We start from the raw sequence: 972,734 nt of genomic DNA, 5'->3' as shown, positions 1-972,734 counted from the left end.
GAGAAATGGTTCTTATGCAGATTCTGTGAAACATGTTCTTCCTTACGAATCAGTAGAGAGTTGTCCTGAAAATCTCCGGAAGAAAATTAGATTAGATAATTTAGGAAACACTTGCTACATGAATAGCATTTTACAAGTGTTGTTCATGACGAAGAATTTCATTTCAAGAACAAGGTTTCAATGATGAACGAGAACGAGAATGTTTCCTACTTATTCACCGAACTTAAACACCTTTTCATGCAGCTGCAGTTTCGTACGAATGTATCATCTTTCCCTCCAACCGATTTCCTGGAGCCTTTGAAGTCCACTAGATACTCGTTAGGACAACAAGAGGATTGTTCCGAATTCTTGCGGTTCTTGTTGAATACTCTTCGTGAGCAAAATAATAGCATAAAATACTCCTGACCGCTCTGGATTGAATGCTTCCGTATAGTATATCTTGTTTTGTGAATCTTTTGCTGGAAAAATCCTCACTTCGCTTTGTAGTACATGTTCAAGAGGTAGTAAAAATGTATGTGAATTTGTGGAACTTCAACTAGCGGTTCCTAATACGACTAATAACCAGTCCGTGCAAAGCTTATTGTTGAATCGTCTGAAAATGGAACTTTTAACAGGTGATGATCGACTGTATTGCCAAACATGTGCCAAAAGAACTGACTGTTATAAGAAAACAAGTATACAGTCAATCTAATAATAACTCTGATGATCCTCAAACATGACTCAACTTCTGACGGAAGCACCAAACTCTTACGAAGGTTCGAAATAGATGAACACTTCAATCTAGCAGACCACTATTATAATCTTCATGCAGTCATTGTTCACTGTGGTTCTGGCGTTGAATCCGGTCATTATTCCGCCTTGATCAAAGACGAAACGGACTGGTTTGAGTTTGACGGTAATCGGGGCACTAAGTGTTTTGGCGATGTATTGAATTTATTGAAGCCTCTGGAGATACCCTACATTGTGTTTCATAAGAGAGAGGATATTGGCAGATCAAGATCTTCAGATGATGTGGTGCTGCAGGTTTTTCCGGGTTTTCCTGCAGCTGAAAAAGCAAATGCGCCACTGGAGTCAGTGAAGTCGCTCCGTGGCTCCAATTAATTTTTGTTGTTGGTTTATAATTTCATGATTTGTATTTTGGAAGTGTTATTTCATATTCATCGAACCAAATAATTATCATATATTCTTCATTTCTGTATTTTATTGAATATACGTGATATTAATATTCCATGTGTGACGTCAAAGAAAGTTTTTGTCAAAAATGAAATCATTAAATCAACTGCAACTTCATAATATCAAATGGAAACGATCAAATCTATACACAGGAAAATGTAGCAATTGAGTTCAAAAACGAGTTAAGTCACAATAATGTTGATATTGATATAAAGCATATTTTATTTTTTATAATTCCTTTATAGAAAACTGAAAATCATTTACAATACTCCTATATCTTTCAGAGGTTTCTAAAAATTTTTGATTTCATTGAGAAACATCCATTTTTTTAGTTTTTTGCATCTGCAAAATTTGTTGTTCATAATGGTCTTTTTATGTAATTTTATTTTTTTGTTTCTGTGAAGAGAAAAGAAATGAAAACCTCCACTACATGAACTATTTCTTCACACAAAACATGTTAGATAAACGACAACCAAAAAAAAATAGAATTCATCATCATTATCAACCATTTGCCTCCAGCTGAAATAAAGTACTCTTTTTGGAGCAGTGAGAAAACATCAACAATAACAGCAACAACATGTTATAGCAACAACAATGTAAATCATAAGAAAGTTATACAGACAATGATTCATTATCTGTGAGGTAAAAGTAAAGCTTTATTTATTTCTTCTGAACACAGTCTGTGTAACTTTCACGTTTTACGTATATAACTTTATCGAATATCTTCTATCTACAACGCATACATCGTTTATATATGCTAATTCGATTCCAATCAAAAGTTCATCATTGGCAAAATATGAAAGTCAGATTCAGCAAATGGCGGTTAAGATCATAACTGTTTTCAGATGTTATAACCGAGATTTTTCAACATGATTTTCATTCAGTTTACCAGTAAAATTTCAAGACGTTTTATTCAACGATATTTCAACTGATTGACTGAATAATTCAAGTCGACTCGATAAACTGAATTGAGTGAAGTTTCCTGATTATGTCGACATTGATACAACCTATTTGAAACAAAACCCAACAGAATCATAAATAACAGATTCTTCAGTGACAGATCATGATCATTCGAAATGAAGCGATTTCGTGGCATTATTGACTAACAATATTGTGACAGTTTTCTGGTAGTTCAATATATGTTTAGAATGTTACAAGTTGTTCAATGAGGAAAAAAATTTCGAATTTCTTTAAGAATGTCGTTTCTCACCGTTGTATTCAAACAATAAACATTCGGAATTCCAAATTCAAATATGGACTGTTGAAATATGCGTTTGTTACATTTTTCCTGTTTTACTCTTCTGTTGTTTCTATACTTTTAGTACTTTTTGGAATTTGCCTTAGCTTTACTTGATATTTGTTTGTCCTTCTGAAAATATGTTTGCAGTCTATTCTTATTTCATTGTGTAAGTGTTTTAAATACGAAACTGGTTGAAAAATTATTGACTGACTGATTGAAAAGAACTAGTTTCGGAATACCAATTTAATTTTCGAATTAACGGAAATTTTCAAAATTTTGAGTTTAAAAATTTACAAAAATATTGATGTTGACAGAATTTCGATGGTAATATATACTCCCTTCAAACTCCTTGTCCTACAACTTTTTCATCGTATTTTCATTGAAGAAAACAATTTATGATAATAAAAATAACTTTCAATACAAAGTTATCTGTTATATGTACCGAAATCTCATCAAGTCATCATACTTGTTATTGTTATTTTTTTTTTGGTACCCACCTTTATTTGTGAAGGTCAAGAATGCAAGGAGAAAAATGAGGGAGTGAGGAGAGGAAGAGAGAGATAGGGAGAAAGGGAGATCTTTCCGAATTTGACTTTCTTTACTCATTTTTCTTTCTCACTTCTTGTTGCCAATTGACCAGAATGTCCATTTGAGTAGTTAACTTTTGACTACCCAAATGAAAAATTCCCCAACTTATGTTTTAGAATTTATGGATTTTCATCAAGTGCCAATTCCATCATATACGAGTTCCGGCTATTAAATAACGAGGCTGGTTAAGAAAAAGGGTTTCACTATAAAAATTGTTATATATTCGAGTGCTCCCTTTCAATATACCCCCCTATCCTTGTCACACACCTTTCCGTACGTTTTATCCATTGCTTTAAGCAGTGCTGGAAGTATTTTTTAGTGAGGCACTTTAGGAGCTCTGCCGTTTTTTGCTTTACCGCTTCCATCGACTCAAATCGAGTCCTTTTCAAAGCAGATCTTATCTTCTGAAACAAAAAAAGTCGCACGGTGCCAAATCTGGCGAGTACTGCGCATGTTCAAGCACTGGAGTGCCTTTATCGGCCAAATACAGCTTCACAGATAGCGCGTTATGGGCAGGTTATTCTTCCAGACCTAGGGCCGTTTCTTACCAACTCGTTCTGGCAGTGTAGTCAAAACTGACAAATAGTGAGTCTGGTTGACAGGCTGACCCTTTGAAACCCATTCAGTCATCACGATACCGTTAACGTCGAAAAAAACACATGGTTTTCGGCACGAGAAAGAAACACGTTTGTTTCAAACCGCTACTGCATAAATAATATAATAGTGACGAAAACGTGTTTTTGTATGTGAATATAGAAGATTTTCAGATACCCAAAGCACTACTCGTTTTTTCCCCACCCTTCTAGAGCGCCCTAGGCGCGCAGTCTCGTTATTTATAAGCTGGACTTCGTATGTTGCAGAATTATATTGTTATTACAATTAAATTATTAAAAAAACAATTCGAGAGAAAGAGGTGAGATATATTGCATAGAAAATGTATCTAATCATAGTCATATGGTGATAAAAAAATGTACAAATGTCAATCAAGACGTGAGGAAATTCGATAATCCAATATCTATGTTTTTGAATCTACTAACAAATGAAAAAATTGAATAAATTACAGACAATCTTAACTTCAAGAAAGCAACAGGCTTTGATGAAATTCCTATATAAATTCTTAGAATAGAATATATTTGAAAAAGGATGAATTCATGAAAGATATCAATACTAGTATTTCTTGTATGAAGGGTGCTTTAATAAAATCGTTTGCAGAAGTCATCAAGAAGTTGTGGTCAGAAGATTCATTTGATAAAGTAGTAAATACAGCCTCCTTAAAAAATCAGATTCAAAGTTTTGCTCCTCGATTCATGGGTAATTCCCATCAAGACGCCCAGGAGTTTCTCCATTATCTTTTAGAAGAGGTTAATATAATTAATGAGATACCTAAACCAATTTTAACGGAGATTGACGAAAAATTGAGCGACAGCGGAAATGCACAAGAGTCATGGCTCACATATTTGAGGATGCATAACTCTAAGATTGTAGATAATTTCGTTGGCCAATTGAAATTCACGATGAAATGCACACACTGTGGATACTCTTCAGTAACATTTGATCCTTTCTGGGATTTGTCTCTCTCCATACCACAAAGAACCGACCAATTGAGTTTGTGGCAATGCTTAGATTATTTTACAAGAGAAGAAACTTTGGATGGAATTGAAAAACCGACGTGTTCGAAATGCAAGGAAAGAAGAAAATGCATAAAGTCCCTATCAATCCACAAGTTTCCCTATATTTTAGTAATACATTTAAAAAGATTCTCTCCAACGGAAAGTAGAGGCAAATTGAATGATGTCATCGAATTTCCTCTAGAAGGATTGGATATGGACAATTTTGCAGGAGAAAATGTGGCTACTTGTTATAATCTATATGCACTTTTAAATCAGAGTGGGACTACTAACAGAGGACATTATACAGCATACTGCAGACACCCGTATACTAGCGCGTGGCACAAATACAACGATTCACACGTGTCACCAATTTCACCAAAGTCGCTTGTGAGTGGAGAAACATACGTCCTTTTTTATGTAAAGGAGGGAACAAAATCGCGCCTTTAAGATAACCGAGGGAAAGTTTCTTTGTGCAATTATTATTTATTTTTTGTTAATTTCTTACATAGTAGAACTTAATATTGTGATTTTTTAATAAGTCAGTATGAGTCGAGAACAGTTGCAATAAATATATCTCTTAGAATAGTTGAATCTGATGAATCATCAATTTAGAACGTTTTGTGGAAAACTTGAAAATCAAAATTTTGAATGTAAATATCTGAGGATCTTTTGTTTGAAGGTGGTTGACAATGTTTCGTGGTGTATTTCATCAGTTCGGGTTTCCATATAATATAAATTGATTTGATAACCCTGAAAAAATCAAAAAGATTAACCGAAAATAAATATTTTATTAATCAAAAAACTGAAATTACAAAGAAATAACATACAACAACAACTGATATCACCCAAAGACGAATGTGGATACTAACAATCGAAACGTTGTGACATAACTTGGTGAAAAATCTTTTAATTTTTATTTTTCCATTTTTTGTAAATAATATTTTTGATTTTTTCCATTTTTTCAGCTTTTATTAATATTTCAATTTTTATTTGTTTGGTTGTTGTTGTATGTTATTTCTTTGTAATTTCAGTTTTTTGTTTAATAAAATTGTTATTTTCGGTTAATCTTTTTTATTTTTTCAGGGTTATCAAATCAATTTATATTATATCAGACAAAGGAAGTCCGAACTGAAGAAATATCTGGTGATCTGTGCTATCTGTGGATTTTGACTAGGCTTTCGACATAGTCAATCACCAAAATGTCTCAAGTGATCTCCACAATAAAGGAATGGGAGGTAACAGATACTATGTTCACTTCTAATGAAAATTATTTTAAAATAAAAAGACAGTTTGATTGAGAGACGAGAGTTTCATTAATTGCATTTTTGTGGTGTTCAACAGAGTTCTGTTTCCAGAATTACGTATTGTTTACAATTTAAGAAACCTGAAACTACACTTTGTTTTTTCTACGTACTTCAGATTACCAGATGAAACAACTGAATATATGAATATTTCTTTAAAATAATGAAAAAATTATATTTCAACATAATTTATTTTATTAGATCTATCTTCTCGATGTTGTTGTTTCCTGTAAGCGCTTGATGAAAATGTTACTTTGGAAAGTGTTAGAAGTGTGCTCTTCCATATATAAATTACGTAAATGACTGAAAAAATCGTTATGAATAACTTTGTAGCCTCCCATAGTACATAAATTTTAAAAAAAACACTTTTTCCTATTGAGTTCGTTAATAATTTCCTCAACTGGATACTAGGTCGTTCAAGGTCAGGAAAATTCATACTACCTTCAAGATATATTTTCATTAACTTAAAAGAGGTATTCAGATTCATGTTATTTGTGGCAAACAATGTCAACTTTTCGAGAATTTGAGAACCTTTCCAGTTTCTGAGTTTCAACATACACAATGTCAAACTGATATTTCACACCAATTTTAATAAATCGAATTTCTGAAATATCTGAAACTACCACGTCAAGAGCTTTGGACTCAGTTCAGGATTTTGCCGATGATAAAGACCTTTTGTTTGAAATTTTCCCCTTTCATGAAGTCTATAATGGTATTGAGTAGTCACTGAAACTAATCAACAATGCACCACAATCATAAGAGTTCATTTTATTATCAGGCAATACAAAATTATACGGATATACTGAGCGAGTTTTTCATAAAAGTTGTTCTCAGTACTTGGTGTTGTTAATTTGTGCAAATTTTACTTCGATCACAGCACAGTTTCCATTTCTGCTATTTCCGTTCGGCGACTGAAACAAAAAGAATTGTTTGAGCTGAAATGAGTTTGACAGAACAGTATTCACGATATGATCATTTCTGAATTTTTGGGACACACAAGAAACATCAGAGACAATTATCGCTGAAGAAGCACAAACAGTTTCAATTTACTTTTTCAGGAACTCTTATCTTTCATAATCTAAAAAAAATAAATGTTTGTTGAAGGGGAACTTCAGGTTCAGTTATTGCGTGATATCGAAGAGAAATGCTAAACCTTTAATGAGGGAAAATTTTGGAAAAAAAAACGTATTTGTTATTTAAAATAATTTCCTTGCAGCTCTATACACTTTTCCCAGCGATGTTTAATAAGTTTGATACCGTTTTCATAATAAGAACTGTCTTGCGGTTAAATCTGTTCCATTTGCTTTTCCATTAACCAGCTTTCGCCCCTCTACGAACGACAACTCTCAAAAGTCGAATCTTGTGCGAGCTAAGGACTAACGGGGTCTTACCTTTTAACGTGTGATTCCTAACACGGTTTGAACGATAGAAAGTGAAAGTCGATCGTCCGGCCTTGCGGTTCGAACCACCGGTTCGCACAACGTTCGATTGACTGAGTAGAGCTGACTACCCACGTCAACCTGTCAGGCTATTGTCCCCTTAAAAATATCTATCAACTGCTGATATCATTTTCTCATCATTGGAAAATCTGTGACCAATGTGTCATTTTTTCAAGTTAGGGAACAGAAAATAATTCGAAGGGGTTAAATCTGACGAATAGGTTGCATGAGGTAGCAATTCAAACTTCAATTCGTTAATTTTGGTCATTGCGACAATGTGATTTCTTCTTAGCTAAATGTAGCCGTTTTTGCTTGATTACTTCAATCAAACATTGCAATAAGTTCGCATAATATCCGCCGTTGACAGTTTAACCTTTTTTAAAATAAAAATGTAAATCATTTCACGCGCATCCCAAAAAACCGATGTCATAGCCTTGCCTGCATAGGAAAAGGTATTGGCCTTTTTCGGAGCCGGTTCTCTCTGTTGAGTTCACTGTTTTCATTGTTCTTTTGTCTGGACCCATGTTTCTGCTTCGTTGCTATGAACCTTCACTAAACACTGTATTGGAACAATTTCACGACACTGTTTTCGCCCGAGTGTCAACAAACGCGGCAGCCATCGTGCATAGGAAACCTGTTGTACTTAGGACGGTTTTTTTTAAAAAATTTATTTAAATTCAATATTGTGTACACAAACGATTTTTCCATATTTTAGGAGGTCACTTATTCGAGTATCCTCCAACAAAAAATTAGAAATGTTATGTTACATATTCACATGTATTTAAGACGTTTGAAAAAATGGCAAAGATGGCCAAAGTACAACACACCCTATGTACCTTGGTCACTATCAGGGTGTACCTAGGACAGATCAAGAAATTGGGGGTAAAACATGGACAATTAAGGAGACTATTGACTTTTATATACTACAGTCGTTTTATTCAGATCTAATCTAATCTAGATCTAATTATATCAGGTATCCGTGTTAGGAATCTACCTATCGTACCTGACAAATCTTGGGAAATGAAATATTTAAACAATCATCTTTATAAACGATAATTAAGTACTTCTTTTTTAACTTCATACTCAGTCATAAGGACTAGCGTTTATTAGAATATTATCAATATCTAGGTATATTATTAGGTGTGAAGCGTTTAGCAGAAATCCTAGTACTTCTTTATCTCCGGAACATAAGCAACTTCTCTGTTTTTGTTAATTCTTTGACGTGCTTACATTTTTTCTTTAATGTTATTGGTTGGGTACAGATTCCCTCTTTTTCTGACCATTTCCAGTTCTTAGGTGATTTTTGCATGGATTTTAACAAAACACCATCTTCAGACATTGACTCAATCTTCCCAACGAAATAGGAACCTTCTTATATGAATATAACATAGTCTCCAATATTGTAATCAACTTTATTCATACTTTCGGTCTGTAAGGTTTCAGTTTCACTGTCATTATTAGAGACATCTTCAGATGTCTCACTCAGCAAATAATTGACACAATCTTCACTGGTTTCTGAAGGTCTTCTCTTCTCTATCTCTAATTTTAGATATGTTTTTAGTCACAAATTTTTTACTCGTATTTGCAAACAGATTTATGGACGTTGATTTAGTTGCGACACGTTTTTTAGCCTTCATATTTTCAATTTCTTGCTTTTCAGGTGTATCAGTTAGTATACTGGATCGTCCTTTTTGTCTTCCCTTTCGTATTCCTTTATGAGGATCGGCTTTTGGGTGAGGACGAATCATAACTGGCGATATCAACGTTAGTGATTTCGGGCTTAAACCTTCCTGACCTGAAGTGGTCGACTGATCAAAAAGCTCCTCATCAATTCTGGTAGGTGATGTTTCGACTGGTGGACGATCAGAAAAGGAAGCGCGCACAAAATCAGCATCTGTAAAGATGTTTTCATTCAAAGGATGAAAACCAGTCGAACTAAGACCTTTAGAAATATTGTTTGATGTGAAGGCAAGAGGAAAACTTTTTCCACGAAGCCAGCAATATTATAAATAGTTAATGGGTTTCTCACAGGGCCTGGAGTCATGAGTAACTCGTTCGTCGCTGTATTAAAATAGGTCTTAAATGGCCCTAAAACAGACTTGTCCAATGGTTGCTAGTATGTGGATGGAGAGTCATACGCGTTACACCATTATATTTTGCCATTTGTAAAGCTGGTACTGAAATGTGACTTTCATGATTGTCTAATAACATAATGTTAGGACGTTCCTTGGTAGGCTTTGTATATTTGATAACATGTTGAAGAAATTTCACAAACATAGATTCGTTCGACCAACCAGATGGATTAGCACCTCCAATATTGCCTTCAGGAGCTCCAGTTAACATAAAATCCTTAAAGTTTACACGAGGGATATCAGCATAGGTAGGACAAAACTGTCACCTGCATTAACAGCTGCTGTCATTGTTACTGTCGTTCCTCTTTCAGCACTAGTCACTGACCCAACTTGCTTTTCGCCCAGAGGTGCTAATGTCTTGGGAGAAACATGGACAGTTGACAACCCAGTTTCGTCTTAATTCCAGATATCTATCGCTGTTATGTCAGGAGAACAATTAGAAAGGGCTTTCTTGAAATTATCAAATGTTATGCTCATTGTATGTTTATTAAACGCCGAAGCGAGCCAAACTCGTGGCTTCAGGCTTTCTCAAGGATAGTTCGTTCTAGTATCGCTTCCTAAATAACCGGAGCCAATAATCTCCGGCCATTTTATTAGTGTCCCAGCTTTTAGGGTACGTTTTTTCATGGGTATCCCATCATTGGACCAACGGAATGAGGAATTTGAAGTTAATTGCTTGAAACTGAGTTAGATAGATTTATGGTAGCCTTCTCGAGTTTGTAAGAGAATGATAATTCTAGAAGTTGTTCATTTTTCTCTGCATCTTCTGGGAAAATCTGGAAATGGTTTATCTGCTCACTCCATTTTGGGTTTTTCATAGAAAATTTTGAATTGATTTGTGGGTTCAGGAATATTTCATCTTGAAGAAAAAAAGAGAATTGAAACTTTCTATGTTTTATACCACTTTTATTTGTAACTGAAGTTACTGCAGTAATGTGGTAAGAAACAAAGTTTTAATTCCCTTTTCTTCATTATTATTTCCTACCACGTAGTAATGGCTACATCCATCAATTTAATATTGCATCTAATTTTTGAGTAAACGGAAGAGCACCCAATATCGATGTGGCAGCCAGGAAACGACTCACCAACTAATCGGCTTCGTTAAGAAGCTGAGTTTATTTGGTCGAGTGTGAATAGGTTTGAGCCACAATAACCCCTTGCGGGTTTCGGTGGAGGGTCGTCGAATAGGCCCACTTACTTTGGACCTAACCTAACTTAACCCCTTTGAATGGCGATACTGATTCTTTGAATTATAAATGAATAGGCTCGGTTGTCACTGGTAGAGTTCGTCATTCTTCCACCAATTTCTTTCAACAATTCAGAAGCATGAGACCCAAAAACACCAAAGGCTACGATTGCAAAAGAAAAAAAAACAATTGAAGTACTGTATGACCTCATAGAGATTTAGAGATTTAGTAGAGATTTAAATTTCTGTGAAACTGAAAAGTGTGAAAAATTCTTAAAACTTTCATACTTACCCAAATAAATCAACGTCGCTACCCCTATCCGGATTTAGCGTTCGTAATCTAGCTCGTGCTTGTTCGCCGGAAACGATGACACTAAAAAAGTGTATATCATTAGTACCTTTCAGTTCTAAACCAAGCAATAAAGTAAGAGAGGAGATTGATGGCGGAATAAAGTTGTCTGGATGTTTTCCATTTCTTTATTTCTTTATATGCTTTTGACGAATAGGCACGGAAAGCCTTTTCAGTGCTGACAGTGGCGTAGAACAGGGAGTGACTCCACGATTATTTCTATTTTTTATTTTATTTCATTTTGTTCATTTATCTAACGGACAGCACCCAATATACAAACATATTTTCACAAAAGCTCTACATGAATACTTATAATTATGATCAATCAAGATCAATTGAGATCAATCGAATCAATATAAGTTAATATTGATGAATTTGTGAGTCTTTTAAATGCCATATTCATTTTCTAACAGAAATCGAAGAATATTTCGATCAGAAATGTATATGACATTCCTTTCGGGGGATTAGCGAAAAAAACAAATAGTCTGGTGATTCAGGATCTTGAAAAGTATCATAAACTAGCAAGCATTTTTGAATTTTTCAATAAACACAGAAAAATATCCATAAAATTTGTTTCGGTTTTTTGAAAATCACTATTTTCATAGTTCCACATTATATTTCAATTTCAATTTATGAAATTCGTTAAAAATAATTGAAATTTTATGATGCTATTGAATGAAGCATTGGGAAACATAAACATTGAGAAACATGAAACATAAAGTTCTGAACTCATATGAAATCAAGGCCTGCCTAATTTACTACGCGAATAAAGGTTGTTTTAATAGTTTTTCCGTTTCAACTTCATTTGTTTTTGTAGATCCAAGTCTCAATAAATATTTATTCTGATCTGTCATGGTACCTACTATTCGATAGAGAGTTTTTCCTCTATACATTGATGCTAACCAGATCGATTTTTGGCCAACTTTTCTCGATGAATTCAAATTGAACCAAAACGCTACCGAAACCGCTCGAAAAATTAACCAGGCATTTGAAAATTAACTGTTCGATGTTGATTTGCATAATTTCATTCCGGAGAATTTAGCTTCGAAGATGAGCCCCAAAGTGGTCAAACTACAGTAACCCAGGACAAGTGAGAACTCTGACGAAGACAGACCCATCACAAACAGTGTATGGGGTGGCGAAAGAACGGGGCATCAGCGCAGATGTATTTTTTATGGTTGAAAACGTATTAGAAAGAAGTCCGATCCTGCTCCATGACGGCGGTCTCCACACGTTTCACAAATCACCCTCCGAAAATCAACCGAATTACCTCACCCACCATACTTCCCAGACCTCTCGCCAATAGACTACCATCTTTCCAGGCGGGTTGGCTGTTCTTGTTCATCTTTCACTGCCTGAACCACTGTGCATGCTGTTTTTGGCGAGTGCATTGGCTTGGGATGTGGGGGTTGAGCAAACCGGCCATCAGATGCCTGCTTCCACGTAGCTCCGCTGGATACGGAAATGATTGAATCACTTGTGGTTCTGTTATTCCTTTACTGAATGGCATCCCAATGATGCCGATGGCTTGATACTAAGTTGTGTGTATCCGTGCCGAGAGGATGAATGACACTGAGCCTATCAGCTGTATCAGCGGAACCTTCGAGATACCGGGCGCCTTCTCGTCGTAGCATCGCCTCGTCACGGTAATGCGGGTCTCTGCCATGATTGACTTTCTTTCCCGACGACTGAGTCGTGTCCTCAAGAACGGGGTACCTCATGAAACCGCCTTGCACCAGGTGGAGGAACAAATCACCCATGAGCAGATTAACAAACGTTTGCGCTCAAGTGATGATTTACCAAAACCAGAGGCAAAAAAAGCCCTGCACGGCATCATCGGGTATAGCTGATGTGCAAAAACCGTCATTTGAGAAGGTTGTCGCGGGTATTAAGGTGGGAATCTTGCATCTTGACTATCCGACTACCTCATTAACGATAGAACAGCAGAGCATATACTTTGTGCCTGCCTCGTTGGAGACCGAATCAGTTTTTTGGAGTTTGGCAGAGCCGTACTCTTACCATCTGATCTGAAAGACCACTCACCATACAAACTAATCGGCTTCGTTAAAAAGCTGGGCTTATTTGGTCGGGTGTGAATAGGTGTGAGCCACAATGAACTCTTGCGTGTTGCGGTGGAGGGGCGAATAGACCCACTCACTTTAAACCTAATCGAACCTAATTATCTTTCCAAGAACTTCGATAACTTTCTCATTGGTAGAACCTTCACCAATCAGAACCAGCAATGACGGTCTTCGTTGACTTCATCAAGCCCCAGCTCGTTTTTATGCTGAAGACTTATTCAAATGTCATTTATGTGAATGAGTATACAACGAGATATTAAAGTTTGATGTAGACTCATAAAAATGGACAAAACTTTTTGAACAACAAATCAATCATGGAGTTTGAATAATACTTCAAATCAAATATCAAAACAATTTGTTACGGAACATGACTCCCACGAAATTTTCTGTATCCTCTCCTGATTGCTGACTGATGAATAAACGAACCTTTTTCGATGATTTCAATTTTTGTAGTTCAGTGAAGATACTACGGAATATGTTAAATTCTATAAGTCAAATGCCATGAAAATATTGCCACATAGTTTCACTGCAACATTTCCTCGAACTACGCTCATTTGAGGTTTGAAATGTCTCATTGTGAAAACCATTTTGGTATGTTGTTTTTTTTTATTTCATGATATTGGAAATATCCAATTTCAGAAGTCAGTGTCATCAAATTTACAACAGAATGCTTTTCACAAATAACTACAGATCAGTCGCTTTGCTATCAGTAATATCAAAAATCATGAAGAAAGTTTTGAAGCACCATATCCTCGCATATTTGGAAGGCTTCAACATCTTGAGCAATCATAAATATGGCTTTCGGAAACAAAGATCAACATGCGAACTTCTATCGTATGTCACCCCTATTTGGAATAACGAAATCAAGAAACATGGAGAGTCAAGAGTTGTTGCGCTTGATATTTCTAAGGCCTTTGACCGTGTGTGGCATGAGGGTTTGCTGGCCAAACTTCGATGATATGGTTTGTCGGATCATTTCACCATCAACGCTGGTGATCCTCAGGGATCCATAATGTCTCCAAACCTCTTTTTATTGGATATTAATGACTTATTGAAAAAAAAACAAGAATTCAAAATATTCCTTTGCTGACGACAGCACACTTGTCTTGTATTCCATTTGGATTCCAGGACATCAGTTACGAAGGCACAGGATGCAACAGGAGGTTGCATATCTTAATGGGGATCTAGAAGTAATTTCAAATTGGGGTGAAAGTAACTGGGTTCATTTCAATGCCACAAAACCCAGGCAACGATTTTTTCCAAAAAGATGAATGTTTACGAACCAAATATAATAATGTTAGGTCAGACAATTCCTTTTTCTGCTTCAATAAGTTTGTTGGGGCTTATAATGGACACCAAAAAGCATTGGCACAATTATGTCGTTGGAACTGCAAAGTCTGCTTCTCAAAAGCTTGGAACACTGTTCTGACCCAGAAAACTGTACACACCTCAGCAACTTTTGATGCTTTATAAAGCTCAGATCAGACCTTCTTTGGAGTATTGTTCTCATGTATGGAGCTCTGCCCCCAAACATACTCTGAAGTTGCTGGATTCTATTCAGAGCCATTCGTCTAATTGGAGACGCGAACTTCACTTGCAACCTCAATAGCCTGGAACATCTAAGAATGGTTGGAGATTTGTCTCTCTTTCATAGAGTTTTCACGGAAAGTGTTCAAGTGACTTGGCACATTTGATTCCACCAAAAGCGGTACAGAAATACTGCTCATCGTTTTGAGATTCAACTCAGTACACCTCGAACTTCATCGTTCAAGAACTCTTTCGTCTGAAGAACTGCGTTTATATGGAATAAACTTCCTGAGAACGTTTTTCCAAATTGATTCAATCTCCAGCGATTCAAATACAATGTGAATCGCTACTTTCGCACAGGCACCGATCTGAGAGCGCCTTAAAGATTTTCCTGTAGTGCTTGTATTTTTTCTTGAAAAAAAAACACATTGCGAATCATTTCTGTGGATCACTACATTTTTCCAAAAGCCATACAAAAAATTAAAATTTACTAAAAAAAATATTCCGAGATTACGTTGAAAAAATTGTTTATACATCTGAAAAAATCATCTCTAGCATTCGACAGCTGCTTGTATACGTAAAAAACCTCCAATTAGAATAAAATGAAGTTTCATTTAGAAATTTCCAAATGGAAATGACGATTGTGATGAATCCGTCGGAATTTGTATCTGATGATGACAAAGAATGAACCAATATTGATGAATATAATGATGAATCATGAAATTTTCAGTCGGATACGATAGTTGGCAAAAAAAAACTAGTAGGTATATTATTATTGTGAATTTGGGTGATGATTTTCTCATTTTCCAAACCAAATTTTAGTATGAATTGAATGAATGAAGTTTATTTTCGAGAGTAGGAAGCCAGAATGTATTTTTGCCAAACATTTCAGTTATTATTATCATTATTTATTTTGAATTAATTGAATACGTATTCATCGGGATATGACATTTGAAGTAGACGCATAGAAACGGACTAAATACTTGAAACAACATAATAATACATAAAGAGTTCCAGGTACTTGGTCACCATGTTCGACAATAGTTGAACGCTATTTATACCTTTTTATTTATTTATTTAATGGTCATAAAAATTTAAAACAGAAACCAGGTCCACTAGAGTATCTATATTATAACAAAATTCGTATATCTTCACAGTAGTAGCTATAACACTATTACATAATAATAAGTTGTAAATCTCCTGACATGATAGTAACAATTCAACTTTTGACTCGAACAGTTTACCTGTTCTATTTGTATGAATCGAAAAAAAGAATGAAAAGGATGTCAAGCCTTCTTCACTTTCAGGGTTTCATGGTTTCACACAGTGTCTAGCATTCAAGATGGAAACTATTGGAAAAAAAAAAAACAATATTTGTTGTGGAAATATACAGGTTCACATGGGCTATTTTTAAGGGTATTCAACAGGATCTGACTGCAATATTTTCCATATTCCTTCAAGGAGGCCATGGTCATCCTAATCTCCAAACCTAACAAAAACACCACGTTTCCCATACCCATCGGCCGATAAGCTTGACTCTATTGATGAGCAAAGTAGCAGAACCCGTCACCCTGAAAAACCTTGAGGGCTAGACCGATTACTGAACATCCTACTACACAAGAAGTTTGAATTCAGGCCCAAACATTCAACGTAACTCCAAGTTCTGGGGGTGGATAACTTCGCGACTGAAGATTTCAACCTGGCCAAAAGTCTAGCCGGAACGATATATTCAAGAACAGTTTTAGCTATACGAGAACAATAAAGAGACTATTCGATTTTTTAGCTAACTAACGTTGCCAATGCTTAGTAGTCCCTCGAGTAGTCCCTCAAGGCGCAATTCTTTTTTGAAACATTTTTTTGCTATATATGGCAGACGTATTCAATAGGGTGGCTCTCTACGTGGAAAACATAGCTCTGTCAGCCAGATTCACTAGTCACCAGCTAGTCATAGAATACCTGCAACAACAAGCAGACAGTTCAGAAGTCTGGACCAATCTGTGGAAGATTATCAGTAACCATGACAACAGCCAGATGATACTATTCACCTAAAGGAGGGCACAACCGAAAGGATACGTCGTCTTCAACGGATTTCAGACGAATGAACCTGGGGTTCACCTATGATAGAAAACTAACAGTCAGATATATCACTACCTCCACTGATTACGGCTAGTATGCAGAAACATAAAGTATCCAGATCCAAACATTCATACCTACGAATGATCGTAAATGCTTATAGATACATACCCCTCTAATACATCAACTGGGTTTTGGATCTTAGCACCTAATATGTAGATGTTCTCCTGAGAAAAAACGCCCAGAGTATTTTCGAGTGAATTCATCCAGCGATGCGCAATCTCGAAGACGCACTGAACATCCGATTCATTGCATACAGTTAGGTTTGTTCTGGTTCTAACATCCGAATTTGTTTGGAAACAGCGCAAGACATGATGCGTACCAACAAGTGTTCGAAATAGTCTCGGACACTTGTTCAAAGCAGAACGCATTTTGAGGAGACCACTGTGCCTCCTATCATATATATGAAGTGATGAAGACGAGAAAATACTATTATTCATGTTCATTTTGTTATGTAGCGTATCCTTATAGTCAGTTGGAATGTTATCTAACCAAAATCATCAATTATTTGAATCAAATAAATAAAAAAAAATTCTAGCAAATAGCCCAAAGAAATTTCCACATGAATGCGCCTGAGTAACGGGAACAGTTCAGCCACGAGAGCAAGAACGATTCGGTACGGTTCAAGATGGTTTAGGATCATTTCGCAGTCGAAACCAGAACGCTTTATATCAACTGCGCATGATCGTGACGTCCTAGAACCTGAATCTCGTAGAACCAGAACCAAACCTAGTAGTCTGCGATACACACACTCGTCACCAGTAAGGCACAGGGGACCACCTTGCAAATATTACATATAGTAGAGTCAACAAACACAAATGGATGAAGGAAAAACAAAGCACCAACCTTCCAACCAAAAACGGTTATATATCTATCTCGCTGAAGTACCAAGCGGCGAGTTCAGAACCGCTTGGAAGTAAATGCCGATGGACCACAGAGATTTTAGCTTCTACATACATTGACAGTGTTGGGAAACTTCTCAAAGCACTCAACACCGGAGGGGCATGATGGCTCATGAATCAGTTGTTGTTGAGACTTCGTAATTTTACCTTCATCAACACATAAACTACTATTGGTATCTGCTGCAGTAGTGGATGATACAGATATCACAAGTTCCTTTTGGCCAGCCCTAATTTTGTTCTTTATGATCATGACTCTGGCCATGAGATACTTTTTCTTATATTATCACCAATTTGTCATTGCCAGACGAATGTGGAATGATGACTAATAAGCTAGCAATTTCAATAAGCAACTCTGAAATCTATCATGCAACTCACCGCCTATACTTCTGTATGCAGTGAACGATTCAGAGAAACTGCCTCTGGAAATTGCCAAATTTTCTTTGATGTATAACACTTTCAACTTATATTTCATTAGGCATATTTAATAAGCAAATTCATCTAACAAACTTTATATCTATTAGGATTCAATCAATAACTGAATTGAAGACAACCCTTGAGGCGATGTTCCTTCATGAAGACCAATATTCAGGATCAAACAAATGATTTGAATTAATACCCAGATCACGTAGATAAACATGGAGCAGGAAGAACAACGGAGGATAATCCCAAATATGCAGTTATGTCTACAATCAGCAGCTTGCAATAATCGAGACCCTCTTTAATGATATTTATCAGCTGTAATATCCCGAAGACATTAACGATGAAATTTAATACAATATCCAAGGAGTTATGGAACATAATTAGAATTTGAGATTTTCAGTTTCAATAAGTATATTTTTTGAACTCAAGAATAAGCAAATAATCAATATTGGAGAGATTGAGCAGGGTATAGAAATGAGATATTATGGCACAATTTTAAAAGATATGAGTTGAGACTAGGCAAATAATCAATATTGAAGAGATTAAGCAGCGTATAAAAATTGGATATTATATCAGAATTTTGAAACAAATAGGTTGGAACTAGGCAATATTGTAGAGAATGAGCAGGATATTGAAATGAGATATAACAGAATTTTGAAAGAAATGAGTTGAGCCTAGGCAAATAATTAATATTAAAGAGATAGATTGCATATAGACTTGAACACATTGCCAATTGCACAAATCAATTTAATGCAGACTGCAACAGACTGTTGGTTTACACTGGGAGTTACATGCCTTCAACAGTCAACTACGAACTGCCTCATAAAGTACTGTTCCCGAGTAGAGAGGACTGGATTTTCCGGGAGAAGAAAATATTGAGGGCTGATAATTGTTGGTTCATAGATGATTTGAAAACACCTTACGGTTCAGGTGCAGGTGTTTTCAGTCGCAGACCCAGGATAGAGATATCAACCTGCCTAGGAACATATGCGACTGTATTTCAAGCGGAAATACAAGTCGCATACAAGTCAATAAAAATATTCTCGGACAATCAATCGGCGTTGGAAGCTCTTGGCTCCTACCGAGCAACGTCTAAGTTGGTAACAAATTGCCAAAAACGACTCTTCTCGATAGGAAGACTTAACAGATTGTCTCTGGTCTGGATGAATAAATAACGATGGTTATTTTCTTCATTCGATATTCACTACAAATATCATTTTTCTTTCGTAATACTTGCTGATAATAACTTTCATTTTGAATTTTTGATTGTTTGGTTCACTTGACAACCAGGAAACACACATTTATGCAGTGAATTTGATTGAGCTATTGAATCTATGGAGAAAAAACTGAAAAGTTTTGAGAATTTGGTGAAGTGGAATAGAAAAAGTATATTGCAGCTAATAATAAGGTAGTACCCACTGCAAGAAAACAATTCAATATTTTTGTCAGTGTAGTTGATTCCAGTGAATGTGATTACAGTTCATGTCTATCAACAATATTGATTTGCGAAACTCTCTGGTACTTCAATTCAAGAGTGTACTGAATAGAATTTGAATTTTTTGACTTCTTCTGCACGCCATAGAATAAAATGTGAAATTGTACTTTTGCATTTCGATTTATAGTCTATGCACCAGTTTGTGTGAATGCTGCTTTCCGATTTTTGGCAGTGGTCTACAGGTTTTTAATGCCCAAAATAATCTCAGCTAGGCTAGAGAAAAATCTTCCCTTCCCCATGTTGGAAGTGTTACATGCCGACGTGAAACCAATATTTAGGGCAACAAAAACCATCAGAGAAACTCTTGGGTCAGCAAAGGACCCCAGAAAACGTTCAGCAAAATCCGGGGAATACCGGATTCCTTGTAGCTGCGAAAAGGAGTATAGGAACACAAGCGATATTGTCGCCTCGAACAAACCGACAGATCAGCTGTAGCTCACAACAAAGAAGACACTCACATTATCGCATTCGAAGACATAGTATGACTCGATAGAACTCAAAATCGCTCTTCAAGGGTATATAGAAAAGCAATAGGAATTCAAAAACACAGGAATGATTCGAAAGAAGAGAGGAGGCGAAAAACATTATCAAAATCTGGCTACCTCTCTTCAATCGTACACAAACAAGATTAGGTAATTCAAAATCTGTTTTAAAATCTGTTTTTTCCGTTAACCAGCTGTCGCACCCATACGAACGACAACCCTTAGAAGTCGAAACTTGTGCGAGCTAAGGATTAACGAGGTCTTACCTTTTAACGTGTGATTCCTAACACGGGTTGGACGATAGCAAGTGAAGATCGATCGTTCAGACTAGGGCTTGAATCATCGACCAACACGGTAGTCAATTCGGGTGAGTGAACAAATCACCCACGCCGAACCGCTTGGCTACCGACCGACCAATTAAGAGAATACCAATAATGATATAAAACCAGATTCGAATACCAGTATTGTAGTTTCTGCGCTGGAAACAATGGTAACAACAACTTTAGCACCAACTCGAGCCCTCCACCCGATACCGCAATAGTAGACGAAATGTCAGGCATAAAAACCTGCAGATCGCGTTGAAAAATTCCGTTCAAAAATCATACAGCTATACAGTTATAGCTTGTTAAATCTAGGAAGAGACTTGATAATTCTTTCTCTTTCACTCTCTCTCTCTCTCTCGCTCTCACAGTCTTCTAATGAACGCACATGTAGTGGGCGGGACCATAACGGAATTCAGAAAGCTTTGCCTATATTTGACAAGCTGTATCTACTGCCGTGAAAGTTTACATTCGCTGTCCGGTTTGTCTCACTGTTAAATAATTATTTGAGCAACTGTCATCAAAAGTGACATTTTTAATGGTTGTTGAAAGTATGAAAAGATGATGTTTACCAGGTAGCTCGTTGAAATTATTTTTTATTTTCAACCCTAGCCTTGAAAAGTATTTTTAACACGATTTTTTTCGACCAAATAGCAATAAACAAAATATAATTACTCAATTTTCAAAAAAGTTGTACAATTAACAATAGATATAGATACAATTGAATTCTGTTACAAATGTATTATTTGCATTAATTATATTATTATTATTATTATTTATGAACATCAATATGAAAATTACAATTGAAACAACTGCTGATAATAATACTATATTGAAGAGGCTTGTAATATATTTGAACTAGTGACAATTTCATAGGCATTAACATTTAATTGTTGAAGTGAAGAGGAAAATACTGTAACTAACGCTGGAGCTAGCTGTTGGGATTATTCTTTCAGAAATAGTCTTTTAATGAAAAATAGATTGATCCATGCTACTGTTGTAGACTTCCATTCTCCGTGCTTCTTAATATCCGTTATATTTGCTCCTGCTTCTGCTAGCAAAGAAACAGAAGACCTTCAGAAACAGTGACCTGTATATTTCTTTGGTTCCGGAAGGTTCAGAAACTCAGCAATGATAGAGGGCATTTTCTCGAACGGGTTTATACCAACTGGGTAGACACTGCATTTATAATCTGAGTATTTCGGAAGAAAACGTTGATAACTGATGACAGAAGGGCATAATGCAACGGATTCATTAAAATACTTATGATGCACTGTTTGGAACCTTTGGTGTAGTAATTAATATTACTGGAGTTTTTTCCCAACACCAAACCGTTATTTCAACAACTCGACACGTGTGTTTCAATCACCAAGTGATCATCTTCAAGGGAAAGATCGAATAAGTTTGAGGTGATAAAATAACTGTTTGGTAACTATTAATATAGTCAATGTTTTTTCCAAAAACAACGAACTATTTTTGTTTTTGTATTTGGAATTTGGAATCCATCAATTTAATGTAGTCTATTGATAAATAGTACAGCTCATCATGCCCACAGGCTCTATATATTCCGAAAATAGTAGCAGCTTTTATCATCAATTTTTTTTCATCTGACGCCTCATTTATAAATCTCCGGACTTGTTCATACGTAGGAGTTTGTGATTTTTTGTGCTGAAAACTTTCATTTTTCAGCTTTACTTTGAAATATTTGTTTATGTTAACACCATTTTTAACGAGCGCACTCGACTATCATTGAAAACTTGCTCCAAAGTTGACGAGTTCCATATTTTTTATTTCTCTTATAATTAGACTGAGGAGACGGTTCTTCTGAAATTTCCTTCGACGTTTTTAAGTCTACACCAGTTAAGAAAATTAGAATATGCGATGTCGTACTGCGGAGCCGATATTTTTGGTAACAATTCAAATGAAAATATTTTTGCAGCCATCATCAAGAACTTCAAATATGACTTTGAATAAAACGCGTGAGCTGTAAGTAATACTGTTTGTTGGTAACTAGGTGATTTGGCGTCACCTGATACGGCAACTTCACAGGAAATGCGATAAAATGAAAATAGTTAATTGACAAGAGATGTCAGAATGAGTTTTTATAGGAATATTGAATTTATCTATTTCATTATGAAAACAGGACAGTTGTAGAAAAACCTTTGTATGATATTTGTGTTACAAGAAAGTTTTATAATGTTCAACTCGCTACGCTTGATTCGCAAACTTTTTCACCCACAAAATTTGTTTAATCTGTTTAAAATCTGATTTTCCATTAACCAGCTGTCGTACCCCATCGAATGACAACCCTCATAAGTCGAAACTTATGCGAGCTAAGGATTAACGAGGTCTCACCTTTTACCGTGTGATTCCTAACACGAGTTGGACGATAGCAAGTGAAAATCCATCGTTAAGACTAGGGCTTGAACCACCGACCAATACGGCAGTCAATTCCAGTGAGTGAACAAAGCACCCACATCGAACCGCCTTTACTTTTAACACTCATATTGATAGCAATATTCAACTTCATTCAAAGCTGAATATGTGGAAAATTATCAAAATTTCTTCATCGAGTTTAGTTCCTATCTTAATCCAATCTGTGCTCTTGTACAATGCAATATGTTTTCCTTGACCTTCACTGATTTCATTCCCTTAAGAAAGGGCAATAAAAGAGCTAGCTCAATAGTGAAGTAATATATTGGGACAAAGCTCGAAGTTCAGGCGATTTCTCGGTAGCAAACTAACTTAATAGAGTCAGACTTCCGTTCATATAAGAACGACTCGATTGTTTCAATATTAGATTATGTTACAAAGGAAACGTCTTCAGCTTACTGAGTTACGAATTAACTTTGACAACGTTGAAATGGTCGATTTTATATAGAATTTTCGACGCAATATGTTTTAGAATTGAATAAAAAGAACGATATAGTGGGCTGTTGAAAAAATAAGGTGTTTTTTTTAATTGGTACACTCTTCCTGAACTAATGTTTACAGTTTGAGCTGTTTAGCATGTTGAGTTTGTTGGTGAGAAGCATAAAAGTTTTTCGTGTACGGTGATTTTCTGCTACCGATCAGAGAATTTTCATCAAATTTTTTTTGAAAAATGGAAGTAGGTGATCAGAAACATTCAAAATGTTGACAGTGGCATACGTTAATTGTACTCCGAGTCAGAAAAAATATTCACATATTATACAAGCTTTTCACAGAGGGTTGAGAAGACGTGAATGACGCTCACCTTGGTACCCCAGCACATCAACAACCGATGAAAATTTTGAGAAAGTGGAAACAATAGTCATGGAGAATCATTGATTCACTATTGGAGAAGCTGGTGAAAATATCTGCATATCGGTCAGCTCATGCGATACAATCTTTTCGGAAATTTTGGGCATGAATCATGTGGCAGCAAAGTTCGTTCCAAAATTACTGAATTTTGACCAAAAAACCGACGCATGACTAAATGCTGGATGACCTCAACCGTGATCCAGATTTGCTTGGAGGGGTCATAACTGGTGATGGATCATGGGTATATGGTAATGATATCGATGATGAACTCTGGAAAGCCAAGACAAAACAAGCACGCCAAATTCTATCAAATGTCGAAATTTTGCTCACTGTTTTATTCAACTACCGTGTCGTTGTGCATCAGAAGTCGAACGGTCAATAAGGAGTACCAGTATAGTGGAAAAGCAATTCATTTTTTCGAAGACAAAACACAAGCACTAAAGGAAAAATTCTTGAGGCGCCCTGAAAGCGGTGGATTTGAACTGCTGGAAATCCATTTGGAAAAACTTTCTCAGAGAGGTTATTCCACATAAACGCAGTTCTCCAAATGGAAGAGTTCTCAAATAGTGAAATTCGAGGTATGCTGTGAGCAGCCATATTTCTTCGCGTATTTTCTATATGTATCGCTCTTCGACGTTCCAGACTATCGAAGTTGCAAGTGATGTTCACGTCTTCAATCAGGCGAATGGCTCTTTCCTAGATGGAATCCAACAGCTTTGGGGTATGCCTAGGGACGGAGCTCCATACATGGGAACAAAACTCCAGAAAGTATCTAAGAAAGAGAGACAATTCTCCAACCTTTCTTCGATGTTCCAGACTATCAAGGCTGCAAATGATGTTCGTGATTCCAATCAGGCAGATGACTCTATTTTGGATGGAATCAAGGTGCTTCACGATATGCTTAGGAGCGGAGCTCCATATATGTGAACAATACTGCAAAGAATGTTTGATCTGATCTTTATAAAGCATCAAAATTTTCTGACGTGTGTACAATTTTCGAAGCAGAAATCGGAATGGTCTGTTCTGACATTATTATATCCGGTTCGGAGACGTTCACCTTTTTGGACGAAACCAATGTCTGGATTTTCGTTGCAATGAATTGAACCTGATTACTTCCACTACAATTCAAAATCACTTCTAGATCCATATCAAGATATGCAATCTCCAGGTACCGGTGAAGATGTGCATCCGCAGCCAATGTCCTAGAATCGAAATGAAATGACGAGATAAATGTACTGTCGTCAGCAGAACAGTATATCAGATTCCTTTGTTTACCAATAAATTGTTGATATACAATAAAAAGAGAATGAGAGATAAAATAGATCCCTGGAGAACACCAGAATTGACGGTAAAAGTACTGCCACTTGCAGGGAAAATTTTTTCAGGAAGCTGGAGAGCCATCACAAAAATGATCCAACAAGCCATAGCATTGAAGTTTGGTGAGCAAACCCTCATGCCAAACATGGTTAAAAGTCTTAGAAATACCAAGAGCAGAAGCTTTTCACACTTCATGTTTCTCGATTGCGTTATCTGAAATATGGGTGACTTACGATATAATATCGCCTGTTGGTCTTCGTTTTCGAAAGCCATCTTGTTGGTGTTCGCTCAAGATGTCGAAGCCTTCCAAATATTCAAGGATATAGTGGTTTACGACTTTCTCCATGATTCTTGATATCACTGATAGCAAAGCGACTGGTCTATAGTTATTTGGAAGGTTGTCCTTGCCATTCTTGGGAATGGGTTGAATGTGAGCAATCTTCCAACAAGAAGGAGAACACCTTCCTCATAAGACAGGTTGAAAAGTGCAAAATACTGGTTCGAATTCATTTGCGTACTTCCTAAGTATGATGACGGGTACTTCATCAGAACCAGACGCCTTGTTGATATTGAGCTGATTTAAAAGTCGCCTGACTAGACGTCATTAAGTTACTTCCGGTATTGTGGATTTTAGTGGCTGGTGCCTTTCCTAGAAAATCGACTGTCGAGTGAAGGCAAATTGTTCAGCTGATAGATTTTTCTACGGCTCTTGCAGTTGAACCATCAGCCCGTCTTTGTGTTGGAGTTGTGGATTCCGTAAAGTTTCGATTAACAGCTTTGGTTGCCGACCAGAAGGATCTAGGCCCGTTGAGATTGGCAAGCAGTTTATCCCTAATTATCTGATTGTGGAGTTCTTTGCCTCCATTTCATGACAACACTGTAATCATGTCTCAGATATCGTATCCACCAGATTTGCCCCCCTGAGCCTATTTTCTGCTTCCAAGATTGAAGAGACCCATGAAAAGACAGCGTTTTGCGACGATTGAGGAGATAAAAAACCAAAAAGTGGGTATCGTCACTACTTCTAGGCACAAATCTGTTTAAAAATCTGTTTAAAATCTGTTTTTCCGTTAACCAGCTGTCGCACCCCTACGAACGGCAACCCTCAGAAGTCGAAACTTGTGCGAGCTAAGGATTAACGAGGTCTTACCTTTTAACGTGTGATTCCTAACACGGGTTGGACGGTAGTAAGTGAAGATCGATCGTTCAGACTAGGGCTTGAACCATCGACCAACACGGCAGTCAATTCGAGTGAGTGAACAAAGCACCCACGCCGAACCGCTTGGCTACCGACTGACCATGCTGGCATAAATGAATTATATCTGGTAAGAACGACTTCGAATGGGACATAATAGAAATTTATGAATAAATAGATGTTATTTGAGGAGAATGAGAATTCCCCTTTTTTTTCAACAGAGTGGTATACAGCGTGGGAGTATTTTCATATCATACTATGACAAGAAAATACAATGGAGCTAATTGGTTTTGGAGGTGATCTTTCAGCAAATTTGAATAAGGAAACATTCAATTGACCGTTTCAGGTATGAAAAATAAATATCTCCAAATGCATCGTTTCTTCTTCCGTCTTTTCAACATTTTTTTTATGCACAGAGAGCAACAACACAATGCTGCATATCCTCTCAAATGCATGATGATGATGTGGAGACAATTAATTCGACCGACGAACATGATCAGTACTGATCATCGCTTTGAAACTGTTCTCAGTTGAACCCGGAGAATGATGATTTGAAATTGAGATGAAAAAGTTATTATTATTTTTTTCCTCGGAAATTAAAAAAATTCGTACTTTTATATCTAATTTTCCTTATCTCTAATAAAACCTATTCTACTTCATTCATAATGCAAGTTGTGAGTCGAGAGATCATGCAAACACAATACAGAACAATAAGCACATGGTTATACTCCTCCTAACACTAACAGCAAACACGTAAGTCTCTGACTTACTCAGGTGATTCGGAAGTATCCAGACAGGATGTGAGACAGTTGCAGGTGCTAGGACGATGACGCTTACCATTACTTACAACAAAGATAAAGAAGAGTAAAAATGGGATCAAGTGTGAGAATAATAACAGGCTTTGTCAAATGAGGAGTTCAAAAATAAAACAATCACAGATAAACTAAATGTGACTTTAAGGTTTATAGAAAAACTCAATATTGATATAGACTACATTATGAACTGACAATGAATGGTCAGAATTCTGAAGTTTGGAACCTTTGGTGTAGTAATGAATAAATCTGGAGTTCTATACGTACGCTAAACGGTTATTTTACACACATCGACACGTATTTCAATCACCAAGTGATCAATTTCAAGAGGAAGATTAAACCAAATCTATAAAAAATGTTGTTTTCATTCATATCATAGATACATCTGCTAGGTAACTGCGTCTTATTGTCTTGAAATTAATTTCACATTGTTACCTAATCCACTGGTCAGGTAAATCTGATAACTAAAAATATTATTTCAACAAGCTATAAAGTAAACTATTAGCTATTGGTCCGCCATCGTTTATACATAATATTATATCATCAGTTCGGACATCTATTGTCTAATATGAAGAATCTGTAAGAAAATTAAATAAAAAAAAATTAAAAGATTATCGGACAAAAAAATGTATCAAGCAAAAACTAAAATCACAATGAAATGATATACAAGCAACAAAAAAAAATAAATATTATCACAAGCTGAAAAAAAATAAGAAATCATTAACAAGAAATGAAAATCAAAAATATAAAATCAAAACATTCCAAACCAAGTTACTTCATGACGTTTTGATTGTTAGTATCTACAATCGTCTTATGGTGATAACTGGACTCATTCCTTCGAGTATTTCATCAGTTCAGACTTCCATTGTCTAATATAATATAAATTGATTTGATATCAAAAAAATTAACCAAAAATAACAATTTTATTAAAAAAAACTGCAATTACAAAGAAATAACACAATAACAAACAAACAAATAAAAATAGAAATATTAATAAAAGCTGATAAAATTGAAAAATTAAAAAATTTAAATTATTATCAACAAAAAATGAAAAAATAATAAAAATTGAAAGATTTCAAACCAAGTTATGTCATAACGTTTCGATTGTCAGTATGCACAATCGTCTTCGTGTGATAACTGGACTTATTCCTCCGAGATCTGACTATTTATAGGTCATTCGAGTGCTTTCACCTATCCCCTCTTCCCTCTTTCCGCTTCATTGGTTTTGGCGCTAGCTTGACCAAATGCGTTGTTGGACAACATATACGCAACCAGTGTTCCTTTTTGTGGATGATTTCAGCTTGAGCCCACTTGATGTTGTGTTGATGAGTCCAAACATGCTCTGATATTCCGGATTTGCTGGTTTCTCCTCGCTGTGTGTGTTTCTTGTGCTCAGCAATGCGAACGTTCAATGGTCTCTTAGTTTCACCGATGTATGATTCTCCGCACTCGCAGGGTATCCGGTGAATGCAATTCTTGGAATCCTCCTTGTGGATGATTTCAGCTTGAGCCCACTTGATATAAAGTTGAGCCAAACATGCTCTGCTCTTCCGGATTTGCTGGTTTTTCCTTGCTGTGTGTGTTTTTTGTGCTCGGCAATGCGAACTTCAGATGACCTCTTAGTTTCAGCGATGTATGATTCTCCGCACTCGCAGGGTATCCGGTAAGTGCATTTCTTGGAATCGCATTCCGCATTTGGTGGCCTGATTTTCGTGAGACTGCCACGGATAGTGTTCCCAGATCTGAAGCAGGTTCTGATGTTATACTTGGACCCAATCCTTCTTATCCTATCCGACAATCCTCTGATGTAGGGAAATACAAGTATTGGCTGTGGCGGCTTCTCGTCCTTGTGGAGCTCTTGCTGTCTTCCAGCTAAAGCCTGTTCCACCATCACTTTGAAGTAACCATTCCGTTGAAGGTCATTTTTGATGATGCCTAGTTCCTTTTCGAGACCTTCCTTTGTATTTTAGAACGCGAAAGCATGATCTAGTAGATTCTTGATGAATCCTCTCTTAGTCGATTGATGGTGGTTGGATTTCTGATTCAGATACTGTCCCTTGTGAGTGGGTTTTCGATATGAAGATGTTTCCCATTTGGTCTCGGTCCTCTTCACCAATACGTCTAAGAATGGCAATTCGTTGTGTACTTCCTTCTCCATTGTGAAAGTGATGGAAGGACTTACGTTGTTGATGTGCTTCAGGAAAGTGTATAGTTCTGCATTTCCATGGTTCCATATCATGAAGGTGGCGTCCACGTATCTTAACCAGATTCGGGGCTTCTTGTGGGCTTGTTCAATGGCCAGAGTTTCAAACCACTTCATAATATTATTATGTCGACTCATTTCTGAGTTTTCATAGCCGTCTAAATGCCTGTTGTTGTTATCTTGTCTAAATAATCTTAATGAACTGAAATCTGTGGAATGGTTTTGTTGCAAAACCGTATGCGAAATTATCCAGGAACCTGTTACCAAAGATGATTGCCCAAGTAAAAGACACCTTCAAGAAATGCGACAACTTACTCACCCCTCAACTGGAACGGAACTTACAAGTTTCCAACCAGGTTTTAGTATCAAAAACTCCTTAGAGTTCATACAACATACGAAAAACATCGTTCTGCAAGAAGGTGGGATTTCAATTTCATTTGATGTGAGTTCTTTATTTTCTGGTACCCAATTCCACAGACCTGACAATACCTCAGAAAATTAGTGGAGAAAAATAATTTCAGTGATAACAAAATTGATGAATTCGTTTCTCCCACTAATGTGTGTATAAAACAAAACCGTTTCTAGGTAGTAGGTTGCTTTTATGAAAAACAGGAGGCTATGGGTAAACCCCTGGCCCCTACCTGGCTAACCATTTCATGAGCTGATTCAAAATGGAAACCAAAGAAACGTCAAAGAATTTCGTGAGGATATGACTGAGGTATGTGAATGATGTTTTTGCGATATTCTATAACAAAAAATCTGATATTGAGAACTTTACATATCGGATATTTACACGTCGGATATAATTCAACGCCCTTCGTGGTATTAGCCACGGGAGTAGTTGTTTTCTGATAAGTGTCAGCCCATTAACCTACAGTGTATCTGAAGAAACAAATTGTTCCTTTAGATAATTTGATTTATAGCCAGTCTTCAAGTTTGCACACTGACTATATGTGAAGTTTTTTCCTTATACGTGCAATTGGGAAAATTTCGGATATGCGGATGTGTACCTCGTTCACATGCAGATAGGGCGATAACAAATATGTTGTTTGTTGTCCGCTTCAGCCTAGTTCAAGAAATAATACTCTGAAGGAATTCGATTTTTTTCAATTATCGGAAATCATCGACTTTATGTTGATGATAGACATCACCTTTCACTGACGAGTGGCCAAACAGCCCGAAACCAGTGCAAGTATGTTTCAATGAGTGAAAATCTATTGCGGCAGTTGTATCGCCAACAACATATGCAGAAATAACTTCAGTAAATAATCCTGCACTGACACCTGTCGGATATAATCCAACGCCCTTCGTGGTATCAGCCAGAGGAGTAGTTATTTACTGATAGGTGTCACTCCATTAACCTACAATGTAGGGACTTGAGACTGGCCTGAACAAAATATTCCTTTAGATAATTTTATTGAGGAATTTGTTTCAATTGAAGGGGTTATATTTTTAGGAGTGAATAATTTTTGGGGAAGAAAGTTTTTCGCTTTCTACTACTCCATCTTGATACAAAAAAAAAGATGAGGGAATCTTCCAAAGAAAGGAAGGAAGTAATCAATTTGAAAATAAGTAACTCTATACATGGATGTGTAGATCATGCAAAGTAACTTTCAGGCACAAACTGAAAGAAAGTCCTCCTGAAACAGCTACTTTCATATAAACATTAAATTACACGAAAGAAAAAAAATCTTTCGAAACAAATACTTCCACATGAACACTGAATTATACAGAAGATACTTTTCTCTACTCAGTTTGTATTTCAAACATTCGTTATGGAATAGAAATCAGATATCATTCACATGAGTTCTACTTTAAATGAATGGTAACAAATTGCACTTACATGTAACATTGTCATCCTCACCGGTTTACATCGATGTTTCGCCGTAAGACACTTCAGTACCAAATTGGATAACATTATAGGAAATACACACATTTTGTGTCTGAAAGTTACTTCTTTGCATGATCTACACATACACGTATAGAGTTACTTATTTTCAAATTGGTTACTTCCTTCCTTTCTTTAGAAGATTCCCTCATCTTTTTTTGTATCAAGATGGAGTAGTAGAAAGCCAAAAACGAATTTGTTTCCTTTTCAAATAACAGACTTCCATCAATAATATTCAAGCATGAGTCAGAAAATGAAACTTTCATTTCTTGACGTTTTGGTAATGAGGAGTCAATGTGAAAAGCTAGAATAGGATGTATTTAGAAAAAAAACAGGCACTTACTGGTATTCCTAACAGTACACATCACTGTGGACAGCACAAACGTGCTGCCTAGGTCTTTGGGTAGACCGCCGACTCACCTGGGCAAATCACATTGATTATATCAAGTGCAAAGTGCAGATAAAGATAGCTAAACTCTATCCTCTGGTCAATAGAAATTCAAAACTCGATCTTAAAAATAAGATTTTACTATACAACACGATGTTCAAGCCTGTCATCATGTATACTTCAGGTGCTTGGGGACAAACCGCCCCGTCAAACCTCTCCATTTTGGAAAGGTTGCAAAACAAACTTCTCAGGATGCTGGTGAATGTTCCATGGCTCGTGCGAAATGAAGCCATCCGCAGAGATTTGAAGCTCTCAACTATACGGCAGTCCATTCAGTCGAGGAATCAGAGAGTTTTCGAGTCAGCGGAAACTCGTGATAACCCATTAGTTAGGGAAGCTGTAGATTATACTATAGACGACCCCACTCGATTCAGAAGGCCCCGTCGCTTGGTTGATTAAGGCCCCAAGACGTCTGTTAAAATGAACAGTTTGTTCATCAAATACCCCAGTCAGGAAGGGGTACACAAGGCCAGAGCGGCATAGAGGTCATTGATCTTTATGTCGCCACCAAAATACCTTACGTTATGAACCATTCGTTCTCCTGACGAATCTCAGTTGAAAGGGTAAGGGAAAACATTTCCAACCTGGAGAAAATGAAGATGACTATGATAAGCACAAACGTGCTGGGTTGAATTTTCTAGTTCATCGTGATTGGACGTTTCCTCTCACATATGAGAGGTTTAAAAAAAAGTGACAATACAGGAAATAACAGACAGTAATGGTTTCTTGAGGGGTATTGTGGATGTTATTATGAGGAAGAAAGAGTTTGGGTTAAGAATGAACGAAATCTGGACTTTTTGAAAGGGCGAAAACCAAGATGAATATTATGAACAGAATAAAAGATTTATCAAAATAAGACTTAGCACAACTAAAATTTTATGAATGAGTATGGTGGGCCAATACTTAATAGTTTGAAAAAAATCTGTTCAAAATATGTTTTTCCGGTAAGCAGCTATCGCACCTCTACGAACGATAACCCTCATAAGTCGAAACTTGTGCGAGCTAAGGATTAACGAGGTCTTACCTTTCAACGAGTGATTCCTAACATGTTGTTGAAATAATATTTTTAGTTATCAGATCCACATGACAGTAGAAAAGGCAATATTTTTAAATTCTTCAAGACAATCAAGATGCAGGTACCTAGCAGAGGTATCTATGGTATGAATAAAACAACATTGTATGTAGATTTAGTTTGATCTTGCACTTGAGAATGACTACTTGCTGATTGAATCACGTGTCGAGGTGTTAAAAATAACGGTTTGGTGTTGGGATAGAAATCCAGTAGTAGCCAATGAAGTGTTCATTGAAAATTTCGAAATCAAGTTCTCATCCATTCAAAATATAGTAGGCATGGTTTATTGTTTTCATTAATATTTTGAACCAACTGATCATCTTCAAAAGGAAGATTGAACTGTTTGATCTTTCTCTTGAAGATGAACACTTGGTGATCGAAACTCGTGTTGAAGTGTTAAAATAATGGTTTGGTGTTGAGAAAAAATTCCATTGATATTCATTACTACACCAAAGGTTCCAAACAGTACATCAAAACTATTTTTAACATTTATTGTGAAACCAACGGGATGATTGAAATGATATAGTTAGCAACCTCCTTTAAATATCGTTATTGGGACTTGCGCTAGTTTTGAAACGTTTCAAATCAGACATGTATTCACTGATCACTAACCTGAGGCCGAAACTTGGTGCTCCGGCCTACTTTCAGAGATGTGACCACTCAAAAAGCTCGTGAAATGATATATTTTCAAGATAAAATGCTGTGGATTTTTTTCCTGTATATTTCAACGCAATGAAAACATTTATATTTCAGAATAATCCTTCTTGGAATTATGTTCCGAATGCTATTATCGCTTCACTAGAGTTTTATTATTCATTGGAAATTGCACGAAAGGGCGAATATACAGACTGACGAATATACAGATCTAGAAGTGATTTCGAATTGGGGTGGAAGTAACTAGGTTCAATTCAATGCCACAAAACCCCAGGCATCAATTTTCTTCTACAAGATAAATGTCTCCGAACCGGATATAATAATGTCAGAGACAATTTGTTGGGGGTTAAAATGGACACCAATATGTCTTGGCACAATCATGTCGCTGGAATTGCAAAGGCTGCTTCTCAAAAGCTTGGAACACTGTTCTGAACCGAACCAGAAAACTGTACACAACGCAGCAACTTTTGATGCTTTGTAAAGCTCAGATCAGATCTTTTATGGAGTATTGTTCTCATATATAGAGCTCTGCCCCCAAACATACCCTGAAGTTGCTGGATTCCATCCAGAAAAGAGTCATCTGCCTTATTGGAGAAGCGAACGTGCAACTTTGATAGCCTGGAATATCGAAGAAAGGTTGGAGATTTATCTCTCTTCTATAGATACTTTCACGAAAATTGTTCAAGTGACTTGGCACATTTGATTCCATCAAGAGCAGTATACAGTGTGTCCAAGATAAGGATCCTAAGCATGGGAATCTCAGTACCTGTTGGAGATACAGCTTAGGTTAAATTAGGAAAAAGTTGTGTTCTTTGAAGCTTATTTACATGCCGTTTAGAAACTTGAAGAATTTTCATGGCCTGCTGAGATATTTGGGAAAAACGAGAATTTGACAATATCAATTTTATTTTTTTCTGACTTTATTTGAAAAGATATCAAAAAACAAATAACACTTTTCAATTGGCACTTTCAAGGTGCTACACGATGGTATTTTTAGATTTTATATCCGACGTTTCGTTTTCAAGAAACCATCATCAACTTTATTTTTTTATATGACCCGAAACAAAAGTACACCCTGTATCTGATTCCATCTTTTATTACAAATTCAACGATGTATCACATGCAATTGTTTTCGTTTTAGTTTGAAGGAAAATTACATTTTTTCTATTTTAAAAAAATCTTTAAGTAGGCGTTGCAAACAAATGCTTTGACGTAAATACCTGTCACCGAGCCTGTCAAATATTATTTAATTACACGATAAAATAGTAATTGTCGTTGTTGTTAGCCTGTTTGTCGAGTTGTTGTTTTTAGAGTTATTGTTACTGTTGTCGTTATTATTGTTTATTGTTGAATAGATAATATTGTGTTATTATCGTCGAATATGCCGGGTGAGCATTATAGCCATGAAAAAAAGTTTGACATGCTAACGTGCTACATTTTGTGCCACAAAAATACTGTAAATACAGCAGCAATGTATCTTAATACATATCCAGAAAGAAAACAGCCATGTAAGTCCATTTTCTTAGAGCTGGCTCGAAATTTAAAAGAATATGGTTCATTTAAAAAGCCTGTTTTATCTCGAAGAAAGGAATCTTCAGAAGCCCTAAATAATGTTTTACAAGCAGTTGTTGAGAACCCTGAAATATCAACTAGGCAAATCGAAAATAATGTAGGAGTAGCCAAATCCACAGCTCAATTTATTTTGCGTAAAAATAGATATCACCCCTATAAATTTAGAATTTGCCAAGGACTTAAGCCAGGGGATTTCGAACGGCGCCGAAATTTTTGCGAATGGTATACACGCGCGTGTAAAGAAGATTATAATTTCCCTTCAAAAATAATATGGTCCGACGAAAGTATGGTCACTAATAATGGTATCTTCAACCGCCGCAATACGCATTACTGGCCTCAGCAAAATCCGCGTGTTAAGAAAATATCAAGACATCAAGAACGTTTTGGGTTTAATATGTGGTGTGCAATTTTAGGAACTAAAATACTAGGTCCGTTTTTTTACTATAATTCTTTGACCGCCGAACGATACCATCATTTATTGCAAAACTATGTAGAAGACTGTTTAGATAATTTACCTCTGGCACAGGTCAATAACTGTTGGTTTCAACAAGACGGTGCTCCTGCACATAATTCTAGACAAGTTTGAGAGTATCTTTCGCAGCGATTTCCTGGAAGGTGGATTGGAACCTTTAGTGAAGTGTCTTGGCCAGCGCGATCCCCTGACATAACTCCTCTGGACTTCTTCATATGGGGTTTTGTTAAAAACCGGGTTTACCAACATTCTTTTGAAACTGAACAGCAGTTACGAGAATGTGTAACTGTCGCATTTAACAGTATTACACCAGAGATGTTACGTGATGTTTTAAGTTCTACAGTTAGAAGATCATACTTATGTTTGGAAAATAACGGAAACCTGTTTGAACACCTCCTTTGAATTAAATAAAAAATGCGTTAATTTCTTTGTTGTTTTCATTACTTTAAAAAAATCATTATTAACCTACTTAAAAATACATTTTAAAAATAGAAAAAATGCAATTTTCCCTTAAACTAAAAAGAAAACAATGGCATGTGTTACATCGTTGAATTCGTAATAAAAAATGGAATCAGATACAGGGTGTACTTTTTTTTCGGGCTATTTAAAAAAATTAAGTTGATGATGGTTTTTTGAAAACGAAACGTCGGATATAAAAACTAAAAATACCATCGTGTAGTACCTTGGAAGTGCCAATGAAAAAGTGTTATTCGTTTTTTGATATCTTCTCAAATAAAGTCAGAAAAAAATAAAATTGATATTGTCAAATTCTCGTTTTTCCCAAATATCTCAGCAGGCCATGAAAATTCTTCAAGTTTCTAAACGGCATGTAAATAAGCTTTAAAGAACACAACTTTTTCCTAATTTAACCTGAGCTGTATCTCCAACAGGTACTGAGATTCCCACTGTATATCAGAAATACGCGACGGACTGTAACTGCTCATCGTTTTGAGGTTCAACTCAGTACATCTCGAACTTCACTGTTTGAAAACTCTTTCATCCGTGGAATTTCGTTTATGTGGGAAAACTTCCTGAGAACATTTTTCCGAATGGATTTAACCTCCAGTGATTCAAATTCAATGTCAATCGCTACTATCGCACAGGCACCGCTCTGAGAGTGCCTTAAGAATTCTTCTGTAGTGCTTGTGTTTTGTCCTTGAGAAAATATCTCCACAAAACATTCATTTTAGCGGCAGTGATATTGATACTTGAATTTCATCAACAAAAATAACGAAAGAATGTTGTACTTGTATTTGAGACTACTAAATTCCAATTGGAAAATATTTGGGAATACTATGAATTCTAACTCACATTGATTCATGAAAGTAATTTTCAGATAGTATGTTAAGAAGTATATAACTCTTCATTTGAATTCATTTTCATTCAGTCTGAAAAAAATTAAATTACGTGATAATTTCAATGGTATGAAAAACGACATTTTTCAGAAATGTACATTTTTCTGAAGAAATATCTTTCACTTTTTCCCTAACATACAAAAAATTCAATTATTCCTGTCCTCCATTAGAATTACGTTTTGAATGAAGAGGATTAGGAATCTACATAAACACTTTCATTCAGTTCCATGTTTTAACTAATTGTAGAGGAAGTATTTGGCAACACGCAAATCATAATTATTTGTTTATTTACTGCACAACACATTCTATACACGATATATTCGTTATTTACTGTCAACACCTCATTTGACAAGCCTGCACAAGGTCTATTCTACATCATCTGGATTATACGTTACTTGTCATGGTAATTTGTCATCGAGCCTAGTTTTTACTGTTCGAGTGGTTTTCAAAAAAGTTCATTCGATTCATACATTTACATTTCCTTTGAGAATAAAGCTAGGAGAAAATAAAAACGAAATTCTCAAATTTCGGTTTTTCTCGGATGTCTCCGAAACTACTCGGAAAATCAAAACCTTCTGATTGGCATATTATTAGGCAAATGAATGCGCTACTTTTCTTTAATTCAATCTACCCCGTATCACTTACCGTTTTCGATATTCACATGCCGTTCAGTGCTGCCGTTAAGGTACTACTGTACCGCATTCGGTACTATTCCATGATTTTGATACGAAGATACTACCCGGATCAATATGTAGACTATTCGGTACTATTTACTATAATCCCAATTTTTTACATTTTCACGTTGACTCCCATCGAGTACAGTAAAAAATAACAATAATATGTGTGGCAACAATGCAATTCCGTGTTTCAAGTTCCAGATCAGCAAATACCGTACTTGTGTTAAAATTGTGAGCTATCATCATAACTCTGCATTGTTTAATCCTGTGTTCTGTATTGTGCCTGTGAACTGTGGTTCTGTCATCTGTCAGTCAGTCAGCAGAACAGCAGTTTCAACTTCTAACCTCACACTTCACCTTGAGAAATTGGTTTTATTGTTTTGTCAAAATAAAAAGGAATATGGACAAATAAAAATAAATTCTCGAATCTAGCTACTTGAAAACGTCTTTAGTATTGTTCATTCTATTGTGACAGAAACCTAATTAAAACAAAACACATTTGCAATCGTGAAAGAGCAATTTGAAGAAGGAAAAAGACACCTTTTTATCAAATGTTCTGATTATGATCTTTCTCTTAAGGAATATTTCTTAATTTCCAGCAAATTTTTTACTCCATATATTTTCCGAATTTAAATGAATAACATTATTACACGTTTGGCATTACTGGCATTTGGTCTGAAATGACTTATGCGCATGTGCCATGCCTAGTCTTGCGCAGTACATTTTGGGTACTATTTTATTGTACATTTCGGTACTTTTTGAATTGACGTTGCGGCAGCACTGATGCCGTTCATTCTTATCTTGGACACAGTGTATTCAACATCAGAAATAACTCTTATCATACACAGAAATGCATCTAATCCTGGGCTGCGAAGTCCCGGGACTCCATTAAAAGCCACAAAATCATTCCAGCGCCGCTGTGCCATTACAGTGCCACTTTTGTAGAACGATTTACCTTTTGCCTCAAAATAGGCTCAGTTTCAGCAATAACCTTTTCATTCGGGAAAATTTTCTTAACGGAGAGCTGGTCTGCGACCAGCTAGTAGTCGCCGGGATAGAAATCTGGCGAATACGGTGGATGTGTCAACAATTATGAATTCAATTCATATACCTAGTTTTGCCATTGTTCTGATTGACATGTGACACGATGCGTTGTCTTGATAAAACATTTTTATTTCTTTGCCATATGCGTTAATTTCATTGCAATTTTGTTACATAATATTCATTGTTGATGGTATTTACCTTCTCAAGATAGTCGATTGATATTACACCACGCACAATCCAAAATATTGAGGCCAGTACCCTTGCAGCCGATTGTTGTGTTTCCGGGCGATTCGGACGCGAGGTTCACCAGTTGCTATCCACTCAGATGTCGATCGTTTTGATTACGAAGTCAAGAGATGGATCCATGTTTCAGTCATTGTCACATATCGGCGCAAAAATTACGGTTTGTTATGTTCAAAACATGGCCAAACACTGCTCAGAATCATCAAGACGTTCCTGTTTTTGGTCAACAGTGAGCACTACAATTAACAAAAGTAGTGCCACTCTCAGGACAATAACTCACAAACTTATGAGTTGCTTGCTTGCTTGTATTCCTCGCCAACATGATGATGATGTTGACGAGGAATTGTATTCCATTCGCCACAGAAATTTGAAATGGGCATACACTGCCCTATATTATATTTTTAATTTACATTTTTTCATTGATTTAATAATAGCAACGTAATTTTTTTTTTCTAGTGATAGTAAGTTCACGATATCTATGGGAAATTGTATGTTCAGTGAAATTAACTCTCTGAGAAACTCCGCTGTGTTTCTATCACATGAACATTTATCAGTAACGCCTATTTTGACTAGGTGTGAAGGAAATCAACTATGATTCAATTTCAATCTACTGATGGTAGAAGAGTAGGATTTAGGTATCCTGAATTTTGAAATGTGAGGTAGTGAGGGATGTAGGAGTGTATACTGGTTGCTGCTCGAATAAACAAAAGTCAGCCATCTTTTTTTCCACTGTTCTTTTTGTAAAGTTTTCACATAACTGATTTGATCTTCAATTGCTAAGACATAGTTGACATCATTGAGAGAGGTTGCACCTTTAGCTGCTTTATCAGCTATTTAATTACCTTTAATGTCTGCATGTCCTTTGGTCCAGATGAAGGTAATATTGACATGGTGATTCGAAAATCTTCTTAAAGTTTTCCTAATGATGCATATCAGTTCGTGTTCAAGATTTATCTGAAAGTCATTCAATAATGAGCAAAGAACCGATTTTGAGTCCGTTATCATTACGTCATTTTTGATATTTTCCTCAGCGGTCCACAGCAAAGTTCTCTCCATAGCTATAGCTTCTGCTGTATAGACAGCGCAATTATTCTGAATCCGAATTTTGTGCGTTTCTTTGGTGTTTCTTTGGTGAGATGAAGCATGCACAACCTGTACCACTAGTACTTATTTTAGAACCTTCTATGTAGATAATTGTATCATTTGTGTGATTGCTCAGTACTGAATTCAAATGCATTTTATTGTTTATGGAATTATCACTGTAACTAGGGAATATGATTGTCGGTCTGAATATAAAAGTATCAAAGTGACAATCAAATAGGTGAATGTTTAATGAACTTGTTGCAAAAAATGTAGAACGCTTCACGACTTTGCGTGTCATCCTTGCGCAGAGGCCATGGTAGTCTTCTCTGTATCGTTCCAATTTTAGTGCCCATATGTAGCGCCGAACATATAAGTAGAATATCATGAAATTTCAAAAGCTTTTTTTGAAAGTACTGAAGTACTGACTGAAAAAGTGGTAAATGCAGTAATACTAGCGTCATCTACCGTGTTAGACTCGAGACTCGTCAGCCCAGGTCATATGGAGAGACTCGGACTGTCGGAAGGCAGTGTGTGTCGCCTCTGTTTGGAAAATGATGAAATAGCAGAGCACATACTTTGTACCTGCCCCGCTGGGCAAGTTTTTAGAGTTCGGCAGAGCCGTACTCTTACCGTCTGACCTGAAAGATCACTCACCATACAAAATAATCGGCTTCCTTAATAAGCTGGGTTCATGTGGTGGAGTGTGAATAGATGTGAGCTACAATAAACCCTTGCGGGTTGCGGTGGAGGGTGGAATAGACCCACTCACATCCATCGTTTTCGCCAGATTTCGCTCCCAGCGACTAGTGGCTGTTCGCAGACCTCAAGAAAATGCTAACCGGTAAGAAATTTTGCTCGACAGAGAAGGTTATTGCTGAAACCTATTTTTAGGCAAAAAAATGAATCGTTCTACAAAAGTGGTATTGCAGCGCTGAAATGATGGAGAATACGTTGATGAATGAAGTCAGTCACTAGTACTTATTTTAGAACCTTCTATGTAGATAATTGTATCATTTGTGTGATTGCTCAGTACTGAATTCAAATGCATTTTATTGTTTATGGGATTATCGCTGTAACTAGGGAATATGATTGTCGGTCTGAATATAAAAGTATTAAAGTCACAATCAAATAGGTGAATGTCTAATGAACTTGTTGAAGAAAATGTGGAACGCTTCACGACTTTGCGTGTCATCCTTGCGCAGGGGCCATGATAGACTTCTCTGTATCGTTCCAATTTTAGTGCCCATATGTAGCGCCGAACATATAAGTAGAATATCATGAAATTTCAAAAGCTTTCTTTTGAAAGTACTGAAGTACTGACTGAAAAAGTGGTGAATGCAGTAATACTAGCGTCATCTACCGTGTTACACTCGAGACTTGTCAGCCCAGGTAGTATATTTCAAGGTAAGTAATGTGTTGATCAAAGGTTAAACTGGAATTCCTGGCTTGAAATGAATCCAAATTGTCACCAATTATAAGACGGTTCGAAGTTCGACGGATCAGCTAGATTACAATGGATTTTCGTTAGAAAATGCCTTATGATCCAAACTTTCACTAAATGATTACATGAATAGTCATTTTTGTAGAAATTTGTATTCGTATATTTGAATTTCGAACTCATAAATTCAATATGGTTCTTAAATTTGTCCCAAGCTCATACAAAAATTAAATATTCTATTCATTTTTTGATTGGTGTTGATTTTCTTCGCATTCAGACTTTTCCCGACTCGGTCAGCGATACCTTATATGTATGGCAGATAGACAGTGCCTTGGGGTTGCTCTTCACTGGTGTTCTTCCCCTTCTTCCTTAGACGCGTAACGCGGATTATGTCTTTTCTGTCATAGGGTTTTTCATTCTGTCATCGACGTACCTTTCTTCACATATTCTTAAAGCTTTGTTCACTAGGGTGCTAATGACAGTTCGTTTCTGTTTTGGATGACGGTTGGATCCATTATGTGGATATCTATCTGTGGGTGTATCCTTCCTGTACATCTCATGACCAAGTTGATTATCTTCCTTGATGACTAAAACATCAAGGAATGTAATTTGGAGCTCTTTTTCTATACATGTCGAACTGAATTTTTGGATGAAAGCTATTCAGATGATTTAGGAAGTTCTGAAGTTCTTCTTTCACATGGCTTCAAACAACGGACCTGTCACCTACATACCTCAACCAGTGCTTCAGTTGTTTTCCTGAAGTTTGTATGGCTGTGTCTTTGAATTGAATGTTTCCATGTAGAAATTCGCCACTACTGGGCTGAGTGGCAGTCCACTCAGTACGGTTTCAGTTGATACGTTAAGAAGAGTACTTCAACTTCGGTACTAAAGATGACTGCCGCAGTTGTAGTTGAAACGTTTGTAGATTGAAACCACGACAAAACTCGGAAACCAACCAAAACATTGACGCCAGTCTCAAAGCCTACATTCCTATATTTCATTCATTCATATAATATTCGAAATCATATTTTTTCAGACGATGGATCCCCTAATATTCAATAGAAAACATCGTCAGACACATTGAAACAAACGTGCATTTCTTAAAACACCCAAATATGCATTCTTATGTGAATATAATCCCTCCGTAAATGTGAATGATTCATAATTAACATATTTCCTTATAAGAAGAGATTATGGTGAATATTTCACAGCCTCTCGTTAGAAGAAACTGTTTTCCCGAAACTACTTCTGGTTGCGAAGTTGTAATCCTTTAATTACTTCAGGCAACTTTGCATTGATGAATAGGATCAAAAGGAATGAGCTTAAAATTCAGTCGAAAGTTTTCTTGCCGTTCCATCTTGTTTGGGTTACTGAAACTACCAGCTTTCTTATGAATTGAAATTCTTCCAGGAAACTTGATCAAAATAATGAATAGAAAATACATAGTTTTTATGCGATGTGTACCGATGTGTACGAGTACCGTAATCGAGTACATTGTTAGAGATACTATCTGACCTGGAAAGTCTCGAGCCTAACACATTGCGCTAGTTTTGTTGCATTCATCGCTTTTTCAGTTAGTACTAACCTTCAAAAGAAAGCTGTTGAAATTTCAAAATATACTCATCAGTTTGTGAGTTATTCTGCTAAAAGTTTGTTATTTTCAAAACAATGGATCAAAAACAATTTCGTGTTTCAATTTTACACTGCTTCTTGATAAGAAAAAATACCGTTCAAGCAAAGCAATGGTTTGAACATTGTTAAAAGGACTCCTCTCAATCAAAAAACAACAATTAAACGTTGATTTGTCGTAGAAACACCGATGATGCGGAACGCAGTGGACGTTCAAATGAGGCAGTAATCGAAAAGTGAAGTTGCGTAAGTTAGGTGACCAATGATCGCTTATGTGTACCAGTACCACACCGTCAGCAAATCCTTCAGGACTACCTTCTTTCCACATTTTTCTGGAAAGAGAGAAGCTAGATGGACTGCGGTAGAAGGAAATACTAAGAGCAGATAGTTGTTGCTTCACAGATGGATCATAAACGTCTTCAGGTTCTGGTGCAGGTGTTTTCAGTCGCAGACCCAGGACAGAGATATCAACCTGTCTAGGAATATATGCGACTGTATTTCAAGCGGAAATTTACGCTACTGAATTGTGTGCGTAGAGATTGTTAGAATCCAACCTCAATGAAAATATTCTCGGACAGTCAAGCGGCGTTGGAAGCTCTTGGCTCCTACGGAGCAACGTCTAAATTGGTAGCAAATTGCCAAAAACGACTATCCTCGATAGGGATACTTCATAGGTCGTCTCTGGTCTTGATTGCTGGCCATACTGGCCTAGAAGGCAATGAGGCTGCTGACTTCATTGCGAAGGTTGGTGTTGCAAGCAGCTCCATCGGACCAGAACTGTCATTGGCATCGCTTTATGCTTTGCCAAATAAAGACTGAATACCTTGATGGCAAGAAGATTTATGGACTTCTGGCAGAATCTTCCAGGATTGGCTCACTTCAAGGCGTTTATTTACCCTTCGAAACTCGATACCAAATAGTTGTTGGACTACAGTAGGGATGAACTACGATGTCTAACAGGCCTACTTACAGGCCACTGTCATTTGAATCACCATATGGAGAGACTCGGACTGTCGGAAGGCAGTGTGTGTCGCCTCTGTTTGGAAAATGATGAAATAGCAGAGCACATACTGTGTACCTGCCGCTGGGAAATGAATCAAGTTTTTAGAGTTCGGCAGAGCCGTACTCTTACCGTCTGACCTGAAAGATCACTCACCATACAAAATAATCGGCTTCCTTAATAAGCTGGGTTCATGTGGTCGAGTGTGAATAGATGTGAGCTACAATAAACCCTTGCGGGTTGCGGTGGAGGGTGGAATAGACCCACTCACATCCATCGTTTTCGCCAGATTTCGCTCCCAGCGACTAGTGGCTGTTCGCAGACCTCAAAAAAATGCTAACCGGTAAGAAATTTTGCTCGACAGAGAAGGTTATTGCTGAAACCTATTTTTAGGCAAAAAAATAAATCGTTTTACAAAAGTGGTATTGCAGCGCTGAAATGATGGAGAATACGTTGATGAATGAAGTCAGTCCCGGGACTTTTCCATCACAACAAGATTATGCCATTAGAAAAATTGCAGTTAAAACTGAGATATTTGTCAAAAATCATAGATATCATAGTCGGACGAAATTTTCTAAAAAAAATCGTTTTCAGTACTTTATGATGAAAAAGCCAATTGTGTGACATCACCTGCTATCAAGTTAGCTCTATCAGTCTTTTTTTTCAAATCGAAAATAGCATCTTGTGACATATGAAAGGTATCCCAATTCTCTATACAACGACATGTTTGAACTCATTTCTATCTAGCTAGCAGAAGCTTCGTTAATCCCATCTCTAAGTTCCTGTATTGTCCTAGGTCGCATAACAAACACTTTCAATTTGATAAAGAAAAAAATCGAGGGCAGTGAAATCCGGTGAAAGAGCAGGCCAACGAGCGCGCCTATCAATTTACATGCCTGGGTATATCTGATCCATCCAATCCCTAACAGGGATGTGGGGTGTACCATCTTGATGGGAAACAACTGAGTTTTTTAATTCACCCCGATTGCTGGCTACAATTTTTGAAAACCGTGGGTGATTGAGGTTTTGAAGAATTTGCAAATATAAATATTCAGTCAGATTTTTCCCCAGACATATGGGACTAACAATATGATTTTTCAATATTTCTGCCCAGACATTTATTTCTCAGGAGTTTGAGTGTGATGTTCTCGAAAAGTATATGGTTTAAGCCCGACCAGTATTGCACATTACGTTAGCGAATATTTCCGTTTGAGAAAAAATAGCATTCGTCACCGAAACAAATACTCCTTATGCAGCTCAGATTTGCAATCAAACGTTCGGGCTTCAACTCACAAAACTGCGTGCTTCGATTAGGGTTATCTTCATTCAATTCATGTAATATCAAAGAGTTTATAGGTGGTCTTCTGAGAATTGTGGAATTGACCGCGGTGGTAGTGCGTCCGACTCACGATCGGAAGGTCGTGTGTTCGATTCCCGCTTCGACCAGATATTTTTCTCGAGAGAATTCATCTGGTTGAAGCTGGAATGATTCTGCAACCGTGTTAGGAATCACACGTTGGAACGTAAGACCTCGTTAGTCCTTAGCTCGCGCAAATTTCTTAACTTCTAAGAGTTGTCGTTCGTATGGGGGCGGCAGCTGTTTAACGGAAAAACAGATTTTTTAAACAGATTTATTGACGCTGGTTGTTGAGACAACATTCTCACGAGAAATTTTCGTGAACTGATGTTATCCAGTAAGGGCGGAATTATTTCTCGTTCGATATATACTTTCTTCTAGCTCCTCTTTACTCTGGCTACCTCTCCATTCCCAATGTTTTCCAACCAATTCCCTGAGATATTTTCGGCAGATCAGATTATTGAAAAATCTAGCATTGGACACCCTTACTGTATCATGAAAATTACGGCCGGCCTCGACGTGAATAGGGATTGTTCCTGTTTTTTCCATGAAGAGAATTCTCAATATCAATGGTGAGAGCTGTCGAGTTGAGACAATACTTTCTTGTTATAGTAACACAGTGTGAATTTTCATCTACATAGTCAATCACAGAAAAATCCTGAATTGGATTCAAAACAGAAAAGAACCAAATACTTTGGTTCAATTTCAATCACAATATGATCCACCTCCATAAACAGTTTTCTTTGTTTCAAATGTCACAAAATTTGCTTAACTCATTATAACTAACTTTGGAGCTGGTCCAATCCTCTTTTAGTTTGTCCCTCTATAGTTGGTCAGGAGGGACTTCACCACCAAGGCTGCCTAGCCTGGTAACAAGGTTGGTCATCGCCTTCTTTTGAAGGGTTGCGGACATAAACGCATCGTCCAGCCGTTTGAGGAGGGATATGAGTCCTCTGGCAAACATACCCGGGATATAATGCCTCAACTCCATCAGACCCAGACTCCAATCGCGATTTTTTGCATAAAGAGCTGGATGTGGCATGTGGTTGTTCAAGTGGAGGCATGTTTTCATACTCATTTCAATCAGGCGGCACGCCGCCCTCAGAATCCTCACCGCGACTCTGGGGGTTTTGGAGCCCATAGACAGTCGTGGTAGGATACAATTCTTCAGGACAGACAACTTCTGGTCTGTCTTGAGGTTGCTCAACCAGACCGGTTAGTTGACCAAGGACGGTTTCAGTAGCCCGCTTCCGCCGACCTGAGCAATGTTTAAATTGGTAGCAAATTGCCAAAAACGACTCATCGATAGAAAGACTAAACAGATCGTCTCTGGTCTCGATTCATGGACATACTGGCCTGGAAGGCAATGAGGCTGCTGACTCCCTTGCAAAGGAGGGGTCTGCAAGCAGATTCATCGGACCAGAACCAGTCATTGGCATCGCTTTGGGCTTTGCCAAGATGGCAAAAAGATTTATGGACTTCTGGCAGAATCTTTCAGGATTGGCTCACTCCAAAGCGTTTATTCACCCTTCGAAGCTTGATACCAAACATTTGTTGAACTCGGATACCATTGGTTGCAAGGTACGGATTATCATTTTTTTAGTCTTCAAATCATACACTAAAGACTCCTCAAAAATCACCTTTTTATCTGAAATTTAAAAGATATTAGCGTCCTCTTCGCAACGAATAATGTCACATATTTGGCTTTTCATCATAAAGTACTATAAATGGTTGCTTTCATAGAAATCTGATATCTTGTGCCTCTGAGCAGTTGAAATGGATGACTATTTATATTCGAACTGTATAGATAAACTTCCTAAAAATGAAATGAATTACAGAAAGGGCTTGTGAAAATTTAAAGCGCAAAGTATAGGATTTTGAAAAAAAAAATTGGTTTGGTTCAATTCAAGAAAATCATAGGTTTCGAAAAAGTAAATGGTTATGTTCCTTCCTCAGTTGAGGTGAATGTTATGCATGGATCATCAAGTCTTTGCCTGGAATATAGTCAAAATCTTCGATAATGAATCAGAAAATGAAAAATGTAGACAATTCTAGAAGAATGAGCTTTTGACACACAGAAAAACGTGAATATTTGTTATCGTCACTTATCCAACAGAAAATCTACCTCTCACACACCAGAACTACTTCACTCTTCTTCATGCGTATTCCACCAACCAGAAAAATTTTCCGTTATTTTATATGTGAATTTGAACTATAGGTTTTTAGATAAAATCGATTAAAATTTTGTCTTTTTCGGATACGTAATGTTCGTATTTGAAACTTCATATTTGAAGAAGAAAAGTGGAGAAAAAAACTAGAAACTAGATGAAGAGTTATGAAATATATGGTTTGCTGATAACATTTTTTCACAAACATTTTCAAAATTTAAAGGTTTTTATGATGAAGTTTTGTAGAATGTTTCTCGAAAACTTCTGTTTCGAATCTAGGTGACGTTAGAACACTTTTGTACCTAATAGTCATATGAAGCATATTTGTTTTTGTTGAAGGAATTTGTAATATATTCAAATGAATCAGCCTGATAGATGAATATGCTCGCTGCTTAAGTTTTTCAGGTGATTTTCAGATCACAAACTATCATCGATCAATTTTCTTAGATGTTCAGCAACCTTCGTCGTGTTAAATTCGAAGTTCCTTGCCCAAAAATTAAATTCCAAAGAATGAATTATCAGGTAAATTTCACAAATTAATATAGTTCACTATCGATCAGGTCATAGGCATTTACAGATGTTCGCATTTGAAATCTGTTTATGTGCATCATCGGCCCAAAAATGTACATCACTCACAAATTCGAATGAGTAAACACTGAACAGTAGCGGACCCAAAATGGAGCCTTGAGTCATTTCCGATTTGAGACTCAAATATTGAGAAACTTTCTGTCAACATACGAGTATACTCTCTGCCTTACATTCTGTGAGTAACACATTTAAATGTACGTACAGAGGGGATGAAGGTTTGCCAATGGTTTTTATGTCAAAACTTGTTCCCCATATGAGTCAACTTGATTTGTTTTTAAATTTTTGCGAATGAAGAATTCTGAATTCAATGTGACACAATGTGTACTCTTATAATTAATTGCTGCATTCCTTTCTTTGAAAGATTTCCACATTTTCTTATATAAAGATGGTGAAGTAGAAAGTCACAACCATTTTTTTCAATATACTTGTGAATTCCTCCTATCACTCATATATTCAATATTGTTGCAACTTTCAGTCTATTCAGTCTATTTATAAATCGTTCTATGTTCAGGTGAGATTTTCATAGTATTTATTTTTTGTGAATGAAACATTATATCATTACAAAATTCTCTTGGAAACGTCCCAACTTTGAATGAGAAATGAATGAAATATGGAATTTGTAACTGCCTTTTCTCTTCTCTATAACTTCCTCTTGTATAGTGCTGAATTGCAAAAAATACCTCGTTCAATGGGTCAAAACGATAACAGTTCTTGTTTGTTTCCATTGCCATATCACTCCATTATTTTCGCCTCTTCGCTTTCCTCGTCACAACCATTTACAAAATAAATATTTAGTTTTCCGACATTTCGCGAAAAAACCCATTTATCATCATAAACTGGCTAAATAACCAGAACTTTATTCAATTCTCCCGCTACGCAACACAAAATTTACCCGAAAACATGCTCATATGACAAATGTACCGTGACAAGTTTTGTGATGCAGCATACTACATGCTCCGTGCTATTATAGATCCAAAAGTGAAGGGAAAATCAACGCCAAGGAAAATACACTTGGTGCAATGGAACGTTACACATGCGTCATCAATGCCTGGCACGATGAAAAACACTTTTATATCATCTCTTCTTCAACAAATAAAAAACTAAAACAAAATGGTCAACTTTGCGTTTAGTGAAAGAGGGATCTTATTTGAATGGTAGCTTGCACTTGGGCAAAGAGAGAAAGCTATACAACCATGAGTCGGAGTCTTATTTCGCCAGTTGATGACATATCACTATCGATTGAAGGTATAATATTGTTTATTGTGAATTTTCTATGATTTGAAATATTCTGTTCTGAACAAACAGTCATTTTGTCAACTGATCAGTTACATGAGTTCCTCATTACATAAAAAGTAATTTTTTTCCGTAACTACAATATCGATATATAGGAGTTGAAATCTACAGGGTGACTCGAAAGAAGATGTGCCAAAGTTTTGGACATTTCAAGATCTTTCAGATATGTGCTATGCATTCCATTATTGTTTTTGAGTTATGAATTTTTCAATGTTCCTATGAGAATTTTCGTCCTCACTGACCAAAATCCTTTTTGGAATTTCCGATGGTTTTTTGTTACATGATTTTTATGAATTTTTCTTTCATGTATGAAATACTTAGCTCTCTGAAATCAATGTTCTAACGAATTGAAACTTTTCGAAAAATGGTACTTAGTTTACGTAGAAAATGATAATTTTGGCTTCAATAACCCCAAGGAACATAAATTTACTGAGGATATATGGCAGGAAAACACATATTGTGAAACAATAATAATCAAAAATATAATCAATACTTATTAGAACCAGTTGAAATCAAGAAGTGTTTGATATTCATCCTATTAATTATTTCCTATGAAAACTATAGAAAGTAATAATTATCTTACTCGTTATTTCATCAGTTCGGACTTCTATTGTCTGATATAATATAAATTGATTTGAAATTCCTGAAAAAACATTAAAAAGATTAACCGAAAATAACAATTTTATTCGAACAAAAAAACTGAAATTACAAAGAAATAACATAAAACCAAACAACAACCAAAAAATAAGAATTGAAATATTATTAAAAGCTGGAAATTAAAAATTATTATTAACGAAAAATGAAAAATAAAAATTAAGATTTCAAACCAAGTTATGTCACGACGTTTCGATTGTTAATATCCACAATCGTCTTCGGGTGATACGAAGAATCGAAACGTCGTGACATAACTTGGTTTGAAATCTTTCAATTTTTATTTTTATTTTTCATTTTTGTTAATAATGATTTTTAATTTTCAGCTTTTACTATTATTTCAACTTTTATTTTTTGGTTGTTATTTGGTTTTATGTCATCTCTTTGTAATTTCAGTTTTTTTTGTTAAAATAAAATTGTTATTTTCGGTTAATTCTTTAAATATTTTTTCAGGAATTTCAAATCAATTTATATTATATTAGACAATAAAAATCCGAACTGTTGAAATACACTACGAAACATTGTCAACCACCTCCAAACATCTTACTCGTAAGTTCAAGAGTCAACTTCTGTAAAATTATTATCAGGAATCCTTTAGGAAAGCATCTCAGGGCTACTTTTATTCACACTATATACTTCAATGTTAATGCTATGGAATATTATATCTATCATCTTCATATGAACGGTCCTCTATCTATCTATCTGAAGATCTGAAGATATATGTAGAACATCAGGAATGTAAGAAAGAACTGGAACCCTTTGGGAAGAACAAATCCAAAATAAGCTTATTTGCGAATCACCAGAACGTTATCACTTTTCTCTTAGCGTTCCACCAACCAAGTTAACATCTTCAGTAAATGAAGTGAACTGTTTATGGCATTTCCTGAAGAGAAAGTGAACTAATTACTTACTCTCCTGAATATATCAACGTGATTGGTGAAACGCGCGTCAAAAAAATGTGATGCAGTTCTTATGATTGGGAAAATGCTTGTTTCGAGCTTATCAATGATGATCTTAGTTCATTGAATTGTCGCAAGTCAGTACTCGCTTTGTCTATCACGACAGGATTTTTTGCTGTTTCACCCGACCCTTATTCATCCAAATGATGAAAAAACTTATTTAAAGACTCAATAAAATATTTATTTGAAAAAATTAGAAAAATCCCCTAGGAATGGATTACCATTGAATAGTTGAGGGAAAAAAATAAAAAGAATCACCAAAAACTTACATTGTACTGCTACCCAGCAGGATCGACGAAAAGCAGATGCATTTTAAGAAATGCTCTGGAACCGGTTGTGAGAAGTGATCAATGAATACTAAATGATTTTTTTCAACTTTCTGTTTGTGATATTGACTTCCCTTAATATTTATAACGATTCCTATGCTGAGGTTTGCTCCGGTCACCGTATGGGGGAAAATGCTCAATGCGCATTCGTCCAAGTTTGCGTATCTGGAGATTGTTTTATATTTCTATATCTTGTTATCGTATCAATTCTGATGTCTATGAACTTGAAATATTGAAAGATGGAATTATGAATACTGAGTGTTTCTGTTTTGAAATATTGAAGTTGAGGTTGAAACATTTTTTTATTGATGTATTTGCTTGAAATGTTTTGAAATATTTCATGAAGATTTTCCATATTTGATTCCAATTCCAACTGATTATGCCTAAGCGAATTTAATAATCAGCGATGCAAAAATACTCATCGAATCATCACATACACCTTTAGGATTGGCGATCGTTGCAGAGAACATGTTACTGACATAATATAATGAAAAATGTTTTTTCTTCTTCAGAATCAAATCCACTCTCAAAGTCAGTATTCATCAGTTGATATTAGAGAAAATGTCGTGGGACTCTTAGTAATATTGCATTTTCAATCAAAGGGCTCAAAATATGTGTCATGTATTATACCTCATATTGTGTTTTAAGGAACAACATTTCTGCAGAAGTTGTATTTCGTAGTAAACAGTAAACAACGAATTGTTACTTTTTTCCTCCAAAGATTACGCTGGTCGTGCCCTGTCCCCGAAGCTCCGACACAGTATAGAGGGCGCGCCAGCATTATCAACCAATAAACACTTTCCACACCGTGGGGTAAGTGATCATTGGGTCCGACAAGCATATACCCTAAGCAGACGCAATGAGCCAAGAATGACAGCCTTTCGCATTCGTCTGGCCAAATTTTCTGCCATCGTACAGCAAGCCGCCATGATCTTGAAAGTCGAGAGCAGAAAGGGCATAATTTCACCAAGGACTCCTATAGTCAGGAAAATAATCCCAAGAGAGTGAGGAATGAATAACCATAATGCAAAAATATTTTGTCGTTTCATTTTGCAACGCTCTCATAAGTTTCAAAGTCGCTTTTGTAGCGGTGCACCAAATAGAAATCAAATATCGAAGTTCTGAAAAAATAAAAAAATTATTATTTTTTGATATCTTGATTATAGGAATGATCAAAACTGAAACTGAAATTTCATTGACTGGTGGTATATATTTTGTCTTGATCAATGTCTATTAGATGATTTGAAAACTCCACGGAGTATTCAAAATAGCGTGAATGATAATTCAGAGAAAACAAAAATTGGTGTTGACCAACATAATGCAACTTCTCATCTGAGTTATCGACAAACTGTAAATTTTGAATTTTAGTTTCAGTAAAAGATGAAATAATGAATACAAATTCAATTTGTTTATTTCATATAAAATTTCTTCAGTTTTTCCTCAATCTTTATTGTATCCCGGTTCAAAAAACTGGGGTTTTTTTTCATGGATAAATAAGGAATCACAATAATACTTCATTGATCGTGATATATCATTATCTTGAGAGATTTCAAAAATAAGATCCCCTTTCCTATATAACATTAGACAACTTTTTTCGTGAAATTTTCTAACTTCATCGCTAAATACTGTCAGTTCTTTTCAGATGAAACTATGCAGTTTTTCCATCACCTCTGTTAAAAACTAATATATATATATAGTCAAGTATTTTCATTATTTATGTTTGTTTATGGTTCATTTCTCATGGTTTTTTTTCACAACTCCAATTACCACTATTTTTATGTTATTCTGATCAAGGACATTTTTTTAATTTTTCAACTCTTAGTTGAAAATATAACCGCTCTGCCGTGGACTTATCATTATTAATAGAACTTCTTACAGTTTACTGTGCTGGAGAGATACTCATTTCATGCATGACAAAATAAATCATAAGGATCGTGTAAAAAATACCTATAAAGACTGCTTTTTGAGGTAAAATCTAAAAAATATCCAGCCAATCCGGACACCTGAACTTCCTCTCATAGAAAAGTTGTAATACATAACAGATTCTGACAGATCTTGAAGCACCATATCAAAAAAAATGGGCAGCGTTTGAATCACCATGTAAAGTATAATGTATTGAGTAAATAAATAAATATTTTTGGACGCTTCCTATGGAATTATATCAAAATTATAACACCGATTTACTTTTCTAGTGAATTTCAAACAAAAAAATCATTAAAAGGTCAGATTGTTTCCTACGTTGTTTCCTTTTCATTACTTCACCGACTCATTTCGACCGTGAAACTTGAAGACGCATGTGTAAAGATACATTGACCGTACTGTACGAAATGAAGAAAACTCACCGTTTACAAGGAGGAGGGTTTGATACCGTGCACCTCCATCTCTTTCTCGAGCTGTTTTATTCTCAGCTGTGCCACATCCAACTCTCGCTTGACTTTCCAGAGGTGAGTGTCGCAAATCGGGTCCTTACATCGATGATTCTTGAGTATATCCTGCGCTTCGTACACTGCCCCGCGGAAGGTGAGGCTCTTTCCCATTGAGAGGCTTATCAGAGCGCAACATCCTCCTCTGTCGGTTTTCGCGAGGTGTTTCCGCACGTATTTGAAGTAGAGGTATTCCAGGAAGAGCAGGAGAGCAGCCAGTAGGATTCCTGACATCAAAAGCAGGAAGGCGGACAAGAACTGCTCCAGAGCGAGGGGATCTGAACTTTTGACCTATGAGAGAAAGCGATGTGGGATGAATTTCAAGAAATGGTTGCTGTGTTTAATTATGAAGCGACAAAGAAGCTTACGCATACTGAAGCAATTTATATCTCAACGTGTCATTACATTTCCAGCATAGAGATGTAATGAGGTGGATGTATGGTAACGCTGCAGTGAACAGCATTCTCCGTACGGGATGATGATATATCAGAAAACTTGAGAAGTTTATAGACTAACACACAGATGGAACCACTAGTATTGAATCCGTATGATTGTTAGTTGAATATACTCCCCAAAAGACACGAGTACAAATTTCACAGAAGTCGGTCTATAGAAATTGAGTCTTGGGATGAAATGTAGATTACACTATAATGATACCAACCTCCTGTTTTCCAGGCTTGCACACCCCGGTCATCCAGTATCGGCGAAGCCTCTCCAAGTCACCGTTTTCCCGAAAGTCTAGCAGCCTCTTGTTGAACATCTTAAGGTATTTTGAATTCCTTGGGAAGGCCATACCATACCCCGTCATAGCATACCAGGATCCTACCGTGAGGAGTCTACAGTCTTCGTCCTGTGACGTCAGGTAGTCTAAAACGGTCCCATCATAGATGAAGGCGTCCATGTCCCCGCTGAGGACGTCAGCTACTCCTTGCAGAACTGTGGATCTATTGTACGGACGCATGTACGAGTGCATTTCTTTAAAGTATTTGGCTAGTGTTGAGTCCGTATGCGACCAGGGTATTGTACCGAATTTGATGGTTGGTTTGTGCGAAGTCGGACGACATAAACGATGATCGTCGACACCTGAAATATTCATGAGTAAATCACTAAATGATCAGTATTTGATCGCAGAGAGAACGCAGATGTTTCGACTCCAATGAGGATGTCATCCTCAAGGGGGCCATCGATGTTTCGGAATGAGATACTTGTCTTATCACTTCTTCATCACCAATCTGAATAACACTACAAGATGGAGCACTAGATTCTTTCATGAAATTACGACCTTATGTAATGAATGAGGTAAAGCTACTCATATCATCGATGACAGTACGTAACGACATTCATTCGCTTATTTGATTGGATCTCAGCCATAGGAGTCTTGTTCAAATTGGCGAGATATATTTTTAGGAGAGATCCATTTTTGGGGAAGAAAGGTTTTGGATTTATATTTCTCCATCTTCATGATTTTTTATGAAGGTGGGGAAGTAGTAATGCCAAAACCTTTCTTACACGAAATCGTAATGCGTATTGTTGACTTTACTTTCATTGTAACGAAACAATTGTTCTTGCGAGTAGAAACCTTCAATATCATAACCTCAATCATGACAACTGTCTCAATCGAAAAAATCAAATGTCGTCAATTTGTTTATTCTGCATTTTTTCCTACTTTCCCAATTGTTTCAAGAGTTTCTTATAGAGACAAATCTATCAAATCAAAAGTCATGAGAATTGGTCAAGACTTTCTTGAGTTTTTGATATAATTTTTATTCTTCACAAATGATGGTCATTCATTAATTACGTCACATATTAAGGGGATGGGAGGAGATCGACGAACTGTGACATTATGTGACAAGGGTGTGGGAGGAGTCCTTAATTTCTTGACGTCACATTCCAATTTCAATTGTGATCTGAGTGTTGAAACACGAACATTACACGGTAATTGAGGACACCTAACGATTTAAAAAAAATGTTTGCGTGTACTTACGTATTTCGATGCGTAGATTACGATCCAAAAGGAAAAAGCGGCGCTCTCCCTTATTTACAAAGTTACGGCCCTGAAAAGGGCAACTTTTCAGCCATCTTTTTCACAAAATAAACTATTTAAAAACACAAGCATTTATTCACTAGGTCATCTTAACACTTTTCACTTCAATAATCAACATTTTTCCAATAAAAATGTTAAAAAAATGTACGGAGCTGCTTTTTGGTTACATATCTCTGTATTTTACGTTTTTAAGGTTGATTGCATGGTTGGTACGACTGATACAGTCCATATCCCTGAAGTAATTCAAATGTTCTTCACCTTAATTTTTCAGATCGTAAATTGGTTTTTGGTGGTGTATTACGAATTTGAAATAGTAGGCGGCGGCAAATACTAACCGCTTTTTTCTGAAATGTCACTAGTAAGTAACCTAAAAATAGAAGAATGTCACCAGGAGAAGCATTCGTTTTTAAATTAAGGTTTTTATAAGAAAAATTTTCATTATTGAAATGAAAAGTTTCAAAGAAGGAGGAATAAGGTGTAAAGGTGACCTAGGGAATAGATGCTTGTGTTTTTAAATAGTTTATTTTGTGCAAAAGAAGGCTGAAAAATTGCCCTTTTCAGAACTTTGAAGGGCCGTAACTTTGTAAATGAGGGAGAGCGCCGCTTTTTTCTTTCGTATTCATAATCTACGCATCAAAAGACGTAAGTACACGCAAAAATTTTTTCAAAATCGCCGGGTGTCCTCAAAACGAAAATTTACCCTTTACACAACTGAAACAGCTGATTTAGAGTTACAAAAACGGGCCAACATATACTACACTAAACATTCAAGAGGCTAGGGAATTGTAAGATGATGCGACTTGGTACGCAAATCTCTCCGATACTCATCCCATCCTTCTCTGCATCGATTATGTCACACGTGTTTCTCTTCCACTCCCACTGAAATATCTCTGAAATACTTACCAACGACGCGCGACCTTGAAGTGAGCCAGAACGGTCTTGTTCATCTACTTACCTGAATCACAATATTTATTACCAATAGTAAAATACGAGGCTCTCTCATGTTGTGGTGTGCGACGATCAAGCCACTATAGCAATATGGATTTTTACCACCACATGTTTTAATTTATCAGTCGTCAAGCGGGTATTTGACCATAGAAAAAGATGATTCCTAAGGTGAATTATCATGGCTTTGGATCTCCGAGCGGCATTACATTTCAAGCAAGTTCCGTATTATAGGTATTGCCCCAGTGTCGAAGCTTACTTGTTGAGGCGATCATGTAGCATCTGTTTATATTTTGCATCATATAAAACCACTAATCAACATAGGCAATTATCGCGAAGATTCGTCCTGGAAAAATTGCTAGTAGACATGCCAGAAAAATTCTTTGCTCGGATGATGACGATGATGCTGTATGGTTGGATAAAGAAAGGTTGATGCATCAGATGTTCCTGAGGCTAACAGCCCAAATGTGAACGATGTGTCCGCTTCACCAGTTATGAATAATTTAAAGAAGTAGATTCAGAGTCCATGAAGCCAAGATTATCAAGTTTGATATTTAATATTTGACTCGATGTTGATTAAAAAAAAAATTAAATTGAAATGAAACTGCTGTTTCAGTTCAAGGGGGGGTTCTGACAAATATGACCGCTGGGACAAGGACGTGGGGAAACGGGGGGTCAAAAATCATGAAGTTCGTTTGATGTACTTTATGGATGGCCAAAGGCCCGAGAAACGATTATTTCTTTCCTTACTCTGTTCAGACTATCTGACATTTTTTAGGTATTTCTCTGAAGTATAGAAGGTTATGGTAAATATCTGGTAGGTCATAGATTGATCATCACCAAAAGATATTAGTCCTGTATTATCTACACAAAACATCAAACAACAAAAATACATCACCTGAAAATTCGAAAAACTCCTCTCTGGTGATCATGAAGGCGGCGAGATTGGCAGTGTAAATGGCGAGGAAGACGACGGCGAACATCGCCCAAACATTGGTCATAAATCTGGCCGTGAATCCTCGAGGGGAATCGACATGCACGGCCGCTTGGAACAGAACGGCCCAAACCAACCAATACGTCCGGAATAAGCTGAATCTGTGCGACGCCGACGGATTCTGTGGGGACAAACAAGAATACAACTTTTGAGTTATGGCTGAAACTCAAATAACTCCGTTTCATTCCGCGGTCTGGCCGGGATGTCACTGCTAATATTTTTGAAGGAAGATTTTTGGGGTCACTTGTTCTCTACGAATTAGTAGAATGGTAACACCGTTAAGTTTTCGACTTCAAATACAGTATTTTGGCAAAATTCTGGGATTGAATTCGGAATTTCCAGTTCGAAGAATTTCACTAGTTCGGACTTCCATTGTCTACTATATAAAATGATTTGAAATCTCTGAAACAACTAAAGAAGAAGAATTAAAAATGAATAGCTGAAAATAACAATTATATTAAGCAACAATAAACCTGAAATGAAATAAAAGTGAAATAAAATACGAGTAAAAATAGAACAATTGAATAAATAGAAATGAAGAAATGAAAAAAGAAAATAAAAAAAGTGGAGAGATTCCAAGTCACGTTAGTTCACGACGTTTCGATTGTTAGTATCTACAATCGTCTTCGGGTGATGACTGGACTGATTCCTCCAAGAGATGACTATTTATAGGTCGTTCGAGTACTTTTACTTATCCCCGCTTTCCATTTTCCGCTTCACTGGTTCCGTGGGAGATGACCGTTTGACGGGAGTTGGCCATTTTTCGCTTGATGATGGGTTTCCATATGTTGCGTATTTCTACGCTGGCTTGACTGAATACGTTGTTGGACAACATGTATGCGGCTTCCTTGAATTTTCCCCTAAACCAGTATTCCTCTCTGTGCAAGATCTCGGCTTGGGACCACTCGATGTTGTGTTGATGGGTCCAAACATGGTTAGCTATTACTGATTTGCTGGTTTCCCCTCGCTGTGTGTGTTTCTTGTGCTCAGCAATGCGAACATTCAATGGCCTCTTAGTTTCACCAATATAGGATTTTCCGCACTCACAGGGTATCCGGTAAATGCAATTCTTGGAATCGCAGTCCGCGTTTGGTGGCCTGGTTTTCGTGAGGCTGCTACGGATAGTATCACCGGATCTGAAGCAGGTTCTGATGTTGTACTTGGAACCAATTCTTCTTATCCTCTCCGATAATCCTCTGATATAGAGAAGTTCAAGTACTGTTGTGACGGCTTCTCTTCCTTGCGAGGCTCCTGCAGTCTTTTTTTATTAGATCGTGCTTTCGGGCTCTGTAATACGAAGCAAGGTCTCGAGAAGAAACTAGACATCATCAAAAATGATCTTCAACGGAATGGCTACTCCAAAGCGATGGTAGAAAAGACTTTGGATAAAAGACAGCAGGAGCCGCGCAAGAAAGAGAAACCGTCACAACCAGTGCTTGAACTTCTCTATATCAGACGATTATCGGAGAGGATAAGAAGAATTGGTGATACTATTCGTAGCAGCCTCACGAAAACCAGGCCACAAAACGCGGACTGCGATTCCAAGAATTGCATTTACCGAATGCCCTGTGAGTGCGGAAAATCCTATATTGGTGAAACTAAGAGGCCATTGAATGTTCGCATTGCGGAACACAAGAAACACACACAGCGAGGGGAAACCAGCAAATCAGGAATAGCAGACCATGTTGAGACCCATCAACACAACATCGAGTGGTCCCAAGCTGAGATCTTGCACAGAGAGGAACATTGGTTTAGGAGAAAATTCAAGGAAGCCGCATACATGTTGTCCAACAACGTATTCAGCCAAGCCAGCGTAGAAATACGCAACATATGGAAACCCATCATCCCGCCAAACGGTCATCTCCCATGGAACCAGTGAAGCGGAAAATGGAAAGCGGGGATAAGTGAAAGTACTCGAACGACCTATAAATAGTCATTTCTCGGAGGAATCAGTCCAGTCATCACCCTAAGACGATTGTAGATACTAACAATCGAAACGTCGTGAACTAACGTGACTTGGAATCTCTACACTTTTTTTTTATTTTCTTTTTTCATTTCTTCATTTTTATTTATTCAATTGTTCTATTTTTACTTGTATTTTATTTCACTATTATACCATTTCAGGTTTATTTCGCTTAATATAATTGTCATTTTCAGCTATTCATTTTTAATTCTTCTTTTTCAGTTGTTTCAGGGATTTCAAATCATTCTATTTAGTAGACAATGGAAGTTCGAACTAGTGAAATTCATCATGAAACATTGTCAATCACCTTCAAACACCAGTTCGAAGTCAAAATTTTCCGTTTGAGTAATCGGAGTTTGAATTCGAAATTATTTTTGAGACGGATAAGAATACGATTGGGTTGGATTGGGTTGTGTGAAATACCGTTTAAATTTCAAATTTGAATTTAAATTGCCAGTTCAAAGTCAAAATTTTGAGTTTGAATTCAGAATTCACCGTTTGATAGGTCGAAATTTCGAGTTTGAACTTCAAATAAATTGAGATCGATATGAATACGATGAGGTTGAGTTGGCCGATCAAATTGGATCGAGTTATGGAAAATGACATTCAAATTTCGAGTTAAAATCAGAATTCAGTGTCCAAAGTCGAAATTATAAGTTCAAAAAGTGAGAATTTTGAGTTTGAAATAATTTGAGATCGATATAAAAACTATAAGATTAGGTTAGGCAATTAGGCAAGGTTATAAAAAATGACAGTTTAATTTCGAGTATAAATCGAAACTCCGTGTTCAAACAATAAATTCTGAGTTCATGAAGTCGAAATCCAGAGTTTGAAATCAAAATTCTGAGGTAAGGAATCGAAATTTTGACTTAGTACTTGAAAGGATTTGAGATAGATATAAATACGATCAGTTTAGATTAGGCGATCAGGTTGGGGTGGGTTACGAAGAAAAACATTGGAATTTCGAGTCAAAATCGAAAATCTGCGTTCAAACTCGATATTCTGAGTTAGAATTCGAAATTCTAAGTTTGAAAAGTCAAAATTCCGAGTTTGAACTTCAGATAGTTTGAGATCGATATGAATACGCTAAGGTTAGATAAGGCGATCAGGATGAATCGAGTCATGAAAAATTGCATCCACATTTGGAGTTGGAATAATAATTCCCAGTTCAAATTCGAAATCCTCAGTTCAAGAAGTGAGAATTCCGAATTTGAACTCGAAATAATTTGAGATCGGTTTGAAAAGGCGATCAAGCGAGTTTATTAAAAATAACATTCAGATTTAGAATTTAAATCGAAATTTCTAATACAAACTCGAAATTCTGTGTTTGAAAAGTCGGAATCCCTAGTTTGAATTCAAAAGAATTTGAGATCGATATGATTACGTTCAGGTTAGGTTGGGTGATACGGTTGATTTCGGAATACGATCAGGTTAGGTTAGGTTGGGTTGGTTTATGAAAAATAATATATGAATTCTGAGTTTGAATCGATATTTCCAGTTCTAAGTAGATAGATAAATATAGATAAATATACTTTATTGTCCAAGAATAAATTCTCATTGACAAAGTGTGATGAATATATAAATATATGTGTATATATATATACATATAAAAATATAAATAAATAAAACAGCAAATTAAAAAGTATGTAAAATATATTTGTCAAAACAAAACAAACCTTGCATTTTCATTATAAATGCAATTGTATCACAATTCAATTTACACATACACATATTGATGTGGAATAAAACAAGACTATATGTATAATAGTAATAATGATAATGATAAAAACGTGATCGTTAATACATAATATTGTTTAGCTTATCTTGGCAGAACACTGAGAATATTTACAATTTGTCATCATAATATTCCTGCAGGCTATAATAAGCTTTCATGAGCAGTATATTTTTGACCGACTCCCTGAAACGTCTCTGCTCTACTATATCCCTAACTACCTGTGGTAAATGTTTGAACATTTTTTTCCCTTCGTACATGTTAGAGTGTTTTGTTAGAGTCAATCTGGGTATTGGCAGATGTAAATTATTACTACTGTTCTGTCTTGTGTTGTGGATTCTATGTGTATCTGGAGAATCAGTGTTATATCTTTTATGATCAAAAACTTGAAATTTCGAGTTTGAAAATAGTTTGAGATCGATATGAATACGATGAGGTTAGGTTAGGCGATCAGGTTGAATCGGGTTTTGGAAAGTAACATTCAAATTTCAAGTTAAAATCAAAATTCAGTGCTTAAAATCGAAATTCCAAAATCAAATTTAAAATTCTGAGTTGAAAAATCGAAATTCTGAGTTGGAACTCGCGAGAATTTGAGATCGATATGAATACAATCAGGTTAGGTTGGGCAATCAGGTTGGGTTGGTTTATGAACTCCCAAAACTTTGAGATCGATATGAATACGATCAGGATCGGTTAGACAATCAGTTCGACAATAACACGATAAGGTTAGGTTTGGTGCTATATTCGAGTCGGGTTATGAAGAATAACATACAATCTTTAAGTTTGAATCAAAATTTTCAGTTCGAAAGAAAACTTTTGTGAACAAAAACTAGAAATTCCGACTCTGAAAATAGTTAGAGATCGATATGGATACGATGAGGTTAGGTTAGGCGGTCAGGTTGGATTGAGTTATGGAAAATAACATTCGATTTTCGAGTTAGAATCGAAACTCCTAGTTGAAAGTGGAAATGATAATTTCAAAAAGTGGGAATTCAGAGTTTGAACTCGAAATAATTTGAAATCGATATGAAAACTATTAGGTTAGGTCATCAGTTGAGGTTACCCTCTAGTGAATAATTTTGAGAATGATTGCAATTTTTCATCATAAGATTGGGTTGATCGAAACCGTAACTAGTATTTTCGTGTTCGTTACGTTCTTGATTCATTCCGGATGCACACATTGATGACGGATATATGAAGATCCATCAATTGGTGTCATAGGAAAAGATTAGAAAATATGTGTTTTTTGTTGATTAACAGTGCAAACACAATAAAAACATCTGTGAAATTGTCTAGAATTCCCTTTCCATTTTACAACTTGTTGAGATTTTCATCTATTTGTTAGTATGCAGAACGTCACGATAAACATTAGTTACCACATTTTTGAGTTTTTCATGCACCATAACAAAAATAAACGCTTACATGTCATATTGGAACATCTCATACTCTTCATAGAATGAGCTTCTAACCAACGAAAAGCGCGTTGAATCTCACTACTTTATGTTTTCTTTCATTCAGCACATTTTCACTTGTTATCAGATTATGTGAATGGAGTATTTCAACAAATCTAACCTAACCTATTTCATACGTTCAAAATGAGCTGAATCTACTAGATGCCGACGTATCCTGTGGGGACAAACTAGAATACAACTTTTGACTAATGGCCAAACTTTGCTAACTTCCTTTCATGGGGTGGTCTGGGAGAAATGTCGCTGTTAATCTTTCTAATAGAAGGTTTCTAAAGTAGAGTGTTTTTTCATTATTTTTAAGTTATTGAATGTGAATAGGCACGTGGCATGGCTCTTCGGAAAGTCTGAAAAATCTGATTTTTCCAGTAAAAGATATTCAGCAATAGACTGAAGAGGACTTGCACTCAACAGTAGACAGTAAGGCGAGGTATCTTGCGAGATGACGACCGTGATTGCTTTTGTTTGTAGACTGAAAGTTGAACTGAAAAGTTCATAACCTAACAAAGAAATTCAAAAAAAATATTCACTTGACTATTTCGTTCAATATATTGCCTTTGGGGGCAATACAATAATAATAGAGGTCTTACAAATTTTCAATACTACTTTAAACGCTTTTTATTAGCTTCACCTGTATGTAAGTTTGTTTGTTTGTAACCCCCAAGCTCGGCATCTGTATTTGATAGAATTATTGACATTATTGCTTGATCTATTCGCGGGCAGATGGCGCTGTATGTAAACTCCTTTATATGATTCGAACTCACTTTAATTGTATTTCTTCATTCAACAAAAGTATTTTTTCCTCTCTGGAATCGGAAAATATCAATGGGCAATTTTCTAAACAATATACGGCTGATTGATCCCCAAGTTCAGATAAAATGAATATAGTTCAATAAGACTAAAAAACATGCTTTTATACCATACGAAACTGAAAAATTAAAAATAAATATAGTTTAAAAAACTGAAAAACATGCTTTCAAAAAACATCAAACAAAAAAGTTAATAATATGTTTTTTTCAAATGAGCTCAAAACAATAACGAACGAAAAATACTTGTATTATTGTGAAAAAAGCGTGGACGCTTTGTGCCATATTTTTTGTATATCAAGCGCCCGTCTCTTTCTCACAATAATACTAGTATTTTTCGTTCGTTATTGTTTGAAGCTTATTTAAAAAAAATATCTATAGTATGATTTGCCTTTAGCCTCAAAATAGGCCTCAGTTTTGTGGATTACCTCTTTATTGGCTCTAAATTTCTTTCCAGCAAGCATTTTCCTGAGGTCTGAGAACAGGACAAAGTCGCTGAGGCCATATCTGGAGAATATGGTGGATGCGAAAACAACTCGAGGTTCAGTTCATGCAAATGAAGCCATTTTTTTGTGATGTCTTCCTTTCTGCCACTTAGAAAAGTGTTCTCAGAAAGTTTATTGCATATGAACGCAGTTCTTCAAATGGAAGAGTTCTTTAACAGTGAAGTTCGATGTGTACTGAGTTGAACCTCAAAACGATGAGCAGCCACAGTCCGTCGTGTATTTCTGATATGTAACGCTCTTGGTGAAATCAAATGTGGCAAATCACTTGAACATTTCCCGTGAAAGTATCTATAGAGAGACGAATCCCCAACCTTTTTTGGATGTTTCAAACAATCAAGGTTGCAAGTGATGTTCGTGTCTCCAATCAGGAGGATGATTTTTTCTGGATGGAATCCAGCAGCTTCAGGGTATGCTCAGTGGCCAAGCTCCATGCATGAGAACAATATTCGAAAACAGGTCTGATCTGAGATTTATAAAGCATCAAAAGTTGCTGAGCTGTGTACAGTTTTCTGGTTCGGAGCAGTGTTTCAAGCTTTCGAGAAGCAGCCTTTGCAATTCCAGAGACATGATTGTGCCAAGACATATAGATGTCCATTGTAACGCCCAACAGACTCATCCAAGCAGAAAGCGGAATTGTTTGTCCCGACATTATCACATTTGGTTCGGAGACATTTATCTTTCTGAAAAAAATCAATGCCTCGGTTTTTGTGGCATTGAATTGAATCAGGTTAGTTCCACCCCAATTCGAAATCACCTACAGATGATCATCAAGATATGCAACCTGCTGCTGTCGATGGAGATGTGCATTCGCAGCTGATGTCCTAGAATCCAAATGGAATGCGAGACGAGCAGCAAAGCAATATATTGGATCACTCATTTTTTCAAATGAGTTTTTGATATATAATGAAAATAGGGTTAAAGACAATATAGATCTCCGGGGAAGTCAGCGATGATGGTAAAAGTATCCCAGAGTTATCCATCGACGGCCACTTGCAGGGAAGGTTTCTTCAGGAAGCTGGATAGCCATACACACAAATGATACGACAAGCCATAGCTCTTAGTAATATGAAGCGCAACAGCTTTTGACTGTCTATGTTTCTCGATGGGGTTATTCCAAATATGGGTGACATACGGTTGGAGGTCACCTGTTGATGTTTGTTTCCGGAAGTTATATGATTGATGATCACTCAAGATGTTGAAGCTTTCCAAATACTTGAGGATATGGTAGTTTACAGCTTTCTCCATGACTCTTACCTTTTTTGGGAATAGATTGAACACGAGCAAATTTCCAACAAGAAGGAAAAACTTCTTCTTTGTAAGATACGTTGGAGAATGTCTGCAAAATACTGGTGCGAGTTAATTTGCGCACTTTTCAAGTACTATGACGGGTACTTTATTAGGCCCAAACGCTTCGTTGATATTGAAGTATTTCAAAATTCGCCTGACTAAACGTTATCTAAAAATTATTTTCTTCATTGTGGATTTTAGAATGGGGATAGTGGGTGGCTAGTAGATTTGATTTTTCTATAGCTGATGTTGCAATTGACCCATCCGCTTGTGTTAGTTATGGAATGGGGAATGTTCCTCCTAACGAAAATCAAGAAGTTTTCATAAAAGAGCTATAAAACAACGCATTTTAAACCTTTTTCTTTAAAAAATTATTCAAATACTTCAAAAAGAGGAATGAAATAATGCATTCAACATTTAGAGGGATTCGTTTCTATTTCACCATTTGGCAACATCGGTTATAGCTAATAAACAATGAATCTGTTACCTGTATGAGACAAACAAAGATGACATATTTCAGAGGCGTGCTGTTCTGTTTACTTATGTACCGAGTTCAGAGACATATTACATTTTGTGCACCTAACCTATCTTCCTCTATATAAATAAATAACAAAACAACTGTTGTTTATGTGGAGATGGTATTGAACTATAATTCATATTTTGCTTCAATTGTTGATTTATAAAGATAATTTTTCTTTTTTAAAGTAGAATATCTAGGTACGTATAAATTATTTCAACTTGGTATAGGCGCTGTTGCCAATATGTGAATTAGAAACAAATCCCTTTAAAAATCAAAACCCAACATTTGAAACATCAATTTGAATACTTTTCGAAGTGAATTTGAAAACCTCATGAATTAAACTCAACTTTATTTTGGTCAAACTTACATTTGCTGTAATAACCCAATTTGAGGAACATTCCCCATTGTGGATTTTGTGAAATTTCAACTAACAGCTTCAGCTACCTACCAGCAGGATCTAGATCCTTTTGGTCCAACAGGTTCGTGTGATATCTTTAGAGCCCATCTCAATCAACTTCTGTTTGCGGTCATCCAAAATCTTTTTTTTTAAGTTTTCGTCGGTAACCGTCTGCGAAAATTACGATCAAGGTGTTATGCGATTCGTATAGTCACGTAGAACGTTTAAGGAAAAGTACGAAAGGGCGCTGAAAAAATCACAAAAATTGAAAACAAATTACTAAAAAAAAATTAAGGTGTTTTTTCTTAATATCCCGAAAAATATTCAAAATTTTCGAACTTTCCTGAAACGGGTAGTCTTGCTTTCGTGCGCGGTGACACAGCAACAAAAATAATATTTGAAAATATTGAATATGAATATTGAGGAATGAAAAAAATCAAGTTGATTTAGAATACATCAATGAACAATAATCCGCGGTCGAAAAATGTTTATCCTATTTTTCCATAAATTATGCATTTGTTAATTATTAATTTTTTATAAACTGAAAGTCAACATAAAAACTCTGATAATTAACAAACTAAGATACTCTGCATATAAACTGGAATATCATATTGGTGAATATGACTATGAAGTATTACAATACATAATGAAATTTGGAACAATCATGAAATACAAATCAATTCAGAGAACTAAGATTATTAAATGAAGGAGAGAAGGAAAAAAAAATCACCTCAAAGGAACTGCTTCTTCCCTCCTGTTCATAAAAGAGGACATATGCCTCATCGCTCACAAGTGATTTTGGCGAAATTGGGAACACATGTAAATCGTTATATTCATGCCACGTGCCAGTATATAGGTGTCTGCAATATGCTGTGTAATGCCCGTTGTAAGTAGTCCCACTGTGATTTGAAAGTGCATATAGATTATAACGACAAAGAGCCACATTGTCTGCTGCATAATTGTTCATATCTGAGTCAATGGGAACATTCAATTTGCCTCTGAATCTCTCCGTTGGATATAATATTCTCAATTGAAATACTAAAATACGGAAAAACTCATAGATTGATAGGGACTTTGTACATTTTCTTCTTTGCTGGTACCTCGAACACATTGGTTTTTCATCTCCATCCAGAGTTTTCTCTCTTGTGAAGGAATCCAAGCAATGTGTCAAACTCAATTGGCCAGTTCTTTGTGGTATGGGAAGAGACAAATTCCAGAAAGGATCGAAGGTTACTGATGAGTGTCCACCGTGTGCACTTCATGGTAGATTTTAATTGACCAACGAAATAGTCTACAATTTTAGAGTTGTTCATATTCAAATATCTCAGCCAGGACTCTTGTGCTTTTCTGCTGTGGCATTCTTAACTTGAATAGTCTGGCTCATAGAAGATTGGAATCAGATCTTACACTTATTCATAAAATAATCAATGGTAGCATCAATTCCCCGGAACTTGTCGAACTTATAACTTTAAATGTGAATCCAAGGAGAACAATAAACTCGGAAATCTTCAAAGAACCCTTTTGTCGCACCAACTAGGACTGTAATGAATCTATAGGTAGAATTTTAAGACTTGCAAATAGATACAATGTAGATTTAGAATTATTTTGAAAACATTTAAAAATACTGTGAAAAAATTGTAATTCATTTACTTATTTTTACTTCCTTTTTTATTTTATTCTATATAATTTTTCCTTTAACCTAGCTCAGATTACTGTTAAATACATATGTGTGAACTTGTTGATTATTTTGTAAAAAATATGCATTGCGGAAAAAAATAAATAAATAAAACCCTAGAATTTTTTTCACTTCGTGAAGTTATTACCAATAGGCTAATGAATATTTCACCGTTGCAAAAATAACAAAATTTCGATCTTCCACTTTTTTTATCAACAATATAAAATTGAATTAAAAATTGAAAAAAAATAGATAATTTTGTTTTCCTGAATCTCGATCGTTTCGATGTCTAACGGTTGAAAGCTACCTAAAAATTATTTATTTTTATATTTTACTGTTATTGTTTAAAAATTGTCATGAAAAAATACATTGTTTATGAGTAAATATGAACTTTTATTTCGTAATATACTCTTTGATAAAAATTATTATTTTTAGAGAAAAAACGGTTTCTTAATAAAATTTATTTGTTGTTAAGAAATGCGTTTAGTTATTAACAATCGTGTTTTGCGATCAAATATTGGAATGAAGGAACCATTGTTTTCTTAAAATCATAAATGCTATTGTTCTTTGAAACTTGAAAAAAAATTCTTCCGTTTTTTATTTGTTTTTAAGAAAACGATTTGTATTGAATAAATTTTTTTTTCCATTTTATCAAAAGTGTTTTATGTAATAACTAACTAACCATATTGGATTTTTCTCGAAAAATTGTTTTTTCTATTTTTTATATAGCTTTCAATATTATTATGCCTTGAAACTGTTTCTAAAAATGAAACTTCAACAAAGCTTTGCAAATACGTTTGTGAAGACGAGAGTTCGTTTGATGATATTGTGTTTGATATGAGGATCATTTTAACATACATACAGAACATTGATTCCAAAATAAGTTCATTTATAAACAGGGGTGGATAAAACTTCATTTACTACCGAAACATCACAATTTACTCTCTACACTTTTATTAGCAACACAAATTTGTGTTTGAATAATTGAATATCAGTTTGATAAAAAAAATTAGTCCTTATCATTATTGAAATATTTCGTGGCCAAACTGTGCAATATCAATTGTGTCTGCTTTGATAAATCTTTTTCAAACTGAAAAGATCATCAATTTGAACCACAACCATTGAATGACTTGTTTTAGAATAGTTCAGATGTGATTCAGGTGCTCTACCGACAGTAGCACATATCCTGTGACATCACACTATCTCTCGACAAATGCGCATATTTAAAGTCGCGTATTTCTATAACGGTAAAAACTATAGTTTGATATAATCATCTGGAGCACTATCAAAATATTGGGAAATACGCTTCCATATCGTCAGCAGTTAGACAGGACTAAATTTGTAGTTGAATGAAACTCACAGAAGCAAACCTTTCGTCGGCTACTGCAGCAGAAATCTTCTATAGTGCATGCTAAGACGAAGATGAAATCTGTCAGATGAAGTCTCAGCAACGTTGTTACACATAAAACATTTCCACGGATGTCAAATTCTACAAATAGTCTATAGTTTTACACATAGAAAAAGAACTTTGACTTCATAGAGGCCCCCTGTGTTTTTAGATTTCCAACGCTATAATTCATTCATAAACAGTTATGAAATTCATCCTGTGGATCATTGAAAAGTTCCTCATAGTGGTTTAAAAAAATGAAATCCTCTATTCACGCATTTAGGAAATATTCGTATTCAATTCCATGAATACATCGTTATTATACTGTTGAAGAAAGACATCTATTCAAGTGGACCAGAAAACTTCAACTCATTATCCAAAACTACGGAGTAACATTTATCATACATCTGAGTTAAGTTGCATTTCAGCATTTTCATTTACTATTGAAATGGGGCTTCCGTTGAAAAAAACTCCATTAGTATACAACTACGCAAATTCTTTTCAAGATAAGCAATGAAATCTGTTCTTTCATGAATATTTTTATCCTTTCATTACTTGGAAAACTTGAAATTCATGCAGATACAAGATTTTAAAAGGAGCACTGACAAAACCCATTACACAGATTCGTTATTCAAAATATGGATTTTCATTTGGCGCTGAATAAGGAAAATTTTGAGTTCACATTGAATGAGGATCTGAACAAGTAAAATCTGCAATAAAGTTGATAACATTCAAAAAGTTGGAGTGGGTTTTCATGGCTGAAACATTTTTAGTGATGGTAGTTTGAACTAGACCCCAAATCCTGATGTTTTTTTTTCTACTTTCATTTACTCTAAAAGTAACTCTTCGGTTTTTTCACTTCGTGATTGTTATTTGTAATAGTACCAATACATTTTTTCTCTTCAAACTGCTGGGACATTTTTTCCATACAGGTTGTTTCCTGAAGAAAAAAATCTCCATTGAAAGAATGACCTAACTGATTTCTTACTTTTTCTGCTGATATTTTTTATGTGGGGCACTAAAGATTATTCAATCCTAATCGATCATACCGAACGTTTAGAAACACAAAAAAAATCATGTAATACTGAAACCAAAGAATCAATATATTCGACTACTTATTCAGTTGTATCACTAGAAATTTGGCAATCACAGTCAAAATATGGTCGTGGATGGAAATCGACGATAATATCACATTTTATGTTTATGTTTCATTTTATGTCAGAAGTTGAAGTGCATGCCAACTATGAAAAATTATGCGAGCAAAACCTTTTCTTACTGAAATGGCACCATTACCTTCATGTAGGTTGAGAAGTCAGACCTTCTTCCTAAACAGGTGGAAGGTCTGACAGGAAAAGAAAGGATTATGACGTTTTTCCACATACCTCAGCACCAGACCAGTTCGATTCGAGTTGCTAAACTCCTTGAAAGCCGACTCCGCCATTATGGCAATTTCAAGGTTAGCTGGCAGAAGATGGTGTCCCGAAGAAGTCTGGTATAATGCAACTAATTTTCTTGGCGATGAGGAAACAATTTGGACTGCATTGAAGATACTCAACCAAGATGAAATTCTCAAAGTATTTTTATTTATTTTTTCTGATTGATTCGGCCGTTACTTGATGAAGATCCATAGTAATTTCACAAACTACACCTAAACGATTTGAACTCCACCAACAAAGTTTGTGGAGGTGTAGTTCAGGTGTAGTTTGTGAAAAAATTCTCAAAGTTTTTTCTGCTCACAGTATATCTTTCAGATTTGTCTGTCCTGCTGTACCCCACATAGATGTTAGTTGGGAACAATTTTGAAATGATGTCTTCTGGAGAAGATAAATCAAAGAATAGTTGCTGACCCTAACAAGACGAAGCAAATGGTTTGCTAGGGACCCGAAAGGAGTTTGAATCGAAGATATCTTTTGTCGAGAAGAAAAGAAAGGGGGTGGTGTTGCAATTCTGACGAGAAGTAACATGACAGTGATGTGTTTGAATCTCAAGAATGATTGTGTTGAACAAGACTTTGAAATATGTGGAATTTCATGTAAGTCAGATCAAGGTCAAATGATTGTTCTATGCTGTTACAGAGCACCAACTGAAAATTTTAACAAATTTTTTCGTAAAACTGTATGATGTTCTTACCCGCACGTACAAACCTAACTGTAATATGATAGTTTGTGGTGATTTCAATAATTCAATATATAAGGGTTATAATAATAATTTTAAAAAATTATGTGATATTTTTAACTGTTTTAATATGCTCCCAGAAGAGGGTTGGCCAACAAGAGTTACAACTAGTGCAGTGTCAACAATTGATAATATATTTTCCGATTTCAGAAATGGATCATGCTGTGTAATAGACAACACTATATCTGATCACAGAACGTTGGTATTTGACTGCAGAATGAGAGCATTTGAAGCGGGAAATTCGTGGGAATTGAGAAGATCATTTAATAATGATGTTATCAATTCTTCTGTTGAAGGTCTGCAGAGTGAAGACTGGTCAGACTCAATGAGCACATGTTACATGAATTATGCTTTTTCTAAATTTTCATTGAAATTCTCATACCATTTTGAGATAAATTTCTTAAAACGTAAAAAATACTTGAATAATAATAAAAACAAGGGTTGGGTCAATACCGAAATTGTAAAATCAAGCCACAATTCAAAAGATCTTTTTAAGTTGAAACACATTTTCCCGAGTTAATAACTTTTTACAATAAGGAGAAACTAAAACATTTAAAACTGATCAATTTGACTAAAAAACGATACTACCAGAGTAAAATAGAAAACGCGGACAATATTCATAAAGCAGCGTGGGAAATTGTATCTCATTTAACTAATAAGTCAAATAGTAAGCCAAAAAATATAATAATAAAAGACAATAACCGTATGGTAGAATCACCAAATTTGATTGCCAATATGTTCAATCATTATTTCAGACACATTGCTGTAGATATAATAAATAAGATAGATAAAAACAATGTAGGGTATGAGGAATATTGTATCGCCTACGAACTCATTATACCTTAGTCCCTATACGGAGACTGAACTATATGGCCGTTTACAAAAAAAATTGAAAAATAAATATTCTTCCGGCTTTGATGAGGTCCCAATGTTTGTTTTGAGAAAATGTCTACCACTCTTGATGAGGCCATTGGTCTATTTGGTGAATTTATCCTTTACCACTGGATCATTTCCCGACCCTGTTAAAATGAGAAAAATTATTCCAATCCATAAAAAAATTGTTGCCAATCCTTGGAAAATTACAGACCCGTGACAATCCCATTTTGCTTTTCAAAGATTTTTGTATTCGCCTTCTTCAGTCGAATGATACCGTTCTCTAATAATAATAACGTCTTTGCCAGAAATCAACATGGATTTTTAAATAAGAAATCAACCATAACAGCAATACATTCATCCTATAACGAAATAATCGAATGCCTCGATGCAGAAGAGTGCCCTGTTGGGATATTTTGTGATCTCAGCAGAGCATTCGACTGTGTAGATCATCAAATTCTAAAAGATAAACCGTACAAGTATGGCATACGTGGTCTTCCGCTGTCTTGGTTATCGGATTACCTCTCTCATAGAAAACAGTTTGTAGAAGTTAATAAAATGAGATCTGATATAATTTCTACGGACCTTGGGGTGCCACAAGGATCCATATTAGGCCCAATACTGTATCTGTTTTATATAAATGATTTGGCAAACTCAATAACGGAAGAAACAGTAATAATGCACGCTGATGACACTTCTATTAATCGTCTCGGATAGGTCTGATTCTGAACTGGAAGAGAAATGTGCTGAAGTTTTTCGAAACTTAAATTCATGGTTTGCGGCAAATAAGTTATTCATGAATGTTGATAAAACTGTTCTGATCCGTTTCCATAACAGACAGAAATATTATACACCAATCAGTTTCAAGATTAATCAGAGGGGAGATTCTGTAACGACAGGCACCGAAATTATCAAATTCCTGGGACTTCATATCGAACAATGTTTAGGCTGGCATAATCATTGTGGATTTCCAATGAAGAAGTTGAATTCGATAACATTTCAGCTCAGAAATTTAAGACAAGTGTTAAATATTAGTCAGTTGCTGACGCTCTATTATGCTCAAGTTGAGTCCAGACTCAGATATGGCCTATGTTTCTGGGGATTATCGTCACGTTGGAATGAGGTATTCCTAGTGCAAAAAAGAATACTGAGAACCATAACTAGGGATTCCTGCAAAAATGTGTTCGTTAATTTTAATATTCTAACATTGCCTTGTTTGTTTATATTTGAACTGTGTTTACATGTTTTTAAAAATGACAATGAAATCTTTCTGATGAATAGATGTATCCGCAATGTGAATACTCGTCAAAATAATAATTTGTTTGTACCATATGCCAGAACAAATCTGGCTTATAACTCACCAAATCTGATGGCTTCCCGAATATTCAACCATTTGCCAATGAATATAAGGGAGAGCAGGTCTCAAGCCGAATTCAAATATCGCTTGAAATATTTTTTATGTTCTCATAGTTTTTATACTATTGAAGAGTACATGTCTCATCAGTTTGTAAGTAGTACCTAAGATTTTATCACTGACGGCTCGTACACAATGTATATTTGTCAACAGGAAAATAAATTAAAAAAAAAATATAGACAGCAGTCTTTCACGTAGCTGTTGGTTGAAGAGAGTAGTTCTTGCTGTTTATCTTGGGTCTGATGTATATATTAAGGTATATTATGTGAAAACTCAGTTTGTTCTGGCTTATAGTTCCGATGTGTTTGGTTCTTGTTTCCATTGATACACAATGTTACGAAAATATTGGAAATTATTGTTTTTTTTTTCGGGAGACTGTATCTATAAAGTTCAATGCAGAAGACCGATATAGGAACGGTTCAGGAACTAACTTCAACGACGACGACAGACTCACCTGAGATTTCCACATGAACATATTTTTTCAGGTCACTGTCATTTGAATCAACATATGCAGAGACTCGGACTGTCGAAAGACAGTATGTGTCGCCTCTGTTTGGAAAATGATGAAACAACACAGCACATACTTTGTGCCTGCCGAATCAGGTTTTCAAAGTTTGGCAGAGCCGTAATCTTACCATCTGACCTGAAAGATCACCCACCATACAAATTAACCGGCTTCGTTAAGAAGCTGAGTTTATTCGGTCGAGTGTGAATAGGAGTGAGCCACAATAAACCCTTGTGGGTTGCGGTGGAGGGTCGAATAGACTCACTCACTTTGGACCTAACCCAACCCAACCTATCTGCAGATTATTAAATTTCATCTGAGCCGTGATATATTCAATAATTACATTTTGAAAGAGCAAGGAATGTCTTCACAATCTTTGTTCAGTAGAAACGAATCGTGGGAAAAATTTCAGAAATTCCGATGAAAGTGATGACTTGAACCATTGGCTCAATTATAAAAAAAACTGCTTTCAACACATGGTGTCACAGGGATCGGTTTTAGGACCACTTGTTTTTGGTCTCTATATAAATCATTTATCCTAGTTTATCGAAGCTGCTCACATCACAATGTATGCTAACGACACGACTGTCATAATATTGAGAGAAAACGGATGACACAAAGGATAAAATGGATCGCACAATAAAGAAGTTCAGTTCTTGGTGTCAGCAAGATTCGTTGATACTCGATGTTACGAAGACAATTGAAAAAATTGTGTTTTTTTTCGGTAGAGGGTCTCTATTTGGTTTAATGCAGAAGAGCGATGAAGGAACGTTTCAGGAACTAACTTGAACTACAAACTCATCTGGGATTTCCACGGAGATATATTGTTCCAGCAGAATTGAGCACGGTCTAGTTCACCACGAAATGAATGAACAACTACATGATGTCTGCAGAATCATTAAATACTCACTACGTCGTGGTGTATCAACATGTTTCATTGGGAAAGAGCAAGGAACGTCTTCAGATTATTTGTTCCGTAGAAATGAATCATGAGAAAGATTTTTTTAAATAGATTACCAATAAAGTTGGGCACAACATTTTAACATTTCGGCTGAAAAGTCCCGAGCATAACAAAGAAAACGCGTATTTTTTTTTTCAAAATTGGCAATATTCATCAACGTAAACTCCATCAAGAGCCACACAATCATTTCTGCGCCGCTCTAACATTTCAATACCACTTTTCTACAAAGATTTACCTTTTGCTTTAAAACAAGCCTGAGTTCCAGCAATAACCTTTTCCTCCGAGCAAAATCTTACCAGTGAGTATTTTTTTGAGGTCTGCGAACAGCCAGTAGTCGCTGGGAGCTGAATCTGGTGAATATGGTGAATGGGGGAGCAATTTGATGGAACAAAATTTGCTGGAATAAAATTTTTTTCTTTGCCACATGCGGTCGTTTCTTTAAAAATTTCGAGCTTCTAACGCTCAAATAACACTATATAATATTTACTGTTAATGGTAGTTTCCTTATCGAAATAGTTAATGAATATTAAACCACGCACATCCCAAAATACCGAAGCCATAACCTTTCCAGCCGATTGTTGTGCTATCGGGCGCTTTGGACAAGGTTCACCAGTTACCTTCCACTCAGATGACGATCGTTTTGATCCATATTTCACCCTCTGTCATATATAGATGGTAAAATTTCTGTTTATTGTGTTTAAACATGACCAAACGCCGCTCAGAAGCATCAATTCGTTGTTGTTTTTGATTGTGAGCTCATGCGGCCCCCCGTTTGAACAGATCTTTTTCATAGTCAAATACTCATACAATATAAAGCCAACACATTTTTTTGATATCTTTTCAATGTCAGCTTACTCAAGCTACTTCACATTTTGATCATTTACAACGATTTTGTGGATCTTTTTTATGTTTGGACGTCAACTGCGTTCTGCATCATCGGTGTCTCTACAACCACGTTTCAAGTCAGCAAACCAACATTTAATTGTTGCTTCTGATGGAGCGGAGTTCTTATAATACTTTTCAAGCCATTGCTTTGAGTGATCGGTATTTTTTAACACGCTTTTATCAGCTTCCCTTGTTTGTTTGTTCATAACCGACTCCATTGGACTCAATTTTGACTAACTTTGAACAGACATATTCATTTCAAACTTTGTACACTTATCAAGAATCGGTGATGATACAATAATTTCATAAGTTCAACTCATTATTCTTAGCATAATTAAATAATTTCCTAATACAGTCTTTATGTGAGAGCAAATGAGACAACCACACTGTCTGCCCGTGCGTATGTATTTTATATTAAAACAAATGAGATTGAAATAGTAAGCCAAACTAAAAAGTTAAAATGAATAATAGTTTAAAAAAAGTGAAAAAAACATGCTTCAACAGCAACACAAACTAAAAATGATTCAAAACTAATTTGAAATTGGGTTCAACATTGATAATATAACTTGGATGTAACTAATGTCTTTCAATAAGTCTAAAATACGAATAAATCTGTTTACAAAAAAATAATTTTGTGAAAAAAAGCGTGGAGTTCTAAATATCCATTGTTATAAATACTTGGTGAGGAGCTGTTTGCCAAACTGGAGCCATAATAAAAATAGTTTCCATTTATTTTTTACTTTTTAGTTTATGTTGCTATCGATGCTTTTTTTTCTAAATTTTCCTAACTATCATTCATTACTATCAAGAATCAATGTGAAATTGAAATACAAAATTGTTTTTGATCCATTGTTTTCAATATAGCAAATGTAATGTCACGTTTAGCACGATAACTAACAAATTTATGAGTAGAATATCATAAAACTTCAACAGCTTTCTATTGAAGATTAGTACTAACTGAAAAGTGGCAATGAGACTAGCGACATATATGTGTTAGGCTCGAGACTTTCGAATCCATGTAGTATTCAATTTAAAATTATACTCTCGAATGTGTCATGTTTGTTAGAAAAAAAAACCCTGTTTTGAATCTAATTCTAGCTCATATATTCATGACTCCAGTCATGGAAATCTTCTATGAATCAAAAACTATAAAAATATGCACTTTGAACGTCACCAAAATATAAGTAAAATCATTTCAGATGCTGAAATATTCAGAAATGAAGTGAACACTTAGAAAAATGTCATCAATCTCTGCAGAAAGAGTTGAGTGACAATCAGTTGTAGTATTATAGATTGAATATGCAGTATTTGCTTCAATTAAGGCACTGCAAATATTGGTATCTCAAATCAACACCTCAATCTACAATGGATTTATTCCTGATTTTCTGAAAACATCCGTTGTCCTTCCATTATATAAAGGTGGAGATTCAGATGATCCCGCGAATCTTCGCTCGATCTTGTGAAAATACTATCTCAAGTGAAAGCCAGTTTGGTTTTCAAAGCAATAAAAATACGCACAATGTCATCTGTTCCTTTCTTCATGATATTTATTCAAAGTTTAATTCTAGTAATGTAGCAGCTGCGGTCTTTTGTGATCTTTCTAAGGCGTTTGATTGTATTGATCATGAGATTTTCCTAAGAAAAATTCACCAATACGGCTGCAGAGAAATGGCGCTCAAATGGTTTGAATTTTACCTTTCAGGAAGGAATCAAATGGTAAGAATAACAGGACTGTCAGAAAAAAACGATATTTCGTGTGGTCTTCCACACGGATCAGTTTTAGGACACATCTTTTTCTCTTTTTCTTTGAGCATTTCTGGAAATTCCACTCTTTACGCTGATGACACGACGATATTGTGGAAGAACAAAAACTCAAATGATTTACAAAATACAATATATCTACTGATATGAAAAAAATCAAGGAGTGGGGTGATGTTAATGTTCTATCTTTCAATATCACTGAAACAAACATTTTATCATTCAGATGTGCTCTTGATGACCTGTCATTTGGTGATAACTTAGTGATCAAGAACAAGACTCAGTCTGAATTTCTAGGTATTCACATTGACAATAAGCTCAAATTTGTTGAACATATCAAACAACTTAAAAGTAAAATTTGTTCTGGATGTTATGCAGTGAGAGTAACTTCAATAAATTTTGGAATCAAAACTGTCAGAACGGTGTATTACGCCCTCGTTGAATACTGTTTTGTGGAGTATGCAATTCATCAGCACTTCTGTCTGTATCAGTACTGCAGAAACTGGCTATATGTATATGTGGTATATGTATAAGATTAAACCTTGAGATTCATGCAGATACAAATTCCTTGAGCAAAAGATTTCAACAAATCATTTTGGAATCGGTTTGCCTCATTTACAAAAATATGTCCCTATTTGGGGCTTCATGCAATTCTTATAGCACATGTTAATCATTTGTCCTCAGATATAAGATGCAAATTTGAGCAACAGAGTGTTCAGAATAAGAGTAAAAATTTTTCTGGCTGATAGACCCCATTATAATTTGCAAGAGTTCTAAAATGATAAATTTACGTGACAAAATGTGCTTATTTTAATAAAGGTTATATACGATTTTTGTTTATATTTTTGTTTGGATATGAATTATTGATTGTCTGGTGTAATGGGTGTGTTCATTTATGTAATATTATATACAACTATATATGTTTATATGTGTAATATATAAGTGTTGAAAATATTTTTTAACAAATCTGCACACAACCATGTTATACAAAATTTTGACGTTGAACTATTGTGTATGATCCAATTTTACTTTTTTTGTAGGTGTTTTTTTATTTCCATTTTATATTTCTATACTTAGATTCATATTTTTTTTCACAAGCTTTGTTCACAAGATGTATTCTTAATGACAATAAGGTATATCATAATTATTTCATTATTACTTATTTAGAATTCAAATAACAATTCTTGAAATTCTTGTGAATTCATTCATGTTATCATTATTATCAATCTCGTTAGCATGTTCAGCATGACATACCAAAATTGACGATCCACAATGAACGTGACAATCCCCTGCTGTTATACATACCTGATTGAACGACACCTTCATATTGAAACCGCTGGGAGACAGCCATTCGAAAAGGAATATGGTGAATGTGGCAGCTTGAATAGCGACTATTCCCACTAACATCCAGGAAGCTGTGTCGAACGGTTCCAGGAATGCAGTCGGGGAAATAATTCCGGTTCGTTTCGCTACCACAATCGCTATGCCCGTTTCCATAAACGGTACACTGAAATCCACCTGGAACCAAAACAATTTGGAGGATTGAAATGGGTAGGTTGACAAATTTCCCAAAACCAATTTTTTTGAAAATGTTTGTATATTCAGTTTCATATAATATGCGGTAAATTTTACTTCCGCCGATTGCAAGTTAGTTTCATGCGATTTCTATGGTGACCAACGAGCACTGCAAGTGCACCCATGGAGGTGGGAGACCTCATTGATGAAGCTGTAATGGGATTTGATACCAATAATTGAAATCACTCGTAGTTTTGAATAGGTGTTTATTCTCCATCGACTACATACATACTGCCCATACATGCTCGTTTTTTATCTCTTCCTAAAAACTAACGCCATCCGATATGAACTACTATACTGGGTGGTACAATAAATCAATACACTACAATAATTCTTTCCTACAAAAAACCTCTAAAAAAAAATTGAAATTTTCCATACTCTTACCGATTTACCGATTTACAGGTTTTATTTGACGTCTTAGTCTTACATTGGCCAAAGTACGCTGAGGTGAATGGAAGGTATCTAATATTGCATTGTGATTACCCCCACTGTCTAAATTTTTCCTTGTTCCTTGTCCAAGTTGCGTGGAAACGTCGTTTGAATCATTTGTCTGATTATATACTTGAGTAAGTAGAGAAGCTTCTTTGAAAGTATACTTTTTTATTTGATAGTGCTGCTTAGTTGATTAATTGGCTTGTAAATGGTCTTATTGTTTAGACTTCAAAACCATTTTCCAATGCAGCTAGACTGTGTCCGGCACCGATTATAGTTGAAGGTGTATTTCATCTGGGAGTGAGGCCTCATTTGATTTCTTGTGCTGCAAACTCACTGATCTGTAGAGCTTGGACAGTTAACGAAGTTGCTTTTCAAGAAGGGTTTTCATCATAGCATGTTTTTGTCTCAGATGGTGGTTTGAGCTCCCTTGAGATACCAATCAGAAACAGTAGGTTTGCAATAAAGTATGTGACATAGTTTTCCGTCAGTTGACCGTCTGACCAGCACATTGCGAAAGGGTATTTTTCCTCGATTTTTTTTGCGAACTGAATTGAATGCGAGCGTGAAAGAATTCGATGTGTTGGAGAAACTGTTTGAATGCTCGCTCCCCATAGCCTCCAATAACAGAAGTGTTATTACCATAACGAATCCAACAAATAGGTTTTGATGGGTGATGCTGAGCTATTTCTTCCCGAAAACTTCATTGAAGGAATTTGCAACCATTCGTTCGTATGAACAGTCATTCATTCAATTAGCACACTGTGAAAGACTGAAATATTCTCTTAGCGTAATCAATGGAGTCAGACAGCTTTACCCAAGCAATTTATTGCCTGTTTGGGTTGAGAAAAGGTTGATCAAGCTTATGCAGAATCGAAAATGTATTAAGCTATTCTGGAAACCTTCTCATACTGGAATCAGAGGCAATGAGAAAGACGATGCAGTCTTTCGCAATATTACTGTACCTATGTTTGAATAAATTACACACACATACTACTTCAATACAATAAGAAAACTACTAACAAACACTTGGAAACAAATAAAATACGAGGAATAAATCCCGACATGCACTTCCAGCACTACCAATCGACCCAAAGAAGATATCAAGTCATTCTTACTCATCTCAAAATTGGAAACACAAGACTAACCCACCAACACCTTATGGAGAAAATTATGCTGTGGAATGATATCAATAGTATGAAGCCCATAATCGTGAAGTGCCCAGTTTTTGAATATGACTTCCCAGTGATCTCAATTCTGCATTAGAAGTAATGAACTTGAACTCTCTATCAACTTTCTTGAAGTATATTCATATATTGGGTAAATATAATTATATGCGATTGTTGCTCCGCTAATAACCCCTCGTGATTGGTGCGGCTATTTTGAAATTAAAAAATCAATTGAGTGATGGAAACATGGTCGAATTGATGTGTGGTGCCTCTGAGAAAATTCGTTTGATCTGTTATCATGGTGAAGATAGAAACGACATCGAAGCTGACCAGAGTACCATTCGGCTGCAGGTTCAAAGAAATTCAATCGCCTCTCTTTTTCGGCTTCACCACCATCTTCGCAGAATTATGACTATAGTCAATCAATCGGTTAATATTTAACTGAAAATGATAATATCGTTTTTGTTGAAGGAGAAAGTTTCGTCGTGGTACCTTTAAACTTCCTGTCGAAGACGTATGGCCAATATCGGGTCATCCATCAGGATATTGCCACAAGAGGTAGCGGAGAAGATGAAAAAGGAATCAGTGGGCAGTTCTTGAACAGTTGAATGCTGACAAGAAGAATACCGTACTATCTGCAGATAATGGTAATATTACAGAAGTTCTGAACACTCAGTTGTATCAACGGTGCAACTCCAGTAAAAAAAAAACAACCAACTCATCGAAAACATTTCAATTCCATCTGAAGACAATCATCAACTACAAAAGTCTTGAATCTCACCACCTAGCAATTTCAGAGAGGTATCTCTTCATCACCACAAGTTCGTTAAAAAGTGGCTGGTTACATGACAAATATCTAAAGCAGAGGAAAGGTGACAGTGCTCCCTTAGAATGACCCACTAGTTTACCTGAAGTGAATCGTTCAGTTTTTTTTGTGCAAAAACACAAGCACTATATGAGAATTCTTGAGACGCTCTAATAGCGCTGCCTGTGGTAAAGTAGTGATTCACATTACATTTGAATCGCTGACGACTAAATCCATTTGGAAAAACATTCTCAGGAAGTTTATTTCACATAAACGCAGATCTCCAAATGAAAGAGTTCTTGAATAGTGGAGTTCAAGGTATACTGAGTTGAACCTCAAAACGATGAGCAGCCACAGTCCATCACGTATTTCTGATATGTTCCGCTTTCGATGGAGTCAAATGTATCAAGTCACTTGAACACATTCTTGAATGAAAGGTGCTACCCCAAGTCACTTGAATACATTATTGAATGAAAGGTGATACCAATTAAATCACCTCAAAAATATTAGATAACTTAATGATAAATGAGTTTGTTAACAGATTTCATCATTGTTAGAAAAGGAATGGTGAACATTTTTTGGAATGAATTAGAATGAGTTATGCGTGCATTTTGATCGAAATTATGATATTAATATATAATCGCAAATCAATAAAATGAATGTAAAGCTGGTAATTACTCTAGCAGGGCTGATTCGATTTCTAGAAATGAAAAAGTATTAGATAGATAACTGAAATATCTATTGGGGAATTATCAGAAGACCATCCGTTCTTAGAATATAAGTTGGTAGCGCTCTTTCGAAAACGAATAGAGTAACGTTATAGTATTCTGACTGACTATAATATTTTGTGTGACTGAAAAGGCCTCCCCGTATTTCCAATAATGGAGATTTTTTGCTCACAATCATAATCTATGTCTCTCTCCACCCAATAGTTTTTGATAAATTTGTTGGCAGACTGAATAACTTCAATAATGATAAAAGTTGAAATAAGTGAATAACAAATATGTGTGGAATTTAGCCACTCTTCAATTATTTTCGAGTCCAAATTGAATAATTTTCTATATATCTGCCAATTAATAATGAAATAAAACGGTTTTGATTTCCTCCCAAACTGTCTGGCGATGGATAAAACATTCATCATATTCAAAACCAAAACTTGTCGACCAGTTCGTGATTATTCTTCATTTCAAGGATTGTACCAATTTTCCGAATCCACTTAATAGTTTGGAAATATCCAATCTTATCGATTCATGAAGGAGATAATATTTCCTGATAAATTATATAATAATCGATTACATTAGATACGCTAGGAATCGTACGTTAAACAGTGAAAACCCGTTGATCCTCGACTCGTACACGTTTCAACTTCTGAGAGTTGTCGTTCCTTGAAGGGGGGGGTTACTGAAAAAATAGACAGATTTATTTGAATTGATTTCGTGAGAAAATAACACTTGCGAGTTTCTCCTGAAGCAAACTCAAAACACTCCAGTGTATTGAAAAATTACTGGCACACTTTTCCGTGAAACTCGCGACCGAAATTACATCTTCTCACCAATAGTACAGAATCCCGCCGCAAAATCACTACGTTCATAGCGTAGTTAATCAAACTCAAATTTTCACATACATTTATGAATAGGAAAATACATTTATGACAGGTTGACAGTCAAAAAGGGGCCGCCAATATTTTTATTTGGGAAAATCAAGCTACTGAATAGTTCATGGAGTAAGAGCCGGGTCAACCCTCTACGAAACCCTTCATCACTTGGAAGGATGGAAAATACTCATGAAATAATTCAAATTCATTCAAGCAAATACATGAATTGAAAAATGTTTCAACACCACACAAAAACACTCAGTATTCACAATTCCATCTTTTGAAATTCCAAGTTCATAGACATCAAAATTAATACGATTACAGGATATGGAAATATAAAACAATCTCCAAATACGCAAAGTTGTACGGATGCGTATCAAGCATTTTACCTTAGTAAGGTAACTAGAGGAAAGTTGCAACCTTGCAATCTTTATAAATATTGAGGGAGGTCAAGATCAACAGAAAGTATTGAGAATTAATTCAGAATTAATTGATCACTCTTCAGAAACGTTTCCAGAGCATTTTAAGAATGCAGCACATCTCCTTTTGATCGTTCCTGCAAAGTAGCAGTATAATGTGAGTTTTTTGGTGATTCTTTGTATCTTTCATTCAGTTTTACATGAGTTTTTTTATTATTTGGATGAAATAGGGTTGGTTGAAACAGCGATAAATCCTCTCGTGATAAGCAAAGCAAGTACTGAGTTCCGACAATACAATAAAACTCTTACATTCATTCTTCAAACTGCAATTTGTTATGTTATTAATATCCTTTCGCTGATATGTGCAGTTTCGCACTGTTTGGACTGATTTGAAGAGTTTAAAATCATCAGCAAAAAGAAGACAATCTAGATTCGATCCTTGTGATACACCTGACCTAGCTGAAAATTTATCTGAAATGTTTCAGTTATGTTTTCCAATGAAAAACCGATTTTGAAGATAATTCTTCATTAATTCGAATTGTTTTTTTTTCATATTTATTCAATTATTATGAATTTTGTTTTCAGATTTCTCATACTTCATTTGGTTTCCACGATATAGCCATTGTGAGTACATACATACATATAGATGAAGCTGAAGAAGTTTTACTTCAATCGTGGGGTTCGAAACACACTCCCTTTTTTTAATTAAAAATATTTGCGGCCACATTTTGACTGGCACCCTGTCGTGAATGTATTCTTCTATTCACAAATGTATGTAAAAATCTGTGTTTGGTTAATCATGCTATGGACGTAGTGATTCTGCAGCGGGATCCTAGACAACAAGGTCTACAAATATTCTTAAATCTGGAGCTGATTTTCCAACGCAAACCTCTTCATAAACGGAGCTTTCATCATTTTCTCAATTATTTTCTATTGTTCCCCAATCCAAACAAAACTTTTCAACAAGCCTTGAATGAAATCTAATTGACTTCAGCATTCAATGCGGAGAGACTGCAGGATACTTTTTATATGTCTGGGGGTTCGACCTCGGATAGAATAAATGGAATTTTTGCTGATTCTCCGCATGAACTTGCACCTAGAATAATATTAGTTGAGATATTCATAAAATATGTTATCGTTTTCTCATCTTTCTCACCTACAAAAACATATGAGTTTCTTAACCAATCCCGAACAGAAATGAATTGAGTGTATCGCTTCGATTGAAAAACACTGGAGACTTTTTTTGTCCGTCTGGGATTTGGAATTTCACCCAGACCGACCTCCATTTGTCGATTTGCCTTCGGAACTTCAAGAAATATTTTTTGATATTTCTCTCTGTCGGTGGCCCCAACACGAATAGAATATCGAGAATACCAAGTGAATCAACATCATGACAAATATTCCATTAAAATTTTTGTAGTAAGTTTTCCAAATAACAATTTTCTGGTTATCATAACGTGCCCCAATCTAAAAATATTGTATTATTCAAAGAGCGAGAAATATGGTTATCACTCGTGAGAATGAAGTTCCTCGTAAATCATTCTAACGAGTAATGACACTTTTTCTCGAGTAGAATACTTTTTTCTATGACTCATAACAGAATATTCAAAAATGAGATTCATTGGTGAGGAATATTGCGAATAAGAGTGGTATTCTCTTTATCTGGGTGTCTTTGAAGACACCCAAAAATATTTCCTTTCATTGTCATTTCAAACCATTGCATAGTTTGAAGTTTGGATGGTTGAAAAAAAATTAAAGAACTGCGGATTACACAGGTCTGCGACCAAAAAACTGCATAGGATTTTTTTACATTTTCTTACAGATTTTGACCTCCCAAAAACAGAAAAAATATTCAAATCATTATATCACATCAGTTTTTATGTATATTGCAGTATCTATGTTCATTGGTAATAAACCTATATGATTTTTATTTGATGATGGAGAAAAACAACCTGAGCTGTTGGTGAGACAGGGAATGTTTGAACATGTTGAGACAAGTCAAATGACGTACACTTTTACACAATTATATGCAAACTAAAATTTAAGCACATAATTTAAAAAAAAGAGCGGTAATCATTTCTTCTTTGATTTGATTTCTCATTTTTTATTCTCTGCTACAATCTTTTCCCGTTATTTTGGCGCAAAATAAGTTCTAGCATATTAAGTTGCATTTATACCTTCAATTGACGCCTAGTGTATATCGCTTGAAACAAAGAAAAGCTCTCAGTAGACATACTGATATTCAAGTGAACAGTGCTGTTGTCTGTTAATCATGGCTACAAGGGATTGTGTTATTTCTCCAAACAGTTTTTGTTATATCTGTGGAGAATTCGCTATTAAAAGTAAACAGAGAAATATAAGTGATTTTGCAAGGAAAGTTTATTTTGCCTACTTTAAATTAAAAATTGGTGATCAAGATGAACCATGGGCCCCGCATAAGGTGTGTAGAAGATGCGAAAAAGATCTTCGTTTGTGGTTTAAGGGAAAGAAAAATGCATTTGGATTTGGAATTCCTATGATATGGCGTGAGCAGAAAAATCACACCACTGACTGCTACTTCTGCTCAGTTGACGTAAAGGGATTCAATTCAAAAAACAAAAGAAACACAAGTTATCCTAATCTTGACTCAGCTATACGTCCAGTGCCCCATAGCTTCGAGATATCTATCCCGCAGCCACCTTCCTGTTTGGATGAATACCCTAGTGAGTTGGAGGACGAAGCTATATTGCCTCCTCCGGGTGAATCAAGCTCAGATTTATCTTTTGACGAAGATGAAAGGCCTCAACTATTTTGTCAAGGTGAGCTCAATGATTTAGTAAGAGACTTATGTCTTTCAAAAGATGCAGCCGAACTGTTAGGTTCTAGATTGAAAAATAAAAACCTTTTATCAGCTGGCACTTCTTTCTACTGGTACAGACATCGAGAAAAAGAATTTACCCAGTTTTTCTCGAAAGAAGGAAATTTAGTTTTCTGCAATAATGTGGAAGAACTCATACATCGCTATGATATAAAATATGACTCATCTGAATGGCGCCTATTCATTGACTCATCTAAGACTAGCCTTAAAGCAGTATTATTAAACAATGGAAATGAATTTGCCTCGATTCCGATTGGACATTCTGTGCATATGAAAGAAGATTATAACGATTTGGCTATTATCTTGGAAAAAATCAAGTATCAAGACCATCAATGGATGATTTGTGGGGACTTCAAAATACACAATGCTTTTGGGTCAGCAGGCAGGTTACAACAAATATCCATGCTTCTTATGCTTGTGGGATAGCAGAGCCAGAGAACAGCACTGGAAAAAAAGTGATTGGCCATCCCGAGAAACTTTAAAACCTGGAGAGAAAAATGTTGAAAACATTACCTTGGTAACACCAGAAAAGGTTTTGTTGCCCCCTCTCCATATCAAATTGGGGTTGATGAAACAATTAGTAAAATCGCTGCAGAAGGATGGAGACTGTTTCAAATATTTATGCACAAAATTCCCGAAGCTATCAGAAGCAAAGTTGAAAGAGGGAGTTTTCACCGGCCCCGACATAAGAAAACTTTGAACGGACCCTTCATTTGTGGAAACTATGAATGAGAAGGAAAAAGAAGCTTGGGTATCGTTCAAGGACGTAGTACGAAAGTTTTTGGGAAATACTAAGGATCCTAACTATAAAACCATTGTGCAACGGATGCTAGCAGCATATGAAGCTCAAGGCTGCAAGATGAGCTTGGAGGTCCATTTTTTACACTCTCACATAGACTATTTTCCTGAAAACCTGGGAGCTCACAGTGAAGAGCAGGGGGAGCGATTTCACCAGGATATCCGTGATATTGAGAGAAGGTACCATGGGCGATGGGATCTCACTATGCTTGCTGACTACTGTTGGCTGCTCAAGCGAGAAACTGAAGATGGAAATCGGAAAATTACTCGTCAAAGTATCAAGGAAAAGAAGAAGAGGTTTCATAAAGAACATGAATAAGTATATGTATCAAAATAATGTTTCATTTGCTTTAAAAAAATATTTATTGTTTGAAAATTTTGAATAAAGGAGTGTTTTAATCAATTTTTTTTGTTTGAATTTGCAAAAAATCCTTATGAGATAGAAAAAAAATGGCCATCACTTTCAAAATCAGCGCACTTTAAAACATATAATTAAGTAAAAATATCTCATGCAGCTAACAATAAATTTTTTTTCGCAAACCTGTGTTATCTGTGGTATTCGAACCCTGTACTCCAATTGGTAACTTCCGCGTTCTACCAACTGCTTCACAGAAAATTATACAGAAAACTACTATTTGATTTTCAAATTGCTCTCACTTCAATTTGTAGAATTGTTACCTCTGAAGTGAAATTAATGTAATGAATAACTTTTCACGATTCAGAAAGATGCGTTTCGCTAATCAAATCAGCATCATCAGGTGCTGACTAGAACCATAGTTCTAGTTTCAACAGATTTAATAATTTTATTGAGTGATCAATAAGTGATCAAGTTATAAATTTCTGAAGGAGTACACTCACTTTCCACAGTCCAAATTTTTATTCTTGTTTATCATTGTAACTATGTATTTTTGAACAAACTCTCGATTCAGTGGTTACGTTTGAATTTTGAGAACACAAATAATATAATTATATGCATCCCCCCTGAATAACCACCAGTATGCTTATCAAATTAGCAAATCGACAGATTTAGCATTGAACAACTTTGAGGAGAAAATCTCCCAAACCCTTGACAACAAGGAGATTGCGGTTGCTGTATTTCTCGATATTGAAGTAGCATTTGACAATTCACTGCCTAAATCTATAGGGTCGTCTCTATCTAGGAAAGGTATAGAATCGACCATAACTGGCTGGATCTATGCCATGCTGGTAAACAGAACTGCAATTACGACAAGACGAGGCCATTAGGTTCAGGGTCAGATCTGCAAGCTTATGCAGATGATCATGTCATCTTAGCAAGGTCCACGTTGGAAAGGGTAGCTTGTAACATCCTCCGAAGCACGATGGACGTTGTTCACATTTGGTGTCTGAGAGGAAGCAGATGTCTGTCAACTCCAGCAAAACTGTGACAATCCCCTTCACCAGGAGAAGAAAATTGGACAATCTAACGCCACTTTCCTTCAATGGAAGACAAAGTTTTACAGAAAGTCAGACTGTCTCTATGGACATGTCAAAGGATTTGTGTTGAAACTTGGGGTTGGATTTGTGTGATGATTGTCAGACCAATGATCACTTATGATGCAATTGCCTGGTGGCCGAAGACTCAGCGGAAAACGGTCCAGGCGTAGCTCTTTGTCTCACAGAGACAGACTTATCTGGCCATCAGTAACACACCGTCAGCGGCCATGGACAACCATCTAGACCTACCTCCTCTCAATATTTCTAGATGGACTGCATATATGCAGTACACATTGTTAATTGCACAAATCAATTCAATGCAGAGTGCAACAGACCTTTGGTTGACACTGGAAGTCACAGCATTCTAGAAATAACCTCTGACTTCACGACCCCAACTGTCAACTACGAACTGCCTTATAAAGTACTACGAGTAAAGAGGACTGGATCCTCTGGGAGAAGGAAATATTGAGAGCAAATAGTTGTTGGTTCACAGATGGATCAAAAACACGTACCGGTCCCGGTGCAGATGTTTTCAGTCGCAGACCCAGGACAGAGATATCAACCTAGGAACATATGCAACTATATTTCAAACGCTGTTGAATTGAGTGCGGAGACATGGAAGAATCCAACCTAAAACACAAGTTAATACAAATTGCGTTGAAAGCTATTGGCTCCTACCGAGCAACGTCTAAATTGGTAGCAGATTGCCAAAAACGACTTTCCTCAATAGGAAGACTCAACAAATTGTTTCTGATCTGGATTTCTGGCCATACTGGCCTGAAAGGCAAAAAGGCTGCTGACTCTTTTGCAAAGAAGGGTGCTGCAAGTAGCTTCATCGGACTAGACCCTGTCATTGGCATAGCTTCGGGCTCTGCCAAACAAATATTGAACACCTGGATGGCAAGAAGATTCATGAACTTGTGGCAAAAACTTCCAGAATTGGCTCACTCCAAGGTGTTTATTCATCCTTCAAAGCTCAATAGCAAATATTTGTTAGACTACAGAAGGGATGAACTACGATGTCTTACAGGCATTCTTACAGGTCACTGTCACTGTCGAAAGACAGTGTATGTCGCCTCAGTTTGGAAAATGATGAAACAGCAGAGCACATACTTTATGCCTGCCCCGCTGGGGACTGAATCAGGTTTTTAGAGTTCAGCAGAGCTGTACTCCTACCATGTGACCTGAAAGATCACTCATCATACAAAATAATCAGCTTCGTTAAGAAGGTGGGTTTGGTCGAGTGTGAGTAGGTGTGAGCCACAATAAACCCCTGCGGATTGCAGCAGAGTGTCGAATAGATCCACTTACTTCGGACCTAACCTAACCCCAACACAAATAAATCATCCCGAAACTCAAACTGGCAATTGGAACTGTGAATTTACGAAAATGAAGGAATCAAAAAAATGTATATCGTCACAGACTTCTGGTGAAGCCCTGTGAAAATGTGTTTCAGTTCAGTACTAAAACTAGCATTGGTCTTCTTCTTATAGGAGGCTGGAATGAGCCACAATTCTACTATAGAGAATAACGTAAAAAATATCGTTTTAACGGTATGAATTGTAGGTTGAACTTAAATCTTCAACTCTAGTTGCAAAGAAATACCAACAGTAGTGAACAGTTTGTATTGCATTGTACATATTTGATTCCGCAGACAATAATTGTACCGTAGCAGTAGTTGCTGCATTGGAATTCCGTAAGGCATATTTAAACTCACTCTTGCTGTTATTCTATCCCTGTAGTCTCTCCGAAAGGTGAATATTTCCCACAAACTTTATGACAACGTAGTGATGAATTCAATCACCATATTCGAATCTTCAACCTCAGTAGTGGAAATACGTTTCGTAAAAGCCGTCGAATCGTTTGTCCAATTCAGTTGGAATATCTAGTCTCGAGTTACATGGATGTGTTGGCCATGAAAGAACCCGCTTGACGAACATATCGAACTTTCAATAAACGCTACTGCTGGACGAAATCGAAAAAGTTTGTACATGAGATATGGAGTTCCGGATTTGGTGATGGAAACTGCATAGGAGGGATCAGAAAAGGTAGGACACAAGTAATAAATTCACAGACAACCATCCAGGAACAGCTCTGGAATTCAAAATAAAAGTTTTGGGGCTTTTCTAGAGATTGGCAAGTTTTTGTCCCGGGTGTGAACTTTATCAGAATAGTGAATAGTAGATGAGTTTGTGATAGCTATTTCACGAAAGGGAGTGTAATTTTTCAACTAGATAGAAATAGCTATTTATGATATGAGTGTTGAAAGTAAGGTTTTATTTTGTGAGTGAAAACGGAACGAGCGTAGCGAGTTGAGCAATTTCACGAATTTTTGTACAACTGTTCTGTTTTCATGTCTTGCATAATGAAAAAAAATATTGAGGAATTGTGTGTTTCCGATGATATTGAAGAGACTGCAAAAAGGGCTTCCATTGCATTGTTACCACAAACAATCGGCTCAACAGTATGAATTTTGCATATTCTAGTAGAGGTATCAAAATCTATCAAACTTGAACAGATCAGGAAATTATTCAATGAAATACATAAGAATTTCTGGGAAAATATACTGAGGAACTCAAACGGGATGAAATTCATGGATGAACTTTCTAGAAGATCTCACGAACTGCTGCATCGAAGAGTCATCAGTTTGAAGTGATTACTCATTGTATTATATTTTCATTTTTGAGATTGAGTGTGAAAATATTCACTTGGGGATAGTGATCTGATATGGGTAGACTCTCTATATTTCAAAAACATTTCAGTCACCTCTTCTTCTGAATCATGCAAGGAAGTTTTCAAGAAACATAAACATCTTCCATTCACTGATATTTTTGTGTATAATACATTGTTGCACACACTCCCAGATTGGAGTTGAATATCAGTTTAGTGACATATATCGTAACATTTTCAATACCTAGGCATCGAAAATGATTTTCCAAGACATAGACAATTTAAAAAAAAATTGATCTGCGTAAGCACTTAAACAAAAAAGACTCTAATGAATTACTGTGAGTATATTTTTATGGAAAATATGATTGAAGGATTGATAGGATTGTTTCAAAATACCTATTTTATTTTGATGTTTTGTGATTTGATATCATAAAAATATTAGGTTCTTGTTACAATACTACATGATTTTGAGTAACTTTCGGTGGTAACAAAAAATAAACAGTTTTTTTCATTAAATATCCAAACTGTTGTTGATGATGCAAATTTGAAAATCAGGAATATTGTTGCTAGATGGCCTGGATCATCTCATGACTCGCACATTTTCAAAAATTCTAGATTATACCAATCATTTGAGAATGGATTATATGGTGATTCTGTTATATTGGGGGATATTGCTTATGCTTTGAAGCCGTTCCTTATAATCCCCCTTCAAGAAATGAGAACCAAAGCAGAGGCCTTATTCAACGAATCCCAGATAAGAAAGCGCAATGTTGTAGAGAGACAAATTGGGGCTTGGGAGCGTAGATTCCCAGCACTTTCTATGGGAATGAGAGTATCTTCAGAAACAGTTCAAGCCATAATAGTTGCTACAGCTATACTTCATAACATTGCATGCGACGAAAATGAACCAGTGCCTGAAATGAATGCTGAACAAGAGGCATTTATTAATCTAGCCAATATCAATGAGCCACCAAATATGCAACATGTGCATGTTAATAATAATAATAATATAGTTTGGAATACTTTGATCAATTATTTTGTTAACTTGTAATGTTCTGTAAATAAACTTCAAACATTGTTGAGTATTTTAGTTCTCTCTGAACCCCTTCAAATCCCTAACTTTGTGTTGAAAAATATTTCTCATACTGAATGTTACACACAATGTGTACATTCAAAATAACTAAGAATAACTGTCTGTAACCCTCAGAATTCTTCATGAGACTTTTAGCCAACGATCTCAAGTAGTGATGGGCATAATCGAAATAATTGTCGATAGTTAACCAAAATGGAGATGTAAAGAACACTAATGAGCAGTACTACAGATGTATTCAAATGTAGGTATGACGTTCAAATGATCTTCAAACATGTCTTCTTCAGTATGACCTAAATCATTCATTGAATTATATCGAGTTATGATAATAATTGAATGGTCGATTACTTTCATTTCGAATTATCCAATCAATAATCGATTAAGTTCGCACAAGTTTCGACTCCTGAGAGTTATCTTTCCTAGAGGGACGATAGCTGGTTAACTGAAAAACACATTTCAACATTTTTAATACTATTTCTGTGTTACTTGGACTGTATTATTTCTAGTAATAAACTCAAATAAAAGGAAATAATGTAATATATTTTTTAAACCACATACTTTATTCTTCAAAATGTTAAAATTAAAATAATTCTGCACAATATTTTTACGACATTGATTCCAGTTTTTTATCCACAAGTTCCTTTTTTTATTGAGAAGAGTCATTCTCAAAGAATGCTCTTCTAAAAATTTTTCTTTTTGTAACCTGACAAACGCTAATTTTTCCTCAATCAGCTCATTACGTGGATTCGTTATTACTCTCTTGAAACTGGTTTTCTTTATTTGTCTCACATTTCTTTCCTTCGTCAACTTCTGAATTACTGGTAATTTCAGATCTCTACTTTAGTGAGACGACCAATCTTGTTTCTTTGATGACGAGCTAGCCTCAGAAATTGGGTTTACATAGTTATGGTTCATTATCGGAAGATCAAGAACTACCTCTGTCACTTCGACATTTTCGATGTCAGGTTAAGTGGGTTCAGCCAAATTGCCACAGTCATCATTTATCAGCCCTGACGGCTGGTCTTCAACAATATTTTTCACTGCTGTGACAGGTACAGTGAGCTGTGGCAGTCTGTCAGAATCATAACTATTTTATATCCCTGTCAGTTGCTCCCTGAGAATATGTTTCATCGCAATGTCTACAGATGATTCTGGTTGTGGTTTATAACTTCCCCCACCAGTTTGTAACATTAATTTTTTTTTCTGTCCCTTTATGTTTTGTTCTCTTTTTAATATTATTATATTTCTCCTTCAAATTCTTTTGGGATCTGAAAGAGTTTTTTCCATTACAACTATTAAACTCTTTTTCAATTGTCACAGTGTTACTTTTTTGCATTCTATTATTGCCTTATATTTATCCACCAGATTTATAAGTAGTTGTTCTTCTTCATAGGTGAAGTTTGAACACCTAGTGTTTTTGTTGTATCCATTGAAGTTAAATTGGTATCGAAAAATAAGTTCACTCAACTCTGTAAAATCTGAGAAAATATAATAACTCAACACTCACAAAGACTAACTCACTATGATTATAATGATAATAATAATAACTTTATTCACAACGTATACAGATTAGAGTACAATTAAAACAAAATATGTGAACAAAGTGGTTTGGCGATAAGTGCAGAGCTCTTACTTCGCAAGAAGTTATAAAGAATATGTAAGTACATAAATATTTATATAAAAATATGTATGGCCTTCATGGAGTAGAAACTACAAAACATTTTATTGAATTTTGTGAATTTGGTGTTATAGTTGAGCAAATTATATTTTAGCTTGAGATGAAATAGGCCAATTAAATATTAGACAAACAAAAAGTAAGAAAAATAGATAAAACCTTAGACAAATATTACACGTTCAATAAAAATAAAATATTAATGCACAAATAGATGAAATCTTAGGCAATATGGATAAAATTATGCTACTTACAATACAGTATGATACAACTTTGGGATAAATTTGACTGTGACTAATTTATTTTACTCCAACAGATTTTTATAAAAGTGTCTATCTCTTTCGAGAATGTGTTTTCTAATTTGTTTTTTGAATATTGGTTTGAAATAAGAATTTTTTATTTTGTGAGGTACGGTGTAATATAATTTAGTTGCCATGAAAGAATATGCTCTTCGGGAAATTGACTTTTCAACAGTAGGATAGGTCAGTTGGTCGCGAAGTCGTGTGTTATAGTCGTGGTTTCGTGATGATGCTTTATTTTTGCTGAAATGATACTTCACGTTTGTACAATAGTAATATAGTTGTCTCATATCCATAACTTCACACTCTTTATACAGGAGATCTGACGAGAAACGTGAACTTTTAAACATGATCAACTTCATGAATCTCCTTTGTAATATCTCTAACGGATTGAGGTGTACACGCAGAGCTGATCCCCGTGCTGTCGTACCATATCTCAAATGGCTCTCTACTAGGGAACTATTCTTTATGAGGTAAGTTATTTTTCAAGGAACGGAAGTTGTGAAGCATCGTTTGCAGTTTTTATTGTATATTTTATATGAGAGTCCCACCTTAAGTTTCTGTCTATGTAGACGCCCAAGTATTTGATTCCTTTCAGGGAATCTATTTTTATTGTTTTTCCTTGTTCGCCGACATCAATAGATTCAAATGGACAATCATTGGATAGATTTCAGCTAAAAGGAAGAAAATTAGTTTTTTTCCAGATTTTCTGTCAGGAGCCTTTGGTCAAACCTTCTCCTTCTCATCATTATTCACTTATTTATATCAAATAAATGTTAGGTATATTTGGGTTTGTTCTTACCAAATTGTATTGCCAACCTTATAGAAGTCCATACCAACCAATAGTCACTTGACCACCACTATTATAAATCTTGTGAAACGATTTAGGCAGCAATGGTCACTTAACCAGAGAAACTCTGGTTAAGTGACTGGAAAGATCACCATACATTGTGAAACCGGCCATAAAAGAATGTACTTTTGCTCATGTGAATGAAGTTATTATCATTATCGTTATCATAACACTGTGGACACTGATAATCTCTCCAAAGTCCGTTTGAAATAAAAATAGTACTCTACATAACCCACTCCTTCGCTAAATCCACTATGTTATCCTCTGTAGAGAACACCTCTTTCTCCAGCAAACAGTAACGAACGTTGAAAGCGGAAATAATTAGATTCTACTCACCACCGCCTCTCTCTCAGCGTTGATCATGAGCGAAGTCAGGACCATATCAGTCTTGCGATTGACAAGGTCCGCAATTAGGCCATTCCATTTGCCGTTTTCGTTGGTACCCCATTTCCCGTCTTCTACCCTGACGAGCTCGTACGTGAAGCCCAATTCCTCACTGAATTTCTGGAGCAAATCGATGCAAAAGCCCGAGCAGCACTGGTAGTAGCTGCCGTTCCTGTGGGCCTGCGACATGTCCACCCTGCAACAAATGAGAATATCAACGAGCTGGACAGGTTGGCGGGATGTTGCATGATTGCGATTCGGTTTGTGTATCTTAGGATCAAGTTTGTCCAGAATCTTTCGACTGAGATTCTATGACATAATGTCCGAGGATGAAGTTTATTGGATGTTTCGTGGATTACATTATCAGAATGAAATCCTTGAGGGACATGTCTTTTTCCTAAGTTGTTGAAAATTTGTGAAACGAATGTTTTAAATTTGAATCGAAACCCCTGAAATAATATTTCGATAAGTTAATATTCCACTTTTGACAGTTTACTGGTAATAGATAGACCCAGAAATTGCTTGACCGAATTTAAAAATTCTGCCAGCTATACACTACTATCGAATCCGCTAGATTTTTAACAAAAAATTGGAAATACACAACAATAGAGGTAGGTAGGAAGGTTCAAAGTGGGTTGGTCTACTCGACTCATCGTTGAAATGCGCGTCGAAAAGAGTATTACATTTCTAGCGATTGTAAAAAGTGCTTTTTCTACTCGTCTACAGGGTTTTCAAAAGAGTCTTTATTAGATATCATTTCAGTTTTTGTTTTGGCATTTGATTTTGATTACAATAATTAAGATCATTATTATTCACAACTTACTCTGTTTTCGTCTGAAAATCATAAAAAATAATTGAGAAAATCATGTCTAGCGTACTTTTCGTATTTAAATAAGAGATGGAGTATGCGATAAGTTTTACGAACCGAGGGGTTCACGTTTAATTATCTGGGAAGTCTAGATAGATAGGTACTTCTAAAGTGAGTGGGTCTGTTCGACCCTTCACCGCAACCCACAAGGGTTTATTGTGGCTAACACCTATTCACACTTGGCCAAATAAACCCAGCTTCTTAACAAAGCCGATTAGTTTGTATGGTGAGTGGTCTTTCAGGTCAGATGGTAAGAGTGAGGATCTCAAAGAACCTGATTCGGTCCCCAGCGGGGCAGGCACAAAGTATATGCTCTGCTGTTTCATCATTTTCCAGACAGAGGTGACGCACACTGTCTTCCGATAGTCCAAGTCTCTGCATATAATGATTCAAATGACAGTGACCTGTAAGAAGGCGTGTTAGACATCGTAGTTCATCCCTACTGTAGTCCAACAACAGTTTGGTATCAAGCTTCGAAGGGTAAATGAACGCCAATCCTGGAAGATTCTGCCAGAAGTCCATAAATCTTCTTGCCATCCAGGTGTTCAGTGTTTGTTTGGCAAAGCCCAAAACGATGCCAGTGACAGGTTCTGGTCCAATGAAACCGCTTGCAGCCCCCTCCTTTGCAAGAGAGTCAGCAGCTCCACTGCCTTCCAGGCCAGTATAGCCAGGAATTCAGACCAGAGACAATCTGTTAAGTCTTCCTATCGAGGAGAATCGTTTTTGGCAGTTTTTGACTTGTGTACGAGGTTAGATTTATCCAATCTATCCGCACACAATTCAATAGCATACATTTCCGCTTGAAATACAGTTGCAAAATTTCCTAGGCAGGTAGATAACTCTGTCCTGGGTCTGCGACTGAAAATACCTACACCAGAACCTTAAGATGTATTTGATCCATCTGTGAAGTGTTGATACATTTGAAATTCATAAGAGGGAAATGAAAAGTTTCTCATTGAAGTGCATCAAGATGAGAGAAGAAGGAGAGATAAGCACATTACTGACCTATTAATACTGTCAAAGTATCAGAAGTAGACCAGTTATCACTAAAAACCGATTATTAATATTACCAGTTGGAACATTTCGAAGTAACACGATTTCAATGTTTCCTCATTTTCCATTGTTTGCTGTGTTCACAGTATTATATTCATTTATTTTTCATTTCATCAAGCAATTGGTTAAATTGCAACAACAGCCTTAAAAAAAGCAAATCTACTAGCTGAACAATTTGCGTCCCACTCCACAGTTGATTTTCTGGGAAAAACACCACCCACTATTTACACACTAGAATCCACAATGCCAAAAATTTACTTTTCGACAGCGTCTAGTCAGACAAATTTTGAAAGAGCTCAATATCAACAAGGCGTCTGGCCCTGATGAAGTGCCCGTCATCGTACTCAAAAAGTGCGCCATTGAACTGGCACTAGTATTTTGTGGACTTTTCAGCCTGTCTTACAAAAAAGGGGTTTTCCCTTCTTGTTGAAAGATTGCTCACGTTAAGCTTATTCCAAAAAGAACAAGAGAAATCTTCCGAATGAGTATAGACCAGTCGTTCTGCTATCAGTGATTTCAAAAATCATGGAGAAAGTCGTAAACCACCATATCCTCAAATATTTGGAAGGCTTCAACATCTTGAGTGATCATCAATATGGCTTTCGGAAACAAAGATCAACAGGCGACCTTCTATCGCATGTCACTCATATTTGAAATACCGCAATCGAGAAACATGGAAAATCAAGAGCTGTTGAGCTTGGTATTTCTAAGGCCTTGGGCCGTGTGTTACATGAGGGTTTGCTGGCCAAACTTCGATGCTATGGCTTGTCAGATAATGTTTATGTATGGCTCTTCAACTTCCTGGAAGAGCGTTCCCTGCAAGTGGCCATCGATGGATATCTCTCGAATTCATCGTCAATGCTGGTGTTCTCCAGGGATCCATATTGTCACCAACCCTCCTCTCATTGTATATCAACGACTCAATAAAGAAAACAATATTTTGCTTTGCTGGCAAAGCACACTCATTCCATAAGGATCCCAGGACATCGGCTACGGAGGCACATCTTCACCGGCAGCAGGAGGTTGCATATCTTAATGAGGATCTAAAAGTGGTCTCCAGTTGGGGTGGAGTAACCAGGTCCTCTTCAATGCTACAAAAGCCCAGACATCGGTATTCTTCAAGAAAATTAATGTCTCCGAACCGGATATGATAATGTCGCTTCCTGCTTCGATAATTTTGTTGGGGGTTGAAATGAACACCAATATGTCTTGGCACAATCATGTCGCTGGAATTGCAAAGGCTGCTTCCCAAAAGCATGAAACACTGTTCTGAACCAGAAAACTGTACACACCTCAGCAACTTTTGATGTTTCATGAAGCTCAGACCAGATCTTCTTTGGAGTATTGTTCTCATTATGAAGCTCTGCCCACAAAAATACCTTGAAGTTGGCACATTTTTTTCCACCAAGAGCGGTACATATCAGAAATACGCGAAGTACTGTGGCTACTCATCGTTTTGAGGTTCACCTCAGTATACTTTGAACTTCATTGTTTTAAAACTCTATCATCTGGAGAACTGTGTTTTTATGGAACGTTTTTCCAAATGGATTCAATCCCCAGCGATTCATATCCAATGTAAATCGCTACTTTGGCACAGGCACCGCTCTGAGAGAGCCTCAAGGGTCTTCCTGTAGTGCTTGTGTTCCATCCAGAAAAACAACCCATACTGTTGACACTTCGCTTATATTTCGACAAATTTCGGAATTCTTCTCCACGTCAGGTCACAAAAATGATTTTTGTTCACAAATTGACTTACTCATATTTTTAAATTTCATGTTTCGATTTGTTCAAATTTTTTCCAACTCACGTATTGAAAAAAACACTTCATTGTGAGTTTTTCACTAAACAGTGAAAACAGTTCTTTGACTACGTTAGTTATGGATTTTCATCAAGTATCGGCCATTTCCATTATATTTTTTCGACCCATCAATCCGACTATTTCGCTCCTGTTGTTTTTAGTATCTTCATCAGTTTTCAATATTCTATTCATGGATATTTTTTACATTTCAAATCTGTTAGTACCTTTCTGAACAACGATAAATTGAAATTATCTCAATGAGTTTCTAAATTTACATCCAAAAACTTTTTCATTTCTAACATTATATGATTTTCAAACCCTTTTTAAATTCGTTTTTATTTCTATCGCTACTCTGTATATTGTATTATTTCAGGAAAGACATGGTGAGAGTTACGAAATTGCCAACGTGTGGTTGCACACGGTTGACAAACTTCCGTTACTTCAAAGGGACGAAAACCAACATATTTCGTATATAACCTCGGGTTAGGAAAAGGGTGAGAGATAAAATTGAACTGACCATCAGCCGCTACGGAAACAGCAGCAAGTTAGTCCATTTTGAACTCGTTCTTTGTTTTCAGAGTATAATTTGATGAATTGTTACAACCGGAAAAGATCCGTTTCGAACTAGTTTATTTTCGCTGAAGTATAATTCAATGAATGGGCTTGTTTCATGATTTTTGGTTTATAGTTCACTTGATAGAAATTTAAAATTGAAAAACAGTGCACTTCGTTTCATCTCTCTAAGTAACGTAGTTTTCCCGTAATTAATTATTAAAAATCGGATGTGGTAGAGTGGTGACGTCACGCCCCTACGCTTCTTGTTCGATTGATCAATAGGAACAATAGAAATAATCAACATTGCCAAATCCTGAAATTTACGAAGCCTATAATTATCAATTTAATTATTTGTATATCAACCAGTTAACGTTTCAAATAATGAAATAGTTTCCACATGGAATGAAATATACACGAAAAATCATGTTTGCAAATAAGTTCTATATCTAAAATCAGTACACAAAGTCGATAGATCACAAAATATTCACCTAAATTATTCATTTAATAATATACAGTTATGAAAATCAAAAAATATAGCAAAGTGGATTAAAGAATCATTTCAAATATTCAATTTATTCTACAATCCTCAATCTGTACAACCGAAATTTATCATAAAAAAGTTGAGAAACTTGTGCGAGCTAAGGACTAACGAGGTCTTACCTTTTAACGTGTGATTCCTAACACGGGGAAGAATAAAAGGATACTTCCACCCATTTTTTTTCTCATCATTTTATCCTTTGGGAACCTAAACTCGTTATATGAAATAACCCACTAATGCGCTTTCTGTTTTCTTGTGACTTTCCTCACAATTGAAAAATCAGCACAAGAATTGTCCCTACGCGAGCTGTCAGCTTAGAAAAAGTTGAAACTCAATGTTGCAAAAACAAGCAGAATGGATCCGATATGACATACATTCTGTAACTAATTAATTTTCTGTAATTATTCATTCATTTTTGTTGAGAATAAAGCCAGCAAACAAATAAATATACAACAATAAGATCGCTCGAATCCACGAATTAAGCATAAAAATGGACAATAATATTTGCCTTGATAACTGATATTGTACAAGTTATATCTGAATATAATTAAACGAGCTGTATTTTCAAATGGTTTTCGAATGTTCATGAACCCTAATAAAATAAATCTATTATGCATTCATGCCACCCACCAAAAAATAAGAAATTCAAAGTTACTGGTATATGAGCCATATTGTCATCCAGTGAGCTAGCGCCCTCCGTAGTGTATGCGACAATGTGCTCTTTCTAATGTCAATGGTTTCCACAAACTTCGTATTTTTCTTAAAATTATTTCAAAATGAATGTTGAGCCTAGTTTTGTTGAAGCTGACTCCCTAAAACTTACCAGGAGTCGATTCTGAAATGATCGATGAATTTTACTTGAAAAATTGGCAATACCGAAATGTAGAATGATAAATTGAAATGGTAGGTGGTATATTTAAAAGGCCCCTTTCATTTACATGACATTCATTTCAGACTTTGTCTTTTATCGAAGGATGGAAAGTTTTGATTTAATTTCTCATCTCGGCCAAGGAGCAGTATGGTGACTGAAAAGAGAAGCAAAAATATGTATAGTGAAATGGACAATTACTCCAGAACATATCAATAAAAAAATAACTTAAAAAAATGTTTTTTGAATGACACGGAATATGCAGCAAAATAGGTACCCGCCTAGACCTACCTTTTACAAAAAAACGTTCTTTAATTATATAATTGTAACAGTTGTAGTCACACCGAGTTGACAACAACAACAAAAATGGCGTCTGTTAAATTGGATCATCAGATATGTGATTGGATATTGAAAACCAATACACTTTGCAACTCCGCTCTAGACAAGATCAATTTTATTGGTCAACAGACACGCGGCCAATTTGAATTCTTGCTTTTCGAATTATTATTTTTTCTGCAAATATAAAGAGATTTTGGGACCAATTAGTCTTAATAAGTATAATATACCCCTAACTCGATCAGTCTATAATCAAACCAGTATCATTTTCCATAACATGAAACAAGCCCATTGTTTGTGGAGTGACAAGCGGCTTTTACAATAAGACTGTACGGGTATCTCCCAAATTGAAGAAGTACATGGTTTATAACACCAGGGCTGGAAAGTTCTGATTCTTAGAGAGAAAACGCGTTTTCATCAAGAGTTACACAAAAATTCCAGTCACGCTCAAAATCGGCCTCAGTTTCAGTTTCAATTCACCACGGCTGTGCAACGGCACGCGATAAGTCATACGTTGTCGAAGCCAGCACACGATGTGTTTCATACAGACATCATTGAGGGACTGATATTACTTCTGAGTGGCAGAACAACGTTTGCCAGATCAGCTACTGTTATCATATTATCATTGTTGTGGAATTGGCCGCGGTGGTAGTGCGTCCGACTCACGATCGGAAGATCGTGGGTTCGATTCCCGCCTCAAGCAGATATTTTCTCGAGATAATTTATCTGGTTGAAGCTGGGATGATTCTGCAACCGTGTTAGGAATCACACGTTAAAAGGTAAGACCTCGTCAGTCCTTAGATCGCACAAGTTCTCAACTTCTGAGAGTTGTCGTTCGTATGGAAGCGACAGCTGATTAACGGAAAAACAGATTTTGAACAGATTATTTTCATCCTAATTTTCTGGAATTTATCCAAAAAGTTCATTACAGAAAAATGCAAATAGCTTCGAGACCATTTCGATATTGCAACTTTGGATAGTTTGCAGAAGAATTTTTTTCTTTCCTTGTCTACCCGCGTCGCATCTGACAAACTCTTTCAATTCCACTTTGCGAATTGGATTTTGTCCTTTGTTCCACTTGCCACGTTGCTTTTGTAATGCTGAAGTTTAAATTGGTTACATTGTTGAGATATGTACGATGTCAAGGATAAGGACGAAACTTATTTGGCACAGAAACGCATTACCGTTTCTGCAAATATTGGGCTTTGATACTGAAGTGGTTTGAAACGTCTGATGCAGATGGTTGAAAACCTCACACGAGAAGATTTTATTAACAGACTGGCAGAAGAGAGGATTTGACATTTTCTGTATGACATTCATAATTATACTAGGTGACTATTATTACCTGAAATATTGAAACGTATTGAGTCAGTTTAGAATATTACATTGTTCATTGCAATTTCAGATTTTATGCCTATGAACTCTTTTTTATAATTACACACGATTTTGAAATCCATTGAAACATGTTGGAAAAAACGTTTTTCTACGGATGCTATACAATGTGTCACTTCTCTCATACGTGTCTCTCATACGTGTCTCATCGCTTTCATACGTTCAAAACGAAAGATTTATCACGCAGTGGGAAATATCCGACATTACAATGAGAAATAATTTCTCACTATTATCACGATAACCCAAGTCAGTCATGAATTATTACATGTCAGATTGATATGACACGTTCTCCGTGTTGACAACACTACGCCGACGATTGGCGTGCTAATCCAAGTAGCCCATTGTCGGTGTTTTCATAACAACAAAACCAAAGCACTGCATAATTATTGCTGTCAACTTACCTAACGGAAATGGTTTTATTGTTGATTGTTATAGTATAAACAGTTCAGATTCATTTAATATTGAATATAATGGAATACGAAGATTTTGAGTTGGAAAATACAGAAAGCAATAGATGTTTGCGATAATTTGCTACCAAGCACATCGAGAGATAAATATCACTTACAGAAACTTCATGGACTGGAAAATGAAAGCCAAGGTGTATTCTCGTTCCGAAAATACCTTGTTAGTTTATTTTGAAGAGTTGTCAAGAAGATTCAAATCATCAACATTATGGTCTCAGTACTCGATGCGGAGGAATACCTTAATTATTGAAAACTGTATTGATATATCAAAATAGGTGAAACTAGGTGCATTTTTTAAGCATAAATATGAATTGATAATAAACTTACCTGGAGGTTTCATGTTGATAGTGTCAAACTGAAGCTCAGTAAACATATATATTTACCTACTTCGTCGGTTAAAACAAACAGTCTCTCTTGATGTTCTCAAGCTTTTATACCACAGTTTAATTCAGTCAGTAATTTCTTATGGTCTTGAACAGTGGGGCTTATCAGCTCTAGCTGAAGAAGTGTTTTTTATTCAGAAAAAGGTAATCAGAATTCTGGCTGGGGCATCTTCAAGTGCAAACTGCAGGCCATTATTCATTCGTTATAGTGTATTAACAATGCCTAGTTTGTGTATCTACCAAACTCTGATGTATATAAGAAACAATAATTCAATTATTCCTAGAAATGAGCAAATTCATGAGCATTTCACCAGAAATAACCTCAACTTTATCAGCCTTATAGTAGATTGACAGTATCGAAGAATCATCCCATGTGCTGTGGTATTAAACTATATAATAAGCTTATAATAAGCTTAAGTCCTCAAACATCAATGTCTTCAAAAGGCAGCTTTTTCTATTGCAGAAAGCATACTGCTCTGTGGATGAGTTTCTCCTTGAATCATAAGTTGATTATAGCTCAGTAATTTTATTTTTATTCAAGTTATGCTTCGTATTTGATTTTTTATAATAGTTCGACCTGTTGTATCAGCCAGTATTTTTGATGATGTTTGCCTAATGTGATTGTAAATGAAAACTGATTCAATAAATGTTTGATTGATTGATTGAAAAATATGTTCCAAAACAGTCAGAAACATTAACTTCTGGAGAAATTCAACACTTTTTGAAAGATGAACCTGATGAAAAGTATTTGCTGATAAAGGTATGAATTGAAAATGTTCAAATTATTATCGAAAAATGAATGTTTGGTTTTGATTTCAGGATGCTTTACCTATTGGCCTTATAGGGGCATGCCATTGTGATGAACTTCGAAATTTGAAAATTGATGAAATGGAAGATTTTAATTCGGCCCTTTTAATGAAATTACCCTATACTGAAACCAAGGTTCCTATAAATTTCATACTCACAGGAGAATTCCACCAAATTTACAAAAATGCACAAATGAAACAACGTTTTTTTTTAATTACAAAAATAGCAAATGTACGAAAGAGCCTGTGAGGATAAATAAATTTGGCACCATGGCGAAAAACAAAGCTAAATTTTTGCAACTGGCCACTGTTATAGAAGGTCATCTGCGACTATTTTAGTTAATGCAGGGGCAGATCTTTCAACTTTAGAACGCCATGGGGGTTGGAAATCCAGCAATGTTGCTGAATGTTATATCGACAACTCCATAGCTAACAAAATGGAAATTTAAAAAAAGTATAGTAGAATCCATTCAGCCTCCAGCGCCATTAGAACCTGAACACAACAATGCTGTGGAAGCATCAACTTCAACTTTGACCGCAGCTGATATTTCAATTACCGAAAATATGTTGAAATAAAACCAGGAAATACTTTACAAAATTGTTCAAATATAACTGTTAATTACTTTTTTTAATGAAATATAAAAATGATTTAATGACATACAAGTATTATTATAGTGTACAGTGTACAATGCGTGAGAAAATGACTTATTTTCCACTCGCTTGATTTTGGCACTCTCCTTTTGCTCGTGCCAACTTCTGCGCCCGTGAGAAATATGCCATTTTTCTCACTTGTTGAACAATATACTATTACTCAGAATGCAAATTTGAAAAAATGTCTGTCAAATATAAAACTGTGGTACGACAGCACCAACACTGAAAATTTCAGGCCCTAATTCATTTCGTCTCTACTTCCAATTTCGTGAACATATGAACATATCATTCCATACTTCTGAGTTGATTTTTTTCCAGGTTTTCCACTTCCCTTCTCCTCATCAATAGTATCAAAATACGTTTCAAAAATCATTTCATCAGAAACAGCCTATTTGAATTTCGAAAATGTATTTATCTGTTCTCTTGAAACAAATTTGATCTCAGCGAAATAACTTCATTCATTCAGTTTCTTTCAGTGAATTATCAAGTCAAAACTCGAAGAGCAGATACACCCAATCCATTCTTATCCGTCTGGACGAAGAATCAAACGAATCGTTCTCAAACAGGCAGCAAACTCCTGCAGTGGGAAGAAAACAAAAACAATTCGGAAGAATTACCTCCGAAATCCAATTACACCCTCCGTTTTCAGTCTCCTTCGTGTTTCCAACCGATCTGATTTCAATGTTTATAAATTTATTCGTTGGTAGTAAGATAGACCTCGATTTACTGCCGAATTCGTCTATGCAAGCGATCTGTTTCAGCTCCCACTGATTTTATCACCTACGCTTCTGACGGGTCTTTATACCCACTCATTTACATCAAAATTATGAAACGATACATGAAAACGACTCATAATAAGAGATATCTGAACTAAATTGAATTAATATCAACACTATGGTAGTAATTAAGAATGAGATTAAAGAACAAACTTTTAGTGTTATAATCATCTATGTGTGGACTTCTGAAATTTTTAATTAGTTTAACATGTTCAAGAACTGTTGTTTTGATTTTCCTACCACGTTGTCCGACATACTGAGTGGAATAATTTGGTTCCGAACACGAAATTCTGTAAATGCTTGATTCATGGGAGACTGGTTTTTATTTCTAGTATTGACTAACAATTCGGAAAAAGGATTCAGAGTATAAAACGAAACATTAATATCATTACAGTGCCGTCTGAGAATATTTGAAATATCTTGTGAAACTTTACCTAAATAGGAAATAAAACAATATTTATTGGAGTTGTTAGAAGAGATTAAACTACGATTGAGAATTTTAGTTTTGTGTTTGTTATAGATTCTGTTGATTAGATAAGCAGGGAAACTATTATTATGACCTATTCGTCTAATAATATTCAACTCTATATCGAAATTTTCAGGTGACAACATTGATGATATCAATTTAAAAATATTCCGCAAACAACATCTACAAAAGTTCAAAATTATCAATTATTTTCAAACATTCAAGAATCTCAGAGCAAACATTAAACGTAAGATGACAATCGCATATGCCTCTTATGTGCTAGAAATGGAAAGACAATTCTAATAGATTTTGGAATTTTATCAACTGTAAGGAAAAGACATCAAGAATTTCCGGTTGTATGCAATATAATGATTCTACTCTTGATTCTTCTCAGTCAATTGTGGATTGGTTTGCGGAGTTTTTCTCTAGTGTATATTTGAATTCTAACGATAATAATTCCGAGACGAGATTTGATCCGATGAATAACCTTAATACCTTGATTTAGCACATTTCTGAAGGATATATGATAATAGCTTCAAAAAACCACAAAGATAAACTTACCATTGGAGTGGATTACCTGCCAAGTTTTATTATTGAAAATTGTATTTTTGTGTTGATAAAACCACTTTCCCATATCTTCAACTCAATTGTTACTTCTGAAAGCTATCCAGAGATATGGAAAAAAACAAAAATATTTCCCGTATTCAAGTCTGGCTATACTAATCATTCGTATTAAACTACAGGTCAGTAGCTATATTATGCAATTTTGGAAAAATTTCTGAAAACAATATTCATCATCAAATATATAAAGATATTACGATGATAATAACATCAAATCAGCAAGAATTCATCTCCAAAAGATCTACCACAACAAACCTGACGAGTATAAATGAATATACTTCTTATAATCTCGATTCAACAGAACATGTTGATGTCAACTATAGTGATATAAAAAAAATCCTCGATCATATTGACCATTTTCTACTTTTGATTAAAACTTCGAAGAATCGGACTATCCACTTTTTCAATAGGATTGCTTGAATCTTATCTTCGAATCGTATTACTATTTTTTTAATACCGAAGTATGCGCTGGTCAGGCCCTATCCCTCGAAGCCCCGATACATTCAGGAGGCCGCGCCAGCATTATCAACCAATGACCACTCCCCACACCGTGGGGTCAGTGATCATTGGGTCCGAGAATCATGTGCCCTGAGCTGGAACAGCGACAGCCTTCTGCATCTGTTTGGCTAAGATTTCTGCCTTAGTGCGGCAGACCGGTATGATTTTAAGATTCGAGAGTAGAGATGGCATCATTCCATCAAGGACTCCAATAATCAGAACTACCATCTTGGCAGAGTTGTCTGGATAAAGTTTGCAGAGTCAGAAAGGAAAATCTCGCTAAATTATCCGTTTTTCCTTCTTTTTTCGGACGATATTTGTCTCGCCAGGAGCTCAAAGCTCCACGACAAATATCGTCTTGAATAGTTTCAATAAATTCGGCACTTCCCGTTCCCCACAACGGATTCAATATACTCCGGAGCGCAAGGCAATACGGGTGTCTCGTCAATACCGTAAGATTGCCGTATATGGTGATATAGCACTCTTAGGATCGCGTTATGTCGAAGGATATAGGCCGAGACCGCATATGCTGTACATGTTGATAGCAAGTGTATTAGGGTCTCGGGCGCTTCGCTCTGCACCTTGTAACAGGAACCTCTATACCCATCACGCGACTGTGGCAGACTGAGATGTTGAAGACACCATTCTGGCAAGCCATGATGGACCCCTCAGTTTCCGACTTCAGCCCACTCGACTTGAGGAAAGCGAAAGTCAGGCGCTTTGATACGCCAAGGTCTTCAATGTTATTGAAGCAGACTCCATGCATTGGCTTATCCTTGTGTTTCCGCAGAAGTGAGGTGATCTCTGCGTCTTTTATATGAGCTTTTTGCTGAACGGGTTTCAACTCGGTGACAGAGTTGTGGTCACCTCATTCTATGTCGAAAACTAAACTGAGTATCAGCTGCTCGGGCAGCTGCCCTGAAATGAAATGTTCCAATTCCTGCTCTCTCATGGTCACGGACTATGCAGAGAAGGGGATCCGGCTTTACAAGGTATATCCAGTACCATTTTGTCATGTAGACATTCCAAACTCAAAAGTCCACGGCCTTCCTGTAGTTGGGGAACGTAGAACTGTTGAACAGACGATTTGGGCTGCAAACTTCTATAGAGATGCATCCCTTTTTGGGGTCTTTACGTCGAGTTGATACAGCTCCTCCCGAGTCCACTTCACTACTCCAAACGAGTAGAGTAAGTTTGAAAGAGCAAGTATATTTGTTGCAGCAACTTTGTTCCTCTCCAACAGTTCCGATGACCAGATCTGTCGAAGTTCGTGCTGATACTTGCCGCGGAGAGAGTTCTTCACTGCTGTTAACTCTGGTGGTTGGCGTTGTTCCACTTCGAGGTGAGTATACTTCTCTCCGGCATCCAAATGGTGTAGGATGCTTCCATCTACGAACTGCACATCCTCTCCGTAGTCCCCGTATCGTCCCCTTTTGAGATGGACCAATGCACATTTGTCTATCCTGAATTTCATACCGATAGCATACTTGTAGTCTTCCATCCTCCTCAAGAAATGATGGAAATCTTTCTCTCCAGAGGAGTAAAGTTTGAGATCATCTATATAAAACAATTGGGTGACCTTGTGCCTCCGGTTTCTGGGGGTGCCACAGTTATACCCTCGAGTATTTCTGAGCGCAACGGATAATGGCAATAATGAGATGTGGAAGAGAAGGGAACTGAGGAAATCGCCCTGAAATACACCCCTTCTCAGAGTGACCCACAGTGTTTGGATTCTGGCTTGACCAGATGTTATGGTGAAGCGAGTTTGCCAAAGTGGTATCAGTAGTGCATTTCATTTCATGTCGGGTATCGCAAGGCATCTGAACAAATGCAAGATGAGCTGTTATTATTATCATTATTATTATTCAGTTTGTAGAATATGGGGGAGATACAGTCGAACCATTATATTTCTACTTCAGGGGTACCCCCAGGGGTCTATTCTGGAGCCACTTTTATTCCTAATTTTTATAAAAGACATTTCAATAAGGATCACATGCCCCTATTCACTTTTTGCAGATAACTTGAAGATTCATTCAGTAATTAAGTCCATAGACGACTGGCTATCATTTACAGGGCTCGCCTTATGAAGTTTAAAACTAGTGTAGTGAGAACAGACTCAAACTCAATGGAGGTAAATGCAAAGTAATGTTTTTTGATAATTGAATTATCACTTCTTCCAAATTGGGAGAATTCATTTACTATGATCGATTCAACAGGATGGAGTCCCGCTCTGAGAATCACAGACCATCAGAGAAGTTGAAAGTGGAAGAAAAACTTTCATAATATTTATCATTGTCGACTTTGTACACCTCCATTATTGAGATATATTGACAAGAGGGGTGCCCACCTAAAAAATTTAGAAGTGAAATTCATTTCGATTGATCGCTTCAAATGAAATAAAAGTGTATAATAAACATATATTATTATTATTATTATTATTATTATTATTACAATTTTCAACGATACGTTTTTTGAATTCTGGCCCTATTTGACCCTTTCAGATTACCTGAAAAACTTGATCATCATGCTCATCTTGTTGAATAGACCTTCATAAATAATAAGTGAATTGCAATCTGCTGTACAAAATCTCATGCACACATAACTTAAAATTGAATGAAAAAAAATCATTATGTATGTTATTTGGATCCAAATATAAAAGGAGACTTACTTCTAACCTCATCAAAATCTACATGAATTATGTTGCCTTGCCCTTCACTTCTGGAAGTGGAAACTTGGATTTGCATGATCTACAAATCTATGAATAGAGTTACTCCTTTTGGAATTGATTGCTTTCTTTCTTTTTTTGAAAGATTTCCACATTTTTTTGTATCTAGATGAAGAGGTAAAAGTCCAAAATCTTTCTGTTTTGAAAATTATTCACTCCTAAAAATATAACCCTTTCAATTTAAACAAGAATCCTTTGGCTGGGATTTATTCAAATGAGCGAATAAATGTCATTACAATGTCATGGATGACATGAATAGATCAAATCCATTCCGTGACATGAAGTCGTGATTTATTAATGAATTGTGTATTTTTCCAAAGGCAAGTGTCTTACGGCGAATCATCAATTTCTACCAGTAAGAATGACAGTGTTCCATCTAAGTGACATTTTCACGTTTCATCCAGTATATTGTGTAGGAATCCTGTGAATGATATCTGATTCAATTCCACAACTAATGTTTGGAAGTTTTTTTTGTATCAAGTGAAAAGCCTAAATCTGTCTTTTCACTCCTTAAAATATAACCCATTCACATTTTGTATCGAAAACTACATCGGACGATTACCGGTCAGAAATAATACGTTTACTATTGAAAAATGTGTTTTTCATTTGAAGTTCGAGAACTTTCATTCAATAACTTCATATTGAATCCTTACTATACACTCGTTTGAAAATTCAATAGTCAACGTCAATAACACTTTTTTTTCTATTCAAAAGTACGAATTGAAGTATTATCAATGATTCACAATACAAACCTGAATGAATAAGTTTTTTCATATTGAAAAGCTTTCTCTCAGTGTGCTGATTCACTTGCAACAGGGATCATCAACAGGGTTACACTACAACACATACAACAAATGGAAAGTGGTAGGTATACAAAGGTGTTGAAGAAAAAATAATAGTTTGAATTTTTTTCTCAGTGTACCTCTTATAGATGTGGACTACTTCGCACCCGTACGCTCCCGGGTAATCTAATCTACGCCCCTGGGCAATCTTTTTTCTGCGAAGAAGACCCGAAACGTGAGAGAATCGCTGAATTACACGGCTGATAACTGATTCAACGTGTGTCGAATTGTTTGTAGAGGGGTAACGAACTGCATAGAGAATTCTCCCGTTGGGTGAACCGTCTTCATGTCGACGCTTTAGAACTGTTGGAGTGAAATGACCTGTTATCTCCAAATTGACTGTTTCATATATTTTGAATGTATATGTCTTCATCGGTTATGAATATGAAATATAGAGTTCTGCAATATTGACAATAGCATTTAAATGTCGGCGCCTTCGCCATAACGACGTAATGACTTTGTACCAATTTCTTCGAATATTTCTGACTCTCCAATAGATTTCTGAAGTTTATCGTCACGGAACAGTATATTTCGGTTCAGCAGATTGATCTCGCCAATTTGATCCAAGTTATTCGACATATATACAAGTTATACATTTCATTGTATAAAAACTGTTAACTACCTAATATTGGAAATAATAAATACGAATTATTATTATTATTATTAAGTTATGGTATATTCTATTGGTTCCGTGATTCACCTTAAAGGCATAACAGGAAAACAAATCCCTGTTGTCTCCGTTGGTTCCTCCTCATTATTATAACATACTTCTTTTTGATTGATGAATTGAATGAATTGAATTGAATTGAATCAAAGCTGTTGAGGCTCCACTTCTGGATTGTTTGACCCAAATATTTTCATAACTAATACTTGTCACTTCTAGTCGTTGTAATGAATGTATGTATATTGATATTGGAGCTTTCTTTAGTTGTAAGGATGCATTTGTGAGAATGTTGACATGTATGTTTTGCTTTAGTACGTAGAATGGATGGATGTATTTTGGTATGTTGGTAGGATAATGCATGTAACATGAATAAATTTCACCAATAATAATTATTCGAATAAATAATTGCCACTGACATCAACCTCCCAATCTCTTGACAACAAGGAGATTGCAGTAGCTGTTTTTCTCAATATTGAATGAGCATTTGACAATGCACTACCTAAATCTATAGGATCATTTCTGGCTAAGAAAGGTATGGAATCGACCATAGCTGGCTGGGTCTATGTTATGGTGATAAATAGGCTCTTCAAGGCGAAGCCATCAGGTTCAGGATCACCAAAGGCTAACCTCAAGGTGGGGTGCTATCTCCTCTCCTGCAGTCGCTCCTGATGGATAGTCTGCTTGATGCCCTAGACAGAAGAAAAGTAGATCTGTAAGCTCATGCAGATGATCTTGTCATCTTAGCAAGGTACACATCGGAAAGGGTAGCTTGTGATATCCTCCAAAGCACTATGGACGTTGTTCACAGTTGGTGACTGAGGGAGCAGATCAACCCCAGCAACACTGTGTTAATCCCCTTCACCAAGGAGAGAAAATTGGACTATCTAACGCCACTTTCCCTTAATGGTGAGGTCATTTCATTTGAAACGGAGGTGATATATCTTGGCATTGTCCTTGATAAAAAACTCGCCTGGAACGTTCACGTGTAAGAAGTTTCACACAATTATGGTTCAAATACCTGGTGGCCCAAGGCTTTACAGAAAACGACCCAGGCGAAGCTTTCTGGCTCACAGAGACAGACTTGTCTGGCCATTAGAGTTGTCATCATACCACATCATCAGCGGCCACGGAGATCCTTCTAGATCCACCTCCTCTCCACATTTTTCTGGAGAGAGAAAGGCTTATTGGATTGCATATAGACTCGTACACATTGTCGATTGCACAAATCAATATAATGCAGAGTGCAACAGATTGTTGGTTGACACTAGAAGTCACAGCATTCTGGAAATAATCTCTGACTGTATGCCTCCAACTATCAACTACGAACTGCCTTATAAAGTAATGTTTCCGAGTAGAGAGGACTGAATCCTCAGGAAGAAGGGAATATTAAGAACAGATAGTTGCTGGTTCACAGATGGATCAAAAACACCTTCCGGATCTGGTGCAGGTGTTTTCAGTCGCAGACCCAGTGCAGAGATATCAACCTGCCCAGGAACCTATGCGACTTCACTTCAAGTGGAAATGTATGCTATTGAATTGTATGCTGAGAGATTGAAAGAGTCCAACCTCATCCACAAGTCAATGGAAATATTCTCGGACAGACAAGCGGCGTTGGAAGCTATTGGTTTCTACCGAACAACGTCTAAATTGGTAGCAAATTGCCAAAAACGACTCTCTTCGATAGAAATACTTAAACATATTGTATCTGGTCTGGATTCCTGGCCATAACGGCCTGGAAGACAATGACTCTTCTGACTCACTTGCGGAAGAGGATGCTATAAGCAGCTTCATCGGACCAGAACCTGTCATTGGCATCGCTTTAGGCTTTGCCAAACAAAGATTGAACACCTGGATAGCAAGTAGATTAATGGACTTCTGGCAGAATCTTCCAGGATTGGATCCGAAGCTTGATAACAAACAGTTATTGGACTACACTAGGGATGAATTACAATGAATAACAGGCCTTTTTACAAGTTACAGTCATCTGAATCATTATCAGCCTGTTGGAAGACAGTGTGTGTCACATCTGTTCGGAAAATGATGGAATAGCAGAGCACATACTTTATGTCTGACCCGCTGGGAACCAAATCAGGTTTTTAAAGTTTGGCAGAGCCGTACTCCTACCATTCGACCTGAAAGACCACATACACACAAACAAATCGGCTTCGTTGAGGAGCTAGGTTTGGTCGAGTGTGAATAGGTGTGAGCCATAATAAACCCTTGCGGGTTGCGGTGGAGGGCCTAACCTAACATCAACGTTGAAAGTCGGACAAATCGAGACCAACTATTGGCTGGAGTCGAAATATTTGGTGTCAAAACATTAGTTCTCTCCCTTCTTTATACTGAATAATATATTCCGAATTATTACTTACATTCAAGGATTTAGCGTAAAATAAAACTTGCTTCAAGTCAATGCAATACTGAAGCTCTTGTGAAATTTTCAGATCGATACAAAAGGATAATCGTTGTTGGTGATTTAGAAATTGACATGAATAAAATGAATTATATTTCTAGAGCTTGGCAAAACATTCTAGATTCTTTTGGTCTGAAACCACACCCCACGTATAATGTCGAGATTGAATGGTACAGACAAATAAACCAAGCGGGTTCAGATGGTATGAAACAAGCTCTTCAACTCATTAACTGGCATATTTTCTATGATTTTAAAAGTACATTAAAAGTATTAGCAGAAACTCTCAATAATAATTTTCAATGATGATTTGCGCCAAATGAGATATACATTGAATACACTCCAAACAGTCAGCATCTCTTCAAAAAATCCTAAAGATGAAGCTATTTTCGTAGATTACAAATGAAGATACCAAAGTGGAATAAATTTGGATAAAAAAACTCCTACGCCCATTTCATTCAAATGTCAAATAACAAAGTCGAAGATACGTGGAGACTGATCAATTTTGAATGAAACTCTTTGAATATGGTCAATAAAAATACTACTACTATCAATCCAAATGATTTAATATATTTTTTTTCAAATATAGCCGAAATTAGAAATAAATCTCTTCCAGCATGTAATACCAGTACATCAAACTATTTAAGCAGTTTATCCAATCAGTGTGATTCTTTTTTCATGCTTCCTGTGTTTCATGAAGATGTAGTGGACGCAATTCAATAAACTAGAAAATACAAATTGTTATTACATTTATCATTTTATCGAATCCTCAAAGAAACTATGAACATTTTTGTGAAGGCCATTTTCCGGATGTATTTAAAATCAGCAAGGTAATATCCACCCATAAAAAAGGAGACCCGAATTCTTCTGATGATTACCGACTATTTCAATTAATTATACCTTTTTTGGAAAAAATCGTTGAAATTATCATGAAAGAGCGACTAATGCTATTAGGTGTTCGAGATGCAAGAAAATATACGAAGTCCTCATCAATCTATAAGTTTTCTCGTATTTTATTAATTCATTTGGAAATATTATCTCCAACGGAACGATTCAGAGGCAAATTGAATGTTTCCATTGACTTTTTTTTAGATGAATTATATATGAGCAGTTATGCAGCAGACAATGTGGCTCCTTGTCGTTATAATCTATATGCACTTTCAAATCACAGTGAGACTACTTACAACGGACATTACACAGCATATTGCAGACACCCATATAGTGGCACGTGGCATGAATACAACGATTCACACGTGTTTCCAATTTCGCCAAAATCACTTGTGAGTGATGAGGCATAATTCCTCTTTTATGAACAGGAGGGAACGAAGCAGCACCTTTGATGTGATTTTTTTCTTCTTTCCTTTTTTTTTATAATCTTGATTTGTATTTCAGTTAAGAGTATATCACATTTTGAGTAAAAAACATAAATAAACATTAAGGATGGGAAAAAAATGCTATTTCTGAATTAAATATAATCTTCTACATAAACATCAATTTGGATTCATCAAAAATAGATCCACCACCGACGCAGTACTTGAAGTCATCCAATAGGTGATTAGAAACGTGGAGATCCTACGGTTCTAACATTGTGGGATCTGAGCAAAGCTTTTGACTGTGTAAACTATAATTTACTACTAGAGAAACTTGAAATTTCGGTCCATCCCTTTTTATTATCTATATAAGTGATATATTCTATTACCTTTTACAAAATACAGTAATCTGATTCGCCGACGACACCACAATGTTACATTCAAATTCTGATTCCTCAAATTTACTTGTAAATGCCAAAGAAACCGAAGACAAAGCAGAATACTGGTTTACATCCAACAAATTGAAACGAAACAGGGAAAAATCTCAGAAAATAACTATATCTTTTAATATCAGTAATAATCAAAGCTCAAGTCAAATTATTAGGTATAATTATAGATGAGTAGTTTCGATGGTAATCACATATAGACCATCACTGTAAAAAACTTTCGACACAGTTGTTTCTACTTCGCCAGTTGAAAAAAGCATTGAGCCATAAAACACTTCTCATTTCGTATCCATTCCCTTTTCCACTTACACCTTTCATATTAGATACTCCATTGGGGTAGATCTACTTACGCGATCAGAGCTTTTCGGATGCAGAAAAAAGCCATCAGAATTATAACTGGAGCTCCATTCGACTCACACTGTCGACCACTTTTTAGAAAATTGGGAATAATGTCTTTGCCCTGTATGTTGATTTTCTACTCACTCTTAGAAATACATAAAAACAAAATACTACCCTCCAAACACTCAGATCATCATGATTATGAAACTAGAGATGCGGGACAACTCAGACAGCCAAGATTTAGACTTGAAATGTCATTACGAAATTCTCTGGACGTTGAATTATTTAACAAACTTCCATATAATGTGACTGAATTGAATTTTAATTTGTTCAAAAGGAAAATCAAAGAGTACCTAATAGAAAATTGTTTTTATTCTGTACTTGATTTCATGCAAAGTACATATTCAGACTGAATAGCCTTGATTTTTTTACATTACTATTTATATATTGAAGATTTTTAAAATGTATGTTTACTGCTGCTTTCATATTGTTCTCTCTATTTGCCCACTAATTTGTGCCAACTGTCTATGACTAGTCAAAAATGTATATTCATAACGTGATCAAATGAAAATCTATCTATCTATAATAACGAACTGATCTTTTTTGACAGTTTGAAATGGGTTTTGGCAATTTTCTAATACCTCATTGAGTAGCTGTCACATGAAATTACATTGTTTACATTTTGAACAGTATCGTAAAACTTTTTTCTCAACAAAATTAAAATGATATCGATAAAATCATTCAGTTGTAACGATTGAAAAAAAATAGTTGCTAGTTCACTATCTCCGAATGAGTCTATTATTTCTTTTACCGGACCCAACTTTTATTATTTCAGCTCGGAGGAAAGCTTCACGGAGTTTAAAAATGGTGCGGACAAATCCACAGCAAATCTCACCCGGAGTTGGAAATCTCTCGGGGGATTACCTCCGGCGTTGAAAGTGACAACCATTTAGATAGTGCAGACAAATGTCATTTTTAAGTCACATCTTCCAGCGAGACGACAAAAATGTGGTATTTCGTGTTGAAAATGATAACAAGTTAGTTTTCGTATGGAGTTGAGACTGAGTATGAGAACTGGGAGTCGAGCAGATTAGATGAATGGTAATTGCAACATGAGTTTAAAGACTTTATAGAGAATGAGTTTTTACTGAAAGGTGGAACTGGAACTGTTTTGACGTTTTTTTTTTCAAGACAAAACATATGCACCACAGGAAACTTCTTAAGGCGCTCTTAGATCGGTGCCTGTGCGAAAATTGTGAGTTACATTGGATTTAAATCGCTGGAAAAACTTTCCCAGAGTTCATTCCATATGAACGCCGTTCTCCAAATGGGAGAGTTTTAAACAGTGAAGTTTGAGGTGCCACAGTAAAAATAAAAATCTCAAAGTGAAGAACATTATCTCGATTTAAAGAAATTTTGCTCTCCTATATTCATGAAGAAATATTTTTTTAAACTGAGAAACATATTCACTGAAGTTGAATTTGAATCATTATTTCAAATGGACTGAATAAACGCTTCTTTCAAGTAAAAAAAAATATTCCACCAAGATTGTGCATATAATTCAATAGAAATGATCACATTAGCTCAAGGGAAGTAAGTATGCATTCTCTAGTCTGAGCAAAATTAATCTCGAAGCAAAACTGTTTTGGGTTTTGAAAGAATGATGTGTTTACTTGGAACATCATTTAAATGTTTCCGTATGAGAAATTAATTTTTTTCCTTTGAAAAGAAGCATTTTTCATTGAAACGCTTCTATTTGTATAAATCAAATAAACTCATTTACTTCATCAAAGATGAACTTATGCTTCTGTTTACAAACTGTCCCTCTCATTTGGATGTATTTAATTACTTGAATCCAAAGTATCTCATCTGTAATACGAACAGCTATAAGTGGTAAGGAAAGAAACTGAATAATACATCACATATTATGATTGATTTATTTGAAGCAATTGCAAATCATGAATATTATCCCGAAAGAGCATGTGATAAAAAACAAAACGTAATACAGAACTAAATTTTCTTTGCTTATCTTTGCTTAAATATCATATTCCAAAAAAACATATATAAAAAAGGGACATATTCTTGACAAAATGCAAATCAACAAATCAAATGAAGTCGAAGCCTATAAACAACATTACAACTCAGACAAGAAAATTAATTGATTTATTAGTAATTTTACACAAATGAAGTTTTTAAAACTATATGCCATTCTGATAAATAACATTAAAAAAATCACTATCATCGATCAAGTTCTGCATTCTGCTTTTGTTTATCCACAATTGCCGGAACATCACTTAGATTCTGAAACGGAAGAAGAAATTAGCACATCATACTTAGCCACTATTTCAAATATATAGAAAGGTGAAAATATGAAAACAGCAGCCACGTAATCAAAAAAAAAAATGTTTTTTCGATGAAACACTGTTTAAGTGGGTTTATCCCGTTAACCAACCCAATTGTTGTTCGCATGCGAATGACAACTCTCAAAATTTTAAACTTGTCTGAGGTCTTATTATTTAACATACGATTCCTAGCAAGTTAAAAGGTGCTTAATCATTATTTGATCAGAAATAAATAATCAATTCAAAAGACGTACCTCAAATCCCTTTATAGTGGACAGAAGTCTATACAGAAAAACTGCCTTTCAAAATAATAATTTTGAAACCGTTATAGGAATTCAAAGTGTCGTGTGAGTATTATTAGAGGATCAATGAAAAATATAAAATGTTTCATTAAAAAAATGTAACTCATGATCATACAAACATACTTAAAGGAATATGATTCGCTATTTAAATAACAGCATTCACTGTTTTCACGTTTTTGGAAATTCATTCATTTCATCTCTAGTGAGTTTGGTAATATTTCTACCTATTGCTTACATTCCTACAGGAAATCTATCAAATAATTTCAAACTGAGTAGGGTATATTTAATTTGTTCCCAATGAATAACATGAAAACATTTCTGAAGTGAATACAGAAAGCAAAGACGTTTCGGAATTCAACAAACATTTACATGTTGAAGTCAGAAAGTGGCTGTCACATATAGAAGCTTTTTATACCTACTGGTGCCTATTTTGGTATTTTTTGTATTATAATTTATTGTCAGAACTATAAGTACCTCTTTCAATAAAAAATGAATTCGCTCTAAGAGAAAATAAAATTTTATTTCGAGAAAATGCTCTTATTCAAAACAAGATAAAATGTATGTTCGAAACAAGAGTTTGGCAAATTTGAATCAACGTGAAGGATTTTTCAGTTCAAATTAATATACACTAGCAGAGCTCAGCAAATGTAATAATGCATGTGTGAAAAATTACGGAGTATTGGTATAATTTTCGCAAAATGAAGGCAAAATTAAGAGTTTCCGTCAAAGTTTACCACTTTCTCTTCGGTACTAGGTATACAACGTGGTACTTACTGATATAGCGGAGTTTTATCCAATTATAATACTTACCCATGAAAATATCTTTCGACTGTGCAACACCCCAGTCTTGTAAAATCTGTTCCATTATGATAGATACAAAATAATCGGAAAGAAATTACACTGCCTACAGACACATAAAACACTTCCTCCTCAAAATCGCAAGACACCAACATCACTTTCCAAAACATACTGGCGCGTACGCGATGCTTACAACGGAATTCCCCGCTCCCCTCTCACTTAAGAGGGTCATAGAAAGACCAGAGCTCCACAGGTTTTTCCAAACTAACATGAATGAAATATACTTCTTTGAAAGAAACCCTGTTCATTCTATACAAAATTCCTGTTATTTTCAGTCAATCATAATATAGTTTTGTATGTAGATTCACAAAACTCTTGTTATAAACGAATAGAGTTATTTGAAGGGATACATTATTAAATTCAAACAGTGTTTGTTTGAATTAAATTGAAACACTTTATTTTTTCCTTCAAATAGGTGGTGGATTTTGAGATGATATCATATTTCCTTGATTCAAAATAGTTCATCTTCGCAATGATATAATCAAACGAATGATGTCGTTGAAATGCCAAGAAATTTGATTTCTTTTTTGAAAAAAGTGTGATTTTCTGGTGGAACATGGCGATGTTGGCATGAAGTAATAGTTTTTCCAATAGATATAAAAATTTCAAAGCAACCTATGATTTTATTTTGAAGAAATACTTTTTACTGTGATGAACTGAGTTGAACCTCAAAACGATGAGCAGCCACAGTCCGTCGCGTATTTCTGATATGTATCGCTTTTGGTGGAATCAAATGTGCCAAGTCACTTGAACACTTCCCGTGAAAGTATCTATAGAAGAGAGACAAATCTCCAACCTTTATTCGTTGCTCCAGAATATTACGGTTGCAAGTGAGGTTCGCGTCTCCAATCAAGCGAATACCTTTTTTCTGTATGGAATCCAGCAGCTAAGGGTATGCTTGAAGGCGGAGCTCCATACATGAGAGCAATACTCTAAAGAAGGTGTGATCTCCTCTTCATGAAGTATAAAAAATTGCTGAGGTGTGCACAGTTTTCTGGTTCGAAACAGTGTTCCAAGATTTGAAAGGGTTATATTTTTAGGAGTGATTAATTTTTTGGGAAAGAAAGTTTTTGGCTTTCTACTACTCCATCTGATACAAAAAAATGGATGAGAGAATCTTCCAAAGAAAAGAAGGATTAATCAATTTGAAAATAAGTAACTCTATACATGGATGTGTAGATCATGCAAAGAAGTAACTTTCAGACACAAACTGAAAGAAAGTCCTCCTGAAACAGCTACTTTCATATAAACATAAAAGGAGGACTTTCTTTCAGTTTGTGTCTGAAAGTTACTTCTTTGCATGATCTACACATCCATGTATAGAGTTACTTATTTTCAAATTGATTAATCCTTCCTTTCTTTGGAAGATTCTCTCATCCATTTTTTTTGTATCAGATGGAGTAGTAGAAAGCCAAAAACTTTCTTTCCCAAAAAATTAATCACTCCTAAAAATATAACCCTTTCAAATCAAATAAGATTCCTCATGGCTGGGATTAAATCAAATAGGTGAATGAATGTCATTACGATGTCATCGATGACATAAGCAGATCAAGCTTATTCCGTGACATTCAAAATCGTAATTCATGAATGAAGTGTGTGTATTTTCTATAATGTTATCCAATTTGGTACTGAAGAGCCTTAAGGCAAGTGTCTTAAGGCGAAACACGTGTATACCAGTTAGGGTGACAGTGTTTCATGTGAGTACAATTTATTACCATTCATTCAAAGTAGAACTCATGTGAATGATATCTGATTCTTATTCCTCCACGAATGTTTAATATACAAACTGAATAGAGAAAAGTATCTTCTGTATAATTCAGTGTTCATATAGAAGTATTTGTTTCGAAAGAATTTTTTCTTTCGTGTAATTCAATGTTTATATGAAAGTAGCTGTTTCAGGAGGACTTTCTTTCAGTTTGTGTCTGAAAGTTACTTCTTTGCATGATCTACACATCCATGTATAGAGTTACTTATTTTCAAATTGATTAATCCTTCCTTTCTTTGGAAGATTCTCTCATCCATATTTTTTGTATCAGATGGAGTAGTAGAAAGCCAAAAACTTTCTTTCCCAAAAGAAAAAAAAAAAAGTGTTCCAAGCTTTTGAGAAACAGCCTTTGCAGTTCCAGCGACATGATTGTGCCAATGCTCCTTGGTGTTCATTATAACCCCAACAAACTCATCGAAGCAGAAAGAGAACCTAACAATATTATATTCGGTTCGTAAACATTTATCTTTTTGGAAAAAACCGTTGCCTGGGTTACCGTTGCCGGTTACTTTCACCCCAATTTGAAATTACTTCTAGATCCTCATTAAGATATTCAACCTCCTGCTGCCAGTGAAGATGTGCTTACGCAGCCGACGCTCTAGAGTCCAAATGAAATTACGAGACAAGTGTGCTGTCGTCAGCAAAGCAATATATTGGATTCTGGGTTTTTTTCAAGAAGTCATTGGAATGCAATAAAAAGACGGTTAGAGAAATTATGGATTCCTGTGGAACACCAGCGTTGATGGTGGAAGTATTTGAGAGATATCCATCAACGGTCACTTGCAAGGAACATTCTTTCAGGAAGCTGAAGATCCATACACAAAAACGAATCGACATGCCATAGCATCGAAATTTGGCCAGCAAACTCTCATGCCAAAGACGGTCAAAGACCTTAGAAGTATCAAGCGCAACAGCTCTTGACTCTCCATGTTTCTCGATTGCGTTATTTCAAATATAGGTGATATACGATAGAAGGTCGCCTGTTGATCTTTGTTTCCGAAAGCCACATTGGAATAAATCCAAAACAAGCACTGTTTCCAATCACAACAAATAACGCGAGACCAACCAAACATCTTTAGGAGATGAAGAAACGCGTATCAAGAAAAGTATTGTAGTTCTAATGTTAACCAGGTATCATCTAAAGTACCCTCAATAGTCCAAAACTTCCAATTGAAAGATTTGGAATTGGCCTATTTTCAAAGGAATATGTGATGAGAAAACTGGTACTTCATCTAATACGAAATGTAAATGAGTTTCATTTCATTAAATAAAACCAGTTTTATATCTGGTGGTAGAAAATATTGGGTTCTGATAAATTGATGGTTTCAAATAGAATATCAATTTGTTCAGTTCTTTGTTTTGCACACAAACCAAATGTAATTGTTTCGATATCCACGAAGAAAGCATCAAATTTCTGAAAATTATATTGAAAAAATACCAAGTGATCTCCTGATCATTTTTCAATGTCCATAAACTTTTAATTCAATCACAAATCATGACTACATGACTTCGTGATTCAATTTATTTTGATTGCGAACAGAAGAGTATGACAGACTCCAAATGGAATTGAATAGAAAGTTTGGATGTTTTCAAAGTTTTGTGCATTTTAATGTAATATGTATTTGTAGCTCCACTTTTCAATGAATATTTATTCTACAGTATCATGGTGTATACTGATCGATAGATAATTATTATATCTATACATTGTTGCTCTTCATTTCTTCCCGAATTCTAATTTTTCTTTTCAGTTAATCACTATAGTTTGTTGTTAGGAGATTTTCGAATGATTTTTCTTTACGAATTTAAAGTGAACAAAAGCGCAGCCGAAACAGCCCACAAAATTGACCAGGCATTTGGAAATTACAGTGTTAGTGAACGAACTGATCAACGTTGGTTTGCGAAATTCCGTTTCGGAGATTAGGGCCTCGAAGATGAGTACCAACGTGGATATTAATCTAGGACGAGAATTTGAGGACACTGGTTGTGACTGACCCATCACAAATAGTGAGTGGGATGAGGAAAGAACTGACCGTTAGCTCCCATACAGTTCAAAACATATTACAAAGGACATAAATATAGTTTAAAAAACTTAAAAACACGCTTTTAAAAAACATCGAACTAAAAAGAATTTTTTTTCAAATAAGGTTAAAACAATAACGAACTAAAAATACTAGTATCAATGTGAAAAAAGCGACGGACGCTTGATATACAAAAAATATGGCACAAAGCGCCTATGCTTTCTTTACAATAACACTAGTATTTTTCGTTCGTTATAGTTCTATGCTTATTTAAAAAAATTATTGTTAACTTTTCAGTTTTAAAACTATTTATTTTTCATTTTTCAGTTTCGTATGCTATAAAAGCGGTTTTCTAGTCTTTTCAAACTATATTTATTTTATCTAAACTTTGGGATCAATCAGCCGTATATTGTTTATAAAACTGAGCATTAATGTTTTCTGATTCCGAAGAGAGAACCCAAGGCAGCAGGCGCGCAAAAGAGGTTTACAATTGAGGCAGCAGGCGCGCGTGTTAGCAGCGTCATCTAACCGCGAATAGATCAAGCAATAATGTCCATATATCACGGAGGTTTCGTACAGCGCCATCTGCCCGCGAATAGATCAAGCAATGATGCCGATATATCAAGGAGGTTATGTACAGTGTCATCTGCCCGCGAAAAGATCAAGCAATAATGTCGATAATTCTGTCAAATACAATTCCCGGTATTGAAATGAACTTGTACCGGTCGTTGTCATTCTATCACCCTAATTTGGAATCCATCCTGGGGTGTATTCTCTTCCAGGATCATAATACCCCAATACTAATATCAATTAAGCTACATCTGAAATACATTTCCATTGAAACCTGATTTTCCTGAACATGTTCAATTATCCCCAGCATCACAGCCTCCGTTGTTACAACTCCACGAAATATTGCCATCATCCCCGTACAGCGTCTAAACTTTGATTAGGTTGGCGTCGCTGAATAAAGATTCTCGCACTTAATTTCCCCCAGATATTCGAGGGTGTGGATTTAGAGTTCTCGGAAGATATATAACTAATTCAAAATGTTGACTTGCTCCGCTCAGCAAACCTTTCGCCGAACTTGATTCACATTGAAGTGAATAATTATCTCCAGATTTCCAAACGAGCAACTCCAAATTGATTATCTTTTCAATTAATATCGTATAAATGGAACAGAGCGTCTGCCCAAATAGATCGGTTGAAAGTATTGTTCTTTTACTTACTCTATGAAGGAGCTCTTCTATAGGTTGTTTTAGAAGTTTTGTTTGTTTCGATGTCTAATATTTCGAGAGTTAATGATGGTTTTCAATTTAATATCTACGAGAGCCACACCTTCACAGATTGTACAATTCCCTTTGATTCTTTCAATCAAATCTCACATAAATTATCCGCCTGTAGGTCAATGATACACAAAGCTTTATCAATGTCTTTGTCTGGAAAGAACTTCCAGGATGAACTTGAAATAATTAATGAAATTTCGGTGTGAAATCAGATAATAGTTTTTTCAATAGAAAAGATAATATCAGATGAAACCCATAAAACGCTTACAAGTGAATTATCCCCATATATCAGAGAAAACAATACATGTGAATGTAGTAGCATTGATTACTGAGGTGAACTTTCGGCAAATCCCACACATATATTCATGGAATATTCCCTCTATATCATAAAACGAACGTTTTTATTCCAAATATTCATAGTATATTCTTGGAATATATACATGCCTTTGAAATATTCATAGAATATGCTTAATTGAATATGGCAAGATTACTTCTGAAATAATATGCAAAGAATGTCTATAAATGGATTATTCTCCCGTGAATATTATAAGAATATTGTCGATGGAATATACCATATGGTATATTTTTAGAATATATCCCCAGAGTATATTTCAAAATATTACTGGAATTTTGAATTATCTCGTAACGTATTCAAATAATTCGATATTATTAAAATCAAAAATATTTGAAGATTTTAATCGAATGCATAACCTAATGTATAATATAACCCTTATAGTGTTAACCAGTTTTTCAACTCATTGCGAAGATTCTGATGAATTGCTCCAACTATTGGAAACGACAAAAAAATTCGAATGGTCCAATAAATGAATCAATTGCATTAACAAATCGATTTATTCTCATCCTATTTTCCTTTTTGTGTTTGAAATTATTCAGTTTCAGTCATCACCCGAAGACGATTGTAGATACTAACAATCGAAACGTCGTGAACTAACGTGACTTGGAATCTCTCCACTTTATATTTTTTTCTTTTTTCATTTCTTTATTTTTATTTATTCAATTGTTATATTTTTACTTGTATTTTATTTCACTATTATTTCATTTCAGGTTCATTTTGGTTAATATAATTGGTATTTTCAGCTATTCATTTTCAATTCTTCTTTTTTAGTTGTTTCAGGAATTTCAAATCATTTTATATAGTAGACAATGGAAGTCCGAACTAGTGAAATTCATTATGAAAAATTGTCAATCACCTTCAAACAAACGTTGAAATTATTCAATTACAAAGCGACAAATCCTGGCAACAGAAAAATGGGGTAGTGAAGTATTGGAGTAAACGTTTCTCATTGGTCAATGGAAGTGTAGCTTGCAACAGTCGAAGCTCTGTGAAAGCGGCTGCTCCTTAACACTTCAATAGCTTTGCTTTGAAATCGACAATAAGTCTTTTTCCTGCGAATAGTACAGCGAACGTGTCACGAGAGGCAGCACTAGTAGTAGGGACAAACATGAACTATTCACATGTTGAACAGTGTTATTTACGAAATATAAATTTATTATTTAAAAATATAAAGTTACGATTTCACAAATTTTATAACGACGCTGCGAATATGCCATGAGGTGATATTGTTGATTTACAAAACATGAACACTAAAGTAAACTTTTTAAATGATTCTATAATACATCTATTTGATAAACATGCTCCTATCCGCGGGTTGAGTTGTAAAAAGAAATTTCTGCCATACGTCACATACAACCTCAAGCCTATAATGCAAACCAGGGATAAGGTTCATAAAACATATTTGACTTTGAGAACATCGGCTTCAAGGAAGTATTATGTAACTCTACGGAATTACGTTAATGACGCTCTGAAACGCGAAAAAAAACAGCATATATGCAATATATTCAAAACAAAAATAAAAAAAATTCTAAAGCGATTTGGGAAAATATGTCATATTGGGGCGTGAATACAAAGCGTTCTTCAGAAATCAACAGTCTTCCGCAAGAACTGCGTAATCCAGAAGAAATTAATAATTTTTTTCTTAATGTTACTGAAAATTCTACAATTAACAGTGATACCTTATCATTTTGTAGTAATAACAGATTCAATGTCAATGCAAGTTTCTCGTTTATGTAAATACCCAATAAGGATATCTTTGAAGCTATCAATAAAATAAAATCAAATGCTTTCGGTATCGATAATATCAATATTGAAATGATTTCATTTATCATTCCACATTGCATAGATGAGGTAAAACGTATTTTTAATGAGTTTCTGAGGCAAGGCATTTTTCCTGATCTTTAAAAATTGCTAATATTTTACCCACTCCGAAAATACCTATACCCACCTGTTTCAACGTGTTACGTCCAATAAGTATTTCTCAAACATTTTTGGAAAAATAATAACACAACAAATCAAAGAATATTTGGATACAGCTAACATACTTCCAGAAGTGCAATCTGGATTCCGACAGAAACACGGTACCAGCACTGCTCTGTTGAAGGTTATCAATGATATCACTACTTCTCAGGACAAATCGATGGTCTCATTTTTTGTTCGATCAAAGCGAAGCATTCGATCTGGTAAACTTCAAACAATTGCTGAGTAAACTGAAATACATTGGGTTTGAATGCAGTTCTTTAGATTGGGTGAGAAGCTATCTCACAGGAAGGGCTCAACGGGTTATACTGGATAATGATCAATTATGCTCATCTCTTTAGGAAACTTCTTCTGGTGTACCACAAGGTAGCATTCTAGGTCCATTAATGTTCTCTCTTTTCATTTTTGACTTTTCTGCCACGTTATCCCAGTGCGACATACATTTATATGCTGATGATTTTCAATTATATCTGTCAAGTCAATCTAATAATATTTACCAAGCTATCACCAGAATGAACTTAGATTTAGAAAATACACTTCAATTTTCAAAAAATCATGGCCTTCGAATGAATCCAAATAAAACAGTAGCCCTATGTTTGGGATCTGACCTACAAAGAAATGAAGTTGAAACAAATTTCCATCTTTTTCTTGACAATGAACCGATTGACTGGGTGAATTCAGCAAAAAATTTAGGTGTTTATATCGATAACACTCTCTCGTTCAACGAGCACGTTGAACACATTTACAAAACTTGCTTTTTCAAACTGAAATCCTTATATAAGTTCAAGTTCCAGCTTTCTCAAGGAACAAAACTGAAATGAGTTCAATCATTGATTTATCCCCATATTGAGTATTGCTGCTCAGTGTATTACAACTTCTTGCCAGACTATAATAAACACAAACTTCAACGCATACAAAATGCTTGTATGAGATTTGTGTGCTGCATAAACTACCGTGATCATGTAACCCCATATTTATTGAAATTAGATCAGCTGAATATTGAGTTTAGAATTCGTTATCTCATATATCTATTCTCATATAAACTATTGGAAAACAATATTGTAAACAAATTACTTGTTCAGATTAATTAGTAAGCGATCTGATAACCATTCTATCAATTCAAGAAAAGATACATTTACCATTCCATATCATGTTACCACCAAATTTGAGGGATATTTTTCTTACTGTGGACCGAAGTATCCAAATAATTTATTACCGTATATTCATTTGTCTATACAGTGTCACCGATAAAGTCCGCATCAAATGGGAAACTTTTTTATTTATCGTTTTATGTGAAATTTGATTTCGGCAGTAGATTTTGCTTGAGAAATGATGTCAAATGGCGTCTACAAAATAGGTCACGTGATTTCCTTAACCTGTCAAAATTGACATTTAAAAAAAGAAACATCGAAAAATTACATTATTCTTCAAAATATCCAAAAATATCAAAGGATAAAAACATTTTCTTTTGTAATTTTATACCCACACACCATGTTTCAAACCCATAATAAGTATTTTATATTTTCACTCTTTTTCCGCACTCCTGCTTTTTCTACTTATCAAAATTTAAGCACACCTGTACTAAATCATTTATTTTAACTAAACTCGTCACCGAATTTCTTTTTTTGTAATATAATAATATTTTAAGAGCCTCTTTGATGTTAAAAACAAATTTTGAAAAATAAAAGTTGTCAAACTTGATGCAAAGTTCATCTAGTTTCAACGGGGCTTTCAAAACTATACAGTACTTGAGTTTTTTAATGAGCAAATGGCCTCACAATATGAATTAGAACAAAACGGAACATTAGGAAACATCATTTCGTGATTCTTGAAGCCCATTCAATAAAAGAAAAAAACTCATAGTATTTACATTTACCTACTCTGCTAACAACACTAATTTAAAAAAACTGGGTAGGCTGTGAAAAAATATGAAACTACATAATGTGTTTTAGAAAACGTCACTGTCACTGAATAAATGAATGCCCGTTACTTCAATGTAATGTATGAAAATTAAAATAATATGTTATCTATACAAGAAAAAATTGAAATTGTGCTAATTTGTGGTGAAAACACATTGCATCGACAAGTGGCTGATATTTTTAACGCAAGACATCCTGGTAGACATGTTCAGCAATCCACTGTAAGTAGGATTTCAAAAAAAATTAAACTGACTGGTTCAGTTGAAAATACTTTTAAAAAACGTCATAATCCATCACGCAATAATGATGAGGTTCAGTTGGCTGTCTGCCTGGATGTTATCGAACAGGGAAAATCAAGTATTACCAATATTGTAGATAGAACTGGCGTTAAAAGAGAAAGCGTAAGAGCAATTTTACATAAAAATAAATTCAAACCCTACAAACCCAAATTTATAAATACCTTAAAGGAAAGAGATTTCGATGTTCGACTAGATTTCTCTTTTTGGTACCAAGGAGAAGTAGAATTAAACAGAAAATTTCCTTACAAAATCCTATGGACCGACGAAGCTACCTTCACATCGAACGGCGTAGTCAGTTCCCAGAATTGTAGGTAGTGGGCTCAGGAAAATCCTCATTTTGTGATAGAATGTCGGGACCAATATTCATTTAAAACAAATGTGTGGTGCGGTGTTTCAAATAATCAGGTAATGGGACCATTCTTTTTTAGACACAATTTAACTTCTCAGGATTATTTGCAATTTCTAAATACTGAGATCAGTGATATAGTGGACAATATGCCGGTTGAAATAAGACACAGTCTGTGGTATCAATGTGACGGGGCTCCTATTCATAGTTCAAGACAAGTCAAAGAGAAAATATTTGAAATGTTTAGGGGCAAAGTTATTGGGCGAAATATGGAGCAAATATGACCGCCTAGGTCGCCAGATTTAACCCCACTAGATTTTTTCTTGTGGGGTTACTTAAAACGAATCGTTTATAAACAAAGACCTTTTCGTGACGTGAATCACATATAAACTGTTATTAGAAACTCTATTTTAAACATAAACCCTGTGAGTATCAGCAACTCAATAAAAGATGTATCAAGAAGGACAATTATCTGCATAGAACGCGATGGAAGACATACAGAAATGTAGTGTATTTAATGTCGTGAGTCTTTTTTTCGTGTTTTTTTGCTATTAGGTATAGGTACATGTTTATTTTCAGTTCCTTTTAATTAAGATTAAATTCCACTGTATTTTTTGTTAAAAAAACAATAAACACTCTAAGATATTGTTTCCTAATGTTCCGTTTTGTTCTAATTCATATTGTGAGGCCATTTGCTCATTAAAAAACTCAAGTACTGTATAGTTTGGAAAGCCCCGTTGAAACTAGATGAACTTTGCATCAAGTTTGACAACTTTTATTTTTCAAAATTTGTTTTTAACATCAAAGAGGCTCTTAAAATATTATTATATTACAAAAAAAAAATTCGGTGACGAGTTTAGTTAAAATAAATGATTTAGTACAGGTGTGCTTAAATTTTGATAAGTAGAAAAAGCAGGAATGCGGAAAAATAGTGAAAATATAAAATACTTATTACGGGTTTGAAACTTGGTGTGGGGGTATAAAATTACAAAAGAAAATGTTTTTATCCGTTGATATTTTTGGATATTTTGAAGAATAATGTCATTTTTCGAGGTTTCTTTTTTTAAATGTCAATTTTGACAGGTTAAGGAAATCACGTGACCTATTTTGTAGACGCCATTTGACATCATTTCTTAAGCAAAATCTACTGCCAAAATCAAATTTCACATAAAACGATAAATAAAAAAGTTTCCCCTTTGATGCGGACTTTATCGGTGACACTGTACCTATATCAATTCAAAAAAAACTTTCTTAGATGTTCAAAAATGATTGTAATCTTTTATATTATCTCCATAATAGTTTTTTTATATTATTTTTGTGTTTGTGCTACTATAATGCCAACAAAGCATTGCTGTTTTGCGAATTGTTCGTCGGATAATCGATATCCGGAAGAAAACCATTTTTAAAACCTCATATTAATGAGGTAAGATGTAAGAAATGGATACATGCTTCCAGGAGAGTGGATTTAATAATGCAAAAAATAAATAAATATTCACATGTATGCTCTAAACATGAAATGAATAGTAAATTTTCTATAGTTAATTACCATTGATTAGAATGAGATATAACCTCAATCGTTTATAAAATTATATTCATTTATTATATTTAATCAAATTCATTTCATTAATATCTATATTTGATTCATATTTCACTCGGAAATGAATCTGAAATTCATAATTATTTTAAATTTATTTTAGTACGATTTGAATCTACCGCTACTCTTTTACTACAGTATGTATACTAACCTGTCTATTAATTTAGTTTTATTCTAGTTACTTTTAAATTACGGCATGAAAGCCGTCGTTTTAATATTACAACATTGTTATCCTTTACAGTTGTAAATTTTGGTTTTGATTCAGGAACATTTTCTTCTGTTAAAAACATTCTTTTTCGATTGTACTTTACCATATGTTTACATTAGGATTAGGCAGTGTTTGTCCCTACCGAACTACTAGCGCAGGTAGTGAGTGATTTTTCGTACTTCAAGAAAAAGGTTCATTGGTTCAACATGGCGGTTGGCATTGGTGTTATTATCAAAGTCTGTGTCAAAGTATCATTTTCTCATATTTAGTGTACCATTTATAGTTTGAGGCTGTCCAATTTGCAGTACTTACAGTGAATAGTTTGCTTTTGCATCTTCAAACAGTAGAGTTACATTTACAGTCTTTGAGAAAAGTGAGAGAAAGGCAATATTATCGATAATGAAAGTGCTTAACCTACAGTACCTCATTTTAGGCCCGAGAAGAGTTGGTGTGTAGGATTTGTTGGTTTGACTAAGTACATGTTTAAACGAGAGTAATTTCAGTTGTGTATCTTCAGTAGAGAAAAGTAAGTGAATGACACATTCTTTTGTATCATTTGTTTTCATAATTTTCATCATAGTATAAATATACCATAGTATCAATATGCCCAAAAGGAAAAGGAGTGGTACCTGGCCAAGAAACTGAAAACGTAATGAATACTTTTCAAGAATGCAAGTTCCTCTCCAGGTCATAAAAAGTTGTGAATGTTCATGAGGAACCTATGAGAAAAATATCTATTTGATTTTTATTCCAATTTTGTTTTGCCACTTTCAAATAGAGATAATGCCTTCCAGGTATCAATAATGAAAGACTGGGTGATGCATTGTTGGACAAAAATCAGGAAAACTCTTCTGGTGAGCAAAGTTTGGATACCTTCAAGTAAGTGAAATTCATTGAAGAACCCATCATACCACTCATTAAAAATACTTCATTTGTGGGTTTATTTGTTGAAGTGAGAAACCTATATCTCGCTCATTTATTTGTGTAATACATTTTTTCTTTTTCAATCGAATGTTATACTCATTATTTTAACGATAGTCGTGTCACGAAGTGTTCTGGCGATGTATTGAATCTATTGGAGCCTCTAAAGACACCCTACATTTTGTTTTGTGAGAGAGAGAGGACATTGGCAGATCAAGTTCTTCAGATAATGTGGGGCTGCAGGTTTTTCCGGGTTTTTCTGCAGCTAAAAAAGCAAATGTGCCATTTGAATCAATGAAGTCGCCTCGGAGCGCCAATTGATTTTTATTGTTGTTTTTATTTTTTCGTTGTTTTATAATTTCACAAATTAAAAAATTTATTATTGTACAATCAATGCTGATGAATTCACAGAATTGTTATTTCAGTATACATTTTTTGACAGTAGGAACATCCAAATTTAAACACATTTCTAATATTTGTAACATGAAAATATTCAGGAATATTTTATTCAGTGAATAAATATTCCGAATTAGATTTTTTTATCATTGGTAGTGGTTCTAGTTGAATATTTCAGTGTGTATTGTTTTTGGAATATATTTGTTCATGAATATTATGTGTCTTATTACTTGTGTGGGAGAGTCTCCGTAAATTTTTTTCGACCATTGTATTTTTACCCATGACATTCACGGTTCAGAAAATAGCAATGTTACCACATGATGCACGAAACGGCCTTTATATAGGCCAAACTGGTGGACATTTTGACGTAAGGCTCATTGAACACGTCTGTTTGGACAAAAAATCTACAATGTATGAACATCTATAAGAATCAAAACACAAGATAGGTGAAGATGATCTCAAAATCCTACACACCTGTAATGAAGGGAAGAAAATGAATTTGTTGGAAGCCATGGAAATCAAAGAATCAATCAAAAGCCCAAAAGTGTGACAACCCCGGTAATTTCTATAATCTCTGGTGCTGAATCTTTATAGTTAGCACCCCTGTTCATTTATTTACCTTCTCTTACCTACAGCTTACCTACAAACTACCTATATAAACACAATCCTAGATTTCAAATGTGGTTAGTTTTTATACTTGATAATGGGATAAAAGATGAAATCGGTTGTGAAAATGAAATATTTACAGGAAATTAGACGAAAGTCTATTCATTCATTTCAGTGATCCTGAATTTTCACTAAATAAACAAGTCATCAATTACATAAAAATGTACTCAATACATTGATACTTTCAACTTTTTTTATTTAGATTTTTTTTTATCTCTTCGGTTTATTCCAATTCTACTATGTTTCTCAAATATTCGTTTTTTAGGATGACATCAACTTTGTTCATTTTGTACTGTTCAAAAAGCTCATTTTGTAAATTATACTCCTAATAAAACCTTTTGTCATCCAATTTTTTTTTTAATTTCATTGTGCTTCATTTTATATGTTTTAGAATAGTTTTCAATTTTATTTGTCAAAAGAGATATTACATAATTCTTTCAATAAAAGAGGTTCCAATCATGATTTTTCAATTCTTCTCTTAATTTATCATATTGGACAGTACTGATTGTATCAACTGAATTTGTCTCCATTTCGAATACTGACAGGTGTAGAAGGATTTTTTTCATCGCCAGAAAAAAATGTCCATCGAGAGGAATCGTTACCCCCAGCGAAAAAAAGAAAAAAGTGTTATATTTCTTCACTCAACTGCGTTACAACTGATTCTGACAGGTTTGAGGAACAGAAAGTGGCCAGCAACTTTCGTTCCAAATTATAAGTTATTGACAAAAATCGAATCAAAATTGCCTTCGACCCGAAAAGTTTACGTATCGTGAATCGGGGGAATGCGATTATCTTCAGATGTGAAAAGTTATCTTTCTCAGACGTGCTAGAAATTCACTTGAAAACTGTACAAGCATGATCCGAATAAAGTAATCATCCTGAACAATTATATTATTCAAATCAGTTGAAAGTTTCGAGAGCGGTTTCATTTAAGAGGATAGGTCGTGCTAAAGCAACTTATAGTTCTCTCAGAAGAGAAGGATGAGTCCTACAGGGTAGTTAAGGTAAAATAGACTTGGGATCTGTGATTTTGGCAATAGCGCTGTGTGATGAAGTTGTAGCATTTCCAAAAGGCTACATTTGATTTGTATCACTCTATATTCACATCAAGTACTTCTAGTGAGAACGTCGGTAGTACCTTACGATAGGCAATCAAGAAACGAACGACAACTTTCAGGAGTTGAGAAACTTGTGCGAGCTGAGGACTAACGAGGTCTTACCTTTCAACGTGTGATTCCGAACACGGTTGCAGAATCATCCCAGCTTCAACCAGATAAATCCTTTCGAGAAAAATATCCGGTCGAGGCGGGAATCGAACCCACGGCCTTCCGATCGTGAGTCGGGCGCACTACCACCGCGGCCACTTCCACAACGAAAACGAAGATCAACAGGCGACCTTCTATTGTATGTCACCCATATTTGGAATAACGTCATCGAGAAACATGGAGAATCAAGAGCTGTTGCGCATGAGGGATTGCTGGCCAAACTTCGATGCTATAGCTTGTCGGATCATTTTTGTGTATGGCTCTTCGGCTTACTAGAAGAACGTTCTCTGCGAGTGACCGTAGATGGATATCTCCCGACTTATTGGTAAAAACCTAGGATCCAATATATTACTTTGCTGACGACATCACACTTCTTATCTTGTCATTCCATTTGGATTCCAGGACATCGGCTGTAGATGCACATTTTCACCGGCAGCAGAAGGTTGCATATCTTATTGAGAATCCACTGGTGATTTTGCATTGGGGTGGAGGTAACCAGGTTCAATTCAATACCACGAAAACCCAGAAATCAGTTTTCTCCGAACCGGATATAATAATTTCAGAACAGACAATTCCGCTTTCTGCTTCGATAAGTTTAGTGGCAGCTAAAATGGACATTAATATGTCTTGGTACAAGCATGTCACTTAAAACACTGTCCTAAACCAGAAAACTGTACATACCTCAGCAAGTTTTGGTGCTTCATAAAGCTCAGATCAGACCTTCTTTGAAGTATTGTAGCAACTCAGTACTCGCTTGGCTTATTAACAAGAGGATTTTATTCGCTGTTTCATCCATTCATCATTCATTCAAATAAGGAAATAACTCATCTGAAAACTTGAATAAATATTTTTCGAAACGAAAAGGGAAAATTATTCAGGAATAAAATTACAACAGAATGTTAATCAAAAATACAATGAATCATCACGAACAAGCTATAGATTTATATGGTTTCTGTGATTATTTGGTTTATTTTCGATAGCACATCATTTAATTTATATCAGTGTACAAGGAAATGAACATATTATTATATTATTATCATCACCAAAAACTAACATTATACTGCCCATTATACTGCCCAGCAGGATCGAAGAAAAGGAGATGTGTTGCAATGCTGGAACCTTTCGTGAAGATCGATAGATACTGAATGAATTTCTCAATACCGTCTCTTTATGATCTTGACGTCCCTCAATATTTAAAAAGATTTGTACGCTGACATTGCAACTTTGATCTGCAATCTGTGCAAAGTTTGCGTATTTGGATATTGTTTTATATTTCTATGTCTTGTGATCCTATCAATTTTGATGTCTATGAACTTGGAATATCAAAAGATGGAATTCTGAATACTGAGTGTTTTTGTTTCAGAATATTGAAATTAAAGTTGCAACATCTTTCAAATCATGTATCCGCTTGAATGAATTCGAATTATTTCATGATTATTTTCCATATTTGACAGTATTATTCTCACTTATGGAGTTCCGCTCTCAAGCATACCCCGAAGCTGCTGAATTCCATTCAGAAAAAATCCATTCGCCTGATTGGAGACTCGAATATCACTTGCAATTTTGATAGTCTAGATTGTCTGGAACATCGAAGAAAAGTTGGACATTTGTATCTTTTTTTTAGATACTTTCACGGCAGATGTTCGAGTGACTCACACATTTGATTCCGCCAAGACCGGCAAATATCAGAAATACGCGACGAACTGTGGCTAAAAACTGGTCTGGTGTTAGATCCTGTTTCACTTCAAATATCCTGCACCGTCTACCATTACGCTCATGACTCATTATTAGTCTGCTCGCTGAAAACATCTTTCTCATTTTTAAATAAAAATAATTAATCATTGTTCAGTGAACTCTGACCCATTGATCGATTCTTTACTATATTCATAACTTTGGTAATGCATTAATTGCAGATTTTGTTCAATGTTTATAAATTGTTAACAATAACCAGACAATGGATATATCACTTATACTGTAGTTTCCATGGATTAAGTCACCATAGTATAACTGTTACCAAAACGGAATAGTGGTTTTCTGCTTTTCTTTTCATGACTGATAAAATTTTGTAATAAACAGAGAGATTGTAAAGAACCCATTTTCTCGTAATCTAACTACGAGCGAGAAATGTGTTGAACTCCTTAGTATACTTGTTGATGAATGTCTAACCTGGAAAACTCAATATGAATATCTGATTTTCCAGTTGAGCATTAAATCTCTCCTTTCAGCTGAGGAATCCCAGATATACCCCCTATACTGATATGCCACAGCAACTTTATTAGGCACAACATATTTCATTATGAAATCTGTTTCTGGAGTTTATACCTTTTGGCAAACGATATATTCACTGCTCAGAAAAAAGTTGAAAAAAGTATGACAGGTCTGGAAAAAAGAGAATCCTGCTGATGAGTTTTCAGAAATAAGAGGATCCCAATAATGTTGCTCAAATTTATATTTGAAACTTTTCCGTACATTTTTGGAAACAGATTCAAATTTATTGGAATCTAAAATTCATCATCCCAGTACCAGGCAAAAAAAATATTGATGTTTCATATAGCACGTGTTGAAAGTCACCAAGTGTAATGGGACTCAAAGTGTTCAATTATTAACGAATTAGATCTGAAATTGGGTATTTGCACTTTCATTAAAATCCCGCTTGAAATAGTACCTGATTGAAAGATTTTTATTTTTATGACGTATATTCGTTTTTATCTAAAAGATAATATTATAGTCTATTTTTAAGGTAAATCTAACCCAGTTGATATGAATTTGTTTTCGTACTTTTTTTGGTTCCCAAAAATTCATTTCATTAATCTCATATTCGTTTATGTTTTTTCAATTTACTTTCGACTCAGTTTCTTGAGTTTCATGACAGGACAATTCCTATACAATTGATTATTTATTATTATTGTTCAAACAATTACCATTACTACAATGCCTTTTCACACTGAAATTCTTGACAACTAGAATCAGTAAACCATATTTTGGAAAAGTAATTTGGCATTACTTGTTGAATATAATATACAGGCCTTTTTTTTTATCATGTGGAAACTTTGCTATATTCTATTAAACCGTAACAGATACGAAGACGATCAAATGGGAAAAAAGGGGACTGTCATTGAGAACAATCCAATGGCCGAAGAAAATTTACGGGAACTCTTGCTATTTTCGAGTGATACGGGGAAATCCAAAAATGCTGTTTTTCGTCTTTTTTTTTAATGGAATTGTTATTTCGGAGAATATGAAAATTGGAAAGAAAAAATGTCAGTGTATTTGAAGTGTACTATGACGATGTAATGATAAATATTCGATAAAACGTTTCGTGTCAACATGGCAATCATTCCCTTTTTTAAATCTGTCTTTTTCATTACAAATATTGATAAAGCAATGAATTCACAATCCAAGGGGTCATCACATTCGATATTTTTATAGCGTTTCATTTGAAATAACTGCCATCATCAGTGACAACAATTTTAAATTACGGTCCTATCGTTACTTCTTTTGTGAATTATTTTCATTTTTCCAAAAAATAATTCAGACAACCCAATAAATTCGACAGGTAGGTACCCTAACACAATGAAAATTCGTCCTTTTTCGTTTTTGAAATTTTTGTATTGCCGTAATCCTTCTTCCAAGGCTTATTTCTCCCTAACCAATAATAATCAATGCTGGAGGTAACGGAAATATCAGTTTTCGGTCAAAATTTCGATATGATCAAATAACATCTCAATTTATTTACCATCTCAAACGCGTAGGCTTTGTTTGGTTTCTATGGCAGGAAAATGAATGCATTGTTGAGAACTGTCAGACGTTTATGAACATATCAAGATGTTTTCAAATGATGAAAAGACTGATATGCTCTTTAGTTATGCAAAATCAAATAGACTTTTTTTTGGCAGGGAATATGTATGTTGAGCTATACCCGAATAGTCGTATTCCGAACATCCAAATGTTTGGATGATTAGTAATATGGTGCATTTGACAGAAAAAAAATGAAGAAATGTGTGGTTTCTGGAAGTGTGAGGAATCAAATAAATGTTATGGGTAAGCAAATATCATCACATAAAAATTTACATAGTGAAAACATCTTTTTTTTATTTAGGATTGACCAGTTACAAAAATTATGCTAATCAAGATTGTTCTTTACGAGAAACTGCTCACGAAATAGGCACCTGAACTATTTTCAAAAACAACAAATATGAATGCTACAGGTAACTCAAAGTTCATCACCTCAATGAAAGGGATTACGGAAAAAGAGTACGATTTACGAAACAGTTGAGACGTAGAGGAAAGTTGGAGTATTACTCCTTTAGTTTTTTGTCTGGGGATACATAAAGGATAAAGTTTTTTCAACACTAAGTACAGATATCGACCATCTCAAACAAAAAATAAGAGATACACCAGTTATGCTGGAAAATTGTCACAGACATTGTCTGGACCGACAACTCATGTGCTTTCAAAAAAGAGATTGTCAATTCGGGCATTTATTGTAGATTTCCATATAGCTTTGATTTTCCGTATTGGTATCACTTTTTCCAAAAGTTCATGATAAAATAAATTGTTCTTCTGTTTGATTGTTGCCACTGATGATGGTGGTTATGTCAAATGAAAACTATAAAAATATTAAATGTGATATACCCTTGGATTGTGAATTTATTGCGTTACCAATATCTGTAATACAAAAGACAGATCCAAATTTAAAAAAAATGATGGTGGCCATGTTTGACACGAAACGTTTCATCTAATATTCATTATTACATCGTCATAGTACACTACGAATACAATAACATTTTTTTCTATGTTTTGATATTCTCCTAAATAACAATTCCATTCGAAAAAACGAAAACTCCGTATAACTCGCAGATGGTGCTGTATGTTCAATTATTGCTTGAACTATTCGCAGGCAGATGGCGCTATACGTAACCTCCTTGATAGGTTGTTCAAAAGAAAATCAAAATAAAAAACATATTTTAAGAATTATAAGTGTTAGCGAAATTTTGTATTACAGATGAAATATTTGCAGAAAAATGTTTTGAACGAAATGGAATATACATTTTGATATCTAATTCGATTATTTGAAAGCAAACCAATGTGGATTTCAACAATGAAAACTTTATCGTAAATTGTACACCTAAAAAATTAAGTTACTTGAATATTTCAAAAAATCGAGAAATTAGAATCAAGGTGCTTGACATACACATCAAATCAAAATATTGATTCGAAAAATAAAATTATTCACTGAAAAACTATTTTTAGTCCATTGATATTTTGAATGAAACTTCAAATCAAAACATCAAGACTGAATTGTTTTTTGAAATTATTACTTGAAATTTTCTCTTCACTTCGAAACAATTTTTACAACTGTCCGCCCTCTGTTGAAGCCTTACTGCATCTCACTATTACTATAGAATTCAATACCTCAAACTTCATTATGTTGTTTGAGAGAATTTTACATTCATGCGCCGTCTGTTAAATATTTATGATACTAGTGACTAGAACTTAAAATAAAATTATTTTTGACAATGAATCGGACTAAAATGAGAAAAACAAATATAGTTTAAAAAAACTAAAAAACACTCTTTTGTAAATAATGTTTTTCAAATGAGCTTAAAACAATTACAACGAAAAATACTAGTATTATTGTGGAAAAAGCCTGGGCGCTTTGTTCCATATTTTTGTATATCAAGCGCCCATCGCTTTTTCAACAATAATACTAGCGTTTTTCGTTCGTTATTGTGAAATTAACTATTCAGTTCGATGTTCTTTAAAAGTGTATTTTTTAGTTTTTCTAAACTATATTTATTCCTATTTGATCGTATCTGTTACGGTTCAGAATATAAGAATGTAACCACATGATAAAAGAAACGCCCTGTATTTATATGTGACTGAAATGTGTTATTCACTACAAATGATCTGTATCAGGAAACAGATTTCATTTACGGTAAATGAAAAATTCACTCGACCTCTATTTTGTAATACTTTTCATAAGAAATTCATATTATTCTTGTGATGAAAATCATCTCATCTGCTCACTCACTCAGTAATATCGGCATCGCTGGCCACCCTGCAGAGCACGCCCCTGTCCATGGAACATTTTCCGGTGATGGGGTCCGGAGGGGCCAAGTTGATGTACGGAGGCTCTTCCAAATACGTTATTTTCAAGTGGAACTTCTCGGGCACTCCCTGGGGTGGTGTGTGGCTATTTCCCGGCCACACGATGTCCTTTATATCCAAACCCTCTTTCTGCCACGATTTCCATACGCCGATCTGCGGATGGAAACAGAGTTATGGAATTGCGTTTCTGGATTAACATGTTAACGAGATAACTAGATTAATATAGTTAACAATGTTTTTTGATTAATTTTCAGGTACGGATTTTTTCTGTTGAAGAAAAAATCCAAAAGCAGAAAGTAGAGATAATATAGGAGAAAATCATTATATTAAAATATTGTGTGTTTAGTGCAAGTTATTTTAAAAAAGATATCTGTGAAATTGAAAAGTACTCTGTAAGTCTCGTATTTTCCACTAAACCTTCATTTTTCAGTGAGGAATATGCTCTGAAAAATTCGAACAAATACAAGCAACGATGTATCTATCAAATATCACTGGAGAATCTAAAAAACGTGACATTTCCTACAAAATTTTGTATATTAGTTCCTCACTATCTTAGTCACACCCTCTTAATAATAATAGTAATAATAATAACGAGAAGTGCCGAATTTATTGGAACTATTCATTCCCCACCCTCAGGCTCATTCAAGCCAATAAGCCTGATGTGGTCCTTCTCGACCACCAGAGCAAGACGATATTTGTCGTGCAGTTTTCAGCTCCTGGCTAAACGAGTATCGTCAGAAAGGAGGAGGAAAAACGAAAAAAATATCGAGATTTTCTCTTCGAACTCCGCAGACTCTATCCAGATCACTCTGCCAAGATGGTTGTTCTGATTATTGGATTCCTTGGTGGAATGATGTCCTCTCTACTCTCGAATCTTAAAATCATACCGGCTTGCCGCACTAAGGCAGAAATCTTAGCCGCACAGGTGCAGAAGGCTGTCATTCTTGGCTCACTGCGCTTGCACAGGGCACATTATTCTCGGACCCAATGATCACTTACCCCACGGTGTGGGGAGTGGTTATTGGTTGATAATGCTGTCGCGCCCTCCCGAATGTGTCGGGGCTTCGGAGTATAGGGCCTGACCAGTGCACACTACGGTGAAAAAAAAAATGAGCAGAGAGGATCGAAGAGAGGAGTCGCTGGATGTGAGGAAAAACTGCTCATCGATAGATATGTAACGCAGGACTCGATACAGGGTTAAGTGTAAGAACAACAGAGTAGTTCTCTCCGTTGCCGAGTTGAACTTCGCCCTTTATTTTCTTAAATATATTATGAAGGATTTTTTTATGTATTAAAAGAGGAAATAATAAAAACGTTATTATCATTATTATTATTATGGCCTGGATCGATTACCGTAATGCATTTGATACAATTTTGCATGAGCTCATCTTGCATTTGCTCAGATGCCTTGTGATACCCGACAACATAGTGAGATGCATTGAACAACTGATACCACTTTGGCGAACTCGCTTCACCATAACATCTGGTCAAGCAAGAGTCCAAACAGGGTGGGTCCCTTCCAGAAGGGGTGTATTTCAGGGTGATTCCCTCAGTCCCCTTCTCTTCTGCATCTCACTATTGCCATTATCCGTTGCGCTCAGAAATAATCGAGGGTAAAACTGTGGCACCCCTGGAAACCGGAGGCACAAGGTCACCCATCTGTTTTGTATGGATGATCTTGAAATGTATGCCTCTGGAGAAAAGGATCTCCATCAGTCCTTGAGGGTGGTGGAAGCGTACATGCATGGTATCGGTATGAAGTTCGGAATAGACAAATGTGCAATGATACATTCCAAAAGAGGACGATGCGGGGACTACGGGGAAGATGTGCAGCTCGTAGATGGAAGCATCCTACACCATCTAGATGCCGGAGAGACGTATACCCACCTCGAGGTGAAACAACGCCACTCACAAGAGGTAACAGCAGTGAAAAATTGACTCCGCGGCGAGTATCAGCACAAACTTCGACAGATCTGATCATCGGAACATCGGGCGGGGTCCCCCTTGGGACCCCGCCTCGTCCTTCGGGTCTTGACCCCTGAGCTCCCTTGTCGCATATCAGTCACGCGGTCATAGACAGCTGAGGGAAATTGAATTGAACAAATTTACCGGTATGAGAATTGAACTCAGGTTGTCGGCGTGGTAGACGTTGTCCAACGTGAGATCTTGGAAGTAATTGCGAACTGTTGATACTTATGGCGCGTCATTTTCGATAACAAACCGCATTTCTTGATCTCCGTAGAACTTTAGGAAAATTGTGACGTCATTTTCATGAGGAAGATAGGGAAATACCCTCAAATTTGGCGAAGAATTGTTGTTTCATAAGACGTGTGAGTAAGGGTGAGAGACACGTGTGACGTTATCGATGAAGAGAGAGATGGAGATGGTATGAAGTGATACGTTGCCAGCGCAAGAGTGACAGGATCCGTGTTGTCGGTTGTAAAATGAATCGTTGTTTATGGGGCGATGAAGCGTTGCCAGTTTCAGAATAATGCATGAAGGGTTAGGAATACGACTCGATGAAAATGAGACGGCAACCACTAGGAGGGTCTAACGTCTCCACGTGTGTTCCAACATGTCACAAAGAGACTTTCTTTTCTGCATCAATTACTCCATACGTTCCCCCCCCCCTCTCACTGTCACACACACATACCAACGTCGCGTGACTTCAAAGTGTTCCAGAACCGGCCTTGCTCATCTACATTATAGTTACTTCTTGGTGGTCAGCGGCTGGTGTAATTCACCACGATTTTATACAACCCGAATCACCGTCCAAAAATGTGAGCCCCAAATTAATGTATTTACGGCGTTTTTCTATGGTAATTTCGAAAAAATGATTTATATGAAACAGTCGGACGAATATAATGACGATACAAACAGGTATAAGAAGCGTATATGGTTTGAAGCAAGCTCCGAGATGTTGAATCAGGCTTTCAAGTAAATTTTTGTAGAATTCAGGATTCATACTCAGCGAAGCTGATTTGTATACATTCAGCAGGAAAAGACATAGCGGGAAAATTCTCATATGTTGACGATGGTTTGATACCCACAGATCCCAGAAATCTAGATGAATTCATGAGATGAAATGAAATTTCAATTCAATACCGAATTCAGTGAGGAACGGCCAGAAATTGATCTGAATAGAGGATGGTGGTATCGAAATTGGAATCTCTATATTATTCATGAAAATTTCTGCAAGTAAGGGGCTTGATGGATTTCCCATAATTAAACCTCAATTATGGTGAATCCATTGAGCTCCTTACTTGCAGAAATGTTCATGTCGATCTTTAAACATTCTTTGATTAAGAATTTCTTGTATTGGCATAGATATGTGGATGACATTTTGGTATGTTTTATAAGTACTAAGAGGCAATTAGATACTTTTCAAATGGATATTAACAATATTCATGAGAACAATAAATTCACTATTGAAATAGAAGCAGACAACTCAAATAATTTCTTGGGCAATTAGTAGAAGGAACAACAAACACGATTTTTCAATTTATCACAAACCATTCTATACGAATATTACTATACATTACGATTTTACCCATCCTCATCAACACAAAGTAACAGCTTATGATAGCATGATTCACAGATTAGTCGATGTTCCTCTCTCAATATATAATTTAAAAAAAGAACTCAATATCATCAAGCAAATTGCGGTAAACAATGGGTTTGAAGCCGAATTAATTAACAAAATACTTTCCAAAAAAGTTTACGCAAAAGCGATTCGAGACGTTTCTCCTATTGATAAGGGAGATATTAAAAATTATAGAGCTTTAACGTATTTTGGACAACCAATGGAAAAAGTGGTTTAATTTTTGAGGAAACGAGATATTAAAATTGCATATAGACCAAGTAATACGTTGGGAAAGTTAGTTAAAAATAATGAAGACGAGACATCCGAATTCGAGAAATCAGGAGTATATAAATTAAAGTGTGGAACGTGCTCTGAAGTATATATTGGTTAAACTGGCAGAACATTTTGGAATAGAATGCAGGAACATCATACGAGCTATGTAAATATGAAAAACAAATTCAACATATTCAAATCATCTTCTAACAGAAAATCATATCTACAATGGTGAGTTCGAAATTTTGCAGATAGAAAATTAAGGTTTGAAACTAAATCATTTGGAAGCAATGGAAATTAATGAACTCAATGATTCAAATATTCTAATGAATGACCAGCTAGATTTGAATAGATCACCATAATTGAATTTGTTTTTTTAAAATCCAAGAAAGTGTAAATGTGACGTAATAATATGCTTTAGGTAATCATAATTCAACAGGTACCTTAGGTAGAGGTTCAGGTAATTTTTCGAGGTAGTGTAAATTATGGTTACCTGTAGCATATGAATATTAATGTAGAACAATTTGAAGTATTCATACACTTGAGAAAGCTACTGTGCTAGCGAAACATGTTGTGATTATATTTCTCAAATGGAGGTTGTGGAAATCAAATCGTGAGGTGTAGTTTTTGAAATTACTATGGATCTTCATCAATTAACGGCCGAATCAATCAGAAAATCAAATAACTTTCTATATTTATAGAAAATTTGTGCATTGTCGTTCCTAACCAGACGTAACCTACTATTTAAAAATTTCATCACAAAGCTCGAGGTTCGTTAAATCAGATTCGACACCACAATTAAAATCTATCCTTTGAAGAAATATCAATTGAACCAGTTATTTTCGATAGAGTATTGGGTAGTTTATTTCCCCTTCACAATCAGATGAAAACTTCCTAACGAAGTGAAATAGAAACAGTCTATCCAACAACTTCGTAGAAAAATATTATTCCTTCTCTTGAATTTCTCTGATTCATCGCGAAGTAATAATACAAGCTCAATGAACTCTTCCTTTACGAGTCACTGAAGGAAACGAGAATCGTTGAATTACTATCGGAACACTTCCGCAACAAAATCATAAATAATTCATACAAGTATGAAGCAGAGTCGTTATTCCATTCAACGACTATCGGATTTTCGATTGCGGAGTTGTCAGTGAGGTCGATGGGAAACTATAAAGAAAACGAAAACTCCGAATTCGAACAACAACACGAAATAAAGTTTCATAAATAGAAAAGTATTTTATTTTGCTTCCTCTCGTAGATGTCAATACAGAACATTCGTTTTATTTTCGAATGTATAAATAAAAAGATTTGATATTTATACAGCAGTACTTATGAATCGCTGTATTTTTGACATGACGAATCTGAATGAAATGGAAATGGAAAAAAGGAAGTTACCCTGTGTATGAAATTATCTATAGAATATTTTATGGGTATTTGAAGGTCAAGATGGCGGAGGCCAAAGATAACCTGTACCCTGTAAAAGATGTCAAAGAGTGACGCAAAGTGGTTCAAAATCTGTTGAATGTTGTATTCTGTCACACTGTGGTTGTCTTAAGCTGATGAAAAGTGTTAAATACCTTGATGATAATAATATCTTGTGTTGTGAGGAACTTCATACCGATTTAATGAATGAACCGGACCAATTCCTCGATAATGCCAGTGATCTATCAACTGAAAGCTCCAAAACCATAGAAAAAGGTATTTGAAAATGAATATTGACAAAAATGAGCAGCTAATAGCTAATCAACAATTGGCTATAGTTGCTCGACAAGAACAAATGTAATTATTGCAAATTCTAAACATCTATCAACTCGCGCCATCTGGCTTTCAAAGAACAAACGATGCGAATAGTGAAGGTATATAGATCTCCAGGCCAAAATAATTCAACTTCGAAGCTAAACCAAAGCCTTGCAAATCTCGAGCATATATGAAAAACGGTGTCCTTTTCTGAGAAATGAAAAAAAGGTGAAACAAGAAATTACCAAATGGAGAGCAAATAAAAACAAAAACAATAACTACAAATCAAGGGAATTCCCATGTGATAAAAACTTCAGAGGTCGCAGCTGGTATTCTACATGGATCATTTAATTCATTTAACTGACGATACACCGACAGATGATAAAAATGGAATGGTGTCAACAGTACAAAATAATAATTGGACTCCGGTTTCGCCCAGGAGTAACAGAAATAGAAAACCACAAATCATCATGGACAACAATAAAAACGATGAATTTGAAAAATTTGTCTCAAAATTTGTTGACCTACATGTTACGGGACCGCATACTGATACAACAGAAATATCTCTTTCAAATCTACTGAAGGATACCTTCCCAGAGATAACTTGTGAAGTAATCTGCTCCAAATATCCATCAATATACTCTTCTTTTAGAGTAAAAATTTTAGCCGACGATTTCAAAAAGGCCATGAATCACCATTTTGCATCGTGTGCACCTCTGCTATATTGGCCACACAGTTTTCCTAAGTTGTTATAGATCACCTTCGGGTAACCTCAATGTTTTCCTCGAAAGAATTTATGATGTTTTAGTTGAAGTATTCAAACCAGGTGTTGATTTTTTTCTATGCGACGATTTCAATGCCACTGTTACGGTGAGCCTAGCAGATATTTTATGAAGATATCTGATCTTCTAAATTGTTTGCTATTTTTTTGTTGATGGTATATCCCTTTGTAAGAAACCCTTTCTTTGACTTTTTCCATACAGCCTGTACTGTCTCAAGGATATAAAATCATATTATTATTATTATTATAAGACAGACACTGCCTGTTCTCGCTGCTGCTGAGTAAATGACTTGTCCATTTATTAAGCCTCATGAGCGGATTCCTTTTTTTATACATTTTTCTATGACAGTCATTGCAACAATTCGTTTCTGGTACTGATTAATATAATATAGCAATGCTGATACTATATACAAATTCTCCCACCGGATTTAAGGGCATGGAGAAACAATGATGAAAGATAATTTTGTTTTTGGGCGCGACTTTTTCCTCGGCGGCTAGCTTCCCGGTTGAAATATTTAAAAATCTTTCATTATTGCACATCTACAATAAAAAACGAACCTATTTACGAAAATATAGCGGTACGGAGAAACTGTCATGAGAAGTATTTTTCATATGTAAACTCGTTTCTTTTATCTCCAGCGGATGCCTCATTTAGAATATTTGAAAATCCTTTCTTATTGCACATCTATATGATAAAACAAATGTACATGCAAAATGTCAGCCTCCGAAAGTATACCTGTATGGAGAAACAGTGAAGAAAAGTTTCAACTTTCTGAACGCGCCGTGTTTCTCCTTTCTTATTGCACATCTGCCACATGAAACCAACCTACATAGAAATATATCGGTGGGGTACAATGATGAAAATGTAATTTTTATATGTAAACGCGTTCCTATTATCCCCATGGGGAGTGCCTCAGTTGGAATATTTAAAAATCCTCCATTGCTGAATATCTTCAACACAAAGCGAACATACATACAAAATTTCATACTCCGAAAATGTTGCGGTACGGAAAACAGTGATGAAAAAGTAATTTTCATATGTAAACGCGCCCCTTGGCCCACATGGGGGGTGCCCCAGTTGGAATATCAGAAAATACTTTCTTATTTCATATCTACAACATAAATCGAACCTACATACGAAATGCGAAAATATGTATATCGGTACAGAGAAACAGTAATGAAAAAGTCATTTTCATATGTAACCGCGGTCATTTATCTCCAGAGGAGAGCCCCAGTTGGAATATTCAAAAATAATTTCTTGTTGCACATATGTAACATAAAACAAACCTATAGTCCGTTCATAATTTGTTGATAGCTCACTGCAAGTTTGACCCTCATTAGAGAACTAAAATACAGAGAGGACAGCTAATATGATATAATAACAAAAACCAAACTAAAACTGGCAGTTTAAGATGTTTTCGACTAACCCACCTTGTATCTGAAGAAATACAATACAGCTATAAAACTTTTAATCCGATTATGTAGGTATTTTGAGTGGAAATGAGTGACCAGTGTCGTAGAGTATATGATTAAAACATTAGTTACTTTAAATAAATAAATATATTAATATTCTTAAACTGTAGGTACTGCAAACTGTATTTTTATTTTGAAAAAATTTTTTTATTTTATTCAAAAATAATAAGTTACTTGCAATTTGTAAAAGATACATTTATTTAATTAATACCTATTTTTAAATGATATAAACTACGATTACTTACAAAACTATTCAAATTCAAATAAACAGGATCATCTTCGGAATCCGAGTCGTCTTGCAGGTTAATAATTAGCGGTTGTGTCTCTACAGTCGCATCAATTATATTGTCAAGATCCCACATTTTTTGTTCTTCTTCTATTGCATGTCTTACTGCATCTCGCCAATTTTGTTCTGTAATATGTTGTAAAGACTCATATAACAATTCACGTACAACTTGTATTTTATATGACGTATTTTTTCTAGCCACATAGATTTTCATTCCACCCTACCACGCAGTGGTAGGGTGGAAGTCTAAGGACTGTGATGTTTCGTCTTTCCGCCATTTTGTCAACTACGTAAGTAGGAGATTTGAGCCGGTCTAAGCCTCCCCCCACCACTATGACGTATTAATTGCTTTTTTATTGGTTGTTGTTTGGTGAAGTCAAGGTGATGTGACCTTGAAGGGTGTGGTGTATGGATCGTTCAGAAATTTTTTTTCCGGTTCTAATCCTCCCCCCACCAATATGACGTGTTATTTGCTTTTTTTTGTTGTGCAGTGAAGTCAAGGCGTTGTGACCTTGAAGTGTCTGGTGCAAGGATCGTTCAGATTTTTTTTTTCATATGAGATTTTGTGTGTGTATGTGTGTGTGTGTGTGTTAGAAATGCACGGTACAGGGTTTCATCATGTGCTTGTTTGTCTATGTACGAACATACGTCTGCATACTTCGAAGATCCTCCAAGTAATGAATGCTCCATCGGTGTGAGGGCACCAAGTTAGTAGTGGAGTGACGTCACAGCAATAACCGTTCAACGGCTAGAGAGCGACATGTTCACTCCACGACGTGTGGCAGAGTAATGCGTATTCATCGGTCTGCTCTCACCTCCCTCGATGTAGTGAAGGATGTGACGTAACGCCCAGACTCGCCATCAATGGTGACACGCAGGCGGGCGAGGACTGCGCTAACGTCTGTCTTCTCCGAGAGCGCAACGACAATTGCTTGTTCGGCTATCGCTCTCGAAGCAGTGAATGATGTGACGTAACGCATCACCCTACCCTCGCTATTGATGGTGACACGCAGGCGGGCGAGGACTGTGCAAACGTCTGCCCTCTCCGAGAGCGCAACGATCACTGCTTGCTCGTGCCGGCAACTCGCATCAAATTGGGAGATGGGCTTGGCTGTGACGTCAGGCATCTCTAGCGGATGCATCGATGTGTCCTTACCTACCCTCACTCTCTACGGTGATGCGCAGGCGACGTGGATTATGGTATTTAAGAAGCGGGCGAGTGTTGGTTATGTCAGTTTCCATCGAGTGAGTTAGTGAGAACATATCATAGAAAATGTATTCTTGTGAATGTGGTAAATCTTTTACCCGTAGTGACAACCTTCGTCGTCATCAGCTCCAGAGTTGCCAAGGAGGGCCATCAGTGAAACGAGTGAGATTAGATGACGCTGCAGCACCTATGTACACATGTAATTGTTGTAATGTGATGATTCCATTGACTCAAGTGAATTCTCACAATAGAACTCTACAACATAAGAATAATACATGTGTTCAATTCAGTGATGGTGTTCAAATTATAAAGAGCGCCTTCAAACGTCGGATTGCGACATACAGGGTGCAGAGTTCCATTGTTTCCACCGATTACATGTTATTCTTTAATGAAATCAGGCAGAAAGTTATAGAATTATTGGAATCGGCCATCAGGGTTCACAAAATCATCAAAGTGAATATGGAAGTATTTGGGAGTTATATTCTACAAACACAAGACCTGAAGGAAACCAAATCATTTAATTCACAGAATAGAACAGTTGATCAATCTACTGATTTGAATTCCTTATTTGATGGATTTCGAAATGGGATTATCGCTCAAACTACAGAATTCCAGGAACGTGATTCAGGTAAACATTTCTACCAAGTTTTAATTGGATGGATTAGTAATATTGTTCTGTATTTAAGGTTGGACTTGTGAAAAAATCATGTTTCTGGAGTTGAACATTAATAAATACAGCCCGCTCAGTGGATGTTCATATGTGAAGCTGCCTGAATGTATTGAGCGTAGGAAGGCCGTGGTTAATGTCCGTAATGAAGATCAGCATTGTTTTGCATGGGCTATCACTTCAGCACTACATCCTGCAATCGATAGAACATCAGAAGTTTCATCGTATCCACATTTCAGTACAGTCATAGATGTAACAGGTATGAATTTTCCGGTAAAGTTGAAAGATATTGTGAAATTTGAAGACAAGAATGATATTTCAGTTAATGTGTACGGTTTAGAAAGTAAATTCGAGAAGGGTAAAATAATGTATGAAATAATTGGACCATTACGTTACTCTCAGAGAAGACTTAGAAGACATGTCAATTTGTTACTTATCACAGATGATTTCGGTAATAATCATTATTGTTGGATCAAAGATCTTTCAAGATTAGTTTCAAGCCAATTATCGGCTCATGAACATAAGAAATATTTTTGTGATGGCTGTTTATTATATTTTTCTAATGAACAATTACTATTACGTCATAAGATAAATGATTGTAATCACTTGAGTACTACAACACCATCAACCAATTTCAAAGTCAATAAATATGGGAAAACGGTACCTGAAAATATACTAACTTTTGAAAACTTTGAGAAACAAATGAAGGTACCATTTGTAGTGTATGCAGATTTTGAATCAGTACTGAAGCCGATTCAAACCACTAAACCAAATCCTGAATACTCGTATTCAATCAAGACATTCAAACATGAGCCTTATTCATTTGCTTATTTGATTAAATGTTCATACAATGATGATTTATCAAAATTTGTTTCGTATAGGGGTGTGGATGCAGCCCAAAAATTCGTTAGCAAAATCGAAGATGATTTGAAAATATTTATGAAAATCATCTCAGGTTTCCTATTCCTATGGATGTACAAACTCCTGAGGAAGAGGAACAGTTTGCTTCTGCCACAAATTGTGGCATTTGTTCCAAACAATTTAATGATGGCGAAGTCAAAGTGAGGGATCATTGTCACCTCACAGGAAAAAAAAGGTCCCCTGCTGCTCATTCATCTTGTAATTTGAATTTTAAATTGCCAAATTTCATTCCTATAATTTTTCACAATCTCAGTGGATATGATTGTCATTTATTCATAAAGGAATTGTATAAAAACAAAGATAAAGTGGATGTCATCCCACAAACTAATGAAAAATATATATCTTTCACAAAACATCTCTTTACACACTCCTATACGGATAAAGATGGTAGGGTGAAGAAGAATTATTTGAAAATGAGATTCATTGATAGTTTCAGATTCATGCCTAGTTCTTTGGAGAATTTAGGTGCAAATTTAACATCTGATCAGTGTATCGAGATGCGCAAACATTTCCCACAAATTGAAAATTTCAATTTGATGAGAAAGAAAGGTGTATTTCCCTATAGTTTTGTTGATGACATCGAAAAACTGAATCATCCAAGACTTCCAACCAAAAATCAATTTTATGATAAACTCAATTGTGAACATATATCAGATAATGATTATGGGAGAGCTCAACTTGTTTGGAATTTATTCGAATGTCAGGATTTGGGTGAATACTCTGATTTATATTTAAAGTCAGATGTGTTACTATTATGTGACATTTTTGAAAACTTTAGAAATATATCTGTTGATAAATATAAATTGGATCCGGCACAATACTTCACTGCACCCGGATTATCGTGGGATGCCATGTTGAAATATACTAATATTGAATTGGAATTACTAACTGATATTGATATGGTTCACTTCTTTCAAAAAGGTATTCGTGGTGGAATAAGTCAATGTAGTGAAAGGAAACATAAAGCAAACAATACATTTTTACCGGATTATAATCCAAATGAACCATCTTCATTCATTTCATATTTGGATGCAACAAATCTATATGGTCACAGCATGTCGCAACCATTACCAACAGGTGAATTTTCATGGTTAGCACCTCATGAAATTCTCAATCTTGATATAATGAATGTGGATATCGATAGTCCTTATGGATATGTATTGGAAGTGGATATACATTATCCCAAGAACTTCATGATAAACATTCCGATTTACCATTCTTAGTTGAACGTTTGATACCTCCATATGCAAAATCGAAAGTTCCCAAATTAATTCCAAATTTAAACGACAAGAGAAAATATATTGTTCACTATAGAAACTTACAGCAAGCTGTCAATCATGGTTTGATAGTGATGAACACACATAGAGTATTGAGGTTTAAGCAATCATGTTGGATGAAGCCTTATATAGATTTGAATACTGAAATGCGTAATAGGTCTAATAACAAATCTGAAAAAGATTTCTACAAACTAATGAATAATGCAGTCTATGGAAAAACAATGGAAAACGTAGACAATAGAATTGATGTTAGACTCATTACACATTGGGAAAATATAAAAAGAACTATAGGTGCTAGTTGTCTCATATCTCGACCAAATTTTAAAAAATGCTCTATTTTTACAGAAAATTTTGTTGCCATTCAATTGGCTAGAGTAAAAGTTCATTATGATAAATCACTATATTTAGGATTTTCCATTCTAGAATTATCTAAAACAGTTATGTATGATTTTTTCTATGGATGTATCAAACAAGAGTTTGGAGAAGATGCGTCCTTACTCTACACTGATACCGACTCCCTTATTCTCAAAGTAAATACAGACAATTTCTATGAATTTATCAAAATAATATAAATAAGTTCGATACATCTAATTATAAAATAGGAAACCAATTCAATATTCCAGTGACAAAGTCAGTTCTGGGTAATTTCAAAGATGAATTCCCAAATGATCCAATAATCAGCTTTTACGGTACAGTGCTAAAGCGTATTACGTGAAATCTGTTGATGGTGAACTGAAGAAGGCCAAAGGTGTGAAACGATCTGTTATAAAGAATGAATTGACATGTGAAGACTATGAAAAAATCATTGAAGAGGGAGGTATGATATTCAGGAAGATGAACTCGTTCAGAAGCGTATTGCATGATATTTACACTGAATTGAAAAATAAAGTCGCTTTATCGTATCATGACGACAAGAGATTCATCATTCCGAATACCACTCGAACTCTTCCATGGGGTCATAGCGATATAGAATTTTATCGAAATGATCCTAATGATAACATTCGTTGGGTGTCTGAAATCGTTCATTCTTTTTCTCAAGAGAGCGCCTTAGACCAACTAATCAATTTGTTGACTGTAGAGATGAATAATTGAATTATAATTCGAAGTATTATTGCTTATTCCTTCAAACCGGAACATTCTTATTTGTGATTATTTGTGATTATTGTATTATGTATTGTATATGTATCACTTTTACCAAGTTGCTTAGATGAATAAAAAATGATAAAAATATTATTTGTTTCATTTCTATTTTCCTAACCAATTACTGTAAAGTATATAGCATAATGTAAATGAAAGAAATATCAGTTTGAAAAGAATCATCGTAGAGTGCACAATGTCTAAAACAATCGATAAGTTTGGTAGAAAAAGAAAATTGGGTGGTAATGTCATTCGAGGTCCTCCCGGGATTGGTTTTAAATTAACAAAAGATGGTCATTATGACATGCAAAGAAAAATATTGAAAAATATAAGCGAACCAATTGACAAGAGTGATTGTGTAACTGTATCATATCTTGAGGGGGAAATTAACGGAACAAAGGAGGTTATACTTCTAGCCCTACAAGCTGCAATACAATCCACAATAGGTAATATTGCTCGCGATGCCCGTCAAGCATTTGACGATAAAATTGCAGAGGCTCGGATAACTTTCACTCGTAAATTTGACAAACTTACAAATGATGTGGACATAAAAATGTCTGACATAACAGCGTCTACAAATAAAAAATTTGATGCTATGTCAAACATAACAGGGACTACAATGAAAAAGTATGATGTACTAGAAGAGAGAGTTGAAGTTTTGGAGAAAAGCCATAAAGTCAGGCCATCAGGTGGACTGGGATATCCAGGACTGGACATTGATCCAAATGTTAGAATAAAGAACCAAAACCAAAACCAACAGATGACGTATTAATTGAACCAACATGGTGAATTTACTCCCGCGTTAGGTTAGATTAGATTAATACATACAGTAGGTTAGGGTCATAGGTGTTAGGTTAGGTTAGGTTTCACGGCGCGCGAAGCGCGCGGGTGGGGGTGGGGGGCGGCGGGCCGCGCGTAGCGCGGCCCCGCGCCCCCCACCCCCCACCCCCCCCTCCTCCCCCCGGGGAGGAGATGCGTCCTCCCCCCGGGGAGGAGCGCGAAGCGCGCCGGCGCGGTGGCCCCATTACGCTCGCGCCGGCGCGCGAAGCGCGCCGGCGCGAGCGTAGCGAATTGGGGCGTAAGCCGCGCGGAGCGCGGCCCGCTTTCTTCCCACCATTGCTCACCCCGCCACTTCCTACCACCGCGCGCGGCGCGCGAAGCGCGCCGGCGCGGTGCCCCATTACGCTCGCGCCGGCGCGCGAAGCGCGCCGGCGCGAGCGTAGCGAATTGGGGCGTAAGCCGCGCGGAGCGCGACCCGCTTTCTTCCCACCATTGCTCACCCCGCCCACTTCCTACCATTTCTCGCCCCACCATATTCCAACCATTGCGCATGCACGCCCCCACCTCATTCCCTCCACTCCCAATGATGTTGATACCCCGAGGAGCACGTTCTTCTACATTCAGTACGACAACTCCAGTCATCCAGAGCAGTCCAGCCATACTCAACCAGAAGCAGTGTACTATACGACGAGGAGCTAAGTTTGAGTAAGTTAACAATGTACTTTAATTTTTTACATCTACTAACTTTGTATTATTTTACATTTTTAGAATGGCATCCAACACTCAGGAATTAAATAACGCTGTGGCATCCATCATGCCTATGACAGAGCAGGAGAAGGCATCCACTTCGCGAGTTAGGTGCAGATCCACCAGCCCTGACTTATTCGAGGAGGAGGAGGAAGTCAGGCCTGTAAAGAAGGTTTGCCAACGACCTGCAGCGAAGGTTGGTCCTATTTCTAAGTACCGAGCTACTTGCAATAGGACTAATCCTTATGCAGGTAGTTGGTCGACCGCTCCAAACAGCTTAAGGCCCTCCACACCACCCGCAGCAGTAGTGGAACAACCTAGGGCGCCTTCTCCGGAGGAGCCACCAGTTGTATTGTCCCCATCGGAGGAGGCTCCCATCGTATTCACTCCGTCGGTGGTGCCGCTTTCGCCGATGCTGGCATCACCGGTGACGAATCCTGAAGTGTTAGTGCCACAAGTGCGACAGCCTATCGGAGAGGTTAGTGAAATGTTGGACAGTTTTCTACAGAGATGTAAGGAAGCAGAACATGCTTCTCGAGCTAGTGAGGCCGCGTTGGTTAAAAGGAAGCGCGAAATGGCTGAAATTGTTAACCGACGGAGGGAAGCAGAAAAAGTAATAGCCGAACTAGATCGGAAGTATGCATCTCTGGAGAAAAAGTGTGAAGCAGATACCTCTTCGATAGAGACTTATAAAAAGTTAGTGACTTTTATAAAAACTTTCCCATAGATTAAGTGTAAGTGTAGTAAGATTAGTTTTAGGTTTGTTAGGAATATTTAATTAAGATAGTTTTAAGTTTATGTTTGTAATTTTAGGAAATAAAAATAAAATAAAAAAAAAGAAGTGAAATTAAGGGTGTACATTGTTTTGGTTTGGTACACATTGAACAATGCGATGGTTGGAGCATTTTTCTTCACTTCGTCTCATTATTATTTCCTTTTTTTATTTCAATTACAAGTTCTTCTATGCAAATACCTCACATCAATTTTTGTGTTCTCTAATCTATTGTAAATAATCTCTTGGGAAGAAAATATGTTTCATAATGAAATCAATAAGTATATTTCATATAATTCATATAGTATTTTCAATTTTCTCTTTCATGGAATATAGCTCATGTCATTTTTGAAATTCATTCCCACTTAATCCCCTCTCCTCCCCACTCCTCCCCCACCCCCTTTCGAAAGTATAAAAGTAGGAATTATCTGTTGGAATATTCAGTTGATCAGCCACCTTCAACATGGAACCTGATTCAACTACTGAGCCGTACAGTGACCCAGCGCATCAACATCCTTACTGGGCTTCTATCCATGAAGGTTTCGTTACCTCCACGACGGCACCTCACTCGATGGATTATGATGACATAATTTATGATGATCGGATACAAGTGCTTCACGTTACTGGAACCGATCAAGCGGACCTGTCTGATGGGGATTATCCAGATCCCTATGATTGGCGGAATGATTACGAATGGGATACACAGTCCGGAAACACAGACGACGACGACAGCGATGACGATGATGACGGTGACGCTGACAATGAGTCCGATGATAGTCCTCCACCATCCCCTATCCTGATTGATGAAGTCCTGAATTCAGACGATGATATGTAATCGTTTCCTCATTTCTCCCATCCTTTCTATTCCTTTCCTTTCCTTCCACGGAGTACACACTTTTTGGTTGGTGTACACGAGGCACTGCGAGGTTGGGGCAGTGTCTTTTTCCTCTCCCTTATTAGTTTTTTTTATAATAATCACTCAGAGTTTCTCATAATAATAATCACTTAGAATTTCAAGAAAATTGTCATTCTTATTGCTTTCGAATTTCAAACACTGAATTGTTCTACATTTACACTTCACCCCCTCCTTTTTTTTCCAATATAAATAAAGCATCAATCCCAGTTCTATATCATTCTTCCACAATGTCGAGTGCTGATTCCACCACCGAACCGATGAGTGTACCAGAGTGTTCTATGACGAGTACAGGCCCCATCCAGGTACATGGAATAGATTCAACGTTCGATCATTTCAGTACAAATTTTGCACAAATGCTGCAACGTATCTATGATCTACCTGATGATTTCCCGGCACGTATGGAAGAAGGTATGCAAGAGGAAGTAGAGGCAGAGTTAGAGATGGATGTCAATGAGTTAGACGATCTAGAGGATAACGAGCTAGATAATTATGCTAATGATGATTCCATTAGTATATCGTCTGATTCAGATGATTATGAGGATGACATCATCAGTATATCATCAGATACAGATGATGATACAATCATCATTGTTTCTGATGATGATGAGGAGCGTTAGTCCATACCATTGCATGGATTAATAAAAAAAACAGCCCTTTTCAGGGCTACAATTGAAGACTGAAACAATAAAAAAAAATAGCTCTTTTCAGAGCTATCATTATACTTTCAAACAGAAACAGGTTCATACCATTGTTAACATTATAGTCTCAAACAAAATGTATGTATGTAAAAGTATTCATCATTATATGCATACAATGATTGACAAAATGCCAACTTCAACTTTCATTTAAAGTAGTACTCATCATATGCATAGATATTCAATGACTATCAAATTCCAAATATCGACTTTTCAGTCAAAGTAGTAATTTATTTGTCATATAATGTATAGATATTCAAAGACTAACAAATTACTTAGACTTTTATTAGTCAAAGTATTCATTTGTCATATAATCTATGAATACTAATACAACTAACTACTGTTTGTGTGAATAATGTAGCCCTGAAAAGGGCTGTTGTTTTTTTTGACCAGTAGGTCCACGGTTATTGTGCCACAGGTTGGACATTATTACATATAATACATGTAGATACTCGGGTGAAGTTTGTTAGTGGCCTCTCGCAAGCTTCACACCAATTCTGTCCCATTTCCATAATTGAGACAGTGTTGTGGGTGTTGACATGGGCATACCACCCTCCATTATTGTTTCTATGCGAATAAAACCGAAAGCAGCACCAACATAGTTTTTTGTTCTCTCCATCTATTGTGCTGATCAATACGTATGCATCCATTGCACAATACAAATCCAAGGGATCTTCCAGTGTCTCACTGACATTGAGCGTTCGCATACCGATCCTCAAAGCACCATCGCCTTCAGTTGTGTCAGCTTCTATCCCTTCATCATCTCCTTCTTCATCCATGACCCTCTCAAACTCCATCACGTCATCATCTTCGTCGCTTTGGTTGGCCTCGTTTTCAACTTCGTCTATCTCATCTTCATCGACTCCAACATCTTCTGCTTCAACTATCACTTCCTCTAGCGGAACATTGACATCCTCATCATCTGATTCGTCTATCCAATTGTTTTCATCAACAGCAGATATTCTATTTAATGCAGCATTTATTTTTGCAGAATTCATCTTGTTGTTGTTTGCTCACAGTTGTAGAGAGTGAATGAATGAACTCTAGGTTTGCAAGTCGACTTATATAGGAGGTGATGCGACTCCCACTTGACTCGTTTAGAGTGGAATAGTAGGAGAAGTTATCCCACTATACTTTCACATGATGTTGATTTGTATAAATAGAGATCGTAGGTGTAGGAGAGAGCATTCAGAGTTTCTGTAAGTCATCTCTTAATATTTCTAATCGAATTAGTAAAATGCCGTTTCCAAAAGAGTGGAATGAAAAACCAAAAGTGTGTGTCTACCCAATGATGATTGCAGGAGCTATTGTGTGCTACTTTTGTCAAATAAGTAGACCTAAGGATTCAATCAATCCATGTACTGGTATGTGTAGTGATTGCGTGTTGCGGATTCAACTATCGCCTCCTTCTCATCCACCGAAGCGAACAAAATCGGATTATCGTCAACAACAGTTACAGTGTCTGAAGTGTTCCGAACCTATAATATTTAACAATATAGGTATCTGTAGAAATATTTGCGGTACCTGTGCTGCCGTTCCAACTCCACTGCAACGTTGTTTGTGTTGTGATACATATTCCATGAATTGTTGGAATCATGTATGCAATGCATGTAGAAGTACTTGGGATCTGTGTGAGAAGGTTGGTCAACTCTACCCCAATAGGAGAATCCATTTTTTTCAATGTTGGTGTTTGACGCACGAGCAACAACTATTGAGGAATAGAGTCAAAGAACGTTCCACATCCACAGAGACATATTAACATTTTTCATTTTATATTTTTTATTATCGTTATTGTCCTCTATTATTAATAAATATATATATATATATATATATTTTGAATTTATTTGTATTATTTTCTAACATTTAAAAATACATGCATGCAACACAAAGTTTTCCTCTTGAATGACAAAGATTGTTACATGCGTGAATAGTTTAGTGAGAGAGCGCATGTGCCAGTTGATGAAAGAGCGCATGCGCTAGTTTATTTTCTTCTATAAATGGTGAGGTCTCAGTAACATCATCACCTTTCCTATCCACATTCTATTGCTATCACATATCATTCCTCAGACCTTAATAATCATGAGCTCTATGCCGCTATTGATTGCTGAAGATGGTTCACCACTTATTGATATCGATCAGACTGATTTTGAAAATATTCCAGTATTACATTTATCCAGTCAAGATTCGATAAATGATTTTGATATTAACGACTTCGTTAACTTTGCAGATGTGCCAGAACCAAATGAGCAAATTATTATTGAAAATCCGATCGTTTCGCAATTATCATCACTCAAACACTCTTCATCTACCCTTCCTCTTGGTGTTGATAAGAAATCTAGAACAATCAAGAGGAAGGTTACTAGGGCATCTTCATCGATTGTCACTGACTTTAAAGAAAAGAAAGAATCCAAAAGTGTTGTGCGGCAGAAAAAACCCGCAACGAAAAGTGACAGATCGAAGAGGAAGCCAAAAGGTACTCCTAAAGAAATGAAGAGTGATTTGAAAGCTGAACCGCTATCTTCTTTCAGTCCCCTCCATCGGTTTGGGGAAATGAAAAGGAAAGCAAAATACCGTCTTGTAAAGGCACAGATGACTATTGCTGAACTTGAAAAGAGTGAGCGAGCTATTAATGCTAATAATGAAACTCTTGAAGCATTAGATGCCAAGATTGCATTAGCGAAGGTTGAATTGGCTAGAATGTCTAAAGATGCTGATGAACTCCGTTCAAAAATAGGTAAAGATAAGCAATTCCATCAACGTTCGAGAATGCAAGCTCAGGCTGAGCTTGAGCAGTCGACTAAGCTTTATGAGACGGCATTATCAGTGAGAGATAATTGGCAAAAGGAGTTGGATACTGCATTTCAAAGTGACGGCGATTAGTTTTGGGAATGATAATGTGTTTTCAATATCGTGAGTTGAAAAATATAAGCGGGAATGGAGTATACAATTAATTTGGTTTGGTATACACAGAACATTGCGAATGGCTGGGGCAATGTTTACCGCTGCAATATTTTTCAATTCACATACTTATAATTGAAATGAAAACAATAATGAACTTTAATATTACTTTATTCATAAAAGTCACTATTAGATACATTTAAACCATATTTGATTCATCAATCCAAGAATTTTGTTCGCTAGGAAGACCTAACCACTTTACATATACTTTATTTTTTCTTCTCTTCAACACCTTCTCAATCAGATATACGTCAGGATTCTCGGTTCGTAATAACTCTTCTTCGTAAAAACATCCTCTAATCGGCTGTTCATTCATATCTTCAAGATTATAAGTCGTTGGGATGGTTTTATTAATTTTAACAATCTTGAATAGCTCCGTGGTAAAATTCGCAGTGTAAGACTTTTCAAAAATATTTTTGTATTTACTTATACGTACAATATCATTCAATTGGAATTTGGGTTTACTTTGTCTTCCTCCAATTCCATTGATACCCTTGAATTTCAATTTTGTTGTTGAATCAACATTGATGGGTGCCATACCTATTGTACGATGAACTTTATTATTATATCTACTAGTTATAATTGGAAGAATATCAAGCCATTTGTGGTGACCTCTCATCGAAAATTCCTTGTAGAGCCATGCCTTTATTGTACGAATCACTCTTTCTGCTATAGCTGCCTTCTTTGTGCTGAATGTTGAATAATGATTGATATTATATTCTCGCATGAGAGATGAGAAGCTTCTATTAAAAAATTCTTTCCCTTGATCGCTTTGTATATGTTTAGGGGAAAATTTGGCTTTCTTCAGTACATATTTCATTGCATTAGTTATTGTACTACCTGTTTTATCTTTAACTGGCACAGTCCATAGATATTTTGAGTAACAATCAATTACTACAAGTATATATCGGTATCCTTCATTACTTTTTGCATAAGGTTGTAGTTCAGCTAGATCTATTTGCCATAGATCTGCAAAACCTTTGATGGTAGTTATTCTTCTACGAAAATTACGTCTTGCAGGTCTATGTAATTCATTAACAACTTGTCGTTTGATATCACTTACTTCATTAGTCATTCTATTTCAATATGATTAAAGAGAAAAAAAGTGATAATGTTACTGCATTGAATGATGATGTGACAGTGATCATTACTTGTGGATATATATTAATATATTATACCTTCTTCACGTAATTCTTCAATTATTGAAATTATTTCATTATCATGTCCGGTATGTCCAGCTGACTTTGATGCTACCAATAGTCGTAGGCGAGCAACTAACTCTTTCGGTGAATTCCAGTACACATAATTCGCAGGTTTAGAATTATATGTTTTCTCCATTTTCACTCGTTTGAGTGCTCCACCAATTTTACTTCTACTCCTAATTGGATATTGTCGTGAGTCTAATAGTGGTTTGATGACTTCACGAAATTTTTTAGAATTTGTATTTTTAAAACCATTCTTCAGATGATATTGTTTATATGGAGCATTCGTTATTTTCAATATTTTGGAATATACTTGACGAGTTTCTTCATTATCAACATCTTGTGGATTCTTCAAAAAGATCATATCATATAATTCTGGACTACCTGCGCATTCATATTTTTTCACTTTATTAGCATCCCAAAATGAAATGTTTCCATCTTTGAAATGTACCACTAGACTTCCCATTTTCAGCTTTTGTGTAATTGGATCCATACGTACGCCAAATGTTCCATCATATGCTGGATTTCTAGATTTTACATTATTCAAATGTTTCATCAAAACATCTTCACCACTTTCATTCATAACAGGTGAGATGTCAGGATCCGAGGAATCGATGTGGGACGATGATGGTGTTTCGAATAGAGTTGTTCTCATATCGTCTTGAAGTGTGCTCGTGTCACTATTCACAGATGATACACCATCAAAAGATTGTTTTCTTCCTATTGGAGTACTCATGGGATAATTTGAAGTAGATTGAACAGATCCACGATTTGGTGATAACACTGCTGATTTAGAAGTAGCGTTTGATGATAAAACATTCAATGGTTTCATTATGGGCTCATACAATCTTTCAAGTGTCGAACGATTTTCAATATTATCATTCTTGATAGAGTTGAATTTCTGTCTGACAGCTTCTGTTGTCTCTACTAGTTGACGTTTCAAATTCATTTCATTGTTTTTATGTTCAGAATCGTTTTTTGTATTCATAATGCCCTTTTTAAATTATAGCTCAATTCGTTGATGAAGTGACCTCTACAATATTCAGTGATCGAATAAGTTTCAAAAACAAGATCATGGGTATATAAAACTATCGAATCCTTTGCGATATCTACCTTCATCTATTTTTCTATCCTTATCAATTACTAGAAATCCATATTGATCCTTCCAGCATTTAACACACATCAATTGGAATTGTTTGAATGTTACATCGGGTGAAACATGATCTGAATAAATGTGATGTAAATTCGTCTCATCTTGTTTGAACATTATAATGAAATTGGTATTGTCACGCACTAACTGTTTGGGTACCCGTGAATATGTCTGTGCTAGATAAAAACAATCAACATCCTTATGACGTCCCATACAGAAATATGATCTAATAATATCTTGCTTTTCACATATCACATCATCGAAAATGAAAACAGAATTAGGCTTAGCGTCGGAGGGTTCCACTATTTCTGCATTATTGCTGAATGTATAAAAACCTAATCCTTTTATAGGTTCCAAAACACTTCGCAAGTACTGATATTTAGGTTGATTGAGTGACTTCGAATAGAGATACACATTTCTAAATCTCAATCCTTGTGGATGTGTTAATAGTGATATCATTGCATTCGTCTTTCCACAATTTGAAGGTCCTATAATGAGTCCTCGAACTGATGATGGAAGTAGTGGACCATGTCTGAATACTCTTTGTCCATTCAATCCACACCCAAATTTCTCATCTAGATTATCTACAGCAAACTTTTCTTTCTGTTTTACAATGCGCATCGTGCCGTGGTTGGAGACTATATAAATGTTATTAGCTTATTCATTTCAATGTGTACCATCAAACGATACGGACGTATTGAAAGTGATCGTAAAATTAAAAGAGGTTGTGGTTTTGTTAATGATTTAATAAACAAACTTCCTTTCGAATTACATCTACCTGGAGGATATCAATACTGTGGACCGGGTACAAAATTGAAACAACGTTTAGCTCGTAACGATCCTGGAATCAATAAATTAGATATTGAATGCAAAAAACACGATATTCAATATTCTAAGCATCCATCTGATCTTGCAGCAAGACATTTAGCCGACAAAGAACTTGAATACAGCGCTTGGGATAGGGTTAAATCAAAGGACGCGAGTATTGGGGAAAGAGCAGCTGCATTACTTGTCACCAACATTATGAAAGCGAAAAGACATATGGGCATGGGTTGTAGTACCAATAAGAAAAAATGTAAGAGGAAACAATCGAAGAAAAATAATATTAAAAAAGTTGCATTTGGTGCTGGATAGTCCATAAAGTGCGAAATGTATTGAAGAAAGTTGGTGGGAATCAATTTGTGACGAATAATAGCAAAAAAGCTATCACTGTGGCATTGCAGGCGGCACGTAAATACCTTAAAGCTGCCGGTGGAAAGAAGAAAATCCGCACACCACGCATAATTCCTGTTCCCAAGATCGGTGGACTTTTACCATTGATACCAATTTTTGCTGGACTATCCGCACTAGGAAGTTTGGCGGGAGCCGCTGCTGGTATTACCAAGGCCGTGAATTCGGCAAAAGCCAGCAGAGCGGCTTTAATGGAAGCCAATCGTCACAATAAAACCATGGAGGCTGTAGCATTAGGCAAACGCGGAAGTGGAATATATCTCAAACCATACCGTAAAGGTTTAGGACTATATTTAAAACCATACAAAGCCACAAACAAAACAAAAAACTGATTGAACCCCTACCTCAGAGGCCTCTTACTGATCTCGATCTCAGTTATTATGCACAAAAAATGAAAATTCCACATTTTCGTGGTGTTTTTATGCGTGATAGATTACCATCTTCAGGTCCAAAACAAAACGAGACAGCTATTGTTAATTTAGATGGAATAAGTGGACCAGGAACACATTGGGTGGCATATAAAAAATGTGGGAAAGAAGTCACATATTTCGATAGTTTTGGAGATCTACCCCCACCATTGGAATTGACTCGATTCTTTCGAAAATGTTCGAATGTAAAAATCAAATATAACTATGATCGACAACAGAAATTTAATACAGTTCTCTGTGGTCACTTGTGCTTGCAGTTTCTCTCTAAATAATTTTCCAAATAAAAATGGATTCAACACCAAAACTGGATCGGGAGGCTATCAAGGGAATGGGGTTTTCACTTAGAATGTTTTCAAAATATGGTACCTTGAAAAAAATGGATAAAGTGATGCTTGCAAATATGCCTAAGGAAGTGATACTTGCATGTGTTGCACATGAGATTGCATATGTTTGGGAAAAGTTGCCTAAGCATCTGCAAGATGACATCGATATAATGAAACATAGATATTGTTATGAGCACCACCACGATCAAAATTCAGATTCGGATGTTAATGATGGTCCTATACCTCGAAAATCAATGTGTTGTATTTGTAATATAGAGGATGTGAATATTGGTATCAATAAAAATGATACTTATTACAATACAACACCTTCCAAAAAGTGTAAATTGTCTCAAATGTGCTGTTGCTGTGTACAATAATAAATTGAAATGTGTTTCAAAATATTCATCAGTCATGTCACGAAAGTTCGAGCTACAAGTTGTCGGGACAAGTGTCTTGAGTGCGGATTTTTTTCCACCAATTGAATTGGATAGGAACAGTCGTTATGGATTAGGACTTTTGGGATTCTATGGATGCAATACAATCAATAATATAACTGAAGCTAATAACTTAGTTAGTTTTAGAATCAGTAATGACAACTCATCGATATCCCAAAAGTTGACAATTGAAATTCCATGTGGTGCTTACGAAATAGAAGAGATCAATGCCGTCATACAGAAACATATCATGTTCAGATTGTTTCATGATAAAAAACCAAATGATGTCGTTGCAGATGATATTTTCTATCTACACGCCAATAATAATACATTCAAATGTGAAATGCGATCCAAATATGAAATTGATCTGACACATCCAAATTCTATAGCAGAAATGATGGGGTTCGCTCATGGAATATTTCCACCAAATCAGATACATGAATCATCATTACCAATAAACATTACAACTGTGAGACTTATCCGCTTAGATTGCAATATAATATCTGGTTCATATATAAATGGTGAAGAATCTCACATTCTTTTCTCATTCGATATTGATGTTGAACCTGGCTACAATCTTACTAAAGAACCACACAGTATTATATATATGCCTGTCAGTCCAGAAGGTCGTCAATTGATTCACAACATTACAGTGCGTATTTTGGATGAAAAAAATAACCTTATCGATTTTGGAAGTGAAGAAGAGATTTTCATTATTTTGGAATTGAAGAAAATCGAATAACTGTTGTTATGGGTTTCATTTACAATAGACAAAATCGCATTGAACAATCCCAAACGAGTTGTACTATTAAAAAGAAAGGTGTGCATAAAAAGAAAAGTGTGCATAAAAAGAAGCTCATTCCACAAGTGTATGCTAAACAGTTAGCACATAACGCTCTGTCTGTGAGTGATCTTAAATTTTTGAAATCGATTGGATTGAAAGTGAGAAAATAACAATGGTGCTCGAAACAAACAGTGAAAAGTTGAATATATTCAATGAACCAGTGCTCGATCATTCTCTCATAAGTTTACATGAGCACACATATAAGCCCTATGGATCACCGCTATTCAGGAATTCGGATGAAATCAGAATTGCAATCAATAATCAAGATGTTATACTAGATATTGCCGACAGCTTCATTTACATAGAAGGTAAATTCACCCCCAAAGATGTAGCGAAAACATGCTATCTCTCGAATAATGCAATTGCATTTCTCTTTGACGAAATTCGTTATGAAATGGGTGGTGAACAAGTGGCTGTTGTTGGAAAACCTGGGATAACATCTACAATAAAAACCATGATATCATTTGGACAATCTCATGCTAACACATTATTGACATCTGGTTGGGGACTTTCACAATTGAAGCAAGATATCTTGGATACAAGCAGTCATGTTTTTAGTGGAAAACTACCACTGAAATATTTGATGGGTTTTGCTGAAGATTACAACAAAAGTATCTTGAATGCCAAACAGGAATTGATTTTGATTATCGCTCGATCATTCAAAAACTCGTATATAGGTGAGGTTGATGCTGATTTGGAAATAAATAAAATCGAATGGAAAATAAGACATATTGTACCAGATGATAAACACAAGCTCAAACTTTTGAGTAGAATAAACAAAAGCGGTCTGAATGCCAAAATCAAATTGGCATATCGTATGTGGGACCTCTATGAACTACCATCATTACGTGGGACTTCTTCAGACATATGGGCCATCAAAACAACTAATGCATTGGAAACTCCTCGTTTTGTCATCATCGCATTCCAAAGTACTACCACATCTGAAGATAGAACACAGGATATTACAAAATTCACAACTGCTGATATCAATAGTATTCGAGTATACTTGAATTCTGAAGTTTATCCATATGAGCGTTGGAATTTGAATTTCGATAAAAAACTTGATGCTCCTGCTTATTATGCTTTTGAGAGTTTCCAGCGAAGTTATTATGATAAAGATATGAGTGAACCTCTGATGGACATTGGGCAATTTAGAGAGAATCCACTATTCGTCATCGATTGTTCCCATCAACCGAATGCAACAAAATCATCAACTATTGATATAAAGATTGAGTTTGAGACGAGGAAGACCAAGTTTCCAGACAACACTAAAGTATATGCATTAATTTTGCATGATACAGTTTTAACATACAATGCATTGGATGGTTCAGTTCATAGCAGATATTGACACTTTTTTTCACTCTATCATATACTGTTTTATGATCTTTTTTTTATTTGTAACTGACTTATATCACGTATTGTATTTTATATCATATTTATTGTTTTGTAATCATTTTCTATTGTATTTCATGAGATTTAAATAAATAAAACATGAAAATAATACAAAGTTTTTTATTTGACATTATTTATGATTTACAGGAACATACAGACTATCTAAAATAACTTCTTCCTCATAATCATCATTTTCGCGACCATCTTCAATTTCCTCTCGATTTTCATCATTCAATTCAAAGTGATGAATAATCCATTCTGGCAAGTATGGTTGGAGGCTATACAGGAATCTTCTTAGGTTCAGTTCAATCATAACCTCACAAAGTTGCCACAATTCCAATTCATTATCCAAAAATTTGTTACAAACTTCTGCACCACTCCAATAGTTCTCAGCATCACGAAGGCATAATTCGATTTGTTTTTCATCATAGCATACACTCATATCATAATTGCTTGCATGTTCGGCTCCATCACCCAACACCTTCAATTTAGACGACAAATGTTGAACCGATGATTTGAGATCTACAACATCGACCCAATCTTGACTTGCGTACTGCATCCACATCTTTAAATGGTGGAACTGAAATCGAATAAAAAAAAACAATAAGCAACCTCCAATTTTTCAGTGATATAATACTCACATTCCCATTTTACTTGTAGTTACAAAGTGGGTGTATTCAACTAAGTTAGTAATGTTTATATTTTCATATAATTATCATCTAATATATGAATATTAATGAAACAATAAGAAATTCATTATAATTACTATTATTATTCAATCATATTGAATTTGACTAGAGTTAGCGTTTTCACACCAAAAAACTTTGTAAGCTATGACCTAAAGAAATTCGCTATAAATTATTACAATTATTATTCAATCATATTGAATTTAACTAGAGATCGCGTTTTCATGCCAGCAAAACTTTGTTGGCTCTGTCCTAAATACACCATCGTATATTTACCACCTGATGAGTTGATACAAGATATATCGTCATCACTGAATTGCAACGAAATACGTTTTGGTAGCCATGTTTTAAATAATTTATCATTGCTCACATCTTGCAAAGTTAATAAAATTGATTTACCAAATCGTGTAGAATAAGTTGACATATTTTTAATTATGTACACTTCATCAATTGGCAATGATGATAAGGCCTTTTGCTCTAGTATTTCAACCTCCTGTACAATCAAATTATTAATTTTATTCAAGTCTACTTTTGAAACGGACATGATGATAATATATATGAAAATATAAACAATTTCCAACAGACAAATACACTCACCGTCTTCCTTCAATTACGAACTGAATAACACTCTACCAATTGCTAACTGCTGCAGATATATTCGTCTACTGATTTCATAGTGTGCCAGCATTTCTTTTATATTAAACAGTGCGAGTCACCCCCACCATGAAACCGTGAAAGGTTCACATTGCTAGTTGCTATCCACTAGAGATGCCTGACGTCACAGCCAAGCCCATCTCCCAATTTGATGCGATAACAGTTGCCGGCACGAGCAAGCAGTGATCGTTGCGCTCTCGGAGAGGGCAGACGTTTGCACAGTCCTCGCCCGCCTGCGTGTCACCATCAATAGCGAGGGTAGGGTGATGCGTTACGTCACATCATTCACTGCTTCGAGAGCGATAGCCGAACAAGCAATTGTCGTTGCGCTCTCGGAGAAGACAGACGTTAGCACAGTCCTCGCCCGCCTGCGTGTCACCATTGATGGCGAGTCTGGGGCGTTACGTCACATCCTTCACTACATCGAGGGAGGTGAGAGCAGACCGATGAATACGCATTACTCTGCCACACGTCGTGGAGTGAACATGTCGCTCTCTAGCCGTTGAACGGTTATTGCTGTGACGTCACTCCACTACTAACTTGGTGCCCTCACACCGATGGAGCATTCATTACTTGGAGGATCTTCGAAGTATGCAGACGTATGTTTGTACATAGACAAACAAGCACATGATGAAACCCTGTACCGTGCATTCTCTTACACACACACACACACACACACATACACACACAAAATCTCATATGAAAAAAAAAAAATCTGAACGATCCATGCACCAGACACTTCAAGGTCACAACGCCTTGACTTCACTGCACAACAAAAAAAAGCAAATAACACGTCATATTGGTGGGGGGAGTATTAGAACCGGGAAAAAATTTCTGAACGATCCATACACCACACCCTTCAAGGTCACATCACATTGACTTCACCAAACAACAACCAATAAAAAAGCAATTAATACGTCATAGTGGTGGGGGGAGGCTTAGAACCGGCTCAAATCTCCTACTTACGTATTTCTTGAACTTAGATTTGTGTTGCCGGGAAATTTTTAAAAGTTCTGCTTTAACCATTCCATCTTCATAAGGCAGGGACTTATTCCGCAGCCAGTCAATGATATCCTGTTTCTTCCACGCAGTCGTTGGAAGTCTTTCAACTAGTCGTGAATGATAAGGTGCATTATCTAATACTATAATTGAGTTTGGTGGTATATGTTCAATCATCTGCTCAAAATACTCTTTGAAAACATCAGCTGTCATCTCCTCGTGATAGTATTTTGTGCTTTTGGATTCAAATTCCAACAAACCATGCTTAGCAAATCCTTTTTCACTGCCAATGTGAGAAACTATTAATCTACTGCCTTTACCAGAGGGTGGGGAAATACCAGTAGACCAACCTTCCATAAAGGCTTGCCTGGAGCTTGATATATTTTTATCTGTCCAAATTTTTGTGAGAGTATGACCTGCGTTTACCCACGTTTCTTCCTGATAGTAAATTGGCCTTCCTTCAGCCCGAAATTTTCGTATAGATCTTAGATACTTTCTTCTCCAACATATTATCTCTTCCCGGTCAATCAAAAGTGATTTTTGGTCTGATTTCTCCCACCGGAAATTTAATTCTTTTAAAACTTGCCACAATTTGGTTCGTCCGACATGAGGCAAATCCGGGTCGTCTCTAACTTCTTGTAAAATTTTGTTTAAGTTAGGTAATTCTTTTTTGTAAAAAAATTCGTGAATTTTCCTTCGAATACCATTTTTGGCAAATTCATCAATTTCATCAATTTCAATTAAGTATTCGGTTGTATTTGGGTTAGCTATACCTTTTTTTTTCTTTCTGATAGGAACCTATATATTGTTGACTCCCCTACGCCCGTCATGTTGGCACAACTCTTGATTATGTTCTGAACAGTGTTTGTGGGATTCTGAGAAACCAGAGCATCGTGAACGTTCAAAACAATAGTCTTCTCTCTTAGTGAATAGACAGACTTACTGACTGTACGCAACAGTACCGGTGTAAAACTTGATGATGTTGATGAAGATGATGAAGCCATCGCAAGCAATCAAACAAAACAAGCAGGAACGAAAGGTACGTATATGTTTGTAGGAATATGAAAAAAAGTTACTCACGCACTGCACAAAATTCGCAAAATAAATATTAGAGACGTTAATGACTGCCGTAGACGCCGAAACACCAACGAGCCGTAAATTAAATGCGATTAAAAAATGTACTAAACCAAAAATTATTTTCGTTCGTAACAACTTCACCCTTCCAAGGCAAGTTTCGAATATAAACTGAAGCTTTATATTTAATGAATAAACACCTCAGGAACCTCCGCCTATGATTTTACGAGTTTTACGACCGTTTTATGACTTGGGCCCTCATTTTGTGCTATCGACAAATTATGAACGGACTATACATATAAAATTTCAGCCTCCGAAATATACCTGTATGGATAAATAGTGATGAAAAGGTGACTTCATTTTATGAAAGCCCCCTTTTTCACGCGATTGGCGACACTGTTGAAATATTCAAAAATCCTTTACTACTGCACATCCACAATATAAAAAGAACCTATATACAAAATTTTCAGCCTCCGAAAATATTGTGATACGGAGAAACAGTGATGAAAAGGTCATTTTCATTTGTAAACGCGCTTCTTGTGCCCGCCCCAGTTGGACGCCACCCGTGCGCACATTTTCAACATAAAAAGAACCAACATACAAAATATCAGCCTCCAAAAATATAGCGGCACTGAGAAACAGTGATGAAAAGTAATTTTCATATGTAATCGCGCCCCTTGTACCCGCACGGGTGAAATATTAGTTGAAATCAGTTGAAATATTAGAAAATCTTTCTTATTGCACATATATAACATAAATTGAATTCACATATAACCAAGATCGGACCAAGAAGGTCTGATCTGAGGTTTATAAAGCATCAGAATTTGCTGAGGTGTATACAGTTTTTTGGTTCTGGTTCTGGACCATTTTAACCCCAACAAACTATCGAAGCAGAAAGCGGAATTGTCTGTCCTGACATTATTACATCCGGTTGGGAATCATTTATCTTTTGGAAGGATACCAATGCCTGGGTTTCTGTGGCATTGAGTTGAACCTGATTACCCTCATCCCAATTCAAATCACTCTAGTCTGGTTGCCAAAGATAAAGCAGGCAACCGCCATCAACAAACTAGGCAAAGTGCAAAGACTTGAATGTTTGGGAATGACGGGAGCAATGAGAACTACACCAACAGCTGCATTGGAGGCAGTGCTACCTCCTTTACACTTTGTGATAATGGGGGAGGCCAGGATGGCCAATTCAGACTGGAAAACTCACCGAACTACAAAAGATCGGACCGAACAGAAATTTCGAAACAAGTGGAGGAGCACGGACCACATAATACCGAAGTACACCTTTAACACAAACTTCACATCCCAAATCATTAGCCGTGAAGAGTGAAAGACCATTAGTCATTCCGAAAACCTGTTTGGAAAAAATACCTGGTATACAGATGGATCGAAGACCAAACATGGAACGGGAGCTGGAATATACCGAGCGGATAGAAATTTAAATTACAGTTATCCGCTAGGACTATACACATCCGTCGTTCAGGCGGAAGTTCATGCTATCTTGCAGTGTGCAAGGCTTATCGAATTGAGACCTCAAAGAAGAAATGAGCGGATCAATATTTTAACAGACAGCAAGAGCGCACTAGGGGCTCTGGCAAACCCGAAGGTGACATCAAAACTGGTCTGGTAATGCCATGAAGAACTGAATGAATTTGAAAACAGAAACAAATTAACTTTGTACAGGGTGCCAGGGCATTCAGGAATCACAGATAATGATAAAGCTGATGAATGCGCTAGACGCGGATCATCAACTTCATATATATGTCCTGAACCAGCTCTAGGGGTACCAAAATCATTGGTACGAAACCAGATTAGGACATGGACCAATAAGAAGCACTACGTGGCAACAAACACAGTAGAACCTTCATTAGGGAACCGTCCGAGAAAGAACCGAATAACTACTTCAATATAGTAGGGATTGGCTCAGAATAATTACAGGGTTACTAAACGGTCATTGTCCGCTTGGAGGACACCTGAATAAAATGCGAATGTTAGGGACTGAATCAGAGAAGGTAGGCAATATATGGACGTACGAAATTACATCCATAAATATATGACGAACATCCAATACGGAACCCGTACAAACTAGTACAGGGAACGAAACTCATGGAATGGGTGTCATGAGAAGGTGAAAGAATAAACGCAACAAGCCCAAGAGGCTGCAGTGTTTTCTGGAGACTTGAACTAAATGGACAAGTCAGACAGCTCCCAAGGTACAAAAAAAAATCACTCCTAGATTCTCATCAAGATATGCAACGTTCTACTGCCTTTGAAGATGTGCATCCATAGCCGATGTCCTGGAATCCAAATGAAATGACGAGACAAGTGTGCTGTCGTCAGCAACGAAATATATTGGATTTTTGTTTTTTTTTCAATAAGTAGTTGATATACAATAAAAAAAAGGTGGAGACAATATGGATCCCTGAGGAACATCAGCGTTGATGGTGAAAATATTCAATAGATATCCATCGACGAACACTTGCAGGAAACGTTCTTTCAGGAATATGGAGAGTCATAGACAAAAATGATCTTACACGCAATAGCATCCTCATGCCACACACCTCATCCTCAATCCTCATGCCACACACGGCCAAAGGCCTGAGAAATATCAAGCGCAACGGCTTTTGACGCTCTATGTTTCTCGATTGCGTTATTCCAAATAAGGGTGACATACGATAGAAGGTCGCCTGTTGATCTTTGTTTCCGCAAGCCATATTGTTGATCGTCCAAGATGTTGAGGCCTTCCAATATTCAAGAATATGGTAGTTTACGGCTTCCTCCATGAATTTTGATATCACTTATAGCAAAGCGACTGATCTATAGTTATTTGGAAGATTTTTTTGCCGTTTTGAGGAATAGACTGAACGCGAGCAATCTTCAAACAAGAAGTAAACACCCCTTTCTTGTAAGACAGGTTGAAAAGTCTGCAAAATACTGGTGCGAGTTCATTTGCGCAATTTTTAAGTACGGTGACAAGCACTTCATCAAGACCAGGTGCCTTGTTGATATTGAGTTGTTTCGAAATTCGCCTGACTAGACGTTGTCGAAAAGTAATTTCCGACATTGCGGAGTTCAGTATGGGATAGTGGGTGGTGCTTCTTCCAGAAAATCGACTGTGGAGTGTGACGCAAGTTCGTCATATGACAATAATAATTCACTTTGATTAATTCCCACCGAAAATTTATTTTTCAAAGTATTGAGAAGTCACCCTGATTTTCTTAGATTTTTAAATAGATACTGAATTGTTGAAAAAATTATTTTTCGCAACGTACTCGCTCTAGATGTCGCCTCCACAACTCCAAATCCATCCGCGAAAGCCTATTTTTAGCGTTAAATCAAAATTATGAATAATAAAGATAGGAGTTCAAAAAGCAGGATTGTTTTTCGTGAATTTTTCCCATTTTGAAGATTTTTTCGAGTTACTCAATTCTTTATAGTTTTTGAAATATTCGCGAAAACCTACATCTAAATTTGTTCATAACTTTTGCAATTTTTCATGTTGTCAAAAACGCACGTATTTTTTAGACCATTACCTCTATTTTTCACTATTTTCAACTTGAGAAGTATCAAGAAACCAACAGGACGAATCACACTTCTATTCTAATCAATTTTTATTTTGTTAACGAATATCTGCACGTGAAATCTCCGGATTTGAGACTACCAATAGTTGCGACTACACTCCAAACTCTCACCTCTTCCCAAACGAGCTGTTTGCTGAGCCCTGGCCTGAGATTCATGATTTTCAGTTCTGCGGCGCGCAGCACACCGTCTGGAGTGAATTCCAGGTTGGGCCGACCCTGATCCGCTTCGACGCTGACATTCCTGAGATAGCGGAAGAAGCGGTCGCCTGTGTCCCATCGCGCTGCTCCTGCTCCCTCGCAGGAGAGTTGCGTGTTCAGGGAGCGTCTGGAATTCGTCGGATCGTTGGTGAAGTCTTCTACGCCGTACGCGTACACTTTGATGGCGGTTGTGATTTCGTTCACCAGGCTTGAGCTCGATGTATCAAAGTGAACACCTGGAAATAAAGAGAGGAATTTAGTCGATGTTATTTGCATATTGTTAGGATCATTTACAAGAGGCATATTTGTGTGTTTACAGAAGTCAGATGCACTACAGAGAGTCTAAAATGAGGGATACGTTTCCTGGTGTCGATGTCGTTAACTAGAGACAAGGATATCTTGGTAGTCATGAATGAGTGTTTATTTTTCTGGAGTTATAATGATTTTTCTAGTGAATAAGTATGGAAACGTGCTGTAGTCAGGCCTTTAGCTAAAATCGCCAATCCTGCAGATTTTAATGATTTGAGATTCATTAATATTTTGCACTTTATCAAAGTGCTTGGAAAAAAATCCTAAATGAACAATTACTTGTACATATCACTGATTTTAACATTCTCCCGGAACATCAATCAAGTTTTCGGCAAGCACATAGTTGCACAACCGCGATGCTGAGAGCGACATATGATATTTTTCATTCAATTGATAACAACAACAACAACAATTTTTTCACTTCATTATATTGAATTCGCTAACAACTCCATAAGCCTCATAGCAAATTACCTGTCATATCGGTTTCAAGTTGTAATGATAGATAATGAGACTTCATTACCAACTCCAATCGATACAGGGGTCCCACAAGGATCTATACTAGGACCGCTACTTTTCACGGTCTATACGTAACAGTTTCATATTCTGAAAGTGATTCCGCTGATAACACCCAATTATATTGGAGTAATTTCAGACACACATATGAGATTTGACATATACATCTCTGAACGTATGAGAAATGCCTTTTGCAGTTTGAAGATGCTTTATACCAATAGAAATAGATCAAGCAAAAAAAAACAAAATCACCTTATGCGAGTCACTAGTCTTTTCAAAATTAAATTTTGCTGACTGTATTTATGGTCCTTCTATCCTTAATTCTGACAGTCGACGTATTCAATTAATTTAAAACTCGTATGTGCGTTTGATATGTGGGTTAAGAAAATGGGAACATGTGTCAACTCATCTTCCGAAACTTGGTTGGCTACCAATGGATAAACGCAGGACTCTACATTGCTGCAGCCTTCATCATAAAATCCTTACAATGAAGAAACTTTCATATTTGCATAATGAGGTGAAATTGAGACATGATCAGCACAATATCAATGTTCGTTATAAAACTAATATTTAAATCCCGATACATAAAACCTCGATGTTCAAATCATCATTATCGTATAATCTAGCCATGTTTCACAATGCTATCCCCATTGGCTGATGGTTGGAACCTTTAATTTTTTTGAATAATTTATTAGTGTGCTGATATCATCAATGTAATTCTGAACAATATAATTATTATTACCTTTCTGCCTCTAAATGTATTCGCAGGTGCCACATGAAACTTAAATATTTCTATTAGGAAAGTTTATTTATTTTTCATCGTAACATTTGTTTCTTCTTTTTTTTATTATGCAACTGTCAAGGGATTTATTTCTTTACAGCTTTTCAACCTGAAGTAGAAGATTTAAGATGTGCTTATCAAAACCATGTTTTGGAGTTAATTTGTAGGTTGAATGGAAGAGCGCTGCTTCTCAACTCCTGCTGAGGAAGCTGTCTTTTGTCAGATATATATATTTTGTTTTTTTTCTTTCCCACCTTCTTATGTATATGTATTTATATGTATGTTTGTGATTTTCCTGCAATAAAATCGACTATTATTATTATATTCTGTCGAATATTACATTTTACCGATTCAGACGATTCAGAATCACAATAAAACTGAAAGGAGAAAATAATATTTGGTAAAGAAGGGTTTTGGTTTTTACTCCTCCAACTTGATAGAAAAAATGTGGAAATCTTTCAAAGAAAGGAAGGGAGCAACCAATTTCAAAAATTAACTCCATACAAAGAAGTGACTTTCAGACACCAACTGGAAGAAGAAGCCCTCTCGCAACAGTGATTTTCATATGGACATTGATTTACACGGAAGAAAACTACTTCAGTAGTGAAACTTTTATATGAACGCTGGATTATACGAAAAACACTTTTCTCTATTCCGTTTGTATTCTAAACGTATGTTCGGAATACAATACACTGCCCTTCCAATACGGTGTCCTTCCTTAGAGAAATGTTCACTCAAAGCAAACTTCTCCAGGTGCAACCGACTAACACTCTTGTGTGCTGTGAGTCGATCCTTCAGGACAAACAAACATATTGCTCATGGATCGAATCACAGCAATCTGTGTCACAGAGTGACAGTAGATTGCACCTGGACAGGTGTGCATTAACTGAACATGTCTCTAAGGAAGGACACTGCATGGATAATAACTGAATGAAAATTTTATCTAAAGAAAAAACACCACCAAGAGGATTTTCTTAGAAATCGTACATATAGCGTATTTGAGTAATTTCTCAAATTGAAAAACCGATTTGAATCACTCAAATGAAATTTACTCTCATTTAATTTGTATGGATACTCATGAAAAGATGATCAGATTTCCCCCCCTAGTATTTATATCATTGATTGAACCTTTCAGATATCTAAATACATCATCAGTAGTTTGATAAATCTGTTACACATGAAATTCATCATGATAATTCACCCCACAATTTTCTCTACTCTATATAATTTGAACTATCATTCAGATGTTACATTAGTGTGACAACTGACCTCCCTGTGAATTCAGATCAGGAGAGAGCTTCTCAACTCTCTAACTCCTTAAAATGACTGACTGAACCTGGAAAAAAAGCTTTGGTGGTACGGAAACGACCGAGTCGTCTTCTCAAGAGCGGGGTACCTTATGAAGCCGCCTTACACCAAATTCTTGAGCGGCGTACGCAGAATCTGTCTCCCCTCACGAGAAGGTTAGCAAACGTTTGCGCTCAAGTGATGATTCACCAGAACCAGAGGCCAGAGTATACTTCCGTTCTGTCTGTCCGTGTATATATATATATATATATATATATATATATATATATATATATATATATATATATATGTGAAGTTTTTCATTTTTGGTAACCAGTTGTTGTACATCTTTGCAATTGGCTGCACCGCGCTGATGAGGCCAATAGCCAGAAACACGTGTCCGCGGTTTGCCTCCATTTTTTGAGTATCTGTCCCTTTTGATCTATATAAATGTGTATATATATATATATATATATATATATATATATATATATATATATATATATATATACTTTTTGATAATTCCCATATTGATTTCAATTCAAGAGCCACCGGTAGACAGCTGTTTGAGCCTATTGGGCATCGTCAGTACCGGACAGGCGGTCCTCGATTGAAGACAAAATGAGAAAAAACCAAGAAAGTACTTGATAAAAATATCTGCGTTGACGCAAGCGAAACATAAGTGAAACCACCTATTGGTGTGACATCCAAGTCAAATTGACAAGTTTTTATGTCATTGTTGGTGGTTTGACCAATCAACCGACAAATGCGGTAGCAAAAATTTGGAAAGATAACCTGAAATGCCATCGGAAAACGAATCCACATGTTTCTAGAAATAATATGAAATCTAGAAAGGTTAATGCAGTCAAGCTGCTGGAAAATAATTCCATGAAAAGCAAAAAATAAATAGATAAGTACTCTTTGATCATTCCCATATTGATTTCAATTTAAGAGCTGTTTCAGCCTATTGGGCATCGTCAGTACCGGGCAGGTGGTCCTCGATTGATGACAAAATGAGAAAAAACCAAGAAAGTACTTGACAAAAATAGCTGCGTTAACGCAAGCGAAACATAAGTGGAAATACCTATTGGTGTGACACCCAAGTCAACTTACCAACTTGCCAAGTATATATATATATATATATATATATATATTATATATATATATATATATATATATATATATATATATAAATATATATATATATATATATATATATATATATATATATATATATATATATATATATATATATATATATATATATATAGTATAACTTAGGCGTGCGCAGCGTTATAGAACAGTGCTTTCAAAAAATTGTTCTACAGCGCCATCTAGTGGTGAGTTACAGAAAAATAGATAGCCTAAAAACCTTCTCTATGAAAAATTACTTATACATGTCAAGTTTCATCACGATCGGTTGAGCGATGTAGAAATTTATCACTTACCAACCAACCAACAAACAACCATTTTTATATATTAGATACGAGTATATAAATTTGTGTGTTCAGAGAGCGTGTGGAATTCGTGTGAAGTTGGTAAACTTTCATGGCGTTTGTAATTTCGTTCACCAGACGCGAACTCGATGTATCAAAGTGAACACCTGAAAATAAAGAGAGGAATTCAGCCAGGGTATTTTGCATGTTGGGGAATAATTTGCATGAGGCGGGGTAGTGTTTTCGCGAAACTCGGAGAAAACCTCAAGCTTTGTATGTCTTCTTCGCAGAAAGGCGAAGATTTTCAGCTATTCAAGTATTGTAATTTTCAAATATAGTCTAAGCAGAATGGATATTTCGATAGAAAGTATTCTGCATACAGCTGAAGTTTGGCACAAATCTCAAATATCTACACTCATTTATGAAATATCAACAGTCGCCATCGATCCAATCTATGCTGAACAAACTATTGAATGGCAAAAGTTGAGAATATAGTTTTTCGCATCTTCTAATCAACGGTGGGTATTATCTTAAAATGAATCGGATGATAGTTGTATATTGCACGTTTGTCTACAAAATAAAATGAAAACAACAATAAAAACTAATTGGCGCTCCGGGGCGACTTCATTGATTCCAGTGGCGCATTTGCTTTTTCAGCTGCAGGAAAACCCGGAAAAACCTGCAGCACCACATCATCTGAAAATCTCGATCCAACAATGTCCTCTCTCTTATAAAACAAAATGAAGGGGGTCTCCAGAGGCTCCAATAGATTCAATCATCGCCAGAACACTTCGTGACACGATTATCGTCAAACTTAAACAAGTCCGTTTCTTCTTTGACCAAGGCGTAATAATGACCAGATTCAACGCCAGAACCACAGTGAACAATGACTGCATGAATATTATAAGAATGGTCTGCTAGGTTGAAATGTTCATCTATTTCGAACCTTCCAAAAAGTTTTTTGCTTCCGTTAGAGGTTGAGTCTTGTTTGAAAATCATCAGTGTTATTATTAGATTGACTGGTGCCTCAGCTATACTTGTTTCCTTATAACAGTCAGTTAGTTTGGCGCATGTTTGACGATACAGTCAATCATTACCTTGTTTTTATAGTTTAACATTTATGAGACACACATACTTTTGACCTAACCTAGGTATACGTTATGATCTATTTCATTACAGTTTCATAAAACAATATTATATCATTAATATTAATAATCAATCAATGAAAAAAAAAACATTTTTTGAGGGAAAAGTTTTTGGTTCTGTACTTTTACATTAATTTCATTCATGGAAACCAAAAAAAAAAACTGTTTAAAATCTGTTTTTCCGTTAACCAGCTGTCGCACCCCTACGAACGACAACCTTCAGAAGTCGAAACTTGTGCGAGGATTAACAAGGTCTCATCTTTTAACGTATGATTCCTAACATCCATGTATACTGAATTGAGTGAATCGTGTTTCAATATAATCTAAAGAGGTTGTGATGATCACTTGAATATAAACATTTTCATTCGAAACCTCCAAGTATACTGGTGATCGAAAGTTTTACATTACAAAAGTAGATTGATATAGTGCTTGGGAAAGCTATTGTTTAGCGAAACACGTGTCGCGGTTTTTGTAAAACCCTTTATAGTGAAAATCATACAATAAACTGTAATAATGAGTTTCAATATGTATTTTTATTGAGTATCGGCCAGTTATATTCAATTATGTATACAGTTCTTCTCAACTATTTCCGATTTTCCCGTTGCTGTTTCATCATGCATCAACATTTCGTTGGATTTCGAAGTATTTTGTGAAAAAATTAAATTTACGCTTCGCGCTGTATTACACAAAAATGAAAGAATATCCAATAAAAATTTTAAAAACAAGAGAGAAGGTTCATCGTTGGTAATTTAATAATGGAAGAGATGATTTGCGATATGCAGATATGAATGAAAGAACAACTGAATTGAAAAATGGTACTAGATCTTCGTACTCACACCACGAAATACTGAATTGAAGATGTTATTCGACGGTCATCCTACTTAGTGGCTCCGTTGGCGCAGTTGGTTAATGTGCATATTCAGCGAACAGAAGATACAAATTCAAATCCTGCTCAGTTCACATTTATCCATTTCAGTTTTTATTGTCTGCATACCACAAATCCACTCTGTCAGAAATCCTAAAGTTCTAGTCGCCTATCTTTACTGATCATTCTGCAACTATCGATCGTCAAGTTTCTTCCACTTCTCGAAGTACATATGATTTATCAAACTCTTGTCGAGCAATCTACATTTATGAATACTTGTGTTCGGTTTGCCATATTTACCGAATAGCTTGTTACTAACTGTTTACCCGCTTCAGGAACACTTCGAAATAATTTCGAACTCAATTGCAGAAACGAATGGCATCCACTGGCAGAATCATCAAATCAACTAAAACTTCTCCGTACACTAAATGGATACCGCATGAATACTAACTTCATACTTATGCTCTGCACTATATTGCTTTCCTGTTTGTGAACAAAACATAACATCTTCTTGATGGTAATGTTTGCTAGCTGAATGCAAATTGACATTTGCCTATTCACCTCCACAAAATGGTTTCTCGAATGAAAGTTTCGGTGAAAGTGGTCGATGGAATATGAGCAGTTGAACTTTGTATTGAAAAGTCGCGGAAAGTTTCCATGTTTTGGCGTCATGGGCCTCAGTTTCTATAAACAAACGGTATTTCTTTAAACGTAGAGGTTTTCATGTAGTTGAATTTTTGAAAACTGCCACTTCCACTTCGAGTGATGATGATGAAATAATCATAACTGAATTGATTACTATAATCGATCATGTTTGTGAAGTTGTTTCCAGTTTGCTGTTTTGACAAGCAGCATGTTGTTTTCTTTCATGGTAGATTTCATGTGGAAGAAAAAATGAAACAATACGTCGATGAAACATATGAAATTCAAAATAACGAAGAGCTACCTTCCTTAGATATTCTAGTCGCCGACAAGGCAGATCCCTGACAGCTCTCCCACAGTAAAAAATGGTGGGACTACATATCCTTGTTCATAAGCTGATCACTTTCCTCTTGAGCAAAGAAAAATATAATATGAAGGAAAAAACTATCAAGAAGACAGCTGAGAGTAATGGGTATTTTTCAAACATAGTAGATATTATTGAAAGGGTTATATTTTTGGGAATGACTAATTTTTGGGAATGAAATTTTTTGGCTTTCTCATAATATCATCCAGTTTGGTACTGAAGAGCCCTAAGGCAAGTGTCTTACAGCGAAACATCGACGTGAGGATGGCAGTGTTCGATGTAAGTGAAATTTTTACCTTTCATTTAGTATTTTGTGTAGAAATCCTATGAATGATATCTGGTTCAATTCCATAGCGAATCTTTGGAATACAAACTGAGTAGATGAAAGTGTTTTTTGTATACTTCAGTGTTCATATGAAAGTATTTGTTTCGAAAGAATTTTTTTTCGTGTAATTCAATATTTATATGAATGGAGCTGTTTCATAAGGGCTTTTTCTTCCAGTACATGTCTGAAAGTTACTTCTTTGCATGATCTACATATCTATGCATAGAGTAACTACTTTCAAAATTGATTGCTTCCTTCCTTTCTTTGGAAGATTCTCATATTTTTTTGTATCAAGATGGAGTTGTAGAAAGTCAAAAACTATCTTTTCCAAAAAATAGTGAATAAGTTTATTCATAAGAGAAGAGATAGTCTTCATGAATCCTAGAACTTTCAAGAAGACAATAACGCAAAATTCATAGTTCTCCCAAACGAACAAAAAACACGAACAGATTGTAAAATTTTTGTAAAATGTGAAAATGTGGCTTTCAAAACTTATAGTACACTCAAACAAATATTGGATAATCGAAAAGACAGGACAAAGGATAGAAAATACTCCGACTTCCAAAATTAGCTTTGAGGAAGCGATAAAAATATGTTGTTCAAACTAAACGGACTACATTAGCTTGCCACATGTTTATAACAACAACTTTTTAGATGCCTTTGGAAATTTAGAAATAGAAAAATATGAAATGCGATTAATGACACCTGATGAAGGTACCATTTCTTTAAGCCCATTTTTCGCAATCTCACATATTCACAGGTACAAACAGGTGAAGACCAGACACATTTTATGTCGCTCATGTTTGTGATTCAAATTGTGATTCAAATACATCCATTCTGGCCTTGAAACTGTGGCGTCACATCAACTATGATTTGAAACGTATTTATCATGATTTAAAACTTTCGGGAGGTTCGTTTTGAAACGGAATTTGACGATACGTCAGATGTCAGATTTTGCTTCATTTTCATCGTTGAAGAATTAATAGTATTTAGACTAATATAGTAATAATAATAATAATGTTTATTTGCATAATAAAATTAAATATTACTAAACCAATATAACACATGCAGAAAAACAAATAGACAGAAAAAGCACAGAAGCAGTTCAAACTGCTTGTACGTGATATAATGACACATCCGGGTGAAGTCATATTTGGGTTTTTTGATAGGTCACATGTTGGGTAAATTTCACACTTCGGTAAATGACATAATCAGAAGGTACTCTTTTTTCATTTTTCATACTCATTTGGAATTTATGATATTACTGAAAATATTACGTTCCGTCTTGAAAATCCACTCATTTGAAAAAAATTTGAATTTTCAAAATTTTTCAATATTCTGAATCTCATGAGGTATTTGCTTGTATATTCTAGGTACCAAGTAATTGACACTTTGTTGTCCGATCGTTCTGTCACATCGGGGTAAAAATAAAGAACAATTACTTCGTGTATAATGAGCATGTTAATTACCATTCATTCAAAGTAGAATTCATGTGAATGATATCTGATTTTTATTCCACAACGAATGTTGGAAATACAAACTGAGTAGAGAAAAGTATCTTCTGTATAATTCAGTGTTAATATAGAAGTATTTGTTTCGAAAGATTTTTTTTCTTTCGTGTAATTCAATGTTTATATGGAAGTAGCTGTTTCAGGAGGACTTTCTTTCAGTTTGTGTCTGAAAGTTACTTCTTTGCATGATCTACACATCCATGTATAGAGTTACTTATTTTCAAATTGATTACTTCCTTCCTTTTTCTGAAAGATTCTCTCATCCCCTTTTTTTGTATCAAGATTGAGTAGTAGAAAGCCAAAAACTTTCCCAAAAATTCATAAACATGTAATGTAATTTTTTTTATTTTCAATGAATGATATTTTCATACTGAAAAGTTGTCTGATATCCATGATTTGAGCTTCTTTATATAAAAGAATCCATTTCTGAACCACATTTACGTTTTCTGCAAAACAGTCACACTGTTTATGTAAGTTGTGACTGTATTACTGAAAAATAAATCATTTTTAATTGTTCGATGTCCATAAATTCTTTAAGATATCTAAATTTCGGAAGAAATTTAATTTTTTTAGGAGTTGTTTCATATGTAAATCCCACTTCATATGTCGATCTATCGTGACACCAAGGTATTTCACCGATGTTGCTGATGGGATTTGTTTGTTCAAATCTACTTTGAGAGGACCCAAGTTCGATAATTCACTAATATAAGATGTGAATGGTAAGTACCAAGTTTTTTTCTAGTTAACAGTCAATTTATTGAATTGAAACCATTCCGAAATTTTTGGAAAATCCTCTTCAACGGTTTGTTTCATATTTTGCCAAGTTGAAGAAGTGTACAAAATGGCAGTATCATCAGCGAAACTGACAGTTCGACCAGTGGTATTCAAAGAAAACAGACTATTCATATAGATAGTGAAAAGAAGTGGGCCCAGTACAGTGCCTTGAGAAATACTCAGGACATCATCAATTTCAACACTCTGTTCACGATCTGTTGAATAACTGGACAAACGATCGTATGTATTCTCATAGTCCTTCAGCTTTCCTGAAAGGTTTTTGTGACATACAGTGTCAAAAGCCCTAGAGAGGTCTATGAATATTCCAAGTATGGGTATTGTTTTATCTATAGTCCGTTCATAATTTGTTGATAGCTCACTGCAAGTTTGACCCTCATTAGAGAACTGAAATACAGAGAGGACAGCTAATATGATATAATAACAAAAACCAAACTAAAACTGGCAGTTTAAGATGTTTTCGACTAACCCACCTTGTATCTGAAGAAATACAATACAGCTATAAAACTTTTAATCCGATTATGTAGGTATTTTGGGTGGAAATGAGTGACCAGTGTCATAGAGTATATGATTAAAACATTAGTTACTTTAAATAAATAAATATATTAATATTCTTAAACTGTAGGTACTGTAAACTGTATTTTTATTTTAAAAAAATTTCTTTATTTTATTCAAAAATAATAAGTTACTTGCAATTTGTAAAAGATACATTTATTTAATTAATACCTATTTTTAAATTATATAAACTACGATTACTTACAAAACTATTCAAATTCAAAATAAACAGGATCATCTTCGGAATCCGAGTGGTCTTGCAGGTTAATAATTAACGGTTGTGTCTCTACAGTCGCATCAATTATATTGTCAAGATCCCACGTTTTTTGTTCTTCTTCTATTGCATGTCTTACTGTATCTCGCCAATTTTGTTCTGTAATATGTTGTAAAGACTCATATAACAATTCACGTACAGCTTGTATTTTATATGACGTATTTTTTCTAGCCACATAGCTTTTCATTTGTGCCCAAATGAGTTCAATTGGATTTAATTCGCAGTGGTAGGGTGGAAGTCTAAGGACTGTGATGTTTCGTCTTTCCGCCATTTTGTCAACTACGTATTTCTTGAACTTAGATTTGTGTTGCCGGGCAATTTTTAAAAGTTCTGCTTTAACCATTCCATCTTCGTAAGGCAGGGACTTATTCCGCAGCCAGTCAATGATATCCTGTTTCTTCCACGCAGTCGTTGGAAGTCTTTCAACTAGTCGTGAATGATAAGGTGCATTATCTAATACTATAATTGAGTTTGGTGGTATATGTTCAATCATCTGCTCAAAATACTCTTCGAAAACATCAGCTGTCATCTCCTCGTGATAGTCTTTTGTGCTTTTGGATTCAAATTCCAACAAACCATGCTTAGCAAATCCTTTTTCACTGCCAATGTGAGAAACTATTAATCTACTGCCTTTACCAGAGGGTGGGGAAATACCAGTAGACCAACCTTCCATAAAGGCTTGCCTGGAGCTTGATATATTTTTATCTGTCCAAATGTTTGTGAGAGTATGACCTGCGTTTACCCACGTTTCATCCTGATAGTAAATTGGCCTTCCTTCAGCCCGAAATTTTCGTATAGATCTTAGATACTTTCTTCTCCAACATATTATCTCTTCCCGGTCAATCAAAAGTGATTTTCGGTCTGATTTCTCCCACCGGAAATTTAATTCTTTTGAAACTTGCCACAATTTGGTTCGTCCGACATGAGGCAAATCCGGGTCGTCTCCAACTTCTTGTAAAATTTTGTTTAAGTTGGGTATTTCTTTTTTGTAAAAAAATTCGTGAATTTTCCTTCGAATACCATTTTTGGCAAATTCATCAATTTCAATAGGTTTTCTCCCCCTCTTTAAGTATTCGTTTGTATTTGGGTTAGCTATACCTTTTTTTTTCTTTCTGATAGGAACCTATATATTGTTGACTCCCCTACGCCCGTCATGTTGGCACAACTCTTGATTATGTTCTGAACAGTGTTTGTGGGATTCTGAGAAACCAGAGCATCGTGAACGTTCTCTCTTGGTGAATAGACAGACTTACTGACTGTACGCAACAGTACCGGTGTAAAACTTGATGGTGTTGATGATGATGACGAAGCCATCGCAAGCAATCAAACAAAACAAGCAGGAACGAAAGGTACGTATATGTTTGTAGGAATATGAAAAAAAGTTACTCACGCACTGCACAAAATTCGCAAAATAAATATTAGAGACGTTAATTACTGCCGTAGACGCCGAAACACCAACGAGCCGTAAATTAAATGCAATTAAAAAATGTACTAAACCAAAAATTATTTTCGTTCGTAACAACTTCACCCTTTCAAGGCAAGTTTCGAATATAAACTGAAGCTTTATATTTAATGAATAAACACCTCAGGAACCTCCGCCTATGATTTTACGAGTTTTACGACCGTTTTATGACTTGGGCCCTCATTTTGTGCTATCGACAAATTATGAACGGACTATAGAGCATTATACACAATTGTAGTTAGTTAATAAATTGATCTGCCTTCTCTAAAACCGTACTGAAATTCCGACAATAAGTTAAATTTCTTCAAAAACTTAGTAAGTCTAATTTTTATTATTCGTTTTAAAATTTTAGAAACATTAGACAGTAAAGAAATTGGTCTATGATCACTGATTTTTAATTTTTTTCCATTTTTATATAAAGGTTATATCAATCCATATTTCAAAACATCTGGAAAATACCCAGAGTCGAAACATTTGTTACATAAAAATTTTAGCTGAGAGCATATCTCGCCACTTCTTCGCCACTTCTTTCAAAGTTTCTGATCGTTTCATATCCGGACGAATTTCTTGGTTTTAATTTTTTTATTGTTTCCATAATTTCTATCTCATTCGTGGGGTATAGGTACATTGTATGTTCCAGATTGACAGATTCAACTCTACAATTTTGTAAGTCTCGTATATCGTTTGCTAAGTTTTTTCCCAATTCGCCATAATGCTTGTTGAAATTATCGGCAATCTCCATTTTCTCTGTGATGATAGACCCATCATCAAATTCTATTTTGTCAATAACTTTTTTTGTTCATTTTCTCCACACACGTTCTTAATGAACTGCCAAATAGCTTTGGAATTATTTTTACTTTTGGAATTTGTTGTAAATAGAATATTTTCTTAGCTACCTTGACGATTTTGTTAAGCTTATATGTTATATGCTACATATGTTTCTTTCAATTCGTTGTTATTTGGATCTTTCAATGACATTCGATATAATTTTTGTTTCACATTTATGGATTTAAGTATTGCCGGAGTGAGCCAAATTTTCTTATGTACATTTTTTCTATATAATATTTCAATTTTTCGATTAATATTAAATCCATTTGGTCTACATGATTTTTTGGTCTACATGATGATGTATGTTTTATAGAACTCACTTCGACATACAATAGGTGAACATAGAGATTTTTTTGGTAAAAACAATGGGATAGTGGTCCGTTAAATTAATGATAGTAATGATTGAGTAATGTCGTTCATGGGCCAATCAGTTTGTCATCAGTTCATTCGTGATTAAGATCATGGACAAAACTGATGCCAAACTGAGCGTGTACCATCCGTCTTACAATATCAACGTACTGTCGTGATTTTTAGAATGTCTACGGTTGTCAAGGTTCACAAAAATATGTCGTACAAAAATTAAAAAGACATAACAAATATAGTCACTCAAAGCCACAAACTGATTTGAATTCTAAAGGAAAGAAAGAGTGGTTTAAATAGACTTTTCATCAAAAAGTTAGTAAATATAGAGTATTAACCGACCTACTGAATAATCAGGAAGCGTGTCAAATTAATTTCACGCTGCCGTCTCAAGAAATTCATTAATTAGGCAAGGCACGATCACAATGAATGGAACGTAGCTCTAAAAATTGAAGAGGAGCTATGATGATGAAATAACTGGGATTCTGAAAGGACGTGCAATCGACGGTCTTTCCTATTTCAGTTTCAATCTCGGTTGGCAAGTCAAAACTCCGGGAAATGATTATTGGAATTTCTGCCCCAGAATGGCAAAAATCGACCGGGTAAACTTCCGGAGCGGATTGCGCTCTAATCATTTCCGACTGGATTTGGGACATTATTACTCCGGAACATTCAACCTGGGGTCTATTTGAATGTGAAAATGATGATGTAGATAATCACGGAAATAAAATGTGAAAGACGTGATTTTGAAGGCTTGAGAGAAATTTTGTGATTGATTATAAAACAAAGCAACTGTGAAGAGAATCAATATTTTTTCTACTGTGATTTTCTCATCCTTTGATATTGATTTCATCAAATTTTAATTGATTATTTCCAGTTATTGGGGTATGAAAGTTAGAAAAAAGAATCTATGTGGAAAAAACAGCAAAGGAGTGTTGTGAAATAATTAAAACATCCCTGTTTCTTGTGAGAACATCATTATTATTATGAATGACCTTAGTGCCAATCTCGATTACTTTTCTCTTGATCGAAAATACGGTACTCTCATAACAGGACTTGTAAATTGGTCCCAAGATGACTTCAGTAGATGATTTATACCGATCCTAGGACCTTTTCCCGCCACTCGACCTCAACCTTGAATGACGTAATATGACCTTGAGATATGTACACGTCATATGACCTTGAACATGAAGTTTGACTTTGAGACTGGGTTCGACATTGAGTCGAAGTAGAGAGGTGAATGCTTTTAATAAGAAATTTGGTCTATCCCTCGAATATCATCTGAAAATCAAGACATTCTGCCACTCACGTAGCGTTCAGCAGTTTACACCTGCTCGCTCAGCAAACGGTTGCTGTGATTCGTTCACTCAGAATGAGGATCCAGTGGTGCAAGGATGTATTGCAGTGTTGACACTTTGACAGCAAGGTGTGCGGTACAGGTACAGCCCGGTCAGAACAAAATCACCGCTGAGTGACAACAAAAACAAAGACAGTTCGAGACTTATGAACTTTGAAGAAAATTAATATCAATCTGGTTTGATCTGTTCGCCATTCCGCGTTAATGTCACATCATCAGATGTAGTTTTTCTTTAGAATCGATTGTCTTGAAATCCTTATCTACTTGTGGAGATTTGAACGCCATCTTCAGAAATTCAAATTGTTGTGGCATATACTTGATCAATAATGAAATTGTTGGATTCATTTTCAATACATGCAAAGTTGGAGACACTTTCTGTGACAAATTCAAAATCAGCAAAGTAATTTCAGTCTTCAAGAAAAGGAATACATTCTTAGAAAATCACCTTCCATTTTTCTAGTTCCCATATTCGAACAACCTTCCACACGTGGATCAATATGGTTCCGAAAATTGATGCAGTGTTGAGTGCAGTGGGGAAAATAATGGATACATTTGAGAATGTTTAGCACAGTACCGCCAAACTGTTTGACCTGAGAAAAGCATTCGATTGTGAATCCCATTATATTCTACGTTTTCCCCACATTTAGACAGCGTCTTGCTTATGACCATGAAATATGAGATATCTTGCCTCTAAGTAACGAGATTCCACAAAGTTTAGTTCTTGGGTATTTCAGTTCATCATTTATATAAATGACGGATTCTTTATATTTATTCATATAAATATGTGATACAGGTTGATGATGAATCCCTATCATGCTTTCACCAATGGTCAGTGACCATTGGTTACAAAAAAAAAAGAAATTTTGAAATGTATTCTGAGCTCTTTCGATATCTCATATAAACATTCATCCAATATATAAAAAATTCCGTCATGAAAACCTCACCAAGTTCCTGATACTATCGATCTTTTTCAGTTTTATTGTCATTGATTACACTGATTGTATTTTTGATTAGATAACAATATTTCACATCTGATTATATTCGAATGATGACAGTTACTTATTTTGATTATAATCAAATTTTAGGGACGATCAATCAAGAAGACCTTTGGTGACGAATACAAGAAAGGTAAAAGATAGGATACCACAAATTATACACAGAAAAGATAGAGAACTGTTTCTGCTCAGAGCAGTTTCCCAAATTCTGAGTTCATACGTAAAATTCAAAACAAAGAGGAGCTACGTCTCAGATATCTCATCCGCAAGGCTCCAATTCTGAACCTGCTGTGAGTAGGAACAACATCAGCATTTTAGTACACCTTCGACATTTTATGAGGAAGAAATTAAACATCGTATCTCTTCAACCAGATTGGGCAGCCTGAGAAGGAAGATAATGACGAGTCGAATGCCTGGGTTTGGTCAGATTTAAAAAACTTTTGAAACTCGTTTTGAAGAATAGGAAAGTTAGTGGCGCTCAACATACTTTGGAGAATGGCTGAACAATAAATGATCATGACTTGAAAATATTGAGGCCGGAATCTAATAGACCTTTGGATGTTCCTGAATGTCTGAAAAGAATAAAGTGTGGTATGAGAACAATGAACAGGGACGAATATTGCATTTTAAATGTCCCATTGCGAATTCTAGGAATCACAATTTTCCGCAAATTCATACTAATGTGATTGATGACATGTATTGTTATATAGGGTATTCCATTAAGCGTTTTTTATCTTTCATTTGAAATAAAATAGAGTGTGTGTGAGATCTCGATTTTTTTTGTTTGGGAGAATTGTCGATGCCATTATGTGTGGAAAATAACATCATTCAAAAGTCCGCCACGGCTTCTCTGGGTAGAGTGCATCCGAAACGTCCAATTTGACATGACTGTGGCGCATAAATCGGGCTGAATTTGACCGATGTTTTGATTCATGTTGGCTTCGAGGACCGCTGTAGTTTACGGCTCATTTGCATACACCTGTAACTTCAAAAAAAAACACAAAAAAGTCTGAAGGGGCCAAATCGCACGATCTCGGTGGTCATTTCACATCACCTCGACGTGAGATGACCATGCCCTCAAATCCCTTGTGCAGAATATCCAATTTATTCATTTACTTATTCATAATCAAATATTTCACTTGTTGAAAGGCACAATGGAAAACAAGATGAAGAAACATATCTTTCAATATACAATATCAAGGAAAACGTCAGCTTGAAAAAAGAAAAAACAAAAGGTATTTACAAATGAGTTGCCAAATGAACAATACACACAAATAACATGGAGAGGGATAAACTCATCGATAACATTCCTTCAAGGAGTAGCAGTTTTTTCAATTGAAAAAGTTTTCAATCTTGATTCAAAAATATTTATATTAGGGGCTGCCTTCATATTCACGTCTAATTCGTTGAAAATTTTCGGTCCGAGATAAAGATGGCTTTTCTGGTAGAGGGCTGTTCGATGTGATCTAGGTACTAGCAAATTTCCAGAGCGAGTTGGATAATCATGAGTTTGCTTGTTCGATAAAAAACTTAATTTGTTATTATAAACAAAAATACATGATTCATAAACATATATCCCAACACAACAGGTTTTTGAAAGAGCTCCTGCATGACTCTCTTCATCCAAGTTTAGCAATTATTTGAACTGCCGACTTTTGTAATATGAAAATCCTTTCCACGGACGATCCCGTACCCCAATTCAAAATCCCGTATCGCAAATGACAATGGATAGTGGCATAGTACACACTCAACAAGATTTCAGCATTACAGTAGTTAGACAAGAATTTCAACGCAAAAGTGAGTCGATATGTGATGTCCAGGTGAGTCTTTAATCAACTGTGATGCCTAATAATTTAGTTTCTTTAAAGGATTCTACATGAAAATCATCATCCTCATATATACTGAAAATCTCGGACTCATTTATAACCATAGTAAATTTCATCAGCACAGTTTTAGTTATGTTGAATTTCAGGTGATTTTCACTTGCCCATGTCATAATTTGCTGGTATATCTTTCCAGTATTATCTGATAGAGTTGCCCAGTCTTTCCCTGCTGGAAGAAAATTTGTATCAACCGCATGAAAGTTGTTGAAAATAGTGAAACAAGTCATTCGCAAAACTGATGAAGAAGAGTGGTCCAAGTATAGATCCTTGAGGGACACCTTGCTCTATTTTCCGTGGTTCACTCACAGTGACGTCAACAATAACTTGTTGAATTCTGCCTTGCAGATATGATTTAATTAACTTGTGAGCAGTCCCTCTCACGCCATATCGTTTCAATTTCTGTAGCAGTAGTTCATGGTTCACGGTGTCGAAAGCTCTTGAAAAATCCATAAATAAACCACAAATGTGTAACTTGCAATCAAGAGCATTTATAATGTGTTCACTGGAATCACATAGAGCTGTTTCTGTACTCTTATCCCTTGTGAATCCAAGTTGGTTTGATGAGAGAATGTTATTCATAGAAAGGAAGAAAATTAATTGATTGTTGATATTCAACTCAAATATTTTTGATAAACTAGAAAGCAAACTAATGCCCCTATAGTTTTCATATAATTTTATCACCCTTTTTATAAATTGGTACAACATAAGCAATTTTCAGTTTGTCAGGAAACATTCCATATTCTAGTGATAGGTTAATGATGTGATGCAGCGGATATGATAACTCATGAGCACATTTTTTAGGGGCTTGTTTGAAATCTCATCATAACCACTTGCACCTGAGTTTTTTAGTGTTTTTTATTAAGTCAGTTATGCCATATTCACTAATGGGATGCATAAAAAAGGAGTTTTGGCAGATGGGAACATTATTTTCCATAAATTCAATGTCTATCTCATCATGACACTTCATGGGTGAAAAAAGGGAATTAGAATCATCTGACACATTGTTTTCGACTCATTATTGGATTTTGCTTTCATATGATCAACATGGCGTTTATTATTTTCCTTCAATTCTTCCCTATATATTGTGCAAGATGCTTGCTCAATTTTTATAGCGATCATCTTCCCTGGCACACTCTGAATAGAGCGAAACCAAGCCTTTGAGTTCCTGCGTGATAATATTAGATTTTTTTTTCTATCCACGAAAACGAATTGATGGAAAAGCCACTTCAAAGTAATAATGAATTATATTATGGAATATATCATACGCAAGATTTGGGCAGGTAATGCCATCAAGATCTTCCCAGGACTCTCTACCCAGTAGATCTTTGAACAATTCTATATTTTCCTCTGAGAACACTCTACCAAAATCACAGGATTTTACATCTCGTATACCATTTTGTTCAGTGGAGAACATAATCACTTGAGCAAAGTGATCTGAGATGTGCAAGTCTCTCACAAAGACTTCGTAAGCATTTTCATTTTCAATAATGAAATTATCAAGGCAAGTATTAGTGTTTGCTGTTGTACGTGTTGGAACAGATATTGTATGTTACATGTCGAAACATGCCAGCTGGTCTTGAAATTCATACTATCCACCATGAAATTTAAATTGAAATCCCCGCCTATAATTACATTATTATTATTTCCATTTTCGGATAATAGGGTGAGTAATCCATTGAACAAGTTCAAGAAAGTGATGAAATTACCTGATGGAGGCCTATAGATACATACAAGACATGTACCTGATTTTGCCAGCTTGATACCACAGCATTCAAAGGTTCCCTCTACACAGATGCCAGACAAATCAAGCAAAGATATTTTTAGCAATAGGTCATCATGTTTGTAAATTGCTACTCCTCCGTTCATCTTTATATTTCTACAGAAGGAAGAATGTGGCATGACTGTCTGGCACGTAGCGGCGTTCTGTAGAAACTACATGTCGTTTGTTTCTAGATCATCCAATTCAGGAAAAAAAGTTGGTAATCTTTGACCTGAAGTGCTCGTCGTTGACAGTGAAAACCTAGCCATCATTGTTCTCAAAACATTGGGAACGTAATATCCTAAACGAAGCATTTTCGGACATGAGTTCATATAAAATTTTTTTCTTAAAATTGTCTCGGGAATACATTACTTGAATATTTCAACGTACTTTTATGTTACACCCTGTATAAATGGCAACTGAGTTGACAGATGTCGCTTCAACAAGTTAGCTGTTATCAATATCAATGTTTCGGAAGTTCCTGTTGGAAGACGCTATAGTTCTATGTATATGTAGAATGTATTTGTGATGTGTTCATTCCTCGTCGGAATCATTCACATTTTCCACGGTAATATAAATGGAAATGAATGAACATTGAATCCGTGCACTTGCTCCTGGGACAATTATTATTGATAAACGTCGCTGGAAATCTGCACCACAACAAACCGTATGCTGTTGACAGAAATCATGCCGTTTATTTTTCCGGAAATAGAATATAAACGCGGCGATTTGAATAAATGCATAATACCTAGATAGGAGTTCCTGCTATATTCAGAGTTGTTCGCAATGAGGCGCTTTTGCATACAAGAAATTGCTCGAATAATTGTTCGTGATCACGTTCATTTTGGCTTTATTGGCCTTTTTGAGATCACTTTCATGAATATTCAACATCTGAATGTTCGATTATGCATTGAATATTGGAGGAATTTATATGGAACTGCTCAAACTTTTGCAGAAAATGTTTTTTTATGTTTATAGTAACAGACGTTTCCTCTTCTTTATTTTTTTGTTGTTTTTTCAACATCTGGAGTTCCATTTGGAAAGATTGGACTTCTTGCTAGTAACAGATCCCTTCTTCGGATTCACTTCTTTGACTGAAGTCCCAGGAACATCTTTAGCCAACAAATGAGAAAAAAATCGACTAATATCATAATGGTTATACATGAGAGTTTGAAGCATCCTGACTGCGGCTTCAACATACAAAATTTTCCATCACGTAAAGATTATTTTTATTTTAGACAAAATGTTCCTTTATTTTAGGGAAATATACGATCAACACAAGAACCGTCCAACCGGTCGGTAGCCGGGCGGTTCGACGTGTTTGCTTTGTTCACTCAGTCAATCGGCTGCATGTTCGACTTTCACTTGGTATCGTCCAACCTGTGTTAGGAATCACACGTTGAAAGGTAAGACCTTGTTAGTCCTTAGCTCGCACAAATTTCGACTTCTGTGGGTTGTTGTTCGTAGGGGTGCGATAGCTGGTTAACGGGAGACACATATTTTGAACATATTTCCAATACACATGAAAAAACATTCAAATGAAATCTTTTATGCATAACCTTTTTGCAAATGTTGACTTTCGTTTATATGTTTCATTGTTTTGCCTCATAAAAAATCAACAAAAATCCCCCATCATTGCTATATCCCATCTGCCTTGGTAACGTTGCTTCATTGTCGATATGTTTTGGTGGAACCTTTCCCTTAGTTCGTCACTGACAGCACCAAAATGCACCCACGGGGGAATGCAAGAAATGGACTTTGAGAGACATGCGACATCCCATTCTGCAGTAGTTTTCAAGTAGTTCTTCTACAAGTGTTTCTTAATTTTCTACTTTCTCATTTTCTAAAAACTCCGAAACAATTCTTTTGAAAGAACTCCACGCAGCTAATTTAACATACTCAATTTTTGTTCAAACTGTTGATCACTTAGTAGTTTTCTAATTTGTGGTCCAACAAATATACCTTCCTTGAGCTTTGCATTACTTAATTTTTGGAAAAACGAGTTTAAGATATTCAAACGCATCACCTTCTTTGTCTAATGTTTTCACAAAATTTTTCATTTCAGTTTAATGTATAATGGAGGTGAAAAAATGTTTTTGGGATCAAAAACAGGCATATTCTTCACGTTTGCTTGACCTGGAATATATTTATCTCTCGGAGGCCCTTTTTTATTTGATAATGACTCTGTGTTGCCCTACTGTTCCAAAGGCAAAAAAAAACAGCAGAACTTCGTAAATCCGCCTTGAAGACCTAGTAATAGTCCTATGACTTTTAAGTCACCACATATTTGCCATTTATACGTATTGTAATTTATACCATTTAGAATAAGTGCATTCTTTAGTGTGTTTTCTTCATGGTAACTGCATGTGCAAGACGAATAGAGGGTCTTTTGTTACCATTATAGAGCAAAACAGCTTTTCAATTTGTTTTAGAAGAATCTAGAAATAAACGCCATTCGTCCGAGTTATGTGCATATCCAAATTTTTTCATTACACCATTTGGATTTATACAAACACACATTTTATCCTGCAAATCCTGAAAAACGAGAATAGCTCATGGTTACGGTTCCTAAATATTGTAACTTTGCTTTTAGGGCTGGTAAATTCCTTTGTTGTATTCTAGACCTTAAAAGTTCAGCATTCTCTTTGGACAAGTGAAGGTCCCGAACTAGGTCATTTGGTTCAGGTTGTTCGATTAAATGGGGTATTCTTTCAGCACTTTCGGAAAAATAAGGGCGGAAACCTGCCTGGTCATCATACATTTCTACATATTCCTGCCAATTTGCTGGGGATGTTGAAACTGGTAAACCTCCTCCATGAAGAACCGGCCTTCTTGTAGAAGGACGAAAATACAATTTTGTGTTTGCTCTTTCTTGAAAAACCAGACACGTTTGTCATGCAACATGTCATGTATGTCATGTTGTTTCTCGCCAAATTGGAACTGCCTTTGGCAGTTCCAATGATTTGGCCATTCAACCAGTTACTTAGAATTGCTGCACAGGTTTGGCACAGGAGCGCAATCCCGATCTTGATCACCAACAGCACATCCAAAATACATACTTATGGTAAGCTACTTTGGTCATTTGATTTGGGTGCGAACTGACCACATATAAAGTGATAACTTTCTGCGGGATAAACGCAGCCACGTTTCTGCACTTTGGACATTTTTGTACTGTTGCGTACGTCGAGTTCAAATATGTGATACTGCGTTTACAGGGGTCAACTCATTTTATTCACAAAGATAACACTAATATAATAATCTCAATATTCGCGTGTTTGCTCACCTTGCTTCTCTAGTACTAACTCACTACTACTCGTGTTAAACCAATATTGATTGTCAACCTGCTACTTTTATGGCGGTTCCGTATTTCTGTTATTTTCTGGAAACTCCGAGTATCGGAAGTTCGAGAAGCGGCGTTACAAGTCTCATACACAGTGGAAGCAGATTCGAATACTGGACAGAGCCGCTATGTTGCCAAATTTTAAACAATTCTCTCAATTTAGAGAAAAAGCAAATTTGGAATGTCGTGTTCATTAACTCAAAAATCTTACGTGTTAAGTAATCTTTACTATTATTTTCGCATTTAGGGACCAAAAATTAACAAAGAACTACCCTTGGCATTACAGTCGTAAAACTAGTGATAATCAGTATTGACAACTTTTTCAGAAACATTGTAGTCAAAATCAGCGAAAACAATTTTTTGTCATCTAGATTTGAAAAATATGTTAGATGCACAAGGCACAATTGAACATAATTCAACAGTATCCATTTCTGATCGTGAATATTTTTTTGGAGGGTTGCCTTTATTGCACTTTCTGCTTCTACGCAGACCAATTTTATAAGGAGCATTCTCTTGCACTTATTTAGATTCCATAGCATGTTAGGGAACCAATGTGAAATTTCAGATGGAACTGCTCAAATTCAAAATTCTCTATCGATACAGTACAGTACGATACAGTAGAATAAATATTCATTAATAAATGGAGCTACATGAACTCAAGACATCAAAACGGACAAATCATTTGAAACTGGGTATTGTAAAGGAAGTGAAGGTGAACGTTCCACATTCAAAAAGAGGTTATTTTTAAATTGAAGGGAATAAGTTTGATCTACTTATGTAATCGATGACATCGTAATGACATTCATTCACCTGTTTGATTAAATCCCAGCCAAGAGGAATCTTATTGGAATTGAAGGGGTTATATTTTTAGGAGTGATTAAGTTTTGGGAAAGAACGTTTTTGGATTTCTACTACTTCATCTTGATACAAAAAAATGTGGTAATCTCCCAAAGAAAGAAAGAGAGTAATTAATTGTCTAATTGATTACGAGATTATTTTGTCTTTTGAGAATTTATAAATGTATACAGAGTTCTGCAATGAATCATCTTTTACAGGAATGGCCATTTTTCATGCATAATCTCCTTAGGTTATGAACAGCGCGATAAAGACAAAACTTTTCTAGTTCAGACGACACCTGTGCGTCCGGAGACATAATAAAACTTCAAACAGATTGTACCTCAAGAATAACTCATATAGTGCACTTCTATATTCGCGATTATAAAATTCAGTCTTCTGTAATCTTCTTTGAGGGATCGCAGGCTGGAGAGAAAGTAGCACGCAACTTAGCCAAAAACTATATGAAAACATTGAAGTAGGTAAGTACCTACTTCAATGGAATTGGGCAAGTTTCGGATATGCAGTTGGTTACCTCGTTCACAGGCAGATGGGGCGACGACAAACCTGTTGTTTGTTGTAGTCTTCAGCTTAGTTCGAGGAATGATACTCTGACGGAATTAGATTTTCAATTATCGGAAATCATCGACTGTATGTTGATGATATACACTACCTTGCACTGACGAGTGGCCAAACAGCTCGAAACCGGTCTGCAAGTGTGTTCCAATAATTGAAAATCTATTGCGGCAGTTGTATCGCCAACAGCATATGCAGGAATAACTTCAGTGAAGAATCCTGCACTGGCACCTGTCGGATATATTCCAACGCCCTTCGTGGTATTAGCCAAGGAAGTAGTTGTTTTATGATAGGCGTCAGTCCATTAACCTACTGTGTAGGGTGTTGAGACTGGACAGAACGAATTGTTCTTTTAGATGATTTGTTTTACTTCAATTTTCATTCAATTTGATGATATGGTATTCATATAAACAGCTTTTCAATTAGCATAATATACGCGACATTTGTTTTTTGAATCAAAATCGATACCAGTGAGCCATTTAGAAAAATAGTCATAGTCCTGTAAACTCATGAAAGAAAAATAAGGTTTATTCAGATTAGATTACTTTACTTGACGCTTCTACAACCTCATATCAATTATGGAACCATTGTTTGGGGAGCAATAACTGATGACTATCTCAGCACATAACTCAAAAATGGCTCATTGAAATCATTCACTATACAAAATACACGTACTCGTCTGAAAATTGTTATGCAGAAACATGATTTTTAAAAGTTTTTATTAAACTTGACTTGTATGTATGTTATCATATCTTGCAAGTTCAATTCGACCCACTTCCCGGTATCCGGGAAGTTTATTCTAATAATAGTTTTTCTCGTTCCTAAATTTTTTCTGTCGAAGGACTCTCCGTTTTATAGATGGGCTATCGATTGAAACTAAAAAATATAAAATAAAATAATGATAAAAAAACTTTTAAAACAAGCTTTGATAATAATAATAATAAATCTTTATTTTTCAGTTAAAAAGCATAAATGTATGAATACATTCCAGCAGTAACTGACAAAAACGTTATAATTGATGAAGAAATGAATTTAAATGATATGAACACAGTCATAAGTTATTAATATAAAAGAAGTAAATCATATAATTATATAGAAATTTAAAAAATTCATAGAACCCATTGACTTAATTAAAAAAGACACAACAAGAACATATTAGCAAAAGGTTAAAAGTGTCATAGTACAAATGGCATGTGTCAGTTGAAAAACAACAGCACAAATATAATATTTGAATTGTCAACAAGAAAACATCTTTTTCTACCCCGTACTCTAACAATACACTTATATGACCATAATCCATTTCATAATGATATCCATTATGATACAGATTTTTCATAACGATACAGATTATCAACCAATAGAAACCCATAATTTTTCAATCAAGAATCCTGTTCCTTTGTTTGTCCTAGATTCTAACCTAAGTAAATAATTGCTTTACTTGTCAAAATCAGTTTTCATATTACCTACCTACCTACCTATATTATCAAAATGTCTGAAAACAGCGATATAGAAGGAATACCATCGACTCCAATATTTTTAAAAGATCAGATTGATTACAGTTGTTATATTCAATATAAATATAATTAGAATCTTTATAGTTTTCATATATCCATGATAATACCATTAAGTTTGTGTTTTTTTAAAAAATATGAGTTAATTACTGTAAATGTGTTCAATACAAATATAATATTTATAGTTTTTCATTATTTATCGGGTTTAGAAAAAATAGCGTATGCAACTCTCATGTAATGGTTATCAATACACTCGCATATACCATACAAAACTCGCCTTCGGCTCGTTTCGTATTCCGGTTAATGCTCGTGTCTTAATAACCATCATTACATGATCGTTGCATAATATGCTATTATAAAATATACTATTCACTACGTCATTCATATATGTCATAAATTCACTAATACTGTAACAGTTCTCCTCAATAAGAAATGCTTCAAGTCTGGATTTAAAAATATTAATATTTGGAGATATTTGGATAGAGATTAAAAACTTTGCATCCCAAATATAAGTGACTTTTTTGGTATAGGTTAGTTCTGTGCACAGCAGGCACAAGAAAATTTCTGGATCTAGTGTCATATTGATGATCTGTTCTATTGAAGAATTTACCTTTATGTTTGTATACATATACACTGTGTCCGTAAAGTATGGAACAAATTCATTTTTAGCTAAACAGGTCATTTTAAGAAATAATCCTGAAACACGTCGATTTTTTATATTAATTTACCGTATTTTGAAATAATAATCTAATATACAGGGTGAATTACGTTCAAGTAATGACGCCACCGTCATTTTTTTAATGGAACACCCCCATTTTGTCTCAATTTTCGGATTACTCTAGCTGAGCTGATTCCAAAAATGTATCACATGTTGATTCCAATTGGTACAGGGTGGACAAAAATACAGTAGTTGTGTGTGTGCTAATAAAGTAACGCGTAACATTATTTATTAGGTAAATTAACAATATCATCAAAAATACTTGTCTAGCGTCAGAATATGCTGGAATACATGACTTTATATTAAATGTTCGAACTGCAGCCCTTGCTGTATTTGACAGTAACCCAAACGGTGTACAAATTCTTGTTGAACCTTGTGTATGGTTTCTTGCGTAATATTGTTTATTTCTGTTCGAAGGATTTGAATCTGGTGACCTCGCTGGCCATTCAGTGGATCCACGTCTACCAATCCACCTGTTCGGAAAAATTTCATCTACGTACCTTCTAACATCTACATCCATCCTGTTGAAACCATAAACTTTCATGAAAACCTCCAGGATTACGTCTGCTGGGAAATAAATTACGTAAAGTAGGTACTTGATACCCCCTTAAAAACTCAAGGTACTTTGCCCCGTTTGAATTACCTTCGAAAAAGTAGGGTCCAATGATTCGATTTCGTACAATTCCAGCCCAAACATTCACCTTTTGAAGGTATTGTGTATGATGCTCACGCATCCAGTGGGGGTTTTCTTTTGCCCAGTATCTACAATTCTGACGGTTAACCTCAACATCTAACGTGGAAGTGGACTCATCAGAAAAAATAATGTTTTGTATCAAGAGAGGGTCTCGTTGACATTTATCCATCATTTCTTCGCAAAGTTGGAGTCGTCTATCGGGATCATCTTCGTTTAATTCTTGCACAAGTTTGATTTTATAAGGATGCCATTTTTCAAGCTTCAATAGTCTGTGTATCGTTGTTTTGCCAACACCGATTTCGCGACTAACATTACGAACAGAAGTGTGCGCATCTTCTTCAAAACTCAGTAAAACATCTAATGCTGTATCAGCATTTGCAGGGGGACGACCTGATTTGCGTACATTTGCAACCGTACCAGTTTCTCGAAATTTCGTTTCTAGCTTACTGACTGTTGAACGCGTTATAGGTCTTTCTAGATATTTATCATTAAACAAATTGTACACTTCCATCTGAGTTCGCGATCTGTCTCCATACCCAATCATCATAAGTATTTCAATTCTTTGTTTTACATTTAACTCCATTTCTACTTTCAATTAAATCTAAGCAATCATTCGAATATTCACGAATACCAAAAATATTGTAGTACTAAACTGTCACTGAACATCAATAAATTACTAAACAAATAATGATATTTCACAAAAAACTAGACGACTATGTTTTTTATAGATGTATATAAAAAATAATTTCTTTCATATTCTGTCTGCTAGACCACAAGTACCAAACATGTTTGGAAACAGCTCATTTTTATTACTCTAAACATGTAGCAAACTACGGGGTGTTACATTTAAACAATAAGTATTTTTGATAATATTGTTAATTTACCTAATAAAGAATGTTAAGCGTTACTTTAAAATGACCTGTTTAGCTTGAAATGAATTTGTTCCATACTTTACGGACACAGTGTATACACAGTTCATACAGATACAAGCCTGTCAAAGTTAATATCTTTAGTCGTTCAAAAGCCTCTCTACATGACTGCCTACAATTTAGTCCTGCAACAATTCTCACAGCAAATTTTTGCAGAGCGAAAACACGTGACCAAGAGGTACATGTACTCCAGTCAAGAATACCATATCGCAGATGACAGTTGATGTTTGCATAATAAACGATTAGTAGTATGTTTTCGTGACAATGATTTGATAAGAACTTTAACGCATAACAATTTTTTTCTTAACTTTTTACAAAGTATATCGACGTGTGGTTCCCAGCACAATTTATAGTCGATTGTTAGTCCAAGCAACTTAGTCGTTTCACTAGCATATACATTCATGTCATTGTCTTTAGAAATTTTAAACTATTCCATAGTTCCCCTCAAAGTAAATTTCATCAAAGAGGTTTTAGATACATTTACCGTTAGATGATTTATTTCGGACCACTGCATTACTTTATTATATACCATTTCTGATGTTATCACAAGTTCAGTAGTATCTTCGCCAGTTATGGCGTGCCCTAAAAGATCAAAATGAAATTTTGAATCACATCAAACACATTCATTTATGACCTTACAGAATTGAAATTATAATAAAAGCTTTTCGCGATTATTTCAATTTGTAATTGAAATTTTGTAATTAGGTATGCACCTACTAAACTTGTAAGCAACTCATAATGTTTGTTATTAGATAAAAGTGCCGTGAATGCTTAAAATGTGGAACTTTAACCTTGAATAACTTTTGTGCACACATAGGATTTATCGGGTTCGAAATTTATTGCAGTACCTAGTTGATCTGTCAGAATGTTTTTAATTTAAATTTCATCTGACTGAATATGTAGAAATTTCTTCTAGGTATCGCGACAAGCTTTTATAATAATTTCAATATTGTAAAGTCATAAATGAATGTGGTTAATGTGATTTAGAATTTTATTTTGATCTTTTTAGTGCACCTGAATAAAAGCTTGTTTTAAAAGTTTTTTATCATTATTTTTCAACCTGTAAGCAACTGTATATCTAAAAAGTCTTTTGATATTTCATTTCGACGGCCACTCACACAATACAAGATTCCGTTATAAATCCTCTAAAATACCTAAGGTCAATACGGCCAAAAATCAAAGATTCTATGTCTACCTCTGCATGTCTAATAGTATATGCCCAACTTCTCCAAGAAATGAAGGTTTACCAACATATAAATTCAAGAGAGATTTGACAACTTGGTTCTTAACCATTTCAACCGATGATGTGAAAAAATTGTTAGAAGGAAGAAATCATAGACGATTGTACTTTTTTAAAAAAATCTTACATTAATTAATACATATACGTTTGAAATATATTTTTCCGTTAACCAGCTATCGCACCCCTACGAACGACAACCCTCAGAAGTCGAAACTTGTGCGAGCTAAGGACTAACGAGGTATTACCTTTCAACGTGTTGGACGATAGCAAATGAAAATCGAGCGTTCACCCTGGGGCTTGAACCATCGACTCACAGATCGGCCGATTGACTGAGTGAACAAAACACCCACGTCGAACCGCCCGGCTACCGACCTTCCGACCATTACTTGGTTTTTCATGATTTCTAATGGCAACTGAGCTATTTTCCATATAAATATGATGTTATTTTGTTCCCGTAGATTGAAATTATATGTAGTTGGTAATCTGTTTTACAATATTTGTGTATCAATTTACTCCAGTTTGTGCTGTGTTGTTTTGAGATCCGAATTAGATATGGCTCCACAAACAGCAATAGTATAAGAATGTAGTTTTTTCCTGCACAAGGTCCAACCTTGATAAAAACGAAGCTGCATCTTCAGTATTATTTGTTGTTTCTTTTTTGGGTACTGTGTTCAACCTACTCCTATCTCCGCCTGTGGATTTATACTTACATCCTGTGATTTTGAGTTCAAAATTTTTTCCTTATGCAGAAGATCTTTACTTACAGGAGCCCAAAATTTTCACTTGACTGATATATTAGAATATAGTATCATCTTACTTTCATAATAGAGAGAGAGAATAAACTGTATTGTCATGAAAGTAATCTTGTGTACAAAGTTTCACTCAATCTATAATACAGTTTATATGTGAAAACAAAGTGCAGGCTTCTGTTGAATAATAAACAAATAAGATATTTTCAATGTTTTTAACCAATACCAAAAATAAAAATCTGCTAAGAGAACAAAGACGTCGTCTAAGCAAGTCAGCCAGAAAATCTGTTGATATTAGGATATATAACAAATTACCTGACGAACACAACACAAAGCAGAAGTCAAGAAAATATGCATGGTTGTAAGGGGTGGAAAACGCAACCCCCAAAATTAATTTTCAATGTAGCTTTTTGTCTTATTATTTGTTTACTATTTGAAAATATGTTTTCGATAGATTGAAATTATATGTAGTTGGTAATCTGTTTTACAATATTTACGTATCAGTTTACTTCAGTTTGTGCTATGTTATTTTGAGATCTGAATTAGATATAGTTCCACAAACAGCAATAATATAAGAATGTAGTTTTTTCCTGGACAAGGTCTAACCTTAATAAAAACGAAGCTGCATCTTCGGTATTATTTGTTGTTTTTTTTTGGGTACTGTGTTCAACCTCCTCCTATCTCCGCCTGTGGATTCCTACTTATATCCTGTGATTTTGAGTTCAAAATTTTTCCCTTATGCTGAAGATCTTTACTTACAGGAGCCAAAATTTTCACTTGACTGATACATTAGAATATAGTGTATCTTACTTTCATAATAGAGAGAGAGATAATATACTGTATTGTCATGAGAGTAATCTTGTGTTGACTCAATCTATAATACAGTTTCTATGTAAAAACAAAGTGCAGGCTTCTGTTGAATAATAAACAAATAAGATATTTTCTATGTTTTTAACCACTTTCAATTGTAACTCCTATATGGACATTCTCAAACTAATATCATTTGTATTGTATTAGTTTGAGAATGTCCATATAGGACGAAACTGCAAGATTATCATCATAAAATTTTTGTATATTATAATATAATCTATCGCTTAAAAAACCTTTCACAGCCTTCCTGAAGCATTGTAGAGACTTTATTTCTGTTACATTCTTTGGCAAGTGGTTGAACATTTCACAATCATTGTAGACAAAGGAATCCTTTATGACTGATGTCATTGGTATTGGCAACTTAATATTGTTGAACTGTTATGTCACATAATGGGTTGGTGAGGATTGAAATTTCTTCAAATATTCCTTGATTAAACACAACGTTTCCATTATAAAGAAAGAAATCACTGTTAAAATTTTGTGAATGGTAAAGAGTAATCTACAAGAGTCTGTACTTTTTGATTTGCTCATATATCATAAGACTCGTTTTTGCAAAATTGAAATATTTTGTAATAGATAACCACTACCTACGCCCCAAAATGGAATCCCATATCTCAGATGAGATTCCACTAGAGAAAAATAAACAGTCTTAGCTGCTGTTGAACCAAGTTTATTTGCAACTACTCTGACTGCATAACAACCAGACGACACTTTATTACACAAGGCATAAATATGGTCTTTAGTTTTCTATCGATATGTACTCCTAAAAATGTTAAGCTACTTGCGTTCTCAGTGATGGCATTCCAATGGGTGTATTGTCAAATTCACATCTGAAAGTTACTATGTTAGTTTTCGAAATATTCAGAGACAGCCGATTTGAATCACACCAACTCTTTACTTTCATCATATCGATGGATATGATTTTAATTGAATCATTTGCATTGTCCGATTGCCAAAATATGGTAGCATCGTCTACAAATAGTGTGAATTTTCTTGAGATATTTATATTTGTCAAATCGTTGAGATAGATGAGAAACAATGTTGTCCGTAGTTTTGAACCTTAGGCACACAATTACGTTTTCTACCAATAGATAATTGTAATGGTTAGAATCAGATATATCTTCAATATCACATAATTTATATTTATATACGCTCCGTGGGATGCTCCATTTTTATTTGTATTTATTTTTGTTGGATAATTATAAGCAATAAAATATATTATTATTATGTATTCAAGAGTATATCCTGATATCTCGATTTTTGAAATATTGAAGCAATCCATTAGAGAAGAGGATCTTTGTCATCAATTTCTCTTTACTGTCCTAGCAGTCCCCATCGCGGAAGTTAAACGGATAATCGACGAGAAATCCTCTTAAAATTGAACGTTTCCTACCCCTTATTCAATATGGATGGTCGCTTTGTACCTTTTAACTTTTATTATGCTGGTAACATATTGGATGCACCCTCTCTTGTTCCCTAAGGAAATTTTGTTCTTCATTTCGTTATTGCAAAATACTCTACGAAATATTAAAATATGAATGGCTGTCGAAGGTTCCAGAGCTATGGATAGAAAGTCTCGGAAGAGACCGATTCGACTTTCATCCTGATTCCTTCCTACAAGTTGAATAGTTTCGGAAATTCAATTCAGAATTTGCGAACGTTGTTCCAACGAAATTCAGTGGTCCCCATCAATAAATATTTCTTATTAAAATATCACTTCATTTGGTAGATCATAGTCCCCGCTGTATCTGTCTTTCTGTCTGAATGTGAAAACGGTATACGATTATAATTCATTGATTTTTCGTCTAAGTTGGTTGAACTATGATGATAAGCAATTGGAAGAGGTTACCATTGCAGCCTGATTTCTTGGAGTTTCAACAAAACAACATATTAACAGGGCTTTCCAAAATACTTTGGTTGTTTCTTCACCCTGAATTTCAAGTGAGCTTTTCTTCCACCTTCCATTGCTACTCCGTAGCTCTTTATAGTACGTTCAGAACATTTCTATATGTTGAAAGAGCTTCGTCTCTCAGCTTCATCATAAGTTTTGAATTATCACGTAGGCATTGGGCCATTACTAGTTTCTCTCTACATTTCAAATTTCTACCAGTATTTTTTCTGAGGACAGAACACAAGCACTACAGGAAAATCCGTAAGGTGATTTAAGTGCGGTACTTGTGCAAAAGTAACGATTCATGTTATATTTCAATCGCTGGAAATCAAATTCATTTGGAAAAACGTTCTTAGTAGAACTTCAAAACAACAACAAAACAACCAAAGTCCGTCGCGTATTTCTGATATGTACAGCTCTTGGTTGAATCAAACGTGCCAAGTCACTTGAATAACTTGCGTGTAAGTATCTATACAGGGTGTAACTGAATAAGTGTAAAACATTCAAGGAGGTGATTTCTCTTCGAAAAAAAGATAGGATCTTCCATATAAAGAAATTTCATTGGAGCATCCCTTGTTAACATACTGCCCCTTAAAGGAGGTACATAAAATTTGTATAACAATTTTTGTCACAAGCACTGAGAAAATTACAATATTGAAATCAACCTGACGTTTTGTACTACCAAAAAGACACTTATCCAGTAATTTATTTGGTTTACCCCATGGTTGTAAGGGGTGGAAAACGCAACCCCTAAAATTTATTTCCAATGTAACTTTTTGTCTTATTATTTGTTTACCATTTAAGAATATATTTTCGATAGCCTGTTTCATTCTAAACAAAAAATGTCTCTTGGGTTTTTTGCCCAAAATAAACCAGTTCGCAGCAAAAAATTATTTTACGAACAACTATTTTATTATTGTTATTTTGTAGTTAGTACCTGCATTAAACGATTAAAGGTTAATAAACAAAACTTATTTATTAATGAAAAACACACAACATGTAGAAATCATTGTGAATGTTCAATATGCCTACCTTCAGACATTACGCATGCGTCTAGACGTCGGCGCATTGAGCCACGTATTCGCTCAAATATTCCTGGAGTCTCTCTGATCACCCTGCACGCATCGATGATGCGGTTTCTTAAGTCTTCTACATCTCGAACAGGAGTACGAATGCAATACTGGATACTGGATGCAATACAAATGCAATACTGGATGCACTTCTCTTAAAAATTGAACATATGCTTCACCATTTGATCAAGGAGGTAGAAAATGAAGACCAATTAAATCATCCCCAATAACTCCGAGCCACACTTAATGAGGAAACTATTCTTGATGGTTAATTTCGACAATAGCGTGAGGGTTTTTATCAGCCCATATGTGGTAATTATGAAAATTAATAATCTTGTCCCGAGAAAAACTACATTCGTCTGTGAATTTTATCGTCTTCAGAAAGTCACAATTTCTTCTAATCATTTCCAGCATCCAATTGCAAAATTCAAAACGGTTCGAAAAGTCTCGCGGTAACAGTGCCTGTACTCGTTACAGATGGTGAGGGTATAAGAGTTGTTCCTTTAAAATTCGAAATATCGTCATATGATCAACATTTAGTGGAAAGTAATCTTTCTATCACTGGTAGTAGGTTGTTCTTCAATCAAATTAAGTACTGCTTCCTCAAGCTGTGATATTCGTACTTCTCGATGGCGACCACAATCCTGCATTCTTTTATCAAATGAACCATATTTTCGTAATCGTTGATGAAGTCGAGCAAATATTCTATGTGAAGGATGCTGCCGTTGAGGATACATTTCAGCATATCTTCTAGAAGCTGCTAACCCATTCCCCTGAACAGACCGTAAACGTAATGCATATCGGCTATTTCCTCATTAGTGTATGCCATTTTAATAACAAGTGAATTATTAAAGTAACAAATTAAGAACAGAATAACAACACACAATTAGTATTAATTCAATTTTGAAAATTCACAAACTGACTGCGTCATACCAATTTAATTGTCACTATCGCTAATAGCGACCTACCAGATAGATAGTAGAAGTCATCTGGATTACAAATATTGGTGAATATATCTGATTGGAGAAACCGATAGCAAATGAGAAATACAGCCTCTCAACTCAATTCCGAGAGAATTGATGGCCTTTTTTCTCTGAAACTCAATTCACTTATCCATCAAAATATGGTCGATCTTCCCCTATATATAAACGACATATCTCCATATACGCCGTTTTTATTTCAAAGACTATTAATCCTCATAACTGCCAGCGATATATGCTCCAACGGACATAACATTTTATATATGGTGATTGATAAGACGATGAATTGATTTCTCATTTTTCGTATGCACCGCTATTAAATTCGTAATTTATGATTCGAAGTGAAAAATTGTTTTTTTACTTTCAGAAATCGAGATGCATGAAATATATAAGTGTTTATTTTCGTTACTTTCCAATTGTAAGATTTTGTTAGTTTTGTTTCAATTTTTCCTTTCCCGAATTCAGAACTACTTATCATTTTCACACTTTTATATTGCACATATTTTTTCAGCTGACGGATTTTCAACCAAAAGTTTAATAATGAAAACAGTATTTCCCAAAATAAACAATACTGAATGATACTTTGCTTTCAAATGGTTTTCCAAGGAACAAAGTACTTTAGTGAAAACTCTCCAGAAAATTATACAGAAGATTATTTTGAATATGAATTGGAAGACAAAGTTCAACCGAAACAAACTACCCCCAAGGATATGTACATAAAAGTGATTCCTTTCATCCCTGCAGTGATAAATTAACAGCCTACAATTCAATGTTACGGAGCTTTCTCGTTACCTTCGTCTGCTAACAATCTGGAAATTAAAACAGTTATGCAGATAGTACAGAATAATGATTTCAACGCAGACACAATCCAGAAGTTAGTGAGAAAACTAAGCCTCAAATTTACGTATAGATTAATATACCCTCAGATCAAACAATCAGAAATCAAAACTTAGAAACTTTAACATATGTAGGCAAAAGAACAGTGACGATTGTTGGATTTTTCAGAAAGAACGATGTGGAGATGGGGTTCAGGCTGAAATGTTATCTAATTACCTTTTTGATGCCAAAGATAAAATGAACCAGATGGACTAATCTGGAGTTTGTTAGCTTAAGTTTCCGGAGTGTAATAGTGTTTGTGTTGGACAGTGTGGTTGAAGTTTCTCAAAACAGTATGATGAATATGGAAGGTCCTTCATGGAAGGTAAAAATGATTCGACTTTATCAAACCATTCCTTGGAATACAATTAGAAGTTCCCGAATCTGAAAGATACAAAAAGTTTGCACTATGCAAGCAAGGGTAGGAAAGTCAATTATTTGAAATCCTTGGAAATTCATAAGCATGAGCATGACGGATGTCACTTACTAAATAACCAAATTGACCTGGTCTACTTGCCGGTTTTCACAATACCTCACCCACATTGCCACAGGTGAACAAAATTCAGGTCTCACCCACATTGCCACAGGTGAACAAAATTCAGGTAATGAAGTCATTGAAGACTGTCTGTTATAACCTACTGTAGTTATATAAGTATATAAGGATGTAAGTTGTAAATTATTTCATCTTTTCTCATCAACCAATTCACCCCGAAAAGATGAATAGAAACAACGAAAAACCTAGACTATCGAGATGGCGCAGCTTTCTGGCACAAATTCAAAATCATCACAGGACAAAAACGGAAATCCATCAGTCACCTCGAGATTGACGGCAACATCATTTCCAATCCACCAGAAAAAGCAGAAGCCTTTCGAGAAAATCTAGAACGCACATTCCAACTCCCAAGAGATATCCATTTTGACAACCAACACTTCAACCTCATTCAACGTCAAGTATCCGCCCATCTAGGCAGATATCCAGGTCAGATTCCCCTCGACCCAAACTGTCCCCTAAGAGCCCCTTCAGTGAGGAAGATATCCTCCAAGCCATCCACCACGGAAAAAATACAGCTCCTGGACCCGACTCTATAAAACGAAAAATTCTGAAAACCTCCCGATACCGCCCTAACACATCTAAAACACGTCCTGGATGCATGTCTGGAACATGCATACTCTCCACTCTCCTGGAAACTGGCAAATACTGTCCTGATCCCGAAACCCCACAAAGACCAAACCAATCCAGACTCTTATAGACCCATTAGTCTCCTCAATGTTCTCGGCAAACTCCTAGAACGATTAATCACAAACAGACTAAATCTCTTCAAACATGAAAACAACATCGTCCCTCCTCACCAACCAGAACATTCTATCCAAAACACGCTAGTCGAATTAAGTACACACATCACCCAGAACATCAATTCTTCCTTTGGTACTGTCGCCAACCTCCTAGACATAGAAAAAGTATTCGACAAGGTCTGACACGCGGGCCTGATCTGGAAACTAATTCAAATCCAACTTCCACCACACTTTATCAAACTAGTCGCCTTCTATCTCACCAACTGACAAATCTGCGTAAAAGTCGGCGAATCCCTACCCAAAGCCGGAGTCGGCGAATCACCCCCAAAGCCGGAGTCCCCCAAGGCTCTATCCTTGCACCCACCTTATTCTTAATCTATGTGAACGACACTCCCACCTCCCAAAAAATCCTGCAATATGCGGATGACACTATCCTATACGCATCTGCAACCAGCACTCGCATCCTACAAACAAAAACCCAGACAATGATTGGCTACTTCTAGCAATGGTGCAATAAGTGGCGAATCAAAATAAATCCCGTCAAAACCCAAACAATTCTCTTCAGACACCCAAACACCACTACCCGTCCTAAACGTAACACTAACGACTTGAACCTCAGACTGGTAGGAGAAAACCTCCACCTCCAAAACTCGGTGTCCTACTTGGGGGTTACCTTCACAAGTACCCTCAACTGGGAGACCGACCTCTCAGAAACTCTGGACAAAGTCCGGAAAAGAACAAACCTCCTAAAGGCTCTGAGAGGCAAGCTCGTAGAAGCAGCAGTAAGACCCTCTTACACGCATACAAAACCTGTATAAGACCTGTCGTGGACCACGAAGCCACGATCTACAGCACCCTATCCCAAAGACAAGTCCACCGAATAGTAAGAACCGAGAGAAAATTCCTAAGAAATATTCACAACCCACCCTTCAGATATCCCTCAAACATTTATACAACTAAATAGATATCACCCCAATCAAGTTGAGATTTTAGGAACTCCAAGGCAGATACGCTACGAGAACTATGAGAAGCCAAAACACCGCGGCCATCAGCATCATTACCTCCCCATGGAGGCCCCGCGGAGGCGCCAAAAGGATACCACGGAGAAAGTTACCTATTCCCCCAGTCAGACTCCTGGGATTGATGGAAGACCCTACGGAGCAGATCCAGAATATCCTTGAGGAATATCCATTAGCCATCAGATAGCGGAAAATCACAGCCCGAAACACCCTGAGAGCTCAAATGAAATCATCAACACTCCAGACTCAACATAATCCGCACTCTCATGAATAACAGCAAAGAACCAGGACAACCGAATTTACTACCTATACTTATCATTCATAAACCATAACCTTTAACTTATAATTTATAATTCATATTTCAACCACATACTAACACTGATACGAAAAATTGTAAACCCTGAAGAGGTATAAAACTATAGCAGGGTCCCAACAAACATCCAAATAATTTGTAAACTACTAACCCCTTAATAATGAATAGACGTAATCATACATCATACAAATTATTTCAGTTCATTGTACTCGTTTGAAAATGTCTTTGTAGGAAATTACAGTAACGTCAGTTACAAATAAAAGTGGTATAATAAGCTACACCCATCAATCTGAAAATTATGCCTTTCTACATTACGATTCAACGCCATGAATACATTGATGTTACTGTTGATATTTCATTATCTTCATTTCGTGATTTTATATATCAATGAATATTCCATTCATGGCGTTTTATATTTGTTTTCGTATTCAGTTTAGCATATTTATGTTTGATAGAAACGAGTGTAAGCTCAATTATAGAGCATATCCTGCATCTAAACAAACTATAATGAAAATAATTTGTAATTTGAGTCGTAATCTGAATTTGTGAATATATTTATTGTACCATTATATTCGACTTTGATGTACAGTCTTCTTCCACAAGGAAAAACAGATTTTAAGACAGATTTTTAAAACAAGGCTTTCCAGATACTGTTCCTCGTTTGATTTTTGACTCGTCTCTGTTCCATGCACACGCGTTTTTCTGTCAAGCAGGATCAATATTCATTCATCATACATTTTCACAGCTTGTGATTTGATTTCAACCGTGAAGTTAACCCGTGTCGAATAAATATCCCCTACAGAGGTGGTTCTCCCGACGTATGAAAATATGATACGGTTATAAATAACTGCCTGACAAAAGTTCGAGCAGCAATATCCGATACTTTCCGAGTCACATACTTCTACGGAGCTGAGCTGGAGCTGGAAGATAAAAGGTCTTTTGACAGCGTATTTATGGCATCCACATGAGAGACCTCAACTGTCAGAGCGTCATTCGAATTAACCATTTTTACTATATGATAATAATAATAATAATAACTGTGGTGAACACACTCGTGACTGAGTAAAGAAGAGGATACGTATCGATTCTATTTGTATTATGAACATCAATGATGCTGAATAGCAATAAATTCAGTTTGAAAAAACTAAAAAACACGCTTTTATAGCATATGAAACTAAAAAGTAAAAAATAATTATAGTTTCAAAAAACTAAAAAACACGCTTTTGGAGAACATCGAACTAAAAAGTTGAAAATATTTTTTTAAATAAGCATAAAACAATAACGAACGAAAAATACTGGTATTATTGTGAAAAAAGCGACGGACGCTTGATATACAAAAAAATATGGCACAAAGCGCCCACGCTTTTTCCACAATAATATTAGTATTTTTCGTTCGTTATTGTTTTAGGCTTATTAAAAAAATATTTTTAACTTTTTAGTTCGACGTTCTTTGAAAGCATATTTTTTAGTTTTTTAAAACTATATTTATTTTTTACTTTTCACTTTCATATGCTATAAGAGCATGTTTTTTTAGTTTTCTTGAACTATATTTATTTTCCACTTTTTAGTACGATTCATTGTCGAAAATATTTCTAGTCACTAGTATTATTAATCTCCTCTCGAACAACATGATAAAATTTGAGGTCTTGAATTCTATAGTAATACTGAGATGCTGTAAGTCTCCAACAGATGGCGGATAGTTGTGAAATTTGTTTCGAAGTGGAGAGAAAATTTGCAGTAATAATTTCAAAAAACAATTCAGTCTTGATGTTTAGATGTTCCATTCAAAATATTAATAAACTAAAAATATTTTATTTTTCAAATCAATCTTTTGATTTGATATGTATGTCAAGTACTCCAATTTTTCGATTTTTTGAAATATTTCAGTAACCGAATTTTTAGGTTTACAATTTACGATAGGTTTTCATTCTTGAAATCCATATTCTAGTTTGCTTTCAAATAATCGAATTAGATTTCAAAATGTGTCTTCCGTTTCGTTCAAAATTTTTTCTGTACTAAATCACGGGTAATTGAAAATATTCGAATATCTAAATATTTCATGTGTTGTACAACATTTCGCTGACACTTATAATTCTTAAAATATGTTTTTTATTCTGATTTTCTTTCGAACAACCGATCAAGGAGGCTACGTACAGCGCCATCTGCCCGCAAATAGATCAGGAAATATCAAGGAGGTTCCGTACAGCGCCATCTGCCCGCGAATAGATCAATCAATAATTGATACTTACGTACAGCGTCATCTACCCGCAAATAGATCAAGAAATATCAAGGAGGTCACGTACAGCGTCATCTGCCCGCCAATAGATCAAGCAATATGGCCGATAATTCTGTCGATACAGATCCCGAGCTTGAGAGTTACAAGTGAACAATCATATATACAAACACACATATATTCATACATACATACATACATTCGTATATACATACATACATACATACAAGTGAAGCTAATATAAAGCGTGTAAAAAAAGTATCGAATTACATTGCTCGAATTACATTTTAATGTGAGGTTTTCACTAGACAGTTCACAAACCATAACACTTGTTTTGTTATAAAATAACTTTCTCAAGAGTTTCCATATTGAATATATATCTCCTGATCAGTGTTTCTAAACATAGGCTGAAAATTCCTGGGCCTAAGAAATCGGCTTAATCATCAACCTAATCTCCATTAAGACCCACACAATCATTTCAGAGCCGCTCCAACATTTGAATACCACTTTTGTATAACGATTTATCTTTTGCCCCAAAATAGACCTTCATTCGAGCTAAATTTTTTACCGAATAGCTTTTTTTGAGATCTGCGAACAGCCAGTAGTCGCTGGGAGCCAAATCTGGCGAAAATGGTATATTTACTCACGCATATACCATTTCATCCAATTTCGCTATGATTTTCATTGATTTGTGTCACTGATGAAGCAGCACTTTTTTTCAAATGGGGTCGGTTTTCCGGCGTTCAACCTCACCAATAATGCTATACGATTGCTATACGATGACGATTGTTTGATTACGGAGTGGAGTGACGTATGTTTCATCCATTGTCACCTATCGACGTAAAAATTCCGGTTTGTTATGTTTGAACGTGGTCAAACACTGCTCTGAATCATCAGGACGTTCTTGTTTTTAGTCAATAGTGAGCTCGCGTGGCACCCACTTGGAACAGAACTTTGTCATAGTCGAAAGCTCATGGAATATAAAGCCAACACGTTCTTTTGAATTCTTCATAATGTCAGCTAACACACGTAACTTCACATCATTCAAAACGATTATGTAGATTTCTTATGTTTTCTGGTGTTACTGCCTCATTTGGACGTCCACTGCGTTCTGCATCGTTGATGTTTCTACGACCATGTTTTAAGTCAGCAAACCAACGTTCAATCATGAAACGGAATCCTTATAACACTTTTCAAGCCTTCGCTTTGCTTGAATTGTATTTTTTCCTATCAGAAAGCATTATCTTCATACTAAAACACAGAACTGTTTTTGATCCATTGTTTTGAAAATATCAAGATTGGTATCACTTTTAGCACAATAACTCACTTACTTATGGGTAGAATATCATAAAATTTCAAGAGCTCCTTTTTGAAGGTTGACTTACGTTAGGTCTAAGGTGAGTGAGTCTATCCGACCCTTCACCCTAACCCGCAAGGGTTTATTGTGGCTCACACCTATTCACACTCGACCGAATGAACCTAGATTCTTAATGAAGCCGATTAGTTTGTATGGTGAGTGGTCTTTCAGGTCAGATGGTAAGAGTACGGCTCTGCCGAACTCTTAAAACCTGATTCGATCCCCAGTGGGGCAGGCACAAAGTATATGCTCTGCTGTTTCACACACTGTCTTCCGACAGTCCGAGTCTCTGTATATGATGATTCAAATGACAGTGACCTGTAAGAATGCCTGTTAGACATCGTAGTTCATCCCTACTGTAGTCCAATAACTGTTTGGTATCAAGCTTCGAAGGGTGAAAAACGCCTTGGAGTGAGCCAATCCTGAAAGATTCTGCCGGAAGTCCATAAATCTTCTGCCATCCAGCTGTTCAATGTTTATTTGGCAAAGCCTAAAGCGATGCCAATGACAGGTTCTGGTCCGATGAAGCTACTTGCAGCACCCTCCTTTGTAAGGAAGTCAGCAGCCTCATTGCCTTCCAGACCAGTATGACCAGGTATCCAGACCAGAGACAAGACTCGAAGAGAGTCGTTTTTGGCAATTTGCTACCAATTTAGACGTTGCTCGGTAGGAGCCAAGAGCTTCCAACGCCGCATGTCTGTTCGAGAATATTTTTATTGACATGTGTATGCAGTTGTATTCTTCAAATCTCTCCGCACACAATTCAATAGTGTGAATTTCCGCTTGAAATAAAGTCGCACAGGTTCCTAAGCAGGTACATATCTCTGTCTTGAGTCTGCGACTAAAAACATCTGCACCAGAACCGGAAGGTGTTTTTGATCCATCTGTGAACCAACAAATATCTGCTCCTAATATATTTCTGAAGGTTAGTACTAACTGAAAAAACGGTGAATTCAATAAGTTTAAGCGCCATCTATGTGATAGGCCCGAAACTTTCCAACACTGGTAGTATAATGACAATCCGAATCATATAACTTTCTACCAATTATTTTACGTGGGCTGATAGGCTGCGTCTTACCTGATTCAGAAGTTTTGATGAGACTGTGAATAAATATCTAAATATCTGAAGTTCCTGAGATGAACATTCAACACTCAAGAAGTGAGACAGTATGGACTCTTCGAGCAGAAGCAAGAACAACTTTGCTAATTCTCATGAACTCTGCTCTAACAAGATATATGTCATTGAATGTAAATAATAAAAAAAACTGAAGGATCCTAAGTATTTCCATATTTTGGCGAACTGGGTCTTAAATAGAATACACCTTAAAACCGTTTGATTTGAAAAATCTTCCGCTAACGGGCTTGGAATATGGCTTATGTCGGACGGATAATAGAAATCGAGTGTACTTGTGCAGAGTGGACCGAATTTGACACTTTCAAAGAAAAACTAGATAGATGAAAACTGATGACTGTGACTGAGGGTCAAATTTTATTACTGTGAAAACCGCATATCGATATTTATGTATGTGCGTTTTGGAAAAGTTGTTATAACGTTGTCTGTGGAAATATTTCCAAAGCACTTGCTTACATGGAATTCAATGGTGTAAGAGACTTATTTTTTCAAATGAGTTATCAATAGTTATTGATGGAAAAAGATGTTTTCCTGCATATCCCTCCATGTTTCAATAGAGTTCGAAATTACCTTTCCAAAATGTAACACACTTGATGTTTGGATAGAGTCATCTTTGAAGTACAGGGCTTTTAGATGTTTTTCATGTAGACTTTGAAACTCACACTTTGATTAAGTATGCTTTGGACAACGCGGCGATAAAACAGAAAGAAATTGTTCAATAGTAGCTGTCAAATGTTGAGAAAGCTTCTCACAGAAGTAATAATAATAATCTTTATTTGAAATAGGTAATCCTAATCTACATTCACAAAGTATAATCTTATATATAGTAATTAGCAGCTCCTTCGATAGTATTAATATATTTGTTTTGTTTTAAATTCAAACGTACACACTAGGTATTTACATTTCGAGTTATATTTTCCATTGTTTTGCTAAAAGAAAACCATTCAAGTATAGCCAAATACCATAATAATCATATACAATCCTACCTATGAACCAATAAGAATGCTATCCCAATATACACTTATAGCCCAAAAGAAAATACATATATTGATACCATTCACGTACAGCCAAATACCACAATAATCATATACAAACATACATATGAAACCAATAAGTTATGCTATCCCACTACCCACTATACACTCATATCCCGTAAGAAGATACATATATTAATACTCGTATTGATACTAAAAATTATTAATCCTGATAGATATACAATATCTATCTGTACTGTACATTTACTTTTGCTGTAAATGGTTTATCATTTTTATTTTAAACTGTTGCAGAGTTTCTGATTTCTTTATATCATCTGGCAAACTGTTGTAAGCAATGAATCCCTTGAACACCAAAGTTTTAATATTGTAAGCTTTTGTTTGCCTAGTCACATGTAAGTTATGTTTACTTCTCGTATCATGCTGGTGAACTTGCGTATTTATAGTTATATATTTGTGAAAATATGATGGAAGAAGATTATGCAACATTTTGAAGATATAACTCATAGTTAAATAAATAAGTCTATTTTCTATTGACAGCCATTGTAATGTTCCCAACATCAATGATATTGGTGTATATCTGTTACATCTCAAAGTGATTCTCATTGCACGATTTTGAAGTTTTTGTAGTGATCTCATTTTATTGAGGTCAAAACCATACAATAAGGTCGGGCAATATTCGAAGTGAGGTTTGATAATTGTATTATATACGGTAATTCTTGAGCTCATACTCAAATGCTGAGATACCCTCGAAAAAAAATATAGTTTTTTGAGTATTTTTTTCTGAATATAATTGAAATGACCATTCAACGTTAAGTGGTTGTCAAGCATAAACCCTAAATATTTAAACTCTTGAACTAATTCAATTGTATTATTTTCTATTTTGATGTGAATTTCATTTATATCAAATTGTCTGTATTTAAATGGTGTGGCAATTATCATCCCCTTTGTTTTGTCTACATTCAGTTTCAATTTATTCATTTTGAGGTATTCTGTTATTCTATTTAAAGAATTATTCATCTTTTGTACGGCATTATTCAAATCTCCATCAGTTACTGATATTAACGTGTCATCTGCGAACAAGTGTATATAGTCACATTCATTGTAATGCTTTATGTCATTTATGTATAGAAGAAACAATAGCGGACCCAAAATGCTTCCTTGTGGAACTCCATGTTGCACTTCCAATGGAGCTGACAATGAATTACCAACTTTTGTTTGTTGTTGTCTACCTGTTAAATAGTTGTTAATCCATTCAAGTACTTTTCCCCTTATGCCGTAGAGTTTCAGTTTTTTTAGGAGTATATTATGGTTAATGGTTTCAAATGCTCGCCTCAAATCCAAAAACACAACCACAGTGAACATATTTTTACTCATACTACTTTTCCATTCATTAACAGTTAACTGAATGGCTGACTCACATGAATGATTGGATCTAAAACCAGATTGATTCATAAAAAGTATACTCTTTTCATTACAATATTGCAACAGTTGTTTATAAACTACTAGCTCTAACAGTTTTTCAGCACAAGGTAAAGTGTTGATAGGGCGGAATTCACTACATTTATTTGTATTAGTCACTTTTTCAGTTGGAGTAACAGTACTAATCTTCAATTCTGTAGGAACCATACCTTTTTCTAATGATGTATTTATAAAATAACACCATACATGACCAATTACCTGAAAACTGTTTTTTATAATTTTACTATACATTTCATCAATAGGTGAACCTTTATTAGCATCAATTTCCGATATTACTATTTTCAGCTGTTTTAGGTCTATTAGTTCGAAGGCACTAAAGCTATCTTCATAATTTTCAATATAGCAAACTAACTCACACTCTTCAATACTTTGGATAATATCGTTGATACTACTTAGAAAGTATTTATTAAAACAATCTGCTATGTCATTACTGTCTTTTATCAATATATTTCGTCCATTCCGTTCAAAGTATACACCATTAAAATAGTAATTGTGGTTTTTTTTCGGATTTATTAAGTTTTTCAACGTTTTCCACATTAAACGTGGATTATGTACATTTCTATCAATTTGGTTGAAGTAAAAGTGATCTTTCTTTTTTTTAATGATATTTACAACAGCATTTCGTTTAAGCTTAAAATTTTCCCAATTCACATCACTTGAATTCAGTTTAAAACACTTATATGCCATGTCTCTATCTCTACTTAGTTTTCTGACTTCGTTGTCGTACCAGGGTAATTCATTTTCATAATGAGTAATTGTTTTTAAGGGAGCTATCTCATTTACAACTTGGTTGAAGTGTTCTTTTATATTAATGAAAATATCATCTATATTGGTACTATTTAGCATAAAAGTGCAGTTAATCAAGTTTAAATTGATATCATCGAGATTTTTATCAGTTAATCGTCTTACAGTTTTCATACATTTGTTGCTAAAATTAATTTTTTCAGAATAGAAACATTTGATTGAAATTACAGAATGATCAGTAATTTTTGGTTCGTCTAGTACATTCACTTGACTATTTTCGAAATTCGTTAGTACATAATCAATTAGTGTTTTACTTGTATTCGTCACTCTGGTGAACGTTTTGACCTCTTGAGTTATGCCGTATGTATTAAATATATCCTTGATTTTGTTTGTATAAAAGTCACCTGAAAAGAAATTCAAATTAAAGTCTCCAACCAAGATTGTACGACAGTTGTTACAGAATATTTCTTCACATATATTTTCCAAATGCTCCAAAAAAGTTGCATGACTTTCGTTTGGAGAATGATACAAACAACCAATTACCCATTTTGTACCAGCATATGTGGTTGTGATAAATTTACACCACTAATTACGGTTATGGACAAATGTTTTATATACTGTATATTGAATTTCTTTTCTTACAAAGATAGTAACACCCCCTGTATGTCTAGAATCTGAGTCGCATCTGATTAAGGAGTAATTTTTTATATCTAGTTCATGATTATTCATTTCCACTGTAGTTCTTGATTCACTGAGCAATGTAAATGATGGATTGTAGTAGGATATCTCAGCTAAGAGTTGAGGTTTATGAGCTAATAAACTTTCAATATTTAAGTAAACTATATCTGAAACACATAGTTTCAATTCAACTATATTCACTACTGATGAATGACACTCCAACAAAAATAATAATAAAGATGAAGAACAAACAATATTTCTTCAGAGAATGTGTTCGAGATGTCTACCAGCTTTTCCTACACACAAGCGACCCTTTTCTTAACGTTTTTTGCCGGAATAAATAATTCAATAGGAGTGAGAGAATCAACACTTACCATCACTGCTGCTTCCAATTCGTATGTCGAATTGATCGGCTATTCAAAAATAAGATATTTCAACCTTCCACAGAGGTAAACGTCCATAGCCTACTTGATCAAAGTCTACATGAAGAAACCTAAAAGCTCTGTATTTCAAAGATGACTCTAGCAAAACAGCAAGTGTGCTACATTTCTGTGAAGGTAAGTTTAAGCTCCATTGAAATATGCAAAAATATACAGGATGTCTCATTGAAAAAATAGTTTTTCATCGATGACTATTGAAATCTCATAGAAAAAAATAAGTTGAATTCTACGTATAAAATTGCCATGGAAATGTTTCCATAGAAACAAGAAATTTTTGACAGGAAAACTTTTCTGAAATGTAAATTTTAAAAAAACATGCTGTAACTCAGAAACTAAGTTAGATATTGGTATGCGGTTTCTATCATTGAGTTCGCCATAAAATTTGACACAGCCATCAGTTTTAATCTATTCAGTTTGAAAACAGGAGTTTTCATTCAAATTGTCGACTTTGGCCCACTCTGTACAACTTGAAGGATTACTGACAAAAGAAGGAAAAACATCAAATCTAAGACCAAGGCTAATTGACGTTCATCACGCTGTACCCTGTATATATTCGTCTATAACCACAAAATTCCGTTGTGAATTATTCTGGTAGTTTCAACTTTGAAATCGGTCTACACTTCGACCACATCCGCTGTCAGAACAAGTGACATAGGTACAAATAAACTTACCGAGCATGCCGACAGGAAATTGATAAGGCGCTTGAAGAGGGTTCTCGATGACGCTTTGCGTCACAACCCAAACATAGTTCTCTCCTGTCAGGTGTAGATCTCTGGCAGCGGTAAGGATGTCGATGGCTTCCTCCCTGGTGCAATACAAAACCATCACCCGCGCTTCTGAGTCGACGAGGGCCGCGAGGTCTCCTTTATTAGCTACGAGAACGGCGTTCAATATCGTGAACTTAAATCGGTCCTGAAACAAAGGAAACCATTTTAGAGTTGGATATTTTAGACGGGTGGAGCTTAAAAGCGTCTGATTTTTTAAAAATTAGCTTTTATAGTAAGACAAAAGAAACAAATTGATTGAAAAGGGGATACTTTTGGACGAGGTTATTATTTAGGAAAAAAGCTCTGAACTTTTCCATCATTAAACGGAAAATGTAGAAAAGTTCCAGAGTAACAAGAAAAGAAAATAACTACAATGAAGAGTCTCCATGAAAAGCTTCCGAGCACATACAGAAGTTTCTCTCAGATACAAACTGGAAGAAAAAAATGTATTCTAAACTACTATTTTCACATGAACATTGAATAACACGACAAGGAAAGTCCAATTTGAATATACAGTGTGTACAATCTAAAGTCAACTTCATTATTATTGAAGATACGAGGTCATTCGAATCACAAAACTAGTAGTTAGTTTTTTCCACTGATTGACGTGGTACTAACAGGAAAACAATTGAACATCGCGTATTGGATTTATTATAGACGATGTGTTTTTTTTATGAGATACCCTGTATATTTTCACCTCATCCGATTGGCACCTCTTTATCCTGAAATCATTTTTCACTTTTCGTCTTACTGAAAACGATTGATCTACAATCTACGGGTTTATTCGATGGTAGTCGGTTGGCGAAAAGTTTGGGAAGTATATTGGGTGAGGCAGAACTTCGAACGCTCAATTCGTTCGATTGTCTGACGGAGGTTGTCCTGGAGCAGAATCAGGCCTCCTCTTCTGACCAGTTCCGGCTGCTGATGACACAATTTTCGGAACATTTCGTCGATTTAACCACAATGGAACTTTACCTTGATGTTTCGACCCGATTACAGAAATTTATAGTGAATCATACCATCGTACACTGAGCATGTTTTTTTCGTTAGGTTTTTGCTTTCGCCTGGTGGCTCATCGATGTCCAACCGTAAAGATTATAGGAGATGTTCAGTGGTTGGACGTTCAGGTAACAAACAAGTGATATATTTCATCAGTTCGGACTTTCATTGTCTAATATAATATAAACTGATTGAAAATCCCTGAAAAACATTATTAACATTACAAGTCAAGTCAACATTATAAGTCCAGTTATCACCCGTCTTCGGGTGATAACTGGACTTATACCTCCGAGATCTGATTATTTATAGGTCATTCGAGTGCTTTCACCTATCCCCTTTTCCCTCTCTCAGCTTCATTGGTTTTAGTGGGAGATGACCGTTTGGCTGGAGTTGGCCGTTTTTCGCTTGATTAGAAGTTTCCATATGTTACGTATCTTTACGCTAGCTTGAATAAATGCGTTATTCGACAACATATACGCGGCTTCTTTGAATTTTCTCCCACCCAGTGTTCCTCTTTGTGGATGATTTCAGCTTGAGCCCACTTGATATCATGATATCATGTTGAGTCCAAACGTGCTCTGCTATTCCGGTAAATGCAATTCTTGGAATCGCGGTCTGCGTTTGGTGGCCTGGTTTTCGTGGCCTATTCCATTGAAGGTCATTTTTGGTGATGCCTAGTTCCTTTCCGAGACCTTTCTTTGTATTTTAGAACCCGAAAGCACGATCAAGTAGAGTCTTGATGATTCCTCTCTTAGTCGATTGATGGTGGTTGGATTTCTGATTCAGTGTGAGAGGGTTTTCGATATACAGATATTTACCATTTAGTGTCGGTCCTCTATATCAATACGTCTAAGAAAAGCAATCTGTTGTGGACTTCCTTCTCCATTATGAAAGTGATGGAAACTTACGTTGTTGATGTGCTTCAGGAAAGTGTCCAGTTCTGCATTCCCATGGTTCCATATTATGAAGGTGTCGTCTACGTATCTCAACCAGACTCGGGGCTTCTTGTGGGCTTCTTCAATGGCCAGAGTTTCAAACCACTCCGTAAGGAGTGCGTAAGGAATTCGTCCTTCAGTTGGAAGTAGCAGTTTCGTACACAGTATGCTAGTAATTTCATGATTACTTGTATTGGTAAGTTTGTTCTATCTTTCAAGTCCCCATCTTCGGATAGCTTTTTCTGTATGATTTGAAGTGCTTCTTTGACAGGAACGTTAGTGTAGAGGCTTTCCACGTCGAAACTGATCAGTTGATCCTGCTCTTTGACTTCGATTTTCCCAAGTAGTTCAACGAAATGCCTCGAATTTTCCGCGAAAGATGATGTTTTACCTTGCAATGGTTCAATTATTGGTAGTAAAAATCTGGACAAGTTCTGAGAGGCTGAATCTCTGGAGCCACCTTCAAACAAACACACGTGATGATCCGATTGTGTGGTTGCACAAAAGCAAAGAAGAGCAGACTTTGAAACGTCGATCGTTCAAATCGTGGAGCATGTTCGGACCCCTCCTGCTGACCAGTGCCGGTTGACGCAACTTTTGCTAAATTTCATCGATTACGTTACAATGATGATTCGGCTTGTTTGCAGAAAGTTATAGTGAATCACATAAACCGCTGACCACCATACAGTAACCATGATCTATTTTGGTGGGTTTTTGCCTTTGGGTAGTGCTTGGGTGGCTCATTGGTGTCCAACTACTGGTTAGGTTAGGTAAGGTTAGGTCAAAAGTAAGTGGGTCTATTCGTCTCTCCACCGCAACCCGCAGGAATTTATTGTGGCTCATACCTATTTACACGCGACCAAATAAACCCAGTTTCTTAACGAAGCTGATTAGTTTGTATGGTGAGTGGTCTTTCAGGTCAGATGGTAAGAGTACGGCTCTGCGAACTCTAAAAACCTGATTCGGTCCCCAGCAGGGCAGAAACAAGGTATATGCTCTGCTGTTCCATAATTTTCCAAACAACGGCAACACACTATCTTCCGACAGTCTAAGTCTCTGTATATGATGATTCAAATGACAGTGACCTCTAAAAAGGCCTGTTAAACATCGTAGTTCATCCCTACTATAGTCCAACAACCGTTTGGTATCATGCTTCGAAGGGTGAATAAACGCCTTGGAGTGAGTCAATCCTGGAAGATTCTGCCAGAAGTCAATAAATCTTCTTGCCATCCCGGTGTTCAATGTTTGTTTGGCAAAGCCTAAAGCGATGCGAATGACAGGTTCTGGTCCGATGAAGCTGCTTGCAGCACTCTCCTTTGCAAGGGAGTCAGCAGCCTCATTACCTTCCAGGCCAGTATAGCCAGAAATCCAGACCAGAGACAATATGTTAAGTCTTCCTATCAGGGAGAGTCGGTCCAACTACTGACCTGAATGTTTGTTGTCATAGAGAATCAAATTGTTGGGTGCCCACTTTTCGAGCTTTCTGACCTTTCCAATACGTTTTATACCATCAAAAACTGTATGAGAGCTGACGCCCAGTACTTACGCGCCTCCCACGAACCGTTTATAATAGGTCACTCTCATCCAGGGTCCTCAAATCATCATCCGTTGAGGCTCATCTTCAAGACTGAAATCTCCGGAACGAAAATTCGCAAACCAACGTCGAACAATGCGTTCATTAACACTATTATTGCCAAATGTTTGGTCGCTTTTTCAGGTTGTTTCGTCAGCGCTTTGCTTCAATTTGAATTCTTACGGAAAAATCAGCCAAAAGTCGCTCAACGACATCATATAGTCATAAGCTGGAAAGGGGCAAGAAACTTAAATTCGGAAAAAATATACAGCATCAATTCAAAGAAGACAACATTCTTCATCGATCAGTATAGAGAATTTCTGTTTTTTAGGTTTAGAGGCTGTCGATTTTTGGAATTTCTTCCTGACGTTGCGCTTGCGCGAGTGGCTAAATTCTACCTGAAGAAAATGGAAAAACCTCTGAAAAAGCTAGCCACTTGGGCCAGCGAAACGTCAGGAAGAAATTACAAGAATGGAAGGTCTTCAAATCCGAAATATAGTGACATTGAAACCCTCGGCCGCGAAAGACTAAACTATTTTGACCAGTGTATACCACGGCACACTAGAATGAATGACCATTGAAATATGGAGCTACAGAAAAATGACATCAAAACTGAAAAACCTCATGGAATAACCTGATGGAATAACCTCATGGAAGTAAAGCAAAGCAAAGCAAAACAAAGCAAAAATCTTGTTATTGAAATGAACTATTTACATGCCTACATTACATGAGTACCTCTATCTTGAAGATAGAGTAGCAAAGTGACTTCTATTTCAGTTAGGCGCGTCCTCGCGTCACCGCCGAGAGGAGGAACGCCCCCCGTGATGTTAGCGGGTTGACGCTCACCCAGAAACATAGACTTTATTGAAAACGACTAAATAATGTGCCTCCTGCCGCCAAGGCTTATGCACACCATTACATGGTTTTGATATTCAGATCACTCAAATGAAAACACAGCTATCGATGTGTTGTTTAGCTTGATACTTCTGGAAAAAGTTCATGAAAAAACCAGGACAGAATGTCTCCTCATGGAAGGACTTGCTTCAAGTATTTTGTTTGTATTTTGGATGAAACGAATGCTAGGCAAATACTCCTTTATTTTACTTCCTCTAGAACATTTAAAGTATATTTATTTCAAATAAATATACCGGGTGATCCTCTACATCTTCCCTTTTTTGAAAATTATACACCAATAATAATTTACAACAAATTAACGTATACTATTGTGAGACTAAAACTCAACCAAATGATTCTACCTGATTGATTTTGAATACATCATGGGGTTATATCTATGAACTGGTTTTATTATTCTTCCGCTTCTACTTTGATTTTCTACAAATATAACATCATCATTCCTACCTTCTAAAACTTTCGGTTCTTCAACTACAGAACTATCATTTGTTTTTTCTTCTAGAATGATAGCGAGAAACCTCCTGTTTCTTTATATAACTCATCCATTATCTAACCTAACTTCAAATGACCTATGTCTAACTTTATCTATAACTTCTCCCGGTTGCCATTTAGAATTAGTACCCTGAACCATCATTTTTGTATCCTTTTTTACCTCTGGTAAACTTTTTTGGGTTGTTTCATTATAATAGTACCTTTGTACTTCCTGACGGTTATTTCATTTTTTTCTAATTTGTTCTATGTTTTTTAAACTTGGGTTCAACATATTATCTTCCATAGGAATTATTCCTCTTAATCTTCCCAAGTATGCATGCTGAAGATACAAAACAATTTCCAGTCTGAGTTTGTGAAAGATTTTTATTTACAAAATGAGTGGCCACAAAATATCAATGAATATAATGATTACATCAAATGTTTTTTTCGGAATAAAAATGATCTGCTAGAATTCATCGATATGCTTTATGTTGGGAAAAGAATTGTTATTCTTAAAAAATTAGTGAATGCAACTTTGCATAAATTGTCCCATACGGGACAGTATCTGAACCACGAATCCAACCACCATCAATCGACAAAAAGAGGAATCATCAAGACTCTATTAGACCGTGCTTTTGGGCTTTGTAATACAAAGGAAGGTCTCGAGAAGGAACTAGACATCATCAAAAGTGATCTTCAGCGGAATGGATACTCCAAAGCGATGATAGAAAAGACTTTGGCCAAAAGACAGCAGGAGCCTCGCAAGGAAGAGAAGCCGTCACAACCAGTGCTTGCACTTCCCTACATCAGAGGATTATCGGAGAGGATAAGAAGAATTGGTTCCAAGTACAACATTAGAACCTGTTTTAGATCCGGTAACACTATCCGTAGCAGCCTCACGAAAACCAGGCCCCCAAACGCGGACTGCGATTCCAAGAATTGCATTTACCGGATACCCTGTGAGTGCGGAAAATCCTATATTGGTGAAACTAAGAGGCCATTGAATATTCGCATTGCCGAGCACAAGAAGCACACACAGCGAGGAGAAACCAGCAAATCAGGAATAGCAGACCATGTTTGGACCCATCAACACAACATCGAGTGGTCCCAAGCTGAGATCTTGCACAGAGAGGAACATTGGTTCAGGAGAAAATTTAAGGAAGCCGCATACATGTTGTCCAACAACGTATTCAGCCAGGCCAGCGTAGATATACGAAACATATGGAAACCCATCATCAAACGAGAAATGACCAACTCCCGCCAAATTGGTCATCTCTCACGGAATCAGTGAAGCGGAAAATGGAAAGTAGAGAAAGTGAAAGTATTTCAACGACCTATAAAATAGTCATCTCTCGGAGGAATCAGTCCAGTCATCACCCGAAGACGATTGTAGATACCAACAATCGAAACGTCGTGAACTAACGTGACTTGGAATCTCTACACTTTTTTATTTTTATTATTTTCTTTTTGCATTCCTTTAATTTTTATTTATTCAATTATTATATTTTTACTTGTAGGTTATTTTACTATCATTTCATTTCAGGTTTATTGTTGCTTAATATAATTGTTATTTTCAACTATTCTTTTTTAATTATTCTTTTTTACTTGTTTCAGGGATTTCAAATCATTTCATATAATAGACAATGGAAGTCCGAACTAGTGAAATTCATTTAGTTTTTTGTCTCGTTTTTTACAACTTTTTTACCGACTGCGCCATGTGAATAAAACGAATTTTAGGCAAATACTCCTTTGTTTTACTTCCTCTAAAACATTTAAAGTACATTTATTTCAAATAAATATACCGGGTGATCCTCTACAGTGTGAAACACTCTCTTCTTATTATTGCATCCCTCAGGAATATGGAACAAAATGAAGATGTTGGTAGGGGGAATGAATAGCAGAAAGTTCGGAATAAGCTCATTTGATTTTTTCAATTCGTTCGTGTCTCTAAACGGGTTTGGACAATTTCTCAAGTGAATCTATTTTTTCCTCTAAATTTGGCTCAATGTATTTTTCTTTCATACATACCAGATGGGCTGAAAAGTTTTTAGGCTAACACAGAGATAATAATAATAATAAATCGGCTTTATTGATAATACAAAAAAACTATACAAAGATACATTCGAAAATGAAAAAAGGTTACAGGAGATTCTGGTACTTCTTGGCGAAGTTCAGTTCAAAGCTAGTCTAACTCAACCAACAAGCACCACTCCATAATGCATGCGAATATACAAAAATAAAAGCAACTAACAGTGATGGTACCACGAAATGAGAAACGTAAATAAAATAATAATTTGTGATTACCTCCTAAAGAGAGTTGATAAATGATTAAATTCAATTGATCTGTTGTCCAATGAGCAAAAGTTGACATTAGTGATTATGAGAGATATAATTTTTATATTTGTATTTGAATTTCCTGATATTGAATCTCTTCAATTGCTTGGGCAATGAATTACAGAGTTTTACAGCACCAAAAATAAATGATATCTTAAACTGTGCAGTGCGATGTTGTGGCATAGTTAATTTGTTTTTATGTCTAATATTTCTTGAGTGAATATTTTCATGCAGAATTAATTTTTGTATTGAAAGGGGAGAATGGGAAAGGGTAATCAATTCATGAAAAAAGCAACCCAAATGATGAATCATACGATTTTTCATATCGAACCAGCGGTAGTTTTCAAAGACTTCAGAAATTGAATCATACTTACGAAGTCCATAAATAAGGCGGCAACAAGAATTTTGCACTTTTTGTATTATTTTTTCATCTAAATCATATAAATATGACCCATAATATATGAAGTCACACTAATTGAAATGGCTTAGCACCAAACTATCACAGAGCATTCTTTTTAGAGGTTGGCTCAGAATGAAACGATTACAGTATAACAGTTTCAATCCCATATAAGCTTTTTTCATTAAATTTTCAACATGACTTGTGAATCTGAGATCAGTGTCAAGCATCACCCCTAAGTTTTCAGCTGTACTGACAGGAATCAAGATGGTATGACCTAGTTCTAAATAGAAATTGTTTTCTGCAAATTTAAGATTTTTCTGCGATCCAAAATGCATCATCATTGTTTCATCAGGATTAATTTTCGAATCATATTCACTTGATAGCCCATTGATCAAATCAAGATATGTTGAAGAGATTTTGTGCCTCAGCACACTTATCGATTTCAAAGTGCATGTATAATTGTATGTCATCAGCATACGCCTGTATTTTACATTTCTTGATGGACGAGATAAAGTCAGTAGTATAAATGATGAACAATGAAGGTCCCAAAATGAAACCCTGTGGTACATCTGATGGAATATCAAGAGGTGAGGAGTGATGACCATCAACAACAACTTTTTGAGATTGACCAGGTGAATAAGACCATATGAGAAATAAGGCAGCACTATCAAAACCATAATATTTGAGTTTCATGCAAATCAGCTCATGATTGATGGTATCGAATTCTTTCGCAAAATGTAGCAGTGCCAAATTGATAATCATTCAATTATCAAATCCCTCAACAGTGTCTTGTGTAACAGTAGCAAGAGCTGTAGCCGTGCTAAAACCCTGCCTAAAACCACATTGCGATGGTGATAACACATTATTGGTATTGACATATTCATTAATTTGTAAGTAAATAACTCTTTCAAAAATCTTACTCATGTTTGGGAGTATACTGATAATTCTGAGATCAGAATAACTAGCTATTAGAATTGAATCCATATGATTTTCAGTTAACCCTAACCTTCAAAAGACACGTGTGAAAAAATATGAAAAGGATATAAGGGGAAAGAGTTTTTGGGTTTCTACTACACCACCTTGATATAAAAATTTTGGGGATCTTCCAAAGATAGGAAGAAAGCAATTTATTTCAAGAGATGTAACTCTATACATAGATGTGTAGATCATGCAAAAGAAGTAACTTTCAGTTCACTGAATTATACAAAAAAAATTCTCTACTCAGTTTGTATTCCAAACATTTGTTATGGAATTGAATCAGATATCAATCACAGGATTTCTACACAGTATACTGAATGTATAGAGTTACTTCTTTTGAAATTGATTGCTTCTCTCCTTTCTTTGGAAGATTCCCACATTTTTTTTTATCAAAATAGAGTAGTAGAAAGCCAAAAACTGTTTTCCTCAAAAATTAGTCACTTTTAAAAATATAACACCTTCAATTCAGATAAAGAAGAATTCCGTGTATTGACGAAGCATTCCTTTTTGACGGCTTGGTTTGATGAACGTTATTCGAACTTTCAGGACAATGAACTGTTGAGAAGTGGTTTACTAGATTTAAACGAAGTGAAATGTGCACGGAGGACGAAGCACGCAGTAAAGTGAAGCTGATGGACATAGCTGAGTCTCTTACGATATCAAAGGAACTTGTTGAACATATGGTGCATGAATATTTGAGTATGCGAAAGCTCTGCTTGAAGAGGGAGTAGAAATGATGATTCTGAGCAATATTTGAAGCTGTCCTACTAAAAAAATCCTGAATATGTGCTCCATGGCTCCATCATTTCACACCAGAATGAAAACGATCGTCATCTTAGTGGACTGTAACGTGGTGAACGGTGCAGTTCACTCACACTGCAAAGCATTATTTATCGTTCATCGACTATCTTATTATAAGTTGTTCATTACAGTATTTTTTTTATATTAATGTTAATAATAATAATAATGTTTATTCAGATTCAAATTACAAAAATATATAACTAAAGTGATACATACAGTTGAATAAACATCATAGAAACCACAAAAGTATCAGATATTGCTTGTATGTGGTGAAAAGGATATCCAAAGGAAAAAAATTAATATATGATAAATATTGAAGTACGAAAATGAATTATATAAAAGGGATTTGCATATGAGAATAAACTACTTAATATATGAAATTGAAAACACATAAGGTAACATAAAATCACAAATATAAGTATAAATATAAAAAGTTGTCAGTTTTGACATATAATATTATTTAAATGTGAAATCATACAAACATAAAACTAAATTGACAATTAAGTATAAAATCCCAATTGTAAAATACGCGTACCAGTAATAATATATAAAAACATGTTGATGCTATTGAAAATGGATGTGATATATATTAACAAAACGATAGTGCCCATATATACACATATATACATACATATATGAACACATATGTACTACAGAATTGTAGGTGGACAATATAGCAAAGGTACGTTTGGTTTTTTCCCATCTACTCAAATAGACGTAGAAGTGCAAGTCTCTGACTTTGAAGAATATGTTCTTTCAACTCTTTTTTGACGCGATTGCTATTTAACGTAGATTTTATATTTTCAGGAATTCGGTTGTAGAGTTTAGGTGCAAAGTAAGTAAATGATCTTTGAGTAACGACCCTGACCATTAGGGATGTAGTATACTGATCTTCTTGGCGAGTGTGGTACTGATGTGAAGAAAGCGATGCCGTATGTCTATTTGTATGTATGTATGTATGTATTTGTATGATATTTAATGCTAGAGCATTAAATATCATACTGTCGTATGTCTGTTAGACATACGACAGTTGTATAATCTATCAGAGGGATGCCCACCATTTTCAGAGGATAGATATCAATTTAAGAAAACTTTGCATTATTTCAATTTGAGAAATATGAATATTTAATGCCCCTCCCCAAACTACTATTCCATAGCGGATATGACTTTCTACAAGCGAGTAGTATAAAGTTTTGAGATATTTTAAAGGTAGGAGTTCTTTAAGTTTCCTAAATTTGAATAGAATGGTCCTAAATTTGTTGACGGTAAATTTAATATGGAGGTCCCATTTCAAATTGGTGTCTAGAATTATTCCTGAGTATTTTATTTTCTCTTCAGGAAAGATGTATAAGTTTTTATTGCTAATTGATCGAACGGGGGTGCTCCAGCTGCTTTGCAACAGAATGGTAGGTAATGCGTTTTGTCAATATTCACCGTCAGTAGTTTCTTATCTAGCCAATATTTTATGAGGGAGAATTCTGATTCAACTTTTATTTTTGAGGAATTCCAGTTATCTGCTTTGTAAAAGATATCAGTGTCATCTGCGAATCCGACTATGTCTCCGTTGCCTAATGCGAAAATTTATACTCACACTTCCATCTGAAATTTTCTGGCTGTTCCACGACAATCCCAAAATTTGATCACCATCGTGAAAGCTCTTTCTGGATCGCATCACAAATCATTGAGACATGACGCGTAAACATATCTGTGCCAGACACTTTAATCGGGTTATAAGTTCGAACAACGCTATTTCGACGATTCCAAGTTCTCGGTTTTCATGAAAAATCCAACCTTTATCGGTGAAAACATCTGGGGTTTCTCTATTTGGTGTGAGATGATATCGAATAATAGAAATATGACTCTACCTGCTTAGAAAGATAAAGAATTCGTAGGACAAAAAATGTCGGGAATTCGCGAAGGAGAGATTATATTTGAACAGAAGAGAATGAAAAGAAGTGAGTGAGAAATACTGGTTTAATTGGATTTTCTTTGAATGCCATGACTGGAATAGAAATAACGGCACTAATCGAATAGTTATTCATTGTTCGGAACGTTACTTATCCCTTCTTTGATATATTGATATAATTATTTACCAGAAATAAACACCACTGGTGCGACAAAAAATTAAATTGATAGCTGCTTGCATTATACATGTGCATTTCTTTAAGGTACCACCCCTTTTATTTTTTGAACGAGACAACTCAAAAAAATAGAAATTTGGGATAATGAAATTAATGCATGAATACTTTATTTTGAAGTGAAATAGACAGATAAAACTTCCAAGATGGCGACTAGGCGCCGGGAAAAATAAATGGAAAGGGGGTTTTGTGGCACATCATTTTGAAGCTCCTGACAAATATTTCACAACCCTAGAATATAAAGTCAATATCTCCAACTACTACAAAATGAGGGAACTTTCAATAACTTCCTGAAGGCAAACACGTTAATATCGATATTTCTAGAAATATTCCTTATTATTTGCCATATGGCAATTCCAACAACACGACAAGGTGAATTTAGTTATTTTTTGTTTATAAAAACGTCAAAAATGTCAGTACGACAATGAACATCATTGTTCAGTCAGAATATTCTCATTTAGTTTTCGGTTTTACCAGCAGAATGGTCAACAATCTCTAAAATGGTCAATTCTCGTCCATTGAAAGAAAAAATTGAAGCGATTTTCATTTACGGTGCAACCCGTAACTTTCACGAGACCGAAAGGATTTTCATTGAACGTTTTCCGAATTGTCCTATCTGTAGAAAATATTTGAAGGGACTTGTATCCAAATTCACAACTACCGGTAGTGAACATAACAAAAAGCCCCCAGATCATCCGTCCATTCCGGAAGAACAACAAATGCAAATAATTGGCGTGATGGTAGTAAATCCTGATCAGTCTACTTATTCCGTTGCGAATGTTTGTGAGGTGTTTTCTTCTACAAAATTAACTGAAGATGATCCTGATCGAAGAACGGAATTCTGCGAAATCATGACGGAAACCATTGCAAGGCATCCTACCTATCTCCACAATAGTTGTGTGCAGTGACACCAACCCTCACGTTTTCCGGGAATCACATACCCAATATTCAGAAAAAATTAAAGTTTGGGCAGGAATATTGAGAAATCATATTGTAGGACCTTTATTTATTGATCGAAATTCAACAGCGGAACTGTATTTGAATATGCTGTAAACTACTGTTAACCCTCTCATCACTGAAATCGTCGAAGCGAATCCTAATGAATTCCATATGTATATAGTATACCAACAAGATGGAGTACCACCACACTACTCAAACAAGTAAGAAACTATTTGGATACTACTTTTTCCGGTCGTTGAGTGGGCCGTCGAGGTCCAGATTTGATACCTTTTGACTTCTTTAATGGGGCTTTTTGAAGCAAAAGGTGTACAGAACTGAACCTGCTTCAATATTGGATAAACGGCAGAGAATAATAAATATTTGTAGAGATATTGACGTTACTGTGTTGGAAAATGTTCGGCGTAAAATATCGGATAGGCTGTTCATATGTTCAAGGCAACTATTTCGAGTATCTTCTGCACTGACCTCAAGCTTATTACCTCATATTATGTAGTTATATGTCAATGTATTCAGGCAATTATTAAAAGTTTCGCCATTTTGTAGTAGTTGAAGATATTTATATTATATTCTAGGGTTGTGGAGCACTTGTCAGGAACTTCAAAATGATGTGTCACAAAACCCCCTTCTACATTTAATTTTTGAAAGTTTCATTTGTCAATTTCACTGCCAAATGAAGTATTCATATATTGATTTCATTATCCCAAATTTCAATTTTTTGAGTTGACCCGTTCGAAAAATAAAAGGGGAGGGGACATGTAAAGCTTCGTTCGGAACTGGTTGTTTTGTGTTTAGTTATGGTAAGCAGGTGCCTATTTTTCGTAAGAATATCAATGATGTTCTGAAATATTTTAGTTTTTTCAAAAATTTTAAATACTCAGTTTGGAGTTTTCTGGCTTGAAATAAAATTAGTTTCTTGTTTTCGAAAGCTGGACTAATACGATAAAATTTGAAAACTTCCGTGACGAATGACATGCTGATTTTTAAATTCGTTTGTTCGCTGGTCAAGAAGGATTGTCCACAAACATAATCAATGGTTACTCCAAATGATATATCTATGACCACTGGTTGCATGCATATATTCCGGGAAGATCTACTGATTCGGCCCTCCACCATGTGGTTGTCAGAATCGAGAGATCATTGGACAACGAAGAATCCACCCTGGGTATATTCATAGACATCGAGGGAGCGTTTGATGAAACAACCTTTCCAACAATTACCCAGCAACTACACTCCAGGAATGTAAGATTGTACCCCTGATAGTAGGAGAATGGATACTCAAGATGCTCTCTAGTAGAGCAATAAGTATAGATGTAGAAGACATCACAGTGAAAGGACTGGTCATGCGGATATGTCCACAGGGAAGGGTCTTATCACCCCTTCTCTGGAACATAGTTCTGGATACCCTGATTAATCACCTTAACAAAAATGGATTCTACACAATCGCATACGCAGATGACATACTGACATACTCATTTTGCAGACTGGCAAGTTTGTAAACACACTGTGCGATAGCGCGCAGGATGGGTTCAAATTAATAGAAACATGCTGTAAGGAGCACTCACTGTCGATCAATCCCAAGAAGACTGAAATGGTCCTTTTCACCAGGAAAAGACGTTTAACGGACTTAAAACCTCCCGAAATCTTCCAAAGCAAACTAAACTTCTCTGAAAAGGTGTAATACCTTGTTAGCTTCCTAGACAGGAAGCTAACATGGAACTCTCACCTACAGAGTTGAACAAAAAGAGCATATGTGGCTTATGAGCAATGTCGGAGGACAATGGGACGCGCATGGGGTATTTTACCCCGTGTGGTCACCTGGATCTACACAACGATAATAAGACCTATGTTAACGTATGGAGCCATTGCATGGGGATCGAAAGTTCTACAAGCAACGGCCATCCAAAAATTATATCAAATACAGCGACTGGCTTGTTTGAACATCACAGGAGCCATCAGAACAACACCAACCGTGGCAATAGAATAAATCACGGGTCTGACCCCTCTGGATCTGTACGTTAAGGAGGTTGCGTTAATGGCCATGGTACGATTGCGCACAGCTGGTGTAAACCTCGAAGTAGGAATGGGTCAATTGAGGCTGGGTAAGCGCTTACTGCGCAACCTCTGCTGCAGACAACAAGCGATACAATTGAATCCAGTTTTGTGTTTAATAAACACTACAAAATACAAATTCAGCAGAACATAGAGTCAGATGATACAAATGCAACACGGATTTATACAGATGGCCCAAAAACCAAAGAAGGCTCAGGGTGTGGAGTGTACTCCCAAGAATTAAGTGGGGAATGGGAAGAAATACCAGTGTGGTCCAAACAGAACTGGCTGGTATCTCAATCGCCACAAAAGAAATAACCAGGAAAGGAATTTCTGGCAAAAACATAACAATCTGCACTAACAGCAGACAAGCTCTAGTAGCCTTGAACAGACAACATATAACCTCAGGGCTGGTACTAGAGTATCACCAAGATGTAGCCAAAGCCTCGTTAGATAATAACATCATCATGAAATGGGTTAAAGGGCACGACAGGAGTAAAGGTAATCGAATTGCCGACTCTTCAGCCAAGGAAGCGGCTGGACTAAGAATTTTAGGACCCAGTGACACCTACGGCCTGATGACTTCAACAATTGCGGAACCAGTCAAATTTTACAACCATGCTCAATCCTTAAAGAGATGTGATGGAATCAAAGGATGTAATCTTGCCAGGATCACCTTGGGCGACCCTGGGAAACTGGCGCCGGAGAAATATCTGGCAATAACCAGGAAATATCTACGCCTCACAGTAGGATTTCTGACTGGCCACTGTCAACTAAGGAAACACCTCCATAATATGGGGCTAGTGGACACACCTCTATGCAGGATGTGTGAACAGGAAGATGAGACTGCCAGGCATGTCCTATGCGAGTGACCGGAGTTATCGTCAATGTGTTTGTTCGGCGAGTCTTGACCTACACCTGCCGATATAAAGGAGATGTCTCCCAGTGACCTGTTCACCTTCCTGGAAATGACAGGATGGACGATGACCTAGGAGGACAACTCCTTGGGTGGATGTACAATGGGTCACATATGGCCTAAGTGGTGTGGGCCTACACTCACCCTCCCTACTCTACAGATACAGCATATCATAATTGATGTCAACAAATTTTTGTAACTATCTTTTGAATTTGAGTTTGTTTTCCATGCCTTTCAAATATTCAGGTAGAGTGTTGTAAATTTTAGTTCCAGGATATGTTGTTAATTTCTGATTATGCATGATGTCTGGAACATCCATGGTCTTAACTAAACTATCACGAGTGTTGAGAGCATGCTGTACAAATTCAATTGAAAAACTAGGAGTACATAATAAACTCTGGAAGTGGAAGTTTCACTAACTCCGAATAATCTCCTCATCATTCAACAACTGAGTAAAATGCCTCTGATCTTTCTGATTAATTAATTTTGAATCACGTTCAAATTATCTAGCGATGTCTTGAAGGTACCACCCCATACTATTTATTATACAGTAAACCTTTTTCTGTAATCTAACCGCAGAAGACAATATATTTCACCAGTATATGTTGCTGTCGATGAATCTTTGATTATTTTCACTAAAGCCATTGTGATAAATAATACTAATAATGATAATATGCTTTATTGCCCAAAGAACATTAGGTCTTATTGACAAAGATGCAAATTTTCATCAGTCATCATAAACATAAGCATATAATATGAGCATATAATGATTTTAAAATACTCAAACACATAAAATTGATTGAAGATATCATGCAATGAAAAATGCAGTTGACAAAATGAATTAGAGAAAGCTGTCCTCATAGAACTTTTGTACACTATAATAGGGTCTACCACATAATGAGTCTTTTACCAATTTTTGAAATTCACAGTTATCCTCTAAAATTTTAATATGGTCAGGTAAATGATTAAACAACTTGAGACTATTATAATATATAGTCTTTGACTAGAGTAGAGGTCGGTATGGGTAATCTTAGGTCGTTATATTGACGAAGGGCATAATAATTGGAGTAAACACTAAATATCAATTTATATTTGTTAATTAAACATACTGTTTCTGAAATAAAGTTTCCTAAAACTGTTAAGATTTTATGTAATTCAAATAGGGGTTTGCAGGAGTCTCGACTTTTGGCATTACTCATGAATCTTATAGCCCTTTTCTGAATAATGAACACCGTCTGCATTTGAGTTTTGCAACATACTCCCCAGAAAGGAATTCCATACCACAAATGTGACTCAACCCGTGAGAAATAAGGCGATTTAGCGACAAACAAACCAAGATCCTTATAAGTTATTCTCACTGCAAACCACCCTGAAGCCTTTTTATTGGGGGTTACAATGTGATCGGCGAATTTGAGTTTATTGGCAATTATCACCCCTAAAAATTTAGTACTAGGGCTGTTTTCAATTATCCTGTCCACGCCAAGTGTTGGTGAAGGAATGCTGTCAATAAAGCAGCGGAATGGTATTGAATATGTTTTGGAAACTTCGAAAGACAGCAGATTAGAGTCGCACCACATTTTTATTTTTTTTATGTCTGCACTTATAATCTCGTAGAGATTACATAAAGTTTTATCATGTCATCAGCGAATAGAGTAAACTTTCCATCTATATCGATAGATGGTAAATCGTATATGTATAGCAGGAAAAGTATCGGTTCCAGTGTTAAACCTTGTGGTACGCTGCTTTCTATAAGCTGATTCCGAATCTGGAATGACTCCACAAGAAAATAAATCATGTGAAATATGTAAATTCATAACCTCTCATAGAAGTTTTGACAAAGTAGGCGGTAAGCCAAACGGTTCGATATTTGATGACTCAGAAACACTGGTTATTTTAGGTGTATATGAATACCTAATGTTAATTCTACAAAGACGAGATTGAAAATTAAATTTCAACGTGGTCTTTTAAGGCCTTCGCAAAATAATGATCAGACTGATTTTATTTTTGTTATTGAGAAACCCATAAATATTACTGGAGTTTCATCTCAACACCAAACCGTTATTTTTATCACTTCGACAAGTGTTTCAACCACCAAATAATCATCTTCAAGAGGAATAGTTTTATCTTCCTCTTCGAAATGATCACTTGTTGATTGAAACATGTGTCGAAGTGTTAAAAATAACAGTTTGATGTTGGGATTGAACTCCAATAATATTCATTACTACACCAAAGGTTTCAAACAGTGCATCACGAGTATACGAACCCATATTACATTCATGCAGTTGGGCAAACTACATCTATACAGCGTGACTCACGGTCGATGGTAGGTTAGACATTTCTGGAAAACGCAAAGCATGACTTTTCTAAAAATTTCACCTCTCACATTTCCCTACCTGTTCTATTGATCTAAAATATTTTCAGCATTGCAGCGTTGCCAATTCCATTAAAAAGGCCTAGCAACTTTATTTTAGTTGAATGGAACACCCCATATATTAATACATTTTTGGAATCGCTCTGGTATTTTAATACTTTTTTGTCGATAATGTCCTATACCTATCTCTGTTTTCGAGATAAAAAATAAATTGTGCGAAATATGGTCCAAAACATAGCATCAATTGAAATTAAGTACTCTCAATTCATGAAAAGTTGATATTTTGATGATAGTTTGGACAAACTTGGAATATTCAAATAACACCAAGAAATCGACTCCATATCATACAGGGCGTGCTAAAATTACTATTATTTCCATTGTGCATAAAAGTAGTCGAAAGTTCATTTGAAAAATGCTTCAAGATGATATATCATGTCCCTATACCTAAATCGTCAATTTTTCTCAATAAAGTCGCTTCTTCTAGAAACATTATTTTTTTTTAGAATTTGGAATTAGGAAGCAGTGGAATTATCAAGCTTATAGCAGTTCGGTTACTTTTATATGTAATTTACGGTGTTTCGAATCATCTTTCAGAATGAATGCAAATATCGATTATTCAAACGAAGTTCTTATGAAATTATTTATCATACACGGACAGTGTGATCAAATCATTGCCAGAACTTGTAGAAAATTCAACCAAATGTATCCTGAATTAACACCAATGAACGAGAGGAAGTTTGTAAGATTACATAATTTCCTTAACTATGGCTCCATGTTAAAAACGCCTTCAACATTACCAAAACCTGTTACTTCAAATGAGGACAATACTGTTAACGTTTTGGCATATTTTTATGCATATCCAGAAGCTTCCATTCGCAGTGCAGAAAAAGATTCAGGTGTATCACATGCTTCAGTACAACGAATTTTGAAAAATCACGGAATGCATCCGTATAAATTTACCAAAGTTCAAGCTCTAAAAGCAAAAGACTTCGAACGTAGAATGCATTTTTGTGAATCCCTTTTGATTCATACACAGGAAGATTGGGAATTTTTGTCAAAAATAATTTGGAGCGACGAATCAAAATTTACGAGGGATGGTATTTTCAATAGAAGGAATAAACATTTTTGGGCTGATCATAATCCTTATGTTACAAAAGAAATGGGTTTTCAAGAAAAATTTGACCTGAATGTTTTCTGTATTCTGAAGAACAATACAATTAGCTTTTTTATTTATGAAGACACACTGAATGCAGAGAGATATCTCCAAATATTAAGGACAACTGTAACCGATTTTCTTGAAAATTTGCCTTTAGAGGAATATGGGAATTCATGGTTTCAACTGAAAGGAGCGCCAGCTCATTCCATCCAGGAAGTTTCCAGGAAACTTGACGAACTCTTCGACGATCGTTGGTTTAGGCGTTTAGGGCCGTGGGATTGGCCACCGAGATCACCCGATCTCACGCTACTTGACTTTTTTTATTGGGTGTTTTGAAAGAAAGGGTATACAGTACTCCAGTGCCTACCAAAGAAGAATTGCGACGGCGAATAGTGCGGAGTATTGAAGATCTGGATCCCCAGGAAATTGAAAAAGCAACCACAAGTCGCGTACAAAAAAACATTTTAAAGTGTTTAGAATGTAATGGACAACATTTTCAGCATTTATTGTGAAAATGTGATATTTTGTTTACAATTTTGTTATTTTGAATCATCCTATTCTATTACTGTCTGTACTTTCACATGATTTAGCCCACAAAATCTTACTTTTTACCTAGAAATCACTGATTTTTGGTACAGTTGTTCCCTGGAAACTTTGAGCCATAGTTAAGCAAATTATGTTGTAACCTTACAAACTTTCTCTCGTTCATTGGTGTTAATTCAGGATACATTTGGTTGAATTTTTTACACGTTCGACAATGATTTGATCACTTTGTTCATGTGTATAATAAATAATTTCATAAGAACTTCGTTTGAATAATCGATATTTGCATTCATTTTGGAAGATGATTCGAAACACCGTCGATAACTCTTTGTAAATTACTTATAAAAGTAACCGAACTGCTACAAGCTTGATAATTCCACTGCTACCTATATCCAAATTATAAAAAAAAATGTTTCTAGAAAAAGCGACTTTATTGAGAAAACTTGACGATTTAGGTATAGGGACATGATGTATCATCTTGAAGCATTTTTCACCATCTTTAAATTTACCGTGTAATATACACGGGATTTCATTTGAAAAAATGAACTTTTGACTACTTTTATGCACAATGGAAATAATAGTAATTTCAGCACGCCCTGTATGATATGGAGTCGATTTTTTGGTGTTATTTGAATATTCAGAGTTTGTCCAAACTATCATCAAAATATCAACTTTTCATGAATTGAGAGTACTGATGTACTCAATTTCAATTAAGGCTTTGTTTTGAACTATATTTAGCACAATTTATTTTTTATCTCGAAAACTGATAGATATAGGTATAGGACATTATCAACAAAAAAGTATTAAAATACCAGAGCAATTCCAAAAATGTATTAATATACGGGGTGTTCCATTTGAAAAAATAAAGTTGCTAGGACTTTTTGATGGAAGTGGCAACGCCGTAATGCTGAAAATATTTCAGATCGATAGAACAGGTAAGGAAATGTGAGAGGTGGAATTTTCAGAAAAATCATGTTTTGCGTTTTCCAGAAACGTCTAACCAACCATCGACCGTGAGTCACGCTGTATAGGATGAACATATACAACAGTTAAACTCTTCTTTCTTTTCATATCATGATGAGAATGTTATTCAACAACTCTGAAAACAAAACATGCATGCCACCGTTGCTTATTATAATTCCGGATTTTCGGTATAAATGTTGGAGAAACTGATGCTGGTGTCCTTTTATTAATGATTCACCAACAAGATACCCCACAATTACGGGCTTCTGAATAACTCGGGAAGATTAGCTTGTGTGTTGATGGAGTGGCGTAAGCTGAGATTTGGGCATGATTATTTGTGGATATTACTTTCAACTTGAACCACACTTCACCGAAATCAGTCTTGTCGCTGTCTCGTCAGTGAAATGTTAGGGCTGTGGATTTCATTATGCCGGAACAGAGAAAGTTGGGGTGTTACCGTTAATTGCAGAAAGTACTACACACATGAACTTCAACCGTGCTTGATTGAAACCGTGTAGAGTATGAATTATCCATCATTTCAAGGATTGAAATATTGTGCGGAAAATGAAACCATTTTCAGCCTTGAATCTACCGAAAGGAGCGTCTTGGGAATTAGCTAACCTCTGTTTCTCATTGGCTTAAGACACTCTGACACTCTGTAGATAAAGATGTTATGTAATGAATGAGTTAGTTCCTTATGAACTATATGATTAACAAATATTCACTTTTATATATTGGTTTTATCAGTAAAAATATACGTTTCAAGATTTTTCAGCGTGTTGAATAAAATACCGTTCATTCCGAGTTTTGTTTTCAAAATAAAGTAATATTGAATTATTATACAGTGTGATACACTACATACCGAATTTTAATCCAAAATTCGAATTTTGAATTAATTTTTGTAATTTTCATATTCAAGTCCGATTTCCAATTAATGATTCTGAATTATCAGCTATCGAAATGATGAATTCGTTATAATGTAGGAATGAGGATCAAAAACCTAATGCTCATTATAAAAAGCTACATAGACATCGGTCGAAATCAAATGACAAATAATGAAGCTTATTCAACAGGAAAAGAAATAAACAGTTAAACAGTTCCAAATATCGTCTCTCAACTGACCCAACCTCAATTTTGATACACTTTCCAATTATTTTCCTATCATTATTGACCACTTCCCTAAGTTCTGGAATAATTATTTCATGGGAGGCTTGCCAGTAGATACACTATGGGGATCCAGGGGCGGAAGTGGCAACCATGTTTGTTTTATTGAACGCTGCATCTTGGAGCAGAAGTAGCTTGTCGTCCAATCAACCAATCAGAAGCTACCGCGCGCATAGATGGAAATTAAGTTCCATAAGAGGTGTGTGTGTTAAAATGTGAAGGGACGGTTTGACGTATAAGAGATAGAGATTGTATGTAGGTGATCCGTTTCAAAGATAACGGCTAGTGAGGTTAGCGCAACCATCACATGTTCGGTGTTGTCGGTTTATGAGGCAATGTAGCGTATGAAGCGTTATCGATTTCAAAATCAAGACCGCGTCTTTTGGAGTTATGTCAAGAGAGCGAGGAGACCATTGTTCATATGGGTGAACATAACGGTGAATATTCGTTTAACCACCATCAGACCATCCAAGAAATATGAATGGAAGTTCCGTCTACCTCTCGTTGTACATTGTCCGGTATATTTTCATTGCTTTACCATGATCAAAAAAATTCAATGGTCGTTCTGCGTTAATCATATTACTGAATGAAAACGGTCCAATTATTCTGTCACCTAAAATACCACACCATATATTAACCTTTTGAGAGAATTGTTCCTTACAGTTTATAGTCCAGTGGGGATTAACAGTAGACCAGTATCTGCAATTTCAAGCAAATAATATTCCATTGGTAGTGAATGCATCCTCATCAGTGAACAAAATTTCTCTCGTAAGATTTCTACCATTTGAAATTTTCATTGGGCCCGATAGCAGTAATCTAATCGTTTATATTCGTTACCTTCTTTCAATGTGTACAAAAGGTTCAGATTTGGGGATTGGTACGAATTGAAGTCAGAACATTGTCATCATCATGGTACCTTCGATTTCGATGTGGATTGTCAATAGCTGGACTGGATTCTTTAATAAACTTTCGATTTGAGTGGAAAGTTTCACGGAGGTTGCCGTTCCATGTCGAATACGATTTTATTGCGGATGTCTTCTGTTGAATTCTTGAACAACTTGTCTGTTACTTCAAGCACCATCATCAAATAACCTCGTCATTCCAAATTCTTTCCGTAAATTAGCACGTTTAACGGGCATTTTGTTACTGTTTTTGACGCATTAACATTCAAACTGACATTTGGGGTATGAATAGTTCATTTATTTTCATGACAGGCTAGCCTTAATTGAAAACTGTTGAAACATGAAATATGAAACCGCTTTGAAATATTGAGAATGACGGTTTTTCATCCAAAATTGGGCAAATTTACAACCAATCTTAGTCAACTGGATTCGCAGGATTGCAGTAAACTGAGATTGGAGCACTCGGAATAAGTATTGCGAACATTTCGGCCCATAAAGGTCTACGCCTGTACCATAAATCAAATATTTGCTTCCAAAAATAACTTAAATGAAGGGAAGTGTTCATCTTGAGTGTATCACACTGTAGGTATATGAAAAGTAGATAAATTGTAAACTTGGGGCGTAGAATCGCTCAAAATGCCCTCAGAGTCAGTTCTAGAGTTCGTGTATGAATGAATTCTTCAAGAGTGTATTTTTGCAGCAAAAGGGAGCGGTGCGGTATTTGTGCCAAGTAAATAGGCTGATTTCCTGCAAACCTCTTTTCCTGAAACACGGAATACTGACACTAACCTGAATCTACGTTTTAGAAGCTACTTATCTCATTTGAAAGAAAAAGTCTTTATATGAAAATAATAATCATACTGCACGGAATGCAATGAATGTATCATGAATCATCCCTAAATCCACACTGATCAAAGACTCAATGATTTACGTCGAAGTCAAACTGTATAATAAACTTCCTGAAGATATAAAGAACATGGATTCTCTTGAAACTTTTAGAAAAAAGTTATAAGAAAGACTGGCTTCTAAAGCCTATTACAATCTTAAAAAATATTTTAATGACGAAATGAAATGAAATTGACGGTGCTAAGATGTAATAATATATGTGTACTTTTACTTAGATGTGATTGTTTATATGTTTTCATGTAATTATGTAATTGTATATTTATATGGATGTAGTTATTTACATGTTCTCTTTTTAACAATGTTTGTAAATATGGTCCTGTATTTCGGATAATGAAATTGAATGAAATCTTTGATTAAGTGTTTCACTTATTTGTAAAATTCATAGGCGTTATACTTATGATTGCATCCACTATGATATTCAAATAATTTTCACAAACATTTTTTTTTTTCATTTCTAGACGCATTTCTCTAACACCGTAGCTTCCTCGGTAGAAAATATAATTCGATTCCTCTCCTTGAAAAACACAAATCAAACGCTACTACAATATCATATAGTATAACCACTGAATGTGAAAATGACTGTATATTATAAACTGCATACACTATAATTTCGCCAAACATCTTGAGCAACCATCAATATGGTTCACGGAAGCAAAACTTAACAGGCGATATACGTACATGTGTCCAGCAGTTTTGAAATAATGCAATAAAGAAATATAGGCAGTACCGAGTTATTGCTCTCATAATTAAACCTTCGATTCTGTCTGGCATTAGGACTTACTGATTGAATTATTTTGTTATGGCTACCCCGAAGATCGTAACCAATAGCCATCGATAGTTTTCCCTCAGTAACTTTATCACCAAAAGACGGGATAGTCGTTTTGGTGAAGGGCGGCTGTGAGTTCGTATAGTTCCCTGGATCTATTGTGGTTATTAGTAAGTCTTATAGAACGATGTATGAGGGAATCCAGAACGGAATTCAGCTGGGCAGGATAATGATGGGTCTTGGCATTGAGGTAGCGGTTAGTATAGGTAAGTTTTCGGTAGACCGTGTGTAAAAAGGAGTTGTTGGACTTTGTGATGAGAACGGATCCATGGGGACTCACTCCCTTTCCATCACAAAGTCCAACAACTCCTTCTTACACACGGTCTACCAAAAACCTACCCATACTAACCGCTACCTCACTGCCAAGTCCCATCATCATCCTGTCCAGCTGAATTCCGTCATACATCGTTCTATAAGACTCACTGACAACCACAATAGATTCAGGGAACTATACAAACTCACAGCCGCCCTTCACCAAAACGACTATCCTGTCTCCCAAATACAAAGATCCATCCAACGACAACAAAAAGAAACCCTACCCCACGAGTACCTGAGTAACAGACCAACCAGACATAAGAGTTTCTCCCCTACATCCATGAAGTAACTGACAAAGTGAGACGAATTCTGAAGAAACATAACGTAGAGATAGTAATCACAGCCAACAACCAAATATCCACTATGTTAAGAACACCCAAGGACACGATACGCAATGAAGCACAGGGCATATACGAAATACCATGTTCAAACTGTCCCAGAACTTCCATCGGCCAGACCAATAGAAAAATTACCAGCAGAGCCTATGAACATTAACTAGCTGTTCGCAAATCAGATCCAGCATCATCTCTCCTCAAACACCACCAGAAAACAGGCCACACAGTAAGCTTCGAAAACACCAAGACCATTGCTACGGGGAAAAATCTTCAGGCCAGGATAGTTCGGAAAGCAATTGAAATTGAAAAACTTCCCAACTGCCTTAATAAGCGAGATGATTCGCAGAGACTACCACCAATATGGAGGACATTGTTGTCACGCACGATTCCTGAAAATAACTCAGGTATTCGGTCAGGCAGACCGGATACCTGCCACAACAATATAAATATGGGCCCCGAACAACAGAGTGTCCAGTGCGAACTCAAAGTGGAACACAGCAAGCATAGAGATAGTAACGAGACTTGGGAACAAGGGAGATTACGACCTCATCCTCGAGTCATGTAAGTACAAATCTACGTGACTCGTATATATATATATATATATATATATATATATATATATATATATATATATATATATATATATATATATATTGGATGATGCAACTAATTTTCCTTTATTTTCAGTATTTTACTATTATAACTATAACTTCTATTCAATTATCTGCGAGCGCTTTCGACAGCTGGTCGTGCTGTCATCCTCTAGGCCCTACTCTATCTGACAGGTTGAATACCTATTCAATGATGTGAAGAAATCGAATATAGCTCTTTTGGTTCTGGATATATACAGGAAAAACCAAAAAATCTCAAATTATATTTTTGGCCATATCTTCTTTATTCGCAGACATATTGAAAATCTGTCTAAATTTTGCTAGTGGCACTTGATGTGGGCTCTCAGAATATATCCATGAATCTTTTATACAGGATGTCATCTGACTTGGGCCACCCCCATCTTTGAATTTTTAAATACGGACCTGTATTTTTTGTTGTAGTTTTTGGATCGTAGACGTTCACTTAATACTGAGAATTTAAATTCAATTCTATATTTCGGGATTTTTCGGTAATATTCGATTATAATTGTGTGAATTATTCCCTTTTAAATTACGGCCCTGGAAATTGGTTGACTGAGTTGAATAAAAACACAATAGCATCTTTCACGTTTCCCTATGTACCGTAGAGTTTTTCGAGATTTTTGTTCATTTTTAGGTACCTATTCATATTTTTCCATTGCTCTGAGCGTTTTCTACAATGAACTTCGAATAAGAAAACCTTTTATGATTATCTGAAACATATGTACAACAAAAATATATTATATGTGTTTTGATGAGCAGAAAAAAAATGGTAGCAATAATAACATCCGAAACGAGCACTATAATTATAATGAAAATTGAAATGAAGTAAGTACTTTATATACACAAAAAAATTAATTGTGCAATAAATATTGGAATTGAAGTCCTTCCATTTCGAGACAAATAATGGGACAATAAAATAGTCTGCAAGATCACCAGATCTTACTATCTTGAACTATTTTCTATGGGGGACATTGAAAAATAGGATTTACGCTGGCAGAGAGATAAAAAATGTGAAAGACTCGAGATTGAGGATTTTAAATGATTTCGTAACAATGCAGCAAATAAGTGTATTAAGTGCAATAAATAATATGAAAAACCGAGTTTAAAAATGTTTCGAAATGGAAGGACTCCAATTCGAACATTTATTGCGCCAATAATTTTTGGGTATCTACATAAATTACTTCATTTCAATTTTCATCAGAATTATAGTGTTCGTTTTGGATGTTATTATTGCTATTCATTCTTTTTCTGCTTACTAAAACATAATATATTTTTGATGTATTTTTGATATGTCTCAAATATTCATAAAAGGTTTTCTTATTCGAAGTTCATTGTAGAAAACGCTCAGAGCAATGGAAAAAATATGAATAGGTACCTAAAAATGAGAAAAAAACTGTCGAAAAACTCTATGATACATAGCGAGACGGGAAAATTATATTATATTTTTATTCAACTCAGTCAACCAATTTCCAGTGTTGTAATTTGAAAGTTAAAAGGGAATAATGCACACAATTATAATCGAATAATACCGAAACATCCCGAAATATAAAATTGAATTTAATTTCTCAGTATGAAGTGAACATCTACGATCCAAAAACTACAACAAAACATTCAGGTTCGTATTTAAAAATTCAAGGATGGGGGTGGCCCAAGTCAGACGACACCCTGTATGAAAGATTCATGGATATATCCTGAGAGCCCACATCAAGTGCCAATACAAACTATGGACAGATGTTCAATATGTCTGCGAGTAAAGAAGGTATAGGCAAAAAAATAATTTGGGATTTTTTGGTTTTTCCTGTATATCTCCAGAATAGAAGAGCTATATTCGATTTCTTCACATCATTGAATAGGTCTCTGAAATACACAACTTTGCCAAACTTTAACCGACACGAGATCCCCATGTACAGAAACGAATTGGAATAGCCCTGTATATATATATACATATAAATATATATATATATATATATATATATATATATATATATATATATATATATACATATATATATATCGAAAAGGATTTGAAGCTTCAATAACAGGCGATAGCAGGCTGTGCTATCACCTTCATGACTCTACTCAAACTGAACGTTTTATCTTCTTGTTTGTTCTTTCATACGGTTAGAACGTGCAGGTATTTATCCTCTACTTTTATCCCGATATCTTTAAATTTGCTTCTACTTAGGTTACATCAGGTAATATCACTTGTGTTGGTGTTTCTCTAGGTTCATTGTTTTTAGGAATATGTATTGTATCGTGTAGTATATTGAATGTTTGGACTTGTTGTATAATGATTTGAATTTTTTTCTTAATAAGTGGATTATGACTTTTGAATTTATGGATGTTTAGGTTTTTTCCAGATGTCCATAGGGTTTTATGTTTTCTGGCGAGGTAAAGTTATGTTTGTTTTGTATGACGTGTGTTGCGATGTTATTGGGTTAATGTATGCTTTTTTGTGCTCGTCGTACCTTTGGATTAGTTTTTTCTTGATTTAACCAATATAGAATTTGTTGCAGTCCGAGCATTGTATCCTATACACTCCGTTTGCGGTTTTTTCTTCTTCTTTTCCATAGCTGTTTATTTTTCGTGTTCCAAAATGAATTCTTCGAACTTAAATCTAAATAATAAAATCCGTCAAACCCAAGAAGTCCTAACTTTAATCAGTTCAAAATCAGAATGGAACAATATTTCAAATACAGATGTTATATAATGCAGAAGAGTATTTACAAAATAATTTTTGGTAATATCATAGTTATATATAATTATATCATACAAGAAAGAATCTTAGTTGTTAACTTGCTATTTAATATATTATTCTTGTTGCAGGTATACGATATATTGTGGACCACTTTGTGGAATGATCTGTTTGTGCTTTATTTATTACTAGTAATATGTTGCTGTATCGCTGCTGTTTCAATGTTTTGACAGAATCAGAATCAACGAACTTAGGCGTGCACAGCTTTAAAGAACAGTGCTTTCAAAAAATTGTTCTACAGCTCCATCTAATGGCGACTTACATAAAAATTGATAGCCTAAAAACCTTTTCTATGAAAAATTACTTTTTTAGTCAAGTTTTATCACGATCGGTTGAGCGATGTAGAAGTTTATCACTTACCAACAAACCAACCAACCAACTAACCAACCAACAAACATCCATTTTTATTTATTAGATTATTTCACTATTTTCTTTTATAATTGCCTGAGTGTTTGTTTATCCATGAGTATGTGTTGATATTCAAAACCTAGTGTTGGAAATAAGACCTGTTACAAACATTATGTATCGTCTTTAAATGAATTATTCCTCCATTTAAATACACATCTATTTATAAAATCAACGTATTTCTCAAATTCATCCACAATACTAAACTAATTTATTATTTCTGATGATGTGGTTGGAAACTGAATACTTATTTCCCTATTTCCCATCATTCGTGAACATCGAAATAGACTGTTGAACAGGAAATATCACAAACTGCACTACACAAGTAATCTCTTCGTCTCAACATGTCGACCTTACTTCCACCGCACAGCTGAGAAACTTTGGAGACACATCCCATTATTATTAGAGCCCACTGTAATGGGTCTGGTTCACATGAACTTCATTAAAGTCCTCTCCTTGATCCTAGCAGCACAATGTCCGGAATGTGATTCGGTCATGAAGACGGAAGTTTTGAGTTTGCACCTTGGAAGAGCGGGGCTATTGAGGGTTGACAAGTTGACTCACTTGGGATAGTTGTTTCATGTAAATGCATCAGAGCTGTATGGAGGCAGTTCGGAGTTTGAAGACAACTACTGCGATTGTTTTGGCCGTGTGATGGATGAGTTGGAGTTGAGATTTTCATTGTACTTTTATCGAAAGAAATATCACAAAAAGTCAGAATTTCATCGATACATTTCCCTCTTTTGAAGAGAGTCTTCTTTACGTTTGAAAAAATGAACATTTATTCATCGAACGGTATTCGAAGAAATTATTTCCTGAAACATTCTCAACTGAATCCATCGGTATAAGGACAAATTATCAATTCTCAACCTGAATCAATTTTATTACATGAATAACTAGAAATTTCAACAAGAACAAGAAAAATTCCACTAGTTCGGACTTCCATTGTTTACTATATGAAATTATTTGAAATCCCTGAAACAACTAAAAAAGAAGAATTAAAAATGAATAGCTGAAAATAACAATTATATTGAGCAAAATAAACCTGAAATGAAATAATAGTGAAATAAAATACAAGTAAAATAGAACAATTGAACAAAAATAAATAAAAATAAAGAAATGAAAAAAGAAAATGAAAATTAAAAGTTGAGAGATTCCAAGTCACGTTAGTACACGACGTTTCGATTGTTAGTATCGACAATCGTCTTCGGGTGATGACTGGTGATGACAGTCATCACCAGTTGAGAGATTCCAAGTCACGTTAGTTCACGACGTTTCGATTGTTAGTATCTAAAATCGTCTTCGGGTGATGACTGGTGATGACAGTCATCACCCGAAGACGATTGTAGATACTAACAATCGAAACGTCGTGAACTAACGTGACTTGGATCTCTCAACTTTTTTTTCTCTTCATTTCTTTATTTTTATTTATTTTTGTTCAATTGTTCTATTTTACTTGTATTTATTTCACTTTTATTTCATTTCAGGTTTATTTTGCTTGATATAATTGTTATTTTTCAGCTATTTATTTTTATTTCTTCTTTTTAGTTGTTTCAGGGATTTCATATCATTTTATATAGTAGACAATGGAAGTCCGAACTGGTGAAATTCATCATGAAACATTGTCAATCACCTTCAAACAAACGAAGAACAAGAAAGGTTACTTTTATGAACAACAGGAATGAACGGCCATGGGTAACCCCATGTTGGTATATTAGTATATCCGCTCGAAGACCGGCACAATGTTTATCGTTTCTGAATATACTGCTATAAATAAAACGCAAACTTTTTCCTTTTTCTTCAAAAGCGGTTTTTTATTCTTCTTGTTTACAAAAACTGTTATTCAACTATTTTTTCACATGTCAAAACAAATACAAAGTGATTCTTATTTAAAATAAAACTCAACATTCTCCCCCTGTATTCAAACAATGAACTAGTTTTGAATACTTCCTTCTAATAACTGAATTGGACACAGCTTGGCAACAGGGCGGCGATAAATATTGTCTTGAATCTAGATATCTACGACTCTTACTCTTCCATCTTTACCGGGGTGTACGTCAACAATTTTTCCTAATGGCCAATTGTTTCTTGGTAGCTTATTATCCATGACTATGACAATATCACCCTTCGCTACATTTTTCTTTTCTTGAAACCATTTGCATCTCTTTGTGAGTGTGGGTATGTATTCCCTTATCCAACGATTCCAGAAATGTTCTGCAAATTGTTGTGAAAACTGCCAACGTTTTTTCAAATCGTAGTTGATTTCATTTGCATCAAAAGTTATAGGTGGCTTTGCTATGCTAGATGTACCTATGAGGAAATGATTTGGTGTAAGACTTTCGAAATCCTCTCCATCGGAAGATACATATGTCAGAGGTCTACTGTTTACTATATGTTCCACTTCTGCTAGCAAAGTTAAAAGAACTTCTTGTTTAGGTGCTTTTTCGTTCAGAATCTTTTTCAGTCCATCTTTCACCGATCGTACCATGCGCTCCCATATTCCATCCATATGTGGGCTTGCTGGTGGAATAAACTTCCAATCAATTTCGTTAGATACCATCTTCCTCTTAATCAAATCTTCGTCTAAATTTCTGATTATCTCCTTCAATTCTCGGTTTGCTGAAGTAAGATTTGAACCATTGTCGCTCCAAATTGATAAAGGCTGTCCCCTCCTAGAAATGAATCTCCTTATTGCTAAAATCGCTGAATCTGTGGTGAGAGATTCTGCGATCTCTATATGGATAGCTCTAATTGAAAGACATGTGAAGATTACCCCATATCTTTTTTCTTTTCTTCGTCCAATAGAAACTTCCATGGGTCCAAAATAATCCATTCCAGTATAGGTGAATGCTCTAGGTGGTTTCTGCAGTCGTTGCTCTGGAAGTTGTCCCATTGCAGGAACCTGAGGTTTTGTTCTTCTTATGCTACAGAAATTGCAAAACCTTATTGTTTTAGTTACCAGTTTTCTGGCCTGCAATATCCAAAATATTTGCCTTATTTCATTTAGAGTTTGTTGTAGACCTGCATGATTATTTTTTGAATGATAAAATTGAACAAGTGATCTAGTGAATGTGTGTTTATTGTCTAGTATGACTGGCCTCTTTGCTTGAGGAGAGAGCTCTGTAGAGTTATCTGTTCTTCCTCCCAAACAAATAATATCATCTTCCATATATGGTGACAATTGATAAAGTTTGCTTGATTTTTGTATAGGTCTATTTTTCATAAGAAGATGGTATTCTTGTGAAAAACAATCCTCTTGCACTTTCCTATTCCAAATTCTTTCTGCTCTCTTCAATTCTTCAATTGTCAACTCTTGTTTTTGGAGATTTTTGCCAACTTGTTTGATATTATGTTGAAATCTGAAAACATAGGCTGTGCTTCTTATCAATTTCATGTAGTCAGAAAATCTTGTGATGTCTGGTAAATATTCAATTCTATGTGAAACTGTCAATAATATGAATTCATGTTTAAGTTCGAAGGTTTCTGGATTTTCTTGAATTTCTTCGTCCTTGTCTATTCTTTTTTGTTCCATTGGCCAAAATTCTTGTTTTAGACTAAGAATCAACAAAATCTCGACTTTCAGAAAGGAAGGTGGTTTTTAAAACAAGTCATACACTACAGAGCCTTTTGGGAAGTCCAAAAGACAAAGTCGAGAATTCGAAAAAGTCTGGAATTTACGAAATTGATTGTTAGCACTGCGATGTAAAATATTATGTACAGACAAAAAGATCTATCTGAGTAAGATATAAGAAACACTTAGGACACTTAAAATATGGAAGAGCTGAAAAATCAGAGTTGCCCATCAAGTTCATTAAGATTAGTTAGACAAGTTAACATCAACAGACAACTGGATACCTATGAAAGTGTAGAAATAAGTAAACATAATAATATTATGAATAGCGATGACGAACCGATACCAAATAGGATACTATATAGCACTTAGGACACTTAAAATATGGAAGACCTGAAAAATCAGCAGTCGCCCATCATATTTTGCAACAAAACCATTCCATAGACTTCAGTTCATTAAGATTAGTTAGACAAGTTAACATCAACAGGCAACTGGATACCTATGAAAGTGTAGAAATAAGTAAACCTAATAATATTATGAATAGCGATGACGGACCAATACCAAATAGCATACTATATAGCTTGTTGAAATAATATTATTAGAATTATTACATAAGGACACATTGTGAAAATGAATTTAGGACAAGTAAATAGGCAATATTGTGAAAATAACTTTTATATAGCCTGAAAATGGGACATATTGTAAAATCAATAGATAAGGCAAATTGTAAAATTTATTTAAGACACCAAAGGTGTGGTATATCTGTATGTGTGGTATACCTGAAGGGTATACCTGTATGGTACACCTGTCTAGATAAATAGGGTTAGCCTTGCAAGTTTTTCCAGTGTAATATTTCTGGTGAAGATGATCGTGATCGAAACACGTGTCGAGGAGTTGAAAATAACGATTTGGTGTTGGAAAAAACTCCAGTAATATTATTCAAGAACATTTGTTCGAAAGTACAATTACTAGGGACACAATTTTTGAATATATCAACAGAGTAAGCGAATGAATAAACTCGTATTTTTCAACAAAAGATTTCATTGTTAAAATCAATCGTGCCTTGGCATGATACTGCATGATACTGACTTGGGTTGGCTTTATACAATTATAGCCCATTCTTTTCGATTTCACTGAAATTGCTATCATTCAGTATAATGTTTCGATTTGAATCCAAAATTCCTTATTATAACCATAAGTTTCATTGAAGATATAGAGATATCAGAATGAAATAGTGGTATTCGAAGTGAAGTTCGAATTCGATTTTTGTCGTATTTTGAAAAATCGTACATCCCAAAATTGTAGGAATGATATTTATAATTTTCCCAAAGAGTTGAAAATGCTTCCTGGAACGAGTAATCTGGCTTGCGCAAGACCCGCCAACTTTGGACGTTTAATGAAAAAATATCATTTCAACTATCAAATGACATAATTAGGAAATGGAAAAATTTTGGGTATCTAATGGATAAATGAATAAAAAATAATACGGGGTCAAAAAATGTTTATCTTGATTTTTCAGTTATTCATTTAACAAGTTTTTTACCTAAACAGGAACGAGTGCGATAATTGTTAAATTACAAACCTGAGATTTTTTCCTTTATTTTATAGCTATTTTTAGAAGCTCCGGATAATATATACCTATATATACGAAGGTAATCATTCAGAATTGTATAATTTTCCAAATTCATTTTCTAGTAAACATTCTTGGCATAACAGGAGATGTGAAAGTGATAAGCTATACCGAAAGAAAAAAGATTGGAATGGGAAAAATGTATTATTACTGACACGAAGTCAAAAAAATTATGCTGATTCATTGTAGTGAAACATTCAAACTTCCACAGGTTGATTTTTTTTCAAATACATATAAACAACGTCTTGTTCGTTCGGTAATTCGGCATCGTTTTCGCAGAAGTTCTGCTACATTGTTAATGGACTCTGGGGTATCTACCTTCTATTATATTTTCCACAAGAATATACCTAAAAAAACTTTGTTTTTAGTTGATTTATTAGAGTATTTTTTTGGTCGGGTACTCAAAGACAACAACAGCCAAACAAGCACGTCTGTTGTGAAGGGCTGCTTTTTTGAACATTCATATACCCTTTGGTAGCGAACCCAATTTATGGACGCAAGAGATAGTTATTTTTTCTGTTTTTCGTTAGAAATTATATATGTTAGAACAAAATGACAGTTCGATGACGTTTCAGAACATTTTGAAGTAGAAAATTCTCAGGGCTCACTGGTGACTGAAAACAATTTCAATACAACTGTAAAATCATGAATTTGCTCATCTGTGATTGGTCTCGAAGGTACTGAGTTATGGATTATTTTGTCTAGTTACTCGACAGAAAGCAGTCTCATAATTAACTGTTTTCAATAGTCACGGAAAAATTTATTTCATATTGTGCAGATTGATGATTTCTTCAATGTGGAAAATGGGATGAATTGAGAATGAATTTAATAATTACTAGAAATTTGTTAAAGTTCATATAATTTTTTTGTAAATAAATTGAGTCAAAGAATAACCTCCAGCAGTTGATTTTGCACAATCTTCAACATCTTCATTGAATATTGTGAAAAGTATTTATCAAAATCCAATGGTTGTCAGTATATTTCTACTGTTGTACTGAAATAATGGTCAAAATTACATCGGATCCGAGTTTCCAAAATTGGATGGAAATGTAATGAACGTAATTTTGAGAATTGCCGCTAGCAAATTGGATTCAATCACGAGTTACAGTGGGCTTAAGCCATAATGAGAGATTGAGATAAAATTCAGTTCGATGTTGTGTCACCGGATTATTCAGTTAATGAGATTTTCAGGTTTTCGAAAAGTGACTCCCATGACCTGGTTGTGAGTTTTATTGAATCTGGAAATGGAACACGGGAATGTGGGATAACACAGGAGATTTCTCTAAATCTTCTACAGAATAGGTAAGTTTCGGTATACTGAAAATGTTATAATCAATAACGAAAAAAGGAATTGAGAGAAGTAATAATAATTCAAATATATCGCCTAATTTCTAACCATACCAAGATTGGTATGATTGGTAGTGCCTGAATCTGTAAGATGTATCAAATCAAATCAAATCAAAATATACTTTATTGTTCGAAGATTTGCATCTTATTGACAAAGTCCAAGGAATACAATGTTGATATAAAAAAAGTACTAAAAAAGTATAAATGTAAATATAAAAAAGTTCCAAAAATGTATAAATGTAAATATAAAAAAAAGTTCTAAAAATGTATAGATAAAATACCACCATGTATAAAGTGATGGTACAATAGTAGTAAAAATATTAGTAATATTTTATTAAAAGGATTCGCTAAAATACTCTTCCAAACTATAATAGGGTCTATCCACAAGGAGGTTCTTCACCGCCTTTTTGAAATGAACGTTGCTTAAATTTGCAGATCTCATTTCTAATGGTAAATGATTGAACAATTCACCACCATTGTAGTATATGGAATCCTTGATTAAATTCGAAGTTGGGATGGGAAGTCTAAAGATATAATTGCTATTGCGAGTAGCATAAGGAGTAGAAGCAAAGTTGAACTTCGATTTATGTTTATAAATAAGGCAAACTGTCTCTAAGATAAAAAGTGCGATGACTGTTAACATTTTATTGGCAGTGAACAAATTCCTGCACGATTCTTTGGGTTCAACTTTACAGAGACATCTTAGTGCCCTCTTCTGTAATATTAATACAGAAGAGAGGAGGGATGAGTTGCATGCTCCCCAAAAAGGTATTCCATAACGTAGTCGAGATTCAACAAGTGCATGGTAAACGGTCTTTGCGACATGGAAACCCAACTCATTTGAAACCACTCTAACTGCATAACATCCTGAGGAGATCTTACTCTTCAGTTATTTAAGGTGCTCATCAAATTTCAGCCTATTATCAATGAATACACCGAGAAACTTTGTGTTTAATTTATTTTGTAATACGTCAGCGTCTATTGAAATGTCATCAAGCGAACATTTGAATGATATTATATTCGTTTTGGATGCATTTAGAGAGAGTAAATTTGCATCGCACCAGCTCTTCACGTTCTTCAAGTCGGATGATATTATTTTAATTAGCTCCATTGAGTTTTTTTCTTTCCACAATATTGTAGTATCATCCGCGAATAGAGTGAAACTACCAGATATTTTAATCATAGATATGACATTCATATGACATATCAAATCATTGCATTGTTGATTCGGAAATTTCAACCGGTTTATTGTTTTATGTGTTTCGAAGCTCCATATCTCAATAAATATTTATTTCACTGTGTCGTGGTATATACTAATATATAGATACTGTTAATTTTTTTTGGTATTTTCAGTTTATTACTATAATACAATACCGTTAAGTGACTTGTGGTCCATTTTTTTCCAAGACCAGACATTTATAGTTTGTTCAGTATTGTCTGAGAGTAAAAGAATTTCAAGAATGCAAACATGTCGCTACATCAAAGAAAGTGACATAGTCGTCTCAAACAAATAGCACTGCAATTCACCCACAAAATCATTGAGATATGTCTACCCTGTATATCCCTTGAGGACGCCGCTAACGAGTCATTAAAATAGGGATATGCGACACAGAATGCGAAAACACCGACAAAGAATGCGAAAATACCGACAAAAGAACCGCTCGATGTTTTTTCAGATATTACGTTCAAGATAATATTAATAGGCGTTGGACTGGGGGTATTGATATAAATTTTCCATTGATATATTCTGTTTGATGAGAAGATAATTAAAATATGGTGAAAACTAATTTTGTTTAAATATTTTATTTTGGGAAGGACAATTTATATTTGAAATAGTTTTTTATTATTTAGAATTGTTACCTTCTAGAGATCTATAAAATAATCAGAATATTAAAATTACAAATGAATACAAATGTAGAAAGGGCAAAAAGTTACTGAATTCGATAAATTAGCTTTTTGGAAATCAAATTCGTCATTAGCTTTAATTTAAAAAAATTTGCATATCAAAAGCAATATGTATCATCTGGTGACGTTTTAAAGACTCTATCCATTTTCTTTATTCAACTTATTTGAATCAAAACATAATAATTTGTAGTTATGATTCGTCTTTTGATGTAAATAAATTTGATATTGTTATTATAATTGACACTGATAATATCAAATTGATGGTCGGTATGATAATGAAAATGGATAAAGTATCCGAAACATCACCAGATAAGTATACAAATAGAATAGATTTCCGCGGTTAGAAATTTGAACACCTGATTTTGAGTTGAACCGTGTTCAAAAATTTTGCCCTATTCGACGTTTCGACTTCGACTTTGACATTTTCAGGAAGTAGAAAAGTGTGACTGCACTGAGAGATACACTTTATATATTCTTTTTGGTTTGGAATTGAATATTCATATTCCTTATTGTATTTTATAATTGATTCAGAAATAATTTTATAGATTTAATGGGAATACTTACTTCGAATGAGACGTTGCCATAATTTTAATCTGAAAAAAGTCTATAGGGATTCGTTGAGTGATTTTTCACTAGATGAATTAGTTTCATTAGGATTGATGACAACTGGAATAATTTTTTCTGATAATAAATCTATGCAATCATCCAGATTCCACATCTCTGCTTCTATTCTGATTGTTTTGTGGATACATTTTCCCAAGCTTTTTGGTCGACTGTTTCCAGAGCACTGTATAGGTATTTCTTCACTCCACACAGCTTGAAAGAGGTCTTTTTATTCCTTGCGATGAATCCTTTAACTTGATCCCAAACCAACTCTATTGGATTCAATTTACAGTAATTAGACGGCAAACGAAGAACCAACATTCCTTCAGTCTTCGTCATCTCATTGGTGACATACCTGACGAATATTGACTTATGACATTTAGCCAAGTTGAGAAGCTCCACTTTTAACATGGCTTTCATTTGTAACCTCTCAGTAATATCTGCTTCCTTCCAACACGACGTCGGCAGCTTCTCGACTGGTCTACTGTGGTAACTTGTGTTAACCATTACTATTACGGATCCCTGTGGAAGTTTCACAAGTATGTTTTCAAACCATTCTTCGAATACTGTGGCATCCATCCTCATTTTTCTTCGATTCAAACACCATCAATCCATCTTTCACGAATCCTTCACTGCTGCCTATGTGAGTGATGATAAGACGACGACCTTTCCAACTGGAATTTTCAAACCAGTGGACCAACCTTCCAACCTTCAAACCTTCGAGACGGTATGACCCTCATCCAAATAAAAAATAGATTCACCTAGTGCTCTGATTTTCTTCATTTCTCTTGAATAGTTTCTTTTCCATTCTACAATCTCTGATTTTTTTATCAACATGCTCTTTCTATCTTGCTTTCCGAAAGTGAAATTCAGCTCATATAATATCTTCCATAATCGTGTTCTTCTTATATCAGGAAAAACACTGTCTTCACGAATAACTGACAAAACTTTATTTAATGTAGGTATTTCGTTTTTTATGTGAAAAGAGTGTACTGTTCTCCTTATAGAATTATTCACTTCTTTATCGATAACCAAACACTTTCTACCAGTGGATACTTTCGGCTCGAAAAAGTTGTTGTTTTCCTTGAGTTCTGAAAATTGTCGATCTATTGACACCGGTCATACTCGTGCATTTTTGCACTACATCCTCCTTACTTTTTATTTCGGGCGGATATTGTATTCTTAATGAATTATATACACTCATAACAACTGTTTTTTCATTTATATTCAATGGTGATGATTTTGGAAGCTTCACGATTCCCGAACAACTAGCTTCCATGTTGTATAGCTGTCTATTCAACGCGCTCTCGAAGTTAACTGAAGAATATCACGAATAACCCTGCTTGAAAGCCAAGTTTTTCTTATTGATGGATGCGATGTATCTGTTGACAGTATAATTCAAAGGTATATCTATTTATACCGCCTTCAAAAAAACAATGGTTTTTCAATCCCCTTTAACTAAACACCTATTTGTTGGTTACTACTGGACATATTTCAACATTTCTCATAGTAGATTTGTTATTTTTGTTGTTATGAATTATATTTTTCAAGAATAAATATTGTATTTTCGTTGTATGAATTAATTTATTCAATTCGTTGAGAATGAATAATTTGAATGCGATTGCGAACTTTCGATCCGGAGATTTCACCCTCAAAGATGAGTCACAGAGTGGTCGAACTATAATCCAGGACGAGGATTCGGGGATCCTGGTGGAGACTGACCTATCACAAACAGTACGTGAGACCAATTGAAGAAGTCTGAAAGCTCGAAAAGTAAGTACCACACAATTCAACCAGCACAGCTCTAAAAATCTATCCACTTGTACTTCTGAAGTCACGGAAGTTATTCTATTATCCATGGATGCATATATTCCTTTTTCAATGAGAAGACATTCTAATGACAAACTTTGGTTCAGCAAAAATTGCGAGCAAGCTGTTGCCTCCAAAAATCTTGCTTACGTGGCGCGAAAATATCAGTGGCGAAAACCGAACAAGGTTTGTTGATGCTCGCAACAGCTGCAAATTCAAAATAAATGAAAACAAACAACTTCACAATCAGATAATTAGGGATGAAGTGCTTGCCAATCCAAACGGGTCTAGATCCTTATGGTCGGTAGCTAAAGATGTTAATCAAAACTTCACTGAATTCACAATTCCACCACAAACACAAGCGGTTGATTCAATGGCAACAATAGCCATAGAAGAAGCAAATGAACAAGCTGAATAATTTTCGTCCCACTCCACGGTCGATTTACTGGGAAAGGCTCCACTCAGTATTTCTACACTAAAATTGACAATGCCGGAAATTACTTTTCGACAACGTCTAGTCAGACGAATTTTGAAACAGCTCAATATCAACAAGGCGTCTGGCCCTGATGAATGCTCGTCATCGTACTTAAAAGGTGCGCATGTAGACTCACACCAGTATTTTGCAGACTTTCCAACCTGTCTTATAAGAAAGAGGTTTTTTCTTCTTGTTGGAAGATTGATCGCGTTCAGCCTATTCCCAAAAAGGGCAGGAAAAGTCTTCCAAATAATTATAGACGAGTCGCTTTGCTATCAGTAATATCAAAAATCATGGAGAAACTCATGAACTACCATATCCGCAAATATTTTACAGGCTTCAAAATCTTGAGCGACCATCAATACGGTTTTCGGAAACAAATATTAACAGGCGATCTTGCATCGTATGTCACCCATATTGGGAATAACGCAATCGAGAAACATGGAGATTCAAGCTGTTGCGCTTGATATTTCTAAGGACTTTGACCGTGTATGGCATGATATTGTCCATATTGTCTTCAACCCTCTTTTTATTGTGTATCAACGACTTATTGGAAAAAATACAAGAATCCAATATATTGCTTTGCTGACGACAGCCGACTTCTGTCGTCGTTCCATTTGGATTCCAGGACATCGGCCACGGAGGCACATCTTCACCGACAGCAGGAGGTTGCAATTAGGATCTAGAAGTGATTTTGAATTGGCGTGAAAGTAACCAGGTTCAATTTAATTTCACAAAAACCCATGCATCGGTTTTCTCCAAAAAGATAAATGTCTCCGATTTAATTCCGTTGACAATTCCGCTTTCTGCTTCGATAAGTTTGTTAAGGGTTGAAATGGATACCAATATGTTCTGGCACAATCATGCCGCTAGAATTGCAAAGGCTGCTTCTTCCCAAAAAACTGTACACACGTCAGCGAGTTTTATTCCTTTATAAAGCTCAGATCAGACCTCTTTTGAAGTATTGTTCTCATGTATGGAGCTCTGCTCCCAAACATACCCTCAAGTTGCTGGATTCCATCCAGAAAAGAGCCATCAGCCTAATTGAAAACGCGAACATCAGTGCAACCTTTATAGCCTGGAACATCGAAGAAAGGTTGAAGATTTGTATCTCTTCCATAGATACTTTCACGGAAAATGTTCAAGTGACTTGGCACATTCTATTCCACCAAGAGCTATACATATCAAAAATACGCAACGAACTGTGGCTGTTTATCGTTTTGAGCAGACACAGTTCAACCCAACTCAATACACCTCGAACTTCACTGTTCATGAACTCTTTCATCTGCAGAACTGCGTTTATGTGAAATAGGCTTTCTGAGAACGTTTTTTCAATTGGATTTCATCTCCAGCGATTCAAATCCTGTGTGAATCGCTACTTTCGCACAGGCACCGCTTGAGAGTGCCTTGAGGATTTTCCTGTTGGCTTGTATTTTGTCCTTGAAATAAATATTGACAGAAATTGTCACGTTTCGAGATCTATTGTTCTTCGCTTTTGCTCAACCAAAATGATTCTTCTTTGGATCGAGTCGTCATGTGTGATATAAAGTGGATCCTCTACGATAACAGGAGACATTCAGAACAGTGGTTGGACACCGATGAGCTGACCATCCACTTCCTTAAGGCGAAAATTAACCAAACTAAGACCATGATTACTATATGGTGGTCAGCGGCTGGTGTGATTCAGTATAACTTTCTGCAACTAGGCTGAACCATCACAGCAGTGTCCTATGGTGAAGAAATCGATGAAAAGTACAAAAAATTGCGTCAGCAGCAGCCGGAACTGGTCAGCAGAAGAGGTCCAATCGTGCGCCGCGACAAAGACGTCCGCACATTCCACAATCGCAACAGGTTAACTTCACGAAAATCACCATTAGATAATGACTTGTACCGTTTAGGTGACTGGGCAATACTTAAACAGAGATGCAAGTGGGTCAATATTCCTCAACCAGGAATCAAAATTGAAATAAGAGCTCCTACTTGTAGGTTTCAGGAAATATTCTGAATAATTCGCTGTGTACACATACAGAAAAATCAAGTGACAACAAGTCTGGCAATCGTGTAGGCCACTCAATGCTCTCCAGGGTCTTTCAAAATGTTGGGCTGAACGGACGATATATTCGATTACATTATTACATTATTTCTTGTTGTATTCCAGGCGCTGCTTGATAAGTATCTGAGATGTTATAGCTGAACTTTCTCTGAAATGAATTGAAAGTTATACTGTTGGTAAAGTTTCCCAAAGTATTTAATAATGCTATGCCTGATAACAGAATTTGGTCTCAGCAATGGATTGATAGCCGAAGACTTGGTTGATGGCCAATGCGATGGCTAAATTCTACACAACTGGATTATTTTATTTTTCCTAATGTTATTAGTGGAATGAAATTTATATCTATGACTATGAAAACATAGAAATATGAAAGGAAGTGATTTGTTGAAAGTTCAATCAATTATTAAAAATGGTACCCGTTGTTCATGTAATTTCCATTAAAATTTGTTTGATCTTTGTTGATGCCACATTTAGAAATATATTCAAATTCGTTGTTTATTCAATGCCACATTTGGTCGATATTTATTAACTGATTATACGGTAAATTGAAAATGTCTATTTGAAAAAAAACTTATATAGAATTTTTTGTTGCTGCAACAAGTTTCTGTCATCTCACTCTGCTGAAATATTATTTCTGGTTGGAGATTGGTTTGACAAAGAGAGATTTATTTTTGCTTTCATAATATTTCTGAAGGAGAAAAGGAGTTTTTTTTTACTCTCCCAACACCAGTGTTTCAGTCGTATCGCTAATCGATCCAGCTCTTGCAAAACTTTGTAGAAAACGGTGTTTCAGTCAGAAAGTTGGATATCTAATGAATCACTGGAATTGAAAAAGTTGCTGTAACTAACATAATTCGAGTTTCTGGAAAGTTTGTGACCTGTTCGACTTATCCGGCTTGCTAATTTCATCACAAATGTCTCGGGAATTTAATAATAAAGTTCACAAATTTCTTTGAGCAAAATCTCAAAAAAAGAACTAGCTGCTGAAATCAATTATTCCTCGTCATTGATTACAATTATACTGTTCAGTGAAGCAAAGTTAGAGATGAACTGGAGTGATAGATTATTTGCTGTTCATTAATTACCATATCTATTGAAAAAATAAAAGTACTTTTTGCAACGGTTACAAAAATTGAAAATTGAAATTGTTAAGCTGAGTTCTACATCATCGTAACCTAACATAAAGGTAATTCATCAGGCATAAAATTTTCTTCTACCTGAAAGTTACTGAGGCAGCTTAATTCCTTGCTCTAATTTCATAAAGGTACGATTTTTTCAACAGAATAAAGGGGTATAAAGATTCAAATATTCCCTTCAGGCCCGAAAACACTGTAATCGCATATTTGTTTCTCTCAATGTTGTTTTTCTATACAGTATTGTGATCCAAGAGTGTTTGGACCTGCATCCAGATTGATTACAAAATAATATATAATTTCTAATAAAGTTACCCATTCCAAATCGATGCAAATGACAGGTTTCGCTCCTGTGGAACTGGTTGCAGCACCCTCTATTGCAAAAGACTCAAGTTTCAGGTACCCTGTATGGACAGGAACCTTGACCAGAGATATGAGGGATAAATATACAGGGTGCTGATTAAGTATGTACCATAAATTTAACAGACGATTCTTTAGGTAATTTCAAGACGAAATGTTCATATAAACATCCCACACAGCACCGGATATTCATGGAATATTCCCTGTATATCATAAAACGAACGTATATATTCCAAATATTCATAGAATATTCTTGGAATATATACATGCCTTTAGAATATTCATAGAATATGCTTGAATGAATATGGCAGGATCATTTCCGAAAGAATGTGCATAGAATGTCTATAAATGGATTATTCTCCCTTGAATATTCTAAGAATATTGTCGATCGAATATACCATATGGTATATTCTTAGAATATATCCCCACGGTATATTTTGGACTATTCTATACAATGGAATTTTGAATTATCTTATAATAACGTATTCAAATAATTCAATATTATTAAAAACAAAAATATTTGAAGATCTTAATCGAATGCATAACCTAATGTATTTAACCCTGATAGTGTTAACCAGTTTTTGAACTCAACGCGAAGATTCTAGATGAATTGCTCCAACAGCAACTGTTGGAAACGACAAAAAAATTTGAATGGGCCAATAAATGAACCAATTGCATCAATAAATTGGTTAATTCTCATCCTATTTGTCTTTTTGTATTTGAAATTATTTAATTACAAACCGAAAAATCCTGGAAACAGAGAAATGGGGAAGTGAAGAATTGGAGTAAACGTTTCTCATTGGTCAATTGAAGTGTAGCGCGCGACAGTCGAATAAGCTCTGTGAAAGTGGCTGTCCCTTAATGCTTGGTACCTTTGCGTTAAATTCGACATTTGATTCAACATGGCGGTTGACGTGGTAGGTTTGCGTGTGTAATGCATGGTGTGTTGGTGTTATTATCAAAGTATAATTCTGTCACGTTCAGTGTACCATTTATAATTTGTGGTTGTCCAATTTGTATGACAGCGAATAGTTTGATTTTGCATCTTCAAACAGGAGAGTTGCATATATTCAGTCTTTAAGAAAAGTAAGTAAAATGCAATAGTATCGATAGTAAAGTCATGGTGATTAACCTACTATACCTCATTTAAAGTTCGAGGAGAGTTGGTGTGTGGGATTTGTTGGTTTGACTAAGTACATGTTTGAACTAGAATGATTTCAGTTGTCTATCTTCAATAGAGAAAAGTAAGTGAATGACACATTCTTTTGTATAATTTGTTTTCATAATTTTTGTCACACGTTTTCAAGATAGTATCAATTTGCCCAAAAAGAAACAGAGTGGTACCTGGTACAGGCAGGTGCGCCAAGGAACTGAAAACGTAATGAGTACTTTTCAACAAGACAATGCAAGTTACTCTCCAAGTCATAAAATGTTGTAAATGTTCATGAGTAACCTATGTGAAAAATATCTATTTGATTTTTATTTCAGTTTTATTGTGCCACTTTCAAATAGTGATAATGAACGTTAATGTACATTTTGTTCCAGGTATGAGTATTGAAACACTGGCTAATGCATTGTTGGACAGATATAAGGAAAACTATTCTGGTGAGCAAAGTTTGGGTAACTTTGAGTAAGTGATATTCATTGAAGAACCCATCATACCACTCATTTTAAATACTTCATTTGTGGGTTTATTTTTGTAAGTGAGAAATCTAACCTAACCTATTTCTTGCTGTAATACATTTTTTCTTTTTCAATGAAATGATATATTTATTATTTTTTAATTAGTGCTGATGAATTCACAGAGTTGTTATTTCAGTATATTTTTTAGTATACATTTGTTTGAGAGTAGGAACATCCTAATTTGAATACATTTCTAATATTTGTAATATGACAGTATTCAGGAATATTCTATTCAGTGAATAAATAGTTTGAATTAGATTTTTTATTTTTAATATTGGTTGAAACGTCAAATATTTCAGTGTATATTGTTTTTAAAATATATTTGTTTATGAATATTATGTGTTTTATTACTTGTGTGAATCTTGCATCAAAATGCAATAAATACATGCCTAATAGCGTTTACTCGTCACATTCTTGGAATATTCCAAATATTCCTAGAATATTCATAAAATATATTTAAAGAATATTCTATGGTGTTTCCCTATTGTATATTCCTACAATAAACTAAGAATATCCTGAATATTTTATGAATATTCCTCGGGTTCTATTCCTGGAATATTCTTAAAAGAATATACCTTACATATTCTAAGAATATTATAAGATATTCCAAGAATATTCCCAAGGAATATTCTTAAAATATATCAAAGGTTCGCCAGGAACACTTCCAGGGAATATTCTCCAGAAGATATATATATATTCATGGCATATTCATAGCATAATACAATATCCTTAAATGTATATTCATGAAATATACCTGGAATATCTATTGCTATGTGGGATGGACACCAATATGTCTTGGCACAATCATGTCGCTGGAATTGCAAAGGCTGCTCCTCAAAAGCTTGGAACACTGTTCCAAACCAGAAAACTGTACACATCTCAGCAACTTTTGATGCTTTATAAAGCTCAGATCAGACCTTCTTTGAAGTATTGTTCTCATGTATGGAGCTCTACCTCCAAACACACCCTAAAGCTGCTGGATTCCTTCCAGAAAAGAGCTTTCCGCTTGATTGGAGACGCGAACATTACTTGCCACCTTGATAGTCTGGAACATTGAAGAAAGGTTGAAGATTTGTCTCTCTTCTATAGATACCTTCACAGGAAGTGTTCAAGTGACTTGGCACATTTGATTTTACCAAGAGCGAAACATATCAGAAATACGTGACGAACTGTGGCTGCTCATCGCTTCGAGGTTCAACTCAGTACACGTCGAACTTCATTGTTTAAGAAGTCTTCCATTTGGTGAACGGAGTTCATATGGAATAAATTTCTTGAGAACGTTTTTCCAAATAGATTTAATCTTTAGTCATTCAAATCCAATATGTTTCACCACTTTCGCACAGGCACCGCTCTAAGAGCGCCTCAAGGATTTTCCTGTAGTTCTTGTGTTTTGTCCTTGAAAAAAGTCTATTCAACTTTCACCAGAATACAGGATATTCAAGATGTTCCTTGAATTACCGGAACAATTTTGAATTGAATAGATTGACAATTTTCAACATTCACAATATACTTCAAATCAGGGGTAGAAGAAAAAATTTAATAATGCAATATGAATAAGTTTTACGCTGTTGCCAAATTTATATTGAATGTTAGTGACGTCGCGACTATCTTGTTTACTCGATTTTAAAGAACTACCGACAATAAAATACATGTCGTAGTTTTCATCTATGCCTTTATACAAATATCAGTCTAAAGTTCCATTGATCTGAATTGCTAAAATTCAATACAGCAATAATTTCACTCACTAAAATTCAATATCAGGTATAGTACAACAGAAAGACAAAACATTGCATCCTATGACAAAGAGGTTACGGTGAGGTAGGAACCAGATAAGATAACTCTAATGAAAACAAACCGGAGCAGAGTTGACCAAATGGAAGCTACGTGTGGTTATCGATTCGTATATTTTATTCTAGAATGGGGGAAAGAGCATGCCGATAGGATATACATTATTGAAACTCAAAACAATATAAAGCTTTGTTCTCGATCCAATATTTTGCTTATCGGGTTATGAAACCTGATATATTACACTACCACTCAATGTATGCGCATATTTTGAGCTCCGAAATTTGGATGGAATATTTGAAAAATGCGTCATTCTTTATGTTATTCGTTCACAATGATAACCTTGTGAGACGGTGCAGTATTTTGGTGCAATATCTATGGTTTTTTTTTTCACATATCTGATCTTTCTCGAACATCTTGTTCTCCCAAATTCTGGCGAAAATACCGAATGTAAGACAACCGTGGTTATCGAGAGAAAAACGGTTCTCCAGCAACCTTTACAGGATTGAGTTTTTGTAGAAAATTAAGGTCCTTTGGCACTAGTCGAGAGGCAACACATTTATTTTTTTGAAAATAATGTAAAGAATAATTAATGAGACGTAGAAATTTCAGCGGCTATCTCTCTCAGACCGCGATATTGAGTTCAGTTGGGAATATTGTTGGCCGACCGGAGCGAGGCAAATATTTCACCACATTTTGACCGCTTCCAAAAACGATACCACGTTTTTTATAAAGTCGATTGACTGTGGGTCTTATGTAATATTTTCAACGTTTCGGCACACAAATTCTTTGTTCGATATCTCAATCTATTGTAAATATCGGAAAACACTCCAGAGGAGGGTTAACAAATCGAGTACTTGTTGTGTTTTGATTTGAACTCGATAAGTGATGTACACTTGATGTACACTCGATAAGTGATTTTGGACTGTTAAATTTATGGATGTTTAAGCCAAGTTATTATGTCAGTGTTGGTGGTTTGACCAATCAACCGACTTGGGTGTCACACCAATAGGTGGTTCCACTCATGTTCCACTCATGTTTGTCTTCAATTGAGGACCGCCTGCCTGGTACTGACGATGCCCAATAGGCTGAAACAGCTGTATATCGGCGGCTCTTGAATTGAAATCAATATGGGAATGATCAAAGAGTACTTATCTATTTATTTTTTGATTTTCATGGAATTATTTTCCAGCAGCTTGACTCCATTAACCTTATATTTACATAGCATGGTCGAGCTTATTTGAATTTTTGAATCATGAGTAATCAAGGATTTGAAGCTTTATAACTTCTATTTAATTATCTGCGAAAGCTTTCGACAGCTGGTCGTACTGTCATCATCTAGGCACTACACAAACTGAACGTATCATCCTGTTGTATGTCTTTTTATACGGTTCGAACGCCTCAATTCAGGTACTCCAGGTATTTTAGGTAAATTTGCCTGTATTTGGGTTACATCAGGCACTATTCTCTTTGTGTTGGATCTTCTCTAGGTATACTATTTCTAGGAGTCTATATTGAGTTGTTTAATATATTGAATGTTAGGTCTTGTTGTGTTTTGATTTGAACTCGATAAGTGATGTACACTTGATGTACACTCGATAAGTGATTTTGGACTGTTAAATTTATGGATGTTTAAGCCAAGTTATTATGTCAGTGTTGGTGGTTTGACCAATCAACCGACTTGGGTGTCACACCAATAGGTGGTTCCACTCATGTTCCACTCATGTTTGTCTTCAATTGAGGACCGCCTGCCTGGTACTGACGATGCCCAATAGGCTGAAACAGCTGTATATCGGCGGCTCTTGAATTGAAATCAATATGGGAATGATCAAAGAGTACTTATCTATTTATTTTTTGATTTTCATGGAATTATTTTCCAGCAGCTTGACTGCATTAACCTTTCTGGGTTTCATATATATATATAAATATATATATATATATATATATATATATATATATATATATATATATATATATATATATATATATATATATATATATACACATATTTATCTTCTGCGATGTCTCATATGTATGTACAAAAATGTAAAACAAGATCAGAATAAATTACCTATTATCATATTATTTTTATTATTGATTCACTTCTTATTTATCATTGGATAAATTCTGTATGTGATATTATTGCATGATCTGTCCGTGCTGCTTTATACGAGCACTACCAAACTATCTCTCATTTTGACAATGCCTTCACGCAGACTAATTGAATGATGTATTCCCGGTACTTTCTTGACAGAACTGAAGTGCAGAATTTACTTCAGAATTCAGTTTTTATTTGTTTTGCCCCTACTTAGATTCTTTCGTTCTGCTTCAGTATACAAGAAACGAGATTCTTAGTTGCCTCTCTCCAGTTAATACCGAATATAAATCACCGTCGCATATTCATCCCTGTGCTTCTTTGTTTTGATACCTACCGCGGAGTAATTGAAGCTGATTCCACGTGCAATCCATCACGAGAGAGGACGGGTCCTACGTCATGTGAAATAATGGTTTTGCGCAGGCATATTTTCAGCATATGTTTCATCAGCCCAATTAACCATCCCTCTCTATGTTCAGATACGAGTTTTTTGGGGGCTGAATATATGGCTCATGAGTGGAGTGTCAGATTAAGTTGATAGTCTCATGAATGTAGGCTTTGAACAAAAAATGGTTTCAAGTACAGAAAGTAGAGCAAGGCATTGTGCAAAGTGAGTTGTGTGGATGATAACAAAGAATCTGTTACCTGTATGAGACAAACAGAGGCGTGCTGTTCTGTTTACTTATGTTCCGAGTTCCCAGACATTCTGTGACATATGACATTTTGTGCACCTAACCTATCTTCCTCTATATAAATAAATAACAAAACAACTTTTGTTTATGTGGCTTGTGGAGGTGGTATTGAACTATAATTTATATTTTGCCTTAATTGTTGATTTATAAAAATGATTTTCCTTTTTCAAAGTAGAATATCTAGGTACGAATAAATTATTTCAACTTGATATAGGCGCTGTTGCCAATATGTGAATTAGACACAAATCCCTTCAAAAATTAAAACCCAACATTTGAAACATCAATTTGAATACTTTTCGAAGTGAATTTGAAAAACTCATGAATCAAACTCAACTTTATTTTGTTCAAACTTGCATTTTCTGTAATAGCCCAAATTGAGGAACATTTCCCATTCGTATGGACTTGTTCTAGAGTATTCCCACTTTCCATAAACTTCATACACTTGTAGAAAGGGCAATCTTTCCAATCGTCAGAATTAATGAATACGCTAAGTTGTTGATGAATAAATTTTTTCTCTGTGAGAAATTCTTCGAATTCACGCGACCGAACTGAAAAGTTTGCCTTTGCTACATCTGCGAGAATTTCTTCATTCCAATGTTCATATTTCTTCAGATTGTGGAAGATGAAAATACCCAAAAATTAACGTTAAAATACTTCATCGACGAGAAATAAAATTTTTTCAGTGTTTCTCAAGTATATGAAAAATCTTCAGTTTAGATACTAGATCAAATTTTGTTATCGATTGGAAGGTTAGAAAAAAAATTGATAAACTGTACGAGATGGAACTTTCACATACCTGGTTGCATCCCGCTTCAGTATCCGAATATCAACGACGAACAATGTCGCAAAGCTGAGGCTTTTGCAATAAGCAGCGGACTTACTCAGATCATAAGTGAGCCAACAAGGAATCCTGACTATGATGGAGAATATGCTAGTCGTCTGTATCTACGCCTAACAACCAATCCAGAAATCTACACAGTCACCGTGAGGTGACTGTCACCACAAACTCATTTCAGTGTTGAGTGAATTTCCGAAGAATGTAGAGGAACAATCTAAGCCGCGTAAAGTTTGGCATTACTGATCAGCTGAATGGGAGGATCCTCACGACCATTTCCGAAATTTTTCCTGGTTAGATGTTTGTTTCAGCTCTAATGATCCACCAACGTGTGCTCATGAAGTCATGGAAGTTATTTTATCATACATGTATGGATATCTTCCTTTTCCAATGAAACGACGGCAAACTTTGGTTCAACAAAAATTGCGAGCAAGCTCTCGCCTTCAAAAATCTCTCCTACCGGCAGTGGTGCAAAAATCCCAGTGCCGACAAACGAACTAACTTTGTTAATGCTCGCAACAGCCACAAAACTTAGGATAAATGAAAGAAAAGAACTTCACAATCAGAGAATTAGGGATAAATTGCTTGCTAATAACAACGGATCCAGATTCTTCTGGTCGGTAGCTGAAGCTGTTATTTAGAACTCAACAAAATCCACAATTCCACCACTAACACAAGCGGATGGTTCAATTGCAACAACAGCCATAGAAAAAGGAAATCTACTAGCTGAACAATTTGCGTCCGACTCCACAGTAGATTTTCTGGAAAAGGCACCGCTTACTATTCCCACACTAGAAACCACAATGCCGGAAATTACTTCTAGACAGGGTCTAGTCAGGCGAATTTTGAAACAGCTAAATATCACCAAAGCCCTAATGAAATGCCCATCATCGTACTTGAAAAGTGCGCAAATGAACTCGCACCAGTATTTTGCAGACTTTCCGACCTGTCTTATAAGAAACGGGTTTTTCCTTCTTGTTGAGAGATTGCCCGCGTTCAGTCTATTCCCAAGAAGGACAAGAAAAATCTTACAAATAACTAGAGACTTATTGGAAGAAACCAAGAATCCAATATATTGCTTTGCTATCGACAGCACACTCGTCTCGTCATTCCATTTGGATTTCAGGATATCGGCTAAGGAGGCACATTTTCACCGACAGCAGGAGGTTGCATATCATAACGAGGATCTAGAAGTGATTTCGAATTGGGGTAAAAGTAATCAGGTTCATCTCCAAGAAGATAAATGTCTCCGAACCGGATACAATAATGTCAGACAATTCCGCTTTCTGGTTCGATAAGTTTGTTGGGGTTAAAATGGACACCTACATGTCCAATTCCAGGGCAATCATGTCGCTGGAATTGAAAATGCTGCCTCTCAAATGCTTAGAACGCTGTTTCGACCCGAAAAACTGTATACACCTCAGCAACTGTTGATGCTTCATAAAGCTCATCCGCCTGATTGGAGACGCGAACTTCGAAAAAGTGAAGACACGGGAAGTGTGTGATTCTACCAAAAACGGTACATAATATCAGAAATACACGATGAACTGTGGCTGCTCATAGTTTTTAGGTTCAACTCAGTACACCTCGAACTTCACTGCTTGAGCACTCTTCAATCTGGAGAACTGCGTTTATGTGGAATAAACTACCTGAGAACATTATGCCTGGAAGGGTTATATCTAAAAAAATATCAGGCAATCACACCAGAAAAAAAAGAAAATATAGAAGCCGATCCTGTCGAGAATTTTTACAAGAAAAAACATTGGAAATATGCATGGAGTATATTTGGAAAGCACTTCGAATTTGTATGGTATATATTTATTTTATTAACATCATGCTGTGGTTCAACTCGAATCAATTGAACTGATAACTCTCAATGGTGATATCGAAAAAGCTCTTTCTAAAAACAACATTTCCATTACTAGATGTCAATTGATTATTTTGTGTTCCTCTCAGAAAGAATCATATGTATCATTCACTTTATTCCGATCAATTTTTCCATGAAAATAAAGAAAACGACTTGGCTCAACTACAATGAAATTTACAAACATTCATTTATTCCAAAGTGGTGAACGTATACATTCAACAATATTCACGTTTTCGAATATATAGAAAATTTTAAAAGAAGTGGAAGAAGAAAAATCGAATTTTTTACCATACCTTTCTGTTTCGCAGAAAAAAAATACTGACAAAAAATGTCGAATCATGTACCTCAAATAAAGTGACACAAATTCGATGAGTAGCTTTCAGTCAACCTTAATCTCCCTCTCATCTAACAAAGAGTTTGGGTAAATGTTGACAGGATTAATGAAACTGCAAAAGAGCTGATGAAGTGGAATGTGGAATAATTTCGTGAGAGATACTATTATTTCGAGTTGGAGTTGTATCGATCGTTGACGATATACTTTCAGATAATTCTAATGATGTAATAAACTCACTTCAGGTTCATTTATAAGGAACGGAATGAAACGACTTCGTAGAAAAACTTCCTCTATTCAGAATAACTCAAATTGATCTACCTTGTTTCAATTACATGATCCTCGTCGTAATCCTTCCCTATCTCAATGTTACATAATGTTTTAATAACATAAGATCGGCATACATCGAAAAGAGCTGTCCTGGCACGTATTAGGTGTTCTAATTAGAATATTGTTTATTTCTCAGTTTGTTATTGTTCCACATTATTTGCTATACCAGTACATCTCCCCCCGATGACGAAAAAAAAAAAATTTAAACAATATTTTTTTTTCATTCAATAAACAATTTTGTCCTATTTTTGTGTATTTCTACCAGCTTATTATCTATTCTAACTACAACATTTGGATCTTTATCTTCTACTATAATATAAGGACCTTTGAAGATAGGATCATACTTATTTGAAGATGTGTTCCTTACTAATATCTTATCACCTATCCTAACATTAACAGGATTAATTTTAATATCTAGTTTTTGTTTTCGTAACGATTTTGATACCATTAAATTATTTCTCGCGTCATTCCAAGCTGTTTGCAATCTAAATTTTAACTGAATTGGGTAATCATCGAAATTATATACAGGGTCGACTTGTGTAGCAATGCTCATTATATTATATGCAAAACACCAATATGGTATCCATGAGCTCCAGGTGTCTGGATGCTCTGATGCATGTATGCGTAAATAATCACCTAGATTTTTATGTGTGTTTTCCAATGCTCCAATGGTTTCGTGATGATACGCCGTTGAATTCAGCTGTTCGATTTTTAGCAGTTTGCACGACTCTTTGAAGGTCGACGCTAGAAATTCAGTGCCTCTGTCTGTCACAACTTGTTCTGGAATACCAAATCGTAAAATAAAATTTTCTACGAATGATTTCGCGACTGTTACTGCCTCTTTATTTTCTAATGGATACCCTTCTACGAATTTTGTTAACTCACATTGCAACGTCAAAATGTATCGGTTATTTTCCCTGTCTTGGTCTAAAGGGCCCACCAAGTCAAGAAAAACTTTCTGAAACGCTGAGGTAGCCGTTGTGGTTATTTTCATTGGTTGCCGATGCGGTCTTGAGTACTTATATCTCTGACAGTCATCACAACGTTTTACAAAATTTTCGATATCCTTTCGGAGACCAGACCAAAAGTAAAGTTTTCTAATATTGTTATACATGCGATTAATTCCAGCATGCCCTCCCGTTGGTAACATGTGGTAATCGTTCAAAATTAATTGCTGGGTTTCCTTCCTAGTTATGTGTTGCTGAGCTTTTATTATATTTATTTTTATACCTGCCTTTCGAATTTCATTGGGAATTTCCAAAATGTTTTTTAATAACGATGCGCATCTATCTTCTTTTACTATAACTAATTCTGGAATTCCATATTCTTGGCAAATTTCCTTCAGGTCTCTCAACGATGCACCGAATGCAGTCGCTGATCGAGATTCATCCTGATTCATATAAATAGTATTTGCCTTTTCATCATATAATATATTCCCTTTTATTTTACACTCAGAACGTTTTTTTCTTTGAAACTCAACTTTCGACAAAAGATACAACTGAACAAATTCTTTAGGTGGTTTCAATAATTCTACGACACCAGGATGATCAGGCCTGTTATCGAAAGAGATATTGGACTTTTCCCGTGAATTGTTGCCCAATTTCTTCGTTTGTGCCCTTGTCACGACATTCATGACTTGACAGGAATTAACTGACATTTCTTTCAGTTCGTCGGAGTCAATTTTTATACGACTTAATGCATCAGCCGTTACATTATCTTTTCCTTTAACATAACTTATTGTAAAATCATATTCTTCTAGTGTTAACCTAAATTTCGTTAGTCTACTTGAAGGATTCGTCATACCGAAAAGATATAATAATGGTTTATGGTCTGTAAGGATAATGAACTTTTTCCCGTAAAGATAAGGACGAAATTTTTTCACACTCCAACAAATAGCAAGTAATTCTTTCTCTATCACACAATAGTTGACTTCAGCTTTATTCAGCGATCTGCTGGCGAACGCCACCGGCTTATCATCTGAATTTGACAGAACTGCTCCGATAGCCAAATTTGAGGCATCGGTACGTAATTTAAAAACGTTTGATTCCGAAAAATCAGGATATGCGAGAATTGGTGGTTGTACCAGCGCCTGCTTTAGCGTTTCGAATGCTTTTTGACATTCTTCGCTCCAAGCGAATACTACACCCTTTTTTGACAATCTGTTAAGCGGTGCTGCGATATCCGCGAAATTCTGAATGAACTTCCTATAATAGTTCGCAAATGCTACAAACCGTTTAGTTTCATTCGAGTCTTTTGGAACCGGAAATTGCTGTATAACACGTATTTTTTCAAAATCTGGAGATATTCCTTCAGATGAAATCACGTGACCCAGATACAATATCTGTTTTTTCAAGAATTCGCATTTGTAAGGATTTAGTTTTAAATTGACCTGTCTCAATCGCTGCAAAGTTTTTACCAAATTCCGATTATGAACTTCCAAATTATTCCCGAAAACTATCAAATCGTCCAAATAAATGAAACATCTCTCATAATTTAACCCTGACATTGCTATGGTCATCGCTCGAGAGAAAGCACTTGGACTCAGTTTCAACCCCATCGGTAATCTCGTCATTTGATACTGACCTTTATCGGTTGTGAAACTTGTGTAAGCTCTAGATGTTGCATCCAATTCAACCTGATAATAGCCCTGAGATAAGTCAAGATGTGAGAAGTACATCGCTCCGGAGAGTGAGTCTAAAATTTCATCTATGCAAGGTAATGGAAATTTGTCATCCTCAATGCGTTTATTCAACAGACGGTAATCGATAACTATCCTCCATTGTTTATTACCCTTACTATCCTCTTTTTTCGGTACTATTAACAATGGTGCCGACCATTCGGACCTTGTTTCCTCTATAATTCCTTCTGACAGCATGTTGTCAATTTGTTTATTTATTTCCGCTTTCTGCGAATGCGGTAACCGGTATGGTTTTACGTATACCGGAATGGCATCCTTTTTTAAATGTATGGTCTGTTTACAGACATTTGTCACCGTCAGTGGGTCATTTTCAAAGCGAAATACGTCCGCATATTTTGCACAGATTTTATCAATAGCTATTTTTTCCTGCTTATTAAGACCTTTGGTATTTATGGAGTTGAGTAACTTATCTATACGCTCAACTGAAAAGTGTGTGTTTCAAAAGTATGAACATCAAATTCTGAAATATTTTCAGTTTTGGGCCTAAAATTTTTCAAGTGTACCTCTTTATCCGTAATATTCAGAATTTTAACAGGTATAATGTGGTTGTGAGGCTTTGCAATAATTCCCGCAGTATAAACACCTTCTGAAATTTCTTCTGGTATGATAATACAATCATCTGAGTTATGTACTTGCAAATATTTAATAATTTCGCACCTTGGTGGAATCGTTATATAATTTTCATACTTGGATTGCAGTGGAATCGACAGTTTCCGATTGTTTATATATATAGAGAATGTGCATAATTCGTAGTTTAATATTGCAGAGTGCTTGACAAAGAAATCTGACCCAATAACACCATTCATATCACTACCAAAGTCATTCACCACATGAAATTCGTGACCTATCTTAACGTCAGATAGTTCTAATGTAATATTAGCCGAGCCTTGCGTGAAGACAAAACCCGCTATGCCGTTTATTTTGATTCTATTTGTCGTATCAACAAACTGATTTTTATTTATACATGATGTAAAAATTACGCTTACCGAAGCACCCGTATCCAATAAAAATTTCAACTCACTTTTTCCGTTTTTCATACATACATAATTAAGACCATTCATACTTAAAACCTTATAATCACCTACATTCTCACTGACTCGACCGAAAAAACTGATTAGCTTGCGGGGAAGGGTTGTTTAATTCAGCATCCTGAGCGTTTTCCATAAAAAACCCTCTTCGAGATGGACTGAAAGTTTGGTTGTTGTGATTATTCCAACGCCCTCTAAAATTTCCGCGAAAATGTCCCTGGTTTCGACCCCTTAAATTATTTTTACTATGCAAACTACTTCCTCTGATCTTATTCGATTGTGAGTTATTGAATTGTCCGTACTGAAATTTGGTCTTCCCCTATTATTCTGCTGAAATCCTCGACTCGTACGGTTGAAATTATTAAGTTTTGAGTTCCCTCGCATGTGAAACACCTGCGAAGAAGAGGTTGCACCTCCCGTACATTCCTCATCTACAGCTCCCGTTATAGCATCTTTCAAAGCGCTATAGTTCCTAGCTTTTATGACAGTTCCCAGATCGTGACTTCGCAGTCCGTTCGCGAAAGCATGAATTGCCAGTTTTTCGTTCGCAACTTTAAGAATTTTCATTGCCTCGACATTTCCATCGGCTTGCGCTATTGTCAAATCGACCAGTAATTCCTCGATTGATTTACCAAATTCATTCACTGATTTATGTTTTTGTTTTGCGTTATGTAATTCAACTGATAAACTTGCGGCAGAATGCTTTGTCAACAAGTGTGTTTTGATGTCTTTAATTAAATCAGTATTAGACGGATATGACGACTCTAATCTCATCTTTGCACTTTGTGACAATCTAGTTTTAAGGACATAGTTTGTTAGTGTTATTTTTCCATTATCGTTTAAAAGACTATCGTATAATTCAATGGCATCTATTAACTGTTTTACAGATTCCTCCGAATTGTCGGTTATAGGCAATAAGCTTGACGCTATTCTGAGATCAAATTTTTCACCCATTATTGTAAAACTTCTAGTAATTTCTGTAATATTAGCTAATCTAGTCTCTAAGGTATTTCGAATATCGACTAATAATTTGTTTGAAGATTCAACATATAACTTAACTTTTTGAATTATATCTGCATCTTTAGGGCCCGCATTGAATTTATTTTTCACTTCATTTAACTCTGATTCAATCCTATTTAATTCTTCAAACTTGCGATTTATAGCTTTTAGATCGACTCGCCTCTCTTTGCTATCTTTATTTAAATTCCTATTAAAAACTTTGAGTTCTTCAAACGAGTATCTAAATAAGTCTATGATGCTCATTTGCTACGCTAAAGACGAAAATAAATCGATATATTGATACACAAACTTATACTAAATAAATACGACCTTAAAATGTCTTTCCATGTGTCATCCAATTTCCACTCTACTTGTTGTTGGTTTTCACTTTGGAATGCGTGAACCACCCATGAAATTCGTTTTCTTCTCACTCCTTACGCCTATACCAACTCCTGACTCCTCGTTATCTCTCTTCTTATCTTCTTTTCTAATGATTTCTGGCACCTCTTTATTAGAAATGCGCCGAGTGCCAAAATGAAACAGGCGAAAGCTACTATGCCTAGTACTTCGGAAACGGAGAACCCATTGCTAGCTGAAACTCCACCACTGTTCCCGGCTTGGCTTATGATTACTTCTTCTTTACTCTCTGTGGATCCCATGTTGGAAGATGTCAAATGCAACTCGTCTCTATTTCTCAGTATCTACCCGTTAATAACATACGTGGTAATCCTGGAATCATCCTGGCAGGATCGCCATGTAATAAACTCACTTCAGGTTCATTTATAAGGAACGGAATGAAACGACTTCGTAGAAAAACTTCCTCTATTCAGAATAACTCAAATTGATCTACCTTGTTTCAATTACATGATCCTCGTCGTAATCCTTCCCTATCTCAATGTTACATAATGTTTTAATAACATAAGATCGGCATACATCGAAAAGAGCTGTCCTGGCACGTATTAGGTGTTCTAATTAGAATATTGTTTATTTCTCAGTTTGTTATTGTTCCACATTATTTGCTATACCAGTACAATTGGTAATGTATATAATATATTCCACCTTGAATTATGTCTCATTTAGAATTATGATTGGATATTTATCGACCGAAAAGTTTTACAGATATGAGAGTTTGCATTTATAATTTAACAAACGATCGTTAGATAACCTTACTTACATTGGGAATCACAATATCTATATTATTATTATTATTATTTAATAACTTCAGGTACAATATAAAATATAGTCATAGTAAAAATAAGTTAGGTTAATAAACGAGGAAGTCACATAAACTGTTTCCAGTTTGTGTGTGACTGTGAGAATTACAATCAGAAAGTTAAAAATCACAATATAATATAAAATATAGACATAGTGAAATAAGATAAGTTAATAAACTAGAAACAGTAGAGAGCAAAAAATTAACTTTCAACCTGCCAAATCCATATGAACAATGTACCAATCTGTATGAAAGCTATTTTCCAGGTTTTTGACCGTGGTCTGCAGGTTTTCATGCCTAACGTTTCGTCTACTACTGCGGTAGAAATTTTCAAAGGCGATGTGGTAACGGTCGCAATACTCGAGCTGTTGCTCTGTTTCTTGTTCCTGTTGTATTCAATGCATTATCTACTGTTTCCGTACTGGGCGCTGTATTTTCATTGTTCTGAATTGTATAACTTTTTTTTTGAAGACAAAACATGAACACTACAGGAAAATCCTTGAGGCGCTCTCAGAGCGGTGCCTTTGCAAAAGTAGCGATTCACATTGGATTCGAATCGCTGGAGAATAAATCTCAATTGAAGTGAATCATTAGCAACGTTGCACTTGAACTGACCAACGGATAATCCTTTTACCAACTCAACAGAGGCGTACCAAAATATGTTTTTATTTATTTGAACACATAGGTAATTACGTAAGAATCGTTATAGTAGGTGGCGCTACCTGGTGTCAATGGTAAAACTGATTACATTTTTCTTATTTTGCCTAATACAGTACTTCAAAAAAACAGAATAATTCACAAAATGATTATTATGTTCCTTTTATATAGAAAGAGAACTACAAAGCAAAGAAATAATTACCTATGTTATGCTTACGAAGTTTCAGTATCCATTGACTCATCCGAAGAGGAATCCCCAGTCACACTTGATTTTATTATTTTTTTGGTCGAAAACAGTGTCTACCATCCCGTCCAATCTCCACATTTCCTCTTCGTCCTTGATCACATGGGCTACAGCATTAGCCCAATCTTCTTTCCGTATCCGTTTCATTGCGAGTTCTAATAAACGTTGGACATCAGAAATTTTATATGTCACGTTTTCACGAGCTACCTAACCTCGGAAAATGGAAGTCCTTTTTGTCCTAGCCAACTCTACATGTCTGCTTTTCTGATGGTCATAGTTGGCAGGCTGTTCTACTAGTCGGCTGTGATAAGAAGCGTTATCCATCACTATTACGAATTTCGCTCGGCTCGTGAAAGAAGGGATTCAAACCATCCTTCAAAGCATTAGGCGTCCATATCTTCATGATAATCCCCCGTATTTTTTAATAAAAAAATTAGTGCACTATCGTCTAAAAAGCCACTCTCGCTACCTATAAGAGCGACAGTTAGTCGTTGCCCTTTACTGAGACTATATCTTCTCTTTCTATTAAGACAGATTCACGGGATCGTTTGGCATATATGAATTTTAAACCTTCTTTTATTATTTCCCTCAACTTCTCTTTGCTTATTTTTTGAATGAGCTCATTATCCTTTACCTTTGTCCTAATGGATTCGAGGGTTGGCGCTTTATTCTCAAAAAAAAAGAATGAATGGTATAGCGTACAAAATTTTTCTGGTACTCGTCCAATTAAATTTGTTTTCTACCAAGACAATGTACCTTTGGAGCTTGCACAATCTCAATCACCTTTTTTTCACGTACAATGCGTTCAATTGTCGACACGGATATTCGCGTTGAAAATGAACACTACAGCTACAGCTTCCACTGTACGGAGTGTATTTTCTAAATTTCCGTACACTCTACCGACAATCTGTTTTTCTTCTAATAACATGAACTTTCGCTTTCTTTGTACATTACTTGGACCTGCTACGGCATCCATCTTAACACTATAAAAATAATAAAATTCAATCATATCATTCAGCTATTCGTCAGTTGTTTACTTACCTCAAAAACTATTTTAAAGTTGATGTATTTTGAAAAACACTTTATTCGCTGCACAGTATCTTTTTCAAGCGTGTTCACTAACAAACTGAATTCTACATATATTGTGATTTATATATACTTTTTGAAATATTACTATCTACCTAGAAACTAATAATATTCTAGGAACTAATTGATGACAGTTATACCTGACTTTAATGACTAGGTCAATTAATTATTTCACAATAAAGTGTGAATGTGATGAAAATCAATGATAATGTATTTTGAAAAACAAGTATCTGCCAGCTCTATCTTATATTTTAAAGTTAATAAATATAACAGTCTATTTAATAAATATAATAAAATATATTTATTGAATACAAAACAAAGTCACCTTCACAAGAAACAGAACGCACAGATAAGGACGCTTGATAATGAAGAAACTATATATATATGGCATTTTAAGGACGCAAATATAATAAACCTACGAAGTGTTGATCAGTTTACCGATGTTTCAAAGTATTTAAGGAACTGGTCCACCTATTCGCTCGTAAATCCTATCGAAATTCAGAAGCTATCTTGTTACGGGGGGCAAATTCTATGGAATCATCTTACTTTTCAATTATTCACAATGGCGATGCATAGACAATAGAAATGTTGCCGTTAGCTCTCAGTTCAATTTGTATATGAGTTACCTTCAACTGAAAATTGTTATACTATAGTGTAGGGTGAATTTTCACCCCACCCATTCAGTCAAAATTAATTTACACATATCAGAAGCCGAAACTGTGAAATAAGTAGGAAATTTTGATGAGATTATCAAAGGTGAGAACTGGAAAAATTCTGGGTCTGAGTATTGAAGATTTGAACGCGATATTGGGGCTCCTCTGATAATAGTAACCACTGAATATTGCCGATAGACCGATGAAAACAATTGCTTCGCGAATACCAAGCACAGCTTGAAGAAAGTTTTGTGACCAAATTAGGAATTGTCACTCTGTACAAAATCAATGGTGAGGTCATTCCTCGATATGAACTTAACCTGGAACGCTCACTTGGAATACATTTTACACAAATCCAGACTGTCCATATGGACATGTCGAATGATTTGTTGTAAAACTTGGGGTTTAGGCCCCAAACAAATCCATTGGGTTCATGTGATGATCACAGACCAATGATCACTTATGGCCGACGGCTTCACAGAAAATGGCGCAGGCGAAGATCTACCTCCTCTCCATATTTTTCTGGAGAGGCTAGGTGGACTGCATATAGACCTATGCACATTACCAATTGTACAAATCAATTTAATGCAGAGTAAAACAGACTGTTGGTTGACTCTGGAAGTCACAGCATTCTGGAAATGACCTCTGACTTCATGCCTCCAACTATCAAGTACAAACTGTCTTATAAAGTACTGTTCCCAGGTAGAGAGGACTGAATCCCCCGGGAGAAGGAAATATTAAGAGCAGACAGCTGTTGGTTCACAGATGGATCAAAAACACCTTCCAGTTCTGGTGCAGGTGTTTTCAGTCGCAAACCCAGGAGAGACATATTAACCTGCCTAGGAACCTATGCGACTGTAGTTCCAGCGCTATTGAATCGTGTGCGGAGAGATTGGAAGAATCCAACCGAGCAACGTCTAAATTGGTAGCAAATTGCTGAAAACGAGTTTTCTCGATAGGAAGACTCAACAGGTTGTCTCTGGTCTGGATTCCTAGCTATACTGGCCTGAAAGGCGATGAGGCTGCTATCTCTTTTACAAAGGAAGGTTCTGCAAACAGCTTCATCGGACCAGAACCTGTCAATGGCATCGCTTTAGGATTTGCCAAACAAAGATTGAACACCTGGATGGCTAGAAGATTTATAGAATGCTGGCAGAATCTTCTAGGATTGGCTCACTTCAAGGCGTGTATTCATCCTTCGAAGCTTGATACCAAACAGTTGTTGGACTACCATAGGGATGAACTACGATGTCTAACAGGCCTTCTTAGTGATCATTTGAATCATTATATGCAGAGACTCAAGCTGTCGGAAGACAGTGTGTGTCGCCTCTGTTTGGAGAATTATGAAACAGCAGAGCACATAGTTTGTTCCTGCCCCGCTGAGGACCATCTGACCTAAAAGGCCACTCACCATACAAACTTATCGGCTTCGTTGAGAAGCTGGGTTTATTTGGTCGAGTGTGAATAGGTGTGTGCCACAATAGACCTTGTGGGTTGCGGTGGAGGGTCAAATAGACCCACTCATTTTGGACCTTACCTAACCTGTACAGAATTTCAAAAATATAAAACACAAGTGCCTTTCCAACTTTTATCTCAGACACCAACTTGAGAAATTGATGTTGACTTTACAATAGTTCCCGGAGTAAAACCTCTGTGCAATCCACTATTCTATTTCGACAACTTGAATTACGTTCCACCACCAACCCGTACATTTAATCAAAGAGCTACGTTCGAACGACGAAATAACTCAATTAAAGCATGCAGTGAATTTGTTCCTGCATCAAAGTTTCATCAGAGTTTAAGTTGAAAGAGATATTCCCTGGCTCGTTCAGGAATTTCCTTTTGTTAGGACAGTATGACGGTAATCTGAATTTCAAGCGTATCAAAGTGAGAATCGCAAAACAGAGAATCTGGAAAGAGTTGAGATAGTTGCTCGGGTCTGGAAGTTCAAATGAATTGTTTTTGTGAAGATAAGGGTGGAAACAACTTGGAGAATGGAATTTTCTGATGTCTGTAATCCGGAAATTTCCTATAGAAGTGATACAGATAACTTGATGAATGATATACAACTAGTAGTGAAGAACTTCACTCAATTGTGTGAGAGAAATTACTTCATTAATAATATGGAAAAAATGGTACTTATCCAGTTCAGTAGTCCTCAAAAACACTTCAACAACATGAAATTCAACTTAGGCCACACTGATATCTTAGTACCAAAAAGCACGAAATTCCTTGGTATGGAGCTGGATTACAAATTAACCTTCAACAATCAAATTAATAACATATTTAAAAAACTGAATAAACTGTATTATACTTTTACTAGTCTCAAATCGAACTTTCACAGAAACCACTTGATTAACATGTATTACGCTCTTGTCTACATTGCAATCAGCTGTAATATCATTATATGGGGTAGGTCAACTGAAGTAACACGAATTTTCATTTTACAAAAACGATTTATGACTCATTTTTAGCATGTATTATAACGAATCTTGTAGAAATACTTTCAAACAGAAAAATATATTAACGTTTCCGTGTGTTTACCTATATAAGTTATTAATTTATACATTTAATAATGAAGATAAATTATTAAAAAATAGCGATTTTCACGAGCACGATAATAGATATAAAAACAACATACACCTAAATTAATTCAACAAAACATGGTACACAAAATCTCCCCTGTATGCTGGATGCTACTTTTATAATCTGCTTCCTGAATGCATGAAATTATCAAAAAATTTTCAAATCCGACCTAAAGAATGTTTTGCTTCATCACTCCTTTTATTCACTAGCTGAATACATTGAGTTGAATATTAGAACTGCATCCAGTAACCGATAGACGCATTTTGAACACTTTTAATATGTTTTATATGTACATTTTATTTTATATTTTCAACAAGTTTTGTAAATAGTTGGCATCCAACTCTAGACTTATATTTGTATATTGTATGCTCCATCAATTACTTGATGTTGTGACGTGTAAATACCTGACTACTCAAACTATTATATTTATTTTATCTTTATGACTACCATTGGACTTATGTCATGTCATGTAAATGATTTATGGAAATTAATAGAATTATCTATCTATCTTTCTATCTAATGCAATATCTAGATGTCATATTCCACAATCTACATGACTATACACAAAAATGTTTTCAACCTACGCCTTAACAATTTAATTTGATTCAATTTTTTTTCACATAAAATATATGTTGGGCTCGTCAATACATAAATATATACATATATACACATATATATATATATATATATATATATATATATATATATATATATATATATATATATATATATAATATATATATATATATACACGAATGTACATCAAGTTTTAACCAAATAGAAAAATTCATTGATTGCATATATATGACTATTGGCCAAGATAGTTTCCGAACTTGTTGATAGAAGTTTCTCTCATATTTCTTAGCAGCAAGTTGAAATAGGAACTTCCAGTATATTCTGGCGACCGCTCATGAGATACATTTCGAAAACTTCTCAAGTGTACGTTGTTATGATTTCTTATCGAAGGATCATGAATATCCGCATTTTTTAGATATTTTTGATGTTACTATGAACGAACAATAATATTTTCAATAAATGTATTCACAGTACAGTAAGGATTTTATTCTCTTCAACGACTGATCTAAACAATTTTCGATATTCTAGATCGAAAATCAGTGATATAAATATTTTCTGAAAAATAAATACCCAAAAACATTTCATTTCTTGCTTGCATGTGACAATGTTATAACTAATTGCTGAATGAGCGTAGTAAACATTGATTAGCAATAATTTGCTCAGGGTAAACTTAGTATGTAGCAAAAAATTATTGGTTCAGATTTTTGCCCACATAGTTGATTTGTTCAGACATCAAATTTTTCATCAATCATAATGCCAAGAAATTTATAGCTCAGGCTTATAGATACTCTTGGGTTTTTACCCGTGAGTTTACTAAATATAGACTGCACTGATCAATTATCAAACTCAAATTTATTTCACTTCAAATGTAACAAACACTTCAACTAAAACTTCCACGATTATTCGGGTGTTTGTCGCTTAACTAGCTAGCTCCGCGTATCGCACTGTAACTTCCACTTGACTATCTCGATGGGCGAGTGAATGACGTTTATATTGGGCTAACGAAGGCACTGGAAGATTCTTCGGAATTCCATCGAAGTCGGTAGCATTATTCGCCGGGATTCCATCGAAACCGGTGCGTATACTAGAGTAATCGAGGCGGCGCGCGGCGTTGACCACGTCATAGTTGGTTTATGGCTACCAGTGGCGGCCGGAGTTATTTTATTCAGGGCATGGTTTACACCACTACTTCAAAATTTTCTATTCAGACAGTAATGTCTCAACTGGCCAACCATTTCAATAAAAATTCCTTGTATTTTGTTTTGTCTTGATCAAAAATTGATTGATTGATATCATACCATGGTGAAGAATCTGCAAAAACATTGTCAGTTTTTATGGAAACTTCTTGGGAATTATCCCCTGTAATAACTATACAAGTGGCATCTGCCTACATGGACAACCTACCTACTTTGATGATGTTAGGCAAGTCATTCATGTACAAGAGAAAAAGAAGAGGTCCAAGTATACTTCCTTGTGGGATCCCTAAATCAATATTTTCGCATTCGGAAATTTCCGCTTCGAATACCCATTGCATCCAATTTCTTTCACAAAATGTGTGGATTAGGAACGTCAAAGGCAGGAAATGAGTCAAATATTTCTATCACAAAATTATTCCGTTAAATGTTATATATCTATATATGCTTGACTGCATTAACCTTTCTCGATTCCATATCATTTCTGGAAACATGTGGATTTGTTTCCCGATGACATTCCTGGTTAGCTTCCCAAATTTCTGCTACCGAAGTTGTGGTTAAACCACCAACGCCGACATTAAACTTGATAAGTTGACTTGGGTGTCACACCAATAGGTGCTACCACTTATGTCTCGCTTGCGTTGACACAGTTATTTTTATCGAGTACTTTTCTTGGTTATTCACATTTTGTCTTCAATCGAGGACCGCCTGCCCGGTACTGACGATGCCCAATAGGCTGAAACAGCTGTCTATACCGGTGGCTTTTAAATTGAAATCAATGTGGGAATGATCAGAAATTCTATAAATGTTAAGCCAATGAAATATTTCGATATATAGTAACGGATCTTTTCTGAAAGTTTTTTTAGCGAATACCACTCATAATATTATCTTGAAAATCTTAGGTATTCAGTTTTTCACAGAATGTATATTCTCAATCAGGTAAACTGTCTGAACCCCTCGTTTTCTCTCCGACCCGATCAATTCCTCCCACATATTCTTGTTTGGCATCATCATTATCGCAAAAAGGCAGTCTTCTACGCCTTACATAAAAAGCCAGAGGTCTTGAGAAAATGGAATCTTTTTCACAGAAGCGGCTCCATCACCTACACCCTTTGTGACCGCCTATCTCTTCTTTCCTTTTGTACGCAGGAAGCGAATTATTGCGGTTCTTGAAAAGAGGCCGGGGTTTGAAATTGACACGAATTATTGAACGGTCTGTTCTCAAAGGTTTCACCAGTAATTACAATTTTGTGAGATCCGATTTGTAACCCAATTATACTGTTTGGGCAAAGCGCATGATTAAAAAAAATTAAATTTATATTAGCATGACAATAGTTATCAGGGAAGATACGATTGCGCTTATCACAGGAATGATAAATTTAACTCGATACAAACTGTTGGGAAATATTATGATTGTATTGGGAAAAAGCAAAATGGTGTTTCACCTTCCACCGAAATGAGACGTTCAACTGAAAAAATGTGAATACCAAAGTTGTGAGTAGGTACTATCTTTCATACAACGAATACATTTTGCGGACAATAAATGTTTATATTTTTTTCCGAAAACAAAATTCTTTCCCGAAAAATTCCGTGGAAAAAATCCTGCTTACACCTGGAAGGCATACTTTTGAAGTTATAGGGGAACTTCCTGTTAGAAATACCAAAAGTTTTCTTTGCCCTCTGGGGCGACATCTCGTTGGTAGCACTGCCGTGCTTCTTGTTTTCTATTAATTAGTTAGTTCACATAGTTGATTAAAATTCTTTTACATAGTGACAACGGCGTTTTTTTTTTCCTTAGAATCTGGAGTAGTCTGCTGTTAAAAATAACACTTCCAACGTTTAGGAAGTTGTTGTATGATCCAGAACATTCGAAAGTGAGATTAAATGTTTGGTTATAATCTGGAAGGTTTGAAAACGTTTTGCAACTTTCCATATTATTCAGATTTTTTGCAATGAAAAAAATGAAATTGTTTGTAGATACACAGAGCATCTTAACCATATACTTTGCAATAACATATCCATATTTCTCTACATATTATTTCATGGGAATGTGGTAGAAATTTCAATAGAATACTTGTTGCCAAAAACAAAATCATAAGAATAATTTTCGATATGGACTATCGTGATAGCTGCATTGCTATTGGGGAAAACAATTTTTTGAATTGATCAGTTTTTTTCGCAGTCATATCAATAAATACTATCTATCAAAATTATTTTCTCGCATACTGGGTGATTCAGCTAAGCGTGGACAATCAAAGGTATATTTTTTTGAATGGAACTCTCAATATACAGGGTGTAACTGAATAAGTGTAAAATCTTTAAGGAGGTGATTCCTCATCGAAAAAAGGATAGGATCCTTAATATCAATAAACTGTTAAGATACAGCCCCTTAAAGGGGGTACATAAAATGTGTATAACAATTTTTTTCACAAGCACTGAAAAAGTTACAATATTGAAATTAACCTGATGTTTTGTACTACCAAAAAGACACTTAGCCAGTAATTTATTTGGTTTACCCCATGGTTGTAAGGGGTGGAAAACGCAACCCCTAAAATTTATTTCCAATGTAAATTTTTGTCTTATTATTTGTTTACCATTTGAAAATTGATTTCCGATAGCCTGTTTCATTCTGAACGAAAAATGTTTCTTGGGATTTTTGCCCAAAATAAACCAGTTCGCAGCAAAAAATTATTTTACGAACAACTACAGAGATACATCGTAATAAATGCGAACTGGATTTATTGTTATTTTGTAGTTAGTGCCTGCATTAAACGATTAAAAGGTAATAAACAAAACTAATTCATTAATAACAAAACACGTAACATGTAGAAATCATAGTAAATGTTCAATATGTTTACCTTCAGACATTATGCATGCGTCTAGACGTCGGTGCATTGAGCCACGTATTCGCTCAAATATTCCTGGAGTCCCTCTAATTACCCTGTACGCATCGATGATGCAGTTTCTTGAGTCCTCTACATCGCGAACAGGAGTACGATAAACCAAATGCTGTAAATGGCCCACAAATAGAGAAATCGAGAGGATTGAGATACGGGGATCGAGCGGGTCAGTTCTGTAGTCCTCCTCGATCTATCCACTGATTTGCATATGTTTCAGTTAAATGCTGACGTGCTACTCGACTAAAATGGGCGGGAGCCCCATCATGCACTTCTCTTAAAAATTGAACGTATGCCTCATCATTTAATCGAGTAGGTAGAAAATAACTCCGAGCCACACGTTAAGAGAAAACTGTTCTTGATGGTTAGTTTCGACAATAGCGTGAGGGTTTTCATCAGCCCATATGTGGTAATTATGAAAATTAATAATCTTGTCCCGAGAAAAACTACATTCGTCTGTGAATTCTATCGTCTTCAGAAAGTCACAATTTTTTCTAATAATTTCCAACATCCAATTACAAAGTTCAAGACGGTTCGGAAAGTCTCGCGGTAACAGTGCCTGTACTCGTTGCAGATGGTAAGGGTATGAGAGTTGTTCCTTTAAAATTCGAAATACCGTCATATGATCAACATTTAGCTGGAAAGCAATCTTTCTAGTACTGGTACTAGGTTGTTCTCCATTCAAATCAAGTACTGCTTTCTCAAGCTGTGATGTTTGTACTTCTCGATGGCGACCACACTCCTGCATTCTTTTGTCGAATGAACCATATTTTTGTAATCTTTGATGACGTCGAGCAAATATTCTATGTGAAGGATTCTGCCGTTGAGGATACATTTCAGCATATCTTCTAGAAGCTTCTAACCCATTCCCCTGCGACAGACTGCAAACGTAATGCATATCAGCCATTCCCCATTCGTGTATGCCATTTTATTAACTAGTGAATTATTAAAGTAACAAATTCAGAACAATTAGTATTAATTCAATTTCGAAAATTCACAAACTGACAGTGTCATACCAATTTAATTGGCACTATCGCTAATAGCGATCTACTAGATAGATTAGTTTCGTATTTTCGCATTTATGACGATGTATCTCTGTAGTTGTTCCTAAAATAATTTTTTGCTGCGAACTGGTTGATTTTGGGCAAAAAACCCAGAAGACATTTTTTTGTTTAGAATAAAACAGGCTATCGGAAATGAATTTTTAAATGGTAAACAAATAATAAGACAAAAAGTTACATCGGAAATGAATTTTAGGGGTCACATTTTCCACTCCTTACAACCATGGGGTAAATCAAATAAATGTCTGCCTAAGTATCTTTTTGATAGTACAAAGTGCTTGTGAAAAAAATTGTTATACAAATTTTATATACCCCCTTCAAGGGGCTGTATCTTAACAAGGGATGCTCCAATGACATTTCTTTATATGAAAGATCCTATCTTTTTTTCAATGAGGAATCACCTCCTTAAATGTTTTACACTTATTTAGTTATACCCTGTATGAAAATGTCCTTCGATTCCATATTTTTTAGTTTCCTAAGGAGTTTTTGTTTTCAAATTTCCATTGCGATATTGCCAAGTTATTCTTGAACAACCTATTTTGCACCCAAACCATTAGACCATATCCTAAAGCTCCATCTCGAAAATCTATTGGAAGGAATGTGAAGGTAAAACCACAATTATAACTGAAACTCCTGAAAAAGATAGATTGCTTTTAGAAAATATATTGGATGTTTCAAAAGAAAAAACGGCGAAAGCTGACAAACAGAAGTTAAAACATGTTAAACAAATTTTCAAATGGAAATTAAACAGAAGCAGTGTGTCCAAGATTGAGAAATCGCAGCCTAACAAATGATTAAACAGGAGATGATAACCAGTGTAACGTCTGTAAGAAAAAGTATGCAGAAAGTATTAAAGACTGTGATCAATGTAAAATATGCACGAAACAGGCACTCGAAACCTGTGGGATTAAAGGAATTTTCATTTTTTTTTATTCACTTAGTCACTAAGAATCTTTCATTTTTTATCTTGATTACTTTTTAGATTATACCCAAACCAAACTTCAAAATCAATAATGATTGTTAAAATTATTTTTAAGATAGTTTTAACCTAATTTTTTTAGATACCTATTATGTACTGTCCCTTTCATAAATAACCACGTCCCTTTCAATATGGGCCATTCATGAAAGGGACAAAACACACATTTCTGAAGACTGCAAAAATAAATGACTTACAACCAAGAATGAATAATTACTGTATTTTATTTCAATAGTAAACTAATGGAGGCTTCCTATTTAACTCCAACCTGTTCAAAAAATATGTCACTTATTTATTAGAGGCTCCACAACAAATATAACCCTTTCATGCAACCCCTCTTATATTTTTTAACGCATTTCACCAGATGATATGAAAAATGCTAATATACTAGCGATTAGTTTGGATATTCCAAAAACAAATTTGAGCAATTGAACGTAAGAAAATGAATTTTTTTGTGCTCACAACAATTACTAAAACTTTCTTATTATTTGTAAAGTATCAGTTTTTCGTATAGTATACCTCCAATAAAAATGAAAGAATATTGGGTGTTCCATTTGAAAAAGTTGAATTATCTTTTCGAAAGAGAATGAAACTTGATCGCTTTCACCGAGCAACCTATATATTGTTTCCGAAAGTTGAGATTCCAGGAATTATCACAGTGATGTTGACTATTCCTAGAAAAATCCATTTAATTGCTGTATAAATACGGGTGGTAAATTAAAAAATATTATCTGCAAAAAAGGTTTTCTAGAATAACTTGGCAATGCCGCAATGGAAATTCGAAAACAAAATTCCTTAGGGAGCTACAAGAATATGGAATCGAATGAAGTATTCAAATACTGGGTGTTCTATTAAAAAAAAATAACTATGGTTGGCCACCTTCGGGTGAATCACCCAGTATGCAAAAAAATGATTTTGAAAGATAGTATTTATCGATATGACTGCAAAAAAATTGAACAGTTCAAAAAATTGTTTCCTCTGATAGTAATGGACCGAAGGAATCATGTTGACTCACTTTGTGTATTCTGGAATGTGTGAACTATATAAGAAACAAACTTGAATTTCTGAAATGAATGTAGCTACTCATAATTGAAGCACACATCATGGTGATGAATATCCTCTCACGAAGCAAAAAAATTCTCTACTATAACACTGAAAAAATCCTAATTGAAAATAGTTGCCAAAGCTTACAGGATTATTTAGGGAAATAATTCCAATTTTGAGATACTCATTATGACTTGTCCCTTCTTTAACTGTGGTAGTCATATAGCATGTGCTGTTTTGATATTTATGTTTTTAGTTTTATTCATCTATGACAAATTATTATGTCATTTGTGTACATTTTATGTAGTACTTTATTGACTTGAGTATTCGTACGTTAAGTACCAAATTGGTTAATAAAGATTGATTGATTGATCTATAGTGTATTTCTTCAAGCAGCCAAGTAATGAATCATTTTCAGGGGACTGTTCCACAGACGTATATAATTGAATTTATTTAGAAGGGAAAAATTTAGTATTCATTTTGAACATGCAGTTCTATGTATATGGTGCGTAACAAAAGCATGAGAAACACTCGCAATAATAATGAATGAATTGTTTTTCATTCAAACACCCAAAAATATTATTCAATAATGAAAAAACCACATTTTTGAAAAATATTCATGTTCACTTCAAATGAGTTGAAAAAGTGGATTGCTGAATAGATCAATATTTTGACGTTATTTTTCGGAAAAACTTCTGAATTGCTTAGTGTATATAAATACACTCCTATTTTTTTTTATGATTCTTATATGGAAAGTAATATATGTCATCTGATTCCAAAAACTTCAATTTCAATACGCTGGGTAGGTACCCTGCATATTGGAAAATATTTAAAAAAAGCCCAGTGAGTTACTCCACTTCTTTATCTGAAACTTCTTATGGAAGCTGAATGTGAGACACTCTGTAGATACGTCAAGTATTTCACAGGACGAAAGTTGAATGTGGGGATCATATTGTTCAATTCGCCTCGTGATAAACTTTTATAGAACAGTAATATATCTCTTGAGGAATCCCGCAAGTTGTGTAACGATAAGATACTTTTATCTCATCCTTCCCTGCATAAACCGGAATAACTCTCTTCATTTCCTGAATACCTTCCCTTGCTTTTAGGTCGTATTCCGGTCACACGTTCGCTCCGTCATTTCATAATTCATGTTTTATACCTTCTGAAACTCGTACTTGCCATTCAGATGTAACAGAAAATTATTACTTTTAATAACAACTTTTTTATGGCAATACAACTTTTCATTAGAAGCGTCAGAACTTTGAAAACTAGCCTGCATTGCGGACAAAAACCTACTTTTCAAGCCATGAATATTCAATGTTCCAAGTTTTGTCTCAACATCAAAACAGTTGGATAGTGCTATGAAGTATATGAAGGAATTTAAATATGGAGGTTGACCATCTATGATCAACATATTCAAAAAACACTTCATTTTGCTACTTTCACTGAAGAGTTTGAGAATCCACAACACGTCGTGTTGCTATACAATAGCTGCATCAAGAATGTTTAAATGATTTTTTACCTATCAAATGGCAATGATTTGACCTAAGTTCAGCTGTAAATTAATCAAAAAATCAAACAAAACAAAGAAAATCGCTGACTCATTGAATGGACACGTTTAAACTAATCACCAATTTCCACATCAGATAACAGATTCAACATATAGGAAGAATTGGGTTCTTTTCGGTTATTCAATACATTTTGAGAATCTATCAATTTTCAAGCATGACAGAAGATTGAGTTTGAAATTTTCCGAATGAATTACGCCATAGTCATAGTAGAACTAATGTCACTCTGCCGACAGATTGTTTGCGAGTGTAGAATTGGTCTTCGAATTCAATAAACTAGTCCTATGTGCTTTTACTCTGCGGAAAACGATTCTCCCGGTTTGACCAATATTTAGTTTTTGGGCAAGAACCACAAGAATTATCATTTATTCTGTGAGTCACACCCAAATTTGATTTTCATCATCGATAGTGTTGATAATGTTCATCAAGTAACGGTTTAGAGTTTTCATAATTCAATACTTTGCTATAAATAACCCCTTATTTGATTGGATACGGTTTGATTGATGTTAAATATGCATTCGTTCATCCGATCATAAGATTTAAAATTAATTGTCGAAAAAAAAACAACATTCCTAACCATTGAACCAGACAACCACAAAATAATTAATTATTAAGATTAAAAAAACTTAAATGAATTCCATAAAAATCTTTCAGTTATATGAGAGTCAAAACGGTAAGATTCGAAAGAAAATTAAAACTCAGTTTATTCTCGGACATTCGTCCACATTTCGAAATATTCCAGGATGTTCTGGAATGTTGTGGAATACGCTGGAGCACTATTGAATGTTCCGGACTGTTTTAAACATTCTAAAGGACCACTCTCATATCCATAATGGAGATCGAACAAATTTAAAAAAAAAATCATTCTAGACGCGTTTCGCTAACAATGCAGCTTCATCGGTATCTTCAACACCAGCGATGAAGCTACGCTGGCGAAATGCATCTAGCTTGAAATATTTTTGTGAACATTGTTCAAATATTATCATGGATAGTGTTATTGATTTCATCAAGGAACGGATCAGTCCATTCATAACTACTCTTATATCTACAGGAATCCTTCATGTCAAAATGGGAACTTTCATTCATGGACAAACTGACATGACACTATGACAGAAAAAAAATCAGACATATATGTTATATTGTCAGGTTTCAAGCGGTAATTTACGCTTTTGAATTGTGTGTGGAGAGATTGGAGAGATTGCAAGAATCAAATCTCATACACAAGTCAATAAAAATATTCTCGGTCAGTCAAGCGGCGATGGAAGCTCTTGGCTCCTACTGAGCAACGTCTAAATTGGTAGCAACGACTCTCCTCAATAGGAAGACTAAACAGATTGTCTCTGGTCTGGATTCCTGGCCATCCTGGCCTGGAAGGCAATGAGGCTGCTGACTCCATTGCAAAGGACGGTGCTGCAAGCAGCTTCATCGAACCAGAATCTGTTATTGGCGTCGCTTTAGGCTTTGCCGAACAAATATTGAACACCTGGATGGCGGGAATATTTATGGACTTCTACTTCGTTGTTGGAGTACAGTAGGGATGAACTACGATGTCTAACAGGCCTTCGGGTCGCTGTCATTTGAATCATCACATGCAGAGACTCGAACTGTCGCAAGACAGTGTGTGTCACCTCTGTTCAGAAAGTGATGACACAGCAAAGCACATACTTTGTTCCTGCCCCCGAATCAGAGTTCAGCAGAGCCTCAAAGACCACTCACCATACAAACTAATCGGCTTCGTTTAAGAAGCTTGATTTATTTGGTCGAGTGTAAATGAGTGTGAGCCGCAATGAACTTTTACGGGTTGCGGTGGAGGGTCCAATAGACCCACTCACTTTGGACCTAACCTGACCTAACCTATGTTGTCAGGTGACTTCTATCCGATTTCAGATGTAATGCATAACATCTATGTGCACTACTAGGTTTTTCTGTGACTTGCTCATCAAATGTCAATTGGTTTTTATCATTTAAACAAATGTATAACTACCTATGAGAAAACCTTTGAATTTCCGCTGATATCTATTTACCACTCCAGAAAAAAAATATGCTCGAAACTCACCTGCATAGCAGATACTCTCTCCTCTCCCTAACAGCTTGTATGAAGTCATCGTGTCCCGCAATGAGACTAGTCACGACCGAAAACTGGTGCCACTTGTACCGCTCCAATGCTCAACATGGCGGCTGTTTGGTGTTCCAGAGACGGAGCTAGCTGGAGCTGCAGTGATGACTGCGACGCTCTGCGTTCAAGGCCAGAGTTGTCGGCATTCCAGGCAATGACAGGAATTCCCAGGTAACCGGCGAGTTGGAGGAAATACTGCGCAGATGCAGTACTCCTACCGTACTGCTCGTAGTTCATCAGGTACAGGATAGCAGAGACGTTGTAGGAGAGGAATTCCTTACAGAGTGATTTGAGAATAGCTGTAACAAAAGAGTTCATCCTATTAGAATGTGCATTATCATAATTTCAATTGGATATATTCTCAAAACGAGAGTTTTGGCGTAACTCAAAGGCTAAAGGCGAGAATCTATCCAAGTTGATACCAGAAATAGATGAGTGTGATTCAGTAAAGGAGTGGTTTATATCCTGAGCCAATACTGCGCCTCCTTATTGCAAAATGTGTGATATGCCCAACACGGAGGCAAATCTTATCACCACCTGCATGTTCTACGAAAACTGCAGGACGAGGTTGAGAGCAATGACCATCAACTGCCTCAGGGAACATATTATCCAGGATTTGCTTGTCATAGTAGAAAAAGATGTAAGCCCATTTGAGGGCTGTATTTGAGATAAATAACATGAAATACATTGATTTGTCTAAGAGTCTGACCCTTTGTTACAATAGAGAAATGTGAATCTGAAACTATTCACTGAGTGAATACAGATATTCATCTAACAGAAAGTTAATGAATATCACTGGTTTTTTTCCCAACACCAAACCGTTATTTTAACACCTCGACACGTGTTGAGACCACCAAGTGAGCATTTTCAAGAGGAAGATCTTCATCTTGAACTTGGTGATCGAAACACGTGTCGAGGTGTTAAAATTACGCTTTGGTGTTGGGAGTCCAAACTGGAAAAAAGTGATAGAAAAGGTAATTTCTGATAAGAACGTTGATATGAGTCTGATTTCTCACATTTTCAGTGACTCTCATAAAAAACCTTGTATATATTACAAACATTTCGAAAACATTTTCGAAGATTTTTTTAGGAGTAAGTAGCCGTATTGTTGGTCTTTCTCAGTCAGACCAACAGTCATTAAATATAGAATTTGTGATATATTTCAGTCTTTCACGTTGAAGTTTCAGATCAATTTTCAGATTCAGGTCATGAACCTACAGAAACTATTAGCTGTTACTAATATATCTAACATTTTACTCTGTGCCTTCACCAAGTGTAAACCACTTGCTACTCGTATATGTATGCCACTAGAACCGTTCACGATTTCGTAATACGCTGACGCTGACCAGCTGCAGGAAATTCAATTTCATTTTATATCCCCAGTCACGTTAAACAATCGTAAAACGTTCACAATGTGAGAACAGGGCTGAAAACAATTGAAGTTAATTTCCAGACATACATTATAGGGTCAGCGTTTCCGGACCCATTATCCAAAAGAATATTTACCTAGGATTCCGGCAATGTCGGGAGGGAAATACCAAAATACGGACAAACGAATGCGGTTAGAAGGGTTGTTTGTGGTTCTGGGATTTGAACATTTGCGGTCCTCCACCATCTGTATACTATATGAATAAGTTCAAATGTGAAAATCTTCTCTATAGAAAGCGTCCAGCACATCATCCTAAAATATTGTAGAAATTGGGATGTGGGATAAGGTTGATGTCTCCTATCTTTTCAGTTTGGATTCCGACGAAGAAAGTCTACAATTTGTGCAATCCAACATTTTTATGGAAAAGAAAAAGGTGGGTGGTGTGATTCATGCCCAAAAACAGGTTCTGTGTATTTCAAAATTGATCATTTCCACCAAATATCCTAAAAAAAATGCATTTTCATTCTCTATATGATTTTCATTTATTGACCTATCTCCTTCACAAATCAAAACCCGAGAGCACTGTTTTATCCAATACTTTAATGGAACACTCTGTGAATGGTACTACATCTAGGAAATCATTTCGATGAGCTTTCAGAAAATGTAGGGTTTGACTACTTTCTTATCATACGAAATGTATCTAATTTCAGAGGAAATTATGAATAATAACTAACATTCGTTATTCAATGCTCATCTGATATGTGAAAATGTGAACTCAAACAATTTTGAGGAAGACTAAAATCCATAGAAATGTTTCGAAGAATGTCAACCGAAAGATTCCAGACGATTTAGGGGTTTGCTGGAGTGTTTCCTACGTAAAAGTATTTGATTATGAAACGAACTATGTAAAAACAATACAATACAATAAAGACAGTTGACAATCATCTGAAAATATAACCTCAATTCAAAAATGTTCAACCAATATTCCGTTTAGTGCCATGAATTCAAGCTGAGATGTCTATTCGAAAGTAGTTGACAATGTTTCATGGTGATTCTATCATGATCATCAGCCGAAGACGATTGTGGATACTTAGAGAGAGAGAGAGAGAATATACTTTGTTGTCATAAGAAAATATCTTGTTAACCAAGTTTCATTTGACCTATGAAGTCACTTTTTATGTATGAAAAAAAAAGTGTAAGTCGTAAAGAGTACATTTGAATTGCACAATATCACTTAATAATTGAAGTTAGTTCGTATATATATATATATATATATATATATATATATATATATATATATATATATATATATATATATATATGTATATATATATATATATATATATATATATATATATATATATATAATATATATATATATAATAATAATATATTATATAATATAATAATTAATAATAATTTTGAAATAAATTACGATTTTTAGTGAATTTCAATTCAATAATCTTCTTTATAGTCAATGAGTAATCAACCTCTTTCAATGTAGTGATTATTTTTATTGTTTTGGCATGTTTCAATTGTTCAAATGTTACATTTTTTCAGATGATAATGAATTTTATTGAAATTTTGGAATAACTTGTGTTATGAGAGTACACTTCCGTTTTGCTGATTACCCAAAGATATTTTCCAAGTTTTGTTTTATACAGGGCTATTCAAATTCGTTTCTGTACATGGGGATCTTGTAAACGATAAGAGATAGAGGATCGGTTGAATTACAGCAAAGTTGCGTATTTCATAGACCTATTCAATGATGTGAAGGAATCGAATATAGCTCTTTTGGTTTTGGTGATATAAGGGAAAAACCAAAAATCCAAAATTATTTGTTTGCCTAATCTTATATTCATTCGCAGAATATATATATTGAAAAACTGTACACATTTTGCTATTGGCACTTGATGATGGCTCTCAGAATTATCCATGAATCTTTTATACAGGGTGTCATCTGACCTGGGCCACCCATCTTTGAATTTTTAAATACGGAACTGTATTTTCTGTTGTAGTTTTTGGATCGTAGACATTTACTCCTTTTTGGTAATATTCGAATATAATTGTTGTGAATTATTCCCTTTTAAATTACGGCCCTGAAAATTGGTTGACTGAGTTGAATGAAAACACAATAGCAACTTTCACGTCTCCCTATATACTGTAGAGTTTTTCGAGAGTTTTTTTTTCCATTGCTCTGAGCGTTTTCTACAATGAACTTCGAATAAGAAAACCTTTTATGATTATCTGAAACATATCTACAACAAAAATATATTTTGTTTTGATGAGCAGAGAAAAATTGTAGCAATAATAACATCCGAAACGAACACTATGATTATAATGAAGTGAGTAATTTATACACACAAAAAAATTAATTGTGCAATAAATGTTCGAATTGGAGTCCTTCCATTTTGAGACAAATAATGGGACAATAAGATGGTCTGCAAGATCACCAGATCTTACTATTTTGGACTATTTTCTATGAGGGACATTGAAAAATAGAATTCACGCTGGCGGAGAGATACAAAATGTGGAAGACTCGAGATTGAGGATTTCGAATGATTTCGCAACAATACAGCAAATAAGTGTATTAAGGGCAATAAGTAATATGAATAACCGAGTTTAAAAATGTCTCGAAATGGAATGACTCCCATTCGAACATTTATTGTGCCAATAATTTTTTTGGGTACCTATATAAATTATAACATCGTACCGTATAATATATATATATATATATATATATATATATATATATATATATATATATATATATATATATATATTTAAATCAAGAATGAAATAATTCGTGGACACAACACTCAAAAAATAGGGGCAAACCGCGAACACGTGTTTCTGGCTATTGGCCTCATCAGCGCGGTGCAGCCAAGTGTAAAGATGGGCAACACATGTTTGCCGAAAGCAGGAAACAACACATACGCACGGAGTCAACAACAGAAGCCAACCGCACATTTGTGGTTCCAGTTAGAAGACCTAGAATTCCTAGGCTACATCTAACATGACCACGTAGGCAGCTATAGCTACCTGCGTGACATCGGGTCCAGGATATAAATACAGATAGATTTTATCGAGTGTGTATGATACAAATCAAGAATGAATTAATTCGTGGACACAACACTCAAAAAATAGGAGCAAACGGGAACACGTGTTTCTGGCTTTTGGACAGGTTCAGTCTGCTCACAAGATCTCAATGCTGAAGGCTTAACTGAAAATGAAAATTATGATTTTTCGAATAACTTCAATTTCTAAAGTGCAAATGTCGCCTACTTCATAGATCCTTCATTAAATCTCGATGACTCATCTCAAACCATTTTTTGAGTACTTCATTTTCTGGATCCTTTCCTTGAGAATATTATATATTCCTTTGGAGTTTTGATGCTGAAAAACTCTTTGAAGGAGTTTGTGATCTGTATAATAAGGCTGACGTACCCATTTGAAATATTTCCTCAACTTCTTACCACAACCTGTCGAATTGTACAACTGGAATCCTTTGAGTCCCAATTCCGAGATTGATGGATAGAAATATCTCATAGGAACTTCATTCTAATAGATGTGATAATGATGAGATGTCTTGGGACTTTTTCACAAAGCCGCCATTTGTAGTCTCATGAGTGCGATCTGTCATATTTGTGGGTAGATAAATAGCTCCTTGGTGCATTACTGGCGTGTTAAGATTACTCTTTAACCAGTAGCACTAAAGTTTCACCATTTCCTCCTCGGAAACTCGAGTTATTGAACTTCCAACTGACGTTATTTGTAATTATACATGGTTTCTAAGAACAGAGTACTGGAACTGTTTATTGAAAAATCTATTTAAAACAAGAATGGTGACCATTTCTGCTACTACATAGATTCTATAACTTTGAAAATGGTGGATTGTGGAGTTCAGAGAAAGTCTAGAGAAATTAAACTTGTTGGGAAAATATTTGCGAAAACTACATTGTATCAGTTGTTGTTCCATTTTCGAATATTTGGAATATTTTCTGTTAGTAATGAAATGAAATATCATCTTTCTGACGATATTAATATATTTATAGGAATACATTCCATACATTGATTGAAAAAATACGCATTCTATATGTATAAGACTCATTCATGATGTAAAAACTTCCATCAGACATTTCAAGCATAGAAAAATTTTCATATGACATTTCAAATGACGGTCACGAATATACAATTTATAAAATGTTTCGAAATGTTAGAAATAATGAGTCTCTTTTGCATTCTCGAAATGACCTCTTCAATAGAGATTTGAAATAACATTAGTTTGATTCAATGAAAAACTTCAACTCCAAATATTTCTTCAATTTTTTTAAACGTTTTTTGTTCAAAAGAAGAAATAAAGTTTTTCATCGAATATAAGAATATTTATTCTCATCAGCCCACAGAAAATGATCGTATATGCTATATATTATCTTCAATTAGGAATAAAATGTATATATGATATTCCACTAATGTGAACCATCATACCTATATAAATCATTTATAAATTATTTCTGTGATCATTCCATCGTGAACGTTATCGATTAAAACTATTCCTCTCTATCTACAGATCTCTTCCTGAAACCATCATTTGACTGTTGTTTTTCAAAAACAATCTCAACCGGAACTTATTGTTTTTCTATTCCACTATTAAAAATTCAAAGAGATAACGTTTTTCAAAATTCAGCCACCTAGAATGATTGGTAATAATCTCTAGGACATTACTTCATAAACATAGTTTGTCATTTATTCATCTAATACCGGTAATTAATTGACTGGTCCCGCCTTTCAGCTTGATGACGGTCGGTGTTCGGATCTGAATTAATTGAATATGTAACGAGCAATCTCCAATACTAGTAAATTGGCTGGACTGATTTAATACATGCGATGTGAACGATAGATTAATGTGCAACTTCATTCAATGAGGTGATTTGTGTCCTTTTTTAGTCTTCGAGTGAATTATTTTGGCTGATTTGCATGAAAAGGTATCAAAAAAATAGTATCATCTATCTATCATCTACTACCATCAACTAATGGGTGATTTATTCATTCGGAGTATACGAATAACAATTGTTATTCGAAAACAACTACTTCCCTGGCCAATACCACGAAGGGCGTTGGATTATATCCGACAGATGTCAGTGCAGGATCATTCACTGAAGTTATTCCTGCATTTGCTTTTGGCGATACAACTGCCAGAATCGATTTTCAAATATTGAAACACACTTGCAGACCGGTTTCAGGCTTTTTGGCCACTACTCAGTGCAAGGTAGTGATTTCCGATAATCCCTACAGTGTAGGGAGTTGAGATTGGCCTGAACGAATTCTGTAACGGATCTTCAAAGTACAAATTAAAAAGAAAAAAGTGATTTCCGTCTGCGGAAAGTGTAGTGGAAGTAGTTATTCCGACGGGATTTTTCGCTTTCTTGTTATCCAATGTTCTTGTGAAACTAGTTATTTGAAAATAGTCTTTTTTCCAGTTTCTATCTGAAAGCAACCTTAGTGAATGCACTTGATTTATAAGATACTTATTGTTCTGTGAATTCATTTATTGAAAATATTATTGTACGTTCATAATAACATTAAAAGTATCGAAAAAAATTGGAATATCCACAGTTATTCGACAAGAAATTACAATAACAAACACCTAAAAAGTTTCAAAAATATATTGATTGTATATGATTGTTGAATTTCTACATTTGGATGAACCTTGATGTACATTTGAGATTGTGTATACAAAAGAAATGCCCGACTCCGTACGGGTGCAATGCTGATACTAAATATAAAGTCACCCACTGGAAATTCATATGCATTTAGAAACAGTAATGGAAGCGACTTTTTTCCCTGCGGTTAGCGCCCCAGTTGGAATATTCAAAAATCCTTTCTTATTGCACATCTATAATATAAAACGAACTTATATACAAAATTTTAGCCTCGTAAAATATACCGGTATGGAAAAACAATGATGAAAAGTTTACTTTATTTCATGAACACGCCTTTTTTCGCCACGGCTGGAGCCCCAGTTGCAATGAATATTTGTAAATCCTTTCTTATTGAACATATCTAATATATAAAAATAGATTTTTTGGGAAAGAAAGTTTTTGGCTTTCTACTACTCCATCTGATACAAAAAAATGGATGAGAGAATCTTCCAAAGAAAGGAAGGATTAATCAATTTGAAAATAAGTAACTCTATACATGGATGTGTAGATCATGCAAAGAAGTAACTTTCAGACACAAACTGAAAGGAAGTCCTCCTGAAACAGCTACTTTCATATAAACATTGAATTACACGAAAGAAAAAATTCTTTCGAAACAAATACTTCTATATGAACACTGAATTATACAGAAGATACTTTTCTCTATTCAGTTTGTATATCGAACATTCGTGGAGGAATAAGAATCAGATATCATTCACATGAGTTCTACTTTGAATAAATGGTAATAAATTGTACTCACATGGAACACTGTCACCCTAACTGGTATACACGTGTTTCGCCTTAAGACACTTGCCCTAAGGCTCTTCAGTACCAAATTGGATAACATTATAGAAAATACACACACTTCATTCATGAATTACGATTTTGAATGTCACGGAATAAGCTTGATCTGCTTATGTCATCGATGACATCGTAATGACATTCATTCACCTATTTGATTTAATCCCAGCCATGAGGAATCTTATATCCTAAAAATATAACCCTTTCAAATAAAAATAGATGTTTGTTAATGGTTGGTTGGTTGGTAAGTGATAAACTTCTACATCGCTTAACCGATCGTGATGAAACTTGACATGTATAAGTAATTTTTCATAGAGAAGGTTCTTAGGCTTTCAATTTTTCTGTTACTCGTCACTAGATGGCGTTGCAGAACAATTTTTTGAAAGCACTGTTCTATAACGCTGCGCACGCCTGAGTTCGTTGACTCTGATTCTGTCAAAGCATTGGAACAGCAGCGATACAGCAACATAGTACTAATTAGTACTACAACTACCAAATTCTACGCGAGCGAAGCCGCGGGCAACAACTAGTACAACATAAATCGAACCAAATGAAGAAAAGAGAATTGAAACTTTCTATGTTTTTTTACCACGTTAACGTTACTGCAGTTTCGTCCTATAAGGACATTTTCAAACTAATACATCAAACTAACAATGGTTTACTACATTACCCCTTATGTAGCACCCCTGTAGGTAATAATAGAGGTACTTGGCTTGATTGAGTACCTGAATTTACAATTTACAATGCGGTACCTGCCCGGTACTGACGATGCCGGTGGCTCTTAAATTGAAATCAATATGGGAATAATCAAAAAGTACTATTTATTTTTTGATTTCTATGTATATATATATATATATATATATTATATATATATATATATATATATATATATATATATATATATATATATATATATATATGGTAAAATGGGTCTCTCAGTCAAAAAATCAAAAATCAAACTCCGCTTTACTTTGCCAAGCTTTCGCTTCTGATGAGAAGCTTCTTCATGGCAGTAAAAATGAGTGAAAAACAATAAATTGAAGATATAAATTATTTTATAATTATGAGTATAGTGTGTATATTGTGATTTTATAGTATTTTATATAGTAGTGTCTAAAAATCACTGATGACATAATTGATGCTACTGATGGGGAAAAAGTATCTATTTTGATATTACTAGATCATTCTAAGGCATTTGATACTCTAAATCACTAAATATTATAAGCCAATTTCAATCTTGTAGGGATGAGCAGAAAAGCTACCAAACTTTTATCCTGCTATTCAAGCGATAGAACTCAGGCAGTACTATATGGTGTAAAAGTTTCTGAAGTTTTAAGAATTGATAAAGGAGTACCACAAGGGTTAGTATTGGGGCCCCTACTCTTCAGTCTCTATTCTTGCAATTTTTGTAAGTCGTCTCCATATCATGCACGCAGCATTATTATGCTGATAATACCCAAATATAATTGTCATTCAAACCTGAATAATATTTATTCACAGGCTATGAGTGCTTTGAATTTTGATCTATATAGTTCTGAGCAATTTTCCAATAATCATCCTCTAAAACTGAATTCAAATAAAACTGTTGCAATCGTTTTTATTAGAAAGAATGCAAGAAAAGAATTTATTGCAAACTACTTTGCTAGCATTCAGATTGGAGGAGGTCCTTTAACACTTTTTAATAAATTTTGTGGATTGAAGAAGATATAAGATTTTCTATCATAACGGCAGAAGTATATAAAAAGCAAACTGTAATCTGAAACTGAATTATCAAAATAGACATTTTGAAAAAAATCTGTTTAAAATCTGTTTTTCCGTTAACCAGCTGTCACACGCCTACGAACGACGACCATCAGAAGTCGAAACTTGTGCGAGCTAAGGATCAACGAGGTCTTACCTTTCAACGTGTGGAACCTAAAAGAATGTAAAGTTTACTTAGTGACTCTTTAGTGTTATCCAGGTTGAATTACAGCGATGTTCTTTACGCTCCTTGTATAATCTCTATTGATATCGAATGAATTCAAAAGCTCCAGAATAGTAGCTTGAGGTTAATCTATGGCATAAAAAAATATGATGGGATTTCATACACATTGAAAACAAACAAAAGGCTTGATATGAGTGAATGAAGGTTCCTTCATTCTTACTGCTTCTTTAACAAAGTTTCAATATACCAAAACCCGCCTATTTGTACAATAAGATAACATTTCGCTCTGAAGTACATAATATTAACATTAGACGAAAAAGTTTGCTTACTTCCCCCAAATAACTCAAAAATTTTTACAGACGTTGATTTTTCTATCACATCATCAAATGTATTAATAATATACCACCAGAGTTGAAAGAACTCTCGTTATCGATTTTCCGGACGCGTATCATCAGATTTCTCGATAGAAGTTACTATCTATCGGATTTTCTCTTTCACTTTATATCTGAAAATAACTTATGTGAACGCACTACCTATCTTCATAAACAGTTTCCATTGTGATTGCATTTTTTTCATGATGGAAAAGCAGAGAGTCACGAAGCTTCTTTCCAATGGATATTCTAGTTTGTAGAAAGCTGAAGATATAATAACTGAATACCGAAATGACAAAATCTCCAACGAATAACGACAACGTTCCCAATTTCAATTTTTGCATTACTACATGAAAATATGAAATTCCCATTCTCAGTGCTAATCGAAATTCCAATTTCCATCTAGCAGCTTCACTTTGCAATTCGATTACTTTACATCACAACTTCCTGTTGTAACAAAAGCGAATATTTGAATTAAGTGGTGCTCAGAATATCTGAACTCAGTTTAATAAACGGTCAATAAACTATATCGAATTCCTTATCTCGAAGGCAATCAGTTCGGTTCAGAAGGTCCATTTAATGATGTCATCGGGTCAGTGTCAAATCCGTTATTAATCATCAGAACCAGACATTGTTGAGAGAAGGCGATTAGGGAGACATACATACACCACAGGAGAATATAGTAACTGGACGTTCAGGATCGGATGAAGATCTTTGAGATGATAGTAGTGAACTTCTATGATTCTCTAAGGGGCAGAAAAGCCAATTATGCAAATTTTGAAAGTTTTTTGTATGATGTATGACGTGAAATGTATGATTTTTTCAGTCCTGAAGTAAACAAGTACGAGTGAAATAATTATATTCTAAGTTGAAGGTAATTTTCCAGAAGTAATTGTGCGTTTACCGAATTCAAAAAAAAATTTGTGAGATTTTCACAAAGCAGGTTTACAAAAGCAGGAGTAAATATGATGGGTTTTTTGTCTATTTTTTTAAAGCATTTGGTTAGCTTCCTTAAGCGTAAACTGTTTACGCTAGAGGAAGCTATTGTATAGTAAAAACGTGTCGCGGTTTTTGTAAAACCCTTTATAGTGAAAATCATACAATAAACTGTAATAATTAGTTATTTTTCACTGATATCTGAGTTCAGGTATGAACTAAATGAAAATCCAAACATCATAAAAGAAATTTTCTAAATTGTTTTAATGGACATATAACAAGGGCAAGATTTTAATTCTTCCTATTGAAGATGATCAGTTGGTGATTGAAACACGTGTCGAGGTGTTAAAATATTACTTTGGTGTTGGGATAAAACTCCAGTAATATTCATCAGCACACACAAAGGTTTCAAACAATGCATCACAAGTATATAATAAGCTGATTATTAACTTCCAGGTTGGGAAACAGATTTATAAGCGGAAAAATGCAATTCTGTTAGGTCTTTTGGGTAATTTTTGAAATAATTGATTTCCGAACATTCCAAAAGATTCAGTTTCCAACTTTTCCTAATGTGATACGTTGTAGTCGTGGTGGACTTCATACCCCTCTGCCAGTAGATGATTTGGTGGCCACATTCAGAAAAATACACCTATGTTCTTTTATTTTTCGGAAAATAAATTTTCCTGTTTGGACAATATAAAATGTTCCTTTTTTTAAGACAGAACACAAACACTACAGATGATTAGAAAACCCTTCCGGTTCTGGCGCAGGTGTTTTTAGTCGCAGACCCAAGACAAAGATATCTACCTACCTAGGAACTTATGCGACTGTGTTTCAAGTGAAAATTTACGCTATTGCGATGTATGCGGAGAAATTGGATGAATTCAACCTCACACATCAGTCAACAGAAATATTCTCGGACAGTCAAGCGACATTGGTAGCTCTTGACCTACCGAGCAACGTCTAAATTTATAGCAAATCACACAAAAACGATTCTCATTGATAGAAAGACTTAACAGATTGTCTTTTGTTTGGATTCCTGGCCATACTGGCCTGGAAGGCAACGAAGCTGCTGACTTCCTCGCAAAGGAAGGTGCTGCAAGCAGCTTCGTTGGACCAGAACCTGTCATTGGCATCGCTTCAGGCTTTGCCAAACAAACTTTGAACATCTGGATGGCAAGAACATTTATGGACTTTTGGCAGAATCTTCCGGGATTGGCTCATTCTAAGGCGTTTATTCACCCTTCGAAGCTTGATACCAAACAGATGTTGGACTACAGTAGGAATGAACTACGATGTCTAACAGGCCTTCTTACAGGTCACTGTCATTCAAATCATCATATGCAGAGACTTGGAATGTCGGAAGACAGTGTGTGTCGCTTCTGTTTGGAAAATGATGAAACAGCAGAGCACATACTTTGTGCCTGCCCCGCTGGGGACCGAATCAGGTTCTTAGAGTTCGGCAGAGCCGTACTTTCACCATATAATCGGCTTCGTTGAGAAGCTGGCTTTATTTAGTCGAGTGTGAATAGGTGTGAGCCACAATAAACCCTTGCGGGTTGCGGTGGAGGGTCGACTAGACCCACTCACTTTGGATCTGACCTAACCTAGCATAATTACGGAAAAATCTTCAAGATGTTCTTGGAGCACCATGCGACATGATGGTGCCAAGACACATTGTTGTCCATTTCAACCCCCAACAAACTTATCGAAGCAGAAAGTCGAATTGTCCGACCTGACATTATTATATCAGGTTCGGAGACATTTATCTTTTTGGAGAAAACCGATGCCTGGATTTTCCTAGCGATGAATTGAACCTGGTTACTTTCACCCTGATTCAAAATCACTTCTATATCCTAATTAAGATATTCAACCTCCTGCTGCCTGTGAAGATGTGCATTCGCAACCGATGTCCTGGAATCCAAATGTAATGATGAGATAAGTATGCTGTCGTTAGCAAAGCAATATATTGAATTCTTGTTATTTTCAATGAGTCTTCAATATACAATTAAAGGGGTTGGAGACAATATGGATCCCTGGGGAACACCAGCGTTGATGGTGAAAGTATTCGAGAGATATCTACTATCATCGGCCACTCGTAGGCAACATTCTTTTAGGGAGCTGAAGAGCCATACACAAAAATTATACGACAAGCGATAGTATCAAAGTTTGGCTTTCATGCCACGGTCAAAGGTCTTAGAAATATCAAGCGCAACAGCTCTTGACTCTCTATGTTTCTCGATAGCGTTACTCCAAATATTGGTGACATAAGATAGAAGGTCGCTGTTGATCTTTGTTTTCGAAAGCCATATTGATGATCGATCAAGATGTTGAAGCCTTCCAAATATTCGGTGATGTAGTGGTTTACGGCTCTCTTCATGATTTTCGATATCACTGATAGCAAAGCGACTGGTCTATAGTCATTTGGAAGAATTTTCTTGCCCATTTTGGAAATAGGCTGAACGCGAGCAATCTTCCAACAAGAGGAAAAACCCTTTCCTGTTAGACTCGTTGAACAGTCTGCGTACTTTTTGAGTACAATGACGGCTAAAAATCACGAATCAATTCATTTACCCTGATCTATTCGACACTGAGGTTTCATCTTCATAATAATCAATGATTTCGCCTAAATTGTTATTTATTTTAAGATTCAATATGCTCAATGCACAAAATTGCTTTTTCTGTCATTGTAATTTCTATCTTTCTACTGATTTTTGCCTCTAAAGCCTATTTTTTATCAGGATACAACTGGAATCTCAAAAAACGTCTGCCTATAGAAAAAAATTCGGCCTTCAGTTCATAAAAGTCATAATAAATTCATTTCAAAAATAATTCCGAAGCGTCCATCAATTTCTTCTACAATGGACTCTCTAGAATATAATAGTGAGTTGATCGTATCACACAAAATCACAAAAGACTCGAAACTTAATTGTGCGAGCTTTATCCATCATCCGCCTGTGAGCTCACACTTATCCCTATAATCAACCAACTGAATAGTGCCACTTGATAAAAAACTGCCTCAGAACCTCAACATGAAAAATGAAAAATGAAAACTTATATTTCTTGACTGCAATGAAAACTTCGGTAATTAACAATCATGTCGACATCGCACTTTTGCGTAGGAAACGGCTATGAAAAGGAATTTGCCAATTTACCCAAGAGTGATAAATTACCTTTCTCTCCAAACGACAGATGCATTCCATTCTGATCCTGATGGATGAGTCACATCTAACAAGAGAAGGAGCTGTTGAACAAAAAGCCGCGGTCTTTATACTGATAAACTATTTCTGATATGGGTCGGTACACCAAAATGTGGTTTTCAAGACATTTACGAAACGCTCACGACCCAGAAGTTCACTGACAGAATTGAATTGGCTGGAAATTCGTCCGAAAATATCACATGCTTGAGGAAATTCAAACAATGTCCTAACATAGTTAATACTTTATTTTTCGTACAACTGTCATTAAAAGTGATATTTTTAATGGTTGTCAAGAGTATTAGAAGATGATGTTCACAAAGAAGCATGCAAAAATATTTTTAACACTAGTGTTGAAAGTATTTTTAACATGATTTTTTTTCGACCAAATAGCAATAAACGAAACATAATTGTTTCAGCATTTACTTTTATAACATTCAATTGAATATAATGAACAACGATAAAAATAAAAACAACAATAAAAATTAATTGGCGCTCCGGGGCGACTTCATTGATTCCAGTGGCGCATTTGCTTTTTCAGCTGCAGGAAAACCCGGAAAAACCTGCAGTAACACATCGTCTGAAGATCTTGATCTACCAATGTCCTCTCTCTTATAAAACAAAATGTAGGGTGTCTCCAGAGACTCCAATAGATTAAATGCATCGCCAGAACACTTCGTGACACGACTATCGTCAAACTTAAACCAGTCCGTTTCGTCTTTAACCAAGGCGTAATAATGACCAAATTCAATGCCAGAACCACAGTGAACAATTACTGCATGGATATTATAATAGTGATTTGCTAGATTGAAATTTTCATTTATTCCAAAGAGTTTCTTGCTTCCGTCAGAGGTTGAGTCTTGTTTGAAGATCATCAGTGTATCATCATTTTGTATTCAAAAGTGGAAACAGAAATGATATTCAGAATTACAGGGGTATCTCGAAAATTTCTTGTATTCCCAAAGTATTTGAATCTTTAATTACGGATGAAATATTCAATAATTTCAAACACGTCATAATAGATGAACAACATGGATTCTACAAGGGAAGGTCTACTGCCACCAATTTGGCTGTCTATCAAAACTTCATCACAAATAAGCTTGAGCAAGGGTTCCAAGTTGATGTTATCTACACGGACCTTGCTAAAGCCTTCGATTCAGTTTGTCATGAACTATTAATTTTAAAACTTAATAATCTTGGAATAACGGGCAGATACTTGAAATTTATTGAATCCTACTTTTCCGGTAGATCTCAGAATGTGAGGATAGCTGACAGTGTGTCAGAAACAATTCATGTAACTTCAGGGGTTCCGCAAGGTTCGCACAGTTTGTTTGGCGCATGTTTGGCAATACAGTCGATCATCACCTGTTAAAAATTCCATTTCCATAATTATTCAATTATCGAACAAGTTTTATTATGAACAATAGATATAGATACAATTAAATTCTGCTACATATGTATTATATACAATAATTACAATATTATCATTATTTATGAACATTTTTACGAAAAGTACAATTAGAACATTCACTGATATTGATAACTTGCAATATTAAAGACCCTTTTAATATACTTATTTGAACCAGCTGAGGGGACAATTTCATGAGCATTACCATTTAATTCTTGAAGTGAAGTGAAGAGGACGATGCTGTAACGCTGTACCTAGCTGTTGTGATTCTTTCAGCAAATGCCTTTTTACAAGAAATAGATTGATCAATGTAACCCTCAGCTACTGTTGTAGACTTCCATCCTCCGTGCTCCTTAATATCCGTTATATTTGCTCCTGATTCTGCCAGCAAAGAAGCAGAAGACCTTCTGAAAGAGTGACCTGTATAATACTTTGGTGCCGGGAGGTTCAGAAACTCAGCAATGATAGAGGGCATTTTATCAAACTTGTTTATACCAACTATGTTGTCACTGAATTTAAAATTTGAGTAATTCAGAAAAAAACGTTGATGATTGCTAAACAAAGGGCGTAATGCGACGTATTTATTAAAATAGTCAATGTTTTTTCAGCAACGCAGAAAGAACGCCCTATTTTCGTTTTTGTATTGGAATTAGAACAATCAATGAATAATTAATAAAAGATGATTAATAAATGACACAGTTCTTCACGCCGGCAGGCTCCATATATTTCGAAAATAGTAGCAACTTTTACCATCAAATATTTTTCATCTGGCGCCTCATTTATAAACATCCGGACTTGTTCAAACGTAAGAGTTTTTGAATTTTTGGGCCTATAACTTTCATTTTTTCGCTTTGAGAATGCTATTATCTCGAAATATTTGCTTGTATTAACACCATTCACTCGCTCTCGACTTTATCATTGAAAACTTGCTCCATGAAGTTGACGAGATCCATATTTTTCATTTTTTTTAATAGACTAGAAGACGATGGTGTACTGCTGAGCCGATTTTTTGTGGTGGCATTTCGATTGAAGCTCTTTTTGCAGCTTCTTCAATATCGTCAGTAACACACAATTCCTCACTATTGTTCTTTATTATGAAAGACATCAAAAACCAGCAACAACTTCAAATGTGACTCAAAATAAAACGCGTGAGCTGTAAATAATTCTGTTTGTTGGTAACCAGGTGATTCGGCGTCCCCTGATACGGCCACTTCACAGCAAATGAGATAACTTGAAAATAGTTAACTGACAAGAGATGCCAAAATGTGTTTTTATAGAAATATTAAATGTATCCATTTTATTATGAAAACGTGACATTTGTACAAAAAATTTTGTATTATATTTGCGTTAAAGTAAGTTTCATTTTGTTCGCGAATTTTCTCAAGTCGCTCTGCTCGTTCCACAAACTTTTTCACTCACAAAATAAAACCTAAAATATAAAATAAAAGCTATCTTCCAAAAATCAACACTGTCTCCAAAAAACCGCCAAAGCGATCACGGGTACCCCGTCATAAGTTTTTTAGAATCCTCCCTCGATCAATCGGAAGAGGTTATTCTTTCTCCAAGTTGATCTCGATTCGCCGAATTTGTAATAAATGAGCCTATGGCCTCAGTAAGATGGTTGCTAATTATCATGCTGTTCTCAGAAACCATGGTTTACGCGCGACGAAGTTCAACCGAAAAGCCAAATTACTTTTAGCTGAGCTATCTATAGATTTCAGGGTTTGAGAACTTGATATATTTCCGACCAATCTCACCGATAGGTGATTATTTTTCCTGACGATTGCGTCTAATGAAGAGCACTCAGATGTATTTTTTATAAACAGTTCTCATGGCTTGAGGATGGCGTTAAATTTCATGAGACACAGAACCGTCGTTTCAAATAAAACTGAATTTGTTTATTCACGAAGCTAGTATATATGTTAGGTTGTGTGAGGTCTAAAGTGAGTAGGTCTATTCAACCCTCCACCGCAACCCGCAAGGGTTCATTATGGCTCACAGCCACATACACATACATAGCTTTTGCTAGGTATCACGCCTTATTCACTTTTTATTGGAATGTCTCCTGCCTAAGTGCAAATGAATTAACCTTCAGTTACGAGTATTAAAAATAAATAACAATACCAGTTGATTTGAAGACCCATTTTCAATACTTCAAATTGAATTCCTATTAGAATCAGAAGTTAAACTGCGCCCTTGCGTCCACAAACTCAAAATCTTGTCATTTCTACCTGACTGATATTAATACTACTTCTTACTGAAATAATAAAGTATTAAAATTACCTTGTGTAATAACTGCCATTGCGATGGTTAACGTACAATATCATTTCATTCATAAAGATTGAGGTCAGTCTCCCGGTTTTTCGATATCGATATTTTTTCAATAGAGTAAGCGTTGAATTTAATTTATGTTTCGTTCAGGCTAGACTAAGCAAACATATCCTGTTGATGAGTGATAATACTGGGAACGCGAAAATGCCAGCAACGAGTTTGCATTCCAGCTTCGTGAACAGGAAGTACAGCCATATCTGAATTGGTGGGCCCAAAAATTTATTTTAAATAAAAAGTGACCAATGACTTCGATGAAAAGAAGATATAGGTCTTGAGTAGGAAGGGTTATGGAAAAATTTCGGGAATATTAAACAGAGATCAGACCAATCAGGGGACGGTACAAAGGAGGAGTGTTAAGGACAGTTTTACGGACTTAGGCAGACTAATTAGGCAGTTAATTGGGGTGTCGATCGGACAGTTGTGGAGAAGGGTAGCGAAACGGTCGCGAAAGTCAGTTGCGGAAGAGGGTTGCGAAAAGAGATTTTGCGAAAGGGGATTTTGCGATAGAGGAGTTGCGAAAGTCAGTTGAAAAGTCAGCTGCGATAGTGGAATTACGGTAAATTGCTGTCAGTGATTTAATTGTTGTTTCTTTCGGTGGCACTTAGAACGGATTTGTATTTTACACGAATACCGTGGCAGAGAGAGATCAGAACCCAGTATCGTGAGTCAATTCGCATTTTTACTAACCCCCATGTCGTTTCAGAGAGGGAGTTGATGTTATTTCAATATTGTAATAATTGTCTTATTGTTTTTGCGTTTTGGGGACAATATAAGAAGGGCAATAAATTACACTACACCCCTTTCATATGTGTAAATATCATAGCAATTAGTACACACGGGTTTGAAGCTGAAAAATAGTACGGCAGCCAGGCAAGTTCAAATACTCACTTCAGATTTCCCGCCTAATTCGAATAAGGTAATTTAGGTTTTTGATTTGTTTGAAAGTCTATCATTTCAGATGTGCTTTCTTATTAGATGTCTTACCTTTCGAACATTTTTGCTTATTGTTTTTGTTTTACTTTCATGTTATATTTTCACATGGTGATTTGTTATGATCTATGAACATACCCGTTTATTCGCTTCATTTGTTTTGTAATATAAGCCTAATCTGAAGCTTCTTGTTGTTTTTTAATGGCTCACTATTCGAGCAAGTCCCGCACCATTTCAGGATAGTTGAAAGGCCTTTAGCCGAAAGTATTAGCCTCCTGCCTCGTTTCGGAATAGAACTTAAAAGGAAAAACAATCTCAAAAATGTACACGGTGTAGTTAGGTTTCAAAAATGCCGGCCTTCGTGCGATGGACACGAACCCTACAGAAATCTGCATCTATCTGGTGACAGCCCCTGCCAAATTGATATCAGAAAATAAATGAATCAGAAACGAACATTTATTACACTGAAAACGATCGGTATATTCAATGATAATAATAGACAAAACTATATATATATATATATATATATATATATATATATATATATATATATATATATATATATATATAAATAAATAGATAAGTACTCTTTGATCATTCCCATATTGATTTCAATTTAAGAGCCACCGGTATACAGCTGTTTCAGCCTATTGGGCATCGTCAGTACCGGGCAGGCGGTCCTCGATTGAAGACAAAATGAGAAAAAACCAAGAAAGTACTTGATAAAAATAGCTGCGTAAACGCAAGCGAAACATAAGTGGAACCACCTATTGGTGTGACACCCAAGTCAACTTGCCAAGTTTTTATGTCAGTGTTGGTGTTTTGACCAATCAACCGACAACTGCGGTAGCAGAAATTTGGGAAGCTAACCTGAAATGCCATCGGAAAACGAATCCACATGTTTCTAGAAATGATATGAAATCTAGAAAGGTTAATGCAGTCAAGCTGCTGGAAAATAATTCCATGAAAATCAAAAAATAAATAGATAAGTACTCTTTGATCATTCCCATATTGATTTCAATTTAAGAGCCACCGGTATACAGCTGTTTCAGCCTATTGGGCATCGTCAGTACCGGCAGGCGGTCCTCGATTGAAGACAAAATGAGAAAAAACCAAGAAAGTACTTGATAAAAATAGCTGCGTAAACGCAAGCGAAACATAAGTGGAACCACCTATTGGTGTGACACCCAAGTCAACTTGCCAAGTTTTTATGTCAGTGTTGGTGTTTTGACCAATCAACCGACAACTGCGGTAGCAGAAATTTGGGAAGCTAACCTGAAATGCCATCGGAAAACGAATCCACATGTTTCTAGAAATGATATGAAATCTAGAAAGGTTAATGCAGTCAAGCTGCTGGAAAATAATTCCATAAAAAATAAAAAATAAATAGATAAGTACTCTTTGATCATTCCCATATTGATTTCAATTTAAGAGCCACCGGTATACAGCTGTTTCAGCCTATTGGGCATCGTCAGTACCGGGCAGGCGGCCCTCGATTGAAGACAAAATGAGAAAAAACCAAGAAAGTACTTGATAAAAATAGCTGCGTAAACGCAAGCGAAACATAAGTGGAACCACCTATTGGTGTGACACCCAAGTCAACTTGCCAAGTTTTTTATGTCAGTGTTGGTGTTTCGACCAATCAACCGACAACTGCGGTAGCAGTTGACTTGGGTATCACACCAATAGGTGGTTCCACTTATGTTTCGCTTGCGTTTACGCAGCTATTTTTATCAAGTACTTTCTTGGTTTTTTCTCATTTTGTCTTCAATCGAGGACCGCCTGCCCGGTACTGACGATGCCCAATAGGCTGAAACAGCTGTATACCGGTGGCTCTTAAATTGAAATCAATATGGGAATGATCAAAGAGTACTTATCTATTTATTTTTTGATTTTCATGGAATTATTTTCCAGCAGCTTGACTGCATTAACCTTTCTAGATTTCATATCATTTCTAGAAACATGTGGATTCGTTTTCCGATGGCATTTCAGGTTAGCTTCCCAAATTTCTGCTACCGCAGTTGTCGGTTGATTGGTCAAAACACCACACTGACATAAAAACTTGGCAAGTTGACTTGGGTGTCACACCAATAGGTGGTTCCACTTATGTTTCGCTTGCGTTTACGCAGCTATTTTTATCAAGTACTTTCTTGGTTTTTCTCATTTTGTCTTCAATCGAGGACCGCCTGCCGGTACTGACGATGCCCAATAGGCTGAAACAGCTGTATACCGGTGGCTCTTAAATTGAAATCAATATGGGAATGATCAAAGAGTACTTATCTATTTATTTTTTGATTTTCATGGAATTATTTTCCAGCAGCTTGACTGCATTAACCTTTCTAGATTTCATATCATTTCTAGAAACATGTGGATTCGTTTTCCGATGGCATTTCAGGTTAGCTTCCCAAATTTCTGCTACCGCAGTTGTCGGTTGATTGGTCAAAACACCAACACTGACATAAAAACTTGGCAAGTTGACTTGGGTGTCACACCAATAGGTGGTTCCACTTATGTTTCGCTTGCGTTTACGCAGCTATTTTTATCAAGTACTTTCTTGGTTTTTTCTCATTTTGTCTTCAATCGAGGACCGCCTGCCCGGTACTGACGATGCCCAATAGGCTGAAACAGCTGTATACGGTGGCTCTTAAATTGAAATCAATATGGGAATGATCAAAGAGTACTTATCTATTTTTTTTGATTTTCATGGAATTATTTTCCAGCAGCTTGACTGCATTAACCTTTCTAGATTTCATATCATTTCTAGAAACATGTGGATTCGTTTTCCGATGGCATTTCAGGTTAGCTTCCCAAATTTCTGCTACCGCAGTTGTCGGTTGATTGGTCAAAACACCAACACTGACATAAAAACTTGGCAAGTTGACTTGGGTGTCACACCAATAGGTGGTTCCACTTATGTTTCGCTTGCGTTTACGCAGCTATTTTTATCAAGTACTTTCTTGGTTTTTTCTCATTTTGTCTTCAATCGAGGACCGCCTGCCCGGTACTGACGATGCCCAATAGGCTGAAACAGCTGTATACCGGTGGCTCTTAAATTGAAATCAATATGGGAATGATCAAAGAGTACTTATCTATTTATTTTTTGATTTTCATGGAATTATTTTCCAGCAGCTTGACTGCATTAACCTTTCTAGATTTCATATCATTTCTAGAAACATGTGGATTCGTTTTCCGATGGCATTTCAGGTTAGCTTCCCAAATTTCTGCTACCGCAGTTGTCGGTTGATTGGTCAAAACACCAACACTGACATAAAAACTTGGCAAGTTGACTTGGGTGTCACACCAATAGGTGGTTCCACTTATGTTTCGCTTGCGTTTACGCAGCTATTTTTATCAAGTACTTTCTTGGTTTTTTCTCATTTTGTCTTCAATCGAGGACCGCCTGCCCGGTACTGACGATGCCCAATAGGCTGAAACAGCTGTATACCGGTGGCTCTTAAATTGAAATCAATATGGGAATGATCAAAGAGTACTTATCTATTTATTTTTTGATTTTCATGGAATTATTTTCCAGCAGCTTGACTGCATTAACCTTTCTAGATTTTATATATATATATATATATATATATATATATATATATATATATATATATATATATATATATATATATATATATATATTCAAAAGTACTTTGAATATATGAATTGTCCAAATGAATAAATGTTCGGAAACGCTTCGTTTCCAAGATACAGGATGTTGAAGTTTTATTTTTATTTTCGTTTTTTCAAATAACTTTTGAAATACTGAACTCAATTGAACGAAACTTGGTTATAGGAGGTTTCTGAGGTGTCGAATTCGAACCTGATGTTCTTAGTGCTCTTACTCGTAGGGGGCGCACCTACACGTCTTTTTCTTTCTTAAAGATTCATAACTTTTTTGGGCGTACTTCTAGCACATTTTTCAGTAAAAAAATCGATTCCTCTATCATATCTACGTAAATAAGCTTGCTATAAGCTAGTCGCTATAAGCAACCGTTTTCTGAATATTTGGACTTGAAAACTTCAAATCGATTATTTGATAATCGATGCATGTTGAAGTTATTACGAATATTTTGCTTTTTTCACAAGAATGCTTTGGAAATGAATTTGACGTTTTACTCGTTTGAAGAGGTCATTACTGTTGGGTACGTTCCTTTATGACATCCTTAAGCGAAATAGTTATTTTTGTATCAAGGGTGCATAATCAGTATTTGTTTCAATAAAATTTGCAAGAAATGTCAACATTTTATTTCAGGAAATTTTGAATATGTAGAATAAACTAAAATAAACGAAACTAAATTGTATTCAAATAAATTGTTGGAAGTGTCCACCTTCAGCGAAGATACAGGCAGTCAGTCGTCTGGTCATTGAATCTCGTACCCGCTCAAAAATCATTGGTGGGCTTCTTATCATTTCACAGGCGTCTACTATTCGGTTCCTTAGATGTTCCTGGTTCACTACTGGAGTCTTATGAACTAGTGACTTCAAATGTCCCCAAAAATAAAAATCTGTCGGGTTTAGATCCGGAAACCTTGGTGCTCACGCCTGGTTAGGTTCTTCTACACCCCTACCGATCCATCGATTTGGATAGACTGTGTTAAGGAATTCCCTAGCTACAACGCTAAAATGGGCCGGAGTTCCATCATGCATAAACCACATGCGGATACGAATTTCTAATGGTACATTCTGAAGTAGTCCCAGCAATTCATTTTCTAAAAAGTGTCTGTAAGTTGCGCCATTCAGTCGGAGCGGAAAAAAGAGAGGACCTATCAAGTAATTATCAATTATTGCCGCCCATACATTTACAGAAAATTGATACTGATAATGCCTTTCACTAACTGCGTGCGGATTTTCGAGAGTCCAAACATGTTTGTTATGAAAGTTTGTGATAGCATTTCGGAAAAAGTTTGCCTCGTCCGTGAAGAGTACATAATATCTTAAATATTGAGAATTTCCAGCCAATTTTCTCAAAAACCATTGAAACATAGTAATGCGTTGGGGAAAGTCTCGTGGCAAAAGAGCTTGTACCCTTTGAATATAGTATGGATAAAACTGTTGATCGTGGATAATTCTCCAAACTGTGGACTGAGTAGAATTGACAGCTTCAGCAATTACTTTTACTTGAAAAAAGAAAAAGACGTGTAGGTGGCGCCCCCTACGAGTAAGAGCAAGAAGAACATCAGGTTCGAATTCGACACCTTAAAAACCTCCTATTACCAATATATATATATATATATATATATATATATATATATATATATATATATATATATATATAAACGGTTATATTACACTCGTAGCAGCACACAGACATTCATTTCCTGAAAGGGTAATGCAAGTAAGTCATTTCTCAACTTGTCATTCCCCGCCCTCATATAAATGAGACTTTTCGATAGCAATATTTCATAATTTATTCATCTGTAACTTCAAATAAAAAACCCCGTTACTGAGGAACGTGCAAACGCAAATTCCATGCAGATTTCGTCGTTTCGTAACGTGAACAAATCTATCCTGTCGCAAAGGGGAAACCCCTCATAACTCATACAAATTGCCATTTTATTCCGTGAATATTTGTTTTTAACTTATTGAACGAAGAGGATTTGGTGCGGCATTTTTACCAGAATCTATGCTATGAATTCGGTTGGATTTGAAATGGTCAATAAATTTATGATCCGTTTTTTCAATGTTTTCATTCACCATTAGAAACAATATACATTACATTTATATCAGTGAACTGATATTCTAAGAAGTTACATATTACACAAATTATAAGACATTTCTGAAAGATAAGGACAGTGGACTTCACCTAACAGAATTTTTGAATGAATGTCATATCATGATGAAAGCGCCGTGTGATAAGTTCAGTTAAGTTAAGATCATTTGAAGTATTTTGACGAATGATAAGTTGGAATATGTCTTCAGTTTGAAGAATATTTACTTTAGAAATCGCATTTCGACATTTTCAATGTTTTCAATGTCACATTTGTAGTATGGAAACCATGCAACTGAGACATATTCCAGTGCTGATCTAACTAAAGAACAATACAAAGTTACATGAAAACTCTTTACCGTTTCTCATTATGAATCCTAACATTCTACTCCCCTTTGCAGAAACATTATTGAAGTGTCTTTTGAAATTTAGTTGTTGATCAAAAGTGATCCTAAGGTCTTCTCAGGAAATTAACTTTCCATAACTCTATTATCGAGCATTCGTCCAAAATATCCATCTGCTCGGGTTTTTTATGATTTTTTATTTTGATTTTCATTTATCATTTTATCATCGCATATCACTGAAATGCTCTCTTCTCTCGAAACGAAAGTTTATTGCCGAAAAAACAGATGAATATTCAGAACGCCAGACACCACTTGAGATGTTTCGCCACTAGGTTACACTGTCATTTTCTGTTTTTCGTTTTGTTGGTGTTATTGATAGATATTATTATTTAAAAATGAATTTTCCGTCTGATCAGTATAATTCACCAGTCCTGACGACTCTGTCAAATACTTCTCCATCAATAATATAGTCATAATGAAGGATATTTTTTGATATGGAAAAAGTGATGGCGTACAAGTTGTTAAGGACCAATCATATATAATATTTATGTCGTTCTGAAGAATCTTACTAACTGATAAATATAATTTCAAATCATCTGCAAATAGTGAAAATTTTGCATACTGTATAAAATGTCAAATATCATTAACAAACCGATTGTCATTAACAAATAGTTTTTGATATCCACTCATACCGATTCATGTGAATTTATGATTTGGATTGTTAATTTTCAAAGTAATACTATAATCTTTCCGAAATGCTTCAATGACAACCATAAATATTGAAGACTGAGATATAAAAGAGTTCACCAATTCAGTTTCATGGTAGAATATCATTTTTGGCACCAGTCAATAGAGGAGCACTATTATCTATTTCAACACAGTAGTTTCTCAGGCTCGATGAGTTTAGTTTAAAGAGTGAATTTTGTTTGTGTCTATTTCCTATCATTCTTCAATTCGATCTTCGTCTAAACATGAACTTGAAACTCTCATAACTTTGCAACTTTGGCGCTATGAACTGGTTTGAGAGAGTGGATGCCTGTGTATCGATTTTCACAATAACTTCTATTTCTTTCTTCCGGAGCTCATAGCAAAATAAGTGTCTCATAAGATAAAATAAGTTTGAATAGATATAGAGTTATGACTATGAAATGACCATTGGAAGTTGAGAGTAAGCAAACAATGCAGAAACATTTGAGTAACACAAATTGAAAATTTGAAGATTTTTGTTTTTGTGTATATACATACCCACACACACACACACACACACACACACACATATACGAGTACGTTGACTATTCAGAAAATAAGATGAATGTTCAGATTTGAGATATATGAGATACGTACTTTCGATTCTCGTTCTTTTCATTCTTCGATAGTGGTACACTTGTCTTGAACATATGTATACAGTTTCAGCTGTTCAGCATGTTCAATTTTTTGATGAGAGGTATGAAAGTTAGAAGTGTTCTGCGTGTTCGGCGATTTTCTGCTGTTGAGAAAATAGATCGAGTTATTTGCATGAAATTTTGTGTGAAAAATGAAATTGAACGTCTGGTATTGAGTAATAACAATTCTTCGCTTTGCTCTTCATTCTTCATTGTTCACTTTCCACCTTCCACTGTCCACTCTGCACTATTCATTTTTTTCTCTACATTATTCACTATCTACTCTTCACACTACACTGCCCATCCTCCACTCTTCACTTTCTTCTCTCCACTATTTTCTCTACTCTCACCCTTCACTCTCTTCTCTTCACTCTTCATTCTCTACACCTCACTCTTCACTATCCACTCTCCACTGTCAACTCTCTATCTCCACCCATCACCCTTCACTATTCACTCTCCACTCTTCACACTCCAGTCTTCATTCTCCACTTTCCACTATCTACTATTCTTTTCCACTTTCCAACTTTCACACTCCATGTTCCACTCTCGATATCCGACTCTTTAGTAGAAATTGAACAAAAGTTGTTCTCTTTATTCTATATTCAATATTAATTTTACAATATGAATAGGTCATCAATCGAACAAATTCAACTTGAATCGTCAATCGAAGAACCCCAGAATGCCACTTTCTGAAGACTAACATGACAAGCACTAATTCAGTTGAACTACTAGAACTAGTACTAGAAGAAATCGAAGTCAAAGAGTAAGATCAACTGATCAGTTTCGACGTGAAAAGCCTCTTCACCAACGTTCCTGTCGAAGAAGCACTTCAAATCATACAGAAGAAGCTATCTGAAGATGGGGACCTGAAAGATAGAACAAACTCACCAATACAAGTAATCATGGAATTACTAGGATGCTGTGTACGAAACTGCTACTCCCAACTGAAGTACGAATTCTTTACGCAAGATGAGGGACTGCCAATAGGATCGCCACTTTCGTCGGGTATACCCAATAATATATATGAAGTGGTTTGAAACTTCAGCCATTGAACAAGCCCACAAGAAGCAACCATGGAAATGCAGAACTAGACACTTTCCTGAAGCACATCAACAACGTAAGTCCTTCCATCACTTTCACAATGGAGAAGAAAGTCCACTACGAATTGCCATTCTCAGACCTATTGGTGAAAAGGACCGACACTAAATGGGAAACATCTCTATATAGGAAACCCTCTCACATGGGACAGTATCTGAACCAGGAATACAACCACCATCAATCGACCAAGAGAGGAATCATCAAGACTCAACTAGGGCTCTGCAATACAAAGGAAGGTCTCGAAAAGGAACTAAGCATCATCAAAAATGACATTCAATGGAATGGTTACTCCAAAGTGATAGTGAAACAGACTTTGGCTAGAAGACAGTAAGAGCTCCACAAGGAAGAGAAGCCGCGACAAACAGTACTTGTACTTCCCTACATCAGAGGATTGTCGGAAGAATGAGAAGGATTGAGTCTAAGTATAACATCAGAACTTGCTTCAGATCTGGGAACACTATTCGTAGCAGTCTCATGAAAACCAGGCCACCAAACGCGGACTGCGATTCCAATAATTGCATTTACCGGATACCCTGCGAGTGCGCAGGGTTCGCAGAGTTCGCATTGCTGAGTACAAAAAATACATACATCGAAACCAGCAAATCCGGAATAGCATAGCATGTTTGGACTCATCAACATAACATCAAGTGGGCTCAAGCTGAAATCATCCACAAGGAGGAACACTGCTTCAGAAGAAAATTCAAAAAAGCCGAATATATGTTGTCCAACAACGCATTTACCCAAGCTTGCGTAGAGATACGTAACATATGGAAACCTTATTCAAGCGAAACACGACCAACTACCGCCAAACGGTCAGCTCCCGCTAAAACCAATGAAGCGGAGAGAGGGAAGAGGGGATAGGTGAATGCAGTCGAATGACCTATAAATAGTCAGATCTCGAAGGAATAAGTCCAGTTATCACCTGAAGACGATTGTGGATACTAACAATCGAAACGTCGTGAAGTAAATTTATTTGGAATCTTTCAATTCTATGTTCAAATTTCATTTCATTTCTTTTTGATAATTTTTTAATTTGTCAGCTCGTGTTGATAGTTCTTTTTTTTTTGTTTTTTTGGTTGTTGCTTTTCATAGTAATTTCAGTTTTTTGCTTAACAAAATTGTTCTTTCAGCCAATCTTCTCAATTTGTTTTACAGATTCTTCCAGGAATTTTAAAACAATTTATATCATATTAGACAATGGAAGTCCGAACTGATGAAATGCACCATTAAACATTGTCAACTACCTTCAAACAAACACTAATTCAGACATAGGGTAAACTCAACCAACCAATTTTTATAATCCAACATTTTCTTAGTGTTCACTGACATTACGATGCTCTCAACGTTAGAGTATCTCTACATCTGAAAATGAAACTTTCAGAGCTCATATACCATTAGAAATTTTCCAGTATTTAAATTATGACTCGCTGGAAAGTGTTCTATGAAAGCATGTGCTCTGCTAGTAACCAACCAGAAAATGTGAAAGAGGTAAAATATTCAGTGCATCGCGAATTTGCTGAAGGTACATTTTAATTTATCTAATGACTTTATGCAATTTACCACATGCAGTTAGTTATGCATTAGGTATGGTTGAAATTTGACCAAAATGAAGGAGGCTGGGTTTCTTTTTATACTGTTATGCAGAAATTTGATAGGAAATGCGGTCCAACAGTAACTGATTTTCTGCGTTGATTCTTTATGGTGGAATGAAATTTTCCATTTCAATCTCCACGAAATTATAGTACGTCATTCTGAATTCTCGAATGTAATGAGAACTTCAATTTCTGTTGTACATAGAGTCAATTTCAAGCTCGGTATCTGTATTTGACAGAAATTGCGACATTATTGCTCGATCTATTCGCGGGCAGATGGCGCTGTACGTAACCCCCTTGATATATCGACATTATTGCTTGATCTATTCGTGGGTAGATGGCGCTGTAAGAAACCTCCTTGATATATCGATATTATTGGGCTCCCTCTCCGGAATCGGAAAATATCAATGGTCATTTTTCCAAACAATATACGGCTGCAGGGCCGTAGCGAAAAGAAATACCGGGGGGAGGGAATCCAAATTTTCTCAACCCCACCAGCAAAATTTCCCAACTTTCGAAAAAATTAAAGCCGAGTTACTACTATAATATATTAAATTTCTTGGCTATCCAAAGATTGGCTGAATGCTTATGCCCGTTAGGTTATGCACAAACAAAAATAAATTTTGGTAATTATAAAAATAATAATGGGAAGTATTCTACTTTGGACCAAGGTCCTTGGTCTTCCACCATATCCACCATGTAAAGCAATATTCAATACAAATGAAAGGAAACAGCACTTACATAATATTGTGCTTATTGTTTTCTACTATTATTTTTTCTATCTTCACGGCCCGAAATTTCCCAACTTTTTCAAGTCGAGAAAACAGCGAAAAGTTGGGAATTTTGTAAAATTGTCAATTCAAAATTTGTGGACTGTTCAGGACTGTTCTCTTACTCGGGAGAAACTGAACTTTTTTGAAGTTTTCAAACAACTCAGAACTTCAAAGTATGGGATCTCCAAGTTATGCATGTTGGGAAATCCCAACCTTCTCCTGGTTCTTTCCCTTTTCTTATTACCTCTTCCTTCCTATTTTTATTTTTTCAATCTTCATTCATTTTTTAACTATTATCTTTATCTTCACGGCCCAAAATTTCCCAACTTTTCCAAACTTTTTCCCAGGTCGAAAAAGCAGGGGGGATCCCCCCCTTCCCCCCATGGCAACGGCCCTGAACGGCTGTATTTCATCAGTTTTGGACCTCCATTGTCTAATATAATATAAATTGATTTGAAATCCCCAAACATTAAAAAAAAAAGATTAACTGATAATAAACAATTTTATTAAACAAAACACTGAAATTACAAAGAAATAACATACAAGCAACAACCAAAGAAAATAAAAAATAAAAATATTAATAAAAGCTGAAAATTAAAAAATTAAAAAATATTATTAACAGAAAATAAAAAATGAAAATGAAAAGATTCCAAACCAAGTTCCGTCACGACGTGACGTTTCGATTGTTAGTATACACCATAGTCTTTGAGTGTTTCTTGTATGTTATTTCTTTTTAATTTCAGTTTTTTGTTTAATGAAATTATTTTCAGTTAATTTTTTTTATTGTTTTTCAGGGGTTTCAGATCAATCTATTCTATATTAGACAATGGAAGTCCGAACTGATGAAATACACCACGAAACATTGTCAACCACCTTCAAACAAATATACAGCTGATTGATCCCAAAGTTCAAAAAAAAATAAATATAAAATAAATATATTGTTTAATAAAATCATTTTCAGTTGATCTTTTTTATTATTTTTCAGGGATTTCAAATCAATTTATTCTATATAAGACAATGGAAGTCCGAACTGATGAAATACACCACGAAACATTGTCAACCACCTTCAAACAAATTAACAGCTGATTGATCCCAAAGTTTAGATAAAATAAATATAGTTTTTAAAAAGACTAAAAAAACGCTTTTATAGCATACGAAACTAAAAAATTAAAAATTCAGTTTGAAAAACTGAAAAACACGCTTTTAACGAACATCGAACTGAAAAGTTAAAAATATTTTTTTTATGAGCTTGAAACAATAGCGAACAAAAAACTTTAGTATTATTGTGAAAGAAGCGTGGGCGCTTTGTGCTATATTTTTGTATATCAAGCGCCCGTCGCTTTTTTCACAATAATACTAGAATTCTTCGTTTGTTATTGTTTTAAGCTTATTTTTTTTAAATTATTCAATTTGGTTAGCTGATTACAAAATACGTGAATTGATAGAATGGCATTTGCTATGAAACCATTACACTGATTCCAAAAACTTTGTTGAACTCATGCCAATTTTAATAGGAATATTGTCAAACTCTATCTCATACTTTTTTGAAAGACCAGTGATTTGTCATATTCTCTATCTCCTTTTCAATATATTTCAGACTTACCAAAGTCAAGCTTCAATTTTTCAGTGTTGCATCGTCACCATAAATCATAATTTGGTGGTGAAAGATATCATAGATACGAAAAATGAACGAAAATGATCGCGAAACAGAGCCTTGGGGCAAACCAGATTCAATCAAACGTAGATCGGATTTAGTTTCATATCCTTTACACTAGTTGACATTTTCTGATATCGTCCTTTTCATTCCCGATTATTTTTTCCACTTGTCTAATAGCGAAAAGGTATCCGCCTTTTTTGCTGTTCATGTATTTTTCATATCATCCCCATCAACTTTCCGTTTACGGTAATGCAAAAGATCGAGCGAAATTTAACATACAAAAATGGAAGCGTTCATTAGGCGTCTTCTATTTTTAAATTGAAATGAAACAAAGTATATGTGAGATATTATCGAAAGAGAGGAAGAGAGGAACGTGTGACGTAAAGGATGCAGGACGGAATGGGTATCAGTGAGATTCAAAGCGCGTCACGGACTCCCTTGTCACGTACCAGTCAAGTGGTCCTAATTGAAAAAAGTTTATCGGTATGAGATTTGAACGCGAGCCGTCGGCGTAGTGGACGTTGTCCTTAGCCTCGACACCAACGTGGAATATTGGAAGTTATTGCGAATTGTTGATATTCATAGAGGTTGTTTTGACGGGACCGAAATTAACCCATTTTCAATACCTAACCTCATTTTTTGCCATTATGATGCCATTTTGTGTGGAATACAACATCGTTCCAATGTCCGTCATGACTTCTCTGGGTGAAACATATCCAAAATGTCCATTTCTATGACTATGGAGCATAACTCAGGCTGAACTTGTCCGATGGCATGGTTTGTGGCTCAGTTTCACATACCTGCGACTTAGGAAAACCCTAGAAAAAAAGTCTAACGGGGTCAAATCGTACGATCTCGGTGGCCAGTTCACATCACCTCCACGTAAGATGACCCTGCCTTCAAATCGCTCCTGTAGAATATTCAATTTGGCATGAGCTTTGTGGCACGTAGCGTCGTTCTATTGAAACCACATGTCGTTGGAGTCCAGATCATCTAATTCAGGCCATAAGAAGTTGGTCATCATCGACCTACAGTGCTTGCCGTTGACAGTGATAGCATGTCCAAAATCGTTCTCGAATAAATATGGACCGATGACGCCGTCAGCCCAAAATCTACACCAAACAGAGACTTTTTCGGGATGCTTTGTTTGTTTACGTACTCATTCATCCAGAAATGGGCCTCGCTGAAGATGACTTTTTTTAAAGAAAATTAGGGTCAGTTGCCAACTGCTCCAGAGCTCATTCACCGAACACACGTCGTTATCTATGGCCATTCACTTCAATTTCTGAGTCTGTTGGATTTTCTTGGGTGTAGGCCCAAGTCACGTTGCAAAACTCGTCGTCTGCGACAAATATAGTATGAATATCTGTCAAAAATAGTCTTTGAGGAGATTTGAGTGAGATATTTTAGTGCTGTTATGACGAGTGTCATTCATGTAGGGTCTTCCGTTTAGGGATTCCCGTACTTTGACAATTGATAACGACCAACTTGTTGAAGCTACATCTATCAAATTAGTTGTAATTCATTCAGTCTGTTTCGGCAAATCATCATGAACGGATATAGCATTCAACAACACGTGCAAATTATTAAATTGTTGTATCAAAATGATTGTTCTGTTCAGGCAACGTACCGAGTCCATTCTATGGTCGCCATAATCGTCCTATTGAGAGGACTATTCGCAATGTGGTGGATGAATTTGAAACCTCTGGTACAGTAGACGATCAATCAATACCCGTACGTCAAAGAAACACAAGATCTGCTGAAAATACTGCCATTATCTGTGAGAGTGTGCAGGAGAATTCGAAGCAGTCGAAAGGAACACATAGCACACTTGAAATATGGAAGACCTGAAAAATCAGCAGTCGCCCATCATATTTTGCAACAAAACCATTCTATAGACTTCAGTTCATCAAGATTAGTTAGACAAGTTAGCAACAACAGGCAACTAGATGCCTACGAGAGTGTAGAAATAAGTAAACACAATAATATTATGAATAACGATGACGGACCTATACCAAAGAGTATACTATATGGCTTGTTAAAATAAAATAATGTTGTTGGTTATACTGATTACTACATAGGGACACATTGCAAAAATAAATTTGTATAGACAATATTGTGAAATTGATTATTATATAGCTGAAAATTGTTTTATATAAACATATATTGTAAAATAATAGATAAGGCAAAATTGTAAAATCAATTTAGGTTGGTATACCTGAATGGGTGGTACGCCTGGATGGTTTACCTGTATGGGAGACCTATATGGCATAAGAAGGGTTAGCTCTCATTAGTTTCTAGTTTTAATCTTCCTCTTTGAAGATGATCATTTGGTGATCGAAACACGTATCGAGGTTTAAAAATAACGATTTGGTGTTTGGAAAAACTCCAGTAATATTCATTACTACACCAAAGGTTCCAAACAGTGCATCATAAGCCTCTATTATTTGTGTACTTTTTATCGAAATTGGTTCATTCGTTATTGAGAAAAAATAAATGTTGAATGTTTTATTTGAGAAAAAACAGAAAATTCGCTGTCGGTTATTTTATTGACGAAGTCAACAAAAGTAATATCAACGGCAACACAATCAACGAAAAAAGTGTTCAGAATGACCTCCATCTAGTACCATGCAATAATACAGTCTACTTTCGAAAGAGTTCTTTACATTATTGAAGACGTCCGGAGTCAGAAATCGGCATTCCCGAACAATTCTCTGTCGCAGGTCACCTAGATTTGTAAAATTTATTTAATTAGTAGTAAACGTTTTGAAATGGACGACACTGTTATTTTTTCCTGCACTGGTAGTTTTGTTCTGCGAGTTGTCGCAGAACAAAAAGTAGAGAGTTAGCCACTGTCACTTCTTCACGAATTATTATTCAGTCATCCTGGTTCACTGTCTTCCAACATGGTTTATTCTACTGAAGAAAGAATAGAAATTTTTGCAACCTATTAAAGAAATAATTAATGTGCGAAAGCTGTTGCAAGAATTTGTAATACGAATCGTCCAGACCACAACGTGAGCCATCAATACGTTAAACAGTTAATGGATAAGTTTCGAACTTCAGTTTCTGGTCACAACACAAAACATGAATTATCCCGTCCTGTCAGAAATGACTGAGTTGAAGTTGAAGTTTTAGGACATGTACAAATGAATAATCGACAATCTCTCAGTTGAGTAGCTAGAGCGTCTGGTGTATCAGATACTGGTGTTTTTCGGATTTTCAAAGCCTACAAATTCTATCATTTCATAATAAGGCTAGTTCAGGAAATAAACAGAGATGATCCTGATCGTCGACTTCAGTTTTGTGAAGTGTTGAGTTAGAAATTGACCAATAACCCAAACCTATTATACAATACATGTTTTTCAGACGAAAGTTCTTTCATGTTGAACGACATAATTGTCGTTACTAAAGCGATGTGAATCCTCAATTGGTGATGGAAGCACATTCACAAACTCCACAAAAATTTAATGTCTAGACCGGCATTCTTGGTAATCATATTGTTGGACCATTCTTCATTGAAGGTAATCCCAATGGAGACACATACTTAAATACACACATCGGAAAAGTCTAGGGATATTTTTAAAAATGGCAATAATTTTTTTTAGATCGTTTTAGGGAAAAAAAAAGACGGGTGATTATTGAACGAATGTAACTTACAACAAAAATCATTGAATGGTCAAAAATACTGAGTGCGCATATAAGCAAAACTAAAAAAAAATATGGCTCTTCTTTGGCACCCCGAAAAAAAATCATAATAAAAAAAAATTGGAATCAGTACAAAGTATGGCCTCCACGCTGGTTCATTACGGCCCTACATCTATCGTGCATCGACAAAATGAGATTGTCAATGTCTTGTTGAGGTACATTTGCCCATTCAGCGATTAAAAGCTCTCTCAATTGAAACTTTGTGTGAATGTTTCCCATATGCGGAGTAATTCTTCGTTGAAGCATGTCCCACACAAGCACGATGGGATTCAGGTCCGGTGATTGTGCTGGCCATGGCAATACAATCAACTCCTTCGTTGGTGAGCCAGTCAGTCACTAGACGCGCGACATGCGGACGAGCATTATCATGCATTAGGTGGAAGTTTTCACCAACAGCACCAGCAAACGGACGGACGATAGGTAGAAGAATGGTGTCGAGGTACTGTCGAGCTGTGAGGGAGCGATTTGGAAAAACGAGATCGGTTCTGCCGCCGATCATGATTCCGCCCCATAGCATTACTGTACCACCTCTGTACGTGTGGACTTCCTGGACGTGTCTCAAACGTTCATTATTTCCAGGTCGTCTCCACAGTCTTACTCGACGAGAATCTGGATGAAATCCAAATCTGGATTCGTTTGTAAACAAAACTGTGGCCCAATCATTTGCATCCCAGTTTTGATGTTCTTGACACCAGTCTAATCTTCTACCGCGATTGCCTCTCGACAAAGGTGGACATCTAAGTGGAGATCTGCTTCATGCAGTCGATTTCTGATAGTATAACGAGTTACAGCAGACCTGGTGCTTCTGCTGCAACACGTTAACCAACTCAGGTGCTGTGATTGTCGGTTGTCTTCTTGCGGTTAAGACCAAAAATCGGTCTTGAACTGCAGTTGTAGCGCGTCCTCGCCCTAGATGTTGTTCGGCTGGACTGCCAGTTTCACGGAAACGCCGCCACAATCGACTGATTACACTTTGGGAGACCCCCAAACGAAGAGCTACATCATTTTGTCTCATGCCACCTTGAAGAAGCCCTACAGCTCTATTCATCTCAGCCAATGGTAAGTGATGGCGTTCCATCACTTCCACACAATATTTCCACAATATTTCCAGTTTAATTGCTGAGCAAGAACTGCATAGAATGTACAAACTCGACACTTTCAGATTATTCATTTTAGCCGAAAATCTACAGTTTGTGAAAAACTTGATAAAAGATCAGTTACCGTTTTTGCAGGCTTTGTTCAACCCATGGAAATCTACAGGGTGGTCGAGTGTACCAATTTAATCGAAATTAAACGACCTCATGCATTTATTTTTATGATATTCAGTATGGTATAAAAATATCCTAGACTTTTCCGATGTGTGTATATTACGACACTGTGTAGATCCCATGATTACACAAATTTTAGAAAATGATGACAATTCAGTAGAAAATGAAATAACATTCCAGCAAGATGGTGCGCTCCCACATTTTTATGTTCGGGTGAGACAGTTTATGAACGAAAGTTTTCTTTGGGCCGGCAGAAGGGGTCCAGTGGAATGGCCAGCTAGATCACCTGATCTCACACCGATGGACTTCTCTCTGTGGAGACACCTGAAGTCGAAAGTGTCCTCTACTAAGCCTACAAATCTAGAAGACCTCCGATCTCATTCAAATGAACGACATCGAATTTTCTGTTTTTTCTCAAATGAAACGCTCAACATTTGATTTCGCAATAACGAACGAACCAATTTCGAAAAAAATATCAGAAGTAACGTATTCCAAAAACACTTGGCGTGTCTTTCAAAGACACGCCAGATGAAGCCATTGTATGGCGAAACACGTGTTGCGTTTTTGTAAAACAATATAGTGAAAATCTCACAATAAAGCGTTTTGGAATACGTTAGTTATGGATTTTCATCAAGTATCGGCCGATTCCATCATATATCAAATATAAGAAGTCATAGAGGAATGAAAGACCATTCAAATAATGTATCACTCGACCCCATGCCATAGAAAAAAATAGGGGGGTAGTTGCTGACTGGAGGGGGTGAATGAAGTTCCGGGTATGATTTCCATATCAGAATTAGTCCCCCTTGAGACAGAAATTGAAGTTTTTTTGAAATTTTCGAATTCACTCCCATTTCTGACTTAAAGAGAGGGGTGTCGAATTTTCGTTGGAACAACGCCCTGTATAGAAAAAAAAACTAGTTACACAGTATATCAATAGTGCACACCAAGTACTACATTCGCAAAGGTGTTGTGTTGTTGACAAGACATCAATGTTGCTTAATGCCTCCTTTAGATTATTTACTTCTCCACCAATTTGTTGAAGCAGAGTTGTATCTTCCAGTTAGATAGAATCGTAAACTTTGAGCTTTTCTTTTAATAAACCTTCATTTCGATATACTATGTAGGGCAGTTTTTTTGTATGACATATCTTTCATTTCTGTCTGTTGTTTTTCGTTAACCTGCTGTCTCTCACTCAAGAACGAAAACCCTCAGAGATCTTCCTCACTAAAATGCGATTTCTAATTCCATTATGGATTTTTGGGGTGCACACTTATTGTTTGCAATCTAATGTTTATGATCGAATACAGTTCCTTTTGTATTTGAAAGAGGTTTCTGTGCATAATCTTTCCATCTAACCATCCATCTATACATTTTATATGGATGAAAGAGAACCAATTAAGAAGTATATAAGTGAACATTCATCTTCATATCTAATATACTTCATAATTCTAATATACACCGAAACTTCTGGAAAGTTATGAAACTCTTGTATTAGGAAGAGTTTCTATTCGGTAAGCTCTCGGGAGCTGATGTGTTTTATGTTCAACTACGAGGATATGCTCCATAAATTTATCATCATTTCATTGACTTAATGGTCCGAAACGATGTGAGATCGTAAAAATATTAAGTACCTCAATATCGAGCTATATATCTATCAGTAATGTTACCTGTTGCTTTTTTGGGATTTCGCGATGATTTGGCCACAGGAGGAAAATATTAAAGGTCCAAGTGTGTAATTGAAGTTATTAGGGATACCATGAAAGGGTTTTATACTATTTTTCATTACTTTGTTACATTCTCGAGAGTACACAAAAAGTGATACAATAGTACTTGCATCACCATTCCATGCTTTGCAGTAACTATACTAGGCTGCTGAGTAGACGAAATTATTACGTTGTTCCGAAAGTTTCGTCCGTTCCAATATCATGTTCCGTATCTCAATAAATATTCAATCAACAGAGTCGTGGTATACAGGCCGTTCCTTTCATTATGTGATAACATAGCTCTATTCTAAGCCGTAATAGTTGCGAAATGGGATAAAGTTAACTGTTATCGAGAACAATACAATGTACTTGTGATGCACTTTTTGTAACCTTTAGTGTAGTAATGAATATCACAGAAAGATCAAACTGTTTGATCTTGCCCTTGAAGATGATCACTTAGTGATCGAAACACGTGCCGAGGTGTTAAAATAACGGATTGGTGTGTTGGAAAAAAACTCCAGTAATACTTTTTAACAATACAGTGGTCGAAGAAAATTTACGGAGACTCTTGCCCTTCTTGAGTTATACGGGAAAAACCAAAAATGCTGTTTTTCGTTTTTTTCGAATGGAATTGTTATTTAGGAGGATTTCAAAAAAATGTAAAAGGAAAATGTTATTGTATTCGAAGTGTACTATGACGATGTAATGATAAATATTCGATAAAACGTTTCGTGTCAACATGGCCACCATCAACTTTTTTTGAAATATGGACTGTCTTTTTTATTACAGATATTGGAAAAACGATAAATTCACAATCCAAGGGTATATCACATTTGATATTTTTATAGCGTTTCATTTGAAACAACCACCATCATCGGAAAATCAAAGCTACATGGCAACATTGAATGCTCGAATTGATGACCTCTTTGTTGAATGCACATAAGTTGTCGATCCAGACAATTCCTAATACTAATACATGCATCTTTTATTTTCTGTTTGAGATGTTCGATATCTGCACTTGGTGTTGAATAAATTCTATCTTTTATGTATCCCAGACAAAAATCTAAAGAAGTAAGATATGGGGGTCGAGCTGGTCCATCGTTTCCAATCCATTCTTTTGGGAATATTGCATCTGAATACAATACAATACTTTATTTTTCCTGAGACTTTTTTACAAGCATGGAAATCGTCATATACACAGTGAAGATTGGAGTTGAAAAATATCAAGTGATAAAATATGGAACATACTTAAAAAAATTAAATTAATAGCAGATGTAGGAGATAATTATATAAAACAATTGAAAAAAAATACATAGTGTAAACAGTAGAATATTAGCAAGCAAACAATGGTGATGTCAAGCAGCCAGATCAGTTTGAAAATATCCATCAAGTGAATAGAAGGCATTTTTGTGGAAAATATTTTTAACGCTATTTTTGAAATTGATGGGATTTGAAATATTCTTGATGAACGTTGGAAGTTTATTAAATATTTTTATTGACATAACATGAGGTCCGTTTGATACAGATGTTGATTTGTGTACAGGAACTATCAGATTATAATTTTGCCTGTGAGTATAACCAGCAATTATGAGGATAGTATCCCTTTGCTGAAACTCATTGTAATGATTCTTAATGTAAGTGACACAATTAAAAATATACATGGATATCACAGTTAAAATTTGTAACTCAGTAAATAACTGTTTACACGAATCATCATATTTTTCAAAACACATGGTTCTTAGTATCTTTTTTGAGCAATCAACAGATCATTCAATTTGCTGCTGTTACCGTAGCAGACTGAGCAATAATTTAGACTTGAGTGAACATAGGCATAGTAGTAACTCAATAAAATATTTATAGGGGACAGAATTTCTGAGATTCCAAATGACGAAACAATGCTTGGATAATTTTATAGAAATAGAGTCAATATGATCATTCCAGGATAATTGGGAGTCAATGTTCAACCCTAAGAATTTGACTGATTTTTTCTGCACAATAAATTTAGTATTAGCTCCATTTCTGCAGTCCATTTCTCTAAGCGAGAAAACAATGGTATTAGATTTATTGCTATTTAGTACGAGGCCGTTTCAGGCGCAGTAATCAAGCATTTAGCAACTGCAACATCAGTCTGGTCAGATAACCCTTCACAAGGAGAAGAATCAATAAGAAGGACGTATCATCAGCAAACTGTTCAGTACAATGTTGTTGATTAATATTAGAGATGTTGTTGACGAATAAGAGAAAGAGAGTAGGACCCAGGACACTACCTGGGGAACACCTGTTAATATGTAACGATTTTCAGAATGATATATTCCAGATTCGAGCCTAACCTTAACAGATTGTGATCTGCCAGTCAGATAAGTCTCAATCCATTTTAGACTTTGGCCTCGAATTCCAGTATCATAAGGTTTATCGAGGAGAAGTTGATGGTTGATGGTATCAAATGCACGTGACAAATCAAATAGAATACTAATCGATTTTCGCCATTTTCAAATTTGGATAAAACATGATTGACTAGAGAAAGAGTAGCATCTTGGGTGGATAAACCAGAATGTACCCTTAACTATTGCTGCATTGTGGGGAGGAGTACCGTCCTGTTGACAAAATTGTATTTCATGGCGGATATTCAGTAGCAAGTCATCTAAGTAGCCATTGTATCCATTTAATGAAAAATGAAGATACATTTCACTATTCAAATGACCATCGTAAAATAAATGGCTAAGGATGTTTGTTCACACAATTCCCATCGAAACGTTCATTCCGAACTTTTCTTGGAAATTGGTTTCTCTATATAAAACGTTCATTTGTATTAATCTACTTTCAATGGATATTTCTGTTAGACCAACTATTGTTGGTGAATTTCAATTAATCTGTCAATATTATTTTTTACAAATATTCCAACTTATCTGAAGAAATGAACTTCAAATGTTCAAAGCCAGTCTCGGATATACTTACAGAGTAGGTAACTACTCTCCTAGCTAATACCACAAAAGGCGTTGAATTATATCCAACAGGCGTCAGTGCAGGAATCTCACCAGAAAATTTCCTGCATATACAATTGACTAATCAACTGAAAGAGTTGACCTTCAATTTTGGAACGGGCACACTTGCAGACCGGTATTGGGCTCATTAGCCAATGGCTAATGAGTTGTCGAAACAATTTACAATTGAAGTAACGACAGGGCCGTAATTTAAAATTGTTGTCACTGATGATGATACAACATTCAAAACGAGGATTCGAGGACCCTAGTGGAGACACCTATCACAAACATAACGTGGGATGGTGAAAGAACTGGACATTGGAGAAGTCAGAAAGCTCAAAAAGTAGGCGCCCTACGATTTGAATGATCGACACAAATTCTTCTTTGTTTGGCGTCAAAGTTCTGCCTCAGCCAACATACTCCCCAGATGTTTCGCTAACCGACTACCATCTTCTCAATCACTTTCGACTTTCTAATCGGTAAAACCTTCGCCAATCAGGACCAGGCATAAATAACCTCCGTCGACTTTATCGAATCCCAAGCACACAAATGACGCTCATTCTGATTGAAATTAAATAAGTATCCACTGTAATATTACACTACAGAGTAGACTCATGAAAATACCTGATAATACTACAAGACCTCAAAAGTTCATCAAAAGAATTTAATTTTTCAACTGAAAATTTGTTATTTAGCAATGCGATGGGAACAAAATAACATAGTAGAAGTCCAACCCTCACAAATTAAGGATTGACGAGGGTGTATTGCTGTTTCGAGACAGGCTTAGTGGTATTCCTAGCCTCGCTTAGTGAATGGCTATACAAGCATTCCGTGGAGTCCTAAAGCAGGGATCGAACCAGCATCAAATGACGTTATCGAAACTACGGTGACGTTCACAAGATACTATAAAACTTCAATGGATGTATCAATATCGTTTCGTTACAGTTTGCGAATGAGCAATAGCGTTGATAGCTTTGAAATGTCAAGCGAAAGATTCTTATAAGTGGCTTCACATGAAAAACAAATCTGGAATATAACCTTGAAAGATATAAAGGAGACGCTTCCACACAAGTCACCCCTTCATTTCGTCATTATACTCCACGAAATAATTATTGTTTACGAACTAGGCAAAATCGTACATAATTATAGCAAGGAACCAGACGAAAGTATGATCAAAGTAATCATTCACCCTTTGGAGTTGCTGCAAATTATTAATTTATAACACAACAGGTTCTGATTTCTAATTGCATCTCGACATAGATCAAATCATTGTGTCGACAGAATTATAAACGTCTCTTAATTACTTTCGGTATGGATAGTGTTGCAGTAGGGGATAATTACAATTGAGTTCGCTCTGAACCCGAGTCAGACAAAGGGCGTTTCAACTTGGTTGAGTTTCTGTTGCTGGTAGCTCAGACTTACATTTTGATTCTTTATATTGTCCTGGAAATTCAAATAAACCATGGAAGCAGCGATAAAAAAGGGTACTTTGTTCCTAAAAGTATTTTATTCAGCACTGATAATTCGACTGATGACTCCATGTGTATTGATGATTTTAATGTAATGGAACCTCACCCATTCAGGCAGGATAAAAACACAACAATGTTGTCTTCTAAAATGTAAACCATTCAACTAGATATCACTCAAAAATACTTGTTTTTTACTTCAATAGTGATAATCACTTTGCTGTTTCGATTAGATTCTCCCTGATGAAGCATATTAAGACTGAAGAACGCATATTACATTTGCCACTGCAACACCTGTTTTCTGAATCCTGTGATCTTCTACCTAGTTGAAGACTGATGATTTTTGAAATTGATGGATGTAGCCGTTACTACGTGGTGAGAGATCATAATGAAGGAAAGAGAATTGAAACTTTCTATGTTTTTTACCACTTTTATTTGTAATTAACGTTACTGCAGTTTCGTCCTATAAGGATATTTTCAAACTTATACATTAAACTAACAATGGTTGATTCAATTAGCCCTTATGTAGCACCCCTGTAGGTAATAATAGAGGTACTTGGCTTGATTGAGTACCTGTCTTTTGTTTACTAGTTACAATGCGGTTATGCTGGTTTGAAAACCGGTGAGTAAACTAAATCGATTTTATCATTTAACAGGTTACACCTGCAATTTTTATAGTTGTGAATTTCCAAGGATTCTGAATAATTGAGTTTGCAACCCTTCTTCCTTGCATAGTGCAAAATTTTCATAGATTCGGGAATTTGTGGTTGCATGCCAAGGAATGAATTGAAAACATCGAATCATTTCTTGTCAGTCTGAAGGACCTTTCATATTCAGCATACCATTTTTGAATATTTCGACCACATTGTCCCACTCCAAATTTCTTCAACTTGTCCACCTTATCTTCGGCATTGAAAAGAAAATCAGATAACCTGGCATGTGGTCTGAATGCCACTTCCACATTGTTTTTACTGATTCTACCTGAGTTTAGGTAGAAACTAATTGAAAATTCGAACATTTTGAAAGGAATTTCAACAACTCATTGAATGGAACATATGACTAATCAACTACCAATTTCCAGATCGAAAAACAGATTCAACAAGGAGAAAGAATTCTCTCAATTTTCAGAGTTTTTTCATCTGTTTCAGGTATTCCAAAAGATTCAGTTTCGAACCATGTCATTATTTGGGAGAAGGTTCTCCCTGTTTGACAAATATGAAGTTTTGGACAAGAACCATCACAAAGGTAGGGCTACTGGTATTACATCCATATAATTTTTAGTTAACTCTAACCTTCAAAAGACACGTATACAAATTTCACAGCTTTCGGACTATTAGTTTGTAGGATATAACATTTTGAGTGGAGCGCCTTCTGTTAGTTTGAAGAAAATGGATCATAAGTAATATCGTGTGTGTTGATACAGCATTGCTTTTTGGTGAAAAAAAATACTGTTGAAGCCAAGACTTGGCTAGATAAATATCATTCGGACTTTGTACCAGGAAAATCAACAGTTGAGAAGTCCTGCTAGTTTGAACGAGGGCGATAGACCGAATGGATGCCCCAAAGTGACTATTGCCAAGGATAACATCGAAAAAATCCACGAAATAAATTTAAATGACCGCAAAGTGGAGTTGATCAAGATAGCTGAGGCTCTGAAGATATCAAAGGAATGTGTAGGACATATCGTACATGGATATGTTCAAAGTGGGTGCCGCGCGATGTCACTGTCGACCGAAAATAACAAATGATTGATGATTCTGAGCAATGTTTAAAGCTGATTCATCATGAAAAAACCTGAATTTATGCGTCGATATGTGACAATGGATCGAACATGATTCAAAACGATGATCTTTTGAAAGGATTCCACGTAGTGAACCGATTCCAAATTGTGCGAAGACGCAACAGTTGGCTAACAAACTTGTGATATCAGTATTATGGGATGCGCATAGTATAATATAATAATAATAATACTGAGAAGGGGACTGAGGTGATTACCTCAGAGATTTTATTATATTCTCACACTTCAAGAGGATTCTCGCTGAAAATGACTTCAGGTTATCGTCGAAACAATGAACAGGTTATCGTCGAAACTGGGGCCTATTTTGGGGCTTAAAACAAATCGTACTATAAAATAGTATAGAAAAGTTGTATGACTTGTTTCGTAGTTATTCGAAATGAATGAAATCGATAATGTTCACCTTGTATCCATTGTTGACAGCAATTTGTTCAAGTTTGATAAAAATCAGATAGAAAATTTATTGAATTATTAGAATCAACCCTAGCAAAACATTCAACAAGTTTTCCATTATCAGCTCATCGCTACATGAATTGAACGTTCTGTTGAATTGGAAATGATTTTGAGACAGACAAATAGTTTAATTGTTTCAATTGGAAATGAGTTTTGGGCATCAAACGATATAAATTTAACGATATCAGAAAGAGTTATGTTCTCAATGATATCCACTAATTGATATATGTTGATTATACTCAATCACGGTCCGAAATCAGTATGAGTTCCAATCAATTGTATGAGCATTCCTGAGAATTCTACAGATGAAGCCGTTACACACGACATCAAAGGTCTAAATGAAAAACTGGTGGGTGGTTGTGGATTCACCATTCATTTCCGACTTCAAAAGGTTTATATGAATAATAAAAGTGATGATGAAAATATCTGGAATTTGCTTTCCTGAGGTCAGCAGTAGTGTCCCATATAAGAGAACTCGGCACTGTTTGGGGCTATCGTGATAACGTGGCACTAAAAGTGCTTTATTACCCTCACAGCAAGATATTGATACGGTACGATTTTAATGACATATCGGAGATTCTTTATACTCCGGAGAATTGTCTTGGGAGATCAATTCACTTGTGTGCTTCGAAAAATTACAACCCTGACAAAAATATTCAATTTGTCACCTGAAATAAAAGTTCTGGCCTAACTTGCAATCATATTATAATCAGAGATAATTTAATCTTATTATAATAATAACGACCGCGTATCATCCACCACTTTTCAAATACAAAGCTTCATTTATTTAAATAATAAACAACAAAAATAAAAATTAATTGGAACTCCGAGGCAACTTCATTGATTCCAGTGGTGCAATTCCTTTTTCAGCTGCAGGAAAACCCGAAAAAACCTGCAGCACCTCATCATCTGAAGATCTTGATCTGCCAATGTCCTTTCTCTCATAAAACAAAATGAAGGGTGTCTCCAAAAATCCAATACGTCGTGCGTCGCCAGAACACTTCGTAACACGACTATCGTCAAACTTAAACCAGTCCGTTTCGTCTTTGACCAATGCGTAATAATGACCAAAATCAAAGCCAGAACCACAGTGAACAATGACTACATGAAGATTATAATAGTGGTCTGCTAGATTGAAGTGTTCATCTATTTCGAACCTTCGAAAGAGTTTGGTGCTTCCGTCAGAGGTTGACTCATGTTTGAAGGTCATCAGGGTTATTATTAGATTGACCGTTGCCTCAGCTATACTTGTTTCCTTATAACAGTCAGTTAGTTGTTTGGCGCATGTTTGGTAATACAGTCGATCATCACCTGTTAAAAATTCCATTTTCAGATGATTTAACAATAACTTCGAGCGGACTGATTATTAGTCTTATTAGGAAACGCTAGCTGAAGTTCCATAAATTCACATACGTTCTTGCTAACTCTTGAACATTTTCTACAAATTGAACAAGTGAGAATTTTTCCAGCAAAAGATTTACAAACACAAGACAAGATAGACTGTATGGAATCATTCAATCCAGAGCGATCAGGAGTATTGATTCTGCTATTGTTTTGCCCATGAAGAGTATTCAACAAGAACCCAAAGAATTCAGAACAATCCTCTTGTTGTTCTAATGAGTATTTAGTGGACTTCAGAGACTCCAGGAAATCGGTAGAAGATGAAAATAAATATTGATTTGTCGTGGAAAGAAACTTTTCAATCCATAATTTTTCCACAACTTCGGGGTAACTGATTATTATCGAATGTTTTATCATCCAATGTAACTTTTTCAACATAGTACCTCTCTGTTCAAAAAATAAATGAATTTTATTTTTCTCAAAAAACATTTATTATGAAAAGAGAAATGAAAATTTCTATGTTTTTTACCACTTCTATTTGTAACTAACGTTACTGCAGTTTCGTCCTATAAGGATATTTTCAAACTTGTACAATAAACTAATACTGATTCATTACATTCGCCATTATCCTACCACCCCTATTGGTACTAATAGGTACTAAATAATTGAGTTTGCAAGTTTTTCTTGCATAGTGCAGAATTTCCGTATTTTTCTTTCCTAGTCTGAAGAATCTTTCATGTTAAGCATAACGTTTTTGGAAATTTCGGCCACATTGTCCCACATAAACACTATTACACTCCGGACACTTGAGCTTATAAACTCCAGATTTTTCCAACTTGTCGACCTCATCTTTGGCATTGAAAAGGATATGAGATAACCTGGCATGTGGTCTAAATGCTACTTCCACATTGTTTTTTCTGAATAAACCTGCTATTATTTCTGTTCTTTTTCCAAAATATGTTAGCGTTACCCATTTCTTGATTTTCTGGTTGTTTGACCTGGGGTATAAATCTGAGTGAATGTCCGGCTTTGTTTTCCTGACTAACTTCTGGATGGAATCTGCTGCGTTGAAATCATTTTATGACTATCCTATGAATTTTATCAATTTCCTTGCTAGATTGTCTGAAGACAAAGGCAGTAAGAATGCTCTGTGCAACATTGAATTGTAGGTTGCTAAATTTATGACTGTCTGGATGGAAAGAATCGCTTGGGATAGTGATGTCTTCACAGCTGGGTTTTATGAAAACATTGAACTCTCAAATTTTTTCCTGATTGTGTGTATTAATGGCCAGGTTCCTCAGAAACTCCATCTGTTTCTCTATCTTATTTCGAGTAGTGTGAACTGATTGTTGTTTTTTTTTTCCAAAAGCTTACGAACAAGCTATGACGAGTGAGCAGGTTCATTAGCGTATTGCAAAACTCATGAGTTGTTTTTCCACAATACCGAAAGTTTTTTCGTATTGCTTTCGACAAGCGATGCATAACTTCAAAATGATACTCCTTATCGACCGTACGATCATGTGTCAAGGACTCCTGATGCACTACGCCATGGTAATAGAAGGAAACAGTGTACAAAACCTTGACCTTTGATCGAACTTAACGTGCTGTGTAGGTTTTGCCCTCTTGGGCTCTTCTATTGGGACGATTGAACATTGGTTTCGATGTCATAACCGTATACCCATGATTCGTAACCAGTTATAATCCTTTACAGCAAATCTGGATCGCTGTTGACAGCAACTTCTCCGGTAGTGGTTCAACGATTCTCCATGAAAATTTTCTTCACCTCATCAAAATTTGTATCGGTTGTTTGGAGGTTCAGTGCAAGCGCCGTCATTTACATTTTCTTGACATCACTTCCAAAATGGAGAAGAAAATCCACAACGAATTGCCATTCTTAGACGTTTCGGTAAAGAGGACCGACACTAAGTGGAAAACATCTGTATACCGAAAACCCACTCACACGGAACAGTATCTGAACCACGAATCCAACCACCATCAATCGACCAAAAGAGGAATCATCAAGACTCTACTATATTAACCGTGCTTTCGGGATCTGTAATACGAAGGAACTAGACATCAACAAAAATGATCTTCAACGGAATGGCTACTCCAAAGCGATTGTGAAAATACTTTGGCTAGAAGATAGCAGGAGCCTCGCAAGGAAGAGAAGCCATCTCAACAATGCTTGCACTTCCCTGCATTAGAGGATTATCGGAGAGGATAAGAAGAATTGGTTCCAAGTACAACATCAGAACCTGCTTCAGATCCGGTAACACTATCCGTAGCAGCTTAGAGGATACCGAGATGGATGTTCGCATTGCCGAGCATAAGAAACACACACAGCGAAGGGAAACCAGCAAATCAGGAATAGCAGACCATGTTTGGACCCATCAACACAACATCGAGTGGTCCCAAGCTTAGATCATACACAGAGAGGAACATTGGTTCAGGAGGAAATTCAAGGAAGCCCCATACATGTTGTCCAACAACGTATTCAGCCAAGTTAGCGTAGAGATACGCAACATATGGAATCCCATCATCAAGCGAAAAATGGCCAACACCCGCCAGACGATTATCTCCCACTGAACCAGTGAAGCGGAGAAAATTGAAAGCGGGGATAAGTGAAAGTACTCGAACGACCCATAAATAGTCATCTCTCGGAGGAATCAGTCCAGTCATCACCCAAAGACCATTGTAGATACTAACAATCGAAACGTCGTGAACTAATCGTGGCTTAGAATCTCTTAACTTTTTATTTTCATTTCTGTTTTATTTCTTTATATATTTTTATACTTTATTTTAATTTTTTTTTAATTGTTCTATTGTTACTTGTATTTTATCTCACTATTCTTTCATTTCAGGTTAATATAATTGTTATTTTCAGCTATTCATTTTTAATTCTCGTTTTTTAGTTGTTTCAGGGATTTCGAATCATTGTTGTATATTAGACAATGGAAGTCCGAACTAGTGAAATTCATTCTGTGAGAAACTTGTACCACTTGTAAACATTTTTATGACTCAGAGTACAATCACCGTATGATCCTGTCAAGTGCAACACTCAATTCCATTGTTTACTCATAATTCGGTGCAAATTCTTCAATACATGGTTTCGATGGCGGAAAATCACCGAACACGCAAAACACTTCTAACTTTTATGCCTCTCAGCAACAAAATCAACAGCTGTAACTGTGAACATATGTTGGAGATGTGTGTACGAACATGAGGAAATAAAAAAACCAATGGAACGTACGTACCCCGCAAAATTTGGAAATTCACTTTATTTTTCCAACACCCACGTATATTGATTTTTCGATGGGATCTGTAACATTTTTGGTTTTTTCATTAATTCCATTGATTCAAGGACTAGTGGTACAGGTGGAAATATCACAATTTAGGGGACACCTTGCTCGATTTCAGTATGTATTTCATTTCTACCGATTATAGAGGAAAAATTAGACAAGTTATTTAATTTTCATCTCGTCCAACCGCCACTGGAGTCAAATGATATGAAATGTCTTGCCATAAATCACAGTCAAATGGATGCCTATTCGTTTTACTAGCTCATAAAATAAACAGGCAACTTTAATAGAACTTCCTAACGACGAAATTAAATTTGTGAGGAATTTGTTGGCACAATATAAATGATAAATTTACACAACAATGCGTTTCAATTTGCAGTTCCGCCGCCCATTAATAATGACAAAGACGTTTTTATTCGTGAAAGATTATTCTGTTCTCCAGAGGCAGTGCGACGAGTATAGGCGGTTACATGTGACACATATGAATGTATTCGATAATAATAGTGACATGATGCGAGTCTCCTCTCCACCCGTTGACACGGTTGGTGAGAAGACTCGCATCATGCCACCAATGGAGTCAATCAGAACACGCAGGGTGCTCCACAGAATTAGGCCCTGAAGCCGCAAGGACTGGCTTGTTTGGATGCGTAGGATTATAGTGTTATAACAGAAGATACACCGCCGTGTATAGCGTCGTCCAATCGCTTTCCGAATCGGAAGGACGAAATCTCGGCCTTGCAGGTTGGAAGATTGAACGGCGTGTACACAAGATGGAAGCTAAGATCACGTCGGCGAGACAACACGCGTCTCGTATACAATGTGTGATGGATTACAGGGCGGCCAACAGGTTCTTCACGGCTGCAGTGCGGCGAATAGCCGCCAATCTACGGCGTATCTATCACATTTTAAGTTGAGGCGTGCTGCTGATCAACAAACAGCACTGCCTTGATAAGATACGAATGTTAGGAGCTGCTAAGAAGTCACTAGTGAGGCGGGCGAGAAGTATCGCGGAAACCCCTAGGTTCCGCGAGAAACCTTCTCGCTTATTCCAAGAGCCTTCACGTGTTGTGGATAATCAGCCGACCGCTGATCAGTTGGAATCCTTCTGACAGGATACCTATGAACACCCGCAGCCACTCAACTTAGACACTCCAGCCCTAGCGCAGTTCGAAGCTTCCAACAGAGAGCTTCGACAGCCTGAGCTCAATGAACTGCGCAACCCGATAACCCGGATAACGTTCAAAGAGCCCTTGTGGATTCCAAGAACTTTGCTGCTCCAGGCCCAGATTGACTGAAAACCTATTGGTGGAAAAAACTACCAAGCACCCGCCGCCATCTGGCCAAAGTTTCCAACACAGCAGCCGATTCCGGATTGGTTTCTCGAGAGGCAGACCAATCTTATCCCCAAAAGCAGAGCCTAAGAATTACACATCGATAACGTACTTGAATTCGTGTTATAAGTTGTTTACGAGCACTTGTTTATCGGTCGGTTGGTAGCCAAGCGGTTCGGCGTGGGTGCTTTGTTCACTCACTCGAATTGACTGCCGTGTTGGTCGGTGCTTCAAGTCCTAGTCTGAACGATCGATCTTCACTTGCTACCGTCCAAACAGTGTTAGGAAACACACGTTGAATGGTAAGACCTCGTTGATCCTTAGCTCGCACAAGTTTCGATTTCTGAGGGTTGTCGTTCGTAGGGGTGCGACAGCTGTTTAACGGAAAAAAACACATTTTTTTAAAACAAATCTTATACACACGAATACTCACCGCAGTTAACCGAGTGTTCGATCGGATATATGAGCAGAGACGGTCGAAGAGAGGAGTCGCTGGATGTAAAGAGAACCTGCCCATCTATAGATGTGTAACGCAGGACTCGATACAATATAAGCGTAACGTCTCTATGGCCTGGATCGATTACCGTAAGGCATTTGATACAATTTTGCATGAGCTCATCTTGCATTTGCTCAGATCCCTTGCAGTACCCGACAAAATAGTGAGAAGCATTGAACAACTGATACCACTCTGGCGAACTCGCTTCACCATAACATCTGGTCAAGCAAGAGTGAAAACAAAGTGGGTCACTTTCAGAAGGGGTGATTCCCTCAGTCCCCTTCTCTTCTGCATTTCTAGATGCCGGAGAGACGTATACTTACCTCGGGGTGGAACAATATCACTCACAAGAGGTACCAGCAGTGAAAAACTCTCTCCGCGGCAAGTATCAGCACAAACTTCGAAAGATCTCGTCATCGGAACTGTCGTGGAAGAACAAAGTTGCTGCAACAAATATGTTTGCCGTGTCTCCGTATCACGGTTGTACTTCCACAGACAACAGGGAGACCGTGGACTTTTGAGTTTGGAGTGTCTACATGACAGAATGGTACTGGACACAGCCTGTAAAGTCGTCATGAGTTCGCATCCCCTTCTCTGCAGAAATTGTAGCATTTATCTTCAGGGCAGCTGCCCGAGCAGCTGATGAACTCGATATAGTTTTCGACTATGAACGAGGTGACCACTACTCTGTCACCTTGCTATCAGCATGTCCAGTATATGCGGTCTCGGCCTATATCCATCGACATAACGAGGCCCTAAGAGAGCTATATTAGCATATACGGCACTCTTACGGTATTGACGAGACACCGGTATTGCCCTACACTCCAGGGGATATTGAATCCATTGTGTTGAACGAGAAGTGCCAAATTTATTGGAACTACTCATTCTCCACCCTCAGGCTCATACAATTTAATAAGCAAGACGAGTATCGTCAGAGAAGAGGAGAAAAAACGGATAAAATATCGAAATTTTCTCTTCGAACTCCGCAAACTTTATCCAGATCACTCTGTCAAGATGGTTGTTCTGATTATTGGAGTCGTTGGTGGAATGATGTCCTCCCTACTCTCGAATCTTAAAATCATACCGGCTTACCGCACTAAGGCCAAAATCTTAGCCGCAAAGATGCACAAGGCTGTCATTCTTGGCTCACTGTTCTACTGTTTCCTCATTTCCAAAACAGAGGCGACACACACTGTCAGAAGACAGTCCGAGTCTCTACATATGATGATTCAATTGACAGTGACCTGTAAGAAGGCCTGTTAGATATCATAGTTCTGTTATATCTGCCATTACGATGATAAACGTAAAGTATTATTTCATACATAGATATTGAGGTCATTCACCCGTTTCTTTGGTGTCGATATTTTTTCAGTTAAAAAATCGCTGAACTGCTATATGACGGTCGGACCTTCGAGCGTCGTTGTGGTCATGTTCAAGTCAGGCTAGACTAAACAAATGAATATATTACATCCTGCCGATGATCATCCTCTTGGGAAAGTTAAAAAACGCTGAGATGTGGTTTTTGTAGTTAGCGTTGCTGACGCAAGGGCTCAGGAGTCTTGCGAAAGATACAGAAAGTCGGTCACCAGAGCCCATCGAGACGAAATCGGGAATCTCATCCCTCAGCCTTCGAAGCTGAGGAAGGTAGCCTATTGGGGAGTTAGTTTTTCGAAGCACGTAGTGCGAAAATAAAGGAGAATCAGTAGTGGAATCGAAAGCCGGAATTGGGTACAGGGGAGTTTTAAATAAAAGTGTTGGTGTGGAAGACACACCGGGTCAACGGAACCTATGGTTGACCATGAACCACCCATGTGATTGTTTGTTTTTTTTTCACTAACCAGTTGATATTGCTAGAGAGTTCACATATTATTTTGTCTGAGCCCACTTTTTATTTGCAAAGAGGTTATATATTGTTGGATCCTAGTGCTGATAGTTTAGCTAGAGTTCATCTTACATTTATGAATAATGGCAAAAATTTGAAGTTATCACTCTTCCTGAAGTAAAATTGAAACTGAAGGTATTTTTGTACACAGTTGATACGTTTGTAGTTGTTCAACAGGTTGAATCAAATAATAGATATCATAGTCAAATTGGCGGCAAATTATTTGTTTTATTTTTATATTATATTATATTCTATTATTATAGAAATCAACATTTTTTTCATATAAGATTTCACACGTTGTTTTGTTTCAATTTTATCTATGGAGTCGGTGCTTTATTATACTGTATATCTGAAACCTTGGACTTCAATTTTCTTTTGGACTGAGAAAAATGCCATCATCGTAGAGTAATGAAGTTGAGAAAACAAAAACAAATGAGATAATTTTTGTCAATCTATCGATAAGAGAATAGTGAGGGGAAAGCATTTCAACTGGAACCATAGAGTGAGAGAGAAAACCGACCTTCGTGCGATCGGCACGAAACCTAAAGCCTTTTAGAATTGCCTAACATCCAAATTTTAATGTGATGACATCTGATGACAGCCGCTGCCAAATTTTATTCAAATAAAACAAACCCAACAATAGCGAGAGGGTTACCAAATATATATATATATATATAATATATATATATATATATATATATATATATATATATATATATATATATATATATATATATATATATATATATATATATAAAAACCCATATATGTTATTGTGATGACACCTTAGTGGGATTTCACGAGGATTTCTCGGTTGAGAAATCTAATTCCACAATTCAGAACTTTTTAATTTTTTACCGTAGTTATTACAGTACATTCCTACTGTAGTCCAACAACTGTTTGGCATCAAGCTTCCAAGGGTGAACAAACGCCTTGGAGTGAGCCAATTCTGGAAGATTCTGCCAGATGTCCATGAATCTTAATGCCAAATAGGTCTTTAATCGTTATTTTTCAAAATCTGAAGCGAATGCCAATGACAGGTTCTGGTCCGATGAAGCTGCTTGCAACACCCTCCTTTGCAAGGGAGTCGGCAGTTTCATTGCCTTCCAGACCAGTATGGCCAGCAATGGTATGGTAGCAAATCGTTACCACTTTAGACGTTGCTCTGTAGAAGCCAACAGCTTCTAACACCGTATGAGTCGCATAGGTTCCTAGGCAGGCTGATATCTCTGTCCTAGGTTTGCGACTGAAAACACCTGCACCAGAACCAGAAGGTGTTTTTGATCCATCTGTGAACCAACAACTATCTCATCTCAATATTTCCTTCTCCCTGTTACTAGTTAACAATCATCCTCTTAAAAAAAGGTTTCATGCATGCAGTTGAGCCGCGTTGAAATTAACTGAGGGCCAGATACTTTGCTGTTCAGGTCGGATATTTCCTGCACTGATGAGTAACAAGTCTGTATATGAAACAGGTCTGTATATGATTTCCAAAAATAATTCCAGCATAGTCATGCTGCTGGATGAACGAGAAATATTCACAAGATCAACCTCTGTGGGGTATCTTGCATAGATATATGTCGAATAGAATTCAATATCCAACGTGATATCAGCCGAGGAAGTAGTTGTTTTCTGGCAGGAGAATATTTTTAAATTTTTTCTTCAGACTAATAACTTTCTGGTATTTTGTGAATCCAAGTTCACCAGGTGTGATTTATTTTTATTAAAACTCACTATTTGAATCCGTGTTCAGTAATTGAAAACTATTACTGTTTACGTCAATCTCTGATTGATGTTTGAATTGAATCCACTCTCACCGACTCTCTCATTACGATAAGCTCCACTGGAACTCTGTTAGCCAATTCATTACATTCTGAATTCCTATTGAGGTAGCTAATTAGAGAATGTGGTTGGAATTCGACGAACATGAATAACACAGGTATACTGCTTTAGGCAACATGTAGTATATTTGATGGTCAGTGGAGTTCGAAGGTGAGTTACAAAAATAGAAAAAAGAAATTGAAATACCATTTTATTGTGAGATTTTTACACAACACATGTTTCGCTATACAATTATTTCTGTTAGAAATTCAATTGTGATTTCAACCTCAATGTTTGCATCATCTATATACAGTTTTGTATAACGTTAGTTTTTTGAAACTAATTGCTTCCTTCCTTTCTTTGGAAGACTCTTACATTTTTTGTTCATCTTCATACAAATACTATGGTTCCAGAACTGAATTTTAATCTTAGTTAAAATGCTTTTCACTCACTATTCTCTTCTCGCTAAATTGACAGAAAGGCTCTTATTTGTTTTAGTTTTAGGTAAACTGTCAGCACTTGAAACCTAACAATATATAACCTCTTCGCAAATGAAAAGTGGACTCAGACAAAATATATATGTGAACTCTCTAGCAATATCAACTGGTAAGTAAAAAAACAAACACTCACATAACGGCTCTTTGGGTGGTTTATGGTCAACCATAGGTTCCGTTGACCCGGTGTGTCTTCCACGCCAACACTTTTATTTAAAACTCCCTGTACCCGATTCCGGCTTCCGATTCCACTACCGACTTTCCTCAATTTTCGCACTACGCGCTTAGACAAACTAACTCCCCTATTTAGGCCAACTTCCTCAGCTTCGAAGGCTGAGGGATGAGATCCCCGATCTCATTTCGACGGGCTCTGGTGACCAAGTTTCTGTATCTCTCGCAAGACTCCTAAGCCCTCGCGTCAGCAACGCTAACCACAAAAACCTCATCTCAGCGTTTTTAACTTTTTCAAGCGTATGATCATTAGCAGGATGTAATATATTCATTTGTTTAGTCTAGCCCAACTTGAACATGACCACAACGACGCTCGAAGGTCCGACAGTCACGAAGTATTTCAGCGCTTTCTCAACTGGAAAAATATCGACACCGAAGAAACGGGTGATCAATCTCGATCTCTATGGATGAAATAATACTTTACTTCAACCATCGTAATGGCAGTTATAACAGAACTACGATATCTAACAAGCCTTCGTACAGGTAGGTCACTGTCACTTGAATCATCATATGTAGAGACTCGGACTGTCGGAAGACAGTGTGTGTCGCTTCTGTTTTTAAATTGAGGAAACAGCAGAGCGCATACTTTGTGCCTGCCCCGCTGGGTACCGAATTAGGTTTTTACAGTTCGGCAGAGCCGTACTCTCACCATCTGACCTGAAAGACCACTCACCATGTAAACTAATCGGCTTCGTTAAGAAGCTGGGTTTATTTGGTCAAGTGTGAATAGGTGTGAGCCACAATAAACCCTTGCGGGTTGTGGTGGAAAGTTCAAAAGACCCACTTAGTTTGGACCTAACCTAACCTAACCTTACCTAACTAGTTACAGCTTCATTTTGTGAACAAAGCTTCAAGCGGGGAAGGAACGTCCCATGTACCACAGAGATCAAACCGTGTCTGAAGACTGTATCCAGAAGAAGATGATCATTTTGGAATAAAATCTCGAAATATTCATCTCTCCCAACCATCTATGTATAGAGTAACACATAAATTTCGCGGGATATGAAAGTTTCTTTGAGTAATAGATCTACTGAAAATAGCCTCTTTTCTTTCACCATGTGCTCCTCTAAACCTGTCAAATTTGGAATTTTTCTTTGGAAATTTCAGAAAATGCCAAGAAAAAACTTGCTCAGTTTCCAATTTTATACCTTTGCTCGAAATTTGGACTCTGTACTGTCATTTCGACTTCTTTCCAATTTTTTCAATTTCTCGCTCTATCCATTCTAACAAAATATCATTCAAATTTCATAATTTTGATGAATACGGAACTTCGATATCATATCTTGCCTATAAAATATATGCATTGGCCTGTTACCAGAAAAATAAATAGAAACACCTTCAAAAATACGTCCTTTTTGTTGTAAAGTTCATCTAGTTTTTTCATTTCATCGTTAAATTGATTCGGATTTTCAATGTATGGACGTTAATATGTCAGTAATCGAATAAACTTATTCCTTTTCATTCTTATCACACTCATATTCCGTAGAAAGCGATAAATTTTTGTAGAAAAATATTCCAGATGAATTTGGCTATTTTTATATTGGTTTCATTCATGAAAAAACTCTTTGTTTGCTTTGAGCCGACTAGGGGATTGGATTTGTATTCTTCGCAATATATATATATATATATATATATATATATATATATATATATATATATATTTATATATATTATATATATTATATATATATATATATATATATATATATATATATATAATATATATATATATATAATTGATAGTGTAACGACATTATGTATATATAGAATAGTAGTTTTTCGGGGATTCGGTCTGATTAGAATAAATATTTACTCTTTTCAGCTGCCCTAGCTTTCGCAAATGTTTATTAGCTTTATCGAGGGCTGTAATATAAAAAGCTCAAACTCAAAAAAAACAAAAACTATGTCAACTCATACAACAAACCTGGTTGATATGAGGTTTCTATGTTTATAGTATCTGAACTGTAATGTTTCTTCACTTTCCTCATAATAAACATATATTGAAACAATAATAAAAATTATAACAACAATAAAAAATAATTGGCGTTCCAGGGCGTCTTTATTGATTCTAGTGGCGGATTTGGTTTTTCACCTGCAGGAAAACCCGAAAAACCTGCAGCACCACATCATCTGAATATCTTGATCTACCAATGTCCTCTCTCTTATAAAACAAAATGTAGGGTGTTTTCAGAGGATCCAATAAATTCAATGCATCGCCAGAACACTTCGTGACACGAGTATCGTCTAACTCAACCAGTCCGTTTCGTCTTTGACCAAGGCGTAATAATGACCAAATTCAACGCCAGAACCACAGTGAACAATGACTGTATGAATATTATAATAGTGGTCTGCTAGATTGAAATGTTCATCTATTTCGAACCTTCCAAAGAGTTTCTTACTTTTCTGTTTCTAAAAAAGAATCATCGTGAATGACAGTAAAATTTTCATTATTGTTATCTGACTTTGCTTGACTAGAAAGAGCAATATGAGTACATTCAAGATGTAGGAAGTCCAAACCTTCTTTCTACCATATATTTTTCAATTGAATTATATTTACTTCCACAAATCTCCTCTTTCGAGTTACCTGTAACTGTATAGACTAAATGTTCTAGTGACCTAGGCCAAGCGGACCTCTTCTTCCAATATTTAAATTGCAAGCGCCGGTTCCTTCGCCATAAATGTCAATGAGCATTTATAAAATGCTCATTGAATGAATTTTATACAACATGTGACTATTTCGAATTGAGGATATTACGGAGATTCATCTATGTCAGGTAAATAATTGTGAACTATACTTAGATTTTCAATGTCTTTTTTTTATTCATGTTATCAAAATTTTTGTTAGGAACATTTCGTGAAAAAGCATTTCAGAAATATTATTTTCTGAATGCTTGATCAAATTTAATTTTGTATCCTATTTCAAGACAATTTTGAGCTAGTGCACATGAAAGTCTCGTTAAACCCTACCTTTCATATCCTACCACCGGTACTGAAAATGCCCAATAGGCTGAAACAGCTGTCTACCGGTGGCAATATGGAAATGATAAGAATATACAGTAATATACGAAACAGAACTCTCTCTCCTTTCATCTCCACTAACTTTTACCTCCCTCTCAACTCTCGTTCGCCTCACCCAATCACATTTTTCATAAAGCTCTCTTCACGCATTCATCAGTTTACTCCCAAGTTAAGCGCGTGTGAAGGCCCAAGTTATTCGCGTGTAAATCAGTTTAACTCAAAAATAGATTGAGGATTTCAAATCTGAGTGGACGATTTGAAATCACACGAAGAATTTGAAAACTCTTTCGAATGTGGTCATCGTAACAGATTGGAAATTTTATATTCGACTAGAGCAGGGGTCTCCAAACTACGACCCGCGGGCGAAATCCGGCCCGCCAGTGTCATCAATCCGGCCCGCGACAGCCAATGATTACCTAATTGTTGTTACTATTGCTGTGATAAATTGAGGAAGAAAACACAGAATGATATTTACTCGGTTTTATTTACTTGAAAGGTGAAACTTAACAACAGAAATGATGACAAAGAAAAATTAACTTGAGTATCTAAGTTTGAGCATATCAATAACTAACAAATAATTGAAATGAATCACAGTAAAAACAAAAACACTAATGACATTTATGTAATTGTGATTTTCCACCGACAATACTTTGTAGATTTGGATCAATTTTACTTGAACCAATTATCAAAAGAAACTTAAGATGCTCATCGGTTAATTGAGATCTGTGAACATTCTTTGTGTACTCCATCTTGTAAAACGTTTTCTCACACAAATGAGTATTACCAAAATCAGAAAACAACTCACGAGCAAATTTATGCAAATTATCAAATTGCTCCACTGAAAGACTCTTATAAAATTCCAACAAAGATGAATTTTGATATTTGTTCTTAAGCATATCACTGCACCGTAAATCAATAATTTACATTTGGACTTCCGGAGCCAGGGTTTCAATGTCAGAATCAAAAGGATTTTGAAAAAGCTTAATTTCTTTCGCAATGACATCAAAATCTGAACAACGAGTATCAAAATTTATCTTCAAAGCACTCAAAGTTTCGATTGCAAAATTGACGGGAAATTCAGACTCAGTAGTGTGGCTGAATAGAAACATTTTTTACGTAATTGCAATTGAAATAGTATTATTTTTTGCCTGAAGGATTTGATATTGGTGTATAAATCAGGGAGAAGCTGATTTTCTCCTTGCAATCTCAAATTCAGTTCGTTCATATGATTTGTCAAATCGACATAGAAGGCTAACTTCCACATCCATTCACTATTTTCTAAATCGGCAAAAGGGCGCTGCTTCTCATTTTGAAAAATTTCGATCTCTGCTCGAAGTTCAATAAAGCGCTTAAGGACTTTTCCGCAACTAAGCCAGCGTACGGCAGTATGATATGGTAAATCATTTTCTTCAATCTGTTGAATGAACTCGCGGAATTGTCGGTGATTCAGCCCAGTAGATCTGATGAAGTTAACAACTGATATGACTGGTTTTAGAACTTCAGACATATCCAAACATTTTCCGCACAAGGACTGTTGATGAATGATACAATGTGAGACCAATGGTTTTGAACCACCATCATTTTCTAGAGCCTTTGACACAATTGCAACCACTCCTTCATTTTTACCATACATATTTTTGCCTCCATCAGTTGTTATGGATTTCAAATTTCTCCATCGGAGGTTCTTTTTATTAATGGCATTTTCAACGCCCTTAAAAATATCTGCCCCAATTGTCGTGCCGTGAATACTATCAATATCAAGAAGTTCTTCATACAATTCATAGCTTTTATCCACTTCGCGAAAAAAAAATCAACACCTGAGCATCATCTGACACATCCGTTGACTCATCCAATGCTAGAGAAAACCACTCATAATGTCCATTTTTGTCAGACAGTTGAGATGATATATTTTCTGCGATGTCTTGCACCCTCCGAGCCACGGTGTTTGCTGACAAACTGACACTTTTAAATAAGTTCACCTTTTCGGGGCATATTTGTTCGGCTACTACAATCAAGCATTCTTTTATCATTTCTCCATCGGTGAATAGTTTGCCACGTTTTCCGATTTCAAGAGCCACACGAAAGCTGGCGCGAGTTGCAGACTCTTGTTCAGTATTCGCTTTGGTAAACAAAGATTGCTGCAATTTGAGTCCGCGTTTCAAAGCTTCAAATTTTTCCTTCCGCAAACTTCCTGTATACTTGAAGTAACTCTGAAGATGTTTCGATTCATAGTGTCGTTTAATGTTATATTCTTTGAGAACAGCTATGGTTTCATTACAAATTAAACATAGCGCCTTATTACTGGACTCAATCACAAAATACTGAAAGTTCCATTTTTCTAAGGAACGTTCTACATTCGCTGTCGATTTTTCGCTTCTTTTCCATGCTAAGAAATCACACATAAGGTGATCGGAATACACTAGCTAGAACCATAATTTTCTCGAACCAACACGGTAATTCCGAATATTTAATTACGCCTAATGCCACCTAGCGGGTAGCTGAAAAAGATAGTACATAGTACCACTACTCGCCACTAGATGTCGTTAAGTGTCACAATACACAATAAAAATTGAAATGCAAAAAAAGCGTAAGTTTGCTCAGGTCACACACTTTGCGACTATCCTTGTCTAGAAATATATTTAAGGGCAAAAATTGGCCCTTGGAACAAACTGAAAAAATCAGTATGGCCCGAAGGCTTCAAACTTTGGAGACCCCTCGACTGGAGGATTGGAAATATTGAGTCAATAACTCTCAAATTCCGAATGACACTATAACAATCCAGCAAGTTCATGTCAGTAAGTAGTTCCATGTTGGAATTTCACCGACACTCGTACAAAACTTCCCAACGTCTGAGTTTCATCCGATGCATATCAGGTATTAATCGTCGGCGTGAATCCGAACCGATCTTATTAACACCGCAGCTCATCGGAAATTTCATAGCTCCAATTTCCTGGCGGGAATTAGATTCGGAAAATTATGTACTTATTCGAGAACAGTCGAACAAGGGATAAAGCTCATAACGAAACTATTGCTGCAGATAACTTGAGAATTAGCATCATCGGCGTTTTCCTCCGGTTCATTCATTTCATGAGAAGTTAATGGAAGATTATTGTCTGATCTAGATTGAAACAATGTTATTTTATCTGTTAATATGGTCTGAAATGATAAAATTGCATTGTTAGTTTCAGGTTACTGTAATGAACAAGTGAAAGATGTATTCTGAGAAGATATCACATCTTCCACAGAGTAAACTATACCGCGATTTCATTTCACGTAGATACTTCTTTGCGGTACATTACTTCGAACTTAGTATAGAGATTATATTGCATTGTCATCCACTTCAGAGCTACGTATGAAGTTTGTTTAATATCGATTGCAAAATTTGTATTAAACATACGAACATTATTATTATTTTCATCATGTTATCATTGATAACATAGTAGGTAATGATCATATTGTATTGTCATACGGTTCTGAGGTAGGTATAAAGAAAGTTTTTTTTCTATTTTCCCCAGCAGCTAGGTAATGGCTCATTCAGAATACACGTGTATTCCAAATTAAAGGCGGCCCCTTCCGTTAGAAATTTGAAAAGATTATGAGATATGACATTCACTCTGATGAATGTTCGCGTCTACAATCAAGCGGATGGCTCTTTTCTGGATGGAATCCAACAATACAGGGTATGTTTTGGGGCAGAGCTCCATACATGAGAACAATAATCCAAAGAAGGTCTGATCTGAGATTCATTAAGCATCAAAAGTTGCTGAGATGAAAACTTGGCGAATTTTGTTACGTGAGTTGGGCCTGCACCAGTACAAAATTCAAATTACACAAGAACTGTCAGGTGAATGGATACGTGAACAAACAAAATTGTCGAATTTGGGACGACATCCATCCACATGAGATCCAAGAGCGTCCAATGCATCCCAAAAAAGTTACTGTTTGGTGTGGATTTTGAATGGTATCATCGTTAAATATTTTTTTGAGAACGATGGTGATTATCCCATATGGGATGATGATGTGAACTGGCCACTGAGATCGTGCGATTTGACCCTAATTGACTTTTTCTTGTGGGCTTTTCGAAAGTCGCAGGTACAGACAAATAAGCTACAAACTACAGTGGTCCTCGAAGCCAACATAACCGAAGCCATCGGTCAAATCCAGTCTGGTTTATGCGCTAGTCACGGAAAATTGGACGTTGCAGATGCGCTCCACCCATTGAAACCTTGGCGGACATTTGAACTATGTTATATTATACACATAATGAGATCAATAGATATTTAACGTGAATAAGAAATTTCGATGATATTCCACACAAACTCTGTTTCAGGTAAATTCAAACACAGAAAGTGCTTAATGTAAATCCTTATATTGTTCTTTTTATCTTACTTGTAGTAGAACGTGAATTTCGAAGAGCGATACTATGTCTGCATTATATTCATTCCCTCCTTTGGATCTTTTTTTCACCACATACAAGCAACATCTATTTGCTTTTGTGTTTTCCAGTGTTCATTCAACTGTATGTATTACTTTAATTATTTCTTTTTGTGATTTGAATCTCAATAAACATTATAATTATTATTGTTATTATCATTTAATAATTTGGTACCGATATCAAATTCTTCTAACGAATTCATATGATTTCATATGCTTTTGAGAGCATCTGAATAGAATTCATTCGAATGGAGTGTTTTGTAATATCTTTAATGTTATATTTGAAAAGTCGAAAGACACTAATGGGTTGTATTGGATTGTCGGAAAAACCGAAGAAAATATATTTCAAAGATGTTGGCCACTCCCACAAATAGCTTATTATTCACATTATCAACTGTCAGGTTCTTGTAATACTGAGAAGATTGTGGAAACTGAAAAAGTTATCGAAACTAGTTTCAAATTATACTTGAGGAATCACTGACACACTACTAGAACCTTGGAAATTGAAAAGATATTCATGCAAAATAGCAACGCGACGTTTCTCTCCGCCCTTTGAGAACAGAAGAACTGAACTTGAAAATTATCATTGTCTGATTTACCATTCGCCTTCTCATCCTCTGCAAATTTGCTTGAATCGAATTCAATCACTGAAGCGTTCACTTGCCTTTCTTCATAAAATACAGAATTAGTGAAGCGAGATTCATTCGAAAGAATGATAGATTCAATTCAGAAATACAATTTCAAATTATATCGATTCTGTCGGGGATTTGTGAATGTTTCGCGAACGATAAAAATCTTTCTGAAGTCTAATAGACTGGCAAAAACCTTTCTCGAGCAATATTCGTCAATTCGAGTCTGCAAATTGACAGGAATAACAACGAAAAGATCCAATTTTTTTTAAAGATGTGGTGGGTTTTAGAGGAAATAGATATTTGATGGAAACTATGATATAAACAAACTCTAACTGAGAATACAATCCTCATTACCAAGATTGTTGACATTTGAAGAGTGTGGCTGAAAAAAATATAGAATGTAATCGATTTTTGTGGAAGAAACATGTAATTTGGGCCCAAAAATTCAGCAGAGGATAACGAAAGTGATGATGATAAAGGATTACCTTCCAATAACATTTTTTTATCGGAACTGGAAATAAATATTTTCATAATATAGTCGGTGCATAGAATGAGCGATATAATATTTTCGAAAGGTGATTGTAATTTGTGAATCTTAATAATTTCGATTCCGTACAGTCTTGTGTTAGTAAATCTTTTGCTGGAAAAATTCTCACTTGTTCACTTTGTAGTAAATGCTTAAGAAGTAGCGAAAACTTATTTGAATTTCTGGAACTAGCGTTTCCTAATATGACTAATAACCAGTCCGTGCGAAGGTTATTGATAAATCATCTGAAAATGGAATTTTTAACAGATGATGATCGACTGTATTGCCAAACATGCACCAAACTAACTGATGATCTCCAAACAAGACTCAACCTGTGACGGAAGCAGGAAACTCTTTCGAACTCGTTCACTGTGGTTCTGACATTGAATTTGGTCATTATTACGCCTTGGTCGAAGACGAAACGGACTGGTTTAAGTTTGACGATAGTCGTGTCACGAAGGGTTCTGGCGATGTATTGAATCTATTGGAGACTCTGGAGATACCCTACATTTTGTTTTATGAGAGAAAGGACATTGGCAGTTCAAGATCTTCAGATGATGTGGTGCGGCAGTTTTTTTCGGGTTTTCCTGCAGCTGAAAAAGCAAATGCGCCTCTGGAATCAATGAAGTCGCCCCGGAGCGCCAATTGATTTTCATTGTTGTTTTTATTTTTATCGTTGTTTTTATAACGATTCAGTATTTTGAGACACTCCACATAAAATCCAAATGTGTGCAATTCAATAATCGTAAACATTTTCCCAAATGAATGAAATGTGTGATTGATGACTTGTTTATTTTGTGGAAATTCATAATCACTTTAATGAAATGAATAAAAACACTTCGATCTGATTTCCACTGTTTTTTTTTATTATCACGGCCGGTGTCGGGTTTTACTTCATCATCAAGTATGAAACTAACATGTGAAATCTAACAACTTGGTTATATCGAGAGTTTTTAGGTAAGCTAGTAGGAGACGTAGTTGAATGAGTGTGGCAAATGCTCTGCAATATACAGGGTGATTCGAAAGTACTTTGACAAACTTCAGGAGGTGATTCCTCACAATATTCTAATATGAATTGTCCAAATGAATAAATGTCCGGAAACGCTTCGTTTCCAAATACTGAACTTAGTTAAACGAAACTTGGTAATAGGAGGTTTTTGAGGTGTCGAACTCGAACCTGATGTTCTTATTGCTCTTACTCGTAGGGAGCGGCACCTACACGTCTTTTTATTTTTTAAAGATTCATAACTTTTTTGGGCGTACTTCTAGCACATTTTTCAGTTAAAAAATCGATTTCTCTATCATATCTACGTAAATAAGCTACCCTTGTTACTAGTCGCTGTAAGCAACCGTTTTCTAAATATTTGGACTTGAAAACTTCAAGTCAATTATTTGATAATCGATGCATGTTGAAGTTATTACGAATATTTTGATTTTTTCACAAGAATGCTTTGGAAATGAATTTGACGTTTTACTCGTTTGAAGAGGTCATTACTGTTGGGTACGTTCCTTTATGACATCCTTAAGCAAAATAGTTATTTTTTGTATCAAGGGTGCATAATCAGTATTTATTTTAATAAAATTTGCAAGAAATGTCAACATTTTATTTCAGGAAATTTTGAATATGTAGAATAAACTAAAATGAACGAAACTAAATTGTATTCAAATACATTGTTGGAAGTGTCCACCTTCAGCGAAGATACAGGCAGTCAGTCGTCTAGTCATTGAATCTCGTACCCGCTCAAAAATTATTGGTGTGTTTATTATTGTTTCACAGGCGTCTACTATTCGGTTTCTTATATCTTCCTCGTTCACTACTGGAGTCTTATAAACTAGTGACTTCAAATGTCCCTAAAAATAAAAATCTATCGGGTTTAGATCTGGGGACCTTGGTGCCCACGCCTGGTTGTTATGAAAGTTTGTGATAGCATTTCGGGACAAGTTTGCCTCGTCCGTGAAGAGTACATATCTTGAATATTGAGGATTGAGAAACCATTGACACATAGTAATGCGTTAGGGAAAGTCTCGTGGCAAAAGAGCCTGTACCCTGGATATGGTATGGATGAAACTGTTGATCGTGGATAATTCTCCAAACTGTGGATTGAGTAGAATTGACAGCTTCAGCAATTACTCTTGTGCTTGTTTCTGGATTCTCGTCGAGAGCGACGAGATCTGGGGACCTTGGTGCCCACGCCTGGTTAGGTTCTTCTACACCCCTACCGATCCTTTCACTAACTGCGTGCGGATTTTCGAGAGCCCAAACATGGTTGTTATGAAAGTTTGTGATAGCATTTCGGGACAAGTTTGCCTCGTCCGTGAAGAGTACATATCTTGAATATTGAGGATTGAGGAACCATTGACACATAGTAATGCGTTAGGGAAAGTCTCGTGGCAAAAGAGCCTGTACCCTTTGGATATGGTATGGATGAAAGTGTTGATCGTGGATAATTCTCCAAACTGTGGATTGAGTAGAATTGACAGCTTCAGCAATTACTCTTGTGCTTGTTTCTGGATTCTCGTCGAGAGCGTTCAAAACAGCTTCTTCCAATTCTGGGGTTATCAGCTGCTCTCTCGAAGCTACCTGTTTCTGCCAAACGACGGTGGAGACTAGCAAATGTTGGAGCTGAAGGCAGTACTCGATTAGGAAATCGCTCCTGTAAATACGTCTTGCTTCGCGCGCATTGCCATCCGCAAGGCCATAAACAAAATGCATTTCGGCTAAATCACCTATTTTTTCAAAATAAGTGTTTTCTAATTCTACTTACGGAAACTTCAACAAAACGTCTAACTGTCACAAAATATGTAATTACCAAAACTACTCACAAACTTCAAATTTATTTCCAAAGCATTCTTCTGAAAAATGCAAAATATTCGTAATAACTTCACCATGCATCGATTATCAAATAATCGACTTGAAGTTTTCAAGTCCAAATAGTTAGAAAACGGTTGCTTACAGAGACGAGTAACAAGGGTAGCTTATTTACGTAGATATGATAGAGGAATCGATTTTTTTACTGAAAAATGTGCTAGAAGTACGCCAAAAAAGTTATGAATCTTTAAAAAGAAAAAGACGTGTAGGTGGCGCCTCCTACGGCTAAGAGCAATAAGAACATCAGGTTCGAATTCGACAATTCAAAAACCTCCTATTACCAAGTTTCGTTTAATCAAGTTCAGTATTTCAAAAGTTATTTGAAAAAAAACGAAAATAAAAATAAAACTTCAACATCCTGTTTCTTGGAAACGAAGCGTTTCCGGACATTTATTCATTTGGACAATTCATATTAGAATATTGTGAGGAATCACCTCCTGAAGTTTGTCAAAGTACTTTCGAATCACCCTGTATAAAGGCCAAACCGGTAGAAATTTTGACGTGAGGCTCCGTGAACACGTCTGTTTATACAAAAAATTCACAATGTATGAACATCTACAAGAATAAAAACACAAGATAACTAAAGATAACCTCAAAATCCTACACATATGCAATAGAGGAAAAAAAATTAATCCAGTGGAAGCCATGGAAATTACCAAATCAATTGAGAACTCGAAATATATAACCGTAAACGAGCAACTCGATTTATGTAATCTTTCGAATTTATAAGTTTAATAACCCCTATAATCTTCTGTGTTGAATTTTACGGTTGACACCCTTGTTCATTCAACTACCTATCCTTCTAGCTCACCTAAAAACTCCCGATATAACCGAGTTTTCAGATTTTACATACTTGATAATAGGGTAAAACCCGAAACCGGTGGTAAAAATAAATAGTGGAAATTTGACAAAAGTGTTTTTATTAACTTCGTTAAAACAAGTAAATAAATTGATGATTAGTACATTTGTTGTAATTACATGACAAGGTCTAGGTAATTCATCTCACTTTGAGGTTGCCACTACGAGAGGTTTACAAAAACCTCGACACGTTTTTCACTATACAACAGCGATTTGCACTGATTTCAACAGAATAAACTTATTTCTTTGGGTTTATACCGAATCCTTAACGAAACAACATAAAGCGCAACTCAGCTGGTATGGACAATAATTATTATAGAATTATTATTGAAATTCGTTAGAACTTGTAGTATATCAGTGTGTCAGTACTGATGAAATTGGAAAACCACTGTAAGGAACGGAATATTGATATTTTCTCTTTCAATCTTCCACCCGTTCGATTAGCGATATTTCACCAAAGAAAGACTCTCCTGATAACCCTCAATGAAAGCAGACCGAACGCGGCCATTAATCAACAATTGTATCCGGATGGCAGAACGTAGGAGATGGAATTGGATGGTTAACAAAAAGCCAACGGTTTTGTCATTCTGAAATATGGCTGAAACTTTTTAAAGCTCTACAGGAGGGAAAATAACGACCGGAGCGAGATATGAGTTTCCTAAAAAAATTATTAAGATGCTGAGGGACAACTGGAACATTCCTGGGTTTCATTATTTCGGACTTCCATTGTCCGATGTTATATAAAATGATTTGAAATCTCTGACAAAACCAATACAAATGAAGAATTGAAAACAATAGCTGAAAATAACAATAATATTAAACAAAAACCCTGAAATGAAATTACAGTGAAATAAAATACAGATAATAAATGTCAAAATTGAACAAAAAATAAAAAACCAAAAACAATATTAAGAAATTCTAAGCCGAGTTACTTCTCGATATTCCGATTTTAGTATCCACAATCGTCTTTGGGTGATGACTGGACTAATTCCTTCGAAATATGACAATTTATGGGTCATTAAACTACTTTCACTTATCTTCTTTTTTCCCTCCATTGGTTTCGCGAGATTTGGCATTTTCCCCTTGATTATGAGTTTCCATATATTGCGCTACCTTGGCTAAATACATTGTTGGACAACATGTTTGCGGTTTCTTTGAATTTCCTCCCTGGGCATGCTCTCAGCTGGGAACCACACGATGTTATGTTGATGGGTCCAAACATGCTATGCTATTTCTGATTTGCTAATTTTCCCTCGGTGTGTGTGTTTCTCATGCTCGGCAATGCGAACTTTCAATGGCCTCTTAGTTTGACCGCTATAGGATTTTCCGCAAAGTCTGTTTCACCATCGCTTTGAAGTAACTATTTCATTGAAGATCCTCTTTGATGATGTCTAGTTCTTTCTCGAGACCTCCACTCGTATTACAGAGCCTTCAAACACGGTACAATAAAGTCTTGATGGTTCCTCTTTCTGTAGATTGATGGTGGTTGGAATCGTGATTTATGTAATACCCCGTTTGAGTGGGTTTTCGGTATACAGATGTTTCTCACTCAGTGTCGGTCCTCTTCACCAATACGTCTGAGAATGGCAATTCGTTGTGGACTTTCTTCTCTATTGTGAAAGTGGTGGAAGGTCTCACGCTGTTGATGTGTTTCAGAAAGGCGTCTAGTTCACTATTCCCATGGTTCCATATTATGTATGTATCTCAACCAGAGTCGGGGTTTCTTGTGGGCTTCTTCAATGGTCAGAGTTTCAAACCACTCCATATATATGTTGGTTATAACTGGTGAATGTGGTTATCCCATTGGCAGTCCCTCATCGTGTGTTTCGCACACAGAATTCTAGTGATTCCATAATTTCTTCTATAGGTAAGTTCATTCTATTATCCAGGTCCCCGTCTTCGGATAGCTTCCTCTGTATGATTTGTAGTGCTTCTTCAATTGGAACATTGGTGTGAAGGCTTTTCACTTCGAAACTTCATGAAAAATTGTCAATTACCTTCAAACAAACATTCCTGGTTTGTTGAGAGGATTTTTTGGTGGAGAATTTCAGGAAAAAACATAAGGTAAGCAAAATATTCATACCACTGGGTGTTATGAATCTCTCGACAGGTGATAAATAACATCCAAATTCATGGAGAACATGTCATTTGGTTTCAAAAAAGTTTTCCAGATTTGGATAAGTTTTTATGGTAATTTTTCATATGTCCATATATTTATACAAGAGTAGGGGATAATAGTTCATAAGAAAGTTGACACAGTAGTATTGTACTTATAAACTTATAAGTTTAAGTGTCTGGAGTGTAATAGTGTTTATGTGGGACAATGTGGGACCGAAATTTTTCAAAACGGTATGCTGAATGTGAAAGATGTTAAATTGAATACAATTCTGCACATCTATGATCTTCCTTAAAAGGCTGTTCTAGGCTGGAATCAAAACCTCAGGAACCTCAGGAATCAAAACGCGAAAAAGGGGATAATTCTGTTAATGTATGTGGAAGAGCCCAAGAACATATTCAAATGCTGTGCAAAGAAAACATCAACAGTTATAATTTGTATAAAGTGCTTCTCGGTCTACCATGAAAGTTGCATAGCTCGAATTAAACCTGTCGAAATAGATGAAAGCAAAATAATCTGCTGTGACAGCTCAGGTATCTATGATCCATCGATGGAAAAATTTCAAAATGAAACAGAATGCCTGCAAAGAATTATTATGTAAATTGAAGATGAACATCAAGAATTGCGCAGCTGGAGGAAAAAACTAGCCAAAAAAAACCTCCAAAAGAAAACAACTCAAGTCCGACGAAAAAAAAATTACCAAATCGGTCTTGTTTAGTCACCAGTTTCAGATTAGCATACCCACATTCTCACAGGCAAACAAAATTCAAGTACTTGATTGAGTCAAGTGCCCTGTTATCACCTACAGTGATCACGGGGGTCACAAAATATTATTTTTATTGTTTCACATCTGCCAGGCGTCCCGTATCGGCTCACAATTTTTTTTCTTGTGGTTACGCATTTTTATATCTCCCTGTTGCGGAAGATAATTCAGCATCCCACTCTTTTTTCCTTCTCCAATTGCTTCTATTCCTTCTGTTGTTCAAGTGTCCGGAGTGTAATAGTCTTCATGTGGGACAATATGGGACCAAAATTTTTCAAAACGGTATGCTGAATGTGAAAGATGTTAAATTGAATACAATTCTGCACATACTCTATGATCTTCCTTAAAAGGCTGTTCTGTTGTTCCTTATCTTTGAGTGTGGATTTTGTTAACGGTCGTTTATGTTGACTAATCCCTGTACATTTTCCTCATTAAACTATTACAATAAGTTGCTTCATCATTAAATTAGCTGTGCTACAACAGGTTGAGGGTTCAGTAACTTATTCTGAAAGAAGGCGTGAATAATGGCGGCGGCTCAGAAGAAATTGATCCAGACTATGATGATTTCTGCAAAAAGGACGCCATTGCTCGTGATATTATAGTTCAGTGTGTTGCTGACAATATATTGGAAACAATCATGGTTAAAGACACTGCTGAGGCGATGGTGAATTCGCTCAAATCTACATTTGTCAAGTCGGGGATATCAAGCTAGGTTCAGTTGCAGAAAAAGTTGAGGAACATGCATTTTGATGAAAAAACCTCTCTTGGTGATTTTTTGATCGAGTTCGAGAGAACGTATCGTGATTTGAAAAATGCTGGAGGTAAAATGGACGACCAAAAAGTTATAGTTCATCTTCTGTCAGCGATGCCTGAAGAATGTCAAGCAGTTGTGACGTCAATGCCTGTCTTATTTAATGCTGATCCATCCAATGTCGAGCTTGATTTTTGTGGCTGTGAAAGCTGTCACGAATACTATGTTGGTCAAACTGGACGGTATCTCAAAACACGAATTTCAGAACACATGGGAATATAAACACTCCCACAGCTCTCGTTGAACATGAAAAAGAATATGGACACACTTTTTATTTTGATCATTCAACTATTCTAGATGTTCAACCATATTTATCCAAAAGATTTTGAGCGAAATGATACATAACCTCAAATGCGATAACGTTAACACTAGAAGAGATATCGATGGCCTAATACTGCATACTTCAATTTGATAAGTAAAATACCGGAATACCCTTTTTTCATTCTTTTTCTTTCTGTCATTGATTAAAAAACAGACACCACCTCATCAGACTCACACCACACACACCACAATATTTTAAGTGAAATCCAGTTTGGTTGTCAAAGCAATAAAAACACGCACGATGCTATCTTTTCGTTTCTTTATGATATTTACTACAAGTTTAATTCTGGTAGTGCAGCAGCTGCGGTCTTTTGTTATCTTTCTAAGGCATTTGATTGCGTTGATGATAAGATCTCGCTAAGAAAAATTCACCAATAGGTATGGCTGCAGAGAAATGACGCTCAAATGGTTTGAATCCTACCTTTCAGGAAGGAGTCAAATGGTAAGAGCAACAGGACTTTCAGAAAAAAAAAAGGGAAATTTTGTGTGGTGTTCCACAAGGATCAGTTTTGGGCCCCATCTTATTCTTATTTATGTCAATGACATTGCAAATTTGAGTATTTCAAGGAAATTTCACTCTCTTTCGCTGATGACACGACGATATTGTGGAACAACAAAAACTCAAATGATTCACACAATGCAATATCTACTGATATGAAAACAATCAAGGAGTGGTGTGATGCTAATTTGCTATCCTTCAATATCACTAAAACAAACATTTTATCATTTAGATGTGCTCTTGATGACCTGTCATTCGGTGATGATAAATTTACGAGACAAAATGTGCATATTTGAATTCAGCTCATTATTATTATTATTATTATCATTATTATTATTATTATTATAAAGCCATTCGTTTGTTTATTGTCGTTTTGTGTTGGTGTAGTCTCGGAAGTTTTGGTTGTTTGCAATGTTTTGTATTTTTTTCAAATATGTATATATGTATCTAATATGTCAGATGGTTTTTGAAATAGTAATATTATCAACACGAAAAAACTACTTTTCGATGAGTAATTTAATTAAGAACTCATTATTTATTGTGAAATCGAAACCTTGTGAAAGGTACGTTTATGATAATTAATTGGTACAGAGCCCTGAAGAAGAATTTGAATAAATTCGAAATCTCGGCAGAAAAACAATTGTTATTTTGAAAAAAAAATTGATCCTGTTATCCAACCAACCTTTTTTCAGAATTATTATTGATGTTTCATATCTGCCAGGTGTCCCCTGAAGTCTCACACATTTTTTTCCTCTTAGTCACGTATTTTTATATATCTTTGCTGCGAAATATTTTTCAGCATCTCACTCTCTGTTCTTCAATTGTTCGAGGAAAATCATTTGTTCTTCTTTCCTTCTCTTTCATGTTCTTTGCGTTCATCTTTTTGTTTTCTCTTCCATTCCAGTCTCTTTTATTCTCTAGATCTATCGTCACCATTCTCTAAAATTGAAATATCTCGAATGGTAGTTTCATAGATCGTCATCTCCAGTACATTTTCAAAATACGACAAACAAGCCATTCGTCAATCGTCAGGAATGAAGTCACAATGATACCATTGAAATTGCCTTTCAATTATTTACAAAAATTCCTGGTGAAACAAAATATAAATTCTATACTGAAGTGGCACTCCAAGAATATTCTCGAAAAGCTTCTTCCTCACAGCGCTAAATAGTTTGCAAACAAAACTCATACCATAACAGTGAGTAAAAGTATCCCAAACAACCTCTGCTCTCAAAGTTTCGAGCTATGCCATCCGATCTTTTGTCAACTCCCTGCATTACTTTATGTGAACTTTCTGATTATCACCAATAGTTCTCATATGTCGAGTCCTAACTTTCAACTAAAATAAAAATAATTCAGGGTCCAGTTGCCAGGATTCCAGCATGTTTATATGGACTCGGGAGTAACTTTAGCTGGCTTTCCGATGTTTATTTGAGCTTTTTCAGGTTTGTTGAAAGTTCGTTTAACTTCTGTAATTGGAGTGGACATTCTCTCGTTCTTTATCTATCTACAGAGAGAGTTTTTTCTAATACTACTTGAAAATTAATGGAACATATTCTCTTTGGAGTGTTAGATATCGTCTATACTCCGAGGAAAAAACGGTGGATCCAATTCAATTTCCTGGATGAAATAAGGAGCAAGAATGTGAAATGGCATATGTTTGTATGCTCCAAAGAGGCATTTTTGCAGTTCATTTGTGATTGATACTCGATACTTCATCAGAGCAGCACGAGATGCATCTCCAAGATATCTCTTAAAAGACCGAAGGAAATTTTTAACTTCAACAGTACAGGAGTAAATGCAGAAAATAAAAATGTTCTTCTACTTGCTGAAGGATGAAAAAATGTTCAGTGTAATGTCATCACTGCAACTTTAAGAACTTTTTACGCTTTCCAGTCCCTTTTTTATGACACCCACTTGAACATCATCATTTCATGTGCCACTTTGCTGAATGTTCTTGGCTTCAACTTTCTCATATTAATGCAAATTTCATTCAGGCTGTGATTTTCGTGATAAAGTGCCTCAAACCAGCATAAAAATATAATTCTATTTTGTTCAATTGTTTCCTCAATAGACCTCGTTCAATGAGTTATTTTGTAGATATTTCTTCATTTTATTTCTTAGGTGACCTCTTTAACAAGGTTTTCTCCAGTCGTCCAGTCATTTTAGGTCGATTTAGGCCTGTATTTCGAAAAGTTGACGTACCCAGCTGTAAATTTGTATAAACTTTGTATTTTGGCATCATAAAAGTATTCTTAAAATTCACATATAATTCGACGGCCACAACTTCAAAAATTGAGGAGTCAAATGTCAAAAAAAAACGACTTTTTGCAAGTTTTTTGCCAATATCTCGTTTCGAATGGGTTTTATGCTAATTGTTGTAGAGAATTAAATTTTCTACAACTTTTGTTTCAAACATTTCTGAAATAGATTAAATAGATTAAATATTATTTGAAATCAACTGGTTGTCCCGATCGAAATCAGCTCATTTGAGGTTTATAAATCATTACTCAATAAATAATTTTCATTTTTTATCAACAAATACATTATATTTGAATATTTCTTTCATTATTGAACCGATCTATGAATTCAATAATGCAATTTATTCCTGTATTTTAAAAGTCATTGAGGGATATATTTTAATTACATTTTAATTGTATTTTCCTTTACGGTAATTGCATTTTGAGAAAAAAATGATTTAGTAAATCTTGTTTAAAACTTCTAAACTCTGAAATTCTTTTATAACTTCAAAATTTATACCTGGCATCCTATTCTCTTGAACAAGAAATTTTCATTAAACGCCCCTGATTTTTACAGCTGCAAGAAGGCGACGACGATGAAAAAGAAGAAAATTGAAATTAAAACTCATTATTTTTTAAATTATTTTATCTGTTTTTTTAATTTTGACATTCACAAATGTATCAAATGAGATTTTTTAATAAAAATATCATTTGAAATTCTATTTCTTTTCTATTCATTTTTATTTATATGAAAATAATTACTTCAGATAAAATTTGAATTATAATGTATTATAACTACACGGGCAGGTAAGTGTTAATTAATAAATTAACAAATAGTCCATAAATTTATGACATTAAAAATAAAATAAATACAACAAATATTAATAAATTGATACTTATTCGAAAATAAATAATTAATGAAGAAAATATTTAAATATAATGTATTTGTCATTGAGTTATCATTCATAAACCTTGAATTAGCTGATTTCGATCGGGACAACCAGTTGATTTCAAATACTATTCAATCTGCGCTCGCGCTGCCCTCTATCCCAAAAACGATTCAACGTATGAACAAATATTGAAACAAAAGTTGTAGAGACTTTTATTCTCTACAATATTGATTATCAATACAATTAGCATAAAAACTCATTGGATATTGGCAAAAAACGTGCAAAAAGACGTGCAAAAATTGGGGCTCGTTTTGAACCCCAATTTTTGAAGTTGCGGCTGTCGAATCATATGTGAATTTTGAGAATACTTTTATGATGCCAAAATACAAAGTTTATACGAATTTACAGCTGGGTATGTCCACTTTCCTAGGCAAACCCCTAAAATGACTGGCCTACAGGAATATTTTACTAGTATTGTTTATGTTTCATTTCATGGTCACTTAAGTGAGTTGATAACCTTATCAGTTTTGTCGTTGCGTGTGATTTGTTAAGGGACACAACACAAGCTCTACAGGAAAGTCCTAAAGGAACTCCAAGAGCGTTGAAATTGAACTTGAATCGCTGGGGATTAATTTATACAGAAAAAAGTTCTCTGGAAGTTTACTCCACATTAACGCAGTTCTCCAAATGTGAGAGTTTTTGAACAGTAAAGTTCAAAGTGTACTGAGTTGAACTCAAAACTATGAGCAGCTGTAGCTCTTGATGGAATCAAATGTGCCAAGTCACTTGAACACCTTCCGTGGAAGTATCTTTGAAATAGTGACAATCTCCATTTTCCTATGTTTCAGACTACCAGGGTTGCAAGCGATATTCCAAAGAAGATCTGATCTGAGCTTTACGAAGCAACAAAAGTTGCTGAAGTGTGTACAGTATTCTGATTCGGAACAGTGTTCTAAGCTTTTGAGAAGAAGCCTTTGCAATTCCAACTTCATGATTGTGCAAGACATATTGGTGTCCATTTTAACCTTCAGTAAAATCATCGAAGCAGAAAGCGGAATTGTCTGTCCTGACATTGTGACCCTATTTATATTCACCAGTTTTGATGTCCTCCCAGATCCATCTATGATATTAGGCTTTCTGAAAATTCAATCATTTTTGAGGCCCCAAATCAATTTCTTTTTGCTAGATTGAATATACTAACACCAGGAATACTGACCAAAGCATTATGTTCATGCTCTAGTCACATGTTCAGTTTTTTGATGTCTGTATATTAAGTGTTCCATACTATGGATTAAGGCTTGTAATTGAATCAACAAAGTATCTTTCTTTCGATTCTTTGAAGCTTGGAAGAAAATTAGGCCGCTGTTGCCTCCCCATTGTTGAGAAATGTGAAAGGGATGAATTAAATAGTGATTCAATGTTTAGAGTTTGGAGAATGTAATATTCAATACCAACATCTTTGTAAAATACCTCCCTAATCTGTTAGTCAGGTGTTAGAAGTAGCTTGTTTCATTTTTGGTCACCAAATCAAAGATGGATATGTTTTCATATCGACAAAATGGTTTAGACTTTCACGGTTGAGGTTTTCAGTGTCGTTGCTTTTCAAGTTTGAAAGCCGTGGATTTTTGGAATTTCTTCCTAACGTTTCGCTGGGGCGAGTGGCTAGCTTCTTCAGAATTTTAACCATCATGACTTGCTGTCCGATGAGTCATTGATCACGGCTCTCTCCACGGCTTTCAAATTCGAAAGCAATTCATCATAAAACATTGTCAATCACCTTCAAACAAAACATAAAAAAATAATATTTGGACACTGCTCTTCATTATAACGTTAAAACTGATACAGGCTCAGATACATTATTGAAAGGCCTTTCAAATTGAATATCACTGCACTGATATTCTTGATTGGGAATCCTTAAATATTATTTTTGGGGGGGAGCTGTCTGACTTGTCCACTTAGTACAAGTCTCCAGAAAACACTGCAGCCTCTTGGGCTTATTGCGTTTATTCTTCCATCTTCTCATGACATCCGTTCCATCAGTCTCGTTCCCTGTACTAGTTTGTACAGGTTCCGTGTTGGATGTTCGTCATATTCTTCTGGGCGTAGTTTTGTACGTCCATATATAGTCTGCCTCCTGTAATTCAGTGCCTCATATTCACATAAGATCTGTAGAGCTGTTTCTGTCCCTTCGTTGCATAATCTGCAGCTTAGGTCTCCGTTGTACAGCCCCATTTTATTCAGGTATTCTCTAAGCGGTTAGTAATCCTGTAATTATTCTGAGCCAATCCCTACTATATTGAAGTAGTTTTTCAGTTCTTTTCTCGGACGGTTCCCTAATGAAGGTTCTACTGTGTTTGTTGCTAGGTACTTTTTTCCAGTACTCTGTGTGCTTTTTATTGGTCCATGTCCTAATCTGGTTTCGTACCAATGATTTTGGTACCCCCAGAGCTGGTTCAGGACCTATATATGAAGTTGATGATCCGCGTCTAGCGCATTCATCAGCTTTATCATTACCTGTGATTCCTGAATACCCTGGCACCCGGTACAAAGTTCATTTGTTTCTGTTTGCAAGTTCATTCAGTTCTTCATGGCATTTCCAGATCAGTTTTGATGTAACCTTCGGGTTTGTCAGAGCCCCTAGTGCGCTCTTGTTGGCTGTGAAAATATTGATCCGCTCATTTCTTTGAGGTCTCAATTTAATAAGCCTTGCACACTGTAAGATAGCATACACTTCCGCTGAAAGACGGATGTGTATAGTCCTAGCGGATAGCTGTGGTTTAGATTTCTATCCTCTCGGTATATTCCAGCTCCCGTTCCATGTTTGGTCTTCGATCCATCTGTATACCAGGTGTTTCTTCCAAACATGTTTTCGGGATGACTAATGGTCTTCCACTCTCCACGGCTTATGATTTTGGCCGTGAAGTTTGTGTTAAAGTTGTACTTCAGTGTCATGTGGTCCGTGCACATATTCAATATGTGCTCCTCCACTTGTTCCGAAATTTCTGTTCGCTCCGTTCTTTTATAGTTCGGTGAGTTTTCCAGTCTGAATTGGCCCAGCCTGGCCTCCTGGTTACTTATAGGGAGAGGGTGACGAAGTCAGCCACCCTCTCTTACGTAGAACTCTTATCCACCAAAAACTCAATCTGAAGTGTTCTGCGGTATTTTTACAATATCAACATCAAATGATTCATTCATCCTAGCTCTTTCAACTGGAATGCACTTAATGCTTCGACATGTTCTGAAAGTAAATTTCTCTTTGTTAGTGAACTGTTAGATTCAACTAACTGATCTTCGAATGACCATATTTTTTGAGTCAACACAGTGATTACGAAGTATACAAAATAGTTTTCTGAAAACTTGAGGAATGAGATAAAAAAAATTCACAACATTCAGTAGAAATATATCCGAAACGAAAGGGGTATAAAAAGGTTTTCACGAATAACGATGCCTAAAAGTCCTATATCCTTCTCATCCCTACATTTAAAATAGCGATCGTAAAATGTTACGACTACCATCCGTAGGTTGGAAATTGCATCAACAATATTACCCACCTCCAAATCGATCTCTGTATGAGAGGTATTGGAGACGATTGGATTGCCAACAGTAAATTGGATAGTACGCGACACATATTCACGGAATTCTGCAGACCTGGAATATGGAGTCGACTCAACTAGACACTCCATACTGTTCGTACAAATGTATGCAAATGCAGTAGTTGCATCTGAGATAAAACGTGTGTGTGCATAAAAATACATTCCAAGAGTTTAAAAGCTTCTCAGATGTACAACTGCCACAGTAAAATGGATGGATCCGGATATTTGAAGTTATCCAATAGAGTACATCTCACATTACAACCACTATACTATGATTGAATATTATGAAACATGACTACATAATTACGGAAGCGCAGAAGGGGCAACATATTTTTATTATTTGTTTCTTGAAAATTACGACTTTGAATCTCGAAATTTCGACTTTTATCTCGAAATTACGAGTTTGAATCTCGAAATTTCGAAATTACGACTTCAAACTCGAAATTTTGACTTTGATCTCGAAATTACGATTTTTTTCTCGAAATTACGATTTTTTTCTCGAAATTTCGACTTTTAATTTGAAGTTTGAAGTTGCAATTTCGAAATTACGAGATTAAAGTTGAATTTCGAGACGGAGTGATTCAAGATTAGAGCATTCTAGGAGCGGTGCCTGTGCAAAAGAAGCTATCCACGTTGGATTTGAATCGCTGGAAATTAAATCCATTTGGGAAACTTTTTCAGGAAGCTTCTTCCACATAAACGCAGTTCTCCAAATGAAAGAGTTTTCAAACAGTGAAGTTTGAGGTGTAGTGAGTTGAACCACAAAACGATGAGCAGTCACAGTCTGTCGTGTATTTCTGATATGTCCGCTATTGATAGAATCAAATGTGCCAAATTACTTGAAATATTTCCATGAAAGTATATATTAGAAGAGAGATAAATCCCCAACTTTTCTTCGATCTTCCAGACTATCAAGGTTGCAGGTGTCTCCAATCAGGCTCGTCTGGATGGAATTCAGTAGCTTCAGGGTATGCTCAGAGGGGAAACTCCAAAAGTTGCAGAGGTGTGTACAATTTTCTGGTTTGGAAGTACCTTGTGCAATTCTAGCAACATGATTGTGCCAAGACATATGGATGTCCATTTTAACCCTCAACAAACTTATCGAAACAATAAGCGAAATTGTCTGTCCCGACATAATTATATTTGGTTCCGAAACATTTATCTTTCTGAAGAAAACCGATGCCTGGGTTTTTGTGGCGTTGAATTGAACCTGGTTAGTTTCACCCCAATTTGAAATCACTTCCTCCTCCTCCTCATTAAGATATGCAACCTTCTGCTGTCGATGAAGATGTGCATCCGCAGCTGATGACCTGTTATCCAAATGGAATGACGAGACAAGTGAATTATTTGACGTGTGAGGTATAACAAAACAAATCACTATATATTGTTTTTTTTTTTTCATTGGTCTACAGAAAATCCGCGAGAGCATCTGTCTATCTTTCAAGGACAGATATTCGAAGTAATGGTCACAGATAATGTGGAAATTGGACAACTGTGTAAAATAATTCGATATTCATTATATTGAATTCGTGACTTGCGATAAGCATGTCATGCAAATCATAATCGTTAATTATACCATACAATTTTGATTGACAGGAATATATTTTAGGTGCAACTGAGGAGCAATCAAGCTCGAAATAAAATATTCACAAGTATGTGAAGATCATGCGTAGACGTTATTTCCAAATACAATCCGGAAGAAGAAGCCATACCGAAACTTCTACTTCTACAACGAATTACACGAAGAAAAAGTATTTTCGAAACAGAAACTTCCATATGAACATTGAATTATACGATAAACACTTTTTCCTATTTATTTTGTACTCCAAACATTTGTTATGGGATCGAATCAGATAGTATCCATAGGAATGCTACACAATATAATATATGAAAGAGATGACGATATAAAAATTCCCAAGAGGGGACCACGCTCTTTGAATCTCTCCGATACTCATTCCGTTTTTCTCTGCAGCGATTACCTCACACGTGTCTCTCTCCCACTCACTGAAGTTTCACAAGGTTCCGTACGGATGTTATGAAAGTTGCAAATAATTTAGCGACATGAGGAAACATATGGGATTTTGTACACGGAGTCGCTTTGTTCATCGACTGATTTGGATTTTCCGCTGTACGCGCGGTAGCTACTGATTGGTCGACTGTATGTCGGCAAAAGTGGAGGAGTGGGCTCTGAAGGTCTAAGGCCCAATTCACACAGAGTGGAAGGCTGGCAGAGACGAGGCGCAGACCTTCGTCCCTTCCAATCTGTTTGAACTGGGCCTGAGGTCCAAAAATCGCCAAAATGGACCTGAACAAACTTGCATGTGTTTTTCCATAAGGAATGTCGTAGAACTCCTATAGCTATATTACTCACTCACATGGATCACTATGTTGCTAAATGGTATACTTCGAAGCTTCAGAATAAGACACACCTCATTACCTCATTAGCAACTTATATCTGAATAATATCACAAGATATCTGAATAATATCACAAGATATTATTCAGATATAAGATGAAGCACCCAATTCATTCCTAACATTACAAGTTTATCAAAGAGTGTAATTCTCACGGCCTCAGATATTTATGTCAAAGATATTTCCCAGGCTACAAGTCTACAGGTTTTCATGCCTGAAGTTCGTCTACCACTGCGGTGGACTTCTCAAAGGCGATGAGGTAATGGACGAAGTGCTCGAGTTTTTCTCGAGCACTATTCTTTGCCTCTTCCTTTTTGTTGGAATGGTCCGTGTGCTTCTGAATTTCTATTGCCTCTCTATATATTCTTGGATAGACAATCAATCAATCAATTTATTCAATTCAGATACATATTCTTGTCTATAATGGATATTAGCATATCTTTAATGATAATTACAGTGATTTGAAACAATAAATAAATAACAATAAATAAGTGGGTGGTTTCAGTTCTTGGGAAACGCCTAAGCAAAGCTTGTGTTGTATATTTTCCCAGATCTGAACACAACTATGAATGTGAGAAAACACTATTAATTCCTTTCAGTAAGAAATAAAACTGTATATTAAAAAAAACAATAGAAAGCAATGATCAACCCGAAAAAGGATTGAATCAGATAATCAGGCGAAGCGAAGGCAGGTCTGAGTGAGATAAAAAAAAATTCAGATATGATTCAGTGAATTGATTCAAATATTTCTTTCAAAAAATCAAAGTTGTGATCAACGAATAATCTAATTGTTTTCTTGCGTTCATTATTCTTTTTCATATTTCTTAGTTCAATGGAAACTTGATTGATAAGTTTCGGTCCAAAGTAATTAACAAATCTTTGGGTATATACGTTTTTATAAAAAAGAACAAAAATTGTTCTCTCGGATTTGGCTCGAGTGTCGTGTATCTGTGTCAAATATGAGAGAGGCGAGTTCAACGTCCATTGTACACAATTATAGGTGTATAATTTTCTGATATTGAATAAAAGAGCCTCCTTATATGAGCTATCAGTTGGATGTTTTCTATCTTTTTTTAATACTATTTCAAGCAATGTATTTTGTATCACTTGAAGATTATGTAAGTGTGTTTTATTGAAACCACCCCAAACAATAATACAATACCTTATAACTGATTCAGACAATGCATCATATGTCACCAGTAATGAATGTTTATTTAGTTTGTTTCTGAAGAATTTAAAAATAAGTTTTCTGAGTATTTTCACGAGAAAATCTACATGTTTGTCCCAGCGTACATGTTAGTCAAGCATCACTTCCAGACATTTCATTGTATCCGTTTTCTTTATACGTGAACAAGAACAAAGTAAAGGATTGTTGACGAAAAGGTTAGAAATTTTGTTTTGTTGATGATAAGACTCAGGAGACCGAATGTTGAATCCAATTTGTGCTTTTGCATAAGTAGAGACCCATGTGTTACCATAGAAAATCAGTGCCGTATAATCGGCAAATAAAACAATATCACCATCAAAGTCCTTCAGGTTGTAAATGCTGTTAATATATATAAGAAATAAATTTGGTCCCATGACAGTGCCCTGGGGAACACCCATGGCGACTGGTTGTGTCTGGCTATAAGTGTCGTTTATTTTGACCCTTTGGGCTCGATCTTCTGAATAATCAGTTAAAAGTTCTAGAGACTGACCCCTCACTCCCACATTTCCTAACCTCTGTAACAAAATATCATGATTGAAGGTGTCGAAGGCTTTGGCCAAATCTAAGTATACCGCTAGACATTTTTTTCTCTTCGTTAGCTTCATTCAGTATTTTATTCACTGAGTGAAAAAACGACGTTTTCGATTGACATATTTTCTCTGAATCCATATTGGCAAGGTGATAGAATTTCATGCATTTTTCAAAAAGTTTCGCAAAGTTATTAATTACCGATATAGGTCTATAGTTTGTTACAAGTTTTTCGTTTCCGGATTTGAAAATAAGCATTGTGATGGCATCTTCGAAATTATTTGGAATCAAGCAATTTACAAAACATTGGTTGAATATATGACATGTGGGATCAAGAAAGTATTGGTGACATTTTTTTCATCAAATAAACAGGTTCTCTATCAGAGCCAATAGTTTTGAGTTTTATCGATTATTTGTGTATCTTCGAATGAAATAATGTGAGTGCCTTCTTTGATTTGTATGCCCACAGGTGATTCATCGCTTTGCCTGAGGCGACAATTTCTCTTGTGTTCAGAGAAACGAATCCCTATACTTGTTCTGTGGTTCCAATGTAGATCAATTGGCAGCTATACGGGATCCGGTTCACTATTAGCAACACCCTGTAGAACATGAACTCTCCTATTGTTTCTCACAAGTAAATGCATTATTTCATCCTCGAATCGAATATAAATGAGTTGTGATTAATTTTCAATATCTGTTTCCTTCGTATGAATAGAAATTCTTAATTTCCTTCTACACGTCGAAAGAGAATGGTCCACAACACACCAATGATGTTCTACGAGTGAAGCACACAAACTACACTCTCAGCACTGAAATTTACCCCAAAAATTCATCTTCAAATCGAGACGACTTTCGGAAAAGTCACATGTGACTATTTAATTGGCATAGTTCATCAATGGAAATCAAGTGACCAAAGATATGAACAAACTTTCATGAAAAAACTATGATTGAAGAGATTTATTAGGGTAGAGTGATACTGTACCACAATATATGTTTTGAATGTTCGTCATCATGGACAGTAACAAAAGAAAAATATTGAAGATTTCTTTGCTGAGAAAAAAGCTCAGCTTACGGTCATGAAAAGTGTGTAACTCCAACTCCTAATGCAAATAAGCAATGAATATTTTTAGTGATTGTTTTCCCACATTAACATTCAGAAAGGCAAAGTGATTTCATATTTATACATTGATAGATTCATCCGTTAATATATGGAAGAAAATCATAATGGAGAAAAGAAAATGGATTGTTTCCATCCAGACAGTCACAAATTAGCAGCCTACAATTCAATGTTGCATAGAACATTCTCACTGCCCTTGTCTGCTAACAATCTAGCTAGAGAAATTGATATAATTACACGATAGGTCATAATAATGGTTTCAACGCAGATACTATCCAGAAGTTAGCCAGAATACAAAGCCGTAAATTCACTTACAGATTTATAAACCCTCAGGTCAAACAACCAGAAATCTAGAAATCGGTAACTCTAACATATTTTGGAAAAAGAACAGAGATAACTGCGGGTTTCTTCAGATAAAACAATGTGGAAGTTGCTTCCAGACCACATGTCAGGTTATCTGATTTCCTTCACAATGCCAAAGATACGGTAGACAAGTTGGAGAAATCTGGAGTTTATAAGCTCAAGTATCCAGATTGTAATAGTGTTTATGTGGGACAACGTGGCCGAAATGAACAAAAACGGTATGCTGAACATGAAAGGTCCTTCAGAAAAAAAAAAAATGAATGGACGTTTTCAAACCATTTCTTGGCATGCGGTCACAAGTTCCCGAATCTAAACGATACGGAAATTTTGCACTATGCAAGGAAGGGTTGCAAACTCTATCATGAGAATCCTTGGAAATTCACAAGCATAAACATTGCGGTGCAACCTGTTGAATGATCAGATCGATTTAGTTTATTAACCGGTTTTCAAATTAGCAAATCCGCATTGTCGCTAGTAAACAAAATTCAGGTACTCAATTAAGCCAAGTACCTCTGTCATTACCTACAGTGGTGCTATATGAGGGCTAATGTAATCAATCATTATTACTCTGAAGTATGAGTTTGAAAATGTCCTTTTAGGACGAAACTGCAGTAACGTTAGTTACAAATAAAAGTGGTTGAAAACATAAAAAGTTTCAATTCTATTTTCTCCATTATGATTTCATATTGGTGCTTTACATTTCTGAACACATAACAAATCACCGCTGTTTTTGCTGCAGCTCTTTCGGTGACGATATAATAACCAGACAAGTCTTGAAAAGGTACACAATTCATGTAGCTTCTACAAGCGACTAACGAAAGTCATCGAAAATATCATGAAGACAAGGAAAGTTCGATCGAACGTCAACTAGAGTGAAAACCACACTTCATCGATAAAAGTTCGATTGAAGTAGCCTGATCGATTGTCACACGGCAATAGTGGTGGTCGTTAAAGAGTCGACATCTGCGTAAGTATTCATTTATCAACTTCTTCACGCCATTGTCGAATTCTTATCTACTGTCCAAGCTCAGCAGGTTCTTGCTCCTGATCTTAATAGATATATCTCGAACTAAACACTGCTCTAATTGAGTTTGTTGAAAATGGAAGGTTGGAATGGAAACTATATTACCACTCTATTTCTAACGAAATGTTGATTTGGAAATAGTGTTATTTATGCTGGAAAATATGGAAAATCGTAAACACAATAACTTAAAAACGAAATAAACATATGGAAGTTACGATTCCTTCATGGAACATATTTTTACGGGCGACACTCTCACATATGCATGGAAAACGGTTTGTTGAATATTCAAGGAAATAACACATTAGAGTGATGTATCTTTTATCTGTCTCCATTTCCATAATGGAAACCATTACTCGCGCAGAGCATAAAGGCTGTGAGACCAACATAATTTCTTCCACTACTTGATTCCATTCCATTCAGAGCTCGTTCATTGAATTCGTGACGTGATTCTCCGTTCAGCACACATATCAAGAAATGAATTATCAAGGCGTCAGTTCATGTCTGGGATGCTGAAGAGCGCAAAAAATAATTGTTTCGTTAATCTCAAATGTAGAAGGTGTCCCCTTCTAACTTCTGAACAGTGTAACATTTCATGTTTCCACTTATCAATTCATACTGTTTGCGAGGCAACCCGAATGTAAAGAAACCCCATTTCAACAGAGTTGACTTTTGTAAGAAAAATAGATTTTTGAAATAAAAAAAAAATTATTAGAATAGTGTGAAATATTTATTGAGAAAAGTTGCGTGTAGTAATGATTACGCATTTGATACAATAAAACAATAAAGGTTAGGTTAGATCGGAAGTGAGTGAGTCTATTCGACCCTCCACCGCAATCCGCAAGAGTTTATTGTGGCTCACACATATTCACACTAGTTTCTTAACGAAGCCGATTAGTTTGCCGATGCGAGGGGTCTTTCAGGTCAGATGGTAAGAGTACGGCTCTGCGAACTCTAAAAACCTGATTCGGTCCCAGCAGGGCAGAAACAAGGTATATGCTCTGCTGTTCCATAATTTTCCAAACAACGGCAACACACTATCTTCCGACAGTCTAAGTCTCTGTATATGATGATTCAAATGACAGTGACCTGTCAGAAGGCCTGTTAAACGTAGTTCATCCCTACTATTGTCCAACAACTGTTCGGTACCAAGCTTCGAAGGGTGAATAATCGCTTTGAAGTGAGCCAATCCTGGAAGATTCTGCCCGAATTCCATAAATCTTCTTGCCATCCAGGTATTCATTATTTGTTTAGCAAATCCTGAAACGATACCAATGACAGGTTCTGGTACAATGAAGCTGCTTGCAGCACCCTCCTTTGCAAGGGAGTCAGAAGCCTCATTGTCTTCCAGGCTAGTATGGCCAGGAGTTCAGACCAGAGACAATCTTTTAAGGATTCCTATCAAGGAAAGTCGAGGAGAGCTTTCCAACGACGCTTGACTGTTCGAGAATATTTTTATTGACTTGTGTATGAGTTTAGATTCTTCCAGTCTCTCCGTACACGATTCAATAGCGTAAATTTCCGCTTGGAATACAGTCGCATAGGTTCCTAGACAGGTTGATCTCTCTGTCTTGGGTCTGCGACTGAAAACAACAGTACAGAACCGGAAGGTGTTTTATCCATCTGGGAACCAATAAGTTCTTCCGGAAAATCCAGTCTTCTCTACTCGGGAATAGTATTCTATAAGGCAGTTCGTAGTTGACAGTTGGAGGCATAAAGTCAGAGGTCATTTCCAGAATGCTGTCACTTCCACTGTCAACCATCAGTCTGTTGCACTCTGCATTGAATTGATTTGTGCAATTGACAATGTGCACAAGTATATATTTGCAGTCCATCTAGCCTCTCCCTTCAGAAAAATGTGGAGAGGAGGTAGATCTAGTAGGATCTTCATGGCCGCTGATGGTGTGGTACTGATGGCACCACTGCTGACCAGACAAGCCTGTCTCTGTGAGCCAAAGAGCTTTGCCTGGGCTGTTTTCTGTAACGCCTTGGGCAATCAGCTAATCGCACCATAAGTGATCATTGGTCTGACATTCATCGCATAAATCCAATGGATTTGTTTGGGACTTAAACCCAAGTTTCACCACATATCCTGTCCATAGGGACATTATGCTTTTTTCTAAGTAAGCGTTCCAGGTGAGTTTTTCATCAAGAATAATGCCAAGATATTTCACTTCCATTCCAAATGGAATGACCTCACCGTTGAGGGAAAATGGCCGTAGATCGTCCAATTTTTTCCTCCTGGTGAAGAGAATTATCACAGTTTTGCTGGGGTTGATAGACATTAGCTTGCGGATCTACTTTTCTCCTGTCGAGGGCATCAAGTAGACTATATATCAGGAGCGACCACAGAACGAGAGATAGTAGTCCACCTTGAGGGCAGCTACTGGTGACCCTGAACCTGGGGGCCTCGGCTTGATGAGTCGTAGTTGTAGTTCTGTTCATCAGCATGGCAAAGATCTAGCCAGTTATGGTCGATTATATACCTTTCCTAGCAAGAGATGATCCTATAGATTCATGTACTGCATTATCGAATGCTGCTTCAATATCGAGAAATATAGCAACCGTGAACTCCTTGTTGTCAAGGGATTGGTAATTTTTCTCTACAAGGTTGTTAAATGCTAAATCTGTCGATTTGGCGGTTACATAAGCATACTGATAGTTATTCAGGGGGATGCATATAATGCCACCCGCCTGATGTGTCCGTCCAGTATTCTCGCAAGTCCTTTCAACAGAAAGGATGTAAGGCTGATTGGTCGTACGATTTAGAGTGTGGGTCTTTCCGACCCACTTTAGGTATATATATCACCTTTGCTGCCAAACCAACTGAGTGGTATATAATTCACGCCAGACTAGCTCTATACAATTTTATGAGAATAGGTAAAATTATTTCCAGTCCGTTTTGAAGAAGAGCTGGAAATATACCATTCTCTCCAGGAGATTCGAAGGGATCAAACGACTTGATAGCCCATTCAACTGCCGGTGCTGTGACAACCTCCTTGACGACCTCCCTATTGTTTTTTTGGGCGTTTAGTACCCTCGAAGATGGAAAGTTGTTGTTATCTGGTACGCAAATACATATTCGAATATAAATATCAAATCTTTTGGTACATGAGCATGAAGAAACATCCTCTCAGTTATCTCAAAGGTGCGATATCGTTTCATCCTTTTTTTGAAAGGGACGTATGCCTCTCCACTCACAAGCGTTTTTGGTGAAATTGATGACAAGTTGAATTCTTTCCATGTGCCAGTATAGGGGTGTCTGCAGTATGCTGTGTGATGTCCAGTCTAAACATTTCACTGTTATTCGGATGTGCACATAGATTATAATGACAATTAGTCACATTGTCTACTGCTCATATATCATCCTTCTAGAGGAAGTTTAATGACAACATTCAGTTTGTCTCTAAATCTTTTCTTTCCGGTGGAAAGAATCTCTTCAAATGAATTACTGAAATACGAGGAACATTATGGATTGCATTTTCTGCTTTCCTCTCAACTCGAACACGTCGATTTTTCATCTCCATCTGAAGTTTTCTCTCTTGTGAAAGAATTCGAGCATTGCGACAAACTCAGTTGGTCCACTTCATCGTGGATTTTATATGACCAAGAAAATCATCTACAATTTTGGAGTTTTACATCCTCAAATATCTGAGTCATGACTCTAGTAAACTTCCGCGGTTGCTCAATTTCACGTCAATCTTCGTTAGGATTGGTTTAGGTTTCCCATTAATTGTATTAATGTCCTCATGTAAACTTTATAGAAGATAACAAAGGAACTCCTGAAACGAGGGGCGAAACTTTTAATCCGACTTCTTGAATTTACTGTATTTCTACTCTGTGAATCTTCTGATCGAAATTCTTTGATGACTACGAACGCTTTGATTAGAAATACTAGTATCCATATCTTTCATGTATTCATTATTTTTCAAATATGCCAATGAACGTCTTGTGTTGAATTACACTGTTCATGAAACAGGTGTTGCCAATATTTCTCAACCCATTAAGCCCAAGGGTTTTGACTGAAGATTGTATGACTGAATAATTCAAAAATTATCTGAAAACAATTTCGTAATTTTGCTGAAATAAAGTAATTTTTTCATTTGATTTTGTTTCGATTCCATGAACTTCGTTATCACCTTCCTTTCATTTATGAAGTTGGTATTCACGAAACATGATACAATGAAGTTTTTAAAATAAGGAAGAGTATCTAAAAACGAAGCCGCATTTCTTCTTTGGATGGATATAATAATTTTTTGAATGGGAAAAGAGGTAGCTCGGTTTCATTGTTTATCTTTTTCCAATTTCACCGATGAAAGATAATGATTCAGAGCTAAAAATAATAAAAGTTTCAACAGCTATTGAGCGAAAGATCGATAGAAGCCAAGACTTCCAACGCCGCTTGACTGCCCGAGAATATTCTCATCGACTTGTAATTATAGATTAAAAAATTTCAAGAATGTTTGCTGAAGTTAATGCTCCTTTGATGAGATCATTTATGGCACAATACGAGAATCCCAAATGATGCTAGAGAAATAACATTAATCCAAGCACACCAGATTCTTTCACAGTAACTGCAAGAAGACGAGCCTTATTTTTTATTAAATTAAATTCTATTTGACAGGCCAAATACGACGATAGGCCAAGACAAATATTATGTTAACGGAAAGAAATAATCAACAGTTTGAAAAAAGTTCTGAGGGAAAAATGATTCAATACGAGGAAATTGAATGAAAATCGGTGAAACAGAAGCATGCATCTGCAAACATTTTGCGTTGGAATGGTTAGTGTTGAATATTTACTTTTCGGTTTTTCCTTCAATACATTTTATTTGTTGCATTTCCGGAATTGATTAGAAAGTTAACACTTCATGTCCTTCTATGTTGCATTTCTCCTTGAATCAAAACATTCTTCTTCAATTAAATTTTGCTTATCAGCCGAAAGCGATATTTTCAAAATTAACAGGGGTCTTCTTGAAAAATACAATTCTCATAAAATATCATGATGAACGGATGATTTTTGTAGGGAAAATAAAATCAAGAATGAACAAAAATATTTGATTATTTTGAAAATGATTTGAAAACTCATATTAATATATACAGGGTGTAACTGAATAAGTGTGAAACATTCAAGGAGGTGATTCCTCATCGAAAAAAAGATAGGATCTTTCATATAAAGAAACTTCATTGGAGAATCTCTTGTTGACATACAGCCCCTTAAAGGGGTACATAAAATTTGTATAACAATTTTTTTCACAAGCACTAGAGATGTTACAATATTGAAATTACCCTGACGTCTTGTACTACCAAAAAGACACACAGCCAGTAATTTATTTGGTTTACACCATGGTTGCAAAGGGTGGAGAACGCAACCCCTAAAATTTATTTCCAATGTAACTTTCTGTCTTATCATTTGTTTACCATTTGAAAATTCATTTCCGATAGCCTGTTTCATTCTGAACAAAAAATGTCTTCTGGGTTTTTTCCAAAATGAACCAGTTCGCAGCAAAACATTATTTAACGAATAACTACAGAGATACATCGTTATAAATGCGAACTGGATTTATTGTTATTTCGTAGTTAGTACCTGCATTAAACGATTGAAGGGTAATAAACAAAACTAATTTATTAATAACAAAACACACAACATGTAGAAATCATAGTAAATGTTCAATATGTCTACCTTCAGACATTACGCATGCGTCCAGACGTCGGCGCATTGAGGCACGTATTCGCTCAAATATTCCTGGAGTCTCTCTGATTACCCTACTCATCTTTGATGCGATTTCTTAAGTCTTCTACATCGCAAACAGAAGTGCGATAAACCAAATGCTGTAAATGGCCCCAAATAGAGAAATCGAGAGGATTGAGATCCGGGGATCGAGCGGACCAGTTCTGTGATCCTCCTCGACCTATCCACTGATTTGAATATATTTCAGTTAGATGCTGACGTGCTACTTGACTAAAATGGGCGGGAGCCCATCATGCATAAAAAACATATCCCTTCTGACGCTCAAAGGAACTACCTCCAGCAGCAGCACTTCTCTTAAAAATTGAAAGTATGCCTCACCATCCAATAGGTAGAAAATGAGGCCCAATTGAATCATTCCCAATGACTCCGAGCCACACGTTAGGAGAAAACTGTTCTTGATGGTTAGTTTCGACAATAGCGTGAGGGTTTTCATCAGCCCATATGTGGTAATTATGAAAATTAATATCTTGTCCCGAGAAAAACTACATTCGTCTGTGAATTCTATCGTCTTCAGAAAGTTACAATTTCTTCTAATCATTTCCAGCATCCAATTGCAAAATTCAAGACGGTTCGGAAAGTCTCGCGGTAACAGTGCCTGTACTCGTTGCAGATGGTAAGGGTATAAGAGTTGTTCCTTTAAAATTCGAAATACCATCATATGATCAACATTCAACTGGAAAGCAATCTTTCTAGTACTGGTAGTAGGTTGTTCTTCAATCAAATTAAGTACTGCTTACTCAAGCTGTGGTGTTCGTACTTCTCGATGACAACAATCCTGCGTTCTTTTTTCGAATATATTCTCGTAATCGTTGATGAAGTCGAGCAAATATTCTATGTGAAGGATGCTGCCGTTGAGGATACATTTCAGCATATCTCCTAGAAGCTTCTAACTCTGCGACAGACCGTAAACGTAATGCATATTAGCCATTTCCTCATTTGTATATGCCATTTTAATAACAAGTGAATTATTAAAGTATCAAATTAGGAACAGGACAACAACACACAATTAGTATTAATTCAATTTCAAAAATTCACAAACTGACAGCGTCATACCACATATTCTCGCATTTATGACGATGCATCTCTGTAGTTGTTCCTAAAATAATTTTTGCTGCGAACTGGTTTCTTTTGGGAAAAAACCCAACAGACTTTTTGTTTAGAATGAAACAGGCTATCGGAAATTGATTTTTAAATGGTAAACAAATAATAAGACAAAAAGTTACATTGGAAATAAATTTTAGGGGTTGTGGTTTCCACCCCTCACAACCATGGTGTAAACCAAATACATTCTTGGCTAAGTGTCTTTTTGCTAGTACAAACGTCAGGTTAATTCCGATATCGTAACTTTCTTAGTGCTTCTGAAAAAAAATTGTTATACAAATTGTATGTACCCCTTTAAGGGGATGTATCTTAACAAGGTATGCTCCAATGAAATTTCTTTATATGAAAGATCCTATCTTTTTTTTGGTGAGAAATCACATCGTAAATGTTCTACAATTATTTAGTTACACCCTGTATATGCCATTTTAATAACAAGTGAATTATTAAAGTATCAAATTAGGAACAGGACAACAACACACAATTAGTATTAATTCAATTTCAAAAATTCACAAACTGACAGCGTCATACCACATATTCTCGCATTTATGACGATGCATCTCTGTAGTTGTTCCTAAAATAATTTTTTGCTGCGAACTGGTTTCTTTTGGGAAAAAACCCAACAGACTTTTTTGTTTAGAATGAAACAGGCTATCGGAAATTGATTTTTGAACGGTAAACAAATAATAAGACAAAAAGTTACATTGGAAATAAATTTTAGGGGTTGCGGTTTCCACCCCTCACAACCATGGGGTAAACCAAATACATTCTTGGCTAAGTGTCTTTTTGCTAGTACAAACGTCAGGTTAATTCCGATATCGTAACTTTCTTAGTGCTTCTGAAAAAAATTGTTATACAAATTGTATGTACCCCTTTAAGGGGATGTATCTTAACAAGGTATGCTCCAATGAAATTTCTTTATATGAAAGATCCTATCTTTTTTTTGGTGAGAAATCACATCGTAAATGTTCTACAATTATTTAGTTACACCCTGTATAAAAATATCCACAACCTTTATAAAAAATCTCATTCCATATATTTCATCACTTTTTGATGTTATTTTCAATTCTGCAAATAACAAATTGATGTTTCATTTTGAGAAATAGTGGCTCAAAGGAAGCTCTTATTATTCTGGAAAACCTGGAGTATCTGAGTCTTTTGAAAAGTGTCAGGAACGTGTAAATCTCGAAACAATTTGTACCCGACCAGATATTCATATAAAAAACACATCTCACTCAGTTTCTAATGGCCAGCTTCTCTCCCTATAAACATCAAATTAAGTATCCCAACACATGCTAAAGTGCTCAGAAAGTGCATCCTTGGCAATTTTCCGAGAGGTCACGTAGTTCTAAAGGAAGCAGGATTGGCGTTGAGTGTGATAAAATTGAATGCTCTCTTTACGGTCACTATTTATGGATATTGATGACTCTTTCGAGACTTAATCAGTGTGCTATCGTTATACACTCGGCAAGTGATATAAAGAGGGTTCAATCGGATAATCAGGACAAAATGATGATCAGAAAGATGATTACATTTATCGATATAATAGTAATATCTAAAGAAATTAACTTTGAACGTTCAAGCCAGTTTCGAATATACCTACACAGTAGATTGAATGGACTGACGCCTATCCTAAAACAACTACTTCCCTGGCTATTACCACGAAGGGCATTGAATTATATCCGACAGGCGTCAGTGCAGGAATCTTCACAGAAAATGTCCTGCATATGCGATTGGCAATACAACAACTGAAAGAGTCGACCTTCAATTTTGGAACGGGCACACCTGCAGACTGGTTTCGGGCTCATTAGCCACTCATCAGTGCAAGATAGTGGCAGTCATCGACCTGAAGTCAATGATATTCCATAATTAAAAATCGGAATTCTTTCAGAGTAATTCATACCTTTTCTCAAGTTGGAACAAAAAACAAAATGTCACTCATCTAGTGGACTGCTAACCAACTAACCAACTGCATATCCAAAATTTGCCTGATTCCTCTGAATAAAGAAGAAAAACAACTTTCTTATTAGTCAGTGGGCTATGCCCCTGTGGCATGACTTGGCCCCTGTGGATGGGCATGAAATGACAGATGTGATTCGTTCTTTAAAGAACGTTACATCTATAGGCATTGACTGTTTCTCAAAAAAAAATATAAAAACTATAGGACTCATTATTGCAAGTCCTCTTTCAAATTTGAATAACATGAGTATTGAAAATAGCGAATTTCCTAGGGAATCAAAGACTGGTATTATCACTTCATTATATAAAAAACGCAGACGAACATTGTTAGAAAATTTTAGGTCAATTACTGTACCAACCGTCATATGTAAGATTTTTGAGAGATGCATACATACCAGGATGCTTGGTTTTATTGATAAACATAATGTTGTAAGCAGGCATCAACATGGATTTCGCCCTGGAAGATCGACGGAGAGTGCCTCGGTGGCTTTTCTCGATTAGGTCAATACCGCATTGGATCGCGGAAAGTTTGTTGGGGTACTCTTCTTTGACCTCTCTAAGGCATTTGATTCTATCAATATCAATGTTGCTCTGGGAAAATTATCTGGACTGGGATTTTGTGGAATTTTTTTGTCGTGGCTCGCATCATATCTTGAGTATCGGAAAATGTGCATACAAGTAGATGATTGTGGATCTCAACTTTTTTATGTTGATTTAGGGGTTCCTTAAGGATCAGTTTTAGGTCCCTTGATTTTTTTCCTGTACGTCAATGATTTACCAAATTATCTGAGCACTGAACACATTTTTTGTATGCAGATGATGCGACAATTGCCACTGATGCTGAAACCCCAGAAGAACTTGTGCAGAAAATGAATAATTAGTAAAAAGAATTTACTGATTGGTGTAGAGACAATTCCTTAATTGTCAACCCTGACAAAACAGTATATCTACAGTTTTATTCTCGTACAAAAATCTCAAATGACTATTTTGTTCGCGTAAACAATAAAAATATGTATTTTTTGGGAAAGAAAGTTTTTGGCTTTCTACTACTCCATCTGATACAAAAAAAAAAATGGATGAGAGAATCTTCCAAAGAAAGGAAGGATTAATCAATTTGAAAATAAGTAACTCTATACATGGATGTGTAGATCATGCAAAGAAGTAACTTTCAGACACAAACTGAAAAAAAGTCCTCCTGAAACAGCTACTTTCATATAAACATTGAATTACACGAAAGAAAAAATTCTTTCGAAACAAATACTTCTATATGAACACTGAATTATACAGAAGATACTTTTCTCTATTCAGTTTGTATATCGAACATTCGTGGAGGAATAAGAATCAGATATCATTCACATGAGTTCTACTTTGAATGAATGGTAATAAATTGTACTCACATGGAACACTGTCACCCTCACAGGAGGACTTTCTTTCAGTTTGTGTCTGAAAGTTACTTCTTTGCATGATCTACACATCCATGTATAGAGTTACTTATTTTCAAATTGATTAATCCTTCCTTTCTTTGGAAGATTCTCTCATCCATTTTTTTTGTATCAGATGGAGTAGTAGAAAGCCAAAAACTTTCTTTCCCAAAAAATTAATCACTCCTAAAAATATAACCCTTTCAAATCAAAAATATGTATATTTTTCGGATTCAATAAAATTTCTGATGTAAATTTGAAGTGGAATACACATGTTGATCAGGTGTTTAAGATGCTCAATAGTAGTTATTATGCAATGTGAAAAATATATTCACACTAGAGCAATTAATAAATGTGTACTATGCTCTCTCATATTCACATATTTCTTATAATATTGTCCTTTGGGGAAGTACGGCCAATGCTCGCAGAGTTTTCATTAGTCAAAAAAGACGCATTCGTCTAATCTTTGGCTCAGATTACCGAATGACTTGTGAGAATATTTTTAAAAAGTTCAAATTACTAACGGCAACATCGATCTACATTTATAAAACTGTAACATATGTTAAACTCAACATTAAGAGCTTCTCAAGAAATTCTGACTCTCATGACCATGCTACGAGGAATGGTGACTTATTAAGAAGTATAAAGCACCGTACATCACTTTACGAAAGCAGACCTGAATATAATGGAATACGATTTTTCAATCATCTCCCAAGTGATATCAAAAACGAAAAAAATATTGATAAATTCAAAACAAGATTGAAGAAATATTTAGTGGGGTCCTGCTTTTATGACATGAGTGAATATTTTGCTAATTTATAGTTTTTTTGATTTGTTGTTTGCTTATTTGTATGGACAATATGTTTGAAGTAACATAGTTATGTGTACCTATATATGTCTGTGTATATCCATCTTATGACTTGTCCTATATCATGTGTATGATTTCAAAGGATGAATGAAGTTATTATTATCATTATTATTATGCTTGAAGACTGGCAGTGAACAAATCTCGAATATACCTACACAGTAGGTTGAATGGAATGACGCTTATCAGAAAACTACTACTTCACTGGCTAATACCACGAAGGGCGTTGGGTTATATCCAATGCATAATCTGATTCATTTCTTATGAAAGTACAATAAAACAATTTGAGCGTGTTAACATTTGGAGAGTTTTCTCAGGTTCTGGAAAAATATCCCAATAGCTTCAACGCTGATGATACAATTATATGATTGTCAAATGTAAGCCTTCGATAAAACACGACCCCTTGAACTTCAAACGTGTCACCATTTTCGAGACCCGTATTAATTATGGAATATTCGAAAATCATTGGATGATTTTTTTCTGTAGAGTGACTACTCTTTGCAGTCACAATCATTGGCTTGAAGTATCTTCTCACTACATCAGATTTGAACCTCATTAATTGTATTTCACTGGTTCGGACTTCCATTGTCTACTATGTAAAATACTACTAAAAAAAATTAAAAATGAATAGCTGAAAATAACAATTATATTGAGCAAAAATAATAGTGAAATAAACTACAAGTGAAAATATAACAATTGAATAAATAAAATTAGGGAATGAAAAAAAAATAAAAAGTGTAGAGATTTCAAGTCACGTTAGTTCACGACGTTTCGATTGTTAGTATCTACAATCGTCTTCGGGTGATGACTGGACTGATTCCTCCGAGAGATAACTATTTATAGGTCGTTCACTTTCACTTATCCCTGCTTTCCATTTTCCGCTTTACTGGTTCCGTGGGAGATGACCGTTTTGGCGAGAGTTGGCCATTTTTCGCTTGATGATGGGTTTCCATGTGTTGCGTATTTCTACGCTGGCCTGGCTGAATACGTTGTTGGAAAACATGTATGCGGCTTCCTTGAATTTTCTCCTAAACCAATGTTCCTCTTTGTGCAAGATCTCAGCTTGGGACTACTCGATGTTGTGTTGATGGGTCCAAACATGGTCTGCTATTCCTGATTTGCTGGTTTCCCCCGCTGTGTTTGCTTCTTGTGCTCGGCAATGCGAACATTCAATGGCCTCTTAGTTTCACCAATATAGGATTTTCCGCACTCACAGGGTGTCCAGTAAATGCAATTCTTGGAATCGCAGTCCGCGTTTGGGGGGCCTGGTTTTCGTGAGGTTGCTACGGATAGTGTTACAGGATATGAAACAGGTTCTGATGTTGTACTTTTTTTTTTAGTTGTTTCAGGGATTTCAAATCTTTTTATATAGTTGACAATGGAAGTCCGAACCAGTGAAATTCATCATGAAACATTGTCAGTCACCTTCAAACAAACCTCATTAATTGTGTCCCTAAAATGATAGCAGCCGTCTATGGACTTAATTACTGAATAAATCTCCGAGTCATTTGAGGAAAGTAAATAAGAGCATGTGATCCTCACCAAAATATCATTCATGAATATCAAGAATGAGAGAGAACCCAGATTAGATCCCTGGGGCACCCCTGAAGTAGAAATGTGATGGTTTGACTGTACTTCCTATATTTGACGAACTGAATGCGATCTGACAGATAATATTCGAGTGATCCTATTACACAAAGAGTTTTCATTGAATGGAGAATAATTCTTCGGAAGGGTATATTCAAATTTGGTTATCATATGATGTATAGCTCAGTTATATGAGTATATAAATTTAATATGGAATCTCTCCATACCATCCTGTAAGATTTGGCTTTCAAGTTCACCTAATACTTCACGCTTGTTTATATACAACGTCTGAACTGTGAAAGAAATGTAATCAATTCAACCAATCGACCATTCGAAACGACCAGGAGTAATGTTTCTCAAATATCGTTTGGAAACACCCATCCAATCGTGGGAATGAAGAGATAACAGTAAACATCAATCTCACTAAACATTTAAGGAATCTTGTATTCTAGTTGATAACCCCAATATAAATCAGGTAAACTATTTTCTTGCTCGTGTTGAAATTTATATTGTGGAAATGATAATATATAGTCTGCAATTTATATCCTCTTGTATTCAGATCTGAAATATCGATGATATTCTTCACCTTAGCGTTTCTGGAGATTACTGGTTCGGAAAATCAGATTCTGATGAAACTATAGCATTATAAAATCGAATAATGGATGATGCAGATCGATAATTTTTTTAAGGACAAAACACAAATACTACAGAAAAATCCTCAAGGCACTCTAAGAGCGGTGCCTGTGCGAAAGTAGTGAATCACATTGGATTTGAATCTTTGGAGATTGAATCCATTTGGAAAAACGTTATCAGGAACGACACAATTAGTGCACGCACTCGTCCTTTGGCAACATATGTTAATTTCTACTCAACCTTATGTCTCTCTTTCAATTGCTCAGGTTGCAATCAATAATAGCGAAACTGTTTGCTAAAATTTCTTCTTTCTTTATTCGTTCCCCACCCTCAGGCTCATACAAGCTAATAAGCCTGATGTAGTCCTTCTCGACCACCAGACCAAAACGATATTTGTCGTGGAGTTTTCAGCTCCTGGCGAGACGAATATCGTCAGAAACTTTATGCCTCTGGAGAGAAGGATCTCCATCAGTCCTTGAGGGTGGTGGAAGAGTACACGCATGCTATCGGTATGAAATTCGACATAGACAAATGTTCAATGGACCATCTCAAAAGAGGACGATGCGGGGACTACAGAGAGGATGTGCTGCTCGTAGATGGAATCATCCTACACCATTTTGATGCCGGAGAGACGTATACTTACCTCAGGGTGGAACAACATCACTCACAAGATCTGGTCATCGGAACTGTCGGGGAAGAACACAGTTGCTGCAACAAATATGCTTGTTGACAGCTGACAGCTGCCCGAGCAGCTGATGAACTCGGTATACTTTTCGACACTGAACGAGTTGGAACTTGCAGAGATCACCTCACTTCTGCGGAAACACAATGATAAGCCAATGCATGGGGTCTTCTTCAATAACATTGGAAACCTTGACTTAAAGCGCCTGATGTTCGCTTTTTGCAGGTTGAGTGGGCTGAAATCGAAAACTGAAGGGTTCATCATGGCTTGCCAGAATGCTGTCTTCAACACCTTAGTCTATAGCAATCGCGTCATGGGTATAGAGGTTTCTGACACAAGGTGCAGGGCCTGCCGCGAGGCGCCCAAGACCCTAATGCACTTGCTATTAGCATGTCCAGCATATGCTTTCTCGACCTCTATCCATTGACATAACGCAGCTCTAAGAGTGCTATATTACCATCTATGGTACTCTTACGGTATTGACGAGACACCGATGTTGTCCTATGCTCCCGGTGATATTGAATTCGTTGTGGGAAACGAGAAGTACTGAAGTTTTTGGAACTATTTGTACCTAGTCCTTCTCGACCACCAGAGCAAAACGATATTTGTTGTAGAGTTTTTCAGCTCCTGGCGAGACGAAATCGTCACCAATGATCACTTACCCCACGGTGTGGGGATAGGGAATGACCTGCGCATACTTCGGTAAAAAAATAATAATAATATACTTCATTGTCATCAATAATGACTCTTGTGGACAAAGCTTGTGAAAAATGAATATAAATGTAAGTATAGAAATATAAGATGTGGATATAAAAACCTACAAAAACGTAAAGTTAGAACATACACTATAGTTTAACGTCGAAATTTTGTATCAACACGGTTGTGTACAGATTCGTATAAAAATATTATCAACACTTATATAATAGATATATAAACATATATACTTATATTATATATACATTATACTGGTATTATACATTTTACATCAATGAGGTTAGAATTTTATTTTTGTTGAGATTCTATATTGATGGTGTTTCGTTTAATGAGAAAACGTTATGTTTCATTATGTTATATTGAGTTGTCATTATACTTTCGAATTAAATGAAATATTTTTATATTTTTATATATTTATATGTTATACTTACTTAGCTCTTCGACTGTATAATCTTATTCCAGCACATATCAAAACTATCTTCGGCATTAATATGTTCAAAAATAAGCTTTAAGCTTGGATCTCAGGTTTGCCTATAGCACAGATACACCAATATGTTGATGTGAAAAATACATATTACTGCAATGTTTAAATGTCTGTAGAAGATGTATGTGGTTAGAGTTATGTAATCTGTAGGTTAACTTCTCCATGGTTTGTTTGTTTTTTTTAATTAAAAAAAAAATAGGGTATTTGTTTGATTGATGTGTGAGTGATGTTCGATGTAATTTACCTATTGCGATTGTTTCATTATAGGTATAACCTAAATGATTTATTTATATTAACTATATGTCATTTTGATGTGATATCTGTACATAATTTTTCTAATGCAATTTTTGTTCATGATAAATGTTTCTATTTATGACAAAATGGTTCAGACTTTCACGGCTGAGGTTGTCATTGTCTTTGTTTCTCGAGTTTGAAAGCCGTGGGTTTTTGGAATTTCTTCCTGACGTTTCGCTGGCGCGAGTTGCTAGCTTCTTCAGAGGTTCAACCATCATGGCTTGCTGTCCGATGGCTACCCTTTTAGGCTTTGTAAAGCGTATTTATGCCTTGTCATGTAATCAGTTGTATTCGTACCTGAATTTGTACCTGTATTCGTACCTGGACTTGAACCTGGAACATTAACAATCTTGCTGCCTGTTATCCTGTCCGTTATTTTTGTATTATTTAAAATGGGGTTCCATATTTGATTGAGCTTCACCGCTTCTTCTTTTCTGTTAAATTTATTCGTGTGTTTGTAGATCTCTATTACCTCCCGTACCAGTCGGCTATGGTATCCCTGGTTGGGGGCAATTAGTTCTGTGTTCTCAAACAAAAATTCTGTGTTCTCCTTCACTCAGTGCGTGTTCTGCCACAGCTGACTTGTCTGTTTGGCCTAGTCTGTAGTTCTTTTCATGATTATATTGACTATATATGATTTTAATGTAATATATGTATACAATTTTCCTAGTATTTTTTTTGTTTATACAGAAAGAAACTTCATTTTTTATATTTCATTCATTATAATCCATTGTATATTTAAATGATAAAGCCCACGCAGAGGTTTATCCTTCTGTGGGAACTATATTTATTTGTCGTTAACTAAGATTATTGTGTATTTCAAATTGAATGGCAAATTAATATAATTATTATTATTTATTCAATAAATATTGTGAAATGTTTTATGTTTTCTTTTATGTAACATGTGACTTGTGTTATGTTTTTTATTACGATCGTCAAATTTATCATAGAACAGAGAACAACAATCATAGGTGTACGTCAATGCCTCACTGTGATTGGTGTCATCATGTGAATGCGGATCCACGCTTGTGGCAACACTGACTCTGTGTGAGTCTGTTCTTTCGTTTGAAATGTAAAATATCAGGTAGCAGAGTTTTAATGAGGCCGTACGAACTTCCAAGATGAGCATCGCAGTGGTCAACCAAATTAGGTGACGACTTCAGAAACGGTGATGAAAATCCACAAAGCGGTATTGAATGATCGTCGACTGAAAATACGCGCTAGTAGACACAGTAGGCAATTCAAAAAGTGCAATACATCGTACATTATCTGGAAATTTGGTCATGAGGAAGCTATGTGCAAGATGGGTGCCGCGGTTGCTCGCACTTGAGCAGAAACAGTCCCGTGTTTTGCGAAGTTTCACAGCAATAAAGCAGAATTATAGCGTCGTTTCATAATCATGGATGAAATGTGGGTCCATCACTTTACATTCGAGACAAAAGAACAATCAGAACAGTGGGCTAAACAGGAACAATCGGCTTCATCTGCAGGCAAAGTCATGGTTTCAGTGTTTTGGGATGCACGTGGGATAAAAAAATCTGAAACTATGAACGACGAATATTATACGAACTTATTGCAACGTTTGAGTAAAGAAATGGTGCAAAACGGCCGCATTCGGCTGAAAAAAATGTTTCAAGACAAATCGGTTCACAAATCCATTATGGCAATGACCAAAATTAACGAATTAAAGTTCAAATTGCTATCTGATACACCCTATTCATCAGATTTAGCCCCCTCGGATTATTTTCTGTGCCCAAACTTAAAAAAATGGCTCAGTGGTCAAAGATTTTCCAACGATGAAGACCTGATGTCCGCAGTTAATGGCTATTTTGTTATGAAAACGGTATTAAACTTATTGAATTTCGTTGGGAAAAGTGCATAAAGCTGCAAGGAGATTATGACAAAGTTATTTCATAAAGACAATAAGTTATTATGAACTCAAATGGAAATGTATAAATTTGAATTTCATTTTCAGTGACTTAAAAATGACAAAAAACTAAAACTAGGAACAATGGTGTAAAAATATGAAAAAGGCAAGTTAACTCACGACGTTTCGATTGTTGATAATCCATAATCATAATTGGGTGATAACTTAAACTGAAGTTCTATACACCTTCAATATCGAATATAAATTATCAAATATTTCTCAACAAAAAGCCGACCTAACCCGAATATCTCTGCTTTCTTTGAGTCAAGTCTCCGCTTCTTTATTCAAACAGTATCATCAAATTTTTCTATTTTTATGAAAGAATTTATTCAGCAATACATATGTACGAACCATATTGAGAGAAATAATATATTTCATTTTGAATATATATACAACAAATTGTATTCACAGGAAAGTTTCAACGGGGGATATTTCTTCCTGTCCCTATATCGCAAAAAAACATCAAGGACTCTTTATTGTGAGGGATAGTCTGTTGAAGGAACACACATGCATAATCAAATCAACCTTCGTAAACAATTTCCGTCATGCGGAAATCCTTATCTGAAATTGTTTGCCAGCACTTTCAGCATCTGCCACCCACGTTATTTAGAATACGAGATTTCTTTAGATCAGATGAAATTGAAAGATGCTGCTATACGGGTCCTTTTCCCACTCCAGGAATTTTATGCTGTACGATTTTCACTGCGTTGAAATGTAAAAATACAGGATGAGTTTGTTGCCCGTTTTACTGAAGGTAGTGTCAAATATATGGTTGAAAATATAACAGATATTTTTCATTGAGATTGTATTTGAATGAATTTTATTTTGGTTAGTGAGGTCATTATATACTTTTTGCTTCATAGACTTGAAACAAGAATTTCACAACGTTTTACAGATCGGATATCACTTATAGAAAAGAGAAACCAATTATGATTTTTCAAGTACAAAACACAAACATTACAGAAAAATTATTGAGGCGCTCTGAGATCGGTGCCTGTGCGAAAGTAGCGATTCACATTGACATATTGAATAAAGATGTTTTTGGAGAGAAACTGAGCAGTATCATCAGTGCGGAACTATAGTTTCAAATCATTAAATTATGAAAATGATTTGCTACAAATCAATATCTTCTAGTATATTGTAGGTTATGTAAAAAAATTACATTTGCAGCAAGTCAAAACAATGATGTTTGAGCTATCCAAACATATGAACAACGAACAAACATTTCAAATAGGTTACAAGTAAAATAAAAAAACACCATCAGTGGTGACGCAAATGTATATGAGAGATATAAACATAATGCAAGTACAAGGGATTACTAACCTCACTTTCGTAAGTGTCACACGTTTCACAATTTGTCATATAAATATTAAAATCAATTATCAATTCTTTGTAGAGTTCCTGATGAAGAGCCAATAAAGACTCGAAAGCAAGAACAGAAAAAAGAGTTCATTTATTTTACCATCCCCTCATTGACTGCATAGCCCAAAATTATAAAAAAAATATAGGTAGATATTCAACAGTGGGTGGCAATATATTATAGACATTCAGTGTATTGATCAAGGATTTGTATTGTTTCAGCCTGCGTGGTCTCAAGAGATTAGCACTTCTAGTGTTGCATTCATGAACCTGTGATGTTCGTTTTTGTGGTTATCAATTTCCAATAGAGATTGATAAATAAAGACAGAGAGTACCATCATTATGTATAGTTTTTTGAAAATTGACTGAGTAAAAAGAGATATTTGGAAAGTTGCGATCCTGATAGTGTTCTTCACATGCCAATGGAAGAGAGAACTGCTAGCGAAAGCTAATTCACTGTTTTTATTCACACACCATGAAGTCAAGAGCATGATAGATATTGGGGTTTTGGCTTTTTACTTCTTTATCTTCATACAAAAAATGTGTAAGTGTCCCGAAGAAAGGGAGAAAACTATCAATTTCAAAATGAACTATATACAAAGATGTGAAGTTCATGAAAAGAAGTAACTTTCAGATGCAAACTGGAATAAAAAGACCTCTCGAAACAACTACTTTCATATCAACATTGAATCTCACGAATTCGTTATGGAATTTAATCAGTTATCATTCACAGGATTTCTACACGGTATATTATAGTATATGAAAGAGGTAAAATTTCGCTTACATGATCATCCTCAATGGTGTACATATATATCGTATAATGTTCATCTTCCGCTCCTGAATATGTCGAAATTCTACTGAATCACAGTATATGAAAAATTATTGAATCATATTGTAGTCATATGTAGAGTCCAAGCCTCATCGATTTCTCTCAGAGGAAAAAAATGGTTGTCAATATAAGCATTGAATGGAACTCCAACTGGAATTCTGATGTTCTGGTTTACTCACTAATTTGTTCGTATTCCGAAATATTAAGAGAACATACTTTTTTTAGCATGTATTTCTCTCACACATGTGGTAGAGGCATATTTACTCTTTCAGTTGGATAGCCTCAAAAGAAGAAGAAGATAATTGCATAAGTATCACTATGGGTACGGATTGTACCCAGAGTGGTAGTTTTTTTCTGAGAGGGCTGTCCCCCACTGCTGGAGATCTTTGAAATGGAGTCTTCTAGACTATAATGAACACGAAACATTAAACTATGTCAAAGCCACATCCAAACCTTTACAAATCGATCATTATGTAGCATTTATCAAACATAACAAGATTCAGATAGAGTTATTGGAATTTTGTGAATTGAAAGTAGTACAATATCTAAAAGTGGCTTCAGATCCCTGACTGATCTTAAACTTCAGAAAAAATTTAAAAATTGAGGTAGCTCTGATCCTGACTGAAGGCATCTGTGGAGAGACACAGAGTCCGAAACCAAATGTCGTGTATTGGCGACACCTACATGGTATATCATGATACTTAAGTGAATGGTAATTAGGTACGGCGAAAGACGTGATCAACAAGAACGACACCAATAACAATAACGAAAGTTTTATTTTTTCATTATAAGTCTATGGGAAGTGCGAAAAAGGACATATAAGAAAACCTTACCTTTTTAAACTATAAGCCACAGTAACAAAGAACACCAGATATCGTTACTCACAGCCAACATCAACCTAACCTAACCAAGCTGACCTTACCCAACCTATCCTAACCCAACTCATCCATATAGAATCATCCAGTTCATTGTGTGATTTTTACTATACAGGGTTTAACAAAGACCGCGACACATGTTTCGCTGTGAAATAGCTTTCTCAAGAGTAAAATTTTACGCTTGAGAAAGCTATTGTATACCGAAACACATGTCGTGGTTTTTGTAAAACCCTTTATAGTGAAAATCTTGCAATAAACTGTATTAATGAGTTATAGCCTAACTAAACCTATATAATTAATATTCTTCTAGGTGCAATGTGTATGAGTCTGGTCCATGTTAGATGCTTCTCCGTAGACTAATAATGGGAATTCCAAAGTTTCATAACTTTTTTGTTCTGCGCATGCTCCTCACGATAAGGGTCATAGGGCTCAGTTTATCAAATAGAGTCCAATGATATGTCGGATGATGTCCTAGGACTAATCTGCTAAAGTATAGCCTGTCCCTATTCTGATAAAGAAGACAGGGATAAATCAATTCACATTGGAAAATTCATCAAGCTACAGGAGCGTATACTTCCTCAGAATCATTCATCCAAGCATCAGGGGAGAGAGACAGAGCTATCAGATAGGTTGACGTTGCAAGGATCAGAGAGAGATTGCTGAGTATGGCTACAATGGGGGAAATAGCAGCACTGTTATGGAAAATTGTAATAGGGAAGTTACTACCTCTTTCAGAACTATGAAGTAGTAGACTATGCAAACAATTCAATCATCCTAGTTCATAAACTGGCCTCCAAGGTGAAGAGGTACGAATGTCAGACGATGTTGAACACCTTGGGCTGATACTAGAACTCACACTGTCCTGGAAGCAACATTTAGACGGTATAAAAAAAGACGTGGAGACAGCACACATGGTTACCAGATGCAATCACGAGGTGACATGGGAAATAAAGCCTGATATCACCTGAAAGATATAGTCAATGGTGTTTAAACTCATGATAACATCTGCTCTTGGTGTCGAATCTTCATTTGTATCGTGCACTATTGGAAATGGGCGAGTTGAGAATCGATCAATTCAAAATGGACCAAGCTTTATGAGATCGGACAAAACTGAAATTTTGGTAAGTATTGAGGAAGAATATCAAACATATTTATGAACCACATGAACCACAACCACACACATATTTACGGTTGAAGTCATGAAATGAGGAAAGTAGATGATGAAGGATAATGCCAAAACATGCTTGGCTTAAATACCTGATATGAAGGCAGATCCAATATCTGAGAAAAAAAAATGCGTGCGTCAGAACTGTATGCAATGTACAAGGTCAATTCGTGACATTGAAGGAATAAGCTCGTCAATAGTCTCACAGATAGTCAGACTTCCCTCGGAGCGTTGAGGAGCCCAAGAACGACAAAGAAAACAGACTAAAGATGACTTGGAGAACTGAAGAAGTTGAAGGACCATAATATATTGATTCTGACTTGGTTGCATGTATTCTCAGGAATCATGAACAAAAAGGTGATGAGTGTACTAGATTTGCATCAGCTCCATATATTGATCCTGAACCAGCTGTGGAAGTCCAAAACCAGGAAAAAGGTCAATGCACATGAAAAACGTCTGCATGATGTCAAGTTTTTCATGGATTATGATGTGAGGTATTCATTGATTTCGAAATAACCCAACTAGCAATACTCTGAGACACTCCAGAAGATGGAAATGTACGATATTTTGTGAGTTAGTGTTCTTAGAGTGACACTACTTTTGTTATTTTCAAAACAATGGATCAAAAGCAATTTCGTGTTTTAATTTAACACTGCTTCTTGATGGGAAAAAAAGCCGTTGAAGCGAAACAATGGCTTGAAAAGTATTAGAAGGACTCCGCTCCAGCAGAAACAAAAATTAAACGTTGATTTGCTGCATTAATTGCTACCGCATATCACATATTCACCAGATTGGTTCTAAGCGCCCAATGGCTGTTCGCAGACCTCAAAAAATGCTCACCGGTAAGAAATTCCGCTCAGTTGGAGAGGTTGTTGCTAAAACTGTTGAAATTGCTATTCTGAGACAAAGAATAGATCGTTTTACAAAAGTGGTATTGAATCGGTAAAACGGCTCTGGAATGATTGGAGATTACGTTGATGAATGAAGCTAATTTCGTACAAAAGAAAAAGCGTTTTCTTTCTTGGACCCGGAACTTTTCCCAGGTTAGGTGTGTTTATTTAATTCTAATGCATATTTGAAGAAGCCAGAAGATTTTGTTGAATAATAATACATTGGAAATTCGTTGGAGACATTAGAATAAGAGAAGTATTGACATAAAAATAAATCTGCAGGAATTTCGATTTGTTTTCCAGACCCAGCTAGTGACTGTTATTGTTTACAAATGCCATGCTGACACATTCACTTGTTACTAACCTGTAGGACTAGGAGTGAGCGTCATTAAAAAATAATGAACGTTCTTGTTGTTGAAGTTGTACCTCTTCAGGAAACCCAAACCCCTCGTCATGCCCCTGGAGCGATGCAGTCCTGCCACGGCATTGTTGATCGCTTTGATGTACTCCCGAACTCCGAAATTCGTGTGAGGCAGTATCAATCCGATATTCAGCGATTCATTATGAGGGTTGTGGTTGAAGGAATGCGTATAAAAACAAGAAACGCCCGCAACAGATCCCAAAACGAGCAATATGGCGCGTAGCATTTTCAACTTCTCCAGCCCGGACTGTCGAACAACACATTATCGAAAAAAACACGGGAACTTAGCGATTTTTCGACACATCACTCGGAAAATTAGAGAAAATGCGGTGGAAATGCTGGTGCAGTGTGCACGCGAGCCACCCGGAGCCACGGGGTTAGAAAGCTGCTGAGCGGTGTTGCCAGATCATGCAAAGAGCGAAACGTAAATAATGGGATGTTTTCTGCAGAACGGAAACTTCGGGATGGAGGACAGTGAAGTACGTTCTCGTGATAATGTTCTCGTTCGAAATAGATTTCCGTTTGGCCATTGAATGAATTCATTAGAAGAATGATTAAAGCATTACTAATGTATTTGGAATAATTACCGGTTTTATTGAATGAAGCTAGATTAATTCTTCATTTAGATTTGCTTGTAGAAAGAAATGAATGAAAAATGAATATTCTGAAATAAATTTTTGCTGAATGCCTGGAATTTTACTTCACGCTCTAGGGAATTCGTTGGACATTTTTCGTCAGAAGTATTGTTTTTTTTTAGGCGTTCAACCTTCCACAATCTGAAAATGGACAGAGAGTTGGTCGGAGTATATCAGAGGGAAAACTGAAGATTTACTGCATGATATAAGTCATGCAGTATCCTATTGTTCAACAGGTTGGGTTAGGTCTTAAGTGAGTGGGTCTATTCGACCCTCCACCGCAACCCATAAGGATTTATTGTGGCTCACACCTATTCACACTCGGCCAAATAAACCCAGCGTCTTAACGAAGGCCATAAGTTTGTATGGTGAGTGGTCTTTCAGGTAAGATGGTAAGAGTACGGCTCTACCGAACTCTAAGAAGTTGATTCAGACCCCAGCGGGCAGGCACAAAGTATATGCTCTGCTGTTTCATCATTTTCCAAACAAAGGCAATACACACTGTCTTCCGACAGTCCAAGTCTCTGCATATGATGATTCAAATGACAGTGACCCGTAAGAAGGCCTGTTAGACATCGTAGTATATTCTTACTGTAGTTTAACAAATGTTTGGTATCAAGCTTCGAAAGGTTAATAAACGCCTTGGAGTGCGCCAATACTGGAAGATACTGTCAGAAGTCCATAAATCTTCTTACCATCCAGGTGTTCAATGTTTGTTTAGCAAAGCCTAAGGCCATGCCAACGACAGGTTCTGGTCCGATGAAGCTGCTTGCAGCACCCTTCTTTGCAAAAGGAATCAGCAGCTTCATTGCCTTCCAGGCCAGTGTGGCCAGGAATTCAGACCAGAGACAATCTGTTAAGTCTCCCTATCGAGGAGAGTCGTTTTTACTAATTTGCTACCAATTTAGACGTTGCTCGGTAGGAGCCAAGAGTTACCAACGCCGCTTGACTGTTCGAAAATATTTTTACTGACTTGTGTGTGGGGTTGGATTTATCCAACACACACTTCAATACAGTGAATTTCCTCTTGAAATACAGTCGCATACGTTCCTAGGCAGGTAGATATCTCTGTTCTGGTTCTACGACCAAAAACACCTGCACCAGAACCGGAAGGTGTTTTTGATCCATCTGTGAACCAACAACTATCTGCTCTTACAATTTCCTTTTCCCGGAGGATCCAGTCCTCTCTACACGGGAACAGGCAGTTCGTAGTTGACAGTTGGAGGCATAAGGTCAGAGGTGATTTTCAGAATGCTGTGACTTCCAATGTCAACCAACAGTCTGTTGCACTTTGCATAAAATTGATTTGTGCAATTGGCAATGTGCACAAGTCTGTATGCAGTCCATCTAGCCTCTCTCTCCAGAAAAATGTGTAGATCTAGAAGAATCTCCATGGCCACTGACGGTGGGGTACTGATGGTACCACTAATAGCCAGCAAGCATGTCTCTGTAAGCTAGAGAGCTCCGCTCGGCCAGTTTTCTGTGAAGATTTACCACAAATCCTCCGACATATCCATAGAGAAAGTTTGGCTTTGTGTAAAACTTTTCCCAAGTGAGCGTTCCAGGTGAGTTTTTTATCAAGGACAATGCCAAGATATTTCACCTTCGTTCCAAATGGAATGACCTTACCATTGAGGGAAAGTGGCGTTAGATCGCCCAATGTTCTCCTCTTGGTGAAGGGAATTACCACAGTTTTGCTGGGGTTGACACACAACTCTTCCCTCAGGCATCAAGTGTGAACAACGTCCATCGTGCTTTGGAGCTACAAGCTATCCTTCCCGACGTGGACCTTGACAGGTTGACAAGGTCATCTGCATAAGCTTGCAGATAATTTTTTTTTGTCGTGGGCATCAATCAGACTATCCATCAGGAGCGACCACAGAAGGGAAGATAGTACCCCAACTTGAGGCAGTCCCTGGTGCCCCTAAACCGAATGGCCTCGCCTTGAAGAGTCGTAGTTGCAGTTCTGTTTGCTAGCATGGCATAGATCCAGCCAGTTATGGTCGATTCTATAACCAGAGACAATCCTATAGATTTAGGTAGTGCATTGTCAAATGCTCCTTTGATATCAAGAAATACAGAAACCGCTATCTCCTTGTTGTCAAGGGATTGGGAGATTTTCTCAACGAGGTTGTTTAATGCCAAATCTGTCGATTTGCCGGTTTGATAGGCATACTGGTGGTTATTCAGAGGGGACGCATATAATGCTACCCTCCTGATATGTCCATCCAGTATTCTCTCAAGTCCTTTCAACAGGAAGGATGTAAGGCTGAATGGTCGTACCGATTTTGTTTAGTAACTTGTATTCATAAATTTCGTTTTTAATTTTTCAGTCAATGGTTTTTGGTCAATGGTAGATGGTAGACGTTTCGAAAAATGATTCTTTTCCATTTTCGGAAACCGAAAAGTTTCACATATGAAGAATCGATTTGTTACAGCAAAAAGAGTTTTATTTCCTTTGACAATCGTCAAAAAAATGAAATATTCAGATGTCACATTCTATAGTATTTATGAATACATACAGAATGTGAATGAAACATTCATTACGAACATTATGGAATACATTTTTATATCTTGGAACAATAAACTGTGAAAAAATGTTTCAAACTTTTTATGTGTTTTTACGTCGAAAAAAAAGTCCTGTATGGAAAATGAAAGTCAATCGTATTCTTATTCAAATTCCACACACAATTTTATACTGTTCTTAACGTAAACATGTCTTTAGATTTATTGTGAAAGAAAACTATCAATATGAGAGATATACACCGCTATTATAATAATCCAGCAATATTTTATTCATCACACTAGGAAGAGCGTTTGATGGTACTGTTTTATCTCTGAAATTAATTTTAGCGTACTTAAAGAAAGTTATGAATTCGTTAAAAATTAGTTATTTCCTTCGTCTGACGCAATAAGAGAAATCTTCAATTGGAGATTCAATTCCAATCATGCAAAATACATGGACTGTTCAAAGAATAAATAAACCTGATTGCCCAAATCTACAGTGCCAATGCCCTGAAATAACAAAGACATCGTTGAATACTTGGGAATGTTTCTCAACCAGCACATGAGGTGGGACGAACATGGTAATCACTTGGTCAGTAAGTAAGTAATAAGTTAGTAATTTTATTCATTCAATAACACACTTGTACAAAAATATTTCAAATAATATATATATATAAGAATTATCTCGCGAAATGTATAGGTTACACCTAGGTATGAAAAATATCTGTATTGTGCTTTCCCATCTATTCAGCAGGGTTATAAATCATGTAGGTACATCTCAAATACATAAAATGGATATTCTTAATGAAAACAATGAGTGAAATCGGAGAGCAGTACAATTCTAATGGATTTAGTTGAGTTGTTGGCCGGAGAGCTAGGAAGAGCTGTATTTCAAATTTAAAATATAGTGTTAGATGAATGATAGTAATGGTGAACAGTATTTATTTCACAAACGGATTGGGTTTCTTTGTATATAACTTTCCAAGGCAGTTTTGAATTTTCTTATACCATTTATAGTTTTCAGGTTTTCAGGGAGAAGGTTGACAAATTTTGGGCCATAATGAAAGAGACTTCTTTGGGAATGGGTTTTCCTGAAAAGTGGAATTTGTAATGTTGTGATTATACTTGACCTTGTTATATCATTTTCAATATTTTTGAATTTACCGATGTTCAAATAGATCCAGATAATGCTTCTGTAAATATATAAAGAATTCATATTCATCATAGGTGTATTGTTGTAGAGTAACGTGGTTGAAAATGGTTTTTCTTTTTTGTAAATAATTTTTAGTAAAGAATTTTGAGCAATTTTTAGATGGTCGAGAATATTATTAAAGGCGCTGCCACATGCTGTAATGCATTAACTTAGGACAGATTCAGCTAAACTGTTATATAGAGTTATTAGATTATTTTTGGATACGATGTCCCTCAGATTATAAAATTTATTCATTAGCAATCGCATTTTTCTGATCAAGTGATTAACATGTTCGTCTCACCTCATGTGTTGGTCGACGATGTCTTTGTTATTTAGAGGCATTGGCACTGTAGACTTGAGCAATCTGGTTTATGAATTTTAATTGTTTCTTTGTTGGGTTGATCGCTGCACTTAAGGGAAAAGGTAATAAATTTTGTTTTTTGTATATTGATACTCAATTTGTTATTATGTAGCCATAATCCAATTTTCCTCAAATCTTGCTCAGCTGTGCAAATAGTGTCATTCCAGGTGTTGCCTTTGAATATCAATGCAGTATCATCGGCATAACATATGATGTGACCTAGAAAATTATTAATGCAGCAAATATTGTTAATATATACAAGAAACAGTATTAGACCCAATACTGTACCTTGAGGTACACCAATAGATAGGATTGAGGGTGAACTTTGGTTTTTACCGATTTCAACTTGTTGGGTTCTACTACTGAGATAGTTTTGAAGAAGTTGTGATATTCCCCTTATACCATATCTTTCAAGTTTTTTCAATAGTGTATCATGGTCAGAAGAACATATATTTTTAAATATTCTCCCGAAAATTGATCTCGTCTAGAAATACACCCTTCCAATTCAAAACAAGATTCCCATGGCTTGGATTCAATCAAATGAGCGAATGAACGTTATTTACGTACTGTAATTGATGATATGGGTAGATTCAACCTATTCCGTGATAAAAAGTCGTGATTTTATGAACAAACTGAGTGTTTGTTCTCATAATGTTATCATTTTTTGCTACTGATGAGCCGATAAGGCAAGTTTCTTACGGCAAAACATTGGATGCCTAGCAGTGAGGATTATAGTAGTAGTGGTAGTAGTTTATTAATCACTAAACTACATGTATTTATGAAAGCATACAATAAAAAAATGGGCGATTAATATAGATATAAGGAAAGGTTTGTCAAAACGAGTCTTATTATTGAATTTTTATCACAGGAAACATAGGTATTGATGATTCACTTAAGTTTTTGGAAAAATTGTCTGCGAAACATCAATATCGAAATTCTTTCCTTTGAAGATGGTCAAGATATAATTTATTTTGAGTTACTCGGGCAAAACATTTGAGTACTATCGATATCATCTTTCCCTAAAAAGTTGTGAATAATATTCATAGTATACTACAAAAAAGACACATTGAATATATAATCTGAAAGTATGAAATCTCTGAACGTGTACATAATGTGAAACATATAAAACGTAAAAATTGAAATGTGTAAACGTATCAAAATATGAATGTTACAATATAAAATACAAACTCAAAAAGTATTCAAAATGCTAGGTAGGGATGAAAAATATACATGAGAATTGAGACAATGATCAAGTAGAATTCGTTTATAGTATTGTTATATTTTATTTTTGAGCCATTTGATCACTGAAATTTTGAATAACTTGAACACATATTCCGTTTTTGTATGATCTGGAGCAAGATTGAATGATTTGGGTCCAATGTATGTAATTGATCTTTGTCCAATTGCTTTATTCATTTTCGGTATATCTAGGTTACTCGCTTTGAGTCGGTTTTCATATCCACGTTGATGATTTTTTAAATTATTTTTATTGTGAAATATAAATGAAATATAATATGAATAAATATAATAAATATAATATAAATAAAAATATAAATATAAATTGTATCAAGATGGAGTAGTAGAAAGCCAAAAACTTTCTTTCCCAGAAAATGATAATAATTGTTCAAAATAAAGATATCTCAAACTCATCAGATCAAAATATTGGAATATTTGTGCCGATTAGAAACAAAAATTTAAATTATAGATTATTTTAAGAAATCGTTCCTGTAGTACCATAAGCGGTTGTACAGTTGTACCCCATTCTTGATTTCCATACATCAAAAGTACTGAACTACTGAAAAATATATACTGCGCAAATCATTGATATTCAGTACATTTTTAAGTTTTCGGAAAACATACAAAAGGGCTCTGAGTCTTTTATAAAGATGATCTATATGTATTTTCCAATTGAGATTATGATCAATGTGTATTCCGAGATATTCAACTGAGCTGTATTTTTTCAAAGTTATGTTCTTATTTCTGCTAGTTAAATGAATATTGATGTTTTGTGCATTAGGAAAATAATGACTGTTACTACGAAGTGAAATGTAAGATTTTCCATCAATATGTATTGCCAGTAAACTATCATCAGGCCAATTCACTAAATTGTCAATATCGTTTCTTGTATGAGATATTACTTCTTCCCAGGTTGCTCCATCAATTATTAATACTGTATCTTCAGCATATGAGACCACTTTTCTAGAAATATCAATGAATAACATGTCATTCAAATATGATATAAATTGAATTGGCCCTAAAACAGCGCCCTGGAGAACTCCGTATTTAATTCCTAATGAGTCGCTCTGTACACCGTCTATTTTAACCATTTGAACTCTTTCATTGAGGTAGTTTCTGATTAGATCAGTTGCCAGATCTCTGATACCAAGATTATTAAATTTCGACAGCAATTTTTCATGACTAATGGTATCGAAGGCCATGGCCTTCGTGTTCCGTGTGATTAAAATTTTACTTATTCCATTTATTATATTGTGTAGGAATCCTGTGAATGATATATGATACGATTTTTTTGTTCATATAGAAGAATTTGTTTTGAAAGTATTTTCCTTTTTTGTAATTCAATGTGTTCATGAAAATAGTTGTTTCGAGATAACTTTTTCTTCCAGTCTGTGACTGAAGATACAGAGTTATTTTTTGAAATTGATTGCTTCCTTTCTTTCTTTGGAGGATCCCACATTGTTTATGGAGGAGGGGTAGAAGGCCAAAAACTTCCGCGCCCAAAAATCAGTCTCTCCTAAAAAACCTTCTTCTTCAAGAATGAAAACTATAAATGGTATGAGGAAATTCAAAACTGCCTTGAAAAGTAAAAAAACCCAATACGTTTCTGGAATGAATACTATTCACCCTTGCTATCATTCGCCAATCAATATATTTTGAATTTGAAAGACAAATTTTCCCAGCCAACTCACTAAACGCACTAGAATTATATGGCCCTCTTATTCCACTCATTGTTTTTATTACGCATATACATTTCCTGTATTTGAGATGTACATGATTTATAATCCTGCTGAATAGATGGGAAAGCACAATACAGGTATATTTCATACCTAGGTGTAACCCACACATTCAGCGAAATAACTCTGATGTCATATATCATCTGAAATATTGATGTACAAATATGAATTGTTTGAATGAATGAATAAAATGGAAAGGAATCTGACGCGGACGTCACCCAAAAACCCGATACTCACTGAATGGCAAACACTACGAATTTTTCCAGAAGAATGTATCTTCTACATTTAGATTAATATTACAGGTTTTTATGCAGAATCAATTTGTTCGTTGAATTTTGAATCAAAAAAAGAGTTCAATATGCCATTTTATCGACAACTACAATGTGTTTCAACAAATAATTGAGCCTGAACATTTTTCAATGTTGTTCAATCAAATATTTCTGAACTTACGTTTGAATTGTCAAAAATGCTTCTGAAATTTTTTTTCAGTTGAATTTTTTGATAAATGAACAACGCTGCTTCATAACTTTGACAATATTACGCTTGTTTTTTGCTTATTCATTGAAATTGAAGTAACAATACGTGACTTCATTTTATATTTGAATTATGTTTTTAATTTTCATATTACTTTCTGAAACTTCATGATTTCAATATTGGTGCCTATTCTATACCACTTCAGTGAAGTAGATCCAAGAATTGAAAGAATATTGGAATGATTGGTAAGGTTTTCAATAGAAGATAGGTCTCTCTGTATTATCTCACGAGATCTTATCAAAAAATCAACCAAAAACCTAAGTGGTCCCAAAAATTGGCAAACGTTTTCTTCGTTCATAGATATATCCTTCAATCTAACCCAAAAAGTACCTATCTGATTAATAGATACAAAGCTATGGGATATCAACATTTGTTACAGATTTTCAAAAAACTCTAAATTTTCAACTGAAATAATCAAACCTTTCTATGAAATACACCTTGAATGAGGTTGAACCAACAGCCTCACAAATTACTCAACACCAAACCGTTATTTTTCAACACCTCGATACGTATTTCGATCACCAAGTGATCATCTTCAAGTGGAAGAATAATCTTTCTCTGTAATATTCATCAGTACATCAAAGGTTCCAAACAGTGCACACCAGTACGCATTTTTCTGTTGGAATAATTCCCCTCTTCTCTTCCAGGTTGTTCAATGAATGTGAACATAGAGACTATTTTTCACTTTTTTCCATATGAAACAGGAATCGCATTGCTACGTCTTCTGAAAGGACGAGATCCTTCACCCTCGATTACTTTGAAAAGTCACTTCATACTCCAGCAACTCATGTTCAGGGATTCTTGTATCGTTATTCCATAATTCTTTTCATCTCCACAAGGCATTTCCATTCATTTCGGGTGAAATTGCCACTTCAAAATAATTTTATACAGCAGTCACTAACGGTGAATGAAGATGTGGGGTCGATAATTTTAATTGGGGTAGGATTAAAAAGAGTTTTTGTCGTTATGCGAGCAGAAATATTTGATGGCTTATTTTTCAATCAAACATGAGTTTTGTTGGGAATAATTGGGAATATGAGTGAGAAAGTATGTGACTTTCGTGAGAGAATAAAAGTGAAATTTTGTTTTGTTCAACACCAGTTTGTAATAATAATTTTCAGCAGTGTATAATCAGGACGAACTAAGTTTTCACCGAATTCATATTGGGTATCCAGTACTGAAATATATCATTGTGAGCCAAAATATACAGAGTGGCCCAAAGAATGGGTAACAAGGCCGATTGGAACTCATCTCAGTTGGACTCATCAAATTTATTTTGATGAGATCTTCTGAGTACATTTCTAACCTTGTCATTTCCGGAGTAGTGGAATTCAACCATCTTATCGTAAACAGTAATGAGGATTGAAATGTCATCAATCTGCCTATCCAAAGATTCCTACTGCCACCAAGGAAAACCTCATATGACAGTCATCAGCCAAACTGATAGTGAAACTCTTGTATACTGCCATCTTTATAAAAAAAATGCCATTCTTTCTGGAAACAGCGACATGAATGAATGAAATGATAAATAACATTGACAATTTGCCTGAATTTGAAGAAATGTTCAAAATGATGTTATTTTGTCCCCATTAGTTAGAAATTTCGTTTGATGACAAATGTCGCCAGTAAAATGACAAAAAAATATTGGCCCACTCAAATGTATCAATTCTTCTAGGTGTGTAGTATCAATTCAACTTCTGTTAGTTATAACCGTAAGTACAAGCAAATTTAATGAGACATCCAGATGAAAGAGTAGGACGAAGACCTGCCCAAACCCCAATCAATGAAGCACCAAAAAAATTCATAAAACGATATAACCATATAAAAAACAAACAAGAGGGTAAAACGTTCAGTTTGAGTATTCGAAGACGGCTCCTGGGATGAAGTCTATGAGAAAGCTGAAATATGGCTCAGATATGTACTCTTTTGTTTGAATGTGAGCCTCCTGAGTCTGAATGTGGTAAAAACTAAGTTCATTGCATTCACCACAACAAAAAAAGATCAACCCTTGAATAATACTCCCACTGTTCATAAGTATATCTGCCAAACCCCAACGCAGTGTCCAATAATTAAAAAGTTGACAACCTGAAGTATTTGGGTGTATATGTCGTGGACCAACACCTGCGATAGGAAGAAAATATTGAAAACACAGTTAAGAGACTCAATGAGTTAGTTTATAAATTCTAACAAATCAGAAATCTGAAGCTTTTACTTATGATTCACAACTCACTCGCTGAATCTTTATTGAGGTACTGTATCATTATACAGGGTGAGGCACCGAAAACGAAACAGATCGAATATCTTCAAAACACATGTGTTCTGAAAAAAAAAAATGCAAAAACACGTCGATTTGTAATCCAAAGGGGAGATCTTCCAATCATAACCTCAAGTGTCATACCTCTTCTCCCACCCCTCGGTGACTATTACCCAAACAATTTGATTACGGAAAGTTCTAAGTGTGACACATCCTTGAAAAGGGAATTTTATGAGGAATTCAGCCATGTCAATTTCAGCTACCCAGCTTTCGATTTTGGCGCCTTTTTGCGGCAAAAAAAACTGTTCCGTATTCTAAATTATGATACTTCATTCGCAAGCTAATTTGACATAAATTCGGTGACAATACATTATGGAGTTTTTCTAGGGGAAAACAAGATGGCGGCTTCACAATGGCGGACAAGATTTGCAATTATGGTCCGATTTGATTAAAAATTTATAAGTGGTGGTTTTCAGGGTCGGAAATTATGAATTGGTTTTCAATGTAAAAAATCAAGATGGTGGCTCCAAAATGGCGGACAGAATTTGTAATTATGGTTCGATTTAACCCGACACCAAAAACGAATTCTTCAAAACACATGTGTTTTTTATTATACCAATACATAGGCGTAGTAAGTCAATTGTTATTCCAAAGGTACGAATGTCATTGAATAACTTCAGAAATGCTCAAAAACGTCAGACGGCGTTTCGAAAATAACTTATACTCATTTATGGCAGTTTATGGCGAACACTTCGAGCATCTACTGTGAACTAAAGTAGTTTTCGATGATTGGATTATTCAATTTTTTCAATTGTTGTTCTTTTTTCGTGAATTGTTCACATTATCTTTCAAATAAAATGTGAATTGAAAAACGAAATAGTTGTTTTTCCTGCAATAGAACGTCAGAATGAAAAGTTGAGTAGCGAACACTCACATGTCTGAATTCCTCATGGAATTAACTTTTCAATGCTGTGTCACACTCAGTACTTTCCCTAATCAAATTGTATAAGTGACCAAGGGGTGGGGAAAGAAGTATGACAGTTAAGGTAACGATAGGATTTGTCCTCCTTGGGTTTGAAATTGACGTGTTTTGCATTCCGACCCTGAAAACCACCACTTACAATTTTGAATGAAATCAGATCATAATTGCAAATCTTGTCCGCCATTTTGAAGCCACCATCGTTTTTTTCCCCTAGCAAAACTCCATAATGCATTGTCACCAAATTTATGTCAAATTAGCTTGCGAATGAAATATCATAATTTGGAATACAGAACAGTTTTTTTCCCGCGAGAACGCGCCAAAATCTGAAGTTAGGCAGCTAAAATTGACATGGCTGAATTTCTTATGAAATTACCTTTTTGACGATGTATCACACTTACTACTTTCCCTATTCAAATTGTTTGGATGATAGTCACCGAGGAGTGGGGGAAGAGGTATGACAGTTGAGGTTATGATAGGAAGATGTCCCCTTGGATTAAAAATTGATGTGTTTCTGCATTTTTTTCAGAATACATGTGTTTTGAAGATATTCGATCTGTTTCGTTTTCAGTGCCCCACCCTGTATGTGGTGGTCTCAGTAAAATATTATACACATTCTAGAGATCATGCAAAATACCAAATTCAAAATCATTTATGAGAAAAATGTTAGGTACTCAACTGAAGATCTTTACAAAAAAACTGGCTCATTTGATGTAGGAAATGCTCAATATGCATGCAAAATACCTCCATCTCTCAGATAAGTTATACTCACAACACACGTACTAAATCTAAGCAGAAAACAAATGTTTCCTTCTGTAGACTAACACACACACAGATATTTATATCATACTTTGGTCCAAAATTGTTGAACCCAGTCCTTATAGAAATCAGAGTCATTCCTAATGAGTAAAATGAAATCAAAACTGAAAGAATATGTGAAACAAACTCAAAACCGTATACAAACTCGAATAATAATAATAAGAAATATAATATACAATGAATAACCATATTCTCTCTCCCTCACAATGGATTTCACTTGGTTTTTTATTACTTTTTACTCCCATTCAGTATGTAAATAAACAATGCAATCCAGGTTGATAACTACAACACAAGCATTGATTAGGTAGCTCAGCCTATACTAACAATCTATACTTTTAGATAGTTCTTTTATTTTTATTTTTCTAGTTTCTTGAGTTATCTGGTTTTCATTTTGAATTCATATTGTAAATTATGCTTACCTGAATGAAATTTACTCTTCAAAGTGAATCTACTCGAATATATTCATCATAGCTTTCTATAGCTCATACACGAATTGATATGAGTCAATGTTCTGTAACTTGACGACAAACATGTTCGGTTCGTTACGGGGTGTCATAGTTCGCTTACAGGAGCGTTCTGAGTTTTGTGCGTATCAATTATTTTGTAGCATAGTCTAACGAAATACGATACGATGCAGCATTCAACAGGCAAAGATACACAATACCTACAATTCCGTCCCAACTGGTCGAAGTGCGTAACGTCGATGCTTGTAACGGTGTTTGTAGCGGTTACGCGTGTACTGATTGTAACATTGTGACTCACCTGTTACGTTACGTATCATTTAATGGGAAGAGGAGCGCCTTTGAAGCTCGTATCCGTATGAAGCAATGACCTTCAACATTGCCAAGTACATGTACGGCTCGTTGTGAGATGATGCAGTATACTTACGAAATCATTTTTGATTTCAGGCAAATCAATTGTTCCGTAGCGTAACCAATACGAGGTACGAGACAACAACACGTGCAACAGGTTGAAACACGCAACGAATACATAATATTCGTTTCAACTTATTGTCTTGCGTAACGTTACAGTCCTTTCATAACTGTTACGCGTATTAAAGTGGTTATCGGTAGTCGTAATGTAACATATATATGTTTACGTTACGAGTGATTTGTTACAAATGGATGTACATTAGTCAATTGAAATTGATTGTTCTTCTCGACTAGTACTTAGCATTTTTGGTTGTTTACTTTCTCTTCTCGTGAATGAAAATATGTTCATAGAATTAGGAATCACACGTTGAAAGGTAAGACCTCCTTAGTCCTCAGCTCGCACAAGTTTCTCAACTTCTGAGAGTTGTCGTTCGTATGGGGGCGGCAGCTCATTAACGGAAAAACAGATTTTAAATAGATTTTAATTATTGAGGTAGATATATAGGCAACAATGATAAATGGCTGATTGGGTAACAGTATCAACTTTTTCATAAAAAAAAGTGTTTTCTTGCCAACGTTCCGACTTTAATCAAATTCTTCTTTAGGGCTCAAACAGTAGTTTCTTCGTTTCATGTTTCATGTCGTTTTGTGTTGGTGTTGTCTCGAAAATTTGATTGCTGCCAAGTTTTGTTTTGAATGTATCTAATGTGTCTAATGGTTTTCAAAATAGTAATATTAACACGAAGAAACTACTTTTTGAGCCCTGAAGAAAAATTTATTTAAATTCGGATGTCGGCAAGAAAACATTTGTTTTTTTCAATGGATACTGTTACCCAACCAGCCTTTTTTTAGAAAAATAATACTAATATTCATGAATGGAAAACTGCCCAACAGTTTTCCATTTATGGAGCAAAATAAACAACCCAATTATACAAGCACTATATCATTCATATGCAAAAGAAATGAATTTCATATTGAACAAAAAATATGATGATGATTAAATATAAATCATTATTAATCTTCCATATCTCACAAATATGCCTGATACTACAATAAAAGATATCACAATAAATTGGTTTGAGCTTTTTCACACAAAAAAGTAATATTTTTTCTAGATTTTGATCTTGGTACAAGAAATTCTATTGCAGAAAGTGATTCAAGAGAATCAATTCTCCCATTCGACAACTTATGTAAAAAAACACATGCTCAGTTTTCTTTTTTTATATTGAAAAACAACTGTTCGCATTCGTTTAATTTGATTTTAATTTTGAGGGTACACCAGTAGTTTTGAAACTCAAGTATTTCAAAAACTTCTTTTGCGCTCATATTGTAACTTTGACCTTACTAGGCTTAAATTTAGGGAAATTGGAGATGACATATCATTGAAATTTCCACAAAAGCGATAGGCAGAGTTAACAATAAAATTAATATGATCAATCAAAGTAAGTTGTAGGCATTTTCTTGCGGTAGCAGTCGTTTGAAGTGTTCAACTTCTGTTGCAATCTAGTACACTCATCTATATCAATAACTTCAAATCATCTGAAAACATCAATTTACTTCAGTATGATGTATTGCGTGAATCATTCAAGGAAAGTATTGAAAGTAATGGTCCAAGATCAGATCCTTGAACGACTCCACCAGTGGTATTAGAAATATTTGAAGAGAAACTGTTACGGTTGACATACTGCTTTCTATGATAAAGATAAGATTCTGAAAGATTGATATAGATTTCATTTTCATACCGGAAATATATTAGTATTTCACAGAAATACTACAATAATGGAATAGATGACCAAGAAATGTATGAATTATATTACCGAATGAAATATTTTCGATTGAATAAATCATCTATTCCAATCATATTTCATCCACAGGCAGAACCAACATTCTATTTCAGTTTCTATATATGAATTGAATAGTGGAGAACTGAATTCATATAACTAATGAGACATTGCACCCCCATCAAAAGCATGAAAAGGAAAAAGACGCTCTGAACTCCACGAACTGATTCAAAGGCTCTTGCGGCATTATTCTTCCTACGTTTTCAGACAGTTTCCGGTCAATTTGAGGAAAGTTACAAACTTGAAACTGATTTTTACAGTGCTCCAGGCGGATGAATAGCTATTCAGGGTCGATAATTTCCATTAGGAGAGGCTCCAAGTGTTTTGTTGCTTCTGAAACTGCGAATATTCTTTCACCAAAAATAATAATCGCACTAGAGAAAATTTTGTTATAGAATTAACAATAAATAAATGATGTATATGTATTTTCGAGTCCTGAGAAATAACTGGCTTTTTCGTACAGTTTCAAGTTGTCTTTGACTGTTTTCATCAAAAATATATTTTTTTAAATCTTCACTGGAAGATTTTTCACTCAGTATTTCAACGGATATAAGCGAAAAGTGGCTAACAGCAAGAGAACTCAGCTTGGGTATATGTATGAGTTAGTATAAACCTAACCTTTCAATGACTTGCATTGATTAATTCGAGTAACACTTTATAATGAGATTCTCACCAAATAGTTCACAAAACCGCAACGCATGTTTCATCAAACAAGATCTTCCACAGACGTATTCATACACATCTGTAACAAATGACTCGTAACGTAACAGCAAACTTGTTAAGTTACTGAATAAGCAATATCGGAAAGTTCATTAACAGATCAATCTTTAGAGTACTATTTCCATAAATAATAACTGAGTGAACAGAACCACTTTCAAGGACTTGGGATCCAACATAAGACACACCAAAGTCCCATCATTGGTGCTAGCCTGAATCACTCAACTGCCTGGAAGTGAATATCTGGTGTCATCTGCCCCTACGAACGAATACGCCTATAGGATCAAAAGAAAACTTCGAAGATAAAAGCCTTCCCAAGGCGGTTGATTGCAAAAAGTTTTGATATCGTCCGAATGAGATTCGTCTTCTATCTTTCACTGCAGCTTTCAAGGAAGGCAACTAGGTGAACTTGTGATCCAACAGTGAAAGCTGCAGTCAAAAACAATTGACTGATTTAATTAGGCTGTCGATGTTGAAACTTTGCAACTAACAGCTTTGCAACTAATTGCCTTGGGAAGTCTGGTTCAATATTCATGGATTGAGTATAGTACCAATCCCGTAGATGGCGTTTTCGTAGCAAGAGATATCATCACTTTGATTCTCAGGCTTGTCCGCAGTAGCAGACGGAACGTCGGGTACAAAAACCTGCAGATCACGGCTAATAAACCCGGAAAATGGGACGATTTGAACGGTTTATATTGTTTACATAGTGTCTAATCACGTTCACGAATGTTTATACCGTTTTCAAACGGTTTTATTCAGTTGGTCTTGTTTGGTTGGGTCGATTCCAGTAATTAATTTTGACCCCCGATTTGATATTTGGTACATACATTGAGTTTTGATGAAAATACACTTCAATAATTTCTCTATCATTGTTAATCCAAGATGGCTGCAGCTACAAAATGTCGGATTACATATTTGCTCACAATTACCTCAATATGGGTATCAAATGACAGTGATTGACTAGTACTATAGTGAATGAATATTACTGGAGTTTTTCACCAACACCAAACCGTTATTGTGACACCTCGATACGTGTTTTCATCACCAAGTGATCATCTTCAAGAGGAAGATCAAACTGATTGGTCTCTTTCAAGAGGAAGATCAAACTGATTGATCTTCCTCTTGAAGATGATCATTTTGTGATCGAAACACGTGTCGAGGTGTTGAAATAACGTTTGGTGTTGGGAAAAAAGTCCAGTAATATTCATTACTACACGAAAGGTTCCAAACAGTGCATCACTAGTACTATAGTAGTACACTATCGAAAGGATGCAAATCCAATATAATCTATACAAAGAACCTTGTCAACTCAGCATTGGGATACAAGCATGGATCTTCCACCCAAGTCAAGATTTTGTATATCTTATCCACCCTAAAGCCATACAGTTTCCAGCAAAATTCAATAATGGGACGCCTGAAAGGAGGATGTTACCTTGATTTTGTCTTGGGCTTCCACTGCCCACAAAATGCAAGGCAGCACTGCTGTCCTATGAATGACAATCCACCAGAGTTGAATGTAGTCAAGCTAAGGATTATCAAGGTCTTACCTTTCAACGTGCACGGAAAAATGAGAGCTTCCAAAAACTTGTTGCTTGCGTTTGAAACAACTACATCAGACAATCATTTGTTTCCTTTTCTCAAAGTTGGTAAAAAATAAGTGAAGAGGAAATTCCGTTGATTTGGCATTTCTGGATACGTTTCCAGGAATTTTTCGGACTAAGTTTTGGCGAAGGTGTCCTTCGCCAAAATAGTCAATTCTATTTGAAAATCACTGATAAAACTGTACAAGAACTGCATTTCTCCAAACTAAAATGATCAAATTTCTAATAAAAAAGTATTTTAGAAAATTGTAAACATCTGCAACTAATTTTTTCCTGTTATCAGGTTGAAAGCTAAACGGGTTTTTGCAAGTTAAGGTTTGTGTTTTTTAAATGAACATATTTTTAGAGAATTTACCGAGAGTTCTGACACGGTTATTTCAACACGCAAAAATTGCAATATTCTCGATTCTCGTTTTACCAATTACGCTGGCTGTCAAAACTAATTTTTTTTGACAGATTGATGGGAGCCTTCAAAAATTTGTTTCCTGTGTTTGCAGGGTGTTTTGAGCTCTGCCTCCTACTCTCAAAGTAGTAAAAAAACTGAAATCACGGTGAAGAGGAAATGCTGTTGATGATTCGGCATTTCTTGAATTTTCAGGATTTTTCAGACGGAGTTTTAGCGACGGTCTTGCCGGTTTTTGGCGAAGGTTTTAAGCTCATTCGCCAAAATAGTGAATTCCGGCGAAGCTAAAGCTAACCGGAATTCATTCTCCAAAGTGAAATGATCAAATTTTAATTTGGAATGTTTTGTCACGATTTTAGGAAAATGAGACAAATTCGAATGTCCTTCCAAATCAAAAAGTATTTATGAAAAATGTAAACATCTACAACTTTTTATTCCTGCTATTACACTAAGAAGTGGAAGAATTTCGGCCAGTTGAAGTTTGTGACTATTCAATGAACATATTATCACATAATTCACTGGAAGTTCTGACGTGGTTGATTCAACACGCCAAAATTGCCATACTCTTGTCGATGCTCGTTTTATCAACTACGCCAGCTGTCAAAACTTTGTTTCCATTCAGTTGACTTGCAGTGTAAGACAGGACAATTTTCAAGTTTGGTTTCTTTAATATTCGTGGACTGAGTTTCCTGTCGTTCCAATAGATAGCGTCCGTGTGAGTTTCATAGTCAGACTTGTCTTCAAAGGACAATTAAGTACAACAATGCATCCGTAGCTCAGCGGAGCACCACTGGTGGAACCTTGGCGAGTCGAAACTGCTCTGCCTGGTGTTAGATCATGAATACTGTGTTTTTTTGCCTCTGTTTTTCCGCTAAAAATATACAACTAGTCCTGTATATTCTTTCATTTTCCATTTCATTAGATTTCCACCTTTCATAATGTGATTCATGTTGTAGACATGAATTCATTTATCGAACAAAATACACATTGAAAACTCCATAACACAATTTATATTTCCACTACATTCTCATTAACTGAATTCAATTTTTAATTCACCACTGAAATCCAAGATTTTCTTAGGAGAATGGAACGTTGCCAGAAGTCTGTTTATATTGAAGAAAAGTGATGATTATGAAATCACAGCTTGAGAGCAATCTCCATAAATTTTCATTTAAAATTTTCCTCATACTGCTTCATAACTATTACAGAGAGTAAATTACAAAACTTATTTCATGAGATACATCTACGATGGTACGTAAAATATGTACCTAATTGAATAGAACTGGCCGATACTTGATGAAAATCCATTTTTCACTATAAACGGTTTTACAAAAACCGCGACACGTGTTTCGCTACACCAGTAGCTTTCTCGACTGTAAAAAAGACACGTGTCGCGGTTTTCGTAAAACCACTCATAGTGAAAATCATTAAATGAGTTGTATTATTTACTTTTGAATTGAAATGAAAGTATTATTGAGAAACATACTGTTTAAAGTGCATTTCAAATTATTGACAGATATTTCAACATACTGTTTTACTTAGCATTCTACTTTTCAATAATGACGGTAATGAAAGGTAAGACCTCGTTAGTCCTTAGCTCGCACAAGTTTCTCAACTTCTGAGAGTTGTCGTTCGTCAGGGGGCGACAGCTGATTAACGAAAAAACGCATTTTTAACAGATTTCAAACAGATAATAATAATGAAATCAACAGATCTTTATTCATCATAATGAGAAATGAACAACTAAAAGATATAATAACACAGAGTGTGATGAATAGGCAAGTTTCAGCTATTATAACTACTTCCAATCCTCACCTTTCATAAATAAATAATGAATTATTATAAAAATAATACAAAATAATGTTCAACGAACATTGGAGGAAAATCAGTTTTTTATCGACCATTTTTTGGGTATTTGTTACCTTCCACAATCTGAAAAATATAAAAATTATAATGGAGAACTTTATACAAGTGTAGAAGGGCAAACTTTTCAGTTTACTTCGATAAGTTACTGCGTAAAAAATCAAAGCATTTTCCACAAAGAAAATTCTTCTATTTATCTATTGTTGTATCTAACAATTGTTTAATAAATAGAAGATTTTTTTTTAGTGGAAAATACTTTGATTTTTCACGCAATAACTTATCGGGGTGAACTAAAAAGTTTGCCCTTCTACACTCTTATAAAGTTCTCCATTATAATTTTTATATTTATCAGATTATGGAAGGTAGCAAATACCCAAAAAAAGGTCGATGAAAATAATGGTAATAAGTCCTACAATCGCGGTATGGAAAAACAAGATCTGGGAAATGGCAACCTTCATGAAAGCCTGAGAAAAGCAATATAATGTTAAATTACGGCCTACTTGACATTGAATCACTACAGGAAAATTCCCAAGACGCTTTCAGAGCGGTTCCTTCGCGAAAGTAGCGATTCACGTTGGGATTGAATCGCTTGAGCTTAAGTTCATTTGGAAAAACGTCCTCAGGAAGTTTATTCCACACATACGCAACACTCCAAATGAAATAGTTTTCAAGCAGTGAAGTTCCAGGTTTATTGATTTCAATCTCAAGACGATGAGCAGCCACAGTCTGTCGCGTATTTCTTATAAGTACCGCTATTGGTGAAATCAAATGTGCCAAATCACCTCCTGTGAAAGTATCTATAAAAGAGAGACAATTCTCCAACCTTTCTTCGATGTTGCAGACTATCAAGAGTGATGTTCGAGTCTCCAATTAGGCGGATTGCTCTTTCCTGGATGGAATGCAGTTCAGGGAATGTTTGGGGGCAGAGCTCCGTACATGGGAACAATACTCCAAAGAAGGTCTGATCTGAGCTTTATAAAGCACCTTAAGTTGCTGAGATGCAGTTTTCTAGTTCGGAACAGTGTTCCAAGCTTTTGAGAAACAGCCTTTACAATTCCAGTGATATGATTTTGACTGTCCGATTTAACCCCCAACAAACTTACCGAAGCAGAAAGCGGAATTGTCTGACCTGACATTATTATATCCGGTTTAGAGACAGTTACTTTCTTGGAGAAAACCGATGCCTGGGTTTTCATGGCATTGCATTGAACTTTGTTACTTTCACTCTGATTTACTGCTGCCGGTGAAGATGTGCATCTGGGTATTTTTTTGAGATTCTGAGAGGTAGCTGTTTAAAATCTATCTTTAAGGTGTTATACAATTCAGCTGCCATATATGAGAAACCACATGCATAAAAAGCCAAATTAGGATTTGATACGAACGGGAGGTGTTTATTGCGACTAGTATTATTGAGATAAGGTGGAGTTCCGGTTTGCAAAATGTTAAAAATAAGAAGGTGCAGTTGTATAAGAGCATTCACTTTCAGTCAACTGAAATTCTCAAAGGATGAGATTCTGTAATCGTAGTCACGGATTCCATATGGGAATCGAATACAACTATTTCGTATTTTCTGAAGACGCCAAGCATCAGTTTGTTGTAAAGCTGATCCTCAAATGCAAACTAGGCTAGTTTTGAGAGAATCAGAGACTCGCAAAGGATGAGTTTCAAGTTTTCAGGTAATAAAAGTCTCTTAGGATATAACTATCTCAAAATATTGAAAAAAGTCTTACTTGTGTGATTGATATGTTTTGTGAATCTGAGGTGAATCTACGAATTCATCACTATTCATTACAATTCAATTTTTTTTTGTCAAATTCAATTCCAAAACTCATTACGCTCACCAACAATTAATTCAAATAACTCTCCACGCACAAGTATATATTCTTCTGTGGGTTAACTGTCATATTCACCATACATTCGTTCATTTATTTATTCATCCATTCATTGTAACACAAAATCATGCTTATGAAAATATATGTTATTATTATCATCATCAATTACATTTATTTGTTTGCCTCTTGTATTCGATTCCATAAAAAAAATAATCTGCATATCATACCATTTTTCATTGTATGTTTTTCTCTGGATAGCCAGCATTGAACTAAAGGAAGTTTTCATAGTAAAGTATAATTTTGATCATAATTTGGACAAGACTTAAAATGAAATTATGTTCGAAGCAGTGATGGTGTAGTGTTATTGTGTGTTCTATATTCCAGAAAAACGGCAAATCAAAATGGGAACTGGGAAAATTTCTCGTTACAAATTGTCATTTATTGACATGTGGAAGCAATAAAACGGAATAAACCGGTTTTATTGTATTTGTCAGGAAGCCAACTAGTTGGCTTCACTTCCGCATTTAGAAATTGGACGAATATAAGAGATTCTTCGAAACTGTGTATCAGGTATTACGATGATAATGTTGTTGATGTAATATCTGGTATACAAATTGTATGAAAAAATTCAATTCAATGATTTCGGATATACACAGTAAGATCTGAGTAACTTTTTGCAAACGATATGATTTTGATATGAAAATCAAAGAATATGCATTAAATTTTGAAACGTGATTCAAAAAAGCAAATTGACCACTCAAAAGTTGAAATGAGATCCATATGTATACACATATGTATACATAGATTCAGAAAATGACACGGCAGGGGCCAATAAGGCGATGCATTTTTTTTTTATTTTTCTATATGCTATCACAAACTCCAAAAAATGTATGCCTCTAATCTATCAGGTATGCACATTCCACAGCATGATTTCGTGTGTTCTGTATGACAATCGGCAGAATATCATCTGTCCTTCCACCTAACCCAATACAGACTACTAAATGTCAAGACAAAACCAACACAAAGTGAATTTCAATTATATCACCTTAAGTGTTGATAATTTCACTAATCTTATATGGACAGCTATTTGATATATTGCAGTTGAAAGGCAAAAAGTTAAATTTTATTTCGAATGACTGTAAGAAGACGGTGGTCAAACCATTTTTCCAAAAATTTAAAGTCTTTTTCAACCTTGTTTTAAGCAAACTCCTGGTTTCTGCCTCATTTAATATTGCCTTGTCATCATCATAACCAATAATCTTTCCCTCACTGTACAATTTGAATGAATAATCAATATGAATGTCGAACAATAAAAGTCCCAATACTGTGCTTTGGGGAACATCAAAATCAACTTGCTCTTGATCACTTGTGGTATCGTTCACTCTCACAGCTTTCTTTCGAAGTAACATTTGAAAAATTAAATCTGTTTTAAATCTGTTTTTAAATCTGTTTTTTCCGTTAACCAGCTGTCGCACCCCAACCAACGACAACCTTCAGAAGTCGAAACTTGTGCGAGCTAAGGGTTAACGAGGTCTTACCTTTCAACGTGTGATTCCTAACACGAGTTGGACGATAGCAAGTGAAGATCGATCGTTCAGACTAGGGCTTGAACCACCGACCAACACGGCAGTCAATTCGAGTGAGTGAACAAAGCACCCACGCCGAACCGCTTGGCTGCCGACCGACCGAATGCCTTTGTTTTCTAGTGTTTGTAAGAGCAGACGATGATCAACAGTACCAAATGCCTCAGTTAAATCTAAGAAGAAGCAAAGAGAGGGTTCACCTCGTTCTGAAGATTTGTGTATCAGTTCCGATAATTCAAGTATTGCGTCTTCTGTAGATGTTTTTCCTTCAAACCCAAATTGTCCAGCTGAAATGAAATTATATTCATTCACGAAAAAATTTTGCTTGTGTTACAATAATTTCAGAAAGATGTGTGATGAGAGAAATTGTCTAGCTGAAATGAAATTATATCCATTCACAAAAAAATTTAGCTTGTGTTTCAATAATTTTAGAAAGATGTGTGATGAGAGAAATATGTCTATATTCATTTATTTGTGTTTTGTTTGAGTTTCTACTGAAAGCATATCAATAATGATATTTTATTCATTAAAATAGTAAATTGATGTTTGTAGCCGTTACTACGTGGTAGGAAATTACAATGAACAAAAGAGAATTGGAACTCTATGTTTTTTAGCACTTTCATTTGTAACTAACGTTACAGCAGTTTCGTCCTTGAAGTCAAGAGTTCAATGTATAAGTTTTCAATCTCATACGTTAGTTACAAGTGAGAGTGCTAAAAACATAGAAAGTTTCAATTCTCGTTTCGTCATTGAAATAGATTTAAATCATTCATTCACAAATGGTGCATCCATTGTTATAGATCATCATGAATTCATCCATTCATGAAGTGAACAAAGACAAATATTTTCTTCAGATGGCACTTACTGATGGAAAATGAACACAAATCCACGGAGGAAATATCAAGACGAAAACACAGCTATGAGTATTAAAATCAATGACGAACATTCCATTCCACTTCAGTAAGCATATGAGAGCAAAGTTCCTTAATACGAATCCTTGTGGAGTCTGGGGTTGCAGATTACTTCACTGAAGAATTCATTGAACGTGACGCGTTTCGGAATATGGTGATGAAAGCAAATTAATGCGAAGCTGTTATGAAATGATTCCAGGTTCAGATGTTCTTGAAGGGAGACAATTCATATAATAAATTCAGGAACGGTACTTGTATTATGAAAGACTCTGAATGATTATAATTCAAAACTAGCCGGCCCAAATAGCTTTTGAGTTAGTGAGAGTTTGAAATGAATAATGAACGTTGAATGACACATCAATAGTTTCACCCACTATTGGGACTTTATAAAATAATAGTGAGATTGGGTGGGCCAAAAAATCAACTATTTTTCTTCACTACATACTCTGAAAAATAGGTTGATACACACCTCATAAAAATCACTTCAAGTATGAGCTCTCAATTCCAATAGGAATGTCCTCCACAAATCAGTTTTCAATTTTTTCCCTATTATTAGAAAGAATAATCCATATCTTGGTATTCACTGTTTGGAAAAAAAATCCATCTCATATCTATAGAAAATTGAATTTTCTGAAAAAAAGTCCTTCTACAATTGTTTTGTAAACCTAGCCGTTCAAAAGTTATAAAAGATTTGACTTACATTATTTTCAGGCAGATTTTTTTCTACTGAGTTTTATAACTCTTCACCAAAAATTCATTATGATACGTGCACCTCATGGTTTCACAGGAAATTTACTGGTTTCTTATGATTAGTCGATTGAATCAACCGTTTGAAAGATATTTGTCATCAAACTTCAATGCATATTGATTTTAATAGTTTTTCATTAGACCAATTCCAGTTGAAATCATGAGTTCCGGGAAGAACCGTACAAACTTGACTTTCTATGAACATAGGAATGTTTTGAACTGCTTTCCAGTTTTTGTTTAGTCCTAAGCACGTGTGGGTACATTGGAACAAAAATTATTGCATTTTTTCCAACTGAGAGAGACATTCAAAACCACTTAAAATGCAGTAAGAAAAGGGTAGATACTAAAGGTTAATTGAGAATAGAAAACATAGGTCGCTTAAGTTTCAGACAAACGATAGAAGCCATGTGATTCAAAACAAAACTCCCCTCGAACAACAAAATTTATGTATTTTTGAGGGTAATTTTTTTGATTATGTTTAGAACAAATGCCATGGAAATAAATAACAACACGATCGAGATTCCTGAATGTGAAAGATAAAATTTATGGGAATATTATGAGAATAATACATTTCAAATGAATTTTCGAAAACAGAAATTCTATAGCATTAACTTTCACGACAGAAACTCAAACACATGCTCAAGACTGAAAATAAAACTGATGAGAAAGTTCGAAACATTTCATTGTTCATAGACATATTTACGATTTTTTCCGAAGCTAATAAATTGAATTCGAAACTGTTCGAGTTATTAATGAAAAACTGTTGAAATTATTGTGTATTGAAGTTTGACGATAAATATCTTTCAAATGGTTGATTTAAGCGATTATTCATAAAAAATCATTTTTGTAGAACAGTGAATTTTCTACACAAATATGAGGTGCGCGTATCACAAAGAATTTTTTTTTAACGAGTTATAAAATCCATATAAAAAAGAAATCTGTCTAAAAAAAATTAAACTTCAACATTTAAGCCATTAGTGCTCATTGGCAATATGAGTTACCACTGTTTTCAAATCAACGGCATGTCAAATTTTGTTAAGTTATGTCTGAAATTTCATCATGAACGTGTTGTACAAGTCTTACTCCGACATTTTGTGAAGAAAAATATTGTATATTCCATCTGAGATTTTTTAAAGTTTACTTTGATTTTTGTGAATTTCAGAGCTCACGAACATTCCTATAAAAATGTAAGTATAATTTGTTGTTCTCACTAAAATATTCTTATGCATCTGTTAGAATCAGTTACTAAGATATATATATATATATATATATATATATATATATATATATATATATATATATATATATATATTTGTGAGGTTTTGTGGCAAGTAGATGAATTTTGTTCTCGGTATTGTTGTATCAAGTATGTAAATTCAGATGGCAACTATAGTTGCCACCGAGCTGTTGGGTAGCCATGTAAAGATGGCACGTTAACAGTTGATGAAATGCTGAATACCTACGAAGAGTATTACGGTGAACGAATTCCTTGTATCAGATCTATTAGTATCATTCCTCCGCATGAGCTTCCGAATGATAAAGATGAAGACTCTGATTTGTCTGATGATGAAGTGGACGGAAAGCCAGCACATTTGCCTGGCCGTATACTTCGAAGTAAGGCTGTGGTTACTTTTGAAGAATCACAGGAGGAGCAGAATGAATATACTCAATCTGAGTAAAATCTATATACTCAAATGGAAGATATTGTGAATTCTCAACTGAGCAGAATGATGACATTCATATGGAAGAGAATGAGGATCCCAAACCTTCTACTTCAAAGCGCGTTCGTCTGCAGAAGAAGAAAAAAGTCCTGCCATCAAAATCAACTCGGTCTTCACACAAACAACATGCCTGGAAACTGCCATCTATAGAGAAACCTTGTGAACCACTCACTATAGACTTTCTGAAGAACACTGTTGCTTTGCCTTTAGATGCCTTCAAGTGTTTTTTCACTGACCAATTGGTGAACCATATCGTTACACAAAGTAATCTTTATGCCGGCCAAAAAGGAGAGCATCACGTGCATTATGTTGTTGAATGGATATCATAAGTTACCTAACAAGCGTATGTACTGGCAAGAAAATCCGGACTGCAACGTGACCATCGTTTCGGAGACAATGCGCAGACGCAGGTTCGAAGAAATCTTACGGTATATTCACCTGAATGATAACACAAATATTGACACGGATAGTTTTTATAAAGTAAGACCTCTTTTTGATTATTTGAATGAGTCATTCAAGCAAGTTCCATGTGAAGGTTCTCTTTCAATTGACGAAAGTATCATACCATATTATGGCCGTCATCACGCGAAACAGTTTATTCGCGGAAAACCTATAAGGTTTGGGTTCAAGATGTGAGTGATAGCTAAGTCGAATGGATATATAATGCATGTAGAACCTAACTGTGGATCAAACACCAAATTGCCTGATACTGGTCTTGGTCAGGGAGGTGATGTGGTAATTGGTTTGGTGGATCACTGCAATGTTCCCAAAGGAACGAAACTATATTTCGACAATTTGTTCACTTCAGTTTCTCTTCTGGAAGAGTTATGTAAAAGGAAATTGGGAGGAACCGGTACTCTACGAGAAAACAGAATAGGCAAAGCTATGAATTTCCCACCCAAGAAAGAATTCAAGAAGGTTGAAAGAGGAAAATTTGTAACTGTTGGAAATGGAAAACTGATCGCAGTTTCCTGGAATGACAATTCTGTGGTTACCGTTCTGTCAAACTGTGATGAAGTAAATCCACTCAGGAGTATTCAGAGATATAGTCGTACAAAAAAAAGATAACTGTGAAAATACCTAACCCAATATCTCAATACAATTCAAATATGGGAGGGGTTGATCTCAATGATCAATCCACAAGTACCTACAGGACAAGAATAAGAATCAAGAAATGGTGGTGGCCTATGTTTGCTTGGAGTGTGGATGAATGTTGCGTACAGGTATGGCTCTTCTATAGACAGCTAGGACACGATATGCCACTTTTGCAGTTCAGAAGACAGGTTGTTCTGCAATTATTGAATTTATATGGTAATCCTGCTATCAGACCTGGACCATCATCGTCTTATTCAAGATCTGTTTCCCTTCATGACAAAAGAAGAGATGGAAGGAATCACCTTATTGTGAAAGGAGAGTCAAAGTACACGCGGTGTAAGATGTATCACAACCGTCCTGTATACCTCTGCTCAAAATGCAAAGTGCCACTTCATTCCGAATATTTTGAACCATTCCATAATATGTAATATGCTAGAGTGTAGTTTTGTATAATAAATAAAATGAATGATCAAACTTTTTGTTTATATGAATCTTCAAATGATATTCTTTATAATATCATCACCTGTTGACATACTTTAAATGCCCTAAAGGCTCAGTGGCAACTCAGGTTGCCAAGCGTTTCTGGAGTCCTTGAAAAGGAAATATTTTTTTATACATTTTTCAATTGCTCGAGTGATTATATAGTAGCAGAAAAGACTTTGCACTATCAATGAATTCAACATTTTTAGTTCTGAGCACTAATGGGTTAATAACTTTTGAACGGTGAGGTGCACAAAAAAATTGTAGGAATCTGTTTTGTAGAAGATTCATTTTTTAGGGATACATGAGATGTAATATTTTTCCAAGGAGTAAATACTGAGGTATGAATTTTTCTTTCTAATAATAAGAAAATAATGAATAATTGACAGGCGGAGGACTTTTCTTCCAAAATTAAGAGCTCATACTTGGAGAGAATTTGATGAAGTGTCTACCAACCTATTTTTCAGAGTATAAAGTGAAAAAAAAATTGTGGATATTTTTGGCCTACCCTAAGTGAGATATCTCAAGAGACAGATACTCTGACGGACTCGCTTCACCATATATCTTATCAACACAGAACAGATCATCTTAAGGAATAGAGTGGTCTAACAACTTATTTTTTACGATCTTGAATGCAATTCCGTGTTGTTGGACCTTGCACGTGGTAGTATAGATTGTTTATTTCGTGAAAATTCCGATATCATTTATTATTGATACCTTTCATCTTCTGAGGAGAATGAGGTACAACATGGCTCGTGACAGGTTTTTGGTAGTTATTGTCATCTGATTACATGACACTTCATTTTATATTCTATTGATTGCATAATCTACGAAGGAGTCTGAATATGAATTCAATTTCAAATCAGATTTTATCAATAAAACTTTTTCGTTGAACTTTTCACGAAATTTTCCATCTTATTCAACATAGAGACAGTTTTTTCTACACTCTTCAATATCTGCATGATGATTTGATGACAACTTTTTTGAGATTATCTCAAAAAAACATTGATCTTTTGATTTTTATCTGATTTTTATTCTATTCAAAAAAGGACCCCTACATGATTTTTAAGTTCAATATCCAACCAATTCGAAAAAATTGATCAACAAAATCGTTTCTGAAATATGAATTTCAACATCGAAGCTTGCCACAATATCGCAATCGTGTTAGGTTAGGTTAGGTCCATAGTGAGTGGGTCCATTCGACACTCTACCACAAACCGCAAGGTTTAATTGTGGCTCACACCTATTCACACTCGACCAAATAGACCCAGTTTCTTAACGAAGCCGATTAGTTTGTATGGTGAGTGGTTTGTATGGTGGTGGTTTGTATCATGTTTGTGACCTGAAGTGTCAACGCAAACACTGAGATTTCCCTATATCCAAAAAGAATGTGATGAGTTGTTATTCCAATCAAATGAATCGAGTCCATCGATCTCAACTAGTTCGGATCAAACAATTTTCTTAGGATTACGAATAGATAAAAATCTCAATTGGAAGGATCACTTCCATTACCTAATCTCCAAGTTGAATTCGATTGCCTTTCAATTTAGAAATTTGCTGCATATACTCAATACTGATCAATTGATACAGCTGTACACAAGTTGAAAGTAGGCTACGATACGGTGTGGTATTTTGGGGTTTATCTATCTTAGCAAAAAATATCTTCGTGGCACAAATACGAGTTTTACGATCAATGTCGGGGATTTCACAGACTGATTCATGCAAAGATATATTCAAGAGACTGAAAATATTAACATTACCATGTCTCGTCATATCAGAGTTAAGTATGCTAGTATTCGACAATAATGATGAAGTTTATATGACGGACAAACAAAATCATTGTTTCAATACAAGGCAAAAGATTCATTTTTCAATTCCATTCGGAAATTACAAAATAACTCACCAATCTCCCAGTCATATAGCTCCTAGAATATACAATGCTCTTCCTTCAAATGTGAGACACTGCATGACAGAACAATCATTCGAATATAATTTGAAATCCTTCTTGACAGAACAGTGTTTTTATAAACTGGATGAATATTTGTCGTGGCAATTTACGGTGGAATCAATTTTTCAGTATTAGTATCAGTATTATTATATTTTAAATGTAAACAAGTGACTTTTTACATATGGTTTGTAACTGTCTTGAGGAAATAAATGACTATTATTATTACTATTATATGCTTTGATAAACCATAAAAATGCGAAAATCTACTGAAAGGGTTGCGGAAAAAATGACATATGTGTCCATATTCTTTTATGGAATACATGAAATGAAAAATTGATGTATTTGATATCTGTGTCAACAACTCAGGTTATATTTCTTATATTCGAGAAATTGAAAATTTCTTCGACAGACCAAGAGTCCATTCTTTGATTGGAAAACTCGTAAAGTTCGGAATTATGATTCTCGGATATCATGCACAGTAGGATATGTGGAAAATATTTGTTTTCCTGGAACATTTGACAGAAATTGTTCAATATTCTTGGACAATCCACCCTTCCAATCAAATATTTAAAAAATAATCATATTCAAATCAAGCACTACTCTGAAAACATATCACTTCCACCTCCACGATGAGGTGATATGAAATGCAAAACTCAGATCAGGAGTCAGGTGATTTCTCCTTTAGAAGATAATTATTTTTTTTTCAACGCTCTGAAAACCAATAAGTTTTCTTCTAGAAAATGTTTCTTTTTCAATTGAGAGTTTTTTTCAGATTCATAACTTACTTTCCGTTGAGCATATAGCACAAATAAGCCTCACTTGTTTGTTCACGGTTCACCATTCAGAATTTGATATGTTTAAAAAAATCTGTTTTTCCGCAAATCAGCTGTAATAAATGAATATTGTATGAAACTGCAGTAACGCAATTACTAATAAAAGTAGCATAGACATTTATATATCTCATTTTCTCGAAGTATGTTAGAGTTGAACATGTATGAACAAAAATTTTATGAAGATACATACTTTGGATTAGTTATAGAAAATATATATGGACAAAAATTACAAGAAAAAATATACTTTGAATCACAACCGAATATAATAATGAGAGATGAATATTTTTGGTTTTTGAATACTTAAAAATTATTCAAATAATCTGTCTACATTATTGAGCTAATTCTTCCATGCGATTAAGTGCACTTCTGGCTTTGAACCAACCTATTTGATGATCGTTCAATGTATGATTCAGCAAAATTTTCTCAACTTCACCGTCGGCATGTTTGATTTTACATTCAATGGTTTTTCTGGAGTAAGATTACTTAGATTTTTTAGTGAAATTTTGTCTGAAGGTTGGATTTTTATCATAGTCGCTAGTATTGGAGAAAGTGGGAGGCAAAAGTCCTTGTTTTTTTCAGGTTAGTTTCATGGATGCGAGCAAAATATTTCACAATGATAGCACGAGCTCCTAGATATCTACGTTCAAGAGGGGTATGTTCGCGAGAACTACCTTTTCCATAGTTTTCATCATCAACGAGCTATGTCAGGTACTGCTCTCCATTCACCCATGAGTTGATTTTTTACCTTGTTAAGTTTGTTATTTTCAGCATTTGTGGCAGCTATGAACAAGTTGTTCGAAATGTAGTCCAAATGACCACGGTACTTTAACCAAAGTCCGGCAGCAGAAATATGATATGTGGTACATTTTCCTTTCACTTCGATAAGAATAGCCATATCTTTCAAGTCTTTCCCGTCCCATTTGTCGAAAGGTTTCAATAATTGGACACGCTGTGATTTTGGATCTACATCAACGGTCGAATTCGAACCATCTTCAACATATGCAACATATGTGTTCTGGCCGGGGTCAAACCCTTTGTTGGGGAGTTCATCTCCGTACGGAGGACTCAGCTTGAACTTCTTACCATCCGCTCCTTCGATTTGGTCTGTTAGAGGATTAAAGTCCAGTCTTCCTGCGATACTTAGTGCGGTTACAAGTTCTGAAGAGGTAACAAATGCGTGAGTGGCCGGATTGGCATAATCACGCCCAGTGAAGTCACGATTATGTGATGTAACGATAGTGTTTTTCTCTCCTTCCTTAACGTCTCTTTTGTCCTATTGACCGATGCAAGGCCCGCAAGCATTGGCTAATATCGTTCCTCCCAATTATGTAAAAGTTTGAGAAATACCATCTCTTTCAATTGTAGCACGGATCTGTTTTGATCCAGGTGTGACATTGAAAGGAATTTTTTATTTAACACCGTGTTTCATTGCTTCTTTAGCGATATTAGCACAATGTCCCATATCCCCATAGGAACTGTTGGTGCAACAGGCCAACAGTTCTTTTTGTCATTTTCACCCAATTTGCTGATTGGACTAGCCAGATCAGGGGTGAATGGCCCATTCACATGTGGTTCTAGGGTGTCCAGGTTGATTTCAATAATTTGATCATACTTCGCACCTTCATCTGGGCTGAGGAGAACACTCTTGTACTTGTCAGCTTCACTTGCAATGTCAGCTCGACTGGTGGCTTTTGAATAGTCAGACATACGACTGTTGTAAGGGAACACTAACGTAGTTGCACCGATTTCAGCACCCATGGTAAAAATAGTTGCCATACCCGTGCATGATACAGAAACGCAACCTGGTCCATGGTATTCGATAATAGAACCGGTACGTCCTTTCACAGTCAATATGCCTGCTAACTTGAGAATGACGTCTTTGGTGATGTCCATCCCGATAGTTTTCTTGTTAGTCGAACACCAATGACTTTGAGACATTCCAATTCCCAGGTAATATTATCCATTACATCTACAGCGTCAGCACTCCTCACTCCAATACAGAGCCCACCAAGACCTCCCCCATTTGATGTGTGGGAATCAGTTCTGTTCATCAAAAGACCAGGGAATGCATAGTTTTCCAATATAATTTGATGAATACCTGATCCAGCTGTCAAAAATCCAACGCCATATTTGTTACAGGCAGATCCTAAGAAATTATATACTTCTTTGTTAACTTCTATGCCTCGAGCAAGATCTTTCGCTCCTCCTTCATGAGCTACAATTAAACGGTCTAAATGTATGGTGCTTGGTGCAGCTATCCGCTTCAGACCACTAGAAATAAATTGCAACATTGCCATTTGTGCCAAGACATCTTGCATAGCCACTCGATCAGGGCGTAATCTCAAATAAGATTTTCCTCTTTCAATATCCCGTGTTGAAGGCTGATCAATATGAGAGTACAAAACTTTTTCAGATAAGGTTAGAGGCCTTCCCAATCTTTTCTTCACAACTTCAAAATTTTTCGTGAGTTTTTCATACGGCAATAGGTTTTTATCAAATTTGCTCATAGCAACTTTGGCCGCAGCTGCGGTTAGGGGTGAAATGTGGAAGCATCTTGACTGTATCTCAAAGAAAAAAAGGCTGCTGGCTTTACCTCCCTGGCGATGCAAAACTCGCATACAGTACTCCATGGTTGCAAAACTATTAAAAGCAAGACTGAATTAAGAAAACTTGGAAAACACGATTCCTAAGTCAATTTTCAAATCGGAATGATCAGCACGAAAGGACAGTAAAAAATTATTCCGTTTTTGTGAATTATTTTCATTAAATTGAGAAGGCATATTCTCAGAAGTGACTGATTTTTGGGAAAGAAAGGTTGTGGCTTTCTACTTCCCCATCTTCATACATACAAGGAATGTGGGAATATTTCAAAAGGAAGAAGAGGATATTTAATTTCAGTATAAACTATTCACAAAGATGTGTAAATCATGCATAAATGTTACGTACATAGCCTAACTTAAAGAAAAATCCCTCTGTTATTTGTTCGTAAATTCGGAAGGAGATTAGGCCAAGCAACGGAATATTACCGTTATACCACTTTTTGATTACTACTGCTATTCAACGTGGTAATTTCTTTAGAACAAACCGAGATATGTGTATATTCATCAGTCCCCTATCAAGGTTAATCCGCAAGTGATTGATCCACCTTCATCTTTTTCAGTGCGATTAATGGATAAAGGTCATTCTTGCCCTCCAAATATGAGCTGCAATCCTCGTGGTTCTGGTTTCTTTTCCGTGAAGGAGCATGAGCCGAATCGATTCTTCTACGGAACCCTTCATCACTTGGAAGGATCGATTGCAGCTTGAGAAATGGTTCTCATGCAGATTCTGTGGAACATGCTCTTCCTTACGAATTAGTAGACAGTTATCCTAAAAATCTTGCGAAGGAAATTAGATAGGATAATTTAGGAAACACTTGTTATATGAATAGCATTTTACAAGTTAATAATTTCAAGAACGAGGTTTCAACAATGAACGAGAACGAGAATATTTTCTACTCATTAACCAAAATCAAACACCTGTTCATGCAGCTGCAGTTTCGTAGTCTTTGAAGTTGACTAGATACTAGTTAAGACAAGAAAAAGATTGTTACGAATTCTTGGGGTTCTTGTTGAATGCTCCTCGTGAGCAGGAAAATAGCAAAATCAATACTCCTGACCGCTCTAGATGGTATGATTCCATGCAGTCTATCACGTCTTGTGTATGTAGATTTTTTTTTTGAAAAAATCCTTACTTGTTTACTCTGTAGCAAAAACGTATGTGGCTTCCTGAAACTTCAACTAGCGTTTCCTAATATGCAATGAGTATAAATTACAAATTCACTGCCAGAATACTATTCTAAAATTTCGTCCGGAATTTTTTTCGCAGAGATTCGTTGTTTCAAAATGATCAAATATAAATGAATCCACGGTTTCATGCAACAATTGGCCTACAAGAAAATGATGATAATAAACGAGCCATAAAATAGCTATGAAATCCAACATTAAAAGTCGAACGTGAATCATGGGAAACGCGATGAACACAAAGGAAAAACGAAATATATGGGGCAAGATTCAAAATGCATCGATATTACTCGATATTCTATGGTATTCACAAAGCTCAACAAACAATATTAGTTCGATACTGCAAACAAAGGATGATATTGCGTTGTGAAGAATTCAATAAAAAGACCCGTGAAATACTTCAGACGTTTATCGATCTGGAACGAACGAGAAATAATGAACCGATGAAAAGACGCTTACTGGTAACGATGACAAAAAATATTCTGATTAGTAAACGGAATAAATTCATAACAATCATAACAATCATAACAATTCTTCCTTGTTCGATGCTTTAGAGTTGAAGAAAAATATCAGAGGATACTTGCTACACAATCGGCGTTGAGTTAACAGTTCCACGAATTGTTCAAAAGCAAATACACAAAATAATTCACCATTTGAGACTGCGATTGGATACTGGAGATGGCCATTGATCCCCTAAAATAATAACACTGACCGCCGCTGCTCTGCATATATTGATTGTGACTTAGTCAAGGTCGCACTCAACTTGACTTGCGCGTTTCAATCGTTCTAGACATCGAGTCGCTTCTAGAGACTTCCAGAAACTTGCTTATCGGCTTCCAGGAACTTCCATTACGATATCAAATCAAAAGATTCCAAACCAAGTTACTTCACGACATTTAGATTGTCAGTATCCAGAATCGTATTCAAGTGATAACTAGACTTATTGGAGTCATTCGAGTGGTTTCACCTATTTTCTCTTCTCTCTCTTCGCTTCACCAAGGAAAAGCTACAAAAAGCAACAAAAGTAAATAATATAAATTTGTTACAAAAGGCTCAACTTACTGTTGGTGAGGATGGCCGTGTCGAAAAGAATGTTACATTTGAACAGTTGAAACATGTCAATAAAATAAAGTTACCATAATAAAAAAAGTTTTGACTCCTCACTGATACAAGGAAGATTATTTGAATTTACATAATAAAATCGTTATATGGTTTGAAATCATAATTTACTGGTAAAAGCCATGTGGCTGCAGACCACAGAGAGAGATAAAAAACAATTGACACTGACACAAAAGAGAACAGTTATGGTGTAAGTGTGATCAGAGTCATCTGCTGTTTTTTGAGATTATTAATGAGAAAACCCAATGTCAAATTCATGAAAAATTATTATCGAAATAAAGTAAAGCCCTGCCTTGGGGAGGTTGTATATTCGTTATTTTCTTTTTTTTTAATAATAATTTTCATATTTTGAACATTGGGTTTTCTCATTATTAATCTTACAAAACAGCAGATGTGCCATTTTGTGTGATGGTGGATGGTTTGAACTTGCGGGTATGGTGGAGCTTGTTTGTATAGGTTTCCTGTATATTGCCATTTGAAATTGTGTTTTGTTGTGGGTATATCCTATGGTTATGTCCAGGTAGTTAAGTTTTGAGTTGTGTTCTTCCTCAATGCTGAAACATAGTTTTTGATTTATTTCGCATTGTTCAGCATTGAGGAAGAACACAACTCAAAACTTAACTACCTGGACATAACCATAGGATATAACCACAACAAAACACAATTTCAAATGACAGGAAACCTACACGAACAAGCTCCACCATACCCGCAAGTTCAAACCATCCACCATCACATAAAATGGCTGCCTATAACGCATTCATATATAGAATGTTAAGGATACCACTCAGCAATGAAGCCCGAAACAAAAAACGGAAAGTCATATACCAAATAGCGAACGAAAACGGATACACCCAAAAGACAATAGATAAACTAGAAAACAGAATCAAACAAAAAATACAGAACAAGGATCAAGCCACCCCAACAGACAAAACAACACAACGATAGACAGCATTCACGTACGTAGGACACCAAACCAAAAAACTAACAAACGTCTTCAAACTACTGAACATCAACATCACATACAAGTCAAACACGAAGATAACACAAAAATAAACAACTATGGAAAAGAAGAAGACAAAGACCAAAACGGGATATACAGTATACAATGCTCGGACTGCAACAAATTCTATATCGGCCAAACCAAGAAAAAACTGATCCAAAGGTACAATCAGCACAAAAAGGCATACATAAATCCAATAGTATATAAATCAAACCTCGCAACACACGCCATACAGAACAAACATAAATTTCCCCCCACCAGAGAACATAAAACAAGTCAACAAGGGAAACCGCATGGACATTTGGGTAAACTTGAACATCCATAAATTTAACACTCATCGAAGAACAAGTACAAATCAAAACACAAGACCTCACATTCAATATATTAAACAAAACCATACACATTCCTAAAGAAGATCTAACACAAAGAATAGTACCTGATGCAGTACAAATACAGGCAAATTTACCTAAAGTACCTGAAATACCTGAGTTGAGACGTTCGGACCGTATAAAGAGGCAGACGACAGGATGACAAGTTCAGTCTGAGGAGTGTCAAGAAGATGACAGTACGACCAGCTGTCGAAAGCGCTCGCAGATAATTAATAGAAGATATAAAGCTTCAAATCCTTTTTGTTAAATTTAATATTTAAATACTGAAAATAAAGGAAAATTAGTCGCATCATTCAAATATATACATATATATGCGGACACCGCACTGTATATATATATATATATATTGGATAATGTTAGCGACTGGAGAAATGTATGGTAAAATGGATTAACAGGGTCTCTCAGTCAAAAAATCAAAAATCAAACTCTGCTTTACTTTGCCAAGCTTTCGCTTCTAATGGGAAGCTTCTTCAGGGCAGTAAAAATGAGTGAAAAACAATAAATTGAAGATAGAATTGACATAAAAGTTAACATATATACGATTTTTTTTGTATATATATATGTATATACATGTTAACTTTTATGTCAATTCTATCTTCAATTTATTGTTTTTCACTCATTTTTACTGCCCTGAAGAAGCTTCCCATTAGAAGCGAAAGCTTGGCAAAGTAAAGCAGAGTTTGATTTTTGATTTTTTGACTGAGAGACCCTGTTAATCCATTTTACCATATATATATATATATATATATATATATATATATATATATATATATATATATATATATATATATATATATATATATATATATTCAATTTGATTTGAATCCTCATCTCGTACAAGTTTCCACTTTCGAGGGTTATCAAAAAAAACAAATCTCAAACACGTGTACGTTTTACTCGTTAATGAAAAAATGAACTTGAGAAATCATTGATGTATGAATGGAAATAATAGTGGTTGTTGATCGTGTTGGTTATAAAAAAGTTGATACGGTTTTCTATATCCTTTCCTGATGACGCCAACTCGGTTAAGAGTATAGCAGATCTGGTGTGCGAAAGTAATATTTCTGTTGGGCCATACAACAATCCCACAGAAAATCCCCAATTCCAATACTTGTGATCAATCTGGCAACACGCAGCCCACAATCCAGCCACCGCCCCAGCTGACTGCTCGTGTTTTCGAACGGGAAAAGGGCGCACTGGATGATGAAGATAAGGACGCAGGACAGAGCAGGCATGAGCGCAAGCGTCGTTTCCCAGACGACACGGCAAGCAACATCAGCAGCTTCCTTCGGTGACCGAGATCGTCGGAGCGCGTAATAGGGTAATGAGAAAGAACGCGATGCAGTTCAAATGGTACAGGTGGTTGCTGTTATCCGATTATCATTCAGCCACTCAGTGGTGGTAGATGTCGATTAAACGGACACCGACCGAAAGAAGTTTGCACATCACTGCCTTATCTGGTTGGAACGACTAATTACACAGACGCGCACAAGGGAACATTTTTACCTTTCCAGCCATTAATCGTATCAACAAAGTTTTTTTTTGAGTTTCCCAAAAGGAGCTACAATGTTGATGAGTTTTTTTTCAATATTCCTTCAATCAATCAATATAATTCATTGTTCAAGAATAGAAATTCTTATTAACGAAGCTTTCTATAGTCTAAATGAGTGCATAAATAAATTTGACAAATAGTATTTATTTAACACAGGTCGACAAATACAAACGTTTTCACAACACAAAAAGTGAGCATCATCCTGAAATATTCTTATTCACATAGCTTATATTATAATGTATTATATAATGAATGTATGTATAATTAAATATGTAAATAGTATTCTAGGACATAAAACAAGTTGACGAAGGCGAAACATTCATCACAATATATTGAAAGTGAGGATAATCTTGGGGATTTCTCTCAAACAGGGTGGCAAATGGTTATATATCTATTTGCTCTCATACTTTATTGATTTTTTTGTTAATTATGAGTGGCAGATGAGAAGAAGTAAGTTTTTTCTCGTTATTTGGCGAGTATTTTGGTTTGTACAAGTGCGCCCAGTATCGGAGACGTTGGACTTGTGCTTATATGCTTCAAACATAGAGTTTCAAGTATAAAAATGGAAGTTAAGTGTCAAAATTTTGTGTTTTATAAATAATATGAATAACGGTTCACAATGATCGATATATTCAGCTCTGGACATGAATCTGACTTACAATGTGCAGTTCACTCATTTTCTGTTTACGTACCATGGCAGGTGTTGGAAGATTCCTTCCTGACAATGATGACACTAGGGCTGTCACATCGATTGAAGGTGGTGTTTTCCATCGTCAGGTTGGTCAAAAGTTATATGTAGGTAGGTAGGTATGAAGTGAGTGGGTCTATTTGACCCTCCACCGCAACCCATAAGTGTTTATTGTGGCTCACACCTATTCACACTCGGCCAAATAAACCCAGCTTCTTGACGAAGCCGATTAGTTTGTATGGTGAGTGGTCTTTCAGGTCAGATGGTGAGAGTACGAATCTGCCGAACTCAAAGAACCTGATTCGGTCCCCAGCGGGGCAGGCACAAAGTATATGCTCTACAGTTTCATCACTTTCCAGACAGAGGCGACACACACTGTCTTCCGACAGTCCAAGTCTCTGCATGTGATGATTCAAATGACAGTGACCTGTAAGAAGGCCTGTTAGACATCGTAGTTCATCCCTACTGTAGTCCAACAACTGTTTGGAATCAAGTTTCGAAGGGTGAATGAACGCCTTGGAGTGAGCCAATCCAGGAAGATTCTGCCAGAAGTCCATAACTCTTCTTGCCATCCAGGTGTTAAGTGTCTGTTTGGCAAAGCCCAAAGCGATGTCAATGAGACAGATTCTGGTCCAATGAAGCCCCTTGCAGCACCCTCCTTTGCAAGAGAGTTAGCAGCTTCATTGCCTTCCAGGCCAGTATGGCCAGGAATCGAGACCAGAGACAATATGTTTAGTCTTTCTATCAAGGAGAGTCTTTTTTGGCAGTTTGCTACCAATTTAGACGTTGCTTGGTACGAGCCGAGAGCTTCCAACTCCGCTTGACTGTCCGAGAATATTTTTATTGACTTGTAAGTGAGTTTGGATTTATCCAATCACTCCGCACACAATTCAATAGCGTAAATTTCCGCTTGAAATACAGTCGCATAAGTTCCTAGGCAGGTAGATAACTCTGTCCTGGGTCTGCGACTGAAAACACCTGCACCAGAACCGGAAGGTGTTTTTGATCCATCTATGAACCAACAACTATCTGCTCTCAATATTTCCTTCTCTCGCAGGATCCAGTCCTCTCTTCTCGGGAATAGTACTTCATAAGGTAGTTCGTAGTTGACAGTTGGAGGCATAAAGTCAGATGTCATCCCCAGAATGCTGTGACTTCCAATGTCAACCAACTGGCTGTTGCACTCTGAATTGAATTGATTTGTGCAATTGGCAATATGCACAAGTCTGTATGCAGTCCATCTTGCCTCTCTTTCCAGAAAAATGTGGAGAGGAGGTGGATCTAGAAGGATATCCATGGCCGTTGACGGTGTGATACTGATGGCACAACTGATAGCCAGACAAGCTTGTCTCTGTAAGCCAGAGAGCTTCGCTTGGGCCGTTTTCTGTATAGCCTTCGGCCACCAAGCAATTGCACCATACGTGATAATTGGTCTGACAATCTTCACATAAATCTAATGGATTTGTTTGGGACCTAAACCTCAAGTTTCACCACAAATCCTTCGACATGTCCATAGAGACAGTCTGACGTTGTGTAAAACTTTTTCCAAGTGAGCGTTCCAGGTGAGTCTTTTATCAAGGACAATGCCAAGATATTTCACATCCGTTCCAAATGGAATGACCACACGATTGAGGGAAAGTGGCGTTAGATCGTCCAATTTCCTTCTCTCGGTGAAGAGATTAACACAGTTTTGCTTGGGTTGACAGACATCTGCTCCCTCAGGCACCAACTGTGAACAACGTCCAACGCGCTTTCGAGGATATTACAAGCTACCCTTCCCGACGTGGCCTTGCCACGATAACAAGGTCATCTGCATAAGCTTGCAGATCAACTTTTCTTCTGTCGAGGGCATCAAGCAGACTTTCCACCAGAAGTGACCACAGAAGGGGAGATAGTACCCCGCCTTGAGGGCAACCCTGGTGACCCTGAACCTGATAGCCTCGCCTTGAAAAGTCGTAGTTGCAGTTCTGTTTACTAGCATGGAATAGATCCAGCCAGTTAGATGTAAGTCGAATATTGGTTTCAAGACTTTGGAATCCCTACCAACGACTAGAGACTGTCCATAGGAGGCCAGGTAAAGTGCAACGGAGGTCCATTTCAGCCCAAAAGGACAGGTATCTAAGTCCTAATGCCATTAGATACAGATTTTCAACAGACATGGAGCTAAAAAATGAACTAACTCGAGCAACGGGGACCTGAATTTCCGATCAGACTGTGCGAAATCGACTTTGGGAAAGTGGATTGGGATCTAGGTGACCAGTCCAGGTATCTTGGCTCACATCAAGTCACAAAAAGATAATGCAGTTAGCTTCAACATACAGACGTTGTTGTGGTTGGCAGCCAAGACGTTGGCGTGAAGTACTCTTTTCTGATGAGTCTTATTTTACTTTTCAGTCAGAATGATAGTCGGACCAGAGTATACAGAAGGAATGTACGTTTTATTCCCGGCTGTTTATTTTCAAGGGTTCCATTTGGAGGTGGATCAATGATAGTGTGAGGTGAAATAACACTCAATGATTATACAGATCATGTAGTCATCCGATTTCTGCCACCTGAAGGTACGTTGATGAAATACGCCATAGATCAGGAACAGGAGGGCAGAATTTCATTCTCATGTACGATCGGGCCCGTCTCCACGCTGCAGAGATCGTGCGTCAGTACTACAAACCCACAATATCACCACTTTGGGGTGACCCGCTTACAACCAGGATCTGAATCCCATCGAACATGTCTGGGATCAACTGAGAAGAAGCATCCGAAGCCGTCTAAACCAACCCACCACTTTGTATGAGCTGGAAATCGCTCTTCGAAAAGAGTGGGAGGGTTGGCCTCAAGAATACTCAGGAGGTTCATAAGAACCATGCTCTGGCAAACCCGGGCTGTAATTTCTCTCCGAGGAGGAAACACAAGATACTGAGTCATTAATTGTAACACAAAAATAACTTTTTGTTTTACTTTCGACTCAAATTATTGAAGGGTTTTCGTTTTGAATTTGGTAGTTCTTTAATTTCATCACGTATACCCAATACACAACAAAAAATTATTCAATAATTCTGCATGAATTTGCTAGTCATTTGCATACAGGGTGTTTCGAATTCGATCCTCACCATTGGGGTCTCAGAAAATATGAGAGATAGGAAGATAGTTAAATGGGGACAAAGTTGCGCATTTACCTGACTAACAATATGCCGTTGAGAAAGTTCTGAAATTCCAAGTAAATCCGGAGATATCCGGAAACAACTGAAATTTCGGAAAATGGTTTTTAATTTTTTCTGGCTTTATTTTTCGAAGGATTCGAAAATGATCTGCACTTCCACATTGCCACTTTTTTTTATTCAATTCAATACCTGCTACATAATTGTATTTTTTTCATTGGCTCTCAAACGAACCAAACTCGGTGAGATTTTGATCCAATAACTTGTACATAGTTTGATGTGATTGTCGCCTTTCGGAACATAAGTTTGAATACTTTTCCGATGTCCTTACACTGTTTTTATCGTAATGATAATAAATTTGTATCATATATCTTTTTTCTTCATTCATGAAAGCCATTTTTCGCCACAAATTCTATGACTTGTACAACAACAAAATGTCTATGAGTATAACAAATTGATAGTCAAATTTAGAAATATCAAAGTCAAAGCCTTCTATAAGAATTATTTTTTTTCAATGTCTCCAATTTTTCAAAAAAAAAATAATAACTTATAATATATCATTGGAAAGGTAAAATCTGGTTCTATTCAAAACAGAAAAAATCCAATTGTTTTAAAGAGTGCATAATGAAAATTACATCTGCTCAAAATATACCATTGCTCTATCCCTTTCTCAAATGGTTTGGAACGATCGAAGTGTGGAATATAGCAAATATTCGATTAAAATATCATTTTATTTCAGAAACCAGAAGATTTTGAAAATTTTATGTTGTATATCTGAAAGTTGTACAAAATTGATTGAAGACTGAAACCAGGTAGGGTGCCACAAATTTTTAATTTACAAAAGACTGGTATTCATTTACAAAGCGTCCAACCAAGAACTTTAATTCGAAAGAAGTTTTGCAATTATTTTTCAATTCACTGCCATAAAATTCAAAACTTTTATGAGCTCGTTTTCAGCTCGTTGTTAGGTCAAAAAAAACAAAAATTAATTTTGAGAATGTGAATAATTTCAAATTTCATTTTGATTCTCATGTCCATTGTGTATTTTTCCAAATTATTCGATGAAAATATTCCAAACGACTCCAAAACAATTTGGTTCGGTGAAGCAAACAAAAAATATTTGGCATTTGCATAGGGATTCCATTTGGTTCTGAAGCTATTACTCTGCTGGAAAATTTCACCATCCCTGGTGAAAAAATGTAACAAACATCAGAATTTCGCATTCAGGCAAAACCTCCATTAATGTTTATTTGTACTCTGTCTGAGTGTCTTCTCTGTGTTTTTCATCACATACAGGTGGTGTTTATTCGAAATCGTCAACGTTTCGTCTCTGCTTAAAGGTCTAGTTATTTGAAGTTGAATATATTTGATATATGATATACATTGTGACCCATTGTTAATGGAAACACCCCCTAAAATTTGGAGTTGTAAATCGATTTCAATGATTTTTTTTTAAAGATCAAGTACTGAAAAGTCTACCTTGGGACAAAATTTGAAATGTTTATTGATATTTCAGGGCATACTACGATATTTTTTCTTAGTCGAAAATTGGGATTTTTCATTAGCGATTTCTTTACTGAAAAAATCACTACGCCACTGGATTCAGAGTGCCTCTAAATAGGTGTGACCAAAATTTCATGAAAAAATATTCATTATTGACAAAGTTATGACAACTCAAAAATTCGAAAACTCACACAGCTAACAGTCACAATATATAATTTTTTTATGATTTCAACAATAAAGTGCCGCCAGATGAAAAACAAACTAATAGCGTGAATATTTTTAATGAAAATAAACGGAATTACATTCACACAATTCAACTAACAATGAAGCAAAAAATTTTAATAAACGTAACTAATAACTAATTTATTGAAATGTTTCGATTCAGTGCAAAAATCAATTCTGACTCATATTCTAGTAGCCTCTACTAATCCACCATGTATTTCGATACATGTGTCGTAGCGCTTACGAATGTTTCTGATTACGTTCCTTAGTTCTTGAAGGCTAATATCTGCACATACCTGTCGAACTCTTGCACAAAGTTCATTTCTCTTGAGCGGTTTTTGTAAACCTTTTGTGTGAGAAGTCCCCAGAGACAATAGTCCAAAACTGTGAGGTCTTGAGATCTGGGTGGCCACTCTATAAACGGACTACCACGGCCTATCCATCGGTTTGGAAAATGTTCGTTAAGCCATTGCCTCACAGCTCTGGCATAATGAACTGAACACCCATCTAACTGGACAATTAAATTTGATCATTCATTGATTGGCAACTCGTGAATAGTATCCCAAAACTCTGTGTTCAAACATTCTAGAAACCTGCGCAATAATATTTTCCTCCAAAAAGAAACGACCAATAATTCGTTCGTTCAATATCCGACACCAGACGTTGATTTTTTTGGAATACTGACTTTTACAGTTTATTACCCAGTTAGGATTATCCGCTGCCCAATAGCGACAATTCTGTGATGACACTACTCCATTTGTAGTGAAAGTGGCTTCGTCGGTATATAAAATATTTTTTAGGAAATTTCTATTGTTTAAATATTCCCCTTGGGCCCATAAACAATATTCCAGGCGTCTTGCTTCGTCGCCTTTTTGAAGTGTGTGTAAAAATTTTGGCTTTAAAGGTTAATATTCTTCGCCTTGAGACATATCCGAATAGTTTCTCGTGGAATATTCAAATCTAAAGTGGCATTCCTTATACTAGCATCAGGATTATTTCCGAAATAGTCTTAAATGATTTGATCATTCCTGTCATTCCTGTTTCATCTTTGTACAGGATTACTTTCTAACATCATTTTTGATACTGCACCAGTTTCATTGAATATTTTATTTATTTTATTTACCGTACCGCAGCTAATACGAGGACAATTGAAATATTAGGTCTTAGTTTTAGTTAATTTGCGTGAAAACTTGAATGTAATTCCGTTATTTTCATTAAAAATATTCACGCTTCTTTTTTTTTTTCATCTGGCGGCACTTTATTGCTGTAATCATAAAAAAATATTCTCATGGCTATATCTGTTGATATAGGGTGTTTTTTGTAACTGTTAGCTGTGTGAGTTTTCGAATTTTTGAGTTAGCATAACTTTCTTAATAATGAATATTTTTTTATAAAATTTGGGTCACACCTGTTCAGAGGCACTCTGAATCCAGTGGCGTAGTGATTTTTCCAATAAAAAAATCGCTAATAAAAAACCCCGATTTTCAACTAAGAAAAAATATCGTAGTATGCCCTGAAACTTCAATAAACATTTCAAATTTTGCCCCAAGGTAGATCTTCCAATACTTGACATTTCAAAAAATAAATTATTAAAATCGGTTCACAACTTCAAATTTTAGGGGGTTTTTCCATTAAAAATGGGTCACACTGTATGATATATTTGATATATGTTTGAAGTTAGATATTCAGTGTTTGTTTTGCAAAAGCGAGCGGTTAGATACTTATGCAAGGTGGGAGTGCGTGAGTCATGTAGACCATTATTTTTGAGAGAAAAAATTCTCACTGTTACTTGTATTTTCATACTGGAAACTGTTTGCCTTATTTACAAAAAACATAATATGGTTGGAACTCCGGAACCTACAAATTACATAACCCGGCAAGTAACTGAAAATAAAATACATTTTCCTGTTCCAAAAACAAGCCAGACAAAGTATTATTTGATTTATGGAAGTATAAAATATAGGTGTTTTTTTGTTGTTTATATTGACACCTATACTTTAAATTATATTTTATACTGGGATAGATCTTATTTTATGGCCATGGCATGTGAACTTATGTTCAAATTGTATATATTTGGTATTTACATCTTTTGAAAGGGACTATACAAACTATTTTATCTACATTTTGTTAAATTTTGTTTTCTATTGTTATATATTATCTATTAGATATGTGAACTTAGTTTTGCTCAAATTGTGTTTCTATGTATTTTTGTTTTTGAATGGTTTCTTTTCTTTTATTCTTTGAAGTGCTATATAAACCAGATTATTTAACAAGCTTTGTCAATAAGATTGTATTTTCTTGGACAATAAAGTATATGTCTATCTATCTATCTATACTCGTATAACATTAGAAGTAGGAATTGTTGGCATGGGTAATCATTCATTGAAAAATTATTGTATTCAAGAACATGTTAATTTCCATTGTGGACAAATGTAGGTTAGGTTACGTCCAAAGTGAGTGGGTCAACCCGCAAGGGTTGGTTTCTTAACGAAGCCGATTAGTTTGTATGGTGAGTGGTCCTTCAGATCAGATGGTGAGAGTACGGCTCTGCCGAACTCTAAAAACCTAATTAGGTCCCCAGCGGGGCAGGCACAAAGTATATGCTCTGCTGTTTCATTATTTTCCAGACAGAGGCGACTCACACTGTCTTCCGACAGTCCGAGTCTCTGCATATGATGATTCAAATGACAGTGACGTAGAAAGCCTGTTAGATATCGTAGTTCATCCCTACTGTGGTCCAACCACTGTTTGGTATCAAGCCTTGAAGGGTAAATAAACGCCTTGTGGTGAGCCAATCCTGGAATATTCTGCCAGAAGTCTATAAATCTTCTTGCCATACAGGTGTTCAATCTTTGTTTGGCAAAACCTAAAGCGATGCCAATGACAGATTCTGGTCCGATGAAGCTGCTTGCAGCACACTCCTTTGCAAGGGAGTCAGCAGACTCATTGCCTTACAGGCCGGTATGGCCAGGAATCCAGACCAGAGCCAATCTGTTGAGTCTTCCTTATAAGGAGAGTCGTTTTTGGCAATTTGCTCTCAATTTAGACGTTGCTCGGTAGAAACCAAGAGCTTCCAATGCCGATTGACTCTCTTAAAATATTATTATTGGCTTGTGTATGACTTCTCCGCACACAATTCAATAGCGTAAATTTCAGCTTGAAATACAGTCGCATAGGATCCTAGACAGGTTGACATCTCTGTCCTGGGTCTGCGACTGAAAATACCTGCACCAGAACCTGAAGGTATTTTTGATCCATCTGTGAACCAACAACTATCTGCTCTTAATATTTCCTTCTCCCGGAAGATCCAGTTCTCCGACAAATGTAACTGCACATGTGATTAAAATTGACACAAATAGACTTGGGTATCTCTTGGACATGTAAATTTTATTAAAACAAGATGAAAATAAAAACAACAATAAAAATTAATTGGCGCTCCGGGGCGACTTCATTGATTCCAGTGGCGTATTTGCTTTTTCAGCTGCAGGAAAACCCGAAAAAACCTGCAGCACCACATCATCTGAAGATCTTGATCTACCAATGTCCTCTCTCTTATAAAACAAAATGTAGGGTGTCTCCAAAGGCTCCAATAGATTCAATACATCGCCAGAATACTTCGTGGCGCGACTATCGTCAAACTTAAACCAGTCCGTTTCGTCTTTGCCAAGGCGTAATAATGACCAAATTCAACGCCAGAACCACAGTGAACAATGACTGCATGAATATTATAATAGTGGTCTGCGAGATTGAAATGTTCATCTATTTTGAACCTTCCAAAGAGTTTCTTGCTTGTGTCAGAGGTTGAGTCGTATTTTAAGATCATCAGTCTTATTATTAGATTGACTGGTGCCTCAGCTATACTTTTGGTGCATGTTTGGCAATACAGTCGATCATCGTCTGTCAGTGATAATAAATATTTTGCCTATGAAGGATTACAGTGAATGAATACGACTAACCTTTATGTTTAATTCTGGATGAAAAATAGTAACTGTGTGATTTGGGTTGGAATTGGAGAATTGTATAATTCTGCTAATTTATTAATGTAGAGAACACTTTCATATCCTACATACTCGAGCCCAGGAGCCTTTTTAGCTGAAGGAGTTCAAAAGCATACTCGATAGTTTGCTTCATAACTTATGTCTGAAAATACTACAATTTCTGAGAAACGGACTGTTTTTGTTTGTCTTAAAAAGTAACTATCCATGTATTGCTCTGAAGCCGATCGATATATACAAATGGAGTGTGATGGGTTTTAAAAGGTAGTTATTGGGCATTTGTTGACATTCAATTAGGAAAGAATGATCTAAATCAACAGAAACGCGAAAAGAATGAGTAAAAAACAGATATTGAAGATCTGGGTGATATTTTTAGTTATTAACTAGAAATGGATCAATTTCGTTGACATACCAAATTCAAAATGAATTAAACGCTGTATGAATATTTCATTAGAATATTTCGAGATACAAATATTTCACAATAATAATCTCACTCTTGTCATTACGTTCAGCTTGTAACGTTACATTACCATTTTTTTTAAGTACAAAACCCAAGCACTACAGGTGAGATTTCCCTGAAAGAAATTCAATATTTCTCACTGTTTTTTTTGTTTTTCCACAATCTGGAAAATAAACAAAGCAAAATCATTAGAGGATCTGAAATTTAATATTTATACCTAGTTAGCTTCCTTCCCAACCAGAAAAATTGTTTTATAATTTCATGATGCAGCAATAGCTTTATTTTGTTGGTATTTCATGCTTACTTCCAGATACCTAACTAATTATATAAGACGAGCCTTGTACACGATACAGTTGTAGGCAATAAAAGTGTTTTATACATTTGTCATAGAAACTTTTATAAAATGAAATTAAAAAACCGTTACGAAATAGTCACAAAATCAGCACAGGAACGTTTTTACAACTAACTTATGAAACAGATTTTCCTACAAAAGTAAATTATTCTGTGGCAGTTTGATAGCACTTATCTGCGAGGTTTGTATGAACTGTATAAAACTATTTCACTGCTTCCTGTAGCTTTAATAAAATCATTTTATTGGAATGCTTTCAAACACATTTTCGTTTCAATTACCATTTGTCACTTTAATGATAATTTACCAAATATTTTATGAAAAAAAACTAATCAACACAGTTTATTGTATGATTTTCACTATAAAAGGGTTTTACAAAAACCGCGACACGTGTTTGGCTATACAATAGCTTCTTTAAGCATAAACTGAGAGTTACTTCTAAATTGCAACCATTTTATACTTCAATCTAATACCTACTCGCCTACTTAAATAATGAATCTATCTGAAAAGGTCACGAATGAATGCATTAACAATGTCAATACATTTTTCGAAAGTATACCTGTAAATATACTTAACTATTTTTACCTACAAATGAAAAATTCAATTCAGTTCGATCGTTCATAAGATGTTGAGAATTTTTGAATTTGTTAATTTTCATAATCTCCAACAGGTTAAGTTTCAAACCTTTCTTCTGGAAATGGAGGGGTTCGTATTCATGGTTGAACTCATGTACCTCTGAGATTAAATGAGTGGCATATGTGGAATTTATTTTTTCATTCTGAACACTATATTTGTGTTACTTTATGCGGGCTTTGAACGTTCTTCCAATTTGACCTATATAAAATATCGGACATGACCCAAACGATAATTTATACACTCCTGATTTTTCTGAAACTGAACTTTCATCTTTGTTATTCTTATTGTGCATATTTGTACAAATATTTCAGATTTTCTGCACAGCAAAGGTGTAAATGTTTCAATGTAAATGTTTCAAAATGTTTCAAAACCAACAACAACTTAGGCATGCATTCATTTTGACTTATCCATGGCCCTCTTTATAATATGCAATAAAATTGCATTTTTTCATCAGTATTCAAGGAAAACTGCAAGTGTGCTGAATGGCTCAATTCAGAATTCAATTCAGAATCCAAAAACGAATCGGAAAATCTAGGTTACCATTTAAAAAAATTGGCCTCGGTGTCGCGACGCCCTAACGGATGACGCCTAGTGATGGATCTCTTCGCAAATAAGAGGACCATTTGACATCAAAATCATCTGCTTTGACGAAATATGGATATTCTTTCTCATTTTTCAGATATTTGTCCACGGAGTTTTATATGGGACACACAGTATATACTTTCAAATCACTAGCTCGGAACTTCTTCGAAATTCAGCCTTTTTAATCAATGGGACAAGCTTCTCAGCCAAAAATCCAAAAAAATAATACTTATTCAAACTATATGTGAGAATATTACTGAAGTTTTTTTGAAGGTAGTTTTTAAAACAAGTCATACACTGCAGAGCCTTTTGGGAAGCCCAAAAGACAAAGTCGAGAATTCGGAAAAGTCTGGAATTTACGAAATTGAATGTAAGGACTGCGATGAAAAATATTATGGACAGACAAAAAGAACTATTGAAGTGAGATATAAGGAACACATAGCACACTTAAATTATGGAAGACCTGAAAAATCAGCAGTCGCCCATCATATTTTGCAACAAAACCATTCCATAGACTTCAGTTCTTCAAGATTAGTTAGACAAGTTAACAACAACAGGCAACTAGATGCCTATGAGAGTGTAGAAATAAGTAAACATGATGATATTATGAATAACAATAACGGACCAATACCAAATAACATACTATATAGCTTGTTGAAATAATATAGTTGGGTTTACTGATTACTACAAAAAGACACATTGCAAATATATTTAGATAGACAATATTGTGAAACTAACTTTATGTAGCTAAAAATTTTTCTATATATAGCTGAAACATTTGAACATACATAACGACATATTGTGAAATAATATAAAGGCCAATTGTAAAATTAATTTAGGGTGGTATTCTTGTATGGGTGGTATTACTGATTACCTACCTGTATGATGTACCTGAATAGCGTAAATAGCTTTAGTTTTGAGAAGTTTCTAGTTTTATCTTCCTCTTGAAGATGATCACTCGGTGATCGAAACACGTGTCGAGGTGTAAAAATAACGATTTGGTGTTGGGAAAAAACTCCAGTAATATACAATACTACACCAAAGGTTCCAAACAGTACATCATAAGTATATGTTAGAAATCATATTTTTATATAAGCACTTTTATAGGAATCTGAAGCTTTTAAAGTAATCTGACTATGCCGCAATACCATCACTCCTAGAACTGTTTCTTAACAGTTTAAGAGGAGTAACAGGGTGGCTAAAATACGTTGAATGCCTGCTATTGATAGTAAATTATTTCATAAAACGACAGAGTGAATTTTTGTATAATTGTTATTTTTTTCCAAAAACAATGAAACAGTGCTGACAATAGGCTATATATTTGTCAATAAAATTGGATTCCTAGTTTCTGTTCAAAACTCTGAAATCTGTTTTTTCCGTTAATTAGCTGTCGCTTCCAAAATATAAATTATGGAATTATAGAACAACAAAAAAATTAATTGGCACTCTGGGGCGAGTTCATTGATCCCAGTGGCGTATTTGCTTTTTCAGCTGCAGGAAAACCCGGAATCTGAAGATCTTGATCTGCTAATGTCCTCTTTCTCGTAAAACAAAATGTAGGGTGTCTCAGGAGGCTTCAATAAATTCAATACATCGCCAGAACACTTAGTGACACGACTATCGTCAAACTTTAACCAGTTCGTTTCGTCATTGATCAAGGCGTAATAATGACCAACGCCAGAACCACAGTGAACAATGACTGCATGAAGATTATAATAGTGGTCTGCTAGATTGAATTGTTCATCTATTTCCAACCTTTGTAAGAGTTTGGTGCTTACGTCAGAGGTTGAGTCATGTTTGAAGATCATCAGGGTTATTACTAGATTGACTGTTGCCTCAGCTTCACTTATTTTCTTATGCCAGTCAGTTAGTTTGGCGCATGTTTGCCAATGCAGTCGATCATCACCTCTTAAAATTTTCATTTTCAAATGATTCAACAATAAGCTTTGCACGGACTGGTCATATTAGAAAACGCTAGTTGAAGTTCCAGAAATTCACATACGTTTTTGCTACCTCTTGAACATTTACTACAAAGTAAACAAGTGAGGATTTTTCCAGCAAAATATTTACAAATACAAGACGAGATAGACTGTATGGAATTATTCAATCCAGAGCGGTCAGGAGTAATGATTTTGCTATTGTTTTCCTCCCGAAGAGTATTAAACAAGAACCCCAAGAATTCGGAACAAACCTAACGAGTATCTAGTGGACTCCAAACACTCCAGGAAATCGGTTGGAGGGAAAGGTGATACATTCTTACGAAACTGCAGCTGCATGAACAGGTGTTTGAATTTGGTGAATAAGGAGGAAACATTCTCGTTCTCGTTCATCATTAACACCTCGTTCTTGGAGTATTATTATTCTTTGAAGCTCAAACAATGTCTTTAACGGTGAAATTATTTAAATGGCTTCAACAGTTTCATTAGTTAGTTTTCAATTGGTGACATATCCATTATATTTCCTTAGTGTCCAATAGAAAATTACGTCTTGCGCCTTCAAAAAAACATTTTGAACACTTTTTCACTTCATCGTTATCGTTTCAGGCTGCATTATATTTTATAACGCTTACTTGAAAATACTTTATAAAACTGTATTTCGATTACTTCATAAGTATATTCACAAAACTAATTTTTTAGAATGTTAGAAAAGTTTTATAGTACTACCGAAATGTTTATGAAACTGTTTTGTAGTGTTCGTAAAAGGCCCCTACAAAATAATAATAAAGACTATAATGTTTTATGAAACGGCGCCAACTGCCTTCTTAGAGCTGTTTTATGAACACATTGAAGGGAGACTTTTTTTGGGTATTTGTTACCTTACACAATATTTCGGAGGCCAGAATCTGGACAAAAAATTCTAATATATTGGCAGTTATTTCTTTTTTATTGTTTATTTCTTTACTTCTTCGACAGATGTAGAAGGAATTTTGGAATATGAAATTATGTCAATCAAAAAGGAATAACTGCCAATATATTAGAATTTTTTTGTCCATTTCTGAAGACGGAGGCAGATTTTGGCCTCCGAAGCATTGTGGAAGGTAACAAATACCCAAAAAAAGTCAATAAAAAACTGATTTTTCTCTACAAAAAAATACTTTTGTTGAATAGAGTAACTCTGTTTTTTTTAAAAGTGTATTCGACTAAAAATATAGTTTCTTTATAAATGAATGAATCATAGGTAGACTCTTCCGGTAAATTACCATTAATCAGTATCTCTAATAGAATATTGCACCTGATAGCGGATAAAGATCACTCATCCATCTAAATCCAAACATCATAAACTGAATTTCCTCTCATAATCCCTATTTGAAATTTTCATGCTTTCAGAACAGTTTCGAGGGATCAGCAACTTTCAAAAGAACGAGAATAAAATTATCTTTGGTGTTAGTTCCAGCTCAAATCTCAGTAACTTCAATTAGGGCTTTGAGATCGATTCAGCAGTCTGGTCAAAATTTTACAGATATTTTACATTGGAGCAATTCAAATTATTTGTAGTCCAATTATTTCATTTTCGACCATTAGGTTGAAGTCATGATTTTTGAAAATATAAAATCGGAAATATATGAAAACATTTTTTTTTTGGGAAAGAAAGTTTTTGGCTTTTTTTTGAACTGTAATGTAAACAACTGCATATTTTAGATATATTTTATATGTTTGCCGCTAATAGCTACGGCTGATGCGGTTTTTTCTGGATAAAAAAAAAATGATAACAATCATGATTTGACAGAAAAGTTTTTGTGCTGACTCAGGTGAGGACTGTCATCATTTTCACATTCTACTCATCACGATTCGTCGCTTTGATATATCAATCAATAATTTTTGAGGTTATGCTATTTTTATTCGTGTCAATGGAATCGACTACTTTTGTCATGAACACCGTGATCTGGGTAATAAATGTTAATAACTTCTCGAAACACCTAGAGAGAGCTTTAAGATGGAATCGGATAGCAATTACATACTAATTTTCAACATCATAGTGCCAATTCCATTGTTTTTTTAAAAAATGAAGTCAAAGCTCTGGCTCAACGTCATAACACTATTTAGGCCTATTAGTAGAAGCAACTGAGTTATTTGGGGCATATTTAAACGGTAACAACAGGTTTGTATTGACAACAACTCTGAACTTCAAAGTCGCTGTCCCACAAGGTTCTATATTAGGACCTCAACAACCCTAAAATCTCTTGAATATTGCATTGCTCTGCCAACGATACAAATATTTATCCCAGTTTTTATGCAGGAGATGTGGACTCAGCCTGTAATTTCATTAATAAAAATCTTGAACTTTTTCAGATATCTTATCGATTCCTGAAAACATTTTATGGACGGATATAAAACCACTTCTGTGTGAATCGTCAGTATTGTTTATTTTGCCGACTACGTTTACGGCTCTAATATATTACGGAAGTCGTGTTCAAACGTTCAAAACTCTTGCCGGAGACTCATATATGGTGTTCGTGGACGCGAAAGAATTTCAAATAAACTAATTACTGCTGGATGGTTGAATATAGAGAAGAGAAGACTTTTTCATGCTGCTTGTTCGTTCCATAAAATTATAATCACCGAAAAACCCTTCTATTTGCATCATGAGATAACATTTTGCTCTGATATTCATGTGAGATTCAGAGGTTCACTAATGGCAACAGAAATCAAAACTGATGTTTTCAAACGTTATTTTTCACATCAAATATGCACCATATACTCTTTACCGCTGGAACTTAAATGTTTATCGGTAGCAAAATTTAAATTCGAATACAAGAAAAATGTTTTTGGCCAATCCTATATAATGTATATGTAATGATGCTAATACTTTCATAAGGTTCTTAGAGTTAGGGTAGCATTTTTGGGGATGAGCGAAAGAACATTTCAGTGGAGATCTTATCCCGAAATGAAATAAACTCGGTCTCTTTCTGCTGTTCATCAGTTCATGATCACAAAGTGAAGTGTATAATCTATGTGAGAAATAAAGGCGATTATAATTATCATTATAGTCTGGTTCACATGTACTCGATTCACCTCTTTTTGGTGACATTTTTCAGCCCTGTCCAAAAATTACGACCATTCGATTCGTATTTTTGCCTAGGAAGTTTAAAGAAAGGTCCGAAAACGCGCCGATAAAAATTACAAAAGTTATAAACAATTAAGTGAAAAAAAATGGGGCTTTAGATTTTTTTAATGTCTCGGAAAATTTTCAAAATTTTGAAAATTTGATAAAAGATTTGAAAAGATCAATGAATTTGCGTAAAAAAAGTCCCGACTCCCGAAACTGTATCTCGATTATTTATAATTTTTACAGAGTCCTGAAAATAGAGCCAAAAGCGGGTAGTCTGGCTTCCGCGCGCCTTTCGTCACTCTGACATAAAAACAAAAAAAATTATTTAAACATATTAAATGTGAATATTAAGGAATGAAAAAATTCATGTGATGTTGGGATACATCAATGAACAATAATTTGCAGTCAAAAAATGTTTATCCCAATTTTAATGTTAATTATAAATTTGTTGTTAAAAAATGCGTTTGTTAATTAAAAATCGTTTTTTGCAACTAAATATTGAAATTAAGGAACGGATTTTTTCAATCATGAATTCTATTGTTCTTTAAGGTTTTGAAAAAACATTTTTTTCTTTTTTTATTGTTTATTTAAAAAAAATTGTTTTAAACAATTTTTTTTCTTTCAATACTTTGTTCTATAATAAAAGTAACTATGTGTTTTTTTTAATTTATTCTATTTTTTATAAAACTTTTGATATTGTGATACCTTGATACTTGTCTTTTTCATTCGCTCCTTCGCTTTTATAACTATATAATTATAATAACTTTTAAACTATTGCAGTTATGACAAAAGTCTTTTTTGTTCATTATGAATTTATTAACAATTTGAGCCTTTTACTAAAGTTGTGAGCATCGGAAATTTAAAGAAGGTTAATGAGTGAACTCATTAAAATTAAATTAACAGAATGACTGATTACTTCATTTAATTTTCTTAAACTCCATACAAATATGACAATAAGTGAATGTTATTGATCCTGCAACTACAAAAAGTGCAAGTAATAAAATCCTTATGATTTATTGTTACATAACACGAAGTTTATGTTGAAAAGGCTTAAATTTTTTTTTAATAAATAACGATCAATAATCAAATAAATAATAGGACTACAACTTTAGTGAAAGGCTTGAATTGTTAATAAATTCATAATGAACAAAAAAGACTTGAAGCATATTTATGACAACTGCAATAGTTTGAAAGTTATTATAATTATAAAAGCGAAGGAGCGAATGAAAAAGACAAGTATCAAGGTATCACAATATTAAAAGTTTTATGAAAAATAGAATAAATTGAAAAAAAAACACATAGTTACTTTTATTATAGAACAATGATAATTTGTTTATAACAATTTTTTTTAAATAAACAATTGAAAAAGAATAGAAGAAAAGTTTTTCCAAAACCCTGAAGAACAATAGAATTTATGATTTAAAAAAAAAATGGTTCCTTAATTTCAATATTTAGTTGCAAAAAACGATTGCTGATTAACAAACGTATTTTTTAGTAACAAAGAAATTTTTTTAGAAACATTTTTCTTTAAATCATGATTTTTTTTCCATTAACATAATGCAAAAAAAAATTCGAATTGCTTATAAACAATGTATTTGTTTATAATAAATTTATTAACAATAGCTGTAAGAAATTAAAAAAAAATATTATTAATTAGTTTTTAGCCATGAGACATTGTAACAATAATTATAGGGATTTTTATATTAACTTCCAATTCAGAAAAAGTTATTAATTAACAAATTTATAATTAACGTTAAAATTAGGATAAAGATTTTTTGACTGCGGATTATTGTTTATTGATGTATCCTAACTTAAAATGAATTTTTTCATTCCTTAATATTTACATTTAATATGTTTACATATTATTTTTTTGTTTTTATGTCGGAGTGACGAAAGGCGCGCGGAAGCCAGACTACCCGCTTTTGGCTCTATTTTTAGGGCTCTGTGAAAATTATAAATAATCGAGATACAGTTTCGGGAGTCGGGACTTTTTTTACGCAAATTCATTGATCTTTCCAAATCTTTTTTCGAATTTCCAAAATTTCCAAATTTCCAAGTTTGTGTTCAATGAATCCTACAAAATACAAATAAAGCAGAACATAGAAACAGATGATACAAATGCAATACGGATTCACACAGACGGCTCAAAAACCAAAGAAGGTTCAGGGAGTGGAGTGTACTCCAGATCACTAAGCCTAAACATTAAGAGGGGAATGGGAAGACTGGCTGGTATCTCAATCGCCACAAAAGAATTAACCAAGAAAGGAATTTCTGGCAAAAACATAACAATCTGCACTGACAGCAGACAAGACCTATTAGCCTTGAACAGATAACGTATAACCTCAGGGCTAGTACTAGTACTACCAAGATTTAGCCAAAGCCTTGGTAGATAATAACATTATCCTGAGGTGGGTTAAAGGGCACGACAGGAGTAAAGGTAATCGCATTGCCAACTTCTTAGCCATGGAAGTGGCTGGACTAACAATTTTAGGACCCAGTGGCACCTACGGCCTGATGACTTCGACAATTACGGAACTAGTCAAGCGTTACACCCATGCTCAATCCTTAAAGAGATGGGACGAAACTAAAGAATGTAATCTTGCTAGGATCACCTTGGGTGACCCTGGGAAGCTGGCGCCTAAGAAATATTGGGCAATGACCAGGAAAAATCTACGCCTAACAGTAGGATTTCTGATTGGTCACTGTCAACTAAGGAAACACTTCCATAATATGGGGCTGGTGGACACACCTCTATACAGGATGTGTGAACAGGAAGATGAGACTGTCAGGCATGTCCTGTGCAAGTGCCCGGAGTTATCGTCAATGAGAGAGTGTGTGTTGTGACGATGACCTAGGAAGACAACTCCTCGGGAGAATGTACAATGGATTACATGTGGCCTAAGTACTGTGGGCTTACACTCACCCTCCCTACTATACAGATATAGAAACAGTATTATCATTATGCTGATCAGGGGTTTTGCGCGCAATCAAGGAGGGGTACTTATGATCGGTAGTTAGTGTAAGCCGATTTTAGAACCTCTCTCCACCACTTCCTGATGATATCTACTTGCGTCGAACGACGTATCTAAGGTGACATTGGGGAATTGTTTTGAGTTTGACCTTGAACGAACTACGTCATACGTCGCAGGTAAGGTGAACTTGAGGTAGTGTTCTGGATTTGACCTTGAACGACCTTCATTCATTCACGCGGCTCTTTTGAAGACTTCGAACGACTTTCAACTGCATGGACGATGAGGCTTTTGAAGTACGTTTTCAGTTTGACTTTGACGACCTTTTGCCTTTGCAGGCGCGATTTTGAGGGACCTAGTATATGTTCTCCTCCTAACAGGAGGAGACTCCTAACAGGAGTCAGTCAGTTTGCTATCGCGTATACTGAAAATCCCTACTTAGCTACCTATGAACAGGCACTTCAGTCTGAGCGTTTCAAGAATTTTCTTGAAGTGCTTCAACATTTTTTTTTGAATTGAGTATTCAGGACATGACACAGATATAGACAGAAAATAGATGAGCATTGAGAAATAGTCATAAAATAGTCGTTAATTACAGACACTGTGAACGGAAATATATACTATATGATCTGCCTAATATTCATCGTTGTTTAGCTGAAATACAAATTGAACAAAAAGTCGAAGGGAAATTCAATTATACAGAGCATGAAACTCATTTCTGAATAACTTCCATGCTTTCCGAATGCACTGAACCGTATCATCTACCGTCGGAGCGAATGAAATAGATTCTAATATTATGCTTTTCGATAACGCAGCAGAGGAGTGCAACTGACTGGTACAACACATTCATCATAATGTTTCAGAGGAGTTAATTTATGTTCAAAGGATTGAATCATTAATTCAATTCAACTGAACGTATTGGTTGATTACTTTCTATCAAGTTCAATTCCAGAAAGAAGATCTGTGTCAAAAGTTCGTATATGGCATACGAGTCAGTTGGTTTATAGGGCGATAAATGTACCCGTACAAGAGTAATTGACTTCAAACACTAGTTTTAGAGTATGGGGTTGGTCCAACGTATACCGTTATATTACCTTCATGTATAATAATATCATTATTATATGTTGATTCATTGATGAATACAATATTATTTCAGAAAACATAGCTCATCATGAAAAAACTAAGTGTTATGAAATTACTTGATAAGTGATTTGATATACATATTCGTACAAACTAGAAACCTTTGAAATTCTGGAATCAATTGAGAGATTTTGTGTTTATTTAATGGGAATACATTTCACAATTGTAACTGATTGTGCTGCTCTACGTTCTACTTTTACAAAACGTGATTCTGTACCTCGCGTTGCAAGATGGTGGCTTGCAATTAAAGATTTTGATTTTGGAATTAAGTGCAGAACGGGAGACAAAATGAAACACGTAGACACCCTTAGCAGAAATGCACCCTCTTATACTGTTTCAAAAATTATTAATTTTGATCACTGAATATAAAGCATTCAACTTCAAGATCATAACTTTTGACAAAATACATATTTTTTTAAAGACAAAAGATTATACAGGAAAACCGCCGACAACAAGGATAAATTAGTTATACCTAAATTTGCAAGTTTAATATTTTACAAAAGTATCACAATGGAATTGGTCACATTAGTCACTTAGAGCCTTGAAGAGAGTGAAACAATATTTGTCGATCATTTGAATCGTTAGGCACTCACTTTTTGAGCTTTTTGACCAGGTTCCTCAAATCCTCGTCATAGGTTACTTTAGGTCGAACACTTCGAGGCTCATCTTCGAAATTTTCCAAACCAACGTCAAACACCACGTTCATTAACATCATAATCGCCAAACGCCTAGTTGATTTTTTGAGCTATTTCGGCAGCGCTTTGAATAATCTATTTTTTGTGAACATTAAACTTTTCAGGTAATGAATGATTTTTTTCACACGCTATTTTTCATATCTCACACATTGCGCATGTTTTAAGTAAATAAAACATCAAACCCTTCGTTGTCATACACCATCTTCACATCATCAAGTTAACAAGTAATTTGACTGAATAAAATGTTCATAGATTCAAAGTTATGCTACTGAAATTCCTACTATTATTTCTGTTTTCTTCAGAGCCGAAACACAAGCGGTAAATTTCGGTCAAATCAAACATGAAGTGAAACGTTTCAACAGTGAAATGAGTATATACTTGACCACATTGTTATTGAGTGAAACTATGAAAATGTAGTATCATTATGTTAGTATCAATCATTGCATTTTTCTACGTGTGGCAATATCTATTTTCGAAATAATTGTTATTATCACAAATAACCTCAAAATGATTTATTCAAGGACACTTCTCATACTACAGTATTCTATAACCGAAATCCATTTTCTACTTCAAGACTATAAAAATCCTACCATCTTGCAAGCCCATGCACCTTCATGCATGGGCTTGCGATCTATTATGCTTTGTGGCACGTTTTTAATAGCACATTCTGTATATCAAACTGCTTCAATGAAATTTCCCACCGAATAAGATGATATGTGCGTCATACATGGAAACAGAATACGAACCCGCTGAAGTAATTCTCTACTCTCCATTTTCCAAAGCGTACTTGTTTTCGATGAAAAAAGGACTTTCATTCGAGAGTCTGGCTCGTTTATAATTCAATAACGTTGTTACATTTCCGTCAAACCGGAATTTTTTGAGCTTATACATTATTCATATTCACGTTCAGAATACTGTTAGGTAATCATCCGTTCAGACAAGTGTTTCATCATAATTTTCGATATTTCATTGGAATTATTCCGGCTGTTTCTCAATGATCACAGGGTTTTCACAAAATTAAAATATTCAATATATGATATGAAATAAATAGTTTATAGTATATTATTTTGAATTATATGAATTTACTTCCTTTGAAATAGAACCCAAGATAAAGAACCAAAAGATAACGTTTGTTTGAAGGTGATTGACAATGTTTCGTGATGAATTTCACTAGATCGGACTTCCATTGTCTACTATATAAAATGATTTGAAATCCCTGAAACAAGTAAAAAAGAATAATTAAAAAAGAATAGTTAAAAATAACAATTATATTAAGCAACAATAAACCTGAAATGAAATGATAGTGAAATAACCTACAAGTAAAAATATAATAATTGAATAAATAAAAATTAAAGGAATGAAAAAAGAAAATAATAAAAAAATAAAAAGTGTAGAGATTCCAAGTCACGTTAGTTCACGACGTTTCGATTGTTGGTATCTACAATCGTCTTCGGGTGATGACTGGACTGATTCCTCCGAGAGATGACTATTTTATAGGTCGATGAAATACTTTCACTTTCTCTACTTTCCATTTTCCGCTTCACTGATTCCGTGAGAGATGACCGTTTTGGCGGGAGTTGGTCATTTTTCGTTTGATGATGGGTTTCCATATGTTTCGTATATCTACGCTGGCCTGGCTGAATATAAGATAACTTATAGAAACATTAGTCACATCGATATTGATAGAGATAGATAAAGATGTTAAATTAAATCTCATGAATGATTTCATTACAAAAACTCTTGATTGTCATTCACCAAAAAAAAAACTCTTTGAAGAAACAAAATTACACTTCTTGGATAACCTAGAATATAAGACTGATGCAGAAATTGATTCAAGAAGTCAAAACTAGCACACCATTGTGTGCTATAACTAACTGAGCAATTATACTAATACAGCTATACACTACGAGAAAAGGGCATACTTAAACTACTAACTATGTAATACTGATAGTAAGGGTAGATGGCAGGAACTTGAGATATCAAAAGTTGCGAGAAGTAAAAATAAAGAACTTCCTGAAAACTTGAAAAATATAGGAGCTATTAGCGATTTTTTTCAGCTATGTCTCAAAGAGATATCCCACCGGATGAAGACTTACTGCGCTTTTATAGCACGAACAGAAAATAAGGTATATGTGATCAACTCAGTTTTTCAACAACTACTGAAGATGAAATCTTCAGCATCATAAATAGCATAAAATCAGAAGCATATGGGGTAGATGAAATCAATATATCTATCAAAAAAATTTGTTGTCCTTTCATTTAAACGGTACTAACTCAGATGATAAACGAATGCATAAGTCAAAGTTATTTTCCTGATGCATGGAAATGTGAAAAAATTATACCACCACCAAAAAATAATCAACCACAAACTTTTAATGATTTAAGGTCAATGAGTATTTTCCCGACATGTTCTAAAATTAAGAGTAAGTATGTAATGGAAAATCAAATGCGCCATTTCATCAATCGTTACAATATTCTGCCACATAAACACTCAGGTTTTAGAAAAGGTTACAGTTGTGCAACAGCATTATTAGAGATCGTAAATGACATAATTAAAGCTATAGATAAAAATTAAGCCACCATTTTGATTCTGTTGGATTATTCCAAAGCATTTGACACCACCAATCATAAAATACTTTGTGCTATATTACATTTGTTTGGGTTCAGTTATGTATCAGTGATGTTGATATCATCTTATTACATTATGGATTACAAAAAGTACAGATTCATGATATTTCTTCTATTTGGAGAGAATTTAAAACAGGAATTCCCCAAGACAGCATTTTAGGCCCACTTTTCTATACCCTCTATACTGCCACATTTATTAAGAAGGTGAAGTCTTGTAAATATCACCTTTATGCAGATGACTATCAAATATATTTATTTTTCAAATCTTCAGATATAGGTCAAGAAGTAACCCATATAAATTTTGATTCAAATACGATTCTAAAAGTATCCAGAGTGACCATATTTTGAGAATCAATCCAAACAAACCAGTAGCTATTATTTTCAGAAGTTATAGCATCAGGGAAGAAGTAAAAAACTTCAGCTTGAAAATGGGAGACTCTGAGATACAATTCAGACCGTATTCAAAAAAATTGTGGTTAATTGTAGATCATGAACTAAGATTTCATGAACATATAACCTACAAATTTAAAATTGCTCATTCATCATCGAAAGTCATTTATCCCCATAGACAATATTTGGATGTAGATGTCAAGAAAATGCTATGTGATTCATTAGTTTTATCTCATTTCAACCACTGTGACGCTGTTTATCATTCATGTTTAGACAAGAACGGCAGGTGTCGCATACAAAAAGTTCAAAACTCTAGTATCAGGTTACTATTAGGTTCAGAATTTCACACTAATTAGCAGATTTGAAGTGGTTGAATATGTTCAATCGTAGACGTTTTCATGCAACATACACATTTTTAAAAATATTCAAAAATAGGATTCCTCCCTACTCATGTGATCATTTGTCTCATAGAACAGGTATCTATAACCTGAATTTGCATAAAAGGACAGTGCTAAACATTCCTGTACATAAAAAGGAAATACTTACACAATCTTTCTTCTAAAATATCTCCTCCACAATAAATTATCTCCATAAATGGGAAAACAATTGTTTTAACATGTCAGAAATTGTTTTTAAAAGTAAGTTTAAACAGCATCTGTTCAGAATTCAGAATAACTAGGTCCGCACCGAGAATCCTGGAAAAGGTTTTAGCTATTCATATATCTTTATCTTTATATCACCTTCTCTTTCCTTTTTTCGTTCTTTCTTTCTTTTTTTCTTCTCTTCAAGCCCTTATTTATTTATTTTTATACATTTTCGGCTTTGGTGGAAGAGCAGATGCGAATGCAAATTCGCGATCTGAACCAAAAGCCATTTGCAATCAAATACAAATTGTTTTTATTTTTCTCTCCCTTGTATTTTGTTTTCTGTTATTATCTTGTTATTTTGATGGGCAATGAATTTATTATTATTATTACTATAATTGGTGACTATAAAAGAAACTACACCTATTTAATGACTGATAATTTCACCAGAGTCCAGGTATTGGGTTTCAAACCTCTCTTTCAAATGAAAATAGTAATGGTTGAACTTATGCCACATCCAAGATGTAGCATGTGTGTGTTCTTTCATTCTTTGAGAAAATATTCATCCCGTTTGGCCTATACGAAGTTTTGGGTAGAAACCGCAACTCATTTAATCCCGATCCATCTGACACTACAGTTTTGTCTTCATTGTTTTTGAGAAATATGCTAAAAATCGCACGTTGAAAGGTAATACTTCATTAATCCTCAGCTTGAACACAATTTAACTTTTGAGGGTTGTCGTTCAAATATATTTTCAATTGTTGTTTTTCATTATTCTTCCGGTAAAATATAACCTCCTACGAACGATAACCTCAGACTCCTGAGAGTTATCGTTCGTAGGAGAGAGACAGGTGGTTACCGGGAAAATAGGTCTCAATAGATTTCTCAACGGAAATTTAAATAAATTTCAACAAATTTTTCATTAATTATCAAAGTAATTCATCAGCAACTGTGTCAATTGCAAGACGATGAACCTGGGGATTTTCTGAAAGGAAACTTTTTACCTCCAACTTTTAGGAGGAGAATTCCAAAATCTTTGGTGTTGAAGACAATCCAAAAAAAAGAATAGATTCGCATATGAACTATTCAACCTTCTTTACTTCTTTTATAGTCAGTGTGAGGTGAATCTCTTCCTCAGTTATATCATGCAAGAAAAAAACTCATGACAAAACATCCCGTAGTTACTCAAATCCCGTGAGAGATAATATGATGCCGTATCCTCTCCATTTAAAACTGAAGAGAAGCCATAATTGCCTCCAGAATGGTGCAGTGTACGACTGAAATATATTATTTCTTTCGTTTTCCAAGAAATACTAATAAAACCTCACAACTGAATTACAGAAATTAGATTCAGCTTCATGTTTTCCATTAGTTTTATATTCAGGGAACTTGAATGAATACAGAAGGCAATGTCCTCCTGAGAGTTAACCAAGAGCCACTGAAAGCAAATTATTTCATGTGAAGAGTTGGATTTGGGTCGTGAATCGGTCCAATTTCATGCCACAGTGTGTACCAGTCGCAGAAAAGTGTGGTATTATTTGATTATATTTTTTTTTATCAGTTGTGAACATCAAAGCAGCTTGTTATCATTAGTATTAGATTAGGACAAGTGAGGTTTTGTTAGGTTGGGTTAGGTTAGGTTAAGTTAGGTTAGGTTAGGTTAGGGGAGTTTTCAATTCTGAATTTTGCATTCCCGCATGAATGGTTAACGAAGTCATAAAAGTTCAACAACCAACGCAGGAGACTCACCTTTTAGATTTTGTGTGATGAGGAAGTTCATTGTGGAAGGTTGAATAACCAAAAAACAAAAAATTCCTTATTGTTCTTTGAAACAATATTCGAAACAGTTTTCCTACTTTCAAGTGACCCTCACATTGGAAACATTAGTTTGATAATAATATTATGAAAGCAATATTAATAATGATGATGATACATCTTGGTCTACCGCAGTCGCATTATGAGTATGGAGGATCCTGACACAAAGTGCAGGGCCAGCCGCGTGGCGCCTGAGTCTCTAATGCACTTGTTGTTAGCATGTTCAGCATATGCGGTCTCAACCTATAACCATCGAAGCGGCCCTAATAAAAAATTATGTTTTTCCATTAACCAGATGTTTGCTTTATAACCACCTACTGCACTTTCATTGATCTGGAAGTGATTTCGCATTGAGGTGGAACTAACCAAAATCAACTCAATGCCACGGAAACCAAAGCATCGGTTTTTTCCAGATAGATAAATGTCTTCAAACCCGATATAATTATGTCAGGACAGACAATTCCCCTATCTGCTTGGATAAGGTTGTTGGAGGTTAAAAGCTCGGAAGACTGTTCCGAACCAAAAAACTGTACACACCTCAGCAACTTTTGATGCTTTATAAAACTCATATCAGACCTTCTTTGGTGTATAAAAAATTATTTTTTTCCGTTAACCAGATGTTTGCTTTATAATCACCTACTGCACTTTCATTGATCTGGAAGTGATTTTGAACTGAGGTGGAACTAACCAAAATCAACTCAATGACACGGAAACCAAAGCATCGGTTTTTTCTAGATAGATAAATGTCTTCAAATCCGATATAATTATGTCAGGACAGACAATTCCCCTATCTGCTTGGATGAGGTTGTTGGAGGTTGAAAGCTCGGAAGACTGTTCCGAACCACAAAACTATACACACCTCAGCAACATTTGATGCTTCATAAAGCTCATATCATACCATCTTTGAAGTATCATTCTCATGTATGGAGCCCCGCCCCTGAGCATACCCTGAAGCTGCTGTTGCGGATAGTAGAGAAGGAAGTTTCATTTTATTTGTTTTTCAAATACCACACCGACTGTCAGATTGAAATGTTATAGAATGGTCAATACACATTTTCCATAAAGTAACAAATAAGACTCATTCTTTCTTGAGATTACTCCATAACATTAATTGGCGACCGTGACAGAACTGGATATGAAGGAAAATCCTTCGTTAGCCACGAAATAATGAGAGCTGTTGAGAAAAATGCTTACTCGTATTTGTAATGACTCGTGAAAAGAGCTTAGCAGCCCAGAAGATGAGCAGTACGACATTTCAACTTTGTTGAAACAGAAGATGAAGATTAATGAATATATGAACTTGATTCAGTGATTGAAAGGTCATTTGTTTCCGAAGAAGATGTCATAATCGATGAAGAATTCAAAAGCTTAGAGGCATACAGAAAGCAGTTGATACAATGTAGATCCAAATGCAACTTCAAGATGAGGAATTTACCAAGACAATGGGATACGAAAAGCAATAATATAGAAATCTTGCCAGGTATAACACATAGGTTCTTTTTACCGAAACTAGATTTGAAGAAATTCAAACATTAAAAATTAATTGGCGCTCCGGGGCGACTCCATTGATTCCAGTGGCGCATTTGCTTTTTCAGCTGCAGGAAAAGTCGAAAAAACCTGCAGGACCACATCATATGAAGATCTTGATCTACTAATGTCCTCTCTCTTATGGAACAAAATGAAGGGGTCTACAGAGGCTCCAATAGATTCAATGCATCGCCAGAATACTTCGTGACACGACTATCGTCAAACTTAAACCAGTCCGTTTCGTCTTTAACCAAGGCGTAATAATGACCAAATTCAACGCCAGAATCACAGTGAACAATGACTGCATGAATATTATAATAGTGGTCTGCTAGATTGAAATGTTCATCTATTTCGAACCTTCCAAAGAGTTTATTTCTTCCGTCAGAGGTTGAGTCTTGTTTGAAGATCATCAGTGTTATAATTAGATTGACTGGTGCCTCAGTTATACTTGTTTCCTTATGACAGTCAGTTAGTTTGGCGCATGTTTGCCAATACAGCAATCATCACCTGTTGAACATTTCATTTTCAGATGATTTAACAATAAGCTTTGCACGGACTGGTTATTAGTCATATAAGGAAAAGCTAGATGAAGTTCCAGAAATTCACATAAGTTTTTTCTACCTCTTGAACATTTACTACAAAGTAAACAAATGAGGATTTTTCCAGCAAAAGATTTACAAACACAAGACGAGATGGACTGTACGGAATCATTCAATTCAGAGCGGTCAGGAGTATTGATTTTGCTATTGTTTTTCTCACGAAAAGTATTCAACAAGAAACCCAAGAATTCAGAACAATCCTCTTGTTATCCTAACGAGTATCTAGTGGACTTCAAAGACTCCAGGAAATCGGTTGGAGGGTAATATGTTACATTCTCATGAAACTGCAGCTGCATGAACAGGTGTTTGAGTTTGATGAATGAGTAGGAAACATTCCCGTTCTCGTTCATCATTTAAACCTCGTTCTTGAAATTCTTCGTCATGAACAACACTTGTAAAATACTATTCATGTAGCAAGTGTTTCCTAAATTATTCAATCCAATTTTCTCCTCTAAATTTTCAGGACAACTCTCTACTGATTCGTAAGGAAGAACACGTTCCAAAGAATCTCCATAAGAACCATTTCTCAAGCTGCGATCGATCCTTCCAAGTGAAGAAGGGTTTCGTAGAGGGATCGATTTGGCTCTTGCTTCATGAAGCTCTTCCACTGAAAGGAAACCAGAACTACGAGGACTGCAACTCACATTTGGGGGGTCAAGAATGACCTGAGTCCACTGACCGCAGTGAAAAAGAAGAAGGTGGATCAATCGCTTGTGAATTAACCTTGATAGGAGACTGATGAATATCCACATTATCTTGGCTTGTTTCGAAGAGATTTCAGTTCCGTACTGAAAGTAGGGGAATGCATGATCTCATCAAAATTATGTGAAGGAAGAATAGTTCCAAGGACCGAAGCAGCATTGCCACGTTGAATAGCAATACTAATTCTTTCTATAAAAAATAGATAGTACGGTGATCTTTCATTACTTGGTCTATTCTCCTTCTGAGTTCATGAACGAATAACAGACTCCAGGCCATAAACACCAAAAGTTTCAACCGCTACTGGATGGGACAGATAGTCGTTGCCAAGTTTTTTTTTTTTTTTTTCAATTTCTCGCCAGACAATGCTGCAGTTCCAGCAGACTTCGAACTAACGGCTGGATGGCAAGCCGCGGCCGTGTCAACGCAAGTGAAGTCCCATACCAAAAGTTTATCGTAATTACATGTTATGAGAGACATACCATCTGGTCGTTTACCATCATGAGCTTAAAACAATAACGAACGAAAAATAAATAGTATTATTGTGAATGAAGCGTGAGTGCTTTGTGCCATATTTTTTGTATATCAAGCTCCCGTCGCTTTTTTCACAATGATATTAGTATTTTTAGTTCGTTATTGTTTCAAGCTTATTTAAAAAAATATTCCCAACTTTTCAGTTAGATATTCTTTAAACTATTTATACATAGGTATCTTTCCTCGATACAACCTCCAGACTCATTTTGATTTCACAGATCAATTAACCTGTATATTTTTTTATTTTCATGCTCTGTCATGAATATTCTTTTCTTTCATGAATGTTCTCTTTGCATCTCGTACTTATTGTTTTCTTCTTCCGAATATCACCAAGAAACTCCTTCAAACCACATTCTTTCAAAACATCCTCAAGTTCATAATTAACCACCATATTATTGGTAGATAATTATGCTTTGTTTTTAAAAAAATCAAGCAATTGCAACTAGTTCACGCTGCTTGTGAATGTTGGATATAATTTATATCCCATATATACATGTATGCAAATTATTCATTCCAGAAATGTAGGCAGCAATACGAAACTCGATTAAATCATTCTTATCTCTGATTAACTGACTGGAAGATAATAGGTACCTAGAATGTTTCGTAAACGTTCGCAATTCATCTTCCTCCGTTTCAAATGTGGGTGCTTCGGTTGATAAAACAAATGAAAGGTGTGAGTTACTGTAGAAAGGAAATAACTGAGTTTGTTAGAATGATAGGGCGGGAAATTAGTTTTTGGCAAATTGTCTCAAACTATAAATTGATGAACGAAGCCGTTACTACGTGATATGAGATCGTAATGAAGAACGACAAATAAAACTTCCTATGTTTTCATCTAGTCGAATTGTTCTTTGAAAATGTCCTTATAAGACGAAACTGCAGTAACGATAGTTACAAATGTAAGTGGTATGAAAACATAGAGAATTTTGTTTTTCATTTTCTATGTCTCAAATTTAATAGTCTATAGTCAATACCCAGTAGCATCTAATGTTACTGGGTACAAATTTGGACAACATTTCCACCTGGGTATGTGGCATTGAGTATCGTTCATCAAATAAAAAATCAGCACGCTGAAAACAACATATGTTTCTCTCTCCCTCGTTTCCTCACAAGCTATGGTGTCCTTTTCTGGAATATTTCAATTGGCATTAGAAAACTTTTGCATTGAAACCATTTTCAAGAACCAATTAACACTGAACTCACAAGACTCGATGACAGGGTTGTAATCTACCTGACGTTTGTTCTCACTTTGTTCAGTTCCCAGAGTTCCCAGTTGTTAGGGTTCAGTATCCTGTGGGTTGGGCTACCTATCGGGCGCGTCCCCAGGTGGTGGATAGGGGAATGACCAGGGGAGTGGAGGCCCTGTCCGGGAAGCCAATGTGGCCTTACGGACGGGATCGCCGAACTCCTGGTCAGTGGCAGGCTGGACAGAAGTGCTCACCTCAATCTAAAGCGGTGACTGGGATGAATAGAAATGTCCACCCCAATCTACCGCTTGGAATGAGGCTGGACACAGCAGATCACCTCCAACAGCAAGGGCACTTTCTGCAGCAGGCGCCAAGAGTTTCACCTTGAATAAAGGCAAGGAACCGGCTGCCGGTGCAGAAAAGCTCCCTCACTTGTGCACCTCCACGGAGTGAACCCCAAGAAGGCTGAAGAAGCCGTAACGACAGTAATATCGCTGCACCTTCCAAAATCTTAGCGGAGGCCACCGTGAGACACCTCAATGTTGCCAAAGAGAGTGTGAGTTTGGCGAGTCTTGGCCTACACCTGCCAATATAAAAGAGATATCTCCTAGTGACCTGTCCACCTTCCTGGAAAAAGACAGGATGGACGATGACCATGGAGGACAACTCCTCGGGAGGATGTACAATGGGTCACATGTGGCCTGAGTGCTGTGATTCTATACTCACCCTGCCTACTCTACAGATACAGATAGATGCTCCAGGGCATGTAAAGAATAGAGGTATTGCAATTAGTGAAGGTACACGACATTCCAAAAATGATTTCTTGACTTTCTAGTTGACGTGTTACCTTGAGATGTGTGGCGAGACAATAATGACCTCCATGATTGCGGTAGTACCTGTGAATCATCTTGTTTGTTCAGACAGTTGGGAAGTTTTTCAATTTCGATAGCTCCACGAATTATTCTGGCCTGAAGAGCAGTAGCAATGGTTTTGGCGTTTTCGAAGCTTATTGTGAGACCTCCTTAAAGGTAATGTTTGAGGAGGGGTGACACTGGATCTGATTTGCGAGCAGCTAGTTCATATTCCTAGGCTCTATTGAAATTTACAGTCCGGGTTGAACAGCGTCTGGTATTTCTGATACTACGACGTTTCGGCTTCGACTTTGAAGCAATTTTCAAGCTATCACTACACTGGGGTCTCAATCTTCCTACTTCATAGGTAGTGACATGCTACAAGGGTTTTGTGACTTGACACCGAGGTCTCGATTGGTTCACCAGGTCTCGTCGCTGATCTCTGCAAAAGTCAATTTGCCTACTCCCAAGCGTCGGCGCTTGTAGTCAGGGTCACAAGATCCTTTTTCTGGAGTTTCTGTCCAAGGGCTTCTGTCCAGTGCTCATTAGATTCGAAATGACCTCTAGCAACTTATTGGAAAATTTCAAGAGAAACTCGAAAAAAGTGCAAAAGTTATGAACAACTCAGTAAAAAAGGGGGTTTGGTTTTTTCATATATCTCGAAAAATATTAAAGATATCAGAAATTTGAAAAGAGATGCTTGAAGAGGAGAAAATTCACTAAAAAAATTCCTCCCTTCCGTAACTCTATCACCAATATTTATAATTTTAATTCAGAGGCGAAAATAGCGCTAAAAAGAGGCGATGCCCGTACCGCACGCGCTGACCGATTGAATATCATTATCAAGAAAAAAAATTCACATACCTTCTGAACACTTCAATGAACGAAAATGCATGGAAAAAAGTTTTCGCATGATTATTTTATCAGATATACTTTAGTTAATCAACTAAGTTTCGAATTTACATAAAACCCCTGATGATTTTTAAACTAAAAACGCCAAATTCAGTTCACCTCTTGGAGCTTTTCTTGAAAGGCTTCAATGAAGATTTTTGTTGGGAGTTCACAATTGAGTTGACAACGTTGCACTTCGGTGATCGTCCCTAAACCGGTCAATGCATATTGCGAGCTGGGCAGTACTTGCCTCCATTGGATGTAAGTAGGTATATACTGATTGTTCCAAAAGTATTTATCATTACATTAAAGTCAACAAGTGTTCAAACCTTGGCGTTATTATTTAACCAGTCCGATACAAAACAAAACATAACAAATACTACCAAAAGAACAAAACCTCATGTGTCACTTTTTGTGTAAAAAAAGAAAAATATCAAAAAAGAAGAGAATCTTTTTTCAAATTTAGGATTTCTTTAACATTTTCCGAGATACTTGCAAAAAAACAATTTTTTCTTCACTAAATTGTTTTATAACTTTTGCAATTTTTTCGAGCCCCTTTCAAAATTTTTCAAAGGTTGCTAGACGTCATTCCGAATCGAATGAACCCTTGATCATAATTGAGGAAGAATATATTCATTGAAATAGGTAATCCTAATACACAATATTATATAAAACATATTACTAACATTGAAAATAATTATATAAATAAAAACTTGTAATGTGGATATAGAACAAAATTGAAAATAAAAAATTTTAGTTCGAAAAATAACGACATATGTTATTGAAAATACATTTCAATATAGGTGCAGCTCCAATACAATGATAAAAAGCAGAAAAAAACATACAAATATATAATATATTCATTAATATTATCTTACCAAGTATTATTCTATCTAGCATTATGGATTGATATCAATAACTGTTTTTAAAAATAATTAATGATGGACAAACCCTTTGAAAAATAAAGAATTTATGGCACTTCTTCAATTTGTTCTGCATGAATGCAAATTAGTATGATTTCTTGTGGCATATATGTGCACTTCCGAATTCAAACTAACAAAGTCAAAAAAATATTAAGGTGATAAGTTATTCAGAATTTTATATATAAATGTCATAGTTAAGTAATACAACCGTGAAGAAACTGGTATCCACCGCAAAGTTTGTAATATAATTCCAATTTCAATGAATCTATTCACTTTTAGAACAATTCGCATACCGCGATTTTGAAGTTTTTGTAATTGGGATGTTTGATTTAGATTAAAAAGAAAATAATAGAAGCACAGCCCACATAGCAATAGATATTCCAGGTATATTTCATGAATATACATTTAAGGATATTGTATTATGCTATGAATATGCCATGGATATATATATCTTCTGGAGAATATTCCCTGGAAGTGCTCCTGGCGAACCTTTGATATATTTTAAGAATATTCCTTGGGAATATTCTTAGAATATCTTATAATATTCTTAGAATATCTAAGGTATATTCTATTAAGAATATTCCAGGAATAGAACCCGAGGAATATTCATAAAATATTCAGGATATTCTTAGTTTATTGTAGGAATATACAATAGAGAAACACCATAGAATATTCTTTAAATATATTTTATGAATATTCTAGGAATATTTGGAATATTCCAAGAATGTGACGAGTAACCGCTATTAGGCATGTATATATTGCATTTTGATACAAGATTCACACAAGTAATAAAACACATAATATTCATAAACAAATATATTTTAAAAACAATATACACTGAAATATTTGGCGTTTCAACCAATATTAAAAATAAAAAATCTAATTCAAAATATTTATTCACTGAATAAAATATTTCTGAATACTGTCATATTACAAATATTAAAAATGTATTCAAATTAGGATGTTCCTACTCTCAAACAAATGTATACTAAAAAATATACTAAAATTAACAACTCTGTGAATTCATCAGCACTAATTAAAAAATAATTAATATATCATTTCATTGAAAAAGAAAAAGTGTATTACATCAAGAAATAGGTTAGGTTAGGTTTCTCACTTAGAAAAATTAACCCACAAATGAAGTATTTAAAATGAGTGGTATGATGGGTTCTTCAATGAATTTCACTTACTTAAAGTTATTCAAACTTTGCTCACCAGAATAGTTTTCCTTATATTTGTCCAACAATGCATCAGCCAGTGTTTCAATAGTAATACCTGGAACAAAATGTACATTAACGTTCATTATCACTATTTGAAAGTGGCACAATAAAACTGGAATAAAAATCAAATAGATAGTTTTCGCATAGGTTACTCATGAACATTTACAACATTTTATGACTTGGAGAGCAACTTGCATTGTCTTGTTGAAAAGTAATCATTACGTTTTCAGTTTACTATCGATACTATTGCATTTTACTTACTTTTCTTGAAGACTGAATAGATGCAACTCTCCTGTTTGAAGATCCACAATCAAACTATTCGCTGTACTGCAAATTGGACAACCCCAAATTATAAATGGTACACTGAACGTGACAGAATTATACTTTGATAATAACACCAACACATCATGCATTACACACGCGAACCTGCCACGTCAACCGCCATGTTGAATCAAATGTCGAATTTAACGCAAACGCAAATGTACCATGCATTAAGGGACAGCCGCTTTCACAGAGCTTATTCGACTGTCGCGCGCTACACTTCAATTGACCAATGAGAAACGTTTACTCCAATTATTCACTTCCCCATTTCTCTGTTTCCAGGATTTTTCGCTTTGTAATTAAATAATTTCAAATACAAAAAGATAAATTGGATGAGAATTAACCAATTTATTGATGCAATTGGTTCATTTATTGGCCCATTCAAATTTTTTTGTCGTTTCCAACAGTTGCTGTTGGAGCAATTCATCCAGAATCTTTGCGTTGAGTTCAAAAACTGGTTAACACTATCAGGGTTATATACATTAGGTTATGCATTCGATTAAGATCTTCAAATATTTTTGTTTTTAATAATATTGAATTATTTGAATACGTTATTATAAGATAATTCAAAATTCCATTGTATAGAATATTCCAAAATATACCGTGGGGACATATTCTAAGAATATACCATATGGTATATTCGATCGACAATATTCTTAGAATATTCAAGGGAGAATAATCCATTTATAGACATTCTATGCACATTCTTTCGGGAATAATCCTGCCATATTCATTCAAGCATATTCTATGAATATTCTAAAGGTATGTATATATTCCAAGAATATTCTATGAATATTTGGAATATATACGTTCGTTTTATGATATACAGGGAATATTCCAAGAATATCTAGTGCTGTGTGGGAGTAATCAAAATGTTGTTGGATGATCGCATTGTACACAGTAATTTCAGACTGTGGATGAATTATCAGAAATTCTTGTAAATAAATATAGTTTTTCAGATATTTTCACACATATAATCGAGATGATTGCCAAAAAGTAATAAATTATCTAACTGGAATCCAAGAAATTTGATACATAACACAATTTCAATGTTTCCATTATTGATTAGTAGATTTATTTCATTTAAATCAAGGTTATTTCATTTATATTTTGTTTTAATAATCATTCCTTTAGTTTTTATGTTATTCAGTTTCAATTCATTTGTCATGAGGTACTCATTTACATCCTTTAACGCGGCATTCATTTTATCAGTAGCTTTATCTAAGCCTGTATCGTAGCATGCCAATAGTGTATCATCTCCAAATGAATTTATAAAATCAACATTTGTAAACAAGTTAATGTCATTTAAGTATAAGATAAAAAGCAGAGGCCCTAAAACGCTACCCTGAGGCACACCTATATGTATATCCAATTCCTGTGAGATATTATTTGCTTTTTGCTTTCTATGGGATAAATAGGCAGATAACCATAGGTAAACATCACCATCAATGCCATAACCTGTTAATTTTATTGAAGAATATTACGATCAATTGTTTCAAACCCCCTCTTCAGATCAAGAAAAACAGCTACTACAAATTTATTGCTATTAACTTCTTTTTTGAATTTAGATAAAGTGAGTTGTAATGCGGATTCATAAGAATATTAAAAAAAAAATCCAGATTGATTATTTTTTGAAATTTCATTTTTTCAACGTTATCAAGTACCTGCTTATAAACAGCTAGTTCAAGAATTTTGTCTATTGGTGTAAATGTATTTATGGGTCTATATTTACTGGCCTTGATTGTATTGCTTACCTTCTGAATGGGAACTATAGAACTAACTTTTAAAGGATTTGTTATTTTAGAAGTTTGAAGAAGTATTTACAAGGTTTAAAATTATATGTCCACATGTCCAAAAATGACTTTGAGCATTTTGGAATTTGAGATCTCATGAACATTGTTTTTGTTATCTGAGGAGTTAGACGTAATTCATTAATTGTTAATATGTGAAACTTGGAAAAATCAGGAAATAGATTATAATTTTTGACTTTCCAATCTTGAACATTATCTATACTTTCAACAATTTGCTGAATACTAGTAATGAAGTAGTAGTTAAATTCGTTTACTATTTCAGTTTTATTATTAACAATATACATCTGGTTTGTTGAGTTAAATTCTTTACAGCTCTGAAAGTTTTGGCAATTCATGTTTATAAGCTTTTTTAATGTTTTCCACATCAGTTGAGAGTTATTTTCATACATATCTACTTTATCGAGGAAGTATTTTTCTTTTTTCCTCTTTAATAAATTTACTACATAATTTCTCTGTTTCTTAAATTCTTTCCATTTAACATTTCTATTCACCTCAATAGTTTTAATAAAATCCTTATATATCAGATCACGTTGTTTTATTTTATTATGAATTTTGTTGTCAAACCATGAAATGTTACAGACTTGAATTGGTGCAACTTTATCAATAACTGATTGACAGTTATTAAGTTAATTGAAATATATGACACTTACATCAGTTGAATTCAAATCCCAATCACATGAAATTGAATCTAGTTTTATTTTATACAAATTTCGCTCACTGAGCGAAATTTTGAATATTTGATTGCTTATATTTGGCCCACTTTTCAATCAAAAAGTTATAAAAACTTCGATATTTTGGCAAGGCTACCCACAAAAAGGCCGAAATAGCTTTCAAAAAACGATTTTTCTCATTATATTCGAATATTTTTTTCAAGTGTTAGAAATATTCCTAGTATTGAATTCTAAAACTATTTCAAAACGTTATTTTCAATCCTATCGACTCAATTCCGTAAGCAGAATCCTGCTATTGATTATGATGAAAATAGGCCACTGATTGAATAAATTCCATACGTTGCTGACTTCGATGAAGTCTCTGTATAACAATTACCAATACAAATTTGGTCAATTCAATGTCAGAAATCAGGAACGTGACAAAACCTTCAGTCACAAATGAACGTCGCGTCGTCTTCTGTTCACTCCACCGAAAAAAGCCGCTTTCGAAATTGGCCTTTGAATCATCTTGTATTTTCGGAACGAGTCAGTCACCCAAACATGATTTTGAAAAGGAAGAAACGGAATGTCGTGTGGAAACTGAATTTCATTCAGACAATGCTTCGCCTCAGTGCTGCCAAATTTGGGGTCAAATCTCGTCATATATCACTATTTTCTTTTAACATTCTCATTCTATTGTTTGAAATTTGAAGTTGCTAGTAAAAAATTGAGGACGTCAACAGCAGTATATAATACTCCAGCCACAAACAATACCCCTTCGTCATCCAATCTCCACTTCAAGAAGTTGGATGCAATGATCGAAAGAAAGAGAATTCATAAAAGAGAAGGAGTTGACCCAATTTGTAGTTGAATGATAAATAATGGCGTCACTTCCAACAGTGTCGCTTTCAACCCTTATTATGATGAAACATTTCCATTCGAAAATATTGATAGAGCACCAGTTTCTGTTATTAATGACAGTGAAACCAGCAGCATGGAAGGAGAACAAATTAGCATATTAATCAACTCATTTGGAATTGTCGCTTTGTTAACGTCTCAGAATCAGAGACTTAATGGAAGAGTAATGCAAATTTCTTTTGCATAATGAGTCCCATCAAAGTTCAAAACATGAAAAGTCGAGTGAATCATCATGAGTTTATTCTCGAAAAATAATTAATTTGATGAGATTACCTTGAAATTGGTTGCCCTTCAGAAGCATTTCACTCAACTACAATAGTTTAGAAAACTTTCATACAGACTCAGTTTATTGATATGTAAAACTTATCGATGACAAAAAATTAAAACTGTCAGACAAGTCCCTTTATTGAACATCAGAAATTTTCAACTTCCATTCAAGAAATTTGACAGATTTGAAATAATTTGAACATAAGAAAATAGAGAGATATTTTGAGAAGGACAATTTATATATGAAATATTTTTTTATTGAGGATTTTTACCTTCTACACAGGACAATTTATACTTGAAATAGTTTTTTATTTAGGATTTTTATGTTCTACAAATCTATAAAATAATCAGAATATTAAATTTTGAAATGAATACAAATGTAGAAACTGCATTTGGTGAATTAGCTTCTTGAAAAAAATGTAAATTGTCAGTAACTTGAATGTATGAAATTTGCATACAAAAATAAATATGTATCATCTGGTGACGTTTTAAAAACTATCCATTTTCTTTATAAAAAAATATTTAAATAAAAACATTGTAATTGACCCATGTTCTGGATTTCTTGATTTTTCTTTTCCATGTTTACAATCTGTGATAGCTTCCTCAAGTGCTTGAAGAAGCTATTATACAGCGAAACACGTCTCGCGTTTTTTGTGATACCCTTCATAGTGAAAATCATGCAATAAACTGTATTTATTAGTTAGAATATGTCTTCGTTGTTTTCTTTGTTACTTTTCAATTACTGAAAAATGATCACCTTTGAACACTCCATTCCTCAAAAAAAATTCGTGAGAATTTTGAAAATTGAAAATGTTAACGGGTATGAGATGATTTCCCCCTCAATTTTATGTGAACATACTCCCGTGGTTAGTGTGTCTGTAGTGTCGATGATAAAAATGAAATTATATCACAGGGAAAAAGAGATGGGTCTGTTTTTAGTCGTGAATCTTTTTTTTAAGTGGTGATCAACTATTCTTAGTGGACGAGTGTTTTACTGGGAATTTCGAATAGAGAATAATTGGAAGAAACTGACATTCTACAAATAGTTGACCTGCATGACCAACCGCATTTGAGAACCTAACTTCAGGACCAATTCAAGTTTTTAGTGCAGCACCGAAAAAAGCTATGCTAATTTGGATTTTGGAAACTAGTCAATTACCAGCCGGTAGCCAAGCGGTTCGGCGTGGGTGCTTTGTTCACTCACTCGAATTGACTGCCGTGTTGGTCGGTGGTTCAAGCCCTAGTCCGAACGATCGATCTTCACTTGCTACCGTCCAACCCGTGTTAGGAATCACACGTTAAAAGGTAAGACCTCGTTAATCCTTAGCTCGCACAAGTTTCGACTTCTGAGGGTTGTCGTTCGTAGGGGTGCGACAGCTGGTTAACGGAAAAACAGATTTTAAACAGATTTTAAACAGATTTAAACATCATATGGATTCAAAACAAATTTCGATCAAGGGCTTCCAAATCAAATCATTGAAACAAATGAGTTTTTCGTGAGGGGTAACTTGAATTTATTTTACGCTTAATGATGACTTTGCTATTGCCAAGTACATACTGTACTTGTTTGTCTCCATTATGATGAGTATTAATTTTCGACTCAAACCTTTCACAGGGTGGGAAATATTGAACAGAGACAAAAATTAATAAACTTTGCAACTCCTATGACCCAATTTCAACAGCTCTATTTCGAGTTTGTAGGAAAATATATATTCAATGTGATGTTATTCCGAAAAAAACATGTCTGGAATGAAGTAGTTTCATGTAGATGGCGCTGAATGTTACTTCGCAACGGTGGTACAATTTACCGAAAACATCAAAATCATCTGATGTAGCTGGATCACGATAACCCCACTTTCGAATTTTTTTAACGAGAATCACACGAGTACTTTTTTTTATTGCAATCTCGATGGCAACAGAGGTTGAAGCTAAAGTCGATTTTCGAGAAAAGCTATCGTACAAAACAAATAATCATAGGAAATTTAAGCTCAGGAGATGATTTTCTTTTTCTAAGACTGCAACACTGTGGCAATCTTAGTTATTATAAGAGGAATTTCCATATGATGCGGACATTACTGAAAACAATGTATATTATTATGCTTCTAGAATGGAAATAGACTCACTCCACCATAATAAGATATATTTGAAAAAAAAATTCGAATAAATATCGAAATTTATAAAAATTTTTCTTTGAATCAGCATTTTCTCATAGGTGACATTGTCCGTACCAATATACTATATAGCAAAATGGTTCCTACTTCATAATACAAGTAATATATTCACGAAGTCCATCCCAAACAACTACTTTATAATAACCAAAAATCCCTTATTTTTCACTCCATACTTCAACTATTCAAACAAATATCATATATAAAAGCGCTACAAAACATTATCATCTCATCAGTATGTTATTGAATAACTTTCAAAGACGATTCATTCACTGCATGAAATTACGGATTTCAGTGAAACGATATGATTCTGTCTCAATAACAGTTACTATAAAACATTTATACTACTAGTTGATTTGATCCCAGCCAAAGGAATCTCTTTTGAATTGAAAAAGGCAATTTTTTTTTAATTTGTAAAAAAAAGGAAGGTGTTTCAGAATACACGACCATAGCTCCATCTATATGTATGTTTGTTACTTTTTAACAAATATTCGGGTTTATTATGGATTTTAATCAATAAATTAACGTTTTTAAATAGATTTTTCATTTTTAATTATTATTTTCATTATCGGATACATTGGTGATTACTGTGGTTGATTGTTGGACCTAGACAATAGGCTTATAGTATGACAAATGAGATACACATGTTTTTGAATGAAAATTAGAAAGATATCTAGAGAAATCTGCATCAATTGTTCTAATACCTCTTGTAGAAGGTTCACCAAGAGGTGTCCATCTTTCGACGCGAAATCAACGTTGGAATATCCTGCTCAAATTAGTCGCAACGTATGATAAATTCCTCCTAATTCTTCGACAATAAATGTGTGCTCACTCTCTTGCCCCTACATTAGTATATGTAACGTAACTCTCTCTCTGTCTTTCTCTCTCAAGTTCCGTTTGCCTCGCTCGATCACACTTCCCGTAACGCATAAAGAAGTTTTATTTCGAAAAAACCCTTTCAGCTCTTTTTTTACCAATCAACATACACTTCACAACTTTCTATATAATAATGGAGATTTAGAAAGCTAGAAGGTTTCATTTACAAAAAAACTAATCTTTTCTGAGAATATTTCAACACATCCCGTTTTCTCTGTGGAACAGATTATGATATGTACTGAGTGTCAAACCATGTAGCGTTAATTATGTTGACCTCTACAGGGATATCACCATTCACATAAATAACGGTTATATCGTCAATCTAATATTTTTCATTCGCGTCAGGTTCATGAAAAGACATTCATTATTGTGATTCTAATTGAACGATGGATATACCAGAAGGTTCATCACCGTCATATTGTACGTTATCGTCATACTGATTCATGATGAGATACTAGGTACGTTTCTCCATTTATTCAAATAAAATGGAAATATGGTTATCAATACAATAAAAACCCAATTTGGCGGGATATTCAAATGTTGTATATAGTTGGAATATTCATTTTATTCAAATGTTTTTTGGAAATTTCAGCGTATTGTTTAGAGTCTCAAACTACACTTTATATTGAGTGTTGTGTGGACTCTAAACAATACGCTGAAATTTCCAAAAACAATGTAAAAATTATACTTAGAACAAATTCTTAACCACTGAGTATGGTTGTTTATCTAAACAATAGTTTATCACTTGGACAATAAAAAGAAGTGGACAATATCATCAAATAAAATGGCTATATATTTTTCAGAAGACTCCTTGTCAGCTATCAACTTCTGTAATGAATCAAAAAGTACATCATTTATACCTGATACCACCACAATTTCTGCTAGAAGCCTGGTCAGTGTTGATTTACTGGGTAAAGTGAAAATTTTTGAAAGAACTGAGTAAGACTTAACGCTTTGTTTGTATAGGATCAAAGCCAACAATTTTTCATCAAGTGTAAACCGTCTAAGTTTTTTTGATTTTTTGGATTCCCGCAGCTGACATTGAATAAGAATAGATCCATGGTATTCTTTCCATGGTATACTTTTTATGCAATTGTTGCAGTACTCCATAAATTTTTTTCTTTTTTGGTGTCATTGTATGCTTTGCAATCCCAGTTGATATCAGTAACTGATATGGTGACAATAGTGCACTGCCTGCATTACCTAAAAAAGAGATCAAATTTTATTGATTCAAAAATAATGTTATAACGCTAGTGTTATACTAAAACTGCATTCAAATAATTCTATCGAGGTGAGAAAGGTGCACTATGGCTATGCGCTAATTTCATACCAAGAGCTATTATCCAATGAACTCAGATTTCACGCATCAATTTTTGCCAATATGAATATGAAATTTTTGACAGAACTCATGTATATATCTCTATCCTTTAAAATGTAGAGTGTTGAAAAAGGAGAGTAATACAACTGACTCTGCACGAGTTCCACCAAAAGAATTCGATAAATGTCTGTATGTTTCTATTCATTACCTTCAATACTGTGAGAAGATTCGTTCAATTCTGGAATCTCAATGACTAACTCATTTAATTGATTACTTTCTTGAGCAGAACTATTTGAAGACTAAGATGTTGATGGAGTATCATATACATCATTCGGGCCTGTTGAACCTAAAAAAAAGTCTGTTTCATTCAAGTTTCACGAATTAAAATTCTTACTCACCAGGAAGATTGAGAGTTGGAACAGCGTTCCCAAATAACTTGTGAGACCAAGCAGGAATGTATTTTGCCTCAAAATGACTATCACACAACCTTCTAAAACCGTAACTTCTTTTGGATCCATTTCCATCAGTTCCAAGTTATTAATTACCAGTCCATTTCTTGAACCTATTTATATCTTTATCTGGATTAGGGAACGCATGTCTTATACTAGCTATACTTTTGCAATAAGGAACGCAACATTTGTTGTGGTAAACCATTGTAAAAAAATCAAAATAACGAAACAAATAATCACTAGGGTACACAGTCAGACAACAACACCACAGACCAACAAATCAGTCACATGACCATCTTTTATATATTATGCACATGTTCTTCTTCTTCTTATTTTTGACATACATCACAAACCACAAGAATATATGTGGGTCCGTGACATAAAAGCAAAGAACAAATTTACAGTGCCATCTTAAGATTTGTAATAGTACTAAAAAAGGGATTCAAGGTGAAGTAACCTACGTGAACCGTCTAGGGTATATGGTCTGTGATCTGAACGTAAACTAGCGGCCATTATTATAATGTGCAAAAAAAATCACCATTTTGAAATACTCAAGCGCGTCAGATTAAGATATATATGGTTCATCTTTATGTGTTAGACGTGCTGTCTCATAATCTGACTATTATCTAGAGGGATTCGCTTAATCTGACAAAAACAAAATTGTTTTTTATTTTTTTTATACATTGTACTTAATTAATCGAAAAGCTCAAGAAATAGCATGCAAATAAATAAGTATGTTTTGTTCTCCTTGAATTATTTCCTAAAATAAAAAATAAATAAATAAATAAAATGAAGATAAAATTGCTACGCTCGAGAATGTCGCCCTCCCCTTTCTTTACGTCACTCTCAAATTGTCAGATTACTGGAATATACACTTTTTAGGAGGTAATTAACTCACCCTTCCTTAATCTGACACGCTCGAGAATTTCTGATGATCAAGGTACAAGGTATCCCCTGTATATTAATCTGTTGCGCTTTAGTAAATCACGAAATCCCCGCTTGGGCTCCCCTATTATAAATGTACTCATCAGATAAAATATCTATACAAATAATAAGTATTTTTTCGAATTCATCCGGAATTTTTGTGTATTAAATTTTTTTGAAGCATTCGGTAGCTCATTGTAAAATTTGATACGTTTATAATAAATCGAATTTCGATCAATATTTGTTTTCATTTTCATCAATATCAGATTGCCTCAATATCTTGTTAAATGATTCTGGTGGTCACTACTGATTTTGACAGCCAAATTTGAATGTTTGAGCTTAATTTTGGCCAAATGAATGAAGGTACATAATTTCAATTTGTGTAAGGATGAAAAATCTAATAGTTTTTTGGTTCATACAAGTTGACTGTAGATTCCTAGTAGTTCAACTTGTATATAAACTTATAATATTTTGTTCTGCATTTTTTTAATCAGTTTCAATAAGGTGTTTGTTGCCATTTACCATACTGATATAAGATATTGAATTTTGGAATATACAAATGAAAAATAAAACAACACAGTCGACAAAAACATGATTATTCACTATGGCACATTCTCGAATAGTTCATTCGCAATATAATTCCTCCATCTCCCAATCTCGTACTTCCAACTTTTCGAATATATGCGAAAAAGTTGGTCTTTTTATTAGCAAGCACAATCGTGTATCTACTTTACGAGGAATATAACCTTCAAACACCCTTCAAAGTAGTGTAAAAATACCCACTTCGAAGAAGAGTATAATAGCGGAGAAAGGCATTCACGAATGTTCACCCTTTCTTTGAAGTGTAATTTCATGAAAACCGATTTACATAAGTACGATTGTTCTTGTGTTTTGCTTTGTTCAGGTGTACGCGATTCTCAAGATCGTTTTTGAGAGGCCTATTAAAATATTATTCTACTTATCGTTAGACAGAAAGAGATCTACCGGGTTTGTGAACAATATGGGTGTCACGTATTTAAAATCAATTGAGAACGGTAGTCGTGCATGTATTATTTCGTTAAAGGTATTTCGTTACATCGAGAGATGTTTTCACATGTATACCTGTTTTCTCTGTTTTGTCAGTTTTCCAGACTCTACTTTAAACTGTAATATCTCAGAGAATACTCACTCAATCTAACCGAAATAAGCGCCGCCAACGTAACACAAATCGAATAATTCCGTCGGTGAAGTCAACTAAGGTCGTTTTTGCCTGGTCCTGATTGGCAAAGGTTCTACCGGTGAGAAAGTTATCGAAGTTCTTGAAAGGATTGTAGTCAGTTGTCTAGAGGCTTGGGGAGTATAGTGTGTGTGAGACAAATTTCGAAGCTCAATAATAATAATGATATTAATAATATATTTATATAACAGTTAACCCACAAAAGGATATATCCTTGTGCATGGGGTTATACGGGAAACAATAATAAAACTATTGATTTTTTATATAGATGAGTTTTTTTTTTTTCATTTTTAGGTACCTATTCATATTTTTTCCATTGATCTGAGCGTTTTCTACAATGCACTACAAATATCTACAACAAAAAATATATTATATGTGTTTTGATGGGAACAATTATAGTGTTCGTTTCGGATGTTATTATATCATTTCTTTTTCTACTTATTAAAACACATATAATATATTTTTGATGTAGATATGTTTCAAATAACCATAAAATGGTTTCTTATTCGAAGTTCATTGTAGAAAACGCTCAGAGCAAAGTAAACTTTTTGAAATGGTCATCAAAAACAGGTTATATTTCTATTTTGAAAATAACAATTTCTTGAATCCTGATCAGTATGGTTTCCGTAAGTCTTGTTCTACTGTATAAGCAGTTGTTCGTGTGGTAAGAAACATTGTCGACGGCTTTGAGAAGGGTCAACATAGCGCTGTAACTCTGTGTGACTTGAGTAAGGCATTCGACTGTGTCTCTCACCACTTACTATTTCATAAAATGAATAAATAGGGGGTTAGAGGTGTGGCTCTCTCCCTTCTCACATCGTATTTACAAAATCTAAAACAATATGTCGACCTAGAAGACAATAGAACGTCTGATTTAGAGCCTATAGTGAACGGGGTTCCGCAAGGATCTGTGCTGGGACCTCTCCAATTTGTGATATTTATTAACAGGTTTTCCCTTTTCCTCATATTATTGACTATTCATTTACACAGGCACACATTTTCAATGTTAATTGGGTAGCTGCATCAGAGCTACTCAAAACTCAGGTACTCCAAATCGTGAAAATATATATACAAATCATTCTTCATGTAAGTTTTTCATTTTTATGGGACTCTTGTAGTTGCTTGTGTGTATTTGATAATGAGAATTTCGAAACGTTTGGTACAGTAACTTTGATCGACAGTCATCAATAATAGTTACTAGCTGAGTATTTTGACTTTGCTCAAAAAGTCGATTTCATTGGATCACCCTGCATACCGATTTCAGTAACTTTTGAAATACACAGGTTACTATACAGGGTGTTCCATCTCAGACGAGCCACCCCGTATATTTCTTATCCCATTGTGTGTGGAAAAAATTCCTGAAACACGTCGAATGATTTTGTTTGGGGGACATCTTTTGACGTATATTTTAGGCATGAACGAGCAAGCCCCCAATAGGGGGCTCCCCAACCCCTCAAACTTGAATAGGGGAGAAGGGTTGAGTGATACTTTGAAGGTCTTGGAAGCCTCTTTACAACGGTGTTTAAAAAACGTAAATTTGTTGAACCTTTCTCACCAAAAATCTATTTTGCAGCTCGAATGATCCACCTTGAATAATTTGGTTATTTTTACAATGTACAAAACCATTTTTATTGAGGTCTTTTTACAAATTCAAACAATCGTCAAAAAATTACATTCTTCAAAAATTTAATTGTGTTATCATCATGCTTACAATAAAAAAAAAACAAATCTGCGTGTTTAAATCCAATGTTCAAGTTGTCCTCCATTGACTTCCATATAATAATACATTATCTCAAACTAATAAATAAAAAAAAGCAAAACATTTCCTTATCTTGCCTTAATTTTTTTGTGCTTAGAAGGTGATTATCTGGTTGTAACGTATCTTCGATCATTTCAGATTTGAAATCAATCTGTTGAGTTACTACTTTGCATTTGATTTAAATACGCAGATTTGATTTTTTTATTGTAAGCATGATGATAAAACAATTCAATTTTTCAAGAATGTGATTTTTTGAAAATTGTTTAAGTTTGTGAAAAGGGCTCAATAAAAATGGGCTTGTACATGTAAAAATAACCAAATTATTCATGGTGGCTCACTCGAGCTGCAAAATTGATTTTTGGCGAAAATGTTTCATCAGAATTACGTTTTTCATACACCGTTGTAAAGAGACTTATAAGACCTTTCAAATAAAGTATCACTCAACCCCTTTCCCCTGTTCAAGTTTGAAGGATTGAAGAGCCCCCTATTAGGGGGTTGCTCGTTCAAGCCTAAAATATACGTCAAAAGATGTAACCCAAACAAAACGATTCGACGTGTTTCGGGAAATTTTTCCACTCACTATGGGATAAGAAATATACGGGGTGACTCGTCTGAGATGGAACATCCTGTATACTTTGTCAGAGGCTTCACTTGAATTCGGTATACAAAAAATCAGCTTGCTCACGTTGAAAATTGCAATGGGATAACTTCAGGTTATATTATCAGGTTCGTTTCAATGCTTTTTTGCTGAAGACGTATACATTTTTGTTATCCCGATAGTTTTTTACTGAATTTATTGCCATTTTTTTTCTAAATTGACGTGGGTAGAGAAATTTTCTCATCGGATCAAAAAATTTCTATCTTGATGGATCTGATGAAGATGATGCAAACTGGATAACAAAGACTGGGAGCAAAATTGCGTTGAAAATATGAGAAGTCATCAAAACCGACGCCTTCATTGATATCTAGCAGATTTATTTCATCTTTCATTATGTTTAGGGTGAAAATTACTGAACACAACAAGTTACTATTGCTACAATGACCATCAGATAAATAAGTTTGATAATATGGTTCATAATAATAATATACTTTATTGTCATCAAGAATAAATCTTGTGGATAAAGCTTATGAAAAATAATAACAAATGTGAATATAGAAATATAAAATATGAATATAAAAACACCCACAAAGAAGTAAAGTTGGAACATACACTGTACTTCAACGTCGAAATTTCGTATCAACATTGTTGTGTACAGACTTGTATAAAAATATCATCAACACTTATATAATACACATATAAACATATATACTTACATATATTACATAAATAATAGTTTGTGTCTGAAAGTTACTTCTTTGCATGATCTACACATCCATGTATAGAGTAACTTATTTTCAAATTGATTACTTCCTTCCTTTCTTTGGAAGGTTCCCTCATCCTTTTTTTGTATCAAGATGGAATAGTAAAAATCCAAAAACTTTCTTTCCCAAAAATTATTCACTCCTAAAAATATAACCCCTGTAATTCAAATAAATAAAGACTCCCATCACATCAGACAATCAAACATTTATATTCAAACAGGAATATTAACAAAAATCTTATATTACCTATATTCAAATATGCACATTTTTTACGTAAATTCATCATTATAGAACTCTTGCAAATTATAATAGGGCCATAATTGTTTTTACTCTTATTCCAAACATTTTGTTGATCAAATTTGTCTGTCTTATATTTGAGGGCAAGTAATTGAACTTATCGACCCCATTGTAATAAATAGAATTCCTGACCAAATTTTTTGAAAGAATTGTCAATTTCAACGCGATGGAACGGATGCTATATGAATTGTATGAAGCCTCAAGTAGGAACAAATTGTTGTAAATGAGGTAGGAATCAAACCATCTCCCTGCACCCGTATTGGTGAATTTTTCCCAGCAAGATCTTATGATCAACGCAATCAAACGCCTTAGATATATCACAAAAGACCGCAGCTGCTACATTACCAGAATTATACTTTGAATAAACATCATAAAGAAATGAAAAGACTAGGAAAATAGGTTGTATCCTGTATCGCAATTTTCATCGATATTATTATATTTCATCCTGTTAAGTTTATGAGAGGAAAAACGTCATCATGATAAACACAGCATTTTCTGAAAACGTTTGTTTGAAGGCGGTTGACAATGTTTCGTGGTGTATTTCATCAGTTAGGACTTCCATTGTCTAATATAGATAACATAAATTGATTTGAAAGAATCTGTAAAAAAATTAAAGAAATTAACTGAAAAATAACAATTTTATCCAACAAAAAACTGATATTACAAAGAAATAACACACAAGCAACAACCAAAAAAAAATTTAAATATTAATACAAGATGAAAATTAAAAAATATTATTAATTAGAAATGAAAATTGAAAATTTGGAAGTTTGGTATATTTTAATTTTCAATTTTCATTTCTTGTTAATGATATTTTTCAGCTTGTACTAATATTTCAAATTTTATTTTTTTGGTTGTTGCTTGTATATTATTTCTTTGTAATTTCAATTTTCGTTTAATGAAATTGTTATTTTTCGGTTATTCTTTTTTAATTTTTTTCACAGATTCTTTCAGGGATTTCAAATCAATTTATATTGTATTAGACAATGGAAGTCCGAACTGATGAAATTCTCGGAAAACTTCAAAGGAATGAATGAGTCATATAGCTCTCATGGTGCAGAAAAAAAATTATATAACACGAATACTCTTGGTCAGATTGAAGTGTGTTGCCTGTCTTACTTACAAGGTACTTACAAGGTATTCCAGATACTTTTGGGCTCTCTATCAATGCATTTTTTTTCGTAATTTTCTGGGGCTAACTCAGATAACCATTTGTCATGTCATATTAATATTACCATAAATTTTAACAACAACAACAAGTGTTAGGAAAAGTTAAGTGCCAAAGATGAATTTTTCTTTTTCTCATATTTCCATTAAAATTAAAAACTTATCAATCTTTGGTAAATCCAACAAATTATTTTTCCTGTCAAACTACAGTTCCAAAATCATATCATGAATTTCATCACATTAATTTTCATCCATGTCATACTCAATACTCTTGAAGTCCTGAGCAAGCTCGAAATCGAACCGTACCGTAATTGGAATTCCACTGTAATCCATATGCATTAATACCAATATTTGAATTGCCATTGTGTTGATATTCCGGATATGAATTATGAACAGAATCATCATCGAAAATTTGGACGATAAACCAAAACCATAGAGGATAACGTACAATTATTGAATTGTTCTGAATTGGAAGAACATTTGATCGTACGTCAAAAGTAAACCCTGCTCAATCCCCAACTCGTACAAGTTTGCACTTTTGATAACTGTTGATCTTAGAAAGACCGACAACTGATCAATGAACAACTCGAGAAAACTCCATTGTAACTTAATTTAACCCATTATTGAATAAAAAAACAAGAGTTTTCATCGCACAAAAAAATGCAATCGATTCAAACAATACGTGACTATAGTGACAATTGAACATTGCCAATGTTTCACATAACAAAACTATAAAACTCATCTCAACATGTGTTTCAACAACCGAGTTGGCGTCATCAGAACGTGAACTATACTAGTTCCTCAAGTATTACTTCGCCTATTGATATTCAACTGGATTGTTTTACAGTTCCAGTCACACGTCTTTAATTTTTTCAGAACAATTTTGTGGAAACCTTTCTGGTGAATGAACGAAAATCAAGTTCATTTCATCGTTTTCTGGAGGAGTCGAAATTCACTGTAAATTCACGTTTTTAAATAAATCTTCGGCCATGTTCATCACACTTGCTTTCAGCTATGTGTCTAATAACAATTTTTTAATAATGTATTTGTCGCCTTTTTTGTTGTGGAAAATGATGAAATGATAGCATCTGACGAATATATTTGTTTACATTAAATTCCAGACCCTTTCAGGCATTTTCATCACCCAGATAACTGATAATTGTAGCTCCTCATTATTTCCGATTCCATAAAAATTTTTTTGTTACTTAGGTATTGTTGACTTGAATTTTGGAATTTCTTCCAGACGTTTCGCTGGCGCGCGTGGCTAGCTTCTTCAGAGGTTTATATATCCTGAACTATTTCCGATGACAAAATATTATGGCTGCATAAAGCATACTTATGGCAACTCAGGTAGTTTAGTATGTTAATACCTGTACCTGGATTAGGTAAATTGCATAAAACATGTTTATGTTGACTCAGGTAGTCTGGAGTGATAATACCTGTACCTATTCAAGTTGACTCACATAGTCTGGTGTGATAATACCTGTACCTGGATTGAGTGAATTGCGTCAAGCCTGTTCATGTTGGCTGGTTTAATAATACCTATACCTGAAATAGGTGAATTGCGTCAAGCATGTATACCGACTCAGAGAGTATGGTCGGATAACACTTGTATCTGGATTAGGTAAATTCCATCAAGCCTATTCATGTTGGCTAAGGTAGTTTGGTGTGCTAATACCTGTAGGTACCTGGATTAGGTAAAATGCGTGAAGCATGTTTATATTGACTCAGATAGTCTGTTGTGATGATACCTGTACCTGAATTAGGTATCCTCTCAATCTTAATCATTTTCATTAAGATGATCACTTGGTGATCGAAAACCGTGTCGAGGTGTTAAAATAACGGTGTTGTGGAAAACTTTAGTAATATTCATGGAAGTAGTTGTTTCGAAAGTACTTTTTCTTTCGTGTAATCCAATGTTTTCATGAAAGTAGTTGTTTCTAGAGGACATTTACTTGTATATCCAGTTAGTATCTGAAAGTAACTTGAATGTATGATCTATATATCTTTGTGATGAATTCTCTTCTTCTTCCTTTTGGAATGTTTTCATTTTTGTACGAGGATGAAGGAGTAGGTAGCCATAGTCTTTCGTTCACTGAAATTTTAATTCCTAAAAACTCTTCGAAAAAATCCAATAAGTGTCGAAATGCACTTCCAATACCAAAACATCTTCTAAATTTCTTTCGGAAAACTTGAATCTTGTCAGGAAGAATCAGTTCATTATCAAAGGAATGACTCACAGAATTTTGCATTTTTCTTGCCTAAACAATCCTCATTGAATTTTGATTCATTAGTCAAATCAATAACTGATTCATTTTCGGAATCTGAAACACTTCCATCATCCTTTTTCTTTTGATAATTGAACTGTTAGTCTTCGTCAGCGAATTCCGTGAAAAAAGTTTGCCTCACTAAATTTACAAATTTACCTCCTAATGAAGGTATAAGATACGTCTTCGTTATTAGCTCTGCTAGAACAACTTCAACAGTATAGTAGGAATCCTATGTAACTTCCTAATTTGAGGTTGAGCAAGTTGAATACAAAATCATTATCCAATATTTTACATGTTCATGAATTTATGAAAGGCTTTCAAAGTTTACATGGGGTTTTTGATGGTTGTGAAATAACAACGTACTGGAAGTTAATGAGTTAAAAATTGCATCTACTCAAAAACCGAAGAATCATTGAAGTTGATGTTGAAAATTTCATTTTATTTTCTCAAATTGAAGACACCATTTGTGTAAATATATGTTTCCACATCCTTTATTCCTAACAGATTTCTAATACATTTTTTGTCAGAAGATATTTATAATATGCTAGTACTATACTGCTTCTTCTTCTTCAGCTTGATTATGGTCCCAGCTTCCAGGTAGCGCTATTATGATCAGTACTCTTTTTATTATATCAAAAAATATAATATAAACTTTGTCCAGGGAGTGCAGAAGTCTTGTTTTACGCAATACTGCACCCCATTTTTATTATTCCAATTTATTATTTCTAAAATGCACGTCTATCTACGTCGGACATATACATACATATAAATTTTACGTCTTTTTCATTAAAGATTATTAATTGCAATCCTACTCCCACGTGGACATCCGGTCCACCCCGGCCTCCAACTGGCGTTAATGGGAGCACTATTTATTCAAATAAACTAAAACAATGTTTATAATCACTTTTTCAACTTTTGCATGCACGTTAGAAAACGGCGGACATACACAACATGAGTTCCACCTCCAACAGTAGCGTCCGCGTACCTTATTTGTGAACGGTCGCTATCGGCACGTCCGCCCACCACCATGTCAGAAACGAAACTCATACTATGTTCCAATGTTTTGACAGCATCAACGAACTTAGGCGTGCGCAGCGTTCTAGAACAGTGCTTTCAAAAAATTGTTCTACAGCGCCATCTAGTGGCGACTCACAGAAAAATGTATAGCCTAAAAACCTTCTCTATGAAAAATTACTTATACATGACAAGTATAACCAACCAACCAACAAACATCCATTTTTATATATAAGATTATTCAAATCAGAATTTAATATTTCGAGAACTATTGAGTCTCAACACGAATATTCGAAATTCTCATGACTAACAGCTTTGTGCAAATTATGTCCATCGGACTTGAAACAATTTCAAATAATATTTCCAAAATTAAATATTATTGCAGTACAACCAAAAAATGTATTTCTCCATATGAAAAACATTAAGATATTTGAGTCGAATTCGCAAATGTAACCTGAAGAGGACATATTTTAATTCAAGTATAACACCACCCGTGTACATACTGTACATTCATGAGACTACGCTTTTTGTCTCTGAAACCGTTTCATAGGTATAAGATAGATACATTCGTTCAACCACGAAAATAGTCTGGATATTCCTACTCACGCGATAAAGACATTCATAAAATCTCCGAAACGTGTACAAAACATGTAAAGCGGCACGTTTTACTTAAGTAATACAATCCAAATCATTACGAAATATTTCGTACTAACACTTCTATTCTATGTTTTTCGTTAGACTTTACTTCATCAACTTTTTTATTTATTAAAAGTCTCTGATCGCACTGCATGGTTTCCATACCAATTTGTTTTCCAGTTGAAATCTTATAATTATTGTTCTGGGCGACAAAAGGGTAAGAGAAAAGAAGAAGATCAACATCTTACACAAAGAGAATGTTACATTTCATTTCTCCCCTTTTCATTTTTTATTTGCGAGACAATCGGAACACAAAGAAGCTCTGTGACCCTGGAGGATCTCTACGGGCTCTGAAGGGTCTGATTGAACAGGTGGTAACATTTCCTCAGTTTTGAACTGAAATCGATTCTATGTGTGAAGGAAAACAATTGAGAAAGGGTCTTTTTCTCTGCCTGGACTCATATAGAGAATACGTAGTAGTTATTTAAGTAAAGCTTGAAATCATGAAAAGCATCCAAGCATAAGAATCAATGAAAGTGTAAAAGCCATCAATTGCAGAAAAACAAGTGGATGCATGAAAAGAGGATTGAATTGGACACAACGTGTCTGGCTATACTGTAGTCCCGCATCTCAAGAAGTCTGTTTGGGGGAGTGTAAAACAAAAGCCTTGAGTTTCCTGGGTGGTTTATGGAAATAGGATTCCGATTAGAAATTGTGAGGTTCAGTGCATTAAACCTAAGGGTAAGAACCTAGGGGTAAGACCTTATTTTCCCTATTGAAGAAACTATTGGAAATAATAGAAAAATTCAGATTATGGACAGTGTGATTTTTTTATACAGGGACAATTTATGTTCAATAGTGATTAATCAGTATTTTTGTTAATTCAGTAATTTCAAAGTTGAGGATGCAGAATCATATCAAAACTTTCGGGTAAACCATATTCCTTATTTTATTGGTAAGTGTCTTCTATCCTAGTGTAATCAATAAGGTCAACAGTGAGAACCGACCTGCGGCTTCGACTTTTAAAATCAAGAGCTAGTCATTCCGACTGGGCACAGGTGTCGCTTTCTTGCTCTTAATCAAGAAACGAATATGAAAATTGTACAAGAAATACAGGGACTGCGTCGATAACTATTGCAAAAAATATACATAGGAAAATTGAGTAAGTTGAGTACAGTTTGAATAATTTCCATGATTCGAACACTTCCGATTTTCTCCAAAGTGGACTCTAACTGTTTTATTTCTATAAAGCATTCTCTTCTCATTGGTTCGGATTTCCATTATCTGATATGATATAAATTGATTCGAAATCCCTGAAAGAATCTATGGAAAATTCAAAAGATTAGCCAGAGTTTGAAACTCTGGCTATTGAAGAAGCTCCAAGTCTAGTTGAGATACGTGAACGACACTTTCATAATATGGAACAAGGGAAATGCAAAACTTGACACCTTCCTGAAGCACATCAACAACGTAAGTCCTTCCATTACTTTCACAATGGGGAAGGAAGTCCACAACGATTTGCCCTTCTTAGACGTATTGGTGAAGAGGATCGACACCAAATGGAAAACATCTGCATACCGAAAACACATTCACACGGGACAGTATCTGAACCAGGCATCCAACCATCATCAATCGACTGAGAGAGAAATCATCAAGACTCTAGCAGATCGTGCTTTCGGGCTCTGTTATACAAAGGAAGGTCTTGAAAAGGAACTAGGCATCATCAAAAATCACCTTCAATGGCATGGTTACTCCAAAGTGATGGTGGAACAGACTTTGGCTAAAAGACAGCAAGATCCTAACAAGGAAGAAAAGCCACCACAACCAGTACTTGTACTTCTCTTCACCAGAGGATTGTCGGAAAGAATAAAAAAAATTGGGTCAGATCTGGGAACACTATCCGTAGCAGCTTCACGAAAACCAGGCCACCAAACGCGGACTGCGATTCCAAGATTTGCATTTACCGTACTCGCTAAGAGGCCATTGAAAGTTCGCATTGCAGATCACAAGAAACACACACAGCGAGGAGAAACCAACAATTCAGGAATAGCAGAGTATGTTTGGACTTATCAACACAACATCAAGTGGTCTGAAGCTAAAATCATCTACAAGAAGGAACACTGGCTGGGAGAAAGTTCGAAGAAGCCGCATATATGTTGTCCAACAACGCATTTAGCAAAACTTGCGTAGAGATACGCAACATATGGAAATCTATGATCAAACGGAACACGACCAACTACAGCTAAACGATCAGCTCCCGAGAAAACCGATGAAGCGGAGAGGGGGAAGAGGGGATAGGTGAAAGCACTCTAGGTGATAAGCGAAAGCTTGGAATATTTAAATTTTCATTTTTTGTTAATAATTTTTAATTTTCATCTCGTGTTAGTACTTCAATTTTTTGATTTTTTGATTGTTGCTTGTATTTCATTGCAATTTTGCCTTATAATAATTGTTATTTTTCAGCTAATCTTTTTGATTTTTTATAGATTCTTTCAGGAATTCCAAATCAACTTATATCATATTATACAATGGATGTCCGAACTAATGAAATGCACCACGAAACATTGTCAACCACCTTCAAACAAAAGCATTCTATATTCTACTACAGATATAGATTCTACATTGAATTCCAGATCTATTTACACACTTATTACTTTTCTCGCATAGTTTTTGAATTATTCAACAGCATTTTTCAAATTGAAGATCCCATTTCTATTATATTCCTTGTTTCTGTTTTCCATAATAATAATAGTAATATTCATCAGAGATAATGTTATCCATGATAATAATTATATTGTACTGGTGATATCAAAAATAAAATGAAATTTAATCTGAAAAGGATATGTTTTTAGCTTGTTCATAGAAATATATCATTTCATGCCTTCGTCAAAGAACTAAGATAAGAACAGTTCCATAACTAACTTCCAAACCAATCGTCAAACTTCTATGAACGAAAACTCTCAAACACTCAAACCTCCAACTTCCAAAGTTATCAACAGCAAGAAATCAAATTAAATCATTCCACGTTCAACGGACACAAAATTTTATTATCTGATGCTCATCCCAACTCGCCGCTATAACGAAGCAGTGTAAAGGTAAGCCAAGATATATATTTTCCTTTGTTCTTGCGCTTGTTTATTTTTCCTCTACATCACGTCAACAACACGTTTAATGTTAGAGTATAATTCATTTGGCTTCGCTCGCTCGAAATTTCAATTTATTTCTCCTGGTCTGGACACGATCCTAACATTTAATTGAAGTTTATTGCAGGAACAATGCAGGGATGGTAATGTCTAACTGAGTATTCGAACATCTCTAGAATAACTTCAACAAATCTTGAGGGACTATAAAAGACGAAGCTTCTTGGCTTTCTACTTCTTTATCAATATGTATGCACCCCAAAGGTCCGCCCTGCAACAAAGGGCATTAGAATACTTCTGCTGGCTGAGGTATCACCCTTGGAGGCAAGAGTCACACTGAATGAGGCGCTTCAGCCTGAGCTTGTAATATAATGTTTGTGATATTTTTTCTGTCCGTAAGGACTCTGAGTCCACTCAGTATCACTGAGAGAAGCTTTGAGCCCATTCGTCATAGGAAACCTTATAGCAGGCTCTGTCTTGATGGATATCTATTCCACAGTACCTTTTGAGATCCTTTACAGGCCACGAGGCCATGAGAATTCGACCCTAGTTCTAAAAGGAAGGTGGTCTTCAGCTAAATGGCCCAAACTATCCCCCTTCAAAATTAGTTCAAGAGCAATATCTTCCCAGTTCTCTATTCCTCAATCTTATTGAAGTTGGTTGTTCAGCCTTCAATTTTGATGCCCGCAGGTAGGGACCTGCGGGCATCAAAATTGGAATATCGTCAGTAAACCATTATGACTGTCTCAGATTATATTTCAGATGACGGTTCACAGACACAATTCCAGAACTGCATAACAGGCACGGCATTTATTGGCTACCTGAAGGATCAAGACAACGTCTCCTAGCTAGTTGGTAGGCGGGTTGACTGTCCTTGTTCATCTTTCACTGTCTGAACCACTGTGCATGCTGTTTTTGGCGAGTGCATTGGCTTGGGATGTGAGGGTTAAGAAAACCGACCATCGGACGCTTACCCGCTGGATACGGGAATGACAAAATCACTTGTGGTTCTGTTATTTCCTAATTGAATGGCATTCCAACGATGGCTCAATCCTAAGGTGTGTGTATCCCTGCCAAGAGGTTGAATGGCGTTCCAACGATGGCTCAATCCTAAGGTGTGTGTATCCCTGCCGAGTGGATGTCACTACGGAGCCTTCGAGATACCGGGCGCCCTCTCGTCGTAGCATCGCCTTGTCACAGTGATGCGGTGCTATGCCGTGATTGACCTTGTTTCTCTAGCTACTCGTGGGACTTTTTTGGACAGAGTAAACTCAATAATTATTTCTGATGCTGAGTCTTCAGAGGAGATGGATGTCGAGCTTACGACTCCAACTGACCTCTCTGTAAATTTAGATCAGAAGCGAGTCTACAAAGGAGACAGATGATGAGCTCATGACTCCAACTGACCTCTTTGTAAATCGGATCAGGAGCGAGAGCTTCTCAACTCTCCAACTCATTATCCAATAACTGGACCTAAAAAAAAGGTTTGGTGGTGCAGCCAGGAAACGGCTGAGTCGTCTCTTCAAGAGTGGGGTACCTTATGAAACCACCTTGCACCAAATTCTTGAGTGGCGTACGCAGAATGTATCTCAGGTGGAGAAACAAACCTCTCATGAGTAGGTTAGCAAACGTTTGCGCTCAAGTGATGATTCACCAAAACCAGAGGCGAAAAAGCCCTACACGGGTGAATCTAAGGCATCGTCAGGTGTAGCTGACGTGCAAAAACCCTCATATGGGAAGGTTGTCGCGGGTATCAAGGTGGGAATCTTGCACCTTGACTATCCGACTACCTCATTAACGATGAAACAGCAGAGCATATACTTTGTGCCTGGCCCGCTGGAGACAAAATCAGGTTCTTACAGTTCAGTAGAGCCGTACTCTTACCATCTGACCTGGGTTTATTTGATCGAGTATAGGTGTGAGCTACATTAGAAAGTTGGTATACTTAGTACCCTGTATATTCATTACAGAAGACCAACTTCCCAAGCCACGCTATTCTATTGCTCGACAACCAAACGAAGATAGTCGCAGACTGAACGTCCATCAGATCGTTACTAGATTGAAGAGAATGTACCATCTTCTGTCGATGTTGGAGTTGATTATTTTTAACAAGGCCTCTAAAGTTCTGATATCAAGGTTTACACTACTTACCACCGACCGAATCAAGTGTTCAGCATTCTCGTCAGCTGATCTGAAAGATCACTCACCAAATGAAGTAATCGGCTTCGTTGTAGAGTTTAATTCATTTTGACGAGTTTGTATAAGTTTGAGCAACAATAAATCCTCACTGGATGCAGTGATGGATATAAGACGCCATGTCACATTCACTACATTTCACCATTAGGATATATATTTCGAGCTGTATCCGTTTGAGGTGGAGTGATATTTCTTGTTTCGAAAGCAGATGGGTCGAAATATGTGGGAATACAGAGGGAAAATGAAAGCAGTTATTCCAGAATGAACTATCTACAAAAATGTGTGGATCATGCATGGCTGGAAGAGACAGCCCTCTTGAAACAACCACCCTCATAATAATATTGAATGACAAGAGAGAAACATTTTTTTCGAAACATCGGTTTTCTGTAAAAGATGAATGTCAGGCCAGACAATTCCGCTTTCTGCTTCAATATAAGAAAGATTGGAGATTTGTGTCTCTTCTATAGATACTTTCACGCGAGGTATTCAAGAGACTGGGCACAGTTGATTACACCAAAAGTGGTACATATCAGAAATACGCGACGGACTTTGGCTGCTCATTGTTTTGAGGTTCGACTCAGTACTTTATATCATGAGGTAATTCAAAAAACTTCACTCATGAAACTATGTAACAAAATTTGTTTCATATCGATGTTGTAAATTTTGTAGTTCAAATTCAAAATTCAAATTTGTTAACAAAAGTACAATATCAAATGAATGTCTATAACTATTAAAAAATTGTTAGTACATGTATAATATTTTAACACATAAACACACAAAGATTATGTTAACTGTTAATAGATATTGTTCATGAAACAATAAATTGGAATGAAGAAATGTATTTATAATAGTATTTTATTATGAATGAGGGTGGAATAAATCATGTATTGAACTAAACTTTTCCAATGTGAGCACATTTCCAATTTTTTCACTATTATCTAATATCCAATTGTGTAATGTTTTTTAAATTTGCAATTTCTCGTGGAATTATATTGTAAATTTTACAACCAATACATATGCAGAGTTATTGCATTAAATATAGATTACACTCAAAAATTTGAAAGCATCTATTGGTCTTTGATCTTGTATTATACTGATGTTCAGTATTTGCAAAATGTGTTTTATATAGATGATACTGATTTTCTAAAATGTTTGTCAGATTTGAAATGAAATATTTTCTAAATAAAACTTTCGATGGAAATCTGAAAGGTTTTTTTAAAATTATTTTTATTACATGTATATGAATAGATTTGACAGATTTTAATGAATTTTCATATGCACCACCCCAGGCTATGATTCCGTAGGTCATACTATTAGAAAATAATGCAGGATAAAACATCAATAGTGTTTTCACTTTAAATATATTTCTCAGAAGTCCCAACCTTTTCTTTTCTTGATTTTTTGTTAATTCGACTGAATGTTTTTTCCATTTCAGGCAACAATCTATATAAATTCCTAAATATTTTATTTTTGGGGTTCTGTTTAATTTAAGAGTGTATTTGCAATTTCAAAAATGTTTCTGTAAACATTTTGAACTATGAATTTTTATTTCATAAAATTTTGGTTGATATTTTCCACTACATGAAAACGTCATGAATTGAGTTTTCGTGATACTGAGTGTGAGCAAATCATAACTCAAGTTATGTTTCAAAATTGACATGCCAACTTCAGCCTTCAATATGGTTTCATTCCAGTTATTTTCACCCACTACATGTACGGTGTCATCTGCATATGAATATAGATCACCATCAAGATTTGTATTAAGTAAATCATTAATGTATATCAAAAAAAGGACAGGTCCTATAACAGTGCCTTGAGAAACACCACACTTTGTTATTTGTTGGTTACTCTTTCATTCATTCATTTTTACGAACTGTTTTCTGTTTCTTGAGTAACTTCGAAAAAGTTCAAGGCTAACACCTCTTATACCGTACCTATTGTGTTAGTTTCTCCATGAATTTAGAGTGAGATACGGTATCAAAAGGTTTCTTCATATCTAAAAATGATCCACTCTCATTTTTGTTAGTACTCATACTATTATATACATATATATTTCGAGTTACACTGAAAATTGCATCTTCTGTTGACATTCCTTCTCTGAAACCAAATTGTTTAGTTGACGAAATTTTTTTCATTTGCAAGAAATGTAACTACTCCTTTTTTTATATATTTTTTGAACATTTCAGTAGTATAACTCGTCAATGATATTGGTCTATAATTATCAATAAATTTTTTATCTCCATTCCTGTACACTGGTGTGACATTACAAATTTTGAGAATTGATGGAAAAATACCAGATTAGCATGGCAATTATCATATACTTCATTGACATTTTCCTCATTTTTAACTTTCACAGTTGTTTCATTCAAGTAATTACGATGAAGTCTAAAGTTATTTAACAGTTTTTCATTATTTACCTGTTTTCGTGTTTTATTTTAAATTTATCTCTTTGAATAATCGAAATAATAAAACCAATAGTAATCCAAGGCTTGATTTTCCTATGTTTCTTTTTTAATTAACAAATTTTGGCAGGACTGTTCCAAATATACTTAAAAAATATTGGAAAAATGATTATCTGATACTTCAGGATCACATACTTCAGTTTTTCAAAATATTTATTTTTTAGTTTTCATTTGATGGTCGTCCGATTTTTAACTGTTTCTAATGAAAGCAACAAGTTACAGAAAAGTGGTCAGTGATGTAGGTCAGAGAAGATATATACATGACTCATTTTTCGCTTCCAATTAACTGCCTGAATGAATGAAAAACTGTAGTAACCGTGTAAGATATCAGTGGTGTTAGATATTTTATTTTGGAGTTCTAATTTTGATTTATCTGAGAGGGGTAGAGTAGCGTCGTCAGAATATAAGCAAGTGAACGCTTTCGGTAAAACTATTGGGAGTTCATTTATATAGATGATAAAAAGTATAGGAGCCAAGACAGAGCCTTGAGGTACACCAATATTATTTTCTTGTGGAGATGAGAAATATGTGAGTTTTTTATTTGCACTAGTGTGGCTAATTTTTACTCTCTGGGTTCTTCCTTCGAGAAAAGAACTGAACCAATCGTGGGATTTCCCTAGAATTCCAATTTGATAAAGTTCATCGACTGAGGTTACAGAATATTCCAGTTGGATTGTGTCCTAGCTTGATGGTATTCAACATTTTTACATAAAGGCAATGAATTGCACTCTCGGTGGAATGTCCAGTGCGGAAACCATGCTGGTTTGGGTGAAGTGAACTGTTTATTTTTAGAAAGTTCACAAGATGTGCAAGCATTGTGTATTCAAAAAGCTTGGAGAATATGGGGGGAACAGTAATGGGACGATAATTTTCCATATTTTACGGATCATGTTTTTTCAGAATTGGAGATACAAGAGCATTCTTCAATCTCGATGGGAATAAGCCCTCTTGAAGAGAGGCATTTATTACATGAGTGAGCGGTTCGACGATGGAGGCGGTGATTTTTTAATTAGGAATCCAGAAATATCATCTGTGCCACAGGTGTGTTTATTTTGGAGTTTGTACTTTATAGTATCCATAATTTCCTGTTCAGTCACGTATCTGGTAAAGAAACTATTAGGCATATTTTTATTCATATTCCTAGAAGGTGAGTGACTTTTATTTATTATTTTATTAATGGTGTCATACGGCGCCTGAATAAAGAAATCATTAAAGGCTTCGGATACATCCATATCAACACAAATTATCAGCTTATAATAGCATGATTCACAGCTGGGTTTATAGCTGAATTAATAAACAAAATACATTCCAAAAAAGTCTACGCAAAAGCAATTTGAGACGATTTTCCTATTGATAAGTTAGATAATCAAAATCAACATTATAGAGCTCCAACGTATTTTGGACAAACAACAGAAAAAGTCTCTTCATTTTTGAGGCAACAAGCTATTAAAATTGCATATATAACAAGTAATATGTTGGGAAAATTGGTTAAAATCATTAAAGACAAAACTTCCAAATTCGAGAAATCAGAAGTATTTAAATTAAAGTGTGAAACGTGTGCTGGGGTATATATCTGTCAAACTAGCAGAACATTTAGGAATCGAATTCAGGAACACCATATGAGCTATGTTACTGAGAAAACAAGTTCAACATATTCAAATCATCTTTTGGAAAAATATCATATCTTGAACGAAGAGTTCGAAATTTTACACATAAAAAATAAAGGTTTGAAACTAAATCATTTGGAAGCAATGGAAATTAATGAACATAAAAATTCAAACATTCTAATGAATGACCAACTGGATTTGAATAGATCACCAATATTCAACTTGTATCATTATTGATGTAGAAGTGAAGTACTATGCTTCAGGTAATCATAATTGAAGAGGTACCTCAGATAGATAAAGGTTGTAGAGGTTTAGGTAATTTGATGTAGGCATTCTCAATTATAGTTACCTCTGGTATATAAATATCAGCGTAAGAAGCAACTTGTGGTATTCAAACCACTGTTGAAGAAGCTTCTGTATTAGCAGATATATTTTTCAAATAAAGTTTGTGGAGATCAAATCGCGAGTTGTAGTTTATGAAATTACTATGGATCTTCATCAAGTAACGGCCGAATCAATCAGAAAATACAATATTATTCTTCATCAAATCAAAGATTAATAGCCCCCTACCATGCTGTAATGTTTTATAAATTCATATTATTATTGGTTACTGTGCTGATTCCATTCTTTCCTGAACTAATTTTCTCCACCGCACTTCTGCGTTTTCATAACCTCGGGAATAGCGAGTAGTCTTCTCCAAGGACAACACATATACTCTGAAACGTTATTGTATCACAGTAGAATATTATTACAATGACATATCTGTGCGTCAAGCCCTGAATGAAATCTTGCTTCGCAGAATTGAAAACGTCGGGAATATTGAAAGCACTTTTATACCGTTTCATATCTCGTACATCATACGAATGAAAATGAAATTGTTAGCTTGCCAACAAATAACTGTGATATATGAGGAGATATGCAAAATTCATTATTTTCAGTCAAAAATTGTTTTTCAGAAATAATTTTAAAGGGTCTCCCTCTCAAGTAGCGATTGTACGGAAATTGTAACTGAGTTGGAAACATTCATATTTGAATATGAATTCGTTGAAGGAAAGGTGATTCTGCAATATAATAAAATTGCATGACAATGGATAATAACGCTTGAAATATGTATTCAAAAAATACTCCTTTTATTTTATTGAAAGGGGTATATTTTGGAAGAGAATGTTTTGTGCGAAAGAAGAGTTTTGGTTTTTACTGCTCCATTGTCCAAATTTTACGAAAAAAAAAGCAATTATATAGCTATTTATGATATGAGCGTTGAGACTAAAGTTTTATATTGTGAGTGAAAAAGTTTGCGAAACGATCGTAGCGAGTTGAGCAATTTCACGAACAAAATAAAACTTACTTTCAACACAAATATCATCAAAGTTTTTTGTACAACTGTCCTATTTTCATAATGGAATAGATAAATTCAATATTTCTATAAAAACACATTTTGACATGAATTTCACTAGTTCGGACTTCCATTGTCTACTATATAAAATGATTTGAAATCCCTGAAACAACTAAAAAAGAAGAATTAAAAATGAATAGCTGAAAATAACAATTATATTAGGGAAAATAAACCTGCAATGAGATGATAGTGAAATAAAATACAAGTAAAAATAGAACAATTGTATAAATAACGTTTCGATTGTTAGTATCTACAATCGAAACGTCGTGAACTAACGTGACTTGGAATCTCTCCATTTGATTTTTATTTTCTTTTTTCATTTCTGTATTTTTATTCATTCAATTGTTCTATTTTTACTTGTATTTTATTTCACTATTATCTCATTTCAGGTTTATTTTGCTTAATATAATTGTTATTTTCAGCTATTCATTTTTAATTCTCCTTTTTTAGTTGTTTCAGGGATTTCAAGTCATTTTATATAGTAGACAATGTGAAATTCATCATAAAACATTGTCAATCACCTTCAAACAAACATTTTGACATCTCTTGCCAGTAAATTACATTCATGTTATCGCATTTGCTGTTAAGTGGCCGTGTCAGGTGACGCCGACCAACAAACAGTATTGTTCACAGCTCACGTGTTTTATTCAAAATTACATTCTGCTGGTCTTTAATGTCTTGCAAAATTAAAAACAATAGTGAGAAATTGTGTGTTCCCGACGATATTAAAGAGTCTGCAAAAAGAACTTCAACTGAATTGTTACCGAAAAAATCGGTTCAGCAGTTCGACATCGCATATTCTAATTTTCTTAGTTGGTGTAGTTGTGGAGCGAGTTTTCAATGATAAAGTCGAGTGCGCTCGTTGAAAATATTTCAAGGTAATAGCGGAAAAATGAAGGTTATAGGCCGAAAGAATCTAAAACTCTCACGTTTGGGATAATGGCCTCTATCATTGCTGAGTTTCTAAAACCTCCCGGAACGGAAGGAATATGCGGGTCAGTGTTTTGGAAGGTCTTCTGCTTCATTGCTAGCAGAATCAGGAGCAAATATAACGAATATTAAGAAGCACGGAGAATGGCCGTCTACAACAGTAGCTGAGGGTTACATCGATTAATCTATTTCTTATAAAGATGTTGTTGCTGAACGAATAATCCCAACAGCTAGCTCCAACGTTACAGCATCACCCTCTTCACTTTAAGAGTTAAGTGTTTATGCCAATGAAATTGTCAACTCAGATAGTTCAAATATATTCATCTTCAACATCGCAAGGTAATAATATCAGCAGTTTTTCTGATTGTACTTTTCATATTGTTGTTCATGAATATTAATAATAATGTAATTAATGTATATAATACATTTGTAACAGAATTCAATTGTATCTATATCTATTGTTCATAAGGAAACTTTTTCAAAAATTGAATAATTATATTGGGTTCATTGCTATTTGAGCGAAAAATATCGTCTTAAAATATTTTCAACACACTACTTTGTAAACATCATCTTTTAATACTCTTAACAACCATTAAAAATGTCACTTTCAATGACAGTTGTACAAAAACGAGGTTATATTTGAAATATACATCTTTGCAAAGAGTTCCTTTCAAAAGCCATTGCTTTCTTCCATTTCTGAAAGATTTCCGCATTTTCCTTTATGAAAATGATAAAGTAGAAAGCCGAAACCTTTCTTTCCTAAAAATTATTCTCTCCCAGAATTATATCTCTTTCAATTTAAACAAGACTCCTATGGCTGGGATTGAATCAATGAGCGAATGAATGTCATTACATTATATAATCGATGACATGAATAGATTCAACCCATTCGTGACATATAATCATACTTTCATGAATTAATTGGGTGCTTCATTTTGGGATGTTATCCAAATTGGTGCTGAATAAGGCAGACAATAAGGCAAGTGTCTCATTCCGAAACATCGGATATCCGCCATTGAGGATGACAGTGCTCCATGCTCCATTTACTATATTGTGCAGCAATCCTATGAATTATATCTGATTCATGTCCATAACAAATGTTTCGAGTACAAACTGAAAGGGAAAACGTTTTTTTTTGTATAATTCAATCTTCGTATAGAAATAGTTGTTTCGGCAGGACTTATTCTTCCAGTTTGTTTCTGAAAGTTACTTATTTACATGATCTACATATTTTTGTGTAGAGTTTATTTCGAAATCAATATTTTTTTTTCTTTGAAAAATCACCACATTTTTTGTTCCATGATGGAGATGTAGAAAGTGCACGAATATACCACAAGAAATCATACTAGTTTGCATGTATGCAGAACAGATAGAAGAAGTGACATGAATTCTTCATTTTTCAAAGGATTTGATGCATATAATAAATTACCAAACATAGTTGAATTTTTTTAGTCCATCATCAAGTATTTTTATAAAACAGTTATTGGAATCCATCCAAAATGCTAGATAGAAAAATACTTGGTAAAATAATAGTAATGGTTATAGTATTTGTATGTGGTTTTCTTTCTCTTTCATGTTCGAAGATTGAAAAGTGAAAGCTTTTTTTCCGAGATGTACACCTTGTGAAACTTAATTTTGTTCGTCTATTAGATCGTCAAATATATGGCAATCTTAAGGTTGAAGAAGAAAAAAGAAGCTATAGAAATTCCTTTTCCATTTCATATCATTTCATCATTGCACAGTTGTCATGAGGAGATGATGAGATTAGGGTTTCGTTTACGGTTGAACTGCTCTGACTGATGCGATTTCCCGTGATGAATTGGCCCTCGTGTTTGTTATTCTGACAGAAAATTCATCAATTTGGCATCAAGCTGTGTCAATACAGAAAAGCTGTTCGATTTGTTCAGTTCACGGAATTTTGTTTCGCTCACAAATGATTGACCGTCAATGAAAATATGAGCAAATTGACGAATTCCATTATACCCATGAACCTTCTTAATTTCTGGTTTTTTGACCTCTCAGTCACGATGAGATAAAAGGAGAAGGAAATTTATTAAAGACAAGGAAAAAATAACAATATCATTGGCAGGTTTTAGAAAAAAATGTTTTTGTGATGCACTGTTTGGAACCGTTGGTGTAGTAAATAATATTATTGAATTTTTATCCCAACACCAAACTACAATTTTCAGCACCTTGGCACGTGTTTCAATCAATTGTTTATCAAAAATGAAACTCCAGTAACATTTTTTGAAGAACTGTTTACTAGGAAATGGGAATCAAGCTGAGATTGGAATCGAATCGATGTTTTCCATAAATCAATCGTAATCAATTAATGGTAATCTCAATCTAAAGAACTGGGCGAAGGTAATTGGAAGTTCGATACATTTTGGCATTTCGAAAGTTGCAAATATTCTGAAGAAGGTTGGTTGGGTAACAGGATCAGTTTTTTTTTTTAACAATTGTTTTCTTGCCAACGTTTCGAATTTGATAAAATTATTTTTCAGGGCTGAAAGTAGTTTCTTTGTGTTGATATTACTATATTCGTGTTTATATTACCAGCACGAAGAAACTACTTTTTGAGCCCTGAAGAAGAGTTCAATCAAATTCGAAACGTTGGCAAGAAAAAATTGATTCTGTTACCCAACTCACTTTTCCTCAGAAAAATTATTGGATCACTAAACTAGTTAACTGTTGCAAATATTGTCTATCAGTGAAATTGTATGAATTTTTAAAATCGGTCAACTAGTTTTCGAATATATGTATTGCATCCATTGTATTTCCTTTTTGTTATACTAATTGAAATTGTATATACTCACAATATTGAAAATGTGAATTCTTTGATAAATGGTATAATTCTCGACTAATGTAGGTTAAGTTAGGTCCAAAGTGAATTAGTCTGTTCCACCCTCCACCGCAACCCGCAACGGTTTATCCAAATGAACCCAGCTTCTTAACGAAGCCGATTAGTTTATATGGTGAGTGGTCTTGAAGGTCAGGTGGTATGAGTACGGCTCTGGCGGATTCTAAAAACGTGATTCGGTCTCCAGCGGGGCAGGCACAAAGTATGTGCTCTACTGTTCTATCATTTTCCAAACAGAGGCAACACACACTGTCTTCCGACAGTCCGAGTCTCTGCATATGATGACTCAAATGACAGTGACCTGTAAGAAGGCCTGTTTGACATCCCTACTGTAGTCCAACAACTGTTTGGTATCACGCTTCGAAGGGTGAATAAACGCCTTAGAGTGAGCCAATCCGGGAAGAATCTGCCAGAAGTCCATAAATCTTCTTGGTATTCAGATGTTCAGGGTTTGTTTGGCAAAGCCAAAAGCGATGCCAATGACAGGTTCTGATCCAATGAAGATTCATGCAGCACCCTCCTTTGCAAGGGAGTAAATTGCCTCATTGCATTCCAGGCCAGAATGGCAATGAGGCTATTTACCAACAACTATCTGCTCTTAATATTTCCTTCTCCCGGAGGATCCAGTTCTCTCTCGGAAAAAGTACTGTATAAGGCAGTTTGAAGGCATAATGTCTGAGGTCATTTCTAGTAAGTTAACTCTAACTCTCCGTTAGACTGATTCGTGTAATGGACGATGTGAACAAATCTATATGCAGTCCATCTAGCCCCTCTCTCCAGAAAGATGTGGTGGGGAGGTAGATTTAGAAGGATCTCCAAGGCCGCTGACGGTGTGGTACTGATGGCACCACAGATAGCCGGACAAACCTCCATCTGTAAGCTAGAGAGCTTCGCCTGAGCCCTTTTCTGATCGGCAAAGCCTACAGCGATGCCAATGACAGATTCTCGTGCGATGAAGCTGCTTGCAGCACCCTCCTTTGCACGACTAATGTAACATGTCAAGAGAAATGATAGCTGATACAATTCTCTGTAAAATATTCACTATGAATATTCACAAAAACTTCCATACGTTTTTCCCTATGCAATAGCTTTGTTAATCGTGTTCATACTGACAAAATTCTATATAATCAGTGATTCATATAATAATAATTTGAATCTCATGACCTTCTACCTATGCCATCACTAATGACCTGAATTCATGTATGAACTATTTAGTACAACCAATACATATCAATTAAGGAAAAACATTGGAAATATAAATTTTTCTGATAGCAATATAGTATTTATATCGTTTGGTGTCAAAAAATCATTTCCCAGTATTTCGTCAATAGAAACAATGGATCTGACTGAGACAGAAACCAAGTTTATCCTGTAGTGAAACAGGAAATTCTTACTTGTGATGCACTGTTTGGAAGTTTTGGTGTAAAAATGAATATTGAATCACTACTCGTAAACCACCATATCGTCAAATATTTGGAAGGCTTCAACATTGAGCGATCATCAATATGGCTTTCGGAAAGAAAGATCAACAGGCGACCTTCTATCGTATGTCACCCATATTTGGAATAACGCAATCGAGAAAAATACAGAATCAAGAGCTCTTGCGCTTGATATTTCTAAGGCCTTTCACCATGTGTGGCATGAGGGTTTTCTGGCCAAACTTCTATGCTCTTCAGCTTCCTGGAAGAACGTTCCCTGCAAGTGGCCGTCGATGGACATCTCTCGAATATTTTCACCATCAACGCTAGTGTTCCTCAGGGATTGTCTCCTACATTTTTTTTGGTATGTCAACGACTTATTGGAAAAACCAAGAATCCAATATATTTCTTTGCTGACGACAGCACACTTGTCTCGCCATTCTATTTGGATTCAAGGACATCGGCTACGGAGGCACATATTCACCGGTAGCAGAAGGTTGCATATCTTAATAAGGATCTAGAAGTGATTTCGAATTGGGGTGAAAGTAACCAGGTTCTATTCAATGCCACAAAAACCCAGGCACTGGTTTTCTTCAAGAAGATAAATGTCTCCGAACTGAATATAATAATGTCAGGTCAGACAATTCCGCTTTCTGCTTCGATAAGTTCGCTGGGTGTTGAAATGGATATCTTAGCACAATCATGTCGCTGGAATTGCAAAGGCTGCTCCTCGAAAGCTTGGAACATTGTTCCGAACCAGAAAACTTTACATACTTCAGCAACTTCTGATGCTCAATAAAGGTCAGATCAGACCTTCTTTGGAGTATAGAGTTATGCCCCCAAACATACCCTGAAGTTTCTAGAAGTTTCTAGACAAACCGTTATTTCTAATGTTAAAAACAACGGTTTTGTGTTGGAGTAAAACTCCAGTAATATTCAAGAAATTCTTAATATATTTACTACATACCCTATTTTTTTTTATTATTCAGTTCAGTTCAATTTTTATTATATATTTATTAACAAAAATGAGAAGTTGGAAAAAAAAAATTACAAAATTGAAGAAACTAAAAGTTAAACTTTCTCTTGGTTATCTTAAAGGCGCGATTTTGTTCCATCCTTTACATAAAAGAGGACGTATGCTTCTCCACTCACAAGCGACTTTGGTGAAATTGGTGACACGTGTGAATCGTTGTATTTGTGCCACGCGCTAGTATACGGGTGTCTGCAGTATGCTGTATAATGTCCTCTCTTAGTAGTCCCACTGTGATTTAAAAGTGCATATAGATTATAACAAGTAGCCACATTTTCTCCTGCAAAATTGTCCATATCCAATCCTTCTAGAGGAAATTCGATGACATCATTCAATTTTCCTCTACTTTCCGTTGGAGAGAATCTTTTTAAATGTATTACTAAAATATACGGAAACTTGTGGATTGATAGGGACTTTATGCATTTTCTCCTTTCCTTGCATTTCGAACACGTCGGTTTTTCAATTCCATCCAAAGTTTCTTCTCTTGTAAAATAATCTAAGCATTGCCACAAACTCAATTGGTCGGTTCTATGTGGTATGGAGAGAGACAAATCCCAGAAAGGATCAAATGTTACTGAAGAGTATCCACAGTGTGTGCATTTCATCGTGGATTTCAATTGGCCAAAGAATTATCTACAATCTTAGAGTTATGCATCTTCAAATATGTGAGCCATGACTCTTGTGCATTTTCGCTGTCGCTCAATTTTTCGTCAATCTCCGTTAAGATTGGTTTAGGTTTCTCATTAATTATATTAACCTCTTCATGTAATCCTTCTGAAAGATAACGGAGAAACTCCTGGGCGTCTTGATGGGAATTACCTATGAATCGAGGAGCAAAACTTTGAATCTGATTTTTTAAGGTGGCTGTATTTACTACTTTATCAAATGAATCTTCTGACCACAACTCCTTGATGACTTCTGCAAACGATTTTATCAAAGCACCCTTCATACTAGAAATACTAGTATTGATATCTTTCATGAATTCATCCTTTTTCAAATATTCCAATAACCATCTCGTATTTGATGAACATTGAATTACGCTGTTCATGAAACAGGTGTTACCAATATTTTTTAAACCATTCAACCCAAAGGTTTTGACTGAAGAATTTATCACTGAACAATCCGAAATATCTTTGAAACCCATTTGAGAATTTTGCTGAGAGAAAGTATTTTTTCCATTTGCTTTTATTTTAATTTCAAAATTATTTTCTATTTTATGAAAAGTTTTATTCACAAAGCGAAGAGCTAATAATCCGTTTCTACAAAAGCAGCACCATTCAATACTATGCTTCACAGATAATTGAATATTCCACTGTCAGAAAGTAATTTTCAGAGAGAGCTGAGTTTTTCCATACAAGTTTCTGTTAACAATGACTCGACTCCATTCTCTCCTTAAAACTCAGAATTCAAGCCATTCTGTCTAAAAAACTAAAAATTCAAGTAATTCACCAGATCTTTCCCACTTCAAGAAATGATAATAGGACATTGTAATAGGACAATAACATCGCTCGTTTTCTTGATAGGAGCTAGTCACGAAACGAATAATGATTTATGCAAATTCATTGAAACAATGAAGACAAAACTTTTTTTGAGGACGAAACACAATCACTACAAAAAAATCCTTAAGACACTCTCAGATCAGTGCCTGTACGAAAGTAGCGATTCACATTGGATGTGAATCGCGGGAGATTAAATCCATTTGGAAAAATGTTCTCAGGATGTTTATTCCACATAAACGCAGTTCTCCTGATGAAAGACTTCTTAAACAGTGGAGTCCGTCGCGTATTTCTGATATGTACCGCTATTGGTGGAACCAAATGTTTCAAGTCACTTGAACATTTCCTGTGAAAGTACCTATAGAAGAGAAACAAATCTCCAACCTTTCTTCGATGTTAATCAGACGGATGGCTCTTTTCCGGATGGAATCCAGCAGCTTCAGGGTATGCTTAGGGACGGAGCTCCGTACATGAGAACGATACTCCAAAAAAGGTCTGATCTGAGCTTTATGAAGCATCAGAAGTTGCTGAGGTGTGTACAGTTTTCTGGTTCGGTATATATACCTACGGTATACGGTATATATGTTTCTTCTTGAAGAAAACCGATGCCCGGGTTTTTGTGGAATTGAATTAAACTTGGTTCCTTCCACCGCAATTCGAAATCACTTCTAGATCCTCATTAAGATATGCAACCTCCTGCTGCCGATGTGCCTCCATAGCCGATGTCCTGGAATCCAAATGGTATGCCGAGACAAGTGTATAAGAGTGGTATATAAAGAGTATATAGTAGTAGTTCTCGCTCAAAACTTTATATTGGTCAAACAGGGAATACCTTTTCCCAGAGAATACTAAGAGTAGTTTCTTGAATGTGAAGACAATTTCCACATTTGCAAACAATATTTTGGTAACCACGACTGTGAATTCTCAAAATTCACGGTTAAACCAAATATAATTGAATTCAGTTTTTTTTCACATCTAGTTTCCGAAGCGGAATTTGGTAATCAGTGCATTACATATAATTCATATTGCGGTTTCGAGAACTATCCAGCGAGAAACTCAAAATAAATTGTTACTTTAATACAATAACGCTTAATATGGTCCAGTACTTTTTTTGATCAGTCTCGATGAAATTTCTAAAAAACTGAAATTTGTATAGAAATGTAGGCTTTCACGGCTGGCCTCAATGTTTTGATTGGTTTCCCGGTTTTGCTGTGATCTTATTTGGTTACAATATCCAAACGTTTCAAACTGCAGCTACGGCAGTCATCTTCAGTGGCGTGGTGGAAGTACTCTTCTAGATTATTGAAGATGACTTTTGAAGTCACAGTTGAAACGTTTGGAGATTGTAACTAACTGAGGACACGGCAAAAATCGGAAACCAACCAAAACAACTAAAACATGATCGAAAAAACTGAGAGAATTCATATTTATTCGATGAACCATGATTATGAAACCATATGAAACCAGACTCTCCTCCTTTCACAGTTCACCTACTGTTCACCTGTATATTTTCCCTGTTTGGATAGTTAGGATTTGTACAGGATACAAAAAATCCAAAACTCCTGTTTTCGCCACATCTATGGCATCCGTAAGTTCAAGCATATTTCTCATAAGCTTTCTCCTCTCTAACCTTATTTCACAATATAATCATCAACAAATCACCGCAGTATCATTATGATAAAGTTCGATTTCGTGAAAATCAACATGAAGTGAATATCCGACATAAAAATACAATAACTGCCCTCAACCACAGCACAGTACTGTTTGAGAGATCGTTCAGTTTTTCTATCTACACTCATTACAATAGTTTTCCCACATACCTAAAAAAATTGAAACTGCCACTTTTGAAGCTACAGGCTCGTAATTGGCTGTATGAAAAATAGCTGTCGTGCAACTAGTCTCGCATAAAATCTAAAAATTTAAGTCATTCTGTAAGCATTATGAATTACCCCTCTTTTATTCCTTTTATTTCTTTCTGTCTCTTACTACATAGGCACTATAATTTTTTGTACATTATATGTTTGATGAACACTTTAAGTTTTGTATTTTGTAAAGGAGTTGAATGGAAGAGCAGAATTCGGCATATTTCACACGCTTGTCTCCTGAATTCCGCTCCGTGATTTTACCACTCCCATAATAATAATAATAATAATAATAATAATAATAATAATAATAATAATAATAATAATAATAATAATATAATAATAATAATAATAATAATAATATAATAATAATAATAATAACGACAACATAGTGAGATGCATTGAACAACTGATACCACTTTGGCGAACTCGCTTCACCAAAACATCTGGTCAAGCAGAGTTCAAACAAGGTGGGTCACTTTCAGAAGGGGTGTATTTCAGGGTGATTCCCTCAGCCCCCTTCTATTCTGCATCTCACTATTGCCATTATCCGTTGCGCTCAGAAAGACTCGAGGGTATAACTGTGGCACTCCCGGAAACCGGAGGCACAAGGTCACCCATTTGTTTTATATGGATGATCTTAAACTTTATGCCTCTGGAGAGAAGGATCTCCATCAGTCCTTGAGGGTGGTGAAAGAGTACACGCATGCTATCGGTATGAAATTCGGGATAGACAAATGTGCAATGGTTCATCTCAAAAGAGGACGATGCGGGGACTACGGAGAGGATGTGCAGCTCGTAGATGGAAGCATCCTACACCATCTGGATGCCGAGAGACGTATACTTACCTCGGGAGGAACAACGCCACTCACAAGAGGTAACTGCAGTGAAAAACTCTCTCCGCGGCAAGTATCAGCACAAACTTCGACAGATCTGGTCATCGGAACTGTCGGGGAAGAACAAAGTAGCTGCAACAAATATGCTTGCCGTTCCAATCTTACTCTACTCGTTTGGAGTAGTGAAGTGGACTCGGGAGGAGCTGTATCAACTCGACGTAAGGACCCGAAAAATGATGCATCTCTATAGGAGTTTGCATCCCAAATCGTCCGTTCCACGGTTATACTTCCCCCGACAACAGGGAGGTCGTGGACTTTTGAGTTTGGAGTGTCTACATGACAGAATGGTACTGGATACAGCCTGTAAAGGACGTCAGGAGTTCGGATCCCCTTCTGTGCATGGTCCGTGACCATGAGAGAGCAGAAATGGAGCATTTCTCCTTAGGGCAGCTGCTCGAGCAGCTGATGAACTCGGTATAGTTTTCGACTCTGAACGAGGTGACTACAACTCTGTCACCGAGTTGGAACCCGTTCAGCAAAAAGCTCAGATAAAAGCCGCAGAGATCACCTTACTACTGCGGAGACACAGGGATAAGCCAATGCATGGGGTCTTCTTCAATAACATTGAAGACCTTGGCTTATCAAAGCGCCTGACCTTCGCTTTTCTCAGGTCGAGTGGGCTGAAGTCGGAAACTGAGGGGTTCATCATGGCTTGCCAGGATGGTGTCTTCAACACCTTAGTCTACCGCAGTCGCGTGATGGGTATAGAGGTTCCTGACACAAGGTGCAGGGCCTGCCGCGAGGCGCCCGAGACCCTAATGCACTTGCTATCAGCATGTCCAGCATATGCGGTCTCGGCCTATATCCATCGACATAACGCGGCCCTAAGAGTGCTATATTACCATCTACGGCACTCTTACGGTATTGACGAGACACCGGTGTTGCCCTACGCTCCGGGGGATATTGAATCCGTTGTGGGGAACGAGAAGTGCCGAATTTATTGGAACTATTCGTTCCCCACCCTCAGGCTCATACAAGCTAATAAGCCTGATGTAGTCCTTCTCGACCACCAGACCAAAACGATATTTGTCGTGGAGTTTTCAGCTCCTGGCGAGACGAATATCGTCAGAAAAGAGGAGGAAAAACGGATAAAATATCGAGATTTTCTCTTCGAACTCCGCAGACTCTATCCAGATCACTCTGTCAAGATGGTCGTTCTGATTGTTGGAGTCCTTGGTGGAATGATGTCTTCTCTACTCTCGAATCTAAAAATCATACCGGCTTGCCGCACTAAGGCAGAAATCTTAGCCGCACAGATGCAGAAGGCTGTCATTCTTGGCTCACTGCGTTTGCTCAGGGCACATGATTCTCGGACCCAATGATCACTTACCCCACGGTGTGGGGAGTGGTCATTGGTTGATTATGCTGGCGCGCCCTCCCGAATGTGTCGGGGCTTCGGGGGATAGGGCCTGATCAGCGCACACTACGGTGAAAAAAAAAAAAAAAAAAAAAAAAAAAAAAAAAAAAAAAAAAAAAAATAATAATAATTTTTAATTACCACTTATGATACTATTTGTATATATGGTACGTATTTATTGGTACGTGGTATTGTATTTTTCTTTGTGTACTTTCTTTTTTCCTTGGTGAATACAAAACATTATTATTATTATTGTTATATATGATAGAATTGGCCGATACTTGATAAAAATCCATAACTAACGTATACAAGAAACACTTTATTGTGAAATTTTCACTAACCGATTTTACAAAAATGCAACACGTGTTTCGGCATACAATGGCGTCTTCGGGCGTGTATTTACTAACTATACTCTACATATTCAGTGGTTGATATATCTAGTTTTACAATTGGAAGTACCTATATTTCAAGTACCTAATTTTTACCTGAGTGTGTAATGAATTGAATTACCTGAGCATATGTCCTAGTTTCCACATTTGGAAAAAATTTATTAATAACGGGGAGTTATTCAATTCAGTTAATCACCCGACATTCTGAATATATTGATTTCTATACATTCTAGAAGATTGACTTGCAAACTCTTCTCTTCTGAATGTAATACGTCATATTCATGTTTGAACTCATGCCCTTCTGCTAAAAGGTGGTTTGCAAATGTGGAGTGGGTCTTTCTCTTCACAAAACTACTTCTATGTTCTTTAATTCTATGGGAAAATGTTCTTCCTGTTTGGTCAAAATACAGTTTTGCGCAACAGCTACAAATCAGTTTATATACTCCTAATATATCCGACACCAAAGTATTGTCTTTATTATTTTTAATAAATTTACTTAGACTATTATTCGTTCTGTAAGCTACGTTTACGCAATCTTTCTTTAAAAAACGAGCAATATTATTGATTGGTTAACCCAAATATGACAATGTCTTATTACTGACGTTATCGCATCTTAAATTCGGGTAGACCAAGTCCATGGCTTGCTTTTGTAGTTTTTTGGAAAGAATGGAGCCTATAATATCTACCGTATAAACGTTGTTGACCGATTTGTTTGATGAAACTAAGCTCTCTCTGGAAACTATTCAAACGGATGAAGATTATTGACATGACACGAATGCCATCATCTCTCGTTTTTTTGAGATTTATTCGACTGATATTATTGAATTAAGATCATAATACTGAGTTACATAGTCGCGCATATTTTTAATTGATGAATATGGCTAATATAATTATGTGTTACGTTATATTCCTCACGACATCAGTAGATTTCGCAGCTTATATTTTATCATGATTTATACAGGCAAATATTTTGATATCTGGAGTATCATTATTGTAAGAACCTCTAATTTTTCAGAATATAAAATCAGCCCTTGTTACTCGTTGATGGTGTAACCTTTGCATTAATTCATTACCTAATCATGATATCAGTTCAGGTACATTCAACTCACCTATCGGACTCGGTGTTAATTCTTTCATAACGTAGTGAAACTGTATATCATAATGTTTGAACAACTTCAACTTCCTGGACACATACGACCTCGCATTAGTAACCGCCTTGGTGTACTCTCTCACCCCGAAAGACTTGTATGGCACTACCAACCCCACATGAAGAGTCGTTATCCCCGTGGTCGAAGGGATCGTCGGCGGTTGGATGTGGTCCTCCTCTGGAATGACAGTGGTTGTTGACCGAACGCCGCGAGTACTTCCCCCGATTTTGATACCGTTACCCCTCGAAGACGAAGAGTTCTTCCCCCCGCCCGTACCAATTTTCAATCCTGCCCCCCTTTGGGTTTCCTTCCAAGCGATGACGACCACGACGAGAACACTCAGTAGAAGCACCACTTTGTGCATGGTGACAGTTGGTGATTCACTCGGGACTGTTCAGAAATAGATCATTCACGAATGGACTGCTCGGAATCCTGTCGTGTAAGTCAACATTTTCTGCTGTGGGACATTATGTCACAGTTAAAAGTGGGAGTGTCGGTTTTTCCGAGACATGGCAAGCAGCGAGACATCCACGCGGCTGGCATTCGAGAGACTGAAAGCAGCTCTCAATGCGGATCTCGGCCCGCCCAAGAGGTCCTGCGCGCAGCAATTGTTTTTGTGTATTTTATTTTGGTTTTTGGATATTATTTTTAGATGACTAGATGGGGATACTATTTGGTATTCCTGTCTCTGTGAAACCATAGAAAGAGGGTCGATGAGGGATAAGAAAATATGTAGGGCCTGGAGTGGATTCGTGAAATTTTCTGGATAATTCATCAAAGCTGGCTGATGGTTAGATTCAATCCAGTGAGGAAGATACAATCCTTTCATTAAATTTATGGGCGATATATACATTTCCATCAAATGTAAGATTTTTCAAAGTAGCTATATTCTTAGAGAACTAACCGTATTGATAGTTGAATAACATTTAACAATCATATCTGAAAAATAAAATCATAACTCTTGACGTTGGGTGAATCCAACAAACACAGCATTGAAACTATGACACCATGTAAACATGTGCAACTCAATATTTTCTCAACAGATAACAAATAAAGAACTAATCACTGTTACAACTGGATTCAAAAATAGCACATATCCTGGACCTGATGGAATTTCTGTTCACATTATTAAAAAGTATCACACTTACTTTGCTATACCAGCCTCCTTCAAAGAATCAATTACAGTACCAATTTTAAGTCTGGGGAACAAAAACTTGTAACTAATTATAGAGCTATAACACTCATAAACAATCTTGCAAGAATTTTGGAAAAATGTATAAAAAAAGAGTTTGTTAGAAAATAATAATTTTTTTTCTCAATGTCAATTTGGTTTCAGAGAAAACAGGTCCACTGATAAAAGCCATCTTTGAAGTAGTTAATTTAGTTAACAATTCTTTTCAAAATGAAAACTGAACTATCACTGTTTTTTTAGATTTAGCTAAGGCCTTTGACACAGTGGATCACAATATACTTCTTCAGCGTTTACATGATTCGGGTATAAGAGGAGTAGCGTTAATAAATAACCAGGGGCGTACCTCAAGGAACGGTGCTTGGCCCTATCTCGGTTCTATTATACATAAATGATATTTTTTCAATGAGGGACTTCGAAGGTAATATAACTTCTTTTGCGGATGATACATCATTAACACATGGGAAGAAGCTCATAGGAAGGCGGAGGTAGGTATAAATATTTTCCACTAGCTAAGTGATTTAGACCACTTTCCTCAGCCTCGAAGGCTGAGGGATGAGACCCCCGATCTCGTCTCGACGGGGTCCGATGACCGACTTTTTTCTGTCTCGCCAGAAACTCGCTGACGCGAAAGCTTGGGAGTTTATGTCGGGTGGTGCGAAATTTAAGAAAAATCCGTGTAGTTACATTATAAACCGTTAGTGGATACAGGGGAGTTTGAAATAAAAGTGTTGGTGGGTCAACGGAACCTATGGTTGACCATGAACACTCAAAGAGGCGTTATGTGAGTGTTTGTTATTTTTTTGTACTAACCAGTTGATATTTAGAGAGAGTTCACATAATATTTCATCTGAGTCCACTTCCTATTTGCAGAAAGTTACATATTGTGGGGTTCCTAGCGCTGATTGTTTAGAAAAAGGGCGAAAATTTAAAGTTATACACCACTCTCCCTAAAGTAAAAGTAAAACTAAGAGTATTTTGTACCGAGTTGGCGCATTTGTAATTATTCAACAGGTTAGATTAATAGTAAATTGCATGGTAAAATTGGCGGCATTTCCTTTGTTCTAGTTTCTTTCATTTTATAGAATTCAACATTTTCCTTTTATACAATATTTTACACGTTATTTTTATTTTGTCCATGGAGTCGTTTTTCTACTTATTGTACTTTATATTTGGAACCTTCAGTTTCTTTCATTTTCACTTGTCCTGAGAAAAGGATCCTATTGTTACACTTTTGACAGCGGTTGTAGTTAGTGAAGAAGCAGTGGTTAATTAAGTAACACACTGTATTTCCGTTTTGTATTTTCGAAGTATCTGCATTCTTATTAGTTTGGGAAGTGGATCAAAATATAATTCATAGCTAGGTTCTACAGAAAAAAAGGAATTTTCAGTGTGTAGGCAGTCTGAAGAAATTGAAACTTAAAGTAGCTACAGGGAGTTTATTGTCTAAAGTTGGTGTTAGGGAAGAATAAGGTAAATTCAATTGTGGCGTTTGCCGACGGAAAATAGTAATGGCAAAGTAGGAGCTTAAGCGAGCGAAGTTAAATATTTTGAATAACCTGAGTTTTTCGTTGAGAAAGGTGGAAGCGTAAAGTTAATACTTACAGGAGGTGATAATTTATAGAGATATAAATAACTTTGTGTGAGCCACATATACTGGGTGTGTCCGATAGGTCTCAAAGGGAGAAATGATTTCATTGAGTTGCGTAGCGCACACAGGGTGCATTGAATAAGTTGACTATACATTTGTAAATGACATTGAGTGTCCTAGTGTTGTGTTAAACCACTTTGGGTTGAAAGTCTACTTTTAAACTATTTTAAAATACTGAAAAGTTAGAAAGCGAAAGAGTTCTCTGTGGCTTTGAATAGTTAAGTTTTTATAATATTTGTGAGTCCCAACAGCATTGGCAAATAACTTCAAAATACGTGACATTGTGCTAGGAAAAGTTCAGGGTGAATTTTGTTTTGCCTATTTGTTTTACTGTGCTAATTGATTTAGTAATAGGGGCAAAGAGAAAAAGGGGCCAGAGGATTAGATAATTTCTTTATCTTATTTTAGAACCCAGACCGTCGGTTCTATAGTATTATTAAAGAAGAGGGTGGTACGGATAAAAGCAGTTTTTGCTTTCTATTTTTATGTGATTTCATTATTTTAGCGGGGTGTATATACAGGGGAAATCCTTTCGTTTTCAAATTAGGGTGGAGGAGTACATATACAGGGTGATTAGAGTAATTTTTTGTTAACTGAGAGAATTATTCTTTCGTGTGTCTTGAGTTACTTTTCATGGGATAGAGCAATAAGTGAGATAGTAAGTAAGCCTTGGGTAGAAGCTATAGTGAATGAAATAAGCTAGGTAGTTCTTTGAATAGTTGTCAAATTTTCAAGGGGTACAATTTTAATAAAAAGAAAAAGTTAGTTCTCGTCATGGAAAGAAAAACCATTGCTGTCTGGAAAGTAATTGAAAGAAAAGGTAGGTTTTTGTTTGGTTTAGAAAAAAAAATTGCTTCAGGCTTCAGGTCGTCAAAGAAGCCAACAAAGGTAGTTTTTTTTTGTTTTTTTTTGATATTGTTATGTAATGTTTTGCAAAATGTTGAACTCTCTCCAATAATTTTACTAACGCTCCAAGTAATGAAAAGTACCAGTGACTAAGAGGTGGCACGGACGTGACGCTAGAAATGCCACCGTAATGTTTGGCGACCAGTAACGTATCCATTAGGGATACAAGGGCTATATAGGAAGGTTTCCAAAGGAAAATGTGAAAAAATATTCTGAAGGGTGGATAGACACGTAATTAGACGGGTGGTCAGTTGATCAGAGGTTGAAGTAATTTAAATAACGGGAAAAGTTTTATTTTTGCTAAGCTTATCGATTTTGGACACTTTATGTTTGTTTGGTTGAAAGCCTAATAGCTAGGCATATTTGGGTTACTTATATTTCTCAAGGAAAGTATTTTTTTTTTGGTATATAGCCAGGAACTTTGGGACAGATTTATTTGTAGCAGGCGCTTAGACGCTCTGCAGATAGGGGCGCTCGAATACTACTGCCGGTAAGTATCGACCGTGGGGGTAGGAGTCCCACTAAACGGATACTATTCCTCCCGTCGTATTGTTTTTTTTCATCGCACAAGATACGGTGGTAGAGATTGTTGAAGCTCTGTAGGATGGACGCTCTGCAGAGAGAGGCGACGATAGAGAATAATATGGAGGCAGTGGCCTCAGAGGAATATGATGTGAGGACGCTTTATTTCCTCCATCATAGAGAGAGATTGTGGCTAGGAGCCACAGAAGCAGGTGATTGGTAACCTAGGGCTACAACGAGGCATTGGCCTTGGAGAAATATGATGCGAGGACGCTGTATACCCTCCGTCATAAAGAGAGAGATTGTGGCTAGGCGCTACAAAGGCAGGTGATTGGTACTCCGTTGCTACAGCGAGGCAGTGGCCTCAGAGGAAAATGATGTGAGGACGCTATATTCCCTCCCTCATAGAGACAGAATGTGGATAGGCGCCACAGAAACAGGTGATTGGTAGCCCATTGCTGCAGCGAGGCAGTGGCCTCAGAGGAATATGATGTGAGGACGCTGTACTCTCTCCATCATAGAGAGAGACTGTGGCTAGGAGTTACAGAAGCGGTTGATTGGTAGCTCATCACCACAGCTAGGTATAGGCGTCAGAGCCAAATGGAATGAGTTGAGACGTGCAGCTAGGAACAGGCACATAGTGTCTGTTACAGAAGTTTTACGAATGAAGTACTCACGTTCATCTATGAGAGACGTTATCCATCTTGATTTTGTTCAGGTTGAAGCCTGGCTCCCTTCCCCTTTTAACTGGTGTTTGCCAGAAAGACAAACGGGTCATGACTGTGTTTGGTGGTGGCATGAAAGTCCTCAGATATCCATACCGCCCTTCGCTGTATACCCCTACCTGGCTGGGGTGAGATGGATGAAGAAATTATTCATCTGTTAACGGAGGACATAGGGGCCTTATTCGACAGAGTGTCGGGGCCTTCTATATCGGGAAGGGTCGTCTACAACGTAATCTATAGCTTCCCTGACTAACGGATTTTCGTGAGTTTCGGCGTAATCAAAAACTCGCCGGTTTCTCGACTGGATGGAATCTATGAGAGAGCTCGCGAAGTGCAGTAAATCGTGTCCCACGATTTATAAACCGCTAGTTTCATAGCGAAAATGTAAGATCATGTCAATAGGGCATGAGATTAGAAGTAGGGAATACCGAAAAAGGAGGGCGCGAGAGTAGAGGGAAAGGTCGCGAAAGGGTCTGAACTCCCGATATTGGATATCGCGAGAAAATGATCTACCGAAGATATGGGTAGGCAGGATTCATATCCGTATAAAGATATTTTTGTTAGTCATAAAATCTGCCTGTGCCCTTTATAAAATATTGTATAAGAGTAGGATTAGATAGCGACTTGAGTTGGGCGTACTTGGATTTAATTTTTGTGTTTTGTTTGGACAATTGATTGGATTGGAATTTGATTCGATAGAATTAATTAATTGGTTGCCATATGCATATGGTGTTTTGTATTATGCTATTTTGACTAATGGTGACAATTTTGTTTGGACTTTGATTGATAATATGAACAATGATGGTGAAGAAGGAGCGAACGGAGTGAGGCAATCGCCTTGCTTATGGAAGAAGGCAACAGGGAGCTGCCAACCTTGCAGATTGTGGAAGTAACCTTGCTCATGATGTCTGGTTTCATCACCCAGGTGAAGATCACGACAGTATCAGAGTGCGACAAATAATAGTTCGCGGCGAATAGACTTTAGACTTTTAATGCTTTGCAGTTTGAACCGCGAGCGGCCAATAAATTGCAGTATAAGTGCCACGAGTGTATTTTCACAGTGGTACACCCAGCCCAGGATGAAAGCAAAAGGTCAGGGACTTTCATGTATAATGAACCAGTAGCGTCGCTGACGCTGTATCAGGAAGCAGGAGTGGCGTTCACTCAAATTTGATTGAGGTGTAGTAGTAACGCCTTAACGGTTCAGGGACATACCCCACTATAGAGGTGCTAGTATAATTGCACCAGGGTAGAAAAAGTCAGGATCAACCCCAAGATAGTATGTTGTGAGGGAAGTCAGGATCAACCCCAAGATAGTATGTTGTGAGGGAATCCAGAAGAGCAAGTGGGCAAGTGGGCAAGTGAGATTAATAGTAAATTGCATGGTAAAATTGGCGGCATTTCCTTTGTTCCAGTTTCTTTCATTTTATAGAATTCAACATTTTCCTTTTATATAATATTTTTTACACGTTGTTTTTTTTTGTCCATGGAGTCGTTTTTCTACTTATTATACTTTATATTTGAAACCTTGGACTTTCATTTTCTCTCGGACTGAGAAAAATACCATCCTCGTAGAGTAAGATGATGTTAAGAGAACAAAAATAAATCAAAGATTTTTTTGGCAATCTATCGAGAAGAGAATAGTGGGTGAAAAGCATTTCAGTTAAGATTAAAATTCAGTTCTGGAACCACATAATGATGGAGAATATAAGTAAGAGCAGATTTCAAAAAGACCGGCCTACAGCCTTTTTCGGAATTGCCTAACTTCCAAATTTTGATGTGGAGAAATCTGCATCTGGTGACAGCGCTACTAAAATTCATTTCAGAAAATAAATAAAGGAGATTATAGCTAGAAAGCTCCTTTTATCACAATGCATTGGATTCGTGACTATTACACAAGCTTGGCTTAGATAGCCACGATCCTTCATAAATGTAATTTATAGTTCTGTAAAACAAGTTGTAATGGTTTATATTTTAAATTAATCTGAATTGTTTTATATTTCATATAAAGAAAATAATATATAATTCGAATGGTCCTAGGTAGCAGTCATCACACAGTTCTCCTCAGCAATATACGGTATTGATGATCAAATGAAAAAATAATAAAATCGTTAGGTGTAATGTAACCTGAGTAAATATGAAAAATATTACGCCCAACGATTTTATTATTTTTTAATCTGATCAATATCGCTGGTGAGAGTAATGTGATAACTACTGCCTAGACCTTCCGAATCATTTTCTAGTTTTTAATTTTGTTAACTCAATTCTTCTCACTCTATTCAATTCATTTAGTGCCTCAGTATTATGAGGTAATAAGTAATTTGCCATTTTGTAGCTGTGACCATCTTGAATTCATATCTTTTTCTCCGCTATTTTGTAGCGCTGCGGCCATCTTGAATTTGCATCTTTTGCAAAGTGTACTATAATTTTACTAGTCAAGCCGTGTCATTTGATACCAATATTCAGGTAGTTGTAATATAAATATGTAATTCGCCATTTTGTAGTTGTGATCATCTTGAATTTGCTTTTTTTCAAGACTGTACTAAATTCAAAAAAAGGGATATTATTGACAATTATATACACATTTTAATTCTGTATAATTGTCTTTCGAAATGTTAGTTCATGGATAAATAATGTCACAAGTGAGACCTTTTATTCCACTTTATTAACATGGTTTTATGAAAAGAGGTCATCTGCATCTGAATATATTTTTAAAAAAGAACTACTTACTTCCAAATATCAACATCAAATCACAGCAAACTGTTTTTTTGTTAAGCTTCTAATCTAAAAATTCCTGAGGCAATATGGGTTGAGTAAAAAACAGAGTTGCTTTGCTTGGCTCTGCAACTTTAGTAATAATAAAGTGGTCTTCATTATTTCCACATTCGAAAGAATACAATGAATATTATATTTTGAAGTTCACATATGGAAATGAAGGGCGAATTTTATTTTCTGTTGTTTAAAAATGACAGAAAATATTCTTACACTTAACTCTAAATAAACCCGTGTAATAATACAGAGAAAGAAATATTGACCTAAAAACAAAAAAAAATCATTTTTATAAAATTTTAGATGCTTGAAGATGTTTTTTGTAAAATTGACTAGATTTGTTAACTTTTTTTGGTGGCCAACTGACCATTTAAAATATTTCGTTCTAAAGGGAGGTACAGTCTTTCATTTCTGATATTCAAATTATGTACGTCTAAACGGTAAGTTTCTTATGTAAATGAAGGAACATTTATTTTATTATTTTGTGGTAGCATGATGTCTTCCTATTATCATTATAATTTTTTGTCGTAGTATGCGCTGGTCAGGCCCTATCTCCCTAAGCCCTGATACATTCGGAAGGGCGCGCCAGCAATAACAACCAACGACCAGTCCCAGTGGGTGATTATTGGGTCCGAGAATCGTGTGCCCTGAGCAAGTACAGTGAGCCAAGAATGACAGCCTTCTGCATCTATCCGGCTAAGATTTCTGCCTTACCGCGGCAAGCCGGTATGCTTTCAAGATTTGAGAGTAGTGAGGGCATCATTCCACCAAGGACTCCAATAAATCAGAACAACCATCCTAACAGAGTGATATGGATAGAGTTTGCGGGGTCCGAAGAGAAAATTTAGATATTTTTCAGTTTTTCTTCTCTTTTTGTACGCTATTCGTCTCGCCAGGAGCTGAAAACTCCACGACGACGACCGTATTGCTCTGGTGGTTGAGAAGGAGTACATCAGGCTTATTAGCTTGTATGAGCCTGAGGTTTGTTACTTCAGGTTCCATTCGACAATGGCCCATCAGGACAAATTTTGTTCTCTTCAATTATGACTCCGGCTGTTTGAAACTGTGTTCTCTTATCATCCTGTAACAACTCGCATATTCTCAAATTGGTATCAATCATATTGATAAACATATGTTTCTGATCATTTTTCACTATGATAATTTCTTTCACATTTGAGTCATGCAAGTCATCATTCCGTAACTGCAATATCCTCAGAGCCATAAAATTTCTCATTTACGGAAAGCATTAATCACTGAGTAGTTCAAATGGATGTGAGAGCAAAACCAAACCAAAAAGGATGAGGAAAAAGGAATTACTCGAGATGTAAAATCAAAAAGTGTGATGATATTCATAGACTCATTGCTGATATCTACGTTAAAGATTTCAAAATATTCTTTTGGAGATGCGACGCGCGTTAGCAAATAAGCTTATCAAAATAATGCATTCTCATCTAATTACTTTCGTCAACATTCTCAAAGGATTGATGTTGTCTAGTTAGTTCCATACTAGAACGTCAATTTCTAAATTTCCTTATTTTTATGATAGAGTAGAAAACGATATATTATCTGAATCAAATGTATTTGTAGCTCAAGTGATAATATTCGTGAATAAGAACAAAGTGTAAGAGTAAGTATCTTCAATTATCTCTCACCTTTTCGAAAAAAATATCATTCAGAGCCGATTGCATTTGAATTTAAGATTCTGAAATATACCAACATTACCTAAACATAAAACTTCAGTTTTTCATAGATCTTTCTCATATCACATTGCCTGGCTATATAATAAGAATATAATTCTCTCCAAGTTGGGAAGTTTCAGAAGGATATGAAAAAACATCGGCTATCAAATACCTCTTGGAATGAAATTTGATTTCGTTCTCAGAATTTTCCAACTTACTTGAATAACATTTACTTGTGATGCACTGTTTGAAACCTTTGGTGTGGTAATGAATATTACTGGAATTTAATCCCAACCCCAACCTCGAACCATTATTTTTAACACCTTGACATGGGTTTCGATCACCAAGTGATCATCTTCAAGAGGAAGATTAAACTCCACTAATATTCAAGAATGTCACCAAAATTTTCGAGATACTTTTCGTAATCCTAATTTCATGAATAAATTCAGAATTCATTATGATTATGACACAAACTCATCCTATACAACTGTTGAAACAATTACTGTTCCTCATCTTAGTTTTTCGGTTCGAGTAATAACATAACCACGATTACTGTTGATAGTGAATAATGAAATAGTGATAGTTTTTGGTGGTGAGTTGAAAGAACAATCTCTGCCGTGATCTATCTTTGCAGATATTGAATCCTGATTTTGTTTGGTTGTGAAGTCTTAAAATATTATTACATGTTTCCAAGAGATTCATGAACAATGTGAGATATGGTTGTAAAAATTGAATGTTTGCTTTAACTTGTAAGACATATATATATATATATATAATATATATATATATATATATATATATAATATATATTATATATATATATATATATATATATATATATATATATATATATATATATATATATATATATATATATATATTATATATATATATATATATATATATATATATATATATATATATATATATATATATATATTGCATTGATAAATATACAGCTTGCCAAAAAAGCACCAGAAATTTCTGCCGGACTGGAAGGGGGTTCACAGAAGATGTTTCCAGATCCAGATGACGTCAAAATTATTCTATTCCGATTCTATATAGAGTGTTTCTTAACTAAGGTACGAAAAAGTGGATTAAGGTGACCAAAAAACTTTACTAGAGGGACGGAACGGCTTTCTGGAACAAATTCAAAGTCCTTGCCGAACAAAAACGAAAAACCGACAGTCACCTAGTGATTGATGCTTAATGTCAACCACATACACCAGCAAGTGTCTGCGCAGCTGGGCAGGCATCCCGGTCAGATTCCCCTTGACCTCAACTGCCCATTAAGATCCCCATTCAGCGAGGAAGATATCCTCAATACTATTCACAGTGGTAGAAATACCGCTCCAGGCCCAGGCAAACACAATCCTAATTCCAAAATCTCACAAAAATCTCACCAAACCTGATTCCTATAGACCTATCAGCCTGCTCAGTCGTCTGGGTAAACTGCTGGAATGATTAATGACCAACCGACTGAATGACTTCCTTGTAGAACATAACATCATTCCTCCACATCAGCATGGTTTCAGACCTGAACATTCCACGCAGAATGTACTAGCCGAATTACACACACACATCTCCCAAAATATCAAATCTTCTTTTGGCACTATCGCCATCCTCTCAGACATCCAGAAAGCTTTCAACATAGTCTGGCACTTTCTGGATCTGGAAGCTTATCCACATTCGTCTCCCACACCACTTCATCTGACTAGTAGCTTCCTACCTATCTAACCGACAAATCCGCGTTAAAGTCGATGACGCCTTATCCACCCCTTTTTCTCCCAAACCCGGTGCTCCCCATGGCTCAGCCCTCGCTTCTTCCTTATTTCTAATTTACGCTCACGACGTCCCCACTACCCAGAAAATCCTCCAGTATGCCGATGATACTATCCTCTACTCCAACACCCGCAGCTTCCAAATTCAAGCACAAAACATGATCGACCACTTCGAGCAGTGGTTCAACAAGTGGCGTACCGAAATTAATCCCTCCAAAACCCAAACCATTTTATTTCGACATCCTCACACCACTACCCGCCCTAAACTAAATCCCGATAACTTGAACCTCAGGCTTTTAGGAGAATACCTCATAGTCCAAGATTCGGTGTCCTACTTGGAGGTCACTTTCACGAATACCCTCAACTGGGAGGTCAACCTGAGAGAAACTCGGGAAAGAGTCCGGAAGAGAGCAAACCTACTAAGAGCACAGAGAGGCAAGCTCGGGAAGTGCGACAGTAAAACTCTACTACATACTTATAAATCTTTCATCAGACCAGTCCTAGACTACAAAGCGATGATATACTGTACGCTTCCCCAAGACTATCCCACCGTATCCTAACTACCGAGAGATTTCAGGAACTTTAAGGACGATACGCGACAAGAACGATGAGCAGTACGAACACTGATGCTATCAACTCCCTGACTACACCGTGGACTCCTCGTGGAGGACCCAGAAAGATTCCTAGGAAGAAGCTCCCGTTTCCCCCAGCAATAGTCCTCGGAACAATGGAAGATCCGCCGGAGCAGATCCAGGTTACCCTAGAGGAATACCTACTTGGAATCAGATAGCGGACAGCTACTTCCTGGAAGGAACTGACATCTGAAGCCCTTACCCCCGCCCCACAACTCGTACTCAAAAAACTCCAATGACCACTGCAACTGACCCGGACCACTCTAACAGAGCAATGGAAAAAACAAAAAACAAGATGAACACATGACAACTAAAACAACAGTACACTAGAATCATTACACAAGACACCACTTAGAACTCACTAACCCCGAAGAGGCATAAGCCTATAACAGGACCCCACACAAAACACACTCATAAATTTTGTAATTAATCTTAAAGCCGATAAACATTTTTGACTTGACTTGACTTGAACTGAGCCAACAATATTGGAAAAAAATGTGATTTGATGTCGGGATGGTAACGAGCAAAAACACTCAAATGAGCTGAACCCCATCGTGCATAAAACACAAATTGCCTCTCATGGGTACCGGCACTTCTTCCAACGAAATGGGTGAATGATCTCGAAAAAAATCCGTGAAGGATTGACCTGTTGATCTTGCTGGTAGGAAAAATGGGTAGTCACCAATCATTCCTACCTAAACGTTCAGCGAAATTTGCTGCTGAAAATGACTTCCTCTAATAACATGGATATTTTCAAAGGCCCAAAAATTTGCACTGTGAAAGTTCATGATAGTATCTCTTGAAAAATTGGCTACGTCCGTAAATAAAATATTTAGTGAAAAACTATTATTGTGTGCCATCGTATGAATCAACCACCTGCAAAACATCAATCTTGGGTGAAAATCCCGAGGAAATAGAGCTTGAACCCGCTGTATGTGATATGGGTACATGAGGTTTCTTTTTAAAACTGCCCATACGGTTTTTGTTATGACTTCCTGTTGTAGTTCAATCTGCCTCATTCTATTTGAAGGATCTTTCTGTATCGCATCAAGTATAGCTTCTTCTAATTCCGACGTTGTTATAGTTTTTGGTCTTCCAGAATCTGCATTTTTATTAGAACTCTCAGTTTCACGTAATATTGCATGTAGCGTTCCAAATGTTTAAGCACATTACTCTGTTAGGGTATCTGTCCTGGTAGATTCTACGTACTTCTTCCGCATTTCCATTTGTTAATTCATAAATAAAGTGCATGTTAGCCATTTCAGCCTTAGTAAAATTATTCATGATGGAATTACTATCACTGCTAATTGACAACCCTGACTTTCACTGATATGACAACACCATCACTATCAACTAGTCTCTAAAGCAGGTGATCATCGCATAATATGCAAAGTGGCTACGCCATACGAATGAACGTATGGTACAGTTTTTTTCTCAATATTGATGGCTTTATGGCCCACTGAGACCGCACTGGACCTAATAATTCCAATCTAACCAAGGTTGAATAAGCGCCCTATCACTTCAAATAACTGTATCAAATTTCAACGAAATCGGTGTAAGGATATTCATGATACTTCATAAACACCGTTTTTTTAATCTTCAACGCCTTATATCTCAGAAACAAAGCAACTCCTGACATATGTTCATGAATACGTTTTTCTTAAAACAAACTAACGAATCACCCTCTGAAGTTCCGTACCGTAATTAGGTTACACCCTGTATAAATCATTTACCATCATCATATCGTTCAGATATTTTCTGTGTCAATATTTTTTTAGCGGTTTACTTCTTGTCTTTGATCAATATCGACAGCGAAAATTTTCATTTCAGAATCACCTAGTTATTTCATCTATCTAGTTCAGCTTTAATTCCATTTCTACCGCTGTGTGCCTGCTGAAAATTGATTAAATTGCTTCATCAGGTATCAGCTTGATTAAAATTTCGAATGTGTGAAATAAAAATTCTTTCCAAATTGGAAACGTGATTTCATTATTGATAGTGTTTCGGAACATATTTTTAAATAAATGGTAGTTCCGGAGGAGAAAAATCTAGAGGTGGAATATTCAGGAATGAATCAAACGAGTGGAAAACAATTTCTCATTTTCTTCAGCAATATATACAATGATAATATTTTACAAACGATTCCTAGGATATCCAAATTTTCAAAAATACAATAAATGAGGCTTGAAAAATATTGGAGCATGAAAAATGATTATATATATATATATTATATATATATATATATATATATATATATATAACAGAATAATTAGTGACTGGATTAACTATAAATCGATTCAATTCAATTCTTGTATGGATTGTTCTAAAACATATATAGGACAAACATCTAGACCTCTAAGTAGTCGCATCACTTCCCATAAGAGCGACTGTAGACGAAATGTTAATTCTTGTGCATTAACAGAACATGTTAATTCGGAGGATCATAAAATGAATTTTGAAAATCCAAATATTTTAGATAGAGAAACCAATATAACGAAAAGAATATTTTTGGAAATGATACATATTAATAACGAAGAACATTCAATGAATAAACGAACTGATATTGATAGTCTCAGCAAAATTTACACGTACCTACTGAAATATGATAAAGAAAATAAAAAAATCTAGTAATTCGAGTATCATTCAGAATTTTCCCACTTGACATTGTCAGCCAAAATTTTTATTAACTGTCATTTATTAATGTTTTTCTATCTGTTTTTGAACCATTTTATATTTTATTCTCACGTTAGTAAGTTCTCCATATTTATATATTTTTTACAAGATATATAATCTTATTATTGTAGTTGTCCTGACGAAGGTGTGAAATATACCGAAAGCTTGACATATAACAAAGAGTTTTCTTTGTAACAGCCCAGCTATTGACTGCAACCTCACGAATTGAATCGATTTATATATATTATATATATATATATATATATATATATATATATATATATAGATATATATATTTCAATATTAAATTCTACAAAAAGGATTTGAAGCTTCTATTGATTATCTTCTATTGATTATCTGATCCAAAGGTACAATGAGCACAAAAAAGCACAAAAAGCATACATAAATCCAATAGTATATAAACCTTGCAACACACGCCATACAAAACAAACATAATTTTCCCCCATCAGAGAACATAAAACTAATGAAACAAATCAACAAGGGCAACCGCATGGACATTTGGCAAAACTTGAACATCCATAAATTCAACAGTCATAAATCACTTATCGAGAAACAAGTACAAATCAAAACACAATATATATATATATATATATATATATATATATATATATATATATATATATATATATTTATCGTTACATCCTTACACTTGGCTGCACCATACTGATGATGGGCCAAAAGCCCGGAACACTTGTCTATGGTTTGCCACTTTCTGGGGTGCTATGTCTGTTTAAAAAAAAATATGTATCATAGGAGAACACAAGCACTTTCATGCAGCATAGCAAAATCCACCCCCTGGTAAACAACCCCCAAGAAACCACCCCTAACTTTTGTTTTTCAAATGGCACGCCCATGTTTGTTTTGGTTCAACTTACAGTCTTTTTCATTTCTCGGTCAATGATGTATCATGGTAGGTAGAATGACATGCAGAATAATAGAAAATAAAAACACAAATGAAATATTAATGTTTAAGGTCATCTGTATTTTGATACATGATACTACAGAAAATGTTCAAAATGTTGGCCAGCACTTGCCACACATGCTTCAAGTCGCCGAATCAGCGCGCGAGTACAGGAAGCCCTAATCATTTCCGGAGTAACGGTATGACAAGCCTCTAAAATTTTTTGGATTAAATCGTCAATATTCATTGGTTGTGTTTCGAAGGCAACTCGTTTCAGATATCTCCACAGGAAAAAGTCCAGTGGCGTGAGATCTGGAGAACGTGCAGGCCATCGCACAGGTCCACTATTTCCAATCCAACGGTCTCGAAAAGTATCATTGAGGAATGTAGTAACTACATTATGGTTATGTGCAGGAGCACCATCTTGTTGCCACCACATTTGTTGTCGTTCTTCAAGTGGAATATCTTCCAGGAGGGCAGGTAAACAATTTTCCAAGAAATGTAAATATCGGTGGCTCGTCAAAGTGTCTTGGAAAAAATGGGGCCCGATGAGTCGTCCATTATGTAAACCACACCACACGTTCACACCCCACATTGTTTGAAAATTGGTTTCTCTAATCCAGTGAGGGTTGTCCTGTGACCGATAGTGCATGTTATGTCGATTAACAGTACCATTATTATGGAAGCGGGATTCGTCACTCCACAAGATTTGATTGAGGATGTTTGGATTGTCATGGACTAAAACTTGAATGTGAGCAATGAATGCCGTTCGTCTTTCGAAATCGGTAGGTCTGAGTCCTTGGTGTAAATGAATTTTGAAGGGATGATACTTGTACTGTTTGAAAATTCTTTGCACAGATGACTTACTGATCCCAATCTTTACCGCCAATGCACGAACCGAAATATGAGGATGTGCTTCGGCGTAGGCCAACACATTTATGCAATTTTCCTCAGTTCGCACGGGAGTAGGATGTACTTAATCTGTTTTTCCTGGAAATGATCCCGTTCGCATGGTATTTTCTACATACGAAAACGTATTACGACCTGGTTGTCGACGATCAGGAAAGCGCTGCCCATACAGCCTCTCCGCAGCACGTTTATTCTTTCGGCATTCACCAAAAATTAAAAGCATATCAACATATTCGTTGGAAGTGAAGGTAAAAGGCATTTTGATATACAACAACAATATCACGACTGATGGCAATGTGTCATCCAGATATCAGAGGAATGAAAGGAAGCACAAAAAGTTCTAACATTTTATCGCCTCTTTTTCTGCGTAGCGTCCACTTTTTCTGGTGTCTACAATGCAGAACAATTCGATCAGTCCAGTTAATAGTACCCACTAACGTATTCAATTTTCTCGAACAATCATGATATATCGTTGGTTGAGAAATAACAAGAGCTGTCAGTTGAACGACAAACAACATGGGGTTGCCATTTGAAAAACAAAAGTTAGGGGTGGTTTCGCAGGGGTTGCTCGCGAGGGGGTGGATTTTGCTCTGCTACATGAAAGTGCTGGTGGTCTTCTATGATATACATATTTTTTTTCAATTTTTTTCTGCAGGTGACTGAGATATCTGCTGGCTTAAAAGCTCTGGGACACCCGGTATATATATATATATATATATATATATATATATATATATATATATATATATATATATATATATATATATATTTCTCTTTTTTCTCAGACCTACGACTTTGTAGGTGCGTGTGGCAGATACTCAACGGAAAAACAACAACTAACCCAGCTATTGCCGCACAGAGAGTTGCAGTAAAGCCATCTGTGCAACGTCTTCGATTCGTCGCAAATTATAATTCCAGCTAGTCATAGAATCTCTCTGCAGTTGATTAAGTGAACTGTCATTATTCCGACTCCCATCTCGGAGTATGCAGACGGTTCACGCCGTTGTAAAACGACCATGTCCGGTACTGATGATAAGGCAAACACCCCAAAACCGAAACTTGCGACGAATCTTCCAAGTCGAAGACGTTGCACAGGTTTCTGATGGTTTAACTTCAACTCTCTCCGCAACATAAGCTGGGTTAGTTGTTGTTTTTCCATTGGGTATCTGCCACACGTACCTACAAAGTCGTAGGTCTGCATGAGAGTAGATGGAGGTTGAGTATATATCTGTATAAGAAAAGATACAGATGGTATAGGTCATACAATGTAGAAACTTTTTTTTACTATATATCATCCATACATTATTATATCTGATCCGTGGATTCTTCTTCAGTGTGAGCTTGGACATTGATATTTTCCAATATTCCATCTACATTCGCTTAGTTCTCTGCAACTGTTCTGGGGGTTCTCTCCAAAAATTTCGTTTTCTCCTCACAATAAAAATTCTTCAGAATATTTTCCCTTCACCAGAATGAATGGTCGTCATGTTCGTCGCATAATTCTAAAATGTTTACAACCTGCGTTGAATTCCTACGCCATGACTGATCTATGATTCATATGGCTCTGGTTGTTTCGAAAGTGGAGAAAACATTGAAATATATTCCAGTTTTGTATATTTATTCCACTCCTCGTATAAGAAAATTAGCCTTTGTGTAGAGGATATCGTTTTCAGTTTCCGCGGGTATACATTTCACACTCACACCACGTGAACTTTTCCGAGCGTCGCGCTTGCTCAAAAGAAATTATTGATTGGGTAATGCAGACGAATTGCAGAAAATCACGAGTCTGAAATAGCCTTCGGATTATAAAGAAAAGGTGTGTTGTTTCAATGTGACAGTGATAGTTCTTGGCCTGGAATGTATTTGACGTACCTTCTGGTACTAACTTTATAGGGTGAGTCGAATTTTTTGAGTGTTGTTAATATAAATGTCAGATATAGTGGGAAAGGCAGCCAGGAGAATATACTGAACCTCAAATTGAGTGAAATAGTGGAAGGTTATTTGATTTCTTCCTGCTAGGTGTCTTATCTAGGGTTTGTAGACCTAAATCATTTCAGAATCAAAAATTTTTTTAGTGGTTCTCTCACGAAATAATGGTTTGGGAACAAGGACCATCTATTTTCAAAGCATTGCTGATAATACGTTTCCATGGAGGTGGTGTCTAACATCGAGGGATTAGAAGAGTCTGGATCCTAGCACTGTCATTTTTGTGAAATACTAGCATTGACAAACTTTCAATTTCTATTCTGATTCAGTAATTTTCCACCTACATGTTGTCTTATGATAAATTATATTATTGGAAGTGAATAATTATATTGCATGAATTCTATACTTTCAGCAGATATTAGCTATCACTATCTAGAATTTATACCCAATTCACTGCATTTGATTCGTTATTCAATCTTTCAATTTCTTATATCCTTGTTTCTTTGAACCTTCGTATACAAATTGTACTTTTGATAACCATTGATGTTCAATTATGGCTTGAGAAGCAACAATGATTGGATGGATACATAAATTGTACGCAAGTGAATTCATGGTGAGTAATCTCAGAGGGAAGAGACACAATAACTGATAATTGCCATGAAAAGAGGTTGTTCTACACTGTGGTGACTATTTTTGGACAACCTCACAGCAAATAGATCATTATAATAATCATTGAATGACACTGGTGTAATCGAAAGTTGGACGTGGATGAAGCTGCTAACAATATTGTTTTTAGCTTCAATAATAAATATCGATTATCCAAATCAAAAGTATGCAAAAGATGTGGAGAATAAGAACATCAACTTGGGAAAGAAAGTTTTTGGCTTTCTACTACTCCAAAGCCAAAAACTTTCTACTACTCCAAAGCCAAAAACTTTCTTTCCCAAAAATTAATCACTCCTAAAAAATATAACCCCTTCAATTCAAACATCAACTTGTTTTTACTGAAACTTCAAAAATATTTTTTACAGAATGGGAAATCTACAGGACTTCAGCCATGCTCTCACCCATTGGTCATTTGGGATCACCATTCTGGTTGGTCTGCTTGCTTCCGAATTCTCTGGTGCTGAAGCCATAGGTTCCATTTTTATAGCAGCTATTTCGTCCACCTTATCAGGTAAAGATTTCCATTAGAATTTCTCCAAATTCTGAGAATATATCTGAGAATGGTCAGGAATAACGTTTTCTGAATATTTACAACACCCAGTGTATGAAGGTCATTTCGGAATTGAGTAAACGTAAAGTCGCTCCAAACCATCATATAGAAATCGTTGAAGATGGTGTTGTGTATGAAAGTGCTAGTGAAGTATCAACTTTGCTGAACAATTATTTCATAAATGCTCCAGCAGAAGTCATTAACAAAATTGATCAAGCTCAAGTAGAAACCACAGATCATCCTAAAATTCAATTCAATAACTTCACAATATACCTCAATCCTTTTGCTGAGATAGAACTAGAAGCACTCTTAATGAGTAAACTCAAAAACAAACATTCTGCAGGAAATTACGATATACCGCTCTTTCTTCTAAAGAAATGTTTGAGCAATATCATCAAACCTTTGACTTTTTTAGTGAACTTGTCATTTTTAAAGGGAACATTTCCCAACTCCCTTAAAACAGGGAAAATCATCCCAATTCATAAAAAGGGTTCAACTAGCGAAATGGATAACTATCGTCCCATAACAATAACGTCAAGCTTCTCAAATATCTTTGAATATTCTTTCCTTGAACGGTTGTTGAAATTTTTGGATGGTTTTAATATTTTAAGTGAAAATCAGCATGGGTTTAGAATTAATCTTTCAACGAATACGGCTGCAATTTCGTTCTTTAACCAAGTTATTGAATATTTGGAATCAGGAGAATGCCCTGCTGGGGTCTTTTGTGATCTCAGCAAGGCATTCGACTATGTTAATCATCAGCTTTTATTATCGAAGTTGTACAACTATGGAATCAGAGGCTCTGCTTTTAATTGGATTTCTTCCTTCTTAACTGAACGTACTCAGTATGTACAAATTTCGGAACGTATTTCCGGAGCAAACACATTCGTTAATTCTGAAACTAAAGTGGTTAACATGGGAGTTCCACAAGGGTCTATATTGGGGCCAATTTTATTTTTATTGTATACCAATGATCTTGAGAAATACCTTACAGGGATCCCTGCTACCATGTACGCTGATGATACTTCTGTGATAATATCGGACAAGGATGAAATTACAGCACAACAGAAATGCGAACAAGTTCTCAGTTCTATAAACGAGTGGTGTAGCCTAAATTCTTTATATCTGAATGCAACGAAAACCCAAATCGTCAAATTTCATAAATGGCAAAAAAATTGTCTTTCATTAAATGTTTGCGTTAGTGATACACTAATATGTAACATAAACGAAGTAAAATTTCTCGGACTAGTTGTCGATGAAAATATGAACTGGAAAAGTCACTGCACTTATTTGAATAAAAGATTGAATTCTTTATGCTATATGTTCAGAAGTCTCAAGCAGGTCCTGGAGGAGCCTCAACTACTATCCTTATATCTCTCCCAAGTAGCATCTCGAATCAGGTATGGAATTTGTTTGTATGCCAACTCCACTTCAATAAATGACGTTTTTATCATGCAAAAAAGAGTTGTAAGAATTGTGGCCGGCGTTTCCTCCACGAACTCTGCTAGAGGACTGTTTGTTAAATATAACATATTGACATTATTTTCACTCTACATATATGAACTTTGTAATTATGTTCTTAAAAATAAAACTAAATTCAACAGAAATGCAAACCTGCATGACGTTAACACTCGTCAAAAAAATCATTTTCACATTCCATTTTGCAAATATAAAATCACTTATAACTCACCTGATCGTATGGGGCTGAGAATCTATAACAGACTACCCCACGATATAAAAAATGTCATTGAATGTAGGAAATTCAACAAGATACTGAAAAAATTTTAATTGAAAAATGTTTTTATTCATTGGATGAATATTTTAATATGTAGTTGGTGATAAGCCTGTTACTGTCTAGCTTATCAATCTTTTTACTTTTTACTTCTTTACCTTTTGTTGTCCCGACTATTCCTATACATATTGTACTATGTCTTTTGGAAAATAAATATTATTATTATTATTATTATTATGAAATTTCCATTATCGGCTTGCAAATGTGTATAGTACCTATATACGTATAAGAAAAAATATTTTTGATATTGGAAACTGAACTTGACATGTTTGATGGTAACTTTCGTCCCTCCTTCCCATATTCCATTAATGTTCGGTCCGAATGTTGATGTAAATCATACCTTCTGAGTGATATACATTTATGAAAAGAACTCATATTTTCACCCAACCTTTTATTCTTCAAGTATTTTCAAAAAATTCACATTCAACTCTATAACTTGAGAATTCACCGGCAATATTTCAAAGTAGGTATTTATGTGGAATGCACAGATGAGTAAGTGGGTGGATGACTAATTATCTACAAACTTGAAGGAGCTGTTGTCTGTAAACCCATATAAAATAATAATGGTTTTCTTCACCGGAAGGAAAAATTCGAATAATTCACCTCCACTTTGCAGCAGAAGTGAAATAAATTCTCATTATTCTCGATGAGAAAGTCACCTGAAACTTGAAGAAATTTTGGGGTTCAGAACCCTCTTTCTATTGTATATCAACGAATTATTAGGAAAAACCAAGAATACAATATGTTGCTTGAAGTTAAAAGTCTCCGTACCAGACATATGCCTATCAGATCAGACAATTCCACTTTCTGCTTCGATAAGTTTATTGGGGGTTAAAATGAACACCAATATGTCTTGGCACAATCATGTCGCTGGAATTGCAAAAGCTGCTTCTCAGAAGCTTGGAACACTGTTCCGAACCAGAAAACTGTACACACCACGACAACTTTTGGTGCTTTATACAGTAAAGATCAGACTTCTTTGAAGTATTGTTTTTATGTATAGAGCCCAGTTCCCAAGCATACCTGAAGCTGCTGGATTCCATCCAGAAAATAGCCATCCGCATGATTGGAGACGCGAACATTACTTGCAAGCTTGATAGTCTGGTACATCGAAGAAAGGTTGGATATTTGTCTCTCTAGGCTAGTTGGAGAATTTACAGGTTGTCTATATTATATGCTGGAAGTCACAGCATTCCGGAAATTACCTTCAACTTGATACCTCCAATTGTCGATTACCAAAAACACCTTCAGGTTCCAGATCAAGTTGTACTGCCGCTAACTCAGGACAGAAATCTTAACCTACATAGGGTTTTACATGACCATATTTCAGATGTAAATCTATACCATCCTTCTATTGGTGGATAAATTGATGGAAACAAACCCCACACATGAACCATTATGATCTGTTAGGTATTTGGTTATCACCAAGAAACGTCCAAAAAACTCTTCTCGATAGGAAGACACAACAAACTGTCTTCAGTCTGGATTCCCAATCACAGTTGCCCGAAAATCAATGAAGCTACCGAATAACTTGCAAGAGAGGTCGCTGCAATCGGTAGGAGACCAGAACCTGTTTGTAGTATCGCTTCAAGTTTTTGCCAAAAATTTACTGAATTCCTGGACTGTCAGAAGTGTTTCAGACTCTTGGGTAGATCTACGAGGATTAGCCAATTCCAAAGCGTTTGTACATATTTGGATTGTTAGATCCAGTATGACCTACGTTGTCTGACAGACCTATTCACAGATCACTATCGTCAATATAATCTTATGACTCTGAATCCAGCGTAATTTTTCTATATGAAAATGATCAAATACCAAAGCATACATAATAGCAAATAGAATTACGGTGTTTCTCAAAAATATCAACATGGTTCTAGAAAAGCTAGATCGGTTGACACTGCTATTGCTAGAAAGTTCGAGTTTATTTACAATGAAATCGATAAGGGGACGTACGTAGTTTCAATATTATTCGACTCGGCCAAGGCGTTTGATTCAGTAAATAGTGACATAATGGTTAGGAAGTTATATAACATTGGCATTAGAGGGTTCCTTCTGAAATGGATAAAAGCTTTTATGGAAGATAGGAAAATGGTAGTGACTGTGAATAATGCAGTATCTGATATTCAAGATATTATCCTTGGGATACCACAGGGGTCAATTTTAGGCCCACTGCTTTTCTATATCTACATGAATGATTTTCCGAAGTATATAAAACAAGGTTTGATTATCCTATTCGACAATGACACTACCATAACAGTTTCCGGAAATACTGCGGAGGAGCAAGAAAACCACATTAATTCAGTCATGGATGACATGATTTCTTGGTATGATTGAAATCAACTAAAACTGAATGAAAGTAAAACAGTCCATTTAGGCTTCGCGTTAAGAGAAACAGTGAAACTTAACAACATCCGACTCTCGGAAACCGCCAAACTCCTTGGTATGTTTATAGGTGAAATCTTGTCTTGAGAACCCCATATCGATCATGTATGCAAAAAATTGAGTCAAGCAATATTTGCAATACCACAGATCAAAGACGTGCTCACTTTTGTAGGTGTCAGGACTGTTTACTATCCATTGTCTTACTCACATATGACTCAAAATATATTAATGTGGGGTTCTTCTGTGGGGGCAAAACGTGTTTTTATTTTTCAGAGGAAATTAATTAGAACTATCTTTAATATAGCATCCAGGAATAGCAGTAGACTTGCTTTCTGTAAGAACAAAATGCTAAAGTTACCGTGTATCCCTCAAAGATTCTGATTTTTATTTACTGATCCCTCCACATCTTGGACACAATTCATATACTCTTACTTCGTGATCATAACCTAAAAATATCAGTTTGAAGTTTTATTTGAAGTTTTATGTTGTATTGTCAGCGTAGCAGCGAAATAAAGTTGAGTTTACTTTTACAGTAGTACTACTATTATAGTACTGTACTACTTCTATAAATAAACTGTTCTCAATCGTCATAGTTTATAGAAAAAAATTATGGAACAATTCCAAACACATTTATGGTGATATCAGTATGTCTCTCGTCCTTGTGAGAGGTTGAAAATATTTCATCTGAATTTTTATTATATCTTTCCAGCTCTCTGCGGCTCGTCATCGACCGTTTCAGAAGAGCAATTCCGAAAGAAAAAGTTGTCTGATGTTTTATATTTCCTTATTTTATGGCTCGATATTTTAACCAACCTGGTAGCAGCTGCAACTTGCGCCAGACTAGCGAGCGCCACCGTCGATTACATCAGTAAAGGGCACTTCAGGGAATTTTTATTCGGTATGGAGCAGCATTCCCTTGGAGAGCCTTGGCCTGACGTTCTGGGAGTCACCATCGTGGTGGTGGTCACTCTTTTGTTCATGTTGGGTCTAGAGGTAATTTCAATTCACTTCAATTATTGAATGAAATTATATTAGGAATGGTAGTAGCATTTCGGGTAGGGGCTCAATACATAAAAGTACTCCAAAGTTTATTCCTGAAATACAGTGTGAACCTTAGCACCGCAAGATAAAAATCACAGTGAGATAACTTCACTCCAAAATCCAAACAGAAGTAGAAATTGTTTAAAAGTTTGTTTTTAATCTTGAAATTTTGAGTTTTCAGTCGAAATTTCGATTTCAAAAACGGAATTTCGAAATTTAATTTCAAGTTTGAAGTTAAAATTTTTGGATTGAAGTAATTTCGACAATAATATCGGAATTTCAAAATTACAGTCAAAATTTTGGGTTTGAAAACGAAATTTCCAGTTTGAAGTCGAGATATTGTGTTCAAGATCGAAATTTCAAGTTTGAAAACGAAGTCCCGAGTTTCAATTTGAAATTTCGATTTCAAATTTCAAGTTTGACGTCAAAATTTGGGATTAAAGTCGTAATTTCGACAATGAAATCGAAATTTCAAAAGTTTCAGTTCTAAAACAAAATTTTGAGGTTGGAGTCGAAAACAGAATTTCGAGATTGAATTTCAAATTTGAAGTAAAAATTTTGGGACCGAAGTCGTAATTATGACTATAAAATCAAAATTACACTCAATATTTTGATTTTAAAAACGAAATTTTGAGGTTGTAGTCAAAATTTTTAGTTCAAGGTTGGAATTTCGATTTCATTCCCGAGTTCTAATTTGAAATTTCGAGTTCAAAAACGGAATTTTGATATTGAATTTGAGGTTGTAATACAAAATTTTGGTATAGAAATCGTAATTTCGACAATAAAATCGAAATTTCGAGATTACAGTCAAAATTTTGAGTTTAAAAACGAAATTTTGAGGTTGGAGTCGAAATTTGAGCTTAAAATTGAAATTTCGAGTTTGAAAAGGAAATCCTTTGAATTTGATATTTCGAATTCAAAAACAGAATTTCGAGACTGAATTTCAATTTTGAAGTTGAAATTTTGGGATTTATGTCGTAATTTCGACAATAGAATCGATATATTGGAATAACAGTCAAAATTTTGAAGTTGAAATCAAAGTTTTGAATTTAAGGTCGTACTTTTGAGTTTAAAAACAAAATCCCGATTCCAAATTTGGAATTTTGAGTTCAAAAAACGAATTTTGAGATTGAATTCCAAGCTTGAAATTTTGGAATTGAAGTCGTAATTTCAACAATAAAATCGAAATTTTTAAATCACAGTCAAAATTTTGAGTTTGAAAACGAAATTTTGAGGTTGAAGTCGATATTTTGAGTTCAAAATCGCAATTTTGAGTTCGAAAATGAAATCCCAAGTTCAAATTTGAAATTTCGCGTTCAAAAACGGAATTTCGAGATTAAATTTCAAGTTTGAAGTCAAAATTTTGGGGGTGAAGTCATAATTTCGACAATAAAATCTAAATTTCGAAATTACAGTCAAAATTTTGAGTTAAAAAACGAATTTATGAAGTTGAAGTCGAAATTTTGAGTTAAAGGTTGAAATTTTGAGTTTCAAAACGAAATCCCGAGTTGGAATATGAAATTTCAAGTTCAATCAAAATTTTGAGTTCAAAAACCAAATTTTGAGATTGGAGTAACTTACCTCAATGGTCATAGCCGAAGAGTATATCAGAACGATACCCTCTCATATAATAAATACATTTCATGTATAGGCGTACCTTAGGGATCAGTACTCAAGCCTCTACTGTTCATTTGTTCAATCAACGACCTTTCGAATAGTGATGTCACACTATTGTCTTCTTCATCATGAGGCTAGAAATAATTTCTCTTCGCAAATATTTTTTTCTGACTCTGATATCTTGAACCATTCGAAAGTTATGAGAAATATTTGCGTCCGCACTGTGTTGAAGTTGTTTCTTAATTGATGAAATATTCATCCAGTTCATTTCTAATCCCATTAGTAATAATTTTGTTACACATAGTGAATGGATAAAATTGAAAATCAGTATATTGATATAAAGTCATGCTACACATTTTTCAGAAATCATCAACGATATCGGCACTCCTCTTGGCAGCTTTATTATGTAACTTCGCCTTCTTCACTGCTATTGGCAGTTTCCACACTGTGATAAAATTCGGAGATTGGTTCAAAAACCTAAAGATATACTCATACAGAAAGGTAGAGACAGTCTGAGTTCAATATACATAATAAATTTTATAACTTTCAGGTGTTGAAATCTGCAGCACTGTGTTCGTTTGCTTTTGTCCACAATATTCCAATAACTCGGAAAAACAACTGCTTGAAAATAACGACAATGGTGTTCAATCCTCTTGTTTTTTATATTGTAACCGCCATAGTATTCTCCATGATGACACATTACAGGTAATTGTTTATATCATTACGAATAATGAGATATTCAGAAAATCTTGGCTGGAAGAGAAACTCATCGCTGAAGAAAATGTAGTATCTCATCAGACTCCTAACTTCATCTGTGGTGTATAGTTATGAATAAATCCTGAAGTTTACAAACTATCTTCACATTGATACCATTTATTCTACTGACTGGAAAATTTTCCAAAAATGCTAGGTTATAATAAAAATGTTAATTTTTCAGTAACTCAATTAAGAGACACCTTTACCACATATAAGGACTGTGCGAAAATTCTCACGGTGCTTCACTGGGAAACCATTCAACAAGGATGTGCACTACGGATTTCTTCTGGTGCGCCTTCCAGCCTGAAAATTTTGACGCCCTCTCGTTCTAAAACTGATAAGTTTTCACGACGAGGCTTATTATAGTCGATATTGCCTTGCTACCGGGTTAAGCGTTTCGATCGTAGCCTACTACTGTATGGAATATTATTCTTCCAATACCCGTGCGACGCGAATATGAAATAATGTTACAATTTAACTTGTATTGCTTACGATACTCGGAACTTTCAGAAGTATGTAAAAGGTAGTCTCAGAAGTATCCAGTGCACCAAAGAATCCACAAAAATTTTAGAAAAATGTATTTAGTCTTCAGCCAAACTAGGTTAGGTTAGGTCCAAAGTGAGTGAGTATGTTCGACCCTCTATCATAACCCGCAAGGGTTTATTGTGGCTCACGCCTATTCACACTCTACCAAATAAATCCAGTTTCTCAACAAACTTGATTAGTCTGTATGGTGAGTGATCTTTCAGGTCAGATGGTGAGAGTACGGCTCTGCCGAACTCTAAAAACACGATTCAGTCCCAGCGGGGCAGGCAAAAAGTATGTGCTCTGCTGTTTCATCATTTTCAAAACAGAGGCGACACGCACTGTCTTCCGAGATTCCAAGTATCTGCATATAACGATTCAGATGACAGTAACCTGTGAGAAGGCCTGTTAGACATCGTAGTGTAATCCAGCAACTCTTTGGTATCAAGCTTCGAAAAGTGAATAGACGCCCTAGAATGAGCCAATCCTGGAATATTCTGCCAGAAGTCCATACATCTTGCCATCCAGGTGTTCAATCTTTATTTGGCAAAGCCTGAAACGATTCCTATAACAGGTTCTGGCCCTATGAAGTTGCTTGCAGCACCCTCCTTTGCAAAGGAGCAGCAGCTTCATTGCCTTCCAGGCCAGTATGGCCAGGAATCTAAACCGGAAACAATCTGTCAAGTCTTCCTATCGAGAAGAGTCATTTTTCGCAATTTAGAAGTAACTCGGTAGGAGCAAAGAACTTCCGAAGTCGCTTGACTGTCCCAGAATATTTTTATTGACTTGTGTATGGCGTTGGATTCTCCCAGTCTCTTTGCTTACAATTCGATAGCGTTAATTCACGCTTGTAATACAGTTGCATAGGTTCCTAAGCAGGTTGATATCTACGACTGAAAATACCAACACCAGGAGCGGAAGTTGTTTTTGATCCATCTGTGAACCAACAACTATCTGCTCTTAACATTTCTTTCCCCCGGAGGATCCAGTCCTCTCTACTCGTGAAGAGTACTTTATAAGGCAGTTCGTAGTTGACAGTTGGAGGCATAAAGTCACAGGTCATTTTCAGAATGCCCCTTCAGCTCCGAATTAAAAAGACTTCTTCTGGTTAACTTTGTGAAATCACTCAAAGAAAATTACATTTGTGAAAATATTTGTTTTGGTTACTTTCCTCAAGAAATCAATTAGTGAACGCTGGTAAGAATTTTTAAATGTATGTAATATAAGATTGTCTCGTCTCAATCTATTTGTGTTAGTTCATCAACTATGTTTCAACTGTTACTTTGTCTTTCGTTTTGCCCTGCCAGCAATCTCATTGAACCCAACGTCATATGTGTGATCAATGTCGCTGAAAAAGCAATAGTTAGGAGTGGCAATTGGGAGGCGCTTCTAGTGTTGAGTAGTTACCTTGTCCGGCCACCGCAGGGTGTTTCATATTCGATCCTCACCATTGAGATCTCGGAAACTATGAGAGATACGAAGGTGGTTAAATTGGGGCAAAGTTGCGCATTTACCTGACTAACAATATTCCGGAGATATCCGGAAAAAACAGAAATTTCGGAAAATGGTTTTTATTTTTTTCTGGCTTTATTTTCGAATGATTCGAAAATATAATAAATTGCACTTCCACTTTTTCTCTGCTACATGATTGTGTTCTCAGATTTGCTATCCGACGTTTCGTTTTCCGGCCACCATGATCAACTTTATTTTTTCTTATGGGCGCTACATTGGATTCTATCTTATTTGAATTGAACCAGATTTTACCTTTTCATTGGCTTTTTGAACGAACCAAACTCGGTGAGATTTTGATCCAATAACCTGAACATAGTTCGATGTGGTTGCCGTCTTTCGGGATACAAGTTCAAATACATTTTTGATGTCCTATCGATGTCTATCATTTTTGTTATAAATTTGTATAAAATCTCTTTTTTCTTCATTCGTGAAAGCCATTTTTGCCAAAAATTCAATGACTTGTACAATAACGAAATGTCATTGAGGGTAATAAATTGAAAATCTCATATAGAAACATCAAAGTCAAAGCCTATTATGATAAGAATACATTTTTTTCAATATCTCCAATTTCGAAGAAGAATGATAACTTATGATACATCATTGAAAAGGTAAAATCTGGTTCTATTAAAACAGAATGGATCCAAAGTAGCGCCCATAAAAAAAAGAAAGTTGATGATGGTGGCTGGAAGACGAAACGTCGGATAGCAAATCTGAAATTACCAGAGATGTAGCAGAGAAAAAGTTGCCACATGAAAGTGCGATTTATTTTCGAATCCTTCGAAAAATAAAGCCAGAAAAAAATTAAAACCATTTTCCGAAATTTTCGGATATCTCCGGATATGCGCGGAATTTCAGAACTTACTCAACGGCATATTGGTAGTCAGGTAAATGCGCAACTTTGCCCCAATTTAACCTGTTCGCATCTCTCATAGTTTCCGAGATCCCAATGGTGAGGTTCGAATTTGAAACACCCTGAATAGGACAGTAATTTATTCATTCAGTATCATTATCAAAATATTTTTTATTGTTTCCTGAAGCATAAAACGGGTGAAAGAAGCTTCAATATTCGCATGTAGATGAAGTGCATTTGGAACTATCAAATCATCTGAAATGCGTATTCAGAAATTGAAATTTCAAAATTCATTCAATGTAATCCATACCTCCAAACCCTTCCGTAGTCCTCTGGCCATGGCTGTCCATCGCCCCAAAAAAGGCTCCAGCACGAGCCTGTGTTTGTGGACCAGGAATGAAAGAAAGTTCCTTCAAGTCCATTGAAGTTTAATAGCTTTCTCTTCCAGCCTCATTAAAGTGTCGAATTTCGGGGATTTGTTGCCTCTGACTTCGATACCTTTTCGCTTAATTTGGCTAATATAGTAGAGCTACACCGAGAGGAAACTGAATAACGTAATTAAAAATTACTCAACTTCAATTTAATTGAATATCTTTGAAGTTTGTTCTCCTTAATTATATTAAATCAATATCTCATTTCTCAGAACTTTAATTGCTTTGGATTTCAAGTACATGATTTGTGCATGGTTTCATTAGTTTAGTACTTGTCAATTGTTACAGTATTATCCTAAAGTTTCATTAATATTTTAATAAGCAATACTTCTATATGAATATAGACCAACCGAACGGCTACCGGCTATCGACAGACCGACCGGTAACCGGTCGGTTGCCGGTCGGTTCAACGTGGGTGCATCACTCCACTCACTCGATCGACCGATGTGTGAATCGGTGATTCAAGCCGCAGGCCGGACGATGGATTTTCACTTGCTATCGTCTAACCCGTGTTAGGATCCACAAGTGACGGTAAGACCTCGTTAGTCCTTAGCTCGCACAAGTTTCGACTGCTGAGGGTTGTCCTTCGTAGGAGTGCGACAGCTGGTTAACGGAAAAACCTATTTTGAACATATTTATAATTTTTTTCTCTTGGTCAAGTCAAGAAAAACACTGAAAAGTGAAACTCTGCTCGTAGCAATCAATAAAGTTCTTAATTTTTTCGATGAGCACCGACTTCAGCAAGCATTAGCCCATTCATTTATTATCATTATCATTATTGTTATTAAGGATATTATTTACTTTGAAATTCTCGTCTTATTATTATTAGGTTGTTTCAAAAGTTTTGTCTGTTTATGTAAATATTTATTGTACTTTGTCGTGGTATATCATGGTCGATAGAGAATTTTCCGAAAATTTAAATTTTTTCTCTTTTTTCGCCTCAATACTATAAGTTGTCGTTCAGCGATTTTTTGCCAATTTTTCTCTATCGATTCTAATTCAACAACAACAACAGCCCAAAACAGATCGAAAAATAATCATTCATTTGACAAGGAAAGTGTTAATGAACGTACTTTTCAACATTGCTTTGCGAAATTTCATTCCGAATTATTTAAAGGTGATTGACAATGTTTCACGATGAAATTCATTATTTCGGACTTCCATTATCTGATATTATATAAAATGATTTAAAATCCCTGAAAGAAGTAATAAAGAAGAATAGCTGAGAATAACAATTATTTTAAGCAAAAAAACACTGAAGTGGAATGACGATGAGATGAAATACAAGTAAAAATAGAACAATTGAACAAAAATAAAAAAACAAAAAATTGAGAGATTCCAAGCCAAGTTACTCCACAACGTTTCAATTGTTAGTATTCACAATCGTGTTCGGGTGATGACTGGACCAATTCCTCCGAAATATGACTACTTATGGGTCATTCGATTACTTTTACTTATCCCCGCTTTCCTTTTTTCGCTTCACCAGTTTAGCGGGATATAACTGTTTGGAGGGAGTTGGCCATTTTTCGCTTGATTATGGGTTTCCATATGTTGCGTTTCTCTACGCTAGCTTGGCTGAATACATTGTAGGACAACATTTATGCGGCTTCTTTAAATTTCCTCCTGAACCAATGTTCCTCCCTGTGTATGATTTCAGCTTGGAACCACTAGATGTTATGTTGATGAGTCCAAACATGCTCTGCTATTCCTGCTTTGTTGGTTTTCCCTCACTGTGTGTGTTTCTTGTGCTCGGTAATGCGAACTTTCATTGGCCTCTTAGTTTCATCGATATTGGATTTTCTGCACTCAAAGGGTATCCGGTAAATGCCATTCTTGGAATGGCAGTCCGCGTTTGATAACCTGGTTTTCGTGAGGCTGCTATGGATAGTGTTTCCGGATCTGAAGCAGGTGATTTTGTACTTGGATCCAATTCTTCTTATCCTTTCCAATAATCCTCTGATGTAGGGGAGTAGGCGAAAGAACTGGGCGTTAGCCCCTATGCGGTTTTTGATGATGTCAAACATATCGGAATGGTCGAAAAGCTCGAAAATTAGGAGTCTCACGAATTGAACGATCAACAGAAATTGTCATTTTTGTATCGGATCGTAATGTGTGATGTTGTCATCTACGACAACAGGAGACGTTAAGGACAGTGGTTGGACACCAATGAGCCACCCAGGCACTTTCCATAGGCAGAAACTGACCAAAAAAGACCATGGTTACTGTATAGCAGTCAGCGACTGGTGTGATACAATATAACTTACTGCAACTATGTCAAATCATCACAGCAGAGTCATATCGTGACGAAATTGATTACATTGCATCAACAGCACTGGCCAACAGAAGAGGTCGGATTCTGCTTCATGATAACGCTCATCCGCACGTTTCACAAATCACTATCCAAAAGTTGAACAAATTAAGCGTCGAAGTTCTAATTCACCCACCATATTCGTCAACCGACTACCATCTTTCCAAGCACTTGAAAACTTTCTCACCGGTAGAACATTCGCCAATCATGACCAGGCGAAAATGGCCTTCGTCGACTTCATCGAATACTGAGCACTCAATGTTTATGCTGAGGTTGTGTTAGGTTGGCAAAAGTGCACTGATTGCTGATATCTGTATCTGTAGATTAGGGAGGGTGAGTATAGGTCCACAGCACTTAGGCCATATGTGACCCATTGTACATTCTCCCAAGGAGTTATCCTCCTAGACCATCGTCCATCATGTCCTTTTCAGGAAGGTGGACAGGTGTCTGGGAGACATCTCCTTTATATCGGACGAGACTTGCCTAACACACACTCTCTTATTTACGATAACCCCTAACATTCGCATAGGATATGCCTGACAGTTTCATCTTCCTGATCACACTTCCTTCATAGAGGTGTGTTCACTAGCCCCATAATATTGAGGTATTTCCTTAGTTGACAGTGGTTAGTCAGAAATCCTACTGTTAAACGTAGGTTTTTCCTGGTCATCGCCAGATATTTTTTCGGCGACAGCTTTCCAGGGTCGCCCAGGGTGATCCTGGCAAGATTGCATCTTTTGATTCCATCCCATGTCTTTAAGGATTGAGCATGGGTGTGACGTTTGGCTAGTTCCGCAATTGTCGAAGTTATCAGGCCCTAGGTGTCACTGGGTCCTAAAATTGTTAGTCCAGCCACTTCTTTGGCTGAAGAGTTTGCAATACGATTACCTCCACTCCTGTCGTGCCCTTCAACCCACCTCAGGATCACCGAGGCTTTGGGTAAATCTTGGTGGCACTGTAGTACTAGCCCTAAGGTAACACGTTGTCTGTTCAAGGCTAATAGGGCTTGTCTGCTGTCAGTGCAGATTGTTATGTTTTTTGCCAGAAATTCCTGTCCTGGTTATTTCTTTTGTGGCGATTGAGATACCAGCCAGTTTTGTTTGAATCACGCTGGTATTTTTTCCCATTCCCCACTTAATCCTTAGGCTTAGTTATCTGGAGTACACTCCACATCCTGAGCCTTCTTTGGTTTTTGATCCGTCTGCATATACTGCGTATTGCGTTTGTATCATATGACTTTGTGTTTTGTATTATTTGTATTTTGTTGGGTTTATTAAATACAAACCTGGATTCAATTGCATCCCTGGTTGCCTGTAGCAGAGGTTGTGCAGTAAGCGCTTCTCGCCAAGGGCTCAGCCTCAATTGACCCATTCCTACTTCGAGGTTTACACCAGCCTTGCACAATCGTAACATGGCCATTAACGCAACCTCCTTAACATACAGGTCCAGAGTGGTCAGAACAGTAATTAATTCTGTTGCTGCGGTTGGTGTTGTTCTCATAGCTCCTGTGATGTTTAAATAAGCCAATCGCTGAATTTGATAACATTTTTGAATGGCCGTTGCTTGTAAAACTTTCGGTCCCCATGCAATGGCTCCGTACGTTAACATAGGTCTTATTATTGCAGTGTAGATTCAGGTGACCACACGGGGTTAAAAAACCCATGAGCGCCCCATTGTCCTCCGACATTGCTCATAAGCCACATATGCTCTCTTTGCTCTTCTCTGTAGGTGAGAGTTCCATGTTAGTTTACTGTCTAGGTGCGATCATAAATTTGCCTGTCTGCATGATAACTATGTCATCTGTATATGCAATTGTGTGGAATCCATTATTGTTGAGGTGATTGCTTAGGGTATCCAGAACTATGTTCCAAAGAAGGGGGGATAAGACACTACCCTGTGGACATCCCCTGATCGCTGATATACCTATTACAGTTCAAAGTAGACTCACAAAAACGGACAAAACTTCTTAAACAACCTAAGATAAATATAATAGGGAGAGACTCATTTCTTGAATCCTAACGGTATTTTGGGAGGGATACATACTGAGATAATTTTTTCCGTCTTCAAATTTGTATTTCTCGTAGAGAATTGATTGGCACGGCGATTCCACTAGTACAAGTTTTTGAAAGAAGAGATGTTGACTGGGCGAGACCAATCATAGCGGCATTCACAATAAGCGTAGTTTGTCTTGTGCTCACCGAAGTGTTACCAGTTATCTACGATTCCTTCGTAAAGTTGGGAAGCAAAGAATGGAGGGTTTTCGTACCTTCTATACAATATCGAAGTCCTTTAACTGGGGCACCTGTATTGGCTATATTTGCAGCAGGTAAGTTATCATATTATGATTGATGAAAGGAAAAATTGGATGAAATAATTTTCAAAAATTTCAAGTTTTTAATTACATTTTGGTATTTTGTTTATCTCATGGAGATTATTCGTTTTTTCTCTTGAATTTCAGTAGGTTTTACTGAGTTTACTCTAACAGATAATGATATTCCTTGGTATTTGCAATATTCAGATGTCTGGTATCCAAGACTCCCTCGTCAACAATATTTGGGAAACGTATACAGTAAAAATAGAATAGACTTGAGCAAAGCGCTTGTTATCAACCGCTCCCGTCAATGTCAGGATGGCCCTGGTTGCATACTGATACTTTGTTGTACACCTCCTACATCCATTGACTTTGCCTCCATACGAAAATAATCGCTAATGCGATCACAATCCATAACGACTGCTACAAAGTTTGCTTCGACAATAGTAGTCACAGATGTAGTGATGGATACCAACTTTGCAGGCCGTTTCTTTCATCATGTGATAACATTGCTATATTCTAAACCATAACAGATACGAAGACGACTAAATGGGAAAAAAAGTAACTGCCATCGGGAATAATACAGGGTGTAACTGAATAAGTCTAAAACATTCCTCATCGATTCCTCATCGAAAAAAAGATTAGGATCTTTCATATAAAGAAACTTCATTAGAGCATCCCTTGTTATGATACAGTCCCTTAAAGGGGGTACATAAAATTTGTATAACAATTTTTTTCACAAGCACTAAAAAAGTTACAATATTGAAAGTAACCTGACGTTTTGTACTACCAAAAAGATACTTAGCCAGTAATTTACTTGGTTTACCCCATGATTGTTAGGGGTGGAAAACGCAACCCCTAAAATTCATTTCCAATGTAACTTTTTGTCTTATCATTTGTTTACCATAGCCTGTTTCATTCTAAACAAAAAATTTCTCTAGGGTTTTTTGGCTAAAATTTACCAGTTCGTAGCAAAAAATTATTTTACGAACAACTACAGAGATACATCATCATAAATGCGAACTGGTTTTATTGTTATTTTGTACTTACTACCTGCATTAAACGATTAAAGGGTAATAAACAAAACTAATTTATTTATAACAAAACACACAACATGTAGAAATCATAGTAATTATTCAATATGTTTACCTTCAGACATTACGCATGTGTCTAGACGTCGGCGCATTGAGCCACGTATTCGCTCAAATATTCCTGTAGTATCCCTGATTACCCTGCACGCATCGATGATGCGGTTTTTTGAGTCCTCTACATCCCGAATAGGAGTACGATAAATCAAATGCTGTAAATAGACCCAAATAGAGAAATCGAGAGGATTGAGATCCGGAGATCGAGAGGGCCAGTTCTGTAGTCCTCCTCGACCTATGCACTGATTTTCATATGTTTCATTTAAATGCTGACATGCTACTTGACTAAAATGGGTGGGAGCCCCATTATGCATACAAACATATCCCTTCTGACGCCCAAAGGAACTTCCTCCAGCAGTACTGGATGCACTTCTCTTAAAAATTGAACTCTCCATTTAATCGAGGAGGTAGAAAATGAGGCCCAATTAAATCATTCCCAATAACTCCGAGCCACACGTTAAGAGAAAACTGTTCTTGATGATTAGTTTCGACAATAACGTGAGGGTTTTTAACAGCCCATATGTGGTAATTATGAAAATTAATAATCTTTTCCCGAGAGAAGCTACATTCGTCTGTGAATTCTATCGTCTTCAGAAAGTCACAATTTCTTCTTATCATTTCCAGCATCCAATTGCAAAATTCAAGACGGTTCGGAAAGTCTCGCGGTAACAGTACCTGTACTCGTTGCAGATGGTAAGGGTATAAGAGTTATTCCTTTAAAATTCGAAATACCGTCATATGATCAACATTTAGCTGGAAAGCAATCTTTCTAGTACTGGTACTAGGTTGTTCGTCAATCAAATCAAGTACTGCTTCCTCAAGCTGTGGTGTTCGTACTTCTCGATGGCGACCACATTCCTGCGTTCTTTTGTCGAATGAACCATATTCTCGTAATCGTTGATGAAGTCGAGCAAATATTCTATGTGAAGGATGCTGCCGTTGAGGATACATTTCAGCATATCTTCTAGAATCTTCTAACCCATTTCCCTGCGACAGACCGTAAACGTAATGCATATCAGCCATTTCTTCATTTGTGTATGCCATTTCAATAACAAGTGAAATATTGAAGTAATAAATTGAGAACAGAACAACAACACACAATTAGTATTAATTCAATTTCGAAAATTCACAAACTGACAGCGTCATACCAATTCAATTGTCACTATTGCTAATAGCGACCTACTAGAGTGATTAGTTTCGCATTTTCGCATTTATGACTATGTATCTCTGTAGTTGTTCCTAAAATAATTTTTTGCCGCGAACTGGTTTATTTTGGGCAAAAAACTCAAGAGACATTTTTTGTTTAGAATGAAACAGGCTATCGGAAATAAATTTTTAAATGGTAAACAAATAATAAGGCAAAAAGTTACATTGGAAATAAATTTTAGGGGTTACGTTTTCCACCCCTTACAACCATGGGATAAACCAAATAAATTCCTGGCTAAGGGTCTTTTTGGTGGTACAAAACGTCAGGTTAATTTCGATATTGTACCTTTCTTAGTGCTTGTGAAAAAAATTGTCATACAAATTTTATGTGCCCCCTTTAAGGGGCTGTATCTTAACAAGGGATGCTCCAATAAAATTTCTTTATATAAAATATCCTATCTTTTTTTCGATGAGGAATCACCTACTTGAATGTTTTACACTTATTTAGTTACACCCTCTATAATGGTCGAAGAAAATTGACAGGGACTGTCGCCCTTCTCGAGTTATACGGGGAAAACTAAAAATGGTGTTTTTTCGAATAGAATTGTTATTGCGGAGAATATCAAAAAATGGAAAAAAAAAACGTTATTGTATTATAAGGGTACTATGACGATGTAATAATGAATATTCGATAAAACATTTCGTGTGAACATGGCCACTTTTTTTCAAATACGGACCTGTCTTTTTTATTATAGATATTGATATAGCGATAAATTCACAATTCAAGGATATATCACATTTGATATTTTTATAGCGTTTTATTTGAAATAACCACCATCATAAGTGACAACAATCAAACAGAAAAACAATTTATTTTATCATGAACTTTTGGGAAAAACCAATACGAAAAATCAAATGCACATAAGTTGTCGGTCCAGAGAATTTCTGTGGCGATTTTCCATCATAATAGGTGTAATATTAATACATGCATCTCTTATTTTTTTGTTTGAAATAGTCGATATCTGAACTTGGTGTTAAAAAAACTTTATCCTTTATATATCCCCAGATGAAAAAATCTAAAAGAGTAAGATCTGGGGATCGAGCTGGCCAGTTAATTGATCCATTGTTTTCAATCCATTTTCTTGCGAATATAGCATCTAAATGTTCCCTTACCAGAGCTGCATTATGGGGAGGAGCACCGTCCTATTGAAAATATTGTATTTCATGGCGGATATTCAATGGCAATTCATCCAAGTAGCCATTGAAATAATTGAATAGAAAATGAAGATACATTTCACTATTCAATTGATTATCGTAGAAGAAAGGGCCAAGGATGTTTGTTCCCACAATTCCCAACCAAACATTTATTCCGAACCTTTCTTGTAAATAAATGCTTATTTGTATTATTTGTTCATATTATTTTTTTTTAAATATTTCCAACTTCCCTATTTCTATATCTTAACCACTTCGCAAATCGTACTCTCCTTCCGTAATCCCTTTCATTGAGGTGATGAACTTTGCGTATCCTGTAGCATTTATATTTATTTGTTCTTTTTAAAAATAGTTCTGGTGGAAGTGTTATTACCTGTTGCATTACGTTGCACTGCTGCCACCTTAGCCACTAAACGCGTTTAGTGAAGGAGACCATACGATACTGTTTGAAGATGTGAATCTACTCGCACCCGTTCATGGATACCAGATTCGGCTTGTACGGGAAGCCATAGAAATACATAAACATAGAGAAAACTACAACAGAAAAGAGGAGGCGATAACCGTCAACCGGATTTGGATTCCCTTACTAAAAGATGCTAAGGTGGCAGCAGTGCAACGCAGCAGGTAATAACACTTTGGCCAATAACAAAGCACCAACTGGAAAGGTGGGCTACCTGTGTCAACGTGAAAACTCACGAACTAGAAATCACGAGTCAACGGTGAACCATCAGGACAAATAGACCTCTGAGGAAGCCAGACACTGTTAGAATACAGCTCCAAACCACGACTGCCTTAAAACCCAAACAAGATCGTAACACTGAAAATCTTGGCCGCGAAGGTCTTAATCAATTTAATGATTTTGTTGTCATCCATTATATGTTTCTATAGATAGACTTCAATGTTTCTTTGAGGCATCCCATATTAATGAGCTATTAACAACAATTTTGTTATTTCAGGTAGCCTTGCAGCCATTTTAGCGTTTGCTTGCCCTTTATCACATTTGATAAAATTGCTGAATACTGCCACCCTGGTGAAGTGCGCTATAGTTTCTCTCCAATTACTTTACAACAGATACAAACCAGAAATCAACTACGACTATTTGGGTAAATATTTTGAAAACTGTTAAATTGTGATTCATATGAAACATTGTAACGTTTTTCACCGTGGGTTGACCAATAATTGAATACACGAAAAATAATCAAACTTAACTCTATTTCACTTTTAATATAACGAACACTTAAACTATTATTCGAGTATCTATGGCCTTACAAAATCGCTCCGCGTACCGCACTGTACCTTCCACTTGACTGTATCGATGAGCGAGTGGATGGCGGTTATTTTTAGCAATCGAAGGCGCTGGAAAATTCCTAGAAATTCCATCAAAGCCGATAGCATTATTCTCGCCATATCTAGTACGGCAGCGAACATCGAACATTCGCACGCTCTCAGCTACGTCACAACTGGTTTATGGCTACCAGTGGCGGCTGGCATCATTTTCCTTAGGGCATAATTTACAAGAATATTTTCAATTCAATTTCATAGTCAAATTGTCAAATTAATGAATAGGTATGTGGAAGTCATCACGTATCAGTCTGATAATTCAAAAAAATTTGAGCATCTATGACGTCCAAGTATAACTTCTCTTAATGAAACCAGAGACCAAGAAGGAAGCATTTATTAGCGTTGTTTCAAACCGCTATAGTCATCAGTAGTGCTAGATTAATCCACAAATGCATTGTTGGAATCAACTATCGTTAAAAAAATCAATGCCACAAAAACTCAAGCATCGGTTTTCTTCAAGAAGATAAATGTCTCGCAACCGGATATAATAATGTCAGGTCAGATATAATAATGTCAGAGATAACCCATATCCGGAATCAATGCGTTATTATACTTGACATTCTTTGTTCAACTCAGTACTCAGTGATACTAATGAACCTCCCAAGCAGCCGTTCAAAAAGTGAAGCACCATAATCATCACTCAACATATTATATCATCACTAGTCTGATTTCTTGGAAGGGGAAGAAGCTGCTTCAGCAAAGGAGGGCGTTGAAAGCAGTTTCACTGGAACTGCTGAATACCTTAACTGAAGAACAAATTTCATTCTTCTGGCTGAATCTACCAGGATTGGTGCATCATCCAAAGCGTCACCAGACAATTGTAAGTCTGAAAAGCCTACTTTGCAGCTACTGTCGTTTAAGTCAGTGTATTCAGAGAGTTGAACTGTTGAAAGACAGTATGGCATCTTAGTTTAGAAGTTAATGGAACAGCAGAGCTGCTGTGCCTACTCCGTCATGCACCAAACAAGGTTTTGAGTGTTCGCCATCTAACCTAGAAAACATTCATCAAATAAAGTAACAGAAAGTCAATAAACTCTTCGTCAGATTCATCAACCCACTCAGTTCGCACCTAACCTAACCACAATCATAGTTTTCTCATTAAAAATGTAGTCAACTCTTAGCATTGAACGGTTCGAAAAATCTGCAGATACAAAGATGTTTCTTCTTTGAACAAACAGAAGCACAAATACAGACCTTTCAATTCCAATATGTGAATACCCAGATGTCAAATATCACACTGCAGCATCAGATCTGTTGCCAATAGCATACAGTTGAATATTAGGCAAGAAACTCCAAACTCACTATTTTCATTTATCGCTATTACCATTACGATGATTTTGTAGTGACATCGATTGCGTGTAACTCATTTATTTTTGTGAAGCTAGATTCTTGTTGGGTGTTCTTTATTTCCCAATAACTTTTTTCTAGTTCACAACACCAACATTCAGTACAGTAAGCTGGGTCAAAATCCCGTGAAACCCTCCATTTCTATTCAGCATATATCAGCTCTGAAGGAGAAGGTGAAGTCTTGGTTCACACCCAAGCCCCAGTACATCCATAGAGTGAGCTCTCCCAGCCACACCACGCGTAAGTTAGTGAGCTCTAAAAACAAGAGAGTTGGTGAGATCCACGAACTTTTCGGTTATATGAGAGTGAGTGGCTTTTTTATTTCAGAAGAAAGAGAATGTCTGCTGATGGACGATTACAACAATAAATCGATTAATATCGATCTAGCTGAAGACAGTGTCTCTGAAAACGGTGATGATTTGGTTATTTGCAGCGAAGATGAGGACTCTGGCAGTTCGACTGATATAGATTTAGTTGTTGAAGAATATAAGGAGGGGCTTAAGGTAAGACTGTTGATTAGTTGGGAAAATGCTTACCGTCACATCTGGAGTAATTTTTGATGATACTGAGTGAACACATTATTAGTTTTATTATTGAAATATCTTTGGGAGAAAAGATCAACCAACTTCGAGACTTAACATTTCGGAAAAGTAATTTACTATTCGTTATTTATTATGTCAGAACGCATCTGTTATTTTTTCAGGTAGCGACTGTTGGAAAATTTCATGAAAATCGAAGATCAACGAGACTGACTTCTACAGTGGCATCCTTGTGTTTGATTTTGGTTGTAGGATCCTCTGTTGCAATGGCATTGTATGTAATGAGGATCATCAATATATTATGGCCTAGTATTTTAGGTGAGTAAATCCAATGATTTCTAATTTCGCTAAGAAATTTCGGTTTCAGTAGTTTGAAGACCATTTTGTAAAATGGGATTGTTGATACCAAAGAGATAACTTCTTAATGGTTGAATGGTTGAACCACTCATTATTGTCTCAAACAAATTATTTCAACATATTGTTGCAATCTGAAATTCTATTGCGAAGCATCACGCACAACGCACACGCACACTGGGAGACATCTCCTTTATATTGGCAGGTGTTGGCCAAGATTCGCTGAACACACACTCTCTTATTGACGATAACTCCGGACACTCGCTTAAGACATGCCTGACAGTTTCATCTTTCTGTTCAAACATCCTGCATAGAGGTGTGTTCACTAGCCCCACAATATGGAGGTGTTTCCTTAGTTGACAGTGGCCAGTCAGAAATCCTACTGTTAAGCGTAGGTTTTTCCTGGTCATTGCCAGACAGTTTTTCGGTGCCAGCTTCACATGGTCGCCCAGGGTGATCATGGCAATATTGCATCTTTTGATTTCATCCCATGTCTTTAAGGATTGAGCACTCCTGTCGTGCCCTTTAACCCACTTCAGCTCTCTCAAATGCATATTGAATATTGAAGAAATTCTTTCAATGTATTATGCACTGGTACAATCCCACCTAAGATGCTAGAACACACTCAGAAAACTTGAAACGATTTTCAATCTAGACACATGACCACGCTCGTTCACTCTTTTCAAATATACAAAGAAGTCTACAAAGCTCCCATGTTACACATGATGACACGAAAACCACTTAATCTAACTCGCCATTCTACGAAAACATAAATCCATGGGACAAAGAACTATACGAACAATATTTGTCAAACATTCACCAACTACTCTCATAGAGAACATAAGGAAATTGTATTTCAAAAGAAAACTGGTCACTCGATAATAACCAATCTTTTATGAGCTAGAAGGAAACTACCAACTTCTTCATTTTTTTTTGTATAATAATCAGTAGCAGACTTCAGATAACTGTCGTTACTGGGTATAGGACACCTCCTGTATAATGGATATGGCTGACATATTCTAATTCTTATCAAGGAACAATAGCTACTTCTTAACATATATCAGACTTTTTCTGATTTGGCCGTTACAGTTACCCGAAGAGTTGATAACTGCCAAATCCATAACCCACCACCCACTTTTGAAAAATAATCGTTGATAAAAATGTTCAATTCACTTTCAGGTTTGGTATCAGCAACTCTTATTATAACAGTATTACCACAAAACTCTTCAGACAAATCAAGAGCGTCATTTCTGCCGTCTATTATTTTTCCACTGTTCAATGTCATATCTATAGGAATGAACATTATACTTGCCTCTACAGTTCTGCTGGATATTTGGCAAGGCATAGTGTTCTGGACTCTAGCAGGTAAAAAAAACCTGAATTTATATCTATGACTGTGATGTACTGAATAGAATTCGAATCAGTTTTTGTAGAAAAAAAATCCATATGATGAAATATGTTCTTCTATTCACCAGCTCTCGCACCCCTACGAACAACAACCCTCAGAAGTCGAAACTTGTGGGTGCTAAGGATTAACGAGGTCTTACCTTTTAACGTGTGATTACTAACAAGTTGATACGTATCAGTAATATATATGATAAAATAAATGAATACATTGCACCTACCCTAAAATTTGATCACACCAACATACAGAACTGATGTTTAGCTATTCATTAATTATCAAAGACAGGACTCCATCTATTGAAGTACCAATAGAATGATTATAATGCTGCTCCACGAAGCAACTTTATTCTTCACAGTTATATTTTCTTGGGTTTTCTGTTTTTTTTGTACTCACTTATATGTTCATTTCATATTCGCTGAATTACTCTTAACCAGATGAAAATTCTGTATAATGTTCAACGAGGCAAACCATTTTTGGAGTAATGAATACATACAGAAAATAATAATAGCATGCATAAATGAATATAGTAACGCAGTGGTGCTTGCCATTGAGGTTTTTTCATGCACTCACATCTTCTTTCTTGAATACATCTTCAAGATACTCATAAAACTTCTTCATATTCATAAAAAAAGAAGGAAAGCAATTATTTCCAGAATAGATTGGAGCTGAAGAGGCACGTCTCTTATTCCGAAACACTGGATATACATCATTGAGGATGAATGCTTTCTATGTGAGTGCTTTTATATACTATATTGTGTAGCAATCCTGTTATTGGATAGAAAAAAGTGATTTTGTATAATTCAGTGTTTCGAAAGCATTTTTTCTTTTGTGTGATTCAATCATCATATGAAAGTAGTTGTTTCGAGAGGTTTTTTTCTTCCAGTTTGTGTCTGGAAGTTACGTTTATCTGAAGAGTTTATTCGAGAATTTATTGTTCTCTTCCTTTCTTTTGAAAATTTCCAGAATCGTAGAATATTTCATAACTTCTGTAACTGTAGAGTAGGGAGGGTGAGTGTAGGCCCACAGCACTTAGGCCACATGTGACCCATTGTTCATCCTCCAGAGGAGTTGTCCTCCTAGGTCATCGTCCATCCTGTCCTTTCCAGGAAGGTGGACAGGTCACTAGGAAACTTCTTTTTTATATTGGCAGGTGTAGGCCAAGACTCGCCGAACACACACTCTTTCATTGACGATAACTCCGTACACTCGCATAGGACATGTCTGACAGTTTCATCATCCTGTTCACACATCCTGCATAGAGGTGTGTCTACTAGCCCCTTAATATGGAGGTGTTTCGTCAGTTGACAGTAGTCAGTCAGAAATCCTACTGTCGAGCGTATGTTTTTCCTAGTCACCGCCAGATATTACTTCGTCGCCAGCTTCCCAGGGTCGCCCAGGGTGATCCTGGCAAAATTGCATTCTTTGATTTCATCCCATCTCTTTAGGGATTGAGCATAGGTGTAAGGTTCGCAGTTGTCAAAGTCATCAGACCGTAGGTGCCACTGGTTCCTAAAATTCTTAGTCCAGCCGCTTCCTTGGCTAAAGAGTCAGCAATGCGATTACCTATACTCCTGTCGTGTCCTTCAACCTACCTCAGGATAATGTTATTATCTGCCGACGTGTTGGTTGAACCTTGGTGGCACTTTGCTACTAGCTCTGAGGTAACACATTGTCTGTTCAAGGCTAAGAGGGCTTGTCTGCTATCAGTGCAGATTGAGATACCAGCCAGTTCTATTTGAACCACCCTGGTAGTTTTTCCATTTCCTATTCGATCCTTAGGCTTAGTGATCTGCAGTACACTCCACATCCTGAGCCTTCTTCGGTTTTTGAGTCGTCTGTATATATGCGTATTGCATTTGTAGCATCTGACTCTGTGTTCTGTTTTATTTGTATTTTGTAGGGTTTATTGAACACAAACCTGGGTTCAATTGCATCACTGGTTGCCTGCAGCAGAGGTTGCGCAATGAGCGCTTCTCATCATAGGCTCAGCCTCAATTGACCCATTCCCACTTCAAGGTTTACACCAACCGTGCGCAATCGTAACACGGCCATTAACGCAACTTCCTCAACGTACAGGTCCAGAGGGGTCAGACCAGATTTCGTAACTTTCTAACGCATTAGTAACGCTTGAGAAAGTTATTGTATAGCGAAACACATGTCGCGGTTTTTATAAAAGTCTTTGAAATCGTCACAAAGGTGTTTGAAAAATATGGAAGTCAGTATATTCGGCCGATTGTCACATTGATTCAGTTCATCAACTTATTTGGTTCAGGCTGATTTTAGAGAATCCGAAGCAAATTCTACTCAAATGCAATATTCAGTAAACTCACAACTCAAACATCGAAAATATATAATACAAATCCCTCATTTTGCTACAAGCATTTATTGGTCATTTCAAGTGCTTCAGTTTGACATAATCGTTTTCTAGTGCAATATTTTGTGCTCACTGGACGCGTGAAGAATTTTCCGTCAATGAGTCCTAGAAAACAAGTATCTGGAGATGTTAAGTCTAATGAACAAGAAAGCAATAGGTAGGAGTCTTCATTGGTCGACTTGAAACATTCTTTCTAGAATTCTTCCGAAGCTACCTATATATTATGAGGTAACCTCCTGATACTAAATATTGTTCTGAATTCAAATTTACTCATTTAAAATAATGGCACTTGCGACAAAGTTGATTTGACGCTCTTTATCTAAAGAGCTAAAAAAGCTATACACTTCAAAAAATATATATCAGGAGTATTAATTTTTTCCGTAGAGGAATGATTATTCAAAGCAAAATAATGAATTTAATGTCAATTTAAAATATGTTCAATATAGGATAAATGAAATAACCGGTTTTGGTTTGTTTAGACTGTTATGGTCTAACGCAACAGTTACCATTTTCAAGTAACTCTAACAAACCAAAACCAGGTCATAACAAATAATACTTAGTAGAAATTAGACAAAAGTAATTTTCTTCATACTATATTCAATATGAATTTCTACAAAATAAACAAGTCATCAATCAAGCAAGTTAAATTATGTTTATTGAAAACCGAATTCTTGGTATTCTTGTTGAATACTCTTCGTGAGTAAAACAATAGCAAAATCAATACTCGTGACCGCTCTGGATTGAATGATTCCGTACAGTACGTCTTGTGTTTGTAAATCTTTTGTTGGAAAAATCCTCACTTGTTCACATTGTAGTGAATGTTCAAGAGGTAGCGAAAACTTATGTGAATTTCTGGAACTTCATCTAGCTTTTCCTAATATGACTAATAACCAGTCCGTGCAAAGCTTATTGTTAAATCATCTGAAAATAGAATTTTTAACAGACTGTATTGCCAAACATGCGCCAAACTAACTGACTGTTATCAGGAAACAAGTATAGCTGAGGCACCAGTCAATCTAATAATAACACTGATGATCTTCAAACAAGACTCAACCTCTGACGGAAGCAAGAAACTCTTTGGAATAAATGAACATTTCAATCTAGCAAATCACTATTATAATATCCATGCAGTAATTGTTCACTGTGGTTCTGGCGTTGAATTTGGTCATTATTACGCCTTGGTCAAAGACGAAACGGACTGGTTTAAGTTTGACGATAGTCGTGTCACGAAGTGTTCTGGCGACACATTGAATCTATCGGAGCCTCTGGAGACACCCTACATTTTGTTTTATAAGAGAGTGGACATTGGTAGATCAAGATATTCAGATGATGTGGTGCTGCAGGTTTCTCCGGGTTTTCCTGCAGCTGAAAAAGCAAATGCGCCACTGGAATCAACGAAGTCGCTCTGGTGCCCAATTAATTTTTATTGTTGTTTTTATTTTTATCGTTGTACTATGTTCATTTAACATATGTTCAATCACAAAATTGATAAAAGTAAAATGTTGGGAAATTCTTCACCAAATTCACCTAATCATCAAAAAAAAATTTGGTGTTATAACTGTTTCAAAATGATTGCAATGAATAGTTATCATTGATACGTCATACGAAAATTTCAAAGCATAGAATCAGGTAACTTTTCATTACTTCTGGGATTTGTACATAAAAACATCATCTTCAGATAAAATTTTGAAAAAACGTTTGAATATGTACTAAAAATCGTCATTATATACGTAAACCTTCTGAATGAATTCATATCTCGATTGAAAAATGAATTCAAAGAGTGTTGAATGTACAGGGTGCTCCATTTGAAATAAGAGAGTTGCTGCTGACTTCCGAAATAATCGGAGGTGAAAAAATGAATATCTTTAGATATCTCATGCATATTTGTTCAATTTGCAGGACTTCTTTTATTTTGGAGATGTGATTGCTGTACCTGTGACGGTCTAATAAGAGATGCCAAAGAGCAAGATCGAATAAATATAATCCAAAATTCAGGAATAGAATACTCCCCAGAGTACAACCACAAAGAGAACATTGTAGACACCGTCTACATAACCAGATGACACAACGACTTCATGGATGACGAAACGTTGGTTACAGATTCCGAGGAAGATATTTAACAACGAGTGTCTGGGCACTAATGAGCATGAATCAAATGTGATGTATTATACAACGTAGATTGAATTTTGAAAGTTTAATGAATTGATGCGGAATGTCTATATCTATCTTTATGAAATAAATTTGCTTTATTTTTAATTCGAGTTTTATTCGAAACCTTGAGAAATAATGGGGCTGAAGTTTCCAATGCAGGATGCGAGTTAACTGTAAAAACAGTTATGAAAAATTCAGTTTTGTTTTCTCTTATTCTGAAGAAGGAGGCAGATTTTTGTTTCTGAAACATTGAGATAAGTATCTGTATAGTTTGATATTATTATTCATTCATTAATTTTTTATCTAAATTTTTGATTATTGAATAAGCTAGTGGTGAATATAACATTTTTCTCCATGAAAAATATGTTGGATTCACGCAGTGGGTTATAGGATAAATGAAAAAGTTTTTCCTTTCTATACCATTACAATTTTCATGTTTTTTATTGTTTGTTTGTTTGTTCGTTTCAATCACATTTATTACTTGAAGGGGGTCACCCCTTCCTGTTGACCGATTGATCTGATATTTGGTACACACATTTAGTTTTAATGACAAACAAATTCTGTATCATCGTAAATCCAAGATGGCTCCAACTACAAAATGGCGGATTACTTATTTTCTTCACAACTACCTCGATATGGGTATCAAATGACTGATAGAATTGTAGTACACTTTGGAAAAGAGGCAAATTTAAGATGGCCGCAGATACAAAATGGCGAATTACGTATTATTTCACAACTACCTGAATATAAATTTCATTAGTTCGGACTTTCATTGTCTAATATAATATAAAATTATTTGAAATATCGGAAACAACAAATGGACAAATGGACAAATGGAGAAATGGTAAATGTTCACACATAAAAAACGGTTAAAAACTGGTAAGAATAGCTTCCGATTCGGCTGAAATTTTATTAGCTTTTTACTGGACTCAACAATAATACACATGCAAAACATTATTGAAATATTTTCAATATAAATGAGTGTTTACCTTTCTTTGGCACTTAGTATGTTATTATAACTCAACAACTTTCTTGAGAAAAACTCAAGTGTTTTTGAATACCGTAGATCATAAATTTTGCTGTAAATGAAGGTGAATGTAAGATTGAGATTCCACGTTAGCAAAGTTGAGTTTATTTTTTTTGTCATAAATAAATTGAAATTATATCATATTCTACATTATAAATATGGCCATACATATGATTTATCACAATGAAATCACACAATAAGTACATTGCACTATTCGAAACTGATTAAGTTCTACTGATTCCTCCGCTATCTCTATTAGATATGTCTCAAGTTATGCCAAAAAAGGAACCACATGAAATGAAATCTACGACTTCCTTCTTCATCTGGACGGTACTGCTACCACATGGATACTGACTGGAGTTTAACTGAAGGGCTACTGAACCTGAAATCATATAAAAAGCAGGATGATAAAATAAGTGTCTTTGTGAAAAGGAAAAAGCCATTCAACAGAAGTATACAATAGTTTAGGGGAAGAACCCACTACCACTTCAATCATGAGATAGTAATCTTCCACAATTATTAGACAAATTTTTATCAGTAACAAAATGAAAAGGATGGTGCTGAAGAGGCAACTATCTCATTCCGAAACATCAGCTGTCCGCCATTGAGGGTGACAGTGTTTCATGTAAGTGAAGTTTTATTTCTTTCACAAACTATATTGTGTAGGAATCCTGTGAATGATATCTGATTCAAATCCATAACGAATATTGGGATATGAGAAAATACAGAAAATTTTAAAGAAAATTGGTAATAAGAAATTCACAAGAAAAGTATATCAATTGATTTGAAAAGATGTTAATATAATGGACAGAAGATGTGGAGAGAGACATATTCAAAAACAGACCTCAAACAATACTTAGGTACCAAACGAATGGAGGTAATGACTATGTGAACCATTCATTGAAAAATCTAAAACTGGGATGAATTATTCTCAGTAGGAAGAAAAAGGCAATTTTGTAATAAATCCGTACGAAGGATCACCAGGATATATTTTGAACCTGCTGCTATTCAGTCTATAATACCAGCAACATACTTATGAAGGGTAGAGAGCACTTTTTTCAGATGATTCATAACTCTTCAACTCATTTTCACACGAACAGTTAAATGTGACATGAGATATGTTGACTGGAGAATTGAACTCATTCATAACATGATCTGAGAAAAAAATTAAATGTTATTGTATAAGATCTTACGGAAAAGAGAGCATTGAATCATTCGTAAGTATTCATATCAATAACATCCCTGTTGAATAGTAAATGAAGAAAAAATGTCAGTGCATCAAAGAGTTCGAAAATGGAATGTCACACGATTTGAACGATTGATAGGAATGGGCTTGTTTCATGCTATGGAAAACGATACTGATTTGCTTATAGACTGATCGAGTTAGGGGTATATTATACTTATCAAGCCTAATCGGTCGCAAGATCTCTTTATATGTGAAGAAAAAAGAACGATTCGAAAAGCAAGATTTCAAATTGGCCGCGTGTCTGTTGACGAATAAAATTGATCGTATCTAGAGCGGAGTTGCCAAGTGTATTGGTTTTTAATATCCAATCACAAATCTGATGATCCAATTTGACAGTCATTTTTGTTGTTATTGTTGTCAACTCGGTGTGAAAACAACTGTTACAGTTATCCAATCGAAGAACTTTTTTTTGTGAAAGGTTAGTCTCGGCGGCTGCCTATTTTGCTGCATATTCCGTATCATCAATTTACATTCCTAAAAATATTTTTTCAGGTTATTTTTGGATTGAATTTTACCGAGCTAAAATCAAAATCAAATCAAAACTTTCTATCCTTCGATAAAATACAAAGTCTGAAATGAATGTCATATAAATAAAAGGGACCTACTAAATATACCACCTACCGTTTCAATTTTTCATTCTTCATTTCGGTACCAAAGAATTGCAAATTTTTCAATTAAAATTCATCGATCACTTCAAAATCGACTCTTGGTAAGTTGTCGGAGTCAGCTTTAACAAAACTAGGCTCAACATTAATTTCGAAATTATTTTAACAAAAATACGAAATTATGTGTAGAAACCATTAACATTAGAAAGAGCTAATTTTCGCATATACTACAGAGGGCGCTGGCTGACTGGATGACAATATGGCTAATATACCAGAAACTTCGAATTTCTTATTTTTGGTGGCATGAATGCATAATTGATTTATTTTATTAAGGTTCATAAACATTCGAATACCACTTGAAAATACAGCTCGTTAAATTCTATTCAGAATCATATTTAGATATAACTTGTACTCTATCAGTTATCAAGGTAAATATTAGTGTCCATTTTTATGCTTGATTTGTGAATTCGAGCGATCTTATTATTGTATATTTATTTGTTTGCTGGCTTCATTCCTAACAAAAATGAATGAATAATCACAGGAAATTTCAATTGATTGTTCACCTAAAATGGAGTACCCATATCACAATTTATTGGTTTATTCGGCATTAAAAATGTATGTCATATCGGATCCATTCTGCTTGTTTTTGCAACATTGAGTTTCAACTTTTTCCAAGCTGACAGCTGGCGTAGAAACAATTCGTTTTTTAATCAAGTTTAGTTCGTGTGTGTTTTAAAAGTGTTTTAGAGATATATTTGAATATTAATATGGTGCACTCTTGTGCTGATTTCAATTGTGCGGAAAGGCACAAGAAAACAGAAACGGCATTGGTTTATAGACGAGTTTAGGTTTCCAAAAGATAAAATGATGAGGAAAAAAATGGGTGAGAGTATAGAAAAGAAAGAACTACAATCCTTCTACTCTTCCGAGACTTTATAGAAATCGTTTAAAAAGTGACTATAAATGAAAGGGGGACGAAAATATTGAATTTGATGACACAGTTTTTTATTTCAACTTCAAGTATTCTCCACAGAAAGTATTATCTGGAGTTAATACTGTAGCTGAAAGTATGATAGATTTTATTTCATTGAACTTTATCATATGATTAATTGTATTACCTCAGAAGCTTTTGTTGGATCAGTTCGAATACAATCAATTCTGTCTATAATTAACCTCATTCAACCTTCCTCTCAAGTTTTGGAGGATTCAACAGATTACCCAAGCGAGCCTATAATGCTTGAATTTAGTAGCAAAATTAGGAAGAGGTATGTATGTGTGAGTCTTTTTTTTATAATAAATTGCGGCTGTATAGATTGAGGATAGTAGAATAAATTGAATATTTGGAATATTTCTTTAATCCAGTTTGCTATATTTTTTAATTTTCAAAACTGTATGTTATCAAATAATGCATAAAATCATAGTTTAGGTAAATACTTTGTGTACTGATTTTAGATATATCACTTATTTCCAAACATGATTTTTCAAGTACATTTTATTCCATTGGAAAATTTTCCATTAATTCAAACGTTAACGGGTTTCATATACACTTCCATAATTCAATTGATGATTATAAGCTTCGTAAATTTTACGAATCGGCAATGTTGGTTATTCCTATTCTTCCTATTGGTCAATCGAACAAGAAGTGGGAATAGGGCCGTGACGTCACTGCCCTACCACATTCGATTCTCAATAATTAATTACGGAAAAACTACGGTACGGTACAAAGTGCAATGTTTTTCCATTTGAAATTTTTATCAACTAAAAATCATGAAACAAGCCCATTGTCTCATTTCGAGGTATGTTCTCCTTTGATTTCGCAATCAAAACGATCCTTTTTTATTGGTGTTGTCACCTGTGATGGAAGGTGGATCCTCTACGACAAGAGGAGACGTCAGGACAATAGTTGGACAACGATGAATCACCCAGGCACTTTCCAAACACATCAAATAAGACCATGGTTACTGTATGGTGGTCTGCGGCCGGTGTGATTCTGCATTACTTTCCACAACTGGGCCAAACCATCACAACAGTCATACTGTGGAGTAATCGATGAAATATACTACCAATTGCGTCAGCAGCCACCACTGGTCAACAAAAGAGGTCCGATCCTGCTCTACGACAACTCTCGTGCCCACGTTTTTAAAATCACCGTCCGAAAATTGAACGAATTGACCCCTCCTGACCCCTCGTCAACCGACCACCATCTTATCAAGTACTTCGATAACTTTCTCACCGGTAGAACCTTCGCCCAGTCTACAACGGTCTTCGACTTCATCGAATCCCGAATAGTCATTTTCCATGCTGATGCAATGATTCGACTTGCGTTACATTAGATTGATTAGAGTAAGTATTCACTGACATATTACAGTTCAAAGTAAAAGAATATCTACCGTGATCCATCCTTGTGAACTGGTGTCACATCTCTGGAAAACGAAGACCTGATAGATTCTGGCGATGGCGATCTTGAGAATTTATGGTTGTTGTTCTCCTTGTATGGATATCTCCATGGACTGGGTTCCAAATGAAACTGTTGGTTTTTCATCACTTGGGGACTATGTGTAGAATCTGGTTCATCTTGGCAGCTGCTAGAATTCAGTCTTCTGGAAATAAGAAGTATAGAGGTTTGTCAAAAATGTGCAGTTTTTTATTAGAAATAACGAAACTACACCCACAACAGAAATAGCATGTGACATAATATAATATTAATTATAATAATGAGTTTATTCACATTAGAATCTTCACAATTATGGCATGAAAAAACTTTGGGTCATTTGCAAATTAACGGAAAAAACCCATTTAGGACCAAATGGTTGCGCATGGGTCATTGTTTCTTGTCTGCTGTACAGATTTTTTTCCAAAGAAATAATTACATTTATCATTTAAGTAAAACATTAATTTGAAGATTTAAAATAATCACGAAATTTGAAAATATTCTTACAAACACTTACATAGTAGTAACACATATAATTACAGAGAAGAATACAAAAAAAATAGACAGCATTCAGTATTTAATTTTCGACAAGTGAATGTATCTCTTCATCAGTTCGGGGGAGTTTATACGGTGGATGTAGAATTTGTATATATCTGGTAATTAATTGTACATTCTAACGCCAAGGTAAGTATATGATTTTTGTCCTATTTGTTACCTGGCGAGATTTGTTTTCCAACTTCCCCTGATGTATTACGAGTATTGTATGTATGCTCGTTTTCCTGGAGTGTTTGTTTGTTTTTATAAGTATAGCTTAAACACATTGTTTCTTCAAACAAGTCCTTGGAAGAATATGTATATACTTTACTATAAATTATTTTGAGAATTCGTTTTTGTAGAACATCTAATTTTTTCAAGTGTACTCTTGCTACTGAGCCCCAAGACAAAATAGCGTGATTCTGCCAGTGCATGATATTATATTTTGAGGTGAGTAATATCTAATATGTTTTTTTAGAAATTTGAATTTGTAAAACAATGGTCGGATATTTCTTGTGACTTCGTTTATGTGAGTATTCTATCGCATATGTGAATCAATTGTTACTCCTAGGTATTTAATGTCATACTTAGTGTGTATTTGGATTTTTTGAGTGTTTTTAATCACATCTAGTTTATGGTAATATGACAGTTTGCTTCTATAATTGGTAAACAGAACAAAATTGTTATTTACGAAGTTGACTGTGAGTTTTTCATGTTGAAACTAATCAAATATATTGATAGGATCTTTATCTGTTACCTTCTTTAGATCATCCCACGTTTCCGCGGTATATAAAATGGCTGTATCGTCAGCAAAGCTTATTATTTTCCCATTTGTTTCTAATGAGAATATATCGTTGATATATTGGTATTCTCCGGCAGGTAATTTCTCATTGAATGCAAAGCAAATCTAATATAAAAAAGTCGCATGAACTGAAATCTAACCTTGCGAAAAACTAAGTTATATTCGGAACTACCAGATCTGTACAACATATAAGAGCAAAATACAAACAGGAGCTGAAGCCAGCAGATCATGAACAACGCAGTGCTTTCAGCAATTGGAATCTACACATCGGGAAATACTTTCTCAAAATATCACATTTATTCACGAGGCTAATTTCGACTTGAACAATTACGGAAATAAGAAAAATTATCACATCTGGGACAATGAAAATAATAGGCAGATTCACGAAAAGCCAATGCATCCTCATCATAGGACAGTTTGGTGTGGTATCATTGGTCAATATTTTTTCAATAAAGGCAAACAAGCTGTTACAGTAAACGGAGACGATACCGAACGATTATTGGTTTTTTTCATGGGATGAGATAATGGCCATGGATGTAGAGACTATGAGGTTGCAAACAAGATGGTGAGACACCATGTGGACCATGGTGAGACGCCATGTGGAAAGCAAAGCTTACGAAAACAATACCCTAACAATTCAATAACTGATTCAATGAATCTCACCAATAATTCGTGACACAAATGTGTTAATAAGTAATAAAAAATTTCAACTGAAGAATTTTGTGCTGCTGGAGAAGTCGCACTGATCATTTGGCAGATGTATCCAACATATAATTGTACACTGTCTAGCTGAGCACTGCCATAAATAAATTTCAAGTATGCTGTAAAGACAATTTCGCTTTCGATACCAACATCGAAAACCTCTTAAGGAAGACACATTAGATGCGATTCAATGAGTAAAGAAACAGTCCCCGTTGGTAAATGTTCGATGATGATATATTGCTTTCGGGATATAAACTCATTTGAGTTTTATCGTACATTTCTTATGAAATCAAAGCTGAGGATCAACAACAGACTTCCAGTATAAGATATTAATGTGATTTTTTTTCAGGCAATGATGTTAGGGTTGGAAATCACTGTTGGTTATATTATTAGCCTGCTGAATGTCACTTAGTTTGGAAGAATAATAGCAGGTATAATTACGCACACACGCTACATTGTCATATAACTGACCTATTTGGTAACTCATTGTCGATTTTGATTTGTTCCTCACGATTCTTGAAATGATATAGGAACTCTGATGCTGGTGAAAGTTATCAGTTTATGAATATTATTTGTGAGATTTGAATTATTTATTTTCATTTATGAAGTAGAAAACCTTCGATTTATTTTGTTGGAATAACTTGACTATTTTATTCCATATATACTCTGTAATAATAGCATTTCCTGTAACTGGGTACTCCTGTTGGAAATAAATCGCTTTTTTTATGCACAGAAAAATAATAATTTACTCTCAATTACTACATGGGCTGAAAAGTCTCGGGCCTAACACATAGAGGGCGCTAATCTTATTGCATTCACCGACTTTTTAGTTGATACTAACCTTCAAATGGAAGTTGTTGAAGTTCATTCTACTCATAAGTTTGTGGGTTATTGTGCTTAGAGCCACACTACTTTTGTTATTTTCAAAACAATGGATCAAAAACAATTTCGTGTTTTGATTTCACACTGCTTTTCGATTGGAAAAATACCATTCAAAGAAACCAGAAGCGAAGCAATGACTTGAAAAAAGTTTTAAGGATTCCGCTCCATCAGAAACAATAATTGAACGTGGTCGTAGAGACACGTATGATGCAGAACGCAGTGGACACCCAAATCAGGTAGTAACATCAGGAAACGAAGAAAATCCACAAAATCATATTTCATGGGCATTTGAAGGTTAGGTTAGGTCCAAAGTAAATGGGTCTATTCGACCCTCCACCGTAAACCGCAAGGATTTATTCTGGCTCAAACCTATTCACACTCGGCGACATAAACCCAGCTCAACAAATCCGATTAGTTCGTATGATAAATGGTCTTTCAGGTCAGCTCTGCCTAACTCGAAAAACCTGATTCGATCTCCAGCCAGGCAGGCGCATAGTATGTGCTCCGATGTTTCATCATTTTCCAAACAGAGGCGACACACACTGTCTTCCGAAAGTTCAAGGTTTGTTAGACTTCGTAGTTCATCCTTACTGTAGTCCAACAACTGTTTGGTATCAAGCTTCGAAGAGTGAATAAACGCCTTGGAGTGAGCCAATCCTGGAAGATTCTGCCAGGAGTCCATAAATCTTCTTGCCATCCAAGTGTTCAATCTTTGTTCGGCAAAGCCTGAAGCGATGCCAATAGCAGGTTCTGGTCTGATGAAGCTACTTGCAACACTCTCCTTCGCAAGGGAGTCAGCAGCCTCATTGCCTTCCAGGCCAGTATGGCCAGGAATTCAGACCAGAGAATATTTTTATTGACTTGTGTACAAGGTTGGTTTCTTCCAATCTCTCCGCACACAATTCAATAGCGTAAATTTCCACTTGAAATACAGTCGCATAGGTTCTTAGGCAGGTTGATATCTCTATTCTGGGTCTGCGACTAAAAACACCTGCACCAGAACCTGGAGGTGTTTTTGATCCTTCTGTGAACCAACAACTATCTGCTCCTGATATTTCCTTCTCCCGGAGGATCCAGTCATCTCTATTATATTATGAGAAAACTCTGTACGAAGTGGGTGCCGCGCGAGCTCACTGTTAAGCGAAAACAAAAACGTCTTGATGATTCTGAGCAGTTTTTAGCCATGTTCAAAGATAATAAACAGGAATTTTGACGTTGATATGTGACAATGGATGAAACATGGATCCATCACTTCACTCCGGAATCAAAACGATCATCTGATTGGAGATCAACTGGTGAATCTCGTCCAAAGCGCCCGAAAGCGCAGCAATCGACTGGAGCGTTATTGGAGAGTTTGAGGCCGAATTTGCAAAGAAATGACCGCATATGGTGAAGAAAAAATTTTTGATTCATCGATATAATGTACCGTGTCACAAGTCAATCAGAACAATAGCAAAACTATATGAATTGAACTTTGAATTGCTCCCCCATCCATCATATTCACAATATTTGGCCAGCGACTACTGTCTGTTCGCAGACCTCCAAAATATGCTCATCGGTAAGAAATTCCGCTCGAAGGAAAAGGTTATTGCTGAAACTGAGGCCTATTTAAGGCAAAAAATAAATCTTTCTACAAAAGTTGTAGGTATTGACATGTTTTTTTTGTACCTTGGGAGCTGTCTGACTTGTCCATTTAGTCCAAGTCTCCAGAAAACACTGCAGCCTCTTGGGCTTATTGCGTTCATTCTCCCATCTTCTCATGACACCCATTCCATCAGTCTCGTTCCCTGTACTAGTTTGTACAGGTTCCTTGTTGGATGTTCGTCATATTCTTCTGGGCGTAGTTTTGTACGTCCATATATTGCCTGCCTCCTGTGATTCAGTGCCTCACATTCGCATAAGATGTATACAGCTGTTTCTGTCCCTTCGTTGCATAATCTGCAGCTGAGGTCTCCGTTGTACAACCCAATTTTATTCAGGTGTCCTCTAAGCGGACAATGACCGGTTAGTAACCCTGTAATTATTCTGAGCCGATCCCTACTATATTGAAATTGTTCCAGTACTCTGTGTGCTTCTTATTGGTCCATGTCCTAATCTGGTTTCGTACCAATGATTTTGGTACCCCCAGAGCTGGTTCAGGACTATCAGCTTAATTATTACCTGTGATTCCTAAATGCCCTGGCACCCAGTACAAAATAGATTTGTTCCTGTTTGCAAGTTCATTCAGTTCTTCATGGCATTCCCAGACCAGTTTTAATGTCACCTTCGGGTTTGTCAGAGCCCCTAGTGCACTCTTGCTTTCTGTAAAAATATTGATCCGCTCATTTCTTTGAGGTCTCAATTTGATGAGCCTTACACACTGCAAGATAGCATACACTTCCGCCTGAAAGATGGATGTGTATAGTCCTAGCGGGCACGCTGTAGTTTAGATTTATATCCGCTCGGTATATATCCGCCCGTTCCATGTTTGGTCTTTCTTCGCTATTGACATGTTACAGCGGCGCTGAAATTATTGTGTGGCTCTTGATGGACATTGCGTTGATGAATATTGCTAATTTTGAACAAAAAAACTGTTTTCTTTCTTGGGTCCGGGACTTTTCAGCCCATGTGTTATAATAATTTGATTTTCCTGACAGTGTAGACTGTGTTAATGTGTCTATGTGCATTAATTTGCTAATATGTTTATACTTATTAAATTATAAAATATTGATATATAAATTATATTTATTTCATTATATATCGTAATTTTGTATCATTCTATGTATTGATATTCTGAAATGAATATTATTATTATCTATTATTATCTCACTTAGAACATGTTTGAGTGCTTCCATTTTCTATATATTCCCTCTGACGATTTTCAAATGTAACACACGGTATACGTGGAAGAATCTTTCGAAGAATAAAACGATTACCTTAATATTTTCGAACTGAAAGACCCTGAAGGGTCCTCTAGTTTGCTTCCATCACTGGTTTTCTTCTTCTGGTAGCGCTTTCCCCGGCTGTCTTCTATTATGATATGCCTATCGTAAGGTGTATCATAATCGACCTCTAGGATGGTTGAAAAACTGTGAGGATAAATTATCTCAACACCAGTTATTATGACCCCAGCAAAAAGGCAAATTCCACCTGAAAGAAAAAACATTAAAAACATTGTATCAAAATGAAGGCCGTTTTTTAGTTGATCCCACTATCTCGGAAACGGTAAGACCTACAAGGTTGATTGAATTAGACAAACATGAACAATGTACCCACGTCGAACCGCCCGGTCGGTAGTCGGGCGGTTCGACGTGTTCATTCAGTCAATCGGCCGATGTATGAGTCGATGGTTCAAGCCCCAGGCTGAAACTCCTCGATTTTCACTCGCTATCGTCCAACCCGTGTTAGGAATCACACGTCAAAAGGTAAGACCTCGTTAATCCTTAGCACGCACGAGTTTCGACTTCTGAGGGTTGTCGTTCGTAAAGGTGCGATAGCTGGTTAACAGAAAAACCATATTTTTAAAAACATATTTTGAAGAAATAGATCGGAAATATCATTAGTTGTTTTTGAAATATTCGCCTAAAACTAAAATTTTCAAATTTCGGTTTTTGGGTCTACCGCCTCCAATTCGAATGATATTGAAAAAAGCAAAGAAGTACTGTTTCATATTCATTATAATCTGATGTGAAACAAATTGCAATGCGACGTTTCGTTCATCAGATTTCATCATCAACTTTTTAAATGCACTTTTAGTTTTTTCATCAATTTCTGTAGCCACTGTAATAAGAAATTCAGCTATGTATTACAGTACATATATTTCCCGGCGTTTGTCTCTGAGAAAGCATCATTAAGATTTGTGTCGTCTCAAAAAGGTAAGAACCAATATCTTATTGAAAATCTGCATCTAACGGTGAACGCTCATGCATTCCAAGGTTTTGTATAGATATGGACTAACTGTTTGAAAGCCAATTTTTATGGAATATAAATGTTTGTTTCGGCTGTTTTCAGACAAGTGAAAATAGTGAAAATTTATGAGAGTACTGAAATGAATTGACTTGTTTAACGTGAGGCATGAATTGACAGAATATGTATTGTCAAATTCACTGTTTAGTATTGATAAAATGATATTTATTTGATACAGGATTTATTGAATACCGAAAATTTGAGAACAAAGAAGTATTATTGAGAGAGATTGCACATCATAGTGCTATATCGATTACGTCAGTTCGAAACATTTTGATAATAGATAAATTCAGATCTTACATTGTCAAAATATACACCATTTGCGTTCAACACAATGATAAGAGAAAAATATGCTGTTGATGGCTACTCAGACAACACTGTAAGGATAATTTAATATGTAATAAAAGTTTATGGTTTGATAGGAGTAGATTCACAAATAACCGATGGTTTAACAGAAATATTCATTATCACTGGCAACAAGAAAATTTCTTGCTACATAAAGCCCCATGAGAGTTCTGGGGTTAATGTTTGACTTAGTGTGCTAGAAACTGAGATTATAGGTCCCTACTTCTTTGAGACATTTCTGGCAGTGGAGTTATATTTGGAATTTTTGTCCGAAAATCTAGTTGGCTTGTTGAAAGATTTGCTTTCGAATATTATGAGAATATTATGAGACACTATCACTTTTTTCAACATGCTGCCACATCGCAGAACTATTTGGAGGGATTTTGTCAATACGACTATACCAGGATGATGTATGGGAAACAATGGTCCTATGTAATGACCACCACGTTCACCTGGCCTCACCCTTCTCGACTTTCATTATGTAGACGAGGTATTCAGCTAACAATTATTTAGCAATATTGGCGAATTGAGAGAAATAATGAAAAAGGCTTGCATGGCTATAAATCCACAAATGCTGGATGAAAATACTATCGCAAGAACGAATATGTGTTTAAAGAACGTTGGGATGCAGCTTAAATATTCAGTTAGATATCGTGAAGGACGTAGAAGGTCAGGAGTATCTGTATCTGTAGAGTAGGGAGGATGAGTGTAGACTCACAGCACTTAGGCCACATGTAACCCATTGTACATCCTCCCGATGAGTTGTCCTCCTAGGTCATTCCATCCTGTCCTTTCCAGGAAGGTGAACAGGTCACTAGAAGACATCTCTTGTGAACAGGTCACTAGAAGACATCTCCTTTATATTGGCAGGTGTAGGCCAAGACTCGCCGAACACACACTCTCTTTGGCAACCTTGAGGTGTCTCACGGTGGCCTCCGCGAAGGTTTTGGAAGGTGCAATGATATTACTGTCGTTGCGTGGCTTCTTCAACCTTCTTGGGGTTCCCTCCGTGGAGGTGCACAAGTGAGGGAGCCGGTTAGGACAGCCGGTTCCTTGCTTTTATTCAAGGCGGAGCTTTTGGCGCCCACCGCAGGAAATGTCCTTGCTGTTGAAGGTGATCTGCTATGTCCAGCCTCATTCCAAGCAGTAGATTAGGGGGAACATTTCTGTTCATAGCCAGCTACCGCCTTAGATTGAGGTGAGAACTTCTGTCCAGTCTCATGTGTGTTCTCACGAGTAGCAAAGGAAGAGTTGGTCACCTCTGGCAGAGTCCATTACCAGAGGTAGGCTGATTACAATGAGGTTTCGCCCAGTTCCCCAAGGGGATCGTTCGTGAACGCATATCACCCTGCGGCCATTCAGTTGTCGGCATGATTCCTTACACCACGGAGGTATGTTTTGCAAAGGCTTTCGTGGGTGTTTAAGTTCCCCTCACCCTACTTATTTCTGCCACTGACCAGGAGTCCGGCGACCCCGTCTGTAAGGTCACATTGGCTTCCCGGACAGGGCCTTCAGTCCCCTGGCTGTTCCCCTTTCCGCCACCTGGGACGCGCCTGATACGTAGCCTAACCCACGGGAAAGGTCAGAAGTATTTTGAAATTGATTTTTTCTTTTGTTCGTTACTTGGTATATTACATGTTTCTCCGATATGTGGAGTTCTAGAGTTCTACACAAAAAAAAATATTGGACCCTTTCAGTGGCTACAAAAATCGATGAAAAAAACTACGAGGTCCGTTTTCAAAAAAAAAATTATGAAATCTAATGAAAGAATCGTCGCATTGTAACTTGGTTCACATCAGATTATAACAACAGTATTGAAAGTTCTTCTTTCTTTCTTATCATTTGAGGCTGTAGAGCCTAGCAAACGAAATTCGACAATTGTAGTTTTCAGCGAATATTTCAAAAAGAACTACTGATACATGTGATGCTCTATTTGGAACCTTTCGTGTAGTAATGAATATTATTGCAGTTTTATCCCAACACCAAACCGTTATTTTAACATCTCGACACGTGTTTCGATCATCTTCAGGAGGAAGATTGAACATTTCACTCTTCATTTCGAAGATGATCACTTGGTGATCAAAATATGTGCCGAGGGGTTGAAATAACGATATTCTCGATCTGAAAAGAGTTAATTCCAGTTCGCCAGGAAAGAAAACTTTGTCCAATCCAAGCAACCCTGTAAGTCTTACCCTTTCCAAAATAGCAATAATGGGATCAGCTAAAAAAACGGCCTGTATTACAGGTTTCAATCGTTAAAAAAACTCACCAGCAATCAGTACCAGCCAGTAGCACCATCCAAATTCAAAATTCAGTTTAGCTCCTTCAACGTGTATGACTAATGGAGTCTCTGGTAACATTCCAAAATATCCACAGACCGTAGCAAGTAGCAAAAACCCACAGACGGTCATTAAAAGCGCTCCGTATCGTGGAACTACTATCAACATCAAGTTCATGAGCAACCATATGGCAAAAGATGTCCTATTAAAAAAAAATGTCAAAGTAATAATAATAATTGTAGAGGAAACTGTCAATGAAGTAGAAATAATAAAAACTACGTGACGCTATGCACAGACAGAAGGACAGACATAAAAATTGATAAAAAATTCAGCTGGTGGTTAATAACTTCCTAAATAAGCTTTCAGTATTTTTTTTTCATTATATAATTATCGTTAATTTTTGGATCAGTATACTCTGGCCCGGAATGAGTCACTTTTATATTGAAATGGATATATTTTCAGATTTATTTTTTTGGAAGAAAGTTTTTGACTTTCTACTTCTACATGTTCATACCAAAAATGTGGAAAACTTTCAAAGAAAGGAGGCAGTATTAACTTTTTAAGTATTTTTATAGAAACATTCCTGAATTAGAAGTCATTGTTAACAATAAACAGGGCTATTCAAATTCGTTTCTGTACATGGGGATCTCGTAAACGATAAGAGATAGAGTGTCGGTTGAATTGTGGCAAAATTGCGTATTTCAGAGACCTATTCAATGATGTGATGAAATCGAATGTACTCTAGATTTATGTATGGTTTTTTTTCAAGGAGGGGTCAACTTCAGCAAAAAATGTACTCATTGAACAAAAACGCATTGTACGATTCAAATGTGGAGAATAGGCAACACTTGGTTGCAAAAGAGGGTGGAACGCAAACGGATTCAACATCAGGAGCCAAAACTGCAGATCCTTGTTATTGTCGAAAGACCTTGTGACCACAAAGACGATACTCGGATTTGACTTCTGTGACTCTTGATGTAGAATCCGTTTGCATTTGACTCTTTTTCGCAGCCAAGTGTTGCCTATCCCCCACACTTGGCTGTACGGCACCGATGAAGACTAATTAGTCACAAAACATGAAAAATTGAGTATCATTCCGATCTTTCCAGAATTGATTTCAATTTATACGCCATCGATAGAAAAAGCTCTTTCAGTCTGTTGGGCATCATCAGTACCGATTGAAGACAAAATGTGAAGAAGCAAGAAGAGTAGGTACTTGAAAAAATAACTACTTATGTATGGTGCTTCTTTAGGGGCCAACTTCAGCAGTACAAAAACGCATTGTAGGATGCAAGTATGAAGGATAGGCAGCACTTGGTTGCGAAGAAGAGTCAAATGTAATCGGATTCAACATCAGGATCCAAAACTGCGGACTCTTGTCATCGTGGGAAGACCTTGTGATCACAAAGAGGATACCAAGAATCCTCAAGTTTGACTCCTGATGTTGAATCTGTTTGCATTTGACCCTTTCTCGCAACCAAGTGCTGCCTATCCTTCATTATTGGCTGTACGGCACTGACGAAGGCGAATTAGTCAGAAAAAATTAATAGAAAAATATCATTTCGATCATTCCAAAATTGATCTCAATTCAAAAGCCACCGATAAAACGCTGTTTTAGCTTGTTGAGCATCATCAGTACAGGGCAGGTGGTCCTCGATTGAAGACAAAAGGTGACAGCCATCTTGATTTCGTACAGGTTGGAGCCTGGCTCCCTTACCCTTTTGACTGATGTTTGTCAGAGACAAATGAGTCATGACTGATTGAGGAGTTGATGGTATGACGGCATGAATGTCCTCAGACATCATTGGAGACAAAATGTGAAGAACCAAGAAGTACTTGAAAAAAATAACTGCACAAGCGAGAGATAAGTGGAACCCCCTAACGGTGTGATACCCACGTTAACTTAAGTTGTCATGTAAGTGTTGGTGGTTTAGACTGCAACCAAGCGTCGACAGTTGACATTTGAGAGTTGGCCCCGGCGCCAAATCAGAAAATTCTCGCAGCGTGTCACTACCTGAGGACATTCGCTGGAAAACTATCTGCATCTGATATCTTGGTGAAAAAAAATATCAAACAGTATACAGATCTGTTGAAAGCAGGTGAAAGTGTAATAAGAATCCCGAGTAGAGAGGACTGAATTCTGCGGGAGAAGTATATATTAAGAGCAGATAGTTGTTGGTTCACTGATGGATCAGAAACACCTTCCGGTTCTGGTGAAGGTGTTTTCAGTCGCATACCCAGGACAGAGATATCAACCTGTCTAGGAACCAATGCAACTGTATTTCAAGCGGAAATTTACGCTATTGAATCGTGTGCGGAGAGATTGAAAGAATTCTCATACACAAGTCAATGATAATATTCTCGGACAGTCAATCGGCGTTGGAAGCTCTTGGCTCCTACCGAGCAACGTCTAAATTGGTAACAAATTGCCAAAAACTACTCTCCTCGATAGGAAGACTTAATAGATAGTCTCTGGTTTGGATTCCTGGCCATACTGGCCTAGAAAGCAATGAGGCTGCTGACTCCCTTACAAAAGAGGGTGCTGCAGGCATCTTCATCGGACCAGAACCTGTCATAGGCATCGCTTCAGGCTTTGCCAAATAAAGATTGAACACCTGGATGGCAAGAAGATGTATGGACTTCTGGCAGCATCTTCCAGGATGGGCTCATTCTAAGGCGTTTATTCACTCTTCGAAGCTTGCTACGAAACAGTTGCTGGACTACAGTAGAGGTGAACTACGATATCTAACAGGCTTTCTCACAGGTCACTGCCATTTGAATCATCATATGCAGAAACTCGGACTGTCGGAAGATAGTGTGTGTCGCCTCTGTTTCGAAAATGATGAAAGAGCACAACACATACTTTGTGCCTGCCCCGCTGGGGACCAAATTAGGTTTTTAGAGTTCGGCGGAGCCGTAGTCTTACCATCTGACCTGTAAGACCACTCACCATACAAACTAATCGGCTTTGTTAGGAAGCTGGGTTTACTTAGTCGAGTATGAATAGGTGTGAGCCACAATAAACCACCGGTTGCGGTGGAGGGTCGAAAAGACCCACTCACTTTGAACCTAACCTAATCTAGTAAGAATTTGTTTTTTTTTCAATATATTATAAATTTTATTTACAAAAATGAGAAGTTGAAAAAAAAATTACAAAATTGAAGAAACTAAAAGTTAAACTTTCCCTCGTTCATCTTAAGGGCGCGATTTTATTCCATCCTTTACATAAAAGAGGACGTATGCTTCTCCACTCACAAGCGACTTTGGTGAAATTGGTGACACGTGTGAATCGTTGTATTTGTGCCACGCGCTAGTATACGGGTGTCTGCAGTATGCTGTATAATGTCCTCTGTTAGTAGTCCCACTGTGATTTAAAAGTGCATATAGATTATAACAAGTAGCCACATTTTCTCCTGCAAAATTGTCCATATCCAATCCTTCTAGAGGAAATTCGATGACATCATTCAATTTGCCTCTACTTTCCGTTGGAGAGAATCTTTTTAAATGTATTACTAAAATATAGGGAAACTTGTGGATTGATAGGGACTTTATGCATTTTCTCCTTTCCTTGCATTTCGAACACGTCGGTTTATCAATTCCATCCAAAGTTTCTTCTCTTGTAAAATAATCTAAGCATTGCCACAAACTCAATTGGTCGGTTCTTTGTGATATGGAGAGAGACAAATCCCAGAAAGGATCAAATGTTACTGAAGAGTATCCACAGTGTGTGCATTTCATCGTGGATTTCAATTGGCCAACGAAATTATCTACAATCTTAGAGTTATGCATCCTCAAATATGTGAGCTATGACTCTTGTGCATTTCCGCTGTCGCTCAATTTTTCGTCAATCTCCGTTAAGATTGGTTTAGGTTTCTCATTAATTATATTAACCTCTTCATGTAATCCTTCTAAAAGATAACGGAGAAACTCCTGGGCGTCTTGATGGGAATTACCCATGAATCGAGGAGCAAAACTTTGAATCTGATTTTTTAAGGAGGCTGTATTTACTACTTTATCAAATGAATCTTCTGACCACAACTCCTTGATGACTTCTGCAAACGATTTTATTAAAGCACCCTTCATACTAGAAATACTAGTATTGATATCTTTCATGAATCCATCCTTTTTCAAATATTCCAATAACCATCTCGTATTTGATAAACATTGAATTACGCTGTTCATGAAACAGGTGTAACCAATATTTTTTAAACCATTTAACCCAAAGGTTCTGACTGAAGAATTTATCACTGAACAATCCGAAATATCTTTGAAACCCATTTGAGAATTTTGCTGAGATAAAGTATTTTTTTCATTTGCTTTTATTTTAATTTCATTAAGTGGTTTCTTATTACCTCTCTTTTCTTGTTTCACATTGAAATGATGAATTTGTTAAGGTGTATAATTTTTTTTTTTAAACAGGCCTATGTTTATATTTGCTAGAAAAGATATGACATCATAATCTATTATTCATAAAAATTATGAAATTTGATTCATGTTTTGTTTGAACAGTTAGAGCGAAAGATTTCAAAAATTCAAAAATTGGAAAAAAGCCGAAGTGACAGGAGAAAAGTCAAATTTGAATAGATGGTATAAAGTTGGAAATCAAGCAACGCTTCTGGAGTTTTGGAAATTTCGAGTACAGTAGTAGTACATGACAAAGAAAGCAGCCGTTTGTTGCTTATTTCATGATCACAAATGTACTGAGGAGCCAGATTTTGAATAGATTCATTGATAAAAAACATCCGTACGTTCTGGACTTTATCTGTGGTTTATGTTGAGTATCCAACGATTTCACATCTTCGTGCTCTCCCTGTATTCTTTCAATACATACTAATGCAAATGGATACCAGTTCTTCAGTTATTGATACAATATTTCACCTCTTACTTCATACATCATTACAGCGTGCTCCACTTGAACTTTTTCATTAAAATTGTCTTCCTGAGTGCATAATCCAGTAACTGATAGGAAAGAGAACAAGAATCGAAAGTGAGGGTGATAAAGCCGTTATTATAAATTGCACACTCCACTTAATAGGCGAAGCATATTTTGCAACCGCTCATAATTACCTGATACGTTCTTATCTCAGCATTACGAACATTCAGGCGAATAAGTTATGCCGGTTGTCTCCGACAGTAATTCAAATAGTGTTATTTTTGAACTCGAAGGCGCATACCTCGATAAGAAGGATGACTGTTAACGTTCATTATCTAACGCCTAGCAAGCTTGAGAGTCATTAAGAAACTTCTGAATGTACTTTCGATCTTGCAGAACAGTATTTTTTGAAGTTTGCCACTATCCAATCTGTTCTTATTCTTACTATTTACATAATACGCTGTCGTCACTACTTGCTTGTATATTCTTGATATAAATATTTATATGTGGCATGTGTAGCACCAAGTTTATAAGACAAATCATGCCCTTCCAAGTATCAAACGAAGAAATTGTCGCCAACCAGATGAGAAAACAGGGGAAATCGGGATTGTGGCAGTAAATATTCTAAGCAAGGCACGACCTCCAAAATGTAACATCCCAAAAAACGAGATTGCAGCTCAAAAAGCTTGAACTCTGATGAGGGTATCACAATTATTCCAGCGAGAAATGCCACCGTACTTCTAAAACTACAACGAACTACTAGATCCTTCAAACTACCTCAAACTCAAACGGGACCCAACACAATCGTGGTTGAGAATTGATGATAAAATCTTCAAATCGTCATCAATGTGAAACTGACCATTCTCAGAACTGAAGCCGTTCCACCTAGGATCTACGATCTTTCGAGAGTACACAAAACCAACATGCCACTGAGACCAATAGTCAGTGTATCAGGCTCACCGACCTACCACCTGGCCGAGCATCTGTTCTTCTACGTCGAAGATTCGATAGACTTCGTTGGTAAAATTAGGGACTCAACTCTGGAGCCGACAGATATTCTGGTCAGCTTCGATGTTGTGTCCTTGTTTACCATGTCTCATAGGGACTTTCATCCAATGGAAAGGAAACTTCTATGAGCAACTAGAAAGCGTGGCGTTGGAAATCCACTCAACCCAGTGACAGCCAACTCTTTAATGGTACGTTATGAAGAGAAAGCAATCGACATCTTCGAATCAAAATCGACTTTGTGGCTACGTTACGTGGATGACATTTTCGTCATCTGGAAACATGAAAGGGATGCAATAACCTTTTTCCTGGCCATCTGAACGCTCAACACCCCAGCATCAAGTTCACCATGGAAACTGAACAGGACCAACACATAGCATTCCTAGATGTACCTACTCACCGAACGATGTGGTGCTAGACTAACCCACAACGTGTACCAAAAAATTCACCTGCACGCACTATCAAACCACCATCCCAGTTAAGAGAGAGGAGTCATTTATATTCTAACTGAACTAGGAAAAGGACTGGAACGTCTTCAAGTGACGCTTGAATGGATATACTGTATCCTAGATCAACAAGGCCATGAAACTGAAGAGTTCCATCTGTACCGTGGAAGGAAGCTCAGATGGTTGCACGAACCTATCTACCATATATCCCTAGGGTCACAGACAATTGGAAAACTCTTGAAGAAACAAAACATTTAAACGGTTTTCAAACCAACAAAGAAGACAAACGAAGTGTCGGAACGGAACCCACTCTTTTTAATCAATATTGAATTCGGGATAGGTGGGATTAGGAACCTACAATAAGACTAAAATTATGATGTAGAATACGATTGGATGAACTGTTTTTTTTCCTGTTCGATTCCTTTAGCTCAACTTTAAGCTCGGGTCTGAGTTGAATGAAAAATAGGGTGAAATTATGGCCCAAAAATAAATTGAAGTGAAGTTTCGAAGTGTTTCTCCAGTTATTTCACATAAATTATTCAATAATATTTGAATGATATCCACCTTTGACTGACAGATAGATGTTGTGATTTTATATGATTATTAATAGGATTTTGCTTTTCCTTAGCTTTCTTTTTCACTCATAGATTCAAAAATTTGTCATGTTTTCAAGACAACGGAAAACCGAACATTTAACAGACAATGATATATAATTAATTCAGAGCATGTAATGCCTAATCGACAATTCAGACTATTGCTGTTCAATGTAAAACACCTTGTCTATAATCAAGTTTCAACTGTCGTTTTTGGCTGAGAGACATTTTGAACGAACAATTATAAAATAGTACTCTGTAACCCCTCCAATTCCTTCGTAGTCATCGACATAAATCTCAAACAAAAGCGGGCCAGAAACCGAACCTTGTGATACCCCCAGCTTGGTTATACATATAAATCGCCGTTATTCGTTATTCGCATTTCTCCAAGATCGCCTCTGGTAGAAAGAACGCGAAGAGGACTGTGCTTTTATTGATTTGCACCCGCTCTCTTTGTGTTTGTGTTTGAACGGGGCAACGGGGCGCCACGACGCCTCTCGATATCGGAATTCCGACGTCTGTGCGGATGTTCGAGCACTGATTCTCACTTACTCTAAAAATACTTACGGTTCTCCTCTCGTCGTCTCGATGGGTAGGATTCAGTTTTGATTTGCGTTGACAGAAGATGGAGATAGAGTGAAGGAGAGAGAGAAATCATTCTGTCGTCGGTATTGATAGTCTCTCGTCGAAGAAACAACTCGGTCTCCAAGCTTCTGGATGGCTTTAATGTGGAGAATTAAATCAGATAAAGACATGAGAGACCCATTAACAGCAACAGGGCTATATCGTAATACCGTGCACTTATGGAAAGGTATACATCGGAACCACCAGAAGATCTATGGGAACAAGACTGAAGGAGCATAAAAGAAACTGCAGACTGGGCAAAACGGACAAGTCGGCTGCGGCGGAGCACACACTCAGTGAAGGAAAAGACAGAATTCTGTTTGAAAACTCGAAGCTCATTGCCTCCAACTTGGGAAACCATAGCCGACTATTAAGGAAGGCAATAGAGATCCATAAACACACGTGAATTTCAACCGAATAAGAAATCCCATTTCAAAAAGTTCAAGAATATCAAACCGCATGACGGCAGGTAGAAAAGAGTCGAAGACACCCCACTCCCTGAGTCAACATCAACACGCTTTACGCAATTCACCAAATTCAGATACAGGTATTAGTTTACAAACTACCTGAGTCAACAGGTAGAAATTCCAAAAACCGACGACCTTCAAGCCCAAAAAATATTGACACTAAAAACATTTAAACTACAGAGCATACATTTCTCTGGAAGCTAGTGAATTTTCATGAATGAATCACAACATCATAAGCTGCTTCTTTCTTATCATCACAAATCAGTGTGTCACTTATTTCAGTACTTACCTACTCGTCCTCCTGACGAAAGACAGTTGAAAGGGTAAAGGAGAAAATTTCCAACCTAAAGAAAATGAAGATGATATATGAGTACTTACCAGAGCATGATAACGGCAAAATAACCAGCAGCTCTATATCGCCCTCCCCATGCAAGTCCTTCCTGTCCCACAGTGAAATATTCAGCAACGGTGAGTATCGGAAATGGTAGTCCTCTTACTAAAGCTTCCTTGAAACTACTCCCCATTTGGTAAGAGTCTAGCCACAGGAATCGTTCGTTAAAATCTATATCAGTCGTCCAATTGTTGCTGGATCCTAAAAATCATTGATTCGGTATTCAATATTATTTTTCAGTTATAATATTTCATACTAGCATGAAAATAACTCTTTGGGATCACATGTCAACTTCTCATTTCAAAAGTGCAAAACAAAATAATCCAGTGTATTTTGTATGTTCTACAGTTTTGGCTTCTAATATGTGAAAATTAATTTTAATTGTATGGGTGGCGTAAAAATAATTCTTCACAGTTTACTAACACTATCATTTAACCTCCTGTACTTGGGTAGTGTCTGCGAGACAATTCAGTTCTAATTTTCATTGCTTAATCTGCAGTTGGTCTTTTATTGCGCCAGATGTTCGTATAGCTTCGGGATTTTTAGACATCGGCACGTGGCTCAAATGATTAGTTTGAGTCAGATCGTGACAGACTTATATTGTTGAAAATTGTCTCAAAGACATCACTCGAGTATTGGCGTAACCAAATTCTCTGATGAGAGATTTGTGATTTTTGCTGTTCCACTTGGTGATATTAAAAAAAACATGGATCCGTATTTTGAAGAACTTCAAAGACTGCAAACATTATATGATGAAGTTTCAACTGATGATGAGGTTCGACATGAGGATGGCGAGCCAGAATCAGATGTGGACCGTTGTGAATTGAGTGATCACGATTCCACATCTGAGGAAAGTGCAGATGAAGAGCTTGAACATGAAATAGTGAATAAACCATCTACAAGCGGAGGTAACAAAAGTTTATTTTATGAATGTAAACGTAAAAAAGAAAATCATACAGAAGTAATAAAGTGGTCTAAACACGAACCTATGACTAGTGTTAGAAATAGACGTCAGAATCTTGTGACACATTTACCAGGCACAAAGGGAAGAGCGAAGAATATTACAAATCCATTAGAATGTTGGTCTGCTTTCTTTACTATCGATTTGCTTGAATAGATCGTCGAGAATACAAACATATATATATATAGCACCAAAGTACAAAGACCCACTGGATGTGCTACCTACAAATATTATAGAACTGAAGGCTGTCATTGGGATTCTCTACTTGATGGGGCTTTATGAAAGTGGGAGAAAAAATACAAAAGACTTTTGGGCTGAAGATGGCTCAGGCATCGAAATTATTCGTGCAACAATGGCCCATCGCAGATTTACCTTCTTATCGTCCTGCATGCGATTTGATGATGTTCAAACGAGTAGTGAGAGAGAGAAGACTGACAAATTGTGCCCAAATGAAATGCTGTTTGCATTCCGAGGCCGCTGTGGTTTTCGCATGTACATTCCCAAGAAACCAGCCCGTTATGGAATTAAAGTATTCGCATTGACTGATGCAAGAACTTGTTTTATCGTCAATTTAGAAGTTTATGTTGGACATCAACCCAATGGTCCATACAATATTTTAAATAAAACATATGAAGTTGTGAAAAGAATGTGTGCTCCTATATATGATTCGGGAAGAAATGTTACAATGGACAATTGGTTGACAAGCTTGGACATTGTAGAGCATATGGTGGAAAATCATAGGATAACAATTGTAGGAACTATTCGCAAGAATCGATCAGAAGTTCCTGCAGAACTGAAAGATATCACATCGAGGCCAGTATATTCCTCCATGTTTGCATTTTGTAGAAATGCCACTTTGGTATCATATGTACCAAAAAAGAAAAAATATGTCCTTAAGATTTCTTCCATGCAATTCGATAACAAAATTGACGCAGTGACAGGAAACCAGTGTAAGCCAGATATGATTACCTGTTATAACATAACTACACGCGGTGTTGATTCGGCTGACCAAAAGATGGCTGCATATAATAGCTCTGTTACGCCAGCAACGCAAAGTACGGAAATCGCATTTAGAAAATACCAAAATTAGGTACTTTTAGGTACCGAAGTCCAAAATTAGGTGCTCTGTAGCTAACACCGCAACTCAATACTCAAAGTTGCGTTGCTAGCAGTTGCGTTGCTAGCAGTATGTGATGCTAGCAACGCAATGAAAATAATAATAAAATAATGAATGTTGAGGGAACACTATTAGGTGCTAATCAAGTGCTGAACGGTGAGGATCGTAAAATTTTCTAATTAATAAACAAAAGCTTCCAATTTCGCTAAACAACAGATCTAAGAATCAGGTCTCTCGAAAACGAGAACGAATGCTCTATCAGATATGAACTAAACGTGGTAATAAAGTGCTAAATTAGGTGCTTGCAAGAAATTAAGATGAAAACAACCGCAAATAAGTGAAAACAAAAGTTCGAGATTCCTGATTTGAGAAAAAAAATTAACAATATGCAATGAAGTCTTGAGATACTCGTAAACTAATACATAGATAATCAAAATAAAGTGCTAATTAAGTGCTCACTAGATAAATAATAGTAAAACTAGATTCCATAATGCCTATGGGGCATTATGGAATACCACTGTGACTGATGGACTGACTTCTTACAAAACGTTCCTCGATAAGTAAGGGATTCCTGATTTGAGAAAAAAAAATTAACAATATGCAATAAAGTCTTGAGATACTCGTGAACTAATACATAGATAATCAAAATAAAGTGCTAATCTAATTAAGTGCTCACTAGATAAATAATAGTAAAACTAGATTCCATAATAATGGGGCATTATGGAAAACCACTGTGACTGATGGACTGAGTTCTTACAAAACGTTCCTCGATAAGTAAGGGTATGAGAATAAAGTACTTATTAGGTGCTCATTAGATATTTATAGTTTGAAAAAAAACTGTTTAAAATCTGTTTTTCCGTTAACCAGCTGTCACACCCCTACGAACGACAACCCTCAGAAGTCGAAACTTGTGCGAGCTAAGGATTAACGAGGTCTTACCTTTTAACGTGTGATTTCCAACACGGGTTGGACGATAGCAAGTGAAGATCGATCGTTCAGACCAGGGCTTGAACCACCGACCAACACGGCAGTCAATTCGAGTGAGTGAACAAATCACCCACGCCGAACCGCTTGGCTACCGACCGACCAATAGTGAATCTAGATTCCATAATTCATATGGGGCTTATGGACCCGATAACCACCATTAAAAAAAATTTTAAAATATGTTTTTTCCGTTAACCAGCTATCGTACCCCTACGAACGATAACGATCAGAAATCTCAACTTGTGCAATTCCTAACACGGGTTGGCCGATAGCAAGTGAAAATTGAGCGTTCAGCCTGGGGTTTGAACCATCGACTCACACATCGGCCGATTGACTGAGTGAACAAAGCATCCACGTCCCCCGTCCGGTAGCCGGGCGGTTCGACGTGGGTGCTTTGTTCACTCACTCGAATTGACTGGCGTGTTGGTCGGTGGTTCAAGCCCTAGTCGTTAAAAGGTAAGACCGCGTTAATACTTAGCTCGCACGAACAAGTTTCGACTTCTGAGGGTTATCGTTCGTAGGGGTGCGATAGCTGGTTAACGGAAAAACATTTTTTCAATGGTGGTTATCGGGTCCGTGGTGGTTATCGGGTCCATAAGCCCCATATGAATTATGGAATGTAGATTCACTATGAATATCTAATCAGCAATTCATTCTCATACCCTTACTTCTTCGATTGACGACTTGTTTATTTTGTGGAAATTCATGTTCACTACAAAAACACACTTTTGTCTATTTTCCACTATATTTCTTTTTGTTTATCATACCCTTACTCATCGAGGAACGTTTTGTAAGAACTCAGTCCATCAGTCACAGTGGTTTTCCATAATGCCCCATAGGCATTATGGAATCTAGGTTCACTATTATTTATCTAGTGAGCACTTAATTAGCCATTATTTTGATGATCTATGTATTAGTTTACGAGTATCTCAAGACCTGATAGAGCATTCGTCTTCATTTTCGAGAGACCTGATTCTTAGATCTGTTGTTTATCGAAATTGGAAGCTTTTGTTAATTAATTAATAATTTTACAGTCCTCACCGTTTAGCACTTAATTAGCACCTAATAGTGTTCCTATCACATTCATTATTTTATTATTATTTTCATTGCGTTGCTAGCATCACATACTGCTAGCAACGCAACTTTGAGTATTGAATTGCGGTGTAAGCTACAGAGCACCTAATGTTTGACTTCGGTACCTAAAAAGCACCTAAAAAGTACTAAATGCATTTCTGGCGTAACAGAGCTGCATATAATGTAAGTAGAACCACTTGCAGGTAGCCGATGGTTATCTTCTATAATATGCTCAACATCGCAGGAGTAAATGTTTTTGTAATAAGTCAAAGCAATGCCCCTCCCCCGGATAACAATTGCAAACACCAGAGGTTATTTCTGAAAAAAACTTGCTTACGACTTAATTATGGAAAATCTAACTGATTGAGCAATTAATCCACATATTAGAAAAGATATCAGGGGTTTGGCGCTGAAGTTCTCTGGTATGACCACTCTGTCTTTGCGAGCAAGATCCAAAAATGAACATGGGCGTTGTGCTTATTGCAGAAATCGAAAAACGAAATATTTTTTCAAAAGGTGTTCAAAATTGCTTTGTTCGGAACACGTTAATCCATTTTGTAGAGATTGCGAAAATGAAAGTTACGAAAACTAACTTTATTTTTGATCAATTCACTTACAGTCTAATTTTGTCAAGTTATGCAGCAAGAAGAAAAAACAGGTGTTATTTTCTGTTTGGATTAGATACACCTTTGATTCTGTTATTCAATATATCAATAAACAATTCTGAATGAAAAGTTTTTTTTTACTTTATTCATCTCATTATGTTTTTTAAAACTGAAAAACGTGTCTGACAGACACCACCCGAGTGTGCACGTTACTCTGCTTCACCAATGTAAGTAAAAGTTACAATGTAACTAAAAGTTACAATGTAACTAAAAGTTACATTGGTAGGTAGAGATAGGTATCAATTTGGGAAATTAACAATAACAGTATTGATAATTGAAGAACTATAAATATAGGTATATCAGATCAACCAGAACAAAGTTGTTTTTATTAGCAAGATGCTTTTTGACTTCTATAGATTCCAATATATTCAGTTTCAAACATTTTGGTTGCATGTGTAGAATTTCCGGGTTTTGTGTGAAATTTTGAGTGTTTTCTATAAGATGATTGACGTTGTAGCTTCTGAAATACTTTTGAAAATTCCACACAAAACCTGAAAATTCTACACATTCAACCAAAAAGTCCGAAATTGAATATATTGGAATCTTGGTTTTGATATGTTTCCGCGGTCAGTGGTATGTTGTCGTTGAGTTCAGGGTAAACCACGTTTGGAATTTAGTGTTCTACGTTTCGGCTCCGAGTTTGGAGTCATTTCCAAGAAGTTGATGTGACTTGCCGCCGGGGTCTCAATCTGTTTACTTTCCAGATCGTCACGAGTTGTCACTGAGGTCTCAAACTGCCTACTGAGATCAGTTCAGTTCTAAGCAGTGGAACGATTGATACCTTGGTGAGAACTCATGACTATCTGGAAAGTAAACAGATTGAGACCCCGGCGTCATGTCACATCAACTGTTTGAAAATGGCTCCAAAATTGGAGCCGAAAAGTCGAACACTAAACTCCAGAGACTGTTCAACCCGAACTCCACCTTCAACACACACACAAGTGCTCTCAAAATATTCTATGTTCGAATTGATTTTTTTTTCAATTTTGAAAAGTCTACTATTCCTTGGAATTTTTTTTTGACTCGAAGGGTCTAAAAATTTTTCTGGTAAATTTTGTTACACACATCTCATTATGAATTTTAGCTTTCCAATTCTTCATCTTTTTTCAAAAAAATGTGAAATCTTCCAAGGAAAGGAAGAAACCATTCCATTTCAAAATAGACTCTATACATAGATCTGTAGTTCATGCAAAAAGTAACTTTCAGACACAAACTGGAAGTGAAAACTCTCTTGAAACAACTACTTCCATGTGAACATTGAATTACATGAAAGTAAAAATACTTTGCAAACAAATACTTTTATATAAACACTGAATTATACAAAAAATCTTTTTTTCTATTCAGTTTGTACCCCAAACATTCGTTATGGAAATGAATCTGATATTCACCGGATTTCTACACAATATAACACATGAAAGATATAAAACTTTACTGATTTCAAACACTGTCATCCACAATGGCAGATATTCCATGTTTCGGAATAAGACACTTGTCTTATTGCTTCTTTAGCACCAACATGAATAACATTACAAGATGGAACATTCAATTCATCCATAAAATTACGACTTTATGTCACGACTGGGTTGAATCTACTGATTTCATTGATGACACTAAATAATGACACTTCCTCATTTAATTCAATATCAGCCATAGGAATCTTGTTTGAATTGAAAGGGATATATGTTTAGGAGAAAGAAAGTTTTTAGCTTTTTGTATAAAGATGGTAAAGTAGAAAGCCAGAACCTTTGATGGTCTAGACTAAAATTTATCATTTCAACGGTTCTAAAGAAAAAATATAGTAAAAATTTCATTTCTAACCTTGTAAAGTAATATTTACATGATTAAGTCCTACATAAACACCAATGTCAGCTATCACTTTCTCTGTCGAAAATGCACGGTAGGTGCTCACTGTCGATACCCTGGACACATGCCATGCTGACCCGTACACTGTAACTGAAAACAAGTTTCCATAAATTCTTTGACAAAATCCAAAATTAAATAAAAAAGGTTCTTTTAATGAAATCAAGGCAACGGCAACGCGTACTGCAACTCTTGATATCATATACGTTATCAATTTCAATTTTCAATTTATCAAACACAACACAGAATGGATATTTACAGTAATCAAATACAGTGTTAGAGATATATTGAGGTTAAGTGGTAGAACGAACCTGTAGTGTTCAACACTGCAGTTTTGAACTTCGCCTTTTGGTTGTTATATCCTATTTCACCCAATAGAGATCATTATTTTTATTTTACCGTAGTACGGGAGGGTGTGCCAGCATTATCAACCAACGATCGCTTCCCACACCGTGGGATAACTGATCATTTGGTCCGAGAATCATGTGACCTGAGCTAGCGTAGTGAGCCAAGAATGACAGCCTTCTGCATCTGCCCGGCTAAGATTTCTGCCTTAGTGCGGCAAGCCGGTATGATTTCAAGATTCGAGAGTAGAAAGGGCATCATTCCACCAACAACTCCAATAGTCAGAACAACCATATTGACGGAGTGGTCTGGATAGAGTCTGCGGAGTTCGAAGAGAAAATCTCGATATTTTATCGGTTTTTCCTCATCTTTTCGGACGATAGTCGTCTCGCCAGGAGCTGAAAACTCCACGCCTTGCTCTGGTGCTCGAGAAGTACTACATCAGACGTATTAGTTTGTATGAGCCTGAGGGTCGGGAACGAATAGTTCCAATAAATTAGGCACTTCTCGTTCCCCACAACGGATTCAATGTCCCCCGGAGCATAGGGCAACACAAGTGTCACGTCAATACCGCCGTAGATGGTAATATAGCACTCTCAGGGCCGCGTTATGTCGATGGATGTAGGAAGAAACCGCAAATGCTGGATATGCTGATAGCAAGTTCATTAGGGTCTCGGACGCATTGCGACAGGCCCTGCATCTTGTGTCAGGAACCTCTATACCCACTACGAGACTACGGTAGATTGAGGTGTTGAAGACATAATCCTGGCAAGCCATGATGAACTCCCCAGATTCCGAATTCAGCCCACTCGATCTGAAGAAAGCGAAAGTCAGGCGCTTTAATAAGCCAAGGTCTTCAATGTTATTGAGGAAGACCCCATACATTGGCTTATTCATGCGTTTTCGCAGAAGTGAGGTGATCTCTGCGGCTTTTATATTAGCTTTTTGCTGAACGGGTTCCAACTCGGTGATAGAGGTGGTAGAGTTGTGATCACCTCGTTCAGTGTCGAAAACTAAACCGAGTTCATCAGCTGCTCGGACAGCTGCCCTAAAGAGAAATGCCCCAAATCCTGATCTCTCATGATCACGAACCATACAGAGAAGGAGGTCCGAACTCCTAACAACTTTACAGGCTACATTCAGTATCATTGTGTCATGTAGACACTTCAAACTCGAGAGTCCACGGCCTCCCTGTTGTCAGCCAGTGGCTCAAAATTCAACTGAGCATAAGATATACCTGTGATGTGATTATTCTGTTCCTCTGACTGACAATTAAAAACATAACCTGCACATATAATTGAGTAACCACTTCTTGTTTACCATAAATCAAATATATCACCAAAGAAATCAGTTGGAGATATCGAGTATTTAAGTTTGATTCTCAAAAATAAAATTTCTAATATTAATTTTGAATTCACCTTGTTTCTTTATCATCTGAATGTGTTGAGGTTGAATATTATAAAGTTTCAGACAATAATACAGAAACCTTTGAGTGCGAGTTTTTTTTAAGAGAGGCAGCTTGAGGGAAAGATTCCGCATGAATCTCATTTCAGTTCTTAGCTGTGCATGCTCAAATTCATGCTTATTAATGTAGATCCAGGTTAGACAATAATAAGTATAATATGAACATCGAACATTGAGAAGCTTCAAATCTTCATATAGTTTTTCAGAAAAAAGTTGCCTATTCCTTCAAATAAAATTTTTAACCATGTAATTTGGATTGTCCGTAGTCAATTTAGGGAAGTATTGAACCCAATAATACCCAATAATGAATCAGGAAAAATGATGAATAATAGTGGTGGAACTGGTGAAATATGTAAATGAAAAAAACTTACTGAGAATAGTTGCTCCTATGAAGAGGCTCAAAGTCACCGCACAAAATGTCGAACATCTCTGAAAGTGAAATAAAACCAGTCAGCATCTGATAATTATATGCAACGAGTACGTAGTTATTATTTGAGACATTTCAACAAGTACAGCTTACATGAACTACTTGTTGATAGTTGCTGAAAGAAGGAAAGCATAAATTATTAGGGCTTATTCCACAACTTCTTCAATATAGTTGAAACACAAAAATACTGAAAAGGACATCCAGACTATTTCAATTTTGTTATCGTAATGGAAAAAATGTTGAATTCATAACAGTTACAGTCGGTTACAAGAGTTCTTAGTACCTTATGTTTGAAGAAATGTACATATGCTACTTATGCTACTGAAATATTGTTTTGTGATTCCTTTAGGACTATTTCATATAATTTTTTGCGAGATAGATAGAGATAGATAGTTCAGTCAAAGACATTATTAAGATGATTCATGATGGAACACAAAATCCTAATTTCTCGTGTACCAATTCCAAAAGATGGCTCATTTTTGAAAATAGACAAAATATACTTTTCCACTCCCCTTTCACGATGTTGGTCTTTGTTGAGGTATGAGAAATATCTATTCTCACATAATTACTTACATCATTTTTCGAATAGTATCTTACTTGAATATTTTTATTGTTATCTTAGTCTCAGTGGTCTTTGCAATTTTTGAATTTACGGTGTGACAATGTTATAATACAAATACTACATCAATTTTGCTCATATTTCCATTCCAATTCAGCTTCTGTATGACATTTTAGCCAGAAAAATTTCCAGTTGAAAAATGATACTGATTTTGAGATATTTTATTGACTTGATTTTGCAGTTGCGTCTAAATTTAAGTCATCAGAGTCAGCTCGAATATTTTTGGAAGGTATATGCTTCTCGTTTGATCTTGTTACTTTTGCATCAACTCAAAGTATTTAATCGGTATTTAATCGAATCGAATTATCGGTATTTAATCGAATAATAGATACATTCATTGTTCCAGAATTTAAAATTTGTGGAACGATGTTGAAGTTTTGGTTATAGGAAGACTTTCAACCGTTGATACTGTTTCTACTGAAGACAGTTCTTATACCAGCTGTTCTTATACCAGCATCTACATATTGAAAGGTATACAGTTTCTAAATTCCGGATAATTTTGGTCGTATTTGAAATTCCCGTGACCTGACTGTGAATGTTGACTGTTGCTGATGGTGGTCGGAGAGGGATATGAATGAGAATTCTTACTCCTTCAGTCTGCACTCGTGGTGGGTTGGTTTTAGGAGTCCACATTGTGGATAGATGTGCTGCTGGTGGTATATTGAGCAGACTTGTATTCTAGTTCATTTTTAGATTCTTTTGAGTACACAATATTTAAGTTCAGATAATTCGAACTTCTTACCTGCTGATGGGATGCTCATAGACCTCGATGGCTTCCCTATGAAGTCGAGTGTTATATTATACAGAACTACAGTTTCATATTATTTGATTTATGAGGTGATTTGTTTCTGCTAGGACATGTTCTACAATTACAGATCGCTCTGATGATATGAGGCGGTGTTATTGAATTCTATTATGGATGCTACGTTAAATAGTACCAAACCACAGAACCAATAGATCCTGTAAATGCCGATGGATGACAGATGATTCCTTTTATCCTTGGCTATTCTAACACTGTTGATCAGTTGGCTTGTGCCCGATGTTGGAACTTGAGGAAATCTACAAGTCAATAACAATTAACACCTGGAGCACCTCATGATGAAAAGACATGCTACACCATTCACCGCAAACGCTGTAATTGAAAGTGAATCGAAACCGAAATTAAAAACTTGATAACAATCTCAAAGGAAATAATATCAGAGGGGGTTTTTCGAATTAGATAAGATTTCTTGCTAACGGTTGAAAGCCTCCTGTTGACTACTAGCATTTTGTGAGTTATTGTGCTGAGGGTGACACTTTCTTTGTTATTTTCAAAACGAAGGATGACAAAACAATTTCGTGTTTCAATTTTACACTGCTCCTTGATGGGAAAAACTACCGTTCAAGCGAAACAATGGCTTTAAAAGTGTTAAAGACTCTACTGCATCAGAAACAACAATTAAATGTTGGTTTACTGACTTCAAACGTGTCGTAGAAACACCGATGATGCAGAACACAGTGGACGTCCAAATGAGGCAGTAACTCCAAAAAAATATAAAAAAATCCACAAAATTGTTTTGAATGATCGTAAAGTGAAGTCGCGTGAGTTAGCTAACACTGTAAAGATATCAAAAGCTTGTATTGACTTTATTTTGCATGAACATTTGAATATGAGAAAGGTCTGTTCAAAATGGATGCCACGCGAGCTCACTCCTAAACAAAACCACGAACGTGTTGATGATTATGAGCAGTGTTTGTCCATGTTCAAACATAACAATCCGTTATTTTTGCAGCGATATGTGACAATGGAAGAAGAAGAATATATTAATTGAAATAGGTAACCTAATATACAATATTATATAAAACATACTACTGAAATGTAGATATAGTTCAAAATTGGAAATAAAAAAATTAAAATTTCTAGGTTGAAAAACAACGACATATGCTATTAAAAATACATTGTCATATAAGTGCAGCTCCAATATAATGATAAATAGAAGAAAACATCATACAACATACATAAAATGTAGACATAGTTCAAAATTTAAAATAAAATATTAAGAAATGAAAACTTCTACTTCCAAAAATACCGACATATGCTATTAAAAATACATTACAATAAAGATGCAGCTCCAATACAATGATAAATAGAAGAAAACAACAAACAAATACTGTATTTATTAATATCATCTTACCAAGTATTATTTTATCCAGCATTATGGATGGATTTCAATAATAAAATGCTCAATGATGTACTAGATTTTTAATCACATTTGGTAATTTATTGTGTGCATCAAACCCTTTGTAGAATAAATAATTCATGGCACTGCTCCTATTTGTTGTGCATAAATGCTAGTATGATTTCTTGTGGCATATTTGTGCACCTCTGAATTTACACTGACAAATTCATAAAAATATGAAGGCGATAAGTTATTCAGAATTTTATATATACATGTCATAGTTAAGTAATACAACCGTAATAGAACACCACAAATTTCACGTATCTATAGGTTTATATTCACTAGCCTTTATTGTATTGCTTACCTTTTGAATGGGAACTATAGTACTAACTTTTGAAGGATTTGGAATTTTAGAAGTTTGGAGAGAAGTATTTACAAGGTTCAAAATTATATATCCAAATGTTTCAAAAATGACTTTGAGCATTTTGGAATTTAAGATCTCATGGACATTTTTTTTGTTGTCTAAGGAGTTAACAATTAGACCTAATTCATCCGTAGTTAATATGTGAAACTTGGAAAAATTAAGATAAAGATTATAATTATTGAATTTCCAATCTTCAACACTATCTATACTATCATTTAAAGTAGAACTCATGTGAATGATATATGATTTTTATTCTCCAACGAATTTTTGAAACACAAACTGAGTAAAGAAAAGTATCCTCTGTATAATTCAGTGTTCATATAGAAGTATTTGTTTCGAAAGAATTTTTTTCTTTCGTGTAATTCAATGTTTACATGGAAGTACCTGTTTCAGGAGGACTTTCTTTCAGTTTGTGTCTGAAAGTTACTTTTTTGCATGATCCACACATCCATGTATAGAGTTACTTATTTTCAAATTGATTACTTCTTTCCTTTCTCTGGAAGATTCCCTCATCTTTTTTTGTATCGAGATGGAGTAGTAGAAAGCCAAAAACTTTCTTTCCCAAAAATTAATCACTCTTACAAATATAACCCCTTCAATTCAAATGGTTGAATTCGTTTACTATTTCAGTTTTATTATTAATAATATACATCTGGTTTGTTAAGTTGAATTCTTTACAGTTCGGAAAGTTCCGGCCTCTCCTGGTTTCTATTAACTTCTTTCTATTTTTCGAGTTTGGCCTTATTTATGCGAACCTTACAACCTATCTTCAACTCTCTGAATCAAGCTGAGATATTTTTCAACTTCCATCTGATCTTTTTGAATATGGGATTAACTGTGTCACCTCTAATTAATGAAGGAACTTTTTATGTTTCATTTGTTCTCAATCATCTATTTTCATCCATGATATGCCACAAAAAAGTTATTTATTATGAATATATCACTAACATAAGTCAGTGTGAGTTTATGTGGATTTTATTGCTTTATTAGGTCATTACTTGTGAAATAGCTGTCTCAATGAACGAGAAAATCATTTCAGTAAAAACAATGAAAGTTCACGACATAGTCATTCAATCTACATTGTTCAAACCTATAACCTTCAAACACTTATGTTTCAGTAGATGTTTCTTCATTGTTATCCGACTATGGGTCATAAACTACCAGAAACCCGATTAGAAGTAGTTTATTCTTAGTGTTGAATGAGGAAATCAAATTGGAATTGATGTCATTAGCTGGCCATGGAAGAAAATTGGAAGACAATAATACTTGTCACTTCAGTCAGGAAAATAGATGTATCCACTAGAGTAGAAATCTATACCGAGCATGGGATGAAATTCTATCACATTTACTTTCATAAACATAGAACCTTTCTCAGATTTGACGCTTAAGAGGTACTGGATTGTACGTCTTCATCATCAGATATGTTACACTGCTATAAAAAATGTATGATTTCAATTCAAAATTTTTAAACACAAAAATAATGAATCATTCAGCCAATAATTTCTCAGTGAATATCATTTTTTCAAATGGGATTTTTTATCATTATTGATACTGGTTAACCCAAGTCGTTTCTTTCGAATTGACATGGAGGACATTTTTCATTCTCTTGCTCGCACAGACAATCATGTCTTCACGTTATAAATATAGGATGTAGAAAACAACTTTTAATGATAATAATATCTCTTATTATGCATAAAATTACATTTATACATAAAAGGAAAAGGTTGGTTAGCCAAAGGCTATCTCCACCCCTCCCAAAAAATTATACAGTGAGTATAAGAAAATAATTATAAACATACTTATTTACTATCATAACAATAATAGAGTGTATGTCAGAATGCCTGCTTGATAAAGTATATAAATAACTAGGTGTTTTAGTTTGAAGCAACTTAAACAAAAATATTTTTATCAAATATTGGACTCTGTACTTCACATTCAACTCCTTCATTTTTAACAAAAATGGGGTGACATGTTCACCATATGGTATACAGCATACGAATCGCATGCAAGCATTTTGTATACGTTGTAACTTCTGTTTGTTATATTGCGGCAAACAATTGTAATACACAGAACAACAATACTCGATAAAGGGGTAAATAAGAGTTTTAACTAACCTGAGTTTAATTTCTTCTGATAACTGATATTTGAATTTATATAGCAACTTGAGTTTGAAGAATGATACTTTGAAAATGTTTGTCACATGTTACGCCAAGATTTTTAGCACTCTCTACCCAGTCAATGTCTGCGTTATCGAGAGTGAGCCTGAAGTCACACTGAGTTTCTATTATTTGTCTTTGAGACCCTATGCATAAGGCCGAAGTTTTATTTGGATTGATTTTCAGTCCATGATTCTCCGAGTATAGGAATGTTTTGTGCAAATCTGTGTTTATATTGGCCACGCAACTTTCTGTATCGGTGCTATGAGAAGACAAATATAACTGTATATCTTCTGCGTATAGATGTACTTGACAATGTGATAAGAAAGTGGGACAATCAAAAGTAAACACTGAAAACATCAAGGGTCCTAAAATACTTCCCTGCGGTACACCTGAGATTAAGTCTTTTAGGGATGACCATGAGTTTGACCCTCTGTGATCAGCCTGTGAGATAGCTGGTCATCCATTTGAGAGAAATGTCATCGAATCCTATGAACTTGAGCTTGCTGATGAGTAAATCGAAATTAACGGAATCGAAAGCTTTACTTTGATCAAGCAGTACTGAAATGGTGACTTTTGATTGATCTCTGAATCTCGCAAGATCGTCGATTACTTTCAAGAGGGCAGTCTGTGTTCCGTGTGCGAAACCCAGAGACTGCTCGTGAAGGGGGTACTCGATTTTCTTCAAAAAAAAGTCTTATTTGACGGGAAACATTTTTCTCGAATATTTTAGAGAATGAGGGCAGAATGCTGATAGGGCGTAGGCCACTGAACGTGGTAGGTGCATTATTTTCGGAATTGAAATTATATTAGCAACTTTCCAAACATCTGGAAAAATACCTTGTCTGAAGGACTCGTTGAAAATATTTATTTTGTCAATACCTAAAGCATTAGATTTTACTTCTTTGATAGCAGTCAAAATACCATCACATATATCGGTGAGGGAAAAGTTCATAGAAGCGTTCAATTTATCATTATGAATGATATTGGCCATTTCCGTCAGTCCGTCACGTCAGTTTCCGTTTGAAACAGTTTATCTCGAAAACGTTTCAAATAGAAATAGTCTTATCTGAACAAATGTTAAAATATATGAATATACAAATATACATTTGAAAAATTGAGTTCCACTCATTTTTTCATGAGATCAAAGTATCTGCATTTTTTGAAGACCCTGTATGAGGCAAATGAAAATATGACTCTGATTGAAGATCCTCATAGTATCACTCCACTCCATTTCAAATTTGATCGTTTTAGTGCAAGAGAGTTCAAGATAATCAGCATTTATAAAAGTTCATGTTTGGTAAAAAACATATCGAAATTAATTTATATCTTCTAAACGGTAATAGATAGGTATAGGGAAATAGTATATGAATTTGTTGACAAAATGATAATGAATCATAATATGATATTATATACGGAGTGTTGTATTTGAAAAATCAAAGAAGCCGCTACTTTATAGTAGAAGCGACAACGCCGCTTCGTCTGAAATATTTTAGGCGTATAGGTCATATTGACTCATGCATACTGTGGAATTTTCAGGTTGATCCGTTAAATAGTTTGCCAGAAACGGCTAATTAACGCTCGCTCATCATGAAAAGCCCTGTATAGGGGAATGCTTTATGTTTTCTGTTCACAGTGCAAATTGAAGCATGTTTGTCAAAAAGCATAATGATGCATTCGTTGAAAAAAACTACTTTGGAATTAATATCTTGGATAGTCACAATATCACCCCATGGTGAGTTAGCAGCATCTTGAGAGATAAGTTCATGATTGAAATTCTTGAAATTTCTATAAAAATCAAGTTATCATAATTATCTTCGCCTTCGAAATCAATATCGCAAAATACCATCAGATGATCAGTTATACCTTTCATATCAAGTGTATTAGAATTTCTTACACTTCCTTACTAATGCAAATGACATCACTCTGCTAAGATTTTTATATGTTAAGGCCGGTTTCGGTTTGAACCATTCTGAAGTAAACTGACACTATTTGACAAACAAATCCTCAAATATACAATTACATAAATATTTTCAAGAAAATGATCAAACTGATATTTCCCTTGAAGATGATCACTTGGTGATCAGAACACGTGTCGAGTTGTTGAAACAACGGTTTGATGTTGGAAAAAACTCCAGTAATATTCATTACTACACCAAAGGTTCCAAACAGTGCACCACAAATACAATCATATAGTCGATGTCATTCGAGTGCCCGTCATCGTACTTAAAAAGTGCGCGAATGAACTCGCACCAGTGTTTTGCAGACTTTCCAACCTGTCTTACCAGGATGGGGTTTATCCTCCTTATTGGAAGATTACTCGCGTTCAGCCCATTTCCAAAAAGGGCAAGAGACATCTTCCAAATAACTATAGACCAATCATGGAGAAAGCTGTAAACCACCATATCCACAAATATTTGGAAAGCTGCAACATCTCAAGCGAACATCAATATGGCTTTCGGAAACTTAGATGCGACCTTCTATCGTATCCCATAATGGAATATCGCAATCGAGATTCAAGAGCTGTTTCAGTTGATATTTCGAAGGCCTTTGACCGTGTGTGGCATGAGGGTTTGCTGGCGAAACTTCGATGCTATGGCTTGTCGGATCATTTATGTGTGTGGCTCTCCAGCTTCCTGAAAAAACGTTCCCTGCAAGTGGCCATCGATGAATATCTCTCGAATACTTTAACCATCCACGCTGGAGTTCCACAGAAAACCATTTTGTCTCCAACCCACTTTTCATTGAATCTTAACGATTCATTGGAAAAAACCGAGAATCCAATAAACATGGTGTACCTGAATGAGTGTAAATCATTTGAGGAGGTAATTCCTCATCGAAAAAAAGATAGGATCTTTCATATAAAGAAATTTCATTGGAGCATCTCTTGTTAAGATACAGCCCCTTAAAGTGGGTACATAAGATTTGTATAAGGATTTTTTTCACAAGCACTGAAAAAGTTACAATATTGAAATTAACCCGACGTTTTGTACTACCGAAAAGACACTTAGCCAATAATTTATTTGGTTCCCCCATGGTTGTAAGGGGTGGAAAACGCAACCCCTATAATTCATTTTCAATGTAACTTTTTGTCCTATCATTTGTTTGCCATTTAAAACTTCATTTTCGATAGCCTGTTCCATTATAAACAAAAATGTCTCTTGGGTTTTTTGCCCAAAATGAACCAGTTCGCAGCGAAAAATTTTTTTTACGAACAACTACAGAGATACATCGTCATAAATGCGAACTGGATTTATTGTTATTTTGTAGTTAATTCCTGTATTGAAAGATTAAAGGGTAATAAACAAAACTAGCATGTAGAAATCATAGTAAATATTCAATATGTCTAACTTCAGACATTACGCATGCGTCTAGACGTCGGCGCATTGAGCCACGTATTCGCTCAAATATTCCTGGTGTCTCTCTGATTACCCTGCACGCATCGATGATGCGGTTTCTTAAGTCCTCTGCATCGCAAACAGGAGTACGATGAACCAAATGCTGTAAATGACCCCAAATAGAGAAATCGAGAGTATTGAGATCCGGGGATCGATCGAGCCAGTTCTGATTTGCTATGTTTCAGTTGAATGCCAACGTGCTACTTGACTAAAATGGGCGGGAGCCCCATAATGCATAAAAAACATATCCTTTCTGACGCCCAAAGGAACTTCCTCCAGCAGTACTGGATGCACTTCTCTCAAAAATTGAACGTATGCATCACCATTTAATCGAGGAGGTAGAAAATGAGGTCCAATTGAATCATTTCCAATAACTCCGAGCCACACGTTAAGAGAAAACTGTTCTTGATGGTTAGTTTCGACAATAGCGTGAGGGTTTTCATCAGCCCATATGTGGTAATTATGAAAATTAATAATTTTGTCCCGGAAAAACTATATTTGTCTGAGAATTCTATCGTCTTCAGAAAGTCACAATTGCTTCTAATCATTTCCAGCATCCAATTGCAAAATTCAAGACGGTTCGGAAAGTCTCGCGGTAACAGTTAATGAAAACACTGAGAACGGGCACAATCGTTCACCATGATAATCAATTCGTATTCAGGTGGTGATCACCTTTAGCAGACCTTGAAGATGGTTGTCTGTAAGTCTGTTTCGGTGAGTTGACTTTATGAATGTCATTGTGGAAAAGTGCTCTCACAAATATATGTGCTTCCAAACACTGAAACAATTTTTCTACTGAAATGACGTAGTTTGAGATACTTTCCCTCAGGCAGCCTACTCCAAAATTCAACACCAGCTTCCGGTCTTTTCTGGGAAGGTGGGTCACTTTGCAAATCACAGAGCTCCAATTGTATGTTGTCATCTTGCTAGACCTATTTGAGAGCCAACCATAGCTTTGGCGCCATCTGTTTGCCACATGCTCAAAATATAGGAAGCACTGATTCTTTTATACTTGGCATTAAACTTTAACTTTACTAGTTGAAACATTAAAAATTAAGTCGTAGTAATATACAATTTGTATTTGTATATAAAAATTGGGCCGTTAGTTGGCCATCCCTGGTCTAGAACATCGAAAAAAGGTCGGAGATTTATCTCTCTTCGATAGATACATTCACGAGAAGTGTTCAAGTGATTTGGCACATTTGATTTCACCAATAGCGGTACATATTAGAAACACGCGATGGACTGTGGCTGCTCACCTATTTGAGGTTCAACTCAGTACACCTCAAACTTTACTGTGGGAACGTTTTTCTGAATGAATTCAATTTCCAGCGATTCAAATCCAACGCTATTAGAACGCCCTGAGGATTTTCCTGTACTGCTTGTGATTAGCCTTGAAAAAAAAATCAATGTATCATGTGAGAGAAGTTTAAACTTTTATTGTTCAAAAAGGTGTTAACAGATTCAATTTTTCATTCAATTTCCAATGCTTTCAACAAATTCTTCTTCCTTCGCCTTTACTGCATGTATGGAGAATTTTCATGGTTTCTTTATTCATTATAAAGTTTGTTCCTTGTAGATATCCATATATTGCCGATTTTTTATCTGATAGCACATGCTTACGGTATCTTATTCGGGAAAGCTCTCCGAAACATGAAAAACTTTCTTACATAATCTTCATTTACTAGTAAGAACAATTTAGAGAACATCTTTTTCAACGCAAAACCCAAAAAGGATAAGTGGAAAAAATCAGGCATATATAGGCTAGAATGTAGTGAATGTTAAGCAGCTCAACAATTCATCGAATCACAATTAATTGAAGTCGATTTGAAAAACTTTTTTTTCTATTTATCTACTTATCTTCTATCGCACAAACATTTCGAAGGAACATAAAAAAATTGAAATATTCATCCATAATATATTTAACCTTGAACCGTCTCGAAAATGAACTCCAATTTAGGAAATAAATGGACAGCGACCTCAATAAAAGTGACTAATTTGGGAAGTCCGAGGTTAGGTAGTCCATCTGTTTAGGCACATAACGACTCATTTTGCATTGTCGGTTACTATCAGTGCGCTACTAAGATATTATTCATATTTTGTATAAATGTTCTCATTCCCCTTGGCATTTTTTGCCTCAATTATCGACATTTTTCAACATCCCAAGGAGATGTTTGTGAAACATCATGGGCTGAAAAGTCCCGGGCCTAAGTAAGAAAATGTTCAAAATTAGCTTTATTCGTCAACGTAATCTCCATCAAAAAGCCACACAATCATTTTAGCTTCGCTATAATATTATTACCACTTTTGTGTAATGATTTATCTTTTAAATAGATTTGGACAGCTGAATACACTTATTGAATGAATGAATCGAAGAGATTTTTGTAGGAAAGTGTATAATCATAAAATTCTTGCAAAGCGCTTTCGACTTTCGTCATCATCAGTGTTCACCTGAAAGTAAGTGATCTAATTGAAGGAAGTTTTGTGAAAATTGAAGTTAAACAATTTTCCAAATTTCTTAACCTTAAAAATATTTTTGCAAACTTCAATTTTCACAAAACTTCCTTCAATTAGATCACTTACTTTCAGGTGAGCACTGATGATGACGAAAGTTGAAGGCGCTTTGCAATAATTTCATGATTATACACTTTCATACAAAAACCTCTTCGATTCATTGATTTATCTTTTGCCTGTCATCAACATGAATAACAAAGGCAGAGGCCCAAGTATTGAACCTTGTGGAACACCGTGATCAACAGGTTGAAAATTTGATGTAACATCATTACACAAAACCGCCTGATACATACTTGAAAGGTATGTTTCTATGAGTGACAGAGATACCCCTCTAACTCCATAATAATACAAGTATAATGTGTGATACACAATCAAAAGCCTTAGATAAATCAAAAAGTGTTATGGCAGTACGCACACCCTTCAAGAATCCTTCAACACTAGATCCAACAACATCAAATACAGCTAGAGAAGAAGAACGATTTTTGCGAAACCCATATTCACCCTGAGAAAACTCTCGAAGTAATCATACAGACGCTTTTTCATTATTATTTCAACGACTTTGAAAAAATAGATATGATAGATATGGGCCTGTAATTGTCCAGGAAACATTGGTCTCCCTTCTTGAAAACTGGAATTACTTTCGCATATTTGAAAGCGTCAGGAAAAACAACTGTCTCAAAATTGAGGTTGAGCATTCCTGTAAAAGGCGAAATTATAATGTGTAGAATTTCCCTAATGATATGAGCGTTAAAATTTTGGGCATCTCAACAGTTTGAAGGTTTCAAACAATCAGTCGCGCTCGTAATATTCTGTTCGGTGACGGGACCGAAAAAAAAGGACCTACAAGGTACTGGAAATTCTTCGAAATTAATTAAATCATCCATGTCCATCTGAGGTGAAGATTTAATGATGGTATCCGCAATATTAAAAAATATTTAAAAATGAAACGACGTTTGATAGTCTCACTCAAACTCAAGAACAGCTGGACCTATTTGGCTGATTTTCAAAGAAACGTCATAATCCACGAAAGGTTCAGAAGGTGAGGAATCAAATAGCAAATAATATGCAAGAAAGATCAAGAGACCTAGCATAAGTGACATTGTGCCGTATGCCTCACTGATAATATTGGGCAGTTCCATTCAAAGAACTAAAATGTTGCATCATTCATCATCAGTTCCCACACACTACATGAAACAATTGATTACTTGAAAAAAAACATAGAACTGATGAATTATCATCCGTGTTTTCCTGATTGTTTGCCCAAGAGCTTTTTCAATATTTGTCACACAAAAATGATAAACAGTGATCTTCATCAGCTCTAGAAACAATTGAAGCCTCCGAATACTATGTTTTTGAGTTATGAACTCCAAAGAGAAAACACTGTTTCGAAAAATGTGTTGAACACATAAAAAACAATGCACTAGTTCAAAACAAAAGTCTGTCTTTCTGTAAAAACTTGAAAAGTGATCCTCGTACAATCATGATAACAAAAAATTTTTCATCTTCTTCGAACTCGTGTATTTCCTGTCATTGAAATCGAATTTTTTTGAATGTCGGCCTGGGTCGGAGGTGCGCATATTTCCTGAATGAAGCAATTCCATCGAATTTTGAGTCAGAAACTCATTACTGCTGAACATCCGCTATGTAAATATAACCGCAACCTTCAATTCTACGTCTTGGATTGGGTTACGTCAAGGCGGTCATAATTCACAAAGAAAATGACATTGCATGTTCGCAATATGCAGTGAGTAACAGAATTTTGCTTTTATCACCTGAGATACAGAGCCGGCCTTCAAAAGAATATTGACTAAGGCAATCGACGATATTGAGAATACACTATCGCAAATCTGATTGTACAGTGCTGAGTTTGCATTTCTTCAAACTATAGTTTACCATGTGGAAAAAAAGACAAATTCATTAAAAAAAAATTACATCTGGGCTAAGAAGTCCCGGCCTAAGTAAGAAAATTGGCTTTTTGTAGAACGAATTATCTTTTTCTCCAAAATAGGCCTCAGTTTCACCAATAACCTCTTCATTCGAGAGAAATTTCTCACCGTGAGCATATTTTGAGCTCTGGGAACAACCACTAGAAGCCAAATTTGGTGAATATGGTATATGCATGAACAATTCGAAGCCCATTTCATGCAATTTTGACATCGTTATCATTGTTCTCTCACTCGAATTGACTGCGTTCAAGCCCCAGACTGAACGATCGATTTTCACTGGCTGTCATCCAACCCGTGTTAGGAACTCACAAGTTTAAAGGTAAGACAAATTGATGGATGTAGCCGTTACAACGTGGTAAGAAATCATAATAGAAATTCAGGTACTTGACTTGATTGAGTACCTGAATTTACAGTTCACAATGCGGATGTGCCAATTTAAAAACGGAGAGTAAATTGAATCGATTTGATCATTTGACAGGTTGCACCCGCAACCTGTCAAATGATCAAATGATGTTTATGCTTGTGAATTTCCAAGGATTCTAAATAATTAAATTTGCTACCCTTCCTTGCATAGTGCAGAATTTCCGTATAGTTCAGATTCGGAAATTTGTGGTTGCATGCCAAGAAATGGTTTGAAAACGTCGAATCATTTTTCTCTAGTCTGAAGGACCTTTCATGTTCAGCATACCTTTTTGTAAATTTCGGCCACATTGTCCCACATAAACACTATTACACTAAAGCTTATAAACTTATTTTTCCAACTTGTCGACCTCATCTTTGGCATTGTAAAAAGGGAATGAGATAACTACTTTGGCATGACCATATCACTTTCTTTGAAGTTTCAACAGCTTTCGATGTGTATCTAATTCAGAGCTACCTACGGTTCAACAAAAAAATTTAAAATCAGGATTCAGGTTTACCAATAGGCTCACCCCTTAGTCCACTTTTAGCAGACATATTTATGAACAACTTGGAGACCACTATAGTGAACTCCGACCTGGGTAAAGAACATATTCATTTTCGGTACAGATATGTAGACGATATTCTCGCCTGTTTCAGAGATACTACACGACAGCTGAATCAATTTGTGACATTCATGAACAATCTCAATAGCAACATTCAGTTCACACTCGTGAACCATAAAACCTAGCTATGAAGACATCACCATCCCAAGCGATTCTTTCCATCCAGACAGTCATAAATCAGCAGCCTACAATTCGAAGTTCCACAGAGCATTCTCACTGCCTTTGTTTGCAGGCAATCTAGCTAGGGAAATTGATATAGTTACACAGATAGGTCATAATAATGGTTTCAACGCAGATACTATCCAGAAGTTAGTCAGGAAACAAAGCTGGAAATTCACTTCCAGAAATTCTCGAGCGCGTCAGATTAAGGTAGGGTGAGTTAATTACCTGCTGAAAAGTGAATATTCCAGTGATCTGACGATTTGAGAGTGACGTTAAGAAAGGGGAGGGCAGCAAAGTTGTGAAAAAATAACGTCATTTCGACATTCTCGAGCGCAGCTATTTTTTTTTCATTTTGAAGGAAATAATTCAAGGATATCGGAAAATATATAATCTGACGATTTCCGCAAACCGAAATAACAAAAATTCGTTGATAAAATTTAATGAGTGCAGCTGTGTGATACCTATATTTCCCTCTCCGAGTTTCTATTCCTCTATTCTCTATTCACTTTTTCTCTATCTATTACTCTCTCACTCCGTCCCCACTCTGAATTCTGTTGCCATGACGCCATCACAGCTGATCACAGAGACTCGTTCGTGATGAAGATGAAGATGATGATTAATTAATCAATTAATTGATGGATGTAGCCGTTACTACGTGATATGAAATCATAATGAAGAAAAAGAGAAATTAAACTTTTTATGTTTTTAACCACTTTTATTTGTAACTAACGTTACTGCAGTTTCGTCCTATAAGGACATTTTCAAACTTATACAATATATAAGGACATTTTCAAACCTATACAATATATAAGTTTGAAAATGTCCTTATAGGACTAAACTGCAGTAACGTTAGTTACAAATAAAAGAGGTAAAAAACATAGAAAGTTTCATTTCTCTTTTCTTCATTGATTAATCAATTGATTATAAAAAATTAAATTTTTTGAGCATTTAAAAAAAATTATTTTCCTATAAATACAAGTATTCTACTTAAAACACATATACTTATTCATTTGCATACTATTTCCTGAGCTTTTCAATTAATTGGGTTCAATGAATTAAAAAAAAATTCAAAAAAATAATGTTTTTGTCAGATTAAGCGGATCCCTCTAGACAATCGTCAGATTATGAGACAGCACGTCTAAAACATAAAGATGAACCATATATATGTGGATGAACATTTGATTTCCAATAATCATTGTGAACATATTATCTCTCACCTGAATTCAGAAAGTTACAAACTGAAAAACCTTAAAACTGTAATGAATGAACACCGACTAATACAATTATATCACGCTTTAGCTGAATCAAAACTGAGATACGGTCTTTGTTTCTGGGGAACATCTGCGCTAGCTGACAAAGTGTTTAAAGCGCAGAAAAAAATTATCAGATGTATAGCAGGAGTCTCTTCAAGACAAAATTGTAAAGAACTCTTCATAAAATACAAAATTTTAACCTTACCCTCACTGTTCATCTTTGAGTTGTGTATATATATATATATATATATATATATATATATATATATATATATATATATATATATATATATATATATACAACTCAAATATACACAACTTACCAGATGACATGAAAAATTGCGAAAGAATAAAAATATTCAAGTCGAATTTGAAACGTTTTTTGATAAATTATTGCTTTTACAGCCTTTCAGAAATTTTCGAATAGTTTTCACCCCTTTAACTGGTACTATGTTCTTCATGGTTTCTATTTTTATTAATATTTTCATTATGTTGATGTTCTGTTGTTGTTACTCGTTTGTTGTTTGACTTCGATAATAGAACTACCTCGAAAGACAGTACGCATTTCCGTTGCCCTTCTGCATTTTATTTATCTTTTTATTTAGTATCTGAATGTTGGCATGTAACACAGTACCATGTGCTGAATGTAGTTATATAAGCTTGACGATTACCATACAATGTAATTTTTGTCTTAATCTGACGCGCTTGAGTATTTGAGAATGGCGAATTTTTTTTGCACATTATAATAATGGCCGCGAGTTTGCGTCAGATCGAAATCGTCAGGTTATTGAATGAGAGCTTTTTTTCGTTGCACTTAACACCCCCTTAGAAAATCTGACACGCTCGATTATTTTTTTTTCTTTTCACTTTGTACCCTTACGTACAACCACGCACATCATGCAAACGATCAGATTAACATACCAACATTATTAAAAATACGTAGGACATTGATGCTATCAACATCTGACGCGCCCGAGTATGTCCACGCAATAGTATTTTTTTACATATTTAAAAATCTATAGCCGCTTTCCCCATAAAAGAAAAGGTATATATTATATAACATTTTTTTCTTCTTATCATCTAAGCTTTGCAACCTAATATGTCTCAATGACGCTCGAGTAAATCCACATTTTGCATCGTGGGCTCCCCTGCTATTGGACGAGGTTCACCAGTTGATCTCCACTCAGATGACGATCGTTTTGATTCCGGAGTGGAGTAATGGATCCTTTTTTCATCCATTGTCACATATCTACGCAAAAATTTCGATTTTTTATGTTTGAACATGGCCAAACGCCAGAATCATCAGGACATTTTTGATTTGGTCCACAGTGAGCACACTTTGAACAGCCACTGATTTGCTTAAACGGTATTTTTTCCCATCAAAAAGCAGTGTTAAATTGAAAAACAAAATTGTTTCTGATCCATTGTTTTGAATATAACAAAAATAGTGTCACTCTTAGCACAATAACACGCGAACTCATGAGTAGAATATCATGAAATTTCAACAACTCTCTTCTGAAGGTTAGTACTGAAAATATTGCTACATTATGCTGATAGGGATGTGTCCATGAATTATGAATGACAATGCCCGTATAAGGTAGTTTTTGGACAATTGCAAAATTATGTTTATTCTCAATCTCACTATTGGTTCAGTAAACAGAATTTATTGAATCTTCTCGAATAGTTACGTAAATATTGTACTCCTGTCTAGAGTTTGTCAGATGATATACAGCAAGAGGGTTAATGAAGAATATCATATAGAGTCTTTTTTTTAAATCACTTTTTAAAATAACTAACTCCCTATACTGTAGGTTAATGGATTGGCACCTATCAGAAAACAACTACTCCCCTGGCTAATACCACGAAGGGCGTACTGAAGTTATTCCTGCATATGCTGTTGGCGATACAATTGGAACACACTTGCACTGACGAGTGGCCAAACAGCCCGAAATCGATCTGCAAGTGTGTTCCAATAATTGAAAATCTATTGTGGCAGTTGTATCGCCAACAGCAGATGCAGGAATTACTTCAGTGAAGGATCCTGTCGAATATAATCCAACACCCTACGTGGTATTAGCCAGGGGAGTAGTTGTTTTCTGTTAGGTGTCAGTCCATTAACCTACGGTGTAGGGAGTTGAGACTGGCCTGAATAAATTGTTCTTTTAGATGATTTGATTTATAACCAATCTTCAAGTACGCCCACTGACTATATGTGAAAATAATTCTTCATTTCTTCACAATAAATACAAGAAAGCAGTCTTCCTTACATTCGTTAACCATTCGTTATTTTTCTAATTCAATCAGTAATGAGTCAATAATTTTTCTCATTACCGGTTTCTCAACCCTAAAAAAGATAAAATCTATGAAGTCGCGATTTCTAATTTCACATTTAATTAATAATTATATACAACTCAATAGTATCAGACATATAATAACTACATGATTAATAATTTGGTAGGTTGGAGCAAACTTGGGAAAATAATGAATTTGGTAGGTTGAAGCAAACTTGGGTAAATAATGAATTTATTCTATCATGTTTCAGAAAAAAATCTGATTAAAATCTGTTTTTCCGTTAATCAGCTGTCGCCCTCATACGAACGACAACTCTCAGAAGTTGAGAAACTTGTGCGAGCTAAGGACTAACGAGGTCTTCCCTTTTAACGTGTGATTCCTAACACGGTTGCGGAATCATCCCCGCTTCAACCAGATAAATTCTCTCGAGAAAAATATCTGGTCGAGGCGGGAATCGAACCCACGATCTTCCGATCGTGAGTCGGGCGCACTACCACCGCGGCCAATTCCACAATTGTTGTTGTTTCGAAAGTTTCGTCCGTTTATATGAGTCTTATTTAAACTGTAATATATTAGTAATATATCCAAAACAATCAAAATAGGCGCCATTTGAGTCAGTGTACTTTTGCCAACGTCGATTGATTCCGTCAACATGAAAATTGCGTTCTCGGGATTCGATGTAGTCGGCGAAGACCGTTTCTGCCTGATCCTGATAGTAGTCGGTTGGCGATAGGTCCGGGGAGTATGGTGGCCGAGGAAGAACTTTGACGCTCAATTTGTTTGATTTTCGAACAGTGATTTGTGAAATGTACAGACAAGCGCTGTCGTGGAACACGGTCTGACCTCTTCTGTTGACTAGTGTCGGCTTCTGCTGATGCAATTCTTTGAAAAGAATGAAGTCTACCTTCCTACCAGAAGGAGCCAGAAGAATCCATATTCCTGTATACTCAATATGTATAATTAGAACCTCTAGCGTGAAATGAATATAATAAGATAAGAATAAATATATTTGTACAAGTTTTGAAAACAACATTTTTCACACTATTGTGGTATTTTGATTCAAATCACATGAAAATAAAAAATTATTTCCAAACAAATTGTACATTATACTTTCTGACAGCAATTCGTTTGTTAAACTTCATTTTTATCTGGAAATTACTTTCTTTTTGTCTCGGGTGTCAATTCGTCGTTGTTTGTCATTGCGATAATGGATTTGTGAGCTGGTGCAATCAAACAACACTTTTTTTAGCCAACTGCGGCCGTATCTACTTAATTTTTTCACATAAACGTTGCAATAAGTTCTCATAATACTCGCCGTTGTTAGTTTTAACTTTTTTCAAAGCAGGCAATGAAAATTATCCCACGCGCATCACGAAAAACCGATGCTATTACCTTGCCTGCAGATAAAACGGTCTTCGCCTTCTTTGGAGGGAGTCCACGGTTTTGATTCTTCTTTTGTCTCGGGTGTAAAGTGAATGGACCCATGTTTCATCCATGATTATGAAACAATGCAAAAATTCTGTTTTGTTGCTATGAAACTTTGCAAAACACTCAATTGAAACATCTTCACGACACTGCATTTGCTCGAGTGTGAGCAAACGCGGCACCCATCCTGCACACAGCTTTCTCATGTCCAAATTTTCACTTTTTGAAATACCTACCAAGTTTTCTAGCTCGCGCACTTTCAGTCGACAATCATTCAGTACCGTCTTGTCTTGGCAGTACCGATATAGTAAATCCGGAACGGTTTTACTATTGTTATTATATATACGTATCCCACTGAAACATCTACGGGTTTATAACTGAGTTACCAGTGAAATAATACGTAATTAACCGTCTATCAACCTTTGGTAACCCTTTCGCTATTGCCGTGTTTGTTCTATTCAAATGGAATTTGGTAGCTGCTGTCACCAGATACGAATTTCTTCACTTCGAATTTTGGATGTTGGGCAAATCCGAAAGAGTCTTGAATTCCGTCTCCTACGCTAGGAGGAGGTCTTTAGTTGCAGAAAGGGAAGATTTAAAAATTTGCAGCCACTTCCTTCCAAGAGGTTACTATAGTAGATTTTGGAATATAAGTATGCTTTGAAAATACTATAATCAATAAAAAAGAAAATAAAGAAAAAAAGATTTTACAGGGCTATTCAAATTCGTTTCTGTACATGGGTATCTCGTAAACGATAAGAGATAGAGTGTCGGTTAAATTATGGCAAAGTTGCGTATTTCAGAGACCTATTCAATGATGTGAAGAAATCGAATATAGCTCTTTTGGTTCTGGAGATATTCACGAAAAACAAAAAAATCCCAAATAATGTTTTTGCCTATATCTTCTTTATTCGCAGACATATTGAAAATCTGTGTTCGTTTCGGATGTTATTATTGCTATCATTTCTTTTTCTGCTTATTAAAGCACATATAATATATTTTTGATGTAGATATCTTTCAAATAATCATTTCTTATTCAAAGTTCATTGTAGAAAACGCTCAGAGCATTGCCAAAAATATGAATAGGTACCTAAAAATGAAAAAAAACTCTCGAAAAACGATACATAGGGAGACGTAAAAGTTGCTAATATGTTTTTATTCGACTCAGTCAACCAATTTCCAGGGCCGTAATTTAAAAGTGAATAATTCACACAATTATAATCGAATATTACCGAAACATCCAGAAATATAAAATTTAATTTAATTTCTCAGTATGAAGTGAACGTCTACAATCCAAAAACTACAACAAAAAATACAGGTCCGTATTTAAAAATTCAAAGATGGGGTGGCCCAACTCAGATGACACCCTGTATAAAAGATTCATGGATATATTCTGAGAGCCCACATCAAGTGCCAATAGCAAAATGTGGACTGATTTTCAATATGTCTACGAATAAAGAAGATATAGGCAAAAAAATAATTTGGGATTTTTTGGTTTTTCCTATATATCTCCAGAACCAAAAGAGCTATATTTTATTTCTTCATATCATTGAATAGGTCTCTTAAATACACAACTTTGCCACAATTTAACCGACACTATATCTCTTATCGTTTACGAGATCCCCATGTACAGAAACGAATTTGAATAGCCCTGTATAACAAAATAGACAAAGAACAAAAACACCCTAAAAAATAAAACTCAATATTTGTGCCTTCGCCGGAAATAACTATAATATACGAGAGTTACGAAATACTCTAACTTGGCCGATGATTTCTGACCGCTCAATATCTATAAGCCAATTATTAGGTCCACTCTGTATACAAATTTATTATAGCTAACTCCTTCCCAAAATCATAAAATGGTTAGTACACGTCATGTATATTCAACTCACCGCTGCTTTTTTCCTGCTCGTCCCCTATTTGAACTACACTGCTCGATTTCCGCTCCAGAATAAAAGACTACCCAAAATCTCGCTACCCACCTGTTTTTCAAGAATAAAAAAATTTGAGATTTCACCCAAGAAAACTATCTCCCAAAACAAAATACCGCCGTTGATCGAGCGTCAAGAGGACCCTTCAAACTCCCAAGTTTCCGAACCTCCGCAAAATTCACGCAGACTTATTTCCCGAAAAACTTTCGCAGCACTCTAAGACCGCTGCCTCAGACGAAGAGCTCCCAGAACTCTCTGTCTTTAACCTTCCAAAAGGCCAGGAAGAAAATCACGGATTCATCGTCCCCCCTGTTTTTCAAACCATTCTTTGTAACCGTCGCCCACGTGCAACTGACAGCATATTTCACTGAGTTGACAAAACTTTCAATGCTGGGATATTGATGTGCCCATATTTACATCTTGAGCTACGTGACAAATATATCTGAGTTTTAAAAACACTCCGATGAATAGTGTTTATACAAACACTCTCGGTTTTGCCGTAATTTACATTGTATGAGAGACAGATAAGCCGTTTAAAAAATTTTGAATTGAAGAAATCTGTCTCTTCCCGAAATTAGAATTTATGTTAAAGTATTTCCAATACTAATTGGAACAGCACAGAGAAGGAATTCCCGCCTCGACTCATCCAAGTCGAAAACTAAAATACAATGAAAACACAAATAATCACACCGAATTCTCGTCAAACATATATTTACAAAATAATAGAGGCCAACAACATTGCTAGAAAAATCAAAATTCTTCTTCGCTATATTCGGATGAGGTGGAATCATCATCGGGTTGAATAACGATCGGATTTATGGAACTTTGCACATGATATTTGTTCTCTTCTTCTATAACGTGGGCCACACAGTTCTTCCACACATCACTATTACCTACTTCATTTACCACTCGCCTTATATTGTCAAGCACTACAGTATTCAAAGTCCGCAAGCTTTCTTTCATTGTTTCCCAAACCATTTCAATTGAACTGAACACACAATACTATGGAGGCAAACTTAAGAGAATATGACCACGTGTTTCACACATCGAATCGAATAATATACTTTTTCTTGAAATTACGTTGTTTTATGGTCGCCAGTAATACTTTTTTCGTTGGAATCTTTTCGGGTATTTCCCTGTCATAATTTCGCATGAAATCAACAATATCTGCTTTTTTGTGTTATTATTTGGTATTGTAGTCAATAACCGAGAATGATACGAAGCGTGATCCATAATAATAACCGACTTTGGAGGAATATTTGGTAGAAGCTGCTCACTGAACCAGGTTTCGAATAAAGCCGCAGTCATATCTTCGTTGTAATCAGCAGACGAATCTTTTATATTTTTCGCCGACAGATGCAAAGCGTTAGGTACGAAACCACTTTCATTCCCGGCATGCAAAATTATAACACGTTTTCCCCTTGAAGAAGATATGTTCAAAGCACAATACTTGGTTTCGTCTACCCAGCCATATTTGACAACATCATGGGTGTCAAACCAAGTTTCGTCGAGGTAGATTATATGTCTGCTGGATTCTCGGTAGCTTTCCATTCGCCTCAAATATTCTTGTCGGAGTTGAACAATTCGTGTCGATTCCATTATGACCATCCGATTGTTCAATTTTTTATATTTGAAACCACAACACAATAAGACACATCGTAGAGTTTCTGAAGATTTGTAATTGTAATCGGGATAGTCGAGTAATTTATACCAAATCATTTCCAAGGTTGGTACTTCATTTTTTTTGGTATATACCATGAAATTGTTCGCCGAATCACATTTTTTGTAGCACCATCAACGTTTGCGAATTTTTTATTCCATTGTTTTTGTTTCATTGCATGGTCAATGACATCCCCTATTTTAATGACTCGAAGAACTGTCGAACTCGATAGTTTCGTTAACTCGCATATTCTATCCACAACAGCATTGTGTGAAGTGTGACAGTTTTCCTTCTTCAAGCATTCATGAATATTTAAAATTACTCGCTGAACTTGAACATGTAAGTCCTTATTTTCAAATTCCGGATCCCTGTCGATTGACACAGATTCCTCACACGTAATGTTATCATTTGTTTCAAAAGGTCTCCAGAAAGCTATATTGATGAAAGTACCCAAAAACACTAAGATTTTCACAAAAATCGGTTTAAACGATCAGATTGGAACATTTGGTGTAAAAGTTGAAAACTTTTTCTAGAGATCAATTACGCTAACACTAAACTGATATTTTTGCACTCGACGCGCGTTTCGCTAACAAGGTTAGCATCTTCAGGAGAAGCTTTTTAATCTATTGTTGACAAATTAATTTGCAGGTAGTGGTTCCACTAGTTAATTACCGAAAAATCAATTAGGATAATCATCATTTAACAAACAAAGTCCACATTGGACCAAAAAACTTTAGGTATATAAACCACTAACCCTTGTCTTTAGATTCAGTATCAATTTGCTTCTACTGAAGATGCTAACCTTGTTAGCGAAACCCGCGTCGAGTGCAAAAATATCAGTTTGGTGTTAAGGTAATCGATCTCTTGAAAAAGTTTTCTAAAATCGGTTTGCAAAACCACTCACTACCTCACCAAACCCCACGAATACACGGCACTGATAAAGAAATATTGTGAAACGGACAAAAACTTTGTATTCAGCCAGTCCAGCTAGCCGAGCTTTTATTCCTCAACTACATTTGATAGCACGTTTACTAACTATCTGGGCGACTAGGGGCCACAGGCAAGAAATGTTTATGACTATAATCTTATTTTTATTGCCGTTCCAATTGGGAATGGATAGACTATATCATAATTGCTTTTGCTAGGTATTAAAACTCTGCTACACAATACTTCACTGTGGTAGAAGACTCAGCTAGAGTGGAATTCAGTTTAGATTTTATATTGGTTGAGCTGATACCTGTCAAATAAAAGTATTGTACCAGATAACGATGACCAATTCTTTCCATTTCAACAAATTCACCAAAAACGTTCGCTTTCTAATACAATGATATTTCTCAAACAACTACCGCCATCCCTAGGTCAGGCCAAATACTTCTGGGATCACACCCTGGTACTTTTGAATGCTTCTACTCTATGATGTGTCTCAAAATCATGTATGATATTCTCCGTGAAAGATGGTTTGTGAAAAATTGCTTTGTTTATTAATTTTCAGTAATGATAACGTCTGAAAATTTTATGGAATCATTGACCTCCAATTCAGTTATGAAGCTAAAATGGCAAAAGTACTTCATTTTTGAATTGAAAGGGATATATTTCCACTTTATTTCATGATATGAAATGGATATTGTAACTATTAGTAGTAATTATTCGTCAATATTAGTCGAACCAATATCTAGAAGTGATAAACCTCCTCCCTATTCAATATTACTTCTCTCACCTCCTTCCGTATTCCACAGAATATTATCAGGAATGCTACGTAAAGAGTAGTAAAAATGGCGAGGAATGTGATAATTGTGACGTCACCAGTCACTGCTGTTCTATTGTTGAAGTTGTAGAGCGTTGGACCACCATCACATCGAAAAGCATCAAACCACCCCTTCATGGCCAAACTTCTGAAACAAAAGAGGGGATTTAGACCTTTATGTCTATTTTATAAATAAAAAGTGTATATGGTCAATGTATGCCTACTTCATAGATCCTTCCTATGACACATAGCTTTGAAAGCTTATGACAGGTATTGATATTGGAATCCTACAAAAGGCTCCATATCCGTATATAAAAATCGAACAACTAACAGGAAATTAAAATTGAAATTTGAAATATTTCACGACGTTTCGATTGTTAGTATCGACAATCGTCTTACTTATTTCTCAGAGACATGACTATTTATAGGTCATTCGAGTGCTTTCACGTATCCCCTCTTTTCTCTTTCCGCTTTCTAGATAAAGATGGAGTTAAACGTTAGGCGAGAGTTCGCTCTACGCTATACTGTCAGTATATGAACCAGGAATCCAACCACCACCAACCATTGATTTTCCTCTTGAAGATGATCACTTGGTGATCAAAACACATGTCGAGGTGTTGAAATAACGGTTTGTTGATGGGAGGAAACTTCAGTAACATTCATCAATCAACTTAAAGAGGAATCATCGAGACTCTAGTAGACTATGCTTTCGGGCTCTATAATAGAAAGGAAGGTCTCGCGAAGCAACCAGACAACATCAAAAATGATCTTGAACGGAATGGGGACTTCAAAGTTATGGTGGAGCAGACTTCAGCTAAAAGATAGCAAGAGCCTTAAGTAAGAGAAGCCATCACAACCAGTACTTGTCCTTCTCTACATCAGAGGATTGTCGAAAAGGATAAGAAAAATTGAATCCAAGTATAACATCAGAACCTGCTTCAGATCCGTAACACTATCCGTAGCACTCACGAAAATCAGGCACCCAAACGCGGATTGCGATTTCAATAACAGCATTTACAAGAAACCCTGCGAGTGCGGAGAATCCTACATAGGTGAAACTAAGAGGTCATTGAAAGTGCGCATTGTCGAACACATACAACGAGGAGAAACCAGCAAATCGGAAATAGCAGAGCATGTTTGCACTCATCAACATAACACCAAATGGCTCCAAGCTTAAATCACCCACAAGAAGGAACACTGGTTTAGGATAAAATTCAAAGAAGTATTCAGCCAAGCTAGCGTAGAGATACACAACATATGGAAACCCATAATCAAGCGGAAAACGGCCAACTACCGCTAAACGGTCAGCTCCCGGTGAAGCGAAGAGAGAGAGAAAAACGAGGGGATAGGTGAAAGCACTCGAATGATCTCCAAATAGTTATCTTCGTTTTGAAAAACATGTGAATGAACTAATTCGCAGAGCTAATGGACATTTGAAATTGATATACAGTAGTAGACAATATTTATCAAGAAAAATACAATCAATACTTTGCGAGAGCTTAGTTTTGTCCAATTTTAATTTCGCAGATTGTCTGTATGGTCCAAATCTCACAGTTTTTTATATAAAGAAAATACAAAAAATACAAAATTTCTGCTTTAGATTGATTTTCGGTATTCGTAAATATGAAAGCATTACCCATACTTTGAAATATATTAACTGAATGAATATGGATAATCGGATGTTCCTCCACTCTGCAAGCTCATATCATAGTATAATTAAAACTAAAACAACAGAATATCTATATGATAAAATCAAATTCCGAACTGACGTACATACATTGAACTTGAGGTTTAAAGGGCTTTCAACACCCCCATTGCACAAAACACAACAATATGTAAGATCCTACAGTTATCAGATCTCAAAAATTTACAATGAAATTCCGAACAGTTTGAAAGAGATGAAGTTAGATAAGTTTAAAGAGAATCTGAAAATAATTATATTGAAGAAACAGAACACCCCTCGATAATAATGTTAAGAATGTTTTTTATTTATTTATTTTTTCGTTATATAGCGCTTTGTGAGGTTGAGTGGAAGAGCAGCTCAATTGAATAGTCAAATAATATTGTCATATCATTTTTTTCAAGCTGAACTCCGCCTATTATGCCAACAATTAGCATTTCAAGATGGAAATAATTATGTATTATATAAAATGGAAAATAAAGTCGCAATTATTATTATTATTACTATCTCTCGGAGGAAGTCCAGTCATCACCCGAAGACGATTGTGGATACCAACAATCGAAACGTCATGAAGTGACTTGGCTTGAAATCTTTCAATTTTTAATGTTGATTTCTTATTAACTGTTCAATTTTTAATTATTGCTTGTAGTTTATTTCATTGTAATTTTAGTTTTTTTGCTTGATATAATCGTTATTTTTAGCTAATCTTTTTTATTTTATCGATTCTTTCTCTGATTTCAAATCATTTTATATCATAATAGATAATGGAAGTCCGAACTAATGAACTGCACCATGAAACATTATCAACCACCTTCATACTAACGACAAAATATATGCTTATCGAAAATCAATATAGAGTCAACTATTATTCCTGAGTCCTTTACTTATTATCTTTATACCTCTGGTGAATGAATGTCATTGAAAGAATTTTCAATATCAGTTATTATTTCACTTTGATTGTATCCTAATATTTAATATTACAATAATCGTAATTCTAAAGAATGTTGAGAGACACTCAACTAGTCTACGGTATCGAATATGTGAAACATGTTTCTTGAAGCGACCTAATAAAGCCCGCTCAGTTTGTCCAACGTAAGTACTTTTCGTCGCGATCCTCGTGGCTCATTTCGTGAATCTCAAAATTTGCCAAATTCTTGTCGACGTGTAAAGTCACGTTCACAAAAATTTTCAAAAATGTGTACCAACTCATTTGTACATTCTGATTCATATCGAAGAATCTGAATGTTCGTTTCCTCATCGAATATGTTTAAAGGATATACGTTACTTCATTTTATTTCTTTCCTAACATAAATAAAAAAAGTAGAATTATTATGAAAATGAAGCAAATCTTCCTTCTTTCCACAATTACTTACAGACCACCTGGTAACACAAATGTTATTATTGAAAATCATACTGAAAGACGTTTCAAAGTCATTTCGACCAATTCTTTTTCAGCACTCAAGGTTTTACGCGAGAATAATCAAATATAAATAATAACGTGCTTCAGAACTGATTGACATCAACTAATGAATAAATTGAACGAATAGACAAACATCACCTTCTTCAAATTCCAAGGTTATTCATTGCTCATCGAATTATAAATCCTCATAAGAACTCAGTCACTGGCAGGTCAATAATCCAATTAGAAATTCAAATTTGTTCAACCCTGACTTTGACTATTAATAAATACACAACGACTTCATTATTGGCTGGTTAATTTGTATAAAAATATGGAGTTTTGACATTGATTTTCCCAATGAAATAGTCTGATGAAATGTATGATGCATTGAAAAACGTCATTGGAAGAAACAGGATGTTAGTTTCTATTACAAAGAGGTGGGTAGATATATAAGAATAATATAATTCTAACATTATATGAAGCACTAATTAGATAACAAATGAACTGAAAAAACCACAAAGTCGAAGACTGTCTGTGGTGTGCGTCTATCCTATGATAAATAGTATCGATTGATAGTGCAGCCAATGACAATATAATTCCACCTTCAAATTTGAATTTTATAGTAAATAAGCGTGTTTAATATGCTACTGAAATAGTGGTCACTTCATACAATACTAAAAATTACAGATCAAACAAGTAATTTAACATACAATTTTCCCAACATTAGTAAACAAAAAAGATAATATATATATATATATATATATATATATATATATATATATATATATATATATATATATATATATACAGGGTGTCCCTGGACATTCTCTTTTCCTCTCGGGAATGTATAGATGGGGTCAAAATATCACCAGTACTTCATATAACTTTTTTTCCTAAAAGTCTTCGTAACCAAGTTACGGGCCCTCGAAGTTACAAAATGAAAAATGTTTTTCTTTGATAACTTTTCAAGTGAATATTCAAAATCATCCAAATTTTGGTAATTGACTAAACAAATGAATTCCGTCGATGAACTTTCATGCAGGAGTCAGTTGTTTTGCTACAAAGTCAGGAACGAACTACCCCCGATGGTTCACACCCCAAAACTTTGCAATGACAGATATTTTTCAATATTTTTCAACAAAATAAGGTTACGTGGACAATTTTATGAATAAAAGTACACGTGTAGAAAGTCGATCGGAGCAACGAGTCTTGATAAAAATGTAGGACTACTCGACGACATCAAACCCGCTCGTCCACCATTATTTGAAATGAATAATTTTCAAAGCAGAAATAATAATGATAACGTTAATTCAACAACATTCATAACAGGAATAATACAAAGTATGCTAAAATGAAGTCGTAAACAAAAAGTACAGTACCTATATGGAAGTTTAAGTCACAATTGTGATAGCAGATATTTTTTCAAAAGAAATATCAAGTTCTGTAGATTCGTGGTGTTTTTAAACTAACAAGCTACTCTACTATGAAATATCGAATTCATTCCATATTTTGTATGTACATAATACGTGTGGAATAATCACGTTTCGTGTTGATCAGTTATCTGAATCTCATGAAACTCAACATTCGAATGTTTCAAATTCTTCTTCACAGCTAAACTGTTGAGGAGTTTCACTGATAATTATAATTTTATGGGAGAAATTCTTTAACACGAATCTAAATTTAGCTGAAAAAACGCACATCGGAAAAAATATTTACTATACTAATAAAAAGCAAACGAATGAACTACAAAAACGGCTGCACATAATCAGGTGAAAAATATCCAGGGAATAATTATGTTCCATTTCTTTCACAGATGTTGACAAAAAAAACCTTTTAGAAAGTTTTGATAAAAAATGAGAAACTGGAATGCGATTTTGTTTTGTTGAGTGGTGCGTTGTCATATGACTATCATTGTATTGTCAATATTCTATAGGATATTTTGAATTTTTTTGATATGGCCGAACAGTTTACATTCAATGAATATGCAGATATGCATGTATTTTATGGACGAGCATTTTGTAATGCTGCAGAAGCTCGTCGTCTGTATTCCGAGCATTTTCCCAATCGAACGGTACCGTCAAGAGAAACATTCGAGCGTGTCGATCGCAGCTTGAGGGAGACAGGTATGTAATAATTGATAATTAATTTGAGCACGTTGTTTTATTTCGATATTATTGTAGGTACAGTTTTGCCAAAACGAGGTGGTGAGGGCGCTCCTAGGACTATACGTACCGTTGTATTGGAGGAAAATATTTTGGAAGCCGTCGCTGATGATCCTTCAATGAGCATCAGAAATCTATCAGAACAGTTCCATACATCCTAGTCCACTATTCATAGAATAATTAGGGAACAACTGCTCCACCCATTTCACATCCAGAAGGTACATGCCATGACACCTCAAGATTTTCCAGCACGACTGGAATATGCCAATTGGTTCATGGATAGGCAAAGAGAGGATATGACTTTTATTAATCGAGTTTTATTCACTGAAGCAGGTTTCAGTAGCCCAAACATTCCCGTGAATGTTTGGGCTGGTATCATAGGAAACCATCTTATAGGACCATTCGTTCTACAGGACCGATTGAATGGAGAACGTTATTTGGAGTTCATTCAGAACGATTTGAATGGACTTTTGGAACATGTTCCATTGCAAACCCGAAGAGATATGTGGTTTATGCATGATGGCGCTCCTCCTCATTTTAGTTTGATTGTGCGTGACCATCTGAACCATATTTTCCACAATAGATGGATTGGTAGAGGTGGGCCATATTCATGGCCATCGCGGTCTCCGGATTTAAATCCATTGGATTTCGTTCTGTGGGGGCATCTAAAAAGCCTTGTTTACGCTACACCTATTCACACAAGAGATGCATTGTTAAATAGAATAACATTACATTGTGAAGCCATACGAAACGACCCTGGAATGCTATTTCAAGTACAGAGAGGGTGTCTTCGCAGACTAAGAAAATGTATAGAGAGAGAAGGTGGTCATATCGAGCAGTTTCTGTAGCGGATTTTTCATTTCTGTTTGCTCTTGAGGCTCTTGAGTTTCGTTAGTTAAACGTGTTTGCATTATAAAAATTCGTTATGAACATTTTACCTATCATTTCCATTTTCCTTAAAAACTAATATTTTCTAGTAATGGTAGACATCTCAGGATAAATGTTGTTGAATTAACGTTATCATTATTATTTCTGCTTTGATAATTATTCATTTCAAATAATGGTGGACGAGCGGGTTTGATGTCGTCGAGTGAAACTACATTTTTATCAAGACTCGTTGCTCCGATCGACTTTCCACACGAGTACTTTTATTCATAAAATTGTCCAAGTAACCTTAATTTGTTGAAAAATATTGAAAAATATCTGTCATTTCAAAGTTTTGGGGTGTGGACCATCGGGGGTAGTCCGTTCCTGACTTTGTAGCAAAACAACTGACTCCTGCATGAAAGCTCATCGAAGAAATTCATTTGTTTAGTCAATTACCAAAATTTGGATGATTTTGAATATTCACTTGAAAAGTTATCAAAGAAAAACATTTTTCATTTTGTAACTTCGAGGGCCCGTTACTTGGTAACGAAGGATTTTAGGAAAAAAAGTTATATGAAGTACTGGTGATATTTTGACCCCATCTATACATTCCCGAGAGGAAAAGAGGAAGTCCAGGGACACCCTGTATATATATATATATATATATATATATATATATATATATATATATATATATATATATATATATATATATATATATATACACATATATACACATACGTATATAACAAATAAGGGCGTGATAACACTTCCCATACAGTAGTACAAACCTCCACAAGTTCATGAATAGTGAGTCTTTTTGAATCAATCAAAAATTTTTTCAGTTTCTTCTTGAATCCTCTATAAGAATGAGTTTCTTTTATTCCGACAGGAATAAAATTGAAAAATTTTGGCACCAAGTACGAAAAGCATCGCTGTCCTATAGATTTTGAAGCTAGCGGTGATGAATGAAGATGAAGCTATTGTCCAAAAAAAAAGATGAAAGACACTCCCCACGGTGATCAATTGCAAAGCCATGCTTCGAAATCAACCGCCAGAGATTTCACTAAAAGGCAACTAGATGAAGCTACAACCCAATCGAAGTGAATATATAATGATGGTTCTGGCCCAAAGTCCCATGCTATTTCTTATGGTGCTTCATTTTAGTCATTTTCAGACCTTAAGGCGGAACCTTGTGGAATACCCAACTCAAGGTAGGTGTGCCGTGTGTATAAGATTTATACGATGCATGTTGTGTCTTTGGGGAAGAAGGTGAAACCGTCAGTGTGAAGTAGGGCACTGAACCGTATTTTCGTTAAACCCTTTCAAGCCGACATTATTTTTTTTTAAAATACACTTTATTGTACCAATTGAATTGTTGTTTGTGTTATGAAAAACAAACAAAAAATGTTAAAAAGAAAATGTATTGTTTTGTTTTTGCAAAATTTAACAAAAAAATGTGGTTCCATATCAGGACCACAAGGAAAATCAAACACAAAACTTGAAAAAATCGAATTGAAGAAATCAAAATTTTTGGTGGAATTTGAAAAAACAGTTAGACTTTTTGGTCAAACAAAGTCCGACATTACAACTGGAGCAGAGCCATCTTGTTCGGTGGGGCTCCGAACGTGAATTACAATGTGCGCATCTGACTTTTGTACCATGAATAGGCATATGTGCACATTTGTCATACTTTATTTCAGGTAGAACTGATCTCTTATAGTGGTTTGGAACATCCTCCAAACTTTTTCTGTCTTTTTTAGGTATTGCTGGATCAGCAGCAATAAGTCCTGCAGGTGCAGCTAGCCTGAAATCTTTCAAATTTAGACTTTTTTGGGTGTCCGGTCTCTGAATATAATGAAGCTATTGATGATGCTCAAGTCTAAAAAGTGCCAAAACAATCGGTGCCACCATTTTCTTGATTTCCTATTCACTTTATATAAAGATAAGAACATATCAGATTGATCCACGTGCCCCATATGAGCATCATAATCGTGCACGAGCTGAAGACATGCGATATTTTGAGACGAACCATCTTTTTGTTTTCTAGAAACAGTTTGGACATCATCAGGACCATGAAAATTACTTGAAAATAATAAAGGTTTATTATCCATCCACTTTAGATAAAATATTCCTTCCTTACTTATCTTCCAGAGACTAGTACCTCTAAGCATTTTATCTTTATTATTTGTTATGTCTTTGGGTACTTCTTTTCAATTTTTCCTGATTGTACCACAAGCATAAATATTTTCCTTCAACAAATCACGTAAAAAGGGATAGTTGTGAAGAAGTTGTCAAAATATACCTTATGGTACTTGCCCACAAGCGGACGGGTCAAATCTTTCACCACTCTTGAGCCTAAGCTCTCTTGAACTCCATCATATTTCCCTGTATAGACTTGAAATTGCGATACGAATCCCGACTGATCTGCCCGTATCCAGATTTTATATCCTCTTTTGACCGGTTTCATAGGCATATACTGCCGGAACCCAATTCGGCCTTTGAATTTCACCATTGACTCATCTATACTTTAGTGTTCGTTGGGTATAAACTCTCCAAATAAGTTTTTGAAAGAATATCAATCAACGGTCTGAGTTTATATAATTTATCAAAGCCAGCCTCACCCTTTTTCGGTTGAACTGTGTTGTCGTTCAAGTGTATATTGCTATAGAGCCAGTCAAATCGATCACGAGACATGCTCGAAGAAATATATGGATCCCTCATCTGTATTGAAGAGGACCAATAATCTCTATAACTCGATTTCTTCGTAAGACCCATCATAAGATTTATACCCAGGAAACATCTCATTTCTTCTGCGTCTGTTGGAAGAAACCGTTCGCCGTACCGCTGAGTTCCATACAAATTTGTTTGAAATATCAGAATATCAATGAGGTCCGGGGTGAACAATTGAAGGAAAATATCAGTGGGACTCTCAGCATCAACAGAAACACTTGGGCCCACATCTTGCCTAAACGGATGTGCTTTATTAGCACAATTTTCATCTTCAGTCCATTCAAAAGGTCTTGTAGCAAAGTTTATTAGAGGAAGTTTATCTTTGCTATCAAATTCATAATTTATTTTACTGCTTGCAATAACTGTATGCTGGATAGGTTCATTATCGATATATTTTCTGTGGGCTCGAAATTTTCAATGAGATCATTGGTGCCTTGGTCCTCCAGGTCGTCAATATCGATTTCCTCCAGATCATCTACGGATGGAGCTTCTGAACTAAACGAGTCAATATCTGAAGGAAGTTCGTCCAAAAAAGCATAGACCTCATCTGAAGTTATTTTATTCAGGTTCATGATTCAATCTGGAAAAAATAAATGGAATAAATAAATGTACAAAATCCTAGTGGTTCCTTTTGGGACCACATAGTTTTCTAACCTGTATCATATACCCACTAAATTTTTCACTTAAATGGGACCTCACCTTATAATTTATGATACTAAACAAACATAACACGCACCTCAATATAATTGACAAAAATCAAAAGCAGACAAAATAATGTTTTCAAAATATTTGTTTACATAGGTAACGCTCGACCTTGTCAGCTATTCAAATGTACCTCACACTTACGACGGTTCAAACTAACTAAAATCGAATCAGCGACGACAGAGGTATCTAACAACGTATAAACATCTGTGGTCCCAGCTAGCGCTTACTAGGGAATCAGTAAAAAATCTTATATTTTTGGTACTTTGATGGGACCACCTGACGGCAAAGGGTTAATAATAATCGCATCGTCACGTGTAGTACATCAAATGACAAGGAAAAGAATTAAGAATTCATCGACAGAGACGCAACATGTCAGAAGAACACTATCTTCGCTAATAATAATCACATCACATGCAGCACATCGAATGAAAAGAAAAGGGAATGTTGCATATGCTGACAAAAAAAAAGAAGAGGAGGCCAAAAAGGCACTAAGCGACATCTTCGTTAATAATATTCGGATCGCCGCGTGTAGCACATGAACTGAAAGAAGGAAGGAATGCAGAATTCATCGACAAAGAAAAAAAAAGTTTCAATATTTGTCATTTACGGTCTCTCGACGCGCCTTTTACTAACCAAGTTAGCATCATCAGGAGATGATTAAGTTCCATGCTTTTTCGTATGAAGGTTCGTTTTGCAAATATGATACAGACTGACATCGGCAATTCAAGGACCTAGGATGAATTTGAAGGCCAAGGACCAATCAGAGGACCTATTAGGAGGAACAGATCGCGGACCAATTAGAGTACGTAGTTTGACATATAGTAAGAGAACATAATTGAAGAATGACTGTAAATCGAATTATCTAAAAGAACAATTCGTTCAGGCCAGTCTCAACTCACCTACACCTAGGTTAATGGACTGACATCTATCAGAAAACAACTACTTCCTTGGCTAACACTATGAAGGGCGTTGGATTATATTTGACAGGTGCCAGTGCAGGATTCTTCACAGAAGTAATTCCCATGGATATGCGGTTGATAACCTCATTCACGGGAAGATGGGGCGATGATAAATATATTCGCTTCAGCCTAGTTCTAGGAATGATACTCTGAAAAGAATTAGATTTTTGATTATGGGAAATCATCGACTTCATGTTGATGATGGACACTACCTTACACTGATAATAGGCCAAATAGCACGAAACCGGTCTGCAAGTGTGCTCGTTCCAATGAGTGAAAATGGACAATGGTTTCGAAGCCGAATTAATAAACAAAATACTTCCCAAAAAAGTTCACTCAAAAGCGATTCGAGACGTTTTTTCTATTGATAATTTGGGCAAACAACAGAAAAAGTGACTTCATTTTTGAGGAAACGAGATATCAAAATCACATACAGAACAAGTAATACGTTGGAAAAGTTAGTTAAAAATAATAAAGACGAAATATCCTAATTCAAGAAATCAGGAGTATATAAATTAGAGTGTGGAACGTGTACTAAATATATTGGTCAAACTAGCAGAACATTCAGGAATCGAATCCAGAAAAATCATATGAGCTATGTGAATAAGAAAACAAGTTCAACATATTCAAATCATCTTTTAGAAGAAAATCATAACTTTAACGAAAAATTCAAAATTTCACACACAGGAAATAAAGGTTTGAAACTGAATCATTTGGAAGCAATGAAAATTAGTAAACTTAAAAAGTAGTCCCGATTGTAGTTATCTGAGGTAAATAAATATTAGCGTAAGAATCAACTCGTAGTATTCAAATCACTGTTAAAGAAGCTACTGTGTTAGCAAAACATGTGATATATTTCTCAAATAAAGTTTGTGGAATTCAAATCCTAAGGTGTAGTTTACGAAACTACTATGGATCTTCATCAAGTAACGGCCGAATCAATCAGAAAAAAAACTTGTTAATTTGAAAAAGAAACGATATCATTTACATCTTGTCACAGTATAAAATTCTACATTACATTTTTTTCAGATTGTTGAAGGTAAGAATTACCAGAAAGGTCATAGAAACCTCTAGTTTCCTCCAGAAGATGTCTCTTAATTCTTCACATTATGAAAGGTGAAGATTCCGACAGAGATCTATAAAAAAACAAATTTGAAACGTAAGTTTTTTTTGATAATGGTAACAGTTAGATAGATTCGTCTTTTCAGTCATATCTAATGTTTCCAAACTGAAGCACTTTTCTGGAGAAAACTAAAATACACCTCATTTTTACTCTATATTATCCATGTTGATTAAAAGTTTTGAAGAACAATACTTTGATATCAAAACATTTTTATAATTTCACTCTATCACCTCAAACTTCTGATAGACACCCGATATTAGACAAACTGTATCATCTGAGTAAAGTTATCTTAAAATTTCCTGTATTCCCCATCTATAAGGTGAAGTAATTTATTATCATACCTCACTTCATGTCTTTCCCATGGTGAGAAAACGTTAACAAATTATGCTGGAGTCAACTGAATCACCCATTCCGCCATTGTAATATAATAGATTACCGCACGTTTTCAAAACGCCCTGGTATTTTAAATATAATATCCCGGCTATTACTTTTCCTTTCGACCATTCACTTCTCGTGAGTAAACTTTAGCATTGTCGGACACGCATCAACGGCCACATCCGCTATTATCTAAGAACAGAATAATGTCTGCCAGATTCGAAACTCGTTCAGTTCTGAAATTTTTCTCTCCATCGTTTGCTGTGGTCATTAGCTTAAAAATCGCCTAATTTCCAATTCAGAAGTCTGCAAAAAATATTGAGAGCTGTTATGTTTTTTTGCGTAATTCATATGGTATTGGGTGTGCTGACTCTGAAAATGACTTCCATTTTGTCACGTTTTCTGACAAGACTAAAAAAAAATTTGCGTTTGAAGGAAGCATCTTGAAGGTCACTCTGGAGCGACCAACAGTAGTCTGTCATCACTGAAACGATCCATCTTCCCTGGTATCTTGTTTCCATCTCCCTAATATTTTGGTGAAATCGTTCATCATGCTCTTCACTCACATCTAAATTTTCTGGAAACTAGTTGAGGTGGGAATCAAGAAAATGTACTTTTGTACTCACTAAGTAACCTAAAGCTTGAAATGCTTTTAACAAAAACTAATGGCTCGCAAGTCTTAATATTTTTCTGGATTGATTTTCTTTGACACATGCATAGCTGATTTTCATATTAATAGGAAAACATTATTTTCGATGTGTGTTAGTACAGTAACAGAATTTTTCACAACCTAAGATATTTTCAGGTGAGGAATTTTCATCAAGAGTTGTGAATCTGTGTTTATTAGTGACGTTTTTGGTAATCGATTGTCATTTATGAGAATGGTATCTTTAGGTGCAGAGGAAGTTTACGATTTTACTGTGTCAGAATATCATAATTTTCAAGTATTTCAAAACATTTGTCTGGAATAGGCATTTTCGAAACTATCACTCAATGGTTGACTATTTTTTGTATCTTTGCCCTGCACTGTTACTGAAAATATAACCATTATTGAACCATTCCAATCCTATTCGGTTACTGAATATAAGATAGCAAATTCCCTATCAGAAATGAAAAACAAAAAACCGTAGGCTTTGATGAACTATCAATTGTAACAATTGAGAAAATAATATCTTCTGTTATCGTTCCTTTAACATACTTAATGAATCAATCTCTTATTCAAGGATACTTTCCAGAAGTTCTGAAAAAAACACTCGTTACACCTGTATATAAAAAAGGAAACCCCACAGAAAGGGACAACTATAGACAAATATCTTTATTTTGCTCGATATCAAAATTATTTGAAAAAGTTGCAGCACTTAGGGTTATTGATCATTTGGAATCAAATAGGCTGCTATGTATGTTTCAGGAAAAATAAATCTATAGAGACAGCTTCCTATCATCTCTTGAATTATATTCACACAGAGATTGATGGAAAAATTATGTGATATCACTATTTTTCGACTTATCAAAAGCGTTTGATACAGTATGCGTGGAATTTCTCATAAAAAAACTGTCAATGCTCGGGTTTCCACGAAATATAATGAATTGGATACAATTCTATATGAAAAACAGAGAAATGGCTGTTATTTGCAATGGAGCGACATCTGAGTCAAAGACGGTGAAACTCGAGGTGCCACAGGGCTCTGTTCTAGGACCTCTACTGTTTCTTCTCTATGTCAATGATCTTTCCCAACATATAAAGGGAGGCAACGTCACAATGTTTGCTGATGATACAACGATAACTATAGCGGGCAATAATGCTGAGCAACTCATCAGAAAATCTGAACATATTATTGATCAATTCAGTACCTGGTGCCAAATAAATGAGCTCATTCTAAATACTTCTAAATCGATCAAATCGATTAAAACTTCTGAAGAAATAAATTTTTTAGGAACCTACCTAGACGCCAATCTAAATTGGGATAGGCAGGTGAACTATATATGTGCCAAGTTAAATGGAGCATATTATGCCATAAAACAGCTGAAATCCTGTTTGGATGAAACTGGCTTACTCAGCATATATTATGCCATGGCCTACCCTCATATAAGTCTGAATATTATGGCTTGGGGCAGAGCAAAGGATTTTTTCAGAGTATTCGTAGCTCAGAAACGCATCATAAGGCTAATCTTCAATATGGATTTCCGGGATAGCTGCCGGCCCGTTTTTATAGTTAAAAAAATATTGACAGACACCTCCATCTTCATTGTTGAATTTATTTAATTTGTTAGGCAAAACAATAAATTATATGATAAGACTGCTTCAGATCACAGTCATAATACAAGAAATGGTGATCTTCTAAAAATCCCACAGCATCTCATGACAAGCTATAAAAAATCCCGTCAGTATAATGCCATTATGTGCTTCAATAAGATGCCAAATGTAGTTAAAAAAATCACAAGTGACAAAGCATTTCATGATTATGTTAAAACTATGCTTTTAGAAAGATGATATTATAGTTACCAAGATTTTTTAATTGACAATCTCACAAACAATCAAATTCGCAGTGGACGTAATTTTATTTAGATTAAATTATGTGAATGATGTAAAATTCTGTTTAAATTCTGTTTCTGTTTTTCCGTTAACCAGTTGTCGCACCCCTACGAACGACAACCCAACCCTCAGAAGTCGAAACTTGTGCGAGCTAAGGATTAACGAGGTCTTACCTTTTGACGGGTGATTCCCAACACGGGTTAGACGATAGCAAGTGAAGATCGATAGTTCAGACTAGGGCTTCAACCACCGACCAACACGGCAGTCAATTCGAGTGAGTGAACAAAGCACCCACGCCGAACCGCTTGGCTACCGACCGACCGAAAATGTTCAGTTAATTTGTGGGCACCTATGCTTATTTGTATATTTGTGTATATATGTATGGGTATATATGTGTATATACCCATAAATATATACACAATACACATATATGTGTAAGAAGAAGAAGAAGAACTTCATTTCCAGATAGGCAAGCCTAATATAAACATAATCAGTGTACTTTATCTAAATATAATACATAAAAATCAAAATAAATTAGTTAGTTATAACCAAATAACAGAAAATCAAAAAAAAAAAAAGAAAAAAAAACTATATTGCACATATTCTATATAGGATACAAGTTTTCATATTTACTTATATATTCATTCAAAACAAAGTCTTAGTTATTATTATATTTTAAATATAAATTAGCTTCAATTCAGTTTTTCGTTATGAATGTTACCAAGTCCCTCTTGAATAGACGGAGAGAAGAAGAGTTGTTTATGTTATTTGGTAGTTTATTGAAACTGTCCAGACCTTTGAAAAATAACGAGTTCATACTGCTACGTGAATTTGTCCTTGGGATGTGAAAATTGGTGTCCATCTAGTATCATGATGATGTACTTCAACTATTTGTGATTAAAAGGTTCACTGAGTATGTTGGTTGCAATTTATTTATTATTTCAAATATAAATATCATAGTTTGATAATACAATCGTTGAGAGACATTAAGCCACCTTAAACTACAGAGCATATTATGTATAGGTGTCATTCTATTGCAGAGTAATATTATTCGCATTCCCCGATTTTGTAATTGTTGTAATTGATTCAATTTGTTCTGATTCAAGAGATATAAGAGAGTCCCGCAAAAATCGTAATGAGGTTTTATTATGCAATTATAGCACGTTATTTTGGCATACATTGATAATACAGATGCCACTCTAGGAAAAAATACAGTTTCTTTGATATTTTGCTTATTATATAGAGGTAAATCTGTGTTCAATCTCCTTCTCTTTTCATCTTTACTAGCTTGTAGTACAAGTGACTTACCATATATACCCAGGTGTATCAAAAATGGTGAATAAATATTATTATAATTATCATTAAGATCCATCATACTTTTTTAAGGATTTGTAATCCAACACATGGGTTGAAAAGTTTTGGGTCTAAGAAAGAAAAAGCTTTTCTTTCTGTGACGGGAAAAAATTTTGACATATTATCTCTGATGACAGTTAACAAAATGTAATTTTTTATGAAATTACTTTTTTTTCCCGGAAAAAAAGTGAGTACTTTTTTCGAATTTTCGAATTTTCTTGTGTTGAAATTATATTTTTTTCTACCGTGGACACAACTGCCGTTGATGTACTTGGTCGCAAATCGGGTGTGGGTGTTATTTCAGCACTGCCAAACGTTCTAAATACTTTATTAGCTATTTCTGTCCTGTGCGCTACCGATTCATCAACATACACTTCAGCGACCGTTGATGACTTCCAACCGCCATGTTTCTTTAATGTCATCAAGTCTCCCCCAGATTCAACTGAAAGTGTAGCAGACGATCTTCGAAATGAATGACCTGTATATGAATTGGCATTTTCAAGTTGAAGAAAATTAGCCACTGCTTCAGGTACCTTATAAAACTGGTTGCTACCCACAACCTGATTGATACAGTTTCCATTGCGATATGCATAAAACAGGCGGCGATCCTTTGCTGCTACCTGACGAAGGGCTATGTACATTCGGTAATAGTTATTTATGTATCAAGGGAATTAGGAGGGCCTTAATTACCGATGGCAAAGTTTGCGTCCCGAGGGCCTCTGGCCCGAGGGACAGCAATTGCCTGAGGTTATTAAGGCTCATTAATTCCCGTGGTACATAGATAATTTTATTTCTGACCGATTTCAATAAAATTTTGTTCATTTTTGAATTGAATGAATTGAATTTGAATGTACCAATTCATTACCTTCCCGGTATATTTGAATCAGGTACCGTTGATTATAATAGAGTTTTCTTGTTGCTAGGTTGTTGCTATGTTACTTGTTTATAAACAGAACTTTGTTATCAAGCTGTGTTTGCGGTGAAAACGTGTTTTCTACCCCAAATATAATGGAGGATATTTTGAAAAAAGCTGAACAAGCAAGAGAATCATTAATTCCATCGAAAAGTGAAGCCGTATACCAAAAAGAATACAAGATATATCTGGACTGGCTGACACGGAAAAATGTTATGCCAAAAGATGTCACTGAAACTGTATTTCTGGCATATTTTCAAGAACTGGTAAGGTATGTTGTCTACTTTGTCATCAGAAGAGGCAGGTACCTCGACTGTAGTGAACAGAAGCTCCAGCCATACAAAAGAAGAAATTGTTTCCAGTGGCGGAAGTAATTTTCAGGGAACATTTCAAAATTGTACATTTATTATTTGTAATGACGTGAATAAATAAAATATGGTTCAGTTTTCATTTCTATTTATTTTTACTTGTGAAAGGTAGAGGGAATTATAAAATCTATAATGTCCCAAGGGAGTTATGACCCTCTTTATTGATAGCGTAACTATGACGATATAAGCTTATAATATCCCGGTCAGAAATAAAATTTATTATATTCTTCAGTAACTACAAATCTGTTTACATCATTCTTTATTTGCTTGAGTTTCACAATTAATAACGTTCCCGAATCTTCAATATTATCTAATGTTACCTGGCTGATTTCATAAATTCGACAAGCTCCTGCAATCCCAAATACAACAACAACCTTGGCCATTAAATGAACTTCATCCGGAGCATTACCTATTTAAAAAGTCACTAATATGTGTACTCGTAAATATCGCAGCTTTCTTGGGCGTGTAACCTTTCCCATTTTGTTTCAGAAATGTAAATAGTTTGAAATATTTTGGAATGTCTACATTATTATTGAATTGTAATATACTTTCAATCATAAAATAATTCGACTATACTGTTGATGGCTTTTGTTGTGCCAATTCCGAAAAATAAGCCAATAACACCGTCTCCGAGAAAGAACTGCATGTCTTCTTCATCTTCCATTCCATGAAACTTGAATACGCGGTTTCATAAATTTTTCGCGATTTAGCGCTACTTTCGCTGCTTCTACTAACTCCCGTAGAGTCAGAGAAAACTCGGAATCAGACATTTTTCACGATAACTACTGATCACTAAGTTCGAAATTTCAAAATTAAATTCAAGTGGCATTGAATTTGGTCATTATCACGCCTTGGTCAAAGATGAAACGGACTGGTTTAAGTTTGACTATAGTCGTGTCACGAAGTGTTCTGATGATGCATTGAATCTATTGGAGTCTACATCCTACATTTTGTTTTATAAGAGAGAGGACATTGGTAGATCAAGATCTTCAGATGATGTGGTGCTGCTGCAAGTTTTTGACAACACAACCTCGAGCTAAAATCTAATACTTTTTTGCCTTGTATAATAAATAACTATTTTTTGTTCAAAATTACCTTAATTCATCAACGTAATCTCCATCAAGAGCTACACAATCATTTCAGCGCCGCTCTAATATTTCAATACCACTTTTGTAGAACAATTTATTTTTGCTTCAAAATAGGCCTCAGTTTCAGCAATAACCTCTTCATTCGAGCAGAATTTTTTGCCCGTGAGCAGCCAGACCAATAAATAGTACACCACACATACCCCAAAATACCGAGGTCATAACCTTTCCAGTTGATTAATGTGCTTTTGGGCGCTTTGGACGAGGTTGACCAGTTGCTCTCCACTCAGATGACGATCGTTTTGATGCCGGAGAAAAATGATGGATCCATGTTTCATCCATTGTCACATATCGACGCAAAAATTCCAGTTTGTTATGTTTAAACATGGTCAAACACTGCTCAGAATCATCAAGTTGTTCTTGTTTTTGGTTATTAGTGAACTCGCACGGCACCCACTTTGAACGGGTACCCGGTCAGGCAGAAGATACCTGCTACAACAATATAAATATGGGCCCCGAACAACAGAGTGACCAGTGCGAATTTAGAGTGGAACACAGTGCTAGTAACGAGACCTGGGTACAAGGGAGATTACGAACTCAAGATACTTTTGAATTGATTTTTCCATTTTGGATAAAGGCTAGGAATGAGGATCCAGTTCTTTCGAATATAGCTTCAAAAGAGCTGATGAGGTTTTCGACCACATATTTGTGTGAGAGGACATTGTCCACTTTGGTACCTACATTTGAAAAATAAATATAGAAATTTCACTTCTTTGATTGACGACTTGTTTATTTTGTGGAAATTCATGTTCACTGAGGATACACTACAAAAACACACTTTTGTCTATTTTCCACGAAATGTCGTAGAAATGGGCTTGGTGTGAAAAGTGACCTGCGTTTAAAGCTTTCAACTTTCAACCCAGATATAGAATCTTTTGTAAACCGTAAGCACCAGCTCCACAAGTCACATTAATTACATAAGTCTCATTTTTTCATTATTTGTATGTATTTGTTTAGTTTCAAGATTCTGAATTAAAAGTCTTTTTTCGTACTTTATTTTATCTTCAATTATATCATCTGTACCATTTTCTTTCAGAGGTGTATTCCTCAATAGTGAATTTTCACGATAATAATAATAAAAATATCATTAGTAATGATACTTAATATTATTTAATATGTGGGTCGCGAAAAAAATTCCACAATGAAGATGGGTCCCCGGGCAAAAAAGTTTGGGAAACGCTGTACTAAAGCATGATTATTGAACTAGTCAAAAGGACAATAAATACTACCGGGCAATTTTGAACAAATAAACTTTTTTTTAATTTTGAAAATATAATCTTCTCAGGGAAACCCAAACATTGAATTCCAGTTATTTTTACTCCAGTCATATACGAGTATGTCACGGTTGGAAAACAATAAAACATGTCATGATAACAGTAGTTTGTTTCATATAATTCGTTTCATGAAATCATTTCTCCAAATGATGTCAACAATATTGTTACTACCTACTAAATCTTCTGCAACTCTTGTTGTTGACGAAAGTTTCTTGTAAAGTACACAATACAGACATAACCAAATATACGCATTTTCATGAAGGCAAAACATATTTTCACCTCGTTATACAATATTATTACATTTGCATAATTGTTGTATGAGTTGTATAATTCATGACACTACAAATTAGATAAAGCAAAAGTGTGAAGAAACAGAGCATTTCAAATTAATGAATTCAATAATTCCAAAAGAAATAAAACTTTTGTTGAATTTATTAGAACGACTGAAGATAATTATCTACAATATTGAACAATCAGAGAATTATCTAACCATGATATTACATTCTAACATACAATAATGAAAAGTGATACTTTTACTATATTGACCCTATGAGTCATTGCTATCGAGATCGTGAGGTTTTCTGATTATAAAGATGAGGTTGAGAATCAGTGTCAATAACATCACGACATGATTAAGTTCACGTAATATTATACTGCTCCTAACTCTGATAATTTTCAAGGAATGGATTGGAGTCGAGAAGAAAAACAGAATGAGTATTCAAAATAGTCTAGATCACCCATATAAATATTGAAGTTGATCTTCTATCAACTAATTTCAGGTGCAGAAAATGTGAATTATTCAATAGGCAGTGTATAATTTGACCTAAAAACAGATCTCCTGAAACTAGACATTCTTTTTGTATTGTTCAGCTCAAATGACTGAGCTATTAGAACAAGATAAAACTGAACACAAAAGTAAACAGCTTCAATTCAATGCCATGAAAACCCAGGCATCGGTTTTCTCCAAAAAGATAAATGTCCCGGAACTGGATATAATAATGACAGGACAGACACTTCCACTTTCTGTTTCGATAAGTTTGTTGGAGGTTAAAATGGACACCAATATGTCTTGGCACAATTATGTCACTGGAATTGCGAAGGCTATTTCTCAAAAGTTTGAAACACTGTTCTGAATCAGAAAACTGTACATACCTCAGCAACTCTTGATGCTTTATAAAGTTCAGATCAGACTTTCTTTGGAGTATTGTTCACATGTATGGAGCTCCGTCCCTAAGCATACCCTGAAACTGCTGGATCCCATCCAGAAAAAAGCCATCCGCCTGATTGGAGACGCGAACATCACTTACAACCTTTATAGTCTGGTACATCGAAGGTAGATTGGAGATCTGTCTATCTTCTATGAATACTTTTGCGGGAAGTGTTCAGGTGACTTGATATTGGATTCCATCCAACAGCAGTTGTAGAATTGGCCGCGGTGGTAGTGAGCCCGACTCATGATCGCAAGACCGTGGGTTCGATTCCTGCCTCAACCAGATATTTTTCTCGAGAGAATTTATCTGGAAGAAGCTGGGATGATTCTGCAACCGTGTTAGGAATCACACGTTAAAATGTAAGACCTCGTTAATCCTTAGCTCGCATAAGTTTCTTAACTTCTGAGAGTTGTCGTTCGTATGAAAGCGACAGCTGATTAACGGAAAAACAGATTTTAAATAGATTTTTTTAGGCTTCAGCCACTCGCCTGAGTGGAAACAAGAAACATCACTTGCAACTTTGAAGGTCTGACGGGCTGTGGCTGCTCATCGTTTTGAGGATCAGCTCAGTACACCCCAAACTTCACTGTTTAGTAACTCTCCCATTCGAAGAACAGCGTCCATGTGGAATAAACTTCCTGAGAACGTTTTTCCAAATAAATTTAATCTTTCGCGATACAAATCCAACGTGAATCGCTACTTTCGCACAGTCACCGCTCTCGGTGACTGTAGGCTTATGTTTCGTTAAGTAGAAAACAAGTTGAAAATAATACACGAGAGGGAGGAAACGTGGAGAGAGAAAGAATCAGAGAAGTAATGAATTCAAAAAGATTAAAAAAACAGACATTTAAGGATGGTCTACATTGTACTTTAGAACAGATATCGATAAAAACAGATGTGAACGCAAGAGATGTATTCTTATATAACGTTAATATAATCACGTATGCATACGATGAAGGAAACAAAAGTTAACGTAATCAAAACAATCAGTGAAACAAAGAAATGCGTATTGCATTTAGATAGGAAAAAAGTGTATGAAAGTGAAAAAAATGACATAGAGGAGAACTTAAAACTGACAACTACAAATTTGGAAGATTCTGAACTTTGAACTATGTTAGAATGATGATGGGAAATACTGGAAAAAAATAGAATTTGAGAAAGAATCTCCAAAGGAAACCAATAATTCGAAATAATGATGTTTGAAAACAGAAACGTAAGCAAAATAAAGGTGATACATCAATACGGCCTATCATCACATATGCAATGGAAACAGCAGCGATAATTAAAAGCCGGAAAGAAAACTAGGACTAAGAAGAAAAAATTTGGGACATCAACCACAATGTAAAATTGAGAAACAGAAACAGGACTAGTGTTCAAGCATATTATGATGATACCAAATATGAAGATGGATACCAATCTAACAAAAAAATCGAGAGCTATAAAGGTAAAACACTGGGAAAAAAAGGAATTACCTATTGAAACACGTGACTCAATCAGCAACGACACACGATGATATGTTACCAGGACATAGGAAAAGAGGAACAAAACTCAAATGAATTTTCAACTTCGAATCGAAAATCATTAAAAAATATTCCAAAAGCTTGCAAAAAACAATACAAACAAGTGGTATGTACTAGGCAAATATTTGATGAAACCGATCTTCAGTGATACTCAAGTGACAATTTTCAGTGGTACCTATTTACTTTTGAAATCACATTATTGTCTATTTTATCGATCCAATGCTAATTAAAAAAATACGAAAAATGATATAAACAAACATAACACTCATCTTAAATTGAATCATCACCAAATACTCATAACTTGAATTTCGGTTACAGTGATGGATAAAAAATTAAAACGAATTCAGTTGTATTCATTTCACATGATAGCGTTTGCTGCTTTCTTCAAAATGAACTGACTCAAATGCTATCATTTTCCCAATTAAGTAGGAACTAATGAATGAGGAAGAAGGTTATTCCAAAAACCTGTTAATAATAATAATGATAATGTGTCTTCTCGCTGATCAACGTTTTCTCACACCATCTCCTGAAGATGCTAACTTTGAAAAGAAAAAGTGTTTTCTTCAGATTAGAAAGTTCGATTCGATCTCATTCTAGGGCCGACATCAAAGGCGGAGTTCATTCATATCAGTAATTCGGAATTATTGATTGGATTTAACAAAATTTTCATTCGATATAACTGTTTTAATCAATTCATGTAACGATAGAAATTCATTCAGATAACTCATGAAATGGCTCCCTAGGAGGTTGGATTAAGAGAACAATTGTTTGGAAAAATGGATGTTGATACCTTCTGACATATTTAGAAACTATTGCATAATTTGTAAATAATTTAAAAAATTCAATTATGGGGTTTATTAATTCAATTATAGAGTTGTAATAGTTTCAAATTAGGTGAGGTATTGGCCTTGTATAGAACGAAACAAGAAAGGATAATATTTTGCAATCATAAAATAATCTTTGAGAATTTCCGCCTTTGTACCTTTTTAGAAAATACCAGTATTTCAGTTACCAATATTTTTGTGTGTGTTCTGTTTTTCGAAGTTTTATGGTTAGAACTCGCAGTTAACATTATCGTTGTAACTTTTTCTATAGTATTTCCAATACCAATTGTAACAGCGCAGAGAAGGAATTCCCGCCTCGACATAGGCGTCGGCATATTATTTTTCAGTGGTAGTTTGTCAGTTACTTATTCTTACTATCACAGAAATTGATCACCTCATGAAAAAGTTATCTCAACTGAATTTTTCCACCATGGGTAATTATGAAAAACTTCGAAGTTTAAGGTAATTGATTTCCGAGTCGAAAACTCTAGAAAACAATGAAAACACTAATAATCACATTGAATTCTCGTCAAACATATATTTACAAAATAATAGGAGCCAACAAATTTGCTAGAAAAATCAAAATTCTTCTTCGCTATATTCGGATGAGGTGGAATCATCATCAGGTTGAATAACGATCGGATTTATGGAACTTTGCACATAATATTTGTTCTCTTCTTTTATAACGTGGGTCACACAGTTCTTCCACACATCACTATCACCTACTTCATTCACCACTCGCCTTATATGTCAAGCACTACAGCATTCAAAGTCGGTAACTGATTACATTTCCGCAAGCTTCCTTTCATTGTGGCCCAAACCATTTCAATTGGATTGAACACACAATAGTATGGAGGCAAACGTGCAAGAATATGACCACGTGTTTCACACATCGGATCAATAATATATTCTTTTTTGAATTTTCGTTGGAATCTTTTCGGGTATTTCCATGTCATGATTTCGCATGAAATCAACAATATCTGCTTTTTTGTGTTATTGTTTGGTAGTGTAGTCAAAAACCGAGAATTATACAAAGCGTTATCCATAACAATAACCGAATTTGGAGGAATATTTGGGAGAAGCTGCTCACTGAACCAGGTTTCGAATAAAGCCGCAGTCATATCTTCGTGGTAATCAGCAGACGAATCTTTTATATTTTTGGCCGACAGAAGAAAAACGTTAGGTACGAAACCACTTCCATCCCCGGCATGTAAAATTATAACACGTTTTCCCCTTGAAGAAGGTGTGTTCAAAGCACAATACTTGGTTTCGTCTACCCAGCCACATTTGACAACATCATGGGTGTCAAACCAAGTTTCGTCGAGGTAGATTATATGTCTGCTGGATTCTCGGTAGCTTTTCATTCGCCTCAAATATTCTTGTCGGAGTTGAACAATGCGTGTCGATTCCATTATGACCATCTGATTGTTCAATTTTTTATATTTGAAACCACAAGACAATAAGACACCTCGTAGAGTTTCTAAAGATTTGTAATTGTAATCGGGATAGCCGAGTAATTTATACCAAATCATTTTCAAGGTTGGTACTTTATTTTTTTGGTATATACCATAAATTGTTCGTCGACTCACATCTTTTGTAGCACCATCAACGTTTGCGAATTTTTTATTCCTTTGTTTTCGTTTCATTGCATGGTCAATGACATCCCCTATTTTAATGACTCGAAGAACTGTCGAACGAAATAGTTTCGTTAACTCGTCTAAAGACAACGGTTAGCTGTTTATATACCTAAAGTTTTTTGGTCCGATGTGGACTTTGTTTGTTAAATGATGATTACCCTAATTGACTTTCCGGTAATTAACTAGTGGAACCACCACCTGCCAATCAATTTGTCCGCTTTTCAATCTATTGTTGACAAATTAATTTGCAGGTAGGGGTTCCACTAGTTAATTACCGAAAAATCAATTAGGATAATCATCATTCAACAAACAAAGTCCACATCGGACCAAAACCGATGTGGACTTTGTTTTTAGATTCAGTATCAATTTGCTTATCCTGAAGATGCTAACCTTGTTAGCGAAACGCGCGTCGAGTGCAAAAATATCAGTTTGGTGTAAGGGTAATTGATCTCTAGAAAAATTTCTTAAAAATCGGTTTGCAAAACCACTCACTACCTCACCTAACCCCACGAACACACTGCAGTGATGAAGAAATATTGTGAAACCGACAAAAAATTAGTATTCAGCCAGTCCAGCTAGCTGAGCCTTCCTCTACTACATTTGATAGCACGTTTACTAACTATCTGGGCGACTAGGGGCCACAGACAAGAAATGTTTATGACTGTACTCTTATTTTTATTGCCGTTCCAATTGGGAATGGATAGACTATACCCCATTGTATTCAAGAGAAATTTGAGAAGTATTTGAGTCGTTCTGGTCGAAGATTCTGTTAGAAATAATGGAAGAATCCATAACTCGAAAACTACAACGCATGTCTTGAAATGCTCTATTGAAAAATAATGTTGGACGTGTTCGTTTGGGACACCATGTATGTATGAATATTTCATTAGGTTCTCTGATACTATGAACCTGAATCTAAAGGCAAGCATATCAATTTGTGAAAAGTCAAATTCGATATATTTACAGGGACATGGTGTATAGGCTTTCATTGCCGGTGTCTATGTCCTACCAAGAATTAACGTTAGAAGGATTTTGGAAAAGTGCGTGATTTTCCGTTGAATTTTATTTGAACAGACGAAGCTTATGTGAGCAGTGCCGGCATTCTCAACCGTTACAATTCTTATAGCCAACAAAGGGCCCAACCGTTGGCCGGCCAGGTCACCGGACTTAACGCCCATGGACTTTTACCTCTAGGGAAGGTTGAAATATCCTATTTTTAAATTGCCGACCAATTCTAGATACCAAAGCTAGATACAAGTTTGCAGTGATGCAAAGTAGCTGGTAGACATTTCAAACACCTTCTCTGAAAATATGTTTTTTTGTTTGTTCTTTATCATTATTATTATCACTATTGAAATTTGATTCATCAGTAGTGAATATAGTATAAATTGTTATCAGTTTCATTGAAAGTATGCGTTTCAATTACTGCTGTGAAAAGCTTTTTCAACATTTGATAGCTACTAATGAACAATTTATTTCTGTTTCATCACCGCGTCGTCAAAGTGCCATTGAATTCTACGTGAGAAAGTGCTTCGGAAATGTTTTTATAGAAACTAGAACATTTTGACAGGCAAAAAGTTTCAACAAATTTTCGAAAATGCACATTTTAGAAGAACAGACTGTAATTCAGAAACGATGATAGATATCGATATGCGGTTTTCACCAATTAGTTTGTTAAAAAATTTGACCCTGAGATACAGCCATCAGTTTTCATATATCTAGTTTAAAAACAAAAGTTTCGCTTTAAAAGTGTCCAATTTCACCCACTCTCTACCTGGTTGGTGTAACCCTTCTTCAATAATTGGAAGAATCATTGTGTTAAGAAGATCCGGAATATATGTCTTGTTGATGTCTAAGCTTTCTTCCTTACGGTTTCTGGGTAATGGATATAACGAGGCCTAAATCAACCGAGCCTCGTGACCCATACAGAAACATTCCACGGCGACACTGGAGCTAACGGCCAATGGAAGAACTTTTCTGTTTCAATTAACGAAATTGAAAGTATATTTAAAAAACATGGAGTTAGAGCAATTTCCGCACCCACAAGAACGATAGAGCAAAGACCCCAAGGATCTAACAATAACCAAGGAGTATATCGAATACCGTGTGGTTGTGGTTTGTTCTATATCGGAACCACGAAAAGAAGCGTTAAAACTCGCTTGACAGAGCCGCTATGGCCAAACAGAACAAATTCTCTCAGATGGCAGCCAAGACATTGCCTTCTTAATAAAACCAGAAAGTACTATCCAAAGCTATTCAGAGAGGCCATAGAAATTAATAAACATGGGAATAATTTCAGGGGAGCTCAAACATTTACCAGACACCGGCACTTCATAATAATTGAAGAAGAGTCGGAACAGCTACAAGAGCAATCGACCTTCTGGCACCAAGTACCATTATAAATAAAGAACATATTCCTGATGAAGTAAGTGATTGCTTCATTGGAGAAAATGAACTTCGCTCTTTATTTTCCAACTTTCTTTCAAAACATTTTTTAGTATACAGGGTGTAACTGAATACGTATAGAACATTTAAGGAGGTGATTCCTCATCGAAAAAAGATTGGACCTTTCATATAAAGAAACTTCATTAGAGCATCCCTTGTTAAGATACAGCCCCTTAAAGGGGGTACATGAAATTTGTAAAACAATTTTTTTCACAAGCACTGATTAAGTTACAATGGTAAAATTAACCTGACGTTTTGTACTACCAGAAAGACACTTAGCCAGAAATTTATTTGGTTTACCCCATGGTTCTGAGGGGTGGGAAACGCAACCCCTAAAATTTATTTCCAATGTAACTTTTTGTCTTATTATCTGTTTACCATTTAAAAATTCATTTCCGATAGACTGTTTCATTCTAAACAAAAAATGTCTCTTGGGTTTTTGCTCAAAATAAACCAGTTCGCAGCAAAAAATTGTTTTACGAACAACTACAGAGATACATCGTCATAAATGCGAACTGGATTTATTGTTATTTTGTAGTTAGTACCGCATTAAACGATTAAAGGGTAATGAAAAAAACTAATTTATTAATAACAAAACACACAACATGTAGAAATCAAGGTAATTGTCAATATGTCTACCTTTAGACATTACGCTCAAATATTCCTGGAGTCTCTCTGGTTACCCTGCACGCATCGATGATGCGGTTTCTTGAGTCCTCTACATCGCGAACAGGAGTACGATAAACCAAATGCTGTAAATGGCCCCAAATAGAGCAATCGAGAGGATTGAGATCCGGGGATCGAGTGGGCTAGTTATGTGGTCCTCCTCGACCTATACACTGATTTGCATATGTTTCAGTTGAATGCTGACGTGCTACTTGACTGAACTGAGCGGGAGCCCCATCATGCATAAAAAACATATCCCTTCTGATGCCCAAAGGAACTTCTTCCAGCAGCACTGGATGCACTTCTCTTAAAAATTGAACGTATGCCTCACCATTTAATCATGGAGGTAGAAAATGAGGCCCAATTAAATCATCCCCAATAACTACGAGCCACTCGTTAAGAGAAAACTGTTCTTGATGATTAGTTTCGACAATAGCGTAAGGGTTTTCATCAGCCCATATGGGGTAATTATGAAAATTAATAATTTTGTTCCGAGAAAAACTACATTCGTCTGTGAATTCTATCGTCTTCAGAAAGTCACAATTTCTTCCAATAATTTCCAGCATCCAATTGCAAAATTCAAGACAGTTCGGAATGTCTCGCGGTAACAGTGCCTGTACTCGTTGCAGATGGTAAGGGTATAAGAGTTGTTCCTTTAAAATTCGAAATACCGTCATATGATCAACATTTAGCTAGAAAGCAATCTTACTAGTACTGGTAGTAGGTTGTTCTTCAATCAAATTAAGTACTGCTTCCTCAAACTGTGGTGTACTTCTCGATGGCGACCACAATCCTGCGTTCTTTTGTCCCTTTCTCGTAATCGTTGATGAAGTCGAGCAAATATTCTATGTGAAGGATGCTGCTGTTGGTAATACATTTCCACATATCTTCTAGAAGCTTCTGACCCATTCCCCTGCGATAGACCGTAAACGTAATGCATATCAGCCATTTCCTCATTTGTGTATGCCATTTTTATAACAAGTGAATTATTAAAGTAACAAATTGAGAACAGAGCAACCACACACAATTAGTATTAATTCAATTTCGAAAATTCACAAACTGTCAGCGTCATACCAATTAAATTATCACTATCGCTAATAGCGACGTTCTAGATAGATTAGTTTCGTATTTTCGCATTTATGACGATGTATCGCTGTAGTTGTTCGTAAAATAATTTTTTGCTGCGAACTGGTTTATTTTGGGCAAAAAACTCAAGTTACATTTTTTGTTTAGAATGAAACAGGCTATCGGAAATAAATTTTTAAATGGTTAACAAATAATAAGACAAAAAGTTACATTGGAAATAAATTTTAGGGGTCATGTTAATTTCGAAATTGTAACTTTCTTAGTGCTTGTGAAAAAAATTGTTATACAAATTTTATGTACCCCCTTCAAGGGGATGTATCTTAACAAGGGATGCTTCATTGAAATTTCTTTATATGAAAGATCCTATAGTTTTTTCGATGAGGAATCACCTCCCTAAATGTCTTACACTTATTTAGTTACACCCTGTAGATGTACGGTATGTGGAAAATAATGAAGACGTATTATTATTATTATTGTCATTATGATTATTATTATCAAATACAAACGAACGGACCAGTTTCAGTTTGCGCGCCGCAGCATAAAACGTCAAGTATGAAAACCAGCAGACCACGGCTAATAAACCCGGAAAAATCGGACAATTTGTTGACAGGGACAGTTCATAATATTGAAAACTCTATGGGTATAGGGATTATCGCAAGTAAAGTCAATTTCACAATTTAAACTCAATGTTTATTCCAAAATTATTGAACAGAACCTACACAGTGGCTGCTTTCAGAAGGAGTGAATGAGAATCTATTGTGAGATGCTTATCTGAACTCCAAAGTCCAAAAACTCAAGTGAACTTTATAGTCACGAAGAAACGAATGTTATAATGGAGGTCCTGATTACATTACAGCAAAAATTATTGCTTCTGAATAAAAGATGGAGTCTTCGAAGAACAGATGACGAATACAGTCGAGAGCTTTTCAGAACATTCATATTCTGGACCTCTTCAATGATCATTTCGTTGGCGTCCCCGTTCTCCGGACATTACACTCATGGATTTTTCATTCCTGAGAATTTTTGAAGAACGAAGTTCAAAAAGTCGCTACTATTTCATCAATAATCTAAAGGTAACGATAATGAATACCTGTCGTAGTATCTACGGTCATACCGTTCATTCATCATTCAGCAAGAAGTATATGTGAGTATATGTATAAATAAATAAAAAATTTAAAAAATGTATTGTATCTTTGTTAGATCAGAAACTTTCCAGACCTCCCTCGTATATTACCATACAATGGTGTAGGGTGAGTTATATCAAACACAAATTATACCTTTCTTAACAACTATCTTTACAAAATAATTTCCATTATTTTCTGTTATTGCTTAAATGTTTCGCTTCTGCCCGTGCTTCCTTTCACTCGTCTATGGTATTTCATTTCAAGAGCTTGGATCTACTCTTTTGCTGTTCTGTGAGTATCATGATTCACAGCCGTATGTTAACACTGGTCGGTATATGGATTCGAATACTTTCCGTTCAGTTCTGTGTGTTATCTCTTTTCTGTTAATAAATATTTTATTTATGGCGTAATACAGATGGCGATACAGATGTTGTTAACATCTGTATCTTCTGTTCCCTTCCCATCTAATATAACTCCAAGATATTTGTACGATGTTTCTTCTATTTCTATTCGCATCTATTTTCGCCTATTGTCATTAGCTGTGTTTTGTTTTCATTCATCATCATTCCATTATCCTTCAATACTATATTCCATATATCCAAATTTTTTTGTAATTTTTCTTCGCTATCTGCTATGATCACAATATCGTCTGCAAATGCTCCTTCGGATATTTCTACTCTTTGCAGTTTTCTGTATCCTACATTTAGTCTTTTACTCATCGCTGTACATTTATCAATTATCCCGTCCACGAGTATAATAAAAAGTAATATTGAATTAAATAAAAACGATTTCCCAATGTACACTTCAATTTTTGAGTTGTCCATTTGACGATTGGAAGATTCAAATGAGACTTTTCAGATTTTTTCGACACAAAAATCAAATATTTTCTCTCTTATTATTTTTGTGAGTCGTGAATATCTGATTTTTGACAACATCAAATGAACTAATGAAGTGGGAAGTGAAAACAAGTAGAATATGAGATTGTAATTCGAATCACGACCTGTATTCAACCATCTGAGAAAATCAACCGGCCATAACATGAACATGTATGCAAGGACACGATTTTATTACGCTATCATTAATCTCGGTAGAGTTTCAACCTTTACAATAAATAATGAAAATTTATGGCTTAGTCAATTTGTGGCCTGGAGAATTCTCATTAATTATGGAATGTATCCAATAATTAAAGATTGTTATTTGAACTATCAAAAATATTTTCATTGATGAGAAAGATTTATGGAATAGGTCCCAGTTGATTCTTGATAGATTTCATTTCGATATTTTGAGAGAATGGAGCTCAAGGTGTCAACTGAAACTCAGTTGACAACGAAAATACTTCGATTTTCTGGGAAAGGAACCACCCACTATTCACACAACAGAATCCACAATAACGGAAATTACTTTTCGACAGCGTCTAGTCAGGCAAATTTTGAAACAGCTCAATATCAACAAGGGGTCTAGCCCTGATAAATTGCCCGTCATCGTACTTGAAAAGTAAATTATTTCCAATACCAATTGGAACAGCACAGAGAAGAAATTCCCGCCTCGACATAGGCGTCGGCATATTATTTTTCAGTGGTAGTTTGTCAGTTACTTATTCTTACAATCATAGCAATTGATCACCCCATGAAAAAGTTATCTCAACTGAATTTTTACACCATGGGTTATTATGAAAAACTTCGAAATTTAAGGTAGTTGATTTCCGAGTCGAAAAGTGTAAAATGCAATGAAAACACAAATAATCACACCGGATTCTCGTCTAACATATATTTACAAAATAATAGAAGACAACAAAATTGCTAGAAAAATAAAAATTCTTCTTCGCTATATTCGGATGAATCATCATCATCGGGTTGAATAACGATCGGATTTATGGAACTTTGCACATAATATTTGTTATCTTCTTTTATAACGTGGGCCACACAGTTCTTCCACACATCACCATTACCTACTTCATTCACCTCTCGCCTTATATTGTTAAGCACTACAGCATTCAAAGTCGGTGACTGATTACATTTCCGCAAGCTTTCTTTCATTGTGGCCAAAACCATTTCAATTGGATTGAGCGCACAATAGGATGGAAGCAAACGTAAGAGAATATGACCACGTGTTTCACACATCGGATCAATAATATACTCTTTTTTGAATTTTCGTTGGAATCTTTTCGGGTATTTCCATGTCATGATTTCGCATGAAATCAACAATATCTGCTTTTTTTGTGTTATTGTTTGGTATTGTAGTCAATAACCGAGAATTATACAAAGCGTTATTCATAACAATAACCGAATTTGGAGGAATATTTGGGAGAAGCTGCTCACTGAACCAGGTTTCGAATAAAGCCGCAGTCATATCTTCGTTGTAATCAGCAGACGAATCTTTTATATTTTTGGCCGACACATGCAGAGCGTTAGGTACGAAACCACTTTCATTCCCGGCATGGAAAATTATAACACGTTTTCCCCTTGAAGAAGGTATGTTCAAAGCACAATACTTGGTTTCGTCTACCCAGCCATATTTGACAACATCATGGGTGTCAAACCAAGTTTCGTCGAGGTAGATTATATGTCTGCTGGATTCTCGGTAGCTTTTCATTCGCCTCAAATATGTCGGAGTTGAACAATGCGTGTCGATTCCATTATGACCATCCCATTGTTCAATTTTTTATATTTGAAACCACAAGACAATAAGACACCTCGTAGAATTTCTGAAGATTTGTAATTTTAATCGGGATAGTCGAGTAATTTATACCAAATTATTTCCAAGGTTGGTACTTCATTTTTTTGGTATATACCATAAATTGTTCTCCGAATCACATCTTTTGTAGCACCATCAACAGAAAGCCATATTGATGGAAGTACCCAAAAACACTAAGATTTTCACAAAAATCGGTTTGAACGATGAGATTGGAACCTTAGGTGTACAAGTTGAAAACTTTTTCTAGAGATCAATAACGCTAACACCAAACTGATATTTTTGCACTCGACGCGCGTTTCGCTAACAAGGTTAGCATCTTCAGGAGAAGCAAATTGATACTGAATCTGAAGACAAGGATTAGCTGTTTATATACCTGAAGTTTTTTGGTCCGATGTGGACTTTGTTTGTTAAATGATGATTATCCTAATTGATTTTTCGATAATTAACTAGTAGAACCACTACCTGCAAATTATTTTGTTCGCTTTTCAATTTATTGTTGAGTGCAAAAATATCATTTTGGTGTTGGGGTAATTGATCTCTAAAAAAAGTTTTCAAAAATCGGTGTGCAAAACCACTCACTACCTCACCTAACCCCACGAACACACGGCACTGACAAAGAAATATTGTGAAACGGACAAAAAATTAGTTTACCAACTATCTGGGCGACTTGGAGCCACATTCAAGAAATGTTATTGAATGTACCTACCTACTCTTATTTTTATTGCCGTTCCAATTGGGAATGGGTAGACTATACGTGAATGAATTCGTACCAGACTTTTTAACCTGTTTTACAAAAAAAGGGCTTTTTCTTCTTGTTGTAAGATTGTTCGCGTTCAGCCTATTCCCAAAAAGGGCAAGAGAAATCTTCCGAATAACTATAAACCAGTCGCTTTCCTATCACTGATATCAAAAATCATAGAGAAAGTCGTAATCCACCATATCCTCAAATATTTGAAAGGCTGCAACAACTTGAGTGATCATCAATATGGCTTTCGGAAACAAAGATCGTATGTCACTCATATTTGGAATAACGCAATTGAAAAACAAGAGTTGTTGCGCTTGATATTTCTAAAGCCCTTGACCGTGTGTGGCATGAGGGTTTGCTGACCAAACTTCGATGCTATGGCTTGTCGGATCATTTCTTTGTATGGCTCTCCAGCTTCCTGAAAGAACGTTTCCTGCATGTGGCCGTCGATGGATATCTCTCGAATACTTTTATCATCAATGCTGGTGTTCTCCAGGGATCCATATTATCTCCAACCCTTTTTTTATTATATATCTAGAAGTTATTGAAAAAAAACAAGAACCCAATATATTGCTTTATTGACGACAGCACACTTGTCTCGTCATTTCATTTGGATTCCAGGATATCGGCTACAGATGCACATCTTCACCGGCAGCAGGAAGTTGCATATCTTAATGGGGATCTAGAAGTGATTTCAAATTGGAGTGAAAAAAACCAGGTTCAATTCAATGCTACCAAAATCCAGGCATCGGTTTCCTTCAAAAAGATAAATGCACCCAAACCAGGTATAACTTTCTAAGCTTCTGTGATATGTATCAAATTAATAGAGTTAAAAATTATAATGACAGACTTCTCGATTTGATAATTGCTAGTAACGAAAACAATTGCAAAGTACTTACTGATGACGACCCGCTAGTTCCGATTGATCGCCATCATCCAGGACTTATAGTACAAACTTCACCAGGGCCAACACGAAAAAAATTTTCTTCTTCCATTAACCGGTATAACTTCAGAAATACCAATACTGAAAAACTTTGCAGATTACTCGGAGGAGTTGATTGGAATCAACACTTCAGCAACCTGAATGGCGTCAATCAAACATGCGAACGGTTTAACGAAGTCATACAAGATATAATAAAAAAGTGTGTACTCATGAAAAAATGCTGCTGCCGCAAGTACCCTACCTGTTATTCAAAAGATCTGATTCGTAAACTGAAAGTGAAAAATCACTACCTGAAAATGTATAGGCATCATAAACTACTTTTTTACCGTGAAAAGTTCAGAGAGATGAGGCATTCAGTTAAACGCGATATAGATATTTCATATAAACGTTTCATTGCGAACTCCGAACAAAACCTTTTCGGAGTTCAGTTTTTTTGGAGCTATGTGAACTCAAAGAATAATAAATCTCGAATTCTAGGACATATGTATTTTAATGATCAAATATTGTCATCACCTAACGCTATAGTTAAAGCACTTGCAACGAACTTTCAAAGCGTGTATATTTCTAATAATAATCTAAAAAATTCAAACTGGAGTAATGGAGAATGTCTCAACACCAGTGATTACTTACATCTTAGTGAAATCTCGGAAAATGACATCATCTCGGCTTCCAATAAGTTGAAAAATAAATTGATAGTTGGACCAGTCAAACTTGTTAAGAATCATATTGCTCTTTTTGCGAAGCCTCTTTGTATCATTTACAACCTCATGCTGAAAAATTGTTACTTTCCGAATATATGGAAGCTGTCGAGGGTATGCCCTATCTTTAAAACCGGCAAGAATTCGGAAATAGTAAATTATAGACCGATTACTATAATATCAGTGTAGGTACTCGAAATTAGTTGAAATAATTTTATCGGACCTCATTTATAAGCACGTAAAAAACACAATTTCCGAATTTCAACATGGTTTTGTGAAGTGTCGTGGCACTGCATCAAATCTTTGTATTTTTACACAATATGTTTCTGACAAACTGGACCAACGTAAACAAGTTGGTGTGGTGTATACGGACTTCAACAAAGCATTTGATCGTGTTTCACATCATCAGTTGGTCATGAAATTATCAAGCTTTGGCATTTCGAGAAGCCTTCAATATCTGCTGAAATAATATCTTAGTGATAGAAAATTATTTGTGGAATACGAAGGAATTAAATCGTCTATATTTAATGCAACTTCCGGGGTTCCTCAACGTTCAAACTTGGGTCCACTATTATTTCTTCTGTTTGTTAATGCTATTTCTGATAATATCAACTCTGAAAAACTACTTTTTGCTGATGATATGAAGATTTTCAGGGAGATTGAAGACTACTCTCATTGTATATCATTACAAAACGATATACACATGATTGGTGTCAGAAAAATGAACTATCATTAAACATAGGCAAATGTAAAATTATGACTTTTGCAAGAAAATCCTCAGTACAAATATATAAATACAAATTGATTAATATAACATTGGCAAGAATTACCGAATCGAGAGATCTGGGTATTATCTTCGATGAAAAACTAACGTTCTCGTCACATATCGAAGAAATAACATCCCGTGCAATGAAAATCCTAGAATTTGTTATGCGTAATAGCAAAGAATTCTCATCATTAGAGGCAATTACCTCTATTTATTATTCATTGGTCAGAAGCAAACTGGAATATTGTAGCTCCATATGGAATCCTTGTCAGGGAATATATATATATATATATATATATATATATATATATATATATATATATATATATATATATATATATATAAAAATAAATAAATAAACACACTAAAAAATAATTCGAAACTAATTCGAAATTGTATTCAACATCGATAATCAGTTCTATAGCTTGATGTAACTAATGACTTTCAATAAGTCTGAAATCAGAATAAATCTAATGACAAAAAATTTATTTGGTTGTAAAAAAGCGTTAGGTGTCAATCTGGCAGAAAGCTCCTAACTGAATATTTATAACAATGGATATATAACACTCCAAGTTTTTATACAAATAATTTTTTTTGTAAATAGATTCATTCTGATTTCAGACTTATTGAAAGTTATCAGTTACATCAAGTCATAGGACTTATTATCGATGTTGAACACACACAATCTCAAATTAGTTTCGAAATACTTTTTATTTTCTAGTTTGTGTCGCTATTAAAGCGTAGTTTTTAGTTTTTTTAACTATTATTTATCAGTAATCACACGTTTAAAGGTTAGACCTCATTAGTCCTTAGATCGCACAAGTTTTGATATTTATTTCTCCCACCAAATAAATCTGTATAATGTATGTGTCAACGCTTTCAAATTTCACTAGAATTAGGGTTGAAAAATTCAATTATTGGCACAATGATTGTAATACCTAGCACAAATTGTTACGGCATGTTTTAATTGGGCGAAATTATCTCTGAAAGATAATATTCGTATTGAAATTCTGCTGGCATAATAATAATTAACTCAACAGTAAATTATTCAGTGAACGATGTATTTATTGAAATATTGACATATCAATTCATTACCGCCTGCATCATTATTGATTATGGCAGTGGGCGATAATCTTGTTGATAGATTGGAGTTAACGGAAAACAAATTCTTGGAATAACCTGGGTATACTTTCTTATAAAAGAACGATATTTTTTCACAGTTCGGAAAGTGGATTACATGACGAATGTCACATGCGTTTGTGTGTGTTATTGTTAATGTCTTATCAATCAGGCTTTAGACAGAAACATTCTTGCGAAGAATCTACAGCTAACCATAACATAAACATAAATGGAAAAAAATGAATTGATAGTGGTGATTATGTAGTTGCAGTTTTCTTGGACTTGAAGAGAGCTTTTGAAACGATTGATCGACAAATACTGATTGATAAAGCCATAGGCTTACAAGGTAGTGTATTGAAATGGATCAGGGACTACCTAACAGATCACCAAAGTGGAAAATCTAATTTAGGCTCCCATCACCAATAACTTCGGGGTACCACAGGGAAGTGTCTTGGGTCCTTTATTATTCCTATGCTATATCAATGATTTACAATACTATCATGACTGTGATTTTCTCAATTTATTCGCAGATGACACGTTACTGCCAATCTCAGCCAAAGATATGTATGGTACTATCAACAAGATGAACGATTCCCTATCAAAATTACAAGTATATTTCAATATTAACAAAATGTAAGGCAATGGTCCTAACCACACCCTTCAAATAGAAAAACATCAATTCAAACCAACTCAATCTGGAAATAGATAACAATAAAATTGAATTCATAAACCAGTATGAATATGGATTCATACTTGATGATAGCCTATTATTGCAAAAGCTGCAGAATGGCGGTATGAGAATAATAACTGAAGTGTAATCGTTTTACCAGCATTGCAGCGATTTTAGATTGTTTGCAGTGGGTATCGGTGAAAAACAGATTTTATAAATTAACAATGATTTTTATTTATAAGATATTACATAAGCTACTTCCAGATTATCTAAGTGAATTTACTACGAATAACTCCCAAATACATAACTATTCTACTAGAGGAAATAATATGTTCCATCTTCCTAATTGGAAAATGGCAAACTCAATGATATAGCTATTCTATAAAGTACTCGATGAGTTCAATAAGCTACCACAAGACATCAAGCAATCTAATACCATTTATATATTTAAAACGAGGATCAGTAAACATATCCAGTCGCTATAAATAACCAGAATGAATTACAACATAATCAATCTTGTTCACACGAATTTATATACCTACTTTAAGTGCATTATTTTATTTTTTTAGTATTTGTCTTTCTTTTATTTTTATTATATAACTATTAGTCTAGAAACATGTTTGTATAGCAGTTTTTTTCATTTTATTTTAGGACATATCCTACTAAATAAATAAAGTTCAATTTACTTCGTCTAGACTAGATCAAGGGTGGACGACTCGGTTAGATCCATGATCTACCAAATGCATACTTTTTGAAATCTTAAATGAAACATCATAGTTCATTCAGTACACAATTATGTTGTTATTTCCATTTTATCTGAAAATTATTTACAGTAAACATTGCCTCTGAGCATCTTCCGATAGATTAGTAAAGTTAGCTTTGTTGTTGGAAATTGCCAACCTTGAAAAATCCAATGTATGAGCGTCTGTCAAGCGAAAACAGTATTCAATTTTGTGATATTGACTAACTGTTCCTGAAAAAATCCACTTAATTGCAAAATAGGTTTTTCTGGAATAGCTTGGCAATGCCGCAATGAAAATTCAAAAAAAAAATCCTCAAAGGGTGTTCTATTTAAAAAAAAATATAACTTTGGTTGGCCACGCTTGGCTGAATCACTCAGTATGCGAGAAAATAATTTAAAAAAATAGTATTTATCAATATGATTAGAAAGAAAATCGAGCAGTTCGACAAATTATTTCCTCGCATAGCAGTGGAAGAAGGGAACCTTGTTGACTCACCCTGTACATACATACAGGGTGTAACATAAGTATGTTAAAATATTCAAGTGACGTATTCCTGAGACAATTTAGAAAAAAAGTCCACACACAAATAATTACTTGTGTTCGGAAATGCTTCATTTCGGAGATACAGGGTGTTGAAATTGAATTTTTTTGGCTCTATTCAAACTGTTTGATGTTGAACTGTCGATGTTGAACACAATCTTAAATTAGTTTCGAATTATTTTTTATTTTCTAGTTTGTGTTGCTATTGAAGTGTGCTTTTTTAGTTTTCAAACTATTATTTATTTTACACCACTAGTTTGGCTTGCTATTTCAAGCCCATTTGTTTTGATATAAAATATATACGCATGCACAGACAGTGTTGTTGTCTCAGTTGCTCTCACACAGAGACTGTGTGAGGAAATTATTTAATCCTGGCGATCCTGATCAGGATAATAAGATAAACTTATGAAATTATTGTATTGTCACCGATTCTTAATGAGTGTACAAAGTTTAAAATACATTCGTCCGTTTGAAGTTAGTCAAAATTGATTCCAAAGGAGTCGGTTACAGACAAACAAACATACAAGTGAAGCTAATATAAGAGTGTTAAAAATTCAGGCACCTACTGGGTAAAATAATAAACAGTAATCCACTATCAAAACATTTTTCTCGTGATTTTCCAGTTAATCATGCATTATTTGATCAATAATATTTTTCAAAGTCCGGCCTTCCGGCATCCACATTTGATGCAACATTTTCAATGCAACCGCAGTGGACTTATTTCAACAGATTATCAGGAGCTAATTTTCCTGTTGTTTTGTTTGGTCGACAGGAACATAGTTTCCGTCTTTATCCTGCACGATTAACCGAAAAATCACGATACAAATTTTTGACCGCGAATTATTTTTCGTTTATTTAACCAGTAGGTCAAAAGTGTCTGGTCCAAGCCAGGGTACCTATTTCAGGACGAATTTTCAACCCTTTGGGAATATCATGAATATCAGTCCTAGAATTCCGAGAGGCGAGACTTTTTTAGCCTCCTCTTTTTGCCTCCTCTTTTTGAATCTTTTTTCAAATTTGTAAAATGTCGATTTATTTTTCAGATATTTGCAAAAAAACCAAACCGAATTTTTTTCAGTAGTTTGTTTATAACATTTGCAAAATCATCTACATTTTCCGGAGGCAGAGAAAAAGATTCAACCTGAAAAGCACTTGAAGTATTGAATAAGGAGAGGTAAAAATTAATACTTCTATTCATGGGCTGTTGAGCGTTTGCCGTTTGCATTCATCACGAATAAAAAATTGTGATTCACATTCAGTAAAAGTTGTGAAATTTTTCCAAGTTGATGATCACTAGTTGATTCAATCACATTTTTTATAATTGGCCAATTTTCTCTGCTTTAAATTATGACATAAACTACGGTAGCACGGAACTGTGCCCAAAAACAAACACCTTGAGAAATACATCAAGAAGACAAAAACTTTGAATCGCAGTTTCACATAACAATCACCTACCTTGCCGGAAGACAAAATTTAATATCCAAAAAATTGCTCGCTGTCACACTATCAAAACAAAACAAACGAAACGATTCAAGTCATTCCCGATTCAGGCCAAGCACACACTAATTTACATTCCGCGCATCAAAGTGATTATGCACCTTCGCTTTTCGGTTAAGGCAGAACTTGAAGCAGTAAACTAAACATGAGCTATTAGTTGAGCACTTGCCGGCCGACTACGGCCCTGAATTTGTTTAGCGACGTTGCCGTTTCGTTCGAATGATGACTGGGAACCACAGAACAGTGTTTCTATAGCTGTTTCAGTAGCTAATACATGTAATGAAATTAATAAGCTGTAATAAACAATTTTTATATAGGAGTACAGTTCAGGTAAACGATATAGTGCAACCTACCTTCCAACAGGAACCTTTAATAATATAGTTAGGGAGCTAACTATTTTCGTTATTCAATAATAATTTCTAATTATATGAGAATCACAATAACTATATAATATTTATATAATAAAAATATATATAACAATATACATAATAAATATTGCGTTTATATAGGTGAGTGGGAAAGTAGGGATTCAAATAACAGGGTGATAATTGAAAATACTTCTGAATACTACTTACTGACATAATATGTATACAATCGATCGCTTTAAGAACACTTCACTAACTTTCTTTGAAAGCTTCTGATGATTTCTCTCTCATATTCTCTGTTTCACCATCACTGTTGTTATTTATATCAATAATGAATTTATTTCCACCATCAATATGTAAGTGTTAATATAGTCTTTTCCAAATGAAATTACCTACTTTTTTAATCCTTTCCTTCCAGTTTTCTTCGGTAATATTAAATTATTCTTCTTTAATTCGCCCTATTACCCTTTTATCAAATTCTGCAAAATTATTTTTACGCCTGATGCTTTATTTCCATTATCCCCAAATCAACTCGATGGGATTGAAAATACAAAAATAGGGGAAAGTCTCAGTGTCCATACTTTTCAGCAATACTCTCATACACTTTTCAAATGTTTATGTCTGTAAAACTCCAAGTAGTTGGTTTTTGGTATAGAAATCTTCAAAATACGAACTGTTATCCAGTAAAAAACTAGGTATTTCATCTTTCCTCGAACTTTTATTCAGTACTTTCATGAGCTGTCGCGAATAATAGGAAGCGTTGTCAAGAACTATCACACTATTCGCATCCAAATTTGGGATCGATGTGTTTTCAAACCATTCCTCAAAAATATTAGCTTCCATGTTCTTATGATAGTCAACATTGCAGTCCTCAAGTTTATTTCCACATAATTTCAAAGAATTCGGAACCCATCCTTTTTACTTCCTCCGCATTGCACAATGATTAGTCGCGATCCTTTGTTTGCAGGCATGTTAGGCCTACACATTATCGAACCATCAGTCCACCCTTTCGTAACTGTGTCGTGAGGGTCATACCAAATTTCGTCCAAATAGAAAATTTGCCGTTGTTCTATATTTAGTTATTTGTTCTAAGTATTTGTTACTTCCACTATTCTTCCGCTTTCCATAACTGCTTGACGTTTATTTATTTCAAATCTAAATCCTAGTTTTTTTATCCAATTCTGAAGAGTTTTGTCACACCAGCTCAGGTTATGGCCGGAAGTATTCAATTTCTTTCATATGATTTCAGTTGTAGGATTTTAATTAGATGAATATCTAAAGGTTGTGGTAATTCTGTATCACATCGAGTCTTGCGTTCATAAAGTTGGCTTTTGACTATTTTACGTACAGTTGAGAAGGAATTTCGATCAAATCTGATGTTGCTTGTAATAGTTTGTTATCCTCGAAAACATACTTGAGGTGTAGATTGTTACATACATTAAAATATATTCTCTGTGTTTCAATATTCAAATGCATTCGAATCTTATTCACTAGTAATTCTCTTTTTCACTACCGCCATTGGAATCACTACACAGGAAAAAGTCTGCGTTGTTATCACACTCGTTGTTACTATTAGTATTCGTCCAAGGACGCCACATTTTGAACAGATAACAAAAATTGTAAGTAATTATAACTACACCAATATCGAATTTCAACACTCGAATCGCGATCAGTTTCTGAACTTAACACGATGGCAAAAACCATCTCCACATTCCCCGATTTCTATTCGTCACCATAACATGACTTCAAATTCAATTTTATGACTCTTCAACCAATCATAAAACTCGGTTAGTAAAAATCATCCAATACGAACCGCCAAGTCGACAGTTAACGTGGACTAAATCGCTGCCGGTTCATTTCTATGTATTGGTTTTTTTGGCCTTTGAGAGTGCTGCCATCTTCAAGAATGCTCAATATCGTTTACTTCGACTATACCTAATAAACATTTTGCTTTGTGAAAAAAACTTTAAATTTACGCAGTAACTTAACAATGTTCATATTCATCAGATTGTGGAAGGTGAAATTTATCTAAAAGATCGATAGAAAAGCTATGACTTCCTTATTTATTCTATCTTCATTCTCCAACTTTTCATACACTTGCTACAATCAAAAATTATTACACATCTTTGCAATCGCGGAATGAGGACCAATTAGATCTTTAATTGCTAGCATGTGGTGAGACGGTGGCCTAGTGTTTTGACTCAATCAACCTCTGCGTGAAGCGGTGGTTCAAACCGCAATTCATGTTAGGAGTCACACGTTGAAAGTTAAGACCTCGTTAGCCCTTAACAGTTTTTGAGAGTTATCGTTTGTAGGGGGGCGATAGCTGAATAAGAGAAAAACTAATTTTAAAATATTTATGGAGCTCCTTTCCTAAGGATATTCTGAGACTGCTGCTTTCCACGAAAAAAGAAAAACGCCTGATTGCAGACCCAAATACTGCACTTTCTTATTTGGAAAGTATCTGGGTAATGAATCTCCTAGGGATTAAACTTTTCCTAGATGTTTCTACAGAGTATGTGCACATCCATGAAGAACTTTTTTCATTCAGTTAATTAGTTTAGCGATTCAACAATTTTTCTGAATAAAGGTTGGTTGGGTAACATAATCAATTTTTTCTTAAAAAAAACAATTGTTTTCTTGCCAACGTTTCGATTTTAATTAAATTCTTCTTCAGATATTTTTTGAAGAAACTACTTCTCGAGCTCCGAAGAAGAATTTAATCAAATTCGAAACGTCGGCAAACAACAATTGCTTCATCTATAGGAAGCTGCGGTGTTAACGAAATGCCTTAGCAAAATACGTTAGTGAAATGCGTTAGCGAAATACGTTTCTTATGAATATGCACAGACTCTGTAGAAACATCTAGGAAAAGTTTAATCCCTAGGAAATTCGTTACCCAAGAATTTCACTTTCCAAATAAGAATATGCAGTATTTGGCTGTGCGATTTTCTAGGATAAAAAATTATTGTGAAAATAATTTTAATAATAATTTAAACAATAAGTGGTGTAATAACACTTCCAAAATATGAATCATGAAATTATAAAACAACAACAAAAATTAACTGGCGCTCCAGGGCGACTTCATGGATTCCAGTGGCGCATTCGCATTTTCAGCTGCAGGAAAACCCGGAAAAACCTGCAGAACCACATCTGATCTGCCTCTCTTAACAAAACAAAATATAGGGTGTCTCCAGAGGCTCCAATAAATTCAATACATCGCCACAACACTTAGTGACACGACTATCGTCAAACTTAAGCCAGTTCAATAACACCATCATGCTTAGTGTTATTGATCTCCATCAAGTAACGAGTCAATCCATTCATCATCTGTATTGATTAAAAAGTACCTATAAGTGAAGATATGAAACAAAAAAGTCACAAATCTTCATCATGTTACTTGACTAACGTGAGGTAGACCATGCTGCATGTAGAGTTGACTGATTTACTAGTTCAAATGGTCTACTGGAAATCTCACGTTCACGAATGAACCATCCGACCGCAATAATTGTTCTTTGCCGGTGAGGTAACCATTCACTCAAGATGAGTACAAAGAAGACCGTTTCACATCAGAATAGAACCTACTTTTGTTCCGCTTCTCTGAACGCTAATCTTCTGAAACTCACCGGAACTGGCAACACCGTACAATATCAGGAAGGAAGGTGTTGCACGAGAAGGGAGAAGCTCACGGCAAGGTCGGTTTCTACTACTTTCTGTGATGACCTTGTGGCCATGGTTATCGAAGCGGAATCTCGTACCTCCTGCTTTGTTTTTTAATTCCATCGATTGCTTTGTTTTTCTCTGACAGTGGAAAATTAAGTACCTGACTAACATCAGACATCCGTTTGCAGAAACCGGAACGTCCAAAGAAGCTTTACTTTTTTGTCACTTTTGAGATCATGAAATATTAAAATATCTTCAACATCATTCAACTCGGAGAATAGCGAATAATTTTTATTAAAGGGAAAAACCCACTTCTGTCTGTTTCTCTATTTGAATTAAAAATGATTAGCAAAACAGCGAATGACTTTTATTGAAGTATATTTTTCATTTTGTTGGAAAAACTATTTGATATTCTTCCTCTCCATCAATCTTGAGCCCAAGCTGCATAGAATATCCCTGATGTGATCACTTCTCTATATTATTTCAAAATCTAGAAAGGTTAATGCAGTCAAGCTGCTGGAAAATAATTCCATGAAAATCAAAAGATAAATAAATAAGTACCATTCTGATCATTCCCATATTGATTTCAATCCAAGTGCCACCGGTATACAGCTGTTTCAGCCTGTTGGGCATCGTCAGTACCAGGCAAGCGCTCCTCGACTGAAGACAAAATGTGAAAAACCAAGAAAAGTACATAATAGAAATAACTGCGTGAACGCAAGCGAGATATAAGTGGAACCACCTATTGGTGTGACACCCAAATCAACTTGCCAAGTTTTTATGTCAGTATTGGTGGTTTGACCAGTCAACCGACAACTGCGGTAGCAGAAATTTGGGAAACTAACCTGAAATGCCATCGGAAAACGAATCCACATGTTTCTAGTTGATTGGTCAAACCACCAACACTGACATAAAAATTTGGCAAGTTGACTTGGGTGTCACACCAATAGGTGGTTCCACTTATGTTTCGCTTGCATTTACGCAGCTATTTTTATCAAGTACTTTCTTGGTTTTTCTAATTTTGTCTTCAATCGAGGACCGCCTGCCCGGTACTGACGATGCCCAATAGGCTGAAACAGCTTAAATTGAAATCAATATGGGAATGATCAAAAAGTACTTATCTATTTATTTTTTTATTTTCATGGAATTATTTTCCAGCAGCTTGTCTGCATTAACCTTTTTAGATTTCATATAATTTCTAGAAACATGTGGATTCATTTTCCGATGGCATTTCAGGTTAGCTTCCCAAATTTCTGCTACCGCAGTTGTCGGTTGATTGGTCAACCCACCAACACTGACATAAAAACTTGGCAAGTTGACTTGGGTGTCACACCAATAGGTGGTTCCACTTATGTTTCGCTTGCGTTTACGCAGCTATTTTTATCAAGTACTTTCTTGGTTTTTCCCATTTTGTCTTCAATCGAGGACCGTCTGCCCGGTACTGACGATGCCCAATAGGCTGAAACAGCTTAAATTGAAATCAATATGGGAATGATCAAAAAGTACTTATCTATTTATTTTTTTATTTTCATGGAATTATTTTCCAGCAGCTTGTCTGCATTAACCTTTTTAGATTTCATATAATTTCTAGAAACATGTGGATTCATTTTCCGATGGCATTTCAGGTTAGCTTCCCAAATTTCTGCTACCGCAGTTGTCGGTTGATTGGTCAACCCACCAACACTGACATAAAAACTTGGCAAGTTGACTTGGGTGTCACACCAATAGGTGGTTCCACTTATGTTTCGCTTGCGTTTACGCAGCTATTTTTATCAAGTACTTTCTTGGTTTTTCCCATTTTGTCTTCAATCGAGGACCGCCTGCCCGGTACTGACGATGCCCAATAGGCTGAAACAGCTGTCTACCGGTGGCTCTTAAATTGAAATCAATATGGAATTGATCAAAAAGTACTTATCTATTCATTTTTTTGGTTTTCATGGAATTCCTTTCCAGCAGCTTGACTGCATTAACCTTTCTAGGTTAATGCAGTCATATATATATATATATATATATATATATATATATATATATATATATATATATATATATATGTCCAAACAGAAAACAATTTAAAAACCCGCATGTTTGTCTAAACAAAAAAAAAATTAAAAACCCGCATGTTTGTCCAAACAAAAAACAATTTAAAAACCCGCATAGCTCTTCATGAAAATAATTGTAAAAATTTAAAATGAAATTGTTGAGCTCTAATACAACACGTTAAAGATAATGATCATTCAGTCGATTATACTTATACACCAAAATTCTCCATTTCGAACCAGACTCAAAGAAAAGACAATTTCTGGAGATGGCTGAAATTTAAATTAAAGAAAATAATATCCATTAAAGGACGTCTTATAAACACCCATCAAAAGACGTCTATGAGATAGGTATATTTTGTGATCATTTTTGAGACAGCTTTTTTTTATTTTCTGTAAAATATAGTACATATATATTTACATATATATTTATAGTACATAGAATATTTGTTATTGTTTAGGACGATTAAAGTTTGAACCCTCTTCCAACATACCCTTCAAGGTCATGAATGAGGTAGTCTTGTGGCATGAAGACTGCTAAAAGACAAGTCAAATTTCAGTAAATATGCTTTTCACTATACTATACATGCAAATGTTCAATTTTTATTTTGTAGACCAGTAACTCTGAACAAACTTTAACTTTAGAACTGTTTCGATCAAAAAAGCCACTCGTTCATGTACAATATGGATAACAGAACCTCGAGGAGATATCATCTGTCAAGTATTGACCAACAAAAGGTTCAGAAAGCAAATAGACAAGCCAAATCGAAAGTATGTTGTGATCAAAACACGTTTGGACATCAATTAATTTGTCTGACAAAACAAAGCATAGAGATGCATATCAATAACGTGAAATATGACAGACACAATTGATGTTTCACAAGATGTTTCCATGACGAAACTTTATATCCGAGAATCCCCATGATGAATTGTTTGTGCAATATTGAATAAGATTTTGAACAAGGTTTTATTGAAAATAAGATTCAAATGAGATATGTTATGAAATATTAGCTACGTTTACTTTCACGCAACAAATTTCAATTTTATTATTCAAATACCAATTGATTGATTTACCTATTTACCAATTGATTTACCTAATTAAGGATCATTAGACTTGTGCCAAGATAAGGGTGCATATTGTGTAATACTGTTCCTCGATTTTTTTCACATGCATAGAGGAAAGAAAAAAGACAAATAAGACAAGATCATCAATCAACGTTTCCGTAGATGGTAGCTTCATCAATTGTATTGAATAATCAAACTATTCGAAAATATAGCCTAGGACGCCTAGGTAATATAATAATATATAACTTCGCATAACAGATAACTGTACAGAATACATAATTCAAATACATTTTGAAATAATTATTGAATGAACAAAACAGTAAAACGATAAGTAGATACACAACTACTTGTTTCGTAATAACAATACACATGCATGAAATTAATTTTGAGTAGATCTATAAAAATTATATTGAATATTCAATATAGTATTAAAATAAAATAACTGGTAGGTATATAAACGTTATAATGAAATTTCAATACAGTTATATAATAAAAAAGCTATGAGAGAGGAGAATTTTATCTGCGAAATATGTATTAAACTCCCCGTGGATTGGGCTACCTATAGGCCTTTTCATCACAATTTTTTTGTGCGCATGCGTCAGTATCAGCCATCTTTTTCGTACTGTTTTTGTAAACAACCATGTTGAAGAGCCCGCAACTCATGTTTTAAAAATTAAAGTATAAATTGAAGTTCATTAATTGTAAAAAAAGTTAAAAAAAATAAAGCAGTGAGTCAAAATAATATTTATACTCCATTATAATTATGTTATCTGTACAGCTGATCACAGAGACTCGTTCGTGATGAAGATGATGATTAATTAATCAATATATAAGTTTGAAAATGTCCTTATAGGACGAAACTGCAGTAACGTTAGTTACAAATAAAAGTTGTAGAAAACATAGAAAGTTTCATTTCTCTTTTCTTCATTAATTAATCAATTGATTATGAAAAATTAAATTTTTTTGAGCATTTTTTTTTATTATTTTCTTATAAATACAAGTATTCTACTTAAAAAACATACACTTAATAATTTGCATGCTATTTCCTGAGCTTTTCAATTAATTAACTTCAATGAATAAAAAAAATATTGTTTTTGTCAGATTAAGCAAATCCCTCTAGATAATCGTCAGATTATAAGACAGCACGTCTAAAACAAAGATGAACCATATATATCTCAATCTGACGCGCTTGAGTATTTCAAAATGTCGAATTTTTTTTGCACATTATAATAATGGCCGCGAGTTTGCGGCCATTATCGTTTGCGGCCAAATCGTCAGATTATTGAATGAGAGCTTTTTTTGTTGCACTTAACACCCCCTTAGAAAATCTGACGCGCTCGATTAATTTTTTTCTTTTCACTTTTAACCCTTACGTACAACCACCCACATCATGCAAACGATCAGATTAACATATCAACATTATTGAAAATACGTAGGACATCAATGCTATCAATATCTGGCGCGCTCGAGTATGTCCATGCAACAGTGTTTTTTACATATTTAAACATCCATAGCCACTTCCCCCGCCGATGAAAAGGTATATATTATATAACATTTTTTTCTTCGTATCATATAAGCTTTGCAACCTAATATGTCTCTATGACGCTCAAGAAAATCCTCATTTTGCATCGTGTGCTCACTACATTTCATTGGAGAAAGTGGTCCAACTGAACAAAACCCTGATCCTTTAAGCTATCAGGAATTTCAACATACGTACATTATTCCTTATTGCATTTTGTACTGTAAATTTCATATACATTATGTTATATTGGATATTTTCCTCTAATAGAAATTACTAAACATATTCAATTCAATATTTACATATTCGTCTAATCAATAATGTTATATGTACAGCCTCAAAATATTAATGACTTGATTTATTTATTAGTTCCATAAGTGATACTCTTGTCAATTGAAATATATTTTCAATTCCATCAAATAAATTGACATTATTAATAAGAATAAAACTGTAAATACCATTTTTTTATATGTTTTTAGATAGTAAACAAATGCTGCGATACTTAACCTCTCAATCAGCTCACTTTTTTTCTTTCTGCAGATGCCTATGACGTTTTAACCACCTTTTTAATTGTTCACAATTATGAGCCTCAACTGAATTATAATCAAGTGAAGCACCATCAATGGTTTTTTCCAATAATTTATTTGTTTGTAGAGATAATATTCCTTGCCCAGCCATTGTTGATTAAAACAGTACGAATGTTTTGAATTACCGCCATTTCAATATGACAGCTACGCTTGCGCTCGTCTTATGATGAAAAGGTCTATTGGGCGCGTCCCCAGGTGGCGGATTGGGGAACGGTCAGGGGACTGGAGGCCCTGTCCGGGAAGCCAATGTGGCCTTACGGACAGGGTAGAACTAAAACCCCCCAAAAATCTTTGAAAAACATGCCACCGCGGACCAGCCTACCCAAGCTAATGTGTAAGGAATCGTGCCGACAGCTGAATGGATGCAGGGTGATATGCGGTCACGAACGATCCCCTTGGGGAAGTGGGCGAAACCTCATTGTAATCAGCTTACCTCTGGTAATGCAGGGCCTTGCCAGAGGTGACCAACTCTTCCCTTGGTACTCGTAGGAACACACATGAAAGAAACAACACAAAAACAAAAACCAATCCCGAGGCTGAACAGAAGTGCTCACCGCGATCTTAGGCGGTGGCTGGGGATGAACAGAAATGTTTACCCCAATCTACCGCTTGGAATGAGACTGGACATAGCAGATCACCTCGTGATGTAATACAAAGGCGGCGCATTTGCGGCGCCGAGGCCAAAAGGAGGAAGAGAGCGAAAGAGGCAGGAGTGGCAGCAAATATAAGTGTACCCTCCTCCTCCCCCATTCCACCTCCAACAGCAGTGGCACTTCCTGCGGCGGACGCCAAGAGCTCTGCCTTGAATAAAGGCAAGGAACCGGCTGCCCCTCAAGGAAAGCTCCCTGACTTGTGCACCTCCATGGAGGGAACCCCAAGAAGGCTGAAGAAGCCGCGCAACGACAGTAATGTCGCTGCACCTTCCAAAGCCTTCGCCGAGGCCACCGTGTGACACCTCAAGGTTGCCAAAGAGAGTGTGAGTTCGGCTAGTCTTGGCCTACACCTGCCAATATAAAGGAGATGTCTTCTAGTGACCTGTCCACCTTCCTGGAAGGGACAGGATTGACGATGACCTACAAGGACAACTTCTTGGGAGGATGTACAATGGGTCACATGTGGCCTAAGTGCACTCCCTACTATACAGATCCAGATATGTATTAAACTCAGTCGTGAAAGTTGTTTCAATTCTAGGTAAGTATTTGAAGTCCTAGTTTAGCATTTGTACAAAAGATGTCCCATGTTCGAGTATATATAACCCCTGTGCTTTTTTTTGAAGAAATGCTTATTATTGAAGTGATACTTCCTTATGGGAGGGCAAACCTCTTCGTTACATAACGCTTTACAGCGCCAGCCTCTCACGCATACGTCAGCGGAAAGTAGGCTCCTCATCTCTCGTCAGACAGACGCTCAGTGTTTGATGTGCATTAGACATATACTGTTGATAGTTTTATAAAAATCCAACCAGCAAGCACGTAATATTCTTTTCTTATGTCAAACGAGGCTTAAAATAATCAATAAAAGATTTCATTAAAAATATACCTTTCCTTGCATTATCACATCGATATATCTACATGAAATTTAAGTAATAACCTAAGCTTTTCTCAAGTTAAACAATTTCAATATTGAATAGTTCCACTCAGATTAGTTTGCGGTATTACTTCTGTCGTATCACTTTTTTATTTTTTTTATTGTTTCGGGTACCGAATTATAAAATTTCAACGAAACATACAAAAAGGCTCCTTGAGAAATTGATTTCTTTAGAATGTACGGATAAGTGGGTACATATTATATTCGTGTTCTGACTTATCTGGTTTTGAGTTACAAAAATGAAATCTGACGTTTACACCCAAGTAATATAGCTGTCCAATATTAAAAAAACTGAATATTTTCATAGATTATGGGAAGAAAATCCGATGATGACATATGTAGAGATCTCAAGTTTTCAAATGAATTGGAAAGAAAATATTTCAATTATACAGGCTGATTCATAATGGGCTTGTTTCATGATTTTAAGTTTATAGTTCACTTGATAGAAATTTTAAATTGAAAAACAGTGCACTTTGTTTCATCTCTCTAAGTACCATAGTTTTCCCGTAATTAATTATTAAAAATCGAATTTGGTAGGGTGGTGCCGTCACGACCCTATTCCCGCTTCTTGTTCGATTGACCAATAGGAACAATAGAAATAATCAACATTGCCAACTCGTAAGATTTACGGATCCTATAATTATCAATTTACTTATGGAAGTGTATATGAACCCGTTAACGTTTCAATTAATGAAAAATTCTACACATGAAATGAAATACATACGAAAAATCATGTTTGGAACTATGTTCTATATCTAAAATCAATACACAAAGTCGATAGATCACTAAATATTTACCTGAACTAAGATTTTATGCATTATTTAATAATATACAGTTATGAAAATCAAAAAATATAGCAAACTAGATCAAAGAATCATTTCAAATATTGTATTTACTCTACAATCCTCAATCTGTACAACTGAAATTTATTATGAAAAAAAAACGATTCCTACATACATACCTCTTTCTAATATTGCTACTAAATTCAAGCGTTATAGGCACGCTTGGGTAATCTGTTGAATCTTTCAAAACTTGAGAGAAAGGTTGAATGAGGTCAAGTATAGACAGAATTGATTATATTCGAACTGATCCAACAAAAGCTTCTGAGGTAATGCCATCAATAATATTATGATAAAATTTAATGAAATAAAATGAAAAGTATTTGATTTTTGTGCAAAAATATTAATTCATTTTCTTTCATACTTTCAGCAACAGTATCAACTCCAGATAATACTTTCTGTGGAGAATACTTAAAGTTGAAATAAAAAAATGTGTCATCAAATTCCATATTTTCATTCACCTGTCATTTATAGTCACTTTTTAAATGATTTTTATAAAGTCTTGAGAGAATGGAAGGATTCTCGTTATTTCTTGTCAATACTTCCACTCATTTTTTTCTCATCATTTTTCCTTTGGGAACCTAAACTCATTATATGAAATAACTAACTAATAAACCAATACGCTTTCTGTTTTCTTGTGCCTTTCCGCAAAATTAAGATCAGCACAAGAATGCACCATATTAATATTCAAATATATCTCTAAAACAAGTTTAAAACACACACAAACTGAACTCGATGAAAAAACAAATTGTTCCTACGCGAGCTGTCAGCTAAGAAAAAAGTGAAACTCAATGTTGCAAAAACAAGCAGAATGGATGCGATACAACATACATGTTCAATGCCGAATAAACCAATAAATTGTGATATGGGTACTCCATTTTCCTGAGAAAATGAACGATCAATTAAAATTTTCTGTAATTATTCATTCATTTTTTCAAGAATAAAGCCAGCAACAAACAAATAAATATACAATAATAATATCGCTCGAATCCATGAATTAGGCATAAAAATGGACAATAATATTTGCCTTGATAACTGATGTAGTGCAAGTTATATCTAAATATAATTTAACGAGCTGTATTTTCAAATGGTTTACGAATGCTCATGAACCCTAATAAAATAAATCAATTATGCATTCATGCCACCCACCAAAAATAAGAAATTCAACGTTACTGGTATATTAGCCATATTGTCATCCAGTCAGCCAGCGCTCTCTGTAGTGTATGCGATAATAATTTCGTATTTCTGTTAAAATAATTTCAGAAAGAATGTTGAGCCTAGTTTTGTTAAAGCTAACTCCGACAACTTACCAAGAGTCAATTTTGAAATGATCGATGAATTTTACTTGAAAAATTTGCAATACTTTGGTACCGAAATGAAGAATGAAAAATTGAAACGGTTGGTGGTATATTTAGTAGGTCATTTCAGACTTTTCGAAGGATGGAAAGTTTTGATTTAATTTTTATTTTAGCTCGGTCAACTAAAGAAAACCATAGTTTCGTTTTTTGGAACACTGAAAAACTTTTTGTCTGGTATGGATGATCTGTTTTTACAACTAGGTATAAAACATATTTAACCATTTTGGTTGTAGTAATGGTAAAATTCAATCCAAAAACAACCTGAAAAAATATTTTGCGGAATGTAAACTAATAACACGGAATATGCAACAAAATAGGCACCCGACGAGACCTACCTTTTACAAAAAAAATCTTCAATTAGATAATTGTAACAGTTGTATTCACACAGAGTTGACAACAATAACAACTAAAATGGCATCTGTCAAATTGGATCATCAGATCTGTGATTGGATATTAAAAACCAATACACTTGGCAACTCCGCTCTAGACACGATCAATTTTATTGGTCAACAGATGCGCGGCCGATTTAAATTCTTGCTTTTCGAATTGTTATTTTTTCTGCAAATATAAAGAGATCTTGCGACCGATTAGGCTTGCTGAGTATAATATACCCCTAACTCGATCAGTCTATAAGCAAATCAGTATCATTTTCCATACCATGAAACAAGCCCATTGAATGCTGATCCTAAAGAGCGATAATCCTTGGATAATTTTGAGAAAAATTATTCTTATGAATATGGGTTCGCGATCGCTTTAGTTCTGAGATACATGATGTTGAACTTCAAAAAAAATCTCGTATCGAATATTGAATTCAATATTCTCCCAACAAATTTCCCAAGACTACTTTGTTCAGGTCTGACTTTCTTAAAAATTATATATTACATCTGAAACGGAAGCTGACACCAACTTTATTAGAACATTCAACACCTGTCTTCATGAATATTCATCACGTCTTATCTCTTAATCTATTAATTGACTCACAAATAATTTATTTCTAATCACATGTGAACAGACTAATCCCCATATACTTATCGATTGATAATTTCTTGCACATATTCGATTGAACCAAATTTCCAAAATTTGCTGACGACTTGGTCATGATTGCGTCAATTCTATCCTTGACAAAACAACTAGTTCCTCTTCTTTAGAAGTGGATAGGTTGAATTATCATTCGAAAATATTTTTGAAAACATGTTTTCACGTAGTCCAGTCGTCTATGGTTTGTGGTTAGTGTTGAATCATTCGAATTTATACCTGAGTAAAGTTAATAAAAGATTGATGGATGCAGCCCTTACTACGTGATAGATCATCATGAAAAATGAGATATATAACTTCTTATGTTGTATTTGTTACTACTGCAGTTTCGTCCTACAACGACATTTTTAAAGTGATACAATAAACTTGTATTACCTACTTCTTTGATTGACGACTTGTTTATTTTGTGGAAATTCATGTTACACCATTTTCAAAACTGTTTTGGAAGTTTTGAAAATGGTGTAATAGCTGAAACTAGTCAACAATAAAGAAATATCGTGGAAAATAGACAAAAGTGTGTTTTTGTAGTGTATCCTCAGTAAACTTGTATTAGTTTGAAAATGGTGGACATCCGATGTTTCGGCTTAAAACACGTGCCATATCGTATGTATGGAGATAGTCTGGAACATCGAGGAAAGGTTGAAGATTTGTCTCTCTTCTATAGATGCTTTCACATGAAGTGTTCAAGTGACTTGGCACATTTGACTCCACCAAGAGCGGTACATATCAGAAATATGCGACGGACTGTGTCTGCTCCTCGTTTTGAGGTTCAGAAAGCCTCGAACTTCACTATTTAGGAAGCTTAAGAACTCTTTCATTTAGAAAACGGCGTTTATGTGGAATACAATTCCTGAGAATGTTTTTCCAAATGGATTTAATCTCCAGCGATTCAAATCCAATGTGAATCACTACTTTCACACAAGCACCGCTCTAAGAGCGCTTCAAGGGTTTTCCTGAGGTGCTTGTGTTTTGTCCTTAAAAAACCGCTTATTTCCAGCTATAGAAATCTTGTTTGAATTGAAAGAGGTATCTGTATCGGTGTCTGTAGAGTAAGGAGTATGAGTGTAGGCCACACAGCACTTAGGCCACACGTACCCATTGAACATCCTCCCAAGGAGTTGTCCTCCTAGGTCATGGTCCATTCCGTCCATTCCAGGAAGGTGGACAGGTATCTGGGAGACATCTCGTTTCTATCGGCAGATGTAGGTCAAGACTCGCCGAACACACACTCTCTTATTGACGATAATTCCGGACACTCACATAGGACGTGCCTGACAGTTTCATTTTCTTGTTCACACATTCTCCATAAAGGTGAGTCCACTGGTCCCATATTGTGAAGGTGTTTCGTTATTTGACAGTGGTCAGTCAGAAATCCTACTGTTAAGCGTAGATTTTTCCTGGTCATCGCCACATATTTTCTCTGCGCCAGCTTCCCAGGATCGCCCAGGGTGATCCTGGCATGATTGCTTCCTTTGATTTCATCCCATCTCTTTAGGGATTGAGCATGGGTGTGACATTTGACTAGTTCCGCAATTGTCGAAGTCATCAGGCCGTAGGTGCCACTGGGTCTTAAAATTCTTACTCCAGCCGCTTCCTTGGCTAAAGAGTCGGCATTGCGATTATCTTTACTCCTGTCGTGGCTTTTAATCCACCTCAAGATAATGTTATCATCTATCGAGGCTTTAGCTAAATCTTGGTGGCACTCTAGTACCTACTAGCCCTGAGGTAACACGTTGTCTGTTCAAGACTAATAGGGCCTGTCTGCTATCAGTGCAGATTGTTATGTTTTTGCCAGAAATTCCTTTCCTGGTTATTTCTTTTGTGGCGATTGAGATACCACGCTGGTATTTTCCCATTCTCCAGTTAATCCTTAGGCTTAGTGGTCTGGAGTACACTCCACCTCCTGAGCCTTTTTTGTTTTTGAGCCATCTGTATATATGCGTATTGCATTTGTAGCATCTGACTGTGTGTTCTGTTTCATTTGCATTTTCTAAGGTTTATTGAACACAAACCTGGGTTCAATTGCATCACTGATTGCCTGCAGCAGAGGTTGCGCAGTAAGCGCTTCTCGCCATAGGCCCAGCCTCAATTGACCCATTCCTACTTCAAGGTTTACACCAACCGTGCGCAATCGTACGATGACCATTGACGCAACCTCCTTAACGTACAGGTCCAGAGGGGTCAGACCAGTAATTAATTCCATTGCCGCGGTTGGTGTTGTTCTCATGGCTCCTGTGATGTTTAAACAAGTCAGTCGCTGTATTTGATATAATTTTTAGATGGCCGTTGCTTGTAACACTTTCGGTCCCCATGCAATTTCTCCGTACGTTGACATAGGTTTTATTATTGCAGTGTACATCCAGGTGACCACACATGAGGTGAAAGACCCCATGTGCGTCCCACTGTCCTCCGACATTGCTCATAAACCACATATGCTCTTGTTACTCTACTGTGTAGGTGAGAGTTCCATGTTAGCTTCATATCGAGGATAGTACCAAGGTATTTCACCTCTTCAGAGAAGTTTATTTTGCTTTTGAGGATTTCGGGGGGTTTTGAGCCCGATAAACTTCTTTTTCTGGTGAAAAGGACCATCTCAGTCTTCTTGAGAAGAGAGACAAGAGAAATTGATTCGATTGATTTGAAATTGATTGCTTCCTTCCTTCTTTTGAAAGATTCACACATTTTCTTTATGAATATGAAGAAGTAGAATCAAACTTATACCTGACATAGTCGTAATTTCCTGAATTAATTAGTGCGTCATCTAATAACGTTATTCAGTTTTGGTGGAGAAGAGGCGATAAAGCAAGTGTCTTGAGCCGAAACATCGAATGTCCACCAGTAAGGATGAGAGTGTTCCATGTAAGGTTAATTTCACCTCTTTCATTTACTATTGTATTGTGTAGCAATCCTGTGAATGATATCTGATTCAATTTTATAAGGAATGTTCGGAATACGAACTAAATAGAAAAAATGTGTTTTTGAATCATTCAGTCTTCATATAAAAGTGTTTTTGTTTCGGAATTATTTTTCTTTCGTGTGATTCAATGTTCATATGACTGAGATCTTTGTACAGAGTTGATTTTTTTAAATCAATTGCTTCTTTGTATAAAGTTGAAGAAGTAGAAAGCCAAAAACTTTTTTTCACAAAACTCAATCTCTTCTGAAAATATACCCAATTTATAAAATTGATATTCCAAAGAAGTATTTATAATAATAATAAATGGGTGTTATTTTTATTTTGGAACATTCAATTAGGTTCAACTTAAATACAGGACATCCATTGGATAACTAAATAAGGTGCATTATCGATCCTATGGACGTGGAAAGGACGTCCAAAGGATATCCATAAATCGTCCCATAGGTGACTACGTGAGAATGGATATGAAAAGGACATCCATAATATGTACTTCAACATTCAAATTACGGTCATCATTTTATGGACATGCCGTGGACTTTAGACGGATATCCTTTAAAGGTATATTACTTATTCATATTATGAAAGTATGAAATGGAAATTTATTGGATGTCTTGTCACCAGTGTTACCAGTTGAATGATATATCTTTTTTTGAAAATATATGTTCAAAAAAAATATTCTAATAAAATAATTCATCGTTAATTTCACCAATCGTCTTTGTTGCTAAAACGGCAAGGATAGAAAGCAACCTAGTTTATAAAATATAAGAAAAGGGGAAAAGAGAAGAACATAACTATAAACATGAAATGCATGCATGATGTATGCAAATATGTTGAATGATTTCATTGTGAGGCGAATCTACTATTCTAGTTGATGAAATGGGAAAGTAAAGTTTCAATAGTCACTCAGAAATATTGACTACAACTGTTGTAAAATGAATGTGTTGATGTTTTTGTTCAATAATTCTTCTCAATTCTATTTCTACAGTACCTACCTATTATTTCCATTTCATTATTTTACTAAAAAAAATGATGTTCACACTGTTACTTCTGTATTTCGTAGTTCAATATATTTCCAATATTCATAACAGACTTTATGTTGGTGAAAACAAATGTATGGGTGTACATTTTCCACTCATTCATTGATTCACTTATTCCTGAAAGTAATGAGACGGTCATGAAGTAGGTGTAAAAGTATTCATTTTTTTTTTTGGGAAAGAAAGTTTTTGGCTTTCTACAACTCCATCTGATACAAAAAAAAGGGATGTTATTGTCTCAAATCATCAATGAATATAATACACATACTCCATAAATTCATCAGAAAATGAAAATATGTCAACACCATCACAAACTTCCGGTTCTTCATGAATGTTCAACAGCAGTTCCAAAAAAGTCCAGATAAAACCCATTTCATGTCCAATTTGTATCCATGCAAGATCCATGATATGTCTATTACAATTCTTGTGATCCATTTATGCCTTATAGAAGGAGATCTCACTTTGCTGAATGGGGACTGACTGAAGCATCATTGAAATATATTAGATACTGCAGATTAGTTGGTAGAAAAAAAGTTATATGATGTATCTCTTTTCCTGGATGTTGAAGTAGCAGTTACATGAATCACAAAAATACAGATAAAACCCATTTCATGTCCAATGTGTGTCCATACGAGGTCCATGAAATGTCCATTACAATTCTTGTGATCCATTTATTATCCGTTCATGGTACATTATATGTCCAAAATAGGTCCACTTGTGATAAATATTGGATATCCTTCGGATGTCTATATCCATTAAACGTCATTGTTCCATCGGATGACCATGATTGTAAATGGGTGATTCTCAATTCACCTATCAGTTGAATGTTTTATGATTTCTTCGATTTCATCTGATCAATTTTCCACTGATCCAGAAGACAATCAAAAATGGACAAAAAAGTCTTTCATATCCTTCAACATAGTTTGTTGAAGTAGGCACCAACATCAAAATTCATATTTCCTCATATATATTTTGTCCCTATTTCAATTGACATGATCTGATAATTAACTTATACTGACAAATAATCCATGCGTCCTCTTTCAATTAAAGTAACTATCTAATAAATTTCGGTTGATAGTTAATCAACACTGAAAAGACACATATTTTGATATAAATTTCAATTGAGATCTGATTCTTAATTAACTATCGATTGTTAAACCGGGCATAGTTTGTTCAAAAGATTCATTACTTCCTTCAATGAAACGAGATGAAATTACCGAGTTTTGTCGCTACTTATCAACGAATTCCTTGGTTCATTACCTAACATGAAAAAAAACTGAAAGCTCCTGCAAATCTCTCACGTTTAATGGCGTTCTAAAAAATAATTAATCGTGTGATAATGTGCGAAATGAATGCAATTTTAGTTCATTAAATTTAAATACATACTACCTACATTCTTGTAGGACGTTTACGAAAGTTTAATATTTCATGAAACATTGTTTCGCTCAATGCAGTCTGAAGAAATTTAGTGCAAGATGTAATCAATATATCTGCAAGTGGAAATTGTGAAATACCCGAGAAACTTGGTCATGGATATGGTTGTAAATGAAAGCAAGTCGATTGTCTTCCGGTATCTATAACACACTTACTAATATTTCATTTACACTTGTTATATTTCACTATACATTCAAAATATCTTCAACCAACAGATTGCATCTCGCGTTCAAAAAGTAACTGTTGAAAATTCCAACTTTGGGAACCAACCAGGAATATTCAGTGAACTGGAGCAGTATCAAGGCTATTTTCCGGGTTTGTTGACCATGGTCTGTAAGTTTAACACAGTTTTAAACTTTTAAAAATAGTTGTTGTTTCTGAAATATGTGTTTTGATTTCAGGGCAATCAATTTCACTCTCTCTTTTTCAGCAGAATCATCAACTTTTTCTATATCGATACATATTTTTTTCAGGAATTATTGAACATGTATCAGTGTATGGTATGTCATTGGTTATTTATTATTGAGGTCATGTAATGACTATATGACTAAAAAATTATGAACCATCGAGGTACTTCCATTTGTAGACCTGCTGAAAGCCTTTATTTGGACTTCGTAGGACTTCCAGATTTGACAAGATAGGATGTGTACTTATTATACAGGGTGTTCCTAAACATCGTGCACATACGAAAGGGGGTAGTTCTTTGGCTTATTTCATAACTAAAAGTTCATATAAACATAGGTCCGCAAACGCTTCGTTAACCGATTTACAGGGTGTTGAAATTACAAGATTTTTCTTGTTATTTCTTTGGAGCTCCTGCAGTTTTTGAGATATTGAGCTCAAATTTGGAATCTAGATTGCGTTATAGGGCATACATTAGTGGGTTTTGTCAGATGGTTGTTGATTCTACAAGGTGATATTTTTTCAGGAGTCATGTTCCACTTTCTCCCCCTGAACTTTTTTACTGTGCGCCGCTGGTAGATTCTAAAATACAAAATGAATTTTGCATTTTATTTGGAAACTTTTTTTGTTTAGAAACTCTTTTCGTTTCTGCGACCGTTATCGAGAAAAAAATTAAAGGTTTTTTGTAGAAATGATTTATTTTACAATACAAAAACCTAAATAATAACAATTAAACTGCATTAGTATAACAAATGTTGAAAGTGACCCCCTCCTACCCTTATACATGCGTCCGCTCTTCTTCTCATTGATGCCCGTACTCTTGCGAAGACTCCCGGAGTATTTCTTACAGTTTCAAATGCATTTATTATCCGATTTCGTAAGTCATCCACGTTATTCACTGGTGTTGTATACACTAGAGATTTGAGATATCCCCATAGGAAAAAATCTAGACTATTTAAATCAGGCGACCTAGGGGGCCATGATGGAGGTCCACCCCGTCCTATCCACTTATTCTCATACACTCCGTTTAAATACATCCTAGCCAAAATAGAAAAATGTGCTGGGGCGCCATCGTGCATAAACCAAATTTGATTTCTCAACAAAAGAGGCACGTTTTCGAGTAACAAAGGCAATTCGTGTTGCAAAAAATGTCTGTAGAAGCGACCATTAAGTCGACCAGGCAAAAAGAAAGGACCAATCAAATGATCCCGTAGTATACCAGCCCATACATTTAATGAAAACTGCTCTTGAAAATGTGCTTCTACAATTCCATGTGGATTTTCTTGTGCCCATATGTGGTTGTTATGAAAATTAATAACGGAATTGGCTTCGTCAGTAAAAAGGATTTTACAGTCAAAATCGGGGTCATCTGCTAGTCTATTAAGGTACCACTGGCAGAAATTGATCCTTAAAGGGAAATCTCGAGGAAGAAGCGCCTGCACTCTTTGAATATGGTAAGGGTATAGTAGAGACTCGCGCAATATTCTCCAAATAACCTGATAACTAATATTTAAATGTTTGTGCTATGTGCTAGTACTGGGATGTTCTTCTATTTCATTCAGAACAGCTTCTTCGATCTGTGGAGTTCTAACAGTACGTGGTCTACCTCCGTCACATACCTTTTTATTAACACATCCAGTTTCTACAAGACGCCTATGGATATTCGAGAATGTTCTTTGATCAGGTATTTCTCTATTGGGATAGCGCTCCATGTACAAACGTCTGGCTTCTCGTGCATTTCCATTCGCAAGACCATAGATAAAATGCATCTCAGCCATTTCAGGCTTGGTAAAAATTGACATTGTTTGAGATTGTAATGAGTAATTAAAACAATTAATTTTATACCGTACAGTGTCAAACTAAAACCTTAAATAGTTAAAACGCAAATCCGAGAAAAAACTCCTAAAGAAAACAAAACATTTATTTTGTATCGTAGAATCTACCAGCGGCGCACTGCAAAGAAGTTCAATAGGAACTGCAGGAATCGCCTTTATTACTCGAACACTTGCCTCTTTTGTTGAGAAATTTGATTTATGCACGACAGCACTCCAGCATATCTTTCTATTTTGTCTCGGAAGTGTTTACATGAAGTGTATGAGAACAACTGAATAGAGGTTTTTGTATTGTAAAATAAATCATTTCTACAAAGAATCTTTAATTTTTTTCTCGATAACGGTCACAGAAACGAAAAAAGTTTCCAAATAAAACGGAAAATTCATTTTGTATTTTAGAATCTACCAGCGGCGCACAGTAAAAAAGTTCAGGGGGAGAAAATGGAACATGACTCCTGAAAAAATATCACCTTGTAGAATCAACAACCATCTGACAAAACCCACTAATGTATGCCCTATAACACAATCTAGATTCCAAATTTGAGCTCAATATCTCGAAAACAGCAGGAGCTCCAAAGAAATAAAAAGAAAAATCTTGTAATTTCAACACCCTGTAAATCGGTAACGAAGCGTTTGCGGACCTATGTTTATATGAACTTGTAGTTATGAAATAAGCCAAAGAATTACCCCCCTTCGTATGTGCACGATGTTTAGGAACACCCTGTATACATATAAAAAAATATTTTCAACTTTTTAGTTCGATGTTCCTTAAAAGCTTGTTTTTTAGTTTTTTTTAAACTATATTCATTTTTAACTTTTTAGCTTGATGGTCTTTAAAAGCGTGTTTTTTTAAACTATATTTATTTTTTACTTTTCAGTTTTATATGCGTGTTTTTCAGTTTTTTTAAACTATATTTATTTAGGTGCACATTTCACGATAACATTTTCATTCTTGAAATCCATATTCTGGTTTGCTTTCAAATAATCGAATTAGATTTTAAAATGTATCTTTCGTTTGTTTCAGAACTTTTTTCTGTACTAAATCACGGGTAATTGAAAATATTTAAATATCTAAATATTTCATCTGTACTGCAAAATTTCGCTTATAATTCTCAAAATCCATTTTCCATTTTGATTTTATTTTCAACAACCTATCAAGGAGTTATGTACAGCGCCATCTGTCCGCGAAGAGATCAAGCAATAATGTCAATAATTCGGTCAATACAGATTCCGAGCTTGAGAGTTACAAACAAACAAACATACATACATACAGGTGAAGCTAATATAAAGCGTGTGAAAAAGGAACGCTACACAATACAATATATGGAAGGGTGACGATATAAAATTTTACTTACATAGAACACTATCATTATCAATGGCGAACTTCGAAGTTTCGGAATGAAATATTCGTCTCACTGGCTCATCATTGCCAATATGGGTAACATTACAAGATGAAACACCCAATTCCTTCATAACATTACGACTTCATGTCACGGATGAGTTAAATCTATTCATGCGCTCATTTGAATCAATACCAGCCATAGAAATCTTGTTTGAATTGAAAGGGTGTATGTTTCTGGGAGAGACTAGTTTTTGGGAAAGAAGGACTTTATTTCCCGGAACAAAGTACTTTTCCGCAAACCAAATGAAAGTGATACTACAAATATATCAATGTACAAATTAGTTCCTCGTCTAAAGATCACCTGGCAGGCCATCCCGTTCTTTAATATATTCTACGGTCAACTGAAGCAATACCTCATTATAGCCCACTCGTTAGTCATTATACGGATTATATCTTGTACAACGACTCAGATTTAATAATGAAAGATAATAAAGACATATATGACCATAACTACCATTTGTCTTCATGGCCAGATGATAATTATTTACTACGATATGATTATGGTTTATTAGTGTGACCGTCAAAAGTGAATTCTTTTTGAGAAAAATACAATTTGTTGTTAGAAGTAATGACTGTAGAAGGTGGAAGGTTGTTATAATTCATTCTGTGTCGAATTAGCATATGAAATTAAATCAATATTGCGAAAGCCAAGGGTACCCGCATACAACGTTAATGAGCTGTACATATAAAATTACTTTGTTCAGTACAGATATACACCTTGTTCCATTTGGAATGATTGAAAGGGACATCCAAAACTCAGCATGATGTATCTAGAGGTGAATCAGATCCTCTCGATGGGGGTTCGTATGAATTGAGCTGATATTCATCTGTATATGATGAGTATGTTTTGGATATGATCATCAAAGAGCTATACTGACTTAAGAAAATCATTCATCTTTGACGAATTTTTCTGAGATCAAAGAGACTTGATCTCGATTGAATGTTGCGCCAAAATCATCAACACTGGAGATGTGTTATAGCCTGTCCAGAAATGAGAGAAACTACAGAAGTATATCTATTGTGGAATTGGCCGCGGTGGTCGTGCGCCCGACTCACGATCGGAAGGCCATGGGATCGATTCCCGCCTCGACCAGATATTTTTCTCGAGAGAATTTATCTGGTTGTAGCTGGTATGATTCTGCAACCGTGTTAGGAATCACACGTTAAAAGGTAAGACCTCGTTAGTCCTTAGCTCGCACAAGTTTCTCAACTTCTGAGAGTTGTCGTTTGTTTTTCCTTTACGGAAAAACAGATTTTAAACAAACATGAAATGATATCAGAATTTAACGTAGCATCTGAATATGTAATGATATACAGGGCGATCTATTTCAAAAAATGGAATTTTGGTCTGTAGCACCTACACCAAACACCCTGTATATATATATATATATATATATATATATATATATATATATATATATATATATATATTAGTGACCTGTCCTCCTTCCTGGAAAGGACAGGATGGAGGATGATCTAGGAGGAAAACTCCTCGGAAGGATGTTAAATGGGTCACATGTGGCCTAAGTGTTGTGGGTCTACACTCACCCTCCCTACTCTACAGATACCGATACAGAGATACCGTCAACAGATACACTTGGCTTTTTCCATAGGAAAAAATATCACATATTTTCTGTTTGAAGGCCATGGTAGAGGGGTTAGTCTTAGTCTTAGTGATATTCTTCCGTTAACTTCGAGAGCACGTTGAATAAAAGGCTATACAACATGTTAGGGAACCGTGAAGCATCCGAAACTGTCAGCGTTGAATATGAATGGAAAAACAAGTGTTATGAATGTTTGTAATTATTTAAGAATACAATATCCGCCCGAAATCAAAAGTAAGGAGAAAGTAGTTCAAAAATGAGTGGATACTGTCATCTCTTTTTGGAGATGACAGTATCCACTAGCAGAAAGTGTTTGGTTATCGACGAAGTCAAGAATTCTATTAGGAGAACAGTTCACTCTTTCTACATAAAAAATGAAATGCCTTCAGTCAATTATTCGTGAAGACACTTTTTTCCTGATATAAGTTCTATTATATGGAAAATATTACAAGAGCTGAACTTCACTTTTGAAAAATAAGATTGAAAGGCCATTCAATAGAAAAATAGAGAAAAAACTATTCAAGAGAAATAAAAAACCAAGAACACTGGTTGAATCTTTGTTTCATTTGGATGAAACATGGGTCAATGAGGGTCATACCGTCTCGAAGGTTTGGTAAGACCAGAACATCAAAACCCTAAAGTATGTCTCTCAGCCGAAACGTCGAATAATGCAAAACTTTGAGCGCGGTTCAAAGCTAACCTAACCTAACCTAACCACGGAAACCTATTATATTTCTATACTCATCAAACCTACAATCCATATGATATCATCGGTGTCAATAATAAAAATATTAAATTGGTTTACAACAAAAGATGAATTATAACAACAAATCATATTGTTTTGATTTTATAGGTTGGATAAAGAAAATGGATGGTATTTATTTTTATTTGCAAAATTTCATAAATTCAAGTTACTGACAAGATAGATTTTTTTGAAAAGCTGATTTATCAAATGCAGTAATTTACAGCTCTTTCTACATTTGTAGTTATTTTTAAATTTAATATTCTGATTATTTCATAAATCTGTAGAAGGTAACAACCCCAAATAAAAAGCTATTTCAAATATACATAGTATTTCCCAAAATAAAATATTTAAACAAAATAAATCAGTTTTAACGATATTTCAAATATCTTTGCATCATACAGAATATATCATTGGAAAATTTATATTAATATCCCCAGTCCGACTCCTATCAATACTATGTTCAATGCAATGTGATAAACACTGTCAGCCGCCTTTTTTGATGTTATTTGCCGCTACTCCCTATTTTAATGGCTCCTCAGCGGCGCCCTCAAGGAGCATAGCGGGTAGAAATAACTTTTCATCTAAAATCCACACATGATACATGGTCATACCATAACATATACAATAAACATGCTAAAAGGTGTCTACAAAATATTCTTGTAGACTGTGATAGGGCTTATCTACTAAAAATTTCTTTACAGTTTTCATTCTAATTTTTTGATTAGGAAAATACTTGTTAAACACATAAGTTAATTTATTATGGAAAGACGAGAATGGATCAGTTTCAGTCAAGGTACTCTGCCAGTCGATCACGAGACAATTCATATAAAACCTATCTAAATTTGAGCTACTGAACAGTCTACCAAACTTTGTATGCACCTGTTTCCTCGATGACTCGACGAGAAACGAACAAGTTATAGCTTCATGGTCAGATAATCCTGAAGGGACAACTGAACAAGTAACATTTTGAACATTGAAATTGCTACAAATATAATCGATGCGAGCTGCAGAGAAGCGGGATATGCGAGTATCTTCTTCCACATGCATACTCAAGTCAAATGTAAGAAATAAATTTTTTAGTGATTCCCTAGCATAGGAATCACCGTCATTATAATCTATATTAAAGTCTCCTGTTATTATCAGGGAGCAATTCAGAGGCAAATCAGAAAGTAATATTTCTAAGTTATTTATAAATATATTGTCGTCTGAAGAGGGAGATCGGTAAAGGCGTACAAGTTAAATTTTTTACTAAAGCAGGTCAAGAACTCAAAATTTTTATCCTCCAAGAGGTATATGTACTTTTCTATTGCCATTCATTTCCATTTATTTAAAGTAGAACTCATGTGAATGATATCTGATTTTTATTTCACAACGAATGTTTGAAATACAAACTGAGTAGAGAAAAGTATCTTCTGTATAATTCAGTGTTCATATAGAAGTATTTGCTTCGAAAAAATTTTTTTCTTTAGTGTAATTCAATGTTTATATGAAAGTAGCTGTTTCAGGAGGACTTTCTTTCAGTTTGTGTCTGAAAGTTACTTCTTTGCATGATCTACACATCAATGTATAGAGTTACTTATTTTCAAATTGATTTCTTCCTTCCTTTCTTTGGAAGCTTCCCTCATCCTTTTTTCATATCAAGATGGAGTAGTAGAAAGCCAAAAACTTTCTTTCCCGAAAACAAAAAGTTGTTTGATTAGTTTTGCGAGTCCAAATTTCAAATATATTTTGCTTATTTGGTCGATTTTTTGCGCAACTGAACAAATTAAACCTTCTACTGCAAGGGTCGTGAAATTTGAAATTGCAAGGTATAAGCAATATTTCTGCTTATGGAGATAAAATCAATGCGTTTATCGATAAAATCGAGCTATGGATCAACAAGGTCGAAAGTAATAACTTTTCTGTGTTTGGTAAGCTCAATCAAATTATTGATATGCAGAGTGTTGGAATTGAAGGAGAAATACAAAAGAACACATCACATTTGAAAAACTTAAAAATTGAATTCAATCGCTATTTTCCCGACCGCGAGGATAAAAGTATTCAGAAACTGATCCGCAATCCATTTATTGTAAACGTTTCTGAGGTGCCTGATGAAGTTCAAGAAGAAGTAATTGATATGCTACATGGCAGCAACTTAAAATATACATTCAAATCAGGAATTATTCTTGAAGAATTTTGGAGCCAAAAGGCAATTTCTTTACCAAAACTTCGAGACATTGCTATTGGTTACTTAACTTACTTAAGTAACTTGGTTACTTATTTTCTCCGACATATCTATGTTTTCGGCGCTTCTGATTATTAAAAACAAGCACCAAAATCTGTTGGATGCCACTGCTGATATGCGTTGAGGTTTAAGTAACACTGAACCAAGGATTCAGAATTAAGTAAAGAGTATGCAACCACAAAAATCGCATTAATTTATAATGCAATTTTTGTTACAGTTACAGATTTTACCTAATGATTGAAGGACATTAAATATTTCCATACGTATTTTATTTATAGATGAATTAGAACAAACATTCCATGTATTTACTGTACTGTACTGTATTTATTTGTAGTTGTCGTAAGGCACTTTATATTAATTACAAATTAATTAACGAACTTGCTGGTCCATGGCCTGGCAGAAATTTTGTCAGATGGTCCCACATGACTATAAGGTTAAGAACCACTGTTGTAGAAAATCCACTTTTTATCACATGTGACGATCCAAAAAAGAAGCAGACTTCGAAACGTGACAATTTCTGTCGATCGTTCAAATCGTGGAGCACCTACTTTTCGGTCTTATTGACTTTTCCAATTTGTTTTGAACCATCAATAACCGCATGGGAGCTGACTACCAGTTCTTCCACCATCCCACGCACCGTTTGTGATGAATCAATCTCCACCAGGATCCTCAAATCCTTGTCCTGAATTACTGTAGGTCGGCCACTTCCGGGCTCATCTTAGAGGCTAAATTCTTCGGATCGAAATTTTGCAATGCAACGTCTAACAGTGCGTTCATTAACACTATCACTGCCAAATGTCTGGTTGAATTTTAAACTGTTTCGGCAGTGCTATGGTTCAATTTTAATTCGTAGAGAAAAACTGGCCGATAATGGCTCAACGAAATTATAATAATAATAATATTCTTTATTGTCATAAAATCAACTGAGGACATAATACGTCAGGCGTCAGATTACTATCAGAATAAGTTTGTTGGTCATTTTGAATGTCTATGACTTGGTATCTTCCAGACAAATATGATTTTATAAGGTCGCGTGTATTGCCTCTAATTCTATAATCTTCTAGTTCATCTAGTAAAATAGTATGACTGACCATGTCAATGGCCTTTGATAGATCAAAGTACAAGCTTCCTACCCTATTTTTTTCTTCAATATTATTTTTAATTTCTGTTATCGCATTATGAATTGCAAATTCAGTTGACATCCCTTGTCTAAATCCGTATTGTTGTGGAGCAAGTTTCTTATTTAGATTCAAAAATGTTTGCAATCGCTTGTAGATTACTCCCTCAAAGACCTTTGAAGGCGAAGGTAGAATGGGTGTCGGTCTACTGCATCTACCAGAGGATCACAAATGTATCTCCCAGCTTTGTTTTAAATCAGTGGGGATGGAGTCAAGTCCACTAATAAATTTCGGTTGTAGGTCATTCAAAATATTGTATATTTCTGTATGATTAGTCGGTTCTAAAAATATTGTAGATTTGTTCTTCGCTAACGCATTACTACCTGAGTTCTTACTGCATGTTTTGGTTGTAAAGGGGTTGTTGAACATCGTAGCAACTTTCTTTGGGTTTGATATCATCGTGTTGTTTTCTGTTTTGATTGTGATGCAGCTATTATTCATTAGTTTAGCATCATTTGTATTTTTCAGAATGTTCCACATTGTTTTCGATTTAATCTTGGAATTTGTTATACGATTATCATTTATTGATGAACAGCATCAATTTTCAAGTTACATAATAATATAATAATAATAGCCTTCATTATCCAACAGTTGAAAACCAATTACAGGGTTAACTGAGCAATATAATAAAATTAAAAAAAAACTGTAGCAGAAACTTAAAAAGTCTCCATGAAATACTGAAACGCAGTGTCAACAATATATTCTAGGAAATCAAAATTGATATTACACAAATTTGAAATTAAATTGAAATTATTGCAAATGCTAAAGATATGTGACTTGAGGTACAAATTGATTCTGGCCAGTCGGCTGTGAAAAGTCTTTGTACTTCTAGTTCTAAAATGAGACACGCAGAAATTCATTAAAGATAATACCTCCATAGCATTCACATTGTTGTGCAGTAATTTAGACAAAAAAAAATTCCAGCAAGTATTCTGAGTAATTCAAGACTCTCAATATTTAATGTTATGGTAAGAGATGCATATGGAATACCTCTATCAGGATAGATACCATCAGATTTGAAGTAAATAAACTTTTGAAAACGACGTTGAACTTTTTCAATTAAATGTATTATAGCAATTGTAGAATGGAGACCATAGAACCGAGCCTTATACTAATTTTGACCTTAAGTAGGCTACAGAAAGAGTAGATAGAGCAGATATGTTTGAAAAAGATCTACAATTGCGAACTATGAAGCCATAAACTCTCAATGCTTTACTTACTTTCGATCTAACGTAGTTGAAAAAAGGCAATTTTTTATCAAAATATATACCAAGATCTTTAATTGAGTTACTTCGTGACAGTGAAATGGTATCTACTCGATAATTGTACTCGGTGACTGACATTTTCCTACTATAAGACACTACTTTACATTTGGATGCATTGAGATATAGTTTGTTTACTTCACACCAAGTCTGTATATTTTCTAACTGTCGTCGCAATGTATTTACAGTCTTCGATAGTTTCGACAGGTAAATATATTTTCAAATCATCTGCAAAATTCTCTATAGATTAGTATATTCCACGACACAGTAGAATAAATATTTATTGAGATATGGAGCTAGAGAAACATTTGGAACTACCTTTAAGTCTTTGGAGAGTTTCCAGTTATATTCGTTGCTTGTGTTCTTCACAAACAGGGGAATTTGTCATTCGTTCTTCAATATCCACTCAGTACCAATCAACTCACAGTGGTAATGTATTTAAACTAATTTATTCATGACCTGGCAGACCAACTGATGAGTTGTTTGGTGTAATGAATTATAAAAATAAACCATCTAGGCCTTCCCAAATTCACAGCAACATGGAAGGCAATAACATGACGTTACTTCATTGATCACATTGGCTGTTCAATTGCAATGTTTGTGTTGCATTGTTTAAAAATAGAATGTTTGTTTACTTTTCTTTACATACGATTGCGATAGAAAAATTCGACTCACCTACTTCGATATTGCAGTCAGTCCATCGATTTCTTCTTCAAGCAGACAAACTTTCCTGAGACGACATTATTAACATGCTCACTTTCTTCACACACAAACAAAGAAACACGGCCCACTTTACAAAAGTCCACATCAGCGTCTCACTTTTGTTTTGTTTTTTCGACACTGTCTAGATGGAAACCGAAACTCACGGATTCCTGGGAATTTCACGAAATTCTTCTCTCAGTGACACCAATAACAGCTTTGACCTTAGTTCAAGTTCAGATCCGAGAATGGTCGAATGCCGTACCTACATACTCGTAGAATGTTAATATGGATCAAGTCACCGGAGACCTTGTACACGAACGACACCAGTTTATAAAGCTAAGGAAGAATCTACGTGCGAAAAACTATGCGCCGAGCTCGCAGGTGAAATTTCGCGTTGCAGGACCGGAGAACAAATCGGAGAAAGTCGGTACTTTTGCTCTCTTCGATTGAACTTCTTCGCTAATGACTTGAGAAGCCCGCCATGGCGGAAGAATAAAAGAGTTAAATACCTTTAGAATATGAGCAGCCTTATTATTAACCATTGTTTATTGAGTTATCTGTTCAGAGTAAGGGTTTCTTCATCAACTGTAGAGGGTTATTCAAATTCGGATCGTAATATGCGGATCTCGTAAACAGTAAGAGAGAGAGAGAGAAAGAGAGAGTTGGTTAAATCCTGGCAAAGTTGCGTATTTCAGAATCTCATTGAATGATACAAAAAAATCAAATGTGGCTGATTCCGGAGATATACACCTTTTTGTACGTTAAAGTATAGGCAATTGTATAGACAATTTCATTGAGAAATCAACAGAACAGCATTTTCATTTTGAATCCTAAACTTCATGCCTCTGGAGAAAAGGGTCTCCATCAATCCTTGAGAGTGGTGGAAGAGTGCACGCATGCTATCGGTATGAAATTCGGGATAGACAAATGTGCAATTGTCCATCTCAAAAGAGGACGATGCGGGAACTACGGAGAGGATGTGCAGCTCGTAGATGGAAGCATCCTACACCATCTGGATGCCGGAGACCTCGAGGTGGAACAACGCCACTCAGGATGTAACAACAGTAAAGTAATGTCTCCTCGTCAAGTATCAGCCCAAACTCCGACAGATTTGGTCATCGGAACTGTCGGGAAAGAACAAAGTTGCTGCAACAAGTACCCTTTGGAGTAGTGAAGTGGACTCGGGAGGAGCTGTATCAATTCAACGTAAATACCCGAAACATGATGCACCTCTATAGGAGTTTGCATCCCAAATCATCCGTTCCACGATTGTATTTTCCCCGGCAACAAGGAGACCGTGGACTCTCGAGTTTGAAGTGTCTACATGACAAAATGGTACTGGATGGAGCCTGTAAACTCGCCAGGAGTTCGGATCCCCATCTCTACATGGTCTGCGACCAAAAGAGCAGGAATTGGAGCATTTCTCTGTAGGGCATCTGCAAGAGCAGCTGATGATCTCGGTTTAGTTTTTGACATTGAACATGATGATCACTAATGTGTTACCGAACTGGAACCCGTCCAGCAAAAGTTTTATATAAAAGCCGCACTCCTGTAGCAACACGAGGATAAGCCAACATGGGGTCTCCTTCAATAATATTGAAGACATTGGCTTATCGAAGCTTTTCTCAGTTCGAGTGGGCTGAAAACGGAAACTGAGGGTATCATCATAGCCTGCCAGAATGATGTGTTTCACACCTGAGTCTAGCGCAGTCGCGTGATTGGTATGGAGGTTCCTGACACAAGGTGCAGGGCCTGCCCTTAGGCGCCTGAGACTCTAAGTCACTTCCTGTAAGCATACTATTTATTCATTTATTAATTTACTATATATGACATACACACCATCAGAGCAAGACGATATTTGGCGTGGAATTTCCAGCTACTCGTTATTTCGATTATTGGAGCCTTCTCTACTATCGAATCTCAAGATCATGCCGGCTTTCGGCACTAACACGGAACTCTCAGCCGGACAAATGCAGAGGGTTGTTATTCTTGACTCACTACCCTTACTCAGGGCACATGATTTTCGGATCCAATAATCACTCATCCCACGGTGTGGGGAGTGGTCGTTGGCTGATAATGCTGGCTCGCCCTCTCCCGAATGTATCGGGGCTTCAGGCCTGACCAGCGCAAACTTCGCTTCGAAAAAAAAAATATTCATTTACCATAAAATAAGATTATAATACAATTTTAGAATATCTATCATCCACGGCAAGTAAATGAAAAAAAAACACAAAAAAATTTATGCGTAGAATGGTTTCTAACAAATATATCAAGATTTTCAGGATAAAGTAGTATGTAAAAAGATGCACCTATGTATTAAATAAGTGTCCACGGATATTTATAGAAAAAATATCTTACGTAAAGTAAGAGTAAAATAGAGAAATTGACAAAACTAGATTTACAAATACAGAGATTATATGGAAAATTTAACAATTAAAATTAAAAAAAAAATTAAAGAATACACGAGACTTCAATGTAATCATTCATCAAGTGTAATTGCCAGAAATGTCAATACTATTATTCGTATTTCAGTCAACTTTACTACCAAGAATTCAATTAATCGACAAGTCAATTTGAAGAGTTGAAAAGACCCAATTTTTCAATTGAATTGATATTCCTGCTATTGATGAGAATTTCATTGTATAGCTTTGGTCCAAGATAGGGACAACATCTTTGTCCTGACGCTTTTCCGGCCCGAAGAATAGCAAGAGACCATGTATCATATTGATGATTGATCTGTACAAGTTCACTTTCATTTCGTTCACTTAGATTTCGCAGACAGCCCCGTTTCGAGCCACCTTAGTCTCTTCATTGGAACCAGGCGGAACCATAAAGGCAATGTTAGGCTCAATGAAAATGCCTGAGTAGTAAATTGCATTTATGCGTTATTTATTGGATACTAATTTTCAAGCAGCTCTTACGACTCAACAAAATATTGATTAGCGAGATCCTGATAGTGGTTGACGGGCCAATTGCAATTGTAGAATCTGTAAAACACAGTGACTCGAAGAGTGTGAGATTTTGATAAATTATTCAATCGCTGATGAGTGCGAGTTTGGATCAGCTGAGCTGCCAAGGAAGGGAACAGTTCCCTTCAAACTTGGAGGTGTAACTAAAGATTCCTAAGAACCTGTGGAACAATTTTACAGATTCATTTCTTTGGTCAGAAATTAATACCCTGAGCCCAGAAATAGGGGCCAGGCTTTAGAAAATCAATTAAGGTATACTGATCTTTTTGCACGAAGTTATATAAATATTATTTCTATAATGATTTTATCCTATCTGAACTGTGATATCAAAAACTTCCTTGAAAAACCTGTTCTCTTTGACAATTCTTCCTGTAGTTTTTGAATTCTGCCGTCCTGTGAGATATTTCATCGGACTTACATCAATTCAAAACATACACTAGGAACACAATGGAAGGTTGTTCTTATCAGCTTTTTTGGCTATCGAAGGAATTGATGAATTCAGTACAGGACAGAAAAAATTAAACTCAAATAAAATGTTACTTTTTCAAGTGATGTTCGTTTGATTTTTAGTTTAGTGGCGAGAACAAACTTGGCATTCAACTTATTATAAATGGTTTGGTTATTTTTCCCGAGTAGAAAAGAAATGTAAGCGATTATTCTGTGCTTATTCGATTGGTCAACTAATACAAGAGGTTATCCAAACACTTTGTTTTTGAAGAACGTTTTTTTTTAATTGTTTTATTAACCATTAAACTTTTGTATCCATTTCAAGGTTGCTGTGTCGATTTTTACCTAAACTAATACTTGACAATCACTTGATGAATGGCAACATAGGAATCACTTCATTTTCAAATCTGCTTGATTTGAAATTCATCGCGATTTCTAACGTGAGTATAATCAAGCTGATCATCATCCCAATACCCAAAAACAGGAATGCTGGGTAAAAGTAATCCAATCCAATGTTGAAAGTTACAGTTTTTGATGTGATACATTCAGGTTTCTTGGGATGCCAGAACGAGAGTTCCCTGTATAGAATTCCAAACTCGGCTAGGTGCTGCAGACTGAAAAAAAACATACAAATGAAGTGAAGAAGGTTGTTATTATAAATAAATAATATACTAGCATAAGTATAACCCGTTATATTGGAAAACCTTCTGTGAAATTTCAATTCATAAACCGATTTTTTCAATAGCTCTCAATTGTTAAGTGTTCATTGCAATTCCAGGGATGCTTTGGTACATATTCTTCAATTTTGTATAATGATAAATTCCATTGGATTCAGAGTAATTCCAAAAAGATGTTACGGAAATTTTATAGAAATATACTCAATCATAAAAAATTGTAGGAATTAAACGAACGAAATCCTGTACCAACATATAGTAATGAAAATAATTATTTTCGATGAATGAACGAAATGTATGAACGAAATCTTCAATGAAGCATAAATATTCACTGAAAGTAACGAAATAAGGATTGTTTCCGAGGGCTATAGAATTTGCAAAGGCTGCTTCTCAAAAGCTTGCAACACTGTTCCGAGCCAGAAAACTATACACACCTCAGCAACTTTTGATGCTTTATAAAGCTCAGATCAGACCTTGTTTGGAGTATTCTTCTCATGCGCTTGATATTTCTAAGGCCTTTGACCGTGAATGGCATGATGGTTTGTTGGTAAACTTCGATGCCATGGCTTCTCGGATCATTTTCGTGTATGACTCTTCAGCTTCCTGAAAGAACTTTTCCTGCAAGTGGCCGTCGATGGATATCTCTCATTTCACCATCAACGCTGGTGATCCCCAGGGATCCATTTGTCTTCAACCCTCTTTTCATTCTGTATCAACGACTTATAATTATTGGAAAAAAACAAAAATCAATTATATTGCTTTGCTGACGACAGCACACTTGTCTCGTCATTTCATTTGGATTCCAAGGCATCGGATGCGGATAATGTCTACCGCAGTCGTAGAGGAAACTTCAGGCATAATGACCTGCAGACCACGACCAACAAAGCCGAAAAATAGCTCTGACACAGTTATCTGTGTCATTCCTTTTGGATTCAAGGACATCAACTACGGAGGCACATCTTCACCGGTAGCTGGAGGTTGCATATCTTAGTGAGGATCTAGAAGTAATTTCTGATTGGGGTGGAAGTAACCAGGTTCAATTCAATTACACAAAAACTTAGGCATCGGCTTTCTCCGGAAAGATAAATGTCTCCGTATTCTTATGTATGTATTCTTATCATGTATGGAGCTCCGCCCCTGAGCATACCAAGAAGCTGCTTGATTCCATCCAGAAAAGAGCCATCCGCCTGATTGGAGACGCGAACATCACTTGCAACCTTGATAGTCTGGAACATTGAAGGAAGGTTGGAGATTTGTTTCTCTTTTATAGATATTTTCATGGAAAGTGTTCAAGTGACTTGGCACATTTGATTCCACCAAGAGCGATACATATCAAAAATACGCGACGGACTGTGGCTACTCATCGTTTTGGGATTCAACTCAGTACACCTCGAACGTCACTGTTTAAGAACCCTTTCATCTGGAGAATTGTGTTTTCGCGGAATGAACTTCCTGAGTTTCGTGTTTCCAAATGGATTTAATCTCCAGCGATTCAAATCCAAGGTGAATCGCTACTTTCGCACAGGCACCGCTCTCAGAGCGCCAAAAGGTTTGTTATTGAATATAATTCTTCATTTTTTTCTAAATACTAAAAAGTATTGTTCTTCACATAAAAATAAATATTGTAAATTTCGTCCCGTGGTAAGCTACTAATCGACAGTTCAACAAATGATTGAAATCGGTTGAACGACTGAAATTTTACAGGAGTGTTTTCAAGTGAAAATCCAAACTCGAATCATTTCTGTTGTTCATGTCTTATACCTACGTCCAAAAATTCCTCAAATCATACAATTAATTTCCAATCATTATGAATTATTCGGAACACAGTGAGCCATATTAAATTGGGTTCATCTATAGAAATAGTTACTAATCTGCAGGGTACCCAAAAAAGTGTGACAGAACAAACTTATGTTTTTTAAATAGATATTTTCACTTGATTAGATACATTTCCGATGGAAATAAAGTAGTCGATCCTTCCTGAAAGCTCATAGCGTGGACTATTCCGATAGCTCTATGTATAGGGTGTTGTATTTGAAAAAACTGAGAAAAAAGTGATTCCGAGTTTTGTTTACCCCTGTATATAAAAAGCGCCGTTTGGTCAACTCATGAAGACTAAATGAAGATACACTATTCTCCAGGATATTTGATTGAAAAATGTCCTCATTTCATTCCATTCGATTAAGAAACATTTTCTGATATAAATTTCACTATAAATTCTGAACCAACCGGTATAAACTCAATTTATCTTATAATTTTTGAGAAGCACTCTGCTCGAGAGAGTCAAATGAGTGAAAATATCTGGAGTATTCTATTTGAAAAATCATTAGTTTGATCCGTCACACATTTATTAAACACCCTGTACATCAGTTGTAACTATTCAAACATAGGTTTCATTATTCTCTACAACTTTTTCATAAAACATTTTTTTGTATCTCTAATAGGGAAGCAGCTATCGTCCATTCTCCTGTCGTTGAGACAGTATTATAGTGTTTAAAAAAATATATCGTAAAAATTTATTTGTTCATAGCAAATTGTTTATTGAATAAATAAAGAAAATATGAATTTAAAAGAAGGTTTTCTTTTAAGAAAAAAACTCGTTCCTTAATATTCATATTTAGCAGAAAAAAAATTGTTAATCAACAAATGCGTTTTTGAGCAATAAAAAAATTCTCAAGAAACGATTTTGTTTTAAAAATCATAATATTCATCACTGATAAAAATCCCCACATAAAAATTTCAAATATCTTGTAAACAATAACATTTTTTAAACAAATTGAGCTGAAAATTATGAAAAACCATCATATTTGAATATTGAAAAAAAATGTTCGTTGCTTCAATTGAATTTTTGACTTTTTAATAACAAAGTGTGAAATCAAATTTTTTCAAATTCCAACGGTAATCTTTTTTGAAGGTTCTCAAGAAAAACTCCAAGAAGTGAACAAAATTTGAGGTTTTTGTTCAAAAATTATCAGGGTTTGAACTAAAGTATATCTAATAAAATAATCACGGTAAAAAAATGTTTTGATAAATTTTCGTTTATTCAGTAGCTACAAGATATGTGAATTATTTTTTTTTAATAATGATATTTGATGGGTTAAAATAACTTTTATTTTCAAAGGTCCGTATCGGTCAGCGCGTGCGCTATTTCGCTTTAAAATTAAAATTATAAATATTAGTGATAGATTTCCGGGAGGTAGGACTTTTTTAACAAAATTTCCTCCTCTTTAAGGATCTTTTTTCAAATTTCGGATATCTTGAATATCTCCCGAGATATTTGCAAAAAACGAAACCCCCCCTTTTTTACTAAGTATTTTATAACTTTTGAGATTTTTTCGAATCTCTCTTGAAATTTCTCAAAAAGTTGGTTGGACAAAAGTTCCAATAAATAAACGATCTTGTGACACAAACTATAATAGGATCGTGACAAAGTAGAAGTTGAGTCATACAAAAATGACGCAAAATAATTGATTCACCAAATCGAAATAAAACAAATAGTAATTGATAAATGACTCAGCGAATAATTTTGAAATAGTAATTTTTTCATAGCAACCCGTAATAATCAATTCAATAAAGTTTAGGTTGTTGAGTTTCATCTTCGTGAACAGAATCATTTCTCAAATTGATTTTGTTGATGAAAACTATAGCTGATGAACTCACCATGTATCGAGCATATCACGAAAAGGCGAATGTTTTTGATAATTTGCATGCATGGGCTGCGTTCTGTACATTTGGACCTCCTTCAGTTCACAAATTGATTTGTCAGGGAAAGTATTTTGAATGATGGGATATGCAGTCGCTAGTTCGACATGAAAAGCGTATCCTCCATCTTCAACCAAGACCAAGCCTTTCCTCGGTTCCAAAAAATTCGAGTTATTCTTCTGCCCCAGAATTTTTCTGCTATATAGTTTTTTAGAGGCTTCATCTGTAGTATACTGAAAACGAGAATCTGTTCAAAATTATGTTCCGAATGAGTTTTCCGTAAAACAGCTGTCACCCCTTACGAACATCAGCCCTCAAAATTCAAAACTTGAGGATTAACGAGGTCTTACCTTTCAACGTGCGATTCCGAGCATGTTGAATACATAGATGGATGAATATACCTACATAATTGATACCTGACTACAGTCCCTATTTCAACCCAAGCTACTTTGGTTCTTATAGTTACCAATTTTCTTATTCCTTATATGCTGTTGGCAATACAACTGCCGCAATAGATTTTCAATTATTGGAACACACTTGCAGACCGGTTTCGGTCTGTTTGACCACTCGTCAGTGCAAGGTAGTGTCTATCATCAACATAAAGTCGATGATTTCCGATAATTGAAAATCGAATTCTTTCAGAGTATAATTCCTCGAACTAGGCTGAAGCGGACAACAAACAACAGATTTGGCATCGCCCCATCTGCCTGTGAACGAGGTAACCAACCGCATATCCGAAATTTGCCCAATTCCTTTTGTAAGGAAAAAAACTCCACATATAGTCAGTGAGCATACTTGAAGAAAACAACTACTCCCCTGGCTGATACCACGAAGGGTGTTAGATTATATCGGACAGCTGTCAGTGCAGGATTATTCATTGAAGTTATTCCTGCATTTGGTGTTGACGATACAACTGCCGCAATAGATTTTCAATTATTGGAACACACTTGCAGACCGGTTTCGGGCTGTTAGGCTACTCGTGACGCCCCTCGTGGTATTAGCTAGAGGAGTGGTTGTTTTCTGATAGGTGTTAGGTAGGTGCTTGTGAGATGATCGAAATCATCTCACCAGCAGAGTCCAATATGTAAAATATGGTGACTCAATATCTTCCTCAATTGCAGTTCTATCTGGTGTACCGCAGGGATCTCATTTAGAACCATTACTTTTCAATATATTTGTAAATGACTCTATAGTGAATTTATTCTGTTTGCTCATGATCTGAAGATCATGAGCATATGCAAGTTATTCATGACTCATCTGATACTGAATTATTACACTACGCTTTAACTTACTTTGTACACTGATGTGATATAAACTTATTACAATTGAATATAGACAAATATCATAATTTTTCGAAACAAACATTCTATAAATAGTCTATATAAAATCAACCAATTGAAGCTGGAAACAACAAATACAATCAAAGATTTAGGAATCACTCTTGTACCAAAAAAGTCATTCAAACCGCATATTGCAAATGCTACTTCTAGAGCAATGACAATCAAGGTTTCTCTCTTAGATTTGCAGAGTAATTATCTCCCTCTTCTTTAAAAATTATATATTGTTACTAGATTAATAATCGAATACAACTCCACAATTTGGTGCCCCTCATATAATGCGGATATTATTGATATCCTTGAAAGTATTCAAAACAATGTTCAAGGTACTCTGCATATGAACTGGGATGAAATTTTGATGAATATAACTATGAAATTATTTTGGACATTGTTAACTTGAATACTCTTGCCCATAGAAGATCAGAATCAGATCTTGCACTAATTCAGAGAATAATCAATTCCCGGCATTAATTCAATTCAAGCGTTAATTTCCCGGAACTTTTTGATCTTATAACTTTAAATGTGAATCCGAAGAGAACAAGAAATACAGAAATCTTCAAAGTTCCCTTTCATCATACCAACTATGGCCAGAGTGAGTCTATAGTTAGAATTTTAAGACCTGCAAACACTTACAATGTGGATTAAAAACTTTTCAATTCTTCTTTGGAATATATTTATAAAATTATTACAACGATAAAAATAAAATAAATACAACAATAAAAATTAATTGGCGCTCCGGGGCGACTTCATTGATTCCAGTGGCGCATTTGCTTTTTCAGCTGCAGGAAAACCCGGAAAAACCTGCAGCACCACATAATCTGAAGATCTTGATCTAACAATGTCCTCTCTCTCATAAAACAAAATGTAGGGTGTCTCCAGAGGCTCCAATAAATTCAATGCATCGCCAGAACACTTCGTGACACGACTATCGTCAAACTTAAACCAGTCCGTTTCTTCTTTGACCAAGGCGTAATAATGACCACATTCAACGCCAGAACCACAGTGAACAATGACTGCATGAATATTATTACAGTGGTCTGCTAGGTTGTAATGTTCATCTATTTCGAACCTTCCAAAGAGTTTCTTGCTTCCGTTAGAGGTTGAGTCTTGTTTGAAAATCATCAGTGTTATTATTAGATTGACTGGTGCCTCAGCTATACTTGTTTCCTTATAACAGTCAGTTAGTTTGGCGCATGTTTGACAATACAGTCGATCATCACCTGTTGAAAATTCCATTTTCAGATGATTTAACAATAAGCTTTGCACGGACTGGTAATTAGTCGTATTAGGAAAAGCTAGATGAAGTTCCAGAAATTCTCATAAGTTTTCAGTACTTCTTGAACATTTACCACAAAGTAAACAAGTGAGGATTTTTCCAGCAAAAGATTAACAAACACAAGACGAGATGGGTTGTACGGAATCATTCAGCCCAGAGCGGCTGGGAGTATTGATTTTGCTATTGTTTTGCTCACGAAGAGTATTCAACAAGAACTCCAAGAATTCGGAACAATCCTCTTGTTGTCCTAACGAGTATCTAGTGGACTTCAAAGACTCCAGGAAATCGGTTGGAGGGAAAGATGATACCTTCTTACGAAACTGCAGCTGCATGAACAGTTGTTTGAGTTTGATGAATAAGCAGGAAACATTCCCGTTCTCGTTCATCATTAAAACTTCGTTCTTGAAATTCTTCGTCATGAACAACACTTGTAAAATGCTATTCATGTAACAAGTGTTTCCTAAATTATCCACTCCAATTTTCTTCTCTAGATTTTTAGGACAACTCTCTACGGATTCGTAAGGAAGAACACGTTTCACATTTACTAAAACTGTGAATATATTGTAATTTATAAATGTCCCCACATTCAACTGGAAGTTATAGATTATTGCTACAGTACATATGTCGAATTTGTTGATTATTTTGTAAAAATTAGCATTGCCGTAAAATGACTGAATAATTTCTCCAACAAACAAAGTGGTCGGTCGGTAGCCAAGCGGTTCGTCGTGGGTGCTTTGTTCACTCACTCGAATTGACTGCCGTGTTGGCCGGTGGTTCAAGCCCTAGTCTGAACGACCGATTTTCACTTGCTACCGTCCAACCCGTATTAAGAATCACACTTTGAAAAGTAAGACCTCGTTAATCCTCAGCTCGCACAAGTTTCGACTTCTGAGGGTTGTCGTTCGTAGAGGTGCGACAGTTGATTAACGGAAAAAAGATTTTGAACAGATTTTTTGAAACAAAGTGAATCTCGATTCGTAGGTCCAATGGAAAGCCCTGTATATAAGTGTTTTCTGAACTTCAATACCAGTAAATCAATGTAACCTCATTACATTCATTCTAAGTAGTGGTGAACTTTGTGATTATTTGGAATTTTCAGTAAATCACTTAGTAACTCGAGCAGATTCTCTATTGATTCAGCTTTGTTTTTTTACCATATTTCGAAAGGTTAAACACCCCAGAAACAGTAATGAATATTCGCGAAATATCATAAATAGGCCAAATATCAGCCAACGATGATAGTCAATCTAAACATCGCGTCGTGGAGTAGCTTAATTTGAAATACTTTTCGCATTCGAAAGTCTTGAAATCACCCTTGTGAGTATTAATCATTTGAATTAGCTTTAAATATATCTTAATTTCTAAGGCCCAGATCAACTATATCGCCCTACAAAAATGTACAGAATAACGTATAATTTATTAGGACATCCAAAATACAAATCATGAAATTATAAAACAACAATAAAATTAATTGGCGCTCCGGGGCGACTTTATTATAATTCCAGTGGCGCATTAGCTTTTTCAGCTGTATAATCATTTCATTGTTTTCTTTCCACTCAAAATATAAGAAATAATTTGTCAATAGATAGAATTCAAGCCCAAAAACAACGGACATGTTAATCCCAAAAATGTGTACATTCTTTCATACAAAAGACTTTAATGAATTGAAAATAATATTTATCCTCAGTATTATTAAAAAATACAAATTTTGAAAACCTCCTGAACTTACCAAGAAATAGTCTCTGTTGTACAGGATATCCTCACATCCAACCTTCATGTCAGATTTCAAAATGTCTTCAATGGATTTTATTTGAGTTTCTGGTTTCATCAGAAAATGTGATACAAGACTCGCAGAATAAAACTGGTAAATCATTATCGAGAGAGTGAGCATAGACATTATAATGATGCGGCCAGAATAAGAAGACGGGGTAACTGTCATTCCTGAAAAAATAATAATTTCTTAACTAACCATACTATTTGAACGAAATTCCATTTTATCGAGCGTAATGATATTCATTTCAAAAGTTTTGTTACAACTGAGTCAAGCTGGCGAATCCGGCACTGTATACCCATGAAAGGAGAATGAATAGTGGTCGCGAAGGTTGTTCTAGAGGTTTGAACCCCATTATTTCAAGTACTGGCTGATGAGCGAATTCATCCAGTATCAGAAGATTATTGTATGGGGTCTTCTATTTCATTTCAATTTGAATAATTTGATATCTGTTTAAAATCTGTTTAAAATCTGTTTTTCCGTTAATCAGCTATCGCCCCCATACGAACGACAACTCTCAGAAGTTGGGAAACTTGTGAGAGCTAAGGACTAACGAGGTCTTACCTTTTAACGGATGACTCCTAAGACGGTTGCAGAATCATCCCAGCTTCAACCAGATGAATTATCTCGAGAAAAATATCTGGTCCAGGCAGGAATCGAACCCACGGTCTTCGGATCGTGAGTCGGGCGCACTACCACCGCGGCCAATTCCACAACATATATCATCAAAATTTTTCATTCGTATTGAAAAAACACTTTATTGTGAGATTTTCACTAAACGATTTTATGAAAATGCAACACGTGTTTCGCCATACAATGTCTTCTTCCGGCGTGTCTTTAGTAAAGACACGTGTATTTAGTAAAGACACGCCCGGCGTGTGAAGACACGTGTCTTTAGTAAAGACACGCCTGAAGAAGCCACTGTATGGCGAAACACGTGTTGCGTTTTTGGAAAATTGTTTAGTGAAACTCTCACGAAAAAATGTTTTTTGAATATGTTAGTTATGGATTTTCATCAAGGATCAGCCAATTCCATCATATATTTTTCATTCGTTTGAAAGATCTATTAACACCATTATGTGTGGAATATATCATCATTCACATATCCGCCACGGCTTTTCTAGGTGGAGCGCATCCGAAACGTCTAATTTTCTATGACTCTGGCACATAAATCAGGCTGAACTTGACCGATGGCATGGGTTAAGTTTGTTTCGAGTACCGCTATGGTTAATAACCCATTCGCATACACCTGAAACCTAAACTCCACAAGAAAAAGTCTAACAGGGTCAAATCGCACGATTTTGGTGGCCAGTTCACATCACCTGCACGTGAGAAGACCATGCCCTCTCATATCGCTCCGCAGAATATCCAATGTGGCCTGAGCTGTGTGGCACGTGGCGCTATCCTGTTGAAACCACATGTCGTTGGTATTCAGATCATCCAATTCAGGCCAAAATAGTGATGACCTGGCCATTAGCGTTCCCAACGAAATATGGACAGATGACGCCGCCAGCCCAAAATCCACACCAAACAGTGACTTTTTCGGGATGCATTGGACGCTCTTAGATCTCATGTGGATTAGTATCGTCCCAAATTCGACAATTTTGTTTGTTCACGTAACCATTCATCCAGAAATGGACCTCATCGCTGAAGATGATTTTTTGATGAAAATTAGAGTCAGTTCAATTCATAAGTCAGTTGCTTTTGTATGGATTCAGGACGTAGTCATGACGCAAAATTCGTCAAATTGTAATCTGTGAAAGGTCGAGTTCTTGTGAGCGACGTGAAATCGGATTCTTCCTCGGATTCTCCTGCCCGAACCTAACAGCCATTTTGATAAAACAATTTTATTATTTGAACGTGTTGTTGAATGCTCAATCCGTCCACGGTCATTTTTTAAAACAGACTGAATAAATGACAACTAATTTGACAGATGTAGCTTCACTAAGATGGCCGCTATAAATTGTCAAAGTTCGAAAACGCCTTTTGGAAGACCATATACAGTTGTGAGTAGTGTTTTTGCAGTGCAGTGCTACTGCCAGAAGAAGATTTCATCCAGATCCCCAAAAGATTCAAATAACATGGATGTGACAGGGCAATTGATAATAAAATCGAAATTTGAATAGCGAATAGGAAAACGCCATCTATAAGACCGGCAGACAACTGATTCCTTGAATATCAACATCAAGAGGCTGGTATCTCAATCGCCACAAAAGAAATAACCAAGAAAGGAATTTCTGGCAATGTCTGCACTGACAGCAGACAAGCCCTATTAGTCTTGAACAGACAACGTGTTACCTCAGGGCTAGTACTAGAGTGCCACCAAGATCTACCCAAAGCCTCGGTAGATAATAACATTATCCTGAGGTGAATTAAAGGGCACGATAGGAGTAAAGGTAATCGTATTGACCACTCTTAAGCCAAGGAAGCAGCTGGACTAAGAATTTTAGGACCCAGTGGCACCTACGGCCTGATGACTTCGACAATTGCGGAACTAGTTGAATGTTACACCCATGCTCAATCCTTAAAGAGAGGTGATGGAATCAATGGATGTAATCTTGCCAGGTTCACCTTGGACGACCCTGGGAAGCTGGCGCCGAAGAAATATCTGGCGATGACCAGGAAAAATCTACGCTTAACAGTAGGATTTCTGACTGGCCACTGTCAACTGAGGAAACACCTCCATAATATGGGGCTAGTGGACACACCTCTATGCAGGATGTGTGAACAGGAAGATGAGACTGTCAGGCATATCCTGTGCGAGTGCCCGGAGTTATCGTCAATAAGAGAGTGTGTGTTCGGCGAGTCTTGGCTTACACCTGCCGATATAAAGGAGATGTCTCCCAGTGACCTGTCCACCTGTCCACAGGATGGACGATGACCTAAGAGGACAACTCCTCGGGACGATGTACAATGGGTCACATGTGGCCTAAGTGCTGTGGGCCTACACTCACCCTCCATACTCTACGGATATACAGAGACATCAAAATCGAGAGCCGCTGAGATTCGTCCTCTGTCCTACACTGCAAGGAAACTAGTTGAAAACCACAATGATCCAACACTAGAGAGAACTGTTTCGACCTGCCCTAGGTCTCATTAGTGGATCTAGGCTGAACTGTAAATACATTGCCCTTATTCACTCAAGAAACGTTGTCCTTCAAGGACCCTTGGGTCCCGCAGTTTGTTTGTGATTCAGCTTAGCACCACTGATCAGACCTATGACGAGATGATACAGCGCTGCCTGGTTTTGTATCATAAATTCATCGTGTCTGGGCTCTGGGCTGAAGTATTCACCTCTCAGCTGTGAGCGAGCACTTACATCAGATAAAGTACCAAAAGAGTTGAAGAGCATTTTCACAGGATTTTTGGTAAGTTTTGATACATGAATTCAAGGTTTGTCAATGTCAACCATCAGCTTGTATTGCCAACTTCTTGGCACGAAATGTCGCACTTTGTGTGCGCTGTCAAATGTTACTTTTTTCGATATAATCTGTAACAACTTTTATTCGGGTAGAAACAACACTAGCACTACACCAACAACTGAATTCCCAAGTTTCAATCCATTCAATTCACTCTGAAACTGTAAACATCTAAGTATTATTCAAATCAAACTACTTACTCTACTCATTTTGGCAAGGAGATTACCCTAAATAGCTATGTATGATATGAGTGTTGAAAGTAAGGTTATATTTTGTGACTGGTTTGCGAAACGAGTGTAGCGAGTTGAGCAATTTCACGAATAAAATAAAACTTACTTTTTACATAAATATCATACAAAGTTTTTTGTATAACTGTTTTATTTCCATAATAAAATTGATGAATTCAATATTTCTATAAAAACACATTTTGAAATCTCTTGTCAGCTGACTGATGACTGACTAAATCACATGGTTACCAACAAACAGTATTGTTTACAGCTCACGCGTTTTATTTAAACTCACATTCAAAGTTCTTGCTGGTGTTTAATTTCTTGCCTAATAAAGAACAATAGTGAGGAATTGTGTGTTTCCTGACGAGCTTCAATGGAATTATTACCAAAAAAATCGGCTCAGCAGTACGACATATGTTATCAAGCATCAATGTTTTTTTTCTGAAATACTCAAATTATGAATGCAGTGCCAACCCAGTTGGTATAAACACCTTCTGTTAGCAAATATAACGGATATTAAGAAGCATGAAGGATGGAATTCTACAACAGTAGCTGAGGGTTACTTCGATCAATCTATTTCTTATAAAAAGGCAATTGCTGAAAGAATAATCCCAAGAGCTAGCTCCAGCGTTACAGCATCGTCCTCTTCACTTTAAGAATTGAATGTTAATGCCCATGAAACTGTCAACTCAGATAGTTCAAATATATCAAAAGATTCTTCAACATCGCATGGTATCAATATCAGCAGTTGTTCTTATTGTACTTTTCATATTAATGTTCATCAATAATAATAAGGAATTTATTGTATATAATACATTTGTAATAGAATTTAATTGTATCTATATCAATTGTTCATAATGAAACTTCTTTGAAAATTGAATAATTATGTTTTGTTTATTGCTATTCGGTCGAAAAAATCGTGTTAAAAATACTTTTAACACTATTGTTAAAAATATGTTTAACGTGCTACTTTGTAAACATCATCTTTCAATACTCTTGGCAACCATTAAAAATGTCACTTTAAATGACAGTTGTACAAAAAGAGATTTTTGGATCATTCTGAATGAAACATGTGTAATATGAATAGAGAAGGTATATCAAATGTCTTCTAAGTTCTGGAATGTATTTATCATTCAAATAACCGACATTTTGCTAATTCTTGAAAAATGATTGTCAATTCTTGTTCCTGTTGAAATTTATGATTTATATGGCATGCATCCTAATAATATGGCGTTTTTCATGATCTTTTCATCTCTCTATTTTGATCTACGAATACAACCACCTTCATTCATTAATTTCTCTTGAACTACAAATACTAACCTTGTTGGCAGAAAGCTCCGACAGCACACAATACAAAATAACTCCAAGTTGTGTCAGTAATCCTATTCATATTCCTCTTTTCATGCAATTGAGCAAATCTAAGAAGCAGTACCACAAGTATGAAAGAAAAAATGGTCAATAACCAAATTGATAGTGACAATGGTCTAATGAAAACATCAATAGAGTTCTTAGTTTCTGGTATCCGGAATATGAAGGCCGCTCTGAAGCAAAAAAGTATACACAACACTTTCTGATTGGTTGGCGTCACAATTACGTCATATGAATGAACACCTGTTTATAGACGACAGACCAACAAACCCATTTCAGGTAAAATAATTTTGTCGATATTGTCCTCATTTCAGGGGATTGATTTTCAACACAGTTGCTAATTTACAAAATATCCAACCTTTACCACAGTGAAAACTAAAATTATGCATGTTCATATCTAGGTAGGTAAATCGATATTATAAAAAGAAAACTTTCTAATGAATTCTATCAAACTAGTCGACAAGATAAAATGTATCTACTAACCTTAACGTCCAAGTTCTTCTTCCATATTCCATGACTGTAGCTCTATCTGTTCTAACAAATAATGGTGAACTCCCATAATCCACTGACTGCTCACTTAAAGCTCCCACCAAACCATCAAATTTTCCATTTTCTGTTAAATAACCCCAAGATTCAGTCAAAGAGACGTCAGGTCTGAAATAACTACTCATTATCTTCAGATTGTTCACTCCCCATGAAGGCAAACACAAATATAGAACCAAAAAAAACATTTTGATAGCATGAATTGTTCCATTGATTCACCCTGAATAAAAGTAATTCTCACATAGATCGGTGAAAACCTTTTCTAGACATACAGTTTTCCAACCAAGTTGGAACCTAGACTGCTTTCTATTTATACAGTTGGCTCCGAACAACCTAACCTTTCAATGAAATATTGTATTTTTATTATAGAAAGAGACTCCCAAGGCTGGGATCACTATTAAAGAGAAAAAAATCCGTGCTGGTAGTCCATGGTTGAATGAAATTTGTAGTTTCAGACGTTTCGTATGCTACTGATACAGACATCATCAGTTGGAGATGCATTGGCTGCGAGGGCGAAGGCAAAGTCCCAGCAATGAACGACTGGCGAGCTCCATATTCGCTCGGATTTATAATTTCAGAGGATGCTGGGGGTGAAAGTGGGAATAGTGGTAGGGTGCTAATCCTCACTTCTGATTGGTCTTGCTCTTTTGCTAAGTTATTCTGATTCGTCCACGTAGTTGAATGTCGATAAGACAGTATTCTCGTTCATTTCTAGATACCATGTTCTGTGGGCCTGCATACTTTCTTCATTTCTGTAAAAATGTTTGAGATACTGATAGATCTCAACGACCTCTTTATGAAGTTGTACGGAGTAATACGTTGAATCAGACAGGACTGCAGTTTCTTAATTTTTTTTGAGTGGTCTCTGGTTGATTTCTCCGGTTGCATAAGGTCTTCCAGGAGTAATACGTGATACGCTCCTGTTTTTCAGTTTTGAAATTCACCAATAGTGAAATTTATCCCTTTTCATTCATCAATCCTGAGACTACATCCCACAAAGGTTTTGTGTTATTTTTATAATTAATTTTTCGTACTTTTTTCGCTTCATTATTGGCGTTCATGGGTTTAGGGTTCAGTTTTCTAAGAACGAATAACTTTTTCAATGTCATACTAATGTAATTATTACGAAAGCGTTGAAGGGCCACACAAAAATATTTTTTTCGATTTGTATAGTTCTGAGTTGCAAGTCAGAATTCTGAGATACAAGTCAGAATTCTGACTTGCAAATCAGAATTCTGAGATACAAGTCAGAATTCTGACTTACAAGTTAGAATTCCGACTTGCAAGTCAGAATTCTGAGATACAAGTCAGAATTCTGACTTGCAACTCAGAATTCTGAGATACAGGTCAGAATTATACAAATCGAAAAATATATTTTTGTTTGGCCCTTCTTATATAATTCTGACTTTCATCTCAGAATTCTGAGTTGCAAGTCAGAATTCTGACTTGAATCTCAGAATTCTGAATTGCAAGTCAGAATTCTGACTTGTATCTCAGAATTCTGACTTGTATTTCAGAATTCTGACTTGAAAGTCGGAATTCTGACTCGTATCTCAGAATTATACAAATCGAAAAAAATATTTTTGTGTGGCCCTTCTTGTATAATCCTACGAAAGCGTTGAAGGGCCACACAAAAATATTTTTTTCGATTTGTATAATTCTGACTTTCATCTCAGAATTCTGAATTGCAAGTCGGAATTCTGACTTGAATCTCAGAATTTTGACTTGCAAGTCAGAATTCTGACTTGTATCTCAGAATTCTGACTTGTATCTCAGAATTCTGGGAAAATGGGAATTTAAGAAAAACAAATGAACATCGTCGGAGTGCGCTCAGTGAAGAGATCAAAATAAATGTTCTCTCTGTCGAAGAAAATCCCCATGTCTCCACTAGGCAGATAGCTCGGGAACTCGAAATTAGCTAGTCTTCAGTATAACAATAACAATCCTCCAGGAACTTACTGATCCAGATAGAAGACTTCAGTTTTGCGAAAAAATGATGGATCTACTAGACAGGAATGTTGTACATAAAGAAAACTTATAGTTTCTGACGAATCAACGTTTTTGTTAAATGGTGTGGTGAATCGTCAAAATTGTTGTTATTGGGCAGACAGAAATCCACACTGGATAAGCGAAGGCCACACTCAACATCCAGAAAAAGTCAATGTTTGGGCAGGGATCGTTGATGATCGAGTTATAGGACCGATTTTCTTCCAAGAAAATCTTACTGGAGCAAGATATTTAGAATTCTTGCAGAAGGACCTAGTTCCGAATTTGGCTATTTTGTTCCCTTGCCCTATAGAAGCTGACGTGCCAAATAGAAACATCTGGTTTCAACAGGACGACGCGCCTCCTCATTTTGCAAGACCTGTCCGTGAGTACCTGAATGATGTATATCCAGGCAGATGGATTGGCAGAAGAGGACCTTATGAATGGCCACCTAGGTCTCCGGATTCAACACCTTTGGACTTTTTCTTATGGGGTTACTTGAAGAGCAAAGTTTTTAAAACCAAACCGGCAAATATTGAGGATTTAAAAGAATGAATAAGACATGAGTGTAGGCTAATTTCCGGCGAAGTAATCAGAAATGTTCAAAACGAGTTTCAGTTACGTTTAGGGTATTGTCAGTTAGTAAATGGACATTTTGAACACTTGTTAACGAAAGACTATTGATTTTGAATTCATTTTTTGAATTAGATAATGTTTGTTGAATATCTTTCAAAGGACAAGGAGTAAAAAAATGAAATTTGGCAGGCATGTGCAACTTGTTGAAGTCATTAAAAAAAAGGGTTGTCATTTAAAAAAAATTATCGATGACGTTATATCTCATATTTGAGACACACTGTATAATTTTTGTTGCATTAAAATAAGGGCACTTTAAAATACTAATCGACGTGTCCGAGCATATTTCCGAAAAAAACAACACCTTTGATTTAGTTAATTTGTTCCATGTTAGAGACTCGCACTGTTTAAAGTATCATTTATATCTTTTTTGAATATCGAGATTGCGTCAAAAAATAAATCTGCTGTAACAAGATATTCACTGGCAATCCGACAAAGTCGATAAATAGGACTATTATGACTTAGATTTGACTGAGGTGTTGGAGAAACATAAAGAACGTTGTATTATTTTTTTCAAATTAGGAGATAGCTTAGATAAAAATTGAATATAGTTAACTTTTCCATTGATAACCTTGTAAATGAAAATTAAACTGGCTATTCAGCATGTCCCCCTCGTAATGTTTTGAGGATTTTCCATTGTAGTTTTATTGGTTCATTTTCAAAAAATATCGCTTTCTAGGTCGGCATCACTAAGAAATCAATAATCGAAAAGCACATTTGTTAATAAGATATTCAATGGTTTACAGTATAAATGAAAAATATTAATTTATACCTACACTTTCAAACTCAAATACAGAACTAAATGTTTTTTTGAGAGTGATGATTGGCATCCTACCCAGAACGACATACTGTAATAAATACTGATTCAAAATACTACAATAAACACTATGGTAGGACGTTTTATCTGTTGAATAACAGATCAACTCGGACAACGATACAGGCATAAAGCTAGTCGACTACAAAGTCAGAATTCTGAGATACAAGTCAGAATTCTGACTTGTATCTCAGGGAATAATAATGATATATTCAGTATTATAAGGCAGTTTTTTGCATTTATCAAAATATGAAGATTATGAAATTTTTCTCATTGTTTGAATCGCTTCTTTCGATATAACTGGAGATACAATTGCGGTATCGCCAAAAACATATGCAGACATTTCTTCTGCGAAGAATCCTGCACTGACACCTATCGGATACAATCCCACGCCTTTCGTAGTATTAGCCAGGGGAGTAGTTATGTTCTGACGATCTCACTTCATTGAACTTCTGTGTAGGTAAGTGAAGACTGGCACACACAAGTCACTTACAAGTTAGAATTCTGAGATACAAATCAGAATTCTGAAATAAAAGTCAGAATTTTGACTTGCAAGTCAGAATTCTGAGATACAAGTCAGAATTCTGACTTACAAGTTAGAATTCCGACTTGCAAGTCAGAATTCTGAGATACAAGTCAGAATTCTGACTTGCAACTCAGAATGCTGAGATACAGGTCAGAATTATACAAATCGAAAAATATATTTTTGTGTGGCCCTTCTTATATAATTCTGACTTTCATCTCAGAATTCTGAGTTGCAAGTCAGAATTCTGACTTGAATCTCAGAATTCTGAATTGCAAGTCAGAATTCTGACTTGTATCTCAGAATTCTGACTTGTATTTCAGAATTCTGACTTGTAAGTCGGAATTCTGACTCGTATCTCAGAATTATACAAATCGCTTTCGTACAGAATTATACAAATCGAAAAATATATTTTTGTATGGCCCTTCTTGTATAATTCTGACTTTCATCTCAGAATTCTTACTTAAAAGTCAGAATTCTGAGATTCAAGTCAGAATTCTGACTTGCAACTCAGAATTCTGAGAGGAAAGTCAGAATTATACAAATCGAAAAAAATATTTTTGTGTGGCCCTTCGACGCTTTCGTCAATTATCGACCCAGTTTTTTGTATTGTCATTGATATATACTTTCTATTTTAAAAAACTGATCCCAAATGAATGCTTCTCAAATAAATGCATTGATCCATAACGAGACGGTACTTCAAGGACGCACCATTCCCAGAACTTCTCTGGGAATCGTAAGTTCGAGGCGATCTCCCCCCAAACTTATCAATCTGGCATTCGAAATCCTAGATGCTTCTAGCGTGATCACAAAGAAACCATTCCAAATAAGCAAAGCACCAATTCCGTCAACATACGCAAGGATATAAAAAACGCAACAAACATCTATGTTATTCCTGTCTCTCCAGAACCTGTTGATGAAATGTCTGGACAAGCAACTACGATTACTAATATAATTTTGAAGCATTCTAGAGATCTAAACAAAAGTGTACAAAAGGACACACCGGAGTAGTTTAGTTCGAAGAAACACATTTCTGGACGATATGTAGGCAGTAAACAACTCCCAAGATGGGATCGTCTTCACAGGCGATGGATACCCCCAGCTGGACCTCAGGGAGTTGCTACGATTACGATCAGGTCCTTCAATTCGGTGTTTTAGTAGTGTACAACCAAAGATATTGAAGACAGTCCGAAATGCACAATACAGTAATGAGTTGTTTTGAAATCATCAAAATAAATGCTTATAAAATAGACAGCAGGCCTCAACGTCATTATCTCAATTGTCGAGATCAATAGGTCAATATTCCAGAACCGTCCCTCCATTGGCAATCCCTGAGAGGTAGGCTTTTTTCATGGATAGGAGGTTCAGGCCAGCAGAAATAATATAATTTAACTAGCGTCCTTGTGGAAGAACAAGGGAGTGGGTGGTGACCAGGGGGTTCTTCGAGGTCGCTAGAGACCTTTAGAGTCTCACATGAGCAGAATCTACATTTCAGCAAAGACCTATTGTTGTACTCAGGCAATGTGATCAGGAGGTCAACACAACAGAGTAGAACAAGTGCGGTTTTTAAAAACTCAAATGGTACTACAATTTTGAAGACAATTCCATAGGTGATGGGTAGGCTTTGTTTCCGCTATGAGGGTAGCCAATCGTCGTTTATCTTAATTGCCTCTCCCTGTCCTTGTTTTCGTGTGTTTTTGAATTTCTATCACCTTCCTATATAATATTAGATAGTAGCTCAGAATTCTATGAAGCACATTCGAACGCAATAACTTGACCACCTTCTGTAAGTACATGTTGCATTAGGTTAGGTTAGGTTCAAACTGAGTGAGTCTATTCGACCCTCCACCGCAACCCGCACGGGTTTGTTATGGCTCATACCTATTCACACTCGACCAAATAAACCCAGCTTCTCAAAGAAGCCGATTAGTTTCTATGGTGAGTGGTCTCACAGGTCAGATGGTAAGAGCACGGCTCTGCCGAACTCTAAAACCTGATTATGTATCCAGAGAGGCAGGCACAACGTATATGTTCTGCTGTTTCATCATTTTCCAAACAGAGGCGACACATACTGTCTTCCGACAGTCCGAGTCTCTGCATATGATGATTCAAATGACAGTGACCTGTAAGAAGGCCTGTTAGACATCGTCGTTAGGTTACTGCTTATTCAACAGTATGCTCGAGAAGACAATTTCTTATGTGATTCGTCCTGAATCTCTTGCAGCTATATCGGTATATTCCCGATATCGCTATAAGCTTTCTGACCTCAGACACTCTCTAGTGGATTTTATCAGTTTGAATATCGATTTCACTTGAAAAGGGTATAATTTTCGGAGAGATCTTTAAAAAAAATTATCCCAACACCAATACAGCCAAATATTTTTTGATAAAGATCAGAAAAGCTCATCCCTTGATGAGCTCACCTTCCGTTACTTTGGTGGTATCTTTCTTGGGTAGTACTGCCCATTTCATTCCAGTTTCGCTACACTAGTTTTCTCTAAGGAAACTCTTCAAATGTTCAAGGTCCTTGGACCGTCTCACCTAACGTTTTGAATAATCCCCTTCTTTGTTGGTGATGGAGCTATTCTGTGGTGGCGACTTTTAAATTACCAGCAATGAAACCGACAAACCATGATCAACAAACTCAAAAAAAAGCTTTGACACAGCTCCCCTTCAGTTATTTTCCGTGTATGAAAAAATAATTCAAGGCCAGATTAACAAGATCAGTTCTTTTAATTTGATTCGTTTTTTTTATGACCGTTGGTTGATGAAAGTCACTAACTCTATCTATGATCACTAGTTTACACTGTGATGCTAGAGGCAGTTCTTTGTTAATTTTTGGTCCCTAAATACAAAAATGATAGTAAAAATGTCCTTACACGTAAGATTTTTGAGTTATGTTTTTTTTTTTTCATAAAAATGTTATGAACATGACATTCCAAATTTGCTTTTCGCCTTAATTGAGGAAATTGTTTAAAATCTGGCAACAAAGCGGCTCTGCCCAGTTCACGAATCAGCTTCCGCTGTATATGAAACTTATAACGCCGCTTCTCGAACTTCCGGTACTCGAAGTTTCCAGAAAATACCAGAAATACGGAACCGCTATAAAAGTTTAACACGAATAGTGGTAAATCAGTATCAGAGAAGCGAGGTGAGCAAACACGTGAATATTAAGAGTATTATATTAGTGTTTTCTTTGTGAATAAAATAAGTTAACTCCTGTAAACGCAGTATCACATATTCGAACTCGACGTACAAAAATGTCCAAAGTACAGAAACCTGGCTACGTTAATCCCGCAGATTGTTTTTGCTATTTATGTGGTCAGTTTACTCCTGTATCGCAGAAACGGCCAATTATTCAAATGACCAAAGTAGCTTATCATAAGTATTTTGGATGTGCTGTTGGTGATCAAAATCGGGATTGGGCTCCTCACGTTTGTTGCCAAACCTGTGCAGCAAATCGAAGCAACTAGTTAAATGGCAAACGCCCTTCTATGCCCTTTGCAGTTCCAATGATTTGGAGAGAAACAACAAACCATTACAGCGAGTGTTACTTTTGCATGACGAACGTGTCTAGTTTTTCAAGAAAGAGCAAACACAAAATTGTATATCCGGACATTCCTTCTGCAAGAAGGCCGGTTCTTCAAGGAGAAGGTTTACCAGTTCTAACACCTCCGGCAAATTGGGAGAATGATTTGGAAATATATGATGACCAGGCAGGTTCCCATGATGTGCCAGAAAAAGACGGCCCTTATTTTCCCGAACAACCTGAATTAAATGACCTAGTTCAGGACCTCCACTTATCCAAAGAGAATGCTGAACTATTAGGGTCTAGATGACAACAATGGAATTTACTAGCCCCTAAAAACAAAGTTACAATATTTAGGAACCGTATTCATGAGCTATCATCGTTTTTTTCTATGCAGGATAAAATGTGTGTTTGTGTAAATCCAAATGGTGTGATGGAAAAATTAGGATTTGCATATAACCCGGACGAATGGCGTTTATTTATAGATTCTTCTAAAACAAGTTTAAAAGCTGTTCTGCTCCAGAACAGCTCTCCATTTCTCTTCCACATGCAGGTGCCATGAAGGAAACACACGAAAGTATGTCACTTATTCAAAATGCAATAAATTATAATACGTATAAGTGGTGACCTAAAAGTCGTAGGACTATTACTAGGTTTTCAGGGCGGATTCACAAAGTTTTGTTGTTTTCTTTGCCTTCGGAATAGTAGGGCAACACAGAGCCATTATCAAGTGAAAGAATGGCATCCAAGAGATAAATATATTCCAGATCAAGCTAACGTGAAGAATATACCTCTTGTCAATCCCAAAAACGTTTTGTTTCCTCCATTACACATCAAACTGGGGTTAATGAAAAATTTTGTAAAAGCAATTCCATCATATATCTAAAGAATGTGATGCGTTTGAATATCTTAAACACGTTTTTCCAAAATTAAGTGATGCCAAACTCAAGGAAAGAAGAATTATTGGACCACAAATTAGAAAATTACTAAGTGATCAACAGGTTGATCAAAAATTAAGTAATATTGAATTAGCTGCGTGCAGTTCTTTCAAAAAAGTTGTTTCGGGATTTTTAGGGAACAAGAAAATAGAAAATCACGAAACACTTGTAGAAGAACTACTTGAAAACTACTGCAGAATGGAATGTCACATGTCTCTCAAAATCCATTTCTTGCACGCCCATTTGAATTTTTACCAGAAAATTTGGGTGGTGTCAGTGACGAACAAGGGAAAAGGTTCCATCAAGATATACTGACAACGGAGCAACGTTACCAAGGCAGATAGGATGCAGCAATGATGGGGGATTATTGTTGGTTCCTTATGAGGGAAAACAAACATATAAACCTAGCGTCCCATTTCCACAGACCTTGCACTACCTCAGGGAATTACTAGAGAAAAATAATTTCAATAATAACGAAATCGATTGATTTGTTTTTCTTACTAATTTGTGTATGAAACAAAATCGGTTCCAGGTAGAAGGTTGCTTTTATGAACAACAGGAAGGAACGGCCATGGGAAAGCCCTTGTCTCCCTACCTGGCAGACCGGTTCATGAGCAGATTCGAAATGGAAACCAAAGAAAAGTCGAAGTATTTTCCTAGGATTTGGCTAAGGTATGTGGATGATATTTTCGCGATATTCGATACCAAAAAATCGAATATTGACGACTTTGTTTCCATTTTAAATAATAGATGTCCATCAATAAAATTTACATATGAGTTAGGAAATAAAGAACAACTACCATTTCTTGACGTTTTGGTAATGAGGAGCCAATATGGAGGGTTAGAATACGATATATTTAGAAAAGAAACAAGCACGTACAGGTATATTCCTGACAGTTCACATCACTGTGGACAGCACAAACGTGCTGGGTTGAATTTTTTGGTGCATCGTCTTTTGACTTTCCCTCTAACACATGATAGGTTCACAAAAGAAAAACGTACAATACAGGAAATAGCAGCCACTAACGGTTTCCCGAGGGGTATTGTAGATGACATAATTAGGAAAAAGAAGTTTAGGTTAAGAATGAACGAAATCTCGACTTTCAGAAAGGACAAAAACCAAGATAAATACATCTCAGTTCCATACCACCAATATACGAGGAACTTTGGAAAGATTTTTAATGAATTAGATATGGAGGTGGTTTTTAAAACAAGTCATACACTACAGAGCCTTTTGGGAAGTCCAAAAGACAAAGTCGAGAATTCGGAAAAGTCTGGAATTTACGAAATTAAATGTAAGGACTACGATGCAAAATATTATGGACAGACGAAAAAATCTATTAAAGTAAGATATAAGGAACACATAGCACACTTAAAATATGGAAGAACTGAAAAATCAGCAGTCGCCCATCATATTTTGCAACAAAACCATTCCATAGACTTCAGTTCATTAAGATTAGTTAGACAAGTTAACAACAACAGGCAACTAGATGCCTATGAGAGTGTAGAAATAAGTAAACACAATAATATTATGAATAACGATGACGGACCTATACCTATATAGCTTGTTAAAGTAAAATAAAATAATGTTGTTGGGTTTACTGATTACCTACTACATAAGGACACATTGCAAAAATAAATTTGGATAGGCAATATTGTGAAATTAATTTTTATATAGCTGAAAATTGTTTTATATAAACAAATATTGTAAAATAATAGATACGGCAAAATTGTAAAATTAATTTAGGTTGGTATGCCTGGATGGTATACCTGTATGAGTTACCTTTTAGCATAAATAGGATTAGCTCGCACTAGTCCTTAGTTTTAATCTTCCTCTTTGAAGATGATCACTTGGTGATCGAAACACGTGTCGAGGTGTTAAAAATAACGATTTGGTGTTGGGAAAAAACTCCAGTAATATTCATATAAACCAAAGTCAACATTTGCAAAAAGGTTGTGCACAAGAGACTTCATTTCAATGTTTTTCATGTGTATTGTAAATAAAGTCTGTTATCCTCAAAATATATTGTTTTTGTCTTGTTTTGATCTCATATTTCCCTATAATATGTGAAAAATTTTTGTATAAAACAAAAATAACTATAACTCGAAATCTTTACGTGATGAAAAATGTTTGATATTGAAGTCGCAGTCAGAATGATTTAAACTCTTATGTATAGTCATTATAATATTAGTCGCAATTTTGTTTTCCTATTTATTAGCTTGTGTAATAATTATGGATTTTTCACAATGAATTTTCTTTAATATGCGTTTTGCTATACGGTTGCTCCATCAGTTGGACTGTTGTTTTCTTTAGTCCTGTGTAAAATTATAACTTCAATTCTTTTCGGTCTGCGGAACATGAAAATACTACAAAAAGGTAACACAAACTCTGTTTTCCTCGCAAAAAATGACTTTCACCCAATCAGTTCACCGAACGAATCCTATTACAGAAAGCACGTATGAATCCCAAAGATGGAATGATGAGTTCAATTGAACATTCTTCGAATACACTCACGTAAAATTGTAATAGTTCACACATGGAGACATCAGGCTATAATGAAACCTGTTGAAAGTGTTTACTTCTCTGTGGATTTCACTATTCAAATACTCCATTAATGTTCCTTTGAAGGGGACAGGCAACTGAAAAAAATGTTTCAACTAATGAAGCAAAGATCTTCCAGAAGTAACTTACGACAATACGTGATTTCAAAGTTACTCCGGTCATGTTTCTCCTCAACCAGTATTTTCTTTCCTTTTGTCTTGCTGAATACCCACTTTCCCGACTGTAATAACCAATAATTCGCCTTTTCAACTCTCCACCTTTTCCATAGGCAGGGTTGAATACATCTTCTATGGGGTAGGAGTTATTTGCCTTTGAGGAATGAGCGACGTGAATATCGGCATTAATATAAAGTTCGACGTTTTTAAAAATCTCGAAGAAAGTTTCATTTGAGGTCATTATTAACCAGTGATGTTTGACGGAGAAGAGTCTATTGGACCCACACTAGAAAACATATACACACTTATAATGAATAATAAGAACCCTTACACTATGTCAGAAATTGATTCTTCTAACTATATAAATAGACGTGTAGATCATGCAAAGAAGTAACTTTCAGACACAAACTGGAAGAAAAAGCTCTCCTTAAACAGCTACTTTCATATAAACAGTGAATTACAAGAAATAAAAATTATTTCGAAACAAATACTTTTATGTATACTTTTCTCTACTTAGTTTGTATTCCAAACATTCGTTACGGAATAAAATCAGATATTTTCACAGGATTTCTGCACTAGATGAAAGGTGAAAAATTTCACTTTCTTTCTTTGGTAGATTCGCACATTTTTTGTATCAAGAAAGCCAAAAACTTTTTTTCCCAAAAATTAGTCACTCCTGAAAATATAACCCTTCCAATTTAGATATTTTTTTGTTTTTGAACTGTTTCTTCAACCGATGAAAAATGTTAATTTCATATATGGTTCTGGAATAGCATTCAATTTTATTATGTTTTGATCAATTCTTTGTTGAATATATCAGAATTTTTGAATTTCATCCAATACCCTCGAATAATTTCATGATTTTTATGACTTTCATACAAGATTACGAAATTTGCACTATGCATCTGAAAGATACAGCACATGTAATAGTGTGTTAGAAGAATGGATCAGAAGTGGAAAGTAAATGAACTTTCATTTCTGATCTTCAAGAATGAATGAACCCTTCAACAGTTTTATAGATACTTTTGTAAAATTAATTCAATTCTAATTTTCGAACTCATCATTGAATGCAGGCAACTAGTTGTTATGTCTATGTACTTTCTCATGAGAATTAGCAGTTAATTTGAGGTTAGACTGAGTTCCGTATGAATGTACAAACACAGACACAAAAAAGCACGATTATATAGTGCGATTATTTTGGCATTAATATAGATTTTGGAAATGCAAACTTAAACTACGTTATTGTAGTTTGTACTACTATTGTAACCAGAAATCAAAATTCATTACCAACTTACCTGTTTCAAAAAATCGCTGGTAATCCCAACATTGCAATCTCCGTCTAAAATCACCCCAATATGATTATGTTGGGCTTTCAAAAACTCGGTTGATGTAGCATCCTGAATATTTGCTACGGAAATAATTTGGTGACCGAAGAGTAAAGTTTTCAAAAGCAGCATCCTCTCTGAAATCGTATATAATTCATGATAATTAGGTTTCCATTTTATACTTTCATGCGGGTTTCTTCAGGTTGTCCTTTAATTTATTTATGTGATCACTTCGGAATCAAACAGTTTTTAGAACAAAAAATATAAGTGAACTTGATAGCAGACAGCTCGGATGATTTTCTTCACACTGATGATGTGCAAACTCTCCGAAACCATCACTTGATAGTGTGTTAGTGATTGCGTGTGTTCAGATAGGTTTCCGCGGCCAGCAATCTAATAATCTGGAGTCCCGGTTGAAATGCGTTTGGTGTTTTCAGTTGTTCGACGTTTCGACTTCGATTTTGAAGCCATTTTCAAGAAAGTATGACTACAATGATGTCTCAATCTACCTACTCATGAGGTAGTAACACGCCTTTAAAATTTTTGTGACTTGATGCCGGGGTCTCAATATGCCTACTCCCCAGGAGTCGTCATTGGTCTCCAAGGGTCTCAATCTGCCTACACAGTCGACGCGTATCCATTTGTACCAAATGTCCCGAAACGTAACCGAAAACACGTTAAGTTACGAATAGTGGAGTCACAGTACTGTTGCATTTTATTCGTCAAACTTTGATACACGTATCCGTAGGCGCGTATCCATTTGTGACAAATGACCCGTAACGTTACCGCGAACACATTACGTTACGGATAGTGGAGAAACAGTACTGTTGCATTTTATTCAATAAACTTCGAAACCCATACCCGTAGGTGCATATCCGTAACACGATTGCGGTTACGTTACGGATACTGGAGACACAGTACTGTTGCATTTTATTCATCAAACTTTGATACGCGTATCCGTAGGAGCGTACCCATTTGTAACAAATGACCGGTAACGTTACCGCGAATACATTACGTTACAGATAGTGGAGAAACAGTACTGTTACATTTTATTTGTTTAACTTCGAAACGCGTACCCGTAGGCGCATATCCGTAACACGATTGCGATAACGTTACGGATAGTGAAGACACAGTACTGTTGCATTTTATCCGTGAAACTTTAACACGCGAACTTATAGGCGCATATCCACATGATCAAATGACCAGTAACGTAACCGCAAGCATGTCAAATAACTAATAGTGGAGATAATACCGTTGAATTGTAACAATACAACTTTGAAACGCGTATCCGTAGACGCGTATGCAGTTGTACCGAATTACTCGTAACGTTACAGCACTACGTACTGGAAACACGTACGTAGTGCTGTATCCGTACAACTTCGAAATGTCTACCAATAGGCGCGTTCCCGTTTGTGACAAATGACCCGTAACGTCACCGCGAACGTTACGAATACTGGAGATACAGTACTGTTGCATTATATTCGTTACACTTCAAAACGCGTACCCGTAGGTGCATGTTCGTAACACGCTTGCGGTTACGTTACGCATAGTGGATACACAGTACTGTTGCATTTTATCCGTCAAACTGTGACACACGTACCTGTAGAGGCATATCCATTTGGTCAAATGCCACTAACGTAACCGTAACCGTAACAAGTAGACAAAAACGTAATCACGAACTCGTTACCTTACAGAAAGTGGGGTACTGTTGTATTTTCATCCGTACCATTTTGGCATTCGTAATATATGTATAGCTTTTTTATTGTCTATTGCAGACGTCACTTTTTCGTACATCGTTCGGCCAAAAAAGACTGCTTCAGGAAGAGAATCGTGTCGTCTCGCAATAAGCTCATATGAATTTTCACCTACAAGTCAAACTACCATTGCATGAGGCATTTTTTCGTACTTCGTTCAAGAGAAATATGTACGAGTGATGAAAATTTAAGAATTTTTTGACAGAATGAGCTCAATTGACATAAAACAGAGTGATTAACTTTTCTACGTGCTGGCTGGTAGATGAAATTGATAATCCTTTTCTCAGTACCGGCACCAACTTGCCGTCTTTTCCAAAAAAAAAACAAAATTAAATAATGAGAAACTATGTTAATGAATTATTTTTCAATTCACAATGTTTCCCTTCCCCCAAATTTTAGTAGTATAGTAGTTTTTCGGATCGGTAGAGAGTAGATCCAATAATTTGGCCTCCATGCTTTCCAAATCGCAACCGCGTGAACTTTCTCAATCAGTTTATATATTATTTACCTGAATCTTGGCAATAAGGAATATTTTGGAATTCACTCGGACATGGAATATTTTCACTCACCATATTTTTCTAGACAAACTATAATGTATGAGCGATGAATGTTTTTTTCTTGGAAATACGCTTGCATCAAATCAACATCCATAAAACTTTCAACTGATCTATCAGAAATTATATCTATCACAATAACAGTGAATATTAATCTTGGTAAGATTCTCATTCTGAGGTGAATGTCTTTCGAAACATCAATATTCTCGAAGAGAATAAAAAGCGGTTTGACAGTGATCTTGTGACATGGAAATTGGATCGTGAATAATGGCGTGCTTTGAAAAAATTACAAGAACTATCAAATAATCGAACGGAAAAAATAGATAACTAAATCATCAAACTGTGAATAATGACGAGCTTTGAAAAAGTTATAAGAGCAATCAAAGAGTTACAGGGAAAAACTAATATCTGTACCGTCCGCACTGAGTACCTCATATGTTATGAGAACAAAATGAAAACATGAAAATTTCAAGCAACGGGCCTTATCTGTTTCTGTAGAGTAGCAAGGAGATGTCTTCCTAGGTCATCGTCCATTCTGTCCCTTCCAGGAACGTGGACAGATCACTAGGATACATTTCCATCATATCGGCAGGTGTAGGCCAAGACTCGCCGAACACACATTCTCTTATTAACGATAACTCCGGACACTCGCATAGGACATGCCTGACAATTTTATCTTCCTGTTCATACATCCTGTGTAGAGGTGTGTCCACTAGGCCCATATTATGGAGGTATTTCCTCAGTTGACAGTGGCCAGTCAGAAATCCTACTAATAGGTAAGCGTAGATTTTTCCTGATCATCACCAGATATTTCTTCGGCGCCAGCTTCCCTGGGTCGCCAAGGTGATCCTGGCAAGATTGCGTCCTTTGATTCCATTCCATCTCTTCAGGGGTTGAGCATGGGTGTAACATATGGCTAGTTCCACAATTGTCCAAGTCATGAAGCGGTAGGTGCCACTGGGTCCTACAATTCTTAGTCCCGCCACTTCCTTGGCTAAAGCGTCGACAATGCGATTACCTTTTCTTGTCTGCTATCAGTGCAAATTGTTATGTTTTTGCCAGAAATTCCTTTTCTGGTTATTTCTTTTATGGCGATTGAGATACCAGCCAGTTCTGTTCGAACCACGCTGGTATTTTTTTCCATTCCCCACTTAATCCTTAGGATTAGTGATTTGGAGTACACTCCACTTCCAGAGCCTTCTTTGGTTTTTGAGCCGTCTGTATATATGCGGGTTCATTAAACACAAACTTGGGTTCAATTGCAACACTGGTTGCCTGCAGCAGAGGTTGCGCAGTGAGCGCTTCTCGCTATAGACTCAGCCTCGAGCCATTCCCACTTCGAGGTTTACGCCAGCAGTGCGCAATCGTAACATAGCCATTAACGCAACCTCCTTAACGTACAGGTCCAGAGGGGTCAGACCAGTAATAAATCCCATTGCCGCAGTTGGTGTTGTTCTCATGGCTCATGTGATGTTTAAACAAGCCAATCGCTGTATTTGACAACGGGCCTTAGAGCAAACCATAAAAAACCATATTGTTAGCTGCGTTATGTTGATGAAACGTTCGTGGTATTGCAAGATGGTGAAGACACACTAAACAATTTTCTATCACATCTACACTCTCTCGACGCAAAAATCCAATTCACAATGGAACGAAATACCCAAGATAATCTAGTCTTCTTGGATGTTTTTGTGAACAGACGTAAAGATGGTACATTGAGCCGTAAATAGTACAGGACACCAACACACACACAAAAAAACACCAGCCACACAATAGAAAGGGATAATTAAAACGTTGGTTGACAGAGTACGACGTATCAGTGATCCTGCGTGTCTCCCTGGGGACCTCAATCATCTAATGAAATGCCTTCAAAAGGAATAGGTACAGCGAAGGACAATTGGAGCGGGTCATACGACCCAGGAGAGAGAGCGTCATAGTAACCCCAGCTAGGCTGGTCAAGAAAAAAGCTTTCCTTCCCTTTGTTGAAAATGTTACAGGTCGGATTGGAATATTCTTAGAGAAACACGACATGAAACCAAGGTTTAGCAAAAACTGTCATACAGGGTCTAAGGTCAGCTAACAACCTGGGTATACTGGATCCCTTTTAGCTGCGGGTCCGTATACATTGGAACCACGGAAAGAAGTGTAGGTACCAGTCTTTCTGAACACAAGATATATTGTTGAGTCGGACAAATCGACAAATCAGCAGTAGCCTAACAAGCTCCCAACAAATAAAGTACTCACATTATACTATTCGAAGCTACAGTAATACTCGATAAAACTCAAACTTATTATTCAAGAGTATATAGAGTGGTAGTTGGTAGCCGTTCGGTTCGACGTGGGTGCTTTGTTCACTCAATCAATCGACCGATGGGTTAGTAGGTGGTTCAAGACGCAGCCTGAACCATCCATTTTCATTTGCTACCGTCCAACCATGTTGGGAATCCACACATTAAAAGGTCGTAAAGGTCACACAAGTTTCGACTTCTGAGTGTTGTCGTTCGTAAGGGTGCGACTGCTGGTTAACCGAAAAACATATTTCATACATATTTTTTAATTGACATTCAAAAATACAGTGATAATTTCAATAGAAAATAATAGGCAATGAACATTAATGAATCTGGCTACCTGTCCTCACCTTACATGTACACAATCAAGACCAGGCAATCCAATTAAGAGAAACCAGGCCACGCCCACGAATAATAACATGAAACCGGAGTCAAATATCAGCATCGTAGTAATTCCACAGGAAAAATCAACCGGTAAATTCACTCCCACTACTTTCATTTATAACCTCGGTAACCTCGAAACGAAGTGTGAAGCCAATTCCGTTCTTTTGACATAGGCGTGCGCTCATATAATAGTCACTCAATAATAAAACAAACAATAACCAACTACAAAAAACTAAAAACAATAATAACAACAGCAAATTAACTATACACAGTATCAATTTCGATACTGTGTATAGTTAATTTCGTGCTGTAGTATCGAAGGATTCGTCGAATCCTTCGATACTACAGCACTGAACGCGTTGGATGAAAATCTCATCCTTAGAGCGGTTGAAGGTTTCCGGCAACTCGGGCGGATCACGTGGTAAGAGAGTCTACTGGTTATACTGTGGCAATGCGGTCGGAACAACGAGAACAACAACTCGAGCACCAACTCGGGCACTGCGACCAGAGACGGCTGAAAGCGTCGGCGGTGTGGGCTACCGCACACGGTCTCACGGTGCAGAAGACCACACGACCCAAAGCCGATTTTTTTTAATATTGAAAATCCAAAAGTGCACGCCATTGATTTTTCTCATGAATAATACATCAGAAAATTCTCAACCTAAAGATATTCCTAAGAGAGATAGATGTAAAGGGAGAAAATGGGAATATGGTTCAGCAAAAAGATAAAGAACATTTTTGTTTCTTTAATTAGAGTAAAGTGAGTAAGTAGCCGCAGTCTCAGTGATTCGGGTTTCAATACGGCGACATAGACATGATGTTTTTTTTATTACTTTTGAATCTTTTTTTTTCATTATCAATATTGTTGTTCAATGTTCCAGAAAAGTACATAAGAAAAAATTTTGGTTCAGTGTTTCTGTTTGTTTAGTTTCAAGTGTTCTTTATATTTTATAAACCTTTCTTCTTGCACCACCAGAGGACTTCGCGAAATGTACTTTAAATGTATGTCTTACGTCTCCACTTACTGTGACTGTTACCACATCGCCTTTGATAATATCTACCGCAGTAGTAGATGAAACGTCAGGCATGCAAACCTGTAGAACATGGCTGAAAAAACCCATAAAATGGCTTTCACACAATATCACAGTACTCAAAAATAGACAAAATAAACGTATTGCATAGGGTTCTGTATCTGTAGAGTAGGGAGGGTGAGTGTAAGCCCACGCACTTAGGCCACATGCGACCCATTGTACATCCTCCCGAGGAGTTGTCCTCCTAGGTCGTCGTCCATCCTGTCCTTTCCAGGAAGGTGGACAGGTCGCTGGGAGACATCTCCTTTATATCGGCAGGTGTAGGCCAAGACTCGCCGAACACACACTCTCTTATTGACGATAACTCCGGGCACTCGCACAGGACATGCCTGACAGTCTCATCTTCCTGTTCACACATCCTGCATAGAGGTGTGTCCACTAGACCCATATTATGTAGGTGTTTCCTTAGCTGACAGTGGCCAGTCAGAAATCCTACTGTAAGGCGTAGATTTTTCCTGGTCATCGCCAGATATTTCTTCGGCGCCAGCTTCCCAGGGTCGCCCAAGGTGATCCTGGCAAGATTACATCCTTTGATTTCATCCCATCTCTTTAAAGATTGAGCATGGGTGTAACATTTGACTAGTTCCGCAATTGTCGAAGTCATCAGGCCGTGGGTGCCACTTGGTCCTAAAATTCTTAGTCCAGCCGCTTCCTTGGCTAAAGAGTCGGCAATGCGATTACCTCTACTCCTTTCGTGCCCTTTAATCCACCTCAGGATAATGTTATTATCTACCGAGGCTTTGGCTAAATCTTGGTGGCACTCTAGTGCTAGAATATAAGATACCCCAACGACAAGCTATTTTCAGAGACCAATGTTCTTGATACAAGACAAATATTTTGTCAACGAATTCTAATGTATATCCGTAAAAATAAAATCAAGTTAACACCCATCGACCACCGTTATGAAACTCGAATAAAAAATAAAAACATGAAGGTTCCAACCTGTGAAAAAACAGCCGGTCAACGTTCAGCAGAATATCTTGCACCAAGAATATACAATTTACTGCCAGAAAACCTCTAATCTATCAAATGTTATACCTCTTTTAAATAACATGTAAAACAGATAGAAACATATTTAATGGCCTTATAAACCTAAAGTTTCTACAATAAACAGTTACACTCCAAATCACTCAAATACGACAAATACCTGACTATGACAACCTACATACCAAAATAAGAACACCAAAACCCTACCTTGATAATAATAACAAAAATAAACGAAAAGAAAAAACAAAAAATTATGAAATTAGTTCCATGGTATTTACCTACCTGTGTAAATATTTCAAAATATAATTGTTGTTCTAATATTAATGATAATTATATGTATTATTGTTGTATCCTATACTATATAAATATTATCATCTATATCCCGCATAAGCTTTAAAGCTTAAGTGATGTCTCATGTCTATTTTCGAAGTTGGATAGCCTTTTTTTTTCTTTCTGTATTTTTCTATAAAATAAACATCATTATTATTATTAAAATCAGATTTTTGCCTAATGATACTATCCCATACTTTATAAAAATCGGGAGTGTAAGAGAAAGAGCAGATACCTGTGGGACTTCGGGACTGACCATTAACCCATTTCACAAATATGAAATGGCTATAGTAGGCTCAAAAGATAGACATATTCTATCACGGACTTTTTTATAGACCTATAAAAAAATATTTTGTGAAGGGATTTGGCAGCGTTTTCGATGAATGTCCCGGCTTTGCACAGGTAGCACAGCCGCCTCGACTTCGCCCGGATAAAATCGTAATTCAAATCAAAATAGAATCAAATTTATTCATCACCAAAGTCCATAAAAATGTGTATTGGACTAGTCAATCACACGACCAATCAGTTCACACGAAACATTTAAGTATTATGCACATAATCACTTCGTCCGTTGGTATAAACGGTATGAAAATCTGTTGGGTGGTTTTTGAGTTTATCGGATTCAAACAGGGGAGTCTGTTTAATAATATGAAGTGATTATCTTATTTCGTTCCCATCCCTGATGTCTATAGGAAATATGTCTGTTATTCACCTGTACCTCTGCAATTTTAATATATAGAAAGAGAATTTCACCACAAATTATTCCTTTCAATCAAAGTATTCTCAATATAAACACGCAACTGGATTTGTGGTATATGGCTGTGAGGTAAATATTGATGTCACTATTTAAATGTTGAAGGAAATGAAATTGGTATATGAAATACAAACAAGATACTTCCTTCAACATTTCATTTGAAACAATGTCAAAATATGAAATTTTGAATGAAAATGTTGTATTAATTGATAATGAATTGGAGTGATCTTCATAATATTTGTACTTGTGAAAAATTCACCCCGAATAGTTACTGCAGAACATTTTGAAACTTTTTGGATTCATTCTGCATAAGTTTTTATTACACAATAACTGTTCTTGGTGAAAAAATTAAACATGACTGATATCCTTACCTTAATTCTGGTAACAACGGCACGTACGGAGTTGCTGAAGAGAGAGAGAGAGAGAGAGAGAGAGACAAAAACTTTTCGAATATGTCCTGTGTGAGTACGACCGTAGTTTACAAAACCGTTTTCGGTACTGCTTGCACTCCGAATCCCCAATATAGGTGCGCGATCTTCCTTTCGCGGAAGTCACAGAAAACCACAGTCATTTCGCGATAGATGAGACAAAAAAAAAGTGAAAATAAAACAAAAACTCTAGTTAATCAGAAAAACAAAGTAAAGGGAGATGGTGACGGAACACATATTAGTATTGCTGCACAATATAGTATATGAAAAAAGTAAAATTTCACTCAGTCATTCTTAATAGCGGATATCCGACGTTTCGGAATGAGGCGCTTGTCTAATTACTTCTTCAGCTGCAATCTGGATAACATTACGATATGAAGCACTCAGTTCTTTCATGAAATTACAACTTTATGTCACATGAGTTTATCTCCGATATCATTGAATATAAACTCGAGATTTATGAATCTCTGGAGAAGCTAGCCACTCGCACCAGCAAAAAGTCAGAAAGTCCAAAAATCGACGGTCATCAAACCCGAATAAAATTTGTGACACTTTAAACTTTAGCAACTAAAGCCTCAAAATGTTGTGACAGTACGTAATAATTGCCTCAAAATATTGTGACAGTACGTAATAATTCATAAAAGTATATAAAAGTTGTTGTTTCAAAAGTGTTTTTTCTTATGTGTAATTTATTGTTTATATGAAAGTAGTTGTTTCGAGAGAAAAGTCAAAACATTTATTTCCAAAAACGAATCTCCCCTAAAAATATACCCCTTTCAATTCAAACATATCCATACTTATAAATGTGAAAGTCACTCACTTAACACTCACCCATTCATCTGTTTCTACGTACCGGTAAATCCTAGTAAGCTAAAATTTGGTATATAGGTGCTTCTCAAGTACTAAGAAAATATTTTCAAATATTCTATCTGGAGCGCCCTCCGTTGGGGTAAAAAGGGAGCGTTCACATATAAAAATTACCTTTACAGCACGGTTTTTCTGTACCGCTATATTTTCGTAGGCAACAACGGTAACAGAAAGTTGGGAAGCTATCCTGGAATGCCATCGGAAAACGAATCCGCAGTTGTCGGTTGATTGATCAAACCACCTACACTGACTAAAAACTTGGCAAGTTGACTTGGGTGTCACACCAATAGTTGGTTCCACTTATGTCTCGCTTGCGATTACTCACTTATTTTTATCAAGTGCTTTTTCTGGTTATTTACATTTTATCTTCAATCGAGGACCTCCTGCCCGGTACTGACGATGCAAAATAGGCTGAAACAGCTGTCTACCGGTGGCTCTTGAATTGAAATCAATAAGGGAATGATCAGAATGGTACTTACCTATTTATTTTTTGATTGTCATGGAATTATTTTCAGCAGCTTGACTGTATTAACCTTTCTCGATTTTATATATATTAAGTAGAGTAGAGCCTTGATGATGATAGCACGACCAGCTGTCGAAAGTGCTCGCATATAATAAATAGGAATTATAAAGCTTCAAAATCTTTTTTGTAACATATACTAATATTAAAATACTGAAAAATTTGTTGCATCATTCAATATATATATATATATATATATATATATATATATATATATATATATATATATATATATATTTTGAATGATGCAACAAATTTTCCTATATTTTCAGTATTTTAATATTGAATTTCACAAAAAGGATTTGAAGCTTTAAATCTTCTATTAATTATTTGCGAGCGGTTTCGACAGTTGGTAGTACTGTCATCTTCTACTTCGGTTTGAGGAGTGCCTCAACCCTATGACCAACTCATAAAGTATCTTGAGCTGCAGTATGGACAGGCCCACCTAGAGCACGTTTACCATTCACAGCTGAAGAACCGCTGCCAGAAATCAGGAGTGTGAAGCCGACATAGCTCGATTGGTCCGTCTGGCATATCCTGCTACACCCGGAAATGTAATGGAGCGGTTAGCAGTTCAGGCATTCTTGGATAGACTTCGCGACCAAGAAACGAGGCAGGCCTTGACGCTAGCTCATCCCAAACATCTCGTGGATGCACTGGCAAACGTTTTGGAGTTTGAGGCTGCAAAACAATCCTGCAAGAGCCAGAGCAAAGTTCGAGCTATCGAGGAAGATGGACAAGTGCCTGCAGATACTGAGGCCACCATCAGAGAAGTAATGAAAGAAGTTTTGCCTGAGAGGAAAAATATAAGATGCTGGAACTGTGGGAAAATTGGACATGTGCGTAGCACATCTCCAATTTGAGTGCCAAGAAGATGACAGTACTACCAACTGTCGAAAGCGCTTGCAGATAATTAATAGAAGATATAAAGCTTCAAATCCTTTTTGTAAAATTTAATATTGAAATATATATATATATATATATATATATATATATATATATATATATATATATATATATATATATATATATATATATATATATAATATACACCCCCTGTCAATTATTTGTTCATTCATTTACATTATTGCTTTGGAAACGAATCTTTCACTCAATCACAGGTTGATAAGCGATTAACGTGTACTGACATACCACAGCTAAAACAAATAAATAATAAAGATGAAATTTCATCAGTTTATTGTAAGTATAGAACTACCATGTTGTAAACATATGTTGTGCAATATTCCAAAACTAAAAAACGAAAAATTTTGAATACACGAATATATGACAATAAATAAGAAAAAATAATACACGAAAAGCAATTAAATAGTATTTTTCCTATGCATACACTTTGGCATATCTATGGAAGTTTTTTTGTAATTTTTCAATAAACGCTGATAAAAAAAATACTTGAAACATTTCTTCTGAGTATAAATCACTTGATGAATAACCCTTAAATTATTTGACTTTATAGAGAGATATGTCTGGTACAACATTTATGTTACAAGTTGTTACTCAAAAATTATAATCAGCACCAGTCAATATGATATGTCGCAGTTTGTATCACAAAAGTCTTGTGATCTGTGTTGCCTGAAAGATGAACTTCGTCTTAGCTTCAATTTCGCCAAAACCTCATTCGCCCATCTGTACCTGAAGAGTCTTTACAAGTGTTAAGCCTTTTCTATAAACTATAATGTGCGTAAAATTCATGGTTTTCAAATCGAGTTCTTCAAGAGTAACATGAAGGCTGTACCAACTAAAAAATATCATAACATCACATTGATATCCTAATTTATTTTATCGGAGTACTAGTTGTTTTACTAGGTTGCTCTTTCAAAACTCCTTCTAAATCAGAAACTGCAGCTGACACCTGAAACAGTCTTCCAAAAACATCCGCCAAGTCAGAGTCTTGATTTGTTATCACAAAATATTCTGGAAAGAGTCAGCATTAGTATCACAGTATTTTGAAATGACTAACCAACTCACCAGGTTTGTCATGGACAAGTTTCTTGCAATAAATATTCAGAATGGAAATAACATCATTATCCTTATCGCATAATTCTTCGAACTCCTTCATGAACTCCTCTCGATTGCATTTGAAATATAAAATAACTGAAGTCCATTTCTCATTCTCGACAAGCCTACACAAATTCGAGAGGAGGTTTTCAGAACTGACACAACCGCCCATTGCAGAAGCTATTCCACCGTCCGCATCTGTATCCTCGTAGGCTCTTGTCAAGGCGTTTTTAATTGACATTATATCTGATGTGACATCCTTAAACTGATAATCAATAATGTAACTGACTATATTCAACTATTGAGGTAGTTAGTGTAATGATCACTCAATACATTTTTAGGTTATATAGAGAGGAAGTGGTGTTACAAAAACCGGTGAAGAGTTCAAATCATCATTTTTTCACGATGGATGGAATTACAATCACGTGAAATTATCTAATTACTGTTCGAATTATGAACTTTTAAATACCGCTATTTGAACACCTTCAAAAATATATTTGCAGAAACCCTTCCATTCCTAATTCTACTGGGGAACGAAATGCAGGTGCACATTATTAGAGAAAAAACTTGACAATTTGTGAGTTACTTAAATTGGATAGCTGTAAAGTATACCCTAAACAAAAATAACGCCGGCCGACGCTGGTCTTCTCCGATAGACTGCAACTTTGTCAAGGTCACGCTCAGTCCCATTATGTCTCCTATCGAATCTTCTAGAACGCCGCGTCTTTTCTAGAGTTGTTTGACCAGCTTCAAGAGTTCCATCGGGATATACTAGCATTACCGCGACGTAGGTCTAGTCCAGTTTGGAAAGTGCAGTGTGAATTGAGCTAATGAGCCGACATATAAATGAGCTTTAGTCTTAAGTTTAGTTAGAGTTTTAGTGTTGTATTTAGTGTCCTATCGAATCTTCTTGAACGCCGCGTTATTTCTAGAGTTGTTTCATCAGCTTCAAGAGTTCCATCGGGATATATGAGCATTACCGCTACGTAGTTCTAGTCTAGTTTGGAAAGTGCAGTGTGTATTGAGTTAATGAGACAATAGATAAATGAGCTTCAGTCTTGAGTTTAGTTAGAGTTTCAGTGTTGTAATTAGTGTCCTATCGAATCTTCTAGAACGCCGCGTCTTTTCTAGAATTGTTTCACTAGCTTCAAGAGTTCCATCAGGATATATATGCGTATTACCGCGACGTAGGTCTAGTCTAGTTTGGAAAGTGCAGTGTGTATTGAGTTAATGAGGCAATAGATAAATGTGCTTCAGTCTTGAGTTTAGTTTTTTGTTGCTGCGAGTTCATTTGAGTCACTTTTGCGACGTGGGGCTCATATTTTCACCAAAATCTTGCCTAGTAGTTTTTACGGGAGATCAGTGACTATTGAAACAATTTCCGTAAAATGTCTTTTTTTATCATTATTTTTATTTCAGCATATTTAATAGTAGGCCTCAGTCGGATCTTGATTATCTAACTAGAATTGGATGAGGTTAAAATAAAATTATACACTCCATTTAAAAATTCATTGAATATGTTTCGACCGACCCATACCTGAGACGGTTGTAACACTGATGAGTGTCAGTTGTAATACTAACGTAATGAAGGAACACGTATTTATTAAATCAAAAAATATTGTCAGTTTCAGTGATCATCTGATTATGTTAACTTGGTTAGAGAAACACGCGTCTAGAGACAGTGCTTTAGTTCATTGAATTTATCGATAATACTAACGTCTCATTAGAGATGTTAGTAATATCGATAAATAATATCATTATTGAAATTCAGGAAAGCAACTAGGAGTAAGTTTTAGAACTCATGAAGAAACCCAAATTCAAATTTGAGAACATACAAAATTTATTGAAAGACATGAATATAACTTTTCTGTAACAAAACAAATCAAATAAAAAATCAAAAGAAATCTAGGAGTAACAAAAATAGCACCTTCAGCATGAAACAAATAAAATATTAAGGAACAAAATCCTACACAGATCAGTCAGGCGCAGAATCACGGTATAATTAACAGGAATCAGAAGCCTCACATAACATGTACATTGTACATAGTATCCAATCCTACCCGGACCCTTTGACAAGCTAGTCATTCTTATAAAAAGGTCTGATCCCTATCCAGCGCCGAAACTAATCCTTTCCTGGAATTCTCTTCTGCGCCTAGAAACTTCGTCGTTTGAGGGCGAATTTTATAATGGGGAATGTTCCTCAATTTGGGTCATTACAGCAAATGCAAGTTTGAACAAAATAAAGTTGAGTTTAATTCATGAGTTTTTCAAATTCACTTCGAAAAGTATTCAAATTGATGTTTCAAATGTTGGGTTTCATTTTTTAAAAAGGATTTGTTTCTAATTCACATATTGGCAACAGCGCCTAAATCAAGTTAAAATATTTTATGCGTCTAGATATTCTACTTTAAAAAAGGAAAATTATCTTTATACATCAACAATTAAGGCAAAATATAAATTATAGTTCCATACCACCTCCACAAGCCACATAAACAACAGTTGTTTTGTTATTTATTCATATAGTGGAAGATAGGTTAGATGCACAAAATGTCATATATCACAAAATGTCTCGGAACTCGGAACATAAGTAAACAGAACCTCTGGAATATGTTATCTTTGTTTGTCTCATACAAGTACCAGATTCATTGTCCTTTATTAGCTATTACCGATGTTGCCAAATGGTGAAATGGAAACGAATCCCTTTAAATGTTGAATGCATTATTTCATTCCTCTTTTTTAAGTATTTAAATAATTTTTTAAAGAAAAAGGTTGAACTGATAAATTTAAAATGCGTTGTTTTAGAGCTCTTTCATGAAAACTACTTGATTTTCGTCAGGAGGAACATTCCCCACTAGTACTCAACTCAATTTTCTCACTTTGAAGAAGACTCAAAATGAATTTCATCATATTGCATTGAATACCTTGCTAAAACATTTTCTTGTACATTTGTGCTACGTAGCCCATTGTAGTTCAATGTAAATTTTTATCCTCATTTGCAATACGTTTTGATTTATAGTGAAATAGTGACGATTCAAATTGTATTGGTCAGCTAATTTGAAAAGACGTGTTTCTTATCAAGTAAGTAATTTGATCTAGATTAGAGCACAAGACTGATTCTCACTTGACTTCGGACAAATATTGTAGAGCGGTTCAAAAGATTACAATCATTAGATTTCACGGAGTTTTCTTCCAATACTTTGTCTTCAAATATACAATTACGAAAATATGTTGAAAATCAACTAAAAATAGTTACATAATTAATCAACGAGGGCATGACAAAAAGTAGAAGTCTTCAATGCATCTGGAAATATTGAATTAATTGTTCACTAACAATAATTTTGAAAAACGCCTACTTACTTCAGCAGCCTTCAGACTGTTGTGCAAAATGGCAACCATTTTGTTTCCAGCTTCGACCAAGAGCAAAAGTTGAAAATATAACTTGTAGAGAGCTTTCCCCAAATCTAGTAAATACTGTTCATGATGAAAATCCGATTGTTGTCCACTTAAGCGTTCCAACTTCAAAGTAGTTTTGACAGCGTCACAATACTAAAAAATATATAATGAAAACCATTCTTTAGAACTCAATTCCCATCCATTACCATAGTGGCTTGCTCCTTCTTATCACAAAATGTCTCCAGATGCTCTTGGACTTCTAACATCCCATACTTCAAAGTCTCGAAAAACTTGGAATTACTTATTGCCAAGGTGTTGAACCAAATCAGATTTACTGGCAAGATGCGGAAGGTGATGATGTCGATCATTGACATCAACCTTGAACTAATCAACTTGATAGTTGGTAGACCACTCATTGCTGATTGAGACATGAAAGAGCAAGATTCTCGAGTTATTTCAGTCGCTGACATACATATGTCCTGGAAATCAAATGAACTACTTTAGTCTTCAATAATTATATTAAGTTGCTTTATTGGGGAGGGGGGGCAACGACATCTACTGCTATGGACTCAGTTACTTTAATAAAAAAATGGTCATGAATAAACTAATGGAAGAATATAAGTAGTTAATCTGCGACTTGGGTGGTTTTTTCAAGGACAAAACACAAGCACTACAGGAAAATCCTTAAGGCGCCCTAAGAGCGGTGCCTGTGCGAAACTGTTGATTCACATTGAATTTGAATCGCTGGAAATTAGAATAGAATAGAATATTTTATTGATGTTAAAATAAACATTAAGTTTTTTCACAGGTCAATACAGCACAGATACAGAAATATGACTTATAAAATATATTGAAGTAGGTACGTAGGTTTCACAATATCAACAGTTTAAAGTTTTTACATCATTCTCTCAGAGACAAATACAATAAATACAACATTCTAAAGATTACAAGACTTTGTCAAATAATCTTTCAATACAATCTTCAGTTTATTTGTTTCAAGATCCCTGATCTGTCAAGGTCGTTTGTTGTACAATTCTGGAGCATAATAAAGTGAAGCATTTGGAAAAACGTTCTCAGAAAGTTTATTCCACATAAACACAGTTCTCCAAATGAATGTGTTCTTGAACAGTGAAGTTCAAGATGTACTGAGTTGAACCTCAAAACGATGAGCAGCCACAGTCCGTCGCGTATTTCTGATACGTACCGCTCTTGGTGGAATCAAATGTGCCAAGTCACTTGAACACTTCCCGTGGAAGTATCTATAGAAGAGAGACAAATCTCTAACCTTTCTTCGATGTTCCAGGCTATCAAGGTTGCAAGTGATGTTCGCGTCTCCAATCAGGCAGGATGACTCGTCTCTGGATGGAATCCAGCAACTTCAGGGTATGCTTAGGGTATACATGGGAACAATACTCCAAAGAAGGTCTGATCTGAGCTTTATAAAGCATCAAAAGTTGCTGATGTGTGTACAGTTTTCTGGTTCGTAACAGTGTTCCAAGCTTTTGAGAAGTGGCTTTTGCAATTCCAGCGGCATGATTGTGCCAAGACATATTGGTGTCCTTTTTGACCCCCAACAAACTTATCGAAGCAGAAAGAGGAATTGTCTGATCTGAGTTTATTATATCCGATTCGGAAACATTTATCTTCTTGGAGAAAACCGATGCCTTGGTTTTTGTGGCATTGAATTGAACCTGGTTAGTTTCACCCCAATTGGAAATCACTTCTAGATCCTCGTTGAGATATGCAACCTCCTGCTATCGGTGAAGGTGTGCATCCGCAGCCGATGTCCTGGAATCCAAATGGAATGACGAAACAATTGTGCTCTCGTTAGCAAAGCAATATATTGAATTCTTGGTTTTTTCATATACTTTTTGCCTCCCCCGCTGCGGACTGAATCAGATTTTCAGCGTTTGGTAGAACCACAATTTTTCTGCCTGACCTGAAAGATCACTCGTCAAACAAACTAATCAGCTTCGTCAAGGAGCTGGGTTTATTTGGTCGAGTTTGAATAGGTGTGAGCCACAATAAACCCTTGCGGGTTGCGGTGGAGAGTAGAATAGGCCCACTCACTTTTGACATAACATAACCAAATTCAAATTTATGTTCCAGCTGTTGCAAGGATTAAACTATTCATACAATGTAACCTATAACAAAATAAAGGGCAAATACATATACATACCCCTACTAGTTTCTGGAACTGATGAAAAAATTGCAGAGTGTTAGCAGGTGTTTGCAACATGTTTGTTTGTATATAGCTCGTCCAGTTTTCAAATACGTCACTTTTAGAAACTGCTCTCATATTCATCAATGAAGATAAATTCGGAGAAGCATTACACGGAGTTACTTCTCCTAAATCACCAGCACTTGAACCGCTAAAAAAAATATTAAGTAATAAATGTATGAAACGCAAACGAATGTTGAATAAATTATTCTTTACTTGGAAAAAACCTTTCGGGCTTTCCACTTCCTTGATATATCAAGAGTGGGTAACTTCCACAGAAAGATAAAAAATTAAATACATCAATAATAGTTTTGTAAAATGTGTAGATCATGCACAGAAGTTTCTGAAACATAATGAAAGAAAAATTGATCTGGAACACTTAAGGCTGGATGGTGAGCATTTGATAGTTGACAATGATAAGAAGCAGAAATAGCATATTCATCACTTGAAACAATAATAAAAAAATGGATATATATGAAAAACATAAACTCATCAATTCACGACCTAATTATTTTTCTTAAAAAAGCCGAAACAAGTTGAGGTAACTTTGCATATTTCGATATTACCAAAAAGTTTGGCAATTTTTTTCAATATATTTGTAAGCATACTTCTTTATTTGCTCACTCTCATCGATGCAATCAGAATTGAATTTTTCCTTTTTTCATTACCAGTGTTCGATCAATTCATCGATTATATCAAGTTCTTGAGCCAATGAATGTTTCGAAATCAACGCAACTGTTAACACATACTGGAGACTAATTGAGATTCAAATGAAATAAATTTAGAAAACATCTTCAAGCATTTATTATTTGTCTAATAATAAACATAATCATTTGTATTAAAATATTAAGTTTTGACTATAACTCTTTACTTGTAAACACTGTCATCAAAAATAATTTCATTTTTAATTAATCAGTGACTTAATTTAACAGCTTTTTAAGATGATTGGATGAAAGTCATCTGGACTCGCGTTTCATTATAGTCATATTTTATATTTACAGTCTGACCATTAACATACTCTTTCAGAATACATTTACATAGACTGTTGAAAAAATAAGGGCTACGTATATTGGATTACCAAATTTTTTTTATGTTTTGTTCGAAGATTTTGTGTTATCGAAAGTATTGGATCAAAGAATTTGCATCAAATTTTGTGTGAAAAATTTAATTAAGAGCTCAAAAAACACTTGAAATATTGACAGTGCCATACGGTGATTGTACTCTGAGACCGAAAAATTTTCAAAAGTTGCACACGCTTTTTACAGAAGGTGCTAGTTCGTAATTTTTTGACCAAAAACAACACTCCAACCATGCCTCAGCCACCGTATTCACCAGATTTGGCCCCCTGCAACTTTATCCTATACCCATGAATGGACGACGTTTTGCGGTGATGGTGGAAATAATTTCCGAATCACTGAGAGAGCTCAAAAATATACCAAAAAGTGAAAACTGAAATTTCATGAATTCAAATGATGAAAGAAAAATGTATTCACAGAGACAATAATAATAATAATAATAATAATAATATTCCATTTCTCTTCTGCATCTCACCATTGCCACTATCCGTTGCGCTCAGAAATACTCAAGGGTATAATGTAGCACCCCCGGAAACAGGAGGCACAAGGCCACCCATTTGTTTTATATGGATGGTCTTAAACTTTATGCCTATGGATAGAAGGATCTCCATCAGTCCTTGAAGGTGGTGGAAGAGTACACGCATGCTATCGGTATGAAATTCGGGATAGACAAATGTGCAATGGTTCATCTCAAAAGATGACGATGCGGGGACTACGGAGAGGATGTGCAGCTCGTAGATGGAAGCATCTACACCATCTGGATGCCGGAGAGACGTATACTTACCTCGGGGTAACGCCACTCACAAAAGATAACAGCAGTGAAAAACTCTCTCCGCGGCAAGTATCAGCACAAATTTCGACAGATCTGGTCATCGGAACTGTCGGGAAAGAACAAAGTTGCTGCAACAAATATGCTTGCCGTTCTAATCTTACTCTACTCGTTTGGAGTAGTGAAGTGGACTCGGGGGGAGCTGTATCAACTCGACGTAAAGACCAGAAAAATGATGCATCTTCATAGGAGTTTGCATCCCAAATCGTCCGTTCCACGGTTGTACTTCCCCGACAACAGGGAGGCCGTGGACTTTCGAGTTTGGAGTGTCTACATGGTCCGTGACCATGAGAGAGCAGAAATTGGAGCATTTCTCTTTAGGACAGCTACCCGCGCAGCTGATGAACTCGGTATAGTTTTCGACACTGAACGAGGTGACCACAACTCTGTCACCGAGTTGGAACCCGTTCAGCAAAAAGCTCAGATAAGAGCGGCAGAGATCACCTTACTTCTGCGGAAACACCAGGATAAGCCAATGCATGGGATCTTCTTCAATAACATTGGAGACCTTGGCTTATCAAAGCGCCTCACGTTCGCTTTTCTCAAGTCGAGTGGGCTGAAGTCGGAAACTGAGGTATTCATCATGGCTTGCCAGGATGGTGTCTTCAACACCATAGTCTACCGCAGTCGCGTGATGGGTATAGAGGTTCCTGACACAAGGTGCACGGCCTGCCACGAGGCGCCCGAGACCCTAATGCACTTGCTATCAGCATATCCAGCATATGGTGTCTCGGCCTATATCCATCGACATAACTCGGCCCTAAGAGTGCTACATCTACGGCACTCTTACGGTATTGACGAGACACCGGTGTTTCCCTACGTTCCGGGGGATATTGAATCCGTTGTGGGGAACGAGATATGCCAAATTTATTGGAACTATTCGTTCCCCACTCTCAGGCCGTTGGTTGATAATGCTGGCGCGCCCTCCCGAATGTATCGGGGCTTCAGGCGATAGGGCCTGACCAGCGCATACTTCGGTAAAAATAATTATATTAATAATAAATGGTCTTCATTTTACGTGGCAAAGTTTAGCAAAGCGCTATTCTTCCAGTCAACCACTCAGATCAATTACATTACCTGGTATCAGATCTAGCACTAGATTGAACCTGAGAATTATTCTCTCTCAGGGCTAGGGAGGAAGGTGGAAACATGGAACTGCTGTCAATCATACTATTATCAAACTCAGGGGCTATTGCAATTTCATCAAGTGGCGATTCCGATCCGATTTCATCATCGGATGATTCTTCCGTCAAAATTCTCTGCAAAGAAAAAATGATTACAGAAAACAATCCTGAAGAAAATATGTGAAATGAGATGAAGATTCTCAGATGAATGAATGCGAATGTATAAACAAATGAAAGCCGTAACCCACATAAAAAACAGAGAAAGCAAAATAACAAACACAAAAAAACGGTCACTCACATTATGATTAAAAGGACAGATGTGTACCTTTCTAACAGTCAATACCGGAGTTTTTTCGCTAACACTATCCTCAAGTTGTTTTGTGGCAGTCTGATCATCTTCTCCTTGACTCAGGGGTCTGCGGCGAACACCCCAATTGAAATTATCTGTACTTTCACCCTAAAATTAATATTACTCAAGACTTTTTCGAGGTGACTTCTTATTATATCAGCTAATTTCAAAGAACGCTTCGGAAAGAAATATCTTACATCAATGCTTTCACTCTCATACTCAAGAAAGTCGAAATCTTTGAAAACCCCAAATTCTGCAGCAGCGTCATCTCTCCTCGAACCGCCGCTCATATCATTATTACCGGCTGAAACTTCTTCGGTGCTTGAAGCCATGCTAGATTGTCTTTCTATAATGTCAGAGGTTTGACTGAATATAACCTAAAATTTAGTAATTAGTAAGCATTCTAAAAATAAAGAACTGATTATTTACTGAAGGGCTCTTGGATAAACCGACTCGTTGACCGAACGTTGTCAAGAGGTTAACCAGACACTCCCTGACTCTACCCTGAAAATAAAATTATAAATTCATTTCATAACTATTAGTCACATAGTTGATTCTTTCCGCGAATATATGGATGCTTTTCTGAATGCGACGGAAATATCGAATATTCTCTTCGTTCAAACTCTTTCAACCACAGTTCATTCAAAATTGATATACATAACGTTTCTATTCCAGAAGCATGTCTACTAAACTATTGGCTCATTTCAAAGTTTTGTCCGTTTCAATGTCATTTGTTTTTGTAGCTCCATATCCCAATAACTATTCATTCTAATGTGTCGTGGTATATACTGATTAATGAAGAATTTTGTACTCCATATATTGATGCTGTTGATTTTATGTCAATTTTAATTTTTTGTCTCTCTTCAACCTATTATTATGTCGTTAGGCGATTTTCTACAGCACAGAAACAACCAGAAAATTAACCAGGCAGTTGGCAATGATAGTATTGATGAACACATTGTTCGACGTCGGTTTGCAAAATTTCGTTCCGGAGATTTGATTGACCAATCACAAACAGTGCCTGAGATGGCGAAAGAACTGGGCATCAGCTCCCACCCGATTTTTGATGGTTTAAAATGTATTGGAAAGGTCAAAGAGCTCAAAAAGTGGCTGCCCCATGATTTGAGCAATCGATCGAAATTGTTACGTTTCAAGGTCTGTTCTTCTTTGCTTTTGCGATCCTTTTTGGGATCGAACCGTTGCCTGTGATGAAAAGTGATTCTTCTACAACAGGGGGCATTCAGGACAGTTGTTGAACACCGATGAGTGACCCAGGCACTTCCAAAAGGCGATAATCCACCGAAAAAAAGACCATGGTTACTGTATGTTAGCGGCTGGTTTGAATCATTATAACTTTCTACAACCGGGCCAAACCGTCACAGCAGAGTTCTATTGTGAGAGAATCGACGAAATGTACCGGAAATTGCGTCAGCAGCAACTGGCACTGATCAACAGAAGATGTACGATCCCGCTCCACGACAAAACCATCCGCACATGTCATAAATCACATTCTGAAAATTAAACGAATTGAGCGTTCTAGTTCTGCCTCACCCATTAAACTCTCCAGACCTCTCGCCGATCGACTACCATTTTTCAAGTGCTTCAATAACTTTCTCACTGGTAGAACCTTCGCCAATCAGGACCAGGCAAAAACGGGCTTCGTCAACTTCATCAAATCCCGAGCACACAATTATAATGCTGACAGAATTAATCGACTTGTGTTAAGTTGGCAAAAATGTATTATTAAAGACAAGCAGTAAACAGATCTAAAGAAATGAACTTTAAATGTTCAAGCCAGTCTCAGATATACCTACAGAGTAGGTATGGACTGGACGCCTAACAGATAGGCCTATCTGTTAGGCGTCAGTCCATACAACCTACTGTGTAGGTAAAGTTCATTTATTTCTTTAGATCTGTTCACTGCCTGTCTTCAAGCATAGCCCACTGTCTAATAAGGAAGTTTTTCTTCCTTAATCAGAGGAATCGGGCAAATATTGGATATGCAGTTGATTAGTACCTCGTCCACTAGATGGAGTGATATTTTTGTTGTTCGTTCCAACTTAGAACGAGGAATGAAATACTCTGAAAGAATTTCGATTTGCAATTATGGACTATCATTGACTTTATGTCGATGATGGCCACTATCTTGCACTGACGAGTGGCTAATGAGCCTGAAACCGGTCTGCAAGTGTGCCCTTGCCAAAATTGAGGATCGACTTCTTCAGTTGTATTGCCAATTGCATATAAAGGAAATATTTTTTGAAGATTCCCGTCACCGACGCCTGTCGGAAATAATTCAACGTCTTTCGTGATATTAGCCAGGGGAGTAGTTGTTTTCTGATAGGCGTCAGTCCATTCAACCTACTGTGTAGGTATATCTGAGACTGGCTTGAACATTCAAAGTTCATTTCTTTATATCTAAAAATGCAGTGGATCGAATGGCGCATTATTTCGATTAAATTGAATAAAAATTTACTGAGATATTACAAGTGAACTCATGAAAACGGACAAAACTTTCGAAAAAACCTAATATATTGGCTATACACCATCTTTCATGCTGTGGAGTTCCGCAAGGATCTATTTTGAGGTCTTGTTCTGTTTCTCATCGTTCAAGAAAACCTGTTTAAAGAATAAATTGATGGATGTAGCCGTTACTACGTGATAGGAGATTATAATGAAAAAAGAAATGAAAATTTCTGTTTTTTACCACTTTTAATAAACTAAAACAATTGTATTAGTTTGAGAATGCAGTAACGTTAGTTACAATTAAAAGTGGTAAAAAACATAGAAATTTTCATTTCTCTTTTCACTGTTTAAAGAACTTGTCTGAAAAAACAAGTTGAGAAATGTTTCAACATGGACAGGAATAATGAACATTTAGAATACACATGAAAAAAATTAATACACAAACTTTGGCTCAGCCAATGCAGAGAAGAGACATATATCATTTGCAAATGCAAAGCACTGAATCACAAAAGCCAAGCTATTTATAGAAAATCGGAATTCAATTTAAAAGAATGTGACAAATATTGTAATGCTCTTTTAGCTTGCACAAATCTCCTAAAGAGTTCCAAAGGTTGTTTGTAAGGGAAGCAGTTCAAAATATAAATAGGCCAGGTATATTAGGACACTTGGTAAAACTTCAAGGAAGCTCTCAATCTTTAAAAAATACACCAGATTACCTAAAAAATATTGGTGATTTTGTTATCAGTTAAGATCAACATCTACCTTCAATTTGAATAGTTCCCAGACAGAACTTTCAACAATTTCGACTACACTCATGTAATCATTAGCGTGTAAGTACTTACAAGAATAGTGTAATTTTATAGTGTCGATAGAATTAATTTTATCTGTATGAGACATAATGAAATTCTTTCCAATTATGACTCCATTGATATTCAAAACAAAAAACTCCTCGTAAATTGTATTTTCCCAAATGTGCATTAACACTGAAGAAGCTCTCCACCAAGCAAACATTCGTCTTACAAAACAATAAAATACCTGACACATCCACGGTCTCTTCCAACCAGACAAAGGAGAAACATCAGCGGGGCTGATAGAACAAGATCTTCTGGGAGTTGCAGATATTGCTGATGCACTTTGTTCTTCAGATTTGTTCAGATATCTTCGACCTATTACAGGAGTTTGAGACATATCGAACGTGAACTCCATGGTTCTTCCTGGAAATTATAATCAGTCATACATTACAATTTTTTTTCGCTTTCAAAAATCTTAAATTTTCACCTGGTAGCTCTTTCCTGACAAACGCATCTTCGTTGAAAGAAGGGTGGGGTATGGGAGCTGCCAAAGTTTCCCAATGTGACAACACTGAAATGGGCGGAGCTACGAAAGAACTCGATCTGCTAACCACCAACTTCAGTATTTTCAGCGCCTCCTTCCAGTTTGGCCCTTCCACGTACTTAACAATAACTTTCAACAAATCAGCATTGACTGGCTGAGCTGCAGCAGAGGCCAAATCTACGTAATGCAAAATACAGTGAACTATGTTCAGGATTGGCAGCTGAAGATTGCTGGGTCCTTTTTCTAAGACTTCGATCAAAAACGACAGCATGTTCAAACTCAGATGGGAATAAATGTCATGGAGATATTTCACAACGCATTTGGTCCATTGAAAACTCTCCTTGCTGAACGTTCTCCTGCTGTACAAATTCATGACAGTTCCAAGATTCTCTAATTTTTTACCCTTTTCGATGCTCACCTGAAAACCACAACAGATTTGATAATAAGTACAGCAAAAGTTTCATCAATAACTTATACCTGAGCAATATTTTCAGCAGCTCGAATGCAAAGCTCATTGGCGTCTTCGTAATTCAAGAGCATGTAAGGTAGCATAGCTATGACATTCATTGGAAAAGCGATGCTTTGTGAAGGATCCACCACGACGAAATTCAGGAGAAGGGTGAAATGTGATAAAAGTGCCACGACTGGCTCATATATGTTGGGATGGGTGCAACCCTAAAAAAAAGTATATCTTAATTATTGAAGTAATCAAACCGATATTACTGTAGAGAATATGTTTTTAATGTGAAAACTAATTTTAAAAAAATTGTAGTCTTCACAACACGGCAAGTGAAGTGCATGAGATTCTGTTCCTGACAATCACATCTAATAGCAGAAAATCTGAATTAGAAACGACCTTCGAAAAGGACTTCATGTGAAATTTAGTATGTTGAAAATGAATCACTAGTGTGATGGATGAAAAAATCTGGTCAGATTTCATTGTCTGCAATTGCGGATTACTCTGGTCGGTTGAAGTGACAGCTTATGATCTTGTATCCTTCTGTTGATACTGCGTTTGGTAGTTCCGATGCAATTTGAGCCCCGCAACAGGGAATCCTGTTAACACCGGCGAATGTCAGAGGCCCTCTTTTGTTCTTGGCCAATCTGATAGTGTTGCTGATAAATAGTCGTAAGGTTATGACATGAACTTTGGTTATGAAAAGCAAATAGAATGTGCCTACCATTGGCGGCTGTATCGTAGTCGAAGTTTGAAATATTTCTTCTTCTAGGATGTAAAGCAGGTTTGATTTATTTCGCTGTAAACCTGTTGGCCTGTAGAGCTTGATATATATAGATGACAAAGTTGTTTATCAAGAAGATGTGGCTCACAAATCCAGGTGGCACCAACAAGTTTCATCGTCATAGCACGTTTTTGCCCTGAATGGTAGTTTGAGTTCTTGTTGAGATACTAATCACTATAAGTAAGTAACCTAGTTTTCCGTCAGTTTTTCTGTTGTTCAGTATATCCAAGAATCAGTGTTATGATCTTCGTTCGGGTTTGAAGGCCGTCGTGGTTTGGAACTGTATCCTAACGTTTCGACAGCACGAGTGGCTGGCTTCTTCATAGGTTCACCGATGACTCGTGATTTCTAGCTCGTAAGCTGTATTTATGTTGACACAGGTAGCCCGCCTTTCTAATTGGTTCGTTGTTATTACCTGTTAAATTGCGTTGCACTGCTGCCACCTTAGCGTCTTTGGCCGAAGTGTCATTACCTGTTACATTGCGTTGCACTGCTGCCATCTTAGCCTCTTTTAGTATGGAATTCCAAATCCGGTTAAGCGTTATCGCCTCCTGTTTTCTGTTGTAGTTTTCTATGTGTTTGTGGTTTTCTATGGCTTCCCGTACAAGCCGACTGTGGTATCCATGATCGGGTGCAATTAGTTTCACATCTTCAAACAGTATCGTATGATCTTCTTCATTAAACGCGTGTTCCGATACTGCTACAGTTTCTCCGATGTTCATTTGATGGATCTTTTGGTGGTACCGATATAAAGTTTTCCGCAGGTCAGTCGGTAGCCAAGCGGTTCGGCGTGGGTGCTTTGTTCACTCACTCGAATTGAATGCCGTGTTGGTCGGTGATTCAAGCCCTAGTCTGAACGATCGATCTTCACTTGCTACCGTCCAATCCGTGTTAGGAATCACACGTTAAAAGGTAAGACCTCGTTAATCCTTAGCTCGCACAAGTTTCGACTTCTGAGGGTTGTCGTTCGTAGGGGTGCGACAGCTGGTTAACGGAAAAACAGATTTTAAACAGATTTTTTAAACAGGTGCATGGTATACAGTATTCCTCCGCAGCTGATAGTGGATCTCTTCTGTCTTTCATAGATCTCAGGCTTTGCTGTATTTTCCTAGTGGGCTTGAACACTGTTTTTGTGTTATGCTTCCTTAGGATTTTTCCGATTCTATCTGTAACCCTAGGAATGTACGGTAGAAACACACGTGCAACCGTTTGAGTTTACCCCTATTTTGACTTGGAGACGTCTTCAGTTTTATGGCATGGCCTTGTTGATCTCGGTTACACTGTATCCATTCGAACTTAAAGCCACTTGAAGATGTTCCGATTCTTCTTGTAGGTGTTCCGGTTCACATATTCTACGGGCACAAGAATGGTATCTTTCCTTCGTGTTTATTTTCCATAGCAAACTAGATGCAAGAATGAATGAAGTTGATGAGGCGTAGGAACTGTTCTAACGTTTATTCCACGAGGCCCCTTTAACAAAAATGTTATCAACATAGCGAAACCAACAGGTAAATTTTGATGGAGCGATGCTGATTGCTTACTTCTCGAAAACTTCCATATAGAAATTTGCGAACACAGGGATGAGATGACGTCCCATTCGTTCATAGAAACAGATATTCCATTGGAAATATGTAGTGATGAGCTGGGATGTCCTCTGAGATAATTTGTTGGATCTGCTCCAACATCTCCTTCACTAGTACCATGGTGAATAGAAAAACGACATCGAAAGTAACCAAAATTTCATTCGGCTGCAGGTCCAGGGTACTTATTTTCTCGATGAAATGAGATGAATTCACGATGTGGCGTGAGTAGACGTGAGTTGATTCATTTCGCGGAATTTTCAAGAAATGATAATAGATTTTTACCTGACCTCTATACTGAGATGAAAAAGTGATTTTACTGCAACTTGCTCTATGCGACCGAGAGTGATAGGTGAATGTTATTATGTTTCTATCAACCAACAATAAAATTTTGTGTGAAGAACTCTACCGGGTGTCAACGAATCTATTAGACAAGTCATAACTTCTAGACTATTAGGTGTATCAAAACGAGATTTGGAACAGATAAATGGTATGTGGAGAGGAGAGTTTTCACATATTTTTCACTTTCCGGTCACTTCCGGTTTCAGCGGAAATGACTCCGGTTCTGAATTTTTAAATGGAACACCCTGTATATTGTAACATTTTTGGATTTCTGAGAGAATTCTGGATCAGAAACTGACATTTCACTGACAGTTTTTCAGCCTACTTGATTTTTCAGAGTCACTTTTAAAATTGCATCTAGGTGGCCATGATCGGACGTAAACTAATCTATGGACCTCAGGTGATATCAGAAAATTGCAATAGCGGAGTTTTAGTGACTAGTGTGTTGAATATGAATGAGACAAGTTTACAAAATAACATTTTCGTGTCTAACTATTATTTTTCAAATGGCGACCATTTTTTGACAAGCACTTTCCGAAAAAATGATTTTTTGACAAATCTAACGATACTAATTTATTTGCGATTGGATTACAAATAAGAACATAAATTAAATATTACTGAGGAAAATACTCGATACAAATTCATTTACTTTTGTCAAGGGTGCCATGGATAGGAATGATGCATAATATTTTGCGGTTATTTCCATCAAGTCCACTTTGGAGAACAAAACGCTCACCTAGGTTATGACAGTGACATAAGCTTTATGAGCAGAAAGTAGAAGTTTCTCTTGATTTTCGTTAATTTTAGTTCAATTTTTCGTCGAAATAATGTATACTCAAAGTGAAAAAGTGGATATGTTGTTATTGTTTGGAGAATGCCACAGAAATTCAAGGAAAGCTGCTGAGTTGTATGCTCAGAGATATCCCAATCGGCAACACCCATCTCATCAGTATTTTCCCTATGTTGAGAGTCGTTTTAGGCAAGAGGGAAATCGAGACGCAGAACAGAGGTTTGTCATAAATGAGGAGACTGAGATTAACGTTCTTGCTATGGTAGAAGTTGACAAAACGGTTTCTTTAAGAGAAATTAGTAGAGAAATGAAGATAAGTCACGAATCGGCAAGAAAAATACTGAAAAAGCACGGATATCGAGCATTTAAATATCAGTTACATCAACATTTGTATGCTGACGACGGCAATAGAAGAGTAGTATTTTGTGATTGGTTGCTTCAAAATCATAGAGTTAACCCAAATTTTATCAACTTCATTCTATTTTCCGACGAATCACGGTTTACAAATAATGGCATGTTTAATAAGCAGAATTGTCGGTACTGGGCCCAACAAAATCAACATGCAATGAGAGAGGGCAATTTTCAAGAAAGGTTTGGCGTCAATGTCTGGGCTGGTATCGTTGGAAACAGAATAATTGGTCCAATATTGTTTCAAGGTCAGTTAACAGGGGTTAGATACTTGGGTTTTCTTCAAAATGAAATCGAGGATCATCTTAATGATATGCCTTTAGAAGTTTTACCGCAAATTTACTTCCAGCAAGATGGAGCACCACCCCATAATAGCAGAAACGTACTTGATTTTTTAATAGAGCATTTTAATAATAGAGTTATTGCAACCAACGGTCCAGTACGGTGGCCTGCCCGCTCACCGGATCTGACTGTGTTAGATTTCTTCATTTGGGGATATGTAAAAGAAAGGGTCTACTATGCAACAGCCCCAGCCACTCTCGAAATCTTAGGAGAAAGGATTCAACAGGCATTCAGAAGTATATCGCCTCAAATGTTACAAAACATGTTGAGAGAAACAATTGAACGAGCTGAAATGTGTCTTGAACAAGGAGGGATGCACTTTGAAAATTTACTATAGTGGAATTTTCAAGAACTTAGGATATTGCAAAAAATCTAAGTGCATCGCTGAAATTATTAGTTAAATTTGTTAAATTTGTTGATCCAATCGCAAATAAATTAGTAACGTTAGATTCGTCAAAAAATCCTTTTTTCGGAAATTGCTTGTCAAAAAATGGTCGCCATTTGAAAAATAATAGTTAGACACGAAAATGTTATTTTGTAAACTTGTCTCATTCATATTCAACACACTAGTCACTAAAACTCCGCTATTGCAATTTTCTGATATCACCTGAGGTCCATAGATTAGTTTACGTCCGATCATGGCCACCTAGATGCAATTTTAAAAGTGACTCTGAAAAAATCAAGTAGGCTGAAAAACTTCCGGAAATGTCAGTTTCTGATCCAGAATTGTCTCAGAAATCCAAAAATGTTACAATATACAGGGTGTTCCATTTAAAAATTCAGAACCGGAGCCATTTCCACTGAAACCGGATGTGACCGGAAAGTGAAAAATATGTGAAAACATTCCTCTCCACATACCATTCAACTATACCAAATCTCATTTCAATTCTCCTAATAGTCTAGAAATTATGACTTGTCTAATAGATTCGTTGACACCCGGTATGCTCGACCAAATTCCATAAATTATTTGATTTCTCAGCATTTATCCAACATAGATTCATTTATTTCTTAGCTTAACTATCAGTGAGGTGTTTAAGATGAGCTAAAGAACAAAATTTAATGAAGCTGAAATGTTACCTTCAATAACAATGCGTGAACTCCTGGAAAAGAGTTCCACCTCAGTTGAAGCTGAAGTTTCTCGACCTTATCCCTGGCGTCCGGTCTATCAAGAGGAAGCCTATGCATAACACTAGCCAACAATCTCACAGCTAGCAAGAATTCGTGTTCGTAATCGGACTCCAGAAGAGAAACAGCCAACCAAAACAGTTGCGCCAATATCGTCAACTTGTCATCTTGAGTGGCGGAGTCTCCCAACATCTTCAAACTCTGTGCCGATCTCGATCTTGAGAGATTCGGAGAGAATTTATTCAACCCGGTTCGAGGGTCGATTTCACCGGTATGTCTGTTGCGGTCTTTCACTTCGCTCGACGACTGTGTACTCTTTCTTAAACCATAGCTTACCGAGTAACTGGTACTTCGAGCGTGGCCAATTATAGACGAGTAGTTGTAGAAAGGGGCACCAACTACGTTCGCTGGAGTTCCTTCGGCATTGCGTTTCAGGGGAGTAGCTTCCTTGTTGTTGAGATTAGGGGTAGATTTGAAGAAGTCCTTCATGAAATCCAATGGCCGGAAGTCAGATTCTAGTGACTCTACTGCTGCTTCGAGAGTTAATAATAATTCTGTTACGTAGCCTGAAAAAATGTTGAATTTCAGAACTCAAATCTTCAACAATTTCATATACATTTGAGTAGGTGAAAGACTATATGTGACCCATCACTTATCATTAACAGATTGCAACCATTTTTTTTTACATTACACGCTTTATATTAGCTTCACCTATATGTATGTTTGTTTGTAACTCTCCTTTTCATTTCATATCGAGATTTCTATTTGACAGAATTAGAGACATTATTGCTTGATATATCCGCGGACAGAGGGCGATGTACGTAAGTAACATCCTTGATATAATTCGAACTATGTTCGAATTATATGACCTCACATGACCAAGCTCGCGAAACTGCTTCTCTATTTTGCTTACTGTTCCTTGAGATACGGGCGGTAAATTAGGAAATTTCTCATGAAATAGGCGAGCTACTTCCTGTTGTGTTTGGGTTTTATCAATCATTTGTAAAACTGTTATTTTACGCATTTCCATTCATCTAACCATTTGTCAGACTTGAAGTTAACGAACTTTAAACTTAAATTACAATACTGACAACTAATGTTGTAACATACAAAACAAGTTGACAAGACATTTTAAAGTAACGTTGCCACGAAAATCATTTACAATTTTTTAATGGATACCATCTTAAAAAACCATTGCTATGGTTTTCGCTTGGTTTCCTATTATCAATACCTCAACATGAAATAAGTTTTGAGTATATTGCAATAAGTTTTGAGTGTATTTTATCGAATTTCGGTAACCACATGATTTTAATTTATTTTATCTTGATTGTTGCAATAAACTTGAAAGCAATAACATTTTAGAATAGAGAATAAAGAGACCTCTCAAATGATATATCACAAGCCTATTTGAAAAAATGGGGGTTGTACCTGTCATTCGACAGGGGTTGAAGGTAGGGGTAGCATTTTTCCGTTGAAATATGTCGAATTATAATTTAAATTTGACGTGATTCGGGATATTATTAAAATATGTACCGTAACCGAAATAATAAATTTATTTCATTTGGCTTGTACACACTGTATACGAAGAAAATCAGATTAATTAGAATACAGGTATCTATTCCTCACCTTGCATATCCTCTCCCTGTTCAGCGACTGTTTCGACTAGTCGACTCAGAATATCTGACAGCATTCTTGACGTGATAGGAACCCTCAGAGATCTATAAATCTGCAACGACCTGCCTGCATAATGTCTAGACGAGCAACTCAGCCCCAACTGCAAAGCGGTTTGGGCCCACCGTTCATTGATGTGGGCGTTAGGTAGAGATTCTCTGAAAACTTTCAAAATGTATTGCATGAACATGTCAATTTGTTCGAAACTTCGAATCGTCCACACTTTTGCTGTGATGTCTTCGTAGTTCCATAACGGCGCGTTTTGGCGTGTCGCAAGAAATTGTATCAACGATTTCACAATTACCGAAACAGTCAGTTCTATTTTAGTTGCCGGTACGGGTTCTATGTTGTCTGGAATGACGACTACTTGTGGTATCGCAGCATCTCTTTCTTCTTCTGAAATAATTTCTGATGAGAAAATTTGGCAATATCTGACACACAACGCGCTGAATTTCCGAACTCTTGGTACACTCACCTGGTTCCTCGGATTTAGGTGCTTGGACTGATGGCACATTTACTTTTGCACTATTGTCAGCTGCTCCACTGGGTGCAATTTGATTTTGTAAAAATTCGTTGATCGCTGGATCTGACTCTGAAATAATAAGTTTAATAAAACCTTTTATGTTACACCGCAAGTTCCTGAAGGGGGACACTGTACGTAACTTTTATTTACTTTGTTAATGTTTTAGGCCACTATCTCAATTCCTGTAATTAATTTGTTTGCTGATGATATGAAGTTGTACAGAGGCACCGAATCAGAACATGAGAACATTTTTATGTAAAATAGTTTTTACAAAAATCAAAATAGGTTTAACACAACGTACTATAAGGTGACGAAGAGCCAGTCAAAAATCATGGAGAGACTTTTGGCAAAAAGAACAAATTCAATAAACATAAGGTTTATTAGTATCGAAAAATTGAAAATGTTGCCATCAGATTAACCAGAGACCTGTTTTTCTATTTCCTAGAAACCCGTAGACGTATCAATGCTTTGCTTAGTTTCCGGGTTTTGCCGTGGTCTTCTTCGGTTATAATCTCCAAACGTTTCAACTACAACTGCGGCAGTCACCTTCAGTGACGTGGTCGAAGTACTCTTCTTGACGTGTCAAGCTGACACTACAAGAAGATGACTGCCGCAGTTGCAGTTGAAACATTTGGAGATTATACCAAAAGAAGACAACGGAAAAACTCGGAAACCAACCAAAACATTGATACAGCTGTGAAAGCCTACATTTTTATATTAGATGTGACAATGATCTGATATAATTATGGAATGGATTGATTCAGTCACAACTACTTACTCTATTGGCCTCAACACATTTTTTAGAAGAGGGCATTTCGGGCCTTTCAGTACAGAATTGCATATCACCAACTATGCTCAAAATAGTTACGAGGATGCAGAGCCGGATTAACCTTAAGGCAGAGTAGGCAACTGCCTAGGGGCCCAGGATCGACAGGGCCCACTGCAGCCCGCAAAAAAAAGTTTTATGGATCGAAAATGATAATCAACAATACTATTCTTTTTTTCAACGCATGTAACACTTTATACATACAGAACCATCTAGTATCTAATATTAGAACTAATATAATCCTTCGGAACGCAACTGGACTTCATTCACGTTGGGGGAATCCCCGATTCGTTGAGTGCGTTCTGTAAGCTTCTGTAGCATGATAATTCCAAAATTTTCGAAATACGTTAATTACAATATGTGAGTTTTGTGATTGTAAGGTAAATTTAAAAAAGTTTTAGAGTGCTCCGTGTTTGAAGACTTACGATTTTCACATACACCAAAAGTATTTAAAAAATTCGGAACGCAGTGAATAGGCGAACTGTTAATGTCGTTTTACGTTGAGGAAATCCCCGATTCATAGGATGCTATCAGGAGCGTTTAACGACAGTGAATTGAAAAACACTTTATGCTTTGTGTTTACTCTGAATAGGAGTAGAGTATTAGTTTTTTTTATGAACACTGTCTTGAATAAATCTTAATTATAAAACAGAATTAAATAAGGTAAGTTTAATAATTATTTGTGACATTATAATTTGACCAATAATAGGTACGAAGATCTTTATTTTTTTGAAAATTTAACCATTTCTTTGTCGTAGTTTTTCATTTACACCTTCCTTTCAAGGAACAAAATGTCCGATTAGCCCGTGAAAAAAAAAGCATTTGAGCGGTGCAGAAAAACGTAAAAAGCGGCTATACCAACAAAATAAGCGTGATGAGGTATTAAAGAAGACGCAAAACCTTTTCCAACTTGGATTTGTTCGTCAACCACTCGAAAATCAACCTTTTCCGAGTACGTCTGCTGCTGATCAAACCGGGAGTTCGGAGGCCGACTCAGGAGATATTCTTAGCGAGTGTTCTGAACAGGCTAACCAGTATCAAGAAACAAGCTACGTTAGCAGGTGCCAAGGCAAGTGAGGCTGAGAACGACGTCCAATCACCACAACAAAACGAAGCCTATCAAGTTGTAGAATACCAGAAAGACATTGGCTTGTGGCAAAATATTACCAAAGAAATACAAGATTATTGGTGTATCAGAGATTTTAACGAATGTCAACACTTTGACTGTGATTTTTCTGCTTCAAGCCGTCAATACGAAGATAGCAAAAGATTTTTTTCTCAGTCAATGTTTTCTCTCAAACATATAAGTGGTGATAAAATGAAACGAGAGTGGCTCATATATTCTTCATCGACTGGAAAAGTATACTGTTTACCATGTGTTCTCTTTGGTGGCGTCGAAAACCAATCACAGTTTCAAACAGGATTTTCTGATTGGAAAAACGCATCTCATAGAATTCAATCCCATGAGAATACAGGAACGCACCGAGAATGTGTACAGACCCTGATTAGTAGACGGCGTTGTCAAGGCCGAACTGACACTTCTATGGAAATTGCATACAACAAAGAAAAAGAATATTGGTTCGTGGCAATGACGAAATTCTAGGTTCGGACGATCAAATCAAAGAGGCTCGTAAAAAATTTTGTGAGCATTATTCCGAGGACATTGAGCATGAATTTATAAACGAGATGTTGCAGTTCAAGTACTTCGTCTTACAATTGGAGGATGCCGGGAAAGATAACATTGTAGCTGCTGAAGAATCCTATAAATTGATCCTTAATAATATGTTTCAATCAACTTTCCCAAATGTTATGATAGCATTGCAAATTTATAGAAGTTTGATGATAACAAACGCCACAGGAGAACAAAATTTTTCAAAATTGAAATTATTAAAAAATTCTCTTCGAGCAACAATGTCTCAACATCGCTTAAATTCATTGTCGACAATGGGAAATGAAAATGATGTATTGGAAAAGGTCCACATTGAAGAAGTCGTGAAAGATTTTATATCTGAAAAAGTTAGAAAAGTCCATATTTAAATTAACAGAAGGTACTGAAATTACTTCACTTTTTCTTTAGTTTATTGCGTTTGGTTAAATATATATTTTAAATTAAAAATAACTGAGTCGCGTTTAATTTTTCATGTATACATAGAAAACACCTAAACTTTGGGCGGAATCAAACGTAGGCGTACTCTACGCGTGGGCTGCGCGGGTGACTGTACTAACACGCAGCCAACCCGCGTTGAGCACGCATAGAGCCTGCGTATGTCTGAACTCGCCCTTAGGACGTCATCCATGCCTATATCGGGAATTGTATTCAGGAACGTGGGTAGAAAGCAAAAAAAACATCACATGATTTAGTCAGTCAGAGTAGGTAAAGAAAAGGGGCCCGAAAATTGTATTGCCTACAGGCCCATACAGGGTTAATCCGGCTCTGCGAGGATGCAAAGTGTCTACAACAAATTAAGTGCTGGTTTGGATATTTTTGTGTCACTGATTGGGAATTATAACCGTACTCTCTTACTCTTGGCCATCTTAGTATAGTATTTATTGTATATGTATGTTCTACCCAATGTTGTAACTTATGAACATGATTTTCACTGTTTTGTTTTGCTACTTGGCAGCAGACCGACTTATCCGTTTTTTCCAAGCCTCTGGAAAACACTGCGGCCATATGAGCTCATTGCTCTTTCCTTCCATCTTTTCACGACATCCATTGCAAAGTATCAATCTCAAATTTCTCGTTAGATTGGAAAAACCCCGACGACTGAGTGCTATAAATTGTTGTAAGATGCCTATGGAGACAATTCTATATCTCGTGCGCGTGTTTTTGAGTGGTGTAAGCGCTTCAGTGAGGGCCGAGACAGCACTGAAGATGACCAGCGCCCAGGTCGTCCTGTCACTGTTTCAACTCCGGAAACAGTGACCAACATCAACCAAATTGTGGGTACAGATCGTCGAATGAGCATCCGGATGATTTCTGAGGCTGTAAACGCCGATAAAGAAACGGTTAGTAAAATTTTACACTCGGAATTACACACAACAAAAGTCCGTGCGAAGTTGGTGCCAAAAAAAACCTTACTCCCGACCAAAAGCTCTTGCGTCAACAGGTCTGCTCAGATTTCCTTGAAAGGTCAGAAGAATATCCCGGACTGATGAAAAACAGTATTACTTGCGACGAAACGTGGAATTTTCAATACGATGTTGAAACAAAGCGGCAATCGATACATTGGAAGACGCCTAAATCGCCCAGAATCACAAAAGCAATGATGTCCAAATCAAAATTTAAGCCAATGTTGATCGTTTTTTTTCGACATTAACGGTATCGTGATGACTGAATGGGTTCCAGAGGGTCAGACTGTCAATCAGACTTACTATTTGTCAGTTTACGAGTTCGTTAGAAACGGCCCGAGTTATGGAAGAACAACTCGTGGATTTTACACCAGGTCAACGTATCTGTCCACAACGCGCTATTTGTGAAGCGATATTTGACCGATAAAAGCACTCCAGTGCTCGAACACGCGCCGTACTCGCCAGATTTGGCACCGTGCGACTTTTTTTGTTTCCGAAGATAAAATCTGCTTTGAAGGGGACTCGATTTGAGTCGACGGAAGCGGTAAAGCAAAAAACGGTAGAGCTCCTAAAAGCCCTCACCAAAGAGAAGACTTCCAGCACTGCTTCGATCAATGAAAAAAGCGTATGGAAAGGTGTGTCGCGAGGAGAGGGGAGTATATTGAAGGGGAGCATTAGAATGTAGATTAATTTTTGCAATAAAAGCCTTTTTCGTAACCAGTCTCGTTATTCAATAGCCGGACCTCGTAAAGTGTCTGTTCAAATGTCCGTTGAAAGGACAATGTCTAGTGAGTAACCCTGTCAATCATTCCGAGATGTACCCTGCTATGTTGAAGCAATTCTTCAGTACTTTTTTCAGATGGTTTCTGTTGAACAATTTTTCTGTGGAAGTGCTCACGTTTATTTTCACAATAATCTTCATGTTTTTTCATGACCCATTTTCTCATCTGGTCCTGAATTATTGATTTGGTATTCCTACAGCTCTGATTCAGGGCCAATATATTGAGCTGATGATCCATGTGCGGCATACTTAGCAGTTTTATTTTGTCTGTGGTTGTTTAATGTCCTGTCATTCAGTAAAGACAGTAAAGAGTTGGCTTATTCCTGTTTACCAGTTTATTCAATTCTTCATGACATGTTTAAGATTTGATGAAGCACACGAAGGTTGTTTTGGCCTGGTCCTGATTGACGAAAGTTCTGCTGGTGGGAAAGTTATCGTAGTGCATGGAAAGATGGTAGTCGGTTGACGTGAGGTCTGGGAAGAATGGTGGGTGAAGCAGAACTTCGACACTCAATTCGTTCAATTTTCGGGCGGTGATTTGTGAAACATGTGGACGCGAGTTGTCGTAGAGCAGAATCGAATCTCTTCTGTTGCCGCCAACGCAATTTTCAGTAAATTTCATCGATTTCCTCACGATTTGAGAGCTTCTTGACCTTTCCAATAAGTTTTGAAAAACCCCATGGGAGCTGACGCCCAGTTATTTCGCCATCCCACACGCCGTTTGTGATGGGTCAGTCTCCACCAGGATCCTCAAGTCCTCGTCTTGGATTACTATAAGTCGACTAATTCGGGGCTCATCTTTGATGCTAAAATCTCGGAAACTAAATTTCGCAAATCAGCGACGAACACGTCATTAACACTATTATTGCCAAATGTCTGGTTGATTTTTCAGGCTGTTTAGGCAGCGTTTTGGTTCAATTTTAATTTGTAGAGAAAAATTGTTCGAAAATGACTTATTGACATGAAGGAGAGTGAAAGGAGACAACAAAATTAAAATTTGGAAAAAATGACCTGCAAAAATGTATAAAATGTAAAATTCTCAATACATTTTCACTATATACACTTCCGCTTGAAATATGGACATGCATTGACTTAGATGGTTACTGTCACGAAAATTTCTGCCCATACAGTATATTCCAGCTTGTGTCCCATGTTCAGTTTTCCACCAGTCGATATACCAAGTGTTTCTGCCATGTATGTTTTAGGGATTGTCCATCGTCCACTTTTCAGAATTTCAGAATTTAACCATGAAATCTGAGTCGATAAAAACAAATTTTGAAAAATCTTCCGAATGTCAAGTCACAAATAAAAAAAATGCGTACTTTAGTGAGGGTTTGGAGCCATATGGGACAAGAATGTGACATTACTTCTACTTCATCAAATCCCTTTCCAAAAATGTTGTAGGTCGCGCGTCTCTTACAAAATATTTCACAGGAATTCAAAAGATTATTTATCTTGTTCTGTACAAACCTGTGAATGCATGTTCCACAACAGTTGATAGCGTAGGCGTTGTCAAACCCAACTCCAACTGTTTTGTCTTGCTGTTTAGTAAAATATGAGCCACTGTCAAATGATCATTATGATGTGCGAGCACAATCAGTAAATTGAGCAGTAACTGTTTACAGTGTTGGTATACTAGAGGTCGATTGTGATCTAGTCCCAAAAACGAGATATGCAACATCAACGGAACATGTATCGTCCAGTCCAATTCGATTCCATCAACGACAATGTCACACAACAACATCACTCCAACATTACACCTGAAAGAGAATTTTAATTTATAAATTGAATTCTCAAAATAAATATTGGTATTGTGAAACACTGTCTAGTGCCTTTTCCTCAAATGAAATATATAGTTTCTTCAATTACACACATTGGACTTTTTTTAGAGAAATATTTGTGACATAAAATTTTGGACAATTCAAGATATAAAATAACTCTCAACTCTCATCTAATATAAAAAAGCTCGTTAGATTCATTATTTGTTGATATAATTGAAAATGAAAAGATTACCTTTCAAAAAAAGTATAAAAATCTTCTAGTTGAGTTTGACTACCATAATTATATACTGACTGTTGATACATTGCTTTATTCGGCAGAAAATAGAGAAGAAATAAGACCTACTTGCACAAAGCAAAAGACATTTTGATTAATTGACATGGTGAATATATTTGGAGTAACTACACCGTTACTTTGAAAATAGGATTCCCAATAGTGTAATTTGATATTGATTAGAATGATAGATTTGAACTACTTTTAAAACAATATAATTTTGAATCTAAAATTTCATGAAGAGTTTTTCATATTTTGGGATTTGTATATACAAAATATACAATGTTATTTTTGAAGTTTCATGTTTTCAAGAGTATCAGATATTAGAAACATGAAATTTAACTATAAAAATGGTTTTGTATGAAGTCATTGCCGCTCAAAAATGATTCAAACAACAGTCTGCAACAATTTAGTTTAATTTCGGTTTGGCCATTACCATAGAGTTCATCGTCCAGATACGACATCTATCGGAAATATTAGAATTAAGTGGAACAGAAAAACAAAAGCAAAGTCCTGTTAGTTGCCTTCACAAATTGTTGTGGTTTTCTGTGCTTCCTGTTGGCAAAAGTAATTAATTTTACCTAATCATCAGTTTCTTATGTATATAATAATCGTAACAAAAAACATTACTCCCACAATTTCTCAAGTGAACTCAAAACACAACAAATCCCGAAACAATAAACATAACCTATATTTCACATTCAATTGTTCAGGTCAGCAGTTTATCGTTTGATTAGCACTGTCACAGTAAGCAATTTTTTCCTATTGTATCAGTCTTCTATTGTGCCTTCAATAGCTATAAAAATATTTGCTTGAAAAAGTATAATATAGAAGAAGAAATTGTTCGAAACAGAAAAAAATTGTAGAACAGGAAAAATCGGTATTTGCAAGAAATAATGAAAGTTTAACACTGTTACAAGTTTAGTTCAGTATAATTCATATCCTTAAAACGCCAAGTTGGTTGGCGAAATCCCGTCAAGAAGAGTGTTGCACTTCTGACGTGTGTAAGAAGTGTTTCAATTGAATTATCACAAACCATCATTCAACCACTAGACCCCTTTGGAAAATAAACTAAAATTGTGTTCGGAACGAGTGATTATCAATATTCATTGCTCTCAATATCTGTTACATTTAACATTTTTACTTATTTTACTACAAGAAAAAGAACTCTTCGTTACATTTTTCTAACCCCCTTCTTCAATGTATCGTTTTAAATCATCCCCTGAAAAAAAATAACGCCAACCAATGCTCGTCTTCTCCGATCGACTGCGACTTGGTCAAGGTCGTGCTCAGCCTCACTTGTATCTCTCACAAAAATTCTGGAACGCCGTGTCTGTTCGAGAAATGTTCCAACCGCATCCAAAGATTTCCATCGACTTATATAAGCATTACCACGACGTAGGAGAGGTTAGTCTAGTTCGGAAAGTGCCGTGCGAATTGAGCATTGACCATTGTTCTTGAGTTTAGTTGGAGATTTTGTGTTGTACTGATAGTTTAGTAGTGTCATAGTATGATAAAGTTGAGTTTAATTGTACAGTGTGATCAATTATTGTCGAACATGGGAAAAACGGGGAAAACGTAACAATATATACAGCCTTCTGGAAAGACTTATCGTAGTGTATACCATAGAAGAACGATATAAGTATATTGTTATTTTAATCTTACCTATGAAATCCTGATATTGGTTGAGAACTATCAGGTAAATATTCTGTCAATGGGGCAAAGTATCCCCCAAATTCAGGCATTGGCAGTGGATGGGGCTGAGGTATATCCAATTTGTCACGAAGAATCACATCTTCTTCAATTGCCACCTGCAGTACAAAATTTATGATGAGACGTAGTAACAACTAACCTTCAGATATTCAAACATATCTCATCAAGTGTTCAGTGTATTACCTCTTCTAAAGAACTAGTCATCTCATCCTGATTTCTTGTTTTTTCGGGCCTTGACATTGCGAATTCAGAAAACACATTGGAAGCTGATTCCGATTTGACTATTGAGGATTTACAGGGATCCTCGCCACTATGTCTTTTAGTATGTATGGTGCCTTTTTCTATATCTGAAAGTTATCATCAGCATTAAAGTTTTCCAGTTCATAACAGACGCTTACTCAAGTCATTTCTACTATTAGAATCTGCTTGCCCTGATACACCATTGGTTCCATCCGAATGGCTGGAAGTCTTCCTCATCACTGTCAAACGATAAAATGGAGGAGTTTCCGTTCTTTCTATGAGACAGTTCAGGTTTCAACTGTCTGTAACTCACCATCATTTCGTCCAACAGTCTAACCGACTGAACTCGGGCCAAGTAAAGAACAACTCTTTTGGCCTGAAAGCATATTTCTGTTAGTTAACGTCAATGTATTGATGGAATTTTTTGACTTACGTAAGGCAAAAGTTCGCAAGGTGCCATTCCAGATACTATTATGAGATACCTTATGATAACTTTCATATTATTTGGCCAGGTGGTACACAGGGTAGACCATATTTCTTCGATTTCTTTCGGATGATTGTCCCCAAACTACAAAAAGAGACAAAAAATACTTGTCTGAGTGAATGAAACAATACCAAACATAATGAGTTATACAGGGTGTCCCTGGACTTCCTCTTTTCCTCTCGGGAATGTATAGATGGGGTCAAAATATCACCAGTACTTCATATAACTTTTTTTCCTAAAATCCTTCGTTACCAAGTAACGGGCCCTCGAAGTTACAAAATGAAAAATGTTTTTCTTTGATAACTTTTCAAGTGAATATTCAAAATCATCCAAATTTTGGTAATTGACTGAACAAATGAATTCCGTCGATGAGCTTTCATGCAGGAGTCAGTTGTTTTGCTACAAAGTCAGGAACGGACTACCCCCGATGGTCCACACCCCAAAACTTTGAAATGACAGATATTTTTCAATATTTTTCAACAAAATAAGGTTACTTGGACAATTTTATGAATAAAAGTACTCGTGTGGAAAGTCGATCGGAGCAACGAGTCTTGAGAAAAATGTAGTTTCACTCGACGACATCAAACCCGCTCGTCCACCATTATTTGAAATGAATAATTATCAAAGCAGAAATACTAATGATAACGTTAATTCAACAACATTTATCCTGAGATGTCTACCATTATTCGAAAATATTAGTTTTTAAGGAAAATTGAAATGATAGGTAAAATGTTCATAACGAATTTTTATAATGCAAACACGTTTAACTAACGAAACTCAAGAGCCTCAAGAGCAAACAGAAATGAAAAATCCGCTACAGAAACTGCTCGATATGACCACCTTCTCTCTCTATACATTTTCTTAGTCTGCGAAGACACCCTCTCTGTACTTGAAATAGCATTCCAGGGCCGTTTCGTATGGCTTCACAATGTAATGTTATTCTATTCAACAATGCATCTCTTGTGTGAATAGGTGTAGCGTAAACAAGGCTTTTTAGATGCCCCCACAGAAAGAAATCCAATGGATTTAAATCCGGAGACCGCGATGGCCATGAATATGGCCCACCTCTACCAATCCATCTATTGTGGAAAATATGGTTCAGATGGTCACGCACAATCAAACTAAAATGAGGAGGAGCGCCATCATGCATAAACCACATATCTCTTCGGGTTTACAATGGAACATGTTCCAAAAGTCCATTCAAATCGTTCTGAATGAACTCCAAATAACGTTCTCCATTCAATCGGTCCTGTAGAACGAATGGTCCTATAAGATGGTTTCCTATGATACCAGCCCAAACATTCACGTTGAATTTCCGTTGGTGTTTGGTTTGCAATATCCCATGGGGATTTTCTTCGGCCCATATATGGAGATTATGAGAGTTGATAACTCCATCTCTACTGAAACCTGCTTCATCAGTGAATAAAACTCGATTAATAAAAGTCATATGCTCTCTTTGCCTATCCATGAACCAATTGGCATATTCCAGTCGTGCTGGAAAATCTTGAGGTGTCATGGCATGTACCTTCTGGATGTGAAATGGGTGGAGCAGTTGTTCCCTAATTATTCTATGAATAGTGGACTTGGATGTATGGAACTGTTTTGATAGATTTCTGATGCTCATTGAAGGATCATCAGCGACGGCTTCCAAAATATTTTCCTCCAATACAACGGTACGTACAGTCCTAGGAGCGCCCTCACCACCTCGTTTTGGCAAAACTGTACCTACAATAATATCGAAATAAAACAACGTGCTCAAATTAATTATCAATTATTACATACCTGTCTCCCTCAAGCTGCGATCGACACGCTCGAATGTTTCTCTTGACGGTACCGTTCGATTGGGAAAATGCTCGGAATACAGACGACGAGCTTCTGCAGCATTACAAAATGCTCGTCCATAAAATACATGCATATCTGCATATTCATTGAATGTAAACTGTTCGGCCATATCAAAAAAATTCAAAATATCCTATAGAATATTGACAATACAATGATAGTCATATGACAACGCACCACTCAACAAAACAAAATCGCATTCCAGTTTCTCATTTTTTATCAAAACTTTCTAAAAGGTTTTTTTGTCAACATCTGTGAAAGAAATGGAACATAATTATTCCCTGGATATTTTTCACCTGATCATGTGCAGCCGTTTTTGTAGTTCATTCGTTTGCTTTTTATTAGTATAGTAAATATTTTTTCCGATGTGCGTTTTTTCAGCTAAATTTAGATTCGTGTTAAAGAATTTCTCCCATAAAATTATAATTATCAGTGAAACTCCTCAACAGTTTAGCTGTGAAGAAGAATTTGAAACATTCGAATGTTGAGTTTCATGAGATTCAGATAACTGATCAACACGAAACGTGATTATTCCACACGTATTATGTACATACAAAATATGGAATGAATTCGATATTTCATAGTAGAGTAGCTTGTTAGTTTAAAAACACCACGAATCTACAGAACTTGATATTTCTTTTGAAAAAATATCTGCTATCACAATTGTGACTTAAACTTCCATATAGGTACTGTACTTTTTGTTTATGACTTCATTTTAGCATACTTTGTATTATTCCTGTTATAAATGTTGTTGAATTAACGTTATCATTATTATTTCTGCTTTGATAATTATTCATTTCAAATAATGGTGGACGAGCGGGTTTGATGTCGTCGAGTAGAACTACATTTTTATCAAGACTCGTTGCTCCGATCGACTTTCCACACGAGTACTTTTATCCATAAAATTGACCAAGTAACCTTATTTTGTTGAAAAATATTGAAAAATATCTGTCATTTCAAAGTTTTGGGGTGTGGACCATCGGGGGTAGTCCGTTCCTGACTTTGTAGCAAAACAACTGACTTCTGCATGAAAGCTCATCGACGGAATTCATTTGTTTAGTCAATTACCAAAATTTGGATGATTTTGAATATTCACTTGAAAAGTTATCAAAGAAAAACATTTTTCATTTTGTAACTTTGAGGGCCCGTAACTTGGTTACGAAGACTTTTAGGAAAAAAAATTATATGAAGTACTGGTGATATATTGACCCCATCTATACATTCCCGAGAGGAAAAGAGGAAGTCCAGGGACACCCTGTATAATGCTCGGGGAGCACCAACAGTTTTTGGCCATAGCAACACAGACGTTTATCAAAAATGTCTTGCCGCAGGGGTAACCTAGCGCGAAGTGTAATGGAATTTTTTTTCATGACCAGAGATCATTATGTCACTCATCCAGAATATATTTGATAGGGAATAAAGAAAGTCAGGTAGGTATTTATTTTTTATGCAAAAAAGTACAATAGGTTTCAGTTACATTTTTAAGATGTTTCTGGAATTTTTCGACTATTTATTTTCTTATTATTGGCGACTAGCCCGGAGTACGATATACTATATTTTTTACTAAATATCCGTGTCTAATAAAATAAATACATTATATTCATACATTGTGTTGTTCAATTTTTGCCAACTCAATTGTTTGTATTTCGTAGATCACTTTAGATATTATTGCTATACAGTGCAAAACAAAATTTCTTCTTTTAAATAATTGCCGCTATTAAAAATGAGTTTCCCCAAAAACACGAAGTACGATGGTACACTTCAATATCCGACATATCCACAAATGTGATGTGTTTTGTTAAACGATTCATTTTTCGGAAAACAACTTACAAACAACAGTATAATTATCTTTGACGTTTTTGGCTGACAATGTCAAACTATTATTTCATAGCCTACTATTTTATAGACCTATTTGGTGGAACATAAAAAATATGAAGCTCAAATTACTTGGCTATTAAAAAATGTTGTCCATTTTATTTTCATGTATTTTTGTAGCGTCATACCTCAATAAATACTTTTTTCAAGGACAAAACACAAGCATTACAGGAAAATCCTTAAGGCACTCTCAGAGCGGTGCCTGTGGGAAAGTAACGATTCACATTGACAGTAGCCTGCACCTGTCAACAGAAGAAGTCCGATTCTGCTCACAAATTACCGTCCGAATCGTAAACAAATTGAGCGTCGAAATTTTGCCTCACCCACCTTACTTCCCAGACCTCTAGCCAACCGACTACAATCTTTTCAAGCACTTCGATAACTTTCTCACTGGTAGAACTTTCCCCAATTCTGGACCTTCGTCGACTACATCGAATCCCGAGCACGAAATTATTGTACTGACGCGAATAATCGACTTGTGTCACGTTGGAAAAAATGCACTGGTTCAAATGGCGCTTATTTCGATTAAATTGAATAAGTATTGAATGAGATATTGCAGTTTAAAGAAGACTCTTCGAAACGGACAAAACTTTTCAAACAATCTACTGACAAAAAATAATTAAAACAATTCTAATTATAGGAGTTCAAACCTGTCGCAACATAAACATATTCTGTGTTGACGGATACACAGGGCTATTCAAATTCGTTTCTGTACATGGGGATCTCGTAAACGATAAGAGATAGAGTGTGTTGAATTGTGGCAAAGTTGTGTATTTTAGAGACCTATTCAATGATGTAAAGAAATCGAATATAGCCCTTTTGGTTCTGGAGATATACAGGAAAAAAAAAAAAACCCAAATTATTTTTTTGCCTATATCTTCTTTATTCGCAGATATATTGAAAATCTGTCCACATTTTGCTATTGGCACTTGATGTGCCAATAGGTACCTAAAAATGAAAAAAAACACTCGAAAAACTCTATGATACATAGGGAGACGTGAAAGTTGCTATTGTGTTTTTATTCAACTCAGTCAACCAATTTCCAGGGCCGTAATTTAAAAGGAAATAATTCACACAATTATAATCGAATATTACCGAGAAATCCCGAAATATAAAATTTAATTTAATTTCTCAGTATGAAGTGAACGTCTACGATCCAAAAACTACAACAAAAAATACAGGTCCGTATTTAAAAATTCAAAGATGGGGATGGCCCAAGTCAGATGACACCCTGTATAAAAGATTCATGGATATATTCTGAGAGCCAACATAAAGTGCCAATAGCAAAATGTGGACAGATTTTCAATATGTCTGCGAATAAAGAAGATATAGGCAAAAAAATAATTTGGGATTTTTTATTTTTCCTGTATATCTCCAGACCCAAAAGAGCTATATTCGATTTCTTTACATCATTGAATAGGTCTCTAAAATACGCAACTTTGCCATATTTTAAACAACACTCTATCTCTTATCGTTTACGAGATCCCCATGTACAGAAACGAATTTGAATAGCCCTGTACATAAGAAATTCCTTTATTTTTAATAATGTTCATAGGCAGTAGGTAGTTATTCATAGGCAGTGTCTCATGAGTCATCGACCAACATGAAGAAGGTTACAGATGAGACATGTCTAACAAAAAAGTTCATGGAGCCCGATTCCCCACCGTTTTGTAAGTTATTTTCAAATTTGAGGTTAAAATAGAAACAAATACAAACAATTTCATTCCGACTATCACATTTTCATTTGCATATAGGTTTGGTTAAGTTAGGTTCAAAGTGAATGGGTCTATTCGACCCTCCACCGCAACCCGCAAGGGTTTATCGTGGCTCACACATATCCCCACTCGACCAAACAAATCCAGCTTCCTAACGAAGCCGATTAGTTTGTATGGTGAGTGGTCTTTCAGGTCAGATGGTAAGAGTACGGCTCTGCCGAACTCTAAAAACCCGATTCGGTCTCCAGCGGGGCAGGCACAAAGTTTGCGCTCTGCTGTTTCAACATTTTCCAAACATAGGCGACACACACTGTCTTGCGACAGTCCGAGTCTCTGCATATAATGATTCAAATGACAGTGACCTGTAAGAAGGCCTGTTAGGTATGCCTATAATGCATAGCTTGAAGGCGACGTCATTTGATGATCACCCCAAATATTTTCGTCAATTGAAGAGAATACCATACGCAAAATATATCAGATCTTACTCAATACGAATTACACCCAAGGCCACAGCTGCACCAATTTTTCGCAGACAATTATTCTACCCACACCATAATCAGCGTGTACACACTTTTCTACCACAAGACTATCAACAAAGAAGAATATTTTGCGTAGAAATGCTTTTGCGAATCAAAACTGATACACTTTTTTTATTTCCATTTTTTGTACAGATGAATGAGTTCAAGTAAATAAGTTAATTATTGTCTGGTCTAAACTCCTAGAGGATTAGACGAGCAACAGTGTTCACCATTTTTTCAAAACGATCCACCTGCCTTGCTAGAAGAAGTAACTGTAAACGTGCGCAGAAGTATATGGATTGCCAAGTACGGCAATTTTTTACAAATACCTATCAAAGAAAATGGATAAAAAGGAGTGGAAGAATATCCTGGCCAGCACGGTCCTCGGTCTGAACCTTCTCGATTTTTTTCTTTGGGGCTACATAAACGATATAAATTCATCATGTGGTACAAGAAATACAAAATAATCTGTCAGCATTTAGAAATCTCCAAAGGATTTTTTTCGACGCTGGAGGCTAGGCATCCAAACTTGAATAAGACATTTCGTGCATTTATTGTAAATATTTTTCTTGAATTGTATTTTTCTTCTCAAAGTTCTCATTAAAAGTATGATTATCTATTTCTTAGACCAACATTCTTTATTGTTATAGCCTAATTGAATATTCCAGATTATAAATGAAAATATTATCAACCAAAAATAAAAATTAAATCAAAAAATTCAAAAAGCAAGATGTTTTGCATAAAAAAAAACTCATTTCAATCAGCAAAAAATATCTTTCACTGTATTATTTTGGAATTTTCAATATCCTGCAAATGAAAGACCAAAAATCCCGCTGCCTACATCCAAAAAATCATTCAAGAAGTCCTTGGGTTTTTCCTTACTTTGAGAGGCTAAACAATTTGTTGAAATTCAATATGTTGTGAACTTTTTTTACCAAAGCATCCTTGGAAAATTTTTCTTATGAATATTTTTGAAAACATTTTCGTGACCTCGAAATAATTCAAGCACAGGTGAAAATTATTTCTTGGTATTTCTTTCATTCGGTTAAACAGAATACAAAGAAATCAAACTTGAATTTTAATCAAATTGGACATATTCATAATCATGCCACAAGACAAACCAAACTACTGTCAAAGACAAACCAAATTACTGTCAAAAATTGAAATACAAAAAAATTTTGAAAAAAGTAGATATATCATGATGTGATCATTATACATAATTCAATTCCAGAGAAAATAATGGAGCACTATGCCATCACAAAATTCAAGTATCATATAGGTTATGTATATTACTGGAGTTTTTTTTCCCAACACCAAAGCGTTATTTCAACACCTCGACACGTGTTTCGATCACCAAATGATCATCTTCAAGAGGAAGAAGTGTTTATTGTAAAATATCTTATTTCTGTTATTTTATAATACTTTGCCTTTAGTGATAGTCCCCTATTGTAAGCATTTATTTTCTAGAAACAATAAACTGAATTGATTTGAAATTGAATTGAATTGAATCTTGTACTCACCTTTGCAGTGATATAGAAAATATTATTCAGAACCATTTCAGTGGCTTCCACCGATCCCCAACCTTCTTTTCGTTCTGCCCCAACTTCACTGGCATAAAACTGAAAGAATCAAAATCATTTCAATAGAAAAGTTCGTTTTGGATATTTCCATCACAAACCTGATAAATGTGCATATTGATTGGAGGAATGTTGGGATCAACAAGTTCCATATTATGCAACCACGGAAGCAGATATTGCAATAATAACTGTCTCACTTCCGGTCTTGCTGACTGAAATCTATAGGTGATCTCTGAAATGGAATTGATCGAGTTCAAATGAAGTTAATATCTCTTTATTGGCACAACGATTCTATGGATATGTGGCAATTTGCATGCCAGAAATGTAGAATCCGTTGTTACAAAGCACTTATTGTAATATACAGGGCGTTCCAACGCCCTGTATATTACAATATTACTTCGAGGGGAACTGATTCGGATATGAAAATCATACTCGAATCTTCACCCCAGTGCAGTCAGCAACTACCCCCCTATTTTTTTCAATGGCATGGGGGTCGAGTGATACATCATTTGAAAGGTCTTTTGTCCCTCTATTACCTCTGTAATTTTTTTCGAAACTGGTTCATTCGTTATTGGGAAACGTTTTATTTAGAAAAAACGGAAATTTCGCTGTCGTTCATTTTATTGAGGAAATGAGGAAATCAACAACAAATAATATCAGTGGAAAAAAATCGACGGATAAATTGTTCAAAATGACCTCCACTTGGTTCCATGTAATAATACAGTCTACTCTCGAAAGCGTCCCGTACATTATTCAAGATGTCCGGAATCAGCCAACGACATTCCTGAACAATTCCCTGTCGCAAGTCTTCTAGATTTGTAGGCTTAGTAGAGTACACTTTCGACTTCAGGTGTCCCCACAGAGAGAAGTCTATCGGTGTGAGATCAGGTGATCTAGTTGGCCACTCCACTGGATCCCTTCTGCCGGTTACAACGGGAAAACGTTCCTTCAAAAACTGTCTCACACGAACATCACAAGAAACTGAAGTCGACGATCAGGATCATCTTCGTTTAATTCCTGAACTAGCCTTACTTTGAAAGGATGGAATTTGTAGGCTTTCAAAATCTGAAAAACACTAGAAGCTGATACACCAGACGCTCTAGCTACTTGTCTGATAGATTGTCGATTATCCATTTGTACATGTCCTAAAACTGCAACTTCAACTCCGTAACTTCTGACAGAACGGGATACTTCATGTTTTCGGTTGTGAACAGAACCTGAAGTTCGAAACTTATCCATTAACTGAATACAGTATTGATGGCTCACGTTGTGGTCTGGATGATTCGTATTTAAATTCTTGCAGCAGCTTTAGCACATTCATTATTTCGATAATATGTTGCAACAATTTCTATTCCTTCTTCAGTAGATAAACCATGTTGGAACACAGTGAACAAGGATGAATGAATAATAATTCATGAAGAAGTGACAGTGGCCAACTATCTACTTTTTATTGAAGTGAAGTTTCTGTTTTTTCTCAAATGAAACGTTCAACATTCAATTTCTCAATAACGAATGAGCCACTTCCGAAAAAAATTACAGAAGTAATAGAGGGACAAAAGACCTCGACCCTCCATGCCATTGAAAAAACAAGGGGGTAGTTGCTGACCGTGGTGAAGTTTCGGGTATGATTTTCATATCAGAATTAGTCCCCTAGAAATAAAAGTTGACGTGTTCTTTGAAATTTTCGATTACTCGTCCGTTTCTGACTTACAGGGGGGTCAAGTTTTCATTGGAAACCCTGTATATATATATATATATATATATATATATATATTATATATAATATTTATATATATATTTATATATAATATATATATATATATACAGTGTGACCCATTTGAAATGGAACCACCCTGTAGAATGTGCATTTTTCAATCAATCTCAATTTTTTTTTATTGAAATATTAAGCATGAAAAACTGTATCTTGACACTAACTTTCACAATTTTAGTTTCATTTCCAAGGCACTCTATGGTTTTTTTTGTTTGTCAAAAACGGCAAAAGTTTATTAGGCAATTTTTGTTTTCAAATTTGACTACACCACTGGATTCGTAGTCGTTATAAATCAAAACTGTCAAATTTTCATTAAAAAATATTTGTTAACAACGAAGTTACAACAACTTCAATTTTGGAAACAAAGTATTTGTTTGTAAGTTTTATTCAGATTATAGACATATTTGAGATCTGACAACACTGTCATCACCAAGTAGAACACCAGTGAATTTGTACAGTGAAAATCCGAAGTCAACAGCTCAATGCGTTCTACAGTTATAACTCCTGAAAATATGGTAATGTGAGAGATTTGTGGTGCAAGCGTTTTGTAATAAAAATCTGACTACGCCACTGGATTTGTGGATAATATTCCTTAAAATCATTCATTTGAGTGTAGGTTACGAGAAGTGAAAATTAAAATAAAAATTGAATAATTGAATAACAGAAAATTAAAAGTTCATTTTCAAGTTACGCAGTAGTAGACCAAGTTCAGAATCTCATGTCATGGGATCTCCCAATTGCGCTTTTACCAAATCTTGATAGAATCTTGAAGTATTAATGGTCATACTTGTAAGCTTTTTGGAAGTTTCCCAATAATAAATAATAGTACTTTTGTAACAGCGCACCTGGAAAATCACATTTTATGAGATTCTGAACTTACTCTACCTTCTTCTATAGCTGATGAAAACAAAATGTATACAAACAAGTTTCAAAGTATTTATTCAACAATTAATTGCCATTAAGAAAAAACTGATACTAAAATAAACATTGATTTAAAACTAAACATTCAAATTTTTGTGGCTTCTACCAAACCTCCATTAAGTTCAATACATTTATCGTATCTCTTCCGAATATTGTTTACACTATTTCTTATTTGTTGAACTGTAATTTCGGCACAAGCTTGTCGTATCCTTTGCATGAGTTCAGCTCGATTCGTTGGTCTTGTTCTGTATACTTTTTGTGTCAGAATACCCCACAGAAAAAAGTCTAATATTGTTAGATCAGGCGATCTAGGTGGCCATTCAATTAAGTCACTACCTCGTCCTATCCAATGATTTGGAAACTGGTTATTTAGCCACTCTTTAACAATCCTCGAATGGTGCACGGAACAACCGTCGAGCTGAAAATATAAATTTACTTGTTCCGCAAGAGGCATTTCATCTATTTCGTCCGATAATTGGTTATTTAGAAATTCCAAAAAATTTTGCCCGTTTATGTTTCCATCAAAAAAATATGGACCTATTATTCTATTTTGTACTATACCACACCAAACGTTAACTTTTTCGGAATATTGATTTTACAATTTATGATCCAGTGCGGAATTTTCCGTTAGCCAATACCGAGCATTTTGCGATGTGAAACTACCCATTGGTGCTGAAAGAAGCTTCATCAATAAACATTATGCAGTTTAAAAAAAATGTCTTGTATTCAGGTACTCGCCTTGTGCACACAAACAAAATTCCATACGTTTCACTTCATCACCTGCCTTTAAAGAGTGAAGAAATTTAGGTTTAAATGCTCTCATTTTGTTTTGTTTAAGACATCGTCGAATAGTCTCTCTCGGTAAGTTTAAATCCAAACTGGCGACTCGTAAACTTCTGTTTGGGTGGTTTCTAAATAATCTAAAACAGCACCTTCGTTTAAATTTCTTCTTCGGTGATTATTTTTTAAAATATGTTTGCTGACTGCACCGGTTTCTTTAAATGTTTTGTTAATTTTACTGACGGTGCTTCTGTCAATGGGAAGTCGATTTGGATGTCTGTGATTAAATATCCTAGCTGCTCCTCTTTCACTATGATAATTGTCCCCAGAAATTCTCACAATTTCAATTCTTTCTTCTAATGATAATTGCAAAGCCATTATTAAATGCACGTAACTAACAACTATTATTTTTTTATGATTAACTGTCAAATCACAGCCTACTGTTGATTTATTATAAAACCTTTGCATAATGAGTTCAGCTTCCTCAAATTATTGATATCTCCTCTAAAAGATTGTTTTAGCTGAGTTATGAAGAATTTACAGGGAACAATTTTTGTCCTGCTCTCTGTTTTATTATTGAATAAATGATTTCCATGCTTGCACCACAAATCTCTCACATTACCATATTTTCAGGAGTTATAACTGTAGAACGCATTGAGCCGTTGACTTCGGATTTTCACTGTACAAATTCACTGGTGTTCTACTTGGTGATGACAGTGTTGTCAGATTCAAATATGTCTATGATCTGAATAAAAATTACAAACAAATACTTTGTTTCAAAATTGAAGTTGTTGTAACTTCGTTGTTAACAAATATTTTTTAATGAAAATTTGACAGTTTTGATTTATAACGACTACGAATCCAGTGGTGTAATCAAACTTGAAAACAAAAATTGCCTAATAAACTTTTGCCGTTTTTGACAAACAAAAAAAACCATAGAGTGCCTTGGAAATGAAACTAAAATTGTGAAAGTTAGTGTCAAGATACAGTTTTTCATGCTTAATATTTCAATAAAAAAAAATTGAGATTGATTGAAAAATGCACATTCTACAGGGATGGTTCCATTTTAAATGGGTCACACTGTATATATATATATATATATATACAGGGTCCTGCAACAGTGGCGCAGTGTTCCATATCTCTATATAGGAAGCAGATAGGAATCTAATTTTCTATAATATTACCTTATTGCTCGAGCTCGACAAAATAAAAATATTGGCGGTCACACAGGGTGTTCGATTTTTTCTGGGCGGATCCCAACTGTGTCTTTTTAAATGGCAACCTATATTTTTTATCGCTTTTTCGGTTTCTTCATAGAAAATAAAATAAACTTTATGTATATCTGCACTTCGAAAATATTGTCGGTTTTCGAGATATCTAGCATGACAGGTTTTTTTTTCCAATATTCGTCACTCAGAATATTTGAAATTATAAAGTGGTGCCAAGTCCAGTTGAAATTTTTTTTTTTGGTCGAATATTCTACATTGGTAACTCTCTCAAACGATATATCTGAAATCGACCTGTGATATACAGGGTATGAAAAACCGCTTGCCAAATATTGTAAATGAAAATTTGCAAAATCTTCCTTAGATTAAATGGAACACCCTATATATTATTGATCCATAAGAAGCGCCAACGAAACCTCTACAAATTTCATTAAGTATTCCCTATGGCTAAGTTCAATAGTTTTTCTTAAATGAGCATTTCTTTCGAAAAATGGTCATTTTTTCAAAGCGAAATCCATTTGACGACTGATAAGAATATACAAAAAATACCTTTTCCTTAAAATATCGCCCATTCCTAAAATTACCTGTTGCTAGATAAACAAGTTGCGAATTACACCACAAAATGGACGTTCTTGAATAGTTACAATAATTTCAAAAATCTCGGAATTTGTGCCATATTCTTTCGGTCTAAAACAACCTTTCAGCGAATGAAATATTTATTGGAAATCAAGTAGTCTGGCAAATGACAGAACAAAATATTTGGCTGCAAATGAATATTGAATTTTTAGTCAATCATGAAGTTGAACTGTCGGTATAATTTCATCAGAATGTTGTTATCAAAAAGTGATTTGATTGATATGATTTTCATATTAGGTGAATCAGACAGGAATTGTTTATTGGCAAGTAGAATTTATTCTCAACGGTATCCAGATAGAAGGCATCCAGATGAAGATCTTTCCGAAAGGTCTTGGGACGATTCGTTGAAACTGGATCTATTAATTATTCCAAACATGAGCGCATCAAGCCAGCTACTAATGAAGATAATGAATTGCAAGTTCTTCTTGCTGTTGAAGAAGATCCTAGTAGGAGTCAACGACAAATTGGGGAAATAGTGGATATAAGTGAGAGATCAGTGCAACGAGTATTGAAGAAACATCGCTTGCATCCATACCACGTTCAGTTACATCAAGAACTACTGTATGCTGATTTCGAGAAAAGAGTGAGATTTTGCAATTGGGCCATGAACAAAATTCGTCGAAACGAACGATATTTTTCCAATAATATTTATGGTCGGATGAATCGACATTCCATAAAAATGGATTTGTAAATCGACATAATTACCATTATTATGCGACAGAAAATCCTCACTTATTGAGACAGGTGGATTATCAACATAGGTGGTCGATAAATGTCTGGGGAGGCATCATTGGAGAATATGTAATTGGTCCATACTTTTTTGAGGGACATATGAATGGTGCAATGTATCTCAATTTCTTACGAAATGATTTACCAGGTTTGTTAGATGATATTCCTCTTGACCTCCGCAATAGAATGTGGTTACAACATGATGGTGCACTGCTCACTATTCGGCAGAAGTGAGAGATCATCTAAATGAAGTATTTCCCAATAGATGGATAGGACAGAATGGGCCTGTACGGTGGCCCGCTAGATCACCAGATTTGACGAAACTAGATTTTTCTTATGGGGATACATAAAAAAATATGGTTTACGTTGAGCCACCAACTTCTCCCGAAAATATGCGACTTAGAATAACGAATGCTTTTCGCAGCATTACACCAGCTGTCTTGCGCAGGGTAGAACAGTCTTTCAAACATAGACTTCAGCTCTGCATTCAAGAAAATGGAAGAGATTGTTGAACATATTTTATAAAAGTTTCATTATCAACCTTAATTAAACTCTCCCTTTTGTAGTTTTGTAATTTGCCAGTTGACAAATTTGAATATCTAGAACTCAAGCTCTGAATGAATATAATAACATGAGAAAAATAGTTATTTATAATGTTTCTTTCTTTTAACTTGTTTGGTTTGATATTGCACGATTTATGAGTGAAATTCTGCATCCAATGAAAAAATAATTTTCCATTTAGCAAAAAGTGATAGGTACATACATTTATTTCGTTAAAAAATATTTGTTTGGACACCTTCTAATGTACAAAATGAAACAAGATATCTTTCGTATACTTTTATCAGTCGTCAAATGGATTTCGCTTAATATACAGGGTGTTCCATTTAATATAAGGAAGATTTTGCAAATTTCATTTACAATATTTGGCAGCGGTTTTTATTACCCTGTATATCACAGGTCGATTTCAGATATATCGTTTGAGAGAGTTACCAATGTAGAATATTCGACCAAAAAAAAATTTCAACTGGACTTGGCACCACTTTATAATTTCAAATATTCTGAGTGACGAATATTGGAAAAAAAACCTGTCATGCTAGATATCTCGAAAACCGTCAATATTTTCGAAGTGCAGATATACATAAAGTTTATTTTATTTTCTATGAAGAAACCGAAAAAGCGATAAAAAATATAGGTTGCCATTTAAAAAGACACAGTTGGGATCCGCCCAGAAAAAATCGAACACCCTGTGTGACCGCCAATATTTTTATTTTGTCGAGCTTGAGCAATTATATATATATATATATATATTTCAGTTGTCATCCAAGTTAGCTCTAAAAGTTACGAATTTGTTGTTGTTATGACTTGTTTGCACAATCATAAGAAATCTAACCTAATAACTAACAACTGAAATAAAGAGGGAAATCAAATTATTATTAAAGAATTCAAGAAACACTTCAATGTGAGATTTTCACTAAACAGTTTCAAGATAACATAACACGTGTTTCGCTATACAAAAGCGTCTTCAGGCGTATACATACTAACTATAAAAATGGTACAAATACCTAATTTTAAACGCGCGAAAGTGGATCTTCAAACAAAACAGGCTGAGACCGACGACGACAATGAAACGGCATAATTAGAGAAAGCCATTTTTCAAGAAGTTGACGGCAACTCTTCAATAAGTAACCGAAAACGAGCTGCACAGTTCAATTTCATTCATTGAATTGTTTGGAATGTTTTGCATACAAATTTATTGTATCCATACCAGAAGCAATGGGTACAGGCACTGTTACAGCGAGATTTTCCTAGACGATTCGATTTTTGTAAGTGGTTCCTTCAAAATTGTACAAAATCACAATTTCACTTGTTTAATTTTATCACAAACAAGGAAAGTTTTTGAAGGGATGCTTTCATAAAATCATAACCATGGCCTTCTATATATCCAGGCTTGAACCCTCTAGATTATTTCTTTTAGGGATATCTTAATTCGTTTGTTTCTGCGACAACATTTGTCGATATAATTACATGAGAAATAGAATTATACTCATTTCAATGTCATTCGCAACACCTCTAGAATATTTGAACGTGTTTGGCACTCGATGAGGAGAAGACTTTATGGTATTGCAAGTGTTTTTTTAAAAGTATGTTCAAACAGCATCTGTTCAGCATTCAGAATTATTAGGTTCGCGGTAAGAATCCTGAAAAAGGTGTTAGCTTTTATATATTTCTATATCTATATTATTACCTTTCTTTTCTTTTTTTTTTCCTTTCTTCCTTCAAGTCCTAATACAGGGTGTAACTAAATAAGTGTAAAACATTTAAGGAGGTGATTCCTCATCGAAAAAAAGATAGGATCTTTCATATAAAGAAATTTCATTGGAGCATCCCTTGTTAAGATACGGCCCCTTAAAGGGGGTACATAAAATTTGTATAACAATTTTTTTCACAAGCACTAAAAAAGTTACAATATTGAAATTAACCTGACATTTTATACTACCAAAAAGACACTTAGCCAGAAATTTATTTGGTTACCCCATGTTTGTGAGGGGTGGAAAACGCAACCGCTAATATTTATTTCCAATGTACCTTTTTGTCTTATTATTTGTTTACCATTTAAAAATTTATTTCCGATAGCCTGTTTCATTCTAAACAAAAAATGTCTCTTGGGTTTTTTGCCCAGTTCGCAGCAAAATATTATTTTAGGAACAACTACAGAGATACATCGTCATAAATGCGAAAATACGAAAAACTAATCTATCTAGTAGGTCGCTATTAGCGATAGTGACAATTAAATTATGACGCTGTCCGTTTGTGAATTTTCGAAATTGAATTAATACTAATTGTGTGTTGTTGTTCTGTTCTTAATTTGTTACTTTAATAATTCAATTGTTATTAAAATGGCATAGACATGAGGATGAGGAAATGGCTGATATGCATTACGTTTACGGTCTGTCGCAGGGAAATGGGTTAGAAGCTTCTAGAAGATATGCTGAAATGTATGCTCTACGGCAGCATCCTCCACATAGAATATTTGCTCGACTTCATCAACGATTACGAGAATATGGTTCATTTGACAAAAGAACGCAGGTTTGTGGTCGCATCGAGAAGTACGAAAAACACAGCTTGAGGAAGCAGTACTTAATTTGATTGAAGAACAACCTACTACCAGTACTAGAAAGATTGCTTTCCAGCTAAATGTTGATCATATGACGGTATTTCGAATTTTAAAGGAACAACTCTTATACTCTTACCATTTGCAACGAGTACAGGCACTGTTACCGCGAGACTTTACGAACCGTCTTGAATTTTGCAATTGGATGCTGGAAATGATTAGACGAAATTGTGACTTTCTGAAGACGATAGAATTCACAGACGAATGTAGGTTTTCTCGGGACAAGATTATTAATTTTCATAATTACCACATATGGGCTGATGAAAACCCTCACGCTATTGTCGAAACTAACCATCAAGAACAGTTTTCTCTTAACGTGTGGCTCGGAGTTATTGGGGATGATTTAATTGGGCCTCATTTTCTACCTCCTCGATTAAATGGTAAGGCATACGTACAATTTTTAAGAGAAGTGCATCCAGTACTGCTGGAGGAAGTTCCTTTGGGCGTCAGAAGGGATATGTTTTTTATGCATGATGGGGCTCTCGCCCATTTTAGTCAAGTATCACGTCAGCATTCAACTGAAACATATGCAAATCAGTGGATAGGTCGAGGAGGACCACAGAACTGGCCTGCTCGATACCGGATCTCAATTCTCCCGATTTCTCTATTTGGGGCCATTTACAGCATTTGGTTTATCGTACTTTATATGAAAGATCCTATCTTTATTTCGATGAGGAATCACCTCCTTAAATGTTTTACACTTATTCAGTTACACCCTGTATAATATTTTATTTTTATACATTTTCGGCATTGATGGAAGAGCAGATGCGAATGCAAATTCGCGATCTGAACCAAAAGCCATTTGCATATCAAATTCAAAGTGTTTTTATTTTTCTCTCTCTTGTATTTTTTTGTTGTTGTTACCTTGTTATATTTGATGGGCAATGCATTTATTATTATTATTAAATATCAATCAAGTAATCCTCTGCAACGCTACTGGAATTAGAATTACGAGTCTAATTTCATGAAATTAAGACCCATGTTACTCTTAACAAACACACCTAGTTTCATTAACGTCGGCGAAAATACTTTGGAATTCAAAGAATTTTCATTGGTTTGCGGACAACGTGCTGGGTTTCTGGATAGGCAACTAGTCTCTCACTGAATTGTTTCGTTTTTTGATAGAAAGTTCATGAATCATTATTGAAAATATTAGATGCATAACATTTACTTGATATTCTATAAGTCATCTATCATCTAACAACTGAGCTGAAATTAAGATTGAATGAGACAAATAGATGAAGTTTATTGGCGAACTAAGATCTAATATCATTTGCTGGAAGAACTTTCTGGTTAGAAGATTGAGTGTGTGTTTGAAAACATCATAATAAAATTTTTATAGGTTCTTCAAGTCTTCTCGTCATTGATTTAGTTCTCATAAACAGTTGGATGTTTCTGCATGTCAATTCCGGAAACTTTTGTAGGTGTCCCAATGGAATGAACTCTCCCTTTATAAAAATTATTTCATTACACAAATGGTCCTGTATTTGTATATTTTTAATGTTTTTGCGTCTATGTAATTCAATTTGTGAAGGCTTGGTAGTTTTTTCAATTATCTAGGAGTCATAGATATAAATCGAACCTATGGGAAGTAAGCATTGAAAACATGTTGCCACATGTTCTCCAACTTGATTTTTTTTTTATTAACAAGAATTGTAGTTGTAAAACATGGTTTCCTAACGCCTCATTCCTGCATTGATTTGATAAATTTTTTATATCAGATTACCAACTTCAGAATAGGCACACCAGCGGAGGCTCGTCAGAGGAGGCAAGGGAGGCTTAGCCTCCCCATAAAATTTTAGGCTATTCATCACAATGAATTAAAAGATACTGACAAATAATTATGATAATTTTTTTCTAAAAATGCTTGGATATCATTACTTCACCATTAATTTTTAATATAAATACATAGTATGCTGGAAAAAAACACTATCACTCACTACGTAGTACGTACCACACTGTATTCTGCATCAACAAAACTCAAATGCACCGCCCATGAACGAATAACGAATAAACCATCAACCCGAAATAATAAATGCAAGGGAGCCATGCCTTCGACCGCTTTAAAAAACACGGACTCCACGAGACCGATTCACCCAGCGACATACGTCCCGATTTGTAGTTTTAGTTGCAGAAATTATAGCGTTAGGGGAGGCCAGCCTCCAGTTGGTCTCCGTTAGTGTACGATTGTGTTTGCTTTTTATTTAATTATTCGGACGGGATGCCGTGACGAACCGGGACTGAAAAATATTTCGGTAAATCGTTTTAGTGTTTCTTGATAATATTTGTTATTTGTGTATAGAACAGGCAGTATTGCATTATGCAGTAATTTTTGGTAGTATTTTCAAAGTGTTTTCTTTCAATTTCAAGATGTTTTCAGGTTTTCACTTTTCGGTAAGTTTTTTTTCCATTTATTATGGATAAGTTGGACGAAGTTCAAAAATCTGACGATATTGTCGATTAGTTGCTGACAAATAATTCTAAGTCTTTATCTGTTTAGAGTCTGTTTTTTGAACAGATAAAGTCTTTATCTCATGATAATAAAATTTACATTATTAAAACTCTAGGAAGGTCTCGCGCGTTGGAATTCTACATCTAGAGCAGTAATTTCAGTGCATTCAAACAAAGACAAATTGATTGATGTCTTTGATTTTTTCCTAAACAGTGACGATTTTAAAACCGATGACCAAAGTCTTAGGCTGCACCTATATCGAATCCGTATTTCTCCCGATCCGTTGTGGGACGACCATCGGACGACATCGGAAGAAAAACAAACACTGAAGTTTTAAAGTAGGTGCCTTCATTGGAAAGGGTAGTCCGATACGACAATAAACGATCACTACCGATTACTGACCGACGAGTAGTCAAATCAAAAGTGTTTGTTTTTAGTCCGATCTTTCATTCCGACAGAGTGGCATAATAATGAATAATAAAATTGATAGTTTTTGATAATTCTTGAGGAGCAGCGGCTCGTCAGAGGAGGCAAGGGAGGCTTAGCCTCCCATAAAATTTGAGACTATTCATCCCAATAAATTAAAATATATTGACAAATAATTATGATTATTTTTTTCTTAAAATGCTTGGGTATCATTACTTTACCATTAATTTTTAATATCAACACATAATATGCACGAAAAAACACAATCACTCACTACGTAGTACGTACCACTCTGTATCCTGCATCAACAAAACTCAAACGCACTGCCCATGAACGAATAACGAATAAACTATCAACCCGAAATAATAAATGCCATACGTTGCAAGGGAACCAAGCCTCCGACCGCTTTAAAAAACACAGGCTCCACGAGACCGATCCTACCAGCGACATACGTCCCGATTTGTAATTTCAGTTGCAGAAATTATAGCGTCAGAGGAGGCTAGCCTCCAGTTGCTCTCCGTTAGTGTACGACTGCGTTTGTTTTTCATTTAATTATTCGGACGGGATACCGTGACGGACCGGGACTAAAAAATATTCCGGTAAATCGTTTTAGTATTTCTTGATAATATTTGTTATTTGTGTATGAAACAGGCAGTATTATATTATAGCAGTGCTTTTTGGTAATACTTTTAATGTGTTCTTAAAGTGTTTTCTTTCAATTTCAAGGTGTTTTCAGGTTTTCACTTTTCGGTAATTTTTTTTTTCATTTATTGGACAAAATTAAAAATCTGACGATATAGTCGATTGGTTGCTGACAAATAATTTCAAGTCAACTAATATTAAATCGGGGATTTAATATTAGTTGGTACGATAAATGCGATTGTTAACCGGCTCCATTAAACGAGAAAAACTTTTTTGTTGGCCCTGTGTTTTATTTTCCGTACAAACCGAATACCAAACGTGGTCTAAAATAGGATACTCCGATTTGAAAAATTTACCTCGTGTTATGGGGCAAATATGATTCACAATTTGGCACTTTTTTAAACGGTAGCGTTTTTTCGGGCACCTCAAAAACCATCCAAATTGAGCTTATTATAGACAGTGTGACATATATTATTGAGGAACATATAAACAAGTACATCACAACTTTCAATCGTTTTTAGATATGTCAAAGATGGTAATGTGGTAGAACGTTTTATAGGTTTTCATGATGTTTCATCTGGGCGCACAGCTGACGATTTGTTTAATTTTTTAATTCGTACGTGTGACACCTATAATTTTAGGCAAAAGTTAATTGCGCAAACCTATGATAAGGCTGCGGTCATGGCCGGCCATTTAAATGGTTTACAAACTAAAATAAAGTACATAGCTCCTCATGCACTTTTTACACATTTTCATGCCCATGCCCTAACTTAAGTATTGAGCAAAGTGTGCAACAACATAAAAATTTTCGCGCCTCCGGCGGGCTTTTCTGTGTGTATATAGTCTATATGACTTAAGCCTCCAATGTTCTCCAATGCACGAGCTGTCACTGTGGCACACTATTGATATAATAAAACTATCCTAATTATATAAACGAAATTTCATACGGAAATTTGAAATTAGACTATTCACAGACACTCACCTGAAAACATTGGCATTGTTAACTCCGGATGAAGCAGAGCCAGCTGCCTTGATAAATGAATTTGTGATCTGCAGTAAGTTGTTGCTAATATGGCATCCAAGGTTCCTCTTCCTTTATCTCCTTCAGCTGAAATATTAAAAAAAAACTTGATCCGGCACTGTTACAGTCTCTCAAATAATGGAAAAGTCGATCATAAAACCGAGCTGAGTGTACGTTATTACTGTTTCGAAATTCCGATATAAAAACTGTAAGCCATTCGGAAAACCTAAAATCTCATAAAACATTGATCGGAATGTAATAACTTGATCCATCAGAAAAATCAAGCCTGGAAAACTGTTCGCTGAAAATATTGACGAATGAGGCGAATGATGGTACAATAATGATCTTTTAATTTCCTAAAATGAAGGAGGCGGTCTCTTATACAGGGCGATTCAACGAAAACTTGACCCCACTTGTAAGTCAGAAACGGACGTGTAATCAATAATTTCAAATAATACGTCAATATTTATTTCTAGGGGGACTAAAACTAATATGGAAATCATACCCGAAACTTCACCCCCCCCCTGCGGTCAGCAACTACCACCTACTTTTTCCAATCGCATGGGGGGTCGAGTGATACATCATTTGAAGGGTCTTTTGTCCCTCTATTACCTCTGTATTTTTTTTCGAAATTGGTTCATTCGTTATTGAGAAATTAAATGTTGAACGTTTTATTTAAGAAAAAACAGAAAATTCGCTGTCGTTCATTTTGATGACGAAATCAACAACAAATAATATCAGTGGACACATAATCAACGGATAAACTGTTCGAAATGACCTCCATCTAGTTCCATACAATAATACAGTCTACTCTCGAAAGCATTCCATACATTATTCAAGATGATCAGAGTCAGCAATCGGCATTTCCGAACAATTCTCTGTCGCAAGCCTTCTAGATTTGTAGATTTAGCAGAGTACATTTTCGACTTCAGGTGTCCCCACAGAAAGAAGTCCATCAGTGTGAGATCAGGTGATCTAGCTGGCTCCACTGGACCCCTTCTGCCGATCCATCGCATTAGAAAACGTTCACCCAAAAACTGTCTCACCCGAACAACAGGTGGGGGTGCACCATCCGGCTGGAATGTTATTTCATTTTCTACTAAATTGTCATCATTTTCTAAAATTTATGTAATCATAGGATCTACACAGTCTTGTAATAGATTTAAGTATGTGCTCCATTGAGATTTCCTTCAATGAAAAATGGTCCAACAATATGATTGCCAAGAATGCCGGCCCAGACATTCAATTTTTGTGGAGTTTGTGAATGTCTTTCCATCACCAAATGAGGATTCACATCGCTCCAGTAACGACAATTATATCTATTCACTTTACCATTCAACATGAAAGAACATTCGCCTGAAAAACATGTATTGTAAAATAGGTTTGGGTTATTGGTCAATTTGGCACTGAACACCTCACAAAACTGAAGTCGACGATCAGGATCATCTTCATTCAATTCTTGAACTAGCGTTGTTTTGAAAGGATGTAATTTGTAGGCTTTCAAAATCCGAAAAACCCTAGAAACTGATACACCAGACACTCTAGCTCTAGCTATTTGTCTGATAGATTGTCGATTATCCATTTGTACATGTCCTAAAACTGCAACTTCAACTTCGTCATTTCTGACAGGAGGGGATACTTCATGTTTTCTATTGTGAACAGAACCTGAAGTTCGAAACTTATCCATTAAATGTTTAACGTATTGATAGGTAACGTTGTGGTCTGGATGATTCGTATCATAAATTCTTGCAGCAGCTTTAGCACATTCATTATTTCGATAATAGTTTGCAACAATTTCTATTCTTTCAAATTATCTAAGAACAATTCGTTCAGGCCAGTCTCAACTCCCTACACAGTAGGTCAATGGACTGACACCTATCAGAAAACAACTACTCCCCTGGCTAATACCACGAAGGGCGTTGGATTATATCCGACAGGTGTCAGTGCAGGATTCTTCACAGAAGTTATTCCTGCATATGCTGTTGGCGATACAACTGCCGCAATATATTTTCAATTAATGGAACACACTTGCAGACCGGTTTCGGGCTGTTTGGCCACTCGTCAGTGCAAGGTAGTGTATATCATCAACATAAAGTCGATGTTTTCCGATAATTGAAAATCGAATTCCGTCAGAGTATCATCTCTCGAACTAAGCTGAAGCATACAACAAACAACAGGTTTGTCGTCGCCCCATCTGCCTGTGAACGAGGTAACCAACTGCATATCCGAAATTTGCCCAATTCCTCGTATAAGGAAAGAAAAATTTCACATATAGTCAGTGGGCATACTTGAAGACTGGCTATAAATCAAATTATCTAAGAACAATTCGTTCAGGCCAGTCTCAACTCCCTACACAGTAGGTTAATGGACTGACACCTATCAGAAAACAACAACTCCCCTGGCTAATACCACGAAGGGCATTGGATTATATGAACGAATTGAGAGTTCGGAAGATTGAGGAGGAGGGAATTAATTATTCGTGCAGTAGATAATATTCGAAGAAGAACACATTTGTGTTATCATGAACAAGGCCAGCATTTTGAGCATTTGCTGTGATTTACTTTTGTCTTTACATTTTAGTTAATTATTGTTATTTGTTCAAAGTTCTATTTTCATTGAAAAGGGGACAATACTTAATTTACCTCATACACACCTCATTTATCAAATTTTGATTGTTGATTCTGTCTCTGTATTTTTTCATTGGTTTTTAAAACGAACCAAACTCGGTGAGATTTTGATCCAACAACTTGAACATAGTTCGATGTAGTTGTTGTCTTTCGGGATACAAGTTAAAATACATTTCTGATGTCCCAACACTGTTTCTATCGTATTTGTAATACATTTGTATCATATCTCTTTTTTCTTCACTCGTGAAAGCCATTTTTCCCCAAAAATTCAATGACTTGTACAATAACAAAATGTAATTGAGTTTAACAAATTGAAAGTCAAATTTAGAAATAGAAAGTCAAAGCCTATTATGATGAGAATTATTTTTTTCAATATCTCCAATTTTTCGATAAAGAATGATAACTTATGATACATCATTGAAAAGGTGAAATCTGGTTCTATTCAAAACAGAAAGAATCCAGTGTAGCGCCCATAAGAAAAAATAAAGTTGATGATGGTGGCCGGAAGACAAAACGTCGGATAGCAAATCTGAAAACACCATTATGTAGCAGGGAAAAGTGACAATGTGGAAGTGCAAACCATTTTCCGAAATTTCAGTTTTTTTCCGGATATACTCGGATTTTCAGAATTTTCTCAACGCATATTGTTATATCTGTCAAAAATAAGCAAGACGTTAACTTCATCCTTGTTGCATAAAATTTGGCATATGGATATAAAATTGCCGTAGACACAACTTTTTCGAGTAACTTTTTGTTAAATTCGATCTAGAAATGCACTTTTTCAATTTTTTTCAAAAAAAAAGTTTAATTTGACAAACACTGAACGTCAGTGGGTCGCAGTTGGCCGCATCATTTTAAGTTAAATTTAAAGCACAAACAAGTGCCGAAGTTAAACTTCATTGAAACTTTTCGAAAAAAAAGTTTCCCATATGGTGCGCACTTTAATGGTGACCCTGTATAATATGCAAAAAAAAGTATGTTTTGACTGTTATTTATATTTTTTAATTGAAATATTTTTCGTCTTTTGTATTGTTTATTTAAATAAATATTTTTTTACTGCAACAAAATTTTTAATTCATTTGTATTCCAACTTTTCTTAAAACATGGAGTTAAGAGTATACATTTACCAAAAAGTGAAGGCAAGAGTACACATTTACCGGGAAATGTACATATACATTATATTCAGTTCACATATACCAAACTTTTTGGGAAATGTACACAATTTACGGTAAAAGTGTACATTTCCCAAGAGTGTACATTTACCGTTACATATGCATAACAGAATATAACTGGCAAGCCGAGCCGGGCGGTCGTCGTGGTTCGTTCGTTGCCTGGCAACGGCGATTAAAAATAACATCACACGCCGCGTTTCGGTTTAGATATCGGGCGTTTCACGAAACACGTGATACCTTACTACACCCCCTCCCCCTTATGATATTTCGTGATTTTTGCTAAACCCCCTCCCCCTTACAAGCGTCACGTGATTAATGGACGGCCCTTAGGAAACCCTCAAGACCCTATATTTTCGGTATAGGCAGTACAGATCTTGAGAAACACGGCGCAGGACCAATCAAAAACACCAGCGACGATAGCACCGCGGATAAAACAATTACGTTAATGTACAAACGATCAGCGAACGCACAATGATGCAAAATTCGACGGACGTCCCCGCGATCATAACTTTCCAATTTTATTACACGCCTATTCTCGTAGCGACCGGCACGCTCGGCAACTTTTTCGCGGTTTACGTTTTTTGCAGATCGAAATTACGAAAACTCTCCTCATCGTACTACCTAACAGCCCTCGCGGTGAACGATAATTTGTTTTTGTTCTCTCTGCTGATCGTTTGGCTGAAGATGACGGGAACGGATTGGTTCAACAGGCCGGGAATGTGTCAGATAATCGTTTACGTGACTGGTATCTGCAGCTTTCTCGATATCTGGTTCGTGGCAGCTTTCACATTCGAAAGATACATTGCTGTGAAGTACCCCTTCTTGAGGCACTCCTTGTGTACGACCCAACGAGCGAAAAAAACTGTGATCATATTCACGATTCTCGCCTTCGTCGCTTTATCGCCGTTATTATTATTTTCCACCACCGTCACTTTGGAGAATAACGTGACCCTTTGCACCGTGAACACCCAGTGGAGTAGTTTCGCTAATGTGTTCAATTACTTGGACTTTTTTGCTACGTATATTTTACCAGTGGCAGTGGTTGTTTTTCTCAATATTTCGATTTGCAAGGCCCTAATTCACGTGACTGTCATGAGGAAGTTCCTGACGAACCAAGAGTGTAAGAAAAAACGATTTCGAAGCTTCAGATATCAATTTTCTCAGAACAAAATCACCAAAATGCTACTAATTGTTTCGACGACTTTTTTGTGTTTGAATTTACCCAGTTATATAACAAGGATTTACACTTATTTATTAGAGGTATGTATAAAAATCAAAATGGGATTATCCATATCCTAATAAATTTTATTCTACTGTGTCGTGGTATATACAGTGTGGCCCATTTAAGATGGAAGCACCCTTATAAAATCTATATTTCTCAACCGATTTGAATGATTCTTTTTCTATGAGGCTGACATTCAAAAAGTCTACTAGGATACCATGTTTCATGAATTATTCGTCATTTTCAGGGTCAGCTATCCTTATTTTTCAAAGCCAAAAAAAAGTTTGCGTTATTTTTACAAAAAATCTGACTACATCACTGGATTCGTGAAGTTTTCAAATGGCCTATGTCATAGTTACGAAGAAACGCATCCAATAATAAAAAAGTTATAAGTGAATGAAAATTGAAAAATATGCTGTTTAATCAAACCACCACTTCAATTTCAGAAGTTTCATCTAAGTTCTGACTACACCACTGGATTTAGGAGGTCTCGAGATATCACTGTTAAAAATTTCAACAAAATCTGTTCATCAGTGAAAAAATTATAAGGGAGTAAAATTTGAAAAATTTGTCGTTTAATGGAATTTTGACTACACCACTGGATTCGGAATGATATTCAGCAAAATATAATTCAGATCCTTGTATTCATGAAAAATGTATGAAATGCATGAATCATATGAATGAATCCGATTATGAAACAAACTTTAATGTCAATAATTTCAAATTAAAAAACACCTGCATTTCGAATTGCCACAAACTAGTGGAAAATAATCTCTCATTTACAAGCAATGCACATAAAAGCATCGGAGATGATAATAAGTTGAAACTGAAATGAGTGCAATTCAATAAGTGACAGGGCCCCATAGAAAAAAAATCCAGTATAATAAGGTCAGGCGATCTAGGTGGCCATCCAATTAATCTACTCCCCCATCCTATCCAACGATTAGGGTAGTTTTGATTCAGCCAACTTTTCACAATTCTCGCATTATGAACAGAACAGCCATCTAACTGAAAATATTAATTTCTTGTTTACGCAAAGGAAAGATCATCTATTGCGTCCAACAAATTCATTCCTTAAAAAATGTGAGAAATTTGCGGCATTGATGTTGCTATCAAAAAAGAATGGTCCAATTATTCTCTCACTCAGTATTCCACATCAAACATTTACTTTTTCTGGATACTGTCTTTCACAGTTAATCACCTAGATAGGATTTTCAGTCGCGCAATATCGAATATTTTATGATTAAACCACTCCATTTGTTCGTCTAAAGTCATAGAAGAATTGGTAAAAAAACGAATAATATTCTTCCTCAAGAAAAACAATATAATGAATTTATTCCAGTTTGGCTTTCAGCCTTCAAAAGGTATACAAGACTCTATATTTTCACTCCTGGAAAACCTGTACACCTATCTTAATGATAGTGAATCTGCGGCGGCCATGTTTTGTGACCTAACCAAGGCCTTTGATTGTGTAGACCACATGATACTCCTTCGCAAGCTAGAAGTTCCCGGATTCAGATCTGCATTACTTTGGTTTGAGGCGTACCTTTCTCATCGGCGGCAGAATGTTCTATTAGATGGAAGTTCATCTGAGGAATGTTTCATTCGCAGTGGGGTCCCACAAGGTTCCGTTATGGGACCGGTGTTGTTTCCCATTTAAGTCAATAACTTAGTCGATGGTGACATAAGTGGTTGTTCGTCAACTGAACTCGGTAGCTGTCAAATAACTGCCACCCTTATTTATAATTGTTGTTTTGACCAAAAAGTTTGCTTTTATCTCTCCATGAAATGTCTTATAGAAATATTCGAGTAGTCACCCAAACGCGATCACTTGTATACGAGGTAGGTCAACGATGAATAAATCGAACAAAACGATACGATTTGAGTTACACTCTATCGTCTGGATCAATTATTGCCGTCTGGATGAATAATTTCTTAGATGGTCCAAATTTGAAGTCACTATCGTAATTTGAAATATTTTCGCCTTCAGCATAAAACATATATCACACAATCGATCTCACTAGTCAACTGTCAAAACATAAAAGATCTATACTCTGTTCATCTAAGAGAGTGCTCCAAAACATCATTATGCATGGTGTACGGCAACTTCCAGACAAGGCTACTTGTACAGAGTCGCACTAAGGAACGATCGATTTTTTTTAATAATATGCGACTGGGTAGGTACGGGATACATTTTTGGGGTGGAGTGTTCGGACGCAAATTAACAGTTTCTTCAGCCGTATTAGTACTTGACATTTTAAAAATTTCAAACTTTAAAATACCGTATATGTACACACCGCAGGCGTTAATACTCAACTCCCCACTACGACCCTGTTGCGATATACCTGAATGATTTTCGCCAGCCGATTGCAGTTAAATATGATTGGCCAGCGTAAGAAGGCTTGTTCATTTTACCCCATAGATGCAAATGTGCGTGGCATTCACGCTTTGATCACGCATCTCTCACTGTTTGGGTTACTTTGTTTGTTGCATGGACAGCGTTTAGGTGTTACAATTGAATCAAAACTCATATTTGCGGATCATGTGAAAATAAATTTCGTTTGCCAACAGAGTGCTATGCTTTATAATGCAATAATAATAAGCACACGAATATCTTTTTTCTGGTGATTTTCAAGTTTATGTGAATGTTTTGTAGGTGTTATTTTTAATATGGGGATAATCTTGGTCGATGGTCGATTTAAATGTTTTTTTGTTTATTAAGAAGGTAATGAATTATGTTCGGGTGGAAATTGTTATTTACGTTAGGTTAGGTTAAATCCAAAGTGAGTGGGTCTATTCAACCCTTCACCGCAACTCGCAAGGGTTTATTGTGGCTCACACCTATTCACAACCGACAAAATAACCCAGCTTCTTAACGAAGCCGATTAGTTTGTATGGTGAGTGGTCTTTCAGGTCAGATGGTAAGAGTACTACTCTGCCAAAGTATGTGCTCTGTTTTTTCATCATTTTCCAAACATAGGCGACACACACTGTCTTCTAACAGTCCGAGTGTCTGCATATGATGATTCAAATGACAGTGGAGTGAGCTAATCCTGGAAGATTCTTCCAGAAGTCCATAAACCTTCTTGCCTTCCAGGTGTTCAATCTTTGTTTGGTAAAGCCTAAAGCGATGCTAATGACAGGTTCTGGTTCGATGAAGCTGCTTGTAGCATCCTCTTTTGCAAGGGAGTCAGCAGCCTCATTGCCTTCCAGGTCAGGAATCCAGACCAGAGACAATCTGTTAAGTCTTCCTATCGAGGAGAGTCGTTTTTGGCAATTTGCTACCATTTTAGACGTTGCTCGGTATGAGACAAGAGCTTCCACCGCCGCTTGACTGTCAGAGAATATTTTTACTGACTTGTGTATGAGGTTGGATTCTTCCTTGAAAAAAAATCCATACAGGACCTTAACCAAATATTTCCTTACAAAAAAATAAGAAAAACACTTACAAACCATCAGCAAAATTTAAAACACTACTAATTGAACAGAATGGTAAAATAAAATGTGAGACTGATGAAACCTAGGGGAGACAAACAAAGAACAAATCAAATACACAACACAACAAAAAAATATTTTTTGAATGTTTCCTACACTAAAATAGTCAATTTCTACTAATTTTGGGGTGATAAAAACGAAAATAACAATGAAAAATTTTTATTAGCTCTGGTTTTTGAGATACACAGTACTTAATCTTAAAGAGTAGTTATACTATACGTGAAAAGTGAAAGTACATAAAACAATATTGTTATATTTCTTTTAGAATATTTTAAGTACAAAATTAATAAAAAAAAACATTATTCTTAGTATTTTGACAAATAAAAAAAGTTTGTACCACCAAATTTCAATTAAGGAAGCAAATCTTTTTGACGCTGTCTGTACTGAGATATTCTCACATCATGTTTTAGAAGATTCCACTGTTGTAGTCTTGACCCTAACAGCTCAGCCTTTTCCTTAGACAAGCGAAGATCTCTTATAAGGTCACTCAACTCTGCTTGACTAATTCTGTGCGGATCACTAGACCTATCGCTTACCTCAAAATCAGGGTCATAGGATGTAGAAGGATGGGTTGCTCCTTCTAAACAGTCTTCATCACCTTCCTCTAAAATTTCATAGTTTTGGGTTGGAGAAGGGACTGGCAAATTGTCTGAGTGTGGTACAGGCCGAAGAGCAGATGGGAGATTAGGGTATTTAACCGTTCCTCTTTTCTTCATAGATAAACCTTGCTTAATGGGAGGAGTTAAGCAGAAATAACAGTCGTCTGTATGATTGGTAGGCTCACGCCAAACCATAGGTACTGCAAAAGCCATTGCCCGGTTTTTATTTTTCAGCCACTCTCGCAATATGACGGAACAAGAATAACAACATATATGAGGAGCCCATGATTTATCTTGGTCCCCAACTTTCACACCAAAATAATGTTCATAGGCTGTCTTAACGATAGGTGTCATTTTACGTTTCTGAGCCTTAAATGTTATTTCACCACATATATAGCAAAAGCTATCGACAGAATTCACACACTTTCGAAGCATTTCAGATCAGCACTTAAATTAATTTAAAAATCAACTTCACACGATAATTTCAATAGCAACCACGTGCGCTTATTGACAAACTCACATAGGTTATCTTTACTACTTAAGAACAGCTGATGAGAGGGGTGTTATGTAAACAAACATGTGTACCAACTGTTGGTGATGGAATATTTCATTTGTTGAAAACTCAATATACATATATATAATATAAAAATCTGTTTAAAATCTGTTTTTCCGTTAACCAGCTGTCGCACCCCTACGAACGACAACCCTCAGAAGTAGAAACTTGTGCGAGCTAAGGATTAACGAGATCTTACCTTTTAACGTGTGATTCCTAACACGGTAACATGATACTATATCTTGAAAACAAGAGCTAATATATAATTTTTATGGTCACTTTCGGTTTTAACACGTGGAAAAACATTAAAATCATCTAATTTCAACCCGAAACAAAAACTTTGTTGTGTTGTGATATTGATAAAGACAACAAATCAGATGTCTACAAGCTAATATGTGGAGCATGCCTAAAAGTTCATATCTATAAATTTTGAAATGGGAATATCAGAACACAAAAAAGGTTTTGATCTGAAGAAATCCAATTCCGCCTATGCAAAAGAAAACAACGATGATTTCAACAATCATCGTGAGAAAAAAACAATGACTTCCAAAGAAAAATAGTCGCCTGTCATTTGCCACTGAGAGAAGAAACAATGGCCAATAAAAAAAGCATGGTTGCTGTAGAGTTAAAACAAAGGCTGCCGAAAAAGACTGGTCACCTGTCATTTGTCATGAAGAGAAAAAACAATGGCCGGCATCTGAAGAAACAAAGATATCGGCATTCCAAAAAGGCACTAAGTCATAGGCTAGGAACTTGTATTTTTCAAAATATTTTCCACATTAACAACATGTCGATGAAAAAAATTCCAATGTTGCCGACTTATTCGGTGTCAGTTGTTTGCAAACTGCTTGTAGAACAGCAGCAATTTATTGATTTCTACTTTCTTGTAAGCGTTATGCCCACATAATTAAGGTTTAATTTCTAATTCAAATTCAAAGTATTCAATTCAATATTTTTCCCTTATATGAAAAAAAGTTTCGATGCGTTGAAAATCCAGTCTTTCTTTGTCAAAAAATCAAACTCGCGGTGACAGTAAGTCGATTCCTCTCGTGAAAAATATCTCGTTTCGAGATAAGAATATCGTGGGGATAATCCATATCTGAAAATGTTTCCATAAAAAATACTTAGAATTTTCATACAATATTCTCATTCCCAAAGATTAATCAGATAATGGAATCGATTGGGGTTGAAGCTAATAAATTAACATTTCGAAACAATCAAATTTTCGCTAATTCAGGACATACCATCAGAAGACGCATTACTTTAATGAATGATTATCTTCATATTTCCTCCCCTAGGTTGTTTGAAATTTTATGCCGAGAGGATTGAATTGAATTTGTTTCCCAATGAGAAAAATAAAGTTAGATTTTCATAAACGTAAGTCCAATAAATAACTAATCATAAAAGTTGACAGGGGAAACAAACGAACAACACTTTCAAATCCTTCCTTTCATTCTTTTGTTGAGCTACATTCAAAAAGAGTGTTTTTATTATTATTCCTCAATAATAGAAAGCATAAACTTGAGAAAATAGGGTTGACCAAAAATAACTTGTTTTGAACAAGATATTTCCGAATTGAAACTTATCAGATATTCGAATAGAAAAGTTGTGATGCATAAACTTTGGGTTCTGGGATTTTTTAAATGATGTTAGTACCTAATTTATTTCTAAATTTGATAGATTTTCTTTTCAATTATTCAAATTGAAAGAGTATATTTTAGGAGAGATTAATTCATGCGAAAGAATACTTTCGAAATAAATACTTTTATATGAACGCTGAATTATACGAAAAACACTATTCACTATTCAGTTTGTATTCCAAACATTCGTTACGGAATCAAATCAGATATCATTCACAGGATTTGTACACAATATAATAGATGAAAGAAGTGAAATTACACTTACATGGAATACTGTCATCATGGAATACTGTCATCCTCATTGGTAGACATTCGATGTTTCGCGTAAGACACTTGCCTTATCAGCTCTTTAGTACCAAATACGGATAACATTATAAAAAAAACGATCAATTCGTTCATAAGATTACGATTTTTTGTCACGGAATGGGTTTAATCCACTCATGTCATCGTGACAGTACGTAAATAGCATTCATTCACTTATATGATTAAATCCCAACCATAGGACTCTTTTTTAAATTGAAAGGAATTTGATCAAATAAGCGAATGAATGTTATTTACGTGCTGTCAACAATGACACGGGGGGATTCAACTCATACAGTGACAAAAAGTTGAAATTTTATGAAGAAACTGAGTATTTTTTCTTTTAATACTATCCGTGTTCCATGTAGGTGAAGTTTTACTTATTTCATTTATTATATTCTGTAGGAATTCACTTCAATGATGTCTGATTCTATTCCATTATGTATGTTTGGAATACAAACGGAATAGAGGAAAATGTTTTTCGAATAATTCAGCATTCATATAAAAGCAATTGTTTTGTTAAAGTTGAACTCTTTGCGTGATCTACATATTATTGTATAAAGGTTATTTCTTGAAACTGACTGTTTCCTTCCTTTCTTTGGACGATTCCCATATTTTTGTTGTTTGTTGTTGTTGTTGTTTGATTACCCTTGGGATGAATAAACGAATACTTTCTAACAAAGCGGTGTACCCTTGGGGTACACCGCCCTCCCGCTCTTTCTCTCTCTCTCTCTCTCTCTCTGACAAATGTATCATTAGAACATCCGAAAGTTTCTCGTTACACCTTTCCATCAGAATTTCCTGCTATCTTGCGGAGTGTTGAAGACATAACTGGTATTTATTATTAGCATGAGTTACTTTATTATCCACGAAACCATTCTGTTCTCTTTATTGCTTTTATTTTCTTCCAATGGTATCTTCAATAAGGTATTATATTCATACTTCCATTTCAATGCATTCGACTAACCCTGTTATCCATTGAACGTAAAAGTCACAAGAATTAATAATAATTTCACCACAGGAATTGCTCTTAACAATTGCAAACTTCTACAGTGCATTTCTTTAATGCCCCCCCCTCTTTTGGGATAATGAAATTGACAGATGAAACTTTCAAGATAGCGACCGGGCGCCATCTGGGAAAAAAAATAAGTGGAAAGGGGGGTCTTGCGACACATCTTTTTGAAGCTTCTGACAAATGCTTCACAACTCTAGAATATAATGTCAATATTTTCAACTACTACAAAATGGCGGAACTTTTAATAATTGCCTGAATACATTGACATTTACCTAGATAATATGAGGTAATAAACTCGAGGTCAGATATTTCAGACCGAGCATTTTCGAACACAGTAACGTCAATATCTCTACAAATATTTATTATTCTCTGCCGCATATACAATATTGAAGCAGGTTCAGTTTCGTATACCTTTTGCTTCAAAAGGCTCCATAAAAAGTCCAAAGGTGTCGAATCTGGCGAGCGGGCTGGCCATTCTGTAGGACCTCGACGGCCAATCCAACAACCGGGAAAAGTAGCATCCAAATAGTTTTTTACTTATCTGGAGTAATGTGGCTTGTTGTAATACAATATATGTTGGAATACAATTAATTGGGATTCGCTTCGATGATTTCAGTGATGAGAGGGTCAATAGTAGTTTCCAGCATATTCAAATACAGTTCTCCTGTTGAATTTTGATCAATAAATAGAGGTCCTACAATATGGCTTCCCAATATTCCTGCCAAAACGTTAATTTTTTCTGGAAAGCGTGAGGGTTGGTGTCACTCCAATTTTTTATAAACAAAAAATAACTTAACAAACTTTATCGGGTTGTTGGAATTGCCATATGCCATTGAGGTTTTTTGCCACTCTCGCGAAGAGTGGAGACGATAGCTTACTTGCAACTTTTGTTGAATCATGGTTTATTGTTTGAAGGTTTTTCATTGAAAAAGGAATTCAAGCACCCATGCCAGACAAAATAATTTCAATTAATTATTGAATCATCAAAGTTTGAAAAAAACTTTGCGCGGTTTTTGTTGTTCTTCAACACTTAAGTACTTGAAATTTATTCATTATTATCATTCATTAATTGGCCGCGGTGGTAGTGCGTCCGAGTCGCGATCGGAAGGTCGTGTGTTCGATTCCCGCCTCGACCAGATATTTTTCTCGAGAGAATTTATCTGGTTGAAGCTGGAATGATTCTGCAACCGTGTTAGGAATCACACGTTAAAAGGTAAGACCTCGTTAGTCCTTAGCTCGCACAAGATTCTCAAATTCTGAGAGTTGTCGTTCGTATGGGGGCGGCAGCTGATTATCGAAAAAACTGATTATCGAAAAAACAGATTAAAGTTACGACATTAATGCTGTATATACTGTTAAAGCCTAACACCGTTCGGGCAAGAAGAACTAACCACTTTTTACCTTTTTTATCTTTCAGTTGGGGATAGTAGAATTAGAAAGTCTCGAAACGTTTCAATGGATCCAGCATTGGAGTCTTCAGCTATTCTATACGAGTTTTGGTATAAATTTCTACCTGTACTGCATCAGCGGCCAAAATTTTAGGAGAGCGATCGTGGATATTTTTTGTGATAGCAGGAATAGTGGACTGGAAACACTAATACTATCAGGTAGGTGTCAACCCACCACAGAAACCAAGACATGTATGCTAGTAAAGTTTGATGATTTCAAAATTATTGAACACCTCTGAACAATTATTTTATGAAAACATAATGTATTTATTAATAGCAATCTTGCACATGACCAGACAAAACAGGTATTCAAGGAGGAGAATGCTGTTTCGATGGCTAGCTTGGCTCCAGGAAACAGCCAGAGTCGATAGCTTTTGGTAGCCTTCACGTATAAATGACACGATTTAATAAAAAACACATTTTGAACACACATTTTACATTTCCAAACTACGAGGGCGGTTCCAGAAGTACCCCGCCCAACAAAGAAAACAAAAAAATGTATTTATTTTTCAACATAATCTCCTTGCAAATTTATTCACTTTTTCCAGCGACGTTCAATAAATTCGATGCCGTTTTTATAATAAGAATTGTCTTACACCCCAAAATAGCCATTAACTGCCGACATTACTTGTTCATCGTTGAAAAATCTTTGACCACTGGCCATTTTTTCAAGTTTGAGACTAGAAAATAATCCGAGGGGACTAAATCTGTCGAATAGCGTGCATAAGATAGCAATTCCAACTTTAATTCGTTAATTTTGGTCAATGCGATGATGGATTTGTGAATTGGTGCGTTGTCTTGATGAAACAATACTTTTCTCTTAACCAAGTACGGCTGTTTTTGCTTGATTTCTACACTCAAACGTCGCAATAAGTTCACATAATACTCGTCGTTGATAGTTTTGCCTTTTTTAAGATAGTCAATGAAAATTATTCCACGTGCATCCCAAAAAACCGATGCCATGATCTTGCCTGCAGATGAAACGGTATTCGCCTTCTTTGGAGCCGGTTCTCTTTTTTGGGTCCACTGTTTTAAATGTTCTTTTGTCTCGGAATTATTCTGCGTTGTTGTGAAACTCTACTGAACACTCAATTGAAACATATTCACGACACTGCATTAGCTCGAGTGTGAGCAAACGCTGCACCCATCTTGCACACAGCTTTCTCATGTCCAAATTTTCAGATAATATACGATATAGGTACCGCACTTTTTGAAATGCCTACTAAGTCTGCTAGCTCGCGCACTTTCAGTCCACGATCAGTCGACGATCACTCAGAGTAGAATCCAGTTCAGCTTGTATGTTGGTTCGGCTGAAGCCTTTCAAATAAAAGTATCGTCCCACATAACGATAACCAATTTTCACCATCTGTACAAATTCACACAAAAAGTTCGCTATTGATGGCTGCCATACAAATACTGAACAACGCAGCGTCTTCAAACTTGAAACATATGCTTAATAGATTTTGTATTTTCTAATACAGTGATATTTTTCAAACAACTACCGCCATCTCTAGATCAGGCCGGGTACTTCTGGAGCCACTCTCGTACATCCCCCGCAGATGTTCATAAATGTATATAGTTTCAACTTTGACACGATATGAGTAGAAGAACTTCCAACACCAGGCAGCGCTATTTACAAAGCTGAAGCGTTGAACTGTTGGCGATCGATGTTGAAGCTTAGCTTTGGAACTGACCGCCTTGTGGAGCCTCGTTTACCTTTGATATTCGAAGATTGAGTCTTTTATTGATCTCACAGATGGCGTCTTCGTCGGGGTAGATGTAATAATGCAAAAAAAAATTTCGAATTGCTTATAAACAATGTATTTGTTTATAATAAATTTATTAACAATAGCTGTAAAAAGTTTTTAAAAAAATTATTAATTAGTTTTTAGCCATGAGACAATGAAACAATGAAAAATTAAAAAAAAAAGTGTAATGTATTTTTTATGAAATTATAATTTTCAATTGTCAATAAAAAAATAGAAAATAACAATTTTTTTATTTTGGCAACGGTAATTTATTTTTTTGCTTATTAAGGATAACTTCACCAAAGGAAAAAAATGTCAGGGTTTCAGTTTAATAATTATAGGGATTTTTATATTAACTTTCAATTCAGAAAAAGTTATTAATCAACAAATTTATAATTAACGTTAAAATTGGGATAAAAATTTTTTGACTGCGGATTATTGTTTATTGATGTATCCCAGCATTACATGAATTTTTTCATTCCTTAATATTTACATTTAATATGTTTAAAATTTTTATTTGTTTTCATGTCAGAGTGACAAAAGGCGCGCGAAAGCCAGACTACCCGCTTTTGGCTCTATTTTCAGAGCTCTGTAAAAATTATAAATAATCGAGATACAGTTTCAGGAATCGTGACTTTTTTTACGCAAACTCATTGATCTTTTCAAATCTTTTTTCAAATTTCCAAAATTTTGAAAATTTTCCGAGATATTAAGAAAAAACTAAAGCCCCATTTTTTTACCTAATTGTTTATAACTTTTGTAATTTTTATCGGCGCGTTTTCGGACCTCTCCTTAAACTTTCTAGGCAAAAATACGAATCGAATGACACTTTGGTCGTAATTTTTGGACAGGGCTGAAAAATGTCACCAAAAAGAGCTAAATCGAGTACAAGTGAACCAGACTATAGGCACCTATAGGTAACAACTTAAATTTTATGTTCAATGTTTTTGAAAAACCATTAATAATATTCAAAAGAAGAATCTACACCTACTCAAATAAACACTTCACCTATTTTAAGTATTTTTAAGGTGCAATTAATATTTTTTCTTGAATACGGGGTTGTTATGTTTCTTTTTCCCTCAAATCATAATCCTTGTAAGGAAGTTTTGGTTTCGGCCGAAACTGAGACCGTTGCCGAAATTCGGTTTCGGTCGTAAAAATCAGTTTCGGTCGGACACTACCTACTATGTATTGATGTTCAAAAATGAATATTAAAAAAATTGTTGACTCATTTCATTCTCCACAAATATGTTTGTGATACCTTTTTAATATGTTATGAAGTACACTTTCATGTGTATGTTCGAAAATGTTCATGTTGAATTTCACTAGTTCGGACTTCCATTGTCTACTATATAAAATGATTTGAAATCCCTGAAACAAGTAAAAAAAAATAATTAAAAAAGAATAGTTGAAAATAACAATTATATTAAGCAACAATAAACCTGAAATGAAATGATAGTGAAGTAACCTACAAGTAAAAATATAATAATTGAATAAATAATTGAATAAACAGATCCGGTAACACTATCCGTAGCAGCCTCACGAAAACCAGGCCCCCAAACGCGGACTGCGATTCCAAGAATTGCATTTACCGGATACCCTGTGAGTGCGGAAAATCCTATATTGGTGAAACTAAGAGGCCATTGAATGTTCGCATTGCCGAGCACAAGAAGCACACACAGCGAGGAGAAACCAGCAAATCAGGAATAGCAGACCATGTTTGGACCCATCAACACAACATCGAGTGGTCCCAAGCTGAGATCTTGCACAGAGAGGAACATTGGTTCAGGAGAAAATTTAAGGAAGCCGCATACATGTTGTTCAACAACGTATTCAGCCAGGCCAGCGTAGATATACGAAACATATGGAAACCCATCATCAAACGGAAAATGACCAACTCCCGCCAAATCGGTCATCTCTCACGGAATCAGTGAAGCTGAAAATAGAAAGTAGAGAAAGTGAAAGTATTTCAACGACCTATAAAATAGTCATCTCTCGGAGGAATCAGTCCAGTCATCACCCGAAGACGATTGTAGATACCAACAATCGAAACGTCGTGAACTAACGTGACTTGGAATCTCTACACTTTTTTATTTTTTATTATTTTCTTTTTGCATTCCTTTAATTTTTATTTATTCAATTATTATATTTTTACTTGTAGGTTACTTCACTATCATTTCATTTCAGGTTTATTGTTGCTTAATATAATTGTTATTTTCAACTATTCTTTTTTAATTATTCTTTTTTACTTGTTTCAGGGATTTCAAATCATTTTATATAGTAGACAATGGAAGTCCGAACTAGTGAAATTCATCACGAAACATTGTCAATCACCTTCAAACAAATGTTCATGTTGCCATACAATTAGCGGCAAATGAAATCTATATTGACTGGGCCAGGACGATAAAACTAAGAGAAAGACGATAACCATTATAATCGGAAAAGCTTTCGGAGTTGATAATTACTTCATAAGGAATTAATTCTTCTCAAATCGCTTTCGCCATAAATTGAGAACAGTTCACGCGTTCGAAATTTCATATCAAAATTTTAATTAAAACCCGATATAGCGATATTTGCACTTTGCCGTATCCAGAAAAGCTTTATAGGCGTTACAAGTTCACTATCGGGAAATCCGTCCAAAGTTTACATGTAGAATTTCGATATTTGCAGTTTGCTATGCTTCGCTTGGTGGGCAAATAAATTTACATTAGCGAAGTGAAATCAGAATTCGAATAAAGAGAAATATACCTACAGAGGGATCAATCGAAAATGTACCGTAAAGCAGAACTGCCGGGGAAGGACTTCTGCCATAAATCCGTCACCAGGGCCAAGCCGTGCCGGGGTGCAAGGGGTGCGTGGCACCCGGACGGCGCTCGCTTGGGGCGGCAAAATTTACCCAAAAATATAAAAATATTAATATAAAAAAAAAAATTAAATCAAAACGCCACGCAAGCAAAGTGCAAAAAAATAACATAACTGACCAAATAGTTGCTATTAAGAAGATAGCACCTTTCCCTGTGATGTATAATATACATTAGTATGATAAAAACATTAGTACCAAAATTGTGTGTAGCTGGTCTGACCGATGCTATTATACCGATGCTACATGCAACGGCGGCGTCGTATAGAGAATTCCCCAATGTTTTCGGGGATTTCCGAAACTATGAGGGAATTAATATTTCGGGCCGAAATCTATACGTCTACACATGTTTCGTGTTTTCTTTCATGCGAGTAAGTTTTAGCGAAAGATAGTTGCGAATTTAATGACAAGTTGCCTATTAGTGTGATTTTTTAAAATTTATTTCAGTTTTATTTCCGTTATACATTGTATTATTACTGTTATCACTGTATTGTGAATGGTAAGTTTATTCCAAATAGCTTTTTATGACCTACATAGATTATATAAAGTTAAAGTAGTATTTTGCACTTTTTATCTCATGATTCAATTTTTTTAGCATAAAAAAATTTCCGGTCTTTATTTTTGTTCAAATTATAAACTATTATTTACTGATTTAGATTTAGATGGCAGATGATATTAATGGAAGAAAGACACTTTCTGGTTCACAATATCGAAAAAGAAGGATAGAAAAAGAGGAAGACCACAAGCGATTAGCTGGCTCACTAAAAAAGTTTTTTGTATCCATGACCGTCACGACAAGTACGCAACCTCAACCTTCAACAAGCCAAGCCCTAGATGTTCAACCTTTTGAATTAAGTGAAAACGATTCAGAAGAACAGGATCAAAACAAATCGGCCGCCGAAAACATTACACTGGGCCAGGATACAACGAATACTCCCTCATCAAATAATACGCAAACCGAAACCGCAGATATTGATGTAAGTGGAGAGCAATTTAAAGATCCAGCATATTGGCCAGAAGTATTGACAGATACTGTTCGACTAGTAATTTTAGACATAGGTCCAGTACAATTAAAAAATATTATTTATCCTGTGAATAATTTAAACAGATCTTTTAGCTCTACTTACTTCGTAAAAAAGTTAATCAACAATGAAAAAGTACCTAGAAACTGGCTTATTTACTCAAAATCTAAAGATTCAGTATACTGCTTTTCCTGAAAATTATTTGAAGTTTCTTCTAATACTACATGGATCAATAAGTCCCGAGACTAACCCAGAGATGGCGCTCTTAGTAAACCAGTAACCACGTCTTTCTAGAGTACTAACCTTTGCTTGAAACGTGTCGAAATTTTAAGTCGATCGGACCAGAAACAGCTGAGTTATCGAGGTTAGAGTAAAGTCGTTTTGTAGTTTGTTTAAAAAATGGAAAAAACCGAGTTTCGTGTTCTGATAAAACATTATTTTTTGATGGGTAAAAACACCGTGCAAGCGAAAGAATGGATTGAAAAATGTTACCCGGACTCTTGTCCATCAAAAGCAACGATTTGTCGGTGGTTTGCCGAGTTTAAACGTGGTCGTACCGACACAAATGACGCAGAACGCTCGGGTAGACCTGTGGAAGCTGTTACACCGGAAAATGTGAGTGAAGTGACAAAAATTGTAATGAAAGATCGTAAAGTGAAGCTCCGTGAGATTGCTGAGATGACACAGATATCATATGGAAGTGTATTTACTATCCTTCATGAAAAATTGAGCATGAAAAAGGTTTTTTCTAAGTGGGTGCCGCGATTGCTTTCGATGGAACAAAAACAGCAACTAGTCGATGATTCAGAAAGCTGTTTATCGCTATTTACTCGCAACAAAAAAGATTTCTTGCGTCGTTACGTGACCATGGACGAAACATGGATACATCACTACACTCCAGAGTCAAAGCGGCAGTCATCTGAGTGGCGCACAGCTGGCGAAAGCCGTCCGAAACGTCCGAAAACGCAGCAGTCAGCTGGCAAAGTGATGGCGTCAGTTTTTTGGGATGCGCATGGCGTGATTTTCATTGACTACCTCGAAAAAGGTAAATCGATCAACAGTGATTTTTATATTGACTTACTGGTACGTTTGAAGGAGGAAATCGCAAAAAAACGACCGCACATGCAGAGAAAAAAAATCCTTTTTCACCAAGACAATGCACCTTGCCACAGGTCGATGAAAACAATGGCAAAATTAAACGAATTGGGCTTTGATCTGCTTCCCCACCCCCCATACTCACCAGATTTAGCCCCCAGTGACTACTGGCTCTTTGCTGATCTTAAAAAAATGCTCCAGGGAAAAAGATTTGGATCAAATGAGGAGGTCATCGCTGAAACTGAAACTTATTTTGAAGCGAAAGATACATTTTTTTATAAACATGGTATTGAAAAATTGGAAAAGCGTTGGAACCATTGTATCACCCTAAAAGGAGATTATGTTGATGAATAAAAAAAATTTTGTAAAAAAAATGTTGTTTTCATTGTTAGTCTCGGGACTTATTGATCCATGTGTTAGTTTTAGCGATAATAATGATTTTAGAGACTGGCAACACTTGTCTCGGGCTTTAGAGAGACACGAAACTAGTAAGAGGCATTTCGAAAGTGTTAAGAAATGGGTTGAATTAAAAATATCAATTGAAAAAGGTTCAACTGTCGATTAAATGAATCAGAATTTATTTCAAAAAGAAAAGGTGGACATCTGTTTTAGAAAGAATTATTTTTGTGATTCAATTTTTGGCTGGCCAAAAATAACAGTCAAAAACTATACGAAAAAGGTAATGGCAATTTTATGAAATTAATTGAGACAATTGCAAAATTTGATAGTGTAATGACTGACCATAACGGCAGGATTTAAAAAGATGGCAAAAATGCCACATTATTTGGGCGATAAAATCCAAAATGAAATAATCACCTTAGTAGGAGAAAAAGTTAAAAAAATATAATTGAATCCTTAAAAATGTGCAAATATTTTTCAATTATCCTTGATTGAACACCTTACATTATTCATCAAGAACAAATCACAATTGTTGTTAGATTAGTTTTTGTTGATGATTTTTCTAAAACTGTAGAGGTTCGAGAACATTTTTTAGCATTCTGCAAAATTAATCAAGGTTTAACTGATTTCATTTGCCTATAGTTTAGAAAGACTAAAAAACACGCTTTTATAGCATAAGAAACTAAAAATGAAAAATAATTATAGTTTAAAAAACTAAAAAAAAACACGCTTTAAAAGAACATCGAACTAATGAAAAGAGAAATGAAAATTTCAATGTTTTTTACCACTTTTATTTGTAACTAACGTTACTGCAGTTTTGTTCTATATGGACATTCTCAAACTTATACAATAAACTAACAATGATTCATTACATTCGCCAATATACACCATTCAGGTACTCGACTGAGTGCCTGAATTTACAGTTCGCAATGCGGATGTGCCAATTTAAAAACCGGAGAGTAAATTGAATCGATTTGGTCATTTAACAGGTTGCACCCGCAATGTGTATGCTTGTGAATTTCCAAGGACAAGGACCTTTCATGTTCAGCATACCGTTTTTGGAAATTTCGTCCGCACTGTCCCACATAAACACTATTACACTCCGGGCACTTAAGCTAATAAAATCCATATTTTTCCAACTTGTCGACCTTATCTTTGGCATTGAAAAGGAAATGAGGTAACCTGGCATGTGGTCTGAATGCTACTTCCACATTGTTTTTTCTGAAGAAACCTGCGATTATTTCTGTTGTTTTTCCAAAATATGTTAGCGTTACCCATTTCTTGATTTCTGGTTGTTTGACCTGAGAATATATTAATCTGTAAGTGAATTTCCGGCTTTGTTTCCTGACTAACTTCTGAATAGTATCTGCGTTGAAACCATTATTATGACCTATCTGTGTAATTTTATCAACTTCCCTAGCTATATTGTCTGCAGACAAAGGCAGTGAGAATGCTCTGTGCAACATTGAATTGTTCGTTATTGTTGCAAGCTTATTTGAAGAAAAAAATATTTTTAACTTTTTAGTTCGATGTTCTTGAAAAGCGTGTTTATTAGTTTTTTAAACTATATTATTCTTTTCGATTCTTACTATATTATTCTTTTCGAACTATATTATTCTTTTCGATTCTTACACTGGATATGAACAGAGCGGGAATCGCTTGAATAATTTCCGTTACTTTCTTTTTACACCCTTCTTCGTTGGTGACTGATTCATTGTGTTGCTGCTGGACATTATACATTATTATATTTTTTTTCGTCGCTGCCATCATTTATTTCGTTCAAAATAGCATCCATATCTAAATTTTCTTTCAGCTTCTTCAAAGCTTCCTGAAGTGCATTGACCACTGAATTGAGATCTCTTATTGCTTTAATTAGCTCCTCACAATCCTTTTCCTTGGGAGGTGCAGGATTGTAATTAAACACTCCTCACGCTTGGGAGTTTTGGATAACTAAGTTCACAATGATGTTTATTATATACGAGATAAACGTGATCTCGAAAAAAACGGATTCAAAAGGCGATGTTTTTCTACTCAAAAACGCGAATCTCACAGAGCTCGTAAAAATAAGCGTTTACTTGAGAGTTATCTACTAGTGACTATCCTACCTCTATGTAGATGTTGATGTATCGATTTTAAATAAAAGTACTATCGTATCAAATCAGTTGTAATCTGAATGAAGGAGCCTGTTGATTCCAAAGAAAAGTATCGAAAAATGGAACGCCCATTTACTATTGTTACGTTTTTTCCCGTGGGTTGAGCAATAATTGACTACACTGAACAATAATCAAACTCAACTTCATTTCACTTTAAAATACAACAAACACTTAAACTATTATTCGAATGTCTATCGCCTTACTAGATCACTTCGCGTACCGCACTGTAACTTCCTCTGACTGTGTCGATATGCTCGTGGCTAACGTTTATATATCGTAATCGAATGCGGTAAAAAATTCGCCTGAATTCCATCGAAGTCGGTAGCATTATTCTCGCTACATCTAAAGCGGCAGCGAACATCGTACATTCACGCGCTGTTAGCTACGTCACAATTGGTTTATGGCTACCAGTGGCGGCCGGCGTTATATTCTTCAGGGCATGATTTATAACACTATTTATTGTGCTGAAAAATAATTAAAATACATGCGATTTTTTTTGATTCGACTATTAAATTTCTGTATATTACGACCAAAGACATATTCTCGTTTGATCTGAACATATTTTAATTTCAGATAGCAGAACCACATCGACCCGATCATCATCCAAGCATAGACGAAAAACTTCAACTCTGAAGGCGGTGCCAAAAAGAATACACAATGTTCCCAAGAAGAAGTCAATCTGTAAAATATTGAAAATCAAAACATATGAGTCAGGACTTTAGACATTACTAAAATGCAATGAAAACAAGATTTGGAATTCAATTATTGAATAATATGTCATTACATGTGAAGGGAATAACACACCAAGGGTTTTTGAAAAGGTTGTGTAATTGAAATGTCAACTTTTGGTCTTTTGTTAGAATTTTTTCTTCGCGTATCGGCAGCATAAGTGGCTAGCATCTTCAGAGGTGTGTTATTGTTTTCAAGGTTGGAGGTATACTGGTTTACCTCGTGACGCCGTAATAATATGTCAATTTGAAACTATTGAAAATAATCAGAAAAACATCAAAAATATTTCTATCGTTTTCATGCGAAATAGAGTTGTAACCACGAAAGAATCACGAGTTTTGCAGCGAGGAAGATCCTCGACGAGATCCCGCTGGCGATCAGGTAGAGGACAGCCCACTGCCAGAGAAGACGAAAATGAAATTGTTCAACCCATCCCCCAAGGCCTACCCGAACCCGAACCTGAACCAACGAACCACCAGCAACTGTATCCGGAACACTCTCAGCAACTCCACTAAGGACAACTCCAGCCTGTAGCGTAGCTTCCCTACCGCTCGTAATTTACCTAAAGGTGCGTATTCACCAAAAAAGCGAGCACGAGCGAACAAGAGTGAACGAGCATTCTGCATCAATAATCTTCTGGTGAATACGGGCTAGCGAGCGGGCGAACGTATGCTTGTTCGCGTTCAGAAAAGATCGAGAAGAAGGTGGTACTTCGAACTAGAAGATATTCGCTCTGGGGTGGACGAACATCAATATGTCGAGCAAACACGAGCGAACACGAGCAAACATACACGAATGCTCGCTCGTGCTCGCTTTTTTGGTGAATACGCACCTTAACATGAATATGTTTTTGTTTGTCATCATTCATACCGCCTGTACCATGTTTGTTTACATCTTTTGGTTAACCTATTTTTTCATGTCATATTTCATTCCCATTTAAATGCTGGGATCGGCATCGACATAATTATCAATATTATTGCTTGATCTATTCGCGGTTAGATGGCGCTGTAAGTAACTTCTTTGATATAATTCAAACACATTTTATGTATTTCGTAATTTGAAAAAAGTATCATGATGAAAAGTTAGCACTGTACAATCCATGTGAAACTGGATTCTTCGTGGTGGTTTTCGCATATTGTAACTGCAAACAAGTGTTTCTGGAACCTTAGCGGTATTGGAAAAAGGAATTAATTTGAACTTTTCTGCCTGGTCTAGGTATGTAATATGTCAAGAAGTAAGAAACATTATTTATGTTCCTGTTTTTATTTTCTAGAAACTTACTCGTATTTTCAACAAATTTCTGTCATACGATCCAACCGACTGGGAATAAAATCTCTTTACCAGAAGTATTTTGCTTGGCGTATGAACTTATTTTTTCCACACCTCCTCAAGCCACATAAGAAACAAGAACCGCAATGCACAAGGATACTCCCAGAAATAATCTAACAAAAACCACTAACCTAGATTAAGATAAACATAACAGATTTTTTTGTAATTCACACAGCCCCTGAAGAGGCCAAAGCCTAGCAGGATTTCACAGAGAGAACTAACACTAATCTATCAACATTAATACTTGAGTGTGTAACATCTAAGGCTTCGCGACTTGCAGTCTAGGGCTCGCCCTTATTGAATATTCATTAAACACTTGTTCTTCTCTGGAAGACAACTTATTTATTGAATTTCTATAAAGTAAGGTAAAAGTAAATTGTTTATTTGAAGGTGGTTAACAATGTTTCGTGGTGCATTTCATTAGATCGGACTTCCATTGTCTAATATGATATAAATTGATTTTAAATCCCTGAAAGAATCTACAAAAATTAAAAAGATTAAAAAAATTACTAAAAATTATTAACAAGCAATGTAAAATTAAAAGATTCCAAGCCAAGTTACTTCACGACGTTTCGATTATTAGCATCCACAATAGTCTTCGGGTGATGACTGGACTTATTGCCTGCACGTCGTGTTGATTTCAGACAGGTTGGAGCCTGGCTCCCTTACCCTTTGAACTGATGTTTGCCAGAAGGACAAACGGGTCATAACTGATGGTGGGTGTTGATGGTATGGCGGCATGAGTGTTGTCAGACACTCCTTTATATAGGAGACTATATAAAGTTATATCTATTATTGAGCAATTGTGATTGGTCTCAAATTACTTCCGCAGACAATCCTAACCTGTGTGTAGATCAGTTTTATAAAATTCTATATGACATTCTTGATCAATGCGTACATGTCAAGAAAAAACTCGATAACAACAAATATCCGGTCTGGTATACAAGAGATTTGATTGAGAAAATAAAATTAAAAAGCAAATATTTCAAAAAATCGAAAAAAAATTCTTCTTATTTACTTAGATACCAAGAGTTGAGAAAAGATGTTAAATTGACTATAAAAGAAAATTACTCTAACTAGCTATCAAATATTGAAGAAGACATCAATAATAATCCGAATAATTTCTGGAACCACATAAAAAATAAGCGACAAAACTCTAATATTGCCTACAGATTTTCTTATGAAAATCAGTATTTTGATAATGAAGTCGATATCGCTAATGCGTTTGCTGATTACTTCAAGTCTGTTTACACTGATAGTGCCCCACTACCAACTGATCTGCATTACCAGAGTTATGACTTAGATCATTTGAACATTTCAAATATTACTCAGTCTGAAATAGCCGAAGCCATTAAAACATTGAAGCCTAGGTCTGCTATAGGTGTTGATGGTATTCCTGCTTATTTCTTTAAAGCCTATACTGACAGTCTTTTAATAACACTACAGAAAATATTCAACGCCTCAATAAGAAACAAGATATTCCTAGACAAGTTTAAAATTGGTCGCATAACACCCATACATAAATCAGGAAACACTAGTTTAGTTTGTAACTATAGGCCCATTACAGTTCTGCCATCGCCATCAAAAATCTTTGAAAAAGTTTTATATAATCGGATATATCATCATGTGTCTCCAGTCATAATTAACGAACAACATGATTTTGTACCAAAAAAATCAACTATAACAAATTTAATCCTCATTAGTGATTATATTGGTAATAATATTGAATTTCAAGTTGACACGGTATATACCGACTTAGCAAAAGCCTTTGATAAGGTCAACCACAATATCTTGATAAAGAAATTGCATGCATATTCTTCTTCAGAAAACTTATCATCTTTACTCAAGTCGTATCTTTCGAATCGCGAGAATTTTGTGAAATTCAACGATAGAAAATCAAATACCTTCGTAACATCTTCGGGTGTACCACAGGGCTCAATACTAGGTCCTTTGCTCTTTGTTATGTTTGTCAACGATATATCTTATTATATTAGGTATACAAAATTTGTGTTATACGCTGATGACTTGAAAATTTACAGATCCATCAAATCATTTGAAGATACTGATTTCATACAAAATGACATTATCTCCATATCTGCTTTCTGTAAGGATAATGACCTGGCTTTGAATGTATCCAAATGTAGAATAATAACTTTTACCAGGAAAAGAAACCCTTTCAAGAGACTCTATAACATTGATAATATTCCTATCGAGAGAGTCAATGAAATCAAGGATCTAGGTGTAGTGTTTACTTCAAACTTCAACTTCAATGAACATATTGAAAGACTGCAAGCGGAATGTTTCAGACGGCTTGGATTCATCCTCAGGACTTGTCATGAATTTACCTTTAAGACTTATAAAGTACTTTTTAATTCTTACATTCGTTCAAAACTCGAATATGCGTGTGTAATATGGTCACCCCAAACGCTGACGCATTCTGATATGCTGGAAAAGGTACAAAAACGATATCTCAGGTCAATGTATCTAAAAAAATATGGAATATAACCTTTTATGATATCCTATGTAAAACAAATGGAAGATTTTAATTCAAGCACCCTTAAAAAACGTCGAGAAAATTTTCAAATATTATTCATATTCAATTTATTACGAAACAACATTTTTCTTCCCGATGTACTCGCTTCCATCAATTTCAGTATACCAGATATCCGCCTGAGGCGAAGAGATTGCATATTTCATACCTTCAACGTAAATTCTCCAGTTGATTGCTCCTTGATAACTACAAACAAATTAGTTGAAAACACTGATATCGATATTTTAAACATTACCCCAACCAATCTCAGATCTCTGTTATTCTCTATTCAATAAGAATGAATTAATGTTACATGTTTCTTTTATTTTTACAGATATGACATATATATTATGAATTTACACACTAGCCCGTTTCTATTTCCTATATTTTTTAACACCTATTTGCAATGATTTCATATATTTCATTATAGGGATTTTACATTTATAATAATTTTATTGTCAATTGTATCTTTTTATCTATATATGTGTTAGGTTTAGTGTAGTTTAGGTACTGTGTATATGTAATTGGACTCTGTCTGTATATATTCAGGATAAATGAATAAATAAATTTTATAGTACCGCCCTTCACGGTGTACCCCTGCCTGGCTGGGGTGAGTTGAATGAAAAAGTTTTTCTTTCAACGGAAGATATAGGGGCCTCATTCGACAGAGTGTCGGGGCCTTCTATATCGGGAGGGGTCGTCTACAGTATAATCCATAGCTTCCCTGACTAAACTGGACTTATTCCTCCGAGATCCAACTATTTATAGTTCTTTCACCTATCCCCTCTTCCCTCTCCACGCTTCATCGGTTTTAGCGGGAGCTGACCGTTTGGCGGGAGTTGGTCGTGTTCCACACGCTTGATTATAGATTTTCATATGTTACGTATCTCTACACTAGCTTGGGTAAATGCATTGTTGGACATATATGCGGCTTCTTTGAATTTTCTCCTAAACCAGTGTTCCTCCTTGTGGTCTCAAGCTGAAATCATACATAAGGAGAAACACTAGTTTAGGAGAAAATTCAAAGAAGCCGCATATATGTTGTCCAACAACGCATTTAGCCAAGCTGGCGTAGAGATACGTAACATATGGAAACCTCTAATCAAGCGGAAAACGACCAACTCCCGCCAAACGGTCATCTCCCGCTAAAACCAATGAAGCGGAGAGCGGAAAGAGGGGATAGGTGAAAGCACTCGAATGACCTATAAATAGTCAGATCTCGGAGAAATAAGTCCAGTCATCACCCGAACACAGTTGTGGACCGAAACGTCGTGAAGTAACTTGGCTTAGAATCTTTTAATTATTAATTTTCCATTTCTTGTTAATAATTTTAAATTTTCATTTCTTGTTAACAGGTAGTTCAATTCTTAATTGTTGCTTGTATTTTATTTCATTGTAATTTCAGTTTTTTTTTGCTCGACATAATTGTTATTTTTCAGCTATTTTTTTCAATTTTTATAGTTTCTTTCAGGGATTTCAAATCAATTTATATCATATTAGACAATGGAAGTCCGAACTAATGGAAAGTAGATTGTTTTTTGGAACTATCACTTTCCGCAATCGATTTCATTCTCTGTATATGAAAGGGAATAATGAATTCCCAATACAAATTAGTATATAAAATAAGAAGCAGTTCTGATACGCACTTTTTGGTATGTCCTTGAGCTTACTCATCGATTCGGTTTCTATCTCCTCAATCATCGCAAAACGTGGTCCTTTCATGGGGCTCTTTAATCTTGGTAACAGGAAAAAGTCGCAGGGGACAAATCTGGTGAATACTGTGCTTTATGCATGATTAAGGTGTTGTATTTTGCCAAAAAATCACGAACAAGCCATGACGAGTGAGCAGGTGCATTATCTTGAACCAAAAGTCATGAATTGTTTTTCCACAATACCATTTTTCCACATTACTTCTCGCAAGGGCAGCATAACTTCAAGATAATAATCCTTATTGACCGTACGACTATTTGGCAAGAACTCTTGATGCACTAAGCCACGGTAATCGTGTGCAAGACCTTAACATTCGATCGAACTTGGCGTTCTTTTTTCGGTCTTGGTCTCTTAGGCTCTTCCATTGGGACGATTGGACTTTGGTATCGATGTCACAACCATATACCCAGTTATGAACACGCATAACACTTCTCTCACTTACAAACTAAACATGTTAATCAGCTGAAACTGTGAACATATGTTCGAAGCGAGTGGGTCAACATAAGAAAATAAAAAATCGCTAATCGAATCGACGTAGCCGCGAAATTTGAACATTCACCTTATTTTTGGAATAGCATATACAAACAATTCGTTGCACCACAATGATCGTTCTCTCTGAGGCGATTTGACTATTTATTGTCAAAAAAGTTTGATTTTTTTTACGGAAATGTAAATTAAATGATGAGAAAATAATATAACTCTACTTACCTGTGTTTTTGAAATATACTTACATAATTTGTTTACTAATTACAATTGTAATCCAGCTAAAATTACAATAAGTTCCTTACCACATTGTAAAATTTAACCTGAATCCATCACTATATTGGAAGTAGTAAAGAAGAAAGTAATGAAAGTCATGAAATTATACAAAAACAACAACAAATAAATTGGCGCTCCGGGGCGACTTGATTAATTCCAGTGGCGCATTTGCTTTTTCAGCTGCAGGAAAACCCGGAAAAATCTGCAGCACCGCATCATCTGAAGATCTGGATCTGCCAAAGTCCTCCCTTTCATAGAATAAAATGTAGGGTATCTCCAGAGGCTAAAATAAACTCAAGATTTCGCTAGAATATTTAGCATGACTATCGTCAAACTTAAACCAGTCCGTTTTGTCTTTGACCAATGCATAATAATGACCAGTCTCGACGCCAGAACCACAGTGGATAATGACTGCATGAAGATTATAATAGTGGTCTGCTAGATTGAAGTGTTTATCTATTTTGAACTTTTGTAAGAGTTTGGTTCTTTCGTTAGAAGTTAAGTCATGTTTGAAGATCATCAGTGTTATTATTAGATTGACTGGTGCCTCAGCTATACTCGTTGTATTATAATAGTTATGTTGGCGCATGTTTGGTAATACAGTTGATCATCACCTATTAATAGTTCCATTTTCAGATGATTTAACAATAAGCTTTACATGGAACAAGAACCCCAAGAAATCGGAACAATCCTCTTGTTGTCTTTTCCACTTAAAGGGAACCAGAAAAACGAGGACTGCAGCTCATATTTGGGGGGCAAGAATGACCTTAGTCATTCTTACCAATGAATATTATAACGATTTAATGATTATGAAAACAATTTGGTTGAAAAAGTTTTCTGTATTTTTCTCACAACAACATAAAATGTTTGGGGTAACTTTAAACAATAAGCCATTCATTTATAACGATTTCAATAAGGTTCAAACGATGTTTTTGCATATTAAACAAACATATGTAATTCGTATTTCTACAGTAAACCCATAAAACATATACTTTTAATATTGACATACGTTCACTTTTCAATCTCTAGCAAAATGATACTAGTTCATCAAGTACCTAGAAGGTGTAGAAAGGTGAGTAGTTTGATAGCTTAGAGATAGATGTATCCTAGGAGAATTGACGGCTCTTTTTAGTATTTGAGTGGTATTCCATAGGCTTATTTATATCAGGCCAAACACACAAGCTTTGCTCTTTGAGGCCAATGTTACAAAATGTTGAGAATATTCTTTTTGATCTGAAACTACTAAAAAGGCACTCACCTAAATCGTTTTCTGCCAAGGGGCCCACACAACCAAAGAACCTCTTGTCGAGTAACTGAAGCAATTGTAAAGCAGTATCTCTAACAACTTGCCTTGGACATCCTGTGTTCATCAAAGTTACATTGATGATGGCTGTATAGTGATCACATGGATACTCTCTGAAAAAAACAAATTTTAAAAAATTCCAACCTTCATTCATAAATATTCAGAATGAACTGTTAGTTCATAAGGAAAAAATACCTTGCACTGAATATGGTTGCCAAAGCCATAAAACAACTATCAGCAACTACAGCTGTTCCTGTGTAGCACTTATCAACTACCCAGTCTAGTAGAGGAGATACATCAGGATTTGATTCCAACAATAAAATTACGGTTTCTTGAGCCAAACTGTAAACCTTAAACAATTCAAAAAACTTTTATTTGTCTTTGAAACGTCATGAACTGCATTTTTCTACCTTTTCGTCGGTGCTATTCAAAAGCCCATCTAACCATAAATAGTACGCACTTTCTTCAGTCAAGGAATCAAAACAGAGTCCGCAGCATAATAGTGAACTCATTGCTTGCAACGATGCATGTTGAAGTTCTATATGTTTTTTATTGGCCATATCTCCTTCCAATGTCATTTTAACGTTAGGAATCCCATATTTTCCTGCCCAGTTGGTGAATAAAGTAAACAGATTCCTCCTAAGATCCCTCTTCAATAAACTTCTGCAGCCTTCCACTAGAAAAAAATTGGAGAGTTTATAAACTATACTGATAAAACGTAGACTCTAATATAAATTAAACATTGACACTGTTGTAAATTATCCCCTAAAAAGAAGTAACGCCGACCGATCGACTGCGTCAAGGTCAAACTCAGCCCCACGTGTATCTCCTCTTGAAAACACTAGAATGCCCTGTCTTTTCTAGAGCTGTTCCATCAGTTTCCAGGGTGATCCAATGAGTTGTATGAGCATTACCGTGACGTAGGAGCGACAGTCAAGTCCGTCGGTGTTTAGAGGGTTAGGTTTCTGTAGCTTAATTTATATTGGAACTACCAAATGCAGTATCAACACCAGGATACAATAACGCAAGCACAGAACATGTCATAGCAGAAACTGACCACATAATACGAAGAAACAGCTGTCTTGTCTAAATCAAGACAGCGCACGACTTCATAAGGAGACCAATGAGATCTATTCACATCACAACAATTTCGATATAAAAGAAGATGGTATATGGCATCCAGTCAGAAATGGGGTAGAATACAACACCGATCGACATCCCACTAGCGGCGTACCTGTCAACAACTTGGACCAATCAGAACAACCCAGCTAAAGTACGGACCAATCTGGAGTGAACATTCGCATGGACATCCCACTACCACCATCCCAACCATCACCCCCACCACCCTCTAAAATTATAAATATGAGTGAACTAGGAGATCGCCAGTCAGTCATTGCTAAGACTTCGAGGTATAACCTACGTCCTCGATGTCTGCCGCAGACGAAACAAGTTATTCTATGCTATGTCCATGATATGCCTGTAATATTTCGATCAGATAAAAAAGAAAACTAATTTATCCGTGAGGAAGTAGTTGTTTTATCACTTTATTTCGATAGAAAGACTTAACAGACTGTTTCTGGTCTGGATTCCTGGCCATACTGGCCTGGAAGGCAATGAGACTGCTGGCTTCTTTGCAAAGGAGGGTGCTGCAAGCAGCTTCATCGGACCAGAACCTGTTATTGGCATCGCTTTAGGCTTTGCCAAACAAAGATTGAACACATGGATGGTAAGTAGATTTATGGACTTCTGGCAGAATAGTCTAGGATTGGTTCACTCCAAGGCGTTTATTCACCCTTCAAAGCTTGATATCAAACAGTTGTTGGACTACAGTAGGGATGAACTACGATGTCTAACAGGCCTTCTTACAGGTCACTGTCCTTTGAATCATCATATGCAGAGACTCGGGACTGTCGGAAGACGGTGTGTGTCACCTCTGTTTGGAAAATGATGAAACAGCAGAGCACATACTTTGTGTCTGCCCTGCTGGACTGAAAGACCACTCACCATACAAAGTAATCGACTTCGTTAAGAAGCTGGGTTCATTTGGTCGAGTGTGAATAGTTGTCAGCCACAATAAACCCTTGCGAGTTGCGGTGAAGGGTGGAATAGACCCACTCACTTTGGACCTAACCTAACCTAACCTATATTTCGATTTGCATCGGAAAGAATAATGTAAATGATTAATATTACATAGCATGCCAAAAAATATCTTCAATATTCTACTGTATTGGCTATATTTTTGGGACCATCCAGTTGAAGTTTTAGCATATCTTGTAGTGGAATGGGGATTACACCTTATGCTTTTTCATTCCAATAAAATATTGAGTAAGAAATAACATTAAGTTACTTACAGCTGAAACTTTTGATCATTTTCCTGATGAAATAACAGAAATGTAGGGTGAGGTCCCTAACGCTGCTTGAATTTTTGTCAGGTTCATTTTCTAAATAATATCGAACCCCATCTATGAATTCGACCAATATGGGAATTAGAGATTGAGAATCTCTGTCTAATACACAGGAGCTTATTGCAAAAGTTCCGTTTTCAGCAATATACTCTAGCAGTCTCATAATTTGCAGTCTTAAAGCATCTCTCCTTCTCCTTCTTCTCACATTCTCCTGTTTTTTATCAATCGCTTCTCGAATGTAAACGGTTAATTCATCAAACAAATCCCTAGAAAGAATATGACATTTCGCACATTCACATAATAAAATATATAACAATACCTTAAAGCAGATCCATTTATATTTCCAAGCGCATATACTGCAGCATCTCTAATATCAGTCACCTCACAACGTAAATGTGGCACTACCAATTTGTATAAAGATATAGAAGAAATATTTGTTGGGGTAAGTTTATTGTCCGTCTTTTCAGTATTGAAACTGTCTGGTGATGAACTGAAACAATTTGAAAAATTATTAATCAGTTCTAAAAAATAAATAAATAAGAAGGCAGGTACAGAGAGTTCCTGAATGTCAGGATAATTGAGAGAAAAAACTCGTTTATGAGGTAACAGAGCATTACACTTTTGATATTCTTCATTTTTCACAAAAAATTATTATTTATTCATCAATTTCTATTTTGTCCCCTTCAGAATACACCTCCTCAGATATAATACACTTGTGCCAGCGTTTTTTTCCTAACCTCGAAGCAGTTTTGATATGCACATTTTGATATGTCCTTGAGCTCTCTCAGTGATTCGGTTTGTATGTCCTCAACAGTCGCGAACGCCGTCTTTTCATGGGTCGATTTGAACTTGAAAACTGGAAAAAGTCACAGGGGGCCAAATCTGGTTAATATGGTGGTTGATGCATGATAACAGTGTTGTTTCTGACCAAAAAATTACGAACAAGCAATGACTAATGAGCAGGTGCATTGTGGTGATTGCTTCTCGCAAACGGGGCATAACTTCAAAATAATAGTCTTTATTGATCGTACTACCATGCAGCAAGAACTCCTAATACACTACGCCACGATAATTGAAGAAAACAGTGAGCAAAGGCTTGACATTTGAGCGAACGTGGCGTCCTTTTTTTTGTAGTGGCTCTCCTGGGCTCTTCCATTGAGACGATTGGACTTTTTTTTCAATGTAATAACAATTTACCCATGATTCGTCACTCTTTTAACGAAATCTGGGTTGCCGTGACATCATTCAACAATTCCTGAGCAATGCTCAAGTGTTTTTGAGCACTTAATTCCATTTTTCACACAAAATTTGACACAAATTCTTTGATTCATCTTTTTCGATAGCAGAAAATCGCCAAACAGGCTAAACAATTTCAATTTTTATGCCTCTCACCAACAAACTGAACATGCTAAGCAGCTAAAACTGTGAACATATGTTTGTGACGAATGTACCAACATAAAAAATCGCTAATCGACTGTACGTAGACCGCGAAATTTTAACTTTCACCTTATTTTTTGAATAGCCCACGTATTTTATCACAGAGTGCATTTCAGTTAAACAGGTCACCCTTTCATCTCCTGATGATGCCAATTTGGTTAGCTATACGTCGGAAGACAGTGTTTTTGTTCTAGTGGAAATGTTCATTTTTCAACATACGCTTCAATTCTTCAATTCATACGGTCGGTCGGTAGCCAAGCGGTTCGGCATGGGTGCTTTGTTCACTCACTCGAATTGACTGCCGTGTTGGTCGGTGGTTCAAGCCCTAGTCTGAACAATCGATCTTCACTTGCTATCGTCTTACCCGTGTTAGGAATCACACGTTAAAAGGTAAGACCTCGTTAATCCTTAGCTCGCACAAGTTTCGACTTCTGAGGGTTGTCGTTCGTAGGGGTGCGACAGCTGGTTAACGGAAAAACAGATTTTAAACAGATTTTTAAACAGAATTCTACATATCAAATGAATTTGACATGTTTCACAACCTTTTTTAAAGTCTCAATATCAAATGATATATTTAAGGTGGCTCATTTAAACTAGAATGTACTAAATGCCTTTTATATTTTTGAACTTATGAAATCCAAACTTGGCCCAAGATCATCTTTTGTCAATATCCATGAAATGATTGATTATAAAAGGTATCTACGAGGGTTGCCTTTTATGTTTTGGGATTTGGCAACCCTAGTGTTGCAATCTGGCAACTGACAGCTCTATCGTAAAGTTGGACATTTTTGAGCTTATAAGTACTCAGAACATTTTGACATACGCGCGCTATATGTGTTGTTTACAGTAACTTTAAAGATTAATCTCGGCTCAAAAATGGAATTAAATCGTGAACATTTTCGTGCGATTATTTTTTACAACTTTTGACGTGGATTAACTCAGCAACAGTGCATGGATGAACTTAATTCAATTTTTGGCGATGAAGCTCCATCAAGGACCAGTGTTTATCGATGGTATGGTGAATTCAATCGTGCTCGTAGTTGACTCCAAGACGAATTTTGTGAAGGTAGTCCAAAATCAGTTGTTGTTCCGAAAACCATTGATGCTGTGCGCAAACTGATATTGCAAGATCGTCATGTGACCTATCCTGAGATTGAGACAACCTTAGGCATTAGTGGGACCAACATACATTCAATATTGCATAAAAATTTGACTGTCAAAAAAATTTGTTCGCGTTGGATCCCACACAATTTGTCAATCACTCAAAAAAAGGCTCGTGTCGATTGGTCAAAGGCAATTCTCAAAAAATACGATCGCCGTGCTTCGGAACACGTCTATGACATCGTGGCAGGTGATGAAGCGTGGATTTACGCGTACGAGCCCGAATGTAAACAGCAGTCGATTGTATGGGTGTTTCAAGATGAACCAAATCCATCAAAAGTTGTTCACGCACGAAGCACTTCCAAGCAAATGGTCGCTTGTTTTTTTGGCAAAAATGGACATGTCGCAACCGTACCACTAGAACGCAGAACAGTCAATTCTGAGTGGTACACAACCATTTGTTTGCCAGTTGTCTTCCATGAAATCAGGAAAACCAACCGCCGAAGACGGATCACTCTTCACCACGACAATGCGAGCTTTCACACATCGGCTCAAACAATTGCATTGAGCTCCCAAAACATCGATTTGATGAGTCATCCGCCGTGTAGTCCTGACTTGACACCGAATGACTTCTTTTTATTCCGCACGTAAAAACAAACTGAGAGGTCAACGTTTTTCGACACCTGAAGAAGCGGTTGCTGCATTCAGCATGCATGTTTTGGAGATACCTCAATCAGAGTGGCAAAAGTGCTTCGACAATTGGTTCAAACGCATGCAAAAGTGTATAAATCTTCATGGGGAATATTTTGAAAAAAAATCTGTCTGTTTGAAATCTGTTTTTCCGTTAATCAGCTGTCGCCCTCATACGAACGACAGCTCTCAGAAGTTGAGAAACTTGTGCGAGCTAAGGACTAACGAGGTCTTACCTTTTAACGCATGATTCCTGACACGGTTGCAGAATCATCCCAACTTCAACCAGATAAATTCTCTCGAGAAAAATATTTGGTCGAGGCAGGAATCGAACCCACGGTCTTCCGATCGTGAGTCGGGCGCACTACCACCGCGGCCAATTCCTCAACAAAAAAGTGATTTTCGATGATTAATATTTGTTTGCGTTCTCTAATCCAAAAATATAAAACGCAACCCTCGTAGGGGACTTTTTTAGGTCCAGAGCCAGTCAACCCATCCGAACTTTTTGTATGTCACTGGCTACTTCTTTTGTAAAAAAAAAAACAAATTGTTCATTCTGTATTTGAACATTCTTGTGTCTGATGTAATATATCAAAATTAAGTAAAAAACATGACAGTTTGAACACAAAATGTTTGCAAGGCGACATAAAAATAATCGGTAAAATTAAAAAATTAACCTGAAAAAAAATAACACCCTCTAAAAAGTTCAATACTTTTTTTACAAACGTTTTATGTACTTATGATGCATTGCTTGGAACCTTTGGTGTAGTAATGAATATTACTGGAGTTCTTTCCCAACACCAAATCGTTATTTTTAACACCTCGACACGTGTTTCGATCACCAAGTGATCATCTTCAAGAGGAAGATTAAACAGTTTAATCTTCCTCTTGAAGATGATCACTTGGTACTCCAGTAATATTCAAACGTTTCATGAACAATGATAACAGCAGGTTGTGTGCTAAGTTTGGAGTTGAAAGCTTCAAAATAATACAGTACGTACGATAATGTTCAAGAATATATTAAAAATGTAATGCCCTGTTATATCATAAATGAAGCATATTCTTTGAAATACATCAGTATTCCTTGATGTTCTTTTGGTTTCGAACCTCCCACAATCTAAAAACTAATCAAATATAGATCAACAGAGAACCTGCTCAAGTAATGGAGAGTAAACTAAAAAGTTCGCCCCAAAAAGTTGCTGCATAATATAATCTCTCTTGGCAGATTTTTTGTTGATCATCAAAAAACATTGATAAAGCTTTCAAGGGTATGGATTTATATAGGTATATATATGATTTAGGAACGCCCTGTATATTTGGATACCTCAAACTCAGATCTGGACTGGCACAGCGAACAATGGGATTCGATATCAGAGGAGCCACTCTAAAAGCGAATGTTATATAGTTTTTCCATAAATGCATGTAAGCATCACGTTCCGTAGGGGGTTTCTTCACAGCAGTTGCACTCCTCAACAGCGAGGCTCTGTTATCATTCAGAGGTCTGAAACAAATCCAAGGATGAAATGACACTGTAACATATTGATGAAACTAACTCACGTCGGATCAACAACAGTATATAAAGCGCTCAGTCTTGTAAATACTATGGGCCACGAATGCATTGTCACAAGAGGGCACAAGCTCAAAATAATATCTTTCTCCAAAAATCCAAAATAACAAACACTCCAGGGATCCACCACCAAAAAATTGTAATTGGCAGCATTCTTCACAGAGCCATCCTCAAATAAACCAGCAGTCCAAATGGAAGAATTCCTATCGGTCAACCATTGCAAATCGATATTAGCCACGGACTGCATGGCTGTTTTTTCGGTTGGAGGCAAGAGTGGTGAACATTTCTCGACGACTTGAAAGCAATACTGATCCATCACGTCGATGAGAGGGGGATGTTCTGAGCAGTTGAGTACCTTCAACAAGCTCTTCACTTCTTTCAATATCAAAACACACAGCCTGCGAGTTGGTAATCTGTAGGTACAAAGCATGACAAGAGCAAGTGCTTCTACCAGGTGGAGAACTGATGACAATGGTTCAGATTTGATTTGATCTGTTCTCTTAGTTAGATTTGGATCTGGTGGGCCTGGTTTCAAATCATTGTAATCCTTGCCTGAAAAAAATTATTTTCACCCCTAAGTTGAAAAAGTAATGAACAATAAAAGTGGAAAACTGAAAATAATATTTAATTCATGAAACGTTACTTTGATTGTTATTCAATGTCACTATAATCTTGCTAGGTTTCCATCTGAATAAGAGTTGTTTTCCATAGTCTTACCAGATACTGAATTGTTCAGTAATTCAAAAAAATCGTTATATTAGCATTTCTCAAATTCTGAAAACGTGATTAATTTTATTTAGATATGTTTACTGAATTCTTGAAGTACCTCTTATGCAAAGCTTTCTGAAAATTGATTTGTTCAAACAAAACATGTGGTCATGGAAAATCGAACATTTGAAATTTTTTCATAAAAAAACTTGGTACTACTTGATTTTGAAGTTCGACAAATTGATAACAGACAAGACAGTGAAGGAATGTTGGAAATGCAGGTCAATCAGCAATATGAAAACTCCAATGAGAAATAGTGAAAATAAATTATACAAGGTGATTCAAAAGTACTTTGACAAACTTCAGGAGGTGATTCCTCACAATATTCTAATATGCATCGATTATCAAATCGATGCATGTTATCAAATATTTAGAAAACGGTTGTTTACAGCGACTAGTAACAAGGGTAGCTTATTTACGTAGATATGATAGAGGAATCGATTTTTTTACTGAAAAATGTGCTAGAAGTACGCCCAAAAAAGTTTCGAATCTTTAAAAAAGAAAAAGACGTGTAGGTGGCGCCCCCTACGAGTAAGACCAATAAGAACATCAGGTTCGAATTCGACATCTCAAAAACCTCCTATTACCAAGTTTCGTTTAATTAAGTTCAGTATTTCAAAAGTTAATAGAAAAAAACTAAAATAAAAATAAAACTTCAACATCCTGTATCTTGGAAACGAAGCGTTTCCGGACATTTATTTATTTGGACAATTCATATTAGAATATTGTGAGGAATCACTTCCTGAAGTTTGTCAAAGTACTTTTGAATCACCCTGTATGTATGTAGAAAATGAAACTCGGATGAAAAATAATGTCATTAAAATAATATATTATTATGTTAACCGCAATTTAGACCTACTAGAAAATAAACGAAACTACCAAGTGAACTAGATGACTTTGTAATCAAGTTACATAGACATTTGGTTATAGTCAAGCAGGGTTATTCTGCTAATTTTGTGGAGCTGCTAGATTTGTAGATCTGGCAGTATTGAATTCGTTCCTTTGTCATCATATTTTTGTAGCCGACTAGAGCTATAGATTTCAGCAGAATAACGCTGCAAGTATTCAATCACTAAAGTTGTTTCCAATAATGAGAATACTAATTTCGCTAGTGATATTACTAATAATATCATCAAGAATGTTCTTAAAATATCAGTAAAAAATAAAATAAAAATAATCATCTATTCAATACTGTTGATCTCTTGAAACAGATCACAATTAATTTTACATTTTACTTTTTTTTAAGGATAACGGGTTCAGATTTGATTGTATTTTGGTAACAGTGAAGAAGAAAGTAATACAAATCATGAAGTTATGAAACTACAAAAATTATTTGGCGCTCTGAGGCAACTTCATTGATCCCAGTGGCGCAGTTGCTTTTTCAGCTGCAGAAAAACCCGGAAGAACCTGCAGCGGCAGATTCATCATAAAGATTTTGAAAGTTATAGTTGTGAAACAGCCGTATAAATCTCATTCCAAATAGAAAGTGCTGAGTGACGAAAAAAAAAGAGCAATTAGTAAAACTAATTTTGGGGTTAAAAAAAGATATTGACAAAATCAAATTTCGAATGTTAAAAGTAATGGTGATCATGATAAAGTAATGAGACAGATATGTGACGAACAATTTAAAAAAATGAAGTTGGAAATCATTATTCTAATGTAAAAGGGTGTCACAGTAACGATGATAGGACCATGTTAAAAGTAAAATTTTTTTATCATTATTATTAATATTTGTTAATTAATATATGTGTATTTTATTTAATCAATATTAATCAGTGTTTGAAAGTTGTCATGATATGACAAAACACAAGGAAATAAGAAAACTGAAATTATTTAATGTTTTTGATACTTTTATTTCAATATAATTTAAATTTTTGTGAATCTTGATGAGAATTCCTCAAAAATTAAAGGTAACGATTGATTTGCAACCAGCACTTACCTAAACGCAATGTATTCGTCGAAAAAGTATTGTTTCCAGTAACAGCAGACTTCCAGGCGCATAACAATGTCAAAATCATCTTCAACCCATGATCCATCAGCTGGGGAAAAGTATCCAAAACATCTTTGGCAACAAACTGGGTGAGGCCCCAGAGAACATCTTGTCGCCAATCAGGAAAATCGACCACCAAACTCTGTAGACTACAATACGACAGCCCTCTTAGTTCTTCATCCATATGAACGGTGAGTCGACTTAGTAGATCAACTAACTCGGCGCTGGTCATTCCGTCAGGTATCAGACGGGGTACGGCAGCAACACAAGTTCGGAATAACTCTATTCTAGGTTTCCTCTCGCCGGTGATCATTTCATCGGGTTCCTTATTAACATTTTGGGTGTTGGTCATCATGAGCGGACGTCCATACTGGGTGTCTAAAGCTCTCAAGATGTCAACGAAAACCCTCCTAACGTGAGGAAAATACGCGTTCATTCCGATACTTCTGGCAGTGTCCTCGGTCAGCATTTTATTCAGAAATGTTTTGCGTACTCTCAAAGTGTTTCCACTCGGCAGGACGCCTACAGATCTAGGCATAGGCGGGTCGCCTTCTTTCTGTTGCAAACTGTCGGCAACAACGAGAAACGCCCTCAGACCAATACTCATTCTTTCAGGAGTTAAAATCAGTTTGAACGGTCGGGCTACAGATAATAAGTCGAAGACAATTTCGCGCATCGCAAAATCTAAACGTTCCTGTGCAATGAACTGGATAATTTTCACGAAAATGTTCAGAGGGGTGTCTCGCGGTACGACGCCCTTGGAACCTTTGGGAAAAAGAGAGTTAACGATGCTTTGGAGTCTCGACTGTGTAGCAGAATTGCTTTCACACTTTATGCGTATCATGTATACCCACAAAAGGCGGTAGAGAGATTCTGTAAGAAAATAATATTTGTTTACAAAAAAACTGAAAAATGTGTGCAGCGGTTCACTTTCACCAGAGGTTAATTATCTCGTACTTTTATTAATCATTTTTTGATTTAAAGCACGCTATAAATATAAATAAATAAATTAATGCAACATTTACACTTCTTTGCTGACATACGCTTATGAAGTTTTCATTATGTTTTAATATTATTCCTAAGCCATTTTGTTACAAGACTTATTTGAAATCCGCATATATAATAGAGTTGCACAATACAAGTGTTCAATCACTTAGGTGCCAAACTCAGTAATGTAATCAGAAATTAGTATAGCTAACCAAATCCTCGATTAACTTGCTGAACTATAAAATGTATAGTATATTTCCTAGTAAAAATGTATGGTATATGTATGTATGTATGTATATGTGTGTGTATATATGTATGTATATATATGTGTATATATATGTATATGTGTGTGTGTATATATCATATCATATTCATCATATTTATTGTATTGTTATCATTTTCAATTGTATAAATTGTATATTGATTTTGAGAATCCTATTGTTACAGTGCTTTTGTATAATATGATTATATTAAATATTAAATGAAATTAAATTAAAATATATTTCTATTGATGATAATTGAAATTTCCTTCACATTCATATTTTAGAGACTAGGAATAAAAATAAGAATTAAAACTATAATTCCTATTTGAAACTTCGGATATCGAGACAAACTATTTCGTTTGATTGTTTACTCAATACAAAAAATATTCCAGAGAGTTTGAATGGCACAAAATTCTAGGGCCCAACGTGGGGCCTTTCTATTTTTTTGAATTAAATATTTCTGGTTATTGTACTCGTGAAACAAATGAGGCTTTTCTGGCCGAGAAACGTAAATTCATATAAAATATGTTCATGTATTTTTTCAGACAAATTATATTTATATTGTAATATTTCAAATATTCATTCACCATCTAAACAAATGAAATAATTACTCATCTAAAAAATACAATAATATTATTCTACAATTGAAACCCTTTCTAATAATTCAATTGAATCAGGACGGAGATTGAACAAGAATGAAAAAGTCACGTTTTTAGTGACACATTTCTATTTGAAAGGATAAACGTGATATAAAAAAATTATCAATTTCAGATGATATCTCATTACTAACATTATTCCGAGTTAGTATTTTGCAATCAAAGTATTAAAGTTTTCGAAACTTATGAGAGTGGTTTCCTTGAATATACCTCAAAATTATCCAAGACTAGTTTTTTCCTCCCCCTGAGATTATATGTATATCCTTGTGATACGCTTACTTTTGTTTCAAGTTGAAAAAAATCAGGGCTTTCCTAACACATTTATTTATGTAATTTCAGAAACAACTAGGGTAAGGTAGTCAGGTTTTATTAACTTTTCAAATTTTCTCTTTTTGTTTGCAATTTTCCATGCTATGATCATTATTATTCCTCTAGCCCTTTGTTCCTCTAGCCTTTTGTTCCTCTAGCCCTTCGTTCCTCTAGCCCTTCATTAATTTTGGATAATGAATGACGAAATTTTTTGCTGCATACATTGCTTGTTCAACATCTCAACTTGGTAAAGAATCGCGAACACTTAATAATTATGTATACAGAAAACTATTATGAATAGTATTTCATACAGACCAATTATAAATAAAAGTCTGATTTTGAGATCGATCAAATTATTTGTAAGTTCGCTTTACAGTTCGCAAATCTTGAAAGAAGTGCTATAAGGCTTCTTCGAGCAGCTGTTGCAATTGATAATTGCAATGAAAAAAAATGAGTCCTGACCTGAATTTATTGCTGCGATACTTCTTACAAATGAAATTATCAACCATATAACCTTGAATTTGAGATAGTAAATGTTGACTATTATATTATGAATTCCAATACTTACCTAAAGCAACTCGGCACATTTTAGGATCCCTATTTTTCAAATGAGATAGACACATAGCAAGAAAATAATGCCAGTTTTGAAGAAAAAACTGTTTTTGACTCACACATAGTAGACATGTGACCAGAGGAAATAATGCCAGTCGATGCTTTGATTTTGTACTAGCATCCAACGTCTGGGCATACAGCATCTCAACGAAATTTTTTAAACAGGGCACATTTACTTCAGTTTTCACAGCCTAAAAAAAATGATATGTGTGATGCCCTTCATTTCTAAAATTTACATATAAATATTTTATTAGTGGAAGGATGGATATTCTATGAGATTTTTTTCAGTAAAAGGAGTCACTTTTATGAAAAAATCAGTTACAAAGTTCTCTTTTGTTATCAATAAGAAACTCTTTTTGTTCAGTCGAGGGAGTGTAAGAGACTGAGAATATACCTTAAAGGGAAACTGTACCTAATCTCCAATTTGATGAATTTTATCACACAATCATCCATAATATTCATTAACAGATCAGTCTTTGACAAACTATCACACTAAATATACTGAAGTCATGAAACATTATAACCAGTTCACATGAATTGTCCTTGCAATTCTATGATCACCAAACGGAAAGTAACCATCATTGAATAATAGACTTATTAAAAACAATACCTATAAATATTAAATGATATAAATAAAATACTTTATCTAATTTCCACTTTCTTAATGAACCCTAGTGGAATACAACCAATGTATGTCATTTAACTTTTTTGTATTATTTGAATTGTATTCTTTATAGAATTCAAGCTGACTATATATATATATATATATATATATATATATATATATATATATATATATATATATATATATATATATATATATATATATATATATATATATATATTAGTTTTAGAGTTGTATATTTTTAAAATTTTACCATTTGATAATTTTTATACATATATTTTTCCTTTTTTATTTGTCTATTTATCTGTTAATTTCAAGGAAACAAGTACTTTGTACTTATCCTTAATCACTTGTTCACTCCATGCAATTGTATTATTCATATATATTCATATATTTTTTTTTTACTGTGAATAAAGTGTCTATTATTATTATTATTATTGATATAAATACGACCAAGGTTTCGTTTTTTACACCATTCTCAAGTATTCTAACACTACTGACCTAAGAGAAATATCTGAGTATATATATCCGAGAATAGGTAATAAGATATATACATACATTAATTAATACCAACTACATAAACTTCAAACTGTGCTTAATTGCAATGTCAACTTTATAAATTCGAAAGTGGAGACCTACACAAATCTGTTTGTTCGTTAAGGGTTCTATATTTTGAGTTTTTAATTGATTTATTGATTTCCATGGCTTCCAACAAATTCATTTTCCTTCCTTTACTACATATATGTAAGATTTTGAGGTTTTCCTTACTTATTTTGCGGTTTGTTTCTTGTAGATGTTCGTACATAGAAGATTTTTTGTCTACACCAACATGTTTACGGAGTCTTACTTCGGAATTTCTACCGGTCTGGCCTGTATATACTGCAGAGCATTCACTACATTCTATTCTATATATGCCAGATTTCTTCATTCTGTCACGTCTAGGTTTTGCATTAAATATGATTTTGCCTAAATTATTATTACTTATGAAAGATGTTATTATGTTGAATTTGGAAAAGTAATTTTGAATATTTACTGAAAGTTTACCTGAGTTATTAATGATGCAGCATGAAAGAATTTGCATCAAATGTTTTCTGAAAAATTGGATTAAGTGCTCAAAAACACTGTTGACAGTAGCATAAGCTGATTGTACTCTGAGTCAGAAAATGTTCACAATTGGTTCAAACTTTTCATGAAAGGTCGAGAAGATGTGAATGATGACGCTCGCTTTGGATTCCCCAGCACATCAACAACCGTTGAAAATGTTGAGTCTTTGCTTGTTGGTAATTTTTTGTCCAAAAACAACATCGTAATCATGCCTCAGTCACCGAATTCACCAGATTTGTCCCCCTGCGACAAGATTGAAGAAACTCATGAAAGGACGGCGTTTTGCGTCGCCTAAGCAGATGAAACCTGAATCACTGATACCAAAAAGTGCATATCATAACTGCTTCGAGGATTTGAAAAACGCTGGCACGAGTGTATTATATCTGGGAGGGATTACTTTAAAGGGAACGAAATAATGAATATTTTTGAGAAAAATGAAAATTCACTTTATTTTTTGATCACTCAGAGTATCTCAAAGTCTCAGCAACGGCTAACTTGCTGAGACAAGAACGTTTAAAATGTTCTGTATGAAAAATAATTTGAACTTTTTGTCTCTATCTAGAACGGATATTGCATGTTCGCCAATTAAATAATTAGATACCTACTGAATGAGATAAATTCATCTACCTCCTAAATATCTAATCAATTATTGTATATACATAACATTTTGACTGTTTTGTTTACTACTTCTCAATTTATATCTTCTTCAAAATGAATTTGTAATTTTTTACAAAAGAGCTCCTTTGTTTTGTTGCATTATTTATTTATTTATTTATAAACATATAATTGGCCAGTAATCAGAATGGCCTACAAAGTATTCTTTGATCAATATAATCTTGTAGTTATTTTGAAAAATATCAAAATAACAAAATAATAAAAACAAAAAATGTGTATATAAAGACGAAAATTTAAAAATATAAAGATGTACTTTAAAGATGAAAAAAAATAAAAAAAATAAAATAAAATAAAGTTATACAACTAAATGTTAGTGTAACTATTGTTTGATAGCTTCAACATGGTAAAATTATACTCAATCAACCTACTTTCTAAACAGTTATCTGCATGTTTGAATACAATTTTCAAAAGTTTTTTTGAATTCAGTCGTAGAAGCAATGTTTGTGAAGTCTACAGGAAGTTTATTGCATTGCTGGATTTCTCTATAGATGGGTGTATCCTGATTTTTCTTTGTTCTCATGTATATTTATTTCAGTCTTACAGCATTCCTTGTATTGTGATTATGTGTATCTCCTACTGTTTCCATGGTCGTATTACGTAAGATGTATTTATTCAAGATTCCATGTATAAGCTTAACTTGTTGAAGTGTAATGGTTTTTATATTTTCAGGAATCCCATTATTTCATAAACAATGTTAATGGAAATTGGTCGATACAAGTTATACAAAGTTTTTATTTATTTGTTTTGTGCTCTTCCTAGTTTGTTAATTAATTGTTGTGATGCATTGCCCCAACATGGTATGAGATACCTTATATGTGATTCAATATAGCTGTAATATATTGTTTGTTTGACATTGTGGTTTATATATTTTGCACAGTGTTTTAATGCTCCTGTCATTGAGACAATTTTGTTATCACTTCGTTGATATGCTCTGTCCACTAGAGTTTATTATCGATCAACAGTCCTAAGTATTTGTAAACTTCGACTTCTTTTAGTAAGTTGTTTATATATAAGTGTATTGTCCGATTTGGTTTGTTTTTGTGCTTTAGCACCATATATACAGTTATTTCAACATTTAATGCTAGCTCATTTATCAGTAGCCATGGTGCTTTAGCACCATATATACAGTTTTTTCAACATTTAATGCTAGCTTATTTATCAATGGCCATTGATAATATTATCTTGCACTCAAACCAGCCATTTTCAGTGAGTGGACATACAAAAGATATAGTATAGGTCCAAGAACTGACCCCTGTGGCACACCAATATTTATATTATACTCATCACTTTGATTGTTTTCTAATGTTGTGTATAATTTTCACTCTGTTAGGTATATATGATGGAATCGGCCGATACTTGATGAAAATCCATAACTAACGTATTCCAAAAACACTTTATTGTGAGATTTTCACTAAATTGTTTTACAAAAACGCAACACGTGTTTCGCCATACAATGGCTTCATCTGGCGTGTCTTTCAACAGTTGAAAGACACGCCAGATGAAGCCATTGTATGGCGAAACACGTGTTGCGTTTTTGTAAAACAATTTAGTGAAAATCTCACAATAAAGTTTTTTTGGAATACGTCTGTTAGGTATGTTTTTAGCAGTTTATAAGCAACACCTCTGAATCCCATATTAAACAGTTTGCTTATAATTTTATCTACGTTCACAGTATCAAATGCTTTTCCAAGATCTACAAATACCGTTATTATATATTTGTTTTTAATCATTTCAAAAGCGACATAGTGCAATAAGTCTGTTGTTGCTCTCATAGTAGATACTTTTTTTTTGAAAGTCATATTTGGTTAACGGAAAAACAGATTTTAAACAGAAAACAGATATGAGTAAAAGCAGAAAGTTTCATTAATAAATCCCACTATTCTGAATTTCTCCACCCAGAATCATTTAAAAATGAAGAATTTATTAAACTATTAATCAAATGGTTATGTTTGATATAAAATTGTTAATTTCAAATGTTACAATCTTGAATACGAGTTAATTATATTACTAAAATAGTTGCATTTGATAATAATTTCTAAGTTATAATGCTATTAATGCTGTGTGAGTTGTGTTGTGAGTTGGTTTCAAAGTGATGGTTGAAATCCGATAAATTTTAAAACCTAAATTAACACATCTTTTTGATCTAACAAAAGACATTATCAAACATAAATTATATTCCTTGGGATTCAGAGGAACTATCTGGAGATGGTTATCATCATATCTTCAGACAAGAAAAGTATATGTATAAGTTCAACAAGAAAGATCTTCTGAATATAATATGGATTATGAAGTTCCCTATCTTTTCATCAGATGCTGAACATATTGTTCGGTATGCAGATGGTACAACTATAGTAGCCAATAGCAACTTCAAGAAGAAAGATCTTCTGAAAACAAAATGGATTTTTCAGTTCCTCGGGGCTCTATTTCAGGCCCATTGATATTTCTTTCATTCGTGCAGATGATATAACTATAGTAGACAGTGCCAACATGCCAGTGTAGCTTCAAACTTAAATGAACACAATAGCTGAACATTTCAGTTTATTGTATAGAAAAAAAATTGTTTGATTGTTAATGCTGGAAAAACGATATGTTTACGATTCTCTTCAAGACAGCTAAGGTCTATTTCATTGAACAGCAACATAATGGTACCCTCTGAAAATGCCAAATTTTTGGGATTATATGTCGACTCAAATATGAGACGGGAAACAAATTTCAACAATGAATCCAAAATAATCAATAATGTATATACGCCATTCTTCAACTCAGAATCATTTTCAATGCATTACAGCTTTTAAATGTATATTAAACTCTGATATATTCACGAATTTCTCATTATATTGTCTTGTGGGGCAATACACATAATGCCAAGCGAATATTCATCACACAAAAAAGAATAATCAGACTAATATTCAGTCTCATATATAATGTATGTGATTGAATTGGAATAAAGGGCTCGTTATTATTATTATTCAAACTACGAATTTTATTCCAAGCGGACTTTTTTTGAACTTACTGCAGCAACAGGAACGAGAATCTCAACAAAAAGTCCAGCCAAAGCATGTTTGATATCTTTATCTTTGACTTCAAGAAAATACTGCCCGCACTCTTGCATAAACTGAAAGGAGGCCTCAAAATCTTCAATGGGAACCATTTTCACTCTGAAGAACTTCATTCCCATCAGCAAACTTATAATGCTCTGAGTCGTGTTTGGACTAGACTCTCGAGACCTGAGATCTTTCAGCTCTGCCATGAATTTAGTTCTGACAGACATAAATCGAGACTGCGCCAAAACTCCTATCACTTCCGCATACAAATCCGATATCATGTGTATATTGGCACTATTCGGACTGTTCTGAATACTATAACACAAACAAAATTACTACAATCAGAATGAGAGTTCTGAAATAAAAACCCACTTACCCTTCATGGTGTTTGAAATGTTTGATTGCAAGATTCTCGATATACTGAACAAGATCCTCATGACCAGGATGCAGACTCATTTGTTTCAAAACCTCAATCAATACGAGACAGAAAATGAATTCCACAGCCAGATCTCGTTTTTCTTTTTGGATATCAGCTTCAGATCGTTCAACAGTCTCTGTAGTATTCCCCGCAACTATATTAATAATACTGAAAACGTTTATATTGAAAGGGTTATATTTTTAGGAGTGATAAATTTTTGGAAAAGAAAGTTTTTTGGCTTTCTACTAATCCAACTTGATACAAAAAATATGGGAATCTTCGAAAGGAAGGAAGGAAGCAATCAATTTCTAAAGAAGTAACTCGATACATAGATGTGTAGATCATGCAAAGAAGTAACTTTCACACAAACTAGAAGGAAAACTCCTCCTGAAACATCTACTTTCATATATACATTGAATTACATGAAAGAAAAAATTCTTTCGAAACAAATTTCACCTACATGGAACACTGTCATCCTCACTGGTAGACATCGATGTTTCGATGCCTTAGGGCTCTTCAGTACCAATCTGGATAACATTATAAGAAAGAACACACAATTAATTTATAAATTACGATTTTGTCACGGAATGAATTTGATCTATTCATGTCATCGATGACATTGTAATGTCATCTATATTAAATCCCAGTCAAAGGAATTCTTGTTTAAAGGTGGATAACAATGTTTCATGTTGCATTTCATTAGTTCGGACTTACATTGTCTAATGTGATATGAATTGATTTGAAATCCCTGAAAGAATCTGTAAAAAATTAAAAAGGTCAGCTGAAAAAATTACAATTACATTGAGCAAAAAAAAACTGAAATTACTATGAAATAAAATACAAGCAACAACCAAAAAAACAAAAAAATTGAACAATTAACACGATATGAAAATTAAAAAATTACCACCAATTTACTTCACGATGTTTCGATTGTTAGTATCCACAATCGTCTTCGGCTGATAACTGGACTTATTCCTCAGAGATCTGACTATTTATAGGTCATCCGAGTGCTTTCACATATCCCCTCTTCCCTCTCTCCGCTCCATTGGTTTTAGCGGAAGGTGACCGTTTGGCGGGAGTTGGTCGTGTCCCGCTTGATTAGAGGTTTCCATATGTTGCGTATCTCTACGCTAGCTTGGCTAAATGCGTTGTTGGACAACATATATGCGGCTTCTTTGAATTTTCTCCCAAACCAGTGTTCCTCCTTGTGGATGATTTCAGCTTGAGTCCACTTGATGTTATGTTGATGAGTCCAAACATACTCTGCTATTCCTGAAGGCTGTTCCACCATCACTTTGGAGTAACCATTCCGTTAAGGTCATTTTTGATGATGCCTAGTTCCTTTTCAAGGCCTTCCTTTGTATTACAGAGTCCGAAAGCACGGTCTATATAGTAGAGTCTTGATGATTCCTCTCTTAGTCGATTGATGGTGGTTGGATTCCTGGTTCAGAAACTGTCCTGTGTGAGTGGGTTTTCCATATACAGATGTTTCCCATTTAGTGTCGGTTCTCTTCACCAATACGTCTAAGAATGGAAATTCGTTGTGGTTTTCCTTCTCCATTGTGAAATTGATGGAAGGACTTACGTTGTCAATCAAAATGAAACCAGCAAATCAGGAATAGCAGAGCATGTTTGGACTTATCAACATAACATCGAGTGGGCTCAAGCTGGAATCATTCACAAGAAGGAACACTGGTTTAGGAGAAAATTCAAAGATACCACATATATGTTGTCCAACAACACATTTAACCAAGCTAGACTAGAGATACGCAACATATGGAAACCTCTAATCAAGGGGAACACGACCAACACCCGCCAAATGGTCAGCTCCCGCTAAAACCGATAAAGCGGAGAGTGGGAAGAGGGGATAGGTGAAAGCACTTAAATGACCTATAAATTGTCAGATCTCTGAGGAATAAGTCCAGTTATCACCCGAAGACGATTGTGGATACTAACATTCGAAACGTAACATGGTTTGGAATCTTTTAATTTTTAGTTTTCATTTCTTGTCATTACTTTTTTAATTTTCATCTCGTGTTAATTGTTCTTTTTTTTATTTTTTGGTTGTTGCTTGTATTTCATTTCATTGTAATTTCAGTTTTTTTGCTTACTATAATTGTTATTTTTTCAGCTGACCTTTTTAATCTCTTACAGATTCTTTCAGATATTGCAAATCAATTTATATCATATTAGACAATGGAAATCCGAACTGATGAAATGCAAAGGAATCTTGTTTAAATTGAAAGGTTTACATTTTCAGGAGTAATTAACTTTCGGGAAAAAAAGTTTGTGGCTTTATACATGTTTTTTGTATCAAGATGGAGTAGTAGAAAGCCAAAAACTTTCTTTCCCACTGAATACATGTACAACCTGGTTCATTTTCATAAATGTTTTTGGGAACATAACTTACCTCTTTTGTTTAATATCAGACTTTTTTTGTTCTGGATTTGAAACTTCGGACATTTGTCTTTCATACCATGAAAATAATGCCCTTAAAAGTGATGGTAAGCAGTGTTCAGCAACTGATCCAAAGGCAACAAGAAGCTGATCAAATTGTGCATCCTCTCCTCTTTGCAACGTTTTTGATAATGGTTTTTCCTTGAATATGAGAAATTAATGAAACATAACCCTCTCGCGTGTGATATGGCTTATTTGAGAAATTTGCTGTTTTCGAAATTTCAATTTCTTTTTAGAAATCTTAGCTCAAAACTAGTTTAAATCACATTATTTATCAGTTATTTACTAAGTGTTTTTATGAAAACTATATGCAACTTTGTTGTCTATGAGTTGCCCATTCATAGAACAATACATAAAGTTATATTCTCAAAATATAGGGTTTCATTTAGTGCTTCCTATCTTTGAATTTAAATGCAACAAAGTATGTTGCGATATCATCGAAATTTTATATTCGTTTGAATAACTTATTATGCCATTATGTGTGCAGACATCATGCCAAATGTCTGCCACAGCTTCACTGGGTGAAGCGCATCCGAAACGCCCAATTTTCCATGACTCTAGCTTATAAATCACGCTAAATTTGACCGATGGCATGGGTTATGATGGCTTTGAGGACCGGAGTGGTTTGTGGCATATTCTCATACACCTACGACTTAAGTAAACCCCACAAGAAAAAGTTAAACTGGGTCAAATCGCACGATCTCGGTGGCCACTTCTCATCACCTCCACATGAGATGAACATGCCCTAAAATCGCTCGTACCGAATATCCAATGTGGCATGAGCTGAGAGGCATGTAGCGCCGTCCTGTTGAGACCACATGTCGTTCGTGTCTGGATCATCCAATTCAGACCAAAAGAAGTAGGTAATCATCAACCTAAAGTGCTCGCCGTTGACAGTGGCGGCCTGGCAAACGTCGTTCTCAAAGAAATATAGACCGATGACGCCACCATCCCCAAATCTACACCAAGCAGTGACTTTTCGGAATGCATTGGACGCTCTTGGATGTCATGTGGATTGGTATTGCCGCAAATTCAACAATTTTGTTTGTTCATGTACCCATTCATCCAGAAATGGGCCTCATTGCTGAAGATGATTTTTCGATGAAAATTGGGTCAGTTGCCAACTGTCCCAGAGCCCATTTAGCGAACACAAGTCATTGTCTATGGTCGTTTACCTTCACTTCCTGGGTCAGTTGAATTTTATACGGGTGCAGGCCCAAGTCACGAAGCAAAATTCGCAAAGTAGTGGTCTGCGAGAGGAAGAGTTTTTGTGAGTTACGCGAAATCGACTGTCTCTGTTTCTCCTGCACACTCTCACAGATAGCGGCAATGTTTTCGGTAGATCTCGGTAGGACGATTTTGGCGACTGTAAAATGGGCGAACACCCATTTCACAGACAAAATAAATGACAACTAATTTGACAGATGTACCTTCAACAAGATGGCCGTTATCAATTGTCAAAGTTCGGAAGTCCCTATTGAAAAACCCTATATAATATTCTCTAAATTTCTTGGGGTCATTCTAGAAAAATATGTATCATGAAAACATTTTTTTTTTATTTATTCAACGGGTAGTCCCAATTACAATTTGTTATTAAAAAAAAGGATTTATAAAATCTTAACTAAATTAAAGATAATAAATACATAATACATAATACAATATAAAATGCAATACAATAATATAGTGATAAAATCACAGTATAATTTTGTCATGGAGAAAAAAGAAAAAAAAAGTTTGTAAAATCTTAAACTGAACTCTAAAGATAATAAATGCATAGCACAATAATAATAATATGATATATAGTATTATTACATAGGTGTTTTATTAAAACAACGATAAAAATAAAATAAAAACAACAATAAAAATTAATTGGCGCTCCGGGGCGACTTCATTGATTCCAGTGGCGCATTTGCTTTTTCAGCTGCAGGAAAACCCGGAAAAACCTGCAGCACCACATCATCTGAAGATCTTGATCTAACAATGTCCTCTCTCTTATAAAACAAAATGTAGGGTGTCTCCAGAGGCTCCAATAAATTCAATGCATCGCCAGAACACTTTGTGACACGACTATCGTCAAACTTAAACCAGTCCGTTTCTTCTTTGACCAAGGCGTAATAATGACCAAATTCAACGCCAGAACCACAGTGAACAATGACTGCATGAATATTATAATAGTGGTCTGCTAGGTTGAAATGTTCATCTATTTCGAACCTCCCAAAGAGTTTCTTGCTTCCGTTAGAGGTTGAGTTTTGTTTGAAAATCATCAGTGTTATTATTAGATTGACTAGAGCCTCAGCTATACTTATTTCCTTATAACAGTCAGTTAGTTTGGCGTATGTTTGACAATACAGTCGATCATCACCTGTTAAAAATTCCATTTTCAGATGATTTAACAATAAGCTTTGAACGAACTGGTTATTAGTCGTATTAGGAAAAGCTAGATGAAGTTCCAGAAATTCACATAGGTTTTCAGTACTTCTTGAACATTTACCACAAAGTAAACAAGTGAGGATTTTTCCAGCAAAAGATTTACAAACACAAGACGAGATGGGTTGTACGGAATCATTCAGTCCAGAGCGGTCAGGAGTATTGATTTTGCTATTGTTTTGCTCACGAAGAGTATTCAACAAGAACCCCAAGAATTCGGAACAATCCTCTTGTTGTCCTAACGAATATCTAGTGGACTTCAAAGACTCCAGGAAATCGGTTGGAGGGAAAGATAATACCTTCTTACGAAACTGTAGCTGCATGAACACTTGTTTGAGTTTGATGAATAAGTAGGAAACGTTCCCGTTCTCGTTCATCATTAAAACTTCGTTCTTGAAATTCTTCGTCATGAACAACACTTGTAAAATGCTATTCATGTAGCAACTGTTTCCTAAATTATCCAATCCAATTTTCTTCTCTAGATTTTCAGGACAATTATCTACTGATTTGTAAGGAAGAACATGTTTCATATATATATATATATATATATATATATATATATATATATATATATATATATATATATATATATATAGTATAAAAAGAAAACAATATAATGATGAAATAGTATAGAATAATTAAAGGAAATGTTTCAGGAAATAATGCGACTCAGTTCAATTTAGATGGTATTTGTGGAGTTGCTAAAGATATCAACCTGTTGATACATATTCCCATTTCTGAGCATTCGAGTGACAGGAGAGAAAAAACCATAATTTGTGGAGTGGAACGGTATTTCAAATGTTTCGGTACTGACTCTGGTCTGTCTGTTGACATTCAAATGCATATATATATATATATATATATATATATATATATATATATATATATATATATATATATATATAGTATAAAAGAAAACAATATAATGATGAAATAGTATAGAATAATTAAAGGAAATGTTTCAGGAAATAATGCGACTCAGTTCAATTTAGATGGTATTTGTGGAGTTGCTAAAGATATCAACCTGTTGATACATATTCCCATTTCTGAGCATTCGAGTGACAGGAGAGAAAAAACCATAATTTGTGGAGTGGAACGGTATTTCAAATGTTTCGGTACTGACTCTGGTCTGTCTGTTGACATTCAAATTAATTAATGTTGTAAAAACAAATATTGGGCAAAACTCAATTCAAAATTAATTGATAGTTTATTGTATGATTTTCACTATAAAGGGTTTTACAAAAACCACAACACGTGCTTCGCTATACAATAGGTTTCTCAAGCGTAAACTATGGCCAGTTCTATTCAAAACTCAATTTATTATAAAAGTATCAAGTTTTACAATGAGCTACCAAATTCATTAAAAACTTTTAACAAAACAAAAATTCGGAATTAATTTGAAAAAATATTGATTGCTTCAAAACTGTATATATGTATGGATGTATGTACGAGGGTTGCCTTTTATATTTCGAGATTTGACAACCCTAGTGTTGCAATCTGGCAGCTGACAGCTCTATCATAAAGTTGGACATTTTTGATCTTATAAGTACTCAGAACGTTTTGACATACGCGCGCTTATGTGTTGTTTACAGTAACTTAAAAGATTCATCTCGGCCCAAAAAAGGAATTAAATCGTGAACATTTTCGTGCGATTATTTTTAACAACTTTCGACGTAGATTAACTCAGCAACAGTGCATGGATGAACTAAATTCAATTTCTGGCGATGAAGCTCCACCAAGAACCAGTATTTATCGATGGTATGGTGAATTCATTCGTGGTCGTAGTTAACTCAAAGACGAATTTCGTAAAGGTCGTCCAAAATCAGTTGTTGTTCCGAAAACCATTGATGCTGTGCACGAACTGATATTGCAAGATCGTCATGTGACCTATCGTGAGATTGAGACAACCTTAGGCATTAGTGGGACCAGCATACATTCAATATTGCTCGTGTCAATTGGTCGAAGGAAATGCTCAAAAAATACGATCGCGATGCTTTGAAGCAAATGGTCGACTGTTTTATCGGAAAAACTGGACATGTCGCAACCGTACCACTAGAACAACGCAGAACAGTCAATTTAGAGTGGTACACACACTTCCAAGAAATAAGGAAAATCAACCGCCGAAGACGGATCACTCTTCACCACGACAATGCGAGCTCTCACACATCGGCTCAAACAACTGCATTTTTGTGCACCCAAAACATCGATTTGATGAGTCATCCACCATACAGTCCTGACTTTGCACCGAATGACTTCTTTTTATTCCCGCAAGTAAAAAACAAACTGAGAGGTCAACGTTTTTCGACACCTGAAGAAGCAGTTGCTGCATTCAGAAAGCAATGTTTTGGGGATACCTCAATTAGAGGTATTGTATATATGTACAATATTGTAATCATTTGAAAATATCCTTATAGGACGAAACTGCAGTAATGTTAGTTACAAATACAAGTGGTAAAAAACGTAGAAAGTTTTATTTCTCATTTTTCATGTTGATTTCCTACCACATAGTAACGGTTACATCCATCAATTTATTAAATAAAATAAAATAAAAAATAAAATATTTATTAATCCTTTCAACTATTGTTAACAATAGATAGGATAAGTCAAAAACAGTGTCATTAAGTTTTAATTGACAAACAGGACGAAACAAGCACAATGATGACTAACATAGACTATGTAAAATACACTTCGATATCATCTCAAAATTAAAAAGTATAATTCAAATTCCTCAACAGTATAGAAACATTCTCTGATAAGGAGTTCCCTAAGTCTATACTTAAAAACCGCCAGGGATCCCGCGTATTTAATTTCTTTTGGAAGACGGTTAAAAAAACGGCAGCCTGCATTGATGGGAAATTTTTTGTAATAGGAGTGTTTTTTCCCTACTATAAACTTGTATATTTCTTGGTTGAATAAATCGTTACTATTACTATTAAAAATGCAAGAATCGTCACAAATAAAATAGAAAATTGAGCATTATAATTGTTCTTGCTCAAAGAGATCTAAAGGTGATATGAGATCGTAATAGAAACCGAGATAATTTGGAGCTAACCTGTTAAATAGTTTTTGGACAGTCAGCTCTATTATTCACAAATTTTAATAAAAACAGAGGTGAAGCACAATTCTTGCAGTATTACAAACTCAAAAGCTTAAAAATCATCATTACTAATAATTCTCTCAATTAAGTAATATCTATCATTGCAATTGAAAATTACTGTAGGACAATAGTTAATATCAATTATCATCATTCAGAAACTGACTTATTTTGAAATTTTGATAATGCTTCATAAAAAACAAGATATTCAAAGAACTGATTACCTCACAATCAGTAAATCAAATTAATAGAAATGGTGTCGATATGTAGATAGGCAGATTATTTATTGGTATTTCAGATTCAAAATCAGGCAATCAAAAATGGACAAATGAGATTCATCTGATAAATAATGTCATGCAACAAGTATATCACATGAGACTAATTATTAAAAGGTATACATACTATATAAATAGAAAATATAAAACAATGACACTGAGAATCATGGATTTTTATCAAAAATTAAAAAAAAAGCCATTATATATTTTTTTTAATTGTATGAAATTAATCCTAAGATTGACTCACTTTTATTCAAATAAAACCCCATTTTTCTAGTGGTTCAACTCTTTTCATAGGGTTTTGGAATATATTGCTTATCACAGATAGTGATTCAGATCAATGTGTGGCAAGAAAACAGATCGAAAATCTTCAAGATCTATTTGTTGAAAAAACAGACCTCTTGTAATCAAGAAATTTACTGGACTGATTATTATAAGAGATACAAAATAACTAAAAATATTTGAAATGCTTTTGGTGACATTATCAAAAGACTATTTTAATCTTAATACATATTTTCTCACAAGTTACAACACAACATTCACATATTTTCCCACACTATTATGAATATGATTACTAAGTTTTCAGTGACAAAAAAATTAAAGAGAGTTTCCCCAAGAAAAATGTTTTAACTCTTCAATCGATTGCAGTTAAATCACTATCATAAGAACAATAAGAACACAGATAATTTCAAAATTCAACAAATGACTACTACTAGGTTGTCTGTGTCATAAAAGAAAGTACAGGTGATTTTTTTATGAACTACACAAATATTGCTTTGAAGTCTTCAAGGTGAAATGAAATGAAATGCTTCATTCAAATAGGATACATCCTAATATACAACAATGATAATAATGTTAACATTAATATACATATAAACACACTAATAGAAAAAAAGATCTCCTGATATTTGTTAATAAGTAGTCTTACCTATGATAATTGAAAATACAAAAAAATAATGATACATAATAATTTGGTATCACCTTGATGGTCTTTTAAATGGTCTAATAGATTTCTTTTGAATACTTAATGAATCCTTTAAAACTTAATGTTGTAGTGTTGAACGTTTTAGTTTGATTATTTACATACAATTCATTTCTTATTCTAGTATTATACTGATGGATTTGATTATTAAAAATTACAAATTTGTCAAAATATGAAGGTAGAAGGTTATGCAACATTTTGTAAATATAAATCATTATTAGATATATAAGCCTACTTTCTATAGATAACAATTCTAGAGTATTTAACATTAATAGGGTTCTCATTTTATTTAAATCACCTGTGTATGGAAGAGTGTGAAATGTGGTTGTATAATAGTCTTATATACAGTTATCTGTGATTGCATAATTAAGTGTTGGGACTCTTGTGAAAAAATATAATTTTTTCAAAAAAAAATTCTGTATGTAAGTGAAATGGTTATTTATTGATAGATGCTTGTCCAACATGAATCTTAGATATTTGAATTCAGTAATGAGCTCAATTTTGTCATTTTCTATTTGTATTTCAATTTGATTTAAATTTAATTCTCTGTACTAAAAAGTTGTAGTAAGTATCATAGCCTTTGTTTTGTTGACATTTATCTACAATCTACATTTACTACATTTATCTACTATTTAAATATATAGAAATATCATTCAATTCTTCATTCATTTTTTGAAAAGCTTTATCTATATCTCAATCACTAACAGATACTATGGCATCATCAGCAAAATTATGCTAATAATCACATTCATTACATTTGCTGATAAAGTTAATGTAAATTAAGATCAGCAATGGCCCTTAAATGTGCGTTTCCAACGCACATTTAAGATCTAAAAATTCTTCTACAGTGTACAGTGCGGATTCGCATGAATATCTGGATCTAAAACCAGATTGGTTTGTGAATAGTATATTTTTTTAATTGAAATATTCCAACAGTTGTTGATATACTATTGATTCTAACAGTTTTTCAGCGCAAGCTAAAGTGTTAATTGGCCGATATTCATCAGATTCAAATCGTTTAATATAATATTGGCTTCTCTGTTGAAAAGTAAATAAAGAAAAATAATAACAGTTACCTGTGGTTCAGTCATCACAGATTCGATTTTTTTCTCGGCCAAGACGGTGAAGTCCGCAAATAAATTTCTCATCACAAATTCGCCTGGCCTCATATCCAACTCCATATGTTGTCCAGAATATGAAACTCTCTCTTTCTGGGCACCCCATGGTAATAATATTCCCCTGTTGCCAACTGCTGTAAAATTTGATCTGCTTTCAAGTCCTGTAATGTTATTCATAATCAACACATGACATATCAAAACATTTTATTCATAATCAACACATGACATATCAAAACATTTTAAAGTGAGAGATAAGGAGAATCGAATTTGTAGTAATATATGGAATTGAAATCCTATCAAAAAGATAAAAATCCCTCTAATAAATATTGTTTTTCTAGGAAAATTACGTCGGCAGGAAGTTGTTAATTTTACCTTTCATTTACTTACTTATCTTATGACAATATAATACTTGAAGGCAGATTCTGAATGAAATTTTTGAAATGATAAATCTTTCTTCAAAATTTCGTTACTTTTTGTGTTCAGAATTTGTGCATACTCTTATTTGAAATATCAATCTTCATTATTGATTTCATATAATTATAAGTTCAGCAAATAACAATTAAAATATCCAGCGTGATATTAGCCGGGGAAGTAGTTGTTTTCCTGTAGGCATTCAGGTAGATAGGAGTGATAAAACTCCATAACTCATCTGATAGTGTATCAAAAGAAAATGAAAGATCTCCAGTAAATTTATGTTAAAAATTGTTTTACAAATTTAAATTTTGTACTGTATAAGAACTCGCTATATTATCAATATGAAATTAATTGTTCAACCATTGGTACTTTGAAATGGTGCTTCACTATCATAATAATAACAATAATAATAATAATTGTAGATGTGTAACGCAGGACTCGATACAATATAAGTGTAACCTCTCTATGGTCTGGATCGATTACCGTAAGGCATTTGTTACAATATCGCATGAGCTCATCTTGCATTTGGTCAGTTGTCTTGGGGTACACGACAAAATAGTGAGATGCATTGAACAACTAATACCACTCAGGCGAACTCACTTGACCATAACACCTGGTCAAGCCAGAGTCTAAACAGGGTGGGTCACTTTCAAAAGGGGTGTATTTCAGGGCGATTCCCTCAGTCCCCTTCTCTCCTGCATCTCACTATTGCCATGATGATCTTAAACTTTATGCCTCTGGAGAGAAGGATCTCCATCAGTCCTTGAGAACGATGCGGGGACTACGGAGAGGATGTGCAGCTCGTAGATGGAAGCATCCTACACCATTTGGATGCCGGAGAGACGTATACTTACTTTGGGGTGGAAAAACGCCACTCACAGGAGGTAACAGCAGTGAAGAACTCTCTCCGCAGCAAGTATAAGCACAAACTTCGACAGATCCAGTCATAGGAACTGTCGGGGAAGAACAAAGTTGCTGCAACAAATATGCCTGCCTTTCTAATCTTACTCTACTCATTTGGAGTCATGAAGTGGACTCAAGAAGAGCTGTATCAACTCGACGTAAAGACCCGAAAAATGAGGCTTCTTATAGGAGTTTGCATCCCAAATCGTCCGTTCCACGGTTATACTTCCCTAGTCTTACGGTATTGACGAGACAACAGTGTTGCCCTACGCTTCGGGGGATATTGAACCCATTTTGGGGAACAAGAAGTGCCGAATTTATTGGAACTATTCGTTTCCCACCCTTAGGCTCATACAAGCTAATAAGCCTGATGTAGTCCTTCTCGACCACCAGAGCAAGACGATATTTGTCGTAGTTTTCAGCTCCTAGGGAGACGACTATCATCCAAAAAGATGAGGAAAAACGGATGAAATATCAAAGGATATAACATTGTTAATGCTAGATTAACAATTCTCAGATCATGCTGGAAATGAAGAATAGTGAATGAATTTTTAATTGATAGAAGAAAAAAAACAATTACATCATATTATCCATCGAGAAAAATAATGTGTTTAAAAAGTCGATAATGAGATTCCAGTCTCTAGGACTTTCATGCTGAAGCAGAAATTAAATAGCTTTTATGAGCATTTCTTAAATTCATACAATCCACTGAATATTTCTTGCCCTTAAGTAGGTCCTTTGAGCTGGATGTAGAATTTTCGAACATCAATTTGTAACATTGGCTGCAATAAACTTTTTTTGTACAAATCGTTGAAATTCTCCAGTTTTATGTGAACATTATATTTGAGCTTATATCTCTCTCATTCCCAACAAATGTACAGTTGGAAGCGGGGTCAAATTTTAAACGTTTTTTCATCGGTCTGCGACGGCGGACGTTACAAAATGGTGCTTTGTTGTTGCAAACTTCCTATCTTTTTTTACAGCAGAGGATTCAATTGCGTTAGGCCTCAGCTGAAAGCTTTTTTCACAGTGATATGCTTCACTGCTCTCTTGTTCAAAATATCATTTTTTCTTGTCAATAGGGAGGTGCATTTTAGAGTTTCATACAAAAAGAATTATGAATAAAAAATGATAATAGAAGCAAGAAATTCATAGTTATCATATACGACTCATACATAATATACTCATTATACAGGTAATACCTAAAAGACCTCAAAATAATGATATAAAAATGGTTCAACATACAACCTGAAAAATTCTGTAATCTATCTATTATAGCTTTGAATTTTCAATGAGGGAAAGTGGAGATAATTCCAACACAATATCTACTCATCATACATTTTGAAGTGTTGTATTGTGTACTTATTTTTAGTTTATTTCTTAGTTGTTTAATATTAGTGTAAACTTTAGCTGAACCTATACAACAAATGTCATTATTAAAGGAAAATTAAGATTTTTTTCTTGGATATCATTCTATCTGCTCTAGACTAAGATGACTAAATTGTCTGCAATATCTATGGAATTCAATAAATGATAGAAATATTAAATTTTCTCTCATTTCACAGCAAGTTGACGGGTAAGACCACAATTTTCCTTAGTTGACATGTATCGTGTAGACTTAAAGAGGTTGTTCCAATGAATAATTGCTAAATAAAAATAATCACCTGGGGATGTTGCTGAATGACTTGCAGAATTGTCACCTTCGCTACCCCCTGTTAGAGCATGAATAGTGGAGTCAGATACAATACTTTTTTCTGTTAATCCGGAAGCTGAAGTGTTGTCACTATGGGTATCTGAGCAGACACTCTGGGAGCATTCAATATCAGAATCGTTGGATATGACATCTGCAAAAAGAATTTAAATTTATTGAAAAAGATTGGGTTCAAAAGTATTTTGAAAATGTTTGTAAATTTCCTCAGCTATTGATAAATTGAGATTGTTACGGGATTCTAACGAAGTATTTCATTTCCTTATTATCTCCAAAATTCAGAAGTTTCATGAACATATTTAGGGAAAATCTTATCAGTAAAATATCTCATAGTTTTTTTTCAAAACCTACCTGTTTCCTGAACAGAAAGTTCTATTTGATGATCAGACATTTCCAAGTCTGAAATTATTCCTTAGGGGAGTATAACGTTTATGTTCATATTCACTTCATTAATTGATGAAAAAACTTTTGTTTTTCAATATCACAAAAATTAAACTCCCATCTCCCAATCGAACTGTCAGTGTCAACTACATAACCTAACAACTACTTCTTCTTCTGAATGATATGTATTAATTAAAATTAGCCAAGTTCAATATAGTAAGTATTCGAGAGGGAAATTGCCACAAGGTTACATATCTGGGAGAGCAAATATGTCAAGTTTTAGAGAAATTGTGGAGTAGATCTCTCAATCTCATCACATCCCAAACCTCATTCCTAGAAAGTCTGTCCACTACCTCAGTTATCAGCATTCTCATTACAACCCTAATGAATTTCGATTTCATCGGAATTCGTCTGACGAACGCTGACGAATAGTCCATATATTCAGTATCCGTGTATATGATAAACATGGCCTCGAAGCGATTATTCACACAGCGTACTATTCTCTAGAGATAATTATTTCTAACTTCGAGGCTCTTTAATTCATTTGTCCACCTTATGTATATTTTAATATTTTACTTATCAAAAATGTATATGTATAATCTTGTGAATTTTAATTACTTTTAAGCTCTCTTTGTGACTAGTCCAATAAGTTTCATGTATTTACACTTTTTTTATGTTGTACATGTGAACTTTAGTGATGAATAAACTTCTATTCTATTCTATTCTATTCTATTCTATGTTTATGAACTCCTCAATCATCCCGTTGATCACTTCATCATTCTACATAGTTGATCCTTGCTGGGAGAGTCCCCACAATGAGTTGGCGATTAGTTCCATAATAAACTGGTGGAAGAATGTTTCTACCATTGGAATTGAAATGTGTATATTTTTAGGAGAGATCAGGTTTTAGGAAATAATAGTTTTGACTTTCTACTTCACCATCTTTATACAGTTTGTTTCTGAAACTTACTTCTTTGAATAAACTACATATCTTTGTATAGAGTCATATCTTTACAATTGGATTTTCCCGTTTTTGCTATATTTAACTTTAAAAATGCGCATGCAATGAGCTCTGTTCGTCAACTGTAGCCACTTCGATGAGATCCCTACGAAAACGAAGCCATTCACAGTCACACTCAGAAGGCAATCAGAAAACCATTTGCTGGCACAGTAAATGTCGTGTTTCAACTCTTAGCGACATATTTATCAGTAGGTTAGGTAAAGTTAAGCCCAAAGTGAGTGTGTCTATTCGACCCTCCACCGCATCCTGTAAGGGTTTATTGTGGCTCACACCTATTCACACTCGACCAAATAAACCCAGCTTCTTAACGAAGCCGATTAGTTTGTATAGTGAGTAGTCTTTCAGGTCAGATGGTAAAAGTACCTGCCCAGCAGGGCAGGTACAAAGTATGTGCTCTGCTGTTTCATCATTTTCCAAACAGAGGCGACACACACTGTCTTCCGACAGTCCAAGTGTCTACATCTGATGATTCAATTGACAGTGACCTGTAAGATTGCCTGTTAGACATCGTAGTTCATCCCTACTGTAAGTCCAACAACTGTTTGGTATCAAGCTTCGAAGGGTAAATAAATGCCTTGGAGTGAGCCAATCCTGGAAGATTCTGCCAGAAGTACATAAAACTTCTTGCCATTCAGGTGTTCAATCTTTGTTTGGCAAAGCCTAAAGCGATGCCAATGACAGGTTCTGGTCCGATGCAGCACCCTCATTTGAAAGGGAGTCAGCAGCTTCATTGCCTTCCAGGCCAGTATGGCCAGGAATCCAAACCAGAGACAATCTGTTAAATCTTCCTATCGAGAAGAGTCGTTTTTGGTTATTTGCTACCAATTTAGACGTTGCTCGGTAGGAGCCAAGAGCGTCCAACGCCGCTTGACTGTCCAATAATATTTTATTGACTTGTGTTCGAGGTTGGATTCTTCCAATCTCTTCGCACATGATTCAGTAGTGTGAATTTCCGATCTAAATACAGTCGCATACATTCCTAGGTATGTTTATATCTCTGTCCTGGGTCTGCGACTGAAAACACCTGCACCAGAACCAGAAGGTGTTTTTGATCCATCTGTGAACCAACAACTATCTGCTTTTACTATTTCCTTCTCCCGGAGAATCCAATCCTCTCTAGTCGAGAACAGTACTTTATAAGGAAGTTCGTAATTGACAGTTGTAGGCATAAAGTCAGAGGTTATTTCCAGGATGCTGTGACTTCCAGTGTTAACCAACAGTCTGCATTAAATTGATTTGTGCAATTGGCAATGTGCACAAGTCTATATGCAGTGAGTGACGACTGTCGTTATAGACCCCCCATGTATGGACTCATTCAGGCATGGATGCTCAGTGAATTTGATGGTTGATGAAATGCGGTATATCATTTGTTATAACCTCTGGCGTACATGAGGATTCAGTTGTTGAATCCATCCTGTTCTTATTTCAGAAAAATCATCTCCATCATACAAAATTCTTTCCGTATAGTTTTACAGCTGCCAATATACGCTTCACTCCACTCGGTCATTCTGAAATCTCGTTTTCGATTAGTATCAAAACGAAACCAAGCGAATCAAAGTTAATTTCATCAATAATGAGTTGTTGGCAAATATTGTGAAATAGTCCGAAGTGATCTTTTCTTAACAAATATATCATTGGCAATCAAAGAATATCTTACAAATATCCTCAAAAAAGTCTAGCTAGGAGGCATAGGACGTTTAGTAGACTTTGATATATATTCTTTGGATACAATGAATAATTCCGTGGCATATTTTCGCAGTTTTCAGAATAAACGGCCTCTGGAAACTCATGTAACATCCTCGTTATGACCACGTAATTGATGGTAAATGGGGAAAAAAGATACATTGTCTCTTTATTGAATCCTACTCATTGATTTCAAAATTACAAAAACAGTCTTTTCAAAACTCAACTATAAATTATCTATTCTTTAAAATTAAACTATCACCTCCAGTAGCATGGCCTTGATAATGAGTTTGATCCAAATATGGCATTGACGGCACTAAACGTACAAGCGCCACCTCCAATAACACCAATGGCAATCAGTTCCCAAATGTAGACTCGTTCATATAATGGAATAATTCTGAAACAAATAATATACAAGATGAATAAAAAATGGTATGGAATGGTTCCAAACTTTTGGAACGGACATACTGTGTAGTTTGATTAATAGTTCTGTTGAGACTCTCTCACAAATACATTGAGGGATAGTCATAAAAGAGTGAATTTAAGAAAAATATCCCCATGAAGACGTTCTGAGTATTCAACTTTTTTTTAAGGACAAAGCACAAGCACTACAGGAAAATCCTTGAAGCGCACCAAGAGCGGTGCCTGAGCAAAAGTAGCGATTCTTGTTGGATTTGAATCGCTGAAGATTAATTTCAGTTGGAAAAATGTTCTCAGGAAGTTCATTCCACATAAACGCAGTTCTTCAAATGAAGGGGTTCCCAAACAGTGAAGTTAGAGGTGTACCGAGTTGAACTTCAAAACGATGAGCAGCCACAGTTCGTCGCGTATTTCTGATGTGTACCGCTCTTGGTGAAATCAAATGTGCCAAGTCACTTGAACACCTCCCGTGACAGTATCTATAAAAGAGAGACTAATCTCAAACCTTCCTTCGATGTTCCAGACTATCAAGGTTGCAAGTGAGCCTATGAAGCACTAAAGTCGCTGTATACGGTTTTCTGGTTCGGAACAGTGTTCCAAACTTTCGAGAAGCAGTCTTGGCAATTCCAGCGACATGATCGTGCCAAGACATATTGGTGTCGTGGAATCCAAATGGAATGATCAGAAAAGTGTACTGGCATCAGCAAAGCAATATATTGGGTTCTTGGTTTTTTCCAATAAGTCATTTATATAAAAAAAGGGTTGGAGACAATATGGATCCCTGGGAAACACCAGCGTTGATGGTAAAAGTGTTCGAGAAATATCCGTCCACGGCCACTTGCAGGGAACGTTCTTTTAGGAAACTGGAAAGCCATACATGAAAATGATCCGACAAGCCATAGCATCAAAGTTTGGCCAGCAAACCCTCATGCAACATGGTTTTACTACTGAACTATATTTATGCACAAGTGGATAATAATAACCTGGTTTTTTCATTTTTTTTAGACCTATCAAAAGCATTCGATACTGTTTCTTCCAAATTTCTATTGAAAAAATTACTAGTAATGGGCTTTCCCAATAATATGTTGTGTTGGATAGAATCGTGCATGGAAAATCGTAGTTTGATGGTTAAATGTAATGGAATTACATCAGTTCCTTATGATGTGAAACTAGTTGTTCCACAAGGGTCTGTTCTGGGTCCATTGTTATTCTTGACTTTTATCAATGACTTGCCTGAATTCATATCAGATTGTCACATAACTATGTACGCTGACGATACTACAATCACTGTTTCTGGAAAAAATGAGAATGAATTATCGATGAAAATTAATTTAGTTTTTGACGAATTCAGTAGTTGGTGTCAACGTAACAAACTGATTTAAAATAAATCTAAGTCAGTGCTGATGAAAACATTTGTTGGGAGGGATTTCTGTTGTAATTTGGTCACTTTGAATGACATAAAAATATCGAAAGAAGTTGATTTTCTTGGAACTATTTTAGATGAGAATCTCACCTGGAGAAGTCACATACAAAAAGTGTGCAGTAAACTCAATTCCGCTTATTATTCGATCAAACAGTTAAAACATTATCTAGATAGGTTTGGTTTACTAAATGTTTACTTTGCGAATGCTTACTCCCACATCAGTTTCAACATAATGGCTTGGGGATGTGCAAAGGAATTTTCCAGAGTTTTCATCTCTCAAAAACGACTGATAAGATTGATATTAAACCTGGGGTACCAGGAAAGTTGTAGACCCGTTTTCAAAATTGGAACGCTTGTTGACTGCACCCGCAATTTATATAATGAAATGTGTCATTTTTATGCACTGGAACCTTGAATTGTACATAACGAACATGGCGAGTATCACGGTCGTGATACTCGCCATGCTACTGCTCTCAGGGTCCCTTCACATAAGAGTGATAATTTCAAAAAATCTCCATTATATAATACCATACATTTATATATATATATATATATATATATATATATATATATATATATATATTTGACTACGGCACATTTTTTATTTATTTTTTTATTATCATTTTATATATCTATATGTACCCATACCTTTGTATATGCAAATATTAATTTTTATTTAAGCTTTGATTCCATAATTTTATCCATGAGTGACGTACTGTTCTTTGTAATTAATCACTGACCTACCATATATACGCTATGTATCACAAATAATAATAATAATAATGATCGGCTTCATTCATAGAATAATTACAAATTAAACACAGTGAAACAATCGATGAAAGGCGAAGTTCAGCTTATGCTGTTTTTCAACTTAACCTAAATGATGAATAAATATTATTATTATTATCATGCCACACTCGGTAAAAGGTCTTAGCAATATCAAGCAAACTGGTTATCGAAAATTTAAAAAACCGAAAAAATATGCACGTTTAGTTCTAAATGAAGGATTCTCATACCTTCTCGGCCAATCTTGACTTTCCATATCAGATAATTTCATGTAGAAATAAGGTGGAAAAACGAATGTCAACAGTGTTATAGTAGATCCACCAATTAGTGAGAGGATTTTTCCAAATTGAGGGACTGTTTCTCCCACCAGAATTACCATCGCCATGATCATGGATCTCCAAAAGCATCTCTTCAAACTGAAATCTGAATCAGAACATTAATTGATATTGATGGAGAAATATTAAGAGTGATACAAATTGTTCTAAGAATATCACATACAAAGTGATTTAATTAAATGTTTTTTCTCCCTTTCTTTAGAATGTTTTCACATTTTTGTTTATTGATGGAGAAATAGAAAGCCAAAATACGTTTTCTTATAATGTATGTATTTGGAAGATATTTACCAACATTATATTGCCATTTGCTCTGGGGGTGTAGATGTAATTGACACTTATTTGGATTTGCGAAATCATTGCCCTGTATGTTGTTTTATGATCAAAATATAAAACTAATTTCAATAGGAGTACCATTGATATTTATTTCAACAACTTTATAGAATTATAAATATTATGAAATAAATTTCAAAATATTAATCTCCTTTAACTGCCTACAAAGTAGGGTGTGGTAAACGTCTTCTGGAAAACAACTACTTCCTCGGTTAATACCACGCTGGATATTGAATTATATCCGATAGACATTTGTGCAAGATTCCTCACAGAGGTTAGTCTCGCAGGTTAATGTTTTTATCACGCATTCGATAGTTTAGGTACCTATTTTTCTGGGAGTTGATTTTAAATCTGTGGAATTATTCCTTCAGAGAAAGTAAAGTTATTTTCAACCAATAGGTAATAAAAAATACCTTTCTGAAAATTGTCTGGTTTTCATAATGTGATATTCAAAAAATATATCTATTTCACTATTGGAAAATTTGAATTGAGGGTTGCATGTAATTTGTGAAATAACAGAGTATCTGATTAGTTTAACGGTGGAGTTTATATAAAATATTTGAATAAAAATATTGTTACAAATCATGCCCTAAAGAAAATAAAGCCGGCCGCCACTGGTAGCTATAACCAATCGCGACGTAGCTAGGAACGCGCGAATATACGATGTTCCGTGCCACTCTGGAAGCAGTGAGAATAATGCTACCGATTTCGATTGAACTTCGGCGAAATTTCTACTGCATTCGATTACGATATATAAACGCTAGCTTCGAGCATATCGACAGACACAGTCAAGTGTCCCCTTTATTACATATGTGTAGGATTTTGAGGTTATCCTACACATATGTATTAAAGGGAAGAAAATCAATCTGTTGGAAGCCATGGAAATTAACAAATCAATTATATACCCTTAATATATACCCCTAACGGTGTTGAATTTTATACTTGGCACCCTGAAAGAGAATCGGGTTGTTATACAGATGCTCTCGTATTGATGTCAAACTTTCAAAAATATGCACAATCAATCAATCAATCATTTATTGAATCAGTTCTTCTTCAAAATCACATTAGACAAAAAAAACATGACATCATTATGAAATACTGGCTGATTGAACAGGTCAAACAAACATAAAAAAGTCAATATAAAACATACATAAAAAAAAGTTAATAAGCTACATTCAAATTAGGATTCAAGGAGAAACTCATCCATAGAATAGTATGCTTTTTGCAATAGAAAAATCTTGAGTCGCCTTTTAAGCTTTTAAGCCTTTTAAGCACTAAGCTTATTAAATAGCTTAACCCTAATGCACACGGGGTGATTCTTTGATACTGTCAATCTACTATAAGGTTGTTGTAGTTGAGAGTGAGAGTTATTTCTGGTGAAATGTTCATGGATTTGTTCATTTCTAGGAATAACTGAAACATTGTTTTTTATATATACCAATGTTCGATAGATATAAAAACTAGGCATTGTTAATAAACTATAACGAATGTATAATGGCCTGCAGTGTTCACTCAAAGATGCTCCAGCCAGAATTCTGATTACCTTTTTCTGAATAACGAAAACTTCATCAGCTCTAGCTGATAAGCCCCTCTGTTCCAAACCATAGGAAATTACTGACTGAATTAAACTGTGGTATAAAAGCTTGAGAACATCAAGAGAGACTGTTTGTTTTAACCGACGTAGTAGGTAAATATATATGTTAACTGAGCTTTAGTTTGACACTATCAACATGGAACTTCCAGGTAAGTTTATTATCAATATCATCACCTAAGAATTTAGTACACTTAACTTGATGTAAAGTTACATTATTTCATCTAACCAAATAGCTTTTATCAATTGTTGTATTTTTAGTAACAAAGTTGAGCATTTGATATTCAGTAGAAATAAGCAGCAGGTCATTTATAGAACACCACTCAGAAATTTGATCGGTTACTTCATTAGCTTTGACAATTACTCAGGCCATAGTTCCCGCAGAAACTAAGATGTTAGTATCTTCCGCAAAAATAACAGCAATGGAAGCTTTGAACAAAATTCCGGAAGATCATTTATAAAAACCAAAAATAGAAGGGGTGCCAAAATAGAGCCTTGAGGTACCCTTCTTGATATACATTTTATTTCAAAATTCACACAATCTTTTATTTCCGAACATTTCTTCAAATACGAACCCGACAGTAAACTCAGTGTCACGAGTTTTTGCGATAAGATATGCTTTTTGATATTCTTGCCGTATTTTTCAAAGAGTGTTCTGTAACTATTCTATTTAAAAGATGAAGTCGTTGCAGATGTGTCATGCGACTAGGTACTTACTTTTAGACATATTAAAAGATTCTTCCACATCCTGAAATACTGGATTCATGACTATCAAAAAGGCGAAAATTAAATGAATAGCCATGAGGATATTTCCAATATCAATTAATCTACTTTTTGTTAGAGATAATGCCAAATTTGTATTGACTCCCTCTCCGTAAACTGCATATCCTCCATAAGAAATGGGAAAGTAGAGAAGCATTATTACTGAAAATAAAGTTAATTGGGAGTTATTATTGTTCAAGTGAGGTACTACTATTTGGAATATTGAAAAATATTTTCACCTCAAAGGGAAAAACAGAGAAATGAATCATTCAACTCATATTATAATTTTTGAAGTGATGCATTCTTACCGATGAAAGCCATTGTAACACTCTTCGAAAAACTATTTTTATTCTTCATGTCGTTCTGGATTGTGGGAAACGTTGATGCTCCTCCAAAGGCGAATAATATCGTTCCGAATGAAATAAAAAAATCGTGGAAACCATGGATTTTTCTGGGAACTCTATCGACAGATTTAGCGTCCACTATTATTTGAAACAAGAAAATCAGACAAGCTCCAACAGTAGTGAGAATTGCCCCCAAACCTACAAATCTAAGAAAAAGTACGAGTATAGATGTTTCCATATCAAAAGATAAATACTTATTCAATAAATGTTGATGGATGTAGCCGTGGTAGGAAATGTGGTAGGAAATCATAATAAAGAAAGAAGAATTGAACCTTTCTATGTTTTTCACCACATTTCATTGTAAGTAACAATACTGCAGTTTCATCCTATAAGGATATTTTCAAACTTATACTGAAAATGTCCTTATAGGACGAAACTGCAGTACTGTTAGTTACAAATAAAAATGGTAAAAAACATAGAAAGTTTCAATTCTCCTTTCATCATTAATAAATATTGATTGGTGGTCATTGAAAAAGACATTTATCAGACAATTCCAACTTCAATTCAGGATTGGCATATTATCAGTATCTCGGTGACCTTGTCGGATTAGATTGAGCATAGGAAAAATATTTTTTCTATAAGGAATGAAGGATTAAATAAGTCAGGTGAGGTTTATCAAATTCGAGTTAAGAGAAGCTCAGATTATGGTATGATTTTAAGATGAAAAAGTGGATGAAGTGGACCTTCATCCTTCCTTTGAAGATATTTTTTTTAAATAAGGTATATAACATTGAAAGAGGTACAGGGTGAGTCAACAAGATTCCCTCGGTCCATCGCTATCAGAGGAAACAATTTTTCGAACTGCTCAATTTTGTTTTGCAGTTATATCGATGAATACTATTTTTCAAAATCATTTTCTCGCATACTGAATGATTCAGTCGAGCGTGACCAACCAAAGTTTTTTTTTTAAATAGAACACCCAGTATATGAATACATCATTCGATTCCATAATTTTTTCAAGGAATTTTTGTTTTCAAATTTCCATTGCGAGATTTCCAAGTTATTCTAGAATCGCTAGTACATTAACCTTCGTCTTTCCACGTCGGTAAAATTACGTGAATTCCCATGTGGGGTCCATTCGTACCCCAGAGAAACAAATTGGTGTATTTAATTTTTACTATAAGAAAATTATTTAACATCTTCAATTTACACAATTTTATTACATCAAAAAGTATATCGAACATAAATATAATGTTTGTCATTGAATTAAACAAAATGAAAATGAAAAATACATTCTTGGACCAAAAACTAGTCTGAAATTTTTTGACATTGTATGCAAATTACTTTCTTGACATAATGTTCAGCACATACAAAACTTTTGCATTGCTTGCAAAATTGCCTTGATTTACGATCTTTATTTCGACAACATAAATAGCAATGTCCACTTGAAGGTCTTTCATAGGATGCTTCTATTTGCATCTTCACCGGCGCCAACTCTGGCACGACATCTTGCATGTACTGATTCAATGTCTTACTCAATCGTATTCCCTCATTATATCGCCTGATAATATTTTCTTTTACTAAAGCCTCTCCTAGATCTAGAAAAAAGTAACGTCTATTGTCTTTTCCTCTAGTTGTTTCCAGGTACTTGATACCCTATAAGATGTAAGTATTAAGGCCAGAAATATTCAATATTTGCCCAAACACTGCCATTGGCCAACGGTTGCATATTCTTCGAGCAGATTGTTTTACCATCTTATCTGTAGTATCTACTGTACCTTTTGTATTATTATCATGCAGTATAATATCTGGCTTGTTTTTCAATGTTTTATCAGCAACAGCATCATCATGATGTTCAGTTGGTAGTAGAATAACCGTATGGTCTTTTGTATAAGCAAACATGCTGGAATATATGGGCTTGAACGATTTCGGTAGTAACTCGTTAGGAATACATGCTTAATTTTTTCGCAAAGTACCACAAAGACTTAGTCCTTTTTGTGATAGTTTTTCCGTCAGTGGTAGGCTTGTAAAAAAAGTATCTGTAGTTATGCCAAACCCAGAGCCAAGTGGTTCAATAAGGTCGAGGACAACAATAAAACAGATGGCACAGATTCCCACGCGGGGTACGAATGTACCCCAAGCTGAACATAATTTATTCATTGTCAATTCGACAAATCGTTGCCGATTTCATGAACCGTATACTATTTGCAATACCCCAAACGACACAAAATAAAATTAGCCAAACAGGACGGGCGCTAATTTTAAAATTATAACAAAAAATATGTATCTGGGGTACAGCTATACCCCACCCGGGAAGACGTAGGTTAACATTTTTCATACCTACTAATGATAGTTAGCGGTTTCAACGGTAAGAAATGCGTAAAAAATCTGAAGAATATCTATACTGCTTTTATCTTCAAAAACCCAGTCATCCATGACTGACATCAAAAGTTTGCTTTGCGTGTGGATTGGATCATGTTTTGGAGGAAAATGACGGAAAGTGCCTTGCATCTAGGATTTACAAAGAGAAGTTCCCCGAAAGGAGTTGACCAGATGGAAGGGCATTTCAGGCTCTAAAAACAATATTTGAAGGAACTGGTAATGTCAAAAACGAGAAGTTCGAAGGTATCTGCCCTGTAACAAATGAAGAGAATACATTTAAAATTGCTCTTCACCTTGTTGAAAATTACCACGTGAGTACGCGAGACCTGAGCAGGGAATGGGAATTTTTTTAAACCAGCGTGTCTCGAATGATATGAGCAAGCAAATTTCATCCTTACCACATGCAATTGATGCAAGAGTTAAGAATAAGAGTTTTTGAAAAACGTGTTCAATTTTATCAATGCGGCTTAGAAAAGATCAACCAGGAAATTGTTTTTTCGATTTCGACTTTTCATTAAAATGGAACTATCAATCGGCATAACATGCATCATTATGTAACGGAAAACCCCCATTTTGTTTGTTGCCTGAACCATCAACAGCGTCACTGAATGTTTGGGGTGGAATTTTTGGAAACTTAGTTAATGGTTCGTATTTTTGAATGGGCATCCGACTGGAAAAAATATATATTTGATTTCTTCGTTTGGCATGACTTTTCGAATTCATTGGGATGTGGCTACAACCAGACGGTGCACCACCACATTCCAAAACTTTGGTATGGGAATATCTTAACGATCATTTCAATCAAAAATGGATAGGTAGGGGTGGGCCTGTGGCATGGCGTCCCAGATCACCTGACCAGCCCAAAACGGATTTTTTATGGAGGTTTATCAAATGGATTGTCTTCCAAACTCCTCCAACATCTATAGAAGGCATGAAACGAAGAATCACTAGAGCTTTCCAGAGGATATGCTGGAACGTGTAGAGAATTCGTTTGAAAAAAGACTGACATTATGTGTTGCAGAAAATGGTCGCCATTTTGAACATCTTTTGTACTTTTGTTTTAAAGGTAAATCCAACTGTGTGCGAAGTTATCCAACATCAAGGTCATAAGTCATATCAAAGAAGGCTATTCTCTTCAGCCGAAACAAATTTTAAGATTCTTTAAGATTGTCTAGGAACTGAATAATTTAAATACAGATTGGATTTTCATATTGATCTGCCATTCATTTTGAATAAGCAATTCGAATTATTTTCAGGTTCATCTGAGAAGGCAAACATGGCCAAATCACGAGAGGAAACGGAACTGTCGATGCCGGCATGGCTAAAAAGGGTGAAGGAAGGGAAGGACGTAAAATCAACGAAAAAGTTTCAATACATAATTTATTATATGTTATTATTTGCAATAGATATGCAATAGATATTTTGAAATGTTCAATATTTTCTTAATTTTCTCGAGGCAATCTGACCTAATAAATAAAAAGTTAATAATTTTTAGGCTATATAAGCGCATGACGGAAATAAATAGAACATCCTGTGAATATCTTTTTGAGCTTCTGATTATGTCCATGAAATGTTCTCAAATGGACGTCCTAAAGACGTTCTATAAATGTCTATTCGAAGACCTGAAATTTTCTATTATGGACGTCCTAAAGACATCCTGATTATTAACAATGGACGTTACAAAGACGTCCATAATATGTCCACGTCAGTAAAACGGACATTTTGAGGATGTCCTGAATGTCCAAGCGGGACGTTTCAAAAACGTCCATAAGACGTATTTGTGGTATCTGGGATGCGGTCGTTTCTTTGCAATTTTGGCCCTCAAACGCTCCAGTAACGCTATATAATATTCACTGTTGATGGTATTTCTCTTATCAAGATAGTCGATGAATATTACACCAAGCTCAACCTAAAATACCCAGGCCATAACCTTTCCAGTCGATTGTTGTGCTTTCGGGCGCTTTGCAAGAGGTTCACCAGTTGCTCTCCACTCAGATGACGATCATTTTGATTCCGGAGTGAAGAGATGGATCCAAGTTTCATCCACTGTCACATATCGACGCGAAAATTCCGGTTTGTTATATTCAAACATGGACAAACACTGCTCAGAATCATCAAGACGTTCTTGTTTTTAGTCAACAGAGAGCTCGCGCGGCACCCACTTTGAAGAGAGACTTTTCATAGTCGAGTGCTCATGCAATATAAAGTCAACATGTTTTCTTTGATATCTTTACAATGTCAGTTAACTCGCGCAACTTCACTTTTCGATCATTAATATCATTGACATCGTGCCGCCTAAAAAAATCTCTTGTATTTCTGTAAAGTCAACCGTTTTCAGACTAGAGCGCTGAGAAAGCGAGTAGAATACACTCACATAGGGTATTGTATACCGTATACATATAAGGCATCGACTCTATTGCTTTTTATTAATGTATTCAAGTTTTTTTTTAAACTTCTAACTTCTACTCGGGCGTTTTGTGCCAAATATACTTATATTTCAGAGGTTTCGTTAATAGTTAATAGTTTAAACAGCAATTCAAAAATCAATAAATAATACTACAATTATCGTTGGCGAAGACATAGATCTATTGGTACTTCTCATAGCACGCACACAAATACTTAATCAACCTACATCCATTTTTTTAAGAAACCAGGGAAAAACAATGTTGAAACAAAAATATACTCGACTGAGAGCATCAACAAGTATCCACACTGCAAGAAAAATATTCTTTTTCTACGTGCTATGACCGGATGTGACACAACTTCAACACTTTTTTGGAAAGGAAAAATTAAAGTCATGAAAATGTTTGAAAAAAGACCCGAGTTACACAATTCTGCAGAAATATTCTAACAAAAAAATTGCGCTCAAGATGCCCTTGTCAATGCTGGAATACATTTTCTACTAGCAATGTACGGTGCTCCAAAATCAGAAAATTCAATTGACAATTACAGATACTGCAGCTTTGCTAAACTAACAAGACAAAGCACAGCTGTGAAATGTCAATTATTACCACCCACTTCTTCAGCAGCTCAACAGCATATTTATCGAGCCTATTATCAAATACAAACCTGGCTAGGAAAAAAAAATGATCCAAAACAGTGGGGTTGGGAGTTGAAAAATAATATATTACAACCAATAACAACTTTATTGCCACCAGCACCCGATGATCTACTAAACACAATCTTTTGTGATTGTACAAAAGGTCGTGACGGCAAATGTGGATGTAAAAAAATTGGATTCAGATGCTCTAAAGCTTGTGGACATTGTCGTGGTCAGTCATGCTTAAACGCAGAGTCCACTAGTGAAGAAAATAATGAAGATGTTGATTTAAATACAGCACTAAGTCCACTCGATGTTTTGTCAGCAACTTTTGATGAAGTTGAAATTGAGGATATCGACGACGAATGAATATAAAAGAAAAGTATATACAAATTTTGTTTTCCTATTTTTCAATGTTCAAAAAAAACTTTCATTACAGTTCATGGATTATGCCTACGGGGAAAACCATGTAAAAAAAACGTGCTTTGCATTCTACCTCAAAGGTGGTGCGGAAACGAGTGCATCATCATAATGTAGTCACACTCTCAGCGCTCTAGTCCGAAAACGGTTGACTTTACAAAAAAAATGCAGAAGACATTTTTTGTAGATAATCGTATGAGGAATCATTTTCATAATGACCTTTATTGACCTCCGAGTCATAGATCGCGAGATATTCCCGAAAAACTGATTTTCGTGACCTTTTGACCCTTATAACTTTTTTAGCCGGCACGATATCAATGTCGATTTTAGACATCTTCATTAAAACGCCATAGTGAAGGTGTATACAATTCAGCTCAGTAGGAATTTTTCCGCAGATAAAATCTTAAATGACTGGACTATGAAGGTTGGTACACATCTGTGTTAGGCGCGAGACTTTTCTGCCCATATAGTACACATCTTCGTGAAGAGTTTTTTTGGAATGAATTGCTTTCTTCCTTTCTTTAAAAGTTTTCCACATTTTTTGTATAAAGAAGTAGAAAGCCAAAACCTTTCTTCTCCAAAGCATATAAAATATTTCATAAAAACTGATGAAACAATTTCTAGCCATTGAACATACCATCAGTATAATTATAAATAATTACTATAGGATATTATTTTCACTGACCTGAAATCTTTTGGAGAGCTCAACCATATCATAGGTGTAATACTTAAGGCGATCAACAGAAAGTAAGCACATTCAGTCATTTCAGGAAATACATCCAGCAGGAGCTCTTGAATAATTTGAGAAGATAATAGAAGATATACGGTTCCAGCGCCAAAAAGGGTTATTCTCACACATATGGATACGATGGAGCTATAAATAATAAATAGTTATGTTACTCAATAGCTGTTGGATGAAAATATATACATACAGTGCATTTCTTTAATGTCCCCCTTTCATTTCTTGAACGGGTCAACTCAAAAAATTGAAATATGGAATAGTGAAATTGATGCATGAATACTTTATTTTGAAGTGACATTGACAGATGAAACTTTCAAGATGGCGACTGGGCGCCATCTGGGAAAAAATTGACTAGAAAGGGGGTCTTATGACACATCATTTTGAAGCTCCTGACGAATACTTCACAACTCTAGAATATGAAGTCAATATCTTCACCGACTACAAAATGGCGGAACATTTAATAATTTCCTGAAGACAAACACATTAATATCGATATTTCAAAAAATATTCCTTTTTATCTGCCACATGGTCATTCCAACAACCCGATAAGATTTGTTAAGTTATTTTCTGAAAACGTCAAAAAAATATCAGTACGACAATGAACAATCATTGTTCAGTTAGAATATTCTCATTTTTAGTTTTCGATTTTACTAGTAGAAAAGTACCACGTCAACAATCTCTAAAATGGTCAATTCTCGTTCTTTGGAAAAAAAAATTGAAGCGATTTTTATTTACGGTGCGATGCGTAACTTCCGAATCGTTCTATCTGTAAAAAAAATTTGAAGGAACTTGTATCCAAATTCACAACTACCTGTAGTGTACATAACAAAAAGCCCCCAGGTCATCCGTCCATTCCGAAAGAATAGCAAGTGCAAATAACTGGTGAGATGGTAGTAAATCCTGAACAGTCTACCTATTCCGTCGCGAATGTTTGTGAGGTGTCTACTTCTACTGTGTGTAGAATTTTGACGAGGAAAGGTATCATCCATGCAAAATTTAAATGGTACACCAATTAACTGAAGATGTCCCTGATCGAAGAACAGAATTCTGCGAAATCATGACGGAAACCATAGCAATGCATCCTACAATTCCTACCTATCTCCACAAGCTTATTACCTCATATTATGTAGTTAACTGTCAATGTATTCGGGCAATTATTAAAAGTTCCGCCATTTTGTAGTAGTTGAAGATATTGACATTATATTCAAGGCTTGTGAAGCATTTATCAGGAGCTTCAAAAATGATGTGTCACAAGACCCCCTTTCCATTTAATATTTTTCCCAGATGGAGCCCAGTCGCCATTTTGAAAGTTTCATTTGTCAATTTCACTTCAAAATAAAGTATTCATGCATTGATTTCATTATCACAAATTTCAATTTTTTGAGTTGACCCGTTCAAAAAATAAAAGAGGGGGCGTTAAAGAAATGCACTGTATTGTTACCATTTGTTTGCATTTTTGTCTTTCCAAAAGTGACATCATAGACAAATATAGGTATCATCCAAAAGGCAAAAAGGATATTTGATAAAAATTTCAGTGCATAATCCCAGAATCGCTGGGCATGAACACGTCTAGCTTTCAAGGTAATTTTTAACAATGAATAGTGTGATTAGAAGTTAAGAATGTAATCCACTTGTCAGCTTGATAAAAGTGCTGCAGTATTCTGAAAACAGTTATCTCTTAGGAAAAAAACAAATGAGATATATTCAAATATGTTGGTTGCTTCGTTTTTTTGTCAAAAGATTATATTTTCAAGTTTTCACTGAAAAATAATAATAAAAACTATTCACTGTGAATACTGCAGCACGTAATTAGCTGTTTACACGTTTTATTATATGTATACAGGGCGTTCCAACGAAAACTTGACCCCGTTGGAACGCATTGTATGAAAGTTAGGTAATACAGGGAAGTGAAAGAAATTAAACTACCTACTTATTCTAATGGAAATACAAAACATCAAAATAAAATAAAGAATTTGATGTGAATAACAGAATTTGTTTCAACAATTTTGAGGTGTATTGATTCATTTCAATCAATCAATCAATCAAAATATAATTTGTTGTTGAAAAAAACAAAGTAAAATATACACGTACAGAAATAAAATTTAGGCAAAATAATCACAATTATGTAAAATATAAATAAAATAAAAATAAAATTGTTATATAAACAAGCAGTATATAAACATATACATTTATCAATTATTTATTTTATTCGATAGAATAAGTGTCATGAAATAAATAAAATATCAATCATAAAATGTTATTTCAACATTTTGTCAATTTTACGACTTATAATTTAACAGTCTAATCGAGTATCCTATACAGTACTCGTAATAAATTACAGATGACAGTTAACAATTTCATTGGAAGTTGTCATTGTAAAATTAGTGCAAACTATAATAGGGTCTGCTCGAGAGAAGTTTTTTCTGTATTTTCTAAAGCTGTCAATACTATCGTGGCTATTTCTAAAATGAGACGGTAAGTGGTTATACATTTTAACACCGTTATAGAAAATGGAGTCCTTTACTAGGGATGAAGAAGGCAATGGTATTTTAAAATTATTTTTAGATTTTTGGTGAAAGCTATGACACGAAGAAATATATTCAAATTTTTACCTATGTTTGTGTATAATACACGCAGTTTTCATTACAAAGATAGCCACTACTGTCAATATATTTTTCTTTGCAAATAACTGCCTACATGAATTATGCGGTCCTAGTTTGAACACATATCTAATGGCTCTCTTTTGCAGTTTAAGTACTGAATCTAGCAGACTAGAGGTACATACCCCCCAGAAAGGAATGGCATATCTCAGTTGAGATTCGATTAATGCATAATATGCCTTTATAGCCGTGGCAGTACCAAGTTCCTTTGAAATAATTCTCATTGTATAGCACCCTGAGGAGATTTTATTCTTCAATTGGTTGACGTGGGCTTCAAACTTCAATTGACTGTCAATATAAAGGCCCAAAAATGTTGTGCAATCTCTATTTTCAATCTTCTCATTTTCTAGTGGCATATCTTCTAGAGTACATTTGATTTGTTTTTTTTATATTGAAAGAGAGAAGATTTGAGTCGCACCAAGACTTGGTTACATTTATGTCTCTGATTATCTTATTATTCAGATCTTCAACAGTTTTACTATGCCATAAAATGGTGGTGTCGTATGCAAATAAGGTAATTTTTCCAGAAGTATTTATACACAGTAAATCATTTATATATACAAGAAAAAGAGTGGGTCCCAAAACTGATCCTTGTGGCACTCCATAATCTATATTAATATATTTTGAAGTTACATCACTTTTTACGACTTGACTGCTCCCAGTTAGGTAGGAGTCGAACCAATCCGAAGTAACTCCCTCACAGCCGTGGCAATGTAGTTTCCGCCAAAAGTATTTTGTGGTCTACACAGTCAAAAGCCTTCTTTAGGTCACAAAATACTGCTGCAGCTACATCTCCGGCATTTATATCTGAATATACCTCATACAGGAAGGAAACATTTGCATCTTGGGTGTTCTTTTTAGCCTGGAATCCGAAATGATTTTCTTTGATGATTTCATGGGCAATAAGGAATTCATTGAGCCTTTTCTTCACTAGTTTTTCAATTATTTTTAACGACTTGAGCATCGAAGTTCTGCCTCATCCACCATACTCCCCAGACCTTTCACTAACCGACTGCCATCTTTTCATGTAGTTCGATAACTTTCTCATCGGTAGAACCTTAGCCAATCAGGACCAGGCAAAAACGGCCTTCATCGACTTATCGGATCCCGAGCACACATGTTTTATATTGACGGACTTACTCGACTTGTGTTACATTGAAAAAAATGCAGTGATTCAAATGACTTCGATTTCGAATAAATTGTATGAGTATTCATTGAGATATTACAGTTTAAAGTAGACTCATCGAAAGGGTAGTCGTTGCTGACTAGTTAGGAATGAAACTAACAAATTGTGGGGCTTTGCAGCAAATGAAAGAGTACTCTTTAAAGTTTGTCCAACCTTTCGGAAATTTAATAAATTGTTTCCATCATCAGGGAAGCTACAAAATTGTGGGTGTAAGTAATATTAAGAAATAAATGAATGGTTAGACTTACAACTTCGTTGAGGATATTTCATACGATGGTTATATAAAATATAGTGTTGGATAAAATATTGGTTAGGATTGACAGACAGTTGACATGACATATGTCAGTGGTTATAGTCATAAATTAGTCATAAAATTTTTGAAAATGGCTCCAAAATGGGACCCGAAACGTCGAATACAAAACTCCAGACGCGGTTCAACCCGAACTCAACGACAACATACTACTGACCACGGAAACCTATCCGAAAATATTTGAGAGAGGTTAATGCAGTCAAGCTGCTGGAAAATAATTCTATGAAAGTCAAAAATTCAATAGATAAATATTATTCTGATCATTTCTATATTGATTTCAATTTAAGAGCCTTCGGAGACAGCTGTTTCAGCCAAATGGGCATCGTCAGTACCGGGCAGGTGGTCCTCGAGGACAAAATGTGCCCCCCCCATGCCCCCTCTCGGGTTGAGTGCCCTGAAGTAGAAGCTTCCCCCCCCGGCTAGTTAGCGAGGAGAAACCTACTACCCCACTCCATCCACCCCTGCTCTCCGAGAAGTCCTCAACTTACTGATTGGCACTTCAGCAAGATTGACATCTGACCTCTCTTGGTCGAAAGTCAGCCTTTAGGTGCTATTCTTTCGCGATCGGTAAAATGTTTCGTCATGGCTATTCCTAACTGAATTTTTGCATGGGGTAAAATGTGAATAACCAAGAAAAGTATTTGATAAAAATAACTGCGTAAACCTAGCGAGACATAAGTGGAACCATCTATTGGTGTGTCACCCAAGTCATCAACTTGCCAAGTTTCTATGTCAGTGTTGGTGGTTTGACCAATCAACCGACAACTGCGGTAGCAGAAATTTGGTAAGCTAACCTGGAATGCCATCGGAAAACGAATCCACATGTTTCCAGAAATGATATGAAATCGAGAAAGATTAATGCAGTCAACCTGCTGGAAAATAATTCCATGAAAATCAAAAGATTAATAAAAAATACTATTCTGATCATTCCCATATTGATTTCAATTTAAGAGCCACCGGTAGACAGCTGTTTCAGCCTATTGGGCATCGTCAGTACCGGACAGGCGGTCCTCGATTAAAGACAAAATGGGAATAACCAAGAAAAGTACTTGATGAAAATAACTGTGTAAACGCAAGAGAGACATAATTGAACCCAACTATTGGTGGGACACCCAAGTCACATTGCCAAGTTTTTATGTCAGTGTTAGTGGTATGACCAATCAACCGACAACTGCGGTATCAGAAATTTGAGAATCTATTCTGGAATGTCATCGAAAAACAATTCCAAAAAACTACTAAAGGTTGCTTTATTGGTGGCAATATACTAAACTTACCTACCAAATTTTCCAATTGCCCTGAGAGCAATCACAGAATATGGATTCCGTGTAGGTATTCTGTGTTCGGGATATCTTTGTTCAACAATCTGCCAGCAGTTGCCCAGCCTGATACCCCCATAAGCGGCATTGAAACAAAAAAGTAGCAAAAGAACTACTCCCACTGGCCCTAAAAATTATAAATAATGATTTCCTAGATTCAGCAATACATACAAAATTGCCGCTGAATTTCATTTATATGATAGGTGTTAAAAACTGACCTGTATTCACTAATGCTTGTGGTAGTGCTAAAATTCCACTTCCAGCCATCTCTCCTGCTATAAATAGTGCCGCCGAAATAAGTCCCAATCCTTTGGTATTTTCTTCGGCGGTTTCTTCACTTGTGGATTGCGACTAGTAACCAAACAGAAAGAGAAGAATAATTATATCTACTTTGAAACCACAGTTAAATTTTACGAAACTCAACTTTTCTAACATTCAATGATTCGCTACATTTAGAGAGTTTATCTGCTAATGGAAAGAACCAATAAAGGGGTAGACTAATTTAATAATACCATTTAGCAGGTAGTAGAGTTTTTTCATCCGTTCAAAATTTGAAATTTTCTAGTAGGTGTATAGTTCAAGTAAACGATATAGTGCAACCTACCTTCCAACAGACCCCTTTTAATAATAGAGGGTGTAACTGAATAAGTGTAAAACATTCAAGGAGGTGATTCCTCATTGAAAAAAAGATAGGATCTTTCATATAAAGAAACTTCATTGGAGCATTCCTTGTTAAGATACATCCCCTTAAAGGGGGTACATAAAATTTGTATAACAATTTTTTTCACAAGCACTGAAAAAGTCACAATATTGAAATCAACCTGACGTTTTGTACTACCAAAAAGAGGCTTAGCCAGTAATTTATTTGGTTTACCCCATGGTTGTAAGGGGTGGAAAACGCAACCCCTAAAATTTATTTCCAATGTAACTTTTTGTCTTATTATTTGTTTACCATTTAAAAATTTATTTCCGATAGCCTGTTTCATTCTAAACAAAAAATGTCTCCTGGGTTTTTTGCCCACAATAAACCAGTTCGCAGCAAAAAATTATTTTACGAACAACTACAGAGATACATCGTCATAAATGCGAACTGGATTTATTGTTATTTTGTAGTTAGTACCTGCATTAAACGATTAAAGGGTAATAAACAAAACTAATTCATTAATAACAAAACACGACATGTAGAAATCATAATAAATGTTCAATATGTCTACCTTCAGACATTACGCATGCGTCTAGACGTCGGCGCATTGAGCCACGTATTCGCTCCAATGTTCCTGGAGTCTCTCTGATCACCCTGCACGCATCGATGATGCGGTTTCTTAAGCCCTCTACATCGCGAACAGGAGTACGATAACCCAAATGCTGTAAATGGTCCCTAATAGAGAAATCGAGAGGATTGAGATCCGGGGATCGAGCGGGCCAGTTCTGTGGTCCTCCTCGACATATCGACTGATTTGCATATGTTTCAGTTGAATGCTGACGTGCTACTTAACCAAAATGGGCGGGAGCCCCATCATGCATGAAAAACATATCCATTCTGACGCCCAAAGGAACTTCCTCCAGCAGTACTGGATGCACTTCTCTTAAAAATTGAACGTATGCCTCACCATTTAATCGAGGAGGTAGAAAATGAGGCCCAATTAAATCATCCCCAATAACTCCAAGCCATACGTAAAGAGAAAACTGTTCTTGATGATTAGTTTCGACAATAGCGTGAGGGTTTTCATCAGCCCATATGTGGTAATTATGAAAATTAATAATCTTGTCCCGAGAAAAACTACATTCGTCTGTGAATTCTATCGTCTTCAGAAAGTCACAATTTCTCCTAATCATTTCCACCATCCAATTGCAAAATTCAAGACGGTTCGGAAATTCTCGCGGTAACAGTGCCTGTACTCGTTGCAGATGGTAAGGGTATAAGAGTTGTTGATTCAAAATTCGAAATACCGTCATATGATCAACATTTAGCTGGAAAGCAATCTTTCTAGTACTGGTAGTAGGTTGTTCTTCAATCAAATTAAGTACTGCTTCCTCAAGCTGTGGTGTTCGTACTTCTCGATGGCGACCACAATCCTGCGTTCTTTTGTCGAATGAACCATATTCTCGTAATCGTTGATAAAGTCGAGCAAATATTCTATGTGAAGGACGTAACAAGGGAATTATTAAAGTAACAAATTGAGAACATAACAACAACACACAATTAGTATTGATTCAATTTCGAAAATTTACAAACTGACAGCGCCATACCAATTTATTGGTCACTATCGCTAATAGCGACCTACTAGATAGATTAGTGCGCTCGCGCAGATAATTATATATATATATATATATATATATATATATATATATATATATATATATATATATATATATATATATATATATATATATATATTTCTCGAACCATCAGTCCACCCTTTCGTGACAGTGTCGTCAGTGTCATAGAAAATTTGCCGTTGTTCTTGTCTATATTCAGTTATTTGTTCTAAGTATTTCTTACGCAATTACACTATTCTTCTGCTTCTCTTGATGTTTGTTTATTATTTCGAATCTAAATCCTAGTTACTTTATCCAATTCTGAAGAGTTTTATTACAGCAGCACAAGTTTTGGCCGAAAGAATTCAATTTCTTCCTTATGATTTCAGTTGTAGGAATCTCATTGCTTTTGTGACAGTCGTATATTGTTTTTTATGATTTTATCAAATAAACATCTGAAGGTTTTGGTAATCCTGTATCACACCGCGTCTTGCGTTCATAAGGTTTGTTTTTGACTATTTTACGTACAGTTGAAAAAGTAATTTCGGTCAAATCTCATGCTGCTTGTAATAGTTTGTTTCCCTCGAAACCAAACTTGAGATGTATATTCTTATATACATTGAAACATACTCTCTGTGTTTCAATATTCAAATGCATCCGAATCTTATTCACTGGTATCTCTTTTTCGCATTGTTCACCATCGCTATTGGAATCACTTCACTGGAAAACGTCTGCGTTGTTATCACACTCGTTATTAATAGTAGTACCTGTCCAAGGACGCCACATTTCAAACAAAAATTTCAAGTAATTATAACTGCACCAATATCGAATTTCAACACTTAAATCGCGATCAGTTCCTGAACTGAACACGACGGCGATAACCAAGGCCGCATTCCCCGATTTCTATTCGTCACCGTAACATGACTTCAAATGTAATTTTATGACTCCTCAGCCAATCATAAAACTCGGTTAGTAAAAATTATCCAATACGAATCACCAAGTCTACAGTTCACGTGGACTAGTCATTTATATGTATTGGTTTTTTTTGGCCTTCGAGAGTGCCGACAATTTTGAGAGTGCACAATATCGTTTACTTCGACTATACCCCAAAAATCACTCTTCACTGGGAAATGAGGTGAGATCCTCCGTTTACTCCCAAATTATCCCATTTTTGTCTATTTTGTTGGATTGTATTTTATTACTTTGAAATATTGAAATTATGTCACCAAAATGGGTTCTAGTAGGTTTTAATATCTCTTATCAAGAATCAAGTTCACCAGAAAGTTTACCTATGTCCCGGAAAATTGGGAGAAAATCTTACTATTTCGCGATTTTCTTTATTTTTTATACATTATGAGTTCATTTGAGAGTTTATTTTGAAGAAATTGCGGGTTATTTAGGACGCTGAGAATGAATTTTAAGTTGAACCATCAAATAAATGGCATTATCAGAATAACTTCTGAAAATTTCAGAACAACTTTCCTTTATTGAACTGTTGGATTTCTTCCAAGCAAGTTTTAATTTTCGCGCCCATACATGTTCAATATTTTATTTGAAATTTTTTTTCCGTTCACCAGCTGCCGCCCCCTACGAATGACGAGGTCCTTCCTTTCAACGTGCGATTCTTAGCACGGGTTGGAAGGTAGGCAGTGAAAATCGATCGTTCGGCTCGAGGCTCGAACCACCGTTTCACCTGACGGTCGATTGACGCAAATATTGACGCCAACCCAACCGACTACACCTCTTGAAGGAAGAACATCAGAAAACTTTCGAAAATTCAATGAAAATTCGAAATAATTGGTAAAACGTCACCGGAATTATGATAAAGATTCTTTATGGGGATTTTTGAGTTACTTATGATAGGAGGAATCGGAATGGCTGGCGTAAAATGAATCCGATGAAAAAACTTTCCACGCCAGAATGAAAACACGTTAACCCCTTTTCAGGAACTTGTGATGCACTGTTTGAAACCTTTGGTGTAGCAATGAATATTACTGGGGTTCTACCCCAACACCAAACCGTTATTTTAACACCTCGACACGTATTTCGATTCACCAAGTGATTATCTTCAAGAGGAAGATTGGATTCTTGCATTCGAGCGGGGGTTGTTATTTTCAACAGTTCTTGTAGACTGAGAAACATTACATGTAACAATTAACAATAACAATAAATCTTCGAAATAAAATTGATTAAAAATCAATAAAGGACAAAATATCCTTAGAATAGTCCAAGGAATAGTCGCTTAAATTTTTGCCGCATGTTTAATAAACATCCTGTATATAGAGGAATGATTTGAAAAGCCCAATACACAACTTTTATTGCAAATATATCATGATTACGTCTCTTGTTTATCTCAAACTTATATAAACTTACACAAATTGACCTATTTCGGAACTTTTGACAAAAGTCCATAGTTTGCGAAATAATGAATTTGTTTTAAGTTCACAGATAACCATTGAAGAAATATTAAGCTAAAAAATTGTACATTTTGATCTTCCCACAAATGATAATAGAGCAAAAGCATGACAGTTACTTGTGAGGATAAGGATTATCGTAAATCAATCATTCGAGTAACAGACCAGTCACTTTAGCATAAAAAAAGGGTTAACCTAGGAATGAGAGGTGATAAACTAAATATTTGTATATACCTTCATTATGGCGTTCTAAAAGCTGTCTCAGAAGTATCATATAATCTCATGTCTGTACCGGAAGTTATACGGAGTCAAAGGTAAAAAAAAAGGTTTTTCGCGGTTATCTCAGTTTATATTGTTCCAAAGATGTTAACATCTATTATAAAAATTGTAAAATACATTTAGGATAAATTTTATTTGAACCTTTTTTTCATGCGCTCAATCGTTTTTGAGATAGAGAGCGGTAAACGTGCAGCGCTCTGCCGTGCGTACTGTAATCCAAGGTCAACTGTGAATATCTGTGAATATTACCCTCAATTTTGAATAATTTGTATTATTTATCAGTTAATATATTATATTTAACAACATTTTTGTATATCTGTGAATATTACCTTCAATTTTGAATAATTTGTATTATTTATCAGTTAATACATTATATTTAACAATATTTCACAATTCACATATTTTTGCAATATAATAATTTAATAATACTTACCTACTTTGTGTAATTAAAAACTCATTATGAAATAACTATTGTATATTTTAATGTATTGAAAATACATTTCAAATATAAAAGTTTTTAAATACTTCTTCATAGGTACATTATATAGTTACTTCATGAGATAGATGTTCCGTGGTTAAAACTGTTTTTTTTTTTGATTAACTGCTTTCTATTCACTGAGTTTATTCTTGTTTCAGATATCGACATTGACAGACGTATAATTTTTAAAATTATGGCTGATTTGTGTTTAATTTGTGAGAAGCCACTTTCAGAAGGTGATTGTCTTAATGTAGTACGCGGCTTGAAAAGTTTAAAAACTGCTAGTACCGAGAGAAATGACGGTCACATAAACTTCTTAAACACTTTAACTTCTGTCAATGTGCATATTGGGTGTCGAAAAGTGTATATCAGTAAAAATTCTATAGCGGCATCGAAGCGACGCTTGGAAGATTAACATTTAACATCACCCAGTTTACCTCGTAAAAAAAGACATAAAGTGTTTGATTTCAAAAAAATGTGCTTATTTTGTGGCCAAACAGCTGATGCAGCAGCAGAGTCAAGAAAAAATGAAAAGTACCGACGTACGATTAGTAACGTTAGTACTCTACAATTTAAAGACAATGTCATGAAAAAGGCAGAAGAACGAAAGGATTCCTTAGGAGAATCTGTCAAAGATCGTTTACTGTGTGAGTATGACTTGATTGCAAGTTCAAAAATGGTTAGGGCATGCTTTGGAACCCCTGGAATGGGGTTGAATTCTTCAAAATAAATTTCTAGAACCAATGACAACAATATCACCACCAGCTCCCGATGAATTACTTAATACTTTATTTTGTAATTGTAAAAATGGATGTGGTCCACGGTGCGGATGTAGAAAATCGGGGTTGCAATGCACTTTAGCTTGTGGTCAGTGTAATGGGCAAGCTTGCTTCAATGCTGTATCATTGCAAAGTGACAGTGAAGAAGAGAGTGCATTTGACCCTGAAATTCTGGAAGGTCTAGAAACAACGATTCAGGACAACGAAGATGATGACGATGAAACAGAAATTCCTGAACGTCCAGAAGATGAAGAAGCAGAAAACTAATACTTTTTTTACATTATTAAAAATTTAAAGATTTTCACGAAAATTTCATTTTAATTGTCAAACATTTAAAGCTGTTGAATAAAGATGCAATCAAAATATATTGACTCACTTTACTTCCTTAAAATTTCCTTTGAATAAATTAATATAAATGTAAGATATATAATAATGTGATGAGTATAATATATTATCTAACATGTATGTAGAAATGTATACCTTTTAAAGATAAAATACTTGATTATTTTTATATTTCAAATGTATTTTCAATACATCAAAATGTACAATAATTATTTCATAATGAGTTTTTAATTACACAAAGTAGGTAAGTATTATTAAATTGATATATGTGAATTGTAAAATGTTGTCGAATATAATATATCAACTGTTAAATAATACAAATTATTCAAAATTGAGGGTAATATTCACAAATATTCACAGTTGACCTTGGATTACAGTACGCACAGCAGAGCGCTGCGCGTTTACCGCCCTCTATCTCAAAAAGGATCGAACGCATTAAAAAAAGGTTCAAATGAAATTTATCCTAAATTTTATGCTTTACAATTTTTATAATAAATGTTAACATCATTGGAGCAATAGAAACTGAGATAGCCTCGGAAAACTGTATTTTTTACCTTTGACCTCATATAACTTCCGATACAGACACGAGATTATATGAGACTTTCAAGACAGATTTCAGAACGCCATGATAGAGGTATATATGAATATTTAGCTCATTACCTCTCATTCCGAGGTTAATCGTTAAATTAACAGGACTATAATGGTCATTTTTCGCGAGAAGAATAGTATGACTTGTAAAAGGAATATTCCGAACCAAAGTAACATTTTCCAATTTTGTTGTTTCATTCAAATATTGAGTGACGAATTTTTAAAAAATATTAATGTTTTGCAATACGCACAACTGTCAGATCATAGATTAAGTCTAAAATTAGAAAATAATTGAAAAACAACTATAAAGTTATGAATTTGCTCATCTATGATTGGCCTCGAGATAGTGAGTTATGAGTCTCGTGAATTTGTGATTGGTTCGAAGGGTGGGAGATATGCGAAGGGGGAGAGCCAGCATGAGAATATCGGAAACTGTAAGAGAAAGATACGAATTTTTCTAATCATTTACTCTTCTAGTCCTAATTTTATTGGTTTTATTCTGAAACGATAAGACGAAAAGTAGCTCTTATAATCGGAATTATATTCAAAAAAACCAAATGTTGTACCACTAAAATACATTAAATTGATTCATTTTTCATTAGTGAATTCCGAAATTCAATATAATATATTAGTATGGAGAATGGCAACAAATTCCTTATTAAAACTTATTAAAAAACTTCACAACAAAATTATGAGGTGTATATTCAAGTTGAACTACAAGGAGCCTACAATCAACTTGTATTAACAAAAAAAACTATTTGAATTGTCATCTCTAAGTGAATTAAAATTATGTTCTTTCATTCATTTGGTTAAAAATGAACTCAAACATTCAAATCTAACTTTCGAAATCAATGGTGACCAAGCCAACCATTTTATAAGATATTCAGGCAATCTAAAATTGATGAAAATGAACACAAAAAGTGCCAAAAATTCGATTTATTATAAAGGTATCAAGTTTTACAATGAGATACCGAATGCTTTAAACATTGTATGTTTCTTGGGAAAATAAATCGTTACTGATCACTTTATAATAACTACTCTCGAAGTTATACAAGATGAATTCAACAGACTTTTGATTATACGTTTCGTTCCCTAGAAACTACCACCAATTTTTTTATATGGATACGGATTTTTAGTGACAACTTCACTAACGTACCTATCACACATAATTCGAATTTCTTAAGTTAGCAACTTTTTCTTAATTTAAACGATTTTGTACCTTTCTCTTACGGTTTCCGATAATTACCATCTTATCTTGCACACATTGTATAATGAGGATTCGCTTACCTTTTCATTTTTTGTGTTACCACTATCCAAACTGCCGTAATTCATTTTTACATGGGATTAGTTGAAACAGGAATACACAAATAACCACCAAATTTACTAACCATTTGTTGAGAATTGTTATTAGCATAAATGTTTTATACGGACTTATCAGTTTTTATAAACATTTCTTAACGAAACGAAGATATCAGTTTCTATGCGGAAATAAAATCGAGATATGAGATGGACGGTGTTACTGAAAGAAAATTAAACCTAATTATCGAATGTCGTAATGAAGACGATCTTAACAATATCTCCATCCAATATAACTGGAAAATTTCAACTATATAATAACACATTTTTTGGTTATCAGACTAAAGAATTTTGTTTGTATTGTACTTTTTTAGGTCACTGTGTCAGTCGTTTCGATAACCTTAGAGAAGTTGTAAGTTCCATAGGTATGGAAGAAATATTGTGTGACAAACTTGTCTACTTTGGTTTTCTCGAAAAGCAACATCACTCTCAGGAAACTATCTGAAGAATCGTACTGAAAGAGTTGTCGTGGATGGAGTTGTATCGAATATTCCACTGGCATCAAAGGGAGTGTCACAAGGATCTATTCTTGGGCCCGTGCTTGTTATCTTGTATATCTGTGATTTTTATCTGTTTGTAAAAAATTGCAATATACATCACTATGCAGATGACACGCAGTTATATTTCTCTGCCTGGTGATTCTACATCTGCTCAGTCATAAATTAATAACGATCTTCAAGCCATCTTTGACATTTCTACAGCCCATAAGCTCAAGCTCTATTCTAATGAATCTGCAATAATGATTTCTGGACTTGAGAAGAACAGAGAGCTCACCAACTTCACTTTTCAACTCCGCATCGAAAATGATAAAAAATCAAACTTCTTATAAAGTTCTCAGGCAGCTTTTTCCAAATCGTGATTTGTTAACACAAACTCAAAACTTAGACTATGCGAGTAACTTATCAACTGGTCAAAAATTTCTTATTGCGACAGTATTTATGAATCTGCTTCAAGTCACTCGGATGTTCTTCAACAAGAATTAGGATGGTTGAAAGTTGAGAAAGTTAGAACATTGCATCTATTCACCAACACACATAAAGTTGTGATATCCCGTCAACCTGATTATTTACTGAAGAAGCTTCAAACATTTCCAATAGTTTCACCACAAGAAACAATTCAGTTTTTTTCATCCCCATAGAAAAATCTTCCATCTTCACCCAATTCGTCTCGTATAATGCACCCTAATATCATAATCATCTGCCTGATAATAACCAACTTCCTGAGAACGTTTTTCCAAATAGATTTAAACTACAGCGATTCAAATCCAATGTGAATCGCTACTTTCGCACAGGCATCGCTCTGAGAGCACTTTAAGGATTTTCCTGAAGTGCTTGTGTTTTGTCCTTGAAAAAACCCTGAGAGTTTCGATCTCATAGGTACATAGGTAAAAAAAGACTGAAGACTTACTCAACTGTCTAGTCTCTTGTCCGTTCCCGACCTTGGTAATACAAAATAGTATATTGTGTAACAAGTGCGTGAAATCGATTTTTTTACACAAGCGTGTACAATACAAATTTTTCGTCAGGAGCTTCTTGTATAAACTTCAGTATTTGTTCTTTCTCCAAAACTCTGGATTTTTTGAGAACGTATCCCTCACTCTTCCTTTTTAAAAAAGCACTTACCTTAGGATAGTCAATATTTATGTTTTTTTTTTAATGCTGATGGTACTTTTTAGCATTGAGAAATTACTCCAAAGTGTTGCTGCCTTAAAGTTCTTGGATAATTCTGACAAATATGCCAATATTACATTTTCAGAAAATGAATTGATATTCTTTGTTTTCCTCCATGCCATGAATTTCTCATACGTATTTTCATACACGCTCAATGATTTTTGGGGTAATAAAGTCTTACTAGCCTCATTGGCTGCATCCATAACATCCGGCGGGGTACTTCGTATATCTGAATGATCAGAATCCATTATAATATAATGTTAAAATATTAATAATTAACTCTCAACAATGAGCTCACAACAAAAATGATCAAGCTATTTTGACAGTTTATTTATGATTTATTGCTGCTCTTAAACAAAAGATGCACTAAGGCCGCCTATCAGCGAAATATTCATGTATTAGGTCTTATGGACAGACTACAATGTATTTCTTATGAGTATATTTCACGCACTGGTAATAAAAACACTTGAATGTACCATGTTATTCTTATGGGTTTATTTCACGCCCTAGGGCGTAAAAATAATTTCACGCACAAGGGCGTGAAATTACATTTTACGATTCGTGAACGGTGTGTGAAAGTACTATTTCACGTACGGGAGTAGAAAAAGGAATTTTCTGCAGCGGTTGCATTAACTAATTTCCTGATCTTGTCATTACAGTATCACTGTTTACTCGCCTCTTATTGTTATTGTTATTCAACTATTGCTATTCCTAGCCTTGGCTGATACTCCGCCTATTCATCTTTATACTGAAAGTTGTTTTTTTTTCTTCTTTTTGTCTGTTTCAATTGTACTTTATATGGTGAATAAAGACGTATAAATTTCTTTACCACGCTGGTCAGGTCCTATCCCCCGAAGACCCGATACATTCAGGAAGGCGTGCCAGCATTATCAACCAACGACCACTCCCCATACCGTAAGTAAGTGATCATTGGGTCCGAGAATCATGTGACCTGAATAAGCGCAGTGGTGGGGAATGAATGATTCCAATGAATTAAGCACTTATCGTTCCTCACAACGGATTCAAGTGAGTGGGCTGAAGTTATTATTATTATTATAGTTGAGGAAACCGACGGAAAGGAATAGATTGAATATACAGTGTCATCCCCAAAGTATGCACCATATGGGAAACTTATTTTTCAACAAAAAGTTATTCTTGATAAAAGTTCGTTCATCCCCTAAAACTGAACATGCACCAACGAAATACAGTAAAACGCACGTAATTTACGAGGAGCCTTCAAATATTTGATTTTGAGACAAGATTGAAGTACTTCCATTTTGAAAAATTTCGGAAAATGTTCTTTAGAAAAGTTTTTCAGCATTAAACACTACATCTAGATTTGAAGTCATGGCCATCTGAGTGAAGTTTAATTTTCTTATCAATTTTTTTTAATGGGACTACGAAAAATGAAAATTTGCTCAAAGATAAATGAACAGCATCCTGTATACGACGGTTCATTTTGAAAGCCTGCAATATTACAAATTACACAACTATGGTGTTAACCACGGTCAATTTTTTTTAAAGTAAAATAATTTTCAAAGTTTTTGGTGCAGTTATTTTTATTTTTTGTCAACACCTAAAATTACTCAAAATTGTGCAGTATTGTAACAAGAACTTATTATTTAATGATATCAAATCACAAAACATTTAAATAAAATTGGTATCTTAGAACAAACTCATTGATTTTCTGGAGATTATTTTGGAGAATTATTTGGAACAAGAAAATCTCCAGAAAATCAATGAGTTTGTCCCAAAATACCTAATTTATTTTGATGTTGAGTGATTTGATATAATTGAATATTGAGCTCTTGTTACAATACAGTATGATTTTGAGTAATTTTCGGTGTTAACAAAAAAAGAAAATGACTCTGCACCAAAAACTTTGAAAATTATTTTACTCTTTAAAAAAATTGACCGTGATTATCACCATAGTTGTGTAATTCGTAATATTACAGGCTTTCAAAATAAACTGTCGTATACAGGATGTTGTCTATTTATCGTTTTAGCAAATTTTCATTTTTCGTAGTCCCCACTTTAACAAAATGTGTAAAAAAATAATATTTCGCTTTGATGGCCATAACTTCAAATCGAAATGTATTTTTTAATGCTGAACAACTTTTTCAATCAAAATTTTCCGAGATTTTTCAAAATAAAAGTACTTTACTCTTGTCTCAAAATCAAATATTTGGAGGCTCCTCGTAAATTACGTGTGTTTTACTGTATTTTTGGTGCATGTTCAGTTTTAGGGGATGCACCAACTTTTATCAAGAGTAAAATTTTATCGAAAAACCCTTAATAAATAAGTTTTCCATATGGTGCATACTTTGGGGATGACACTGTATACCAGGTGCCGGGATACCTAATCAGATAGTAATTTCTTTCAATGGAATCGTTCTTTCTATCCCAAGAGATGTTTTTTAATTTTGTCCATGCCCCACTCATTGCATCAGCAGTCTTTCCAACCGCGACTCGTTTGAAAATAGATGTGTTCTCAGAACATTTAGAAAATTTCTGAATGAAAAACGTTATTTCATCTCACTAATACTTCAATAGAGAATATGCATGTGACGTGAATATATTGGGAAACATTATTTTTTCACTTTTCTCTACGATAAGTCATAATCTTCATCACATTTCTATGCACGTTTAAAGATCACAACATATATTCACATAAAATATATTCCCATTCATTTTCCTTGATCATGTCCCTCCTGAAGATCTTCCTGGTTCCACCACTGAACAAGATCAAGGGAAAACAAATAATGGAATTTTTATGAGTCTTTGTAATTGTTATGAGCTGACACGGAAAATTTTGATTAATATTACAGTTCAATAACATTGAGAAACATGCGTGATATAAGAAATAATCAAAATGAACTTATCTTCCAAAAAGAAAGAAAATACACTTCAAATGTTGGAGTTTAATAAAAACAGCTAGTTTTGATTAACAGCTTTAGCTACCGATCAGAAGTATCTAGACCCGTTGGGAGCATTGCTCGCAATTTCTGTTGAACCATAGTTTGCCAACAATTATTGGTAATTCACTCAACACTGAAATGAGTTTGTGGTCAGGAGATCCCAATGGAGACCTTACGGTGGCTGTGTAAAATTCTGGATTGGTTGTTAGGTATAGATCTAGAAGACTAGCATATTTTCCATCACCGTCAGGAATCCTGGTAGGCTCATTTATAATCTGAGTAAGTCTCCTGCTTATTACAAAAACCTCAGCTTCGCGACCTTTTTTGTCGTTGATATTTGAAAATTTGAGACTTTCGATATTGTGGACATTGTTATCGTAGAGGATCCAGTTTTCATTAAACGTGACGAAACGATGTAAAAATGGATCGGTTTCGCAAGAACTCGAGACGTGACAATTTCTGTTGATCGTTCAAATCGTGGAGCACCAACCATCAAAAACCGCATGGGAGCTGATGCCCAGGTTTTCCGCCACCTCACGCACCGTTTGTGATGGGTCAGTCTCCAACAGGGTCCTCAAATCCTCGTCCTGGATTACTGTAGGTCGACCCTGACATCTTCTAGTCTAAAATATCCCGAGCGAAATGTCGCAAACCAACGTCGAACAGTGAGTTCTTCATTACTATCATTGATTTGATTCATTCATATCATTACCAAATGCCTGGTTAATTTTTCGGTCTATTTCGGCAGCGCTTCGATTCAATTTGAATTCGTAGAGAGAAATTCGCCTAAAATCGTTCAACGACATCATACAGTAATAAGCTGAAAAGAGGCAGAGTTAAAATTTGGAAAAAGAAATTGACAGCATCAATTTATAGAGTACTAAATTCTCTATCGATCAGTATACACCACGACACAGTAGAATAAATATTTATTGAGATATAGAGCTACAAAAACATATCCCAGTATCATCTGAATGATAATGAAAAATCAAAATTCTGCTCTACTTTGCCAAGCTTTCGCTTCTAATGGTAAGCTTCTTCAGGGCCGATAATTTACTGAGTTGTAAATTTTTTACCTGCTCTTTCACAACTGGTGAAGTTTATACCACTAATAAAAAAAAGATGATAATCTTCAATGAACCTTTTTCCTGAAGTACGAAAAATCACTCACTATCAGCGCTAGTACTTCGGTAGGGACAAACACTGCCTAATCCTCATATAAACATAAGGTAAAGTACAATTAAAAAAGAATGTTTTTAACAGAAGAAAATGTTCCTGAACCTAAACTAAAATTTGCAACTGTAAAGGATAACATTGTTGTAACATTAAAACGTTGGCTTGCATGCCGTAATTTAAAAGTAACTGAAAAAAAGTGAATTAATAGACAGGTTATAGTATACAAACTCTAGTAAAAGAGTAGCGGGAGATTCAAATTGTAATAAAAAAAATTTAAAATAATTATGAACTTGAATGAATTTATTTCCGAGTGAAATATAAATCAAATATAGATGGTAATGAAATAAATTTAGTTAAATATAATACATGAATATAATTTAATGAACGATTGAGGTTATATTTCATTCTAATCAATGGTAAATAATTATGAAAAATTTACTATTCATTTCATGTTTAGAGCATACATATGAATATTTATTTATTTTTTGCACTGTTAAATCCATGTATCCATGTATCCATTTGTCACATCTAACCTCATTAATATGAGGTTTTATAAATGGCACAAAAACACGTTCTCTTCCGGATAACGATTATCCGACGTACAATTCGTAAAACAGCAATGCTTTGTTGGCATTATACTAGCACAAAATAATTTTTTATATCAGATTTATATTTTTAAATAATAAATTAATGTTACGTAAACAACACTGTTTTACTTGTGAATAGTTTATGTTTGTCCCTACTACTAGTGCTGCCTCTCGTGACACATTCGCAGTACTATTCTCAGGAAAAAGGCTCATTAATTAATAATCACTATACTCAACATTATTATAGATAGGTAGAAAAAGACTGTTGCATAAAGTGTATGAGCGAGGACCCAATCAACTTACCTTGATGGCAACCAATCAACAATAATATCAAAAAAATTTGGTGTACCGCAAGGTTCAGTCCTGAGACCGCTCCTTTTTGCAATTTATATTAGTGACTTCCGTGAATTTGTCAGTTTTGGTAACTACGCCGATGATACTCAATTGTATAGTTCATTCAGCTTTAAAGATATTACACCTGCTAATGAAAATATTAACAGAAACCTCAAAACTCTATATGATGTATCCTGTGCACATAATCTTACTATTAATCCAAAGAAATCCCAGGTCATGTTATTTGGTCCCAAAAGTAAAAGAAATATTGTGTGTGAGTCATTGTCGATCCGTGTCAACAATAACATAATACCTTTTGTGAATGAATGCAAAAATCTGGGATTGTGGTTAGATACTGACTTGAGATTCACGAAGCATGTAAGTCATCTGTGTAAAACGTCATTCAATGTATTAAGACAACTTTATCCAAGTAGACACCTTTTATCAAAAAGTCTGAAGTTGAATCTTATTTTTTCAAGATTAGCTTACTGCGATTGTATCTACAGACCCGCCTTACAACAATTAGATGTGATGCGACTCCAGCGAATACAAAATAGTTGTGTCAGATTTTCCTACGGTATCCGAAAGTATGATCGGTCCTTTCGAGATTCTGCCTGGCTTTCACTCAAATATCTAAGAGCAATCAATCCATTTGCTTAGTTTCACGCATAGAATTCTTGTTTCGGGACATCCGCCTTAATTACGTAAAAGACTAGTTGCACTATCACACAGTGGCATTTCTCGTAATAGGCATACTTTGTTCATTCCAGGCATTCCACAGCAATATTTACTCGAAGTTTCTTTTACAATGCGGCAAAGTTGTATAACACCATCCCTACAGACTTCAAAGAAAGTTCATTGAGAAACTTCAGGAAAAGGTTGAAAGACATGTTTCTTACACGACAGTGATAGGGCACGACATATGCAAAAGATTTTGGCAATTTCCCACATATCCGAATATAATACAAAATAATAAAAATACATATACAATCGAGGTTGGGTTTAAAAGCAGCTCTGATAGCTAAACTCCGCCTATTCATCATTTCTTTGAATTTTATTTAATTTGTACTTATAATTGTGATGAATAAAGACATATTATTATTATTATTATAGCTATTATAGCTAGATGGTATTAGAAAGGCAAAATGTTCTGTAATATATAAATATAGTTTAAGAAAACTAAAAAACACGCTTTTGAAGAACATTGAACTAAAAAGTGACACATAATTTTTTTTGAAATAAGCTTAAAACAATAACGAACGGAAAATATTAGTATTATTGTGAAAAAAGCGACGGGCGCTTGATAAACAAAAAATATGGCAAAAAGCGCCCACGCTTTTTTCATAATAATGCTAGTATTTTTCGTTCGTTATTGTTTTAAGCTTATTTTTCAAAAAGATATTTTTACTTTTTTAGTTCGATGTTCTTTAAAAGCGTGTTTTTTAAAAACTATATTACTATTTCATTTTTTAGGTTTTTATGCTATAAAAGCGTGTTTTTCAGTCTTTTTGAACTATAATTAATTTATCTAAACTTTGGAATCAATCAGCCGTATATTGTTTGGAAAAATGACCATTGATATTTTCCGATTCCGGAGACGGAGCCTGAAAATCAGCTACCAAGCCCAAAGCAGTAGGCGCGCAAAAAGGGGTTACAAATAATGCAGCAGGGGCGCGTGTTATTAAAAAAAATACTTTTTCCAAATGAAGAAATACATGTGAAGTGAGTTCGAATTATATCAAGTAGGTTACATACAGCGCCATCTGCTCGCGAATAGATCAAGTAATATCGATAATTTGTTAAATACAGATAATAAACATAATAAAAATATACTTTTTTCAAATGAAGAAATACATGTAAAGTGTGTTCGAATTATATCAAGGAGGATACGTACAGCGCCATCTGCCCGCGAATAGATCAAGCAATAATGTCGATAATTCTGGAGTTACAAACAAACAAACAAACATACATACATACATACAGGTGAAGCTAATAAAAGCGTGATAAATCAAGGAACGAACTTAAGATACCTAACTTTGGATTGTTCCGGACTTTTATGGTGCGATTATCGTAATTTTTCTTAACTTTGCAATTTATTTCTGCTAAAAGTCCATAAGTGACAGCTATTAAATTTGTGCTGTCTGTCATATTCAATGCGAGTTTTACTAAATGGGATCGTACATGGTAATCAAACAACATATAATCTTTAAATTAATATATTACATACCAAAATACCAAAAGTTGAGCAAATTTTCTGTGACGCACAATATGTTTTCCCCGATGTCCATTATCTAAAACGAAAATATTTCCACACCAAATAATTTATTGTATCAACAATTTACTTAGCACCTGATATAGAGACACCTAGAGAATTCGAATTTTCAAATATCATGATGTTGACAAAACTTCAAATTCATCAGCCTTCGAGTCTTTAGCCATATTTTTACAAATACTATAATCATTATAATGTATATACAAAACAATTTCCTGATTTCGTGTGAGAATTGAACAGGTGAACAAAAAATTGCGGGCTGCTATAACCATCCATTACTGAGTCACCGAAACAAATGAACCTATAATTGGAATGTAACTCAAACAAGTTTTCACGAAATCGAAGAGAACTCTGAATACACTGAAGTAGCAGAGCAGAAGATAGAAAATGTAGAAATAGAAACCATAGACGCACAACACGTGGAGCAGGTACATCCTACAAAAAAAAGACAGTTATTTTCTCAAAATGCATTTTGACATGTGTGAATGTTGTGCATTTCCTAACGTTTTGGCCAACCACTATTAATGGCTAAACATTGCCAAATATTGGCTAAACATTGGGAAATATTAAATCAGGGGTTCTCAAACGGTGGATCGAGACCCTCAGGGGGGGTTGCACGATGTGTCCAGGGGATTCTGAGATAATAATACTAGTAATGATAGATTTGATTGCCCCAGACTCCAAAATAGAACATAGAAATGAAATACAAACTTATATAGTAAATCTGAACCTGAATACACGTCACGTGGTACACGTCAACCATAGTATACAGGGTGACACATTTTGACATATTCACATTTGATATTACTTCCCCTATAGCACCCCCCTAACATGTCACCTTTTTTTTTTAAATGGATCACGTTATATTATCAGATGCTCCATGAACAGCAGATTTCAACAAAATATAAAACAACATTAGAAGATTTGAGAGAGAATATCATGAGGCATTGCAGAGAAATAACTCCCGAGATTCTCAACCATGTGAGGGCGGCAATGGAAGCTCGTTTGTACCATTGTATGGAAGTTGGTGGGAACGTTTTTGAACATTTACTACAGAAAATTTTTTTCTTCTCATTGTCCTGTCATCAGATTTTAATTCAAGAATTATTGAAAAATCTCTTTTTCTGATCAGGACCAGGAAAGTGATCATCCAAAAATTGTCGCGCTGGAGCTGCATAATGGGGAGCACCATCCTGCTAAAAACTATTTTGTTTTCGAATAAATTTATATCATCCTCAATTGCCCTATTGATGAACGGTATTATTCGATTCTCCAACATATCCAAATATTTATCACTAGTGAAATTATCACCGACAAAGAAAGGTCCTATGATGTGGTCACCTAAAATTCCTGCCCAAACATTCAGTTTTTGAGGTCGTTGGGTATGAAGTTGACGGTATAAATGAGGATTTGTATCACTTCAATATAGACAATTTTGCCGATTCACCGCTCCATTCAAACTAAACGTACATTCATCCGAAAAACAAATTTTATACCAGAAATTCTGATGCAAGTTGATCCATTCAATAAGACTTTTACAAAACTCGATATGTCTATCGAAATCATCTTCGTTCAATCCATATACTAGTCTAATTTTATATGAATGAAATTTGTACTTATGAAGGATCCTGAAAATACTTGAACCACTGATTCCTGATTCTCGAGATAACTTAGTAAGAGATTGCGAATTTTCCATTAGTCCAACGTGCCCTGAAACAGTATAAATAGCTTCATCATTGACAACTCCTAAACGGTTATGCTTTTTATTGTTAACAGATCCAGTTTCCACAATTTTGTTCAATAATTCCGAAACGTCTTTGTGTCGTACATTTTCTCTTGGATGATTATCACCGAATATATGGGCATCAGCTCTAGCACTATTTCCATTCTGGTAGTACAAACTCACTATTTCAATCCGTTCTCGAAGCATATAAATCATTGCTTCTCAAGAATTCGCAAAAACAGAAACACCAATTGTAACTTCACCTGGTGGGTAATCGTTATTGCAGAATGAGACAAATACAAAATTAAGAGAATATCGAATTCAAACTTATCTAGGCAAAATAACACTTTTTTGAAGTATATTTCACATAAACACCTATGAAACCAAGGTAACAGATTGTACAGAATTTCATTCAGGGTGCCTCGTTTTCAACTCAAATATAGTTTAGCTTCCAAACTATAAGCTTCAGACCATAATGTATTCTACTTTGTTGAAATCTGTTCATCATAGAACATCTAATAATGCAAAACAATTGACCCGAAAAAAATGACGACATGCTCTAGGGGTAAGATAAGAAATTGTTGAGGTGTTTTTTATTTTTCCTGAAAATCATTGTTACAAAAGTTATTCAGAGTCGCTCGTTTTCAACTCAAATAATTGGTAGCTCCCGAATCATAAGCTTCAGACCTTATGTTTTTTTTATGATGCACTGTTTGGAACTTTTGGTGTTAAAAATAACACTTCCTCTTTGAAGATGATCACTAAGTGATCGAAACACGTGTCGAGGTGTTAAAAATAACGATTTGGTGTTGGGAAAAAACTTCAGTAATATTCACCTATGTTTTTTACTTTGTTGAAATCTGCTCATCATGAAGCATCTCATAATGCGAAAAAATCCATTTGAAAAAATTGGTGACATGTCACAAAGAAAAATACAATATATCAGTCCAGTTAATCTATAGTTAATTTGTCATTTGCAATAAGAGCGGTGACTGCTTTTTTAAATGCAAATGGAGACAGATTTCTCATTTCCATAGGTATACAATTATAAACATTGGCCATATTGTAGGAAAAAGATTAATTGAAAAGAGACGTTTTGAACCGAGGAATGACGGATATTCACATCGTGGTTTTGTGAGCGAAATCTCACTTTACTGTAAGGGTATCGCGATTTTTCAAACAACATACTTTCGTGTATAAGAGAACAAAAATGAAGTGAACGCCTTTTCCTCATATCTATTCAACCTATTTCAGAAAATGAAGACGAAATATGATTACGTCGACGAAGACCACATATGAGCCTGACACATTAATTTTGTATCATCTGAAGTCGGCGACTATCAGTTTGCAATAAAGCAGGCTCATAAATGCAGTCAACATAGTTAAGGTGTGACAAAACAAGGAATTCGCATAACAGGATCTTACATTTTCTTGTTAATATATGTCTACTAGAGTAAATAAGTTTCAAATTACCAAATTGATATGGAAGAAAAGTAAATAAATCTTTTATTGCTCGTGGAAATTTTCCAACTGACGAAAGGTGCTGTTACGTTTTTTTAATGCAAAAAATGAAACGAATACAATCACGAAAAGAATCAGTAATAACTCACAATTTTTGCTTCCTTCGACATCTCGGTAGCGATGACAAATCCTCCTTCAGGCAATACTGTCGGACGCCAAGAAGACCAGCCAGCATATATTCTTCTATTGGAATCAACTGCAACATCGGAAAGAGTTCCTGGTCTGTTTTTGTCAAACTATCCTGAATCGCTGCAAATTTTTCGCTTCTAAAATGCCACTCTCTGGTGGAGAAAAATTGTAAAAGTTCCAGTCCATCATAAATCTTTTTCTGTATCCTCATCATGCTGAAAAATAAAAAACCACCAACATTTTAGGCTTGATAATACCAATACCAAAGCCTCGAGATAATAACATTGGCCTGAGGTATGTTAAAGGGCACGCCAGAGTAAAGGTAATCGCATTGCCGACTCTTTAGCCAAGAAAGCGGCTGGAGAGAATTTTAAGACCCAGTGGCACCCACGGCCTGATGACATCACACCCATGTTCAATCCCCAGAGATAGGATGAAATCAAAGGATGCAATCTTGCCAGGATCACCCTGGGCGACCCTGGGAAGCTGGCGCCGAAGAAATTTTTGGCGATGACCAGAAAAAATCTACGCTTAACAGTAGGATTTCTGACTGGTCACTGTCAACTAAGGAAACACCTCCATAATATAGGGCTGGTGGACACACCTCTATGGAGGATATGTGAACAGGAAGATGAAATTGTCAGGCATGTCCTATGCGAGAGTCCGGAGTTATCGTCAATATGAGAGTGTGTGTTCGGCGAGTCTTGGCCTACACCTGCCGATAAAAAAGAGATGTCTCCCAAAGACCTGTCCACCTTCCTGGAAAGGACAGGATGGACGATGATCTAGGAGGACAACTCTTCGGGAGGATGTACAATGGGTCACATGTGGCCTAAGTACTGTGGGCCTGCACTCCCCCTCCCTACTCTACAGATACTACAGATATCATAAAAATAGTGACAGTGTCTATTCAACGAGAAAAATATTCAAAATGTGATTCTATTGAAAATAATTCTCCCCTTCCAGAACAAAAATACTAGCCATCTCCTAATTGTGTTGAATATCTCAGTGAAACGCTCGTTGAATTTTTGTTTTTGTAGGAGAAATAGTGTTTTTTCACTGCGATGAATCTCATTTACCGGATACCCTGTGAGTGCGACAAATCCTATATCGGTGAAACGAAGAGGCTATTGAAAGTCAGCATTGCCAAGCACAAAAGAAACATACAGAGAGGAGAAACCAGCAACTCGTCCCAAGCTGAGATCATCAACAAAGAGGCACATTGGTTTAAGAGGAAGTTAAAAGAAGATACATATATGTTGTCGAACGACGCATTCAGGCAAGCTAGCGTAGAAATATGGAAACTTTTAATCAAGCAGAAAAACGGTCAACTCCTACTACACCGGTGAAGCGGTAATAATTATTTCATTTTTGATAGTTGAATTTTAATTTTTTGTTTTTTTTTATTTCATTGTAATTCCATTTCGCGGTTTATTGCTTGATATAATTGTTATTTTCAGCTACTCATTTTAATTTTTAATTTTATTTGTTCTTTCAGAGATTTAAAATCATATTATATCATATCATATTATATTATATCATATTTTATCCGAACTAGTAAAATTCACCATCATCATATAATTCTGTCGCCTGACGGTTAAACCAATTAGTAATTGTTTCTTACAACGTTTCAGCATTTCCCAATCGCTTTCCACCTAGAAATCACTCGAGTTTTGGAAAAAAAAACGAAATTTTGGTGGTACTGGATCAGGGCTAAATGGTGGATGAATCATGAACTTCCAATTAAAGCCAGCTGACGTCCAGATTGTTTTTAATCATGAACATTTGTCCTTCCTACATTCAGAAACCTACACCATTTACACACATTTCCATCATTCATAACACCTTCAACATAAACTTCAACAAGCTGTCTGTGAATTTCAAGAGTACAGACATTCTTGCATTCATCATGTCATTGCTTTGATATATCATGAACGTATGATTGTGACTAGTTTGAAAACAAATATCATCGTTATTGATTTACCTATTTATATCAGGCCGACAACTTGACTAAAGTTACACCAATTATAATACTTTGAGCAATTTTGTCTTATATTTGAAAGTATTTATAATAACCCATGTGTAGGTATACATTTTTGCAAAACTTGATATTGACCTAGTATCCCAAATCTTCTTGAAAAATTGTTCGCGAATTGATAGCAAAATTTCGCGAAACTCAGGTAGTCCTGAGTAGAACATCAGTTAGATCTTTAAGTATTATGTTCTTTTGTCTGATTCTGTTGCTTTTCGACAACAAGGTAAAAGTTAACAATCTAAACCCCAATTTTTATTAAATTCACTTAACATTCGGTTCTCGTAATTTGAGAAATGACGCATAAACAGTAATTATCCTTGAAAAGATACAACGTTGCCAAATTATGTTGGCGCTCGGGTAAGCTACGTTTATTGTTATGCTTGACTAGAGTTTTAACCGGGCTTATGCAACTTTACAGAGAAAACGGCGATTACGGTCTTTAGTGTGTGACAAACACGTTTTTTGGCATGTTCATAACCTCTGTTATCTCTCTTACTTCAATTCGGCGGTTGACTAGCACCATTTTGTGAACTTTGGCGATGTTTTCGTCGCTAGTTGCAGTTTTTGACGTTCCAAACGTTCATCCTCCCCCCCAGGTCTTACGACCACGTTTAAATTCAGATGCCCAAAATTTCACTGTGATAAATGATGTTGCAGAGTCCCCATACACAGAATCCAACTCATCTTTGATTTGCGTAGGCGTATTGCCTTTCAAAAACAAATATTTATTGACAGCTCAATACTCGATTTTGTTCAATTTCATAAAAACACACACACACTCCAACGACTGTTACATAACTACTGCGGGTCCAAAATGGCTGAAACTTTGGTGAGTAACTGTCAACACATGAACAACGAAATTCACCTAGCTTTTATTTAAGAATGCTGCCATCTTCATGTTGAGGTCGGAAACTTTTCAGTAACCTCAGTAACTCATGTTTCCTTGAATGAAGCATTATTTTCCTGAAATAACCTTATCTTGGTGAAAAATAGGTCCTTTTTGTACACATAAATTATTTTATTAAGTGTGTATGTTGGAGTTCTAACTGAATAGAAAAAAGTGGTTTCTGTGTAATTCAATTTTCATGTCTTTGGAAGTACTTGTTTCGGAGGATCCTTTTTTTCACTTAGTATCTGAAAGAGCCTTTTCTACATGATCTGCACATCTTTGCAAAGCGTTTCCCTTGGAGTTAACTAGTTTCCTCTTTTTTTTGTGAGTTCCCACATTTTTTGTATAATAACGGAGAAGAAGTGAGCCAAAAAGCCCCTTCCCACACCTTTTATATTTGAATCATAATGCGTATACTCACAATGTTTTCTGTCCGCAAATAAACATAATTAAATCGATAAGAATAGCAGGGATCCAATGGTAGAAAACGCTGTAAATATTATGCACGAACTTCGAAGATCTAATATCACCATCAGGGTACCAAATTTGCATCTCAAAAGGGTAGTCGTACACGATTCTTCTTCCTTTATCTACAATTTCTTGGTAAGTTATTTGTAATTTGGACTCCACCGTTAAATTATATACTGGAACCTCGTCGGACCTAAAAAAAAATATGATTGAAATACAAAATGAGTTATTTGTAGAACTTATTTTGCCCTATAAATCTAGCATCAGCGTTGCACCCGTGCAATGCTGATGCTAAATATAAATTCACCATCGGAAATTTGAGAGCTTGGAGAAAAAGTGATGAAAAGATAATTTTGTTTTACGGACGCGGCTTTTGTTCCCGCGGCTGGCGCTCCAGTTGGAATATTGCACGTCTACAATATAAAACGAACCTACATACAGAATTTCAGCCTTCGAAAATATACCTGTATGGAGAGAGAGTGATGAAAAGGTAACTTCACTTTATGAAATAGCTATTTATGATACGAGTGCTAAGAGTAAGGTTTTATTTTGTGCGTGAAAAAGTTTGCGAAACGAGCGTAGAGAGTTGAGCAATTTCACGAACAAAATAAAACTTACTTTTAACACAAATAACATACAAAGTTTTTTGTACAACTGCCCTGTTTTCATAATGAGATAGATACATTTAATATTTCTATAAAACCACATTTTGACATTTCTTGTCAGTTAACTAATTTCATGTTATCGCATTTGCTGTGAAGTGGCCGTGTCAGGTGACGCCGAATCACCTGATTACCAACAAACATTATTGTTTACAGCTCACGCGTTTTATTTAAAGTCACATTTAAAGTTATTGGTGGTGTTTAATGTCTTGCATAATGAAGAACAATAGTGAGGAATTGTGTGTTCCTGACGGTATTAAAGAGGCTGCAAAAAGAGCTTCAATTGAATTGTTACCAAAAAAATCGGCTCAGCAGTACGATATCGCATATTCTAATTTTCTTAGCTGGTGTAGACTTGAAAACATCGAAGGAAATTTCAGCGAAATTGTCTTCTTAGCCTATCTAGAAGAGAAATGAAAAATATGGAACTAGTCAACTTTGTGGAGCAAGTTTTTAATTATAAAGTCGAGTGCGCTTGTTAAAAAAGGTGTTGATACAAGCAAATATTTCAAGTTGATAGCATTCTAAAAGCGCAAAAATGAAAGATATAGGCCCGAAAAATCGAAAACTCTTACGTTGAACAAGTCCAGAGGTTTATAAATGAGGCGTCAGATGAAAAATATTTGGCGATATAAGTTGCTACTATTTTCGGAATATATGGAGCCTGCCGTCATGAAGAGCCGCGCCATTTATTAATAAAAGACATTAAATCAATGGATAAATAATTGATTGGACAAATTCCAAATACAAAAACGAAAATACGTCGTACTTTTTGCATTGTTGGAAAAAACATTGACTATCTTATTAAATACGTTGCATTTACATTTTTACATTTTTATCAATCATCAACGTTTTTTTCTGAAATACTCAAATTATAAATGCAGTGAACCCAGTTGGTATAAACACGTTTAGGAAAATGCCCTCTACCATTGCTGAGTTTCTGAACCTCCCGGAACCAAAGGAATATACAGGTCACTGTTTCAGAAGGTCTTCTGCTTCTTTGCTAGCAGAATCAGGAGCAAATATAACGGATATTAAGAAGCACGGAGTATGGAAGTCTACAACAGTAGCTGAGGGTTACATCGATTGATCTATTTTTTATAAAATGGCTACTGCTGAAAGAATAATCCTAACAGCTAGCTCCAGCGTTACAGCATCGTCCTCTTTACTTCAAGAATTAAATGTTAATGCCCGTGAAATTGTCAGAATTTAATTGTATCTATATATATATATATATATATATATATATATATATATATATATATATATATATATATATATATATATTGTTCATAATGGAACTCCTTTGAAAATTGAATAATTATGTTTCTTTTATCGCTATTTCATCGAGAAAAATCGTGTTAAAAATTCTTTTAATATTATTGTTACTTTGTAAACATCATTTTTAATACTCTTGAAAACCATTACAAATGCCACTTTCAATGACAGTTGTACCAAAAAGCAATTTTTATATGTAAACGCGCCCCTTTCATACCCAGGGAGGCGCCCCAGTTGAAATATCCAAAAATCCTTTCTTATCGCACATCTATAACATAAAAAGAACCTACATACAAAATTGCAGCCTCCGAAAATATAGCGGTACTGAGAAATAGTGATAAAAAGATAATTTTCATATGAAAACGCGTCTAAGACCTAAGAAGAACCTATATACAAAATTTTAGCTTCCTAATACTTACCAGTACGAAAAAACAGAGATGAATGAGTATATAAGTATAGATATATTTTTCGATTTGCACCTGCTATAATCTTCATTCATATGTAAATAAATTATAAATGAAGTAGTTGAGAAGATGAGTGAATATTCTAAAAAATTATTGGGTTCTAATAAAATACCTGGAGAGCGTGCCCTGATCCAAAACGAAAGCTATACAGGGTGTAACTGAATAAGTGTAAAATATTCAAGGAGGTGATTCCTCATCGAAAAAAAAGGATCTTTCATATAAAGAAACTTCATTGGAGCATCCCTTGGTAAGATACAGCCCCTTAAAGGGGGTACATAAAATTTGTATAACAATTTTTTTCACAAGCACTGAAAAAGTTACAATATTGAAAATAACCTAACGTTTTGTACTACCAAAAAGACACTCAGCCAGTAATTTATTTGGTTTACCCCATGGTTGTAAGGGGTGGAAAACGCAACCCCTAAAATTTATTTCCAATGTAAATTTTTGTCTTATTATTTGTTCACCATTTGAAAATTTATTTCCGATAGCCTGTTCCATTCTGAACAAAAAATTTCTCTTGGGTTTTTTGCCCAAAATAAACCAGTTCGCAGCAAAAAATTATTTTACGAACAACTACAGAGATACATCGTCATAAATGCGAACTGGATTTATTGTTATTTTGTAGTTACCTGCATTAAACGATTGAAGGGTAATAAACGAAACCAATTTATTAATAACAAAACACACAACATGTAGAAATCATAGTAAATGTTCAATATGTCTACCTTTAGACATTACGCATGCGTCTAGACGACGGCGCATTGAGCCACGTATTCGCTCAAATATTCCTGGAGTCTCTCTGATTACCCTGCACGCATCGATGATGCGGTTTCTTGAGTCCTCTACATCGCGAACAGGAGTACGATAAACCAAGTGCTGTAAATAGCCCCAAATAGAGAAATCGAGAGGATTGAGATCCGGAGATTGAGCGGGCCAGTTCTGTGGTCCTCCTCGACCTACCACTGATTTGCATATGTTTCAGTTAAATGCTGACGTGCTACTTGATTAAAATGGGCGGAAGCCCCATCATGCATAAGAAAAATATCCCTTCTGACGCCCAAAGGAACTTCCTCCAGCAGTACTGGATGCACTTCTCTTAAAAATTGAACGTATGCCTCACCATTTAATCGAGGAGGTAGAAAATGAGGCCCAATTGAATCATCCCCAATAACTCCGAGCCACACGTTAAGAGAAAACTGTTCTTGGTGGTTAGTTTCGACAATAGCGTGAAGGTTTTCATCAGCCCATATGTGGTAATTATGAAAATTAATAATCTTGAACAGAAAAAAACTACATTCGTCTGTGAATTCTTTCGTCTTCAGAAAGTCAAAATTTCTTCTAATCATTTCCAGCATCCAATTGCAAAATTCAAGACGGTTCGGAAAGTCTCGCGGTAACAGTGCCTGTACTCGTTGCAGATGGTAAGGGTATAAGAGTTGTTTCTTTAAAATTGAAAATTCCGTCATGTGATCAACATTTAGCTGGAAAGCAATCTTTCTAGTACTGGTAGTAGGTTGTTCTTCAATCAAATTAAGTACTGGTTCCTCAAGCTGTGGTGTTCGTACTTCTCGATGGCGACCACAATCCTGCGTTCTTTTGTCGAATGAACCATATTCTCGTAATCGTTGATGAAGTCGAGCAAATATTCTATTTGAAGGATGCTGCCGTTGAGGATACATTTTAGCATATCTTCTAGAAGCTTCTAACCCATTTCCCTGCGACAGACCGTAAACGTAATGCATATCAGCCATTTCCTTATTTGTGTATGCCATTTTAATAACGAGTGAATTATTAAAGTAACAAATTAAGAACAGAACAACAACATACAATTAGTATTAATTCAATTTCGAAAATTCACAAACTGACAGCGTCATACCAATTTAATTGTCACTATCGCTAATAGCGACCTACTAGATAGATAGTTTCGTATTTTCGCATTTATGACGATGTATCTCTGTAGTTGTTCGTAAAATAATTTTTTGCTGCGAACTGGTTCATTTTGGGCAAAAAACCCAAGAGACATTTTTTGTTTGTAATGAAACAGGCTATCGAAAATATATTTTTAAATGGTAAACAAATGATAAGACAAAAAGTTACATTGGAAATAAATTTTAGGGGTTGCGTTTTCCACCCCTTACAACCATTGGGTAAACCAAATAAATTTCTGGCTAAGTGTCTTTTCGGTAGTACAAAACGTCAGGTTAATTTCAATATTGTAACTTTTTAGTGCTTGTGAAAAAAATTGTTATACAAATTTTATGTACCCCTTTAAGGGGCTGTATCTTAACAAGGGATGCTCCAATGAAATTTCTTTATATGAAAGATCCTATCTTTTTTCGATGAGGAATCACCTCCTCAAATGTTTTACACTTATTTAGTTACACCCTGTATTTGACATCCCTATATAGCTTCAAAGCTCCGATACTTCAAAGCTCCGATACTTGTTTCAACGAACTACACAAAAAGCACCGGGGACTCACACAAAAAGCACGGGGGACTCTTAAGGCATATATCTCAAAGTGGTTTAATAATCTGTTGTAACTTACTTGGTCTGTTTTGAACCAACAGCTTGAGCGATGCAAATACTTGCGTTGATAGCATAATCAACTGGTATAACTTGAGCCTTATGTTCTCCTTTGCAATGCATTGATCGGATGACTCCTTTACCAGCGCCCACTAGCAGCCCAACTGGTCCGTTCAAATTGTCCACCCATCCTGGAACGGGTTCCATTGCGGATGGGATAACTGGGAAAAAATGCATTTTTTAAATTCATCATTTGAAATTTATTGTATTGTACTGAGTATTGTTTATGTGGTTGTTGTGCTCAAAATTCTGGAGAGCTAAATGAGGGACGCTATTTTCTGCTATTCAATCCTTCAAAAAATTTGTATTTCCTTTCTCGAAAATATCCGGTCCGCGGTGAAGCAGGCTCAGAGTATATGCTCTGCTATGAAGACCTGAATTTCCTTGTGGAAAATAATCCACTGCTAGATAGACCATGGTCTGTCTGCGACTATCATCATCAGGTCAGTAAGCAACACGCATGTGTAGCTCGCGGAGTAGATCTTCTGTGATGTGACACATTAATAATAATATAATAATAATAATATAATTTATTAATAAAATGTGAGATAGATGTATACAGCAAATATAATGTTTTGCATAAATGATACCTACTCGATAAGTGAGCAAACACTTGTTCCGAGATAAAATTACCTCACTTAACTACATAAGAAGAAAAATATATTCAATCCAATACGAGAACATTACGAAAATAAATATACCGGGTGTCCCACATTTTATGTGACAGGCAATATCTGGTTTGTTGAAGGAGATACACAAAAATGTTTCATACAAAAGTTTTAGGAGTTCATGAGAGCTATATTTTTATATAATTTTCAAATATACAGGGTGTTTAGTGTAGGTGCTACAGACCAAAATTCCATTTTTTAAAATAGAACGCCCTGTATAGCATTACATATTCAGATGCTACGTTAAATTCTGATAACATTTCATGTTTGGTTTTTGAAATTCGGTTACGGCGTTGTTGAGTTATTGCTTAAAATGTAAAGTCTTGAGAACGACTATTATTTTTAAAAATATCTCATACAATTATTCTCTCTGCATCAAATCACATGAAAATTAGTCAAAATTTTGGGTGTTGTGGAATTCAGTCAGGAATCATTTTGAATATGAAACAATTGTGAAATTGAAAGAGGTGTATTCGAAAACAAATCTTTAATTAATAACAATGTAAATAATATAACTTGATAAATCATTTCATAAGAATGGTAGGTACCTAGAAATAAGTCATAAAAATTGTTCAAAGTGATGCCCATTAGATATTATCCAGCCTTCGAAACGTCGAATCACTTCTCTTGTACAAGTCGCTCTTATAATATCAGGCGTAATATCACTGCACGCTAGTCGAATTTTCATTTTCAGATCATCCACATTCAAAGGGGGAGTAGTGAAAACAATATCTTTTAAATAACCCCATAGGAAAAAATCAAGCGGTGATAAATCTGGGGAACGAGCCGGCCACCGAATTGGACCCTTATTACCAATCCATCTATTTGGGTACGTTCTATCCAGATATTCAGTAACAACCTGTGAATTGTGAGGAGGAGCACCATCTTGTTGCCACCAAATTCCTTGTCGTTCTGCTATGGGAATATCTTCCATCAACTGGATCAAATCATTTTCTAGAAAATGTAAATATCGCAATCCATTGAGATTTTCATTGAAAAAGTAAGGTCCTATGATGCGGCCATTGAACAATCCACACCATACATTAATACCCCAAGTAGTTTGACAATTACTTTCGCGGACCCAGTGGGGATTTTCTTGAGACCAATAGTGACTGTTATGTCGATTCACAACTCCATTATTGTGGAATCGCGATTCATCGCTCCACAAAATTTGACTGAATATGTTAGGACTTTCATGTAATATTACCTGAATACAAAGTCCGTGGGTTTCAAACCTTGTACCAACTGAATTTTGAATGGTGGTATTTATTTTCTTTCAGAATTCTCTGTACATTAGATTTACTCACACCGACTTCTTCTGCAAGAGTACGAATAGAAACATGTGGATGAATAATAATATAAGCCAACACATTGATCTCTAAATCTTCAGTTCTAACAGACCTCGTATGATGACGATGCTTTATAGTAGAAGTAAATGACCCAGTTCGCAATTTTTCTGCAACTCTCGAAAAAGTCATTCGTGACGGAATGGGTCTGTCTGGAAAACGTTCTTGGTATAGACGTTGTGCTTGACGGCAGTTTTTCTGACATTCCCAAAAAATTAATAACATATCAATGCAATCACTTGGACTAAAATAACTGGACGGTGATAAGCAAAAATATGTTAACCCACATTCTCGACATTGTGACTGAAGAGCGTTTTTTGATGGATTTCGGTTTACTTCCAAGGGTTTATTCAATATTATGATATTGGGAAATATTGAAATTAAGTCATTTTTGGCAAAACACACTGAATATAATAAATTGCGATTCATCATTAAAATTGCAGCCGCTGATATTTTGTGGGTTGGCTCATTGCTTATCCCAAACTTGCAAACCCAAATTTCGATCAGGAACTAACAATTTTGAATGTTTTTATGCCTACTTCATGTTTTTATTGTTGTCTCACAATCACAATCGCGACCATTTTTTGACAAAATCTTTTTTCCTCATTCCTAACTGTCGTAGAAGTAACTAAAACATTGTTATTAATTTTCTGACATCACCTCCTTAGATTAGTTAAGGTCCGATCATGGCGATCTAGTTGCAATAATAAAAGTGACTAAGAAACTGAGTAGTAGTACTTTTTAAAACTTCATATTCTGTTTCCTCAGAGATACTTGTATATTATTGGGATAGAAGGTCATCAAGAGGAAACTATACAACTTTTCTACATCGTAGAACTGTCTAACTGTCTAACTTAGTACAGTCTAACTTCAGATCCACAACAAAACTGAGATAAAATAATATCAAACAAAGTCTTATATATCACATTGATGCATCACATTGATGCAGAGTTTCGAAGAACCGTGTGAAATGGAGAATATATTTATAATTTCATTTGAAAAGTGGTTTCAATGATTTTCTAAAGTATTTAAACTTATTTATAATTCGTACTATGAGAATTATATTTCGAAATCAATTCCGGTTAGTTACGGCGTCTGCACACCCAACTGACATTTTTTCTTCACCAAAAAGCCATTATGAGTTCATCCAACAGTCAACATATGTACCGTTTCCAATCACTATGGACCTCATACAACAACAAGAAGAAAAATAACACACTGTACATACTCGGCTCGTTTGTAATTACTTAGATGGGAGACGTCAAATCAACATGCACTTTTTATTTTTTTTATGGTAATTTGAAAAATATTCAATTAAACCATAATTTTATTTTTCTGAGAATCATTAACAACGACAAAATTGCTTTTCACACCTCATTTGATAATAATATGTATGCATCAACTTTAAAGGAAATCTTTCACGACTCGATGATCGTCTCCTTTTATTCCTTCAAATGATAAGTTTTAGTTAGGTGTTGATTCAATTCTGCTATTTTTTCAAAATCCTTAAAAGGAATAGTACCATATTACCGAAAATATTACCTCTCGGGAATGTATAGATGGGGTCAAAATATCACCAGTACTTCATATAACTTTTTTTCCTAAAAGTCTTCGTAACCAAGTTACGGGCCCTCGAAGTTACAAAATGAAAAATGTTTTTCTTTCATAACTTTTCAAGTGAATATTCAAAATCATCCAAATTTTGGTAATTGACTAAACAAATGAATTCCGTCGATAAGCTTTCATGCAGGAGTCAGTTGTTTTGCTACAAAGTCAGGAACGGACTACCCCCGATGGTCCACACCCCAAAACTTTGAAATGACAGATATTTTTCAATATTTTTCAACAAAATAAGGTAACTTGGACAATTTTATGAATAAAAGTACTCGTGTGGAAAGTCGATCGGAGCAACGAGTCTTGATAAAAATGTAGTTCTACTCGACGACATCAAACCCGCTCGTCCACCATTATTTGAAATGAATAATTATCAAAGCAGAAATAATAATGATAACGTTAATTCAACAACATTTATAACAGGAATAATACAAAGTATGCTAAAATGAAGTCGTAAACAAAAAGTACAGTACCTATATGGAAGTTTAAGTCACAATTGTGATAGCAGATATTTTTTCAAAAGAAATATCAAGTTCTGTAGATTCGTGGTGTTTTTAAACTAACAAGCTACTCTACTATGAAATATCGAATTCATTCCATATTTTGTATGTACATAATACGTGTGGAATAATCACGTTTCGTGTTGATCAGTTATCTGAATCTCATGAAACTCAACATTCGAATGTTTCAAATTCTTCTTCACAGCTAAACTGTTGAGGAGTTTCACTGATAATTATAATTTTATGGGAGAAATTCTTTAACACGAATCTAAATTTAGCTGAAAAAACGCACATCGGAAAAAATATTTACTATACTAATAAAAAGCAAACGAATGAACTACAAAAACGGCTGCACATGATCAGGTGAAAAATATCCAGGGAATAATTATGTTCCATTTCTTTCACAGATGTTGACAAAAAAACCTTTTAGAAAGTTTTGATAAAAAATGAGAAACTGGAATGCGATTTTGTTTTGTTGAGTGGTGCGTTGTCATATGACTATCATTGTATTGTCAATATTCTATAGGATATTTTGAATTTTTTTGATATGGCCGAACAGTTTACATTCAATGAATATGCAGATATGCATGTATTTTATGGACGAGCATTTTGTAATGCTGCAGAAGCTCGTCGTCTGTATTCCGAGCATTTTCCCAATCGAACGGTACCGTCAAGAGAAACATTCGAGCGTGTCGATCGCAGCTTGAGGGAGACAGGTATGTAATAATTGATAATTAATTTGAGCACGTTGTTTTATTTCGATATTATTGTAGGTACAGTTTTGCCAAAACGAGGTGGTGAGGGCGCTCCTAGGACTGTACGTACCGTTGTATTAGAGGAAAATATTTTGGAAGCCGTCGCTGATGATCCTTCAATGAGCATCAGAAATCTATCAGAACAGTTCCATACATCCAAGTCCACTATTCATAGAATAATTAGGGAACAACTGCTCCACCCATTTCACATCCAGAAGGTACATGCCATGACACCTCAAGATTTTCCAGCACGACTGGAATATGCCAATTGGTTCATGGATAGGCAAAGAGAGGATATGACTTTTATTAATCGAGTTTTATTCACTGATGAAGCAGGTTTCAGTAGAGATGGAGTTATCAACTCTCATAATCTCCATATATGGGCCGAAGAAAATCCCCATGGGATATTACAAACCAAACACCAACGGAAATTCAACGTGAATGTTTGGGCTGGTATCATAGGAAACCATCTTATAGGACCATTCGTTCTACAGGACCGATTGAATGGAGAACGTTATTTGGAGTTCATTCAGAACGATTTGAATGGACTTTTGGAACATGTTCCATTGCAAACCCGAAGAGATATGTGGTTTATGCATGATGGCGCTCCTCCTCATTTTAGTTTGATTGTGCGTGACCATCTGAACCATATTTTCCACAATAGATGGATTGGTAGAGGTGGGCCATATTCATGGCCATCGCGGTCTCCGGATTTAAATCCATTGGATTTCTTTCTGTGGGGGCATCTAAAAAGCCTTGTTTACGCTACACCTATTCACACAAGAGATGCATTGTTGAATAGAATAACATTACATTGTGAAGCCATACGAAACGACCCTGGAATGCTATTTCAAGTACAGAGGGGTGTCTTCGCAGACTAAGAAAATGTATAGAGAGAGAAGGTGGTCATATCGAGCAGTTTCTGTAGCGGATTTTTCATTTCTGTTTGCTCTTGAGGCTCTTGAGTTCCGTTAGTTAAACGTGTTTGCATTATAAAAATTCGTTATGAACATTTTACCTATCATTTCCATTTTCCTTAAAAACTAATATTTTCGAATAATGGTAGACATCTCAGGATAAATGTTGTTGAATTAACGTTATCATTATTATTTCTGCTTTGATAATTATTCATTTCAAATAATGATGGACGAGCGGGTTTGATGTCGTCGAGTGAAACTACATTTTTATCAAGACTCGTTGCTCCGATCGACTTTCCACACGAGTACTTTTATTCATAAAATTGTCCAAGTAACCTTAATTTGTTGAAAAATATTGAAAAATATCTGTCATTTCAAAGTTTTGGGGTGTGGACCATCGGGGGTAGTCCGTTCCTGACTTTGTAGCAAAACAACTGACTCCTGCATGAAAGCTCATCGAAGGAATTCATTTGTTTAGTCAATTACCAAAATTTGGATGATTTTGAATATTCACTTGAAAAGTTATCAAAGAAAAACATGTTTCATTTTGTATCTTCGAGGGCCCGTTACTTGGTAACGAAGGATTTTAGGAAAAAAAGTTATATGAAGAACTGGTGATATTTTGACCCCATCTATACATTCCCGAGAGGAAAAGAGGAAGTCCAGGGACACCCTGTATATATTACAATGTAGGTTTTCACGGAAGGTAGAATATGATGTGTTGTTTTTCCGGGTGTTCATCCGTTGTGTACTATTCGATAGTCGACGTTTCGCCATCATCTCAGATGGCATTATCAAGACGAGTTACTGCTTCGCTTCGAGAGGTGTAACTGATGTTAGGTTCTTCTTGTGGTGGTTTTATATGGTTTCACTTGCGTAAGTTGTATGGATTTGTTACCTGTTTTTCCACCTGAGGCTTGTTGATGGCTTTTGGCAGTTCTCCTACCTGTTTTTCTACCTGAGGGTTGTTAATGGCTTCTGGCGGTTCTTCTACCTGCGATGGTTCATTATCAATTTGTGAGACAAAGACAACCACAAATTGATAATGAACCATCGCAGGTAGGAGAACCGCCAGGTGGAAAAACAGGTAACAAATCCATACAACTTACGCAAGCGAAGCCATATAAAACACCACAAGAAGAACCTAACATCAGTTACACCTCTCGACGCGAAGCAGTAACTCGTCTTGATAAAGTCATCTGGGATGATGGCGAAACTTCGACTATCGAATAGTACACAACGGATGAACACCCGGAAAAACAACACATCATATATATATATATATATATATATATATATATATATATATAATATATATATATATATATATATATAAAATCTTTGAAATCTTCACAAAATTAAACTATCAAACGCATATATAAATTATCGTTCCCATAACCAACAGTGTATAAAGCAAAAACATCATTAGATTTGAATTGATACAAACAAAAAAATTGTTGTTTCATTCATTCAATAACAAATAAATAAAAAAATTCAAACATAAATTTCATAGGAATCAATAATTTTCTCAGTCATAATAGTAGACGAACAAAATTATTAGCAATTAGTGACTTCGATTCTCATTTCGACATCACTTCATCGCAAATTCGAAAATCATTTGAAATATTATTGAATTAAATAAATTGAAAAAGCAGGTTTATATGGTTTCCATATAGCTAAAATCATCTAAATTTTTCTATATCAGATAAGGAAAATTTCACATTTGATTGTTCGTCCATATTGATTATTTTACTTGTGTTTTCTCATTCAACTTTCATAATGTTTTATATTTTAGTTTTCACTATCCATTAACACACACTGCTCATATTGATTACTTGTGTTTTCTTTTACAATATTTCATTATTTTGTTGATGTTAGGAATCACACGTTAAAAGGTAAGACCTCGTTATTCCTTAGCTCGCACAACTTCGACTTCTGAGGGTTGTCGTTCGTTAGGGTGTGACAGCTGGTTAACGGAAAAAACATATTTCAAACAGACAGACAGAATTTGTATCTTAGTTAATTCAGTTGAAAACTGATCAATACAGTTTATGATTTTCACTATAAAAGGGTTTTACAAAAACCGCCACACGTGTTTCGCTATATGATAGATTCCTTAAGCGTAAACTAGTTTTCGATTCTTGGTAATTAATCGTGGTGTTGCCGTCATGAAATAATATTTTATTGCTTCGTGAATAAATGCTTCTCTTTCGCGAATCCTACCTACTGCGCCAGTTATGTATTGGTTTTTGGAAAATCGACTGAATAACAAAATAATCCAGCACATTTATGGCGATCGTACTCACCTATTGAAGGGCGAACTATACAGACAGGCATGTTGTCTTTTTCATCGGCAACTAAAGTTTCAGCCAGCCTTTTGCTATAAGTATACGTATTAGGATGTGGCGCAATGATAGCCTTTGTTGCTGTCTCTAATGCTTCGGAGTTCAACCATTTGGTTATACTCATAACGTCTCTTGGATCATCCTTCTTCTCATAAACCTGAAATTGAAAAGTGGTAACACCATAAGAAGAAAGAAGAAGAAGAAGAAATTCATTTCCAGATAGGCAAGCCTAATATAAACATAATTAATGTACTTTATCTAAGTATAATACATAAAAATCAAAATAAATTAGTCTATTATAACCAAATAACAGAAAATCACACAAAAAAGAAAAAAACTATATCGCACATATTCTATATAGGATACACGTTTACATATTTACTTATACAGGGTGTCCCTGGACTTCCTCTTTTCCTCTCGGGAATGTATAGATGGGGTCAAAATATCACCAGTACTTCATATAACTTTTTTTCCTAAAATCCTTCGTTACCAAGTAACGGGCCCTCGAAGTTACAAAATGAAAAATGTTTTTCTTTGATAACTTTTCAGGTGAATATTCAAAATCATCCAAATTTTGGTAATTGACTAAACAAATGAATTCCGTCGATGAGCTTTCATGCAGGAGTCAGTTGTTTTGCTACAAAGTCAGGAACGGACTACCCCCGATGGTCCACACCCCAAAACTTTGAAATGACAGATATTTTTCAATATTTTTCAACAAAATAAGGTTACTTGGACAATTTTATGAATAAAAGTACTCGTGTGGAAAATCGATCGGAGCAACGAGTCTTGATAAAAATGTAGTTCTACTCGACGACATCAAACCCGCTCGTCCACCATGAAATGAATAATTATCAAAGCAGAAATAATAATGATAACGTTAATTCAACAACATTTATAACAGGAATAATACAAAGTATGCTAAAATGAAGTCGTAAACAAAAAGTACAGTACCTATATGGAAGTTTAAGTCACAATTGTGATAGCAGATATTTTTTCAAAAGAAATATCAAGTTCTGTAGATTCGTGGTGTTTTTAAACTAACAAGCTACTCTACTATGAAATATCGAATTCATTCCATATTTTGTATGTACATAATACGTGTGGAATAATCACGTTTCGTGTTGATCAGTTATCTGAATCTCATGAAACTCAACATTCGAATGTTTCAAATTCTTCTTCACAGCTAAACTGTTGAGGAGTTTCACTGATAATTATAATTTTATGGGAGAAATTCTTTAACACGAATCTAAATTCAGCTGAAAAAACGCACATCGGAAACAATATTCACTATACTAATAAAAAGCAAACGAATGAACTACAAAAACGGCTGCACATGATCAGGTGAAAAATATCCAGGGAATAATTATGTTCCATTTCTTTCACAGATGTTGACAAAAAAACCTTTTAGAAAGTTTCGATAAAAAATGAGAAACTGGAATGCGATTTTGTTTTGTTGAGTGGTGCGTTGTCATATGACTATCATTGTATTGTCAATATTCTATAGGATATTTTGAATTTTTTTGATATGGCCGAACAGTTTACATTCAATGAATATGCAGATATGCATGTATTTTATGGACGAGCATTTTGTAATGCTGCAGAAGCTCGTCGTCTGTATTCCGAGCATTTTCCCAATCGAACGGTACCGTCAAGAGAAACATTCGAGCGTGTCGATCGCAGCTTGAGGGAGACAGGTATGTAATAATTGATAATTAATTTGAGCACGTTGTTTTATTTCGATATTATTGTAGGTACAGTTTTGCCAAAACGAGGTGGTGAGGGCGCTCCTAGGACTGTACGTACCGTTGTATTGGAGGAAAATATTTTGGAAGCCGTCGCTGATGATCCTTCAATGAGCATCAGAAATCTATCAGAACAGTTCCATACATCCAAGTCCACTATTCATAGAATAATTAGGGAACAACTGCTCCACCCATTTCACATCCAGAAGGTACATGCCATGACACCTCAAGATTTTCCAGCACGACTGGAATATGCCAATTGGTTCATGGATAGGCAAAGAGAGGATATGACTTCTATTAATCGAGTTTTATTCACTGATGAAGCAGGTTTCAGTAGAGATGGAGTTATCAACTCTCATAATCTCCATATATGGGCCGAAGAAAATCCCCATGGGATATTGCAAACCAAACACCAACGGAAATTCAACGTGAATGTTTGGGCTGGTATCATAGGAAACCATCTTATAGGACCATCCGTTCTACAGGACCGATTGAATGGGGAACGTTATTTGGAGTTCATTCAGAACGATTTGAATGGACTTTTGGAACATGTTCCATTGCAAACCCGAAGAGATATGTGGTTTATGCATGATGGCGCTCCTCCTCATTTTAGTTTGATTGTGCGTGACCATCTGAACCATATTTTCCACAATAGATGGATTGGTAGAGGTGGGCCATATTCATGGCCATCGCGGTCTCCGGATTTAAATCCATTGGATTTCTTTCTGTGGGGGCATCTAAAAAGCCTTGTTTACGCTACACCTATTCACACAAGAGATGCATTGTTGAATAGAATAACATTACATTGTGAAGCCATACGAAACGACCCTGGAATGCTATTTCAAGTACAGAGAGGGTGTCTTCGCAGACTAAGAAAATGTATAGAGAGAGAAGGTGGTCATATCGAGCAATTTCTGTAGCGGATTTTTCATTTCTGTTTGCTCTTGAGGCTCTTGAGTTTCGTTAGTTAAACGTGTTTGCATTATAAAAATTCGTTATGAACATTTCACCTATCATTTCCATTTTCCTTAAAAACTAATATTTTCGAATAATGGTAGACATCTCAGGATAAATGTTGTTGAATTAACGTTATCATTATTATTTCTGCTTTGATAATTATTCATTTCAAATAATGGTGGACGAGCGGGTTTGATGTCGTCGAGTAGAACTACATTTTTATCAAGACTCGTTGCTCCGATCGACTTTCCACACGAGTACTTTTATTCATAAAATTGTCCAACTAACCTTAATTTGTTGAAAAATATTGAAAAATATCTGTCATTTCAAAGTTTTGGGGTGTGGACCATCGGGGGTAGTCCGTTCCTGACTTTGTAGCAAAACAACTGACTCCTGCATGAAAGCTCATCGAAGGAATTCACTTGTTTAGTCAATTACCAAAATTTGGATGATTTTGAATATTCACTTGAAAAGTTATCAAAGAAAAACATTTTTCATTTTGTAACTTCGAGGGCCCGTTACTTGGTAACGAAGGATTTTAGGAAAAAAAGTTATATGAAGTACTGGTGATATTTTGACCCCATCTATACATTCCCGAGAGGAAAAGAGGAAGTCCAGGGACACCCTGTATATTCATTCAAAACAAAGTCTTAGTTATTATTATATTTTAAATATAAATTAGCTTCAATTCAGTTTTTCGTTATGAATGTTACCAAGTCCCTCTTGAATAGACGGAGAGAAGAAGAGTTTTTTATGTTATTTGGTAGTTAATTGAAACTGTCCAGACCTTTAAAAAATAACGAGTTCATACTGCTACGTGAATTTGTCCTTGGGATGTGAAAATTGGTGTTCGATCTAGTATCATGATGATGTACTTCACTGTTTGTGATTAAAAGGTTTACTAAGTATGTTGGTTGCAATTTATTTATCATTTTAAATATAAATATCATAGTTTGATAATACAATCGTTGAGAGACATTAAGCCACCTTAAACTACAGAGCATATTATGTATAGGTGTCATTCTATTGCAGAGTAATACTATTCGCATTCCACACGATTTTGTAATTTTTGTAATTGATTTAATTTTTTCTGATTCAAGAGATATAAGAGAGTCCCGCAAAAATCGTAATGAGGTTTTATTATGCAATCATAGCACGTTATTTTGGCATACATTAATAATACAGATGCCACTCTAGAAAAAAAAAAACAGTTTCTTTGATATTTTGCTTATTATCTAGTCAACATGATCATTCAATGAAATTGTATTATCTACAATGAACCCTAGATACTCAATTTTACTCACTATTTCTACATCAGTTTCGATTATTTTAATTTTGACTGTGTTTCTCCCAATTTTATTTTGTTTATACTTTGTTGAAATGCTCATCGCCTTAGTTTTAGTGATATTGAGTTTCAGTTTATTCATTCCAAGGTACAACTCAATATTTTTCAATGAATTATTCATCTTTTCAATAGCGACTTGCAAGGTTTTATCGTAGGTATATATTAATGTATCATCTGCAAATAAGTTAATCACATGATCACCATCTACGTAATTGATATCGTTTATATAAATCAGAAATAGTAAAGGTCCTAATACACTACCTTGTGGAACTCCAAAATTATTCACTAACTCTTGTGAGTAGCACCTATTAATTTTTGTTATTTGACTCCACGAACTGAGGTAACTTTTCATCCACTTCAAAACTACATCACCAATACCATAATATTAGAGCTTTTGGATTAATATATCTCTGTCTATTGTTCCGAATGCCCTCTTTAAATCCAAGAATGTACAAACAACGTAATTATCTTAATCACTTTTTTCTTTCTAATTTGTTATTGTGAACTGTAAGGCAGCCTCACACGAATGTTTTTTTCTAAAGCCTGACTGACAACCTGAAAGTAACCTTTTTTCATCAAAGTATTTTTTGAGTTCCTCATATACTGCTAATTCCAATACTTTTTCAAGGGTTGGAAGAGTATTGATAGGACGAAAATAACATGCTTCATAAGTATTAATTATTTTTGGTATTGGTATTACTGTGCTTATTTTGAAGTGTTGGGGAAATTGTCCTGTTTGAAGAGACGTATTAATAAATTTCAGTATAACATGCCCTAAGGTGTTGAATGTCTCTTTTAGAAATAGACTGTTCATTATCTCAAATCTATTAATTTTATTTATTGAAAATATTATATTTTTCAACTGCCGCAAGTCTGTTTAAAAGAATTTAATTTACTATGTCGAAACTGTTTGAACTCCAGTCTGTAAACAATAGTTTACAATTTCACCTATACTATTGACAAAATATTCATTGAATGCATTTGCAATATCAATTTCTGTGCAACAAACTTTTATTTGATCACCGACGTTGAATACTATCTTTTCAAAATTATAACTTTCAATTGGATTTATAAGTGATTTTAAATATTTCCACATTTCTTTCGCATTATGTTTATTTTCATCAATTTTCTGTTCATAATAACGCTCTATTTTTACTTTTAACATATTCACATAGTCATTTCTCACTCTCTTATAATTTTCCCAATTTATATGTTTACTTAAGTTTGTACTTTGTTTGAATTTCTTATGAGCTAAATCTCTTTCCTTTGCTTTGATTTTCAATTCACTATCATAGTATGGGACTTGATTTTATTTTAACAGTATGTTCTGGTGCTACCTGATCAACAATATCTAGACAGTTTTTTGTTATATTCTCCAATATCACATCAACGTTAACTGAATTCAAATTTCAGTTACAGGACAATAGCTCAATGTTAATGTTATGATAGGTATCTACGTTCATTTTTCTAATTTGCTTGAATGTTTCCCCTAACGTGATATTTGCATTACAGAAATTTACAGATATGATAGAGTGGTCAGTTAGTTTTGGATTATCATGAACAATTGCTCGATTAGAGTCAATATTTGTTACAACATAATCTATAAGAGTAGAGCTATGCTGCCTACACCGTGTCTTTGTATTTACAATTTGATCTACTCCATACATATTAAATAAATGTTTGACCTTTTTGGTATAGAAGAAATCGTCATCCTCATAGTCCATATTGAAGTCGCCAATCATCAGACGTTTTTTTTCCTGTAACTACGATTATAGGAGCATATTTCAGAGTACTAGCTCCTCGTCAGTACCGGGAGGCTCAATTAAGTCAAGGAGGCACCGTGGTATCATCTTTATCACGAGAGTTAGTTTTTTCGTTTCTCTGTAAATTTGCAATTTCAAAAACGAGTGAAGTTTTTGGCCCTTCAGGAAATATTCATGTCACTGAATTATTACAACGCTTACAGTGGAAGTTTACACAACAATTTCGGTTAAATAACACCAATTCTTTTTTCAAAAGGTTTGGGTTTTGCACCCCTCTGATAACGTTGAATGAAAATGATGTTTATACTGCCATTATCGTTAGTTTTAGTAGCATCAGTCGATACAAAACCTCCTTTCAGATGTCAGGTCTATGAATATTCACTGTACAAGGTCTGTTATTTTCTCTCCTCCAAAGAAGTCTTCTTTAGATGTAATAAACTCTCAGTGATTCAGTTCAACAAAGAAGTCACAGGGAGGCAAATCTGTTGAGTACGGTGGCTGGGGCATGATTACGGTGTTGTTTTTGGCCAAAAATTACGAACAAGCAATGACGAGTGAGCAAGTGCAGTATCGCAAAATGATTTTCTTACAATCCCGAACCTTTTATCATCGCAATGGGTGTATAACTTCAAAATAATACTCCTTATTGACCTTACGACCATGTCGATAGAACTCCTGATGCACTTCGCCATGGTAATCGAATTAAACAGTGACCAAAACCTTGACATTTGATCGAACTTGGCGTGCTATTTAATAACAATAATAATAATAATAATAACAATAATTCCTAATCGATGGTCATGCGACCGTTTTTTTGTCCAAATTCAGCAAGTTTGGAACGAACTTCGCTGTCACACGCTTCGTTTCCACAATTTCCGAAACAATTGCATGGGATGAGCCAACCGATATGCCGACATCCTCAGCAACTTCTCTAATAGTGATTCGACGATTCTCTATAACAATGTTCTTTACTTTCTCAACACTGTCAACATTTCAAGTGTTATTGAGCATCAATTCCATTTTTTAAACAAAATTTGATGCAAATTCTTTGGTCCATTTTTTTATAGCAACAAATCGCCGTACACGCAAAACACTACTAACTTTTATGCCTCTGACCAATAAACTAAACATGCCAGACAGCTGAGAATGTGAACATATGTTCGGGACAACTGTACCAACATAAAAAAAATTTAAAAAATTGCTAACCAAATGTACGCAGCACGCTTTTGCGGTTGCTGTATTTCTTGATATTGAAGGAACATTTGACAATGCACTACCTAAATTTATAGGATTGTCTCTAGCTAAGAAGGGTATAGAATCGACCATAATTGGCTAGATCTATGCCATGCTAGTAAACAGAACTGCAACTACGACTCTTCAAGGCGAGGCTATCAGGTTCAGGGTCACCAGGGGCTGCCCTCAAGGTGGGGTACTATCTCCCCTTCTGTGGTCGCTCCTGGTGGATAGTTGATACCCTCGACAGAAGAAAAGTTGATCTGCAAGCTTATGCAGACGATCTTGTCATCCTGGCAAGGTCCACGTCGGAAAGGGTAGCTTGTAATATCCTCCAAAGCGCGTTGGACGTTGTTCATAGTTGGTGCCTGAGGGAGCAGATGTCTGTCAACCCCAACAAAACTGTGTTAATCCCCTTCATCAAGAGAAGAAAATTGGACGATCTAACGCCACTTTCCATTTGGAACGGAGGTGAAATATCTTGGCATTATCCTTGATAAAAGACTCACCTGGAACGCTCACTTGGCAAAAGTTTTACACAAAGTCAGACTGTCTCTATGGACATGTCAAAGGATTTGTGGTAAAACTTGGGGTTTAGGTCCCAAACAAATCCATTGGATTCATGTGATGATTGTCAGATCAATGATCACTTATAGTGCAATTACTTGGTGACCGAAGGCTTTACAGAAAACGGCCCAAGCGAAGCTCACTGGCTTACAGAGACGGGCTTGTCTGGCTATCAGTGGTGCCATCAGTACCACACCGTCAGCGGCCATGGAGATCCTTCTAGATATACCTCCTCTCCACATTTTTCTGGAAAGAGAAGCTAGATGGACTGCATACAGACTTGTGCACATTGCTAATTGCACAAATCAATTTAATGCAGAGTGCAACAGACTGTTGGTTGACATTGGAAGTCACAACATTCTGGAAATGACCATTTGACTTTATGCCTCCAACTGTCAACTACGAACTGCCTTATAAAGTACTATTCCCGAGTAGAGAGGACTGAATCCTCCGGGAGAAGGAAATATTAAGAGCAGATAGTTGTTAGTTCACAGATGGATCAAAAACACCTTCCGGTTCAGGTGCAGGTGTTTTCAGTCGCAGACCCAGGACAGAGTTATCTACCTGCCTAGGAACTCATGCCACTGTATTTCAAGCGGAAATTTACGCTATTGATTTGTGTGCGGAGAGATTGGATAAATCCAACCTCACTCACAAGTCAATAAAAACATTCAAGTCGGACAGTCAAGCGACGTCGGAAGCTCCGAACAACGTCTAAATTGGTAGCAAACTGCCAAAAACGACTCTCCTCGATAGGAAGACTAAACAGATTGTCTCTGGTATGGATTCCTGGCCAACCTGGCCTGGAAGGCAATGAAGCTGCTGACTCTCTTGCAAATGAGGGTGCTGCAAGCGACTTCATTGGACCAAAACCTGTCATTGGCATCGCTTTGGGCTTTGCCAAACAAACACTGAACACCTGGGTGGCAAGAAGATTTATTGACTTCTGGCAGAATCTTCCAGGATTGGCTCACTCCAAGGTGTTTATTCACCCTTCGAAGCTTGATTCTAAACAGTTGTTGGACTACAGTAGGGATGAACTACGATGTCTAACGCCTTCTTACAGGTCACTGTCATTTGAATCATCATATGCAGAGACTTGGACTGTCGGAAGACAGTGTGTGTCGCCTCTGTCTGGAAAATGATGAAACAGCAGAGCATATACTTTGTGCCTGCCCCGCTGGGGACCGAATCAGGTTCTTTGAGTTCGGCAGACCCGTATGCTCACCATCTGACCTGAAAGGCCACTCACCATACAAACTAATCGGCTTCGTTAAGAAGCTGGGTTTATTTGGCCGAGTGTGAATATGTGTGAGCCACAATAAACCCTTGTGGGTTGCGGTGGAGGGTCGAATAGACCCACTCACTTTAGACCTACCTACCTACGCAGCACGCCTAATTTGAACCTTATTTTTTGAACATACCTCGTATCTCGATTTTTTGAGTGACAACGTTTCAATCTGTAATTTGTAAACATCAATTCGTGTTCCTGAATGTTACTGGTTGTTCTACAACAACAATATTAAATTAGAATTTTGATTAACGAACTCGATCGTAATTTTCAAGAGGACCTCGTATTAAGCTATACCGGGTGACAACGAAATCTTCGTACACGGCGCCAATTAGTTGTTTCTAGGATACGAACGAATAGTTCCTTGGATTCAATATTTCTAGAAACCATAGAAAACTTTTTTCAGTTCAACCTGAAAAAAACATGAGAATTTTAAATAAAATCCTGTATATTTTTCTAGAAAATTTTGAGTTACATCCTTCAACATTCTCTTTTCAACGATATAACGCGAGTGATTATTTCTTTTCAAAATAGCGACGTAGGAGCCATTTTCCTTAAATTCCAAATGACAGCACTCTGACAGCATCTATGGAAATATTATCGAACAACTTCATGTAGTGAAAAAGAAATAACGATGTTCAATTATTTTGTTTGAAGGTGGTTGACAATGTTTCGTGGTGCATTTCATTAGTTCGGACTTCCATTGTCTAATTTGATATAAGTTGATTTGGAATCCCTGAAAGAATCTATAAAAAATTAAAAAGATCAGCTGAAAAGTAACAATTATATTAAGCAAGAAAAAATACAACGGAAGAATGGCAAGTCGCTGTGGACTTCTCTATTGTGAAAGTGATAGAAGGACTTACGTTGTTGATGTGCTTCAGGAAGGTGTCGTCAACTCAATTTATATCATATTATACAATGGAAATCCGAACTAATGAAATGATGTTCAATTAGTTTTTACAAAAATAAAAATTGCAAATTTTCACGAATTCAGGCACTTTCGTTTAATTGAATGGAACTGAACGATACTTGATAAAAGTCCAAAACTTGCTAGTTCTCAACTTGGGTCTGTTTCCGGTTTAATAAAAATGGATTTTCAATTGTTTTTTCATAAAAAATACTGATTTCAATGGACGATAACGTTCCCAATGATTTTGTTGTCATCCGAAAGTTATATCTGTATTGAACAGGTCGTAGTCATTGATATTGATATATTTTATTGTTTTCGATAATCTCAATTTTAAATTAATCTCAGTAAACATTTTTTGAATCACTGGATAGTTTATCATTGGTACATCTGTGCTATCGGTATACTATCCTGTTGATACTCGGCAACATTCATATTCAACGAGGTTCACCACGTTCATTAAAATATTGTTGATTTATAGCTACAAACTACCTAAAGTTCATTTCAATTTATATACTTTTTTTAGGTGCTGTTTATATGTGTAATTGTGAAAATTACCTCGACCGTGTTATTGCAATAATTCATTATTAATCGATCTTTGATGCGCAAGCAAAGGTGTAACTTCAATTATAGTAATGATGCTTATAATGTCGCAATAAAGTTACTGCAATGAAAAATTTGAAATATCAATCTTCGAAAAGGTTTTCTATTATTAATAGGTGAATGTCAAATGAATTGGAGATACGCTAACATTGTGATACGTTATTCATCAACCACCATCTTTTTATTCAACCACACGTAAATCGAAAGGATGCGTTATTAATTCAGCAGTCTAAGTGTATAGTAGAATTTTCATTTCTTTCAAAAAATGTTTATTCATGAATTTCTATTTTGTCCCCTTCAAAGTACTCCCCTCAGATATAGCCGCGCAAAGTTTGGCATTACAGATCAGCTAAATGGAAGGATCTTCAAGACCATTTTCGAAATTTCCTTTGGCTAGATGTTTGTTTCAGCTGTAAAGATCCATCAACTTGTGCTTCTGAAGTCACGGAAGTTATTCTATCAGCCATGGATGCATATATTCCTCTTTCAATGAAACGACCTTCTAAAGGGGGCTTCACACGCAACGATAAGTTGTAGCAATTCATCGTATAACAATCAGATTGTTACAATTTATCGTTGTGTGTAAACGGGAGATTGTAGCGAATTATTGGGATTGGAATTGGAGTGGATGGTTGAAGCAGGCCGGCATCAATTTCTGGGAATCGTAACGATGTGTTGCATCGTGCAACAGTTGCACCAATTTATCGCTACGATTTCACTCAGTGTCCAATCTGCTTTTGCACTGTCGGAAAAAATACTAAGAAAATTTGGGAAACTATTAAAGATATTACAAATGAAAATACTCTCTGTAAATCCCGGAAATTTGACATAATTAACGACAGTAACCAAATATGTAGCTCAGATAAAGAAGTAGCAGATGAATTCATCTCCTTCTTCATAAATGTAGGTGAAAACATGTCGAAAAAAATAGAAAAACCGGCCCAGCCAACATCGGAAATTAAAAGAAGCATTAAAAACTCGTTATTCTTGCACGCTGTAACTGAAACTGAAATTATGAATATAATCTCTGGTTTGAAAAACAATACTTCACCTGATCCAGATAAAATTTCAGTATTCTTCGTAAAAAAATTTCAAATCTATCTATTAAAGCCATTATGTCATATCTTCAACTCAATTTTTTGACTGGTAAAATTCCTTCCGCTTTCAAAGATTCTATCACAACTCCGATTTATAAATCTGGGGATAAACATAAAACAAATAACTACAGACCAATAACAGTTATTAATAACTTTGCTAAAATATTTGAAAAGATTTTAAAAAATAGACTAGTTGATTATTGTAACATAAATGGGATCCTCTCCAAATCTCAATATGGATTCAGAGAAAATTTATCGACTGAAGGAGCAGTTTTTGAATTGGCAAATAATGTTTTCAATAGTTTTCAGGATCAGGCAAAATGCATCACTGTATTTTTAGACTTAGCCAAGGCATTCGACACCGTCAATCATGATATCCTCTTTCAGCGGTTACAGGACATTGGAGTTAGAGGAATGCCTCTCGAAATTTTCAAAGATTACTTATCTAACAGAATTCAGATAGTTAAAATTAATGATTCATATAGTAATCCGCTACCCGTCAGCATGGGCGTACCTCAGGGAACAGTATTAGGCCCTATTTTATTTTTGCTTTATGTAAACAATATTTTTAATATCAGCAATTTTGAAGGAAAACTACTATCCTACGCCGATGATACTGCGGTAGTATTTGTGGGACGAACTTGGAATGAAACATATGAAATCGCAAACAAAGGAATGAAATCGATATATAATTGGCTAAGTAATAATCTATTGAGTCTTAACATAGATAAAACTAAATTTATAACTTTCACTTCAACAAGAAAAGATCAACCTGACGAAAACTTCATTAAGATTCACAAATTTACGTGTACAGAAAACCAAAACTGCGGATGTTCCCGAATATATAAAACAAATTCTATCAGATATTTAGGTGTCATGATCGACCAATTTCTACGCTGGAATGATCACATAGATCACATAGTGAAAAAACTCCGCAAACCGATTCGGAAATTTTACCAACTAAGAAGTATCCTAAGTAGAGATGTCATACTGACGGTGTACGGTGCCTTGGTGGAGTCGATGATTAGATACTGCATCTTAGTATGGGGTGGCTTATTCAAAACATCACTACATAATCTTGATGTTATACAAAATACATTGATCAAAATCGCATTGAAAAAGGATAGGAGATATTCTACAGAGTTACTTTACGAACAAAGTGGTTTGTTCAAAGTCAGAAAATTATACGCCCATCAATGTTTATTATGGATTTGTAGGAACCCCATTAACAGCATTTCACATAAATATAATACGCGAATGACCTCTAACCAAGCAATTACCATACCACGCTATAGATTGAGACATTTGTGACATATTTTGGCCCGAAATTATACAATAAGCTACCACTCCATTTGAAGAATATTAATAATTATCATAAATTGAAGAAGGAACTGAAAGTTTTCATCAGAAATCATTATGATCAATTGCAGGATATCTTTGAAAATGTTTAAGCTAAATTACCCGCTCTCTCTTTCTCTCTTCTTATTTCCTCACTATAGCCATCATTCTCCAACTGCGGTTTTTAACCTAGTGAGGTGGATAGTATTATGTAACCAAATGACCTATTTTAGTTTTTTCTTTTTTTGTATTCATTTTATTATACATTATATAACACACCTTATATCAGTCTTTAGCCACGACACAAGCCTAGCTTAGGTGGCTACAGACTGTGTAATATATGGTTATATGATAAGACATTTGAATTGTAAATCGCACGGAAAACAAATCATGTAACTGAATAATTGATTGACATGAAAATTGAATAAAATTACTTACTTACTTACTTACTTACTTACTGTAAGGTTGTTTCGTGACATAGTGTTGTAGGTAAACATGGAAGAAAATGCAAGTAAACAAACACCTCGTGAGTTTTTAATTGAATTTATAGAAGTTTTACCTGTTTGTGGCTCGTTAAGAGCAAAGAATACTCCGACAGGAACAACAAAGACTTAGCTTATATTGAGCTAGTTAAAAAGTTCAAAGAGTTTGATCCGTCTGCAGATAGGAACACTGTCGTAAAAATAAATTAACGCGTTGCGTACGGTTTATAAAAAAGAACTCTTGAAAGTTAAGAGTTCGGAGAAATCTGGGGCTGGTACGGATGACATCTACAAACCTAGTTTGTGGTACTTCGACCGTCTTCATTTCTTGAACGACCAGGACTTTGCAAGACCAAGTAAGTGACATTTGACAAGAAATTGTAACAATTTATCGTAGCGTGTAAACAGTGCTCTACTTTTTCGATTTGTTGGAGCGATGAATCGTTCAATCAATTGTTACGATTTATCGTAGCGTGTAAAGCCCCCTTAAAGGCAAACATTAGTTCAACAAAAATTGCGGGCAAGCTGTCACCTCCAAAAATCTTGCCAGTGATGAAAACCGAACTAGGTTTGTTAATACTTGCAACAGCTGCAAACTTAGGATTAATGAAAGCAAAGAAATTCACAATCCCAACAGGTCTAGATCCTTCTGGTCGGTAGCTAAAGCAGAACTTCACAAAATCCACAATTTCACCACTAACACAAGCGAATGGTTCAATTGCAACAACATTCATAGAAAAAGCAAATCTACTAGCTGAACAATTTGCGTCCCACTGCAGAATCTATTTTCTGCAGTGGGACGCAATTATTACCATACTAGGATCCACAATGCCAGAAATTACTTTTCGACAGCGTCTAGTCAGGCGAATTTTGAAACAGTTCAATATCAACAAGGCGTCTGGCCCTAATGAAGTGTCCGTCATCGTACTAAAAAAGTGCGCAACTGGACTCGCACCAGTATTTTGCAGACTTTTCAACCTGTCTTATAAGAAATAGATTTTTCTTTTCTGTTGGAAGATAGCTCACATTTAGCCTATTCCCAAAAAGGGCAAGAAAAAGCTTCCAAATAAGTATGGACCAGTTGCTTTACTTTCAGTGATATCAAAAATCATGAAGGAAGTCGTAAACCACCATATCCTCAAATATTTGGAAGGCTTCAACATTTTGCGGGATCATCAATATGGCCTTCGTAAACAAAGATCAACAGGCGACCCCCCATATCTGGAATAACGCAATCGAAAAATACAGTGTGTAACAACGAAAACTTAACAGAGCCGTTTTTGAATATAAAAAGTAAGTTTTTTTAAAAAAGCACGGACACGTCGATTTCTAATTGAAGGGGGACACCTTTCAGACCGATCAGATTTTTTGTAGTACGCACCCCCTCGGAGGGGTGCGTCCGACGACCCTTATTTAGAAGTTGGCAGCTTATTTTGAGATGAATAACTACTTCCATGATTCTCAATTTGGTTTTCGAAAAAACAACTCGACTACTGTGCAGTGATGAGTGTTGTGAGAGATATAGTTGAGGCGATGGACAAAGGACATCATGCATCAGTAATCCTAGGAGATTTGTCGAAAGCTTTCGACTGTGTCTCTCATCAATGCTTCTTCAGAAGCTGAGTTATTATGGACTGAGAGGAGTTGCTCTAAAGCTTTTTGAATCTTACCTAAAAAATCGCTATCAAGTTGTTGAAGTCAGAAATGGGAGGTCAGAGTTGAAAACTAACATACATGGTTACCTAAAAAATCGCTATCAAGTTGTTGAAGTCAAAAATGAGAGGTCAGAGTTAAAAACTAACATACATGGTGTCCCACAGGGTTCAGTCCTTGGACCGTTACTGTTTATCATTTACATTAATGATTTGCGCCAATTTCTGTGGCCAGAAAACTGTACTTTGTTTCCTGATGCTACTACCCTGATTACCTCTCACTATGACTATCAGCAACTACCGATGTTATCACTGGCGTTACAACAAAAAGCCAAATATTGGTTTCAGACTAATAAGCTACAACTTAATAATAGTAAAATTCAGAATATCACATTTTCTATAAATAATTCTCTCATGGAGGACAATAACGTTGAATTATAACAGACTTGGCTGGAATTGTCATATTGAACAACTTAGACATGAACTTTCTAATACGCTATTTTTACTTCGGCAATTGAAGAGATATGTTAATCATGATACACTGAAAAGTACCTACTCTGCACTTTTTCATGCTCATATGAGTTACGGTATCATAATGTGGGGTAACTCCTCAAAGTCACTGCAAATCTTTCGACTCCAAAAAAAGGCCCTGAGAATAATTTTAAATTGTAATAGCAAGGAACATTGTCGTCCTTTATTTGTTCGCCTCAAAATTTTATCGCTACCTTCTCTATACAGATATGAGACTATTATATACAGATAATAGACAAACAATAAATTTGTTTACACAATTTCAAGTACATTCCTATGATACAAGACGATCAGATTATATCAGAACTCCCAAAGAAATTCACCAGACTATCATGTGTATAATATATTACCATCTGATATCAAGTCACTCAATATAATTTCCTTTCAAAAAAAGATAAGAAGATTTCTTTTGCAGTACTGCTTCTATTCAGGGGTTGGGTTTAAAGAATATATGCAACATCCTGAAGTGCCTCTTTGAACACTCCTTTCAGATCCCAATCGCTCGACTCTGTTTTCTCAAAAGTGCTCTGATAAATATCATCACTATTTCATTTTTTATATCAGAATGATCATAAATATACTCAACGTGGCAATCTTTATATGTCGCTAGTATGTCCTTCTAGGTATTTTTAATATATTTTTAATATATCTTTATGTATTTTTGATCTAACTGGCTTGCTATAAATGTACTTTTGCATAAGTATAACATAGTTTAAATAAATATTCTATTCTATTTATATGGTGTCCTGCCCCCAAACATACCCTGAAGTTGTTGGATTCCATCCAGAAAAAAGCAATCCGCCTGATTGGAGACGCGAACATCACGTGCAACCTTAATACACTGGAACATCGAAGAAAGGTCGGAAATGTGTCTCTCTTCTATATATACTATCACGAAAGGTGTTCAAGCGACTTAGCAAATTTGATTCCATCAAAAGCGGTACATATCAGAAATACGCGACGGACTGTAACTGATCATTTTTTTGAGGTTCAACTCAGTACACCTCGAACTTCACTGTTCAAGAACTCTTCAAATCCAATGTGAATCGCTACTTTCGCTACATTCATTGACTATCTTAAAAAAAGGTAAAACTATCAACGGCGCGTATTATGCGAACTTATTGCAACGTTTGAGTGAAGAAATCAAGCAAAAACGACCGCAGTCTGCTAAGAAAAAAGTGTTGTTTCATCAAGACAATGCACAGTTCACAAATCCATGGTCCTACTGTTGGAAGAACGAGACTAGCCTCTGTGAGAAATCTTGCTTAAATGTCTGTCGGATATAATTCAATATCAAGCGTGGTATTAACCGGGGAAGTAGTTGTTTTTCGACAGACGTAGTAGTTGGGAAAGATGGATATTTCGAAATTTATTTCGAATTGAAGTTTGAATTGCTACCTCATTCACCCTATTCGCCAGATTTATCCGCCTTGGATTTTTTCTGTTCCCAAACTTGAAAAAATGGCTCAGTGGTCAAAGATTTTCCAACGATGAAGAAGTGATGTGGGCAGTAAATGGCTATTTTGAGGAGGAAGACAGTTCTCATTATGAAAAAGATATCGAAATTATTTAACGTCGCTGGGATAAGTGTATAGAGCTGCAAGGAAATGATGTTAAAAAATAAGTACATTTTTTTTCAAAATTTTCACTTATATTTCACTTACCCTTTCTTCGAAAACTTCCACGTCAGCAGAGCAGAAAGCAGTACTGAAGTAGACGAAACAATCAAGTTTCTTGATCTGTTTGCAAACGTCTATTACTCTGGCTGTACCAGCAGTATTCTGCTCTATTGCATCCTTCAGAGAAGCCTCTAATTTCAACGTGGCAGCCATGTGGAAAACAACTGACACGTTGTTTATAAGTAGATCGAAGTCTTCAGTTTTGAGACCCAAACCTTCCGTGTTAACATCTCCATTTACAAGTACGATCTTTGCGAAGGCATCTGGTTGTGATTTTCTCAAACGCTCGAACATCTGAAAAACGAATAAAAATTGTGAGAGGTCATATATGTGCTCTAATAAGTCTTATGCAATTGTTGATCAACTGTAGTGTTCTGGCTCTTGGCATGAGTATGAAGGGTCCCTATAATTGTTTTACAAATGGCAAACTTGATACCTTATTTTATTCAATGACTTGAAAATACAACTTCACTGGTTTACTTCGCTTGCTATAACTCGCATAAACTATTTCAAACTGACTGCTAATACTCAATAATTTATGCAATGCCTGAGTGGTCCTAAAAGTACCCAGCCTGACCTAGAGATGGCGGTAGTTGTTTAAAAAATATCACGGATTAGGAAGTACACAATCTATAAAGCACATGTTTCAAGTTTGAAGAGGCTGAGTTGTTTAGTATTTGTTTGGCAGCCATCAATAGCAAACGTTTTCGGTGAATTTGTGAAAATGGAGAAAATTGGTACAATACTTTCATTTGACAGGCCTCAGCCCAATCAATATAAAAGCTGAACTGAATTATACTCCGAGTAAGTCTGCTCTGCAAGGACACTAGTTGAAAACCAGACCCCAAACATAATGCATTTATGATTCAACACCAACCAGCACTGTTTTGACCCGCCAGTGGTGGAGGCTGAATCATAAATGAGCATTTGGTGTTGTCTGGAGTTGGAGAAGGTCATCTAGTTGCCTTGCAGTAAAATCTGCACTCAACGACATGGGACAAATCTCGTCGATGTCGAGGTTATTTTTCGCAACTGACCACCTCGAGGGTCGAGTTTCCAGTCGATCTCATAGATGTCATCTTCATTTCGAGTGCAGTGAAAGACAGAAGACGATCTTCCTCCGGCGGTCGATGACGAAGCTTGGCTTTGCAACAGACCACCTTGGGGAGCTTCGTTTATCTTTGATATTCAAGGATTGCGTTTCCGTTTGATCTCATGGATGGTACTTTGAAGGGAAAGATATCATCACTTTTACTTTCAGGCTTGTTTTTATTGGGACAGTTAGGTGGTTTACCTTAACACCACTGATGAGACTTTGGCGGATCGAAACAGCTCTGTGGGGGGTTGAATAATGAATGCGTCGTGTTCGAACTCTCGTTTTCACCCAGTGGTCTTGGAGCAGGAGCTGCAGAGGAAATCTCGCTGTCGAAGCTTCGTTTTTTGCCACTGACTGCTTTGGGGAGCCTCGTTTATTTTTGATATTCCAGGATTGAGAATTCTGTCGATTCGATAGATGACGTTTTCGTAGATGGATATACCATCACGTTTACTTTCGGGCTTGTCTTTTTTGGAACAGTTGAGTGTTGTTGTGCTTTCTGGTTCATCTGATTCATCTTTCTTTGCTGGAGAGAAAAATCTCAGACATCCCCTTGTGGAAGAGGTGTGTCGAATTTTTACCGGCCTCCCGTCACTTCGCACCCTTCACTGGAACCGCCTGCACATTACTTCAGTGAGACAGCTGTCTATCCCATGACGGGGGTTCTTCAGTTAATTCTGTCTTCTCTTTCTTTCGTTTCAGTGATGAATCTCATCACTCCATATACTTTTCTCCATTCATTTTCCACACGATACCATCAATCCTACCATAGTTTTTTCGAATAGTGAACCAGTTTCTAATTGGTATTCCTATCGAACACTATAGAATTTCATGCATATGAAAAGTGTGTGCTCTGTGTCATTTATTTCTTCATAATATGGACATTACTCACTTTCCGACCTCAGCCAATTGATTTCTGAAGCAGCAGAAATTGCTTGTGTTACGAAACTGTCCACTTCACCGTATGGTCTACGTGCCCACTTATTTATGTTTGGTGTCAACATAACATGAGGTTGTTTCTTGCGGTTATTCTTCCACTACTTGTATATTTGTCCCACCTTTTTTCAATGAGAAGTTCTATATGAGGTATTCCAGCTATATCCCATACTGCCTCTTTAGATATTGCTCTCTAGGCGGAGCACACCCCAATACAGAGATTGCGCTGAATGTTAGCAAGCTCCAACACAATTCTTTCGTTACCAGTCACCATGTGCCAGGCTGGTGCGGCATACCATATTTGAGATTGGGCTACACTCAATAATGGTGCTCTTCTTTTGGATATTGAACTATTCTATCTCCTCCTATATTTGGCATGAGGGAGGACAATGCCGTCACTGTTTAGTCCACTTTTTCCGAAACTCTTTTGATGTATTCAGCAAAGGTTGGTATCTAACCAGATTCCTAGGTATTTTACTGCTTTTTTTGGAAGCACCGCAACTCCTTGTACATCAAATTTCTTTCTTTCCGTTGTTAGGAAGGCCGTTTCTGTTTTCTCTGGGTCCAGTTCAAGTCCTTTGTTTCTAACCAGTTTAATACCCTCTGAAGTGCAGTATTTGTAGTGGTCATTAGACTCTCTTCGCCTTTGGTTATCACGACCATAGCAATGTCGTCAGCGAATCCAATCAGTGTGACACCATTTTGTTGTTTCAGTCTCAGAAGACCGTCATATGAAATGTTCCAGAGCATTGGTCCTAGAACGGATTCTTAAGGTACACCGCTACTGATTTATTTTGTTTTCACAGTATTATCTGCCTCCATGATGGATTCTCCGGGAGAAGGAAATATCAGGAGCAAATAGTTGTTGGTTCACAAATGGATCAAAAACACCTTCCGGTTCTGGTGCAGGTGTTTTCAGTCGCAGACTCAGGACAGAGACATCAACCTGTCTAGCAACCTATGAGACTGTATTTCAAGCGGAAAATGTGTGCGGAGAGACTGGAAGAATCCAAACCCCATACACAAGTCAATAAAAATATTCTCGGACATTCAAGCGGCATTGGAAGCTCTTGGCTCTTACCGAGCAACGTCTAAATTGGTAGCAAATTACCAAAAACGACTCTCCTCGATAAGAAAACTCAACAAATTATCTCTGGTCTGGATTCCTGGCCATACTGGCCTGAAAGGCAATGAGGCTGCTGATTCCCTTGCAAAGGAGGGTGCTGCAAGCAGCTTAATTGGACCAGAACCTGTCATTGGCATCGCTTTAGGCTTTGCCAAACAAAGATTGAACACCTGGATGGCAAGAAGATTTAAGGACTTCTGGCAGAATGTTCCAGGATTGGCTCACTCCAAGGCGTTTATTCACCCTTCGAAGCTTGATACCAAACAGTAGTTGGATTACAGTGAGGATGAACTACGATGTCTAACATGCCTTCTTACAGGTCACTGTCATTTGAATCATCATATGCAGAGACCCAGACTGTCGGAAGACAGTGTGTGTCGCCTCTATTAGGAAATTTATAAAACAGCAGAGCACATACTTCGTGCCTGCCCCGCTGGCGACCGAATTAGGTTCTTAGAGTTCGGCAGAGCCACCGCAACCCGCAAGGGTTGAATAGATCCACCCACTTTGGACCTGACCTAACCATGATGATGTTTCTCTCTGACAAATATGACCTAAATAGACTGAAGAGGCTCTCGTTAACGTCTCCTCAAATTCAACAGGATTTCCTGCCGACTTGCTTTGTTGAATACATCTCTAATGACTTGCGTTATTATCACGCATAATCTCCGGTGTGACCAGGAGAATGATTCTCCTGCCTCCCTTGCGAGCTTCAACACATATTCTAAAGTACCCACAGTTTGTTTTTCCTCTACGAGTCCAAAGTGACGCTCCGGTAAACCACCATGTTGTGTAATTTCCTTCTTGAGTCTCTTGAGAATGCTCAAGAAGTTTTCCTTCGGCATCCAACAAACAAAATGGCCTATTTGCTGACGGGTTTTGCCTCTTTCCAATCACTAGTTCATCTAGTTTCAGTCATACTAATTTTGTTGGCGAAACGCGCGTCGAGAGCAGTGTTTCAGTTCTGATGTGGGAAAAGTGTTTTTATTAGATTAGATTCATAGGATTTCTCGAATAGTCATCTCCCCACAGAATTATGTTTTAAATGAATCAGATTTTCTTTTATGTGATTATTGCCTGACCCCACATAATATGTCATACTCACCGGCAACTGATACATGGCATCCAATCGTTGTTGAGACGATTTGCCCCGTTTATTCCGAAGCAAAAGATAAATATTTTTGATGCCAGGACAAGAGTAAAGCAACTTCTCCACCATAACTTTGCCCATGAACCCGCTTCCACCCGTTATGAAAATCGATCTCCCCTTGTACCATTCGGTTACTGGACTCCCTTCTTCCGACATTTTAGAGAAGATTTCGCTCGCCTGCCTGAAACAAAAAAATATGGAAAATGTAAAATGATGTAAAAAATATGTTAAATTATGAAGATTCAGTTGACGGAAATATTCATATTGAACAGCAATAAATTCGAATAATTTGCCGCTGTCCTGATATATTTTCTATCATAGTGTCGTATCAGCTGTTCACAGCTATTATTTTTAATTAAAATAACAATGAATTTTTTAACTGTTTTTCAAGGAAACTTCTTTTTTCATGAGTAATTTTTCATTTTGTTGATGGTCAAAGGCAGGGGTCGCCAAACTTTGAAACCTTCCGGCCATATTGTTTTTTTCAGTTTGTTCCAAGAGCCAATTTCTGCCCTTAACTATATTTCTAGACGAGGATAGTCGCAAAGTGCGTGACCTAAGTAAAGTTACGCTTTTTTTCCATTTCAATTATTATTGTGTAATGTGACACTTAACGACATCTAGTGGCGACTAGTAGTACTATGTAATATCTTTTTCAACTACCCGCTAGGTGGCATTAGGCGAAATTATATATTTGGAATTACCGCGTTGGTTCTAGAAAGTTCTGGTTCTAGCTAGTGTATTTCGATCACCTCGAGATGACAGTAATAATTGCATATGAAAAGGCTAGCGGCGCAACTGCGAGTTAGTCTGCGTAGCAAAGGCGAAGGAAGCGAAACTGTCTATTGTGAAATAAAGTAACACCCGTCAATAAAAGTATTTTGATTTGACTTATTGTTTTTATGTGTGATTTGTTGGTATGGAAAAGAAGCGAGAAATCGACAGTGAATGCAGAACGTTCCAAGAAAAATGGAACTTTCAGTATTTTGTGATTGCGTCCAGTAATAACGCGCTATGTTTAATTTGTAATGAAACCATAGCTGTCTCAAAGACTATAACATTAAACGACACAATGAATCGAAACATCTTAAAAGTTACTCCAAGTATACAGGAAGTTTGCGGAAGGAAAAATTTGAAGCTTTGAAACACGGACTCAAATCGCAGCAATCTTTGTTTACCAAAGCGGATACTGAACAAGAGTCTGCAACTCGCGCCAGCTTTCGTGTGGCTCTTGAAATCGGAAAACCATTCACCGATGGAGAAATGATAAAAGAATGCTTGATTGCAGTAGCCGAAGAAATATGCCCCGAAAAGGTAAATTTATTTAAAAGTGTCAGTTTGTCAGCAAACACCGTGGCTCGGAGGGTGCAAGACATCGCAGAAAATATATCATCTCAACTGTATGACAAAAATGGACATCATGAGTGGTTTTCTTTAGCATTGGATGAGTCAACGGATGTGTCAGATACTGCTCAGGTGTTGATTTTTATTCGCGGAGTAGATAAAAGCTATGAAGTGTATGAAGAACTTCTTCATATTGACAGTATTCACGGCACGACAACTGGGGCAGATATTTTGAAGGGAGTTGAAAATGCCATTGATAAAAAGAAACTTCGATGGAGAAATTTGAAATCTATAACAACTGATGGAGGCAAAAATATGTATGGTAAAAATAAAGGAATGGTTGTACTTGTGTTAAAGGCTGTAGAAAATGTTGGTGGTTCAAAACCATTAGTCTTACATTGTATCATTCATCAACAGTTCTTGTGAGGAAAATGTTTGGATATGTCTGAAGTTCCAAAACCAGTCATATCAGTTGTTAACTTCATCAGATCCACTAGGCTGAATCACCGACAATTCAGCGAGTTTATTCAACAGATTAGAGAAAATGATTTATCTTATCATACTGCCGTACGCTGGCTTAGTTGCGGAAGAGTTCTAAGCGCTTTTTTGAACTTCGAGCAGAGATCGAAATTTGTTTAAATGAGTAGCAGTGCCCTTTTGCCGATTAAGAAAATAGTGAATGGATGTGGAAGTTAGCCTTCTATGTCGATTTGACAAATCATATGAATGAACTGAATTTGAGATTGCAAGGAGAAAATCAGCTTCTCCCTGATTTATACATCAATATCAAATCCTTCAGGCAGAAAATAATACTATTTCAATCGCAATTACGTAAAAAATGTTTCACACATTTTGAAACATATGAAATATTCAGCCACACTACAGATACTGAATTTCCCGTCAATTTTGCAATCGAAACTTTGAGTGCTTTGAAGATAAATTTTGATACTCGTTTTTCAGATTTTGTGGTCATTGCGAATGAAATTAAGCTTTTTCAAAATCCTTTTGATTTTGACATTGAAACCCTGGCTCCAGAAGTCCAAATAGAAATTATTGATTTACGGTGCAGTGATATCCTTAAGAACAAATATCAAAATTCATCTTTGTTGGAATTTTATAAGAGTCTTCCACTGGAACAATTTGATAACTTGCATAAATTTGCTCGTGGGTTGTTTTCTGTTTTTGGTACTACTTACTTATGTGAGAAAACGTTTTCCAAGATGAAGTACACAAAGAATGTTTACAGATCTCAATTAACCGATGAGAATCTTAAATCTCTTTTGATAATTGGTACAAGTAAAATTGATCCACAACTACGAAGTATTATCGGTGGAAAATCACAATTACATAAATCTCATTAGTGTTTTTGTTTTACTGTGATTCATTTCAATTATTTGTTATTTATTAACATGCTTAAACTTAGATACTTAAGTTAAGTTTTCTTTGTCATCATTTCTGTCGTTAAGTTTTACCTTGCAAGTAAATAAAACCGAGTAATTATCATTCTGTGTTTTCTTCTTCAACTTATCACAGCAATAGTAACAACAATCAGGTAATCATTGGCTGTCGCGTGCCAGATTGATGACAGTAAATCATTGGCTGTCGCGGGCCGGATTGATGACACTGGCGGGCCGGATTTGGCCCGCGAGTCGTAGTTTGGAGACCCCTGGTCTAAGGTGAAGTCATTGTTTTTATAACACAACAAATTCAAGATATTCATTTCCAAATTCAGACTGAAAATTCAATATTTTGAAAATGGTATTGGTATCCGGAATTTTCTTCAAAATATAACGATCAAATTTCAAAAAGTTAAAATATCTTTTTAAGTTCATGTTCAAGTACCTTCATTGACAAAAATATTTCTTAACGAATCTTAAAGGTATCGAAATGTTAAGGACAATTTGCAGCACTCGAAATAGAATATTCATTATGGAAAAAAACATATTTATCAATATCAACAATATTATGACCTATCTGCTTTCGAAACTAGATGCTCATGTAACCTTTACTGACAATTTCAGGGTAGGCATGAACAAATTCGACCATACGCAGACCTTGTTTCGCGACGACCTTCACCTTCTTAAGTCTAAGACTTCGGAGAGTAATCATGCAGATCTCGAGTTGTTTTGAAGTTAATTCATTCAGCAATCTTTATTGAATCACAGTATTGATCATGGCTTTATCGTTTATGTGATTTATTGAGGTTAGATTGAAAAATCCCCCTTTTGGAGAATACAGCGATATATTTAAGAAATTCTACCAAGTTCTTTTTAAACTACAATAAATAGCTGAACATTATAATGTTCACAATGGATAATCTATAGAACAGAGGATAAAAGAGCACAAATCGCACAAATCTGGATTGTTTTTGAACACAACATGGACACATTTTATGATTATTGAGTTTGAGAGACATAAACAACGCTAAATGTCATCATCTAAATATTTGCGCTGAAACCAGTCAATTATATAATATTCGAACCCGAAATATTACATCCATGATTCAATTATACAGCCCTGTTTTGATCTAATATAGACACAAACATACGAGGGTGACCTGTAAAGTTTCCGACCCATCAAAGATACAAGACATTTTTTCAGTTTTTTTTTAATTTATTTCTCAGCATAGTCTGCTCCTAACTCTATAGATTTCTTCCAGCGATGCTCCCATCTCTGGAACCCGTCCAAATAGTACTCGGCGTTTTTCTCTGCAAAATAATTGTTCAGGAAGGTGATTGCTTTTTCATTTGACGAAAATGACTGTGCTCTGAGCGCAATTCTTAGAGAAGGGATAAAAAGAAGTCGCTTGGGGCTAGATCCGGTAAGTAGATTAGGTTAGGTTCAAAGTGAGTGGGTCTATTCGACCCTCCACCGCAACCCGCAGGGGTTTATTGTGGTTCACACCTATTCACACTCGACCAAATAAACCCAGCTTCTTAACGAAGCCGACTAGTTTGTATGGTGAGTGGTGTTTCAGTTCAGATGGTAAGAGTACGGCTCTACTGAACTATTTCGGTCCCCAGCGGGGCAGGCACAAAGTATGTGCTCTGCTGTTTCATCATTTTCCAAACAGAGGCGACACACACTGTATTCCGACAGTCCGAGTCTCTGCATATGATGATTCAAATGACAGTGACCTGTAAGAAGGCCTGTTAGACATCGTAGTTCATCCCTACTATAGTCCAAAAACTGTTTGGTATCAAGCTTCGATGGGTTAATAAACGCCTTTTAGTGAGCCAATCCTGGAAGATTCTGCCAGAAGTCCATACATCTTCTTTCCATCCAGGTGTTCAATCTTTGTTTGGCAAAGCCTAAAGCGATGCCAATGGCAGGTTCTGGTCCGATGAAGCTGCTTGCAGCACCCTCCTTAGCAAGTGAGTCAGCAGCCTCATTGCCTTCCAGGCCAGCATGGCCAGGAATACATTCCAGAGACAATCTGTTAAGTCTTTCTATCGAGGAGAGCCGAGAATATTTTATTGACTTGTGTATGAGGTTGGGTTCTTCCAATCTCTCCGTACACAATAAAATTGCGTGAATTTCCGCTTGAAATACAGTCGCATAGGTTCCTAGGCAGGTTGATATATCTGTTCTGGGTCTGCAACTGAAAACACCTGCACCAACAACCATCTGCTCTTATTATTACCTTCTACCAGAGGATCCAGTCCTCTCTACTCGGGAACAGTACTTTATGAGGCATAAAGTCAGATGTCATTTCCAGAATGCTGTGACTTCCAGTGTCAACCAACAGTCTGTTGCACTCTGTATTAAATTGATTTGTGCAAGTGGCAATGTACACAAGACTATATGCAGTCCATCTAGCCTCTATCTCTAGAAAAATGTGGAGAGAAGTTAGATCTAGAAGAATCTGGTGAGTAAAGTGGATGGTCAAGCAGTTCAAACCGTAATTCGTTGATTTCTGACATGACAACCGCTGAGGTGTGTGACGGTGCGTTATATTCCGCAAATTCTGCGTTCAGCTTGTCAAGTAATGATGCGTAGTATGCTCCCGTAATGGTTTTTCCTTCTTGAAGATAACCGATTAAAATAACTCCATGAGTACCTCAAAAAACAGTCGCCATCACTTTCCCAGCCAAAAAAACAGTTTTTGCTTTTTTTTTGGAGCCGGTTCTGTATTTTTGGACTGTATTTTTGTATCGAATATATAATGGTGTATCCAAGTTTCATCTACAGTAATTAATCGGCGTCAAAACTCGGATTTGTTGCGCCTCAACTGCGCAGAAATGTTCATTCGAACACGGTTTTCTTCTAAGGAGGGCAAACGCGGCACTCAATGCCGGACACCTCTCTCATGCCCAAATGTTGATTCAGTATGTGACAAACACGTTCTTTTGACATGTTCATAACCTCTGCTACTTTGTTCAAAACCTTCCTCACGATAGTCCAGAACTGCCACCAGGAATGTAGAGCTAGTGGAGACCTACCAAGTAGAAAGATCATTTGATGAAAAAAATGGGAATACACCATCTTCTTGGACAACAACTGGGTTTTCGAATCCATCTTGATTATTAGCCATAATCTATTGAATTTGTAATTGAATGATGCTTTGGAAAATCTCCAAATATAAATCACCACAATCACCAGTCAGATTGTCCTCTAGATATATGTGACCAACAATATGGATTTTCAATATATTCATCAGATCGGACTACCAGGATATCTTGCATTAAACACCTTTTCTGCCTCATGGTAATTGAGGCCGGCTTATGTGTAAATAAAGATTGCTTCTATTTTTTCCTCTGAAATCTTTTTTTATTAAAGATTCAATTTATTTTTTCAATCATCAATTTCGTTTACAATTTCATTTAATTCAATTCAATTCATTAACACGAGTTACACAAAAATGTCCTATGTAATGTGTTGCAAATGAATTAGGGTGACACAAAAGATAAACTTTGAGCGTGAGATGCTTGACTACAAGCTACGCTAGACATTCATTGACATATGTATACACAAATATATAAGTATAGTTCAAGTAAACGATATAGTGGTGTATTGTGAGTATGAGTGTCACTGTAACTGTTAATATTTTGTATTCTTTGAAAAAAATCGACATGAGTGATCAGGTGGACCAAGCAGATAACTGGTTGGTTGAATTTATAATTTTCATTTGTAGCTTTTAATAGAAGAGTAGAGTCAGTCGGTAGCCGGGCAATTCGACATGGGTGCTTCGTTCACTCAGTCAATTGGCTGAAGTGTGAGTCGATGGTTCAAGCCGCAGGCTGAAAGCTCGATTTTCACTTGCTATCGTCCAAGCCGTGTTAGGAATCACATGTTGAAAGGTAAGACCTCGTTAGTCCCTAGCTCACACAAGTTTCGACTTCTGAGGGTTGTCGTTCGTAGGGGTGCCATAGCTCCTGAATGGAAAAAACATATTTTGAATATTTTTTTATCTGCATATGATGTGGTAGAAGTATTCGTCGAGGTCATGGGCAGATCATTAATATATAAGATAACCAAAATAGGCTCCAATATAGATCCTTGCGAAACTGCTAGTGGCTGAAATTGCAAAATATTCCAGTAAGACTCTCACCACTCTCAATAGCTTCAATAATCTCCCCATAGAAAGATGTTATCGCTGTCACTGTGGAGTGTTTCGAGCGAAAACCATGTCAATTTTCATCAATCATTTGGTTCGTAAGCTGTTCAATCATAGCATATTCGATTATTGTTGATATTACGGAGGGTACTGATAGTGGTCTGTAGTTTTCGATATTCTCCGGGCATCCTTTCATCAATATTGAAGTAATTATAGAAGTTTTCAGCCTAGATGGAAATTTTCCTTCTGCTAATGATGAATTTATAATATGAGCCAATGGGGCAAGTATGTGAGGTCCTATCTTTTTAATGACATTTCCAGAGATTCCACCAAAGCCACTGGAAGGTTTGTTTATTAAAAAGTTGTTCAGTTGGGTGAGTATATGGTTTTATAAAAATTACTTTAAGAATAATTTCTGCATTTTCTCTAGGTTTTTGAGAAAAGTTTCATTGGCTGCACCTCAAGTAATGATTCCATAATTGAGGTGACTCTGGCGCGAACAATTTTTGAAGTATTTAATGTGGCCAGGGCCAACTGAACTGAATATCAAAACTAATCTAATCTAAACTAATCACTGAAAATTTCCGATATAATTTAATAATTGGTAAAAAATAATGAGGAACCTTGAAAGCGTGTTAGTATTATTCAAAGTGGTCATCGTTCCACCTGAAAATATTTTAATGGGAACAAACAAGAATATTCAAGGAGACAGACATTTCGCATATATTTAATTTAGTTTCTTGAATAATTCTGAATTTGAAAGTTGAAGTTTCGCTTTGAGCTCTGCGAAATACACGAAACGCCGAAATTGGAGAAGGTTTTGTATACGATTTTATTTGCGAGATGTTTTTGTCGCGAGAATTTTTTGTGCTGAGCCTTTCTTTACTGAGACCTTTCAGCTGAGATATTTGTAGCTGAAAAATTATGAGTTGTCTGCGGAATACTAGAATGGTAAGATTATGACATATTTTTCTTCACAGAAGAATTAGAAAACGTAAGAGTGGTAGAATTCATTGGGAGTAACGAACCTTTAAAGTGATATTTTGATAACCGCATAGGTAAACACTACATGTATGATAAATAGTACCTCGTTTTATATTCATTACAATTTTTTCACAAGAATTTTTTTCAAAATCGAGTAAAAATTAAGATCATGACGTCATTAACATTTTCTATGAGTTTGGCAATTCCGTATTCTTGTTACCAGTGATTCTACAGTGCTTCTACAGATCTATAAAATAATCGGAATATTACATTCAAAAATAAATACAAATGTAGAAAAGGCAGAATATTACTCCATTTGATAAATTATCTTTCTGAAAACTGGAATTATTTTTTCCAATAATGAGTCTATGCGATCATCCAGATCCTACAGTTCTGCTTCGATTCTGATTGTTTAGTGGATACATGTTTTCCATGGTCGACTGTTTCTAGAGCACTTTATACGCACAGTTTGAAGGTTTTTATATTCCTTGCGATGAAATCTTTAACTCAAGTCCAAACCAACTCTATTGGATTCAATTCACAATGATAAGGCGGCAACCAAACTACCGCCATCGGTGACATTTCAAGGCGTTTAGCCAAGTTGAGGAGCTCCGCTTTCAACATGGTTGTTTCGAAAGGAATAGCTTCCATTTGTAACCACTCAGTAACGCTAGTTGCACACACACCGATTTTGGACGGCCGACTTTGTACCGGTCGTCCAAATTCCAATAGTGAACCACATGTGGGAACGGGACCTGGCACACACGCCGACCGGTGAATGTCGCCGGTAAAATAACGATGAGCAGCCGTCCACTGCCACTTTATCGCCGGCAGTACCGGGAAGTAGTGGCGTACATGACTAAATACACTCTTGCATACTCACCGGTTTTTTACCGACCATTCCAGTCTCGATTGCTCGGTGAAATTGTAGCATTACTTCGTTATTCTTCGCATTAGCTTCGTTTTGGTAGTGCGTGCCAATTACGACAACAAAGCAACTGATTGTTTTACCGATAAAAATCCGGTGAGTGTGCAAGCACCCGCTACCAATAAAATATCGGCCGATTTTATACTGGCCGTCCAAAATCGGTGTGTGTGCAACTAGCGTAACGCTAGTTGCAACTAACTAGTTGCTAGTTGCTAGGTGCAACTAGCGTAACGCTAGTTGCTAGTTGCGCAGATTCCAATAGTGAACCACATGTGGGAACGGGACCTGGCACACACGCCGACCGGTGATCGTCGCCGGTAAAATACCGGTGAGCAGCCGTCCACTGCCACTGTATCGCCGGCAGTACCGGGAAGTAGTGGCGTACATGACTAAATACACTCTTGCATACTCACCGGTTTTTTACCGACCATTCCAGTCTCGAATGCTCGGTGAAATTGTAGTTACTACGCATTAACTTCGTTTTGGTAGTGCGTACTTATCACGACAACAAAACAACTGATTGTTTGATCTTTTGACTAGCGTAAGGCTAATTGCACACACACCGATTTTGGACGGCCACTATAAAATCGTCCGATATTTTACTGGTAGCGGGTCTTGCAGACACACCGGATTTTTACCGGTCACCGTAATTAGCACGCACTACCTATACTAATTTATACGTAGTAACTACAATTTCACCGAGCAGTTGAGACTGGAATGGTCGGTAAAAAACCGGTGAGTATGCAAGAGTGTATTTAGTCACGTACGCCACTACTTACCGGTACTGCCGGCGATACAGTGGCAGTGGACGGCTGCTCACCGGTATTTTACCGGCGACGATCACCGGTCGGCGTGTGTGCCAGGTCCCGTTCCCACATGTGGTTCACTATTGGAATTTGGACGACCGGTATAAAGTCGGCCGTCCAAAATCGGTGTGTGTCCAACTAGCGTAATATCTATTTCCTCCAATAGGATGTCGGCAGCTTCTCGTCTCGTCTACTATGGTAACCTGTGTTATCCATCACTACTACGGATCCCTGCGAGAGTTGTACTAGAATGTTTTCAAACAATTATTCGGATACTGTGGCATCCATTTCTTCATTATAATCTTCATTTTTTTTTTTCGCTTCAAACAGCATCAATCCATCTTTCACGAATTTCGCATCACTGCCTATGTGAGTGATGATCAGACGACGACCTTTTCCAACTGGAATTTTCAAACCAGGGGACGAAACTTCCATGAAGGTTTATCTTCCACTTTTGATGTTCTGATATTGCCAAACCTTCGAGACGGTATGACCTTCATTGAAGCAGGTTTCAGCCAAATGAAAAATAGATTTACCAGTGTTCTGGCTTTCTTCATTTCTCCATTCTACTCCATTCTACAGTCTCTGATTCTTATATTAACATGCTCTTTCTATCTTGTTTTCTAAAAGTGACGTTCAGCTCTTGTATTGTCTTCCATAATCTAATTCTTCAAAAAACTATCTTCACAAATAACAAAACAATTTTAATGTAGGTATTTCATTCATGTAAAAATAGGGTAGTGTTCTAATAGAATTCTTGACTTCTTCGTCGATAACCAAACACTTTCTGCCAGTGAATACTTTCGGCTTCAAAAAGCTGTTGTTTTCCTTGAGTTCCGAATTCTAAAAATTATGATAGGTGCTGTGTGTCTGTTGACGATATAATTCAAAGGAATATATATTTATATCCCCTAAAAAAACAACCAATCCCCTTTAACTAAATACTTATTTCTTGAAGAATATCTTGGTTACTACTGGACATATTTTCACATTTGTCGTAATTGATTCGTTATTTCGTTTGTTATGAATGAGATTTTATACAGGGTGTCCCTGGACTTCCTCTTTTCCTCTCGGGAATGTATAGATGGGGTCAAAATATCACCAGTACTTCATATAACTTTTTTTCCTAAAAGTCTTCGTAACCAAGTTACGGGCCCTCGAAGTTACAAAATGAAAAATGTTTTTCTTTGATAACTTTTCAAGTGAATATTCATACTCATCCAAATTTTGGTAATTGACTAAACAAATGAATTCCGTCGATGAGCTTTCATGCAGGAGTCAGTTGTTTTGCTACAAAGTCAGGAACGGACTACCCCCGATGGTCCACACCCCAAAACTTTGAAATGACAGATATTTTTCAATATTTTTCAACAAAATAAGGTTACTTGGACAATTTTATGAATAAAAGTACTCGTGTGGAAAGTCGATCGGAGCAACGAGTCTTGATAAAAATGTAGTTCTACTCGACGACATCAAACCCGCTCGTCCACCATTATTTGAAATGAATAATTATCAAAGCAGAAATAATAATGATAACGTTAATTCAACAACATTTATAACAGGAATAATACAAAGTATGCTAAAATGAAGTCGTAAACAAAAAGTACAGTACCTATATGGAAGTTTAAGTCACAATTGTGATAGCAGATATTTTTTCAAAAGAAATATCAAGTTCTGTAGATTCGTGGTGTTTTTAAACTAACAAGCTACTCTACTATGAAATATCGAATTCATTCCATATTTTGTATGTACATAATACGTGTGGAATAATCACGTTTCGTGTTGATCAGTTATCTGAATCTCATGAAACTCAACATTCGAATGTTTCAAATTCTTCTTCACAGCTAAACTGTCGAGGAGTTTCACTGATAATTATAATTTTATGGGAGAAATTCTTTAACACGAATCTAAATTTAGCTGAAAAAACGCACATCGGAAAAAATATTTACTATACTAATAAAAAGCAAACGAATGAACTACAAAAACGGCTGCACATGATCAGGTGAAAAATATCCAGGGAATAATTATGTTCCATTTCTTTCACAGATGTTGACAAAAAAAATTTTTAGAAAGTTTTGATAAAAAATGAGAAACTGGAATGCGATTTTGTTTTGTTGAGTGGTGCGTTGTCATATGACATTGTATTGTCAATATTCTATAGGATATTTTGAATTTTTTTGATATGGCCGAACAGTTTACATTCAATGAATATGCAGATATGCATGTATTTTATGGACGAGCATTTTGTAATGCTGCAGAAGCTCGTCGTCTGTATTCCGAGCATTTTCCCAATCGAACGGTACCGTCAAGAGAAACATTCGAGCGTGTCGATCGCAGCTTGAGGGAGACAGGTATGTAATAATTGATAATTAATTTGAGCACGTTGTTTTATTTCGATATTATTGTAGGTACAGTTTTGCTAAAACGAGGTGGTGAGGGCGCTCCTAGGACTGTACGTACCGTTGTATTGGAGGAAAATATTTTGGAAGCCGTCGCTGATGATCCTTCAATGAGCATCAGAAATCTATCAGAACAGTTCCATACATCCAAGTCCACTATTCATAGAATAATTAGGGAACAACTGCTCCACCCATTTCACATCCAGAAGGTACATGCCATGACACCTCAAGATTTTCCAGCACGACTGGAATATGCCAATTGGTTCATGGATAGGCAAAGAGAGGATATGACTTTTATTAATCGAGTTTTATTCACTGATGAAGCAGGTTTCATTAGAGATGGAGTTATCAACTCTCATAATCTCCATACATGGGCCGAAGAAAATCCCCATGGGATATTGCAAACCAAACACCATCGGAAATTCAACGTGAATGTTTGGGCTGGTATCATAGGGAACCATCTTATAGGACCATTCGTTCTACAGGACCGATTGAATGGAGAACGTTATTTGGAGTTCATTCAGAACGATTTGAATGGACTTTTGGAACATGTTTCATTGCAAACCCGAAGAGATATGTGGTTTATGCATGATGGCGCTCCTCCTCATTTTAGTTTGATTGTGCGTGACCATCTGAACCATATTTTCCACAATAAATGGATTGGTAGAGGTTGGCCATATTCATGGCCATCGCGGTCTCCGGATTTAAATCCATTGGATTTCTTTCTGTGGGGGCATCTAAAAAGCCTTGTTTACGCTACACCTATTTACACAAGAGATGCATTGTTGAATAGAATAACATTACATTGTGAAGCCATACGAAACGACCCTGGAATGCTATTTCAAGTACAGAGAGGGTGTCTTCGCAGACTAAGAAAATGTATAGAGAGAGAAGGTGGTCATATCGAGCAGTTTCTGTAGCGGATTTTTCATTTCTGTTTGTTCTTGAGGCTCTTGAGTTTCGTTAGTTAAACGTGTTTGCATTATAAAAATTCGTTATGAACATTTTCCCTATCATTTCCATTTTCCTTAAAAACTAATATTTTCGAATAATGGTAGACATCTCAGGATAAATGTTGTTGAATTAACGTTATCATTATTATTTCTGCTTTGATAATTATTCATTTCAAATAATGGTGGACGAGCGGGTTTGATGTCGTCGAGAGAAACTACATTTTTATCAAGACTCGTTGCTCCGATCGACTTTCCACACGAGTACTTTTATTCATAAAATTGTCCAAGTAACCTTAATTTGTTGAAAAATATTGAAAAATATCTGTCATTTCAAAGTTTTGGGGTGTGGGCCATCGGGGGTAGTCCGTTCCTGACTTTGTAGCAAAACAACTGACTCCTGCATGAAAGCTCATCGAAGGAATTCATTTGTTTAGTCAATTACTAAAATTTGGATGATTTTGAATATTGACTTGAAAAGTTATCAAAGAAAAACATTTTTCATTTTGTAACTTCGAGGGCCCGTTACTTGGTAACGAAGGATTTTAGGAAAAAAAGTTATATGAAGTACTGGTGATATTTTGACCCCATCTATACATTCCCGAGAGGAAAAGAGGAAGTCCAGCGACACCCTGTATATTAATTTATTAAATTCCTTAAGAGTAAATGATGTAGTCCCCCCTTTTTTTTTGAACGGGTTAACTCAAAAAATTGAAATTTGGGATAATGAAATTAATGCATGAATACTTTATTTCTAAGTGAAATTGACAGAAGAAACTTTCAAGATGGAGACTGGGCGCCATCTGGGAAAAAAAATTAAATGGAAAGAGGGAGGGTCTTGTGACGCATCTTTTTGAAGCTCCTGACAAATGCTGACAATATCGTCAACTACTACAAAATGGCAGAACTTTTAATAATTACCTGAATATATTGACATTTAACTACTTAATATGAGGTAATAAGCTTGAGGTCAGTTCAGAAGATGTTCTAAATGGTTACCTTGAACTTTTTGACATATGAACAGCCTATCCGATATTTCACGCCAAACATTTTCGAACACAGTAACGTCAATATCTCTACAAATATTTATTATTCTCTACTGCATATTCAATATTGAAGCAGGTTCAGTTCCGTAGTTTCGTACACCTTTTGCTTCAAATAGCCCCATAAAAAAAGTCTGAAGGTGTCAAATCTGGCGAGCGAGCTGGCCATTCTGCAGGACCTCGATGGCCAATCCAGCGACCGGGAATAGTAGTATCCAAATAGTTTCTTACTTGTCTGGAGTAATGTGGTGGTGCTCCATCTTGTTGGAATATAATATCCATATCGAATTCAGAAGGATTCGTTTCGACGATTTCAGTGATGAGAGGGTCAACAGTAGTTTCCAGCATATTCAAATACAGTTCCTCTGTTGAATTTTGATTAATAAATAGAGGTGCTACAATATGGATTCCCAATATTCCTGCCCACATATCCAATATCCCTTTCTAGATATTGGGTATGTGTTTTCCGGAAAACGTGAGGGTTGGTGTCACTCCAATAACGGCAATTTTGTCTGTAAACATTACCGTTTGAAAAAATGTACATTCGTCACTGAAACAAATATTGTGGATATAGGCAGGTTGCCTTGCAATGGTTTCCATCATGATTTCGCACAATTCTGTTCTTCGATCAGAATCATCTTCAGTTAATTGGTGTACCATTTTAATTTTGTATAGATGATACCTATTCCACTTCAAAAGTCTCCACACAGTAGAAGGAGACACCTCACAAACATTCGCGACGGAATAAGTAGACTGGGGGCTTTTTGTTATGTACACTATCGGTAGTTGTGAATTTGGATACAAGTTCTTTAAAATATTTTCTACAGATACGACGATTCGGAAAACGTTCATTGAAAATCATTTCGGTCTCGTGAAAGTTACGCGTCGCACCGTAAATAAAAATCGCTTCAATTTTTTCTTCCAATTGACGAGAATTCACCATTTTAGATATTGTTGACGTGGTACCTTTCTGCTAGTAAAACCGAAAACTCACTGAATAACGATGTTCATTGTCGTACTGACATTTTTTGTCGTTTTTATAAACAAAAAATAACTTAACAAACCTTATCGGGTCGTTGGAATTGCCATATGGCAGATAAAAAAGAATATTTCTAGAAATATCGATGATAATGTGTTTGTCTTCAGGAAATTATTAAATGTTCTACCATTTTGTAGTAGGTAAAGATATTGACTTTATATTTTAGGGTTGTGAAGTATTCGTTAGGAGCTTCAAAATGATGTGTTACAAGACCCCCATTTCTATTTATTTTATTTTTTTCCTGATGACGCCCAGTCGCCATCTTGAAAGTTTCATCTATCAATTTTACTTCAAAATGAAGTATTCGTGCATTAATTTCATCATCCAAAGTTTCAGTTTTTTGAGTTGACCCGTTCAAAAAATAAAAAGGGGGGACATTGAAGAAATGCACTCTACCTAGCTATATTTATATTGCCTTCAAAAAAACAATATTTTTTCAATCCCCTTCCACTTAATACATATTTCTTGAAGAATGTATTGGTTACTACTGGACATATTTCACGATTGTTGTTGTTGATTTGTTATTTTGTTTGTTATGAATGAGATTTTTCAAGAATATTCATTCAATTCTTTGAGAGTAAATGATTTGAATGTAGTACGCCCATGACATTAATGTATATGGATATACTGCTGTAGTTTCTCTCATTTCTGGACAGACTATACTTCATTTTCTGGCAACGATGAAAACTCAGACTGTAATATGCCGCGAAGAGGGAAATATTTCAAAGGTAGCAGCCGATGTACAACTCCAATCCTGAAAACTGGGATTTGAATTCACAGTGACGGATTTTCTATAATGACAATTATTATGGGAAGGTTTCAATCAATTTCAAAGTTCGGCAGTGTGTGCATAAGTAGGATTAATGTAGGAATCAACCCAAATACATAGAGTTCAAAGAACTCAGAGAAATTACTAAATCAACCGTAAATGAGTAATTATAGCAAAATTCACTTCGACAGTTACTAACTTGAAGCAAGATATTTTATGAACATAATCACTCATAATGCCATTAGAAAATTATTATACCGAAACGAAACATAGGTATATAATTTCTGTTTAGGAACTTCGTCATTTTTAATTTTCATGATAATCACAATCATACAGGTGAAGAAATAATATTATGCAATTATTATGACAAGTTTTCGAAAATTACCTTGAACTTTGGCATGAGGTTCTAATGATTCGGGGAGAAAAAAAGTATACGCATTGTAAAACATTTTACGTGAATGAAAAGGTAATAGTTTTCATCTACGAATTTCGTAGTATGCATAATGCATAAGTAATTGTGGTAATTACTAATATGACTTGATATTAAACAACAAATTAGTATTCGCAATTTGTATTGGTAGTTGCACTATGGTCTGAAAGTAAAATGAAAAAAAATGTGTCAATTCAATTTGATCGTTAGTGGAGAAAATCTATTTACCACAATTGCAAATTCAACGCGAACCTGTTCAGAAAAAAAAAACAAAATCTGAAAGGAGACAGGCTAAAACCCTCGTTTTCAGAACAGGTTGGTTCTATTTAATGATTCATGTTTTTGTAATTGAATAGAACATGCTGATATTTGATGAAAATCCTTATTAAAACTAATCAATAAAGTTTATTTTATATTTTTCACTATAAAGGCTTCTACTCATTTTTTACTCATCCTGCAAAGGTCTCATAATGGGAATCACTTCTTGAGAATTACTTATCGAATTACGTATTTCAAATCCGGCTTTCTCATGGATTTTCATAACTTCCAGAATCAGTTCAATTGCTTCTTCTTTTGTATCTGCACTATCCAGGTAGTCATCTACATAATGTTTGTCGATTAGTGTCCTGGCTGCTTCTGGAAATTTTGAAGAAAATTCTTCAGCGTTCCTATTTTTGATGAATTGTGCTATCGAGGGAGAGGAAGTTGCTCCAAATGTCACTACCTTCATTTCATAAATGTCAGGTTGTCTGGACCTATCCATGCCTCGCCAAAAGAAGCGCTGGATTGAGCAATTCTCTTCTCGAATGAAAACTTGGTGGAACATGTCTCGAATATCTGAGCAAAATACGATTCTCTTCTGTCGAAATTTCCACAAAATTGATGTCAGATTTTGTAATAAGTCTGGACCTTGTAGAAAATGATCGTTATGATTGACCCCATTCGATTTTGCCGAGATTGCAGAGATTCTCATGGACGATTTGGAGAGAAAAATACACAGTAACCCACTGGTGAGGAGTTTCGTGTATTGGTATAGATATGTGGATGATATCCTATTATGTTTCACAGGAAAGAATAGACAGTTGACTGAGTTTTTGAATTTCATCATTTCTCTCCATCCTTCTATCACATTCACAATGGAGATGGAAAAGGACGACTCTATAAATTTTTTAAACTTGACAATAACGTAAGTTTACAGCAAACATGATTTTTCAATTTATCGTAAACCGGCACATACAGATATCCTCATTCATAATTCGTTCACCCACCCGTATCAGCACATAGTAGCAGCTATCAACAATATGATCCACATACTGATAAATGTGCCTTTGTCAGAAGCAAATTTCAATGAAGAACTGAACATAATAAAACAAATAGCGGTCAACAATGATTACGATAGCAGTCCAATACATTCTTCATTATCAAAAAAGTTACACAGCCAAGCTTTGAAGGAAGTTTACCCAATTCGAAGAGGAGAGGATAAAAGTTATAGAACTTTAACCTACTTAGGCCAACACACTAGAAATATTTCAGATTTTCTGCACAACAAAGGTGTAAATATTCCTTTCAAAACGCACGTTAACTTAGGCATGCACATTAAGAATAACAAAGATAAAAGTTCAGTTTCAGAAAAATCGAGAGTGTATAATTTGTCATGTGGGTCATGTCCGATGTTTTATATAGGTCAAACTGGAAGAGCGTTCAAAGCCCGCATAAAGAAACACAAATATAGTTTCCAGAATAGAAAAATAAATTCCACATATGTCACTCATTCAATCACAGAGGAACATGAATTCAACCATGAATATAAACTCTTCCATTTCCAGAAGAGAGGTTTGAAACTTAACCTCATGAAAGATCAAACTGAATTGAATAATTCGCCATTATTGAATCTGTTCATTTCCAGGTAAAATAGTTAATTATATTTACGGTACTTTCTAAAAATGTATTCATATATACTATAACAATTTTCAATTGAAGGTGATTCATTAGCAACGTCGCACTTGAAGTGACCAACGGATATCCTCTTAGCAACTCTGCAGAGGCATACCAAAATAATATTTTCATTTATTTAAACACATACTTAATTACGTAAAAGTTGTTATAGTAGGTGGCGCTACCTGGTGTCAATGGTAAAACTGATTACATTTGCTTATTATGCCTAATACAGTACTTCAAAAAAACAGAAAAATTCACAAAATAATCATTATGTTCCTTTTATATAGAAAGAGAACTACAAAGCAAAGAAAAAATTACCTATGTTATGCTTATGAAGTATCAGAATCCATTAACTCGTCCGAAGAGGAATCCTCAGTCACACTTAAATCTATTATTATTTGGTCGAAAACAGTGTCTACCATCCCGTCCAATCTCTCCATTTTCTCTTCTTCCTTGATCACATGGGCTACAGCATTAGACCAATATTCTATCCGTCTCCATTCCATTGCGAGTTCTAATAAATGTTGGACACCAGAATTTTTATACATCATGTCTACTCTTCTGGTGGTCATAGTTGTCAGCTGTTCTACTAATCGGCTGTGATAAGAAGCGTTATCCATTACTATAACCGAATTTGGCTCGACTCGTGAAAGAAGGGATTCAAACCATCCTTCAAAGCGTTGGGCGTCCATGTCTTCGTGATAATCCCCCGTTTTTTTGGATAAAAAAATTAGTGCACTATCGTCTAAAAAGCCACCCTCGCTACCTATATGAGCGACAATTAGTCGTTGCCCTTTACCCGTTGGTCCGCGTAACTCTGTTGATAAACCATCCACAAATGCTTGACGATAACTAGTTACAGTAGTATCTTGCCAGATCTTTGGTATTGTGTGACCAGCATTCACCCACGTTTCGTCCAGATAATAAATCTTTTTGTTAGCAGAACGCATTTCTCTAATAGAGCGAAGATATCTCCGTCGCCATGAGACTGTATCTTCTCTTTCTATTAAGACAGATTTACGGGATTGTTTGGCGTATATAAATTTTACATCTTATTTTATTATATTTCTTTACTTCTCTTTGCTCATTTTTGGAATGAGATCATTATCGTTTATCTTTGTCCTAATGGAGTTGAGGGTTGGCGCTTTATTCTCAAAAAAGAAATAATGAATGGTATAGCGTACACAATTTTTCTGGTACTCGTCCAATTCAATGTTTTTCTACCACGACAATGTACTTTTGGAGCTTGCACAATCCCAGTCACATTTTTTTTACGTACAATGCATTCAATTGTCGACACGGATATTCCCGTTAAAAATGAACACTGGGCTACAGCTTCCACTGTACAGAGTGTATGTTTTAAATTTTCGTACATTCTAAAGACAATCTGTTTTTCTTCTAACGACATAAACTTCCGCTTTCTTTGTACATTACTTGGACCTGCCACGGCATCAATCTTAATACTATAAAAATAATGAAATTCAATCATATTATTCAGCTATTTGTCAGTTGTTCACTTTCCTCAAAAACTATTTTAAAGTTGATGTATTTTGAAAAACACTTTATTGTGAGATTTTCACTAGAACAGATTAAATAATCCGCAACACGTGTTTGGCTGCACAGCAGTTTTTTCAAGCGTGTTCACCAACAAACTGAATTCTACATATATTGTGATTTATATATACTTTTTGAAATATTAATATCTATCTAGAAACTAATAATATTCTAGGAACTAATAAATGACAGTTATACCTGAGTTTAACGAACATTTATAGCTGAGTTTAATGACTAGGTCGACTAATTATCTCACAATAAAGAGTGAATGTGATGAAAATCTATGATAATGTATTTTGAAAAACAAGTATCGGCCAACTCTATCATATATTTTAATAAATATAACAGTTTATTTAGTAAAAATAATAAAATATATTTAATAAATACAAAACGAAGTCACCTTCACAAGAAACCGAACACACTACGTCTACGTAGATAAGGACGCTTGATAATGAAGAAACCGGATGACTAGGTATGGCATTTTAACTGGTTCACCTATTCGCTCGTACATCCTATCGGTATGCAGAAGCTATCTTGTTACGGGGGTCAAATTTTATAGAATCATCTTACTTTTCAATTATTTACAATGGCGATACATAGACAATAAAATTGACCCCGGTAAGAAAGAATTTAGTTCTAACATTCAACATTGTTGCCATTAGCTCTCAGTTCAATTTGTATATGAGTTACCTTAATTGAAAATTGTTATACTATAGTTGTTGAACTCATACCTGCCCTTCTCAGGTAGACTCATTCATAAAAAAGTGGGCATACGAGTAGGTAATATGTTAGAGTATATAATGTTTGTAATTTAGAAGTAACTTTTAGCTTACGCTTGAGAAAGCTATTGTATAGCGAAATAGGTGTCAGGGTGTAGCCATGATGAAATATCAATCTTCCTAAAAAATCTGTTTTTGAATTGTGTAGTCCTTTAACACATATTATAAACCTCTCCACTGAACATGGAGTATTTCCTGAAATCTTGAAAATGGCAATTGTCTCCCCTGTGCATAAAAGCCTGTACAAAGCCTGTACGAAAATTACAGGCCAATTAGTCTACTCTCAAATATTTCCAAGGTTTTTGAGTTGATTATCAAAAATCAGTTATTATCTTTTTTCGCAAATAATTAACTTCTTTCCCCAAATCAACACGGATTTACTAAAAGTAAAAGCACAGAGACAGCACTTTACCAATTTAATGACCATATAATAAATGCACTCGATGGCAAATTAAGTATTTGCGGTTTGTTCATAGACTTTTCAAAAGCCTTTGATTATGTGAACCACGATCTGCTACTACAGAAATTGCAAAGATATGGTGTAAGGGGTGTTGCCTTGAATTTTAGGATTTAGAAAACAGAGTTCAGAGCGTCAAGATTGGTAATAAAGTTAGCAATTTGGCAAATATCATTTGGGCCTTTACTATTCCTGATATATGCAAATGATTTGATGAGTTATTTTCATGATATGACGACAGTTCAAGTAATAACATATGCGGACTACACAAACTGTATCATCAAAGTACAAGATGCATCAAATTTCGTAGATCGTACCCAAATCGTGTATGAAAAGGTGCAAACATGGGCAAAAAATAATCACCTTGAACTCAACATATCTAAAACCACGCTGATGAAATTCACAATAAGCAATGTTCAAGAAATTTTTTTTATATATAATAACGAAGATCGACCAATTGAATCTTGTGCAACCATCAAAATGCTAGGTCTAATTGATTATAAATTTACTTGGACTCCTCACATAGATACATAAACTAATAAAAAACTGTTATACTCTCAGGTTTATGGCTAATTTCTGTAATGAAAAAGTCTTATTTTTGTACTATGCGACTATAAACTGCCATTTAAGATACGGAATCTTGAATTGGGGTAAAAACTCTTCTGCTGAAAGAGTGTTTATTCTCCAAAAAAGAGCCATCAGAATTTTAGCTGGAATAGGGTGGAGAGACTCATGTAGAAACGTTTTCAAAAACCATGGAATACTTACAGTTGCCGGTTTGTATATCTATGAGTTATGTTTACATGAACAAACGTATATTTTCAGCATTATAGTTATATTATCCGTTATAGAGATTTTCTGATGCCCAACACTCACAGAACGACCGTTTCCTTTATCTCGGTTAAAAACTCACCTACATTGAAAAGCTTCAATTATAGATTGAAAAAAAATTTACTTGAAAAAATTGCTACTCACTTGATGACTTCTAAGCATTTTCCCACGGATGTATGTAAAATATATATATATGTCCCACATTTTATGTGACAGGCAATATCTGGTTTGTTGAAGGAGATACACAAAAATGTTTCATACAAAAGTTTTAGGAGTTCATGAGAGCTATATTTTGATATAATTTTTAAATATACAGGGTGTTTGGTGTAGGTGCTTCAGACCAAAATTCAATTTTTTTAAATAGAACGCCCTGTATATCATTACATATTCAGATGCTACGTTAAATTCTGATATCATTTCATGTTTGGTTTTTGAAATTCAGTTACGGCGTTATTGAGTTATTGCTTAAAATGTAAAGTCTTGAGAACGACTATTATTTTTCAAAATATCTCATACAATTATTCTCTCTGCATCAGATCACATGAAAATTAGTCAAAATTTTGGGTGTTCGAAGTAATGGTTTCAATTTTGAGTTGTGGAATTCAGTCAGGAATCATTTTGAATATGAAACAATTGCGAAATTGAAAGAGGTGTATTCGAAAACAAATCTTTAATTAATAACAATGTAAATAATATAACTTGATAAATCATTTCATAAGAATGGTAGGTACCTAGAAATAAGTCATAAAAATTGTTCAAAGTGATGCCCATTAGATATTATACAGGCTTCGAAACGTCGAATCACTTCTCTCGTACAAGTCGCTCTTATAATATCAGGCGTAATATCACTGCACGCTAGTCGAATTTTCATTTTCAGATCATCCACATTCAAAGGGGGAGTAGTGAAAACAATATCTTTTAAATAACCCCATAGGAAATAATCAAGCGGTGATAAATCTGGGGAACGAGCCGGCCACCGAATTGGACCCTTATTACCAATCCATCTATTTGGGTACGTTCTATCCAGATATTCAGTAACAACCTGTGAATTCTGAGGAGGAGCACCATCTTGTTGCCACCAAATTCCTTGACGTTCTGCTATGGGAATATCTTCCATCAACTGGATCAAATCATCTGGCACTCCTCAAAGGAGTGCCAGATGATGACAGTACTACCAACTGTCGAAAGCGCTCGCAGATAATTAATAGAAGATATAAAGCTTCAAATCCTTTTTGTAGAATTTAATATTGAAATACTCAAAATAAAGGAAAATTTGTTGCATCAATCAAAAAATATATATATATATATATACATATATATATATATATATATATATATATATATATATATATATATATATATATATATATATATATATATATATATATATATATATATACATATATATATATATATATATATATATATATACATATATTAGGAGGAACTAATGTGTATTGTTCAACTTTTTATATATTCATTACGTACTAGAAGGGAGTCTGTCCTTTTTTTAATGCGTTTTTTTTTCACGTTTTTCTTGTTTTCTATAAAATGATCTAAAAAATAATTTTATACTTTAAAACATATATACTGTAAGAGTTTAGTGTGAAAACGCTCTCTTTATTTACGTATTTATTATTATTGTATGAAGATATTGTGAAAAATAATTTTATACTTTTAACCTTCATAAACCCTAACGGGGTACAGCTGAACCCCAGACATGAATTTTTGGGTATATTTTCTGATATATTTTTTTTACCTAATATCCTTCGAGCTATGCTTCTTAAATATATATCTAAATTGGTATACAAAATTTTGAATAAATTGCTTTTTATTGTAACTAATTATAAAGAATTTTGTTGCTTGGGGTCCAGATGCACCCCGCTCGGTATGTAACGACAGGTATAAATTTTGTCTACGTTAAAAACCAACCGGGGTACAAATTAATCCCAAATTGTTCAAACGACGGGGATTCCCTGTTTCTTGGCGTCAACACTCTCGGGGATTCCCAATTTATTTGTGCACCTATTTTTTCAATATAATTTAGGGGTGTTTAGTCACGTTTACAGTTGATTGTCGAGTATGCGTTTATAAAAATGAGTGAATCACGAAAGTTTAGAAATGAAAATAAGGTAACTGACGAAGAACTATTGGCGATATTAGAAACGACCATTATTTTAATGATTTACAACTAGGATGGTTTAAGTGATATTGACGACACTGACATAGTGACTGAAACTGATGAGATAGATGACTTTTTACAAGTCAGTGATAGGGAAAATGAGTCGACAGATTCTGCAGATGAAGTAGGCCCGTCAATAAACTTTTATACAGATCATCCAACTTATTCGTCTAAAGATGGTAGTGGCCTTTTCTCCTTTTGTGCAAGAAGAACTGGAAGCATTTATTGGTTTGCTTATTATTTTTGGAGCCTGGCACGCTGCTAAAGAGCCAATTTGTGTACTTTGGAGCCAAGATCCAACTTTATGTCGGCCTCTAGTACCATCTGCCTTGTCTCGCAACAGATTCCAAAAGATTATGTGCTTTCTAAGATTCGAAAATTTGGAAACAAGAGAAGAAAGAAAACGCACTGATAAATTGGCCCCAATCAGAGATGTTTTTGATGGTTTTGTAGCAAATTGCAAGAAATCTTTTAATCCATCTGAACATTTGTGCGTGGATGAGCAGTTAGTCCCATTCCGAGGCAAGGCCCCTTTTCGGGTTTACATGAAGAGTAAGCCGGACAAGTACGGTTTAAAAATTTGGGCATTGGCTGATTGTAGTTCAGCATATACAGTGAATATGCAACCTTATTTAGGTAAGTTTTTTGATGCAAAAAATGTAGATTTTTATTACAGAATAAATATTTTAGGCAAAGTAAGAATCAAACCGGAGAAAGGCCAAGGACAAAGGGTAGTGTTGGACCTGGTTAACCATTTATCTTCAGAATATGGAATAACTACTGATAACTTTTTTACCAGTATTGAGTTAGCTAATATGCTTTTAGAGAAAAACCTTACCTTGTGTGGTACACTGCGTAAAAATAAAACTTGTATTCCAAAAGAACTACTTCCAGCAAGATATAAGAAGGACTTTTCAAGCATGTTTGCTTTTATGGAAAATAAAACCTTAGTTTCCTACGTACGAAAAAAAATGCGGCAGTTATTCTTTTATCGACTGAACATAACGATGACAAAATAAATGGAGAAGAAACTAATTACAAACCAGACATTATCTTACAATACAATAAAACAAAGGGTGCAGTGCACACAACAGATAAATTAGCGAAGGAATTCACGACACAAAGAAAAAGTAATCGGTGGCCAATGGAAATATTTTTTCATCTGCTGGACATTGGTGGCATCAATGCCTATAAACTTTGGATGTTGAAAAATCCAGATTGGAAAAAAAATCGCTTGGATAGGAGAAGAATGTTTTTGTTGGAGTTGGGCCAAGAATTAATTAGGAAAAACATAAGTCGAAGATACCAAAATGACAAGTCGTTACATTCCAATATAAAACAATCCATCATAACCATTTTGCCAGAATTAAACGTAAGGAACGAACAACCTGTTCCCGTTATTGGCAGAAAGCAGCGATGTTTCTTATGCGAGAGAAGTAAAGATAGGAAATCTCGAAAGTTTTGTATTCAGTGCAATCAGTTCGTATGTGCAGAACATTCAAAAAATATAACAGTTTGTAACAGGTGTGATAATTAAATCATTATTTAAATTGTCACTAAAGTGCTTGTTCTTTTTTCATAATTATTTTTGTTTTTATTATTCCTAATCATTTCATATTATTTTTTCAAAATGTGTTTACTCATTTATCAATGCTGACAACTTTTTTATGTAAAAAATATATTTTTTTATAAACAGAATGTGTTTTTTTTTCAATATTCCCTAATTATAACATTAAAAAAATAATAATAAGCCAAAAAAAATGTTGGGGTGCATTTGAACCCCACTCCGTATTTAATGTAAGTTTTTGACCACGGGTTTATGAAGGTTAAACAAGAAAAATAAATACTACTACTACTACTACTAATTAAATGTGCCAAGTCACTTGAACACCTCCCGTGAATGTATCTATAAAAGAGAGACAAATCTCCCACAAGGTTGCAAGTGATGTTCGTGTTCCCAATCAGGCGAATGACTCTTTTTGGATGGAATCCAGTAGCTATAGGGAATGCTTAGGGGTGGAGCTCCATACATGCGAACAATACTCCAAAGAAGGTCTGATCTGAGCTTTATAAAGCATCAACAGTTGCTGAGGTGTGCACAGTTCTCTAGTTCGGAACAGTGTTCCAAGCTTTTGAGAAGCAGTCTTTGCAATTCCAGCGACATGATTGTGCCAAGACATATTGGTGTCCATTTCAACCCCCTACAAACTTATCGAAGCAGAAAGCGGAATTGTCTTTCCTGACATTATTACATACGGTTCGGAGACATTTATCTTTTTGAAAAGAACCGATGCATGGGTTTTCGTGGCATTGAATTGGACATGGTTACTTTCCTCCCAGTTCGAAATCACAAAGCAGTATTTTGGATTTTTGGTTTTTTCCAGAAAGTCCTTAATATGTGATAAAAAGAGGGTTGGAGACAATATGGATCCCTGGGAAACACCAGCGTTGATGGTAAAAGCAAACCCTCATGCCACATACGGTCAAAGGCCTTAGAAATATCAAGCGCGACATCTCTTGACTCTCCATGTTTTTCGATTGCGTTATTCCAAATATGGATGACATACGATAGAAGAATTATTTAAAAAAAAACTTTTCTCTATTCTATTCCTTCGGAAAAATTCCCACATTTTTTATATGAAGATGGAGGAAAAGAAAGCCAAAACCTTTCTTTCCCTTATTTTTTTAAATAATTAAAAATCTCTGGAACCATTCCATTAACTGTAAAAAATTATGTAACAGATGTTTTCAGAATTCCTTCGAGAATCCTTTCAAATAAAAACAGTTGGAATGTCAATTAAAAAATTACCTATTGCTGTTATACTTACATTGAACACCTTGTATAAAAATTTCAAAATATTGATTAATGATCCGTTACACTGAAACTAAAGTAACTTCTTCTTTGAGAAACGGACAGTTTCACATAACATTATCTAGGTTAATGCTATTTTCGTATATTTGATTTCAGAACCGACATTGCGATCTAGTTTAAAGAATTTGTTTCAAGGCAACTGATATTTGATGTCCACTTGTGGAAGTGCCTAACCAATTTTAGCTTTCGACAGGTATGTGTGTACATAATATGCAATTTCTAAATTCTACTACTTCTATTTACGCAGTTCTAATATTGACTAGATATTCAATTTATATAATCACACTAGGAAATAAAAATGAATATTTTCTTATACAGGATGATAGCTAGTTAGCAAGAGTGGGGGAAAATATGAAATTCAAGTATTTGAGAGAAGTCAACTGAGATGGTCTTCGTACCATCAACAATTTTCCTACGGACTTCAGAAAAATTTACTTTAAATGTAAATGATCAGTCCACCATACACCCAAGATGAGATCATTTGTAAACTTAGAACAAGAAGAGACTTCGCAGTTGAGGTGTATAAGATATCTGCCGCACTGGTATAGTTCAAGTAAACGATATAGTGCAACCTACCTTCCAACAGCTTCCCTTTATTAATATAGGGTGTAACTAAACAAGTGTACAATATTTAAGGAGGTGGTTCCTGATCGAAAGAAAGATAGGATCTTTCATATAAAGAAATTTCATTGGAGCATCCCTTGTTAAGATACAGCCCCTTAAAGGGGGTACATATAATTTATATAATAATTTTTTTCACAAGCACTAAAAAAGTTACAATATTGAAATTAACCTGACGTTTTGTACTACCAAAAAGACAGCCAGATTTTTATTTGGTTCACCCCATGGTTGTAAGGGGTGGAAAACGCAACCCCTAAAATTTATTTCCAATGTAACTTTTTGTCTTATTATTTGTTCATCATTTAAAAATGTATTTCCGATAGCCTGTTTCTTTCTAAACAAAAAATTTCTCTTGGGTTTTTTTCCCAAAATAAACCAGTTCGCATTTTACGAACAACTACAGAGATACATCGTCATAAATGCGAAAATACGAAGCTAATCTATCTAGTAGGTCGCTATTAGCGATAGTGACAATTAAATTGGTATGACGCTGTCAGTTTATGAATTTTCGAAATTGAATTAATACTAATTGTGTGTTGTTGTTCTGTTCTTAATTTGTTACTTTAATAATTCACTTGTTATTAAAATGGCATACACAAATGAGGAAATGACTGATATGCATTACGTTTACGGTCTGTTACAGGATAATGGGTTAGAAGCTTCTAGAAGATATGCTGAAATGCATCCTCAACGGCAACATCCTTCACATAGAATATTTGCTCGACTACATATACGATTAAGAGAATATGGTTCATTCGACAAAAGAACGCAGGATTGTGGTCGCCATCGAGTAGTACGAACACCACAGGTTGAGGAAGCAGTACTTAATTTAATTGAAGAACAACCTACTACCAGTACTAGAAAGATTGCTTTCCAGCTAAATGTTGATCATATGACGGTATTTCGAATTTTAAAGGAACAACTCTTATACCCTTACCATCTGCAACGAGTACAGGCACTGTTACCGCGAGACTTTCCGAACCGTCTTGAATTTTGCAATTGGATGCTGGAAATGATTAGAAGAAATTTTGACTTTCTGAAGACGATAGAATTCACAGACGAATGTAGTTTTTCTCGGGACAAAGTTATTAATTTTCATAATTACCACATATGGGCTGATGAAAACCCTCACGCTATTGTCGAAACTAACCATCAAGAACAGTTTTCTCTTAACGTGTGGCTCGGAGTTATTTGGGATGATTTATTTGGGCCTCATTTTCTACCTCCTCGATTAAATGGTTCAATTTTCCAGAGAAGTGCATCCAGTACTGCTGGAGGAAGTTCCTTTGGGCGTCAGAAGGGATATGTTTTTTATGCATGATGGGGCTCCCGTCCATTTTAGTCAAGTAGCACGTCAGCATTTAACTAAAACATATGCAAATCAGTGGATAGGTCGAGGAGGACCACAGAACTGGCCCGCTCGATCCGCGGATCTCAATCCTCTCGATTTCTCTATTTGGGGCTATTTACAGCATTTGGTTTATCGTACTCCTGTTCGCGATATAGCATATATATATATATATATATATATATATATATATATATATATGTTAACTCGAAGATTCTCACGGATAAAGTATGATGAGCTGTTTTCTCAGTCTAGTTGAAAAAACCAGACATCACCAGAAGATGGCAAATGAGACTTTGCCGAAACGTTGTGAAAATAATCCTTATGGGGAGAAAATACACAGAACACGGAGCGAAACCCGAGAAAACAGCTCATCATATATATATATATATATATATATATGCAGTCCTCAAGTTTTTGTCTACATAATTTCAAAGAATTCGGAACTCATCCTTCACTTCCTCTGCAATTCACAATGATTAGTCGCGATCCTTTGTTTGCAGGCATGTTAGGCCTACACATTATCGAACCATCAGTCCACCCTTTCGTGACTGTGTCGTGAGTGTCATACCAAGTTTCGTTCAAATAGAAAATTTGCCGTTGTTCTTGTCTATATTTAGTTATTTGTTCTAAGTATTTGTTACGCAATTCCACTATTCTTCTGCTTTCCATAACTGCTTGACGTTTATTTATTATTTTCAATCTAAATCCTAGTTTCTTTATCCAATTCTGAAGAGTTTTGTCACAGAAGCTCACGTATTCAATTTCTTCCTTATGATTTCAGTTGTAGGAATCTCATTGCTTTTGTAACACTCGTATATTGTGTTTTTCAATGATTTGAAACCTCTAAAGGTTTTGGTAATCCTGTATCACATCGCGTCTTGCGTTCATAAGTTTGTTTTTGAGTATTTTACGTACAGTTGAGAAAGAAATTTTGGTCTGATCTGATGTTGCGTGTATGCATTGAACCATACTCTCTGTGTTTCAATATTCAAATGCATCCAAGTCTTATTCACTGGTATCTCTTTTTCGCATTGTTCACCATCGCTATTGGAATCACTACATTGGAAAAAGTCTGCGTTGTTATCACACTCGTTATTACTATTAGTACTTGTCCAACGACGCCACATTTTAAACAGATACCAAAAATTTCTAGTAATTATAACTGAACCAATATCGAATTTCAATGCTCAAATCGCGATCCGTTCCTGAACTGAACACGACGGCGATAACATTCCCCGATTTTTTCGACTAGATCGGCTTTTTATGTATTAGTTTTTTTGGCCTTTGAGAGTGCCGTAACTTTAAATATGCACAATATCGTTTAGTTGGACTATACCTCGAATTGTAAAGCTATGCCCGATCAGTTTTGTTGTCTGGTTATTCAAATCTAAATATCCTAGCGAAGGCGATAATAATATTCCTTTCCATAGAGATCCTCTTCACACAGTCACTTTTTCTATTTCCCAAGATTACCGTCTATGAATCTGCATGTTTTCAATATGCAGACCTTTGAATGACACCATTAAAATCGTGGAATGTTGGAAATTCATTTCTTCATATCACAAGTCATGACTCCGTATAGTAAATCCGAAGCTCAAATATAATCTCTGCCGGATTTAGAAGACTACAAAAAAGAACTAGAGATAAACAATTATGGAAAAACTGAAAATTCAACCTTGGAACAACGGAAGTAACTAAATGACAGACTGAATAAATCCCTGGTTGATGAATGAGGGGTTGTGTAGCTAACAACCCAAGCTTTCATATCAGAAGCATTCCAAAACCCTTGATGAATCGACTCATAAAATACCCTAAACAACTCCGGACGAGGATATTGATGATTCAGGAACATGTGAGACTCAATATCTCAAGCAAAGACTGCAAAGACTCGAAAGACTGATGAAGGCTGAAATTCCAAACGGAACCACGACAGGTAAATGAACAATCGCTACAGAGTATTAAAAAACCACAATGACATGTCAAACGCTTTCAGAGACGTAGCTTTGAAAAAATTGAATACAATTTCGGTCGTTTCTCAGTGCGACTCTGTACAAGCAACCTTGTCTAGGAGATCATCTCTGACCTGACGGTAGTGGACGAGTTGAGCTCGGACCACTGTCCGGTGGTCTTTAGTTTCAACAGGTAACAGCCTAAGTTTGCCTACAAGATCACGGACTGAACTAAGTTCAACTCCGAGTTCAACAAGCTCACCACACTTCAGAGCCAAATTACCAACCAAAATATGAACGAGATAACTGAAACGTTTATTAAAAACATTCAGATTGCGACGAGTCCACAAGATTGATTGTGGTTAAAAGTCAAAGGGATCTTCTTCCACAGGACATTATGGAACTTATTCTAAATTATTCTAATTCTAAAATTGTACTGTAGAAATGGTATCGAAAAATTGTTTGATCGCTAAAATCGTTGTATCGCCCTAGAAGGCAACTTAATTGAATAATAAAATCGAATTTTATCAAAAACATTTTTGAACTTTTCAGCCAACTGATAGATTAAATGTATTGAAAGTTATCGAGTTGTCAATTGATTCACCTCAAATTCTCAAATAAAATCATCTCTTTTATTGTTTTTCAGACCATTCTCAACGTTAACAAATACATTTTAGCACCCAACGTACGATAAACGCCGAGCACGTATTATTATAGGAAGGTAAACAACTCACCTGTCTCGCAATTTCTATCACTGATGAAAACAAACAAAACTCGCGATCAGTCTTCGATCTGATATATTTGATGTAAGAATCAAGCGCGTGCTCACAACTGCGGCTGTTTACAACCAACTGAACTGAACTCTGAATGAAAGTCGGATTGAAATTACTTTCCTTGACGTGAGTTCAGCCTCCCTTGATGCTAAGTCGAGTCAGTGAAGTCTCTTCCTCGGGAGTCCTCAGAAACAGCTGCGATTTGATGTTTGTTCTTCAAATATTTGTTCTTTCACAATTATAAAATAAAAACCAATGATACCTAAATAGTTTTTCAGATATTGGCTTTTTCAAATGGTAATTCTTATTTCATTCCAAGATAGCTTTCAAACGACATTCAGTGGACCATTAGATAGTTAACCTGTGGAAGAAGTCCATTGTATCTCAACGTGGTATGCAGTAGATTTGCGTATCATGAAAACTCAAAGTCGTCTCCTCAATTCATTATCACCCTCAGATATTAGAACGGTGAAACCATCAAGAGAAGCCGTCACAACCAGTGCTTGCACTTCCCTACATCAGAGGATTATCGGAGAGGATAAGAAGAATTGGTTCCAAGTACAACATTAGAACCTGTTTTAGATCCGGTAACACTATCCGTAGCAGCCTCACGAAAACCAGGCCCCCAAACGCGGACTGCGATTCCAAGAATTGCATTTACCGGATACCCTGTGAGTGCGGAAAATCCTATATTGGTGAAACTAAGAGGCCATTGAATATTCGCATTGCCGAGCACAAGAAGCACACACAGCGAGGAGAAACCAGCAAATCAGGAATAGCAGACCATGTTTGGACCCATCAACACAACATCGAGTGGTCCCAAGCTGAGATCTTGCACAGAGAGGAACATTGGTTCAGGAGAAAATTTAAGGAAGCCGCATACATGTTGTCCAACAACGTATTCAGCCAGGCCAGCGTAGATATACGAAACATATGGAAACCCATCATCAAACGAGAAATGACCAACTCCCGCCAAATCGGTCATCTCTCACGGAATCAGTGAAGCGGAAAATGGAAAGTAGAGAAAGTGAAAGTATTTCAACGACCTATAAAATAGTCATCTCTCGGAGGAATCAGTCCAGTCATCACCCGAAGACGATTGTAGATACCAACAATCGAAACGTCGTGAACTAACGTGACTTGGAATCTCTACACTTTTTTATTTTTATTATTTTCTTTTTGCATTCCTTTAATTTTTTTTTTTTTTTATTTATTCAATTATTATATTTTTACTTGTAGGTTATTTTACTATCATTTCATTTCAGGTTTATTGTTGCTTAATATAATTGTTATTTTCAACTATTCTTTTTTAATTATTCTTTTTTTACTTGTTTCAGGGATTTCAAATCATTTTATATAATAGACAATGGAAGTCCGAACTAGTGAAATTCATCACGAAACATTGTCAATCACCTTCAAACATCAATCAGTACATGTTTCGAATCTATATAGGTTCATCATCAGCTAATTATTTAAAAATTCTACAATAAAAGAAGAACAACATAACAATAGTTAATACGACGAAGTATAAAATATTAACATGGAGAATAAAATATTTATTAATGAATAAAAGAAAATGATCACAATGGCATGTTAATAGTAATGAAAATTTTATATTTACTAAAACGACGGAAGTTTATAACATCAAACTTCAATCATTTATAGGTATTGTAACGAATTTGAAACCGT

At 35.5% G+C, this 972,734-nt stretch overlaps 7 protein-coding genes, 1 long non-coding RNA gene, 2 other non-coding genes and 1 pseudogene across 19 annotated transcripts; 1 reads left to right on the top strand and 10 right to left on the bottom strand.

Moving 5' to 3' along the window:
- Positions 1–5,658: 5,658 nt before the first annotated feature.
- Positions 5,659–526,683, bottom strand: Nmdar2 (glutamate ionotropic receptor NMDA type subunit 2). The gene is given in 16 exon segments (XM_074176310.1): positions 5,659–6,823; positions 10,962–11,042; positions 26,943–27,004; positions 53,443–53,464; positions 53,466–53,818; positions 54,189–54,610; positions 57,415–57,631; positions 79,126–79,338; positions 95,842–96,085; positions 141,250–141,479; positions 175,657–175,979; positions 223,819–224,059; positions 299,696–299,719; positions 299,722–299,803; positions 299,805–300,054; positions 526,125–526,683. Coding segments are annotated over 16 exon segments (3,207 nt in total). The 5' UTR covers positions 526,528–526,683; the 3' UTR covers positions 5,659–6,783.
- On the bottom strand, positions 39,959–40,066 carry LOC111502418 (U6 spliceosomal RNA). Its single transcript, XR_002721728.1, has one exon. It is a non-coding gene; the product is annotated as a U6 spliceosomal RNA (small nuclear RNA).
- Positions 40,853–40,960, bottom strand: LOC111502422 (U6 spliceosomal RNA). The gene has a single exon (XR_002721730.1). It is a non-coding gene; the product is annotated as a U6 spliceosomal RNA (small nuclear RNA).
- Positions 439,679–442,110, bottom strand: LOC111504391 (probable aconitate hydratase, mitochondrial; annotated as a pseudogene).
- On the bottom strand, positions 490,281–491,438 carry LOC111504389 (uncharacterized). Its single transcript, XR_002721997.2, has 3 exons — positions 491,281–491,438; positions 491,091–491,228; positions 490,281–490,767 (listed from the first exon to the last, which is right to left on the bottom strand). It is a non-coding gene; the product is annotated as an uncharacterized lncRNA (long non-coding RNA).
- Positions 526,684–544,261: 17,578 nt separating the features above from the next.
- tadr (torn and diminished rhabdomeres) lies at positions 544,262–574,307 on the top strand. Of its 5 annotated transcripts, none has more exons than XM_074176307.1 (12): positions 544,262–544,415; positions 545,479–545,624; positions 550,547–550,830; positions 552,859–552,996; positions 553,046–553,200; positions 560,962–561,203; positions 565,648–565,794; positions 567,461–567,619; positions 567,707–567,882; positions 568,083–568,236; positions 569,452–569,637; positions 573,951–574,307. In XM_074176307.1, exons 2-12 carry the CDS (start codon positions 545,480–545,482, stop codon positions 574,112–574,114), a joined length of 1,950 nt encoding a protein of 649 aa, XP_074032408.1. In that variant the 5' UTR covers positions 544,262–544,415; position 545,479; the 3' UTR covers positions 574,115–574,307. The 5 variants fall into 5 exon arrangements, with proteins under 5 accessions (XP_074032408.1, XP_074032406.1, XP_074032405.1 ...); XM_074176305.1 differs by having other exon boundaries at positions 567,461–567,652; positions 567,710–567,882; XM_074176304.1 differs by having other exon boundaries at positions 567,461–567,652.
- A 1,011-nt stretch (positions 574,308–575,318) lies between these two features.
- Positions 575,319–702,640, bottom strand: LOC111501879 (dual oxidase maturation factor 1). 5 transcript variants are annotated; one of them, XM_074176300.1, is made up of 9 exons: positions 702,286–702,640; positions 630,978–631,152; positions 606,241–606,298; positions 604,019–604,153; positions 597,387–597,600; positions 588,991–589,202; positions 585,347–585,560; positions 579,471–579,680; positions 575,319–575,611 (listed from the first exon to the last, which is right to left on the bottom strand). In XM_074176300.1, exons 2-9 carry the CDS (start codon positions 631,140–631,142, stop codon positions 575,566–575,568), a joined length of 1,254 nt encoding a protein of 417 aa, XP_074032401.1. In that variant the 5' UTR covers positions 631,143–631,152; positions 702,286–702,640; the 3' UTR covers positions 575,319–575,565. The 5 variants fall into 5 exon arrangements, with proteins under 5 accessions (XP_074032401.1, XP_074032404.1, XP_074032403.1 ...); XM_074176303.1 differs by having other exon boundaries at positions 630,978–631,149; XM_074176302.1 differs by having other exon boundaries at positions 702,290–702,640.
- A 1,867-nt stretch (positions 702,641–704,507) lies between these two features.
- On the bottom strand, positions 704,508–732,736 carry LOC111501880 (ionotropic receptor 75a). The gene is made up of 8 exons (XM_023155796.2): positions 732,482–732,736; positions 731,161–731,472; positions 730,984–731,108; positions 719,986–720,156; positions 719,455–719,675; positions 714,444–714,655; positions 710,060–710,334; positions 704,508–706,342 (listed from the first exon to the last, which is right to left on the bottom strand). The coding sequence occupies exons 1-8, from the start codon at positions 732,641–732,643 to the stop codon at positions 706,093–706,095; spliced, it is 1,728 nt and encodes a 575-aa protein (XP_023011564.2). The 5' UTR covers positions 732,644–732,736; the 3' UTR covers positions 704,508–706,092.
- Positions 732,737–743,648: 10,912 nt separating this feature from the next.
- On the bottom strand, positions 743,649–860,036 carry LOC111501877 (microtubule binding protein furry). The gene is given in 39 exon segments (XM_074176297.1): positions 743,649–744,400; positions 744,455–744,749; positions 747,842–748,030; positions 748,084–748,356; positions 750,057–750,249; positions 753,081–753,262; positions 753,453–753,584; positions 753,674–753,853; positions 753,906–753,980; positions 756,978–757,156; positions 757,221–757,695; positions 757,755–757,952; positions 763,058–763,671; positions 764,732–765,184; positions 765,252–765,368; positions 771,449–771,738; positions 773,696–773,841; positions 773,927–774,090; positions 774,142–774,275; positions 774,277–774,359; positions 774,417–774,551; positions 781,935–782,033; positions 782,093–782,223; positions 795,729–795,854; positions 827,431–827,588; positions 827,671–827,825; positions 827,886–828,151; positions 829,827–830,146; positions 830,200–830,370; positions 834,433–834,609; positions 834,666–835,227; positions 837,383–838,306; positions 840,217–840,451; positions 845,678–846,023; positions 846,085–846,294; positions 848,537–848,724; positions 856,438–856,640; positions 859,461–859,640; positions 859,856–860,036. Coding segments are annotated over 39 exon segments (9,138 nt in total). The 5' UTR covers positions 859,896–860,036; the 3' UTR covers positions 743,649–744,260.
- A 2,705-nt stretch (positions 860,037–862,741) lies between these two features.
- On the bottom strand, positions 862,742–889,239 carry LOC111501876 (uncharacterized). The gene is made up of 8 exons (XM_023155793.2): positions 889,063–889,239; positions 880,855–880,987; positions 880,595–880,763; positions 875,108–875,296; positions 868,545–868,786; positions 868,192–868,398; positions 865,449–865,641; positions 862,742–862,986 (listed from the first exon to the last, which is right to left on the bottom strand). The coding sequence occupies exons 1-8, from the start codon at positions 889,105–889,107 to the stop codon at positions 862,848–862,850; spliced, it is 1,317 nt and encodes a 438-aa protein (XP_023011561.2). The 5' UTR covers positions 889,108–889,239; the 3' UTR covers positions 862,742–862,847.
- Positions 889,240–898,015: 8,776 nt separating this feature from the next.
- Positions 898,016–971,158, bottom strand: LOC111501875 (putative fatty acyl-CoA reductase CG5065). Of its 2 annotated transcripts, none has more exons than XM_074176296.1 (8): positions 971,007–971,158; positions 939,445–939,670; positions 935,167–935,475; positions 917,950–918,145; positions 909,806–910,004; positions 904,806–905,045; positions 901,421–901,675; positions 898,016–898,522 (listed from the first exon to the last, which is right to left on the bottom strand). In XM_074176296.1, the coding sequence occupies exons 2-8, from the start codon at positions 939,643–939,645 to the stop codon at positions 898,363–898,365; spliced, it is 1,560 nt and encodes a 519-aa protein (XP_074032397.1). In that variant the 5' UTR covers positions 939,646–939,670; positions 971,007–971,158; the 3' UTR covers positions 898,016–898,362. The 2 variants fall into 2 exon arrangements, with proteins under 2 accessions (XP_074032397.1, XP_074032396.1); XM_074176295.1 differs by lacking the exon at positions 971,007–971,158 and adding an exon at positions 966,308–966,446.
- Positions 971,159–972,734: the final 1,576 nt, after the last annotated feature.

This window comes from Leptinotarsa decemlineata, unplaced genomic scaffold (assembly GCF_025532065.1).
Source record: "Leptinotarsa decemlineata unplaced genomic scaffold, Ldec_3_MD MMD2_tig00001719_RagTag_RagTag, whole genome shotgun sequence".
Classification (NCBI taxonomy): domain Eukaryota; kingdom Metazoa; phylum Arthropoda; class Insecta; order Coleoptera; family Chrysomelidae; genus Leptinotarsa; species Leptinotarsa decemlineata.
This window is presented reverse-complemented; position numbering and strand designations above follow the sequence as displayed.

Coding starts and splice junctions, on each gene's coding strand:
- tadr (XM_074176304.1), top strand. CDS start 545,480: ATGGGAAATCTACAGGACTTCAGCCATGCTCTCACCCATTGGTCATTT. Junction 550,831..552,858: donor TGTTCATGTTGGGTCTAGAG/GTAATTTCAATT, acceptor CACATTTTTCAG/AAATCATCAACGATATCGGC. Junction 567,653..567,706: donor CTCTAAAAACAAGAGAGTTG/GTGAGATCCACG, acceptor TTTTTATTTCAG/AAGAAAGAGAATGTCTGCTG.
- LOC111501879 (XM_074176300.1), bottom strand. CDS start 631,142: ATGAAGGGGTGGTTTGATGCTTTTCGATGTGATGGTGGTCCAACGCTC. Junction 597,601..604,018: donor TGTAAATATTACTTTACAAG/GTTAGAAATGAA, acceptor AATGATTTTTAG/GATCCAGCAACAATTGGACG. Junction 585,561..588,990: donor CTGGCTGGTACTGATTGCTG/GTGAGTTTTTTT, acceptor TTTTTCTTTCAG/GTGGAATTTGCCTTTTTGCT.
- LOC111501880 (XM_023155796.2), bottom strand. CDS start 732,643: ATGCTGCTTTTGAAAACTTTACTCTTCGGTCACCAAATTATTTCCGTA. Junction 714,656..719,454: donor CGGAGCTTTCTGCCAACAAG/GTTAGTATTTGT, acceptor TTATTTTTTCAG/GAATGACAGTTACCCCGTCT. Junction 710,335..714,443: donor ACAACAGAGACTATTTCTTG/GTAAGTTCAGGA, acceptor TCTCGTTTTCAG/TATACTACAGATGAAGCCTC.
- LOC111501876 (XM_023155793.2), bottom strand. CDS start 889,107: ATGAATTACGGCAGTTTGGATAGTGGTAACACAAAAAATGAAAAG. Junction 880,764..880,854: donor ACAAGCATTAGTGAATACAG/GTCAGTTTTTAA, acceptor TATAATTTTTAG/GGCCAGTGGGAGTAGTTCTT. Junction 875,297..880,594: donor GCAATTGGAAAATTTGGTAG/GTAAGTTTAGTA, acceptor TATTATTTATAG/CTCCATCGTATCCATATGTG.
- LOC111501875 (XM_074176295.1), bottom strand. Junction 905,046..909,805: donor GTTGGTTCAAAACAGACCAA/GTAAGTTACAAC, acceptor ATTTTTTTTTAG/GTCCGACGAGGTTCCAGTAT. Junction 898,523..901,420: donor TGTCGAAGGAAGCAAAAATT/GTGAGTTATTAC, acceptor TTTTTTTTGTAG/GATGTACCTGCTCCACGTGT.